General features: G+C 40.7%; 5 protein-coding genes across 25 annotated transcripts in view; 3 read left to right on the top strand and 2 right to left on the bottom strand.

The window, feature by feature from the left end:
* The window catches only part of LOC126354318 (calpain-7-like), an 89,125-nt gene extending 44,254 nt beyond the window's left edge, over positions 1 to 44,871 (bottom strand). Inside the window, exons 1-5 of the mRNA XM_050003874.1 lie at positions 44,249 to 44,871; positions 17,836 to 17,996; positions 14,927 to 15,122; positions 2,238 to 2,551; positions 1,456 to 1,588 (exon numbers count right to left, since the gene is read on the bottom strand). Coding sequence (XP_049859831.1) covers positions 1,456 to 1,588; positions 2,238 to 2,551; positions 14,927 to 15,122; positions 17,836 to 17,996; positions 44,249 to 44,474 — 1,030 coding nt within the window. The 5' untranslated portion in view covers positions 44,475 to 44,871. The remainder of the gene's footprint in view (positions 1 to 1,455; positions 1,589 to 2,237; positions 2,552 to 14,926; positions 15,123 to 17,835; positions 17,997 to 44,248) is intronic.
* A 64,966-nt stretch (positions 44,872 to 109,837) lies between these two features.
* Positions 109,838 to 155,316, bottom strand: LOC126354918 (E3 ubiquitin-protein transferase MAEA). Its single transcript, XM_050005010.1, has 8 exons — positions 155,228 to 155,316; positions 154,952 to 155,137; positions 141,289 to 141,511; positions 135,546 to 135,729; positions 115,958 to 116,049; positions 111,337 to 111,486; positions 110,472 to 110,668; positions 109,838 to 110,362 (listed from the first exon to the last, which is right to left on the bottom strand). The coding sequence occupies exons 1-8, from the start codon at positions 155,264 to 155,266 to the stop codon at positions 110,261 to 110,263; spliced, it is 1,173 nt and encodes a 390-aa protein (XP_049860967.1). The 5' UTR covers positions 155,267 to 155,316; the 3' UTR covers positions 109,838 to 110,260.
* Positions 155,317 to 155,386: 70 nt separating this feature from the next.
* On the top strand, positions 155,387 to 345,014 carry LOC126354917 (C-terminal-binding protein). Of its 10 annotated transcripts, none has more exons than XM_050005003.1 (10): positions 155,387 to 155,450; positions 192,744 to 192,848; positions 229,724 to 230,038; positions 265,475 to 265,603; positions 265,907 to 266,129; positions 290,354 to 290,478; positions 296,731 to 296,830; positions 297,059 to 297,190; positions 309,322 to 309,680; positions 343,360 to 345,014. In XM_050005003.1, the coding sequence occupies exons 3-10, from the start codon at positions 229,841 to 229,843 to the stop codon at positions 343,423 to 343,425; spliced, it is 1,332 nt and encodes a 443-aa protein (XP_049860960.1). In that variant the 5' UTR covers positions 155,387 to 155,450; positions 192,744 to 192,848; positions 229,724 to 229,840; the 3' UTR covers positions 343,426 to 345,014. The 10 variants fall into 10 exon arrangements, with proteins under 10 accessions (XP_049860960.1, XP_049860959.1, XP_049860966.1 ...); XM_050005002.1 differs by lacking the exon at positions 155,387 to 155,450 and adding an exon at positions 155,459 to 155,927; XM_050005009.1 differs by lacking the exons at positions 155,387 to 155,450; positions 192,744 to 192,848 and adding exons at positions 155,670 to 155,927; positions 341,871 to 341,933 and having other exon boundaries at positions 343,360 to 343,448.
* A 66,242-nt stretch (positions 345,015 to 411,256) lies between these two features.
* On the top strand, positions 411,257 to 929,686 carry LOC126354916 (mucin-17-like). Of its 11 annotated transcripts, none has more exons than XM_050004998.1 (39): positions 411,257 to 411,515; positions 459,030 to 459,109; positions 642,985 to 643,239; positions 652,616 to 653,089; positions 660,116 to 660,351; positions 665,707 to 665,850; positions 669,920 to 670,120; positions 676,458 to 676,688; positions 691,668 to 691,914; positions 693,505 to 693,633; positions 701,708 to 701,815; positions 701,905 to 702,063; positions 717,700 to 717,852; positions 718,525 to 718,941; positions 733,667 to 733,834; positions 739,607 to 741,832; positions 777,438 to 777,515; positions 779,261 to 779,335; positions 795,721 to 795,804; positions 802,212 to 802,316; positions 805,703 to 806,164; positions 808,420 to 808,530; positions 811,929 to 811,982; positions 823,255 to 823,320; positions 837,038 to 837,094; positions 851,147 to 851,278; positions 853,820 to 853,921; positions 860,605 to 860,700; positions 860,801 to 860,875; positions 866,801 to 866,893; positions 872,260 to 872,358; positions 876,058 to 876,156; positions 879,863 to 879,961; positions 882,711 to 882,815; positions 894,030 to 894,131; positions 908,642 to 908,701; positions 916,824 to 916,931; positions 920,220 to 920,320; positions 928,932 to 929,686. In XM_050004998.1, exons 2-39 carry the CDS (start codon positions 459,041 to 459,043, stop codon positions 928,933 to 928,935), a joined length of 7,584 nt encoding a protein of 2,527 aa, XP_049860955.1. In that variant the 5' UTR covers positions 411,257 to 411,515; positions 459,030 to 459,040; the 3' UTR covers positions 928,936 to 929,686. The 11 variants fall into 11 exon arrangements, with proteins under 11 accessions (XP_049860955.1, XP_049860944.1, XP_049860945.1 ...); XM_050004987.1 differs by having other exon boundaries at positions 808,420 to 809,721; XM_050004988.1 differs by lacking the exon at positions 795,721 to 795,804 and having other exon boundaries at positions 808,420 to 809,721.
* A 60,092-nt stretch (positions 929,687 to 989,778) lies between these two features.
* Positions 989,779 to 1,153,433, top strand: part of LOC126353821 (potassium voltage-gated channel subfamily KQT member 1-like) — a 2,608,463-nt gene continuing 2,444,808 nt past the window's right edge. For both annotated transcript variants that reach the window (XM_050002939.1, XM_050002938.1), the window contains exon 1: positions 989,779 to 990,062. The gene's annotated coding sequence lies outside the window, so the exon portion shown is untranslated. The remainder of the gene's footprint in view (positions 990,063 to 1,153,433) is intronic.

Here is a 1,153,433-nt window from a genome sequence, read left to right as displayed (position 1 = left end):
TACAAATCTTAACTATTTAACTCATGGAGTCATTGTAGTGATGCCCTTCAAAAACATGAATGCTTGGAGGATCATATTTTATCCTTCACTAAACGGAATGGTTGGAATTGAAACAAAGGCTAAAAAAGAGCTACTCCATTACGACTAAGGCTAAGAAAGAGCTGAACCATTGACAACATGGACAAATCATGAATAAGTCAAGAAAAGAAACAATGGCAAGATGTTTCAGCAAGAATAATTGTAGTGACAGACTGTTTAGCATAAATGAATTCAGTGTTTCGAGGTTCTTTGTCAACAATTTACCAACCTGACAATGGAAACATCCTGAAACTGACAGAAATAATTGTATCTTTCGATGCACCGATGAAGGAACACTACATTGTATTCATGACAAGGAAGCTCATTATCACTACCTTGGACGGCAAATTCAAAATGAAGTGACTGAAATGTTAGATAAGTTGTAACTATATCTGTATTCATGGGTGTGTGTGTGTGTGTGTGTGTGTGTGTGTGTGTGTGTGTGTGTGTGTGTGTGTGTGTGTGTGCGCGCGCGCGCTTGAGTGTATACCTGTCCTTTTTCCCCCCTAAGGTAAGTCTTTCCGCTCTTGGGATTGGAATGACTCCTTACCCTCTCCCTTAAAAGCCACTTTCTTTCATCTTTCCCTCTCCTTCCCTCTTTCTTGATGAAGCAACCTTGGGTTGCGAAAGCTTGAAATTTGTGTGTGTTTGTGTGTTTTTATTGTGTCTATCTACCACTGCTTTCCCATTTGGTAAGTCACAGCATCTTTGTTTTTTTATATATATTTTCCCCCCACACGGAATTTTTCCCTCAGCTAAGGGAAAGATGCTAGGTGATATTCGAGCAGCAAAATATTATGCTATCATCCACAATTGCATCCCAGACATCAGTCATCAAGAACAAATGAGTTTGTGTATCTGTTACAGCAAGGTGTTGGCTGTTCCAGTTCCAACCACAGTCAAAAAATTCATTCCGTTTTTAGTAGTGAGAAATACAACTGGAGAAGGGCTGTCGAAGGTTATAATAAAAGCACTTGAAGAAAACAATTTAAACATCATGGATTGTACAGTCCAAGGATATGATAAAGGAGCTAATGTGAAAGTAAAGTCCACAAGAATACAAGCTCGAGTTTTGCAGATCAACAAGTAGGCATTGTTCACACCATGTTTTACAGCTTGAACTTGATCCTTGGAGACATGACCAAATGTAGTACGAAGGCAATGATATTTTTGAGCATAATACAACAAATGAACACACTATTTTTGGCATCTATAGAAAGGTGGACTATTCACAACTGGGAATCAAACACTGAACCTTTGGATTTGCAGTCAGACTTCTGTCCTCTTAGTCACCAACCCAACAGTCACAATATTACCTGCAATCACAATACTGCAAGCACAAACTGGTAATGGCCATTTACAATATGCAGTACTCACCAAAAGGATTGTATGCTGGTTGCTTTTTCTTATTACGGGGATAAATAATAGATGTTATAAGACTTCTGCCAAATCTCTTTTCATACAATGCACTGACAGCTAATGATGCAACAAAAGAACAGTCAGATATGACCTGAAAATAGAAACATCTCATAAGTTTCTTGTGAATGTGCTGGGTTCTTGACAAAAAAAAAAAACTGTAGTGTCTTAGATTAGAGACTGATACCTTCCTTGATGAGAATAGAAATTTGTAAAAAACACAATGGGAAAGCACTCAAACATACTCATTGTAAAAGGAAAACTCAGAGCAGTACTCACCATTATTAAAAGTGATTATGGTATTTCTTATACTCATATTTAAAACAGTCACTATAATGACTAAAATGAAGAACACAATATGCTAGTCTTAACTGCCTCAGGTAAAATCTCATGCCCACCAAGATAAATTTTAAGTACCAATCTTTTGAATGAAAGACACCTCCTTCCACAGCACTGGTAAATACTTATATATTTCCTTCTAAAACAGCATGTGCCTGACTGACTGATACAGTTTATTATGGTAAAAAAAAATTTAAAAAAATAAAAAATAAAACCCACAGCAAGAATAAAAAATAAAGAAAATTCCCAATAGAAATGCATGGCATTCAGCTTATTTTCTGAAGACTAACTAAATATTGCACCTGAGACTAATAGTAAAGGAAATGTAAAGTAAATCTGAATACATTATATCTACATTTTCAAGCTGTAGAAAATATACAAAAGAAGAATGTTTTTGAACTCACTGTCTGTTTGATACTGAAGCAATCAACATGTGACCCAACAACCATCTTTGGTTCTGAGCAGAATTCCTCTGGCCGAGCCCACCGTGCAAAATCCTTCCGCTGTTTTGGTGACAATGGCAGTGGACCATCACGGTCTGTGTATGGTAACGAATACTGGAATCGTTCTGATAAATCAACACTCATAAATGGTACATATTCTTTTCCATTTATATTTGAAGTCTGTAATAAAACTCGTTTCTCTTCTTCTGTATAAGTATCTTGTCCAGTAATTTTCAAATGTGCACTGCTGCCACGATGAAGCTGTGGTCCAGTTCCTATGATATAAAAGAAAAAAAGATTTTTTTAAAAATGAAATCATTTCTGGTTTTGGCTGTTAAAACATTATTAACTGTGATTGCAATTTTGAAATGTTGTCATTTTTTAAGCGTAGTCAGATGTTGTAACCCAGTCAAATAATATACGGCTGTGCTATTGTGTACAAGCAGTTTCATGAGAGGATGTTTATTTTCAACTGTTCCATACATCAAATACATTACAGAGCTCATGGAATAATGATGTAAACACCGAAATTTAACTTTCTTGTTGTAGTCATGCAGTTAAATAACAGTTTTCATTTTAAGAATATTGTTTTGTGTGTTTAATGTGTATTCTATATTTTTACAGACATGTCAATGTAGAAAGAATTCGATGCACTTTCCACAGAGAAAATGTCAAGATTGTGGGATTCTCAAATAATAAAGCACAGAGGGCAAAATAATCATGTTTCCAATATTTAAAACTCCAGGATGTAGAAACCAGAAATAAAACAACACTAAATAAGATCAGAACAGAATATGTTTAGAAATTAAAACCCTAAAAGTATTTGATTTTTATTTAGTTTTATTTATTTATTTTAGTTTTAAGTTCCACAGATTTTTAATGTGTATGTATCACTAGGGTGTATAATGCGTTAGATTATTACAATAATAAACATATGTAAATGGGCATAAGGCTTACAATCTAAATCATATTGAACAGATACAAGAAAAGTGTTTCCAAGTGTTGGGATAATTGTAGTGATAATAGTTACACATACAACAACTACTCTAACATGCTAATTCTTAAAAAAATTGTTTTGTTAAAAAGTGAGATACCAGTGATATGCAGTAAGTTCACACAGCAATGCTTAAAATTACTAACAATGCACAAAGTATTATTACACATTGTCAAAAATTACCTGTAAAGATGAGAAATAATTATCCAAAAAATACAATTTGAGTTTTCTTCATATCCCCAATAACTTACTTGACACGAACTGGAAGTTTATTGTATACTTCTATGCTTGAATAACGTATTCTCTTCTGTGCCATCCCATTTTTTTTTTTATCTACATGAAGATTAAGCTTATTTCCTGATCATGATATGTACTGTTAATTTTGTAAATTATACAATTCTTGTTGAAAAGACACCAACACACACAAATGTATTGATATGGCATGGTGAGGATACCCAGCTTTTTCTGCAAGAGCATCTAGAATGGACTCTCCTCATAATTCTGATGACTCTCTTCTGTGTCATTAAGACTTTATTTGGTTGTGACTGGTTTCCTCAGACTATAATTCCATAAGTCATAAATGAATGGTAATATCCAAATTGTGTAGCCTTCATTGTTTCCTGGTCACAAACAGATGCAATTGAGAAAACAGCAAAGGCTGCCAAATTCAGTCTCTTACATATGTCGGTGAAGTCAACTGACCAGTTCAGGTTGCTATTAGTATAGGTATTCCCAGAGTTTGGGAGATTCACTCTCAATATTTCTTTGTTACAACATTTTATCTCAGCATTTTCTTTTTTTGTGTGCTATCTGAAACTGAATGAACTGAACCTTGTTCACATTGAGGGACAGATCATTTGAATATAGTGGCAACAGTTTTTTCTTTGCTGCAGCTGGGTCCATTGACAATTGTAATGATTGTGTCATCTGCAAACAGGGTGAAGCATGATTTTTGGCTCATACAGCATGGCACATCACTTATAAAAATTAAGAATAGTAAAGGAGCAAGCACTGAGCCCTGTGATACTCAACCTTTCACTGTGAGAGTGACAAAACAGAATTATTTCAACACTACCTTTCACTCTCTGTCATCTAGAAATGACTTCAGCCACATCCCTATTTTACCATTTAAGCAATAGTGCTCATCAGATTTCCTAAACAAAACTCTATGATCTACTCAGTATAAGGACATGAGGCAACTATACAGTATCAAGCCTAATTTTACCATCTGGCCTGACACTAGATAGCAGATTTTCAATAAATTATGAAAGTTTCACAAAACTGACTTTACTTAGTTCACATGTAAGATACTCTAAACACAAATAAAATGACAAAGTTTCAAATCAAAACACAGTTTATTATTCATTTTAACACAAAAATAAATCAGCACATGTTCTGAATTAGAGGCAAGTTCTGGTGAATGAATACTAATTTCTCTGCATTAATGGATAACAGGCAGTTCTGTTTGTCCTCAGAAATAAGTTCAGCTTCAGATAAAAGTCTTTTGCTATATACATTGCAGCAAGGTGCTGAAAGGTAAATTCTGGCAAACTTTGCCAAATTCAGGTACTGTGTCACATTAGGGGATCACCACATACAAGGGTCATGACTGCAGTCAATTCAAACTGTCTTCAAATAATTGTTTCAGTATCCTCACCAATGAACATTGTGATGGAGGCAGATGAGCTGGTATGTGTAGTGCAGCAGCAGAGTGCTGAAGTCTGCCATGGAGGGTGTATACAATGTAGTATGAGTAGACCTGCTGGCCGAAGTGTTTACCTGCAGGTGGCAGTAGGTCAGGTGGGCCAATACTTATGTGGAGTTCAATCACCATGGACTTCAGCTTGCACTTCGTGCCATGTGTTGTTGCAGAGTGCTTAGTCATTAGCCTTCCACACCAGCCATGTGCTGAGTTATTCCCATGCCCATTTCTATGTTGTGGTATCGCAGCAGTTTGCAATTGTTCAGGTGCAGAAGTTAGCACAGGAACTTCCATGGGTGTAAGACAGCAACTGGTGCCGCCTAACCAATAGCTGTGCAAGTGCCACACCCCGTGAGGTGAGGCACCAATGACACCATTAATTAAGAGGATAAAGTGACATATACAATAATATTTAAGAGAAACTGTGCTTTTTTTAACTTTTTCGGTGAGTGTCAACTTTAAAGATGCATAGAAACTAGACTGTAAATAGGAGAAAAATATCCTTTGCACAGTTTAAAGATACAACTTTGTTCTATTTACAGGCAGATTTTCATTATTTTCTGATTACTTGTTTCATCACAACAACATCAAATGCAAGATGCTGCGATTGAGCTTACTGTCGCAGCTACTGTGACAGAAAAGGGCACTGGTGTTGAGCTTTAACTTTTGTTGGTTACATCATATGTCTTTACAACTGAGTACTCCTTGTGTTTTATTAAAAAACTAGAAACCCACCTCGATTGCGAAAAAAGCACCTACTGTTAACCTAGGTTTCGGCGTAGTTAACACTAGGTCCTTCTTTCGCAATTGAGGCGGGTTTCTAGTTTTTTAATATATTAACCAACGATTGCTGGCGCGCTGCGATGTTCAAGGTTCTCCTTGTGTTTGTTATTTAAGAGTTTGTAAAGCAATTGTGTTAGTAGCTGCAATGCATGCGAGGCTGTGGTGAAGCTTAGTTGTTTACACCAGTGTGCTGCCATTGTTGTAATGCGCCACAAGCGCATGTTCTTCAGTGAAGAACGGCAATTTCATAGTCGAATTCCAGTAAGGCATTGTCGTGTTCAGTTTTTGTTGGAAGTAAAGGGAAATAATATGCAAAATCACAAATAAATGCTCAATATGCAAGCAGCTCACAACAAATGAACATTTGTATGGCACAGTTCAACAGTAAATGGAAAAGTCGATTAGCTCAAATAAATCTCACAGTACAGAATGATAAATCTAATAAATCCTACTTCACTCACTTTCACTGCTGGCTGTAGTCTCATTGCTGCTATTGCAGTTGTCTACATGGATCAGCAATCATTCTGTTGCTATTGCAAGACAGTCGACTCTTTGTGCATAACTGTTTTCAAGGTTGTGTACAAAACTAGCGGAGCTTAGTGACACAGCTGTAAAGTACCATTTATTTTGAAATTCTTGTTCTCCTTTGCTAACTTGTACTTGAAAAATGCACAAATAAGTTCAATTGTATTCAATTTGCAGTACACTACAGGCAATCAAAGGAGTTTAATTTCCTCGCACACTGATTGCAATGTGCTTTCCAAAAGGCTTTCCTGTGCCCTGAAGTGCAGTTGCGAATGTTCCAATAGACCAGATGTATTAAATTGCTCATATGATATGACATTGGATGGAAGCTCTACATTATTGCATCCCATTCTTTCAATAATAGAATCCTTTCTTCATTCTGTAGATGGATTTTGGGATTTATTATTGTAATATGGAGTCTGATATAAAACAATCGCAGATCTGTTTGGCAATTTTTCAAGAACGCTCCTCAGCCACTCTTCACAGTGTCTGGCATTCATTTTAGAATGATAATCTGTACTTCCTTTTTGCCCAGCTAAACATAAGTTAGCATTCTGCATGAACCCATCTTTGTTCCTAATAAGGTTCATTATAATCCTTTTCCCAGAACCAGATGGTGTTTGAATTTCTCTTCTCCAGCCATTCCTCTTCCTCCGTAATAATTGTATATATTTTCTTCTGTATAAGGCTTTTTTTGTTCCTGCAAAACAAACTTTCTGGGATGATTTGCACTACACCAACTCTCTTCAGTGTAATAAACACTCCACCCAGTGTTGCATAAGTGTTTTAAATCCCACAAGAACTTGAGTCTTTTTCCTGGTACTTGGTTATTTTCCTTCAGCAAAGGTTTTTTGCTGAAATTTTTGTATCTAAAGCCCAATTTTCGAATAGCACGCCAAAGGGTTGTTTCACTCATATCAGGAAAATCTTCCATTTCATTCATCAACTTTTTCAACAAGGCTGGCACTGTTAGAAACTAGTTTTCCTCATAGAAGTCATGGATTTTTCTTCTTATGACTATGTGCAAACCTGTCCAAAACAAAATTCTGTCACCTGCCAGAACTGTTTCTTGGTGATACAAGACATGAAATTTCTCATATTATCCTCAAATTTGCTGCTCGGTACTTTCCTTAATACCAACACATTCAGAAGTTCTCTTTACTGGCTGTGATATGGAACTGCCCGCACCCTGTTCTTTTTTGGTGTTAAAGTAAGCACACACGCTGATCACCAGAGACTTTTCGCAACTCCGTAAATGCATGGTTTCACACAAGTACAAAACAACTAGTTATGTTATGAGCACACTCTCACATTAACACACAACAACAAGTCGGAGCACAATTGTTTTCTATCTGACAGAAAGCTGCAATGCAAACACTGCAACAATGAACAATGAAGTGGAAACACTGTTCAGAAGTCTGGCAACATAGCACAAGGAAGCACATGGCGCATAGAAATGCAAAAACAGTCAAAATAAAGATGTGTTATTAGCACTTTATGTAGCTTTATATGCATAGAAACAGAATATCTTTGGAAGGCAACAACAGATCTTGTGTGTTTACACTTTTCATCTTATAATATGAATCACCTTTAGATGAAGAGTAACACTTTTTTTCTTTGAGTCATCAGTCTTCTGACTGGTTTCCTACAGCCTGCCATGAATTCCCCTCCTGTGCCAACCTCCTCATCTCAGAGTAGCACTTGCAACGGATGTCCTCATTTATTTGCTGGATGTATTCCAATCTCTGTCTTCCTCTACAGTTTTTGCCCTCTACAGCTTCCTCTAGTACAGTGGAAGTCATTCCCTGATGTCTTAACAGATGTCCTGTCATCCTGGCCCTTCTCCTTGTCAGTGTTTCCACATATTCCTTTCCTCTAGGTATCTCAGCAGAACCTCCTCATTCCTTACCTTATCAGTCCACCTAATTTTCAACATTTGTCTGTAGCACTACACCTTAAATGTTTCGATTCTCTTCTGTTCCCGTTTTCCCACAGTCCATGTTTCACTGCCATAAAATGCTGTGCTCCAAACGTAGATTCTCAGAAATGTCTTCCTCAAATTAAGGCCTATGTTTGATACTAACAGACTTCTCTTTGTGAGGAACGCTCTTTCTGGCAGTGCTAGTCTGCTTTTGATGCCCTCTTTGCTCCATCTGTCCTTGGTTATTTTGCTGTCTACATAGTAGAATTCCTTAACTTCATTAACTTTGTGACTGTCAATCTGATGTTAAGTTTCTTGCTGTTCTCGTTTCTGCTACTTCTCATTACTTTCATTTTTCTTAAATTTACTCTCAATCCATATTCTGCACTCATTAGTGTGTTCATTCCATTCTGAAGATCATGCAATTCTTCTTCACTTTCACTCTTGCAACACAGGTCTCCTGCTCATTGTGCAAACCAGTAGTGCTGCCCCAATTGTCATTTGTTGTATGTTTCCCAAGATTGCATGTGAAGGATATGTGTCGAGTATGCCATCAGATAGGCCATTTGGCAACTGTTGTGACACTCACTGGGCTATGACTCCGGCACTGGATGCCCTGGTGTATTCACTGGCCTGTGATGCTCCAAACGATACCCTGCATGTGTTGCCCAAAAGTAATTTGCTTATGCTGTTAGTGAATGGGCAACTGGTCGAATTTTAAGCAGACATGGGAGCAACATCAGTTTCATTAATATATGTACGGGCTGTTGTGGTGCCTGAAGTTTCAGTGGCTGCTTCTTCAGGTTGTGTCTTATAATTAACAGAGCATTCCTTTAAGGGTGAAATACTCCATCTCAGCACCTTACAAAACTGTGAAATATCTATTAACGTTGTTTCATTGTTTGTGGTCAACTCACCACCGCTACAAAATATCTTTGGGCAAGACAATTTTTCTGTTTTTAGCTTCCAGATCATTGATGAAGAGCATTTAGTGTCTCAATCTATTCCTTTTCATGATTTGCACACCTCGTTGCAGTCATACAACCTGCTGTTTGAGAATATTTTGGGGCAGGCAGAAAATTTCAAGGCATATATTTCTCTTAAGCCCTCAGAAAAACCTTAACTCTGTTACCCCCGCTCCATTCTGTTTGCCATGTGCAGACATGGTAAAGGTTGAGTTGCAACATTGGCAGGGTCAAGGCATCATTTCTTCTGTTTTCTCAAGTCGGTGGATGATGATTTGGAAGCCGATGGCGCTGTGCACCTTTCTGGCTTGGGACCTGTGGAAGGTACATTAGCTTATTTGTTTTGGTTGTGAATATATGTGGTGCATTATTGTTTTTCTGATATGTTCTACATCCTGGAGGACCTCCTCATTAAAGATCAGTCGGAATGAAAGTAAATCTAATCTAATCTAATCTGGCAACTGTAATCTGACAGTCAATGTGCAATGTGTCATGGATAAGTATTCCATCCCAGAGCAGCTGGAATTGTTGGCAAAGTTGTTAGGAGCATACTGTATCAACTTGTTCAATGCTTACTTGCAGCTGCCATTGGACACAGTTCTTCACACTGTCTTGGTCCTTAACAACCCCTTTGGAATTTACCAGTTTAATTGCTTGCCTTTTGGAACCTTGTTTGTGCCTCAAATTAATCTATGGTTTTTGGATCAGTTGATTCAGGACATTCCTTATTGTGTCAATTACCTGCATGACATCTGGGTGGGCCCTACTCCGGAGCATCTATGAAACCTTTAGTCATTTTTCAAACACCTCCTGGAGAATGCCTTTGTTGCAAGTTTTAAAAGCAGTAAAGGTGATTAAAAGCCTCAAATGCAAAATGTCAGCAGGTATAGATGAGACACCAATGTCACTTACAATCTGTACGACTCCACAAATTGCAAAGTCCCTTGCTCATGTTGCCAATTTATCATTCACTGAGGTAGTATTCCCCCACAGATTAAAAACTTCAGAAATGAAACCTTTTTTCAAAAGTGATAATAGATATATATTTGAAAATTATTGGCCCATATCACTCCTCTCACCATTCTCTAAAGTATTTGAGATACTGATGAAACAACGAACTCCTAAGTACTTAAATAACCACAAGCTGTTGAACACTAATCAACATGAATTTCAAACATGTAAAAGACCAGAAACTGCAATAATGGATAACACAGATGAAATAATTAGCAATCTAGATAATAACAATAATATTGTAGAAGTTAATGTAGATCTTTTGAAAACCTTCTTCAATGTCAGTTATGAAATCTTTTAGATAAGATGGGAGCAATTGAGATAGAAAATAAGTGGTTTCAATCTTATTTGCAAAGTAGATCACAGGTTGTGGAACTTGCATCAACTAATACCAATCATGATATCAGATAAGTATCTGATGGAAAGAAAGTCAACATAGGTGCACCATATGGTAGTCTTTTAGACCCCCTTCTGTGCTATAATTATATAAATGATACAAAGACCTCAGAAATTGCAGCTAAGATCATGTTGTTTGCAGATGACACTACTGTAATAGTGAGTGATGTTAAGGATCTCTGTCTACAACAACTATTCAAGTCATTGAAAGTATCTGCACTCGTGGTTCAATGCCAACAGATAATGTAAAGAAAACAAAGTACATTCAGTTTGGAAAAATCAATCAAGACCAATATCTCCAGCTGGTACTGGGTGGAAATGAGACACAAATGGTATGATGTACAAAGCTTTCAGGACTATATGCTGATCAGGACAAACTGGGAAGACAATGTAAGTAAATTCCCAGAGACTCAGTTCTGCATTGCTTTCTCTGAAAATCATTTCTAAATTATGTTCCTCAAAGGTAAGAGAATGACTTACTTTGGTTACTTCTAGTTCCTTGTAGCTAATGAAATAATCTCTTAAATGACATTTATTGTGTTACAGGAAGGGTCTATTTGAATCTTGTTACATAGCTCTACAAGAATTCACTGCAAGTTGTGTGTGTTTACAATAGTCTCCTTACACACACATATAAATGTGTATTGATGGCAAGAGCTAATCTTGGAAACCTGCAAATTAATAGTGATTACTGTAGTTGTAACACTTGCAACTGTGGATTACTCCATGTAGAGAGAGAAAAAAAACTCACACTCAAAGACCTCTGAGGCACTTTGGTGTCATTCTTTACAATGAATTGCCAACATACATAAAGAAGTTGGAGAGGGAATGGCTTTTATAACAGCATTAAAATCATTTCTTGTCGAGAAGTGTTTCTGCAGTGTACATGAATATGTTGGATTACATAAACAGTACAGCCTCATTTATTGTGGAGTACTTTTTACTCTGTTAAAAAATGTAGCAAACATCATGTGTTTGTCTTTACATAAGAATGTTTCTGCTGCTGGCTCCTGTTTTCTCAGTTTCATTTGCACCTCCTAAGAGATGAGATCTACACGACTGGCCATTAATATTGCTACACCAAGAAGATATGCAGATGATAAACAGGTATTTATTGGACAAATATATTATACTAGAACTGACATGTGATTACATTTTCACCCAATTTGGGTGCATAGAGCCTGAGAAATCAGTACCCAGAACAATCACCTCTGGCCGTAATAACGGCCTTGATACGCCTGAGCGTTGAATCAAACAGAGCTTGGATGGCGTATACAGATACATCAACACAATACCACAGTTCATCAAGAATAGTGACTGGCGTATTGTGACGAACCAGTTGCTCGGCCACCATTGACCAGACGTTTTCAATTGGTGAGAGATCTGGAGAATGTGCTGGGCAGGGCTGCAGTCGAACATTTCTGTATCCAGAAAGGCCCGTACAGGACCTGTAATATGCGGCCGTGCATTATCCTGCCGAAATGTAGGGTTCAGCAGGGATAAAATGAAGGGTAGGGCCACAGGTCGTAACACGTCTGAAATGTAACGTCCACTGTTCAAAGTGCCGTCAATGCGAACAAGAGATGACAGACGGGTAACCAATAGCACCCCCATATCATCACGCCGGGTGATACGCCAGTATGGCAATGACGAATACACGTTTCCAATGTGCGTTCACTGCGAATTCGCCAAACACAGATGCGACCATGATGATGCTGTAAACAGAACCTGGATTCATCCGAAAAAATGACATTTTGCCATTTGTGCACCCAGGTTCGTCGTTGAGTACACCATCACAGGCACTCCTGTCTGTGATGCAGCGTCAAGAGTTACCACAGCCATGGTCTCCGAGCTGATAATCCATGCTGCTGCAAACGTTGTCGAACTGTTCGTGCAGATGGTTGTTGTCTTGCAAATGTCTCCGTACTGTTGACTCAGGGATCAAGACATGGCTGCACGATCCATTACAGCCATGCTGATAAGATGCCTGTCATCTTGACTGCTAGTGGTACAAAGCCATTGGGATCCATCATGGCATTCCGTATTACCCTCCTGAACCCACCTGTTCCATATTCTGCTAACAGTCATTGGATCTCAACCAATGCAAGCAGCAATGTCGCGATACGAAAAACTGCAATTGCGATAGGCTACAATCTGACCTTTATCAAAGCCAGAAAAGTGATGGTACACATTTCTCCTCCTTACACGAGGCTTCACAAAAACGTTTCACCAGGCAACTCCAGTCAACTGCTGTTTGTGTATGAGAAATCTGTTGGAAACTTTCCTCATGTCAGCACATTGTAGGTGTCGCCACCAACGCCAACCTTGTGTGAATGCTCTGAAAAGCTAATGATTTGCATATCACAGCATCTTCTTCCTGTCGGTTAAATTTCACATCTGTAGCACGTCATCTTCATGGTGTAGCTATTTTAATGGCCAGAAGTGTATTTCAAGATTAGTTGTGGTGAATATAGTGTTGGCAGGTGTTTGGGTGTTCATGCCTTTATACTTTTCAGCAGTGTTATATAATGTGTTCATGTGGTCACATTTTTTCAGGAGTGTAATATAACAAAATTTCATGTTCTAGTTATCTCACTGATTAAACTTCTTGGGCATGTTTTAATCTCCTTGTAGACTAGTTATGTGCAGTTTTCTTTCCAAATCATGTACCAAGCAAAGTAGTTAAGCCAGTATTAATATACTGGACTCGCATTCAGGAGGAGCCATCCTGACTTGGCTTTTCCATGGTTTTCTCAAACTGTTCATGTGAATGCTGAGTTGGTTCTAACGAAAAGGCCATGGCCAATTTCTTGCACTATCCTCACCTAATTTTATCCTAATCGGCATGCCTTTCATATCATCATAATCATCATCATCATCACGTTTTCTGCTACATCAGCAGGTCATTTGCATCTCAAATACATGCAATCCATTGCTTCCTTCTTAACGCTGGTGTATGTTTTATATGCATATACATTACTTTTGTAATATATATATATCTGCATGTCCAGTACTGTCGTAAAAATGTTCTAAGGACGGATGAATAAATAAATTAAATATATAAACTGTTTCATCTTCATTTGCCACGCTATGATTATGACGCTTCTGTATTGTCCGTATTCTCCAAAATTTTGCCAGTCTCCCTTACCATCTACCATTATTTTTCATTCTTTGAAATAGGGAAACTAAGTATTTTGAAAAAATAAAACCAACTGAACAGTTAGAAAACTACAGAAAGATAAAGGAGTAAATCATAAAGAATGAGAAGGAGGTGGGGGGGAGAGGGGGGGGGAGGAGGAGGAGGGTAAAATTAAGGCCCACTAATAATAAGGAAACATAATTACGTATACTGCATACGTTAAAACATTCCAAAAATAGGGAATACTGCAGACATTATAAGAAAAGCTTTAAATTCAGTTTTATGTCATATACAGGAGCAAATACTTTCAGATTAAATATATTACATTTGAATAGAATGATGCATGTGTTCTGTGGTTGTTTTCCTAATTCAGATCCTTTAAAGGCTATTGTGTTTTCAACAGACATGTTACAAATAGGTGAAGCAACCATAATTACTCTCTCTTATGCTGTCTGTGATCAAAGGCAATGGCAAATACTGCTTCACACCACTGAACGGGAATACAAAGAGTGTACGTACCAATTCCAGAAGATCATTTTACTTTTCCTCAAGAAGAGTAATGACAATCTCTGAAACTACATGTGAAGTGCTAGTCTAGTTGCAATACATCATCCACATGAAAATCAGACACATTCTACCTGTCAAATGTACACACTGACAAGCGCATCTTTGTTACACATTCACATAGATACACCTGGTCCATCAGTTGAGATCTGTATAAAGGGTAATGGTGTCCCTAAAATCAGAGTAGCGAGCAAAATGTGAAAAAAACAAATGCTGATTACTCATGTTCATACTAAAATTTTCAACTTCTTGTTTATCATGGTACCAGTCCAAGCTGCTGGTGATCGTGGTCATGTTTGTGTGAGGTGTGCTTGCTTGTGTGTGTGTGTGTGTGTGTGTGTGTGTGTTCTCTCTTTTCTGAAGAAGGCTAAAGCTAAACCGTAAATATATAACAGTCTTTTCTTAGTGTATGTCTGCAAATCAATGTGTCATCTTTATTGTGAGTAGCAATTGATCCTTTTCCTAATATTGTTGATATACCAAACTGGAGTTTCCACTATTTGATTTGATAAGACATGCTATGTGTAGGTTCACAGACCTAACATATAGTCTGTCTTTATTAGAGGAAGACCAAAAAAATGGTCTGCTGACATTATTTAGCATGGAAGACAGTCATTGATGTATGTTACATAAATACAAACACACATTACCTCTTTGAGATGAAGCTCTCACTGATATACTAGGGCTCTTTGCTTCTGGGATTGTAGGGACAGATGGTTGGACAGAGACTGAAGTTTCCTTTGGTTTGTGAGAAATCCCTTTCAGTTCCTCAGCCCGTTCCACAGCATTGCATGTAACCTTAGTAAGTTTAGCATGGAGCACAGGATCATTGACTGCTGCTGCTCTCTACAAAACACAGTTACAAATAACAAATAAAACCTAAAAAAAAAAAGATCAATAAGTGTGATGGATAACATACTTCAAAACAAATCTTAAGTAAAAATCTAGTGTTGTGATAAAACTTTGTATGCCATTAAAATACTACACATTAGTAAGTATCTGTCAGTCCAATATTCTTTAAAGAATCAAACCTCCTGTGAATACTTTACAAATGTATTAAATGTCAAATATCTGAAATTAAGCCTGTGAGTGAGAAAAGGTTTGAAATTATTCTTAAAATTTGTTTGAAGTCACTAAGTGCTCTCATTATGAAACACTGGATGAACATCATATAGGCAATTTGCACTTCATTTTAAGTAAAATCAAGTTTTTCGTGCTTCTTATTGTTTACGACATCATCATGTCCTGAACTATGTATTATACAATGACATAATTTTTGCAGGTACATTCAGTGATATATGCAGATATTGTCTGCCAAGTGTGTTGTGGAGAGAGCTAGTAGTATACAGAAGTAATAAATACAGATGTCATGCCTGATGCTGAAGATGTGTGGATACTGTTTCCTACCAGTGTTTCAACTAGAATCAGTAAAAAATTAAAATGTTATGTCTGGTGCTGTAGTTTTACAGCATGAACTGTGAAAATGTAGTGAAATCATGAACTTTTCTTCCTTTTATCATGTTGTGGGAATGTCAACAAGAAAATGTTTCATAAACATCTGATATTATATGCACAGTTTGTTGGAAGTCACTAAGTGCTCTCATCCTAAAACACAGGATGAATGAAGTCCACGTATTAGTGCACTGTCAGTTATACTGCCTCAAGGCAAACACACAGTTTCTAACTGAATTCTGGTTCTGTACTGCTTGCTTAATTCTATCATGCTTGAGAAATCATGATGACATGTCAACCCCATTCTTAATCTGCTGTAGAGTGCTGACATTACCATAGGTTCAATTCATGTTACACAGTGCAATAACAGATTTTAAAAACAACTTATGCTCAAATGAGGAGGTTTTGAATAAATAGGCACTGTAATTGGCACACAAACTCCTGAAGCAGTGCCAAATATATAGTCTTGCATCAGGATGGGAGACACACAACTTTATAAGATCATAAGAGTACATGATACTGATTACTATACATCATCAATGTTACAATCTCACTGATGATGATGTTCACCTACTTGACAAATACATGTGACATCTGAGCTTATTAATTTAATTTTTTGCATGGAAAACTGTCACTTTCCGACCTAACCTAGACCTCAGGCTATGCTGCATATTTGTCAGCACAACCAGGTTTTTAGATTTCATATTTGATGGCTTTGTCAACTCAGAACCAAACTCACATTCCAGCAAACCACCTCATAATTCGTGACATATTAAGAAAAAAAAATAGCCAAGATTATACATTTAATCTGAGCTATAAGCTCCCAACCTAGCCACAACCTTGCAAAACGTGACATACTTAGAAAAATGTCAAATATTTGTGTTAACAGTGGACAAGAGAATGGTTGCAAATTCAGTGTTATAAACTAATTATCTCTTTTTCTCACATCTATATGGTTACATGAAAGTATCATCTCACTGACTACATGAAACTGATGTGCTGCTGACCTACAAGCAGTAGAGAAACACTGTCATGACTACCACTGTCCTTGATCTAGACTTTAGCCACAAAGGACAGACACAGTGCTGACCTAAAGAGCCATATTATGATGGCTCATGTGCTTAGAAAAACCCTGTCAGTACCGTAGTGCTTGGCACAGATGGAAAAATAGCCTTAAAAATTGTGAATGCTGAAGAAATGATTGTGATGAAAGTCATGATTTAGGTTGCAAGATGTGACCAGTACACTGAGCTGTTTATTATTTTAAGTTACACATGAATTCTAACAGCAAATATCATCCAGTACAGTCCCCAGCAATCAGTCTTTCCTTTCCATACCGTTCGGTAAGTCTCCCCTGACTTGCAATTCCTGGTGACTTTTCCTTCACCCTTCTTCCTTCCCCTTCAACCCATCTGCTGGAAGAAGGAGCCAATGGCTAAAACAGCTTATATAATTATAATCCTCTTTAATGTGCTGCCGCTGCTTGGTGAGTACTTTTTTTATCCATCAAATTATTATAAAAGTAGTAATAGTATTATGAAAAGCATAGATTGCTATTCCCTGTGCAGATGATATGTTGAGTTGCAGACTGGAATGATGAAAAGACTAACACTTTTAGCTTTCAGCAAAAGCATTCTTCAGAAAATAAAACGCCAGAATTCCAGTCCGAACTGACAGAGATGTTGGTCATGTGTGCTTGAGGTGTGCTTGTGTGTGTGCTTGTGTGTGTGTATTCTTTTCTGAAGAAGGCTTTGGTTAAAAGCCTACATATGTAGCAGTCTTTTCATTGTGCCTCTCTGCAACTTAGCAAGCCATCTTTATGGTAACTAGCAATCTATCCTTTTCCTAATATTGCTGACTTTCAACCTACAGTTTCAATTATTATAAAAGTAGAGATATCACATTTAAAAAGAGTTCTTTCATAAAATAGCAAGTTTTATGTACTACTAGGGACAAGAACGAACGGGCAGAAAATATTTTCTGATCCTGTAAAATTTTCCATTTTTGAAAAATACATGATCACACATTGTAACTCAAATGTAATGAATGTTCTGTCAGTGATTTGTATACACTGAACATACAGTAAACAAGAAATTTTTATACCTACTGCTTTCAAACCAAGATCTGCAGCATTTAAATAAAGTTCAATGGCTTCTTCTTTGTGGCCTGCTTCATCAGCATTTAATGCTTGATGAAATAAAAACTTGCACTTCAGAAGCTGCTGCTTCACTTCAGAACTGCCAGTATTTTCATTGCGCTGGGCACACACTGAAAAATACAATAAAGCCTTTGAAAAATTAAAAAATATATATACTGTGATACTAGGTTTGCAGCTACTGCTTCACTCGCATATACTGTATAATCTGCACACATTTTGTTTTTGTTTTTGTGTTTCTTTAATTGAATTTGTATGTTGTTACATCCATTACATGCATGTAAATCTATGCATTGTGCAAAGAGTGTATCTAGTCTATGCTAACTAAGTTGCAGACAGAGTATTAAAATTTAATACAGCAATTCTTCCTAAAAAATTTACACATTTAAAAAAAATTAATTTAATTTATGTATTCTTCAGTACAGTGTTCGTGTATAGATTAATGCTCTAGAAACAGTATCCAAGGTCAACTCAAACATATAGTCCTGTACACAGAACTGCATTCAAATGTCGTATCCATTTTGTCTTCGGTAGTGATTAGTTTACGTGGTAATTACAACAAAAACAATTTTATAAATATATTTTAGGCCCATCAGAAATTTCTTCTTTTTCTACACAATTCTGAAAAGCCAGTTTGTTGTGGTGACTTAAAGAGCTTTACTTGATTTGGTTCACAAATTGCAACACATTCTAAACTTTTCACACAAATGAAGACTGTAGAAGCATGGTCTTTTCTGAATGTACTTATCACCAAAAAGCAATTCTAACAATGGAAAATCCAAAATGGAATAATGACAATATTATTAAAAGGGTAGTTCCTACTCGCCATACAGAGGAGACCCTGGGTCACAGATAGGCACAAAAAACTGTCAAACAAAGCATTCGGTCAAATGGTCCTTCCTCAGAACAAACAAACAAACACACACACACACACACACACACCACACACACACACACACACACACACACACACACACACACACACACACACACACACACGTGCACACACACGCACACACACACACGCACACACACACAGTCACGCAAACACAACTGAGACACATATGACCACAGTCTCTGGCTGTTAAGGCTGTGTGTGTGTGTGTGTGTGTGTGTGTGTGTGTGTGTGTGTGTGTGTGTGTGTGTGTGTGTGTGGTCTATTCTCATGAAGGGCCAATTTGGTCAAAAGCTTTGTTTGATAGTCTTTTTGTTGTGCCTCAGCATCTCTGCTATATGGTAGCACCTATCCTTTTCACAATATTTTCAACAAAGCAATTCTGGTAGTGAGAGTCAGATGTTTTTGTCAATCGTGCCTTGGGGGTCTTGTGGTGACATTTCCATAGAAACTTTCATCCCCTTACTGATTTGATACATCTGGTGAATTTCCATGAAAGGATGGAACATTTTTGTTGCACCTCCATGGTCAATAAGCGTCATTACTGCGAGTATCATATACAGAATTTCAACAATTTACCGTGAACAGTTCACTGTTGACAGCCTTCTGAATTGTTTCATGTGTCAACTGTGGCAGAAAATGGAGAAAACTGAGTTTCATATTGTTATTAAACATTTTCATTTCAAGGGTTGGATTGCCGCACAAATTAAAACAGAATTGGATGAAGTCCACACAGACTCTACTCCATCACTGACCATTTAATTTTGTATTGATGGTTGGACAAGCACCGTACACAAAGCGTGTTGTGGCTAGGCAACTAAGGTCACCACAAAGGAAACCAATGACAAAATCCATGATATGGTAATGCAAGATGACGAATAAAAATTAATGAAACTGTTGAGACTGTAGGCATCTCAACTGAGTGAGCACATAATATCCTGTACGGCAAAATGGCTATAGAGAAGCTGAGTGCGAAGTGGTGCCATAATTGCTCACAGTCGACCAAAAGAGCATCCAGCGCATCTTAACACAATGTCTGTCGATGTTTAATCGCAATCCGCAAGACCTTTTGAACCAATTACTGATGTTAATGAAACATAGATCGGTGATTACAAACCAGAATCAAAACAACTGACAAAGGCTGGTGAAAGTGCACCAAAGAATGCAAAGGCCATTTTGTCAGCTAGAGTACAGTGATGGCAACTTTTCTTTTTTTTTTTTGGGGGGGGGGGGGGGGGGGGGGGTCAGGAGCATTCCCAAAGTATAATCCTCATAGATTATTTGGAAGAGAACCCTATCTGGACTCTACTATGCTTCATTGTTGGATTGTTTGAAACTTGTGTTGGCTGAAGAAAGTCAAACAATGGCATGCAAAAAAGTGTTCTTTCATCAGGAAAAAAGCACAGATCACATCCGTCGACAATCCAGGTAGTAGAAGTGATCCAGAAAACTACCATCCAATATTCTTGACACCAAGCTGTTGTAGAATCTTCTAACATATTCTGAGCTCAAACAATAAAGAGGTATCTTAAAAAGAATGACCTTCTCTATGCCAATCACCATGGATTCCAAAAATGTCGATCACTTTTCTCATATGATGTACTGAAAGATTGGGATCAAGAGAGTCAGATAGATGCAGTATTTCTTGATTTCCAAAATACATTTGAGTCACGATCACACCTACCCTTACTGTCAAAAGTACGATCATGTAACGTATCAAGTGAAATTTGTGACTAACCTGAGGACTTTTTGGTTGGGAGGATGCAGCATGTTATCTTCGATGGAGGGTCATCGTCAGATGTAGAAGTAATTTCAGTTGTGCCCAGGGAAGTGTGCTATTATCCTTGTTGCTCATGTTGTATATTATGACCTCGCAGACAATATTTATAGTAAAATCAGGCTTTTTGTAGATGATGCAGTTATCTATAAGTACTATCTGAAAGAAGCTGCATAAATATTCACAAAATAATTAAATTGGATAGACCAAAAATCTGTTCACCAATCAGTGGCACAACACAGACATAGAAGACTGTTGTAAATTGACAAGCTGTCAGAGTCAGCAGCTCCTTCAGGCAGAAGGGTTGAAGGGGAAGGAAAGAGGAGTAAAGGAAAAGGACTGGAGAAGTCTAGGAAAAAGGGGTAGATTTTGGGAAAGTCACCCAGAACTGTGGGTCAGGGAAGACTTACCACATGGGATGAAAAGGAAAGACTGATTGTTGGGGACTGCATCGGGCGAGATATGAAAACTTAAGAGCTAAAGGTGGAAGACAGGGTAATATGCAGACAGAGATTACTGCTTAAACGTCATGCAAAAGTTAATAAGAATGAAAAGCTAAGTGCACTGCACTTAACAGAGGCAGGAGGGGGGGTGGTGAAAAACAGACTGGTGACACAGTGAAAGATGTAGAAAACTGCAACAGAGTGAAGCAAAGAGTAGTTACTGTGAAGAAATGCTGAGACGGAAGAAATTAACGTAAATTAAGGACATATTGTAAATTGGCTTCCAGGTTGTATGGTCATGGCCAATGAGACATTTTTGTTACTGACATTTCATTCCGAAATGCATTGGACATCTACAGATGTGCACCTGGTTCCACAGATTCTTGCTGACTGACAGTTTGTATTGTGAAAAGGGGACATGGTAGACATTTACATGTGATTGGTAGTGATAATCATTGTTACAGATAAAACTTTTCTATCAATTCTGTAGACCTACAATTTATAACTAAGTTTCATAGCTGCTTCTTTTCTGTTATAATCATCCCCATGTTTATAAAAAATAAAAAAAATGGTTCAAATGGCTCTGAGCACTATGGGACTTAACATCTGTGGCCATCACTCCCCTAGAACTTAGAACTACTTAAACCTAACTAACCTAAGGACATCACACACATTCATGCCCGAGGCAGGATTCAAACCTGAGACCGAAGCAGTCCCGCAGTTCCGGACTGAGCGCCTAGAACTGCTAGACCACCGCGGCCGGCCATGTTTATAAATTTTGATGGATTATCTATATATTTTTCATGGTATTTATAATGCTCTCCTATGTTTGACCCATCAGTCAGCAAGACTATGAAGAGCCAGCAGCTCTGAAGATGTTCAATGCAGCTCTGGATGAAACATCAGGAATGAAAAAGTTTCATGGATCTTTAACATCCAACTTGCAAGATTTACCAGTAAGTAAGATAACCAGTCACAAGAACCTTCATTGTATGACAGGTAGACATCCGCACTGGCAGAGCAGTGTTAAGAATAACAGCAGAAGTAGTAGTAGTAGTAGTAGTAGTATACATGATCTTAAAGGGGGGAAAAGTCACCTATTGTTTGGCCATGATAACCTGGTGATTTCACTAGTGCTGCCAGAAGTGGAGAAAATCAACAGTGCTTGACAGTTTTTCATTTGTCTTTGAGCGCTGCCAATGTCAAACTACCCCTAGGTACAAAATATTACAAAAGGCTTGCGTACACTAGCAAGTAACTTCTGTAAGCACTTGTTGAGGTGTTTATATTAGAACAAAAACTTCCTCAAGCTTGTGTCTTCAAGTCACTGGGGAAAGTTTATTTCATGAACTCCCTGCAAGTACTTGTTACAGAAGTGCAGTTATTCTTAAAAACCAGAGTGGTTGCCACTGTTGTTGTGTTATTATTAATGAATACAAATTGTGATAAAAAAAATAGAGAAAAAGTTAGAGGGGTACATATTGCCATTCTGAAGAAACTCTATTCAATTAACTAAATCAGAGGATTCCACTTAGATTAAAAACTTTGAGGATGTCATATGCAAATTTCAAACATCTCTTGCCTATTGTATAAAATATTCAATAACAGGAAATGAAACAATGATGCATTATCTCACCAAGAGACAATCTTTTAATTACTCTTTGATTGTTGCAAGTAGTATTTGCTACTTTTACCATAAATGAAATGCATTTATGTTTGCAGTAAGATAAAAACATCAGTTAAATTTAAATATGTACGTTTCCTGGCAAAACCAATTGATTTGTAAACTCAATTTGCATTTCTTTTTCTAGTGGTGCCAATTATGTGTGTTTAGGGGTTCCAATGGTACATTTGTTTCCCTCCATCCGTCTTTGTGCCATTCTCCTGTTTGACAATGATATTTTCGAACCAATACTGTACACACACAACATCCAGAAATGACAAATTCAGCAAGTACTTGTAGCTGGATGCAAAAAGCTTATTCCTAACAAATTAAAACTGTGTGCCAGACTAGGACTTAAACCTGGGAATGTGGTCTGGAACACAGTTTTACTTTGTCAGGAAGTTTCAAGTACGAAACTGTTTACACTAACTTGCAAAGCTCTTGAAGTTGCTGAAATTAGCGGACGTCGACAGAACAGAGTGTCTACAAAATATGATTCCTGGCTTACGATCTTAATGTGGTTGCAAGGCAGGTAAATAAAATGCAGCAGGTTAATGAGGAATGCTGAACTGCTATCTAAAATTAAGGAAAACTAACCAGCTGTGTAAGCATACATCATGGATAAAATCGCTGAGAGCAGAGGCTACAAAGTAGTCTCTTGACCGACCAAATACTGAAATCTAAATCTAATAGAACTGTTATAGGCCAAAATAAAACACAATTTCACCTTTTTTTTTTGCACAAAAAACAACTGGGGTCATACGCGCTCAAGTCAAAACTATAGAACACAAAAACAGAGATGAGGGAAACAACTATGTGTCAGTCCCAATGGACAATAGGAGACAGCTAAAAAAAGGTACATGGCAAAAAGGGCTAAACACACCATACAAAAATGGAGGTCCAAAATGAAAAATTAAGTGGCCTTCGCCATATTGCTTCAATGGATAAAAAGTAAAACGCAGTCGACTGTCCACGCATCATTCGCTAAAACAGCTGATAAATCAGATGGCAAACCCAAGCTGGAACGTAAATTGGTAAAAAAAAAAAGGGCACTCCAGCAGGAAGAGGTAGACAGTTAAAATTTGAGCACAATGCGTACAAAGTGGTGAAGTAGCATCACTTAGCAAATGACGATGGCTAAAAAGGCAGTGCCCAATACGCAGCCGAGTTAAAACAATCTCCTCCTGGCGGGAGAGCCAAGAGGTCAGCCAAGGCACCAGAAGAGGCTTAATAAGCCAAAGCTTATTCCCATGATGGGAGGACCATTGGCGATGCCACAGGGATGCCACCTCCCGACAGACGGCAACACAGAGACTGCGTAAAAGGGATGGGTGTGCAGATGCATAAACAAAGTACCCATATTTGAGTTTCGAACAGACAAGGGACCGGTACAAACGGAGGAGGGTGCTTCGATTGGCACCCCAAGAAGTACCATTGAGGACACGCAGGACACTGAGGGACTGCATACAGCAGGCTGCCAGGTAAGAGACATGGGAGGACCAAGAGAGTTTCCCATCGAGCTTGTGCCTCAGGAATTTTGTAGTGTCAACACACGAAAGGGCAACAGGCCCAAGATGTAGAGATGGTGGGAGAAACCATTTGTGCTCCCAAAAATTCACAAAGATGGTTTTGCCAGTGGAAAAGTGAAAGCCACTAGCGATGCTCCAGAAGTGAAGACAATCAAGACAGTGCTGGAGACACCACTCAGTAAGACAGGTCCATGGAGAACTGCAATAGGTAGCAAAATCATTGACAAAAGGGAGTCGTAAACATCCGGTGGGAGACAGGCCAATATAGGGTTAGTGGCGATGGCAAAGAGGATGACGCTCAAGATGGAACCTGAGACTCACCATATTCCTGAATAAAGTTGTCTGACAAGGTAGAATCGACACGCACCTTGAAAACTCAATCGTGTAAAAATGCCTGAAGAAAACAGGGCAGGTGCCCATGGAAGCCTCACGCGTAAAGAGTACAGAGGATACCAGTTCTCTAGCAGGTGCCATAGGCCTTCTCCAAATCAAAAAACATGGCCAAAGTCTGGGATTTCAGCAGTAAACCATTCATGACATGGATGGGCAAAGTAACAAGATGGTCAACTGCAGAAAGCCGTGCTCGAAATCCACACTGTACATTCGTGAGTAAATGGCAAGACTCGAGCCACCACACCAGCCGGGTACGATTCACATGTTCCACCACCTCGCAAATTCAGCTGGTAACAGAGATGGGGCAGTAGCTAGAAGGAAGGTTTCTGTGCTTACCAGGCCTAGATATTGGTATGACGGTGGCTTCACGCCAGCATCCAGGGAATGCGCCCTCAGCCCAGACGCAGTTGTATGTTTTAAGCAGAAAGTGCATGCCCACAAGAGAGAGGTGCTGCAACATCTGAATGTGGACAGTGTCTGGCCCTGGGACGGGGGACCGGGATGAACTGATAGCATGATCTAGCTCCCTCATAGCAAAGGCGGCATTGTAGCACTCACGATTCGAAGAAGAGAAGGGTATCACCCGAGCCTCCTCCATTCGTTTCTGATGGATGAAGGCAGAGTGATAGTGGGAAAAGCTCAAAACTTCCACAAAATGGCAGCCCAAAACATTGGAGAAAACAGTAAGATCCATGACAACATCGACACCTACTGTCAGGCTGGAAATGGGAGAATGGATCTTGGTTCCAGAGAGCTGTCAGAGGTTGGCCCACACGACAGAGGAAGGTGTGGAACTGTTAAAAGAACTAGTGAATGAAATCCAACTAGCTCTTTTGCTACCCCAAAGAACTCAACGACACTTTGCATGTATCTGTTAATAATAAATGCAGTTTTCCAATGTTTGGTGGCTGTTAGAAATGTAGAGAGCACATCTCCGTCCGCGAATTGTGTCATGGTATGCCTCAATCCGCCAAGGGACTGGGACACGATGTGGCAAAGAGGAAGTGCGAGGAATGGAACGTTCTGCAGCAGTAAGGATAACGTTGGTAAGATAGTCCACCTGGTCATCACAGCTAGGGAAATCTTGTTCCGCAAAGGTCACCAGGTAGGAGTAATGCTGACAGTCAGCCTTGGTAAGCTGCCATTGATGCATGCGATGTGGATGGGATAGGAGTCAGCAGACAGAGAGCACACGGGAAATGGTCGCTCAAGAAAGTGCAAGAACGAACGAACCACTGAAGACAATGGCCAAGCTGGGCAGTGCAAAAGGATAGGTCCAAATGGGAATAGGTGTGCGAGGAGTCGGAATGGGAAGTGCTCCTGTGTTAAGGCAGAAGAGGTTAAGTTGGTTAAGGTCAGCCAAGAGAGCACCTCTCTGACAGGCTCTGGGAGAGCCACAAAAGGGATGATGGTGTGCATTAAGGTCACCAAGTAGCAAAAACGGGGGAGGTAGCTGCCCAATAAGCTGAAGGAAGTCTGCCCTGGTGACATCGAAGGACAGAGTTACATAAATGATGCAGAGGGAGAAAGTCAGGTGGGGAAGGAAAGGTGAATGGCAACAGCTTGAAGACAGGTAGTCAGGGAGATGGGTTGACTATGAAGGTCATCCTGTATGAGCAGCGTGATGCCCCCATGAGATGGGATGCCGACCTCAGGGGGAAGGTCAAAACTAATTGGTAAATAATGTGGAAGCTCAAAGCAGTCTTGAGGGTGCAATTTCATTTCCTGAAGGCAGAGTACAAGGGGATGCTGTGATGATAGAAGCAGCCGTAAATGCTCTTCGTAAGACCAAAGACCACGAACATTCCATTGGACAACAGTTATGAGGAGGAAGAGATGTAGGGGTGTCAATTTGGTGGCCGCCGAGGGACAGCCGGTGTAAGGACGATACTACAGGACACAGAAGCAGGAGGATCCTGCTCCATAGGGTCCACAGAAGTATCGGCGTGCTTGTGTGGTCGATCTGTGGAGTCAAATGCTGAAAAACAGTTGGTGGTGCACACTGGCGAAGCAGAGGCCGGCCGGGTTAAGTGACCATGTAGCAACACCGTCGACCAGGCTCTTCGAGTTGGGGAAGGAGAAGACTATTTGTCTTTAGTGGACTTCTTTGAACCCTTCTGGTTAGAGGAAGACTTGGGCATTTTTGGCTGGAGGAATGGAGGAAGTCTTCTCGGCAGTACTCCTGTCCTTTCCTGGGTAGCTTTTAGGTGAGAGTTCAACGATTAGTTGCACAGTGGGATGGGGGGAAGGTGATGCGACCTTGACTTTGGGTGACTTCACAATCTCAGAGCCAAATCTGAGTTTGCATGTCTGTGTGGTCATGTCCTTCATGGAGCAAGGGGGTAACAAAAACAGAACTATAGGTGCAAGACAGGAGAACACACGGTTTGCATCTAGCCAGTAACTTTCAAGCTACTGGGTAAGGCACTTTTTTCCTTTACCCAAATCTCTTGAACAGCCCGGTCATCTAGATACACAGGACAATCCCAGGAGGAGGCAGCATGGCCACCATCACAGTTGATACAGCAGGGAGAAGGAGGTGGACATTTGCCCTCATGTGCACCCTTCCACAGGTTACGCATTTGGCTGGATGTCGACAAGATGTTCGAGTGTGGTTGAAATGACGACACAGGTAGCAGCACATCGAATTTGAAATGTACGGCCGGACTGTGATGATTTCATAGCCTGATTTAATCTTTGACGGCAGCACCACCCTATCAAAGATGACGACAAGAGTTCAGGTGGGCACCAAGGAGGAATTGACCTTTTTCATTACACGATGGACGGCAATGACACCCTGATCAGAGAGGTAAGATTGTATTTCTGCCTCAGTTAGACCATCAAGCAGCCTGATGTAAATTACACCACAGGAAGAATTCAAAGTCCTATGTGCCTCGACACGAACAGGGTAGCCGCGTAGAAGCGAGGCAGCAAGCAGTTGTTGTTCTTGAGAACCAGAAGCCGTCTCCAAAAGCAAAGTGCTATTCCATAAACGAGAGCAGGATTTCACAGAGCCAGTAATAGCATCAACGACTTTCTGAATAATAAATGGACTGACCATGGCGAAGAACTGACCATCTTCAGTACATGATACCACAAGAAACTGCAGTGCAGCAGGAAGGGTTTTCGAATCAGTAGCCTCATTACATTTACGTTTCATCAACATCAATAGAGAGATTGATTGACTCATTGCGAGTAAAACCCCCATGATTGCCAGCATCTCTGATGGCATGCTCCTTCCAACTGGGGGCCCCCTTCACAACGGGGCGAACTGCCTTAGGTGATCGTTCACACCTCCCGAACACCTGACGAAGGGACCAATTGGCAATTTGGGAAGGTTACAGCTCAGTAAATCACCCCTCCCTGGGCCTGGCCTGTACCAGGGGGTACATGCAAATCCTACCTGTCAACCCGCAGCTGGGAATTACGCGTTATCCAGTCACCTTTTATGTGTCAGACACGTGGACTGGCCTTCAGGAGCACACAGGGAGGAAGAAGGAAAAAGAGGATCCTCAAACACCGAAGTGGAGGAACAAGAGGAGGGAAACAAAGAAAGCAAAAGGGAGCCAAAAAGAAAGTTGAGACTGTTCGCAGATCAATGACAGAACGCAGAACATTCCCAATAATACCCCAAACATGTTCCCCAAGGGAGGGGGAAAGAATGGCAAGAGGATAGACATACAGCACAGAAGAGAAAAAGTGCTGCGAAGGCTGGGGCCCGTGGTAGCCAAGCATGAACCCGTCAAAGAGTGGCAAGCCCCCTGGGGGGACAATGTCAGTGTGAACAACGTCACTGGTGACCTGCGGAAGAGAAGATTGCAGAATCTTGTTGTTACTGCACAGGTTTGGCAAGGCTACAGCAGGAAAGTTCAGCAGCTGGAGCAGAGACAGAATCACGGAAATGGGCATTGACAAAATTATCATCAATACCATGCCCACAAGTGGTGGTAGTGGTGATCTTGAATCAAGCAATTGACAGAGATCTTTAGTGAACATAATTTTGACATTTTCTTTGGGTACAGTTAATTACACTTTGTACACACTGCTGCTGTGCTGTGTTTAATAAATGCAATATGCAGACAGATTACAAACTACAATGTTTGAAATTGTGATTCATACTGTCTTAAGTTAAACATTCATCTACTTTCATTTTTCATTGTTTTTGATAAATACATAACACATAAATTGTAGATAAAACTCTTTAGCATGAATGTGTAACAAATTAGATGATTTCCAATCCGACGGAAGTGTCACTTACGTCGGCAATATTCCACGAATGTCGCCTCCAATTTCGTATTAAGTACAAAACGCTGCAAACAAACAATACTGCCCTCCCCTCACTGCTCATCCCCATCGGCAGGCCAGCAAAGTAGTTCCTGACAGCCGCCAAACCAATTGTCAACTTATAGTGGATAAACAGTACATGGTACTGCTGGCATACAAAAGCCTGTTTTATTTACAGCTCCAGCAATGTAATGTTATCAATTGCTGAACTGTATTTCCTGAACACACATTGGAAATAACTAGGTAGCTGTCTGGAGTTGAGACCCCATAGAGATACCAGTTCACTATTTGCTGCAAGGTGTTGCCTATGCACATCATGATGGCAATTGTATGACTTATCTCCATGAATTGGGATATCCTTCCATTTCATGTTATTACACATTTCATCATGATTAAGTGCTATGTCATGAGCAATAGACAATGTAGAATCCAGCATCTACATTGAGATGGGACATTCTCAGTCATGCATGACTTCAATGCTGCCAGAAGGTTGGAGCCTGACAGGTGGTACAGTCACTTCTGCAAAGCATTCAGTCATTGCCTTTATGCCTCATGGTGTGATCTGGACTTCCAGTGTGCATTACAACGTTACCCATGCATGACCCATAAACTGCCCTGATAGTGTCCTATATTAATGTGGATTTAATGGAATAATTGAGGATGTTCAGAAATTCCCATTACAAATTCTTTTTGCTCTTCTTAATAATTCAACCACACTTTGCCCTGGCTTCCTGTAAAGCTCTCTATAGCTGGTCTGTATTAAAAACTTCACAAAATCTGATGTCTGTTCTTGATTGCGGAGCTACATTCCTCATAGTACCTAGGGACAGCCAGTCTTCAGATGGGACGAATATTTTGGAATAGATGCAACAGTAGCTTGTGTATTATGGACATAATATAATTCATCCATTTCTAGACACTGTCACAACATTCAGATAGAGCTAGCTGCCTGTACTTTGTCTGGTTAGGCATTATGTGCATCGGTTTTAGCTGCTCTGGTTAGGCCAATGCTCTGTCTTCTAGGTGACACAAATCAGGAAGAAATCACTAGAGTATCAGCCTTTAATCATTTCCCAAAGAATGGCATCTGAGAGGTCAGCAGTACACATCAAGGCAGCAGAGACTGCCCCCACAGTTTGTTCTGCTCAATGTTTAGAAACTTATGTAGTGAAGATATTCCCAATGGCTTGACTACTGAGGCAGATGGTATGGAGCCCCACAGCATGTTATCAGGTTGTGTTTCCCAACAGAGGAGGGGACAGGGCAGTACGATATAACAATGTTGGTGAGAGCCTTCTAGTAGCAACCTCTGCTAGTGACAGGTATTGGGAACCAATATTCACCCCCTGTAGCATGTATGCTATTGCAGCATCTGAATGCAAGTTCACATCAAAGAGGAGAGGCAAGCGGTGGTATTCATAATTAGCAAATACTGCCACTTCAGCTTTAATTCTTAACCTGCTGAGGCCATCTTTTCCAAGGAGACTATAGCCCCCTTAACACAAAGGCATTTCCTGAAGATATAAAAACATACAGTTTGCCTGTGCCATGAGTGGCAGCTCCTCTAGATCAGTCCTTGATCCATTAATATTACACAGGAGTATCAAGCTCCATTTTCATGGAAAGTGTTTTTCCTACTACTTTCCCCTTTTCTCAACACCAAGTTCTGGACTTCATTAAAGTAAGTGGAGACTTTCAGGATCCTGCAGGCAGACTTCATACTCCAAAACTTCACGTAAGGTGACACCAGACTTACTGAAAAAAGTAGTTTTGGACAGACAGAGTTTTGGAGCTTGCTTTCTTTTCATGTTGATAGTAATACCGGTCACTTTGATATTGACAAAGTACCAAAAGTGTTGATTATTGACTGATTGAGGAGGGGGGAGAGGGCGGAGGTTATGGGGCTGAGCGGTGAGGTCTTCAGTCCTGCAGTTCAAAACTTACTTGCTTATGATAGAGGTGTCCGCTAAAAGTGGGCAGATCCAGACAATGAGGTCGAATAATAAAGCAAGAAAGCTAAAAATATGCACAGTAGAACGCATAAAAGGGTAGGCCAAATCTAAAAAGTGGAAAAACAGAGGGATAAAAGAGCAGTCTTTGCAAGGGGAGTGGTCATGGGTCCCAGATCCAGAAAAAACAAAGGGTCATCCCAACCACAACCATCCTGCCCCTGCTCCAGAAGTAAAGAAAAACCTTACAACTGAAAATAAAAACCACTTTCACATAGGAAACTGAGGACCAGTTCAACCACCCTTGAATTGTTTGCTAATATTAAATACAAGGAATCTGTAAGTCCATACTTAGTACAAAGGGCCAAAAGAAGGGGACATTCCAGCAATATATGGGATACTGTCAGTCTGGCTACACAGAACCACTGTGCCACTGTGGGGTTGGCTCGATATGCAAGAGGAAACAATGGGTGTGCATAGACGGAGTAAGACAGTGGACTCCTTCTGAGACAAGTGGAGTGAAGAGTGCCGAACTACAATAGGCTCCTTGAGTGTGCGGAGTTTATTAGAGAGAGCAGTAGTGCACCAGATGTCATACCACTTTAGGGAAAAGAGTGATTTGATAGGTATCTACATATCTGCACCTGGACTCATGAAAGGGAAAAGGTAGGGGGTGGGGGATAAGTATCTGCCTCTCTAGCCAAACTGTCAGCCAATTAGCTCCCTGGGATTCCCACATAACTTGGGACTCAGAGAAAGACAACTGAGAAGGTGACACAGACAAGTACAGAGAGGTCATGCAGAGATCAAATGGTTATGAGAGTAGCATTGGTCTATAGCCTGCAAGCTGCTCATCGAATTGGTACATATTACAAACACTATATAGGGAGGCCCGAGTAACAAAATGGAGTATCCTGTTAATGACTAGGAGCTCTGCTGTGAACACGCTACATGATTCCAGCAATAAATGGTATCCCATTCCAGCAGTAGGCATAAAAACTTATCATGCCTTGTCTATCGATTTAGAACCGTCAGTGATAAGAAACCAAGAGTTGGTTCCGTCACATTTTTACAGGGAGACTCCTCGCTTTTGCGAGGAAACTGTCGATGGAACTAGTGTGAAAGGCACCAAAAGCCAGCTTACTGTTAATCCTCTTGTATAATATATTCAACAACTGGGATGCCTGAGTGGGAACACTCCCACATGAACACTAGTTTCTATAATCATTAAATCTTTGCAGAGCACCAGTGTAAGTTTTTAAAGCTTTGTTCTTTTCTCTTCAGATGTTAGACTACATTTTGGCTGTTGCCGTTGTTGTTTACTGTTGGCATATTCAGTCAGAAGACTGATTTGACACAGCTCTTCGAGTAAAGCTACGCTGTGCAAACCTCTTTACCTTTAAATAACTACTGCAGCCCACACTTTTTGGTGCATATTTTGTTCCAGTTTTCTGGCCTGATTTCAGCTTGTGAGCACTCATGTGGATTAACAGTCTTTCTTGTTGGCTTGGGTGTGAATATGGCAATCAGCCTAACCTAACAGTTGTGACTTTTTGGGGTTGAAATGGGAAGACCAATACAAGTCTCAAGAGTTTTAGTTTGTCTTATCTTTGCAAATCATGTAATTAACCCTATATTTCTGCTCTCTGATACAACTTTCCATGAGCCGCACTTTCCAATGTTAGCGTATCTCACTTTTGTCACTGAAGTATGCCCAGAATTTACTGTATATGAGGACTGGCAGTGCTTGCTACCAGTACTAAGACTGGCTGCTTGGCTGAGCCCAGCCTACCTTTCTCATGGCAGCCATATACATATAAACACACACACCACAGAATCACACAAAAGTCAATGGTGAGCCACCAGAAAGACCAGATAAAGCATCTTCATTCTTTTTTCTCAATAACAATAATAACAATCACTATGGACAATGCCAAGCATGAATCAAATTCATTTTCACAATGGCTACTTTATTGTTAAGGTGCACAATATTCTTACAAGCTTAGATGCAACAAGCATTAACATTCTGTAGCAGCCTCAAGTGAAGCAAATTTCATCAAACAGTAAGGGGCCACCTTGAAGTGTGTGATTAATAGTTGCCAGTACAGCAATCTTGGGTGTGACGCCATGGTGTTGTGGCATATTTGAAACTGATCATATTTGCAGAGGGTGTGTTGGAGTATGAGGGGTATGCTCTAGTGTGGGATGTTTGTTTCTAAAATGTTTGTGAGTGCTGTTAGTGATTTAATGAACCTAGTTAGGTCGGTTGTGTCACACATGGCTTCCTCCTTCATTTTATGTTTTTTCGGTATTTCACACTAATTTCATTTCACTTGTGTAAGTGTTTTTTTTTGAAGAAGTGAGCAGCTTCTTGAATTTTTTAAAGACTTTCCTTAATATGATACAGCACAGCTTATAATATTAAAACAATTACAGAGTCACTCGAAGTTTATAGTATCACCTGTATTCTTTGATCTGTGACATAACTGTGTTGTGTGATGTTATGGTGCTGTGGTGTGGTTGAAATTGGTCCTGTTTGCAGAGGGCATGTTGGATTATGAGGTTGTGCACTCTAGCTTGGGACGCTTGTTTCTAAATTGGGTGTCGGTGTTGAAGGTGATTCACTCGACTTCTTGAGTGTTGTTTGTGAGAATAATATTGGAAGAGTTTGTGGTGGTTTAGTCACCAAGTTATTCTGATGATGGTAGTTATGAGCAATAGATTTGTTTTCAAGTGTGTAGTTATTAGTGTGGTGTGTAGTTTATGGTTGGAGATTTAATTTTATGTTTCATTTTTTGTAGTTATTGATATGAAGCTCACAAGTAGGTCCCTGCATGCCACAATTAGGGATTACATATTGACCACAAATAAATTCCTACAGTTATTTAGTTTAATTCCCCTGTGTGTGAAGTGTTACATTTGTGGAGAAGTATGAGATTGACAAAAGTTGTTGCCTTTCAAACCAGGGACCAGTATACGTGGAATAATCGGAGTAACAACATATGGCATGCTCTCCACAGAGATTCCCAACTATCCAAGAGATTGTCTTGATGACATATTTTTGCTATCACTAGATTTAGATGTATGCTGACTTTCGTTGGTAAGTATGTTTTTTATGGTTTTACTCTTTTTATTGCAGTATGTGGGTCTGTGTGTTTATCTGAATAATCATGGGTTTCTTGTGTATGAATTTTTGGGTTGCGTTGTTTGTTGTTGGTAATTATGCTGGATTGTGACTGCTGTGTATCATGGATCATGTTTTACCTACATTTAGGGGATTAGGTTTTCGTTGTTAGTTATATGGGCCATTTTTTTATTTTGTGGTACCATTTCATCTATACAGGCCAAGTGTACTATTATTTAACGAGATTTGTTGTGTTGTGTGTGGCTTTCTGGTGCTGTGGATTTCATTTGAGCTACAAAGTCAGGTGATATTTCTGATACCAGTTTTTATTCAAGATTTTTTATCCTCTGTGTTTTTGTCAATTGCTGAAGATATTGTTTGCTGGATTTTTGTTTTAGTGTTTGTTTTGGCACGTCTTCATTATTAGTTTTGTCATATACTTAGTTTTTCCCCATCCAAAAGCACTTAAATTCCCGGATTGCCCGGTTACTTTCACATTACTTCTGAAATTAAATATTTTTTATTATTTGTGTCTGTTGACGTGTAATGAGTTACATCCTGGTCACCATGTCGTATAAGCTTAAAATAGGGTGCCCCACTGCACACTATTAAGCACACAGATCATTAGGTCCCTAGACATGTGAGTGGCTCAAAGATTTCTTCAGAAATAGACCCAGTAAGTTGTCCTCGATGATAAGTGTTCACTGAAGAAAAAGGTATAATGAGGAATGCTTCTAGGGAAGTGTGATGCAACCGCTCTTATTCTCTATACACATAACTGATCCAATGGACAGGGTGAGAAGCAGTCTGCTGATGACACTGTGGTGATTGGGAAGATATTGATTGACTGTAGGAGGATACCAGATGACCTAGACAACATTTCTAGTCGATGTGGTGAATGGCAGCTGGCTCTAAATGTAGAAATATGTTAGTTAATGTGAACATGTCATTGGAAGCATCCAATTCCACCAGTTTGCTCTGATCAGTGAATAATGGTGTTTGTGTGTGGGTGGTTTTTTTTTTTTTTGGGGGGGGGGGGGGGGTCGGTGCTTTAGGGTGCACAACTGATATGGTCATAAGCAGCAGGATTGTAACATATGAAAAAAAAACAAGTAATAAATAAAAACATCAGGCAAAAAGGCAAACACCCAATCAAGCAACTTCAAACGAGGAGCAGTAAGGACGAGGATGTCCCTTGGGAAAATTTCCCAAAACATCATTGAGATGGCGTAGGTCCCCACATGAGGGATCAAATTTGCTTTTCCATGCTGCTGCAGTGAATAAAAAATAAGACGCAATCAATAGAATGCATGTCATCTGCTAAAACATCTGACTGAGTAGACGGCAAACATAGAGGTAAATGTAAATAGTTAAAAAATGGACACTGGACCAGGAAGACCATTGTGAACTCTAAAGTGATACTACACGATAACAGACAGCAAAACGAAGATCCTCTGAAGGAACAGAATGACTAGCAGACTGAAGGAGAAGAGCTACAGCCTTTGCAGGAGTACCAGCAGCCTCATTCACTAGCTTGCTGATGTGACCAGGGACCCGCAGTAACACCTACATCTACATCTACATCTACATCTACATGATTACTCTGCAATTGACACTTAAGTGCTTGGCATAGGGTTCATCGAACCACAATCATACTATGTCTCTACCATTCCACTCCCGAACAGCGCACGGGAAAAACGAACATCTAAACCTTTCTGTTCGAGCTCTGATTTCTCTTATTTTATTTTGATCATCATTTCTACCTATGTAGGTTGGGCTCAACAAAATATTTTCACATTTGGAAGAGAAAGCTGGTGACTGAAATTTCGGAAATAGATCTCGCCGTGACGAAAAACGTCTTTGCTTTAATGACTTCTATCCCAACTCGCGTATCATAGCTGCCACACTCTCTCCCCTATTATGTGATAATACAAAACGAGCTGCCTTTTTTGCACCCTTTCGATGTTCTACGTCAATCCCACTTGGTAAGGATCCCACACCGCACAGCAATATTCTAACAGAGGACAGACAAACGAGTGTAGAAGCAAACGAGTTGACTCCCCCCCCCCCCCCCTGTGAGTGAGACGAGCCAGTCTTTGTATTAAAGAATGGACCCAGTACAGCAACAAGAGAATCTGAGCAGAGGACATAATTTGGAAGCCCGTATCACCGGGGTACTGGTGGGTGCCCGATGAAGGGCGTAAAGATCCGCGGTAAAAATTGAGCGTTCGTCAAGAACCTGACAGTGAATCATAGCCAAGTACAATGGCAAATACTACACCACGGTCAGTCCTGGAACCTTCAGTGTAGATGATGCCACTGTACCCAACCTGCATACGAAGTGCGAGAAACTTGTTGTTATACACCAGACCAGTAGTAGTGACCTTAGGGAGCAAATGGAGTCTGTAATAAACAGGTACATCAGCAAGAAGCCAGGGCAATGAAGAGCTCACACCCATGGTGAACGTGGCAGGGATAATAAAGCAAAGCTGTCAATGCAGCAAACAAAATAACTCAGGGAGGCAAAAGAGAAGATGGGTGCAGTGCATACTGGTGGTCAAGGGAATTGTCAGAAAAGGGAGCGTAGGATGGTTGATCAGACATAGAAGGCAAGCGTCTCATGTAATGACAGAGGAGAACTTCCTGCCATTAAGATAACAGTAAGTTAGCAGCCTCAGCATAAAGACTCTTAACGGGACTAGTATAGAAGTACCAGAGGCTACCGTGAACGTATCCCACAATGGTGGATTGTGTTAAGACAAAGTAAGACAGATGGACATGCAAATGAATATATGATACACAAATGTAGGAGGATGGTCCGATCTGCTCTACACGAGGTACCACATTAAACACATACGACACTGAGAAGCGAATACAATGAGCTGCCAGTAAGAGGCATGGGAAGACCAACAGAGATTTCTATCAGACATGAGCCCCAAGAATTTCATTGTGTCAGTGAACAGAAGGAGGAATGGGCTGAGACATAGCGACAGGAGAGGAAACTCCTAACACTGCCAGAAGTTCACACAGACAGTCTTGCCAACAGAAAAGTGGAAGCCATTGTCGATGCTCACGAGTAAAGATAATCAAGACATTTCTGAAGATGCCAGTCGAGTAGACAGGTTCACTGAGAGCTGCAATACATTGCACAGTCAACACCAAAATGACAGCCAGAGATACCTGGCAGAAGACAATCTGTAAAAGGGTTAATGACTATGGCAAATAAGATGGCACTGAGCACAGAATACTGAGACACCCCATTCTCTTGAATAAAAGTGTCCAACAGAGCTGAACCCACACTTACCTAAAAAACTTGGCCTTTTAAAAATTCCTGGGTAAAAAGGGGCAGGAACCCCAGAAGCCCCACTCGTACGTAATACAGATGATGGAAGGAAGGTGTTTGTCCTTACCAAGCATAAGTATGGGAATGACAATGGCACCATGCCAGTGACAGGAAAATGTGCCATTTGACCAAATGCAGTTATATGTACGTAGGAGAGCACATCAGAATGTGAACGCCAGATGCTCCTGGAGCAGATGACTGGGATGAAGAGAGCGTACATTCAAGCTCCCTTATAATAAAAGCAGTATTGTAACACTCAGGATTCTGGGAGGAGAAAGATATTGTCCTTGCATCCACCGCCCATTTCAGAGAGAGAAGAAGGCAGTATGGTAGTGGGTGGAACTCAAAATGTCGGCAAAATATTGGCCCAAGGTGTTGGAGTTATCAAAAGGGTCTACAATGACATTGTTGACTATGGTCAGACCAGGAACTGTGGAAGGCGACATTGTGCACAAAGCTATTTATAACAGATACAGTTCGCCATCGTGGGATGGCATTAAAAAACACAGAGAGATCATCTTCGCATGCGGATCACATTGCAGCATGTTTAGTCCACCAGCAGACAGGGGCATGTCATGATGAGGAAGAGGTGCAAAGTATGGGACATTCTGCAGCAGTAAAAATAGCATTTGTAAGATATCCTACCTGGTCATCAATGTAGGGAAAATGGTGTTCACCAAAGGTAGTCAGTGAGGAGTAGAGCAGCCAAACAGCTTTGGAAAGCTGCCATTTCATTGGATGCACAGAGGGGATAGGCATTAGCAAACAAATGACGCACAGGAAATGGTCATTTGAGTGTGTGTGAAGAGAACGAACCACTCGAGGCAATGATCAAGCTGAGAAGTACAGATCAAAAGGTCCAAGTGGTAAAAGCAGTGCATGGAATCGGAAAGAGATGTGGATGTACTTCTGTACAAACAGATTAGACTGAGCTTGTTGAAGATATCTACTAGGAAAGAGCCTCTCAGACTGGGGCACGGAGACCCCGAAAGGGGACGTGGTCACTGAAGTCATCAAACAGCAAAAAGGGAGGATGAAGTTGAGCAATAAGTTGCAAAATATCTGCCCTGGTGACAGCAGAAGATGAGAGTGGGTAGATGTTGCAAAGAGAGAACATGAAACTGGGAAGTGAAAGGTGTATGGCAACTGCTTGAAACTAGATGTACAAGGAAATGGTGTGACTATAGTCGTCATCTCAAAGGAGCAACACAACTCCCCCACGAGCCACAGCCCCCACCTCAGGGGGAGGTCAAAATGGACTGAAATGAAGTGTGAGAGGTGAAAGCAAATGTGAGGGCATACTCTTGTTTCCTGGAGGCAGAAAACAACTGGGCATGTGATCACAAGAGGAGCTATAATTCAGCCCTATTGGATCTGATGCTGTGAAGTTCCATCGGAGAATAACCATGTTGAATGATAGACAGGAGATGGGTCAATTACGGGGCAGTCACCGCAGTGACTACCAAGTGCCAGAATTTAGATGTGTACAACGACCAGGTACAGAAACTGGAGGATCCTGATCCATTAGTTTGACAGAAGTGTTGGCATTCGCCTTCAGTTGGCCAGCACACTGTTTGTTGGTGGTATGTCCTGGTGGGTGAATTAGATGTCAGCCAAGTAAGGGTATGGTGTGGTGACATCATTGAAGAACAATGCCAAGGTGGAGAAGGGGAAGATCATTTGCCTTTGTTTGACTGCTTAGAAACTTGGCGTTTGTTAGGTGTTGACCCAGACAGTGGCTGCCTATATGTGCATAGAAAGTCATCGCAACAGTACTCCTTTTTGGATTCCTGTGCTTCTGTTTCGGAGGCATGCAATTTTGCTGGCACAGGTGAAGGTTTGTTGGCATGGTGTGCACCTGTAGTACATTAAGATGAGTGTGTGACCTCGGTATTGGACAATTTCACAACCATGGTGCTAAACTGGAAATCACAAGTCTGCACAGCCTTGTCCTTCATAGGTCGGGGTAGAACGAGAACTGCAGTATAGTAGCCAGAAGGTGGTGTATAAGGTTTGCAGCTAGCCAACATATCCCAAAAAGTGTGAGTAGGAACCCTTTCCTTCACCTGGATCTCCTGAACAGCTCTCTCATTGTATTAGATTGGACAGTCGCAGAAGGAAGCAGTATGATCACCATTGCAGTTGATACAGTGAGGGGAAGGAGTTGGACACTCATCATCATTAGTGACTCTGGCGCAGGTTACTCATTTAGCAACATTTTCACAAGATTCACCGGTGTGGCTGTAGTGCTGACAGTTATAGCAATGCATGGGATTCAAGATAAATCATCTGAAGTAATAGCTTCAAAGCCAGCCTTAATTTTTTATGGAAGTACCACATGGTTAAATGTAAGGAATAGAGTGTGAGTTAGCATTGTTCTTTATCAACCGTTTTCATGATGCGGTGAGCTGCAATCACTCCCTGGTTAGTGAGATAGGCTGCTATTTCAGCCTCAATAAGGCCATCAAGCAGCCAAGTGCATATGATCTCACAGGAGGAATTCAGAGTGCAGTGGGCCTCTACTTTGATATATGTTTGCCGTGTGGAATGAAATTTAATAACTTTTATTGTTTTTTGCTAGGGATGAATATAACTGATAAGCTTACCAGCTTTTTGTTACATGCTGCTGTGGGTGACGGTATGTTGTCGGTAATAAACTTCCTGCAGCTTTATGGATTAATAACAGAATATGTTAGGTGCCATGCCTGCGGGCAAAGCATGAAGTTGACAAGAGCCCCAGCATGTCAGACCAGGGATCTATACATGTGGCACTGTCGGCGCGACAACACCTGGAGTTTGATATGGTATGGAACCTGGTTTGAGAAATCTAGGTTGACCGTACGGGAGACTTTTGCATATATATTACTTTTGTTATAGGTCCTCTTCAAGTTTCTTTGTGCATGAGACTTTTCTGAGTGATAGAACGGTTTTAGATGGGTTTTCATTTTGTCGTGAGGTGTGTTCAGAGTATGTGAAGTATACAGGGATGTTGGTTGTGTCAGGGATCGTTGTTGAAATTGGTAAGTCGCTGTTCAGTGAGAGACAGGAAGGTAATTTTGATGGAGGCTTTTGTTTTGATTTTATTCTACAGTAACTGTAAAGTTTTGACTGTCTTGTAATAATGGCATTTTAGTTGTATTTTAATTGATGTAGTGAATATGCAGGTTTTTGGTTTTTCAAGTTGTTGGGGTTTTCGTTTTGGCAGTGTTTTGTGAGTTATGTAGGTGAGTGAAGTTTGTGGTGGCAGTTTTTTTTATTTGTGGTTTGCCAGTAGGTATCAAGAGTTGCATTTGAGCTGTATAGGTCAAGGGAAGTGTCCAATTCTGCTTTTGAGAGTTTTAGGTGTTGGTTTTTTGACATCAAGGGATACATTTGAGCTGTACAGGTTTATGGAAATGTCCGATTCCACTTTTCGTGGTTGGAGATGTTGGTTTTTTGGTACCGTGGTCTTTGTTTGAGGCTTATTAGTCAAAGGAAACGTCCAATTCTGCTTTATGGAGTTGCAGATGTAGGTTTTTTGATATTGTGGGCTTCATTTGAGCTATATAGGTTGAGTGGAGTGTATGATTCCTGTTGGTTTTGTGGCTGTAGCTTTATGTCGGAAATTGATATTCTCTTTTTTTTTTTCTTTTAATAATATTTGTTTTGGGATGGTGCAGTGTTTTGTATTATTGTGCATCTAGCTTGCCGCCCCCCCCCCCCTCCCCTCCACCAAACCCCGTTTCCCATGGTTGTCCCATTAGTTTCATTTTATTGGTGGAATGAGATGTTTTTATTTTCATTCATATTAGTTGGCACATGTATGTAGGCACGACATTGTCGTCATTTCGTATATATTGGAAGTAGGCATTTCCACCATAGTGATGGCATCAAGGGTCAAAGCAGACAGATGGAATCAGATGCTTCCTTAATGCCATGCGGACAAGTACGAAAAAACAATCCAATGATGCTCAAATAAAGTAATGCTAGTATGCTGCCTGGTTCAGTTACATTGATTAAATATCTAGGTATAGCGTTGCAAAGAATTCTGAATTGGAATGAGCATGTAAGACCAAATGTAGGGTTGATGAATGATCAATTTCGATTTAATGAGAGAATTTTACAAAATTGTACCTCATCTACACAGAAGACCAGTTACCAATGACTAGCAGCCCATTGTTGAGAACTGCTCAGATGTTTGGGATCCCTACCAGGTCAGGTTAAAGGAAGACCAATTCAGAGGTGAGCTCCTAGCATTGTTACCATTAAGTTCAATCTACACGCAAGTATTATGGAGATGATTTGTGAGCTCTATTTGCAAGTGAAAAAGGAAAGGAAATTACTAGTAATGGTACACTCTACCATGCACCGTACGGTGATTTGTGAGTACGGATGTACATGTAGGGATGTCCACCATGTTGAAGGCATCATGGATCAAAGCCAAAGTGTGGTTTCGCCTAATTACTTATCATTGTTCTTTATGGTTTATACAGGTCACTTTTATTTCTGAAGACTTTATTTTACTTCTACCTTGATGATTTCCTAGCAATACCACACTAAGGAACCTATTATGTAAATGTGTGCTCTTCTTAGAGAACTAGGAAATATACCACAGTCTTGGGAAGTGTGATAGTGTTTCAGGATGGTCATCTTGAAGTGGTAGGATGAGAAGAAAACTTCACACAATACCACAAGACACTTGCAACATTAAACTACACAAAATGTCATTTCAAAATGTATATGGTTTTCTAGATTGTAGACATGTTACAGAGAGAAACCAGAACTAATCACGACAATTCCGCAAACACACACAATAAAAATTTATTCAACCATGTCACAAATTTTTACTCATCAACATGCCAAAAAATGTATTTGTGCTAAACTTGCTGCCTGTCTCTGGTATGGATGTGTGTAGGTCCTTTACCAATTTATATGTGGCAACAGCAAACATCCCAGTTTTTGGAGAGTCCACCAATGTCCCGCAAAAATCATTTATGTAGACCAAGAACATCAGTGGGTCACGCGCTTGACCTTGTAGTACCCCTTATTTAATGTTTCTCCACCCTGAATTTTAATTTTATTCCTGTTGTATCATTTTTTAGGCTGTGACTCCCGTGTTTATTGCTGTTAAAAAATGTCTCCCTGCACACAAGCTTTATTGTCATACCATTTTAGTTTCTCAAGCAGAATTTTACAATTAACACAACCAAATAACTTGACAAGATCACAGAAAATGGCCACAGCAAAATACTTCTTGTTTAATTATATTACAACTGAATTTGTGTGATCATACATCGCTTGCTCTGTAGAGAAGTCTTTGTGGATGATACAATGAGCTGCTGAAAAGATTATTTCCATATTCTGTAGTAAGGTACTTCCTAAAAAGACTCCTTAGTATACCTGAAGGAGGGGAATGGGTTTGTAATTGAGGTTCAAAGAAGGGGTGGGGGGAGGGAGATGCTACTACATCAATAAGATTTTAGTGCACCAATTGAAATACTATCATGGCCTGTTGAAGAGTTATTGTTTTCCAATGGCAGAAAGATTTTCAATGATCTTTCTAGTAAATGGTTGGGCAAAAATGGAACAGAAGGCTATGTCATTCTAAGTAAGTCCGATGCATCTGCTTTTGATGGCCCATTTTCGTCCCTTTGTTTTTCTGCTCATGTTATGAAGAATTCATTGAATTTAATGGTCAATTATTTGAATTTAATACCATCTACCTCATCGCTACTGTCATCAGGTGCTTGATAAACAGCTCTCTTTAGTTCTCTTTTTAAGTTTATTCATTTCATGTCCACTAATGTTCTTGGAATTTTTAATTTGTTCTGCTTAAAGTAAGGTTCTTGGCTTATTGATACCATAACTAAAAATTTTGCAATCCTTCTAGTAGTGGCCCTGTAAGTCTTGACAAGAGCTAGCCCTACAAATTACAAAAGCTCTGTCCCTCTCTTCCTGGCACAATATAGCCTACTTACTCTCAAATGTTGGCCATCCTTTCTCTGGTTTCACTGCAATTTTTACTGACTCATTGTGAAGAGAATCGGATTTCATAGTAAAACTTCATTGCAGAAAAAACTGTGTGCCGGACCGAGACTCGAACTTGGAGCTTTGACTTTCGCAGGCAAGTGCTATAAGTTCGCAGGAAAGCTTCTGTAAAGCTTGGAAGGTAAGAGACGAGGTACTGGTGAAAGTAAAGCTGTGAAGACGGGGCGTGAGTTGTGCTTGGGTAGCTCAGTTGGTAGAGCACTTGCCCGCGAAAGGCAAAGATCCAGAGTTTGAGTCTCGGTCCGGCACACAGTTTTAATCTGCAAGTAAGTTTCAACATTGTATATGTTTTTCTTGTATTCATTGCGACAGATTTGCACATTCTGGTTCCATAGAGTTGCAGTAATATTTTAGGAATCAATTACACTTCTCATCTACTACAAAACTGTTCAAGTTTTATGTGCACTTGTTCACATACTACCTGTTAGCTTTCGTCTAGGGATCTTGTGTCCCCAGAGAAAAGCTAACAGTCAGTATGTTTACATGTACTTTGTGTTCTTGGTGAACAACTTACCATTGTTTAACCTATACATTTTCTGCATAGTGTAACTGTGACAGCATTCACGATTCTGCAAAATTATATATTTCCCTTCTTAGTTGAACATGCTTGTTGGGGATGCTTTAGTTCTGTGATTTAACCACCATGTTCTGATACACCATTTACTGTAAGACTCATGTCTACTTCAAGAAAGGCATCCACATGTGCACATATACTAAGCAAGCTTGCACAGTGTACGACAGGGGAAAAAATTTAGTTGGAGTTTCAGAGAGACATCACTGAAAGTAAATCAAGGATTCAAATGTTCCTTTATCATGCTGTAATTTTGTACATTTGTTGTTTGTCCTACAACCTGGCATTTGCCCCCTGAAGAGTTTCTTTAATCTTTGCATTTTTTGTAATGGAGAAAAAATGTAACGTGTCGTTCTGAATGACTTACCGAGGTTATCTAATTGAATCGCTCTGCAAACGTATTCACGTGCTTTTGTCCTCCAAGTTTCCTGTTGTTCTGCATCCGCTGAGCTACCAGCTGCTACATTTAAGAACCTTGCTGCTTCACGATAATAATAAGCTGCTATTTCATGCTGGCCTGACCTGTCAAACTGCACAGCTCTTGTGGATGATGTCAAAGCATCCTCTATGAGTTCTTCGGGATTACAACTCATATTAGTAAAAGATCAACAACAGCTACCAGTCACAAATATAAATCGGCATTTCACTCAAACTGTCATGTTAAAGAAATAACAAAATTAAAAACGTGCACCATTACGCGATGGCAGTAGGAAATCGGTAAGCACTTCACGTTTCATGTACTAATATTTCAAGCAATATTCCTATCGAAAGACAGTTCGTCATTTAATAGTCAACTCTCCATAAAAAAGGTAACATGGCACTTTTTAAGCGCCCTGTTGATATCTGTGTCCGTAGGACTGAAGACAGAAATAAACATACTTTGGTTACACCTCTTCACAACAGCTGATAGTCGTTTGCGCATGCGCAGAGCCCATAACAACTTGCAGAGTCAAAGCGGCTTCGTAGAAAACAAAAATATGTCCACACGAAGCATATTTCCTCGTGCGCAATCGCAGAAGTGTAGGAATGAAAGGGTATGGACAAAAATTAGTGGAAAGAACGCAGATATTCCGTTCTGGTGTCCACACCTTGCCTCATTGCGCAAGTAGTCTGCAACGCATCCCCTTCTTTATTCGAACTTCGAAGGGTTGGTGTTTTGTTTATTGTGATGAATGTTGTTGTTGTGGTCTTCAGTCCTGATACTGGTTTGATGCAGCTCTCCATGCTACTGTATCCTGTGCAAGCTTCTTCATCTCCCAGTACCTACTGCAACCTATGTCCTTCTGAATCTGCTTACTGTATTCATCTCTTGGTCTCCCTCTACGATTTTTACTCCACGCTGCCCTACAATACTAAATTGGTGATTCCTTGATGCCTCAGAACATGTCCTACCAACCGATCCCTTCTTCTGGTCAAGTTGTGCCACAAACTTCTCTTCTCCCCAATCCTATTCAATGCTTCCTCATTAGTTATGTGATCTACCCATTTAATCTTCAGCATTCTTCTGTAGCACCACATTTCGAAAGCTTCTATTCTCTTCTTGTCCAAACTATTTATCGTCCATGTTTCACTTCCATACATGGCCACACTCCATACAAATACTTTCAGAAATGACTTCCTGACACTTAAATCTATACTCGATGTTAACAAATTTCTCTTCTTCAGAAACGCCTTCCTTGCCATTGCTAGTCTACATTTTATATCCTCTCTACTTCGACCATCATCAGTTATTTTGCTCCCCAAATAGCAAAACTCGTTTACTACTTTAAGTGTTTCATTTCCTAATCTAATTCCTTCAGCATCACCTGACTTAATTCGACTACAGTCCATTATCCTCGTTTTGCTTTTGTTGATGTTCATTTTATATTCTCCTTTCAAGACACTATCCATTCCGTTCAACTGCTCTTCCGAGTCCTTTGCTGTCTCTGACAAAATTACTATGTCATCGGCGAACCTCAAAGTTTTTATTTCTTCTCCATGGATTTTACTACCTACTCCAAATTTTTCTTTTGTTTCCTTTACTGCTTGCTCAATATACAGATTGAATAACATCGGGGAGAGGCTACAACCCTGTCTCACTCCTTTCCCAACCACTGCTTCCCTTTCATGCCCCTCGACTCTTATGACTGCCATCTGGTTTCTGTACACATTGTAAATAGCCTTTCGATCCCTGTATTTTACCCCTGCCACCTTCAGAATTTGAAAGAGAGCATTCCAGTCAACATTGTCAAAGGCTTTCCCTAAGTATACTAATGCTAGAAACGTAGGTTTGCCTTTCCTTAATCTTTCTTCTAAGATAAGTCAGTATTGCCTCACGTGTTCCAACATTTCTACGAAAGCCAAACTGATCTTCCCCAAGGTCAGCTTCTACTAGTTTTTCCATTCGTCTGTAAATAATTTGTGTTAGTATTTTGCAGCTGTGACTTATTAAACTGATGGTTTGGTAATTTTCACATCTGTCAACACCTGCTTTCTTTGGGATTGGAATTATTATTTAGGACACAAAAAAAAAAAGAAAATTCAAAGACGACCTTGTGTAAAAAAAAGTACCTAATAACAAAGACACAAGAAATACAACGTGACGACAACGTTTTGTTTGCGATATTTTACATTTTCTGCTTGGGAAAACTGCGGCGAAAAGGATGCCACCTGGCAATAACGTTTCATAGGTGGTAACCGACGATATATAAGGATGTCAAATTAAACAGCTTTCAGCCGTCCAGTTTCCAATCTTATTTTACTTGGCTGCCAATTTTCTGTGATTTATTACACCATCTACAGTTCTCTGACCGACGTGTAGGAAGATTCCACCTCGGAATGTGACAAAAACGCGGACCAGCAATACTGGCATCGGCAGATTTCTGCTTGCTAAAGCGATACCTCTAACCATCAAGGTCCGTGTATTTATCACAACCGAAGTGGAATCTTCCTAAATGTCGGTCATTGGCCTGAAGATTGTGTAGTAAATCACCGAAACTGGTAGCCAAGTAAAATAAGTTTACTAACTGGACGGCTGAAAGCTGTTTATTTTGACATCCTGTACCGAACAGCCGAGACCCGCAACCATTCTACGATAGAAGGACATACAGAAACTTATCAATTTGAGCATTTCCAAACAAAGCATTGCAATGGCCATTCCAGAAACAGAGAAATACTTAAATGGAGGTTCTTAGTCCTTATGTGAATGTGAACTGGCTTTCAATACGTCATTTGTATTTTTTTAATGTTTACAGAACTTATCATAAAAGATCCTGTGCAGATTAACGTCATTGGACTGGACGAATTCAGGGATGTCACAGACCTCAGAATCCATTACGATGGATGTTGCATTTCCCAGTTACGTATTTTTTTGTATCTTCAGTGTCCCCCATCTTCCATATCTCAAAATTTTATTGAAATGATCTTTAGGAGTCGTGTTCCATATGCGTTCTCTTTGTAGTCACATATAAATTTCAGCGAGCTTTGTTTAGAACCAGCAGACATTATTGCAAACATATCACCTTAAAAATTAATCTCAACACACTACAGAAGAAAATACACATGGACCCCAGAAGCCGGTCGTCTGGTAAACAGCGCAAGAGATTGCCACCTAACGCAGGAAGCAACGCGTAATTACGCGTGCACAAATGCGACTAATTTGTTGCGCTGTTATAATGTAAGCTCATGTGCAAAGATGAACAGAAAAAAGCCATCATGTGGACACACAAGGAGTTGCACTTCGGTGCAGATAGGCATTGGGTTTGCTTATTGGTTAAAGTTAGAGACGTCAATGCAGGCACTCGCGCAACTTACCGTTTAAGCCAGATTCACACACGCATCTAATCATGCGCCACAGCTTGGGGCTTTCTGTAGTGCCACCATGAACTACCGCCCACATAGGACGCCACAAATTCTACGTAGTTACACAGCTTTCAGAATGGGGTAAACTAAAATCATATGGGCGGATATGAATGTTCTAGCGCAAGTTATGGCACTACAGCGGTGAGAAGAGTTAAATACAAGGAAGACGAAATCCAAATGCTGGATCTGTAAATAGATTTTGCACAGGGATAAATTAAGGGAAAAAACACATTTATAAAAGAAATAACACTCAGAGTTTGTAATGGCAAACTAACCAACATTTGTAAATATCATCTGCAGACACATTACTCTTCCAAAGTTTTAGAATCTCGTTGTATTCGCTGATGTAGGCAATTAAAATAACTATTTTTTAGCTTAACAGCTGCCACATCGCATTGTGGATCTATTTCCTGCATATAATCCACAATTTATAGAATGTTTGGCCTCACAAGTCACTAAGTTCATACGACTCGCTTTTTTGGTTACATATATTAAGTTCATTTATTTACTTGTCCAAAAATCTCTTAAGATTATGAGATTCATCATTGGTTTGGAAATACTGCCCACACACACACACACACACACACACACACGCACACACACACACATTGGTGCTGTAGAAAATCAAACACAGGTTGCTATTCTTGTAGTTCCAGAAGCTGCAAAACTCTACATGCCGACAATGGTTTTCACTTTTTTTCAGAAATGAGGTAAAAGCTCGCTGAAATCGAATGAAGTACAGTTGCAATTATTTCACGATAACTGTGGCAGAATGCTCGTGTTTCGAAATACTGCCCCCAGTGGTGGAAGGAAAGAGGCGCAACAAAGATGAACTTTTTGTGGTGTCATAAAAGTTGCGTCTCTTAAGTTGCGCACTAAAAATTGGGAGTTCACAAATGCAATTGCAGTATGCCATTATCTGTCGAGACACTTTTGTTGCGTGTATGAACCTCGGCCCAACTAGTCGCTACAAATGTCTCTACTACAAACCCACCAGAAAAATTCAGAAGCATAGTAAGTCGGCAAAGGGCGATCTCCAATCACTGGAAAAAGTAAGAGTTTATAGAATGCAGTGTTGTTGTGGAGAGATGTATTTGCGTACTACAAAAAAGGACGGCGGAAAAAACGACTGGAAGAACGTGTTGGCAACTGTAGGAGGGGAGGAATACATAGATCAGCTATTGCACAACACACTTTGCAACCAAGAGACCTCCAGATGCGAGTTAATGAAACTGAAGCAGGGTCCACACACACAACAAATGTGTCGCCACGGATAGTGGCACACTACAGATGCATTTGCAGTTGCTTATGTGAACTCCCAGATTTTAGTAGTGTAGCTTAAAGGATGCAACTTCTGTCAGGCCACAATAAGTTCAGCTTGGTTGTAGTCTGTTGCACATTTTCCTACTGCCATTGCCATCTGGAGGCTGTATTGCAAAACACTAGCTTTTTTGTCACAGTTATCGTGCAGTAATTGCTGTCGGATTCCATTCGATTTCAGTGCATTTCTGTTTTATTTCTGAAAAAAAAATGAAAACAATGATCGGCAGGTACACGTTCGCTCCTAGAACAAGAACAGCAAAGTATGTCTGCAGCTGTGTGTGTGTGTGTGTGTGTGTGTGTGTGTGTGTGTGTGTGTGTGTGTGTGTGAAATATTTGCAAACCAATGACATATTCCATGAAGGAATAAATAAATAAACTTGACATATATAACCAAAAACGTGTGTCATATAAACATTGTAATTTGTGAGAACAAACATCGTATAAACTGTAGATTATAAGCAGGAAACAGCTCCAGAGTGACAGCTGTTAAACTAAAAATTAGTTATTCAAATTGTCTGTATCAACAAATAGTGGTACAATAAGATTCTAAAATCTTGGAAGACCGGCGTGTCTGCAGATGATATTTACATGCCACCTCTTGGTTAGTTTACCATTACAGATAGCATTTTCGTTTCTGAGTGTTATTTCTTTTATAAATTAGTTTGTTTCTCTTGATTTATTATTTATTTATTTATTTATGAATTTATTTTACCTGGCAAGATTAGGGCCTTCAGGCCCTCTCTTACACCTAACCAGGCATACTCAGGTTGAACGAGTTACAGTTTCTACTTAACATTAAGGACATATAGCCTATGATGCTGTATTGATGTTAAAGAAAAAAATAGATATTATAACAGTAGTATAATGATAATTATAACAATAAAAAATAATTATAACAATCAATAATAATAATAATAATAATAATAGTAATAATAATAATAATAATAATAATAGTAATAATAATAATAATAATGACTATGTATATGAAAGTAAACATACTTTTCTTTTCTGAATGTCAGTCCCATTGTTAGTTGGGAATTTTCTCGTTATGTTCTTGCAGCTTGTGAGTTATTCTCATCGAGCAGAGACATAAGACGATAGAATGGGGTGAAAGAGATATATAAGAGGTAGATAGGTTAGAGGAAGAGAAATAGAACGGTAAAATTCGAAGCTGTGATGGAGAGGAGAAAGAAAGAGATGGGAGGGGCACAAGAATGGTGGTTATACCGTCCCTAATATGTAAGCTTTGAGTTCCCTCTTGAATGTTGAGTAGTTCTGGATAAGACGCAGATCACAGGGGAGCGCGTTCCATAGTCGTACGGCTGAGATGGAGAATGACACGGAGAAAGATTTTGTGTTATGTAAAGGTACAGCCAAGATGATAGACGTATCCGATCTGGTGTTGCGATTGTGGAATGACGATAGGTGTTTAATGTGAGAAGATAAGTATTGGGGGCACCAGTGGCTAAGAAATCGATGAAGTAAGCACATCGTGTGGAGATCGCGTGCCGTATGTGGGCGTATCCAACCTAGCTGGGAGTATGAAGGACTGATATGATCATACAACCGAATATTGCACACGTATCTAACGCAAGCATTCATCACTAGCTCGAGGCATCTAGAATTTTCACTATTTGTGCCGTGTTGAACTACATCGCAGTAGTAAAGATTAGGCAAGACTAGTGTTTGGACTAATTTTTGTTTAACATGGGTTGGAAATATTTTCCTAAACTTTTGAATTGCATGTAGGGAGGAGAGCGATTTCCGGCAAGCTGTGACTGTTTGTTCTTCCCAGTTTAGGTGTTCATCCAAGATTATTCCAAGGTCTTTTACTGTTTTTTGGTATGGTAGTTGGGTACCATTGAGGAGTATTTTAGGGACTGTTTCGCGAAAGTACCGGCTGATTAACTTTGGATGAGATATAAGTATGACCTGGGATTTCTTGGGGTTTAGTTTCAGACCTAGGTTCTGTGCCCATCGAGAAACAGAACAAAGATCTGCGTTCATACTCGCTACTGCGCCAGCAATGTTTTTGGGGCTTGCACTTATGTACAGTTGGATGTCGTCGGCATAAAGATGGTAGTTACAGGAGTGAATCACTGAAGAAATATCATTAATGTACAGTGAGAAGAGTAGTGGACCAAGGACGGAGCCTTGGGGAACTCCAGAGCGCACACTTTTCCATGATGACTTTTCCGACCCACAAATGACTTGTTGACTTCTGTTTTTGAGGTAGCTGTCGAACCATTGTATTGCGCTGTTTGAGAAATTCAGCTGTTTCATTTTAATTAGTAATATATCGAAGTCAACTGTGTCAAAAGCCTTGCTAAAGTCAAGCAGTGTTAGGATAGTAGCTTCACGTCTGTCCATAGCATGTTTAATGTCATCAGTTACTTTGATTAATGCGGTTGCTGTACTATGGTGCTTTCGAAAGCCTGACTGATATTCGTCATGGATGTTATGAGTTTTGAGGTAATCCGTCAGTTGTTCATGGACGATGTGCTCTAGGGCTTTAGAAATTGCAGGTAGTATGCTGATCGGCCTGTAGTCACCTGGCGACTTAGGGTTGTCAGTCTTGGGTATAGGCTTAATTAAACTTTGCTTCCACTCAGTAGGATATGTACTACTGACAAGAGACAGGTTGAAGATGTCTGTGATAACTGGAATAATAGTGTCTACGACGTTCTTAATCATGCCAATGCTCACTCCATCACTTCCTACTGCCTCGGAAGAGATTCTCATAATTGCCTTGTGTACTGTGCCGGTAGTGACATGTTTTAGGAAAAACTTGTCTCTCGAGAGATTGATATCTTGGGGCTGGTAATTTGTCGCCGCGTGGCAGTTTGCAGCTGTTGAGAAGAAATCGTTTAATTCTTCTGCAGACGCTTGATAAACAGCGTCAGATCTTCGCTTCCCTATACCGAAACTGCGCAGCTTTTTCCACAGTGCAGCAGGTTTTGATATGCCGCATACGACAGAGCGGGCATGTCTGATTTTGGCATTCCTCACGCTTTGCTTGGTTCTGTTTCGGAGTTTCCTATAAGCTTCGTACGCCTCGGGAGTTGGGTTACGCTTGAAGGCCCTATGTGCAGCATCACGTTTATTCATTAACTGACGTAATGCAGTGGTGAGCCACGGAGCGGGAGCTCTCTTTACCTTAACAGTGCGTTGAGGAGCATGTTTATCATACAGTGCAATAATTTTGCGACATAATTGCCGAATTTTTTCGTCTAAAGTCGGTTCATCGTTTATATCATGCCAAGGGATGTCTGAGCAATCCTTTTGAAGAGCGTCATGGTTAACATTTTTTAAGTTTCTGTAGGTTACCAGGTGAGATTTTTCTTTGGTAGTATGCATTGAGTAATTTAAAAATATCACGTCATGAGCAGAGAGTCCCGGAGCGGATGTCTGATTGGCGCGGATTATTTTATCTGGTCGCTTTGTTGCTATTATATCTATGATTGTGTGGCTGTGTGGCGTGTGATGAGTTGGGTCCAGCGGTGTTAAACTCATATCATTGGAGTGGAACAGTCGCCTTAGTTTTTCGGCAGAGGGAGATTTTAACTGTAAGTCGATGTTTGTGTCGCCCATAATGATTATGTGTTCATACTGTGTCACGAGTGAGGACAGGGCAGACTGAAAGGAGGACATGGCACCGACGTTTGGAGGTTTATAGATTACTCCAATTAGCAGTTTCTGATTTGATGTATTTATTTCGAAAAACAAGAACTCTGCTTCTCCTTCGCCCTTTGCATCCGATGTGCATAGCACAGTAGGTGTCAGATCAGAGCGAACATAGGCACCCACACCACCCCCGCGTCGTGTTTCACGATCTGCCCTTAGGAGAGAGTAACCAGCGATTCGGATAGCGTCGGAAGAAATGTTTGGTTTCAACCAAGTTTCCGAGACGAGGATAATGTGGAACAGCGATTGGCAGAACAGGTCACAGAACTCGTCGAAGTGAGCCGTTAGCGACTGCGCGTTCGCGTGGGCCACAAAGAGCCCGCCGCCGGAACCGGTCCGTCCCATTGTGGCCGCCTGTAGGACCGAGCGCGCTCCGTTTACCTGCTGGCCGGAAGAGGGACAAAAGCTGGATTTCGCGGGGCAAGACATATTTACAGGTGTGTCCAAGGTCGTGACTGACTCAAGCATCTGTGGACTAAAGGTGAAAAACACGCTGGAAGTATCGAAGAAGGGAGTGGAAAGAAAGATGGAAAGTGGCAGTAGTAGTTACGAAAAAGATAGTAGTAGTAGTAGTGGTAGTGGCGAAGATGGAAATAACAGATATAGAAAGGCGGTTGTAAGGAGATTCCTGTTAATGGAGGATGTTAATTCCCATTTGACTGACAATATGAATATACATGAGCACTTATAATAGACAAATAAAGAAACAATATTTTTGTGAAACAATTGACTGATTTTAAATAGAGTACTTATGGTACTTATAGAAATAACGGAGCAGTATTTAAGCTAAAAAAATGAAAAGAAAGAATAAAAAAAATTAACTTATATTAGACAGATTACAATATGAGACTTTGTGTCTCGCGAGATTTCGCTCAGTCTTTCAGTTCGAACATGTTTGTCACCGTTTTCCTCCCTCCTTCCGTCTTGATTACGATCCTGCCATCCTGGGTCCATACATTTTGAAGGCCAAACTGTGTGATCGCAGCGTTCAAAACTTTTAGTCTTTCGCGCGTCAGATCTTCCCTCAGGGTAACCCCACTCTTGGCGAGTTTTCTTTTCTGAGCAAACACTTCAGCTCTTTTCCGGTAAGACACAAATTTAATTATTATGGGCCTGGGTTTCATGGCACCTGGTGTCCTGCGCCCAACACGGTGGCTTCTGTCAATATCGGCCACGTCGATCTGCACGCCAAGTTTCTCACGCACGAGGCTAATGGCCAGGTCGTCGGTGTTTTCGCGATCGTTTTCAGCTACCCCGAACAAGCGCAAGCTGTTCCTTCGCTGATACTGCTCAATTTCATCGGTGGCAGCACACAGTTTAGCCTCTAGGTCGGCGGCTTTTTTCTCTTGTGCGGCCAGGGACTTTCTAAGAGACTGGATTTCGGTGCTGTTGCGCCCGACAGACTCTTGTAGTTTGTCCATGACCGCGGCCGTCACGGAGTCCGTGATGGATTGGACGATTACGTCTAGCGTGTCTTTGCTGTGCAGCGCCGCACTCACCTGGGACCGGACGAGCTCCCCGATGTCGGGAAGCGGGGCCTCACCTGCCGCCGGAGACCGGGCGCCCGCGCTGCCTGCACCCCTGTAGCCTCGCCTGCTGCCGCTTACTCGTGCTCTTCCCATTTTTCACTCACTTATCACTTATCACTTGTGGTAATCAACGGAGAACAATACACTACGGCAAGTAACACTTGTTTAGTCGGATGCACACGTTGTGGACTGCCGCACTTCTCTGTAACACCTTCAATGAGCGGAAAAACTCGCGAGCCGAAGAAACGCGCGTCACTCAGTGGCCGCCATATTGGACACACCCCTACCTGTGTGAAATCTATTTTCGGATCCAGCATCAGGATTTCCTCCTTCTTGGATTGGACTCTTGTCACAGCTTTAAGACCATAACCTGCACTATAACATTCATACTCACCCATATAATTCGACTGATGCCATATTGAAAGTTGTGCAACCACATATAATTTGTGGAGTCCTGTGTGAATGGTAGCTCACGACACCACTACAACAACCCATAAGCTATGGCGCCACACTAGATTTGGGGGTGAACCCAGCTTGAGGTCGCATCTGCCATGAGCAGGTATTACAAAGAGTGTAGAGAGAGACTATAGAGACTATTAAGCATGCAAATAATTTTAATGAGAAGAATGACTGTGTGAAACTGAATAGCATGTGGTTTCATGTGCTGTCTTCCACAGCGACTGCCCTTGACTCTCGAAAACATATGATCTCATACCTTTGCATGGGAGTATGCAAAAACGAACTTTTACCCAAAAATGAGACAAACAGAAACAAATTTGAACTTCCAATTAAAAATTTAAATACTATTTGTTAAGTTATAAAACAAAAAAGTACTACCAGAAACACAGATCTTTATTGTCCCTATCAGCTTATGACACTATTATTACATTATTTTATTTCAATAAAATTTTAAAAAATACAAACATGGTGTTTATAATTAGTCTGCAGATTGAGGTGAAAGATTGTTATAAAACCACGGATGTTTCTTTTAAAATCAAAGGGAGGTAGACAGAAACTATGAAATACATATTTTTATATTAGGAAATAAATGGATAAACATTTATTTTAGAAGATAATGGTTTGTTAATGTAAGAAATAAGTAAAATTTACAAAAAATTACGTCACAGCGTATTCAAGCTGAAGATGAGCTAATAAAACCCAACTTTTTACCATGACCATGATATTATATCATTAATACACTGTTAAATTGTCTTCAAAACATTGCAAGCCTTGGAAATGAGCACTTGAACTGAGAACTGGAGATGACAGTTTCAGGACATCATTTCTCAAGGCAAAAACTTCTTCTTTGGTCATTGTGGACTTTTTGATTTGAGGAACTCTTTTTACACGTGTTCCAACAAAATCACCAATAAGGTAATTAAAATTGCAAACAAAATATCTAACAGATGTTATTATTTTCCACATACTTTGACCACCATATAGTCATCTCAGCTTATGATGATACCCGGATTTTTATTTGATCAGAGGAATCCTAAGATGACAAAATCAGGTGTTCAATGCTGTCCTGCACTGAGTAGGCACCGTCGTCCTCTGATGATGAATAAAGAAATTTTTGTTTTTCTTGGCATTTTTTCGTTACTTCGGTATGCCTGATTAGATGTACAAGGGCCTGGCACACTGTAAAGTGAAGTGTGAGGGGGTGGGGGTTACTTCCTCCCTATCCACATCCTCAAATTAGTCAACACTAACACTTGTGCCAGATTGGCCATTTACTTTTGTCCTTTTTCCTTGGTTTTGGTGCCAAGTCTTTCCTAAGATTTCGAAGGAGTTCTTTAAAGCTATTGTCAATAGTAGTAGTTAACTCTTCAAGGTTGTTCATACCCTGGTTTTTGTCTGCCTGTATACCAGTACCTGGAAGCAGTGAATTAATGTTATTGTGGTCTACAGGTGCAATACTGTATTTCCTAGAACCTGCAATAACATTTTCTTCCTTCAAGGAATAACACAACTTTTTCAAAAGCAGAAGAAATTTATCTTTAGGAGCTTTGCCTAATTTCTTCCTGGGCCTTTCTTATGTTCCACTAATTTTTGAGGCCAAGTACTCTTACGAGGCTGAAAAAATGTCATGTCCAGTGGTTGTGTCACATCTGTTGAATTTGCTGGTAGGAACCTAATTCTTGTCTTTGTCTTAAAACAGCTTAACTGGTTATCTATGGATGGGTGCGAAGGTAAATTGTCTCCAATGAGAAATTCTTTCCCTTCTAGCTTATTCAGGTATGGGACAACAACTGAAAGGACCCAATCCTCGAAGCAGAACAAATCAAACTAGCCAGATTTAATCGGATTGTATCTAGCGTATTTTGGCCCACCTTCGGTCCAGCTTTGATGTAAATGTAAAGCCTTAAACACAACATAATTGGGGGGGGGGGGGGGGTCTTTGCTGTTACATTGGCTCTGGAGCCCTTCATGTTTTGGCACATTGGCCAATTGATCGTTATGTTGCCTCATAAATGATTTCATAAAGCCACGACCAGAGAGATTATCCTTAAATCTTTTCGCTTGCTTCCCTGTTCTGTCCACAAAGTCCTTTACAGTATCTGTTCAGTCTATGTACAAACAGAATGGGCTGGTTGGTGCCATCTGCCATTGTGCCATAGCCAACCTCAACAGCAAATGGTTCAAATGGCTCTGAGCACTATGGGACTTAACATCTGAGGTCATCAGTTCCCTAGAACTTAGAACTATTTAAACCTAACTAACCTAAGGACATCACACACATCCATGCCCGAGTCAGGATTCGAACCTGCGACCATAACAGTCGCTCGGTTCTGGACTGAAGTGCCTAGAACTGTTCGGCCACTGTGGCCGGCACCTCAACAGCAACACCACCACAGTGCAAATCTCCCTTTCGTTATTGCCTGCTCATACGTGCAAGCACGGCACACAATTTTTGGAGGGAGGACGGTATTGACAGCATCTTCGTCAACTGCACCCTGTGTGTCATGTGCCACACACAGCTACAAGGGAGATGGCACACTTAAAAGTCCCTTTAGCAACGCTGCCAGCGATCTCACTCTTTCATCACTAGCTGCCTCCAATGGATGGCACCACACGTACACGCCATCAGAGCATCCCAAATTCACATGAAACCACTGCCTGCGATTCTGATTGGCCAACAAATCTTTTTAAGGTGGGACGTAACGGATTTTGTTCCAAAAACTTGATTTTTCAAAAATATTATTTTCTTGATCCACATAGTTTAATCTATGTTGTGTGTGAATTTTTTTGTGGTAGCATGTTTAGAAATCCCTTGCTAGACTGAGTAACTCTGCACTGGCCGCTACTCCCACCTTTTCCGACGTTTGGGAACCTGCTTGCTTCAGCGGAATTTTTTGAATGTGAAGGCTATCTTTCTTGGTTATCTTTGGCTGACATCTATATCTCTGGCAGACATCTATGTCTTTGCCTGAAAACTTTCTTGCATCTGGTTTATTTACGTTTTGACAATACTAACACTTATTAGTAGGAGGAAGGTAGACTTCACAAACCTTTATGTGAAAGTCAAGATTTATGCTACCAGTGGGTAACAAGGAAAATGTCCAACAATGAAGACAGTGGGAAACTATGGCAAGGAAAGCATACAATTGCATGATCGAATAATTATAGTGGCTCAAGTGGGGGCATGGAGGCAGCTGCAGTTGTGAGAATGTTCTCCAGATCTGAGGACTAGTATAGTGTTAGATATACAAAATACCTTGTTGATGTGGACTACTATTCTTTCAAAGGTGTAACATAAAAATCCGTACAATACAACAATGGAAAAGTTGGAATGTGTTGATCACATCCAAAAGAGCCTTGGTGGTAGGCTTTATCGCTTGTGGAGAGAAGAAAGGTAAAGTACTTGAGGATGAAAAACCACTAGGAGGAAAAAGCAGGTTTACTCTGAAAGAAATTGATCGTCTCCAGTTACCTTATGGGAGAGCTGTCAAAAGAAACACACATAATTTAGAGACAATGAGGAGTGCTGTGTGGGTATTTTTTTTCTATAAACTATCCACTGACCAAACACCAATACACAATCAGTGTCCGAAAGACGATTGATGTTAAGTTCAACAACAGAAATTAGACATATTCATATAAAAACTCATTACCAAAACCTGTTATGAATGCAATGAAGCTCACATTCAGGTTTCTTGCGAAACCTGATTTACTGAGGAAGTGTCTTCACAGAAAGACACAAAATGCAAATGAAACCCTCAATAATTTAATTTGGATTACATGCTCGAAAAGGACATTCTGTGGACTTGAAGTAGTCAAAATAGGAGTCTATGATGCCGTTTTATCTTACAATAACGGAAATAATGACAGAAGTGAAGTGCTGAAGAGAGCTAGTATAGATCCTGGTGTGTTACAACAAAAGCGTTTTACACCATCAACGAGAGCAGGGTCAAGAATGCTAACAGATGAGTATCTTACCTGCAAGTACAGGCCAGGCAGATTTGAAGAGGAGAGAAAAGAAACCTGGAGGATGAGGAGTATCAGTCTGTAGGATTTTAAAATTGAGATAAGCTTATTACATATAGATGTATGAGAAGAAAATCTTTGAACCTCATTTTCTCTGTTTTACATCTTTTACGTTATTAGAAGACTTTTCTCAAAAAGTATATGTGTTAATGCTATTAAATTTTCAGGAACTGTTCACAACGTATTGCTGTCTCCCTGGATCTAAAAAATACCAGTTCCTGCAATTACATTCTGATTTTTAGATGATTGCACATAGAAAAGAAAGTTAACATTGGATGTGCAAAATTAAAAACACTGTTAATGATACAATTTTCACCATAAATTAATAACTATAGTTCTGTGGTCTTGTAACTTTCTCAGGACACTACAATCAAATTTTCAGATTAATTGCATGATTAGAATTTTAGTTATGGATTTTTATAAAAATGTGTGATGGTCTACGGGTTGCACGGCGTCGTATGGTATGTAACACGCGCTCGCCAGCCCACCTGTCTGGAATGCTGACAATTTGCTTTGTCAGTACACACACGCCCAGCAGAGTCGCAATGCAGGGAGTAAGTCATTGGCCGTCTTCCGCAGCATGCCGTATTAACTAGCATGGCCTTTGGCGCAAATATGTCTCTTTTCTTAGCTCACCATGCAGCCTTTCGATACGACCATAATTAGGATGTCTGACACAGTGGTGATGGGTGTGGGTAGTATGCGTGTTTTATAATCAGCCTTTGTTAGTAAAAATGTTATAAGTTACTTCTCGGTGCTCGCATAGAGCCATACCTCAAGGAACCACCACTTACAAATCCCTTGTAAAAGACAATTTAAAAATTACAAATTCAAATTTCTGGCAAAATATTAATCCTGCATATTTTATTATATTTTTTCCGTCAAAACGCAGCTCTTTTGCTTCACACATGCAAAATTTTATATTCATTCATTAATAAATATGGCTCTAATTATTTTTAAATAAATGTTTACATTTTTCATTACATTCCCCCCGCCCCCCCTCCTTAAGCAGTCGCCCCAGATTTAGTGGACCTTCAGGCTTGTATGAACTTCAGTGCAAAGGACTGGAGTGGGAAATACATCGGCATAGTACGATGCTACTAAGCATTACTACTAGTCAGAGACTTATTGTGATAGCGTTCAGACTATTTGTTTCTGTTCAGAACATCACTCTCGTTACAGGAGGTGTGGTCAAAAAGTAACGGGAATTTTATAATTGTACAGGCGTCATACATCTGATTTTCAATTGTTTTTTATGTTCCTGGTGTATGCTCACATTTTCATCTGTTTTGAATATTTAGTTTATTGTTGACAGTAGAAAAGATTATAAGCGTTTTCGAGTGCTGGCCAAATTTTTACTTTCGAAAATTATGGACCGAAGAACCTGCATTAAATTTTGCTTGAAAAATAGAATAATGTGCAGCACCGCATCCGAAATGTTGACTGTAGATTTTGGCGAATCCACTGTGAGTAAGACAAGAGTTTAAATATAAACGTTTCAAAGAGGGTCGAGAAGAAGTTCGAGACGACAACCACCCTGGACATCCTAGCACATCAAATACTGGTGACAATGTGGAAGAAGTAAAAAAAATCTGGAAAATCGCTGAATCATCGTCAGAAAGGTTGCTGATGATACCAGGATTTCCAGGGCACATGTCAAGCAATTTTTTTCTGGTATTTTGGGCATGAAATGTGTAGCAGCAAGGTCTGTTCCGAAATTGTTGAATTTCGACCAAATATGACGTCACGTAGACGTCTTTCAGGAATTGCTGAGTGAAGTCGACAACGATCCAGAACCTGTAAACGGAAACAAGCGTATATGGGTATGACGTCGAAATTTAGGTCCTAACACCCCAGTGGAAACTGCCTAAAGACCCAATACCGGAAACAATTAGACAAGTTCAATCACATGATTATGAAGATTGTTTTCACCATTTTCTTCGATTACAATAGTATAGTTCATCATGTGTTCTTGCATTATGGTCGTACGCTCAACGAGGAATACTACCGGAAGTTACACGCCATTTGCGTCAAGCGACCCCAAGGAAACGACCAGAACTGTGCAAAATGACTCGTGCAAACTGCATCACGATAACACTCGCTCACATATCAATGCTTGTTCCCGATTTTTTCGACAAAAAAAAACAAAAACGTTATGTTACCTTGACCATTGTAACGCCAGACATCTCCCCCTACGACATAGTTCTATTCCCGTGGCAAAAGAGGGACGTCGTTTTGCCACCATTGACGAGACAAGAACAGAATCGCTATGGGAGCTGAAAACCATAACGAAAAGTGAGTTCCAGAAGTGCTTCCTAGACTGTAAAAAGTGCTGGCACAAGCGTATTACATCTGAAAGGGATTACTTTAAAGTTGACAAAATTCATGTTGATAACTAAATAAACATTCCTTAAGAAAAACAAGAATTCCCATTGATCACACCTCTTATATAACTCAGCACTGCAGACGAATCAACAGCAACTCAAAGTTATGTAAATGTCAGTTATTAACTGTAAATAATGTAACTAAACTTATTAATGTGATTACTTTATGGGGATGTGTGAGTGACGTTCTTAGGTACCTCGTTATGGACATGTCAAAAAGTAGCCAGTTTAGAATAAATATTGTTATATGTCGTGCAGTCTACGACGTTGCGTAGAATTGCTGAATGAAGTTGACAACGATCCAGGACTTGTGGTAGCGTTCTCACTTCCTGCGCATGGGGTCCTGGGTTCGATTCCCGGCGGGGTCAGGGATTTTCTCTGCCTCGAGATGACTGGGTGTTGTGTGTCCTTTACCATTTCATCCTCATTCACTCGCAAGTCGGCGTAGTGGCGTTAAAGAACTTGTGGAGCGGCGGCCGAACCGCCCCGCGAGGGGTCTCCCGGTCACCAATGCCATACACACATTATTATTAGCTTACAACAGATGACGGAACAAGGGTATACGGATATGACGTTGAAATTAAGGCCCTGTCGTCCCAGTGGAAACTGCCTAAAGAGCCAATACCGAAAACAATTCAAGTTCGATCACATGACTATGAAGATTCTTCTCACCCATTGTAATCTACACGATTCAAATCAAAGGCTCACTTTTTCGAAATACCGTAACTGTTCCCCATTGCGACGTAAAAGTTTTAGATTTGGATCAAAGGTGCCTAAATCTCTCATTTGTAAAGGTGTAAAACCGCGAAGCCCTGCGACATCACCCGCGGGCTCGGCAATACATCAAACAGCAAGGTGTTGACACATGCGAAAAACAATCAGAGCTCAGAAGTTCATGTGACGTGTAGGGTGTGTTAACGATGTCACAAGGGCACCAAATTTCACTACAATTCTGGCCAAAGCAACCGTGGGTGTAACTTTAGTAGTAATAGGGCCTATTCAGGACAAAATAGAACAGCCAAAAAATTTAAGCAAAATTAAGTGAGCAAAGCCAAATTGTCGAGCGTCGCGCCCCACAAAGCACATAATTAACAAGTATAAGCACATAACAAAACTAAATCGAAGTAACGACAAATGATCACCACCAAAATTCATGCAAACAGGTGCCAGCTACTAAGAACCGACAATAACAAGTTCCAAAACCAAATAGAAATCAAATCCATATTAACGAAAGCATTGAAAACAAACGACGGGTTAGAAATAAAATCATATCCGAGTAAATAAGCCACTTACAGAAAATCTAAATCAGATCGTAAGTAAATACAGCAGCACATCGATATGAAGACAAAAAAGGTCTCTTTCTATAGTTATCGAAATCGAAATAAATAAATAGTAAGTAAACCGCTTACATAGATACAAGTTAAATCTAAATATCGTAACAACTAATCAAACAACCTTTCTGCTCCAGTGTTCCATGTATACAGTTAAAGGTGAAAAATCCGAAAACATTTGAAGAATTAAAGAGTCTATACTGTAGACTCTCTTCAGACCCAAAGAGTCTATACTATATACACACAATTTTTATCAATGAACCCAGCTTATATTCTTTAGTTATAAAGCTAATATGAAAAAAGCAGATAAACCATAAGCGGTGAAACACAGTTCTCTTTCTGAACAGGGAGCGGTGAAACACGGCGCATCTTCTAAATATGACAAACAAAGGGCCCTGAAACAGGGGGCATCTTCTAAATATGATAAACAAGGGGGACCCAAGACAGGCCCCCCTTAAAAACACAGGGGCCAAACCAGGCCCTTTCTTCAAACCAACAACCTCACGCTATATTTATAAATGAATCAGTAATTGTCATTATCAAAAGTGCAAAACATTCGGCGCCATCTGAAGGAAACCCCAGAGAGAATTATTCCAACTTCTCTTTATCTCATCTTTCCCTCCGGGTTTTTTTTTGAAGTCTTCTCGTAGTCCAAGTTCCATTGCCAGGTCGTCTTCCAGGGACTTGAAGGTAGCTGCCCTTCTGCAGCTGTCACCTGTCTTCTTTAAGTGAGGGGGCAGAGCTCCAGACAGCAGTGTCTTGATGAACGATGAACGCCCTTGCTTAAGTGGCCAGCTGAACTCCCGGCCTAGGGCAACTGGGAGTACAAGTAGTCCTTTGCAGTTTGTATATATAGTTGGTATTCTAGTGATAAAACATATTCTAAAAGCGCTGATTTTATCAGCATATTCTGGACGTAAATATATGATTTCCTTCACATTATTGTATTTCATTTGAAGAGACGAAATGTAAACTTTGTGCAAATGTTCGTATGAATACTGAAAACAGCTTTAAAAATAATTAATTTGAGTTTAAAATGAAAAATGTTTCCCTGTTACCTCAAACGGAACAAAGATCAGAGCCATCTGTTAACAGAAGCTCAAAGCTGGTACGTGTCTCAGTGTATAAATCAGCGCCGTGCAGCTGTGAGAGATAGTGAGGCTAACAAGGTCACTAGTTGGTTGCATCATACACAGCGGCAGAAACACACCAAGGCTGACAGCTATTGTTTCCTCCTACCGATTATGCATCAAAACATTGTAGCACCTCTAATTAAAACCGGGTTTTATGGATTTGCCCATAAAACATCATAAACTAAACTTAACAATTAATTATTTACAAACCCCAACCCATTTTTCTTTTCCTGTACGTAATACCAGCGATACCATCCGATACTAACTTATCATCCCAATCAGAATCTTTACTAAAAACATTAGCCAACGCTTTATCTTGCAGGACTTTATCTGCCTCATGTCTCTTACTTAAATCTTTATTCTCGTGATAAGCTATGTTGCGTTCTTTACAAGCTTCATCTAACCTATTAATTCCTGCATCTCCTCTGTTTAATCGTTCTTCCAGCTTTGGAAACGGACCACAGTAGTTATAACCAGGAATGTGAAGCTCAGACATTTTAAGATTATTCAAAGCCCAATCAACTATTCTTCCTTTGCCATATTTCTTATTTTCTCAGAATGATGGTGGCAACATGTTTAAGAATTTTATAACGTATGACTTACCTTTAGTGTCATTAATCACAAAATCGTTAAACGTTGACATTAACATTTTCATTATTGCAACTTTCTCATTTCGAAAATTATTGTTCCTGCTTTCTCTTCACCATCAATAACAGTCAGACGATGAATTAAGTCTCTGAAATCGTTCATCCAAATGTATTCAATTGGTAGCTCATTATATTCTTTAACAAAACCTTTACCTCTTTTTGATCTAGGAGTATTCGTTTCAAAACTTGATTCTGAGCTACTATCGTTTCTACAGTGTTTTTTCTAGAATGTGCTTCATTATTGATTTTTATTTTGCCCCTCTACTCGATCTAGGCCTTCCATTACAAAAACTTGCGTTTGATTCAAGTAAGATTTCTGCGTAATTTTGTAAATCATCTTCATCAATTTTATCATCAAGATCATCCAGAGTAAAATACTTTTAGGTAAGAAGATTCATTAATCCGTCAGTGGCTTTATATTCTTTTCTTCATACAGTTAAATAATCGAAGTGTCTTCCTCCAATAGTTAAGATGTCAAATTTATAGGTTCATAACCAACATATTTTTCAGCACCAATTGATTTTAAACCTAAAATTTCGTCATTGCAGTTCTTCACGTATTCCAGTAAACATGTTCCTATAAAAGTTGGTTTTGGTTTTGGAGTTGCTAGTCCTTGTCGTTCGTCATCTTGTTGATAATCATAAGCCATTTGACTTGCTATGTATTTCATTTCTCTTTTCTTAGTTTCTTCATCATAATCACAAAGCACATTATCTACTTCTGATTCGTTTAATGTTCTATTGATTCCCATATCTTCACTTGTATTAAATTGAAATGGGATAAGGTTTTTACTTTTATTCTCAAGAGCTTTACCTAGTTTGCTTTCAAGTCGTTCACCAAGGTTACTAATAGCATAAATCATAGGTTGTTCCTGTTTTTTATATTTGTCATAGTCATCAACTCTTTTGTTTGTAAATCCTCTAAACCTATCCCTTAAATATTCTCTTATTTTAATTGCTTCTCGTGCTTTATTTACATCATAAGGATTCTTCATTTTACTAACCATTTATTACACAAAATAATAAAACATAAACACAACGTAAGCGTAACGTAAACGCAACGTAAAGGTAACATAAAAAAACGTTAACACTACGTAAACTAACATAAACACAACATGAAAAAATATAAACGTAATGTAAACGTAACACAATCTTGAAACTTTTCTGCTTCTCGTTTCTTGTTCCATAATTAATTAATGTAAACCAGGTTCTTGCCATTTTGATGGTTATATAACCATAAAGCACTCATCTTTCAATTGGTCTAACATATAACAAGAAAAGAAGCATTAGACTAAAGATTTAAGCTGAGAGAGAACAGTTTTAAAATTACTAACTACTTGTGCTACTGTTTCAGGTAGTTTTTTGCATTCTATTCCAAATGTTGAGAAATTATATTTTTTCAACTTTAAGCAATGTGTTTGTAAACTCATTAAAATGGAATACTTTGCCATCTTTGAAGAAATGCAATAGAACATCAACATACTTAAATAGAGAATCAATATTTGCAGGTTTGCCTGGGAAGTCTCTAAGAAAACTATATCGTTTAACTGTATAGCTACATTCATTCAGTTCAAGTTATTAAACATCATCATAGAAAACAATAGTTCTTCCTGTGTTCGTATTTACAATCCCATTTATTTTTGTATTCGTTTGAATTCCTATATCAGGCAATGTTTTCGGATAACCACTAACAAGACGTAAGTCTGAAAACGTTATCATGTACACCATGTTGTTTATAAAAAGAACAACTTCGCCAGATGGATGTTTATCAATAGCAGTAATCTTTTCAAAGTTTCCAGGTAAAAATGTTAACCATTTGCGAATATTTTGAGGATTATTGAAGTTTGATTCACTAATTTGTTTTATCCAAACCCACTCTTTATGAAATACAAACATCATCTCTTTAACAATAAAAAAGTGTTAACATTCTTTAAATCACATAAGTTTGGTTGTTGAACAGGTGGTTTAGGTAGTTATGGATGTTCAGGTAGTGGGCTTGGTACTGGGTTTGGTTGAGGTAATTTATTTTTAGTTCCATATAGATTTTGAATTGCTAATATGTCATCAAGATCCAACCTGCCACGTCTATCATTATAAAAGGCATACATTGCAGCTTGAGGGTTATTTCAATGTTGAATTCCAAGTGCATGACCAATTTCGTGAACTAATACCTTAAATAAGCTAATTTTCCCATTTTAACTGTTGCCATCGTTCTTCAAGTTCCATAATTCATCGGAACCCATATGAATTTCAGTCAGGCTGTTTTGAGAATTAGGAAAATAAGCATGTGCGAGTGAACCACCTATTCCATTAAATATGGTGTTACAGTATTTTCTCTTCTTCTGAAACATATGTTAACCTTGCTTGTTAGATATTAGAATGTCTGGATTGTTTTTTACATGGTAAAAGACAAGATTCAAATATTGCGCCCACAAATTAAATGCTTCCTGCGTCAACTTTAATACTTCTCCACTTGCAAAATAATAATGCCATTTCAGCGTGTTCTTTAACCATTTTTCTTGATTTTCATTAAATTCAAGCAGATCTTCAGTACCACATCTTGGCAAATCAAGTAGTTTTAGTGTGTCAGAATCCATTTGTCCAGTGATATTTAAATTTTAAAATTCATGGAAAACCGATAAAGAGTGACTTAATATAGCTTCATCTATCTCACATAAATTGGCAGAACTATCTTTTAAATAGCCATAGATGTGGAGTTTATTGATAATACATAATGTCTGGTTAGCATCGCAAACTGTGATACAGAAAATCATGAACAAGATTCATAATATATTTATTTTTAAAAAAATTATCAAAAACATTTGAACAACTAAGGTAGGGGCGATTTGCTTCCCCCTTTAAATGAACAAAAAAAAGTTAATGAAGACCATGATGTTAAGATATGGTTTAGAGGTAAAGATGTAGCAGATTTACTTGATTATAAAATTACTGAAAAAGCAATAAGAACACATGATAATGAGGAAGATAGACAAACACAAGAGCAATTGATATACATACAAACAGATGGTTTAAAAGTTAGACCGTCCAAAATGGTCGAGTTAACACCTAATGAAAAAAGAACTATTTCTATCAATGAATCAGTTTTATGCTCCTTAATTTATTCATACAAACAACAAAAGGATAAAGAATTTAAACGATGTGTTACTACTGAAGTTTTACCATCAATAAGAAAGACAGGCCAATATCAACTGACAAACAGAATTAAACAACTAGAAGGAGAGAACAAACAACTAAGATCAGAAGAAGAAATACCTAATGTTTTAAAGACAGCAACTAATCCTATATCTTGTATCTATTTGTTTTCATTAGGTACTGTTAAAGACCTTCGCAAAGAGTTTGGTATTAATGACATTATTGATGATAACTGCATTGTGTGTAAATATGGAAAACTAAAAACTTGGAAGAAAGAACAAAAGACCACTTTAAAACATATTGTGATATCGAGAATGTAGTGTTAACTCTTCAATGTTTTTCTTATTTTGATCCACAGTACATATCTAATGCTGAAACCACTATCTCAAGACATTTTGACAAACTGGGTTTAAAAATTAGTTACCAGAGATTTAAAGAGATGGTTTTACTCGATAAGAAACAATTAAAACAAACAATAGACTACTTTTAAAATTTAAATAATGGATATGTTTTTGATATTCAGAGGTTAATCAACAAAGAGACAAACTTAAGGCACAACTTAAACAGAAGAACACAATTATAACCAAACTTAAAGCAGATGAAAAAATAGAAAAGCTTAAATGTGGAAACCATATGTTCACGATGCAAATAGAGGATGAAGATTGTTAAACAACTTTTATGGTTAAATATACCATAAAAGCATATACAAATTTAAAACTAAAAAGGAGTTACTCATTATCGCTAATTTCTGATTCTGATTGTTTTTTGTTTGATTTTTCAAAAATTCAATCTTGTGAAAACTTCTACTGTCACTGAAATTGATGTTACATCCATAGTCAAGATATAGTTGCTCTTTACCTTCGTTAATTATTTTTCTGGATTTTTTATCAAATGATTCAATGTAACTATCAGTTAAAATACCTTGTAGTCGTCTATGTAAACAACGATCTTAGAACCAACTTTAGTTTTGAGTAGCTCAGTCTTTTTGATTAGTAGTGTTTCGTTTACTGGAAGTTGATTTAGGATCTTGAATGCGATATTTGGTTTACCTTTTTTATTGAGTTTCGTGATAACAGATTCTATGACCCTATTTACTACACAGGGTGTTATAAAAAGGTACGGCCAAACTTTCAGGGAACATTCCTCACACACAAAGAAAGAAAATATGTTATGTGGACATGTTTCCGGAAACGCTTACTTTCCATGTTAGAGCTCATTTTATTACTTCTCTTCAAATCACATTAATCATGGAATGAAAACACACAGCAACAGAATGTACCAGCGTGACTTCAAACACTTTTTTACAGGAAATGTTCAAAATGTCCTCTGTTAGCGAGGATACATGCATCCACCCTCCGTCGCATGGAATCCCTGATGCGCTGATGCAGCCCTCAAGAATGGCGTATTGTATCACAGCCGTCCACAATACGAGCACAAAGAGTCTCTACATTTGGTACCGGGGATGGGTAGACAAGAGCTTTCAAATGCCCCCATAGATGAAAGTCAAGAGGGTTCAGGTCAGGAGAGCATGGAGGCCATGCAATTGGTCCACCTCTACCAATCCATCGGTCACCGAATCTGTTCTTGAGAAGCGTACGAACACTTCGACTGAAATGTGCAGGAACTCCATTGCGCATGAACCACATGTTGTGTCGTACTTGTAAAGGCACATGTTCTAGCAGCACAGGTAGAGTATCTCGTATGAAATCATGATAACGTGCTCCATTGAGCGTAGGTGGAAGAACGAAAATAAAATGAGCTCTAACATGGAAATTAAGCGTTTCCGAACACATGTCCACATAACATCTTTTCTTTATTTGTGTGTAAGGAATGTTTCCTGAAAGTTTGGCCGTACCTTTTTGTAACACCCTGTATAAAAATTTTATTTGTTTGATGTTCAATGTGAAACAGGTTCTTCTTTATGAGTATCATATTCATCATCAGAAGTAGTTGGATTATCAAAATCAAATTCATCATCAGTATCAAAAAGAATCCTGTTAACAATAATTTCATTCTCTTCAGGTTCTTGTGTGTAAAACCCATATCTTAAAATGCGTCTACACAATGGGCAGGTGTTGTTATTTGGTAACCATGTTTCTAAACATGATTCACAGAAAAAATGATTGCAAACGGTTTCTAGTTTATTAGAACAGCGATTAACAAACAAACATACACTACAAGGTTTTCTATTTTTGCCAACGTTTTTATACATACTGCGATTGAGTCGCTCGATTACTACACTCGTTACCTTGTTCTTACTTATTAAAGCATGCTAGTTAACTTTATCTACAAACTCTACAATGAATTCATCTGAAAGCTCTTGTTTATAGCTAACAGCTGTCCAGTCAACTTGATCTTTAAAAGTCTCTAATGAATTGTTCACTTAACTTTTGATTTTGACGAACGACATGGCACAATTCGTTGTCATACTTGCTACTGAAGTCTCTTAAAAACTGTTCTGAAAAGTTTTTTCTGCACACTAGAATTATTCGCCAACAGCTCAGTGACATATATTTATATGAAAACTCTCTAATGAAATCTTCCGACACTTTTTGATAAGTAATGAAATGTAACCAATTGAAGTCTTTATCTTGAAATTCTCTAATGAAATCTTCACTTAGTTTTTGTGAACAGCCAATACCATGCCAATTGACTTTATGATTAAGTTCTCTTACACAGGCTTCTGTGAACTTTTGACTGTATGGCATTTCGGACAAATCTAATTCATTTTCAAATTCTCTTATGAAGTCTTCTGTAAGGTTAGGGTATGCTGACACTTTTTTACATTTAATGTTGTTAGTCTTAAGTGTTTTCGTTACATCATGTATTATTTCTTCATCATCATAAAGCTTAACTAGTTTGCAAATGGATATAGTCATTAGGAGTTTATCAATGGCGTTTTGTTTACTCTGTACCAATGCAATCAGGTTGTCTTTCTTAAGTTTCCTAGAGTTTTATCATTCATTGTAAGTTGAAAATGATTTTTAATTTCATTTTCTGGTCAAATAGGATACCAAATGGATTTCCTGAATCGGTCTATAAAAGCGCTAATACTAAAACACAAAACACATTCTTAAGCACTAGTAAACACACACACACACACACACACACACACACACACACACACACTTAAAAACTAGCTTGTATTTGAAGTCATTTCTTTATAATGGATTTTGTTGATGATATGAAATGTAATTATAATGAATGCTAGTGATTAGTTATGTAGGTAAATAAATGGTTTGATTTCTTTGAATTAATTAATATCCATATGGTATTGTGTAGATTATGTTGTTCATTTCTGTTAGTATAACTTGTTTGTTGTAATCCATCTTGAATTCTTTTCCATTGGTTTGTTGACTATCTGCTTTGTTTTCTTATCTCTTGTTATTTGGTTGTATCTAAGGGTTACTCTCTCTTGTTGTTTGTCAACGATGTTTCTCATGCTTTCTTCGTTTAGTCTTATGGAGTTTTCGTTGTTCAGTGTAAAACCTTTGATTTTTATAACTGTCTTATTATTGTTGGTCTTGTAGTAGTAGCTCTTCGGACCTGTTGATTACCATTCTGTGATGTAATTGTTCCTACCTAGTTTGTCAGTCCATCCGACAAGGCTACACCCTGTTTTTACTTCGTTGTTGTTGATAATGTAGACCACGGAGTCGGTATCATAGTAAACCACTTCTTGACCTAGTTGATCTAGCATGTTGTATAGTCTTAGTCATGTGTGCGCTGTTGTGTAAGTTGCAGTGTGGATGTTGGTAGAGTTAGAATTCTCGACATAAAGGTCTTTGTATTTGTAGTTCACTTGTACCATGTCATCTGATTTAAAAAAACATTCTGTGATATCAATTTTTCTTCCAAAAGCATATTGTACAATCGCTGAACATCTGTAACGTATTCTGTTTTGTGTGAGGTTTTTGTCTTTTTCCGAATTTTCTCCATAGTGAGTTTAAACACAACTTGGCTACTGCTCTGTTGTCTGGGTTGGGTTTTATGTTCTCAGGTTCTAATTAGATGTCCAACGTTTCCTTAATGTCTTTTTTATACTCGTCCACAGTGTTGTAATCGCTTTGGCATGGTGATGTTTCTAGTTTGATTTTCATAAAGTCTTGTATGTAACCTTTAAAGAGTTCATTTGATTTCTGATGGAAGTGTTGCACTTCGTAAATCTTGATCAGTTTGTAACCTTTTTCAGTTGCTTTGTTTAGTTCGATTGTTGTCCAAGATCCAGTTATCATTCTTTCTTCATTGATGTGCTTACACTCTCGAGTCTGGTCTATCAAGCATTGGTTATGTAGGAAGAAAATCAGTTTGTTTATTTTGTTGTCTTTAACTGGTAGGACTGGATGATAGATTTGTTGGGTGGAAGAACTTTACATTTGATATAACCGAAATATTTCTTTAGTGGTTAGAGTTTAGGGTCTATGTTTGTTACTGTTGTGGAGTGGTCTATTGGAAATGGATCATAGTAGACAACTGTTGGATACAAACTACAAACATCGATGTATTTCATTTTCTTGTCGACAACTTTTAATTTGGATGCGTTTGTTCTGCCACCGGAGAATACATCTCGGAATTTGAGTTTCTCTATGACGTTTGTTTTGGTGGTCAGTTGTTTGTACTATCTCTTTTTGATCCAATTACATTCCCACATCAGATTAGATTAGATTAGATTAGATTAATACTTGTTCCATAGATCATGAATACGACACTTCGTAATGATGTGGAATGTGTCAGGTTAATAAAAGATGTCTGTACAAGAAATTACATTACACAAAATATTGCATGACACTAATGATTAAGGTTTTTTTTTACTTAGTTTATATCTAAAAATTCAGCCAATGAGTAGAAGGAGTTGTCATCTAGAAATTCTTTTAATTTATTTTTAAATGTTAGTTGGCTATCTGTCAGGCTTTTGATGCTGTTTGGTAGGTGCCCAAAGACTTTTGTGGCAGCATAATTTACCCCTTTCTGTGCCAAAGTCAGATTTAACCCTGCATAGTGAAGATCATCCTTTCTCCTGGTGTTATAGGTATGCACACTGCTATTACTTTTGAATTGGGTTGAATTATTATCAACAAATTTCATAAGGGAATATATATACTGTGAGGTTACTGTGAGGAACCCTAGATCCTTAAATAGATGTCTGCAGGATGACCGTGGGTGGGCTCCAGCAATTATTCTGATTACACGTTTTTGTGCAATGAATACTTTTCTACTCAACGATGAATTACCCCAGAATATGATGCCATACGAAAGCAGTGAATGAAAGTAGGCATAGTAAGCTAATTTACTGAGATTCTTATCACCAAAATTTGCAATAACCCTAATAGCATATGTAGCTAAACTCAGAACGTTGTAATCTGCTTCTTTCAGTTGTTGTGTTCTTGTAATTGTTATTTTGTATAAGTCTTCCATGGTTTCGTGGCTAACGTTGTTGATGGTATGTTGCTGGTATGTTCTTTGTAACAAATTTTACAACTGTGCCAGAAAGAACCGTGATACTGGTAGACTGTCTTTGTTGTCGCGTCATAAACGTCGTCCTTTGATCCGCAGATTGTTACTTCACCATTGTTTAACGCGTGTTGTATGTTGGGGTTGTTAAAGGAGTTAAGCCATGCAATAGATTGTTTGGAAAACGTTTCCTCATTTTCTTCCTTAATGATAAAATGGTTTTTTCTTGCAGGTACTTTGAACGATAAATACCCATACACACCCTTGCTATAATTAGGTATTGTAAAGCGTCAATGTTGGCGATTTGTAGGAATTGGTTTCTTAGTTCTATGCATACACGTCTCAGTATGTCGACATCTGAATCACAGTACCCTCTTAGTTCTTTCTTAAATTCAAATACGTAATTTTCTTGTTGTTTTTGTTGGTACCATATGAGAAACTTTTCTCTTTGTTCTTTTTTCATCATGTGTACTCCATAGTATTTCGTTGCTGGTATTCGACTGATGTGGTTTTGATTTTCAGGTGTGTTAAAGAAGTGTGGGAAGTAACCCTTCTTTAATTCTTCGAAGCGAAACGTTTTAGGGAACGATGCTAATGCTTGTGGTACGAAGTTGATGCTGTCGATAATCTTCATTTCAGCCTTAGGTATTCCTGATAACATGAGTTTGGTTTCGTTGTATATGGCGTAAGGTTTAAGAGCGTTCTTTATGCAGTATTGTAGGATGAAGTACGAGTCATAATCTTTGGCGTTGTGGGCTATACACGTGTAACCTTTATGTTCTTGGGATATAAGCCATTTACAGAAGTCATCGTTGGTTTCGAAATAGTACTTGTTGCCTTCAAAATCGTGGGCTACTGCATAGTTGACCTTGTTGAGCCTTGTAGTCGAAGAAGATGTATTTTTCTGTGTACTTGCATTTGTTATTCTTTTCAGTCTGGCAGATCAAAAAGTCTTTAATGTGTTTTTTGAACTCTTCTGTTGTTATTTGGTCCTTGGTCCACTTAGTATACAGAGACTTCAGTTTTTTCCAGTTTGCCATGGTGTTGTACATCTTCTTTTCTTTGACTTTCCTTACCCCATAGCTTATACACCATCAGTAACAGATAGACAACGTTTTATCTGTGTTACAAACATATTCAACTTCAGCAATGTCACATCTACATCCTCTTTGTTTGAGATACTGCATGAAACAACCAAGTGTTTCTTCTTTGGCTGGTTCTTGACAGTTGTTGCAGAAGTAATAGCTGCACTTGTGTTCCTTGACTCGTTCTGGTATCTTGTTGCAACCTTTACACTAATAAACTGCTTGTCAGACTTGATCATGGTTCTTCTGCAAGTTCCATTATAACAGGATCTACTGCACTCTTCACAGTAAACTTGTTAACTTATTGGTCTTCGTGTTGGGGTTGACGACACATATAACAAGTTGGTACTGATGGTTTACATTTTTCGTGTCTTCATTTTGTGTTATTTGTCGCATTTGTGGCAGTAGTAGTTACATTCGATAAAGGCTTGTATGCTGTTTATTACATCGAAGTGGTTGCCGTTTTTGTAGAGATATATAGTTGTAAGACGTTGGTTACCGCTGTAGATGATAAGAGTTGATGTTCTCGGCACATACTATTTTTATTTGGATGTCTAATAGTTCTTCACATCGTTTAATGTCTTCTAGGATAAAGCCTCCTTCATTGTATTCACTTACTCGGTTGCACAGTTCATTTGCTAATGTTGTTTGTAGTTTTCTTCATTTATGTATGTATGTAATTTCATTATCACTAAGTTCTTTCCCAAGTATATTGTTTGTTTTGTATGTTAGTGCTGTAATTATTGCTCTTGTACAACAGAGGCTATCTTTGTTATTGATCATGGTTATGCATTTCTTAGCTCTTTTGTCTTTGGCTATGTTTAGTAGTTTCCTATTGGTCTTACGTCCTTTAGGCATATTAATCACTTGGATGTTAAAGGTTGCTTCTTCAATGTTGACTGTCTCATCGGATGTTAGTATCCTTTGTATATGGTCCAATACATTTCTTGCGTTGATTACAGAGGCTATTGGTGTTGATATTGCTTTGGTCCAGCAGTTATCGTTTTGGGCTACAACTCTTATTTTGTCACCTTTTTGAAAGTTTGATTTTTGTTTGTCTTGGTTAATCATGTCATCAAGGGCTGAGTGCACTCGCTCCATGGTTTGAGTAAGTGTTTCACCTCTTACGTTTGTTAGTTTTATTTTTTATTCTGTTGTGTAGGATTTAAATTTTTAGTTGTATAATGGTCCATTTGTCATTAGTATTTGGTAGTAGGTTTTGGTTTCGAATAAGGACTGGTCAAACGGAAAGGTAGTATGTAGTAGCTTACTTTGTCTTCTCTCTGTGTTTCCAATGTGACGAATAAATGTTCTTGGTACGTTGAGTAGTTTAATTCTGTAATTGTCGGCTATTGCACTTATTAATTGGTTTTTGTTCATCTTAGATACTCCTTTTATATTTTGTTCTTTCGCTGTTTTTCTGAGGTCATTGATTTTCCAGTTCTTAATGTCCAGTTCAAATTGAGTTCTTTCCATTATGTATTCTGCTACACGATATATTTGTTTGGCTGGTTGTTGTTTGTTTAACCTATAGTAGTACTAAATTCTAAATGTCTTGCCATATTCTCTCAGCTGTTTAAGATTATAATGATGAGGAAAATCTTTAGTCACTCTCATTCGTACACTCATTTCTTTCTTCAATTATATTATTATCCATCATATTTATTACATCAGAAAACCAATTTATAGTCTTTTAATTTTTATCTTCAACAGAAATAAATTAATCATTTTCGACCATTTTTGAGGGTCCAAGGGGGTACCCCACTGATTTTTTCAAAATGTTCTTAATTTTTTCAAAATTTTTTCATTTTTCAAAATTTTCTTCATTTTTTCAAAATTTTCTACATTTTTTCATATCTAACTTCATCGATGTGTAGTCTAAGAGAGGTCCAATTTCAACCCCCTTTTGACTATATACTTGAAGAGAGGTCTGATTATAAAAAGAGAGATCTGTTTTTGTCTTCATAACAATGTGTTGTATTTACTTACAATTTGATTTATTTCGATTTAGTTTTGTTTCATTTGTTTTCAATGCTTTCATTCATTTCTATTTGGATTTGGATCTTGTTATTGCGGGATCTTAGTAGCTGGCACCTGTTTGCATGAATTTTGGTGGCGATCATTTGTCCTTACTTCGATTTAGTTTTGTTATGTGCTCATACTTTTTAACTATGTGCTTCGTGGGGCGCGACGCTCGACAATTTAGCTTTGCTCACTTAATTTTGCTTAAATTAACATTCGATGGGAAGGTCGTCGCAGCTCCTCTTACCCACATTTAACCCCTTCTTTTGACGCCTCCATAATGGTAGCCGGAACCTTGGCTCCCAGCCCTGAAATAACACAGGCTGCCGAGCGAAACATTTCAGACACAACGCCGTTCGGAATAGACACAAAAAGTCCTCAGGGAGTGGCATAAAGAGCATAATGAAACCACTCCTTCCAACACATTTCGAGCTCAAAAATGATCGTTCACTTTGCGAAATTTTTGAAACTTCTGACACTGGTGACACCACCTGGACATTTCAACCCTTTGGGCCAGTAACTCCACTGAATGTAATGACAGGCCTTTTGGGGCACAGTGCAACCACAATTTTGGCTGTAGTGTTCAGCGTGGAACCCTTAGGGACCATTCAAAAGTATTCAAGGAGATTTGAATGTGATCAAAAGCAGCAGAGGGTGCTTTTTTTCCCAACCCTCCTGTTTTGTGCACTTCTGCGAGGTGATCATGGGAGGTAGTGAGGTGGAGGGGAGAGTACAACATTGACAAATACATGAATAAAATGTCAAATGGACCCTCTAAGACCACAAAGTTGGCAACATCCATGATGCCCCTTGCCCTCCTTTGTTGAGCACTCCAAAAGTGGATCTGTATAGAGACAATCTGTTAGGAGATCTAGGTGTCTGGAGGCAGGCTACGCTACTGCTCTAGCAACTGCTAGTAGGCATGCTGAATCTGAGGGGTGTCAAGGGATTGTGTGTCTGCAAATGCTTAGGACTCTGTTACAGGTTGTCTCTGAACAAATACATTTTTTCAACCCTCCTGTTTTGTCCACTTGTGTGAGATGATCATGGTAGGGAGTGGGGTGGAGGGGAGAGTACGATATTGACAAATACATGAATAAAATTTCAAATGGACCCTCTAAGACCACCAAGTTGGCAACAACCATGATGCCCCTTGCCCGCCTTTAGAGCACTACAAAAGATTATCTGTATAGAGACAATCTGAGGGAAGTCAATGGGTTGTATGTCTGCAAATGCTTAGGACTCAGTTATAGGTTGTCTCGTCCTCAGCTTGTGGTCTTGCAGTAGCGGTCTCGCTTCCCGCGCATGGGGTCTCGGGTTCGTTTCCCAGCGGGGTCAGGGATTTTCTCTGCTTCGAGATGACTGGGTGCTGTGTGTCTTTCATCATCATTTCACTCGCAAGTCGCCGTAGTGGCGTTCAGGAACTTGTGGAGCGGCGAGGGGTCTCCCGGCGACCAATGCCATATCGTCATTATTATTATTATTATAGGTTGTCTCTGCACAAACACATATTTGAAGTGTTTAGCAGAGGCAGGTGGTTGGCACCGAGACTGTTGCTGAACTAAGGGTTTTAGAGGAACTGTTTGCTGTTTCATTCACGCATGTGTCAATGCCGCACCCATCCGTGATCACGTCACAGGTGCGAACGAAACCGGAATGGTAAGAAGCATGAGCACCCTTTGCTGCTTCGGATTATGTCCAAGTTTCGTCGAATGGTTCACACCAAAGAGAAAATTCCAGTTTCACTGCATTCCAAATGCGTGCGATCACATTCTGTGAGGTTGCTGTTCCACGATGTCCTTAGAGAACGGCTGGAGCACCTGGGAAGTGTGATCAGTGTCAAAGGTTGTCAAGAACGCCGTCCTCTCGCTCACTACACTGTGAACCGTCGTTTATGACCGCAAAATGTTTGGGAATGAAGGCCCCAAATGATAAGGTGGTTTCATTGACGGCCACTTACGCCTTTTCTTGTCGATTTTGAGCAGCAGTGTGTCTGAAATGTTTTCCTCGGCGACCCATAAGGAAACCGCGCGTTTTCAATGCTCGATGTCGCAGTTCTGACTCCATTCTGGAGGCGTCGGAAGTAGGGAGTTAAATGGAATAAGTGGGGGTTCGATGATGTTTCCACCATGTGACACATTCACGGTTGCGTTGGCCAGAGTTGTGGTGAAATTTTGGGTCCATGCGAACCATTAATCAAGCTTACGTCACATGACATTCTTTTCTCTGTCCTTTGGCTTAGCACATGACTATACCTTGCTGTTTGAAGCATCACCGAATCCAAGAATGTCATCACAAGGTATTACACTTTTGCATCGTAACAGAGGAAGGTTGTAGGCACCTTTGAGCCATATTTAAAACATCTATGCTACATTGGGAGATGGTTACTGAGCGTCAGAAAGGCTATCTTTTAATTGTGTTGCGCAATGTAGATAAAAAGATAATTCTTAGGGAAGTGGCTAATAGGATATTCTTTCAACATTCTTTTGAACTTGTAAAGCTTCGTAATTTCTCATTTCATGCCTGCTGGTAGCTTGCCAAAAACTTTTACACCAGAATAGATATCCTTAAAATGAATCCAATACAAAAAGAACACTTCATATAGTCACATGTTCGTTTGTTTTATTGTGCTTAAACAGGTCACAGGTTGTTAAACCTTGACGGTATTACTAGCTACAAATAAATCTGCGTCTACATCTGATCTATACTCTGCAAACTGCCATGATGTGCATGGCAGACGGTACGTCCTATTGTACCAGTTATTAGGGTTTCTTTCCATTTCATTCACATATGGAGCAGAGAAGAATGATTGTTTGAATGCCTCTCTGTGTGCTGTAGTTATTTTAATTTTATCATCACAGTCCCTTTGTGAGCGATGAGTAAAGGGTAGTAGTATAATCGTAAAGTCACCATTTAAAGCCAGTTCCGGAAACTTCGTTAGTAGACTTTGTAGGGATAGTTTATGTCTATCTTCAAGAGGCTGCCACTTCGGTTCCTTCAGTATGTCTGTGACACTCTTCTACAGATCAGACAAACCTGTGACCATTCGCACTGCTCTTCTCTGAATATGATAAACACCCCATGTCAGTCCTATTTTGTGTAGGTCCCACACACGTGAGCAGTATTCTAGAACTGATCACACGAGTGATTTGTAGGTAGTCTTCTTTGTAGACTAATTGCTCTTTCCGTTTATTAAACCAATAAAGCAAAGTCTACCATCTGCTTTACCCACAACTGAGACTATACGATCAAATCATTTCACATCGCTGCAGAGTGTTACACCCAGGTATTTGCATGAGTTAGCCGATACCAACAGTGACTCATTGATATTACAGTCATTTTTCGTTTTGTGAAATGCACAATTTTACCTTTTTGAAGATTAAAAGCAAATTGCCACTCTTTGGATCACTTCGAAATATTATCAAAATTTCACTGAATATTTATGCAGATTCTTTCACACAGTACTTCATTACAGATAACTGCAAAATCTGCAAAAGGTCTGCGTTTAATATTAATAATGTCTGTCAGATCATTAACATACAACATGAACAGCAAGGATCCCAACACACTTCCCTGGGGTGCACCTGAAGTTACTTCTACTTCTGACGATGACACTCCATCCAAGATAACATGCTGTGTCCATCCCACCAGAAAGTCCTAAATCTAGTCACAAATGTCATTTGATATCCAATATAATCGTAAGTTGGACAATAAGCTGGGAGTGGTTCTGAGTCAAGTACTTTTCGAAAATCAAGAAGTACAGCATCTAGCTGCCTGTCTTGATCCAAGCTTCTAGTATGTCGTGTGAGAAAAGTGCGAGTTGGGTCCTTGGCATCCATACTGGTTGGCATGGGGGAGGTCATGTTTGAGCTCAGAATACGTTCTAAGATTCTACAACAAATCGATGTCAGTGATATTGGACGGTAGTTTTGTGCACCACTTCTACTATCCATCTTGTAGACAGGTGATCTTTTCCAGAAACTGGGTACGCTTTCTCGTTAGATGGATGTACGATATTTTATAGTTGGAAGAGGGGCTAGCTCATCCACAAATTCAATATAGCATCTAGTATGGATTCAATTTTAATGATTTCAGCTGCTTCTTAACACCACTGATACTAATACTTATTTCATTCACCTTTCCAGTAAATTGGGACAATTCTCCTGGATTTTCCTTTGTAAACAAACACTTGAAAACGTTGTTAAGCATTTCAGCTTTTTCTTTACTACCCTCAATTACAGTTCCTTTCTCGTCCCAGTAGGGACTGGACACTAACTTTGGTGCCACGAACAGCTTCTACATATGACTATAATTTCTTTGGGTTTTGTGAAATTTCATTTGACCATATTTTGCTATGATAGTCATTGAAGGCTTCGTGCATTACTCTCTTTTCAGCCAAATGCGTTCCATTCAGCATCTTTCTGTCTATAGCGCTAATCTTTGTTTTACACATATTATGCAGAAATCTTTGTTTCTTTAGAAGTTTCTTTACAGTGACTGCATACCATGAAAGGTCCCTCTCATTGTTGTGAACTGTTCTACTGGGTACATATCTATCCAGTGCAAGGTCAACTATTCTTTTAAACTAGAGCCATAGTTCGTCTATATGCTACTGCATGGGATGAAAGTCAACTACATGTGACGTTGTAGGCCAAGGCACCAGAAGAGGCTTAATAAGCCAAAGGTTATTCCCATGATGGGAGGACCATTGGAGATGCCACAGGGATGCCATCTCCTGACAGATGGCAACGCAGAGACTGCGTAAAAGAGATGGGTGTGAAGATGCATAAACAAAGTACCCATATTTGAGTTTCGAACAGACAAGGGACCGGTACAAACGGAGGAGGGTGCTTCGATTGGCACCCCAAGAAGTACCATTGAGGACATGTAGGACACAGAGGTACTGTGTACAGCAGGCTGCCAGGTAAGAGACATGGGAGGACCAAGACAGCGCTATGATTGACTAATCAAACACATCTACTTATCTTTTGAAAAGCAGTCATGTATGACATAAAAAACACTTCCCATATCTGAACAAAGTCCTCTGTCAACTCAACAGGAAGCTACTTTTCCAGCTGCACTGGTTCTCACAGATCCAACTAGCTATAACAACAGTAGCCACTGTCCCTTGGAACTGAGCTGTCAAACAGAGGAGATGATCCGTGATAATGAACTGACTCTGAACCCTGTCCTCAGCATCCTTTATTCCAGTGTCAGAGAAGGTACTAGTGTCATATAGTCTTCCATGAGAGGGAAGGTGCTGTGCCTGATATGCTTGAATTGCCACGCTGGTGCCACCGCTCGGACTCTGCAGATACTGACGTTCATACTGGCGGGCTTTTGACAGACAAGAATGATGTCTTACGATGATCCCTCCTCCTCAAACCTCCATACGAGTATGGACCTGTACTCTAATGACGACATGGAGGAGTGCAGGAGCAGCAGGTAGTGAAGGGTTGGGTATGGTGTCTGTGGCGGATACTGCACCCCCATCAGTGCCCCAGCATGTGATCTGAGTTTGGCTGGTAACATCCACCTGGAACCCAACCAAAGGGTGCACCCTTACATCCTGATGTAGCACAGTCAGCGTGTCCAGCAAAACCGATACGATGTCAGGAGTGGTAGCTGCATTATTGCTGGGAGCCACCAGAGGTGGCTCACTGTCCATAAACAGAGGCAATGCATGATCGTCACCCACTCTCAAGGGCGATTTCTGCTAAAGCATCTGAAATAAACAAAGGTGCCTGCAGGATACATATCTGCAGGAGGCAGCGTAGGTACTACCCAACTTGGTGGGTGCAGCACCTGCAGCAAGGTTCAGTGACAGTGGCCGTCCAGCAACTCTGCAGGAGATGGTCCAATACATGGCTGCAATTGGCACAACGACAAAAACTAAAGCAGAGCCTGGTCGCGCATGTGGGTAGCATGAAGCTTTTCCATTTGTTACTTGAAGGTGCAGGCATGATGTGGTAGATTCCTGAGGTGGCACAAAACTGCTGGAACTTTGCAGTGACAAGCTGTGGGAGAGTGTCAGTGACAGTAACTTCTGACAACCCTTCTAAACAAAAAGTAGTGGATAAGTTCTGGATTGTGGAAAGAGCCATGGTGGACTGCATCGGCACTACAAATGGAAATTTATTAAAGATGTCCAACCCTTCTAAACAAAAAGTAGTGGATAAGTTCTGGATTGTGGAAAGAGCCATGGTGGACTGCATCGGCACTACAAATGGAAATTTATTAAAGATGTCCAAGATTATGATCGAATGTGAGCTGGTCGCCTGATTTTTTCGGCACAAGTGTGGCATTGGGCAATCATATGTTTAGTTTGTTGATCCATGCCATGCCAAGTGCTGTGAAGACGAGTCAACTGCTTGTGCAAACAACACCCTAGTACTCTTCATGGAGAAGATGGAGCACTGGCTGCTGAGTCAGAGAAGGAATCAACACACGCAACGAATCCGAGTCAGTGCACAACAGAATCACACACTATTGGACTGTGGGATCGTACCAGCGACAAGGTAACGGCGAAACAAAGAATTTTGGATTTGACATGCCTAAAGAGGCAAATCTTTGCAAGTGAAATGCAACAAAATGCACAAAGCAAGATCAGAGGCCATGGCATGGGCAATTTCGCGATGATCAAGAGAAAAGTCCTGAGCTTTAGCTGAGTCCTGGACATACAAGAAACAAAAAGAAGCAGCTGAAGTATAAGAATCAGCTTCAGGGCCGACAGGAAGATGGGAGAGAGTGTCGACATTGACATGTTCACCCATGAGCCGTTACAAAAATTTTTACTGATAACAGGACAATAAAAGAGCTTACCACTGCAGCTTCTGTGCAATGCGCTGTTGAATAGCCTTGAATGGACTAAACAAGAGGCTTGTGGTCTGTCACCAGGAAGAATTTGCGACCAAACAAGTTCAGATGATTCAAATGGCTCTGAACACTGTGGGACTTAACATCTGACGTCATCAGTCCCCTAGAACTTAGAACTAATTAAACCTAACTAACCTAAGGACATCACACACATCAATGCCCAAGGCAGGCGTCGAATCTGGGACCATAGCGGTCGTGCGGTTCCAGACTAAAGAGCCTAGAGCGGCTCGGCCACAACGGCCGGCCACCAAACAAGTGTGGTGTCACCGCCAGACACCACACTTGCTAGGTGGTAGCCTTTAAATCGGCCGCGGTCCGCAAGTATACGTCGGACCCGCGTGTCACCACTAGCAGTGATTGCAGACCGAGCGCCGCCACACGGCAGGTCTAGTCTAGACTCCCTAGCAGTCGCTCCAGTTGTACAGCCGACTTTGCTAGCGATGGTTCACTGACTACATACGCTCTCATTTGCAGAGACGATAGTTTAGCATAGCCTTTAGCTACTTCATTTGCTACGACCTAGCAAGGCGCCATATTCAGTAATTAGAATGATTTCTGAACAGACAATATTCTGAATCACGTACTAGTTAAATTTTGTTACGCTATACACAATGGCAAAGACTTCCTTTTCAATTTGAGAGTAGTTCCCTAGATCATCTGTCAACAGTTTGGAAGCAAAGGCAATCGGGCAATCGTGAGAACCGTATCTGCGGCACAAAATGGTCCCGATGTCATGTGGAGAGGCATCAACAACTAAAACAACAGGTTTTGTTGCGTCAAAATGTACAAGACAATGATCAAGAAGCACTGCGTCTTTCAACCTTTGAAAGGCGTCCTGACAATCCTGCGACCATACAAATGGAATGTTCTCTCTGTGGAGACGATGCAAGGGCCGCAGGTTGAGTGGCGCTCGGTATGTAACACATGTTGTAATATTGTTGCTTTAATTTGTTGTGTAAGCGGTGCTATTATTCATGACCATAAAAGTGGGATAAAAGCTGTGAGCTATCTGAGGAAGTTAACCTTGCGTTACTGCGCAACTGTTTCACCAGGTATCCAGTCTAGCTTACCAAATTTCTAACCAGACTAATATTAATTATAATCTTTTAATAGTCATACGAAAACCGGTGATATATATAAAAAGAGAATTTAAATAAAAAAATCAGTTTATACACTCATGGAAATGGAAAAAAGAACACATTGACACCGGTGTGTCAGACCCACCATACTTGCTCCAGACACTGCGAGAGGGCTGTACAAGCAATGATCACACGCACGGCACAGCGGACACACCAGGAACCGCGGTGTTGGCCGTCGAATGGCGCTAGCTGCGCAGCATTTGTGCACCGCCGCCGTCAGTGTCAGCCAGTTTGCCGTGGCATATGGAGCTCCATCGCAGTCTTTAACACTGGTAGCATGCCGCGACAGCGTGGACGTGAACCGTATGTGCAGTTGACGGACTTTGAGCGAGGGCGTATAGTGGGCATATGGGAGGCCGGGTGGACGTACCGCCGAATTGCTCAACACGTGGGGCGTGAGGTCTCCACAGTACATCGATGTTGTCGCCAGTGGTCGGCGGAAGGTGCACGTGCCCGTCGACCTGGGACCGGACCGCAGCGACGCACGGATGCACGCCAAGACCGTAGGATCCTACGCAGTGCTGTAGGGGACCGCACCGCCACTTCCCAGCATATTAGGGAGACTGTTGCCCCTGGGGTATCGGCGAGGACCATTCGCAACCGTCTCCATGAAGCTGGGCTACGGTCCCACACACCGTTAGGCCGTCTTCCGCTCACGCCCCAACATCGTGCAGCCCGCTTCCAGTGGTGTCGCGACAGGCGTGTATGGAGGGACGAATGGAGACGTGTCGTCTTCAGCGATGAGAGTCGCTTCTGCCTTGGTGCCAATGATGGTCGTATGCGTGTTTGGCACCGTGCAGGTGAGCGCCACAATCAGGACTGCATACGACCGAGGCACACAGGGCCAACACCCGGCATCATGGTGTGGGGAGCCATCTCCTACACTGGCCGTACACCTCTGGTGATCATCGAGGGGACACTGAATAGTGCACGGTACATCCAAACCGTCATCGAACCCATCATTCTACCATTCCTAGACCGGCAAGGGAACTTGCTGTTCCAACAGGACAATGCACGTCCGCATGTATCCCATGCCACCCAACGTGCTCTAGAAAGTGTAAGTCAACTACCCTGGCCAGAAAGATCTCCGGATCTGTCCCCCATTGAGCATGTTTGGGACTGGATGAAGCGTCGTCTCACGCGGTCTGCACGTCCAGCACGAACGCTGGTCCAACTGAGGCGCCAGGTGGAAATGGCATGGCAAGCCGTTCCACAGGACTACATCCAACATCTCTATGATCGTCTCCATGGGAGAATAGCAGCCTGCATTGCTGCGAAAGGTGGATATACACTGTACTAGTGCCGACATTGTGCATGCTCTGTTGCCTGTGTCTATGTGCCTGTGGTTCTGTCAGTGTGATCATGTGATGTATCTGACCCCAGGGATGTGTCAATAAAGTTTCCCCTTCCTGGGACAATGAATTCACGATGTTCTTATTTCAATTTCCAGGAGTGTATTTGGAAATTTATTTTAATATTGATCATTGAAATTTCAGCATATTGAACTTGAGTCATAACTAAGCTGGTGCCTTATTTAGGATTGTGAAAATGTGAGTTTGTAATCTTACGGAACACATCAAATATGGAGCCAAGATTGGGAGACTGCATACAACACTGCATTCATAAATTAACACGCGAAGAATGTTGAAACGTATGCGAGAGGAAATTAACCACAACCAACTGATTCAATTTTCACCCAAAGAAGTTATGTCTGTAGCGCAATCCTGTCTTTCATGCAATTACCACACACTGGTATACTAAATTCATACTAACTCTCTATGAAATCTTACCGGAAAGAATAGCTGAGGGCTACTTTGATGATTACACCGCATGCTTCACGTGGTCAACTTGGTTTACACAAATAGTGTAACTCCACAATAATTTTGATAATTAAAATAAATTGGATCGAATAGCAATTTACACAAGAAAAACCTCGCACTGGTTACTATTGGTTTACTATTAACCTGGTGGATCAAACAATTGTATAAGCACGTGGTACGGGTCTCACAAAGTACACCCCACGTGGGTTGAACATAAAGAAAAGTTGCTATATTGAAAAATATTGCTAAGGCGAGACATTATAATCTCACACACATTCGCATTTAAGATTGATGATCTTAGTTAGAGTTACTGATCAACACGTGGTTCCACTTTACTCACAAAGTAGTGACAAAGCAGCTAATGAAAAATATTCTGAAGTTCACACTCGAAATACACTGTGTTGCAATTAAAGATAACATTAGATATTTTAGAGCTAAACCTGAAATAAAGGTGATTAAATTTTCAGTTAGGATGAACTTAAGAAATCCATTGTTCTAGAGAATTAGCAGACACGCGCTTAGCCTGAGGTCTTACCACTTCAGACACTCGCCACGGACAGACTGACCTGCGGGGCTCCTACCGAGCGTGCTTCCGTATACAAAACGGAAGTGACCAGAGAGGCAGCTTCCTATACCAACATGACAAGGGACGGACAGGACCATACTTAGGACAGAAACCTCTTTGCTTTTAGAAAGCGTAGCTACCTGTTCCAACGTTGGTCCTACTGTTCTCTAGCAGACAGGCTTGTCTACTACCATCAAGGACTCAACTAGAAATACATTTGCTCATTCATCCTCTCACACGAAGGGAAAGGAGATGACAGTATCTTATCATATACAGTATATAAAAGAAAGCGGATTTAGGTTCCGTATGAGACTGTGTGACACGAATTACATATAAACTGAGTTTTAAAGTGTAGTAGTGTGACAGATAGTTATTGTTTATATGTCAAAGTAACACGTTTCACTGCTCAGTCTCCTCCCAGATAGTCAGAAACACCACAGTAAATTTAGAAAAGGAATTTATGCCGAAAATGGCAACGGATTTAAGAAATTAACATGAAAGGAATCCAACAGAGACCTTTCAATGTAATATGTTAATTTGCCCAGTACAGACTGTAACTAGCGTACATTGCGCGGGGGTCAAAGCTCACGAATGGCCTGCAAGTGCAATTAGAGGAGATGAACACCCTGCGAAATGATGACATGACCAAGTAACTCCAGCTCAGACTGAAAGATTCCACATTTGTCCTTATTACACTTCTGCCCTGCATCAGACAACACCTGGAAGAGGGCTCGATGGTTTCGCAAATATTCGTAAGGTGCGCAACCAGTTACGACGGTATCGTCGAGATAGTTAGAACAAGATGGAACTGTTGTCGTCAGCTGCTGCAGATAACACTGGAATACGGCGGGCGCCAAAGTGCTGCCAAATAGTAAAAGCAAAATCTTAAACAAGCCAAGATGGGTGTTGATAATCAATACTTGTTGAGACTGTTCAATAAGAGGGATGTGCAAATAAGCGTTGCGCATGTCAGTCTTTGAAAAGAAGCATCCAGCCCCCACATTGTCCATCAGTTCTTCTGGATGTGCCAATGGGAAAGTGTCGGTCACTGATTCAGTGTTCACTATGGAATTAAAATCAGCACACAAATGGAGTCTGCCTGAAGATTTCTTTAAAACTGCAGTGGGTCTTGTACATTGGATGGCAGCATCAAAGCAATAACACCACTGTCCTGCAATGTTTGAAGTTCTTGTGTAGCCTGTTCACGAAGTGCACGCAGAACAGTGTGAGCTTTGCAAAAAATCAACTCTGAAAATGTTTGCACTGTCACGAGAATGGAGAATGGTAAATATCACTGGCTTGTGTGGCCGTGATACGAAGCAGGAAGGCTACAAACACCAATCACTGGAATGTCATAATCATCGTACACTGTGAGGCTTAGTCAGCCAGCCCGTCAGCTGCAGCTGGCAGACGCAAGCAGCCACAGGGAAGTAACCGATTTTGTCACATTTTACGAGTCCCCAAAGAGGAGTGAATTGTATAGTTTCAGGTGTGTGCTTTGATAGTTTAGTTTATTGAGTTTGCGCGTGTTAATTGAATAAGTAATAGTCACAGTTCTCGCATTTTCGTTTGCTTCGGAAAGTAAACCGATTTTGTGATATATTACAACTTCCTAATCAGCAGCGAGTTATTTAGTCTCGTTTGTATACTTTGGTAGCTCAGTTTTTGAATCTCTGCATATTAATCAAATTTATTAGACACAGTTCTTGCCTTTTCGTCAACTTCTACATGTAACATCTCCTGGCAAAACACATATTATATGTGGGAAAAAAAGAGAAAAAAATCATTGAACTGGATGATTATAATTTTATTTCTGCATGGAACACGATTATGTAAACCTTATGTAATAAAGAAAACCATTATGTGTCATGTTTTATACTTGTATAGAGTTATGTATCTATTTTTTAAAGATAATATCTGCGTCGGCCAGTACTGGAATAGCCACAGACGATACTTATTAAATATTAAACAAAGATGTAAATGTATCAAACCGAGTATAAATAGTAGTGACCGAGCATTAATTTCTCTGTCGTCTTTTTGGAGTTATGAGAGTAGGAAGAGCCTGTGACGCTATATCGTATGCTTATGTACCATTGAGAGAAGGACGCCATTAGACATTGATTTGTAAAGGTGTGTAAGAATTTAATCTGTCTAAAAGTTTTGAATAGAGTTACTTAGTGAAAACTTGCATTATGATTTGTAATAAGCTTGCCTGGTATTTTATCACATCCTTTTAAGACATTTTCAGCTATTTAAATATCATTTGTGGTGCAGAGCTGTGCTACGAACGAACGAGCCGCTGCCATGGCGCATTCAAACTGCATTAAATGAAACCAATCACACCGCAAAGGAGCGGGCAGGTAACAGTGAACTAAAACTATTTCTTTCAGCTTTAGGGATTGCAGGACAGTGCAGCAAATTTTATTATGTGTTTTACAGGTGGATGCGAGCTGCAGATGATGTTATATTATTAACAGTACAAAAAGAAATTTTGATGTGCGTATTTCTGATCTGGCAAACTTTATAGTAAAAACATTTTTTCTGATAATAGTTTCATGTTCTCGTGTTAGTCGTCGTACTTATTGGTGTTTTAATGTTAACAAAAATCCACTGCAAAATTTTGATGTTGAACAAACATTGTGTACTGTAACATCAGTATTGCTAACGAAGTAATTGTCTCTAACCTTTCGAATAGCTGTAGAGTAAGAAACATATGTTGAACTTTATAGCGACTTACAGTAACGAAACAATGCTCCTTTTATAGAAAGCCAGATCCCGAATAATAAGAACATAACATATTTTGTTTTGTTGAAAATTAATGATCCAAAGAAAGTCAGAGCACGGCATTCCTAAAGAGTATTTCAGAGCTCTTTTCGTAGCAACATATTTTATCTCATCCATTTATCAATATATTAGTTGTTACATGGCAATAACAAAGAAGAGCGAAATACAGCATTGTTCTGCAGCAAGTGTCAATAGTCCTTGTTTGCTGTGTAGTGTAGTTTTCCAAAGTCTTTAGTATGGATATGGACTGCGATTGTTGTGTGTGATGCAAGCCAAATTGATGACACTTCGCGGTTAGCTCCAGACTGCAATGGCTTCGGTTATACAGCTTGAGGCTGCAGTGGATGGGCATCGCTGTTGTGGGCCAGCCATGCAGATCCAACGGACATCCAGCACATCTGAGTCCAACAATCAGCTCACACCAGTGACCAGCCCAGTAACTACACGCACTGTGGTTGACCACTCAAACGTCCTCGAGTGGGAGGTTGCTCAGTGATGTGACAGGCGGCGAAAGACTTCCCAGAGGGCCGCATTTAAGGCCTCCCTGGTTAGTCTGACAAACAGGTTCCAGGTGCTGCCTATGGCTGACATTGTCCCTCAGCCAGATGCAGTTGCCTGTTCTGTTTCAGAGGGAACCTCTCAGCCTGCAAGATCCGGGCAGTCACAGAGGGTGGAGTCATTCAAGGCATGGAAAGTGCCCTCCTGGATGCTATGAAGAACACAGGTGCAGCCAACTGCAGATGGTGGCTCAGGTCAGTATCAATGATGTGTGCCGCTTTTGATCAGAAGAAATTATCTCTGATTTCAAACGGCTAACAGAATTGGTAAAGGCTGCCAGTCTCGCTTGCGAGAAGAAAGCAGAGCTCACCACTGGGCCAAAGTTGCACGCAACATCCTATACCACCAAGCTAGTGTCATCAGCAAACAGAAATATTTTAGAGTTACTCGTAATACTAGAGGGCATATCATTTATATAAATAAGGCACAGAAGTGGTCCCAACTGAGATCCCTAGGGCACCCCCCCCCCCCCTCCCACTTGACTGTACCCCACGCAGACCCCAAATCACAGTCATTCTCAACATTGTGAATCTTTTGCTGTCTGTTGCTAAAGTAAGAGGTGAACCAATTGTGAGCTACGCCCCATATCCCCTAATGGTCCAGCTTCTGGAGCAATATTTTGTGATCAATACAATCAAATGCCTTAGTTAAATAAAAAAAATCGCCTAACACTCGAAACCTTTTGTTTAACCTATACATTACCTAACAGAGAAAAGAGAATATGGCATTTTCAGTTGTTAAACGACTTCTAAAGCCGAACTGTACATTTGATAACAAATAGTGTGATATAAAATGAACAATTATCCTTACATACTGAGGTGGCGCAGTGGCTAGCAGACTGGACTCGCATTCGGGAGAACGACGGTTCAATTCCGCGTCCGGCCATCTTGATTTAGGTTTTCAGTGATTTTCCTAAAACGCTCCAGGCAAATGGTGGGATGGTTTCTTTGAAAGGGCACCGCCTACTTCCTTCCCCGTCCTTCCCTAACCCGATGAGACCGATGACCTTGCTGTCTGGTCTCTTCCCCCAAACAACCCAACCCAACCCAACCTTTTCAGTAACTTTAGCAAATACTGATGGCATAGAAATAGGTCTAAAATCATTTACATTATCTCTTTCTCCCTTTTTATAAAGCGGCTTTACTACTGAGTACTTTAATCGTTCAGGAAACTGACCATAGGTAAAGGAAAAATTATAAATATGGCTAAATACAGGCTAACATGTGTAGCACAGTACTTTAATATTCTGATAGGCACTCCATCATAACCATGAGAGTCCTTAGTCTTCAGTGATTTAATTAGTGACCCATCTCCCCCCTGTCTGTATCACAGAGGAGTATTTCTGACATCAATCTCGGAAAGGCATTTGCCAAGAAAGTTATATGATTCCGTGCAGAAACTAAATTTTTATTTAATTCACCAGCAGTGATCAGAAAGTGATTGTTAAATACTATATATATATATATATTTTATATATATATATATACTTTATATTGTCAACCTTGAGCTGCTGACCAGACACTTCCTTCACAACTGACCATATGGTTTTAATTTTATCCTGAGAATTAGCTATGCTATTTGCATACCACATACTCTTTGCCTTCCTAATAACATTCTTAAGCACCTTACAAAACTGTTTGTAATGGGCTACTATAGCTTGATTATGACCACTTCTAACATTTTGATATAATTCCCACTTCGTTTTACAATATATGCCTATCACTGTTAGTACCCCATTTAGAGCATTCTAATGGAAAGCAACTCTAAAAGAGCATGAGAAATGTGCTAAGGAAAGCATTGTATTTATCATCTATGTTATCAGCACTATAAACGTCCTGTCACTCTTGTTCCTTGACATGGTTTAGAAATTCTCTATTGCAGCTGGATTAACTTTCCTACTTAGTTTGTAATAATATGTGGCATTTGTTTGAGTACAAAAGCCTTTTAACGTTAAAATTTGTGCATCATAGTCTTAAAGGCCATTCACCCTTTTACTGACAGAATGCCCACCTAGTAATAAACAATGAATAAAAATATTGTCTATGGCTGTGCTACTGTTCATCTGCACCCTAGTTGGGAAAAACACAGTATGCATCAGATCATAGGAATTTAAGAGATCTACTAACATCCATTTTCTAGCACCATCATATACAAAATTTATATTGAAGTCACCACATATAACTAACTTCTGGTACTTCCTACAAAGTGAATCAAGAACCCTCTCTAGCTTGAGCAGAAATGCTCTGAAGTCAGCGTTAGAGGACCTATAAACTACAACAATTTGAGGTTTAGTTTCATTAAATTCAACTGCCCCTCCACAGCATTCAATTATCTGTTCAGTGCAGTGCCGTGATACATCTGTGGACTCAAATGGAATACTGCTTTTTACGTACATAGCCACTCCCCCACACTGCAATGAACTCGTTATTTCATGTAACAGTTGCAGTTCGTTCGTTGCCAACTTAAGTCTTTTACGCACAACACCACACACAGTAGATAGCGTATGTCACTTTGTACAGATTCTGAGACACATTAAAACTAGGGAGTTCTTTTTCAAACACACTGTTTCTCCTGCACTCACGCTTGAACCGACATTGCTAGTAAGTCCTTGCAAGTTAATATACCACTGACGATATGTTTGTCCCTCCCATTTCTTTAACTGAAAAAAATTGCAATGTGCTGCAGGCACGTCCACATTTCTTAAAATTATCTGTTAAAGGCCACAACCAAGTCATCGAAAGAAAAATATCCCGATTGGGATATACGAAACAACTTCTTTGCAAGTCTATAGGGTGAAAAGTATTTAAACCGACAAACTCTGGGATGTTGTAGGGGACATAAAGACAAATATTTTTTCCTAATGTCATTTTTTCCTATGAGGATTATTTAAACCGGTGGAGGCCGTATTACGCTCTTCCATTGTTAGAGGCCGTATAACGCTCTTCAGTTGCAGGCAACTGCTGTCCACCAGTGTAGTAGTGCATTGTCTCTGTTTAATGATGGAGCGATACACCTGGAGTGAGTACACCGATATGGTTGGTGCGTACTATGTAGCGCAACACAACGGACAAGCTTCACAGCCGGTTTATCAACAATATCCTAACCGCCGTATCCCGCATCATACGACCTTTGCTACTGTGTACCATCGTCTGCGTGAGACCGGGACATTTAGCAGATTAACTGGACAGGGACGCCGTCGCACAGTAAGAACGCTGCAGTTTGAGGAAGCTGTCATGGAACATGTGGGGCGGGAACCTTCAATCAGCACTCGTGCAATCGCATGTAACATGGGGACAGATCAGACGAATGTAAGAACAGTCCTTCGAGAGCAATTGTTACGTCCATTTCACTTATAGCGTGTACAACCTGGAACCAGTTGATTATCCACCCAGAGCACAGTTTTCGCAGTGGTACCTGGAACAGTGTGAAATGCATCCTACATTTCCATCCTCTTTGTTGTTTACCGATGAAGCAACGATCAGGCATGATGGAGTCTTCAACATGCACAATTCGCATGATTGGAGTGAGGATAACCCACATGCCACAGTTAATAACGCTCATCAAGTGCGGTTCTTCGTTCATGTGCGGGTCGGTGTTGTTGAGGACTGTTTAATTGGGCCGTATCTGCTACCTAGGCCATTAAATGGCAAGCACTACTACAATTTTCTCGTCAGAACATTGTCAGAATTGCTGGAAGATGTCCCACTCCCTACAAGAGAACGCATGTGGTTCCAACATGACGGGGCGCCGGCACATTTCAGTCGTCGTATGCGTCGATTCTTGGACCGACGGTTCCCAGAAACGTGGATTGGCAGAGTAGTCCTGTACCATGGCCTGCACGATCCCCAGATATGTCCCCTCTAGAATTTTTTGTGTGGGGAGAGATGCACAACCTTGTTTACGCAACTCCTGTTACGTCAGAAGAGGATCTCGTTGCTCGGATAGTAGCAGCAGCAGGAACAATTCAGGATACCCCTGGGGTTTTTGCCCGTGTCAGACAGAACATGATCCGACGGTGTAACCTTTGTTTACGTGTCAATTGAGGCATTTTTGAAAATCTACTGTAATTGAAATTGGGTTGTGTTAATGTGTTGTCTCTTGGTTATAAAAAAATGGAAAAGTGTTTGTTGTTTTAATTAATTTGGCGCCAGAGAAATCTGCCTCTGCCGGTTTAAATACTCCTCATAGGGAAAAATGACATTATGGAAAAATATTTGTTTGATGTCCCCTACAACCTCCCAGAGTTTGTCGGTTTAAATACTTTTCACCCTGTATACACAAAACCACCTGCAGTCGCCAGAAAAAATGGAAATCTAGCGTCACCTGCGATGTGATGAGCAGTTAAATAGGTCCTTTTCAGTCTTTTTTAGCTTAATCGAATTTATGGATGGTGGTGCTGAGTACTGTGTTGGTGGCGTGGGCTGCTGCTGAAAAGGGGGCGATGTTTGTTGAGCAGGAACTATCGCAGTTGCAGTCGATTCATTGTGTCCAAGAATGAAAACATTTGCTGCATCTGAAACTGCTGAAGCTGTGTTAAATCTGACAAAGGAGGCACCGTGGCAGCGTCCAGCAAATTTGGCACTGCCATATTAAGGAAGCAATGGTAATACCAACAAATCAAGAGAAATACAACTGCAAATGAATACTGGCTCCTTGATCTGCAACAAAAATGTCCACAAACAAGTCGGTACTACGATGTAAAAACAACGCATAAATTTTTCGATGATTTCGTGGAAACTGCAGCAATAGATCTCGTCGCCAACTTACTGTTTGTCTCGGGTGGCCATAAAACTAATTTGTAGACTAGAGAGCAGGAAACAGACCAGATAGCTGGTCACACCACAGAATATCTGTAGACAGTGCTATAACTGAATAACCAAACACATTTACATTTCTTTTTAGAAGCAGTCATGTGGGACATAACAGGCATTTCCAGTCTCCGAAAAAAGTCTTTTTTCAGCTCAACAGAAAACTATCTTTCTAGCTGCGCTGCTTCCCGCGGATGTAACTAACTATAATTTTGGCAGCCGCTCTCCCGTGGAGCTGAGCTGTCGAACTGAGGAGACTATCTATGCTTACGAACTGGCCACGGAGTGCTGTCGTCGGCATTCTTTATGCTAGCATCGAAGAGGGCGCTGCTGTCTTGCAATTATTGCCGGGAGGTGCGGCGCCTGATTTGCTAACACTGCCACACTGGCACCATCCCTCAGGTTCTGCACATACGGACTTCAGTGCTGGTGGGCTTATGTCTGCCAGCACATGAGTGGTGTCTTATGATGACTCCGTAATGCCCATTCCTGATACCGAATCTTGCCCAGTCTCGCATGTAGCTTTAATTTATATCTCGGTGAATTTGAGTTTTTTTTTGTCTACTACCTCTATTTCCCATTTGCCTATCGTTATGATAAACACTTGAATTTTCCACAAAAGTCTCACTGCTATAAGTTTCAGGTTTCAACCAGCTTTCTGTGAGCTTTACTACTTTTCACAAGTGCTTCAAATTCTGGCTCCTTGTTACTAACGCTTCAACAGTTAACCATTAGGATTTCAATACTATCAATTATGGGAGACATTTCTTTCGATCTTACACCGATACTTCTGGGTTTCCTAGTGCTGTCGTTATATAGACTAGATGGAGAGTCCTCTAATCTAAAAAAAAAAAAAACCTTGAGTACACCCCACACACAGTCACCTACCTGCGTAGCAGCCTCTGATGAGTAGTGCACACCTGACCCTTTTAAGTGGACCCTGCATTTCTCGACACTATGGCGTAAGTCCAAAAAGTCGCAGACCAGCTTGTCACAGAATCTTCGAAGCCTCTGGCTTAATTCTCGCTGTCGATTCAGAACCAAAGGTCCTCGATCAGTTTAGGGACAATGCTGTAAATTCTGAGCTTCACCGAAATTTCATGCGCAAGCCTCTCTGCTAGTTGCTGGAATGACCCAAGTATGACCTCAGAGCCCAGACAACAAGCACCATTTTTTCCAAAGTACACCTGTAGTTGGTTGCACTCTGTTTTCTCAGTGACTGCAATAGCCTCTTCAACATGTTAAATGAGGCCCCAGGCGTACACACTATTTGTACCTTACTGCCATTTACTAAGGATTACCATTATTCGCCATACGTTTGAACTGCCGACAATTAATAGGCCCCTTTTGTGTTTTCCTCCTCTTGACACCAGGTAAAACAGGTTTCCCCAGAACAAGTGAAGGGAGTCCCACTGGCTCAGTTTCAAATGTTCAAACGTGTGTGAATTCCTAAGGGACCAAACTGCTGAGGTCGTTGGTCCCTAGACTTACACACTACTTAAACTAACTTAACTTATGCTATGAACAACGCACACACCCGTGCCCGAGGGAGGACTCAAACCTCGGCCGGAGGGGCCGCGCAATCCGTGACATAACGCCTCTAACTGCGAGTTCACTCCATGTGGCTGGCTCAGTTTCAGTGAAAGGTAGTACCTCAAACTTGCTGGTTAGGAGAATCGTTATAACTCCCTTAGTCCTTCCTGGTCCCCATCCACCGTGTACAGGATGCCTAGCTCTACCATTGAAACGCTACTCGCAATCAAATGGATGAGTAATGACAGATCCTGCACTCTCTGCAGATGGGACAGGATCCACAGAAGCAGATAGTACTTTAGGTATCTTTGATACCAGTACCACAGACACATGACTCGCAGGAGCTCTTTCAGCACAACTCGCAACAGCTGCCATTCATTTGACAGTAGCCTGTGCGATTACCAGCTGCTTACAAATGTCAACTAACTCATTCCGTGACTGGCAACAGTATTTTAGTGGGTGCGATGTATTACAGGGCAGTATATATATACATATCATCAAAGTGTCCGGACCGTTCGCCGGATAGTTACGTTATTTAAGGAAACAGGAAGTGTTCAGCCACATGTGGAACGTCAACCACGACCTGCAACAAATGATGATGCCCAAGTAGGTGTTTTAGGTGCTGTCGCGGCTAATTCGCACATCAGTAGCAGACAAATTGCGCGAGAGTCGGGAATCCCAAAAACTTCGGTGTTGAGAATGCTACATCAACATCGATTGCACCCGTACCATATTTCTATGCACCAGGAATTGCATGGCGACGACTTTGAACGTCGTGTACAGTTCTACCACTGGGCACAAGAGAAATTACGGGACGATGACAGATTTTTTGCACTCGTTCTATTTAGCGACGAAGCGTTATTCACCAGCAACGGTAACGTAAACCGGCATGATATTCACTATTGGACAACGGAAAATCCACGATGGCTGCGACAAGTGGAACATCAGCGACCTTGGCGGGTTAATGTATGGTGCGGCACTATTGGAGGAAGAATAATTAGCCCCCATTTTATCGATGGCAATCTAAATGGGGCAATGTATGCTGATTTCCTACGTAATGTTCTACTGATGTTACTACAAGATTTTTCACTGCATGACAGAATGGCGATGTACTTCAAACACGATGGATGTCCTGCACATAGCTCGCGTGCGGTTGAATCGGTATTGAATAGTCTATTTCATGACAAGTGGATTGGTCGTCGAAGCATCATACCGTGGCCCGCACGTTCACCGGATCGGACGTCTCCGTATTTCTTTCTGTGGAGAAAGTTGAAGGATATTTGCTATCGTGATCCACCGACAACGCCTGACAACATGCGTCAGCGCTTTGTCTATGCATGTGCAAACGTTACGGAAGGCGAACTACTCGCTGTTGAGAAGAATGTCGTTACACGTATTGCCAAATGCATTGAGGTTGACGGATATCATTTTGAGCATTTGTTGCATTAATGTGGCATTTACAGGTAATCACTCTATAACAGCATGCATTTCAGGTATTATAAGTTCACAAAGGTACATGTATCAGCACACTGGAACAACCGAAATAAAATGTTCAAACGTACCTACGTTCTGTATTTTAATTTAAAAAACCTACCTGTTACCAACTGTTCGTCTAAAATTGTGAGCCATGTTTGTGACTATTACAGCGCCATCTATCAGAAAGTGAAAAAAGTAGTCCAACTAAAACATTCATATTTCTTGACGTACTACACGAATATGTAACAAAAAATGAGGGCTCCTATTTTTAAAAAAACCAGTTGATATCCGTTTGACCTATGGCAGCGCCATCTAGAATGCCAACCATAACGCCGTCTGGTTTCCCCCTTCAAGCTAGACGAGTTTCGTTCTTTGTTGTTTTTTCGTTTGACGCTTATTTCGTGAGATATTTGGCCCAGTCACGCTCAATGGACCACCCTGTATACGTATACAATGTTAAACTCAATGCTATAATATTAAACAGCCACACTATTCAAAAGATGATTTCATTGTTCATAAATTTCTCAATCTTCAGTGAACCTGTCTCCATGCTCAGTACATCTCCAGCCCTGAGTTTATTGTAAAATTTCATTCCCATGTACTGGGGTGTCTGTTGTTAGAGTTTTAAGTGATGTTGTAGAAGTTTGAAATTTTCCTTGCGTCTAGTGTTGTACATATGGTTTTCTTCTGTTAGCTCAGTGTTAATATGTAAAAATGCAGGTATAGGTATTTTTTTAGGTTCTTGAATATTGTGTGGCAGGATGTTCTTGGAGAGGCAGTGCACATTTTTCTAACGATTCTTTTTTTAAGTAGCAGGATTCGTAATATGTAGCTTGGATTTCCACAAAAAATTAAGTCATATCTAATTATGAATTCAAAGTTACCATGGTACACCAATTTTCTGCAGCTTATGTCTGTTATACCGGATAGTATACCCTCTGTAAAGGCAAGACTGTTTAATTTTGTAGTTAAATAATCTATATGTACTTGCCAGCTTAAATTTTTGTCCAAGTTTAGTCCCAAGAATTTAATGGACTGAGCTTCATCCATAACTCGTTTTTTATGTACAATACTAATGTCACTGATTTTTCCTTTTTTGGTTCTAAATTGTGTAAACAAGGTCTTTGAAAAGTTAAGTTGAAGGCCATTTTGTTGAAACCATGTATCTAGGTTGTTTAGTGAGTTTACAACATCGTCCAGAATTTCTCCCTCATTTTGTTTTACAAGGAGTACTGAAGTACCAGCAGCAAACATGACTGGCTGAGCATGGATATTAAGAGGTAAATGATTTATGAAAAAGAGAAACAATATTGGCCCTAAGATTGAGCCTTGAGGAACTCTTTATGATATTGTATCCCACTGAGATTCATAATTTATGGTGTTAGATGTTATGATTAGCCAGCCGGGATGATCGTGCGATTCTAGGCACTACAGGACCTGCAACATGCAGTCGTGCATTATCCTGCTGAAATGTAGGGTTTTGCAGGGATCGAATGAAGGGTAGAGCGAAGGGTCGTAACACATCTGAAATGTAACGTCCACTGGTCAAAGTGCCGTCAATGCGAACAAGAGGTGACCGAGACATGTCACCAATGGCACACCATACTATCACGCCGGGTGATACGCCAGTATGGCGATTACGAATACACACTTCCAATGTGGGTTCACCGCGATGTCTGCAAACACGGATGCGACCATCACTATGCTGTAAACAGAACCTGGATTCTTCCGAAAAAATGACATGTTGCCATTTGTGCACCCAGGTTCGTCGTTGACTACACCATCGCAGGCACTCCTGTCTGTGATGCAACGCCAAGGGTAACCGCAGCCATGGTCTTCGAGCTGATAGTCCATGCTGCTGCAAACGTCGTCGAACTGTTCGTGCAGATGGTTGTTGTCTTGCAAACGTCCCCATCTGTTGACTCAGGGATCCAGACGTGGCTGCACCATCCGTTACAGTCATGCGGATAAGATGCTTGTCATCTCGACTGCTAGTGATACGAGGCCGTTGGGATCCAGCACGGCGTTCCGTATTTCCCTCCTGAACCCACCGATTCCATATTCTGCCAACAGTCATTGGATCTCGACCAACGCGAGCAGCAATGTCGCGATACATCGTATTGCAATCGCGATAGGCTACAATCCGACCTTTATCAAACTCGGAAACGTGATGGTGCGCATTTCTCCTCCTTACACGAGGCATTACAACAACGTTTCACCAGGCAACGCCGGTCAACTGCCGTTTGTGTATGAGAAATCTGTTGGAAACTTCCCTCATGTCAGCACGTTGTAGGTGTCGCCACCGGCGCCAATCTTCTGTGAATGCTCTGAAAAGCTAATCATTTGCATATTACAGCATCTTCTTCCTGTCGGTTAAATTTCGCGTCTGTAGCACATCTTCGTGGTGTAGCAATTTTAATGGCCAGCAGTGCATTAACCCTTTCACGCCGGCGCCGTGTTTGTTGCGTCGTGCGCTGTGGTCGAGCGCCAGTCCCGCCTGGCTGTGCCCTCTGTAGGGTGCATGTTTCGAGCTCCACGCGGCGCTACTCTGTTCTGCTTTCACGCTCCTAGTGTTATCACAGTTATTAGACTTTATACTGCATATTTATTTGCGAAAATATTTATACAAATCACACGTGTTGTTTATACTCATTTTGAATAAAAACAGTTCTCTTGAATCTTTCAGATAATTCACTTAATTTTTTCGTACATTCTATTAGATCGTGTTTCGGATTCAGCTCTGGTGGGGTCGGTGCTTTGTTATTTAAATCGTATATTGAATACTATTTTTATTTTCACTTGTTCAGTAATATTTATTTACAATCGGTTTACTTTACATTTGAGGAGAATTACATTACATTTCAAAAACTCTTTTGTGTATGGTAAATCATGATGCAGGGAAGGGCGCAAAGTGTCGTATTGCATTCCTGACTACACGTTTTAATCTGCTTTCGCTTCTTCTGTGCCCTACAGACAACGCAACTTCTGTAGCTGCTCTACTCGTCAGGTAGGCGAGACCCTGCTGTCGGTCTCGAGGGACGTTCAGATCTCTTTCCTCCGCTGGATCTTCTTTTTCTACTTTATATTTCTCCAGGATCCAAGTTTTCATTTTTCCATGTTACTTTTTTCTTGTTCGGCGGTTGTGATGCCTCTTCAGCTAACCCAATATCTGTAGAGGAGCTGCCTCTAGACTATATCGCTTATCTGTCTTATCACTTCTAGCAGAAACTAACTGAGGTTAACAACACGTCACTTCAGATTAGAAACAAGGCGGGAAATGAGCAGTGCAACTCAAGCGGAACCAACGCTTTGAAACTGAAAGCAACTGCCAGCTAGTGACTCCATTGCTAACTACAGACTTTGAAAAAAGCCCTTCCATCAACGACCTATATAAACAATATGGTTTATATACCTCCTTGCCTTCCGTGTTGCATTGTATTGAAACTGAGAAATGTGATGCGAGGCGGAACTGTTACAGCAGTCCACCGGCTGGACAAGACCACCTACAATAAATTTATTGTAGTGGTCTTGGGCTGGACGGCACAGGCCGCACTCGACTGCTGCAGCAATCCACCGGCTGAGCGGCACGTTTGCTGCCGACTTCTACGGAATTTCACCGTAGCGAAAGGGTTAATAACGTTGCTCCAACCGTTCAAAACGTCGAATATGATACTACAGTGCAGCTCATCGCCTTAACAGATTAACGGCAATACAGTTCTTTTAATGTAGTTGATTTAAGAGTTAAGCTGTAGAAAATTCATGCATACTGTAACTATGCGTGGATAGGAATTCAAAGTTTGTGTAGCTTTGACTGTTCAGCAGAAACCATTTCCTTCAACTAATTTAGTTAGTAATTGCACTTTTAAGTTTGAGAGGTATTAGCCAAAGGTTAGATTAAATGCACACACTACTTCATACTTGCTGCTGACTGGCTGCCATTTTATAGCCCTAACTCCATAACTACACATTTACAACCTATGGTTATTTGGAAAATTTTGCTCAATTTGACATCCCCTACTCATCTCTGACCTTATTAACTGGTTGTTTATCTCCGTCCTGTGTAAAGTATACAAATTCTTATTTCTCACTTGCTAATGAAATTTACTATATTTAATTTAGCAGCATTATGTCACAAGATATTTTTATAGGATGACACAGAGTGAAAACATGCAGGATAGAGTAACTTTCTCACCTTCGAGTCAGCACAATAAAAATAACTTCAAATGCATGAAATGTTGGATGGCACTTCTTAATGAGCACACTAAATAAAGTTGACCTGAAAGATACTTATAAGAGCAAAACACAATAGATCCTTGTTAATGAACAGAAGAATGCTGGTCACAAAAAATGCAGTAAATTGTAATTTCAATGCACACAGTGGCTGCTGTCACATGTCTGTGTGTACAAATCTCTTGCATGCTCTGTCCCAAGTACTTCACTGCACCATTACATTTGGAAGAGTGAGGGTGTTTAGAGAGCAGTTGAATGTAACACAAAACACTTATCATGTTAAAACAACATGTAACAGAAGTGTTATGCGAGGCACAAGTGTGTAAAATATGTGCAGAACTGTTTGCACAAGAGTTTGACAGCAAGTTTTTTGACAAACCCTCAATCAAAATCTGAAGTGCAAGACGTCATGGCAAAATGTCAGTAAACAGAATCTGTAGTGAATAAAAACCATATCAAGAATGAATCCTGCTTTGGTCTTATTGTACATATTTTTGGGGCCAGTTTCATTTTTCCCACCCTTTATGTACATGAAGCATTGGCTTGGAAACTACAGCTCCCGTCATTCTGCCAGAGGCTTATCTCACTAGGGGTAAGATAGATACTGCCTACAGGAAAATGAAAGAGACCTTTGGAGAAAAGAGAACCACTGGCAACGGCAAGGAAAGTGTTTCTGAAGAAGAAAAATTTGTTAACATCGAGTATAGATTTAAATATCAGGAAGTCATTTCTGAAAGTATTTGTATGGAGTGTAGCCATGTATGGAAGTGAAACATGGACGATAAATAGTTTAGACAAAAAAATGGAAACTTTCAAAATGTGGTGCTATAGAAGAATGCTGAAGATTAGATGGGTAGATCACATAGCTAATGAGGAAGTATTGAATAGAATTGGGGAGAAGAGGAGCTTGTGGCACAACTTGACGAGAAGAAGGGATCGGTTGGTAGGACATGTTCTGAGACATTGAGGGATCACCAATTTAGTACTGGAGGGCAGCGTGGAGGGTAAAAATCGTAGAGGGAGAAAAAGAGGTGAATAGACTAAGCAGATTCAGAAGGATGTAGGCTGCAGTAGGTACTGGAAGATGAAGAAGCTTGCACAGGACAGAGTAGCGTGGAGAGCTGCATCAAAGCAGACTCAGGACTGAAGACGACAACAACAACAACAACAACAACAACAACAACACAGTTTCTTATCCTTGTGCAACTTCATCCAATCTTGGTGATCTTACACACGTGTCCTGAATCCATTTAAGGCCAACTGCAAAATGGGAACTCTCTTCATAGTGACAAATGTCTGGTTTCTTTCAAGTAAGATGCATGTAATGGTAAGTGGAGTTCTGAGATTTTTTCTGTTCAACTCCAGGAACACCGTAATTCATTCATTGAAATGAAACTGTCATTTACTAAACCAGTGTTCTTGTATCTCTTTATTGACAGTGTGATTCCTTAGTCTTTTTTCTGCAGATAAAGTTATTGTATGGAAACAATCACTGTTGAACATTTCTCCTTGCTGAGGGACTGCGATTATTGGGGAAATTGTATTTTATTTTGATGAAATATTTTTATTTACATGCACAAGTATTTGTACTGAACCTTTGCATGTCAGCTTTTATTAAGGGATCCATATCGGAAGATTAATTTCTTTGCTTCTGTATTGACATCTGCAAATTTATTTGTGTCTGAGAACCACAAATAAATATTGCATCATGGCAACATTGTGCAAAACAGTCTGTGATAGCACAACACAAACATATAGCATGACAGCAAAAGAATTTTTGAGGTCATTGTAATAGTCTATTTGTTTCTGACTGCATGTTTTGTGAATATGGCTCACAATGATTTTGACAGATTAGAGGCTGACCACACTGAATGTGAGGTGGGACAGACTTGAATGTTATCTGTAATGACATTTCATGGATGTATGGAGTATTTCAGGTGACAGGAAACAATCTACAACAGTATGATCAAGGTTTAATATGTGGTACAATCTAGCACCAGGAATGATGTCTTGTCTTCAGTGTGTGAAGGCATCTGGCAACCACTTTGGTTAGAGAATTCATGGTAGCCTATGGTTCAGATATCTTGCATGAAACTGGATATTGTTAGCTATAAGAGGTTGTTCTGTATGTTCAGTGACTGATTAGATCGGGGTAGTCAACCTTTTTTACCTACTTCCCACTTTTGTGCCTTTGTTAGTAGTAAAATTTTCTAACAGCTCTATGGTTCCACATTAAGAGTGATTTATAAAGTAGCAAAGTAACTTCACTTCATAAAATTTATAGAGCAGAGTTGCAGCAAGTTAAAGCATGTAATTAGAATTACTTAGCAAATACCTTGTCAAAATTTTATGAAAACCTAATGAAAGTATTTTTAAAATCCTACTGCCTGCCGCCCACCGCAAAAGCTGCAGCACCCACTAGTGGGCATTAGGGACCAGATTGATTACCCATGGACTAGATGCATTCCCCTTTTACAAATACACCACACGGCTTTGTTTGCGTAGCAACCAGTGACAGTGAGTTGCTGTCCTCTTCACGAATGTGTGAGTTTAACTTTAAAAGTGATTCTTTTTAGTTGTTCAATTGGCTCATGCCTAGGACCCTTTACAGTCTTGCTAATATTTTGAAAACAGGCCCGTATGATAAATCAAATTTTCTCATCTGTAGTGATGTGTTAAAACATATACAAATCTTCCACTTATTTATTAGAATAATCAGATTTGCTAAGGATGTGAGGTGAGAAGTGTCAGTACTGCAAAACAACTCTTTCTGAAAATGCTTATTGACAGAGCATTTGCAAATCTACCATGTATCAGAGGGCCAAAATATACAAACTCAGCAGACAAATTAATCACTTAGTGTGTTAACATTGTATTAGCATTAAGAACTATAGTCTATGTAACGAGGTTCTCCATTGTAATATATGTGCAGGGAGAAATCACTGGGGGAAAGGGGGCAAATAGTTTCTGCACTGTATATGTGTTCATGGAAACAAATGTAATGCACGGAGAGGGGCTAGAACAATGGAAGTAAAATGAAAGCCCAAGTCTCAAGAAATTCACAGTTTCTTACGAATGATGCCTCACAAGAAATCTTTTAAAAGAATTCATTTTTTAGCCTGCCCCAGCAGGTGTAACACTAAGTACATAAAGCTAGACAACTAGTCTGGCACAGCGGTAAGTTTGTTTATGGGACACTACATAAAGCTACGATTGAAATTTAGAACAACGCCAGGTGATGGAGTATTATCACTTTCATATAACTTACAAGATTTAAGCAGCGCATGCCAAGCAATCTGTCAAAATGCACGAATGTTATCTGTTCCATATTTAATTAGCATTTGGAGTGACATCGTGGGGCAATGATGAGACCTGTTAGCTACTGCAAGCCTGGCCTGTGAAACTGCAGGGCCAGTTTGGCGTGAGTCATGGCCACTTGCTGACAGCCCAACTCCAGCATCTGTCCAATACAAGCTTCACACCCCTTAAATATTAACTTTGGACCAGAAAATCTGTTCTTATCAGTATAAACCCTGATGTACCTTGCATCTCTGATTGTTTGGTAAGTCAGTAGTAGCTCAAGTTTGCAACCCTGTTAACAGCAATTCATGTTGGCCTGGCAATGCAAGCGGACTGCGTTTTGCCCATCTCGTGTGCCCACAAACCTTTGTCATGAAGAACAAAAAAAGACATGGCTGGGGAACTTCATCCTAGCTCTGCCTGTTTGCACCAAATTTTTAGAAATTATATACACGAACTTTCCTCGTGAATCTACATATCCGTTGCTGAAACTGTTATCAAAATTCCTGCAACTGTTCCCAAGATTAGTCTTCATATATGAGGGGGTGTACCACCTGTGTTGTTGACCTGGCTTGTTCTGTCCTGTGCAGTGATTATTTTGCTAGCATTATTTTGTCCTTGTTTTGATTTTATGGTGGCAAGTTTAACGGAACCATGTGCATCTGTGAAATTTTGTTTTCTACATGGTAAAAATGCTGCTGAAACTGCTTTAATGTTGATAACAGCTTACCAAGGTGATGCTATGGGAAAAACTCAAATTGTATTAGTGGTTTGCTTGACTTAAAAATGGCAACATGTCGACTGATGACAAACCTCCTTCTGGACATCCATCAACTGCCTAAACTGATGAAAATATTGAAAAAATTCAAGAGCTTGGTGGCTAGCAGAGTATATATGTAGATGCAGATGATCAAAACCATCGGAGATTGTGCAATAGTGTTTGTCAAAAATATATAGCTTTTAAAAAATAATTCTGTCTTTTTTGGATACCACTTATATAGGCAGAAAAAGGCAGCTGGGGATTCAATTTATAAGACGTGTAGAAAGAGAATGTGTGTACATTGTGTTAAAAAAAAAAGTGTCCAATATTTTGAGAGGTGGTGGTACCCGCCAAAACATGAGAAAAAAGTCCAGCAAACATGGGCTCTAAAACGCATACCTTAAGAGCTGTGAGCACTTGCTGATCGTTGCTGCTGTGAAACACGTCTCTTGCATTGAATACGTGCTTGTGGTTCATAAGGTATGCATTTTAGAGTCCATGTTTACAGGAATTTTTTTTCTTGTTTTGGACCAATACTGACTCCTCCCAAAACACATAAAGCAAAGAATTTACAGCAGATGACATCTGTCACAGTATCATAAAATGAAGTCTTAAGATAGTCGTTTTGGATCTCATGTTTACTTGGCTTTTTTCCTTGTTTTGCTGGCTGCTACAATCTCTCAAAATACTCAACTTTTTTTAAAAAAATCCTGTATATGTATAGATTATGGTAATAAGTTCATGTGGCTCAATGGCCAGGTACAACCTTTGAATTGGATGTCACTTTGGTCACTTGCTGCAAGGTAATTTTATCCCCTTAGGGATTATCAAGCTTACACATTTTATAGCCACCCACCAGTGTGTGAAAAACAATTTTCAATTTCTTAGTAAAAGTTCCACACAACCTTAGCAACAGTCTTGTTTTTGTAAATGTAGACAACTCTGTCTTTATTATTTGGTAAGTTGTTTTCTATGTTTCTGACTGTTGTTATGATTCAACTGGTTTCATCTCTTCTTACAATACACTGGTAATGATTTAAGAGGGAGAAGTCACTGAAGTTAACTATGCACTCCCAAACAAAATGACTTGGTGCCGTGATCAAAGAACAGAGAACTTTCTAATAAATACTGGTTGAATTACTTATCACACATCATACTGGCGGCTAATGTTTTGAACTAATAGCTAATTGCATCATGGTGCTTTTCCTTGATTGTGTCATTAATCAGCTAATTAAATAATTAGATGGTGATAAGGAAGTAATTAAAAAGTTTGTTAGTTTTTTCCTTCAGCTCTTTAATATCATGGTATAATTACCTCAGAGAAGCTGGTTGGCTAATATTAGATTCTCCCACAATGCTTTCTTCTTCTTCTTCTTTTTTAATATTTTTGAAGAACAAATAAGATTCCTTCTGTACATTCTGACCCCATATTAAACTGTTGTGCAACGACGTGCAGTACCTTGCATCAGTGAATGACGATGGTGATGATGACAATGATGAGGAGGAGGAGGAGAGAGTGATTTTCCACTGTCAGTGATTTCATCAGAGACTGAGCACAAGCTTGGGATGGGGAAAGAATAGGTGAGAAATTAGTACTGTACTTTCCTGGCAGTTGCCTTAACGTATTAAGGAAAGCCATGGAAAACATTAATTAGGTCTTTTTTAGAGTTTTGCTAGAGAGAGAGAGAGAGAGAGAGAGAGAGAGAGAGAGAGAGAGAGAGATATTCCCATCCTGAGTCATCAAGTTGATATAGGGTGTTTCAAAAATGACCGGTATATTTGAAACCGCAATAAAAACTAAACGAGCAGCGATAGAAATACACCGTTTGTTGCAATATGCTTGGGACAACAGTACATTTTCAGGCGGACAAACTTTCGAAATTACAGTAGTTACAATTTTCAACAACAGATGGCGCTGCAAGTGATGTGAAAGATATAGAAGACAACGCAGTCTGTGGGTGCGCCATTCTTTATGTCGTCTTTCTGCTGTAAGGGTGTGCTGTTCACAACGTGCAAGTGTGCTGTGGACAACATGGTTTATTCCTTAGAACAAAGGATTTTTCTGGTGTTGGAATTCCGCCGCCTAGAACACAGTGTTGTTGCAACAAGACGAAGTTTTCAACGGAGGTTTAATGTAACCAAAGGACCTAAAAGCGATACAATAAAGTATCTGTTTGAAAAATTTTAACGGACTGGGAACGTGACGGATGAACGTGCTGGAAAGGTAGGGCGACCGCGTACGGCAACCACAGAGGGCAACGCGCAGCTAGTGCAGCAGGTGATCCAACAGCGGCCTCGGGTTTCCGTTCGCCGTGTTGCAGCTGCGGTCCAAATGACGCCAACGTCCACGTATCGTCTCATGCGCCAGAGTTTACACCTCTATCCATACACAATTCAAACGCGGCAACCCCTCAGCGCCGCTACCATTGCTGCACGAGAGACATTCGCTAACGATATAGTGCACAGGATTGATGACGGCGATATGCATGTGGGCAGCATTTGGTTTACCGACGAAGCTTATTTTTACCTGGACAGCTTCGTCAATAAACAGAACTGGCGCATATGGGGAACCGAAAGCCCCATGTTGCAGTCCCATCGTCCCTGCATCCTCAAAAAGTACTGGTCTGGGCCGCCATTTCTTCCAAATGAATCATTGGCCCATTTTTCAGATCCAAAACGATTACTGCATCACGCTATCTGGAGATTCTTCGTGAATTTGTGGCGGTACAAACTGTCTTAGACGACACTGCGAACACTTCGTGGTTTATGCAAGATGGTGCCCGGCCACATCGCACGGCTGACGTCTTTAATTTCCTGAATGAATATTTCGATGATCGTGTGATTGCTTGGGGCTATCCGAAACATACAGGAGGCGGCGTGGATTGGCCTCCCTATTCGCCAGACATGAACCCCTGTGACTTCTTTCTGTGGGGACACTTGAAAGAACAGGTGTACAGCCAGAATCCAGAAACAATTGAACAGCTGAAGCAGTACATCTCATCTGCATGTGAAGCCATTCCACCAGACACGATGTCAAAGATTTCGGGTAATTTCATTCAGAGACTACGCCATATTATTGCTACACATGGTGGATATGTGGAAAATATCGTACTATAGAGTTTCCCAGACCGCAGCGCCATCTGTTATTGACAATTGTAACTACTGTAATTTCGAAGGTTTGTTTGCCTGATAATGTACTGTTGTCCCAAGCATATTGCAACAAACGGTGTATTTCTATCGCTGCTCGTTTAGTTTGTATTGCCGTTTCAAACATACCGGTCATTTTTGAAACACCCTGTATCAGAAAGCAATAAACATTATACTTTAGTCTGCTGCTGTATAAATATTTATTAAAAGTTTGTAATATTTTGACACTGACAGTGAGAATTAATATAACACAGGAAGAATGAAGTGAAATTGAATAGGAAGAACATAGGAATACTGTCACAAAATGGAGTGTGAGCACCTAATTGCAGCCCACATCACAAAAATTTTAACATTTAACCTAGTTAGATAAAGAGGATTTAAGGTAATGGACAAAATGATACCTCTAAATTACTCATAAAGTGACTGGTGTTTGATTACAACCATCTGTGAATGTGTTGTTAGGCTGCTTTCAATAAACACTGAGTCCGCAACAAAAGTGATGAGTTATACGAACTGACAGAAAAAAATTCACAGCTAGGAAAAGCTAGAACAAAATCAAGTATGAATATAGGTGGTTTATGCTGTTAGAAGATAAGATTTTACATAGTAAATTGAAATCAACAGCCAACAATGAGCAGTTCTTTCAAAAATTTAAAACATTGCTATAAAGTATGTAAGAAAATTACTTGTAATTGTGCCCCATTATGTCATAATTGATGAAGTTCTCAGAAATATAAATTGGATCCAGCACTAATGGAGTGATAAACTGTCTGTGTATTTAATGTAAAGACTAGTGGCACAAGAATAATTTTACTAACAGATATGCCTATCACTGGAGTCTGATCTAGATAAAGGAGTCATCAGTACAACAAAACAATTTCTGTACACAGTGGCTTATTCTTTTCCTATGCAATTTCTTTATTACTTCTCAGATATGTATATACACATATACAAAACATTACACTTTTTATGACACATCCACAGCATTCCTCCCTGAATTTACAAATATTGACAGTGATACACACCAGAGGAATATTAAATACTTCATTCTCAAACATTATAATCAAATTGCAAGAACTCAGAAATATTGCAGGAACCATCATGCAAATAGGTAAGTAATGTGAACATTGATACAAATTAAATCATGTTATAACATTTATAAGATTTTGTTGTAAATTTCAACCATGATGTGCAAGTCTCATACAATACATGTCAATGTAAAAAAGTAAAACAAACATAAAAGAGTGAACAGATCAAATATTAACATTTTAATTTGGGAGTAGTAACAACACAGCACCTGAAGGTGTACAAAATATTTTACATTACAAATACTTTTTCCAGCTTTATGTAGGGGAAGACCTCTTTTGTCTTAGGACACACTATCTGACCATTGTTCTCCATTGCCATCTGTTCCAAAGCCTGCAACAAATCTCAGATATCAACAGCGAAATAACAACATTAATAATTATAATGGTAATAATAATAATAATAATAATAATAATAAACTGAAATTTTTCTGAGAACTCACCTGTTCACCATAAACATAGCCATTTGGCAACATCATTGGCTGATTGTGCTCATTCAATGGAAGGCCTGAAATAGCACAAACTAAGCGAGACTGAGAGCAGTGTGCAAAAGGTAATGGCATAGCTAGCTCATTCAGTGACTCTTGGCACACAGGGCAACTTGGGTTCCGACTTTCTCGATTCTGACTGTAACACTGAGTGATAGTCCGTTAAGGCTCATACAGCTACTTTCTTTTTTCCAATATTTATAAGTAGTCAGAACAATATATACACAAAAGTCTTAATAAGCACCAGGTTAAAGTTTGAATGCATCATCATGTTTTGCAGACCAATGTTTTAACCAGTGTTGTTGTGACCTCCATCAAGTGGCAAGTGCCACATTCACATCTTGTGTAGAGCAATTTCATCCTGCTCCTTGTGTCTGTCTGTCAACATCATCATTGAACTCCATGAACTCCGTTTTTCATTGAATGGTTGGATAGAACTGAAATCCTTTACTGACAGTAGTTTGAGTTTTATTTCCTGTTGGCTTGTATCAGCAAATGCAGGGGTAGTGTTCAGTGACATTCTTGACAAACTGACTGAACAGGTTGCGTTTACTCTGTATAAGATTTCAATAAGGCACTGGCCCAGCACTAAATACACCGTCCTGCTGAAGTAACCTTACAGCAGTGGCTGAAATACTGGTCAGGAAAACATGATTATCTGGTCACATGGCTACAAAAGTTTTACTGAATGTAAAAGCAGCCATGGACCCTGATGTACACACAATAAGGATCAAGTCACAAACTAACTACTACTACTACTACTACTACTACTACTACTACTACTACTACAACAAACTACTGCAATGAAAAAAAGGATATGGTGTCTTTAGGGCGGACAGTCCAGCTTGCAAGGCAACTGTGAATACAGACTGGGAAGCTAACTGGAACAGCCTATAATTTTCTTGCCGGAACTGTTCCACCAACCGTTCCCATCGGCTTTCATCCAGCAACTCCTTATATGGTGAAAGAGCTGCAAGGAAAAAAATCAGAATATTTATATTACACAGAATTAATTTCCATCTACTTACACCTACAGTTACATTTTGCTGTAAGGTGTGCCAAATTTAGGAGAAACAATAAAATGTTCATATTATTAGTAAAAATGGTCTAGATAGAGCTGTAAAACTGGCATTTTACATTTCTACTTTCCTTATGATAATGAACTGTAATAATACTAGTATCTTAGCCGCTAAAACAACAGAAGTGATTTCTAACCAGAGCAACATGGATACAATCACAAGTGTACACACAAATGTTGCAGTCAACAATAAAGACAAATACTGGCTACATTTCTTTATGAACTACAAATAACTGGGGAAAAGAGTCATGGTCATATGTAATAAAAGTACACTCTTATGTTTAACAGTAGAAGGAAAAGATAGATTGCAACTAACCCATAAATGTGACATGCTGAGTTGCATACAGACACAACAAAAAGACACATTTATTCATACAAGCAAGCACACCGCACACACACATGTCCAGCATCTCTGGCAGGGAAGCTGTGTGGCAAGGAGATGTCAGTCTGCAACTCTGTGTGTCATCTTTACAGTGAGCAGCAATCTATCTTTCCCTTATATTGTTCATTTTCCAACTTGGAGTTTCCATTGTTTGACTTTCTTATGTTTAATTTGTTTTTATATTTTCAGTCTGTTATTAGCGTGTTTACTCTATGTGACATCAAACATCTCTCCTTTTAAATATACACAAACTGTCCACACATTTTAATTCTTAATTTAACAGTGTACATATATGATATACCCAATTTTAATCAGATTTCAGTTCACATACACAGTTTTTCTAGAATTTCAGAATTTCGATTGACTGCTTACTATGTGTATTATCAAGCAGAATTAAGACTCGCTGCTGACGGCGTACACTATTAAACTGTAAAACTACTTCAGTAAGAAAACTCTAAACTACCAACCATCATGCAAATAGCATATATTATTTAATAAAATATTCACATATGAAGACAGAATTATTGCAGAATTCTGGAGGTAAATGATGAAAATTTTTATGCAAAGAATCAAAAGAAAATACCAGAATTATGGAAAATCAAACAAATCTCTTTTGACTGGGGATGTGCACTCATACACTTCACAAGAAAGGTGGCGGGGGAGAAGGCGCAACATTCTTATGTAATTCTTTAGGTCTATATCTCCTGCTAGTCACCTACAAAGTTATATCAAAGCCCTCAAACAAACTCAAAAGATAAGGGAGATCCCCAGGAAGAGTACCAGGTACATTTTCACAACAGATGCTCCTGCATAGAACAGTTCGGGAACCTTAAGACAATTCTTCAGGTGGGAAATAGCAGAAATACAGTGGCCATCTTCATGAACTTCAAGGAGGAGTATGACTCCACAGACTGACAGGTTTTCGTCAACAAACTTGAAAAATTTTGGATCAAGAGAGAAATTTCCATATCATCTGAGATCAAAACTGAAGTGCAGCAGCATGACAGGTTCTTATTCCTGATCTTTATCATTGTTCTTGAGAAAATTATCAGGACACACGAGAAAGCAATGTGAGGAGCCTGGCATTTGCAAATGATGTCACAATCCTCATGAGCTACTGAGAATATGTTTAGGACAATAGAGAAAAAGCTAAACAAAAAATGAATTTGCAAATTTCATGTGAAAAATACAGTACATTGCAAGTTGCTACAGGACAATCTGTTCACAGCAATAACCAATTAGAAATTTGCAGAAGACCCTTATTTCAAATTACTCAACCATCAGGAATTAACTCAAGAGGCTAATCAAGAAAGAATCTGGAACTCCAAAAGCGTAGATGCTCACATGGAATTTACAACAAAATTCATCAGCATAAAATATAAGACAATACAACATAACCATATATTGTCAGATCAGAAGTATCTGGACACCTATTAGTAGCCATTATTACTATCCAAAAACCATTGCCTCACAGATGCTGCTTTGTAATAGGGTGCACTGTCTTGTTAATGAGCATCGTCTCTGAACTGTTCCTCTACTGTACAATGCTGTAAAATGTGTTCAAATTCTTCCTCATTTAGTGTTTTCTTAAGCACAATAAGCGGACCACACCTTAACCAAATAAACACCCTCATACCGCACACCACCTCTTCTGTATTTCACTGTTGGCACTACAAATTATGGCAGGTAACGTTCTTTGAGCATTTTCCAAACTCCAACCCACCCCTCAGATTGCCAAGGGTATAGATGATGTTCACCACTACAGAACACCAATCTTCAGTCATTCACTGTCCAGCAGTGTTCCCTTTTAACCAGCTCAAGAAATTGTTAGCTTCGACAACAGAAAAGTGTTACCTGTAAGGAGCTGCTCAACCACTATATCTCAATTCCTTTTAAACTCCCTATACACAGTCATTGTGCTAGTAGGACTGCTGGTAGCACTACTGAACTCATGAGCGATTCCTTCCACTGATTTCATGCGATTTTTTACAACCACCCTCCGCAATTCTCATCTGTCCCTTTCCATGAGTATAAGTGCACCTGGTCTTAGTTTAGCTGTGGTTGTTCCTTTGTTGTTCCACTTAATCCCATCACTGAGAGTCAACTTCGGCAGCTTTGGATTGGTCGCAATGTTCTGATGGATTTGTTACTTAGGTGACATCCAGTGACAAGTCCACATTACATAACATTAATCCTTGTTCCATAGATCATGGAAATGGCATTTCGTAATGATGTATAACATGTTACTTTAACGTAATAAGTTTTCTTTGTACAAAATAAATAATATTTCTTTTTTTCCAGTTACTAATTCATATCTAAGAATTCATATATTGAGTAGAAGAAGTTGTCATTCAGAAATTCTTTAACTTGCTTTTAAATGTTGGTTGGCTATCTGTCAGACTTTAATACTATTTGGCAAATGACCAAAGACTTTTGGGGCAGCATAAATCACCGGTTTCTCTGCCAAAGTGAGATTTAATCCAGAATAGTGAAGATCATCCTTTCTTATAGAGTTGTAGCTATGCACTTCGCTGTTAGTTTTGAACTGGAACAGATTACTAATGACGAATTTCATAAGTGACTATAGGTATTGTGAAGGTACTGTGAATATCCCGAGTTCCTTAAACAAATGTCTGCAAGGTGATCTTGGGTGGGCTCCAGTTATTATTCTGATTACATGTTTTGTGCAATGAATTCTCTCTCTCTCTCTCTCTCTCTCTCTCAATGACAAATTGCCACAAAATATGCCGCCATGTGAAAGCAGAGAATGAAAACAGGCATAGTAGGCTAATTTACTTATATGTTTATCACTAAAATTTGCAATAACCCTAATAGCAAAAGTAGCTGAACCTAACCGTTTCAGCAGATCATCGATGTCTTTCTTCCAGTTCAGTTTTTCATCAATGCTCACAACCCAGAAATTTTGACTATTCTGCCTTAGCAACAGACTTCTGTTCATAATCTATATTTATCAATGTTGTTATGCCATTTACTGTACAGAATCGCATAAACAGGATTTTCTCAAAATTTAGTGAGTCCATTTACAGAGAACCACATAATAGAAAGACATCATTTACAATATCCTTAGCTGATAGTTGCTTGTTGGGTGTGATTACTATACTTGTATCATTAGCAAAATAACTAGCTTTGTATCTTCATGAATATAGAGTGGGAAGTCATTAATATATATTAAGAACAGTGTGGGACCAAAGACTAAACCCTGTTGGACACCATTCTTGATGCCTCCCTAGTTAGAGGACTCTGCTGATTGTTGCAGATTATCTGTAAGTTAATTTCAACCTCCTGCATTCAAAGTCACAGCTCTCCTGACAGCCCCTTTCTGCTCTTACTGCTTCTCTACTGAGAACACAGTACTCTCTTCCTCCTTTTATACTGGCAGGTCCACCTCTCAGGACATCTAGCGGTCAATACCACATTACATAGAGTTGTCTGAATACTTTTGATCAGGCAGTGTACTTCTGGAAACAGTATATGCAGCAGAAATAACAGCAGTAGAAACAACACAAATTGGTGGAATAAAATTATAAATGGAAAAATGGTGACACAAAAATATCTAAATAATTTTACACCAATAAAAAGAAGGAATTTGTATGAAGAGAGCAGCATCTGAAATTTATACATATACATACAGATTCACAGATATGATCAGGTGAAGCACGAGAAAAGTTCTTGAAGTAAGCTATTCAGATAGGAAAAATGAAGTGGATAAAGGACACAACATTACACTAAATGGAAGATTAAGAAAATTTCACAAATACCATCAAAAAACATCAATAGAAACCACAAGACAAAAGCAGAAGTGGGCAGAATAACAAAGAAACAACAAAGGAAACATGAGGAGACTGTGGAACATGAAAAGATAATGAAATTTTAATTCAAATGCTCTTTCAGATGGAATAATCATACATAGTATCATATAATAATGAATAGCGAAAGATGTTAAAATTTGAGATAACTTACTTGTATTTGTTGGAAATGCCAAAAGGGCCATACAATGCTGGACATCTTGGAGTTGCTCCTCTTCAAAACTTGAGAAATGTTTACGGGCATGCCTAAGAAATTGATGAAGTTTTTTTAACAACTGAACTGATGCACATTTGCTACTTTGCAAAGACATATAAGATGATGTTTTGCTTACGGCATGGAATCTATTCAAAATTACTTTCACACTTACTTCCAAAATCTCTTATGTGCACACATGTTAAAGAAATATTGGATAAGCAATTGGTAAGTTGAGGAACAACAATTATTACATACAATATCTGAAGATCTGTTGTGGCATTATCTTGTAATAATACAAGTGTTTTTTGAAAATTTAACAGTTAAGAAAATCACAGCAAAGCACTTAATACAAAGCAAATGACTAATAATATGAAAACTAATGGTACAAATGTAAAACAGAACACAATGACAAAGTACAAATGGAATAATGTGATGCAATAAGCTGTAGTGTGTCCACCCCAAAAACAAAGGTATGGGAATTATTTCAAAGATGGTGTATGCAAGGTGACTTCATTTTCCATCCTCACAACACTGATGCTACCTGGCTACATCCCATACAACCTCAGTAAGGTGCATGGGTAGCACATGAATGGAGATTAAGAGTTAATTCCCCTTTGGGAACGAGTTCACTATTGGTAAGGAGGGTGGAGGGGGCGGGGAGGGAGGAGGAGAAGGAAAACTGGCAATAAACTTTTCAAAGGAATCACTCCCTTATTTGCTTGAAGTAATTTAGGAAACCCTAAATACTAACTTCCATGGCTATAGCTACAGTCTGCACGTTTTCATACGTCTTGTGGTACTGCAATACCACATTAATATGGATGCAGTCCACACTGAAAGTTAATCACAAGGTAACAAACTGTTAAAACCTGGTCATACATTTGATATGTATAATCTAAACCAGGCTGTTCCAAGTCAGCCTCATTGGACATGGGCACCCACAGGCTTAGATGGGCTTGCCCAGCGACCAGGCATTAGGGGTTAGGCCACCCGCAAAGGTGCATTTCACCACACATGCCTGTTGCTTAGTTACACCTTGTGCTTTGTAGTGGACACAGTGATCACAATGAGTTCTATAAGGAGCCTGTTGCCACTTTCGCAAAGTTGGTATCTCATTGGATCCATGATTGGGCATGGATTTGGAAAATCAACTGAAGCAGAAGTGCCAGACTTTAATAGCTGTTTTGCTAGCCCTTGACAAAACCGCAGATGTCACAGATGTTGCTCAGCTCACAATATCTGGAACTACAGGATTTTGAGGAGCTGTTAGATGTGATACTGATTGAGTACACGACCACTGGTCATTGCATATTGGATGTTGTCTGTGAGTTTGTAGGAAACTTGCTTGCCATGGGACAGGCTCTCTTCTGAAGCAATAGACAGTGCACCACAAATGGTTGAGAGCCAGCAATGTTTTGAGACTCGTCTGAAGGAAAATATAAAGACAGAATTTTGAAAAGAAATATCAAGTATACACTGTTTCATCCACCAGGAAGCTATTTGTCCTGAAAGTGTAAAATGTCCCAATGTCATTAAGGTCGTGGTGAAGTGCACAAATTTTGGAAGGCACCACAGTGTCAATCAAAGGCTTTTTGTATGACCTGGCAGCAGCCTAAGGCAATATTCCTTATCACTGCACAGCACGGCAGCTTAGCAGACGCAGTGTTATCAATGCATTTTTCACAATTAAGGAAGAAATTGCATTGTTCATGGAAATGAAAGGAGAGGGGTAGCCATCTGTCTATGACATGGAAGGCAGGCTTGGCCTTCGTAACGGACATTACAAGACACCTAAAAAGCTTAAATAAGTCACTTCGCTTCAAGGAAAGGATCTATTAATTATTGATATGTGTGAAAAATTAACATTTTCATGGGCAAACTTCATCTATTTGAAAGGCGACTTGATTGTGGAATCTTAACTTTTTTCAAGTTTTTTTCATCCCTTCGATTGCCTGAAGAGAGAAGTTTTGATGATTATCAACAAGTTATCATACAACTTCATCAAAGTTGACTTGCTAAACAGCACACTGCTCAAAGACAGATGTTACAACACCACAAATTTGGTAAGATGGTATTGTGATCTTCATGCAGAGGCCTTTTGCAAATTACACAGGAATGCTGCTGACGTTCTACCTATATTTGGCTCCAAATTTGGTTGCAAACAACTCTTTTCTATGCTGAAGAAGGTAAAAGCTGCACAAAGGTCCCAGCTGCACAACTCAAAACTTAAAGAGTATTCTGCATCTTGTGCCAGCTTGAGGACTGACACCCAATATTTCATAACTGTGAATAAACAGAAATGTATTTCTCAAACGAAATAAAATGTTCACATGTTTGGCTTATATTAAAGTTTTTGTTAATTATAACCAGTCACCCTGTACTGCCTTGTACATGGTCTCCTACCTAGGCAATGTTTTGTGCACAGTGCTCCATGTAAGCTGCTTGCCCAGCACTGTCCACCTGACATTGTGCAGACAGGCCCAAGCTGTTAACTCACTCCTGCCCACCAGTGCCCATGGGCAACTGGCTGATCACAGCTGAGCTCTTGTGCTGGAACAACCTGATCCAAACCATACATTTGACATGTAGATCCAAACCCAGATCAACAAACTACTGAAGTGCCTGGCAGAGGGTACTTTCTGTTGTACCAACTAGGACTTTTTCCATGTTCCGTTCATTTATGGAGTACGGGAGGAATGACCGCTTGAATGCTTCTATGAATGCTGTGATTAGTAGATTAGTACAATCTTGTCATCATGATTCCTGTGGAAGCTGTAAGTAGCGGGCTGTAGCATATTCCTAGATTCATCAGTTTACAGAGGTTCTTAAAATTGTATAAGTAAGATTTCAAGGGACAGTTTGTGTCTACCTTCAAATGTTTCCCTGAGCAGGTTTTTCAGTATCTGTGTGGCACTCTCCCATTTGTCAACAAATCTGATCACTGGTACAAGTCCCACACACTTGAGTAATATTCTAAGATGGGTCCCTAGCAACTTTTACATGCAATCTCCTTTGTAGACTGATTGTATTTCCCTAGTATTCTACCAATGAAATGAAGTCTGCCATCCGCTTTTCCACAACAGAGCCTATGTGCTTATTTCATTTTATGCCTATACAACTGGTTGAACCCAGGAATTTGTTCAACCTGATTGATTCATGCATCACTGATATCGTAGTCACAGGAAATACATTTTTTAATTTTGTAAAATGCATAGTTTCACATTTCTGATAATTTCAAGCACTTCCTTATCTTTGTACCACACTGAAATATTATCAAGATCTGACTATTTGTGCAGTTTTTTTCTTTTTTTCCTTCAGACCATAGGCCTACTTCACTATAGATAAATGCATCCTATGCATGAAGATCAATGTTACTACTGATACTGCCATGAGTTATGGCTAACCTCTTCATCTCTGAAATGAATGAATGTGCTTTCAGTTCCTAGTGTTGTGTTCCAATGATGAGCCTCCCTTCTGATTTTAATTTGACTGTGGTTTTGATGTGGCATTGTTTGGCGTAGATGCCAAGTACTTCACGACATCTACATCACTGTGGCTCCAATTAGGCAATGTGAAAGCTGTTGCCTGCATAAAGAGGAATCAGAATACAAGCAGCACATCAGGTCCATGTATTCAGGAGCCCAATGGATTTCAAGCTGGTAGTAAGTCATCTGCACATCAAGCATTCAGCAGTGTTTACCAGAGATGCTGGTCAGTATCTACATCTACATTTACATCCATACTCGGCAAGCCACCTGACGATGTGCGGCAGAGAGTAGCTTGAGTAGCTCTATCAGTTCTCCCTATTCCAGTCTTGTTTTGTTCACAAAAAGAAAGATTCTTGGTATGCCTCTGTGTGGGCTCTAATCTCTCCAATTTTATCCTCATGGTCTCTTCGCAACATATACGTAGGGGGGAGCAATATACTGCTTGACTCCTTGGTGAAGGTATGTTATCGAAACTTTAACAAAAGCCTGTACCGAGCTACTGAGTCTCTCTCTCTTGCAGAGTCTTCCACGGGCATTTTTCTATCACTCCGTAACACTTTTGCGATTACTAAATGATCCTGTAACGAAGCACACTGCTCTCCGTTGGATCTTTTCTCTCTCTTCTGTCAACCCTATCTGGTACAGATCCGACACCGGGAGCAGTATTCAAAGCAGTGGGCAAACAAATGTACTGTAACCTACTTCCTTTGTTTTTGGACTGCATTTCATTAGGATTATTCAAATGAATCTCAGTCTGGAATCTGCTTTACTGACGGTTAATTTTATATGGTCACTCTATTTTAAATCCTCCTAATGCCTATGAAATTAACTGCTATATTGCTATATTGTAGCTAAATGATCAAAGATCTTTCTTTCTATGTATTTGCAGCACATTACACTAGTCAACATTGAGATTCAATTGCCTTTCCCTGTACCATGCGTCAATTCGCTGCAGATCCTCCTGCATTTCAGAACAATTTTCCATTGTTACAACCTCTCAATGTCCTACAGTATCATCTGCAAAAAGCCTCAGTGAACTTCCAATGTTATCCACAAGGTAATTTATATATATTGTGAACAGCAACGGTCTTACGACACTCCGCTGCGGCACACCTGAAATCACTCCTTCTTCGGAAGACTTATCTCCATTGAGAATGACATGCTGTGTTCTGTTATCTAGACACTTAAATCCTATCACACAATTGGTCTGATAGTCTATATGCTCTTACTTTGTTCATTAAACGACTGTGGGGGACTGTATCTAATGCCTTGCGGAAGTCAAGAAACACGGCATCTACCTGTGAACCCATGTCTATGGCCCTCTGAGTCTCGTGGACGAATAGCGTGAGCTGCGTTTCACACGATCATCTTTTTCGAAACCCATGCTGATTCCTACAGAGTAGATTTCTAGTCTCCAGGAAAGTCATTATACTCTAACATAATGTGCGTTCCAAAATTCTACAACTGATCGACGTTAGAGATATAGGTCTATAGTTCTGCACATCTGTTCGATGTTCCTTCTTGAAAACGGGGATGACCTGTGCCCTTTTCCAATCTTTTGAAGGCTACGCTCTTCTAGAGACCTATGGTACACCGCTGCAAGAAGGGGGGCCAGTTCCTTTGCGTACTCTGTGTAAAATAGAACTGGTATCCCATCAGGTCCAGCGGCCTTTCCTCCTTTGAGCGACTAATTGTTTTTCTATCCCTCTGTCATCTATCTTGATATCTACCATTTTGTCATCTCTGTGACAATCTGGAGAAGGAACTACAGTGCAGTCTTCCTGTGTGAAACAGCTTTGGAAAAAGACATTTAGTATTTCGGCCTTTAGTCTGTCATCCTCCATTTCAGTACCATTTTGGGCACAGAGTGTCTGGACAATTTGTTTTGATCCACCTACTGCTTTACATAAGACCAAAATTTCTTAGGATTTTCTGCCAAGCCAGTACATAGAACTTTACTTTCAAATTCACTGAACACCTCTCATAGCCGCCCCCCCCCCCCCCCCACACGCGCACACACACACACACACACACACACACACACACACACACACACACACACACACACACACACTGCATTTCGCTCTGTGTAATTTTTGTTTGTCTGCAAGGCTTTGGCTATGTTTATGTTTGCTGTGAAGTTCCCTTTGCGTCCATAGCAGTTTTCTAACTCTGTTGTTGTTTCACAATGGCTCTTTTCCATCTCTTTTGATCTTTCTTGGCACATACTCATCTAATGCATATTGTACGATGGTTTTGAACTTTTTCCACTGATCCTCAATACTAATCTGTACTTGAGATAAAACTTTTATGTTGGGCTGTCAAGTACCCTGAAATCTGCTTTTTGTCACTTTTGTTAAACAGAAAAATCTTCCTACCTTTTTTAATATTTCTATTTTCGGCTGAAATCATTGATGCAGTAACTGCTTTATGAGCACTGATTTCCTGTTCTGCGTTAACTGTTTCAAATAGTTCAGGCCTGTTTGTCACTGGAAGGTCTAATATGTTATTGCCACAAGTCGGTTCTCTGCTTAACTGCTCAAGTTAGTTTTCAGATAATGCACTTAAAAAAATTTAACTGGTTTCTTTGGCCCTGCTACCCATTATAAACGTTGAGTCTCCCAGTCTATATCTGGTGAACTAAAATCTCCACCCAGAACTATAACATGATTGGGAAATCTACTCAAAATATTTTCCAAATTTTCCTTCAGATGTTAAACTGCCACAACAGCTGCTGAGCCAGGGGGCCTATAGAGACATCCAATTACCTGTTTGAGTCTGCTTTAACCACAGCCTTCACCCAAATTATTTCACATTTCGGATCTCCGTCAATTTCCTTTGATACTATTGCACTTTTTATTGCCATTAACACACCTCCCCCTTCACTGTCCAGCCTGCCTCTGTGGTATACATTCCAATATGAGTTTAGAATTTCATTACTGTTTACCTCTGGTTTCAGCCAACTTTCCGTCCCTAGTACTATGAGAGCATTGTGACCATTCATTAATGAGAGCAGTTCTGGGACCTTTCCATGGACGCTTCTGCAGTTTACTATTACCACATTAATATTGTCATTCACTACTGCGTTTTGCTACTGCTACCTTGAGGCATCTCAGGAGGCATCTAGTCAGGCCTAGAGAGGGAATTCTTTAACCTAAAAACCCACATGTGAACTCCACACGTACTCCGCTACCCCTGTAACCGCTTCTCGCTTCCATTGATTTCGTGTTTGTTTGAATATAGTCCAGGACAGTTAGTGCTTATTTTCATTGTTTCCAACAAGAAGTGTCTAGTAACCACAGTTGAGTCAGCCAGTCGCCTTTAGTGAATCAACGGTCTAGTTAAAAGTTGATTACGTGACTCTCTACAGTAAATTGTTGATTTCTTAGGATGGATGGGATGTGTGACTGCTGTGTACGGATGCAGGAGGAGTTGGCCGCTGTTTGCGAACAGCTGAATGTGCTGATGGCCTGCCCTATTCAGGGGACCCTACATTTCTCCATCCGATAGCAGAGGTCGAGAAATTTGCACCCCAGATCTCCGCAGAATCGTCTGAGCCTCTCGTTTAAGCCTTCCATTTGGCTCCAAACCAAAGGACTGCGATCGGTTCTGTGAACAATACTACAAATAATTAGCTCAGATTCAACCCCGCGAGCGAGGCTTTCCGCCTTCACCAACCCCGGCAACCGCCTGTATGAACTGAGTATGACCTCTGAATCCAGAAGGCAGGGGTCATTGGTGCCGACATGAGCAACAATTTGCAGTCGGATGCACCCAGTGCTCTCTATCACCGCTGGCAGGGCCTCTTTCACATCTCAAATGAGACCCCCCCCCTCACCCCCCCCCCCCCCCCCGCAAGCAGAAAGAGTGAACATTGGCCTTCTTCCCCGATCTTTCCACTATTTCCCTAAGGGGATCCATCACCTGCCTAACACTGGAGCTCTCAGTCACTAATAAACCCCTCCCAGTGTGTGCCTGCTCGGACCTTGCTGAAGGAGCGGCCACATGTCCATTCACAGGCAGAGTGGGCGATGCCACACGGCCAGCCTTTACAATGACCCCCATCTCATGCGACGCGAACGCTGTTTAACCTGCCCCTCCCCTAGGGGATAGGGTGGCCCGACCAAACCTGGTACCTGCGAAGATGTCTCTACAGCAGGGACTGTGAGTGAGGCACGTAACACCTGGGGTGTATCATGCGACACACCGGACTCCCCACTGCCACTACACTCCAAGGCAGCAGCCAGGAGATGCCTGACCATGGCCATCAGCACATTCAGCTGTTCACGAACAGCGGCCAGCTCCTCCTGGGTCTGAACACAGAAGTCACACATCCTATCCATCCTAAGAAACCAGCAATTTACTGTAGAGAGTTAAGTTATCAACACTTAACTAGACTGCTAATTCACTAAAGGCAACTGGCTCAATGAATGTGGTTACTAGACACTTCTAGTTGGAAACAACGAATATAAGCAGTAACTGTCTCTGGACTGTATTCAAAACAAACACAAAATCTATGGAACACTATTATTAGTACTCGAAAATTAAAGCTTTCTAAAAGCAAAAACACATGGAAAAAGAAGTGACAAATAAGAAAAACACAGTTAATACTTAAATTTACGTAGCTTGCTGCACAGGGGATGTGAAGCAGACAGCAGTTACGACGACACTTGCACTACTGATGACATGGCTGAAAGATTTTGACCAAGCCATCAAATACAGTAAGTGAGATGACTGTGTGTGGCAAACTTCTGTTTTTATTTTTTACATAGCACAACCCAGAGGTGGTTAAAAACAGCAAAGAGAAGCTCAATAGCTGGGACACAGTCCGGACCATACTGAAGAAAACATTTGGTAACAACAATAGCAACTGAAGAACATGGCCCAATTTCACAGCAAAATGATACAGAATGTTTTGGCCATTTGCAACATTGTGAATCCCAATATTATAAAAACTGACAAAGTCTCACATTTTATCTAAGGAGTTGCACAAGACATACACCAAGCTGTTCTGGTAAACACTTCACTGTCACAATGGACCATTTTTCTCTCTGCTGGCTGACTAACCTGAAGAATCCACTAGGTCAAACGACAAGATGGGCGCTGAGGCTTCAGGAGTATGTCGCAATGGTATACAGAAGACAATACAAGCACGAAAGACCTTACCTTCTTTTAAGAGACCCTTCAGTGGAAAACAAAAAATAGACAAAGTTTCAGTCATTGCTGCATTAAATGACATTGCCGCTGTACAGAGGGAAGACCCAGCACTGCTGAAAACTATAGACAGCTAAAGAAAAAGGAAACCTTCACAGAAGAATTCCAATTAATTACACCAACATCTGATCACTTTGGATCTGTGGAGAGTCTAGACCAAATCAGAGGGAGATATCACTGGCCAGATCTCTACTGATCCGTTAGACACCATGTGAGCCACTGCGGGGAATGCAACTGACAAATGCATGTGCCGCGTTTATCTCCAGGTTATCTGGTACCAGTCCCATCTGAAGAAGTGTCATTCCACTAAACTGGAATTGACCTCTTGGGGAGGTTCCTGAAGTTCACCAATGGGAATCAATGGAAGAGTCTGCACTGACTAATTAACCAGCTTTGCTGCCACCAAAGCTGTGCCTACTGCTGAAACTTCTGAAATTACAAAGTTCCTTGTAGACAAATCATTTTCAAGCATGGAACACCGTGTGATTTCTGATCAAGGGAAAATTTTGTAGTTGAGACTAGTATCAGAGCTAATTTCATGATAAATAGTGCACAGGACAACAACTGCGTACCAACCTCACAGTACTCTTCAATAAGACATTGGCATGTATGGTTTTAATGTGTGTTGATATCGAACAGAAAGATTGGGATATAATACTGTCATGACATTTACATACAACACAGCCAGACAAAACACTACAAGCTTCACCCTGTTCTTTTGGTTCTATGGTTCTGAAACCAAGGCAGCAATAGAAACATTATTCCCGTTCCAACTGGATGATACTCAGCATGACTACACTAACACCCCATTACCAGGATCGAAGAAGCAATAGAGCTGGCTTGCATATCGATACTGGATGCCCAGGAGAAGGAACAAGAGCACTGCAACATCAAACATGGAGTAACAAGGTACAGCCTACAAATCTTTGTTCGAATGCTTACGACTCTGAAAAAAACAGGACAATCAAAAAAGTTACTACAGCACTACGTTTGGCTGTATCATATCCTCTGTCACTTGTCAAATGCCACACATGAAGTTTAGAATGATAACCTTTCCTCAAGAGAGAAACATTGGAGAGACACTATCCATGTCCACCATATGAAGGCCTACTACAGTCCGGGGACACAGATTGTTGATGGGAGGTCCAAGGCAACTGAAGAACCACTTGACAATCTAAGAGGTTCAATGGGAAGGTTTACTTTCAATGAACATCATAGTGAAGAGGATGTAAAAACACAACCAGAATGCAAGGATCCAATGCCATCATACTGAGGACCATTGACAAGACCTAGATTCAGGGTGCTGCAGTCAGCTCCAGTGCTGCAAGCTACGGCACATTTAGTGTGGCATACCCGATCCCCATCAGTGACATGTTATCCTGTATTTAGCATTTCTAGAATATTACTGAATATCTTATGTTTGTATATTATAGAATATTTGATATATGTTTAAGTACCAGCACTACAGAACATCCGATGACTGTATAAATAAACTGACTCTGTCCAGCATTTCAGTTCTTTTCTGGCTGTATGTCGATGTCACTGAAAATGTTTTTTCAGTTATAAGTGTGGTGCTTCACTGACAACCCTGCCTTCAGATTCGAACTCTCTTGTGGTTCTGACATGACAATATTTTCTGCAAGTCATTAATATATAATTTGACAGCAGGGGACTCAACACAATTACTTTGGGCACAATGAAGTTACTTCTATATCTGTTGACGACTACACATCCAAGATAACATGTTGTGTCTCCCTAGCATGAAATCCTCAATACAATCCCAAATTATGCTTCATATGGGCCCACCCAGTTAGCCGTGCAATCTAACGCACGGCTTTTCGGACTGGGAAAGTGTGCCTGGTCGCCGGCACGAACCCGCCTGGTGGACTTGTGTTTAGGTCCAGTGAGCCGGCCAGTCTGTGGATGGTTTTTGGTGGTTTTCCATCTGCTTCAGTGAATGCGGGTTGGTTCTCCTTATTCTGCCTTGGCTACACTATGTCGGTGACTGCTGTGCAAACAAGTTCTATCAAGTACACAACCATTATTCTACCACATGAACATAGGGGTTACACACATCTGCTGTGAGAGATTCCATTAGGGGGGGGGGGGGGGCACCAGGGGCCGTACCGCACAATAATCCTGAAAGAGTGGTTCAGTGTGGTGCAGCGGAAGAGTGAAGTGGACTGCAGTAGTTGTGGGGTTGTGGACCATTGCAGCTGCGGCGGGCCGGAGCCTCTCTCTCATTTCTAGGCTTCCAGTTCACGTACAATACAAGACAATGCTTAATATGCCACACAATCCTACTTTTGATACCAGTCAAATACTTTTTGAAAGTCAGGAAATACTACATCTACCAGATGGGCTTGATCCATGCTTTCATGTCATGCAAGGAAAGCACAAGTTCGGTTTCACATGATCAATGTTCCCAGGATTCCTGCTGGATGGCACGGCAGGGATCATATTTTTCTAGATACCTAATTACATTTTAGTTCAGAACATGTACCAAGATTCTACAACAAATGGATGTCAAGGGAATTCAACAGTAGTTTGGTGGATCACTTATGTTACTATCCTTGTGGAGTGGTGTGACCTATGCTTTCTTCCAAGCACTGGGCACAGTTCTGTGCTAAAAGGCTCTACAGTATATTATGGTTAAAAGAAGAGCTATCAAGTGCAAATCTGGTGTACAATCTGATACAGATTCTGTCGGGCCTGTGAGCTTTCTCCAGTTTTAGCTATTTCAGCAGTTTCTCAACACTACTGACAATAATATATATATATATATCACTAATCGCTGTAGTGCTGCAATAATTAAATGGGGCAATAATCCTGGACTTTCTTTGTAAATGGACATTTGAAAACAAAAGTCATCATTTCTGCTTTTGCTATGCTATTCTCAATTCCCATACCCATCTCATCAACGAGACACTAACTTTGGTGTCACTAACACCCTTTACATTTGAGCAAAATTACTTTGGGCTCTCTGAGGGATCTTTCATTAACATTTTGATTCAGCAGTGCTTCATTCATTGCCCTTTTGGAAGCTAAACACATTTCATTCAACATCCCTAGATTTAGCTGCAGCTAGGTCCACATATATAATATACTCCAAAAGCCACTGTGAGTCCTTTCCTTTGCTATTTCAGCTGCAAATGGAATGAGTGAAAAATGGTTGCCATATGAGCCCTAATTTGTCTGTGGTCCTCACGTGAAATATGTGTTGGTGGCAGTAGTGTTGTGCCTGTTTTCTAAATTTTCTCAACAGCATTTCACGAACAGAACAATCCTTCCTCCACAGATTCCCAACAGTTCAGGAACCATCTCTGCAATAACTGTGTGTTGATCAAACATATTTGATACAAACACAGTAACATGCCTCTGAATTGCTTTGATGTCTTTCTTTAGTCAGACCTGATGAGGATCCCAAATACTTGAAGAGCATTCAAGACTGGGGGGTCTGTGGTGGTCTCCTGTATAGATAAGTTCCACTTTCCGGAAACTCTCCCAATGAACTGAAGCTGACCATTCATACTGCTAGTACCATCCTTATATGCTCATTCCACTTCACATCACTTTGCAAAATTATGTCCAGATACTTAACTAATGTGACTGTCAAGCAGCACACCTCTAATACTGTATTCAAACATTACAAGATTGTTTTTATACACAAAAAAAAAAGAAAAAAAAAAAGGTTCAAATGGCTCTGAGCACTATGGGACTTAACTTCTACGGTTATCAGTCCCCTGGAACTTAGAACTACTTAAACCTAACTAACCTAAGGACATCACATACATCCATGCCCGAGGCAGGATTCGAACCTGCGACCGTAGCAGTCGCGCGGTTCCGCTAGACCACCGCGGCCGGCCTTTTCATACTCATCTGCATTAACGTAAAGGCATTTATAACACCAAACTGAAATTTTGTCTACGACATTCTGTAAGTTTCTACAGTCACTCAATAAAAGTACTTGCCCATATACTACAGTATCATCAGTGAACAGAGAGAGAGATTGCTACTCACCCTGTCCGTCATATGGTTTATGTATGTAAGGAACAAGAGCACGCTTACCACACTTCCTTGGTGCACTTCTCACCATATCCTTGTCTCTGACAAACAATCACCACTGAGACAACACTCTAGGTTCTGTAATTAAAAGGTCTTCAAACGACCCACATAACTGGGAACATACTCCTTGCTTGGACGTTTGTTAACAGTCTGTAGTGGAGCACTGTGTCAAACAGCCCTATGTTTTGCTTTGTTTTGCACCTATTATGTTGCAGTCTGTTTCTTTCTAAGTTTCTTTACAATTAAACTTTCAGCAACATTAAGGAAATGATCTGTTTTTTGTGTTGATGTTATGTCAGACTTAAAAGAGGTACAGAAAATGAAAACTTCCCATTCTTGGAGGGAATCTTCAGTGCTAATTGACTCAAAAACCATCATATTACACACAACAGATTTCATAAACAATAGAATCTTAATCTGGGAGTCCAGTTCAGATTAGCTTAATAAAAATGATACATAATATAATACTTCACAATTAAGAATTTTAAAATACATTGCAAGTCATTAATTAAAATCCCAACACCATAAAGGATAGCAAATAATGAAATGTCAATTATTGTGCATGTACTGTATAATCAGCAGAATACATAATTAAATTTGTAGATAACTTTGGAACGTACAGCATGCAAAATTCAGTACGCAGTGTTGCCACCTCTGACAGTAAAAATGGTTCTAACCCACCTGGGCACCAAATCGAACTGAGATTGGATGACACATACTGGCAAGTGATTGCATGGCATTTGAACACTATGCCACAGTTCATTAATTGTAGTGGCTTTTGAGTGGTGGCATGCCAGCCTTGTTGCATGATCAGATGTTTTCAATGGGTGAGACATCTATAAGAAGTGCTGGCCAGTACAATATCTGTATCACTCTGCCTCGTATGCTCTATGCACTGACTCTGCTGCCATGCCTAGGGAAACTACAACAGTGGTTCCCGTGCTGATAGTCCATGACCTGAAGAGCTGCACATTTAGGTATCCAAGCATGTACATACTACACTTGCTCACAAATTGACATTTGTTGCATGCGGTCATCATGGTGCTGCAATTTTACTGGTCAGCAGTGTGTAATATGTAGAAAGCTTAGTAAAGTCAAATTAAAAATGGTGTATCCATAAAACGTTCACAGTTTCAAAACCAACAGCACATAAATTAATAAGTAATACACAGCTACACAGTGGCACAGATAAAAGTAGACCAAATATGTATAAACAAAATGCAGTGAAATTACAGGAACGAAGATCTGAAATGGACTTCCATTTATTTACAATGAAAAATACATTTACAGAAGACATTGAAAGTGAGTGTTCTGACATAACGATAAGAGCTGGCACACAAAGATGAAGAATGCAAGAGCAGAGAAGACTGTAAGATGACGTCAGCCAATAGGTCACCGACTAGGACTGCACCATGACATTAACGGCCTCTAGCTGAAGAGAATATAAGCAACGTTCCTGCCAGCCTCGGCTGGACAGTAGTAGACCGGTGCTAGCAGAGCTGACCTAGACAAGAAAAGCCACCATCCTAACTTTTATACTGAGAATTGTGCCTTATATCAGTTGCTTACATGGACATTATATATAGAGAAGGATACTGACTGTTTGCATGTTGCCCATTGCTTGCAACACCACTGCAAACCAAAGTTATGTATTGTCAATCTACTTTACTGTAATAAAAACCGTTAATGTGATTTGCTTGAATTGTTGTTATCTCTATCCGAGAAAGCAGCATCCTATAAGAGACGAGTGAGCAGGACCCAACAGTGAGTCCCTGCAACATCAATATACAGCTGTGCATGTCTAAGTATATTCAGAAACACCTAGCATAAAGTTCAGATGTCATGGGCAGCAACTTCTCAACTAATGATGTCTTTCAGTTTTTGTATTGTGTGTGGATTTGTTTCATAGGCCTTGTTCTTCAAGCATCCCCCCCACAGGAAAAAAATTGCATGTTAGATCCGGCGAACGAGATAGCCATAAATGTTTTCTGACAGTTCATTCCTCAGTGACGACATCATGGACTTGTTTCAGGGAAACCTTAGACGTGTGCCCCACCTTACTCGACAAAACAGTACTAACTTTCATATTCAGTGTGCTTAGCACAAAATATATCAAAAACTTCCATACATGCAAGCATGTTGAGGGTAAAATCAAAAAATATTGCTCCAATGATGTGTGTTCCTGTTACACCACACCAAATGTCTTTTTCTTTTTTAATCATGGAGAGGTTGCTGACACACAATGTTAGGGTTCTCCATTACCCACTACCTCATGTTCTGTGAATTCACATGACCATAAAGACGAAACAATACTTCATCACTCATGATGTAATGGAAAGGGTTTAACAAACTATCACTGATGTTATTTAAAAGCCATCTGCAGTAATCAACAAATTTCTGACCATCAACCTCTCACAATTGTTGCACAACCAACACACAATATGCCTTCAAATCAAGACTTTTCAATATCCTGTGGCAATTCCTCCTACTTACATTTGCCTGTTGGGTCAATTTACATGTAGACTTCTTTGGCATCTGAATAGTTCTTCAGTGAATGTCTGCTGCAATAACTTTCGATGTGCAAATTGAAGGAATTCTTTGTCATTTTACATAGATCTGTAGGTGCACCAATTTTTATACAGTCTCTGTATTGCTCTCTTTGCTGAGAGTCCTCTATCCAGATACTTCAACCCAAGAATTTTGCGAGTTTGCTTAATTCAACCTGTTTTTACATATGTTTCCACAATTTAAATTCTTTCTTCTATTGAGAAAGTTATTCTGCAGACTGCAAAGAGAAACATCTAAGTACACTGATGAAATGAACTGAAATGCTAACAAAACAATGCTAAAAATCAATAACTGCATGAAATTGTCCACTATTGTAGCTGTTTACCACAGAAGTCTAAATACTGCATTCGCACTCAAAGTGGAGGCAAGCTACTTTTAACTGAATCAACTTGTATTATTCCAAGAAAAATGAAAATACGGCTATGCAACATTTTTATACAAAAGAAGTTTAATAAATGCAGGTAATCACTGACAAGGAAGGGTCCTTGTGGTGGGAATGACTTTTTGAAATCATCCATATGGTGATGCAGGTTAACATCCCAGCTATCACATTCTACAGTCATACACTCTGGTGAGCCCTAGTTTCTGAGAAAACAACAACAAAAGAAATTGAGATTTCACATGATGCTTTACAGCTTTAGAAGAGGAATGTTATACAGACTGGTCGTATAGCATATGGCGAAATGCTGTGTGTTTAAATCTTATTGGCTGCTTTGAAATTTTTTTAAAAAAATCGTTATTGAAATGTCTGATCATTATATCATTAGATAAATTTGTTTAAATGTATTTTTTATTTCTATTCCTTTGTCACATCATCTCAATCACTGTATTAACTTTTTCATTTGCTATCATTTTTTCTTCCAGTCTTTTTTTCTAATTGTGATCTTCGTGCATGTGAATTTAATGATTTATATTTAAACATCTGAAAATGCCACTCTATTAATTAAAGCAAAAGGCAAAATAAGTCTATTTATACTGTCTGTGCAATGATGTCATTTCTTTGAATGGTAATTGTCAAACAAACATATAAAACATATGCCTCAATTCTTATTGCACTCTGGACAAATTAACGCAGTTGAAGGTTTAAACAAAAGAAGATATAAGCAAAATTAAATTCAAGCAAAATGAGAGATAGAAATAAATTGAATCCAATAACGAACATATAGGATAAGAAAACTGAAGAAATTAAATTGAAGATGACATACAAAAATAATTAAAATTGCATGAACAAGGATTCACAGGGAAAAAGAATGATAGGAAGAAAAATGAGAGCACATGAAAAAGTTAAAACAGTGATTAAAATGATGTGACAAAGAAATATAAATAAAAAATCACACTGAAACCAATCAATTGAACAAAAATAATGATCAAAGTCATTTCAATAAAGATTTTTAAAAAATCAAAGCAACTGACAAGATTTGAACCCACAACTTTTCACTTGTGAGGACTGTATTTTAACCATTACATGACACAACCAGTCTGTAAAACATATCCTTTTTTCAGCTGTAGAGCATCACTCAAAACTCCATTTTTTTTTAAACTGCTTACTCACAAATGAGGAAACAACATGATGCATGGGTGCAGGGTGTCATACTCGAGATCTTTACCTATATTGCCATATAAGTGATTTCAGCAAGTTGATTACACCCCTGGAGACCTCTTCTTGTAAGAATCTTCCTTGTACATTATGCAGTTTCAAGAAATCACCATTCTTTGTCTAAGCTATGAATCATTACTGCCTGCCTGACTCTGTGGACATTGTATTATACAGAACTGTATCTTACCTAGATATGTGCATTATCAGTTTTCCATAAAATGACTACAAAGTTTGATGTGAACTGTAGAAAAAGTTGGGCAGTGCGTGGACCCACAAGGGGAGGGTGGGGATGGAGGGGGAGACATCTTTTACATGTACCTTTAGACTTAAGACATTTTGAGTGAAAACAAAATTTGAATTGAAAATGGTTTGCACTTGCCATTTAAACTGTAGCTGAGAAACACTGACAGACAGGCTTTTCTATAGGATTGTTTCCACTGGCAGAGCATGTAGTAATTGAAAATTTCCAAAAAATGTAAACAATTTCACATGTTACTGTTAGCAATCACTCCCATTTAAACTATGCAGCTCATAATGATAATGCATCCACAAATATCATAATCACCACTAAGATCACCTCCATCATCATTTCTGTTCTAGCAGTCGAAAAAAGTAAATAAAATACCTTCTCTGCTTCCTGTCATTCACCTTTCCTGCTTGAGACTTTAGTCACAGATAATCATATCATCTCTTCATATTGGCAACTAATATTTTATTTTAAGTATTTCTCTTACTTACATTCTCCAATAACTGTTGATTCTTAAGCACACCCAACTATTACATCATTGCTCCTTTTTTCAGTCTAGTTGAACAAACTTTTCTATTTCTACTTGCACAGTTAGACTATCAGCTTTCCCAGTGGAGATTCTGAAGAAAGAACACCTGGGTACCTCACTGAATATAAGTGTGTATGCAAGACAATAGTTTTATATCAGACTGGAGATATTATTAAGTATTCTGATGCACTGTGGTGCTGTCTGATCCTGATATGCCTCCTTTCCATAAACCTGACACAAATGGGTGGTATTTATTTGATTCTGGTCTGGTGGTTCAGGAGATGTATGAGCAATCACCAGAGGAAATTTGATAGTTGTAAATATTTTACTAGATTTGTGTTCAGTGGCACTATGTTTCAATAATTTTAGGAGTGGCCTCCAAATCTACTGATGTACCCACTGATCTCATGAGTGAGATTATTATGTAATTGAGTTTTTACAGCTTCTCACCTTACTGGTAAAGAAAGAAGCAGCTGGCACCACAATTCACATTTAGCTGTATTTCACTGGAACTGAAAATGCTGTGCAATATTTTATTTGTTGGCTGCAGTTTTCTGTCACTGCTGGTCTGTCAATCTATTGTGTATGGGTCAAATGACCTATTCAATACATTTCTACCCACCACTGCATGAAATGCAGGACTGTTTCAGGATTTTGAGCCTTAAATTGTTCTCAGTTATGTTTAGGAGCAACCTTGTATTGGCAGGCAACCGCAGGACATACATGATGTGTTTATCTAAAAATGTGACCAATTATCCTCAACATCAGCTCAGGGTTTGGCTGTATCTGTGGATCCTGTGTCTGAGGCTCTGAAGTTTGAAAGCAGTCTGGAATGGAAAGTTCGTCTTATCTTTTGTAATTTCAGCTTTTCCAGACACACCTGGTATACATGTAAATAAACTTATATAACGAGCAGATGTGTAAGAGGATCAGGTGTGAATGCAGGAGAAGGAAGAGAAGGATGAGGACAAAGACAAAACTCGAGTCATATTCAGGTGGGCTAATGGAGTTTTGCTTTAAAAATCAAAGATAAAACAAGTTTAACTAAGTTTGTATCCTAACTTGTGCGGATTAATTTCTTTAAACTTATGAAAAGTTTTTAAATCTCGGAGTCAGATATTATTCGTGATGCATAAGAGAATCATTTAGTTCTTATGGTACAAGTGTCCCCTCCCTCTTCCTTAACAACAGTGAGATATTTATATACTACTAACAAATTACAATAACAAATCAACAAAAAATCAATTCTTGAAAATATAATGCAACTGGATAACTAAAAAATCTACTCAGCAAGGGGTGGCAGCAGGAGAGACACACAAAAAGTATTACAGTTTGCAAGCTTTCAGAGACCTTGTCTCCTCCTCATGGTAGAAGGGTTGAAGGGGAACAAAGACAGGGTGAAAGAAAAAGACTGGTGAGGTTTAGGAAAAGTCACCCAAAAACATATCAGGCGAGACTTACTGGATAGGATGAGAAGGTTCATCCCGTCTAGTAAGTCTCCCCTGGCCCAGGGTCCTAGGCTATTTTCCAAGCTCTACTCCTTTTTCTAAACCTTCTTTTCCTTCCCCCCCTCTTCCTTCCCCTTCTGCCACAAGAGGGAACAAAGGGCTCTGAAAGCTTGCAAACTCTATTACCTTTTGAGTGTGTGTGACCTTCTGCGCTGCTTGTAAGTAGATTTTTTATCTACCCAATCACATTATATTTTCAAAAATTACAGTACTGAGCACTTAGTAATGGATACCGAACAGAGTTTGGGGAAGAATATTACAGGCTCCAAGTGGGACATTAGAATCTTCTAGCCTTATGTATATAATGTGTTCCAAGATTTGCAAACATACTTAACAGCATCCATACGCCTATCATTCCGAACGAGCTCCACAAATTCTTGAATACGTAAATTAAACTCCATTGTGGATTTCAATTTACGGAGTTTGGAACGATTGTCATGGCACCAAGCAAGACATTTTCCAGTTTCACGGCGCGCAAGTGATCTTTCAACTTCACGGGATACCAAAAACACATCTGGAAAAGACCATTATACAGTAAGACTTTCAACAAGGCACTGTTATGAAAAGTTACAGATCAACAAATTAATTTAGATAATGATGCATGTCAGTTTCCAACAGATACACAAGTGAAAAATGTATAGAATAAATGTAAAGAATATTTACAGATATCTACAGTTTGACGACAAAGAGCAAATGTACTAGACGAATATTCTCATAAAGGAAACACCATCAGATTTCACCACAAATGTGTTTTTCATTAAAGTGTGATGAATTTTGAGCCTTAAAAGCCCATCTTCAATAGCGTATCATTCTTCTTTGTCAATTGTGCATAGTAGTAACCACTTGTCCTATTAAATACATTTTACTCTGATGAACAAACTTAACTAAATTAAAACTTTAGTCAAATCAATTTTAGGAGTTGTACTAAAAGTCTTAGAACTAAATTTAAACAAGAGGCATGCACCAATGGAAAGAAACAAAGGGCAACTTAAAAGTTTTGTGCTGCTCTATGTGGTGCACTTTGATAACGAAATTGGTAGCCCACAGTTGAGGAAAGGCAGATAGGCAGGCATCCCTCCCCACCTGGCATGCATTTTAATTTGGAACAAATGCCCATTACTGTGAATTGATACAATCCGTTAGAGGCTAAAAACGTATCATCTGAAGAAGAAAATACAATAGCATTTTGGACAATGTAATGTTATTAAATGAGTAGGCCTGAAGACAGAAAAGAAAGTATCTCACCAGGCAATGACATCCTTGAGCCAAGGGCTACTGTAGTTGCAGAAAGAACTGCTCATTTGTTCAGTCCACAGGGTCACTGATAGTGGATAACAGATGAGTCTTAGGACTACAGGATTTAAGATTCAATGACAACTTATGTAGCAAAACTGAACTTTCATGTTAAACATGCTAGTACTGCCAAAGAAAATCTGAAAACTGATTCATAATATTCAAAAACTAGTTACTCTGTTAAGGCAATTGATTTCCACATGCAACAATGTCTGCCTATGTCCCACTTGTCTGTATGAATCACATATCTCATTCTACAAATGACAGCTGTGGACATTTAACTTCTGCTTACATGATGTATCTGATAATGATGCAACAATGTTTATGCTGTTCAGAGAAAGTAGCTGGAAAGGGTGGGGTGGGTGGGGGGATGCAGATGACAGTATTTAATGTCTTAGGCAGTATATTACAGCCTTTGTTCCTGATGTCATCTTATTGTGTATTCAAATTCCTCCTTTTTCCTTCTCTTTGGTTAGCTTTTGGATGTACTTAACACGGTAAGGAAGATTCAATGATGTGGAACTTAAGTATCTAGTATCTGGTCATACGTATCTGTCCTGTGGCCTTGTGTTTGGGTTAATTGAGAAAAAGAAAAGACAGGTATCTTTCATTTAGGTTTCAACTAGTCAATGGAATTCATTTAAAAAGAATGAAGAAACATTTCAATGCTGTAAAAATGACATGTGACACATTATTATTGTAAAACCTCTTCTTGATAAGATACAAAGATGAACATTATGTGAATCTGAGCAGAATATTTTTTTAAAAATAAGATTACATGCTTGAAAATTATAAAAGATCACCCTTTTTAAGTTTTTCTTTAAATATACTTATGGTATAGTTGAGAATTTTGATGCTGCGGATGCTGGAAAAATGCAAGTACCACGTGAAATCTCCTCTCAAATGTGACGACTCATGACTTATAAAACCTGCCAAGCTAAAAGATTTACAGCACTTACTAAGTAACCCCCCACCAGCACACCATGAGTGTTATAGGAACCTAAAACCTGACGCATTCTCTGAGAATATTAATGACGATGCATTGTTCGATGACACTGATTATTGTTAGCAATGTTGTGTGTGTGTGTGTGTGTGTGTGTGTGTGTGTGTGTGTGTGTGTGTGTGTGTGTGTGTGTGTGTGTTTTCAGGTTAAATTCATTTAAAATACATTATGGCACATGTGAAACATTAACTGGTCCATTCAGTATGTATTTCAGTTAAAAAATAAGAATAAAATAATTTGATACATTTTTTCCAGCCACATTTACAAAACCCTCTTTTTCTCCATTTCTAAATACTGTGGGTTTGCCCATTTTTCTGCACGTCTTCAATTTTTCTCCATTTCTAAATACTGTGGGTTGGCCCATTTTTCTGCACATGTCTTCAATTTTTCCTTAAAAATACATAGAGCATATGGATAGTGTTCAAAGTCTGTGTTAATACCACAATCTTTCAATGAAAGTAATTTTAGTAAATTAACTGCATTTCCATTGTATAATTGATTCTCCCAAAGTGACAGTTCCATTTCAAAAGCCGTATATGATCGAAGAAACGTTTTTGTCGGCTGATTGTTATCCTGAAGTGAAATGTTCAATTCATTCAAATAGCTGGTTCTATCAGCAGGGAACACTAGGTCACTTTTCCATGATGGCTTTATTAGCTCAGGTATAAACACGTTACTCATTTTCATCAAATATCTCTCTCACCCATAACACACGTCAGCTTTGAAATTCTAGATTCTGACTTTCTAATGTTTGTGTCATTTTTACAAAATGTTTCATTGACTTTGTCAATACTCTTGTGCATCAAGATGTATTGTGGCTTTTCAAACATTTGCAAATGCTCTGAACATCAAACAGTATTGTCAGTTGTAAACTTTATAAAAAGCACAAACTTTTGATGACAGTATTCTTGTTCAGAACCAATCCCTTGCTAATTTCTTTGTACAGTTATGTGAAAATGGTATACTTTTGTGAATTTGCATACATTTGCAGAAGTACATTTTCAAGAACTGTTTTACGTTATAAGTGTTGTGCAAAACCTATTTTTTTAGTAAATTAGTGTGTTTGATTTGAAGTTACTGTAAATAACACATCATGTTACATTTGTTTTCCTCTTTTAACATGAGTTTATATTTTCTGCATTTATTGTAAATTATCACTACTGTTGTATTTGTTAGTGACCACAATATGAAAAACATTTTAGAGAAACAGTAAATTGCGTGCTCAGTTTTTCTGTTGTAGTAGATACCTCTGTTTGGCTGTTAATCATTTCAGTTCTAATAGGTTCCTGTCAATACTTTTAAGTAGATCAAACCCATTAAAGAAAAAAATAATCACACGAACTTAGTTTAAAGTTAACTGTTCTGTAAAATATTGCACCAGGTCAAAGCAGCCCCGCTGTGTATGCTGTTCTCTGGCATGGGATGATTTAGTTGCTGTTCATAAGCAGCTCGAAACCATCCCTATTACTGTCTGGAAATTGGAAGCTGCTGCAAATGGGAGTGTCGGGAGGGCACTGGAAGGGCAAGTACCAGAGACACCAAAGTTACCTGAAGCACTGCTTAGGTAACTCAGATGGTAGAACATTTGCCCATGAAAGGCAAAGTTCCTGAGTTCGAGTCTTGGTCCAGCACACAGTTTTAATCTGCCAGGAAGTTTCATATCAGCAGAGTGAATATCCCATTCTGGAAATCTCATTCAGGACTATTCTCTCCTTTGGACACTGTGTCTTCTGAAAGAAATACAGGATCTATCACTACTTGTCCACTTGGCTGTGAGTTGCGTGTCAATGGCAGGCCCAGGTGTCCTTGTACAGTAGAGACCCAAATTAGGGAGAACTCAGGATGTTACTCCCATCACCTCATCCAACAGGCTCAAGGTGATGTCTCCCACTGAAACAAACTAAGCCGGTGAGACTCACTTCACCTGGTGGCAATGTTGCTGAGTACCATGCAAGGGGAGGCAAACACAAAAGGATAAAGGGTCTGTTAATCCTTGGCAGTTAAAATATCCAGTGAATAACGCCACCCCATAGCAAAATGGCAGTAAGGGATCAGAGGGACACCTTGTGCACTCAGTGTGTACACTGTTCAGCTAGAAAACTATGACCAACAATCATACTAATGATATAAAGCTGTCCAGGTGATAGCAGCATTACCTAAAGAGGAATGACTGCTAATCGGCACACACACTGTGCATGTAGTATCAGTGAGCTTACTGTCAGTGTCTTGAATGGGGAAGGCGTGTGATCTATACGAGTTTGACTGAGGGCAGATTATGATGGTCCAGAGACTGGCACAAGAATTTTGGAAACTGCACGACTTGTCAGATGTTGTACGAATGCTGTGATGAGTGTGGCAAAACCAAGGCGAAACCACATCCAGATATCGTGAGGTTGAGTGGCCAGCCCTCATTACAGATGGTGGACATTGTAGGCTGGGCAGACTGGTAAAACAGGACATGCGGAAAACTGCTGTGGAACTAACATCAGACTTTAATGCTGGGCAAAGTATAAGTGTGTCTGAAAAAAACAGTGCACTGAACACTCCTAATGATGGGCTCTGCTGCCGACGACCCATGCATGTGTCAACGTTAGCACCATGACATTAGCAATTATTGACTGAAATGGGTAGGTGACCATCAGCACTGGACGTTACGTTGATACACTGCAGAGTGTTGCATGGTCTGATGAGGACTTGGATCCTCCTCCATCAAACCAATAAGAGAGTGCGACGGATACAAGGAGGAGGCAGCTCCATTTAGCTTTGGGAGACATTCCTGTAAGCATCCATGCATCCAGTGGGGGACTGTGAGAGCCAAGGAGTATCGTACACTGGTTGCAGACCACATACTCCCCTTCATGATGATCATTTTTGAACAAGATAATGCGTCGTGTCACAAGGTCAGGGGTGTGATGCGAGTTGTCTGAGGAACACATTGGCAAGTTCCAATTGATTTGCTGGCCCCTCAACTCACCAGATCTGAACTCGATTGAACACATCTGGGATGTGACAATGTGACATCAGAGCTCATCGGCCCCCTCTCAGGAATTTATGTAAATTAAGTGACTTGTATATGTAGATGCAGTGCCAACTCCCTCCAGCGACCTACCATGGCCTCATTGCTTCCACATCACTACGCGTCATCACCGTTAACTGTGCCAAAGGTGGAAATACCGTCTATTAAGTAGGTGGTTGTAACGTCCTGGAAGATCAGTGTATGCCTAAGAGCCTCACTAAGTATGTTGAAGAGGGTATTCCGGCAGCCACTGAGAGAACACTGTGTAAGCAACTGCACATGTCAGGATAAACAATGTGTGTCGTCCGTGCTCTGAGGTCATACCTAGATCATCACAAAATGAATACGGACAATGGGAAGAATATGACTCGAGTCCAGTAACATTACACACATTTCCCTTAATGAATTTACGTAAACTTATGTTAACAAATCCCCACAAGAATAAGTGCTGCTTTAGGACACTGTATTGGGCAATTCTTTGAACACACAATCACATTGTTATAAAAGAAACTAGTAATGCAGTACTAACTTTTTACGAGGAAACAAAAAATTGCATTGATAAAAGAGAAAAAAAAAGAAAGGAAAAAAAGCCTTGTGCATTTCATACTTTGTCAAACTGTTTCATTGATCAGGAAATATCACATGGTCCATTTATATTTGGCAAACACAGCAAATCTTCAAATCACATGAATTTTGTTTCCAGCAAATTAACATAACATCTAAAAATAGACAAATAGTCTGATTACTTATTTAATAGTTACCAATGTTTGTAAGATCTCTCAAATCTGATCTGTGAGCAAGACGTGTTGCAGCACCATAGTATCCTTTGCGCAAGAAATATTCTACAAGCATTCTATCCAAACGACGCCTGCGCCACAGATTAACAGCACTTGGATTGTTGGATCCAGCATGCTCTCGCAAATGCTCCAACCGCCGTTTACACACACATGCAGCTTCCAATTCCTCTGATATGCTCTCTTCAGCCTATTGTGAGGAAAAAATATGATACATAAAAGAATTGAAAATGCCTCCACTATTACAGTGGAGGTGGTATTTGTTTAGGGAGAGAGGGTGGGGGATGGAGGTGTGGAGATAAAGAAATTTATTCACGTAATTCGTTCATTGCCATATGAAACATTTTAAATGATACTTCATGATACTATCAACATTAGGCAGCCAACTTTGTTTCCTGTAAACTACGGCATGTGTGGGCTTGTTATTAAAAATATTTGAGTAACTGGCCACTCAGTGTAACAATAAAAACTACACTCCTTCAAATTGGGCTGGAATTCTGAAAACATAACATTTATGAACAGGTTTGCATCTATAGTCACTGCTTACAATTGATGGTAGGTTGCCTTAAAAGATAAGATTACTTGCCTACGTGTAAAATAAAACATGTTTAAAAACTGGCACACTACATATACAAACCACTGACATCACCATTTTGTTTTCAATCCCTTACAATCATTGTGCCTCTGACTTATAACTTGTCTCTCAATAATATACTATCTGTTTGATGGAGGAACCTATGATAAATTACATCATCTTCGAAAGTTGTTCAGCTGTCGTATTAACTAGCTCATAATTCCCTCATGTACATGTTACCAAGCAGAATGTTACCTTTTTTTTGCTGTTTCCACAAGAGGAAAAATGTTTTATGAATAAACATAGTATGTCTTTCTTAAAGGGGAGGCATTATTAGAAGCAAAGTTAACGTACACTGAACATCTCATTTTTTCACAATACACTGACGAACCAAAACATTATGACCCCAGCTAATTGTGAAATTGAATGCTGCCTGGTGATGTCGCTTACACATGATTCAGTAACCGAAGTATGTAAGTGGTGCAGAGATGAATGGGGAATCATTCTAGTGACAATACAGATTGGAAGTGGGGAGATCCACTAACATAAGCAACTTTGACAAAGGGCAGATATTTGTCGTCTGATTTCTGAGAATGAGCATCTTAGAAAGGGATAAGCTTGTCAGGTATGTGTGTGCTACTGTCTTCAGCATCTATGGGAAGTGGCAGAAGATCAGCAATGTGTTCGATGTCCACTGCCTCATTGCAGGTTGATGCAGTCAGGTGCTTGTCCGCTATGTAGAGCAGGCAGCAATCTGTGACAGATCTTATGATAGCATACAATTCTGGTTTTAGAGTGCATTGCTGAAGGTGCATTGTTGAGCACGGAGTGTCACAGCAGATGACTCCTGCATGTTCCCACATTGGCACAATGACAATGTTAATTATGATTGCAACAGGTATGGGACCACTGAGATTGGCCCATGCATCAATGGAAATGTATAACTTTGTAATGTTATTCACATTCTTGTTACACTGGGTCTATGACAGTGTCTGGATACACTTTCAATTGGATACACTTTCAATCAGGGAACAGCTTCTCAAAATATGCACTGCACCACTGATAGGCCTGTAAGGCAGTATTATTCTCTGGAGGACTCACCTGGACTTCCATGGAACCTTGGCTAGTAACTGTAGTTGTCGACTATGTTAACATTATTATCCCTTCATGCTTGACAATTGTCTATATCACAAGGGCAGAATTGTGTTACAGTGGTTTGAGGAGCGTGATAACAAACTCACACTGATATCCAGCCTGTAATTTATAGGAATTTCACTGCATATATCAGGTAGTGGTAGTGGGTGGAACAGGTAACAACCTGGACAGGGATAGACCATACAACATAGGTGGTGACCTGAATAACACCAACGTGAGCATGATGGAGTTGTTCCAGCACCATGATCGGCCTAGTCTTGGCAGCGCTATAAGGCATGTCGATGCAGAGCTGGAGATGGTGCTGATGAGTGGCGGCTGGCTGCACATTAGGGTGGTGCACATGGGTATTATTGAGAGAGAGGGATACACTAAGGCATGTCTGCACTGCAACAGGTTTGGGAAAGGGAGTTTGGTGGAGCTCATTACTGACAGTATGGTGGGCTGGTGTGGGGCCACACATGGTCAAATACCTGATGTCACAGGTACAACAACTAGGCCTTTTTTCAGGATAAAGCATGACAGCAGGCTCCCCTCTATTGAAAGTATCTCAACTAGCTTAGCGACTTCAGCATCACATACACTGGAAACAGAATCCTCAGAATTATCGACAATTCATCAAAATACACAGTCCATTATAAATAATGTACATCAGCTTGAAGCTGAAATACAACCTTCGATCAGTACGCTAGTGTGCATTACAAAGCACTGGTGTAAAGATGAACTGCAACATGTAGCGTTATCATCATGTGAATGTGCAAGTTGCTACTGTAGGTCTACCTTCAGGGTGGCGATCATATAACCATATCAGTATTGGCACTCAGTTTAAAGCTCAGAGAAGATAAGACATCAATTAGTGTAGATAAACATTTTGAATTGTTAGCCACTGACATAAGAAAGCTAGTTGCTTATAAAAAGCTAATCATTCTTTGTGATAATGTGGATACTTTCTTCAACAATTTAACTGAAGTCACTGCAGCACTGAACAAGGCCTCTGACCCCAAGCTAGCATTATAGTATGTGAAGACATGAACATTAACACAGGTGTTGAGTGTGAAATTAGTAATAACTTCCTACACATTCTGAGTACTTTTGACATGGCACAAATTCTAAACACTGCTACAATGGTTTCAAAAAAAACATCCTCAACTTTACACCTTTACTTACAGTTACCGACAGGGAAAATTTTACAGTATTTGTAAGAGAGCTTGGCATGTCAGATCATTAATGTCATAGAATAAAGGTAAAGCTGGGATCAGTGAAACCTGCAAAACTACAGGCTTACAAAGGATTTTCTCAGATCACAAGATACATACTTTTTTTTTAGGGCATTGGCACAAACCTAGGATAAAGTGTATATGGAAAGCAATGTAGCTAAGTTCTCTAAATTTTGTGCATTGTTTAATTTTTGAGTTGACATTTTTTAAGGTAGGCATTTCTACTGCCGCAGCTAAGGATAATAGATGGATAACTGCGGGCATTAGAAAGTCCTTCCAGACTCTCAAATTTCTCAGTTCTTTGAAAAATTGCGGCACTAATCCACAGCTCCTTGAGTACTATCACAGGTATAAAAAACATGCATGGGAAGGTACGCTTGTGGATAAAAGGCATTCAATAACGGATTAACACATAATGCAGACAATAAAAGCACAATGGTGTGTGTTGTTGTGAAACAAGAAACAAGTACAACATACAAATCAAAGATGGGATAGGATAATAGGAAGTACTCAGGAACTGGCAAATTTTGTAAATGATTATTTCTCTGGTATTGGAGAGAAGCTGCAGTAAAACCTTCCTAAAACTCATTTAGTGCTCACAATGACTTACATAGCAAGCATAATGATGTTATTTCCCACAACAGAGCTTGAAGTTAGGAATATAGTACAACAATTAAAAAGTAACAACTCAACAGGTATACATGAGGTTCCTGTCTGTTCTGAAGAAATGTATAGAAAGCATAGAGCCTTATAAACAATAAATGAATCCTTTAGTTGAGGTGTTAAAGCATGCACAACTAGTGCTCTTACTAAAGAAAGCTAACGCAGAGAGCACTCAAAACTACGGGCCATTCTCAAAAATAATTGAGGCAATTATGAAAGAGAGAGACTGGTAAGTTACGTGAAGAAATACAGCCTCTTTAAAGAAGTGCAGTTTGGTTTCAGAAGTGAAAGAAAAACAATATCAGTCATTTCAGAGTTCACAAAAGTGGTACTTGAAGCTCCTGATAGAGATGATTGTGTTACAGGCATTTTCTTTGGTTTGTCCAGGGCTTTTGACAGTGTTGACCATAAAATACTATCGAGCAATCTTGAAACATTAGCTGTAGGAGGAACAGTATTACTTGGAAAACAAAGTGCACACAGTGCAGATTGTTCGAATATCTGCTGATGATAAATTGCTATTAAAATAATTGTCTGACAAGAAATATATAGAGACATAGATTTCCATCAGGGTACTGTACTGGGTACAATTCTGTTCTTAATATATACTTTCCACACACTGTAAGACCTGGAGAAAATGTTCTCTTTGTCGATGACAGCAACATCACAGTGACTGATACGACATCCAAATTCCTTTTAGCAAATGAACCCTCAAGGATGTTAACAATTGGGAAATAACACTGAACTCAAAGAGACTAATAGCATGGGCTTCAGCATACAGAGAGGAAGCAGCTCTGCCACTTTAAGCATTGATGATAAGATTGTGTACAAGACACCAAGTTTTTAAGGATGAACATTTATTTTCAGCACTTTACTGGGAATCAAAGGCAAAAAACATATACTGTTTTAACACTTAAAGTGCTGGTCTTATACAAAGCTGCCACTACATGTGGGCTGGCTAAAATACTGTATGGATTTTTGGAAGTTAGAACTCGTGTGTACAAATATGTGTACAAATATGTAGTTCAAAACAGAAACACACAACATACAAAAATCAAGTAAAATTTAGCGTTCATGGTGGAGTACAGTGTAATGCAAATAGAAACTTTGAGAGATACATAGTCCAACATTACCCTCTGTGGAATCATTTGCTTAGACTGATTTCCTGATTTACCAGCAGGAAAATCCTTAATAACAAACAATCTGCAAAAATAATATCACACATGTGTACAGACCCCACATCAAATATTTAGTTCTCATCATCTGCAGACTCAAAGACTTTGTAAATCATTTGCTCCAGACATTTCTCCTCTTCACTGCACATTTTGAACACACAATCACCACAAAACATACGAAACAGAGAAAACTTGAACGCCAGCTAATGCCTACGGAACAAGAGAGGTAACAAAACTTTCAAAAATGATAAATTTTTCCAGTGATAGCATTACTACCACCTAGAAAAAACTATGAAGCCTGGAGACCTGGCAGACGTTTGTGGGAGTCGTAAATATACATTTGACGCCACGGTAAATCATCGTAACTGGTGTGACGTAATATTATGCCCATCACACTTTCCCATTTCACACAAATGGCGTAATATTATGTCAGCTGCACGCTAAGTATTAAACTTCAGAAAAGGGCCATAAGAGAATTAACTGTAAATAATAGTCGGGTTCATTGTAAAGAGATATTTAAAAAATTGGGCAACCTTACTGCACCATGTGAGTACATATACGATGAATCTGTGGTGCACATCAGCGAAAATATTAATAAATACTGCACTAATAGTTCTATATTGGTCTCGTAAACCAACATACAGCCAGGAGAGTGGTATGCTGACCACATGCCCCTCCGTATCCGCATCCAATGACACCTGTGGGCCAAGGATGACACAGCTGCCAGTTGGTACCATTAGGCTTCTATGGCCTGTTTGGGCAGAGTTTCTTTTTTCCCTCCTTACACAGTCATGGAACAAGAGCCGGTTTGGAATTACATTTACCAGCAAAAACAAAAAAACACAAAGCAGCATTTTACTTCAAGGGATAAAAGTTTGTAATAATTACTGAAGGAAGTAAAAAAGGTTACTAAAACACATTTGTTTCGAAAAGCAGCTAAAGCAGTCTTCACAAGCAATGCATATTATACAATTACAGGATGAATAATGCATGATAAACAGTTGGCTAATTTTTTCAGGTGGACAGCAACACAGTTGCATATGGAGTGCAGAACTGAGTCAGTGGTGTCCTCAGTGCCTGGGCAGTGAAGAAGTGAACTACATTTTGTATTGCAAGTTATATGAAATAATAGGTGTGTAAATGAAGAAACATAATAATTACATAATTACCAAACAAGGCAGTGCATCCATTAGGACACTGGCCCCATATTAGGGAGGATGGAGCTAATCTGTTCACTTATCTTGGATCACTAATGCAAATGCTGGTATGGTTCCTTAATCAGGACCATGACATACGTTCTACCTCCGTAAGCTATCTGTCCTATCCTCTTAAAGCATGTTATGTATTGTGTGTGTTATACTTTGGCCAGTTGATCGGCACTGCATTACCTTGACAAGTCCTATACCATTGTGAGATGATACTTGGATGAATAAATAAATAAAATAGAAATTACATGATGGGTGCAGATGTCTGGTGTCACATGCCTGTGGAAACTGACAAAGGACTCGTCGAATCCATGCCCCACAGAGTAGCTGGTGTATTGAGTTCCAGTGGACCAGCACGCTATTAAGTGGGTGGTCATAATATTTTGGCACGTGACATCTGTAGCTCTATGGTACTGTTCAGAGGTGACAAGCAGTTGACATTTATGAAACTGCTACAAAATGCAAAAACACTTGCTGATTACCAGCACTCAATGCCAAGACTCGCAAAGGATCCCAAGGTACTAGTAAACATAATGTAATTTGCATAAACAGGCATAAAAATAAAGTTACACATATTGCAAATTTAATATCTTTTGACCTGGTCACTGGAATTAGCCACAACCATCAAGTATCTAGGCACAACTGTCTGCCGTATTTTAATGGGGAATGATAATATAAATTTAGTTACAGGGAAAGCAAATGCCAGACACAGATTCATTGGAAGAATCCTTATGAAGTGTAATTCATGCTGTACAGCATTTACGGTCAGTTGTGAACAAAGTGTCTAGTCAACAGCAGAAGGTCGAGGATATAGTCATTACATAGTAAAAATGTTTTTGTTACTAGAACATTCCACATCAAAGAAACCAATATTAAAAAGTGTCCTCATACATAAACCCAATTTCAGTCCAGTAACTTCAGTGGTTTAATTTTCAGGGCTTTTAAACAGAGGCTACTCATTTTCGCACCATATTCAGATGCGCAAATGCTAGGCTTTTTTTAAAAGTTCTAGCAAGCATTTGGTCATTTGCTTTAATAGACATATACAATGTTTTATGCTGAATCACTCTGTGGCAAAAATTTGGGATTTAGCCACATTTAAACACAGATACAAGCCTCTAAAGTGGCTAAAAAACTTGGCATGCTATTCTGAGAGCTGAGGTTCGACCAACCCCTGCTATTTTTCATACAATGTAATCACACCAAACCTTCCTACCTATGACGTGTATATATGGATCAAATTTAATTTACATTGGATGCCTAGATGTAAAGATGCACATGTGTAAAGTTGGCCAAAATTTTTTAAATTGAAATTTTGGGGTATTTTAGGGGGACAATATCTGAACTGTGTCTTGTTCAATCCCTTTTTCTTACCATGCTTTAAAGTCTCAAAGCCACATCATTTAATTTCTGGATTTTGCATATTGATGGGTAAGAATAGATATTAAAAGTAGGGAAAATGGATTATCAATAAATACAAACAATTCATAAAATTTGAAGTTGTTAAATCAAAAAATGTATAATTGTAGTGTCTCTTAACAGTATAAGATTACCCTGAAGCTTAGGAAATGTAGCTATATATAAGAAGTGTTTTTACATTATTTTACAGTACAGAACAGAAATATAATAAAACCTCAGAAAATGCTCTTAAGATCTAGAAAATCACTGCAATGCTATGTTGCTTTAGAACATTTTAACCCTACAATGCATGGTACTGCACATACGCATTGTCACTCAGTTCCCATCGGCATTATAAAATAGCAATATTTTTTAAGGCTCTATCTTCGCAGCTGTGATACATTGGTGAATCACCACTTTCAATTGTTGCTTTCATTATTGGCAATATTCACAGTGTCAGACTTCCATGCACTGTAATCTTTGCTGTTGACATTGTACAATCATAGTGTTGAGTACTGAGTGTGAGTAACCAACAGTCATTGTTGTAGCTGAAGGTAAACACTAAAATATTATGTTTCAATGGCCGAATTTGTATATTTTTATATAAAAACAAGACTGAATCTTCTATGATTCAAACCCAGATGTTCATCAGCTTTCTAAATTGCTTGTAATAGGTTACAAGGGCTATGCTGAAAGTTTTTAGCAGCCCGTATGGCGGAGGACAATGGGGTTGTTTTTCGACCTTGGGACGTCTGCGCGCAGACCCTAGCTAGCGGTGATCCCCCCACAGTGTGGTAAGAAAGCACAGGCAGTGCTGAGTCAGAGACGGTGCAAGATCGAGTTGTCGCGCCGCAACGTTCGCGCCACGATTTTTTATGATTATAAAAAGGGTTTTTAAGTGCCGAAGAATGCTACTCTTCTTTGCTGCATGTTTTTGGTGAAGCTTCCCCTTCTAGGGCTGCAGTTGGAAATTGGTTTCACGAGTTTTCAAGGGGTCGGCATTCAATTGAAGATGATCATCATCTCAGTTGGCCAGCAACAGCTGTGACTCCTGAAAACATTGATGCTGTGAGGAAAATGATCTAAGAAGATCCACATCTTACATTTTGTGACATTGGAGGGACCCTAAATACTGGATCTACAGCAGCACAGACCATCGTTCATAGTCATTTAGGCCTTACTAAGAGATGTGCCCGTTGGGTGCCACATTCCCTGCCAGCCAAAAGGCGAGAGTGGACTGGTGTAGTTTCACGCTTGAAAAATTCAATGGAGGGAAGTCCCAAGACACCTACAATATCGTCACAGGTGATGAAACATGGGTCTACCATTATGACCCTGAAACGAAGAGACAGTCTTCTGTGTGGTGCTTTCCAGGGGAGGAACCACCCACAAAAAATGTTAGTGGCTACTTTTTTCACAAAGATCGGGCATCTCACCTCTGTGACCTTTGACACACGCTGTACAGTCAATTTTGAATGGTACGTGAATGATTGTCTTCCAAAAGTCATTACCACAGGGAAGTCACAGCGTCAAAAGTCCAAGAGTGGGCACCTTCTGCTGCATCATGACAATGCATCTGTGCACAGGGCTGCCAGAACGATGGACTTTCTGGAGAAGGAAAAGGTGCGAATGTTACCCCATCCACCCTATTCACCTGACCTTGCCCCCTGTGACTTCTTTCTGTTCCCTAAGACGAAGGAAAAAAAATCAAGGGCAGCGGTTTTCATCAGATGAAGAGGCCATTGCACCATACGAGAGTGCACTAAGTGACAGCCCAAAAGAAGCTTGGACTGACATTTTCTAAGTGGTTTCAGAGAATGGAAAAATGTATACATGCTAATGGAGAGTATTTTGAAAAGTTTTAACGTTTTCTTGCAAATAATTTTTTTTCACTCATTCTGCTAAAAACTTTCGGCATAGCCCTCGTAATAAACTATTGTATGAAATGAACCAAGAAACCCTTGCACCTGGCTACTTTGGTTCAGTTAAGGAAATGTCATCAATGAATGAGGAGCTTCTGCAATGTATGCCAGGGCTTGATTTTACTGAAAATGTCCAAATTTGTTCATACCATAATGCCTTGTTGATGACAAAATTTCTGTTCTTGCATAAGGCTTGCTGCAACCCATTTGGTAAAGGAAAACATGTAAACAAGAAGGTTTTAACAGCAGTAACCATGGCAACATCTGATGGGTTGTAGTTACTGACTAACGAAGTTTTTAAACCTGGTCAGAAAATTTGTACCAAATGTAGACACGAAGTGGCCAAAAACGAATCACCTCACCACAATAATCAAGAATTACCATCTCCTGAAGACATGGATGTTGTTGATGCTTGCTTTACTGCTAATCCTTATCTATCATCATGTGGAGAGTCACCATTCAAGCTTCATTGGATCAGCAAAAGGGATTCATGGGATACGTTAAGTGCAAAGTTCTGAAAGCCCAAGGTAGTATTAATAAGGTAACTTCCACAGCTGCTGGCGTAAGCCAAATAGCTATTGCTCAAATGCAAACAGAAGAGTGCCAGAAATGTAAAGATAGGGACATCTTAATTGAAGAACATAAGTTTTAGGCTTCAAGAAATTGCAGTAAAGTTTAAATTTTGACCCTGGCCCCAAATAGCTGGACTATAGAAAAAATGGCTAAGGAATTTGCTGTATCGACTAAAATGGCGAAGAAGTTTAGAAAACTACAATGGAAGATGGAATTTTGGCAACACCCACAAACCTAAATGGGAAAAAGCTCAATGATGAAGTAAAACAAAATGTATTCACTTGTTTTGGAGATATAAATGGGAAACAGATTCAAAAGTAGAAACACCTGCTCCTTTTTAATCTGAACGAAACATTATTTATTGCAAGCAACATGGAAATCAACTGAGATTTTCAAAACTGTGTGAGCTTAGATGGAAATAGTGTACTGCAGTTGGTGCTTCAGGTTCACATTTTGCACGTGGGTGTGTGGGCGTGCGCGCGCGCGCTGTTCATCAAAATGTTTGCTTCAGAAGCATCCTTCCAAGGCAAGTACAAGGTTCTTGGGGAAAACTGTAAGAATCAAAAGACTTTGCTGCAACATTGTGAGGAATGTCCAGAAAAAAATACAGCTAGAGGCTTTTTTTGAAGATGTTTTTAAAGACTATGACCCTGAAGAAACAATTTAATACAAGAAATGGGTCCATGCTGACAGACATTGGAGATGTGTCAGAGCACTGTTGAAGATTTCATGGAGGCACTGATTTCGAAAATTACTGGTTTAAGACGCCATCAGTTAGTGACAAAACACTAAAGTTTATACCTTAAGCAGCTGAAATACTGCAGCAAATGAATTAATAATATTGATGGATTTTGCTATTCACTTGTTGTTCAATATGCCATGCAATGTGCATGTCAGGCAAGGAGCATAGCCAGGCCACATTACATCCATTTGTCATCTATTTTGGCGGCAAAGAATGTCAGACTATTAGCATTAGTATGATCAGCAACTGTCTCTGTCATGATAATCATTGCTGTCCATGCCTTTCAAATGAAACCACTAGCACATTTAAAGACAAAGATTGCAAACATTAAGAACAGTTATTTCTTTAGTAGTGATGGTTCAGCTGCCTAGTATAAGAATTTCAGAAATTTCATCAATTTATGTCTGCATGTAAAGGATTTTGGTACCACTGCTGAATGACTTTTTTTTTTTGAACAAGCCATAGTAAATCACCTTGTGCTGACATTGGGGGAGCAGCAAAAAGACTAGCAGCCCGTGCTAGTTTGCAGAGGTCCCAAATATTGACTCATTGATTCCATATGATTTGTTCAAATTCTGTGATGGTAGTACTCCAGACAAAGTTTTTTTTTTATGTACCAAAAGAATATTTTGAAAAACAAGATTTGACATGAGACATACAATATCTGGATCTAGTTCATTCAAATGTGCAAAGAGATTTTTTTTTTTTTTTTTTACTAAATAACATGATATAGGAGACATTAAAACAACATTGTCACAGAAATAGCTGTCAATCTACAGTGATTACAAAAAAGGTGTTCCATATTGCAGAGAGTCTTACTCAGAAAATCCCCAGAGTTAAGAAACATTACTTCCTCCCAAGTGCATCTTGAGAAATGACTATGATGGGAAAATCAGAGAAATTTGAGCTTGTAAACTTGTTGCCAATGTCCCTCCCTGCATAATACAGGTGAATGGATAGGAAGGTGATTTTGGTCTCCTCCAGCACACATCCCACTATGCATGGCATACAAACGTTAATATAGATTTTAATATGCAAGGAAAACCTTTATGATGTTATTAGAACCTTCAATTGTTTATTACTTCAGATACTGTGTGAGCATCTGAGAAAGTTAGTGATCAAAATATAAAGTGATGATGCAGGAATTAAATAAATAATAGACTGATTGTGGTAGATACTGTAATATGAATACTAAATTACTGCAAATGGATCTAACTTGCTACAACAAACTCGAGTATGGAAGAAGTAAGAATGGGTAATGAAGAGGCTTCTCAATTGGAAATTTCAATGTTTGACTTTGCTGATAATTTGTTGGAAATTATTGGGTGAATTAATTTCTTTATTACAACAATTCGGAAACAGTGACAGGATGCATTGTCTTTTGTTACAATTAATCAACAAGATGTTTTACTACAACAGGTAACTATTGTACTCACTATCCAATATAATATCATTTGTTTTACCTTTCAAGTTGCATATCTTCTTCAAAGACATTTTTGATTCATTTGAAGATACTTTAGGATCCTCATGTTTTGCGACATCACTGACTACATATGAAGAAAATGCAGAGGGAATGCAAAAGAGCATGCACTAATCCAAGTTGCATCTTTACATCTAGAACAGTATGGTGCGCGGGGAAAAGAAAACCTTGATGGTTTTGTTAAATCAAATACGGCACCTACTGCTTTTAACCTTCACTTAGTTAAGACTTAAGACAAGAAATTCATTCACAGAACTGTGGATTTTAAAAGGCAGTCGAAATGTTCCTCTTAAAAACTGCATACAACACAATTCAAAATTACTTTGAGAGCTTGTAGTAGTAGTCAACAAATGAAAAAGGATTAACACTAGTGCATAATACTAATGTCTCACCATTTTTCCCGAGTTCAACACCTTACAAATCATGAGACGATGCTGAATTAGTTTTCCAGACAGGCAGAGGGTAAACACGGAGACTTAACACAGGTGTGGCAAATATGATTGCCATTCTCAAGTCATGTACTACTGTGCACAGTTGTGGTCAGTAAGAAGCATTATGGAAATAAGCGGACAGTGTATAATTATTATTTATGTTATTATTTAAAGTTGTTCCTACTATATAAAAACAGAAGATAATTGTATGTTACGTGTAACCTACTGAGGTAGGTAGTGAAAATTCAGATTTGGAAGGATGGAAGCTCATGATCTGTCTAGCCATCCTGATTTGAGTTTTCCTGTATCACATCACGAAAATGCTTGAGTGGATCATTCAATAGCACTACACCTAAACATGACCGAAACTGTCCTCATTAAGCATGTGTGTATATTCATATGTCTGTGCATATGACTCATGGTTTTCTTTGTGTTAAGCTGAAAAATACTACTACACTATAAAATCGTCCTTGGACTATCCAATTCAACAAAATTTATATATAACCCCTGCATAGTATGTTTCAGACACGATGAAGCACCTATAATGTGAAATGTATGATAAATATAATGTGCAGTGGGCCCTATATTACATGGATGAGACAAAATAACATATTGATATACTGTTAATTATTTCTGTTTTAAAAGTGGTTGAAGGCATACATAAAAATTGATAGTCTTCCAGTGGACCATGCACAACTATTTTCTCTCTAGTACTACACTGCTACGTAAATCTTTAACTGATAACCAGTAATAAGGAATAACTTATAAGCAAGATAGTATTGTGATTTTATTAACGTGTACGAATTCGACGCAAAAATGAGCAACTGAACGTATAGATAGGAAGATATGGGCAGACAGTGGCAACAGTTGTGACACTTTACCTATGATGTCATGAAATTATTTGTCAGTTACGAGAATTTCTGGCAAATATCCAAAAAGCCATAACTTATGCTTTTATTTGAAAGTCGTGTAAATCTTATTGATTATCAATAATTTAAAATGCTTATACATATTTTAACTTCACAGGTCAGGCATGCTCTCAAATGCGACACGCCATAATGGGGGACAATACAAATAGTGTAACTCATTAGTATTTACTTTCCGTTTCAGCACTTGAAGTCTTTCAACCATTCCTCCCAGAAGTCGGCTGATATCGTTTGCACCAACAACCTCCTCCTGCAGACCTTTTTCTAACTCTGACGCTGCTGCCTGCACATGGGAGACCTCACGATCCAACTGTTTTTGAGCCGCTCTGAACTTCTTGTTCAGTAATTCATACGGAACCTGTCACATGATGCAAAGCAGAATATATTGGAAGGTTCCGACATAGGTATTCAATACTTGCTACAATCCAATATGATGATAATCTTTTACCTTCAGTGTAGGATGTTCTAATGACTTTACATCTGCCATCTCTGAAAAGGGAGTTCAAATGGGTGCAGAAACGTTAATAAAACTCGAATCTGCAAGGTGTAAGTATAATGTCAAAAGTTTTCCATCTTTCAGCTGATTCTTTAACAAAGATTGTACACATCCCATAGTTTTGACATGCGTACCATCTTAGTTTCTCGAGTGCTTCCATAGAGGTCTCTGTGCCGTAAGGACAACATTTATTTACCTACACATCTGTCTTGATATTTTCTCTTTAGATTGTTTTTATCGTCCCTAGGTGATAATCATTAATTTTGAAAGCATTGTCGCTCTTTATGTTGTACGTGTAGCGCATAATGAATCGTTACTGTTTGTAACAAAACAACACGAGCAAGGATCTCAGTTCTCGGTGAAATCTCGTTTGGCTGGTCCTTGTACGAGACTTCGCGAGATTGGACACCATTTTAGTAAAGTGGGGAGGCAATACTTCCCTCGCGTTTTGTGTATATTCTTATTTATGTTGTACGTTAAGGCTCGTGAGTTGCTTCTGGTGCGAATATAACAGTTTCAACGAAATATTTGTGTAGAAGTGGACTCTTGTGCAAGACTAGTGTTAGTTATCAGTGAGTAATTTAGGTGACGAATTTTATACGTTGAAGATACAAAGCAGCGTGGTCAGTCTTTGTTTCTGTCAAGCTGTAAGGTAAGTTTGGCAACTTAAGGTGTAATAAATATTGGTAACACAGCAGTTTAGTTTTTTACTTTCTCACTTGTCGGTCACAAAGCGCATAGCTTCCAAACTGGAACAGTATGGCTAGAGTAAAGGAACCAGCAACATCTAAACGCTTAGCCATATTCACAGTTGCCTGCTGGTGATAAAAGTTAACAGTGGACTGAAATACTATGCCTACGGCAACAAATGCAAGTTAACGATTTACGTTTTGCTGCAACTTAGTAAGAAAATTGTATTTGCTACTCATTCCATTATCGAAGTAAGTCTGGTTTCTTTGTTTTACACGTAGCGCCGTCCTAATTTATTGCGGTGTTCTGGTTCTTTAGCCATAATGTAGACAGATGTCAGTTACGTATTTTCATAATAGTGCTTTCATAAATTTCAAGCCCTTACGCTCCTTTTTGTGTGTCTGTAGTATACATAAGTTTTGGATTTCTGGTGTATTTGGAATAAAAGCGAAATACGAGAATTTTGTGATTTTAAAGTGAAGTGCGTGTTGTATTTGTATGGTAAATAGGTTAAAACCGCAAATACTAACAGCAGATATACATACCGTAGTAAAAGTCATGTATGCATACAATTCGTCCTGTGAGTGAAGCAACGAAAAGTATGGTGCAAGAGACCGTTCACTCAATGCGTTAGGTTTTCAGGTTTTTTGGAAGTCGCGTTGCTTTCAAAAAATCTTATGGAACGCATGCTATAACGACCAGTTATGAATCAAATTGATTGAACAGCTGACACGAAGTGTAGAACTATTTCAGCTGATTCTTTTTTGTTGTTGTTGTTGTTTACCTTTTAAACAGGGGCGGAGGCTATGGTTCATGGATGCTATGCATTTGAGACGTGTTTATTGCAGTCGCTGTACCCTGTGTTCGGGTCCTTAGCGACATAGTGTTTTACTCATGATTGAACGATTGCAATGTTAGATTCTATAAACAGCCTATCGTTTTTCAGATAAGAATGGGAAATGTGGCATAGTGATACGCAAATTAAAACAGCGGTCTCATTGCCAAGGAATAGCGAGCTGAAAACTCCACCTATGAATGGTCTAAGCTAGTTTCCATTTAAGGATGAAACGAAGTTTTAATTATTACAAATAGAGTACGTCCAATTATAAATTTAGTTTCACAATTTTCTTTGATCCAGATGTGGGCGTTGAGTAAGTGAGTTGTATAGTGTCGTAACCCTCACTAATGTGCCAGTAATCCTATATTTTCTGAAAAAAACATTGTTGTACTGTTGTCTTAACCATAAGTTTTGTAAATTGCAATCCTGTGATGGTGTTTAGATTTGGTTACAGACGATTAGTTTCTTTTCATGTCCTCCGAAATTTATTGCTTTCATTTTCATGCAAAGTAAGCATGACAAAAGTGTCATGTACTCTGTTTTTCGTCTTTATGTATGTGTTTCCCCTCTGTTTTATTTAATGCTTGAGCTGTGTGTGCTAGGTACCTGATTATAATCTTTAACTTCATTGAGTCCTGATAAGCATACAATTGTGACTTTGACAGGTATTCCCTATCACTGCCACAGAACATTTTTGTTTAGTAAACAAACAGTGACGGAAGCAATGCAAGAGAGGTGTATAAGACGCGATATGCACTATTAACTATTCTGATGGATAAAATGGTTTTGTAAACGTTTCAGTACTGGGAAATAGCACAAATATTACCTTAGATTATGTTGCTGAAATCAGTGGGATGAGTTATGGTATAGGAAGCACTGTGGGCCATGCAGGTTTCTTGTAGGTGTAATTTTGAAAAGCAGTTGATGTATTTCAGACTTTTTTGGTCTAGACACAGCGGAATGCGTGTAATGTTGCATCTTGATTTTTCCATCAATCGCTTAGACGTGTCTATTTATCCAATCGTATTGGAAACTTTGTCAGGATCGCATGTCCCCTTCTGGAGCGTTCGGCGGTTACATCCGAGTCACTGGCAAGTGGTCGTAGGTAGCACTAACTAAAACGATGTGTAAGATATCGTCACAGTTTTCAGAAAGCGGCAATTGAGTTATGTGCATTGGGCCATGTACATGTATTGAAAGCTCGAACATTTATAGTGGTTCTTGGAATATTCGAGTTACTTAGAAACTTGAATTTACCACTTCTTGTAACTTTTGCCATCCTCACTAATGTGTAAAAGTTGGACAAGCCAGTATTTTCATACTTAACTAAAGGAAAATTTTTAAACCACATTTACTAGTGTTATTGCCTCTTTAAGACTTTCTATTATCGTCTTTCCGCAAATATAAACGTTACAGCCAGACTCACCGTAATTAACGGTAAAATATTAATCTGTGCCATATGCAGTCTATTAATTCCGATTTTTTGTCCGCTTAACCTTGTCGAGTCAGTCTCTTACGAATGATCAAAGCTATAGAGTCAAGCTGCCGTGGGGCGTGCACTCTGGCTGCACCGCGGAGCACGTGCTGTATTGCCAGTGACGAGGCAGCGCTGCGTGCCACACGGAAGACAAAGCACGGCGGAGGAGGCCGCACAGACGGGTGAGTAGGTCCCCCACCCAGCTGCCATTCGGGTCTGCGAGTCAGCACGATCTTTTCCGTGCGAAAACGCGCCAAACGGTTGCAAGAGTCAGCGCACCTCAAGCTGTGGCTGCTCACTTGCATGTTCATCTGTAGTATTGTGATTACGACATGCATAAGCTCTTTGCCTAAACACATGATTGTGTTATAAAAAGGGCCGTGAAATGTGCAAGTAGTTTCTTGGGAGTACGTTTTAAGTGATTTGGTTACAGTATTTTTCCATTTCCTTTGTTATGTGTGTAATTGAATGTAACTTCCACAGTTTATACTATTCATTATTCTCTTCAGATTTGCTTCCCATAACTTGTCCCGACGACACTTCGACAAGGATAATCCGATAATTCGGAAGTAACACGGTATTGTGTTGCCATAAATGATTGTGCCTGAATGGAAAAAAATAAGTCGAAGAAGCAAAATAACACCAATCAAACCTGTCTGCCTTCGACGTCTCTGAATGGACACATCTGCTGCAGAATACTGTTTACTTTGTTTTGCAGCTCACTGTTGTAGGAACTGCGGCCGCGATTTATGCTGATAACGCCCCTGAAACAGTTGTGTTGCCACTGCTAATTACCTTTCCAAGACCTGAAACTCGGCACTAAATTGTATGGTGTCCCAGTACGGTTTTTGTGCGCTAACTTCATCTAACAATTCCCCTTACCATTTCGTGGATGTAGCATCGAAGTAATACTTTCACACATTTCGTTTCCGCACACAACTTTAGAGATGAAGAACCAACAGGAACGTTAGAATAGGTAATTCAGGTTTCAGTGTTCCCTATCCCTGTTCAGATATTTATTTACTTGGGAAAGGAAAAGTAATGAAGACGCGAGAATTTAGGTATGTAATTTCAGATATCGCGTTTGAGGGTTTCCCTATGCCGCCTTTTCGCAGCAGTGTAAAAGGAAAGTGGTTGGTGCTAAAAGATCTTGATAATCAAATTTGGACGTAGCTGCGACATTTAGTGTAGGCTACATTCTTTCGCGAATTCCCAGCGAGTGCAAAATGGGTTATAAATGTTTGGAGGCCTTCAGCGTTCTTTGGGTTGTGCAATATTTTAAAGAAACTGGTTTTGAGAATTTTAAGTTTGATTACCGCGAAGTACCAACAAATAAACTCTCGTAACGTTCTGCTAAATTCACTGTCAGTGAATGGCTATTTGATAGAGAAAAAAGTTTGCAAAAATATTTCTCGAAAACGTCTTTGAATAGTAGGCCAGATGTTGAATTGGAGTGTCATTGACAGGATGGACAACACTGCACGTCATCTTTATTGATTATTCTTACCATGTCTGCGAATTTGGAGATAACCAACAAAGTGTCTGTTCAATGTGCAGTATAGAAGTAATGTAGTGTGCGCCCTAGATTTGGATTAAAAAAATAGTCATTAACGCAGAAATTGTTTGATAGCTTTATGTGCTGCTTTACTTGATGAATCTTTCGGGTTTGGCTTTTTCAGGTATGTAACTAGCAATTCTAAGTTGTTGACTTTGGTGACTTCAGATGTGTTTACTTCAGTTAGGTACTGTATGTATTATCAAGAATCGTGCAGTGCACCCTATATTCAAAAAATGGAGTTGCATGCCCACCTATTTGTTGGGACAAGAAGTACTGACAAATGCCCTGGTTATTCAGTCTCCTTTATATGGCTTGAAGTTAGTGCTACAAAATATGATTATCCTAGACAGAAGGATCTGACTCTACTTCATAAGGTTGGATAGGTATTTACTCTCAGTAACCAAGGAAAGGTGGTCAAATGGCAAAGATTGCCCCAGGATTAGAACTTGAGATTGAATGTGGACTCCTTATATGTGGTGTGCAAAATCCAAATGGCTTTTCTAAGAATTTTGGACTTGACAGGATTCTTACTTTGCTTGTAAACTTTGGCATAGATATGTACAAGGAAAGATGAAGAAGAGACCATAATTCTAATGCCATGAGAAACTACAGGTATTTCACTCCTTGTCTCCCTGCTCCCTGGAAACAACGTATTATGTAGCAATTGTTATAACATTTTCTTTCCTCCTGATTCCAAATACTCGCCATTACAGTATAATAGCGTCTTGGCACACAATTGCATATTAAGTTCTGCTGCTCCTAATTTCAATAAGAGGAAAGTTGCTGTAACTTGTATGTATATTTGGATGTTGCATCTATCTAACAGCTGTGTGTGTTGCACACATTTCATAGATCAGAAGTTAATGCATTTTGTTTTTAAATAAATATTTATACATGCGTAACATTTGTGAGATAAACTCGCGTGAATGAGTTCAGTAAATGCTAATTTCATATAGACCTGACTAGTTGGTATTAACCCTTAACTGGTCTAGTGGGGTCTTGGAGAACCCCATGCGATATGAATAAGATACATAGTACGTGAACAGAACAACAGATGGTGTGCGCCTGTGTTCTTGGTAGGGGCCTCAACAAAGTGATGCCGTTTAACGCGGAGTGTTATATGCGTTATCTCAATTAGTTTTACATGACTGAAGTCTTACAGTACGTTGAAAAGAGCAAAATTTCAATGATAACGTCAATTTTTAAGGTTATGTGAGTATGTATGCATTATTTTTTTCAGAATGGCACCATCAGTCATTAACAGAGGAGTTCGAAAGAATAGTACATGATCCTGCATTTTTGCAATCTGATGAGAAGAGCACAGCAGATGAGGATGAATTTATGCTAAGTGATCATGATTCCACCTCTGAGGTTATGTGAGAAAGTAGTTGCGAAGAGGCGTGTAAGAGGCCGCCTGCTGACAGTGTTAAAAGTGGTTAAACAAAGCTCTCCTACAACTCATATACCCGTGCTCAAAATATAGTTAGTTGCCTTCCAGGCGCTAGACATGAAGCAAAAACACTTGTTTCAACTGACAAATTACCTGCTTGGAAATTGTTCATTACCAAATATTTGTTAAAACTAATACTCGCCAATACAAATACAGAGCTCATCAATGGCCATTCATAAAGCCGCTAAATATACTAGAACTGAGAGCATTTCTAGGTCTGCTTTATTTATCTGGAGTAGTGAAATCTAAACATGAAAATGTTGTTGGACTTTTTATTAATGATGGTACTGGTTGTGATGTGTTTTGAGTCACTATGAGTGTTGACAGATTTTTATTTATTTTGTCTTGTGTGCATTTCAATTGTATTACTACAGGAGATGCTAAGAAGGCTGATGACAGATTTGCAGCTATTAGAGATGTCAGGGAACTCTTTATAGACTAATGTCAAAAGTATTATACTCCAGGAGCGAACATAACAATCAAGGAAATGTTAGTACCCGTTTCTGGTAGGTGCAAATTTCGCATGAATATGCCTAAGAAGGCAGCCAAATACGGCCTCAAAGTTATGTGCCTTTGTGTTTCACGAACATTCTATTTATGCACTGCATTTGTCTACACAGGAAAAGGGACTAATCGAAGTCTATTATCAATTCCAACACAGGATGTTTTGAAATTAATAACATCAATTGAGGGAAGCAATAGAAATAAGACAGTAGATAATTGGTTCAAGTCACTTGAACTCTTTTGAACTACTGGAAGCCAAAAAGTTGACTGTCTGAGGTACTCTGAAGCTAAATAAACCACATATCCCAGAAGAATTCAAACCAAACAAAAAGCGCCCGGTAGAATCTGCATTATTTGGGCATAACAAAGGAAAAACAATTTGTTCGTATCTTCCTCGGAAAGATTGAGCTGTTGTGTTGCTTTCATCTATGAACTACAATCAGAATTAGTACTCGAGAGAACCTGAAATGATCATTGATTACAATGAAACAGGAGGAGGACTGGACGCAGTGGACCAAATGAGCACCAACTATTCGGTACCATGGCAAATATGCAGATGGCCAATGTTTGCATTTAATGCCATTTTAAACATAGTGGGAGTCAATGCTGCTGCTGTTGTACTTCAATGCACCAAAACAACTTGATCAAAACTGTTCGTTTAAAAAGAGGAGCATTGCTACAGAGGCTTGCAATGGATTTAGTAAAAACTCCATACATAATGCTGAGATTTCCTTCCCCTTTCTCATGAACTGAGAGACATTGTTAAACTGATGGTACTTCTCTTGTCTCAACATCTTCAGAGCCAGAACACATGAGGAAAGCAAGATGCTACATGTGTGCAAGAAATACGGGCACGAAAACCAAAATAGTGTGTGAAAAATGCTCAAAACATGTTTGTCCTGAGCACAGATTTTCAGTGTGCCAAAATTTTTCGTAATCTTATCTAAAATGCGAAAAATATTTATAATACTCAGTAATGAAAGTGCAATTCAAAATAAAATTTCTTTAAATTACAGTTTTAACTAATAGGGGTACTCGGAGACCCCACAAGAGTATTACCTTATGAACATTAGTAGTTACGGGTAATTGGATATTGTGAATACTGGAGAAGAATGGGAGCAAACTTTTAAAGTTTTCTTTGAACACATAACAGTAGAAAATCAGTTCTTTCAGCGATATCTGCATGTGGAAAGTCAATGAGCTTAAATGAAAGTAATTGTCTTCATAGACGGTTGCAAATACACCAAACAAAGTTTAGGTCTACATGCTGGGCTGCCGAGATAAATAAGAACCAGTTGAGATTCTCTGCTATGGACACCATTGTTCGAAACGGTTTGTCACCTGTAAAAAAAGAAAAAAAAATGTTGTCTCTCGTCATTCTGCCATGAAATTTCTTGATGCTGAAAAACAGCTGTGGAAAACACACGTCAGATTATTAGTTATAGTACATATGTAGACGAGTCAGAATATGCCCCAGATAGAGCTTGGACTTGGTGCTGTACATTTTATACTAGTGTACTCGACTTGCGTTAGCACTATGTGAATAACAGGTGTATATGTATTAGTGATTTGTGGAAGGACTTTATTCTAAGGAAAAATACTGGTTCGTTATTACTGTCTCTCTTCGTAGTTACAGTATATCATATTGTTCCTTAATTAGATTCCTCAAACTATAACAGGAAGCACTTGGTCTATCATTTACAGAGAGTACTGTCCCCATCTTCTTCTTATAATGTGGTCCATCCTAGTGAGTATTACATATCTTAAACTGTTCGGCATGTTCGGAAAGGAACAGCGTTCATTTTCAGTAACAGAGTGCACAGAATATCCAAATTTTGATGTCAAGTTTCAACTTTGATGATTTACATTACTCAATGCTATAAAACCACCTTTGGAACAGATGAAATGTGATGGCCACCACATTTTTGAGTGAAAAAGGATCTAGTTCCCCACTCTCTCAAATACCTTGGGATGAATGCCGGACTTTGTAATTGATCAACACTATTTTACTCTCGTTTTAACTAGTTTAATTCAACATTTTTAGTATTGCGGATATGAAATGAGATCTGTAATTCCTATTTTCATCTGGTGTATCTTAACTGTCTCCCCAAAAATGATGGCCAAATGAGGTACTTGATCCTCCTGTAATCTGGCATCAGATGAATCGGTAACTGGAGCATGAGCTTGAATGGTGAGCTGTCATGCCACTTCTGTAGGACAGTATACTTAGATTTTATTACCTGATGGCTTTATTGATTTTTGCAAAAGATGGTGCAGTATACGGATTTTTTAAATTAATGGAGCAGTGTTAAAGTTGTCTAAATATGCCTTCAAATTAATTTCAAGCCAAGTAGTTCTTATGCCTTTGATTCTTAAAATAAGTGTCATTATCCTCATCAGACCCATAGCAGCACACTCAATGACACGAAAAAAAACTTGGTTTTTATTGCCTTAGATATATAGGAAATAATATAGCTGTTCAACCAAAATGTCCAGTGTGCCTTATGCCATGCACTTCAGTTACTACTGTTGCATGAAATTTACAGAAGCAATTTCTGTCAGTGTTAAAAGAAAGGAACAGTTTACATGAAATCTCACAACTGTCGATGAGTTGTAGCCTGAGAGTCAGCACTTTTGATCTGCTTTTTTTTTCTTTTACATATTTTCAGGCAAATTCTTTAACATTTTCTTGCAGACATATGTGGTGTTGGTGCTACTTTTTCCATTTCGATTTTTCAGCGGCTTCAGTTTAAAGTCTGTTCACCGGAATTTCTCTCAATTGGAGGAACAGCTTTTCTGATTAGACAACAATCTGCTACATCCATTCTGAAGTAGTAGCGGTAGTCAAGAACATCTTTCTTCCAGAGACCACTACTGACATGAGATGCATCTGTTCTGTATTACAGCCAGTACAGCCAGGAAGCAGTCAGACAAAAATCAAAGAAATGAAAAATTGTTCTTCTTGTCCATTTCTTCATTTTGGTTTTAATGGTGTATTTATTAATTATTTATTGTAACGTATTAGTGCCTCCCATGTTAGTGTAGTATCCAGATACACTGGGTGGGTGGTCTTTCCACATATTTCTTCTCCTTTATGCAGTCACAAAAATTTATCATTAGGCTTGAAACCAAATTAAGTTGAAGCAAGATATATCACTCTATTATCAAACTGCTGAATTATGGCATTTTGTCATTGTGCCAAACAACCTTGGTTGCCCCTTCCACCACACTTTGTAGCAAAATATGTTGACAACAAATGACACTGCAGGAACTGTCGCATTGCTTCAACACTGTCCATGTTTTGGGGAACAGACTTAATTGTAACTGCAAAAGATGTTCCTTTCCTCACATTGTAAAGTCCAAAAGACACCATTCTAAGACGCTATTACTAAAATCTTTAGTCCAAAATGATTCGATTCCACTTTGATTTACTGTCTCATAGCATTATGCTCATGAAAGGGAATCATTTGTTTGCCTGTACAAATGTTTGGAGTGTGGGGTCTTCAACATTTGTTTAAAGGGTATTTAGCATAGGCTCCACTTCCAGAAGCAATCAATTTGTCTATCCTGTGGGGACACAGTATTAATAACCACCTTCAGATTGATCTGAAGAAAGAAGAACCTCTTTCTGATAATGCCGGCTGCATTGAGAATTCTGGTTCCTGGAGCCCTAAACATTTTCGAACTTGGATAACACGTGTTGTGTAAATTGCAACATACAAAGTAATGCTTTCACTTCCCCCAAATAGGTATGTTTTTTTCTAGCATTCTAAATTAGTAAACTCAACAATTTTTTCAAAAACATTGTGATTTACATGATCTGGAAAGTATTCATATTGCTCCTGAATATCATAGTTCGACACTATCGGATGTGGTGCAACAATTTGTGTTGGTTAGTGTTGGAAAAGACCAATATCTACAGAATTTTATCTCAACAGTGTAGTTCCTCATTATTACATAAATTTTGTGAGAAGAGTTCCAACTTACGCATCCATATGTCTGTAAAGCTCTTGCTCATTTCTTCTCCCTACTGGTTAAAAATCTCGCTACAAATGACTTAGAGGTTCTTCATATGAAGTTTCCCTAGACCACTTACTAATTTCCTGAACCATTCAAGAATTTATTTCAAATTCGCTGTTTCTATCCTCAAACTTAAAATAAGACAGTTCTGATTCTATGAGTCGAAATTTGATTTGTGTCCTACAAGTGAGCAAAACACGTCTCTTTTGCGAATATTATTTATTCTGGAATGTTAAAACGTAGTTTTCATCTATGAATTCGACGTATTTAAATCTTCCAACACAATTGGCGTACAGTGTACATGAGTCAAACTTAATAAATGGCAACCACTTTCAAAACCAAAGAAATGAAATTTCTCAGTTTCTACTGGCAACGTGGAGCAGTTCGCACACTCCACTTTGCACTGACCTGACGGCTACTGACAAAGTGGTAACGTTTGCAATAATTACCATTCGCGTTCTACATGAATTGCTGCTCGTGACTTAGTTTGATCCCTAGACATATATGCACTCTGAGTTGCTGAAAGTGAAGTGTTACATAATTATGATACCTAGAAACGAAGAGAGAAAATCTATCGAACGGTAAAACACTTTTCCTGTTTCCACAGTGTGTAGTTTCAACTGTGACGCGCTTCACAAATTTTAATTTTCCTACCCCTCTGCACGCCTCTTCAGGAAGTTATCGCTGTGTGCTCCTATTTTCTACGATTAAGAAACCGAGCCGGTATATCATCTCAAAGGACTTAGGTAACGAAGAATTTCTCCTAGATACTTTTTTCAAATTGACATTATCCGCCTCCCTCTCTCCCTTCCTCATGCAGACAACTTGTGGGGGGGGGGGGGGGGGGGTTTCTGTACTCATAAAATTAACTTTGTCGTTACTAAGCTGCTCGGAGGTAGAACATGCTCACTAATAATCAGTGGTAGCGGGAAAAGCATTAGCCGGCGTGTTAAGTCATGTAGAAGTACAGTGAAGCATCAGTTTTCCCCCGTCACAGACTATAATCAAGTCTTGACACTATGCTATTTCGCGCGGCTAACCACAGCGCCCAAAGCTTCGCGCCGCGACTGTTTTATATGGTTCGTCACAGTTGGCAGCAGTGCTAGGAGGACCGTCCGCCATGTCGTCGGGCTGGCCTTGCGAGGCCATGTGTTACTGCGAGACGAGCCACCCGCGCGTCGTGCAGTGCTCGGCCCGCTATTTGTGAGTGGAAGATTTGACGCGGATGCTGTGCCGTAATGGCCGGTGACTTGTGAAACCGCGACTCGGCGATTCCGCCGATTTACCGATGTGACGTATACGTGACCCGGAAAGTATGGTCGGGAGAGCTTGACGTGCGTTTCCTTTGTTTACTCGTCCATTCGCCCGCGTCCCCGTCTTTTCGTACCAGAGTAATCACCGTGTGGAAAGTGTCGCTGTGCGTGTGATTTGTTCTGTTTCGGTACTAATAAAATCTCGTAAGAAACTTAACGAGACTTGGGACAAAGTTGGTTTAAATGCTGCCGAAAATCATAAACCTTCTGTTGGCGCAAGAAACCAGGTGACCGAAGTAAATATAACATAGCGTTAGATAAGATTTCAAAAACAGTGGCTTGTATTTTGCAAAGTAGCGTGTACCTAATGATAGAGGTTCCTGTTGTGATATGCGAGGAAGGGTGTCAGCTTATCACAAATGATACATTTACTGTAAACGTAGTGTTGGGAAGGAATACTGTCATGAATACTTTTAATTCATACCCTCCCGTTACTGATAATTTTTTATGTTCGTCTTATTCCCATAGGCAAAAGTTAATGATTGTATTCATTATACCAGGATTGCTGCTATAAAATATGTCTAAATCTGAAAATAATTAGTCTGAACTAACCTCACCACCCTAAAGCACCATTTCACAAACTACCATTGTGACAGTCCAGCGCGAAACATATCCTGCCGATAGTCCGCTGTTAAATACTAATTAAACGAATGAATACCAACGCCGTTTCCATGACTGGAAGCACCTACAGGGACAAGGGGTACTACACGCCCACAAAAATTGTAAAGAAATAAGTTTTCAGCAATATATACTACAAACAGGGGAGAATTATGACCACGATAAAAATAAATAAATGCTAATTTTGTTAATTTTTGTTGACTTTCATTAATAAAATACTTCTTAAAGACTGATGTCTTAAGTAGCGCCCAAAACCTGAAAATATTGAGTATGACATTCGCGGTGAAAAGTCTCATCTGCTACCACACATAATTTCAAAGTTTTTGGATTAACTGAAAAAATAGAAACAAAGAATCTGGTATTATTCCTTTGAAAACAAAACATTTTCTTCAATATTTTAAAGTGCATTGCTAAAATAAAGTACTCGTAAAAGATAGGCATGAGCGTACACCCCCCCCCCCCCCCTCCCCCTTCCCCCGATCCTTTCCGTTGGTATTGCAAGGGTTAACATCTACCTAAGCAGAGTGTTGGGCTGGACTGTTCGCAAAACTAATTTTATCAGAAAGTGCAATGTAATTCTTGGGTAGGAGCGATCCTGGCGGCTGTGGCCTGTACCAACTGCGACCTTGACATGCCTTCAGCATTTGCTTTCGCCGCCTTATTTTACCGAACGTTGTCCTCGTTAGGAAGCGTCTTCATAGTTGAGCGTAACGCACACCAGTGTGCGATGTACGAAAGCCTTCAGCAAGACAGTGGCTACAAAGTGCCTTATATTTTTTTTTTTCACCAAAGTAAAAGGAAACAAGAACACTTGAATGGCTCAAGTGCCACTGCTTAATCAACTTTATTAGATGGATAACGGTTGGCTGAAAAAGACGTCTCGTAACACCTAATGTTACGAGGCCCCACATCGTATTTCGAAATTCCAGTCGCAATATTACTTTTTCTACCGTTAAACTGACTGTGAAGATCGTTTCAAAGGCCCAGGTACCAGCTGCTTAATTTAAAGAAAGCAGACAATCTGCGCTGAAAATCTGTGATACGTTAGAGGTAAAGATTTATAAACTATTCATGTGAAAGAACAGCGGTATGAGACCTTTACTAAACTATGCTGGGTAAAACTGTGACTTAGAAATGAAAACTGGAAATATATTCCGGCGTTACATACGGCTAAATGATGCGTTAATTGTCAAGACGATACGTTACTTTCGTATAGGAAACATTGCCACTGTTTATTGAAACCAATATAAAATACTACCAGAAAGTATTCGTTTGTACGAAAGTATAGTAGACACTGTGTGTCGGACGATACTAATATACTAATGCGTTAATTTGCTGGGACCTGGAAGTGAATTCCCTAAGACCAGATATAGCATTTGTCTTGCACATATCTTCAGCCTTTATAATCGTGTTGTGGAGCACATACTAGCCTTTATCACTTTGACAAAGCTTCATCTGTATGTAAATCGAGGAATAAAATAACAGTGTGACAGTGACATTGCCAGCGCCTGATAGTTAACAGCTAATGAGTCTTAGAGCGTTTTTGATTAAGATGTCGCAATCTCGAAGAAAGGCTTCACCGTGAGCCAGTGACCTGTAGTTATTAGATTCTCAAGTTGCCACAAAATTTGCAGTTACACGCTGTGGTACTAAATTTCGCAGTTGCACACTGTTACTATTTTGCATGACGAGCCAAAATGTCTCCCTAACAGTATCACCTCTATCTTAAGCCAAGCAGAACGCTGCTTTTTTATGTCCACTTCTTAAAATAAGTAACAGGTAAGACAGGCTACCCGCGAAATTTACACACAGTAAATACTCCACGCATGAGTTCAGAAACAGTTACGGTTCAGGAACGGTTACATGTATTATGTTACAGTATATATATACTTGGCGATCATTGTCTGACAGCCCGAATGTGTGGGTTTAGATTTCTGCCACTGCGGGCTACCATTTTTTGTTGGCAGGATTGTAACTTGGTCCAGTCAGTCTTGTGGGGCCAGTCGAGGAGCTACTTGAATGGAAGTCGTGGCTTCACCGTTCATAAAGATGACAATGGCTAGGAGAGCTGTGTGTAGTGTCCAGTTGGCGTCCACGTAGCATCAGCATCCAGATAACGCCACTGCCAGAGGACATTACCTCTTTCAGTACCATAATGCAAAAGCAGCCAGAACATGAACAATTAGATCGTTACGTGCTGTCAACAGTTGTTAAGGCATGTTAGCAATGTTGTTGAATGACCTACAGACTTTTGTACTCACATAGAAGAGTAATAACCGTCTTCAGGAAGTGCTGGCGTGTCTGCTACACAAAACGTTTAACGGGATTGAAGTCAACAGTGTACGTTAATGGTGGAATTCTTGATAACCACTTCTCGGTGCAGCAGTTGCTTTAGCATGTCGGAGACGAATGCACGTACATATCAAGTGCTGATTAATGTTCATACCGTCAGTCTGGCACTACTGTATTGAGATCTGCGATGGTTTTCGCGTTACACGTATTGCAAAAGTTAGATTTCAGTTGAACAGTTGGACACCAAGCCGCTATCCACAGTGAACAATACTGCGTCATTAGACGTTCCTGCACCCTGTTAACAACTTTATCCTTACCGTCCCCGAATATCTCCAGTTATTTGAGAATGAGTAGACGATAGAAAATGTCACTGAGTTGCCCCAGCGGCATATCGATGACCCATCAGTATATAGTTATCAGAGAAGTACTAGTAAACACACAGAATCATTTTCATTGGTCGCGAAGTGAGCCATAGCGCAAACACCATCGACTTACGGTACTGAAGTGCTCGAGCTTTGACCCCATTTATATCTAATTTTATGCGCGTGAGCAGAACGCCCTGTTGTGGTAGTAATACTGAGTGTGTCCACAGAACTATACTAGACCTTGTATGATCTCTTCACTGATTAGCGAACTTTTGTGGATATATACGAGCATCTTCTACCAAATGTTCACCATCAGTCCAAATTCTCTTAGGCGCTAGAAGTGAGTGTTAAATGAAGGAGGCGCGATCATCTGCATCTTTATCCTCTCTGCAAGCCTCTGTGTAGTGCATATACTTCACACAATACTACACTTTTTTACCCATTTCATTCTCATTGTGACCGATGGGAAAGTGACTATTTGCCTCTATATGTGCCCCAATCTCTAGACTTTCTTTCCATGATCTTTACGTCACGTACACGATGGGGACAGCAAAATGGTAGCAGTCTTCTTAGAGTAGAGGTTCAACTTCAGTACGTACTATACCAACATGATGCGATCGTAGTAATCTGAGTCTGTCATCACACCTACTTAAGGGACTGTAAACCCTGGAACAATCCTTTCTAGATTTTGTCAGTTGACTAGACACATTTAATAGAAAATTGTCGAGTGAAATGACAGGTGCAGATATCCTTTTTGCAGTACTTGTAAGAATAATTGAAATCCCTGCTTCGAGCTGAAGAAAAATTTCGCAGTTGGTCGTGGCATGCTTAAGTATTAATTGTATTCTACTGTGTTTTTCTGGTCTGTTACAAGAGTTTGATACATATTTAGGACAGCTGAGTTATAACGAATTTCTCCGAAAACAATACTGAAATCGAAAGAAACTATTTTTGTACGGTTTGGTTCAAGACAAAGCATTTCTCCAGCTGGTTGATGATTACCAACGCCATCTGATAATGCAAGTTAGGCCATTATGCTTTAGAATGTGTAGATCTTAAAATTGCGTGAAGTGCAGATTCTTGAAGGAAATCTATAGGCGGTTCAGTGGAGGAAGTTTTGATGAGGGCTTGAGGGGTGGAGTGTGAGCGGGATAAATTTTGTTCGCAAATGATTTGGTGAAAATACATTTTTCACACACGCTAACACAGAAAACATAACATTTTCCTAAGTTTAGAAGTCAAATTTTGCAGTGTTTGATTTGCGTATGCATGGACATGTGCCGAATCAAATTGGCGAGTGCGTTCTGTTCTCTGCAGAACTTCGGTGTTAAGTCAAGAACGCCAGCATCGCAATATCTTCACGCCATCTTCTTACAGTAGTTAAATATATATGAACTGTCATTGATATAGGTGAAATTGTAGATGTGTAAATGATGAGCAATAAGTCAGTATTGAGTACACTAAACGTATTAAATGTTTTGCTAGATTCACTATTTTCATACCGAAAACTTCCTTTATAGTTCAACGGAAATGAGCAACAAAGTGCTGCTGGTATAAATGGAAACGCATATGATTTGTAGAGAGCGCGTCGATCCGTGCATCTGTGGTACTAAACGACTAACCTGTGGCACAGTAACTTGGCCTCAGTTTCAGGTTGCATAGCTAAAAGTTTTAGCGGCAACAACTTTTTTTTCAAAACGAAAATGTCAGTGGGAAAGAAATATAAACGGATTGAGTGCCAAATAGGAGGAACAAAGTTAGAACAGGTGGACAGTTTCAAGTACTTAGGATGCATATTCTCACAGGATGGCAACATAGTGAAAGAACTGGAAGCGAGGTGTAGCAAAGCTAATGCAGTGAGAGTTCAGCTACGATCTACTCTCTTCTGCAAGAAGGAAATCAGTACCAAGACTAAGTTATCTGTGCACCGTTCAATCTTTCGACCAACTTTGTTGTATGGGAGCGAAAGCTGGGTGGATTCAGGTAATCTTACCAACAAGGTGGAGGTTACGGATATGAAAGTAGCTAGGATGATTGCAGGTACTAGTAGATGGGAACAATGGCAGGAGGGTGCCCACAATGAGGAAATCAAAGAAAAACTGGAAATGGACTCTATAGATGTAGCAGTCAGGATGAACAGGCTTAGATAGTGGGGTCATGTTACACGCATGGGAGAAGCAAGGTTACCCAAGAGACTCAAGGGTTCAGAAGTAGAGGGTAGGAGGAGTCGGGGCAGACCAAGGAGAAGGTACCTGGATTCGGTTAAGAAAGATTTTGAGCAATAGTTTTAACATCAGAAGAGGCACCAATGTTGGCACTGAATAGGGGATCATGGAGGAATTTTGTAAGGGGGCTATTCTCCAGACTGAACGCTGAAAGGCATAATCAGTCTTAGATGATGATGATGACGAAGACGACGACGAAACTTTTTCTTGCAGGCACTAGCCTTGAAACACGTCGCCGTAAACATCGAAAGACATGGTAAACTAGCCCTTGCATAAAATGGAGCGCAAATTACTCGCACGGTTGTTATGCACTGTTTAATAATATTTATCGACAACAGACCTCAAACGTAATTTATACTGTTACTTGCCTACGTGCTTAACGTCAAATATTTCACACTTTATCTCATTTGTAAAGTAATCTGAAGTTTAAAGCTGTTATACATGTGAGTTCGATTAATTAACGAACGAGGCATTACTATACTTAATTTAATGGGCAAGAAGTGGGGTTACTTGTAGTTAGCAGGTTGTGAAATGAAATATCCTTTATGGAAAGAGTGCAAACAAATTTCCGAATACTAATGAAGTAAACTGCACTTACCCACAGCTAGATGACAAAACGAAACCATATTACATTCATATAAAAAAGCACATAAAGAGCATGAAAATTGTAATGGACGGCTGTAACACGACACAGAATAGATGTAGAAAGATAAGCGATGGACTTTCCGGCATTCATATTTCATGTAGGCGTATACTATAAGCTGGATGTGAAGTTGAATCAGAATGCAAGTGCACCAGGTGGATATTCTGAATGGTTAAATGTCGAACTCAGACGATAGACGGTCGAAGACTGGATAATTTTGTTACTCAGAACTAAAATAGAATGGAAGACATAGCGAGGAATACAAAGTGTGGGACCAAAAAAAATGTTCACGGAAGGTTGCTTGTGGAACACAGATCTGTCAGTGAGAAACACGAATAAACATCGAATGTTACTTGTAGCATCCGTCGATTGTCGGTGAACACTTCGTTTTAGATAAATTTCTGTGTACTCTGAAAACTACTGTGAAGTGTATAGTAGAGGTTAAGTGTTCTATATTGTTTGGGTTCCTCTCGGACCAGTCGCGTATGCAGTGCGCGAAGAACGATTGATTGACTCAGTGCATGCTATAATTTGTCTAGTCTTGGCGATCGCTAGCGGGTGATACGTAAAGACTGAAGAATATCTCTAGCATCTTCAGTTGGTATTGGTTCCAGATATCTTGTAAGCAAGCTTTCGTGGGATAATTGCTAACATATCTTCTAGTATGTGTGAATTCAGGTTTTTCAGCGTTTGCTTGGCGCCCTGAGTCAAGCCCGTGACGATTCATAAGCTGCCCCTTTTTGTTCAAATTTCGCCATTAGTCATATTTGGTAAGAGTCCCATATACTTCAGCAATTCAAAAGTGTTCCTTGAACAATCCTTATAGACTGAGTGCAATGTCGTAGTGTATCAAAGAAAACTGTTTGCCTCATGCTTCACCTACGAGTAAGCCTGTGCTCTCACTCAATTGCGTGTGTGTACAAATTACATCAAGGTATTGGTATGAGTTAGCAGATTTCGACTGTGATCAATTAATGCAAATTGTAACTACACTAGAAATGAAAGCTAGTATCACCAATATGGTGTATTTTGTGCATGCTGGATGTTATTTTCTCTGTTCAGTGCCAATTCACTGTGTAAGCGAAACTCACTGTGTGGCACAACAATGGCACAAAGTTCACGATAAGACTGAATGCTTGATCAGTCAGAAATTGCCATCGACAACCATTCAGATTTCAGTTAATTACTACTGTTAATTGGGGTAAATGGACCTTTCTTTATTATCTGGCCTCAGGTGTCGCAACATTATCACCTATAGGTGAGATTAGGTGCATCGCTTTTCGCTCCTACCACGCCCATGATTGCGGTTTCTCCAGTTTCATTGACGATGGACGAGGGCATACGCCCGTGCTGGCGAACGGAACATTTTGTCGTGTTTCATTCGTAACTGCGCTATCCGAAGTTGCTCCCGGGAGTTTGGCTGAAGCAAAGTAAAGCGAGGCGAGGGAGAGACCGAGCGATAAATCTGCCGCAACAACACGAAGTTTCTCCCCATCTGAAGTGGAAAGGAGCGCCTGAATTTGTAACTTCGCAAAATTTCATTATTCCTACTGTTGCAGTCCAATTAAAACGGAGCCCGTTCAACTTGAGAGAGAGAGAGAGAGAGAGAGAGAGAGAGAGAGAGAGAGAGGAAAAAAGTTCAGCCAACCGCAATACCTCTAGGCAGTTTTCGGTCGGGGCGTCCGCAAGAAGTGCAATCTTGGTTGGATTTATTTCCCAAACCTAATAAAGTAATTTTTCGGCGCATTATTTCGCACCAACTCGCATAGCTTTAGGAGACTAACTTCATATAGAATGATTGTTACTTTTGTTAAAGGAAGTTAATTCACGGTAGTTGCATCCTGCCTGGAAGACTTCGTTAAATACCTTCCGGAGCACCCAACTTTTAGGCATATGACGCCGAGACCTGGAATTTCTCCCGGCGGATGTTCGGAAGTTTGAACTTCGTGTGAGCCGACTTGAGGCGAAACTAGGCGCACCGAAGTTAGTTTACCCCCTTCCGCGGACTTTGTACTTGGCGCATACCCGTCCGCCTGCCATTAGCTCGCAGCCGTCGATGGAACGAGAAACCTGCAGTCGAGATGCCTTGGCCCAAATTTTGAAGACTTAACTACGAAAACTTTTATGCGCTGTTCATGTCGAAGGTGTGAAAAAGACGTTGGTAATGTCATTAAAAGTGATGCAGACACAAATAAAAAAACTTAATGTATCTCATTGCTTCCGGCGGTGAGCAGGAAGAATGTTTTCAAGACAACAGATTACAGTGAAAAAAATATATATATATACCGAAGAGGGAAGCGAAGTTATTACATGTATGGGGTTAAATAGACCGCAACGTAAATAACTACATAGATCAACTCAGGAAACGAAATCAGTGTCAGCTGCCTGTCACTAATAAAGTATGCGTTAATAATTCGAAGTTACATTAGGCCCACAGTATCAAATGAGTTTCCTGAACAAGGCAGCGAATGACATTTCAGGTGATTGATCCAAGTGGATTGTCTCCAGATTTTCGAATTTTCAGTCCAGTTAATGTTCTCACTTCACGCGATAATTCTATTACTTCCATAACCGTCATGTATGTCGCTTTGTGGACGCCGCATAATCTGCGAACAACGGTTGTGTCCGGGCGCTGATGGTGCTCCGTTGAAAGTACCTCCGTGACGCCCCATATTTGGGTTGTATGATATCCTGCGATATCTAACCAAATGAGGGACCGGTTCACATACACGAGCGCGCAGGCGCACACACGCGCGCGCGCACACCACACACACACACACACACACACACACACACACACACACAGAGTGAACTTGGGCTTCGATCTGTAATTTTTAATACCCAATACTGGAAGTAAACTAATCGCCTCCCTTAATTACACTGCATCATGTTTCATTTCTTCGTATTTCATTTGACACTGGCAGCTGAGTTAGTGCTTGGAGTCAGGTAATGAGTAGACCTAGAGCCTGGATTAAAATTGGTTTTATGTACTTCCTTCTTTTGTAGGTTATGTGGTGTGCCCAGTGTTCACCATTGCCTCGCTATATCGTATTAATATGGTTTTTGAAGGTGTCTGTTTACATTGGCAGGAAACCGGGGTTTCGAAGAATTGTCACCATCATTCTGGCGTATGAAAGGCATATTGTGTGAAATGGAAACAAAATTGACCTATATAGGTTAAGTATAGATATTAGGCAGTTGATTGTCATGATGGCACAGAGAAACAGGTGTCGTAGTTCTGACGGCAACGAAGACGTGCTACTATCTGTTCGTGTAACAGCTCATGGTGTTGACTCGTAGACGGTGATCGCCGGGCTACCGAAAGAAACCTGTGTACAGAATCCGAGCTGTCGAAAGTAGCCGGCGGAGATAGCGAAGAGCTGCGCACCCTCATCCCTGTAGGACAAGATGGAGGGAAGTGCTGCTGCAGCTAGTGGGTGGGTGGCTGGTAGCCGTTGGGCGCAGAGGTCGGCGCGGCCGCGCTGGCGCCCGGTTCCCTCCCTCCCCTCCCTGCGCCCCGTTAGCGCTCCGCTCTCCACCCACCTCTTCCCCACACCAGCCTTCCTTCCCTCCCAGCGGCAGGGCACGCCGTGTCCGGCTGGCCGGCCTGCTCTGCAGGAGCAGTGGGAAGCGAAGCGAAGGGACGGGACGGGACGCCATCCGCAAGCGGCTGTGGCCAGCGCACGGCGCGGCGTTGCCACGCCATGCAGCTCTGCCAACCTATCGCTCGTCGCCGCGCCGCTCGACTCGTCCATATTGTACTTTCGCCAAACGTCTTACCACCTGACACGAGACTGCTGTTACCAGTCTCGTTTGATATTTCAAACGTCATCCAAAATTTTCGCTGATCCACAGAAATGTTCTCCCTGTTTTTTCATTATCAAATGCCGAAGCCCGTTTAGCTGCTATTTCCGCAAGGAAGAAAGGTAAACCTAAATTCCGTAGAAGAATACAGGTCCGAAGATAAATTAAACAAGTAGCAGACGGTGTCCCTGTTGTTAGCGCTGGTCACGTCACGTTTTCCATAGTTAGGCTTGTTTGAAGACGCTACTGACAATAGTAGCACCAGAAGAAAAGTTCTTCGAACTGTAACGTTGTCTGCACTCAAAAGTGCAAATCATTACACCATTGTATAGTGGCACTGGGTGAACTATCATTGCTGATTTCGGGACAACGTTTTTATTATCGCCAGCTCTCGGTAAGAATTTTTAGACGATCATTTTTTCTGCGTACTCCAGTGATAAATGATCACCAGAGCAATTCTTTCATCTCATGACGCATCAGGAAATTATACGTCAAATAATTTTTGGAATCAATAGAAGTGTATTACCATTTAGTCCCAGTATAGTCTCTGAGCTCCTTAGAAGCCTTTTTGTCCAAAGTTATAACGCAATCAGGTTCGTAGTATCACTCGTGCCCTGTCTTATTGAACCTTCTCTCGATTGTGTTTTCACACCGTCTGTGCGTGTCTTCTGCTAATAATCTCCCATTACCTACCACACAAAAGGATAACCTGTTTTACAGATTCAAATATCTTTCTTTCAATTTACGCCATGTGCTGCTCTTTCCACTGCCGGAAGTTCATTACATCAATTTGTACCTTGCTTTGGTTAAGAGTTGTAAGCCGATTGTCTCATTTATTGAGGAGGCGCAGTAGTTAGAGTAGTGGACTCGAGTTCGTGAGAACGACCGTCCAAATCCCAGTAAAACCATCAGAATTGAGGTTTTCCGTGGATTTCCCAAATGTATTAAAGCGAATGACAGGTTGGCTGCTGTAGAAAAGAAACAGACGATATCTTTCCTAAAAAATGCGAGCTAGTTCTTAGCGTGTAAGTACCTCCTGCCGTTCTTTCTAGTACCTCATAAATCATATTTTCCCAGCCACTAGCGTTTAACACTTTCGTACGCCCCCAGTTATCTAATGCTCCTAATTTTTTTAATGTATTTCACTGTTTTTTGTTGTAGATCAGTACTGTCCTCAGGTCGTATACTTCAAAGAAATTTTCATCAGTTATCCGAAACTATAGTTTGTGTTGGAATAACTCATCCATACAAATCGACTTCCCTCCAGTCATATTGGGCAGTGGTGTTTCGTAGGATACCTCCTCTTCTTCGTATTCATGCTAAAATTAATCTTCAACAACCCTGCGTAATTTTTGCCTTAGCGTTGTTTGTCCTTGCCAATATTCAACGCAAAAAAGGTTTGTCACTCAAATAAAAAAAATTCCAATCGTTCCGTACTTCGAACATGAACAGTAGTATCGTTGGCAGATCTTTGCGTAAAGTATATTCACGTAACTCTTATTTCGTTTAGATTATAGTATTTCCTATCAATACTATTCCCTTAATCTCCCCGCCTTGTTAGAACGCTAAAGGTAAGCACTCCGTTCCATCGGGATTGTGGTATTTGGTATTACCGACCAACGAGTCCAGAATTTTGGGGCATCCTGCATTCCCACCTGTGTCATGCAGGTAACGCGAGTAGCGTCGTTGTAACTGTACCTGGAATCAGAAATAGAACACTCTTCACATCCACTACCTGTGCTCCTTTGTGCAGTTTCATCACGGAAGGCATTCTAGTGTTATTTACGAAGTGACGAGAAAATATTGGTGTAAACAGTACTGGACATCATTATTGCCTGTGTGCTTACGCCGTGGATATTTGTACCCACCACGAAACGAAACCGAGAATTGTTAGTTTGTGGTAAGCAAGCTTAATTTGAAAACATTGTAGTTCACATGTCTGTATTGGTTTTAAGAAGCATAATATTAATGTACGGTAATGCTTGTCATGTAATACTTTTTTAATGTCTCCCCAATAGTGAGACAGTTACCCATTACGATTGCTGTGTGGACTGATTTTGCCTCACCGTTCGTGGTGTTAGTTTCTCTTCCTTTATATTAACGACCTTGGTAATAAATCTTCTTCAAAGGCATCAGGAAAGAAGGGAGAGAGAGAGAGAGAGAGAGAGAGAGAGAGAGAGAGAGAGAGAGAGAGAGAGAGAAGAAAACTGTAACGCCATCAGTGTTCGGAACAGCAGTTTAGTAGTTAGCGATCGGTAATATATTTGATGTAGTACATTTTCTTGTGGTCGTAATAGATTATAGTAAACCTCAGACTGTTTTTGAAGTAGTAAATCGGCTACAATAGTGCCACAAATAGCAACGTTCATATGAAAGATTTCAGTTATCACATCAATCTGACATTCACCCACTTTCCTGTCTTCCTTTAAAATTTAATTATGAGAAGTATAACTAGTATATCTGCAAATAATACTTATAGACAAAAAGGTCTATTCCGTGGCAATTGATAAATTACCATTCAAGCATTCTGCTTTTTGGACATATGGCAACTCACTTAATACCTTACCACTTACACTGATTATGCAGTTGTAAGTTATAAAACGGTCATCTTCGGTAAAGAAGTAAAAAAAAAAAAAAACACTTAAATGCACCAAATTCACTGAGAGACCGTGAATCGTGAAACATCGCGTGTGAGAACTGGGAAGAACATATAGCGGCTTATGTGCTGGTACAGCCTTTTGTGGGGTACCTTCTAGGAACTAAAAGTTGCTGTTATTTCTACATCACAATATGTGCAAAAATAATATACTGATCTTTCGAATCAGACTGTATATTGCTTTTTAACCATAGCAGGAGCTTTGGAAATCCTACACAATAACCGTATGAAACATCTTGAGGTTTGGAGTGTGCAGACCGGTTTTACAAACTTCTATATTGTTGCAAAGGTCTGAACACACACGGCTATCGAATTGCAGTTAGGTGCCGCAGCCGGTGTGGTTTGCTGTCGGCAATAGGGTGGACACTCTTACGGAGTTTGTCTGTTTCGCGAAAATGTGAGGAAATACCAGTTTTATGCAAACTATGCTTCAGTTTTTATCTATGGAAGTATGTCGCATGGTGATGAATGTTCTTATATTCCGCGCAGGAAATGAGTTCTTTGGATTTATGAATAAGTTATCTTTCGTGAGGTGGTGGAATTCAGTATTTCTTTATTATTCCAGTTAGTAAAAGAAGGTATTAAGCAATTTGAACGCGCCGTCGTATACGCTCGATGTCTTCTGTCAGCTCATTTGCCACATTATTTCCAACCCAAAGGTTGACTTAATGCATTTTTCCATTCCTAAGCTGCACTGGGTCAATCTATTTTTTTTCAGCAGTCTTCTGTAACACCGCCATTTGAAGTCTTCTGCTCGTTTGATTTCCATCTTCCGTGTTTCGCATTCACACAAAGATCTGTTCCAAACCTTTCTTGTCTCAAAGGTTTATGTTTTTGATGGTAGTCGCTATTTCTCTTCGCAGTGTACTGTTTAAGATTATATAATCCTCGTCACAGTTTTTCTTGCACCAAGTGAGGTGGCACAGTGGTTAGCGCACTGAACTCGCATTTGGAGGGACGACGGTTCAATCCCGCGTCGGGCTGTCCTGATTTGGGTTTTCCTTGATTTCCCTATATCGCTCCAGTCATATTCCCGGGTGGTTCCTTTGAAAGGGCACGGCCGACATCCTTCCCCCCCATCCTTCCCTAATCCGATGAGGCCGATGACATCGCTGTTTGGTCTCCTCCTCCCCCCCCCCCCCCAAAAAAAAAAACAATCGTCTTTCATGCAGTTTCATTCTGTGTGTATTGTACGAAAGAGAGAGCAAAATTCGCCTCCCTCTCAAAGAACCTTTAGTCAGTTCAACATTTGGTCATCGTGCATGTTCACCTGGTGCACATGCAATTATCTTAGTAAAATCCTGACGAAATAAATTTTTCGGAAATCATAGGGGAAATAGTGATTTTTATGTTAGATCGAAGAAAGATGCGAAGAAAGCTGTAAGACAGTAAGGTTAAAGTGCTAAAAACGTATCCTGTCTTCCACAAACCATTTACAAAACACTGCTCATATATACTTTTCTGTGAAGGATATATCTGTACTGACGGTACATAGAACTGTGTGGAGCAATGGGTAATACATTAAAAATAGTATGAAAGACGACGAAATAATGTGCCACTTTTTACAATGTTTCACATTTTTCAGTTCACATTAATCTAGCCATAAAATATGCTTTACTTATATTGACACAGTTAAATTATGGAACCGTATGTTTCCAGATTATTTCCACAAAATATCACCCTGAAATTAAATAAAAACAATTATCTAAAAGTATGAAATCATTTTGCAGTCAGTAAGATGAGTTAAAGGCAGGAACATACCCAAGAGACGAATAAGGAAGGGGGCAGGGAGGGAGGACAACTTGTATTAGTTTCACGTGGCAGGGAAAATTTGAGAAAATTATACGCGTTTTCTTAAATATTGTAAAATTAAGACAGCAAGTAAACTAACGCTACATTTCCTCACTGAGAGTGTATTTTGTAAGACTTTCGCTCATATACATGTCCCACGTGAAGGTAACGTTTAGATCAATGAGAATACGTTCCTCCATCCCATTGACGGGTAACACGCGAAGAAAAATCTATAATTTTAGATCCAGCGGAGTTGGAGTCTTTCAGTGCAAGCGGAATGGCGGCGATCGCCGACGTATTTGAGACATATCGCGAAAAATGACAGGTATTGTTAAGAGTCAGTATCAATTACACGTTATTGCTATCTCCAGACGAATGTGACAAGAGTAGACACTGTGTAGCAAGTTTTAATGCGGGCTCTGTTTAAGAACATCGTAATTTTTCTCCTTGTGAACGATGACACTGCCATCCATGCCGCCGGTAGTACGAAGTTAAGGGATCTTCAGAGAGAGAAACTGCTGCAAAATAGTCGTAATAAGTTTCATTGAAACTACGACAGCAAAAGCAATCATGGTGCAGAATTACATTCCGTGTGAATTGTTTGCTACAGACTTTTTCTTATTTGGCCTAAAGTAGAGAGAGCCGTTGACATATGAAAGATGCAAAGTGGGGTATTTTGCAAACTTTTTCTGAATTAGTGTCACGCGGCCAGTTTTTATTATTGTTACTGGTCTTAAAATGCGTATGGTGTCCTCCATTTCGTTGTCTGTGTATTTTTGTCTTTTGTTTGGTGTCGGTGCCCACGTGCCCATCACCGGCGTCGAGAACCACGTTTTTGCTTAGTTGCTCCATCTATTGCCGGATTTCTTCTCTTACGCATATTACAAGGACCACCAAATGTTTACTCATTTTCACATATTCTCTAACTACTTCCTTATCTTTCTCTAACACTTCCAACCGTTCACATCAGAAGCACATCTCTCTCCTGTAATTATTTCAGGAGAGGGAGGAGAGTTCCTGACTTGTGGTATTTCTCAACATAGTTTATTTTGAAATAAAAATAAATACTGCCAGTCAGTACTTAGGTAATCTACAGAGAGCCAACATATTAAAATAAAAAGATAAGATTTGCTCCTCAAGATCGCGGAGAAACTTACCAAAGGTGATGCAGAGACCAAAGCCAGAGCTCTAGCTATTAAAATCCTCAGAGGTAGGTGGATGCTGTAGCTCCTGCCAGGTGTGAAACTTCTACAAATAAGGGAGAAGTTTATAAAAATGCGCATCTTGTGACGAACCTGCTTGCAGGAACTGTGTTGCTATACTTACCTATGTCTGTACAGAGTGCAAAACTGTTTAAAGATAACGATTATCTTTACGTATATAGGAAGGAATGTATTTACTCACACACATTCGTGTTTACCTTTTGATTTCAGAGTTGAACCTACATTATTAAAGTATGGTAATAAACTGATTGTATATTGCGTTCTTCGTTACTTGCAGAAAACAATCATTGTGCACTGTAAACTTGACTTGTCTGTGTTTCTACCATAAGAAGATTTCTTAGTCGTAATGTGAAAAATTATTAAGAATTTGTATATTCAAACTGAATTGTATGCAAATGAAATTCAATTTGTTTTACAAGAAAATATTTTAAAATAAATTGTAAGTATCTAGCATTACTGTGCTTGATGTTCAGAATTAAAACAACAAAGCGACCATTAGTGTGGCTTTTCCCTCTTAAATAAAAACCTAAGAGCAAGATGTAGGCGCGTCAACTAGATGGGACATCGTTGTCCCGTCGCCAGTTTTAGGTGGTTTGAAAAATCCGGTGGTAAAAAAAGTGATCACTGCAGAGATTCTAAAAAAGTTAAGCCCTCAAAATAATAGTGCATGTATTCCTGAAAGCCTTCCCGTAGCAGAATCGAATCGAAATATACCTCAAATTCCCGTCCTTCCTTCGCCCCTGTATAAAAATTAAAAAAAAAATTGTAGGCTGTTAGCGACACCAACGTTAATGTCCAGACGCTCAACCGATGGTATAGGAACTATAGAATTAAGGGTAGAAAATCAAAAGCAGATAATAGTAAACTCAGTTTTCAATTTTTTTTGTACTGAGGGAGAAACAGATATTATCCTAGTTTCCTTTTCGCACAAGTACAAATACAAACGATACAGCTCTCAATGTCGTGGAGTTGAGAAAAAGCTGAAATTAGTATTAAACACAGCTTTGACGCAGTCGCAGACGTCTACAGTAAAGGTGGCAGAAGTGGTCCCAATACTGCTGCCCAAAATTTTAACAGCCGTCGACTGTAGAATTTCACATATGTTCTTGGCTTAAACGTAATGACATACATCGAATAGAGTGACCATCTGTGTGACAACTGGTATGGATTCCGTCTTCTCACTTACAGTGAAACTCATGGAGAAAGGCAATTATGCAGATACGGTATCAACTTATAAAAAAAAAGCATTTTACTCGGAACAACGTAAAGACCCGTTAGTCGCAGTCGGCCGAACTTTCTCGTGTGACAAAATACTGACAGATTTGGTTCGCTAATAACTGTAATTAGTGGTGGATTCAACAACTGATAACCGTGTTTGTACTTGTTTGTTGCCCGTTATTTTTGTCTACGACGTGGTCGTACCAGTGCAAGTGCGCCCGCGTAATTTTTACGAATTAGCTTTGTATAAAATTACAAATTGGTGTAGCATGGTAACGCATTTAGCTAGGAGATTGATTCGGCTGTCTTTGTGAAAAATATACGAAGCGCTTCGAGGATGCAAAGTGAGACAATTAAAATATTCGCTGAAATATATGTGAAAATCTGTATTAAATTGCAAATAACAGTATAATGAAAGGTCTCTCATGTGACTCGTTAATATTACCGGAATTAGAGAAGCAAGTAAGAGGAAAGATCTCGTTGAAAGTTTCACCACAAGTACGATTATTTGGGGTATCAAACAATATTTATAAAAAGTGTTTTTCGGTAGGAAGAATGCGTCATGCTATCTTGGGTGTAGAGTCGACATACATAAGGATATCGTCAGACGGGCAGTATTACAGTGAGTTCGGACCGTTGCCGTTCTTATTGTTTTATCGCATTGAAAAAAATATTAACACTTTTTTGCAGATATGTTTAATGAAGTGCTATCTGAGAAAGACTGCATGAATTTTCTATTGGCTCTAGATAATATTTGAATGGTGCAAAGATTGGCAGCTTTATTCAAATCAGTAGTGCTGTAATTTTCCTTAGTTTCCTTCTCCGCTTCTTGGACATAAATAGTGGAGGGGCTAATACGTAAGGTTTTCAACCTTTGGGGATAACAAATTTTAAATATCAGTTTTTTTCCCAACAGCTTTCAATTTACTTTCTGGAGTTTTTTTAGTTTCACAGACGCCAAAAGGGTTACCGTACTTGGCTTAACGTTTCTTTCAGTTATTAATGTTTAAAATCTCTTCGCAACATTAACATCTCGGACAAGTAATCATCTAGTACTTTCCACTTTTTCTTTCCTATTGTATGTTACTTGGGTAAGTAGACAAAATTCGTGTTATCAGACTGTGCTACATTTAAGTACTCGGATATTATTTGGCAGTAACTAGAAAATGCTTTTGATAAGTTCCGTTTATAATCACATGTACGTCAAGCAATGGACTGAATTCAGAAGTAGTTTCGAAACCAGTTAGAAGCCCAGTAATTAAATGTTAAGTTTTCCATGGTCTAAGTGGCTTGAGATGAAAGAGGTTGCTTCGAAAAGGGCATGGTGGATGTCCACCATACTTGATTAACCAGAGCTTTTGCTCAGTTATGGCATTTTCGTCGATTTGGCGTTAGGAAACCAATATTCCTTCTTCGACTGATCTATGAAATGCCTCAAAGCTGATGGATTGTTTGACCTCGACGACGCTTTCAGAAAGTTAATTACCATTTCATTTCCATTTCACACAATTAAGGAAAATTAAACGGGATAGGCCTACATTAGCCTTCACCAGAACTGGGAAACGAAAACAGTAAATGTTGATCACAACGATTTGTAATACTTAGTTACTGACAAACCGTTACGAGGCGTTGACGCCCATTTTTTTTATTTTACAAATGGGGTTTTATACAAGGTATGTACGGAAGTCTAACAACTTTTCGAATATCTTGAAGCAGTAATTTTATTCATTGGAAAATATGATTCGGGGCATTGTCACGTCAGTTGGCGTGATTTTGGAGCACGTAGAGATATTTACGTGAACATCAGAGGATAATGCGCAACTGTATAGTGTTGAGTGTATTTGGATGCACAGTGCAAGCCTGTGTTAACTGAAACTGCATCGCGCTACAAAGTTAGTCTCCTGTATGAGAAGTAGGCCCAAGTTCCAAAAATCTGAATGCGAAATGCGAGATTGGACCGGAGTAACGGAAAACTATAGACGGTAAGATTATTTTCATTTGAAACCTACTGGTAAATAAAACTAGCGTGCGGTACTTAGACTAGAATGTGGGACTGTTGCCCTTCGCGGCCAAGTGCTCTACAGAAAGGCAAAGAGTCGACTCTCGGTCTAGCATACAGTTTTAATCTGACGGTAAGTTTCAGATCAGCTCCATTGGGATCGTATTTCATTATTCACCTCCCCATAATTATCTGTGCTAGTCAGTTCAATGTTGGAGAAACTCAACGACAGCCTACCTCAAAGAGGGCCATAAGGACTCTAGCACCTTGATGGTGAAACAAACCTTTGGGACGATGACGGTTTTTCCTTTTTTATGAGGAATGACAATTCGCTTTCAGTTAATTGTCTCCTTTCGCTGTATGTAACATTTCTCGTTGTAGAAATGATCCCCATTGAAATTTAAGGTATCCACTAGTGAAACCCGACTGATCTGATACGTTTCTTTAAGATATCAAATCTCTCTCTCTCTCTCTCTCTCTCTCTCTCTCTCTCTCTCTCTATCTCCTTAAACGTTGTCTTGTAGCCATTTTATTCTGCATGTTTTGTCGACATATGGGTCCATTTAAGCAGACTATATGAAATTAACTGGCAATTGCCAGTTGTAACTTCAAATTATGTAAATGATGGCTTACGGAGACACTGCGCGGATGGGGTCGCCTTATCACTTCCAGAAATGAACGTTTTGGAATCTGCGGCGAAAGCGCCATATCTGGCTGGTGATTCATAGCATACGCTCCCTACTTTCGTGTAGTGGAAAATTTATCTGGCGACACTGCTGTTGATATCTACAACATGCCTTCTAATTGTCTTGCGCACAATTTGCTTGTTTGGATCCGTAAACGTCGACAAACGAACACGAAACAGAATGTGTAAAAGACAACACATAACGAACTAATGCGTTTTTACGATAGTAATTTCTTAAGGAAAAGCTGAAAAAAGATAGTTTGCTGTTTACTTAAAATATGATATAATGCAGCATTGCTTCGCTCTACGGTGCGCAGATTTCTCGTGAACAGCCGCGGAATTGTACCTTGAATTTATTGGTAGAGGTTTGCAACAATTGCTCATAAGATTAGCTTTAATGGCGTTGGGCGGTTACCGCAGGAGTTAGATCCACTAGTACACAATTACTGTTGCCTTCAATCTTTATTCTGATATGTTGACATAATTCATAAATTCCTCCATTCTGACTTAAGTCTTCCAGTCATTGATGAAGATGGTGCCTTACTAGGAAAGTGTGCCCCTGTTTGTGTTACAGTTAAAGTTTGCTTTCAGTACTCAGGGAAATAATATTCCTTTTTATGCAAAACCCATAGTTAGCACTGTGTACCAGCCTCCTGGAAAGAATTATTTTATGTTTCAGCAGTCGATTGTCGGGTAATTACGTAAATACGATAATGTAAGATTTATTCAGTCTGACTGCACTCTTTTTTAATATGTCATTAAGGCGTAACAAAAAAGGAATAAGTAGACCCCCAACATCTATGTGTACTGTGCTGTTTATGTAGTCCCCCCCTCTCTTCTTTTTGCCGTCCTACATCATGTGCTTCACTATTTGGTGCCCTCCCTCAAACCAACCAGTCAACCAAACATCTATGACTTAAGTCGGGCATGAGCATCTTTGGCTACCCGCGGTCTGAGTCATTCTTTTCAAGTTCGTGGGCCGCCTCACGATATGACGCAAGGAAGCGCCTGTATGCATAAAATCAAAGCTGTAGCGTCCGTGAAACTGTTTATAGGGCCAACGAATTTTGCCTCAAAAATGCTTCTCCAGTATTACATTAAATATATGTTGACCGCCGCTTTCCGATATTTACATTTATATGTGCGTCGTGAACATCGTTCCCTTACTTAGTGTCGTTTTACAGCTACCCTAAAACATCTGTATATGGCATTCCAGGCACTTTCAGATATCAGCGTGGAAAAATAAACGCCTAAAAAAGCTGGTTGCATCTAATTCATTATAAATTCGCTATAGGTTAAACATTTACATTGTTCTAATACGTCCACGATGGTAAAGAATGATTTATTATTGTCAACACTAGAAAGTATAGAAAAACAAACTAAGATGGTGAGAGTGGCAGTTGCAGCCCACAAGCAATTAAAAGTAACTGCGATTGTTGGTGGAAGGCGACTCATTCGAGTGTTTGGTATTTACTGTGTTAAAATCTGCAAACACTATTACCAAGCATTTTTTAATTTGTCCAAAAATACTTACAATGACAACTTAGGCATGGGTTATTTCTGTAACAGTAAATAAATACAACGCGAGCATCACTATCTTTCTTCCCCCCCCCCCCCTTCCTCCCTCCCCTCGATCATCCGTGGGCCGGGCACCCATGGCTTGAGTCAATAAATGATTCAAATGTTCCTAGGAAGTGCAACTAACATCCAGTGAAATATTTACTAAGTATTTCCTTGTATTTTCAGTAACCCTTGCTTTGAAACTATATATTGTTTACTCGCCAAAACACTTTTTTATGCTTGCCGGAGGTAATTGTTTTTACACTTAAAATATCTAATGTTTTACTGAATTTAAGTGATAAGGCAATCAATTTTTACGACTTTCCCCACAAGTAAACATACTTTCTAAATACTTTTGGTTCCTTCTAAATACTTGTAGTTCCTCTGACTTGAAAGAAAGCACATTTAATGGTGTCGTATTTCAAATTACCCAGTTAGGTGGATATTAATTGCCTCCTGACCGTGTTCATTTCGCATTCTACTTTATCATCGCCATGCTATTTATTTCTACGGAGATTACACTGTTTAAACGTCACCAAGGTTCCACGAATTTTGTCTTTGAAGGACTTGGTGAATATCGCCGCAACTGTTTGTATTGGTTGATAATACGTTTGCCATCATTAACATTGTGATACAAAGTTTCTGTAAGCGTGGTCAAATACTGCGTTTGTACTTTAATCAGTGTTTACATGATCATCGTCATGCTTATATATTTGAGAGTTCCGTCACTGTGTATCATTCGTGATAATGTAGGTACTTGCCCTTCTTCTAACCTTGCTAAGCAATTTACGTTTCTATCCTTTTACAGGTTTGTGACTGATTGCCAGATTTGCTAAAAAGGGCGAGAAGTTCATCAAGACTAATAATCTTAAGTGTAAAGGTTCTGGTTTGTGGGTGTATGGTGGGAATTAAATTGGTTGTAGTATTGACCATGAAAACGGGAGTATTTTCTGCTCGGTGTAGTTTAAAGCACTTGGGTAGTACTGCACTCCCACCCTTGCCCTGCTTATAAGTTAGGTAAAAAAGATAGCAGAAAGCTTCATTTCGTATATATTTAAGTCGGAAAGTTCGTTGGTGTGGGAGTCAAGTTCAGCATAAAAGTACAGCTTGAAGGAATTGACTTGACCCTTAATTTGTGATCGTCCCCAAAATCGGTAGTATGTTAACGATGCGTTGAAGGAAGCCGATCAGGGATTACCGCACGATTTCCACTTATTTTGTTACGGAATATTTAGTCAGCCCAGCGTGTAACGAGGGGTGCTAAAACGCTTGCAGTGTGTTGAAAACGTAGTTAGAGTAACTTACTTCCTATTCAGAAAACTTAAGAAAGTTTGGTGATACGCTGACTGGCGAATAAGAGTAATCTATGTTCTTTAACTGTGTGTGAGATTGTGGATAAAAATTGTAGCAAGATAATGCCCTTTTGACACCCTCCGTAAGTTACGAGCAGTTAGCCAAGTTTTCATTGCAACCTATTCGTTTGTTCCAGTAGATTGTTGTACTTTTCTACTGCCGGGTTCTATAAATGGGCTGATATTAGACAGCTATTTGGTATGTATGAATTGTGTACCTGAGTAACGTTACGCATACTTACTTTAGGCGTTCATGGCTTAGATTCGTATCGTTGGGTAGAGTAATTGTTCATACGAAAGTTACTGAACAAAGAAACATAAATTACCTGTGAGTAACATTTTTTGATAACGAAGTGTTGGATTAGAGTATTATATACAATTATACTGGTTTCCATTTTCGCTACGTTAGATTGCAGTGAATGTAATGTGTAACCGGTCCTTATGTTGGTGACGGTAGCCAGTGCCGTAGCTCGTGAAGTGTCAGCAGGCGGGGAGGAACGTGCTGACAGTGCAGGGAAGGGCGTGAGCGCGCCCTCGTATTCGGACTCTGCCGCCGCAGCCGAGACGTCGATAACGCGGCAGCCGCCGTGCTGTGCCCAAGGCGGCGTGCGAGGCGGCCTGCGTTAGGAAACAAGTGCAGCGTTGCGTGACTGCTAAAACTGTTTACAGGGTCGCAGAGTCAGCCGGCGCAAACAGCTGAGTCGCTGCTGGCACAGCACTGCCGCCCTAATGCGTTTATTGTCGTCTTTCCGATGAAGCGACGCAACTGGAGTGCATGGAAACAACCTTGCAGAAACTCGGCAGATACAGAAACGTATGCAGTAAAGTTGTTAACGCGTTGTATAGGCTCGTGACAGCCGAAAGCTCTATGACGGACTAAGTTGCACGCGTGTGACATGGTTAGCTTGTGTTGCAGCAGTGATCATTGGCGTCAGTAATCATATTAAGGTTAGCTTGCAAACTACCTGTTCACCGTGTGTGTACGTAATTATGCAGGTTCTACTCGGGTCCGTTTTTACTGATACTCATCCTGCCTTTACAGTCTCTCAGCATACATCAGTATCAGAGTGCACTAACGGTTTTCCAAAAAATTGGTTTTCCAAAAAAATTATTCAAAAGTAGTTTTGTGCGGTCGTGAGGCAATCTCAAAACAGTCAGAATTCGCATGAATGCGTTTCATTTTTGATGCCTCTTTCGCGCATCGAGAATTGTGAAAGTCAAACAACGCTTCCGGAACGTAACAATGTTCAGCTAAAATGGTACGCATCTCAGTGTTGGCCATTGTGATAAGTATAGACAAAATTGAAAGAATGTCTCTTCTAGGATTACAGAAAACAGGAAAATATTAAAATAATTAGAAATCAGCAAGGGTAAGGACCTTCTTAAGCAAAGGACTTCGGTACAGGATGATGATTAACGTTAAAATCTTCCAGGTTGTTAGGCCGCATCAGGTTTCTTCAAATGCTCGACGTTGCCACCCCTCAGCCGATAAGCACTCAAGGCGCTCAGTCTACCATGGACATAACAAGATCGTGTAGAAGATCGCAGCAGAAGGGTCGTAAATTCGATCGTTTGAAGAAAGGTGATGTGGCCTAAAAACCCTGAATATTTTGAGTGACAACGACCACGAGAGGCTGTAGAATTACATAGTATGCGGATTTTTGTACTACGCAAAGTGTTTTCCAGACGATTACTGAGTTTAATTGCAAAGACGAACTTGTCGTCCCATTTAGTGGTTGTTTAATAAAATGTGAGATGACAGTGCCACGGTGTCAGGCATCTCTTGGCTGCAGATTTTCTGGGCTAGGCCTATTTCAGTTATTAGTGCAAAAGGCCAGCGTAGATAGTTCTGTACCATTGCATTCTGGAAAATTGTTCCAGTCCAGTGTGTTTGTTGTAGACAGTGGAAAATAACTGGCAAACAGTCGGACGAATTCAGCAGGAAAACGACAGGCATGGTATTTATCGCTGGTAGGAAACGACGGCCGTGGCTCATCACCTCGTTTAGAGTTTGGCTGACCGTTACTTTGTTTATGGACTCCATCTACTTGCGCAAACGGAACAGACTATTGTTAAAAATAGACTACCAACAGCTGTACATTTGAAACACTGTAAAGTAGTAATTATTGTCCGAAAACATGTTTTCCAGACAGGTAATGGAAGTGAGGAGGAAAATTTATACCATTGGCCAAAGCACGATAAATATCGCTCAGTGTAAGCGAGGCTTGCAAGCTGTTGAGATTACGACAATACTGAGCAATATTTTTTTTCTGCTGCTGTTTTTTTTCTGTCCTCTGTGATGAAGTTTGATAGTGAACGATATAGTTAATTCCTTTAATTTCCTTAGAGCAGAGAAAGCTTTCATCTACACCTATACCCGATACATGGCGGAGGGTACCGTGTACCACTACTAGCCATGTCATTTCGTATTCCATTCGCAAATAGAGCGACGCAAAAGACTCAGCATATGAGAGTTAACTTCTCGTATCTTATCTTCATGGTCCTTAAGCGAAATGAATGTTGGGCGCAGTGGGGTCGTTCTGCAGTCAGCTTCAAATGCTTATACCCCTACATTTTCTCAGAATGTTAATCGAAAAGAACTTAGCCTTCCATCTAGGGATTCCTATTTTAAAATCGAAATCGACCATTCGCCGGCAATACCACAATCTTCACACGGCTGGTTCCATTTCATATCGCTTTACGCTCAGATATTTCAACCCTGTCGCTGTGGCAAGCCGTACGCTACTAAAGCTGTATTCAAATATTACGAGCTTGTATTTCCTACTCAAATGCGTAACTCACTTTTTTTTTTACATTTAGAGCTAGCTGTCAGTCATTTTGTATCTTCCTATAGTCATACAATGACACCTTCCTGTATACCACACCATCAGCAAACAATTGCCAATTGCTGTCCACCCTGTCCGGTATATCACTTGCGTATATATGCTGTGTTCAATTTCTTAAGACGTCTTCGGGGCACGACATCTTGTACACAAGTTTTTCGCAGTTGTGTTGACGTAGGTGCGCATCTCATTGACACATCTAGACCCTAGGCAGACGACCTTAGGGCGATAGCCGGCATAAAGATACGTTGTAAAGTACTATAGACTGACCAGCATCCGCTCGCGCCCGTTACACGTTATCGCGCTGTCGTAAATGTTTTAATGGACCTCTCTGCTCGTTACAGGTGGGTGTTCGCTGCCGTTGCTGCACTCTTGTTAGGAAATGCGAGCACAGCCACGGCGCAGTTTCTGTGCGCGCTTTAGCCAAGCTCTTTCAAGCTAAGTGTAAGGTAAGACTAACTCCGTGATCAAATGGCCGAACTAAAATGAAGCTGTATTGCATTTGCAGTATGTATTGGCAGGTCGCGCCGTGCATTAATTTTCATTTATTTTATAAACTAGTCTGACATCGATCTTTCAATGTCGGAAGACGTAGTCTGGTAGAAATTTTGGGAGAAAACAAATTGCGTGCGCGCACACACACACACACACACACACACACACACACAGACAGACAGACAGACAGACAGACAGAGAGAGAGAGAGAGAGAGAGAGAGAGAGAGAGAGAGAGAGAGAGAGATTCTTACAGATGCAGAAAAAATGTTAATGATCGCCTCCATACATATTTTGGATCACTAACGCTCTATGCGCCCTAAGTGCGGGGGAAAAACGTCAACGTGACTGAAGCGTAAGAGCATAGAGGAACTTGTCAACTAACTGAAAACTGTAGGCCATCCTCGAATAGTTTTTGCAACTACGGCTCCAGAAGCAGTACATCAGCTTTATTGCAGACAACGTGATTTTATTATTTTGACCAAATCCAAACATGCACACCAAAGAAAGTTTTGCATCACCGCGGTTCCCAGAACTTGTGAAGATCAACGTTGACTGGATATTGTATCACTTACACAGTCCCTCCGACTGTTCAGAGATTTCACTAAAGCCGCCCAAAAATTAAAGCAACCATACATGAGCAGCGCCTATTAGACGGAGAGGGTGCGACAGCCGATCAGTTCCAGTCAATCCACCAGGAAGGAGGTGCACGGCTCCTGTTGCCCGTAGTTCAACCATGCCTAGACGGTCAATACCGCGTTTCGATCGAGTCCGCATTGTTACTTCGTGCCGAAGGGCTCTCAACAAAGGAAGTGTCCAGGCGTCACGGAGTGAACTAAGGCGATGTTGTTCGGATATGGAGGAGATACAGGAACTGTCCATAACAAGCCTCGCCCAGGCTGTCTAAGGGCTACTACTGAAGTGAATGACCGCTACCTACGGATTGCGGCGCGAGGAACCCTGACAGCAACGCCACCATGTTAAGTAATGCTTTTCGTGCTGCCACAGGATGACTTAGTACGACTCAAACTGTGCACAATAAGCTGCATGATGCGCAACCTCACTCCCGACTCCAAGGCGAGGTCCATCTTTGTAACTAAGACACCATGCAGCGCGGTACAGATGGTCCCAACAACATGCCGCGGCTCAGGGTTGGCATCACGTTCTCTTCACCGATGAGTGTCGCATATGCCTTCAACCAGACCATCTTCGGAAACATGGTTGGAGGCAACCCGACCAGGCCGAACGCCGCCTCACACTCGCCAGCGAGTGCAGCAAGGTCGAGGTTCCCTGCTGTTTTTGGGTAGCATTATGTTGGGCCGACGTACGCTGCTGGTAGTCATGGAAGTCGCCGTAACGGCTGTATGATAAGTGAATGCCATCCTCCGACCGATGGCGCAACCACATCGGCAGCATATATTGGCGAAGCATTCGTCTTCATGGACGACAGTTCGCGCCCCCATGGTGGACATCTTGTGAATGACTTCCTTCAGGATAACGACATCGCTTGACTAGTGTCCAGCATGTTCTTCAGACATGAACCCTATCGAACATGCCTGGGATAGATTGAAAAGTGCTATTCATGGACGACGTGACCCACCAACCACCCTGAGGGATCCACGCAGAATCGCCGTTGACGAGTGGGACAGTCTGGACTGACAGTGCCTTCATAAACTTGTTGATAGTATGCCACGAGGATATAGGCATGCATCAATGCAAGAGGACGTGCTACTGGATATTAGGGGCACCGGTGTGTACAGCAATCTGGAGCACCACTACTGAAGGTCTCGCTGTATGGTGCTACAACACAATGGTGGCGAGTTCTCATCTCGTTACATAACGGTCATAAAGTATCGCATAATGGCAACCTCTTGACGGACAGTTACTGTTGCAAGAGTTACAGTTCCTACAGGATTTACCCCAACAGCTTCCGCAAACTTCATCATTGTGTAACTCACTGTGATTTCCATCGGTTGTAAAAATTTCTCCACTTGGACTACTGTGATTTTATTAAGTATTCTCCCAGTGCATCCTTTTTCTAGATAACTGACAGGTCCAGTATAAGATCGAACAGCTCAACGTTGTTGCCGTCGTAAATATCATTCGAACTGACAACCTTTTTGTTATTTAAACAAACAGTAGGTACTACCAATCAGCGAATCTATCACCTTTTCGAATAATAACTGCATAAGAGTTGTTCCTATAAATAGCAATCAAATACCGGCGTCAATTTCAAAGTTGCTTTTTCAAAATTGTGCTATTACATTGTTGTCCAGTGTTACAATGCATATATTGTGAAATCGAATAATTATTGATTAATTTGACTTGGAATTAAGAAATGTTCTCATTGTTTTACTTAGGGGACAAGGGAGGTATTTAGAAGGCTTTATCTTGGCAGAATTTTTAGTCATACGTACGCTATGAACATTTGGCTGTAAGGCGACGTTATGCTTTACCAGTATCCCTTAGTATAATAAAGGAATAATTGAAAGGTATCTACAATTATACCAAGTTGACAATAACCTCTCACGTCTCGCATACGTATGGGGGCGGTCTTGGAAAACTGATTATTTGTTTATAGTTGATAATTTAGTGCGTTTGTGCTTACACACACACACACACACACACACACACACACACACACACACACACACAGAGAGAGAGAGAGAGAGAGAGAGAGAGAGAGAGAGAGAGAGAGAGAGAGAGAGAGAGAGAGAGAGAGACCGGGGAGGGTCAGGTAGTTGCACAAGCTGCTGGGAGCGGCCTTGCGGTGTCGCCCCCACCTGCGACTGGCACGTGCTGTGCGTTCCCATCCCGTCACGTCGCAGCTACTTGGCCTTCGCGGCCAGTTTAAGTATTCCCAAACGTTGGCAAGTTTACTGTGACCTTCGTTGCAGAAGAGTACTTGTGCTTTGTTGTTTGAACTGTCAAATTATTATAAACTGTAGAAGAGTATTACGCTGACATTTTCAAAGCGTTCCGTAGATCCATCTAACGGTTTTTCAAGAGATACAAAGTCTGTTCGTGCAAATATGTATTACACGGGGGGTTACCAGTGCATCTTCTGCGTCTAGCATTCGATATTTGCATCTTTCTTTTATTGCTACAATATTTTTCGTCCATGTGGAACAGTTAATAACAGTAAATAAATACACCATCCCGCAAAGATGTGAACGTAGGTGGGCAAGGATTTAGGAAGGTGAAGAACATAGCCTCTAGTGATTGCTCGTTCTGCTTGCTGTACTTGGACTCTGTCTTCTTGTAGATCGATCTAGTTACCCCTTAAATACCGATTCACTGTGTACTATCACTTAATCATGTCTCCTACCAGCCATTGAGGTCTTGCTTTCATTGCAATATGTTATTAACGGTACCTCGACCTCAGGATGCAGCAGGAGTGAAATTTCGTAAAACACAGCGTATTTAACATGCCTAAGATGCCTTACAGGAGCACTTCCCGGAATAAAGGTATGGCGGAGCCTCTGACATCCAGTCCATGGCGTATAGTTAGAAAAGCGTACACCACTCGCAAAGGCACGACCCAAGGTTTGTCAATTTGTCTCTGTGGTCTTGCGACGAGTATAAGCGTACACTGCGTGTAGTCGCATATAATAACTTCCTGCTGAACTGAATTAAAATAGATTTTTCCTAATGCTGACACTTTTCTTAAAGTACAGTAAAGCCCGATGTTACGCTGTTATTGGGGGACATGTTTTTTAACCCTTCGTGTTAGCGTAACCACGGTATCGTCAAATGGGGGTGAAGTTGAACGCAAAGTACAAAAAAACACATGAGTGACGAAAATTCTTTCATTTTAGTTACGTTTCTTGTTCAGAAATTCTTCATTGCGACAGTGGCTAATCTACAGTATTGCGTACATCCGTTATTATTGAGCTAAAACTTATATTTTTGTGACGTATAAAGCAACTCACATGTTCACGTCTTAGATACGTCGTGCAGTGACCTTCGCGACAACTAGAGCAATAACAACGGTTAATCTGTTGTTTATAAACAAAAAATAAACCTTCACAAATCTTGGTAGAGATGTTGACCGTCTTTCCTAGAAAGGTTTTTCGATGAACAAACGTTCGCGGCTGGCAAGAATGTGACCTAATTAACAAAGTAACAGTTGTTAGTAAGGGTATTGGTTGAAATTGGAAGTCATTGTTGCAAGTGTGTCAATCATGATGTAGGCCGCAGTTCTGTTTGTTGCACCATACAGTTTGGAGCATAAGACTTTCATGCGAAAACAGCGTTCAGGCTACCTAAGTGCTCCTTATGAACCAGATTCATGCTCGTCATGGTAAAACAAAAGATGGTCGGTTTTTAGTGGTGAAGGACAGTGTTCGCTCGGAATTTCGTAAAGCTAATTTATAACAACATTTTTTAACCCCGTAAATTTTCTCTGTATATGTTAACCGAAATCAGTATTAAAATTCAGTTGTTATGCCAGATTTATTTTTCAATCATTGAGAAAGTTTGTGTCCTAAACAAGGCACAATTATCACATAATGGATAATCGGTCAACTTCACATCCTGATTTAATTTGACAAACGCACTTTTTACGTTTTGGTAGAGCTAAAGATAATAAAGACTGAAAATGCTATTAGTACAACTAAATACCAATGTTCCGAAAGCTTTCAGACTTATGTAAAGGCTAAGTCTTCTGCCCTTATTTGACGGTATATGGAGAATGAACTAGGAATGGCAAACTATGTCTGGCAAGCCTGTAAAAAGCACTAACGCACTGTTACACTATATATATCTTGCACAGTGTTTAAATTTAAAGAACATTAGAAGTAAGAAAATTAAAAAAAAAACCTTACCAAATGCAGCAGTAAGATGAACTTCATTCAAAAAGCGATCCAACAATAACATTCCAGTAGTTTCATGTAAAACACTGTACTGCACTTCGGTGTGTAAGACTAATTACAAAGAGACCTATTTGCCACAGTGTCTGATGTCTGCAAGCTGCTCTAGATTCACTTTTCCACTGCTTTAAAGAAGTCAGTTGCTTTTTTGACAAGTCATTTCACGCATTTTTGCGTGTTTTATGTTCATCAGTGCAACTAAGATTTGGTTTACTTTGTTTATGCATGCACACAATCACGTTGTTTATACTTCCCAATATTTCACACCTACTGAGAACGTAGATTCTTCTTCCTAATGTCACCCATGAACCTTGAAATCGGTACCTTTCTGTCTAAAAGTGCCCAGACATGAGTATAAGACTTTCGCAGCATATCATGTTTATATTGGGCTTTTACTGTATCTTCTCCGGTGTTTAAAGAACACTCTGTATAACCAATCTCTGCTACTAAACGTCAAACTTGGTTCACTGTTCCTGCAGGCTGCCCTAACACCTTCCAGGGGCAATAACAGTTTTCCAGTAAATCATATAATTAGGGCTCGAATTAATAAATTTAAATTTGTCATCCATTTCCTAAGAGGTATGATCTTGGGTTAAAGTTTTAAGACAGTAAGACAGGTATTACAGTTGGAAACTGCGATTAGCTTAGGCAGTGCAACTCAGGTGTATGAATTACCCAGACTATATTCATTTAGTATCTGAGAATGAGAGCACTTCCCGACTTCCAACAAACTTTACACACAATTTCAAACTATTTCCACACACTATCTCGCCAGCACCTTCACAAAACAATGAAAGGAAAAAATTATCGCGTAGTACCGGGTGATCAAAAAGTCAGTATATATTTGGAACACGGAATAATGTAGATAGGTAAAAATTGGTACACATCCTTGGAATGCCATGGGGTTTTATTAGAACCACCCCATATTGCTAGACGCGTGAAAGATCTCTTGCGTCGTTTGGTGGTGATCGTGTGCTCAGCCGCCACTTTCATAATGCTTGGCCTCCACGGTCCCTAGACAGCAGTCCGTGCGATTGTTGGCTTTGGGTTACCTGAAGTCACAAGTGTATAGTGATCGACAGACATCTCTATGGATGTTGAAAGACAACATCGGACGCCAATGCCTCACCATAACTCCGGACACGCGCTACAGTGCTGTTCACGACATTATTCCTCGACTTCAGCTGTCGTTGAGGAATTATGGACATACTGAGCATTTCCTGTAAAGATCATCTTCTTTGCTTTCTCTTCCTCTGTTACGCTAATTATTGCTATTCTGATAGGATGAAGCGCCATATGTCGGCCATTTTTTGAATGTATGTATTTTTTTGGTTCTAATAAAACCCCATGTCATTCCAAGCATGTGTGTACATCTCTATCTACATTATTTCGTGATTTATTCAGTTTTCAAATTTATACTGACTTTTTGATCACCCGGTACATGTTAACTGTAGTAAAGCTCATGCATAAAGCCTGACATTGTATTACGTCTTTGCTACCAATTCTATTCACAAATTTGATTTTGATGTCATTAATCTGTTGGTGACTAATTCGAGAAACTAATAAAACGAACATCATTACGGTTTTGATTGTTGTTAAAGATTTTACGTGCTCAGAGTCGCATATGTGGCAAATTAACTCCTTCGTGATGAAATCGGACATTTTCAGCTTTCATACATGGGAACTGGATTCTCCATAGAATCAGTGATGAGAGTTTAATAGTTTGAGTGTTATCACATAGAGCCGTAGACCTTCGAAAGTCATTTTATTGCATCAGCGGTTCAGTTAATTTCGTTTATTTTCTTTTCATTGCGCTTATTGATTATGAACTATTGTTACCCTTCATATTCAGTTCAGTTGCATAACCAGGATCTCGTGTGTCATCCAGGCAGTTACAAAAATGTTTAGTTCAGTTCCCAGGGAAGGTGATGATTTCGTGAAAGTCATTGGAAGGGAGGCTAAGCGAAAGTCCTCTCACGCTTAGTAAGTAGTGAGAGCAGCTGCATAGCATCACAGAAACCGAAATATATCCATTGATCTTGGAAACACAAGTTGTCTACCGACTGATGAAAACAATTTAGCAGAGTAGTCGTAGGCAGCAAAGGCCGAAATTGCAAATGTGAAAATGAATCCCCACCATGTAAAGTTTTGTTAAAGATGTCACATGGAGAAGTGTAGTTGATTCATATAGCTTTATAAAGTCTTGAAGTTGTTTTTTGTTTTGCATAGGCCTAAATTGAGTCGAAAAACAGATAATAAGGTGTGATACAGGTTGCTTATGGAATCATCTCCATTTGCTGTTACCAATGATCATCCATCAGTGAGCGCAGCTGTCGTCCAAAAATTTCAGTGAGAAACGTGTATATCACTAGAATCATTATCTTGTCTGATGTGCCATCTTGAATGTAAGAAAAGTTAATACGTTTTATTCCATTCAACATGTTTTAGCAAGAAATAGTTCAAAATAAACAGAGCTACAACGGGGTGAGTGTTAAGTAAAATTTAGAATAGCTGCTCATCCAATTAGTGCCTGAATAGACTTCTCGTTAACTTTTTACCTTTATTGCTCTTAAATTATTCGTTACATTAAAAGAAACGCATTTGAAGTGAAAAAGCAATTTTTGCTATCTAGTTTCAAAAATGTATATAATGCTAAACACTATTGAGAGCAGAATGTACTTTCATGTGAATAGGTTACAGATTATTGTAATGCATGAAATACATTAAACGTCAGTACATTCTGGCAAAAGCCCGCCCGGTTAGCCGCGCGGTCTAACACTGCTTTCCGGGCGGGAAGGCGTGCCGGTCCCCGGCACGAATCCCCCTGGCGGATTAGCGTCGAGGTCCGTTGTGCCGGCCAGTCTATGGGTGGCTTTTTAGGTTTTCAATCTGCCTCCGTGATTGCGAGCTGGTTCCCCTTACTCCGCTTCAGTTACACTGTCGGCGATAGCTGCGCACACACTTCCTCCACGTACGCGTGCACCATAATTACTCTACCACACAAACATTGGGGTTACACTCCTCCGATGTGAGACGTTGCCGGGGGTGCACTGGGGCCTGAACCTCACAATAATCCTGGTTTCGATGTGGGGCGGCGGTGGGGTGAGTGGACTGCTGTAGCCTGTTGTGTGGTTGTGAACCACTGAGGGCTACGGCGGGGACGAAGCATCTCCATAGTTTCTAGTTCCCCAGTTCCATACAATACAATACATTCTGTCAAACTGGAGCTCATTTGCCGCTGTTTGGAGCGCAGGGTTCGTTCAGTCGCTTTTGGTAGCGTCACATACTTGAAGTACAGCTGCACAGTTCATATTTGGAAAATTTTCTTGAGAAATTGTATTTCCATTTTTGCTGTATAGTACCAAGGCATAGTACCAGTGACGCCCAATAACCATCTGAAAAGAGCCCAGTAATATTTTCTGTTACAGATACTACTCACGTGTTGGTTTACATTTTGATTCATTCGATCTGTTCCATTTCTTGTTGCATCCTGTCAGGGTGGAGGGTCGAGGAACCTCCATGTGTTTCCTTACCTGATGACAACATCATTTGACATTAGTTACTGGGTTAACGCCCGTTGTCATGCCATTTGCAAAGAAACAACTTTTTTCTGTAGCAGAATGAATAAATACCACTTTCCCCTTTTTCTTTTCCTACTTCTTTGGAATGAGGCGGTTTTGGGGGTTGGGAATGCTGTCCAGTGTCCCCAAAAACCATTTCGAAGAAGAATTAAGATTTGAACTTGTCAACAAGTTGTAAAAATCGAAGCAAAAATTATTAAAATGACATGTGACCCTGTGACCCAAATAATGTTGAATAAATTTCAGTAAACATATGATAGCTTATTAAGTAACTGTTTACATATTTTGAATCTGAAAGATAAACTTTGCAATTATTGTATTTACTCAAAATTCGTGGTGTGGTGAGATTCCGGTTGTAGAAAAAAGTTAGCTGCCTCTGGCCATAACACATACAGTACATGTACAGATATAGAACATTTGAGTACAATGATTCTTATCATATGTGGATATTTCTAGAATGTACTCGAACTGAATATAGTAATTAAAATTGTACAGTCCAGGTGATTTTTGAACTCAGAACCCTCCATGCAACAGTTCAGCATCATACCCACTACACCACGGTGCTACTCAGCTGCTTCTGCGACATTGCTCCCTCTTTAAAAGAACATCGTCTCGGCGTTACTTCCTCCTAGTCCGGGAACGAGTCATCGGTCCTGCATACTCCCGGCTCCCGATGATTGATTCTTGCCCTGGCGGTGATTTTAGAACTTCCTTTGCCGCTACGCTCTTCGTCACCTTTCCGCTTATTGCCTGTCGCTGGAACTTCGAATTCACCCTGAGTTGCAGGATCCTTAAGTCCTTCAGTAAGCCCGTTAGTTTGCAGATGACTGCCTAGTCATCATGTGATCAGTAATGTTGCACCGTCGGTTTATCTCTGTCACAAGATTCGACTGGAAAAGCTTTCCCTCGACCCGTAATTAACGACATTGGGGCGCCGTGTTTTAATACAACGTCTTCCACGATAAACTTGGCTACCTCGAATGCTTCGGCTGTTTCCACGGCTTTTGTAATGGCATAGGGTGTCAGATAATGAGTACAAACAATAATCCATCTATTGCCACTAGCAGACGTTGGAAATATTCCGAGGTGGTCAATTCCAACACGCAGGAAAGGCGTTTCGGCGGGTGGAATTGGTATGAGTCGGCCAGGTGGTTTCTGAGGAACTACCTTTCTCCTCTGGCACTATCTACAGTGCGACACATAGTGACGAACACTCCTAAATAAACTGGCCAGAATAATCTCTTGCAGATTCTATCGTATGTCTTAGTAAATCCTAAATGTCGGGCCTCAGGTGTGTCATGGAATCGTAGATGTAGAACATCGAAGCGCATGTGTTTAGGAATCACTGGTAAGCACCTCTTTCCAAACGGATCAAAGTTTTCTTGCAAAACAATTCATTAACTACCTTAAATTGTCCTTTCACATCCTCTGACCGATTTAAGGCAAGCATAATTTGAGATACCTTGGCGTCCTCCTTCTGCTCAGCAGAGAGATCCTGGCGTACAGCGAGACAGTCACTATCTTCATCAAAGTCTGGATGGTCTTGCACAGGGTTTCTTGAGAACAGTCGGCATCTTAGTGTTTTCTTCCACTAATGTCATACTCTTGAAGACGTACTGCCCATCTGGCGAGTCGTCCTGTCGGATCCTTAAGACCTGTCAAACAACAAAGTGAATGGAAATGCCGTGTAGCTAGGGCCCCGTCGGGTAGACCGCTCGCCAGGTGCATGCCTTTAGAGTTGACGCCACTTCGGCCACTTGTGTCGATGATGATGATGATGATGATGATGATGATGATGATGATGATGATGATGATGATGACACAACCCCAAGTCCCTGAGCGGAGAAAATCTCCGACCCAGCCGGGAATCGAATCCGGGCCGTTGGGCATGACATCCCGTCGCACTGACTAGCATTAATACATATTACAAAATATGATGCTGAACCTTTTACTAATTGTAATGATTCCTAAAGACATGGCAATGTTAGATTACGTAGGTGGGCCAAACGTACCAATAAATTCAATTATACGGACCCGTTCTTGGTTAGTCATTGGTCGCGTGCGAAGTTCATCGAGAAGTATTGGGAAGCGTTTCAGCAAAATGGGAAGGAACGTCGTGAGTTGTCGCATTGTGATCTGTTGTTCCGGTTGTGCGAAAGAAGTCGTAGTTTGGTATAGTTCGTCCTTTCAGCCTACAAAAAATGGTCTGTAACAACTGTGAATGGCCTTCCATAGAGGTAATTTCCAAATTTGCACATAGCCCAGATCACAGCAAGACATTCTCTTTCTGTAGTTTCTCTCGACTTTTGTAAGTGCCCAATAAGCATAGGCTACAACCTTCTCTTTTTCCATCCTAAATTTGCCCCAGAACAGCACCGATCCCATACCCACTGGCATCTGTGTGTAGTTCTGTAGGTGCCCTCTCATCGTACAGACAAAGTACAGGGTCAGTCGCCAGAGCTTTTCGCAGCACATAGAACCAATCTTGCTGAGCACCACCCTAGATAAATTTAGCATCAGCTTTTAACAACTCTTGGAGTGGCTTGGCTTTGATACAAAAGTCCTTAATAAAACGACGGTAATAAGAACATAATTCGAGGAAGCTTCTCATATCTCTAATACTTTTAGGAATAGGAAATTCCGTTATAGAGTTCACGTTTTCTGGGGCTTCATTTGACACAAGGTGTCCAAGTTAGCCCCCTTCAGACAATATCGTTTATCGCCAATTCGTGGAAGAGGGTAAACGTCGTTTTTAGTTATCTTACTAAGCTTCCTGTAAGTAACAAGAAAGCGCCAATTGCTATCCGTCATCCTGGCGAGGACCACTGGTGACGACCATGGGCTCTGCGAAGGCTGAATGATGTCAATCTTCATCATTTTCTCTACCTCGTCTGGCGACGTTCCGTTGCTGACACATTGCATGCGCTGTGGCTTATTGGTTGATGGTCTTCAGTGCCAATCCGGTGCTTCACCATCGATTTGTCTAATTTGCTCATCACCTGTGGATTTAAGCATTCAGAGAACTCTTGAAGAATGACAGGTAGCTCTTTCTGTTATTACTTAGTGAGATCTGGTGATACTGGAGCTAGAAGATATGGTCTCGTAGTGGCAGCGCTAATTTCGCCCCCAGACTCTGCACGGCAGGTTTCTATGACGCTCAGCTGTTACTCAATTAACGGCTCAGTGTTTGCTACGTCCATGCGTCGTGGTAGGATCTGCGGTTCTTGGCGGCAGTTTACTATCCACAATTCACAGAATCCGTTGTTAAACGAGACGCCAGAGGCTGGGATGACCAAGTTATTCTTCAGTGGTATTCCACTGCAATATCCATGGGTTGATGCATGGCTTACACACGGCAGTTACCTTTCTAGCACTGACTGCAGGAATGATCACTTCATCCAGCACAGATAGTCTCCACACACTCGGATGCGCATCTTTTTGCCCACAGTATCGCATCTCGTCTAGCATAATCTTCGAGCGACCACAATCTATAATTACCTGAGAAGCTTTCAAAAAGTCATCCGAGAATGACGTCATGACTACACTCTTGTAAGACGACGAATTCTAAGGGCTGTGTATGGCCACTTACACCCACACGAATGGTACACCTTCCAGTAGGTATTACATATTTCCCATTAGCAACCTTCAGCAGAGATGTTTTGTTGCCGACGAATACGGTTTCCTGCATCTGGCGACTATACTTCTCCGGAACAACTGAATACGATGCTTCTGAGTCTACAAGAGCTTGGGCTGGTCGGCCATCCATGAGGATATCGACGTGGTTTCCTATCATTTTTGTAGTGATCAACGGCGGAGGATTTTTTCTTCGGCTATCTCACCTCCAAGGAGGCTCGACCCGTTTAGTTTTCCAGATTGCGGCGTCTAGGTGATGGGCTGGAGCTTCTAAACGGCGTTGGAGACCTTGATCGGCGTGTTGGGGAGCGTCCTCTCCGGCGGCTAGCTTGCGGTGATGGTGACCTACGTCGTCATGTTCCCACATCTTCTTGTTCATTATCGTCGTCCCGGAGTTGGCGTCGGCTACGATCGGTCTGCTGTCTTCTACAGCGGGCGTCATCAAATACCCGCCGCCTTTCTCGACAATAGCGCACCACATGTCTCGGTCGTCCGCAGTGGAAACATACTGGTTGGTTTGCCTGGGTCCTCCAGACGTCAGTCTACCTTGATGCTCACAGATTCCTCATGCGGGATTGTAGGAACGTAACTCCGCCTGGATCTCGACTTTTTCACCGTTTTAAAGGGAAATAAAGGACGAGAGATTAAGTTTAAAGTCTGTTCCACTTCCTCCCTGATGAACTCTTGAGGCGTCTCGGCTTTTTGCTCGCCCTGCAATCCGAGTGCCTTACGAACTACCTCTCTCTCACTATCTGACGAAGAAAGAGTTGCTTTCTCCATCACAGACATCGATAGACATTTGGAAGCCCTTAAAACTTCTTACGTGTAATTCGTTTTTGATGCATTGCCTCGATATACTGGCACCATTTTATGACCGAGCGAGGTGGCGCAGTGGTTAGCACACTGGACTCTCATTCGGGAGGACGACGGTTAAATCCCGTCTCCGGCCATCCTGATTTAGGTTTTCCGTGATTTCCCTAAATCGTTTCAGGCAAATGCCGGAATGGTTCTTTGGAAGGGCACGGCCGATTTCCTTCCCAATCCTTCCCTAACCCGAGCTTGCGCTCCGTCTCTAATGACCTCGTTGTCGACGGGACGTTAAACACTAACCACCACCACCATTTTATGAAGTCGTCTGCTGTCGAACCTCCTTCAGTAGTAGCGCTTGATACATGTCCTCAAAATGGTTGAAATGGCTCTGAGCACTATGGGCATTACATCTGCTAACCTAACGACATCACACACATCCATGCCCGAGGCAGGACTCGAACCTGCGACCGAAGCGGTCGCGCGGCTTCAGACTGAAGCGGCTAGAACCGCTCCGTCACAACGGCCGGATACGTATCCTCAGCATCACCCTTCATGAGATGTGCAACCTTATCTTCCTACTTCATTCTAGGATACACTATTTTACCCAGCTCCAAGACGTCTTGAAGGTAGGATGCTGTCGTTTCTCCAGGACGTTGTGCCCTGCACTTCAATTTTTCTTCAGCCTTACACTTCTGTCAATGTGTGTCGCCGAAGTAATTGCGCAGTTCTGCCTGGAATAGTTTCCAGCTTGTGAACTTCTCCTCGTTGTTCTCGTACCATTGCTTGGCAATGCCCTCCAAGTAGAAAAATAAGTTAGCCACACATACGGTATCATCCCATTTGTTAAATCTGGCTATACGCTCATATACCTTCAGCCACTTCTTGGCCATCGTCACCAGAGAACCCGGAAGGATCTCTCATGTGGTGGCACACAGTTACTGTCATTGTAAAGTCCCCTTCTTCTGTATCCAATAGAATGGCCCGAACTCTGGTTTCTCGCCACGTAAACGGCGGCTCTGTTGTGGTCTGATTGGAGCCACTGTGTCGTCGATAATGTGCGCTATCACAAGTTCCAATACTCAGCCTCTCCAGCAGAATGTCTCGTAGAAGATGGTGTAATTAGATGAATGACGAACACTAACTTCACTTAACGAAGGTTTAATCAGCACTTGCACATATAGTATATATACAGCTACAGAACATTCCAGTACGATGATTCTCTACATTTGTGGATACTTCTAGAATGTAGTCGAAACGAATATTTAATTAAAATTGTACAGTCCAGGTGAGTTTTGAACTCACGATCCTCCATGCAACAGTTTAGTATCGTAACCACTACACCACGGTGCTACTCAACTGCTTCTACGACAATATAAAAAATGAAATGTAACCCGATTAGTGGTGGTAAAAAGAAATACAGGGAAACAAAATTAGGAAAGATAATCGAAACAAAGAAAATACATTTGAACACGCGAGAAAAGTCTTCAACCTACGGCTGTTGTCGGATCATATGAAATTGAAAGATGTTTCAAAAAAGTGTATGTCTGAAGCACAACACAATATGGAAGCGAAACGTATTGTCGGCAAAACTTATCGGGTGCTCGCTGCTTCCTTGTTAAAAAAAAAAAATTCTAATTCTTCATTTTGTGAAAACTTCCACACCCTCGTAACACACTAGTCAGAGATGTTGACGGGGAAATACCGATCAACTAGACAAAAAAAGAATCATCTTAGGGGTGCTTACTTCATAGTATGTCGTCTGTACAAAGAGTAACTTCGTAGTCGACGGTGCAACCATTTTGCTGAAAGAGAATGTGTTTATTTGTGCTGCAAGTTGTTGAGACTATCAAATGGCTCTTGAACCGCGTATGTGTTGCCCCGTGCGTCAGCGAAAAGCGTGGCAGGCGGCGTAGCCAAGACGGGTTCCCCCGACGCATGGGCCGCGCTTGTGCTGTCCCACTTTCCCAGTCCCGAAGGCGGCGGAAGTCGCGGGCGGACACGCGCCCAAGGCCACGGCTCTGTGCTTGTCGCCTCTACCAGTGGACGGTGGATTCGGGGATGCACTGACAAGATTCCTACTTGTGCCTCGAGGAAAATAGTCATTATGCCTTCACATTCGTTCTACCACATTAACCATTCCGTTATCTTTAACTTAACGGAAGATTCGGTAACCTTATTTGGATTGAGACTGTTTCACTAGCCGGGACTCGTCCAGTCAGTTTTGCCAGTATATCTATATGTTCCTCGTGATAGTTTCCAGTATGATGCTCCCGAAGATAATCAGCTAGACAGGTAATTTCTCACGTAATCTGTCTATAACCTAAAGATGTTTGAATACAGTAGCCCGTACTGGGCCTTGTCCTAGTTGGGGCGCTAGTCTTTTTACGTTCTCCAGCCCTTCAACTAACTGGCTCAAACTGTTGCGGAGGTACGTAGAGTTTGTTAAACTCTGCACTCTGTTCCAGCTTGTCATTTTTCACAAAGTAAATAGTTTCCAAAGGCGAATGAACCTGTGACAAAACATACAAACGACCTAGGACAGGGCGCAGACTGCTGTTTTGTCGTCTGAAGCTCATCCACTTGTCTGAAGCTCATCCACTTACAAGGATACCACATGGCAGTTGGATTTTTGTAATTCTTTATGTTTATAGTACTTGAAGTTCAGTAGTCAGACATCACTCGATTAGGCAGTTAAATGGAACTGTCAGTTCTCGAGAAAATCTACTTTGAAATTATGCGTAAGTCTTCAGTAATTCATTGTGGATTTTGTCGACCTGGTACATGGGTCTGTTGTAGAACGTCTGCGTACAACATGGGCAGCCAGGGTATGAATTCCCACCAATGCAATTTATTTTAACAATGCTACATGTTCTAAGAATTATTTCCGTGGATCATACAATACTTAAAATAAAAACAATCGCTGGTTCGTCTTGTTTCGGTAATTTTTCATGTCCTCCGTTGAAATCTGATACCTACATCACATAAATATAAATTCATCAGATTTATGCTAAGTAACCCAAGTCATATTTACGAAAATGCACGTCTTCTTATTTGTAATTGTATGTAGCAAACAAAATGTGAATTCTATTTTTCGTCTTTATACATTTTACGCTTCACAGAAACTCATTAAATTCCCATGTATTTAAAAAAATCACCCGGGATGCCCACATTGGAGGCGAGCACTCTGCCACAGATCCTTGACAGGACGACAAAATCATTACTGACCAAAATATGCTCGGAAAATATAAAAATGTACTTTCTAAAGACTTCTTGTGAGTTGCATTGAACTGATTTTGGGATTTTGATATTAAAGTTCTGGACTTCATATACCATGGATTAAAAAAATTACAAAAATCCTATTCCTGCGCGTCCTCCTTTCTAGCTACTGGGCTATCAAAGCATTATCTTTTAGGTTTTGCAATGGTGCCGGTGAGATTGTCGTGCAGAACAGATAGGCGAATTGTGTTAAGCGTATTTGAACAAACCCCTAGTGTTTTACTTTCTTCATTCTGTGAAAGTTAATCAGCGATGTATGCGGCCATTTGAAGTACCACTTAATCCCTAAATTCTCGGTTAGTGAGGAAATTTATAAGTCATCGCCACGGAAACAGCAGTGCTTTCATTTGTGTGAAATCAACCACAGATTGTTCTCGATTGCCTGTTTAAATTAACAATGCCACATAGACTGTACCCGTACTCTCATACCAAGCCTGTTGAATTGTCTACCCTATGAAATGCGCAGTTTCCAGATCTAAAAGATAATCTTGTACTACTATTTGTAGGGCCTCAAAAGAATCAGTAAATCACTAATCCAATTAGTTAGGGTTATCCCTGCTGTTTTATTTTAACGTGTCTCAACAGCACCGTTCAACTTCGGCAATGCGTTCCTATGAAAACTTGGATACCGCGCAGCATATATGGACAAACTACATGTGACAGGATGAAACAATTTTCTATTTACATATACAGTGGCCTAAGAGATTCTATAGCCTGTTTTGCATTACTTTGTGACAATCATTTTTCTCTGTGGTGGCATCTCAGAGAGAGCTTATTTTTATTCAGCTGTCTAGGAGAGTGATAGAAATCTACATACTCTGGTATGTCGACAACATTCACAATCAGTTGTAACTCTGGTATCCCCCAGTTCTGAATTTTGTGATACAGCTTTTGGATGTTGGTGTAAAACTGTCACCTGAACACCAGTGAAAAGAAATCCATTCATATTTGTTGTAGAAGCGGAAAGCGTTTCAGCGGAATTATCTGACGTGAAAGCTGATGTGGTTCGTCCAAGAATTTAACTCATACTTCAATAGAATATAATCCGTTGGAAAAATTATTTAGTAAGACAATTTTTTGTTTCTGACAGCATAAACATTAGAGGGCCATAAATTAAGCTGTTGTCACCAGCAAGTAATACAGAGACATGGTGACTGGAGTGCAGCTCTGGTAAGCAAGCGGTAGATCGTCGCGGACTTTCCTTGCCTGGCGTCGCGTCAGCGGTTGCGCGATCGGCAAGCGGGGTCGGTTACGTAAATTTGTGAAACCGTTGCGACGGACCCACGGCGAAGCGAAGCCAGACAAAGCGTGCGGTGGTAACCTGTCTTCGCTGTCAGTTAACTCACTAAGGGATGTTTCCTAACAGTATACAGACGTAATAACACCTATGTTGTTGTAATATCAGCTTTTGTGTGTGTGTGTGTGGGGGGGGGGGGGGAGGAGGAGGAGGAGGAGACCTTTTGACACCGAATTTAATGAGATGATTCAATTGCTACTTATATGTCGACTTGACATTTCGGTGTAAACGTTCTTAAGCTGTAGTACGATGTAGAGTGATGATCCTTAGGTCGATTGTTGATCGCATTATGTAAACCAGTTATGGGAGACATCGCATAATGAAAATCACATTGCATATGAAACACTTAGCGGTTACAATTGCCTGGATTTTTGTCTATTTGTCTGATAATAGCGATGAACAGTGTTGGTGCCCAGAGAAAGCAGTGTATAGCGAAAATATTTGTTTTCCATGTCCAAGTCAATATACTGTAGCTTGAAGTAAAAGGCGCAGAGCCGGCCGTTAAGGCCTAGCGGTTCTAGACGCTTCAGTCCACAACTGCGCTGCTGCTACGGTCGCAGGTTCGAATCCTGCCTCGGGCATGGATGTGTGTGAAGTTCTTAGGTTAGTTGGGTTTAAGTAGTCCTAAGTTCTAGGGGACTGATGACCGCAGATGTCAAGTCCCATAGTATTCAGACCCAATTGAACCAAGACGCAGAAAGTCAGTCAGGTTTAGTGTGACGTATACTACGGCCTTCTTTCCCAGTGGTCATGCTGGAGGAAACACGTTGGCATTCACTCGCTGACACAGACCACGGAAAACGTAAATCAGTATGGCTATAGGAAGAAGAGAATAAGGAAAAAATATGTCGATAAGAGCTAAATTCATTTAGTTGTTTAAGACCCATTTTGCACATTGAGGCGGTAATTGGAAATAAAGTAGTTTAGTTGCGATTAAGTTGATACGTCGATGGTGGTTTCTAGAAGATTTCGTATTCGGGTGTCTGACTGTGGTAGGGGCATAAAATGTTCAGTCGAAATGCCAGTGAGGCTGTATTAAATGATTCGTCAGGTCTCACGACGACTGAACGTGGAGTTCCTACTGCAAGGTGTTTAAAGAAGAATCTTATGATTTTGGTAACCTTTTCCATGAATCAAGACAGAAACTTGGGTCAAATTTAGCAGACTACTAACTTCTTAATTTCAAAAGAACCACCCTATTTTAGAAGTGTGTATCTTCTACGTGAGTGCATCTACAGCCTTGAATTTTCACAAATGTTCAGTATGAGCACCAGACGCACGGCAAACATCCAGCCGAAGTCGTGTATTTTTGCGAATACGCCTAGTTACCTGCACTAACTCTGCCTCGTCCCAGTTCACCCAAAGTTATTGTAAGGGTAAACACGGCTGTCTCACAACCGCTATAGGGGAAAAAAAATCACATCCAGTGAGATCTACAGTGCTTTTCGCCTGACTAAAATCGTACTTAACAGTTGTAACTGAATGCCCTGAACGCAAAACTAGTCTTGCTATCTCTTAGTTACCTCGACTCCACTCCCAATAGGTAATGAACGAGCGAGCAGGCTGCACCAGGGAGACTCCCTATAGGTAAAGGGATGAATCGTTGCCTTAGACTGGTGTCAAGCTAACTTCGTTTCAATGCGTAAGTTAAAAACTACCCCAAGTTTCCTTATTTGTGCATTGAGAAGGCTTGTGAAATTGGACGAATTCTTTTTAAACGCTTGGAGTTTATAGGCGGTGGTTAAAGTGCTTGTATGGGGAAAACAAAGGATCTCTGCAGACACTTTTAGCCCCCCCCCCCCCCCCCCCCCACGACTTCATCGAGGCAGCAAGTGCAGGTTCCCTGGTTAGAGCTGTCGCCGTTGATTTGCGCCGTAAATTAAAGTTCATTTCTACGGGGAAAATAATTGGTTTCATTACTAACACAAAAGAGAACGTTTTGCACGTGAAAACGGGGCAGAATACTTACAGAAGTCCTTCTTTGCTGCAAGAATTTGACCTAATGCAGGACCATATTTAATTCGCCAGCATTATTGCTGCTTCTCAGAAATTTCCCATAAGGAGCGCTTTTCTCTGGCTTCGAATTAGTTACACAAATTGAAAGAATAATTCATAAATAACTGTTAGAGTTCGTCATTTCTCTTCTGACTGGTTTGATGCGGCCCGCCACAAATTCCATCCCTGTACCAACCTTTTCATTTCAGAGTAGCACTTTCAACCCATGCTCTCAATTATTTGCTGGATGTATCTCAATCTGTCTTCCTCTACAGTTTTTACCCTCCACAGCTGCTCCTAATAACATGGAAGTACGCCTTAAATGATGTCCTGTCTTTCTCTACCTTTTCAGTTTTTTTCACATATTCCAATTCACTCCAATTCTGTGCAGAATCTCCTCATTCCACACCTTATCAGTCCACCTAATTTCCGACATTCTTGTGTAGCATCAAGCATCAAATACTTCTTTTCTGTTTCGGTTTTCCCACAGTTCATGTCTCACTGCAATATGATGCCGTGCCTCAAACGTCTTTTCCAATGTACCTACAGTAGTTCAGGCCAATAATAAATTTCATTGTCGCCGGCAGGGGTGGCCGAGCGGTTCTAGGTGCTATAGTCTGGAACCGCGCGACGCTACGGTCGCAGGTTCGAATCCTGCCTCGGGCATGGTTGTGTGTGTGATGTCCGTAGGCTGGTTAGGTTTAAGTAGTTAAAAGTTCTAAGGGACTGATGACCTCAGAAGTTAAGTCCCATAGTGCTCAGAGCCAACCAATTTAATTATCAAAACTGACTTTGTCTGTTGTCATGCTCTTAGCTGCAGTCTTGGGTTCCCCGTCATGAGAAGTTAGTTCGCTAGACCGAATGTAGTACAGTCGCCTCCATTTCCCACGGTCACGGAAGTAGTCCTGTGCTTAAGAAATGACTGATTTCACTTAGTACACCCGTACTACTGTTTGAAGTTTTCGAGGAGTTGCGGTCGCCGGATGTCGCGCCAAAGCGCGGCGGTGCCAGTTGCAGCCAGCCGTTGCTGCCTGTCGGTTGCGGAACAGGGGGGGGGGGGGGAGGGGAGGGGAGGGGAGGGGGAGACGTGCGACGGAGCTGGGCCGAGCCGGTATAGCTGCTGATTACAACTGGGAAGCGACCGCTAGATAAGACGATCAATAGCCCCGTCCGCGCGCCAGCCGCCGCCGCCGCCGCCGCCGCTGCTGCCGTTGCCGTCACCGCCACCGCCACCGGCAAAACACCACGGCCGGTGCGCTGGCACTTGGCGGCTCAGAATGTGAACTGGTACGAAACTGCCGGTAGTATCAGTTCTCCGTGTTGCCATTATCTACCCCCCGTGTTAAAAATGCAATCAGAGGAAGCCGCTCTTTAGACGCGCATGTTTGTCTTCAGACATGATGAAAGTGTGCCATGATTATTAGACTCACAGTTCGCTAGAGCTTCGTTGAAATGCAGTTTTGGAATATGACTACTAATATGAAAAATGCAGCATAAAAAATGTGTAGAAAGCGTCGCGAAAACGGATTCGCTGAAGTAGTTAGCAAAAAGTCTCTGTTGTTTAGAAATGCGCATATGATGAGAAAGAACAGATGATGTATCCATTAATTGCAGTCAGTTAAGTAAATGTTTTTAGCATTGTTGATTTGCTTGCAAGTACTAACCAGATGAACGTAGTCATGGACATAACGAAGCATAATGGAGCAACCGTAGAGAATTTTACGGCGTAAGAGACGTCAGTGTTAAAATTTATTTTAAATGAAGTGGAACGAACAGGTTTCAGTATTACGTGTACCTGCTTCCGGTTCGTGTTACTCTACGCAAAAGTTTCAGGGGATACCATCAGAATACGCCAACTTAAAAAAAAAAGTCACTTGCACATACTGAAAGTATATTACTTCCACTGCACTAATAAAGCCGTGTTCTTTAATCAATCATTTAAGTATTTAACCAATTTTCGTGTAATAGTTTCACATTTTATGACTTACTCCTGAGGCACAGCATTACTTACTTCCGTGTAACTGAATTGTTGTATTTGAGTTGCTCAACCGCACAACATGGTCCTCCAGTTTTACGTGAGCTTATCCGCCGCCTGCACGACACAGTTACACATCGCCTGTAATGTGGCGTCCCGGTCAAAATGGTTTATACCAGACAGCGAGCCAAGTGCAAAATGCCGCTAACAGAAACACTGTTCACTTAGACTGATTTGCCTGCTGTTGGAATGTGACTTATGCAAAACAACCTTGGAGGAATTTAATGGCGGTGATGACACCGTGTGTGTCTGCTTAGGCAGTAATTGCAGTGAAACTCTAACACTTTACTGCATTCTATCGTTTAATAATTTGGGTAACTAAATAATTGATCCCTGTTTCGTAGTATTCGTAACGGTGCAGATACTTCGGGAAGTTGTATCGTTTCTGGTCGAAACTGTTTACCTTCCCTTAATTGTTTGCATTGGAGGCACACACACGTGTACCATACTTGAGATTTGCCTTTTTCAGTTTCCTTGGGAATATAGATGCTTCTTAAAATATAAAAAAAAATCGGTAACGTAGGGATATCATGTGATTAAAAGTGAGAGATGTAAAATGAGACGAACGCCTGAGGTGCTCTACTCGAGAAACTTTTTTTAATCGGTATGTCAAACTGTTCTGAGATGTGACAAACTATACACAGAGAAATGTGACTTGCATCTGAGATCAAGAAATTTTTTATATTATCGATTTGTTTTATCAAACGAAGGTTCATTGTAAACGCCTTGATTTTTTTCTACCTGCTTTACGATTTATTCGTGAATTTTTTTGCGGTGTCTAATCCTGCAGCTATAGCTTATTTTCTTCTTTAGTTGTAATTCCTCACCAAAGATAGAAACGTTGGCTGGTTCCTTCAGTTCACGCGTCTGCCAAATTAGATGTTTATAGTAGAATCCATCTGATTATTGTGGGTACTTTGATTGGTATTCTTTATTAATTTCTGCGTAAAATAGTTATCGTGACCCATTAACAATATCTGAATGTTCAGGTTTAACACTTCTTTTACGAGAAGCAACTATAAGGAAATAAGTAGCTTCCTATGAATACCCGAGTGCAATGTCAACAGAATATTATTATATATGTTGCTGACTATCACTTTCAGCAAATGTTTGGTGGCATTGCTCGTAGTAGCGAACTCATCAGCGTTGCGAACATTTTACTAAAGGCGCTTTCTATCGTTTAGTTATTTGCGTAACTAAGTAATTGATCGCTGTTTTGTAGCAGTAGACTGGGTTTGTCATTGTAGGAAAGGGCCATAGGGCTATGTTGTAGAATCTAAATTAAGCAGATTGATCCTTTCCTTTCGCCGTTAAATCAGTTCTATCTGTATTGTGTAAATTGCGGCTGCGTCTCTAATAATGCTGTAAGATACATTGTCATAGCTCTTTGTTAATGGGATCTGTTGACATTACAAGGAACTGGCCGCACAGAAGGATTCAACGAGATTGCAGAAAAAGCATGTTAAGTAAAGATGGATGGAATGTCGCCAAATCTGTGTTGCGGCAACTGCGATTAACAAGTACGCACGTCTGTCGTGGTGCCGCAAACGCTGTTGGTCCAAATGAAACTGCTTTCCGCGAGTGACAGCTTCTAGATCACAGTGCGGAGAAACTTTTGCATGGAGTAGTCGAGCGCTACCGCATTGTAGTTTCTAGAGCAAGGTACAGAAAGCGGGAGATGTACTTGTTTGACGGTGTAAGTTCGCAGGTCGCCCGGGACCCCCTGTTGTCCACTCACTCTATTGATCGGGCGGGCAGACGGTCTGCCTCCCTATCGCCCACTCTCCTCGCCCGCTGCTGCTGCTGCCGCCGCCGCCGTTGCCTCCGCCTCCCTGCCTGCCTGCGTGTCTCCCCCTCCCACTGCGCTCTGTAGCTGTCGTGCCCCGCTCCCACTTCCGTCCGCCGAGCCACCTCCTACCTTCCCATTCGCTCTTCAGGGGAGGTGGAAAACAGCTGAAGAGCCATGTTTCACAGTCCGCATGCGGCGGGACTCCCTCGCGACGCGGCATTTCTGTCGAAACTGTTCATCCCTGTCAGCAGCGGTCCGAGCGGAAGGTTATACCCCAGATTTGTTGCTTCGGCATTGTCTCTTTCATCGCAATAGAGTAATGTTTTGCAGCTTACACTGGGGTTTCGAGACGTAGGAGTTGGAGTAAGTCACACTCAGACAACGAACGGTGAATAAATCCCTTGATATTCCTCTAATAGAGTTCGTTTTGTTGTCTTCAGACAGAAGACTAGTTCGATCCAACTTTGCGCACAAGTCTGTGCTGTAGAAATCCCTTCATCACTGCAAAACTAAGGAACTTTCATCCACTAGAACCAGCGTACTGTACTGAAACCTTGGTCTCAGCCTATATTTACCGTCCACACTTCTCTCATTGCCGTAAAACCATTCCTTCATGCTCCGGTATGTGTCCTATAAACCAATCCTCTCTCTTACTAAAGTTACGCCACAAATTTTTCTTCTGATTCAATAAAGTGAAACGCCATTAATTATCCGATCTGCATTATAATACCCAGCAGTTTTCTGTAGCACACACTCCAAAAGCTTCTACACTTGTCAAATCTACTAAACGCCGAGCTTTTACTTCCATATAAGGGTGCAATACCCACTAATGCTTTCAGAAAGCACATCCAAACACTTAACTCTCGATGTTAACAAATATCACATCTGAAAAGCTGTACTTGATTTTGCCCGTCAACATTTTAAATATTCTTTACTTCTGCCATTGTTATTTAGATGCCCAAACAGCAAAACTTGTCTACTTTTTGGCAATTCATTCCCTTATCGTCATTTCCCCATCGTAACCGGTCTTAAAGCACAATTAACATTTTTGAAGTTCACATTGTAATCCTATAACCTTTTTTCGAGTCGGTATCCATCCCCGTATATTAAGAGTAGCTTGTCGTCTCTGGTGGAATTGGTGTCTTTGCCAAACCACGAAGTTTTTTCTCCCTTTAAATTCCAAATTCGTTGTTGGTTCGCTTTATTAGTTTTTTTTATACATCAACAAACACTTTGCAAGCCAATGCGAAGTTCTTGGCAGAGGTTACGTAGCGTTGTATCACATTTTACGTTTTTTTTCTCGTTTGTCTTAGGGCGTGCAGGGTGGATGGTGCGTTAATGTGTATTTTGGCACTGTTATTTGTCCACCATTTGCGTTGCGGAATGGACTTACGTATATTCCTGAATTTCTTGCGTGAAGTCATATGCATGCGTTGGCCGTTTTATTTTGAAGAACCACTTCATTTTATTATTTATCGATTTGATTTTTATAACATCCATCACGCTGTGTTTTCATTGTGAACAACTTATTTTAATATGTTGTGTGATCGCATTTTGACGACAGTTCGCGTAAGGGTTGCATGCATTCCTTTCGCGTAAAGATTTCATGTCTGAGATATGTCAGTAGTGTCCAAGGGCGCGAAATTAGTTGATGAATAATGAAAAAACTGGTTATTCCAAAATAAAATACTTCACGCAGGGAAATATTTTCCCTCAAGAAATTAACAGTTGCAGTGGACTCGTACATACAAGAGGTTACCAGACTCTTGCTTTACTACTGGCCTTTTAAACTTTGTAAGTAGACATTCGTGGCATAATTTTCGTCTACCAATTCAAGTGTTTGGAGCATTCATGTGACACTTTCTATAGATTCAAACCTGAGATCACATATGCTGCCTCTGTTGAATGCATTCATGATCCCCTATTTGTCCTATTTGCCATAAGTTCCACACACAGTCTTCTAATATGGGATGCACGAATGTTTAGCAAGCAGTCTCATATGCACACCGACGTCATTTTCCCAGTATCTTACTAGTGAACGGAAGTCTGCCACCTACTTGACCCACGATTCCACATTCTACAGTCATTCTGTTCCATATCCCCACTAACTTTGATTTCGATTGTGACTCATTGTAGTTGCAGTTACGGGATACTGCCATCCTGCCTTTTGTGAAGTGCCCTTTTTTCTTCCTGAACATGTAAAACAAGGTGGCATCTTTCCACATTTTCCGTAAGGTGACTGTCGAGCCACAATCCTGCCTTAACCGCCCTCTTGTAAAGTCTCTTCGGTATCTGGTGATTCTGAGAACTTTATTCTGCTTCCGATACAAATTGTATGTAGTCTTTTGCTTCTTAGAAATTTCTAATATTCTTATTTCTAAAGCTTTTTTTTTCCACTCATGCATTCCGTCATTCACATATCGTGTTCCATAAATTGTACCATGAAGTGAGGCAGAAACACACGCTGGCTACTTCATTAAAGAAGACAAAGAATAAGCGAAGTCTGGCTTGAATCTACTCAAACTACAATTACTTGGTATGTATATGTTAGAAGACAAACAACTGCCTGAAAAACACTAGTCTACTTCCGTACTACTCAGCTACTAATTATCTAGTACCTCGATCAAATCAGTTTAACTTTACATAGACCACTATTAGCTGTTTAGAGGGGGATGCGTAGCCTATTTGGAATTTATTTCTGTTTCTGGTATTGCGCTTTTGAATTGCAAAATTGTTATCAATTACGAATACTGTTACGTTGTATATGTATTGACACGTAATTCTAGGAATCCCTAGGTTCCTGTAGGAAATTGTTATCAAATTTACACAATATTCTCCTAAAACATCTGTACTTTCGAAACAAGTGCATGGTAGAAGCTAGCCTACTTCCAATATAGGAGAGTTACTCCACATATGAAGTGTGAGAAGAAAGATACCTGAAATGGCTCTGTGCGTGCTGTAATTAGTCTGATCTTGTTCTCGTGATCCCTAAGTGACTGATTTGTAAATATGTTGTAGTATATTCCTAGCACCAGCAATTAACGTTAGTCGTTGAAAGTAGTTACTGTTGCACGTTTCAGTAAAATAAACATTTTTTCATCGTAGCTGCACTGCCCCAGATTATTATGCCATATGACAGTATTGAATGAATGTATGTCATAAATTTTCACTGCAGAACGAGAAAAGCGGTCATAAGTAAGATTTCTGGTTAACTTCTCTTCATTATAGTGTCTCCTAAGTGTAATGTGTATCTAAATGCACAGGAACTTGACTCGTGAGACTAGTCCAGGTTATTTTCATCTCTACTTCTGCTACCTGTAAGTCATTGTGAGGTTTGGGGAACGTTTTGCTGTGAACCAGCTGTAAGATTCAATTACTCTCCTGGCTGCGTGTGGCATGGGTGTCTAAATATACTTGTCAGCAGCAAACAGTTTCTCAGGAATGGACAGCAGTGAACCTTATGGCAAATCAAATTTGTTTCCCCACTCTGAATTTAATCGTAGCCCTGACGTATTATTTGCCACTGCGGCACTTTTTTCTGCAACACGACACCTTGCAAGGAGAAGATATTTGTCTTACTATTTAAAGTTCACTAGAAGAGTTTACTGATCTGCGCAAACAAAGGCCTTGCAAGAAATTGGCAAGAGAAATTTTTGCTTAGTTGTACTAGTATTGTCATGAAGTCATATATTGCCTTCTCTGTAGAGAAAAATTTGTGGAAATCAAACTGAGCTGCTTTTACGAGCCGATCAGAAAGATATTTCACTACTACTCCGTTAGAAGATATTTAACGAATGGACAAAGTGTTTGCGGAAACCTGTGTAGGTCTAGCAGAAGTCATTTAAAAATGAACTACTTCCCCAAAGTGAAAAGTTTGTGGCGATATTTACGCTTCCATTATACAGCTGAGGGGGGAAAAAAGGGTGATTATTACTAGGTGCACTTAAATTTGTAAGGCGCAGCTGATCATATTTGTTACGGAGATGTCCCACGTACCTTTGACGTCTCCGTAAACCAGATACGGACGGACCGAAGAATGCTGCAGATTGATTATTACCGATTTTCGCGTTCAGTCGTATTTTCAACTTAGTCTGATAACAGTATCAAAACCTAATGCGGTTATTGATGGCTGTGCCGCGATCACTTATGCTTTTTTTTGTTTTCATTTTTATTGTGATTGCGGTGCCATTTGGAACTTGAGAAATTACCGCTCCTGCAGCAACAAGTTCCGGTAGCGTAATTTTTTTCGTTTGTAGGGTACGCGAGTAATAGCTGTGCAGTAGGTAGCCGACTAAGCTTTGCAGGTTACTCTTCTTACAGAGACTTATTTCGTACTCAGCAGTCATTGCTGGAAATTAATCTGACTGTAAGAACTATGAATGTATGAAAAGTTCGATCTTGATTATATTTTGAAGTAGATACTTTTCATTGTCGAGAAATGCCTTTTTGACTATTTTTAATAAAACGTTTATACACTAGTTGACAACGGTAACCCCCCCCCCCCCCCCCCCCGTACAATACTGTTTCTTTTTTATGAATCGAACACCCACGTATAAAACATCCAAACTTTACAAACGAGCTAATGTCACATTTGGTCTTAAGCCTGTGGAATGGTCGACGATGTTAAACCAAAAATTAGGTTAGTTTTGCTAGCTTCGGGTTACACATAGATTAATGTAACTAAAAGTTTGTGACTATATTTAGTAGTGAAGTACTAAATTAAAACGCCTTGCCTGATACTGAAGTTTTAATGCAGGAACAGTAGAAACTATTTTGTGGGGGCGTCAACGAGAAAAGTTTCGAAAAGGTTCGAATTTATGTGTAAAGTTGGTTGGAAGTTGTGGAATACTCTCATGAATATAGCCTGGGTAATCTACGCGCCGTTATACACTGCCTCTAGACAGTTTTTAACTGTAATGCTTGTCTTATTGTGTGATACCTTTAACACAAAATTGCACCTTTTAATGAGTAGACGTAGACGCCAATTTGCAGATCGGTCAATAATTTCAACATAGTAGAAATCAAATTTTGTTGCTCAAGGAAACCACCAGAAAGGCGATATGCGGCTGGGACCGTGTGACCATTTTAGCCTTTCACATACGGGACAAAATAAGCCCCGAAAAATATTTGTAAGATTGCAGCGGAATTAGTCTATGTCAATAGAACACACACACGTCAAGGAAAACGTTGGAAACAGTGACGTCGATGCACTTACCTGTTAAAATGGCATCCAGCGTATTCCCAGTACTTTAAAGTGTCACTACGTTTGAGTGCGAGGAGCAGATGTGTTTAGTGACCAGCTGAATGAAAAAAATAGTACCCACGATAAAACAGTGCGTAACAGTTGTTACGTGGAACACAATCGATGCAGTGTGCGCAGAACTGTTTGTGCAAGAGCTTGGAAGCGTCTTAACAAAACTCAGCAGTCTGCAGTGTAAAACTTACAGGCAAAATGGCGAGAAACCGGCCCTCCACCGAATAAGAGTATTTGTGTTCAGTAAAAGCGCTTAATCATGCGTCTGTATTACTATACATTTTTCTAGGGCAGTTTTATTTTGACCACCACGTAGATAATTACCTTGGGGGCGGGGGTTAACCACGGTTATTGTGAGGAATGTAATTTCATTCCTCGAAATAGAAACTGCACAGATCTCTACGACGTCGTAAAATTACATTTTGGTAGAGATAAAAATTTTGCTTGAAGTTGAAGTTCACACGCCAAGTATTTGTATTTCTTGTGTTCATTACAAACGTTAACGTGGGTTAGGTGTGTATACCTTAAAAGGACTACCTGGCATGAGATGCTTAGATATGTTCATGGAGCTTAAACAGCTATAATCTGCGCAGTATAACTGATTCTAGCTGCTTACATCAGCGCTGTGGATGGTGCAGCTGATCATAAAGCTGTAAGTACACATACACAAAAATTTCGTCGCCTTACCTGAACAAGGCAGTGGATATAAGCAGTTCAAAGAATGTATTAGAACACACCATGCTAGCACGAAAATTGCTAATGTTGGAGGACACATCAGCCGAAAAATTTCGCAACAATGTCTTTTCTGCTTAGTAGATGGCCCATAATAAAGCTGAACCGAATGGTCGGAAAGTAAAGGTCGATATGGAAGAAATTACATTACAGAAAAAAATTTGGCTTAAAAAGGATATATCAGGCGTCGAATGTCTGAAACACAAACATAGCGTAAGCTGTAGTTTGCTAGAAAACATGAATATATTGCCATTGACAAGTTACTGAAGTAAGGGCTATAGAATTATAGTAAGGATCGGTTGCTATTTGGTGTCAAAAGGAAGTGCTCTTGACGCTATAATTTATTGCATAGCCAACGTACAGTGTGAAAGTGAGTACGATGTGAAGCTGTCATAAAGGTGTCTAGAGAACATAGGGAACACGTCATGATAGATATCTTCGCTTTCTCTCATAAACACAGTGAGATTTAAAATTAAATTGAGGAGTATTATATGATTTTTGACATAGTATACTAACGTATTTACTCTATTGTTACCAAAGTATTGACATCTGCAATAAGAACCCACACAAAAAACTGCCCTTTTGCTCTTGCTTTGCGATGTGGCAGAGGAAAGGAAGGAATACTGTTGTTTCTGAGGAGTTTCCCAAGGGTACAAAAAGTTGGGGTTTATCTGTAGTTAGGTGAATTAGGAGTTTGACGTTCAAACTCTTCCCGCCCTCCACAACCAGTAAGCAACATTTCATTTCGCGAGTTTTAGAGTTTAGAGCAGTTTTTCCCCCTCCGCGAGAAAGTTTGTGGACGTAAACTTTTAGTTTCAACTTCCCTCTGTGCTCCCTTCCTCGAGTCTTTGCAGCGAAACTTTGTCGTGCTTAACTTTATGGTTGTGGGGCTCATCACGACCTACTCTCCATCCCGAAAACATCAGACTGCGGATCGTTTATATCCCGGGTTCCGCTGAAAGTTTGCTTCAAATATACCGAGGTACATGAACCGCAAGACTACCATCACAGACATTGGCGTGATTACGGTGTTCACATTGCTGCGCAGTTCCTTGAAAGCTTTTGTTGTAGAGATAGACTTTATTTTAGAACTTCCCGGCATAAGATTTATTCATCTCTAGGAAATTCCGTATCCTGTTTCCATTTCAATTAAAATTCTATGTGCATAATTACTCATTAACTCGGCCGTTATTGTAAAGGTTTGTTTCTATTTGAAAACTAGTGCTAGCATATGAAAATACGGAATTCCGAGGTGTTTTCTTTTTACGGTGTTGTTTGACGCAGTGAGTCATCAAATGGCAACCTTAATATGTAGGGATGTAACCTGACCTGAACCTCAAGGTCTACGGCGTCTCTCTCTCTCTCTCTCTCTCTCTCTCTCTCTCTGTGTGGTCTCCGCGCCTCTGTCTGCGTGAGGCGGATCGATGCTGGCCGTAGTCCGTGGGAGGGCCCCGGATCGACTCCCAGGACGAGCAGTAGTTCCACATGGTGTGCTCAAAGCATTCCAAATTCGGCTCATTGGTGCCTGCTGATAATAAACTTCCTTTCGCCCGGTCCTTACAGGTTTTTATTAATGATGTTCCTCAGTCTAACGGAAACTGAACAGAAGAATACCTTCGGTTTGCAGTTTTACTTATTCCTTCACCAATTTGCCAGAATATAAAAGTTGACAGATGCTGCCGATACCCGTCAGATAAAATACTTAACGTTAAAGTGCTATGTGCTTTAAGTTAGTGACATTCAATGTGAGCTTATCAGAGCTAACATAAAAAATTAGTTACTACTGTTTCCCCATTTTAATAGCTTCTGTGTAACCTCGTTCTGTCCTTGATTTCCTTAACCCTTAGACAGTTACGGTTTATTTAGCAAACATGGAAATGTTAAGAGAATTGCAGGCGCGTTGGTAGCAGGATTAATGCATTAGAGTATATTTAGACTGTTTTTCGTGAATAAAAAATTATGGTTCATTGTAACTAAAATGAATGGACGTTGTTATTTGGTTTACCAGTTACTTTCGAAAGATCAGCTTCAGTTTCTTCCTACCGTTTTTGCGTTATTGTTAATTACAATAACATAACCACTTCATACCCGTTTATGTAAGAGTAATAGTAATATGTTCGTAACGTCGAATGAAGTTAACAGCGAGAAATTTGACGAGGTTTATCTTTGGCTAAGAGCAATTTGTAACTTTCACAGAAAACAATTCCAGCGTAAATAGATAATTGTACGCTATTTGGATGTTGAAATTTCACACACACACACACACACACACACACACCACACACACACACACACACACACGATCAATTGTTCACTGTTGCAGTTCTATAAAGAATTGCGTCACTTCGGTATTGTTGACACCCCCCCCCCCCCCCCCCAGAGTTAACTGGCAGAATACTGAACTTATTAAGACAGGAGCAAATTCTTGTGCTCTCCGATGCCCACCCAATTTCTTGACTTTTCTTGCAGAGATAATTAAATTCAGTTTTGCACGCGGCTTTACAGTGCAATGACGCACGTGTGTACCTATTCAGAAAGCTTGGAATAGTCATAGGCAAATAAATTCTGTTGAAATTAGAATTTCATTTAAATTTTCAGTAGGTCGTAAAAGTGGGGAGGTTACTAATACTTCATACACATGGGGCATGCATTTCCGAGTTGGGAAGAAACGAATGTTCTGCAGGGTGATAGTCAAAGAATTAAAACATTGTAAACAGTATTTAACAGCTGTGGAGAGGCCAAACCTGTAATTGTTAAAAATATGTGTCAAAGACAGCTAATACAATTCTTATCCTATTTGTGTGGAAGGTTCACATTACGACAGTAATCCAAGGCTCTCCTTACATTTTCCTGTAAAACAGGCCACAAACAGTTAAAACCTTTCTCTGGCTTCTTATACGATTTCAAATAGTTTTAGGATCATTCCAGTCTCATGTTATCATTTCCAATCTCACTGAAATTTTTCACAGACGTTCCTCAAACAGTAATACCAAGTGGTGCAAAATTTGAACTAAAAAATAACTTTCATGCAATGGTTTCAATTGAGGGTGTAAAATGCCATGCAAGGCCTAATATAGTTTTGACCAAATATAAAATGGCTTACAATTGACTCTGTTAGTACTCCAAAGGAGATACTTTCATCAGATGCACAGCTGTTTTACCCAATATGCCGTCCAAATTTCAAGGCTATGTGAGGTCAAAATTGAGGAAAAATCAACTGTGACAGTTTTTTAAAAAAAATTGTAGCTGCGAATATTTTTAGACAAACAAAATATATTCAGTGCCGTTATTTGTTGGAATTCTAGAAGTTGTAAGTAAGTGAATATACAATGCAAATAGTTTTTCATCAAATTTGTGCACACCGTGCCTTTGCCACATATTACCATTGTCAGTTTTTTTTCTTTCATGCAAAAGGGCAGTTCTTTCTATACTTCATAATGTTGGAGATACTCTGGGTAAGGTCAAGAATGTTGAGACCATCATCAGACACCTGCATACCAGGGCATTTTGTATAAGAAATGAAAATGTTTTGTTTGGTAGGTGTGTTGGTAATTTAACTACTAAATACATTTTTTTCCAAAATTTTCTTTGTTTCACACATAACCACAACTTTGAATCTAACTGGAATGAAAACCATTTCTCCTGCTTAATGCGAAGAAAGGTGTTTTCCCTTGTTCTTCTCATGCATTTTTAATGTATCCAGACTTTTAAGTTTTTGAAATCATACAATTTTAAACTTTTAACTCTTATGTGGTATCAACCAACCTGCTTACACATTTACTTGTACCTTGCAAATATCATCTTCATGTAGCCTTGTAAATCTTACTTCAAAACATTTGTCATTTCAGTGAGAATGAATTGACTTGACAACTCGACCCTTCCTGCAGTTCCTTATTGTAACTGTCAGCATCTGATAACATATAGGAAGATGACAAATAGTAGTTTGTTGTGAACCTCATTCTGTCACGTTCGGCAAAATTTTTAGTGAGCTATTGTTCTTCAGCTGCTATTCATTTATCAAGAGCACACAAGTCCTTTTTAAAAGCATTTGTTTTTGGAAATGTATTATAACATTGCTTTTGCTAAAACTTAGAATTAACTTAGAAGCAAGGTTTCACAACAGAATAAGGTGATTAAATCTGTTTAAAGACCATAACCAAATTAGTTTCAGCAGCCAGTGCTGATTATCTTGAAACTTGTTAATTGACTGGAGTCTCTCTCTCTCTCTCTCTCTCTCCTTTTTTTCTTTTGTCTTTTTTACAGTTGCTAAAAAATGTTAATTGTAGATTCGGTTGTCGAGACAAGTCATCTTCATGTATACTCTGCAAACCACTGTGAAGTGCATGGCAGAGGGTATGCCCCACTGTACCATTTATTAGGGTTTCTGTTCCACTCGTGTATGGATTATGGATAGAAAAATTGTCTGAATGCCTGTGTGCATGCAGTAATGATTCTAATCTTACCTTCACGATATCTATGTGAGTGACACATAAGGGGTTGTAGTATATTTGTGTCGTAATCGTCTGAAGCTGGTTCTTGAAACTTCGTTAATAGGTTTTCTCGGCATAGTTCAAATCTTAGCTCCAAGAGTCTTCCAGTTCAGTTGCTTAAGTATCTCTTTGACACTCTCCCATGAATTAAACAAACCTATGATAATTTGTGCTGCTATTCTCTATGTGTGTTTAATAACAGTTAAGCAATATTCTAGAACTGCTTTCATGAGTAATTTGTAAGCAGTCTCCCTTATAGACTGATAACACTTCCCCATTATTCTACTGGTAAACTGAAGTCTACCACCTGCTTTACCAACAATGGAGTGTATGTAATCATTTCTCTTAACATCTCTACAAAGTGTTGCACCCAGGTATTTGTATGAGTTGGCCGATTCTAACAATTACTGACTAATAATATAGTCATAGGATACTAAGTTTATTTCGTTTTGTGAAGTGCACAATTTTACATCTCTAAACATTTAAAGCTAGTTGCCCATCTTTGCACCACTTTGAAATCCTATCAAGATCTGACTGAATTTCTGTGCAGCTTCTCTCAGCCAGTGTTACGCATCATCTGCAAAAGGTGTGAGGTTACTATTAATATTGTCTGCAAAGTCATATACAACGTGAACAGTATGGGTCCCAACACACTTGTCTAGGGCACACTCGGGATTACTTCTACATCTGACAATGACACCATCCAAGATAACATGCTGTGTCCTCCCTACCAAAAAGTCCACTACTGTTGAGAATAATAGCAGAAGGTGGTGGCTCAGGACCTACATCTGGATCCATTCATACCACACCAAATAATTCTAATAGGACACATCTGCGCCAAATATGTGAAATCTGCAGGAAAGTTTGCAACAAATATCTCAGTGCATCCTTGGAGTCAAAAGTACCAGTTTGTTAGAGTGCAAACTGGAGAACTGATTAAAACACACCTTTAGAAAACTTGTACTAATGTACTAGTGTCATCCACAGTAGTCTTTCGCAGCCAAACACGCTGGTTGTGTGCTGTGTTTTATGTTTGTTTGACATTGTAGTGGATCTGGGAAATGTATTATTTTCAACTGAAGTTATCAATACCGAACTTAGTGGGCGAAGTGGTGAATGTTTTTCTCTTATATTTTTGTCAGAATTTTTATAAATTATAATCTACTTATTTTTTATGTTACTTTCCTATTATGTTTAGAAAAATTGCAATATATTGATTGTGTGGAACAAAGTTGTACTTCCCTGTGAAATAAATCGCAAGTGAATGATGAACTTAAGAGTTTTTCGTATTACTTTTTATATCAAGTAGCAGCAAGCAAGCACATCCAGAAAGAAAAATGGTATTAGAAACACCCAAATTGAGACAGACATGGTGAACAGCGGAACTTCTGCATCCAACAAACGGCACTATTGGAATCACACTCCTATTAGACAACTGAAGCCACCTGTAGGAATTTAACTACTATATATATATATATATATATATATATATATATATATATATATATATATATATATATATATATATATATATATATATATATATAGTGTGTGTGTGTGTGACTACTTTGTTTGAACTACGCCAGGTTTTATTACAAAATAACAATAGTGCAATGACAGTTTCAACATCCACCAATAACTATCACCCTTATTGAACAAGCTGCCACCAGCAATTAATACACAGCATGTGTTACCCATGTGCATCAGCAAACAACTGTTTAAATGAGTTTACTAAGTCTCTAACTACTACATTCATTCACACAGTTATCTGTATGTGTGTAGTAGGCTGTGCTGCTTTTTGAGTTGTCACCAGTATTCCATTTTCATAAATATTTCTTGGCTATAATTAGATTTATATACAAAGTAAAACTACTTGCAAATATATAGAATTACAGCATTTAAAATAACAAAAATCTGCCAGACATTAAATATAGCAACATTGTGTGGGTGTTAGACAGTAATATTTTCGAGGTAATTTTTTCACTTCATCCAGGTGATCTCCAAAACAAACAAAACTCTTTCTAGCACAGAAACATCTACTCTTGGTAAAGAAACAGAATAGTTGACAATATTTAGTAGTACATCAGAGTTATTCACAGTATATCAAAGTTTTGTTGCTCTGCAGGGTATGTTCAAATTTCAGGTGATCAGATGGTGAGTCCTAAAATTGGTTCAATCAGTGTGGAATGACCTTTTCATTATCAGTTAAGTGCAGGTTTCTCTGGAACTCTCACTTTAGTGGTTGAAATGTTGTGTTTATTGTGTGTCATTTCCGAATGTGTGTAGCAGAGATTAATTTGTAATTGATGGAAAAATTGTCGTCACAAAGCTCATAGCGCGACTGCTACGGTCGCAGGTTCGAATCCTGCCTTGGGCATCAATGTGTGTGACGTCCTTAGGTTAGTTAGGTTTAAGAAGTACTAAGTTCTAGGGGACTGATGACCTCAGCAGTTAAGTCGCATAGTGCTCAGAGCCATTTGAACCACAAAGCTCATACTGAAGTTAATTGAAGTAGGAGTTTATAACATGGTTTCAAGGTATTTTTTAATTCATAGTGAATGCAAAGCATTAAGCAGAACATAAAGAATTCTCTCCTTTCATTCTAATAAAATCAGTTAATTCTCCATCATCTGCTATTTGTAGCTTGTTGTTGAATTTGATTGGCCTAGACACTTATTTTACTTTATTTGCTCCTAGGCATTGAGGTAGCTAATGAACATTAATCAGTTTCCTTGTAACCACCTCGTTGATTTGTTATGGTCATGAGAAATTGTCAATTTTTCTTTCTTTCAAGAAACAAAGTTTTCAGGTAAAACAACAAAGGTTTCTGCCAAACAACAACAACAACAACAACAACAACAACAAAGGTTATTGCCATAAGCTACACAGCTTCAGTGAGGAAGCTATAATGTAAACTATATGTACAGCTTGAGTATTTACAGTTACTTATTGTAACAGCAAAACAGTCTTTACATGCAAGTGCCCAGAAATAACTAATTTTTACTTAAAAGTATTTTACTCTCCCACAAAAAATAAAAGTAGATTGATAAATTTATTTTCATTTTCAGGTGTGGAGCATGATGAAGCATAGGGTGTGCTACAGAAGTGTGTGATGACAGTGGCAGCCCTCTAGTGCACCAGGACAAGTAACTCATTTCTGTGACTGAACTGTTGTTTCGACACTCATGGACAAGCGCAAGATGTTGCCGAAACGTCCTCGCATGGATAATTTGCGTGGCCCGATTGCCAATGGCCCTATGCAGACTCGTCCTCTTGTGGCCCTCCTGGATGGTCGTGACTGTTCAATAGAGATGCCGATTCTGAAAGATGTTGCTACTGTAGCATTCTGTGATGCACAGTCAACGTCAGAAATACACGAAAAGGTAATGTGACTATACCGAATTTTCGAAAGACTGGGTGCAAGAACAGTTTGGACGTAATGCGGTAAAAAGTGTATTTTATTAGGGAGTTAAAGCCATTGTTTAATTGAAATGTGTACATTTCATATATTTGGGAAATGATTTTGTACTGCTACATCTACCGTTGCTTAATGTGTCGACAAATGTCAGTAGTTATTGAATTTTATAGCTTTAAACACATTAATCCTCACATCTTATGAGTAAATAGTGTTGTAGTGTTAATTGTTCTAAAACATTTACCTGAATCAAATAAATTATTTGTGGTGGTGGTGGTGGTGGTGGTGGTGCTGCTGCTATAATAATAATAATAATAATAATAATAATAATAATAATAATAATAATAATAATTATACATTATTATTATTATTATTATTATTATTATTATTATTATTATTATTATTTGGAGTTGAATGAGGGCAAGGAGAGTACAGTAGCTCAAAATACACACAAGACACATTGTTTCTTGTATTTACAGATTAAGTTTTTGCTTGAATTTATACTAAAAAGTATGAAAATTTGGGAAGGAGTGATCTGCTTTAGAGTCTTACATCACAAATGTAACACAGTTTTCTAATTTTTTTCTGAAATGGCTCTGATTCAGTGCATCAATTGCTAGTGTACTTTTTCATTGAAATTTAACAACAGGTTGAACAATACAAGTATCACTATAGCACTGAAGTCAGCGTGTTAGAATCTTTGCTGACCACTTTGTTTTTTGTCTTTCTTTATCACCATGCCCACTAAATTTTTTTCTGTGTAGTTCGGATTGGTCTCCCTACATTACAGCCAAGCACTCCCTGTATTTAATTTTAAGCTCATCTTCTGTATGCATACTTCCAGGTTTTCTCAATGCTGCTTTGAGAGTACCAGAATTATGCAAATAAGTGGTTTTGAACGCACTTGTTTCCCAGAAAGTAAATAGTGGTGTTGTACCATAAATTTCAGGTTAATATGGCACACATGTGGAAGATAAAGGTCTTATTGAAATTGGAACTAAAATATATCTTGAGAAAGTATGAAAGTCCATATTACACACTACACCTAAGTCGTACCCCAGTGCAGCAGTGCCCCAAGCATACATGTTCTGAATTACAGACTGGTTTATGTCATCCAGTTGGACAGTACACCTATGCTATTCAGCATCCATTCTAGATGTGGACACCGGTAATGGGAAAAACTCAAATGATTATGTCTTATTTCTTGATGGGTCATTCAATTAAAATTAAACATTTCTGAAAACTAAGTGTGCCTATTTTTTTAAGTAACCGTTCCCTTATTTAACTATTGTGAAACTACGTTGTTGTTCTGCATTATGGGCTCAACTGAATTGTTCATTTTATGTTCTGACAAGATTGCACAATAATATGTTTATCAAAAAGTACATTTATACAGCATTTTGCACTTTAAGGACACAGTTGTTTTCTGAGCTGTTGCTCTGTCAGTGTTCATAACTCTAGGGATCGCGGCAGAATGGATGACAAGCCGAACATGGTTGGCTTCGACCATGGCTGGGAAGAAGGGACGGCGGGAGGTACATAATCAGTGTTAATAATTGAACTGAGATCAGCAGGAATTTTCATGACATTGAATGTGTCTTTGTGACAAGCTAGTGTCAGTGATAAAGAAAGGCAGTCACTCAGGTGACACAAGCAGCGTAAGCGGCAACATCACGTGGTTGGAAATAAGAATCAAACTATTTATTTATTGAGTTTTTGATTGGACTCTCTTAACAGTTGTTTCAAGCTTCTCTTTCCAAGCATGCTGAAATAGAGGAAAATGTCCAATCAAATCAAACGTGAACTTCAGTCAGTGAATGTGCTAAGTATACAAATCGGAACTCACATGTATAAAGCTATATGTAATTTTTTTCAGAAGTGCTGACCTACGTTATTATGATAAGAGCTGAGGATCTACAGGTACTATATCTCACTATACGCTTCGATCAGGGTGCTTAATGTTTATTAGATGCATTACAGTTCCAAATACGAAGCAATCGGTGCAGAGAATGTTTTTGCAATTGTCTTGTATAAAAGAAAGTCTACTACAAAAAAATGCGTTTGTTTATTTACTGCATTTATGAAAATTTGCTCACTGGAAAACACACAAAAACTAGAATCCTCCTAGTTCCACCCACCATTTTACTGCCAGATGACTATTGTGCTAGACCTGTGCCATTCATGTAGGATCATTGTGCAGTATCCCCTTTAAGCAGATGGGTTGGACACTGTAGGTAATTGTTAGAGATTTGTGGTAATGAAAAGTGAGAAGAAAGAACCAATTAGAACTTAAAAATTTTGTTTATGTTGTTGCTTCGTCTTGTTACTCCATTCAGTTCATTGGTGATGATGTGGCTTCTTCCACTTGGTGAATAGATATATTTGTATTAGGTAGTTACTCACAGTTAGCTATGTAGATCGAGATCAATTTATGATACAGTCTGAATGACTTTATAATATTATTCAAAACTTCTTCAGAGATTTTTTAGAATACTAATCAGTTGTCATGTTTCGAGCAGTTCTGTAGGCCTCAGATTGTTAAAGTTCCTTTTTGTCCCCTTTCGGTTACTATCGTGGAACAGTTTTAGTTAAGTCTTCTTGGCATTCGAAGTATTCAGGCTGTACAGAAGTTAAGTAATTGTTTTCAGTTGTACAGAACAATATTCTGTTCAAAAAGATGTAATGTAGACTGTTGACCATTAGCCTAAAAGGAAAATTAAATATCTTACGTGAATGACCTACTGGAAACTCAATTTTGATGTTTGATAAAGACAGTTGAAACATTTACAAGGAAATAGTATTGACATAGTAGTACACACAGAAGATAATTATCAGAGGAAGCAAAAAACCATTGCTTATTTTGAAATGCTGCTGAAATTTGTGTTCTCACAAATCGATTAGTATATTTTCTGAAAAGTGGTATGCCATGAACAGTTTGGATTCAGATGATAATTATTATGATTGTTGTTGTTTCTTTCCTTTCTCAGACGTTATGTCTGGTTAAAAATGGAAAGTGACGCGGTCCTTGATCAAGTGTGACTTCTTTTTAACTGTAGGGTATATATTACATTGCATTTAGGAACTTTCGGGTAATTGAACATGTATCAATAATTACAGATTTCTGTAGTTGTATATATATGTTTGGATGTAGCTGTATTGCGTTGATGTACTGGTAGATATTGCGTGGTAGGACTTCTGTAGTTGATAGTATAGTTGGTATAATGTCAACTTCATCCTGATGCCACATGTCCTTGACATCCTCAGCCAGTTGGATGTATTTTTTAATTTTTTCTCCTATTTCCTTCAGTATATTTGTTGTATTGGGTATAGATATTTCCATTAGTTGTGCTAATTTCTTCTTTTTATTGGTGAGTATGATGTCAGGTTTGTTATGCGGTGTTGTTTTATCTGTTATAATGGTTTTGTTCCAGTATAATTTGTATTCATCCTTCTCCAGTACATTTTGTGGTGCATACTTGTATGTGGGAACTTGTTGTTTTATTAGTTTATGTTGTATGGCAAGTTGTTGATGTATAATTTTTGTTACATTGACATGTCTTCTGGGGTATTCTGTATTTGCTAGTATTGTACATCCGCTTGTGATGTGATCTACTGTTTCTGTTTGTTGTTTGCAAAGTCTGCATTTATCTGTTGTGGGATTGGGATCTTCAATAATATGTTTGCTGTAATATCTGGTGTTTGTTGATCCTGTATTGCAATCATGATTCCTTCTGTCTCACTGTATATATTGCCTTTTCTTAGCCATGTGTTGGATGCGTCTTGATTGATGTGTGGGTGTGTTAGATGATACGGGTGCTTGCCGTTTAGTGTTTTCTTTTGCCAATTTACTTTCTTCGTATCTGTTGATGTTTCTTGATCTAAAGGGTTGTAGAAGTAGTTATGAAATTGCAATGGTGTAGCTGATGTATTTATATGAGTGATTGCTTTGTGTATTTTGCTAGTTTCTGCTCGTTCTAGAAAGAATTTTCTTAAATTGTCTACCTGTCCATAATGTAGGTTTTTTTATGTCGATAAATCCCCTTCCTCCTTCCTTTTAGCTTAATGTGAATCTTTGTTGCCGAATGTATGTCATGTATTCTATATTTGTGGCATTGTGATCGCGTAAGTGTATTGAGTGCTTCTAGGTCTGTGTTACTTCATTTCACTACTCCAAATGAGTAGGTCAATATTAGTATAGCATAAGTATTTATAGCTTTTGTCTTGTTTCTTGCTGTCAATTTTGTTTTCAGTATTTTTGTTAGTCTTTGTCTATATTTTTCTTTTAGTTCTTCTTTAATATTTGTATCATCTATTACTATTTTTATCTGTATCCTAGATATTTATAGGCATTTGTTTTTTCCATCACTTCTATGTAGTCGCTGTGGTTATCCAATATGTAATCGTCTTCTTTAGTGTTTTCCCTTGACTATGCTATTTTTTTAAAATGTGTCTGTTCCAAAAGCCATATTTATATCATTGCTGAATACTTCTGTTATCTTTAGTAATTGGTTGATTTGTTGCTGCCAGTAGTTTTAGATCATCCATGTAAAGCAAATTTGTGATTTTGTGTGGGTATGTTTCAGTAATACTATATCCATGATTTGTATTATTTAGCATGTTCGATAGTTGGTTCATAGCAAGGCAGAACCTGAAAGCACTTAATGAGTCTCCTTGGTATATTATTATTATTATTATTATTATGTAAGAAGGTGCTTTGCGTTCCATTCCGTGTAAATTCCAGATCTGGTTGATACATGAAATTGATATACTTGTCATGCTTATTGCCAAATGTCTGGATCCCATAAACCAAGCGTCTGACCCAAGATGATGAAAGAATGTAAAACTTCCAGTTCCTTCAATCAACTTCTGAATTAAACAAGTCCTGCTTGATCACATATTGTGAGTTTAGGCTTTCTGAGATTGAGGTGTAATCCATACGACAGACTGACTTCCTTTTATTCCGTTAGGGGGCTCAGCAAGTTCATCTTAGCTGCTGGCTAAAAGCACGGTGTCATCAGCAACTCGGAGATTGTTGATAGTTCTACCACCAGTTGAGGTGGCTTCAGTCCAGTCATTGAGAATATTCCTGATGACATGATATGCATAAATGTTGTACAGTCAGAGATTAAACACAAACCTTTCTTGTCTAATACACTGAAGATATCAAATGTACCAGGTCTTATCTTCATAGCTGCAAGGTGCTCATTGTATAGACTTCAAATTGATGCTGTCAAGTACAGTGGGACACCAAACACCACAAGCACAAATGTCACAACTTTCCCTAGGCAGCACAATCAAAGGGTTCCCTATAGTGAAGGAAGCAGATGAAAATGGGAACACGGAACTCTTTTAATTTCTTGGTTATTAGTCATATGTTGAGAATCTGTTTACAAGTTTGTTTTCCTTAAACAAAACATGCTTGTTGTGTGGATATATGAGGCTGAATACACAGCTTCAGGTGCCAGTTAAAGATGTTGGGCAAAAGTTCGCTTGTGTCGGATATGAGAGAAACAGTGTTGGGGTTGGAGCAGTTAGTCATTGACCCATGCTTGTGTGTGTGGGGAAGAAGAGAGATTTTGACCAGTCTCCTGACCAAACTGTTTCCTATGTTCTTGTATACGATGTTTCACTAAGTTTGTACCGAATTGTACAGGAAACATTGTCTGTTTAAAATATTTTACTTGTTCATTCATACAAAGATTTTAACAGCAAGTGTTTTCTCGAGAGTTCATTGTTATTAATTATGGTAATGAAGTTAGCTGTGCATAAAATACAGTGAAATTAGATAAATCTCCGAAATGAAATGTACTGTTGCAGAAGCAACAAGTTTTACAAAATCAAAAAATTTTTGTTTGCTTGCCTCATTAGTAGCATTATGAGTGTGGATATTTGTCTTTACTGCTTATATCCTAGTGCTAGGTTTAAAAACTGCAGCTGTGTGAATCATGAGAAAATAGAAAGTGTCACACATTTAAAATGAAGTCTCTGTAGTTAAATGATTACACCAATGTTCCGCAATGTTATACACATGCTAATATGAGAGTTCTGAAGTTCACAGAAACAGGACGGAGATGAGGCACAAAACACTCCAACCATAATAGTGTGTTTCCTAAGTATTACTAGTGGAAAAGGTGCACAGTACGGTGGTAATACTGCACAGCTCCTCTCTAGTAGAGTATTTAATGGCATGACACTGTGGTTACTATAGAGTGAAATTTCATCCCTCAGCTTGCAGGGATCGGTATTTGTGTTACTATAGAAATTTCAATTGGAGTCAAAACAAATGTCAACAAAAGCCTATGGAACTAGGGCAGTGAAACAGGGACATGTGCTAGGTGTTTGCATGTTAAAACAATTAAAATTTTTAAATAATTCCCGGGAAAATTTCGGCACCATGAAAAATTACATATATTGAGATTCCAATAAGGTTAAGTTGTTTCAAGTTCTCACCTAAATCTGGCTGCTGGATAAATTTGTCTGTTAAATGGTTGCAATAGGACCGTATGATGAATTTACATACAGGACAGTGGCAGTGTATCTTAGGACATTGCTGACCAGAAGAAACTACGGAATTCTGAAGATAAAAGGAATAAAATAGGCAGGGCAAAATATCATATATTATTTTTATAGAAACCGGACAGCAGTTAAAATTGTTGAGACATAGTGGAGAAAGAAATGTGATTGAGCTGTAGCTTGTCTGCGAAGTTATTAAAGTTTGTAAGATAGAAATCCCTAAAAGAAAAATGAAGGTAATGGAGTCAGGTTAGTCAGATTATGCTGAGTGTGTTAAATTATGAAATAAGACACTGAAAATGATGTAAGAGTTATGATGTAGGAGTTCTGCCATTTGGATAGCAATGTAACAGATGAACAAAGTAGGGAGGATGTGTAATAGCAAGATCAGTGTTTGCAAGAAAGAAAAATCTGTTAACATTGAATTTGTTTATAAGTTTTGGGAAGTCTCTTCTGAAGGTATTTTCTGAAGTGTTTGCCTGGTGTGTAAGCTTGAACAGAAGTGAAATGTGAATGACAAATAGTTCAGACAAGAAGAGAACAGAAGCATACAAAATGAAATGTGGTGCTTCCAAGGAATGCTAAAAGTCAGTTGCATATATGAAACTAGTGTAGAGATACTTAATTACTTATGGCAGAAAAGTGCTTTACGGCACATCACCACCTAAACAAGCATTAGTTTGTTCAGCCACATACAGACATAATGAAAGAATTTATTAATAAAAGTGTGTGTGTGTGTGTGTGTGTGTGTGTGTGTGTGTGTGTGTGTGTGTGTGTGTGTGTGTGTGTGTGTTTGTATTTCCTGGCATAGGGAGGTGCATCTGACTCTTTGAATTGAAGAAGACTTAAAAGTAACAGATACATCAGCAGTGATATCATGGAGGGAGGATATTGGCTTGATTTCTGCAAGCCGCTGTTGTTGACAGCTGTTTCTCTCTGTCAGCCAAATGTTTCAGACTTATTTTTATGCTGCACACTGTGATTTGAAATTATATCTAAGTCATGGTAGGCACTTACGGAGTTCACAACATTCATAACGGCATCCCGATTAAAACTCGGGCTAGGTAAGGTCTAGTTCCTTTCATATGTAGTCAGACCAGTCACTACGCTTCCTTTAGTGGTGGTTCCCAGTGCCCCTCATTTTTTTTTCTTTTTTTTTTTTCGTGAGTATTTTACAGCCATTGACCTCGGGGACGAGTGGCTGCCAGGTAAAAAGTGTCCTGTGCTATCTCATTTCCCATGAAACAACGTATATCAGACCATTGTCATTTTTGTGTGTGTAATGAAATTACTATAACCAAATCTTTTTTGTAACTGACAAACAAATTTTAACTGCCCGTGATTAAGGAAGCTGTAAATACATAGCTTCCCAGATACTATATTAGGCGGTTATCACTGAAACAACAGGTTTTGGTTTATACTTTTTCTTCCCGTCTTCTGAAGTAATGTTGTTTTCAATCACTTATTGCTGTTCTTCCCAGCAATAAATGTAGATTTCAAACAAAGATTGAAGTATTATAACGAAAGTGAAGGAGCGGTAGATATCGTTAGATATGGAGCTGAGACTGTGGCAGAAATTGACCTGTATTTCTAGTGAAGATGTCAAAGGTGAAAGAGATTGGTGCGATGATGGTGAGAGCAAAAGGTGACAAGTTGATGACTTTCCTGCATTGTCACTTTCGGATGGTTCCAATTTTTCACCCTGAAGCAACCATAATATTAAGAGTTTGATTGTTATCCCCAGTTTATAGCACATGTGTAAAATGATAGGTATATCACTCAAATAGACCACCTCTTCAAAAAACCTCTTAGATCAGGTGCGGGTGGACAAAGCATGTACATGTGTACCATCAAATAGGCCATGACACACAGCAATGGGTGCATTACTGTCTCAGCAGTGCTATAGAGATTTGTATTTCATAGGTTTGTCATTCATGTCAAACTAGGGTCGTACTGTTAAAATAGCACTGACTTCTTTTACCATTTTATATAACAAACTAATGTTTCAAATCAATGGAAATGTTATGAATAAACATCACTCATTTTTAAAATCAGTTTTGTTTAGAAATCAAAAATTTTAGCAATGCTCCTACGGCAAATTGATTTGTTGATTCGTAACTGCTTCGTAGTAAAAACACATGAAACGAAAAGCAAACACATACTGGAAAAATAAGTTATTCAGAATTTAAATAGTTTTAACTGGCAGTTTTTTCTCATCCCTGCTGTGTAAATCTATTTGTCCAGACGCTACAAAATAGAGTTGTGATTCAAAGTTGTTGCCATATATACATTTAAGCTTGAGTACTGTTAATTATATTCAATTTATACTAGCAACTGCTGGATTAGTTACGAAAATTTAATGCCCTTTACTTTCACGCTCCTACTTAATTTGTGCAGTTTTCTTCACCTGTGGGTGTTCTTTCACACCATTGTGAAAGTAATTTTTGTAGATGTTACATTTGTAATGTTCCAAATGGTGTTGTAGGTCTTCCTGCACTTCCTCGTGGAAAGACGTGAAACATTGTTACAATAGCTTTTGTTTTGACTATTGTAGTAACATATTCTTCATCTTTACTCTTCAGAGTGTAGAAATACTTTGGATAGTTTGTCAATTTGTTAATTTTTTTGTTTCAAGCTGTTGAAACTTCCAAAGGAAGATAAAATGGAGTGTGTGTGGTTGGTACGGGATGTGGGAATTTGTGGCGTCATGTATTTGAGAGTAGTTGTCTTAATGTTCCAACATTGGCTAACCGGCATAACCAGAATCCGTGTAGATTTTGGTAGAGAGTTGAATAAAATACTGAGAATGTTTCAGAAAATTCTTGTCTGTACTGGGAAAAATCTTTCTAATTCACTGTTGTAATGATTCATTGTAAATCAGTTAAAATGTAATGCATTCTTGGGAGACCGACCACAGGGCTAATTATATGGTAAGAAGAAAAGCATAAGTGTCAAGTTAGGTGACAGATATGATTCAGTCTGTCTCTCCAGTTACGATAAATTATAAATAAATTTCATTTTCATTATGTGGATGTAAGTTGTCATTTCAATATATTTAGATTTAGAATGGTTTTTTGCTCCATATTCGAAGTGACACTTGGAAAACCTATCAAACTACCAGAATTGTAACCTATATCCCCTGTTGTTTGATTGCAGTCTTCTTTTCATTGGACTGTCGAAGCACACCACTTGGCCCAACCCAAACATCAGTCTGTTTCCACATTCATGCAAAACCTACACAATCATCAGTGACATAAAAAGGGGTACTGCAAGGGAATGGAGGTGGAAAAACAGTAACTGAATTCAACCCAATGGATGGATGTTAATACTTCGACATAATCAGACAGCATTTAAAAGAAAAGGAATTGAACTTCCATGTGTGAATTCGTAATAGGACATCTACAGTAAAGATGTATATCAAATGAGATATTGGCAAATTGTAAAACTCACATTTTAAATAGCTGTAGGAGTGGACTAAACTTCACTACATTTCTTGCAGTCTTGGAAAAGATTTTTAACTGAAATTATAAAAGGTAGAAACTGATCATGCATTTTATTTACCATCTTTGGTTGGCAGATTTTGGCTAATACAAAATAAGTTTCACAATCAATGGGACAAATCTCCATAGAGAGACAGAAAATGGCTTAGAAAATTACGAACCTGTGGCCTAATGCTAGTTAATCAGTATGCTTGAAGTAACTGTGTGTATTGGCAGTAATATTATTGAACAAGTTCAAAATTTTGTGTGAGTGGGCAAATCGAAGAAAATGATAAAAAAAATTAAAACGAACTGGAGAATTAAAATGGCTTGATTCCAGATGGTAAATGTAAAAAAGGATTAAGAAATGCTTAGTCACATTTGGCACGAGTCCCACACATTTTAGCAATAGTATAACATGATATGCACAAGTGTTTCATAAGCAGTGTTGTCTGTAGAGCAGACGGCATTTTCCTAGTATGCTACCAATGCCACTCTACCACCTGTCTTACATATGAAGAAAAGAAAGTTTATACTACTGAGTAGGATGAAATTGTTACATTATTGCACTGCATTCAAACAACTTTTCTGTCAGTTTAGCTATCTTAATGGGAAATTTGTTGTCTGACAGTTAAAACTTAATCAGACATCTTGATGTTCTGATAATTATTGTACTGATACCGATTTATCCAAACATGGTTAGACATCACTTTTTGCTAAAAATTGGAAATTTTGGAAACATCAAGAGTTTTGTGAGTCAAGATCATTTCTGTTGGTATAGAAGTGGGAAGGCAGGAAGAGTATTAGCTCAGACACTGCCATTATCCTAGCAAGAATGCTGACCAATTGAATCTCAGCCTATGTATGAAGCCAGATAAGACATCCACTGATAAGGAATGCAGAATGTGATATTGGTAACAAAGACCACACTTACGTACCCAAAAAGATTTGCAAAAGTCCAATTTCGCTACCAAAACATGGGCTTACAAAAGTACACAAAGAATCTGTTTCATTAAGACCTATAGCAAGTTTCATTTGTTCAGCCACTTAAATAATCTGCTGGAACATGTACATTCTTTTGTGTAGGCTGAAGTACCTACTTCGGGAAGTACTATCTTGTAACCAAAATTTCAAATGACGTGAGGATGTTACTGACAGTTGGGTTAAGATGATCAGCCACTTGCTACCATGGTCAGTGGTGTGAATCTCATGGAAAAAGTTTCAGGCACTGAGAATTACCACTAAAGAAGTAGAATAACCAGTTTGAACAATAAATGGAATATTTCATTGTTGTGCTAGTAAAAAATCTAGAAATGGCTTAAAAAAGGATTCATAGATCTTGCGGAAGCCACAGTTTCATTGAAATTGGAGGTTGTTAACTCTTAATTATGTTACTGAGCACATTTGATAGAGCTAGAAGTACATTATCACTATCTGATAACACACTTCATAATAATGTAGAAGATATACTTCCCACACAGTAATAAACATTTTCCGTTGTTCAAATTAAACAGGACATTGGATTTGATTTGAAATATTTTATAAAGTATTGTTGCACGCAGTGATGTGTGTTTTTCAGGAGACCACCAGTTTGTTTCCTTCCTACCTGCTTTGCAAGTAGATTGATTTAACTTTCATGAATAAGTTTTAAAAGTTCTAATTATACACTCTTTTTTTTTTCTCCATAATGCCTCCTCAGGAGTCTGTTACTATTAGTTTTATTAGGGATAATATTGAGCCAGTACCGTTGCTTTCTGACAAGAGCCTACACCAATTTGTTGAAAGGTGCAAAAATGACAGCTCTTTCTTTGATAAAATTTGTAGCCCCATGATGCAGAAAAAAATTAGTTTCTACCATTAGGAACATACAGAAGAAAAGCCTCTTTCAGTGCTTATTCTGTCTCCTCTTCAGACGATAATAGGGAATGATATGATTACTCCTGTTGACTACTATTTGAATGCATTTTATAGTCTAGAATAACATCTGTGTTTGATTCTATTTAGACACCATCCTTTATACAAACCTAAATATCATTTTCTGAACAGAAGATGGTGTAACACGTGTTGTTTTCCTATTAAAGAAACAGTGATTTCCCTTATGAACTTACTCGTGTAATCTCAATTTCTTTGAGGAAAGATTTTTTTATTTTGCATGGCAGCAGTGGCAACCCTAGTGGCGTAGTTGTGGCCTTGGCCTTCAAATCGAAGGCTAGTTTCATGAAGGTGTTCTTGCAAGTTTCTCAGTTATTATGTAACTACTGCCACACACATCCATTTGAATCTGTTTACTTTATTCAAGCCCTGGTTTATCTCTAATCTGATGCCTCTAATTGTGTCCTCTCAACCATTCAATTTTTTTTATTTGTGTTTTACCTGAAATACTTTTTCCCCCAAGATGGCATTTCTTCTGAAGAACCTGGATTTCTCAGGGAATAACGTTTTACCAGGAAAAATCTTAGGGAATATCAGGAATTTCGTAGAATGTCAGGGATTTGCGCATTTTTAACATGGGATTGAAATTTAATTTTATTGAGTTTTATAAATTACACATTTTAAAATGCTTAAAATTTCAAAGTGTATGAATAATATCAATCCATGTAAATTATTGATGATAAAAACTGTGGTAAAACCACTGCTTGTGGCTGGTATATAGCTTAGCTGCACCACCATCACCACCACTGTTAATAGCCGGCCACTCTGACCGAGCGGTTCCAGGCGTTTCAGTTCGCTGGCCAGTTTTCCACTCTTCTAGGGTCCAGACGATAAGGTCATGAGCCCAGGAGAGGCGCTGCAGGTGATGCCTTCCTGTTAGCAAAGGTACTCGCATAGGTCGTCTGTTGCTATACCTCATTAGCGCCAAATTTTGCCACGCTGCCCACATTGATTTTTGTGGTTATTTCACAATGCATCGCAGACACAGCTGCTCTCGGTCATTCAGTGAACGCAGTCATCCACTGCATTGTCAGTCATGAGAAGTAATGACTGAAATTTGGTATTCTTGACACTCTCTAGATACGGTGAATCTCAAATACTGAATTCCCTAAAGTTTACTGACTAACATTCCATGTTCAAAGCCTTGTAAATTCCCATCTTGCAGCTGTAATCTCGCCGGAAACTTACTCATATGCATCACTTGAGTACAAACGACAACACCACCAATCCACTGCTCCTTTATACCTTGTGTATGCGATACTATCATCATCTGGTTATGTGCATATTGCTATCCCACGACTAATGTCACCTTGATGTAATGCACGTACACTGCATTACTCTTGTTTTACTTACATTGATCTTCGTTTTATAAACTATTTTCTATATATCACCCATCCATTCTATTCAACTTATTTTCCATATAGTTTGCTCTGTCTGGCAGAATTAAGATTTTACAGGGAAACCTTATTGTTCTTATTTTTCCCTCCAGTCAAAGAACGGGGGTGTAGAGAAGTGTCCAAATAAAATAATTGTTAGACTATGATGTGTCAAAGTTTATTTTTCTAAGGCATGGCTGGGCAATTCACACATACAGTGGAATAGGATTCCAAACAATTGCTGCTCTTATTACACTAGTTTCATAAATCTGTGGCCCCAGCAGGCTGTTAGATAAAATCCAGTGTAACTCTGCATCAACAAATTACTTTTGAGATGTTCAGTCTCTTTGTTAGTTCCACATGATTTTGTTGGAGTAGCCATATTCAGAGTGGAAACTGTATGAACTGCTGCAGGCTTCTCATCAGATTCCTGTGTGAAAAAGTGAAACATATGCAACTGAAGTGGTATAAAATTGTACCAGTGACAGCAGTGTCAGTAAGAGTAGTAATAGTGATGAGAAGTAGCCGTACATTGGCTTGTTAGAATGTTGATCTAAAGACCTGTCACACTTCGATACTTCTCACTCTGATCCACACTCTTATCATTCTTCCTGTAAACCATGCACAACACCCTTCGCATTCAACAAATATGACATTAATAAGAACGATGACAAAAATATTGTGGAAACTAGGAAGTACATAAGTAAATCTCAAAAGTGTAATATGGTGCAGAAGCTGCTAAGTATGCTACTCTTTCTTTCAAAGAAATTCTCGAGACTAAACAAGAAGGCAGTGTCTGGCAAGCAGCAGTTAGCCAGATGTCTGTACATTGTTTTCATATGAAACCTGTCTAATTTCCTGTAGATAACTGGGTACCGATGCACAACTCTGTGGCCATAGCTACACTACTGCCTGGTTTTTTGTAAGCAGTGCTGTAATTCGAGCTATATTTCGATTTGGTCCTCAGCTTAACAGTGTATAGTGCAGAGTATTTTAAAAAGAATTACCCATTTTCACAAGACTTAACATTCTGCTTGAACATTCATAGAAACTTGAGATATATTTGAAACCACATGGTCAGTAGTGGGTGTTCCTAGTTCAATTAGCTCCTCCATTAATTGCCCCTTGCAAGTATGATGAGTGAAGCTCATGGTGATGCAGCAACAAAAGGCATTTTGGAGTCTTTCAGTTGCCACAATTCAGCTGAAACTAGACAGGATGACATTAAAGAGTGCAGCATTGCACCTGGTGTAGCTCAGACCATCAGTAGCACCAGCAATTTAAAGGCGCTAGTTGTTTATGTAAGGGGAATTCACAGGTCACCCCCATGTTTTCATTCTGCATCAGAGAGCATATTCAGTACAATTGGATAATGAATGAATGTGAAGGGCAGACTTTTGCTGGCAACCACATGAACTTAAAACTGGTGCAGGGAAAAAACTTGGTTTAAATGTGTAATTCAGAATTTACCAAGTTTCTGTCTTCATGTTAAGTCTTAAGAAATCTGGTGAATCTTCTTGAAACATTTTATATGTTGCTGTTACAAGTAATTGTGGGTGGGATCAAAACAAGATGAGGGAAGAAATAAATAGAGGAAAGTAGGGTCAGCTACCATATTGGAAAATGGAGAAATCAACGTAGTGGAATATGCCTTGCAACCAGGAACTCCAAAGATCTTATAAGGGACAGTCAGACAGAAACTATAGACACACGGAAAAAAGAAAATTCGTTGCTTATAATTTCAAATTTATTTGCTGCAAATGTTTGTACATTTTTTCACTGCGAGACAAGATGATCAGTGGCTTCATGGAATAATGTTTGGGATTGCATACAGAACTGATTGTACCCAGGTGTGCACCTTTTAATTAAAAGCAAATTAACCTCTGCAAATATGAGGGTTGGAACTTAAATAGTGACAACTATTTATTCACAAACAATACAAAAGAGTTAAATGTTGGCATCTGTTACTGTCCTTCAGAGTAGTCACCAGCATTGTATAGAAACTGTTGCCAGCAGTGTGGAAGGCATAGTATACCATTAGCTGAGCCTCCAATTAAACTGCAGCTACTTGTGGAGGTAAAGCGTGGGCTGTAATTATCATACGGTAACAAAACTTTGTAGACATGATGATTTGTTAATACGGAACAGATTTACACTGGAAAAAATTAGTTCCAGTTTTGGCCAGCAGGTGCAAGTCGCACATTGTACAGTGTCTAGTCGGCATCTCCGCTGCTCATATTGAACAAATTGTGTAAGCATCAGTTTATAATAAAATTTACATTACGTCTTTATTATTTGTTTAGTCTTTCCTGCTCACATCCCGTTCCCAGTCCATTACATATGGAAACATTTCTATATATCGTTCATTCACAGCGCCAGATTTGCCCCTGGCAGCCAAAGTTGGAACTCGTTTCTTCAGGCATAAATCGGTTCCCCAGCAATATATTAGAATGCCCACCAAGTTTGCTGCCATGAGATAATTACAATCCACCTTGGGCCTCTGTGAGTAGCTGTTCTTTAATTATAACCACATAGTATTTTTAAAGAGCTTCATTAAAACAGGTTTTAAGAAATAACTATCAAGTAAAAACGTATGCCTTGTTTCATTGATTTTTGCATGTAACAGTGCACATTTGTGGACTTCCATGTGGTAAAGTTGTTGCTAAGCAATGGAAAGTCCAGGTTGGAAAGTGAACAATATTACGAAAATGATGGATTGGTACTCACTGAAAAGATGACTTGTTGAATTGCAAGCAGACAAGATGGAAAGTCTGCTGCATATAAGCTTTAGATCAAAGCCTGCTACAGAAAAGAAAAATGAGCAAGTGTACCTTACACACTTAGAACCGTTATCTCTGGCTGATCAACCAGAATGAGACTGCTGTGTGTTTAAGGAATTTTAATGATTCCTAAATAATGCATTTGTAAGAATGATAGAGAACTGAGACAGTGCTGCAATTTTGCCAGAAAAGGGCTGGAACTTGATGGTTGGCAGCTTTATCTGCTGGACCTGCTCCATCTAAGAGGCTAACAGCCCTGCTAATAGCATACTTGCAAGTATCAGTCTTGCAAGTGTCATTGTCGGTGTTATGTTCTATATTTTTGAGTAAGTCTTGTCTTTGGTCATCTAATGTTTGTAAATGTACAGAAGTATATAAAAATTCCAGATTGTCAATTTTCTTCCTTTCATGGAAACTTTCAAAGTAATTAGTTCATTGAATAGGGTAGCTTCAAGTATAGTGAAACATATGATGTAATTTTTGAAAGAACCTGTTCTATGTCAGTCTTGGTGACGTACATTTCTCCTGCAGGCATGTGTGTAATATAGATCAACTTGTGGGTCTGGAATTTGGTAATACATCATGCTTAGCTGTCCCGTAACTACAGAATCCTGCTAGGTTTTCTGAGTTAAGTCAGTATGTTTTGCACACTGTCACAATCTTAGTACTCAGCAGATGGTGTTTCTTTATGCCAATATTTCGAAATTAGAGTCAATAAAAGTGTTTGGCTCACAGTGAAATTTCCGTGATTGACTTCTGGTGGTGTTTTGGCATCAATTTTTATGAAGATTCAAGGTAGCAAAAGGAACAGTGCTTCTCTCAGTAAGGGCTGGGAACACACTATATAACAGGGGAGGGGGACAGAGAGATACTGATCATGGATCAGTGCCATTACTGTTGTCTTGACTCTTGAGCATTATATTGAACTCGTAGATGGCTTCCTTATCTTCTCTGTGGAACCTAGTGTGTCCTTGTTGGTAAAAAATGAACAGAAGCCAGTGTGAGATGCCACTCATTTAATACTAATCTGGCAGGTGCGTCCTTTTCTTTTTTTAATACATTAAAGGCATAATATAACATACAAATACATACAAATAAGTTAGTAGTTTGTTATGGTATGTACAATCTTCACAAATATTATTAGGAAAGTTGTTGCAATATTTTCCTTTCCTCCAGTGTCAGTGGAAAAATTCATCAAAATGCAACTGTTAAATCAGTTTTTAAAAGATTGAAATCGACTTTAAACAAAATCGACTTTAAACAAAATCGGGCAATGCAAACTCAAGATTGGAGCATCAACAATATAAGGATCAGACAGATTGCTGCTTACCATAAAAATAACAGACAGGCACAACAGACACTTGCACATCAGCTTTCAGCCATAGCCTTCATCAGAAGGTCTTCATCTCCCCCTGCCCACCCACACAAAGTAAGCACACCTCACGTATACAGGATACCCATCTCCAACAGCTTGGTCAGGAATTTAGCTTTCATATAGAATGGAAGCAGTAGTCTGGAGGGGGTGAGGAAGGGGAAGGAATAGCAGTGTACATGAGGGAGGAGAGAAGATCGCAGTCTGGCAAAGCTTGCAGGGACTACTGCCAATAGGCGCAATGTTGGAAGGCTGTGGGGCAAGGAGGAGGCAGGAACAAGGAGTGACAAATGTCTTACCACTATTGAACAGTACCTTTCCCAACATCCTTCACTCAACTCACTACGTCACACCTCACACACGTCATTTTATCCTTAATCACGACTTCTGCTCCTTTGAAAGAGAGGCACAACCATGGGCATCGGCTTGGCACCCTCCTATGCCAGTCTGTGCATGGAACATCCAGAGGAGACCATCCTAGCCTCCCAAAACACCAAACCTGTAGCCTGGTTCAGATTCATTGATGATATCCTTAAGAAGATCTGGACTTCTGGCCAAGACTGTGTATTTTCATTCCTTCACAACCTCAACACCTTCTCTCCCATCCAACTCACATGGTCCTCCTCAACTCAGTGTACCACATTCCCCTTGACCTTCTCTCTGATGACTCCATCCACACCTCTGTGCAGCTCCACAAATAGATCTCCTGTGCTGTTTCTGTTCACACCTTTAATTCTCCAACCACCCTCAAGAACCAGCTACAAAGGATTACCCCCTTTATTACCCAATATCATCTCTGACTGGAACAACTGACCCACATTCTGCACCTGGTCTTTTCACTACCTATCATGTTCCCTGAAATAAGGGAATCATACCCAAGAACCTTCCATCACGCATGCATCCTCTGCAATGTCTTAGTCCACCGCTGTGGTACTCCCAATCCCAACTCCTGTGGAAGACCTAGATGCAAGATGTGCCCAGTCCACCTACCAAGCACTTTATAATCCAGTCCTGTCACAGGCTTCTCCTATCCCATCAGAGGCTGGGCCACCTGTGAAAGAAGCCATGTCATACACTAGCTCTACTGCAATTGTTGTGCAGTTTTCTTATATTGGTATGACTACCAACCTGCTGTCCACCAGGATGAATGGCCACAGCCAAACTGTGGTAAAGAGCTAAGTAGACCACCCTGTGCCACAATACGCAACTGAACATAACATGCCTGATTTAATTGGCTGCTTCTGTAGCCAAGCCATCTGAATCCTCCATCCATCAGCAGCTTTTCTCAACTGCACAAATGTGGGTTACCATCCCCCACCTCCCTACTCCACAGCCTCCTGACCCTCCACATGTTGACAGTCTACTTTCTACATGCTCCTCCGGGCTGCAAGAAGTAGTATTTGTGTTCGTGTGCGTGTGCACCACAATATGCAGCTTCCTCTTCTGACGAAGGCTCTAGACAAAAGCTAATGTGTAAGAGTCTTTTCGTTGTGTCTGTCTGCAACGTATCATCTGTATGATAAATAGTAGTCCATCTTTTCCTTATTTTGTTAATATCCTCTCGATGATAGAATGTTGTTACTGAAAGCTGGCTACTTCTGTATTAATAGCTTATATATTAATCAGTTGCAATAAAATTTTCAGACAGTGATCTGTATCCTCACTTGTTGGTGGTATTTCATAGTTACTTGTTTGCTTTGTAGCATATGAAGTACATCAAACTGCATGGACGATTAACACTACTGCGAGACTTGAACCTGAACACGTGCCATTTAATGGTTTGGACTCAAGTTCGAGAGAACATCTTTTATATAAAGATGCAACAAATGTGTTAAACTCAGATTGATAGTTCGACAAATCAGCTGAGTTTAGGCTTCTTCAGCACGCCTATGTCACGCATACTCCAACAGCCAGTGACAGTTCAGTAGTGTTCAGAGTATTCTGCTCTGAATGCCGTACCTAATGCAAGCATTAAACGTGATCATGGAGAGTTGTTTAGCGAATTTCTATTTCATTTATTGCAAGTTGTCACCACTGATTGTGGTGGTAAGTGATAAATTCTACTTAGCAAATGAGAGGCATAATTTGCAGGATATACACTTACTTCACGCAGAAAACATGCACAGGTGCATAACGCAACTGTCACTTGGAATCGTCAACAATATAATTCCCATCTATACATCGACATGTACATGTTTTCATCAACACCCGCACAATTTCGAATGGCAATTGCCACAACAACCTACGAAATATCGTGTTTGCCATACTGTCTGACCAATGGAAACTAATAATGGACCATAATTGTACCTGGTAAGATGCCGGTTCTTCCACTAGTAGCCGTCAGGCTGTATTTCGCTGCCTCCTGTACACCTAAGATAGTGTTAAATTGACACATACATTGTTCGTGGATCAAACTACCAGTATTCTATAGCATGAACCAAAACAAAGTGACATTACGGATAGTTACAAATCTTTATTCCAGCTGAGTAATGATTACTTTGCTCAGAGTTTTTAGCAGAACAAGTAATTCTTAAAATATGAGAAAGCATTTTACACTAAATTGCCAAAGAAACTTGTATAGGCAATATGTAAACAGGCAGAATACAGCGCTGAGGTTGACAATGCCTATATAAGAGTAGTAGTCTCTGGCTCAGTTGTTAGATCGCTTACTGCTGCTACAATAGCAGGTTATCAAGATTCAAGTGAGTTTGAACTTGGTGTTACAGTCAAGGCACGCGACATGGGGCACAGGATCTCTGGGGTAGCAATGGAAGTGGGAATTTTCCCTTGCGACCATTTCATGAGTGTACACTGAATATCATGAATCTGGTAAAACATCGAAACCACTGTGGCCAGAAAAAAGTCCTAAAAGAACACCAACAATGACTGAAGAGAATCGTTCAATGTGCACCTCATCTGCAAATGGCTGCAGGTTTCAATGCTGGGCCATCAGCATGTGTCAGCATGAACCATTCGAAAAAACATCATTGAAATAGGCTGTCGGAGCGAAAAAACCCCTCATGTACCCTTAATGACTGCACGACACAAAGCTTTACGCCTAGCCTGGGCCCATAAACACTGACATATGACTGTCGGCGACTGGAAACATGTTGTCTGGTCGGACGAGTCTCGTTTCAAATTGTATCGAGCGGATGGACATGTACAGGTATGGAGACAACCTCATGAATCCATGGACCCTGCATTTAAGCAGGGGACTGTTGAAGCTGGTGGAGGCTGTGTAATGGTGTGGTGCGTGTTTAGTTGGAGTGATATGGGACCCCTAATATGTCTGTGATACATCTGTGACAGGTGACACATACATAAGCATCCTCTCTGATCACCTGCATTCGTATCCATTGTGGATTCCGACGAACTTAAACAATTCTAGCACGACAATGCAACATGCCACACATCCATAATTGCTACAGTGTGGCTCCAGGAACACACTCCTGAGTTTTAAACACTTCTGCTGGCCACCAGACTCCCCAGACATGAACATCTTTGAGCATATCTGGGAAGACCTGTAACATGCTGTTCAGAAGAGAACCCCACCCCTTCATACTCTGACCGATTTATGGACAGTCCTGCAGGATTCATTGGGTCAGTTCCCTCCAGCACTACTGGAGACATTAGTAGAGTCCATGCTGCGTATTGTTGTGGCACTTCGTCATGCTCACGGGGGCCCTACACGATATTAGGTGGGTGTACCAGTTTCTGTGGCTCTTCAGTGTATATGGTGATAGCAGATCAGAGAAACTTGTTTCTTTAAAAAAAGTTAGTTACAGTTAGTAGTCAAAGTTCACATTCATTTGAAGGAATGTTACATTGTGTGAGCTCTCAGTAATTGTTAATGACAAAAACCTTTCGGGGCACCTGGGAAGTAAATTTCAGAATTATAACCATGGCTGTATTGAAACAATTTTCTTGTCCTCAAACCATATAAAACAAGTTTTTGTTTTTATTACAGTTATTGTATGAAAAAATGTAATGTAGATAGTACCATATATACATCTTCGCTAATTGGAGAGAGAATTTTTGTTACTTGCAAGGTGTGAGAATCATTGTGGTTGTAGCTGGAGGGGAGTGCGTGTGTCAGTAGAGATTTTGTATGTGTCAGAAGTACCTTAGGTGTACAGGAGGCAGCGAAATACAGCCTGATGGCTACTATTGGGGGAACTGGCATCTTACCAGGTACAATTTTGGTCCATTATTAGGTTCCATCGGTTCGACGATATGGCAAACATCATACATGGTAGGTTGCTGTGGCAATTGCTGTTTGAAATTGTGCGGGTGTTGATGAAAACTTGATAAATGGGTCTATGAAATTATTTTAATATAATTGGTAAAATTAATTTAATGCAGATCCCATATTCATGAGAGACCAGCTATGCTGCTGCCCATTCTTGTTTATTAGTATTGATTGCATTTACGTCAGGTAACATTGCACCTCAAGTTGTTCTATCATCTGGCATGTTCAGAGTATTTTGCATGTTGCGAATATACAGCATTTTATTTTGTGGAGGGTCTCAAATTCTGTCTCAGTAGCATTAAGAAGTACCCATGTCAGTGGAAGGTGAGCTTAGTGCAATCACAAGGACATGTGGCGGACAACTTCATGAAAAATTGCGAATAGTGACCAGACAGAATGTAAATCAGTTGAATGCAAGATACTTGGGTGCAAAACATTGGGAACAAAATAGGAAAGTGTTATTTTTGGCCTTTGCAGAATTTGGAAGGCATAGTTTAGTGGCATTTTACACTTCGGCAGGCACCATTCTTGATGAATTCATGTCAGTGTTCATCAGAGACAAGGGTATTGTCAAGAGTGTCCCAGGGAATTGTGATAGTACCACTGCTTTTCTCTATATACATAATTGATTTGGCTGATAGGGTGGGCAGCAATCTGAGATCGCTTGCTGGTGATGTGGTGCATGGTAAAGTGTCTGGTGACTGTTGGAAGATCAAAGACATCATATACCAAATTCATCTAGGGGGGGGGGGGGGGGGATTAATCATTCATTGCTGGGATACGAACTTGATATATCTTCAGGAAGTGCTTCACGACATCGAACACCGTGCACTTGCCTTACATCTCGCATCAAGTATCCACATGTTTCTGGAGTGTTAAATACCATAAATAAATGTGGAGGCTATAATTTAATGTGAAATTTGAATCAGTGCTTAGCCATCTACATCTGTACTCTGCAAACTGCTGCGAAGTGCATGGCAGAGGATATGCCCCATTGTACCAGTTACATGGGTTTCTTCCCCTTACATTTGCATGTGGAGTACAGGAAGAATGATTGTTTTGAATGCCTCTGTATTATCCTCGTGTGAGCGATACATTGGAGTTTGTAGTGCATACTTAGTTGTAATTTTAAAGCCAGTTCTTGAAACTTTTGAGTTTTGCAGGATAGTTTACATCCGTCTTAGTCTCCCAGTTCAATTCCTTCAGTATCTCTGTGACATTTCAGCACAGATTAAACAAAGCTGTGATCATTTGTGCTGCTCTTCTGTGTATATGTTTAGTCTCTCCCCTGTTATTACTATTTGGTAAGAGTTCCACTCACTTGAGCAATATTCTGGAACTGGTTGCATGAATGATTTGTAAGCAGTCTCCTTTGTAGACTGATTTCATTTCCCCTGTATTCTAACCAATAAACCAAAGTCTACCAGCTGCTTTACCCATGACCGAGCCTGTGTGATCATTCCATTTCATACCCCAGCAAAGGAAACCCAATTATTTGTGTTTGTTTTCCGATTGCAACAGTACTCATTGATATTGTAGTCATTAGATACTACATTTTTCATTTTGAGAAGTGCACAGTTTTACATTTCTGTACTTTTAAAGCAAGTTGCCAGTCTCTGACCGCTTCAAAATCTTATCAAGATGTTCCTTGAATATTTATGCAGCTTCTTTCAGACCGTCATAGATAACTGTGTCATTTGAAAAAAGTCGGAGGTTACTGTTAATATTGTCTGCAAGGTCATCAGTATACAATGTCCTCCCTACCAAAAAGTCCTAAGCCCAGCCACAAATTTTACTTGGTACGCCACATGCAACTACTATTGAGAATGAGCATAGGTGTGTCAAATGCTTTTCGGAAATAAAGAAAGGGAGAATCGGGTTTCACATGATTGATGTTTTCAGAATAAATTCTCATTGGTACTAAGGAGGTATTTCTGCTAAATATAACCCATTACGTTTCAGCTGTGAACATACTCTAAGATTCAATAACAAATTGATGTCCAGGATATTGGAAGGTAGTTCTGTGGATCACTTCTACTACTCTTTGTGTGGATGAGGTTGACTGTGCTTTTCTCTGAGAACTGGGCATGGTATTTTGTTAGAGGGATGTCTGATACATTATGTTTGAAGAGGTTATCTCGGCCTCAGATTTAGGCATTCCATTGGGCCCTGGAACTTTGTTCAGTTTTTAACGATTTCAGTGTTATAGGGATTAAATGGGAGCAATTCTACTTTGTTTTCCTTTGTAAAGCAACATTTGAAAACTGAGTTAATCATTTCAACTTTTGCTTTGCTATTCTCATTTCAGTTCGTCTCTCATTCACCTTGGGACTGGGCACTAACTTCGGTGTCACCAACTGCCTTCACATACATTCAGAATTTCTTTGGGTTTTATGAAATATCATTTGACAGTATTCTGGTATGGTAGTCACTGAAGGCATCACACATTGCTCTAGTGACAGCCGAACATGTTTCCTTCAGTGTCTATCTATCTGTAACACTACGTGTTGTTTTACACCTGTTATGCAGGAATCACTGTTTCTTTAGAAGTTTCTTTACCAGTACTGTATGTCATGGGGGAGAGCGAGGTGTCCTCCCAGTATGAATTGTTTTACTGGGTATACAAACATACCTATCCAGTGCATGGTCAAATATTATTTTAAGCTTCAGCCACAGTTACTTTACATGCTCCTGGCGTGTGCCGAAAGTTGCAACTTCGCCGTTGAGATTCGATGCTAATGATTTGTATCTAGTTCACTGAACATTTGATATATATACTCATTGCGATATGACCGTACTGTGTACGCCTATATTTCCCTAAATCATCTTGCATGCCTACCCAGAAAGAAACTAATGTTTCTGACGGGGAACATAAAGTGCGATAAATTCTGTATTGCACACTATTGTTGGGGATTCTGTATCCTAAGTTCGTATGGGAGTATCTCCGAGATGCTAATCATTTTTTAGGCAAACATTACCATAGTACTGTAGAAGAGTGTTTATGTAAATGCATATGAAAATATTGTTTGCCTAGCACATTTCGCATGAAGAGAGAAAGAAAGCAATGAAAGAGAACACTGAGAAGCTTAAGATGTGGTCTGTACATATTCACATGGTCTCTACTGATTCACGTGAAAACACCTTGTGAAAGGAAGTGACATGCTTATTTTAACTATATTTTACCATTAAATTCCTTAGACCCCAATTGTGTTCCTTACCTTCTCCTTATTCACTCAGTGTACTTCCCTAATCTCGAGCACTCACATGTAACGCAACATTGCAAAACCTTTTATTCTCTTAACGTATTAATTGCAGTCAGTTTGAGGAGCAGAAATAATTTTTACTCGAGATTAACTTTGAATACTTCAGTACTGCCACATAAAATTTTTCGTTTTGTCTTTAATATGTTAAAATGTACTTTAGAGTATAATGAATAAGCTGTATCTATTCAAATATCAGTATGTTGTTTCTTTCTTTAAATTTTAATTATAACAAAAATGTGTTGTGGGCTACCACAGTTACGACAAAGAAATGTTGTCAGCTGTGCATGTCTGGTTCTCAGAACTGTTTGCTTCTGCCAATCCTATTGAAAAGAATTTAGGCCTTGTCTTCCACTTTATATATAAAATAACATGTTGCTTTGGAAGCTGTATTTAAACAAAATATTCACTGAAATACACTTCGTATTTGCATCAACTCAACTCTACAAAAATTTAGTACAAATTAGTATGAAAATGTAAAAGGTGTCTGATTTGAGTGTAATTCTGGAGCTTGTCTGAAAATCTGGATGCAATGTAGAAGATGATAAAACACAAGTGGACATCTGTAATATTTGCGATGTACAAAATGGCGTCCACAGCATTGCCTCTGCTTTGCTTGTTTCTTGATGCAAGGTATTATGTGGTTCTTCATTGTCGATTATAAACAATATCTAATATGGAGTGTTGTGGAGAAAATGGCCCATCTTTATTGCTTAATACACACATCAAAAAAAGTTTCGCATCACCCTGGTTCCCAGAACTCCTGAGGATAGACATTAATTGTGGATATTGTATCACAGACTTTGTCCCTTTGATTGTTGAGAGGGGTCACTAAATGCGCCCAAAGATGTAAACAACAATGCATGAACAGCGCCTATTAGATGGAGGTGGTTTGACAGCCGATCAGCACCATTCATTCCACCGGGAAGGAGGTACACGGCTCGTGGTGTATGTAGTTAAACCATTCCTAGACAGTACATAACGTGGTTTGATCACGTCCGCATTATTACTTCGAGCGAGGAAGGGCCCTCAACAAGGGAAGTGTCCAGAGTGAACCCCCCAGGGCAGTGTCCTCAGTGTCACGTTGTTTGCCATCGCTATCAATGGCATTTCCTCTGCAATCAGGAGTCCTGTCAAATGCTCTGTTTGTTGATGACTTTGCAATCTTCTATTCTTCCTATGATACAAAGATGACAACAACAAGGCAGCTACAGCTGACCATTAGGAGGCTAGAAACCTGGGCCCAGGCAACTGGTTTTCGGTTCTCACCTGAGAAGACTGTGTGTCAATTTTAATCGTGCTTGTTGGAGTTTTAACCAACCAGAGCTTACAATGGGGAACCACATTTTACAGTTTTCAGGACACTGCGCACTTTTGAGTTTATTATTTGACTCAAAATTAACATTGCTGACACACCTGAAAGACCCTATGCACAAAGGGCTTCCGGTTGTTAAACATTTTGAAATACCTTGGTGGAAAAACATGACGAGCTGACAGGTCTCTGCTTCTGCAGTTTTATATGGCATTTGTTCGATTACACCTAGACTATGGCAGCGTGGTCTACAGATCGGCCTGTCCTTCCTACCTCCGGATGTTACATGCTGTCCACCATGAGGGCATTCGGATATCAACTGGAGCCTTTTGGACCAGCCCAGTTCTGAGTTTGTGTACAGAGGCTGGTGAACCACACCTCAGGATTCTGTGGTGCATCCTTTATGGCTTGACAGGTGCTGAAAATCTCAGCGTCACCTCAGTCATTGGCATTTAGTTCAGTGATACAACCCACTTTCGAACGACTGTTCAGGAATTGGCCCAAGCGAACCAGCCATTTGGTATATGTACTATGGACTGTCTCAAGGATCTGGATCTCTCGGGCATGAAAATACCCAGGGTTGGAATGCACTGCTGTCTTGGAGTCTTCAGAGACCCAAAGTGATTTTAAGTTTGACCCAGTACACGAAAAGTTGTACTGCAGAAGTGGTTTTTATAACTTTTTCATCTGTTTTAAGTATGTACCATAGTTTTATCATTATTTATAGAGATAGATCCCAGCAGGAGAATGCTCTCGGTTGTTCTGTGGTTTTCTCTGATGGGGTTTTTACAGTGCATCTCCCAGAACAATTTACAAATTATGATGCGGAGTTATATGGCATTCTTATGGCGCTGGAGAGGGCTCACAGACATCACCGTATGAGTTTTCTTGTCTGTTCCAACTCTCTTAGTGCACTGCAAGCATTTAACCAAATGTATCCAGTAGACCCGCTGATTCAGCTCATCCGTGACTTCTTACAGCGGCTCCAACGCCGTTGCAAGGTGGTGATCTTTTGCTGGGTACCTGGCTACATTGGGATACAGGGTAACGGCATGGCTGGCAAAGCTGCCACGGAAGCGTTTTGGGATGGTGCTGTCCATCAATGCCCCATCCTATTGCACGCCATAATCTCATTTTCTGACAGATGAATCATGCTTCAGTGGGAGACTGAATGGTTGCAGGTGTCGGACAACAATCAGCAGTCGCTCAAATCAACCACTAAGGCTTCGCGGACTTTGTGTCAGCCGTGCCGCTGGAAGGAGGTTTTGCTTACCAGACTGCGCATCAGGCATAGCCCTTTCACGCAAGGCTTCCTCCTCCAGCAGGAGGACCCACCATTCTTTGAAGTTTGTGATGTGCCGGTTCGGTTCAGTATATTGTGGCTTTGTCTCTCCTGTATACTGATAGTAGGGTTGCTCTCGGTCACGCTGGAGATCGGCCGACCACCCTTGCAGGTACTGATACCAGTGTTAAGAGTGGTGAAATTTTGTGAACCGTCAGGCCTCCTCCCTAAACTGGTAGGGAAGGGCGGCAGACTTTGGTCCTTTATAAACTGCTCCACATGTGGGGGCATACTTCGTCCCCACCCATGAGATTTCAATGTTGACTTTTCGTAAGGGCGCTGATGACCATTATGTCGAGACTGGTGCTATACCACCTACTGAAATACCCTGACTTAAGCCCTCGTTAGTTCACCTCAATTTCTAAACTGAAGGAAATACTTCACGGCATTCACTTCAGAACTGCTACAAATTCGTCGTGCAATAGACCGCGCCGCTTGAACTGTCAACACAACTGGCACTGCTAAGAGTATCCTACGACTTCTACATCCCTGGCAGCAGGTTGTGCTTAATGCTGGTGACTACTTTGAAGGTCAGTAAAACTTAGACACACGTATCTATTTTGTACGAGCTGCAAATAAATTGTTGCCACTATTAAAGTTCCGACCCATGTAGAAGTGTCATTAAGAGGTAAGTTCATAGCAAAACTTACAGGATCTCCTTCTCTCATTTTTTTTTTTTTCTGTGTACAAATTCGTGATGGTAAGGAATTTGTTGATACTCTGGGAAAGGGGGATTAACTTATTGACAAACACGTAAATTGGATTTTGCAGTGTCTTACAAAATTTCTCTAAAAACGATGCAACTTACTAGAAACTGAATGTTGGCTGAGTGATGTATGGTGCACGAGAGATATTGCTTATCAAGGAAGCAAGATAATTGTTGTTATGAAAGTTCTGTGTTGTTGGATGCGTATTTAATTTCATACGATCCCCGAGAACATAATTCTCCATTTCTGGCAGTTTTCCATTCTGTCCAGTACTACTGTGGTATTACTATCAGATAGGTGGTAATTTTTCAGGGATTATTGTCTTATCCGGAATGTTGATTTTTAAGATCCTAACCAACGTCAGTAAGTTATGAACTATCGCACTTCCTCTCCCCATGTTTGTGAAAATTCTGAAGTTAATCTACCTGTCCATTAATGTTAGGAAAACGTAATTAGATAAAGTTGGAGGAGTCTGCTTGTGATTTTTTTTCACATAGCTGATATTACATTTGTTATTCTGTTCCAAGAAACTTGTGCATTTGTTTTGTTACTCATGCAATTTGTAATGAACATTTGATGTGTACAAATGGAAGTTTTAGTGACAGCCAAGTAAGGTGGTGGTCTCGTGATGGTGCATATAGTTAGAGACAGAGAATACTTTGCTGCAGAGCTGGTGTGCTCTGTCCCTTTCAGACCAGAAATTTCATGCCTAACCTGGCAACTGGCATTGCTGTTGTAAGCGCCACATAGTGCTACTGTTTCTGACTTTCTTAGAAGACATCCCATGCTCATACACCTATTGCTATTTATTATTAATGTACTATTAGGTGTGTATGCACACTAATCCATAACACACTCTACATTGGCTAAACAAAGGTAAAGGCAACCACTCATCTGCAGCTGATCAATACTTGGAGCACAGAAACACTACGAGAAAACTGCATTAGCTCCTTCTCTACCGTCTATTCATTGTAACAACAATCCTGATACGTACACCACACTGCATATTCTTTTATATTTGTTGTTACGTTATTGTATTTTATTTCCCGCGGAACTTCAGTTATCTTTAGTTGGATAAAGTAATAACGTTAGGTTTTATGCGGCAGCGTAGCTCACCTGCACTACACCACACAATGCTTGACCGACACATTTAAACAGGAAAGCTGGTCCATCAAGCCCACATATAGTGATGTCAAATGAACAACTACAGATAATCATGTGGAAACTTATTTGTTTGTGTTGGACGCTACTCAGCTGTATTTTAATGTTTCGTTTAGTTTGTTTCTAGTTTGTTTATTTAATGCTTCTCACTGATAGGGACTGGAAAAGCTGGAATACTGAAAGCATGCATGTCAAAAGTGTTAAAATAAAACATTTAGAAGCACATTAGATGAAATGTTACACCTGCAGATAATTAATAAGCCCACATATAGTGATGTCAAATGAACAACTACAGATAATCATGTGGAAACTTATTTGTTTCTGTTGGACGCTACTCAGCTGTATTTTAATGTTTCATTTAGTTTGTTTCTAGTTTGTTTATTTAATGCTTCTCACTGATAGGGACTGGAAAAGCTGGAACACTGAAAGCATGCATGTCAAAAGTGTTAAAATAAAACATTTAGAAGCACATTAGATGAAATGTTACACCTGCAGATAATTAATAAAATCAACAAAACAGCAGGCAAATAATAAAACGAGAAATGGCACTTAAATTTTAAAAGGAATACATTAATATACAGTAATACTACAGCACTATGCTTCGTAGGGGACAAGGTGGAAACCTTATTTTAGCTTACAAAGAGCATAAAAGAAAATACTTTGGTAAACTTAGTGTAATTTATATGTGAGAGCAGTTTGTGATTTTAAGAGCTTGTTGCAGAGATTTTGCCGTATAATTAAATACTGAAGCCACTTCAGCTATTCACCACAGCTGTGTGGTAACCTCTGAACTTATGCATCTCTGAGTTTGAAGAAGACTTTTCGGCAGTGGAACTGCCATATTCAAAATTGATGAATAACCGATCAATAACACAATCTTTGAAACCATTCAGTTGCCATATTTTAGTCTCCCTCTTTTATTTCACGTTGTTCTGCCTCCCAATAGTGTTCGGAAGTGATGGGCATTAATCTAATCGTGTCTCGAAAGTTAAATATCAGTATTACTTGTGACATATCATTTTAACTTGGCTCCAGTTAAGTTCTAGGAGCTTCAAAATTACAGTGGTACAGCAGCAACCTAACGACAATGTGACTCGCAGACTGCGTCGTTTTGTCAATAATATAGTGATCTACAATGCAAGCTTCAACCTGTTTCAGTAATTCAAACTTAATCGCAATATAATCTACATGTACTCCTTTCCCCATCGGCCAATTTACAATATCTTCCTTCTTCACAAGATTTTTTATGCCTACACTCAACCTTAACGTCATGTTATGAAGCATTGTTGATAATTATAACAGAGGGTGTATATGACCCGGGACAACTGGGTGATCCGGGAAAAACCCGGGAATTTTTTATTGTTTCAGTTTTCTGTTAATTTTTTGTAATTTTGAATGGTAAGAACCGATACTCTAACAAAGGATATTACTGTATTCTGCTACTGCTGAATAATAATTGAGCAATAAAACATAAGAGACAAAAATGAAAATAACTTAAATTGCAAAGGAAATGCACCGTATACAACAATGACACACAGTGCTCTTCCAAGCGTATGCCAACAGCAAAATGTGTCAATGGCTTTAGGAAGATTCTGCAATGCTTCATTAAAAAAAATTGCCTCCAATGAGTGTGAAGTTACAGCTGTTTACATTAGATTCGTTTTTGCAGTTACAAGTGGGCTCATTGCATGCACAGTTAAATTGCGTTTGAGTAGTAGATTCGCCAGCTTCTGGCTGCAGGAATGTGGCTGTTGGCTGTGCAAGCAGTCGCAGCTAGATGCTACTGGGGAAAATGGGGCGCCAAATTCATATTCTTTAGGGGGGGGGAACTTGTTTCGCAAAAAGCGCCTAGCAATCAGCGCACATTGGTCTATAGATTATTCATATGGTTTTGAAATGCATCCCTGTCGTTTTTTGAACACATTTTAAGTTGATTCCTGAATGAATCATAAGTTGATTTTTGGATGCGCGCATAATGTACGTGATGTCTCTGTTAGGAGAATCCTCGTCGCATTTAGAAATAAACTTTCCGCAGACAAAGGGGGCCGGGGCTATATGAGCTGAGTGGAGTAAAGCCGAACGGATGAATGCCAATCGCAGTCTGATTATGTTGTTGGTCAGCGTTGTTATGATTATTAGTGAAATCCATAGATTCAGACTACCAGAATGGAAATAAACGACAAACAGGAATAACTGGTGAGAAAGATTACATATTATTTTCTCAGTGTATCCAAGAAAATGAAAATTTGACAGAAAATTGTAGGAAAGATCGCTACACCAGTAAGGACCAGTTGTACAGTCTCCGGCTGGCAGCCGCTCAAGTTCTATTCTGGAAGTAATGCGGAAAACATGTTGTACGAACATGTAACAACGCCTAACGGGAGAATAGCTGTGGGATAACTAAACCTGTTATTCTGGCAGGGTTAGTAAAGTTAATCGGAGAACAAATTTTGACAATGCCCACCCCCCCACCCCCACCCGAGTTTCGTATTCTAAAGTGCCAGGAAATTCTACGCCCATGTATAAAACCATAACCATTAAAATGACTGTTAAATTTTGCAGTTCCGAGAGAAAATATACTGTCACTTAACATGGGAAAAGTGTTCTTTCACCTGGGAGAAAGCGTATTTGTAACGGGGAAATCCGGGAACTTTTTCTTCCTTGTCCGTGTGTACACCCTGTAAAAGTGTTGGGCTCTAATTTGGGTAGAATATATTTAAACCATTTTAGGAACAGTTCACCATTAATATTTCCATGATAATCTCTTGTCTTTGTTCATTCATAAATCAATTATCCACCTTCCACAAAACCACCTGCAACAAAAAGTTGTCTTCTATCAGTCACTGTTTTATAAGTTCACACTTTGTGTAAAATGTCCTGCATTATCTCATGTTTTGTTAAGATAATAAATCTACTGATTCTCGCAATCGAACTGTTCAATCTCCCGGAGATACTACATTCTCCACAAAGCAATATTCTCAATCTGTAATCATGCCATTTCATTTCCTGCTTTCAGAATGAAAAGAAATATCTCTTATCAGTTCATAAAACCTCATTATTTTAAAAGTAGGCAAGTTGTAGTCATTATTTATCACTTGAAATGCCTTCTTTACTATAGACACTTCGTTCCTGAAGAAAAATGTGAGTCTCTGACCACGTAGCATTTCTAATGAAACCATCACAATTTCCTAAAACACATAACGAGCATTTTCCTGTCTTTCCTGTAGTTGACAGCTTACACACATGGCATCTTTCTTTACATAATCACTTGACACTTGTTACATAAACACTGGTAAACTCTGATGTCAGTGCTGCAAGTTTCTTTATCAGTAGTGATGGATGTTTTCCTGAAAACAAGATCACCACCACTTAGAAACTGAGGAACGGTGAGCAGTGTGTTGTCACGTACAAAGGTGACACACTCGAATTATTGTCAAATGTGCAACACTTTACATCATTTTCATAGACATAAAAAGAAGGAAATTAACTTACAGTGGAATTGAACCCATCATCTTGTGTATACAAGTCATTTGCTATATCCACTACACAAGAACAGCAGCAACAACGTTGTAGATTTGGTGATATTTTTATAGTGGTACAATACCACGTTCCTCAAATTAAGAAGAAAGTGAAAACTTACATGTGTTAGAGTTTCATATTTGAAGAAGAAATTGAGAGAATATGTACAAAACAAGCCGACATATACCAATCAGAACTAGTCATAATGTTGTGCACAGAATTGTTCAGTGAAAGTGACCGTCCACTGAGATTTTAAATAAGAAATACATGGCATAAGCATTTGGCATATTGATCAGTAAACCTATTGTCTGTTAATGCATTAGATTGCCTGAAAGTTTCAATAGCGGTAGTATAACACACAATATCTAATACATAATTAGGGTCTTTTTCCAATAGCACACCACCACCCATAAATGAGTGCTATGAATCCTTCCCATTCTCTCATACGCACAAAAACCATATAGGCACCCAAATGCAAACTCTCATGGCCATGACAAGGCCACTTACTGATACTTGATTATTAAAAGCAATTACATGAGCTGATTCGTGTGGGAATAGAGCAGGAAAGGACACGAGGGGTAGCAGGAAAGAGGCAGGTCTTCGGACAGAATACTCTGCGGCTGCACAAGACAAAAGGAGTACAGAGGTTAAGAGCAAATACAGGTGTAGGAAGAGGGTGGGGAGGGGGGGGGGGGTTGATAAGCTGCTATTACTTTACAGCATTGTACGTGGATGTGACAATTAACCAATCATTGACCTGCATGAATGGCCATTGCCTTACTGTGGTAAACCACAAGTTTGACCATGTAGTCTTTGAACATGCTGCCCACCACCACAGTGAAAATGACTTCAACAGCCGTTTCACAATGTGGGTTGTTTGTATACTCCATTCAAGCAAAGTTTTTCTGAACCACACAGAAGGGAATGTCACTTAACACATTCTGTGCTCTCACAATCCCCCTGGCTGAAATCTCCGCAAACCTATTAACACTACCACACCGTCTCTTTCCCCTTCTGTCTTCAGTCAACACCAGTCCTTGGCCACCCACATCATGCACTATTGTCTCCCATCACATTTAACTCTCCCTTTCTCCCTCTTCATATCTGACCCCCCCCCCCTTCATTTTCAACCCCTCTCCCTTTCTCCCTCTTCATATCTGACCTTCCCCCCCCCCCCCTTCAACATTTTTCTTGTTTAATTTACCCCTGTCCCCCTTTTCCTACATCTGTTTTTGCAGTACCCTCTGTACTCCTTTTGTCTTGCTGTGTGGCCAGTCTCCTGTCCAGACACCTGCCTCTTCCCTGCTACCCCCTTCGTATTCTTCTCCGCCCCCATTCCTACCTCATTCAGCTCAGGAAGCTGGAAACTGCTTTTAATAAGACTATCAATAAGTCGTCCTGCTGTGGCTGTTTTTTTGGGGGAGGGGGGAGTGTTGCTGCTGCTGCTGCTAGAAAAAGAGCTACTGCTCAAAAGCTAGTGTGAATGCTGTTTCCTGTGCTCCACACATCGATCAGCTGTAGGCGAAGGGTTGCATTTCCAGTATTTTGCATATTGCTTCATCCTGAAATTTCTATTATTGTTCTGTGTTGATTAAGTTTCTTTGCCACAACTAAAATAACTTCAGAATCATCACTGAAAGACCTGTGTGCTCTGTGAAGTGCAAGCTGCAGACTGATCCAGCTCAGTGATACTCTTGGCTGTTGCATCATGTAGCCCATTTTCCCTTGGTGTACTACGCATCATTGTACCACCTTGTTCTTACATGCACACCACTATAGTAGCTTACATGGGAATTGTCCAATACAGTCTATGGTGGTTAACCTGATAGTCTATCAAGACAGGGAACTAAGATGTGACTGCTTCTCATGATAAATTGGTTGTTTTTCCTTGTCTGGTATTGGATCCTGTGAGATGGATTTGAACTATCTATGATGATCCTAGTGTGGTTTCCATATTTTTCTTATCTACTACTGTGTTTGTTATGGTTTTAAGGATCCATTTGACATTTTTCTCCTCACTAGCATGTGTGGTAGCTTCTGTTCCTTGCTCCTCATTTGTTTTTTCTTGCTACTGTTTTTTGAGGATAGAGGTGGGTGAAATTGAACTGATAAAAAAATGTTACTATTTGTAGCAGTGTGCAGTAATTGAAATATAGTCAGGATGCAGCTTAGGATTGAAATTGCATTGGGAAAATACTTCTATCTTGATGTTGGCACTAATACATCCAGCTAAGTGCCCCTTCAGTGGAAAAAAATTGAATATGCCAAACATGTCGAAACTGTTATCAGGGCTCTGTCCTCACTGTTCGTGTCAATAGTTTTTGTGTACTGAATGACCTTATTTTACTACATCAAAAGCTTCTTTTGAACAAAAATTTTTCTAATAAAACAATATTTTACAGGTCCTAAATGAGGCAGTTGGTGCCCTAATGTGGCACACAATAATATTAACAAAAGAAGACCTGGAAAAATTTAAAACACTAAGAATCATTGTGCGAATTGGAAGTGGAGTTGACAACATTGATGTCAAGGTAAACAGACATACTTACATTCATTATTTTCTTTGTGATAGGCTCTTATGGTGATGGTTTCAATGTTTCCATACCAGAACCAACAAGGTTGATGCGCCATCTAGAATTGGCCTATTGCTTGATGTTTTAAACTTTGTTGTTGGTCTAAAACATTTATAGTTCATCAGCAGGTGCAAACAATTAGTAGTTACTTTCAAACTGTTCAGTCTTTCACACACATTGAAAACCATTTCTAACTAATATGGCCAATTTCTCATAAAATGAAAACTGCTAATTGTAATTTGAAAATTTATCACCTCACAGGCGGCTGGGGAGCTAGGTATAGCTGTGTGCAATGTCCCGGGATATGGCGTAGAAGAAGTGGCAGATACCACACTTTGCCTCATCCTGAACCTATATAGACGTACGTATTGGCTTGCCAATATGGTGCGTGAAGGGAAAAAATTTACTGGTCCGGAACAAGTTAGGGAAGCAGCCCAAGGATGTGCAAGAATACGAGGGGACACGCTTGGCATTGTTGGTCTCGGTACGTATCAATGACCATTTGTCACTATTTTTTGCTACAAAGGTAACTAAAAAAAATATGCATGCAAATACCATTAATAAGTACTTTATGTGTGTGGCTCATTTGCTTGGAGCAGTGCACACCATTTTTACCAAGTATAAGACAATCCTGTAAATAAGACAATCTCCACCCCCCCAAATATAAGCGGCACTTTTAGAAAACTTTATTTTTAATATGTTCTGACAAATTAAAATTAACATTAAACATATTATGAACTTACACCATTTATTGTCTACATTTTGACAATACACAGATACATAAAATAACCAAAAAGAAAGGTTGGTGCTAATTTTTAGTTAAAGTTCCTCCATTGCATATGCCAGTCTGTACTATTACTATTTTCAGGCATCATCACATCTGAAATCATTATTTGGGATGATAGTTTCACGTGATAAGTGAAAGGCAAGAAAAGAGGTGTGTGTTCCTATATATGAGAAGCAGTGATATGTATAATCTTGCTAGTCACAAGAATTAGGCTCTTACTTCAGAGCACATCACGATTTATGGTCACACCTTTTAGAACAACTACTGAAATTGCTCTGAATGATATAAGAAGTAATGAAACTTACTACCTCAGTTGTCAAAATGTTTCACTGTTTCTTTCGCAAACGTTGTGATGTCAGGGATTGTGATTACAGCGGGAGTATACTCCCCAGGAAACACCCGGGAAATTTTTCATCTGGGAAAAACGTGGCAATTTTTCAGAATTCCAGAAATTTTTCATTGTTTTAGTGTTCAGTTAAATTTTTGTAATTTTGGCTGGTAAGAACCGATACTCTAACAAAGAATATTACTGTATCCCACTACTGCAGAATAATATGGCAGCAGTAAAACATAAACAAGAGAGAGGAAAAAAATAAAAAATAAAACTGTAGTGGCAAAAGAAGTGTGCCATTTACAATTACAAAACACTGTGCACACACAAGTATCTTCCAACAACAAAATATGTCTAAGGCATTAGGACGACGCTGTCCAATGCTGCATAACAATAAACTGCTTTTTACAAGTGACGTCAGTTGCCAACCGGGATCATGTGCGTGCGCATTTGAGTCGCGTGTGAACAGTACGTTCTCCCGCTTCTGGCTACTTGAAGTGTAGCTGTTAGCTGTATAGGCAGTAGCAGCAAGCAGCCAGATGCTAACAAGAAAAATTCTTCTTCTTCTGGCACGCCCTAGCTGCCAGATTCACACATGTGCAGAGTTGCAGCAAGGAGAGGGGTAGTCCCCAATGATATGTTTATGTTTAGTGATTTTGCTGTTTCCTCTCTGTTTACAGCTATCATGCAAATAAAAACAAAACGGATTTCTGTGGCCAAGAGCTATCAAGTGAATTAAAATACGTTCTCATAATTAAGCAAGGCAAAAATATATTACTAGTTTGTTTTCTAATTTTTATTTCCAATTTTTAGCAGTCAAGCATTAATAAATAGCCTTGCAGAAAAATGAAGCTATTTTTGTCTGTTTGCTAAAGGGATTTGGCTTTCATTAATCTTACAAATCTTAAATGGAAACACCCATTTTTTATTGCAGATTCGGATTCTCCATAAAAAAGTAATCAAGTTTTGTCTGAACCATATTTTTAAACCATTGACAGATGGCACTGAAATCGAGAAAAAAGTAAAATTAGGGAAGAACTCTGATTTATTAAGAACTATCCAAGAAAGATGCATCAAATTGATAAAAGATGTGCACCAATTCTTTGGTATAAAATGTACTGTATCGTACTTTTAGCGTTACCGAGGAACGACAGCATGGACATAGTAGAATGATGTTCCCGTGGGGTGCTTCCTTAGTGTGAACCCCTTTGCCTCTCAAAATTTGGGGTGCTTAATTAATCAAAGGCCAAAAAAGTGAAGACTAACTCTCGAAATAATACCTTATTCGTTAATCAGTAGGATGATTATTCCCAGAGGCTCCTAGTCAACTGACTGTTCCTTTGCTACGTTTTGCTAAAATGGATTAGCAATTTTCAGCTTTATACAGCTCGATAATTATTTAACAGTTACATCTCCATTTGCTTTACAAAGAACAAATAAAATGTCTGTGACATTTTGTGTGTTATTTCCAAGTAACTGCATTTGAAACATGGATTTAAAGTAATGTTTCAAGGAAAGTAATACTACAGTTTTCAGATTATACGGAATAGAATGTTGGACTTGGTGACCTCCTTCAGGATTTTAGGCAACCTTAGTCTATGTTTTATATCTACATCCATATCCTGCAAACTGCTGAAATGCATGGCAGAGGCTGCTTACCATGTACCAGTTATTGGGGCTTATTCCCATTCCAGTCAGATAGTTTGAAAAAACTGTTTGTTTTAATGCATTTGTGTGCACTGATCTTGCTCTCATGATCCCTTTAGGAGCAGTATGTGGATAGGTGTTATGTATTCAAATCCTCAGCATTTTAAAACAGTTTTTAGGCACTCACAGAATAGTTCGCCTTCTCATCAAGTGTCTGCTAGTTCAGCTCCTTCAGTGTCACTGACACTCACAGCTCAGACAAACTTGCAGATATATGTACTGCTCTTGCCTGTATATGTTAAATATCTCGTATTTGTCCTAGTTAGTAGGAGTACTATGAACTTAAGTCATATTCTATGACTAGCAAACACCCCATGTCTTCTTCTTCGAAGAATCGTTCTTTCGTGTATAAAGGATCATATCTCGCAGAATTATGTCTTGTACAATAAAAAAATTCTGCAGCTGCATTCTGTGGTATATGTGGATACTGTATGGAAAATATGCTGCAAGTAGATTTAGTAGTGAAGAAGTAGTAAATAAAGTCATATGCGATACTGGAGCTTTACTGCAGGAACAGCAGAAATTATTTGTAGTAGGTATTGGTGAGAAATATAATTGTCATGGTTTGAAATTATGTGTGAAGTTCGTTGGCAGTAACTAAGTACAGTAGAGCCTTGATAGTTAGAGGTGAACAGGACCGGAACCACCTTGAACTATCGAAAACTCAGACTATCGATATTTAAATGGGGAAAAAGAAATATTATGATATTCTAAGTAATACAGGCCAAAATATGAACTTTATTTTAATAAAAGTATTTATGCATGCATTTGTATTGGCAGAATAACAATAATTATTTATTTAGACAAGTAATAGTGAAGTGTCTTTTGTTTGGAGAAGCTGCAACGTTTCCTTGAGGCAATGTCACGCCACCGTCTCAAAAGCAGTAAGACAGTTGGTGTTGCCTCAGGCTGTTGATCCACGTAGCTAGTTTTTACTGTCTGTGACTACATACTCAACTACTTTCCACTCAAGGATGATGGATAGAAGCACACTGAAGTTGCTAGGTTGGACAAATTGAAGATGCACAGTTTCTTGCAAATTATTATTTTTTTTCTTCTCCCCCTTGTAGTAGTTTCATACCATGTTTCACAAGGAAGAGAATGAAACCAGATGACGCGGTGAATGAGCTTCAGAAGCATATCACAGATCTTCAGTTAGCTGACAGTTGGGCTGCAAATAAAGATGCTAAAAGTGATTCCAGGTGGGCGTTAACATCAAGAATTTGTGAAGCCAATGGACTTCTTAAGTATAACCGAATTTCAAGAGTAATGCTCTCTTTTCTCTCCATACCCCTTAGAAATGCAGAATGTGAATGTATTTTCAACCTTGGAAGAAAAATAAAATGATGTCCAATAAATCTCTGGAGTCTGTTCATATCTTGAAGACGAGTCATACTGGTCCCTTTTATTACAAACCATTTTCTCAAGATGTTCTGCAGGAAATTGCAAAGGCCACGACTGGACTTCAAAGTCGAACTAGCATTTGATTTGCAGTGTGTGTTATAATATTTCTTGCCTCTGTTGCGTTAACTAAGTTTTATTGTGTAAAGCCTTTCTTCAGTTATTGCATATATGCTTAATTTATCAAGGAAGTCATGGGTGTATGTTCCAAACCAGTATTAACCACACCTGCTGCTTTTTACCATGGATTTCTTCTTGATTATTATTTTCATCTAGAAATCATTGTCCTGTAATGTAAATAGATCTGATTTCATTGAAGTATCATGTTTAAAGCATCAGTTATTGTATGTCATAGCCCGGAAGTACTATTATTTTCATAAAGCTTGGGTATGTCAAAAATCGTCAGTTTTTTTTGGTTGTGGGAGTTTTACTGATAGCTCTTTTCAAAATTTGGCAGGTATGGTATTAAACGTTTAACGTAGTGTTAAACCTCTTAATGAAGAGAATATGACAGCTTTTTAAATTTTAAAAATCACTCGGTAATTATATTAAATTTTAAAAAGTTTTTGTCGCCCCTGCAAACTGTTAGGCAATCGGAGTAATATAGGTGGTTCGTGTGAATGATTTGTAAGCAAACTCCTTCATAAACGGATTGCATTTCTTTATGTTCTGACAATGAACAGTAGTCAGCCATCCGCTGTACCTAAGATTGTGTTCCATTTCATATCCCTAAGAAATGTTACATCCATTTATTTGTGTGAGTTAACTATTTCCAGTTCTGACTTGCTGGTACTGTAGTCAACAATACTAAGCTCCTTAGTTTTGTGAAGTGCACAATTTGACATTTCTGAACATTTAATGCAACTTTATGTTCCTTGCACCACTTGGCGGCATGGAAGTCGTCATTCTGTTAAAGATACCTCATTATGCATTGTATAAGAAATTGGCAAGGTGGTTTTCCTTGGTTCGCTTCTGTTGCCTTTACTGTAGACAGGTGTGACCTGTGCTTTCTTCCAACCATTGGATACAATTTGTTGTTTGAGGGATCTACAATAAATTATGATCAAGAAGGGCAACTTGGCCATAAATTTAATACAGGGTCCAATAAGTTAGTCCATTGGCCCCTGGAGTGCTTCTCAGTTTTATAGATTTCAGCTGTTTCTCAACACTGATGCTAATAACTTTATAACTCATCTTTGCACTGGTGTGAGAATGTACATATTTGCTTGCAACATAACATATACTGGAATGCATGCTGTTATTTGCACTGGAGCATTTGTGACGTCTGCTAAGTATTTGTTAGTTGGTCCTAACCCTCACAAGTGTCCCTGTTTTTACCAATAAGTGTCTGTAAGAGAGGGCTTTCCTTGTCACAGAATTAGACAACATAGCCATGTAGCAAGATTTTTAATGTTCAATTTGTAACTTCGTTATCAGAGTTCATTTTGTAATAATTGTCTGAATTCAGTAGACACACATTTGGCAAATGAGATACGTAGTTAATGGTTACCTCCTTGTTCTTATGCTGATGTTATAGTTGTTACTGTATTTACTCGATTACAGCCAGAGGTTTTTCCCCAAATTCATGATTTTAAAAACACAGGGTCGCCATATATTCGCAGATCAAACTACTGCTGCTAAGGTCTACTTTTTTAATGTTGTTAAGCAGAGACTATAAGGGGTAATTTTACATTTATGAGTCATGCTACATTTAGAGATTAAGCTTTAACTGTTGATGTCATGTGCAGATTTATTTTGAAGAATTTGGAAGGACAGGGCTTGGCAAATGATATGTTCAAACAGGCTTGAGATTTCCCAATACACCAAAGCACTTGATACAGAATTGATGGAGCTCACTTGACACTGACCTGCGCAGTGCTAGTGCAAGAGGTAAGCGAAAAACTATGAACTAACCACAACAGCAGTCTCTTGCACTGATCAAAACTTTACAATTTTGTTAAACACATTAGCAAATAGCATTAAGTTCTAAACTCTTGTTGTATTTGTACAGGTTCACAATAAATGTTCTCATACATGAATGGATGGGTACTGTATACAAACATTAATGCTGCTTTTCAAGCAAAGGTAACATTCAAAAATGGAAATATTGTCCTTCAAAAAAGTTAGTTGATTCAGAACACAGACCAACATTTTATTTGATTGAGAGACTGTAATGATTAACTAAGGAGATTGCAAATGAGAAATTCAGTTGGTGTTCACACATTAAAATACCTGGTAAAAAAGTTACCAGATTTTAATTGGCTGTAGGACATAATGGTGACATTGAGTTGAAGCGAGAAGGAAAATTGATGCAGAATGGAATGTGTAACTAATGAAGTAAAGTGTATTTTGAACTGGCTGTAATTTTGTTTTGTGAGAATAAACTGCAGCGGCAAGACCCGTTGTGGAGATAGTACCAAAAGGTGTCATTACCTCCCTGCCATTAGCTCCCTGCTGCCGTTGGATGAGCAGCAGCCAGCAGCAAGTCGTATACTCCTAGATCACTTTTTTGTTTCATAGTTCAATTCTTAATTTCTTTGCATGTTTTTGGGTGCTTGCATAGTTTAATTCACAAATTTCGGGCGTATTATAGTATTTGAGAGTTGAAGCATAGCATTTTAGTACCCGTATAGTGCAAATTCACATAGTTGTCAGTCATCTGTTTGTTTTGAACGGCTTGTGAGATGAAAGAGAGGAAAAAATTGTTGGGGATAAATAGGGACTGCGCCTGTTGTGTATGGATTCAGGGGGAAGTGGCCACTGCCCGTAAACAGCTGGAAGCTGTGTTGGCCGTGGTTCAGTCTCCAAGCTATTGCCCTGGGCCACAGTGACATTGGGACACCAGAGGCGAGCGCTTTGGCACCTTTGGAATCTGTAGCATCGCGTGGGATCTCTGATGCCATTGCGCCCTCGGATTTGGACTCCACTGCTTGTGGACACTTAACTGATGGTGATTGGCGAACTATGGCGGGATCGTGAATCGCTGGGCGGAAGTTGAAAAGTTGGTGCTGGCCGCAAGCCTGTACCCTTACGCCTCCATAACAAGTTTAAGGTACTACCCACTACTGAAAGTACTTCTGTGTCAGCAAGGGCGGCCTCGCCTGTTGCGGCAGTGGCCGGTCTTCATGAGAGGTCCGGACAAGCGCAGAGGGTGGGATTGCTTGTCATGGGGATCTCCAATGTTAGATTGGTGATGGAGTCCCTTAGGGATATGGCAGCTAAGGGTGGGAAGAAAGCCAATGTGCACTCCGTATGCATACCTGGGGAGTCATCAAAGATGTGGAAAGGGTCCTTCCGGATGCCATGAAGGGTACAGGGTGCGGGTGATAATTCATGTCGGCACCAATGTCGCGTGTCACAATGGATTGGAAGATATTCTCTCTGGTTTGTGGCGGCTATCTGAATTGCTGAAGACTGCCAGTCATGTTAGCGATATGAAGGCAGAGCTCACCATCTGCAGCATCGTTGACAGGATCAATTGTGGGCCTTAGGTATAGAGCCGAGTGAAGGATCTGAATCAGAAGCTGGTTCTGCGACTGTATAGGCTGCAGACTTGCACCATAGGGTGGTGGGGTTTCGGGTTTCGCTAAGTACACACAGGAGGCAGCTACAGAGGTAGCAGGGGCTGTGTGCTGCGGGCTGGTTGTGTTTTTTTTTTTTTTTTTTTTAAAGATTTGGCAGTCACAGGAAATTGTCGTAGCTGTGTTGGAAAAGTACCAGAGCTTCAAGTGCTGCTAGAAAGCACTGAAGCTGAAATCGTATAGGAACAGAAAGCTGGCTAAAGCCGGAGATAAATTTTGCCGAAATTTTTAGAGGAGCAAACCGTGTTCAGAAAGGATAGATGAAATAAAGTAGGTGCTGGTGTGTTAGTGTCTGGTAGTAGTTTATCTTGTACTGAAGTTGAAATATAGTTCCTGCTAATTACTGTGGATAGAGGTTACACTCAGCAGCCGTATCAAAATAATAGCTGTCTACTTCTACCAACCACCTGACTCAGCTGAACAGTTTAAAGAAAATTTGAATCTCATTACAAATTAAGTACCTGCTAATACAGTTACAATTGCTGGAGACTTCACTCTACCCCGATTTGTTGGTGAAAATACATGTTCAAAGCCGGTGATGGACAGGAAACATTTTCTGTAATTGTACTAAATGCTATCTCTGAGAATTACTTTGAACAATTAGTTCATGAGCCCACACACATTGTAAATGGTTGGGAAAACACACTTCACCTCTTGGCCACAAATAATCCTGATCTAATAGAGAGCGTCATGATGGATGCAGGGATTAGTGAACACCAGGTCATTGTAGTGAGGCTCAAAACCATATCGACCAAAACCACTAAAAATAAATGCAAAATATATCTATTTAAAACAGCAGATTAAAATTTGCTTGATACCGCCCTAAGAGTGTGTGTCCATTCCTTCCAAGCTAATTATGTAAGTGTAGACCAGATATGGCTCAAATTCAAAGATGCAACAGTCAATACAGTCACTGTGCGATAGCAGTGGAAATGTTACTGATGCTGGTGCCACTAAAGCGGAGTTACTAAATACAATTTTCCGTAATTGCTTCAGGAAAGAAGATTAAGTAAATATTCAAGAATTCAAAACCAGAACTGCTGTTAGCATGAGTGAGTGACATAAAAGTAGACATCTTAGGTGTTGCGAAAAAATTCAAATCATTTAAGAAAGGAAAGTCTTCCAGTCCAGATGGTATACCAATCATGTTCCTTTTTTAGTATGCAGGCACAATAGCGCCTTTCTTAGCAATCGTATACAACCGCTCACTTGATGAAAGGTCTGTCCCTAAAGACTGGAAAGTAGCACAGGTCATACCAATATTCCAGAAAGGAAATAGGAGTAACCCATTGAATTACAGGCCCATATCACTGACCTCAGTTTGCAGTAGGATTTTGGAGCATGTACTGTATTCGGAACATTATGAATCTCATTGAAGAAAATGACTTATTGATACATAGCCATCACTGGTTCAGAAAATACTGTTCTTGTGCAACACAGCTAGCTCTTTGTTCCCATAAAGTAATGAGTGCTGTTGACAGTGGATCTCAGATCGATTCCATATTCCTAGATTTCCAGAAGGGTTTTGATACTCTTCCTCGGAAGCGACTATTACTCAGATTGCATGCGTATGGAGTATCGTCTCAGTTGTGTGACTGGATCCGTGATTTCCTCTCGGAGAGGTCACAGTTCGTAGTGATGGATGGTAAATCATAGAGTTGAACAGAAGTAATATCTCGCGTTCCGCAAGATAGTTTCATAGGCCCTCTGCTGTTCCTGATCTACATAAATGATGTAGGTGATAATCTGAGCAGCCCCCTTAGATCATTGCAGATGATGCTGTGATTTACTGTCTAGTAAAATCATCAGACAATCAATTCCAATTACAAAATGATCCAGAGAGAATTTCTGTATGGTAAAAAAGTGGCAATTTGACCCTAAACAAAGAAAAGTGAGGTCATGCAGATGGGTACTAAAAGAAATATGATAAATTTTGGGTATACGATAAATTGCACAAATCTAAGGGCTGTCAATTTGACTAAATGCTTAGGAATTATAATTACAAGAAACTTAAATAGGAAAGACCACATAGATAATATTGTGGGGAAGGCGAAACAAAGAGTGCGCTTCGTTGACACAACACTTGAAGAGTGACAGACTCACTAAAGAGAGAGCCTACATTACACTCTGCTGGAATATTGCTGTGTGATGTGGGATAATTACTAGGTGGGATTAACGGAGGGCATCAGAAAAGTGCAAAGAAGGGCAGCCCGTTTTGTGTTATTGCGCAATAGGGATGAGTGTGTCACTGATGCCACACACGAGTTGGGGTGGCAGTCACTGAAACCAAGGGCGGTTTTCTTTGCAGGGAGATAAATTTACGAAATTTCAATCACCAACTCTCTCTTCCGAATGCGAAAACATGAAAATATTTTATTGACACCCACCTACGTAGGGAGAAATGATAATCATCATAAAATAAGAGAAATCGTAGCTCGAACAGCAAGATTTTAGGTGTTCCTTTTTCCCATGTGCCATTTGAGAGTGGAATGGTAGAGAAGTAGTATGAAGGTGATTCAATGAACCCTCTGCCAGGCACTTATTTGTGAATTGAAGAGTAATCCTGTAGATGTAGATTAGATAATAAGATGAGCAAACGTTCGAGTTTGTGACTGAACTGTAATTGTGATCTTCTATTTACGTTTTACTTTGTGATGTTATGTATGACTAGGGACCGGAATTTTTAGCATCTATTTTTGATGAAATAGGCATCTGTTCTACATCTGCATCTACATGATTACTCTGCAATTCACATTAAAGTGCTTGGCAGAGGGTTCATGGAACCACAATCATACTATCTCCCTACCATTTTCCACTCGCGAACAGCACACGGGAAGAATGAACACACAAACCTTTCTGTTTGACCTCTGATTTCTCTTATTTTATTTTGATGATCATTCCTACCTATGTAGGTTGGGCTGAACAAAATATTTTGGCATTCAGAAGAGAAAGTTGGTGACTGAAATTTCGTAAATAGATCTGGCCGCGACGAAAAACGTCTTTGCTATAATGACTTCCATCCCAACTCGCATATTATATTTGCCACACTCTCTCCCCTATTATGTGATAATATAAAACAAGCTGCCTTTTTTTTTTTTAATTGTCCTCCGTTGATTCATAATGTTTGAATACAGTATATGCTCGAAAACCCTATTGCAAATGGACGTCAATGATATAGGTCTGTAGTTCGATGGATTACTCCTACTACCCTTCTTAAACACTGGTGCGACCTGTGCAATTTTCCAATCTGTAGGTACAGATCTATCGGTGAGCGAGCGGTTGTATGTAATTGATAAGTAGGGAGCTATTGTATCAGCGTAATCTGAAAGTAACCTAATAGGTATACAATCTGGACCTGAAGACTGGCCCGTATCAAGCGATTTGAGTTGCTTCGCAACCACTAAGGTATCTACTTCCAAGAAACTTATGCTAGCAGCTGTTCGTGTTTCAAATTCTGGAATATTCCATTCATCTTCCCTGGTGAAGGAATTTCTGAAAACTATGTTCAATAACTCTGCTTTAGCGGCACAGTCATCGGTAACAGTACCATTGGCACCGCGCAGCGAAGGTATTGACTGCGTCTTGCCGCTTGTGTACTTTACATAGGACCAGAATTTCTTCGGATTTTCTACCAAATTTCGAGACAATGTTTCGTTGTGGAACCTATTAAAGGCATCTTACATTGAGGTCCGTGCCAAATTTCGCGCGTCTGTAAATTTTAGCCAATCTTTGGGATTTCATGTTCTAAACTTCGCATGCTTTTTCCGTTGACTCATTAGCATCTGTTTTTTGGCAACAGTTAGATGGATGAAATAATCTGATCTCTTGCTGTTAATCCTATTCTTGTCAACTGTCTCATTTAATGCTGCTGTACAGTCAATGTGAAGAATGAAAGAAAACTGGAATGTTACAATAGAATTTTTAAAATACGTATTTTATTGCTCAAAGAGTAGAAATTTCAGCAGTAATTCAACTACAGGTGCACCAAATTCTGCTGCTCAAAAGAAAGGGTACAAATTTGTGCACTACTTTCAAGATTACATCTCCTACTGGTTACACCAGTATTGCAGTGAGACAGAATTCTCTTACTGTTAACATTGTTTGTGGATGTCCTCAATAAATCCAAACAATATTTGGCAAACATTTAATATTCATTTTCTGTCCTCACGGTCACGAAAACATTGATCACATCAACTCTCTTTTGTTCCTCCAGTTCCTTCTCAACAAGTTCACTCATACCAACTAGACACTCTGTGTGTTGCTACTGTTGGCGAACTCTGAAGTCTCTTTATTTGAGGGACTTCAGCAAATTTTGGCAGCATTAGCTGCTTTAAAAAAGGTGTCTCTACAAGCAGCTTGCTGCAAAGCAGTGGAAGTTTGCAGCAATTTTTTTGTCAAATCTGAATATTATCCTTCTTCACATATGTTAACTTTAACATATTTCTCACACTTTAGCTTCCCACATGGCATACCTTTGTTGGAGAATTCAGAAATCCACAATCGTAAGGCGGCATTTCCCAACTTCTGCAATGGAATATCGGCTTCCAAAAAAGCCTCAGTGGTTTCTTCCTCAAAAAGTCTTCATCTTGTGTTCTTTGTTTGGCTCCACATAAGCAATCGACAATTGCCTCTTTTGAGAAACAGCAGCAGCATTTTCTTGGCGGTGGGCAGAATGCTTCTCTGATTTAATAAGTTTTTGACATTGTCTTTCTTCTCCCAACCAATGTGGCAGTTGCAAAATTTGCAGAACACTGTTGGGAATCAGTGGCATATATACCATGGTTTGCATATTGCTATGCCCTGTCATGTGCTTCCACAGACATGCGACCCATAATTCATGTGCAAACAATGAGACAGTAAAAACGAAACGATCTGAACTTCACCGTGTGCTCTCAAGAAAGACTGGTGCGAGCAGAATCGATTATCAAATTGCATTGGCTAGTATTTGTTGGTCTCTTTTTCACTACCAATAATAGTTAGCAGCTAACATTGTGTTTGGGGTAACTATATCTATAAAACCAGAAGTAACATATGGAGTTAATGACAGCCGAAATGTTTAGTGTAATTGGGATCAAAATCATTGTATCTGTTAACGTGAGAAACAATAAGCATTATGTCTTAGATCAAATAAAATTGGTAGTGACAGCATAGCGAAACCAAATCAATGTATATCAACTTACATTGATTCGTTTATGTCCATCAACTACCTCGTTGACTGTCTGGTTCACTCACTTGTTCTATGACATTAGCAGGGTTGCCACAAGTTCTGAAAATGAGGGAACGTCAGGGGATTTCAAACACATCAAGGAAGGAAAAAAGGATACTAGGAGAAAACTGCAGTCTATTTTTTCAGTTGCTCAGGCTCGGCACTATAGAAGACTGGATTGAAAGGGGAGAGGTGATACCAGCTTGGCCGAGATGATTGCGGGAGGGGAATGGTGAACAAGCAGCAATTTTTGTCATGTTGCCAGCTGTGGGAATCTATACCATGTACGTTGTATTGTTATGAACATCTGCTATTTTTAAATTGCAGTTTGGCTGAATCCATTTGTATGGGAAATTGAATTGACTTTAAAATTGTACAAATACTCAACAACAGTATTCATTTATGCAGGAGATGGCAAATTCTAGATAGGGGCCAGTGGTGTAATTCTGTGCTTCATGCTGCAATGTTGTCAACATACGAGGATAACAAAAGGGTCGTATCACCTGCTGGTTATAAGCAGCCAATGACAGGGCAGTGGGCAGGCAATATGTTTGGGAGCAAGAGACATTGTAACATTCTCAAGCCAGTATAGGAGCAAAATCTGATATGTATTGGGGGGGGGGAGTGAGTGAGTTAGTGTTCTCGTTTTTGACCTTGACCACCTCAGAAATAGCAACGTACTTGAAAGGAACAGCCAAATATTTGTGCAATGAGAATATAAATTTCACAGCCGGATGATGATGATGATGATGATGATGATGATGATGATGATGATGATGATGATGATGATGATGATGATGATGATGATGATGATGATGATGATGATGATGATGATGATATTACAAATAGTGATACTACAGGCGACAGGGTTTAGTACCATATTTACTCAAATCTAAGCCGCACTTTTTTCCTGTTTTTTGTAATCCAAAAAACCACCTGTGGCTTAGAATTGAATGCAAAGTAAGCGGAAGTTCAGAAAAATGTTGGTAGGTGCCACTACAACTAACTTTTGTCATCAAATAAATGTAGGGCTACACAGGCACAAAGATAAATACTGGCACCAAAATCTCTGCGTCAGTAAATAAATTAAAAGAAAAGGTAGAAGACTATAAACATTATGCCATGTATTCTTTTGTGTCTGCTGCTATCTCATTTAAATCCTGTCTGCCTAATAAACTACGAAACTTTTTGAGTGAGACAACAGCAAACGTGGAAGAATATACATATCATGGCATGTTTATGTTCGTATTATTCTTATGCTGAATGGCGATACAGTCAGAAATGAAGCACGGTAACTGACTAGATTTTTAAATCTAAGATGAATCTAATTTCTGTGCAAAATGTAATGTACTAAAGAGGTGTTTGCAAAGATTTTCAAACAGAGATAATTTTTCGCTAAACTCTTGTTCAGAACATCTTCTACCGTATGCAGTCTATTATTTGATTCTTGTTGATCATTATCAAAGAAAGCTGCAGTGTAAGTAACAACAAATAGCAGTCTCATGCCATTGTTTCACTTATGAGACAATTCCTCTCTTTTTTTAATTGTAAGCCACATTTGCGCGCCCAAAACCAAGCCATGCTGCGAGCGGCGACAGGTCGCAAACACTCATTATCAGAATGCGACAAACAATGGATGACACAGTACAGTAATAAATTTTCAGCTTAGAGCGACGTAAAGACCTATAACAAAGATAACGGCACTTATGACATCAAAGCAAAATAAGCAATAGATTCAAACCCCCTCCGTCCAGGGTCTCATTTTTCGGGTGCGGCTTTGATTTGAGTAAATATGGTACGCAAAAAGGTAGAGACGAGTTCAGTCCAAAACCTCTTTTTGTTCTTGTTTATTTTATTTCTCATAGTGTTGTCAAAATGTAGGTTCATTTGAACACCAAAGCACTTTGTTAGGAATGGTTCTATTTGAGAATAGTTACATGACCATGGCTGTTAATTTTTTTGTGTAGTTGTAAGACGTATTTTCTGGCATTTACCAAGTACATGTGTCTTCTTTAATCATTGCTTCATTGTGGATAATGGAGGTGAAAACAGCAAATAGCTATTTTGCTGAAATGTTACGACACCATTGTTACATCTTTAGTAGGACCGAAGAGGCTTGAACCTACAATGCCCTGTCATTAGACAAAAATATTGAGCAGTGTGGTATATTATTTCATATGTCTCACCCATATCAGGATCCAAATAATAGAGTGACAGTTAAATATGGAAGGGGCACTTTTCTCAGCTGTGCACTACCGGCATGCACAATATGGCTGTGTCAGCAACAGGTGTGCAATTCAGTACAAAATCCAGTCACAGATTTTCACTTAACATGCAGTACAGGAGTGGATTTATCATTGTAAGAAGAAGAAGAAGAAGAAAGGGGGAGAGCAATCCTACAAAAATAGATAAGTTACATTAAAGACCAAAGTGGTCAGTAACTGAATGTTACACTTCCCAGTAGCAGAATGATTAATTATCAACAAATGGCAAAATAAAGATCCAAAGTTCTGAAAGTTTCTCCTTATAACAAAAGACCTGGCAAAACATTCTTCTTGACATGGTTTGTGTCTTGTGTGGCAAAAGGTCTATTAAACAGACCACAAGATTTCACAGTATGTGTATTAGTATATGTAACAATAACAATCACTAATTCATCATCATCAAAGTAAAGAAAGAATGGTTCTGTTGGAGTTTCCACTACTTCTGCTATCTGCAAATCACCTCTTCAGTTTTTTCTTCAGTTTTATCTGCTCCTTAATTGGATAACCATCACCGGTAATACATATACACTCCTGGAAATGGAAAAAAGAACACATTGACACCGGTGTGTCAGACCCACCATACTTGCTCCGGACACTGCGAGAGGGCTGTACAAGCAATGATCACACGCACGGCACAGCGGACACATCAGGTACCACGGTGTTGGCCGTCGAATGGCGCTAGCTGCGCAGCATTTGTGCACCGCCGCCGTCAGTGTCAGCCAGTTTGCTGTGGCATACGGAGCTCCATCGAAGTCTTTAACACTGGTAGCATGCCGCGACAGCATGGACGTGAACCGTATGTGCAGTTGACGGACTTCGAGCGAGGGCGTATAGTGGGCATGTGGGAGGCCGGGTGGACTTACCGCCGAATTGCTCAACACGTGGGGCGCGAGGTCTCCACAGTACATCGATGTTGTCGCCAGTGGTCGGCGGAAGGTGCACGTGCCCGTCGACCTGGGACCGGACCGCAGCGACGCACGGATGCACGCCAAGACCGTAGGATCCTACGCAGTGCCGTAGGGGACCGCACCGCCACTTCCCAGCAAATTAGGGACACTGTTGCTCCTGGGGTATCGGCGAGGACCATTCACAACTGTCTCCATGAAGCTGGGCTAAGGTCCCGCACACCGTTAGGCCGTCTTCCGCTCACGCCCCAACATCGTGCAGCCCGCCTCCAGTGGTGTCGCGACAGGCGTGAATGGAGGGATGAATGGAGACGTGTTGTCTTCAGCGATGAGAGTCGCTTCTGCCTTGGTGCCAATTATGGTCGTATGTGTGTTTGGCGCCGTGCAGGTGAGTGCCACAATCAGGACTGCATACGGCCGAGGCACACAGGGCCAACACCCGGCATCATGGTGTGGGGAGCGATCTCCTACACTGGCCGTACACCTCTGGTGATCGTCGAGGGGACACTGAATAGTGCACGGTACATCCAAACCGTCATCGAACCCATCGTTCTACCATTCCTAGACCGTCAAGGGAACTTGCTGTTCCAACAGGACAATGCACGTCCGCATGTATCCCGTGCCACCCAACGTGCTCTAGAAGGTGTAAGTCAACTACCCTGGCCAGCAAGATCTCCAGATCTGTCCCCCATTGAGCATGTTTGGGACTGGATGAAGCGTCGTCTCACGCGGTCTGCACGTCCAGCACGAACGCAGGTCCAACTGAGGTGCCAGGTGGAAATGGCATGGCAAGCCGTTCCACAGGACTACATCCAGCATCTCTACGATCGTCTCCATGGGAGAATAGCAGCCTGCATTGCTGTGAAAGGTGGATATACACTGTACTAGTGCCGACATTGTGCATGCTCTGTTGCCTGTGTCTATGTGCCTGTGGTTCTGTCTGTGTGATCATGTGATGTATCTGACCCCAGGAATGTGTCAATAAAGTTTCCCCTTCCTGGGACAATGAATTCACGGTGTTCTTATTTCAATTTCCAGGAGTGTATATACCCCAAGATTTGTCACTTACAGGCGTCAGTGTTATTATCTCCATCTTCTGAAGTTTTATCTGACAGAGACTGTTCATCATTATCTCATAGCAGTTCTGTCACAATGAGCTTGGCAGTTAAAAACTTGAACATTGTCTCGTGGCACATGAGATAGAACACTTGACTATATGTACAAGGAAGGCACACTAAAACACAATTGGGTAGGACAGTGATAGTGGCAAATTTACTTATGTGTTCTAAATGGCTAGTCTACATCATTCCTAGTTGAGGGTTGCCTGTCTAAAGGCTCCCAAGGGTAAAATCTATTCATTAAGGGCTGTAATTGTATGTTAAAGGTTTAACATTGTAAGAGAAGTATTACAGTTAGAAGTGTGTGTGTGTGTGTGTGTGTGTGTGTGTGTGTGTGTGTGTGTGTGTGTGTGTGTGTTCAGGCAGTGTAACTCCCAGTGCAAGAATTACCTAGTCTGTGGTTCATACAGTATTTGAAAAGGAGAGCGTTAAGTGACTTCAACAAACGTTACACAGAATTTCAAACATACATAAGTCTTCTCCCATATACCCCCACGAAAAGGTGAAAAAAATGTTTATCACTAAATACATTTTTGCTGTTCATGCTGTGAAACTTCTGCTTCAGTCACGACATTGTAATTTATTATGTCTTCACTACTAACTCTGCTCACATGTTTTGCAGGTGCTCTCCACGTACACCACTGAATGTACCTGCAAAATTATATCATTGTATGACACTCTGTTAAAGATTCAGTGATCACCTACGTAAAAATGAGAATATTAGTATTACATATTCAATGCACTTCTCCATTTTGTGTCTTCGTTACATCAGCTCTCTTCGCAGGTCTAAATTAGAGAAACATTTCACATCCCAGTAGGTGATCCCATTTTGACAAAAAAAATACGCTACTCATTATTCTCACGCCAATTTCTTTATGTTCGTTGCTTTGTACTGCAAAAGAATCTCCTGTCTACAAGAACATTTTGTGTCGTCTTATAAAGCACAACTGGATTATAGTCCATGTAAAATTACTTTTCAGTTGACGTCTGTTATTCGCTGCTCCAGAGTTGCCACATTGACCTGTGGTTGCCATTCAGTGAGATGATACACAAACACATCAGGTCACTTCACAAGTGCTGTTACGTTTAATGTGGAGCAGTGTTGGCAGTAGCCACCATGAGGTATGATAGGAATGCGGCTGTGACCGAACAGCATAGCCCTAAATTCAAACTCCTGTCTTAACTTAGTCATAACCTCGATATGATAAGCAAAGTGTCATAGAAAACATTCAACAACCACCTGTGGCAGAATTATTAATCGTACTCACTTTAACAGTGTTTAAAGCTAACCTGTAGGAGCAAACACAAGAAACAAAAATTTCAGTTTCTGAGCTATAAGCACTGATCCGCATTCTCATTGGTTTGTGGTAATTGTCCTCACACTGGCTACACGAGCTGATGTGTTACCAACTGATGAGCAGTCCGGGTTTGCCGTCGGCTACGAATCTATATGCAACAAAGGCATGAAGTGTAGAGATAAAGCATAATGTTTCAATGTAAAGAAACTTTTTTTACATAACTACGGTGATTGCTAGCTGCAGGCAGCTGCATTGTCCAAAACAGGGTAAATACTAGTCATTTCAGAGTCACTGGAACTTCCCAAAGTGGGTAAGTAATAAGCAGTTCCATAACGCTATTGAAAAGATATTCATTATTCCATACTTCATGAACTACTCATTTCGTATGTGTCCCACAGACCTCCAATCCATTTAAATGACATTTTCCAGGCCTTCAATAGTTAGTTTCTAAACTTCGTGAAACTTTCTATTTTCCTGAGCAACATATCCTTTCACTTCAGCTAAAATAACTTAGATTTTGTCATTACCTCTGAAAAATACTTTGTGCCCCTCCATTTCATCTGTAGCTTATGTTCCCTTCTCAATAGACCTAAGTAGGTTTAAATTTTATATTTTTAATTGCTAGCTTGACAACCTTATGTTCTGGAAGATCATTAGTGTTAGTCATGCAAGAGAATACTGCTGTTGTTTTGTACTCTCACAATTAATGTACAACATGTGACAGGCAGCAATTGTGGTGTTGGTGTAATCTGTATTGATAAAGGTTTCCAATAGTCTATTCACAAAGATGTTCTGCCCCTTTCATTGTGTACACTTCAATCCTACACACATATTCACTTCAACCATCACAAAAAAACTACAAACAGCTTTATCATACTTACCTGGCTTGATTATTTTTTTTTTATGTGCGTGTGAATATGAATTTCAAAAATGAATTTGTCCTCTAAAACAGCACATGCATTCATTAACTGTTCAATATCCATCCATAGAGGAGAAATGTAGAATGGAATTGATAGATGTTCTGAGTGCCAAATTTTAAATTAGTCAAGAGAGTCCAAAGCGATATGTATTCTTCTGTCCTTAAGGTACTATATAAAACTGTGAAGGTACCACTGAATTAGGCTGCTGGTCTTACCACTGCAAAAGAAATGGACATGCTGAAAAGTAAAGCCTCTGAATTTTTTATTCCGTTTTCAGTACTTATTGATTTAGATATTACTTGCCATGTGTATTACTTGGTAAACTTCCTTCTTCCCTTATCCAATTTGCAACCCCTCTGCCACTACAGGGCTCGGAATTACATTGTGTAATGTAGTGATGTGTACATGATAGGAAGTGTGCTGAAATAGTTAGGAATTCAAAGAGTTCATCTGCACATTTAGTACCTTCTCATTCAGCATGACAATGGATAGACCACATGAGTGCTGCCACTTCTACAACAATCACACCTTGGGTTCAGTATCATTGATCATGCTCCACATATCCCCAACTTGGCCCCAGCTGATTTCCATGTGTTTCCAAAACTTAAAGAACATACTGGAGGCTTCACTTCGTGTTGAAGCAGTGCGAGCAGAGGTGAGGTTGTGGTTCTATTGACAAAGTTAAATATCCTACAGTGACGGCATCCGCAAACTGGGTGACAAACAAATAGCTGTAAGTAGTTCACATTTAATTCGCTTCAGACACCACAATTGACAAAAAAATTCCTGTAAATTCCAGAGACAGAAATGTTTCTGAATGGTCACATGTGGTTATTTTTCTCCACCGTCAGTAATTTGATCCACACAGTTTCATATTTACACTGTTTCCGTACATTTTCATCACAGCAGATACAGATGTTTAACTATGGACAGAGTACTTTATTTGAAATTGTTAGATTCACATCAAGGATTTTGTATTGCTTAGCAGTTGCTGTCAACATAGAACATTTGTTTATGGTTCGAATGCTTCACATCTGGTACAGTGTGCAATACAAAAATTGTATACAGAGTATAAAGAACTACAACTTGCAGATATCATGTGTGAAGCACACACTAGTGTTGTTTGAACACACACACACACACACACACACACACACACACACACACACACACACACTTGAATAATTTTCTACAAACTGTTGAATAATGCAGACAGAACCTCGACCCCCTCTATTTGCCCTCCTTTTTTTCCCCTCTCCTTCCCACCAACTCTTCACTCCCCCCCCCCCCCCCCCCCCTTTCCCAACTCTTCTTTGAAAGCAAGTAACCAGGTAAAAAGAAAAACACATTGCCTATCTATAGTATCACATCTAACTTTCTGTAGCTGTATGCTTGGAAGCCATTTCAGAGAAGACATGTAAATTTAGGTTACAGTACTATAGTGCTAAAAAAATTTAGCTACAGACACCATACATTACAGGTTGTTTAGTATGTTATGTTCTTTCATTCCAAAAACTCGCTATCACTTCACAAATCTGGAGCTGTTCTTCCATCACCTATAAACCAACCTTGAACAACAGCTGCAAAGCATTCAGAGAGGTGCTGCTTTGCTGCACCATATGTTGTTTTTGTTGTCCTCTCCCTTATTCGTGTTCACATGCTGATGTCATCAGAAAATAACAGCTGATAAAATGTTTCCTTCATGGAGTGATCCTGGCAGTTGGTATCATTTCTGATAGGTATCTGAATTTATACTAGAGAGATTGAGTTCTAATTCACATGGCTGTACCAGTCATTCATAAAAAAAAATGGTGCCATAAAATTCAGAGCGCGTGCGTACGTGCGTGCATACGCCACCTTAACTTGGTGTGGAGAGTAACTAAATTAAATGGAGTTTTATTTTAACAGTAATAAAATCAATGTGCTGGACAAATTTTTGTTGTGGTACTTAAGTTGATGAAATACACATAACTAGAAGTGCAAAGCATTTGATATAGTTCGGTTCAACCAGAGTTGGAGTTAGTGGTGTATTAGTCTAATAATGTGAAGTTCCTGGTTAGATCATCATTAGAAGCCACTTTTTAACCTTCTTGTAAATTCTCTATTTATCGTCAAGAGATGTTAGTTAACATACATTGTATGCCATATTTACCAGGGTGTGAGACAACCCTGATCATAAGATGACCCTTTCTTTCAAGTTGCTTCTGGAGAAATATTTGCTTCTATCATATCATTGAGTAACTAAAAGTTCAAACTGTCTTATTGACATGAAGTATCTGCCTAAAAAGTTGATGTTATGCCTATTTTAAATTTATGCCATTCATTGATTGTCAAAATGTCGATATTACAAGAAGAAATAAAACGAGAAAAAGAAATGGTTTACATTAATTTTCGGATTGTTTTCTATTCCTCCTCCTCCTCCTAATAGCACAGCGGTGAAAATTTTATCTTTTTTGTCACAAATATTGGGCTGTTTCTTTGAAATATGTTGCGATTTCTGAGGTTCTGGTTAGTGAGACCTGAGAACACAGCTATTCATATCCAAATACGTATCATATTTTGCTTATATACTGAATTGAGAATGATTTGATGTCTCTTACTTCCAAACACATTGCCTGCCTTTCATTGGTTGTGTAGATCCAGGACCTGACTCACCCCTTTCATATCAGTCACACATCATGGAGACGATTGACAACATTGCTGCACAACACACTTGAGTACCCCACTGGTTCCTAGCTAGGCTTTTACTGTCTTTTGCAGAAATGAATACTGTTGTATACGTCCAGTTTAAACGTTCAGTCCCAGTTACAAATGGATTCAGGCAAACTGCAGCCAAAGTACGTGGTGTAGATTCCTATGGTTGGCACAATCGCGCACGTAATTTGCTGCCCGCTTGCTACTCCCCTCCCCGCATTTATCTAATTCTCGGTCAAGCTGGTGTCACTGTTCTCCCTCCAACCCTTCCACAGTGCTGTGCTTGAGCAACTGTGAAACACTGACTGCAATATCTTCTAGGACACAAGCATTATGTAACTAAGATGACTAATACATAAATAAACTTTTGCTGCTATAATTTATTCTAGGTGGTTGTTTTAAAAGGGGTGGGGGGACCAAACTGCTTGGTCATCGGTCCCTTTATTCTGGTGACAACAGTTACAATCAATTTAATGATTTATTTTGTGTGTTGGACATTTCATTCAGGACTAATTTTCCTCCTTCTTTATCTGAATGTACCATCATATTCTAAAGCTGATTGAAAGCTGGTACCGTTTTTAGCCCTTATTCTAATACATGAACAGTCACAAAAATTCTCATTTTCAACCCTTCTAATAAATCATTACAGTCTGTAACGATGAAATAAAATATTCGTTTTGGTTCAAAAGCTAGCAATCTTTTTAAAGGACATTTCGTGCTGAGAATTCTTCCAGGGAACTCTTCCTCCATCCCTGACGTTTTGTCCAAAGTGACATTGGACGTCTTCAAAGGTGCTCCCGCTTGTGCTGAGGCTTGCCGGCAAGGCTCAGCACAACCGGGAGCACCTTTGAAGATATCCAATGTCGCTTTGGACGAAACGTCAGGGATGGAGGAAGAGTTCTATGGACCAAAGCCATATAACCCGGAAGAATTCTCAGCAGGAAATGTCCTGAGGGAAGTTAGTGCCATTTCCTCTTGTGTTTCACAAAAGTGTCATATTTTAAGCAGAGCAATAGATTGTTGTAGTGGCTAGTTCATAATTTCACACACATCCTTTGCACTAGCAGTCGAATGTCACTTGATTGTTCAAGATATGTTGATACTATACAGAGAACTTTGGCGAATTGGGAAATCTTGAGCCTGTTCAAACATACATATCATTGGTCCAGCACCAGCCCTGTCATTCCATATTCTTCAGACTAAATCTGCATATGATCTCGACTGGTAAAGCTTCATCTGTAAACATAAAGTGACCATTATATCCTTTACTAAACAGCATAAATATGTTAACCTCAGCAGCAATAGTTCAAACAGCAAATATGAGATGACCCTGTATTTTTCGAATGATGAATATGAGAGGATACCTAATCTTACCAGGTAAATACAGTAATCTCTTTAAAAAAATAGTTTTATTTTAAATTACTAATGGTAAAAAATAGGGTATTCACAGTAAATTAAAATTTTCTATAAAATATTGAAACATCAAATAGAAAATTTTGTATTTCTGGGGATGGGACAGTGTTATTGTTGCATACAATTTTTCATTTAGCTATAAGACATTTCGTATGCCTGGCCAAGCTTTTTATGTATTTTCGTGCTATTAGCAATTAAAAATAAAATATTGGCTTAAATGGAGAAAGACAATACAACTTTTTAACTAACTTCCTACTACACTATAGAGTTTAAATAAAGATAAAAAAGGTGCAAGAGTAGAACCAGTTACTTCACTGTTACTAGACTGAAATGCCGCCAACTCACGTACCAGCCATTTCAGTGAAGCAAATCAAATGCTTGATATTTAACACTCCCCAGAAAAACTTCGAAGATGGCATTTTTATCTTGTCAGATTGAAAGATCTCTTCAAATTGTTTAACTATATTTCTTCTTTTTCTCTTGAAAGAAATTACTTAAAAATCTAAAAGTTGACATTTCTGAAGTTTGCATGGTGAGGTGGACATCTTGTATACTAGTAGTATTCTCCAATACCTGTTAACTCAAATAGATGTTTCATGGCAAGTAAGTGTCTACGTACATTTTTTACTTTGCAGGAATGGGAAAAGATAACAAAGGTGTACAGAAACAATGCATAAACTTGTAGTTTATTTTCATCCCAGTTTAATCCTATTATTGCTTGCAGAACTAACATTGGTATTGTCCTGTCTCCAAAAGCTGCTGTTGTACTCAAGGTCAGCTCCATGTTGCACTAATAGCTTGCAATGAAACAAGTTCTTTCGGACAAAGTTTTGTCCTTATAAATTACGTTGAATGAAATAAATAGTAGGTAACCATGATAACTAGATTCTGAGCATAGATGCCTTTGTGTGTAACATGCAGATGATTAGCAATGTGTTTTATGTGAACCTGGTTCGTTGGTTAGCTGATCCTTGCTTAGGTGGATTTGTATTCATGTTATTGGGATGTGAAAACTTTTTGACAATAAATGTAACTGTATGTAATGATACAACACTGCTGACTTTTTTTCATTTTTAATTTCAGGTAGAATTGGTTCTGCTGTTGCTTTACGTGCAAAAGCTTTTGGTTTCAACGTGATTTTCTATGATCCTTACTTGCCGGATGGCATCGAAAAGTCCCTTGGGCTTACTCGTGTTTATACCCTGCAGGTATGTACTGATTTCATTATTTTGTAGGTTATTGTAACAAATTAGTTCGCAAAATAGGTCCTTTGTCATAGTGTGTAACCTGGTGAATATATAATAACCACTGAAGAGTACATGTGCTTACCACTACTACTACTACTACTACTACTACTACTACCACTACTACCACTACCACCACCACAACCACCACCACCTCTTCTTCTTACTCTTATTCTTCACTTTTTGGTACCTGCTGCAATGTGAATTATTCTTCAAGCTGCCATTGATATGGCTAGTAAAACAATTGTTGGTAGCCTATACAAACTTCACTAACATGGCACTAATTAGTTCATAACCTGATTAGCCGGCCGGAGTGGCAAGTGGTTCTAGCCGCTACAGTCTGGAACCACGCGGCCGCTACGGTTGCAGGTTTGAATCCTGGCTTGGGCGTGGATGTGTGTGATGTCCTTAGGTTAGTTACCTTTAAGTAGTTCTAAGTCCCTTAGAAGTCAAGTCCCATAGTGCTCAGAGCCATTTGAACCATAACCTGATTATTAATCTACAGTTGTGGTTTTCCATTTTATCCTCCATTAAGACCTCCTCCATGCTTCTCCCCATTTTCTTCGTGCTTCTCCCCATTTTCTTCGTGCTTCTCCCCATTTTCTTCGTGCTTCTCCCCATTTTCTTCGTGCTTCTCCCCATTTTCTTCGTGCTTCTCCCCATTTTCTTCGTGCTTCTCCCCATTTTCTTCGTGCTTCTCCCCATTTTCTTCGTGCTTCTCCCCATTTTCTATGTTAGTGTTTTCCTTATCACCATCATCATAGTAATTTATAGACCCACCCCCCACACTCAAACTTTCCCTTAAATGATGGGCAATCTTCCCCCACCCGCCACCACTCATTTTCTTTGAAATAAATAAGCTTTTTTCACTTATAATATGGTGTCAGCAAAAACCCAGTTGTTAAAATTATGTCTGTATCTTATTGTGACATAGCCAACATGAATTGGGCATCCTTAGACATATGAGAGTGGTTTACAAAGGTCTCGGAATTGCCACGAGAGGTCAGCGCTAGTGCAAACAGTTGTTCACATGATATTTGTTGGACTGTTGCCTGTAAAGACATGCCACATCAGTGCTCTTTGAAGCGATCTGTGGCAGACACATGGCTCTTTTGTTGTTCCCGCATAGTGATTTGCAAAGATGGAAAAAATAGAGATTTGAGCAGTGATTAAGTACTAGTAAAGAAAAGTATGAATGCAAAGGACATTCATGCTGATTTCCAGAATCTACTGTGGCACTCTGCTCCTTCATATTCAACTGTTGGCAAGTGAACAAATTAATTTAAATGTGGTTGGGAGAGTTTAGATGATCATCTGTGCAGTGGTCGGTCAAGATATCACTACTCCAGAAATCATTGCAAAAATGTACAAAATAGCCATGGAGGATCGCCGATTGAAAGTGCGTGAAATTGCTCAAGCTTGCCAGATCTCATCTGAAATGGTATATCACATTTTAACTGAAGAATTAGGTATGAAAAAATTATCTGCAATGTAGGAGCCACGACTCTTGATGCTGGATCAAACATGCATGAGAATGGGCATATCGGAACAATGTTTGCTCTGTTTTAGAAGAAACAAACTACAGTTTTTGCGCCGGTTTGTGACCACAGATGAAATGTGAGTGCACTACTAGTCTACAGAGACAAAACAACAGTCGAAGCAGTGGAAACATGCAGATTCTCTGCCACCAAAGAAAACAGACAATTCCTTAGGCAGGAAATGTCATATCATCAGGGTTCTGGGATGCGAAGGGGATTCTGTTTGTTGACTCTCTCCCCGATGGACAAACAATTACTGGGAAATTCAGTGCTAAACTCCTGGACAAATTGCAACAAAGATACGTGGAAAAAGACCAGGTTTAGCAAGGAATAAAGTCATCTTTCATCAAGACAATGCACGCCCGCACATGTTCCATCACCATCGCAAAATTTACGTGAAGTAAGGTATGAATTGTTGCCACGCCCCCCCTTATTCACCTGATATGGCTCTGTCAGATAACCATCTCCCCCCCCCCCCCCCCCCCCCCCCACGCACACACACACACACACACACACACACACACACACACACACACACACACACACACACACACACACACTAGCTTCTTTTCATTTGTGACATTGCTCCCTCCTTAAAAGAGCAGCATCTTGATGACTAGTAGTCCTAGTTACGGAACAAGTCTTCAGTCCTGCATCTCCTAGCTACCAAGGGCTGGCTGGTGCCTCCTTTGGCAGGGGACTTACTTGAACTTGTCGATGTCACACTTTTCATCACTTTCCAACTACTTGAGGTGTGCTGAAGACTTGAATTTATTCTGATTTGGTGGGAGCCATATAATACTGCTTTTGAAGGACATGAACGATGTCTGTAATCTTTCATCATCTAGTACAGTGATCGAAATCTCTGGCTTCATAAATAACAGCAAATAACTGTCTTCCAATGCTATATGGTCTGAAGCTTTTCAGGCATACCAAACTGCTGAACAGGAGTAAAGATACAGATAAGATTGCCAGGCTACAACAAAATAGGGTGATACGCTCACATCAGGCTTTTGGTAGACCTTTTCTTGAGTCGGCGTCATGCGGTGTCAAGCTAACTAACAAAATTTCTCAGCCTTGGTTGACAACTGTCTCACATTATTGCTGTTGACATCATGATGAAATGGGAACACAGTGTCCATTGTTACTGCCAAGGTGTAGACCCAGTTGCTCCTTATTTGACGTTGTTGTAGACGAATGTCACAAAAGGTAACACCTCTTCCCAGTTCCTCTTGTACATGTTGAGTTACATAGATAGGATGGTTTCGTTCTGGTTTCTCAGCCACAGGTTGAAATGAAGAACTTGGGATTCGCAAGCTTATGGAACACTTTCAAAAACATTATACGAATGGGAAAACATTGTTCACTTTGAAGGTTAGTTTATATCACCAGTAGTGTCACAAAAAAGATCATTATTAATAGTTTCACACAGGGCACTTAATCACTTCCTGCAGAGCACCAGTGTTCTACAGTGCACAGTTTGGGAAATGCAGGATTAGGTAAGATATACAAACAAAAATCCATGTATTACCACAAGTGGAAGTCCAAATTAGGTGAATTCCAATTCAGTGGAAAGGTGTTCCTGCTGCTAGAATACGAGGTGCATTCAAGTTCTGCGGCCTCAGCTTTTTTTCTCCGGACTGGAAAGAGCTAGAAACATGCGCATTGTTTTAAAATGAGGCCGCGTTCATTGTCAATACGTCCCAGAGATGGCAGCACCGTACAGCAGATGGAATTTTACCGCAAGCGGCGAGAATGAGAACTGTTTTAAATACTTAAAATGGCGACGTTTTCCTTACTTGAACAGCGTGCAATCATTCGTTTTCTGAATTTGAATGGTGTGAAACCAATTGACATTCATCGACAGTTGGAGACATGTGGTGATGGAGTTATTGATGTGTCGAAAGTGCATTTGTGGGTGCAACAGTTTAATGAAGGCAGAACATCGTGTGACAACAGACCGAAACAACCTCGGGCTCACACAAGCCTTTCTGACGACATGATCGAGAACGTGGAGAGAATTGTTTTGGGGATCGCCGAATGATTGTTGAACAGATCGCCTCCAGAGTTGGCATTTCTGTGGGTTCTATGCACACAATCCTGCATGACGACCTGAAAATGCGAAAAGTGTCATCCAGGTGGGTGCCACAAATGCTGACGGACGGCCACATGGCTGCCCGTGTGGCATGTTGCCAAGCAATGTTGACGCGCAACGACAGCATGAATGGGACTTTCTTTTCGTCGGTTGTGACAATGGATGAGACGTGGATGCCATTTTTCAATCCAGAAACAAAGCGCCAGTCAGCTCAGTGGAAGCACACAGATTCACCGCCACCAAAAAAATTACGGGCAACCCCCAGTGCTGGAAAAATGGTGTACATGCTCTGGAACAGCAAGGGCGTAATCCTTACCCATTGCGTTCCAAAGGGCACTACGGTAACAGGTGCATCCTACGAAAATGTTTTGAAGAACAAATTCCTTCCTGCGCTGCAACAAAAACGACCTGTAAGGGCTGCGCATGTGCTGTTTCACCAAGACAACGCACCCGCACATCGAGCTAATGTTGCGCAACCATTTCTTCGTGATAACAACTTTGAAGTGATTCCTCATGCTCCTTACTCACCTGACCTGGCTCCTAGTGACTTTTGGGTTTTTCCAACAATGAAAGACACTCTCCATGGCCGCACATTCACCAGCCATGCTGCTATTGCCTCGGCGATTTTCCAGTTGTCAAAACAGACTTCTAAAGAAGCCTTCACCGCTGCCATGGAATCATGGCGTCAGCGTTGTGAAAAATGTGTACGTCTGCAGGGCGATTACTTCGAGAAGTAACGCCAGTTTCATCAATTTCAAGTGAGTAGTTAATTAGAAAAAAAATCGGAGGCCTTAGAACTTGAATGCACCTCGTAGTTATGAGATGTCAACTTGTTTTCTGGGGAACCAGATTCCTCCTCTGGCATTCTTTACAGTGCAACACTTTGTGATGAACAATTCTAAAGAACTCTCTCCAGGAAAAGTTCTTCCAGATTCTGTCATATGTTTTAATAATCCTAAATGACCAGCTTCAGGGATGTTGGGGTATTTCTGTGCAACATAAGTGCATTTGTTCAGGTACCAGTGGTAGGTAGCCCATTCCAGAGGGGTTAAAATTTTTCTTGCAATGAACACACTTCTTTGCACTATGGTAATGCCATATTCTTGAAGATGTAGTGCCCATTCCCCAAGTCCTGATGGGTCCTTAGGGCCCATCAGTCAACAAAGCGAATGATGGCCCTGTAATAACTGAATGTGGCCTTCCTTAGAGATACTGTCAAAATTTGCATATGACACAAATAACAGCAAAATTCTCTTGGTTCATTATCCAGTAATTTCTCTCAACTTTCTTATGTGGCCTGGAAGCAAACGCTATTACCACCTTCTTTTGGTATGAAATTTTTACCAGAACTGCACCAAATTCATGCCCAGTAGCATCTCTGTAGCTCTTTCTTCACACAGATCAAGCAAAGGGTCAGTTTTTAGAGATTTTCGTGGGATATAGAAAGAATCTTGTTGAGATTGAGCCTATATAAATTTAGCATCAGATATGAAAGACTTCAAAATTCCAATAATGTCGGCACAATCCAAGGGAGCTTCTCAAATCAAAAGTGTTTTTAGGAATAGTAAATTCAGCTATAGCTGTAACCTTCTCGGAGTCTGACTGCACACCTTTGTTTCATACATGAAGTCCCAGTATTTAGGTTTCTTAAACTTCAAAGGGACAGTTTATTGGATTAAGTTTTAGGCCACCTTGTATGAGACAATTACAAACTGCTTTGGCTTTTTGTGTGTTAATCAATAGTTTCAGAGATATTAAAATGTCATTTTCACAGACTGAATGTTACACTTTCAATTTGTACAGGCCTTCTGGAGTGTTAAATGCAGTTTCCTTGCAATCAGTCTCACCTAATTCTATTTCCCAGTACAGAGTATAAGTCCAGAGTTCAGAAAAACTTGGCTCTCTTCCAACAATCGAGTGCATCGTTGCCTCATTTAAGAGAGCAAACATCTTTTTTAGTTAATTTATTAACTTCCCTGTAATTCACACAGAACCACCAACTGCCATCCTTCTGTCTGACGAGAACTACCCCTGTCGTCCATCATTTTTTCTACATGGTGATGAATTATTCGATGTTCCATTGCTAACAAACAATACACTCTTTTATATTTTGAGGTGTTTAGTATTCTGCTAGATACTGTTGTTACTTACGTACGATCCTTAGACTGGTTTCACCAGATTCTACTGGACACTGTTTATCGAGAAGAACTGATCCAGTGTTTATACTTCGTCTCCCCTCTATGCCCTGCTCCAAGCATTCCGTCTATCTTCCGCTCCTATTAGCAGTGTCCTTAGACATTCACCCTTCCAGTGCTCCTGTCCATGTAGTGGCGTTCTGTTTTTGGTCTGCTTTGGCTCCAGATGTTCCCTTTGTACTCCTTCTGCTAGCAACATCCTTAGGCATTACCCCATTAGTTTAGTGTACGCTGTTGTTCAGTTCTTGGTCCATTGTGGTTCAGAGTGTTTGCTCTGTGGTCCACTGGCACTAGAAGCATCCTAGAACAATTTAATGTTAAGATTTTGTACACATTAAATGGTGTTTTTTAGGTTTAGTCATATGATTTGCAATATGGTCTGTTTCAGGATTTACTATTCCAGTCAGACTGTGTGTCGCTGCATTGCACTCTAAATGAGCATAACCATCATTTAATAAATGAGTTCACCATCAAACAGATGAGGCCAGGTTTGTATTGGATTTTCACTCAACACACACAATTTTTGTAGAAAGACACTGTTAAGTATTCCGTATGTTGAGAGTCATTTAAAACAAGAAACTTTCTTAATTAGTAGTGGATTTGTTAAGCAGAATAATGTTAATACAGTATTGTTTCATACTTCAGTAATGCATTTCTTAGCTTACATTGCAGTATAATTGCTAGTCCAATTACAGTTCCTTTTTTGTTACTTTAAGGGGCTTTCCTGGTGAACACGGCACGTGGTGGCCTCGTGGATGATGATGCCTTGGCTACAGCACTAAAGCAAGGTCGCATACGTGCTGCAGCACTTGATGTTCATGAGAATGAACCATATAATGTATTCCAAGGTTTGTAAAAATTTGTCTGTCAACATCTTAATTTGTACCAACATCTTAATACCTCTATATACTGTCACTATTTTCTTGCTGTGTGTGCTCTGTAGCCGTTGCGGGAAGTTTAAAAGTTGAAGGAAAAATAACTGAGCAAAGTGCAGCATTACAAGCTGATGATCGTGATTCTGTATTTACTGCTTATCTTCGAAGATTTAGTGCCAGTAAGGTTTGAAGCTCTTCTTTTCATCCGTGCCTCGGAGATTCAGTGGCATTAAAGCAAAATCACACCTGCATCTGTGGGTGAATACTTTTAATCTTGGTGAAAAGCAGCAAATGAATAAAATTACTGGGTATAGTGCTCTGCATATTTAATTGGAAACTTCCGTTGTTGTATGTGTCATTAATTCTCTACACTACTACTCTATCAAATCAGGGTTTATACACCCTGGGACAACCGAGAAATCTGAGATAAACCCAGAAAGTTTTTCATCTGGGACAAACCCAGGAATCTCTCATTGTTTCAGTTTCCAGATACTCTAACAGAGAATATTGCTTTAGCCTGCTACTGCAAAATAATACTGTAGAATTAAAACATAAATCAGAGAAAAACATCAAAATAAAATGTAAGTGGCAAAGAAAATGTGTAATTTAAAACAACAAAACACAGTGCATACAAAAGTGTTTGATGACAGAAGAACGTGTCAAAGGCTTTAGGATGAAAACTATGTAACGGTACACTGCTTTTGATAAGTGTGGTGTCATAAGTTTACGTTAGGTTCATTTGATTAGTTGCCAGCAGGCTTTATGTGCATGTGCAGAGCTGAAGTTGCTTTTGAGCAGCGACTTCTCCCTTTTCTGGCTAATGAAGTGTGGCTTTTAGCTGTGTAAGCCAGACACTACCCAGGAAATTTTTTTGAGCACACCAAACTGCAACATTAGTGCATGCGCAGAGCAGTCTGAGTTCTAGTGGAAAGGGGTGGGGGCATGTAGTCTCCATGTGACTAGCGTTTTCTCTTCATTTACAGCTCTCACGTCAAATGAAAACAAAACAGATTTCTTTGGCTGGGGTGAATTAAAAAGCATTGGGAAGGCTGAAATATGTTAAGAGTTCTAAATTTCTGATTTTATTTTATTTCCGCAGTGTTTGCAATTGAGCAATAATCTTCTTGCAGAACATCAGTTATTTTTGTTCACTTGCTAAAGAAATTTGGCTTGCCTTAATCTTTCCCACAGAAGCAGTTAGTTTATTCAAAACGGAGTTTTTAATTCAACACTGTTGGTTTGTTTCAACTGTTTGCCAAGTTTAAAGTGGACATTTGGTGTAATGCCATAGTAGCAAATCAATTATGAGATAATACGTACTGGTACCCGCCAAGAAAATTGGCATTCTGAAAACCACACTGATAAGCTTAATTCCTGTAGGGGCATACTTCAGTGTGAATCTGGACATAGGAGTGTGCACTTCAAGCTGAATTACAACATTTTAGTATGTTGTACAAAATTCCATTGCTCATGGAGTATTCTGATGCCCTGTTTCTTTTATGACATAATGTGAGATCTGTTAATGCAACATCAGTATTAAGTTCCGTAAATGTTCAATTGAAGCTGGCTAAACAGGCAAAATTTGGTCAGTGGTATTGAATAAAATGTTTTGTTTCAAATACATTGACAGCTTTAGTATAATTCTACAAATCTGCTTTCTGTGAAACACAACTTGTTTCGATCACAAGACATGTTTGAACACGTTTTTCCTACCTACTCTGGACATGACGTTATTTGTTAATTTGTGTTGTTTAAGTCTTCAGTTTATAGAACACCATCCTTTGGTAAATTATAGACTAGCAGCACACTGTGTTTCATCATTGTACCTACCCACAAGACTTCATATTTACTCTTGGAGTAGAATACAAACTGCTAATCCCACAGTTTCTTTGCTTTACAGATAACCTTCATTTGATGGATAACCTTGTTAATTTTTATACTGTTCGAAAAAGTCATGAAACCTGATTGGTAATGCTAGATAAGTGTTGCAGAGTACTGATAATAACTTTAAAAAAACTTTAAGTTGCCGCGTTCCAAAATATTAGGATACTTTGAACCGTGAGGTCCTGTTTTGAAATGAATATTGTGGCAAGCAATGCTTTTTTATTTTGCATTCCTTACGTGGATAGGACATAATGAAATAATGCTGCCCTAAGTACAATAATTCCGTAAATGCCCTCCTAACATGTTGCACATGGTTATTTTATGCCCACTAAGCATGAAATTCTAAACAGAAATGAGATGTAAGGCATATGAGCACAGGCAACATCAAGCATGGGATTCCCACGTTTGTAGTTGCACATGCGCAGTAATGGTGCGTCAATGCCATGCTTATTTTCTGTTCAACTTTTGCCATGTGTATAAGTTCCCAACAGCACAGTTAAGCATGCGCATTTGTGTGGGCAAAATTTCCTAGAAATGGAGGCCGTCCACTTAGCACACAACTTCTCGACTGTGGTGGGAGTTTTTGTGCTTTTTAGCAGACAAAAGGCAACTGGAGACTGTACGTGACAGAGTGTAGTGTGTTGAGGCTAAGTTTTGAACCAATTAACATGTTGTAATGTCTGTTGACCCCAGAGGAAGCACACGTAAATTTATAGATGATTATAAAGAAAAGTCATGTGGAATGCTGCTGCTTCCAAAGATGATTTGAATAAAAACTTGAGATGCGATGCCCTGAACGTCAAGTGCTATTAGGTAACAAGTCTCTGATCATACTACGGTAAAGAATAACATACCATAACCTTCCAAGTGGGGAAAATTGGGAGTATAAGCCACAGATTCAATGAAACTGAGTGTGAGAAGTGTGGACAAATGTTCAGGCTATGGTGACTTACAGCGCAACAACTGGGAAGCCTGAAATATGAACAAAAGAAATTATGGAGGGTAGGTGTAGCTCCTCAAAAAACTACTGGAAGTAGAAATGAAGAATATTGATGATGCAAAAATACAAAATTGGAAAAATGATCTCCATCCTAATGGATTTTGGCAACTATTAAATTAATATTAATAGAGTACAAGGATGTTGACTTGCATGTAATCTTTCACGATTAAAGTTGTGTAAACAACTTTTTTTGTATAAAATAAAGTACAAAAGAGCCATGAAAGTTTATTAACCTTCACATAACAACAAAGAAGCTCTATAATTATTACTGACTTTCAGGAGTAATCACTGAAGTGCTTGGTTTCGGAATACGAAAAAAAGTACTTCAAACTGATAAATAAGTTGCTGATTACTAGCTAAGCCTTATCGCTGCAGTCTCCCAAGCAGAAATTTTCAACAAAATATTCTGTCTTCACATTTCTCATACCTCTGTTATTTAGATTATCCTTTATCTACTGTCACTTTTGATCGCAATAAATGCAGCATGGGCTCACAAAGCAGGGGATTCATAGCAGACTGGTTGCACAGTGAGGCAATGTGTCGACACAAGAATGCCCCTCTGTATGTGCATTTTCCCACAACAATATTATTATTATTATTATTCGCCCCCCCCCCCCCCCCCCCAACTTTTATTTCCGTGCATCTATGATTTTGCACAGAGAGTGCGCATCATCTGGGCATACCTTAACACCTGTTTTCTGGTGCTGCCTGGCAACTGTTCAGATTAACCTATTTCTAACAGGTTGTGGGGAAAATATTGCAAAGTGAATTTCTTTTCACACAAGACGAGTTCTGTTACGTGTGAGACTGTGATAACTTTCTTAACTCACAGATCGTTTGACTCTCATTCAAAACTTAATGCTTTGATAACTAGTCACTTCGAAAAATTTCGGGCCTAGAAAACCAGCCATTTGTCATTATTTAAAATTTTACAACAAATATTTATTTGATATAGCTTGAAGGGAAACACACAAAGGACCAATATTAGGTGTAGCTTTGCTTGTAGCTATACTGTATGTGTATTAATTTAAACCATTAACTTTACCTGTTTCTGTGTTCGCTGTACTTCACCCTCAACTCGCGAGGTGACATTTCCATAACATACACCTCGAGGTGGGGTTTCTGGGACCGCTATATTTAAACAGATTTGAGGCCGAAATAATTTGAAATTTTTAGTTTATGCTATATGAAATTTATTTTTACAGTTATTTAAGTGGTGGTTAAATTGCTTCCAGTTTATTTTATTGCACTAAACAAAGCCTGCAGCAATTTAATGTTTATCACACAAAAGCACATAATTTTGTATGGTTCTCTTAAATAATACACATAAATATACTGTTAGGGTATTGAATTTAACATTTTGAAAAATTATGCAATCTCCGTAGCAAATAAATTTCCAAATAAAACTGAATTCACTCGGAACACATTCGATTTTAACGGACACTTTAAGTATTCGATTAAAGAAAAGACAGATCCCCATAACAACTTTCCTGAAGCTCTTCCCCTCAGTGATACTCCTGTTCAATGGCAGATATGTGATCACTGGCAAATGTAAAGTTGTCATCTTTTTCATTTATTTCTTGATCTACATCCTTGAACTCGAGAAAATTAAAAATCACACATTTGTGCCAACACACATTGAGCTATACAGTACCGTACTGAAGAAAACGGGCAGCATTCATGAGGCGCGGTCTAAGAGACTCCAACACCTTTTAGTAACACTTGTCAACAATAAACACAGAAGGCGATACCGCAACAGACAACAAATCGTCATAGGCTTGGCAATTTGAGGAGGGTAGGGGGAGTACAGAAGCATTCCACCAACTCTGGTCTTGGAGAGCAAGTTCAAAAATTTTTCACGCGCTCTGAGAGACCACACCTCGTGAGTTAAGGGTTAAGTGATATCCACTATCATCGGTTGGAGAAATCGTGTGACATGCTATTATTGGCTGACAAGAGCGCATTGAAGTCACGATTTCAGTGTTTCTGAAACTAATCTGCTGTATTTGGTGGAATTCGTATTTTTACTTTCGTAATAAGAAAATACATAGTGTACATATTTCTGTGTGTCATAGGTCTTCCGAAATCACATTACTTTTTGCTGTGTTGAGTTTCCAAAAGTGTCAAGAAGCTATAAGCTGGTGGATAAAACCTTTACCATTCACTGTTCATAAGCTTCACAGCTACAAGGGAAAGTGTACTGTCACTTAACACGTAAAAAGTGTATTTTCATCTGGGAAAAGTGTATTTTTAACCATGAAATCTGGGGAAAATCCCAAATTACTTTCTTGAAAGTCAGTATTAATTAGGTTTGCCAGCCTCGCTTTGATAAATGAGATGGTTAAACTTCTCACTATTGCACTGTCAACAATTCCCTGTAGCAACCTAAACACTACAAAAACCATTCAGAGATGTGACCACTCGACTGGAACATGTACACCGCTAACAGTTAATACACCCTTTTCAACTGGTTGGTATCAACTCCTGCCAGCAGCAACAACAATAATAGAGGAATACAGTTTCAAGCCACAAAGAGAGAGTCACATAAAGAAAACCACATTCAAATTTGCACGGAAACGACATTATTGGTATCAATTAACGTTAACGAAGTCGTTACGCACTATTCAATTTGAACTTCAGCCAGCTAATGATTGTGTTCTGCTCTAAGCCCCTACCTCCCTCTCCCTACCATGGTGTGCATGACCAGACCATGGCAACATTCCTCAGACTAAGGGTGCTACAAATGCCAGTGTTTCAGCCACACTACACTGATTTTCAGAGGAGAAAAAATAAGTGGGAAGTGTAAAAAGACAGCACTGAGGCTGGAACTAAATGCCCATGTCCAGCAGTCTGCATTAACTGTTCTAAGAGTCCCACAGTCTGGAGCTCAGGCAGCCCTGTTTGTGCTAAAGGACAGAAAATTTAGGAAATAAGTGACCAAGCAGACTCCGTATACAAAAGACAAAAAGGAATCCAAAGCGATGACACCCCCCCCCCCCCCCCCCTCCCGTCTTCGCCACTTCTTATGCTTACATGCTGCAGAAACCTGTTTCCAAGGAAGGTCAACACATTAAAATGAACATCTAGTGTCCCACTTTCCACCACAAGCGTCTGCCGTGCTAAAGCAAAGTTAGTAGAGGATATACGTAGCAATCCAAGCAGCTACGCTGGTTGAAAAACCAGAAGTATTTTCTCAGTGAGCATTGCAGAACAGTATGTGTACGCCACGGGCCACTGGGAACTCTGGGAAGAACCTGGGAAAGCTTTTCACCTGGGAGAAAACTATGAAAAACCAGGTAATTTAATAGAATTTAGGAATTTTTCATTGTTTTAATTTTCAGTAAATTTTGCCTGGTAAGAACTGAAAGAATTTTACTGTATCCCGCTACTGCAGAATAATGCTGCAGCAATGAAACATAAACGAGAGGGGAGTGGGGGAATTAAAACTTACGTTTCAAATGAGATCTGCCATTTACAACAAAAAACACAGTGTATGCACACAAGCGTTTGCCAACAACAAAATGTGTCAGAGGCTTTGCAAGACTTTATACTTATGATGTGTGTGACAAAACAACTGTTTACAAGGTCTGCTCAAAAAATTCCAAAACATTGGAATTTTGTGCTGATTGTGTCTTGGAGTAAAGTTTGGTCGGCATTTCTGCACATGCCTGTGTTTATTGTGTAACTGCGGAAAGTTTCATTGTTGTATGTTGGTTAGTTACTGTTCAGTGCTGTATTGAATAGAACATTGTCGCACAGTTTGCAAATTTCGAGGTGGCAGAGTTAGAAGAGCAAAGCCTCTGCATTAAATTTTGCGTGAAAATCAAGAAAACCTTTACAGAGACAGACCAAATGATTCAGGAAGCCTACGATGATATGTGCTTCAGTTGTACTCAGTGTTAAGAATGGTTCACATGATTTATCAATTGCAGGACAGAAGTTAAAGATGACCCTTGTTCGGGATGCCCTTAAATTTCTGCCGATAACAACTTGTCATTAACGTCGTCATGAATTCGTGCCACAGGACAAACTGTTAATCTATTGTACTATTGGGATGTGTTGAGACGCCTGCAAGAAAATGTGAGAAGGAAACAGTGTGAAGTGCGGTGAGGCAATTCGTGGCTCTTGCATAACGATAAAGCACCCGCCCATATATCCTTGCACTATTGTACAAAAACATAATCACTGTGCCACCTCAGTCTCTACTTTCCCGATCTGACCCTTGCAGACTTCCTTATTTGCAAAGGTGAAACCCCCATTGAAAGGACAAAGATTTGCAGTTATAGATGAGCTAAAAGGAAATTTGCAGACTGCTCTTCACCCAGTCCAGCCACATTTATAGCAAGACTGCTTTTGGAAGTTGAAACGGTTTTGGGAGTGGTGTAGTAATTGTGGAAAGTATTTTGAAGTAGACCATGCACAGTAAGTAAAAGGTAAGCATAGAAAAATTTTGTGCACAAAGTTCTGAAATTTTCTGAGCAGACTTTGTAGATTAGGTTTGTTTGAGCAGTTGCCAGAAGGCTCGTGCATGTGAAGTTGAAACTTGTGTGAACAGTATCTTCTAACACTTCCATCTACTTGAAGTGTCTATCTTATAGGCTGCATTCACAGTGACACTATCAACAGTCGTCCCACGCCATCGCCAAAGGTCACCCAATAACATCGGCCAAAAGCTTGGTCATGGCACATTGAACATCCATAGTCATTTTTTGGCAGGGTCAAGGTGGTTATATTATGTTAGAACCTATTCTATGTGTGAAGTAGATATGGTTTGAATCCTCATGGGTGGAATGCATATCCCATTGCCTCTGTACCTGGAAACAAGTACTGCAGTTTGGCTTTGGCTCTAAGATTATGCTAAATGCACGTGAATGAGGTACATTCGTCTTGAAAAGAACATGATGAGTGCTGTATACTCTCTCAGTTATTGGAATTACTGGACAAGTTGTACAAATACATGAAACAAAGGGAGAGACGTTATGCTACATACTCAAGGTGGTGCGTAGTGACCTTGAAAAATGAGAGTACAAACAGTGTTCTGCTGCATTTATTTGAAGTTGTGCAGACATAGGTCAATTAACCTTGGACGACTGTCATTAACACAAAGTTTATAGTAAGATATACTGAACACGTAAAGCACTAAAAACACACACTACATTTGCAAACCACTTTATGTAATAGTACCACCCTGCTTGCATAAAAACACCATTAAGTGGTAATAATAATAATAATAATAATAACAATAATTTGTAGACAACTAATGTCCTTCTACCACAACCCAAAAAGAGCCAGTACAGTAGCTTCAAGCATTTATCACTGGAATAGTCTCTTTGAGGTTACAATTTACACCTAAAATCTGCAATATAGATTTTGCTTACGCGCGGTCTGCAATAAATCTACAGTTTCATTCCATAGATTACGAACTATATCCCGATTATATTTTTCATCTTCAGGATGCTACTAACTCCTCCTTTGACTAAACTTATCAGTTTCTCACAGTCCATGTTTTCTGTTGTGTTGGCCAATATGACCGAAGAAAGCAACTGATTTGAATTTCATCAGTTATTGTCAGAAATTTGTATGTTTGGGCGAAGAGGTCAGCTATTGTGACCATACATGAAATGGCATACTGATTTGAAAATATGGGATGTCTTCGGCCCATGTCGGTAGTTGGAGGAAGCCACTGAGATCAGTGCCACTGTGACCGCAGTGATATGCAGTAGCAACAAGCAGCCAGATGCTACCCGGAAAAAATTTTCTGGCACGCCCGGGAGGAACATGAAAGGGAAAGGACAGATGGGCACATTGGCAGAGAGCAGTGCACAATGAGAGTAAGGGGACATAATTAGAGAAGGTGAGAACATCAGACGGATAAACTGTTGTGTGGATAGTGAGGGGACAGTGAGTTACTGTAGATTGAGGCCAGGAGTGGAGAACATCTTGTAAGGGCAACACCCATCTGTGCAGTTCAGCAAAGCTGTTGTTGGATTTAGGATGCAGATGGCCCCCTGGGTTCCAAAGCAGCCATTAACATAAAGCATATTATGAAACTTCATGGCAGATTAAAACTGTGTGCCCGACCGAGACTCGGAACTCGGGACCTTTGCCTTTCACGGGCAAGTGCTCTACCAACTGAGCAACCGAAGCACGACTCACGCCCGGTACTCACAGCTTTACTTCTGCCAGTATCCGTCTCCTACCTTCCAAACTTTACAGAAGCTCTTCTGCGAAACATGCAGAACTAGCACTCCTGAAAGAAAGGATACTGTGGAGACATGGCTTAGCTACAGTGCTAGTTCTGCATGTTTTGCAGAAGAGCTTCTGTAAAGTTTGGAAGGTAGGAGACGGATACTGGCAGAAGTAAAGCTGTGAGTACCGGGCGTGAGTCGTGCTTCGGTTGCTCAGTTGGTAGAACACTTGCCCGTGAAAGGCAAAGGTCCCGAGTTCGAGTCTCGGTCCGGCACACAGTTTTAATCTGCCAGGAAGTTTCATATCAGCGCACACTCCGCTGCAGAGTGAAAATCTCATTCTGATAAAGCATATTATGTTCAGCTACGTGTTGTGCCACAAAGTGGTCCACTTTCGACCACAGTTTGTTGTTGGCCATTCGTTCTGGTGGACAGCTGACTGATAGCCATAGCGACATAAGCTTTGCAATGATTGCAGCAGAGCTGGTGTATGATATAGGTGCTTAGGTGAGCAGGCATCTGATCTGCCTCTGACAGGACTGGGTGGGTGGATTGGGCAGATCTTCAGCCTTCCACAGGGATACGATCTCTGTGGCAAGGGTTTGTGAATGGCAGTTTAGAAATCATCTGTTGATGGCTGAACAGCTTACACATTCATACTATGGTGGCAGCAAGTACTCCCTGTCATGGAAGTGTAATGTCGTTACTGTAGAACTGTAGTTCTTTTTTATATCTCCACACTGGTTCACATGAGACTTTCTTAATTTGCTTCCTAATTTGGTGTGACTCACAGAGCTGTTCACAAGCTGTAACTTGCTGCTACCCTTGACACCCACTGGTAATGTCACTTCAAGATCTCATTTCTCTGCTGCAAAACTCTTGGAAAGTTGATCCTTTTTGTCTGGACTCTTAACAATATTGGAATCCCAGGAAACTAACTTGCAAGTCATTTGACTAAGAAGTCTGCAAAACAAGGCACCTTGAAATTGAAGATAAGATCCTGGGATTTGGACAAGAATACTCAGATGACTCCTAAATTTGCTTTAGCTGTCACCAAGAAGTTGCATACCGTATGAGTTAAAAACTCTGGGAATACATTACCAAGAACCTGTAGTTGTTGCCACTCGCATCTTTTTTTCAGTGCTTGTGCTCTTACGGCCACTAAATGAGCACCACAGATAAGCTGCAATAAAGTGAACTCTGAAGCTGACAGGCACGCTCGTCACATGCAGTTTTCGCTGAAGACGTCAAAGCAATAAATTACAGACAGAAATTTTATCACTATGTGGCTTCTGTAGTGATATCAAAAGATCAAACAAAATAATTTCACTGGTCTCTAGGTGTGGGTACCTGAGCACATCACACTAAAGTCTGTGCTTCAGATGGTCTCCTGTTGGCTTTGACTGCAGGATTGACTTGACATCTTAACCTTATAATTTGTTCATACTTCCACCTTACTCTTCATTTTAACCCAAGGGAGTTACCTCTCATTGCATTTGCTCCTTGAAAATGGCTGGGTTTTATGTTCAGAGATATTGGCAGTTGTAGAAGACATTGCTGGCTGGGCTCCCATAAGTAATTTGGATATTCAGTATGTTGGGGGAAACGAAAGATGATACCTCTCTGGCCATTCTGTATCTCAAAACTTTCCCTGCCTGCAACAAGATGGGTGTGTTGATGCCATATTCTTATCCCATTATTTTGATGCTCTTCTCTTCCTCCATGATGTTGCTGCTGCCCCCGCCCCCCCTCCCAGATGTCCCGGAAACGCCTGTCTCAAAACATTAAATGAATTTTGGTCTGTGTAGTCTGTAGCCTCATCCTGTTGGAACATAAAGTCCCTTAACCCCTCTTCTTCCACAGTCTCTTCCATTCTGGGCTGCAGAATATTTTTTAACATTCAACATAATGTCTGGAATTCAATCACACCTCCTTCAAGGAAGAAACAGTGTGTCAAGCCAAACTGAGATACTACTCACCATATTGATAGTACAGGGGAAAGTGACAGTCTTACGTGAATAATTCAGGGGTATTTTCAGCCCAGTAGTGAAAATTTTGGTTATTCAGCCTACCACTGAAGTGAAAATGCGCCTCATTGCTTCTGAAGAAAGCTGCCTCCAGAGGGATCTGTGTAAGCATTTGCTCGCACAGATTTGGTGGTTGGTGTAGTCTGCTGGGCTCAATTCTTGAACTGTAATTATTTTGAACTGATGGAAATTCAAATTAAAATGCAAAATCTTGCTCAAACTGAAGTCTGAAATCCCCAATGTAACTGAATGCCTTTGAGCAGAACGTCTTTGTGATTGCTGAACTGCAGCTCTCACAATCTGCACATTTTCTCGTGTTCTGATGGATCTTAATCGGCCCGTTCTCTCTCTCTCTATCCTCAGTGTGCTACCAGTTTCCTGCTAAATCCAAGACCAAATAGTGGTCACATAAGGAAAGGTATTGTAGCACTGAATGTTGAACTGTTGTCAAAAAACTCGTTGCATCAAGATCACAGATAGATTTTTCTCAAAATACTGAATCGTGGCACAGCACAGATGTTATCTAGTCCAAACCACGTTGGCTACTGAAATGGGGTCACAATCGAAATGGCTTGAATACCAACAAAAATTGTATCTGGCTATGCTGCTATGAAAGATTTTGAGGATTTAATAAAGTAAACTTAGCCAGAGGTCAGTGCTATATAACTTTGGCCATTTTAGAGAGGCATCATCTTAATACGTTTTAAAACCATTACACACGCACGCGACTGTAGTCGCAGTGAATGCTGTAGTTGCCAGAGAGCAAGTGTGTGTGTGTGTGTGTGTGTGTGTGTGTGTGTGTGTGTGTGTGTGTGTTTTTCTGAGGAAGGCCATAGAGACTGAAAGCTTTATTTGTGACATCTTTTTGTTGTGCCTATCTGCAACTCAGCTTCTCTGCTAGATGGTGGGTGGCAACTTTCCTTTTCATAATATTGTTACATTCCATCCTGGGTTTTCCATTGTTTGAAGAAGTTATGTAGAGTATTCACGATTTCAATTTTTCAGGTCCACTGAAAGACGCGCCGAACTTGCTGTGTACACCTCATGCAGCATTCTACTCGGATGCGTCGTGCACAGAACTGCGCGAGATGGCAGCCAGTGAAATAAGGCGGGCTATTGTTGGACGTATTCCTGACTGCTTACGCAATTGTGTGAATAAGGAATACTTCCTGGGAGGGACAGCTGCCGCTGCCGCAGGTTACGCAGATGGCATGAATGGTGGTTATTACACTGGAGCACTGCCTGTGCAGCAGGCACATTCAACAACACCACACGACCAGGTGCCACACTCAGTAGCAGCTGGTGCTGGTGGCGGCGCGGCAGGTGCAGGAGCAGGCGCTGTCCCTGGCCTTCCTCACAGTATAGTAAGTCCTGAAAAGTAGTTGGTTTTGTCTTATATTAATTGCACGGCTTTGTCAAGATACAGAAATTATTCTCTAACTGTAGGGATTGTATCCTTTGATCATTCTGCTAACAGCAGTGATCGCAACTAAAAAACAGCTTGGAAAACTTCATGTTTTGCATTTGAAATCAATGGGCTCACTGTTTTCTCCCTTAGTGTGTCCTCAATTTTTTCCCTTTATTTTAGTAGGCATGGTGTTTTCAAATTAGTGTTGCTGTGCACAGTATAAGCATGCAAATGTAGGACTTAGATTGCAGCAGTTTGCATATTGTTTGTGATTGCAAGAACAGAAATAACAGCTGCATGCACATATCTGTATTTGTTTAAAAATTGACTTCTACCAAAGCCTTTTTGAAAGCGGTGTTAGTGGCATACAGAGGATTCACGTGTCTGCCTGATTCAGATAGATTGCTTGAGTTCGGGCAATGGTGAGCAAATAGATGACACAAGGGCTAGCCTATGTGATCATTCTTCCCTGCTGAGAGCCTAAGGGGAGGGATCACAAAGTGGCTTGTGCACATGCAGAGCGTAGTCTATACTATCTGTGCCTGCCAGCAGTCAAGTTGACGGGCACCTGTTCTCCATAAGGCATGTAGAACAGTCTGACCTAAGTTCTTGAAAATTTTCTGTAGAATTTAAAAGAAGTATTCTTATATCTTAAAGTTCAGGGTAAGATTTCTGTGTTGCAATTCAGAGAATTTGTGTTGAGGGTATTGGTATTTGGAAGAAGTTTCTCTAAAAGGTGCAACAATACCCACAGGCCAGACATCTGCAATCATTGGCAGACTGTGAAAGCTTACTGGAAAACAACATAATTTATTTTATCTGAGAAAACTGATTAGCAACAAATAACCCGGAATAACTTTCCTATGCTCAGGAGTTGCAAAGTCATAAAATGGAGTTTAATGCTTTCTTGGAAGGATATAGGATGGGGTGGGATGGGATGGGATGTGATGTGATGTGGGGGTAATTTTGCCTAGCATAGCTGTACGTAGTCATGATAGAAAATTGTAGATATTTTTATTTCATACCTACTTTTGAAAGATTAGAAAGAATAGAAAATGGGAAGGGGTTAGTATGCATCCACCTCTACAGGTGTGCGCGCACCTTCCTCACACCTAGCTAGAATCGTAGCCACATCAAATCAATCACTTGCTTGGCAGAACTGAAGATAGTGAACAAAATAAATTCCACAAAGGATCCTTTGTACTTGCAGTTCCTACTGCATGCTTTCTCTTGACGTTGCGTTTAGGTTCTCATTAAGCTTCGTATCAGGGCTTTTGTTAAATGCAGCGGACTTGCGTAAGGTGTTTGTTGCTAGTAGTACATTACATTTCTTTCTTTATAATTTTAGAGTGTCAAAATTTTTCCATCAGTAATACATTTTGTCACATCAGATGCTTTAGCTCTTCATACCAATTTGTTACTCTTCCTGTGAGTACACAAGAGAAGCTTGGTAGTTTGTCCTTAGAGCTCATTAGGGTTTGACATGGTAATAGATACTTGATGCACTCGCCAAGACCTTACAATAAATTATGACATCAATATGTTAAATGGAAATTGCAAAATCTAGCTCAAGGAGTAAGATATTGACATGCAGGTGTTAATCTGTTTCTCCATTCAGTAAGTTCTGTCAATGTTCGGAGGAAGAAATGAGAATGGGCTGCCAGATGGATCAGGGAGATTTTGCAGGGGATGAAAGCTGGTAGGTAGGAGGGTACAATTTGGATTGCCAGAAGGATTTTGCAGGCTTATTAAAAACATCAATCTGAAGACTCTTCCTTCATGGGAGAGGTTTGGATTTTACATGTTGATTTAATTCGCTATTGTACTAGGATTATCATAGGTCTGATATGCCCTTTTGCACCAATAGGCGTCTGTGAATTGTACATCATACAGGGTGTATATGACCCGGGGCAATGGGGAGATGTGGGAAAAATCCGAGAATTTTTTTGTCTGGGAGAAAAGGGGGGAAAAACCCGGGAATTTTAGATTTTTAAATTTTTTTTTCCTGTTAAATTTTTGTGATTTTGACTGGTAAGAACTGATACTGTAACGAAGGGTATTACTGTATCCCGCTGCTGCAGAAGAATACTTCAACAGTAAAACATAAATCAGAGAAAAAAAACAAAAATAACTTAAATAGCAAAGGAAATGCACCCTATGCAACAATGACACACAGTGCTCTTGCAAGCGTATGCCAACAGCAAAATATGTCAAAGGCTTTAGGAAGACAATGCAATGCTTCATTAAAAAAAATTGCTTCCAATGAGTGTGCAGTCACAGTTGTTAACATTAGATTTGTTTTAGCAGTTACGAGTGGGCTCATGCTCATGCACAGTTGTAGATTCTCCCGCTTCTGGCTACAGGAATGTGGCTGTTGGCTGTGCAAGCAGTTGCAGCAAGCAGCTAGATGCTACAGGGAAAAGGGGGCGCCAAATTAATGTTCTTGAGAGAGGGGGGGGGGGGGGGGGGGGGGACTTGTTTCACAAAGCGCCTAGCAATCGGTGCACATTGGTCTATCAATTACTCATATGATTTTGAAACACATCCCCGTCGGTTTTTGAACACATTTTAAGTTGATTTCGGAATGAATCATAAGTTGATTTTTGAATGCGTGCATAGTGTATGTGATGTCTGTCAGGAGAGTCCTTGTCACATCTAGAAATAAACTTTCCGCAGAAAACGAGCTGAGCGGAGTAAAGCCAAACGGATGAATGCCAAACACTGTCTGATTATGTGGTTGATTGGGCTTGCGAATGATCAGTGTTGTTAGGATTACTAGCGAAATCCATAGATTCAGACTACCAGAATGGAAATAAACGACTAACAGGAATAACTGGTGAGAAAGATTACATATTATCTTCTTGGTGTATCCAAGAAAATGAAAATTTGACAGAAAATTGTAGGCTGGACCAGTTGTACAGTCCCTGGCTAGCAGCCGCTTCAGTTCTATTCTGGAAGTAACGCGGAAAACGTGTTGTACGGACATGTAACAACGCCTAACAGGAGAATAGTCGCGGGATAACTAAACCTGTGATTCTGGCAGGGTTAGTAAAGTTAATCGGCGAACAGATTTTGACAATGGCAGGAATAGCTACAGAATTGGTGATGACAAGATTGAGGTGGTTTTTTTTATGAAAGAGGAAGGAGAAGAATCGGGGACATCACACAAATTATGGAAGAATAAGAATAAGACGATTCCAAATTTATATGAAAATTTCGAAATACTACTTTTCGATCTCATGCTTGAGAATCCGGTGCATATGAATGAAATGTGAAACTAAGATTATTTCCTAACATAAAGCTTATCGTGAATTATATTCTGTCGTGTTACAACAATGACCATTTGTGCCAAAACAGTCTCGTTTATTTCGTGTGTGTTGCAAAATTGCTGCAATATTAGAAAGGCCTATTTTGTTTTATCTAGCAGACAGTGACAAAATAGACCTAATCAGATCGAGAAACAACACCAGTCTTTGGTATTATTTGTATTAACAGCTTTTTCGGTATTAGATAGCAACATTTCAATTTTTCATGTAGCAAAATGTTTGATGAACTTTGAGGAGGTAATACATTCTTTCACCAGCTGTGACATAATCGCGGTAGGTTCTTCCGCAGAAAGGAAAGCATGCCATGTAAACTTCTAGCAAGATTAGAGAGAGAAAAATGCTAGGAGCTTTCTTGTTTGTGTCTTGGATTTATTGGTTTTATGTATCCTATATTTAATTTTATGTCAGACAAAACAGCAAGTTACTAGCTAATAGGCAATAAAGAATGCAAATTTTCTGAAGAGTTCTTGTTCTCCTGATTACAAATAATCCCATCCGCTATTAATTGCGAGATTTTTTAAAGAGGGGCAGGCTATCAAACCTGCCAACTGGGAGCAGGAGAGGCACCACAGGACATTTCAATTTCCATAGTCCTGAATATAGTTTGATGGCAGCCATTACAAAATATACACGCTTCAATTCAACAGAGCGAAATGTCAATTTTCACAAGTTACGGCCTCACAGATGCTGCTCTGACAGGGTGCATTGTCTTGAATGCAATTGTTGTCTCCAAAATGTCCCTCTAAAGTACACAGTACACAATTTGTCCATATCCTTAACCGTGTAGCATGTCCTTCTGTGCACGAAGAGGACCAGACCCTGATGATTGATAATACCCCTATAATACCACCAACATGTCTGTGATTCACTGTCTGCACTGTACTCTAATTAAAATTACTTTGTTATTGATGTTGTTACGAATGAAGTGTTAGGGGCCATGCACCAGCCATTCATGGTTGTTTGGCAGGCTCTACATGCTTGCTGTGTTGCTTGTTGATGCTCACTGTGTTGCCTCTTCTGTGGACACAACCCTTGGCAGATGATACAGACAAACCGACTGGTGTTGGAAGGGGTCCTAGACGTGATTGGCCACCTGGTTGCAGGGGGATAGGTGGAGTGGGGGCGCACAGTCGGCAGTAATTTTGCTTTGCATTGCAAATCAGGCAAAAGAGTATCTGCTGCTGAAGTCTTTAGTAAAAGTTTTAGTTCCTGCCCAAAATACTGAAAAGAAAAATCTCGGGTTCTGACCATCAATAAACTATTGACTAATAGCTTCAATTTCTTCGTGTCTTGCAGTCCCACATCCTAGCTTGCATTTAGTGGTGGTAGTTGATACGGTGATCTGAAATTTAAAAACGTGCACCATGTAATTCAGTGTGTTTCCAATGAGAAATGTGGTGGCTTTACATTCAGTAGACTTCCGGTCCTATGCTACTGTACATGAAATGCAGCCATCATATCGAAGTTGTTCTTATGAGTAAAAAGAGAACCATACCTCTAAAATGTGGATTAAACATAATTTACACTCTTGCAATATGCCACTGTGTTCCACAAAGTTGTCCCCGTGTGCCAGATTTTTGTTTCTTGTTCATTTCTTTATGTATCATATTGGTCAAATCTGCATTCTAAGTTGACATTACAGCAACTGTAACAATATTAAATTAAATGAAATTGTCTTTCTGACACACAAGTGTAAAAGGAAGACCCTGGACTATAAATTTTAGAGTTCAAATACAGTCAAGCTTATTGTTTTTTATTTCTGTAAGAAAAGTAAGTTTTGTTAGTAATGCAGTCATAAAACTAATAGCACTCATTTTAGTTACTGTAATACTTCTGTCTGTGGAGTAAACTGATTTTATTTTTAACAATGCGGAGGCTGCATATCTAAAAGTTAATCGCAGGTTATATGCATACAGGCTGATGATGGGGATACAAGGTTTGGTACTAGAATGACAGTTGCTGTACAGTGTTTATATACCTGGTGTACTAAAACTTCATGCTTTCTTCCACAGGAAAATAACTATACTGTCTTAGCAAACGAATCCAGACACCCTTATGTACCGCGTAACTGAACGCTAGACGTTGCAAGAGAGGTGTAAAAAGCTGAGAATTTAGATAAACAATTATTCCTTGGTTTTTAGCTGTTCATTGATGTTTTAAAATGCAATTGAGATTTATCGTGGTGAAAGGCATGCAAATTTGTAATCTGTGAATTATTCTGTAGCTCTTCTTGACATCAAAGATCCATCAAAAGCTGGGACAATCAGCAGTATTTACGATCTCATACCATTTGGCTATCCTTGATAAGGTGCCTACAGCAACTTCCAGAAAGCAATACCTCATCAACTGGCTAAAAGGAACAAAATTTATATACCATGTAACTGTAGAAAGAGTGAGTTACTGGATCTCGTGGCTCTGTGTTACAGATGAATTGGCAAAAAGATAAGGACGTAGGGTTCTCAGACGACGATAATATCACAGCCAATTTAAATCCATTTAACTTGTGTGGGTTCAAATTACGGGTTACAAGGCTAGGAACAACAAAAGATCAACGCTGGCAGAAGTAGAAAGATTAACAAGAGATGTTGTTAATCACACTGTCAGATTGCTAAATGTCATGAGACACAAGCAGGGAGTAATAATGAAAGCATTGTAGAACAAGTGTGTAATAGAAAATAACATAAAACAGCTTACTATTTCATTAATTTCTGACAGCAGCTCTTGAGACTGCAAAGGCAATAGTCAAAGTGATTCAGATACAACTGCCGTAGATCTGTTAGTAGTAAAATGTTACGGTATCAAAAATTCAGTTGTATTCACGTAACACCTCAAAATTTTCTCCACTTATTTAGATAATACTTCACTTTCTTATGTATGTGACTGAATGTTTGTATTATTGCCATTATTCGCCTATAATGAGTGATTATGGAATCTCATACATTGCTGTGCCTACATAGTAGCAGCAGCCCGCACCATTGCTTTACCCATTGCTTACATAGACGTTCGTAGACGCTAGTGACAGTCAGTAAGTAGATGACTTCTTTCTTTCTTTTTTTCTTTCTTTCTTTGAGCACAAGCAGCTGTCGATCACATGAGCACTTCACATGTTGTGTACCAGCCAGCAGCTCATCTCCCCACAACTGCCATCTGTCAATCACAGAGCAATTTTAATTGAAGTACACACATGATGACTGGTACCCCACTCTTTTTAACTTCCTGTGGAGGAAGGCATAAACTTTTAGTACACCACGAAGGTTGACATTGTACAGTGAGTGTTGTTCCTAACACTGAACTTCCTATCGTCGTCTCATCAGTCTGTACGATTGTTACCTGTGATCACTAGGGGATGTGCAACCCTCGCTTCATGAAATAGGTCAGTCAATGGATATCACTGGATGGACAGACAATGAAGACAGGAATGAAGAATGAGGCATTCTGAATACAAAAAGGTTGTACTAAACTTCCAGAAAAGGTGTAAGGAAATGAAACGTGAGAGTTGATGGGCTGTCCATAGTATGGTCATTGGTATCCACTATAATTTGCTGTTCAACCTCGTTGTAGCACACGTCACCAGCAGGAACTGTTGCTACTATTTTAAGACATTTACAATACGCAGGTCTAAATAAAAATAATGCACTTGCAAAAATACCATTGCATTATAGGAAGAATGTCTGAAGCAGCCATGAGTGTAACCGCTTATTGTTACTATAGAAAGAAGGAAGGCGGTTGGTGCATCTATTGTCATGTTTTTGGGCATCTCACAGATTAGTAGATTACTGCTTTAATGAAGCAGCTTAGGTGGCAGCCAACATCCATTCAGTAAGAGAACAACACGTTTTAACAACAAAATAGTCATAAAACAGTATTAAGTCATTTGCAAGGTGGGTGTTGGCATGAAGTGTTCGGCAGCTCAATATTGGAGCATCAAAAATGTAATTTCTTGGCTAGGATATCTCTTACTGTTAGAAAGCAAGTGTGCAGAGATCGTGTTAAGTCAGCCATAAGTACCTATTGCTGGGACAGTGTGTGATCTTACACCCACAGCCTATTGGAATTAACAGCAGAATGCATGTTTGGTTGCAGTTGGGTTGCAAACAACAAAAGGATGCAGCAAACCAAAGAAAACTTATCTGTAGCTGCCTTCAAAAATATGCCTCCAACAATATGGATCTTCGGTGTGTTTGTCTAATCGCTACAGTGCCAAAATTCCCAAGACTTGTGCAACACAACATTTTGGTTTTAAGCAACTGCCACACTGTCACTTGCTAAAGAGATGATATAAGTTAAATCATGCAAGTTTGACATTGTGTATTGTACTGTTCCTTTAATATTAATCAAGTAGGACATTTATTCAGAAGCTGTCGTCAAACCTGTTTCTCCTTGTTTGTGATTCACTTCATTTCTTCATAAACATTGAATGACAAAACAACTTTCAACAACACATGTATTTTGTACAAAACGTTGATGAGTCATCTGCCTGGCATTCTGGATCTGTATAATTTGCTGCCACTTGGCGGTGATGAGTCAAGTACATAAATTGCTTGGCAGTTACTGGAGAACATTCATATATTGTTGTGATTGTGAGATAATCAGTAAAAGATCACATTTGTAGGAAATTCTGAAATAATCCTTTTTTGATAAGGTGAAATTTCAAACATAAGACAGTGAACAGCAAGAAATTACCCCGTGTGTAGTGTTGATCAGTGACAATTCTAATGTGTTGTCTTTGCAAATTGTTTCATTCTTTGCTAGATGTGATCTGCATGTTCCAAGAGGGTCTGAAGTGCTTGCTCTCTTCCCTTCTCATATGCTATGAATATACAGAATACCATTTCAAAAGATGTCACAACTGTCTTAATTTCTAGACACCAAAAGCAGGTCTCCTGGCAAGGCATTATTGTCTAGCGAATTGACGACAGACCTCACTTAACTATACACAACATGAAAATATCTTTAAAATATTCTTAGCTTCTGACAAAACATCTGTAGGAATAAGTTGTGGTTTTTTGCAGTGATAATTCTTATTAACCAGATAATTACTATGTTTTTGTAATTAGTGCAGCATAACTTTGGTGTGGTAATGTGTTTCTCATTGTCTCTAATGATTTTAATATGCGTAATCATCAATTACAATAAATTATTATCTGAACCGAAGCATTGCTCTGACCTAAAACATTTGTTCTGGCCAAGAATGTTCAGATGGTACTGTTATTGAGCAAGATGGTGCTTAGGAGTGTGAAGAATATTCATCATAAGGGCTTTCAAATATATAGTTTCTTCTAGTGTACACTTCATACCATAATACATAAGAGGATGTAATAGTTGACAACTGATCATAACAATATGTTCGATTCGCCTTCCTGTTAAGCATACCATTTTCTCAGCGGAGCTCCATGCGATCCTGAAGGCATTGGAGCAGATGCATCATATTTGGGGCAAATGGTTTCTCATCTGCAGAGATTCCCGTAACACCTTAAAATTGTTAGAGAACCTGTACTCGACTGAGGAGTTGGTTCAGGTGATACATGGCCTACTGTACTTTATCCATTGTCAGGGTAAACAGGTGTCATTCTGCTGGGTGTCAGGTCATGTAGGTATATGGGGAAATGAACAGGCCAATTGGGCTACCAAGGAGGCCTGCAGAGGACAGTATGTGGTGCAGTGTCCTATTCCTTTGCAGGCTGTCGTCTCTGTACTACACAGAAAGTGTGTGTGTGTGTGTGTGTGTGTGTGTGTGTGTGTGTGTGTGTACTACACCGGAAGTGTGTGCAGTTGTGGGATGAGGAATGGCTGGCAGTGACGGCAATAAGCTGCGGTTGGTGAAGTTAACAACCCACTGTGGCGTTCTTCCTGCCAGAATGAAGTGACCCTCACTCTTCTTAGAATTGGGCACTGCCCTCTCACACACAGTTTTTTACTCTGGTGAGAGGATCCTGTGTTTTGTTATGCTTGTGGCGTGCACATGTGTATTAACCATATTTTAAAAGAGTAAATTTTATTTCATGATGCAAGGGTAGAAGCAGATATTGGTGGGGATGTGACCCCTATTCTAGCTGATAATAAGAGTGTGACTAAAGCTCTAAAGTTCTGTGATGTGTCTGGATTTGGGCCTAAACTTGTAGGCTGGAGGTTTTAGTATGTTGCAGAGTGGCTGGCTCTTCCTTTTTTCTTCTTGTGGTCAGCCAGCCACATCCATAGCCCCTTATACCATTTTCATCCTGTGTACTTATTAGATAATGATCTAACACTTTAACCACATTTTGTTCCGTTCATCTGTGGCGTTACACACATAGTTCATCAGTTTTTGTTACCTTCGTTTCCCATGCCATTTTATCTTGCTGTTTTGTGTATTTTACTGACACTTGTCTCAATCTGTTTTCATGCGGGTGCTGAAGACCTTGCTGTCGTGCACCCATCTGAACATCTCCACTCGACTCCACATAACAATACTTCATAGTAATAGGCAAGAAAATAAAACAAAATAGGTTATAGAGTGGGGGAGGAAGTTAGACTCTTGTCTCTCTTACCTTGTGGATGCCATTGTTTAACCATAAGACAAAGAGCAAACAATAGAACGATTGGTGCTGTTGTGTAACATGGTGTTAAAGCTACTCCTTGGAATACTTTCTGAATTATATGTACAGGTTACTTTAATTCTAAGGTTTTAAGTTGATTCTCTTGACGCAAGGCTAGAGGTAATATTAATAGGGATTGAATGCTTCACTTTGCTTTGTCTCTTGTGCATAGTTAAATACATTTAACCACTCGAACGGAAAGAATACATGATTTCAATAACCTTCTGATATGTCCGACAAACAAATAAGGGAATTAAATGCTTGCCCTTTGGAGGTGATAGAGAAAGCTTATATAAATCCTTATTCATGAAATTAGGTATTGTCAAACAGTGGAAAATCCAGGATAGAAAGTAGCAATATTATGAAAAGGAAAGTTGCCACTCACCATTAAGTGGAGATGCTGAGTCAGAGTACAAGCTTACAGCCAACAAGGTCTGTGTTGAAAATAGCATGCACCCACACACACACACAGTACGAAACCAGCCATTTAATCTACAAGCTAAGCTGCAACCACTGTGCTGTGTTCTTTGTGGGAATGACAACCAACAAGCTGCCTCTTTCAGCTGAAGCCACACTGCGAGCAGCAGCAGCAGTGCATGATGGGAATATCAGCTGGGTGGGAATAAGGAGGCGGCTGGGGTGCGGAGGGACAGGATAGCAGGGTAGGTGTGGGGATAGTGAATTGCTGCTGGGGAGCCTGCAAGGATGAGGTGGAGAGAGGGTAGGGCAGCTAAGTGCAGTTGGGAGGTTAGATGGAGGGCGGGGGGGGGGGGGGGGGGGGAGAGAAGTAAAAAGACTGGGTGCACTGGTGGAATAAGGGCTGTGTAGTGCTGAAATGGGAACAGGGAAGGGGCTGGATGGGTGAGAAAATTGTATAACCAAGGTTGAAGCCAGGAGTGTTACGGAAACGTACGACATGTTGAACGGAGAGTTCCCACCTGCGCAACTCGGGAAAGCTAGTGTTAGTAGGGAGGATCCATATGGCACAGGCTGTGAAGCAGTCATTGTCATGTTGGGCAGCGTGCTCAGCAACAGCAGTTTATCGGTGGCCATTCATACGGACAGACAGCTTGTTGATTGTCATTCCCACAAAGAACGCAGCACAGTGGTTGCAGCTTAGCTTGTAGATTACATGGCTGGTTTCACAAGTAGCCCTGCTCTTAAATAGATGGGATAGGTGGTGATTGTGACAGAACTGAAGTAGGTGGTGCTGGTGCTGAGAGGATATATGGGACTTTCGTTGCTTGTCCAGTCAGTAAATCATGATCTTCTAGGGGGAGTGGGTTGAATTCCTGAGTACTGGCAGACACGCTGCCAACATGTTTCTTTCCACTGTTCCTTCTGTTTGTTACACATCACTGCCATAAATTCAGGGATGCTGTTGGATGCACTGAAATCAGCAAATAAGGAATGCCAGTTGCATCCCTTATGTGGTGCTCGTCTTGTGAAAGGTGCTAATGTGACGAAATCCATACATTCATCAAGGTTCAATATTGCTAGCAGCTCAGTTTCCTTCTGCATAATGTTCATAAGATATTTTTGCTCCTGCCCTCTTCCCGCGTGCTGTGTGGGTTGTTGAGTGCATTAAAGTCATCTGTGAACAGGAACTTCAATTCAGCTAGCCTGACAAACTGGAGAGCTTCCACAATTGTCATTAGCTTCAACTGCTTCAAAATAGTTTAGTTCAGTAGACATTGTTCTGGGGGAAGTAATAAGTGCTGTAAATTTCAGACTTCCTTGTGTTTGTGAGCTGACTTATGTACAAAAATTCCGTAACAGTTGCAACCCTTCCACGAACACCGTAAAGTATTTGAACATCCGGCTGTCTGGCACTTCTATGTCCCTCTCTAAACAGCAGTGACATAGTAACTTAGCTGATGAAATTATATTACCTTAAAGTTTAATCATGTAAGTTAAATATAATTCTTTTCATTTAATCTTTAAAAGGATTGTACATTGACTGAGTGGCGTCAGACTTCAGATGATTTCTCTTTGACATGTCGATAGGGGTTCCTTTGTGTGCAAATATCTCAAACTTCCCCTGTTATTTGAGCTCCAGTAACACCTGATTCACTGCCAGGCGAGACTGCTTATTAGTTGTACCCACAAATCACTTTCAGTTGGTATTCGCAGAAATGTTGCTGTTGAAAGTGAAATATACTTAGCATCAAACCATCTCATTCCCTTACAGGAGAAGTAAGAGACCACTGTATTATTTTACTCTCTCCACAAAACACGTTTTTATGTGTTAAGACAGTAACAATGATGGTGGAGGTGGTCTACAATCAATTATTTTAAATTTTCATAGTGAACAATATGGTATCGATAATTCTAAAAGTCAAATTAGAAAATAAAATGGTTATGAAGAAGAGAAAGATGCATTCTTTACAGTTATTGAACTTGCACTACAGTTCATTAGTCATCTAACAAAATTATCAGTCTGTGTCCTCTAACCAAATAAGTTGCATTAGGATTATTTTATGCTAATGAAAAGACAACAGGAATACATGGTTGACTACGCCTTCTTTGAAACAGTAGATGTCGCTAGTTTATGTATAAATAAACCATTCTTTTTAGGAAAGACAAAGTATTACACAATGAAGAAAAGCATTTGCTCAGTTTCTTTAAATAAGGGATTACAAATCTTAGTACGTAAACTCAAGTGCTTTGATGCATTTGTTCTGTCTGCACTTCCGTGTTTCTGAATGAGTCACTGTTACAAGACATTGTCAGCTCTGAAGAATGTGCCAAACAGTTTTGAGGGGGGGGAGTCTCCGATTTCATCAGGCTAAGTGTACCAGTGCATTGGTCTGGTTAGGTTGAAGTGATGTTGTAGCGTATGTTAGATATTCTGCTCATGAGTATGCTGGTGTGCTTAATCAAACTACTGTGCTATAGTTAAATTGATGGCATCCCTTAGAGAATACTGTCTTCTTCTTCTTCTTCTTCTTCTTCTTCTGCAACATAGTAATCAGTTGGAGTTAGAATGGTCTTCAGTCAGTGTAAATAGTGTTACTAGAGAAGAGGCCAAAGTTCTATTACCACAGTCAGTTTTGCTTAAAACTTTTGGACTTCCCTAGTCAAGGGATTAAGGCCTTGCCCTATTTGAAATCATTTCGTAAAGACACTCTGTAGCATTTTAGTTTCACTTTTAAACTGTTTTGTAGGTATCCTGACCTTCATCTTCAGCATTGAATCGTAAGTGCCCTCTGACACTAATAGGTACTTCTTCATCTTTGCGTTCCTGGACCATATGTGTTCGTAATGTGAGGCTCAAGTTTTTGCCTGATACAGATCTACAGACAAGTTGTCTATCTTTTCCTCGCAGTATATTTATTAAATATTGCGTGTGTTTTTCTGGTTAACAGGTTTAATCTCATGGTTTTGTAAGTGTAAATTCAGGTAGTCTATTGTGGAGTTTTCATTTCTTCTGAAGAGCCAGCTACATAGCTCATTTAGGTGTTGGCATCCATTGGTGACACACAAAGAAGGTAACAAGTTGCATATCTAGGATTGTGCATGCTGTGTGCGGATGCAGGAGCAGCTGGCAGCAGACTCAGCTGTGCACGGACTCGCCTTGATAAGTCAGGGGTGCACTACACAAAGGAAGCAGCTACTTTAGTTGTAGAGTACTTGTGGAGTGTACACAAGGGTTTTTTAGTCTGGGGATAGTTTGAAATACTTGCCAGTCGATACTCGGAGAGGGAAGTCAGACCACTTTAAGAGTATAGGTACTTACACTGTCAGAATTTTATCAGTAAACTGTCGAGCTAGTGGGACTGAAGTTTCCGAATTTTTACCCTCCAGGAAAGTTCTCGTACATAAATTATTCTCAGGACTGAGAGCTGGCTGAAATCTGAAGAGGAAAGCTGTGAGAGATTTAGGGAGTAATGGAATGTTTTTTGGAGAGACATATTAGATGGGGAGTTTTCATTGCAGTGGACAAAAATATTCTCTCTATCGAGGTTGAAGTCGAGTGTGACAGCTAAGTTACCTGGTTGCGTATAACAGGTGAGTTACCTGGTTGCGTATAACAGGTGTAGGTGAAAGCAGGCTTATTGTAGGATGTTTTTATCGGCCATCTGATTCTGCTGTTACAGTTCTAGAGTCATTCAAAGAATGTCTGTGGTCAGTAGCACATCAGTACCCACATCATGCATTACTAGTTCGAGGTGACTTAAACCTACCACGTATAGACTGGGATATTTAACGTATTCTGTGCAGGGGGCTATGGACAGACAAGTCACAGAAAGTACTTCTGAACACAGTTTTCTGAAAACTGTCTCGAGCAGCTTGTTCGGCTGCCTACATGCATTGGAAATATTTTCTAACTTGTAGTTAAAAATAGACAGAACCTTATGGAAACATCATAGCAACTATGGTTACAAAGGTTAATGAATAAATTTAGAAAAACAGGGGAGTGTTACTGCTAGAAAGAGCAGATAATCAGTTGGCATCTCACTTAGACAGTGAATTGGCATCACTTAGTCCCAGTAAGATGGATTTAGAGGTATTATGGGCAAAGTTTAAGCAGATAGTAAAGTGTGGTGTGGAGAATAATGTGCCTAGTAAGTGGATTAAGGATTAAAAAGACCCACCATGATTCAGAAAATGTTGAGGAAGCAGAGGCTCGTGCACACTCGGTTCAAAAGAGAAGGTGCCAATAATGTCAAGCAATGATTAGTAGAGATTTTTGCGTCTGTGAAGAGATCCATACACAAAGCATGCAACTACTACCACAGTCATATCTTAGCAAAAGTTCTGTCAGAGAAGCCAAGAAAATGCTGATCATATGTAAATTCGTTAAGCGGGTCCAACACTTCTATCCAGTGCCCTATTGACCAGTCAGGTGTGGCTGCTGAAGATAGCACAACGAAAGCCGAAGTTTTAAATTTCACGTTCAACAAATCGTTCACGCACGAGAACTATACAAACTTAACTGTCATATGACAATTGGACAGACTCCCGTATGGATGACATACTAATAACCATACTTGGCGTAGGGAAGCAATTAAAAGATTGACAAAGCAGATCAGCCACCTAATCCAGATGGAACCCAAATTCGCTTTTACAAAGAATAATCTGCGGCATTGGTCCCCTTAACTAGCGGGAATTTGTAGTGAATCTCTCACCCTTTGCAGAGTTCTAATCAACTGGAAAAAGGTGCCGGTGACTCCTGTACACAAGAAGGGTCAAAAACGGACCCACAGAATTACAGACCAGCATCCCTAACTTCATTTTGCTGCACAGTCCATGAACATATTCTCAGTTCGAATATTATAAATTTCCTTGGAACCGAGAAGTATGTCCCAAATTTTTTTGCGTGGGTTGGGAAAGCATCTCGTGCAAAACTTGGCTGTTGCTCACGTGGTTTACTGTGAACTATGTGTGAAGGACAACAGGCACATTCCTTATTTCTAGATTTATGGAAAGCATTTGATACCGTGCCCCTTTGCAGGCTATTAAAGGAGGTACGACAGTATAAATTAGGTTCACATATATGTGAGTAGCTCGATGAATTCTGAAGTTACAGAACCCAGTGTGTTGTCCTTGACGGAGAAAGTTCACGTGAAACAAGGGTATCATCAGTACTGCCCCGGGTAAGTGTGATAGAACTGCTGGTATTCTTTATATTCATAAATTATTTGACGGAGAGGGTGAAGAGCAATCTGCAGTTTGCTGCTGATGCTGTGATGTACAGTAGGGTGTCAAAGATGAGTGACTGTCAGAGGATACAAGATGACTTACACAAGATTTCTAGTTGTGATGAGTGGCAGCTAGCTGAAGAAAAATGTAAGTTACTGTGGATGAGTAGGAAAAACAAAACACACAATGTTCAGATACAACATTAGTAGTAGCCTGCTTAACTCAGTCACATAGTTTAAATATGTGGCGTAATGTTACAAAGCGATATGAAATAGAACGAGCATGTGGGGTTTGTGGTAGGAAAGGTGAATGGTCAACTTCCGTTTATTGGCAGAATTCTAGGAAAGTGTGGTTCATCTGTAAAGGAGACCACATATAGGATGTTAGTATAGCCTATTCTTGAGTGCTGCTCAAGTGTTCGGAATCCGTACCAGGTCAGATTAAACGACATCAAAGCATCAGAGGTGGGCTGCTGGATTCATTACTGGTGGGTTTAAACAATACGTAAGTGTTAGATGCTTCAGTAACTCAAATGGTAATCCCTGGGGATGAGGCAACATTCTTTTCAAAGAACACTGCTAGGAAAACATAGAGAACCGGCATTTGATGCTGACTGCAGAACAGTTACGTTACCTCCAATGTACACTGCGTGTAAGGACCACAGAGATAATCTATGAGAAATTAGGGCTCATACAGTGGCATGTAGACAGTTGTTTTCCCCCTCAGTATATTTACGAATGGAATGGGAAAGGAAATGACTTGTAGTGGTATTGGTACCCTGTAATATCGATTGTGGAGTATCGCTGTGGATGTATAGAAAGGAAGAAAACATAATTTTAATGTCCAAACACCTACCACAAAAGAACTATGGACTAGTTCCTCTCAAAGGTAATCACCACATACGCAAACACATTTATCCCACTGGGAGACATGACAATCAGTTCCTGTTTCCATTGATTTTTCACACCTTTGGTGACCCTAAGAAAGATGTGTGTGATGTCAGTTTCATTCAGATGAAGAAGTGCATCGGTGGGTCTGTTAGTGGCCAACCCCATTCCATGAACCAGGAATTGATCATTGTCTTGCATTGGGATAATTTTCTATATCCTGATTGCTTTTCAGTGGAACCATTCCATGGTTATGTTATGGCATGTGTTCATTTGATTGCACCTTACATTTAACTTCGATGTTAGCAAATGTACGTGTGTGCAGAAGACTTAACCAACTTCATTCAGTATTAATATGGAGCCAGTTAACTTAGCAAATCTCGATATAGTTCACATAGTGTGTTTCATGAAACCTAATGCTTCACTGTCATGATACACCACCACTTAAATTGTGATTGTTGACCTGCTTTCATTTGTCAAGACTTAAATGTTCCTTCTTTCAGCAAAACGGAATTGCATCTTCTTGAAGAGAGGTGTACAGTCACTAAATAATGGGATATCCAGTATTACGTAAATAATGACTTACTACTCACCATAAAGAAGATAAGTTCAGTTGCAAACAGGCACAACAAAGAGGCTGCAACACTGAGCTAAATTCTTCTTCAGGAAAGGGAGAGCACAAACATTCACACAAGCAAGCACCTCACATGCGCAAGTGGCCACTGCCTACAACCAGAATGCAACTGTCACATTGAATGAACGTAGCAATCTGGAGTGGGGTGGGGAAGGGGAAGACATAGCAGGGTATTGCTGGGGAAGGGAGTCTGTGTTGTATAGTGGAGCATGCAGGGATGAGATGGCTGGACAAGACTACCAGGCATAGTATGTGGAGGTTGTAGGGGTGGGAGGGAATGGGGAAGAATGGGGGTGCAAAAGGAGAGGAGCAGAGATGAGGTAAAATTTGGTGTGTGCACTGGCAGTGTGTGATGCACCGTGAGGTTAGGGGATGCAAATTAGGTAGTGGTTACTGGACAAGGAGCAGTAGGTTACAATAGGTTGAGGCTGAGATAATTTTGGGAATGGAGAATGCGTTTTCATGCCAACTCCCATCTGCACAGTTCAGTGAAGCAAGTGGTAGACACGAGAATCCAGTTTGCCATACTCAGAACATATTTCTGCTCTCAAAATTATCCGGGTCTCAACTGACAGTAACCTACTGTTGCCACATCCTCCAACCAACAGTTCATGCCCCCCTCAGTCCTGTCGTCTTCTCCTAATGCCTCACAACGTAGTCTCCTCTCCCAATATTATCCCAGCCTCCAAGTGTGGAAACAAGCTGTCCCTTGTCTTGTAACCAACTCTCAACTTGCATCCCCTCACCCTCACTGTGTGCCACTCTCTACTAATGCACCCAACAATCTCCTCCTCTTTCTCCTTTCTCCTTCTCTTTCTCCTTCTCTTTCTCCTTTCTCCTTCTCTTTCTCCTTTCTCCTTCTCTTTCTCCTTTCTCCTTCTCTTTCTCCTTCTCCTTCTTTCTCCTTTCTCCTTCTCCTTCTTTCTCCTTTCTCTTTCTCTTTCTCCTTCTCCTTCTTTCTCCTTTCTCTTTCTCTTTCTCCTTCTCCTTCTTTCTCCTTTCTCTTTCTCCTTCTCCTTCTTTCTCCTTTCTCTTTCTCCTTCTCCTTCTTTCTCCTTTCTCTTTCTCCTTCTCCTTCTTTCTCCTTTCTCTTTCTCCTTCTCCTTCTTTCTCCCTTCTCTTTCTCCTTTCTCCTTCTCCTTCTTTCTCCCTTCTCTTTCTCCTTTCTCCTTCTCCTTCTTTCTCCTTCTCCTTCTTCTTTCTCCTTCTCCTTCTTCTTTCTCCTTCTCCTTCGTCTTTCTCCTTCTCCTTCTTCTTTCTCCTTCTCCTTCTTCTTTCTCCTTCTCCTTCTTCTTTCTCCTTCTCCTTCTTCTTTCTCCTTCTCCTTCGTCTTTCTCCTTCTCCTTCTCCTTCGTCTTTCTCCTTCTCCTTCGTCTTTCTCCTTCTCCTTCTCCTTCGTCTTTCTCCTTCTCCTTCTCCTTCGTCTTTCTCCTTCTCCTTCGTCTTTCTCCTTCTCCTTCGTCTTTCTCCTTCTCCTTCGTCTTTCTCCTTCTCCTTCGTCTTTCTCCTTCTCCTTCGTCTTTCTCCTTCTCCTTCGTCTTTCTCCTTCTCCTTCGTCTTTCTCCTTCTCCTTCGTCTTTCTCCTTCTCCTTCGTCTTTCTCCTTCTCCTTCGTCTTTCTCCTTCTCCTTCGTCTTTCTCCTTCTCCTTCGTCTTTCTCCTTCTCCTTCGTCTTTCTCCTTCTCCTTCGTCTTTCTCCTTCTCCTTCGTCTTTCTCCTTCTCCTTCGTCTTTCTCCTTCTCCTTCGTCTTTCTCCTTCTCCTTCGTCTTTCTCCTTCTCCTTCGTCTTTCTCCTTCTCCTTCGTCTTTCTCCTTCTCCTTCGTCTTTCTCCTTCTCCTTCGTCTTTCTCCTTCTCCTTCGTCTTTCTCCTTCTCCTTCGTCTTTCTCCTTCTCCTTCGTCTTTCTCCTTCTCCTTCGTCTTTCTCCTTCTCCTTCGTCTTTCTCCTTCTCCTTCGTCTTTCTCCTTCTCCTTCGTCTTTCTCCTTCTCCTTCGTCTTTCTCCTTCTCCTTCGTCTTTCTCCTTCTCCTTCGTCTTTCTCCTTCTCCTTCGTCTTTCTCCTTCTCCTTCGTCTTTCTCCTTCTCCTTCGTCTTTCTCCTTCTCCTTCGTCTTTCTCCTTCTCCTTCGTCTTTCTCCTTCTCCTTCGTCTTTCTCCTTCTCCTTCGTCTTTCTCCTTCTCCTTCGTCTTTCTCCTTCTCCTTCGTCTTTCTCCTTCTCCTTCGTCTTTCTCCTTCTCCTTCGTCTTTCTCCTTCTCCTTCGTCTTTCTCCTTCTCCTTCGTCTTTCTCCTTCTCCTTCGTCTTTCTCCTTCTCCTTCGTCTTTCTCCTTCTCCTTCGTCTTTCTCCTTCTCCTTCGTCTTTCTCCTTCTCCTTCGTCTTTCTCCTTCTCCTTCGTCTTTCTCCTTCTCCTTCGTCTTTCTCCTTCTCCTTCGTCTTTCTCCTTCTCCTTCGTCTTTCTCCTTCTCCTTCGTCTTTCTCCTTCTCCTTCGTCTTTCTCCTTTCTCTTTCTCCTCTTCTTTTGCACTCCCATCCCTTCCCACCCACTCCCTCCCCTACAACCTCCCGACACGATGCCTGGCAGCCATCTTGACCCTGCATGCTCCACTAGACAGCACTAACTTCTCCCCTCAGGTCCCACTTGTACCTTGCTATTCCTCCCCCTTCTCCTTCCCCCTCCCAATCTGGATTGTTGCTTTCATTCTACCGTAGAGTCGCATTGTGGCTGGAGTGACTGAAGATAGCGGTCACATGTACACGAGGTGTGCTTGCTTGTGTAATAGTGCATGTGCTTTTTCTGAAAAAGGCTTTGGCTTAAAGCTCAATGTGTAACAGTATTTTAATTGTGCCATCTACAACTACATGTGCCATGTTTATCAAATGTGGAATGAAATGTGCAGCAGTAGCACTTCAAAGGGCCCATATTGACATTCTTGACATCTTTTAGTCACTTTACTGATATTCTGTTCACAAAGTAATAAGAATGTAGTGAAAGTAGTTCGATGGAAGAGGGCAGAAACTGCAAGATTTTGGTATTCATCTCAACAGTGTTTTCTCTTGGGAGGGACTACATTCCATAAGATTCCAGAAGCTGTGCACCATTACAGAGGAGCAGTGTACACAAACAATTGGATATCAGTTCCATTCATCATTATTTTTCGTAAGATATTGAAGAGTTAGGCATAATATATGCGGTAAGTTTCATGGTCTTGTGATTTTTGTTTTCATTCTTCTTTTTCAGAAGCCAAATGCTGTCATACTCGAATGATGGCATTCCACTAGTTACAACCACACTTGCATCCTGCTGATCATACTGTTCACTGTTACTGGTGTGCAGTGATAGGTTTCTGATTCATGTTGCATTAGTTCATTGAGAATGAGTCAGAACTGTTCACTGAATAAAACTGACAGTTTCTGTTCACTGCTCCACCTCATATTCACTGTACAATAGGCTTGATAGTTCGAGGCGCATGGGACCAGGACAATCTTGAGCTGTTGAAATATTTTTCTATAGACTGTGCATTGAGATCAGTCCACCATCTGGGAGAGCAGTATGTCAGCTGATGTCTCCTCGGACTGTTGTTCCATATAGATCAGGATAGCCATCGGTGTGACTTGGCATTGGTACAATCTCAGACTCGGCATCCTCATCAGTCTCACATTGTTTCAGGGTATTAACCATGCCAATTGTAGAAGAGGCTGTAACTTCCAATTGTTAGTCTGATTTTAACAGTTTCTGTGGTTTCTGTCTTTTCACAGACTGTCCTCTTTGACAAAATCTTCAGTTTCTGTGTTTGGCCTACTTCCCTGTAAAATTTTTCTCCATTAATTATAAATTGTATCCTGATTTTCTCTCGCTCCTAGATTTACTGATCCAGTACACAATGTCCTTCATAGTCACTTCCCTTAAGGCTCGTACCATGCTTCCATGACTCCCTAATGTGCGGTTGGTGACAATTGTCGATGATACTTTTTCTTCAGGAAATGGAAACACTGTGTGAATCCCACCACGCAACTGTTTGTAACACTTGGCTGTGAGGATGCATTATCTGTTGTCAAAGTAGCTTTGCATGACAATCCCTTTGCTTTTAACACTTCCAAGTTCCAAACCTGTAAAATTTACTGACGTAGGATCGCACAAAAATCACCAGACCCATAAAGTTTGTAATCATGCCTTGGCGGGGTTTACAAGACACAGAAATTGCGTATTTGATTAATGATAGCGGCACTCTGGATAATGTAGAGTGTGATTCTGACGATTCTGAATACAATGGTGTGTTTGAAGGTATGTATTCCCGAATTTTCAACGGCATATCACTGCTCGTAATTGTTCAGTACGCACATTTCTGCTGAACATGTCTTCTGTGAGATATATATGTAGTTACATATCATGTGATATTCCTTTTAGAGGGCAAGATCAACGACTGCTTGTCTTCAGATGCACATGAGAATAATGTTAAAGGTGTTACTTCAAATCCAGCAGCTGTGCCGTATCCAAAAGATGTTAAGTGGACTGAATTGGTCACCTATCGACCTCTGCCTGTCAACACTATATCCAGGCAGATTCTAGTGAATATTGATGACTGAAGTTCTGTACTGGATGGCAGTAAAGTGTTCCCAACTGACAGTGGCGTACAGGAACTCAAGATACAAATTTGTATGCATCACAGACAATCCAGAAGAAAAGAGGAGGAAATAACATGAAGCCTAATTCAGATTAGAGTTCCTGTAAGCCAGTGACTACAAGTGAGATGAGGTGTTTCTTGGGTATGCTTTTCCACAGGAGTATTTCAAGAATGCCAAAAATTGTGGGCCACTGGAGCACTAATCCTGTTCCTATTTTAGACTTCTGACCCCAAGTTATGAGTCGTTTGCGTTTTACTCAGATACTGTCGTGCTTGAATCTTGTTGACAATTCTAAACAGAAAAAACAGGTGAAGGTGGAATTCACCAACTTTATAAAGTTTTACCTTATTATAAGAATTTGGAGGAGTTATGTATCTAGGCATATCGTCTCACGGAAAAACTGACAATTGATGAAGGAATATGCCCATATTGAGGTCGTGTGAGCTTCCATGTTTACATGCAAAATAAGCCTCATAAGTACGGACTGAATGTTTATGCTATTGCTGTGGCCAGTAGTCGCTATGTTGTAAACTATGAAGTTTACGGTGGTAAGCATATTATTGATAATTCATCATATGCTGTTGTAGTGTGATTGTCGTCTGATGGTGGCTTGGTGAATAAAGGTGATACTATGTATTTAGACTGATTTTATTCCAGTCCAGAGCATTTTCGACGACTGACTATCAAAGGTACTGGAGCTGTTGGTACTGTGAACAAATGTAGGAAAGGATTACTTAGATTTAGTATCTACCAAGCTGAGAAAGGATAAAACGTCGTCTTGGTGTAAAGATAATGTATCAGCAATGAACTGGAAGGATAACAGGGATGTGTACACATTGTCTACAAGGCATCAGGCCACATTGGGTATGCATACTTAGAAAAATGGGTCTGTGGTAATGAAACCACTTCAGGTACTGGATTACGATCTGAATAAAATTGGAGTGGATATTGGAGACCAGCGCCTGCGGTACAATCCATTCCAGCACAGAACTGTGAAATGGTGGCAAAAATTATATTTCCATCTGCTGCTGATGGGTGTATCGAATGCTTTTGGCTATACAGTGCAGTGCACAACAAGAAACTCGCAATAACATACTTCATAACAGTGCTTGCAGCTCAGCTTGTTGAAGATGATACATTTGAAGTCACACAAAGGAAAGAAGGAACGAAGTCATACAAAGGAATGAAGTGTAGGTCGGCTAACAAAGAGACATTTTTTGTAGTACATACCTCCAACAACAAAGAACTATGCTGTTCGTGTGTGTCGTGTGCAGTGCCAGGAACAAGAAAGAGGATGGCAAAACTTCTCGCAAAGAGACACGGTACGAATGTGAACGGTGTGGTGTTTCACTCTGCCTGGAACCTTGCTTCAAAATTTTCCACACTAAAAAACAATATGGTTCTGTGTGAAATTTGTATGCACTTATTATAGACTGGCAGAAAGATGTTACGTAGTGCCACAATATTAGTGGAAAAATAAATAACAACTGCATTCTCTTATCCATATGAATTTCCTAATTTCTTAAAAACATCTGTGATTTCTATAACTGTACCTTAAAGCTGAGAAGACAAGAAAAGAAGAGAATAGAAGATTTCGAAATATGGTGCTACAGAAGAATGATGAAGATTAGATGGGTAGATCACATAACTAATGAGGAGGTACTGAATAGAATTAGGGAGAAGAGAAATTTGTGGCACAACTTGAGTGAAAGAAGGGATCAGTTGGTAGGACATGTTCTGAGGCATCAAGGGATCACCAATTTAGTATTGGAGGGTAGTGTGGAGGGTAAAAATCGTACAGGGAGACAAAGAGATAAGTACAGTAAGCAGATTCAGAAGGATGTAGGTTGTAGTAGGTACTGGGAGACGAAGAAGCTAGCACAGTATTGCGTAGCATGGAGAGCCGCATGGACTGGAGACAACCACAACCACCATCTTAACTCTGTGCATTCCAGAGTAGTTTGTTCTGCACAGAATTAAAGTAGAAAAGTGCAGCTTCTGAATGGTACTAGATTCGCCACAATCGAAAAAGTGGATATGATGCAGTGATTTTTTTAAATATTGGCAAAATTTCCTGGTTTCTAGGGGTGGGTACATAAAATAGGCCTGGTACAGAGAGTGTTAAGAACATCTTGCCCTCCAATATAAATGAGAGTTCAAAGACCAGATCTTGAAGATTTCCTGGTACAACCAGACATTATTTTGGCGCATGTAGATAACCAGTAGAGCTGATAAGACTTCCCAATCACAGCCAGTGTGATTGTGTTATGGTAGCCAGTTGCATTTTAGCTGCCGTAACTGTGAGCAATTCCTTACATTTTTTTTTTTTGTATCCAGGAACAAGTATTTTTTCATAAGAAGAAAGTGCTTTTCCTAACAACATTTTGAAATTTAAATCAGTTTTGTCACTGTTGTGAGTTTATTCACTACATAAATTTTCTTTTTTAAAAAAAAAAAAAAAAAAAAAAAAACTTCATAGTAAATTCTCAATGACCTTCGTTACCAGAAAGTTTTTCTCCATGCGCATGAAGTTTGGCACTCTCCATTTATCTTCTTTCATTTGCTAGGCAGTGCATACTAGTAACAAAAACTGTCAACTTCAGCCTGCAGCTGGTTTCTAAAAGAAAAGAAAGCAAGGCTTTCATCAGCAAGAAATTTGAGGCCCCTCCTGTCTTCATTGTGTAAACCACATGAACAGCTTCTCACTTTTTCTTTGAGACTCTGACTTCTGTATAGTATTTTGGTTAAGAGATTCTATGGTTCATTTCCTTGAAGACAACTGTTCCATTTGTAAGTTGGTTTCTTTGCCAGATGTCAAAAGTAACTTTGCCAACACCATATCAGAGAGCAAGATTTTCATTGTTCTTCTTTGTCATGTTGTTGCAATGCTTCTAACTTAACATTCAAAGGTGCAAATTTCCTTTTATTTGTTATAGCTCTCACTTTTAGAAGTTGTAAAATAAAACACAGTGAACAAAGAAAACAAAACATAACACCATACTTCACTGACAGTGGCAAACCTAAAACACCACTTTCAACAAAATGTTTGCTTGTGTGAACAATTAAAGTCTAGGGGTAGCATATGCCTGGTTTCATTTACACAGATACAATGAAGGGAAGTGAGTGGTTCAATAGGCTTGGATTCATGGGAAGCTTGTATTTCTGAGACCCAAAATATCGAGATTGTACTGCATTAAATTGGAAGCATACTTCAGTGACACAAGCAACTTTCCAAATTACACTGAGGAATACGTGGGCACACACTGGAGAATGTGTTTTTGTTGTTTTCACAGGATACACATTTCCTCTTACTGCAGAGAAGTGGTAAACTTCATGTTCAGTTGTTGTATTAAGTCCAAATGACATGTTCATTAAGATCAGGTTAAACTTTTTATTCCATAAGTTGATGGCAAGGAGATAATAAAGGATGTTGAAGTTTAAGAGTTTCATATTCTGTGGTTCATTTGTATGACTGATCTTGATGATGACGTGGAACGAGGCATTTAATATTCATATTATCCATTCATACGTAAATAATGCTGAATGCTAATCTTCCTCTTTTTGTTCTTGCACAATGCATATTTACAAGATGATGCATGAAATTGTTCCTTCCTCTGTTCATATGTTGAATGTCACCATGATTGTCATGGATGTGGAAAAAGTAGAAAATGCGTCATTTTCATTTAAGAGGTAATATTGAACTTTTCACAAATGCGTAAATGTGTATTCACATAAGTGCTCAAGAGAATTCTGTTATCTTGTAGGCTATTGTAGCAGCATCGTGTCAACAGAAAGTAGTAGAAAATTCATTACATTTCTGTAACAAACATGCATAGAACTCATATGTAACAATCACTTTATTTGTTATAAATAATACATAAATTAATACACAATGGTGAAGGAAATGACCAACAATAAATCCTTTAAGCTCTTCTTCCTGAGTTCACTCTACAAATAATTTCTATTCCACTTTTTTGGACTGTTAAACTTTAGCTTGGCTTGATGAGTTACCCAAATGTGATAGAGTAGGACATCATGGGAGGGCCATAAATGAACTAAGCCAGCCTTTTTTATTTTTTGTAACACCTATATGTAACTATGCCATTGTGAATAAAGATTTGTTTAGGTGTCCTCCAGTACTGTTGTAAGCTGCTCACAAATTTATCATCAAGTTGAAATCTTAAAAATGATATTCTATAATCTCTCTTACTTGCTTGTCTGTGTATTGTGTACATACACGGGAAGGAAACATCTTCAGTGTTCTGAACTGCATATGGTGACTCTCTTCAGAGATAAACATGTACATGAATAATTTCTTAACTGCTCTTTCTACAACTATACTTGGTTTGATTGTTGTTGCAATATTTTTATCAACTGCAAACAAAACTAATTTGGCACGTGATAATGTTACTAATGAAATTTTAATATAGTGAGAAAAAGTAAGGGCTTTAAAATGAAGCCTTCTGTGACCACATGCATTTAGTATCCAGTTCGACAGCTGACGACTTAATAGACAGCCTCTGTTTCCATTCAGGGATAAGATCAGCATTACCTTTTGTCATTTTATAATACAGCATAATACTTTAAATTTTCGTAAAAGGATGATGTGATTTACACAGATAATATACCATTAGCCTGTAATTTATTGTCTGATGTGAATTGCATACATTCTTGTTGTATGTGTGCATACCCTCCTCAGTATAGGAAATACAAACACAGATTTTTTCCCCCTATATAATATTTCTGGTTGGATTGTTAAAAAGCTCGTGTGTATTGCCAATTCTCAAACTTTGTGCAACCACCAAATGGCCGGGAAGGGAGTTTTAAAATCCAGTCAGGAAGACCGTTGGTGCAAGGTTGTTTAATCTTTCGGTTGCATAACACTGTTGAAAACTTTTCCATTTGAAGTTCCGTAGGGGGACTGTTCAGTAATTGTAGGTGTGGACAACACCTGTGATCCGTTCATACATAGTGGGAATAGCACTGTTGAAACTTGAAATAGCACTGTTGAAACTTGCGTGTCACAATATTTTGAATGCACTATTCACTCTTTCTTCTGTATTAGAATATCTAGCAGCTCATTTTTTCAAGTGCTTTGGACTTCATGCAGCTTTTACTTTTCTAAGTTACACCTCATTTATATGAAAGAATATGTGAGGGTTTAATGGCAGGTAAGTTGTAATAAAACTGGAATGTCTGCAACACCACCTGCGAAGTGTTAGGAAACAGTGATGTAGCAACAGCAACCCATTGTTAAAATATAAATTTTTAGCATGTCTGCTGAGAAAGTAGAGTAGCTCACATTAGTTAATACATATTTCTACAAGTTTCTAATGTTTAATGACATGAAATACTTGTATGGCAAGTATATATGTTCTGTGTTGTAAGACTTTCTACTGATATTTGGCAGTTTAGGAGCATCTTAGACAAGTGGAGTGCAGGATGTTAGACAGTGAAACATTCCTGGAAATTGGTTGTTCGCCGTTAGTACATAATGGAGATGAATAGGTGGTGTCAGTACCTATACCCATTATATTTCCTCCATCATTGATTGTCCTGCATTGTGTGTGTGTGTGTGTGTGTGTGTGTGTGTGTGTGTGTGTGTGTGTGTGTGTGTGTGTACTAGATGACTGTTATAACAGTAAATGCATAGTGTCTTATTATTTTGAAATCTTAAACTTTGAGGGGAAGTAAGTTTTTCCACCTTGTTGGAATCTTGTATTTCTCAATTAGACCAACCCTGTTTCAAAATATTGACAGAATAGTTCGTAAAGGTAAGAAATATACTGGGTCATTAGTTGGGGTGCTTTGGAAGAAATGTTGATATACTGGCAATTGCCATTGAAGGTGCAACTCAATCTAAGGTTCTGATTCAGTGTCCCACAGGTATGAGCTGGGTTGTTGTTCATATTGATTCAGTAGTAATTAATGGGGCACCATACAGTAGTCACCAGTTACATAAATAAATAAAAGTATGTTGACTTCATCCATACATTATTCTAATCCATTAATCTCATTACCCACACACGCTTTCCTGCAACTGAAATATTGTATGGCAGAAAACTGAAGTCTGTAGCAGCTTTCATGGACAAACTGTTTTGATTACGTATGACTCTTTCATTTTACTTCATATTCATAGTACAATGTGTACAGTACCACTGGTACTTTCTAAGGCAAATCACTCTCATAATGAACTCATTCAGAAAGGTGTCTCCTCATATTCTGGTTTGCCGGTTTGGATAGAGTTCAATAGATATTAGTTGGCAAGTAGTAGCCAATTCCGTTACATCCTCCATCCCAACCCGTATCCTGCCCCTGCCCCTTTCCCCTCCCTCCCCTCCCCTCAACTTCTCGCCTCACAACATAAAGGATGTTACAAATAATTGAACTTGCCACTCCTAACATTCATTTCATTTATTGAAATGAAATAAGGTGCTGGCAATTTAATATTCCACAAGTCATGCATTTAAAAATGTCATCTTGATTATTCATGTTTTGCTAGCTATTATTATTTAAATACATCATAATCAGTTGTAATCAATTTGAAAAGCAATCATTCAGAAATGAATATTAAAATTACTTTTATGCTTCCCTGCGTAAAGGTTTTGAATACATGGTTGGCTGTTAACTCTTTTGATGTTATGTTACTCTTAAACTCAAATAAATCAATGTTGTTTAGTTTAAATCTCAGTTTTGTGCATCAGTGACTATAAAATCAACACTTCCTTCAAGAAAAGAAATTGAAAGTGAAATATTGTGTCTGACCACAACATCACAAACCCAACAATATGTGGAAATGTGCAGATTGTTAGGCCATTGATCAGTTTTCTGTAGATGACAAAATCGATAATACCAGCTGCCCATACACAATATACATTGCCTGTAGATTAAATGAGATGATAGTGAGCTTAGAGAAAATGTTTCATGACGTCAACATGTCTGAGTTGGTATTAGACACCACAGACACATTGACATTCACAAATTTTAATGCACAGTTCTGAAAGAGTAGTGTTTGCTATATACATCACATGTAGAGGGATTCGGAAAAATGTACACACTGTGATACTCAATATTACTAGAACAAATGAGATGCTGTTAAAATTATTGCATGGGTAGGTTATTTTTTGTGTTAAAGAGACCCACATTAGCAACCAAACAATGTCAATGCCACTGTACTGTTGAGTGAACTACAGTTCCAGTGTCACAGCTGTACAGGATGCCTTGGTTTCTTGTAGCTTGTTCACTGCAGCTGGCTGCTGTTGATGGACTTTATTTTCTAATCTAAACTAATCTAATTTTTCAAGCTGCCACATGTTTGAAGTCAAGAGGTGTAAGGTCTGGAAACCGTGGTCGGTACTCAACAGCTCCTGTTAGACATATCCATTGTCCAGGTAGCTTTTCATCCAAGCAGCCTCCGACATCTCTGTGGTCATGAGGCAGAGTGCCATGTGTTTTTAAGCAAAGTCTTTTATTTCCAAACACCTCTCGGATGGCAAGAAAAATCAGCGTTCGCAGCATATGAACATACACCTCGCCAGTTAAAGTACCTTCAACCGAGCATCTACCAGTCAAGCCATGTTATGGCAGACCACACAAAACACCCAGTAGATTAACATGTTTGTCCATGCAAGTGTCAGGATTTTTAGGAGCCCAGTCCTCATAGTTGTGGAAGTTTACAGTTTGAATTGTGCTTTGTCAGACCAGATAACAATCCCTGCAAACCGTTCATCCTCACAAAACATGCCTTAAAACCTCTCACAGTTCTCCATCCTTCGATCCACCTCATCCTCATTCGTAGCATGCAGTGATCTTGGAATGTTCACTACCCACTTTTCAGCCTTCAGAATTCGTCATATGCTCGTTCGCCTTACCCTGCTTTCATGTCAGCCCTGCTTCATAAATTTTTTAGGTGGCCTAGTGAAATGTTTCAACACAGCTGTGCTGGAAGCTAGACTGATACTTTTTCATCGGTCAGACATTTATTTATGCACATCTGGAACAGTACTGTTGGCTTCAAATTTATACCAATTATGATAAATTGTTCTACATGTTTGTGGTATAGTTCCATGCACATTACACCACTGCCATTATACCTGTATTTCCAGTACCATTTCAATATGGCCTTACGTTGCTCAAATGACAGCCTAACTGTCTTCATTAATGCGCTGTCATCTACTGGAAAACGAACACTCAGATGTGTTGAGAAGACAATGGGCTACGCTACCAAGCAAAACTGCAGCAGTGTATCATTTTGTTCCAAAGATATTAACTAGCAGAGAGTGTCTGCATTTTTCTGGACCCCTCTATATGTTAGTGTGACCCATCTGTGGGGTGGGGATCTTGGAAAATGTGAACTACCTCCTCTGGACTAATCAGTCACTAGCATGATAATGAAGAACATTAAGGATTTATGTTTGAAACTTACGAAAAATGCTCTCTCTCTTTTACTGCAACTTACTGCTTATTTCATTGTCCTTATAGGCTAGGTTGACATTCGAAAGTTACAAATCGGAAACCATTCTGGTGAGGGTCAGTTATTTTAGAATAGTGGGTTAGAGTGTTAAACGATGTCACAGGTAGGCCTGTTAGTGTCAGAACATTGGTGCAGTGAAATTTGCCTTTTCCAATCTCTGCAACATTCAGTCTATAGGCGTACAGTTGCTATGAGACTCTCAAACCATACCATAAGGAGAATTTTTCAAATAGAATAGTAGTTGCACCATCCGTACAAAATAGTGGGAACACAAGAACTCGGTGAAAGATATTGGGCCAGTCGCACAGCTCGTTGTGAGACTATCATAGAAGTCATTTCAACTGACAGCAGTCTGCTGGCTATTGGTAAAGCACACTTTCTCTCTCGGGCTATGCCAGTAAATAAAATTTTTGGTACTGCACCACAACCAATCCTCTCTACATAGTACAGTGATCATTTTAGTGTTTGCTGTGCTGTCACTGGTTTCAGAATTGTAGGCTCATACTTCTAAGAAGACAGAACTGTGATGTTAACATCCGATCGTTCCATATAACTGTTACGCATCTTCCTGCAGCAGACGCTCGTTGACCTAGAGAATCCTGCTGTGTGATTAAAACAAGATGGTTCTGCTGCACACCCAGTCAAGGCACTCATAGGCCTCCTAGGCGATGTTCAGTTGGCAACCCATTCCCCCAGTCTTCCCTCCTGTTACTTTTTTCTGTGGGGATACTTCAAGGTGCATGTCTCTTGTCGTAAGCTGTGAACGTCACATGACGTGGAAGCTGCCATCCATCATGAAATTGGGGGTAGTATCACAAGATATGACAAAGAGGGTCATGTTGAACTTGCAAAGTGACTTCAAATGTGAATAGAAAAGGAGGGCCATTGTCTGGATGATAAGATTCTCGAAGCTTTGTGTATGTGATGTAAATGGTAGACACTACCCTTTCAAATTGTGCATTAAATTTGTGAATGTTGTTTTGCATTTTTGTGTTATCTATGTTTAAAGTTCTGGAACTATTTGTACTACACCCTGTATTTCAAGGCACTATTTACTACCAGAATGGAAAATAGAACTTGTGTATTACAGAATATAATTTGAATGCTACACAGCTTATCCTCCCACAACTTTTTAAACATTGTCAACTTCACAAAATATAAACACCTTGGCTCTACTACTTATGGCAGCACAGCATGTGATACTCCTTGCTGTTTCAGTGATAATTCTTCTTGGGTGGAGGACATTTCAAGGGTTAAATATGTAAGTTTCATACTTCAACCAATTGTCGTAACATGTGGCGGAAATGTATATATACACACTTTATATAATTTGTCTGTAAAAAGTGTCTGAGTATTATGCAAGAAACCTAACAATGCTTTACCAATACAGCAGTAATATCATACAAATCTTTTTATGCTTTTATTTCCTAGGCGTGTGCGCACGCCAAAACACACACACACACACAAACACAAACACACACACACACACACACACACACACACACACACACACACACACACACACACACACACCTACACACCTGCTGACATAATTAACATTATTTCAGGTTTTTCTATCAATTGAAAACAATAAAATTTTGTTCATTGAGGTAGGTTCAGTTGTGAGGAAGGTAATCAGTTCCTCAGTCGTTGGAACCATTAAGTATTTTCCATAAGTAGGATATCTTTCATTTTGTAGCAATTCTCATATGAAATTTATGTTAATAACTCTATCCATCATCATAGTTTCGCATATATGCAACTAAACTTAATTCTTCACTGCCTTATTTCATAACATAGATACCATACTGACCAGTTGTGTGGCAACTATCTACCACATATCTTGGCTTTTATTAATACTGGAGTGTTGTAATGGGATTAAGAGCCTTAACTTTGCCAAATTGTATGCAAATCAGAAATATCTGACAAAATTATCTGGCCAAACCATCTCCCATGAAATTGAAGCAAGTTTCTCCATTTACAGTTCCATCAAAAAAATGAGGACCGATGATAACGTAACAAATCGCTTCCCACAAGCACACTCTTGGTAAGTTGAAACCATTTTTGATTGTCACATGGGGGTCTCCTCACACCAGTGTACTTGATTTTAGTTTTATGTGGCTGTGGAGTTTTAAGTACTGAGGTATGGGGAATGGGAATTAACTTGGAAAGAAAGGGGCTCCTCAATAAATTTCTTTAGCACCTTTGATAGTGACTGTGGAGTCTTAACCTTTAGATGGCTGTTCTTGTGATAGCATCAATTGTGTTTTGATACTTGAGTAGAATGTTTGCTCTTTGTTTTCATCCACACATGTATCATGTCCTTCTCTCCATTCAAAACTTGTGTGTCTCAATCTATTGAAACCACACATCATGAAGATTTCAGAGTTCTGGGAATAGTTGGTAATGGTTTACACTTTTTTCTCTACCAGCTCTGATGTCATTGCCCTGAAGGCAGTACAGTGTGTGACTAACAATTGCATTGAAAACAGTGGGTTTCAGAATAAATGGTGGTGCTGTCATAAAATTGGTTAAGTCGTACATTGTTGTTCGAACACACATCACTACATATTGCTTTATATACACTTACATACAAAACTTAATGTTTGCACTTAATATGTTTTAATGTATCTTTTTCCTGATGTATTACATGTGTTCTGATAGTGAAGTGCACTATTAACAGTAGGGAATGGGGCAGTACAACATTGCATGGAAACAAAATTGTATTTCAGTGCATTGTTGATACATTATCATGTATTTTGTTGTTCGTCATGTTTAATAATAATAATAATAATAATAATAATGTATTTTGTGAAGTATCTTACCTGTATCTGTTTTTTCTCTTCCATTAGCCCACAGGCATATAAGTGAAAGTCAGTTGGATATGATTGTTTTATTGTTCATGCCGAAAGAATTCTGATTCTACACATAGTAGTTGTCAGTAGTTTTGCTTTTACAAGATGATTGCTGTAAGACAAGACTTTCATGCACATTTGGATCCAGATTTGTTTCTTGTCAAGTTTTACTTATTCCAAAAGTTTTTAAAATCCATCTAAACTTCAACAGAGACTAAACTGTTCCAAACAGATCAATTTAAAATGGGGATGTCATTAAGGAATAGATATTGCTACTTGGCTTCATATATGACAATTTGGGAATATTATAGACCCAGAGACTGGTGAACTAAAAGATGGATTTAGCTGAGAACCTGTTTTCTGTTTGCATAATGGGAGATGATGTTAAGATGTCTATCTAAAATTTGTGTGTGTGTGTGTGTGTGTGTGTGTGTGTGTGTGTGTGTGTGTGTGTGTGTGTGTGTGTGTGTGTGTGTGTGTGTGTTTTCCGAACGTTAGGGCACACACAAGATTTAATACATTTCAAATATAAAGTGTTACATAATTACTTGATATATTTTTGTTTATTTTTTCTTGACTCAGCACTTGTTGTTCAGTGAATTCACTTTTTCTTTCCAGCCTCTGAATACACCAGACCCATCTAACCACCATTCGCAGAAGCCAGAGCCGTCAGAAGTGCATTAACAGGGTACACCCTGAAAATGCTCCCACAGGCCCAGCAAAGGAGAAACTTATCCTACGAGGAGGAAAAAATTCATGTCTTTGTTGATTTTTGTAATTGAATGTTTAAGGAAAAACCAGAAGTTAACGATTTTTCCCATCTCCTGCACAATATCGCCTTCAGAAGAATGAAGAGTTTACAGGAGCCATATTAACATTCACATCTTCATATCTACTGGTGATACAGCATGTTCTTTATTCTGAGTGTGTGTGAGTGGAAGAAACTGGTGAACAAAAAGTGGCCAGACTTTTGATCTGTGACTTGTAGGAAAGGGTTGAATGTTAGACATACAGATGTAGCCCTGGTGTTCCTCCATTTTCTGCTACCTGGGTGTTCCAGCACTGGAAAACTTAAATAAGTTCGCATTTTCTACATAAGGAATACAACACAGTATTGTTTCTGCAGTTTCAGATATTAAATCTGTAAATCATTCTAATTGTTTGTCGTGTTTGGACAGTGCAATTTGATATATGTACAAATTGCGATGTCTGTGTTGGACAGTGATAAAGAGGGATTCTGACACATCACTTAGTGTAAAATTAAGATGAGAAGTTCTCTGAGAAATAGTAGTAAGAGTGATAAGATAGAAATAATTGATTTTTATTGTAATAATTCAGTTTTAGTTCTAAATGAACAACATTCATTTTGAGGAGGCACATTTTTTAATGATTTGAAGAAATTGTTCTTGAGATGCTCCACTTCATCTACTTTCTGTTAAATAAGAATGAAGACATGCTTATTCAGCATTGCCTCCATGAAGCATTATTATCGAAGACAGATGCAGTAGTATGGCAATTGGAACCAAAAGTGTAAAGATTTTCTCATGTATGTATAGTTTCTGCATTTATATTTGCAAATGTACATTTTGTTCTTCTCACATTTGTGTTGTCAGGTAATAAAACGATGCATCTGTTTTTGATAACTGTTCACACATCAGCTGCTGTTGAGTAAAAGGCAACACTATACTTCTCATGGTTTCAGTGTTCGAGTGTTTATAAAAAATAGTCTAGGTCTCTCAATAATGTTTGTTAAATACTTTTGACGAATTCTGTGGTGTAGAGAACCAAATTTATTACCAAAATGCTGAAATAAGGATTTTATTGCATGTGGAAACTGTGCAATACTGCTTTTGTTCATTTGGATATTGGTAAAAAGTACATGAATTTTTAGAATACAGTTTTTTTGTTTTGTTTTAAGATAGATCAGTTGTGAATCATATTAAACCATTTCTGAAACCCCACATTTAAAAGTTGTGCATGTGAATACTGTGAAAAATTCAAAAGTGCTGTTTAGTTCCAATTTGTGAAATTACCAGATTTTGAATAGTGCCACTTAAGTATTTAAGAGTTGTCACTAAATGAGTTGTCATTTGTTTTTGTAGCCATCATAAAAAGTAAATATCAGTCGAATGAAATAACTCTTCAGATTAAATTCATTTCGATCTAATTTTAGTGCCCAAGTAGTAATAAATATGGGGTTTCACAACTGTAGCAATTTTAGTGACATTTTTGTATCACTTATATGCCCAAATATAATTAACTTTATTTCTAAATCGTAAGGTTGTTTTTTTAATCATTGGTCCCAATTTTTGTTGTTGTCCTGTTTACAGTGTTGCTAACTAAAATTTCTCTGCCTGTTGAAAACATTGTGACCTTGACTTTTTGCAACACAAATTGTATGTCACTTGTTACACTGTAGGCATACACTTAGAACTGGGGAAAGAGAACTTTTGTGAGCAATAAGAAGTTGCTTACAAATCGAGAGATGCAGAAATTAATGACACGTCTCCATACTTGATACTCATCTTTTACCAACAGTTGTAGATACTGTCAAATACTATTCTCAGTTAAAAGATAGTCCACTCTACAATGCCCAAAATTTTAGCAAATTAAAAATACCTGGGCCTAATTATTTCAAACTGCCATGTCACAGCACTTGTTAAATAAAAAATTAGAACATCAGATTATATTCATTGAGTTCACTTCAGCAAGCAACAAACCACTGTCAGCTTCAATTATCATTATTGTTTTTTAATGTTATGTGTGGCACTAGTTGATAATGTCAGATACTCAAGTACTGCTATCTAGAATCTATTTTTTAAGTAGTGCTGTGAACAGTTGACGTCTTCCTATTTCTGCTGCCTTTACCAGGGCACATCTGTCATGTATTAACATTCAGGTTGTCAGACAATTTGGGAAGTAATTTTGTAGAGTGGCATTATTTGGTTGTCAGGAGGAGGCAACGTAAAGCGTGAAAGCTGCCAGTGTATTTCAGACTTGTTTGCAGAATAAATAAGCAATTATGAAGTGACTTGAGAAAGATTTCAAAACTTCGTACCATCTGTGAGCACTATTTTCAGTGCTGTGGGTTTCTTTTACAAAAATGATCATGTTTGGCTGGGTAATGAAGAACTGTCTTTCAAAAGTAAGACAAAAAATCATTTGAACTGGTTACTTTTAACTTTGCTGAATTCTTTGGTTCCTACTACAAACAGGCATTGTGCTAAAAGAAGATTCTTGCTTCCAAATATTCTGGCAGTGGAAAAAGTGCATTAAATCTGTGACACTATAGGGAAATTCTAGTTACTTCTGTTCTCTAGATATTACTTCAATCAAGTAATATTTGAGTTTTGACAATGAATAATATTAGTGCATCGTGCATTGTTGCTTTACTGTATTCCACCTGTTATAACTTTGTTATATAACATACTTTCTTAAATTCAAGGAATGGCAATGTTGGTATTTGCTCATTACAGAGGTGTAACTTCAAAAAGGGAACCTCTAGTTCTGTCATGACTCCATGCCCAGTATAGTTAAGTGTTAAACAATCTGCAAAAGGTGGTGTCTCAGCCAGTTAAGTATCATGTAATTTTTTAGGTTGAAATCTGTTTTTGTGGCATTGCCGAGAGTTCCAGCGACAATTGATGTTTGCTGTACTGCATATTGTAGTATAGTTATTAGTGTTGTACAGGCACTGATGGAGCAAGTGGGAAAACTGTAACAACCTTGTCATAAAATGGGAGAAACAGTAAGCTGAACATTTCAGGTGAAGCTGCTGCTGTTCCAAGATATTTTTTATAATGATGTTTTGCTGTTCATTTGCATTGTTAGAATGTTCAAATTTTAAATTTTTGAACTATGATTGTGCCAAGTTAAGAAATAGATGATAAAACATATCGGCTTGGTCTCATTCCACTAGTTAAAGTTTTTGAAGGAGTGCATCATAAAATATAATTATTATGAAACATCACTTTCAGGTATGTGTGTGTGTGTTTGGAGTGGTTTTTCTGCTGATAAACATCACAAATTCAAGGACTTGATGCAGTATGTAATGGACATTTCATGTAAGCCATTGTGTAGTAATTTGGTGGGTCAATCCGTATTGGCTGATGCAGTGAAGTAATACAAATCAGTAGCTTCCTCTAAGAAGTTCAACTGCTCTGTATTCATGTATTGAAATTATATTGTCATGATCTCTAGTGAAATGCTAGTGTATTTTGTTTCTTGTAGTGTTAAGTGAAGGAATTTCACCACGTTTGGAAAATAAAGTATTATTCACCATGGCACACAATTTCTGAAATGCCAGTGTACTGGCCTTTTCAATGGACAGGTATATTAAAAGATGAAGCATTGGTACAAACTGTGCAGTTATTTTTGTTCACCTATTTTCGAACTACATAACAGTTAAATCACTGAACTTACTACCTCATTTCCTATACAACCTCTCCTCACGCAATAAACTACTTTGAAAACTTACATGATTGACTTTTCGGTAGCCTGTTTTCTTATGTAATAGCAATATAAAGGGCGCTTTAAACAAAAGTGTCCCTACAATGTATTGGTAAAAACTAGATGAAATGTTGTAATATACCTAGGAACCCATTCCTGTTGAGATAAGGTCCAGTCTATCCTTAGGGCCCATCTGTCCACTCTTTCCCATCTGATTGTTACATAGTAGATACTGTAGGTCATGCTGTATGTGGTTACACACATTCAGACACATTTCAGCCCTTCTTCGCAGTGAGGTATACCCTCTTTGAAATATATCTGGCTCAATTTGGAGTGCATCACATGCACTGGTCTCACACTCTTGTAACATAGGTTGGTCATGCAACAATGCCTTTAGTTGCCAAGCATAGCAGAAATCCAATGGATTCAGGTCTGGTGAATGCGGAGGCCATGCAGCTGGACCATGTCACCCATGAAACTGTGCGGTAGGTACTGTCACTCGTGGCCCATCGCGCATAAACCACAGTCATTGACTTTATGCCATTGTAACAGTCTCAAGTATTATAGGTAATGTGTTGAAAAAAAATAATTGGTGATACAGCACCTGTTAATCTATTTGGTAAAGTGCATGGCCCTATGTGTCTTGTCACAAACTATTCTGTGCACATTATCAACACTTCCTCACCTCCGTGATTGCTCAAGAATTTTTACCTGCCCACATGTGTTTTGTGGTAATTTCTTATGCCATCTCTTGTGAATCCTGCCTTATATTACAAATTACTCACCACAAGAAAAATGATCCGTATCAGCATAGATATTGGTTCCTGGACATACAGTTATAGGCAGTTTTTTTTTTTTTCTAGGTTTGATCGAAACTTCATCTTGTAGGAATACACATGACACTTCCTTTAAATGGTCTGTAATAGCAAAATGAAACAGCAACAATCGAAGTCAGTCATTGCTCAGAAATGTGTAAACAGCATTTCCATTCTCATGCATACAGAGAACAAGCATTTTACATTTTTTTCCTTGCCCTAAATCTTTCATAGAAACATTTTATGGGGTCAGCATATGTAAAATACTTAAACAGCAGCAGTAACAAGTACTTCAGGCTGGTATCAAGTAATCATAATGATATAAAATTTCATCTTGGAGTGGGTAATATGTAGATATCTAATGAGACTGCAATTGCAGCAAAGTACAATAGGGCTGATAGTGGTTTTGTGCTTTTCTTTCATAGTTTATGAATTTGACAAATATTTGTAAGAATTGTAAAACATTAGATGAAAATTTTTAGGTGGTGGGGGGGGCAGTTACTGTGGTGTACAATGTTATGATGAAAGCAAGATATGTTTTTGTCTTCTTGGCTAGTGGAATAAGGAAATAACTTACTGATCAGCTCCCATATTTTAGGTACTGATATTTATTGTATAAGTAGTAATAATATATTTTTAACCACCACCCTGAAAAAATAAAAATACGTAATTTGTTCGTTTGAAGATACATCTGCAAGCCTGGCACAGATTGAAATCTCTTCACCTCAGTACTTCGAGAGGGGGAGAGCGTGAAGGGGAGGATAGAGGGGCATTGTTAAACGTTTTGGCTTCACTAGCAGGGTGCTGTGGTACTGTGATGCGAGCAGTTTGTTATTAAAGACTGCAGATTAGTACCTACAGGCAAACGAAAAATCAGTTAAATAATTTTTTTTGTAAGTGATCATCAAATTATTCACAAAATATGTATTGTAGGGTCTATACAAGGGCGATTATGGAAATGGAAGAGGATGTAGATGAAGATGAAATGGGAGATACGATACTGCGTGAAGAGTTTGACAGAGCACTGAAAGACCTGAGTCGAAACAAGACCCCGGGAGTAGACAACGTTCCATTAGAACTACTGACAGGCGAAATACCCTCGGACTTCAAGAAGAATATAATAATTCCAATCCCAAAGAAAGCAGGTGTTGGCAGATGTGAAAATTGCAGAACTATCAGTTTAATAAGTCACAGCTGCAAAATACTAACACGAATTCTTTACAGACGAATGGAAAAACTGGTAGTAGCCAACCTCGGCGAAGATCAGTTTGGATTCCGCAGAAATGTTGGAGCACGTGAGGCAATACTGATCCTACGACTTATCTTAGAAAATAGATTAAGGAAAGGCAAACCTACGTTTCTAGCATTTGTAGACCTAGAGAAAGCTTTTGACAGTGTTGACTGGAATACTCTCTTTCAAATTCTAAAGGTGGCAGGGCTAAAATGCAGGGAGTGAAAGGCTATTTACAATTTGTACAGAAACCAGATGGCAGTTATAAGAGTCGAGGGACATGAAAGGGAAGCAGTGGTTGGGAAGGGAGTGAGACAGGGCTGTAGTCTATCCCCGATGTTATTCAATCTGTATATTGAGCAAGCAGTGAAGGAAACAAAAGAAAAATTCGGAGTAGGTATTATAATCCATGGAGAAGAAATAAAAACGTTGAGGTTTGTCGATGACATTGTAATTCTGTCAGAGACAGCAAAGGACTTGGAAGAGCAGTTGAACGGAATCGACAGTGTCCTGAAAGTAGGGTATAAAATGACCATTAACAAAAACAAAACAAGGATAATGGAATGTAGTCAAATTAAATGGGGTGATGCTGAGGGAATTAGATTAGGAAATGAGACAATAAAACTAGTAAAGGAGTTTTGCTATTTGGGGAGCAAAATAACTGATGATGGTCAAAGTAGAGAGGATATAAAATGTAGACTGGCAATGGCAAGGAAAGTGTTTCTGAAGAAGAGAAATTTGTTAACACCGAGTATAGATTTAAGTGTTAGGAAGTCGTTTCTGAAAGTATTTGTATGGAGTGTAGCCCTGTATGGAAATGAAACATGGACGATAAATAGTTTGGACTAGAAGAGAATAGAAGCTTTCGAAATGTGGTGTTACAGAAGAATGCTGAAGATTAGATGGGTAGATCACATAACTAATGAGGAAGTATTGAATAGAATTGGGGAGAAGAGGAGTTTGTGGCACAACTTGACAAGAAGGGACCGGTTGGTAGGACATGTTCTGAGGCATCAAGGGATCTCAAATTTAGCATTGGAGGGCAGCGTGGAGAGTAAAAATTGTAGAGGGAGACCAAGAGATGAATACACTAAGCAGATTCAGAAGGATGTAGGTTGCAGTAAGTACTGGGAGATGAAGCAGCTTGCACAGGATAGAGTAGCATGGAGAGCTGCATCAAACCAGTCTCAGGACTGAAGAAGACGAGGACGACGACGACGGAAACAACAACATGTATCGTATAAGCAAAGATGGGGGAAAAAAAGTATCAAAAATCTTCAGAGCATCTGTTTGGCCTGCCTCAGTTATTGTTTTGCAGGAGTGTCCCCTTTTCACTATCCAGCAATAGTAAATATGGTTGCACTCTGTTCCTCTCAGTACCTTTTGACTATTAATGATATTCTGGTGATAAGCATTCATTGTTCGCATCAATGCAATTTGATTGGAAGAAATCAGATGTGACAGCAAAAAGTTCATTTTTAGTGACATTTTACCTTGCAGATATTCATACTAGTACACTAGACCATCCTAAAGCTTTTTCTTTAAAAAAAAAAATTTCCAGGACAACTATTTAATATTATAAGCATTTGCCGTGGTATGCTCTATCTGCCCTTTGGCACTGTTTCAAATTCTCTCTGAAAAATTCTGTGATCTGGGATTTTTCAAAACTAAACTTTGGGACCTTTTGATGTAAGTTAATGCAGAATTTTATAAATGTGGAAGTAATAATGTACTTGGCTCTATTAAGGGTGGTGGTTGGTGTAAAAACACGTTTAATGGTACAATTTAATGACCAGTCAACTTTTATGTGAATGGTTTTTGTGCCTAAGAATGGCCATCCCTCTCACACAAAGCACTACTTTGTGTGACAGATCGCACTAACAGTATCATGAAAATACCATAAAAATCCCCAAATACTTACTGCCTCATGTGATAGGATTATATCAGGATTTTATAACATTTGGATATGTTTTTCATGTTGATTTCTATGTCACAGGAACAGAAGGAAACCTACTACCATAGTTTGGTTCAAAGTGCCTATGAACATTCACCTTTGATAAGGTCTTCGAAGTTTGTGAGGTTATCATCAGTTTTAAAGAGCTGTTCCAATCCTGTTGTTGTGTTGTGAAATACAGGCATGTCCTCACTATTTTATACCAGCTTATTATTTTGAACATATTTCAAAAGTTCTGCCCTGTTTTTAGAAAGTTATTGGTTACAGAGGTGGTTGAGATTTTCACATTTGTGAATAGAGGCATCTGTGCTCAGGGAGAAGCTCCAAATCGCAATACTTTAGAGCTCATGGAAACTTTTTGTGTAGGTCCAGAAACAGGTTCTTTCTCATGAGTACGAGGTGATCAAGAAAAGAGGCCCTATGTTATACTGAATGTGATATTTGAAGCTATCTGAGTGGGGTTATTTCTTAAGGCTACACTGACTCTTGAGCTACATGATGTTGCATTGCGATTTGGTGATCAATACTGCATTGTCAGTAGTCAGTTTGAAGCTTGTTCCGAATATAGTTCTGCAGAAAGCCTTTCACAATCAAAGAAAGAGTGTTTCAACAATAAACTTTTTTGATGTAAATTGTTTAAAATTCTAAATGAAAGATTTGCAATAAAATATTCAGAGACAGCTGCTCGTACAAAAGATTGTGCAGAAACTGAGCACTAAATTTAGAACAACTGATTCACTCACTAATGCCAAACATAAATGTGTAAAGAAAATTTATTTGCTTGAAAATATTGATCATGTTCAGTAGTCTATGGTAAGAAGTCCATGGAAATCAACTAGACTTCTGTCCTCCCAACTACAGACCAAACGAACAACGTGCCAGAATATATTAGAAGCTGTTACATGTGCAACCGTACTGAGGAATAGCGATGCAAGCATTAAAACATATGGATTACACACTATGGCACTATTGCAAATGGTTACTCTGCATGTTGCTGATGTTTATCTGGATCCATATCTTTACTTCAGCTCGGACAAAGCATGGTTTCGCGTTAACAGCTATGTGAATTCTCAAAACATGCTATTGGTCAACAGACAATCACAGTGATTGCTTTCAGGTGTGTCTGGTTGGAAAGTAGGCATTTGGTGTGCAGTTCTAGGCCAAGGGATTGTAGGCCTCATTTTCTTTAACAATACTGTGAACTGTCAAGTGTATGTAATGGAATTGTCACAGCCATTTATAGTGAAGCTAATAGAGGAAAAAGAGAGTATGCGTTTTCACAGCAAGCTGGTGCCATGTGCGCATACTTCAAAATTTGCTATGTCAATGCCTACAAAGCTTACAGAGAAGAATGTAGAGGTTCAATAGGTTTGTGGCCTCCTAAATTGCTCAATCTGTTTATCTGTGATTTCTATTTGTGGGGTAATTTAAAGGTTAAAGTTACAGTAACAGTCTACATACAGTTAGAGAGTGGAAAACAAACATTTGCAATGCTATCGCAGAAATCATACCAGATGAATTGGCAAAAGTTTCCAGGAAACGTCTGAGGTGTGCTGAGCTGTGTATTGAAGTCTATGATGAGCATTTTCAGCACCTCCTGTGAACTATTCACCTATAGATTGTACAGTACATGTTTTTCGACTCTCTTTTGAATTAACAATAAATTAGGGGAATTGCATGTATATTGTTAATAAGACCAGGGCCTCTTATTAACTTGGCCTCCCTGTGCAAGACATATTGCAGAGTACATCTTACTCCTCATTGTTTCTTCAGGATGACACTTTTTTATGGGGGACCATACCAAAATATATCATTTGTATGTGCAGGGTGTGTAAAACCCAGGAATTTTTTCATCTGGGAGAAATCGGGGAATTTTTCGGAATTCCAGGAATTTTTCATTGTTTTAGCTTCAGTTAATTTTTTGTAATTTTGACTGCAGAATTGATTCTATAGCAAAGAATGTTATTGTATCCTTCTACTGGAGAATGATACTGCAGCAATAAAATATAAACGAGAGGGAAAAAAATAAAACTTTAGTGGCAAAGGAAATGTGCAGCTTACAACAACAAAACACTGTGTACACACAAGACAAGCGTCTGCAAATAGCAAAAATATGTCGAAGGCCGTATGGCACAGACTGTAGTTCTTCGTAACAATAAACTGCTTACTATGAGCGTGATGTCACAACTGTTCACACTAGGTTCGTTTGACCAATTGCCAGCGGTCTGTTGCGCATGCGCATTTGACTCGTGTATAAGCAGCACCTTCTCCCGCTTCTTGAAGTTTGGCTGTTAGCTGTATCGGTAGTAGCAGCAAGCAGCCAGATGCAAATGAGAAAAATTTGCCAGATTCGCACTTGCACAGAGTTGTCTGAATTGCAGTGGGGAGGGGGGTTAACCTCCACGTGAACCGTGATTTCGCTGCTTCTCTTCATGTACAGCTCCCAAGAAAACAAAACGGATTTCTGTGGCCGAGAGCTATCAAGTGAATTAAAATACATTCACATAATTATGGAGGGCAAAAATATATTATTAAATTCAGCTTTCTGATTTCGTTTCCAAGTTAGTAGCAGTCAATCATTAATCGCCTTGCAGAACAATGAAGTTATTTTTGAAAGTTTGCTAAAGAAATTTGGCTTTATTAATCTTTCCGCTGAGGCAATCATTTTATTTGAAACAAGGGGTTTCATTCTACAGTATTAGCTAGTTCCAGCTGCTCGCTGAATTTCAAGTGCTTGTTATCATCTTCTGCCATGTATGGCATTATGCCATAATAAAGAACCAAAAATGAGATTCTAGAGTACTGGCACTCCAAGAAAATTTACATCCCAAAAACCACACTGTAAAGCTTAGTATCAGATGGGACCTACTTCATTGTGAATCTGGAAAAAGCCAATTTGCACTTCAAGCTGAATTATGCATTTTAGTATGGTTTACGAAATTCCTATGCTCTGTGGAGTATCCTCTGATGCCCTGTTTCTTTTATGGTGTAATGTAAGCTCTCTTAGTGCTTTATACACACGAACATGCGGGCTTCCTACACCACTGCAGTTTCACACGCACAATAATGCCTGTTTTCTGGCGCTCTCTGGCAACTGGTAAATCAAACCTATTTCTAACAGTCTCCGGATAGTATTGGGAATGGTGGTTAGAAAAGCGTTAAATTCAAAGTAAATTTCTTTTTACGCTAGGTGAATTACGCTACATGTGAGAAAGTGGGATGGATATCTAAATCACGGTGTGTTCGAAACTGAACAGCTTGAGGCCCAGCCACTTACAGGAATTACGAACCGCGAGACATTTATGTCATAATTTTAAATTTACTGGCATATTTGTGTGATGTATCTTAAAGTATAACACACAAAAAAAAAGATCAATATTACATGTGAGAGCTTAGCTTCTGTTGCAGCCTGTTAATCTTAGAGACCAATATAATATGTGAAAGCTTAGCTTTTCTTGTAGATATACAGTACTGTGTACATTAATGTAAACCGTTAATTTTTCCTCTTGTGTGTTCGCGCTATGTAACCAGTGATCTTGCTATTGGCTGACTATAACACATGTCCTATGCTCTGAATAGCTGCTGTCATCGGCTGACGAGATCTTGTGACTTGAGATATGACTCTCTTACAAAAGGACATCTCAACCTTGGTTTCAACTCTCCGGAAACTAATGCTTGTGCAATTCGAATTTATACTTTCGTAATACTAAAATATGCAGCGTAATGTCATCTCTCTCTCTCTCTCTCTCTCTCTCTCTCTCTCTCTCTCTCTCTCTCTCTCTCTCTATGTCTATCTATCTCTTTATTAAAAGTCTCTTAAAAACTTCTCTGCCCCGTCTTTTCTTTTTTTTTTCCCCAGTAAGTTCTAAGCGATTGTATAAAATGTTAACCATTCAAAGGATTGATAAGTTTTACAGTTCCGAGGGAAAATCTACGGGAAACCTACTCTACTGTCACTTAGCACAGAAAAAGTGTATTTTCGCCTGAAAAAAAATCATATTTTGTAAACAGGATATCTGAGAATGACCCGGGAATTTTTTTTTCCTTGTCCCTGTATACACTCTGTATGTGTTGGCAGACTCTGTCCAAATCATTGGCAGGCAGAATGGCGTATGGCCCCTTTCCTTTTATCTACACAGTAAGGATGAATGACAATGTAGTTCTATGTAAAGGCAGTGCCCATTATTGTCCTGTTCCCTTGTCATAGAGCGAAAATATAAGAAATATGCTTTTTTATTATATAGAAAGTGTAACTGAACAGGTCCTCAGAGCAGATTGTGTCACAGTTAATACAATGGAAATTATTAGCATTTTTATGAGGCATATGTCTCTGTTAACAGTAGATTACAAACTGTAACTACAACACAATTAAATGTTCGTGTAAACACTTAGAGAAACTTAAAAACACAACCGTTAGTGTAGTTCGCCACTGCTTCATAAGACGTTGCATGTATATCCAGTTGACGTATTTTCTCTGGTTAATTGTTCATTATGGTTGCATACTTTGTGACAGCAGTTTGCTACTGGAAGGTAGGGAACTTCGGTTATTCACTATTATGGATTTTTAATTATATGTACTGAAAGGTCAACATCTGGTACTAAAGATGTGACAATGTCACAAAACTATCTGTGGCCAATAAATCGTTTTGATGCAGCTGTTCATAATAACGTAACAGAAATGTTTACAGTTCTTTGGCAACATGAGGACGACACCTGCAGAGCATGTAGCAGATTATGGGTTGATACCTTGCTGTGAACAGAGCTAGGTGGCGCAGTGGTTAGCACACTGGACTTGCATTCAGGAGAAAGACGGTTCAGTCCCACATCTGGCCATTCTGATTTAGGTTTTCCACGATGTCCCTGAATCGCTCCAGGCAAATGCTGGGATGGTTGCTTTAAAAGGGCACAGCTGATTTCCTTCCGGTCCTTCCCTCATCCGATGAGACCAGTGACCTCACTGTTTGGTCTCTTCCCCCAAACAACCCAGCCCAACCCTTGCTGTGAAAAGTATGATAGGATCGGGTACTGCCTTCAGTTGCTTATGTGGGGGCATGATATTTATTGGAAAAATTTTAATAAAACTTTGCCTTGGAAAAAAAGAAACCTCTGTGAATGAGGAAATATTAAAACACATATCCATAAGAACAGACGTCCTTTTAATTAATTTAGTTGCATTGATATTTATTCAAACTACGACCGGTTTTGAGATTCTAAAATCCCATTTTCAAGTGTATGAAATTATTGTATTTGGTAAAACATAACATACGCTGGGCCATTTTGATCCTGCAGTCACTATGAATCAAGACACAAAGGAATTAGACATTAGCTGCTAGTGAACGTTTATGTATATCAGTAGGCATGTTGAACATTTGTGGTGGACTGTGATTCGAAGCTGGGTCTCCTGATTACTAAGCAGATGTGCTGACATTTACACCATGTGGATGCGGGTCGCTGCAACTGTGTGGACTATCCTAGCACCTCCCATCAAAGACGCTCAAATTCTCAACTTCTGCCGGACACTTGATGTAGTGCCACTGATCATTAGCCTCAGTACTAGCGGCATGCTGATTCCCTTATGAGTATGAGCCGAATAAGGTGATTACAGCCAATGATCCCTTTAGTGCACACGAACACCAGGGTTGAACTCTTACTAGAATCAGCGAGATACCCCAAGTAATGAGCCTAACGAGCAGGGGCACGGTATACGTAGTTTGTGGCCTGACAAGAGACATGTAAGGGTAATCAGTACAGTTGCAGTGACTACTGTGTCCAGCTGGCATAGTGTTCAATGCATCTGCCTAGTAAGCAGGAGACCTGGGTTTGAATTCCAGTCTGGCACAAATTTTCAATTTACACCATGATATAAATCAGTGCCCACTGGCAGCTAATGTTTTTAATTCCTTTGTGTCTTAGTAATAAAAGATGAAAGTAACTGATAAAATGAGGTAGCATAAACTTTTTTCCACGTATCATCTTCTAAATAACTGAGTTCCATGTAGTTGGAATTTTCACAAATACTATTAAGCACTTTAGTTATAGTTTGTTATTATAATGTGCAGATTAAAAAGTTGTTTGTGGGGTCCAACAAAAGTTGATCCTGACAAGGAAAAAACCTGCCATTACTAAGGTTTAATTGATTGCTGTGAAGGCATTGCACGAGTGTGTGTGATGAAGCTTATGACACTAATGTAATTCTACAATACCTTCTAAAGGTATTAGTTTCACTCAGTATTACTAGGTGCCAGACTTCCTTCAATCAGTATCATCGTGGCGAGTGGTTAATGGGGGTTCTGTGCCATTATTTGTAAATATATTATTTATGAAGATTCCAGTTTCCAGTCTGTGATAGTTTTACCGTAACAGTGGATAAAATGGAACACACGTAGGACGTTACACACACACGCACACAAAATCAAATGTAAGAAACCCATGAAGTTGGACATGAGAATGTCATTGTCTAAAGCTGTATCCCCTAAAACTGCAGTTACTTCTAGTCGATTACATCAGTGCTATCTGTCTGTTGTACTTTGTAATAACACAGTCAGTATGTTTACTGACAAAGCCATTTCATTTAAATTGTGAAGTAAGTAGAAAGTGATAAGTAGGAGGATGTATGCAAACATACCACTAGTATCGGGACAATTTGTGTGAGTGAAAGTTAATGTTGCAAAGCAACCATAAAACTCATTTGTCAAAGGCAGTGTTGTAATGAGAATTGGGTCACAGAAAGCCTGCTTTTGCAGCTTTATGAGAACAATGATAACTTCATACTGCAGCAGGATAGTATTCAGCTGCACTAGTAAGGTCAGAGCACCTTTTTAACAAAAATACCTACTGTTTCATACATATGTGTGTCACAATACAATTTTCATGAAAGGATTTACAGATTTGCACCTTTTTCCCAAAATTCTGGATAACGTTGTGCACTAATGTGTTGCCTCCTAGTAATTTATGACTGTTGTTAGTGAATAATCAACAGTTCGCAGATCCAGAAAGATTGCTGAAACCTGGTCCACATTATGTATCTTCACTTAGTACTCCTGTCATTCCTCTTAATGTGTACGTGTCCCGAGATTCTTCAGGTAATCGTGTGTGTGTGAACAGGTCTCTTCGTAATGGAAACTTCTTGGCCACATTAAAGATGACGGCCAACTAAAATATGAAGTCTGTCAAATTGGTTACAAAGTAAAATGCTTGGTGAGATTTAATCAAACATTGTTGCAACCAAGTTTGACTTTTGTAGGTGCAGTCCCAAAATGAGATTTAAAATGTCATTTTAATGGGATGTAGTTTCTAAGGAACTCCGATAAGAACCAGTGATAAAAATATGCAGACTCCAGGTACTCTTCCAGGCACACTTTCTACCAAGAAACTGGTAGAAATAAAGACATGAAACTTTTGTTGCAGAATATAGATTAAACACCTTCCTCAAATTGCATAATAAGTGGTTACTGTATTTTATATGTTACGAGAAAAGCTTTTTTATAATAAAAGAAAAAAATTACTGTAACTTTGTGGAGCTTGCAAATTTTTTCTTGTTGTCGCTACAGGTTCCTTTTTTTGTGATTAATCATCATTTTATTAACGACATATACTGAAAGTTTCAAGTATTTATCAGTCTTCCTTTTTCAGGAAAATGTGCCAGAATACATAAAAAGAATTTTGAGAAAAACTGTGTTAAAGTTGTACATATAAGAAATTAATGTACATTTTCATCCTGTTCATCTACTTTCGTTCTGTTTGCTTATCTGGCTATCGTGGCAACTGTATTAGCATTTCGTGTAGTAATTCCCAAATAACGGATCATGTCTTTGTTGATGCTTTTAGTTCCCTTTCAATACTGATTCCATTTGTTGCTCCAAGAACCTTAACACACAAGTTTTCTTCGTCACACCACGATTGAAACGCATCATTGTATCATGAACCTGAAACTTTTGTAATAAAAACAATTGTCAAAATAAAAAACTTTCATTCAGATTCTTAGTGTTACAATGGATACACTCTTTCAGTAGCTCTTGCAAATAGGATAGATTCTGGACTTGTATGTTTATGCTGATAATTGGAAGCTGTAGCTGGGCTACAGAATTTGCACTGGGTGCCATGGGCAAAGATGATGATGATGATGTGGCTTCTCATCTGTTAATATTTCATGAAAAAATATAGCCCAGATATGTCTGTCTGTTGCAGTTATTCCTAACTGTCATGCCATAATTACCCTGGATACTGTATACTTAAACCTTTCTCAGACCCCTATTACCACCTAACTTCTTTTTCTTACATATCTCCAGAACTTGTGACCCTAATTGTTTTTGTACATGCCGTATACACTACAGGATATCAGTGTTGACTGTAGGCCCACACAACTTCTCCTCTACCACTTTCTGATTAGCCTCTCCAAAATTAGTTGACTGCTTAGAGCTGATGAAAATGTGAACAACATTGGCCACTTTCATTCCTCCATTAGAACCATTAATCCTTACTGCACATATGTGGATTTTTGCCACAAATATTGCAAAACTTAGTAATTATTTCAATATCCAGTACCAAGAGAAATGGTTCACATAACACAAATTACAGAGTGTGCCATTGTTTCTGTCAACTACCATCAAGACCACAGCAATATGCCTTGGGTTAGATTTCAGATCAGTCAACTGAACGCTGTTTTTGGTGCTTTCGCCATAATACAAGGTGTACAACTATGCTTCTGCCTTTTTTCCCCAACATTTGAGGCTTTAATGAAACAAGTTGGTTACACATGTATCATTCAAAGTATATTCCATCGCTGGCCACTACTCTCCCATCTTTCGGCCAGTGTACGAAAACTGCATTGGAAAAATTGCTCGTCTTTTGAAGCGATCCAATTTGTGACTTCTTCATGAGACTGGAAGTGTTGGCCAGCCAGGCCACATGCCATTAATCTACACAGGTGATAGTCAGAGGGAGGATTGTCTAGAGAATACGGCGGGTGGGGTAGGACTTCCCATTTTAATGTTTTGACCTCTTTTTGCAGCGTGGGGTTGAGCATTGTCGTGCTGCAAAACCACGTTATCAAGCCTTTCGCTGTATTGTGGCCATTTGTATTTTAATGCTCTGCTCATACACATTAATTGCATTCAGTAATGAGCACCTGTGATTGTTTCACTTGGTTTTAACACCTCATAGTACACGATGCCAAGCAGGTCCTACCAAATGCAGGAACCGTGAATATTCGGTTTGTCCGGCGACGTGGAAGCATGGTCGAGATATCCCCATGATTTTTGCATTTAGGGTTATCGTAATGAACCCATTTTTCGTCTCCAGTCACAATGCAGTGCAGAAATCCCTTCCATTTTTGCCTCTGAAGCAGCTGTTCACAAACCTCGTTCAACCTGTATTGCTTTCAGCTCACAAGGGACCCAAGTTGTTCTTTCTGAGTCATGCCCAAGGCCATGAGACGTTTTGAAGTGGCTTGCTGTGCCACTCCCAATAATTGTGCCAATTCTTGACTTTGATGCAAGTCTTCACTCAGCAAAGTCTCCAATTCTGCATCTTCGTAAACGGTCTCTCTTCCACCACTGTGCTGGTTTACGACGTTAAAATCACCTTACTTGAAGCGTTGAAACCACTCACGACACATTCTTTCACTAATGGCATCCTTACCATACATACTTGAGAGCATTTGATGAGCCTCAGCTGCTGTTTTCTTCATATTGAAACGAAACGATAACACCTCCCGTAAATGACGAAAATTAGGCTCGTAAACTGACAGCTTCAATCAAGAACAACTTTTTGATGCAGACACAAATCGACTAATGTTTGAATGAGGTAATGTTGGTTGACCAATGTCCAAGCTAACTGCCTGACATCTGTGATCTGTTTCTTTTGACCGCTACTTACCGTTCTCGCCACCTATCGGCAAACGGCAGAAGCAAAGTTGTACACCTTGTAGACAACTCAGCTAGAGCAGCACCATTAGTCTTGTTGTAAACAAACTTTCTGGAAGGTGGGGGAATATTTATCACTCCACAAAGAATTGCTCCTGAATTTCACCTTTTCCCAATAGATGTAGGGGCATATAATAGTAATCATTTATTGTTTTCATACACTCTGCTTCTTGTTGCATGAGATGACAGCATTGGCAGCAAATTTACATGGCAAATATTTTTGAACTATGTTAGAAAACAGTTTCCTAGGTTTTCCTCACAACCTTATACAAAGTGATGTTTTCACCACAGTCCTTATTACACATGTGTTTTTCCATAAGTTTACATTATAATCTCATGGAAATCAGACTGTGTGTGTCAGTAGAAGCAGAAACACTGTTCATGCCACGTTTCACTGTCAAGCATTTGAGAGGCACTTGGAAAACAGAAACCATCAAGAAGTTAATTACTTGAAGTGCTGACATTTGGGCTGGTTTCCCTTTCAACATCATTTTATTCTCTCTGTTCGTAACTAGTGGTTTCATGGTTTACTTTTGTAAATTTATTTCCATGAAACCTGGGCTTGTACCCAAACTTCCTTATTCTACCCATTCTGCTTATACCTTCCCATAACTCACACTACAACATTACTTTTGTATCACCAAAACATAAACAACAAAGATGAGAGCTGACAAATTATAGTCAATAATGCAAATAGGCTGGCAGACATCGAAACAGTTCTCTGTTGCAACCGAAATAAGAATAGCTGTGGAACTCAAATAATGGCTTTACTGTAGGCATTGCTCAGCAAAAGTGGGCAGGGAAACTAGTTACTATGCATCATGAAAAAAATTAATAACTCAGTAACTGATGGTCAGATCTGAACGAAACAAATGGCATTTTGTAACCAAATAATTGGAGCACTAAATAAAACTAAAAAAATATTATTTTTTTAAGCCTTTTAATGACTGTGTCCCTTCAATGTTCTACGCTCATTTGTCTTTTTAAAATACTTGTCAAACCACATGGAGCTCCTGTCCAGGATTCTGTACCCTACAACTATTACAAGAGGAGGCCCACACCTCTTTGTACGCACTTGTGTGTCTTATTTACATGCGATTTTAAAGGGTAGGACTGCTTAGGGATGAGGAAATGACTGAAACACTCCAGAATTTCTCAGTGCATTTTTTGGTATGCAAAACCTTGTGAGAGCCTTGGGAGTGTAAACATGCATCCGATGATATGATTTTGCACCAATGTTTGAGGGTAACAACAAATTCAGACATTGCCAAAGCAGAGCCATTTACAGAGGTGTGGCCTTCTGTTCACAGCACGGTGCTAAATGGTAGGGTTGTGATACCAAACACTGCACTGGGAAAATTGTAGTCCAGCATCACCAAACACAATATTAGGATTTTTCAGTCATTTCATTTGAGCTGTATCATTCAGTGGTGTGAGAATACTGCATATTTATATTTAAAATTAATGGTGATGAAGAGGAAATGTTGGGTCAGGAAATATTTTGTGGATTTCACAGAAAATTAAGTGTAGTGTCATTTTGTTCTCAGTAAATCAGTTTAGAAATCTAAAATACAACAGACATAATTTGCCATTTGAAGAATCAAGGAATATTTCAAGGCATTCAGTTGTCAATGAGTAGCTCTAGTTTGTGAGTTACTACTACAACTGAAAACGTGAATATCATACTCATTTTCTGTAGGTGAAGTTTTTTTTACATGTGTTCTATGTTACTGACACAATTTGTAACAGTTTTGCCATAAGTATGGTGTACATTGGATTGATTTTCTTTGTAGCAGCTATCTTCATATACCTACAGTAAGTGTAGATTGCATTCAGATGCCGAGATATATTTGCTTTTGAGTTTAAACAAGATCATTTGCTGCAGTATTTATTAAAATCAAAAAAAGTGAAACATTGCTTGAAGTTTTATTGTAAATGATGCAGTCATCCATTTTTGACCACTAACAAGTACTCTCACTTAAGGTTCCTATTATTTCTTTTAATTGTCTGTGGTCATATCCTCATGGTAACATCAGTTGAATGAATTTATTGTTTTTTGCACGACGACAATTTGACGTTGAAGATTTTCTGGAGATGAATAACTGTTGCAGCGTCAGCACACAGCAGACCAAAAATTCGAAATTGTTTCTCCAGAAGCGCAGTGAAAAGAAATAATATACATATTGTCATACTAAGTGCTATTGCAACCAGATGTTTTGTTTCCTCTATTCAAGTACCCTTTAGAATCATAAATTGACCGATTCTATCAATTTTAATATCCCCGTTTTCTTGGGCGTCATATACATACGTTTTATTTGCAACTTGATTGCTTTTAATGCTGGTTTTCCATGAAAGTTTTAAGATGTGTAAATCTGGAGACTGGAATTTCTCAGCTGTTTTGGAATGTTTTTCGAGGACCTCATTTTAGTATTTATGGCAGTATGCTTAATACCATTTCCCTCTTGGAATATGAAATTTTCTTATACATTTATGGACACCACCATGTGATATGTGATTTTTTTTGGGGGGGGGGGGGGGTGGAGTGATACTTCACGTAACAAAAACTTATTAGTTCGTGTTGCCCATTAGTCCAACGAAATGCAGGTTTCTGATTTCAGCACAAACAAGGAAGCACTGACTTACTCCATATTTTGTGATACAGTACTTCTTTGGGCTACACCTTTGTATGTTATAGGTACAAAGTTGGGAACAAAAGACATGGCTGTCAGCATACTAAATTATTTTGATACAGAAAATGCTATGTTCATTTCATTAAGAACAGAATAAACTCTTCTAGGAGGGAGCAGCAGTTAGTGTTTGGATAGAGTATGTAGTTTAGTGTTTTCTTCTCATGAGCTTCTATCAATTTTAGTGACTCTACCTAATTCCTTTGGTCCTTATAAGGGCAGGTGAGAACTTGCAATTCGTTTGTCTTTTGCCATTTCCCTCATTTCATCCCAAACCATGCTAATTCTTCTTGCTTTCCCTTCCACTCTGTAACTCGGATATTATCTCCTTGGTTGCTTTCCAACTTCCAGTGGCACATATAATCACAGCCTTCACAAAAAGGAAATTTTAGTTGTGTATGTGATGTTTCTGTTTCACCATATTGAGTACAACTGACGTGCTGAGAACGTTGTTGTCAATTTTGAGATTGTAGCAGGCAAGGTTATCCTTGCTTTTGCAGGCCAATGTTGTATATATGAATATTCATGAAAAGCTGTCTCACCAGTTTATCTGATACTCACTTCCATGTGGGCCCAAAGCAGAAAGCATAATTTTGTTGACAGCTACACTTTATTGGTGTATGATGTTGACTTACGTCACATCAAAGTAGTGATGTTTGGTACCAAGTTACCTGGGAAACAAAGCTAGCTAAACCTTTCATAGTCTGTCAAATGAACACTGAAGATTTACAATCTGTAATATTGTTACCGATCTCACTACCAAACCAAAAGTTGATCTACATGGTAAAATTGTCTCTTCAGGAACTTTACAATGATGTTTTCAACAGGTTGCAGAGAACTGTTGTTTAAAGTAACATATTCATCATTATAGTCTTTGGAGATGTCTGCAAGTCACCCTAAGGGAGACCACAGTTTGCCATTTCCCAGTATACTGTATATGTCTTGCTAAATCGAGCTCCCAAATAAGTGTGGATGGCAAATATCACCCTTGAAAAACAGGCTTAATAAAACTACTAGATTTCATGCTGGTAGTGGGCAGGCAGATTTATCTGAACCTCAAGCCACAGAATGTGCATAATGAAAATAACAAGGACCATAAAGTCTTAGAATAGGTCACCTTGTGTGTGTGTGTGTTTGTTGCATTTATTATCACTTTTTATGTTCTGAGTCTAGTTTCACATTATTAAAAACTTTACAACTGTTAAAAAGTCACTATTTTCGCTAGTGTATATATGGAAGTTTTGTGGATTAACATCAATAGTAATAATAACCAATACTAAATAAAATTTCCTAACAAAGTGAGTACATTATTTTTTCATGTAAAGTATTAGATGAGACTTCTTTTAATCAACTCCAACCTGTGAGACGTTTGCTTACAAATTTGATTTTCACAAACATCTGTTTTCCTCAAAACTTTGTGTTTGGGCCTTAATAGTTCTCTGTTCACCAACTGTATGAAAGTGGCATTTGCCTTCTTTACGTGATTCTTAACACCTTTTCCAGCTCCACCATCTTTTGTCACCACACTACCAAGAGGCAAGAATGAGCCCAGTCTCCACCTCCTGCTCCTGTATAAACAAAAGTACTTTCAAGTTCCCAGTATTTAGTTTCATTTCCTTTGTATTACCTACATTTATCTGGAGGCTAGAAATATCAGCTTCTCTCTCTCTCTCTCTTTTTATCTTTCCTGACACGTCCAGAAATGCTACAGAGTAGCTTCAAGAACAATCTTCTGAGTTTTAAATACTTCCGCTGGCCACCAAACTCCCCAGACATGAACATTATTGAGCATATCTGGGATGCCTTGCAATGTGCTGTTGCACGAGATCTCCACCCCATCGTACTCATGTAGATTTATGGAGAGCCTTGTAGGATTCATGATGTCAATTCACTCCAACACTACGGCAGACATTAGTCGAGTCCATGTCACGTTGTGCTATTAGACAGGTGTACCAGTTTCTTTGGCTCTTGAGTGTAGTATCAACTGAAGAATAGAATGCTAGTAGTAGCGGAGACGAAAATAGCAATGGCGAGAAAGCTGACATACATTAAATTTGTATATCGTATTGCAGTTAACCTATGCAGATCAGGTGAATTTCGGGATACAACTTGTATATGGCAATTGAGCAGACCATGTTAACATTACTTTTCTCCCATTTTTTCCCTTAGTATTCCAATCTTTAGTTGAGATGTACAGGTCAGCTGAAGATAAGGATACTAGGACTAAAAGAAGCAATATACCTAATATTATGTTCGGAATATATATGTATGCAATACGTCATCTTTGCTAACTATTGACATCATTCGTCAAAACCGACAGGTTGTACCCATTCTTCAGTCCAGTACCGTGTTTCCCAAGCATCCTGCATCGAGCACTAACGAAAGATATTTACGCTTTGTATGGTCTTTGTTAACTGTGTATAACGTCAAAACGACATTGTGCGTGCATGAAGTGTTTGAACTACAGGTCTCGCTGTGAACTGTCGTCTACAAAATGGTCTGCCATCATGTCACTGGATTTAGTTTTCTTTTGCACCAGAGATAACTGTAGATCTGAGATATGCCAGAAGAGACAATATGAAAAAATACTTCACTGTCAAGGCACAGTCTTGTTTCATAGGCCACAGGAATAGTTATGATTGTTGTTGTTGTTGTGGTCTTCAGTCCTGAGACTGGTTTGATGCAGCTCTCCATGCTACTCTATCCTGTGCAAGCTTCTTCATCTCCCAGTACTTACTGCAACCTACATCCTTCTGAATCTGCTTAGTGTATTCATCTCTTGGTCTCCCTCTACGATTTTCACCCTCCACGCTGCCCTCCAATGCTAAATTGGTGATCCCTTGATGCCCAAAAGATGTCCTACCAATCGATCCCTTCTTGTAGTCAAGTTGTGCCACAAACTCCTCTTCTCCCCAATCCTATTCAATACTTCCTCATTAGTTATGTGATCTACCCATCTAATCTTCAGCATTCTTCTGTAGCACCACATTTCGAAAGCTTCTATTCTCTTCTTGTCCAAACTATTTATTGTCCAGTTTCACTTCCATACATGGCTACACTCCATACAAATACTTTAAAAAACGACTTCCTGACACTTAAATCTATAATCGATGTTAACAAATTTCTCTTCTTCAGAAACACTTTCCTTGCCATTGCCAGTCTACATTTTATATCCTCTCTACTTCGACCTTCATCAGTTATTTTGCTCCCCAAATAGCAAAAACTCCTTTACTAGTTTTATTGTGTCATTTCCTAATCTAATTCCCTCAGCATCACCCGACTTAATTCGACTACATTCCATTATCCTTGTTTTGCTTTAGTTGATGTTCATCTTATATCCTCCTTTCAAGACACTATCTATTCCGTTCAACTGCATTTCCAAGTCCTTTGCTGTCTCTGACAGAATTACAATGTCATCGGTGAACCTTAAAGTTTTTATTTCTTCTCCATGGATTTTAATACCTAATCCGAATTTTTCTTTTATTTTACTTTACTGCTTGCTCAATATACAGATTGAACAACATCGGGGAGAGGCTACAACCCTGTCTCATTCCCTTCCCATCCACTGCTTCCCTTTCATGTCCCTTGACTCTTATAACTGCCATCTGGTTTCTGTACAAATTGTAAATAGCTTTTCGTTCCCTGTATTTTACCCCTGCCACCTTCAAAATTTGAAAGAGAGTATTCCAGTCAACATTGTCAAAAGCTTTCTCTAAGTCTACAAATGCTAGGAACGTAGGTTTGCCTTTCCTTAACCTAGCTTATAAGATAAGTTGTAGGGTCAGTATTGCCTCACGTGTTACAGTACTTCTACGGAATCCAAACTGACCTTCCCCAAGGTCGGCTTCTACTAGTTTTTCCATTCGTCTGTAAAGAATTCGTGTTAGTATTTTGCAACCGTGACTTACTAAACTAATAGTTCGGTAATTTTCACATCTGTCAACACCTGCTCTCTTTGGGATTGAAATTATTATATTCTTCTTGAAGTCTGAGGGTATTTCGCCTGTCTCATACATCTTGCTCACCAGATGGTAGAGTTTTGTCAGGACTGGCTCTCCCAAGGCTGTCAGCAGTTCTAATGGAACGTTGTCTACTCCCGGGGCCTTGTTCCGACTCAGGTCTTTCAGTGCTCTGTCAAACTCTTCACGCAGTATCATTATCTCCCATTTCATCTTCATCTACATCCTCTTCCATTTCCATAATATTATCCTCAAGTACATCGCCCTTGTATAGACCCTCTATGTACTTCTTCCACCTTTCTGCTTTCCCTTCTTTGCTTAGAACTGGGTTTCCATCTGAGCTCTTAATATTCATACAAGTGGCTCTCTTTTCTCCAAAGGTCTCTTTAATTTTCCTGTAGGCAGTATCTGTCTTACCCCTAGTGAGATAAGCCTCTACATTCTTACTTTTGTCCTCTAGCCATCCCTGCTTAGCCATTTTGCATTTCCTGTCGATCTCATTTTTGAGACGTTTGTATTCCTTTTTGCCTGCTTCATTTACTGCATTTTTATATTTTCTCCTTTCATCAATTAAATTCAATATTTCTTCTGTTACCCAAGGATTTCTACTAGCCCTCGTCTTTTTACCTACTTGATCCCCTACTGTCTTCACTACTTCATCCCTCAGACCTACCCATTCTTCTTCTACTGTATTTCTTTCCCCCATTCCTGTCAATTGTTCCCTTATGCTCTCCCTGAAAGTCTGTAAAACCTCTGGTTTAGTCAGTTTATCCAGGTCCCATCTCCTTAAATTCCCACCTTTTTGCAGTTTCTTCAGTTTTAATCTACAGTTCATAACCAATAGATTGTGGTCAGAGTCCACATCTGCCCTTGGAAATGTCTTACAATTTAAAACCTGGTTCTTAAATCTCTGTCTTACCATTATATAATCTATCTGATACCTTCTAGTATCTCCAGGATTCTTCCATGTGTACAACCTTCTTTTATGATTCTTGAACCAAGTGTTAGCTATGATTAGGTTGTGCTCTGTGCAAAATTCTACCAGGCGGCTTCCTCTTTCGTTTCTTACCCCCAATCCATATTCACCTACTACGTTTCCTTCTCTCCCTTTTCCTACTGACGAATTCCAGTCACCCATGACTATTAAATTTTCATCTCTCTTCACTATCTGAATAATTTCTTTTATTTCATGATACATTTCTTCAATTTCTTCGTCATCTGCAGAGCTAGTTGGCATATAAACTTGTACTACTGTGGTAGGCGTGGGCTTCGTATCTATCTTGGTCACAATAATGCATTCACTATGCTGTTTGTAGTAGCTTACCCGCATTCCTATTTTCCTATTCATTATTAAATCTTTTCCAGCATTACCCCTATTTGATTTTGTGTTTATAACCCTGTAGTCACCTGACCAAAAGTCTTGTTCCTCCTGCCACCGAACTTCACTAACTCCCACTATATCTAACTTTAACCTATCCATTTCCCTTTTTAAATTTTCTAATCTACCTGCCCAATTAAGTGATCTGACATTCCACGCTCCGATCCGAAGAACGCCAGTTTTCTTTCTCCTGATAACGACATCCTCTAGAGTAGTCCCCGCCCGGAGATCCGAATGGGGGACTATTTTACATCCGGAATATTTTACCCAAGAGGACACCATCATCATTTAACCATACAGTAAAGCTGCATGCCCTCGGGAAAAATTACGGCCGTATTTTCCCCTCGCTTTCAGCCGTTCGCAGTACCAGAACAGCAAGGCCGTTTTGGTTAGTGCTACAAGGCCAGATCACTCAATCATCCAGACTGTTGTCCCTGCAACTACTGAAAAGGCTGCTGCCCCTCTTCAGGAACCACACGTTTGTCTGGCCTCTCAACAGATATCCCTCCGTTGTGGTTGCACCTGCGGTACGCAATCCTCCCCACGAACGGCAAGGTCTGTGATTCATGGGGGTAGGATAGTTATGATATTTTACATAATTTTCCATAGGAAAATAAAAATGTCCAAATATGACATAAGATCGTCCAATTAATATAAATGGATTCTGGTCAAGGTTACGAGACTGGTTTGAGGGCTCGTGATTTTCCCATGACAGCAGGTGTTTTCCCAGAAGCCGTTGGAAGGAAATGATTCTTGCAGGAATCATCAACTCTCAAAGAATTGCTATTAGTCAGAGCAGGAAGTAACAAATGGAGGAAATGCTTGTATTCTCCTTCCTTGGTTGTTTCCCTGAAAGGCGTGGATTTTGAAACAATTTGACTGAGCTGTTTGGAATTCATGAAATTAGAAAGATAGTCCGTCGGCAGGCCTTGCTACAGTGAGACATATATAGTGAGGAGGGGCGTAGCTATCGCCATATCAATGGTACGAGGCCCCGGGCTACAGGGACCCCGACGTGTTAGCAAAGATTCATAAAATGTGTGATGTCCTGCCCATTCGTCTCTTATATGATGCCTAAAAGATGCTCCTTTCTCGGATAGCGTATACAACAATTCAAGCAAATCACGTTAGTGGTTTTTATTACAATAACGCACATTGACAATAATTAACTTTGGGTCGCAAGCAAATGGCGACATGCAAATAATCAATATCTTTCGGTATATACAGTGTCCAACAAGTAATTCACACAAGTTCACATGGATCACTAATCACGGCCCTTCTAGTGCCTCTCTTCTAGTGCGTGGTTTCTAGTCCGGGTCTGCTAGTGCGCATCTTCTACTGTCCAGCCAAGGCTGGTAGGATCAGCGCTTATATTGTCTTCGGATAAAGGCCGCTCCTGTCATGGTGCGGTCCTACTCAGCATACTGTTGGCTGACGTTGTCTCAGCCTTCTCTGCGGTTACGTTCTTGATGTGCCGGCGCTTGTCGTTACGCTGGAATATTCCTCCCCCCACACCCCTCCCCCCCCCCCCCCCCAAAAAAAAGCGACCGACCGTCGTCGTACAGTGAGACACGGAGTGCGACAACGGCGAGGGAGGCAGAAGTGTGGGCACATCGCTGGACCGAAGCTGTGGCTGCAGGGTACGTCAAGATTCGCTCGTAACCCACCATCCACCCTTCGCTCTGGCGGAAACATCCCCCAGGAAATGACCAGAAGGGTACGTGTTCACCTCCTGCTGCCATGAACTAGATGAAGGCGGCGACTGCTGCGGTGTGGGCGTTTCCAGCTCCATCGGAAGGACGAGAGGATGCAGAGGACATGAAAGCTCCGTCTCCTTGGGGTTGTACCGCCGTGTCGTGATGACACCCTCTTTCGGCTGCCGTGGTTACGCTGCCCTCGGGATCCGTGAACCTGGGGGAAGAGACACTGAAAGGTCATTGTGCACATGACAGAGGTGAAGTTGATTTTGATGGCGGTGCTGCAGGCCATCTGGACTTGAAATAAGATACATGCAAGCGCCAAGTCGACGGACGCCCACCATCTGCTGCCGCTAAAAACCCTGTGAAAGACAATATCATGCGGCACGAGGCGGTACTTGCAGTGTTAATTCAGCGCCGGATGCTGAGGAGGGTGGAGCAGTGCCGACGGCAATGGACCATCTTGTGGGTGCGAACGATAGGAAGCGAGAAAAAATACAATTGATTCCTGGTGTGTGCGGAGTTTCTATTTTTACTCTAAGACTACGAGAATGCTCTGTGACTCCCATCAGCATAGAGATAGATCGTAAATTAAGCAGTATGCTCGAAGTTTTAGAAATATGTAGAACACTGTCTGTTATACTTTGATGATGGATGTGTTCAAGAATTAACAATACATGGACGTACTGCACAGTCATCTATCCGCATTCACAATGATACTCGCAAAGTGGAGAGGGGGTGGTTTAGCTATGATACTGAAATTGGGAAACATGCTGTCACATCATTGGTCAGCGTTGAAATTACTGCAAAATTGGTAAAATTGTTCACACAATCAACTGTAATGCTTATTATTTCAATACATCGGGGATGTCTTTTCCATCCCATCTGTTGTCGGCGCAATATGACGATTTGTGTAATATAGTTTTTTTGCCACAGAAAGTCTCATCTGCAGAAAGAAAACAAAAGATAGACGGTGCTCCCACACCGGCGGCATCAGTAATTCGGCGGATAAATTTGATAAGATCCAGTCACATAACCACATTCATCCACAAGACATCCTTTGTGCTGGGATATAAGAGTCTGTACATAGCAGTGAGAACGTCTACAGATGTTGAAAGCAGGGATGGTAACACGTGATGGACCGGGTGCAATATTAGGACCGCGAGGAAGAATTCATACAATGTTATTCTGTAATAATTTTGTAAACAGATTCTGTTAGGGCAAGAATGTCCATGCATACAAGCCGAGACATCACGAAAGCTTCTACAAAAGCGAGCGTTAACTATTTCTGGGACTCTATACAATTTCTGAGAGGGCGCTTGGTTCTTATTTTACATAGCCATGTGACATCAGTATAACATTGAGAACCATTTTTAGATGCGCTTGCGATGATGTTTAGCTACGCACACGCATTTTGCAGTGATGCATCAGTCATGTTGGGCAGGTAAAATCACGCATAGATGCAGCTCGAATGTCCTGTTAGCATTGCAAGGAAGAGAGAGCAGCCTATACTATTCTGGGAAGCACTGGAACAGATTTCTGCAGTGTCTGTGAGGGTGGGTCGCTCTGCAATAAGGTCTTAGCTACTGTCCAGTTGCGTCAGCAATGGTGCCTAGGTGAACACGTATTTCGACAGGTATTTCTCAGGTGTCAAGTATGGAAAGGATGTTGCTGTCTCATTCTTGTAGGACCCGAATGAGCACTTGTGCTTGGCTTGGCAGCTAACGGTCGCGTCGTAACTTCGCAAGGGATACCGGTGCATCCCGACTTCTGGGAGCTTGTGCGGTAGCGTTCTGTGCGGCCTAGTGCACAGGGGCAGCAGGCAGTGCATGCATATCTTGTTTGCGTGTCTGTTGCATTATTTTGTGAGCAGGTCTGTAGGCTGTGCCATCCATTATTTGAACAGTTTATGAGTAGTGAGTGTGTCTGCAGAGCGTTTACATGCGTTATTTTGGTATTGTGCGAGTTGTTTTCGTGTCTGCACTTCAGTGTACTACATTATTTTGGTGATTTACAAGTAGTTTACAGATCAGTATGCTGTGTTCTGCAGTATTTCGATAATTTACGAGTTGTTTGCCTGTCTGTCTATCAGTGTACAGCATTATTTATGAGTAGTTTGCAGGTCTGTAGACTGTGTATTGTGACCCTCAGCACATCAGGGCAAGTGTTTTGTATCAGTCTGATAAATGAACTAAATGAAATCCGTCCCTAAATAAATTGTTCCAAAATTTATAAAGTACACTCCTTCCTCTCTCCATCAGCCCAGCGCAGGTTGAGTCATTTTCCCACAATTTTCCCCTCCAGACCTCCATCTGGGATTATGTCACAGGAGGGATGACAGAGCCCTCTGGTGGCAGTACTGTGTACTAAGTCAGTTGGACTCCAGACACCACTGGATGGAGGTACTGCCTCTAATTTTTTAAATAAAGACTGCATGCAAAATAAAGACTTATGTCCAGAACAGTCTGAGTCCTTTTCCCCACCAGTTCCCAGGAAGAGGTGGTGGTTGGATGACTTAGGTTAGTGGAAATAGCCCAAGTGCCCTTTCTTTCCCAGCATTTTCTTAGGTTATTAGAGGTATCTGTGGTATATTGCATTGTCCTGCTGGAAATTGAACTTCCTGACAGTTTCTAGGAAGAGAGGGAGGTCGGTTGAATCAGGTTAGTGGAGGAAGCTCAATTGACCTACCTTCCCGCCATTTTCTTAGGTTAGTGGAGGTAGCTGTGGTGTATTGCATTTTCCTGATGGAATTTGAACTTCCCACCATAGGGGGTGGCACTTTCCCGCCAAAAGACGCCATCCTGGATAATGGTACTTGCCTCATCAACTGACGTCACGACCACCATATTGGATAACGGTGCTAGCATCATCAACTGACGGCACGGCCGCCATCTTAGATAATGCTACTTTGGAGTGACACGAAGATTGTCCCCCTACTACTGGGTGCCGGACCGAGATTCGAATTCCGGACCTTTGCCTGTTGCGGGTAACTGCTGTAACAACACATGTGGGAAAACTTGTTAATATAAAATTATGGAACATATTTTCTTATAAAGATGCATACTGTGTGCGTACAAATCTAGTGAACACGCAGCTCGCATGTATTTATATAGTGCAGTTTGTTCGACTAGACGACAGACCTAGGTGCAACTTTTCATATGACACTGGTCTCGACCGACATGCACTGCAAGCGCACCCTTAATCTAACCCTATGGTTTATTACCCTAATACAATAAATTTACATATGTTGTACATTTCTGTTATGTGTAATGATACTTAAACGAATTCCACACTGCGTAACCTGACCTAAACTATAAACAAGAAGTACTTTTTCCACGGAGGAAGATAAGTTTTTAGTACTTACCATTGCAAAGTAAATCGCTTACAGAATGTGATTGCTGAAAAAAATGAAGAAATTTAGGGCAATTCCTTTAGAACTTTCTCCTTCTATTTATTTATTCTATTCACAGCTACACTGGAGCAATCTCTCTTTCACGCCGGCCGCGGTGGTCTAGCGGTTCTAGGCGCGCAGTCCGGAACCGCGCGACTGCTACGGTCGCAGGTTCGAATCCTGCCTCGGGCATGGATGTGTGTGATGTCCTTAGGTTAGTTAGGTTTAAGTAGTTCTATGTTCTAGGGGACTGATGACCACAGTAGGTAAGTCCCATAGTGCTCAGAGCCATTTGAACCATCTTTCTTTCACAATTAAATTTACTAACGAACAAATAATCATTAGATTTACAACGTTCGAACGTCATGAACCGCGTTTACAGACTGAAATAAACGCGTATAGATTGTTCCCATTAAATTGAAAAGGAGAAATACCGTAATCATTGTTATCTGATCACGAGCGCCTCGGGAAACCTAAGATGTTCACTGTTGCCAACATTTGGGTTGCCCTGGTTAATTAAGTGTTTAGTGTATGGCCTAAGACTTAAGCATTCACTGAGTGAAACTGTGGAAAACATTTTGTTCCGGTATAACGACAAGCGCTGGCAGGAAGATCAAACCGCAGAGAAGGCTGTGGGATGACGTCAGCCAGTAGTATGCTGACTAGGACCGCACCACGACAGGAAGAGAATACAGGGTGTTACAAAAAGGCACGGCCAAACTTTCAGGAAACATTCCTCACACACAAATAAAGAAAATATGTTATGTGGACATGTGTCCGGAAAAGCTTAATTTCCATGTTAGAGCTCATTTTAGTTTCGTCCGTATGTACTGTACTTCCTCGATTCACCGCCAGTTGGCCCAAGTGAAGGAAGGTAATGTTGACTTCAGTGCTTGTGTTGACATGCTATTCATTGCTCTACAGTACTAGCATCAAGCACATCAGTACGTAGCATCAACAGGTTAGTCTTCATCACTAACCTGGTTTTGCAGCCAGTGCAATGTTTACAATTGCGGAGTTGTCGCCGGCCGCGGTGGTCTCGCGGTTCTAGGCGCGCAGTCCGGAACCGTGCGACTGCTACGGTCGCAGGTTCGAATCCTGCCTCGGGCATGGATGTGTGTGATGTCCTTAGGTTAGTTAGGTTTAAGTAGTTCTAAGTTCTAGGGGACTAATGACCACAGCAGTTGAGTCCCATAGTGCTCAGAGCCATTTGAACCATTTTTTTTTTGCGGAGTTGGCAGATGCCCATTTGAAGTATGGATTAGCACGGGGCAATAGTCGTGCCGCGGTACGTTTGTATCGAGACAGATTTCCAGAACGAAGGTGTCCCGACAGGAAGACGTTCGAAGCAATTGATCGGCGTCTTAGGGAGCACGGAACATTCCAGCCTATGACTCGCGACTGGGGAAGACCTAGAACGACGAGGACACCTGCAATAGAGGAGGCAATTCTTCGTGCAGTTGACGATAACCCTAATGTCAGCGTCAGAGAAGTTGCTGCTGTGCAAGGTAATGTTGACCACGTCACTGTATGGAGAGTGCTACGGGACCATGTACAGCGTGTACAGGCACTATCAGCAGCTGATTGGCCTCCACGGGTAGACTTCTGCGAATGGTTCATCCAACAATGTGTCAATCCTCATTTCAGTGCAAATGTTCTCTTTACGGATGAGGCTTCATTCCAACGTGATAAAATTGTAAATTTTCACAATCAACATGTGTGGGCTGACGAGAATCCGCACGCAATTGTGCAATTACGTCATCAACACTGATTTTCTGTGAACGTTTGGGCAGGCATTGTTGGTGATGTCTTGATTGGGCCCCATGTTCTAGCATCTACGCTCAATGGAGCACGTTATCATAATTTCATACGGGATACTCTACCTGTGCTGCTAGAACATGTGCCGTTACAAGTACGACACAACATGTGGTTCATGCACGATGGAGCTCCTGCAAATTTCAGTCGAAGTGTTCGTACGCTTCTCAACAACAGATTCGGTGACCGATGGATTGGTAGAGGCGGACCAATTCCATGGCCTTCTCGCTCTCCTGACCTCAACCCTCTTGACTTTCATTTATGGGGGCATTCGAAAGCTCTTGTCTACGCAACCCCGGTACCAAATGTAGAGACTCTTCGTGCTCGTATTGTGGACGGCTGTGATACAGTACGGCATTCTCCAGGGCCGCATCAGTGCATCAGGGATTCCATGCGACGGAGGGTGGATGCTTGTATCCTCGCAAACGGAGGACATTTTGAACATTTCCTGTAACAAAGTGTTTGAAGTCACGGTGGTACGTTCCGTTGCTATGTGTTTCCATTACGTGATGAATGTGATTTGAAGAGAAGTAATAAAATGAGCTCTAACATGGAAAGTAAGCGTTTCCGGACACATGTCCACATAACATATTTCTTTGTGTGTGAGGAATGTTCCCTGACAGTTTGGCCCTACCTTTTTGTAACACCATGTATAGGGAAGGACATTGATTATTTTGCATGTCGCCATTTGCTTGTGACCCAAAGTTAAGTATTGTCAATCTACTTTATTGTTATAAAAACCATTAATGTGATTTGTTGTATAGCTATCCGAGAAAACGGCATCCTTTATGCACCCTATTAGAGACGAGTGGGCAGGACACCACATTGGCGACGAGTTATAAGATGAACCGGTGCCTGGTGGCCACGGAATTTTCGTTTGTATTTTGCTGGCGCTTTAATTCTCTCTTGTCTTTTCTCTGAAGGGGCGTTTACTTGTTTTAACAGTACATTTTGCTACTTAGTGTTTTTAGGTGCGGAAATTTTCTTTGCTTTTGTCCTTATTTTGCTTGCTTGCCTTGTCTGTTGCATTGGTCTCTTCCAAAACGCCCACCCTCCCTATCCCGCCTTCAGCTCAGGCCCCACAGCCGCAAACGTTAGATGTCACACAGCTAATGCGGGTGTTTCAGTTATAGACTTTGATTTATCGTGGCTTTTACTGTCCGGTTTGAGTATATCTAAGAATAAGCGAATAATAATAATTAATGATAGTAGTATGTGATCAGTTTATACAAACTTTGCGCACTTGACAATGGCTTTTTGCGTAATGTACGTTCATTGTGAATTGACCGTGATTTTTTGATAATATCGGACTTCGTAGTTTGCATAATTCCAAAGCTTTGGTTCTTACTGGACTTTTGATATAATTTGTAACACGGAACCTTTAGCCTTGCCAAGACGCCGTTTAATTGGAACAATACGTTGCAACATAAATGAAACACACGATTAAATAACATCACTGTATTCATAAAATATTATACTAAATTAAACCATATAGACACTTAGATTAATTCTGTTCTTGTGTGCAACTATGAGTACGCCTAGTGAGATTGCGTCTCCTAGAATGATGGCGGTGTGTCAAATAATTATCAAAAAATGGTTCAAATGGCTCTGAGCACTATGGGATTTAACATCTGAGGTCATCAGTCCCCTATAACTTAGAACTACGTAAAGCTAACTAACCTAAGGACATCACACACATCCATGCCCGGGGCAGGATTCGAACCTGCGAGCGTAGCAGTCGCGCGGTTCCAGACTGAAGCGCCTAGAACCGCTCGGCCAAACCGGCCGGCAAATAATTATCTGCAGCGATGATAGAAATGCGGCCGGGCAGGACGGCTTTCAGAACAAAAAATGTGCCACCTTCTCCGCAAGACAACTGAACAGCGTAATTATTCTAATGTTTCAGGGGTTGTACGCCACAGTCGATACAACCGCTTATGCTAATTAATATCTTATGTTATTCTTTATTTAAATTCTGAATTTATATCTACGTTTTTGCTATATATCCACGCCCATCCTGCAAATGTGCCTTTAAAAGACGCAGCAAATTTCTATATTGTTCCACACGGTGCAGCAGCTACTGGTCAACGCTTCGCGCCCAACGAAACAAGCACCACCTACAGCAACACCTACTGCTATACCGCCTTTTTGACAGTTTCGTGAACAAGAAGAGGAATGGCTCGAGTAGCTACAATAGTTTGAAGCACACAACCTCGTTCACAACGTACCAGGTACTGTGAAAAGCCATTATCTCTTGTCCATAGCAGGACATGCAGTGTTCTGCTTCACCACCAAGCTTTTTCCTTACGCCTCTCCGAGTCAACTGTCTTGTGAACAAGTTATCGAGTCGCTAACTAACAATTATGACCAAGAAGAGAATGTGGTAGCAGCTAGGTATCAATTCTTTAATTGCAAAAAACGGTCAGAAAACACTCATCGTGAGTGGGTGACAGATTTACAGGGTATGACAATGAAATGCAAATTCTAATGTGTTTGCAGTGCTTTATGTTCAGATGTTATGTTGCATGATGCGATTGTGTGTAATGTCCCAGATGCCAAACTCTGAGAACAGGTTCTGGAACAGTTTGATCCGTCATTTCAGCAGGTAGTGCAAATACTACATAAGTACGATTCTGGTGCCTTGTCGACCCATAAATTTGAGCAGTCAGCTATTTGTCGGGTTGAGTCCCATGTTTGCGATCGGCCCATTCAGTGGCAGCTTTCACTAGCCACGCCTCGTAAACACATCTACACGCATCGTAAGCAGCTAGCTAAACAGGCGACTACACAAGCAAACAGAATTAAGTCTTGCCCTCGGTGTTATTCACGGCATAGACGCCAAGCTGCCCCTCTCAAGATGCTCAGTGTTACACTTGTGGAAGGAAAGGACATGTACAATTCGTATGTTTGCAACGCAACTGGCATAAGAATTTGGTACACTTAACAAAAATTTAGTCACAAGGTTCAAATGGCTCTGAGCACTATGGGACGTAACATCTGAGGTCATCACTCCCATAGAACTTAGAACTACTTAAACCTAACTAACCTAAGGACATCACACACATCCATGCCCGAGGCAGGATTCGAACCTGCGACCGTAGCAGTCGCGCGGTTCCGGACTGCGCGCCTAGAACCGCTTCATTTTTTTTTCCGTGGCGGACGTCCCCTGACGCCCTTTTGAGTTCGTTAGTGATCCATTCACTCAGTTTTTTTTATTATAGAGGGCGGCTAACCCTCTGACCGAACATGCTTTTTTTTCCGCCCTCTGTGTGCCCGACCGAGACTCGAACTCGGGACCTTTGCCTTTCGCGGGCAAGTGCTCTGCCATCTCTTTTTTTTACATATCCTGTTGTTTTTTTTGTTTCTTTTTTTTTACTAATTTGTATTGAACAAACTAAAAGTACATATATATTCACTATGCAAGAGTTCTTCAAGGTACCATACCATTGAAACATATACAAATGACTGTTAGTTAAGCAAAAAATAAATAAATTAATTAAAAAGAAAAACATTAAATACAACAAAATATAACATATTCTGTCTTTTTTTTTGTCGGTACATGGGAACGTGGATACAGGTGTTGCATCATGTGACAGGTAGTCATGGTACACCCCAACTATGAGGGGTGTCAAGGAAGACGTTGCGGAGATAACCGGCAAAAGTTCGTCGGTAAGATGGTTTTCGGGTGAGGGTGCTATGCGCGGTCACAACTTTGTACCAGAAGTCAAGCACTGTATGCGGACCACTTTGAAAGAGGTATTCTAAAGCCTGTCCTCGAAGCCAGATGAGGGTATGGTGCTTAGCAAGAGGGTAGTGAAATCTCTGGGGCAACAACAGGAAATCCGGGGTTACCGTCGTTGGCGGGGCACAGAGGTAAAAGCCTACGATTCTTTGGATGAGGAGCCATACGTTTTGTTTCAGGGGGCACGTAAGACGGTGCTCGTCGTTGTCTTCGAGCTGACAGTCAGGGCAGAATGGGGAGGTGGCCAGTCCAATGCGATAAAGTCGACTATTAGTTGGGAATTTTCCATAGACTAAAACATACCAGAGTGCAGACACAGACGACGGTAAAAAAGGTGGATGCACACACCCCCAAACCGTGCGCCAGTTAATGTCAGGATGCTGTAGCACCATGGGGTTGCAAGAGCTGGACAGCATAAACAAACGATAATAATCTTTTGTACGGGGAGGACGGGTGACTGGAAGATCGGCCCGAACGTAGCTGAGTTCTATGAAACAATTGGCGACTTGGTACAATAATGGAGAAATAGGTGCCTCATTGATCGGTGGATCGAGAGAAGCTGGTAGGAGGATATCTAAGATACTGCGTGTGAAGGACGGAACCGTCCCCTGCCAGTGCCGCAACAGAGTGTGGACAAAGAGTGCAGAAGATCGTGCCCGCACGTTGACGAGTCCGAGGCCACCTTTTACAGGAGGCAATGTTAGAGTGTTGTAGCGGACTTTGAAAAGTGCCCCTGCTGACACGAAGTATCCAAAGGCTGATTGGATGCGGCGGCCAAGGAGTAACGGCATTGGGAGGATCTGGGCGACGTGTACCAGTTTAGGGGCTACATACATGTTGCCAAAGGACACACGTTGGAGTTGGTTAAAGTTACGGTGCACGTGACCGCGAACATGGCGCCGAATCGACTGCAAAAGCCGCCGGTATGCCAGGGGCACTGTGCGGTGTGTGGAGCTCGTAAATTCGATACCCAAGTAACGAAGGGTGGTACTGACTGGGAGTGGGTTCGGCACCATAGCCGGGAGGCCGCGCCCAATGTGCATCATAGTCGATTTACGGACATTAAGAATGCTACCAGAAAGACGTCCATACTGGTGGATCCATTGGATGGCGTCATTGAGTTCCTTGGAGGAGCAGGTGAGAAAGAGGAGATCGTCCGCATAAGCCCTACAGTGAAAGGTGTAGTCACGCAAAGTGAGGCCCTGCAGTCTAGAGGTAAGTCCAGTGATGAGGGGCTCAAGTGCAATGGCATATAGTAAAGTAGACATAGGGCATCCTTGACGCACAGACTGGCGTATAGGAATCGGTCCTACAAGCCTCCCATTGACTTGTACCATCGAGACCGCGGGAAGTAGTAACCGGCGAATGGCATCGACAAAAAGTAATGGGAACCCCATACGTGTCGCCATCATGAGGAGGAATGGGTGTCGAACGCGATCAAAGGCACTCGTGAAATCGACGGATACCAGTGCTGCACGAAGGCGACAAACCGACGCCAGTGCAATGAGGTCACGGCGTTCTCCTAGGGCTGTTTGTAAGGTGGCCCCACAACCAGGTAGAAGAATGCCAGTGACGAATTCAGGTGGAATTGGGAAGGACGGAGTAAAGAGTACCTGAATCATTTCCGTCCAGCGAGGAAGCACTAACGTGGTGAACGCCCGGTAAAACTCCACTGGGAGACCATCTGGTCCGGGTGATTTGTTCTTGGCCCCTTTGTTGATCGCATCTACCACCTCTTCTGCGGTGATTGCAGACATCATGGACGTTGACTCCGCTACGGTGAGGGTCCGATCAGGGGAAATGCGGAGATCATCAGGAATGGGCGTCGCCATCGGTTCATCATCATAAAATTGGCGATAATGTTCAGCAAAGGCAGACACCACCGCCGCCTGTGTTGTGTGGTGAACACCATCGGAGGTCGTGATGTTGGGGACGAAAAGTCGACGTCGATGACTATGGTCGGATGCGGCATGGATTGTGGACGGGGTTTCGTCGTGGAGGAGGTCTTGTCGTCGGGAACGCACCACGACACCCTGCAGTCGTGCACGTTGAAGAGAGAGGAGACGAGCTTTAGTACGTTGTCGTTCCCTATGGGTGTCAGGTGATGGAGGGAGCGCATCGAGCTCACGGAGGACGGCGTAGTGAAAATTTGTGGTGTCTCGATGCCATGCTGCTGCTTCCTTGCCACATTGTACGAAGGCATTTCTGATCGCAGATTTGACACATTTGAGCCACCAATGGAACGTGGATGTGTACTGCGGAAGGCGTCTTTCGCAAGACGCCCATGTAGTGGTAATACATTGTCGGCAGTGTGGATCATTAAGGAGGGAGGTATTAAGCTTCCAGTAACCTCTGCTGCGCCACACTGACTGAGGTGGGAGAGCCAGGGAGCAAATGACAGCGCAGTGGTTCGAAAATGCAAGGGGCCACCGTTCAGCTTGGGCGACGTCATTGCCAAGGTGGGCAGAGACATAGAACCGGTCCAGTCTGCTCGCAGAATGTGCTATATAATGGGTAAAACGGGGGGTATTGCCATGAATTTTCTCCCAAACGTCCACTAGATGAAAATCTTCGATTAAGGTGAGAAGCGCCGGGCATGGCGAATAACCAGGCATTTGGTCCTGCGGATGGAGGACACAGTTGAATCGCCTCCCATGATAAGGCGATCATAGCGTCCAGAAAACAGGGGCGCCACGTCATGTCCGAAGAAAGTGGACCGCTGCCGACGGTTCGAGGAGCCAGACGGAGCGTAGATATTGACGACGCGCGTGTCGAAGATGGTAACAGCCATGCCTCTTCCACGGGGAAGGATTGTCGTATCCTTGAGTGGGATTCCTTCGCGTATGTAGAAAGCCACTCCACGCTCTGATTGATCACATGTGGACGTGTATGAGTCGTAGCCGTAGACTGGTGGTAGAGTGGCAACGCGTACTTCCTGAAGAAGGGCGAGGTCGACGTCAGAGGCCCGAAGCATGTCACATAGGAGTTGCAGCTTGGGTGCAGTGCCGATCATGTTGATGTTCAGTGTGGCAAACCGGTACGTTTGTTTCAGTGGTGGTGGACGTGCATCTACCATCACCAAGGGAAGTAAGAGGAGGGCACCGACAGGAAGCCCCGTCCCATCAGCTGCAGTGCCTTGCTTTTGATGTTAACAGGCAGCCTTGTCCGGCGGAAGCAACTCATCCGGAGGAGGGGGCGTATCTTCCTCAATCTCGTCGGCCATGGGTCCAATGTCCATGGGAATTGCGTCGTGGTGAGAGAGATCTGGAGTTGCCGGCGGGGAGACAGGCGTCTTAACCGGCGCACCGATCGTTACATTGTGCGTGGCGACCTCCATAGTGGTCCCGTCCTGCGAAACGTCTTGTTCATCGTGAAAGTTGTCCACCGACCTCTGCGTGGAAATGTCGGCTGGTTGGGTGTCGTCTTCGTCGTCTCGGGTGGCGACGCTGTGAGAGCCCGTGGGTGAACGGCGACGGCATTTGCGCCTACGTGGCGAGCGTTGTTTGCGCATGTGTTCCTCAGTGTCGGACGACGGCAAGGAAGAGCGTCGACCTGGTTCGAAGGCGTCGGTGGGTACAATGAAATTGTCAAACAGGTGTTGTGAAGAAGTGCTGTTCTCCTCAGCGTCCGGTGCGGGAGCCTGTTCGGCGGCAAGGTTGTCAGGTGGGACGTCCGCACCGTCCATAGATGACTGGGACGGTGGGACGTGCCGATCGGAAGGACCGGGCGACCGATCGGAAGGACCGGGCGACGGACTGGACGAAACTGTAGACGTGGCAAGAGCCGCTGCGTAAGTGACCGGTAGGGCGGTCATCGTGGGTGTGACGGACGCTTCCGACAACGGGAGCTGCGCGACTCGTCGTTGAATGCATTCAGACCTTAGGTGACCTTTCCCGCAACCGGAACAGGTTCGAGGTTGGCCGTCGTACATTATAATGGCACGGCAGCCTCCGATACGTAGATAGGAAGGCACGTGTTTCTGCAACTCGATGCGGACCTGTCTAACACCGTTTAAAACGGGATAGGTCTGAAATTGTACCCCTTCGTTCGGCAACATGTTCCAGAACGCTGCCATAGGGACGGAGCGCCTCGATGACGACGTCTGCAGGTAGTTCGAACGGCAGTTCGAAGATCCTTATCGTCCGTGTGCCGAGACCTGCGTGATCGACGGTAACAGGTCTTACGTTGCCGTCGGAATGACAGAAGCGCAGTCCACGTTTTGCCCCTTGAAACACCTTGTCGCACGCCGCATCGTTGATCATTTTGACGTAGACGGTACTGCTAACTATCGACAAGTGGATACCAATTAGATCCGTGGTGGTATTTTAACTTCATCGCGAATAAATCGTTCTACCTCCAGAGCCTTGGGTCGGTCGAAGTCGGAACAAAAGTTGAAACGTAATGTCTTCTTCCGATAGTTGTGCGCCATGGTGGTCTAGAAGGGAAAACGGCACTTACAGCGGCCGAAGTAAACACAAACACACCGTGCGCGCCTCGCCCGCAGCGCTCCGGCGCGTGACCGCCTCGCAGCACTGCCGGCGGCAGACTGAAATTCAGGGAAAATGTGTTACTGCTAGACCACCGCGGCCAGCAATTAGTCACAAGGACCATGTCATTACTGCAGTATATTCAGTCTGCAACAGGCATTTGCAAAACTAGTAAGCGTGCAGTTTCTTCAGTGATACGCCAGTTCACATGGTTCAAATGGCTCTGAGCACTATGGGACTTAACTTCTGAGGTCATCAGTCCCCTAGAACTTAGAACTACTTAAACCTAACTAACCTAAGGACATCACACACATCCATGCCCGAGGCAGGATTCGAACCTGCGACCGTAGCGCTCGCGTGTTTCCAGACTGTAGCGCCTAGAACCGCTCGGCCACCCCGGCCGGCTATACGCCAGTCAAACAAACTTTTTGTTCATTTTCTTCTTTGTGGAAACGTGGGAAATTTCAGTTGGACACAAGTGTCTCTGTCACATTGCTAAATCGTCACACATATAAACTGTTAGGCTCCCCACACCTGTCTAGAACTAGTACATAACTGATGGCTTATAATGGACAAGATATTCTTGATGTCGGAAAAAGTACTTTGCATGCCTTGTATCGCTTGCATACACGAACAGTGACTTTTACGGTGCTACAATCACACGAGTGTTAGAACATATTTGGTATTGATTCATTTGATTTGTTTGGTTTCAACATTCAGGACAATGTGTTGTCAGTGTCTTGCTAGCTTGCTAAAAAAATCCTGGACCTCTTTTCTGAACTTGTACAGGTGTATGTACATGGATGTCATATTTTACGCATTTCGTGCAGACCGTATCAAATAAATTTTTATCGTGCACAATTAAGAAGATGGTGACACACAAAATTTGTTTGCAACAGTGAGATTATATCAGGAACAGATCTCTTCCAGCCTGCACATCTGGTGTTGAAAGGGCGATGAAAAATACAATCAGTCAATGTAGATTTTATTAAGCACACATTTAATAAAATAAAATTTTAATCAGTATAGTATTGCATTACTGTTTAACTTCGCTAGCTCGAAATCGCTCAAGACGAGCTCATGGTTAACGCGTAAAAAATTTGGTCCAGGCAGGAATACATTAGTTCTAATAGTAAATTTAATCGGTTAAAACGAATTTCGGTTCAGGCGACGAACGAACTCTTTCTGAATCCCAAACGTATTTAAATTTCATTTTAACACAAACTTCCAATATTATAATAATTTTTTTCCGAAATGAATGCAAGAAATGTAACAACAGAGCTAACTACCCATTGTTGACTCGTTTCTAACATATTGTAGGTCGGGAGCCGCGATTATTCATTTAAAAGATTATAAAAGCATGTTTTACAGATATCTGCGCATTGTCATACGCAATGAAAACAAAATAAGATCTGATGCCTCCAATAGCAATAAGAAAATTCATAAGAAGTAAGGACGACAATCGATTTTTGAGTAAGATCGATGAATTTACAGATATTAGGTTACACGAAAACGTCTGAACCAGCAACATAAATTGCAGGATGATATGTTAGATGTGTTGACTTTGCCGATTAGATATTCCCCAAGACCATTAATTTTGACTTAGAGCTGCTACAAATATTTGTTTCTAATTTTGATGCCCCTTGGAAAGCACCACAGGTCAATATGCTTACATAGTATTTACTACAACATTCATCTGCCACGAATGGAGAGTATGAAAAAATAGTTCACCAAAGAAAGGAAAGGCACATTTTATATCGAAAAAGAACAGGAACAGTGCACTATACGTATATAAGTAATACTTTGCAGAAGAGTAACATGAACGAACAGAAATAGTTCTCGATATACACCAAACGTACAGAGGGTTATTAATGGGAGGAGCAGACATACAGAGGTCAGTATCGCACATTGCAGTTTTGCAGCTATTGCAAATTGATATTAGTGTGGAATTTTTTTTTTTTTTTTTTTTTTTTTTTTTTTTTTTTTTTTTTTTTGCAAACAAAACGCTAATACGCATTCGTAACGCTGAGACCAGTTCGCTGGTACGTTCACCGGTGCCTGCGCAGCAGCAAATTCTATTTTGCATTTTAAAAGAAGTGTAATACTTTCCATCTCCGGTGCGGACTTGGTGCGCACGGTTCCATAAAAATCTCAAATTAAGCCCTGCACTCCACTATTTTATTCTTATTTTGACCATCCCCCTAGTTCTGAAGAAATCTCGCCTGTGATGCTTAGAACTTTTCGTGCTACTTTGAAACACCACCTATGCGGTGAGCATTAGTGTTGCGCTACAGTAGCAGTTACGCCATGTATGTTTTATTGTTGTTATTACGGCTTTGTTGAGCGCTAAGTTGAATTTCTAATATTACTAGATGGGCGAGGAAAGTTTTCCTAGCACATTATCTATTACTTTTTCAACGCCTCAGGGGCACGTAACAGGATCGTGTGAATTTAAAATATACCGTATTTTAAATGTCAGTGTTCTCTTACTTATGAAATACACTATGTGAACCAAAGTATCCGGAACTTGCAAAATCATACGTTTTTCATATTAGGTGCATTGTGCTGCCACCTACTGCCAGGTACTCCATATCAGCGATCTCAGTAGTCATTAGACGTCGTGAGAGATCAGAATGGGGGTCTTCGCGGAATTCACGGACTTCGAACATGGTCAGAGGTGATTGGGTATCACTTGTGTCATACGTCTGTACGCGAGATTTCCAAACTTCTAAACATCCCTAGATCCACTGTTTCCGGTATGATAGTGGAGACGTGAAGGAACACGTACAGCACAAAAGAGTACAGCCGACTTCGTCTGTTGACTGCCGACAGTTGAAGAGAGCCATACATTGTAATAGGCAGACATCTATGCAGACTATCACACAGGAATTCCTAACTGGACCAGGATCCACTGTAAGTACTATGACAGTTAGGCGGGAGGTGAGAAAACTTGGGTTTCATGGTCGAGCGGCTGCTCATAAGCCGCACATCACGCCAGTAAATGCCAAACTATGCCTCGCTTGGTGCACGGAGCGTAAACATTGGACGACTGAACAGTGGATAAACGTTGTGTGGAATGACGAATCACGGTACACAATGTGGCGATCCGATGGCAGGGTGTGGGTATGGCGAATGCCCGGTGACCGTCATCTGCCAGCATGTGTAGTGCCAACAGTGAAATTCGGAGGCGGTGGTGTTATGGTGTGGTAGTGTTTCTCGTTGAGGGGGCTTGCACCCCTTGTTTTACATGGCACTGTCACAGCACAGGCCTACATTGATGTTTTAAGCACCTACTTGCTTCCAGATGTTGAAGAGCAATTCGGGGATGGCGATTGTATCTTTCAACACGTTCGAGCACCTGTTCATAATGCTTGGCCTGTGGTGGAGTGGTTGCACGACAATAACATCCCTGTAATGGACTGGCCTGCACGGTGTCCTAACCTGAATCCTGTAGAACATCTTGGGAACTTTTGGAGCACCGACTTCGTGCCAGGCGTCACTGACCGTCATCGATACCTCTCCCCAGTGCAGCACTCCGTGAAGAATAGACTGCCATTTCCCAAGAAGCCTTCCAACATCTAATAGCACGTGTGCTTGCGAGAGTGGAAGCTCTCATCAAGGCTAACGGTGGGCGAACACCGTACTGAATTGCAGCATTACCGATGGAGGGCGCCACGAACTTGCAAGTCATTTTCAGCCAGGTGTCCGGATACTTTTGATCACATAGTGTATCTGTATCAGAACAGGCTTACTTTAATGTCATATTCTTTAGTAGAAAATTGTGCCAGATACGAATATCAATGTGTCTGTAAAGAAAATTCTACCACGAAGTATCACTTGTATTCATTGATTCTCCACCATAGCAGTCATGCGACACGCAGGAAAATGGTACGTGTGCGTGCGTGTGCGTGCGTGTGTGTGTGTGTGTGTGTGTGTGTGTGTGTGTGTGTGTGTGTGTGTGTGTTTGTGTTTTGCTTGCATTGAATAAGATGGCGCAGATTTGGCCTATTTATTTCACTCCTTTCACCGCACCGTTGTTTATCCGCCTCCTGCATCTCGCACTCTCACGCTGAACAACTATAAAATATGGCCCGCTTTGAAACAATTTGGGTTCACCGAGCCTGGTTTAACGATTAACTAAAAAATTAAAGATTTGTTTAATTAACATTTTAAGCTTTACAGTTTTGAATAATTTCCAAACATTCTCAATATTAATTTTACTTCATTTTATTTTTATATTCATCTGGAACCCATTGTCTACCAGAGGTTCGGAAAATAGGAGAAACCCATACTGAAGATCTTAATAAGTCTGAGAAATTTTTTAATGTATCCTCGTCAGACAGAGGAAATTTTGGCGACAGTCTTACTGAATGCGAACGAAGAATAGTTTTTGAATCGTGCCATTTAAACCACAAGGTCCATTTCCAGAGGATCCAGAATAAAGCGACGTTGTTCAGCCTATCGGTACTCATATTTCAGTAAGGCTGGTATAAAAATTTCAAGGCCATGACTACGTTATTCTAATGTTCTAAACAAATCATATTTTCACTTCTGTTGGTTGTTTGCAGATGGTCAAAACGAACCATACTCCTCAGCATGGGTTAACGGTGTTTCAGTTAGAACCAATTTTACACAATGTGTATCTGACCATGAAAACTCACAGCAGCATATTAACGTGGCTCTGTCTTTTAATAACTGGTTACAAGGTAATACCATCGATAGTTTACTCCAAAGTGAAATCAATGGTAAAATTAATTTGTGGCGAGAACTATTGCATAGTTTATTGATGTCACAATTACTTTAGCTTCATGCAGTTTACCTCTGAATCTGGAAATTTCATGTCAGTTTTCGTTTACTACCAAATTATGATCCTATTTAAAAAAAACTTATTTTAAAGCCAAAACTGAAATAAATTATTTGAGCCCCACCATTCAAAATGAGATTGTTAATTACTTGCTAGGCCAGTTACAGAAAATATTGTTTTAGAAATTAAAAATCTTCATTTCTGGCTATTATTTTGGATACAATTCAAGACTTGTCAAAAACTGGCAAACTTTCTATTGTTGTTCGATACGTCTCGATAGCAGAAAATGATAATCGTATGCCTAAAGAAATAAAAATCTGCGAGTCCTTTTTGGGATTTATATCAGTAGCTGACTGTAGTGCAGAAGGTCTTAAAACTGAAATTTTTAATAGTATAAAAGAATATGTAATTTATTTGTCCATATCTAGAGGGCAGAGCTACGATGGAGCGAATGTTATGTGTATAGAACTATAGAGGATTACAAGCCCTTATAAAAGAACATGCACCAAATACCCATTATATTCATTGTTCGGCATTTTAAATGATGCTACGAAATGTGTTCCTGAAGTGTGAGTTTTTTTTCGATAATTTGGAAAAAAGTGTACCTTTTCTTGCAATAGTATAAAACACTTGTCATTGCTGAGTAACGATAAATATTTAAAATATAAAATCATCCTTAAGAAGACATGCTTCACTAGATCGGCAAGACACGACGCTTTATAGGCTATAAAGATTAAATTTTTCGTTAATAATTAAAATTTTGTACCACATAAATTTAATTTCCACTAAAAAGTCGAGCGTGACGAATGTAAAACTATACTTAATATTTTACAGAACTGTGATTTTATACTGTTTGTCGCCTTTTTTAATTCATTATTTGAAATCATTAATCCAGTTTCTAGGGCTCAACAGCATGAAAACAATGACTTATGGAAGCTAGTGTTTTACTAAGCAATGTTTTCACTATACTCAGCGAAATAAGAAATCAAAATTCATTCTATGGTTTGCTAGGCGAGCACAGAGACCTATCATAAAAGTGGGGGGTAACAACTGTTTTCAAAAATAAAAGACGAAAGATGAAGCGCTATTTTGATGAGTTATAAGAATATGAGAGACTTTCAGTTCCGGAATCGTTCTTCAAAGTCAGTGTGTACTATTGCTACTTAGATATATTAATTCGTCAAACTAAACAAAGATTTAGAAGCCTCTGTGACCATGGTAATTCATGCGAAGTGTTACAACCGAAAAAACTCTTATCATTTGCAAATGAAATAATAAAAAAGGACGCGGGAAAACTGACTGCTAAATACAGTAAATAAATGTCGTTTGATCTGTATGAACAATTAATTTCTCTTTTAAATCGTGATTAAAAACAGAAATTCAGAAAATCCATTCCATTAAGGAACTCACGGAATTATTACTGATTAAATCCAGTAGCCTTTCATCCAGTTTTCCAGAGGTAATAACAGGATGTTTCCTGTTTTTGGTCCTTTCTGTAAGACTTTTTTCGAAATTAAAATTGATTAAAAACTATCATACGACTTCTACGAGACAAGGTGGCTTTCACACTTATCAGTGCTGTCTATAGAGGCATAACATCTCGAAAAACTAAAATCGTGTTCAGCTATGGATGGTTTAATAACTAAGTTTGCCGAAAAAAAACCCGAGAAAACTACATATTTGAATTGTTTGGCTAACTTGGCCCTAGGAACATTAATTGTAAATAATTACTTATGTATGTAATACTTATTTTATTCAAAATGAGAGTTTTTGTTTCATTTGAGCTTCGACCCGCTATAAATTTTTATACAGGGCCCCTCTAAGGCTAGCTACGACACTGGTAGTGAGCCCAGAGGGATGAAGATGATGTTTTAAATGTTGAGTCCATCAGATTAGTGGTGAGAGATTCCCAGTTGTTGTTGTGGTCTCGGCCAGTAAGGGAAACTTTGAAAGTGTCCCAGGTGCGTTTCCCTCGTGCAGGTGTGCAATTCTGCAAGATCTTCTAGTTTTCACAGTGAATGCTGTGGATGAGTGAGTGTGCACATGGTTAGCAGCAAGAAACCTTACTGGAGAGTTTATAGAATTTTTCAACTTGGGGAAAATACTTATGTGGGGGCGTAAAACTAAGAAACAGATAAGTTCTTCACCGCCTCCTTCTCCCCCCCCCCCCTCCCAATAGGGAGGGCGCGTCCTATATTTCCCCCCCCCCCCCCACACACACACACACACCAAAAGTCAGTTTCCTCCATTTTTAATATTTTGCACAAAAATTGTTTATTTTTAGAAGAGAACTATAACTACAAAAAATATTCCTCGTAACTTTACACAAAAAGTTCTTGTGCGTATTTTAAATCAGATGAACACTTTTAAAAATGTGAGAGTTGGAATAGGATTCTGTTAATGGAGTAATTTTTTTTCAGATTTGGTGCTTTGTTAGTTAATTAAATAAAAAGAGTAATTAAGTATATGGGAATATTTCGTGTATTTTCAGCTTTCCTGTGTGTTCAGTATTGTTGAAATCAGGATTACGTGCCCAACAATGAAAATGGGAAACTCCCCATCCCAGTAACTCGCCGTTCCCTTTGCAATGTCGTTGCCGTTTTTTCCTATACGTGTCCAGTTTATAGTTGAGTTTTATGTCGTGAACTTCTAAGATTCGTTCAGGACAGTTCAATTTGTTGTGTAATGTAGCGTTTTTTCTTATTCTGTTTGCTCTTCTGTGAACCGAGAGAAAAATAACTTCTGGCCCTACACCTGTTTTGCTTCGGAAGGAGGGAATCCAAAAGCGGTTGCAAGCGTGTCAGCAAGGAACGGACGCATGAGGCTCACATTCCTCTACAAAACATTGGAATCAATGAACTACACAAAGTACGTCAAGCTGAATACATTAAGCAATGTATCGTAAAAAAACTAAGTAACCAGGAAGCTGCACAAATAGGGGAAAGAAGTTTAAGATCGCTTTCGTTTTATCCATTCAGTTTAAAAAATGACTGTTTCACATGTGCTGAAAAATGTGACTTACAAGCTGAAAGAAAAACCACTCCAAAAACGTCGTGGAATGTTTGAAGTTAGTGGACAAAATGCCAATTAGGGAAGAAGAGAAACAACGTATTAAAGACTGTCTTTCTAGCTTGAGTGGAAATGCACCATCCTTCGACGATTCGGAAAAGATCAGGTGATAGAAAAACTGGGAAATCAATTTGTTGACGTGGGTGATATCAAGCAAAGAGAGAACACCTCACAATTGTGGATGCAATACAGAGAGCTCGTTGTCCTGGTATTGCATTTCATTCAGACAGAGCGCATTGGGAATAGAAAAATCCACGTACGAGTATAACGTGTGATGGCTATGCTCCCCATTTTCCACTTTCCCTATGCTAAGACGGGCCATTTGTACCTCCAGTAAATGAAAAAGCTGAAAGAAACCATGAATCCTGCGCAGTTTGATAAATTCACAAAGGACAGCTTTTTCACTGTCCGACTCTCTGATAAGTATAGGTATGGAGCATGGACCGACGTAGTGATCGAACAGACTCTAATGAAGAACTTAAAGAATGTTGAGGGCGTTTCACATAAGGTTTCACCAATAGTGTGTATGCCAATAGTCCATCACGTATCTGCAGCAATGGAACAGTTCTGCAATGTCTTCAGTGAGCAATATGTTGAACTGAGAAGTTGGCGGATAGAAACTAATGGGAAAAATTCGCAAAACATTTCACCTATAACTGCAACAACACTTTCCGTTTGTGCACAAGGAACAATTGTATCCAGTAGCATCTGGATAAGTTGCTTCTGAGGACGTAAACAGCAACAAAGATGTGTCCGTTAGTGAACAATCTCGTCAAAGAATAGGAACTGACTCGACAAAATTTCGTTCTCTGAAGCTCAAAGGGGTTTTCCGGACTAGAGGTCCGATTTTTACATTTTCAACATTTTCTTTGAGGTGAAATGAAAAGATAAGTCAAACAATGGTTATATGCTTTGAATAATTCATCTATTACCTTCATTAAAAAAATTTTTATCCAAAAATGTTAAGGGGCTACCAAACAAAATGGCGCCGATGACCGTAATGGACGCCGTGCACCACTAGGCGGGTGAATCTGGGTCGGGTAACTGGGTGGTCTGAAACAGACCAGACCTAAAAATTATTAAAATACACGAGTGTAGCTATGTCAGACTGTATGAAAACTGAAAAATGTCATTTTTGCACAATATTGCGGCTACTTGAAAAAAAATAAGAAAAATGGACGTTGTTGAGGCCTCCAAAGGTACATAATAAAATCGATATTTTGAAAATTGTTTAACTTTGGGAGGTTCCCCTGGGTAACCTTGATCAATTTTCCCTGGGGGCGAGAGTGTGGAGGTGAACTCGAATTAAGTCGGCCAAGTGTGTAACCTGACACCAGATGTCCTTATCAATAACCTTGTGATAAGAAACCGGTTGTAGCTGATTTGGTGGCTGAAATGATACTGATAACCAACTACCATTGACCAGTGAATGTAACGTGTTCAATGGTTCAGAAGTCAGTATGCCCATGCAACAGTATACCTCCACACATTGTAACACCTGGACGACCAAAGTGATCGACAATGCATGATGTACCCTCATATGTGGAGAGGTGGGAACACATAATGCACCAAGGAATCATTGTGCCCAATTTTTCTCTCAAAAAACATCAGATGGTAGAGCACTTGCCCGCGAAAGGCAAAAGTCTCGAGTTCGAGTCTCAGTCCGGCACAGAGTTTTTATCTGCCAGGAAGTTTCATATCAGCGCACACTCCGCTGCAGAGTGAAAATCTCATTTTGGAAACATCCCGCAGGCTGTGGCTAAGCCATGTCCCCGCAATATCCTTTCTTTCAGGAGTGCTAGTTCTGCAAGGTTCGCAGGAGAGCCTCTGTAAAGTTTGGAAGGTAGGAGACGAGGTACTGGCGGAAGTAAATCTGTGAGGGCGGGGTGTGAGTCGTGCTTGGGTAGCTCAGTCGGTAGAGCACTTGCCCACGAAAGGCAAAGGTTCGGAGTTCGAGTCTCGTTCCGGGATACAGTTTTAATCTTCCAGGAAATGTCAAACATCAGAGGTGTTTGGCCATTGGAACCTAAGGATCGTTACACCATCATCTACAATGTCAAGTTCTGCATATTGAGGCGTGATATATTATAGTAGTTGCTGCTTTCGTCATCAACGCTGCAATTGCAAACAACTGTCACTGGTATGAGAATGCAGTTTTAAGTAGTGATATTCTTAAGTAATTGCTTCACCTAGTTCTTGCCATTTCAGATTAGTTCAAGTAACTGGGTTGCAGTTGTCTAGCATCTATGGTTCTCATAGCAACGCTCTAAACAATAGCGAGAGTCTGAGGTGCAATCAACTGAAGTTTTTAATTCAAAGAAGACAGAAATTGTTGTGCTCTTTATTATTGAAAGACTTTTGGTATTCGGAATTGCATAAATCCGCCTGCTTAGCTGGGTGGTAACATGCTCGCCTCCCGTGCAAGTGGGCCTGGGTTCGATTCTCGACTAGGTTGATGACTTTCTCCGCTCGTGGCTGGATGTTGTGTTGTCCTCATCATCATTTCATCCTCATCACCGGCGCACAAGTCGTCCAATGTGACGTCGAATGAAATAAGTCTTGCATATGGCGGCCAAACTTTCACCGAATAGGGGCCTCCCGGCCAACGATGCCATACGCTCATTTCCATTCGCGTACCATTTAACGTGGCCCCCAGAATAGAGGACGTCACATTTCATGTGTCATGCAAATGACAGGACATGAATATGGGGACGCAAACAGAAAAGTAATGGATTGAACTTGGAAAAAGAATATCATTTGGAAGAAAGATTATATTTTAAAAACAAGATACAGGAAAGAAGATGAACATTCAAGGAGAAAGACGAAGACCCAAGTAAAGAGCAAGAAGCAATTTGGGGAAGAAGGGGAGTATATCTGTCCAATTGGTGTTATAAATTCGAGTTTGGCGAACTTCCAAGACGTCCAGCTGCAATTACACTACTGGCCATTAAAATTGCTACACCAAGAAGACATGCAGATGATAAACGGGTATTCATTGGACAAATATATTATACTAGAACTGACATGTGATTAAATTTTCACGCAGTTAGGATGCATAGATCCTGAGAAATCAGTACCCAGAACAACCAACTCTGGCCGTAATAACGGTCTTGATACGCCTGGGCATTGAGTCAAACAGAGCTTGGATGGCGTGTACAGTTACAGCTACCCATGCAGCTTCAACACGATACCACAGTTCATCAAGAGTAATGACTGACGTTTTGTGACGAGCCAGTTGCTCGGCCACCATTGACCAGACGTTTTCAATTGGTGAGAAATCTGGAGAATGTGCTGGCCAGGGCAGCAGTCGAACATTTTCTGTATCGAGAAAGGCACATACAGCACTTGCAACATGAGGTCGTGCATTATCCTGCTGAAATCTAGGGTTTTTCAGCGATCGAATGAAGGGTAGAGCCACGGGTCATAACACATCTGAAATGTAACGTCCACTGTTCAAAGTGCCGTCAGTGCGAATAGGAGGTGACCGAGACGCGTAACCAATGGCACCCCATACCATCACGCCGGGTGATACGCCAGTATGGCGATGACCAATGTGCGTTCACCGCGATGTCGCCAAACACGGATGCGACCATCATGATGCTGTAAACAGAACCTGGGGTCATCCGAAAAAATGACGTTTTGCCATTCGTGCACCCAGGTTCGTCGTTGAGTATACCATCGCAGGCGCTCCTGTCTGTGATGTAGCGTCAAGGGTAACCACAGCCATGGTCTCCGAGCTGGTAGTCCATGCTGCTGCAAACGTTGTCGAACTATTCGTGCGGATGATTATTGTCTTGCAAATGTCCCCATCTGTTGATTCAGGGATCTAGACGTGGCTGCACGATCCGTTACAGCCATGCGGATAAGATGCCTGTCAACTCGACTGCTAGTGATACGAGGCCGTTGGGATCCAACACTGCGTTCCGTATTACCCTCCTGAACCCACCGATTCCATATTCTGCTAACATTAATTGGATCTCGGCCAACGCTAGCAGCAATGTCACGATACGACAAACTGCAATCGCGATAGGCTACAATCCGACCTTTATCAAAGTCGGAAACGTGATGGCACGCATTTCTCCTCCTTACACAAGGCATCACAACAACGTTTCACCAGGCAACACCGGTCAACTGCTGCTTGTGTATGAGAAATCGGTTGGAAACTTTCCTCATGTCAGCACGTGGTAGGTGTCGCCACCGGCGCCAACCTTGTGTGAATGCTCTGAAAAGTTTATCATGTGCATATCACAGCATCTACTTCCTGTCGGTTAAATTTCGCGTCTGTAGCACGTCATCTTCGTGGTGTAGCAATTGCAATGGCCAGTAGTGTATTCTATCGAGACAGAAGCATCAGAGTCGTAATGCTGAACCACCTCTACTACTACACGATGTGACGAGGCAGGAGCAGTATTTCACAGGCGCATTCCGGGTGCCACCAACAGCACTCGCTGTTATTACTATCCCAACAAAGGATATTATGCATCGTGAATCAGATCGATTAATAGAAACTTTTGTGATATTCAGCGACCCTGTATGGGAGAACAGACATTTTCTGAGAGGTAAATAGACTAGGAGAGACAAAAGGAAGTCGGTACCAACACCATATTTAGGTTAGAAAATATTTATTTATTAGGGAGTAATACACGGAGTATCAAAAAGAATCATTCGTATCGGCACGTCTATATTTCTGAAACTAATAAACATAGACAATGAATTTTGTTTTTTAATGAATGTTGTTGTTGTGGTCTTCAGTCCTGAGACTGGTTTGATGCAGCTCTCCATGCTACTCTATCCTGTGCAAGCTTCTTCATCTCCCAGTACCTACTGCAACCTACATCCTTCTGAATCTGCTTAATGTACTCATCTCTCGGTCTCCCTCTACGATTTTTACCCTCCACACTGCCCTCCAATGCTAAATTTGTGATCCCTTGATGTCTCAAAACATGTCCTACCAACCGATCCCTTCTTCTAGTCAAGTTGTGCCACAAACTTCTCTTCTCCCCAATCCTATTCAATACCTCCTCATTAGTTACGTGATCTATCCACCTTATCTTCAGTATTCTTCTGTAGCACCACATTTCGAAAGCTTCTATTCTCTTCTTGTCCAAACTAGTTATCGTCCATGTTTCACTTCCATACATGGCTACACTCCAAACAAATATTTTCAGAAATGACTTCCTGACACTTAAATCTATATTCGATGTTAACAAATTTCTCTTCTTCAGAAACGCTTTCCTTGCCATTGCCAGTCTACATTTTATATCCTCTCTACTTCGACCATCATCAGTTATTTTACTTCCTAAATAGCAAAACTCCTTTACTACTTTAAGTGTCTCATTTCCTAATCTAATTCCCTCAGCATCACCCGACTTAATTTGACTACATTCCATTATCCTCGTTTTGCTTTTGTTGATGTTCATCTTATATCCTCCTTTCAAGACACTGTCCATTCCGTTCAACTGCTCTTCCAAGTCCTTTGCCGTCTCTGACAGAATTACAATGTCATCGGCGAACCTCAAAGTTTTTACTTCGTCTCCATGAATTTTAATACCTACTCCAAATTTTTCTTTTGTTTCCTTTACTGCTTGCTCAATATACAGATTGAATAACATCGGGGAGAGGCTACAACCCTGTCTCACTCCTTTCCCAACCACTGCTTCCCTTTCATGCCCCTCGACTCTTATGACTGCCATCTGGTTTCTGTACAAATTGTAAATAGCCTTTCGCTCCCTGTAGTTTACCCCTGCCACCTTTGGAATTTGAAAAAGAGTATTCCAGTCAACATTGTCAAAAGCTTTCTCTAAGTCTACAAATGCTAGAAACGTAGGTTTGCCTTTTCTTAATCTTTCTTCTAAGATAAGTCGTAAGGTCAGTATTGCCTCACGTGTTCCATCATTTCGACGGAATCCAAACTGATCCTCCCCGAGGTCCGCATCTATCAGGTTTTTCCATTCGTCTGTAAAGAATTCGCGTTAGTATTTTGCAGCTGTGACTTATTAAACTGATAGTTCGGTAATTTTCACATCTGTCAGCACCAGCTTTCTTTGGGATTGGAATTATTATATTCTTCTTGAAGTCTGAGGGTATTTGGCCTGTCTCATACATCTGGCTCACCAGCTGGTAGAGTTTTGTCATGACTGGCTCTCCCAAGGCCGTCAGTAGTTCTAATGGAATGTTGTCTACTCCGGGGGCCTTGTTCCGACTCAGGTCTTTCAGTGCTCTGTCAAACTCTTCACGCAATATCGTATCACCCATTTCGTCTTCATCTACATCCTCTTCCATTTCCATAATATTGTCCTCAAGTACATCACCCTTGTATAAACCTTCTATATACTCCTTCCACCTTTCTGCCTTCCCTTCTTTGCTTAGAACTGGGTTGCCATCTGAGCTCTTGATATTCATACACGTGGTTCTCTTCTCTCCAAAGTTCTCTTTAATTTTCCTGTAGGCAGTATCTATCTTACCCCTAGTGAGATAAGCTTCTACATCCTTACATTTGTCCTCTAGCCATCCCTGTTTAGCCATTTTGCACTTCCTGTCGATCTCATTTTTGAGACGTTTGTATTCCTTTTTGCCTGCTTCATTTACTGCATTTTTATATTTTCTCCTTTCATCAATTAAATTCAATATTTCTTCTGTTGCCCAAGGATTTCTAGCAGCCCTCGTCTTTTTACCTACTTTATCCTCTGCTGCCTTCACTACTTCATCCCTCAGAGCTACCCATTCTTCTTCTACTGTATTTCTTTCCCCTATTGCTGTCAATTGTTCCCTTATGCTCTCCCTGAAATTCTGTACAACCTCTGGTTCTTTCAGTTTATCCAGGTCCCATCTCCTTAATTTCCCACATTTTTGCAGTTTCTTCAGTTTTAATCTACAGGTCATAACCAATAGATTGTGGTCAGAGTCCACATCTGCCCCTGGAAATGTCTTACAACTTAAAACCTGGTTCCTAAATCTCTGTCTTACCATTATATAATCTATCTGATACCTTTTAGTATCTCCAGGGTTCTTCCACGTATACAACCTTCTTTCATGATTCTTAAACCAAGTGTTACCTATGACTAAGTTGTGCTCTGTACAAAATTCTACTAGGCTGCTTCCTCTTTCATTTCTTAGCCCCAATCCATATTCACCTACTATGTTTCCTTCTCTCCCTTTTCCTACACTCGAATTCCAGTCACCCATTACTATTAAATTTTCGTCTCCCTTCACTATCTGAATAATTTCTTTTATTTTTAATGAATAGGAAACTCAATAAGTTTTTTTTTCAAACCTTTTCATAGGCGTTCAATATGCTTCCCCTTGAGATACACGAATTGCTCACACTGCAGCGAGCATGTCTTGAGTTACAGCTTCCAAGCTGACTCAGTTCATTCACATTATGACGGTTCACCTTGGAATGTAGGCTCGTCACTAAACACTAAGAGCGGAAGAAAACTGTCATCTTCCACCTTGCCAAGAACGAAATTACAGAAGTCCACATGTTGTTGTTTGTCACCTTCACGAAGGGCTTACAGTAGCTGAATTTTGTACAGTTTCATGTGTAAACGTCGCCGCAACACACGCCGGATGGACATCGGGGGCATGCTGAACTGTCGAGCTGCATGGCGAACGGATTGCTGTGGGCCCCTTCTGAAACTATGGACGATGCGTTCGACGTCTGTTTCGGACACTCGGGGACGGTGCGGCGATTTGCCTTTACACAAAAAATCTGTTTCACGGAATTGTTCATGCCATCGTCTAACGCTCTGTGCTGTAGGAGGATCCACACCACACCTAGAACGAAAGTCACACTGAACAGTTATTGCTGACTCACACTGCGCAAAATGTAGAACACAAAACTCTTTCTGTTGTCCCGACACCATTTTTCCAAGAACTGAAGTGGGCGCATACTGCTGCTACCTAGCGGGAACCATGTAAAACTCAAAGAATTTGCTCTTTCCAACAGTACGTTGCTCACGCGCGTATCTCAAATAACATAACAGTTATGATTTTTTTCAAATCGGATGATTCTTTTTGATACACCCTGTATTTGGTCAACAAGTACTTATTTCTAATAGATTATGACCGTGGAATCTGTTACTAATGCTGCTAGGAATTTATGGATACTGAGTTATCATTATCAACAAGTGTAACATGTCTGGATTGTGTATTTGCTAAGAATGGAAAAACGTTTTTAAGCTGTTTCAAATACTTGCTTGTAATATTTACAATAACGGAAGAATTCGATACATATAAGTATAAATGGAAAGAACGTTTAATCAGAATGCAACAAAGCAGATAACGTATCCTAAAATAGCTTTGCAATATACACTGCTCTGCGTAACTTGAGTTAGAGATAAATAATGTAACATAACATAGAAAGGACTCAGTGAAAATGAACGCAAGTGCGGGAACGTGTTGCCAAAGGTCTCCTAGTCGCGCACAATAAGTTGGACGTCGCATGGGGTGACCGAGCGAGGTAGCGCAGTGGTTAGCACACTAAACTCTCATTCGGGAGGACGATGGTTCAATCCCGCGTCCAGTCATCCAGATTTAGGTTTTCCGTGATTTCCCTAAATCGCTCCAGGCAAATGCTGGGATGGTTCCTTTGAAAGGGCACGGCCGACTTCCTTCCCCGTCCTTCCCTAATCTGATGAGGCCTATGACCTCGCTGTTTGCTCTCTTCCCCCAAACAACCAAAAAAAAAAAAAAAATAATAATCGTATGTGGTGACGACAGCTGCCTGTAGCGCCAAACGGGGCTGGCCCCGCAACATGGAACAGTTGAAGAAAAGTGAAAAGACAGAGACAGTTACGTTGTACTGTGATGGAGTTCTTCATTACAGGCGGTCCAGAGAAAACATGTGGATGATTTCACACGGAGAAGAATTATCTGGAAACTGGAATAAGGACGAAGTGTGCTGAGTATTACCAGGGTACGGGTACTCCTCAAAGCATTGTTTCAGGTGCATGGGGAACTTTCTGAACCACAAGCTCTGCTGCCCAAAGGAGAGGAGGTGATAGCCCACAGTGAACAACCGCAGCAGCTGACTGCTACATTGTGCAACATGCAGGAAGAGACTCTCGTCAAACAGTGGGTGCAGTCAGTGCCATATTCAACAGGACCGCAGGGCGTGCAAGCTCACGCTCCGTAGTGGTACGGCTCCTGTCTGGGGGTGGTCTGCTTGCCAGATGACCACTAAGATGTGTCCCGTTGACACCTGTACATCGGCAGCAACATTTACGATGGCACCAAGAGCATAGATACTGGATCAAAGAGGACTAGGGTTGGGTGCTCTTCTCGGATGAGAGCTGATTCCGGACGTACCCTAACATGGTGAGAGGTGGGAACACCTAATGCACCCAAGAACATTGTCGAACATGATAGTTTTGGTGGTCCAGGTGACAGGCTGTGGTAAGGCATGATATTGCATGGGCATACAGGCCTCCAAAACATTGAACATAGTACACTTTCTGGTCAACCTTATTGCGACACTATACTCCTCCACGTGCTTCTACCGTGGGTGCGTTCAGTTCTGACTTCATTTTTATGGATGATGATGCGCTGGTGGAGAAGCTCTTGGAACGACAAGATATTCGTCGAATGGATTGGTCCGGCAATTACGGCGATTTAAATCCCACCATCCCATTTAGGATGTGTGGGACCATTTGAGGAGACATTTGGAGAACATTCACGTTCACCAACGACCATCCAGCAGTTTTTAACCGTGATTGTGGAGGAAAGGAACGTCCTGCCACACGATCTCCGTCCCCCACTCTGTGGCCAACATAGGAACACGTTGCAGAACGATGTATTGTCGTCCGTGGTGTTCACAGACCCTATTAAGAACCACGTTCCGCCTTTTGTAATGTCCAGAGAACCATCTTGATTTGCGGTGAGTTCAGTGTAGGTACTGTATTTGAATAAAAATGTCATTTGTGTGCATCTCACAGCGTGTTTCTTTCAGTTATCTTCTGTACTATACTGTACTGATGTATAGTCCAAGTTCCATTTTGGTGTTACTTGGCAGTGACACATCATGCAAAAGTTACTTCCGCCATTAAGTCTTGGACACCAGTGTACACTGAAAGGGATAAGAGACTTGAGAAATGATGGACCTAAGACGCTGAAGCCGAAGTAGGTTCTTCGAATCTAACCCATGAGTGTAGATGATGGTGGTGAAAAAGTACTAGGTCCAAGGGTTGTGAAGTCCGGAAATAGGTTCTGTGGTTATGTTACCGTGGAAACTGATTAGGATGTTAAAAATGTGTTCAGTTGTGGCGTTGATTTGGTGGAAGAGACCAAACGGCGAGGTCATCGGTCTCATCGGATTAGGGAATCATGCGGAAGGAAGTCGGCCGCGTCCTTTCAAAGGAACCATCTCGGCATTTGCCTGAAGCGATTTAGGGAAATCACGGAAAACCTAAATCAGGATGGCCGGACGCGGGATTGAACCGTCGTCCTCCCGAGTGCGAGTCCAGTTGCGGCGCGGCACGTTACTTTTTGCCGCCCTGCCAGTGTCCAGCAATGTTCATTTGTCTAGCTAAAAGCTGTAGTAGAAAATACTAGACCACTATTGTCTATTGCAGGTCTCAACATACATAGAACTGTGCGGTAAACGGGATTTGGTTACCTACTGAAATAAAAATTTCAACTTGGCAATGCAAATTTTAAGGTGTATTTTTACGATAAAGATCACAGTTAATACTGCCAAGTCCGTACTAAGTGGCAACACAATGTAAATTTCACACGTACACCACAATCACACACGTAGCCAGTTTATGGTATTTACACCCGTTACCGAAATTAATAGAGTTCACCGGGTCGTTTAGTTATGAAAATGCTCGCTCAAATGTTGTGCACTCTGCTCTACATGTAATACCTGTTCCAGTCTTAGATCGCACAACACGCCACGCGGTTTTAACTAACAGTCAAAAGCAATAATTTTGATATTCCGTCCGAAATTCCACACGACTTCCACTATACCGTTCACTTAAATACACTTGTACTACTTCGCGAACTCGTAATTAGCTTTTTTCCGCGATTTTACAGTACTTTCGTCGGAGCTGCAATCAATGAACCCGCAGCCCCCCTAGATCACACCAAAGGCTTTGTTCCCAGCATAGATTGGCGCAAGCCTGCATTTTTCTGATTGGCTGAAATCACAAACAGCAAATCAGGTTGCAGTATTATCCGGCGCTAACCCGCGCTTTACTTCAATGACCAATCATAGTAAAACATTTCTTTCTATGGCAATTGCTAAATAAATAAATTTAGAAAAGTATCAAATATAAAATTACTCCTTCTGAAATTACCGATTAATTTGTGTTCCACTCACGATTTATTAGTACCGTAAACTGACTGCACATTTAATTATAGTAAATCCCCTGTATAGATAGTTTAACTGATACTTCGTGAATAAACGATATCGTCCAAACAAGTGACAGGAACGATGCGAAGGCGCTACGCCTCACAGTGTGCTAACCATTGCGCCATCTCGCTCGGTAGGTTCAGTATTTGCAGGTAATGAAATTACAAAGGAGAATAACAATAGTTGAATTGACAAGTCGATTTATTTTAAGCCATTATACTGCAAAAGATGTAAAGGAAAATGTAAATAAGGTAGAGTGTGTACCTCAGAAGGAAGTAGTACGTAAATAAAAAGATATAAAAATCCTGAAGGAAAGAAGAGTTGCTGGAGTGGTCGGTAGACCAACTGCGCAGTTTTCTCGTAGCTATGGAACGATAGCAGGGTTACAGATGTGGTAAGGACGGCACCATTTTCGACCACACTCGGTGCGTCGCGTGCCTTACGCAGCTGTATGAAAGAACGGCACTTTTAAGGCTCCCAACAGCACGCCGTAGCCGTGCTCGCTCTTCCATCGCTCGCTGTTCTCCAATGGGTGGCGTCACGCATACACCAGAGGACGCCAGACTGAGATGACGTCACTGCTTGCGACTTGGATTGACAGCCGCATTACATAGCTTCAGTTCATTTTCAGGGCTTCTACACACTTATCAACATTAGTGTGGAAGAGTGCAGTGATGATAGTACACTCCTGGAAATGGAAAAAAGAACACATTGACACCGGTGTGTCAGACCCACCATACTTGCTCCGGACACTGCGAGAGGGCTGTACAAGCAATGATCACAAGCACGGCACAGCGGACACACCAGGAACCGCGGTGTTGGCCGTCGAATGGCGCTAGCTGCGCAGCATTTGTGCACCGCCGCCGTCAGTGTCAGCCAGTTTGCCGTGGCATACGGAGCTCCATCGCAGTCTTTAACACTGGCAGCATGCCGCGAATGCGTGGACGTGAACCGTATGTGCAGTTGACGGACTTTGAGCGAGGGCGTATAGTGGGCATGCGGGAGGCCGGGTGGACGTACCGCCGAATTGCTCAACACGTGGGGCGTGAGGTCTCCACAGTACATCGATGTTGTCGCCAGTGGTCGGCGGAAGGTGCACGTGCCCGTCGACCTGGGACCGGACCGCATCGACGCACGGATGCACGCCAAGACCGTAGGATCCTACGCAGTGCCGTAGGGGACCGCACCGCCACTTCCCAGCAAATTAGGGACACTGTTGCTCCTGGGGTATCGGCGAGGACCATTCGCAACCGTCTCCATGAAGATGGGCTACGGTCCCGCACACCGTTAGGCCGTCTTCCGCTCATGCCCCAACATCGTGCAGCCCGCCTCCAGTGGTGTCGCGACAGGCGTGAATGGAGGGACGAATGGAGACGTGTCGTCTTCAGCGATGAGAGTCGCTTCTGGCTTGGTGCCAGTGATGGTCGTATGCGTGTTTGGCGTCGTCCAGGTGAGCGCCACAATCAGGACTGCATACGACCGAGGCACACAGGGCCAACACCCGGCATCATGGTGTGCGGAGCGATCTCCTACACTGGCCGTACACCTCTGGTGATCGTCGAGGGGACACTGAATAGTGCACGGTACATCCAAACCGTCATCGAACCCATCGTTCTACCATTCCTAGACCGGCAAGGGAACTTGCTGTTCCAACAGGACAATGCACGTCCGCATGTATCCCGTGCCACCCAACGTGCTCTAGAAGGTGTAAGTCAACTACCCTGGCCAGCAAGATCTCCGGATCTGTCCCCCATTGAGCATGTTTGGGACTGGATGAAGCGTCGTCTCACGCGGTCTGCACGTCCAGCACGAACGCTGGTCCAACTGAGGCGCCAGGTGGAAATGGCATGGCAAGCCGTTCCACAGGACTACATCCAGCATCTCTACGATCGTCTCCATGGGAGAATAGCAGCCTGCATTGCTGCGAAAGGTGGATATACACTGTACTAGTGCCGACATTGTGCATGCTCTGTTGCCTGTGTCTATGTGCCTGTGGTTCTGTCAGTGTGATCATGTGATGTATCTGACCCCAGGAATGTGTCAATAAAGTTTCCCCTTCCTGGGACAATGAATTCACGGTGTTCTTATTTCAATTTCCAGGAGTGTATATGATGTAGTAGAACGCTTAAAAAGATTACTAATATTCAGAGGCAATCTAAGTGTATGTGGTTCCAAGACTTTGTTTCTCTTAAGAGGTTTATGTAGTTGTATATAACTCACCATTACAGACGAACCTATAGCACTTCAAAGCTATGTGTATCTCACTTATTAAGTGTACGTGTTGTAAGCAAACTTATAAAAGCGTTACCTTTTTATAGATGTCTGATGAAAGAAATAGCAGTGCCTGTGTAATCAGCAAGTATGATGCAGCGTCCTTTCAGACACGCATGTGAGTCCGGAGGAATTTCTTAATAACACAGGCACTGCTATTTCGTATTTACTCGCCAATACCAGGCCGTCGACTCTTAACAGACACGTCCTTTCTGCACGGGAATACACGTAACGTGTGAGTGCCAGTTGGGACACAAGGACGATCACACATAGATGTTTAGGGTTGGCCGTGATTCCTGCACGGATAGCCGAAGCAGTTACGGCGACCGCTCAGGTAAAGCAGAAAATCTGGTTCGAGTCCCGGTTCGGCACAAATTTTCACTGGCGTCATTTCAATATACAGCCGAAGGTCGTTCATTCTCGCAACTGCGAATACATTTCATGCAAATATTTAGACTTTGCAGCTATAAAAAGGCAGCACCTTATCGACGGTTTCACCATAGAGACCGTGATGTCGTCACAGTGACTAAAGTTACTAAAGTTAATAAATCACTCAAGAAGGCTAGGAGAGTATTTCTGCTAGGAAGAGCAGACAGCTGTTGTTAGCATCTCACTTAGACAGTGAACCGATATCATTTAGTTCCTATATAGCCGGCCGTTGTGACCGAGCGGTTCTAGGCGCTTCAGTCCGAAACCGCGCGACTGCTCCGTCGCAGGTTCGAGTCCTGCCTCGGGCGTGGTTGTGTATGATGTCCTTAGGTTAGTTAGGTTTAAGTAGTTCTAAGTTCTAGGGGACTGATGATCTCAGATGTTAAGCCCCATAGTGCTCAGAGCCATTTTAACCAGTTCCAGTATGATGGCCGTAGACGAATTAGGGAAAATTTTAAACAGATTGTAAATTGCGCTCTGGAGAAGTATGTGACTAGTAACTGGATTAATGACGGTAGAGACCACCGTGTTTTAACAACGAAATTCGGAAAATGCTGCGGAAGCAAAGGCTGTTGTACTCTCGGTTCAAAAGAGAACGTGCAAATGACGACAGTCAAAGGCTAGTAGTGATTCGGGTTAGTAGAGGTACGTGCGCCTGTAAAAAGATCCATGCGCGGAACATACTCAGCTACCCCTCACATCTGGCTGAGAATCAAAAAATATTATGGTCCTATGTAAAACTGCTAAGCGGCTATAACGCTTTTCCATCCAGTCAGTCATTGACTAGTCTGCTGAGGAAGTAGAAGATAGCAAAAAGAAAGCCAAAGTTTTAAATTTCGCGTTTAGGAAATTGTTCACGCAGGAGAATCGAGCAAACATGCTGTCGTTTGACCATTGCACAGACTCCCATAAGATCGTTCAAATGGCTCTGAGCACTATGGGACTTAACATCTATGGTCATCAGTCCCCTTGAACTTAGAACTACTTAAACCGAACTAACCTAAGGACATCACACAACTCCCATCCATACTCCCATAAGAATGACACAGTAATAGTCCTCCCTGGAGTAGAGAAACAGCTGAAAGTGTTGAAAACACGTATGTCGCTACATCCGGATGGAACCCCAGTTCGGTTTTACATTGGCCCCTTACTTAGTTTGCCTTCATCGCGAATCTCTCGCCCACCGCAAAGTCTCAAGCGAACGGGAAAGATCGCAGGTAACTGCTGTTTATAAGAAGGGTAAAAGAAAGGATCCGCAAAATTACAGACCAATATCGTCAACACTGGTTTGCTGCAAAATTCTTGGACGTATTCTCAATTCGAATGTAATAAATTTCCTTGAGACGTAAAAGCTTCTGTCCACAAATCAGAACGGTTTTAAAAAGCATCGCTCTTGCGAAACTCAGCTTGCCCTTTTTCTCATATTATACACTCCTGGAAATTGAAATAAGAACACCGTGAATTCATTGTCCCAGGAAGGGGAAACTTTACTGACACATTCCTGGGGTCAGATACATCACATGATCACACTGACAGAACCACAGGCACATAGACACAGGCAACAGAGCATGCACAATGTCGACACTATTACAGTGTATATCCACCTTTCGCAGCAATGCAGGCTGCTATTCTCCCATGGAGACGATCGTAGAGATGCTGGATGTAGTCCTGTGGAACGGCTTGCCATGCCATTTCCACCTGGCGCCTCAGTTGGACCAGCGTTCGTGCTGGACGTGCAGATCGCGTGAGACGACACTTCATCCAGTCCCAAACATGCTCAATGGGGGACAGATCTGGAGATCTTGCTGGCCAGGGTATTTGACTTACACCTTCTAGAGCACGTTTGGTGGCACGGGATACATGCGGACGTGCATTGTCCTGTTGGAACAGCAATTCCCTTGCCGGTCTAGGAATGGTAGAACGATGGGTTCGATGACGGTTTGGATGTACCGTGCACTATTCAGTGTCTCCTCGACGATCACCAGAGGTGTACGGCCAGTGTATGACATCGCTCCCCACACCATGATGCCGGGTGTTGGCCCTGTGTGCCTCGGTCGTATGCAGTCCTGATTGTGGCGCTCACCTGCACGGCGCCAAACACGCATACGACCATCATTGGCACCAAGGCAGAAGCGACTCTCATCGCTGAAGACGACAAGTCTCCATTCGTCCCTCCATTCACGCCTGTCGCGACACCACTGGAGGCGGGCTGCATGATGTTGGGGCTTGAGCGGAAGACGGCCTAACGGTGTGCGGGACCGTAGCCCGGCTTCATGGAGACGGTTGCGAATGGTCCTCGCCGATACCCCAGGAGCAACAGTGTCCCTAATTTGCTGGGAAGTGGCGGTGCGGTCCCCTACGGCACTGCGTAGGATCCTACGGTCTTGGCGTGCATCCGTGCGTCGCTGCGGTCCGGACCCAGGCCGACGGGCACGTGCACCTTCCGCCGACCACTGGCGACAACATCGATGTACTGTGGAGATCTCACGCCCCACGTGTTGAGCTATTCGGTGGTACGTCCACCCGGCCTCCCGCATGCCCACTATACGCCCTCGCTCAAAGTCCGTCAGCTGCACATACGGTTCACGTCCACGCTGTCGCGGCATGCTACCAGTGTTAAAGACTGCGATGGAGCTCCGTATGCCACGGCAAACTGGCTGACACTGACGGCGGCGGTGCACAAATTCTGCGCAGCTAGCGCCATTCGACGGCCAACACCGCGGTTCCTGGTGTGTCCGCTGTGCCGTGCTTGTGATCATTGCTTGTACAGCCCTCTCGCAGTGTCTGGAGCAAGTATGGTGGGTCTGACACACCGGTGTCAATGTGTTCTTTTTTCCATTTTCAGGAGTTTATATTGCGAACCATGAATGAAGGTAAACATGCAGATTCCATATTTCTGGATTTCCAAAAAGCATTTGACGCAGTGCCCCACTGCAGTTCCCTGATATGTGAATGGCTCGAAGACTTATTAAATAATAGAACGGCGAGTGTTTAACTCAGGGTACTGTCAGGAACGCTCCAGACAACTGTTATAGGACCGCTATTATTTTCTATATGCATAAATGATCAGTCGCATAGGGTGGATAGCAGTCTGTAGTTGTTTGCTGATGATGCTCTGGTGTACGAGGAGGTGTCGTTGTGTCGTCATTGAGTGACTATAGGAAGGCGGAAATACAGCAGTGGAAATCAGTATAAAGGCAGCGTTCCTACAGTGGTAATATACGAAGTCTGAAGCATACATATATCGAGTTTATTATAAAAGTAGTAGATCCATATAAGACATGAACACTCGTGACGGAATTACGAACCTTCTTTCATAACAAGAGTAACAAAATTAGGCGTTTGCAATTCCTGTATGGCAGTCACCGTTATCTTGTGTTATTGCATTGTTAGTACTTTGTCCAACTTCCGTTCTTCCCAGGTACCTCAAAAATTCTCTTCGGCATTGATTTTGTTAGGGTTTGTAATTCTTACAGTGGAATTGTCGCTCTCTCTTCTCGTATCGGTATTTTCAGCTCACATACGGTCTTAAATTGCCGTCCATCGCGACAAACACGTCTTTTACATCTACATCTACATTTATACTCCGCAAGCCACCCAACCATGTGTGGCGGAGAGCACTTTACGTGCCACTGTCATTACCTCCCTTTCCTGTTCCAATATATTCGATACCTCATCCAGAAACACACCCTCTCGAAAGCTGGACAGTAAGCTACACCGCGATGCAGAGCGCCTCTCTTGCAGAGTCTGCCACTTGAATTTGCTAAACATCTCCGTAACGATATCACGCTTACCAAATAACTCTGTGACGAAACGTGCCGCTCTTCTTTGGACCTTCAACATCTCCTCTGTCAACCCGATCTGGTACATATCCCACATTGATGAGCAATACTCAAGTAGAGGTCGAACGAGTGTTTTGTAAGCCACCTCCTTTTTTGATAGACTACATTTTCTAAGGAATCTCCCAATGAATTTCAACCTGGCACCCGCCTTACCAACAATTAATTTTATATGATCATTCCACTTCAAATCGTTCCGTACGCATACTCCCGGAGATTTTACAGAAGTAACTGGTACCAGTGTTTGTTCTGTTATCATATAATCATACCATAAAGGATCCTTCTTTCTATATATTCGCAATATATACATTTGTCTGCGTTAAGGGTCAGTTGCCACTCCCTGCCCTAGGTTTTCCACGGGGCTCAGGCCAGGGCAGACATCGATATCTTTTTCTTCAACCACTATTCCAACCGGCATTGTTAATTTTCCTGCAAATATCCATACCTTTGTGCTGGTTTCCACCACTGTACATCTAACGGATGAGTGTAGTTTGTGACACATGGACGATGACATACGGAAGTTTGTGTCTGGCCGTGGTTCGTGCACGGATAGCCGAAGCAATTACGGCGACTAGTCACGTGACGCGGGAAATCCGGGTTCGAGTCCTGGTTCGGCACAAATTTTCACTGTCGCCATTTCAGTATACATCCCAATGTGGTACACATTCGCAATTGCGAATGCATTTCATGATGTGTGATTGTGTTTATTGATCGCCACCACTAGCGAGACATCAGTTGTCACTTTAATGTGAGCATAGGGAGCAACATGATAACTTTGGACATTCCTCCTTCCAGTTTCACAATCGCGTCACGGAGGTAGGTCGCACAGAGCGATGACGTGTGAGTTGAAACCTGGTGTGTGACACTGTTATCACATTTTTTTATTCCCGAGTAGTAAACAAGTGCGTGGATTGCCACAGACCGCAGTGGAGGCGACTCCCGCTTTCGGGCGTTGCGGCTCTTCCTGGGGGCTGGTCGGCGCGTCGTTATACAACGAATGGGCTGTCCGAGCGCCGCCCGCAGGTGACCGGCAGCCGGCCAGCCGGTTCGCCTTGGCTGTTGCCGGACGTGTCCGCCGCAGAGGCGTGGCGGCCCGGCTCTACCGGAGAAAGGAGAGCGGCGGCGCCCGCCGTTGCAGCGCGGGAAAGGTCGTGGCGGGGAGGGGGTGGCGGCAGGGGGAGGGGGCAGAAAGAGACAGCGGCCGGCTTTTTGCAGCCGCGGGGATTTCGACTCGTGCGGGCGAACCGACTGCCCGACCAGCGCTGCTCACCGCTGCCCCAGTCCGCCGACTCCGAGGACGCGCGGAGCTGCCGTTACCACGGGGGATGCTCATTGCCCAGTGCCACCACCGGTGACGCTCCTCCGCATCTCTAGGGAAACCGACCGCGGCCAGTGCGACGTAGGGCGCGCATGTGAGAAGACAGTGTGTGCTGCACCTGCGCTGCCGACAGCTTATCTCGAGGGAGGAATAAACGACTAAGGTAGGCACGCCCGGTCGCCTTCTGAGTTACAGTTTACCGCTGCGTTTTCCAGCCAATGTATTCCCTTCCCCGTTTCTACTGTTGTCTCAACGATGATGTAGGCCCTTCTCAACAAATTTCATATGTACTTATTAAGTTTATTCCATATGAATCTTCATCCACAGAGTGTTTCACTATTCAGGTTACACTCTTATAGAGGTTGCAGAGCGGACATAGTACATCTACATCTACATCCATACTCCGCAAGCCACCTGACGGTGTGTGGCGGAGGATACTTTGAGTACCTCTATCGGTTCTCCCTTCTATTCCAGTCTCGTACTGTTCGTGGAAAAAAGGATTGTCGGGATACCTCTGTGGGCTCTAATCTCTCTGATTTTATCCTCGTGGTCTCTTCGCGAGGTATACGTAGGAGAGAGCAATATACTGCTTGACCCCTCGGTGAAGGTATGTTCTCGAAACTGCAACAAAAGCCCGTACCGAGCTAAGTCTTCCACTGCAGTTTATCTATCATCTCCGTAACGCTTTCGCGATTACTAAATGATCCTGTAACGAAGCGCGCTGCTCTCTGTTGGATCTTCTCTACCTCTTCTATAAATCCTATCTGGTAAGGATCCCACACTGGTGAGCAATATTCAACCAGTGGGCGAACAAGCGTACTGTAACCTACTTCCTTTGTTTTCAGATTGCATTTCCTTAGGATTCTTCCAATGAATCTCAGTCTGGCATCTGCTTTATAGACGATCAACTTTATATGGTCATTCCATTTTAAAGCACTCCTAATGCGTACTCCCAGATAATTTATGGAATTAACTGGTTCCAGTTGGTGACCTGCTATATCGTAGCTAAATGATGAAGAATCTTTCTTTCTAAGTATTCGCAGCACATTACACTTGTCTACATTGAGATTCAATTGCCATTCGCCGGCCGCGGTGGTCTAGTGGTTCTAGGCGCGCAGTCCGGAACCGCGGGACTGCTACGGTCGCAGGTTCGAATCCTGCCTCGGGCATGGATGTGTGTGATGTCCTTAGGTTAGTTAGGTTTAAGTAGTTCTAAGTTCTAGGGGACTGATGACCACAGCAGTTAAGTCCCATAGTGCTCAGAGCCATTTTTTTGAATTGCCATTCCCTGCACCATGCGTCATTTCGCTGCAGATCCTCCTGCATTTCAGTACAATTTTCCATTGTTACAACCTCTCGATATACCACAGCATCATCCGCAAAAAGCCTCAGTGAACTTCCGATGTTATCCACAATGTCATTTATGTATATTGTGAATAGCAACGGTCGTACGACACTCTCCTGCTGCACACCTGAGATCACTCTTACTTCCGAAGACTTCTCTCCATTGAGAATGACATGGTGCGTTCTGTTATCTAGGAACTCTTTAATCCAATCACACAATTGGTCTGATAGTCCATATGTTCTTACTTTGTTCATTAAGCGACTTTGGGGAACTGTGTCAAACGCCTTGCAGAAGTCAAGAAACACGGCATCTACCTGGGAACCCGTGTCTATGGCCCTCTGAGTCTCGTGGACGAATAGCGAGAGCTGGGTTTTACACGATCGTCTTTTTCGAAACCCATGCTGATTCCTACAGAGTAGATTTCTAGTCTCCAGAAAAGTCATTATACTCGAACATAATACGTGTTCCAAAATTCTACAACTGATCGACGTTAGAGATATTGGTCTATAGTTCTGCACATCTGTTCGACGTCCCTTCTTAAAAAGGGGATGATCTGTGCCCTTTTCCAATCCTTTGGAACGCTACGCTCTTCTACAGACCTACGGTACACCGCTGCAAGAAGGAGGGGCAAGTTCCTTCGCGTCCTCTGTGTAAAATTGAACTGATATCCCATCAGGTCCAGCGGCCTTTCCTCTTTTGAGCGATTTTAATTGTTTCTCTATCCCTTTGTCGTCTGTTTCGATACCTACCGTTTTGTCATATGTGCGACAATCTAGAGAGGGAACTACAGCGCAGTCTTCCTCTGTGAAACAGCTTTTGGAAAAAAAAATTTAGTATTTCGGCCTTTAGTCTGTCATCCTCTGTTTCAGCACCATTTTGATCAAGTACCATTTAGATCAAGTTTTACATGGAACCCATGTCCTTAAACGTAATGCAGCGACGCTACAGAGCGCCAAAGTTACAGGCGCCGGCGCCTGTAGATGTGTGTGTATATAAGATGATTCTCTTATGATGTTACAAACTTCCTAGGATGATGGAGAAGAGTAAATGTATCAATTTGAGGTAAGCGCCCCTGTACCGTAAACTAACGAATCGCGAAACTCGTTCTGATACCTCTGACAATGGAATACGTATACTGTTGATAAGATTGCAGGGTAGGCAAGTTTCAGAGGTGACAGTTTGGACCAAAACAAGAAAAAAATGTCTAGTAAACATGGGCTGTAAAATACATATCTGAGAAGCTATGAGTAATTGTTCATCTTCACTGATGTGAAACACATCTTTGAAATTGAACAAGTGCTCGCAGCTCTTAAAGTATACATTTTAGAGCCCGTTTTTACTAGACTTTCCTACCCTACAATCGTAGCAACAACAGTACCCGTACATGTATTCGACTGTCAGAACCATCAGAACGGTTTTTGCTTTTAGCCGGCCGCGGTGGTCTCGCGGTTCTAGGCGCCAGTCCGGAACCGTGCGACTGCTACTGTCGCAGGTTCGAATCCTGCTTCGGGCATGGATGTGTGTGATGTCCTTAGGTTAGTTAGGTTTAAGTAGTTCTAAGTTCTAGGGGACTAATGACCACAGCAGTGGAGTCCCATAGTGCTCAGAGCCATTTGAAACTTTTTTTTTTTTTTTAACTTCTGACTCTTTCGTTCTCGGTACAGGGAACCTTACCTCAGATTGATGCATTTGTCCTTCTCCATCATCCTAGAAAGTTTTTTACATAATTACGGAATCATCCTGTATATATATATTTGCGCCGACGTCTGTAACTTCGACGCTCCGTATCATCGTTGGATGACGTCTCTAGACATGAGTTCCTATGTAAAACTTGATCTACTAAGTCCCCTCTACAACTACTAGAAGTGCTTAACATGAATCGTGTAACATTCTTGTACATATTCATCCTTACTCTGAACAGCCACTGTGAAGTACATGGCAGAGGGTACATCGCATTTACCGGTTACTAGGACTTTACCAGTTCCATTCACAAATGCAGCTCGGGAAGAATGATTGCTTAAATGCTTCTGTGCGCGCTGTAATTTGTAAAACTTGACTTCGCGATTCCTATGGGAGCGATAAGTAAAGGGTTGCGCTATATTCCCAGGTTCATCGCTTAATGCTAATTTTAGATACTTTCTAAGTAGATATGCACGGAATAGTTTGCCTCTATCTAAGAGTCCGCCAGTTTAGTTCTTTCAGCATCTTCGAGACCCTCTCATTAGATGATTATGTGCAGTCTCCTTTCTTGACTGATTGCATTTCCGCAGTATTCTACCAATGAACCGCAATCTCCCACCCGCTTTGTCTGTGACTGCGACTGTGCAATAGTTCCATTTCATATCCCTATTAATTAGTACATCTGCGTGTTTTTATCAGCTGACCAACTCAAACTTTGACTCATTGGTATTGTAGTCATAGAATTCTGCTTTTTTGCGAGGTGAAAACTTCTACATTTCTGTACATTTGAATCAAGTTGACAAGCTTTGCACCACTTTGAAATCTTATCGAAATCTGACTGAATATTTTTGCATCTTTTTCAGTACTCAGTATCAGTATATGCTTAGTCTGGGAAAAGTCTGCGGTTACTATTAATATTGTCTGCGAGATCAGTTATATGCAATATGAACAGCAGGAGAACCAACACACTTCCATGGGGTACACCAGATGTTAGGTTGACGACTCTCCGTCCAAGGTGGCTTGCTGCGTCCTCCCGACCAAAGGACCCTCAATCCAGTCACAAATTTCCCTTGATAACATATCGATCCTACTTTCGACATTATGCTTTTCGGGACTCGAGAAATACAGCATCTATCTGACAGCCTTAATCCAAAGCTTTGAGTACGTCACGTGAGAAAAGTGCGAACTGAGTTTGCCATTATCAGTATGTTCGGAATTCGTGCTGGTTCGCATGGAGGTGGTCATTTTGTTCGAGATACCACATTACATTTGAGCTCATAATATATTCTAAGATTCTACAACAAATCGATGTCAGAGATACTGCATGATAGTTTTGTAAATCACTTCTGCTATCCTCGTAGACAGTGTGACGTGTGCTTTCTTTCCAATTACCGTGAACTTTTTTTGTTGTTCAAGGAATCTACGGTAGATTATAGTTAAAAGAGGGTTAACACAGCCACAAATTCGGTATAGAATCTGATAGGGAGTCCATCGGGCCCTGGAACTATATTCAATTGTAACGATTTCAGCTGTTTCTCAACACTACTGACACTAACATCTATTTCACTTATCTTTCCACCACTACGAGAATTTAATTGTAATAGCACTGCTGGGTTTTCTTTTGCAACGGAACAATTGAAAACGGAGTTGAGCATGTTCTGCTTTTGCTTTTCTACCCTCAATTTCAGTTTCTGTGTCAGTCACGAGTGACTGGACACTAGTTTTGGTACCATTAACAGTCTTTACATACGACCAGAATTTCCTTGGGTTTTGTAAATGATCTTTCAATAATATTCTGTTACGGTAGTCACTGGAGGCTTTACGAATTGCTCTCTTGGAGGATAGTCGCGTGCCATTCAACATCTCTCTGTCTATAGCTCTAAGCTTTCTTTTAAACCTAGTATGGAGTAGTCTCTGTTTCTTTAGGAGTGTCTTTACTGTGACAGTGCCTCCCATCACGAACTGTTCTACTGGTTACATATTTGTTCAGTCCATAGTCAGCTATTCTTTTAAACTTGAGTCATAGGTCCCCTACATGTTCCTATCCAAAGTTGAAAGTTTCAAATTCCTCAACGGGATGCGACACCATTGCTCTTTTGTCCAGTTTAGTGAACATATGAATCTTTCTACTTGTTTCTGGTCCCTTTGTACTTTCGTAATCATTGTTGTTACAAATTTTTCGTGGTCACTGGTACCAATTTCGATGTGGACGTTCTCAAAGAGCTCATGTCTATTTGTTGCTTCTATATCTATTTCCACCATGACGGGGTTTTGGGCCATTAATTCTTGGTGTTTCTTTGGAGAAAGCATTTATTAATGTTTCACAGGATAACTTGTCACCCCCACCACTACGAAAACTGTTATTATCCCATTTCATTGTTGGATGATTACAGTGTGATTGGGGAACTTAAGAACTAGCGAAATGAGGTTTTTTCTGATATTTTCTTTCACATCAGGAGGCCGATATTGTAGATTTCTATTAAATATACTTCTCAGTCTCCGATACACAGTCAGGGAGTTTTCGGTCAAATACCAGACGAGCTAATACTGGGTCAGAGACAGCCTCAACTGGGAATAAGTAGGAAGGGATTTCCAGTTCCGGCATCTGCCTTACAACTAACGGAAACTTCTCGAAAATCTTGGTCAGAACCAGGCGATGTGAATATTTTTAACGTACAGTGTGAACATAAAGTCTTTTCCTGAATACGAAAATTTATTTCTAAGGAACTATGTTAGGAACAGCTACACGGTTTTTCGCGAATGGTAGCTTATCTCATACTTCTTTTTTTGTAGACACGCTTCATTATGTGATCTGTTTCTTGCCCGTAGCACGTATAGGTGATTGTTTCTTTCCACGTCTTTGCCAATATCTCTATCACCGCCTCTACAGCATCTCGTATCCACGAGGGCGCTAATAACCTCGCCGTTGAGCGCCAGTAAGCACCAAACACCTCGTATCCATGACGTAAGAGTTTGCGCATCAGGAACTGCTGAAATGGGCACGTTATCCTTAACGTCATCTCGCAAAAATCTACAAAGGTTAAGTCTGGTGAACGTGGTGTCCATGTTGTTGGACCGGCTCTACCGCTCCGGAAAGGATTCATCCAAGGAGAACTGCCAAACAAACGACCCCTAGTTTGGTGGTGCTTGAAGCATTTGAAATTTCTGTGACTGATACTGTCAGAACACATTTAGAAATGTGCACATAGAAACATCATGAATTAATCTGTCATTTCGAAACACCGCACTGACATGTGGAAATTCCTGTAACTGACTTTGTCAGAGAACGTGTGGAAGCGCATATACCAAAGCTTTGTGAGTTAACTACCTTTTGCAAAATACCGCATAGGGATATGGTAATCTGTTCAGTAGAGACGTTACTAGTTAAGATGCGTAAGATAGCACCTGCAACAGACCCGCATGGATGTATCTACTATAGTTCCTTAGGAGTACATTTTTGGAATTATGGAAAGTTTTTATGTTCACCCTGTATTTCTGGGGCAACAGGTCCCAGATAAAAAGATCCAAGCCTAATGTATGCGAAAATGTGTTAGTTTACCAGTGTACAGAGTCAAGTGATTGACTTGTTCGACAAGAATAGTGAATCTGTGTACGTACCAATTACAGACGGTGCGAACGTCGCTGATATTGCAAAACACAGTGGCTGTACGTTAACTGAATGTGAGTGCAGCCACTTAACGAAGTATTGGTTTATTTCCGTTAACTAGTGTTCGCGCCTTTTCAGGCTCATCTTCAGGTGAGGTATGCAGAATATTCCACATTCACGTTTGAGTGTGGCACTAGGCACTGGAGGTTGCCTGTAGCAGCTGTGAGGGCGGTACTGGTGTTGATATCCGCATGGTAGCTTCCGTTTCCATTGCCTGCCGGCCACAAAACTTCTTGATTCTGTGGCCAGTGCGCTATGAAAAAGGACGCTTCCATGTGGATATCTGCATCAGTACCGCCTACACTGCCCCTAGGAGCCACCTCCAGTACCCAGCATGCATCGCTCCACACTTTTGGATACGTACTATTTTGCTTACCTCATCTAAAGGGCATAGAAAGGCTCTAGGACTTTTTAACAGAAATAAATATTTCGCAACTGACTCTTCACACTAGTCTGCTTTTATGCTCAATTCTACATCGATACAATGCTCAGCACAATGAAACAAATGGGTGTGGGTACTTTCTACTGTACCTTACATGAAGCTTTCATCCCTGTCAATTCGCGTGTGAAACGCGGGAAGAATGACTTCTCAGGTGCCTATCAGTGCACTGTAATACTTCTCGTCTTCGTGATCTCTACGGGAGCAACACGTAGGTGGCTTTAGTATATTTCTGGAGCCCTCACTTAACGCTGGCTCTTCAAATTTTGTGAGTACGATTTCGTGGTATACTTGGCGTCTGTCTTCATGCGTGTGCCAGTTAAGACTTTTCTGTATGTCAGTGCCCTTTTCAGTGAGTCAAACGAGCCTGTGACTATTCATACTGTCTTTCTTTGTACTCCCACATTTTGTTTGGGACCCCAACACTTGAACAAATTCTCGCATGAGTGGCACGAGTGTTTTGTGAGTTATCTGTTTTGTAGACTTACTGTACTTTTTTTAATGTAGCCTTTCACGACCGGAAAAGTCATACTTGACTGAAAAGTAATGCCTCCACCTTCGAAACTCTTCAACAGTTGGCAGCATTGGTATGCGGCAGGTACTGGCTTCTTCCGTAGCCTCTTCTCTACAGCTCCAATTGGCGGGAAGCCTTAGCACTGAACGGTTGTGTTGTTACATTGTAAAGTATGGAACCCAGCGCAGACGGTCGGTCAATGCGATTTAAGCAACGTGCAGTCAATGAATTCTTGACAGTAGAGGGTGTCACCCCAAAGGAGATTCATCAGAGAATGAAAGCAGTTTATGGTGATCGTGTTGAGTACCGTGCGTCGTTGGGCGAGTAAGTTTTAAGATGATAAGGCGGGAACATCTGATCTGCGTGACAAAGAGTTGGGCGTCCGGTGACAGCAGCCACGAAGTTTCACAAGCAAAGTGTCGACCGATTGATTCACGACGATCGTCATATCACTCAGAGATAAACTGCAAGCACAATCGGCATTTCACAAGGACGAGTGGGTCACATTATTGCTTTTCTTGGCTATCGGAAGATCTGTGGATGGTGGGTACCCCGGCTGCTGACTCCTCAAATGAAATCTCACTACCGCGCGGCATCCTCCATACAGTCCAGATTTAGCACCGTCTGACATCCATCTGTTCTCGATAATGAAAGTCTGTGTGCGGGGACACCATTATGCTTCTGATGAAGACGTTGAGAGAACTGCGAGGCTGTGGTTGCGTAAACAGTGTGTCGACTTCTTCCGTGACGGCTTCAGAAAACTTGTTAATTGTTGGCAGAAATGTATACAACTGACTGTCGATTATGTGGACAAGTGGATATTGGTAATTAAAGATCACACTGTAAGAATTATTTCTGCGTTTGATTTATTAAAATGTTCCCATCCAAACCCAATTAACGAAGACGAAGGTTGAGGCATTACTTTTCATTCAACCCCCGTTATTTGTCGTAAATAATCCACTGAAGTTCAAAAGGAACAGTGATGTACATAAATACAATACAAGAAGAAAAAATGACATTTATTATTCACATCTATATTTAAAAAAAAAACAACACCTTGCAGGTTGTCAGCATGTAAACGTGTTTAAAAACTAATGTGTAATGTGAGTGTAAAATGATTCCTTACACATCATTACGAATAATCGTACAAATGATCCATGGAACAATAACTAATTAACTAACTACGAATCGGTACCTGCCATCTCCTTTACCTTCAACTGAACTGATGTGATCGTTCCGTTTCATATCCCCAAAAATTGTTACACCAGGCTATTGTATGAACTGAACGACTCCAGCTGCGGCTCATTGATATTCCAGTCGTATGATACTGCATTTTATCTTTTGGGAAAACACGGGCTCTAGATTTTAAGTTGTGAAAGTAGTTCTAAGGTAATGTTCGCCGTTGTCCTCAGTGATGGTCAGTACCTAAATAAAAGGTCCGTCTTAGACCTTGATAGAAGCAACGGTTTTTTCTCGGGAGTTGGTGTTCTGGAACTACTGGACGAACTCAAGGCTGTGAGGGTACTCATATCAATAATTGGACCAAAGAAATTGAACCATACTCTTATACAGCTTTGGTTTTCTGGAACATACATTGGTGAGTGCGAGGTTGGAGTCAGGAGAAACTATTGCGCAGTTACGCCATAATGACCAAGCGCTGCTGCGAGTACCGCACGATAACGGAAAGCGAAAGTCCGGCGTGTGCGGTGGTCGGATTTATCGTGGTAAGAGTCGTTTGCTTATAGGAGAATAATACGGTCATTCGAATTTATGTGTGCGATAGCAGAATAATTATCAGGCAGAACCCAAGAAGTGAGACAGAATTATTGCGATGTGTTAACACTCCCCTTAACGTCCAACAGAAACCCTCCAACTTATTGGACGAAGTTTCCGCCCGCAACATTCAATGTCTCATTTTTACATGACTGCAACTTTTTTAATGGTAAGTTGGACAGTTAAAAGTGAAATTCAATCTACGTGTCTTAATCACAGTGGAAACTCAGATGCGAGATGTCTAATCCTCATTAAACGCTGTACATTCTTCAGTTAATTTAATTAACTATCGCTCTGCTTCTATTTTACATACAGGCAAGCAGTATTTCTTGACTGTATTTCTAATCTTAGCTGAATCAGTGTACGGGGTTTTGGAATCTCTCTGCACTACGGAATATTCCTCCATTGCACTGGCGACCGTTTCGTGGCAGAAGTTCAGCTACGATCATGTGAATAACAGTTGCGAGGGCAGCACGTTTGTTGCTTCACAACAGCTCTTGATCTGGGGTAGATCGTCTTTTTTAAAAATATTTTCTCGTAGTAACGCGAAAAATGTCTGAGTGAATTAGTCTTCTTTCAGCCTGATAAGATTTCCGCAACTAGCCGAAAGGCCGAATAATTATTTTTAATTTTCATAAATCGTTGTTTCTCTGAGCCGGATTCCGTGCACGTGTAGTATTAATGTCATTTTCATTTGCCTCTAAGAGAGATGATTAGTAATAAAACTGACTCCAAATGTTAAAGAATATGTTCTAATATCCCTCCTTAAAGAATAATCAAGATGAAACATACGTCGATAGCTAAATATGCAACTTGGTACAAAAATTGTTCGAGAAATGTAGTCAATGTCGTTTAATGACACTTCACTACATTTTTATTGCATACAGTGTGGACCTGTGTATTCATTTGTATGGAACAACTGCACTTTACAGTCAGAAAACACTGGCACTGCCCTTAATTAAGATCTTTGTTCCACATCTATCACTGAAAATGACAGACGAGCTCTTAGAATATCAGAAATCAAGGAAACTTATTTTTCATGTTTGACTACTTTGCTAATATGGTATTAGCATGACCTAAACGGCCACGGTCCAGCTTTCTGTCGCTCCTGGAATTAATTTTGCCATTTATCGTAACATGACTGATATATCTGGCCTTACATTAGCTGCACGAGAAAAGAGTCACAAGTAGCATTTCGGTGTTCATGCTCAGGAACCATTATGACTGGGTGGGTGAAATGTTTCGGCAGCAAGAGAAAGACCATTACATATTATTTCCTACGGGTGGACACTTTAGAAAAGGCTTCTGTTGCCTAAACCAATTTTACAAATATATTAGGCAGCATGAGAATTAGCTGCAAGGTGAGCATGTACGTGGTACTAACGATCTCTGAGGAATGAAGTAAGTAAGGTTAGGCTTTAACGTGTCGTCGACGGGGAGATCATTAAAGACTGAGCACAACCCCGGAGACAGCGAGGTGTCGCCTTGGCAACACACTGGACTCGCTTTCGGCCGGACGGAGACTTCTGTTCAGTCATTCAGATTTACGTTTGCTGTGTTTATCTAAGTCGCATAGATCCTTTTAGTCGAACATTATCGTGCAATTCTGAAATTCTCAGTGCAGTTTCGGAATTTTATTTCTCAAGAGACATTCATCAAATACAGGTTGGCTCTTGTGCTTTATTTGTATGCGTTTCTCACGGGAATCCACAACAACCGCTCAAGAAAAACTCCTCGATGGTACGTTACCATTCATGTGTACGGCCTCTCTCTTGTTTACAAATAACTATCGGCTGTCATGTTTTTTTGTTTTCAGTTACCCACTGGTGCTATCAATTCTGAGAACAACTGCCTCAGAGGTCATGTAACAATAAACTACAATCTGAACGAATGACTGACGCTATGATTACTTTTTGTTCAGTTGTAACTCAGAGAGAGTGTGTTCCAGTCAACACTCTCAAACGTTTCCTCCAAATTTACAAGTGCTACAAACGCAGGCTTGCCTTTCTTCAATTTAGTGTAAGTCGTACAGCCAGTATTGCCCTGCGTGTTTCCACATTTCTTCGGAACCCTAACTGATCTTCCAAAAAATCAGCTTCTATCAGTATTTCCATTCTTCTGTAAATAAAAAGGGGTGAAAGATTATACACAGCTTGTACAGAAACCAGACTGTAGCTGTAAGAGTCGAAGGACTCGAAAGGGAAGTATTGTTTGAGAAGGGAGAGAGACGGGGTTGTAGCCTAGCCCCGATGTTATTCATTAAGTACGTTGAGCAAGCAGTAAAGAAAACCAAAGAGAAATTTGCGAAGGGAATTAAAATTCGGGGAGAAGACACCAAAACAGAAAAGCAGCTGAACGGAGTGGATGTTATCCTGAAATTCTTATGAATTAAATTTCAATTTTTTTTAAAGAAGGTGATGGAGTCGAGTCGTACTAAAACAGGCGATGCTGAGGTAATTAGGAAACAGGACACTACAATAATAGACAACATATGCTTATAAATGACTACTGCTGAAGGAGGGGCAACAGCAAGGAAAGCATTTCTGAAAAATAGAAGTTGATTAACATCGAACATAAGTTTAAATATTAGGGAGTCTTTTCTGAGGAAATTTGTCTAGATTGCAGACTCGTACAGTAGTGAAACGTCGACGACATCGATCTCAGACAATCGGATTATTAATGAAGAGTTACTGAATCAAAGTGATGAGAAAGCAATTTTATGGTACAACATGAATGCAAGAAACAATCGGTTGATAGGGCTCATCATTACGAATCAAGGAATGTCTTTTTGGTAATGGAGGTAGTTTTGGGGTAAAGACTGTAAAGGGAGGTCACGGCTTAAATAGAGAAAGCAGGTTCAAATGAATGTAGCTTGCAGTAGTTACACGCGGTGGAGGGGCCTTGTATAGGATAAAATGGCATGGAGAACTGCATCATACCAGTCTTCGGACTGCAGACCACAATAGCAACTGAGAAGATGGAATGCGAGATCCGGTGTGGCGATGAGGCGTACACTCTTCGTAAAGTGACACGGACGCCGCCCACTCAAATACTCACAACACTCTGAATACCCACTATTTGAGGAAGCCAGTTCACCATCCTCCTGTCCTGAATTATGTTAGAGTGCTTAGAATATCCACGGACATGTATATGGGGAGCAGGGTGGACAAAACTATGAAAACACCAAAAACTGAAAACTACCAAACCTAATGCAGTGTACGAAAAGCAATGACACTCAAAAATGCTTCCAGTAGTCTCGGAAAGGATAAATACAAGCCTTGCATGTTTTTAAAGAAACCTTTACCATTATTGCTGCAAAGTAGTGGCACGTTCAAGTAATAATGATGGAACTGGATAGCGATCAAGCACCCATCTCTCCAAAGCAGACCACAGAGGATCAATAATAATGAGATCCGCTCATCTAGTGACCAGAGGAGATACGACAGTTCATCCTCGTGCTCAGAAAACTAGTCCTGGACTGCGAGCTGTGAGAACAGGGCCCTTGTTGCCTTGAAACCTGGCGTCTCCATTGGCAAACAAATGTTGCACCAGAATGAAATTTTCGCTCTACAGCGTAGGGTGGACGTGGTGGGTCAAAGTAGTCACATAACCCTTGGAAGTAATGCGACCTTGCACACGTTTCCCTGTTACGGGTTTGCATCACTAATTACACTCCTGGAAATTGAAATAAGAACACCGTGAATTCATTGTCCCAGGAAGGGGAAACTTTATTGACACATTCCTGGGGTCAGATACATCACATGATCACACTGACAGAACCACAGGCACATAGACACAGGCAACAGAGCATGCACAATGTCGGCACTAGTACAGTGTATATCCACCTTTCGCAGCAATGCAGGCTGCTATTCTCCCATGGAGACGATCGTAGAGATGCTGGATGTAGTCCTGTGGAATGGCTTGCCATGCCATTTCCACCTGGCGCCTCAGTTGGACCAGCGTTCGTGCTGGACGTGCAGACCGCGTGAGACGACGCTTCATCCAGTCCACAAACATGCTCAATGGGGGACAGATCCGGAGATCTTGCTGGCCAGGGTAGTTGACTTACACCTTCTAGAGCACATTGGGTGGCACGGGATACATGCGGACGTGCATTGTCCTGTTGGAACAGCAAGTTCCCTTGCCGGTCTAGGAATGGTAGAACGATGGGTTCGATGACGGTTTGGATCTACCGTGCACTATTCAGTGTCCCCTCGACGATCACCAGAGGTGTACGGCCAGTGTAGGAGATCGCTCCCCACACCATGATGCCGGGTGTTGGCCCTGTGTGCCTCGGTCGTATGCAGTCCTGATTGTGGCGCTCACCTGCACGGCGCCAAACACGCATACGACCATCATTGGCACCAAGGCAGAAGCGACTCTCATCGCTGAAGACGACACGTCTCCATTCGTCCCTCCATTCACGCCTGTCGCGACACCACTGGAGGCGGGCTGCACGATGTTGGGGCGTGAGCGGAAGACGGCCTAACGGTGTGCGGGACCGTAGTCCAGCTTCATGGAGACGGTTGCGAATGGTCCTCGCCGATACCCCAGGAGCAACAGTGTCCCTAATTTGCTGGGAAGTGGCGGTGCGGTCCCCTACGGCACTGCGTAGGATCCTACGGTCTTGGCGTGCATCCGTGCGTCGCTGCGGTCCGGTCCCAGGTCGACGGGCACGTGCACCTTCCGCCGACCACTGGCGACAACATCGATGTACTGTGGAGACCTCACGCCCCACGTGTTGAGCAATTCGGCGGTACGTCCACCCGGCCTCCCGCATGCCCACTATACGCCCTCGCTCAAAGTCCGTCAACTGCACATACGGTTCACGTCCACGCTGTCGCGGCATGCTACCAGTGTTAAAGACTGCGATGGAGCTCCGTATGCCACGGCAAACTGGCTGACACTGACGGCCGCGGAACACAAATGCTGCGCAGCTAGCGCCATTCGACGCCCAACACCGCGGTTCCTGGTGTGTCCGCTGTGCCGTGCGTGTGGTCACTGCTTGTACAGCCCTCTCGCAGTGTCCGGAGCAAGTATGGTGGGTCTGACACACCGGTGTCAATGTGTTCTTTTTTCCATTTCCAGGAGTGTAGTAGTTTTGGAATGCCAGCTTATGGAGCTTCCTTATTCTTTTTCTGCGCTGACAGGGCTCGCGAGTGCGTCATTCAGTTCTGCAGTGACTTTCGCAACTGTTGCCATTTTTCGTCACAATCCTCTTAAACGACTGTATGTCACACACTTCCGTCCGCGTTGTGCGTTTGGGGATGATATTTTTTCCGCTTTCTCTATAAGCTATATAAGTCTTCAATAAGGCGCCTTCTGAAACAGCAACTAGCTTCCTGGTTTACGGAATCACTTACCGTACGAGCACCAAAAATTTTCCCACGTTCGAATTCACTTAGTTCCGACAAAATACAATTTAGATTAAGCGATCAATAATGGATTTTAATTCGTTGCTCCAATTATTTTTCGTAGTTTCTGTTGTCCATGGTCTGAGAGCTGAAATCAAAACCTGATAGCTAATTTGAACACTCGATATCTAGAGCTTTTCACCTATTGATTCGTGTGAACTCGTAAACTTATGACACTACTATTACAGTTCTTCGAAGTTAAACGATGCCTTAATGTAGTGGTTTATAGATTTCAATTTCCTATTAGTTCTTTTAGGATGTGAAACCATCTCCAACTGCACCCGTAGCTAACGAAAATCGTTTAACATAGAATACCTCGCTTGTCAAGATTTCCTACTGGCGTTGCGCACGGAAAGTCGGCAACCCGGCTAACAGCACTGTCGTCGAGAAGAGAACTTGGCAGGCGCTGAGCCCGTATTTAAACCGACTGTGGTTCCGTTTCTAAGGCATCGCCTTGAGTCATGGTTTTCATACTTTCTTTATTTGATTTCAGAAATGGGTAGTTAACAGATTAATTCGCCACATCGTTTACCTCACTCCCCTCCAACACTGTTGTGATTCCGATCCGATATTATTTTCTTATATACTACTTATTTGTTTCACGTTCAGGCACTACACAACATACAGTCAGTCTCGTTAGCAAATTGTAAGTTGTTGAATATGAAATGAAGTAATTACAGGATAGTAGTCCTTGGATGAGGTGGCAAGATTGTATTTGAACGGGTTTAGTCATTAAAGACCCATCTGTTGATTCGTCAGAGACAAGAGCATACTCAGAACAGCCCCAGGGAAGAGTGATAGGACCGCTTTTCTTCTCTGTACGCACAAACGGTCTGAAGCACTGGGTGAGCAGTGATCTGCGACTGTTTACTGATCACTGTACTGAACGCCAAAGTGTCGCCGTTGAGTGACTGTAGGAGGAGGCAGGATGGCTTACACAGAATTTCTATTTGGCGTGATGAATGGCAGCTGAGTAGGAAAAACTATCCTCTAGTGTGCCAATGCAGTATTAGTGGTGTGCTGCTTGAATCAGTCTCGTCGACTGAATCCCTAGGGGTAATGTTGCAAAGCGAAATAAAATGGAACGAGCACATAAGGTCGGTAGTAGGAAAGGCGACAAGTAGACTTGGGTTTATTGAGAGAATTCTAGGAAAGTATTAGCTCGTGAATAGAACACCTGTGAGCCCCATCTTCGAATACTGCTTCAGTGTTTGGGGTCCACGCTAGGTCAGATTGAAGGAAGACATCGCAGAACTCACAAGCGTGTTGCTAGAGCTGTTACCAGTAGGTTCGGTCAACAGGCGAATGTTACTGAAATGCTCCGTGAACTCAAATGAGAATCAGTGGAGGGAAGACGACTTACTTTCGCGAAACGCTATTCAAAGGATCAGCATTTGCAGCTGACCAAAGAACGATTCTATTGGCACCGACGTACGTTTCGCTTAAGGACCACGAAGATAAGAGAAGGGATATTAGGGCTCGCACAGAAGCATACAGACAGTTGTTTTCCTTTCGCTCCATTTGCTACTGGAACAGGGAGGGAATCATTAGCAGTGTTGCAAGGTGACCAATGCCACGCAACACAAGGTACCTCGCAAATTATGCATGCGGATGTAGAGTAATGGCGATAATGGGAAAGGGAAGAAGGGTAGTCGTGCTTCAGAATCATCGACCCCCGCTCACTTTTGCTCCCTTCCCTCCCTCCCCTATTTAGCCCTCGTGGTCGGCAGCGGTGACCGAGCTGTTCTAGGCACTTCAGTCCGGAACTGCGGGACTGCTACGGTCGCAGGTTCGAATCCTGCCTCGGGCATGGATGTGTGTGATGTCCTTAGGTTAGTTAGGTTTAAGTAGTTCTAAGTTCTAGGGGACTGATGACCTCCGATGTTAAGTCCCATAGTGCTCAGAGCCATTTGAACCATTTAGCCCTCGTGTGTGTGTGACGTTAACGTGGCTCTTAACATTCTGTTTTGTCTCTAGCTACTGAGAGAAGACCTTATCGCTGAGAACTGGAGGTGTTTAATTCCTTGCCGGCATTCTGGTCCAAAGATACGACAATCACAAATTTTTGTTTATCATCCTAGATTAAGGTTGTCTTTTACACGCGTAAGCATGCTTTTAGCTTCATACTTGAAGAGCGCTTCTAGAGAAGAACATTAATTTTTTTAAGCTAAACAAAGAAAGTTGTATTTTTTACAAGGAGAACAAGATTTAGATTTTTGGAAAAAGATGGCCTATTAGAGAACGGATTGCACTTTAAGAGTGGGGCCTCATGTTTAGGGCTGCTCCTTAAACAAAAATAATAAAAAATGTTCAAATGTGTGTGAAATCTTATGGGACTTAACTGCTAAGGTCATCAGTCCCTAAACGTACACACTACTTAACCTAAATTATCCTAAGGACAAACGCACAAACACACCCATGCCCGAGGGAGGACTCGAACCTCCGCCGGGACCAGCCGCACAAAAATAATAAGGTAATTGTATATAAGAAAGAGAAAATGAACAATTTCCTCAAAAAACGCGTAAGTCTCAGGATACGAATCCAAAGCTGTAGAACTGACTTCTTCTGAGTGGTCACCACAGCCCCGTTAAATCTGGAGAATGACATCGTTTCCACCTGGGCGTATTCTACAAATTCGTTCTTTGTTAAGTGCCACTAGCTAGCTTCGAGGTTTGCTCATTCTCAAGTATTTAATGGATGTGGAGACATCATCTTCGTAAGTTCTGTAACACAGAAGTCACGTGCTACGCACAGTTGTAAGCAACACTGTCGTCAACTTGCACTACCTCCGGATATATATCCACAATTTAGATACACACATGGAGCGGCTGCGCCACACGTGTGCAAAGTGTGCGCGGGAAAATTTGGAATTCAAACCATGCAGGGAATCTGCAGCAAACAACACAGATACTTGGTGGATGTTGACTGAGAAAACGAAGAAAACTTCTTGATTAAAAGGGTGAAAGGCAAAGTGATTTCACTGCTTACATGGCCCAGCTTTTAAATTAATTATCTCTAGGATATCGCAGAAGAAACTTCTAACTTCAAAGCTGCGTCTATTATTTTTATAATAATGGGGCGTAGAGATTCTTAATTCGGTCGAAAGTATTGATTCTGCTTGTCACGTGAACTCCGCTCGCCCACAATAGCGTCCTGTGATGCGCCCCTTCAATTCAGTGATGAGAGCACTCTTATTAACAAACGCCACATTTGAAACGTCCTGGCAGACTGAATCTGTGCGCCGTGCTGGGACTCGAACCCGGAACCTTGCACCATTTGTAATCCACCAATAAGTTTCAAATCGACGCACGCCCCACTTCAGAGTGCAATTTATTTTTTGGTAATAGCCCATTAGTTCTGTTGTCTGCACTGATCGTGTGGTAATGGTGTGGGTATCATTTAAAACTCATAATAGCTGTCAGTCACAAAAATTCCTTTGTTGAGCTTTCCTTTATTTTCAGGGAATCTAGAATCTTGTAGCGCATCATCATTATGTATATCTACATCTCCGCAAAACACCTAATGGTGGGTGGCGGGAGCTACTTCTGTTACCAATGTCTGATCCCTCCTACCCCATCCAACTCGCGAATGACGCGTAGGATGAACGGTTGGGGGTAAATCCCTGTATTCGCTATAATTTCTCAAAATTTTCTCATCGTGATCATTTACGCGAGATATATGTGGGAGGAAGTAATATATTGTTCGACTTTTCCCGTAAAGTGCTCTTTCGAAATTTCAATAGTAATTCTCTCCGTGATGCGCAACGCCTCTCTTGTAACATCTAACAATGGAGTTTGTTGAGCATCTCCTGGTACCGTCTAAGCGATCCCGTGTCGAAACGCGCCGCTCTCCGCTGGGTCTCCGCCATATCTTCTATCAGTCCTACCTGTATATACTGTACAGTAAACAACTTCAGTAGTGATTAAGCTAAGAGTACTTCTCTAACACTGTTTACCGTAGGCAGTTTCTTAAGATAACCGTCCGTAGCTCTGAATACAAATCGTGGACCTCAGCATTGTGAGTTTTCTGACTGGCAGCTGTTGTATGATGTAAAAATATCTCATATCTATTCATTCAAAGCACACACGACGCAACTCTAAACATTCTTCATAAATTAGAATTGTACTAACGTTCCTCATCGTCTGGCACAGATTTATTTCGTTTTATACGTTTTCTGAGCGATTAATGCTAAAGTCGTCACGAGTGAAATTGCCAGTACAGGTAGTTCTAACATTATGGTTACTGATGAATAGCTTGCAGTTGCTACGCTGTAATAAAAAGTTCTTTTATTCACATTTAACATTAGAAATTTTCGTCATTTGGCTACCATGTTGGAGAAAAGTTACCGGAAACCTCCCAGCAACCGTCTCACAGCGGTTTCCGAAATATCACCATCAAAACAGTTCTGATAGTGATCAATAATTCTACGTACGAAGTAAAAACGCAAGTGAAGACAAGCACACTTACTTTTGTTTCTAATCGAAGTGTTCACAGCGTCCAGCAAGAGCGTAATTGGGCACGCTCCCAACGCCGATGTGCATGATGTAATTCCTTGGGCGACTTATTGAGAGTCATTCTACCCAGTATGTCGTTACCATTAGATTTTGCATCTAACCATTTTTTTCTTTCTTGGAATGATGTTTTTCGGTGGTCCGGCACCCAACGTTTTCCCGTCGTCTCAACTCTGACTTTAGCTTTCTCTCGGGATTAACGCGATTTAGAAAGCTGCTCTGGCCGGTACAGTGACATCCCATGACTTAGCCCTTCTCATACGTGTTCCGGTGAACGCATTGTACGAAGAGTTCATAAAAAAACTGAATACGAACATTGTGTCTCTGGAAACAGTTGAGAACACAGTTGTCTTGTGTAGCGGTTAATGTCTTTACTTTAGATGTTTAAGGTTTTTGTAGGCAGGACGACCTATCTAACACTCAAGACGCTCAGTCACTTCTTCACAGTAATGGAATGTACTAAGCGTTTCTTGTTTTAGGAGTCAGGGTATATGATAAGATACAATATTTATCACGCTTACTGTAGAGTCACATCTCTGTGCTGTCACACGTGTTATAGCGGGAACATGTCTCATTGTTATGTCATGACTGAGCTACTGGAATAGAAGTCGGAGACACAGGAACTCCAGTTATTTTCCTAAAGGGAGGGACTGGGAAAAATGGTTTTCTTTTACGACCAATTTCGGCGTTAATTTATGTAAATTCAGATATTTTTGCTGTGAGTTTTTTGTCTTTTTGTTTCTTACACAGTCGGACGAATAGTCATTTTGTCATTAATTTTTGTTAGATCATTGATTAGTCTTGATATTTTTGGGACTTGCATCCATACCTAATATAAGTTTTCTCTGTCTGTCACAAATTGTTCTACCACAATGTGACTTCGTTATAAAATAACATTAATTTTAGAATCTCAGGGACAATCAACATGCTTTACTTCAGTTTCGCTTCCGATAGACGAGGGAACGCCTTGTAGACATACTTAAAACGTACTCCTTCTTTGGGTACGGCTTTCACAAACTGTTCAGTTAACCCCAACATAATGTACAGAGGAGGTGCTCTACTGTGCATGGCATCAAATCAAATTTTAAAAACCGTTGATATTATTGGTCTCCTGCGACTGTAGGCGAAACGTCGGTTTTGTTCGACTGTTGTTATTTTGCAATATGACGATGCACCAAATCAAAAAGAACATCTACGGCAACTGTTTTCCATCGTTTACCTGCACTATTAAAATCTTTGAAAAAATTTGGTAAAGAGGACTAGCTGTTTGTTAATTTTAAAATAATGATGAGTGATACCACATTTTTATCAGCTTAAGAACTCAAACACTAAAAACTTATTGACCTGTGTATTTTTGGCTAAGTAAATGCCAAGACAGGACAATAAGGAATGGAATAACAAAATGTAACAGTGCATGTAAGCGCGTTGAAATACAGTGGTCGCGCGGGATTAGCCGAGCGGTCAGAGGCGCTGCAGTCATGGACTGTGCGGCTGGTCAAGGTGGAGGTTCGAGTCCTCCCTCGGGCATGGGTGTGTGTGTTTGTCCTTAAGATAATTTAGGTTAAGTAGTGTGTAAGCTTAGGGACTGATGACCTCAGCAGTTAAGTCCCATAAGATTTCACACACATTTGAACATTTGAACAAAATACAGTGTACTGCTCTTCGGATGAAGAGGTACACACCTGGATGCAGTCACGGTTCCATAGGCAACCGCAAACATTTTTTCTCCCAGGCACTGGCCGTCTTCTCTCACATATTAACAGTTATGGCGATTACTTTTGAGATAAACAGTTTACTTACTTTTTTCCATCTGTCTTGTTTTCATTTGGCTGCCTCTTGTACAGGGGGAGGAGGAAATGAAATGAAACTTCAGGGGTGAGTTGATACGTGGTGTTATTGCAAGGATTGGAAAATCGAGACAGATTGAGAAAGAACTTGGCAGTATAAACCTACTTCTCAGTATGACGATGCATCACCTCTTGCCTGGATGCATGCACTGTTCAGCTGGTAAGGCAGTCATAAGGCCGTTATATGCTGCCCTGCTGCAATATGGTCCACAACTGGTGTAACTGGTCTTTGATATCCAGGATACTGCCACTGAAACGATGTTCGAGCTGGTCCCACACGTGCCGGCCGCTGTGGTCTCGCGGTTCTAGGCGCGCAGTCCGGAACTGTGCGACTGCTACGGACGCAGGTTCGAATCCTGCCTCGGGCATGGATGTGTGTGATGTCCTTAGGTTAGTTAGGTTTAAGTAGTTCTAAGTTCTAGGGGACTGATGACCATAGCAGTTGAGTCCCATAGTGCTCAGAGGCATTTGAACCTTTTTTTTTTTGGTCCCACACGTGTCTATCGTCGGCAGATCTGGGGATGTCGCTATCCATGGGAGTACCTCAACGTCATGCAGGCACTTCATAGAAACACATATTATGTATGGATGAACATTGTTCTGTTGAAAAATGGCGCCACAATACGGTTACACGTGGGGTAACACACGAAGACGCAGAATGTCCATCATGTACCGGTGTGCCGTCAGAGTTCTCTCAATCAGTACCCGATAGGCCCCCACATTATGACGCTAGAAGTAACACTGCTGTGTGTCTCCAAAACGTTGGAGGAGTTGGACGTCTGGACCTCTCCCTGAGTCTCCGCCTACTTGTCGACGGTAGTCATTTGGGGAAGTGCAGAACAATGTTTCATCGCCAAACATAATGCGACTCCACTCATCAGCAGTCCTAGTTCCCCAGTCACGGCACCGCTCCAAAGGCAGCGGTTTGCGTTCTGCTATTAGCGGCAGCGTCCGCGTAGACGGTTATTCCATAGTCCGGCTGCTGTTTGTCTCAGATCAATGGTTTATGACACAAAATGGTGCAGAGCCTTGTTGTCGGATGACAGGCATGGATGTGGACGGGTTACGATGTGCTCAGACATGGTTAACCAGAAGCTTAATGACGAGTACGCATACGCTCACGTACGATCGCAGGTTCGAATCCTAGCTCGGGCATGGACGTGTTAGGTTAATTAGGTTTAAGTAGTTCTAAGTCTGGGGGACAGATGACCTCAGATGTTAACCCCATAGTGCTTAGAACCATTTGAACCATACCCTCACGTTCCCGTACAATCCAGCCTCGGGCTTCTGTCACATCCGAATGCCCCACGGATCTGGATATTGTTCCATTCGACCAACTAACCGGATCGTGACCCTCAGTGAGTCTACTTTCTAACGATCTCTTGTACGAGTAAGGAGCATCTCCGTGTCCTTCACAGTGATAACATATGACGCTATTTAGCCCCTTATATACCCTTCCAGGCCTGGTAACAACAGTAAACACGAACAACACTAATGCATTGTGGTAGCCATTCTACCTTTCGCAGAGTATTGCAACTCTGTTCGTGGTGTGTACGTATACGAAGTTACACTGACATCACACAATGTCCCAACTTTTTGGCAGGTACGGTATATTGTAAATACTGATGGGCCACCAAACCTACCTTGGTGTACCTCCGAAGTTATTTTTACACCCATATGTTTCGGCCCGTTCTGAAAGATTTTTTGCGTTCTATATGCTGGGAATTTCTGAACCGAGTAACGAATCTGTTCCCATAATGGCTAAGTTCTCATTTTGTTCACTAAACGACGGTGTGGAACTCTATGGAATACCTTCCTGAAGTCAAGTAATACAGCATCAACGTTGTCGCCTTTTTCTATGGCGATCTGGATTTCGCGAAGGAGTTGGGTATTCTAAAACACAAACGTTCAAGAAGTATGACCCCTGGGGCTACAAACAGAGCAAAGTATCCTCGGCCTCCCTGTGACGTCATCGTAATCGTAGCCCCGGCAGGCGGTCGCACGCACCTCGGTGCCCGGTGCGTGTCCCAGATACGCGTGAGTGGCTGTTGGGCAACGCGCCCAGCCCGCGCCCGCGCCTGTGCCGGCCGGCACCAGACGGCGCGAAAGTGGAACCGCTCTGCCGTTCACCAAACAGCCGGCCAGCAGGTTCTTGCTCTGCTGCGGCAGCGGAGGCGCACTACGCCACAGGCCGACTTAAGAGGCGTTGCAGGAACAAATATCGCCAGTGTTCTTCCATTTTCCGCTTCAGTCTGGAACCACGTGGCCGCTACGGTCGCAGGTTCGAATCCTGCCTCGGGCATGGATGTGTGTGATGTCCTTAGGTTAGTTAGGTTTAAGTAGTTCTAAGTTCTTGGGGACTGATGACCTCAGAGGTTAAGTCCCATAGTGCTCAGAGCCGTTTGAACCCTTTCACGACAACACTGTTAGCTATCCGTGAGCGCAGAAACTCTCGTTAGCCGGCGGAGGGCTGACCTAGTGGCAGGTATTATACGAGTACCTTTAACTTCTACAGGTTGGGTGACTTTTCCATAGACAGGTTCCTATCCACATTTTTTTAATGAAGGTTCCGTTTACAGGGTAGCCAGAAATTCTCTGCATACCTGAGCTAAATACATTTAACGGTATAACTTGGCAAGATATTTTAGTTTTGAACTTTCTTTCTTGATCACTGATAAGACAACAGCGGTCCTCAGCCAAATCGCATCGTGATTGCCACTTAACTACTACGTGAGTGCCCGCGGACGTGAGTGAAGTATCAGCGTTGACTAGTACGTTGCTTACCATTCCCTGTTTGGTGAAAACACATGACAGATACCAGCGATCTCACTTTGAAGGAGCGCTTAGTGGCGAGTTTGTGGGTCCATGAAGGGAAGGACAACAACGAAAATCAGATACAGGTGATGGATAGGTGTCGGTAAGCACCCACCAAAGGGTCAGACTCTGATCATGTGGGAGGAGAAAGCTTACCGCTTTAAGTGTTTTCCGTATCCACTCCTCTGGTCCATCAATCTGAAGGGAAACGTGTGATGAAGCTAATGCGTCAGTGTTGCGGTCACCCTCCAAGTCGACCAGAAAGCGTGCTGCAGAACTTGAAAATAAAAGGAGCTCGACGCAGTTCCAAGCGAAAATAGAATGCAATCATTCCTAACAGTATCCGTCAGTGTATCACAGACGATGACTTAAACCGCCGGAGGCGTATCAAGCTGTTCACCGGTAATGGTTGTGCACCTGCGAACGTTTTGGACGAAGGAGTAAGTGTCATTAAAGTCAAAATGAAATATTGGAATGTGTGAAGATCTTTCTGCCCCTCCTGTTCAACACATTGAAGTTTACCGATATGACGCTGTATAGAATAGGTAGTAAAATGTTGACTAGGTATGAGTATTTCACAAGTATGAAAGATTAAAAATATGTAACTAATGCCCCATGGAATGTGAATCCTATAAAATGTGTAGAAACACCTGTGGGTGGCAGGAAGCTCGGCTGGAAAGTTGTCGGAAGTAGAATCTTCCTGCGTGTCGGGTGCATGAAACAGCGAAGGGTGTACCCCAGGAAGGCGGAAGGATACGGTCTAAGGCGCTTCAGTCATGGACTGTGCGGCTGGTCCCGGTGGAGTCCTCCCTCGGGCATGGGTGTGTGTGTTTGTCCTTAGGATAGTTTAGGTTGAGTAGTGTGTAAGCTTATGGACTGATGATCTTAGCAGTTAAGTCCCATAAGATTTCACACACATTAGAAAGGCGGAATAATAATAATAACAACAATAACACCATTAGGGCATCAACAGTTTCAATAAAACTTCAATTACAAATGAAACTCTTTTTTATCATAAAAATTGCAATGATTAACATTTTTTGAAACTGTTGTAGTTTTTATCATGACGTTTGAAAACAAATGTAGATTTTTTTACAAATGTAATTTTTATTCTGCCACATCACTGTGTCGATCTGTAACTCTTTATTAGCGAGGGAAAAGTAGATAGAGTAAATAATTTTCTTAGAATGGTTATTTTTTTACTTCCCGCAGCACAAGGTGAAATAAAAAGTCGGGTTTCCGATGTATTGAAACATCAGTCTGAAATAACTTCGCGGTTGGAAACGAGGCATTCTAACAGCTGGTGAAGGCTCTAAAAACTGCTAATCGTTGTTGTTCGAATAACTGTTTTCTAAGACTGTTACTATGGCGGAGCTTAGTTAAGCTTTAATTTGTCATTGACAACGACGCCACAAAAAAGGGTTCTGTTCAGAAGCACAGGAAGAAGAATACTCGTGAGGAACTGGGTAGAGCCATCGAAGGTCGAAACCAAAGAAGGAATGAAGGAAAATTACTGTTTAACATTCTGTTCTCGTTGTCTCTAAGACGGAGCACGAGTTGACGGCGAAGGTAGTCGGCTCAGTGTTTTTCAAATGAATCTTCGTGCTATTCGCTTCGTGCTATTCGCGTTCGTCGACTTCTGGAAACTACAGGAACAGCGTCACTTTGTAGCATGGAACTAGGTGATGGGGCTATCGCTTCCTGCAATGCTCTCCTTCTTTCGACTGCTATATTCTTCCGCTACGTCTTTCGCTTACGTACGAGAGAGAGTGAAGTTTTAATTGTTACCTCGAAAAAATCAAATTACGTAATTAATTTTTTATTTATTTGCAGATAAATGTCTGCTGTAGCACAATAGCACGCCAGTAGAGAAAGCAAACCAAAATGGCTGCGTTATGCTCTGGCGGTGTGCTACGGTAGTGTGACGCGGGAATGTCAGTGTGTAGCGGGACTGCAGACATGTACCTCTGAAGAAACGAAAAATTAATTACGTAACTTCATTCTTCTCGTGGTGACAGTTAAAAAGCTTCCGGAACCATCTCTTTTACTTCGAAGGAAGCTGTCGTTGTCTAGTACGCTTTCTCTACTGCGTATACAGATTTCCTGTACCACTTCAGTTTGACCACGTGAACACTGCAGTACAGATTTAGGAAGTGTGGTTCCAGCTGCCTGATTTCACTTTCCACAATTGATTTTCACCCACATGCAAACACTCAATTTTTTTGTTTAAATATATTTTGGTTTTCAGTTTCCGTCGCGTTTAAAAAATCCACTAATCTGGAGTGACCTTTTTTGTGTAGCGAGGGTGAAGAAAAGTAATCTTAGCACAGAAATGAAGAGAAACAGCCAGAACAGCTCATTTCCAGCGGTCTTTGTGTAAAACAACTGACAGTTGGAAAACTTTTAATTGGCGGAGCTATCAAAATAGCTACACAATTAACATGGAAATTACATTGAAGAACGGTTACTGAAATTAGTTTACGTACTCTGGTAATGGTGTCGCATGTAAACTTATCAAATGTCTATTACTATTTGTTTTTATTCGCACGAGATGACACGGGCTGCTCCCGTAAGCGGTATTATAACAGTGACAAAATCACTTTTTTATAGTTTAATATTGACATGATTACATGATTATAAATTAGACTTCTTTCTATTACTATTTCTTTGTAGGAATGCTGAGTCAAAATAAGACTGATTTAGTTTTCGTCGTCGTCTAGTGCGGCTAAAAATTGCTAGACGCGTACAATATCTGAGGCTTAGATCACTAACCAAAACAAACCTAGTAAGCAAGGTTAAATACATATGATAGAGACCATCAGACTTGTTAGTATAGTAAGTTAGTAAAGTAAGTCGGATGGGAACTTACTCTGCTTTCATATTGATGATACGGAGCGAGATGACGCTGTGGTTAGCACAATGGACTCGCATTCAGGAGGACGACGGCTCAAACTCACATTTGGACCACGATTTAGGTTTTCCATGATTTCCCTAAATCGCTTCAGGCTAATGCCGGGATGGATTCTTTCCAAGGGCTCGGTCGACTTTCTTCCCCAATCAAATGGGACCGATAATTTCGTTGTTTGGTCCTCACCCCCCAAATCAACCATCCAACCAACGTTGATAATCCGACTTCTTGTTCTAGAACATTTTCGCTCCCTGCCGTGTTCTCGGTAGGGTGATGTGACACGTCTTTCTAAATGAAGGTTTTTAGCATTAGTACTAGGCGTTTTCAATAAGCAATGCAACACTTTTTTCTGAAAGCATGTTGGTTTTAATGAGGATTGCAATATACCACATTATTCAGCACTCTTCTGGCTACAAAACCCAGTTTTTTCAACATAATTTCCATTTAATGCGGTGGCCTTACGCCACCATTCTGGGAGGGCCTCTATGTCCGCATCGTACCACTCTACTGATCGACGTCAGAGCCAATATCTTGCTGTAACAATAACCTCCCCATTATCCATGTACTGCTTCCCGCGGAGGGCACCCTGCACTGGGCCAGACAGGTGGGACTCGGAAGGTGCGTGATCAGGGCTGTAGGGTGGGTGAAGAAGAACAGGCCAATGGCGTTTAGTGAGCTCCTCTTGGTTGCGCAGATTTGTGTGAGGCCTTGCTTTGTCATGGAGAAGGAAAATTTAGTTTGCATTTTTGTGTCGACAAATGCGCTGAATCCATTTCTGCAGTTTCCTGAGGGTAGCACAATACGTTTCAGAGTTAATCGTTAACCAAGAGGGAGGACATCAAATAGAATAGCCCCTTCAAAATACCAGAAGATCGGTGCCACGTGGGTGTGGCTTGAACTTTTTGATCGGAGGATAAGTGGTGTGGCGCCACTCCATGGACTGCAGTTTAGCTTCCGGTTTAAAGTGATGAACTAATGTTTCATCGCTTGTGACAATGTTCGACAAAAAATTGTCACGATCAACATCGCAAAGTGCAAGCAATCCCGCACAGATGGTCCTTCTTCGCTCTTTATGGTCTTCTAATGGGCGGCGAGTAAGCCAGCCAGCACACAACTTTGAGTACTGGTGGGTGCACGTGTCTGTCCAGTTGAGCAGCGAGGTGTTTGCTTGTGATTTGTCGATCACCTAGAATGAGAGTGTCCGCACGTTCCAACACTGCAGGAGTCACAGCTGTGTGCGGTCGGCCGGCACGCAGGAGATCGAACAAGTGTGCGCGACTCTGTTGCGATGATGACAGACGCCTCGCCCAACGACTCACCGTGCTTTTGTTGACTGTCAAGTCTATGTAGACATTCTACAAGCGCCTGTGAATATCTGTGATGCTCTGGTTTTCCGCCAAAAGAAACTAAAAACTCATTGACAGCTCTCTTCTTGGAAAGAACCTCTGTTACAGGTGCCATTTTAAAGCCTACTATAGCGCCGCCATCTATATGATTTACATGAGACTATAGGAGTTGAAGCGGAAATATCCCACAACGTCCCACAACAAATTCTGTTTTTTTTCCCCAACCTAAATTGGTCGAGGAAAAAAAAGTGTTGCATTACATATTGAACGCTCCTCGTAGTATTACAGTACACGTAAACTGGGCTCTTAGGGGACAGAGAGACAGTTTATCGCTTTTCGCTCCCTAGAATGAAGTAAAATCTGCACCTTACCCACTTCAAATCGACGAAATTTTCAAGAAATAAATTGAGACAGATTCAAGAAAACCTCTTCCCCACCCGGATGACACAAAAAAAAAAGTTCAAATGTGTGTGAAATCTTATGGTACTTAACTGCTAAGGTCATCAGTCCCTGAGCTTACACAATACTTAACCTAAATTATCCTAAGGACAAACACACACACCCATGCCCGAGGGAGGACTCGAATCTCTGCCGGACCAGCCACAGATGATACCCTCTCTCCCTCCATTTATCCCTCCTATCAACTCTGATCCTCACCTTCCCATCCCTTCCTGTGTCCTTTTCCTGGGCTCCCCCCTTTCCATCCTGTTTTTTCCCTGCCTACCCTCTCTCTGCCTCCCTTCTCTCCCCCAAGTCCTTTTGTATTTTCCTCCTCTGCCTTTCCTCATTCCCTCTCGTGTCTGCCCTGCCCCCCCCCCCCCCCCCCGCCATGTGTCCTCTCCCTTCGTCGCCCCCCTTTCGTTTTTCCTCTCCACCCGCCCCTTTTTTTCCCCTCATCTGTCCAGGTCCCCTCTCATCTGCCCATGGCTGTGACGTGCCATTTTCGTGCCGACTTTTTAGTGCAGTGTTTCCAGTGATTGTTAAGTGTTTTGCGTCTTTTCCGAAGTGTTGCGAACGGACATCATACTGTCGCTGGGTGTGATTTTTCTATCTCTTGCGAACAGAAACCAGACTGTCGCCGTGTTTTTTAACTGTCTGTCTACTTGCTTCCTGTGTATTTTATTAGCATCGTCCCCCCCCCCCCCCCTCTTTGTTTTAGCTTTCCACAATTTTCCGCCGTTTTACAATTTAAGTCACTGTTTTATCGCCTGTTTTTATTGTTTCTTATCTTCTTATGTTTTAAAAATTCTGTAGGCTGAAGAGCAGCGTACTACGCTGCTGCCAGCCCGCCCCATTCTGGGGGAATCGAAATTCAATAAAGGAAAAGAAAGAAAACTGCTGTGAAATGAGGCAGCAGTACGAAGAACGAAATGGAAGGAGGAGAGATTTGGGGGTTAATGTTCTATTGTCGACGAACTGAGACGCAGCATAATGTCAGGTTTGGGGAAGAACATCGGCCGTGTCCTTTTTAAGAAAACTATCATTGAATTTGCCCTAAGTGATTTAGCAAACCGCAAAAGGCCTGTATCTGTATCTGGCTTTCTCGGTAGTAGCGAAAGAGAGCCAACGTAAGCGAGAGGTGGGTCTACAGGCCTGCGAAAGGCACGAGAGGGAAACTTGGTCCCTTCTGTTATAGAAGGTCGCGTTCTGAATGTTTCTCGATAATCGGGACAACACCTTATTGCCCCTCACGAGCGTGGAGAGTAATTGCGAGGAAGGAAGTGGAGAACGGAGTCCCTTCTCTCGTATTTCGATACGCTTTCAAATACGTTATGTACGGGAAGATTTTAGCTTGTTCAGCTGGTTAACGTCACGCTCACGGAAGGACCATTACAGAGCAAGCAGCTGTTATCAGTGAGCTAAAATATGAAAGGTGATCGACCACAATCCTGAGTCGAGAAACGAAAGATATTAGGGTGAATGTGAATCATTTGGCATTTAAACCAGAATAACCGATACGAAATGCAAAGCACGAACTTTCAAATTAAGATCGGGCTTGTTACCACAACCACGCTGAAGCTGGGCCATAAATGGAGAATCATACGCAGCTATGAAACGCATACAAGACGTTGCAGTACACATTGGCGCAAAAGTCTGGTTAACAGAAACTTTACTCCTTCTCCACTTGCCGGTCAAGTACTGACTGTGTAAATTTCTTCCACTGCTAGGATTCGAACTGGCTACATTCGAAGTGAACGCTCAGTGTACGACCTCGACTACAGATGTGGGTGCAGCTCCTAGAAGACAGATTCAGTATAGTTAAATGTTCAATCATTATACTAATTGCTACAAAACATTTGTCACGGAATTGAAAAACAGCATTGAAAAATATTGCTGTTCAGAATATTGTTTGATAGCTATTGTTTGTAGCGACAAAACACTTCCGACACGACATCTTCCTATTCCTTCGGATTCAGAATTATGTAATCCAGAGCTAATACACCGAGCAACACAGTCATCTTCCTATTTCTATCAACACAGTTTATTGTTTCAAACAGCCAATATTATATTTACGTACATCTTAGTGGATTCGCTAACGGTACTACGCAATAGTAATACGTAACATTGTAGGCCAAGCGATGTCGTGGATGGCTATTATTGCTCAAAGAATCAGTTCTGTAACAGTTTCGGTTATGATGTTTACCTGTCATTTTCTGGTTGATATTGAATATTTCAGCACAACAGTAGGTAGACAAAGATTGGCGTAAGGTCAGTTATTGGAGAAAGCACTGCTTCTGACAAAGCTAGCAATTTTGTAGTGCATGATAGTAGTTCTCAGCGTTTTGGGAAAAGAGTAGCGGATACAGCTAAATGCATCAGCTGACCATATACCCTGACAGTTGTGTTAGATCGGCGGACGTTGTGCCTGAAGTAATCAAGACACTGAATTCGTGTTGGAGAAGAACGCAGCTCAAGTCACCATCCAGCTATCCAGAATTATTAAAGTCTCCATTGTTTCTCAAATTCACTTCCACATTATCACAGTTCTTTCCTTTTTTCCTTGTTACTTTTCAGTCTCCCGTAGGAGTGGATTGCCAACAGCTAGTACTTGTAATGTTACTTAAAAACCGTCTTGATTGCAAATATTTTTATTCATATGACCGGTTTCGGTTCATTCAGAACCATCTTCAGATCTGATATTTCAGTTACAAGAGTAACCCGTCCAAATCCAGCAGTTTTCACATGCTACGTCACATGTGAAAACTGCTGGATTTGGACGGGTTACTCTTGTAACTGAAATATCAGATCTGAAGATGGTTCTGAATGAACCGAAACCGGTCATATGAATAAAAATATTTGCAATCAAGACGGTTTTTAAGTAACATTATAATTTCACTGATTGCTGTTGTCTCATAAGACATTATGTCTGTTTTTGCAAAGCTAGTACTTGCTCTTCAGTCATGCATATTTCACATACAGAAAGAGGAAAATTAAAACATTCGAAGATGAAAAAAAAAACAGATACTGTTAGTTAAAACTAGTCATATTGATGAGACAATCGATGACTACGACGGCGACAGAGTCGGTGTTGTTATGCTGTAGAACATGATGATGTTGGAGCTGCTGTAGTTGTATTGGATGCAGTCTGTCTAGGTCATTGTGACCAGCTCCGGGTAAAGTCACTTTCTTTAGTCTCCTGGAGAGGTATGAAACGGTGGTACCTTATAGGGCAGTTTATTTAAGATTCTCTTGTAGCCTGTAGGTATACAGTGAACACCGTCGTTCTAGTTTAAGAACAGAAAATGTCTAGTAAACCGACGACATGACCTTTTGCAAAAAGATGTCATATATCTACTCAACAACGTGAAGTTTTGTTCACTACACTTCTAGGCAAATCGGTGAATGCTTAACGGAGGGAACTTGTGTGGAATGCAATACCTACATTATTTAATTCACAAGCCATCACAGCAGCATCTGAAAGTCACGCAGACGTGATAATAAGTCGTCTAAAGCAATAAAACGGCTTCCCGACGTAGAAGAAACCAATTCGACAATAAATATTGTTGCGACATCTGAGCCACAGACGGCAACAATTTTCAACACATTGTTGCATTTACAAAAGTATTCGTATTATTAGAAAGCAGAGAGAAGTGTGAGGATGTGCAAATCATTAGAGTCCATACAAGATTGTTGTGTCGATGAGAGTGCCTGTCGTAATAAGAACAGACAACAACAAAATGCGCGGTCCGGTCACATTAATGTGACTGCCGTGTATGTTCTACATCAACGTGCGATAACCACTGACATATGGCCCGTGGTAACAGTAGCACTGGAGGATAGACGAGGTGCGAAGTAAAGTAATGAGACTGATTTTCTTTGCAAGATGTGGCAACCATGCAGGCTTGTGTAGGCACAATATCTTTGACCTTGGTCTATAAGCAGCTTCTAGTCCAAGTGGCACATCGATGCAACTGCTCAGTTGTGAGTTGTACTGTAATAAGTTAACACGTGTTTGTCTCTCTCGTCACAGAAATGGAACCGCATAATATTGCGCAACGGTATGCCATTTCTTTTTGCGTTAAATGGGGTGAAAACGCGACTACCGCTTATGGTAAGCTTCAGAAGGCTTTTGGAGAGAAGGTTATGTCAAGAGCACAAGTTTTTCGTTGGCATAAAATGTTTAGTGAAGACAGAACGAATGTTGAAGATTAAGACCGCAGTGGACTACCATCAACCTCACGGACGGATGTCAACTTGGCCAGGGTGCTTGTGAACGCGTACGATCTGGTCGAAGATTATCCATGAAAATGATTGCAACAAGAACTGAACTTCAATCAAGAAACGGTTCGTCTAATAATATCCGAAGATGTTGGTATGAGAAAGATTTGTGCAAAAATGGTCTCCAAAAATCTCACACAATAACAGCGAGAAACACAGAAAAATGTGGCAGGCGATCTGTTAGAGGAAACGGAAACGAATCCAGAATTTTTGAGCTGTGTTATCACGGATGATGAAGTTGGTTTTTTCAGTACGGTCCAGAGACTAAACGCCAAAGTTCGCAATGGTGCTCAAAGGGATCACCTAGACCAAAAAAACCTCGCATGTCAAAGTCAAAAGTGAACTGCATGCTTGTGTACTTCTTTAATTCCAAGGGAAGGCTGACGCTACAGATCATACTTTATTAATAATTAGAACACAAGGTAATAGCATCAGTTACAGTTACATTTTCGGCAAGCACACCAAGTCCTTTCATCCATACATGTATTTTTTCATCATTACTAACTTTACGACAGGAGCCGGGCATTACTAACTTTACGACAGGAGCCGGGTACCAGGTAGAGACGCATTCTCACATTGGACAATATTTTAGAAAGACTTCGTAAAAGAGTTCCTCGTGCCCGTGCTAACATCGCTGATAATTGCATTCTGCATCACGATAATGCGCCATCCCATAATGCTCTGTCAGTACAGCAATTTTAACCTTAAAACAAATTTCGGTACGACCACAGCCACCTTATTCACCAGATATCACTCCATGCGACTCTTTTCTGTCTCCAAGAGTCAAAACGGCGGTCAAGGGACACCATTTTCAAACAACACAAGATGTCCAAAAAGCTATGTCGAGGGTCTTGGAGGATATTACAGAAGATGAGTTCCAGAAATGTTACCGTCAATGGCAGAAGCGCTGGAAAAAGTGTGTGCAGTCAGCAGGGAACTGCTTTGAAGGAGACAACACTAAACTTGACTAAAACTGTGAGCAACATTTTTTTCTTTCACATCAGTCTCATTACTTTATTATCGCCCCTCGTATAAAGCTTGTCGGGGGGACGAGGAAAACAGTGCATTCGTTGTCCAGATTGCGGGAATGGAGCGATTTTTCTTACGTCTAAAAGGACACGACCATGTGTATGGTCGAACAGAAGTACAGTTGTGGAGCAACTGACCGCCCTGATGAACCCAGGGGCTACCAATGGTGTGTTCTCAACGAACGTTGCTGCGTATGGGCTTCCGCACCAGGCATCTGGTACATGCACCCATGCTAACTGCTGTTCATAGGCTAGAATCTGACGCAAGTACTGCAACTGGACCTTCACTGAGTCGCGACAAGTGGCCTTTTCAGGTGAATCGCACTTAAGGTCCATCGTGCAGATGGCCGTTAGCGTTTACGGCGTGTACCGTCTGGAAGCAGATACCCTGCGACAGTCGTCAGTAGAGCCCAGACCAGAGGGGGTGTGTGTTATGTTCTGGGGAAAGTTTTCGTGGCATTCCCTGTGTGGTTTCGTCATTCTGGAAGGCACAATGGAACAACGGAAGCATGCATCTCTCCGTGGCATCATGTCCATCGCCACTTGCAGTTTTCTTCCACAAGATGGCACCTACCATCAAGACAATGCAAGATGTCACACAGATCGCAGTACGCGTTCGTGGTGCTCAGAGCTACAGTTTATCATACTCCCCTGGCCACCATATTCCTCGGATCTGAACCAGAATCGAGAAACTGTGGGACCACGTCGATTGGGCTCTTCATGCCATGGATCGTCAACTGAGAAATCTAGCGGAGCCGGCTACAGCACTGAGTCGGCAAGGATTCACATCCCTATTGGCACCTCCCAGAACAATCTGACACTCTTCCTGCACGTCTCGTAGAGTTCCGCGACCGAACAGGCTACTGACAGGTTCAAATGGTTCAAATGGCTCTATGCACCACGGGACTTAACATCTGAGGGCATCAGTCCCCTAGAACTTAGAACTACTTAAACCTAACTAACCTAACGACATCACAAACATCCATGCCCGACGTACGATTCGAACCTGCGACCGTAGCAGCGGCGAGGTTTCGGACTGAAGTGCCTTGAACCGCTCCGCCACAACGACCGGCTTCTGACATGTGGTCACATTAATGTGACTGGACAGTGTAAATACCTCACATGCGTGAAACATGTGTTTATATTCTCTTGCTTTCACGGAGTAAGTTGCAATTATACATATACATTATACATACACTCCTGGAAATTGAAATAAGAACACCGTGAATTCATTGTCCCAGGAAGGGGAAACTTTATTGACACATTCCTGGGGTCAGATACATCACATGATCACACTGACAGAACCACAGGCACATAGACACAGGCAACAGAGCATGCACAATGTCGCCACTAGTACAGTGTATATCCACCTTTCGCAGCAATGCAGGCTGCTATTCTCCCATGGAGACGATCGTAGAGATGCTGGATGTAGTCCTGTGGAACGGCTTGCCATGCCATTTCCACCTGGCGCCTCAGTTGGACCAGCGTTCGTGCTGGACGTGCAGACCGCGTGAGACGACGCTTCATCCAGTCCCAAACATGCTCAATGGGGGACAGATCCGGAGATCTTGCTGGCCAGGGTAGTTGACTTACACCTTCTAGAACACGTTGGGTGGCACGGGATACATGCGGACGTGCATTGTCCTGTTGGAACAGCAAGTTCCCTTGCCGGTCTAGGAATGGTAGAACGATGGGTTCGATGACGGTTTGGATGTACCGTGCACTATTCAGTGTCCCCTCGACGATCACCAGAGGTGTACGGCCAGTGTAGGAGATCGCTCCGCACACCATGATGCCGGGTGTTAGCCCTGTGTGCCTCGGTCGTATGCAGTCCTGATTGTGGCGCTCACCTGGACGGCGCCAAACACGCATACGACCATCATTGGCACCAAGGCAGAAGCGACTCTCATCGCTGAAGACGACACGTCTCCATTCGTCCCTCCATTCACGCCTGTCGCGACACCACTGGAGGCGGGCTGCACGACGTTGTGGCGTGATCGGAAGACGGCTTAACGGTGTGCGGGACCGTAGCCCAGCTTCATGGAGATGGTTGCGAATGGTCCTCGCCGATACCCCAGGAGCAACAGTGTCCCTAATTTGCTGGGAAGTGGCGGTCCCCCCCTACGGCACTGCGTAGGATCCTACGGTCTTGGCGTGCATCCGTGCGTCGCTGCGGTCCGGTCCCAGGTCGACGGGCACGTGCACCTTCCGGCGATCACTGGCGACAACATCGATGTACTGTGGAGACCTCACGCCCCACGTGTTGAGCAATTCGGCGGTACGTCCACCCGGCCTCCCGCATGCCCACTATACGCCCTCGCTCAAAGTCCGTCAAATGCACATACGGTTCACGTCCACGCTGTCGCGGCATGCTACCAGTGTTAAAGACTGCGATGGAGCTCCGTATGCCACGGCAAACTGGCTGACACTGACGGCGGCGGTGCACAAATGTTGCGCAGCTAGCGCCATTCGACGGCCAACACCGCGGTTCCTGGTGTGTCTGCTGTGCCGTGCGTGTGATCATTACTTGTACAGACCTCTCGCAGTGTCCGGAGCAAGTATTGTGGGTCTGACACACCGGTGTCAATGTGTTCTTTTTCCCATTTCCAGGAGTGTATATCCGGAAGCGTCTTTTGGAAATTTGTGGTAACGTCTTATTGGACAAAACTGCGGAGGTCATCGGCCCATAAGCTTACGCACTAGTTAATCTAACTTAAACTAACATACGCTAAGGACAACACACACCCATGCCCGAGGGATGACTTGAACCTCCGACGGGGGAACCGCGCAGGCCGTGACGAGACGCCGTAGACGTCGCGGGTACCCCGCGCGGCGAAAGCTTTTCTTCATGAAAAAGTTGTACATGATGTCACTGCGACAATGAAATTCCAGCTGTTTCTCCGTTTATTTCACGATGATTCATGTCTATTGATAATTTAATAACGCTTGGAATGCAAAACTATAAGAATTTCGTTAATCAAGTAGAATATCATACAACCGACTCTAGTATCGTTCAAACTTTCAGACGATAACAACTTTCACAGCAGTAAATGTTAGACAGTGGCAGAGCTCACTGCGACCAGAGATTAGATTCGCACAAACGATGAAATGTCACTCGTAGCGTATTTTTTATCATTACGGTTTATAAACCGGAAACATGCTGATGTTAACATAATTTCAATCCCCTGTTTTTAACCCATGTTTTCGGGAGGCTTGAGATGGTTATTACGGGAATGCCACAATCGGAAGGCTCTGCAAAATATTCCCGGTTGGGATTCCCTCTGCCTCACCCCCCCCCCCCCTCCCTCCTCTCCCATTCTACTTGGATATTTGGCTTAAAAGAACCACCAGATCTCAGACAGTCCGCCCCACTTATAGGAGTAGAGAAAAATTGCAGATAATGCACTCTCTTTTCCCCAATGTTCTCACTGAAAGTCCTCTGCCATAATTCCAAACTACTGCGAAACTTATCATAAAAGAGTGAAGCTTGTTTTCCAACAGAAGCTACCCGATATTCAGGAGTGTGGAATGGAAGTTGTGAAAAAGAAGGTCAGTACGAAGTGACTACCTGCGCCCACTGCTGAGTGTGAATCCCGTATCTCCACTGAAGCTGCATACGCGGAGTCCAACTTCCACAAGGTCTTCAATGAGGCCCAGTAGTTCAACGCGTAAACTAGAATTGTTGTGTACAGCTTTGTACACGTTGGTATGCAGAGGTGGGCTGCACAATGGTGCGGCAACCGTCGTCGTAGGAAGACCGGACAGCAACAGAAAGGATCAGCAAACAAGTTAACTCGGTAAACGGAAGACTTACTTAACTTTTATTTTTGGAAGAGTACAAAGCCATATTACAGATAATGCAGCAAGAAGAGTCCAGCTCATACTCTTATCAACAAAGATGAGGCTCTTTGCAGTAAAGCCCGCACTATGGAGTCAGAGCCACGACTGGGCAGTGCCTGCGTAGTGTCCTGTAGCGAACTGGCTCCGTGTACGAGTGGGCCGTCTGTCTACCGCCAGCCGAGCTACACTGCGGCGGCAGAGCGCGCCCGTGGTAGCGACCTGCTGGAGGTGTGCCTCAACAGGCAAGCTCCACTGGGTCCGCTATCGTTGTCTGGTGGAAACATGCAATTACGCTGCTAACTTTGCCGCCCGTGGGGCGGTATCAATACTTGACGCCATAAGAACAGATTGTCCCGTGAAATTACTGCCACACTTACATGGAGTATTATAGTGAAGTGGAACTCGGAGCCGCCACAGTAGATTAGTGATCAGTGTGGCTGACTGTCAGGCAGGCGACCTGCGTTCGATTCCCGGTACTGGCAGCGATTTTTCCTTGGTGGGGGCGATTGTAACGGGGCGCACTCAGCCTCGTGATGCCAACCGAGTAGTAGCCGTACCAAGTCTGCTAAGGCCGCACGGTTAGCTGTGCGGTCTAACGCACGGCTTTCCGGAGTGGGAAGGAGAGCCGCGCGGGATTAGCCGAGCGGTCTTAGGCGCTCCAGTCATGGACTGTGCGGCTGGTCCTGGCGGAGGTTCGAGTCCTCCCTCGGGTATGGGTGTTTTTTTTTTGTCCTTAGGATAATTTAGGTTAAGTAGCGTGTAAGCTTAGGGACTGATGACCTTAGCCGTTAAGTCCCATAAGATTTCACACACTTTTTTTTTTTTTTTTTTTTTTTTTTTTTTTTTTTTTTTTTTTGGGTGGGGGAAGGAGAGCCTTGTTCCCGGCACGAATCCGCACGGCGGACTTGTGTCGAGCGCCGATGAGCCGGCCAGTCTGTGGGTGGTTTTTAGGCGGTTTTCCATCTGCCTCGGCGAATGCGGGCTGGTTCCCCTTATTCCGCCTCAGCTATACTATATCGGCGACTGCTGCGCAAACAAGTTCTCCACGTACGCGTACACCACCATTGCTCTACAACGCAAACAAAGGGGTTATACTCATCTGGTGTGAGACGTTCCCTGGGGGAGTCCACCGGGGGCCGAACCGCACAATAACCCTGAAAGAGTGGTACGATGTGGGACGACGGAGGGGTGAAGTGGACTGCGGTAGTCGTCGTGGGGTTGTGGACCACTGCGGCTGACGCGCGGACGGAGCCTCTCCGTCGTTACTAGGCCCCCGGTTAACATACAATACAATACAAGTCTGCTAAGCCGATAATCGCCGGCAGAGTGGGATGCTGCCCTCACACCCCTCAATCCCACATGTCGATGACGCCATTGGCTAGGCATGACACGGCGATCGGTCGGGCCATCTGTTGCCAGAAAGACGTCGATTTCCTTGAGACTCGGAGGCGATGACTATACGTCAGAGGACGATAGAAGTGATTCCTTAGGCGAACGAAGAACGGTTTTAATCTCAAGATCCGTCCTATTTCACCGTTCTTTTTAACCCTAAGAAACAACCTCAGAAATTAAGAAAAATTTGCTTTTGCTGGACACAGCCAAACGAATAAGCAGAAAATCATGTTTGAGCAGATACAAATTCTAGTCCACTCTTCGAACTATTGGGAGTAAGTCACCAAAGAGGTTGTGGGAATTAGAATGGTGATGTAGAAGTTTAATAGGGATACGGGCTTTGGACTTAGCCACTTCATAGCGAGAGACTGCATAGGAGTATGTCCTGTAGTGTGTAGGGTGTCCCATTGTTTTGACCACCCCAAAACATTTTCGCAAAAAAAAAAAGCTTCAAGCAATCGTTGTTTAGCTACCATGGGGGCATTAAATAGCAGGACTGCCATTCTTGTCCATTTTTTCCTTATCTTCGTAAGCATAACGTCTTTTTTTAAAGCATCACTCTATATTTTTTACTCGATGATCTACTTCTTCTACTCAGGTCCTGTTCAAAGTCGTATCGCAGTGTGAAGTCCATGTAAACATGACGTTACTAAACACGTAACGACGTAACGCAAAACTGACTGACTCTCCTGTACTAGCACACCGTGCAGCTACGTAACTTGTCCACTTGTTGAAGTTGAAGGTAAACGTATGGAAATGCAAGAAAAATGCGCACCGATCATTAATCAAACAATGTACACCAACGGAGGTATAAATCCTACATATCGTTTAAAAGTACTACAGTATTGTATTAAATAAGGAAACATTATTACCGTTTATTGTTCTGCTAACTTACATTCTCCATAGACGATTTCTACCTTATCTTTATGGTGCGCACTGTACTAACACAAACCCTCAACTGAATACGCTTGACTGAGTGACTTGTGTGCATTTTCCGTAGATTTACATTTGTCTACTGTCAACTCCAGCAAGTGGAGAATTTCGCTTGCCCCGCCACCGGCTCTGTGTGCTAGTACAGTAGAGTCAGTCAGAGAATTAAAAAAAATATGGGGTGCTATTTAAAAATGCACAGCTGTTAATACCTTCGTAATGAATAAAGTTACAAGAAAAACAGTCGTGTTGGTTATTGTCCCCCACGCACCTAAATGTGTGTGTGTGTTTGAATTACTAAGGGACCAAACTGCTGAGGTCATCGGTTCCTAGATTTACACACTACTCAAACTAACTTAACACTAAGGACAACACTCACACTGATGCCCGAGGGAGGACTCGAACCTCCGGCGGGAGTCGCCGCGCGATTAGTGTCATGGCGCCGCCAACCGCGCGTACACTCCGCGCGGCTGGCACCTAAACATCACTGATACTGTTTTTGTTTTGCTTCTGTAACAACAGTTATCTGGGGTGGTCAAAATGAATGAGGTACCCTGTACATCGTGATAGAAACAAAGACGCTGAGAGTGAAGTTTCATCGTTGGCGGCAATGTAATTACTGAACGCTTTGAGCGCAACTAAGTCAGTTATAACTGTCTAATTTCTTTACTTCCTCGGCTGATAATTGCTTCACAATGACAATGGTGGATATTGTCGAAATCTCGGATTTTCGTAAAAAAATTGACACAAGTACACCAAGAACATTTAATACATCAAAGTTGTCGCGAAAGACTTCGTGATTACCTGTTTTGTTGCCTGTAGGAAGGTTGTGGGACAGAATGAAGGCGCGCATGTACTCGATGCTATCGTCACTCGACAGGAAGTTTGTGTAGCCCGACAGAGAGGTGGTGGTCTTTGTTAAAGCTTCAAGAAGATCTGCCATCAACGGTACATTTACTTATTGAGAATATAGAAAAGAGGCCTGAGCTGTACTTAAAGGAAGATTTCGACGAAAGTAATAATTTTGCTATTTCGCTAGTCCTGACATATTTCCCACAGAGGACGAGAAATTTCAAACTACAATCGAAATATTTCAAATATTAGGAGGGATAAACGTCACCAAGAAGCCTGCCTTAAGGGAAATATTACAAACTGCTCTACCGAACCTACACAACTCGATGCATCATCTTCTGTGTATTAACAGTTACCTTACTTTCAACGCCCTCCAGCATCAACTCCGCAGTCAGTGGAAAATTTGTCAACAACATATGTGACACAAAGTATTATACTTGATGTGCCATGATTTGCGCTGTGTTTAATTAGTATAAAAAGTAATTAAATTCGTTGGAGATAAGTTTCAGTTGTCTCAAAATAACATTTTATTTTGATGATAAAGAGAACTGCCGTGATGTATCGCGACTCTATACGTTCGTACGGAACAAAGGCTGAGTCATTCATTAAAACTTGTATAAAACTTGAAAAACTTTTCTCGCGTCTTCTTCAGATTAAAATGAAATGTAACGAGTGGAATTTTCAATTTAGTTTTCTGATACTGATAATGGGATATTCACTGTATCTCCTCTGTCTTTATGTTTTATGTTCTAATAGTGCAAAGAACAGGCGAATACCTTTCTGCATTACAGTTTTAGTAGGTCACAGCTTGAGTAGGATGTAAGCACAAGGAAACTTGTTAAGAAATCTCTACGGAAATGTTTTTGTATGCGTACTCTTCCAAGTAAACAGTTTAGTCTAGTTGAAATCGCATGGCTCATTGATTTCAGCTCAATAGTTTAGTCGACGGAACAATCGGTGGGAACTGGATGGGGATGTGGGAAGCAAAATGGAGACGGATATAGGCGAAGAGCTGATAAGAGTGTGGTTTGGAGACAGGAATTATCGTGCGAGATTTGTGAGTATTTTGAGAAACGAAACAAGATGTAGTTGTGCTAATGGTTGATTTTTGGGGCAATAGTATTGGAAACACTACATGAGGTAGGTTAAAAAAATGGCTCTGAGCACTATGGGACTTAACTTCTGAGGTCATCAGTCCCCTAGAACTTAGAACTACTTAAACCTAATTAACCTAAGGACATCACATACATCCATGACCGAGGCAGGATTCGAACCTGCGACCGTAGTGGTTGCGCGGTTCCAGACTGTAGCGCCTAGAACCGCTCGGCCACCACGGCCGGCGAGGTAGGTTAGGAGCGAGAGTAAACAAAGACGGGAGAAAGTGAAATGGGGATAGTTCTGACGGTATGTGGCGGCGGTATTCAGGTGAAATATCGAACAGGAAGCTAGAGCGATTTTTTGAAGGATATGGAATCTCTCTAAGTGTGGGGAGTTTGTAGAACTAAATTTAACACTACTTGTTTTCCAATTTTACGTCAATAGTTTGGATCTTGATAAGAAGCTTTGTCATGCATTTATAGGAATAGATGGAATGGTACAGGTTGTAAATTTGAGAGAGACAGATATTTTAGGTTGGAACATTATTTCATGAAGTGATGTGCTATGAAATGGGGACAGTGGAGGGATTTTTATAATTTGGGATGAGATGGCCCTTGTAGATTAGTCAGTCGTGTCCTTCGGCCATCTTTCTCTGTTTCGGGATTACGATCTGTCTAATGGTCACGCTGTCGACTGTGAGTCAAATTCTTAATATCTTAACTTTCCTAATCGCTATTTTTTTAAGCGTAACATATTTTGACTAAGTTCACAGCTTGTCAATAAGGACTGATGAATAACGCTACAGTACTCACTGTTTTGACGACTGACTCGGCAGTTTAGCGATGTAGGGAAAACACCAGAACTAAACCACACATTGACTGTTTCGGCAACATAGTTCTCTTATCAGTATCACAATTCTTATGCAGAGTACCTTTAGACTTGCTGGTTAGCACACTGGACTCGCATTCGGAAGGACGACGGTTCAATCCCGCGCCCGGCCATCCTGATTTAGGTTTTCCGTGATTTCCCTAAATCGCTCCAGGCAAATGCCGGGATGGTTCCTTTCAAAGGGCACGGCCGAATTCCTTTCCTGTCCTTCCCTAATCCGATGAGACCGATGACCTCGCTGTCTGGTCTCCTTCCCCAAAGCAAGCAACCATCCAACCTTTAGACTTGCATCTGGGTAACAGAACGAAGATGGTGTACCATTGGCAAGCCAGCCTGATCACATACATGAAAGTGATTTTTCCTCTGATTGGAACAGCTTCACCGTCCCAACTATGTGGACTAGCCGCCGCTGTTGTGCACGCAATAACGCCTGTCAGCTTGCGGTAAGCGAGGTCGCCGCTGACGCCTTGAACAAACCGGTTCACCTCTTACCCGTACATCGAAGTCTCCAGTTGGAAAACTGCTTTGCTTCTTCCACATGGGCTAATAAAACGGTGTACAGATTGCATCACTGTGCAGAACTTTCTACAGTAACAGTCGTTATATTACGTTTTGTGAATTTTTTACTAATATTGCCATTACATTGCTTAAGACACGTGTTACTAAGTGCGACCAGTATCTCAGTACAGCGTAAGCCTACTTTCACCTCTTACCTTAAAGATAGAATGAAGCAGTTCGTATCGGCGACAGATCAGTAGGTAAAAGTCGTATCGCAACTAGTCACGACTATTTCGTTTTCCTTTTTATTTTCTTTCTAAATACTGCAAATTAGTTCAATGAGTCTCTGTGAGTTTGACCGCAATTATAGTCTCATCTGACTATCGAAGACGGGTCAGCTGTGAGTTCATTTCATAACTGCGCCTAAATTTCGATGTATGAATCATTAAATATAACAAAATGTTCATGAGGAAAGAACGTACGAAATTTAGTAAATATCTATCCATTTTTATCCACAGGGTTATGCGCTCACTCTATATCGAACATTTAGTAGCTGTATTTTAATAAATTGCGACCGTAGTGATCTAGCGGGTCGAGACTAGACTCTGTCCTGGAAAGTCCCGGGTTCAAGTCCGAAGAGGGGCATGGAATTTTTTTGTTGCAGTCCTTCTAGGATCGCCCCAGGTCCACTCAACCTACTAGTCAGTGAGTGCCGGTGATATTTCTCGAGGTTAAAGGCAGCATGGAAGATGGACTTTCCAGCGTCCCCCTCCTAGCGCAGCGGTATTGAAACCGTGCACTCTACCTACAGTCAGGACAGTAGAGCAATCGCGGGCTGTGCACCACAGGCTTTTTTACCTTCAATAGACAAGTGTCACAGCCATAGCACGAAACATATTATTGTCATATTGTCCAGACAGGCGGGAAGTTGACATGCACAGAGGTGCCTCTCCTGGGTCAGCCCTTCAATCCGTGGTGCTTTGCGAGGAACACAGTCTTTCTATTGAAGGCCTGCGGAGTAAATTCATTATAGGTTTTTGAAATATGAGCAATTAGATGACCAGGTATTTATCACACATATGCGAGTATTCAGCCTTCTTATGGCACAAATCACTAAATAACACTGTGGAAGGAAGGAATCTTTCCCTCTGCTGTGATCTGTACCCTGTTTTGAAACTCCATGCAGATTAAAACTATGTACCAGACCGGGATTCGAACCCAGAATGTTACTTCTCGGGGGATTATCAACTGAGTCACCTAAATGGTTCAAATGGCTCTATGCACAATGGGACGTAACATCTGAGGTCATCAGTCCCCTAGACTGAGAACTACTTAAACCTAACTAACCTGAGGACATCACACACATCCATGCCCGAGGCAGGATTCGACAGTAGCGACAGTAGCAGCAGAGCGTTTCCAGATTGAAGAGCCTAGAACCGCTCGATCACAGCGACCGACTGAGTCATCCAAACGTAAGAGATGACGCCTTACCAGCCCCATTCCCCCTCCGCCAAGCTTCACAGCTTCCCTTCTGGCAGCACATCTCTCCTACTTTCCAAACTGCTCTGTAACTCTCCTGCTTGTTTCGCGGGTCAAGCATTCCTGAAAAGCAGCAGAGAGGTGCAGGAGTTGGACAAAAATGCGAGAAACGCATGCGTGAACATAAATGCGAATGTTAGCTCAGCATGCAGGTTACGCTGCCATATATGACTACAAAAGTCACCTGCCGCTATCCGCCCATGCCTTATAAGCCTACTGGCAGTTCAGAAGATAAGAAACAAAAAGTTTCAGGTTAGAGTTTAGGTCCAGCATATAGTTTTAATCATCTAGAAATGTCAATAGAGGTGATGCACTAGCTCAACGTGAGACGAATGGGGAAAGTAATTGTCCGCGTCTTAATCGATTGCGCAGTCCAGGTATTCATTTGAAATGGTTTTGGGAAACTACAGAAGAATGCTCGGATGTGGCGTTAGGGATGATATGGCACAGCGGTTTGTCTCTCCCTTTCATTCATTTGCATCTTTATCCGCTACACACTACACAGCATACTACAAGAGCGCCCGTAAACGTCACACAGTATTCGGAAACACTCCTATTAACACTATAATTTGGAGAATTAGGAAAAAGAAGGAAGATTTGAGTTTGTAGTGTAGTCAGCGTCGACGTCACCAGTAACGAACAACGAATTCGGGAAAGTCATGTCGTCATTGTCCTTAGTTTTCGATGGCATGGAGTACAACAGCTTACATAAAGTCATACTGATAACTTATTTATTCGTTAAACGTAACTGTTACGTTTCTCTTCCGTAAATCCATATTCTTACTACTATTTTTATAGGTATCTGTAAAAAATACAACTACAGATAGGACAAAAGTGTTCAATTTTGATTATCAGGCATTACCTTGAAATAATAAATACAACTTTTCCTGCTAGAATTTTTATTTTTGACCTACCCTACACTTCTGTAAATTCTTAAATGTCTTGACAGGTGGGAATTAACATCTCTCAATTCACATGGAAAACATTAGTGAATTTTGTGAGGCCCGTGTGTGTGTGTGTGTGTGTGTGTGTGTGTGTGTGTGTGTGTGTGTGCGAGAAATGTCTGGTATTACAGGGTGTGCCACAAATACTCTTACAACATTTGCACTTGGGTTACACTAAAACATTAAAAATATACAAACTTACGGCTCAAAATCCTTCGACTTATTGGAAGTTTACATTCATCTTGTTTTGAGGTAAAGTCCTACAACTGAAGTTCATAAGCGATAACTAAAATTAATTATCTTAGTTAATTTACAGCAACTTTGTTGGGTGAATGAAAAGTGTCGTGTTACATTTTAGGCTAGAGACTAACCGGTGTCCTTTAGCTGCCTCAGTGCTACGGCAGATATCGCATCTAGAGCAATATGATTGAGAAATGCTGGAGCTGCATACGCATAAACCACACGCTTCCCATTATTTTCAAATGCACGTCCAGTAATAATTCTGCAAAAGTGTTCTGGATAAAGTCCTTATAACCAGCACTTAAAAGACGTGCATGGAGAACATGTGGATCTACCAATCACCTATAATTCTAGCCCACACATTACTTAAAACAAAAACACTGGTGAAATTCCAAAGTTCTTCACAATATGTCAAGCGGCGGACATGGGTGTAAAAGTTTATGATAAATAAACAGAAGGAAGCTTTTACATCTACATTTATATGTCTACTGCGTAATTAACACTTGGTGCCTGACAGAGGGTTCTTCGAATAGCTTTAGACTATTTCTCTACTTTTCCATTCTCGAACAGCGTGGGGGAAAAACGAATACTTAAATTTCTCCGCCGGCTGGAGTGGCCAAGCGGTTCTAGGCGCTTCAGTCTGGAACCGCGCAACCGCTACGGTCGCAGGTTCGAATCCTGCATCGGGCATGGATCTGTGTGTTGTCCTTAGGTTAGTTAGGTTTAATTAGTTCTAAGTTCTAGGGGACTGATGACCTCAGATGTTAAGTCGCATACTACTCAGAACCATTTTGAACCAAATTTCTCCGTGCGAGCTCCAATTTCTGTTTGGTTTGATTTGGGTTTAACGTCTCGTCGGCAGTTATATTATTACAGGTGGAGTGGAACCTTGAACAACCTAGCGAAAGCGAGGAATATCTAAGTGCACATGGGACACTTGGGCATTTAAACCCATGCCTCTCAAATGCAAGACAATTTACGATTATCCGTCCTTCAGATAAGGACCTTAAGATAGGAGGTCCCGTTGGAGCTATTATTTTCCTTCCACACTTGTTCATGAAAATACTATGCGTTGCAAGTAAACATTACAATCATCCAGAGGAAAAAGATATACGCTTAACCGTTCATGCCCCCACCGCATTTGGATCTACAACTGGTCGGTGGTTCTGAATATGAGGTTGACAAGTGGATAGATGTCTGCTGCTTTCTTCTCCTCTTTCATTTCCTTGGTTTCAGTTTTGTATTATTTTCTTTTTACTTATTTTATAATGCCAAGCGTGACAAATCACTGCGCTTTGTTGATATCATAATACAGTTTCATGTTGTCTACGGCCTCGCTAGAATTGATAAGTTTTATTCGCTGTTACAAAAACCACAGGTTCGTTTGTCCACTGATTTGGCTTCGTCGATTACGACGAGAAAATGAATTTACTTGTGCATTCTTGTTGCAGAGGCAGTCGCCATGAAGCGGACTGCCGTCTTGGTTCTGGTCCTGCTAGCAGCGGCCGCGCATGCACAGAGATCGTCATCGGTGAGTACTGCTCAAGGCTCATCACCTCCGTATGTCATACTGTTTTTGCGCAGGAAATAGTTATTGGTGAAGGTCGACTGGCGCCAGTTGTAATGTACGAGGACTTGCCTTAATTCAGAGCCACTAGCTCGCTGGTAACTGAAACAGAGTCAGTGAAATGTAAAAGTAGTTCATTATCCTTTTCGGTAGAGTGTGCTCTGGTCACCACTGTACTCTGTTTATTCCAACAGCCTGATTATAGGTGCGGTCTCTACGAATTCATTCATTGGCCTGCAGGTTGTCTCGGTAACTCGAAAACTGCCGAGTACGGGACTGACTCTTATTCCGCGTGGTTTTTGGAGCTACGCTACTATTATCCTCTTCATCAAACGTGTGCCCGACTGAAGCTCATCTCCTTCTGTTAGGAAGTTTTATTAGAATGTTTACTCACTGCAGACTGAAAGAATAATTCGGTACATTGCATAGATAGATGATAAATCGTTGTCTGCCTTATACTTTCTCCCACATGTGATAAACGCGACAGGGACTGCGCAAGATCTTCTGTGAGGTGTGAAACTTGGTGGGGAAGTCCTGGCAGACTGAAGCTTTGAGGGAACCGTGAGTCATGCTCCACTGGCGGAGTTGGCAAGAATCAAACCTCGGACAACGCAGTGTTCGACGGCCTTCACTTAACACCCGAGAGCAGCGGCGTTCTGTAGAATTGTCAGTGCTAACAGACAAGCAACACTGCCTGACACAACAGCAGACATCAACGTGGGATGTACGACAAACGTATTCGTTACGTCAGTGTGGCGAGATTTGGCGTTAACGGGTTATGGCAGCAGACGACGAAGCGAGTGTCTCTGCTAACAGCACGACGTCGCCTGCAGCGCCTCTTCTGGGCTCTTGAAAGTATCGGTTCGACCCTAGACGACTGGAAAACCGTGGTCTACTCAGATGAGTACCGGTTTCAGTTGGTAGGAGCTGACGTTGGGGTTAGGAGTGTGGGGCAGGTCCCACGAAGCCATAACCGAGATTTTCAACAAAGCACTGCGCAAGCTGGCGATGGCCCCATAACGGTGTGGGCTGTGTTTACATGGAATGGATCGGAAGCTCTGGTCCAACTGAACTCATCATTGACTGGGAATGGTTGCGTTCGGCTACTTGGAGACCATTTTCAGCCAGACAATGGCGGAATTTTTATGGATAACAATGTGCCTTGTCACTGGGCCACAATTGTTAGTTATTCGATTGAAAAACGTTCTGGACAATCCGAGCAAATGATCTGGCGACCCTGATCGCTCAACACGAATCTCATCGAACATTAATGGGACATAATCGTAAGGTCTGTTCGTGTACAAAATCCTTCAATGCCAACAGTTTCCCAATTATGGACGGCTATAGAGGCAGTAGACTTATGGCTCAATATATATGAAGGGGACTTCCAACTAATTATTAAGTCCATGCCACGGCGAGTTGCTACACTATGCCAGGCAAAAGGAGATCCGACACGATATTAAGAAGTATCCTATGACTTTTTTCACCCTAGTGTATGTGTATAAATCGTGTATCCTGTGGCCAAAATGTTTCCTTTATCAACAGTTTTCGTTTATTAATGTAAAATGGAAACAGAGGAGCAGCTGACATCTTCTAACAGATTCTGAAGCTGTCTAAAACGCACAGTGGCAGGTATACGAGATCGACAATTAAAACTTGGCGCTTGGTTTTCATGTAGTGACTAATTATTCTTGAATATTAATATATTCTTCCGTCTCTTCTTCGCAGGACAATTTCTTATTACAGTTTGAAGAACAAACAAAATACATTTTGTTCCACTGACATTGGTCAGTTACGATCAGGTTTTCGGCTTGTAGACCATCATCATATGACCTGATGTGGTTCATAACAGACGAATACTCCTGGAACAGAATGGACTTTGTTAGCTTTCCAACTTAAATATTTTCGACTATACCTATAGCTGAATACGACTCGAGCTGCTACCGATTTATTTATTTTATCGTATGGCTAGCTTCCCTCGTCGGGCAGACAGTTCGCCGGGTGCCAGTCTTTCAATTTCACGCCACTTCAGCGACCTGCAGTCGATGGGGATGAAGACAGCACAACACCCAGTCCCTGGGCGGAGAAAATTCCCCGACCCAGCCGGGAATCGAACCCGCGCCCAGGGGATTGAGAATCCGTCACGCTGACCATTCAGTTACCGGGGGCGGACCGCTGCTACCGATAGGAACATCGACCGCATAAAAAGAAGGTTAGCGCGAATGAACACAGATTTATTTAGAACGTCGGTCGAGTGTCCCAGAAAAATATTTCCTTTGCAGAACTAGCCTACTTGTGTGGGGCTTTAAAACGACGTTAACAGCTCTGCTGTGAAGCTTTTCAGCAAGTTTCGAAGTGACATAAAGCAAAAAATTGAGACTGCCTATAAATTAAAGAGACATAAGGCACTCGTCTTTGACTATTCAAAGATTGAAAATTCCTGTTAACTAGACACCAAGTAGAAATCTCTATTTTTACGGTACACAGGTAACGATATTCCATAATACTATCATGAAATCTAGCAAATTTCGTATTTATTTTTCTATGTTAAATACAGGTTTATTAAACAGAATTGACTTACACCAGCTAAAACATTGTTAATTACTAATGTACTTTCCAACATCTCCCTCAATTTTTTTTTCAGTCGTAAAACATCCTAAAAGTTTGTCCTCACATATATGAAAATATGAGTGTAAAACTTCCCCCTTGTAGGGACTATCAAGGTAGCAATAATAAGAACTCAGAGCGGTATTTGCATATAGTAAGTATAAGATAGTCTGAAATAGCTAGTTGCAGTTTTTTTTGTATCCATTTGTATTATGCTAGCACGTTAGTAGTACAAGTCCCAATAGGAACCTAGTTACGTAACTAATGAGGAGATACTGAATAGAATCGGAGAGAAAAGAAACTTGTGCCCCAACTTGACCAGAAGTGAGCGGTTAGCAGCACACATTCTGAGAGATCCAGGGATCACTGATTTAATACTGGCGGGATGCGTGGGGAGTAAAAATCGTAGACTGAGGCCAAGAAATGAATACAGTAAGCGGATTGAAGAGGACGTAGGTTGCAGTAGTTTCTCGGAGATGAAGAAGCTTGCGCAGACCAGAGTAGCATGGAGAGTTGCAGCAAACCAGTTTTCGAACTGAAGACCACAACAACAACAACAACAGGAATCTGATTATTACGTTCATTTCTACTAAAAGTAAGCACTTGCTCGTAATAAATATACTTTCGCACACAATACTTCCAGTATGCCACAATAGAGACCTGTATAAGATTAAATTTAACAAATTTATTGGTATAATCGCCAAGCTGACGACTAATGTTACGACTATAACCGTCACATTTCTTGCACTAGAGAAGAAGTTCTTGCCAGATCAGCAGTGAAGTGTTTCACAGCATTTATCTAACGGAACACGATGTGTGAAAACCAGAAAACTAAAAAATCTCGAAGTGAATATGTACTGAATTTTTGTAAGTGAAGTGGATGTGTCCCCTCTAACCTATGACTATATGAAAGAAAAAGCAGATTTTGGCACGACAGACGAGCAACAGCAGGTAACATTTCATCCACGTACAAATTATAGTGTGAACGGTTTCGAATGTATAGTATCACATGTCGAAACAAAACTGTGTTTTTCTATTAAAAAACTCCACCGAAGGGACTTTTAATATATAAGACGAAAACGTCTGGAACGTAAATAAGTATTACATTCCAATAAGAACGGTATTTGAATTTACAAAAGAAAAAGAATAAATTTGTTGGATATTGTTGGAGGACGTCTGGGAGCATAGCACTGAGTGTGTGCAGCCTACATGGAATTTACTTTGTGGAGGAAGAAGAGGGCAGTAATGTTAGAAGGGACGGTCTGCGGTGCACGCGATGCAAGCTGCACTGGCCACGCCGTGGTGCGTCGGCTCCGATGTCGAAGTTATGTGATGGGCGAGAGTCGACTTGAAACCGTGCACTACACTACTTTCACTTCCGGCGAGATGGTTCAGCGTTACGTGGAATGTAGCTTACTGTGCTCAGAGCGAGCAACAGCCGAAGCATTCATCTCGACTTTCAGGATGTAAGTCACTCGTCATCACTCCGGCGGTACTTGGTTCTCCACAGTACCACTGTCAATGTCGTGAACCTTGAAAACTGTTACGTCGTTACCATGTTTGCTGAGTGGTTCACGATGGTTCAAATGGCTCTGAGCTCTATGGGACTTAACATCTGAGGTCATCAGTCCCCTAGAACTTAGAACTACTTAAACCTAACTAACTTAAGGAAATCACACACATCCATGCCCGAGGCAGGGTTCGAACCTGCGACCGTAGCAGCAGTGCGACTCCAAACTGAAAGGCCTAGAACCGATCGGCCACAACTACTGGCTCTTGATGTATCTTCACTTTTTGTCAGGCAGTATATGTAAATTTTAACACATTTCTTATGTTCAGAATGCCTTTTCTTGTTATTACCGGTTTACATTTTATATCCCTTGCACTTATACTATCGTCATTTTTTTCCTGCAAAAGAAAGACAACGCCTGTAAAGTTTGAAAAGTAGGTGACCGGTTCTGGCGGAGGTAAAGATGTGAGGGATGGATAGCTGACTTATTAAGAGCATTACCAATGGGAGTCAAGGTTTCGGGTTCGAATCTAACTCCGGAACACACTTTTAATCTACCAGGAAGTTTCAAAACAGCGCACACTCCACTGCATAGCGAGAGGATCAGTTGACTGTCTGCTCTACAAGTATACGAAGGGTGTAGGTAATGAATAGCAAGGAGTACATTTTCAGCGCAGCACAGCAACTTCTTTACATCAGATAAGAACTGACTTATAAATCTGAAACATCTGTCGGGCGACCGTATCAGATAATACTGCAACACGTGTTAGTGATGTTCCAGCGAGTAAAGTTAGCTGCAGTTTGCTGGGAATCAACAGAAACCAGTGACGGACTCTGACGTCAAATGCACGCACGCCGTTCATCGATATTCGCCAGGCATCATTCCTCGCTTTCCTATCCGATTACGCTGTCGCTTGCTGACTCCTTGCCAAGTAGACTCACTGTCTGGCGACACTGGCTCCATTCAGTTTCCGAATACGTTTAAATCAATTTGCTTGACGTCAACAACAAATTTAGTATGTACAGCAGCCATGTATCTTGCATAAAACAGTCATTTTACAGTCGCATAACACATTAAAAAGGCAGTAAACGAAGTCAAACAGAGGTGTGAGAAGGAAAAAAATTTCAAGAGTAGAAAAAAAAATTCAGACTTTTAGCGATGAAACTGTGGTTCTGACGGAGACAACAAAGGACTTGAAAGATTAGTTGAACAGGACTGAAACTCTCTTGAAAAGAGATTGTAAGTAAACGTCAGTAGAAAAAAAAAGTAAATCGTTGTAGTAGAAGTAAATCAGGCGGTACTAAGAGAAGTAGATTAGAAAATGAGAAAGTGATAGTAATTCGAGGGTTTTACTTATTGGGAAGCAAAATAACTAGCGATAGATGAATGTCAAGAGAGTACAAAATACAAACTTCGAATCGCAAGCAAAACTATTCTACAGAAGAGAAATATGTTATAGCCTAAAGTAAATTTAAGTGTTATGAACACTTTTCACAGTTTCTCCTGTAGCCGTAATTCGGAAATGAAACGTGGGCGGTAAGCAGTACAGACAGCAGAGAATCGTGGTGCTACAGACCATTGCTGAAAATTAGCTCGCTAGATCGGATGACTAGGGAAGATTAGCTCGCTAGATCAGATGACTAGGGAAGAAGTACTCAATCGAGTCAGAAAGAAAATAAATTTTTAACGCAGTCGAGTAAAAGAAGAGATAGGTTGACAGGACACATCCTGGGGTATCAAGGAATTGTTTGGTAATAAAGGAATATCTAAAGGGATTAAAATTATAGACGGAGAGCAAGGCTTGGTTACAGTCAAGTACGTTAAAGTGGATGTAGGTTGCAGAAGTTATACAGGGATGAAGAGACTTAAACAAGATAAAATGGAGTGCAGAGCTGCATTAAAGCAGTTTTCGGACTGAACACCACAACAACATATAACGATTTCAAACAAGAACCTAATAACATCTTCGACGATATAAATGAAGTACGTAAGTAGTCGTACAAAGCCAGAAAAAGCGGGAGACTGACTAGGAGCAGCGTTCAAATCAACTCAGATTCATACTTTCCGAGCCTCCCATAAATAAATGATGTGAATGTCATAGAACACTGCAGTAGCAGAAAAGTTGTAAGAGTGGTATCAATCACTCGAATACATTGTGGTGACAATGAGTTGAATGTGAATCTCAATGAATGTGTAGTGCTGTTTAAGTCTTGAGGAATTCAGTTTTTATGATTCTAGAAGAAACAAATTTCTTAGAGCTGTATATGTAAATGTAAGCGTTTGCTAGAAAGCGTAACTGTAAATGAACATACGCGTTGATCAGCTAGACAGATAAAGTGTCAATCCTCTAAAAACGTTTGCAAACGGTTACAGTAGATTGTAAGTGATAAGTAAGAAAAGTTTACAAATAGAGTATAATTTAGGCCATTGGCGACGCATCAAGAAACAAAAAATGGAACATTAAAGAGTATTTCAGTTGGTTTGGAAAGATACTCTGTAGTTATACTATTTTAAAATCTTTGAATCCACAAAAATTTTCCTGCCGTACATATTTGTCTCTGTACTTGACAATGGCGTAACAGCCGAAAAAGATTCGTGAAATAATAAATATGGTAGAATATTATACCACTGCCTTGTGGTTTTACATTCAAAAAATGGTTCAAATGGCTCTAAGCACTATGGGACTTAACATGTGAGGTCATCAATCCCCTAAACTTAGAACTACTTAAACCTAACTAACCTAAGGACAGCACACACATCCATGAGCGAGACAGGATTCAAACCTGCGACCGTAACAGCAGTGCGGTTCCGGACTGAAGCGCCGAGAGCCGCTCGGCCACAACGGTCGGCGTTTTTACATTAATGATGTATAAAATGTCCTACCAAGAACCAAGGGAACAATCAATTAATGCAAATGTTTACTATGAATTCGTGTTTTCTGAAATATTCTGCATCCTGGAGGATCTCCTCATTCTGCATCTATTGGAAGTAAAAGTACATCTAATCTAATCACGTGACGAGTCGGGAAGAATGACTGCTTGAATACCATTTTGCTCGAAATAATTAGTCGAATCGTGCCCTAGAAATTCCTACTGGTGTGATACGCAGGGAGTTATATTATAGTCCCGTGTCCATCAATTAAAGTTAGTTCAAGAAACTTTCTAAATAGGCTTTCAAAAATGGTTCAAATGGCTCTGAGCACTATGGGACTTAACGTCTGAGGTCATCAGTCCCCTAGAACTTAGAGCTACCTAAACATAACTAATCTAAAGACATCACAAACATCCATGTCCGAGGCAGGATTCGAACCTGGGACCGTAGCGGTCGCGCGGTTCCAGACTGTAGCTCCTAGAACCGCTCGGCAACCCCGGCCGGCTAAATAGGCTTCCCCAGGATAGTTTGCGTGTATGTTGAAGTGTCTGCCAGTTCCGTTTCCTCGGCATCTCCGTGGCTCTCGACAATGAACCAAACATAGTTATGAGCATTCATGCTGCCCTTTTATGTACGCAGTGAGTTGGGGTAATTTTTACCTCTCGGAGTATCCTTGTACCACTTACTATCGTTGCTTCAAATGGCTGGTGTTCCACGTACTGCCATTACTTTAGTCTAAATGTAAAAGAGGGAATAAAACTGTTACTTTTTTTTAAAGAAAAGGAAGGTGGAATATCAGCCATTTGAAAGACAAATAGTAAGTGGTAAGAAGATGCCCTGCAGGTAAAAAATTATCCTAATTGAATGTACGTTCAATACCCCCTTTTAGTCCTATCTGGCACGGTTCCACAGTCTTGATCTATTTTCTAGAATTAGTCGTACGAATGTTCTGTAAACACTCTCATTTCCAGCGACACTGTATTTCTTCAAACTGATGACTTTAACAAAAACACATCCCGAGATACATTTTCTGTAGTTTTCCTAAATCGCTTTACTCACAGACCAGGACGATTTCTCGGAAAAGGAGACGACCGATTTTTGACTCTAATGCGAGCCTTTGACTTGTTTAATAACCTCGTCGTTGACAGGACGTTAGAGCCTAGTGTTCCTTCATTCTTTTCTGGTACTCTTCGTTGTGGTTAGCTGGCGACATGCAGGAAGGGGCCGCCGGTGGGGGCGACGTACTTGCCTCCAGGGTGGCTAGTGGGCCCTAAGGAAGCAGCTGCGAGTTGCAGCGTGCCTTTCTCTTCCGGCCCGACTGTGTTCCGTGTGCTGCTGCCGGGTACGAAACCCGTCCTCCGGCGCCGCGCCGGGCTAACTTCCTGCACGCTCCGAGCCCGCAGAGGAAAGCGAGACGTATACACGCCCGCCACCGCCATCTGTCATGGCCAGTGCCTGCGTCTCAGCACGTCGCTAGATGCATCTCAGCACGTAGCTACCTAGATCGCGTGCGTTCTGTATATGCTCGTCAGTACAACTAGGAAGTTAACCCTTTGTGCGTCACATTTAGAAAAGAAAATTGGGGAAATTTTTTTTGTGACGAATATTTACTGTATATGTTGCACATATGCCATATCCATTGCAAAAGTTCTTTTGAAGCTATTGGTTAATAAATAAAATAATGAAATTACAATGAAACGAACACCCTTAGCTGCTTCCAGGCGTTGACGTACGTCAACGGGGACAGATAAAAATGTGTGCCCCGACCGAGACTCGAACCCGAGATCTCCTGCTTGCACGGCAGACGCTCTATCCATCTTTTTATTTTTTTAAATTGTAAGTAGGCTGTTTACGTTTTCTTATTAGTAACGTCACGTAGCGCTCTGTGCTGTGTGCAGTCTGTGGCTGGTTTGCATTGTTGTCTGCCATTGTAGTGTTGGGCAGCGGCAGCTGGATGCTAACAGCGCGTAGCGTTGCGCAGTTGGAGGTGAGCCGCCAGCAGTGGTGGACGTGGGGAGAGAGATGGCGGAGTTTTGAAATTTGTAAGAATTGGTGTCATGAACTGCTATATATATTATGACTAGTGAGGTAAATACATTGTTTGTTCTCTATTAAAATCTTTCATTTGCTAAGTATGCCTATCGGTAGTTAGTGCCATCAGTAGTTTGAATCTTTTACTTAGCTGGCAGTAGTGGCGCTCGCTGTATTGCAGTAGCTTGAGTAACGAAGATTTTTGTGAGGTAAGTGATTTGTGAAACGTATAGGTTAATGCTAGTCAGGGCCATTCTTTCGTAGGGATTTTTGGGAGTCAGACTGCGTTGCGCTAAAGATATTTTGTGTCAGTTTAAGCACAGTCTTGTATAATTTTTCTAAGGGAACGTTTCATAAAATTTTATCTCATTTTGTTCGTTTTATCTGGTCTGGGCGAACGTCGAAAGACACCCGTTTCAGTTCGTTGTTGATCCATTAACTCAGTTTTTTTTATTACAGAGAACAGCTTGCCCTCTGACCCAACACGCTGAGCTACCGTGCCGGCTTCCAAAAGGTCTTTGGAAGCTATTGGTTAATAAATAAAATGATGAAATTACAATGAAATGAACACCCTTATCTGCTTACAGGCGTTGACATACGGGAACAGATCAAAGTGTGTGCCCCGACCGGGACTCGAACCCGGGATCTCCTGCTTGCGTGGCAGACGCTCTATCCATCTTTTTATTTTTTTAAATTTTATCTCATTTTGTTCGTTTTATCTGGTCTGGGCGGACGTCGAAACACAGCCGTTTCAGTTCGTTGTTGATCCATTAACTCAGTTTTTTTATTACAGAGAACAGCTTGCCCTCTGACCCAACACGCTGAGCTACCGTGCCGGCTTCCAAAAGGTCTTTGGAAGCTATTGGTTAATAAATAAAATGATGAAATTACAATGAAATGAACACCCTTATCTGCTTACAGGCGTTGACATACGGGAACAGATCAAAGTGTGTGCCCCGACCGGGACTCGAACCCGGGATCTCCTGCTTGCGTGGCAGACGCTCTATCCATCTTTTTATTTTTTTAAATTTTATCTCATTTTGTTCGTTTTATCTGGTCTGGGCGGACGTCGAAACACACCCGTTTCAGTTCGTTGTTGATCCATTAACTCAGTTTTTTTATTAGAGAGAACAGCTTGCCCTCTGACCCAACACGCTGAGCTACCGTGCCGGCTTCCAAAAGGTCTTTGGAAGCTATTGTTTAATAAGTAAAATGATGAAATTACAATGAAATGGACACCCTTATCTGCTTACAGGCGTTGACATACGGGAACAGATGAAAGTGTGTGCCCCGACCGGGACTCGAACTCGGGATCTCCTGCGTGCGTGGCAGACGTTCTATTCATCTTTCTTTAAAATCTCATTTGGCTCTATATTAGTCGATGAATTTGTTCGTGGTGGACGTCAGACGACAGCGGTTCAAGTTCTTTGTTGATCCGTTCCCTCCGTTATTTTATTACAGAGGGAAGCTAACCCTCTGACCCAGCACGCTGAGCTACCGTGCCGGCATCCATCTGAGTCACCGAGGACACAGCATAGCGCGACTGCGGGGATTTATCCGTGGCACACCTCCCGCGAAACCCACATTCTCAACGTATTGTCCCGCACTACATTCGTAGTGTCCCCGCCCATTATACTCATTACTCGCGGCGCGTTGCCGATTCCCGTAAGAGTTCGGGCAATGTTAGTGCATTCGCACACACGAAGAAGATGGTCAAGTGGCCGAAAGAACAGATACCATCTTAGTATACATAAATAAAATAATGATTACAAATGGCATCATTAGAAATTACATAATAATTACTAAAAAAATGCATACATAACTGTATTGCAATCTTACCGTATTTCATTCCCTTTCCCTTGAGGAACTACGTAAAGTTGGTTCCATACCCAAGAATTTTACTATACACAGAATAAAACTAAACACAACAGTTATTGTTCACTCACAAATGCAGTAGCACAACTCACGACACTTCTCTGTTCTGCACTTCAAACAAACGGCGAGTCGCGAAAGCAAACGCCACTGTGATCTGTTGGCCAAACTTGGAACTATGTGAAGCGATGCCAAACGGTATCATTGAAGCATTGGGAAGCGTAAAAAAGGCAGGACTACTTAATGATGCCATTTCGAATCGCAGACGCAGAAAGGGTTAAGGTGCTAAGGCATAAACATCTTCACTTTATAAATGAATTCATTTAGTTCTCTCGTATTCGGGTCCAAAGTCTCAAAGTCAGAATCATTTTCGAGAATGCATTTTCACTGTGTAGCGTTTTTACTCTGCAGCGGAGTGTGCGCCCATCTGAAACTTCGTGGCAGATTACAACTGAGTGCTTAGCCGAGGCGGGTTAATGTTCCGCTGACTTCGCTATCTCAATACTGCTCCTGAACCTCCCCCCCCCCCCTCCCCCGCCAACAACCCTACTTTCGCCCGTACTTGATCTCGTACCTTCCAAACCTCTCAGTTCTCCCACATACCTAGCCCTAGCGTGACTAGGGACTAGCACTCATGGAAGAAAGAATATTGCGGAGACGTAGCCAATGCCCCACGTTCGAGTCCCGGTCCGGCACATAGTTTTTAATTCGCCAGGAAATTTCAAAAACACTGTGTCAGCCACGGGCTCAATAATTTATTAGAATACATTAAATTACAAAAATGTGGGTGTTAGCTGTTACATTTGTTAAATAGTGACTAACAGCACGTGCTGAAACGGTCCCGCCAGGTTAGCCGAGAGCGCTAATGCGCTGCTTCCTGGACTCGGGTAGGCGCGCCGGCCCCGGATCGAATCCGCTCGGCGGATTACTGACGTCGTCTGGTGTGTCGGACAGCCTGCATGTGGTTTTTAGGTGGTTATCCAGATCCCACTAGGTGAATACAGGGCTGGTCCCCACGTTCCGCCACAGTTACACTACTCGCAGACATCTGAACACGTTCGCACTATTCCATGGATTACACTAGACGCAGAGAGCTGGGGTACACTAATTCTGTCCCGGGGGGTACGGGGTGGCGGCAGGAGGGCCTCCGGCCACCCCTTGTAACTAACCTTGCCAAATCCGTTCCTAACCGTGCCGACCCTGCGAAACTGCGGGACAAGGCACCAAGCAAAAGAAGAAAAGAAAGAAGCAAGTGCTGAAACGAATTTGTCAGTAATGTTTGGACCATTTTAAAAAGGTCTACTCATTTTTTTCGCTGTTTTTCTCTGTGGATGAGGTGTGTGCCGACCACTTCACACGAGGAAAAGAAGTCAGGTTAAGAATTTAACTTCCTGTCGACAACGAGGCAGTTAGGGACGTGACAGAGCTCAGATTACGGAAGGAAGGGGAAGGAAATCAGCTGTAACCGCTTCAAAGAAACCACCCGGTATTTGCCTCAAGCGATTTAGGGAAATCACTGAAAACCTATAGCTTGGTGGGCGGATGTAGTATTTGAATCGTTGTCCTCCCGAATGTGAATCTTGTGTGCTAAACACTGCGACACTTCGCACGATACACCAATAACGAAACAACAATAAAAATCGTGGCTAAAAACTTGCATCAGAAAAAGAAGCGGAATTCTATCTGTCGGAAAGATAGCGACCAGTGTATACCGGAATATGAAAGAGATTTTTTTCGTTACCTTTCAAGGAGGAAAACAACAGCTGAAGCATCCTATGCGAGAGTTCTGCCTAGATAGCCGAAAAAATACACGAAAATTATCCTGAGTTACAAACGAATAAATCAGGACGCTGTACCCGCCCACCATATTGCTTTTGCACAGTGAACTGTGAAATAATCGGAAAAGAAGGAAATCCAAGCGTTTGAGACGTGGTGTTATAGAAGGGCGCTGAAAAATTAGTGGACTGACGAGAAATGGAGGGGTTCTTCGCAGAATCAGCGAGGAAAGGCATATTTGGAAATCATTTACTAGAAGAAGTGACAGGTTGATAGGACAGTGCAACAGACGGAGCCGATGAGGGCAAAAATTGTGGGGGAAGACACAGGCACAACTACATCCAACAAATAATCGGAGATGCTACACTTAGATGTAAAGCTTGTCACAGTGGCATTTAGAAGACATTACAGAAAACTTTTCTACTTTGGCAGTGAGAGAACTTAGGTATTTGATGTACGAACTCCTGGACCCTGGACTTTAGTTTTGGCACTCTCTAACTTCCACTTCTTCCCACACCAGAAGAAACTGGTGAGTATAAAAAGTTTCCAGTCTAGTGATGATGTTATGGCAGCCAACGATTGGTGCTTTACAGGCCTTGTAGAATCGCATTTCACGGACAAGTCGACACATTAACAAATTTCGGTGACGTTGAAAACATATGTGAAATTTATTTACTTAAAAATACTGTCGTTCATGGTCATAGCGAGAAATTCTTATCTAGCCTTCTACCATGATATTGATGTCAGCCTCTGAAGATTATCGGTTGAATTAAATGCGTTTGTTGGAATGATACGAGTTCTATGAACGGTGCACCCCTTAGATATTATCTCTCAGTACTCTCCGACTGTTAATGTAGTGAAGCCGAGCAGTGCTACATCTGATGGAGTGATGACTCACGGCCCGGGGGTAGCAGAGTAACAGGCGGGCTCTGTTCTATCGCCGCGGTGTCCCCCCAGCGTGGCTTCATTCCGACAGCGGTCTATCGATCGCGGATCGCACGTCGAGGCATTCCCAGCACGCGGCAGGCGCCAGACCAACCATGCGTGTGATGCAGGCGCGACGCCCCTCAACTATGCGACACTGCTGATTTAAATTCAGTACATCGTTTTGTTCTTTTTAACAATAGGTTGAAACTGAAGAGGATAAAGAAAAAGGAGTGTACCATGAAATAAGGGGGAACACGAACTTCACCTACAAAATTTCTAAGGTTTTTCGTAACTGTGCAATACTATGCGGTACTGCTAAAGCAACAATTTACGTAATTTACAATTTACACAGTTTACGTAACTGAAGAACCTCCCCAAAGCCGTACCCAGGGCAACATCGGAAGTTAGAATGAAACGAATACCCCTAGCTGCATATAGGCTTTGAAGTAAGTCAACAGGGGCAGTTGAAAATGTGTGCCCCAACCGGGACTCTAACCCGGGATCTCTTGCTTACATGGCAGACGCTCTATCCATTTCTTTTTCTTAAGGGGGTTAGGACGTCAAACGGGCCGACTTGGAGCAGGAGGGGCACCACAGGACATTTTAATTTCCACTGTCTATACTTTTACAAATAAATTTACAAATGACCAGAAAGGATTCAGGATTTATACTAATAGCAGTGGAAGCTCAAAAACGTAACAAAACACATCTTTTTTACATGTGAAATTTCATAATTTTTTCACTTACTACTGACTGCATTTGTTGCTATAGGTACACTTTTCTTCCTAAGTAAGAGAGATTCTTCGATGACTTTTACACAGCATACAAACCATAGATACAGGTGTATGAAACTCTACAAGTTATTTAATTTATGAAAAAATGAATGAACTGCTACATTTTAAACTTCATGTTTATAAAAAATTCAAGTTTTATAGTTAATTATCTCAATTTTTCCACAGTTTTTCAATAGATTTGGAAAATTCTAGAGTTTCACACACCTGTAACTACTGTTTGTATGCTATAAAAAATTCATTGGAGAATTTCTCTTTACTTAGGAAGAAAAGTGTACCTACAGCAACAAATGCAGCCAGTAATAAGTGAAAAAAATGATGAAATTTCACATGTAAAAAAAAAAATAGGTATTTTGCTATGTTTTTGAACTTCCATTGCGATGAGTGTGAGTCCACCATCCTTCCTGGTCATGGTGACAAAGTTTTATGAATGTATTTGTAAAAGTATAGACAGTAGGAATTAAAATGTCCTGTGATGCCTCTGCTGCTCCAAGTCGGCCCGTTTGACCCCCTTCGCCCTTAATCTCATTTTGTTCGCTTTCGTTCGTTGCATCTGTTCGGGGCGGACGTCGTAAAACGCCCGTTCGTCGTTGATTGGTTAACTCAGGTTTTTTTTCTATTACAGAGGACAGCTAACCCTCTGACCGAACACGCTGAGCTACCGTGCATTTTTTTCCCTATATTATTCGTTGAATTTGTTCGCGGCAGACGTCCGATGACATCCGTTTAGGATCTTCGTTAATCCGTTCACTCAGTTTTTTATTACAGAGAGTAGCTAACCCTCTGACCAAACACGCTGAGCTACCGTGCCGGCGTGTGCCCGGACGGGGACTCGAACCCAGCATCTCCTGCTTACATGGCAGACGCTCTATCCAACTTTTGTTTTGTTCCTTTATTTTGTTTTGTGTTGTTTGTTGCGTTTCGCCTGAGCGGACGTCACATGACATCCGTTCACGTTGATCGATGATTCCTTTACTCAGTTTTTTTTTTTTTTTTTTTTTTTTAATTACAGAGGGCCACCGCCTCTCTGACGGAACACGCTGAGCTATCGTGCCGGCATCCATCTGAGCCACCGATGGCACAGGGGACAGTGCGACTGCAAGGACTTATTTCTGACACTCCTCCCGTGAGACCCACATATCCCACTTATTGTCCCGCACTATATTCATAGTGCCCCTGCCCAGTATACTCATAATTGGTGGCTTTTAGCGGATTCCCGTAAGAGTTCGGGCACTGTTTGTGCATCCGCACAGAAGAAGATCGTCAAATGGCCGGCGAGCCTTTTCTTTCGGACATGTCCGAAAGAACAGTGAAATGAAAATGAAATGTCGTGTGACGACGGCCTCCCGTAGGGAAGACCGCTCGCCTGGTGCAAGTCTTTCGATTTGACGCCACTTCGGCTACTTGCGCGTCGATGGGAATGAAATGATAATGATTAGGACAACACAACACCCAGTCCCTGAGCGAAGAAAATCTCCGACCCAGCCGGAAATCGAACCCAGGTCCTTTGGATTGACAGTCCGTCGCGCTGACCACTCAGCTATCGGGGGCGGTCCGAAGGAACAGTAACCATCATTATATAAACATCGGAAGTGACTGAATATTTCCTGGCGATTCATCATTTTAATTCCAGAAGATTGATCAAATGTCTGTGAAATCTTATGGGACTTTACTGCTAAGGTCAGCAGTCCCTAAGCTTACACACTACTTAACCTAAAATATCCTAAGAACAAACACACACATCCATGCCCGAGGGAGGACTCGAACTTCCGCCGAGACCAGCCGCACGGTCCACGACTCATGGTCCATGACTGCAGTGCTTGACACCGCTCGGCTAATTCCGCGCGGCTCCAGAAGATTGCTCCACATCGATATCATTGACCAGTGCTAAGATCTGGTATTGGTAAATCCATACACAATCTTTCCAAATAGGGACTTCCAAAGAACCGACACAATGTAACTGCGGAGGAAAACAGACAGTGGGTGACCTGTGCCACTGTCCGTGCTGCCCTGAATCAAATGGTTCAAATGGCGGGAAGGGCATCCGGCCACTAACATTGCCACATCCGACTAACCATGCCGATCCTGTGTAACCGCGGGAAAAACGGCACAAGCAAAAGCAAAAAGCAAAGCATGTTCCGTCTATGCAACTAACTGAAGGCCGTTTGTTTACTACCATACAAGTTTCGCTTCTTTTATTTGGGAACCATCTTCAGTGGTGATTTCCCGCGCTGTTAAATCATTATGTTGATGAGATAAAGTGCAAGTCATCAACATAGTTGATCACATAATGGAAAGTCCAAGTGATCAACATGTGTTGGACACGTAATGGATAGTGCAAATGATATATGCGATGTGACAAATCTGGCTGAAAAAACGCCAGAAATCGGCCGGCTGGAGCATGGAAGCTAACGAACACATCTGCAAGACCACACGCATAACAGCGCTGGAAATCGCCACTGAAGAAGTTTCCCAAATAAAAGACGCGAAACACGTATGGCAATAAACAAACTGCCTTGAATTATCGAACTGTGCGCCGGACCGAGACTCGAAATCGGGACCTTTGCCTTTCACGGGCAAGTGCTCTACCATCTGAGCTACCCAAGCACGACTCAAGCCACGTCCACACAGCCTTGCTTCTGCCAGTACCTCGTCTCCTACCTACCAAACTTTACAGAAGCTCTCCTGCGAACCTTGCAGAACTAGCACTCCTGAAAGGAGAAGGTTCAAATGGCTCTGAGCACTATGGGACTTAACATCTATGGTCATCAGTCGTCTAGAACTTAGAACTACTTAAACCTAACTAACCTAAGGACATCACACAACACCCAGTCATTACGAGGCAGAGAAAATCCCTGATTCCGCCGGGAATCGAACCCGGGCGCGGGAAGCGAGAACGCTACCGCACGACCGCGAGCTGCGGACTCCTGAAAGGAGAGCTTTTGTAAAGTTTGAAAGGTAGGAGACGAGGTACTGACAGAAGTGAGGCTGTGTAGACGGGGCGTGAGTCGTGCTTGAGTAGCTCAGATGGTAGCCGGAACGGCAGTTCAGCGTGTTCGGTCAGAGAGCCGGTTAGCCTCTGTACCGAGTAGAAGGATCAACCACCGAACTTGAACAGGATGTCTTGTGACGTCCGCAACGACCAGACACGGCGATCAGTAACGAAAAAAAAATATGCTAGAGCACTTGCCCGTGAAAGGCAAAGTTACGGAGTTCGAGTCTCGGTCCGGCACACAGTTTTAATCTGCCAGGAAATTTCATATCAGCGTACACTCCGGTGCAGGGTGAAAATCTCATTCTGCCTTCAATTAGTTGCATAGACGGAATATGCCTCCACGGCTTTACTACTTTTTTTGGGGGGGAGGGGGGGGGGAGCAGGTGTTTGGTGGCCGCATTCATGAAGCCCAGGACCATACTCTAACCCACCTCCCTTCCCCCTGGCCATTCCCTCAACATGCTACCGCACTTCAGACAGTACTCAGTACTCCATTTATAATCTCGCTCACTCTCTGCACAGAAGTAAAAGGCGGAACAGTGTGGCCGTCATTAGAAGTCACACATTTTGCTTTCAGACGCCTCTGAAGCAGGAGTGAGAGCATCTGAATGGGACCAGGCTTCTAGCTCGGTTGCTGAGTCTAGCCGGTTCTAGCGGGGCGAGTCGGCGACGGCTTTGCCCCCACGGGTCCCGGGATTGAGTCGCTCAGCCGTGTAGAAAGCGCTCGCCGCCTGGGCGTGGCCCGCGGGGTCGCCTAGCCTAGATGTGCTCGTGCCGGCCGCAGTGGCGCCCACCAGCGGGAAAAACAAAACGAGATCCACATTGGGCAACGCCGGCCGCTGCCGGTGGCTCGTGCCTGCCGAGTGAAGCAACCGGCCGTGTCAGCTGCGGTCGAGGCGCCGCCGAGCAGAGACGGTCCCAAGCGAGCGGCAGTGGCCGACATTCTCGCACGTGGCTTGAACTCACCACATCTGCTCATTAGGATCACACTTTTGACCTGTCTCTTGAGTCAACTAGTTGAACTTCCCGTAAGTGCAAGAATTCCACAATCTCGGAGCGCCCAAAGTCTTTCACCAGTCGCTCTCATTTCTTCAATTGACAGTGTCAAATCAGCTGCCGACTTTACTGTCCCAAGTGAAAGTGAGGAGTTCGTTTACATCCTTGTGACAACAATCACAAAAGCGTTTTAAAATGTACACTACTGGCCATTGAAATTGCTACACCAAGAAGAAATGTAGATGTTAAACGGGTATTCTTTGGACAAATATATTATACTGGAAGTGACATGTTATTACATTTTCACGCAATTTGGGCGCGTAAATCCTGAGAGATCAGTATCGAGAACAACCACCTCTGGCCGTGATAACGGCCTTGATACGCTTGGGCATTCAGTCAAGCAGATCTTGGATGACGTGTACATGTACAGCTGCCCATGCAGTTTCAACACGATACCACAGTTCTGGCGTATTGTGACGAGCCAGTTGCTCGGCCACCATTGGCCAGACATTTTCAGTTGGTGAAAGATCTGGAGAATGTGCTGGCCAGGGCAGCAGTCGAACATTTTCTATATCCAGAAAGGCCCACACACGACCTCCAACATGCGGTCGTGCATTATCCTGCTAAAATGTAGGGTTTCGGAAGGATCGAATGAAGGGTAGAGCCACGGGTAGTAACACATATGAAATGGAACGTCCACTGTTCAAAGTGCCGTCAGTGCGAATGTGCGTTCACCGCTATGTCGCCAAACACGGATGCGACCATCTGGATCCTGTAAACAGATTCTGGATTCATCCGAAAAAATGACGTTCCGCCATTCGTGCACCCAGTTTCGTCGTTGAGTACACCATCGCAGGCGCTCCTGTGTGTGATGGAGCATCAAGGGTAACCGCAGCCATGGTCTCCGAGTTGATAGTCCACGCTGTTGCAAACGTCGTCGAAATGTTCATGCAGATGGTTGTCTTGCAAATGCCCCCATCTGTAGAATCAGGGATCGAGACGTGGCTGCACGATCCGTTACAGCCATGAGGATAAGATGCCTGTCATCTCGACTGCTAGTGATACGTGGCCGTTGGAATTCAGCACGGCGTTCCGTATTACCCTCCTGAACCCACCGATTCCATATTCTGCTTACAGTCAGTGGATATCGACCAACGCGAGCAGTAATGTAGCGATACGATGAACCGCAATTGCGATAGGCTACAATCTGACCTTTATCAAAGTTGGAAACGTGATGGTACCCATTTCTCCTCCTTACACGAGGCATCACAACAACGTTTCACCAGGCAACGCCGGTCAACTGATTTTTGTGTATGATAAATCGGTTGGAAACTTTCTTCATGTCAGCACGTTGTAGGTGTCGCCACCAGCGCCAACCTTGTGTGAATGCTCTGAAAAGCTAATCATTTGCATATCACAGCATTTTCTTCCTGTCGGTTAAATTTCGCGAGTGTGGCACGTCATCTTCGTGGTGTAGCAATTTTAATGGCCAGTAGTGTAGTTTACTGGTTCCCACCAGTCTGTAATCATCATCAGAATGTCTCCTACAAGATCTGACGTGTCAACAAACTTACGTTGACAGCGCAGCAAGAATGCTACGTTACTGCTTGCGGCATGTGCGTTTACATAGAATGATGACGATCACAGACAAGTCCACCGCTATTTGCAGTTTGAAATGCTTTTGTGACTGTTGTCACAACGAAATCGAACAAGGTTACTACTCAGTCACGTGATCTCCGTCGCTAATATTTCAATTTTCCAAAGTGAGGCAGGAGTATTGGAACTGTTGACACAGGCATATCAAGGTAATGCTGCACTCCTGGCAGAACTGCCATAGCTTCACATCGTCCTCACACTTCCATCTCTCCCCTGGACAACTACCTGCATATTTAGCAAATTTTACTACCTGTAAGGAGACAAGATTCAATAGTCTGTATATTCTTTTTAATCTATATTTATATTTATATTTCACAGAAGAGCCAAAGAAACTGGTACACCTGCCTAATATTGTGTAGGGCCTCCACGAGCACGCAGAAGTGACGAGCACGACGTGGCATGGACTCGACTAATGTGTGAAGTTTATGTTGGAGGGAACTGACATCATGAATCCTGCAGGGCTGTCGTTAAAACCCTAAGACTACGAGCGGATGGAGATCTCTCCTCAAAAGCACGTTGTAACGCATCCCAGATATGCTCAATAATGTTCATGTCTGGGGAGTTTGGTGGACAGCGGAAGTGCTTAAACGCAGGAGAGTGTTCCTGGAGTCACTCTGTAGCAATTTTGGACGTGTGGGGTGTCCCATTGTCCTGCTGGAATTGTCCGTTGGAATGCACAATGAACATGAATCGATGAATGTGATCAGAGAGGATGCTAACGTACGTCTCACCTGTCACAGTTATATCTAGACGTATCTGCGGTCCCACATTACTCCAAGAGCCTCCACTAACTTGAACAGTCCCTGCTGTCATGCAGGGTCCATGGATTCATGAGATTGTCTCCATACCCGTACACGTCCATCCGCTCGATACCATTTGAAATTAGACTCTCCCGATCAGGCAACATGTTTGCAGTCCTCAACACTACAGTGTCGATGTTGACGGGCTCAGGCGAGGCGTAAAGCTCTGTGTCGTGCAGTAATCAAGGGTACACGACTGGGCCTTCGGCTCCGTAAGTTCACATCGATGTTTCGTTGAATGGTTAGCACGCTGGCACTTGTTGATGGCCCAGCATTGAAATCTAGAGCAATTTGCGGAAGGGTTGCACTTCTGTCACGTTGAAGGACACTCTTCAGTAGTCGTTCGTCCCGTTCCTGCAGGATCTTTTTCCGGCCGCGGGGATGTCGGAGATTTGATGTTTTACCGGATTTCTGATAGTCACGGTAAAGTCGTGAAATGGTCGTAAGGGAAAATCCCCAATTCATCGCTATCTCGGAGATGCTATGTGCCACCGATTCTGCGCCGATCTTGGGTTCAAATGGCTCTAAGCACTATGCGACTTAACATCTGAGGTCATCAGTCCCTTAGAATTTAGAAATACTTAAACCTAACTAACCTAAGGACATCACACACATCCATGCCCGAGGCAGGATTCGAACCTGCGACTGTAAGAGCAGCGCGGTACCGACTGAAGCGCCTGGAATCGCTCGGCCACAGCGGCCGGCGCACCTGTCTTGATAACCAGTCATTGCAGCAGCAGTAACCGATCAAGCTACTGCGCCCGACACTTATTTTCTAATATAGACGTGGCCGACCCCAGCTGCGTTTCTGCATGTTTACATATCTCTGTGTTTGAATACGCATTCTTATACCAGTTTCTTTGGTGTTTCAGTGTAGATCATTGTTTATGATGCACAGTTAGGTTACTAATCATTTCATTGGCTAATACTAGCTAGCACCATTCTCTAACAATTTCTGTTGTAATGCATGTCTGAGTTAGAGCTGAGTACTGACAGAAACAGCAACGTGGGACACTTGTTACTTAATAGTCCCTGTCGGCTAAAGAGATACTTGTCTTGTTCTGCAGTGAAGGACTTTTACTGCCCTGAGAGAGAGAAGAGCGAGAAGGTGGCGGTTTATAATGCTGGAAGCCGCAGAACCCTTGTAGTACGGGTGAGAGGTTGCACTCCTGTAGAACGGTAAAAAATTCAGAATAGTGTACATGGGCAAGGGATATGGGAACCTACAGCTTAATGTGCCGTTCCCGGCGAATCTTCACATCGTTCAGAATTGAAGCTAAGCCAAGGGCAGACTGAAATATTCCGTGGTCCGACCGGGATGCGATACCACGATTTTTCGGTTTCTGGCACACGCTTTAACATTACTCTACCAGGTACGTCTTGCACATAACGATCTATTGTGTTAAATTACTAATTGCATAAATTTAAAAAAAAAGTTATTTTAATGGCAACTACTGTACACCCGTTTAACGTGATACATAATGTAGAAGCTTGTCATAATGAGAAATGAGAAATAGTGATCTGCATGTATCGTAAATAAATTGTTTATAGTCAAGATTTGCGTTCCAAACTGTTTTTTATTGGCCGGTTTCGACAAGTAAGTCTGTCATTTTCAGATCTTCAAAAACTGCTCTGGTTGTCCATCATGTTCCACTGTGTTCATTACTCGTGCCTTGTTAACAGTATAGTGGAGAGTGTATTGCACATTCCACACGGGTTCGTCGAAAATAAAATTACAAACAGGTTTGTCAGAAGTAATAAAATACACAGCTAAAATGCACCTTGCGGAACTTCGCATGTTTACGTATGTAGCACTTCTTTGCAGCTTGTCAGTTCTTAAAATCGACACAATATAGTAAAAGCGCACACTTATTTCGATATTTACATTTATAAGGCGAGTGAGGGACGTCTTGAAACCTTCTACTTGAAATACATAGTGCAACAATCACGTTCGGACCCCACCGTTGTCCGGGGCGTCTCCAGAAACGTCTTCACTGGTCATCGGGGATCAGTTCTACTCCAGTCAATGAGATTCCAGGCCAAAGACAAGACTGGAAACGGCCGAGACAGCGGTGGGATTCCAACATTATTCTCGCCCGACATATGGATGGTCTGATGGCCTGGAGCGCTAGTTCAACCCCTCTGGTTGTCACTCGCGGCATCCTTACACCACAGCGGTAGATGGACGATATTCTGCCCGCTGTTCTGTTGTCCTTCATGGCAAGCCGTCCTGGGCTTACATTTCAGCAACATAATGCCCGCTCGCATACGACGAGAATTTCTGCTACGTATTCGTGCTTGGCAAACCCTACCTTGGCCAGCAAGGTCGCCGGGTTTCCACCCGATAGACATCATCCAACAGTCTCGGGATTTTCACGTCTAACGCGCCAATTGGCATAATTTGGCGCGATATCCCTCATCAGGACATCCAACGAGCTCTTTCTCTTGACAGAATGACCCAATTTTTCTGAAATTGTAATCCTTTATTTCTCTGTACATGTTCATCTCATCTACAGATTTCCGTCCCATTCGGGTAAATCCTTCGTGGTGCTTCTTTTCTTTTTGTCTTAGCGTGCATAAACGTAGTGCTGCTAGGTGACGGGAGCGTTGGTTTAGGAGCCACTTAGAAAGGTTTGGGGATGCAGGCGAGTGTGTTGTGGGTTCGGCTCAGCGCATGGCTCCGCCCGCCGCTGCCACGGGCGCCGCTCTCTCCACGTGTGTTCCGATAACTGAGGGCCATCGCGTGTGCCGTACGTCTTCTGTGGCCAGCTTTCTCCGGCCAAATTGCTCTGCCATCTCGGCCGGGATTCGCACGATTCTTCCGCCTTCGATACAGCGTTACACATACGTTGTTACATCATGTGTCTCCTTTCCCTTTCTTCCGACAATTTTACCATCTGCTAGTGACATGCAAACATCTGTTGTTCAAATATCCGTCATCATTAGCTGTTCAGTAAAATACATTGCTTGACAAAAAAAAAAAGGCGAGACACCGAGGAGGGGAGGAAACGAGATGAAACTTCTCGGACTGATGAGGTATGTTACGTTATTACAAAATCGATTCAAATCTACAAAGAATTTTGCAGTATGAGCCCGTTTATCAGCATGACGTTGCACCCCCTCCTACATTGATGCTTGCACTGATTCGGTTGGTAAGGGTGTCATAAAGCTGATATCCTTTCCTGAAGCTGCCTGTCCCACAATTTATTTAACTGGCCCTTGGTACCGTCGATCCTGGCGCTGGGACGGAGTTGGCTTTCTGTCTGCTTCCACACATGTTCTATCGCAGACAGATGTGGGAATCTTGCTGGCCACAGGAGTACACCTCAGTGTCCCTCATCTGAAAACACTCCGTTTGTGATCCTCTATCGATTGCATAATTCTTATCTTAATTTATGTGGTTTCTAAGAATAGTCCCGTTCGAAAACACATCAATGGTCGATTTTTTCCCATTCTAGTCCAAGTGAAGTTTTGATTCAAAAATCATAATTTTAAGATCTTCCTTCATTTATAAAACCGGAAGAAAGTGGCTTTTTCATGATTAAAGTACCATATCGTTATCTTATGAACTGATTCAGAGTAAGCACGGGACACGTAGCTCAAAAGGTGTGAACTAGCAACTGAACTGAACTGCGCTATTTTCGACATCGAATTTAGTATCTTCACCACCGACTCAGCCCACTTCGTTTTCCATGATTGACTTCCGGATCATGTACAATCGGCTGCACAATGGCTAAATAAAAGACCTCGGCTTATTGGCAGAAAGATGGGAAAGTTTAACACATATGAAATTGTAGAATGTTAATGCCTTCGTAACAGTTTAATTTCGTCCGTGGGGAAGATTTTCCTCATAATTTTTTATTTGATAAGTGTACTGTTCTGTCTTCTCTGTTCGGCTCCAATAACGCCCGACTCTACCTGGTCGATAAACAGAAGGCCTAGTGGTTTCTAAAAAATGTACTCTTGACTTCTGTTTCTTGTTATTCCCAGGTTTGAGGAAGGTGAAGCAAGGAAAGCTGAAAGAATTCTTGTTGACAGGTTCCAAAATTCTTTACTTCAGCTTTCCCTGTCAACACATTTTGCCTTTATAGCATGCCTGTTAATTCAGAGTCTAAAAGGGAACCGGAATCTCCGCGCTGGGGCCACAGAGCGAAGCGAAAAATGTCAGAAAAGGAAAGCGACGACCCACTGTCGGAAATCATTAGAACTCTTACATCCCATGGCTTTCCTGGAGAACAGACAAGTGATTGAGGGAAGAAATAAGAGTTGAATGTGTTTCACTTTAGATGAGTTAGCGACATCCGAACTGGAGCAGAGAATTTCCAAGGTCGCATAGTCACTCAGCACACATCTCTCCGAAAGAGATATTTTATTACCTCGTAAAAAGTAATGAACTGTTTCTTACATGTGATTTTCGTATCGGAAACATTTTTAATGTGGTGATACCATGGACCTCATAAAGACATTAATACGCTAACATGCATTCATGGAAACTTGTCATCCACATTCTGCGGCGAGCGGTCAAAAGGTTAGAGAAGGAGAGAGTGGTCCCAGCAGTCGCAAGCACAGGATCCAAGCATCGTGTAAGCACGTAGGTTTAGCAGGTTCACTATGTAATCAAAAGTATCCGGACAGCTGGCTGAAAATGACTTATAAGTTCGTGGCGCCCTCCACCGGTAATGCTGGAATTCAGTATGGTGTTGGCCCACCTTCAGTCTTGATGACAGCTTCCACTCTTGCAGGCATACGTTCAATCAGAGTCTGAAAGGTTTCTTAGGGAATGGCAGCCCAGTCTTCACGGAGTGCTGCACTGAGGAGTGGTATCGATGCCGGTCGGTGCACGAAGTCGGCGTTCCAAAATATCCCAAAGCTGTTTTACAAGATTCAGGTCAGGACTCTGTGCAGGCCAGTCCATTACAGGGACATCATTGTCGTGTAACTACTCCACCACAGACCATGCATTATGAACAGATGCTCGATGATGTTGAAAGATGCAGTCGCCATCCCCGAATGGCTCTTCAACAATGGGAAGCAAGAAGGAGCTTAAAACATCAATGTAGGCCTGTGCTGTAATAATGCCACGCAAAACAACAAGGAATGTAAGCCCTCTCCCACGAAAAAGACGACCACTCCATTACACCACCGCCTCCGAATTTTACTGTCGGCACTACACACGCTGGCAGATGAAGTTCACCGGGCATTCGCCATACCCTCACCCTACCATCGGGTCGCCACATTGTGTACCGTGATTCGTCACTCCACACGACCTTTTCCCACTGTCTTTCGTCCAATGTTTACGCTCTTTATACCAAGCGAAGCGTCGTTAGGCATTTACCGGCGTGATGTGTGGCTTACGAGCAGCCGCTTGTCAGTGAAATCCAAGTTTTCTCACTTCCCACCTAACTGTCATAGTACATGCGCTGATGCAATTTGGAATTTCTGTGTGATGGTCTGGATAGATGTCTCCCTATTATACATTACGACTCTCTTCAACTGTCGGCGCTCTCTGTCAGTCAACAGCAGAGGTCGGCCTGTACGCTTTTGTGCTGTAAGCGTTCCTTCACGTTTCCACTTCACTATCACATTGGAAACAGTGGACATAGGGATGCTTAGGATGTGGGAATTTCGCATACAGACGTATGACACAAGTGACACCCAGTCGCCTAGCGGCGTTTGAAATCCGTGAATTCCGCGAAGTGCCCCAATCTGCTCTCTCACGATGTCTAATGACTACCGAGGTTGCTGATGTGGAGTTCCTGGCAGGAGGTGGCAGCACAATGCGCCTAATATGAAAAAGTATGTTTTTGGAAGTTTATGGATACTTTTGATCACGTAGTCTAGCATGAACGACCCCCCCCCCCCCCCCCCAACAAGTGCCTCCTCGGAATGGTAGTTTATAGGCTCAGGTATGGATTCATGGCAGATCGCTTCATAATGAATATGTTCTCCGACGCTGTTGCAGTTACTGTCAGTAGAACGGGAAAAGTTACAGTTTCAGATTCCAAAAATGGTTGAAAGGTGATGTAGTGCGGTGGATGTGCAACATTAAGAATCATAAACGTTTTAGTAAAGCTGCCTCCACTGAAGACAGACAAACGCTCGAGAATCAAGACGACTCCAACCACTCAGAAATATTATGTGAAAAAATTCAGAGGCTGAAAGTAGTCTGATTTGAGGAGGAAAGCTGCAGAAAATGTATGTAGATACATATAATCAACAGAAAAGAGAATGCACAGAAGAGATAACCATTAAAGATATGGACAGCTTTCATAAAGCCATTTGTAAACCTAGGTGAAAAATTCTACAAACATTACCTACAATGACTCAGGAAGTTCATGCTGTCCTGAGCACTTTAAGCATGAAAACTGTAGACAGGGCGAATTTGTTGTTACATAATGATGCTGAAAAAAATGTTGTAATATTCCGTGAAGCTGAAAAATTCAAAATACTGAGTATGTTGAAGGTAATATTCAAGTATTTTGATGAAACTTTCGAGTATTGCACAAGTTTTTTGTCAGCTATGTAGGATCCATGGGTTTGTTAATGTCTTTTTTTGCTGTCAAAATTGATAATCTAGATCTGAAATTATCTCTGCCAAGAACCTTTTCAGACTTTGAAGGAAGCATTATGAAAGCTGGCAGTTGAGTGCGGATTGATGTAAGAACCCAAGGATGTAAATTTCATCTAACACGGAGCTGGGGCGAATGAAACAGAAGTTGGTATTTACACACGACTTCTATTATAGAAATGAAATCGTGGAGTTTTTGTCTTATATATTTGGTTTGACAGTGCTGGATCATGACGTGGTTAGTGACATTTTTATTGAAGACTTAATGTCAGCAATGTCTGTGTGTGAAAAACTACAAATGTTGGACGAATACTTGTTGGAGACTTATATAGACGAAAACGTAGTTTCCTCCACCCATGTGGATTGAAACTAAGTTGCAGTGGACAGAGAACCACCAATGCTTGCGAAAGTTTCCACGACAAGTACAATCGCTATACTCCTGCAACCCAGATATACACGGTAGTTCAACTGTCTCTGCGGGTGGGTTTTATGCAGAACTATATACGAGATTTTCAAATTCTCTCACTCACTATGTGCTAACCTTCCTGTAAGAATTTTTTATGGGGACGAATTTTCGCAGCAGGTTACAGTTCTGCGAGTTACTCAGGAAAACGCGTTTGGCGGTCACTTTTTGTACGTTTTTCATGAATAATTCGAAAACTACGGCCTCTAGCGAAAATACCGGGTGATCAAAAAGTCAGTATAAATTTGAAAACTTAATAAACCACGGAATAATGTAGATAGAGAGGTAAAAATTGACACACATGCTTGGAATGACGTGGGGTTTTGTTATAACAAAAAAGAAGAAAAAGTTCCCAAAATGTCCGACAGATGGCGTTGGACAGCAAAACGTCAGTGACGGGTGAGAGGTACGCCGATATATAACAGAATCGCATCATCCCCAGCCTGGCTGATAAACACCTGCTGAGACGTACGATGTTTATGCAGGATGGCGCTCCACCCCATATTGCTAGACGCGTGAAAGATCTCTTGCGCGCGTCGTTTGGCCTCCCAGGTCCCCAGACCTCAGTCCATGCGATTATTGGCTTTGGGGTTACCTGAAGTCGGAAGTGTATCGTGATCGACAGACATCTCTAGGGATGCTGAAAGACAACATCCGACCCCACTGCCTCACCATAGCTCCGGACATGCTTTACAGTGCTGTTCACAACATTATTCCTCGACTACAGCTATTGTTGAGGAATGATGGTGGACATATTGAGCATTTCCTGATATGAACGTCATCTTTGCTTTGCCTTACTTTGTTATGCTGATTTTTGCTATTCTGATCAGATGAAGCGCCGTCTGTCGGACATTTTTTGAACTTTTGTATTTTTTGGTTCTAATGAAACCCTATGTCATTCCAAGCATGTGTGTCAATTTGTACCTCTCTATCTACATTATTCCGTGATTTATTCCGTTTTCAAATTTATACTGACTTTTTGATCACCCGGTATATATCCTAGCACAAAATTTAGCTACATTTAATTTCCTACAGAAAGTTCCATTTAATTTTTTTCTGTAGGACTAATAATTTGAGCACAGCGAACAAGAGAACACGAAAATCTTGCGCACGGTAATTGGAGACACTTTTATAGTGTGATAACGAACTGCAATATAATCAGAGTCGTTTTTCCTCATTATTTACTACAGAAAAATGTCTTACAGCTTGCACTGGAAGTATATACGTTCAAATGGTTCAATGGCTCTGAGCACTATGGGGCGTAACATCTGTGGTCATCAGTCCCCTGGAACTTAGAACTACTTAAACCTAACTAAAGTAAGGACATCACACACATCCATGCCCGAGGCAAGATTCGAACCTGCGACCGAAGCGGTCACGCGGTTCCAGACTGAAGCGCCTAGAACAGCACGGTCACACCGGCCGGCTGAAGTAAATACGTTACTAGCATCTTTGAACGTAGCAACTTGGTTGCTTCGTTGACTGCGGGACGCCTGGGTCCTTTTTATTCTGGCCGCGCGAGGCGTGGGTCCTGTACCCCTCCGGAGCCGCCACAGGGGTGCCTGCGGGTAACGGCGTGCTGACGTCAGCGCCGAAACGCAGGACGGGCCGGGCTGTCGCTTATCGCCCTTCGCCTTGGCTCGTTCTCCGCCACGCGTCCGGGTCACGAACTGCGGCCAGCGGCAGGGCGTGGCCACACGGACCCGCAGCTCCGCTCGCGGCCGTCAGGCGAGGATAGCTATATTAAAATAAAAGAAAATAATACCGGCTGCTGGCCAGCCTGTTGCTGAGGTCAAGGAGGGGGCGCGGAGACGCCGGACACGCCGAAATAGAGCCACAGGCGTCTCCCTTCTCTTCACACGCCTCGCTGCTCACTCGGTATCGGTTCCCAAACGCTGCCATACAGCCGGCAGTTAGAAGGCGTACAGAACGGGCGTGTCTGATCTTGGCCGTTATGCAATACCAGACTGGCGCACAAAGTCAGCTGCCCAGAAAACCGGAGTCAGGAGCGCACTCAGGAACGACAGGTAGAAGTAGGATATCACGTTCAACGTAGGTTTGATCCTGGCGAAGGTGGCATATAACTTACCACACTACAACTTTTAAAGCGCCATATTAATCATAGAACGTATTAAATGTTCTAATAATATTGTGGTCATGTTAGAGACAGCAAAGGATTTGGGAGAGCATCTGTACGAAATGGGTAATAGCTTGAAGAGAAATTGTAAAATAAACATCAACAGAGGTAAAACAACAATAGTGGAATATAGTGGAATTAAATTGGGCGATGCTGACAGAATCAGATTAGTAAATCGTAGTCGCGACTGGAAGTCCTAGTAGAGACGTGCAGCCATTATAATCACAATGATGAAAATGCTTCTAAAATAGCTGTTTAGTCATAAAGCAACAGTCCCATTTTGTTTCTGGACCCATTTACCATTTATTATACGTAACAATGAGTTTCGAGCTCTACCCACCTTCAGATGACCTGGTGGTAAATTCACAACAGAAAAAATTTTCTAACAGTCTTGGAATTTTTTTCTTTATTGTTATTTCATACCCCTACCGGTGGGATCACGGCTGGGCCGGCAGCAGCACAATTCGCCGCTCTTTTGCCAAGAGACTCCATGAAACAACACAGGAGAACGCTACATACATAAAAGACGGGCATAAAAGATGAAGTTTACAAATGAGAAGGGGAAACAATTGGAGTTGAAATATACTAGAAAAGGGGCTAGTTTGACGAGGCACGTTTACTTAAAATCCACATATGACTAAAATGACACTTGACAAAGACGGCCGGCGGGGGTGGCCCAGCGGTTTTAGGCGCTACAGTCTGGAACCACGCTACCGCTACGGCCGCAGGTTCGAATCCTGCCTCGGACATGGATGTGTGTGTCCTTAGGGTAGTTAGGTTTAAGTAGTTCTAAGTTCTAGGGGACTGACGACCTCAGAAGTTAAGTCCCACAGTGCTCAGAGCTATTTGAACCATTTTTGTTGTTGTTGACAAAGACGTAACACATAAACACTGGCGGCACGATTAGTCCAATTAAAAACGGCGTTCACAATATGGGATGACGACATTTAACATACACTGCACTGATGTAACTTACACGGCGGACACCAAAACTCGACGGAGAGTAACTGGATTAAAATTAGAAGGACCTGCCAAGGGAGGAGAGAGAGGAGCAGACAGGAAAGAGGGAAGGGAGTCGGCGAATGAGGGGGCTCTTCCAAATTTTCAAAGATGAGCTATGCTAAAATATGACTGAACAACAAAGACATTTAAAACAAAAAAACATGCCATTCAGTACCGAATTAACACACAACTTTGACAAGAACATCAGTTAATGTCGAAAGAAACATAAAGTCCACTAGCCCATTCAGCAAAGAACTTTATGACCTAACATGTGCGCTAGTTACAACCCAGTTACGTGGATGGCAGAAAGCCCCACATAAAAGAGATTGTTGACGTTAGATGGCCTAAGCGCTGTGGAACTGCCGTATGTGGCCGGTACATAATTGCAAGTTGTAATTTCAATATCTACTACAATATTTATAAAGATTTTTCTTGCAATATAAACAAAAATTAACACGAATTTAAAAGACATAACGACACTGTGAAGTATGAAGTTTGTAGTATAATAACATTCCTGACTGCAAAAGTAGTCTGCCACGTTAAAATTTGCAGAAAGATAACTAAGCATGGAAATGTGTGAAGCTTCTGTTCGAAAAATACCTCCTGTTTAATGACAGATGAAACAATATTCATGATGAAGAACGATCAGGCCGACCTTCAGTTGTAACTGACGAATTAAAGACTGAGGAAAACAGTCAAAAAGATAAACGTTTCAATACCAATGGGCTGAGACTGTGGTTTCCAGAAATTTCGCGATCAGTTCTTTACCAAAACGTTAGTGGTGATTTGGGCTGTAGAGAAGTGCATGCCAGATAGGTTTCTCGGCTTTTGAAACATGAATCGGAGCTATAATGACTTTTCTCACTCGTTGCAAGGATGCAGAGGAGCTTTTTAAGGAAGTTGTTATTGGTGACGAGACATGGGTTTCACACGGAAAGTCCAGGAACAAAGCGCAAGTCACTTGAGTGCCAACATTCATGATCCCCACCGAACTAAAAGAAGCCAAGAAAATTCTAAGATCTTACTGACCTTTATACCTAGAGGAGGGGCCATAAATGCCCTACTCTCAGACTCTTCACCGACCGGGCCGCGCCATTTAACACTAAAAAATGGTTCAAATGGCTCTGAGCACTATGCGACTTAACTTATGAGGTCATCAGTCGCCTAGAACTTAGAACTAATTAAACCTAACTAACCTAAGAACGTCACACACATCCATGCCCGAGGCAGGATTCGAACCTGCGACCGTAGCGGTCGCTCGGATGCAGACTGTAGCGCCCAGAACCGCACGGCCACTGCGGCCGGTCATTTAACACAAACAGCTTTGTTTGTTGTCCGCTTGGTATCGTGCTTCTTCTCGATAATGCCCACCCACTGTCTGCTGCATTGACAAAGGTGTTGCTTTGACAGTTTAAGTGGGAATTTTTGAACAATACCCTACAGCATGGCTTCGAGGGACTACTTTTATTTTCCATATTGAAACTTCTGGGCGGAAAGCACTACGAAAATGACAACGAATCGAAAGTGGACGTTATTGGCTGGTACAAAAACTTAGCGGCAACTAAGTGTGCAGAACGCATAGCAAAGCTTCTGGAGCGCTAGGACAGATGTTTCAAACTGAACGGCGACAGACTAAAAAAATTATCTAATATAACAAAACAATTTGTAAAATAAGATTTCTTTCATTATACTTCAATAAAAAGGCCTGGAGAAACAAATAATCTTTACTTTTACAATAATAAACTGGATAATTACTGTGAAATACATAAAATGTTAAATATAAAAATAATAAAATTTTTAATTACAGTTCAGAGAAATACGGAATTTGAAAAGCATCGCTTCGAACATTTGAGAAGTCCATGTGTCATGCAGGTGGTTGAAGAACTGTAGATTAGATTAGATTAGATTAGATTAATACTTGTTCCATAGATCATGAATACGACACTTCGTAATGATGTGGAACGTGTCAGGTTAATAAAAGATGTCTGTACAAGAAATTACATTACACAAAATATTGCATGACACTAATGATTAATTTTTTTTTTTATACTTAGTTTATATCTAAAAATTCAGCCAATGAATAGAAGGAGTTGTCATCTAGAAATTCTTTTATTTTTAAATGTTAGTTGGCTATCTGTCAGGCTTTTGATGCTGTTTGGTAGGTGCCCAAAGACTTTTGTGGCAGCATAATTTACCCCTTTTGTGCCAAAGTCAGATTTAACCCTGCATAGTGAAGATCATCCTTTCTCCTGGTGTTATAGGTATGCACACTGCTATTACTTTTGAATTGGGTTGGATTATTATCAACAAATTTCATAAGGGAATATATATACTGTGAGGTTACTGTGAGGATCCCTAGATCCTTAAATAGATGTCTGCAGGATGACCGTGGGTGGGCTCCAGCAATTATTCTGATTACACGTTTTTGTGCAATGAACACTTTTCTACTCAACGATGAATTACCCCAGAATATGATGCCATACGAAAGCAGTGAATGAAAGTAGGCATAGTAAGCTAATTTACTGAGATTCTTATGACCAAAATGCAGGAACAAACTCATAATTTTGAGAACGTCACAATGTAAAATGTCAGTGTGCATTCACCATTATCAGTATTTCATTTAGTACTACGATTGTGCTCTGCAGACTGTGGCTATGTGAACACCTAAATGAGGAAAATGTCATTTCTTTCAATCGTTTCCATCTCTCTTTGGGAAGTCTTTCTATTTCTTTTCTTCGAGTGTCTAGACTTTAGACAATATTTGGTTATTTATATGTGCACAAACATAAGCTCTTTTACTAAAACATCTTTTCTTGAGGGTTGTGGTCATGACCCCCATGAACACCACTCCCTGCCCTCCCCCACAAGCTACCTCCCCCGTCCACATTGGACCCGCGCCTGGTTCAACGTGTACGCGATGACCTTCTTTAGGAAGCTGTCGTATTCACAAAGCATACAGACCACGGGGCAGAAGCTTGCCACAAATGACTGTTGCGAACGCTGTGTCTTTCGATCTTCAACCATCGAGAATGAAGACTATCTTATCGAATCCTTGATTTCGCGCTATTAGTGATATTTATTGAAGCAGATACGTGCATCCTCTATGCTACTGCTGGTATCCTGTGGTGAATTTGGACTACAAGATCGTCAAGACAGGATTATCTGGCTTGTTCCTTGCTGAGTGACTTCCTAACGTGGTGTAAAAGCAGAAATTGCTAATAAGTCAGCGGCGAGGCCAATTACAAGAAGAAGTGGAAACTCACTCGCACACAGTCTCCCCATACCGTCTGTTAAGTGAAAGGGACTACACAGATAACACCATTAGGCTGATTCCGGAAATGAACGGTCGGAACGTTGGAAAGTGAAGGGAGTGAAGGGCGGAAAGGTATGGTTTTTTTCAGAGTTTGAGTCAGCGTCAAATGTGCGAGCATTTCTTTTGCGCCAAGTCGATCCGGCTTAAGTGCTGCAGGTCTAACTGCTCTCCCCCCCCCCCCCCCCCCCAAATAAAAGATGAATGTCTACAGATGAGTGCCAAGTACTACGAAACAGACCCTGCAATCGGTTTGGATATTCCACTTATATGAAGTTTTCTGTTGAGACTGAGACTGGGCATAAACTGATCACCGGTCGGAGCTACGCACCAACTTGGCGTTCCGGTCCCGGCAGGCCATCGAGAGCTGACTGGCTGCTGTTTCACACTCTGTCTTATGGCTTCATTTATCTGCGGTAAGGAGCGTCATGGGGTCAGCTTTCCAGACTTGCTATTTCTCACTCCAGTAGCCTCTCAGTTGGCCTCCCGAGGATGACAGCAGGGAAATAGCCCTAGCAGCACCAAGAGTTGAACCCAGTTCCCCCCCCCCCCCCCCCCCCCCCCCAAGAATAACAGTCTGACGCTTTGAGCACTCGCCTACGGAGGTAGACCGAAGCTTTATAAGGCGCGAAAGTAACTACTTTTTACAAATTTCCTGATGTGATACAGAACACTAAAACTATTTTAAAAATGAAAGCAATGGTCAGAAGCGACTAGGGTTTCTTTTTTTTGCATTTAGGGAGCTTAAAGACGAAGTGATAGGGGAGAAAGTAAACAAATAACGCTATCCGTTATATCTCGACGACGTTTCAATGCTCGCACAATGCTACAGCACTAACAGCTCGGCAAATTCATCTTCAACATTCTGTTATGAAATGAATCTGTTGAGATGAGATGGTACTTTTGTTGGAACCAGATATTCCTATCATTTGGCTACTAATTTGGGAAGCAGCTCAGACACAAGCCATGATTTGCTCTGCTGCATTGGAGTACCTCACAGTTTACATATATCCCCCCCCCCCCCCAAACCCCCATTACCCTTCTACCGACGGCCCCTCTCTGAAATTAGTCCATTGATGTCAACGGTTTAACATACGGTTGGACGTAGCGACTGTTAAACATGATGATGCAGAGAGGGGAGTTTATAACTTCTTGTCTGCTCGGAACTGGTTGCCTAGCGGCAGGCTTTGCTGTTCTGCGGGATCGTTGGACACCTTTTACGATGACTCGAAGTTTTTCGGAATCGTTTTGTTACACTCTGCATAACCTGGAGAAAGAACACCATTCAGTTTTGAATGGGAATTGCTTTATTTTTCGTATAGTTTGGAGGCCGCGCTATGTGCATAAAACGCCATGCCACTTTTAGGGGCTAGAAAAATATTCACTGGAACATTATTGCAACACCAGCCACAAATAAGATACGATGTACTTGTCTTCTGAAGAGCGAGAATGAATGCTAGCTGAACTTAACGTGACCATTAGGAAACAACACAGTTAAAGGTAAATAGGCTAGTGAAATAATAGTTTATGGTCGACATCACCAATAATTTGATTTCATTGCGTCTTTTAATACAAGGGGAAAATAATTTGGTAACGGGTATGACGGAAAAGCGTGATGCTGTCAAACAAAATTTTATTCCATGGAGAAATCAACTCCAAGTGCACGACATGGAGATTTCCTGCATCTCAGGGCAGTCATTTTTGGACCAGCCGTGACGGCTACGTTTCAGTAACTGAAATACTTCATCATGAGTCCTCAAAGAGATTTCAAGAATTTTTTGTACGATCCAGTCGGTTGCGAGATGGAAATTACAACGAAAATCAAAAATGTTTTATTTGCAACCTTCCAGTTACTCTCTACATAGTCGCCGCTCCGAGTTAGACATTTGTCGTAGTGTGCTACCAATACCCTCGTCATATAACGCAGCCGCCTGTTTTCTCTCCAATTGTCTGCGCTGGTCTGCATCTCGTTGTCTGTGCCAAAAAAATGTTGTACTCACAGTGGTTCGTCTTAGCAAAGAGATGAAAATCAGAGGCGAAGTCCGGGCTGTGTGGTGGGTGATCAAAGACCTCCCATCGAAAAAACTCAGGCAGTGTCTTTGTTGCAGCTGCATTATGTAGCCGAAAGGAGGAGAACGCCCAAAGAAAAAATTCCTCTTTACTTGTTCTGAATTGCCCTTCACAAACGATTATCTCGAATCACCCCATTAACTCGCTGTACCAAATAATCGGTTGACACACGCTTCCTTCCCTGACCTCGTACATCATGAACTTCTGTACGTCCTGCTTCAAAGTTCCTGCACAGTTGCCAACTTTCCTCTCTCTCATGACAGTTACGTTATGTGGGCTGCTTGGAAATATGGTGGAAATCAAATGACAGCACGCACTTCACACTTGTCGGGGACCGAGCGAGATGGCGCAGTGGTTAGCAAGCTGGACTCGTATTCGGGTGGACGACGTCCCAAACCCGCGTCCGGCCATCCTGATTTAGGCCTTCCGTGATTTTCCTAAAATCGCTTCAGGCAAATGCTGGGACGGTTCCTTTGAAACGGCACGACCGACTTCGTTTCCCATCCTTTCCTAATCCCATGGGACCCATGACCTCGCTGTTCGGCCCCTCCCTCGAATCAACCAACCAACTTAGCGGGAGACTCTTTTGTTCTAGCCTTCTTTATGTGCTCACCAAGCGCTCAGAACTGAAAAGTGGGGCGTCTCGCGATCGACTGTCATACTAGGCACACTGTGCAATACATCTGCGCAAATCTTCATCGGATTTTCACTGTGTTTTTAATTTTGTGACCGACCGGACTTTGAAAAAAAAACATAGGCCTCGCAGGTGTGCTCAGAATTTCAGAACTGGTCGTGAGTTCATATCACGTCGGTGTGGGGTGAGAATCGCGTAATGTAGGCAACGTCGTCACCGAACTGGAATGCTTTTGCGCTACACAGCAACGAACGAGTTGGGCTGCAGCGCCTGCAGAGAGAGGTCACGGCAGACAGTTTGGCCCAGTTACCGCCTGCTGGGTGCTGGGGTCGACGTCTGTTCTGCCGGCAACCTCAGCTAGACAACCGAGCCTGGCCTGGTGGGCCGTGGGCGCGTCCGCTGGCGTTTAGCAGGCACAGCGTGTTGTGTTTAAAGCATTGTGAGGTCAGTAACGTAGGTTCAGTAAACTTAAACGAAAGTGAAGTGAAATTATGTTACGATAGCAGAAATTATTTTGAAGTGGAACACTACGATATACTAGCACATAGTTCGGTTTCACTTCCATTTCTGGCACATTAAAACGTCGGAATTTGACGTTCTCCAAAATAAAGCAAGCTATCTATTTCGAATGTTCTCTTTTACCCAAAAAATGCCTTGACAGAAGTTGGTAGATATATTAGAGTGAACCGGTTTCGGCTGTAATGTTTCATCATCAGAACTAAAAATTAATTGGCAGTTATTAAGAGTTTGTCCAATAGATTTATCTTGCATATTTATACATTTTTTTCTTTGAACTTTATGCAAGTTATGTTCAATTGCAGTTCTTTTTTGTAGCAATTTGATTGAATTATCAAGAGATCTTGGAATTAGGAACTGATTGAATTATCAAGAGATCTTGGAATTAGGAATTGATTTACTATGTATTTAATTCGTGCCAGTAAACGCGGCCAGTAAACGCGGTTATACGATTTACGCAATAGTATATTATTGGTTAAAACAGTTGTTTATACTTTTGGAGTTAAAACATGATTTTATAAGGCAAAATTTAAAATTATTTGTGACTCTTTTATGAATTTGTGAAACTTAAACTACGGTTAGATTCCCATTTGTTTTGTGTTAATCATACCTACCATGGTACTATTAGCTGAGGTCATCACAGACAAAGATTTTTGTGGTATCTCATTCCATTCGGAGGAACCTACTTCATGGCTGATAACACACGATTGACTCCACTTTATTCACTTGTTTATATATCTCCATTACCAGAAAATCTTTTTAGAGTTATAATTTTCCTGATTTAAAATTATAAATTATTTCAGTTCAAGGGGGCTTACGATTAAGATGAGGTGGGATACAACATATTTGTGTTTATAACGGATTTACATACACTAATATATCCACCAAATGCGAGCAAGGCCTTTATGAATAAAAGGGTGTAATTCAATTAGGTCGCGTGATTTGGTTTCTACAATATCAGATATAGTCGAATTTTTTCCTAGTTTGCATAGAATAACAATGAAAGAACATGGGAAAGCTTTCTTCAAGAACGTCGACTTTCCTGCGGTATCCAGCTCGTTAGCTAATGAGATGAAGCTTCAACCTTCCGCGGCTGCGTCATTAATGAAGCGATCAAAATTCTGTTCTCACTTCATTTTACATTGACGTCAAATATTTTGTCATGGAGAATAAAGACTAAACTCTTGCTTTTTATGCGCTTAAGACTATTTTAATTTTTTAGAAGTATTTAATTTGTATCGCTGTTTCTCCAGTGATGTTTACACATTGAAGCGCCAAAGAAAATTGTATAAGCATGAGTGTTAAAATACAGGTATATGTAAACAGGCAGAATATCGTGCTGCGGTCGGCAACGCCTTTGTAAGACAACAAGTATCTGGCGCAGTTGTTACTGTTGCTACAATGGTAGGTTATCAAAATTTAAGTGACTTTGAACGTGGTGTTATAGTCGGTGCACGAGCCATGGGACACAGCATCTCCGAGGTATCGAAGAAGTGGGGACTTTCCGGTACGACTGTTTCACGAGTGTACCGTGAATATCAGGAATCCGGTAAAACATCAAATCTCAGACATTACTACGGCCGGAAAAAGATCCTGCTAGAACGGGACCGACGAGGACTGAAAAGAATCGTTCAACGTGACAGATGCGCAACCCTTCCGCAAATCGCTGCAGATTTCAATGCCGAGCCATCAAAAAGTGCCAGCGTGCGAACCATTCAACGAAACATCATAGATATGGACTTCCGGAGCCGAAGGACAAGTCGTGTGCCCTTGATGACTGCTCGACACAACGCTTTACACCTTGCCTGGGCTGTCAACACCAATATTGGATTGTTTACGACTGGAAACATGTAGCCTGGTCGGACGAGTCTCGTTTCAGATTGTATCGAGTGGATGGAGGCTTACAGGTATGGAGACAGACTCATGAATCCATTGACCCTGCATGTCAGCAGGGGCTGTTGAATCTGGTGGAGGCTCTGTAATGGTGTGGTGCGTGTTTAGTTGGAGTGACATGGGACCCCTGATGCGTCTAGATACGACTCTGACAGGTGACACGTACGTAAGCATCCTGTATGATCACCTGCATCCATCCATGTCCATTGTGCATTTGGACAATTCCAACAAGACGATGCGACACCTCACACGTCGAGAATTGTTACAGAGTGGCTCCATGAACACTCTCCTGAGTTTAAACATTTGCTCTGGACAGCAAACTCCCAAGACATGAACATTATTGAGCAAATCCAGGAAGCGTTGCAAAATCTCCACCCCCTCGTACTCTTATGGATTTATGGACAGTCAAGCAGGATTCGTCGTGTCAGTTCCATCCAGTCAGACATTAGGCGAATCCATGCCACTTCGAGTTGCGGCACTTCCGCGTGTTCGCGGGGCCCTACACGGTATTAGCCATGTGTACTAGTTTCTTTGGCTCTTCAATGTAAAAATTATTATTAACATGATGTTGCAAACGGTTTTATGAACTTCGTGATAGTCTGTGGGCAGAAACTGGTAGTTGAATACGGACATTTTATCAACAACTCTTGGCTGTAAGTGCGTCAAATAATCACGTTCACTCGGACGTAGCTGTCGGCGGCGTTCGCATGGAGAACTAGCGGCTCAGCGCGGACCAGATGCGGAGCGTCGGCGACGGCAGCAAGTGAAAGCAAGGCGAGCTGCAGACCAGGGAGCAGGTCCGCGTGCCTGCGACCGGTCCCAAGGAGAGCCGGCCAGCGCTCGGTTCAGCCGCACAGTCTGCATGTAGCCTGGCAGGAGCGAGGGCGGGGCAGAGCGGTAAAGCAGCCAGCCACACAGACGACAGCTGGGCCAGGGTACCACTATGTCGTGAACGGGGACCAGGCTGGACACTGGCAGACAGCATCTCGTCTCGGGTTAGGCACAGGATACGGACACTTCAGCAAACTTTTGTGTTGGCTGAGTGCAAAGATTAGCAACTTGCCTTATGGGTTCATAAATGTCATAACTCGCGCTAAATGAAAGGGTCAGGCGTAGTATTCAATGACAATAATATTGTGAAACGTCCCCTTAGAAAAATTTATACACAACTGTGCTTAAACTGACACACAATAGTTTTTAGCGCAACGCAATCTGACTTTCAAAAATCCCTACAAAACAATGGCCCTGACTAACATTAACCTATACATTCCAAAAATCACTTACCTCACAAAAATCTTCGTTACTCAAGCTACTCCAATACAGCGAGCGCCACTACTGCCAGCTAAATAAAAGATTCAAACTACGGAAGGCACTAACTACTGATAGGCACAGTTAGCAAATGAAAGATTTTAATAGAGAACAAACAATGTATTTACCTTTATAGTCATAATATATATATCAGTTCATGACATCCAGTCTTACAAATTACAAAACTCCGGCATCTCTTACCCCACGTCCACCACTGCTGGCGGCTCACCTCCAACTGCGCAACGCTACGCGCTGTTAGCATCCAGCTGCCGCTGCTCAACACTACAATGGCAGACAACAATGCAAACCAGCCACAGACTGCACACGGCACAGCCAGTGATTTTTATACAGAGCGCTACGTGGCGGCGGCTTTACCAATAAAAAAACCTAAACAGCCTACTTACAATTGGTTTTTACATTTACAACACTCTCTTGTAGTAACGAGGCTCTAAACACGACAAATCGCACCACTTCTCATGCGAGAATCTGCCTTTCGTTGCCTTGCGCTATTCGTGGCAGCCCTTCGCCACTGTTGTCTAAGAACATGATAATGTCCTCTGTCTCCAACCGCACACACAGCACCGAAGGTTCTAGTACGTCAGAGATATATGAGTATACGAATGGACTGTCTTGATCCGACTATTGATATCACAGTCGATATATCAAAAATGGTTCAAATGGCTCTGAGCAGTATGGGACTTACATCTGAGGTCATCAGTCCCCTAGAACTTAGAACTACTTAAACCTAACTAACCTAAGGACATCACACACATCCATGCCCGAGGCAGGATTCGAACCTGCGACCGTAGCAGTCGCGAGGTTCCGGACTAGAAACACATGGCCACCGCGGCCGGCCAGTCGATATACCCTCTAGTTCGTCCCACCGACACAGGATATCATCACTCAAAGAAAAATAATATTGTTCCCTTCACCCTAAGGTAGAGCTTCTGGTTAGACAATGGGAATCGCTGAGGCCAGAGGCGAACTGCACCTTAGGACTAATTTCAGATCCTAAAATCCAGAAACCTAGTATTTCCAAGAATTAAAACGTACTGTCTTATGACTACAATATCAGTAATACACTATGTATATAACTCAACTCATGCAAGTAACTACGTGTAATTATTTGCGGGCAATTGAAATGGAATGATCACATAAGCTGAATCGTAGGCAAAGCAGTTAGTAGTCTTAGTTTCATTGACAGGACAGTTGGAAAATGCAAACAGTGCGCAAAGGAGACAGAAGACAAAACACTAAAGCGATACGTCCTAAAATGTTGCTCAGGTGTCAGGGACGCATAGGATTACTAGGGGAAACTGGACTATACGAAGGACGCCACAACGAAATGTGACAGGACTGTTTGACTCCCGAGATCGCAACTCTGAGATTTAGGAAAACCTCAGCTGCCAAACACCTGAAGATAGACGCCAATTATCCCCTGAAACCTACTTCCCGTGTTTCAAGAACCACCTTCAAGCGATGAATCTAGGAATGTACACACGTCAAAAAATGTTTGCATCACCCCAGTTTCCAGAACTGCTGAAAATAGACGTTGACTGTCGATATTGTATCACAGACACAGTCCCTTCGACTGTTCAGAGATATCACTAACCCCCCCCCCCCCCCCCACCCAACCCCCGAAGATGTAAAGAACCATGCATGAGAAGCGCCTGTTAGACGGACGGGGTCCGACAGCCGATCAGTTTGTCATTCCACCAGGAGGGAGGTACGCGGCTCATGTTGTTTGTAGTTCAACCAAGCCTGCACGGTCAGTACCGCGGTTCGACCGCGCCCGCATTGTTACTATGTGCCTGGAAGGGCTTTCAACAAGTGAAGTGTCCAGGCGTGTCGGAGTGAACCACAGCGATGTTGTTCGGACATGCAGGAGATACAGAGAGGCAGTAACTGCCGAAGACGTGCCTCGCTGAGGCCGTCCTAGGGCTACTACTGCAGTGGATGACTGCTGCCTATGGATTATGGCTCGGAGGAACCCTGAAAGCAATACCACCGTGTTGAATAACGCTTTCCGTGCATCCACAGGACGTCTTGTTACGACTCAAACTGTGCGCAGTAGTTGCATGATGCACAACTTCACTCCCGGCGTCCATGGCGAGGTCCATCTTTGCAACCATGACGCCATGCAGCGTGGTACAGATGGGCCCAACAACATGCTTAATGGACCGCTCAGGATTGGCATCACGTTCTCTTCACCAATCCGGCGTGTATGGTGTACCCTGTGTATGTGTATATCGGACAAACAATTGGCATGGTTGCGGAGCGTTGTGCTGAGTGCAAGCGCCATATAAAACAAAGGGAGCTTGACAAGTCGGATATTGCGGAGCATTGCCTAGAAAACGGACATAAAATTCAGTTCGAAAATGTGTTGACTCATGCATCTACATATTGGGACTCCGTTATAAAGGAAGCTGTCGAGATGCGTTTAAACAACAACAATTTCAACAGAGACCAGGGGTACACACTCAGCAGGGCATAGCGGGCGGGCGTTGGACATCGAAAGAAAGCAAAGACAGATGCGCGACGCGGGAGCGACAGTTTCAAACGTGGCGCCTGCCCCTGGCGCCACCTGACGTCACCAGTGCTGCCACGGGCAATAGCTCCGCTATCTACCCGGGTGGACTTACGTATGCGCGCCGCAGTGAGTGTCGGCACCGGTAGCTGTGTGGTCAGTGTGACGGATGCCGTCTTACGGGCCCGGGTTAAATTCCCGGCTGGGTCGGAGATTTTCTCCGCTCATGGACTGGGTGTTGTATTGTCCTCATCATCATTTCATCCCCATCCGGCGCGCATCGCCCAATGTGTCCTCGAATGTAATAAGAGCTGCACCAAGGTGGCCGGACGTGCCCCATAAGGGACCTCCCAGCCAATGACACCAAACGCTCATTGCCATTTGCCACATTGGGTGTATGTAATTGGCTGCTGATGATGTCATCATGCCTATATAATCGAGAAACCGTAGCAGCCCCGGCAGTCAGTGAACTCCTGACGACCATGGCGGAGATGCTCATCGAAAGCTGGAGGATTTTATTCGAATTGACACGGCTAGAAAACCGAGAACGTTTTATTCTTATCTACAGTAATGTAATAAGGAGACTCCATGACACACTGAATCGCTGCAGTATTGCATTGCAGAGGTGGAGCAACACGCTATTGAGCTGATCCTTGTATAACTGTGCCGTGATACGATAGGAAATATTTACCAACGCTTGACAGTGGCGTAACAGTTAAAAGCCAATAACAAACTAAATATCTTCTACAGCCATAAGCAGAAATAACGTCCTTTAAACTTTTAAACCAATTTTCTATCACTCACGGTCCACACACATTAATGTGACCACCGCTTGTGTTCAACGTCAACGTGCAATAACCACTCACCGACGGCAGGTGGCAGCACTAGCCTTGGAGGAAATGTAAAGAGTGTTTGGGAAAGGGGGGGGGGGGGGAGGAACGCGGGACGCAGGAAACAGTGCAGCCGTTGTCGTAATTTGGATACAGAGCCATTTACCTGACTTCCAAAAGGCATGGTCATTGGCTTTCAGGTCAAGGGTGGAAGCATTTAAGAATCGGTTACATTTGTAAACTGCTCACATGCTGCCATAGTTGAAGTATGCCATTCATGGCAAAATGCAGCTATCCAAGACCGGCATAAAGCCATCTGTGTTTCACCACAGTCCATGAATGGCAGGCGTGAACAACGGCTGCAGAGATGTGTACGGGTGAACAGACGTGCAACTGTTGAGCAGCTGACCACCCAGATGAAAGAAGGGGTTACGAACTGTGGCTCGTCAACGGTAGTTCAGTGAACATTGTTGCGTATGGGCCTCTGCAGCAGGGGCCTGGTTCAAGCACCCATTCTAACTTCTGTTAATCGGCGACGAAGACTGGAGTTTGATTACCAATACTGCACCTGGACGTCCTTTGTGCTAAGGACTACGGGACCAAACTGCTGAGGTCATCGGTCCCTAGGCTTACGCACTACTTAACCTAACTGAAACTAACTTACGCTAAGGGCAACACACACACCCATGCCCGAGGGAGGACTCGAACCTCCGACGGGGGGAGCCGGGCGAACTGTGGCAAGACGCCCAAGACCGCACGGCTACCCTGCGCGGCTGGACAGAAGGCCACTGGCATGTATAGCCCTGCAACAATCGTTCAGGGCTTCAGCTCAGAGTGTAAGTATGTTGTTTAGGTTTTTATGTTGGTAACGCCACGTAGCGCTCTGTATGGAAATGGCTGACTGTGCTGTGTGCAGTCTGTGGCTGGTTTGCATTGTTGGAATATTTGCTACTGTAGTGTTGAGCAGTTGGATGTGAACAGCGCGTAGCGTTGCGCAGTTGGAGGTGAGCCGCCAGCAGCGCTGGACGTGGGAAGACAGATGGCAGAATTTTGAGAGCGGACGATCTGGACATGTGTCCGTGAGAAAAACGAAATTTGTAAGACTGGATGTCATGAACGACTTTTGAACACTATTAAGGGGGTTCCCGGGTTCGATTCCCGGTTCCCGGCGGGATCAGGGATTTTCTTTGTCTCGTGATGACTGAGTGTTGTGTGCTGTCCTTAGGTTAGGTTAGGTTTAAGTAGTTCTAAGTTATAGGGGACTGATTACCATAGATGTTAAGTCCCATAGTGTTCAGAGCCATTTGAACCACTATTAAGGTAAATACCTTGTTTGTTCTCTATCAAAAATCTTTAATTTGCTGACTGTGCCTATCAGTAGTTATTGCCTTCCGTAGTTAGAATCTTTTATTTTGCTGGGAGAATTGGCGCTCGCTGTATTGCAGTAGTTCGAGTAACTAAGATTTTTGTGAGGTAAGTGATTCATGAAAGGTATAGGTTATTGTTAGTTAGGGCCATTCTTTTGTAGGGATTATTGAAAGTCGGATTGCGTTGCGCTAAAAATATTGTGTGTCAGTTTTTTGATGATCAGAATAAGTAAAGAGAGAAATGTCTGAGTACGTCCAGTTTTGCTCAGCTGTTTGAAAATCAAATAACGTAAGGGGTTTGCCAGCACAGTAATTCATAAATTTTTCTAAGGGGAGGTTTCAAGAGGTTGGTTGGTTGCTTGATTTGGGGTAGGGGATCAAAGAGTCAGGTCAATAGTCCCATCGGATTAGGGAAGGATGGGGAAGGATTTGGACTCTGTCCTTTCAAAGGAACCATCTTGGCATTCGCCCGAAGCGGTTTAGGAAAATCATGGAGAACCCAAGTCTGGATGGGCGGACGCTGGTTTGAACCGTCGTCCTCCCGAATCCGAGTCGAGTATGCTAACCACTGCGCCACCTCGCTCGGTCAGCCCAGAGGATAGAGCATTATAGTATGGAGAGTGTTTTGCGCCATTCCTTGGGTGGTCTCGTCATTCTGGAGGGCACAGTGGATCAACACAAATAGACATCTATTCTTGGGACCATTTCCACCAGTACATGCAGTTTGGTATTCCTTGGCACGATGGCATCTACCAGCAGGACAACGTGTCACACAGCTCGCAGTGTAAGTGCGTGCTTCGATCAGGATGAGTTCTACCGTACTCCTCTGGCCACCAAACTCCGTAGATTTAAATCCTATCGAGAACCTGTTAGACAACCTCTATCGGTCTGTTCGCGCCATGGATTCTCAACCGAGAAACCCAGCGCAGCCACGGCACTCGAGTCGGTGAGGCTCATCACCCCTGTCGGTGCCTTCAACAACAGCATTGGCTACCTTCCTGCACTTCCGCACTGCAAAAGCCTTTCGACAAGTGTTGCCATTAATGTGACTAGGAACTGTACTGCACACTGAAACCGAAATGACGGACATTGTTTACGGGAATTTAATCACAAGGCTTAATTAAGATTTGTCTCTCCACGCCAACTGATGAACGTTCTGATTCTGGTCTTCGGACGGTGAGCGCGCCTGCGTCGCACGCGGAGAGGCGAGAGGCGCGGCAGACAATGAGGAGTCACGGTCGTGACCCTGGCACTGCGCCGCTCTCGTCTCGTATCCTCTCCTCCCCTCTCACTGCAACAAGTGTGACGACACCTGCCGGGCTCTCTCCCGCGCGTACGGATGCGTCGCGTAACTGCCACACTGTCTCCCGACCGGGGCAGCGACTGGCTCTCCAGTCGCCACATATAAGCGGAGCGGTTCTAGGCGCTTCAGTCCGGAACCGCGCGACTGCTATTGTCGCAGGTTCGAATCCTGCCTCGGGCATCGATGTGTGTGATGTCCTTAGGTTAGTTAGGTTTAAGTTGTTCTAAGCTCTAGGGGACTGATGACCTCGGATGTTAAGTCGCATAGTGCTCAGAGCCATTTGAACCATTAAAAGCGGAGCACACGCGGCATCAGCATTCACTACTAAATAAAGTCACCGCTTTAGACTTTATCAGGCTCTGCGGGTTTCAGCTGCTTCTGAATGTCATCTGTTGTGTAACCTCATCGTCTACCAGCGTATCGAATGTTCAGAAACTTAGTGAAATGCAGCCGGGAAACGTCATCGACAAACGCAAAAGTATCGGCATTTATTTTTATATGAAAGAACAGACAGTCCTGTCGGGAAAACTGGATTGTGTTATTTATCCTCCAATGACGTATTTCGCCTTATACAAAGCCATCTTCAAATTGGTCTTCGAGAGAAAAATATAATGTTTCAAATAATTGGTGTGCCTCCGATTTAGCAAAATTGGCCTAGCAAGAAAAAAATAAACAATTTAATAGCAAAATATGATGTTAAGCTCACAGGATGTCGCGCATAGGAATGTCCCAGCACGAAACTGCTATGGCCAGAATTTGGAAAAAAAGCATTGTGCGATGTCCCATAACATAAAGAGTAAAATATATCGAAATATCGCCAATAAATGTTCAGAAGCCAGTAAATAGTGTAATGCACTAAAACGCTAAAGTATATAAAAAAACACGCTACTGACATAAAAGACGTTAAGTATAAGGGAACACCGCACCTGAAGTACACGAAGCCCCAGCAGATAGCGGCCCTCGTGAATTTTTAAGGCTTCGCGCCGCGTCTATAAAACACATTACTCGAGAATAGCCAATAAGTATTCAGAAACTAATAAACTGGTTAGTCTCAAAAGAAATTGTAAAAATAGGCAGCGGATTACCTTGTTAGGTATGCAGCGCCCTCCGCATCCACTAAAAGGGGGTCAAGTCAGCATCACACAGTAAATACGTAGGAGGTATAGCTGCTCACGCTTCCGGATGTGCATATAGAATTGGGCACAGAAACGTACAGTAAGTAGATGGCTAGTTTGCAGCCCACAGCAGACGGCACGCGTAGGCAATGGGTGGCTATAGGTAGTAGGTTTCCAGATACAATCGCAAAGAGAAATATGACAAAGAGTAAAGCCGAATAAGAGATCTTACTTACAATTACAGGTAACATGCCTGTACAAGTGGGTCATAATAAGCAAGAGTAAATAAATTAAAAAAAAAACTCAAAAAGTATAAAAGTATTTATTGATGTGACGCAAAATCAAAATTGGCAGTTTCGTTTAAGTTAGAGTGTTACTCTAATTATGTCCCTCGCATACGACATTAAATTCTATAATACACAGCGTGTTTGTCGTGCACTGTAATGTTGCCAAGATCTCTTTAAACAAAATACTTTGACTCAAACTACCGCTGTTTGTTCGTGCAGACGTTGCTTCTAATATTACTGACAACCCTGTAGGGTCCGCCAGACTGAACAGCGTCCCTGAGTTGGAATAGTTTGTCTGCCCGCCTGAGATAAGTGTGGGAACTGGGCTGGGATATACTCCATGAATGTGGAACTGGTCATTATGCGGTTTCAGGCGAACACTTATCCGCCGAGATATCAACGGGCCGAAAATTGCTCCGTCGTGTTCGCCGGCCTAATTGAAGCGTGTCTGGCTATTGGGAAATACAGTGGCGTTGCGCGTACATTGAACAGCTAAAGCAGCTTAGTATGCTGGAACCACGTCAAACGTCTGGGCTGCTCGATATTTTGGTGGTTGTACAGGAATTTCACTTATGCGGTTCGGTGAAAGGAGGAATAATTTCTCCTGCAGCGCAAACGTCGCCCTCGCTCGCATTTATTAACTGTGTTTTAACTTGTTGCTTTTAGCGCGGAAAGATTGTTTCGTGGGAACTGAATGCCATCCAAGTTCATCTGCTGTTAGTTTTCGTGTGAAGTCAAGCACGTAACGTATAGTGTGGGCACTCCGAGGGCACCAATTAAATTAGTGCGTTAACTATTGTCAGTAGCATTTTCGACACGATACTGTGAATTCCGTGTAAGACGCGTTGGTTGTTTTACCTTGAGCTATTTTGTTGGAACCTGTGTTTCAGTACATTGACATTTAGGTCTGAGTTTGTGATACTTCATTTACGTTCAATCATCGTGGAACATTTTCGAATTACTCCCTGTAGTTCCACGATCTTCCGGTAGGTGGAGGAGCTATACTTAGCCTTTTTGGCGGAAACCCAGAGCATCGCAAATACTCACAGGTGTTCTCAGAATTTACAAATCTTTAACGTAGTGCAGTTCCTGTGAATTGTTCAGAAATTAAGAAAATTAACCTTCAGTTGGTGCCTGAGTTATCTTGCAACTGAAGGCTGATTTTCTTAATTTCTTTCAGAATTTCTACGGGGACCTGGTAATGAGCAACAGCACGGTGAGTCGTTGGGCAAGGCGTTTATCATCATCGCAATAAGATCGCGCAAACCTGTCCGATCTTTGAAGTGTATTGTGCTAGCCCGAGGAAACTGAAGAAAAGACTTCAGCATATTCGTCGCCAAAAAAACGCAAACGAAATTCTCCTTCTCCATGACAACGCAAGGCCTCACATTAGTCTGCAAGCCCTAGGGGATCTTAAAAAACTTCATTGGACTGTTGTTTCTCAGCCAACTTACAGCTTGGTCTGTTAGCAATACGGTGGACGTACGCACATCACACGGAATTTTAAGTTTTACTCAAATTGGTTCTGTACAGCTGGTGTCTACTGGATCTTATTATATATCCTACGGGGTGTTATTCGACCTGACTGCGTTAACACTCTGTGTTAGCAGTGTAAAGATTCACAGAGCTCTTCTGAAAGTGAAGTCTGGTCAACTACAAGACAGAAGAGGAAAACATGAGCCGCATAATAAATTTCCTGAAGAAAGAATTCGTCGCATCAGATCATATTAATTCATTTCCATGCTATAGGAGCCACTATTGTCGGAAGGATAGTCCCGATAGGAAGTATCTCTCCTGTCACCTCAATTTGAGCTTGATGTACAGGCTGTATAAAGAGCAACGGGTAGCAGAAAATGCAGAGTCTGACATTGTGTCACAATCGTTGTATGAAAAAGTTTTCGAAACTAAGTTCAACCACTCAATTAAATTACCACACAAAGACACATGCAAGAAATGTGATATCTTTCAAATTAAAACCAACTCTTTAAAAGCACTAGAGAACACTTCTGACAATGTGAAAGCTCTTGAAGATGTAAACATGGGAAGAGAGCTACATCATGGGCAGGTTGACCTTGCAAGGGCAACACTACGAAAAGACAAAGAGAAAGCAATAAATGGTGAATGCACAGTCCTTGCGTTTGGTCTGCAAAAGACAATTTCGCTCCCAAAAGTTCCCACTGGTGTTGCGTGTTACAAACGTCAACTTTCTTGCTTCAGTTTGGGTATTCATGATATGGGTACATTCAAAGGAACTATGCACCTTTGGCAAGAGGGAATAGCAGGTCGAGGACCAGATGAGATAGGGTCGTGTCTTATGAAACACCTAAATGCTAATCCTACGGAAGAAACTGTTGTGTTTTGGTCAGACTCATGTGGTGGCCAAGATAGAAATTTCAAACTGGTAACAATAATAATGCGTATCGTTCAAGATCCTGCTCAGCATGTCAAAGAAATCATTCAAAAATTTTTAATCCCATGCCACAGTTATCTGCCCAATGACACTGATTTCAGTCACATTGAGAACAAGGTGAGATGCAACCAAAACATTTACCATAAGCATGAAATCCAGAACATAATGAAAACATGCAGAGCCAATAAACAAAAGTTCGGTGTGGTGGAAATGAAACGTGATGACTTCTTCAGCTCTGACAGCTTAACATCATTTTTAAGAAACAGGAAAAAAGTTGATGGACTAACTGTTGCTTGGATGAAAATAAGATGCATCAGAATAAGCAAAGAGAAGCCCAACGCAATGCAGTTCGAAGTTCACACACAATGATGATGTGGAGTACTATGAAGTTAGTTTCTCTAAACAAGCTAGAGGTCGGACACCCAATCTTCACAATATAGCACTGAATGTCAAGTATCCCAAAGGAAGAACACTTACGAGTGCGAAGAAGAAAGATCTTGAGTCAATGCTGTGCTTCATTCCCCCTATCTAACACGATTTTTACAAGAACTTCCGAAGTGCTGCAGAGATAGCTGGAAATTCCAGTGAAGATGGGTTATCAGAAGATGAATGAGATTCCCTAAAATTCTGTACCAGACACTGTTTTCTTATAGTATATGACGTTTTCTGTTGAAGAATGAAACAAGACTGCTATAAATATAACCTGTGTGACGAAACAAAAGTGCTTTAATAGTTACATCTGTGCTGAGACAATGTACTTATTCAATCTTTATTTCACTTCCTTATAATCACCATCATTTTTTCAGACCTGTAATAGGTGCATTTTGATTGAAAAGCCAATAAACAAGATTCAGTATATGATATCAATCTGTTGAAGATCATTTACTGCCCTCAAATCTCATCAGATTTTTTTTTTCTGTAGTTGAACTTTAGAGCTGAATATATCGAAACTTGTTATTTGTAGTTGGTTCACTCTGGCATAGGACCCTCCATTTACATACCCACCGATGGTGTGAACATGTACGAAGGTACCATGTCTTCCGTGCGGTTAGATTTTCTGTCAGGCAGTTTATTTTGACTATGTGAGTTGTCATGGGTTGTCATGTGAATTAACATGTCCGAGGCCACATTTAGTTTTACATGATGGATCTTCAAGTTTCCTCTTTGTGGTCTCTCTCTCTCTCTCTGTGTGTGTCCGCTCGCACTGGGCAGTCTCGCGGTTCTGTAGCCCCACAGAGCGCCCTGGAGCCTGGTTTTAGAAGGCTGTCGCCTCATCCAGGTCATTGGGACGAGCGTCCCCGGTGCACCACAAGTGTCGCGCCGGCCGAGGGGTTCGCCTTTCCCACTCTGGGCTGCTTTCTCCGGCACCACCGCGCGCCGCCTCCAATCGTGCAATGTCACGCCGAGCTGCCGAGCTGCAGCAACGACCGTGTTAAGGCCGGGCACATTTTGCTGAGAGGTGCGAGTGAAACTAACCCTCACAGCCGCAAACGGAATTAGTCGCGCACACCCACAGTAAAGACCGAATTTAACGGGTATGAGTTACAGCGAGTCGTGACGAAGAAACTCGCGAGAATAATTTGTAAGCGGAAAGGAACGACACACGGGAGAGCGCCTGTATCGTCATATAGCGTATTTAAACCTTTTTTGCGGCCTTTCTCTAACAGCCGTTCCATTTGGGACGAAACCGATCCGCTCAGTTTCGATATGCAGGGTGAACCTGAACTTCAAAGACCGTATTTCTGAGGTTGTTCAGGGATATTTTCTACTTCGGTGGAAGCGACCCTAGCTCTTCATTGGCTGGTTACACAGTAATTGTATTTCGCTTGTTTTTTTACTCCTATTCATCTTTGTAGCTGTACTGCACACCTGTGTAAATTTCGATCTGATTCTCTGTGTTTTGTTTGCAAACAAACTTGTTCCATTTACTCATGGCAGTTAATGTTGACACCAATGCCCTCTTTGCTCTTCATCCTCAAACTTGCATTCAATGCCGCTCGGCCTGTGTCTTTGATTGGTTTATCCCACAGTGTTACTTTTACGTTAACAGAGATACAACAGGTGGACAAGAACGTGAAAACACCATAAACACATGTTGTTGTTGTTGTTGTGGTCTTCAGTTACATGCAGCTCTCCATGATACTCTATCCTGTGCAAGCTCCTTCATCTCCCAGTACCTACTGCAGCCTACATCCTTCTGAATCTGCTTAGTGTATTCATTTCTTGGTCCCCCTCTACGATTTTTACCCTCCACGCTGCCCCCAATACTAAATTGGTGATCCCTTGATGCCTCACAACATGTCCTACCAAACTATCCCTCCTTCTAGTCAAATTGTGCCACAAACTCCTCTATTCCCAAATTCTATTCAATACCTCCTCATTAGTTATGTGATCTACTCATCTAATCTTCAGCATTCTTCTGTAGCACCACATTTCGAAAGCTTCTATTCCTTTTTGCCTGCTTGATTTGCTGCATTTTTATATTTTCTCCTTTCATCAATTAAATTCAATATTTCTTCTGTTACCCAAGGTTTAGTCAGTTTATCCAGGTCCCATATCCTTAAATACCCACCTTTTTGCAGTTTCTTCAGTTTTAATATACAGTTCATAACCAGTAGATTGTGGTCAGAGTCCACATTTGCTCCTGGAAATATCTTACAATTTAAAACCTGGTTCCTAAATCTCTTACCATTATATAATCTATCTGAAACCTTCTAGTATCTCCAGGGTTATTCTATGTATACAACCTTCTTTCATGATTCTTGAACCAAGTGTTAGCTATGATTAAGTTACGCTCTGTTTAAAATTCTACCAGGCGGCTCCCTCTTTCATTTCTTAGCCTCAATCCATATTCACCTACTATGTTTCCTTCTCTCCCTTTCCTACTGTCGAATTCCAGTCACCCATGACTATTAAATTTTCGTCTCCCTTCACTACCTGAATAATTTCTTTTATCTCATCATACATTTCATCAATTTCTTGATCATCTGCAGAGCTAGTTGGCATATAAACTTGTACTACTGTAGTAGGCGTGGGCTTCGTGTCTATCTTGGCCACAATAATGCGTTCACTATGTTGTTTGTAGTAGCTTACCCGCACTCCTATTTTTTTATTCATTATTAAACCTACTCCTGCATTACCCCTATTTGATTTTGTATTTATAACCCTGTATTCACTTGACCAAAAGTCTTGTTCCTCCTGCCACCGAACTTCACTAATTCCCACTATATCTAAGTTTAACCTATCCATTTCCCTTTTTAAATTTTCTAACCTACCTGCCCGATTAAGGGATCTGACATTCCACGCTCCGATCCGTAGACCGCCAGTTTTCTTTCTACTGATAACGATGTCCTCCTGAGTAGTCCCCGCCCGGAGATCCGAATGGGGGACTATTTTACCTCCGGAATATTTTACCCAGAGGACGCCATCATCATTTAATCATACAGTAAAGCTGCATGCCCTCGGGAAAAATTACGGCTGTAGTTTCCCCTTGCTTTCAGCCGATCGCAGTACCAGAACAGGAAGGCCGTTTTGGTTAGTGTTACAAGGCCAGATCAGTCAATCATCCAGACTGTTGCCCCTGCCACTACTGAAAAGGGTGCTGCCCCTCTTCAGGAACCACACGTTTGTCTGGACTCTCAACAGATACCCATCCGTTGTGGTTGCACCACCCACGGTACGGCTATCTGTATCGTTGAGGCACGCAAGCCTCCCCACCAACGGCAAGGTCCATGGTTCATGGAGGAGGGGGGGGGGGGGGGGAACACATTACCATGCCTAATACAGTGTATGACCCCAGTTGACCTTCAAAATAACTTCCAGTTGTCTACAGACAGCATAAATACAGAGCCTTTATGGTGTTCAAGAGAGTGTTGAGAGTGTTATTCTTCCTGCAAAATAGTGACAAGTTCAGGTTAACGTTGCCGGAGATGGATAGTGATCAAGCAACGTTCTCTCCAAAGTAGACCGCTAAGGTTCAACAATATTGAGATCTAGAGACTCTAGTGGTCAGGAGAGATGCGGCAATTCATCCTCGTGCGCACAAAATCTGTCCTGGACGATGCGAAATTTTTTTGAAATTTGTGGTAAGTTTCTGTAGGACCAAACTGCTGAGGTCAACGGTCGCTAGAGTTACACAAAGATTAAACTAACTTACGCTAAGGATAACACACACACTCATGCCCGGGGGAGGTCTCGAACCCCCGACGGAGAGAGCTGCGCGAACCGTGACAAGGCGTCATAGGCCACACTGGTACCCCACGCGGCATGGACGATGCGAGCCGTGTGTTAAGGGGCGCTCTCCTCTTGGATCACAGCATCACCACTGGGGATCAGACACTGCACCATGGGATGTACCTGTTCATCCAAAATGGTCACATAACTGACGGGTATCGTGAGAAAAACCACCTAAATTGTGGTCCATCTCCGCGATTGGCTGCTGAATTCCGAAGTTGCACGTCAAAATAATAATCTTCTGTTATTCATGTTAGACAAACTAAACAGCGTATTTACTTGCATTTTAAATTAAAGCATCTCTCAATAGCGTACCATCATTCCATTATTTCACAAGTATTAATAACCAGCAGAATAATAAACAACTGCTAAACGAAAAGGCAGACGAAACACTTCCGATCGCACCTAGCTTGGATGGCGGGCGAAGTGATTCCACTGTAAGATCAGAGCTGGTTTGGCAGTCTCGGAGGACAGACATTTTGTCTGCTGCTCAAATGTTCAAATGTGTGTGAAATCTTTTGGGACTTAACTGTTAAGGTCATCAGTCCCTAAGCTTACGCGCTACTTAACCTAAATTATCCTAAGGACAAACACACACACCCATGCCCGAGGGAGGACTCGAACCTCCGCTGGAACCAGTCGCACAGTCCATGACTGCAAAGCCTTGCACCGCTCGGCTAATCCCGCGCCGCTTGTCTGCTGCAGTCTGCATCAGTTAAGACTTAATTTGCATGTCTAGTTTGTAAATGTGAGACTCTAATTACGAAAATACGCAGTTTATTAATTTGTCGAAGAATGGAAATTATTTTTGACTCTAAAGTAGAATGTAATGGGCAGTTTCTCGTATTAAGCCAATAAAAAGCGAGTGACATTCCGTATGAGCAAAGAGATCGGAAATTTAATTATTTCTAAAATAACAGTTCCTCGCTAAGAGTTTCTTACAGACTCAAGATTACGGATTCACGACCTACGTGCTGCCCAGGGGACAACAGCTGTAGAAGATTAAAGGCTGGTGAACATTTTATTAGAACTTATACATTCCACCCAGGGCGGTTGGAAGCAAATAGACACCTAACGCGTACTGCAGTCATATCACAAATGAGATCAGTGACACGTCATCTGTGATAATACAGAGGAGGTACGAAGGAGAGAAATTTTTGAGGGAGGGGTTTATCTTACGGATGTAAATATCACCCTCTCTCCCTCTCACTCACTCTTTTTCAATTTGCCGTAGTATAGATTCAGCTTTGTAGGCAATGAGACATTATCGCCTTGTCGTTGAATTAACCGTAACCATGACATTTAATGACATTCTGCTCAGCATTTTTCTATATTTACTGTAAAAGAAACTCGTTCTCAGAGTTCTTGATACTTCTGTAATGCCTTATTATACTATTATCAAGAACTAATGCACCATTATATAGTGAAACAAATTTGACTATCAAAAAGGACGAAATTATATGGCCTCAAAAGAGGTAAAATACTGTAATAACTGCGACGTCTAAACTCACATCATGATTAACCACTTAGAACAGAAGTTGAACAACCTTTAAAGAAAATCCCTGATATAAAAAGCGTGGGATTAGGTTAACACATGAGGTGCAACTGTCTGCTGGCCTCTAGCTCAGGGTTTCACACTTGTGTGAACTCTTCCAATTAGAGTCGTCTTTCTAAATGGGACCTTCCTCATTATGAATTACCTCAACTGGGAAATGCATTTAATTAGGATTGCGACTTCCGCAATAATTGTTCTAGTATTCCACGAGAAATATAATTCACAATAAGAAGCTATTGTTTAGTGGGACAGGAGGAAAATGCTCTCAATGGGTCACAGTTAAAAATAGATAAATTTTTCTTTTATGTACGGACCGTAAGAAAATAGCAGAAGTCAGTGAATGAGAAACTATATATAATACAAGGCTCAGCGAGAGGCAGCTTTTCTGTTTAATACGACGCTCCACGCTTGTCAAACTGCATCTCCAATAGGAGTCAGCACAGATATTGCTTATTTTTGATACATAACCGCCGTCTGCTAGAGCTAATAGTCTATGAATTCTCTGAATCGTAATGAATACAAAATACAACGCTTAGCGAAAAGTACCAATTTTGACATTTAAAACAATGCTCTATGCTTGTCAAACCACATCTTCAATAGGGTTAGCATAGACGTTTTTTAGTTCCCAGTTGACGTCTACTAAACGGAATACTTTACAGTCTGTCGTGGCTACTGGCAAGGCAAGTTAATGAATAATCGGATAACTAACACATTTTCCATGTCACACGTTCAATCTGTGTTTATTACTTGATTTAGAAACTGTAGGACGCTGGTGTCGTAATGGAAATGAGAGAAATACGAGGCTCATTTTTTATTATTGCCAAAGACTCACTCTCAAAGTGCTCATGGTGGAGTAGCTGTATCGATAGACATCAAATGCCGTTGGTAGGCAGTGACTGACTGACGGTCTCTGCACGAAAGCGGCAGTGACGTATGAAATTTACGATAGCTGATATTTTTGTATGTAATCGAGTTAGAATAATTTTAATCTTTGACATTTTAGATCCATAAAATGTTGTCTACTAGTTAACGAGACAAAACCAATCAATCCTATCTTTATTGATTCAGATATTCTCATGAACCACTTTGCAAAGAGTCTTCATAAACTGCGCGTACGGGGTTGCTGAAATAATCATCTCAACTTCCCTTACAAAAAGCACTCGAAGAGTTAGTAATGTTGCGATGGGAACAAGATTGTAGAGGCTAAGTGTCACGTGCGTCTCCTTTTAGTAAACATAGAAATCGGGTTCAGTGTATGGATATGTTCAAAACATTGAAAATTTTAACTACGCCATGTGAGTTCATTTACCAGTCAGACCTGTACATCAAAAAATAATCTTGATAATTACTGCACAAACAGCTGTGTCAATCACGATGAAGCAAGTTCTAGACAAAACTTACATTTACCAATAAAGAATAAAAGTAATTTAAAACAGCATATAATCAACGAAAGGATAATGTTCTACGAGTCGGGGCGTGGAATGCCAGAAGCTTGAACGTGGTAGGGAAACTAGAAAATCTGAAAAGGGAAATGCAAAGGCTCAATATAGATATAGTAGGGGCCAGTAAAGTGAAGTGGAAGGAAGACAAGGATTTCTGGTCAGATGAGTATCGGGTAATATCAACAGCAGCAGAAAATGGTATAACAGGTGTAGGATTCGTTATGAATAGGAAGGTAGGGCAGAGGGTGTGTTACTGTGAACAGTTCAGTGACCGGGTTGTTCTAATCAGAATCGACAGCAGACCAACACCGACAACGATAGTTCAGGTATACATGCCGACGTCGCAAGCTGAAGATGAACAGACAGAGAAAGTGTATGAGGATATTGAAAGGGTAATGCAGTATGTAAAGGGGGACGAAAATCTAATAGTCATGGGCGACTGGAATGAAGTTGTAGGGGAAGGAGTAGAAGAAAAGGTTACAGGAGAATATGGGCTTGGGACAAGGAATGAAAGAGGAGAAAGACTAATTGAGTTCTGTAACAAGTTTCAGCTAGTAATAGCGAATACCCTGTTCAAGAATCACAGGAGGAGGAGGTATACTTGGAAAAGGCCGGGAGATACGGGAAGATTTCAATTAGATTACATCATGGTCAGACAGAGATGCCGAAATCAAATAATGGATTGTAAGGCGTACCCAGGAGCAGATATAGACTCAGATCACAATATAGTAGTGATGAAGAGTAGGCTGAAGTTCAAGACATTAGTCAGGAAGAATCAATACGCTAAGAAGTGGGATACGGAAGATCTAAGGATTGATGAGATACGTTTGAAGTTCTCTAACGCTATAAATACAGGAATAAGGAATAGTGCCGTAGGCAACACAGTTGAAGAGGAATGAACGTCTCTAAAAAGGGCCATCAGAGAAGTTGGGAAGGAAAACATAGGTACAAAGAAGGTAGCTGCGAAGAAACCATGGGTAACAGAGGAAATACTTCAGCTGATTGATGAAAGGAGGAAATACAAACATGTTCCGGGGAAATCAGGAATACAGAAATACAAGTCGCTGAGGAATGAAATAAATAGGAAGTGCGTGGAAGCTAAGACGAAATGGCTGCAGGGAAAATGTGAAGACATCGGAAAAGATATGATTGTCGGAAGGACAGACTTAGCATAGAGGAAAGTCAAAACAACCTTTGGTGACATTAAAAGCAACTGTGGTAACATTAAGAATGCAACGGGAATTCCACTGTTAAATGCAGAGGAGAGAGCAGATAGGTGGAAAGAATACATTGAAAGCCTCTATGAGGGTGAAGATTTGTCTGATGTGATAGAAGAAGAAACAGGAGTCGATTTAGAATAGATAGGGGATCCAGTATTAGAATCGGAATTTAAAAGAGCTTTGGAGGACTTACGGTCAAATAAGGCAGAAGGGATGGATAACATTCCATCAGAATTTCTAAAATCATTAGGGGAAGTGGCAACAAAACGAATATTCACGTTGGTGAGTAGAATATATGAGTCTGGCGAGATACAATCTGACTTTCGGAAAATCATCATCCACACAATTCCGAAGACGGAAAGAGCTGACAAGTGCGAGAATTATCGCACAATCAGCTTAACAGCTCATGCATCGAAGCTGCTTACAAGAATAATATACAGAAGAATGGAAAAGAAAATTGAGAATGCGCTAGGTGACTATCAGTTTGGCTTTAGGAAAAGTAAAGGCACGAGAGAGGCAATTCTGACGTTACGGCTGATAATGGAATTTCTAAAATCATTAGGCTAAAGAAAAATCAAGACACGTTCATAGGATTTGTCGACCTGAAAAAAGCGTTCGACAATATAAAATGGTGCAAGCTGTTCAAGATTCTGAAAGAAGTAGGGGTAAGCTATAGGGAGAGACGGGTCATATACAATATGTACAACAACCAAGAGGGAATAATAAGAGTGGACGATCAAGAACGAAGTGCTCGTATTAAGAAGGGAGTAAGACAAGGCTGTAGCCTTTCGCCCCTACTCTTCAATCTGTACATCGAGGAAGCAATGATGGAAATAAAAGAAAGGTTCAGGAGTGGAATTTAAATACAAGGTGAAAGGATATCAATGATACGATTCGGTGATGACATTGCTATCCTGAGTGAAAGTGAAGAAGAATTAAATGATTTGCTGAACGGAATGAACAGTCTAATGAGTACACAGTATGGTTTCAGAGTAAATCGGAGAAAGACGAAGGTAATGAGAAGTAGTAGAAATGAGAACAGCGAGAAACTTAACATCAGGATTGATGGTCACGAAGTCAATGAAGTTAAGGAATTCTGCTACCTAGGCAGTAAAATAACCAATGACGGACAGAGCAAGGAGGACATCAACAGCACACTCGCTATGGCAGAAAAGGCATTTCTGGCCAAGAGTAGTCTACTAATATCAAATACCGGCCTTAATTTGAGGAAGAAATTTCTGAGGATGTACGTCTGGAGTACAGCATTGTATGGTAGTGAAACATAGACTGTGGGAAAACCGGAACAGAAGATCGAAGCATTTGAGTTGTGGTGCTATAGACGAATGTTGAAAATTAGGTGGACTGATAAGGTAAGGAATGAGGAGGTTCTACACAGTATCGGAGAGGAAAGGAATATGTGGAAAACACTGATAAGGAGAAGGGACAGGATGATAGGACATCTGATAAGACATGAGGGAATGACTTCCATGGTACTAGATGGAGCTGTAGAGGGCAAAAACTGTAGAGGAAGACAGAGATTGGAATACGTCAAGCAAATAATTGAGGACGTAGGTTGCAAGTGCTACTCTGAGATGAAGAGGTTAGCACAGGAAAGGAATTCTTGGCGGGCCGCATCAAACCAATCAGTAAACTGATGACCCCCCCCCCCCCAAAAAAAAAAACAGCATTTTCTACCAGAAAGAGCTTACTCGCGAGATATTTAAGTAATACATACTTTACAGGGATGGGTCACTTAGATAACACACAGCAAAAAAGTTTGGTGACAGATGGAACACACGCATATAGCAACAATAGCAAAACTGTCATTTAATATGATACTTTTGAACTACAATGATTTTTTTTTTAAAGAACTTCACTGCTAAAGCTCTGCAATGTATTGTATTAACACCATATCCTGTTTCTGACCTCATCATCTCACTCATTATTGATGGATGCTGACTCAGTTTTTCAGCCAAGCAAACGCAAAGTTACGGTAGACACAATGGAAACCAAACACTATCGCTTCGTTCCTGACGGCAGTTGGTAGCATACGTAGTGAAATTGTTTATAAAGCGTGTAGTGACTGGTAGCGAGAAATGAATGAACATTGTAACAATAAGCAGCATATGTAGTGAAATTAAGTGTGCATAAGGTGTGTAGTGACTGATAGCGAGAAATGAATGCACAATGCAACAACAGGTTTTTACATTATTACGGAACTGCTTTGCAAAACGGTATAGTGATAAAGGAATAAACCGTAGGGGGCTGCGCTGTTTTATACAGACTGTCCTTGAATTGGTGAGGATGGAAGCTCCAATATTAATTGGCTCATTCTGATTTAAAATTTTCGTAGTTTCCGGACATAACTACAGACAACTGCTATAAGTGCCTGTTATTATAACACAATTTTTTCTTGTTTTTAAATTGTACTACTGGTAACCATTACTAAATTACCAGCTTTCTGTTTGTTCACGTTGTTCTGTTTTAATAAGCATTCTCTTTTCTCTTTTTTTAACAAATGCCTAACACTTACGCAATTTAATGCATCCTTAGAGGGCATATTCGAAGTGGAAAACGACTAAGATGTTCTTGATAGAAACGAATATAGTGAACGTTAAAGTTCAATGCATCGCGATTTTCTTCTTTTTAAGGAATGAGAAGTCTAATCCTGGACTCTGTCCTTGAGAGCTACTGGCGTTGCCGCGTATCTACCGGAGTTGCCGTTGAGCGAGAGTTCAAGGACACGCCCCGACCTCATTCTCTGACGTCAGCTGTGTGATGGCCAATCAGGGCAGGCTCTTTGCTCGGCCAGGTCCACGAAATGCATGACGAGAACCAGTTCCGCGTCCTTGAGCTTGCTTTTTAATTTGTGTCGTGCTTCTACGGACCCGGTGAGGGTATCGAGACAAAAAAGAAAGTCACGCGGCAGAAATTGGTTTATCTTCCTCTTACGGTTTTATGGAACGGTGGTTGCGCTCAGCTCATCACTAGCTGAAACAAGTAATGCATTGGAGGTTAAATATATTATGCCTACATCTTTGGTTTTTCATCTGCGTACAAGAAGTGTGACCAAGTGGTAAAACTGTCAGATTAAAAATCCAAAGGTCTCGGCTTGCACCCCGGGTCAGTACTACCATTTTTATCTGTCACTTATTTCTTTCACGTCTGGCAAAGATTTTTTACGAGAAAAATACCGAGTTTCTCGTGATTCGGAATCTATGCTAACCTGTAGGCATCCGTAACTGGCTGGGTAAATCAGTTGAAAGGTCGGAGGAAGTCAATTGCATACCACTTCCATTAGAAGCATGTCTAGTAAAGCACTATGGCGTTTAAAACAAACTTCGGACTGATTTACTTACTACAAGACGAAAATAACACCACCACATCACCTAGCACAGTAAAAGGAACAAAGGAACCTTACATAACAAAGCGCAACAATGATGGTGGCCTTTCAATGAACATTAAAACGACTCAGTATAGTGCATCTGTCGTATGTATCAACTATTTAATACGTAATACAGAGAGAGACATACATTATTTTTCATACCCTGATTCATGGCACATGAGTACTGCAGTGTATAACGATGCCACCAATGTGATGCACATATACAACGAAAAAGGTCACTGTGGGCATACATGCATATTTGGATCTCAATTGAATTCTTCATTTTATAATAGGAATCTATAGCTGAGCTAATTACGAACTGCTTCAGCATAAGTTTAGGCTTGACCGTAAACCCACTGCACCAAAGGCATCTGGATTGTCCAATAAGTCTTAGCTTTCAATCAGTTACCAGCAAAGAGATGTGCTTGTACACGGGAAACTGATGTGGAGTTTTGTCTCCAGAGATGACTGGATCAGTGGTAGAGACATAGCCTGTACCTCTCTAGAAACATCAAGTGTGTATCGATCTTGACGACCACAACATTATCAAGATGTCTTTGCGCCAAGTGATATCGAAGAGATTTCAAATTTGACCTAGGATGTGTCCGACGCCATCTCTTCTCCCCTTTGCGGCCAAACACATAGTTAACGAAAACTCACTCGCCACCGGGAATTGAACACACTTCCTAGTCTAGCACTACCACACAAGCATCTAGTAGCGTCACCGGTTTTGAGGACGAGCCTTCTCGCCACTCTATGAAGATAATGTTGCTGCAGTACGGAAATAAGTGAACGGGGACGGCTGTATCTCATACCACAATCACACAGTACAGTGAGGATGATCTACTCTGTGTGAGCCTCGAACTGTACGGAGAAAAATTTGTCGAAGTGGGTTGAGTGCTTCAATTAAATACTCAAAATATTCTAGAGAGGCGGATCTCGCTATGTGAACAGCATTGTTACACTAAAAAAATGTGTCTTTGCTGCACGGTAGTTCTGCCTAGCGCGGATTTAGAGATGAAGATTGGCTCTCAGAGAACGGAAGGCATGCCCTGTCAGTACCAGAAAGGCTTTGAGTCTTTTCACCTTAGGGGGAGTGTTGAAATTTGTCGTGCTCGCCTCGTAAACACAATCACTGGAAATGGCTAGTGAAACTTTCTTCTTTTCTAGAGTTGGAGGGGCGAGCTCTTTGTCTTTAAAGATCGAAACCCACTCAGTTGTTTCACCCCCAAAATGTTCCAGCTCATCGACTTGCAATTTATCGGCAAGAGCGGATATCATAATCTTATATAAGAAGGCCCTAGTCTGAAGGATCTCTGTCACGGGGAGTAACCGAATGCACAGCAGAGGGTTTTTTTCCAGCAAAATGAATAAGGCCGCTCAGAGAGCTCCATAGCAGCCTATCTAGAAATCTATTTCTGAGGCCATATGAATATGGTTAAGCAGTCTCTAAAGTTCTTTGTCGATATTTTTTTCCACTTACAGAGCCAGTCATCTCTCCAGACAACACTCCACACCAGTTTACTTTCTTCAAGTATACCTCTTGATGGTAACTGATCAAAAGCTAAGATTTGCTGGATTATCCATGGGGTCTTTGGTGCAGTGCATTTACGATCAAGCCTAAACTTGCTTTGAAGCAATTTGTGAAACTGGAAACGCATGCGCATGCTCACAAACAGTAACAGAACAGAGCGATTATGTGATTTTTTCCACCCTTTGTAACTACTACATTTGAAATCTGTAACGAGGAATGAAACTCAGTGATATTCCACAAATGTTGCTGGCATTCTGCGAGGGATGTGCTCGTATGTGCGCGCAGTGTCATGGGTCGAGGATAACTAGGCCGACAGCAAGGCATGTGAGAGCAGATGTTTCTTGCTCTGAGGCTGAGGAAGTCATCAGGTTCAGAGCGGCTAGCAGCGTCTCGGTACTGGGATGATAACTTCCTCTGTACCATCTTACGACGTATTGTGTGTGGCAAAAACAATGTGACCTTGAACAGTTTAAGCGAAGTTTTCGACTCAAGCTCACTTATATGTTAATCACGTAAAGTTAAATATAGGTATAGATGAAATTAAAATTCTCTCAAAGATGCAGTCGCAGTTTTTTCATGCATTCGTCATGTTTAGCGTGGAATCACTCTTTTCTTTGGGGTTCCAGATAGCAGAGGTATCAGCTCATGTTTTCTGAGTACCACGAACCGAATTTTCGTGGAGGTTGCAGCGAGGGCACGAAGACTTTAATGAGAGTTTGTAGAACGATAGGTAGTTATGTCCAGCAAGCACAATGTTAGAAAAATAAGGCAAAAGAAATAAAAAAATTAGTGTTAAAGATGCTAGTCCTCAGCTTCGAAATGGGAAAGATTGTGCTGGAACACTTTGCACGAAAATTGGATTTTTCGACGAAAATCTGTACTCTCTCTCTCTTTGTCTGTCTCTCTCTCTCACTCACTCACTCTCTCTCTCTCGCACACACACACACACACGCACACACACACACACGAAACATACCAAATGAAGATCTATATAATAGCAGTGATCATTCTGGAACCTTTATTAATGTGTTGAGTCTAGCTCGTAAGTGCCTGACTGTAACACCCTGCAGCGTAAGCACAGTCCTGTAAGGAGATGCATTATATCAGATGCTTAACTTCTGTGATGGTTCAAATGGCTCTGAGCACTATGGGACTTAACTTGTGAAGTCATCAGTCCCCTAGAACTTAGAACTACTTAAACCTAACTAACCTAAGGACATCACACACATCCATGCCCGAGGCAGGATTCGAACCTGCGACTGTAGCTGTCGCGCGGTTCCAGACTGTAGCGCCTAGAACCGCTCGGCCACCCCGGCCGGCTAACTTCTGTGGTCTAACGATTTCCAAGAAGCAGAAACTAATGTGTGACATGTAAAAAATTACAATATTTACGATCTAAACTAAATGCATTATTAAAAAAATATTATTATATTCACGCTCAGGGCGCTATGTAGAAACTTAACGAAGCAGACACTCAGTAATGGATTCTCTTCGATATTTCGTAACGCAGCTGTGAAGATGAGCTCAATCTCACGGAACCTGTTCCATTAGTGAAGGTCGGAAGGTTAGACGCGCACTTCAGGAGGCGATCAGTGAAAGGCGGAAGCAGATATCACCTGAGAGCGAATTGTTGGCAGGTTTAACATGCAGGTTCCGTTGTCACAGTGAGGCACGTACAGTCCAGTATCGTAATGTAGAATGCCGCTAAAACGTCTCTCACTCACCAAGTACGCATTTCGGAGTTTCCAGTGATACTACACATACGTTACCACCTTAGTCGCTCCCTACACACACACACACGCACACGCACACACACACACACACACACTCGCGGTTCGTGGACTGCATTCCTCGCTGACGGCACGGTTACTCAGCCATTGCGCAAGGCCTGTGAAAGGCTCCAGTTGCTCCCACGACCTGTTCCCTTCACCTATCCACCTGCGACCGTGTACATCATGACCAGTACTGCCAATATGCACCCCTCACGTCTTTTTGACGTTTTGTTTTACTATAAGAACTTATCACCAATCGTATTTTAGATGATGGAAATGATCTTACATGTCACATGTCACATAGAAATACACAACTGACCATTAAAATGGATGCACCAATAAGAAAGCAGATAATAAACGAGTATCCATTGGACAAATATATTATACTAGAACTGAGATGTGATTAAATTTTCACGCAATTTGGGGGCATAGATCCTGAGAAATCAGTACCCAGAACAACCACCTCTGGCCGTAATAACGGCCTTGATGCGCCTGGGCATTGAGTCAAACAGAGCTTGGATCGCGTGTGCAGGTACAGCTGCCCATGCAGCTTCAACACGATACCACACCTTAAGAGTAGTGAGTGGCGTATTGTGACGAGCTAGTTGCTCGGCCACAATTGACCAGACGTTTTCAATTGGTGAGGGATCTGCAGAATGTGCTGGCCAGAGCAGCAGTCGAACATTTTCTGTATCCAGAAAGGCCCGTACAGGACCTACAACATGCGGTCGTGCATTATCCTGCTGAAATGTAGGGTTTCGCAGGGATCGAATGAAGGGTAGAGCCACGGGTCGTAACACATCTGAAATGTAACGTCCACTGTTCAAAGTGCCGTCAATGCGAACAAGAGGTGACCGAGACGTGTAACCAACGGCACACCAAACCATCACGCCGGGTGATACGCCAGTATGGCGATGATGAGTACACGCTTCCAATGCGCGTTCACCGCGATGTCGTCAAATACGGATGCGAACATCATTATGCTGTAAATAGAACCTGGATTCAACCGAAAAAAATGACGTTTTGCCATTTGTACACCCAGGTTCGTTGTTGATTACACCATCGGAGGCGCTCCTGTCTGTGATGCAGCGTCAAGGGTAACCGCAGCCATGGTCTCCGAGCTGATAGTCCATGCTGCTGCAAACGTCGTCGAACTGTTCGTGAAGATGGTTGTTGTCTTGCAAACGCCCCCATCTGTTGACTCAGGGATCGAAACGTGGCTGCACGATCCGTTACAGCAATACGGATAAGATGCCTGTCATCTCTACTGCTGGAGATACGAGGCCGTTGGGATCCAGCACGGCGTTCCGTATTACCCTCCTGAACCCACCGATTCCATATTCTGCCAACAGTCATTGGATCTTGACCAACGCGAGCAGCAATATCGCGATACGATAAACCGCAATCACGATAGGCTACAATCCGACCTTTATCAAAGTCGGAAACGTGATGGTACCCATTTCTCCTCCTTACACGAGGCTTCACAACAACTTTTCACCAGGCAACGCCGGTCAACTGCTGTTTGTGTATGAGAAGCCGGTTGGAAACTTTCCTCATGTCAGCACGTTGTCGGTGTCGCCACAGGCGCCAACCTTGTGTGAATGCTCTGAATAGCTAATCATTTGCATATCACAGCATCTTCTTCCTGTCGGTTAAATTTCGCGTCTGTAGCACGTCATCTTCGTGGTGTAGCAATTTTAATGACCAGTAGTGTACTAGTCAGTAACTGTATTCGTCAGGTTTGGGGAAAACATCTGTCGGACGCACTAAAACACTGATGTACGAGGGTTGTCCAGAAAGCAGGCTCCGATCAGTCGCGAAATGGAAACCACTGGGAAAATCCGGTAAGGCTTTGTACAGGTGTGTTGGACAGTGTCTTTAGTATGCCCGTCGATCGTGTCGCGTCGCTCTTTTCAGCTCTGAGTGAACAGTGAGCACTTAAAGATGCATAGGGAATACCGTCTCCCGCCAAGTATGAGAGGCCGGTTAGAGATATCGCCTGTGCCATGCAGTCCACATAACACAACTGTCAAGCAGTTCCTTCTTCATGCCAGTTCTCGGCCGCACACTGGAGGGGCAATCAAGACGCTCCTGCAGCGTTTCCTATGAGAAGTGTTTGATTACAATGTAGCCCGTAATTGGCTCCCACTGAGTTTCGTTTCTGTCCACGTGAACCGCTGGGCTACGAAGACAAAATTTTGACACAGGCAACGAGCTGTAGACCAGCATAGAGATTTGGCGGAAAGCACAGGCTGCTGCCTTCCATGACGAGGGCATTGCAAAGTTGGTACAACGCTGCGACAAATGTCTAAGTCGGAGCGGCGAGTACGTAGAGAAGTAGATAGATGGTCTAGCTAACTGTGTCAAATAAAACATTTTTGAATTTCACAATGGTTTCCATTCCGCGACCAATCGAATTTAACTTTCCGAATAGCCCTCGTAAGATTCAAACAAAATGCTGCAGAGATACCTTTGAATGTTATTAACAGAGATTGGCCTTAAACAGTAAATGGTCAAGTTATAAAGCAACGTCTCAGAATGTTCAAAGCTGCCTATAATGCTCTTGAAAGCGAACGACATCGACGTTGTTCGATAGTATTGGACTGATCTTATTAGTGCAGTCAAACCATTAGCAAAATATGCTGTCTGTCATAAATCAAACAAAGTCAGTTTACACCTCAAATGTGATCATTCTTAACCCAAATGTAGGGAGAACAACGACAACGTTGCGAGCACAAATTCACACAAGAACATTGTATTTCAACTTGGAGGTTTTATATTTCCGAAATGATTGTGCCGGTTTGATACAGCACATGTAATGTCGATACAAAATGTGATTATTCCAAATACTAATATAGTAAAAACAACGATAGGTGACGTTCTTCATGACGGTGTATGTGCTTTACAAAGGAAGCGAGCGCCATTTTCCTTGTAGATCTGCTATGCGGTTGAGCTTTGTCACTTTTTTAGTTGAGATCACTTATTATGCCGGTACAACGGCCTACGTAATACCAGTGACGTCATCTATACGTACCTGCGCAGCCGCACTCCAATCTGGAAAATAGGCCTATGCATTCAGTTAAAGACATCTCCTCCTATGCATAGACACTGCGTCGTTCGTAGACATCCCTTTCACTGATATTTGACTAGTGACAATGAATTCCTAGTTCCTGTCAATCGAAGTGCACACACAACAATACTGAGTTCTAATATGAGACCCTTAAGTGAGGAAGACACCCCTCTACTCATGTAACATCTAGCGTATGTTAGTTTGCCTCTTGCAGTCACTTTTACGCAGACAAACGGTGGAAATTCACAGCTGTGAATGTTACATGCTTATTACTTCCATGGGGCCTTTCTATTCTCGTCGAAATAACGCTTCTGGTATACGTATGCACACGATAGATGGGATGGCATGGTTCCATATCACTCAGCTAAGGGCGTCCTAAACCTTGGCCACCCTTGACTGAATCAGTTCTGATTCGTAGTCAGAAATTGTAGCCGCAAACGTATGATTAACAGAAAAAAAACTTTAATCGCCTTTACTTGAAATTTGTCTGCAGTCTGTACTCACGTACGTCTCCAACGGTGTTCGTGAGGTAAATGATGTCTCCACGACCAAACTAGTTACATCTACTGTATATATTCATCATCGCACCGCCATTTTCTATCCTACACTTACACGTACAGTTGCCGCTACATACAGATCAGCTAACTGGATTGTTGTCTCAGCGTTTTGCATGTGATAGTTTTCTGAAGTAGACTCAACTTTCGAGTAAGTTGGTTCATGTTTTTCCTACTTATCGCTGTCGTTTCTCCCTAATTTGTAGAAACCAGATTATCACTACGAGACCATATTATTTTACTAACAATTGCAAGAGATACGGTAAAACAGTTCCTACCAATTCTCTTAATTAGACATTAAAATACAGCCTTTTTTCGTATCCAGGACAGGAATGCTCCTTCGAAACAGTGACGTATGGCGGAAAAGAGCTACTATAAGATGTCTAGTATGCAAAATGCTGACTTAAATTCCAAAACACATCATTCGAATAAAATAACTTGCTAGTGCTATTCATTATACGATCTTGTTAAATGTCTGGTGATGAATTCCGAACAATATGATCGCAAGTCTAGTAACAGTCTTAAAGCTATTACAGCAGTTTTTTCACTACAGAACATCGAATTCTTAGTAAATTAGTTATAGAATTTAGAGGTGTGTTTATCGTTGGATGACACATATTTTCATCTAGGTTAATTTTCGCGAACTTACTGTTCTTGAAGCTAAAATACCTCTACCACTACAGGAGAATGCTTACATGGTTCAAAGCCTTTTTCTTACTCTATTGATGGCCATCAAGTTAATGGTCGGTCTCTAATGATTCCCATATCAAAGGTAAGTTGAACTATGTTCATATGGTTTCGAAGCAGACTACGCCATTATAGCATCCGTTGTTTGCGTTCTCGAACGACACTACGGTGAGTTTGCAAGCTATATGCGTATGTTGTGACTCAATACTTTGCTCAAGTATCGCACAAAGGTCTTTGCACGGGCGCCTTCCATGAAAGTACTGGAATGGATCTGCATATGAATTTTTAAAATTACTTTTTTTTATAAGCAGCTTTTAAGGAGTGAAACGAAAGATGTGAGAGCAATGCCTCTGACATGATCATAATGCTGAACGTCACTCCGCTAGCACTTTGGCAACCTTCAGGGGTCATCGCAGGCTTCATAACCCGTTGCAGATAGCTATCTGATTTGTGCAGCTGACCACTCTTTCACTAACAGCGAAACGCAGACTGCCAGTTTTAGCGGCGAAGAATATGTGTTGTGGTTTCCAAAGTGACCAAAGAACTAGTTCTGAATGTTTCGTCACCATTAATGTAGCTTTCGGCATACCTTCTTAATGTCTCCATAATGTATCAAATGTGAAGTCTCATGAGGCTGAGCGTAGTGACGTCTCATTTGGTGGTGAATAAACGAACAATATTACCAATATTACGCAAAATATAAAATGTGTAGATCCTCGTTGTCATCGTTCAAATCCTGAGATCCCAAACACTTAGAGACACTACCTTCACTGTGTTTGAGGATTATAAATAAGAACCGGCTTTTTGCAAACAATAGATGTCTTTCCCATGTTGCCTGCTTGTCTGTCTTTGATTATTCAGAACGCATTTCCCTCCAGATCCAAGAAAACAACTCTACTAGATCTAGAGAATTACGATCTGTCTTAAACTCAACGTTCGACGTATTTCTGTACTTAATACGCAATTAAAATGTAAATGTAGAAAAGATTATGGGATTAAAAAAAATGATAGAGAGAATAGGTTCTAGTTACTTTATTATTACTAAAGGGTCATCATCACTGTGAGTTTTATTATAACAAAGAAAAAGAATCTAAAGATTTTTCAGGCCGGCCGGAGTGGCCGGGCGGTTCTAGGCGCTTCAGTCTGGAACCGCGTGACCGCTACGGTCGCAGGTTCGGATCCTGCCTCGGGCATGAATGTGTGTGATGTCCTTAGGTTAGTTAGGTTTAAGTAGTTATAAATTGTAGGGGACAGATGACCACAAATGTTAAGTCCCATAGTGCTCAGAGCCATTTTTTAAAAAGTTTTTCAGTTTTTTTTCACTTGCTGGCAACCCGATTCAAGGAAAATGAATCCAGTGCGATAGCCCATCCATCATACATTATCTTCAAAGGTAGCAGAATTCCTTCACTTCTTCTTCTTCGTGTTCCATAATTCTGATATACGTTTCTTACTAATTTCATTTCTGCTACTCCTCGTTACTTTCGTCTTTCTTCAATTTACTCGCAGACCATATTCTGAGCTCACCAGATCGTTCATTCAATTCAGTATGTTCTGTAATTCTTAAATAGAGACATGTTCTCAAAAAATTCGCTTTCATGTGTGGCTTTCTGCTCCTATGGCAGACACCGCAATTGTGGTCTGTAATTAGTAGCACTAGTGCAAACAATAGCGTTAGTAGTGCCAGTTGTTGTTTTAAGACAACCGAGATACGTTGATGTTTCAGTGGCAACTCTGCAAAGACTTTCGAAAGCTCGTTTCTTCCACCTGTTTTCGACGGCGGCAGGAAGAAGCTCCGTGACCTTCTGATGCGTTTGGTCTCTCCCGCCAAAGGAATTTAAGTCGGACGGCCGGACAACTTTCGCCGGAAACACAGGCGGTCCTGGTACATTTGGGTACAAGCTGCAAACCGCCGTGTGAAAGCAGGGGAAACAAAATAAGCCTGCGCGCCTGCGTCTGCCTCATTGGGGGGACCCCAGCGGACGGCTGGAGTACACTGTGACCTGGGAAGAAAGCTGAGAGCGCCCCGGAGTTGAACCCGTGACTCGCTGGTTGCGTAAGGCGGCTGCACCTACGTCTGAACCGCTCGGCCCGCAGTCCACTTTCCCTGGACGCTCGCCGGACACCGCGGACGTAGGGCTACAGCGCCTGCCGCAGCACATGGGGCTACGCGGGTATAACGGCTCGCTACTGCGTACCGCGTGAACCGGCTGGACTGTGTCGAAAGCTGCCCGGCAGGCTTCTTCAGACAGCAGCTGGCACTTCCTGGACGCTCCAGCGCCGTCTCCAGTCCCTGTCTTTCAATTAAGGGTCCCTTTCCCTGTCCCTTTCTCTTAAATAAACGCACGCCCTCCTCCTCGCTTCTTACGAACAAAGAACAGAAGAAAATAACGCTAAGGTTTCGGTAATGACGTCGACCGGATGGTATCTACCACCCTTGTTTGTTGTCAAGTTTCCAGCAGCCGTTTACTGATCGTCGGTCCTGTCTCCTTATCTGAAGCTCTGAGGGTACATCCCGCTCTCTCTCTTTGTGTGTGTTTGTTCGTGTGTGTGGGTGGGTGGGTGGCTGGGTGGGTTTGTAAGTCACACAGTCTCTCTCGTCCGTTCTGGAACCGAACGAGGTGGCGCAGCGGTTAGCACGCTGGACTCGCATTCGGGAGGACGACGGTTCAAACCCGCGTCCAGCCATCCTGATTTAGGTTTTTCGTGATTTCCCTGAATCGCATCAGGCAAATGCCGGGATGGTTCCTCTGAAAGGGCACGGCGGACTTCCTTCCCCATCCTTCCTTCACTAATTCGATTGGGCCGAGGACTTCGCTGTTTCGTCCCCTCCCCAACCAATCAGAAATTCTCGACAGGAACTTGTGTTCGTATATTCATCTTCAGATAGACCAGGGAATGCCCGTTTTTATTTATTTATTTTTTTCAAGTGTGTATGATCCCTTCAAAAATAAAGCAAGAATCTTAAATACAGCTGATGTACTCATTCCGACCCGGGCGCCGTTTCGATATGTAATCGAAACAGTGGCAAACTGCCTCGCCTGTAGCTGAGCAACCAACTGCTTCGTTTCAATTAGAGTAGTCTTCAGTTTGCTGAACTGGTCCCAGATGAAGAAATTATAATGAAGAGAAAATTAGAAAACAGTATTCCTTCATTTATTAGTCGATTTTTACGCGTTTCAGCGTTAGCCGTCATCAAGATCCTGGTTCGGATGAAACCCATGGTCGTTGCAAGTCATCAACGTAACTATGTAATCCTCTAGGTTTTACCTGGACCAGGATTCTGACGATGGCTAACGCCGAAACGCGTGAAAACGGATTAATAAATGAAGCAATACTGGTTTCTAATTTTCCCTGCATTAAAACTTCATCTGCAGGCTACGCAAATTATTCACCATGGTCACTTCCCTCTTGGCTGCCTTTATGGCATCCCTTTGTCACCTGCTTCTTGTCTTACCATGGGACGTGCACGCTCTCTGCCACGCCGACTTAACGGCGGTCAGCGTGAGCTCGCCCTCAGTTGTAGACCACCAATAACGGCAGGATGGCCTTCCGAGGACAAGTGCTGGCAGTCATGTAACGCATAGACGCAATGAGAAACTCCGGAAATAGAGTGTCACTTTGAGCGAGCCTGTGCTCGTATTCTATCAGCTTCCAGGCCAGAGAAGCACGTCGCCCGGATTTGGTTGAAGGCGGCCGTGGAACTTTTTTGTATCTTCAGAAATCACGGGCAAAGCGGAATTGCTGAACCGTACGACATTGTTTGGTGAGCTCCTTAATGTGTAGAACCGTACAGACTGCTATTCGGATCTTTGCCCATTTATTTAACAGTTTTTTTATAGTGCCTCATTGCATGTTCTGAGCTGCTAACTAAATGTTTATTTATGTTGGATTTCTTGTTATTGACCATTTACTAAATGGAGCGTTTTTGTCTCTCTTCTAGTAATACCTGATTTCACAATGTACTTTCTTTAATTCATGTTGAAACAGAGCCGCCGGAGTGCCGTGAATACGCTAAATTGTTGAATTTCTGATTCTAAATGTATACTTCGCAAACTTGCGCTCATCTGAGTTTGTCACACCTCACGTGTTCAGGAAAAAAATAAACCAAATATTTGGAGTTGCTTTCAAAATAAATTGGTCTTTCTGTGATTGGAGTGTTATGTTTTTGAGACCTTATCACTCCCAGCTCTTAGCTTGCTAAACTACGTCACATTCATACGAATAATAATAATAATAATAAAACGGGGACTAATTATCATTAAGGTCGTTATGGAGAAAGACAGCCGAGAAGAACTAATATTTCACTTCTGCTGGAAAACCCATACAACGACAGAAAGGTCACAAAAAATCTCGATCCATTCAATAGTTGAGCCACCCATTGCTCACACTGGTTTTTCATTCTGGTTACTGAGTACTCATTCAGATGATATGCCTATGATGTCAGTTCACGTCATCCTGATGAAAACTGTAAGCAGGAAAGGAGATTCAGCATAGCGGAAGCCGATTTTCTTTTCCCCCTATGAGATGTATAATGGTTACATCCCGGAATCCAAGTGATCGTCAGATATCATAGAGACCTCCGAAGATGGTATAACGTAACGCTTAAATCAGCTACATATAAAATACGTAAACGATCGTTTACAAGTCTTGGCGGGCTCACCGGCGCCGACCGACCGCCGTGTCATCCTTCATAAATGGTGTCAGTGAATGCGGTATGGAGGGGCGTAGGATCAGTACACCGCTCTTCTGACCATTGTCAGTTTTCGTGACCGGGAGCGGCTAGTATTCGGTCAGTTAGTTCTTCAGTTGGCGTTACAAGGTCGAGTGTATTCCGTTCTAGTTCTTCCACCAAGGAAATATTCCTGGCAGTACTGAAAATCGAACACGGGTCTTCTGCATGGCAGTTAGCCGCGCAAACCACTCAGCCACGGTGGCAGACGGAAATGAGACCTATAAACGCAACTGAAGATGTCTTACCTGCTACACAAAGATATGCAGGGTGATCAGAAACAGTATTAAAAACTTGTAACGGTGTTGCAGGGTAGGATATACTGAGAAATAATTGTTAAAAAAATTGCGCGGTTTCCGAGATAATAAGCGTTGAATTAGCCAATCCGGTAACTGCGGGCGTAGATTCAAGCGGCACCCTAGATACAATTAATCTCGTCTGTTGTCACAGCGTAAATCAAGGGTAGTCAGCCTGCTCTACCTATCGCACAGTTTTATGTTTTTGTTAGTCGTAAAATTTTCCAATCACCCAATAGTTCCACGGTAATGGTGATTTACAAAGCACGAAAGTAACTTCATAAAATTACTGAAGCAGATTTACAGCAAGTTAAGGAATATAATTATAATTACTTACCAAATGCTTTACATCGGATTTTAGAGGGGAAAAACTAATGAAAATGTTTTTAAAATCCATACAATCTGCCGCCCACCACAGCAGATGGGCTGTTAGGACCAGGTGGACCACCACAGGCTTAGGTCTAGAGAACGAGATTGCTCAGCCTTTCGCTCGGGTAAGTAAGCAAGTAGTAAGCTACCGTCATATGTCCAATTTTTGTATCGCTCTCTTGTTCGGTTTTAGGAAACTAAAAGAAGAACGCGTTTGGCGACGCTGTATCTGGTGGGCCGCTTGAATTTGCCCGTACAGCGACCTGATCGACGGCTAACTTCAGTGCTACTAGTAATTAACTGGGAAACAGCGCAATGTATCGAATTCTTGTTAGTAATTATTTCTCAGCACAATCTACCCTCCAGCTTCCTAACAAGCGTTTCAGACTGTTTCTGATCACGCTGTAGATTATAGCTTTCGTCCCATGATCTATGAGAAGATGGATATACAGGTTCTCAAATCGCTTCGGACAGCATATTGTTCCCAGGATGAAATTTTCACTCTGCAGCGGAGTATGCGCTGATATGAAACTCCCTGCCAACTGAAAACTGTGTGCCGGACTGAGTCTCTAACTCGGGACTATTGCCCGTCACGGGTAAGTGCTCTAGCGACTGAGTTACACAGCACGACTCACTATCCGTCCTCACAGCTTTGCTTCCGCCAGTACCTCGTTTCCTACGTTCCAAATTCAAAGGACGCGAGTTCGAATCTCGGTCAGGCACACAGTTTTTGTCTGCCAGCGTACTGTATGCATGCGTTAGAAGCTAAGGACGCCACTGTCAACGGACGCTACGGCGGGCCCAGGGAGACGCTGAGCTGCTGGTTGGGTCAACACTCTCCACCACTGGAGTGAGGTAGGCGACCTTTGGCGTGGATGCGCCTGCAAGTGGTCGTGGGGCGGCGGCGGGGGCGGAGGGGGGAGTACGAATCACGACGGCGGTCACGGCCACGCCACGACAGGCGACCTGCGCGCGGTCGCTGTCTGACCCTCCAGATAGCGGTTACGGCACTGCCACTCACAGATCCCAATACATACGAGGAACGCTGCTTGCATTACTGCCCTCGTTTTCACTCACAGTTGTATCTCGAAGTCTGCTATTCTCTGCAAGTATCCATCATCGATCATTTTTTACCAGTAAGTCCAATAATGGTTAGTTATAAACTGTTTTTAAAACTGAAACACCTTGTATTAATGTTCTAGAATAATATTTATTTTATATAGTATTGTGGACCGAATGTCGGCTTTCTAGGACGTTGCCAGACACAAAGATTGCACTGACAGTGCACACAATACCGGTGGGAACTCCTAGCTGTACAGAGACTTATTTCCAAAAGTACACACTTAGGTGACAGAACTCATATTCTGGTGATATGCATAAATATAGATGGAGGTAGTATCGCATACACAAGGTATAAAGGGCAGTTCACTGGAGGAGCTGTCATTTGTACTCAGATGTGGAAAGGTCTCTTACCTAATTAAGGCCGCATGTAGGGAATTAACATACTTTCAACATGGTGGAATGATAGTTGGATCTAGACGCTTGGGACACTCCATTTCGGAAATCGTCAGGTTATTCAATATTCTGAGACTCGCAGTGTCAAGAGTGTTTGGAGAATACCAGATTTCAGGCATTGCCTCTCACCAAGGACGACATAGTGGTCAGGCCAGCACCTTCACTTAACGACCGAGAACAGCGCCGTTTGTGTAGAGGTGTCAGTACTAACAGACAAGCAGTACCGTGAGGTAACGGCAGAAATCAGCGTGGGATTACGACGAAAGTATCCGTTTACAACAGTGCTGCGAAATTTGGCGTAGATGGGCTACGGCAGCTGACGACCAAGGCGAGTGCCTTTGGTAACAGCACGACATCGCCTGCAGCGCCTCTCCTGGGCTCGTGACCATATCGGTTGGACCCAAGACGTTGGAAAATCGTGGCCTGGTCAGGGTCAGATGAGATGCGATTTCGGTTGGTAAGAACTAATGGCAGGTTTCCAGACATGGACACAAGGTGTCAACAAGGCACTGTGCAAGCTTGTGGTGAGTCCACAATGGTGTGGACTGTGTTTGCACGGAATGGACTGCGTCCTCGGCTACTTGGAGACAATTTGCAGCCATTCATGGACGTCACTTTCCGAAACAACGATGAAATTATTGTGGATGACAATGCTATGCCACAGGCCGCAATTGTTCGCGACTGGTTTTAAGGAAATACTGAAGAATTCGTGCGAATGATTTGGACGGCTATAGAGGCAGCAAGGCTCAATATTTCTGCGGGGGACTTACAACGACTTGTTGAGTCCATGCTAGTCCAGTTGCTGCACTAAGCCAGGCAAAGTGGAATCTGACACGATAGCGGGAGGTATTCCATGACTTTTGTCAGTGAGTGATTCATCCATACGAAAAACTCAGAGATGGCTGCTTCAATTTCACGTGGGTTCAAGACAAGAATTCTTATATAATGATACACTGAATGTTTTAGACCCTAGAGATATGAGCATAAATCCTTAAATCCAATGGTTAACTGACTTAAACACATTGAATTACACGAACAATACAGATATTAGTTCAGAACTCTAAACTATACACAAACTGGCATTGAAATATACATTGTACTCAAAAATTAAAAGTATATGAATATAAAGGGTAAAACAACACACCATTTGAGTGCTGGAACGGACAGATATCACATGCTGAAAAAAAAGAGAAAAGAAAGGGCGAGAGGGCAAGAGACGAGCAGTCGGCGGGGGGGGGGGGGGGGGGGGGGGGGAGTAGGGGGGAAGGGTGTGGCAGGGCAGAAGGTAGCAAGGAGACAATGCAGTGTGAAGCACTAGAAGCAGTTACATATTTTACAAGTGTTAATAATTGGCAACCAGTGCTGTACAATCTCAATAAAGTCATGAGATGTTCAATTGACATGTTACGTGTTTCGGGACTACACCCATCTTCAGACATCACAAACTTCAACTGCTTCCTAACTAACCAGGCTTGCAGCCTTGACTACTCAAAGAAAGTGTCCAATAACGTATGACTATAACTGCGACACAAGCAGTCTTTAAGCAGTATACGCTCTGCTTCAAGTCTGCTTGTGTCGCAGTTATAGTCATACGTTAATGGACACTTCCTTTGACGTGTCAAGGCTGCACATCTGGTTGGTTAGGAAGGAGTTGAAGTTTGTGATGTCTGAAGATGGGTGTAATCCCGAAGCGCGTAACATGTTCTAATAAAAGACTTTATTGCGGTTGTACAGCACTGGTTGCCAATTATTGACATAAAAATGATCGCAGGCATCAGACGGGATTTTATGTTCTGTACATCATATTTTACATGTGTGTCATTTACAGTGAGAAAATGCTGCTGCTTTAGTATAAATGAATAATGAAACTGTAATCGATCATTAAGGATTAAGTCAGGAATCTGTGATTGACATTTAGTAATAGCCATAATTTTCAGTACCCATGGCAAATGATGGACATTGGGTTTACGGATCTATACTCACATCTTTAGCGCCTAAAACAATCAGCATTATATTATATTTCTTATTTTGCACTCATGTCAAATTGAAGCATTCCAATTTTGCGCTTTTCGTACAGTTGTATAACCTTTAAACGTCACACATCTCTAGAAATAACATTCCCTGTACAGTTATAAGCCTTCGCTTAAGTTGCTTGACGACGTCTAAAAGATCTAAAGCCGGTCCATAACAGCATATAAAATATTTTTGTGGACCATTAATACTGTGTAATTAATATATTGATGTTTGTGCAAATGCCGACGGAATATCCGATGTTTGTCATAAAGTTTAGATGATCGTCTGGAAATAATGAATCTGCGACCATGCAACTAGAGACTGGTTCTTCTCTACCCGTTGACCCTTCATTACGACACATTTTTTCTCAAAATTGGACATACTTCTCAGTACAGAATGATCCGAGATGGTTATTTTCAGAAAATTTATTTTCAGTTTGTCGATCACTATTTTACTGTGTCAAAATTACCGGTTTGAGTAACAAAGCCCCCCTTCAGATCATTCTGTTAGTTACAGAGTGAATTATCTTAACGGAAACACTATCAATTTCACTGTCACATAGTTTTCGCTATGTATGACAATGAAACAGTAAATATTTCCATTAAGGCAATTCATTCTGTAACTGCGATAATGATCTGAAAATGGACGTCGCTTCACGAAACCGTAATTCTGATACATTAAAACAGAGAATACATATTTTTCCCCAAGAATGGATGTCTTGGCGAAGTCTGTGGTTCTAGAAGTATATACTCTGACAAAAAAATTGTAACATAAAAAAATAATTAATGTTGAGTAATGAAATTTCTGGAATACATTTGTCTAGGCAACATATTAAGATCACAGAGTAATGTAAGCACGAGATAAACCATCGTAAATGTTAAATGCTGGTACAGTAATAACTGGTGTAGCCTATCGCGATTGCGGTTTATCGTATCGCGACATTGCTGCTCGCGTTGGACGAGATCCAATGACTGTTAGCACAATATGGAATCGGTGAGTTCAGGAGGGTAATACGGAACGCCGTGCTGGATCCCAACGGCCTCGTATCACTAGCAGTCGAGATGGCAAGCATCTTATCCGCATGGCTGTAACGGATCGTGCAGCCTCGTCTCGATCGCTGAGTCAACAGATGGGGACGTCCGCAAGACAACAACCATCTGCACGAACAGTTCCACGACGTTTGCAGCGGCATGGACTATCAGCTCGGAGCCCATGGTGCGGTTACCCTTGACGCTGCATCACAGACAGAAGCGCCTGCGATGGTGTACTCAACGACGAATATGGGTGCATGAATGTCGCAAAATTTGTCAGACATTATCTTTCAGATGTAGGAAAACACTGTTGTAAAACTCCTTTTCGATATTGTGACTTTTTCCGTTAGTGTACTTTGACTGCTCAGGAAATGTTCCACCTCGAAAATAACCTCATCGTCAGTCTGGAAATGACAGCCACGCAATGGTTTATTCTTTTGAGGAAAGGGGAAGAAAACACTCGGTGTCGAATACGGTGGATGAGGCAAGATTTGATTGCCCAAAGAAGCAGAGTGTATGTCTATATACCGTTCTGAACAAGCTGTCACATTGTCGTAGAGCAAACAATACCCCACGAACATTTACGCAGAAAGAAAGGATGAATGCATGTATGACCGTGATCATAGCTGATACTTTGCACGGTGCAAAGACTGAGGTTAGACAGATGATATTCTGAGTGCGCAACCGTGGAAGGGATGAAAGATGACCCGGTAACCGGCTTCTAGAGAAAATTGCATCTGTACTTATATGACTTATTTTAAAAATATTGGGCTGAGAGGTAATTATGGACTGCTGTGGTGATAGTTATGTTCGGACAGTGCTCTTAAGTTGGACATTGCACCTCATAATTACTAGCGATCATTAACAGCTCTTTAGGTTCTGTTAAAACACGCCAGACACGCCAAACACGCCACACACACACACAAGTTCGCTTCACTTTCCCACTTCTCTTGAGCTTACAAACTGCTGACACGACATGCAACATGCACCAGCCACTGTAATTAGAAAGCAATGGTCTAAACGTTGGCAGTCTGTCTTTTCCCTCTTTTACGTATACATAGGGTCGTTCTGCATTTTTGTGGCTCTTGCAACTGCCTGTGGCTACTAGATCTTTTACGCTCCTGATAATGTTCACCATCTGTGCCGCTTTCCTCTATGAGCCTTACTAAACGGGAATACTTAACTGTGAGCTGCAACGATCCGTCTGTACTTCCACAATATAACAGACTGACAAGGAAATATCTGCAACCGTTCTTTCATTCTGTCTTGAATGGGCGTAACGGGTGCAATTGTGGGAAAACGTATCAGCGTTACACAACGGTAAACTTATTGGAGTCGCTAGAAAATGTTTCTACGTAATTTTTCTACTCATTTAATATAAGAAGCCTCATGATTCTTGATAATAAACAGCTCTTTATTACTTTTTTTAGTAACTTCATTGCCGCAATTCTTCTGGTAAATACCGAGCGAGGTGGAGCGGTGGCCGGACGATGGACTCTGATTTAGGCTGACGGCGGTTCAGATTCCTGTTCGGTCACACAAAATTTGGTTTTCCGTGATTTCCCTAAATCACTGAAGGTTAATTCCGGGATAGTTCCTTTCAAAAATCACAGTTTATTTCCTTTTGCAATCCTAGCTTTTGCTCCGTCTGTAATGACATCGCCGGCCAGAGTAGCCGTGCGGTTCTAGGCGCCACAGTCTGGAACCGAGCAAACGCTACGGTCGCAGGTTCGAATCCTGCCTCGGGAATGGATGGTGTGATGTCCTTAGGTTAGTTAGGTTTAATTAGTTCTAAGTTCTAGGCGACTGATGACCTCAGAAGTTAAGTCGCATAGTGCTCAGAGCCATTTGAACCCATTTTTTTTTTCTTTTTGTACTGACACCGTCGTCGATGTGAATTTAAATTTTAATTTTCCTCCCTTCCTTTCCCGTAAGTGTGACTAACGTGAACTCATTAGTAGCTCTTTATTGTAATTCTTTTCTTGTTCAAACGGTTAAAGATGAGTCTTTCTGAACATTCTTGTGTCTCCGTCAATAACGTTAAAATAATTCTACCACAATAACAGTTATTCTGTGGACACCACAGAACCCAATCTATGTTTTGCAATAATCATTCCCATCTTTACACTGAGGTAAAAAACCGAAGGGAGTTTTCGGTACGTTACCAACTTGAAGCTGACGTCCGCCATCTTACATAGCCCAAAACGTTAGGTTTTATATCTCCATGGCTTACCTCGGTGACACTTCCCCGGGGTATCACTGTGACGTGCCCGTGCCCGGTTTAGATCGTTGGGGATATCTATCGCTTTTTTGGTCGTATCCCAAACAGCTTCTGATTTTTAGACTGTTTGGAGGCGTAGAAGTTTAATAAAAAAAATGACAGCTTGCGTCTTTGCGGGTGTACTAATCGATTCGATCGTAATGTAAAATTTAAAGGAATCACATTTCTTTCGTAAGTGGAGCCGTTCAAGGAACTTTTTTTTGTATGCATGAATTGTGGTTGCGTTGTTTACTTTTATTCTCTACTGTCTATTTCCAAATAGCAAACGCTCCGACACCCGAGCCACAATGTATCAAAAGGTCTCGTACCCGCACAACACACGGCCACGTGACCGTGCAAATGTTCGGCACAGAACATGAAACTAACTTACTATTGGTGTATCGGAAAGCATGGTGTAGGCTTATATAGCTTGAAAACCTCAAAATGAAATTCAGAAATAAAACGAAGCAGATGATCAAAGTAGACCTACATTCCAATTGTGATATGTTTGGTTATTCCTGAAAAGCTGACAGAGACAGAGTTAGTGACGAGACATATTTCGGGGAAGGAAGAAAATAGGCTACTGTCTGAAACGTAGGCCCACATGTTACACAGTTTAAGCTATCATTACTAAAAAAAATTACTTATAAACGTGTTAAAGTGTTTGAGAGCATTCCTTTAATCACATTTATGGTATTGCAAAATGCTGGAAACGTTTAAAACGTTAAATCGTTTTTTTACCCAGAAAATTATTAATGGTCACACACTGAATGACACATCATAGGTAAAATTTCAAAGTGAGAAGATGTGTAAATTACAGTGAAACTGACGCACTGACATCTTCTAAAACAAGAACTCTATTCTGCGTGGAAGTATACCTCTATGCAGTTCTGTTCCTTTGACATTTCAATAAACGTTCACTTTGCTGACACGCACAAGGTACGATCGCTTGCCTTGTTTCTTTCCACATTGCACACGTTTATGCGCTATCATAGAACACGTAGGTAAGTATTTTGCAAACGCGAACATTACAAATATTGCGCATATGAGTTGAAAACTGAATATCTAACGAACAAGAAGCTGTACCAGTAAGCAAACAACTCGGAACACTGCAAACATATTGACCAGATCCTTTCGTGGTCAATGTTATGTAAAACCTGTAATTTACGTTTCGAAGTGAAAGCGGTAAACTCTCTTGGCAGATTAAGTAATATGCTGTTTGGTGCGATATAAGAATATAATAGTCCTTTTCGCATGTAACATACTTTTTACGCAGTGTTTGTCACAAATTGCGAAAAACGGGACAATGTTCAGCTTGTCGGTACCTTAGACAAATTGTTATTTACTCGTGTCCAGAACATGACATACCTTACGTATATATCCGATAGACAGCAATTTACAAATAATATAAATACATGATTAAATTCCATATGACATCCAAAGTTCCGCCATTTGAACTACAGTGTCATTGGCGATAACCAGATCGTCCAACGGCCAATGGGCTAGGAGTTTTCTACAGTTGAGCAGGTGCTGATGATCTTGCTGTTCACCACATTCGCATAGTTCACCTCCTGGAGAGAAACCCCATTTCCTCAAATTGACCTTGCATCGGGATACACCAGTTCTCAGCTTGTAGAGGGCCTTCCATGTTTTATATGGGAGGTGACGTCCTTTAGCAAGCTCTTCTTTAGGGTTGTTCCAGTACCTCTCTGATGGTGAGTTACGCCAAAGCTGTATTCGACGGTTTGCAGGTGACGTTAAAAGTGGTTCCGTTGAACTCTTTCTTGGTCTTAATCTTGGATGTTGGTATTCACGTCCGAACAAGGGGTGTCTCGGATGTGTCTCCTGTTTCCGCTTCTCTTTTTCTGCTGCTGTTCTTCTTCTGATATGTAGGGGTGCTATGCCCATGAGATGATATATTTTATTAATAGGAATTGTCCACAAGAAGCCAATGACAATGCGTCCTGTTTCATTAAGGGCTCTGTCCACTTGTTTGGCATGGCTGGAGTTCAGCCACACGTGTGCTGCATATTCAGCAGCGAAGATGCATAAGGACAATGCAGATGTGCGAAGAACATCTGATTGTGTGTCGCCATTGTCACCTGTCAGTTTCCGAATGATGTTGTTCCTAGCAGATACTTTCATTTCTGTGTCCTTGCAGTGGGCTTTGAAGGTGAGGGAACGGTCTAGCTTTACTCCCAGGTATTTTGGGGTATCGCAGTTGGTCAGTTGTTGCCCTCTCCAGTTTATGTTTAGGTTCCTTCTAGCCTCTCTGTCCCGTAAATGGAAAGCACACACTTGTGTTTTAGAGGGATTTGGTTACAGGTAATTGTGATCATAATAGGCAGACAGTCTTTGAAGACCTGTAGTTAGTTTTTCTTCCACATCCTCAAAGGTTCTTCCTAGCGCAACAGCTGCTGTATCGTCTGCATTGATGAAAGATCTTGTGACAGGTTCTGTTGGTTGATCATTGGTATAGATATTTTATAACAATGGGGCTGACACACTTTCTTGTGGAATGCCATTATTCTGTATCCTCCATCGACTTCGTTTGTTTTGTAGAGTAACAAAGAAGCGTCTATTTTGTGATAGACATCTCATAAATTAAGTCAGATGGTAGTCTTTCGCCGCGCGGGATTAGCCGCGCGGTCTTAGGCGCTGCAGTCATGGACTGTGCGGCTGATCCCGGCATAGGTTCGAGTCCTTAGGATAATTTAGATTAAGTAGTGTGTAAGCTTATGGACTGATGACCTTAGCAGTTAAGTCCCATAAGATTTCACACACATTTGAACATTTTTTTGATAGTCTTTCGTAACAGCGTAGGTCTTTTCTAATAATTTCCTTTGGTTGATGGTGTCATAGGCGGCAGTGAGATCGACGAATGCAACACCAGTTATCTGTTTGCGTTCGTAACCGTCTTCTACATATTGTGTCAAATTCAAGATCTGACCTCAACAAGACTTCCCTGGACGAAAGCCCGCCTGTTCTCTTATAACGTATTACAACTCCGAAATACGTTCTCCTGAGATATGTCTCGAACGAAACTTTGTCCATTAGCAGGTTATTTGACGGTGGAGTGTAATTAGTCGTCCGAATGGGTACAGCTTTCCGCTCTTAGTACCGACATGGAGAGCAGTGGCGCTGCTTCTGAGCGGCGCAAACAGGTCGCGGGTGGTTTGTTGAGCGGCATAGCCACCTTTCACTTCCGCCAGCAGTGTGAGCAGACCCGCAGAATGCCAGCGGTCAGGAATTTCCAGCCATCGGCTAACGTTTGCACCTTATTCTCTTCCTTTTCTCCTGCAGCTGCACGACACCTTAGTCCCACACGAGAAGAGCTTCCAGGAAAGAATGTGAATTAATCGCAACGTGTAGTGCAGGTTCACCACCAGCAGTCACAACAAAGAGGAAGCTCCCGATAGTATTCGGCTACAAGATTAGTACGAAATTTGTACTAACAAATTGTACAACAGAGCAGTTATCTAAATGTTTAACATTTTAGTGCAGGTGCGTTCTCATATTTCCGTTTGTAGCTTATGAAGCTGGCCAATGTGTGACCAAAACTAATCGCGATTAAATGCGTCTAGCTTTGATTTATGTATAAGAAATAAAAAAAGGAAATGTAACGTCGATAGTTACGATGCCACAACGTAAGTTGGCATTACGAGAGAAGACTAACTACGCCGACCACCGAGTCCTCTGGCCGACGCTGTGGAGCTCAGCGAGTGCCGTCTTGATTTCTGCCCATTTCATCAAGTGCAGATGGCCTGAAAATATCGCTTCAACTGCCGAGTGGGCTAGCTTGCTATTGAGACTTTTTAATAATTACGTTCAGTTAAAGTTTAGACATCAACGATTATTTGTTAGCTTTGATATTACACAGAACAGACATCCTAATTCACAGGATTAGAATTAGACGTGGACTACGGCTTCACACGTACGTGCTCGTCCTAGCCAAAGTTATGTTGTTGTTGTTGTTGTTGTTGTTGTTGTTGTAGTCTTCAGTCCTGAGACTGGTTTGATGCAGCTCTCCATGCTACTCTATCCTGTGCAAGCTTCTTCATCTCCCAGTACCTACTGCAACATACATCCTTCTGAATCTGCTTAGCGTATTCATCTCTTGGTCTCCCTCTACGATTTTCACCCTCCACGCTGCCCTCCAGTACTAAATTGGTGATCCCTTGATGCCTCAGAACATGTCCTACCAACCGATCCCTTCTTCTAGTCAAGTTGTGCCACAAATTCCTCTTCTCCCCAATTCTATTCAATTCCTCCTCATTAGTTATGTGGTCTACCCATCTAACCTTCAGCATTCTTGTGCAGCACCACATATCGAAAGCTTCTATTCTCTTCTTGTTCAGACTATTTATCGTCCATGTTTCACTTCCATACGCGGCTACACTCCATAAAAATACTTTCAGAAACGACCTCCTGACACTTAAATCTATACTCGATGTTAACAAATTTCTCTTCTTCGGAAACGCTTTCCTTGTCATTGCCAGTCTACATTTTATATCCTCTCTACTTCGACCATCATCAGTTATTTTGCTCCCCAAATAGCAAAACTCATTTACTATTTTAGGCCTCTCATTTCCTAATCTAATTCCCGTAGCACCACCCGATTTAATTCCACTACATTCCATTATCCTCGTTTTGCTTTTGTTGATGTTCATCTTATATCCTCCTTTCAAGACACTGTGCATTCCGTTCAATTGCTCTTCCAGATTCTTTGCTGTCTCTGGTAGTATTACAGTGTCATCGGTGAACCTCAAAGTTTTTATTTCTTCTCCATGGATTTTAATTCGTACTCCGGACTTTTCTTTTGTTTCATTCAATGCTTGCTCAATATACAGATTGTATAACATCGGGGATAGGCTACAACCGTGTCGCACTCCCTTCCCAACCACTGAAGACTTTCGACTCTTATAACTGCCACCTGGTTTCGGAACAAATTGTAAATAGCCGTTCACTCCCTGTGTTTTACTCCTGCCACCTTATGTATGCATTTCATATTTACTTGTGTTTTTGACTCTATTAAAAGTGTTAAAGTTGCATGCAGTACCGAAGTGCTTCGCCTCTCCTGCTCCTACTCGCTTCCTTCACTCTCGGTAGCAGTTTATAGGAGCAGACCCACGCACCGCCCATCCAGGTGGGATACAAAAGTAAAACTAATAAAAGAAATAAAATATCTAATACACTATTTTCATTTTCATATATACTGATCCTGTAACGTGCAGCATGTACAGCCAATTCAGTATGAGTTATATGCATATTCTGTACACTGATTCCTTCTACGAGGAGCGTTCCATAAATAACGCAACACATTTTTTTTCTCTACCTATTATGGTTGAAAAAATGCGGACTTTGTTGTGAGACATCGTGGAACATTCCCGCTTCAGGCCTTAAAAAATGCAGAATTTGTTGTGGGGTGTCGTGGAATATTTTCCCTACAGCCCCTATAGTTTTATCAAGTTCCGAGTGGTGGCAGCACTGCATGTAGCTTTCAGAATGGCATCTGAAACGGTGCGCGTTCCAAGCGGAAGACCAAATCATCACAAATATTCATAGGTGCATGCAGAATGTTGATGAAGACCCGGCACTGAAAAGAAGCACGGAAAGTCACTGGGCGAGGCGTCTGTCATCATCGCAACAAGATCGCGCCAACCAGTCCGTTCACCCAGGTGCCAGCTGGTCGCACACAGTTGTGACTCGTGCAATGTTAGAACGTGCGGACACTCTCATTAGAGGTGATCGAAGGGTCACAATCGTACCCCTCGCTGCACAGCTGTACGACTCTGTTGCTGATACACTCGTCCATCAGCTGGGTATTTATAGGTGTGTGCCCGCTGGATTCCTCGCCGCCTAACGGAAAACCATAGAGGGTAACGAAGAACCGCCCATGCGGAATTGCTGATGCATTACGTGCATGATGCGGAGGTTACTGATGCCGCCGACGTCTACCAGGAGAGTGGTGCCATGTGGGCATGCAGGCTCTCTCAATAACTGTGGCTAACACCGTCGCACTGAACGGAATTTATGCTGAAAAATTTTGTAGCCAAAAGAGTGAGGAATGATATGGTGTGTTGCAATCCTGAATAAAACCGACCTGTTTTGAGAAAAAAAAAATGAGCTGCATTACTTATTGAACGTCCCTCGTATATTACAACGATACACGTTGTAAATGATCTTTGAAACATACTAATAACTAATCATGATGTATAAAGATTCGAAAATGTTTCTAGTACACTGTGAAAGGCGACGAGAGGGAATACTCCTGCCTGTGAAATACTTTTCCTCCCACAATTTAAATCGGTTGGGTGTTGTGGTGAATGGTGGGAAGAGCAGAGAAGAGGGGGGCTCCGTGGAGCAAGCGATGCCTTGGCGCAGCGTTTAATGAGGCTAGGTGGGCAAGTAGAGGTTCCGCTCCAGAGACCAGCAATGCAGTGCCCTGCAAGTTGGGTGTCAGCAGCTTCCACAAGAAGAGATCGCGCTAACAGCTGACTTCCCGTAACCGGCCCGGATTTCTTTTCTAAGCGGCATTTGGTTTCCCGACTATACAGCCAGTTCATTCATTTTTAAGTCATCCATTGTATGAAAGCAAAGATCTAAGTGCTGCTGTACTCGTATTCATGTCCGGCTGAAGCGATATTTGAAAATGTTTCCCAAAACTGGGTCATGAACCTCGATTTTTTGCTTACCGGTAGGTTATCAGTGTGTACATTATTGTCTGAACCACATTCTCTTTGTTGTACAACTTCTCCACCTGTATGCTGAATACATATAGATGGTGTTTCCGTAAGAGCGTGCAAAAAGTTAACAGGAGACAGAGAATGCTCCATTGAACAATTCGAGGTAGGGAACCTGGCGTAGGAAAAGCAAACTTTAGGAGATGATAGGGAAAAAAAACACATTACTGTGCACTTTTTTATTTGCATTAGTTACAATTAACTGCAAATAACCTCACTGACACAATGGACGTACCATTTCCACTGTGCCTTACAAAATATGCTGAAATTGACGGCCATCGACCTCAGTGCAGGCATGACATCGGCGAACAAGATTGTGACGAACACTGACGAATATCCCTGATGTGTTTTGAATCCCATCACAGGCAGCTCCAATTCTGGGAACTAATTCCATCTTCGTATCCACTGAGGTCTCATAAGCAAGTGACTTTAGGTATGTCCATCGGAAATAATCGAGGAGATTCAGGTCAGGTGATCTCCCAGGCCGTGGGACAGGATGTCGGCTTCCCATCCAACGACCAGGAAATACAACACTGAGATTGTTGCAGACATCCACACTGAAGTGAGGCGGTGCATCGTCATGTTGTATCCAAATCCTCTCACGAACGGCCAATGGTATGTTCTCCAACAACTCAGATAGAACTCTCTGCACCAATCTCAAGTACAGGTGGCGATTCAGACGGCCTACTGCATCAGGCTCGTCCTCTTTGTTTCTTTACAGTAAAATAATAAAGAAGGTAGATGTAAATAAACAGCACAGAACGTGTCAACTTGTACACATGTTAGCTGTGCCGGTTGCGGTGGTCTAACGCCGGCACGGTAGCTCAGCGTGTTCGGTCAGAGGGTTCCGTACCCTCTGTAATAAAAAAAAACTGAGTTAATCGATCATCAATGAACTTAATCGGATGTCTTACGACGTCCGCCCCGAGCAGATACAACGAACAAATCGAATAAAATGAGATTTAAAAAAAAAAGCGGTTCTAGGCGCGCAGTCCGGAACCGCGCGACTGCTACGCTCGCAGGTTCGAATCCTGCCTCGGGCATGGATGTGTGTGATGTCCTTAGGTTAGTTAGGTTTGAGTAATTTTAAGTTCTAGGGGACTGATGACCACAGATGTTAACTCCCATAGTGCTCAGAAACATTTTTTTGTTAGCTGTAAATAAAATAGTAAACAGCAATGCTAGACAAGCCGGCAGACAAGTTTACTTCCATATCTACTTAAGTTGACTTCTCCTACCCCAAGTTCCCTACCGCAAATTATTCAGTGGAGCATTCCCTATGTCTTATTAGATTTTTACACGCTCTTACAGAAACATCCTGTATGCAGACGTTCTCTCAACACGTAAATATTATCACTTCAGAGGCGCAGAGGTGAAGCACTGTTTGTACACAGCCAAATTATTATACAATAAAATCAGCCTAAATCACCTAAAACTTTGTGATGTTTGCGTCGCAACACCTGATTCCAGCCAAGACTTTTCAACTTTACCACATGTCTCGAATGCTGTCACGAAAAGTTTCGGCGCAGATATGCAACAGGCTGTCAGAATTATCACATACCAAATTATCAGATTTTACGAGTCTGTTAACTCGCGAGCAGTCTTTGCTGAAGATGTCTGTGCCCACTAGGCAATATCTGTGTAGTCACTCCGTCACGGTGTGGCTCAGCCAGTGAGAATTCGAGTCGGACGTAGCAGACGGCGTGTCCTGTGGGTGTCAAGAAGAACAAAGATTGCTACTCCGTTCTGTTCGGGTCTTGTGTGAGCGCTGGTACAGCAAGAAATGTGCCTGCTCTGAAACATATTGAGAAGGAAAGAGTGTTGTTTGTGACTGCTGCCTGGGTGTGCATGTCTGCAGTTACAATGCTGCAAACAGCATATGTCTGTGGCAAATGCGTGCGTGGCGCACCATATTGAAATAAGGTGCTATGAGCCATTATGGGCAACAAGTTAGGTTAGTGTCAGCTAGTTTTCGTTTTGTCTGTATGATATTTTTGATTCGTAACCAAGCTCAGAAAACATGTTCTTCATTCGTCTAACGCTTCTCTGCATCTTTATTTCACGAATATTTTGTAAACTAAGCCTCTTTTCTGGTCATGGTACAACTACGAAGTGGTTCTTGCAACACTAGTTAAGGCATTTCATGTCAATTAACTGTACCTTTCCGGCTACAATAATTATCAAGTGATACAAAATTTCACACATTTATTTACACACCTTCCCACCATAAAACTAAGATAATATATGACGCTTATTTTAGGTAGACATGTGGCCACAAACTTATCCGTTATTAAGTAATGTCTTCAAACTGTAATCTTTTGCCTCCAGCATGGTTATCTGTGCACTGGGAATTGCTCTTCATGTGGCTCAGACATTCAGATAACGTGAGATTGCTTGCAGTGTTTTCAGTCGATTTTGCCCTTGCAGAACGGAAGTTTCCGTCGAGATCCTTGGACCAGCATCTACTGTGCCATTTTCCATGCAATGTTCTATGAAAAATCAGCGTTATTAGGTTTTTTGTTGAATAGTGTTCTGAATTACATTTGTGAGGACAGCATGCTTAGCGCACATGTTTTGTGAAATTGTTGCAAGATAAAATGTTAGTTATTTTGATAGGTAATCTAATCATTGAAGATGCTTAAGCAATCCAAATGCACGATTGAATCGTTGCATCGAGTAAGTTTGTCTTACTGTCCTGAACTGAAGACAGACTGCGCTATAGTAGTATTGTTGTGGCTCAACGTACATAGAGAAAAGATGACATCTTCAGCTGCGCAGTTTCCTGTGGGGTATTCCGCTGTCTATTTCAATTATAAACCACAGGTACCTTACAAACATTAACTAGCATTACATCCCTGTTCTTGTGTTTTCAAGGACTTTAGAATGCCGTTAGTAAAAGCATACATCGTTCTGTTGTAAAAACATACTTGTTTCAATACATCGGTTGACAAAACAGTTGAATATCATTCCCACAGATAAAAATCGCGGAAGCTTTCGCTAGTACTATCACCTGCCGCAAACTTCGGCCCGATATTTTGAATCGTTGACGTCCAAATTTTATAATGGAGAGCACGCAAGAACATTCCGTGGAAATCATTTCCATTGGCGCTTACTTTTGGCAAACAGCTCTCACTGACATACCGCAGTCCAGCGAGTCAGATACATGGTGTAATATCAATGAGACAGAAGCCTATGACGTAATTTCCTGTCGAAAGTATGTCCTCAATCTAATCTCGTAACAGGTGCAGGAAATGTCCAGTCTACAGGACATGGACCGCTGCGACTATAGGCCTCCTTGCGTAACAGGCACCGGCATGTAATGGAGACGGACAGCTGCTGGCAGTAAATGGAGAAACCAGGGTGGCTGCGTGACAAAGTAACATGTTCAGGATGTCACTCTCAAAAGGTAAAATAGATACGAAGCTGGCGTCTGCAATCTGTCCGAGTTGTTCTGTGACGTTAAATGGCAGTCAGGAATTAATTTTGCACTCATGGGATTCTTGTTCCCTTTGTAGCACTATGCACTTTTCACATCGCTAAGTTAACGTGTAAGACGGCTTGCCCTTCCTATTCATTAATAATGAATGTGTTTCCATGGTATAGATTTTAAAAGGAGCTTCTTAAATTTTGCGAAAGTGGCTTCAAAGCTTTTACCGAAACGTCTGCCGCAACGTCCAAACATTGGTCCTTCAGTTGCAAGCAGAAGAATAGACTATTTTTTAGGTTACTGGAGAGAAACTCTAACGCTTAAACTTAAACCTCTAAAGGGTTGAACTTTTGTTCTTTAGTGTTGACAGATGTCAGCTTTTATATCATTGTAGCAGTACGGGAATTACTACAACAGAAATAAAACTGGAGAGATATGCATTTTTGGCATTTTCTTTCTTTTTATCAAAAAATAACTTCAGAATCCTGTCAGTGATAATGATCCAGTCATCGGTAAACACTACTTCATGAGAACTGTTTTTGATATAAGCAATTTCCCCTGTCATTCACAATTAAAAATGTTTTATATTAGAACACCTTGAATGAGTTCCTGATTCTTTACGGTAAACAGCAGAAATTTCGCATTTTCCACTATTAGCAGTAAAATCAGGTCATGAGCTCAAAGATTTCGAATTCAAATTTCATTTGGAAGTGAAAACCTCTTCTTTCTTTAGCTCTGAAAATAATTAGGAGAAATTTCTTATCACTGCCATCTTCTAACTGAATTTCTTCATTTTATTTATAATAAGTGAAAATATTCTGTTGATGATAGGGTGCGATGTCGGTTTTTGTTTGTCTGGTGTATAAATTAGCGAATTCGAATTATTTAACAAAGTATTCACAAATTATTACAAAGTATTTGCAAATGTATTTTGTTTCAGAATCACTACTTTTCTAAATTGGTGTAACAGTATCAGATGTGGAAAACTTCTAGAGTAGATCTGAAATAGCCATATTTTCCTATTTTCTTGGCAGGACCTGTCATGCAATAACATGAAGCTAAGGACCTGACGGGACTTACAAGTACTGGATATTTTATACGAAAATGTTACAAAAAATTTAAATATTCTGCGCTTCTAAATAGTTATTATTATAAACAGATATACCACAAAACTTGGGATATATGAGGACCAGATTATCATAGTGTGCACTCAAAACCAAACACAGAATAAGCCACATCCGGCTACAGGCAACAGCACAGCGTGAGCACAGCAAGTGCTGAGATTCAAACTGCTCTGGAGCCACTGATAACACATCCGTAAAAGTTCTGCGATATGTTAATAATGTTCCAGACTAAGAATAAACGGGTTGCAACAGTCCGACAGACATCTAACGGAGGATAATGTCTTATGCTCCTTTTTTCTGAGGTGGGAATCGAAGTCCCGTCAGATCATAAAGGGTTAATCATATGCGTACTTTCTCAGGTTTCACTCATCCAAATGCGTGTTGTGGATTGTAAGAGAAATACGTTGATAATTGTCACCTTAGGTCCGACATGTACAAGTGAATAAAACCAAACGTTACCATGCCGTACGCGCTCCGCGTTTATTTCTTGCGAGGCATCATCAGTGGTGAGGTTTATAACAGCTGATCTATGTGAGTAATAATCTGAAAGCCTGGAAGGATAAAACCAGCAAAGCGAGCGCTCATGTAGAGCAGCAACTACCTTGAAAAAGAAAGGTGGAACGCTTGTGGCATGGTAAAATTTGATTTAATTCAGTTTCTCGTGACGGACCTAACGTGACAATTATCAACGTAATGTAACAAGCAGCTGAGGACTAGAAAAGTTAAAGGTGTATGAGAAATATTAATTGTTGTCATTATTTCCACTGTGCAGTATATATTCCGGTCACCATGGTTCAACGGTGCGAACTTGCATACCCTCCACGACACACTTTGTAGTTGCGTGCGAACGACAGATGTAAATGGCGGAGTCCAAAGTTACTTTGGCGGCAGGGTTCATTTTCGACTTCTCAAAGTTGCAGTAACTACTTTTCATAGTTTCTGTTTATTCTGTTGTTGATGAGTATTATTAATTCCTTTGAAGATCTAAAACAAAAGATAAAAATACAGCTCTTCAATGAGACCCATGCGACCACGCGAAGTCGACCTGCAGATGCTTCATCCTTTGGTAATATAGAGTCGTATGCTCCATGCACCGCTTTAAAATCGTCTTACGAATCGCCTCGGACTAGATCCTCGGTAGTTCTTACCAAGCTCGTATCTTGCATTTATCCACACACGAGCTGAAGTGCTCTTCACTACACACAATGGAAATTTTCTCTAAGTCGTTACGCATTTCGCTAGAGCTGGTCAGCAATGATACCTGTGGATAACACTTTGTGCTGCTCCTTCCGACAGACCGTTCAGACTGGTGGATGTAATCTATTGCTACAGTCTTCAGGAAGCAGCTATTGAAAAATATAAATACACTTGAAAGACCCCTTATTAGAAAAATAATGGATGCAATACAAGGTACAGATGGCTGGAAGATAGGAGAGAATGAAAAGATCTATTAAAATACACAGCAAATACCAGATGTAATTTCGAAGTGAAGATAAACCTTCTTTCGGTACAGAATGAATAGCAACATGCTGCAAACGAAATAATTATTCCTGTATTTCTGGAAAAAGAAGTAATCAGTAGCACGAGTTACATACATAAGAAAAGTACTAAACAGATAAAGCGTCGAAGAGACAGAAACAACAGAAAGGAACTTTTTTGAGGATAAAATACCGACCTTAGAAGGCTTTCGTGGTAGAAAGAAAAAGGAAACTAGGAGCAAGCGAGACAGAAAAAAGAAAATACTTAGAACACGTTCTGTACATGGACGTTAATGCCACTTTTGTGACTTCGTTGACCTTCAAACGCCTTAGTATTACATCAAGGTATTCGTCTCGATAGACGCTATCAGAAAATAAAACCAAACTATAACATCCCACTAAAAAAACAAAAAAAAAAAAAACAAAGTTGACCTTCATATCTCTGAAGCGACGCTACCAAACAATAAAAAACCATCGTCATAATATGGCCCCCTGTTATCCCATGCAACTTTTGTCCCACAAACTTTTAGGCTCCTATCATACTTTTTGGAGTTATTCTAGGTGGCAATGGCTAGTGACCCATCCTATATATAACGAGGAATCGTTATATATATATATATATATATATATATATATATATATATATATATATATATGAGGAAGGGGGAGGATGTGATGGACTGAGAGAGGGGGAAAGAAGAGGAGATGGATTAAGAAAGGGGAATGGGAAGATGGACAGAGACAGGGGGAGGAGAAAATTAGGACGTATATCCTATACATATTAGAAACGTGTGATTCCTATTTTCTTTACCATTTAACCATACTGAGCCGCAGCTAAGCCTGGCCAGGTTCAGCTAGTGAGAAATATAATTACAGTCAAATGGCGAAAATACTATCATTTAGAAATTGCTGTGAGAGTTAGCACACCTTTTAGCATATACACTAAATTGAGCAGGAAGTCCGGAATCAGGACGACATAGCAGTCTACTACGTGAGATCGCAAATAGACGTGTATGGGAGAGCGGCGTCCGCTGGTCACTCCAAGGACGCTAGCGGCCTTGGCGTCGCTGCAGAGATAAAGGGCACGCAGCAGAGCCGCGCTGCAGCGCCTGGGGAAAGTGGTGCAACTGCTCCGCTGGTGCAGGGCACTCTAGTCGGTGTAGATGCAATATGGTGGACGTTCATTCCTGAATATACACGAAAACTGCAACATTATTCTTTTCCACCATAGTATAGCAGCGGCACCTGTATTCCAGCGACCGAAACTTCTGCAGTATATACACCGGTTCTTTTAAAAAAATATACAAAATTTATCCCAAAAAATCAATTCAGTGTGGAGGGATTGGTAACTGACCCTCAATATAAACGAGAGTAACGTATTACGCTTAAATACGAGGAAATGGTTCAACTTATACTATATGACTTCGTTGCTTTCAGTTTATAGTTCACGGATGACACGTCAGTAACAAGTAATGTATCAGAATATTGCATTTGGTCCTTTTCTTCAGCGAGAAACGAAAAGTTCAACCCATCAATTATTCACTTACATGTACATAATTCCAATACTATTGCTATTAATGAAAATAACAATACATGTGTTATTATTTCGAGTGCGGAGCTAAATGCTTTACTAAAACTCCCAGTATACGCTAATTTATGTTAATGCTTTCAAAGAAAGCATATATGGTCTACAGTTCATTTAAATTCTGCGATTCTACACAAAAGCAGAAACAATTGTCTTCCGAAGTTGACATACATTCTGTAAAAAAGATCTGGGTGTCACCTTAAGCCCTTAAAATGACTAATTAGTTATCACGGAGGACTCTCCTCGCATCATTTTCTTACATCTGTCACACTAAAATGCATACAGCCAAGTCCGTTAACTTTTTTTTTTAAGGAGGCAAAAACCACCGCTCTGGCTGTAGAAAGTCTTCTTAAAACCTCGAGCGGATTCACGCCAAATACGTAGGTCAAGCCGGCATAAGTTTTTCAATTCAATTTAAAGAGCATATCAATTGTGGGAATTCGGAATCAGCACTAAGTGCGCATTTATGCAACACAACACATCAGATCACAGGACATACGAGACTGTATAAATCACGTTTTTGGAGAATGAGGGTAACAACATTTTTCCCTTCTTACAAAAATGTGGACATTCGATTGCGGCTTCCAGAAGTTCAAAAGGATTTGTACAATTCGTTGCAACTAAATTGGTAACATTATCTTCCTACAAACGCAGAACTGGACATATTACAATAAATACTTGGTGTTCCAAAAAGATTCATCCAATTTCACATGATGATATCTTCTTCATGAATGAAAATTGAAATATAGGGTAAATTTTAACTTTAGCAAAGGAACTAAAACTTTATCTTGGCGCCAGCTACAAGTTGACGATTCATGCACCCTGGCTGTGCAGCTCGCACGTTCGTTACCCGACATGCTTCAAATTGAGATGCGACGAAAAAGAAGCAAGAGACATTCACCGTTCTCCTTTTCAAATGGTTCAAATGGCTCTGAACACTATGGGACTTAACATCTGGGGTCATCAGTCCCCTAGACTTAGAACTACGTAAACCCAACTAACCTAAGGACAATACACACATCCATACCCGGGGCAGGATTCGAAACTCCGACCGTAGCCGCCTCGTGGTTCCGGACTGAAGCGCCTAGAACCGCTCGGCCACTGCTCTCCTTTTCAACCTGAACATGTCAGCTACAAGACATGATTGTCGCCGTGACTGAGGTACTGCATTGCACCATTGGCCTAAAAGATCGCCTGCTCTAAGGGAAGGTGATTATTTGTTATGGGAATTTGTAAAAGACTCCTTGTATTGCGCCTCTTCTAAAAATTTTGGAATGGACTGCGACGCCGTCTGGTAATAACAGCGAATACAAGAACTACAGACATGCTAAAAGCCTTCTATACTAGTTTATGACAACCTAAGTATGCACTAAGTTATGACCCTCTAAACATTCATGGTGGTGTCTGATTGTACTATATCGTGTCTCCCTACCACTTTTGCGCAACGACGCTCTGAGCGTGTTTTTTAGGGAACTAGTTAGTTTGAACCTGGGACCTGTTGCTGGTAAGGAGACGCCAGACGACACATGACATGTAGAATTCAGAAGAGTTCAGTGAGACTAGCGATGATATAACCAAATACTAAATGATCTCAGCGTCAGCTCCACTGCACTCCCTGTAAAAGAATCTTAATTCTAACTAAATCTAGTGGAAAGGGTTCAAGGCTTTCCTATTTTTAGTTAGCTGGTAAAATAACGTCGAAAAAGCAGTTAAGTTTACCATTGGAAATTTATTCTAATCACAAAACATCGTTTATAAATTGCACTATTGATAAAAGGAAATGTTTTAATACAGGATGGTAAAAACCAACTGCGTTCAACAAAAATGTGAACGAATATTCCCTAAATGGGTTTCCAAGTTCTACAATTGATCGAAGGATGACCTATGCCACATCACATCTATAATGTAGGTTTAATTTAAGTTTCACAAAAGAGAAAACTATAAAAATGGTCTACAGTGACCCTCAATTATCTTTAATTACTTATTTAACTTGTCGTAAATTACAGTGGCTGATGTGGCTTCTCAATAACTATATAAAGGAAAAATCATCGCGTTTCAGATCTTTTCTTCAAGTGGCAAATGTGAACACCATGAGTTTTAATTAACGATCGACACTAGTATTACGCCAAAAGGGGGTGTAACAGATGAGACTTCTGCAGTTCTGAGTGAAGCCTTATGCGCTCAAAAATGCGGCATCGCGTGCGTTCATTACCTTGTCGGTGTTTAGGCAGCGTCAGGGCGACAGCGGCCGGCGCACCAGCCGTCCAGCTCGCCGTCTCGGAACCAACTCTCCTCTAACTTCTCCTTACTACAATTTACCGAAGTTAGTTTAAAAAAACTATCTGGCTATGTTTTCATCTGACCAATCAGGGTCTCAATGTTAACCTTAAGCTCCGCCTACAAAAATTCTGTCTATCCAATGGGAAACGTTATACTTTTCGTGGTGGGGCAATGTTTTTAAAGTTTGCAACGTAACAGAGACGCTAAAAAGTCTCACGCTAAAACCTGCAGCTAGTGTGGTCCTTTTAGCGTTATCGTGAGATCTATACTGCTCTTCTGGAGGGCTCTATCTTTTAACATGGGCTGGGGAGTGATCCTAATGTAACAGACACGCGGAAAGTCTCACGCTAAAACTTGCGGGTGATAGTGGCCCTTTTTGTGTTATCGTAAGATCTATACTGCTTTTCTGGAGGGCTCTAGCTTTTAACATGGGCTGGGGGTTGTCCTTGACATACCTGAGACGCGAAAAAGCCTCACGCTAAAACGTGCGGGTTGTATAGTCGTCGTACAGGTAGGCTCGCAGCGTGGGTGTCCGGCCCCTCCCTTTTTCTAGCTTAACACGGTTCTGCTCTCGGCTTCTGTCCTCGTTTCTCCCCTCGGAACTGCGTCTGCCTCAGGGTGGGAAGGTACGACATGCATTTAGGCATTCTTGTGTTACTCTGTGGTATTCCATTTGCTCACTCGTTACTCGTATTACTTTGGTTAATTTAATGTCACGATTTATTCGGAGCTATGTGACATACTAGTAGATTTGCTTATTATGTCAGGGTTTTCATGTAAGGTGTTGGATTTGCCTGACACCTTACAACCCTGTTATGAAAGCCCTGGAAATAATCCGCTTTTTAATAAAATTTGACCTATAAACGAATAGCAGTATGATCTGGCTATTGTTAACTAAATATGCCTATTGCGTGACAACAAAAGTGTGAATTATTGAAATGTAATGTCTCGAAATCTTCATGACTGCAACAATTGTCTCAAAGTTCTCTGGAACTCGCAACTTACCTTAACTGGGTTGAAAATCGTCTAAGAAACTGGCAGATATTTCACCTGATAAAAGTAGTTTACAACAGTATGGAATCTGCTGAAGGTAGCCGGCCGCGGTGGTCTCGCGGTTCTAGGCGCGCAGTCCGGAACCGTGCGACTGCTACGGTCGCAGGTTCGAATCCTGCCTCGGGCATGGATGTGTGTGATGTCCTTAGGTTAGTTAGGTTCAAGTAGTTCTACGTTCTAGGGGCCTGATGACCACTGCAGTTGAGTCCCATAGTGCTCAGAGCCATTTGAACCATCTGCTGAAGCTATCCGTTCATAGTAAGTTGTGCTCGCTCCTGTTACTACTCACAACGATGCCTAATCGAGCACGTGCGCCACTGACTCTAATAGTTCTCAGACTTAAAGAAAAATCTCACGAAAAAATAATACAATACAGATTTCAAGTCAATTGCAGTCATTATGCACAATACACATTGAAATTCCTGAACTACAGATAAAATGTTCACAATTGGATGACATGGTTGTATAAATACCATACTTTCACAAAAACGGAAAAGAAACCCATATACTTTAAAATCCCCAGATTAGTATTAAATGAGATGGCTAGTAACATAAAATTCAACCTATATCCGCGGGTGGCTTAATGAAAGACCGACATACATCCTCATTTTCAGACAAAGCCTCGATCAGAAAAAAGGAACCCTAACCTCACACAGATGGATATACCACAGAGCGTAAAAAACCAAATAAAGCGTGATCATGGCAATATAACGCAAGCATGCAACATTCTCACTAAAATTCCTGTAATCCTCAGCTGAGTAACGCCCATCTCAAATTATTCACAAGAAAACATATCTGACCTTCTACTAAGTCGTCGGCGTGCAGCACGATGCAAAAACCTTCTCCTGTTCCGACTGTAGTGAGGAATGACGAATGAGTAAGTGTGCTTTGTGACCGCCTACATGAGGGCCAAGGGAACTCGAATCTAAACGCCCATCAATACGATTCGCTGCCAAGGCTCTGCCTTCAAAGTACTACCTGCAGATGTGCTGCATAACCAAAGATGAGACCGTGCCAGCAGATGCAAAGACGTTGTTAAAATATCTAAACTCCCCGAGGGCGCTGCAATCGCGGGATTATTTTAACCTCCGGCTGGACGCCATTGTGGTGGTAAGACAGTTAAGTAGAAGTGTATTGTGGCTTTTAAGGACACAGGCCGAAGTTGGGTATTTATCGGTAGATATGTACTATGTTTGTGCGCATCGTTTAAATGCACAAATAAATTCGATAAAGGGACCAATATTACTTTTCATAGGGTGTTATTGGATGTTTTCTGTGTTAATGCACTTGCCTGATAACTGTGTTTACAACGTGATAATATAATAAATGTGCATTTAATTAGAGGCTTCTTGCTTTGAAACCACGGCTTTTAGAAAAATGGCTAAATGCTGTCAAAAGGTAAGGTTTCCGACCGCCAGAAAACCATTTTCTTTGTTCGCAGCCGGCCGCTGTGGCCGAACGGTTCTAGGCGCTACAGACTGGAACCGCGCGCCCGCTACGGTCGCAGGTTCGAATCCTGCCTCGGGCATGGATGTGTGTGGTTAGCTAGGTTTAAGTAATTCTAAGTTCCAGGGGACTGAAGACCTCAGCAGTTAAGTCCCATAGTGCTCATAGCCACTTGAACCAAGCCATTAAGTAGTTTCTTTGTGAACTACGTAAATTGCAAAAGGCTGAAAGCTTGTACTGTTCCATCTACTGTTTTCCGAAGCATATACGACAGAATGTAAACTGTTTTTGTAAACCAAAGGGCCTATCATATTTTATTTAAACTACACCCCTTAAAGACGCTGTAATGCAAGCAAGGGAAGAATTCATGCGTAAGTTTACCACCACAGTAGCCGCTATTCAATTTGTTCGCTGTTCAGCAGATATCACTTACGGCACTGTGGAGCCTTTTAGCAGACAAAAGTTTGGACGAAATAGTCTTTGCAGCCCGCAAGTAATTCGCAACACGCAGATTTATACATTATATCAAACACATTAGTAAGAAGGCCTTCAAAGCTTGAATAAGAATGGGGCGAGTCTGACTATTGTCTGGGTGTATGTCACCCATTCGGCGGAGAGCATAGTGAATCTAAAAAGTACCACAAGGTTTCTATGTGCGTGGCTTTCAATATTTGCGCTTTCAAAATTGGATGGTTCTTTTGAACACACAAACTTTTAAGTACTATGCTTAACATAAGATTTACCGCAAATTTGCATCTTCATTCATATAGCAAACAGTCTTGTGGAATCGAACGAATCTTTTTTGAAATACCCTATATTTTCAATAGCTTGTACAACAATAATGCTGTGCTTATAAATCGATGGGTAACGTTTGTGCGGAAGTATTCAAACGAATGTACGTTCACAGTTGCTTTATCGCCAGGCACAAAGACGACAGAGTGCACCATTCCACGATCACCAGTGCCTGTTCTCACAGAGTACCGTGGCGCTCGACTCTAGCGTTGCGTAACAGCCGCTCAGAATTTTTGCCTTTGTGTCACGGAGAGTCCAGGGCGGCAGTTTGTCACGCTTTCATTTTGCCATTACAGAAGTCACGGCTTTCAGCGGTGCGGGAACTGGACGTTCCACTGCTGAATGCTTCAATCTGCGTCCAGCGAAGGTACCTGAGACGGCGGACGATAGGGGTGGTGAGCGTAGTCGCCAATCCATGCCGTCCATTGCTCTTTACTAGCTTGAAGCTCGAATGCAATTGATATCGCTTGGAAGGAACTGTCAAGTCACTTAGCCCCACTGATGTGGAGCTTACAATGTACTTCTGTCATACTGCGACATTTTGTCCACGGACGCATGTCTCGACGGGTTCCAATTACGTATGAGTGGCGTTCATAAGTAATGCAGCACACTTTCTTGTCAAAGCATATTGATTTTATTCAGGATTCCAATACACCAAATTGTTCCCCACTCTTTTGGCTACAAAACAGAATCTCCGTTGAGTGCAACGGCCTTACATCACCTTACTGGGAGGGCCTGTATGCCTGCAAAACAAAAAAAAAGTTTCAAATGGCTCTAAGCACTATGGGACTTAACTACTCAGGTTATCAGTCCCCTAGAGAACTAGTTAAACCTAACTAACCTAAGGACATCACACACATCCATGCCCGAGGCAGGATTTGAACCTGCGACCGTAGCGGTCACGCGGTTCCAGACTGTAGCGCCTTGAATCGCTTGCCCACAACAGCCGGCTGCATGGTGCCGCTCTATTGGTTGATGTCGGAGCCAACGTCTTGCTGCATCAGTAACCTCCCCACCATTCACGTACTCCTTCCCACAGAGTGCATTCTTCGTTCGGCTAAACATATGGAAGTCGGAAGGTGCGAGATCCGGACTGTAGGGTGGATACAGTATAACAATCCAATGAAGTTTTGTGGCCGGCCACGGTGGCCGAGCGGTTCTAGGTGCTTCAGTTCGGAACCGCGCGACTGCTACGGTCGCAGGTTCGAATCCTGCCTCGGGCATGGATGTGTGTGATGTCCTTATGTTAGTTAGCTTTACGTAGTTCTAAGTTCTAGGGGACTGATGTCCTCAGATGTTAAGTTCCATAGTGCTCAGAGCCATTTGAACCTCTCAGCAGCGCAAACTTGTGTGAGGCTTTGTGTTGTCTCGAGAAAGGAGAAGTTGTGGCGACGAACATGCTAAAGATGTTTCTTAATTACCCGAAGATAGCACAATACGTTTCAGAGTTGTTCGTTGCACTGTGAGGGAGGACATAAAACGGAATAGCTCCTTCAGTGTACCAGAAAAAAATGTCTCTGAGCACTATGGGACTTAACATCTTAGGTCATCACTCCCCTAGAACTTAGAACTACTTAAACCTAAGTAACCTAAGGACATCACACACGTCCATGCCCTAGGCAGGATCCGAACCTGCGACCGTAGCGGTCCCGCTGTTCCAGACTGAAGCGCCTAGAACCGCTCGGCCACTTCGGCCGGCGACTTCGCCGTCTTTGAACGTTTTCTTCGGAGGTGAGGTGATGTGGTGCCACTCCTTGGATTGCCCTTTTATTTCCGGTTTGAAGTGATAAACGCATGCTTCATCGAATGTGACAATTTTCGACAAAAACTGTCACGATCAGTCTTGTACCGCGCAAGCAACTCCAACCAGATGGTGATTCGTTGCCGTTTATGGTCTTCTGCTAGGTGGTGAGGAACCTACCGGTCGCACAACTTTGAGTACCCCTGCTGGTTGGCAAGTATGACAGCACTACTAACAGAGACGTCCAGTTGTGCAGCGAGATGTGTTATTGTGGTCCGTCGATCATTTCGAATGAGACTGTCCGCACGTTCCGGCATTGCAGAAGGCGCGCGAAAGATAGGACAGGTTTGTGCGAGCTCGTTGCGATGATGACAGGCGCCTCGCCTAATGACTCACCCTGCTTTTGTTCACTGCCAGGTCTCCGTAGACTTCTGCAAGCGTCTATGAATATGTGCGATGCTCTCTTTTTCCACCGCAGGAAATTCACTTACAGCTCTCTGCTTGGAACGCACTTCCGTTACAGACCCTCATTTTTAAGGCTACGTATGGAGCCGCCACCTATCTGAACTTCATGAAACAATAAGAGCTGAAGCGGGAATATTCCGCGGTGGGGAGCGGTTCTAGACGCTTCAGACAGGAACCGCGCTGCTGCTACGGTCGCAGGTTCGAATCCTGCCTCGGCCATAGATATGTGTGATGTCCTTATATTAGTTAGTTTAAGTAGTTGTAAGTCTAGGGGACTGATGACCTCAGATGTTAAGACCCATAGTGCTTAGAGCCATTTTTGAACGGGAATATTCCACGATGTGTCACAGCAAATTCCGCATTTTTGCAACCGAAATTAGGCGGGAGAAAAAAAAAATGTGTTGCATTTCTTACTGAACGCCCATCGAAGAACACGGTGCTTGTCACTGCTGAAAGCGCTAACATTTCTGAATCTTTTCAGTTACGCAACGTTTTCCTTGGATCATCACCTTTTCACGAACGATAGTGCTCCAAAGCCACAGATTTGCTTTCTGAATAGCGAAGATTGAGTTGTAAAGGAAGTGGAAAAGAGCCAAAGAAGAGCTGCGCGTTTCGTTACTTGTTCATTTAAGAAGAGCTTGGGCGTCCCGGAGATGCTAATCCAACTCTAGTGGCAGGCGTTACAAGATACGCGTCGTTTATTATGGTTTCGTTTACTGCTAAGTCCATGAGCGTACTGTCGTTAGAAGTATTAACAAATATATGGCTTCCTCCTACGTACATTTCGCAAAAATATCGTGAAGGTAACATTATACCGATACGAGCGCACATGCAGGCTTACCAATAACCCGTTCTTGCCCCGCCCCATTCGTTACTGGAATAGAAAAGGGCGAAATACAGATTTGTACACACAGTGTCCTTCGCTACACACCAAACGATGGCTTCAGGGTGTATAGATGTAGACGAGTTTAATATTCGACACTGGCTCCTACAAATAGTGTACCTTTCAAAGCTATGTATTTCGTAGTATTTCTTATAATAAGGCAAAAAATACCACTATGACTGTAGAAAGATTTGTTATTAAAACAACGACCGCTTTCTCGCCAGTCTTAGCTCATCCTCAGGTGACCTAAACAGGTACTAGAAAGGAAGTATTTCACATTTTTTCTTTTTACATTGGCTTATGAAATATTTTTATATGGGGTAGAATAGTCCTGTACATTAGGTACTTATATAAATTCTGTCCACACCATTACTTTACGCTGTCCTGAAGCGTTTGTAGGGTAGTTGGGTAGTTGTGTGGGAGGAGACTAGGCAGCGAGGTCATCGGTCTCATTGGATTAGGGAAGGACGGGGAAGGAAATCGGCCGTGCCCTTTTAAAGGAACCATCCAGGCATTTGCCTGGAGCGATTTAGGGAAATCACGGAAAACCTAAATTAGGATGGCCGGACGCGGGATTGAACTGTCGTCCTCCCGAATGCGAGTCCAGTGTGTAACCACTGCGCCACCTCGCTCGGTGAAGCGTTTGTCATATTGATAAAAAGGAATTGTCGTTTAAACAAAATAAAACGAGTATTTGGTGCGGACAAAATGAACTGATCCCAGCAAAGCGAGCGAAAATGTGTAACACACCAACAGAGTCATATACGGCCATAAGAAACTCCAACCAGCTACAGCCCTATGCAAGCATGTAAGAAGAAAACTGCATTGGCCGTGTTATCCCAAAACCCAGCTAGATGCCGCTAGAGAAAGTGGCGCTAATGCAACGAACGGCGGTGATATATATATATATATATATATATATATATATATATATATATACCATCCTGGTCTACCGTGTCCTGTTGGCAAACGTGATGCACTCAGCCCTTGTGAGGCCAATTGAGGAGCTACTTGATGGAGAAGTAGTGGCATAGGCCACAAAAACAGACAACGAGACAACGGCAGGGAGAGCGGTGTGCTGACTCCAGGCCTCTCCGTATGCGCATGCGGCAAAATCAAAGGTCTGAGGATGACACGGCGGCCGGTCGGAACCATTAGGCCTTCATGGGCTGTTCGTACGGTCTTTGTTTGTTTTAAAGTGATATAAAACATGGGGATGCGTGGATAGAAAACTAATACGATAAATCCCATATAAAGCAGGCTACTAATATGTATAATGGATTTTATTCCACGCAATTTAAAATTCGTTGGAGAATTTATAAACAGTAAAAGTTTTTGCATTCCGCAAAATTCGTTGTTGAAAAATAAGAACAATAAGCTATCTAGTTAGTTCATCAAAATATCCTAAAATATTCCTATAATTCAGTTCGGTCTGGATGTTTAAATTGAACTCAGGAGATTTTTTTAAAACTTGGAAATTCGCTATTTTGTCTAAAATATTAAGGTTATTACCATTATTCTCCGCATAAATGATTTGTATACACGCGCGTATGTCCGTGATCTGATGACTTGTGCCTTGTAAACGCGCGCTAAATACTGATTCTAAATTCGCACACTCAGTATGCTCTTTAAACCGAGTTGAAAAAGTTCAGCTGGTTTAGCCTATATATTTGGCGTCACATTGCTGTCAGTGTGGTAGTTAATGAAAGCCTTGTATTAAGAATTGGCCACAAAACCGTTTGTTACGTAGCGAACCAAATTTAGATGAAATCAGATATCTGTCAAGGAAATCGTAAACTTTCGGCACGTTTATGAAGAAACTGCGATCTTCTTAACTCTCAGGGCGCCTTTGAAAGTGCCTACTCAACGAAATGTATTAGCCGATTAAGACCATCTGCTTGGTCGAATTTTGAGAATATTCGGACCGAAACGCCTAGAAATTCAATCGGGGTTGCCAGTCTAAAATCTCTTGTAATCCTGTAGACGTTTTCAACTAGAAAAATATAGAAAACCTGAAATGCAAATTTTTTGAAGTGCCAATACTGATGACATGCTCTGACGATTTTGGAAAGAATATTCCCTGTGAACAAGTTCATCTTTGCCCTGCAACAAAATTCAAACAGAAACGTTTTTCTTGAGCTTAAGAATTCTGTAATCTAGCATTTCACACCCGCCAAGTTCATAGTAGTCATACAAAGACCTGTCGTCGATAACCCGTCGTTCTGAAACGGTACTTTCATTTCAGACTTCAATGGAAAGAAAGTGAGACAACCTTCACCTTTGCAGTGGCTGACATTTGCAGACCACACTTTCAGTTCTCGCTGCTAGGCTGACCGTGCTACGTCTGCAGACACAGACCGTTTCAACTGATTCTCTCCAAGTGGACGGTGGATCTCGCGATGCGGACGCGCCCGTGACATTCTTAAAGCAGCGAAGTATGCAGTTATATCGAGTCGAGTAATTGTATCTGACACATTACAGAGGAAGAAAACGCGCTTAGCTTACAAAAGGGTTTGGCCTTGGATTCGAAAATCGTATCTTCTTATTCTGCAGTTGCAAGATATTTTCACCTCTAGAACTTGACAGAAATTTTATGGGCACCTATACTTTACCGCCATCACACTGGTCATTCGTCCCCTATGTTGGATTCCAAAGCTCTTACCGACGTTTAAGTATCTGTTGAAATAATTGCTACAGTTAGTGCCTCGCTGACATCGACAGTAGAGACGTAGCATCAATTCGGTTGTGTAAGGGAAATGAAGAAAAGGAGCTGTAAGTCACTCAAGTGTTTACCTCGGCGTCTTCTTAATATTTTTTTGCAGAAAAACATCGTTCTGCCTCAGTCAGGTATACTTATCAGCATTTTAAACTCCCTCCCTCAGATTATCAACCTGCGATCATAGTCACCGATTGACAAAGAGGATGCTTCGTTCTATGAGGTTTCGGGATTGCAACCGGATCATGTTGACTTCTTGCTACAACATTTCGGCTGGCAACCGTCCAGCCATCTTCAGGTGAGTGTCCTCCACTGGCGGCTGCTATTGGCAGCGGCACAATCTGTCGCTCTTCAGATTCTCGTGATACATTAAATAAAAAGATGAAAACAATACATATACAAGCTGATAAAAATGCACTGGAAGTTGCATTGGTAAAGGAGGTGGAGGGTGTGGAAGATGAGAGAGGGCCAGGACACCACATTAAAGGCATAGCAATGGGTTGGAAGTAGAGGGGATAGAAGACACCAGGGGGTGTGGAGGATCGAGTATGTGTATGATGTACAGGATACAGATGTGTTTGAGGAAAAGGAGAAAATGTGGTGAGGAAAAGTAAAAATTGTGGGAAGGGGATGAGGTCGTAGAGGATCTATGTGGGGGAAGGTAGGTGGATATGGAGGCGAGCGGGAGTGCATGGCATTCAAGAATTGGAGGGCTTTATAGAATCTGGTTAGGGCGGAAATCTAGGTGACACCAGCATAACAAAGGATGGGACAGATCAAGGATTTGTAGGTATGAAGGATGGTGGCAGAATGCAGTCCCTATGTCCAGCCAGTTAGGAGTTTCAGGAGGTAGAGTCTGTTGTGGGCTTTGTGTTGGATCAAAAGGTGATGGTGAGTCCAGGTGAGGTTACAGTCGAAGGTGAGGCCAAGGTATTTCAGGGTAGGAGTTAGGTGGATAGGATGGCCATAAATGGTAAGGTAAAAATCGTGGAGCCGAAAGGACTGATTGGTACAACCTATGATAATTGCCTGGGTCTTGGAAGCTTTGATGTGAAGGAGCCACAGGTTGTACCAGGTCGTGAACTGGTCAAGGTTGGTTTGAAGGGTACATTGGGACCATTGAAGAGTAGGATAGAGAGACAGGAAGGCGGTGTCATCAGCAAATACGAGGTGAACAGGCAGGGCCGGTTTGGGCGTATCTGCAGAATACAGGAGATAGAGGAGAGGGGAAAGGTCGGAGCCTGGAGGCACGCTGGTTGTGGGATAGAAAGTATGCAAAAGTTGGTATTGTGGACAGTGACATGAGAGGTACGACGGAAGAGGAAGGAAGCAACTGGATGGACGAAATTGATGGGGAGAGCGTAGGTTTGGAGTTTAAAGAGGAGCCCAGGATGCCGTACACAGTAATGGGCGTTCTGGAGGTCGAGGTAAACAAAGATAGCGGAGTAAATTTGGAGGGAAAGAAGATTTGTAAGATGGAGGAGCTGGTCGTCGGCTGAAGAGGAGGGTCAGAAGCCACACTGGGTAAGGGGAAGAAGGTGGGTCTGGTTAAGGTGGTTATGAATACAGCAGAAAAGGATGGACTCAGAGACCTTACTGAACACGGAGGTGAGGCAAATGAGCTGATAAGAAGAGGTATCAGAGGGGGTTTTTTGGGTTTGGGGAAGAGCAGGATGCAGTAAGTCTTCCACAGGTCAGCGTAAAAGGCAGTGGAGAGGAGGACGTTATACAGGGTAGCAAGGACAGCCAGTAAGGAGTGTGTGTGTGGGGGGGGGGGGGGGGGGGGGATTCCTTGAGGTGGTGTAGGTGACACTGTCGTGACCAGGGGCAGGGTTACGTTTGGAACAGAGTATGAGTTTGATGCCGTGTTCGGAATGGGAGTGTTTATGTCTGAGGGGGATAACTGCTCCAAGTACTGGAATCTGGGGGGCGAGTGACAGGACAGATGTATTGGAGCATTCAAGGACTGTGCGTAGGAGGGAATAATCAAAATGAGGATCGTCGCTAATGGAGAAGACGCTGGAGAGGTGAGAAACAAAATGATTAGCCTTACTGATGTTGTTAGGGAAGGGGTGATAGTCTTGGGGAAGGGGCTTTATAGCAAAAATTGGCGCAGAGAAGCATGCGCATTGACGGCCATCGCAGGAAAACCCTCATCGAAATCCGCGCCCTCTGCAAATACTGTTCCATCTGTGACGTGCAGGCGCAGGCTTGGTGCACAGTACGGAGATCCTCCCTTGTCGCTGTCAGATGTGGTCAATCAGCACCTCGACGAAGAGTGTACCTGCTTTCCCCTCATGCAGTCCAATATTGGGCCAGTGTTACATCCGAACGCGCTACAAATCTGAATATTGCACAATTCGGTAAGTCGACCAAATGGAGACCTACAATAGTCTTCCAATCTTTGGTACTGATAAAGCTATTTCCATGTCCTACACAATGATCGCTCAACATCTGGTGTTGTACACATCCCTTATATACCCCACGAGGCGTGGTGGTAATAATACCAAAGGCGTACAACACTGATGCGTTACGGTGTCCGTTCTACCTGCCACAGAGAATTGTGGCTCTAATGATTTACATAACCGTCGATGGTGAATGCCTAACTGTGCGAAGTTACATTGAGATCCGACCACGTTTTCTGGGTGCTTTACCTTTTTGTTAGGCAGTTTATGTCAGAATTATTATCAAGAGTAGGATTCCATATTATATGTGAGGCATCTTGTTGTAATTAATGTAATCAAAAGCGTGAAGAACCCCTAGTCGCCGGCCGAAGTGGCCGTGCGGTTCTAGGCGCTGCAGTCTGGAACCGCGAGACCGCTACGGTCGCAGGTTCGAATCGTGCCTCGGGAATGGATGTGTGTGATGTCCTTAGGTTAGTTAGGTTTTACTAGTTCTAAGTTCTAGGGGACTAATGACCTCAGAAGTTGAGTCGCATAGTGCTCAGAGCCATTTGAACCAATCCCTAGTCAGTTGTAAGGAAGAGCGTAGTAGCTGTAATATTGCCAGGATAAATAAATAAAAATTCTTAGCATCTTTCAGTGTCTGGTAAAGATATTTTATCGTTGCTCTCGAATAAACTGAGGGTCGAAAGTCAAGGGAAGAACTTCCCCCATGTGTAGAGATGTCTTGTAAGAAGCCCGAACGTTGAGGCCAGATGCGGCACTTGGCGTGAGTGTAGACACCGTATCGGAGAAGTCTGTTACAGACAGATGTACAGTGAACACGGCAGCATTTGGCGAGTTACTGGACTTCGAATGTGAGACGATTATGCATGTCGGAGATTACCCAAGAATTTGGATCAACGAAATCTAGTATGGGTCTTCTGTTTCACGAACGGACGTGACATCGTCTTTGCAGGCCACAAGAGGCGATCGACTGCGTAACTCCTGGGTCAGATAGCCTCCGATTTGAATGTGTGACGTCAGGAACCCATTTCTACCAGGACTGTACAGAGACGAGTGCACCGCGTAGGCTGCAGCAACCGACGGCCGATTCGTGACACTGCGTCTCCCCATGACTCAGAGTACTACCATTATGGACAATTCAGTGTATGTACATCTTGCAATTGGTTTCTATCAAAATAAAATCCGACGAAAAAAAGATAACACTGGCTAAGGTGATACAAGGTTAATGCTTGGAACAAGCCCCTTGGGTGGAGAAAGCGTGAGTGATGGCACCGACGCCGACGTATCGTGAACTTTCTATGCGCCGGCTCTGCCCCGTGGTCAGTGGCTACTCTGTCGTGGAGGGGGATCGAACAGCTTCCTTCACGCCCCCACGCCCTCACCTGGACCGGTTCCTCGAACTGCAAGGACGACTCCTTCATTTCCTGGTGAGTCAGGGCGCACTATGGAAAGCCTCTGATGTACGTTTAATTATTGAGTAGGTCCGCATTACGCTGCAGCAAGTTGTGCTGTCATAGAACCCAGTAAGCAGATGCAATGTGAAGGGAAGCCCGTGTCACACGATGAACTAACGGATTACATTCCCATGAACAATATGGATCATATTACCTGAGTGTAGTTGCTCCCTGAGGGGTAAAAAGTAATTTTTTTAGGAGTTATGTCTTTCGGTAACAAAACGAACCCATTTTTAAAAATCATTACTGCTATTACTATTTCGTAATGCTGTAATATTTAGTACATAAAATATCAATAGTTACATTTTTTTGAAATACAAGTACTGTACGTGGCACAATGTGGTGGTGGCTAGTGAAACAAATGTATGAAACTAGACCGAGCGAGGTGGCGCAGTGGTTAGCACACTGGACTCGCATTCGGGAGGACGACGGTTCAATCCCTCGTCTGGCCATCCTGAGCTGGGTTTTCTGTGATTTCCCTAAATGGCTACAGGCAAATGCTGGGATGATTCCTTTGAAAGGGCACGGCCGGCTTCCTTCCCTAATCCGATGAGACCGATGACCTCGCAGTTTGGTCTCCTCACACCAAATCAACCCAACCCTGTGAAAACAACCTTCCTTATACAGTTCAATTGTTACACACATTCTTTATATCGAGTGTGTTAACACTGTCAACCAGGAGATACGCGATCCATTGAAAACATTTTTATTTATGTTAGGTTCAAATGGCTCTGAGCACTATGGGACTTAATTTCTGAGGCCATCAGTCCCCTAGAACTTAGAACTACTTAAACCTAACTGACCTAAGGACATCACACACATCCATGACCGAGGCAGGATTCGAACCCGCGACCGTTTCGATCGCGCGGTTCCTGACTGTAGCGCCTAGAACCGCTCGGCCTCTCAGGCCGGCATTTATGTCGGGGACAGAAAGCCCACGATGTCAAGAACGCACATGGAATCTTATTTATTTGAATTGATTACTAGTTTCGGCTAATAATCTAGCCATTCTGAATTTACAATACATTCTTGTTTGGTGTTTCCTCCATTCGGGTTTCACATGTTGTTAACTGACATATAATGTTCTCATTTACTAAATAATATAAATACTGACTGTATCTGTTAGTAGTTGTAACAGCATAACGGTTTTGTCTTACGACCATCGTCCAGTTACGCTGGCCACGAACGGTGAAAAGGTGTTTTTAATTATGTCGCGTATGGATGTTGTCATTTTAAGACACATTTTAACGATGTGTGAAGCTGTAATAGCACCAAAACTAATTAAGAATGTTTTATGATCTGAAGATGGCTATATTGCTAGCCGAAACTAGTAATCAATACAAATAAAGAACATTTCATGAGCGGTCTTGAATTCATGGGTTTTCAATATATAATAAAAATAGTAATACTAATAACAATAATAATAATAACAATTTTTAGTTTGTACCAAGCACGTAAGACAGTAAACCTGTCACATATACATCACATGCTTAAATATTTCATGAAAATGCCTTCTCACAGTTGTAATTCCAGCAATAGACGATAACTTGCTTCACTATTCAATTCGCAACAATAAATGATAAATAGACAGCACAGCACAAAAGTAGCTATGTAATGGCTACTAGACTGTAGTAGAGCCTACACTGTGGTATTATTATTAATATTGTTAGACGCAAAGCAGTGGCAGCATGAAGTCTTTAAATTTCTTGTAGTTTAGAAGTAAAGCGTCCAGCAATCACTTTAACGTGATTGATTTCGACTGACGGTGTAAGATATAAGTGAAGCAACTGTCGCTAGGGACAGGCTTGGCGCATATGAAACATGTCTTGTAACAAGTGTCTGCCCTCGATGTGGGCACTTAGGTTTCTTTACTGAGAAGAAGTTATAGGTAGCACCAGCGAGAGCTTCGTCATTCTATATAAAAAAAAAAAGCTGTTACAAATAACCAGTGCCAGTTGTCTCGCTAACTCATTAATTGGTGGTTTAATGCAACACTCACAAAAACTTACATCCAAGAAGTTAACTGTAATTGATGTTACACATGATCTATTTTTAGACTTCTTGTTCCACGCACAAGAGCTGTTTCGGTGTAGCACTAAGAGGCTAATTATGAGTTTATCGTTTCAAAGTGCAGGTTCTTTGAGTACTCGACTGCGTACAAGCATGTAGTTCGCTATCACGTACGACTATCACAACCCATCTTTCACGATTTCATCTGCAGCTGGATACTATATGCACCCTCTGCCCTCCTGGCACCGAGCGAGGTGGCGCAGTGGTTAGCAGACCAGCCCAGAATTTGCCTGGAGCGATTTAGGGAAATCACGGAAAACCTAAATCAGGATGGCCGGGCGCAGGACTGAACCGTCGTCCTCCCGAATTTTTTGTAAGTCTCACGCTCACCATATTCGCTAACCTGCAAAGTACTAACTAGTGTTTCCTTAGTTACTTGTTTATTTTTTAACGGAACATTCAAAAACCAAAGTTGTTTGGTGGAAGAGCGAGACAAGTCCAATTTTTTTAACATTCAATAAATATCATAATAAATCTTTGTTTGGTTATGTAATACTCTATTGCGGTTTGTTAGATAATGGGAAAAGGCAAGACCGAATAATAAAGTTTTTCAATTTCTGGAGAGTTTTTTGTGTTTTATTGGGAAGTACGTAAACGTGATTTATCTTGTTATTGTACCAATGCCTTCAGCTAAGGAGCTACTTAAGTGAGAAGTAGGGACTCAGAGGTCTGGGAAGTCGACAACAGCTGGGAGAGCGCTGTGCTGGCCCCATGCCCCATCAAAATGCATGCAGATGATGCCGTAAGGAAATACCGCATCCAAATGGCGCAATGAGGCGAAGGTTGACACGGCGGTCGGTCAGAAACGGCTGACCCGTCAGAGTCGGATCGCTCAGATGGTACGAAACAAACAGGAATCAGTTTTTTCCAGCAGATTTGTGAAGCACATTGGACAACACTTCTGCTAAACTGACAGCTCACCCACTTATCACGTAGAGGGTTCAGCAGCGATACGCGGCACGTGTGCGCGAAGAGCGAATTACAGTTGTGCGTCCGTTAGCCACGCCCGTTGCTATGCGACCTTGCCGTCTGTACGCAACGTTGCGCGGCAACTAGCATTTTCCTGTAACGAGCTCAGTAGCGAATCTCAGCGCTAAGGGGGGCTCGCAGTGGGAGCCGACCTGCAGATAGCGCCACGATAGCGTTCACAGATTTAAGTCACATATGGCGACCGTGGTACATCGAGAAGTATCCTCTGCAGTGCACTTCACAGTGGTTTACTCCGTATGGATGTAGGTTTACTCAAAGGACAGACCGGCAGAACTCTGGGACTTCATAAACTTATATTCACAAGCGTGAAGTAACGAACTTACGAGTCTCCGTTATCAATTACTACTCCCTTCGAAGAAAGTACTGTTGTTGAGAGCCTTACATAATTGAAGCTCCAAGTTTTTCGTGAAGTATCAACTCCGTGCTGGCAAAAACTGGAGTGAATTTCGCAGCAAAAGATCTGTTCAGCATGAGGATATCAGGAGACATGAATGTCTGTATTAGAATGGGCAGTCTGATTTCGCAGTCAAATGCTTTCTCTCATAAGGTGGATTGTACTGAAAATTTCTCTGAATGCGGGAGCGCATGCCCCCCCTCCCCCCCTATCTCTCTCTCTCTCTCTCTCTCTCTCTCTCTCTCTCTCCCTCCCTCTGTGTGTGTGTGTGTGTGTGTGTGTGTGTGAGAGAGAGAGAGAGAGTGTATGGGCGCGAGCGCGACTATTTCTCCCATCTGAGCATCACTTACTGTTAACACCACCAAAGGCGAAATATGAATCTGAAATGTCATTTCTCAAGAATTTTGATGCTTGAATGCGCATGAGAAATCTGCATGTTAGTTCGTTACATGCTCCGAGTCTCATTTGCTTACTGTACCGTAATGGCGTGGAGTGAGTCAATTTATAACTCGTTAACTTAATACAGCTCGTTAATTTAATTTACACTTAAACACCTTTGTATGCTGACTTGGTGCAGATGAGGTGACAGTGGAGAAAAGATTATTTAGTTATCAAAAGCTGTATGTAAAATATGCAAACTAAATAACGTAAAAGCTTCTAAATTATTTTTTTATCACATAGAAATAGGTGCACGTAAGGATATTTTAGCTTACTTTTAAATTTATTTCCGCAATTTTTCAGCCATTTAATAGCATTAGGCGAGTGATCAGATAATCTCGCACTAGTGTTACGACCTCACTGCAACTTTAATGAATAAGGGCCACATTCTCTTCCAGTATTCTGATTATGGACTTCATTATTCCTTCAGAATTTTGCTGGGCTACGAACAAATGATTTGGAGAGAGTATGATTTTCAAGGGCATCCCTTCTGGAAACGAGTGGCAAGCTCAGATAACGAAAAGTTTTTGACGTTTTCCCTTATTTGTAGGTCTCATTTAATTTCTCATTAATGTTGTACCATCTGCTGTGCAGAACAGAATATACTGTTTCTTTTTTTAATCTGGAGAGAGAAGGAAAGCAGTCACCACTTCTTTTAAACAAATTATGTACAGTTTCGTCTGTCGCTAAATGACTGTTATGGTTGATTGCAATACTTAATAGCTGCAAAAAACCTCTTCGATGTGTATTAAATGGAAGAGCATTTGTATTTGTAAGCGGAGTAGAAGAATGCGTGCCCTGGGAATGAAGCCAAGCCTCTTAAATAACACACTATAATATAAAGAAGTACATTTGACGTGTGACAATGTTCTGTTTTGAAAACTTCACGGCTAATTAAAATTTATGCCAGACGATGAGTCGAACCCAGATTTCCCGCGTATATAAAAGAAAAGATAGCCTAACGGTAAGGCGACTGCGTGGAATACACAGGAATGCCGAGTTAAATCCAATCCGCATCTTGCACAAATTTTAATTCGTCGCGACGTACTCAAAACAGAACGTTACCACCCATCGAATGATTATATCGCTCAGCGATGAACATTTTAAAAGCTGTCGAAAGCACGAAGTCAAAGAAACAGAAAAATGTACAACAGCTGTGTAGGACTATCTGTGCACATTTCCAATCCTGCCTCAAATTTTTATTGTCATTAATGTCCTTCTATGAAATTGTGAATCATGCCTGGAGGCGTGCTCATGTAGCCTAAAGGTTAAGACGCGAAGAGCACAAAATCTGGTTTCGAGTACTGGTCTGCCACAAATTTTCATTAGTCATGACGTACCGGTTACATTGAATTTCAGCATTTCTGAGCATTACTTAGCTGATTTCGCTGTCATCTCATCTTTATCGATGTCATTGTCAGTGTCTCCGTCCATTTCACGTAAGTAAAATTAATTTAATTAAACGTTCTGTTTTGCTAGTGAAGAGCGTCAGTGCTTGGCTTTGAGATGATGATAAGACTATATAATTGGTTCTTTTTTCTTTGAATATTATAATTCACCTGACACGAAAAATGTCATGGAGCTTTGTGATACGAGAAGTTAGTCTTTGTGAAGTACGCCGGAAATGAAAACAAGAACGGATGGAGGAAATGTGAGAGTTGTCCTCTTCTTACAGACCGAGGGAATTAGATGAAGGCACCATTGTGAACCACTCTTACAATTTGCTGATTCACAGTTAGGAATTCATTTTCATCTTTAATGTAGTGAACAGCCAACTTTAAAAAGGCAACTTCTTCATCCGAGCCTTGTCGACTACGCTAGAATGGTTCAGTCACTCGTGTTCTGCGTGAAGCTGTTACAAAGAGCACTAGTCGGAATTCAGCATACCTGGCGCGCTTCCACCTGTTGCGTGACCTTACCTCAGGCAGCGTGCGCTACGCATACTCATTGCGTACTCCGGATCGCGGCGAACGCATTGTCACAGGTAGGCTGGCGCATCGAGAAACTCGCTAACCTTCTAGGCTGGCGTACAGTACGACCTCGAATCGAAAATGGAACCGTGACCTATACCGTACAGTGTGCACTGTCTGACACCTAACACGTGATCTTCTTTTTTATCTCTTCAATAACAGCCTAGGGGCCTGTGGAAAGATCACTTCTATTCGCCATCTACTGCTTTGCTCTCTAGTTTTGTCTGTTTGTCATGACAATTTGTCGGTTTGAAACAGCGCACCATACACTGCGACCGAGAGAGTTTTCCTTGCATACATACGTAGATGCACAGGATGACCTGCAAGAGGGGGGAAGGGGGAGACGGGCTTAGCTTTCACTTTTTTACCTAAACTACCTATCTGTAACATTATGTCACGTTACACAGTCACGGTCTGTGTTTCAGTAGCCACTCTCCACTTTCTCTTCTTGATTCTGGAGATATTTGTCGCTGGAATTTTCTGTTAAACCACATGCCGTTTCACTCTGTTACGAACGTTGTCTTTTGCATACAAGTAGCGATTAACTTGGTCAATTCAATATTAATAAGGCTTTTATCCGAAAATAAAATGATTTCATTACGAATGTCCTTAACTCCCTGTCTGTACACCAATTAGCATAACATCAGCTGTGCTTTTACCCACCCGAGACGTTACCGCTGATAGAAGTGAGATACGGTTAAACACGATACCTGTCGGAAGTGGGACTGTCATTCCCTTTCGGGTATATCAACGTATTTTTTTCTTTCATCACCTACTAGCTGACGAACCCGGCATTTCCCAGGTATTCAGTTTTACTCATTTTCTATTAAAAACTAGTACAAAAAAGTACTGTGTTTGTAGTGTAATATCGAAAAAGTTTCAATTCCATGTATTCGTGAAAACATGTTTGGAATTATGAAACAGTTTCTACACGCTGGGCGGAACTGCTTCTCGTGTCTACAACACAATTTTTTAACGTCTAATGATAACGCCTTTTCATAGCTCTATAAACGGCTATTGTTTTCACCTACAACTTTGAAGTTGAAGACTGTCAAAAACGCTGTCAAGTGTTAAGGATTTCCTTAAGCTTCCTCGACTGTAAGAGTGTCTTAGTAGTAAAGAATAAATATATTAAAACTTCAAAATGGTTCAAATGGCTCTGAGCGCTATGGGACTTAACATATAAGGTCATCAGTCCCCTAGAACTTAGAACTACTTAAACCTAACTAACCTAAGGACATTACACACATCCATGCCCGAGGCAGGATTCGAACGTGTGACCGTAGCGATCGCGCGGTTCCAGAACGTAGCGCCTAGAACCGCCGTGCCACTGCGGCCGGCTATTAAAACTTCATACATACATTTTTCTCAGAGTTTATGAGGTCATATTTCTTGAACTATGTGTCGTACAATGATGCATGTATGGAGCTACATTCAGCGGCATACGTCAGTACTATCTGCAGAATACGTTGCGAATATAATTAGTAACAAAGAAGTAATAAATTTAAACGTCATATGCGGCAGTTTTTCACTTATGTCAGTGTTGATGACGTCATATCTCCCGATCTATATACTCATTGGAGCCCTGTCAAGTAGCAGAAGTTTAATTATAACTACCCTGTATACTGCTAATCTACCATTAGCCAAGTAAGTGAATTTAAATATCTCGGAAGCACAATAACTGAAATCTTGAGATGTGACCAGGAGGTGAAATCTCGAATTGCCATAGCGAAGGAGGCATTCAACAGAAAGAGGAGACTCTTATGTGGCAAATTAGATAAAGGACTAAGGAAAAGGCTTGGCAAATGTTTTGTCTGTAGTGTGGCACTATATGGGGCAGAAACATGGACGCTGAGACGAGAGGATCAAAAAAGGTTAGAAGCAATTGAGATGTGGATGTGGAGGAGAATGGAGAGAATAAGCTGGATGAAAAGAATGAGTAATGAAAGAGCATTGGAAATGGTTGGTGAGAGAAGGTGTCTGCTGAAGGTTGTAAGAGAAAGGAAAAAGAACTGGTTGGGACATTCATTGAGAAGCGACTGCTTGCTAGTAGATGCTTTGGAAGGATTGGTTTGTGGGAGAGGACTGAGAGGAAGAAGGAGGTACAAGATGATAGACGACATAAAGGGAAGAGGAAATTATGCAGACCTGAAGAGGATGGCAGAAAACCGGGTAGCCTGGAGAACTACCATGTGAAGACCTGCCTTTAGGCAGAACACTGATGATGATGATGTTTACTGCTACGCCTCAACAACCTACCTCCCTTGACTAGGCACGTTTTCCACATGTAGACATAGCCACCTAATTCTTCTACCAAGTTTGGTCACACAGTAGTAAAACATTCCTAAATCTTGCATGGTTTCTTTGAAAGTGTACGTCCCATTCCGAAGTTTAGCTGTTTCCGATGACCTCGCCGTAGATGAAACATCAAAGCCTTATCTTTCCTTGCATTCTACATTTTCTGACCAATGTAAAGTATGGCGTCATTGGTGTATGTTCCACCGTGATTCGGTTAGCGATTCGGTTCTACCGGGAGGAAGGCGAAACTCTACAGCTGAACTGCGTACGACTCGAGACGATAGGGAACAGCATTCCAGGCAGTGTCCTAGTGAGAACGGGAGGGCCTTTCTGGCTGTTAGTCATTCCGCGGCACGAGCACCGTCAGATTTTACGATCTCCTGTCCCTCGCGTCGGTAAACACGTTCGCCCGAGGGCGCCGCTTGGGAAACAACTGGCCGGCCGGAGACTGCGGTCTTCGCCTTTCGCCCAGCCGGCACGATCTCCCAGTCTGACAGTCTGCGCGTTAATTGGCCCCCTATACGTGGGACTGCACCACTGGACACTGGGCCACGAGTTGCGCAACGAGCGAGGCACAGCCGACAGGTGCCTCGAGGAGGCTCTCCAATACTTGGTCGCTGCCTATGTGAAGTCTATACCTTAAGAATGAATGTACACTGAAGGGCCAAAAAACTGGTACACCTGCCGAATATCGTGTAGGGCCCCTGCGAGCACGCTGAAGTGCCGTAACACGACGTGGCGTTGACTCGACTAATGTCTGACGTTGACACCTTGAATCCCGCAGGTCTGTCCATAAATCCGTAAAATTACGAAGGGGTGGAGATATCTTCTGAACAGCACGTTATACATCTACATTTGTACTCCGCAAGCCACCCAACGATGTGTGGGGGAGGGAACTTTGCGTGCCACTGTCATTACACCCCTTTCCTGTTCCAGTCGTGTATGGTTCGTGGGAAGAACGACAGCCGGAAAGCCTCCGTGCGCGCTCGAATCTCTCTAATTTTACATTCCTGATCTCCTCGTGAGGTATAACTAGGAGGAAGCAATATATTCGATATCTCTCCCAGAAACGCACCCTCTCGAAACCTCGTCAGCAAGCTACACCGCGATGCAGAGCGCCTCTCTTGCAGAGTCTGCCACTTGAGTTTACTAAACATCTCCGTAACGCTATCACGCTTACCAAATAAACCTTTGACGAAACGCGTCGCTCTTCTTTGGATCTTCTCTATCACCTCTGTCAATCCGACCTGGTACGGATCCCACACTGATGAGCAATACTCAAGTATAGGTCGAACGAGTGTTTTGTAAGCCACCTCCTTTGTTGATGGACTACATTTTCTAAGGACTCTCGCAATGAATCTCAACCTAGCACCCGCCTTACCAACAATTAATTTTATATGATCATTCCACTTCAAATCGTTCCGCACGCATACTCCCAGATATTTTACAGAAGTAACTGCTACCAGTGTTTGCTCCGCTATCATATAATCATACAATGAAGGATCCTTCTTTCTATGTATACGCAATACATTATATTTGTCTATGTTAAGAGTCAGTTGCCACTCCCTGCACCAATTGCCTATCAGCTGCAGATCTTCCTGCATTTCGCTGCAATTTCCTAATGCTGCAACTTCTCTGTATACTACAGCATCATCCGCGAAAAGCCGCATGGAACTTCCGACACTATCTACTAGGTCATTTATATATATTGTGAAAAGCAATGGACCCATAACACATTGCAAGGCATCCCAGATATGCTCAATAATGTTCATGTCTGGGGAGTTTGGTGGCCAGCGGGAGTGTTTAAACTCAGAAGAGTGTTTCTAGAGACACTCTGTAGCAATTCTAGACTTGTGGCGTGTCGCATTATCCTGCTGAAATTTCCCAACTCCGTCGAAATACACAATGAGAATGAATGGATGCAGGTGACCACTCAGGATGTTTACGTACGTGTCACCTGTCAGAGTCGTATCTAGACGTATCAGGAGTCCCATATCACTCCGACAGCACACGCCCCACACAATTACAGAGTCTTCATCAGCTTGAACAGTCCCCTGCTGAAATGCAAGGTCCATGGATTCATGAGGTTGTCTCCATAACTGTAAGCGTCCATCCACTCCATAAAATTTGAAACGAGACCAGGCTACATATTTCCAGTCATAAACAATCCAATGTTGGTGTTGACAGCCCAGGCAAGGTGTAAAGCGTTGTGTCGTGCAGTAATCAAGGGTACACGACTGGGCCTTCGGCTCCGAAAGCCCATACCGATGATGTTTAGTTGAATAGTTAGCTTGCTGACACTTATTGACGGCGCAATATCGAAATCTGCAGCAATCTGCGGAAGGATTGCACTTCTGTCACGTTGAATGATTCTCTTCAGTCGTCGTTGGTCCCGTTCTTGCAGGATCTTCTTGATATTCACGGTACACTGGTGAAATCGTCGTACGGGAAAATCCTCACCTCATCGCTACCTCGGAGATGCCGTGTCTCATCGCTCGAGCGCCAACTACAACAGCACGTTCAAACTCACTTAAATCTTCATGATCTGACATTTTAGCAGCAGTAACCGATCTAATAACTGCGCCAGACACTTGTTGTCTTATATAGGCGCTGCTGACCGCAGCACAGTATTCTGCCTGTTTATATATCTCTGTATTTGAATACGCATGCCGGTAGCAATTTCTTTTGCGCTTCAGTGTATACGGTTACTTAGAAATCGTTTTCTAATGTTTTCAGGACAGCTTCACTTTGTAGTGTCTAACAATGTCAAATGGCTCTGAGCACTATGGGACTTAACATCTGAGGTCATCAATCCCCTAGAACTTAGAACTACTTAAACTTAACTAACCTAAGTACATCACACACATCCATGCCCCGGGCAGGATTCGAACCTGCGACCGTAGTGGTCGCGCGATTCCAGACTGAAGCGCCTAGAACCGCTCGGCCACTGCGGCCGGCCCTAATAATGTCTAGATAACTACATAACGAACAACACGGTGTTTCATCGGGTAGTTCGAGCCTGCAGAAGTAGCACTCCGACCTTGACCGGTTACGTTATGAAGTTTGGCGTGTCCCGTCACATGCCAGGTAACAGGTATAATGTGGAGCACTGACATGAAAAGACTCTTCAGAGAGACCTACTAATCATAATTTTTTGTTGATTTACCTAAATTATTTAATAAAGTTACACCTTTCAAGATACAAACCTTATCTTCAGGTTAGAATGTCAGTATAAAACATTCAACAGAAGTACACATAGCTATTAAAATTGATCTTTAGAGAATTGGTCATCTCGCGGAGGAAGAGATAGATGACTGAATATAAGGGAATGCTTACTACGCTTGTTGGTCTTCTGTTCGCACAAAAAAATTTAAATGCTTTCAGATCTGAACGTGTTTGTGCCTGACAATAAACAGTTTTAAACATCAGGTGGGTTATACTATAACATCTCGTCGACATTGAAGTCATTCGAAGTTGAGTGGCCAAAGATGGTCGAAAGAAGTGTCTGTCAGCTGCTTAAGGGGCCAGCTAACATTCTTTGGACATTCATTAATTATCTATTCAGTTTTTACACTTCCCTCTTACAGCTGAAGATGCTATAACATTAAAGTATAACCATTATGCTATTACGGAGATATATATATATATATATATATATATATATATATATATATATATATATATATATATATATAAGAGGGAAGTGTAAAAACTGAATAAATAATTAGTGAACTTTTTTGGATTACACTTTCTTTTCATTTTCTTCCTTACACGATTAATCACATTTACCGTCTTCCCTATGAAGCTAATTTGATTTTAGTTCTCCAGAGCTTTCCGAAGATTATTTTTTATTTAATTTTACTTTATTTTCGTTTATTGAGATCTGACCAGCAGTCAGCATTTTATTACAAAAGTTGCACACGTGAACTGCATAAAAGACAAAGAGTACGCAACAGCTGACAACTGGTTATTTGTCACATCGTGGTATTTATCACATCATGGTATCTGGTAACGAGTTCAATCGTCTAGATTGTTAAGGAAAAAAATACAGATAAAGCATTTTGATCAGAAGTGATGTCGCTGTCTAATATTTCTGTTGTGCTTGGGATTCAACAAGGTAATAATTAAAGAATACGTAGATACGGCTCTACCCGCGGACAGACCTTCCGTGGGATGGTACGGGTATTCGCTGTCGGAATAGACACTCAATTTATGTGTAGACTACGATTTGTTAACAAGTCTATGGCAATTCTGTGAGACGTATTTTCTGATGCGAGAATGGTGATATTATATTCGGGAAAAAACTGTTTCGATTTGATTAGTCTCTCGTACAAGAAATATGCAGGCCGCAGCCGTTCGCACGAAAAACGTAGGTGAGTTTAATCATCTTCTGATGCTACGTTACACGACGGAGGCCCTGACGCCCATTCCGTGGAGTTGACTGCCCATTCTGCTACCATTTTGTGTCAAGAAAATGTTCCATATTCATTCTGAAAAAATGATTAATTCTTTTCACATTTTGGAAGGGATTTCTCCAGCAAAACTGCCTCTTGTCTGCAGTCGACAGCAGGCACAAATTGTCTGGCCGTCTATTAATAAAACCGCATCCCTTTGTGGCTTGTACTCGTCCACGGAGCATTGCAACACAAGGACACTAACGCGAAAGAAACTGAAATGATAAAACGAGATGCTCTCCTTCGCGTGCTGGCTGCTAAACAGGTTTGTAACTGTTCCTCTGCGGCTTCGTCTGCCTTGGAACGTCTTCATCATGTCGAGGTCGGCTTCCCGTTACGAAGCAGAAGGCACTCCATGAAAATATGCAAGCGTGAACTTCGCTTTCGCTTATTAATTTCTCCCCAGAAGCACGCTTCTGGGCGTCAAAATTACCTTCCTCGGAGAAAAAACTGCAAGATTATTACGGCTACTTTCGCTACTACGCACGATAAGGAACAATTTTGTTGCTTAATGTTTCTTGGAAGAAGAAATATGAAAGTACTTTTCGTTTAGTTCGTTTTTCTCGGGGCAGTTCTCCTGTCTACGTCGATGTCTATAGAGAAGAGGCAAAAAAATCAAACCCTCGAACGTTATCAGGGTTCTCGTACGCTCTCGATGAAGGTAAATGCTGGCGTTTACTGAACTGAGTAAGTGAAACTACGGAATACTAACTCATAATGGCACTGAGTGAAATACTGCAATGAAAATTTTTTCGGAGTCAACAAGTGTCAACGTCCGCATTTATTTTGATTGTGAGAGTGCCTTTATGTATCTCAGTATGAAATACAGATTTTACGTACGGAAGTGTTAAAGGGCTATCATACAAGTTCTCGTACAGTGAAAACTTGCTACGTCGTGAACAGTCCTCTTCACACAACGAAGGATCAGAAGCTCCTTGAACATTTCATAGATTTACATTTTAGGTAATTTTCTTTAATAACCGCGGGAAATACGAAATAAAAAGTCTTCTGTGTTTGGGACAATAACAGCGGAACAAAAGTCAGAGTTCTTTCGCAAGCTAATTTTTAATGTAAATGTAATATGTGTAACCTCACTTTCAGTAAACTCTATAAACCCAGTATCGTGTGAAACCTAATATAGTTTCATTGAAAGATTAAGTAGTTATAGTAATAATCATTTTAGAAGCTCTTTCCATGTCCACGTTTGCTTCTTAATATGTTTATTATTACACACTGGTGTTCACAAGCCTGTTTGGTATTTGCAGCACAGCTGTTTTGTATTTCCATCGTGTTTCTACACCCTGTAGAAGCCAATATGTAACAGTGAGATAATAAATGAAACCCAGTGAAGGTGGAGAAACTATTCCGAAGCATGTATGAGTAATGAAAGAAGAAAAATTGTGTTTGCACAAGGCTGGACGGCATTTCCATATCTTATAGTAATAGTAAAGAATTTTCCAAGTGTTGTACATGAGATGCTTCGTCAGCTGCCATCGAACATACAGTCACAGCATGTAAGCAGCGGACTATAAGTCGTAAAAGCTACTGGAACCTATTCGAAGGTGTTAACAGTTCACAGAAAAGCCGGGCCTCCATTGACAAAACGACAATGCTGCTGCACGTCAACTTCTATTGAGAAGTGCTAGAAATTACAAGACTTCGCACGGAAATAAATTTGTGTTCCGGTGTCATAATTCTGAGGCTATGTTAGCCGATTACTGCTTGGATTATCATCTAAGCTGCCCCCATCCAATTTAAACTCGTTGATCCACTTGGAAAGAGCTGAATAAGAAGGAGCAGTGTCCTTGAGTGTACTCTCAAAATCGGCATGAATTTCCTCTTCTTTCTTACATTCCTTTACGAAGTACTTTATCACTGCTCGAATGTCGATAGTATCTTCACAAATCACTACATGGGAACGACAACAGAACGACGCCCGCGTCACAGATCCATAGCCACAGCGTTGACGCGTCACGTTTTACTCACAAAAGATGATATATGTATTATTATGAGGGAATCTCGTTGCGCTAGCGCTGACATCTGGTGGTGATTTCTCGAGTTTCTCAAATTGTCCTCGTAAGAAGCAGTGGGAGTATTCGGAAGCTTGCAATTTTAACACCCCACCGTGTCTAATGTATTTCACTGTTATCCTGCCGCACTTCTATAGAATACCAGACTCGAACGGTTTCCTTGTCTAGAGTAAACTAGGACTCGAAGTCGCCTGGTCTTTAAACTCTAGTTAAAAAAAGAAAAGCAGAATATTGGTCTCGCAGTGAAAGTTTCAGATCTTATTACAGATGGAGGAACGTAGCAACCAGTCCAGCGTCAAGCATTTTCTGTAACGACCTTTCATCTACAAATTCTAATGTAGGTGTCTCCTACATTAGCGCCTTACAAGGTGCAAGCAGGTCCCGGTTGACATCATAACTGTCTGGAGCCATACTCCCGGTTGCCACATGTGTAGTTCTCATTAAGGACAGCCCGCTAATGACTTCATTTGCTGTACCAATCAACTGTTGCCTGAACGTGACTGCGAGAATATTAGAATGAAAATTGAACTAATTAGTGCGCTAGTAAGGTAACAAGCAATGTTCGACCAGGTGTGAAGTGCGGCACAAATTTTCTTCGCATTTTTTGCGTATGAAGAGAGATCGCGAAGGTGCTCCATGTTTGTACTGTTCCTTACTCCGAAAGGTGCCAAATCGCCAATTATTACTCCCTTAAAAATATGCTACGACACAACAGTCTTTTTCCAAGCGCCGCCTTTCTCTGTATACTAAACTCCTAATTCGGTTCAAGGTTCATAGTGCAAGATGCCTGTTTTTCAGGTTGCCTATCAAACGGTCTTTAGGGACAAGAAAAAATATCATTTTCAGTATCTTACATAATAGTCGGCCGAATTCAAAAATTTAAAATGCTATCACAATTTACTCTTTAAGAGGTACAATCTTAAGTTAAAGGTTTAATACATCAAGGCAAGTATAAAAGTTAGAAACTGTGTATATGTCCTCAGACAGAGCAATTCACGATGCGCAAATCACCCAGACTATATTCACCCAGTATTTGAAAACTGGACTTAGCGACTTCCAATAATAACCTTAGCACGTAATTTCAAACTTTTACGAAACTACTTCTCACTAAACCACCTCCCCTCCCACAAAATCATTATTTTATTACTAACTCTATTCGAACAGATTTTGCGGACAGTAGCCACATATAAAACTGAACATAACTGCAAAATTATATAATTGTACGAACCATAATTCAGGAGATATGGCGTCATAAATATTCAGATATGTGTAGTTTTTGCTTAAAACTGACCACAAATCACTCACAAAATACTCATTCATTATTCCAAAAGTCTTCTCAATTATTCTCGCTCGCATGTTTGAAGTCGAAAGCTTAGCACATAAACTCACATGTAAAGTAATCAGGTGTTTTAAACTGCTTGATACATGGAAATTCGACAAATTAAAGAATCGAGGGTTCACTGGTGGTTCACCAAAATTTCCGTAAAGCGAAGATTAGCTTATGCTTATCAACTGTCATATGTACGCGATCGTCGTTGAAAAGTATTAATACAAATTTCATCGTTCTCTTCTAAATTTCGGACAGTTACTTTTTAATATTTGCATTTTCCATACATTCTCTGTCTCATGAAGCAAACTTGCCTTTGTGTTTATTTAGGCTACTCAGCTGATTTTAGTTTTTCATGCTGCCGTTTTTCTGCTGTAACAATTTGTATAAGCTTGCAAGGCGACTTCATTTTTGAGTCTGACCTTCTGCAAGCACCATAACTCTTAGGCTGACATTTGCCCATATTTTTCTGAGTCGGGAAAAACAATCGGTTTTATTCTTGTTTAAGAAGTTATAATGAAATCCGGGAATAATTTTCATCACGCAGATCAAATAACGATCAAACTTAATGCGTGTCTAGGACACTGTGTTGTAGGCTACAGATTCATAGAAGGACGAATTCACTTTCATTTCCATAGATGATGATCGTGCTGCGAAGCTAATGTGCATATGAAGTATCTGTTGATGATCGATGAAAAGTCTCTCTACAAAATTTTATGGCAGTACATCGCAACATTGTGCAAGATGGTGCCAGGGCTGATGTTAATACTGCCTTTTGAAGTCGCTAGTTTTAAATCTTCAGCTGCAAACACTAATACTTAAATTTTTAAGTAAACTACCCATTTCGATATATGCTGTTGAAAGGAAGAGACTTTGTGCAACTGACTTCAAATATCTTTATCATCGTAGACTGATTGTACAAAACACTTCTAATTGAAAGCTAGAGACAAACTGCGGCGCTTCTTATTTTGCCTATTATAATACTCGCATAGGACAAAGTTTACCATACAGAATGATTACATATTCACTAACCGTATGAAAGACAGAAATTTGCATCAGCTTTATATAAATGGCAATGAGGCCACTATGCTTAACTAATTCCTAGATATTGAATAAATGGTACCAAAACTAGATTCTACGTTTATGGGCTAAATTTTGGGCACGTACTATTTTTTCGGCTGCCTAGCAACATGACGACAGAAAAAGTATCCTCAAAACAATAAAAGTGGCATTTTTGAACGATTACATCCTAAAATTCGAACATTCTAGTATTCTCACAACAACAGTAAGTTTGAATAAAGATGTTTACTAAATTACATATTTTTCAAAAAACGTAATGTTATATACTAAGAAAAATATAACAGTTTTCAAATAAAGTATATCAACCTAAAACAAATAATTATTAACATGTTCGAGAACTTCCAGAATCTAAACTTCTGAAGATTTTCTCAAGTCGATTGTTTTCAATCAAACTATTGATAAGATTACCATGAGTCAAACTTCAATTACTTCTGAGTAACACAGAATATAAAATTTAATGTTTACCACAGACTTTGTTTGTGTTACATAGAACGCTGTACTTATATAGGCCATACTCACAAAAATCGTTGAATGTACATTCCAATTCTTCTCCTAAACCACTCGTTAGATTTTAATCAAACTTGGAATATATATTGGTCTTGTCACAGTGGTAACACCGGTTCCCGTCCCGTCAGCGAAAAGAGCCGCCGGGCTTAGCTATCGTGTCGAAGGGCGAGCGTCCGAATCTGCCGAGCGCTGTTGGCAATCTGGCTGCACTCAGCTCTTGTGAGGCCCATTGATAAGCTACCTGATCAGAAGCAGCGGCACTAGTAACGAAAACTGACAACGGCCGGCACACCAGTGTGCTGTCCATATGCCCGTCCGTATCCACATCTAGTAACACCTGCGGATTCAAGATGACATGGCGTCGCTCGGTACCGTTTGGCTTTCAAGGCTTGTTCGGGCGGAGTTTGTTTCTGAGTCTGAAATACACTGAAGAGCCAAAGAAACTGATACACCTGCCTAATATCGTGTAGGGCCTCCGCGAGCACGCGGAAGTGTCGCAACACAACGTGCCATGGGCGCGACTAATGTCTGAGGTGGTGCTGGAAGGAACTGATACCGTAAACCCATAAGACTTCGAGGGGGAGGAGATCTCTTATTGAGATATGCTCAATAATGCTCATGTCTGGGGAGTTTGGTGGCCAGCGGAAGTGTTTAAACTCAGAAGAGTATTCCTGTAGCAATTCTGGACGTGTGGGGTGTCCAATTATCCTGCTGGAACTGCCCAAGTCCGCCGGAATGTACAATGGACATGAATGGATGCAGGTGATCAGACAGGATGCTTACGTGCGTTTCACCAGTCAGAGTCGTATCTAGACGTATCCAATATCACTGCAACTGCACACGCCCTACATCATTACAGAGCTTACTCCAGCTTGAATAGTCCGCAGTTAACATGCAGGGTCCGTGGATTCATGAGTTTGTCTGCATATCCGTATACTTCCATCAGCTTGATACAATTTGAAGCGAGACTCGTTCGACCAGGCAACATGTTTCCAGTCATCAACAGTCCACTGTCGCTGTTGACGGGCCCAGACGAGACGTAAAGCTTTGTGTCGTGCAGTCATCAAAGGTATACGAGTGTGCCTTCGGCTCCGAAAGCCCTTTCGATGATGTTTCGTTGAATGCCAGAATGAGATTTTCGCTCTGCAACGGAGTGTGCGCTGATATGAAACATCCTGGCCGATTAAAACTGTGTGCCGGACCGAGACTCGAGCTCGGGACCTTTGCCTTTCGCAGGCAAGTGCTCTACCATCTGAGCTACCCAAGAACGACTCACGCCCCTTCCACACAGCTTTACTTCCGCCAATAGCTTGTCTCCTACTTTCCAAACTTCACAGAACCTCTCCTGCGAACCTTGCAGAACTAGCACTCCAGAATGAGATTTTGACTCGGCAGCGGAGTGTGCGCTGATATGAAACTTTCTGGCAGATTAAAACTGTGTGCCGGAACGAGACTGGAACTCGGAACCTTTGCCTTTCGTGAAAGAGTGAAAATCTCATTCTGGAAACATCCCCCAGGCTGTGGCTAACCCAGGTCTCCGCAATATCCTATCTCTCAGGAGTGCTAGCTCTGCAAAGTTCGCAGGAGAGCTTCTTTGAAGTTTCTAAAGTTGGAGACGAGATACTGGCGGAAGTAAAGCTGTGAGGATGGGGCGTGAGTCGTGCTTGGGTAGCTCAGCTGGGAGAGCACTTGCCCGCGTAAGGCAAAGGTCCCGAGTTCGAGTCTCGGTCCGGCACACAGTTTTAATCTTCCAGGAAGTTTCATTTCGTTGAATGGTTCACACGCTGACTCTTATTGATGGCCCAGCATTGAAATCTGCAAGAAATGGCGCAACGGTTGCACTTCAGTCACGCTGAACGATTCTCTTCAATCGTTGTTCGTCCCGTTCTTGCAGGATCTTTTTCCGGCCGCAGTGATGTCGGAGATTTGATGTTTTACCGGATTCCTGATATTCACGGTAATCTCATGAAGTGGTCAAACGGGAAAATCCTCACTTCATCGTTACCTCGGAGATGCTGCTTCCCATCGCTCGTGCGCCGACTATAACACCACTTTCCATCTCACTTAAATCCTGATAACCTGTCTTTCTAGCAGCAGTAACCCATCTAACAATTGCGCCGACCGCAACTCCATATTCTACCTGTTCTATGTATTTGATTACGCATGCCTATATCCTATTCTTTGGCACTTCAGTGTATATGAAGAACTATATCTGACAACCGCACCAGACACTTATTGTCGTATATAAGCGGATGGCTAGAGGACAAATGTAAGGATGTAGAAGCTTATCTCACTAGGGGTAAGACTGCCTACAGGAAAATTAAAGAGACCTTTGGAGAGAAGAGAACCACGTGTATGAATATCAAGAGCTCAGATGACAACCCAGTTCTAAGCAAAGAAGGGAAGGCAGAAAGGTGGAAGGAGTATATAGAAGGTTTATACAAGGGCGATGTACTTGAGGACAATATTATGGAAATGGAAGAGGATGTAGATGAAGACGAAATGGGAGATACGATACTGCGTGAAGAGTTTGACAGAGCACTGAAAGACCTGAGTCGAAACAAGGCCCCCGGAGTAGACAACATTCCATTAGAACTACTGACGGCCTTGGGACAACCAGTCCTGACAAAACTCTACCAGCTGGTGAGCAAGATGTATGAGACAGGCGAAATACCCTCAGACTTCAAGAAGAATATAATAATTCCAATCCCAAAGAAAGCAGGTGTTGACAGATGTGAAAATTACCGAACAATCAGTTTTATAAGCCACAGCTGCAAAATACTAACACGAATTCTTTACAGACGAATGGAAAAACTGGTAGATGCAGACCTCGGGGACGATCAGTTTGTATTCCGTCCAAATGTTGGAACACGTGAGGCAATACTGACCTTACGACTTATCTTAGAAGAAAGATTAAGGAAAGGCAAAACCTACGTTTCTAGCATTTGTAGACTTAGAGAAAGCTTTTGACAACGTTGACTGGAATACTCTTTTTCAAATTCTAAAGGTGGCAGGGGTAAAATACAGGGAGCGAAAGGCTATTTATAATTTGTACAGAAACCAGATGGCAGTCATAAGAGTCGAGGGGCATGAAAGGGAAGCAGTGGTTGGGAAAGGAGTGAGACAAGGTTGTAGCCTATCCCCGATGTTATTCAATCTGTATATGGAGCAAGCAGTAAAGGAAAAAAAAGAAAAATTTGGAGTAGGTATTAAAATTCATGGAGACGAAGTAAAAACTTTGAGGTTCGCCGATGACATTGTAATTCTGTCAGAGACGGCAAAGGACTTGGAAGAGCAGTTGAACGGAATGGACAGTGTCTTGAAAGGAGGATATAAGATGAACATTAACAAAAGCAAAACGAGGATAATGGAATGTAGTCAAATTAAATCGGGTGATGCTGAGGGAATTAGATTAGGAAATGAGACACTTAAAGTAGTAAAGGAGCTTTGCTATTTAGGAAGTAAAATAACTGATGATGGTCGAAGTAGAGAGGATATAAAATGTAGACTGGCAATGGCAAGGAAAGCGTTTCTGAAGAAGAGAAATTTGTTAACATCGAATATAGATTTATGTATCAGGAAGTCGTTTCTGAAAGTATTTGTTTGGAGTGTAGCCATGTATGGAAGTGAAACATGGACGATAACTAGTTTGGACAAGAAGAGAATAGAAGCTTTCGAAATGTGGTGCTACAGAAGAATACTGAAGATAAGGTGGATAGAGCACGTAACTAATGAGGAGGTATTGAATAGGATTGGGGAGAAGAGAAGTTTGTGGCACAACCTGACTAGAAGAAGGGATCGGTTGGTAGGACATGTTTTGAGGCATCAAGGGATCACAAATTTAGCATTGGAGGGCAGCGTGGAGGGTAAAAATCGTAGAGGGAGACCGAGAGATGAGTACACTAAGCAGATTCAGTAGGTACTGGGAGATGAAGAAGCTTGCACAGGATAGAGTAGTATGGAGAGCTGCATCAAACCAGTCTCAGGACTGAAGACAACAACAACAACAAGCGTTACCGAGTGCAGCACCATATTCTGCCTGTTTACGTATCTCTGTATTTGAATACGTGTGCTATACTAGTTTCTTTGGCGCTTCATTGTATATGCAGTCTTAAATAAGATCTTCTTCTAATGTTTGAGGACAGCTTTACTTTTATAGTGACTAGCAATGTCCAAATGATTACTTAACACATAACATGGTGGTGTTACCCAACGAAAAATTGTGACTTAACGGATGTGCAAAGACGTTCAAACAGAATACGTTTATTTTGGTAACTGTTTTCTTTTTATTTGGCAGAAACGTATTTTTTTTAGTGTCAAAAGGATTATTCTTTCGCTGCCTGCGCCTCTTGAAGCTAAATCTGCACACAATGCCAGATATGCAGGTAATACATAACTTTTTATTGAGCGGTTAATTTTGAGTCCTTCGAGCGCTAGCGAGGTGTTAACGGTTTTGTTAGCGCCGCGCTTTTGTACAGGTAATTCGGCACGCACGTCGAAATCAGGGTCACCTTGCGGTGCGAGAGCTGCGCGGTAGTTGTGTTCGAGACTGTGTACCGGCAGCGGTGGCAGAGGCAGACACATTCCGGACGTGTGTCTGCGATTCGTATCGGCGGGCGGACCATGGCGGGCTGCGGAGTCGGGTTCGCTTCCTGCAGCGGAGGCGGCGGCAGCGGTGAGCGGCGGCGAAAGTACTCGCAACGGCGGGCAGCCACTCCCGAATGCGTCATACGGCGAGAAAGGCCCTGCACAGGCACGCTAGGGAACATATTTAAAGGCGGCGCGCTGGGACCGCCCACGCGCTTGCGAGGGCTCGATTTCTGCACCCCGGAAGGCGATCAGCGCTTCCGTTTCGTTCTTGCACTAACGACGGATGATCGTATTTAGCATCTCCAAATTATTTTGGGAATCTTGTATTGCTCATTCTGGAAACAGGACTCTGGAAACTGACTCTTAGACACATGCGTAAAGCAATATCCAAATCTCCTCTAGCTGTTGTTATCTCAGGATTAATTTTTCTGATTTTGTCACAATAACTTTTAATGTTATACATTGGCATTGGCCAAATTTATACATTGGCATTTCTAAGGTACTTCCTTTCATAACAGAGTCTCCTTTACAGACTACCGTTTGCTTTCCTTGTAATTTTAAGAAATATTATCTGCTCCGGCGTTGCCTTATTTTATTTAGCACTAGTGATAGCGCTTTGCAATTGCTAAATATATATGGGAACTGGATATACATCCCAAGCTCTTCTCTCCCCCCCCCCCCCCTCCCCCCACTTCTCTTTGCTATCTCCACCGTCTCACTGGGCGTCACCCAGTCCCTCTTTCTCTCTGTCCATCTCCTCCTCTCCCCTCTCCTTTTTTTTCAATTTCCCCCTCCCCCTGGGTTATACCTCTCTCTCTCTGACACTGAGACATTTATAGTTATTGCAGACGAAATCTTGATTGTGAACTGATGTCACTTAAAATGAAAGGGTAAATTAGTTAGGATCGTTGGTATATGGGGTATGAGATACATCTTTCTAGCTGCTGGATCTGTGAGGATAGCGCTTTAGTTACAGTACTTTTCAGTACAGTACCGTGTCTAAATTTGAAGTAAATCGGTGGAGAACTTTTCGAGATTTTTGGTAACAACATCTTCCCTTTACATATAATATACATATTGTCTATGTTAAAAATCAAAGTCCATCCGAATGTTCATTAGACTACCATGTATGAATTTGAACCGGTCGGTGTGGCCGAGCGGTTCTAGGCGCTACAGTCTGGAACCGCGCGACCTCTACAGTCGCAGGTTCGAATCCTGTCTTGGGCATGGATGTGTGTGATGTCCTTAGGTTAGTTAGGTTTAAGTAGTTGTAAGTTCTAGGGGACTGATGATCTCAGTGGTTGAGTCCCATAGTGCACAGAGCCATTTAATAATTTGAAGTGAATTGGTTAAGAAAGTTTCGAGTTTTTTGCTAACAACATTTCCCCTTTACTTACCAGGTGGTTATAATTAATATTTCCCTATTAAACACGTTATAACACGAAAACTAATTACAGCACGAGTACAAAATTTGCTAGTATTAATGTCTAGAGTATGGGGTGCATGGTTTCGATGCGTCACACAATTTTTATAAATACACAATTTTTATAATTTATTTTCGCTTTTCGTTTATACAAGGTGTTAAAATGGTCATTATACTTCAATTTCTTTGAAAGATCAGAATGGCCGAAACGAAAAAATGCTACTCCTCCGCCAAATTTAAAATTTTTCGTTTCAATACATTTTAGTGAATATTTTACCTGATAACCAACAACTCCACGGATGGGTTTGAAAAAATATTGAGTTTTTTAAAAACTCAGAAATCAAATAGAGTGAAAAGAATTTTGTTTAGCAAGCTAGATTTACCCACTGAATTCAGCACTCCAAGACATGTAATGAAACAGATTTTCAGTCCCCTGCGATTTTTTTCCGACCTCGTTGAAATTTCACCGGTACCTCTCCTTAATGGTGAAAACATTCAGAAGTGACGAGCCCATTGTGGTTGAGTGCACTGGTCTAAGGAATATTAAAGATTCGCTATTTCATACGATTCATGCGTTGCTACCTGTATACAAGTGATTAACTTATCCCTGTGCGTCAATGATGCAAATGTAACAGTTTACTACAAGGAAAGGAAATCTTCACTTACAGAACTGTTTAACATAAAACTATTGGATGCAGTGCTGCCGGCAGCTGTGACCGGGCAGTTCTAGCCGCTTCAGTCCGGAACTGCGCGACTGCTACGGTCGCAGGTTCGAATCCTGCCTCGGGCACGGATGTGTGTTATGTCCTTAGGTTAGTTAGGTTTAAGTAGTTCTAAGTTCTAGGGGACTGATGACCTCAGATGTTAAGTCCCATAGTGCTCAGAGCCATTTGAACCATTTGATACAGTGCAAAAATAATTTTGGCGACGATGGCTTTGACACAGATGATCCGCCAATTGTTGGACGATCTCGACAGTCAGATTTCGTTACTCGACCAGCATTTCGACTTGGGGCTAACACATGCCGACTTGTTTTCCCTCGTCTGTCCGTCGTTTCCTGCTCTGTCTGGTTACTACAGACCACGGCGTCATTTGGCAGCTTGTAACTCCTTCGTACCTATCACCGAGAGCAACAAAGATGGTTCAAGGTTTATCTAGACGTCCGACAGTTTAAAGCGCAGGAATTGACGGTGAAGGTGGTGGGTGACAGGCGACAACGTCGTGGTAGAGGCAAAACATGAAGAGCTTCAAGATAACCATGGTTACATATCGCGCCATATGCAACGAAGGACGTAGTGACAGAACAGGTGCAGACACAGCTGTCATCAGACGGTGTCCTGACCACCACGGCACCAAAGAAGGTTCTCTCTCCTGAAGAGGGCGGTGAGCGAGTTGTGCAGACGCGTGTTCCAGCAGTTACCAACCAGCAGCAGTGGGGAGGGGAGAAGATGGAGCAGTGAATACTCCACTGCTGATGTACAAACTAAGTTTTGTACTGGTTGATAGATTATATTTTTGTATTCCCATTGGACTTTCTTTCAAGAATTTTAACATTCATTTCTCTGCTTATCATCATGGGGGTGTTATGTATGTGAAAGACTGCATTTAATGATTTTTGAATGACTTTAGTTTTCTGTAAGTGTGAAACAATGTTCCAAACATAACTCTTTGAAGTGTGCATTTTGTCTACTGCTTGTGGTGATGCGTAATTCTCACAATTACGAGGCGCGTTTTTTTTTAAGTAAGTACCGTTTTGAAATTTAAAAAAAAGACGTGCTAAGACCCGTCAATAATTTTATTTTTACATGAAAGCCTGTACCTTAATCTACTTTTCTACGTAATGTCCGTCAATGTTGAGGCGCTTGTCATAACGTTGTACCAGTTTTTGAATACCCTCCAAATAGAAGTCGGCCGCCTGACTTGTTAACCACTGCATCATCACTGTTTGACTTCGTCATCGTCTTGACGACACTGATCGCCCAGGTGTTTCTTCAAGTGCAGGAACAGATGGTAGTCACTGGGCGCAAGATCGGGGCTGTATGGAGGATGATCTAGAGTTTCCCATCGAAAAGATGTGATGTGATCTTTGGTCTGATTCGCCACATTCGGGCGGTCATTGTCTTGCAGCAAAACGATGCCCTTGTTCAACTCCCATGGAGTGTTGTTTTGATTCTGGTGTAACGTAGGCCACCCATGTTTCATCGCCAGTAACAATTTGCCTTAAGAAATCCTCATTGTCGTTGTGGTACCTCTCAAAGAAAGTCAATGCACCGTCCAAACGTTTGGTTTTGTGCACATCCGCCAAAATTTTCGGTACTCAACGTGCGCACAATTTTCGGTAATTCAAGTGCTCGGTCGCAGTGCCATACAAAACACTACGAGAAACATTAGGAAATCATAAAGCGTCTGTTTTCTCTCACCTTATTGTCCACTTCCTGCACCAAACTTTCATTAATGATCTAAGGACGTCCACTCCGTTGTTCATCATGCACATTTGTGCGGCCATCTTTAAAGGCTCTCACCCACTTTCTTACCATTCCATCACTCATAATGTTGTCTCAGTAAACTGCACAGATCTCACGATGAATATCGATCGCTTTTAGGCCTTTGGCACTAAGAAATCTTATAACAGCCCGTACTTCTCAGTCGGCGGGACTCACGGTTATCGAGGCATCTTAAACACTGAGTACACAAAGTAAAGGAGGAAGAATCAGACTGTAATGGTGTCAGTGCGTAGATTAAGGTACAGACTTTCATGTAAAAATAAAATTATTGAGTACCTTAGTGCGTCTTTTTTTAAATTTCAAAACCGTACTTACTTAAAAAACACGCCTCGTATAAGACTAATAGTATTTGTATTGATATTCAATAAACACTTTCTATGACAAAGAAAGTTGACCAGTGATCGGAGCGAATTTCGCTATGCGAATTCCTGTGGGAAATAGAAAAAGAAACAAATGGATTAGATAACACACTGACGTGAAAAACGTAATTGTGACTGGAATAAAAGTGAACTGGAAATAGAATAGATACAGCTAATTGAAGGGATTTTAGATGGACTATGGAAGTTCTTTGCTAGATTCAGTTACGTAAGAAAATACATAGATAACGAGCTAATGGAAAATTAAAAGAAAACACCAGAAAGCGTGCAGGAGCAACAAGTGCTCTAAGACCGTGGTGGATGGAGAAGCCCAGAGGATATTCTTATCTAAAAGTGGAGATCAACTGTCAGCTTTTGCTGATGATGCTCATTATACGCTACTAATCTGATTCTGGATGTCGTAACTCCCTCGTGGACGAGTTGTTCCAAGTTTTCCAGGTTGCTTTTGTCAGCTGTGTCACTACGTCACCAACGTCACAATTCCATTCCTCTTCGTTACTTATTTACGGATTTCCTAACGTCATTGATAATTCTTCACACTTTTTTCGCTTCTGAAGCTATAGTGCCAATGCATTGTCTAGACACTTCAAAGGTTGAGTTCGCTAAAATGCGTACGACAGTGTGCTCGACCCGGGAATGGAGCTTTCATTCTTGTCGGTGGATTAGACGTGACGGGGAATGATGTCTGCCACATTGTGTGCAAATATGTTCAGTCCTGAAACTGTGGCAATGTGACGTGCGTTATTGCTGATGATTTTCGTTCGTTGGATGGAAAATATCCTCCTTGCTGTTCGAAAGAAATAGGGTTTGAGCTGACACCAGATTTCGCTTTCTTCTTTCTTTTCACTTCCACAATCATCCATAACACACAGACACGACACTATACTGCCAGAAACCCTACAAAGTCGTACATGGGTCCGCAAATACCCGGTCGACATACTTCGAGGATTATAGTAAAGAGACTGCATAACAATTTAATATCCCAAGAACACCAATTGCAATATACCTTGAGGTTCGTGTTATTGTAGTAAGTAGTATTCAAGACCTCAGGACTACGTCTGTTCGTAAAAAGTACTCTATAATGCAGTCTTCTTACATGTATTCTCTTCCTCCGTTGGGTATATAAATTTGTAAGTAAGTGACACGCTGTCCATCAAGAACTAGCTAAGAAAACGAGTAGCTTACATCCGAAAAACTGATTAGACAAAAAAAAACTGAGACACATCGAGAAATAAATTTTCTAGGTCTCAAAGTGTGCAAGAAAAACTGGCTAGCGTCACTTTCAAATATCCAGCGCGCCAAAGAGCACTGATGTTATTATAAACGCCAAAATATATCATTCCTTTCAGTGTAAATACGATTATTTTTCCTCGCGCATTCACACAATTCTTCGTCTTCCCCTAGAGCAGTTAGAGATAACGAAGGATCTCAGTATCCTACGGCAAATTACCCAAAATAAAGAATATGATGCGAAAATAGTCGACTCCATATATGACAAAATTACAGAGAAGAGCAACACTTTACAAACTCCGGATCCCCAGAAGAGAGTTAAGTTTATCACCATGAAATATGTAGGTGGTATGCCTCACAAAATAGATCAAATGTTTCGTACCAAACATATAAAAATCTCCTTCAGAACGACAAATATTACAACACAAGTACGTTATAAATTAACGAAGAGAGAACGGTTACCAACGTTGGGTGTTCATAAAATTTCATACCGCAATTGTGATATAAAATACGCAGCCAAGAGGGATGGAGAATTCTATATACGATTCTATATACGATATACTTCTCTCCAACAAAAAAACCGACTTAATGCGCAGATTTTGCAAAGGAGACTCATATGTTTACACCCATACTACAAAATGGTCGTGGCAGTGAAACAATCCTATTTGCAAGCTGCCATCTAACAGCGTACAGCGGCAACAAAAATTTTATGTTCAGTGTTTCATACATTTATTGACCGAACTCAAATATTGAAAATGCTTTCGTAATCTGTCCATTAAAAATCGTAAACTTACGTTAAAGGACTAACAAAATAAGCTAAGTCAAATTCGAAAGTTAGAATCTTTATAGGCCCATGAATCCTGAGGCAGCGCAATTGGATCTCCAATTACCCAGACAATATTCTTCCCGTGTTTTAGAACGAGAGCACTTTACTATTTCCAACAAATTTTACACGTAACTTTAAATCTTTTCGAAATTTTTTCTCGCTGATTCCCACCCTTCTTCTTCCTCTCAAAATAGTGAAAGGGAAAAAGTTTATCGCTTTTTACATTTACGCTGTTCATGTAGTAAAACTTCAGTGTCAGGTATGAAGTTTCAGTTTATTACTTCTTTACTACTAACATTATTCTCAACACATTTTGTTTTTGCAAAAAGCGTATGCGAACAAACTGAATGTACACTAAAAAGCCGAAGAAACTGATACACACGTCTAATATCGTGTAGCGCCGTCGCGAGCACGCAGAAGCGTCGCAACACATGCCATGGACTAGCCTACTGTCTGAAGTAGTGCTGGAGGCAATTGACACCATGAATCCTGCAGGACTGTCCATAAACCCGTAAGCGTACGAGGAGGTGGAGATCTCTTCTGAACAGCACGTTCCAAGGCATCCCAGATATGCTGAATGATGTTCACGTCTGGGGAATTTGGTGGCCGGTGGAAGTGTTTAAACTCAGAAGAGTGTTCCTGGAGCCACGCTGTAGCAATTCTGGATGTGTGGGGTGTTCCATTGTCTTGGTGGAATTGCCCAAGACCGTCGGAAGACACAATGGACATAAATAGATGCAATTGATCAGACAGGTTGCTTACGTACGTGTCACCAGTCAAAGTCGTACCTAGATGCTTAAGGGGTCCCATATCACTCCAATTGCACACACAACATGAGAGCGCGTCCATCAGCTTGAAGAGTCTCCCCTGCTGACATGCAGGGTCCATGGATTCATGAGGTTGTCTCCATACCCGTACACGTCCATCCGCTCGGTACAATTTTAAACGAGACTCGTCCAACCAGGCCACATGTTTCCAGTCACTAATAGTCCAATGCCGGTGTTGACGGGCCCAGGCGAAGCGTAAAGTTTTGTGTCGTGCAGTCATCGAGGATGCACGAGTGTGCCTTCGGCTCTGAAAGCCAATATTAATTATGTTTCGTTGGTGGTTCACACGCTGACACATGCCGATGGTTCGCATTGAAATCTGCAGCAATTTGCGGAAGGGCTGCACTTCCGTCTCGTTGTTTCCGCTCTAGCAGGCTCTTTTTCCGGCTGCAGCGATGTCGGAGATTTGATATTTTACCGGATTCCTGATATTCACGGCACGCTCGTGAAATGATCATATGGTAATATCCCCACTTTAACGCTACCAAGGAGATGCTGTATCCCATCGCTCGTGCGAGGACTATAACACCACGTTCAAACTCGCGTAAATTTTGATAACCTGCCATTGTAGCAACAGTAACTGAACTAACAACTGCGCCGACCACAACGCCATATTCTGCCTGTTTACACATCTCTGTATTTGAATACGAATTCGTATATCCGTTTCTTTGGCGCTTCAGTGTATATGAAGAACTCTATCACTGTATGACACATAATTCAGGAGGCATGACGTCATAAAAATTGAGATGCGTGAAAATCTAACTTTACTTAAAACCGAGCGGAAATTATCCGTACTATATTGATCCTATTCTGTACATGGGAGTTCGATTCTTTGAAGAATCGGCGTCGCAAGAGACACGGGGTGGGGTTAGTGGTTGCCTCTGAGAGAAGTTTGACATTGTGAAATGCTCATGTATTTGTATCGCAAAAAAAAAGGAATATAAAGTCTTTCATCTTCTCTGGTCCTTTTATTTCTTCGTTTTCTATCTACGAAACAAGTCACCGGCTGCTAAATACGACACAACCTGAAGGTAATGTATTATTTTCTTAAGTGAATATCGTCACTCCACCAGATTATTGCAGCCAGTCTGTTGTCGTTTGTAGTGAAGCTTCATTTCGCTGACACCTTCGACACAAATGTTAGCCAGTTTGGCAGTGACGTATCGTGTATCAGGACCTAGAGTAGGCAGCGTGCCCACAGCAGTAGCATCGTTTGCAGACACTTTAGACACCTTTTTGTGTCAACCGCGGAGTGTCAACAAGTTTGCAGTGACGTTCACAAACGAATGTTAACTGGCTTCTGATTGCGCTCCTTGTTAGAATCTCGGTTCTAAGCGTTTTATGGGCTCGGCGCCGCTGTGAAGCTGACGACGTCACAGCACCGAGATATATTGCCTCTTTATGAATCACTCAGCTGCAGCTAATGAACATCAGTTGTCCCAAGCGGCCATCATAGACGCAAAACATCTTTAGTCCGAACGTAAACATAAAAATATAATCGGGAGACAGTCTTAGAGGTACCCTCTGAGCAATGGTTCAGATGTGTTAATACAGTGCCGCTCTGTCATGCCATACGTTGGACAGAGTACAGAGATCAGATTAGATTAGATTGGATAAGAATGGGTTTGCTCATATGAGTTTTGCTCTGTAGGTCCATAGGTAGCAGATCCGGAAGGTTGCAGAACATGTTATAAAAAAAAGAATACACAATACTTATTCACAAAGCAAAATGGATATGTAATGTACCTTCCACAGATCCAAAGGGAATTGGTCCTCATGGATGTGTACTAAGTCAAAAAATGTTAAATGTTAAATACATTTTCATTTAAAATTAATGAACTTGTCACAAAATATGTAAAGGTACAAAAAGAGGTACAGTTGATAACAAATAGGTTCTTGCAGCCAAGTATCATCAAAGAGAAAATCAGTACAACAGTTTCTTACATTGATCACATTACTGAACTGAATGTGCACAGAAGTCATACTTCGCGCAATACTCGTGTTATTTGAAGTATATACATCAGTCGGTTGTACTAAGAAAATGTTCAGTAGAGGAGAAGTTGGCACCTTTTAGGCTCCTCTGAAACTGAACTTTGTTAGTGGTTTATCTTTCTACGGCAGCTGCAAATTATTGAAAACGTCTATTCCTGAATCACAAAATATATCGGTATCCTGTAATTTATTGTCGAATTAAGCACATTCTCATAGTAGCCATCTCAAAACCAGAACCCTTTAGAAATCCATTCTTTGACTTCGGCAATACATTATTTATTGTCAGACGGTTTACAAGCCCATTGTATATTACCTACCTCTGAAATTTTCAACTATGCTGGCCAAAGTGAAATCGAACGAAAATTTTACGATATTTCTTTATCTCCTTTGTGATACAAAGACGTAACTTTAGCAAATTTCAGCTACTCGGGAAATGTTCCACTGATAAATGGTTACGCAGATAACTTCACATTCGTATGTTACTAAACTCTGAGGAACACTCCATAAGAACATCTGAACAATATGTGAGGAACACAAGCCTTATATTAATTTTCATTGGACTTTATATAATCATGAGGTGTGACTTGAGACTACACATCTGCTTGTTAAAAAGAATGTTTTGTCTACTATCTATCAGTCAGCGTGTTGGCAGACAAGTATAGGGTTTTCCTCAACTCGCAAATAGCCCGGAAATTTCGACAGCACGGCTATAATGTGCACTAGAATGGCCCCTAAGAGAGGGTGCCTGCTACAAGGAGAAAGTTGTTGACATATACTTCTTATGCGAAAATGTAAGTCCTGTTCGGAAAGCGTGAAGTTGCACGGTATCCTGTTATCGCCTGCGAAGAAAACGTTCACGGTTTGGAAGTAGAAGTGGCCACCTCTGAAACGCATACAGCGACAGTAGCTACATCCTCATTGTAATTCCACTAAATGTCGCAACTGTCGTAGTAAATGAGAACGGAAAAAGAAGTTTCTAAAGGCAAGAAAGTAATTAATTTAATTAAGATAATGAACTAACCTTCATTCACCGAAACAAGAGACGTACTGTAAACACGGCAAGGCGCGTGACCACAGCGCTGCGTTCGAGGGGTGTACAAGGCTGGGGCGTCAGAAATTAAAAATTAAAGTCGTGTTTTTTATAATTTGACACATGAATATGATAAAGTGATCCGAGGACTACCTTCCGAACCGTTTTTACATTACATTAAAATTTATTGTTACTAAAAAAGAGAAGTAATTAAGCTTTCAGGAAAAGTTTTTTTTTCGCGTTGCTCTATATTTATCACGCCATATCTCCTAAACTGTGTGTCGCACAGCAAAATAATTTTATAATTGCCTTCAGTGCTATATGTTGATGACGTCTGCAAATTTTCTGCCCAATAGAATCAGTAATACTGAAGTAATAAATTAAAATCTCACGTCTGATGCAGAACTTTGACCAAATCATCAACCGAAATATAGTAAGGGACAAACTTTTCCCCTTTAAATTTTTTGTGGGGATGTAAGCGAGAAAAGTTTCAGAAAGGTTTGAATTTAATTTTGTAGTTTGTTCGAATGCGATGGGTGCAACCGTATGTCCTTTATGAGCGATGCATTGTGCGGTTCGCAGGCGCGGCGCTCAGTCAGTGTGGCCGTCTCAGTTGCAGCTGTGCACTCGTTAGTGGGTGTTGTACAGCGGCGATTTCAGTATATCTTAAGTTTATCTGTAAAGACGCTTGAAAGACTAGTTGTTGATTATTAGAGTAAGTGTATGTGTTTGTAGTCACGCTGAGCATTCACTGTTTATTCAATAGCATCGCATGGTTTCTTGTTTTATATATTCATTTATTTCATTAGCATCACATACGGCTGTCCTCATTATGTCATCCACGGATTCAGCAAGCGAGATCGACGTGTCAGTTCTGAGTCCACCAAAGAGGCGAGCAAAGAAGAAATCATTAAGTTCTTCTGAGAAGCACATGGTGCTTAACGTGTATAAAATGTGACTGTTACATCCAGAGCAGTCGATGAGTGACATTGTTTCGAAAACAGCTGCAGCTACAGGTGTTAGACGTTCTTCAGTGTATCGTGTGATAAGTGAGTACAAGGCCACACACTCTTTGAAGTCTCCCAAGAAAGGAAAATTACGACAGAAACTTTCTGAAAGTGTTGATGACTTCGATAGAAATGCGATACGAAGGAAAGTACACGATTTTTTTTTTCGTAACGAATTGCCAACAATTGACAAAATGCTAACTAGTCGTGAACGAAGATACAGATCTGGACAATTTTCGGAGAACCACATTTTATAAGTTATTGAGAGAAATGAATTTCAAATATGTCCGGCGTGGGCGCGATAGCATGCTAATAGACAGGGATGACATCATTTTATGGAGGCGGCGTTATCTTCGAACCATTAAACGGTTTTGAGATGAAGGCAGACCCATTTACTATTTGGACGAGACGTGGGTGAATGCGGGACATACCCGAAGTTACGTCTGGGTAGATGACACTATAAAAGAAAAAGTTCCCAATGCGAATTTCAATAAGCACGAAATATCAGAGTGGCTAAAATCTTAAAACATCGATTTCGAAGACGGTATGTTATAGAAAGAACTTTCAGATATAGTTAAAAATCACAGTACAGCGCACAACGAATACGCAATACAACAAATGGCGAAGAATGCAGGGAAAACTGTTCTCAGAATTCCTCCGTACCACTGTGAATTAAACGCCCTCGAGATAGTGTGGGCCAGAATCAAAGGCTATGTTGCAGCGAAAAACAAAACATACCAAATGCCGGAAGTTAAAGTACTGCTAGAAGAAGCAGTAAGAACAGTGACTGCAAAGGATTGGAAAAAGTGCGTCCTCCATGTTGTAGAAAAAGTGGAAACTGAAATGTGGAAATTAGACTGCATTATAGAGGAGAGAGAGGAGCGATTTGTTATAAGCGCCAATGAAAAAAGTTCAAGTCCGACAGAGTGAACCTAGTTTCGTCCTTTATCGTTATTATTACTGGTATTGTTATTAACATTAACAATTAATTATTGGGTTTGAATGGAGCGTTTTGTTAGCAGCCTGAATGACAATAAATCTGCTTCGACAGAATGAACTCAGTTTAACACTAAATTATCATTATTGTTAAATTTATTTCGTACATTGTTGCCCAGGTTTCTCACGGTCCGCTGTGACAGCTCGGCAGCCAGCCGAACGCCGCCAGCTGCAAAACGTGCGCCAAAGATTTTCCACACCCCTACGTATCACGTGAACACCGAATGCTTTCTCTGAAAACGAGCGTAGTCGCTCACGTGACACTGTTTATGTTTCGTCCCAGCCCTCGGTGAATAGACTTTAGGAAAGATGATGGTTAACTACAGACATTACGATCTCCTGCTTAACAGTTGGTTTGTCCGTCTGCTGAACGAAATATGTCACTGATTGTGCGCAGCACGGATCCGGCAGTTAGTTGGTAGGTTTGTGGAGGTATGTGGCTTTATATGTCTGCGCACAAGTCGCGTAATTCGCCTAAATAAAGGGCTGATTTGCGTACGCGGTGATGGCGCCCCCAAAGTGATCCAGAAGGATTCCATAGGATTTATATCAGGCGCATTTGGTCGCGGAGACATCACATTCACTATAATGCTCCGCAAATTATATGAAGCCAGCAGTGAAGCAAAAAGTGAAATAATACAAAGGCTCGGTGCCGCAGAAGGCCTGAAGGAACCAGGAATAACAACTTGATATACGAGGCAGGAGGATATTTAGGCATAAAATTCACGACTGGACAGTTAGTCTGGAAGAAAATCCCGACAAGACTGAACAGCTTTGTAGGATGAATGGAAAAGAGCCCATCTGAGAGGATTGAAGTAATATGGGCACAAAGGAAAGCTAAAACAAAATTCTGAAAATGCCCCATGTTGCTCACCGCATGGTCTAATACAGTTCGAACGTGAAAAATTACACAATTTACCTGCTGTTTTTATTCACCGCAACAACGTGTTATCTAGCTATGTTTTTACACAAGCCGCTATCAGAAGTCTATACGAACGTTAAAGTATCTGGGGAGTCCCAAATTCCTGCCTCTTCTCTGCTGACAACTTTTTAATTCCTTTGCAACGAAACATAAACACCCTTTCTGAATCCTAGACAATGTGCATAGTTTATACGTAAATTTCCTTTCCGTTCTAATGTTTTAGTTTTGAATTTTATTCAAGCTAAATCCGCTGTTATTAATCACAAATATCAATTTGAAATAGACTTCTTGGTAAGTGAGTGTTGGAGTACAAGGATCTGGGAAGAGACCTCTGCTTTATGTTGAGTTAATAAGGTCACATAACATTCTTACTGTAGGCTTCTGTTGAACAAATACTTTTTGTGACACATTGCCACCTTTCTGTTGATAGTTTTTACATCTTAGCGCAATTGCTCGTAAGATTATACCATAGCGTTGCATTACGTAAAAGTGTGCAAGGAACCCTAGCAATTCCCCTACAGGTCAACGCAGTAAGAGAACTTAAGCGAAAAGTGGGCAAACCTGGGCATTTTGGTTTGCTCATCCTGATAGTGGACCCTGTCTGTTATCTACCTGATTACTGCGAAATTTCACGGAAGAGTTTAATTAATTGTAGGTCCACTGATATCTATTTGTGGCATCTGTAGATCATTGTTATTTGTTTGGTGTTCCATAATATCGGTCTCAGTAACATTAAAGACTAAACTTTTGTGCTGTGAAGCAGTTGTAATCCATAAAAGGTATATGCAACTACAAAAATATTATTTATTTACCCACGCACGCTTCATTTTATTCATTTATATCGTCGTCAACGGTCTAGAATAAACCATAATTTCAAGCTTGGTTTGCTTCTAGATCTAAAAACAGTTCATTACAAAAAATATAGGAGTGTGTTTTTCTTACTTACAGCGTTATTGTGTGATTTCCGCTCACATCTGAATGCTTTTAGCCTGGTACTCCACAAACGTGAAATTACGCTTGGAACGTCAGCGACAAACCCTGGAAATTGTACAAGCAGACGACACCTCCAGATCTAAACAGACGTCCGACAAAAATGATGTGAGTAAAAATGAACTGCTTTTATATCTAGAAGCAAGCGAAAGAGATAAATATGTTTTATTCCAAATCAATCACGATTTTTTAATTTTCTGACATCCGAGTGGGTTAATGCCGGACTCCTACGAATGTCCCGCCACAGTTACACGATTCGCGGACGTTGAGAAAACGTTCGTTTAATTTCACGTGGGCTAACATCAGACGAGGACAGTTGGGATACATAAAATCCCGTGCCGTGGGGAAGGGTAGGGGGGAGGGATGGTGACAGGAAGGCATCTCGCCACACCCTAACATTGCTCAAATGGCTCTAAGCTCTATGGGACTTGACATGTGAGGTCATCAGTCCCCTAAACTTAGAACTAAGTAAACCTAAGTAACCTAAGGACGTCACACACACCCATGCCCGAGGCAGGATTCGAACCTGCGACCGTAGAAGCCGCATAGTTCCGGACTGAAACGCCTAGAACCACTCGGCGACAGCGGCCGGCACGGAAATTGTCAAATCTAATAATTAACATGCCGACCCCGTGACGATACGGAATAAAGGTCAGGGAAAAGTAGAAAAATACTGACGATGTTTTTAAATGAGCGAAACGAAACGTGTATGGTAAAACAAATGAGTATATTTTAGTAGTTACGAAGGTGGATTTGAAATACCTTTAATAATCGTAACGCATAAGCTGCGACGTTGTCGTGATTAAAACAGTGACCCGTATATACAATAAATTTCCTTTAATTTATTGTGGTCACAAACTTTTTGTTAACAGATTACCGTTTCGGTCTATAATGACCATCATCAGATCTGTTTTATGAAAACAAGGTCCTAATGTACTGCAGCCATAGTGGCATCGTCAAATGTTAAATGCAAAATTAGCACCAGCATCTTCAAATATAAATAAATAACTTTGTTTTTATAAAACAGATCTGACGATGGTCATTATAGACCGAAACCGGTAATCTGTTAACAAAAAGTTTGTGACTATAGACGTACATTAAAGGGAACCTAATCGTAAAGCAGTTATATCATTATGTCCATGCAAAACGAGAATCTGTTTGTAGTTTTGTTCCACGATTATCAGGCTGCATGTGATATGGATGTGGTTGGGCTTTTATCAGTTGTACCATCTGCCAACGGAGGAGGCTTTTAATAGTTCTCTAGTTTCATAGGAATTGGTTTGTGTAGGTTAAGAAAAGGAGTGGACAAAGTATGGAAGCTTGTGGGACTCCATTTTTTTTTTTCCCTCGCTCTCCACGGATATGCTGTCACTGAGCTCCAGCTTGTAATTGTGTCAGCCTGGTCGAATCGTGCCCCAGGTAACTTAGCCGGCTGACATGTTGCAGACTCCTCGAATTTCCGCCGGACAGGTAAACAGACTGGCGATCGCAGCGCCGCTGGACAGCTGACGGCTCGCCGCGGGGAGCGGTCCGCGCAGATCCCGTTGCAGGGGCCGGCGTCTCCTTGGGACTAATGAGACGTAGCGCAAGGATAGCGGCGATGGCTGCTCTCGCTTTTTGCCGCCCGGTTCGACCTTGCTGGCCGACCCGCACCGCCGGCCGCAGCCGCCGGATCACATATCGTGGAAACGGGGCAGTCGTCCGTGGCGGCTGCGCACAACACGTGTTTCTCTGTCGTCGAGTAGTCCACGGGGCATCAAATACACGTGTGCCCTGGTTCCGAGTCCACATGGAAACACGCTTCCCGGTTGCTGCAGTTTCGCGTCTTCACGATACCCTTCCACAAGCGACTCTCTCATCACAGTTGACTATTGGTGGCAAGTCAATCTTCTACAGCGCCCTTGGCGTATTTATTTATTACACGTCTAGTTCCGTAGGACCAAACTGAAGAACCATGAACTTATGTCTTGAATTGCATTCATACAATAAAGGCGTTCACGGCCGGAAGTTTCAGCTGCCGAGAATTCTTCCAGGTTGTACGGCCGTGGTCCTTGGAACTCTCCTATCTTCTTTTCTGTTAAAATCATCCCCATGTTTATATATTATCCACGGCTATATAGAGAAGTCATCGAAATATATAAACATGGGGAGAATTATAACAGAAAAAGCTATGAAACTCAGCGATACATGGACAGTGGCGCTACAGAATCGATGAGAAGTTTTTATCTTTGACGTGCTATAATCGATAGTTATATTTTATCATTGACAAGGTTTATCTCTGCTATCACGTGAAATCCAGACCACGCCCACTTTCCACGGTACTTAGGCCGTTCTTCACCGTACGGCTCGTCAGTTGGCAAGACTCAGCACAACCAGGAGCACATCCGAAGGTGTCCAACGTAGCTTTGGACGAAACATCAGGGATAGAAGAGTTCCATGGACCACTACCATACAACCCGGAAGTATTCTCGGCAGTTGAATTGCATTATTTGATACATTGCCTATGTTTCATCCAGCGTCCTTTGTGGGGCGGCGAAGAAGTTGTCGAATGAGTTGTTTGAATGTTCATTTCACGTAACAGACTATTGCCGATGCAACATATGTGGGACGGCGAAGAAGTCGTTGTTTAATGTTGAATGAAAGTTGAACATTGCCACCTTAAATCACGCGAGCCTGGCAACTAATTTGGTGGCCAGTCAGAAAGCGAAGGGAAACTTACTGACCTTAGTTCCCAGTCTGCACGGCCACATTCCTGTACAGCCCAGCTAAACGAAAAATATCCATAGTTCTTCACGGGATTAGGGCTGCTTCAATAAAATTTATAGTTCCAAACAAGATTTTATTATCTTAAAGGCTCACACAAATTACTCGAAACTTCTGAAAATGCTAAAGACATTAAATATTGTTAATTCAGCCAATCGTTTAATAGTTCAGAGGCGACTTCTACAGCAAGTTCCTCCCGAATAGTTCATTACTCTAACTAACGGTGCTCTATTAATAGTTCGCAATAATGTTAAAAAAAAAAGATTAATGCTCGCCTTAAAAGTGGAGTTAGTCACCACTTGCCACGCGGAATTATACTTCACACGGACGGCACAATAACAGTTTGTTACCGAAGTCTAAACGATCCAGGACGGTGTACAGTCCTCGCGATTTTCAATGTCCGTTTACATTGCTAAGTACGCGCATATCACAGCCCGCTATGACGTCACCCGAGGCGAGGCGCGATCGGACGTTAAGCTCGCGTGGACTAGGCGTTGGTCTAATGCGGAGTGAGCTTACTACTGCCTCTGCCGCTCTTTTTATATAGCTCCGGCGCGTACCGCCAAGAGAGCATCTGTTCTTTCCGTTGGTATGCAGATGCCTGCAGCCTCCAAATGATCGCTATCTCAGGCACATAATCTTAAATATCACATTTAATAATAGCTTTACAAACTTCTCAATTTTTGTATACATACATCTGAGCAGTACAGAAGCACGTAGAAAATCTCAGCCCGCTAAAATTAAAACTTTACTCTCTAGAATTTTTACAATGGAACTAACGGTAGATTGTTACCTCTGAACCATAGCTTTATCAAGACTTGTATCAGCTGTTAATTATGCTACAAGACTAAAACTTGGTGTAGCTTTGTTAATTGTCCTATCTGATCATTGGTCTTAAAGAATTTGTTTTATCATTAAAATTTAAAGTACTTAATCTATAATGCTTACGTACATTTTACTCACAAAAGTAGTTTTTACTAAATTACTAAAAAACTAGAAGAGGTAACTGATTGTGGTATTTCCATTATTATTATTAGAGTGAACTGAAGCATCCTACCAATTTTCAATATTGTAGCTCTATTATTTCGCGCCTCTGATTTTTCCGAAAAACGCGGATTCTGGAGTCAATTTTAGTTTTATGGTTTTGGAAACCAGCACCACTCATTAATGACTTCTTACTGCACCTTCTCACCAAATTTTGGCTTCCTAGCGTCATTATTTAGCGCCTCCTATTTTTCTTTCAAAACGTGAATTTTACGTAAACTACTAATTTTATAACATTAAGATTTGTTACCTGAAACATTATTACATAGAACTATACTTTAACAAAGTTTTACACACAAATCTTAATTTTTACTTTTATGTTAAATGTGGTGCAATACTATATGCAGGCGCGTTACGATGACGTGACGCTACTAGCAGTGAACTAGGGTAAGTCCCGTGCACTCGCTCGCCTCTGTATCTTATACATGATACAGCGCTTGCTTTGCTTCATCACCCCCTTTTTAATTTTCGTGAAAATCTATTTTTGAACAAAATTAAATTTCTAAAAGAACAAACAAGCGATGGACTACTTTAGTATACCTCTTTCAACTTAAGTTGCTTCTTCTTAGGAAATTCCTTATTACTACATACACAAAATAACCATACTCATATACACATAGAAAACCTAGTACAGAAGACATTCACAAATTATTTACATACATTTACATGGAAATATAAATTTTTCAATGGTTACAAAATAGTTAATTTTTTTTTCTTTAAAATCAGTCTCTTCCTGAAAAAGAAAATACACACGACTTTTATCACTGCAACGCACTCACATTTTTCTTTTACTATAATACTCGGCACTGTGGTGGGTGTCCTATTGTAATACTCATTTAATTTCACTGATTGACAAAATTGTGGGAGGAAATTGTATTCACTGTGGTTTGCGTCTCTACTTCCAATCTCCCTACCGCTTGTTGTCAGTCATTCATGCAGCCTGCATGTCCCTGAGAAACAGACAATACAGTCTAAGTTTCTGTTTTCAACTTATATCTAAGGTAGGACAAAGTACATTTTATAATTTATATTCTGGCACTATTTTACTAATTGTGAAGTTGTCAGAAAGACATTTAGCACTAAGTCGTATCTGATACAATAGCTCCTACTTTCTTCTTTCATAAATAATCTTTTAGGTTCCTAAATAGTGAAAATTCTTTTAGCAAATTAATATATTAAGATCTTGCTTCAACTTAGAAAATTGAGTAACCTTTTAGTTTTAATGTACTCTGGCTTAATTATCGTATGGATTAGTTCATCAAAGAAGTCATTTGCTGACCAGCACTTTGCTTTATTGTATGAATTACTAAAGAAATTAGTTATTTTCAGTATACCGATTCCAAATTTCTGCATTTTCCAATATTTGTGTGTTTCTGTTGTCTGTTTAACTATTTATTTGCCTCAAGCAAGATTTAGCGTTTTTCACCATTTCACGAGACGTGAGGGAATTATTCTTTAATCCTACATCATTTACTTCAATTTACTTACTTCACTTCTTCACCTTATTCATTTTCTCCCTTTTCTTCCAGATTCAAAATACTTCATTTCTCCACTTCTTTCTCCCTTTTCCTTTTGTCAGTCTCTTGACGTCCTGTTTCTATATATTTGGTGCGATCCTCACACCACTTCCACACATCTCCATTTATTTAATTCTAAAACGCCATTGCTTGCCTCTATGAGCATTACCTTCTTACGCTGTTTTCCTTCAGACAACCTTATTTCTAGCAACATACTACCTTCTGCATAATCTCATGGATTATTCATATTCATACCGTACTTCGTATACTGCAAAGTGTCTCTCTTAGTTGTAGTTTCTAACCCTTTACAATTACATGAAATATTTTAATTTATTTATTTTAGCCATGTTTGCCTCTTATTGGTACTCAGACTTTTGTTTTGCCATTCACTAGGTAGATCCTTACTAAGAATACTTAAAACCTAATAGCATATATACAACATGAAGACATATGTGATTCTTACCTGTTATGATAGACCAGAAGAAGGGAATGAAACTTGAAAAGGAAATAAAGTTTCACCCAGCTGGGACTGCACGGTACGCCAAACCGTGTATCCGCCAAAGAGTGGCAGACTCCCTACAGTAGTTAATTACTGTTAATTTTAAATTCCTTTAGATTCACAATATTTCTTTCAAAACGTATTGGATAAGGCTTCTTAAAAAATACCTTCCCAGGCTTGATATTCAAATGGCATTCATAACCTTTAACTTCACCAGGTGCGTTTGAGAATACATTACTATGCTTAGTTAACACACTCTTTAACTCTGATCTTTGTTCGTCAGCAATTTGCTTTGTTGATTGTACCTTTTCCTCTATTTCCTTTAGGATGTGTCTCTCTTCAACCTTAGCACTTTCCTCATTCTCACTGAAAACCAAATTTTCCTGCAAGTATCCTTTATTCTTTATTACTCTAATAGGCAGTTCCCAAGTTTCATTACTACCGCCTATATGACTTCCTATAAAAGACTCTCTTATCACTTTAGAGTCAGGTAAAGTTAAAATTAAGTTGTTCTGATCAAAATTGATCTTTCCCTGGTACTTTGATAAGAAATCAGTACCAATCAACATATCAACACTTAAGCCTAGCACAATCAAACAAGGATGATCTATTACTACGTCATTTATACCAATGGGTATCAAAGCTTCGTGTTGAACTGGTCTAGAGACTTTTCCAGTAGCACCTATAATCTTTAAGCCACTTACTTTCATAACTGTTAACTTCTCTTTATTGGGTATGGTGTCAAAAAATGTTTGTGATAAAGCACTTGCTTCACTGCCACTGTCAAGCAGACAACGCACAGTGACTCCTGATATGTTTACTTTGATAACAGGGTGAGTTATTTTACATTGAACAGGTTGCTCACACACCTCGTCTAATAAATCTCGTTCTATGTTCTTCCAGCTAAAGTAATTCTGATCAGTTGCAATTACATTTACATTTACATCCTGGGGCTCATCATGCTCTATAATCTTAGCTGCTTTCTCTAATCTGTCCACTAACTTTAAATCGAAGCATCTGACGACTTTTTCTACTTTTGTTTGCTGCACATCAGCCAAACTATCCTCTACCTCTGAGCAACTGCGTCCCTGCGCAATATTGCTGTTCATAAGAATGTCGTCACCTTCAACCATTTGTGGCACGTTTACACAGCTACTAGATTCTTTCACCTCGTTACTATTTCTACCCCCTTCATTCATCATTTCCTCCTCTCTAAAGTTTTGCAGTACTGATTCTACTTCTGCTACTTCTACTTCAGCTTTTAGATTGCCATTTTCATCGAAGATGTAAGCTTTTACTTCATCATTATTCTCATCAGACTCAAACCCATTATCTACCTTGAGTTCCTGTTCTTCCTTGACCCATTTTTCTAGTGTATCCAAAATACTATCCACTATTTTGTGAGAGTGGCTTAACACATCACTGGTATTATCTGTATTTATTTCGTCATCCATGTTGTCTGTCTGTGTATGTTGGCTGATTGTCTGTGTTTCCGTTACTGGCTGTGTTACTGTTACCGCCTGGTGAGCGCCAGTTTCCTCATAGACGGGATTTAGTTTCCCACACGCGGCCTGTTGTGTTCATCTGTGACACCACTAGATATAGTAGCATCATGACTCCCTTCTTGTCTTAATGGCATAGTATTTACTTCTCCACTTTCGTCATAGTAGTTGTTACGAAAGCGTGGTGAGTATCTACCCCCTCTTCCTCTGCCACGGCTTTGGTTTCGATAGTTTGTTTTGGTGTGCCTAACTTCCATATTTCTAACGTTCACGTTTCCATTATTTTGTACGTGATTGTTAGAAGATTTGTTATTCTGCTGCACCTGCTCCTCAGCAGCAGCTACTCTTTCCACTCTTTCCAGATATTCAATAAATTTGTCTATATTATCTCTAGGGGCGGAAATGATCCTCTTCTGCCAGTACCATGGCAGCTTACCTTCTAAACCCATAATGATCATATCTGGCTTCATCTTTTCTGTCAAATGTGACAGTCTTGAAACCCACTTCCTAGCGAAATCCTTTACTGATTCACGCACTGGGAAAAACTTCTTACCACTCCAGAATTCCCTTAACACATCATTTTGTTTGTTATGTGACCAGTATTCGTTGAGAAATGCAGACTTAAATTCAGATAAAGTTTTACATTTGATCATTACATCCGCTGACCATCGCAAAGCATCACCTGACAAATGACTTCTTATAAATGAAATTTTTTCTCTTTCTGACCAAGTGTTGGGGAGAACATCCTCAAAGTCATTCCAAAATTCAAGAGGGTGAATGTACTTATCAGGATCAAAGCGCAAAAACTGTCGACACCCTATAAAAGCGGCGTCAACTGAAGTCACATGCTGTACAGTAGAATGACTAGAATTAACAGAGGTTACTCTATTTTCTAGGTTAGCAATGTTAGTATTTAATTCCTCTACTTGTGACTCTACTGCTTCTATCCTGGCAGAACATCTTTGTTCCACTGCACCACGAATTTCGGTACAGGTTTCTTTTACTTTCTCAATGTTTTTCTGACAAGTATCTACTTTAATTTGTACTTCTTTAACTTTGTCAGAGCAAAGTTTGGACTCGTTGCTCAATCTTTCGGACAACCTCACTTCCAAAAGTTCATCTGCCTCTTGATAATTTTTTTGAATTTGATCTATTTCACATTTGAAAGTACTATGCATTTTAGTTAACTGTTGCCCTACTTTTACTTGAATGTCATGATGAATAGCATCTATCTTATAATTCAAACTATTCCATTTTGATTGCAGTTCTTCTTTTAGTTCTTTATTACTATCCTCAATTTTAGCCTCAATTTTATTTTGGTTTGATTCGAGTTTGGCAAACAGTATTTGCATCCAATCCGGAGCTTCTACCTTGATACTTTGTATCTCTTGACTTGACTGAGCTGGAGATATATTGAGCTCAGTTTCACTACCTGACAAAGTTAGCAACTCTACTGGCTCCCTTTTGACTTTTATTTCACTTATTGATTGCATCCCTGCACTCTCATTTAAATTAAAGTCATAATTTACTGGTGACAAATTACGTTCTAGTTCAATATTTGAGGGATTAATGGAACCATCCTCATTAAACTCAATTCCTGATCCTGAGGATTCTTGGTCAGAGACCGGTTCCCTTCTGAAATGTACACTACTTTCCATATCTTTTAGTTTGTTAGCAGCAGTTAATAAATATTTTAAAAGTCTTTGACTTAACTTAAATGCTTGATTTCGACGAATGATGTCGTCGTGGTGTACCAGCAATCGTGATGCGACGCGTCGCGACGTATTGAAGGCAGCAGCAGCAGCTGTAGCGTCGAGTACCGCCACAGGAATCGCCTACTGCAATAGCTCCAGGGGGGGGGGGGGGGGGGGGCAGCAAGGCACCGTTGACCGCTCGGCGCAGCCGGCAGCTGTCTCGCAGATCAGCGCAGCTCCGCGATGACGCACCGTCTTCCTTTAGTCTCAGCGCCGTCGGCAGCCGCGATCCAGCATCGTCGCCTTCCTCACCATCGTCACTAACCAACGTACAGCGGTAGACACTTATTGTTTATACACTACACCCGCCTTTACTGGTAACACTGTTCCCAGACTAGTTCAATTCAGTGTCCTGTTATTGCCTACCGAGTTCGTTAATTTATACCAATCGCTTTCACACATCGAGCACTTTTATTTGCTTTTAATTCAGTTTTCCCGGCCGATGCACCATATGTGGGGCGGCGAAGAAGTTGTCGAATGAGTTGTTTGAATGTTCATTTCACGTAACAGACTATTGCCGATGCAACATATGTGGGACGGCGAAGAAGTCGTTGTTTAATGTTGAATGAAAGTTGAACATTGCCACCTTAAATCACGCGAGCCTGGCAACTAATTTGGTGGCCAGTCAGAAAGCGAAGGGAAACTTACTGACCTTAGTTCCCAGTCTGCACGGCCACATTCCTGTACAGCCCAGCTAAACGAAAAATATCCATAGTTCTTCACGGGATTAGGGCTGCTTCAATAAAATTTATAGTTCCAAACAAGATTTTATTATCTTAAAGGCTCACACAAATTACTCGAAACTTCTGAAAATGCTAAAGACATTAAATATTGTTAATTCAGCCAATCGTTTAATAGTTCAGAGGCGACTTCTACAGCAAGTTCCTCCCGAATAGTTCATTACTCTAACTAACGGTGCTCTATTAATAGTTCGCAATAATGTTAAAAAAAAAGATTAATGCTCGCCTTAAAAGTGGAGTTAGTCACCACTTGCCACGCGGAATTATACTTCACACGGACGGCACAATAACAGTTTGTTACCGAAGTCTAAACGATCCAGGACGGTGTACAGTCCTCGCGATTTTCAATGTCCGTTTACATTGCTAAGTACGCGCATATCACAGCCCGCTATGACGTCACCCGAGGCGAGGCGCGATCGGACGTTAAGCTCGCGTGGACTAGGCGTTGGTCTAATGCGGAGTGAGCTTACTACTGCCTCTGCCGCTCTTTTTATATAGCTCCGGCGCGTACCGCCAAGAGAGCATCTGTTCTTTCCGTTGGTATGCAGATGCCTGCAGCCTCCAAATGATCGCTATCTCAGGCACATAATCTTAAATATCACATTTAATAATAGCTTTACAAACTTCTCAATTTTTGTATACATACATCTGAGCAGTACAGAAGCACGTAGAAAATCTCAGCCCGCTAAAATTAAAACTTTACTCTCTAGAATTTTTACAATGGAACTAACGGTAGATTGTTACCTCTGAACCATAGCTTTATCAAGACTTGTATCAGCTGTTAATTATGCTACAAGACTAAAACTTGGTGTAGCTTTGTTAATTGTCCTATCTGATCATTGGTCTTAAAGAATTTGTTTTATCATTAAAATTTAAAGTACTTAATCTATAATGCTTACGTACATTTTACTCACAAAAGTAGTTTTTACTAAATTACTAAAAAACTAGAAGAGGTAACTGATTGTGGTATTTCCATTATTATTATTAGAGTGAACTGAAGCATCCTACCAATTTTCAATATTGTAGCTCTATTATTTCGCGCCTCTGATTTTTCCGAAAAACGCGGATTCTGGAGTCAATTTTAGTTTTATGGTTTTGGAAACCAGCACCACTCATTAATGACTTCTTACTGCACCTTCTCACCAAATTTTGGCTTCCTAGCGTCATTATTTAGCGCCTCCTATTTTTCTTTCAAAACGTGAATTTTACGTAAACTACTAATTTTATAACATTAAGATTTGTTACCTGAAACATTATTACATAGAACTATACTTTAACAAAGTTTTACACACAAATCTTAATTTTTACTTTTATGTTAAATGTGGTGCAATACTATATGCAGGCGCGTTACGATGACGTGACGCTACTAGCAGTGAACTAGGGTAAGTCCCGTGCACTCGCTCGCCTCTGTATCTTATACATGATACAGCGCTTGCTTTGCTTCACCTTCACTACTAAGCTAGTGTTATCAGTAGACAGAAATATTTTAGGATCATCTGTCATATCAGAAGGCATACCAGTTATACATGGTGAACATTAATAAAACCGACAAACTGCAGGGACGGATTACTGGCTGGAAATAGAGGTAAAAAGGTCCTATGAACATGTGAGACGGTGTCAGTGTGCAACGAGAACAAATCGTCCCGGGAACCAGTACAGAGATACATTGCATCCACGTCTCAACAGATATCCATAGTGGTCTCCGTGGTATGCAATGACCACTTTCACACGTTGCATCATGGATTAACGCTATCTTTTACGCGTATCGGTCTCTCTCTATATGGCGTCACAGGCATCGAGAACACGCTGTTGAAGGGTGTGCACATCAGGAATTTGTTTAACATACATAACAATCTTCAGATGCCCCCAGAGGTAAAACTCGCTGGGATTTTAAGTCCGGCGATCTAGCAGGCCACGCTACAGGGACTTCCACATCCTATCCAACGTCCAGAGAACATGTCGCTGAGGTACTGGCGAACGGTAATGCGGAAGTGAGGTGGTGCTCCACCATGCGGAAAGCACGTAACCTGTTGTATAGTCAAAGGCACATTCTTAAGCAGCGCAGGCAGAGTATAGAATATTCCGCAGGACGTCTTGGTACGTTCCTTCGTCTAGGCGTTCTGGAATAATAACCGGTCTGTGCATATGTGGGCGCCAAAAATTCCTGCCCACACATTGATGCTGAACTGATGCTAATGGGACACCTCAGACATTCCCCGAGGATTGTATATACCCCACAGATGATGATTATGCAGATTGATGATGCCAGCTGTGGTAAAGGTTGTTTTGTCAGTAAAAAGGACTGGCGACAGAAATTCCATAATTTTGATGGGCCAGTGAAAAAATAATCGACTAAATCCTTCCTGTAAAAGGAAAATAATCATATTTTGGCTTACATCATGTTAGTGGGCCACTTGCGTGGATGTTGTACTAGGGTTCGTTTCAATATCTTATCAAGCCCAGTCCCCCAAAACTGGTGTACACACTGTCCACCACCTCCCTGCAGAATTGACCGATTGAAAGGACTCATGGTCACACAAATGTCCCAAAAGGGTTTGTAATGTTGTATGATGTGGTTGGTGTCTGTGAGGGTACTTGTTTTAGAATAGCTATGCTGCCTCTTGACCATTTCAATCTGCTTGACCGTACACGAACACCATCTTGGCTTGTTCCCAACAGGAATACCGGACCAATTCTGCCGCTTACGGTACACAGCGTCAATCACATCACCTCCATTTCCAGTCATGGATCCATCCCACCAGTTCGTCGGTTTTATTAATGTTCACCCTATATGTATAAGAAACAGTAGAGGTCCCAGCACTGACCCCTGAGGCAACCTCACACTTCTTAACAGTGCCGCAATCAGAAGCCCCCTCAAAGCCATTGTGATTGCTGTGGAGACTGGCCTTCCACTGTTTGTTTTAAAGCATGAGAGGAACCATTTGTGAGGTACTCCCCGTATTCAACAATGGTCCAACTTCTGCAGTAATATTTTCTGATCAACACAATCAAATGCCTTAAATAAGCCAAAAAAGACGCTAAATGTTTACAACATTTTGTTTAGTCCTCCCAGTCCCTCACAGAGAAAAGAAAATATAGTATTTTCAGTTGTTAAACCACTTCTAAAACCAAACTGTACGTATAATAGCGGATTATGCAAACTAAATGATCATTTACCCGTATACATTCAGCTTTTTCAATAAGTTTTGCAAACACCGATGGCACAGAAATAAGTCAAAAAACGATTTCATTCTTGACTACTTCAATCGTTCAAGAAACAGGCCATTACTAGAAGCAAAATTACAAATGTGGGCAAACACAGGGCTCACATATGCAGCACAGCGCTTTAGTATTCGGCTTGATGACTCATTACATTCAAGAGAATCCTTGGTCTTCAGCCATTTAGTTATTGGCTCACGCTCCCCTTTGTCAGTATCACGCAGATGTATATCAGATAAGACGTGGAAAGTCATTTTCTAAGAGAATTATATGTTTCCCTGTAAAAGCTAAGTTCTTGTTTCATTCAGCTGTTATACTCAGAGAGAGATCGTTAAATAAAGTACATACAGATTGTCCCAGGAGGAATGGTCAGTATTCAGGTACATGACAAAATCAGCCGAAGCAAAAAAAACTCTAGTAAGCGAGGGCTCGAAAATGTGTACCTTACGAGCTAAGAGCACTTCTATATCTCCGATACTGTGAACCAAATCTCTTCTCCTACGAACTCTTTTTTTCTTTTTTTTGCGAGAAGGTTGTATGGATGAAAACAAGAAAAAAAGCCTAGAAACATGCATACCTTAAGAGTTCTGGGTGCTTGATTCAGTGAAAGAGATGTGTTTCGCATTAGCGAAGATGAACAAATGTCAGAGCTCTTATGGTTTGCACTCCAGAGCTAATGTTTGCCGGGTATGCTTTTCTTCTTTTGGTAGATACTGCTACCTCTCAAAATATGGAAAGCAAAGAACTTCCAGTAGAAGAGATTTGTATCACAGTATCGGAGATGAAGAATTGCTCATAGGTCGTAAGGTATGCACAGGTCGTAAGGTATGCATTTTACTAGACTTTTTTTGCTTCGAACTATCGTGCCAGTCATGTTCCTGAATACTGACCATTCCTCTTGTGGCAGCAGTGTATCTGACCTATCAGTAACAAAAACATGGTTACTACATACTGACTTTGTATCTTAGACAATGTGGTGGTGTGGGAATCGCCTATTACGAACGCTCCTTTTTTGTCTTTTTCGGGTTGCCGCGAAAATTTTGTGATTCGTGAATGCTGTCTGCTGTGCAATTTTGTATCTGAATACTGAAAGTGACGTTATGAAGCCCCGAGTTTCTTAAAAATGTTGAAATATAGGCGCATGCTTAAGAAACCAGCAACGACAATACAGTTTATTAATTACCAAAGCAAAATTCATACTGGATATTCTTGAAAAAGATAGCGTGGTAAATTCTCCTCATTTCTGAGAACTAAGAGAATAGAAAAAAAGTTACTTCTAAACATTCATTTACCCGAGAAATTTTTTATACACACACGTCAAATAATGAAACTTCCTGGCAGATTAAAACTGTGTGCCCGACTGAGACTCGAACTCGGGACCTTTGCCTTTCGCGGGCAAGTGCTCTACCAACTGAGCTACCGAAGCACGACTCACAGCTTTACTTCTGCCAGTATCCGTCTCCTACCTTCCAAACTTTACAGAAGCTCTTCTGCGAAACATGCAGAACTAGCACTCCTGAAAGAAAGGATACTGTGGAGACATGGCTTAGCCACAGCCTGGGGGATGTTTCCAGAATGAGATTTTCACTCTGCAGCGGAGTGTGCGCTGATATGAAACTTCCTGGCAGATTAAAACTGTGCGCCCGACCGAGACTCGAACTCGGGACCTTTGCTTTTCACGGGCAAGTGTTCTACCAACTGAGCTACCGAAGCACGACTCACGTCCGGTACTCACAGCTTTACTTCTGCCAGTATCCGTCTCCTACCTTCCAAACTTTACAGAAGCTCTTCTGCGAAACATGCAGAACTAGCACTGTAGCTAAGCCATGTCTCCACAGTATCCTTTCTTTCAGGAGTGCTAGTTCTGCATGTTTCGCAGAAGAGCTTCTGTAAAGTTTGGAAGGTAGGAGACGGATACTGGCAGAAGTAAAGCTGTGAGTACCGGCCGTGAGTCGTGCTTCGGTAGCTCAGTTGGTAGAGCACTTGCCCGCGAAAGGCAAAGGTCCCGAGTTCGAGTCTCGGTCGGGCACACAGTTTTAATCTGCCAGGAAGTTTCATATCAGCGCACACTCCGCTGCAGAGTGAAAATCTCATTCTGGTGACGTCAAATAATATTTCGACGCAGCACGTCCTGTTTTCCTTCTACGTGCCAAATAATATCCAAGAATATTCTTACCGTTCAACAGAACTGATTTTTTCAGTGTTGAAGCAATTGTAGTTAATAAACATTTCGTGTCTATTTACGTTCTTATTTGTGTACAGTGTAAGTATTGGAGAAACTTAATAATTATAATGTTTTGCTTTCAAATGTTTGGTTTCTCTTGTGCGAGGCACTTGTAGGAAAAATATCACATCGTCATATAGCCTATGTAGAGTGTCACGAAAATAAAGGAAACAATAAGACCAGGGATACAAAAGTATAAAATTCATCGCTGTAATACGAGCGACAGCAGGGAGAAATTGTTATCTTCAGTTAACAGAACGAACCACAGCCGCTTGATTCTGTGCGTGCGTAGTGTGCAGCACACTCAATTTAGAGCGCTACACTCGGTACAGTTAGTTGATCATTGACCCATTCGCGGCTTAGTTGGCAGCAGACCTATAGGCTGTCATGTAACGTGCATCCACCACGGTTAGTCGATTTAGACAAGAAATTTCTCGTCTATAACAGGCTGTAAACGGCGACAAGCGTTTGCAGCAGCGCTGCACAGTGACCTCGGCATCGATTTCGTCGTTACGTCGTAACACTGCAACCCTCTTGTGGTGAAACCGCAGACTCTTGTCGTGGCCAATGTTCTACCGTTTCCCAGTAGATGCAAGGACGATATAAATAAAAATGAGACACAGTTATTTTTACAGAAAAACACATAAGATTATTGTAAGGGTATTGGCTTCCGCGGTCGATGTCATCTGACGGTGCACTGCTGCATCAACCTATGAATCAAGCGTAAAACTCAATGGGTGAAAGTCACCTGCTGTGTTCTTCTCGGCGACAGTGGATTTACAAATGTCTTTTTTGTTTGTTGGTTGTATGTACAGGTTGTTCTTATGACCGTCTAACCTAAATTCCTGTTCAGACTCCACTGGTATGCCATTTTAGGTGTAATCGAGCCTAAGGCGTAGTCCTATCAAGAACTCACCGATATCGGCTGGTATCGACCACTTCACTTATAAAAATTTGTAACCTTGTGTAAATCGAATTATATGTAAACTATCTACTTTTTGAGCTGCTACTTTCCTTCGATATGAGTAGAATAATTTTGAAGCTAATTAACTAGAGCACATCAATATATTTACACCGTGTTCACTTAATAATTGATCTTGGTTCAAATGGCTCTGAGCACTATGGGACTTAACTTCTGAGGTCATCAGTCCCCTAGAACTTAGAACTACTTAAACCTAACTAACCTAAGGACATCACACACATCCATGCCCGAGGCAGGCGTCGAACCTGCGACTGTAGCGGTCGCGCGGTTCCAGACTGTAGCGCCTAAAACCGCTCGGCCACCCCGGCTGGAATACTTGATACATATAATTTTGAAAGCTGTAGGTTCTTCTGTGGTGCTGAGTACTACTCGACTACGTTATTACTGCACTTGAGCTGCCGTGCCCGAAACATGTGGTGACGTTACATTATATATATGAAGATGGTATCTGTTATTTCGGACATGTCTGAAAGAACAGATCCTATCGGTGACCGTGCAGCTCCTTAGAATGAAATTACAGTTAAATCAATACAGTGAAATAAATCCCTTAGCTGCATACTGGCGTTGATATACGTCCACGGGGACAGTTGAAAATGTGTGCCCAGATCGGAACTCGAACCCGCGATCTCCTGCTTACATGGCAGACGCTCTATCCATCTGAGCCACCGTGGACACTGAGGATAGGGCTACTGTCCCCGTTGATGTATATCAACGCCCTTGTAATTTCATTCTAACGAGCTGCACGGTCACCGATGGAATCTCTTCTTTCGGACATGTCCGAAAGAACATTCCAGCTTCATATATATATATAATGCTCACCAGCCATTTAACCATCTCCTGTGCGGATGCACACACATTGACCGAGCTCTCACGGGAATCGGTAAAATCGCGAGTAATGAGTGTAATGGGCAGGGGCACTACGAATATAGTGCAGGACAATAAGTTGGGAATGTGGGTCTCACGGGAGGCGTGCCTGCAGTCGCAATATCCTCGGTGGCTCAGTCGAATAGAGCGTCTGCCATCTAAGCAGGAGACCACAGGTTCGAGTCCCGGTCGGGGCGCACATTTTCAACTGTCCCCGTTGACGTATATCAACGTCTGTAAGCAGCTAAGGGACGTTACCTGATCCTACGTGGCACTGGTAAAACGTTTTGTATGCGAACGTTCACGCGGAACAGTCGTTACCAGTCACGACTGTACCAGCCAGTCTCTTAGTTGCGAAATTCTGCTGTGCTGTTGGAAACTGAAAGCGTCGACGCGGTAAAGTAAAAAAGAAAGTACATACAGCCAATGGCGCACAGTTGCTGTGTGGCGTGTTCACAAGAAACAGTTTTTTTATCGAGTCAGAAAGATCAGTCTCTACAGACGTGTGCAGAAATGCGAGACAAGGGGTTGTGGATTAACAAACACGTCTGTCTTTGAAACAGAACTTTATCTCCATCGGAAACAGCAGAAATACTTTACTGCAAGGTTTAATTCTGTACTGAACTGTAATTAACAGAATTGTAACGAACAAAGCAGTCTATATCATGATTTTATTTTATTTTTTTTACTTTTTTTGACATGTGTCGGTCTAACTAGGCCGTCTTCAGCTCATGAATCTAAAGGCAGAAGGACTACTGCTACTGCCGTCAGCTGGTATATTCCGTTACAAAGAAATTACATCAAGATATCTTCATAACAGTAAAATCCAAATGGATGGCCCTTCATTTTAGTGTTTGTGTATTCAATATTGAATTCGGAAAGAAGGTCAGCGTTAGTAAAGTTAACGCAGACAGTGCGGATCTACGTAATTTAAAAGTCTTCTTAGCCACTTCGTCTGCCGAGTTCGTGTCAGTAGTTTGTTAGCTGTGTGCAGGAGGCGCATCTCTTGCCAGTGCTCACTGTGCTTATCATTTCTGTAGTTTCCTTGCCACCAAAAATTCCAAAAATTGTCTTCAGCTTCCTCCTCGTTACTATCATCAGTTTCATTCCTGAAAAGCGAGCGCGGGAAAGGTGAAGATACATTTTGTCGGCCCTGAGATGCTGGAAAACCCTGATCACCCATCACCAGAGTATAATCATTCGAAGACGAACGAAAATGAAATTCATCATCAGAATGACACGTCATAATTAGTCTTTCTGCTTCCACGTTTGGCAATGCCCGCTTGCACATCCTCAAACTGGTTCCTTACACGCCCCTAACTCTGTATTCTCGCCAAAACGAAAAAACAGCGAGCAGTAAATCTTCTTCTGCCATCTGTGAGCAATGTTCTAGGAGTTACTAGTATGAGTAACAAATTAATGAAGCGCTGTTGATAAATTAATGTAGGCGTCGAAACATGTTACACTGACGAGCCAAAGAAATTGGTACACCTGCCTAATATCGTTTAGGGCCCCTGCGAGTACACTGAAGTGCTGCAACATGGACTCGCCTAATGTGTGAAGTAGTGGTAAAGGGGACTGGCACAATGAATCCTGCAGGGCTGTCCTTAAATCTGTAAGAGTACGAGGGGGTGGAGATCTGAACAGCACGCTGCAAGGCAACCCAGATATGCTCAATAATGCTCATGTCTGGCGACTCTGGTGGCCAGCGAAAGTGTTTAAACTCAGAAGAGAGTTTCTGGAGACACTCTGTAGCAAACTAGGACGTATGGAGTGTTGCATTGTCCTGCTGGAATTGTCCAAGTCGGTCGAAATGGACAATGGAAATGAATGGATGCAGGTGATCAGACAGGATGCTTACGTACGTATCACCTGTCAGAGTCGTATCTCGACGTATCATGGGTCCCATATCACTCCACCTGCACACGACCCACACCATTACAAAGCCTCCACCAGCTTGAGCAGTTCCTTGCTGACATACAGGGTCCATGGGTTCATGAGGTTGTCTCCATACCCGTACACGTTCATCCGCTCGTTACAATCTGAAAAAAAAACAAACGAGACACGATCTTTTTCCGGCCACAGCGGTGACGGAGACTTGATGTTTTACCGGATTCCTGATATTCACAGCACATTCGTGAAATGGCGGTACGGTAAAATCCCCAGTTCATCGCTACCTCAGAGATGCTGTGTCCCATAGCTCGTGCGCCTATTACTAGGGTTGGAACATTGATAGTGGCAACTATTTATTTACAGCTCGTACAAAATAGATACGTGTTTCAAAGTTTTACTGACGTTCAAAGTAGTCACCAGCATTGTGTATAACCCGTTGCGATGTGGAAGTCGTAGGGTACTCTTAGCAGTGCCAGTTGTGTTGACAGTTCGAGCGGCGCAGTCTATTGCGCTACGAATTTGCAGCGGTTCTGAAGCGAATGCCTTGAAGTGTTTCCTTCAGTTTAGAAATCGATTTGAACTCACGAGGGCTTAAGTCAGGGGAGTGCGGTAGGTGGTATAGCCCTAAGCATCCCCATTAGTCAAACAAATCAGTAACAGCTTGCACTGTACGTGCTTGAGCATTGTCCTGGAAAGTGATGGTCAGCTTCTGCAGGAAGTGACATCACTTCCAGCCGTCTCTAATGACGTCGTTGTCGACGAGACGTTAAACACTAACCACCACCACCACATCACTTCCGTCTCTGAGCTGGTGGTAGGTTGTGTTCCAAAAATGAACCTATACCAGCTCCTTTGGCGCCTCAGTGTGTATGCAACACTCGCACTCCGGTGCTGTTTACTACTGCCGCATATACAGACTGATCCCGTGATGATGTTACAAACTTACAGGGATGATGGAGAAGGATACATGTATCAATCTGAATCAAGGGACCGGAAACGACCGAGTCGAAAGTTATAAGCGAAAGACTTTCTCATATCTCTGGCAGTGGTAGTAGGGACAAAAACAAGAAAAAAATATGTTAACATGGACTCCAAAATGCATAACTTAAGAGCTATGAGCTCTTGTTCATCTTCGCTACTGTGAATCATATCTCTGCTACTCAAGTGCGCATAGCGCTTAAGAAATCCCTTTTAGAACCCATATTTACTAAATTTTTTCTTCTTCCTTTGGTCCAGGCTATAACCTCTGAAAGTTTCCTACCCAACAGTTTTAACATGAAGATTACCGGTACATCTGTCCCACTTCCATATTTTAATTAAAAAAAAATTGAAATCGGAAAGCTGAAGATTAAGATAAAGCTATCGAGTAGCTCGCCCTTGAACCTCAGAGAAAGGAACAAATTAGAAACTTGGATTCGAGAAAGGTAATTTTTAGCTTCCAAAAGCAAGGCCCGTCGCCACTCCATCATAGCGTCAATGCCTGTCGCAGAGGGTGCTTTTGCAGAAGCTGGTCTGTGCAGCTCGAGATATTACGGCTCCCGCAGGACTGAAATTGCTGTCTCACAGATGGAGAAGAGAAACCGGCGGAGCGATCGCTTTCTCGGCTGCGGTGAATTTTCACTTGCGTGCAGCTGCGAGGCGTGTCCCCAAGGCGACTGCTCGCTGGCAAAAAGTGATGCAGTGCCACCTCAAAGAGACAGCCCCTTTAATTGGCCTTGTCATCTCTCGGAGTGTTGGAGACCCCGCGACTGCGTGCAAGTCCCCTTAAGCAGCTCGACTAGAATCCTGGTTCAACGAACTGAATTTCTAGTTTTCACTCCGAGTTTTTACAGTGGTTGCAGTGTCGGACAGATAAAAATAATGGAACGTAGACCTCAACCTTTGCCGTCCCAAATGAGCTACGTGGGCACATCGCTTTTACGCCAATCCTTTCCATCTCTATTCTTTCTTGATGCACACTTCTGCCTTATAAAAAGAGCTCTCTGCTGTACATAATTTTTCCCTAACGTATGTCAAGTCATCAGTCTTAAAGAGAAAAAGTGTGACAAGTTGGACAATGCTGCCACACCACATTTGGAAAAGCCCTCTCCACGAAAGACAGACTCGATGCGGCGTGTGTTTCAACAAGTCGAGAATCTTACGTGTTTCACTCAGAAAGATCCGTCTGCTGCTTTCCGCTTATTCGCCCAGAAAGGTTTTGTAGTGTGATTCGATGGACGTCCAATCGAATGCAACTGCCACACAATTAGAATTAATTTATAAAATTAAAGAATGACTATTCGTGCTGACTCCTCGAAAAGCCTGCATTCGCTGACATTTCACGTACGTATCTACTACAGAAGTAAGAGAGTAGTTTCGCAATCACACAGTTTCTCTGTGCTCTGTCAAAATTTGTTTTTAACGTTTTTGAAGCTGCGTTCCGTTTTGGATCTTTTGACTCTTGAATTCCTTTCTTGTAACACAGTTCAGACCCCTTTATTTGTTGTTTTAATTTCTGTGAGATTTAAGCTCGTATAAGTGGTATCTCACCCGATCTCACTATTCACAACGTTAACTTACAACTCACTGAACGGACAGTTCATAATGTTGTGAAAAAACTAAAAATAACTACAAACGGCACAGGGCAGTTTTGAACCCGCTTCCTCCGCTTGATAGTCCAACAACCCGACCACTTTTTTTTTTTTTTTTAGTCTCAATTTGTGCATCGCATTTGGCCCCGTCGGACGTCCCCTGACATCTGTTGAAGTTCATTGTTGAGCCATTCACTCAGTTTTTTTATTGCAGAGGACAGCTAACCCTCTGACCGAACACGCTGAGCTACCGTGCCGGCACTTAACTTCGGCGCCGCGGCTGTTCACCTCCGGTCAGTATTACACTCGTTCAGCTTGGACCGTTCACTATTTTTTTTCACAGCCAGTAAACCTTCTTCCTGTTTTCATGCTTGATCTGTGTTCAGTTCCGAAGGAGGAGGGGAGGGGGGGGGGGGGTGGTACTGATGCTCTTGAAGTCTGAGGCTTAACTGGAGCCGACCAGCGATGGACGACTGGTTAAGTCAGCGTTGACAGGGGAAGCTAAACTCGTCTTTCTGGAAGTGTGGCGCTACCCACTCTTTCCACTGATGCGCTTCAGTGCCTTCTATATGCCGTTTCGCGGCGCTGTGCCGGTCGGTGTGCAGTCGATGCCTTAGGACTGCAGACACACCCTCTCAACCAGCTAATTTTCCTATTCCCTCCTGGGTGCTTCAATATTTTTGGCAGGTAGTGTAGTTCCAAAAGATCTGCACGACAACAGTTACTTCCAAGTAATCTCTGTGTCACCCAATTACGTTATTTTATCAAATTCCAAACCGAAGGAGTAATTCACTGGCGTCATTAGCTGACCAAAATTTGGACGTAGTTTGTAAATAGTGATGTTTCGTCTTGCTGTTGTTGTTGTGGTCTTCAGTCCTGAGACTGGTTTGATGCAGCTCTCCATGCTACTCTATCCTGTGCAACCTTCTTCATCTCCCAGTACCGACTGCAACCTACATCCTTCTGAATCTGCTTAGTGTATTCATCTCTTGGTCTCCCTCTTCGATTTTTACCCTCCATACTGCCCTCCAGTACTAAATTTGAGATCCCTTGATGCCTCAGAACATGTCCTACCAACCAGTCCCTTCTTCTTGTCAAGTTGTGCCACAAACTCCTCTTCTCCCCAATTCTATTCAGTACCTCCTCATTAGTTATGTGATCTACCCATCTAATCTTCAGTATTCTTCTGTAGCACCACATTTCGAAAGCTTCTATTCTCTTCTTGTTCAAACTATTTATCGTCCATGTTTCACTTCCATACATGGTTACACTCCATACAAATACTTTCAGAAACGACTTCCTGACACTTAAATCTATACTCGATGTTAATAAATTTCTCTTCTTCAGAAACGCTTTCCTTGCCATTGCCAGTCCACATTTTATATCCTCTCTACTTCGACCATCATCAGTTATTTTGCTCCCCAAATAACAAAACTCCTTTACTACTTTAAGTGTATCATTTCCTAATCTAATTCCCTCAGCATCACCCGACTTAATTCGACTACATTCCATTATCCTCGTTTTGCTTTTGCTGATGTTCATCTTATATCCTCCTTTCAAGACACTGTCCATTCCGTTCAACTGCTCTTCCAAGTCCTTTGCTGTCTCTGAAGGAAGTAGAATGTCATCGGCGAACCTCAAAGTTTTTATTTCTTCTCCATGGATTTTAATACCTACTCCGAACTTTTCTTTTGTTTCCTTTATTGCTTGCTCAATATACATTTTGAATAACATTTACAACCCTGTAACCCTGTTTCGTCTTACATGAAAAAAATTTGGACGCGCACTGGAATTCGAACCTGAGTCTCCTGATCATTTTTTCTTCTTTCATCCCAATAGCTGGAAGTGCATGCAAAAATCCCCCTTTCGTTAATGACCTGTACCAAGACAATATTTTGCAATAGCAGATTTGCTTGGCTGTTGTAAAGGTGAGTGACTTTTACGATCAGTATGACGTGGCAGAACTCAAAGGAATACGGTAAGCGTACACCTTATGCAAACCAAGATCATCCTATACGGAGGTTAAATGGACCTTATCTTAGATAGTGGTCGAGGAACGCATTTCGATTCATATTTCCGTAAAATACGACCAGCTCTACTGGAAATGCTCCATGCTTTAGGCAAAGAGTCGGTAGACTTTGGTGCCACCTTGGTACTACCATCACGCTCCCAGTGCAACGTTCGTCGATAGTGCAACGCACGTCTGATCTGTGTTTCACTATAACCATTCCGACGAAAGATGACATCAACATGGGCTAACTCAGCTGATGCTCTCAGGGACCGAGATAGCGTGGGCCCTATGAGTGAGTAAGGAGAACCCATTCACCCTGAGCTAGATGGTGGCAACTATCAGCGTGTAGATACAAGTCAGTGTGAGTAGGCTTCCTCTGAACGGCATGTCCATCGTACCATCAGCTTTCCTTCTGAACAACACCTCAAGGAAGGGAATGCAGCCATCTTTTTGACCCCATTTCGAAACATTCCGGTGAACTGAACTCAGATGTTATAAAAAGTTGTTCTGGTTCTCACTGCCACGGGGCCGAATAAGAAAAGCATCGTCTACACGCCGGAAAAAAATACGCAGCTTTAGAAACCACCACAGGACCTCAAAAGCCACCGTCCCCAAGGCACGTTCCTCGAAGTGTTTGAGCGAGTCTGACATCCTTGTAAGTTCTGATGTGGTCTCTCTCTTCACTCACATTCCTTCGTCTGATTCGTTACGATTCATTGAGTTTAGATTTCACTCACATTCCTTCGTCTGATTCGTTACGATTCATTGAGTTTAGATTTGCTGTTGAATTAACGAAGCTATTTCGGCATGTATTGACTTCCAATTGATTTTTATTTAATTATGCTACGAGCAGACAGATGGAGTTGCAGTGGGAAGCTCATTGTCACCTGCTATTGCCAATTTGTGTCCCTGATTACTAGTTAAAGACGCCACCCTCAGGTCACGGGTTCATTTTTTCTAATTTAAGAAAAATATACTTCAAATAAAGATGGCTGAAACTGGAAACCAGTCTTATTTGTTTTTTACATTTTTTCGACTAACGGTACTTTAATTTTTTTCATGTTAAGCCTATCTTTAAGCGAATTTTTATTGCTTTGCTCTCTTGCCGACACGATGCAACTGAGATATAACAAACTAGAGCCGATGTAAAGTTAGATTACTTTCAATTTTTTAGCTGAAGCTAAGTATGGCCTTTTCCGAATATTAAAGAATACTGATTTAAATTGATTGTTTTCTTAACAACCTGAAGAGTGATAGATTTATAATAATGTTTGAATCCCTTAAGATATTTTTTCCTCTTTTCGGCATATTTTTTAAGGAAATATAATTAGCTAAATAGGAATCCTCCATATCAAAATATTGTAGCAGTGCTGCTCTATACTGCGTTCGTTTTCCCCACAGCACCTTCAGTTTGATTTAATCCAGATGTCTTTATACTATGATGTCATGTTATGTTATGTTATGTTATGTTAACGGGGGACCTAGAACCGACGGAGAGGCTCCGTCCGCAGTGGTCCACAATCCCCCAGGGAACGTCTCGCACCAGACGTGTGTAACCACTACGTTTGCGTGGTAGAGTAATGCTAGTCTACGCGTACGTGGAGAACTTGTTTGCGCAGCAATCGCCGACATAGTGTAGCTGAGTCGGAATAAAAGGAACCAGCCCGCTTTCGCCGGGGCAGATGGAAAACCGCCTTAAAAACCATCCACAGACTGGCCAGCTCCCGGACCTCGACACTAATCCGCCGGGCGGATCCGTGCCGGGGACCGGCGCTCCTTCCCGCCCGGAATTACACTATGACAGATATTGTGGGTAAGTTAGCCACAATAAATAACATACAGATCGAAATGCTGAATAAGAACTAATTTATTTGCTGCTTGTAAATATACACACAACATTAATCTGCACACTTACAAGAAGGGAATGTGCTAAGTACCACAGAGACAGCTGCAACATTTATAACCGTGCAATAATTCACTAACTCGTTTTCCATAAGCATGTTAGTTCGACAAATGTATCAAATGAACCGACATTTACTTAGCTATATTACACAAGCAGAAAAGACCAAGGTCATTAGGCAGATGCGCTATCCATTATACCACACTGACACTGTAGCTTCAATATCTGCGTGGAGTACCGAGTACGTCTGGCGTCTGCATTGGCGATTCGGATTCCGGCTCACGCCGCAGCCCATGGTGCTATTTGGAGTGCCAGTGTGGCACGACAGCCAGCGCATCTGCCTAGTAATGCAGGAGAACCAGGTTAGAATCTTTCCGCTGCCACAAATTTTAATTCATTGCTTCAGCCTAAATCATTAGTGTAAATTAGGATGAGACTCAATATGTCTCAGAAACGTCAACTGTATATGGTGCGTAAATATTCAAGAACTTGAAACTATGTCATGCAAGTACAGAATATCCGTCGGTGCCGGCCGCTGTGGCCGAGTGGTTCTGGGCGCTTCAGTCCGGAACCGCGCTGCTGCAACGGTCGCAGGTTCGAATCCTGCCTCGGGCATGGCTGTGTGTGATTTCCTTAGATTATTTAGGTTTAAGTAGTTCTAAGTCTAGGGAACTGATGACCTCAAATGTTAAGTCCCATAGTGCTCAGAGCCATTTGAACCATTTTTATCCATCGGCGTTGAATCTTTCAAGACATGCACTCCACTTTTAAATGCGCCGGTTTCGACCGCGGTACCAAACAAGCTGCAGTGACGGCTTCCCACGTGCACACACTGTCGCGTCGTTACTTGCTCTCGTGGATGCAATTACGGGAACTCTTAGCCGTGCTCTCTAGTGCAGCCCAGAAGAAGTTTATGCAGAAAGCGTGAAGGCTTGGCTTGAGATGGCTATCGCTGTTGCCTCACCTCACGCGACACGGCTTGCTCCGTAGCTTGCTGCGAGAGCAAGCAGACATGTCTCGGGAGGGAGAAGGAAAGAACCGCTCCGCAGCGCACTCTCCATTTCGTCGAGAGGCAGGGGCACGCCTAAAAGGCGGTCATTAACGACCAGCAAGCGCGATGGCGGGCGAGCAGGTTAACAAGTCAGTAAAACATCACGTGGGTGGAGGCGAGGCGAAATGTGTTCCTCGACCGCTCGATCGTTCCAGAGCTGTTGCGCTGGAACCGCATAGTCACTGGTCAGGATGTAGGTAGTGTGCTGTTCTCTGCTGAGAAGAGTGTGTGCGACAGGAATGCGGCAGTACGTAGAGCAGAATAATACACGTCGCTCTAAAAACATTAGCGAAGTGCATGTGTGTCAACTTTGCATAATTGACTTGTTCACGCGCAAGCGATGCAAATATACAAGGTGTCTATAAAGTCCCTTACTGCTTATATTTTAACGTTAAAAATTTTGGCTTTTTTTGTGGGTAATATGAAAAAATGCGCGCAACAGAAGAAAGAGCAGCTATTGTTGCTGACCGACTGCATCCGGGACTATGTGGTTCAAAACGGTTCAGATGGCTCTGAGCACTATAGGACTTAACATCTGAGGTCATCAGTCCTCTAGAAATTAGACCTACTTAAAGCTAAGGACATCACACACATCCATGCCCGAGGCAGGATTCGAACCTGCGACCGTGGCGGCCGCGCGGTTCCAGACTGAAGCGCCTAGAACAGCTCGGCCACATCGGCCGGCTGGAACTATGTGAATAACTCGTTTCTTGGGAGATAAATTGCCGCCGCACGGGATTAGCCGAGCGGTCTAAGGCACTGCAGTCATGGACTGTGCGGCATTTTTCTTTAGATGAATTGGCCATCTATCGCCATGACTGTGCTTCCCGCTCGCCCGAATTGACGCTAGTGGACATTTTCACCTGGGGATTTATCAAGTCCAAGGTGTATCGAGTGAAAATCAATAACCTTCAATAATTTAAAGGCCGCAATTTTGCAGATGCGGAACAAACAAAGCCAGCTACGTTAGCAACGATGTTTCAGGCTACACAGGAACAATGGAACTTGTGCTTTCATCTGCAGGGTCATGACACTGAAATGAACTAAATTTGTATCAGGAAATGTCTCAGTGCTCGTTCATGATGTTTGTAGCCCATAATAAAGTGCTTAAGGGGAAACTGCTAAGTGACACTATAAACTACCTGTATTATTGAATCATCACACCATCTCAGCGTACTGATATTATCGGAATAGTGTCAGTCAAGGTCTCAATTTCTGTAGCTACGATATGGCAGTGAGGGATAAATACACTGCGTGACAAAAAATAAACTAAAATAAAGCATTCAGAAAATGATGTCGGATGTCAATCTTACTTCTTACTCATACAAATCATCGGTGAATATATAAATGATTACAGTTCCGATTCTCTGCGACAAACAGAGCGACCACCAGAGCTCACACAACTCTGAGACATGGAAAGGTCTTGATCGCGCAATTCTTTATTAATCGTTATGCGTTTCAGAATTTCGTAGCCAGACTAAAGATTTAAATCAAAGTTTAGTCAACAGCTCACATAAGCGAGCACATAGACTAAATATAGCGCCTTTATCTATTCGAAGTTAACTAGGTTTTCACTAAAGTTTCATTTAAATGTTCAGACTGATCATGAAATGTTGAAACGCACAACGTTTAATAAAGAACTGTGCGATAAAGACCTTTCCGTATTTCAAACTTGTGACAAGTCTGAATGGATCAGCTGCCTCTGACATGGATGTATTTCTCTATCGAGTAATAAGACCACTAGTGTGTATTATTGTTGTTCGTGTTTAGTATTGTTACTGGACTGGCAGGGCATATTGGGGCATGAACAGCGTTAGATACCGGCCGGTGAGGCCGAGCGGTTCTAGGCGCTTCAGTCTGGAATCGAGCGACCGATACGGTCGCAGGTTGGAATCCTGCCTCGGGCACGGAAGTGTGTGATGTCCTTAGGTTTAAGTAGTTCTAAGTTCTAAGGGACTGATGACCTCAGATGTTAAGTCCCATAGTGCTCAGAGCCATTTGAACAGCGTTAGATGTCGAGTGGAAGTCTGCGAACACGTGCGAGACTGCGTTATAGGTACCTGACGGAGTTTGAAATGGGCGTGACAGTAGCCCTCCAGTTGCCTGACTGGTCGAACCGCGCAGTGTTCATGTTTGTGGGGCATTCAGATGAGACAGTGGCTTGATGTTGGAGTACATGGGAATGAAAGAGCAGGTATAGAGGTAGACACCAAATATGAGCCACGTAAGCCAAAACTGGTATAAAACGTTTGTTGTTTGTGTTGGAATGAAGCATAACTGCATAAAACATTTATTTGCGCTTTTTTTGGTATGAATGCCGAAGAAATAAGTTTCTATCCGAAACGAAGCAAAGCAATAAAAGATTCGAGATGTTCAGAAAAACGTGTAGTACGGGCCATACAACAAAGCAGAGGTTAACAAATAAATTAACCTGCTTGTATATCAAATTATAATATGATAAAAACACAGTTGGTTAAAAAACTTTTCAAATTCTGCAAGACAGTTCTAATTGTTCCTTCATAAAATTCTGGTAGGAGTCTTCACTTGCTAGTTTCGTTTCTCTGTTAAATCTGTGAGGCAGTTTTAAATTTTCTGTAAGATCGTAAACGAACGTATAAAACTCAATTTTAGCTAGCGGCATTAACCTGGCACCTAAATCTCTCTTGTGCACAGCAAGCATTTCTTCGGAATTTTCTTCAAATATTTGTTTGAAAAAACCGCGTCTGAGGTGTCGTAGATGTCGCCGATTCCCCTGCAATTCGTTTTAATCTCTTTTTTGCTGTAGTTCTATTAAAACGATTTGCAGCAGTCCTTTCGTTCATTTCGTCTCCTAATCCGCTTGCTTCATTGCAGTCTCGAACCACTCCCTTCGATCCTTACTTTTATGGTTCGTTCCACCTGTCTTTGGTAATGATCATACCATCTGACTGATATTTCACAACAAACAACGGCGGGAACAGAAACAGGGATTTCCTTATTAAGATACAATCGGGTTACAACAGTTGTGGGTCAGCTTACCATAGGAGAGGATAAAACGGCTTCTCTAGCCAACCATCATTGCATTCGCCCGTGCCAGAGAGGGTACTAAGTGATACTGTCAAGTGGGTTAATCCTGCCAAGTATTTTTGTAAATGTGAGACGACTGCACAATCACTGAAGAAATATCATATACCATCTCAACTCGTTTCTTCCTCTCCTTCTGGGTGCTTCATTTTTTTTTTTTTTTTGTCTCGCCATGTAGTTTATTAATTGTGCTCTAGGTGGGACGGGGCGGTGATAGTTTCCCTGTGATTTTTGCTTACAGTGAGTATTTGATGTGTGCATGGATGTTTCACGAGAATTTTGACCTATACTACTGACGCTGTAAATACAAAAATTGGCAGGAAAAGTCAATGTCAAAGGTAAAGTTCGTCGCCCTTTGTACGAGAGAAACATTACATAGAACACGCATGCATGAAAATAATATTCGTATCAATCACTGCGTACTAAACACAGTGTTTCAACGCATAAACTAAGTGAATGCCAGCAACGAAACACGACGCAACAGACTTACATCAAAGTTTGCCAGCAGAACTATAATTTTCGAACGGCCAATACTACTATCATAAGTAGCCGCGGAACAGTAGGGGCTTTGAAGTACTTCGTTGCCGTACAAAAGAGTGGGATCTGCCATCATTTTGTAGATTTTCATCTGGCTGTCTTTCAACAATTATAACTAACCTGCACATTCACACTACAGTAACTTCCGATGTCTTGCTCGCCGCTTACGTAATTATGTAGCGGAGGTAAGTACTGATACTTTTACGAGACAGGTGTTTCTACACTAAAAGTATTGGAGCAGTTTTACCATTTTGAAAAAACGCGCTTTATTCATATCTGTACATGAAAAATAGTTATAGGTACCAACAACTGATGTAACACGTGAGTAGGAGTCAATAAATAGCGAAAAATTCTCAAAGTTTTTAGGTGCACTTACCGATTACAAACTGAAAGAGGCACATTTCTGAGTTTCTCAAACAAGTAAGTTCAGCTCTCTTCGTACAATTGGTAATCTTGGAAACAAACAAATTAATGTTTTGCACATTTCCACTCAACAACGTCTGATGGAATAATTTCATATGGTAACTCATCACTTAGAAAGAAAGCATCAATTACATAAAAGCGAGCAGTAAAAAGAATATGTGGTGTTTACTCACGGAAGTCATGTAGCTACCTCTTTAAGGAGCTAGGCATTTTAATTACGCTGTTAAAAAAATGTGTGTGAAATCTTATGGGACTTAACTGCTAAGGTCATCAGCCCCTAAGCTTACGCACTACTTAACCTAAATTATCCTAAGGACAAACACTAACACCCATGTCCGAGGCAGGAATCGAACCTCCGCCGGGATCAGCCGCTCAGTCCATGACTGCAGCGCCTTCGGACTAGAACAGTGCACCAGAAGAACTGCTACTTGTGTTCCATATCCATTATTTGCATGCACGTCCTAAAGACCGCTCGGTTAATCCCGCGCGGCAATTATGCTGTCATAATACATATTTTCACTAGTGGAATTCGTCATAAGTTATCCTTCACAATTAGAGAAGAACAGTAGTGTCCATGCCTACAACACTACATGGAAAATGACCTTTATTACCAATTTTTAAGGCTTTCAGTGGCTCAGAATGTAGTCTAATATGCAGCAATAAAAATTATCCTTCTCTACTTAGAGACACTCATTCTTAAGGTTATTTTGTTGAAAATCAGTCTGTCTGTTTATAGGGGGCGGCATCATGCAGCACACTTAGTCTTTTGCGGATGTGTATTGAACTTCACGCTTACGAAGGTAGACGATAATGGACTTGGTAGTGGTTGTATTACTGTGGCTGTAGTACGTGATCCTAAAGTAGACACTGAAGCAGGGCAGGAGACTTTTAACGGTCGAGAAATTATTGATTATCGGGCATTTCAGACGTGTGAAGTATGAAACAGAGATAGAGGTACATCTTATTATAAGTCCTCAATGCCGTTGGTTCTCAGGACGAGGAATCATCGTAAAATAAATGCGTCAGAGTCTGTGTCCATATGGATTAAAGGAGCTCTTAACTGTAGCAAGATTAAAGTTGTTGCTGATGTAATACATTGTTATAGAAACTGAAATAAACTAGCTATCCTTTCCTTATCTCCCATGAGATCAAAAAAAGAAAAAAAAACAGTCTACACGTTGATCTTGCCAGAAGCCGAGTTTGGTAAAATCTCGTCATCCCAGGGCCAGCGAATACTAAAGGACGTCTAATGTAGCCAGGAAGCCCCTACACGTTTGAGGCAACTTACTTTGAAACGTCATGTTTAAGGAAGAAGAACGGACCCAAAACTGAATCTTGTGGGACTCTCTTCGTATACAATTAATTAATTATCTTTAGGATTTACCTGACGATGAGCACATACCTCGAAACATATTGCGGAAATCAAACACTTCAAGCAACGCAACAAAAAACCTGTTTATAAATTTCATCAAACGGTCACGGTCGAATATAACCGATACGGTTATAAACCGTTTGGTGGAGCCGCTTCGTCGACTTGGCATCGAGGCTTGGACGGGTGTGCAGCAGCGACAAGTTTGGGCGGCATTCCGCGACCGGCCGTGGAGAAAGTCGCTCCATTTGCAGCGCGCGACGCAGCGGTTGATAGGCTCGTTCTCCTAGCGGGGCAGCCCGGGTGAAGCAGGAGGAGGAGGAGGAGGTGGGTCCACTGCCCGCTCCGCTTGCGACACCTCGCCAGCGTTCAGCGCTCTGTGCTCTACATTGCCCTCTTATACTGTCTCTCCTCTGGACAGCCGCGCACACATTTGCATTAATATTTCCTGCTCCAATCCGTCTCTCAGCGGTATCCAGCTTTGCTACACGCACACTGCTTTATATGATCGTTAGATAACCTGGGCAGTCCAGGAAAGTGATTGCTCACGACTGCGATGTCGTCATCTTTCTTCTCACTGAAAAGTATGTGAAGTTTCAATCAAGTGGCAGTATTACAATGGTAAAGCTACCATTCCAATTTATGGTCCATGATCATTAAAAACTGAAACTAAAATCAATTTATTGACATTAGGGGAAAGGAAGTTGTTGTGCGGTCGAAAAAGACATGTGATGCAACTTTCCATCCTAGTCAAATCCTGCTCCTCTGCTTGACTAATCGAACCTACATCCATTTGAACCCCACACTTCTCTTCAGAGCCGAACGACAATTCCTAGATGCCTCGTGATGTGTCCTACCAACCGATCCATTCTATTAGTCAAGTAGTGCCATAAATTTCTTTTCTTCCCAACTTAATTTAGTTCCTCTTCATTCGTTATGCAACCTACCCATCTAATTTTCATCATCCTTCTGTAGCATCACATTTCAAAGCTACTATTTCCTTATTGTCTGAATTGTGTATCGTTCACATTTCATTTCTGTGCCATGCTACATCCCCAACAAATACCTTTGTATAAACTTCCTACAACTTAAATTCATATTCATTGTTGACCTCAATCAGTTAGCTTGCTGTCCAAGGTTAGACAGTTACATATTCCACAGACCATTTCTACTATTCTTTTATCGAAATGATGGAAATTTGTGGTGAGGACTATGGGACCAAACTGCTGAGGTCATCGGTCCCTAGGCTTACGCACTACTTAACCTAACTTAAAGTAACTTACGTTAAGAGCAACACACGCACCCATGCCCAAGGGAGGACTCGAACCTCCCACGGGGAGAGCCGCGCGAACCGCAAGACGACAGAGACAGCACGGCTACCCCGCGCGGCTATCGAAATGATGTTGAAGGGCCAGTTTACAGGGTAACGTATTCATGCTTATATTGTATGTCAACCGGGGGCCTAGAAACGACAGAAGCTCCGTCCCCGCAAGTGCCGCAGTGGTCCACAATCCCACGACGACTGCCGCAGTCCACTTCACCCCTCCGCCGCCCCACACCGAACCCAGGGTTATTGTGCGGTTCGGCCCCCGGTAGACCCCCCCCCCCCCCTCCAGGGACCGTCTCACACCAGACGAGTGTAACCCCTATGTTTGCCGTGGTAGAGGAATAGTGGTGAACGCGTACGTGGAGAACTTGTTTGCGCAGCAATTGCCGACATAGTGTAACTGAGGCGGAATAAGGGGAACCAGCCCGCATTCGCCGAGGCAGATGGAAGACCGCCTAAAAACCATCCACAGTCTGGCCGGTTCACCGGACCTCGACACAAGTCCACCGGGCGGACTCGTGCCGGGGACCAGGCGCTCCTTCCCGCCCGGAAAGCCGTGCGCACGGCCAGCCGTTCGGGCCGTATTCATGATTAGTGTTAACATTAATGAACACATTATTTTCAGTCCTAGCCATGCAGCTAGACTTAAAAACAAGTTTTGGAACAGAACGAGTTGTCCAGGAGAAATGATTTTAAGTTCGATTTAAAACTTACTTTTTACTTGTCAAGCATTTTGTGGCATTGGATAAATGATAAAAATTTTTTGTTGCTAACAGTAATTTATCCTGCTGCCGGAAGTGCGACTGCTTTACGACTACTGGAGTCTATTAACGAAGTGTGCTGCATGATGCCGCCCCCTGTAAACAGACAGAGTGATTTTCAACAAAATAACCTTAAGAACAAGTGTCTCTAAGTGGAGAAGGATAATTTAAAAGCGAATTAGTAACTTTAATTTTGCTTGGCATACTCCCTTTCATTTGGAGAAGTGACTGGTTCATAGGCAAGACGCAACGCATATACACGACGCAGAGTGCCTGCGCCCTGCCGCCTCTCACTGGCATGACCAATACGAAAATGACGGTATGGCCAGTGAACATTTTCCAGAATGCAATTTTCACTCTGCAGCGGAGTGTGCGCTGATATGAAACTTCCTGTTACCAACTGAGATACCCAAGCTCGACTCACGCCCGCTCCTCACAGCTTAACTTCCGCCAGTACCTCGTCTCCTACCTTCCGAACTTTAGAGAAGCTCATTTTCGGAACAACCCCCAGGCTGTGGCTAAGCCATGTCTCCGCAATATCCTTTCTTTCAGGATTGCTAGTCCTGCACTTTCGCAGGAGAGCTTCTGTAAATTTTGGAAGGTAGGAGACGAGGTACTGGCGGAAGTGAAGCTGTGAAGAGGGGTCGTGAGTCGTGCTTGGGCACGTCGGATGATACAGCACTTGCCCACGAAAGGCAAAGGTCTCGATTTCGAGTCTCGGTCCGGCACACAGTTTTAATCTGCCAGGAAGTCTGAGTGAATATTTCATCTAACAAAAGTGATGTATCACCTCTCGACGTTTGGTGCAAAGTTTTTGGAACAACCTGTATATGTGAATGGCCTTCCATTTAACATTCATCAAACAGAATTAGTCCTCTTTAGAGACGATACTAGTGCTGCAATAAATCCCTTTAGTGAGAAAACGACAGAAGAGGTTATTAATGACGTTTTTCAAAGAGTTATGAAGTGGTTCTCAGAAAATTGACTTAATTCTGAGAAGACACAGCTATAATCATAACAGGCGCATATGAACAATTGAAGTAGCACATGAAAAGGAGTCAGCAAACAGGGTAGAAGGCTGTACATTGTTGGATATACTTATTGATGAATACTTTAACTAGAAGTACCTTATCACTCAGCTGCGTAAAAAATTGAATTCAGCTTCTATTTCTCTTCATGTAATTGCTAGTCTTGGAAACGAACATATGAATCTCTCGACGTATTCTGCGTATTTTCGCTCAATAATGACTTACAAATTTCCTGGGAGAACTCATCATTTACGAAGAACGTACTGATTTAGCAAAAACGAGCGGTTAGAATAATATGTTACTGTACCATAACTATACATATATATTCGCTAGTAAAATTCGTCATGAACAACCCATCGCATTTTGAGACGGATATAGACGTCCATACCTAAAACATTAAAGGAAAATTGACTTTTATTACCCATTATGAAAACTGACAGTGGGGCAGAAAGGAACTGAACATATAGCAACAATAGTGTTACATAATTTGTCTATAAATATCGTACATGTCAGTCCTAAATTCGAATATGTGTAGTGATATTTTCGTGTTGAATATAGTGTGTGCACGCCGTAATTTGTAACTAATTTACTTTTTTTCATATAGTTCAACAACTGTAACCCTGTATCTATATATGTATATGTAGATGATGCATTTCGTTGATGGTTTCGGTTTTCTGCTTGTATCTGCAGAGGACGTCAGATGACTCGCCGAGGTCTTCGCGGGGCAGCCGCAAGTTCGACAGCACGAGCGCGCGCGAGGAGCTGGGCGTGTCGGCCGCAGACTGGGAGGCGGCCGTGACGCCGTCTCTGGGGGCGGCGCGATCCGCCGGCCCCCGCAGGGGGCCCTCCGCCTCCAGGGGGCAGTCACAGCAACAGTCCCAGCAGCAGACCGCCTCCAGGAGGAGGCCGGCCGCCCCAGTCGCGCGCCCCAAGATCGACCTGCAGGTACGGACACGAGAAACCGACCCGTTTAATCCGATACCGGTATTTGTTTAATCTCGGCTACAACATCTTTGTTTTTCATTTTTAGGTTTCCGTACCTCAATCTATGAAAACGGAACCCTTATAGGATAGCTTTCTTGTCCATCTGTCTGTCTGTTTCTCTGTCTGTACGATTGTTAAGAACCCTTTACCTCAGGAACGGTTTAATGTGTCAAGTTCAAATTTATGTCAACTATCAAGTCGCAAAGAATTGTAGACCGATGACATGACACATTGTCATCCATAAAAATACAATCGTTGTTTGGCTGCAAAAGTGCTCCAAGTAACAGAACATAACCAATTGGTTCAGGAGTCCAGGGAAGGCGATGTCGCGCTGTTAGCAAAGGTACTCCCGTTGGTCGTCTGTTGCCACAGCCCATTAACACCAAATTTCGCCGCACAGTCCTAACGGATATGTTCGTTGTGCGTCTCACATTGATTTCTGCGGTTTTGTGACACAGTGTCGCTTGTCTTTTAGCACTGACAGCTCTACGAAAACACTTTGGCTGTCGGCCACTGCGTTTACCGTGGCAAGAGGTAATGCCTGAAATGTGGTATTCTCGGCGCACCCTTGACACTATGGATCTCAAAATATTGAGTTCCCTAACAATTTCCGAGAGATTTACGAACCAGGTTTTAAATTGTAAGACATTTCCAGGGGCAGATGTGGACTCTGACCACAATCTATTGGTTATGACCTGTAGATTAAAACAAGAAACTGCAAAAAGGAGGGAACTTAAGGAGATATGACCTGGAGAAACTGAAAGAACCAGACGTTGTACAGACTTTCAGGGAGAGCGTAAGGGAACAATTGACAGGAATGGGGGAAACAAATACAGTAGAAGAAGAATGGGTAGGTCTGAGGGATGAAGTAGTGAAGACAGCAGGGGTCAAGTAGGTAAAAAGACGAGGGCTAGTAGAAATCCTTGGGTAACAGAAGAAATATTGAATTTAATTGATGAAAGGAGAAAATATAAAAATGCAGTAAATGAAGCAGGCAAGAAGGAATACAAACATCTCAAACATGAGATCGACAGGAAGTACAAAATGGCTAAGCAGGGATGGCTAGAGGACAAATGTAAGGATGTAGAGGCTTATCTCACTAGGGGTAAGATAGATACTGCCTACAGGAAAATTAGAGAGACCTTTGGAGATAAGAGAACCACTTGTATGAACATAAAGAGCTCCGATGGAAACCCAGTTCTAAGCAAAGAAGGGAAAGCAGAACGGTGGAAGGAGTATATAGAGGGTCTATACTAGGGCGATGTACTTGAGGACAATATTATGGAAATGGAAGAGGATGTGGATGAAGATGAAATGGGAGATACGATACTGCGTGAAGAGTTTGACAGAGCACTGAAAGACCTGAGTCGAAACAAGGCCCCCGGAGTAGACAACATTCCATTGGAACTACTGACGGCCTTAGGAGAACCAATCCTGTCAAAACTCTACCATCTGGTGAAAAAGATGTATGAAACAGACGAAATACCCGCCGACTTCAAGAAGAATATAATAATTCCAATCCCAAAGAAAGCAGGTGTTGACAGATGTGAAAATTACCGAACAATCAGTTTTATAAGCCACAGCTGCAAAATACTAACACGAATTCTTTACAGACGAATGGAAAAACTAGTAGAAGCCGACCTCGGGGAAGATCAGTTTGGATTCCGTAGAAATGTTGGAACACGTGAGGCAATGGAATGGGGGAAACTACTTATCTTAGAAGAAAGATTAAGGAAAGGCAAACCTACGTTTCTAGCATTCGTAGACTTAGAGAAAGCTTTTTACAATGTTGACTGGAATACTCTCTTTCAAATTCTAAAGGTGGCAGGGGTAAAATACAGGAAGCGAATGGCTATTTACAATTTGTACAGAAACCAGATGGCAGTTATAAGAGTCGAGAGTCATGAAAGGGAAGCAGTGGTTGTGAAGGGAGTGAGACAGGGTTGCAGTCTCTCCCAGATGTTATTCAGTCTGTATATTGAGCAAGCAGTAAAGGAAACAAAAGAAAAATTCGGGGTAGGTATTAAAATCCATGGAGAAGAAATAAAAACTTTGAGGTTCGCCGATGACATCGTAATTCTGTCAGAGTCAGCAAAGGACTTGGAAGAGCAGTTGAATGGAATGGATAGTGTCTTGAAAGGAGGATATAAGATGAACATCAACAAAAGTAAAACGAGGATAATGGAATGTAGTCGAATTAAGTCGGGTGCTGCTGAGGGAATTAGATTAGGAAATGAGACACTTAAAGTAGTAAAGGAGTTTAGCTATTTAGGGAGCAAAATAGCTGATGATGGTCGAAGTAGAGAGGATATAACATGTAGACTGGCAATGGGAAGGAAAGCGTTTCTGAAGAAGAGAAATTTGTTAACATCGAGTATAGATTTAAGTGTCAGGAAGTCATTTCTGAAAGTATTTGTATGGAGTGTAGCCATGTATGGAAGTGAAACATGGACGATAAATAGTTTGGATAAGAAAAGAATAGAAGCTTTGGAAATGTGGTGCTACAGAAGAATGCTGAAGATTAGATGGGTAGATCACATAACTAATGAGGAAGTATTGAATAGGATTGGGGAGAAGAGAAGTTTGTGGCACAACTTGGCCAGAAGAAGGGATTGGTTGGTAGGACATGTTCTGAGGCACCAAGGGATCACCAATTTAGTATTGGAGGACAGTGTGGAGGGTAAAAATCGTAGAGGGAGACCAAGAGATGAATACACTAAGCAGATTCAGAAGGATGTAGGTTGCAGTAGATACTGGGAGATGAAGAAGCTTGCACAGGATAGAGTAGCATGGAGAGCTGCATCAAACCAGTCTCAGGACTGAAGACCACAACAACAACAACAAACAGAATGTCCCATGCGTCTAGCTTCAACTACCATTTCACGTTAAAAGTCGGTTTTTCCCATCGTGCGACCATAACCACACTAGAAACTTTTTCACATGAATCATCTAAATGCAATTGACAGCTGTGCCAATGCACGGCCCTTTTATACCTTGCGTACGCGATACCGCCACCACCTGTAAATGTGCATATCGCTATCCCATGACTTTGGTCACCTCTGTGTACTTTTCTGTGTTGTGTGACCACCGAAGGCGCAGAATGATCTTCTACGCGGTACATGACTTCATAGTCCACTGCATGCAGTTCAGTCCCCACTATTCGCTCTGAAACTGGGTGAGAAGGATATGCATTCACTGACAGAAGCAGTTCCTCATGGGTTTGAAACAGACAGCCATTGAAAAGGATTGACACTTGTCTCCGGTCCCTGACGGTTATGATCCGTTTATGACCACTGATCGTACGCTTTGCTACAAGCCTACGAGCGGCGCACCATTTATTGTAGACAGTGGATAGCCTGCTTTGATCTCGCTGTTGTTCGCGTCTTCCTCAACGAGAGCAGGGGTCTGCCACACAGCAAGTGGAGCACTTAAAATTACTTTGCGGGCTGTCAACCCATACCCATCGTAGAGATACGATACACTGTAAATAAAATATTTAAATATTGTTTGTACGAGCTTCGTAATGAATTACATTCCATACCTTACGTACCTGCTTGAAGAACTATTTTCCCCAAATATGCTTCACAAGAAAGGAGGCGGAACAAGGGTGGACAACTTCTGCTCTATATCACTTAATCAACTCTTCTGAGGTAGACTATCCGAAACCTGCTTCATTCAGTGATATAACCTGTTCAAATACGATTGACTATCGTAGCAAGCTACCCACATTTGAGATATTTTGGTCATTCATTCTACTTTTTTTTGTCAAAAATTGTTAATCCTCTATACCAGGTAGGTCTTACATAAGAAATTGACGGTCCTTTTACTACTGATGTTTTATACTGAACGTATTTTCTCAGCTTTTCCTCATACTGTTTCCTTTATTTCATTCCTCTATTTACTCCTTACAAGTAGACAGAATATTGTAAAATTTCGTGCATTCTCATTTACTTTTCTCAATGCAGATTATTTCAAACGAAAGTTTTTATACTTTAAAGTTGTGAAAGTTGCTTTCTTTACTGAAGAACGTAGACTATGATTCTGTCATTTTAGAATAACATAATGATAGATTACGATAATTTCTTGAGTCCTCTGCATTAGTAAAGCAGCAGCAGCAGTTAGGCCCAAGCCTTCTTTTTGCCATTGCAAGTTCCCTGTAGTAGCTGGCTCCTTGAATTTTTCAGTCATTTTGATATTATAGGAATTTCCGATAGGTACTGGCACACAATGATCTATGCAGAATGCTTGGGGAAGGGCTAATGCAGTTCCTTAGTGTACGTCTCTACTGCTCCTGTCTTCCGTTATACCTTTGGGTTTTCGAAGCAATTCCTTCCATTCTGTAGCAGTCATCTCGAATGGACATTTATAAACGGTTATTCCCACTGATTTGAGGCGTGATGTTACGTCCGCGAGAAAGAAATCCGTCCAGACCTAAAATACAGTAAATTTGAGATTCTACCAGCACTTAATTCAACGATGAGGAGCGTAAGGGAGGGGCTGATGATGCGAGAAATGAAGTTATAATTATCATAGAGATGCTGATTCATTAACTATTACAATAAGCAATAATAAAGAATCATCATATGTGATGCAGATACAAGTTCTTAATCTGAATGGTTGATATATTCGGTTATCTCGAAACTTCCCCTTTGAATGTAAAGAAAGACTTTGCTGGAAAACTTCTGCGTTATTTGATACTAAAACAACTGAGTAAAACTGAACGTACTCAGACAGTTTTCTCTTTACTTAATCTGATCATTTCTAAACTGACACACAATATTTAAGCGCAACGCAGTCTGACTTTTAGTAATCCCTACAAAAGAATAGCCCTGACTAACAATAACCTGACCTTTATGAATCACTTACCTCACCAAAATCTTCGTTTCTCGAACTACTGGAATACAACGAGAGCCAATACTGCCAGTTAAATAAAAGATTCTAACTACTGAAGGCACTAACTACTCAGAGGCATATAGTTAGCAAATGAAAGATTTTGATAGAGAACAAACAATGTATTTACCTTAATAGTGTTCAAAAGTCATAATATACACTCCTGGAAATGGAAAAAAGAACACATTGACACCGGTGTGTCAGACCCACCATACTTGCTCCGGACACTGCGAGAGGGCTGTACAATCAATGATCACACGCACGGCACAGCGGACACATCAGGAACCGCGGTGTTGGCCGTCGAATGGCTAGCTGCGCAGCATTTGTGCACCGCCGCCGTCAGTGTCAGCCAGTTTGCAGTGGCATACGGAGCTCCATCGCAGTCTTTAACACTGGTAGCATGCCGCGACAGCGTGGACGTGAACCATATGTGCAGTTGACGGACTTTAAGCGAGGGCGTATAGTGGGCATGCGGGAGGCCGGGTGGACGTACCGCCGAATTGCTCAACACGTGGGGCGTGAGGTCTCCACAGTACATTGATGTTGTCGCCAGTGGTCGGCGGAAGGTGCACGTGCCCGTCGACCTGGGACCGGACCGCAGCGACGCACGGATGCACGCCAAGACTGCAGGATCCTACGCAGTGCCGTAGGGCACCGCACCGCCACTTCCCAGCAAATTAGGGACACTGTTGCTCCTGGGGTATCGGCGAGGACCATTCGCAACCGTCTCCATGAAGCTGGGCTACGGTCCCGCACACCGTTAGGCTGTCTTCCGCTCACGACCCAACATCGTGCAGCCCGTCTCCAGTGGTGTCGCGACAGGCTTGAATGGAGGGACGAATGGAACCTGTCGTCTTCAGCGATGAGAGTCGCTTCTGCCTTGGTGCCAATGATGGTCGTATGCGTGTTTGGCGCCGTGCAGGTGAGCGCCACAATCAGGACTGCATACGACCGAGGCACACAGGGCCAACACCCGGCATCATGGTGTGGGGAGCGATCTCCTACACTGGCCGTACACCTCTGGTGATCGTCGAGGGGACACTGAATAGTGCACGGTACATCCAAACCGTCATCGAACCCATCGTTCTACCATTCCGAGACCGGCAAGGGAACTTGCTGTTCCAACAGGACAATGCACGTCCGCATGTATCCCGTGCCACCCAACGTGCTCTAGAAGGTGTAAGTCAACTACCCTGGCCAGCAAGATCTCCAGATCTGTCCCCCATTGAGCATGTTTGGGACTGGATGAAGCGTCGTCTCACGCGGTCTGCACGTCCAGCACGAACGCTGGTCCAACTGAGGCGCCAGGTGGAAATGGCATGGCAAGCCGTTCTACAGGACTACTTCCAGCATCTCTACGATCGTCTCCATGGGAGAATAGCAGCCTGCATTGCTGCGAAAGGTGGCAATACACTGTACTAGTGCCGACATTGTGCATGCTCTGTTGCCTGTGTCTATGTGCCTGTGGTTCTGTCAGTGTGATCATGTGATGTATCTGACCCCAGGAACGTGTCAATAAAGTTTCCCCTTCCTGGGACAATGAATTCACGGTGTTCTTATTTCAATTTCCGGGAGTGTATATACAGAGTGGTCCATTGTTAGTGATCGGTCGAAATGTCTCAATAAATAAGCATCAAACGAAGAATCTACAAAGAATGAAACTCGTCTAGCTTGAAGGCGCTATGGCTGGCACGCTAGATGGTGCTGCCATAGGTCAAACGGATATCAACTGCGTTTTTTTAAATAGGAACCCCCATTTTTATTACATATTCATGTAGTACGTAAAGAAATATGGATGTTTTAGTTGGACCACTTTTTTCGATTTGTGGTAGATGGTGCTGTAATAGTCACAAAGGTATAAGTACGTGGTATCACGTAACATTCCGCCAGTGCGGACGGTATTTGCTTCGTGATACATAACCCTTGTTAAAGTGAACCATTTACCAGTTGCGGAAAAGGTCGATATCGCGTTGATGTATGGCTATTGTGATCAAAATGCTCAAGGGGCGTGTGCTATGTATGCTGCTCGGTATCCTGGACGACATCATCCAAGTGTCCGGACCGTTCGCCGGATAGTTACGTTATTTAAGGAAACAGGAAGTGTTCAGCCACATGTGAAACGTCAACCACGACCTGCAACAAATGATAATGCCCAAGGTGTTTTAGCTGCTGTCGCGACTAATCCGCACATCAGTAGCAGACAAATTGCGAATCTCAAAAACGTCGATGTTGAGAGTGCTACATCAACATCGATTGCACCCGTACCATATTTCTATGCACCAGGAATTGCATGGCGACGACTTTGAAAGTCGTGTACAGTTCTGCCACTGGGCACAAGAGAAATTAGGGGACGATGACAGATTTTTTGAACGCGTTCAATTTGGCGACGAAGCGTCATTCACCAACAGTGGTAACGTAAACCGGCATAATATGCACTATTGGGCAACAGAAAATCTACGATGGCTGCGACAAGTGGAACATCAGCGACCTTGGTGGGTTAATGTATGGTGCGGCATTTTGGAAGGAAGGATAATTGGCCTCCATTTTTATCGATGGCAATCTAAATGGTGCAATGTATTTCCTACGTAATGTTCTACCGATGTTACTACAAGACGTTTCACTGCATGACACAATGGCGATCCGATACATAACTCGCGTGCGGTTGAAGCGGTATTGAATAGCATATTTCATGACAGGTGAATTGGTCGTCGAAGCACCATACCATGGCCCACACGTTCACCGGATCTGACATCCCCGGATTTCTTTCTGTGGGGAAAGTTGAAAGATATATGCTATCGTGATCCACCGACAACGCCTGACAACATGCGTTAGCGCATTACTATTGCTTGTGCGATCATTACGAAAGGCGAACTACTCGCTGTTGAGAGGAATGTCGTTACACGTATTGCCAAATGCAATGAGGTTGACGGACATCATTTTGAGCATTTATTGCATTAATGTGGTATTTACAGGTAAACACGCTGTAACACTATGCGTTCTCACAAATGATAATTTCACAAAGGTACATGTATCACATTGGAACAATCGAAATAAAATGTTCAAACGTACCTACGTTCTGTACTTTAATTTAAAAAAACTACCTGTTACCAAATGTTCGTCTAAAATTGTGAGCTATATGTTTGTGACTATTACAGCGCCATCTATCACAAATCGAAAAAAGTGGTCCAACTAAAACATTGATATTTCTTTATGTACTACACAAATATGTAGTAAAAATGGGGGTTTCTATTAAAAAAAAAACCACAGTTGATATCCGTTTGACTTATGGCAACCTCATCTAGCTGGCCACCCATAGCACCCCTTTTAAGCTAGACTAGTTTCGTTCTTTGTAGTTTTTTCGTTTGACGCTTATTTCGTGAGATATTTGGCCCAGTCACGATCAATGGACCAGGCGGTCGGAGTGGCCTTTCGGTTCTAGGCGCTACAGTCTGGAACCGAGCGACCGCTACGGTCACAGGTTCGAATCCTGCCCCGGGCATGGATGTGTGTGATGTCCTTAGGTTAGTTAGGTTTAATTAGTTCTAAGTTCTAGGCGACTGATGACCTAAGAGATAAAGTCGCATAGTGCTCAGAGCCCTTTGAGCCATTTGATCGATGGACCTCCCTGTATATATAATTTCCTGGCATCCAGTACGACAAATTTGCTTTTTCTGACGAATACAAGTCCAGATCGTCCGCTCATATTAACATGTGAAAACTCTGATATCTCTCTCCCCACATTCACCACTGCTGTCGGCTCACCTCCAACAGCCCAACGCTACGCGCTGTTCTCATCCAACTGTCCAACTCTACACTAACGAATAATCCAACAATGAGTCCAACCAGCCACAGACTGCACACAGTGCAGTCAGCGATTTTATATAGAGCGCTATGTGGCGCCACCAACATAAAAAGTTAAACAGCTTAGTTACAATCTTAGCTGTGAAAGCTAGTAATATAGTAAGTAGTTTAATGAAAAAAGAACAGAATGTGAGAAACCCATCACTTTTGCCAAAAAAAATATAATAATTCATGCTTGTCCAAAGGAACTTTGCATCGTAATCAGAATAACAGGAACTTTGCATCGTAATCAGAATAACACAGGCACTGCAATATCGTATTTATCTGACAATACTGGGCAAGCGACTTAAAAGTACAACGTCTGAGCTGTACGGGAATATACATAATGGATGTACGAGTACAGGTCGTAGACGCATGGTTGGCGACACATAGAAATTTGCTTCTGGCCGTGAGTCGTGCACGAATAGCCAAATGGTAAGGCGACCGCTCGCGATAAGCGGGAAACCCGGGTTCGAGTCCCGGTCCGGCACGAATGTTCACTGTCATCATTCTGTCCTACTGCTGATGGTTGTCGTTTTTCGCAGTTGCGAATTCAGTTAATGTATCGCGTTATTTGATGCGCTCTCAGGCAGTCCCGTTGTTGCAGTCGCTGGAGGTAGAGCAGGTGGCGGCGTCTTCGGTGATCGCTCCGGTGACGCAACAGTTCGTCTCGCGGCGCCCCTCTGCAGAGAAGGGCCGCTCGGCGCCGGCGCCGGCCGTGGCGGCGCGCCGCAGGGACGTGGAGACGCCGGGCGCCGCCCCCGAGTCAGCGGCACCCACACGGCGCCGCCCGCAGCCCAGCAGCGACGCAGACCTGGCGGCCGTCGCGTTCGAGCCCACCTCGTACACCCGGCGCCGCCCCTCTCCGTCCGCCTCCAGCAGCGAGCTGTCCGGCGGCACCTACGAGGGCTCGTCTTCCAGCCGCAGGCGGCCCGCGGCCGCGCCGCCCACCGCCGCCCCCGCACCTGTCGCCGAGCCTCCCGCGCCTCCGCCGGAGCCGTCCACTACGACGACCACCACCACCACTACCACTACTACTACACCGGCGCCCGCTCCGGAGACACCTTCCACTCAAGAAAGGGTAAGACTGCAAAGCACCGTTTCGTGTTGCCCACTTACATTCCCATCTAGTAAATCCGAAACTATACCTCGAGTTCCTCAACGAAGCGTGATAGACCCTGTGCTGTTTTATATCTATACCAGCACCGGCTACGCCGTGCCAAACTTCACGCGGCACGAGCGTGCGAAGATGGACCGGTCAAGGCTCCGCTTTTATTGTACTTCCCGGAAGTACTCGCTTTTTTTCTTTTTTGGGTCATCAGTCTACTGACTGGTTTGATGCGGTCCGCCTGAATTCCTCCCTGTGCCAACCTCTTCATCTCTGAGTAGCACTTGCAACGTACGTCCTCAATTACTTGCTGGATCTATTCCAATCTCTGTCTTCCTCTACAGTTTTTCCCTCTACAGTCCTCTCTAGTACCATGGAAGTCATTCCCCCCTTTGTTAATACATGTACTATCATCATTTCCCTTCTCCTTATCAGTGTTTTACACATATTTGGAAAATTATGGTAAGGTCTTATAGGACCAAACTGCTTACACACTACTTAATCTAACTCAAACTAACTTGCGCTAAGGACGACACATACACACCCATGCCCGAGGACTCGAAACTCCGACGGTGAAAGCCACGTGGACCGTGCAAGACGCCGAAGACCGCACGGCTACACGCGCAGCTTTCCACATATTCCTTTCCTCTTCGATTCTGCGCAGAACCTTATCAATCCATCTAACTTTCAACATTCGTCTGTAGCACATCTCAAATGCCTCGATTCTCTTCCGTTGCGGTTTTCTCACAGTCCGTGTTTCACTTCCATACACTGCTGTACTCCAGACGTACATTCTCAGAAGTTTCTTGCTCAAATTATGGTGTATGTTTGACGATATTAGACTCCTCTTAGCCAGGAATGCCCTTTTTTACATTGCTAGTCTGCTTTTGATGTCCTCCTTACTCTAGCCGTCATTTGTTATTTTACTGCCTAGGTAGCACAATTCCTTAACTTCCCTACTTCGTGACCATCAATCCTGATGTTAAGTTTCTCGCTGTTCTCATTTCTACTACTTCTCGTTACCTTCGTCTTTCTTAGATTTATTCTCAATCCATACTTCGTACTCATTACACAATTCATTGGTTCAGCAGATCATGTAATTCTTTTTCACTTTCACTTAGGATGGCAATGTCATCAACGAATCGTATCACTGATATCCTTTTACCTTCAATTTCCACTCGTGAACCTTTTGTTTTATCTCCATCATTGCTTCTTCCATGTACAGATTGAACAGTAGGGGCGAAAGACTACATCCCTGTCTTACACCCTTTTTCATCCGAACACTTCGTTCTCAGTCGCCCACTCTTACTATTCCTTCTTGGCTCTTGTACATATTGTATATTACCCGTCTCTCCCTATAGCTTACCCCTATTTTTCTCATAATTTCGAACGTCTTGCACCATTTTACGTTGTTGAACGCTTTTTCCAGGTCGACAAATTCTACAAACGTGTCTTGATTTTTGTTTAGTCTTGCTTCCATTATCAATCACAACGTCAGAATTGCCTCTCTCCTACTTACACCTTTTCTGAACCTAAACTAATTGTCATTTAGGTACAGCACGACATTTCAGTTAGAAATGCGGTGCGGCATTTTGGGGTTGGCACAACTCTCTTCGATTTGGCAGAATCGTGGTGCGTGTGCTGTTTATCTTTCGCAAAGAGCTTGCTGTCGAAGAAGCCCATTGCCAGAGGTATCAAAACGATTTTCGCTTATAACTTTAGACTCTTTCACAACTCTTCTCTATAATATCTGAAAGTTTGTAACATCGTTACGGAATCACCCAGTATATTTTACTGGTTTGCAGTAATTTGATTGTCACGGCATGTGCCTGATCGATCACCGAGCAAGGTGGCACAGTGGTTTGAGAAGCACTAAGACAAGCAGTAGAAATTTTCGCCGTGCGTGGGCGGCCATTGTCTTGCTGAAACGTAAGCCCAGCATCACTGAAGATTACTGCTTCGAACAGAGCCCCGATGACCAGCTAACACGTGTCTGCAGATGGCCTGGACAGCAGTGGGGTGTCAACTTCACTGTCTGCCGCCACAATGCCTGACATCCAGGAGAGATTGTCTGGGGTGTCGTCCGTAGCATTCTTACAGCACAGCGGTACGTTCACGATATTCTTCTTTTCGTTTCTTTCCCTTGATGGCAAGCCGCTCTGGGCTTACATTTCAGCAAGACAATGCCCGTCCGCACACGGCAAGAGTTTCTGCTGATTATCTTCGTGCTTGTCAAACCCTGCCTTCGCCACCAAAGGTCGTCGGATCGCTCCCCAGTTCAGAACGTTTGCGGCATTGTGGGCCAGGTCCTCCAACCAGCTAGAGATTGTTGCGATATAACGCGCCTATTGGACACAATCTGGTACAATATCCCTCAGGAGGCCATCCAACCACTCCATCAGTTGATGCCAAGCAGAATAACTGCTTGCTAGGGGTAAGAGGTGGACTAACGCGTTACTGAGTTGCTCAAATTGTGAAGTTCGTTCTTTTGTGAATACATCATCCCCAGGCTGGATCGGAGATTTTCTCCCCTCAGGGACTGGGTGTTGTGTTGTCCTAATCATCATCATTTCATCCCCATCGACGCGCAAGTCGCCGAAGTGCCGTCAAATCGAAAGACTTGCATCCGGCGAACGGTCTACCCGGTGGGAGGCCCTAGTCACACGACATTTACATTTATCCAATTTTTCTGAAATTGTAATCATTTGTTTGTCTGTAAATGTACATCACACCTGCTGATTTCCGTCCCATTAAGATGTCTTAGAATGTACGGAGATTTCAAGAAGAAATTTCATACATGGGCATCACACAAAAGCCATGTATTGTCATAGTTTACAACTAGAATTTGGAGGCGTGTATTAGAGCGATTTTTAGCTCCAAAGCTAGCTACCAAATAGCCAGGAATTCAGGATTAGTCTCTCGGAGTAATTGGCCATTTCCGCTCCATAATAGTAGTCATCAACTGGGCGTGAACATGAAAAGTGACTCCATTTGCAGAATCTTTGTCAAACACAACGAAGAAAAGATCAACAAAGTGATGAAGAGTATGCACCAAAAAGAGGCATTCGGAAAGCGACAATCTTATTCGGTGCAAAGCGTACAGTTTCTTTTTGTGTAGCTCTATGTTCTAAAATGCTTCACACAAAACTGATCTGTAATTATGTGGAAATGAAACACCATTCTCTTCTGTAACACAGTTCATTTGATACTAATCCACTTTCATTTTGTTCCATAAACTAAAATCAACAAATAAATGTCTTAATGAGTGGGAAAGTCACGCGATGCGATTGTGACGGCCAGTCAATTTATCCACTGAGACAGAGGAGCGCACCCGAAGAATACCTGGTTAAGATTATGCTTATCCATTACGGATATTTTAGAACCGTGACTGTATATTGAATGTAAGTAAGTTATACAAAATTGCAACTAGTCACTTTTTTGAATAATTTTGTTTTATTCGAACCTTTTCAGTTTCATCTTCAGATGGTTTCAGAAAATTACATCATTATTGCCCCTTTGGCGTGACAGACCGCCGCGCTGACCACTCAGCTATCGGGGCGGACAGCTTCAGATATCGCTTCTCAAAAATTTCTCAATAGGATTCCTGGAAAACAACGTTGCTTTCCTTTCAGAGATTCCCTTTTGAATTCCCGAAGCATCTCTGTAACACTTGCGTGTTGTTCGAACCTACCGGTAACAAATCTAGCTATAAATTACTTTGGTGTATTCCCGGTACGGATCCCAACCACTCGAGCAGTACTCGAGAGTAGGTCGCACCAGCGTCCTATATGCGAACTCCTTTACAGATTAACCACATTTTCCTAAAATTTTCCCAATAAATCCAAGTCGACCTTTCGCCTTCCCTACCTTAATTCTCACATGCTCGACCCATCTCATGTCGCTTTGCAACGTTACGCCAAATATTTTAACAACGTGACTACGTCAAGCAAGACACTACCAATGCTGTATCCGATTTTTACTGTTCATCTGAATTAACTTACTTTTTTCCACGTTAAGGTCTGTCATTCATCACACTAACTGAAAATTTTGTGTAACTCATCTTGTACCCTCTTACAGTCACTCAACCTCCACACCTTACCGTACAGCACAGAATCATCAGCAAACAGCCGCAGATCGCTGCCCACCATGTCCTCCAAATCATTTATGTACATACAGAACAACAGTCCTATCACATTTCCCTGGGACACTCCTGATGATACCTTTGTCTCTGTCATACAATCGCCGCCGTGGGTAACATACTGGTTTATGTTTTGTAAGAAGTCCTCAAGCCACTCACATATCTGGGATCTTATTCCATATCCTCTATCTGCTAATTACGCCTGATAGAGACACTAGTACCCATAATTAATCTCTTAACAACGTAAGTAAGTTATACAAAACTGCAACCAGTCACTTTTTTGAATAATTTTGTTTTATTCCATGAAGCTGTTTTCGAACCTTTTCAGGTTCATCTTCAGATGGTTTCAGAAAATTACATCATTATTGCTGGCATAATGCTGGGTGCTGACTCTATGACAAAAAGATGGAACACACTTTAATGTATCGCCGTGACTATAGCTTATCTGTCGATATGGATGTAAATTTAGTTTTTACTTACTGCGACAGTAGAGGCGGTTTTTACGGTTAGTGTCCATCTGTCTGCCTCCATTTTGATGTCCAGTTGTTACATCGCTACACGCTCTTCCACATAAACTATATTAATTTACAATATAGTTTGTGTGGAAATGTGTGTAATGATATACACAAACTATATTAATTTACAATGTAGTTTGTGTGAAAGTGTGAGTAGTAATATAACAACTGGGACGGAGATTTTCTCCGCTCAGGGACTGGTCGTTGTGTTGTCCTCATTATTATTTCATCATCACCAGTAGAAGGCAACGGGAAACCACCACTGGAGTCACTTTCCTAGACGCTCATGCGGTGGACCTCTCTGACTCCCCCATGAAAACACCTGTCCTAAGACAGAACACAAATCTAGTAAGTATTTGCATCTGACTGGAGAACGATTCTACTGCTGCCAACAAAAATTTCGCGTAAGAACGAGAAAGATACGATAAGTTGAGCTCATACGGAAGCATATAGACAGTCTTGTTTTCCCTCATTCTGTTTATGAATGGAACAGGAAAGGAAACGAGTAATAGTGGTACAGGGTACTATCCCCCACACACCGTACGGTGGCTTGCGGAGTATGTACACTACTGGCCATTAAAATTGCTACACCAAGAAGAAATGCAGATGATAAACGGGTATTCATTGGACAAATATATTATACTAGAACTGACATGTCATTACATTTTCGCGCAATTTGGGTGCATAATCCTGAGACATCAGTACCCAGAACAACCACCTCTGGCCGTAATAACGGCCTTTATACGTCTCGGCATTGAGACAAACAGAGCTTGGATGGCCTATACAGGTACAGCTGCCTATGCCGCTTCGACACGATACCACAGTTCATCAAGAGTAGTGACTGGCGTATTGTGACGAGGCAGTTGCTCGGCCACGCCGGCCGTTGGTGGCCGAGCGGTTCTAGGGGCTTCATTCTGGAACCGCGCTACCGCTACGGTCGCAGGTTCGAATTCTGCCTCGGGCTTGGTTGTGTGTGATGTCCTTAGGTTAGTTAGGTTTAGGTAGTTCTACGTTCTATGGGACTGATGACCTCAGATGTTAAGTCCCGTAGTGCTCGGAGCCATTTGAACCATTTGCTCGGCCACCACTGACCAGACGTTTTCAGTTGGTGAAAGATCTGGAGAATGTGCTGACCAGGGCAGCAGGCGAACATTTTCTGCATCCAGAAAGGCCCGTACAGGACCTGAAACATGCGGTAGTGTATTATCCTGCTGAAATGTAGGGTTCCGCAGGGATCGAATGATGGGTAGAGCCACGGGTCGTAACACATCTGAAATGTAAAGTCCACTGTTCAAAGTGCTGTCAATGCGAACAAGAGGTGACCGCGACGTGTAACCAATTGCACCCCATAGCATCACGCCGGCTGATGACGAGTACACGCTTCCAATGTGCGTTCACCGCGATGTCGCCAAACGCTGATGCGACCGTCATGATGCTGTAAACAGAACTTGAATTCATCCGAAAAAATCACGCTTTGCCATTCGTGCACCCAGGTTCGTCGTTGAGTACACCAACACAGGTTCTTCTGTCTGTGATGCAGTTTCGAATCCTGCCTCGGGCATGGATGTGTGTGGTGTCCTTAGGTTAGTTCGGTTTAAGTAGTTCTAAGTTCTAGGGGACTGATGACCTACGATGTTAAGTCTCATAGTGCTCAGAGTCATTTGAACCATTGGTGATGCAGTTTCAAGGATAACCGCACCATGGTCTCCGAGCTGATAGTCCATGCTGCTGCAAACGTCGTCGAACTGTTCGTGCAGATGGTTGTTGTCTTGCAAACGTCCCCATCTGTCGACTTAGGGATCGAGACGTGATTGCACGATCCGTTACAGCCATGCGGATAAAATGCCTGCTAGTGATACGAGGCCGTTGGGATCCAGCATGGTGTTCCGCATTACCCTCCTGAACCCACCGATTGCATATTCTGCCAACAGTCATTGGAGCTCGACCAACGCGAGCAGCAATGTCGCGATGCGATAAACCGCAATCGCGATAGGCTACAATCCGACCTTTATCAAAGTCGGAAACGTGATGGTACGCATTTCTCCTCCTTACAGGAGACATCACAACAACCTTTCACTAGGCAACGCCGGTCAACTGCAGTTTGAGTATGAGAAATCGGTTGGAAACTTTCCTCATGTCAGCACGTTGTAGGTGTCGCCACCGGCGCCAACCTTGTGTGAATGCTCTGAAAAACTAATAATTTGCATATCACAGCATCTTCTTCCTGACGGTTAAATTTCGCGTCTGTAGCACGTCATCTTCGTGGTGTAGCAATTTTAATAGCCAGTAGTGTACTTAGGTGTAGACGCTCCTGCGTGCCTGGAATGACCAACTTGTACTCTGCAGGTGGTACCTCCGAGATTCGACACCGGCCGCAGACGCAGCGGCGGCGGCAGCGCGGCTGAGCCAGAGGCGACGTTCGGCCCCAGACAGCGAGGCAGCGGCGCCAGCAGCAGTCGCAGGTCCGGGGGCGGCAGCTCTCGCCGCGGGGGCGTGTCCTTCCAGGAAAGCGAGGCTGCCGCCACCCTCAGCCGTGACCGCGCCCGCGGCAGCCGCCGGGAGCAACTCGTCACTACGCCCAGGTATCCTACTCCCGACTCGCATCTCTAGAGAGCTAATCGTCGTACAAACGGAATGTTTCTACTTACTACTGTAACAGAAAATTTTTAATTCAAATGTTTTTTATCAGCAATCATCTGATTGCTTTAACGTGCTGATCTCTTCATTTCACATGAATTCTTGTTGTTGTTCTGTTGTTCAGTCCAGAGACTGGTATGACCCATGCTACACTATCCTGTGTAAGCTGCTTCATCTCCCACTACCTACTGCAACGTACATCCTTCTGAATCTGCTTAGTGTATTCATCTCTTGGTCTTCCTCTACGAGTTTTACTCTTCGTGCTTCCCTCCAGTACTAAATTGGTGATCCCTTGATGCCTCAGAATATGTCCTACCAACCGATCTCTTCTTCTAGTCAAGTTGTGCCACAAATTTCTCTTCTCCCCAATTCTAGTCAATACCTCCTCATTAGTTACGTGTCTACCCATCTAACCTTCAGCATTCTTCTATAGCACCACATTTCGAAAGCTTCTGTTCTCTTCTTGTCTAAACTATTTATCGTCCATGTTTCACTTCCACTCCATACAAATACTTTCAGAAACGACTTCCTAACACTTAAATCTATACTCGATGGTAACAAATTTCTCTTCTCCAGAAACGCTTTCCTTACCATTGGCAGTCTACATTTTATATCCTCTCTACTTCGACCATCATCACTTATTTTGCTCCCCAAATAGCAGAACTCCTTTAATTCTTTAAGTCCCTCATTTACTAATCTAATTCCCTCAGCATCACCCGACTTAATTCGACTACATTCCATTATCCTCGTCTTGCTTTTGTTAATATTCATCTTATATCCTCCGTTCAAGACACTGTCCATTCCATTTAACTGCTGTTCCAGATCCTTTGCTGTCTCCGACAGAATTATGTCATCGGCGAACCTCAAAGTTTTTATTTTTTCTCCATGGATTTTAATACCTACTCCGAATTTACTTTTGTTTCCTTTACTGCTTGCTCAATATACAGATTGAATAACATCGGGGAGAGGGTACAACCCTGTCTCACTCCCTTCCCAACCACTGCTTCCCTTTCATGCCTTTCATGTCTCTCGACTCTTATAAGTTACGAGTGACAAAGAAGAAATTTTATTGTTGCATAAATCAACACTTTATCCTTTTTATTTTGAAATTAATTCCAAGTAGCCCTATTTCATTATGTTCATTTATTATGATCGGTTTCGAAGGAATAAAGAAATGAAAGAAAATTGAGAGCATAACATCCTGTCGATCAGCGAGGCCATTAGAGACCTAGCACAAGCTCAAATTACAAAAGGATGGTCAAGTAAATCAGCCTTTCCCTTTTCCAAGAAACCATGCTGGCATTTGCCTGGAGCGATTTAGGGAAACCGCAGAAAACCTAAATCTAGATGGCCTTACGGGGATTTGAAGGGCCGTCTTCCCGAATGTGAGTTCAGTATGCAAACCACTGTGCCATCTTGCTCGGTGATCGATCAGACATATGCCGTGACAATCAAATTTCCGCGCACCAGCAAAATGTACAGGGTGATTCTGTAATGATGGTACAAACTTTCATGTGTGATGGAGAAGAGTTGTGAAACAAAAGAGTCGTAAGTTAGAAGCGAAAATCTTTTTGATGTCTCTGGCAATGGACTTCTTCGACCGCAAGCTCTTTGCTTTTCATATTATGGGAGAACGTAATTGGACCAAAACAAGAGAAAATTATGTAGTAAACATGGGCTATAAAATACGAACCTTAAGAGCTGTGAGCACTTGTTCAGTAGAAGAGATGTGTTTCACAATAGAAGTGATGAACAAGTGCCCATGGCTGCTTAAGTATGAAGTTCGGAGCCCCTGTTTACTAGACTCTTTTTATTCTTTTGGTCCATACCGCACCCTCTCAAAATATGGAAAGTAAAGCTTTTCCACTGTCAAAGATATCAGAACGATGAGCGTTTATTCTCGACACGGTCATTTCCAGGCCAGGGTTTCTTACCTCAAACTGGTACACTTACTCTTCTCCATTATACCTCAAAGTTCGTAATATCATCATGGATTCAATCTGTACATCTGGACAAGCATAGAATTGGCAACATGAACCAAAACGTCAAGTTCAACAATATAGTGGGTACGTCGGGCTGGGTGAGCACTTGGATGGGTGACCATCCGGTCTACCGAGCGTTGTTGGCAAGCGGGGTGCACTCAGCCCTTGTGCGGCAAACTGAGGGGCTACTTGATTGAGAAGTAGCGGCTCCGGTCTCAGAAACTGACATACGGCCGGGAGAGCGGTGTGCTGACCACATGCCCCTCCATATACGGATCCAGTGACGCTTATGGGCTGAGGATGACACGGCGGCCGGTTGGTACCGTTGGGCCTAAATGGCCTGTTCGGCAGGAGTTTTTTTTTTTTTAATAAACAAGTATACATGTGTAGCTGCAGAGTAACTAACAACACAACACGCAAAACGACTGTTTTCAGCTACGTTGGAGTTACACATGTATACGGGGATATTTTGTATCCATGATAGTGTTTGACTTGGTCTTTCGGTTAATGTTGCCAATTCCATAATTGTGAAGATATAGGTACTTTGTGGTTGTGCGACTATTTGGATGTCACGAGCTGTGCGTCATGTGGGTCCATTTCAACATCGAAATAAACATCATCAAATATAGCTGTTTGGAATTAATTTCAGGATATAGAGTATAAACAGTTATTCTACGCAACAATAATATAGCGGCTGATGTCCGCATCTCGTCAGCAAAATGGGATAAAAAAACCATAAAGTTTTAATTACCGCCTAGATAAAAAGGAAGTACCCTTACTGACTTTTTGTTTATTTGTACGTATATGTCTGAAGTCCCAGTGTACACTGACATTCCCACACCACAGTACCGTAACACAATGATAGAGGCACCAAAAATGTCTGTAAGCACTATGGGACTTAACATCTGCGGTCATTAGTCCCCTAGAACTTAGAACTACTTAAACCTAACTAACCTAAGGACATCACACACATCCAAGCCCGAGGCAGGATTCGAACCTGTGACTGTAGCGCAGCAATAATTATTATGATCGTTATTACCTTCTTGCACATGTAGTTTTCTTTATGCAACTAAACAGAGGGCTGTTTGTTTTTGTGCCACATGCGTTTCACTTTCTTTTATCTAAGAAGCATCATCGGTGTGGATTCTATGGGATCTTGTTACCCCTTAGAAACAACAAACGTTTTTAAGTAAGACACAGTGAAAGTGAAGTGTTTAGATTAAATGTGCTCACAAACGCCGAAAATCGGACATACTGGTGTAAGCAGGACCAAATTCCTAGCGATACCTGTGTGATAACGAAACCACATAAAACACTAGTTGATGCTTCGCAGATAGAGGAAACCGATCGATTATGACATAAAAACAAAAAGCCTTTTACTTAGTTGCAAAGACCATATCTCCAATGATAATAATAATAATAATAATAATGATAGTAGAAGCAATTAAGGAATTACAGAAACATAAATACACTAAACTCTTGCTAATCCGGCTATTCCTTGCACATGTGAGTGCCGGATTAGCGGAAGTGCCAGGTTATTGAGAGAGTCTTAATTTAGTGTAAATGCATAGGTATTATACTTTATTAAATCCAGAGGCAATTTGATTTTTCATAAAGACCTTAGTCCTTCAGCGTGTACGTATGCAATAATATCACTGACTATGAAACATGTTCCAAGTTTCTGTTTGCCACACTGCTAATACGCGACGGCAGTACGCTTTAACATACAACGGTACAAGCATTACTTCGGTACTGCACGTTTCTTACTGTTGCATAATGTGCATGTTTAGCACCAGCAGTTTTCTCTCCACCTGTGTCCTCTTCTTCGTCACTTTCATCGTAACTTTCCTGTACGCTTTTGATTATCTCGTCGTCTGTTCAAGTTTGCTCATAAGCAGTTGCTAGTACAATACTGTACTTAGCAGTAATGGCTTTCTGCGAAGAACCTCATTTCTTCTTATCTCTGCTTCCTGCTTGAAGTCTAGCATAACGTGTCTCCTTTTAGAAGGCTTGATACTGAACTGTAAAGAAAGCGACAAACTGAAACATATGTAACATTGTTTAAAGTCGTCATTAATTAACAACTCTGATACACACGAGAATTCATTTTTGTATCCGTCATTTCTGCTTCAACGACTAGAAGTTTGATTCCGGAGCGAAAGTTTAGTGTAGAAATTAATTATGTAAGTTTATTTTTTCGAGGTTATAATCAAAGCTTAATCATTAGCCCTCCTGCACCCAGCGTCCTCCTTTATTTCTTGGTTATATTCCAATCTCTCTTTCCCATACAGTTTATGCTTTCTGTGGCTCACTCTACTACTGTGGAAGTTATTGCCTTATATGTCACCACATCCTATCCATTCTTCTAATCATTGTTTTCCATGTATTCCTTCCTCGGAGAAACTCTTCATTACTTACACGTAATTTTTCAACTTCCTTCTGTAACATCGCATCTCAAACGCACCGATTACCTTCTTTTCTGGTTTTTCCAACAGTCTATTACTCACTTCTATACAATGCTGTGCTATAGAGCTAAATTTTTAGAAATTTCATCCTCAAATTAGGACATCGCATCTCAAACGCACCGATTATCTTCTTTTCCGGTTTTTCCAACAGCCTATTATTCACTTCTATACAATGCTGTGCTATAGAGCTACATTCTTAGAAATGTCATCCTCAAATTAGGAACTAAGTTTGATTCTTGCGGACTTCTTTTAGTGAAAACCCTCTCTTTGTCTGTGCTGGTCTCCTTTTTATACACCCGTTACTTCGCCCGCCATGCCTTATTTTCCTTCCAGTACAGACTGCCCAGTTTTGATAAGTTTATCGATAATCTCATTTCCTCTACACCTTACTGCTTTCATCTCTTGTGTACTCTGTTCACATTCTGTGCCCATTACACTGTTTATGTCCCCAGCTCGTGGTTCAAAAATGGCTCTGAGCGGTATGGGACTTAACTTCTGAGGTCATCAGTCCCCTAGAACTTAGAACTACTTAAACCTAGCTAACCTAAGGACATCACACATATCCATTCCCGAGGCAGGATTCGAACCTGTGACCGTAGCGGTCGCGCGGTTCCAGACTGTAGCGCCTAGAACCTCATCATGACACTGTTCATGACACACAAGGTCCTATAATTTTTGCTTTCACTGAAGACAGCAAAGTTGCCAGCGAATCTCAACTCTGATGTCATTTTACCCTTCGTTGCATTTGCTGTACTTCTTAGAGTTCGTTCGTTTTTCGCCGGATTCGGCTTGCACGATGGACGGAAGAGTTCCGTGTTTGAAGGTGACCAGAGTGCTGTGCGTGCCCCTACAGGTCGACCGCTGCGCGAGGGCGTGGCTCGTCAAGGACCACAGGCAGCTCGACCACCTCAACAACAACGACCACGACGACCACCACGACCACGGAGGCCCCCCTGCTCAGCAACCCGGACACGGAGGTCGCGCCCGAATTCAATGGGTGCGCCACTTCAACTTCTCCGCTCCAATTTGCCTTTTTGGTTTTAGTTATTCACCGGCCTTGCACAGGTAGCGCTTAAGTATCTACGGCCGGACTGGTTGTCTGGCGTAGTAATAACAAATTATATAGACAAACGTGCCTCGTGAATCAGTCAGTGAAAACAGTATCAAAATCCCTATATCCAGAGATAGCAGAGAGGACCAGAATAAGAGAAAGGTATCTAGCAAACATGGCTCTAAAATGCATACCTAAAGAGTTATGGTCACTTGTTCAGTGGAAGAGATGTGTTCGACAGTATTACAGATGAACCAGTGCTTATAGCTCTTAATTTATGAGAATCAACACTACTACATGCAGACGTGGCAGTATAGACCAAAACAGTCTACAAAACACGGGCTCTAAAATATGTCCCTTAAGAGCTATGGGCACTTGTTCAGTAGAAGAGATGTGTTTGACAGTGTCGAAGATGAACAAATGCTCATAGCTCTTACGATATGTGTATCAAAATCTCTACAGTCAGAGGTGGCAGTAGAGAGCAAAACAAGAAAATTTATTTATTGTGTCAAAAGTACAGAAGTACAAAAATATATATAAGTGTTGACACAATTTTACACAAAAGAAAACTAAAAATTAGACACTTCAAGTGCATTTGGTGTAGCTCTCATAAGGTCTTGCATGGTGCAGATGGTTGGTGATGCGGAACACTGAAGGAGATGGCTGTTAGTCTGCTCAACGCCACACTGCCAAAGAACTGAGTCCACAGAGAAACCCCAAGTCCGCAGATTGGTCTTGCATCTCGTTCTGTCTGATGGTAATCTATTGAGAGGCCTCCATATTGACCACTTCTCCGAATGTCCGGGGGGAAGTTCTTCCTTTGGAGCCATCCATTCTCCCAAATACAGACATTTCTCCCGCTGAAACGTCCCCTTAGAAAAATTGTACACGACTGTGCTTAAACTGACACACAATATTTTTAGCGCAACGCAATCTGACTTTCAGTAATCCCTACAAGAGAATGGCCCTGACTAACATTAACCTATATGTTTCACAAATCACTTACCTCACAAAAATCTTCGTTACTCGAACTACTGCAATACAGCGAGCGCCACTACTGCCAGCTACGTAAAAGATTCAAACTACGGAAGGCAGTAACTACTGATAGGCACAGTTAGCAAATGAAAGATTTTAATAGAGAACAATGTATTTACCTTAATAGTCATAATATACATATCAGTTCATGACATCCAGTCTTACAAATTACAAAACTCCGCCATCTCTCTCCCCACATCCACCACTGCTGGCGGCTCACCTCCAACTGCGCAACGCTACGCGCTGTTAGCATCCAGCTGCCTCTGCTCAACACTACAATGGCAGACAACAATGCAAACTAAACACACACTGCGCACAGCACAGCCAGTGATTTTTCATACCGAGCGCTAAGCGGCGTTACCAATTAGAAAACCTAAACAGCCTACTTACACCACCATCGCGAGATCCTTTCCGCATGTGGATTCTCGATGAGAGCCTCAGCAGCTGTCAAGAAGATCTTTCTTGATTTCAGCCTAGGATGTGAGGGCTGACGACCATATAGTGGATGGGCTTCCTTCGTTGCTGGCCTTACTTTTCTCATATCTCGCAGCTGCCTCACGACCGATTTCAGGAGGAGCTGTGCCAGCGAAACAGTGGAGTTTGTCCACAGGAATAGGGCTTAAGAAACCCGTGATAATCCGGCAAGACTCATTTAGAGCCACATCTACGTTCCTGGCATGGCTAGACTTGTACTATACCGAACATACATATTCAGCGGTGGAATAACATACAGCAAGCGCGCTTGGGCGCACAGTGCATGGATTAGCACCCCATGATGTACCTGTCAATTTTCGCACTGTTATTTCTGGCTGCCACACACTGTTTGGTGTTTAGGCAATGCTTTTTCTATTTTAGCGCCCGATCCAAGATATTTGGGAGTAGGATTATGTTCGAGTGCGACACCTCCCCAGGACAATCTATTTGCCCGTTTATTCTTCAGGTGGAAAGCGCAGGTCTGAGTCTTGGCAGGATTAAGTTTCAAGTAATTCCCATGATAGTAAACAGTGAATTCTTCCAAAGATTTTGATAGCGTATGTTATACAGTCTCAAAACAGTCAGCCTGAGTAGTAACAGTGCACTCATCAGCATAAATAAAGCTTCGAGTTCCTTCAGGGATAGGATGATCGTTGGTATAAATGTTGAATAATAGCGGCGCAAGCACGCTCCTTTGTGGCAGCCCATTTTTCTCAGTTCTCCATCTACTTTTCTTACCCTAAAATTCCAAAAAAAAATCTGCGGTTCTGAAGAACAAAAATTGCGTACGTAAGCAGCTATGGGCACTTGTTCAGTAGCTGAGATTTGTTTCAAAGTATCGAAGATAAACGAGTGCGCATAGCTCTTAAGGTATGTACAGAACCGGTGCGTGTATTCCTGTAAAACAGAAGTGATTTCTGGCGTTCCCCAAGGAAGTGCTATACGCCCTCTGCCGTTCCTTATTTATTTAAACGATCTAGGAAACAATATGAGCAGTGGTCTTAGATTGTTTGCAGATGATGCTGTCGTTTATCGTCTAGCAAACGCATCAGAAGATCAAAACAAATTGAAAAACGATTTAGAAAAGATGTCTGAATGGTGCGAAAATTGGCAATTGACCATAAAGAATGAACAGTGTGAGGTCATGCACATGAGTGCAAAAGGAATCCGTTAAACTCCAATTACATGATAAATCAGGCTAATCTAAGGGTCCTATATTCGACTAAATACCTCTGTATTACGATTACGAACAATTTAAATTGGAAAGAACAGATACAAAATGTTGTGAGGAAGGCAAACCAAAGACTGCGTTTTATTGGTAGAACACCTAGAAAATGTAACAGATCTACTAAAGAGACTGCCTACACTTGCCTTGTCCGTCCTCTTTTGGAGTATCCTTACCAGATAGTATTAACAGAATACATCGAGAAAGTTCAAAGACGAGTAGCACGTTTTGTAATATCGCGAAATAGGGGAGAAAGTGTCACGGAAATGATGTAGGGTTTCGTTGCGGCGGAATCTTCTCACGGAGTTTCAATCACCAACTTTCTTATACGAATGCGAAAATATTTTGTTGATGTCGAGCTACAGAGGGAGAAACAAAATGCTTCAAATGGCTCTAAGCACTGTGAGACTTAACATCTGAGGTCATCAGTCCCCTAGACTTAGAACTACTTAAACCTAACGAACCTAAGGACATCAGACACATCCATGCCCGAGGCAGGATTCGAACCTGCGACCGTAGCAGCAGCGCGATTCCGGGCTGAAACGCCTAGAACCGCTCGGTCACAGCGGTCGGCTAGGGAGAAACGATCATCATAATAAAATAAGGGAAATCCGAACTCGCACGGAAAGATACAGGTGTTCGTTTTTCCCGCGCTGTTCGAGAGTGGTATAACAGAGGTGGTTCGATTAATTCTCTGCCAGGAACTTAAATGGGATTTGCGGAGTATTCACGTAGATGTGTATATAGTTGTAGACTGGCAGAGGTATCAGATCGATTTTCGCTTACAACTTTCGACTCAGTCGTTTCCGTACCAGGTCCGCTACTACAAACTGATACATTTAGCCGTCTCCATCACTCCTGAAAGTTTGTAGCATCATCACGGAATCACCCTGTATATCAATATAATCCGGAAAGACTAGAATTTTGCAAAGTTGTAAAAAAAAAAAAGATCCGGTCTCGGAAACTTACATACGGTCGGGAGAGCGGTGTGCTGACCACATGCCCCTCCATATCCGCATCCAGTAACTCCTGTCGGCTGAGGATGACACGGCGGCCGGTCGGTACCGTTGGGCCTTCATGGCCTGTTCGGGAAAAGTTTTGTTTTAGTTTAGTTTTTGTAAAAAAAAATCCATTTTTCCACGAATCAAAAGTATTAAGTCGTTCTTCATTTCTGTGTTGTTTTCCTAGATAGTGTATGCTATTGCCGGTAACGTGGTTATAGAGATTAAAGTTTAGTTCCCAGCTCTCCTGACCTCGATGTTCGGCGCTTGTCTTTTGCAGTGGCGACGAAGACAGCAACGCTGTGCAACAGACGGACGCGGCGACGGCGGAGAGCGCCGCGCAGGAGCTGCCGCCAGTTCCGGCAGCCACCGAAGCGCCGCAGGCGGCGGGGAACCCCCGGGCCGAGACGTCTCGCCGCAAGTCCGCAGACGAGGGCGGCGCCACTAGGCAGGCGCCGGCACCGCGGCGGGGCTCCGTCAGGTATCGCACGCTTCTGTAACCCTGTGCTCACTACAGTGGCCGACACGAAAACAGGCAGACCAAAGTCATTTCACCGTCTTATGGCACTGCAGTTAGTGATAACTTCAAATGTTAGTAAAATTCCGAAAAAATATCAGGCGTACATGTTTGTAATTTAGAATATGATGGAGTGCTGTCGAAAAGAAAATTGTTGCCAGTCGTCACGAAAAAAAAAAAATGTTAAAAGAAATTTTCAAGAAAAATATTATTCTGCTTCATTCTGCGAAAAAAACAATAAAACGAATAAAGAGTAACATATAGGGTGGCGCACGAAATGTGTTATCAATTGTTTCTTTCACAATTTACGACGCACTTTAGACATCCCGCTGGGATCTCTACAGCAGTACCAGAAGAGCTTGGAGAAACAAATGAGTTACGAAATGACGTGTAATTCACGATACTGCCGCTAGGAGACTAGTAAGCAGCAATGGTTGACAATGGAAGACTAGCGACACAGCAACGATCGGCAATTGTGTTACTTTTTCTTGAAACGAAAAGCCTTGTTGTGACTCAGAGACGTTTTCGCCAACAGTTTAACACACGATGGGTCCCTCGCAATAAGACCATCCACAGGTTGTACGATAAATTTGTACAGGAAGGAACAGTATTGGAAGCGAAGCGACCTCGGCCTAAGCCTGTTTGTTCGCCGGAGAATATTAAAGCGGTACGAGTTGCTGTGCGGAGAAGTCCCGGAAAATCATGTAGAAAGGCAGCAGTACAACTGGGAATATCCAGACACTCCGTTCAACGCATTCATAAAAGTGACCTCCATATGTACCCATACAACATGATCTGTGCACAGAAGCTCACTAAAGAACACGAGCAGCAGAGACTACTGTTTGCTCAGTGGGCGGAGGAAAGGGAAGAAACTCTCAACAACGTTTGGTTTTCAAACGAGGCGCATTTTCAATTAGACGGTGTGGTTAACAAACAAAATGTACGTTTTTGAGCCACTGAAAACCCACAAGTGCTTCATGAACGACAACATTATGCTCCGAGGATTACAGCGTGGGCAGCAATTTCCAGTCACGGACTTATTTGATCCTTTTTCTTTGAAGAAACTGTGAACAGCGAGCGTTATTTGAGCATGCTTCGCAATAGCTACATTCCACAGCTTCTTGCTACTGCCTTGCCCTTCAACACGCAGTAGTTCACGCAAGATGGAGCAAGGCCATATACTGCAAACACTGTGTTGGAGTTTTTACACGAGCATTTCGACATGCGGATCATTTCACTCAGGTTTCCAGGTCGCTTCAATGACGGACAAAATTGGCTCCCCTAATAGTCCAGACCTCAATCCATGTGACTTTTTTCTTTGCGGGTACCTAAAGGAAAAAAATTTCCTGAAACGTTCACGTGATTTAATGGAGCTCAGAAGTCTTATTCTTCAAGCTTGCAGTGAAATTACGGAAGACATGTGCCGTAGGGTAATCACTAACTTCGGTGTTCGTTTGAAGGAAGTTAGGAAACGAAATGGTGGATATATTGAGCATGTGCTGAGTTAGAACCAATCCCCATGGACGGCTCTTCATTGTAGTATATGTTCCTTTCAGATTGTATTGACAATAAAGTTTATATTTAAAAACAAAATGGTAACACATTTCTTGCGCCATCCTGTATTTGGACTGACGAGGAGAAGTGCCATAATCGGATTTCCCAAAAACTACCCTTAGTGGAAAAGGGATCAAAATAAGCGAATGTGCCTCGTCTTGTCCGAAAATACTTGACCGTTTCTGAGGAAACGACGGTCAAAGTTTTCGAGGTACTTTACCTGTCTTTTAGCGAGTCAACAGTTCGACTGAAGCGTTGACTCAGTGGCTACTGTCGTGGCTTGAAACTTTGGTGCGCCGTGATCGAAACCCGATTATAATTTTTTTCCTTTCCATTTATTTGTCCATGTTCACTGAAGATTACTACACAAACATTTTCCAGTGTACACTGAAATAACGCTGTCCTTATACGTTTAGTAATTGTGTGTTTGGTGACTCAACGACAAAATATTATAAGCAGCTTAAATGAATGGAAAAAAATATTTGAAATTGTTTTCAGTGAAATTCTTGTACCGTACTGCTATTTTGTCTAAAATTGACATGGTGAGATCGTGACTGGGTACAATTAATGTAGGTTAATTCTTACAAAGAAGAAAAGAGCAACCAGCCACTATTAATACTGCTATTTATTTAGGTAAATAGCGACTTTACCGGTTTCGAACTGTTCATCGTCAGACGGCTGTTCACATGATTTTCAAGATACACTTTACATTAACGTCCGTTTTCGATTTTTATATTCCACTGTGGCGAAGTGTGTGTGTATGTATGGTGCTTTGCATAATATGGTGATGTACAAGTTGCGTAAGTACTGGGTATATTTAGGGATATGCGAAAAATACAATCCTCCCACTTCGCAACAAAATCGCGCGGAATTTTCGGCGGCAACAACACACCAACAATACTTCGCCACAGTGGAATAATAAAAACCGAAAACGGACGATAATGTAAAGTGTATCTTAAAATCATGTGAACAGCCGTCTGATGATTAACTTGCCAGTTCGAATCCGGTAACGGTGCTATCTACCTAAATAAATAGCAGTATTAATAGTGGCTGGTTGCTGTTTTCTTCTTTGTAAGAATTAACATCCTGTAGCGTATCTTGCTACATAATCAACTGAAGCTCCAGTTTTCGGACAAGTGATCCTTTTTGCGTAGTTTGAGTGAAATCTTCAGCAATGTTAACGACGTTCCTTTCCCGAGTGAGATTCACGCGAAGAAATGTCGCTGGGGCAAACCTGGTTCCGCGCCATGCTCGTGTTGTCCGGAATTAGAATGTTTCTACGAACGGTATCATCCAACAGGGGAATGAACCAAATCTTCCCGAAGGATAAACATAAGAATAAAATATAAGAATCAAGGATTGATATGAGAAAGGAATATAACAATATGAGACTTTTAAAAGATTGTGTCCACTGATAACACCATACACACATATGTTATACGAGGGTTCGAACTTTTTGCACCTGTTACTGTCCTGTTGTGTGGAACCCATTGCCAGCAATGTGAAGGCGTAGTACACCGTTAGCAGAGGCTGTTCTGTTGATGGTGCGAATGGAGCGGTCTACTGCCTGTCGAATCTCTGGAACAGTTCTGAAACGAATGCTACGAAGTGGTTCCTTCATCTTCGGAATCAAATCAAAGTCACAATGACAATGTCTGGTTCCGATTGTTGAGGAAGAACTGGCTGCTGCCCATCAACAGACCTTCAGAATCCTCACTGAAGGTGTCCACATTACAAATCATCATGAAGGAAGGACAAGAAAGGCCTGGGTAAAAGTAGGTTGAATATCATTCGTTACCGCACATTTGAACTACAATTTATTGAAATTACAAAAATTCACATAATTCCAAATCAACACTCTTAAAAGGTTGGTCCCCAAAACTAAAGAGTACAGTTACCAATTGAAAAATTGAGGGCACTGAGCATCTGAGAGTAAAATTACATAATCTTAACGCTGTAGGGCTATAAATAAAATCAAACAACATTTAAAACATTTTAGCTGTTCGTCTAATAACTTACATAAACTGACAGTAACGCCTATCTGAACATTAACTGGGCACATTCTGTGACATTTAAACCAATCTAAATAACGGTTTAAGAAAAGATATGTACAACTACTGCCATAAGAAGATGAAACTTTTACAGAATACTCTGAGCAATCGCTTGATTCTGCGAGCGGTTCGCAACAGGTGGTAGATCCCTTGACACTACGCAAGAACACGGCTAAGTAGCCCAAATTAACTTGTCCTGAAACATACACAAGGATATTATTACTAACAAGTAAGATTAACGCATACAAGATGGCTTGGCAACAAATAGCTGAATCTTAAACTCTGGGGATTTGACTTAGGGATTAGCAGCTCCCCTTTTTCTGTTTTACTGTATAAGAAAGGACAAGTAAAAATTCCTGGTACCAGATGACATAATAGAGAACTACAGCACTATCGGGTTCAATAAAACAACCACATTAATAGGTTTAGGGAGGCCAAGCTGGGCCAACTCCATAAGAAGCAGGTGTGGCGTTAAGTCATACCAAAACTTTACGCTGTTCACAACGGCAAAATTTACTGAATATAAGGTCGTATGTCCTTCCTCACACCTCTCACCAAAGGACCAACGCAATAAAAAAAAGGCTCTGAGAACTATGGGACTTAACTTCTGAGGTCATCAGTCCCCTAGAACTAAAAACTACTTAAACCTAACTAACCTAAAGACATCACACACATCAATACCCAAGGCAGGATTCGAACCTGCGACCGTAGCGCAATAAACAGCAGGCATGTAGCTATAAGGAAGCTTTCCCACGGTAGGCAGGACCTTGTCAAAGGAATCAAGTGATTTAAATAGCGAGATGATAACTAGCGGCTATCGGATTCTCTCAGAGGTCCACCCAGTTAACGAGCATTACCCAAGTCAGCGCACCTTGCAAGACACTCGGATGGTATGACGTGTAACTGCGCGTAGAACAGCACTGTTGCACTGCTAAATGCAAGCAAACACTTCAAAGCTTCTCACCGGTTATTAATGGAGAGACGTAAACATGCAGCTTGCGGTCCCGTACCAGCACGCAGAGTAGAAGTCTGTCCCAGACGGCGGTTTGCAGCACCAGTTCTTAGACTGCAGTTAAAATGGCCGGTCTTCCCGTTACACCACCAGCTACAGCGGAGCACGGCCTGCATGGTTGATGTCAAAAGCTCAGTCGCCAACCCGGACTCACAGGTGCTCAGCATGCCACACGAGTTCTCCTGCTACACACCACCAGCCTTCTCGCCGGACTGTCTGTGAGAGAGCGAGTTCTTCAGATACCTCTTAGAAGCCGATAGTGAACGCCCTCTAGCCAGAGACAATCGCGCATGAAAGCCTGGAGCGATAGGTCGATTCTCGGCACCACTCACTGGACACATCTACATCTACATCCGCACTCCGCAAGACACCTGACGGTGTGTGGCGGAGGGTGCCTTGAGTACCTCTATTGGTTGTCCCTTCTATTCCAGTCTTGTATTGTTCGTGGAAAGAAGGATTGTCGGTATGCCTCTGTGTGGTCTCTAATCTCTCTGATTTCATCATCATGGTCTCTTCGCGAGATATACATAGGAGGGAGCAATAGACTGCTCGACTCCTCAATGAAGGTATGTTCTCGAAAGTTCAACAAAAGCCCGTAACGAGCTACTGAGCGTCTCTCCTGCAGAGTCTTCCACTGGAGTTTATCTATCATTTCTGTAACGCTTTCGCGATTACTAAATGATCCTGTAACGAAGCGCGCTGCTCTCCGTTGGATCTTCTCTATCTCTTCTATGAACCCTATCTGGTACGAATCTCACATTGGTGAGCAGTATTCAAGCAGTGGGCGAACAAGCGTACTGTAACCTACTTCCTTAGTTTTCGGATTGCATTTCCTTAGGATTCTTCCAATGAATCTCAGTCTGGCATCTGCTTTACCGACGATCAACTTTATATGATCATTCCATTTTAAATCACTCCTAATGCGTACTCCCAGATAATTTATGGAATTAAATGCTTCCAGTTGCTGACCTGCTATATTGTAACTAAATGATACGGGATCTTCCTTTCTATGTATTCGCAGCACATTACACTTGTCTACATTGAGATATAATTGCCATTCCCTGCACCATGCGTCATTTCGCTGCAGATCCTCCTGCATTTCAGTACAATTTTCCATTGTTACAACCTCTCGATATACCACAGCATCATCCGCAAAAAGCCTCAGTGAACTTCCGATGTCATCCAGAAGGCCATTTATGTATATTGTGAATAGCAACGGTCCTACGACACTTCCCTGCGGCACACCTGAAATCACTCTTACTTCGGAAGACTTCTCTCCATTGAGAATGACATGCTGCGTTCTGTTATCTAGGAACTCTTCAATCCGATCACACAATTGGTCTGATAGCCCGTATGCTCTTACTTTGTTCATTAAACGACTGTGGGGAACTGTATCGAACGCCTTGCAGAAGTCAAGAAACGCGGCATCTACTTGGGAACCAGTGTCTATGGCCCTCTGAGTCTCGTGGACGAATAGCGTGAGCTGGGTTTCACACGATCGTCTTTTTCGAAACCCATATTAATGTCCACTAAAAGATGTCCGGATAGTCTTGTTCAGATGGTGTACGACGCTGAAGAGGGCGCAACCCCAAACACCACGCGTGTTTGCCCTCTGAGCTATTGGACTGGTAGGTAAAGTTTCATTTTTCATAGGGAATGTGCCAAGTGTGACTGTTGACCGCAGGTCGCGGGGCGGGTCCAGCGCCGGCGACGAAGGCAGGGGCGCCACAGCTGCCGTGAACACCCGGCGGTCTGGCTCTCGTGGCAGCAGCAGCAGCAGCACCAGGGGCGGCGCTGCTCAGCCCGCAGTCGCAGCGGCGCCGTCCGCCCCTGCAGAGGACGTGCTGCCCACGGGGGCGGGAGCACCCGCAGCCTTCGCCAGGACGGGCTCACGTCGGCCTTCCCCCAGAAGCCGGTAAGACGCAGCAGCACACTGCTGCCCACTCAAACTGCGCACCAGCGATCATAGCAAGTAACAAAATTTCACTCCCTGTTCATTGATATCTACCTTATCCTCTCTGCCTTCGATATACAGGGTGTTACAAAAAGGTACGGCCAAACTTTCGGGAAACATTCCTCACACGCAAAGAAAGAAAATATGTTATGTGGACATGTGTCCGGAAACGCTTACTTTCCATGTTACAGCTCATTTTATTACTTCTCTTCAAATCACATTAATCAGGGAATGGAAACACACAGCAACAGAACGTACCAGCCTGACTTCAAACACTTTGTTACAGGAAATGTTCAAAATGTCCTCCGTTAGCGAGGATACATGCATCCACCGTCCGTCGCATGGAATCCATGATGCGCTGATGCAGCCCTCAAGAATGGCGTGTTGTATCACAGCCGGCCACAATACGAGCACGAAGAGTCTCTACATTTGGTACCGGGGTTGCGTAGACAAGAGCTTTCAAATGCCCCCATAAATGAAAGTCAAGAGGGTTGAGGTCAGGAGATCGTGGAGGCCATGGAATTGGTCCGCCTCTACCAATCCATCGGTCACCGAATCTGTTGTTGAGAAGCGTACGAACACTTCGACTGAAATGTGCAGGAACTCCATCGTGCATGAACCACATGTTGTGTGGTACTCGTAAAGGCACATGTTCTAGCAGCACAGGTAGAGTATCGCGTATGAAATTATGATAACGTGCTCCATTGAGCGTAGGTGGAAGAACATGGGGCCCAATCAAGACATCACCAACAATGCCTGCCCAACGTTCACAGAAGATATGTGTTGATGATGTAATTGCACAATTGCGTGCGGATTCTTGTCAGCCCACACATGCTGATTGTGAAAATTTACAATTTGATCACGTTGGAATGAAGCCTCATCCGTAAAGAGAACATTTGCACTGAAATGAGGATGACACATTGTTGGATGAACCATTCGCAGAAGTGTACGCGTGGAGGCCAATCAGCTGCTGATAGTGCCTGTACACGCTGTACATGGTGCGGGAACAACTGGTTCTCCCATAGCACTCTCCATACAGTGACGTGGTCAACGTTACCTTGTACAGCAGCAACTTCTCTGACGCTGACATTAGGGTTATCGTGAACTGCACGAAGAGTTGCCTCGTCCATTGCAGGTGTCCTCGTCGTCTTAGGTCTTCCCCAGTCGCGAGTCTTAGGCTGGAATGTTCCGTGCTCCCTAAGGCGACGATCAATTGCTTCGAACGTCTTCCTTTCGGGACACCTTCGTTTTGGAAATGTCTCGTTACAAACGTACCCGTGCTAATCCATTCATCAAACGGGCATCTGCCAACTCCGCATTTGTAAACATTGCACTGATTGCAAAACCACGTTCGTGATGAACACTAACCTGTTGAGGCTACGTACTGATGTGCTTAATGCTAGTACTGTAGAGCAATGAGTCGCATGTCAACACAAGCACCGAAGTCAACAGTACCTTCCTTCGATTGGGCCAACTGGCGGTGAATCAAGGAAGTACAGTACATACTGACGAAACTAAAATGAGCTCTAACATGGAAATTAAGCGTTTCCGGACTGATGTCCGCATAACATCTTCTCTTTATTTGTGTGTGAGGAATGTTTCCTGAAAGTTTGGCCGTACCTTTTTGTAACACCTTATATAAAGGGTGTTTCAAAAATGACCGGTATATTTGAAACGGCAATAAAAACTAAACGAGCAGCAATAGAAATACACCGTTTGTTGCAATATGCTTGGGACAACAGTACATTTTCAGGCGGACAAACTTTCGAAATTACAGTAGTTACAATTTTCAACAACAGATGGCGCTGCAAGTGATGTGAAAGATATAGAAGACAACGCAGTCTGTGGGTGCGCCATTCTGTACGTCGTCTTTCTGCTGTAAGTGTGTGCTGTTCACAACGTGCAAGTGTGCTGTGGACAACATGGTTTATTCCTTAGAACAGAGGATTTTTCTGGTGTTGGAATTCCACCGCCTAGAGCACAGTGTTGTTGCAACAAGACGAAGTTTTCAACGGAGGCTTAATGTAACCAAAGGACCGAAAAGCGATACAATAAAGGATCTGTTTGAAAAATTTCAACGGACTGGGAACGTGACACATGAACGTGCTGGAAAGGTAGGGCGACCGCGTACGGCAACCACAGAGGGCAACGCGCAGCTAGTGCAGCAGGTGATCCAACAGCGGCCTCGGGTTTCCGTTCGCCGTGTTGCAGCTGCGGTCCAAATGACGCCAACGTCCACGTATCGTCTCATGCGCCAGAATTTACACCTCTGTACATACAAAATTCAAACGTGGCAACCCCTCAGCGCCGCTACCATTGCTGCACGAGAGACATTCGCTAACGATATAGTGCACAGGATTGATGACGGCGATATGCATGTGGGCAGCATTTGGTTTACTGACGAAACTTATTTTTACCTGGACGGCTTCGTCAATAAACAGAACTGGCGCATATGGGGAACCGAAAAAAAATTTTGCAGTCCCATCGTCCCTGCATCCTCAAAAAGTACTGGTCTCGGCCGCCATTTCTTGCAAAGGAATCATTGGCCCATTTTTCAGATCCGAAACGATTACTGTATCACGCTATCTGGACATTCTTCGTGAATTTGTCGCGGTACAAACTGCCTTAGACGACACTGCGAACACCTCGTGGTTTATGCAAGATGGTGCCCGGCCACATCGCACGGCCGACGTCTTTAATTTCCTGAATGACTATTTCGATGATCGTGTGATTGCTTTGGGCTATCCGAAACATACAGGAGGCGGCGTGGATTGGCTTCCCTATTCGCCAGACATGAACCCCTGTGACTTCTTTCTGTGGGGACACTTGAAAGACCAGGTGTACCGCCAGAATCCAGAAACAATTGAACAGCTGAAGCAGTACATCTCATCTGCATGTGAAGCCATTCCGCCAGACACGTTGTCAAAGGTATCGGGTGATTTCATTCAGAGACTACGCCATATTATTGCTACGCATGGTGGATATGTGGAAAATATCGTACTATACAGTTTCCCAGACCGCAGCGCCATCTGTTGTTGACAATTGTAACTACTGTAATTTCGAAAGTTAATCTGCCTGAAAATGTACTGTTGGCCCAAGCATATTGCAACAAACGGTGTATTTCTATCGCATGCTCGTTTAGTTTCTATTGCAGTTTCAAATATACCGGTAATTTTTGAAACACCCTATGTATATATATACACTCCTGGAAATGGAAAAAAGAACACATTGACACCGGTGTGTCAGACCCACCATACTTGCTCCGGACACTGCGAGAGGGCTGTACAAGCAATGATCACACGCACGGCACAGCGGACGCACCAGGAACCGCGGTGTTGGCCGTCGAATGGCGCTAGCTGCGCAGCATTTGTGCACCGCTGCCGTCAGTGTCAGCCAGTTTGCCGTGGCATACGGAGCTCCATCGTAGTCTTTAACACTGGTAGCATGCCGCGACAGCGTGGACGTGAACCATATGTGCAGTTGACTGACTATGAGCGAGGGCGTATAATGGGCATGCGGGACGCCGGGTGGACATACCGCCCAATTTCTCAACACGTGGGGCGTGAGGTCTCCACAGTACATCGATGTTGTCGCCAGTGGTCGGCGGAAGGTGCACGTGCCCGTCGACCTGGGACCGGACCGCAGCGACGCACGGATGCACGCCAAGACCGTAGGATCCTACGCAGTGCCGTAGGGGACCGCACCGCCACTTCCCAGCAAATTAGGGACACTGTTGCTCCTGGGGTATCGGCGAGGACCATTCGCAACCGTCTCCATGAAGCTGGGCTACGGTCCCGCACACCGTTAGGCCGTCTTCCGCTCACGCCCCAACATCCTGCAGCCCGCCTCCAGTGGTGTCGCGACAAGCGTGAATGGAGGGACGAATGGAGACGTGTCGTCTTCAGCGATGAGAGTCGCTTCTGCCTTGGTGCCAATGATGGTCATATGCGTGTTTGGCGCCGTCCAGGTGAGCGCCACAATCAGGACTGCATACGACCGAGGCACACAAGGCCAACACCCGGCATCATGGTGTGGCGAGCGATCTACACTGGCCGTACACCTCTGGTGATCGTCGAGGGGACACTGAATAGTGCACGGTACATCCAAACCGTCATCGAACCCATCGTTCTACCATTCCGAGACCGGCAAGGGAACTTGCTGTTCCAACAGGACAATGCACGTCCGCATGTATCCCGTGCCACCCAACGTGCTCTAGAAGGTGTAAGTCAACTACCCTGGCCAGCAAGATCTCCAGATCTGTCCCCCATTGAGCATGTTTGGGACTGGATGAAGCGTCGTCTCACGCGGTCTGCACGTTCAGCACGAACGCTGGTCCAACTGAGACGCCAGGTGGAAATGGCATGGCAAGCCGTTCCACAGGACTACATCCAGCATCTCTACGATCGTCTCCATGGGAGAATAGCAGCCTGCATTGCTGCGAAAGGTGGATATACACTGTACTAGTGCCGACATTGTGCATGCTCTGTTGCCTGTGTCTATGTGCCTGTGGTTCTGTCAGTGTGATCATGTGATGTATCTGACCCCAGGAATGTGTCAATAAAGTTTCCCCTTCCTGGGACAATGAATTCACGGTGTTCTTATTTCAATTTCCAGGAGTGTATATATATAGGGCGAGTCGCGTAAGACGTCAACACCTCCGTCATCCCAGGGGCGATTGCACGTATCGGCATGCGGTTTTCGGCGAATCATAGCCCACTAAGGGGCACATACGTTGTTACATGCACAATAATCACAACGTTTATATGGACTGAGCTAATGAGGCAAGTACATGTTTTTTAAATGGGACGCTATACTTTTTTTACCATCATTCGAACGCTCTGGAAAAGACGCGTATATGATGTAACGCATGTTGCTGTTGTGATTCAAACATCGCTTAAAAGACGGTGGGAAATATTGTACGTCTGAAGGTCGGGGCGGTCGGAAGCGGCTGCAGAGTAAACATGCCTCGCGCGACCCGCAGGCCGAGTTGCCGTGCTCTGTGCAGCATGCACGCTAAGAAGGTAAATCTTCATACGCCCTCTTTTAAGCAAAGTTTGAATCAGAATAGCAAGATGCGTTACATCACTATACGCGTCTTTTCCAGAGCGTTCGAATAATGGTAAAAAAAGTACAGCGTTCGCTTTAAGAAACTTGTAATTGCCTCATTATCTCGGTCAATATAAACGTTGTGATAATTGTACATGTACCAACGTATGTGCCCCATAGTCCGCTATGATTCGCCGATAACCACATGCCGATACGTGCAATCGCCCCCGGAATAAAGATGGTGTTACGTCTTACGCGACTCACGTTGTATATACACTACTGGAAATTGAAATAAGAACACCGTGAATTCATTGTCCCAGGAAGGGGAAACTTTATTGACACATTCCTGGGGTCAGATACATCACATGATCACACTGACAGAACCACAGGCACATAGACACAGGCAACAGAGCATGCACAATGTCGGCACTAGTACAGTGTATATCCACCTTTCGCAGCAATGCAGGCTGCTATTCTCCCATGGAGACGATCGTAGAGATGCTGGATGTAGTCCTGTGGAACGGCTTGCCATGCCATTTCCACCTGGCGCCTCAGTTGGACTAGCGTTCGTGCTCGACGTGCAGACCGCGTGAGACGACTCTTCATCCAGTCCCAAACATGCTCAATGGGGGACAGATCGGAGATCTTGCTGGCCAGGGCAGTTGACTTACACCTTCTAGAGCACGTTGGGTGGCACGGGATACATGCGGACGTGCACTGTCCTGTTGGAACAGCAAGTTCCCTTGCCGGTCTAGGAATGGTAGAACGATGGGTTCGATGACGGTTTGGATGTACCGTGCACTATTCAGTGTCTCCTCGACGATCACCAGAGGTGTACGACCAGTGTAGGAGATCGCTCCCCACACCATGATGCCGGGTGTTGGCCCTGTGTGCCTCGGCCGTATGCAGTCCTGATTGTGGCGCTCACCTGCACGGCGCCAAACACGCATACGACCATCATTGGCACCAAGGCAGAAGCGACTCTCATCGCTGAAGACGACACGTCTCCATTCGTCCCTCCATTCACGCCTGTCGCGACACCACTGGAGGCGGGCTGCACGATGTTGGGGCGTGAGGGGAAGACGGCCTAACGGTATGCGGGACCGTAGCCCAGCTTCATGGAGACGGTTGCGAATGGTCCTCGCCGATACCCCAGGAGCAACAGTGTCCCTAATTTGCTGGGAAGTGGCGGTGCGGTCCCCTACGGCACTGCGTAGGATCCTACGGTCTTGGCGTGCATCCGTGCGTCGCTGCGGTCCGGTCCCAGGTCGACGGGCACGTGCACCTTCCGCCGACCACTGGCGACAGCATCGATGTACTGTGGAGACCTCACGCCCCACGTGTTGAGCAATTGGGCGGTACGTCCACCCGGCCTCCCGCATGCCCACTATACGCCCTCGCTCAAAGTCCGTCAACTGCACATATGGTTCACGTCCACGCTGTCGCGGCATGCTACCAGTGTTAAAGACTGCGATGGAGCTCCGTATGCCACGGCAAACTGGCTGACACTGACGGCGGCGGTGCACAAATGCTGCGCAGCTAGCGCCATTCCACGGCCGACACCGCGGCTCCTGGTGTGTTCGCTGTGCCGTGCGTGTGGTCATTGCTTGTACAGCCCTCTCGCAGTGTCTGGAGCAAGTATGGTGGGTCTGACACACCGGTGTCAATGTGTTCTTTTTTCCATTTCCAGGAGTGTATAAAAAAACCTGGTTCAACTGCCTAATATCGTGCAGGGCCCCCGCGAGCGCTCAGAAGTGCCGCAACACGACATGGCATGTACTCAACTAATGTCTGAAGTAGTGCTGGGAGGAAATTGACACCCTGAATCCTTCGGGGCTGTCCATAAACCCCCTAAGAGTACGAAGAGATGGAGATCTCTTCTGAGCAGCACGTTGCAAGGCATCCCAAATAAGCTAAATAATTTTCATGTACGAGGAGTTTGATGACCAGCGGAAGTGTTTAAACTCAGAAGTGTGTTCCTGGAGCCATTGTCCTGCTGGAATTGCACAAGTTTTCGGAATGCGCAATGGACATGAATGATCAGACCGAATGCTTACATACGTGCCACCTGTCACAGTCGTGTATAGATGTATCAGGGGTCTCACATGACGCCAACTGCACACACCCCAGACCATTACAGGCAACATGTTTTCAGTCACCAACAGTCCAGCCGGCCGGAGTGGCCGAGCGGTTCTAGGCGCTTCAGTCTGGAACCGCACGACCGCTACGATCACAGGTTCGAATCCTGCCCCGGGCGTGGAAGTTTGTGATGTCCTTAGGTTAGTTAGATTTAAGTGGTTCTAAGTTCTAGGGGACTGATGACCTCAGAAGTTAAGTCCTATAGTGCTCAGAGCCATTTTGAACCAACAGTGCTTTGTTGGTGTTCACGGGCCCAGGCGAGACGTAAAGCTTCGTGTCGTGCAGTCATCAAGAGCACACAAGTGGGCCTTCGGCTCCGAAAGCCCATATCGATGATATTTCGTTGAATGGTTCACACACTGACGTTGACGGCCCAGCCTTGAGATCTGCACCAGTTTGTGGAAGGGTTGCGCTTCTGTCACGTTTAACGATTCTCTTCATTCGTCGTTGGTCCCGTTCTTGCAGCATCTTTCTCCGACCGAAGCAATATCGGAGATTTGATGTTTTGCCGGATTCCTGATGTTCACGTACACTCGTGAAATGGTCGTGCGGGAAAATTCCCATTTCATCGCTGCCTCGAAGATGCTGTCCCCCATCACTCATGCGCCGACTACAACAGAACGTTCAAAAACACTTAAATCTTGATAACCTGCCATTGTATCAACAGTAAATGATCTATCAACAGCCTGCGCCAGACGTTTGCTGTCTTATATAGATTCTGCCTATTTAAGTACCTCAGTATTTGAATACGCATGCCTATACCAGTTTATAAGAACCATCAACCTATCATACTTGAGGAGACATGACGTCACAAACACTGAGATGCGTGAAAAACTGCCGCATTGTACATGACGTTAAGATATCAATTTCTTCTAACTTTACTCGCAATATATTTTGCAGACAATATGCTCGTATACCCCTGAATGTTACGTACAGTACTGTATCATTGTATGACTCATAGATCAGGAGATACGACCTCATAAACACTGAAACACATGAAATAATGCCGCTTGATGCATGAAGTTTTAATACGCTTATTCTTTACTACTAAAGCTCCTACAGTCGAATCAACTTAAGAAAATCGCTGACTCCTGGCAACGCTTTGGACAGCTTTCAACTGCGCAAACGGCTGTAGGTGGGAACAGCAGTCTGTAGAGCTACGAAGAGCCGTTGCTGTAGAGACGTTTACAAAATCGCGCTGTACGCGCAATGCAGTTGCACCTCGCGTACAGAAACCATACGGGATCATGTTTCTTAATTTGGATACCGCTGTTATACACTAGTGCGTTATGCATACTTATTTGCACGACTGTTTCATGATTTCAAAGGTGTTTCAGCGTATATATGGAAATGAAATTTTATCGACACTTCAGTACAATTACAATTCATTTGTTTTCGTTTCTAGCAGACAATTGCCTAAACGAATACCTGGGCAATACTGGGGTTGTTAGCTAGTACATACACTCCTGGAAATGGAAAAAAGAACACATTGACACCGGTGTGTCAGACCCACCATACTTGCTCCGGACACTGCGAGAGGGCTGTACAAACAATGATCACACGCACGGCACAGAGGACACACCAAGAACCGCGGTGTTGGCCGTCGAATGGCGCTAGCTGCGCAGCATTTGTGCACCGCCGCCGTCAGTGTCAGCCAGTTTGCCGTGGCATACGGAGCTCCATCGCAGTCTTTAACACTGGTAGCATGCCCTGACAGCGTGTACGTGAACCGTATGTGCAGTTGACGGACTTTGAGCGAGGGCGTATAGTGGGCATGCGGGAGGCCGGGTGGACGTACCGCCCAATTGCTCAAAACGTGGGGCGTGAGGTCTCCACAGTACATCGATGTTGTCGCCAGTGGTCGGCGGAAGGTGCACGTGCCCGTCGACCTGGGACCGGACCGCAGCGACGCACGGATGCACGCCAAGACCGTAGGATCCTATTCAGTGCCGTAGGGGACCGCACCGCCACTTCCCAGCAAATTAGGGACACTGTTGCTCCTGGGGTATCGGCGAGGACCATTCGCAACCGTCTCCATGAAGCTGGGCTACGGTCCCGCATACCGTTAGGCCGTCTTCCGCTCACGCCCCAGCATTCTGCAGCTCGCCTCAAGTGGTGTCGCGACAGGCGTGAATGGAGGGACGAATGGAGACGTGTCGTCTTCAGCGATGAGAGTCGCTTCTGCCTTGGTGCCAATGATGGTCGTATGCGTGTTTGGCGCCGTGCAGGTTAGCGCCACAATCAGGACTGCATACGACCGAGGCACACAGGGCCAACACCCGGCATCATGGTGTGGGGAGCGATCTCCTACACTGGCCGCACACCTCTGGTGATCGTCGAGGGGACACTGAATAGTGCACGGTACATCCAAACCGTCATCGAACCCATCGTTCTACCATTCCTAGACCGGCAAGGGAACTTGCTGTTCCAACAGGACAATGCACGTCCGCATGTATCCCGTGCCACCCAACGTGCTCCAGAAGGTGTAAGTCAACTACCCTGGCCAGCAAGATCTCCGGATCTGTCCCCCATTGAGCATGTTTGGGACTGGATGAAGCGTCGTCTCACGCGGTCTGCTCGTCCAGCACGAACGCTGGTCCAACTGAGGCGCCAGGTGGAAATGGCATGGCAAGCCATTCCACAGGACTACATCCAGCATCTCTACGATCGTCTCCATGGGAGAATAGCAGCCTGCATTGCTGCGAAAGGTGGATATACACTGTACTAGTGCCGACATTGTGCATGCTCTGTTGCCTGTGTCTATGTGCCTGTGGTTCTGTCAGTGTGATCATGTGATGTATCTGACCCCAGGAATGTGTCAATAAAGTTTCCGCTTCCTGGGACAATGAATTCACGGTGTTTTTATTTCAATTTCCAGGAGTGTATATAACTAACAATGTCCTAGTACGGTTTCTCTCTGTATGTTAGGGCTAGTATTTGAACTACTGTACGCATTATGATACAGTTTTCGGTAACATATAGAATGATTCACGAGAAACGTGAAAGCTACGCCATTGACATCTAGTGGTGAACGGCAAAACTGTTTGGAATCATCCAAATAGGTATCAAGCAGCGACAGGTTGCTGTACCATTGCGTGGTAGAGAGGGTGATTTGTACGGATGTTCCGAGGCAGAGGGTGTTTTGTACTGATGTATTGTGCCAGAAGTTGCTTCGTTTTAATATTGCGTGGCGGCGGGTACTTCGTACCAATTTTGTGTGTCTGAGGGTGCTTTACATCATGTTGTATGGCCGGGGATACTTACACGGGAAACTCCCAGTCGCACCTCCCTCAGATTTAGTCGTAAAATGTCCCAGTGGTTTACCTGTCAAAAGCGGAACACAGATTAAGCAAGAAAATAGGAAGAAGGTGTACGAAACCGTGAAAAAGAAGCAAAATAGAAACAGTAAACGGTCCGTCCCTTATACAAACACATGAAAATTGAATCACATCTTTAGAAAATGTTATACAAGTTAATCTTTTACTAATGAAACAAAACAAAAACGAGGACACAACTGAATAAAGTCAAGAAGCTATCGAATTTCCAAGCATTTGCTACTTCACGTTGCCACTACATGGAATTCACACAGTTTTTGTAATTTTCTTCAAATTATTTATGCATAAACATATCTTGCAATTTACTCCACATTATCTGCCAATTTTTCTTGGAGATAGCTAACATTGGCTTCGTTTTGAAAGCTAGACTTTAGCAGGAGGTTCACCATGTTCTCTTCCCATAGCCCCTGGTTCTGGATCAAGATTTTTCATTAGAATTATTATCACCTTGTCAAGTCCTACGGGTCGTTCAAGTTGCCATTTGGCTTGTGGTATGATTAACTCCTTGCACAATATTCTGCAGAAAATTTCTCCTCACATGCGTAGAACTTGGTGAAAGATGCTGACTTTCTGTCTTCCATAAATACAAGCATCCAAACACCCTATGTTACCAGTGATGAGAAATAAGACATAAGGCCTTCTTCTGGAAGACATAAGGCTTTCTTCTGGTGGCTCTTTCGCAGAATATTTATTGATCATCTTGTCTGTTGCATCCGTGGTGGTGTTTTAATGCAAAATCTGGTTTGCACTTTCCAGTATCACCTCCTACATTTGTGTCATGACGCAAGGTGCAGCAAAATTGCAGCACGATTCTTCTTCAGGAAATAGGACTCCAAGGAAACATCATTATGAGAAATGAAGAAAGATGACACTACTTTCTTCATTGTGTTTGGCAAGAAACCTTTAAGTATTTCTTGCTTATGCCTCCTCATTGTTTCACTAAGGCTTCATTTCTCTTGTGAAATTCAATTGTAAGTGGAAGAGACCTAAAAAAATTATCAGTGGTGATGCTGTAATCTTCTCTAAGCAGCTAGTTCGATCCAATACTGCTCTTTGTTCTTGATTTTGTTTAGGGCAGTCCCTTCTTTTTCAGTATACACTTGTAAGTTCAGTGAACAGTTTGATTTGGCATCAACCAAAGCCCATACTTTCATCTGTCCTTGGCAGTTTCTGAAATCATGTAAATAACAAACAGACAATGCCTTTGGAAAGAACAAAGTGGTTCATCTACTGTAAGGTGTGAATGAGAATTGTAATTAGACTTTCAGTGGTTGGCAAACAATGTGAAGACATCTCTGACAGCAGGGAGTGTGTCATTCTTTCTCCTTTTGTTTCCTGTAGTGGTGTTATCAAATCTGATGAAAGTAGATAACAGCTGAAATCGAGTTCTAGACATAGAAGCAAGGAAAATATTTCTTTTGGATATAGGATTTGGGGTCCACAACTCCACAGGCTTCCATTTAGGTTTTCAACACTCATAGTTGTCACACACCTAGAAATGAGAATTTCGTCAACAACCATTGTTTCTGCTTTTCTGGATATCTTGCGCCCCATTCCCCGTAATATGTCTGGGCCTTTATGTTGATTCTGTCCACAATTTTTTGTAATACCGTCATCAAAGAACAATTTGAAAGCATCACTTACTGATTCAGTACCACCAGTCGTATCTGCAACTCTGGAAAGACGTCAGTAACATTATGAACTGTTCAAAACATATATCGGTGAATTTCTAAACCGAAATATTCCATTTTTACTGACATAATTTTCATTTACATTGTTTTCTATTTCATCTGCAGTTTCTTCTTCTAACTCTTACACAGTCTCATTTTTTGAGTAACTTTCGCTATTTGGTTCCTGACAGCTACTATCATTCTGTACCATGGAAATTACTTAATAAAGATGCTCATATCTGCCATGATATATTTCTGTCATTTTTATTTCACTGGCATAAACAGCACTTATGGCTAAATAATGAACTAAATGAAAGCAGACAAAACAGCAATGGCTGCTCATGCTCCCAACAATAAACATACTGAAACATTTATTAGGTGCATCATTATTGCCAGTGGAACGTAATCATTTACAGAAAAAGAAATTTTTGTATCATGCTGATTGCCAAGTGGGTTCCTTAAAGAACACATTAAATAAAAATAAATATTATTTTCATCTTATTCGCTTCGTTATGTAACCAACTCAAGAGACATGAGGTAACAAGCGAATCTGACCGTAATGAGTTTCATTAAGTAAAATGTTCATTTGATGTCAAAATAAGGGACAAGTGTAGCTCTGCAATCTCGTGAACCCCGCTTGGTAGTTTGAATGTTAATAGAACTATTTGATTTGAAATGCTAAGTTGCTTTCTTTGTTACTGTTGTGCCGCCGAGATACATCGTTATTGTGGCGTGTAAACGTCGTCATAAACCTACAATTTTTGTTGAAGATGTCACAGTCTTCCATTCCTCTGAACGGCAAACAAGTTCCCATCATTAATTTCAGGAGACATGCAGTTTGAGGTGGCACGGAATCCAAAATACGGTGTTTCGCTTTGTTACACAAAGATAGTCAGACGTGAAATTCGCGTTACCGACAAGGAAAATTTATCATGGGCGGGTTTTTAGTATATGCTGTAGGCTTAGGCGCTGTTATATACCGGATTAAACGACGATATTCTTACGCATAATAAACGTTATTGATTATTCGAACGGGAAGTACTAGTGGATAATTTATTAACAGAAGCGTGATTACAAATGTAACAAGATTTCGTGTGCGTCTGCTCTTGATTTTGCAGACAGATTTCGTAGCACTTACCACAAAAATAGCGATCATCCCCGTCAGTCCACTGATATCTGCGATTTCTGCTGAACGGTACCGGGGTTCGGTTCGTGTGTGGGGGATCAGTTTGTCGCTTCGACCCCGGGAGGAATGAAGTTGTCGCTTCGACACTCTTCACCAAATATAAGTACCATTTCTAATGTGCCACGGATGGGTACGAGTTTCATAATAATAATACTAAAATATTTTAATGTACTATTACCAATAATGAAAAATTTAATTGTCATAAAATATATATGAATTGTTTTAATGCACCGATAGGAATAGTTCGTTTACATAAGTAAACAGAACTTTGCTTTAGCATGGTGTCCAAGACATTTCAATCGGAAAAATACAGGCTTTGCAAAGCATATTCAAAAATTGATAAATACATGTGTTATGCAGTTAATTTAAAAACCGGAATTATAATAGCAACAAACTATCGTAACTTTGATAACGCCATAATTTGCACAATATAAACCAAATGCACACTCGTAAATTAACAGTATTTCACTAAGCACTGTGAATGTGAACTTTGGTCTGAAAACAATAGTAGTACGAGTGTGTGAATGCGAGGAATGCGTTTTTTTTCGATCGTTTCCACAAGCGTTTGCGAAGTTGTACCTGTGAATTCTTTTTTTTTTTTTTTTTTTTTTTTTTTTTTTTTTTTTTTTTTTTACATTCAGTCATGCTACTACTTTATTCTCAGGTCAGCCTACAACGCGTGAACAAAAAGTAAGGAAATTTTGTAGTTTCTCATGTTGTGTTAGTCCAATTCACGCGATATTTCCGTTGTTGTGTGAGAAACATATCAGAAAAATATCCATATATTGTTAGGATATCGTCTGTTTTTTGCAAGGAAGTTCCGAAAGGCGTTTCGTGGCGGGTGGGAGGGGGGAGATCGGGACTGCCCCCCCCCCTCCCCCCATTATCTCCTAAATCAAATTACATATGACCCTAAGCGCCGTTTAGACAAACTGAAAGATATTCTGATTTTCAGTCATGCGACGAAAAAGATATACGCGTTATCGATAGTAAAGAGGCCATCGATAAATTTAAACTCTCGGTATATTGATAGCACTATCGTCTAATCACCCATATCTACTTTAACCAAGACATTGTTGGCGTTACTTTAGTACATGTGTTGTTCTGTTAATCAGCTCCTTTCCAAGTGTTTAGGCTGACCCTGTTTGAATGAGCTCATATTTCTGGGATTAGTAAACTTCCTGGTAGAGGTTTTCAGAGTAGGAGATTGGTTAGTTTAGAGAGAAAGGGACCAAATTACTTGGTGATCAGACTAAGAGCAGTTGACAGTTAACATAGATCATAAGGTATGTGTAACAGAAAATTTGGAATAATATAGTAATATATTGCAGAAACTGATTACACCAAGCATTTCTACCAGCTGCCTGAAGAATATAGCCTTTGAGAAATTTGTCTCTGCAGTAAAATGTAAACATTATGAGTCTCATTTGAAATGTTTCTATAGGTTCGGTAGATGTTTGAATGTTGTTTGACAGACTTCTTGGTTGCCATCAGAATTGAAGGAGGAGATGACTCTTACAATTGTGGATTGTACAGAGCTTAATTATGTGTCTGTTGTTTCCAGGCCCACAGCAGTTGACTTAACTACTGCTGACACATCACAAAATGACGTGCAACCTCGCTCATCCACGAGAGGCCGTAACCATGCAGACAGTGTCCCTAGCAGCAGCAGCAGCAACAGCAGGAGGTCAAATCGCAGAGGCTCTGCCACATCAGATGTGGATGCTAGTGGGAACTCTGCAGCAGGTGCCTCTGTGCAGAGAACGAGCCGCAAGATCAATGCCGAAACGAATGCACGACCCAGCTTTAAGGTACAGTGGTGTAAAATCTGTAGCAAATGCGTAACCACTCCCTTAGCCCGAGTTTTTCAAATTCCATCCTGTCTTTGAATAAACCTTTTATATGTGATGGATTAAACTCTGGCAACACAGTCTCATTGAAACTCATTTCTCTCAGTCTGACCACACTGTTTATTGAAAAAGATAGGAAGAACTGCCATACGTTCAGATTTTTCTGTCACATTTGCTCACGGATGGCAAAATCTAGTGGCAGAGCTGAAGCAGAGTGGCTCCCCACAAAGTAGAAGGGAAGTCACATTTGTTTACAGAAGGACATGAGAGTTTTTCATAAAGCAGGGGGGAGGGGTTAAGATTTTATAAAAGTGAGTGTATGTGCCAAAATAGTACAGTCCTTGACTCACAATATTACTAGTTTGCCTAGACACTGCCATATTAATTATCTGCCATTTGCAGAATAGTCTAACATATAAGTGTCAGACTATGCCGTGCAGTATGAAATAAAAAGTTAAAGTAGGTGTTTCCATGGGTGGATCCAAAATGACAGTGTTATGCTTGCGAGAGACTGAAATAGAAGGATTACATGAGTTGCTTCAGCAACATTGCACTGTGGAGTGCCTCTTGGACTACTGAATTTCCTTACTGATTTTCCATTCATCTGTCAGACTGGGGTTGTGATGAATTGTGGTCGCAGATACATCCAGGTTTCTCACGTGTGTTGTTTCTCATATAATGTAACTTGTTGGTTTTATTTGTATTTTCCCAGTACATATCAGTACTATTATAATTTCCTTGCTCCTTTTTTTACAGTGTTATCACTGTTACATCATGCAAAATTTAAATATCATGTTCTTTCAGATAATGGTTTAGGGCTGCCCTAGGCAATATTCAATCTCTTTCTAGTGTGTTTGTGTGTGTGTGTGTCATCAAGTTATATAAAGTGGAGCTAACCTTATAAATCAGCTCATAGAATCATTATTTATTATAATAATCTATTGGTGTCATCTTTTTTATATGAAATAATAGTCCCTATTTATTCCGAGTATTTTTCCCCCATATCAATTTCGTTATACATGTAACTTTTACTGAATTTAAACAGTTTTTTGTACCATGGAACAGTTACTAGCATAATACAGAACAGCTCCTAGTGTAATACAGACACACTCTGATAACCCATGTCATTTACAGGTTGTTTTATGTGGCATGCTTCAACATGAAACCAGATTTGTATTTTTCAAGGAATCCCTCTTTTTTTGGGCTGCTATCCTTATAGCCCAATGGTTGTGCTTCGTTTACTCCAACCTACTTTGAAATTAAGAAACAATTGATGTCCAGTTATCTAAATGCTCATGTAAACATTTAAAATTCATCAGCAAAGTGTGTATTAATTAGCCCGTTTAATATATTACAAAATGCAGCTCCAGCAGAAAACAACTGAGTTTAGTTTGAACTTTTAGTTAGGATTGAAATAAATTTCTTAATAAGTTTATAAGACAGTTTTATAACCTTAACACTGGTATTTGCAAATGAATGTTGTGAAAATGAATCACTGGTTTCCCTGTACTTGGTACTGACACCAGAGTTTACCTCCATTTCACCTTCCAGAACACAAGAAGAGGCACTTCCAGTAAAAAATTAACATCTGAAACTACTTCAGTAAAAGATGAAATTGATGAGTCTGAGAACTATCCTCCTGAGTTCATACACAAGATAAAGTCTTCCGTTGATACAAAGGTACGTGCAGAGATTTAACTTCTAATTAGTTGTATAAAATATATTAGACAAAACATATCACATTTCTATCTGAGATACCATTTGTTTTTCAGAGGAAGTCAATGTAGCATGTAAATAATTACTGCAACACATCATAAAGTAATTATTACATTATAACAACGCAAAAGAGGATGTGGTTATAGTGCACTTATGGTGTCTTGTGGTGATGTTGGCCATTTGTTGATGTTGGTTGCAGCCAATTGGGTGATAATGTACAGTAGCCAGTGACAGTCACTGAATGTAATGATTTATTTTGGTATAAGATATGAAATGATTACATTCCTTTTCGTTGTAGGGAGTCCCAGAATAACTTTTATTGATCTCATTATTAGGAATTTTAAGGTTGCTTACAAATTTTTATATTTGTTTGATGACTGGTAAAAGCTAGCTCTGCTGACAAAATAGATTGACCTTTAGTGAAGTCTAAGGCCATATCAATTTGAAATGTGACAATTTGGTTGTGAAACTTCCCACCAGATTAAAACTGTGTGCCAGATTGAGACTCGAACTTGGGACATTTGCCTTTCACAAATAAGTGCTCTAACAACAGGACAATCCAAGCTCAACTCACGTACCCCTCATCACAGCTTTACTTCACCCAGTGCCTCGTCTCCTATCTTCTGAATTTCATAGAAGCTCTCATGTGAAGTCTTCAGTACTAGCACTAATGGAAGAAAGGATATTATGGTGACAGAGCTTGGCCACAGTGGGTGGGATGTTTGCAGAATAAAATTTTCACTCTTCAGTGGCGTTTGTACTGATATGAAACTTCCCAACAAATTAAAACTCCGAGCCAGACTGCAGACTCGAACTCAGGGCCTCTGCCATTTGTGAGCAAGTGCTCTACTGACTGAGCTAGCTAATTGTGTACTCACAGCCTTACTTCACCCAGTACCTCACCTCCTACCTTCTGAACTTTACAAAAGCTCTCCTATCAAACTTCAATGTCTAACATCCTGCAAAACAGGATGTCACAGAGTTATGGCTTCACCACAGCCTGTGGGATGGTTTTAGAACGAAATTTTCACTCTGAAGTGGAGTATGTACTTATATGAAACTTCCTGGTAGATTAAAACTGTATGCCGTATTGATACTTGGACTTGGGACCTTTGCTTTTTATGCCAAGTGCTGTGCAAATATATTTTTTTTAATTTAAAAAATATTTATTTATTGGATTAACAGGTGGGAACTGCAGCAGTGCACATAACAAAGAAAAACAAATAAGGCTGTGGATGCAAGTTATCTGTGAATAAACGTGTAAGGGAAAATATTTAGAAGCTGAAGAGAAAACAGTTGGTCAAGTGCGAGTGCGAGACACACACTGAGGGTTCAGTACAAACTTAATTATCTATGTACGAGTATAGTTCGTCCATCCTGGGAATCAAGATTTTCAATGTTATTTACCCGTTATTCCACACAGTAATGTTCGTCTATTATGCTTTTGACAGATGGTGAATGCAGTATATATTCTAATGCCGAAAATATATTTTTGTGTGATAGAATTACAATTTTACAGTTTTGGGATTTTTTTTTTTTTTTTTTTTTTTTTTTTTGCTGTACTTGTACTGTGAAATCTTACAACTTGCTGAATTTCAGGATGCATAGTCAATGGGAAGTATTCTAAAGGTTTTGATGAGTGAGTTTGCAAGTATCAAAACATGTACATAAATGGGTGAAACTCTTGGTTGCATTGGCTTAGAAGGTTAAATTTTTACACCACCAAGGTGCCATAGACTTAAGACATAGATCTGAACTTGATATGCCAATCTGTTCCAGAGAAAAATGGGTCTTAACAGACAGATGGACAGACAGACAGACAGATAAAAACTGAGAGAAATTTTTTGTGTGTTTTAAGTACAAATTAACAGCTTATGGATTTTTTTCTGTACTTGTATTGTGAAACGTTGCTTCTTGCCAAATTTCATGTTTCTAGCACAACGGGAAGTACTCTATAGGTTTTGATGAGTCAGTTTTTGAGTATCAAAATATGTGACATAAATGGCCTAATCATTTGATTGCATTGACTTAGAGGCTTAATTTTTTTACACCTCTGATAGATCATAGACCTTAGTATGTGCCATAAATATTAACTTAATACGTGTACCCATTTCTGAAAAAAAGGGTTCTTAACAATCATACAGACAGATGGACAACAAAGAGTTCTGTTTTTACAGGTCGAGGCTTGGAACCCTAAAGAAGGAGGGGGAAAGTTAAGGAAACTATGAAGAGATGTGGTGTCAAGTTCAATAGTGTTTTGTGGTTGGAACAATGTCTACTCAAATAGTGGAAGGGGGGGAGGGGCATGTCTCGTCTTGTCTTAATTGACTGGACTGGTTGACAAAAATATACTGTAAATAATTCTCACAATTGGCCCGATAGCGTTGGATGTGGTGTGGGATATGGTGTACTTGGAGACACATCCATAAGTCTACCAGATTGCTGATGTCATCCATGCCATTTAGATGATGGGAAATCAGAAAATATCAGCATGGTAGGAGAGCAGTGATGCTGTGGTACACTAAGGTAGAAAGCCATGATCTTCTGTACAAGGGTCCAGATGTCCGCTGCTGCTCATCACTCGAAACTGTATAAATCCGTATCTTTGATATTACACTTGAGGCACAGGGGTGAGTCCACCAGCACAGTGCGGCACAGTTTCTGTCTTGTAGCAGATTTGCCATTGTCTAAAAGATACATCATTGCAGTAGTGTCAGTGGTGTGGTATGTTTCATGGATCATTTTCCAAACTGTGGTCTACAAAATCTGGGGGTGGAGGCAGTTGTAGAAGATGGTAGATGTCTTGGGTGGTCGTCTTCTTGGTTCCTGGGAGCTCGGCACATATGTAGAGATATTCCAGAAAGAAACGGCCAATGTGTGGAACTAGAGGTGCAATATGTGCCACTAATGTTGGTGGGCATCTCAAAGTAGGTGCGAATTCAGCAGTTAGCATTCCAGTGAATCTAATATCCTGGCTTTTCCACAACCAGGCCATGGCATTGGTGTAAATTGCTGTGGCCCTAGCTGTAATGTTAACTTCAGCTAGGCCACCATCTCACTTATCTAAAGTGAGGGCATCATACTGGACTTTCAAAGATATCTCCAAAACATATATAATACCCAAAGGCCGCCTGCAGTCTGGCCACCATTGTTCCAGTGATGGGCAGAATCTGCAAAACGTGGGGTATCTGGGCTGCCAGAAATGTGTTGGCAAAAATGACCCTCTGGCACACATTCAGCAGATGGCTCTGTATGTTTGCCTGGATGCATTGTAGTATCACAAAAAAACTGATTGCTAAAGTCACATGTGTACACCTTTTAAAGACACCGGAGGGCATCCATCTGTTAAAAGGGGGTTGTGTTACCTGTGTGAAGGTCCTGGTTGACTTTCATGGCACATGATTTTGTGAAATGTGCTGTAACAGGCAATCCTGTGCTTTGTAGCCTCTATTTTGACCACTAAACGTACACTGAGAGCCAAGTTGTCTGTGTAGGTGCAACATCGGTAAACATGCTCCTGGAGTGGAATACCCACCAGGCATTTCCATAGACCACAGATGAGTGGATCCATCGCATTGATGCAAAGCACAGCCAACAGCAGGTAACCCTACCATACTGAGTGCTCCGTCCATATGGGTTGTCTGTGTCTTCCATTGACAAGAAGGCAGGATGTTGCCCCTTGAAGGAGTCATATTATCACCTGTGTGACCATTTGTGTAATTACCACCTGGTGCATCTCTGCATTCAGGAATGCGTAGTTGATGTGGTCTAACACTTGGTTGAAGTCAGTGGGGATTAAAACAGTTGGCAGTCAGATGTGTCGTGCCATGATGATGATATCTAAATATTTACTGAGGGCAGTCTGGATTTTATTATTGCCACCTAAGAAGGTTTGTCGTGGAACACAACTTGCTGTAACATATGTTTGAGTCACATAGTTTGAAGGTATGTGAAAATATTGAAATCAGAATGTAGTAATGTGTCTGGCCAGTAACTATTAAGCTGTGTTCCTCCCGTGTGCTTTGCACTGGGATAGGTAACCCTCCGATGAACTCTGGTGGTGGGAACACTGTGCCAGACCGAAGTTTCCAGTACATGTCTCTCCATTGCAATAACATCTGAACTGGAAAAGTTTGAAAAGTCTCCAGTAGTATGCTGTCCAGGCCAGGAGACAGATTCAGTGATCCATCGGCCACAGCTGCAAGGACATTTTTGGTGGTCACTTCCATGGTGATGAGGGTTGCTGCCCTGGTGTGGACCTCCTTGAGAAGCTTGACACTAGTTCCTGTATCATTCAGTACTTCATGACAAAGGTATCTGCAGTTTGTTGTGAAGGCGTTAGTGATGTGAGCTTGCAGTGTCAGCCGTCATCCATCAGACAGGTCGAAAATTGACATTAAGGCCTGTTGAAATCATCAAAAATTTTGAATGATGTAATCCGTAGAAAGTTCTTTACCACTAATCCTGTCTTGGATGTGTGCTCATACAACAGCTCCCACTAAGCAGCATCTGGTCAATGTTAAACATTTTGCTTTGATGAGTTGAACTTCTTTTTTATGATCTGAGGATGGGCCTGGTCCATGAGATTGTGTACATTACTGTAGTAAAAATGTGTTGTGTGATGATTCATATTGTGTAAAGGCGTAGCAACCGGTGAGTCAGACACACAGTATCCACCACAACAATGTGTTCCCACATGATTTGATACGTTTAACATGAGCCTGCCGTGCATCTGTGAGCTGTTGTCGACATTCAGGGTCTTGTATTATAGTACAGTGTCGAATTTCCAGAGTCCTGTGCTGCGACATGTAGATTGTCTACGGAGGTTGATGGTACAGATTTCAATGTCATCATCTGAAAAGACAGACAGCCAATATTCTGCATCAAGAAGATTGGGTGTTCGAGCGTCAGCGATATACGATCTGCTGAGTTGGCTGGCAGAGTGGCTTGTAATGTGTATGAGCCCTGGGTGGTCACCATGTACCAGTCTCCAAGTGTTGATGAGATGAAGGTGCTAGACCAAGAGCAGAGTTCTGGGTATGTGGTGAACTGTGGGTATTGGTCTGTATGCTCGAGAATGCATTTAAAATCTGTACCCCTGATTAGGTCCTCCATTTATCCCTGTGTGAAGATGCGTTGACATTTATGAAGTCTGGTTCCTTCAACTGTCAGGGCCACCCCTCGCGCTGCTTGTAGATATGCAACTACGGGAAGTGAAATCCCTTCTCAGAGGAGGATGGTCATACCGATGTGTTGCATATCCATCAGGCTGGAGTGCATCTCATATTCATAAGACCCAAACCAAGTCGCTGCCTCAATTCTTGTAGCAGGGTGATGTCAACGTCCACTGCTCGTAGCGTGTTGTGGAGTAATTGAAGTTTAATGCTAGAACTGATATTGGTGTTTATAGTAGCTATTCAGTATGGTTGGTGGGGGACCTGTGCTTCTGGTATGCTTGTAGCTGCTGAAGTTAGTTGTGGAGGATTGCAGAAGTCCATATTGGTTGCAGGGCTCATTTCAGTCAGGTAGAAGTGGCAAATCCACATCATCTGCTCATAAAACAGACCATCAGTTTCAACATTGACAAGAGGTGGTGGTGCTGACTGATTCAGGTAAATGACCTCAGTGATATAAATGTGCTATTTTCCATATCTTCTGGGTGGGGTTCTCGCCAATAGTCTCTGGTGAATGACTGACAGTCTTGTGGAGAAAGTGTCTTCATGGCAGTGGGAAATGAGTCATCTTGTTTGTCAACAGATTTGTGCACCACCTCTTTGTCCTTTGAAGTTGACTCAGTGGCTCATTCCGATGTCTTGTGGCATTTTTTGCAGTGTTTGTATGACTGTTGCTTCCGGCAATGTGTGGCGGTGTCTGAAGAAGGAAGAGACTTGCGTTATTCTGGTACAAAAGCTGTGGTCAATATAATATAGTTATTAATCTCTATAAACTCTCTTGGGTATCCTTGTGAACTTTTAGTGTAGGTGTACCCACTTGGAAATCAGATTTTCAGTGGCACTGTCAGTGGCAAATTGCTGTGATGCCTCCAGTTGTGTCAGTCCTGGGAGAGGGTTATGAACTGCACCTTGTGAGGGCTTGATTTTCAGTGCCACCACCTAGGTTGGTGGAAGAGTGTTTGTGGTTTGGTTGGTGTTCATTTCATTGTGTCACAGCTGTGTGTTGTAGTGTTGAAGGCATTCACTATGGATGCGGCCTTCTTTGTCACAACTGGAACATGTAAGAGATTGTCTATTGGAAGTCACCACTGCTCAGCATCTGCCTACAAAAATGTATAATTGGACATGGCGGATGAGGTCTATACGACCTATCGCACACTATTGAACTCCAGGGATCCCCCCCTCCCCCCCCCCCCCCCCCCCTGTTTCAGCCACATGGTTGTGGACTTTTCCATATAGAATTAGTGGTGTTATGAATTTGTCTTCATGTACTTCGAAGGCAGTTCGAAAACATGGATTGTTCGAAGGCCAAGTCAGGTGTGGTCCACATCCACTGGCCTGAAGTTGCTGTTGAAGTGTCAAAATATGAATCGATGGATAATCTTGTTGCAGGCAGCATTAGACGTCACCTTAACGTAAACAAGACTGCTGACAATTGATAGGAGAATGACAATGAGATCATCGCATGGGATCCTGACATCATCACATAAGAAGCACTTTGAGTCCTGAATAGGCATTCAAAAAGCTGAACTTATGGGTGTTCTTCCTGTAAGAGTTGGTCATGATAGTATGTTTGGCTTAGAAGTACAGTGATGCCGAAGTCAACAAACACTACACACGCACAGTGGTGCAGATGGCTGACCATGGACCAACTGCAGAACTGCTGAAGGCAGACTAGTGAATGAGCTCCCCAAGCACGATTCACGACCTGTCCCCACAGTTTTACTTCTGCCAGTAACTCATCTCCTATCTTCCAAAGTTCACAGGCGCTCTCCTGCTAAACTTACAAGACTAGCTCTCCTAGAAGAAAGTATACTGTGGAGACGTGGCTTAGGCACAGTCTGGAGTATGTTTTCAGAATGAAATTTTCATTCTACAGCGGAGTGTGTGCTGGTAGAAAGTTTTATATCTATGCATACTCTGCTGCAGAGCAAAAAATTTACTCTGGAAACAGCCCCCATGCTGTGGCTAAGCCATCCTTTCTTGCACGGGTGGTAGTCTTACGTATTTCTCAGGAGAGATTTTGTGTATTGGAAGGTATGAGGTGAGGTACTGAGAGAAGTGAAGTTGTGAGAACAGGTAGTGAGTCATGTGTGGATAGCTCATTCACTAGAGTACTTGCCCACGCAAGGCAAAGATCCTGAGCTCTAGTTTCAGTCTGGTATGGAGTTTTAATCCACCAAGAACTTTTATATCAGTGCACACTCTACTGCAGAATGAAAATTTCATTATGGAATTTGATTTTGAGTTGGCAAAGCCAACAAATATGAACTAAAGAAAACTAGATATTCTGACAGACTGGCCTGAACTCTAGGTTGGATTGGAATGTGACATTTGGTTGTGAGTTGGTGAAGCCTAGATGTGAAAGGAATGGAACTAGATGGGCTGACAGACTAACCTGTAGCATAGTCCAAGGCCTAGGTTAGGTTGGAATTTGATAATTTGCTCGTGAATTGGCAAAGTCAACGAATCTCAACACAAAAATACGATGATTGTTATAGATTGATGTGTAGCATAACCTGAGATGACATTTTTCATTGCTGTAAGCTACTCATACATGTCTTATTTCTGAGTGTGACAAAACTTCTGATAATGTTGTTCAAGTCTAACCTAGTAAAACAAAATACTACGTAACTGTATTTACGGACCATAGGAAATTACAAAATAGGATCTCATTTGCAGCCTACATCTGAGTTACCATTCATTGTGTCTACTCACCTGGATTCATCATGTGAACTGTTAGCAACAGCTGCACACAGTGGAAAAACCCTGGCCCCATTAGAGCACTTATATTGCCACTGTTGTGTGAAGCAACTTACTTGTTATATATTTTCTGGCATTCAACTTGTGTATTTTATTTTCAGGATGAGAAAACCACACAGCCATCACTGTTGTCTAGTTCTCCTGAGGACACATTCATTACTAAAAGTTCGGATAAAGTGGTTTCTGTTTTTACACCCTCCTTATCTGAGGTAAAATTCACTATTTTTCTTATTCGTGAATTATATTGAACAGATTATCATCTGAACTTCAACATATCACTTATTATATATTTCTGCAGGATGAGATAAATGCTGATGAAGATAAAGAAAATCAGAACAATGAAGTTCATCTGAATAAACTGGAGACAAGGAGGCAATCAAATAAGTATACTGGTAGGGCAAGATCTTATAAAACAGGGTCAGATGAAACAGGAAAGCAACGCAAAGTAGATCTTCTGGTAAGTAAACTAAAATTTTAGTTTTAATGAGAACTACAAAGTGCTACATAAGAAATTCTATGTTCCTAGCTAGCAGCATATTTCCGTATTTTTTGTTGTATTCTAAGAGACTGTTAAATATTAATTACTTCAATAAATTGCATTGCTGAGAGAGAGAGAGCATATACATATATTTCAATGAGAAACACCTTCTGGATCATAATTTGATGTTAATGATGACTGGTTTTCATCTGACAAAGGAAGTAGGTTACAGTACGATTGTTCGCCCACTGCTTGAATACTGCTCAGCGCTGTAGGATCTGTACCAGATAGGGTTGATAGAAGAGATAGAGAAGATCCAACGGAGAGCAGCGCGCTTCGTTACAGGATCATTTAGTAATCACGAAAGCGTTATGGAGATGATATATAAACTCCAGTGGAAGACTCTGCAGGAGAGACGCTCAGTAGCTTGGAACGGGCTTTTGTTAAAGTTTCGAGAACATACCTTCACCGAAGAGTCAAGCAGAATATTGCTCCCTCCTAGTATATCTCGCGAAGAGACCATGAGGATAAAATCATAGAGATTAGAGCCCACACAGAAACATACCGACAATCCTTCTTTCCACGAACAATACGAGACTGGAATAGAAGGGAGAACTGATAGGGGTACTCAAGGTACCCTCTGCCACACAGCGTCAGGTGGCTTGCAGAGTATGGATGTAGGTGTAGATGACTAGCAGATCATCATCAGATCTAGTGCTGCAAGTGCAGCTTGCAGGCTGGTGTGGCCGAGTGGTTCTAGGCACTGCAGTTTGGAACCGCACGACCGCTACAGTTGCAGGTTTGAATCCTGCCTCAGGCATGAATGTGTGTGATGTCCTTAGATTAGTTAGGTTTATATAGTTTTAAGTTCTAGGGGTTGATGATGTCAGATTTTAAGTCCCATAGTGCTCAGAGCCATATATATGCAAGTGCAGTTTGTCAGTAGTGGCAAGAGTGCTGCTTTCACTGCACAAAATGTGGATAACTGTTAGTCTTTCACAAGTATTAGTTCCACTTGTACAATTATTGAGTTACCTAAGAAGTGGAAATGGCACTGATTATATTAGGCCTACATTAATCTATATAATTTCTATGTGCAAATAACATGACAATTCAACTTTTGTTAACTGTTAATAACAGAAGTAATTCAGAATAGCTGTGACTCTCTGCTAATGTAGACATTGACTCCTTTCAAATCCATGAATGTTTTTCTTAATGGTGGGATACAATGTATAAACACATAAGTGTAACATCCTGAAAAACTAGCCTGTGTGTAGATCTACATTCTACAATGCTCGTTGTCCAATTTCTGTTACCTATACCCAGGAAGCTAAATGACAATTGGAGTTGCTAATGGGTAAAATCAGATTTTGAAAATTAGGTTTCTTTTTATGTAGAGATAAGAATGAACAGAGGACTGTACCCAGCTACAGGAGTGTTTTAAATAATATGTGGAAAGTTGTGTGTGAATTGATTGTTAGTATGGGGATATCTTAGGAAGTTATACTGTGGAATAACATATGACAAAACACAGTGTCAACTATATAAACTTCAGAAAATCCCAAGACACACTCTGTTAAAAACTTTGGACATAGCAATCCATCTTTGAAATTAGTGAGATTATGAGATATTAAAATTGTTGTTAAAACCTTATTATAAGATGAATTCTATAAAGTAGTGCTGGAAATGATACGTTAACTGTATCATTGATGGTAAAAATGATCTTGCGATAGACACAAGAACAGAAAGAATTTGGAAGAGATGTACATTTGCGATAAGTTAAAATTATACTCTCTCTGGGCACCAGAAGATGTGCTGTTTTTGCCCACTGTTAAACTCTGTTTTAACCCTTTCCAATAATTGCTTATGCAACATGGGCAATGACCAACAAGAGCAGTTGTGGAGAAATTGTTTCTGTGGGGGCTGAGTGGGGACTGAGATATACAGAAACTGATGACAATGTTTGGAGAGCATACTTCAGCCTAGAAAACAATTTACAAATTATTGTGGTTTGAATGGATGATAAATGTTGAAATGTTGGCCAACATCAAGCAGATGAAACAGATTATTGTGAACAGCTGGCTCATTAACTTCTCTGGCAGTGTGGTTTCAGTTGTCTGAGACAGCAGACGTGTGTGTGTGTGTGTGTGTTTCTGACAAAGGCCTTAATGGCTGAAAGCTATAAGTGTGTGTGTATCTTTTTGCTGTGCTGGTGAGTAGCAAATTTCCTTCCCTGATATCATCAGCTTCTCAGGTAGAGAAGCAGCTATGGAATTTTCCCAGTTCACACTGAAGAACATAATTCATGAACGCCTTAAGTATAGACTGCTACTGTTATGCCTCTTCAAAAATGCGCAACAGTAGCACAGGGAACTTGAACAAGATGGAAAAATGTGGAAAATTGTGCTATCTTGAAAGTAGGGTAGATAAAGATGTAAAAGAGAAGAAAGACATAGTGTTGGACAATTCAAACACTCTCGGTATAAGAATAACAGTTGTTGACACCCAAAAAGATAAATCTTGAGACCAGAAAAAGTTACCTGAAAAGCTATATTCAGAATATAACTCTATATGGGTGATAAACATGAACAGTGGTGAAGATAGAAATGAAATAGTCAGAAGCATTTTAAATGTGGCATTGCAAGGAACTGCTGAAGTTTGGGTGAATTGATCAAATAAAGAAAATGCCCCACAATGAGCGAATGAGAAAAAAATGCTGAAAAACTAATGTAATGAATCAGAGAGATGAAATGATTGGGTGTATTTCAGTATCTGAGCCTTTGCTGAAAACTGTATCTGCAGGGATGATATAAAGAATGAACTGCTAGAGGAGGCCTAAGTATGTTTATATATAGGAGCTTCTTGAAGATGTGGGACACAGTAATCATGCTCAACTGAAGAAGATTGTTGACAAGTGACAAGTATGGAGAAAAACATTTAAAAAAAGAAAACTCAGGAAGGAGTATATTAGAGCAGTAATTGGAATATCATGCTGCACTGTATTGAGGCCAAGGGGCTTCCATACCAACATGTGACTGGCAATGAGTCATGGCTCCATTATCATGGAGACCAAGTAGCAATGAATGTTCTCCACATCAAAGCAGAAGAAATTCTGGATGACATCCTCAGACCTCAAGCAAAGTTTTGGTTGCATTTAGTGTTCTAAAGCAGGAACTATTGAAGGTGGCAAGTGTGTGAGGTGGCCTGTTACAAAAGAACAAGAAACATTGAGGAAAAGTCTGCTCATGCACAATAACATGGCCTGTTACAATATGAACTGAGAAGTTTCTGTAGTGCTCACCCAGATAGGCTGTCAGATATGGCTATATTCCCAATATTCACCTGACATGAGCCTGCTTGATTGTTACATGTTTTGGGCAATGCAGAAAACTCTTGGCAATTGTGATTGTAGTAATGTAATAATATATGTGATCAGCTATCTCACCAAGAGTGGACCTTACAAAAATCTTGCATTGGCAGATTGGGTTGAGATAGTTGCAACTATCCAGAAAATCTTCCTTCTCTCTTGTCCCAAAACTGCTTGTAAATCACTGTAGTATTTTCCTTATATGATGAAGTGCACCTGTTGTTGTTGAAATTGGAAAGGTTGAAACAAATGTAGCACGTGATGTAACATAACCACAAGAGTACCTACATGATATGGGACACTGGGAATAGTTCTTGTGCCATACTTTTTAACAATTTGGAAATAAATTAAAAACAGAAACAGGCTTGGAAAGTAGAGTTAGTTAGTTAGTTTCATGTTTTATGGATAATTTGCCTGATAAATTGTAATGATATGGAATGAACTATTTTACGTACACATCACAAAATAATTTTTAAATATGGCTAAATTCTGAGCATTTATAAAGTTTTTTTTTTTTTAATACCTAAAGATGTGAGCTTGTAATTCATACCCGCCATCTTTTACACATTACAGCAGTGCTTGCTAAAGGTTTTCCTTAAGATCCAACCCTAGCTGCATAGGAATGGGGAAAGTGGGGGGGGGGGGGGGGCGGAAATACTTAAGTGATCACACAAAGAAAAATTTAGTTTTCAGCAAATTATGCTTACTGATAATAGAAGCAGACAACCTACGCATTTTGCATTTTGAATCTATGTAAATTATAAGCAATTGGTATTACATGTCTTTTTCTGAATGCTTACATAGCGACAAATTTTCCATATGTAAATGCTTTCAGTGCCATGGCAACAGTATACCATGTTTTTCTGATTTCCAGACACATTTTGTATGCATCTCGACAACCTAGTATCAGAAAGAACAACAGTGGCTCCAGCAGATCACTTTCAATCAGACTTTTGTACTAGGCCATATAGAACAGAGATGATTTTAAATAATATAACTTAATTAATTGAAAATTGTCACAAAGGAATAGAATGATGGGTGATAGCTTCATCTGTTTTATCCATTGTGTTACACATGTTTTTTGGAAGTAACTAACTCTTATTGGGTTGGAGTCCTTGGTCACTTTTCCTGATGAGTACTGTGTTGACTTTTCACTATTGGACACCTTGTCGGCATTAATGATCTGCAGAAGAAACTATGAAACTGAAATAAATAACAACGAACTACTTCAAAAGATGCTGTTTAAACATTTATATTGTAAGGAATTATCACTCACCATACAAGTGAGGTAACAATAGTAATATAAATGACTTATCTTACATCAAACGACTCAAAAACAAAACAAAAAAAAGCTGTACTCAAAAGTCTATAAAAGCGTGTGACTGTGAAAACAATGGGTTTATTTATAAACAATTTTTCTGCTACCAATCATGTTTTTCCTTTGGTTATACTTTACACACAGAACATAACTTAATCATAGCTAACACTTGGTTCAAGTATCACAGAAGAAGACTGTGTACATGGAAGAAGCTTGGAGATATTGACAGGTTTTAGATAGATTATATAATGGTAAGATAGAGATTTAAATTGTAAGACATCAGGGGCAGATGTGGACTCTGACCACAATCTACTGGTTATGCACTGTAGATTAAAACTGAAGAAACTGCAAAAAGGTGGGAATTTAAGGAGGTGGGACCTGGATAAACTGGCTAAACCAAAGGTTGTACAGAATTTCAGGGAGAGCATAAGGGAACAATTGACAAGAATGGGGGAAAGAAATACAGTAGAAGAAGAATGGGTAGCTTTGAGGGATGAAGTAGTGAAGGCAGCAGAGGATCAAGTAGGTAAAAAGACGAGGGCTAGTAGAAATCCTTGGGTGACAGAAAATATATTGAATTTAACTGATGAAAGAAGAAAATATAAAAATGCAGTAAATGAAGCAGGCAAAAAGGAGTACAAACGTCTCGAAAATGAGATCGACAAGAAGTGCAAAATGGCTAAGCAGGCATGGCTAGAGGACACATGTAAGAATGTAGAGGCTTATCTCACTAGGGGTAAGATAGATACAGCCTACAGGAAAATTAAAGAGACCTTTGGAGTAAACAGAACCACTTGTATGAATATCAAGAGCTCAGATGGAAATCTAGTTCTAAGCAAAGAAGGGAAAGCAGAAAGGTGGAAGGAGTATATAGAGGGTCTATACAAGGGAATGTACTTCAGGGCAATATTATGGAAATGGACGAGGATGTAGATGAAGATAAAATGGGAGATAATGATACTGCGTGAAGAGTTTGACAAAGCACTGAAAGACCTAAGTCGAAACAAGGCCCCGGGTTTAGACAACATTCCATTAGAACTGCTGACAGCCTTGGGAGAGCCAGTCCTGACAAAACTCTACCATCTGGTGAGCAAAATTTATGAGACAGGCGAAACACCCTCAGACTTCAAGAAGAATATAATAATTCCAATGCCAAAGAAAGCAGGTGTTGACAGATGTGAAAATTACCGAACAATCAGTTTAATAAGTCACGGCTGCAAAATACTAACGTGAATTCTTTACAGACGAATGGAAAAACTAGTAGAAGCCGACCTCGGGGAAGATCAGTTTGGATTTCGCAGAAATATTGGAACACGTGAGGCAATACTGACCCTACGACTTATCTTAGAAGCTAGATTAAGAAAAGACAAACCTACGCTTATAGCATTTGTAGACTTAGAGAAAGGTTTTGACAATGTTGACTGGAATACTGTCTTTCAAATCCTGAAGGTGACAGGGGTAAAATACAGGGAGGGAAAGCCTATTTACAATTTGTACAGAAACCAGCTGGCAGTTATAAGAGTCGAGGGACATGAAAGGGAAGCAGTGGTTGGGAAGGGAGTGAGACAGGGTTGTAGCCTCTCCCCGATGTAATTCAATCTGCGTATTGAGCAAGCAGTAAAGGAAACAAAAGAAAAATTCGGGGTAGGTAGTAAAATCCATGGAGAAGAAATAAAAACTTTGAGGTTCGCTGATGACATTGTAATTCTGTCAGAGACAGCAAAGGACTTGGTAGAGCAATTGAACGGAATGGAGGTTAGGTTAGGTTAGTGTTATTTAACGTCCCGTCAACAACGAGGTCATTAGAGATGGAGCGTAAGCTCGGGTTAGGGAAGGATGGGGAAGGAAATTAGCTGTGCCCTGTCAAAGGAACCTTCCCGGCATTTGTCTGAAACGATTTAGGGAAATCATGGAAAACCTAAATCAGGGTGGCTGCAGACGGGATTGAACCGTCGTCCTCCCGAATGCGAGTCCAGTGTGTTACCACTGCGCCACCTCGCTCGGTGATCGGAATGGACAGTGTCTGGAAAGGAGGGTATAAGATGAACATCAACAAAAGCAAAACAAGGATAATGGAATGTAGTCGAATTAATTCTGAGGGAATTAGATTAGGAAATGAGACACTTAAAGTAGTAAAGGAGTTTTGCTATTTGGGAGCAAAATAACTGGTGATGGTCGAAGTAGAGAGGATATAAAGTGTAGACTGGCAATGGCAAGGAAACCGTTTGTGAAGAAGAGAAATTGGTTAACATTGAGTATAGATTTAAGTGTCAGAAAGTTGTTTCTGAAAGTATTTGTATGGAGTGTAGCCATGTATGGAAGTGAAACATGGATGATAAATAGTTTGGACAAGAAGAGAATAGAAGCTTCAAAATGTGGTGTTACAGAAGAATGCTGAAGATTAGATGGGTAGATCACATAACTAATGAGGAGGTATTGAATAGAATTGGGGAAAAGAGGAATTTGTGGCACAACTTGACTAGAAGAAGGGATCGGTTGGTAGGACATGTTCTGAAGCATCAAGGGATCATGAGTTTAGTATTGGAGGGCAGCGTGGAGGGTAAAAATCGAAGAGGGACCCCAAGAGATGAATACACTAAGCAGATTCAGAAGGATGTAGGTTGCAGTAGGTACTGGGAGATGAAGCAGCTTGGACAGGATAGAGTAGCAAGGAGAGCTGCATCAAACCAGTCTCTGGACTGAAGACCACAACAACAATATTTTACATGACATGTTTCAAGAAATCATCCCCACATCAAGTGCGTTTTTCTCCATATAATATGAGTAATGTTTTTGATGTGCGAGGTTCTACATTGTTCTCTTGACTTTACCGCAGTATATAAAAATGTGCCATTTTTAGTTGATTATCAATTTGTGTACTGTATGTAGTTAGTGGCAAAATTTGGAAGAACTTTTACTTATAGTTTTTTGATGTTTAACAAATGTGAGCCTGTGCAGAAAGGGCTGTAAGAAAACTGTAAGTACAATTCCTTTCAAATTTCACCACTAACTATGTATACAGATCAATAACCAATTAAAAATTGCCAGTTTTTGTATATTGCAGTAAAGTCAACACAACAGTGCAGAACCTTACTCATCAAAATTATTACACAAAAATGGCGTAGTACAGAGATAAATGCAGTTGAAAATGCGAATCATTTCCCAAAGTACGTCATCTAAAATATAAATAAAAGAAAACCATGAATGGTAGCAGGAAAGTTATTTATAAGCAAACCTGTTAAAAATAACAGGACAGTCTTCCTCTGTCAAACATGCTGAGATCAATGGCTGTGTATATTAGACCTAGCCTGACCTCTTCTCAGCAGGCAGCACTGTTTTTGAGGGCAAAAAATATGCAATGGCCCCTTCTCCCATCCTGGTCACTTTACCACACCTTACTATTAATTGGTAAAATACATGAATTAGTACCACATATGTCTGCTTGTGTCTGTGTATGTGCGGATGGATATGTGTGTGTGTGCGAGTGTATACCTGTCCTTTTTTCCCCTTAAGGTAAGTCCTTCTGCTCCCGGGATTGGAATGACTCCTTACCCTCTCCCTTAAAACCCACATCCTTTCGTCTTTCCCTCTCCTTCCCTCTTTCCTGAAGAAGCAACCGTTGGTTGCGAAAGCTTGAATTTTGTATGTATGTTTGTGTTTGTTTGTGTATCTATCGACCTGCCAGCGCTTTTGTTTGGTAAGTCACATCAACTTTGTTTTTAGATATATCTTATTATTTAATAACACAACTGCAATATGAGACATGACCACAAATGTTGGTGAATGTTTTGAATGTTATTTTTCTTGTACTCATTGCATTGTATTACAGCAGCTTTGATTTGATTTTATATTGTTTGTTAGAAATATATATCACATTTGAACATGATCGTCTCTATAGTGCACATTCACAAATCCATATGGCTTCCATTTGACATTCATATCATAGCAAAATCTGATGTACTGTAAGTGGAAACTTTACAAATTCACTAATTTCAATTAAAATTAAGCATATCTTAAAATATTACTGTCTCTGTAAGTATTCACATACACAGGCAAGCACACCTAATGCACACATAACCACCAACTCCAGCATCTCGGGTTGGAATGCAACTATCACGTGGGATACAAGCAACAATCTGTAGGGGGCAGGGGAGGGGAAGGGATAGCAGTGTGCAGGCAGGGAGAGAGACGAACACTGCCTGGTGGAGTGTGCAGGGACTAGAATGTCAAGAGGTGCTGTGTAAGGAGATTGTGGGGCAGGGAGGTGAAAGGAGAAGAGAGGAGAAAGACGAGCAGATGCATTGTCAGAGGGCAACAAGTGGACATGTTGAGAGATGAGAATTGGGGGGGGGGGTGATGGACAGAGGGGGTGGAAGGTGTGGGGACAGTAGTTACTATTGGTTAAGGCCAGAATAATTGCAGGAGTGTATAATGTTTTGTAAGGATAACTTCCATCTGTGCAGTTCAGAAAAGCTGGTGGTGGAGGGAAGGACTCATATGGCTCAGGTAGTGAAGCAGCCATTGAAGTCAAGTATGTTATGTTTAGCTGCATGTTGTGCCACAGGGTAGTTTACTTTGCTCTTGGCCATAGTTTGGCAGTGTCCTTGGTGGGCAGCTGGTTGGTAGTCGTACTAATATAAAAAGCTGTGCAGTGATAGCAGCAGAGCTGATACATGACATGTCTGCTTTCACAGGTGGCCCGGACCCTGATGGGGGTAGAATGAACTTGTGACAGGACAGGAATAGGAAGTCCTGGGTGGATAGATTGGGCAGGTTTTGCATTTGGGTTTTCCACAGGGATATGAACCTTGTGGGAAGGGGTTAGGATTGGAGGTGCCATAGGGATGGACTAGGATGTTGTGGAGATTGGGTGGGCGACAGCACAGCACTTTAGGGGGTTTGGTAAGCATCTCAGCTAGAATGTCCCTCATTTCAGGACATGGTGATAGGTAATCGGAGCCCTGGCAAAGGATGAGGCTTTGTTATTCCAGTCTGGGATGGTACTGGGTGATGAAGGGGACACTCCTTTGTAGCTGGTTTTTGATGGTGGTGGGAGGATTGGGGGTGTGAGGGGAAATGACGCAGGAGATCTGTTTGTGGACTAGTTCTGGGGGATAGTGCCTGTCTGTGGAGCCCTTGGTGAGACCCTTAGTATACTGAGCAAAGGAATTTTTATCACTGCAGATACACCGTCCCCAGGTGGATATGCTGTGTGGGAGGGATTTTTTTGTGTGAAAGGAATGACAGCTGTCAAAATGCGGGTGCTGTTGGTGGTTGGTGGGTTTAATGTGGACAGAGGTGCAGATGGAGCCATCAGAGAGGAGGAGGTCAACATCTAGGAAGGTGGCACTCTGTGTTGAAGAAGACCATGTGAAGCATGTGGGAGAGGTGTTGAGGTTGTGAAGGAATGAAGATACAGTGTCTTGGCCCTGAGTCCAGATCATTAAGATATCATCAGTGAACCTGAACCAAACTAGGGTTTTGGTAGGCCAGAAAGGTCACCTCCATATGTCCCATAAAAAGGTTGGCATAGGAGGATGCCATGCAGGTGCCCATGGCTGTGCTGCAGATTTGTTTATATAGATGTGGGTTAGCATAAAGTTAGTAAGTTGTATGAGAAATGAGGTAGTGGGTTTGGAGTCTGAAGGATGTTGGGAAAGGTATCGTTCAATAGCAGTAAGACCTGGGCATGAGCGCTGTTGGAGGTGGAGTCAACAGTGACGAGTAGGGTCTGGGTGTGGAGATGTTGTTGGAGAGTTGGTGAAGGAAGTGATTGGCATCTTTGAAGTTTCCAAACTATTTATTATTTGCTCTTCATTGGTGTTGTACCCCTAAATGTGCAGAAATGAATGTGTTGTGTCTTTTAAAAACTGAAGGTGAGATCATTCATAGAAAACCAGCCATTGATACTTCTAAGAACATTGCTTGCTATTTATTCTGTTTCTGTTTGTATGCCTGGATTGATTAAAATACTACTGTTATCTGCAAAAACAACTAATTCTGTTTGCTACATATTAGGCAGAAGACCATTTACATATATGAGGAACAGTAGTATACCTAAGAGTGAGCTTGGAGAACACCATTCGTGACTTCACTCCAGTCAGAATTATGTTCCCAGACTAAATTGGTTGAATGAACTAATTACAACTTTCTACATTATTTTGGTTAGATATGACATTATTGACTGGCTGGCTATACCATCAGCCCCAAAAACTTCAATGTGCCTAGGAGAATATTGTGATGCACACAAATGCATTAGATAGCTCACAGGAAACATCAACTGGCACTATTTTGTTTTTTAATGCTTATAAAATTTGGTGAATGGCATTCCCAGTAGAACAACTTTTCTGAAATTCCAACTGTGATTTACTGAGGATATTGTTGTTGCTCAGATGAGATACTATTTTAGAATATAACACCTTCTCAAAAATTTTGGAAAATGTCAGGAGTGATGGTTGTTATTGACATCTCTCCTACCACCTTTCTTATGGAGGTGTTTGACAGTGGCATATTTCAGTCTCTCAGTAGTTTGATAAGCTAGTTCAAAAATACTGTGGAGAAGAATAGGCAATATATGTGCACTATTGTTCATGCTGCTTGAGACAATGCAGTGGGAAGATATTGTTCAGAGATGAAGTATGCTATTGCTTAAGACACCAGCAACCTGGTTTGCAAATATTTTTTTAATGCATTGACCCAGATTTCAACACCTCTAAGGACGTCTTTGTCAGAATGAAATTTTAACAACTGTAAAGTTGCATTGCGAGAAGGCAATAGTCAAAGTTTCCAGCAAACATGCTCAAGTCAGAAATTAAAAATGTTCCAGCCTTCGGTTAGTATAACTTGCAGTAAACAATAAAGACTGCAACAGTCTGCTGCTGTTCATTGTGAAGTATATGTACAAAAGGCTGGAACATTTGTAATTTTTAATTTTTGTCTTGAGCATGTCTGTTCGAAACTTTGACTATTGACTCCTCACAATGTAACTTTACAGTTGTTACAATTTCGTTCTAATGAAGACATCCTAAAAACCTAGGTCAATGTATATAAAAAATAGTAATGGTAATATTTGCAAACAGTTGGCTGTGTTATTTCTTCATTGGTTCATAATTTTGTATAGACATTTAGTTTTTATAAATCACTCCAGATGATACCAGAACGATCCTTGCAACAAGCAATGGACACTTCCCTCTGCCTCGAATAATCTTGTTGTTGATGAGACATTAAATTCTGACCATTGTTTCAAGATGAATGATTTGCCTGACGCTGGGTGAAGTTTGTTAACTGCATTAGTTTTTCTAATACATTTGATCTATTCTTTAATCATTTATAATAATTTACACCTCCCCCCATGAACCATGGACCTTGCCGTAGGTGGGGAGGCTTGCGTGCCTCAGCGATACAGATGGCCGTACCGTAGGTGCAACCACAACGGAGGGGTATCTGTTGAGAGGCCAGACAAACGTGTGGTTCCTGAAGAGGGGCAGCAGCCTTTTCAGTAGTTGCAGGGGCAACAGTCTGGATGATTGACTGATCTGGCCTTGCAACATTAACCAAAACGGCCTTGCTGTGCTGGTACTGCGAACGGCTGAAAGCAAGGGGAAACTACAGCCATAATTTTTCCCGAGGACATGCAGCTTTACTGTATGATTAAATGATGATGGCATCCTCTTGGGTAAAATATTCCGGAGGTAAAATAGTCCCCCATTCGGATCTCCGGGCGGGGACTACTCAGGAGGATGTCGTTATCAGGAGAAAGAAAACTGGCGTTCTACGGATCGGAGCATGGAATGTCAGATCCCTTAATCGGGCAGGTAGGTTAGAAAATTTAAAAAGGGAAATGGATAGGTTGAAGTTAGATATAGTGGGAATTAGTGAAGTTCGGTGGCAGGAGGAACAGGACTTCTGGTCAGGTGACTGCAGGGTTATAAACACAAGATCAAATAGGGGTAATGCAGGAGTAGGTTTAATAATGAATAGGAAAATAGGAATGCGGGTAAGTTACTACAAGCAGCATAGTGAATGCATTGTTGTGGCCAAGATAGATACGAAGCCCACACCTACTACAGTAGTACAAGTTTATATGCCAACTAGCTCTGCAGATGATGAAGAAATTGAAGAAATGTATGATGAGATAAAAGAAATTATTCAGATAGTGAAGGGAGACGAAAATTTAATAGTAATGGGTGACTGGAATTCGAGTGTAGGAAAAGGGAGAGAAGGAAACATAGTAGGTGAGTATGGATTGGGGCTAAGAAATGAAAGAGGAAGCCGCCTAGTAGAATTTTGCACAGAGCACAACTTAATCATAGCTAACACTTGGTTTAAGAATCATGAAAGAAGGTTGTATACGTGGAAGAACCCTGGAGATACTAAAAGGTATCAGATAGATTATATAATGGTAAGACAGAGATTTAGGAACCAGGTTAAATTGTAAGACATTTCCAGGGGCAGATGTGGACTCTGACCACGATCTATTGATTATGACCTGTAGATTAAAATGGAAGAAACTGCAAAAATGTGGGAAATTAAGGAGATGGGACCTGGATAAACTGAAAGAACCAGAGGTTGTACAGAGTTTAAGGGAGAGCATAAGGGAACAATTGACAGGAATAGGGGAAAGAAATACAGTAGAAGAAGAATGGGTAGCTCTGAGGGATGAAGTAGTGAAGGCAGCAGAGGATAAAGTAGGTACAAAGACGAGGGCTGCTAGAAATCCTTGGGTAACAGAAGAAATATTGAATTTAATTAATGAAAGGAGAAAATATAAAAAAGCAGTAAATGAAGCAGGCAAAAAGGAAAACAAACGTCTCAAAAATGAGACCGACAGGAAGTGCAAAATGGCTAAACAGGGATGGCTAGAGGACAAATGTAAGGATGTAGAAGCTTATCTCACTAGGGGTAAGATAGATACTGCCTACAGGAAAATTAAAGAGACCTTTGGAGAGAAGAGAACCATGTGTATGAATATCAAGAGCTCAGATGGCAGCCCAGTTCTAAGCAAAGAAGGGAAGGCAGAAAGGTGGAAGGAGTATATAGAAGGATTATACAAGGGCGATGTACTTGAGGACAATATTATGGAAATGGAAGAAGATGTAGATGAAGACGAAATGGGAGATACGATACTGCGTGAAGAGTTTGACAGAGCACTGAAAGACCTGAGTCGAAACAAGGCCCCCGGAGTAGACAACATTCCATTAGAACTACTGACGGCCTTGGGAGAACCAGTCCTGACAAAACTCTACCAGCTGGTGAGCAAGATGTATGAGACAGACGAAATACCCTCAGACTTCAAGAAGAATATAATAATTCCAATCCCAAAGAAAGCAGGTGCTGACAGATGTGAAAATTACCGAACTATCAGTTTAATAAGCCACGGCTGCAAAATACTAACGCGAATTCTTTACAGACGAATGGAAAAACTGGTAGATGCAGACCTCGGGGAGGATCAGTTTGGATTCCGTCGAAATGTTGGAACACGTGAGGCAATACTGACCTTACGACTTATCTTAGAAGAAAGATTAAGAAAAGGCAAACCTACGTTTCTAGCATTTGTAGACTTAGAGAAAGCTTTTGACAACGTTGACTGGGATACTCTTTTTCAAATTCTAAAGGTGGCAGGGGTAAAATACAGGGAGCGAAAGGCTATTTACAATTTGTACAGAAACCAGATGGCAGTTATTAAAGTCGAGGGGCATGAAAGGGAAGCAGTGGTTGGGAAAGGAGTGAGATAGGGTTGTAGCCTCTCCCCGATGTTATTGAATCTGTATATTGAGCAAGCAGTAAAGGAAACAAAAGAAAAATTTGGGGGAGGTATTAAAATTCATGGAGAAGAAGTAAAAACTTTGAGGTTCGCCGATGACATTGTAATTCTGTCAGAGACGGCAAAGGATTTGGAAGAGCAGTTGAACGGAATGGACAGTGTCTTGAAAAGAGGATATAAGATGAAGATCAACAAAAGCAAAACTAGGATAATGGAATGTAGTCAAATTAAATCGGGTGATGCTGAGGGAAGTAGATTAGGAAATGAGACACTTAAAGTAGTGAAGGAGTTTTGCTATTTAGGAAGTAAAATAACTGATGATGGTCGAAGTAGGGAGGATATAAAATGTAGACTGGCAATGGCAAGGAAAGCGTTTCTGAAGAAGAGAAATTTGTTAACATCGAATATAGATTTATGTATCAGGAAGTCGTTTCTGAAAGTATTTGTTTGGAGTGTAGCCATGTATGGAAGTGAAACATGGACGATAACTAGTTTGGACAAGAAGAGAATACAAGCTTTTGAAATGTGGTGCTACAGAAGAATGCTGAAGATTAGATGGGTAGATCACATAACTAATGAGGAGGTATTGAATAGGATTGGAGAGAAGAGAAGTTTGTGGCACAACTTGACTAGAAGAAGGGATCGGTTGGTAGGACATGTTTTGAGGCATCAAGGGATCACAAATTTAGCATTGGAGGGCAGCGTGGAGGGTAAAAATCGTAGAGGGAGACCGAGAGATGAGTACACTAAGCAGATTCAGAAGGATGTGGGTTGCAGTAGGTACTGGGAGATGAAGCAGCTTGCACAGGATAGAGTAGCATGGAGAGCTGCATCAAACCAGTCTCAGGACTGAAGACAACAACAACAACAACAACAATAATTTACAATTTGCAACACTTTGTTATATTTGTTATTAGTTTTGTTTTTTTATATCATTTTTGACTTACACTTCATATATCTGTATTAGATCATCTGATATGAGTAAATGAAGTAAAATTAGATTACTCATAGCTGCAAACTTACTGGTTCAGTTACATTCTGGTGTGCTGAAAGCACATGATGTCCATTTTGGTTTACAAAGGTATTATGTCATACTTAATTACTAAAAATCACTGTCTGGGTTTCCATTCAGATGTCTTTTCAGTGTACATTAATATTCTGTTTCAGTTGGCACCCTCGCCACCATCTGAGAGGGAAGTGACAAAGCCAACAGTCCGTTCCTCATCTCGAAGCCCACATAAATCTTCCAATGGCTACTCCTTGCGAGGCAGTAGACCACTTGACAGCAAGAAAGACACTGCTACTGAAGAGATAAACAAGGTAGATATTCATTTATTTTCATTAGAGTTGTAATTTTCATTGACATTTAGGTCAAAAGAGATAGAATATGTGTACAGGTGTGAAAAAAAGAGGGAAAAAGCTAGCCAGGTCATATTCTGGAAATCATTTGGATATATTATTCAAATTAATGTGGGAAAATTATAGAAAAGCACCAACAGATTGGCTACATGACACTTCAGTAATAGCCCTAATTATGACAGCATGCTTTTCAGTTTTTCATCGTGCCCAAAAAACACAGTCATGGATACAATCTTCTTTCATTGGAATGTCAGCGTTTAGCTTTCCACTACCTCTCTGTAGTAATTTTTGTATTCAATCTTTTCACATTTCTTAAAGATAAAAGTGATTAAAGAGGGATGATGATGTTTGTAACTTACTTTAAATTTGTTGGATAGTATACTGAAGCATCTGGCATGCAGTAACTATCACATTCAAGAAAAATAAATCAACTGCAACATACAAAAGCTAGTTCTTCCAATGTTGATATCATTAAAAATGAAAGACTAAATGTGAGGTATGACTATGAAGGTTTTTTTTACAGTTTCTCTTAAACATTATGTTCGTTCCTCAGTTTTTGATGACCTTGCTCGACAACACTTTATAAGCCTGTTACAACTGTTTTCCTTTGCTAATATTTGGTTCCTATTATAGGTTGAGACTCCTTCTCCACCAACACCTGACACTCTCCAGCTGGACGCTCCTATTACTTCCCCTACACAGAGCACCAGAGCAGCATTTCGTAGCAAGTCAAACTTCAGAAGTCATCACATTTCAAAGCCAGAGGCAGAAAACATTGTAACTGCTCCAGGTGTTACTGAAACTCAGGATTCATCTCCTCGGCCATCATTCAGAAGAGCATTTCCTACAAGATCAAGATCAGCAGCTTATAAAAGCCATTCATCAAGAAATGAACAGGTCACTGCTTCAACAGAAGATAACATTATTTCAAGCAGGAGCTACACACCAAGATCTACATCTAGCAAAACAAGAACTACCTCAAGTTTTCGCAGAAGTATTGCAGCTACCACAGACGACATTCAAAATGAGATCCAAACTTCTGCCCAACCGGTATGTACATTATTATCTTTACTTGTGTTTTGTTAGTGATATTTTCACTTCAACAGGTAAAATTATATTTTAAATCAGGAAATTTTTGTACAATTGTAATCTGCTAGATATTCTAGATTACAGATAAAGTCGTGTGAATAATTATGATTTTTAATTATTGATGAAGGAGCTTTATTGTTTTCCCATAAATACATTCAGTAGTTACAAGGAGGCACAAATTCCACACAGTCCCTCATAAAATCATGTTTATGTACAAAAAAACATATACAGATCACAGAATATAGTAAAAGTTTTTGAGGTGCACATTAATAAATAATAAAACGTGTGTATGTTTAGTAGCAATGAAAATACAATTTTTATTGACTTCAGTGGCTAGAAGCAAATCCTGAAACATTAAATACAGTTTTCCAGTTCAGATGCTCACTGACAATGTTAAATGTTGCATTTTGTATCACCATACAGCGAGACCTTCGGAGGTGGTGGTCCAGATTGCTGTACACACTGGTACCTCTAATACCCAGTAACACGTCCACTTACAGTGATGCATGCCTGTTATTTGTTGTGGCATACTATCCACAAGTTCATCAAACCATTGTTGGTTCAGATTGTCTCACACCTCAACGGTGATTCGGCGTAGATCCCTCAGTGTGGTTGGTGGGTCCTGTCGTCCATGAACAGCCCTTTTCAATCTATCCCAGGTATGTTTGATAGGGTTCATGTCTGTAGAACATTCTGGCCACTCTAGTCGAGCGATTTCATTATCCTGAAGGAAGCCATTCACAAGATGTGCACGATGGGGGCGTGAATTGTCACCCATGAAAACCAATGCCTCACCAGTATGCTGCTGACATGGTTGCACTATTGGTCGGAGGATGGTATTTACATATTGTACAACCATTACGGCGCCTTCCACGACCACCAGTGTCATACGTTGGCCCCATATAATGCCACCCCAAAACAGCAGGGTACCTCCACATTGGTGCATTCGCTGGACAGTGTGTCTAAGGCATTCAGCCTGATCGGGTTGCCTCCAAACACGTCTCCGACAATTGTATGGTTGAAAGTATATGCAACACTCATCGGTGAAGAGAACGTGATGCCAATCCTGAGCGATCCATTGGGCATGTTGTGGGGTGTATCTGTAGCGCACTGCATGGTGTCGTGGTGGCAAAGATGTACTTTGCCATGGATGTCGGGAGTGAAGTTGCTCATCATGCAGCCCGTTGCGCACGATATTCTGTTTCCTGGTGGCATTGCTTTCAGGGTTCCTCTGAGCCATAATCTGTAAGTAGCAGTCATCCACTGCAGTAGTAGCTCTTGGGCGGCCTGAGCAAGGCATGCCATCGACTGTTCCTATCTCTCTGTATCTCCTCCATGTCTGGACAACATCGGTTTGATTCCCTCCGAGATGCCTGCACACTTCCCTTGTTGAGAGCCCTTCCTGGCACAAAGTAACAATGTGTACATGATCGAACTGTAGTATTGACCGTCTAGGCGTGGTTGAACTACAGACAACATGAGCCGTGTACCTCCTTCCTGGTGGAATGACTGGAACTCATCGGCTGGCGGACCCCCTCCATCTAATAGGTGTTGCTCATGCGTGGTTGTTTACACCTTTGGATGGGTTTAGTGACATCTTTGAACAATCAAAGGGACTGTGTCTGTGATATAATATCCACAGTCAATGTCTTATCTTCAGGGGTTCTGGGAACTGGGGTGATGCAAAACTTTTTTGATGTGTGTAGAATTCTTAACTCTTGTGTCATAATTTGTTTGTGATCCAAATACTGTCCTCCATATTATCTCTGTAATAGAACACAAGAGTCTGTGTTCTATTACAGAGTGCTATGAGTCTAACTGCTTAATGATTAACTGTCAAAGTCATTAATAAACTTTTGGGAAGAATGATGTGAAAGAGGAAACAGCTCTAACATTTGCTACTGCTTCTTTTGAAGTAATTTTCTAAATAGGCAGCAGAAGGCAGCAACTATCAAGTGACAGGTAGCAGGACGTCTGTGCCTTGCTCTCATACAAGATGAGTCCAGTTTTCGAGAAAATTGCAGCCCATGGTATACTTATACTTCGTCCCCAAAGTGTTAAGCATAAAACAAAAACATATGTGTTAAGTGCAACTTCCATACTTATTGCTCTGAAATTTGCTTTCAGTCAGGACAAGTTTGTCATTAAGGTCTTTCTCTCTCCAATTTTTCATACCTTCATTGTTATTTTTTTATTTGAATACAAAAAATGTGTGTCAATTACCCATGTTTTTTGGCCCAACTTTCTTTTTAGAACAGTAGATTTTCTTCTGCAAAATATTTTGTCAATTTCTAAAACAATTTTTTTCTTTTCAAATTTGTGTGTTTGCACTACTTGACAGTGATGTTATTGGATGACTACATCACATGTCCTATGCTTTGAATATCCGCTGCCATTGTCTGGCAAGGCCATGGGACAAAAGTGCATCATGCAGCACAATTTGTATTTCAATGCAAATCTACAATGCTAATTTGGTTGTATTTGTATTTATACTTCAGTAGTATAAAATATACAGTGTACATGGTGTCATGCAACAAAAATCTTTGCAAAACATGTTATTTTTTTGCTGGTTTTCATTTCCTAAAATGCCAGATTGTTAAGTTTTACAGTTCCGAGGGAAAGTATATTGTCACCTAACACAGAAAAAAATATAGTGTCTTTCGACCTGGGAAAAGTTTTATTGAATTTAAAACAGAAAATCCAGGAACTTTTTCTTCCTTGTCCACATATATGCCCTGTAAATGCACATTGATATAGATTTTTTAATAGTTATTGTTATTTTTGTAGTGCTATCACAATTAAATTCAGATAGGTCATGCAGAATGTAAAACATATTCAGGTGAGGTGATGTATTAATCATTATTGGTGGCACAAATGGCACTGAAAAACCTCTGGAAGAATTTAGGAAGAATGTGATATATTCTTTGGAATACATACTTAAACTCACAGACAGAATGAATTTAATAATTCATCCAATACTGCTTAGACAAATGAAAAAAAATCAGATCTGTATATCTCATTATGTTTGAAAAAATCAACACTGCCACAGGCGTATGTAGCAAGAGATTATCTGTGAATTTCGAGATCACATGCCTGAAAAGAAATGACTATACAACTCATGGCTTACATCTAAACAAACAAGGAAAGATTCACATCTGTAATAGGCTTCCTTCTTTCATACACATGGAGGAAACTGAAAAACCAGTACCAGTACAGGGGAAAAGTGTATGCAGATGGGCAGTCAGATAAAAAGTGCCAGTCTTGAAGTGAAAGCACCAGACATAAAAAAACAGACAGTTATGGACCAGTACATAACAAAAAAATGAGCTCAAAGAAAGTCTCAGCAACACACTTACTAGGTTAAATTTCAAGTCATCAAATGCAGTAACAAGGCAGTTAAATGGACAGATGGGTGAAAAAGGACGAAAAAAAGTGGAAATTGGGAACATTTCAACAGAAGAAAGTCAGGAACTCACATATGGTGAACCAGCAAGCCATATGTCAAACACCATAAATGCCATCCCTGGAAAACATTAGGATTTTTTCCCACTAGGTATACTAGTTCAAATAGTGAGGTAAGTGGTCAAGCAGGAAATGATTTACTCCCCGTACCTAATTTTGAATTCTTCCTTCAAAATGTTCAATCACTCTCAAATGAACTAAATGAAATAGAAGTAATGTTAAATGACCTAAATGATATTTCTGTACTATGCTTTACAGAACACTGGCTCAAACAAGATATGTTAGAGCAAACATACATTCCTCAGTTCAAACTTGCAAGCATATTTTGTAGGAAAATATCCAGTCATGGGGGTACCTGTGTATATGTTAGAGAAAATATTGAATTCAGTAGTGTAACTAAACACCGAAAACTATCCTGGGGGGAAAAAAAAAGAACTCTCTATACCTGAACTACAAAGGCAAAATACAGTTATTATTTGTATATACAGGTCACCAGATGGAGACAAAAAAGTGTTTTACAATCACATGGGGGACTCTTGGAAGAAATTCACTCTCCCAAGAAAAATATAATTATATGTGGTGACTTTAATATTGATTTCTCGAAATCCAATAAAGTCAGAGATGACATTATAAATCTACTACCATCATTCAACATCAGTGCAGTGGAAACTAAACTAATTCGAGAAACACCAACCTCTGCATCTATTATTGATCATATCTTGATATATACGTGCAAATATGCCTGTAACATAGAAGTTGTAAACACGGGTTTTAGTAATCACAATGCTCAAATTCCTGCAATGAATATTTTAGGACACTCAATTCCCAGTAGAATACAATACACTGTAAGGAATTTCAGCACAAAAAATGTAGAATATTTTTGTTCTCTCCTAAAGGGTCAAAGTTGGAAAGATGTATGTGACTGTAATGATACCAATGAGAAATATCATAGGTTTATGGCGATATTCAAACATTTTTTTGAAATGGCTTTTCCCAAGAAAATGACTACATTTAAATCTACTCAAAAAACAAATAAGTGGATTACAAGAGGGATAAGGATATCATGTCAAAATAAAAGGAGATTATATGAATACTCCAAGCAAAACACTAATCCTGACTTTATTACATATTTCAAAAGATACAAAAGTATAATGACACGAGTTATTTAAAAAAAAATTGTGTAGTTCCAAGAATAAAACAAAAGCAACCTGGAAAATCATAAGGAAAGACATGGGCACCAGATCAGTTAATCACAGTAATATAGAGCTGATTATGAGTAAAAATAAACTAACTGACCCCAAACACGTGGCTAGTGCTTTCAACAATTATTTCTCTAATATAGCACAGCTGCTAATAAATACACACCTTGACAAACAGCCAGCTGTCACTCAGATCAAAAAACTCACCAAAACACATTATTCATGTATCCAGCAACACCTGAGGAACTGTCAAGAATCCTAAAAGAGTTACCTAATAAGTATTCAGTGGGTGTTGATGAGATACCAGATGCTATTATCAAAGTTAGCTCAACATTTATTGTGAAACCTCTACATCCTTACATTTGTTCTCTAGCCATCCCTGCTTAGCCATTTTGCACTTCCTGTCGATCGCATTTTTGAGACGTTTGTATTCCTTTATGCCTGCTTCATTTACTACATTTTTATATTTTCTCCTTTCATCAATTAAATTCAATATTTCTTCTGTTACCCAAGGATTACTACTAGCCCTCGTCTTTTTACCTACTTGATCCTCTGCTGCCTTCACTACTTCATTCCTCAAAGCTACCCATTCTTCTACTGTATTTCTTTCCCCCACTCTGAAACTCTGTACAACCTATGGTTTTTTCAGTTTATCCAGGTACCATATCCTTAAATGCCCACCTTTTTGCAGTATCTTCAGTTTTAATCTACAGGTCATAACCAATAGATTGTGGTCAGAGTCCACATCTGCCCCTGGAAATGTCTTACAATTTAATCTGGTTCCTAAATCTCTGTCTTACCATTATATAATCTATCTGACACCTTTTAGTATCTCCAGGGTTCTTCCATGTGTACAACCTTCTTTCATGATTCTTAAACCAAGTGTTAGCTATGATTAAGTTGTGCTCTGTGCAAAATTCTACTAGGCGGCTTCCTCTTTCATTTCTTAGCCCCAATCCATATTCACCTACTATGTTTCCTTCTCTCCCTTTTCCTACACTCGAATTCCAGTCACCCATTACTATTAAATTTTCGTCTCCCTTCACTATCTGAATAATTTCTTTTATTTCATCGTACATTTCTTCAATTTCTTCATCATCTGCAGAGCTAGTTGGCATATAAACTTGTACTACTGTAGTAGGTGTGGGCTTCGTATCTATCTTGGCCACAATAATGCGTTCACTATGCTGTTTGTAGTAGCTTACCCGCATTCCTATTGCATTTTTTTCATTATTAAACCTACTCCTGCATTACCCCTATTTGATTTTGTGTTTATTCCAAGATGTATGAAACAGGCGAAATACCCTCAGACTTCAAGAAGAATATAATAATTCCAATCCCAAAGAAAGCAGCTGTTGACAGATGTGAAAATTACAGAACTATCAGTTTATAAGAGTCGAGGGACATGAAAGGGAAGCATAGGTTGGGAACAGAGTAAGACAGGGCTGTAGCCTCTCCCCGGTGTTATTCAATCTGTATATTGAGCAAGCAGTAAAGGAAACAAAAGAAATATTCGTGGTAGGTATTGAAATCCATGGAGAGGAAATAAAAACCTTGAAGTTCGCCGATGACATTGTAATTCTGTCAGAGACAGCAAAGGATTTGGAAGAGCAGTTGAATGGAATGGACAGTGTCTTGAAAGGAGAATATAAGATGAACAGCAACAAAAGCAAAACGAGGATAATGGAATGTAGTAGAATTAAGTCGGGTGATGCTGAGGGAATTAGATTAGGAAATGAGACACTTAAAGTAGTAAAGGAGTTTTGCTATTTGGGGAGCAAAATAACTGATGATGGTCGAAGTAGAGAGGATATAAAATGTAGACTGGCAATGGCAAGGAAAGTGTTTCTGAAGAAGAGAAATTTGTTAACATCGAGTATAGATTTAATTGTCAGGAATTTGTTTCTGATAGTATTTGTATGAAGCGTAGCCATGTATGGAAGTGAAACATGGACGATAAATAGTTTGGACAAGAAGAGAATAGAAGCTTTTGAAATGTGGTGTTACAGAAGAATGCTGAAGATTAGATGGGTAGATCACATACTAATGAGGAAGTATTGAATAGGATTGGGAAGAAGAGAAGTTTGTGCCACAACTTGACCAGAAGATGGGATCGGATGGTAGGACATGTTCTGAGGCATCAAGGGATCACCAATTTAGTATTGGAGGGCAGCGTGGAGGGTAAAAATCGAAGAGGGAGACCAAGAGACGAATACACTAAGCAGATTCAGAAGGATGTGGGTTGCAGTAGGTACTGGGAGATGAAGAAGCTTGCACAGGATAGAGTAGCATGGAGAGCTGCATCAAACCAGTCTCAGGACTGAAGACCACAACAACAACAACAGGCCAGAGTCAGTATTGTCAGGCTTCAGCGAAATTATGGAAAAAATGTTCCATAGAAAATTAACAGTTTTCTTACATAAAGAGAGGCTCCCAACATGGGTTCAGAGCTGGAAAGTAAACTCATACAGCTAATATTGCCTTCTTAAATGAACTATTAAAAGCAGTAGATGATAAGCAACTTGTTTGTGGGATATTTCTGGATCAAAGTTGATGTTATTGATCATGGCATTATCTTGCATAAATTAAGTAATTATGGAATTAGAGGCCAGTCTGAAAGGTGGCTCCAGTCGTACCTCAGTACTCATCAGCAGATTACAGAAATAAAAGACAAAGACAGTGAAACACAAAAAATTTCTAGCTTTTACAGTGATAAGAAGAAAATAAGGTATGGAGTCCCACAAGGGTCAGGTCTGGGACCTGTCCTAATTGTGCTGTATATAAATAACTTGGCTGATAAAATACATGATGAAACCACTGTACTCTTTGCAGATGACACTACTATTCTAATTAAATCACAGAATGAAGAAAACCTGCAGGAGGCTGCAATATCAGTTATGCATACCTTAATACACTGGTTCAGGACTAATAGGCTCCTCATAAATTCTGAAAAAAAAGAAAAAAAAATGTGGCAGTTAACTTCCACACCACATGAAACTTCCATCCCGCAAACCCTGTTTTCACCATTGAAGGAAAAAATGTGTCGAAGGTCAGTCATAGAAAATTTCTAGATATTCGTGTTTTGGCAGATCTGAAGTGAGAGGTGCACCTAAACAATTTATATAAGAGACTGAATTGACTAGCATATGCTGTTATGATCCTCACTCAGAATACAAGCTGCTCATTAGTGCTGACAATGTACCAATGTAGTATACAGGCACTACTTATAAATGGAATTAATTCTACAAAAACATTTAAAATACAGAAAAAGATTATCAGAGTGATAAAAAAATCTAAATGCAAGGATTCCTGATGACCCCTTTTTAAAACTCTCAACATATTGATACTGCCTTGCTTACATGTATACGAAATACTAATTTTCACAGAAGGGAGCATCTCATAAAAGAAAAAATCTCTTGAGACACAACTGTGATATACACACATACGAAATTAGGCAGAAGATGAACCTACACATGAACACAGTAAATACAAACGTATGCAAAAGAGAAATGTATCTTACTGGAGCTACATTATATAACCATTTACCTTCTTACTAAAATGCATACCAACATTAAATGCATTTCAAATAAAGATAAAACAATTCTTTCTTGACCACTGCTTCTAGTCTTTGTTTGAATTTATGTAACATCATAATAAGTATACCTCATTTACCAAATTTTACTAAATGTCAGTTCATAATATAATTTTGTGTTGTGCTTATCATTCCATCACACTTCATAATTGCTATTATCACATGTAGAAGCAATGTAGTACACCAACCTACATTATTATGAATTCGATTATGTCAATAATGTAGTCAAAATGACTATTGTATTGTAAATTAACTAGACTTATCACCGTCCTATTTCACATGTACAAACAATGTGCAAAAATGGTTCTTGGACAGATAAATAAATAAATAAATAAATTTACCTCAGATCAAGGTATTTCTACCTATCATATGTCACTAGGTCAAAATTAGATTAAAAAAAGGTGATAGTGATTAAAAATTATTTCTCTGAGTTGCAGTGTGATGAGTTGTGATAATTCAGTGGCCAGTGCTGTAAACGTCTAATTTTGAACTCTGCCCTTATTCAGTGTAAACTCCAGTTATCATTTTACAACTATCCCCATGCAGATGATGTGATGTTGAGGAGAAGACTGAAGTTTGAGAGAATTGCCTGGAAAAATCAGTGTGGAAAGATATGGGATACTGAACTACTGAGGAAGTATGATGTGCATTTGGAGTTCTGTAAGGCTGTAGATAAAACAATAATGAATACCACATCAAGCATTTCTGGTGAAGAGGACATCTCCAAGAAGTGCAATCACAAAAGATGGATTGATAAATATAAATACAAGGAAGACAACCAGAGAGAAACCCTCAGTAACAGAGTAGATACTTCAATTGAATGACAAAAGAAGGAAATACTGTACAAACAAGCACAGGAAAAGACTGGAATATAACAATGCAAGTCACTTGGGAATGAAATAAAAAAGAAGTGCAGGGAAGCTAAAGCTAAATGGTTACAGAGAAAATGTGAACACATCAAAAAATAAGTGCTCATCAGAAGGACAGATTCAGCATATAGAAAAGTCAAAACAACTTTCAGTGTATATAAAATTAAAAATGTCAGAATTAAGAGTGTTAGTGCAATTCTAGTGTTGCATGCAGAGCAAAGAGTGCATTGTTGGAAAGAATACGTTGAAGGCCTCTACAAGCAGAAAGACTTGTCTGATGATGACAGAAGAAGAAATGGGGATTGATTTGGAAGACATAGGTGATCCAATAGTGGAGTCAGCATTTAACAGAGCTTTGGAAGACTTGCAGTCAAAAAAAAAAGGTGTAAGGTGTAGGTAAAGTCCTTTGAAATTTCTAAAGTCAGCAAGGGAAAGTGGCAACAAAATAGTTCTACAAGTTGGTGTGTAGAATCTATGAGACTGGAGACATACCATCAGGCTTTTAGGAAAATATCAACACTTCATTTCAAAGATAGCATGGGCATAAAAGTGCGAGAATTATTTGACAATCAGCTTAACAGTACATGCATTCAAAAATAATATGCAGAAGGATGGAAAAGAAAACTGAGGATTTGTCAGGTGCCAGTCACTTTGGCTTGAGATACAAAGGCACTTGAGAGGCAATTCAGGCATTGTGCTTGATAATGGAAGGAAGACTTAAGAAAAATCAAGGCTCTCTTTACAGGATTTTCTGCCATAGAAAAAGCATGCAGTAATGTAAAATGATACAAGATGTTCAAAATTCTGAGAAAAAATATGTAAACTGTAGGAAATGATGGGTAATATACAATATGTTTAAGAACCAAGAAGGAGCAATAAGAGTGGAATACCAATAATGAAGTACTTGGATTAAAAATGATGTAAGAAAGGGAGGCAGCCTTTCTCCCCTACACTTCAGTCATCACTTTTAAGAAGCATAACACAAATAAAAGATAGGTTCAGGAGTGGAATTAAAATTCAGCATGAAATAATATCAATGAAAGATTTCCTGATGATTTTGCTATACTCAATGAAAGTAAGGAAGAATTGCATGACTGAAGAGAAGGAACAGTGTACTGAGCACAGGATATGAATTAAGTGGAAATGGAAGAGAGACAAAAGTAAATTGGAAACATAACATTAAAATAGAGGACCACAGAGTAAATGAAGTGAAGGAATTCTGCTACTTTGGAAGCAAAATAACACATGATAGATAAAGTCAGGAGAACAGCCTAAGAGTGTACTCCTGGCCAAGGAAGTCTACTGTAGTGTGATTCATGACAGATGGCAGTTTGTGCAGGTCAAGCCGTGGATGGGGATTGCATTGTTGCCTGCTGCAAATGACAGTTGTGGTATGTGCATGCACTTGCTTTGCTCTTGAAGAAAGTATGTATCCTACAAATTTTGTCTCTCAGATTGCTTATGTAGAATTTATTACTTGCCACCACCATCAGCATTGACAACTCACAGCAAATGGAATAAAAATTCACTAAATAACTCCCTACCATCACATTTAATACATGCATTAGCTATGAAATTCACAGCAGAAAGCTCAGAACACTACTGAACTCTCACTAGTTATTGGAGAATGCATGACATAAGTGTGCAGAACAATGACTCCTACTATTCCATCAAACACTGATATTAATTTGAGAAATAAATGTCTAAGAATGTTTTAAGTGCAACATTTTATAGAAAGGTGTCAGGGGTGCTGGGAAAACCAGAAAATGTTTGAGACATGTTACTACAGAGGGATATTGAAAATTAGCTAGACTGATAGGCATATTCATATATTCTTTATTCACCATTGACCACCTGAGGTGGAATAGGATAAGAAAAGGGAGTATCTTCTGCAGGATTTGTGAGGAAATGAAAATATGAAGTACAGTGAGAAGAAGGAGGACAGGGTGATACGGCATGTGCTAAGATATCAGGGAATAACTTTCATGGTGCAAGAGGGAGCTGTAGAGGGTAAAATCTGAAGGGGAAGACAGAGATTGGATTCTGGGAGGACATTGTGTGCAAATGCTGCTCTGAGTTGAAGAGACTGACACAGGAGAGGAAGTCATGGTGGACTGCATCCGACCTGTCAGAAGAGTGATGCTTTGTGGAGTGCGGATGTTTCTTTTACAGTTTTTGACACGTTTTTGTGCTCTGTACTATAATATCATCTGACAACTACATATAAAATTAAAGCTTCCAGTCTGGATGTTAAAATTCAAATTATTACTGCTATATATTTCACAAGACGAAATGAATAACCTGTGAAAAACTGGTGAAGCTTATTATTTAATTTTTGTGAATCCACTTTAATATATGAGGATTCATGAGAGACATATCTCAAGGTGATAAAAGATGTTTCAATACCTTAATATAGAACTATGACTGGTGGTGTTAAGTCTGTCTCCTTTTTGATAAAGGAGAGATGGTTAACAAGGTTATTGAATTCAAAATCTTAGCAAAAAAACTCCAGTAACTATCCCAAGCAGAAAAGTGGAATAATAAGTGAGCCACAGAACTTGGAGGAATAGTTTAGTCATTTAAGAACCAATGTCAAAAGAATCAGTTGCTCTGAAAAAGAGAGAAATAGGGTGCTACAATATTGTATTGTATTGAACTGGGGACCTAGAAACGATGGAGAAACTTCGTCCCCACTGTAGCCTCATTGGTACACAACCCCACGACAGGCTACAGCAGCCCACTAACCCCTCCGCTGCCCCACACCAAACCCAGGGCTATTGTACAGTTCGACCCCCAGTGGACTCACCCAGGAATGTCTCACACCAGACAATTGTAACCCCAATGTTTGCATGGTAGAGTAATTATCATGTATGCGTACGTGGGGAAAGTGTAACTGAGACGGAATAAGGGGAACCAGCCCACATTTGCTGAGGAAGATGGAAAACTGCCTTAAAAACCATCCACAGACTGGCCGGCACACCGGACCTCGACACTAATCTGCCAGGTGGATTAGTGCCCGAGAGCAGCATGCCTTCCCGCCCAGAAAGCAGTGCGTTAGACCGCATGGCTAACCCGTCAATGTACTACAATATAGTAAAAGATCTGTATCTTCTGGCAAAAAAGAAACAGCTAAAGGAAAAGTTTTCCTTTGGTTCCTTTGTATCAGCAGAGAGCTAAAAAGACATGATATTGATAGTGTTTAAACTGAAAAGAAATGTAGATGAATATCTGAATATTGCAAAGAACTTATGCCCACCACTTGCCACAGCAGGAGTAAATAAAATTCCTTGCCCATGTAGCCAGGTGTACATAGGAACTACTAAAAGAAGCAGCAACACTTGGCTTAAAAAATCTCTTCTAAGCAACATAGATAAATTTCCAGTAATCAATCATTCATTGGGACCAGACAAACACAAAAGCCAATTCTCTGATGGTATAGTTTTAAACCTGTACTATGTTAAGATGTACAGAGAGCCCTTAGAAATTCAGAACCATAAAAACAACTTTAATGGAATAGATAAAGGACTGAAATTAGACAAGTTGTCAGCCTTAGTGCTAGAAAAAGCAAACAACATCAACCCCTCTGCTGTAAAAAAATCCATAAAACACTTTGACATGACTCTGCGATCTTTGGTGGCTTCCGGATGACACCGTGGACAAACTGTGATGTTCACACATATGAACAGTTTGGCAATGATGGCTTACTGAGCGTTTTTAACTTTCAAAATTAAATTACTATATCAGTATAGACTTTGAGGATGTCTCCTACAGTAGAAGAGAAAACATTAGGTACAGAAGCATGTCTTGAGCCACAGCCTAATGCCCATAAAACTGAGATCACCAAGAATATGATAGGACCAGATCATTGAGTGGTTTGAGATTATATGCAATAAACTCAAGTCACTAGTCAAAAGCAGTGCCTGAGACATTGTTGACGGAGAAGAAAATAGAAAAATAACTGATCATGGGCAGCTTTGAGAAATGAGTATGTTAGAGACACGTGTGTTCTTTGGAGAAAAGCCAGAAAAGCATGTTCAAATATTGTACCAATGAACCTGAGTTGAATTAATGGAAATACAGCTACAAGTATTGAGACTTTTTAACTATACAAGACTGATGTTAGCCAAATTTAATTTTTATATCTTGCAGCTGGATATCATCTCTGCATAGACTCATTCATCAAAGTTTTAAAGAATTAAGGACACATCAGACAGGTTAACAGTAACATGTCAAGTTAAATGGAACTCTGGAAGAATATGAACTTCAATCAACAAATTCAGATCCCTGTGTGTATAAAGACAATCAGAGGAATTGTTCAGTCTTCCTATTTATTATCCCTGTGCCACAGTATCACAACACTGATAGAGGAGCCAAAACAAACTGGTGCATCCCATGGACAATTTGGAGTATTGTGTGGTAGTTGGTTTTCTGTATTTGGAGAGGAACAACACTGCAACAACCCATACTGAACTAGTGGAAGTATAATGCAACAGTGCATCATCATATGACACATTGGTTAGGTGATGCAGATGTATGAAAAATTTGTTCTCACATTTCTGAAACTTTTCCTAGAGCTGGATGCAAAGCAAAACATTAGATGTTTTAAGAAAATAGGTTATAATAGTTTCTCAGGTGAGGTATAGTTGAAGTACGGAATGTAAAAAGGAAGTCAGTTAAGTTGACTGAGTCTGACCTGAGTGTCACATTCCATATATTCTTCAAACAAATAATAGAGAAAGTAATTAGCAGATTGGAAAATGCAGATAAGAGAATGAATAATGGTAGAAGCTGAATAGAGATGGATAATTTTGATAGTAGAGCAGATGAACTCAACAATTAAGACACAGATCAAAACTTCCTTGAAAGAGACAAAGAGAGAGAGAGTAACACAACTACAAAAGAATATGTCGAAGAAAAAATCAGCAATTAACATAAGGAAAGAATAATGAAGAAGAAATGACACTTCCTTGAAAGAGACAAAGAGAGAGAGAGAGTAACACAACTACAGAAGAATATGTCAAAGAAAAAATCAGCAATTAACATAAGGAAAGAATAATGAAGAAGAAATGACAAAGTCATTGGGAAGTAAACGAAGAAAGGAATATGAAATGAAGAAAGGAATATGAGAAAGTGTAGCATGTGGAACAGAAATGAGGCATGAAAACTGATTGTACAGTAGACTTCCATTGCACTTTCTTTTGAAGTGGAGCATAGGACTCCCTTAGATTTGAACCTTATATCTGGATAGTTTAGCAGTTGGTTAATATACATCTTCTAACAGTAATTTTTACTTAATCTACAGGATGCAACTTTTTCAATGAATTGTCAAATATTTGTATTATTAGACTCATCTTTAAACAAATCTGAATTTCAGTTCTGTCATTGCCTTACTCTTTTTCCTTTCTTTATTTTCTCTTCACATCCTAATGGAAAAATGTCAAGTGTTTGGTGAATATGCTGTATTCATGTTCTGTAGATAGTATTAATGTTTTACTCTTTTATGCCACTGAAAAAAGTTGTAAGCCCTTCAGTTGTTTCTACTTACCATTTATCTATTTTTATAGCCTGCTACCCCACGGTCATTAGTTGGAACACAGAGATTCAGTGCCCGTTTCCGTAGTGATCTGCTATTAGCCACAGGAGGGTTAAGATCTACTACTACTACTCCAGCTTATATACCTACTGTGCCTCTCATCAGGGCAGCAAGCACAACAACCACAGAAACATCAGCAGTAAGTTCTGTTGCACATGACCTGCAGCTGTGCATGTTGCTTCGACTTTTCCATGGCTGACTGAATTGCAACTGGCAGCCAGACTCCAGCTTTTAACTTTCAGCTGTTAATCTATGTAACAAAGCATTAATTAATATCTCATTTAAGAGTTGCCTAACCAAGAGAGCTTCTTTGATTTCATTAATTTATATAAAATTGCAGCTTATAATTTCACTAGAAATCATTCTGGTGTTAAATTCATTGTTTGAAATTCTATATACATGTTACGTAGAATTTACGTCATAATGAAAACCTTAAAGCAGCCTTAAAGAATACAACAAGCTTAAGATCAAAACTATCTATAGTAATACAAGGCTTTTTATAACTTGATGTAATTTTATGTAGTTGCACAATCAATTAAATGTAAAAAAATTGCTTCAAACATTATGTAGATAACACAGAAGTGCACCTCATTCTTTGTATTTGTACAATACACATAAAACAAAAAATTTATAAGTATAAAAAAACTCTGCTAAAAGCACTAGTAAACATGTGTCAATAGTTAAATTATTTCATTTAAACGTGAGCTTTTATTAATATTGTGCCAAACATTCATTACAAAGAAAATTTTGTTTCATTGTTAGATATATGATTTATTGTATGACAGATATCTGGCAAAAAAAGATAACTATTCTTTCGTAAATGATTTGCCCAGTGCAGTGTGCAGTAACAGATTACTAATAGCATTCTTTAAGGGTGATTCAAAAAGGTTTTGCACTGTGTTTTGTGTGAATCATGAGTGGCCCAATAAAGATTCCTTTGTTATTCAGGTACTCACTTCAGTTTACAATTGGTTTCAAACATCCTTCTCCCAACTGCGTAAAGCCAATGCTTACAAAAAGGTTTCTGATGGATTGTGCTTTCTCTGGTCGATTATTATCATAGATATCTACTGTCTGTCACACAGTGATCACAACAGTTAGATATTTGATGGTATTAAGTCTTTTTAGTAGACTTGGTGTTCCAAAGTTTCCACATTTTGATGATTTTACACTGCACCATAGTGACTAGCATTATAGTACTGAAGAAAATGTCCTTTTAAAGTTCTCTTTCTTCTTTGAACCAGCAAGGGATTTAGTTCTTGCAGCTGTAAATCACAATATTTGACAGTTATGATGATTCCTCTGCTTTTCTGGTAGATATAATTACAGAAATTTGGGCATTAGAGATAAAAATCAACACTTTTCCAATTAACAATTTTCTGCTAAATTTTTTTGCATCTTATATTGTTCACATTTTGTTGTTTACTTTCCTGCTTTCTTTCATGTTCATAATTCTGCCAACAGAAAGGCTGAACCACTGACAAATATGTCAACTAACATAAATTAAAATTGAAATGTTTTGTTATTTTCACTTGTCATGGGTTGATGCTTTGACATCTGGTGCTGCATGGATTTGATAGGGCACTGGGATGTTTTGAATTGTGGATAGTGCTGTTTGACATTAATTCTCGATTGACTGGCAGTTTTGTAGAACAAAAAAAATCTGAAAATGACAGTTTAAGCTGTTGAAATCAGTCATCAATAATAAAGATTTATTAATGCAATCTTAAATAAAAAAGTTTTTCAAGTTAAATATAGATTGTTTCTTACATTTTTCCAATATGAAGCATTTTATTCAAGCCTTAGTTAAGTGCTGCGTACGTGAACATGCCCATTTGCACAAGGTGCTTTTCATCTGTATGTTGTTAGTGGTTATGTTTTTGACAAACCTATGTGTAATGTGATTAATTTTTAGTCCACCCTACATTCATCATACTGATTATGTTATACTGAGGCATATAATTTTACTTGATGGTGCAAATGTTTTAGTTGCCATTTATTTTTGTTACTTTTGTAGAGGACTTTATTATTACTGTCCTTTGTAAATAATTTGACAGAACATAGCCCTTTATTCTTTACTTTAAATTTCTTCATTAAAACCACTAATTTTGACCTGAAAAGAGAATCTGGTATGATACTTTTGAGGCTGAGTTGGTTAGATTAGTCTCTGGTTAAAATACTGAAACACTGGATCTGTATTCTGTAGGAGTCAAGTTCAAATTCTCATTTGGGAATCTAATCGTAGGGTTTTTATTGGTTTATACAAATGCCATAATGATTCCTTCTAATAGCTGTAGCCAGTTTCCTTTCTCATCCTTGCTCATTTGAGCGAGTGTTCCATCTTTAATGGTCATGCTGTTGCTAAATGTTGTTAATGTTATGATAAAAACCCAGCTGTTGAAGTAATAATGCTTAATTTTCTTGATCCATGCTCTGTAAGAAGACTCTCAACCGTATTTCTCAGCACTGCATCTACTAGTATGAAGCGAGTATGACATATTTAAGTAGCCCCTTCTCATGTTCATATTCATGCCCCTTTACATTTGGTATGAAGTGCAGAACATTTTTGAATCATTCTTGTATATTAAATTCCTGTGCAGCTTATATGTAAAAAAAAAAAAAATGTTGCATGTTCAGTCTTGTCACTAGTCTCTTCTTTTGCATGACTTGTTAATAACAAACTTTCCTTCTTTTAATGTTAATGACGACATCCTTGTAATCACACTCCCATAGGCTTGATCTGTGTGTCTGTTTGAAATCTGATGTTGTAGTATTTGTACAACAAGCCATATCTGGTCTGCAATCTTAGTTTCAATATATTTAACAAATCTGCTTTTGTTTAGTATCTTATCTGTGTTAGCATGTTGCATGCACATTGTTTTACATTTTCCTTATACTGGTTTCAGTTTTCCAATGTAATTTACTGTCATGAATTTGTGGTCATTAACTACACAAAGGGTTAAGTTTCATATTTAAACTGTAATCAATTCTAACCCCTCAGGTAATATTTGGGATATCATTCACTTGAAGTGTGAAAAATATATACCTAACAGTTGATTTTGAAGATATTTTCTGTATCCATTTCTTACTTTGGTGTTTCACAATTTTGATAAAGAATAGGAGACTTAGACATTAAAAGATAATTCTGTATTTCTCCACCTCAGATTTATGATAAAATAACTGATGTTCAGTTGTCTGTAATACAATATGCCACTATTGATACAATACACATATTAAAGCCAATATTCCACAAATATGAAAGATGAAGCAAACAATTTATATTTTAGTGGGCTGCTAAACAAGGAATTAATTTTTTAATGTAGATTAGAACAAGGACAACTTTGTCAGATGATGGATGACAAGTATAACAAATTATTTTGCTGGACCTTTTGTCCTGGAAGAAACGGAGTAGCATTCTGTGTGGAAAAGGCTTCTCTCAGAAAATTAAGTAACTGGGAAAATAATAAGCCAGGAGTGCTGTTAAACAGTGTAAGAATTTATTTAGAATAGTAACTTTTGACAAAAGACCTAAACAAGAAGCTCTTGCCTGATCAAGTGCAAAAAGTGCAGTCTGCCACCTTTGGTGACCAAACTAATCTGTGATGCTGTAAAGAGAAACTTTACATCTGGGATAGGAAGGTCTCATGAGAAGTTAGTGCCAGTTCAGGCATCACATGTAAGGCGGGAAAACTGGACTTTGTCCAAAAGTGTTTTTAATTGGCACTTCTGGATGAAGAATAGTTTGCTGTTTATAAAAACTGGAGAGATGCAGAATTGAACAATTTAATTTTTAGTATGAATTGAGAGAACAAAGAACTGTTCAAAGTGTTCATTGATGGTGAACTTGAATATAAATAATTTCAGTTTGCAGTGATGAGGGTAATAATAATGGTAACAATGATACTAGTGATAAAATTTCACATGTCAAGTGAATGATGGCCCATTTAGTTTTCAAATTTTAAATTTGTGTGAGTTGTGTATTATTGTTTCATAAATCAGTTGTAATTTGCAGTAGTGTAGCCAATAAAGGGGAAAAGTGAGTTTAACACTTTCAGTGCTTTGCAGTAGGCTCAGGTGCATAGATAGATTATATGACATAAAAAATAAAGAAGTCTTATCTTTTCTTATCAAAAGCATTGACAAAGATGAACTTTGTGTTTTTTGTAATAACTGTGAACAGGAACAGAATTGGCCACAGCATCTGTAGAATCTTTTATTATTTTTATCTGAAAATTGACAGCCAAAAATGGGGGTATTAATGCTGATGGCTGCATTGATCAATCATTGAGTTGGAGATCACAGTACATCAGTGGAGACAAAAATGCCATTTCATTAATGGCTAAATCTGATGAAATTCCCTGTTTCCTGTGAAAATTGAACGTGAGCTTTACAGATTAAACATGCTTGAAAATATTCTTCAAAATATATCTTCTTCAATAAAATGGCATCTGATGGTGTACTGTCTTCAGTTTGCACAAATAAACTTCACTGTTCCCGTTTTTCCTGCACAGACGTTTTCTCAATATAAATCACACATTTTCTCTGTAGTATAATAATGTATAACAAAAACTACAATTTGGTTTGTACAGAATAGGTTGTTCATAATGTTTCTTGTTTCTGAAGGGATCTGGGAAATGGTCGACTAATCGTGGACGAGCAGATACACGCTCTCGCTCTGCTCGTGTGAACCTCTTGTGACGTCGTACTACTGGAGGCCATTCATAGGATCACTATTTCACTATTGTTCCAGTATTCAGTATGCAAAGTGCAAACTTTGAGTTTTTCTATAAAAAAACAAATGTGCAGGCTGGTGAGAGCGTAAGCACAAATGCAGCTATTTCCCACAGAAATTTTCTTTTTAAAGAAAGCGTAGTCACTCTGAGCTGCTTGGTGCAGTTCACCTTTTCTAGCTCCGAGAAATTACATAAGACAGAACTAGAGATTGATCTGTAGTGTTTTTGATATCCTGAAAGATGTTGTCCATCAAAGTTTATACAACACTATCTCATTTTATTTTGAAATTGTGTATTTTAACTTCAGGTGACTGAAGGGAAATTAATCATTGTCATTTTATCATTTTTTAACAATTATTTCCTCTAACTTTGCTTAACTGTGGTAGCACTGGAAGCAAATTTTTTGGAGATTAACCAGATGTAGTGGAATCTATGTAACTTTCATTAGTCTTGCTGCTAGCATTTGTTTGTATCTCACAGCCTGCACAGTTGGCATAGTAATGACAAAATTTAATTTTGTATCAGTTTCTTTCTTTTTGTACTGTAGAGCCAGTAGATAGTGGAAATAAGTAGTTTTATTCTTTGTGATTACTGAGCATGTTTCATCCAAGAACATTTTGAAGCATGATTTATTAGGGGAGTTCCACTTGCAATGTTCTTTTTGTAATATATTATCTATTATGTGTCTAGAATGTGCTGTAAATATTTTGCACAGGATATGTGATCTTCACTGTTGTATATAGTAGCTGTAAAATTGTATTTAAGTGATGTAGTTTACTCAGTCTCCATTTCTGTAGACATCATTTATTCATAATATACATTGGTACTTTTTTCATTGTGGTCTGTGTCAGTGGAACTGGATGCCTGTAGAAACAAGTAGCAACATTAAACATCATGACTTAAAGAGAGCTGTCCATTCATAATTAAGATAGTATTTGTATCTCCATGATAACTTGTAAATTCATTGTTCTAACATCATCCCACATTAAAGCACCTGCACTGTTAATTACTGTTTGTTAAAAATCCTACATCTAGGAGACAGACATGTATGGTGCAAAGAAATAAAGACTATTTTCATTGTAATGAATGTTTGGCATTTGTTTCAAAGCCATTAAAATAATTTTCTTAAATTAAAATTGCATTTCTTTACATAGACTCTGAATGATTTTTAATTTCAGGAAAGTCCATCTGAAGGTTTGACATTGGACGAGAGTAGTTTGACAATGACTGAAGACAATTTACTTGATGACTCCTTCCAGGACAAAGTAACAGTGGATAATGATGTTAGTTTTCTCTTGGACAACTCTACAGAAATTAATTACATAGACGAGGAAACAGTGAAATCTCATTCTACAAGTAGTAGTTCAGTTCCACCTACAACAGTGAGCAGTTTATCCCCTGCATCTGATAAAAATGATATAAATGCCCAGGAGACAACGATGACATCAACGACATCAGCAATTACTGACTCTGTTTTCACTACTTTTAACCCCGGGACCAGTATACCAAACAGCCCCTTGGTACAAACCACAACCAGCATTATCTCATCCCCCTCTCAGTCATATGGAAAAGAAAGCAGTGAAGTGCCTGTCATGACTGAAACGGTATCAGAGGTACCAGAGATGCAAAGTACCACATTTGGCAGCACATCTACAACTACTCGACTTTCTCCCAGCACTCGGAAGAGAAGATTGCCTTTGCGAAAGGATTTTGCTATTGCACTCTTAAAAATAGTTTCCCGTGTGAATCGCCCTACTGTACCATTCTATGTTACAACTGTCACTTCCAATTTAAATGAAGATTCTACAGTACCATACTCACTACCTGTTACTTCAGCGGCTGAAATGATTTCAGAGCTCTCTCAACAAGACATCACTACCTTCTCTCCATATGTCACATTATTGGCAAAAAAGATTACAACAAGAGCTGTAACATATTCTCCGAAGGTTGTTTCTTCTGCCACTGTGGGAACCACACCACATAGTTCCACTGCTAAACTAAAAGCCACTTCCATTAATTCGGTGACAGAGAAAATGCCAGAAGTTTTCACTACATCTGACTTGTTTAAATCCACATCTACATTTGCACCACTGTCTTCACCATTACTTAGCCCTTCTTCTGATGCAATAAATTCTACCACAGAAACTCCAACTGCAACTGTAGCAGTTCCCATTACTGAAACTACTTTATCAGAAACTGTCACTGTTGTTTCCAGTACAGAAACTCTCACATCAACAGTTTCTGAAATAAAGCCTCCTACAAGCACAGAAGCTGTAAACAATCTTGCTGCAAATAAATCTGTAGCTGTCTTTACAGAAAATATTACTGATGAAATACAGACCAGTTATTCCAATAAAATTGTACATACCAGCAACTCATCTTCTCAGGAAGCAATGAAAATTAGGAATTCTAAAATCAGATTTGTTTCTGTTGACAGACCACCTCTGGAAAGTGACAATCTTGTTACTGAATCGTCACCTGACTTAAGTTCTTCAGTAAAAGAGTCTGTAGTTACGGAGCAATCAACAACAACTTACTCAAATACTGAAAAAATTTCAGCATCTTCTACTGTACAAATTCCTGCCTCTTCTAGTACAAGTGGCAGTGAGTTTGCTTCTGTAGAGATGCTGAAAATGATAAATACATCAACAATGGCTGTTTCAGTTGACAGAGCTCTTCCAAACAATGATACCCTTGATCCAAATCAACCAATCAGTCTCATACCTTCTGCTTCATCTAACACATCCAGCACTTCCTTGCCAGTGACAGAAGCATCAAAGCTCGTTGTAGACTCTGTGAAACAATCTGTACAATCTTCTACAGAGACTGACTCCTTAATTAGAACACGCTTCCCAGTGAGAATTACTATTGCACCAAGAGGCACTGCTAGTACCACTACTATACCTCCACTTGTAAAAGGAAAAAGCAGTAGTGATCCAGTTGCCCAAAGGAGGATGGTGGATAATGTTAATGACGAGACTCAGTATTTAGCCACTACATCTCATTATCAAACTACAACTACAGTCCGCACTCCTCTTCCCTTTGTTATCTTTGGAATATTCCCTAATAACACTGTGTTCCGCAAATACCCTCATTCTGGAAAGACAGAACAAGTCAGTGAAAATGAGATTGCTAGACATCAAGAGTATTATCCTGAAGAGCAGACATCACAGACCAGTTATACTACCTCAGTAACTGGTGACCCAATAGGAAATGAAATATTATACAGGAATGCAATGAGAAATTCAGTTCAAACAAGTCTGCCTCGTGCTACAGTGAATACAAGGCTGCCTGCAGGAAGAAATCCATCAGAGAATGAAGTAGCATGGGCTCTTGGCACCAGAACAAGCATCCCTATTCCACCAGCACAAAGTGAAATAGACAGCGGGCAGCAGATTGAAATGGTAGATACTGAAACAGCACTTTGTTTATCAAGTCCCTCTTTAGGATCCAGATTATTAGCAGTTCTGTATGCTATCCCAGTTGTGCTTAGGACTCTCTCTTTCTGTTGTGAAGATGCTTTAAAATTATTTTCTTAATTCTGATCATTCTTCTTTAATTAATGAATTCATTACTTGCAGATTTCTGTGACAGTGGAAAATGTTGTTTTAATGACAACTGTAGACAGGCACATAGATGATTCTGTCGTACTTCAGATTGAAGTAAAGTATTTTAGGAATATGTATTCATGTACAGAACTGCTAGTAATATCAGTGTCCTATGAAATAAGTTTATTTTTACTGCATGCAATAAGAAATACAGACTTGTACTGTGGTTGTCTTTAAATCTCCAGGTGAATCTACAAGTACATAACTGTATCGAAAAATTTCTGCAATTGTTGTTCTCTGTACATGTTGTAGGTGACTGTCTTGAATAGTAACCAAATCTAACCTTATTTGATAGTATTGATATATACACTGGATATGCATAAACGGAAATATCACTACTATCACTAGTCCTCTATTTGCAGTTGTAAACCTCGATGAAGAAGTTTGATGTGACTGCTATAACAAATCATCTTTATAAATTAGCTTCCTTCTTGAATCTGATGATTTTTGACATTATTTCTTCATTATGGAGACAATATTTTTTGTAAAAACACAAAACTTTATGTAGGTGATTTTTATCTCAGTCATTACATAACAACCAGGTTATTTTAATTCAGGATTACTTTTTTCACTGTGTAGTAGATCAGACAGTAACATTTATTTTATTATGCAAAGTTTATAACCATGTAAAATGGCCCTATACTGAAGTTGTATCACATCTGTTGATGCATACAAAAAATTATTTTTGTGCCTCAAGAAAATTTACCCTGATTAATTACTGATATTTCCTGCTATATTTTTGTCATGATTTCATCATCTGTCATCTTTGAGTTTCAAAAACATTGCCCCAAACTGTATACAATTCAGAACTGAAGGGTGTTGATTTCAATGATGTTAGGGTTCTTATTCAGCCGAAATGTATGCACAGTTTTTTTCTTCTCAATTGTGTTTAAAAGTTGTGGTCCTTTGAATGCTGTCCTTTCCATACATTCAGTATATGATGTTTCAGTCCATGCATCAGTTGTGTCATTTGCATTTTGCAGCCGGGAATTAATGCTGGCAAATGCACATGCAACATAATTTCATGCAATAGTGATGATGGTGTTTGACTTTTCTGAATATAAATACAGATCAGTCACTCATAAAATGTCATTCTTTACATTACTCCATTTATGTTTCCTTAGAAGAGGTTGCGCCTCTTTTGAAGAGGGCTGATTTTTTGTGACTAAGATGAAAGGTATTCTCTAAACATCTAAAAATTCCAGGCAAATTATTGTAATGTTGCACAAACACAATATTAGAACTCCCATCGACTAACTTTTAATTCATTTCCACATAAAGGAAAAAATTATTGTAATGTTGCACAAACACAATATTAGAACTCCCATCGACTAACTTTTAATTCATTTCCACATAAAGGAAAATACAGCCACATTGAATGCTGAAGTAAGTACAACACATGAAATCAGGGTTTATATTAATGCACAATGTAACTTATAGAACACCGAGGGCCTGAGGAGCCAGCTTATATGCAGCTTTTTGCACATGGCACAGTGCTTGCTGGTGGCCTCTTTAGCCTGCCCGTGGAGGCTTGCACTGTTTAATTATGCACGCTCTGTGTATGGGATTATACCATTGTAAATGTAACTTATAAAGCCTTGGCAGAAAACTTTGTTACTGACCCAAAGTGTTTTCATATTTTTGAAGATTGCTATTAAGATTTTATAGACCTTTATTCAATGATCGCTGTATATAATTAAGGCAGATAAGCGGAAGTAAAAAGGTTAAAGTCTGTGGTGCAATCCCATGACCAAATTGTCAGTGTGACTGCAGACAGAGTTCAACCAGGAGAATTTACGTATCGCTACCATTTTTCATATCAGAAATAGTGATGGATGGCGTCACACCTATCATGGCTAACAGTTGTCCTTTTTTACTGAATGCTAAAATGATGTTGCTGTAGATGAAGGAAGAATGAAAGAAACATACTGTTCTGAATTAAGAATGAAACAGTAGAGGAACAAATCTTAATACACCACATGGTTCTGGAGTCCATTCTTGTGTCTTCAAATGTCAACAGTAAACCTACTTTCAAATTCACATTTGGAAAAGTTATAAATGCAGTAAATAATCTCCCTCTCCTGCTTGTGAAGTACTTCACATTTCTTGCCATCACCTGGCAATTTTTTTAAATCGCAATTAAATTTTTGCAGATAGACGGTCACAGCTACACTGCTACAAGGAAAAAAAATGAAAAAAAAAAACAGAAAAACTGACATTTGAATGAATAATTTGGTTGTCATGAAGTATGGCAACAGTACAGTATGTAGGAGCAATATTCTTGCTGTTTAGCCGTAAATTGTTGCTAGCTGCTCGGAAAGAGAATGAATATTATTGTCTGCCTGTGGCTAGTGGAGGGGGATGCACAGAATGGCTGAAAATTGGGCTGCCTTCCTTTATGATGCAGACTTTAGTACATTTACCTTTAAAAGACCTCTGTGTTATACTGGAATTCATGGCCTGCTCTACATATGAAATGTGGCCATTATTTAAGTAATGACAGATGTGATTTTGTGGCCTAAACTGTTTTAACTCTGTATTTTTGTATATTTTGTGCTTCCTTGGGAAAGAATTTGTAACATTTCCTGTATACTACATGTATTTTTTTTTTTAATTTGTATCTTTGAATAGAACCTGTGAAGGTGGTCTGTGACTGAAGGCAGCTGATACTTGGGTTTTAAATAAAAAAGCAGCTGATGATCAAATGCACATTTTATACATTACTTGACAGCTGTTAATAATTACCTTCCAAAAATGTTCAAATAGTCTGAGATGTGTTACAGAACACTCAGAGTGAACTGCCAACTAATTTTAAGTAAGCATTCTAATCAAAGTCCAGTTTGCACAGTAACTGGTTTTCTCCAAGCACAGAGGCTGAAATGTAAACACTGTAAACCAAGCAATGTACCTGTCACAGAATGCAGACTTTCATTGCTGGTATTTGCATTATTGCTGGTATTTGTTTTATGTGCTTAAAGGTCATTGTCAAAGGCATAATTTCTCTGCCTACTGTTTAGTCTTTCAGTGCTGGAGACATCATCAGAGGCTCAGAAAGCATATACATTCTCTAACAAGCATAGCAAGCCACACTGTTTTATGTATCCTTGCAATGGTCAGTACATGGCATCATCAGACTGCTGCCTGAGATCTCAGAGTTGCACTTACATGTGTTATGGGGCTTGTATTGGAGAAGAGTTGATGCTGTTCTGTTTTATTTAGCACTATGGCCCACAATTTGCCTAATTTCAATCATACTTTTCTATTAAAGCTGTTTTTGTGATTTTGAATTTGTGTGGTCTCCCTGTACATTGTGGCATAGTAAAGATTATATCATACCAAAATCCCATTGTCAGAGAAACAAATCTGATGGTTCCAAATGAGACAAGTTGTGGGTCATAGTGCTAAATAAAACAAACAATGCCAACTGTTCCACACTACAAGCTGCATAACACATGTCAGTGTGAATCTGCAATCTCAAGCAGAGGTCTGCTGACTGCATGTATTGACCATTGCTTGGATACAAATAAACAGTTGTCTGCTGAGCTTGTTTGAGACTGTAACTGCTTTCTGAGTCATTAAAGCCTTTGATAATGTCTCCATTATTGGAAGGTGAAATGTTAAACAGAGAATTATGCTGAATCATGTCTTGGACCATAGTCTCATGTCCATAAAGGAACTATCAGCAATAATTACCAACTGGTGTGCAGTTCACTGACCAAATTACAACTGCCTCAGGCCAACGCTGGGCTGGCTTATATATAGGATTATAGATATGGGTGGCGTCTATTCTGTTGGACATGTCCAACAGTATAGACACCACTTATGATGAAGCAGTTGAGACATAAATGAATAATTGGGGTGAAATGAATGGAAAACAAAATGTAATGGAAAGAGATAGGAAGGAAATAATTACTTCCAGGTGACACAGGGCACTGTGGGAACGCAATGAGGAGAGTTGAAAATTTGTGCCTGACTGGGAGTCAAACTGTGTCATTCCACTTTTCTAGCAGTTAAGGCAGAGCTTCCAGGATTCAAACTGGGAACAGTGCTTCAGTAGCAGTTAAGTCAACATTTTTAAAGAAGGGGAACTACTACGTTTGAGTTCTGGTCCAGCACAAATTTTCAACTTTCACCATTGCATTGTTGCAATTCCCTGTGCACCTAGAAGTCATTATTTCTATCCTGTCTCTCTCTTATCCTGTTTCCTTTCCATTCCTTTCACTCTAGTAGTCATTTATATGTATGAGTCTGATATGGTCTTGCCAAGGGTACTCTTGATGAGAAATACCATCTGGTTGGTGGTGCTACAGTGGTCGACAGTAATGTTGTACCAACCACTGTGTTTCCATACTAAACGGTGGCACCACTACAATATGGATCAAAATGTTTTGTGAAAAGGTATTTCAAAAAAGATTCAACCAGAAGATTGGTTCAAAAAGCTCAGAATTTCTATCATTTTCTTGTCTCAGACAGGATTACTTGAGGTATAGGTAACATAGTAGATATCTGATGAAATAACACCTATATAATAGTATGTGACGCATTCATTAGGAAAATATTATTGGGTTGACTTTTACTCAGAGGAAAATTTTCTCGGCAATACTGTACCTATTGGAGTTTTCCAGTTGCCGTACTCAGTGTTTCACTTGAATTTTATGCTTCTGCTATTCTCCACTGCTGTGCCAGTTTCTCATCATCTTCCTTTGTCATCACTGACTGTACTTTGTATTAACTATAACTAGTCTCAAATAAACAGGTGCAGCCTGTTGTGAGATTCAGTCACTGGCCCTGTTGGCTTTCACAATGCGCCCTTTTTCCCAACTGTAGCATAACGCATTGTCATTTTGGGTGATGGGGATGCACTGGTTCATGAAGGGGTTCTTGTCACCACAGAGGCAGTTTGTTAATGTCACACTTCCACTTCAGAAAATGTTTTCATGGAGACATTTGTGTATTTAATTCTTAAACAAAATTATCAAATATTTAAGTGTCACTTACTAAATAATCTGAATTTAGGTGAATCTGATAGCAAAACAAGATTTACAAATTTTTACAACAGGGTTTTACTAACAATCAAGATTCTTGAGCTAAATAATTCATAAATATTCTTCAGATGAGAAGGGAGGGATAGTATCTGTGCCTCCAGCATTTTTTATGACATTCGTGGAAGAACAGCAGAGAAACTTACAATATGGTTCTGGTTTTTTACCTTTATATCAAATGGCAAATTAAAGTCTTATTGAGGGCTAAGACTTCCAGGTATTTAGTGTTGATACCCTTATTATTTCAGCACACTTGCCACCCTCTTCCGATCAAACTTCTTTCCTCGAAGTTCTGTAGTCCCTCCTGGAAGTTAAGAGTACAAATACAAAATCTAACTCTCAAAATAAATGTGAGGTTCCTCATTAACAGTGTCTCATATACTGCATTCATATTTACAGTATCTGTGCATTACAAAGTTGTTGCATTATGCAGAAGATCACAAAAACATTGATGAGGATGAAGTCAAAAAATGTTCTGTCTTCATTAACATAAGTCAATTAAATGTATCTGTGTGACAAGTTTTCTCTTGCCGATGTGACATCACAGGCTGTTCTTGCTGTATGGTGTGCACCATGGGTCCAAGGCCAGAACTGCTGATGACATGGAATAAACCTGACCAGCAGGTACCACGAATGAGCTACAATGTTTATCATTGTCTTGACTTGCAGATACACATGGTCCATCCATCTCACAATACAAATGCATAAATAAAACTTACATCAAAACAGTAGATTATCCAATACATTGTGGAAGTAAACTTTTTATAGTGGCGATCATCACTCATCAGTACAAAAAATGCTTGTGCAATATATCACTTCATGAATATAATAGAGGGAAACATTCCATGTGGGAAAAATATATCTAAAAACAAAGATGATGTGACTTACCAAACAAAAGTGCTGGCAGGTCGATAGACACACAAACAAACACAAACATACACACAAAATTCGAGCTTTTGCAACCGGCGGTTGCTTGGTCAGGAAAGAGGGAAGGAGAGGGAAAGATGAAAGGATGTGGGTTTTAAGGGAGAGGGTAAGGAGTCATTCCAATCCCGGGAGCGGAAAGACTTACCTTAGGGGGAAAAAAGGATAGGTGTACACTCGCGTGCATACACACACACATGTGCTTAACATACAAAGAATTGCACCGTAATCTAAGAGTGAAATTGAAAATAAAAATGACTTTTCCAGATTTTGTCAGTGTATGTTTCAGTATATTAACTGAGTCTGCCTGTGTCTGTATATATGTGTGTGTGTGTGTGTGTGTGTGTGAGTGTATACCTATCCTTTTTTCCCCCTAAGGTAAGTCTTTCTGCTCCCGGGATTGGAATGACTCCTTACCCTCTCCCTTAAAACCCACATCCTTTCATGTTTCTCTCTCCTTCCCTCTTTCCTGACGAAGCAACCGCCGGTTGCGAAAGCTCGAATTTTGTGTGTATGTTTGTGTTTGTTTGTGTGTCTATCGACCTGCCAGCGCTTTTGTTTGGTAAGTCACATCATCTTTGTTTTTAGATATATCACTTCATGAAAATGATTTACCACTCTACTAACTGAAAACAATACAGCATCTGGAAGCCTGTTCACAGATGATGCTGTTATGTATAAGATAGTTGCAATAGTAGAAAAAATGTAGGAAGACTGCAGAGGGTAAGTGCTTAATACAGCACGTGGCAGTTGACCTCAACTATTGTGTGTAAGTAGGTGGAAAGACCCTTTCTAATTTGATTACACTATTATCCACAATTAACTGGAAAAGAGAACAACTATAAAACATCAGAAAGTAATTGTCTGGATCATCACATGTGGAATGACTAAATAAAAGTATTGTAATAAAGTCTGACTGAGACACTTCAGAAGTGTCCTAAGGAAATGTAATTCACTTACACAAGAGGTGACTTACAAAACCATTATTCAACTGATACTTAAGAATTACCTGTCATTTGGAACAGTACAAGTAGGATTAGTAGAGGACATAGAGAAGATCCAAGTAAGAGCAGTGAATATTATCTCAAGTTAGTTTAGTAAGTGCAAGAGAATATTGTATCAAACTCCAGTGGCAGACACTACTGAGATGCCAGCTCCTAAAGTTCCTAGAGCCTATGTTCCAAAGAGAGTTATGAAATGAGATTTCACAAGTTACATTATATATAATAACTTGCTTCTTTCTTCTGGCATTACTGTATTATTACTCTTTGAAGCAGTAAAGCGTTCCAAGTGGCTGGAAAAGGGTACTTATCATTCCTGATGGTACTTCTGCAATTTTTATGCCTCAAAAAACTTTTATATTTGGTTTGGTAGCTGACTGTGTTCTATTACTTCAGAGTCAGTAAGTTACTATAAAAGGCTGGCATTCTGTAGACATCCACTGTTAGTACATAGTCCTTTCGCTGCACAACCAAAGCTTCTATCCTTGCTCTTGACAATCATGCAGGACCTACAATTGTCAATTTCATTTTCTTGTGATTGTGGTAGTTTATATATTCATTTTTCGGCTTCTGTGTACACATTCAAGTTTCTCATTTCATTTTGTCTTGTTTGGTAGTTGACTATCATTAAAGCTCTAGGCATTCTGATATAGTAAAACTTCTGCATCAGCAATGAAGATCATTATGAAGTGCAAGGCAGAGAGTAGTATTTATTGTACCAAGGTTTCTTCCCATTCCATTAACAAATGTGGCAAGGGAAGAGTGATTTCTTGCTTGCGTATCTGATAGCCAATATTTGCTTAATTTTATCTACACAGTCTCTACAATGTCAGCATGTAGGTAGATGGAAAATATTCATAGTTTCTGCCCTGGAAGACAGTCCTTGATGTTCATTTATGTTACACACTACTCATCAGTCAGAAAGCCTGTGACAATTTGTGGTGCCCTTCTTTATATACACTTGATGTTGCTTGTCATTTTGACCTGATATGGTAACATTCACTTGAGCAATATTAAAATATATGTATAAGTATTTAGTATGCAATCCTATTTGTAAATGAACTGCAGTTTCCCAGTATTCTACCAATGAATTTGATGTTGTCTTTTGTTTTACCTGTAAATGAGCCAGTGTAGTTGTTCTGTTTTTATCTCTAAACACCGTTACTTCCAAATATTTGTGTGATATGACTGTTTTTATCTCTAAACACCGTTACTTCCAAATATTTGTGTGATATGACTGAATTTGGTTATAACAGGTTAATACTATAGTCAAAGGATATCATGGTTTTATGTTTTATGAAATATACAGCTTTGTATTTCTCTACATCAGAGCTACATGAAAGTCTTTGCAATTAGCTGTTATTTTGTCAGGATCTACAATTTTTACTGAACAGAATGTCCTCATTTATTACTTCATTATCTACAAAAATCTGAGATTTCAATAAATACTCTACTATCCACTAAGTTATTAATATATATTATGAACAACAATAATCATTGTTCACTCCCCTGAAACAGAGTAGGTGTTACTTCAATGCCTGTAGATGATTCTCAATCCAGAACACAGAAACATAGGCTTCCATAAGGGGGGCAAGAGGGGGCACTTGCCCCCTCCTGGAATCTGGGTAAAGGCTTTCTACTCATCAAAGAATTCTCTCAAATTTATAGCAATCATTGTGTGTGACTCTAACAAAATGCAGATTTAACATTGCTGACAGTGACAGAAAATACTACAGTTTTAGCAATCAGTATATATTGTTAGTTCATGGGAAATTATGCTGTTGTTTCATCACAGTTAAGCTGAGTGCAAACCTGTACAGTCCAGTGCTGAAGTAGGGGATTTGATCTTTTTCTTTCACTTCTTCATTCAGCCTTTACCAAGCTGCAGAAAGCAATTGGTCTAACTCCATGGTATACAGATTATAATGTCAATTTGGAATGCATCAAAAGCACGGTTACAGTATACATGCCAGTCATTCCTGCACAATTCTCACAAGGACATCCTTCTTTGCACCACAATATGGAATCACAACATTTGTCTATGGATAAGGAATACCCATGATTGCTTGCTGGTTCTTTATCCAGGTTTACATGACAGAGCTATTGTAATACACTCATGAGAACATAGCTATCCCATACTATACATTTATTCATGTATACTTAATACCAAATATGCAGTCAGAAAAATACAATACCATTTCCTGCGCTAGAAAAGAGGGAAAATAATGTGAACTTTCAGGGTCGAAAATATGGCCTCTGAGGATTGGAATCTTCTCAAAGTCTGTGGGTCCACCACAGTACCACAATCAGTCAGAGCTACAATATGTGCAGATCAGTTGGCTTGACTGGATGATAATGTGACAAACTGGGAAGACAAGGATTACCTTTGTTTAGTCCTAGGATGTTAAAAGTTGATTCTGCCAGCCAATTCAGTGGTGGGTGCGGGAGGCTTCACACATTCACATCATTTACTGACAGTGGGTGACACTTTAACTGACAAAAAAATGTAGCTTGTAAAATACATTTTGTTTTATGCCACTAACAGTAAAAATTATAAAGTGTGAAAGTAATCCCATAGATTCATTAATGTGATTAGATGTGAAATTTTATGAGTCAACAAAGTTTTCTAGATTGTATCAAAGTTAAATAATCCTTTTTTAAAGTCTATTCCCTGTTTTTCCACATTGAGAAAAATGAGTGTGGCATTTTGTCAGTCATGCTAACTTTTTTCCTATTCTCTGTTTTTAATTTTCCACTTTCAACGCTACGTTACACAGGCGAGAATAAATGTTTTTGTGAATGTTTTCTAGCTTAATTCTGTAACTTGTTGGATACCCTGGGTTTAATCATATGAGGATGGAAGTTCAGATCACCGAACCAAAAAGGTGGTATCCATATTCGTATTCATAACATAAAATATGTGTTTTACAAATGCCATTGAAATCTGTTTACCATTTAGGTATCAAAGTAATCTACCTTAAAAATACTACATAGACAACTATGGGTCTTTTGCGATTCAATAAGTTTTGTGTATTACTTGCCACATTTAGTTTTTGGGTCATGTCACATTCTCAAACTCGCTGAATTCTGTTATATAAAAATTCACAATTTAGTTCCTCTTGGTCAAGTTACTGTGGACGCCCATGCACAGAAATATAATTTGTTTGAAGGAGTTTATGTGATAATGAATCGAAGGTTTTCCAAAACTCTAGAAATACTATTTAGTGAAGTTTCCTCTATGCCTGACACTGAGTTTGTCATGAATGAAACATGCAAGTTGGATTTTTTGGAACTCATGCTGAATTCCATGGAGTTTATTTTGTTCCCTGTAAGATTTTTCTGTACTACTGATTTGTGGGAGGAAGTAATATGTTGTTTGACTCCTCTTGGATTGTACCCTCTAGGAATTTTAGCAGTAAACTTCTCTCATGTAGCAACTGAATCCAGAATTGCTTGAGAATCTCTGTGGCACTCTCTTGTTTATTAAACTGCATGAATAAACACTTTGACCTTCTTCATCTCGTTTATGAATTCTACCTAGTAGGGCTCTTGAACTAACAGGCAGTACTCAAGAACATGTTTAATAAGGAGTTTGTGTTCCACATTCCTCATGTGTTAATTGTGTTTCCTTAGTATTCTTGCAGTGAATCTGTCTTGCATCTGCCATTCCAAAAACTAGCTTTTTGTGGTCATTTTATTCAAAATCACCAGATATGCAACAATTGTAACTATTTTCAGTGACTGATTCCACACTGTCTGATAAAAAATAATGGTCCCTTATAAAAATTTATTTAAAAAATGCTACATATGTTGTGGTTGGTAGTTAACTGAATGCGTGTGCACCAAGAGTCCTCTGTAGATTTTACTGTAGTTTCCTGGCTTAGTAGCTTCCCTATATGTGATAGCATCAACTGTGAACAACATTACAAAGATTCCAGCATTGGCCTCCAGATCATTTATAGGTATTATGAACTGTAATGGCCCTATCTCATTCACTTGGAGTATGCCTGAAGCTGCTTTCACATCTCATGACTTCTTTCAGTTAAAAACAATGTGTAGAGTTCTATATCCTAGAAAGCCTTCAGGTCACTTACAAAGCTGATCCAGTATTCTGTAAGGCCATATTTTATTCAGTAGGTAATAATGTGGAACTGCGATGAATGCGTGCCAGAAGTAAAAGAATGTGATATAAACCTGTATTCCATTACTTACAGCTTTTTGAATCTCATCTCATCACCTTTATTGATTCTTATTGCGAAATATGTTCCTTGTTTCCAAAAGAAAAAAAAAATCGTAATACATGATTATAAAATGTATTCTATAATTTTACAAAAGACCGACATCAGCAATAAAAGTCTGTAGTTACTTGAATCTGTCTGATGATCCTTCTTGAATACATGAATGACCTTTACTTTTTTCTTCATCTGTTTTGAATGCTTCATTGACCTATTGTAAAGAATGCTAGACGCAACTTATTCATGTGATATATCCTATTAAAGCTCACTGCATTTATTCATTAAATAATTTTTGGTGATTTTTCTATTCTGTTGTCATTATTTTCATGTTGTCATATTGCTATTTCAGCAACAATTGAAAATCATAATATAGTATTCTATTTTGAAATTTCAGCTTTCCCTATGTCTTTGTCTGTTTGCATGCTTGTATTGCAATGAGTGGTGGGTTAGATGTCATTGATCTGTTTCCTAATTTCAACTAAGGCAAAAACTTCCTTTTTTAATATTTCTTTTGGTAATTTATACTATTGCAGCATTATGGTCACTCTTAATTGAATTGAAAAGTGTTTAACTCTGTGTGAGAGAAAATCTGAGATGTTACCCACATGAGTCAGTTCTTTAGCTAATTGCTGAAAATAAACTTTAGATACAATGTTTATTGCAATATCATATGACTTCACTTCCCTGCCAGTTGTTGCAATCTTGTGCATCCCCCAGACCACAGCTGGTAGTTTTGAAATGTTCTGTCATTAAAACTGGTAACTTAAACTTTCTCGCTATTACCATAGCATGTCAAGAAATTTTCATGCAAATTCTCCAACTTTTTCATTGAGGCTGCTGAGAGAGATGAAGGATCTGATTACCATGTCTGACTCACCAAGGCCACTCAACTTCATCCAATCATTTCACATTCAGAATCTGCAATAACTTCATTAAATGCATTTGGTAATAGGAAGTCATAGACTGTAAGCATACCTCAAGGTAGTGCATGTAATGATGATTTTGTTGCTAATAGTAGTATTATAATGTATGTGCAGTACTAGCATTGATAAGAGTTTTGATGAACAGAAAAATATAATTAGACACCAAAACAAAGAAATTGAGAAGAGAAGAGGATGTTAAAGAAGAAGAAAAGGCAGTAATGTTTAGAAGTATTGATAACAGGTATAACCATGAGCTGAGGGCTGGAAAAGTGAAAAAAAAGGAAGTAATTGTTAAACACCAGTTTGAGCAAATGATGTTGGTGAATAGCAGCATAACATGAGGAAAGGCTTAATTGAGAATGACAAACACATGAATAATGGAAGGTTCTAGGAAAAAGACAAAGCTTTCTGGGCCAAATTGTAATGTTCAAAGTTATAAAACTGTATTACTTACTGTGAGACTCTAGATGACAATGACACTAATATGGATATGATTACTAGTATCTTTCCAATGGTAGGATTTAGACCTACTCCTATAGGTCTTATGCCAGTCTAGAGTCTTGCCAAGTGTCTGTGTTAATGTAACGGACAGAATAGAAAGTTTTATCTTGCGCTTTTAATCCCATAATATCTGAATTTACCATTACTAAATATTATTACATATTACATCTTTGGATTATGTGTGACAAATGATCTGTCAAATAAAGAAAGGAACAAGTTATGAGTGTCTTCTGACATATTTGAATTTTTGAGCTCTGTTATTTAGCAACGGGTTGTTTCATAGAAATACATTAAAATCTATAATTGGTGAAAAAATGCCTACTAACAAATTTCAGTCTTTACAAGTTTCCATATAACTGTTGGAGTTGCCATTATTAATAAAAGAGGAACAAATCAAGTCAGAGATTTTGACTGTCTGAGAGATGGCACTAGAGACAACTGCATTTTTATTGCTATGGGAAATGATAGTTCTAGTCTAATAGCATAGACCTACAGTTTCCATCTGTTTCTCAAAAGCTAAGTGAATTTATTAAAACAAGTGAAGCAGCTTCAATTAGTTTACTGCATATAGACTTGCACAAAAGTCTAATCTGAATACAATACATTTAGAATACACCTATAGTATGAATAATTGACAAAAATGTGAAAACAATGTAGCTTTACACAAAAGTGTACAAATCTTGTGAGTAATCCAACACACACACACACATGTATATAAATGCATACAGTTCAGGAAATACTCTCTTAGTTTCACATTCTGTGCGTTGTTAATAAATAACTATGTTTAAAATCTCCATGAACACTTACATGTTTTCCTTTATGTTTAGGGTCCTTTGTACATTGCAGTAATCTTTGTTTCTAATATACTTACTTCAGGCTTCTTTAATACCTCATATTAAATTTACACAGTTCAATTAATTCAATTAGGTCTGTCAATTGGGTCTGTCACAAACTTAAAATTAATCACTCACAAATTCCACTGTAAATTTATCCTTCATTTAAGACTAGACTTCTTAAAGCATGGCTTCTTATTTATGGCAATGCATGAATAAAAAAAAAACTGCAGTGTTGCATTAACTAGTATGTAATAATAATAGTATTGCATTATACACAGTTCATATTTTTGTGTTCACACTTACAGTAATATTACTCTTTGTGGTGGATGGATGCCATATTTAATACTTCATGTGTATAAATAAGCTACATGAACTCACTGTCTCTTACTGTTGGGTGGAATTAATTACTCTCAGTATAAGGATGTATGTGATATTATTAACTCAGAACATCACAACTAATGTAGTACTTACTACCAATCTGTTTTAATTATAAGGAATGTTCCAGTTACACTTTTATCTTATTAGTAGTTATTAATTGTGAATAACCTATTTTGACAAATAAGTTTTATCAGGCTTGTTGTGACATTCAAGTTTTTGGGCCTTTGTTGTCCAGTAAATAGTTTTCTTACTTTTCTTACATAAATTTTCATTCTATGAATGCAAAAGTACTGCTGTTGAAGTGTGTTTTATGATTTATATTTGGCACCTTTAGTTTATTCAAGTATTGGTCATATATTTAACTGTGAATTACAGATTGGTACAGCAGTATGAGGGTGAAATGATAACTCCGATAAATTTCTATGATATAATTATTATTAAGCATTGTGACCAGGGATATATGTTTCTCATGTGGGTTTTGTTCATATTTTGAAGTACATGCAACACAAAACTGGCAACTTTGTTAAGTAAATGGTATCACAAATTTTTTAGCAATGGATGAAATGAAATGATTGCATGGCATTATTGGCCAAGAGACACTGTCTGTGCTTCTTCAGCTGTCTGGAGCAAGTATTTCTATTTGACGCCACTTCAGTGATTTGAGTGTTGATGAAGATGACATGAAATGATAAGCACAACACAAATGCGCAGCCCAGGGCAAAGAAAATCTCTTACCCAGCCTGGAATCGAACCCAGACTCCACAGACTCCACAGACTACAAGGTGCAGACCAATGGATACTAATGAGTATCAAGCAGTGAACATATTTTAAAAAAAGAAAATTTCAAGTGGGTTTGTGACTGATAAATAAAAATGAGAGAAACTGATGAGGACTCTGCATGAACATTCCGGACAATGTAGTACTGAATAAATGAATTCAAAGTGCTCATGCAATTACTGAATTAAACTTGCTTCAGATGTGTTATTGAGATTACTTGCAAATAAACACTGAATAAAAGCCATGATATTGTGAGTGCAAACATACAAACTAAGATTCATGAGATTATTGAGATGGTGGGTATTTTATCTAATTAGGCATAAGATACCCAGAATGAAGTACTGCATAAGAAGAAACTGTGTACTCCATACCAAAAACACTAATGTAAAGATACCGGCAAAGTGTGTTTGAAGAAACTGATGCAACCTCTGACGAATTTGAAGTGTAATTATTTAGCTGAATAAAATGTGAATGCACCATTGTAACCCAGGGTTAACAGTACAGTAACAGTGGTGGGTAGATGAAGGCAAAAGCACCTCAGAATGTGATTATCATTTTATTGGCAGTAAAATCAATGGCAAATTTTATTTTGAGACTCACAAGTCGCCATCATTATTGACTACATACAAAATGTTAAAAGAGTGGCTAGCTCATTTTATGCCATGTTATTGGGCTATTGTCATAATGAGTTCAATCATTTATGTGTGAAGAGGAGCTGTGACATGACAATATGTATGATTATACACTAGCAATTACAGTGGCAAAAGGGCACAAGCTGGGCTATAAAGCTGTTCCTTAAGCATCATTTAGAGTACCATATGCCATTTTTCTATCCTGGAAAATGGTTTCGGTGGAGTAAATTGGTTGAATATTTGGTTTTAATTTTTAATGGAACTGAAAAGTAATTTATTCTGGCATATCTGTGAGCACTGAGCTTGTCACAGAATGTAGTGAGAAGTAAATTGTTCTTTTTACAAATATATCTTATTTACTGTGATGTTTACAATACCCATCAGTCCACTAACTTGTTACTGTTTCTTCCATACAGGTTAAGTATGTCTCGCGAGCACATGTGTGGATGACATAGCAGTTCCTCTTTGTCTGTTTAGATTAGTATTTAAATGTATTCAGTTTCAGAAAGAAACAGATAACATTTGATTTGTGTGTTGAGAACTCAGGAAGAGCTGCTGATTTGATTTGGATGCAAAAGTCAACGGCATGATATGTTATGTACAATTTATGAAGGGTTACCACATTTCTGTGTGATGAATGTTTGACAGCTAGATTACTGAATGACTTTTATTGCAGTGTAATGTCATAACATGAGACTGCACTAAGTTTCCTTCAGTTAAAACTTCTGAGCTAAGAGGCCTTGGTTGATGCATAACACTGTTCCCTGGTGTTTCATCTCTTAGGAGATGAAACAGCAACTACGTCAAAGGCTCAAGGTGCCCGCAAAATTTAAAAGAGCTGTAGAGAGGCACCACCATTGTCACATGATGCCAAATGCATGATCATTTCTGGTTGCCATCATTATCCTCAGTGTTTATTCATAAAAAGATCTTTAGATGACTATCACAGGGAATAGAAATGAAATGTCAGGGAAAAGTTTTGTGTATTGACCATGGCCTTTCAGTCTGGAAGCTTCAACTGAAATAAATACTATACTAATAACTCATTTCAGTTTGTATGAAATTGCTGTGTCCAGTGTAAAATGGAATGTATGTAGTTATTTATGTTCTGTGCAGTCAGAATCTTGGTTAATTTATGATTTAATTGAATTTGTTTGTTTCTTTGTGTGTGTGTGTGTGTGTGTGTGTGTGTGTGTGTGTGTTCTGTCTGTATCACTGGAAGCCACAACCTTCTGATGCTGCCTGCAAGACTGTTATCAATCTCATAGCCAAGTAAGTGGAGGAGGACCTGGTTTTGTTTCTTAAGAAAGGGGTCAATTTTGCACCCACTCCTAAAAGTACACACATCACATACTTCATCAATGCAGTGGAACAGGCAGTTGTACAGCTTCCACTTGAATACTTTTTGAAACTTGTCATGCTCTCACATGAACAAAATCTGTAAAAGTTGCTATTTACTCGGTGGGATCAGGAATAATGACTACAAGTAAAAGTTTTGTATTTGAACTGATTGATATGTTCTGTGAAAGGTTCACATGCACAAAATATTCTATTGTTACTAGTATCCCTATTGGAAACAGTGCTATTAACAGTTCCAAGGAGTCCTCTATGGGAAGTTCCAAGTAAAAAGGTCGATCACCCTGACTTGTAATTGCCAAAGTTAATTTCTCACCTTAAAAGGGGAAAATAATCTCGCCATTTGCCATGCGGTTTTGTCAGGCAATTAGTTACTTCCGTGAAATCTAAGTGATCCATGCTGATGTACAGCCCTCATGAGTTAAATACCTACTTTTACTGAAAACACTATTGGTAAGTGACTAGCTCATACATCATCTGAGGCACAGTGCACACAAGTGTTTGATTGACACTGAAAGAGTGATATCTTGGTGTGAAATGTCTCTTCCCACTGCCTCTCTGCCAAATTTATATATCAGTGCAGCAGACTGTCAAACAGAACGTGTGCTATCAACTGCCCAAGACACAGATAGCAGCATCTAAATGGCCCCTTTGTTGGACACATATTAATTAATATCTCTGTTGTGTAACAATTTACAATCTACTTAATTTTTATACAATTGAAGTTAAGTTTGCTCCAGTTACTGAAAAAGTTGTTACTCGACTGCATTGAAACTTTGCTGGCTAGAATTTGTAGAATTGAACCGACAGTAGAATGACTTCTGAACTGTGTCTTTAAGATTCCTTGTAATGATTGTTATTTGCAATACAGCCTTGAAACCTGGTACAGGTTATACTTACTCTATTATCAGTAAGGACATTTTCATTCCAAATTTGGTTTTTAGTAATTGACTTGAAAACTATTATTGGTGTCAATGATATATTGTTAGACCAAACTGAGGCTACATATGAATTTTCATCTTTTTGAGTCGAATATTTAGTGCCTTCATTTTTTTTTGTAAAAATGCTGATTTAGACCAAAATGTTGTTCCAAGCAAGTTCAGATGTGTAACTTTTTATTGTGTCATACATTTGTGCATTCTGAACAGTTTTTAGCTTTCCAACTGTGTTATTTAGTGCCACTTGTTTTTTTCCTAAAGTGCTATATTTAGTGAAATGTATTCCTTTGATATAAAACAGAAAGAAACTTCCACATGGAAAAAATATATTAAAAACAAAGATTCTAAGACTTACCAAGCGGGAAAGCGCCGGCAGACAGGCACATGAACAAAACACACAAACACACACACAGAATTACGAGCTTTCGCAACTGGCAGTTGCTTCGTCAGGAAGGAAGGAAGGAGAGGGAAAAATGAAAGGATGTGGTGTAACACTCCTTCCTTCCTTCCTGACGAAGCAACTGCCAGTTGCGAAAGCTCGTAATTCTGTGTGTGTGTTTGTGTGTTTTGTTCATGTGCCTGTCTGCCGGCGCTTTCCCGCTTGGTAAGTCTTAGAATCTTTATATATATATATATATATATATATATATATATATACACACACACACACACACACAGTCTGTGTATGTGCGGATGGATATGTGTGTGTGTGTGTGTGTGTGTGTGTGCGAGTGTATACCTGTCCTTTTTTCCCCCTAAGTAAAGTCTTTCCGCTCCCGGGATTGGAATGACTCCTTACCCTCTCCCTTAAAACCCACATCCTTTCGTCTTTCCCTTTCCTTCCCTCTTTCCTGAAGAAGCAACCATCGGTTGCGAAAGCTAGTAATTCTGTGTGTGTGTTTGTGTGTTTTGTTCATTGTGCCTGTCTGCTGGCGCTTTCCCGCTTGGTAAGTCTTGGAATCTTTGTTTTTAGTTTATATATATATATATATGGGAAAAATATATTAAAAACAAAGATTCCAAGACTTACCAAGCGGGAAAGCGCCGGCAGACAGGCACAATGAACAAAATACACAAACACACACACAGAATTACTAGCTTTCGCAACCGATGGTTGCTTCTTCAGGAAGGAGAGGGAAAGACGAAAGGATGTGGGTTTTGGTAAGGAGTCATTCCAATCCCGGGAGCGGAAAGACTTCCCTTAGGGGGAAAGAAAGGACAGGTGTACACTCGCGCACACACACACACGCACACATATCCATCCGCACATACACAGACACAAGCAGACATATTTAGGCAAAGAGTACGGGCAGAGATGTCAGTCGAGGCGGAAGTACAGAGGCAAAGAAGTTGTTGAAAGACAGGTGAGGTATGAGCGGCGGCAACTTGAAACTAGCGGAGGTTGAGGCCTGGCGGATATTGAGAAGAGAGGATATACTGAAGGGCGAGTTCCCATCTCCGGAGTTCGGATAGGTTGGTGTTGGTGGGAAGTATCCAGATAACTCGGACGGTGTAACACTGTGCCAAGATGTGCTGGCCGTGCACCAAGGCATGTTTAGCCACAGGGTGATCCTCATTACCAACAAACACTGTCTGCCTGTGTCCATTCATGTGAATGGACAGTTTGTTGCTGGTCATTCCCACATAGAAAGCGTCACAGTGCAGGCAGGTCAGTTGGTAAATCACGTGGGTGCTTTCACACGTGGCTCTCCCTTTGATCGTGTACACCTTCCGGGTTACAGGATTGGAGTAGGTGGTGGTGGGAGGGTGCATAGGATAGGTTTTACACCGGGAGCGGTTGCAAGGGTAGGAGCCAGAGGGTAGGGAAGGTGGTTTGGGGATTTCATAGGGATGAACCAAGAGGTTACGAAGGTTAGGTGGATGGCGGAAAGAGACTCTTGGTGGAGTGGGGGGGATTTCATGAAGGATGGATCTCATTTCGGGGACAGGTGTACACTCGCACACACACACACACACACACACACACACACACACACACACACACACACACACACACACACACATATCGATCCGCACATGGTGAACAACAATGGGTGCAAAGGTTAGCTAGTTGTGTTGTCTCCAAAACACGTTAAAGGGTGGGGAAATTCAGGAAAATTTCAAAAAAAAAATGCATGTAAATGTATTTAAAGGGCTGGTTATGTACTGACAGGTTATGAAAATGAGGCTAACAATTGTTTGACGAAGAAATAATAACTTTTAAACCTGTGGGAAGCTGCTAAAAAATGATCGGTTATGAGGGAAAAACGGGAATGGAAATAAAACGAAAGTTGTTGGAAATAGCTGAGATGGTTGTTTAATGGGTGAAAGGAACTGAAGCTGTGAAATAGTATTCACGAGTTTACACGAAATGTTTGTAAACTTGGAACAGTGGATTTTATAGCAGCGGTAATATTGAAAGCGTTAAAATTTTTAGGTTATGGTTTGGAAGTAAATTACGTATTATTATAATTAGGCAGGATAAAATGTATGGTAGATTACGGAAAAAGGGAAGATGAATACAAAGTGAACAATGAATAAAACACACAAACACACACACAGAATTTCGAGCTTTCGCAACCGGTGGCTGCTTCTTCAGGAAAGAGGGAAGGAAAAGGAAAGATGAAAGGATGTGGGTTTTAAGGGAGAGGATAAGGAGTCATTCCAATCCCAGGAGCGGAAAGACTTACCTTAGGGGGAAAAAGGATAGGTATATACTCGCGCGCACACACACATACATGCATATCCATCCATACATACACAGACACAAGCGGACATATTTAAAGGCAAAGAGTATGGGCAGAGATGTAGGTCAAGGTGGAAGTGTGGAGGCAAAGATGTTGTTGAATGACAGGTGAGGTATTAGTGGAGATTGAGGCCTGGCGGATAACGAGAAGAGAGAATATATTGAAGGGCAAGTTACCATCTCCGAAGTTCGGATAGTTTGGTGTTGGTGGGAAGTATCCAGATAACTCGGACGGTGTAACACTGTGCCAAGATGTGCTGGCCGTGCACCAAGGCATGTTTAGCCACAGGGTGATCCTCATTACCAACAAACACTGTCTGCCTGTGTCCATTCATGCAAATGGAAAGTTTGTTGCTGGTCATTCCCACATAGAAAGCGTCACAGTGTAAGCAGGTCAGTTGGTAAATCACGTGGGTGCTTCCACACGTGGCTCTGCTTTTGATCGTGTACACCTTCCAGGTTACAGGACTGGAGTAGGTGGTGGTGGGAGGGTGCATAGGACAGGTTTTACACCGGTGGTGGTTGCAAGGGTAGGAGCCAGAGGGTAGCGAAGGTGGTTTGGGGATTTCATAGGAATGAACCAAGAGGTTACGAAGGATCCCACTCCTAATGATCCAACTCCCCAAGACACTATCCAAATTGAACCCTGCCTGGAACAGTTCCGTCCTCCATCACAGCGGGACCCACCTCCTCTTCCTCAAAATCACCCTCTCCAAACCTTCCCGGAATTTCTCACTTCCAGCCTTGCCTCTCAATCTTTCTTGAAAAACCTTAATCCTACTCCCAACATCACCACAGCCAAAGCCCAGGCTATCTGTGATCTGAAAGCTGACCGATCCATCATCATTCTTCCTGCTGACAAGGGTTCCACGACCGTGGTACTTGATCGTCGGGAGTATGTGGCTGAGGGAGTGCGTCAACTTTCAGACAACTCTACATACAAAGTTTGCCAAGGTAATCCCATTCCTGATGTCCAGGCGGAGCTTCAAGAGGATGAACCAAGAGGTTACGAAGGTTAGGTGGACGGAGGTAAGACACTCTTGATGTGACTTACCAAACAAAAGTGCTGGCAGGTCGATAGATACACAAACACACACACACACACACACACACACACACACACACACACACACACACACACACACACATCCATCCTCACATACACAGACACAAGCAGACATTCTGCTTTTGTCCGTGCACGTGCGGACGGACACGTACGCGCGTGCGAGTGTATACCTGTCTCTTTTTTCCTTTTTCCCCCCCAAAGCAAGCCCCATCACCCCCCGGGACCGAAACGACTACCCACCCTCTCCCCCAAAACCCACAACCCCTCCCCTGAAGAAGCAACCATCGGCTGCGAAACCCTGAATCCCGTGTGCACGCCTGCTCTTGTCTGTGTCTCCATCGACCTGCCAGTGCCCCCGCTTGGCAAGTCACATCAACCTTGTTTCCAGATACATTCCTCCCATGTGGAATGTTCCCCTCCATTATATATTAAAAACAAAGATTCCAAGACTTACCAAGCGGGAAAGCGCCGGTAGATAGGCACAATGAATAAAACACACAAACACACACACAGAATTTCGAGCTTTCGCAACCGGCGGCTGCTTCGTCAGGAAAGAGGGTAGGAAAAGGAAATATGAAAGGATGTGTGTTTTAAGGGAGAGGGTATGGAGTCATTCCAATCCCGGGAGCGGAAAGACTTACCTTAGGGGGAAAAAAGGATAGGTATATACCCGTGCACGCGCACACACACACACACACACACACACACACACACACACACACACACACACACACACACATACACAGACACAAGCAGACATTCTGCTGTGTGGATAAGAGGATAATTTGACCATCTGCAAATGAAAGGTGAGAAATAAAACTATTTGGGCATTTTCAGCATTAAAATTGAAAAGATTGTTATTAACCATATAGCGGAGATGTTGGATCACAGACTGGCTTAACAAAAAGGTTGCTGTAAATGTTGAGCTTTCAACAAAAAGGCCATTTTCTAAAGTAGAAAACATACACAATTGCACGTGCCTCCCCCCCTCCACCTCCCCCCCCCCCCCCCTCCTACACACACACAGTTTCACACAAGTGCAACTAACACACACTTGACCACTGTGTCCACTGAGTCAGCCTCATCCACTGAGCCAGCCTCAGTGGCTAGAGACAGTGGTCATGTGTGCGTGAATTGTGCTTGTGTGACTCTGTGTATGTTGTCTACTTTAGAAAAAGGCATGTTATCCAAAAGCTCAACATGTATGTCTGTCTATGACTCGACATATAGGGAGCAGCAATCATTCCTTTTCATAATATTGTCGTTATCCCATTCTGAACTTTCCATTGTTTAATGTTTAATAAAACGATGCATTGATGTAAAATTGAAGATTGAGTATAACGATGTTAGACAAGGAAAGTTGCTACTCACCACATAGTGGAGATGATGAGTCACAATAGGCGCAACAAAAAGATTCACACAATTATAGTTTTCAGCCATTAAGGCCTTTGTCAACAATGGACAAACATACAAACACACACACTCACACAAATGCAACTCGCACACACATCTGAAGTCTCAGGCAACTGAAACCACATACAGTTGCGTGAGACTGTAGACGTGTGTGTGAGTTGCATTTGTGTGTGTGTGTGTGTGTGTGTGTGTGTGTGTGTGAACTTCCATAAAGACTCTTTCTGAAAGCTAAGTGATTTTTCTGTCTTTTCTATGTGCCTATCTGCTGCTCAGTGGCTTCTCAATTTGGTGGGCAGTAATATTTCTTCATATACATAACAAAGTTTGAACTCATGTGGACCCAGGGGCAAGACACTTTACCCTCATTCCTCAGCAATAACATCTTTTTGCCTATCTGTTTCGTCTGGTCCTCTTCGACTCAGAATACCATCTTCCCGGATGTTAACTTCCACTTCTCAGGTGACTTAATAAAAACAATAAGAAACAATCCTTTGCCCAGTATGCTGCAGCTCTAGCTAAAGCTTTGGCAGATGGGCACAACCGTTCAAATCCTGAACAGAAAATACCTCCTGTGCCATACTCACGCATGCCTTTAATTTTCCAACCATCCTCATAAACTAGGTTTGACTACTTTTGTCATAAGAATAATTGTGAACTTTGGGAAAATAACAGCCAGTAAGTGAACATGTTCTGGATATTTTCATTCACTGATGTGTTATGGGATAATATTCTTGGGCAGTCCTCACTTAGACAAAAATATTCATTACACATAAGAAAATAATTAGAATTATGTGTAGGGTTCACAGAAGTACATCCTGCAAGCATCACTTAAAGGCTGGTGTCTCATGAGTAGAATGTTTCCACAATGGAAGACATACTGCAGTGAGATGCTGAGTCCTGCAGCTATGCGGCTAGCTGTAAAATGGCATGCAGAGAGCCAAATATGAGTATTCTGCTGTGCTTCTAAAAATTTTGTTTTATTTAAATGAAGCAAAGCTGCATCCAGCTCTGCAGTCTGTTTCTCATAAAAACTTCTGCTTTTTGTGTAATCAGCATTTTGGGATTCACATGTGTTCTCCACTATACAGTCCATCTCATTTGATTATGAGGAAATTATTTGATAAGGATATGTGATTCATTTGTGCCTTTTGGTCTCACATCACAGCTTGATAATACACTTGCTCTATTTTTGTTGTTGCATATAGTTATTATGTTACTTCAAAATCAAGTAACCTACTGCATATATTTTAAAAAAGCAAGTAGTGCATAAATAGTCGCAGGCCTGTTTACATTTTGTACATTTTATGGCAAACATGGTTGTTAATGAGAGCCATGCTTATTTCTGGTTCCAATTAAACAAATAATACACATTGTCAGTTTTCCGCTATCAGTTATGACACACCTCACCAAGATTATGGTCATGCACTGTGTGGAGTTGTGGCTCATATTTCCCTTTTGTATGTGGTTTATGAAGTCAGTTAGAGCTATACTCAAAGTGAACATAGCATTAAGAGCTTTTTAAATTTTAAAACTAGAGTTGTTTTTGTTCATGGAATGTGTCCAGTGGATTCTGCTATTGATATAATTGAAGTATGCTGTGTTCTGCATAATTATTTAAGTGAGAGAGATGATCACCAACTTGAAGACACATTCACTGTGAAAGGATTTGAGTGTGCCACAAACTGGGTCAAAAGGAAAAGAATGAGTCAGTGATAAGAAACAGAGATAGAAAGGCTAATTATTTTATAAGTGTATCTGGTAAAGTGCTTGGCAGGACATAAAAACCTAAAGTGTTACCTAAGGCAGAATTTTTTGTGCTGTCATATCACTTTCACTTTCCACAACATTTTTGAACTTTTATTGTTCTGTTTTGATTGTTATTTTCAGTGCTTGTACCTTACAGACTAATCTGCTACTGTTGAGTCTGTCATAGTATCCAGAAATCCTTTTTACAGCTGTGCTTACTGAATGTTATTTGTTTAGTGTTCTATTTTCATTGATGTAAGTTATCACTCTTTCCACTAACTAAACTGTTCAAGGCAAACATGTGGCTTATATCATATGATGCAAAGGAATCAATACCATTATTGCCACTTCTTCACAAAATGAGTGTAGGAACAGTATCATTTGTCATGATTTGTAAGAAATAATTTCTTACAAATCGTGATAAATGCTGTCGCCAGTGCTTCCTTCTCATGGATCACTCATTACATTGTTTCTTCATGTTTACAAAAAAAAGTAATTAAAAACATTAGCAGTATTGTGAAAATACTGTCACACATTGAGCTTTCAACCAAAGATGTACTCAGAAACAAAGCCGAAAAAGGCTTTGAATGAAACCTCAATGTAACAGTCTTTTTGTTGTTGCAGCTCAATGAGTCGTATTTACAGCGAGTAGCAATCGATACTTTCCATAATACTGTTGATATTCCAACCTGGATATTCTGTTTTTTAGTTAAAAAATTATGCATTTATCTGTATATCAATGGTGAGTATTTTATACATGTTTCCAGTATCTAGTTATAGCTCAGTCACACCATGAAGATTTCAGAAGTCATATGATTTTGAATTTTCATAAATAATTTACCTGTCTCATCTTTAGTTGCATGTGAAAAAAACTGTTATTGGATTCCATATTAACTGCAGTTGAGTTAGTCTATTTACTATATTGTATCAGAAGAAGTGAGACATCAACAACAGAAGAATATAGGGGTTTCTCTTAATTTGTCACTATTGATAAGTCTCTGAACAGCACATTTGGGTTTACTAAATCACTAACCGTGTTGCAATCCTGATGAACTGTGTAACCCAGACTATTATTGCAATAAAAGAGGTGAAAAGAATTACTTACCAACACATTTTCTTTCTCTACGTGAACAATTCACAGCAAATGTTGTGTCATGTCATATCTTTCATGATTATATCCTTGAATTCAGCAGTCTATATGTCCCAAATACAAGGCCTTTTCTCTACTTTCATTATTAATGTTTTTGTGTCGAGTTTCTCTGTACCCAGAGGAAACATAATGGAAAACACAGAATGGAGAATGCAACACCGTGTGCTTTCAATTGGCCAGTCCACTCCCAGTACTGACTGCCATCAGCTGGCCACTCTTTACACACCTGCCACACTGCCCACGTGAATTGCTCAGTTTAATCTCATGGCCCATTGCACTGTGACTCCTGTCTTACTACAGGTGAAGTGGCTGGCAAGTGGCAAAATTCTGCAGCTGCAGATGTTTCCCCTATGTTGGCTGCTGCATCTACCTCATGCCCCATAGCAGTGCATCCATTTACCACACAGATTATGTTTCACAAACATTCCGCTCATGTGAACCCAGCCTAAGCTGCTATGGACATTAACCACAGCCTCACACTATATTTGTTCACTTATGAAATTCACTATCAACAATCCCTCTGTGCTAATACTAGAGGTACTCACAAGTACAACCCTAGGAGGGAAAATGATCTGCAATACCGTTTAATGAATCCAACTCACATCCGAAAAAGGGGTGAAATGTGCACCTGTAACACTCTTTGACAATCTACTCTTGAAAATAAAATTCTGACAGATGGGAGAAGTGTTTTCAAATGCAGTTTGTAAATGAAACTTCATGGCAGTTTAAAGATGTTTCTCCTTATCAACTCCTTCTGTACCATAGGGAAATTCTTGAATAGAAATAATTAGTCATTTTTACATAAAAAAGCTATAAATGATAAGTATGTAGCCATATAAATATTTTTTCATGTGTGTGTGTGTCCTATATTTTATTTTATTGAGAAATTCTGCATCACAATATTTATTGTGAATATTATCTATGGAACAACTATCTAACTAACTAGGTACAGTGGGGCACCTCCCTTATTATCCAATAGTACTGTGGTCTGGAACAAGCTAAGCACATTGTCTGTTGTGATTATGGCTACTTGAAAGGAACCCTTCTCAAAACCCTTCTCACCTTTCCCAAAGTGGTATTGTGTTACCCACCTAATCTACACGGTATCTTGGACTACCCTCTGCCACAACTACACTCAGTGCGTTGCCACATGGGCCATTTCCCTGTGGAAGACACATGTATAAGATGCGTCCTATAGATTTAAATGAACACATTCTATTCTAGGTGTGTCGTACGTCTATCCTACCACATCAGAGGGAGAGTTATGTGTGAAAGAAGTCATGTCATTTTTAAACTCTGTTGCAACTTGTGCACAAACTTCATTAAAGTCTACACAGCAACCAACCACTGGAAATCCAGGATCTGTTACCTTGAGGCTTTCTTCTTTCTTGTTGAAGCTATTCTCCTGTTTGTGTATTTCTATAGCTTCTGTCAACAGCAAGTGTGATAGCTCTTCTGTACAGCCAGAACTGTAGTGTCGGTGAATTTTACTATGTGGTCAGCCTCAGACAGTGCGTGCTGTGCCATGGCCAATTTATCCATCTGCCACAAATTGCAATGTCGCTTATGTTCTGTAATCTTGGTGTTGAATGATTGACCAGTCATTACAACATAAACTTTTCTGCATGTGCATGGTATATGGTATATTCCTGACATTGCAAGTGGGTGCCTTTTCTCCTTTGCCAGTCTGAGACACTCTTTGATCTTCTTTGTCAGTTAGTAAATAGTCTTTGCACCATGTTTGTGCAATATACAGCTGATTCTGTCCATCACTCTAGGAATGTATGGCATAAAGGCTGTATACTTCTAATATAACTGGTTGAGAACCCATTGCTCCTTAGAACACTTTCCAGGCATTGCATTTTGCGTCTCAGGAGCTATGATTCACATATTTGTCTTACATTATGAGTGCATTAATCATATCTCTTTTCTGGCTCAGGTGGTGATTTTGCAGTTTGTGCAGATATCTGTCCATGCATGTTGGTTTTCGATACATGCTGTGTTCCTGGTTTTCACCATCCCTTGTGACAAGCACATCTAGAAATGGTAGTTGTTTATCCTTTTCTACTACCATGGTAAATAATTTTATGTTGGCATGGACGCTGTTCAGGTGTCTTAGGAAGTCACCAAGCTGTTCCTCACCACAGCTCCACACAACGAAGGTATCATTGACAAATCTGTACCACACCTTATGTTCACAAGGTGCCAAGTCCAGTGCCTGTGCTTCAAAACGTTCCATGAAGAAGTTGGCCACTACTGGGCTAGGAGGTCTGCCCATAGTGACACCTTCCAGCTGCTCATAGAAGTTGCCATTCCATGTGAAATAGCTTATGGAGAGACATGCTTGAAAGAGTATGGTTATGTCTTGTGGGGAACATGCACCAAACGACATCCTGGTCAGCTTTGGTGTTGTTTTCTTGTTTACCAAAGTGCCACTTAGTGACTCTCTGGAGCACATCGGTTCCTTTTTCCATTCAGTCAAGCTGTGCCATAAATTTCTTTTCTGCCCAATTTAAGTGAGTACCTATTTGTTAGGTACCTGAGCTCCCCATCCAGTCTTCGGTATAATTCCATGACAACACATTTCAAAAGAATCTCTAACATCTTGTCTGTATGAATTATTGTCTGCATTTCACTTCCTTATTATGTCACACTTCAGACAAATAGCTTTAGAAAAGGCTTCCTAAACCTTCAGTTTAAATTTGATCTTAACAAGTTATTAATTTTCATAAATATTTTTCCTGCCATTGCCAGTATGCATTAGATGTCCTCTTTATTTCTGTCATTTTCTTTTATTTTACTCCCAAATAGTAAAAAATCATCTACTGCTTACAGTATATTACTTCCTATTTGACTACTATTGCTTTACTTTATTAATGTTTATCTTATAATTTCTTGGGTTCTGTTCAGTTGACCTTTCAAGTCCTTTACTGTCTCTGATAGATTTACAATGTCATTAGAAGGTCTTGAAAGTTTTTATTTTTTCCAAATTTCTCCTTTGTTTCCTTCACTGCTCTATAGAGACTGAATAATGTAGAGGACTGACTACAATCTTATCTGAGACTTTTCTCAGTTACTGCTTTCCTTTCATGGCCTTTAACTCATGCATTCTGATTTCAGCAATGTAGATAAGCTTTCACTCCCTGTATTTACAAATGCTGTAAATGTGGACTTGTCTTTCTTCTTTCTATCTTTTAAGGTAAGACTCCAGATCAGTACTGTCTACATTTATCCCAAACTGATCCTCCCTCAGTTTGGCTTCTACCAGTTGTTCCAACTTTCTGTAGATAATTCATCTTAGTGTTTTGAAGCCATGGCTCACTAAACAAGTGGCTCTATAATATGCACAGTATTATTACATTGTTACTGAAGTGTGAGAGTATTTCATCTGTCATATATTGTGCATATCAGTTGGAACAGTTTTGTCATGGATGGTTCTCCCAAGTACTGTAATAATTCCGAAGGAATGTCATGTTCTCCAGGTACCTTATTTTGACTTAAGTCTCTTAGTGCTCTGTCAAGTTCTTCTCTCAGTACAACATCACCAGTGTTATTTTCCTTCACTTACTCTTCCCTTTCCATAACTTTGTCACCAAGTTTCTTTCTTTTGTATAGCCTGTATTTAAATTCCTTCCATCTTTCAGAAATCTCTTCGTTGCTTAGTACTGGCTTACCTTGTGTGTTCTTCATGTTCATAAAGCTACTTCTCTTTTCTCCAAAGTTTCTTTAACTTTGCTTTAAGTGGTTTCCATGTTTCATATTATCATGCATTCTTCTACAACTTTGTAGTTTGTCCTCTAGTCATTCCTGTTTTGCCAGTTTACATTTTCTGCCAATATCATTTTATAGGTGGATGCATTCCCTTTATTTACCTCATTTGTTACATTTTTATATTTTCTCCTTTATCAATGAAATACTTGTCAGTATTGACATTCAGGAGGCAAAATATTAGCAGCACCAATTGCCACAAATAAAAATAAACATTATCCTAGTTTTTTATGCTGTTACCATATTTACCCAATCATAAGATGAGGTTTTTTCTCTAATTCATCATTAAAAAGTATGGGGGTCATCTTATATTCATAGATTAAACTATTGCTAATGAAGTCAATGTTTCTATATTGTTTAATATTATTAATTTCTAGGAGTCATCTTACATTTGGAGGTGAAGCATTGGCTGTTGAGGTCACGCGGAGCTTTATTTTGAAGAATTTGAAAGGGTAGGGCTTCAGATTTCCCAATATGCTGAAGCATTTGATATGGTATTGACATTGCTTGAACAATCACGTGAAACTGACTTGCACAGTGCTGGTGCAAGGGATATGCGAGAAACTAACAACTAGCCACTACAACACTCTATTACTCTGATAAAAATTTGAAAGTTTTGTGAAACACAGGAGGAAATATTGTTAAATTCTCTCATCAAACAAACTTTTGTTGTATTTGAACAGTTTTTCAATAAATGTTCTCATGCATGTATGGATGCCATATACAAACATTAATGCTGCTTTTTAAGTAAACATAACAACCAAAAACTGGAATGTTACTCTTCAAAAAACATTAGTTGATTCAGAAAGCAGACCAATGTTTCATTTGGTTGTGGGAGATTAGTGGTCTACTAAGTTGATTTGAAATGAGAGATTCAGTCACTGTCCAAGAGCAGGGCAAATGGCAAAGCCAACATTGGAAACATCCTACATCTCTTGCACCAAAGAAGTCCAAAGCTGTTCACACAAGTTCTGCTAAGGTCATGATGATATTCTTCTTCAATTGCAGAGGCCTCGAGCATGGAGTCACAATAATTGCACAGTACTATGAAGACACTTTGCAGTAACTTTGATGCTCCATAAAGCCAAAATGCCCAGGAAAGCTCTTGTATCGAATCATCCTGTTGGACGATAGCACCTGGCTCCACACTGCCAATTGGACAAAGGCTATACTTCAGTGATTTGGTTGGAAACACTGCAATGTCCTCTGTACAGCCCCAATCTTTCACTACATGGTTTTCACATCTTTGGAAACCTGAAAAAAAAACATGCATGGATATCAGTTTCAATCGAACAGGGAAGTGAAAGAATAAGTGTGATAGTGTATTTGTCATTGGTTAACCTTGTTCTGTGAAACAGGAATTTACCCCAATAGGATAAATGTTTAAATGCATGTAGTGATTACTTTTGAATGGACCATTCCCTGGTTCCATTGTGATAGGTATTCAGTTTTCATATGACTGCCCCTCATACAAGGATAAAGGATAAATCAAATGAAAATGTTAAATAATTTTTTACTTGTGACTAGTTGAACAGAAGTGGAACACAAGTATATCACTTTTTGACATAGTTATCCTGACAGTGACTGCACTTCCTTTTTTGTTATGGAGAAAAATTCTTGTTGCTTATGCAACCACTCTGCACTATGTGGTGCACATCATCGTTGGATCAATTTTGTTTCCTCCATTCACCCCTTTGAGTTGTCCAAACATGTGGTAATCACTTGGGGTGATGTCTTCTGAGTAAGGTGCATGTGGAAGAGTATTAAAGTGAATGTCAGTAAGAGTTACGATCTTGTACAGGCAGAATAATGTTCAACATTGTCATGTTGCAAAATGACATCTACCATCAGAATGTCCATTTCAATTTGCTCTGATTGTAGCCTGAAGATTTTTTTTTGCAACAGGCCAGAGTATGACACACTGGAGATGGTGTTTCTGCTAGGCTTATAGTATTACAGGATTACACCCCATGCACCCCAAAAGAGAATCAGCACAAAGTCTTTGCACATGTCTGGGCACTCTGATTTGTTGATGAGGATTTGCACTATTCATTGTTTGTACTCTTGATTTCAGGTTGTAGGGGGATTCTAAGATTTCATCTCCTGTAATTATCTTCACAAAGAAGCCCTCACCCTCTGTTTCAGAGTGCTGCAAAAGTTCTTCACAGACAGCAACATGTCATTGTTTCAATTCTGGAGTGTGTTGCCACAGCACCCACCTTGCAAAACCTAGTCACATTTTGAATAACATGATGTTCTGAGCCATGTTCAGATCTGCAGGTGTTTCATCCACCATCACTCATTCATTATCCTTCACAATGACTTGAGCAACAGATTGTGGTGTCACTATGTGGTGCGGTTGGCTTGGGCGGGGAGCATATGCCGCAGAAGTCATGTCATTTCTGAAGTTACTACTTCACTCATAAATCTGCTGCAGTTTTAGACATGCCTCACCATATAGGACTTCTATTCACCAATGTATTTTGATAGGTTTCTTACCTTCATTGCTTGGAAATGTATGACAGAACATTGTTGTTTGTTGTTGCATATTGCAAGTGTAGCAGCAATTGTAAACTGGTATAGTGGCTGTGTTTAATTTTTCTGCAGTATGTTACTACCTTCTGGCCATTCTGTAAATGTCTGTAACTGTACTTCCAACTTACAGAACAGTGACACAGGGAATCAAATGTTTGTTTTTTTAAGGTTTCCATTTGACTCTTCCTCATATATGCCTGTTAACAGCACTAACATTTTAACTCCTTGAGGTAAATAAAAGTTACCAATTCTGTTTCATGATTTTATAGTTTTCTCAAGAAAATTTTCCTCTTAGTACAAATTTAGTATCTGTTGTATTATTAAGGTATTTCTGCTGGATCTTGTCTTTTACTCGATTTTTTTCTTTTGCTACCTTAATTATTTCATATTTTAAAGTTATGTATTCTTCTTATATTGCATTCTTATCACTCATCAATGTCTTATCCTAGCTTCTTAGTTTTCTGACCTTTCACAGTTTCTTCAACTGTAATCTGTGTTTCATAAATAATGAAACATGGTCAGACTCCACATTCCTTAGAAATGTTTTATAGTTTAAAACATAGTTTTCTGCCACATACACAACCTTCTTTCATAATTTTTAAATTAAATGTTAACAATAACTAAACTGTGCTCTGTCGGCTTGCTTTCATTCCTATTCCTCAGTCCATGTTCTCCTAGTGATTTTCCTTCTCTCCCTTTTTCCACTATCAATATCCAGTTTCCCATCACATATAAAATTTCGTTGCCCTTAATGTACTACATAATTTGTATACATATACTGCAGTGGGGTGTCATACTTTTGCATCTGTCTTGACAATGATAATCTGTTCATTTTGCTCTTCATAACAGTTCACCTGAATTCTTACCTTCTTATTTATTATGAGATTTATTCCTGAATTATCCCTGTTTTTATTGAATCCATTTCCTTCCAAATTCTGAAACCTGCCAACACAAGTGAGGGTTCTAACGTTCTTTGTTCCAACACATATGTACTTTCCTCATACTTATTGTTGTTGTTCTAAAGTTAATTATGGTGTTACTTTGCTTTTGAAATGCAAGTTAAGTCATCTGAAGCCTTTGGATTCTTTATTTCCTCTGCTTTTGTCTTAACTTCATTTAACTGAATTATAGAGTTGGCACATTTTTTTAAATTTTTAATTGCATTTGATACCATGATCTATATACACTGACTGGTTTAATAACAGTAATAAATATTTGCAATTTTTCTGTTAACAGGTTACTAAATGCTACCCATTTTATGTTATACTTCTCTACTGACTTTGCAGCTTAATTAAGTGGCTTCCATTTAAAGAAGCAAATATGTGTTCAAGTAAATGTAAGGGCTAAATTTTGTTCCTTTTTCTGTCATTTTTATCCTACTCCAAAACTGTAAAATTTCACCTGACACTGAGACAGTTGTCTGTGATGAGCCAGTTCTCATGTGAATGCATTTTAACTACTGGAGTAGAAGTTATGATATCAAGTTTGTCTAAAATCAAATGAGCTGTTTTATTACATGTGATGAAAACAGTCATATTCAACCTGATTGCTGTTCCTTCACCATTTCTTCTTTATATATATTAGTCTTTTGGTTCTTCCTCTTGTGAAAGTGCTTCAGTTTCCACAATATTACTCAGATGGAAGGCATTGTACACAAATTGTTTCTGTTTACTAAATTACTAAAACTGAGTAACTGTGAAAGTTTGGTTTCAATTCCTGAGGTACTAAATGGCTTTTGAAACAGACAGCCACAGGTGGCACACATTTTATGCCATTCTCATTCAATTATAGTACTGCATTTTCCTAAATCCAACCTTGTGTAAAATTTCTAAATTTGTTATTTTTCTATACCCTGCTTATAAGAGATGAGGTATTGGGAGAAGTAAAGCCGTGGGGTTGGATCATGAGTTTTGCTTGGGTAGCTCAGTTGGTAGAGCACTTATCCGTGAGAGTGGATGTTCCCAACTTTGAGTATTGGTCCAGTACACAGTTTTAGTCTGCCAGGAAGTTTCATATCAGTGATCACTATGCTGCAGAGTGTAAAATTCATTCTGTAAGCATCCTCCAGGCTGTGGGTAAGACATGTCTCCACAGTATCCTTTCTTCCAGAAGTGCTAGTCCTGTGCATACTACAGGAAAACTTCTGTGATGTTTGAAAAGGGATGCTAGTGAAAGTAAATCTGTGAGGATGGTTTTAAGTCATGCTTAGTTAGTTCAGTAGGTAGAGAACTTGTCTGTAAAAGTCAAAGGTGTAAGTTTGAGCCTCAGTCTGGTACATGTTTTTAATTGGACAAGAAGTATCATATCAGCATGCACTTTATTGCAGAATGCAGAATTCATTTTACAGATGATCAGCTTGGTGCAGTAAGTGACAGAATTTGGCTATTGATAGGTTTGAAATACTTTAACCATTCATGAAGTTATTTGTACACAATTACAGTATAAAATAAAAGTGAAAATTCAATAAAAAATACAACTGATTTTGTAACTGTTAAAAATGGACTTGGGGTATGAAGAGACTATTACAAAATTATTTAAATGTGATATGACATAATGAAAATGTAAAGATATTTAGGACATTGCAACTAGTTTGTAACCTGTGTAAACTCATTCAATAAAATGTGAATTGAAAAAATTTAGACCTCTCTTTCAAGAATTTTTGATTAAATGATCTCATACAGTGTACAGTACAAATGACAATTTTAATAGAATAAGAGGAATAGAAGAATGAAGGCAAAATGAGTGAATGAATTGAACCAATATGAACAAGTTACAGCTAATACTAATACTACTACTGCTACTACTGATTACAATAATCCATGTAACAGCAACACTAGAGAATATGCATTGCAATTAAAGTAGTGGCAGTGGTAGGGAATGTTTTGACACAGAGGCAAGAGTTAACTGAGTGTTGGATGTATCGTGCAAAAGATGCTGATACTTTTTAAGAAAGGTAGAGATAATATATAAATAGCATCATAATGTTGGAGAACATTTAAGATCATTATGTGATTTGGTCATTGTGATTACAATTATCATTTATGGGTTGTTTGAGTAAGCAGTAAGATTTCTTCTTGGTAATCGATGTTTCATAAAAAATGATTTATGTTTTACTGAGAACTGTAATTACTAAGGTCTTATCTATGATGATTAAATGGTAAGAAATCAATAATGAAATTTACATTTGTTCAAGCACATGTGCCTTTCATTTCATTAAGAAGTTTTATTTATTTTTTTATTTGGCCCAAGTGATTTGATATTACCCAGAGAGCTGCTGATGGCAGGCAATATTTTGTTAATATTTACATTGTGTCTGTTTAGTGCATGGTATTCCTGACAAATTGACTAACAGATAGTATGTTGACTTACACATTGTTTTGTTTCCAAATTGGCATTGTGGAATAATGCTGTGAACTTTTAAAAATCTTTTTCAGATCAGTGATTCCAAAAAGTTCATCACAGGGTCTGAGTCAATAGTAGTGAGTGCTTCTGACAGATCAGTGATTCCTACTGTAAGTGGATACTATTATTAAATTAGCATACTCATAGCTGAAAATACTATTTTAGTTACACATGTGTACATCACAGGAATTGCACAAAACATGAATCAAGGATCATAAAACTGATAGATACCTTTCTTGGCTATAACAATATCATATTGACATTAAGGTGATTATTATTTTATAACAGTTTTTATAACAGTTAGTATGAATATTCAACCTTTGTAACTCTGAGAGAGGAGAGAGAGAGAGAGAAAGAGAGAGAGAGAGAGAGAGAGAAGAGAGAGAGAGAGAGAGAGAGAGAGAGAGAGAGAGAGCACTTGCTAGCCTAAAACTCAGGTCAAGAAACAGCGTACCCCGGAGGCCCAATTGTTCTGCATGCCCACTTATGTTCTCTGTTTTAGAGGTCATCAATATTTCTCATGGTTTTTCTCTGAATCTTTTTTATATTTCTGGGATTACATTACTGAACAAAACATTTCTAAAAGGAATTTATTTACTGAAAATAGAAAATGAAGAAAATATAACAAAACATTTCTAAAAGCAATTTATTTACTGAAAATAGAAAATGAAGAAAATATTTTATGTGGTTAAAATGGACATTTCACTCTTGAAAGTCTCATCCAAAAATGACAAAAATAGTTTATCGTTTGCGCGTCCTTATAAAATAACAATCTCTGTATTTGAGGGGCATGAGTGAATAGTCTTCTCCTTTAGACTGTCACTGTCTGAATTTTTCAGACACAGAGCAGGGGGATGAACTGAAGTTATGAAAACAGAATTAACTCAGTAACGTTGGATGAGGATATCTGGTTGCTTTAGTTTCAGTCCCCATGACATTTTGTCTACTTCAGATTTGGAAGAAATGGCAATGTCACTCTCTTTGTGCATTATGAGCGTCTTTTAATTTCTATATATTATTTTGAATCTCATATTTCACTTACTTTTTTCCTGTGACACAGCACAGAAAAACCAAGCCATGAGCTGACATAAGTAACTTTTTGTGAAAAGTGTGTTCATCTATGTGCTGCTTTCTGTCAGTGTATTTGGTACGTTAGCCTGGAATGATAATATTCTCAGCCACTATGAGAATGTATGGCAGGTGAGTAATATTACACAACTGTGGCAACAAACACTAAATGAAAGTTACTCCCTTGATTAGCATAACAAGTGAGGAGCATGCAGGAAACATCTGGCACAAATGAGTTAACATGTAAGGAACCAGAAGAGAATTTCTGGCATGAACAGGTTAACAACACATTAGGGGCAGTGAAATTGTAGGTTGTGAAGTCCACACTGCAGCGGGTTGCTATTTTCATGGCAGTTGAAGAGAATGCTACATACTGCTAAATTAATAGTCTTTGTGTTCATAACATTAGACTTATCAGAGTAACAAAATAAAACACATAAGTAATGAGTTTCTTACTTAGCTCTTGTAGATCATTAAAAGAGTTAAAAAAAGGGACTTATATACATAGGCTCTTATAGGAATGCAGAGTAGTGTAACCATGCAGGACTATTATATTTTCAATCAAAAATCTATATGCTCAGACTTAACCTAGGATATTATTCAAAGTAAAAGCACACAAGAGATACTTGAGTTGTATTGGAACACACTATTTAAACACATTTAGATTTAAAGGTTTTAATGTTTTTTTTTGTTCCAAACACATCAAAATCACTTACAGGGGAAAAGATTCCTACAACTCTGTTAATAAAGAAGATTGAATGAAAGAATTATAAAAATTATTTTTCAGGTTACTCAACGTATACAGCCTCAAGCGACATTTGCTCTTCCATCTGAGGTATCAAATTCTGTCTATAATGTTCAGGTATGAACACATAATATGCTTATTTTCACATTACTTGAATTGGATATTTGTTCTGCATGTCTTATGTGTAATGGAAGCATGGTAGTTATCTACAATTGAGGTGTAGTTAGAGGCTAGAGCAGGATTTGAGGTTTTGTGCGGCATGGAATGAAATGCTTACTACTTGTACATAGCCCAAATAGATTATGTTGAGCTTATGTTTCTAAACTATTTTCTCAACAGCTTCAGTAAGATTCATATATATTGGAAGTGGATAAGAGAAATGCATATAAATTGATACTACATTTCTTTAGATGTATTCCAGCTTGTGTGTCATGTCTCTCAACCCTAAATTTGACCTAAAAGAGAATGGGCTTCAAACTTTTCCCTGCATTAAACTTTAGCAACTTCACATACAGCCATCTGTACACTGTGGTTTAACACCCTGTTAACAGGCTCATTACCAGGGGTGTATGTAAAGCCTTAATCTTCACCTCAAAAAGTAAAGCCATGTTTTTGTTTGCACACTGGTACATGTCTGCAGTCCTGGTACACATTGAAATATACTCATGCAAAAGTACTATAGAGGAGGGAAAACAAAATGGCAGTGCCCATTGGTAAAGCAGGGTATTGTGCAATCATGTATTTTCTGCATTTGAAGTCAAACAAGAACTAGGAATCACAAGAGAAGTGAGACCTCTGGTGCAAGAAGATTGGTGTATCACAATCAAGGAGATAGTGGATAAAGTGAAAATCAGTGATGGATTAATTTCAAACAGGGCACACTGGACATCTCCTGATGAGGTGAAGATGGAGTTTCATGAAAAGCTGTCCAAGGGGGTGTTATTTTTTTTACGTGGGACATACTCACACATATTGCTTCTAATCAAATTTTGTCTTATAGTCTCCTGCTGAGCAGGCACCCAGTGACTTCTGCCACCTTCCTTGGCTGAAGGAGACATTATGTGGCAGATGTTTACAGAATTTTTGAGGTAGAGCATTTCCCAAATAGCCACACTGCTGACTACTATCCAGTGATTCCTAAGGGCTCAGGATGACACGGTGTCTGGTTGGTACCATTGGGTCTTCATGGCTTGTTCAGATGGAGCAGATGGAGATTTTTATTTTTTTGAAAAAAAAAAAAGAATTGTTGCATTAAAGGATGAATGTGAAGAGAAGAACTAATAATAATACCAGATTTCATAGAGATTCCATGTGATAATTAAGACCTTATGACTACCCCTCATAGGTATGAAGGACATCCTTAGTTTGACCACAGGTGGGAGAGAATACTGGTGTCACTTTAAACTTGGCATTTGCAGTAAGCAATTTAGAGGGACTTCTAGACAAGAATGGTGGGTGTGCATTTGGTAAACTTCACACAAGTGATGTGACCTTGCATTTAGACCTAATTAATCATCATATACCCAGTACATTCGTTAGTGGGACCAAAAAGAGGGAAAAAAGCCGACTCTGTAAGGACAGGATTGTATTGTGGGTGCAGGAGTTTAGGAAAAAATTGCAGTTTTCTGTAAACAGAAGCCACAACTTTGGACCACAAATTATTGTGGAGTAGTAGGACACTTGCAGCCTTCGAGACTGCGACTGGGAGTGTCAGTGTACATTTGTATTGTCAGTTATCCAGATTAGATGGAATTCAGCAACAGTATGCCTTGGATGCCTTAGAATATGATAGTGATGATCTCCTTTGTGGATGGTGACACTTTGTATTTCATTGGTAACTGAGGTAAGGGACACTGGATGTCTGAATTGATACAGGGAAGCAGTGGGATACCCAGGATTCATCACCCTTCCCATTATCATAACCTTGTGCCATATTATGCTCTGAAGTGGTTGAGGCTTATCAGCATCCACTTGCTCTTGTAGTAATTTGTCCCATTCTTTGTCCATTGTGAGTTCTGACTTTTGCAAAGTTCAGTTGACTATGAAGCACAGTAAAACATGAAGTATGTAATGTCTTTATATTGTGGTTCACTGATATTCCTGTGGCCAGGCACAATCCCTTGTTCATTGCCTAAAACATTCAGCATTGTTTTTGCACTTGCTGACTGCCTGTAATATAATTCATCAGCAAAGTTGACATGGCCCAAGGCAAAGAAAATGCATCTCACTCACATATACATTTCAATGTCAATTTTACTGCTTCCTAACCACAGTAATGTGGTGGAAAAATTTGTTGTTCATTGCTTTTCAGTTCACTCTCTAATGATAAATGAATAAAGATATTCTTCAGTAGTGTCATGATTACTGTACTTTATTATGAAGTGAATAATCTCTGATTAGTACAATTAAACACTTCCTAATATTTTCAATTTAATATTATTATCAAGTTCTGCCAAGCAACAAGGATGTCTATTTTCAGGTTGATAGTGGAGCCATCATTTCTCTGATGAATCTGGCATCATATCCACAACTGGGCTTGCCTGAGTTGTCTCTTCACTCACAGCGTTTGGCGATGTATGGGCATAGTTCATCCCCTGTCATAGTCACAGCAGTCTACAAACACTGTACATAGTCCATTATGCTATCTGTTGTCAAACACCCACAAGCTACTAACACTTTTTGCCCATGAAGCCTTTACACGGTTCAGTTTTTCTGTCTCTGACAAAGTAAAAGTTGTATCCACTGCAGTCACTTTCCAGGAACTGGGTGATCTTTGCTTGCCATCTGCATTGCTATTTGAGCTGGATTTTGGGGTGTGCCATGAATTTTGAGGCACATACGACCCTTCAGCCAGATGCCACACCTCATTTTTACCATGCTGGTCTCATTCCAGTGGCTTTACATCTTGCAGTGAAGCAGGAACTGGATCATCTCCAGGCTGCTGGATTTATTAAAGCTATGAAATTAGCTCATGGGCCATCCTCCTTGTCATACTCAAGAAGCCCAACGATTCTCTTTGATTATGTGGGGATTTCAAGTTACCATCAATGCTCAATCGCTAGATGGAACTTATTCTATATTGCGGACAGAAGACCTTCTTAACAAACTTGCTGATGTGGAATACTACTATAAGATTGACCTTGCTGATGATTATCTTCAGTTGCCTTTGGATGAGGAATCTCAAAAAATTGTTGTCGTCGACACTCTCACTGTGGATTATACGAAGGTTGGAACTTAAATAGTGGCAACTATTTATTCACAAACAATATAAAAGAGTTACATGTTTGCACCTGTTACTGTCCTTCAGTGTAGTCACCAGCATTTTGTAGAACCCATTGCCAGTGATGTGGAAGGTGTAGTATACTGTTAGCAGAGCCTGTTCTGTTGATGGTGCGAATGAAGCTGTCTACTGCATGCTGAATCTCTGGAACAGTTCTGAAGTGAATGCCACGAAATGGTTCCTTCATCTTCGGAATCAAATCAAAGTCACAAGGACTTAAGTCCGGGGAGTATGGTGGATGGTACAGTACTTCCCAGTCCCATCGACTGAACAGAGCAGCCACAGCTTGCACTGTATGTGCCCGCCCATTGCCATGCAAAATGATGGCTGGGTTGCACAGAAAGTGACACCGCTTCTTTTGCAAAGCTGGTAGCAGACGATGTTCCAAAAACAAACAGTAATACAACTTAAGACCTTGTGACTTTAATGTGATTCTGAAGATGAAGGAACCACTTCATGGCATTCACTTCAGAACTGTTCCAGAGATTTGACAGGCAGTAGACCACTCCATTTGCATCATCAACAGAACAGACTCTGCTAACAGTATACTACACCTTCCACATTGCTGGCAATGGGTTCTACACAACACATGTGACTACTTTGAAGGACAGTAACAGGTGCAAACATGTAACTCTTTTGTATCGGTTGTGAATAAATAGTTGCCACTATTTAAGTTTCAACCCTCGTATAAGTACAAGTGACTCCCATTTGACATTACCATAGCTCCAGCAATTTTCTGATGCAGCACATTCAAGCTGGTGTGAATTATCTGGATGATCTCATTGTTATGGAACCCTCCCATCAGAAGCATATGCAAAATCCCTGCACCCTCTTTACCAGCCTGCAGGATGCAGGTCTGCATTGTCATAGGAGAAGTGTCAGTTTTTTTCAAACAGAAGTACACTATTTGGGGAATTGGCTCACTAAAGAGGGAATCACGCCTACTGATCAGAATGTTGCCAGAATTTGTTCTCTTCTCTGCCCAAAGAATTTAACTGAATTCCAGGTATTTTTGGGGAAAGTCAACTATTACTCCAAGTAGCCCACTTTTCCCAACCCCTCAGTCATTTGCATAAGAAAGCAGTGCCCTATGACTGGACCCCTGCCTGTGACCAGGCCTTTTAAGCAATTAAAAACCTGCTGAAACCTGCTCCTTGTCTCACACCTTCCTCTCCCAGATGTCTGTTGCTTGTGGAGGCCAATGCATTTACCTGTGGCATTGGGGCGATTCTGGTGCACAGGAATGAGGGTGGCTCTCAACAGCCAGTTGCTTATTCTTCTAAGACATTGACCCCTGCTCAACACAACTATTCACAGATCGAACAGGAGGCATAGGTGCTAGTGTTTGCCATTAAAAAATTTCATGTCTACCATTTTGGTGCAAAGCTCTCTCATTACAGATCACAAGCCATTGGTTACCTTATTTGGGACAGTCAAACATCCCAGTGTGAATGGTTCATCACTTATAGTGCATTGCTCCTTAGCACTTACAATTATACCCTTTTGTTTAAGCCCATGGTGCAACATTCTAATGCTGAAACCTTTTCACGTCTACCTGCCAGACTGGACCCTTATTTTGAAAACAGGAGGTCCTCTGCTTCCACACTGATACTGCACGGTGACATACATTGAATAGTTTCCTCATTATGGCCACATGTTTCGCTGCCATCACACACTGCAACCCCACACTGTGACAGGTCCTCTGATATGTGACCTGTGACTGGCTGACCTACCTCACCCATCAGCTGGCGACGGAGCTCAAACCCTGGAAACTACTTTCTCACAGATTCTCAGTTGTCAATGTTCTTCTCTTGGATACTGGGACTGAAATTTGTCAGGTGGTGATTCCCGCTGGATTGCAGCGAGTCCTGTGCTTGCTCTACCAGAGATACTGGGGGATGTCCTGCATTAGGGGTTTGATTCACTGACACATGTATTGGCTGGATACCATTAGTGACATCAAGAGAATGGTCTGTGTTTACATGGTATGTGTCCAGAACCAAACAGCACATCCATTGTCATTTCTGCCCTGCCCTATACGCACTGTCCCTGGGACCGCATCCACCTCAATTTTGTGGGCCTTTTTTTGGGGTCGATGTGGTTGCTCATTTTGGATGCCTACTCCAAATTAACCATATGTGTTATGCATGGCACCACCATGACCAATGCCACTCTCTCTGCCTTGGCTCAGGTTTTATCCATCGAAAGATTACCTCACACTTAGTTTTCAGATAATGGCCCCATTCGTGGTGTCTGTTGTCAAAGAGTTCTGTGTGGCAAATGGCATAAAGCATATTGTCAGCCCTCCATTCCATTCTTCCTCAAATGGTCAAGCAGAACATCTTACAACGAATGAAGATGGTTATTGAATCTTCTGTCACCACCTGTGCCCTCACTCTGTTTTTGAGCACCTGTCACACCATGCCAATTGATGGCCATAGCCCTGTGTAGCTGGTCTATAGGCAGCAACCACAGACACTGCTTCATCTTTTGACATCACCATCTCCTGCATCGTGCTGTCAGCTGCCTGGGCTTTAGGCATGGCTATGTGGGTCCACTCCTATGGAAGTCCTGTGGCTTGGACACCAGCAACAGCAGTAGAGAACCATGGGTGTTGGGTTACATCTGTCCAAACATGGAAGGGGCTTGTGTGCCACCACCACAACCAACTCTGGCCATGAGCTGATACGGAATACTCATCATTGCCACCTCCCCCTCTCTCTCTACCTTCTGTTGATAATGAGGCCCCAGAGCCAGCGACTCCCCTGGGCTCCAGGACTACCTTCTGCTTAAGCAGGAATCAAAGGAACCCATGGGTGCCCTCACTTCTAGTGACATCATGATGGGCACACCGATCACCATGTCTTTGCTATCCTGCTGTTGATGAGTTTGGGTCATCACCCATACCTTCTTTCCACCTGTATGGCACCATCTGGGGTGCTCCCATCTGTTTATGCCTATTTTGAGGGGGGTGGGGGTGGGGGTGGTGGGGAGGGATCTGGTATTGGGTACCACAGAGGTTGAATGTCCACTGGAGGAGACGGACCTCAATAGCTGATAGAAAACACTGTGGCTGCGCTGCACTTTCATGGTGAGCCTGTCACTCTCTTTCCACTTTAGTGTGCAAGCCAGTACCGTTCCACACTGCCAGTATTTAGGCAGCTGTACATTGCACAGCCAGTCAGTTAAGTGCTCACACTTGATACTTATGGATTGATATTTGTTGTATAAGAACTGTTGGATAATTACGTTGTGTGTCACCCAGTTATTCTCTCTGGTGGCGTCTTGGATTTGTCTCTCTGCTGTTTTTGGTTTTGGTACCATCATTTAGGCAACTGCTTTGTGTAACACCTCATTGTCATAATATTGTTTGTCTGTGTCCTGGTCTATTGTCTTGTCCATAGTCCATCCATCAAATTTTGTTCTCCGTACTGGAGGGTTGGGTTACTCTCCCACCTGGCAGCTCCCTCTTATTCTGAATTCACCATGTGTGCTCCGATATCCGTCTGCTGCGAATATAGCACACTCCTCTGGGAATCATGCCATCTTGTTCAGACAATAATATTTGAGGAGAAATTGTAGGATGGTATAATTCTGGAGAAAGAAATTCTGTAACATTACCAGGTTATGCACATTATGTCCTTTTTTGAAAAATATTGTCCCACAGATCCAAAATGTAGTACTCCTCCAAAAATTAACCCTTGACTAGTGAATAAGGAATAGGTGTTACATATGCATTTTAAAACCACATAAATAAATATGTTTTTGTCTGTGGAATGCAGCAGATAAATGAAAATGTTTCATTAGTCTATGAATGAGAGTTAAATACTAGTATGGTGATACGTAAACATTTTTGTGAGTTAATTTGTTTTCGTTAATTCAAATAAGGTGAAGATTTATTATGGGAACCTGAAAGTACCACTTTTTTCTCGCCTGCTTTATAAATTATTGCATGGGTGTTTGAGGTTCAGATGCATGTGAGCATGCTGATTAAACACAGTATTTCAAAGCCAACTGGCAGCTTATCATCCAAAGTGAGTAACATTTTTGCTTCAAGACATTTTTTCCCAAAGTGTAGATGCAGCTTATGATCCAGTGTGAGTAACATTTGTTAATTATTTTGTAAAATGATTTTTGTATTTCCTTCTGTATATCTGCAATAACAAGCAAGATTAAAAACTATTACCATATGTATGAATTTACAAATGGCTAAAACAATAACTTTTTTCTTCAGTATCACTAGGCAGCTGATTTATCATCTAGTTTTAATCTATGAATTTGTGTAATAAGCCGGTTGCAGCAGTACCATTAATTGCAGGTTTACTCAGTGTAGATCAAATAAACCAAAATATGAAAGTTATTCATAATCAAAAAATATATTCTAGTATCATATTCTGCTAAACTTGGTATGAACAAACTTCATGATCAACCATTATATTAATGGAGAAAATCATCTGACACCTAGCTAAATTTCCACAATGAATTTTTACTCTGCAGTTGAGTGTGTGCTCATTTAAAATTTCCTGGAAGATTAAAATTGTATGCTGGACTGGGAATGAAACCTGGGACCTTTGCCTCTTGTGGGCAAGTGCTCTCCCAATTGAGCTATCCAAGCACAGCTCACAACCTTCAATCACAGCTTTACTTCTGCCAGTACCTCATCTCCTACTTTCTAAACTTCATCAAAGTTCTCTTGCATGTCATGCATGACTATAACACTATGGGATAAACAGATATTGCTAGTTAAATGCTTCAGTGTTGATGCATCTCAAGGATGAGTTCTCTGTGTTAACACTGGAAGTACTGTGACAGAGATGGAAGTGATTCTTTATACTTTCCCAACCTAATCTTCCACTCTTTATTTCTTATCCACAGACAGATAGTTTACCATTGTAGCCATTTTAAAGTTCATAAATCTTTATTGTGTAAAAACATTCATTTTGTACTCATCTTATCACTGTTTAATTCTTACTATTTAATCCGCCCCCATTAGCTGAGTGGTCAGTGCAGCGGAATGTCAAGCCAAGGGGCCTGGGTTTGATTACCGGCTGGGGCAGGGACTGGGTGTTGCATTGTTCTCATTATCACTTCATCCCCATCTCCAATGTGCAAGTTGCCCAATGTGGCGTTGAATGCAATAAGTACTTGCCCTTAGCGGCTGAACATCCCCGAATGGGGACTCCTGGCCCACAATGCTGTATGGTCATTTCCATTTTTTTTTACTATTTAAACATCATTCCATTTTTGATTGACCCATAAGCTTTGTACTCTTTACATAATCACTTCACTTGTGTGATAACTTCTATGAAGTATACTCTGAATGTAAATTTCACATTGGACAAATGCCACAAAGACATATCCCCATATTGTATATCAGTTGTGACCTGTATATCTTTGTAATACTAATTTGTATAACCTTTGTAAATGCTGCTTCTGTTAAAAAAATAGTTTAAACACAACATGTCAAATATGGCATTTGTAGTGCATGAATAAGCCAGAACACATAGAAATAGAGGCTATAGTAAATGCAGTAGTGTAGCCAACTTGTACTTAACTGTGCGTAAATAGTATTGTATGCTAATGCCTTGTACAAATCAAGCAGTTACTTTTTTGCCTATTTCAACAGTCTATCAGCATAGGAACAATCTGATGACAAATACATAATGTACAATATTTATTGAGATTGTGAATTATTTGCACCCTGGACATTACCAGTAACAAGTGTGTACATGGCTTATGTGGTAAGACATGTATTACAACCTGTTGCTTATCTTTTATGTTAATTTTCAAGTTCTATTTGTAATGTATGTACAAATTACCAGTTTTATAGATTTTAAGACATTTCTGACTCAGTTAAAAAAATGTCTGTACTAGCAAACTTTGAGAAACATGGCATTACTTGAAGTTCCTTTACAAAAAAAAAAAATAAAAAAAAAAAAATAAAAAAAAAAAAATATCTGCGTCATTGTTACAGCTTCCCTTAGACTCCATCAGGATTATGTGGAGCTTTGAATTGAAAGAGGTGGTATGGCAGGGAGTTTCTCCATTGCCAAAACCATTCTCAGCAACTCTAGATACAATTTTCAAATCCTTAAAATGGTAAAAAGAAGAATGAATTTGTGTTAATGTGGAAATCTCAGTTAATTCTTATGTTGATGTCACTGAAGTTTTTGAATGCGGTGCAGGTGAACGACATCACTGAATGGGAGAACCGAATAGAGCAAGCATTATAACAGACTTGAAAATTTATTATTCTGAGTCTAAAATAATGTGTGGTCATCAAATCAAGAAAAAATAGTACAAATTTTGGCCAAAATCATAGAACCAGTTGATGAATTTTTGTTTCTAGGGCAGTTGAAGCAACTACTGGACAGACAAGAAAAATAAATAAATAGAAGAGTATAAATGTCCTGCAGTGCTTTTGGTACATTAAGAATACCACAGTTTTTAAAACTAAGCTTCCTATGTGTCTAAGACTGAAAATATATTATCAAACAATAGAAACTCCAGGTAGGAATATCAACAGTGTGAGGAAAGATAGGTTGCTACTTACCATAGTGATGACACATTAAGTTTCAGACAGGCACAAGTAAAAAACAAAATTATGAAAATGAAAGTTGCCCCTCACAATGTAGCGGGGATGCTGAGTCGAGATTGGCGCAACAAAAATACTCTCACAAATAAAGCTTTTCGCTCGTAAAGGCTTTGTCAAAAATAGATGACAAGCAGATACACACACACACACACACACACACACACACACACACACACACACACACACACATATGCACGCATACACACACACATATGCACGCATACACACACACACACCACACACACACACACACACACACACACACACATGTGCAAACACAGCTCACACACAGGACTGCAGTCTCAGGCAACTATAGCCACACTGCAACTGTAGCCTAAGACTGCAGTCTGTGTGTGATTGCATTTGCTCGAGTGTGTGTGTATGTGTGTGTGTGTGTGTGTGTGTGTGTGTGTGTGTGTGTGTGTGTGTGTGTGTGTGTGTTGTGACAATCTTTTTGTTGTGCCTATATGTGACTCAGCATCTCCACTATATGGTGAGTGGAAACTTTCCTTTTCGTAGTATTGTTATGTTCCATCCTGGATTTTCCATTTTTTGACAAGTAAAAGATACTTACACAAAGCTTTCAACCACAGCCTTCATCAGAAAGAGAGAAACACACATCATTCATTCACATAAGCAACTGCATATCATGCACACATGACTGCCAACTCTGGCAGCTAGGGCCTGTCTGCAACTTAATGTCTCATCTTTACGGTGAGTAACAGTCTATCTTTTCCTACAAGGTCTATTACCAGTGAGTATCAGCGTCATATAATTTTATTTTATAAGCTGTTCAAGGTGAACGATGGAGAAATGGAATGGACATTGGAAATTACTGGTAGAAACTAGGAGTAGCCCAAGCAACAAACTGGAGTGGAAGATGTAATTATGGTGCTAATGAAAATGGAATGGAAGCAAGTGGATCATTTAGTCATGTGAAAGGGAGGAACATGGACTTAAGGAACTAAGGAGCTGTTTACTGGACTCAAAAAGACAAAAAAACACTGAGAGAGTGATCTAATGGAAAGTGAATAGCCTGTATTAAAAAAATGCAGATGCAACATGGGTACATACCACTGAAGATTGTGATTCATGAAAAAGTCTAGAGAAGGCACGAATTTCAGCAGTGGATGTTAAATGGCTGATGACAACAACAATGATTTGAAATTTACTGTTACTTATCACAAATCATTACATTTCTCAAAATGATTGAAGTGAACCTGGGTGTTAAAGTTAAACGTCTAACATTTATTTGAAAAACATGTGGACTGCATTTTAAATATATCCTGAATTATGATCAAAAAATGATCCACAGATATTCTGTATCGAATTAATGAATAAGAAAATTCAAGGGAAGAAGCATACTCAAATTGAATGAACTGAAATTATTTGAAAAAGTTAAAGGATGCACAAAATTAAATTGTATCAGAAGCTGTACAAGTTAAGATACATTTTATGTTCAAGGAAAAGATGAACTACTGCACCTTGTACATTGGAGGTCAGTATTCCAACAATTAAAAAAGAGAAGTTAATGAACCACAGTCTCATTAACCAAACAGACTGCAAATTATCTGAACATTTGGATCCTGCAATTTCAGACAGCTGCCAGTGTGGTGTGCCTCAGGATTTATTACACTTTATTATTTTGCGCACTAATGGGGTCTCAACACCATAATAGTGTAACTGCAGGGGTCATGACTAAGTGCCAGCTTTCCATTTAAGTGTGTCAGTGAACAAGAGACTCCAATTTAGAAACATATCACTGAACCTTTTATTGACTAACTTGCTTGCACATATTAGAGTTGTTTAAAAAGAATGGAACCACGGGCAGTGAAATGAAAACAACTGTGGAAGAAGAGTGCTGAGGTCCCAACCTTGCCACTAGAAGTAATGAGTGCATACCCACATGATGACATGAATGAGCACGTGCACATGCAACTGTCCACTGCACACAGTTGTGGTGAAAACAGAGCAAAGGGAGCTTCAGAAGAAGAGAAAAGGGATGTAGTGCATTTCCTCTCAGCAGAAGGAGCGTGGAAAATGGAAATTCGTCAAAGAATGGAACACGCATACAAAGAGCACTGCATGTCAATTGCAAGAGTCAGGGCTTGGCACAAGTGAGTCAAGGAAGGACAGACATCATTGGCTGATGATCTACAATCTAGAATGTCACACTGCGTTACTGATAGTATTCTCCAGCAGGTGAATGCCCTCATTGTTGAAGCATGGCAAGTTACAATGGCAACGATTGCCCCCAGAGGTTGGATTCAGCATCATAACTGCAACAGATTTTCATTGCTCTCCATCTTGCACCATTCTTTGATGAATTTCTGTTCCCTAAACCCCTCCCAATATAAAGGAATGCATTCTACCTCTTTACTCTTCTTTTGAAACTTCCATTTCTCTGTTTTCAGCATTGTACGTGTTCCTTTCAGTCAGTGCCTCTAGTACAGAACTCAATGTTTTAATGTACATTTTTGAAAGAAAATAGGCTGTTTTTTGATGAGAAATATGAATTATTTGTTTCATAATGTCCAGGTTTTATGTCATATGGTCTATCATACAATAGATCTGTCAGGAGTTTTAATGAGTGACCATTATTTATCTTTTATTTTAAAAAAAAAGGAGTAAAATTGTCACAATATGAAGTACTGCTTATAGTTTTGACACTCTACAGATAAACACATACTTTCATAGCTAAAATAGTAAATTTTTCCTCCATGGACTCTTTAACGGGATAGTACCACTTCTCCACTATAAGTATTGTCAATGAACCAATACACTCCTACCTTTCAGCTTATTATAAATTTTTGACTGTGTAAAATGGATTGTTTAGTTACAAAGTTTTTTTGCAATTTATGGTATGATTAATACTTTAAAAAGTCTTGCAATTGTGTAGTAAATGGAAGTTTTCTAGTGTGAGACAGTTGTTGTAGAGGAATTAATAATTTAAAAATTTAGATGTAAGAAATGCTCATTAGTCGCAGACTTTGTGACTTTCTTTGTTGGGCAATATACATGCCTTTACTGTCTTTCTCTCTTTTTATTCATTTTTAGCCTTTTGATATTAGTTGATTGTTCCCAAGTAATTCTACTATAGCAAATAACCAATTCATGTGGTTTTAGAATTTTGTTTTATATTGTCAATTTTGTTTTATATTGTCCTCATAAAAACATCTTGAATACTAATAATTTTACTCTTTCTCATTCTTAGCAGGCCTGTGTAATTCATTTAGTTACCTTGGTTCCCCATTCTACTTTTCCTAATATGTTTAAAGCCCATCATTCTCTCTTCTTATTTTTATTTTTTAGTGAAGGGGTACATTTACATGTGAAACTCCTTTTCTCATAGCAAAAATAGTAGTTCAAAAAACATTTTGCACCATCCTTATGACCTCTTTTTCAATAGTTTTTGAGCGCAATAAATCCCTATGTACAGTGACCTATGTAATGGAGGTAAAGCTAAACCTGTATTCTCAGTGCAGTTGTGTATGTCTCCAGTTGTGAATGGAGCAATGCAGTTTGTGTACAGTGTTCCTCAAAGGATCTTTTCAAACTTGGGTTATGCTCACATTGTCACTTGCTGGCAAGAACATTCGTTAGGAAAAGTCGATCACCAAATTTCCATACAACATGGCAACCACTAATGCGATACATGTCACATTTAAGATGCGTCTTATAGTGGTGGCTTGTGGTTAACAATAACAGCTGGTGACTGCTACACACGAATTATGGCTTGTGAGCACCCCACAATGAATTGCAGTAGAACTGCATGCTACCTTTTTGGAGTTATCTGGCAGGACTGTTGACTCAGGCAGTGCTCAACCAGTTCCACCCAGCCAATGAAGTCTATAGATGTGCTTTACGAATAACGGTACAAACCCAAAAGCACCGTGTTATGTGAAGAAGATGGCCAAGAGAATGCCTGGATTAATGGTGTTGGTTTTCATCATCAAGCAGTGTAGAACTTGGCTAATGCCTAGTAATTATTGTAGAAGTTCGATGCGCAAGTCGCTGAAGTGGCGCCGAATCGGAAGACTTGCACCCAGCGAATGGTTTACCTGATGGGAGGCCTTAGTCACATGACATAAAAAAATTGTAGATGTGTACGGAGACGAGCAACTACCATTATGCATCTCAAGTATGCAGCCCATATGTTCATCAGAGAGGTGCATCACTCCTGTTGTAGGAGAGAAGAGGGTCACTCATGTTTTGAGCTGATATCATGTATATGCGTTGGACACCTCTCATTGCTGTTAAGGGCAATTTGAGGGCTGTGCAATATGGAGGACAGGATCTTCCTGTCTGCTGTCCATCCATGTAGTTAATGCTTTGGTGCTGGGCTTGTCTTTGAAAATGAAGATGCACAAGCATGTGGTGAAGAAACTAATGCCACATGCTGCCAGACATCCCAGATATGCAGGGAAAGTACCCTCTTAGGCCCATTGTTAGTGCAGTCGGTTCCTCTTCCTATAAATCTGCAAAACATCTAGCAGCATTATTAACACCCAAACTAGAGCATTGCAAACGGCATGCTGTTAATTTGCAAATGTTTGTTGATAAACCCAAGAAAGTGAAAGTAGGCTAAAACAACATAGAGGTTAGTTTGAGTGTAGTGTTTCTTTTTACAAGGGTGCCAGTACAAGACCACAGGGTGGCCCTAAAGTTTCCATTTTTGATCATCAGGTCATCCCTCTACACCTTAATGACAATGTACTGCCTGTACTATGATGAATGTTATAAGATGACATGTGATACAACGATGAGATCCCCACTGTCTCTGGCTGTTGCAAACATCTTCATGGAGAAAACTCTGACTCTATGACAGTGCATGCAGTTTTCTTCCTACAGTGTGTTGGCAATACTTTCCTGGTAGGGCCACACTGTGAAAATTCCCTGCAGCAGTGTGCTAATCACACACTGTTTACTGTTAAGATTGGGAACCAACAGAAAATGAATACACACTAACTGGTATTTGAAGGCAAATAGTTTTCACCATCTGGTACACAAAAAAATGATCATGAACACATGGGTACACAGAGCAAAGATTATTTTTGACAATGACCATCTACTGTCTGAAATACGGAATGGGAGACATTGGAGGTGCTTCAAGGTGCTTTTCATAAAAGATGCCTCATGAATTGGCAGAAAAGTCCAAGGCATCTATGTTCTTTCCATACCATGGGCCAGTGACAAGCAAGATACAATGTGTGCTGTAGAGACATGGACTGAGACCAGTATTACCAGTATTCTGGCCCACCTCCAAGACAAGATATTTTATGGTCCAAAAAGACAACGTACGCCTGTGAATGCCTAGTGTGTATGGTGTTCTTGAAAATGCAGCTGTATCTACATAGGGCAATCTATTTGCACTGTTGATGTATGCTGTGTTGAGAAAATACATCACATTAAACAAAGGGTGCTTGAAAAATCAGCTGTGGTTGAATATTCTTGTGAATTTAAAAAGGCAAGGGTCCTGCCTCATGCGTCATCATGTTGTGGTTTCATTATAGGAGGTGAGTGAGATTAGAATAAACCACAACAGTTTTAACTGAGACCAGGGGTAACCACTTAGTAGGGCATGGTTGCAGGTTTTGAATATTTAGTAGACTCAGAGACAGATGCTTGACGCTTATTGGAATGTGAGGGTGTCAAATTCGAATGTGGTGTCAGCGCCTTCTGCCACCTGCTGTTACCCAGCGCTGCAGCAGACAGGAGCTGCTATGACATGCCTATTAACCCTCCTGACCCTCTGTGTAAGTCCCAGATGCTGCTATCATACCGGTATAAATGGAGCACTGGGACTGCCCTGGTGTTCAGTGGGTTTTTTACTTCTGATGATGGTGACAGCTGTTGAAAGCTGAGCATTTTATTCAAACTGACACAGCTTGAAAACTGAGAAGATTTTGTTCAGTGCATGAGAACACTGCAACCAACCCATGAACACCTTCCTCCAGGTAACAGGAATCAGTCAAATGGAATGGCCTGAAGTATCTGCTAATATGGACCCAACTGAGTATTATTGGGACTAGCTGAAACCTGCAGTGCATCATTGCAGGAACCAACCCTCCTCACACTCTGGATGACCTCAGTATGGCATCTGTCAATGAGTGGCTTAGGCTTGGGCAGCAACATCTTGACTACTGTATGGACAACATATCAAGGAGAACTCGTGTGTTACAATACACGGGGTAGAGAAATGTGGTGTGGAAGTCACACAGTAGCAGGTTTTGATTACTCTTTCATTCCCTGCTCCCCTTGAATACAAGGTCACAGCCATTTGCAAATATGTAGGTGTCGCAAAAATTTTTTGGACCCTTTTTATATTAAGCTAATAATCAATAGTTGAAATCATAGTGCAGTGAAGATAACATAGATAAAACGTCAAAGGGAAAAAATAAGTTACTTAAACAAAAACATTTGGAGGAATGTTTGCAGTCATAGAAATTAGAAATTTTGGTCTTTTAAAAGATTTCATTTTGACAGAAATAAAAAAAGTAAGAACCAGGCAACAGAAAGATAGATAAGAGTAGGTGCTTTAATATTACTTTCTCTACTTTTACTTCGACTTTTTGAAAAGAAGTAGTAAACACTGCATGATAAATTACCAAGCTATGATTTATACAGGGCTCCAAATACAGCAACTATTGGTCCAGCTCCACGAGTGAGAAGCCCAAGTTCCACTACATTACCAGCAACTCTCTTTTTTCTGTGAGTTATTTTACTAACATTATTGTATATGCATATTAAGTGCCAGTGTTTGACATTAATATATTACAGTGATTCTGAATAATTGTTGGTCTGTATCTGGCCAGCTTAAAAAATGTATGTAACAAGAAATTTTTTTCTGCTGCACTTATTGCCAGAGTGTGATGATCCTTAAGGGACTACTAGAGAAGACAACTCATGTAAATAATGAAATTGAAAGTAAATACACATTTGGGACTCTTGAATTGGTTAAATAATTACACAGAGAGAAGTTCTGTTCAAGAACTTGTTTGAACTGGTCTATCACACACATTACTGAATGTGTAATTACACCCACTCATGAACATTTATTCTCCTACCATATTTTATTGTCACAGTTACTGCATTTATAAATTCCTTCAGTATGATGATCACAGTAAAATTTTAATTTACAATATCAACTCCACTTGAGAATTGACTTTGTGTCAAGATCCTTCTCCTTCTGTTGTTTGTGATAACTGTCACAAATATTGAAATCTGGTAGGTTGTAATGCAGTCTTTTAGTAAACTAAAGATTGTCAGTGCAATAAATGGACCATTAAAATACACCTTTCCGTTCTGCTTTTAAAGTTCTTAGCAGATACACTGGCCAGAGATGATCAAAATTGATAAGAATGAAACAGCAGTTGTTTAGTTCTTTTATTATGTGTCTTTTCTTGCAGTTTAGTTTATTTTGTTTACAGTTTTGTCACTGAAAGGATTATATTGTTGGCCACTCATTCCTGGCCATTGATGTGTTTTTGTCTGTTGATCACACCAATGAATGCTCTATTTCTTTTCTTAGCTCCTCCATTTTGCTTTTTATTTCTTTTTTCTGTGACCTTTTGTCATCCAGATCAAATAGCAGACAGAGTTTGTGCCAGATATCTTATTTGTTTAATCTGAAAAAAAAAATGAAAGTTGTAGGTACTGTACAGTTTACCGAGGGTTGAGTGATATGAGACAGAGAAAATGCTCAGCCAGTAAGTGAAACACAAAGTGTTTTAGATGAAATATGCACTTATTTTCTGATATACTGCTATTTTTAGCCAATTTTGGATCAGTTCTTTCTACTGTGCAACATCCACAACTCTAATACTTCTCAGTAAGTTCTGCAAAATACCTACCTACTGCTGCCATCAGACAACAGATATTTCCCAGCTACCAATTTCTTCAGATGTGAACTTAGATAATGGGTCTGAGGACGCCATGGTTGATGAAACAATCCTCGCAGAAACCCAGTTTCTCATTTCCAAAGTACTTTTGTGAGCAGATCTGTTGTCCTGAGGAAAGATGATTATTTTTCCTTTCTGATCAGGGCCTCTACTCATATTTTTCATTAAGTTAGTCCAGAAGACTCTTGTAGTGTTCACCAGCTACTGTTTTACCTTTTGTAAGGTAATCAATAAAAAACACCCCTTTTTCATTACATATAAAAATGGTCATAACTATTTTGCCAGATAAAATAAATTTTGTCTTCTTTGGTGCAAGGATACAGGCTTACAGCACTTCTTTGATGTCTTAATTGGTGAATCCATCCATAGTGTCAAAGTGAAACATAAAATCTGCAGAAATCTTTTTAAAACAGTTCATACATTGCCAAGTACATTATTTTCACATTTGCTTTTGGTCACACAAAGCTTTCTCATAGTTAAATCTTCACATAAAATGTACCTTTTCTTTCTGCTGATATGGCCTCAGCCATTTCACATACATTTAGTTCTAGGCGTTTCAGTATAATATTGTGAATTTTATTAATGTTATTATCTGTGATTGCAGTTTTGAGATTTCATTCATGTAAACAATGTCAGCAGCACCATCCATTTCATAAGTGGTGAAAATGATGTAGCAGCTTCCTCATAAATATTATCCAACTTTGGATGAATTTACATTTGCGATTTGCCATTGAAAAATGAATTGTTCAATGTCATGGTCATCCAGTTTAGTATTGATTGAAACATACAGAACATGTTAAATGTTGAAAGCTATATCCACAAAAATTATTTATGAATAAAGTTATCATCTCACTTATGTCATTGTGCAACAGAACCAACATAATGAAAGCAAAATTGCAATTTAGTTAATGACGTTTCTGTGAGAAGCAAAGAAATTTTTTTCTTCCCTTGTGGGAATCATTGTTTGAGATTACCAATATATACAACCCAGTATTTAGAGAACAGTGTAGGGTGACATGAGATGACTTTATGCCAGATGATGTACTACACATACACAGCCTTGCAAATGTAGACATTTTGTAGAAAGGAAGGAAAGAGGTTAAATTGTGTTTGCGAAAGTAGTTTTAGGTATCGTATGGAGAGAATATTTGCTGAGAACTTAAAGTTAAAAGAAAGTAGCAGCTTTAGTATGGATTATTTTCATAGTTTCAAATTTTCTTGGAGCATGTAGTGTATCATGCTCTGATTATTTTTTAAATTTATTCATTTTATCTGAAGACAGTTATTAGTTACTCATGTATCCACAAATTTCTTCTTTTTTGAAGACTGTATCATGTTTTTAAATGATGTATGATTGTATTAGCACTAGCAATAGTGGCTGAAATGTTGGTCTATCATTTTATAGCTGTCTTTGACCCAAAAGAAATTTATAAAAATCGACTGCTGTTGCAAAAGTATATAAACATATATTACACATACACTTCATATTTTCTTAAAGACAAGGCACCAGTTTGTCATGAAAAAAAAATAATGTTTGGTGAAGCCAAATATGCAGAAATTATTTGGTGCTGTATGTCACAGCATTGTGTGTAAAATCATATACACATTTTTTTCCCTTTTACAAGTATTCTTACAGTTAAAAAATCACAAAAGAACAATATAAGAGAGGAACAAGCAGTTTTTCAGGCAATATCCCTTTTGTCTTGTATAAAAGAAGTTCATTCACACCTCTTTTAAGTGTAAATAAAGTAAAACCAGTACTTTATTAATGACACACTTTTAAAGCTATTTTACTCGAATTCAGAATAAAATGCAATGCACAACTCGTAATTTCTTAATTAGTTCTGTATATGTTAATGTTCTTCTCCTTATTGTTATTTATAGAATGAAATGTAACTGAATGAAAAGAGAAACGAGAAAGAAATAGCTATATTCTTTATTGGGACTAAGTTCTTGAAATATTTAAGTACATCGTACAGTCACATTAATGTGACCGCTACCTATGTTTGAAATCAGTGTGCAATAACTACTCACAGAAAGCAGGTGGCAGCAGCAGCAGTAGTAGTGGATGATATGCAAAGCATGTCTGTGGGATGCAGAAAACAGTGCAGTTGTTGTTGTAATTTGGGAGTGGGGCGATTTATCTGATGATCAAAAGGGTACTGTGATTGGCTTTTGGGCCAGGGATGGAATTTTTTTCCAAAATGGCTGAGTTTGTAAACTGTTCATGTCATTTTGGAAGGTACAGTTATCAACACAAGTATGCATCTATCCTTGGGGACCATTACCACCTCTACATGCAGTTTGGTTTTTCTCAGTGCAATGGCATCTACCAGCAGGACAGTGCGAAGTGTCACACTGTTTGCATTGAATGTGCATGGTTTGATGAGCACTAGGATGAATTTACCAAACTTCCCTGGCCACCAAACTCCCCAGAGTTAAACCGAATCTAGAATTTGTGGGGCCAACTTGATTGTGCTGTTCATGCAGTGGATTCTCAGTCAAGAAACATAGCACAACTGGCCACGGGAGTGGAGTTCGCATCCCTCCACATGCCTGTTGGTACTTTTCAGAACCTCACTGACTCTTTTTCTGTACATCTCATAGTGGTCTATGCTGCAAAAGATGGTTATTCAAGCTTTTGTGAGGTGGTCACATTAAGAAACTAGAGGGTAAATTTTTGTAAGATGTGCAAGATCTTACTCAGGGTGTTTCCTATTTCATGTTTATGGAATATTTTTTCTGAACTGAACATACATATGACTAAATTATTGAGGCTTTTGTGGCGCTCTAAATGTATTGCCTGTTGGCTTATATTTCAGGATCTTCAGCCAACATCTGTTAGCAAATTTTCTTATGTTTTGCCAGCATGCGTGGTTGATGTTGTGAAAGGTTCACCGTCCATTGCCAGTGGCAGACTGGAGTTGATACAATGGGCTAAGATATGTACCTATTGCGATAAAGTCTGAAGGTTTTCCCCTGGTCATTATCACTATGGTACTCCCCTTACTACCTGCAACTGCCGTTTGCAGCAGTATGGAGATTCAGGATCTGTTTGTCTTCAGGCTTTCTTCCTTCTTGCTGAAACTGTTTCCATGTTTGTGAATTTCTGTGGCTGCCCTGAAAAAGTGGGCATTGTAGCTCCTCTTCACAGTGAGAATTTCTGTGTCAGCAAATTTTATTATGTGATCAGTCTCATACAATGTTTGCAACGAACATGAGTCAGGGAGAATTACAATCTTGCTGACACTGTCTTCCTCCCACTCTGTCATCACAAACCTAGAACACTGTCTAGCCTATGATGTGTCTTTGCAGTCTACAGTGCCAGTGAACTAGAATTTAAAGTGATTTGTGTTATCAGTAACCGTAAAATATTTTTGTTAGTAGCTAGTTTTATGATTGAAAAAAATGAAAGGTATTAATATTATATGGGCTATAAATTGAAAGTAATAGCTTGTGCAGTAGAACATGGTAACAGAGCAACTGAACGGCATTTTGGCTCTCCACCACCAGAAAAAACCATTTGTGATTGGAGGCCTAGTAAAGAAGACTTCAAAAAATAAGGAAGCCTAAATGTGTAAACAGAGGACTGAATACAAGATGACCAAAACTAGAAGATGATAATTTTCAGGGTTTTAAATGTCAGTTCAGTTTTATAAACTAAGATTTTTTTAGTCTGGCTTTCTAATCTAATAATAAAATTGGTAAAAATTTTATTTCTTAACAAAATTACTTAAAAATAAAAATGCGCATCAGACACAAGGGGCAACATCTGGAATTTGTTCTGAGGAACAGTGGGTACTCCACCAATTGCATAAGAAGCTCCACATAACCTAACACTTTTCGAAGTGACACACCAGTAGGAGAAATGTTGGGTACAGCTTTTCTGCCATACATTCTCAGGCTTATGGGCAGAATTGTCCATATATTGCGTGAACAGAGCACGTAAAATATTACCAAAATGGACCAAGAAAATCACAGAGGAAAAGGATAAAAGGGCTCTTGCAATGTTGGGAATATGCCACATACCATGTACATTTAGGAAATGACTGGATGATCCATCACTACCAGAATTATCAAACCAAAATGGTATTGCTGGTTGGGGTAAGTGGAGAAATTGGCGATTGCAGAGCACACACTGTGTGAAACCAACCACATATTAAAATTTGTTGTCACACAGGTTCTCACTGTGAAGAAGAGCTATCATACCCATCTGTTCAGAGAAGCCACAGAAATTCACAAACGTGGCAAAAGCTTCAAAAAGATAGGAGAAAGCCTTGAGGTAAATTGATCCTGGATTCCCGTGCTACAGTGAATGACCATCGCAGGTAGGAAGGAGAGATCCATGGCATTACAGTCAGATGCAACAGGCACATATAAGCTAATCTTTGTACATAAGCTCAACTTTTGTCTGCCACCAGCAATGTGGGGTGGATCTTTGACAGTACCATCTACTCGAGCAGACAAAGAATTAGGAAAATTGTTAATCGCGAGTTGAAGATCATGGCACAGTAACCAACAGTCATACGTACGATTGTCCACTTCATTTTGCAAATGCTGTATATGGCCAGTGAATTCAGTTTTGTAGGAAGCTTGCTCATTTCAGCAACTTCCATAACAGCGGTATAGAAAGTTTGTGTATTACAGAATGTTTGTATAAAATTTATTTTATAGACAATCTGCAGTGTCTCATTGTCCTATCAGCATTTCATTATTTCTAACTGTGTTACATTTATACTGATATCCAAATCTACTATATTTATATATTTAGTGGTGAAAAAAATTAGAAATTTTCTTCTTTTGCACACTGTGGCAAGTGTAAGAAGCAGGCTGATTCCTACAAAGATCAGATTGGATATTTGTGCCGATAACTCTTTGTCGTAACTGATTGCTTTAGCTTTAAAAATCTCAGATTGCACTTGGGATCCTTCTGAATTGCCCTGTTGGTGGCTCATCATCCGGAATAATATGGTATATTGTGCATTTCAAAAATTCTTCATGGCTCAAAAACGAAGTAGTAAGCAGAAGTGCTGTAAGGGTAGGACACATGTATCAGATTCCACTGAAATACTGAAATAATTAAAAAGTGATTAAAGTTTTTTTATGTTTCTGCACTTTGACCAACTGCTGTCTTTCCTCTTATTTCATCTGCTTTCTAATTTATTTTTGTTATGTGATGTAACTAATTTGTTGAGTAACAGTCTTGAATTACTGTAGGAAATTTCAACACCAACATCTATCCCCCTGTTCATTGTTACACCTGAACCAGCAACTTCCAGCACGACAAAGATAGTATATAAATGGAAACCAGTTACTGATAAGGTGAGTTTCAGTTTCATTTTTGTTAATTTCAGAGTAATGCATGTTTGTGCATGAGTATGGTACAAAATGAAGAGAATGATGTTAACTGCATGATGTTTTATTTCTTTCGATAATTTTTGCATGAGTTCCACAGGAACTATGGGTTTAAAATTATGCTATAAACACAAAGTTAACTGTCTACTTTAATGTGTAACAAATACAATTATGAGAGCATATGACTGTGTTGTATTTGTCAGAAATGAGTATTAAATATGAGTGACTCACATTTGAAGGATTAAAATTATGCGAGACCACATAGCAATTTTGTAGATACACGCCCACATGAGAGTTTCATGTAAATGCAGTTTCTTTGATGGAATAAATTCCTTAATTACCAACTAAAAGTGAGCCAATAGTACTACCGGAAATTTTTTCCTTCGTGGTATTATTTCAAGAAAAATTTAGTATGAAGAAGTTCTAATATAGTCAATTATGCAGATTTTCATAGCTGTGGGTAATTTTCTAGTAATTTTGGCTAACAAATTGACTTTTCATTGTATAATTTTTTCCTGGAACCAGTGACCTGCATTATCAAAGAATAGTGATCTGCAACAGGTGTATAACCATTGCCAGAATTATACTGTCACCAGAGATAGGAGTTGTGTTAGCATGTAGTAACATTATGAGCCAGAGCTTCTGACAAAAATGTATAACATGAAGTGCAGTTCACAATTCTAATTCAGCTGCTGTCCCTGTTAACATTGTGTTTTGTTCTTTTGATTCCAAATGTTTACAGAACCCCAAGTGTTACTTCAACACATACAAAAGTGGATCTTGTTCACCTTTGGCTGTTATCAGACCCATGCTGATTGTCATCTGATTCCCTTAGGCAAGATTTGTCAAGTAGAATATCATTCATAGCTGGTATCAATTTAACCTTAAATGCCACTATTCATTTATCCTCAGCCATATATACATTTACTGTTGCTGGTATGGTGACCTGTATGAATTCAATGTAAACTGTGTTACTTACATATTCTCCAGTTCTCATAACTAAAATATCAAAGGAACCAAATTAATGATATTTGTATCTAAACATTAACACAGAAATTGTGGATAGTCAACCTACATGTTAATACTGTACTTGTCTGTGGTAACATCATCATGTTGCCCACTACACTTTGCCAATGCTTTGCATTTGTGCCATTGAAATGTCTGCTGATGAGAAGTACAAATGTTGGCATAAAAACTCAGAAAATTGTCCTGTATGTAACTGATCACTTTAGGGAAAGTCAGATGTAGAATGTGAGTGCCTTGTAACAAGTAAGTGAGATCCTTTTCATTTTGTTGTGATCTTGTCTACATTTTCAGTAAAACATTTCTGAGTAGTGTCAGCATTACATACCTGCAAATGTTTAAATGGAGAATATCCCTTTGTTTATAAGAACATTCACATTTAGGGATGAGAAACATTCAAATACAATTGTTAGATATTGTTTATATTTCCTTCTTTTCAGCTTAGAGGTTAAGATGTAAACAGCAACGTCTGGTATTGCTGGGCAGTAGAAAACATAATAATTAGAAAGAGTTTTAATTATTGATAGCAATCTTGTTCTTTGAAAGTTTTATCTCCTAAATATCATTTTCATTTTGTTGTTATTCCATCATGGACTTTCCATTTGTGGAATATCATTGATATATATAATAAGAAATACAGTGAATCAAGAATGTAATATTGCATTACCCAAAGCTTTTCAGCATTTCACTTAGATTCATATTTGTTTACTGTTCATTAATGCTGGGAAAACATTTTGCTCAAATATTTTAATTTGAATGAAACATTTGATAAACTTTCATTTAATTCTACAGAGCTACAATTATGGAAGAATATACCATTTTACGTACATTGAGATGCTTTTTTTCACTGAATGGTGTAAGTGCCACATTCATAAAGAATAAATTAATTTCATATTACTGAAACTTTCCTGAAGCCAAACTGCAAGTGTGACAACAAATATCCATTTAGTGTCTGCTTTCTGAATACAGTGAACGAGCATCTTTCATAATACAATTTGTGTGGTTGTCATATTGTAGAACCTGGTATAAGGAGAGCCAGAAGGGTTTGTTTGAAAACAATATCAAGTAAACAAGTATGTTTATGACAGCTGATTTCACTGCAAATATTTAAGTGAACATCCAGCTGACATTGCCTTTGATCAAATTTAATCAAACAACAAACAACATAGCAGTATGGCACAGTGTACTCATATTCCGTTGCAGTCTGTTATGTGTTAAGTGTCAGATGTGAGCGGAAGGAGAAGTTTAAAGACAATTTTTTCAAATGAAGTAACTCATTAAATTGGTAAACGATTCTGTAAAAGAGGTGAGATAATGGTGGAATTTATCATCAGCATGAAGATTTATGTACAAGAATTTGTAGGAAGATAAGAAATAATCAATGTGGCATTAAAAAGAAAGTATCTCAAATTTTAATATACATCTGGTGATGGTCAAAACTCACATGACAGCAGTTCATATTTGTTTGAATTTATTAAACATTGGGAAGTCCAGGATCGAACAACAACAATGTGAAAGGATAGATCACTACTCACCATGTAGAAGAGGTGTTGAGTTGCAGAAAGGCACAATGGAGAAGACTGCTAAAATATTAAAACTTTTGGATAAAGTATTTTTTCTACAGTAGAAAACACACACAAGAAAAAACTCACTCAAACACAGCTCACAAACACACGACCACTCTCGCGTGCTAGGACCTGACTGTGACTGCATCTGAGAAAGCAGCACTCCACTGTCCACTGGCATCCCAGTTCTAGCTCCCTGACACAGTGGCCATGTGTGTGTGTGTGTGTGTGTGTGTGTGTGTGTGTGTGTGTGTGTGTGTGTGAGCTGTGCTTGTGTGAATGTGTGAGTGTTTTCTACTGCAGAAGAAGGACTTTGCCAGGAAGTTTTAATATTTTGGCAGTCTCTTTCACTGTGTCTGTCTGCGAATAAGTGCCTCCTTTACATGGTGAGTAGTAATCTATACTTTCCACACTGTTTAATATAAAACTGTGTGATTAGAATAACCTTCAGATATTACTGTAACTATTAACACAATAGCTAGTCATCATCTAGAAAAAACACTACTTGTGATAAAACAGTGTCTGTTAAACTGATCCCTTAGCATGGGATGTACTGATTTAAATATGTGATAAGGATGTACTGATAGATACCACTTTGCTTTTGGTTCAGTAGGGATTAAACTGTGAAAAAAGAATTATAAAAAAGAGCTAAAAGAATGAGTTAAAACAAATTATACTCTTTAAACATTAAATCATTTATCTTTACTAAATGTATAACTGCATCTTTAATTTTTCTAAAAAAAATCCTCTTCATTATATTGACAGCAAAATCTTGTTGAAAAGACCACCGACAATGGCATATCCTCAACAAAAACTGAAAAACTGAATATTGATACACAGTTGCCCATACAAACAAATGCTCAGACAGTCCCTTCATCAACTGTGAGCAGTACTGAAGCAACATTACCATTGTCATCATCAACCATGACTATGTCCCAGATCACAGATAACATATTGCGTGGAGTACCTAAACTTGAGACTGCTGCTACAATTCTACCTGGCATCAGTAACCCACAAGAGATGACAACCCCAGTGATCAGTGCAAGTGAATCAACAAGCAAACTATCCACAGTTGAAAGGATTGATAGCACACTTTTATCATCAGTGCCAATGATGAAAGAAAGAGTAGCTACTAGTGCTAGAGTAACCACAGAAAGATTCTTGTCACAACCAGCAACATCACCATCACCCCCGCTGAGTATTAGAGGCTTGATTTCGAGGGTTCTGGTAAGTATCTGTATGTTGGTAATCTGGAACAACTAACTGTTACAATAAAATCATAAATAAAAACAAATTACTAAAATAAATACATGCAAAATAAAAGGTGTCTTGTGAAGTTATAAGTTAATGTACTGAAAGTTTGCTTGTTTTGCATAACAGTAAATAGAATGTAATTCTTCCAGAATTAATTTTTCACTCTTAAGCATAACGTGTGCTGATATGAAACTTCCTTTCAGATTAAAATTATGCGCCAGACAGATAAAAACTTGAGACTTTTTTCTTTCATGGCAGAGGCAAAGGTTCCAAGTCGGAGTCTCATTCTGGCACACATTTTTAATCTGCAAAGTAGTTTCATATACCTCTTGCGTTGAAGGACGATTCTACAGTACTCAGATCAGTAGGTATTTGGTGCTGACTGTGAATGTTGATATTGTACAGAAATGTATTAATCTAGATGCTGGCTGCAAATTGTTTTCGCATTTGTGATTTGTACATTAGTGTCATCGTTTTACATGTGTTTGTCAATATGGAATTTACTTTGTTAGTTAAATGAGTGATGAGGAAGTCATAGCAGCTTTCTACTGCCTACAAATGTTATGTTCAGTAGCAATTCCAGATTAGCCAATGCCATACCTTCCCTGGTACATATTTTACAACAAAGAAATTGATTCCCCCCCCCCCCCCCCCCCCCCTCCTGCACCCCCTCTCCACCGCCAATAAGAGAGATTATTCAGAAGTCATACAGGACTTGTGTGGGAAGAACTGATTGTTTTAGGAATTTTGTGGGGAGTAGACAAGTAAGTGTGGTGTCTCCATTATTGTTTTTCGTGGTGGAGGATGAAATAGTAAAACAGACAAAAGTTGCTTATGGAAGAAGGGAGATGAAGTTACTGCTACCTACTGCTTATGTTGTGTCGTGGGAAATTAACAGAAAGGATGTACAAGAGCAACTGGACATACTAAATGAAAAAGTTGGGAAATGAGGCACGAAATGCCCTGTGGACAAAAGTAAGATTATGGTGGTAACCAGAGAAGATGCAGGAGGGAAATGATCAATTAACATTAAAAGGAAGGAAATTGAAGCGGACAGCTTGAGTAATTTAGGAAATGAGATAATGCACAATGCAAAGGTGGAGGCTGAAATTAGCCAGAGGTGTAACAGAGCAATGCATTTTGCAAAGGTATGAGGAGCTTAATCTGGGAAAGGGAGCTGCCAATGAAATATACGTAAGTACAAGACGTACTGTACAGCCATATTGATACATGCATCCAAACGAGTGAAATGAAATTACAAAGATGTACTTTAGGAAAGATAAGGAGAGACAGAGTGGGAAATGAAGATGAAATGAAGGAAATTGGATTAGGAAAGTTGAATGACAAACTTCAGATGAGTAGGTTAAAATGGTTTGGACATGTAAAGAGAATGAAAGGAATGTCAAAACAAATGATGGAGGCCTAGTATGAGAACAAGAAGGAAATCAGAGCAAAGTGGATTGATTTGATCAAGACCAGTATAAGAAGAAGGAATCTGGACTGAAACAAAACAGTTACAGAAGAAGACTGGTGGAAAGACAGTGGAAAGTGGAGAAGTACCACCTTGATGGTGGATAACGGGATACAAAGATGACAATAAACTTTCAAATATTGATAATGGGGATACTCTCTGTCATGCGATGTGTTCAGTGCCTATCATCTCCACACATTCAATAATATAGTGATGTGTCAGTTATATATTTGTTCACTTTTCATTGAGCACTCACATGAAATTATAAAATATTATGAAAGGGATAGTTCCTATTTGCAATACTACAAAAAGTTTGATTTCACAAGAAACCTGAAACTATGTTTATTTCCTTTGACGATCTACTAGTAAGAAGATATATATAAAAAAAATAAAAAAAATAAAAATTAAGACCCACTACTCACATACAGATGAATGACTGCTGAGACATAGACACTAGCGTTCACATTGCTGCTCTTTTTCTAGATTTAGTGCAAAGACTCCCTCTCTGAGTGCTGAAATGGCTGTAGAGGCAAGCATTTGGTAGTCTGTGTAATTATGTGAGAGGAAGAACATTTATTCTAAATCTGGGAAAAGAGTAAGAATACAAAAGAGAAAGCAAATTTTGAATTTTTCAGTATGCCTATACATCATCCACCATTCATCTGCAGACGAGTGTTTATGCTAATCTCTTACTTTTTAACTCTATCCTGGACTTCTACTATCATGGTAAATTAACATTTATTTATCATTTTTACAGGGAAATATTACACCAAACTTGTCAACAGCTTCAACTATTGGAAAGTCTACTGCATCTCCAGTAATGACAGTGACATCCAAAAGACAGCTGACAACTATGACATCACTACCAGTAAGTTCCTACATAACTGAAAGACTGGTGACAGTAACTCCTGTTACCCCACTGACAAATAGTTCATCTTCAAAGCCTGTTGACATATCTTCTGCATCTGCAGAAACTAAAACAGTTGCTCCGACCACTAAACCAGCAACCTCACAACCGACCACTGCTAAGGCTGCACCTACCACAGTAACAACCATTAAGACAACAACGAAAGCTACAACTGTGAAACCAGCTATTGTGACCATTGCCACATCTCCCATGACAACAACTTTGAAACCTACCAACCAAAAGTCATCAACCTCTAAACCCTCTACACCAAAGCCTACAACTCCCAAACCTACCACAGCAAAGCCAACAACTCCCAAACCTACCACAGCAAAGCCAACAACTCCCAAACCAGCCACACCAAAGCCAACAACTCCCAAACCAACCACACCAAAGCCAACAACTCCCAAACCAACCACACCAAAGCCAACAACTCCCAAACCAACCACACCAAAGTCAACAACTCCCAAACCTACCACACCAAAACCAACAACTCCCAAACCTACCACACCAAAACCAACAACTCCCAAACCTACCACACCAAAGCCAACAACTCCCAAACCTATCACACCAAAGCCAACAACTCCCAAACCCACTACAGCAAAGCCAACAACTCCCAAACCCACTACAGCAAAGCCAACAACTTCCAAACCCACCACTCCAAAGCCCACAACTTCCAAAACTATGTCACCAAAGCCAACAACTTCCAAACCTGCTGCACCAAAGTTAACAACTTCCAAAACTACAGCACCAAAGCCTACAACTCCTAAACCAACCACACCAAAGCCAACGACTCCCAAACCCACCACTGCAAAGCCAATGACTTCTAAACCCACTACACCAAAGCCTACAAATTCCAGATCCACCACACCAAAGGCAACAACTTCTCAGCCGGCAGCACCAATTCCTAGTACTTCTAAACCAACACTGGAAAAGACCATATACACTGTTGCTCAAACTACATCCGACTCAACTTCTGCAACTTATACTCCATCTCCTGTTACTTCTCCTAGAAATTCACTTGCATACTCATCACTGAACACTGTAGAATCAGGCATCAAACATATAGAAAGTGAATCTGTGCATGAAAGAAATAACTGGCAGACACTAGACAGACAAGGTCGTTTAGAAGAACTCTCTCTTCTTAATATTCTGGTAAGTGATACATTATTCAGTTATTAATTTTTAATTTAATGAAATAATTATACTAAAAGTTAAAACTTCTCTAATCAGACATATTGTTTAATTCATCACTAAAGGCTGAAAATCACTGTGTCATATATTTTATTTGTTCCTAAGCTAATAATGTACTTGCTAAAATAGAAAAAAAGCAACTATTCCAAGTTAATTGATACCATATTCTGTACATGAATTTCTCCTCTTTATTTATATAACAGTACCAGTAGAAAATTTTCAACACTTGTTCAGCCTGCTTTACTCTGTAGTTTTGTTGTAGAACTGTCATTTGCTTATGAATGCAGGTGTGTAGGTGGTTTCCTTCCCATTGTGCCCATTGAAAAATAGTTGTTATTTACATAAAACCTATTTCATTTGTATGAGGAATTTTTTTTGGTTTGCTGAGCATACAGTAAAATTGCCAAATTTATTATCTTATAAAACAATAAAGAAATATTGCACAAGAAACCACAGGTAACATGACTGTAAGATTAGTAAACAATAGGCTAGTTTGGCTGATGACAAAAATGTGTGAAGGAAAGCATTCTGGATTGAATTGATGGTCATCTGTGTACAGTTCATTTCTTTTATTTGAGATTTAGAGCTTCCATCAGCAGAAAAGCAACCATTCAACTAAAATTAAAAACTGCTTAGTGAAATAATAGGTGTTTTAAGCCAGTAATGCACTTACCAGATTATACAGTTACAACATAGGCACTAGGCTATCAAGATGGCAGAGCAAAACTCAGTGTGTGTCATGTCTGCTTGTGTATTAATGCCATACCATTATAAAACTAGTACTGATATGCAGTTCATATTATTACTAGACAGGTTGTCTAAAAAGGAAAACAGTTTGTATGAATATTATTTACCAAATTCACATATCAAATAATTCCTAGTTGTTCATACACTGTTATATTGTTTAATTTTATTGTACCCTTTTTTCATTCTGGGATAAGCCACATCATTATCTCACTGCTTAAGAAGTGATAATTCATATTTTAGTCTTGTTATGATGCTAAAATGTTACTTTAGTCTAATGACAAAGTTCACAACTTCTGGCTATGCTTATGTTTCTAGAAATGTTTTATTTACCTAAGTTTACAGTTCCTGTTATGTATACCAGTTAATGTGCAGGCAAATGCTTCCTAAAACTGGTGGTGTATGTGTTTCCTCAAGGCAATGTACTTGACACACAACTATTTATGACAGCTGGGTAAATGTGATTCCCTGTATTGTCCGGCCACTACTATTCATTACTGAAAGTGGCTGACAATGTGATATTTAAAAATAAATGTCAAATAACCCATGCAGTAACTTTTCAGAAAAGCTTGACACTAAAAAGAGCCGTCCTAGCTAGCAAAGAGTCTGGAATTACCAAGTTCTGCACACTTAAATTGTATTTAGCACCAACAGAAATGATGCTTATTTTTTCTCATGTGGAAGCAACTCATGACACTGGCTACAGTCAGCTGCATACATATTATTTTTACATGTTTCATATACAATAACTAAACCTTCTATCATAAAACTCTCTTGCTCTTCTTCACACACATTGCTATCACTTTCTGTTTTATTTCAGAAAGCAAGCAGTTTTAGCCATAGAACATGTATGGTTCTTATACATTTATTTGAATCTGTTGTCAACAGTTGTACCAGGTTTTTAGAAGAAGTAATAACAGAAGTTTCAGAATGAAGAAATGCTTAGAAGTGGGTGTAGGCAGAAACTCACTTTCAGGTGGATAGTGAGTTCTGTTTTGGTAACGATAGTAAAATTGAAGGGGTAGAGTGTGAGCAAAATGGAAAGGAGAACAGAGGTACAATGTTAGAAGTGAACAAGATATGAGAGGAGGAGAGTAAGGGAGTAAACGGGTGAGGGGATATCTGAGAATGTACATTAGTGACAGTTGAGTCCAGAGAAATTAGAGGAATGGATGCTGTCCTGCTGAATCACTCCTACCCCAGCCCCTTACACTCCATCTCCAACTACTTGCCCTGAGACAATACATTAACAGTCGGTGATGCCACAATCACGGAGGCAGCAGAGTGGAAGCTCAAAATGTTGTAGAGTTATACAGATCTATATCTCTATGTGCCTCGCACCGTGCATCTGCAGGTGTGTGGTTGCAAACCATTTTCTGTTATCAGACTCCAGAAAATGACTGACATCTGATTTTTCTTTTTAGGCACAAAATGTTGGTGGCAGGCAAGAACAAAGGAAAGTGAATCTGGCTGATAAGGTAAGCAATCTGTGATTTGTTGTAGTTAATTTACTTTTACTGTTGCCTGTTGTTGTGAAATATTATCATCAGTTGATATGCTTCACATGATAAATTTTTCTGTTCTTGACTTGATTTGCTCCATATATTTTCCATAAACTATAAACTGGTATTTATGCCTATATTTATGATGAGGGAAGAGTTTCTGTGCATCATCTGCTGAAGACAAGGCTAAAAATACACAAATAATAATAATAATAATAGAAAAAGCCTCAATATCAAACTTTAGGAATCTACATCTACATTCACACTTCGCAAGTCACCATATGGTGCTAGGTGGAGGGTACCTTTGTACCATTACTAGTCATTTGCTTTCCTGTTCCACTCACAAATAGAGTGAGGGAAAAACAATTGTCTATATGCCTCCATATGAGCCCTAATGCCTCGTCTCTTGCCTTCATGGTCCGTACATGTTGTCTGCAGAATAATCGTTTGGCAGTCAACTTCAAATGCCGGTTCTCTGATTTTTCTCAATAGTGTTTCTTGATAAGAATGTTGCCTGTCCTCCAAGAATTCCCATTTGAGTTCCTGAAGCATTTCCATAACATTTACATGTTGTTCGAACCTGCCGGTAACAAACATAGCAGCCATCTTTGAATAGCTTTAATGTCTTCTTTCAATCTGACCTGGTGCAGATCGCAAACACTCAAGCAGTACTCAAAAATTGGTCGCTTCAGCATCCTATACAGAGTTTTCTTTACAGGTAGACCACTCTTTCCTAAAATTCTCCAACTAAACTGAAGTCGATCATTCACCTTCCCTACCACAGCTCTCACATGCTCATTTCATATTGTATCACTTTGCTACATTACGCCCATATATTTAAACAATTTGACTGTGTCAAGCAGGACACTAGTAATATTGTATCCAAACATTGTAGGTTTGTTTTTCCTACTCATACACATTAACTAACATTCTTCTATATTTAGAGCTAGTTGCCATTCATCACACCAACTGGAAACACTGTCTAAGTCATCTTGTATCTTCCTTGTCACTCGACTTTGAAACCTTACTATGCACCACAATATCATCAGCAAACAACCAGAAATTGCTGCCCAACCTGTCTGCCAAATCATTTATGTATATAGAAAACAGCAGTGCTCCTGTCACACTCCCCTGGGGAACTGACAATACCTTGTCTCTGATGAACATTCGCCTTTGAGGACAACGTACTGAGTTCTATTACTTAAGAAGTCTTCGAGTTAGTCACATATCTGTGTACTTATTCCACCTTTGTTGTTAAAAGACTGCAATGGGGCACTATGTCAAATGCTTTCTGGAAATCGAGACATATGGAATATGCTTGTTCCCCTTCATCCATAGTTTGTGGTATATCATGTAAGGAAACATCAAGCTTAGCTTTGCACGAGCAATGCCCTCTAAAACCATGCTGATTCATATAATTCTAATAATTGTGGTGAATAAAAGGAATAAATGTAATTGTGTTTATTTGGTACAATAAATCTTACACATACAGTACAGCACATCAGATATTGGACAGGTCAATGCAAATATATCTTCATGTTTACATGATATTTTTTGTTTATTAATAAATACATTTTTTCTAACTCTGACGTATAATCAAACAACTTTAGATAGAAACCTACAATTGAAAATATATTTTCAGCTCTGACTTATAATTACACCACTTTAACTAGAAAATTAAACTGAAATTAAGAATAAATGGTTACAAATGATTACAGTCTTTACATGCTACAAGTAGATAGTCATATTTACACAATATTTTTTTATTTGATAAAGAATGTGGCTTTACACTTAGCATTAACTTTCTTAGGCTCTCAAAGATTTTTGGGGACTCTACCAGACTATAGAAGCAATGTATTAATAGATATTCTTTCAATACTGCTTAAAAATTTTTTTAGCTCATTTATTACTTTAATTTCTTTTGGAAACCTGTTGTAAATAATTTTACCATAGCATAGTGCTCCTTTTCGGCACAAATTGGTTTTTTCAGTCATCTGTTACATTCATGCAGACTTTCATTTTTGAGGAGGACACTAGAATTTATTATTGCATATTTCTTAATAAACATTGAACTTTCAAATGTGTAAATACATAGAAGAGGGAGAATTCTCATCTTTTTAAATAGTGCTCTGCAGAGTTTGTTCCTTTTTATTCCAGTCATGATTCTCACTATTTCTTTTTGTGTTCTGAAGAGTTTTAGGTGGGATGATAAGTTACCACAGAAAATGATACCATACTTCAGAATCAAATATATATTAGCATAGTAAACAGTTATGAGGCAGTTCTTTTGACAATGGTTTTCAAGCACCCTCATTAAATAACACATGGTACTTAGTCTGTTAAATCTTCTATCAGTGTGGGTATCTCTAAGGTTAACTTGGAACCAGGAAAAATATTTTAAACATTGTATCAAAGACAGCAAAATGCAGAGTAATGATGTGGAAAATAATAGTAGCCTAGTAGATGAAGCTGATGGAAATATCTCATGTATCCAGCTGATGGTAGTGTTGAAATTCTGCAGTGTTATGACAGATCTTCAAAGGAACTGTAGAGACATTGTAGGTGTCCCCTTTCTCCTGGGTGTGGACATAATAGTCTCATATTCTTTGGTGGCATCTGAAATCTATTGGGGGGTAGGAATCAGTGTCCTAGCTTGTGCATTCTGCACTACCAGGTATACACTTGGCTTAGGTCCTAGAGCTGCTAACACAGGATTCCATGCCAAGCTGAATTGACAGCCCTATTCCCATGGCAGAAAAAGAGACTACTTAATGAAATATGTAGCTTTAAAAATTCCTCACCTCAATTACACATATACTAGAAAAAATATTCCAAAATACTAACAAAAATCATAAGAACAGCAAAAATAATGCTTAATGATGAATACATTTATAGTTTGGCTAATAAATTGGAGGCTATGTGGAGTGTTATAAAAAAAAAAAAAAATCTGGGGGACACAGCAGCATGTAAAAATACAACACTTATCACAAGGAAATAAAAAGATAACAAACCCCTTAAAAGTAGCCAACACATTTAACAACTTTTTCACTGGTGTTGCTGGTGATATGATAAAATCAAGGACACTCAAGCCAATGAATGTAAAATAAGGGCATGTAGAGTATCAATGTACATCAACTCTGTCTCAAATGGCTCTGAGCACTATGGGACTTAACTGCTAAGGTCATCAGTCCCCTAGAACTTAGAACTACTTAAACCTAACTAACCTAAGGACATCACTCATCCATGCCCGAGGCAGGATTGGAACCTGTGACCGTAGTGGTCTAAGCAGTAAAAGAACTAAAAATTACAACTCTGATACTAAAAAAGAGTGCACCAAACCTAATAGAAATACTCGCACACTTATTTGACTGCTCACTTCAAGCAGGCATTTTCCCTGATCTATTGAAAAATCTGCAGAATATGAAAAATGTCAGAGATAATGTAAATAGCTACAGATCTGTTACAGTTTGCCCTTACATTTCAAAAATTCTAGAAAAACGTTATCAAACCATGGAAACTCCAGGTTGTTATACAAACAATATAAGGAAAAGATAGATTTGCTACTTACTGTAAAGATGTCCTGTTAAATCAAACCATGGAAACTCGAGGTTGTAATACAAACAATATAAGGAAAAGATAGATTTGCTACTTACTGTAAAGATGTCATGTTAAATTGCAGACATGCGTAAGTAAAAGACACTTAGACATTAGCTTTCAGTCATGGCCTTTCTCAATAAAGGAACACACACACACACACACACACACACACACACACACACACACATTCATTCACACAAGCAAGCACATATCACACATACATGATCACCAACTCCGGTAGCTTGGACCAGAATGCTATTCCAGTCCGAACTGCCAGAGATGGCTGTCATGTGTGCGTGGGTTGTACTTACTTGTGTGAATCGATGTGTGTGTGTGTTTCCTTTACTGATGAAGACTGTGGTTGAAATCTAATGTGTAAGTGTCTTTTAGTTGTGCCTGTCTGCAACTTAACATGTCATCTTTATGGTAGTTAGACAAAGATATGTATGACAAACTTATGGAATTCATAAATAAAAACTGTACCCTGTGTAATGACCAACACAGATTCAGAAATAAAAGGTTAACAACTGCATTTGTGTGTGTTTCAATTGTATACTAAGCCTGGTGAACAAGAAACAGGAATTAACATGAGTATTTATTGACTATGGGACTTCTTAACTTTTAAGGTCATCAGTCCCCTAGAACTTAGAACTACTTAAACCTAATTAACCTAAAGACATCACACACATCCATGCCTGAGGCAGGATTCGAACCTGCGACCATAGCGGTCGCGCGGTTCCAGACTGGAGCACCTAGAACTGCTCGGCCACCCTGACCGGAAAAGCTTGAAAAATATGGTATTTGATGTCTGTATAACAATATGATCAGTTTCTTCCTGAAGTATCGTAAGCAAGCAGTGTGCATCAGACATACAAATGTCAACCTAAGAACTATTCTGAATATTTGTCAGGCTATAAACTAATTAAATTTGGCACATACCAAGGATCAATAATGGAATCCCTTCTGTTTCTTCTGTACATAAATGATCTAAGCTTAAATGTGGATTTTCATCAAACGATTGCATATGCAGAGGACACCATAATTCTCAAAAAAAAAAGGAAAGACAGGAAGATTGCAGCAATCCGTAAACACTGTCACAAAACAGCTTAGCAAATGGGCAAAAAAAACCACACACATTACACTAAAATTCCACAATGCTTAAAACAAGGAAATGCACATCCCATTTGTCTCTATCAACTATGAACTAGTTGGTATCAGTACAGAAAAGAAATTCTTAGGGCTGTGACTGCACAGTAGTGTGAAATGGAATAAACATATTGGATACCAATATGTAAAGCTAAGCAAGACATTCTACCTTCTTTTCCCATTAAAAACTTGCTGCAGCAATAATGAACACACATCACACCTTCTTTCACTCTCTCCTTAAATATGTAGCTACTTTTGGGGAGAACTCTAAAACAACTAATAGCACTTTCATAGGGCCATTACAACCATGTTTAGATGCAAACCTAGAGACTCATGCAAACCTCTGTATCAGATTACTGCTATTTCTCCTTTACTGTATATCTCACTACATGATGGAAACTGTTAAATTCTTTAAAATGGATGCAGTGTATAAGGACTGCAGATTACAAATAAATTTGATCACCTATCCAGACAAAACAAAAACTTACATATGTCCCAAATCATCACATCTCTGTGCCAAAATGTTACTTTCCACATGGCAGTTAAACTTCATAACGAACTTCCCAAAATATTAGAACAGTTACCTAGGTCAAAACATTTGGAAAACCTTTACAGTCATGTTTACAGTATAACTGCTAGTACTCCATTGAAGAATATTTAAATTTATAAAGTGTACTTTATAAATATTTAATGCATGATGTGTATTTTTGTAATTTTAAATAAGTATGTATAGAAATCACTTTCACCTATGAACTTACAAACTTATATGACCAATGTCTTATGCATAAGCTGCTTTGTAGGCAACACGACCAATCAAATATATTCTACAATTGAGATTACTGTTCATTATGAATAATTTCTTTATGATCATCTCTTAGTAGTCACTGTTACACAAAGCACTATAAGATACAGTGAGACACTGCATGTATCTCATTTCAGTAGTTTCATGTGGAGAGTCGAATACTTATTCCATCTTTCGTGAATGTAAAAGAAAGTGTTAATGTTGCATTTTGCAGTCACCCTTGTGAGCTTGACAATGTCCTTTCCACATGTGGTCTGGGGCATAGAGTAAGGTGGTTAACATTGTGTACCGTTGTCAGGTGATGACAGACCACTGCATGCAAATGTAGGTCTGTAATGTACTTTCTTGCTTATTAAGATGCCTAAGAAAGGGAGATACTCACCATGAACAAAGATGACTACTAGAAAACCTGTGCCAAAAATGTAGGTTATCTTATGAATCTTAGGTGATGTGAATAATTCACAATGACATTAATGGAACTAGTGAGGTGGTAATGTATGTGATAGGTATGCATCTATCAGTGTGGATGTACAAATTATGATGCAGCAGCAAGACTGGTCAACAGAAACCTTCAGGATGTGCAACTTCCAGCACTGCTGGTACAAACACTTGACATAGAAAGTAATACTCATACCTTTTGAAATTATATGTTTCTTCTTCAGGGAGGAGAGAGGCACTGGTTGGGGAAGGCTGTAAACTGAGAAAGGACAGTGCAGGTCACTCAAACTTTGATTGACTGTGACTTCCCTGCTGTAGGGAGGGAGGGCTGTTCTGTTCACTAATGGCATATCTTGGGTTGGCAAGTGCTTACAGAAAATGTATTCTCTTTCCATTTTTACAGAGTGGTTATTCACTAACAAGACTGTCAAAATTAAGGACAGAAAATCTGATAACTTCAGAAAATAAGTGTCTTTAATCTTTAAATATAGGTTTTAGCTTAAGATTAATGTTCACAGAGAACCATGTGAATGGCACCACCACAACTCCACTATCAATGCCAGGCAGTGTGGCACTGCATAATGCTGTAATGCATCACATAGGCAGAAACTGTAACTTAAAGTAACTGGAATACATAACATTTTGAATCAATTACAATTGTTTTTGATAAAAGGACTCTGCACCTCCCATTCAGCACAATAGTGCAAACTCCATACCATCAGTTCTAGAGTACTAGGTCAACAGTTATGTCTTCTAAGAACTGGATTTGGTGTTAATGACACATGATATTAGTTTCAAGCCTTTGTTATTTAAAAATTGGTGGTAGCTAAAGATTTTATAATATAAACCATGTGTAATCGGTGATAATTAATTGTCAATGTACACTCCAGAAACAGATTACAATATTCAAGTTTGCAAACTACTATAATTAACCTCAAAACGTTTTAGGAAACTAATAATAATTTAGCACAGGTTATTGTGTTGCCTTAATATAAATCTCATTTTGTATATTTGATTCAATTCTTATAGTGAATTAGCAACTTTTAGCCTAACATATTAAAAGATAAGCAGGGTGCTTATTTTAAAGTTACTTTTTCACTGTCTTGCAGTACATTGCACCAGCCAAAATGCAGCCCGCCTGCAAATGCTGTTCTCAAACTTGGGATGAATTTGTTGACATTAGTAGGCAGCTGGAAAACACCCTGACTATTGTCAAGTGACTGTCAGCTGCAAATTGATATGTTGGAAGATCTCTCAAGAGTCACATACATGTAATACTGGTACCAGAGCTACTTCAAGTACCATCCTCTCCGTGGAGTGTATCTCTTCTGCATAAAGTACAGGATCTGTCATTACTCATCCACTTGACTGCTAGTGGTGTCTCAATGGTAGATCTGGGTATTCTGTACAGTTTGGATGGGGACCAAGGAGGACTCAAGGTGTTGCACTGATCCCTCTAACCAACAAGTTTGAGGTGCTCTTTCTCACTAAATCTGAGTCAGTGGGACTCATACTTGGGTCATTCCAATGACTGACAGAGTTGTTTGAAGAAGCTCGCAATTTGTAGCATTGTCCACAGAACTGATCATGGCCCTTTGGTCCTGAGTCAAGTGCAGGGAGTGAACCAGAGACCTTGAAGGTTCCGTGACAAGCTAGGCAGTGGCTTTCTACAGCTGTATCTACATCCATAATCCGCAAGCCACCTGACGGTGTGTGGTGGAGGGTACTTTGAGTACCTCTATCGGTTTTCCATTCTATTCCAGTCTCATATTGTTCGTGCAAAGAAAGATTGTCAGTATGCCTCTGTGTGGGCTTTAATCTCTCTGATTTTATCCTCATGGTCTGTTCGCGAGATATATGTAGGAGGGAGCAATATACTTTGTTTTCAGATTGCATTTCTTTAGGATTCTTCCAATGAATCTGTCTGGCATCTGCCTTACTGACAATCAGCTTCATATGATCATTCCATTTTAAATCACTCCTAATGCCTACTCCAAGATAATTTATGGAATTAACTGCTTCCAGTTGCTGACCTGTTATATTGTAGCTAAATGATAAATAATCTTTCTTTCTGTGTATTCGCAGCACATTACACTTGTCTACATTGAGATTCAATTGCCATTCCCTGCACCATGAGTCAATTCGTTGCAGATCCTCCTGCATTTCAGTACAATTTTCCATTGTTACAACCTCTTAATATACCACAGCATCATCCGAAAAAAGCCTCAGTGAACTTTCAATGTTATCCACAAGGTCATTTATGTATATTGTGAATAGCAATGGTCCTATGACACTTCCCTGCAGCACACCTGAAATCACTCTTACTTCGGAAGACTTCTCTCCACTGAGAATGACATGCTGTGTTCTGTTACCTAGGAACTGTTCAATCCAGTCACACAATTGGTCTGATAGTCCATATGCTCTTACTTTGTTCATCAAACGACTGTGGGGAACTGTATGGAACGCCTTGCGGAAGTCAAGAAACACGGCATCTACCTGGGAACCTATGTCTTTCTGGACGTGGGCGTAGGATTGTGAACTGTAGGGACACTCTAAATGGGTTGGTGTGCACTACACATCAGAGGCTGTTACTCAGGTAGGTGACTATGTGTGGTGTGCGTACAATGATTTTTTTTTAGCTTAGGCAACTCTCCAACCAATCCAAATAATGATAACTGTAGGAAACCCAGATGTATCAGTGTAAGATCGAAAGAAATGCCTCCCCCAGGTGAGCATATTAAAATTGTAATGGTAACCTGCCAAAGCATTTGCAACAAGGTGCTGTGTTTTGAGATGCTCATGAAAAGCAGTGAAGCTCACATAATACTTAGTATTGAAATTGATAGCAGTCGGATTTTTGGGGAAATTTAAGGGTATACTGAAAGGGTAGGCAAATGGGGGTGGTGTATTTGTTGCAAAACAAGAAACTCAAACCCACTAAGATAGATTGAAGCTGCATGTGAGATTGTTTGGGCAAGACTCAGTTTCAGCGGCAGGCACAAAATGATAATTGGATCCTTGTATTGTCCACCTGACTTGTCTCCTAACATAACCAAAAATTTAGAGAAAACTTCAGCCATACTGTAAACATTGTTGGAGACTTAAATCATCCAACAATTAATTGGGAAAATTACAATTTTGTTAGTGGTGAATGTGATAGACATCCTGTGGAAAAGTATTAAATGACTTCTTTGAAAGCTATGTAGAACTGATAGTTGGGAACTCCACTCATGATGGAAATATATTGGATCTAATGGAAACAAACAGACTTGATGTCATTGAGGGTGTCCATATTGAAACTGGTATCAGTGACCATGATGCTGTTGTGGCAACAATGATTACCAAAGTACAAAGGACAACTAAACTGAACAGAAAGATATAAATGTTCAATAAACTAGATAAACAGTCAGTAATATCATGTCTCAATGAGAAACTTGAAACTTTCAGCACAGGGCAGGAGCAAGTAGAGGAACTATGGCTCATGTTTAAAAGACTTGTTGAACACGCACTGGATAGATATGTACCCAGTAGAACAGTCCATAATGGGAGGAAGCCTCCATGGTATGCAGGTAAGACTTCTGAATAAACAGAGATTAATGCATAATAGATGTAAAACAAAGCACAGGGCTGTAGGCAGAGAGATGCTTAATGAAATATGTTTGACTGTTGAGAGAGTAATGGGTGATAACTTCAGTGACTGCCGTAGTCGAACACTGCCAGATGATCTTTCATAGGACCCAGAGAAATTCTGATCATATGTAAAGGCTGTTAGTGGCACCAAAGGTAGTGTCCAGTGCGTAATAAATGAGACAGGATCTGGAATTTAGGGTAGCAAAGTAAAAGCTGAAATGCTTAACTCTTGTTTTCAAATGTTCCACTACAAAACAAAACCCTGGCAAATTGCTCTGCTTTAATCTTCATACCACCAAAAAAAAAAAAAAAAATGAATGATATAATTATTAGTGTCAGTGGTGTTGAGAAACAGCTAAAATTGTTAAAATTGAACAAAGCTCCAGGGTGTGATGGAATTCCTGTCAGATTCTATACTGATTTGTGGCTGAGTTAGCCCTCTTCTAACTATATAATCTGTCAGCAGACAATATTAATAGTAGCCTCAGAATTTTTGCAGATGATGCTGTTATCAATAACACAGTACTGTCTGAAAGAAGCTGCATAGATATTCAGTCACATCTTGACAAGATTTCGAAGTGGTGCAAAGATCAAAGATTGGCAACTTGCTTAACATGTTCAGAAATGTAAAACTGAACACTTCCCCCCCTCCCTCCTCTCCCCCCCCCCCCCAAAAAAAACATAGTATATAGTGACGATAATATTAATAGTGGCTGTTGGAATCAATCAACTCATACACATACCTGGATGTAACATTCTGTAGTGATATGAAATGGAATGATCACATAGGCTCATTTGTTGCTAATGCAGGTGATAGACTTCAGTTTACTTGTAGAATACTAGGGAAGTGCAGGCAGTCTACAAAAGAGGTTGCTTACAAATCGCTCTTGAGACCAGATCTACATTATTGCTTATGTGTGGAGGATATATACTGGATAGGACTGACAGATGATATTGAATGTATACAGAAAAGGGCAGCATGAATGGTTACAGGTTTATCTAATCTATGATAGAGTGTAACAGAGATACTGAAGGAACTGAACTGGAAGATTCTTGAAGATAGACGTAAACTGTCCAGAGAAAGTCTATTGACAAAGTTTCAAGTACAGACTTTAAATGGTGGCTCTAGGAATGTACTACAATCCCCTTCATATCGCTCACATAGGGATTGTGAGTATAAGATTAGAATAATTACTGCACTCACAGAGGGAATCAAACAATCATTTTACCTTACTCCAAACATGAAAGGAACAGGAAGAAATTCTAATAACTGGTACAGTGGGACATATCCTCTGCCGTACACCTCACAGTGGTTTGCAGAGTATGGATGTAGCTGATCTCAGTGGTAACATTTATCCTCTTGCCTTATGTGCCTGGTATTCTTCTTGAAAATGAAGTCTTGGAGTGTGGGTTGTGTGGATCTGCTCTTTGGGAACAGTGTGTAAAACCTAGGAGAAGCAACTTTTGTTTTGACTTTTGTTTCCCAAATCTATATTTTCACTACTGTGGATCAATGTCAGTTAATATTTTTTCTCTTCACCAGTTGACTTGTTTATTAAAAGTTTGAATTTATCAGCAAATATTGTGTGCAAAATATTTAGGTAATTAAAAGGTATTGCTTTTCTGTGTGTTTAGGTCATTGAAGCAGCTTTGCAGCGGTCTTCTACAACTTCTTTGCCTCTTTTCAACAATAATCTTCCAGTAAGTAGTATGTCCTCTCTCTGACATATATCATGTATCATCCCTTTTGTATGTTGTCAGAGCGGAGAAAATGGCAGCTGCAATGATCAGAAGGAAACAAAAGGGGAAAATGTGATTCTTGAGTTTCTCCCGGCGTATTTGATAATCAAGGGGAAAATGTTTTATTTAATTGTGGAATCATTAAGAGGAGGCAAAGTCACTTATGGGAGTACCACACAGCTACCAGTGTGTAAACAACACTTATAACGTCTATAGATGACTTTCAGTTGACATATCATGTAGGTATTTTGCTGAATATCATTTGACCACTGAGATGAGAATGCTGGTGTGGATGAATGTAGCTTAGCTTTAGACTGTTGTAAAGAATATAACTCTTCTCATATAATTATTTGCTTTTAGATATATAGGATCAGCTACAGTGCTAATAATATAAATTTAAGTGACAAAATCCAGACTGCAAAATCACACTGCTAATTGTATACTTGATGGATTTTCACATTATGATACTCAGCTAGTGATGTTTAATGTCATGGTGCTACTGGCTTTGGATCATTTGCTCTTTTTCCACTGGAAGTCTGCTCTTTCTATATCTTCTTGTATCATTCTCTTGATTTTCTGAGGAGACATATGAGAGAAGGAGAGGAAAAAATTGGAGGTATGGGGCAAGGAGAGAAGACTTACAGATCTCAGTGACTGTGACAAAATTAATATTAGTAGAAGTAACTATCACAAAACTAAGGGGATGGTCCATAAAATATAGAGAAACAATTGTGGAAGGGATTTCAATGTCAAGACAGTGGAGAAAATGTTGGAAAATGAGAGAACAGTTAAGAATGGGGGAAAGGGAGTGCATCTCAGAACAAATGAAGTTCTCACAGGTACCAAACTGTAGGAGAGGAACTTTTCAGCATGGAACAATTACAGGCTTCTGCATTTGATATGGACAGAGATTTTTATGGAGTCCTTAGAGGGTTGAAGATCAACTTATGTAGCTCAATCAAACAATGGAAAATCCAGGCTGGAATAACAACAATATGAACTCAATAGATTGCTACTCACCAGTTTGAATGACACATAGGTACATTGAAAACGAGGTGGCAGTTCTTCTGGAAAACCCGGAATTCTCAGTGAATTTTATGAGTTTCATAAAATATCAGGGAATTCTGTGTTTTTAACCTAGCATTGAAATTTAATTTCATTGAGTTTTACAAATCACGAATTTTAAAATAATTAATATTTAAAAGTGTGTTAATTACATGAATATTATTCCATATAAATTATCAGTGTTTAACAGCTGTTGTTAAACTAGTGCTAATGGCTAATACAGCTCAGCTAAAGAAAAGTCATTATTGTGGCATGCCCCCCTTCCCTATGCTCACCATTAATTTATCAGGAGCTTTTGGACTCCATCTTCTTCCACACACCTGGAATACTCAGGGAATTTTCTTTTAAAGTTTGAGCAAACACCCTGGAAAAAAGACTGCTAGATATTATGAGCCATTGAACGAAGTCTTTTCCACACGTAGAAAAAAGTCATACACATTCACACATCCATAACTCACATACACAGTCACTAGCATCTCCGGATGCTCAAGCCTGACTGCAGCAGCAGACTGCATCTGAGATGGCTGCCTGCCTTAGATGCAGTTGGGCCTTAGTACCTGGGGATGGCAGTGGTCATGTGCATGTGAGTTATTCATGTGGGAATGTGTGTGTGCATGTCTTGCCTACAGTTGATGTGGGAAGGTAGCTTGTTTAGGTGAGAAAGTACAGGTGAAGTGAAAATTAGTGCAACTGTGAAATTTTCCTCAGCAGCATCCTTGTATAAAATTTTCTTAGCGTATAGGGGTTGTCACTGTAATGAAGGAACTTGTTTATGTGACAGGGTTAGGGTTGGACATAATGTGTTGAGCAATTACTAGTGGTCATAATGCTATTCTATGTGGGAATCACAGTGGTAAGGTTTGCATATGCAGATGTTGAATACTCACACACTTCAGAATGTAACTCAAAACTAAAAGACGGGTATTCTTCATATCATGGAACACTAATGATTACAGGTTAAAATGACATTACAGAGTGTATTGTATAGTTACGAGGAGCATAAAAATGTAAGCACTATGAAAAATGATAAGCTCCATTAGCAACAAGATAAGAACTATTTGAGAAGCAGTTAAAAAACTGAATTTTACATACACCTAAGTGTGAAACATTTATGTGTGTCCCACAACTCCAAATAAAGACCAAGTGAGGTGGTGCAGTGATTAGCACACTAGACTTGCACTCAGGGAGATGACGATTGAAATCCACATCAGGCCATCCAGATTTAGGTTTTCTGTGTTTTCCCAAAATTGCTCCAGGCAAATGCTGGATTGATTCCTTTGAAATAACGGGACTCCTTTCTTTTCCCACCCTTGAAACAATCCAAGCTTGTGCTCTGTCTCTGATGACCTTAGAGTCAAAGGAACGTTAAATCCTAATCTTCCTTCTTTCTTTCTTTTCCAAACAAAGGTTTAGTATTAATTGTATCAAACACTTGAATGTAAGTTTTTACATAGGTGCAATGAAATTACAAGTAAATAATCAACAACAGTATTTCTTCCAGGGTATTTAGTATGCTCTGTCAAGTTGTCAAAACATACAGTATACATGCATGTGCCTGACTCCTTTCTTAGCTAGTGTTACGCCATCAGAGGCTTTGTACACATTGTTCTGTGTTCTGGTATTATCATGTTTTGTAATATTTTATTAGTAAAGAGGAGTACTGATAATGGTGAAGAATATTAATGAGTTTACATATTGTGAAACAGCTGTATAATAGTATGGCAGTACTAGACAGTAGGTAGGATGAAAGAATTCAGATTCAAATTCTTTATTTGTCATTGACCACATTTCCAGTGATAGAAAGTTAAGTTACAATCAAAGTACAGGGTATATAAAAAGAAAGTTCATATTTCAAGAGCTATCTGTGCATGTGCAGCAAATCAGAAGAGAATGGGGGTTATGTTCATCACTTGCTTGGCCAGTAGGAATCCAGTCAACATGGAGCACTTCTTAGGAATGGACCAAGCAATCTGTGTGCAAGAATTTTACGGAGATGGTGAGTCAGTGATTGTATCATGAAGGAAATTTTGCTATGATCATGAATTGCATAAGGTAAATGAATTTGATAATCTAAAAATAACAAAACTATATCATTATAGATCCCACTGAAGATGCCATTGAGCAAGAAAAAGGCAAAACACATCTGGGAAATTTAAATTAAGTTCCAGCAAGAAAAGGCAGTTTTATTTACAAAACAAGTAAATCTCCATTTAGTTCATAGTGAAGTATCCTGTCATGGCACTGAGCAGTGAGATATCAGCATTTTTCCCAGAGAGAGCAAACACCATCTCTGGCCAGCAACCAAATTATCTTCTAAATCATTCAGTGCCCTTGAGGCATATGGAGCTGCCTTATTACCAGCTTCTTATTCCTAAAGAAAAACAGCTCCTACTCCCAATTCCACTGATAAGTTTGAAGGATAAATTCAGGGTTGGAGACTTGCAGGGCAAAGGATCTGGGATTATTCAACTTTATACTTTCCGAAATTTCCTCCTTTATGTTTGCATCTGTCACATCTCACAATGTAAGAAACATCATTTTCTACATTAAATAATGCTCAGCAGACAAATACATGAGCCCAAATGAAGAGAATTTGGATTATTATGTATTTATCGTATGGCTGGAAACTTCCGAGGAGATGTTCGGCTCACCTTCGATGCAGCTCTTTGCATTTAAGGAGTGGGGCTGCATCTTTAAAGGACTTGATAACTGTCAGGATAGAAATGTATTCAGAAGGGATTGGCTGTGGCAAATAGAAAGGGACCAACCCCAGCAGTTGCATAAACTGTAAATGGGAAGCCACTGAAAACCATTTCGAAGCTTATCAGCAGATGTAATTGCTAGCTGAGTGGCTCAATACTCAGACTGGTGGAGATTTTGGAAGAACTGATTGTTGTACGTTGTTTTAAATAATATAAAATGAATCACAACAAAGGATTCAATTCTGACATGGCAATTTTTCCTTTAATTTTACATTCATTAGATAGTGTATGAATGGATACATTTTTTAAGATTTAATTTTGCATGGAATTGCCGTCTTTAGTTATTATAATATGAAAGAGCCTAAATAGATTTTGGACAAAATAGGGAGGAAAGGATGCAAGGTGTAGTTGGGAACAAATGAACTATGGAATGTGTTGTCATCACTTACCCCTTTTGCTTTCCACAAACCCCTCTCCATGACTCCTTATCACAGCTGGTTTCCATAACTGAATACTGCTTGGGTAAGGAGGCCAGGCGATATTTTGCCATATGGGCTACTTATGAGAGATTATTGAACAATTTTTTTAAAGAAATGAAACCATCATTATTTGGGCGATATTTTTCTTGATCAATGCTGTTTTTGGATGGAATAGACAGATCCAAGTGTATTTTTGTGCACTGATTTTAATTTTATTTTATTTGTAAAGATATTTACTGCTCTGCTGTCTTGTAAACAAGCTGGAGGCATAATTACAGAAACCGGTACCTGTATGTTAGAAGTATTAACTCTGGCTAATGAGATGCTTGTCTCAATGTGACATTAGGTGGTGAATGGCTGTCTCATAAAATTCCCGGGGCTTCGATGGTAACCAGTTCCGCATGTACTGCTGCACGTTGTTGTCTGAGATGGATCATTTGCTACTATGTTGACGTACTTCATTGATGAAGATGGCCCCCTTCTGATTCACTTCCTGCAGCACAGGACAACACCGAATGCCCAGTGTTACTCGCAACCTTGACCACCCGTCGCCAAGTAATCAAATCGAAAAAACCAGGCAGTTTTACCCGTGGGGTCATTCTGCCCCAGGGCAATGCAGAGCCTCATACAGCCAACACAGTCATGGCACTCCTGCAGAAATTCAAATGGAAGGTTCTCGGCCACTTTTTGTAAAGTCCAGACATCTCTCCCTATGATTACGTCATTTTTGGTTCCCTTAAAAAGGCTCTGAGGGGCAAACGATTCACCTCTGATGACGAAGTCCAGCTGTACGTGCAGAACTGGTTAACATCACAGCCCTGGGAATTTTATGAGACAGCCATTCACCGTCTTGTGGCACAGTGGGACAAGTTCTCAACAGCCAGGGTCAATACTTCTAACCTACAGATACTGGTTTCTGTAATTACGCCTCCAGCTCGTTTCTTTTTGAACACCCCTTATACATAATGTGCACATATTTTTAACTTGCCATAATGCTAACAGACAAATCAAAATAGGTCTTCCTCTTCTTCTTTGTTACAAACTTATCCATAATTAGAAACTACCACACAGCACATGGACAAAAACAATAAAGGGTGGCACTTGTATTAAATTTAACTGCACTTAAAAACTGAAATGATTAACAAAATGGCAACTGACCTCAAGTGAGGCTGTCAATTGGTCTTGGCTAAAATAGAGACATGCAATAGCTTATAGTGCAATGGATGTATATATAATTTAAATCTATCATTGTCTTTGCTGACTATCAATAGTACATATCCCTTTTTCATCATATGCTTGAAAAATCAAAATAGCTGTCAATTTTGTTACCTGGGAACTAGGGTGTGTGTAGTTTTATTTAGGTAATTGGGAGGGGTGTGAGGGGGTTGCAGCCTAGCTTGTAGAACACAGACTGGTTTCACACGTAGACCTGTCTGTGATGGGATAGGTGACATTTGCTACCAGACTGGAGTTGGTCCAGTCAGGCCACAAACATCACTTTTCACATCAAAGACAGTAGGCCCAGCCAGGTCACAAACATCATCTATCCCATCAAAGGCAGGGCTCCCTGTGAAGCCAGTCATGTAATCTACAAGCTAAGTTGCAACCACTGTGCTGCACTCTATGCGGGTATGACAATCAACAAGTTGTCTGTCCGCATGAATGGCCACTGACAAACTGTGGCCAAGAAACGAGTGGACCACCCTATTGCTGAGCATGCTGCCAAACATGACATGCATCATTTCAATGACTGCTCCACAGCCTGTGCCATATGGATCCTTCCTACCAACACCAGCTTTTCTGAAGCACAAGTGGGAACTTTCCCTGCAATACATCCTACATTCCAGTAACGCTCCTGGCCTCAACATCCGCAGCTCGTGATCTAGTGGCTAGTGTTGCTGCCTCTGGATCACAGGGTCCTGGGTTTGATTCCTGGCTTGGTTGGGGGTTTTCTCTGCCCAGGAACTGGCTGTTTGTGTTGTCCTCATTAGTTCGTCATCTTCTTCATCATTTGTGACTGTGACTAGATTCGACTGTGAAAAAAATGGACTGTGTAAGAATTGGGACTTTGTACAGGCGCTGATGACCACGCCGTTGAATGCCCCACAAACCAAACATCATCAACATCGTCATCCTGGCCTCAGACTTTGTTAGTCATTGTCGTCACCCATCCAGTCCTTTTGCTGTTCCCATTCCAGCACTACACTGCCCTCATTCCACTATTGCACCCAGTCTTTTTACTTCTCTCCATTTCTGCTACCCCATTCCCCTCCTATCTCTCTCCTGTTCACTGTGTAACCTCCCGACCGGACATAGCTGCCCTACCATCTCTCCACCTTGTTGCTGTGTGCCCCTCAGCAGCACTTCACGTCCACCACTCCTACCCTACTATCCCTCCCCGTCCCCACCTCAGCCTCCTCCTTACCCCCACCCAGTTGCCACTCCCATTATGCACTGATGCTGCTGGTTGCAGTGTGGCTTCAGCTACATGACTACAGTCATGTGTGTGTGTGTGTGTGTGTGTGTGTGTGTGTGTGTGTGTGTGTGTGTGTGTGTCTGTTGAAGAAGACCTTTCCGAAAGCTTTATTTCTGACAGTCTTTTTGTGCCTAACTGTGACTATATGGTGAGTAGCAACTTTCCTTGTCATAATATTGCAAATAATGTAATGGATGATAAGTACTGTGTTACTTTATTTTTCTCTACAGTCATTTTGCTTATCACCTCAAGTCAATGAATATTGTAGTGTTGCAAGTCTAATGGTGAATCCTTTGTAACAGTTTACTGGCACCAGCACTCCAAATGCCCTGGTATAGAGCATGGTGAAGATATTTCATACCATTAAGTAATTTGCTCTCCTATTTGTTTGCATGTTGACCAAGGGTAAATGAGTGTTCTTATATCAGGGCATATGTTCTAATGTTTTCTATCATATTCTGTTGATGCCTATGTATGATATATGCAGTAGAGGTAGCAGAATTGCTGCACAGTCTTCTTTGAATACTGGTCATCTAAATTAGTTAACAGAGTATTTAAAAAATAGTGCCTTTTTTTAAAAAATTCCATGGACGTCCTTATTAAACTTTTATGTGGGTTTTCCAACCTCCATGATCACAATGGTGTATCCACAAACAGCTTCAAAGTCTGCATTCATACCTAACATTGGAGTATAGACTCTCATTCTGGAGGACGGTGGTTCAACATGTCCGACCATTCAGATTTAGGTTTTCTGTGATTTCCCTAAATCACTCCAGGTAAATGCTGGGATGATTCCTTTGAAAGAGGTTGTGCTCCATCTCTGATGACCTCAGTGTTGACAAGATGTTAAACTCACTCTTACTTTTTAATGCTTCAACAGTAGTTTAGAAATAGAAACAGTGTTGTGTTTTATGTTCCAGTCTTTAAATATTTAGTGCGAGTTTCCAAACAAGCTCTCAACATACCTGTGTTTACTATTTGCCTCCCCTGCAGTTGATGTTTATCTGTTCATCCATTTAATTTCAGTTTCTGTTGTTACCCGTAAATATTTTAACAATGATATGGCCTCCGCAGAATTACCACTAATGTTTTAACTGGATACTGTTTTGTTGTTTCTCATCATTGCTGGTATTATCTTGCATGTACCCACATTTGGAGAAATCCCACTCATTACATAAAGTAGAGATTCAGCTGAAGTCATTGTGTTTTTCCTTACAATTGTCCAGTTTATTCTAGATAAAGGCATGATTAACATATAATTTAGTACTGATGATTCTTTGTGATAAATCATTTACGTATGTTGAAAACATTAATGTTTTAAAAACAAAGATTCCAAGACTTACCAAGCGGGAAAGCGCCGGCAGACAGGCACATGAACAAAACACACAAACACACACACAGAATTACGAGCTTTCGCAACTGGCAGTTGCTTCGTCAGGAAAGAGAGAAGGAGAGGGAAAAATGAAAGGATGTGGGTTTTAAGGCAGAGGGTAAGGAGTCATTCCAATCCCGGGAGCGGAAAGACTTCCCTTAGGGGAAAAAAAGGACAGGTGTACACTCGCACACACACACACACATATCCATCCGCACATTCACATTCACATTCACATTCACATTCACATTCAAACATTAATGTTTGTATTTTGTTGACTTTCGGCACGCATCATGTGTCATCCTTCTTATTCTAACTACTTGCATATCTGTGAAGAATGTGTAATGATACCTTGGTTATTAGTTGATGATGTGGCACAGTGTTCAACACATTTTGGAAATACATATGAAGATGGAATCTGCCTGATCACACATATCTACTATTTGAAACGTACCATATGTGAACAAAACAAGCTGAATTTCACATACATCATTTTCCTGAAGCTGTGCTGATTCTTAGAGAGAGTTTCATTTCTTGTGGGAACATTATAATGTTCAAGCTTCAAATGTGTTCTAGGATCCTGCAACAAACATTTAGTGCCTCTGTTGAAACGAGTGTAGCTTCTGCTAAGTTAAAGACTCATTTGAGGATTTTGTGTTAGTTGTTCAATTGTTCCAATGTAGAGAAAGAATAAGTGAAGATTTTAAGTTCTGTGCCTCATTTTTAAAGAAAATAGTGTAAAACCATTACCGCTTAACGGCCATTTTTAGGCCTAAATTTTGTGTGCAAAAATTAAGTGATTCTAAGTGTAATTAAGTAAGTAAATTAATATTATATTTATATTAGAGCACTATAGAGCATAGTAAATAGGACATTATCTTTATTTAGTGAAAGCTTAAAAAGTAGGCCTATATTGTAAACAATCATGAGTGTGAAGTGTTTTAGCTGCCGTAGGAAAGTTAGTTCTGGGGTGCTATGCAGCTGCTGTGACAGATCATTTCACTGGGGGGAATGTAGTGCCATGGAAACTGGGGAACAAAATGAGACTCTTACTAGGTACTGTAAAGTGTGTTCACGGGATATGAAAGTAGCAGAACAGGAGGGGAAGATTAGAGCCCTTCAGGCTGAGTTATTATAAAGCTAGGGAGGAACTAATTAGGTTAATTGGGGGGAAGGGTGAAGAGAAGTGGGAAGTGGCCAAAGAAAGAGGACAGTATCTGACAGTTTCATTGTTGGCACAAAAAATAGATTTGCCCTACTGCCACAGTTAAGTAATGAAGAGCCTCATGCAGATGTACATGTAGTTGAGGCACAGCAGAATTCAGTAAGGAAGCCTGTTGCTTCAGAAAAAGTAGGAAGAAAATTCTGTTGGGTAGCGCTCTTGGAAGAGGTGTGGGCCAACTTCTGCAGGGAAAATTAGGTGACAGCTACCAGGTCACAAACTTTTTCAAGTCTAGTACGTCTCTCAGCCAAGTGATAGAGGGCATAGGATCTTTGTGTAAAGGTTTCACCAAGGAGGATCATGTTGTAATAGTGGGTGGAGCAGGGAACAGTATTGGTAGGGACTAGGGCTACAATATTGAGTGACCTGGTAAAAATAGCATCAGCAGTAAACCATTCTAATGTTGATTTTGTGCCTGTTTTCAAGTGGTATGATCGACCCCAGTTGGCCGGCTGGTGTGGCCGTGCGGTTCTAGGCACTTCAATCTGGAACCGTGTGACCACTACGGTCGCAGGTTGGAATCCTGCCTCGGGCATGGATGTGTGTATTGCCTTAGGTTAGTTAGGTATAAGTAGATCTAAGTTCTAGGGGACTGATGACCACAGATGTTAAGTCCCATAGTGCTCAGAGCCATTTGAACCATTTTTGACCCCAGTTGAACAGCTGTGTGAAGAGGGACAATGTGGAGGAGCATCGACTGCTTCAGGCTGGTATGGGGTAGGGATTCGTTTGGTTCCTGTTGACACTATTGGTAGGTGGGGCTTTACTTCTCATGGCCTGCATCTCAGTAGAATAGGGAAGGATGTACTGGCTAGGTTGATAGCAAATTCTTTAAGGAGGGACACTGCAACTCATGGAAGTAGTTCTTTTTTAGGTTAAGCTCATTATCTACACACTCAGTATTAAAACAAGATGTATCTGAAAATGTTAAGCATGTTACTTGTGAAGACAAAAGAAGTAACAGTAAATTTACTATATCAAAATATTAGAGGTTTTAAAAACAAAATTAATGAAATTCAGATCTGTTTAAATGAGCTACAGTCTGCAAATCCTGCTGATATTATTTGTATTTCTGAACATCATTTAGGTAGTGAAATTGAAATGCTTAATATGGAAGGGTATACCTTAGCTTCAAAGTATTGTAGAAAAGAGATGAAAAAAGGAGGAATTCCACTTATATTAGAAAGGGCCGCAATTATAAAAACATTGACATTCTTAAATACTGTAGTGATCAGTATGTTGAAGCATGTGCCACACAAGTAGAAACACACAAAAGAAAAATAGTTATAGTCACTATATACAGGGCTCCAACTGGCAGTTTCCAGCTATTCACTAAACAGCTTGACGCAGAATTAAATTTCTTAACTTCTAAAAACAGTGAACTCATACTAAGTGGAAATTTAACTTAAATTTTCTGGAGGATTGTCACTCAAGATCCATACTAGAGTCTCTTACTACTTCTTATAATCTCATCCCCTTAGTACAGTTTCCAACCAGGGCTATGAGTGCCAGCAGCACTGCTATTGATAACATTTTCATAGAAACCACCACACTAGCAAATCATAGTACAAATCCAATATTTTATCACCTTTCAGATCATGATGTCCAGTTGCTTATGTTTAATATAGTGAGGTCTGATTCAACTAATAACAGGAAGTGGGAAACTATACAAATAATAAATGAGAAACAAATTGAAGGTATAAAAAACTGTTTGAGGAATACAGACTGGAAATATGTATACAATTCACCCAGGATATATGAAAAATATAACTGTTTCTCTAAAACAGTCATAGGTCACATTGAAAACTGCTGCCCTCAGAAAGTAATCAAAGCAAATAGATTAAATGTTTCAAAACCTTGGATTACAAATGGAATAAAAGTATAATGGGGAAAAAAACTGTACTTAATGTCAAGGAAAAGGATGACTACAGATGTAAATCCCATTACAAATTATATTGTAAAATTCTAAACAAAGTAATCAGAACCTCAAAATGTATTTATTTTCAAGAAAAAATAAATGCCTCTCATAACAAGATAAAAACTACATGGAACATAGTAAAAAGTGAAACAGGAAAAACTAATCAGGCAAATGAGGAAATTATGTGAAATGTAGATAATGAGTTGATTAGAGATCTCCAAAATTGTAGCCACTTTCAACAACTTTTTCATTTCAGTAGCAGACCACTTAGGTTTGCATAGTTCCTCAGAAGACAGCTTCAAATATTTAAAAAATGCATTTTCGCAGAAATTTGACAAATTCAACTATATCTTGCCTCACTGAAAGAGATTTCTAATGTTATTAGCTCTCTTAAAAACAAATGTTCCAGTGGTTATGATGAAATCAAAACTACCATAATTAAATGTAGCTCCTCAGAACTGTGTGACATACTGATTACTTATGTAATGAATCCCTCCACAATGGTACTTTTCCAGATAGGCTTAAGTATGCTATCGTCAAACCATTACACAAAAAAGGAGACAGATCATCAGTGGAAAACTTCTGTCTCATTTCATTTTTGGCAATATTTTCAAAAGTCTTTATTGCCAATGTTTTCAAAAGTGTTTGAAAGGGTTATGTGCAATAGACTTTATAAACACTTAGTACAGAAAAATATTCTCATTTACAATCAGTTTGGATTTCGGAAAGGATTGTCAACTGATCAAGCTATATTCACTTTTACAGATGATATGTTAGAATCAATAAATCAAAAGTTACTACCACTTGGAATATTGTGTGATCTGGTCAAAGCATTTGATTGTGTTAACCATGATATCATCATACAAAAATTAAAATATTATGAGATAACAGGAGTAACAGACTTATGGTTCTCATCCAATCTTTTTAATAGAAAACAGTGTGTGTCTGTATCAGGCTGATGACATAACAATAGTCATTCAAAATATGAAACCATCAGACGAGGGATACCCCAGTGCTCTATTTCAGGTCCCTTGTTGTTCCTATTATATATTAATCACATTCCATATGCAGTGCTACAAAATTCAACTTTGTCTTATTTGCAGATGATACAAGTATTGGTATAAAAAACAGTACCCTTGATCTCAGTGAGCAATCAGCTAATGAAATATTTGTAAGTATCAATGGGTGGTTCACAGAAAATGGATCGTCACTGAATTTTGACAAACCCAGTACATACAGTTTAGTACCTCACAAAGAATACCTAACCTTATAAGTATAATGTATTCAAGCAATGAAATTAAAGCTGTAGACAGTGTCAAATTTTTAGGGCTACAAATCGACCACAACCTAAATTGGAAAACTCACTCTCTAGACTTAAGGAAACACCTTAGTTCAGCTACATTTGCTGTATGCATGGTAGCAGAAATGGGTGGTTTAAAAATGAAGAAGTTAGTTTATTCGGCCTACTTTCATTCACCAATGAGTTACGGAATCATGTTTTGGGGAAACTCCTCTCACAAAGAGAACATTTTCAAAATTCAGAAATGAGTCATTAGAATTATATGTGGTGTCAGACCTAGATCATCATGCAGTGACCGCTTTAAGAAACTTGATATTTTACTATTTATCAGTACATATACTCATTGATGCCCTTTGTCATTTCCAACATGTCTCTTTTTACACAAAATAGCACAAAACATGATTATAATACCAGAACCAAAAACAATCTGTATAAGGACTGTAAAAGCTTAACATTAGTACAAAAAGGAGTCAAATACATGGGTACTCATATGTTCAATAACTTACCAGGGCATATCAAAGGTATTGTAAGTGATAAAGATCGGTTTCAGAGTGAATTAAAGAACTTTCTGTTGGCCAACATCTTCTACGCCATCAGTGAATATCTTCACTAGGATTATAGCTCATAATTGAAAACATTGGCTCTTTCCACATCACAGAGACTCCTCTCCAAGGGATCCATGGAAAACGAAAAATGTAATGTATGTAATATTAGAGACAAAACTTATGCAAAACAAAGAACTGTTAACAAAAGACACAAAGATACCCATTTGGTATTATATACTCACTTCATTTCTTATTTTTTACATTGCTGCTGGTAGCTTTCTTAGGTTATTCTCGAAGGTATATTAGTACAGGTGACAGCTTGGTATAATGTACAAATTTGTTTAATCAGTAAAATGAGATTGCTGCCAACATCTTGTTGGTGAGTTTTCAAAGCATTCCTCAGCTATCTCACCAGTATGGGTATTTTTGCCATGTTCAATTTAAATCTATCATACATAAATTTAGTATTCTGAGATGGATTTGTTTGCTTATTAATCAGTATACAAAATAACTTGCATTGTGAATGTTAGCTCAGACTTAACAGTAAAGTGTTATAAGTATTTTGTAATGTAATATGTGATTTTGTTTGCCTGTTTCAGAAAACAAAAGTATTACAGACATTGGAAAATGGTGTAGAGAGTAATCGTTTCTCTTTGGTAAGTATTTTCTGAGCCACTGGCTTGCATGAATAATCATAAGATCTCATAAAAAATGAGAAAATTGTCAGCTTAATGGCGATAAGAAATCAAACCAAATGCAATTAGTCTGTAACAAATCACCAGAGACCACAGATCCTTTGTAACAAAATATTCTGAAAATGTACCTCAATAATCTCCAGTTTTGTCGATAGAGTTTGAGTTCATCTTGTAAGGAGAAAAGGGCATATGTAAACATGTTTCTGCCCACCCTGTAGAAAATGATCAGCCTCCTAAGCTCCTCCATTTCCATGGTGTAAAATTCAGCAACATTCCTTATTTCCTAGTGTGCAGCTCCACATATTCAACAGTGATACATCCTATAAATAACAAATCAGGGCTAAGGAAGTACAGATTTTACGACATTTCTGTTGACATGTTGGTATTTACAGAGGAAAGACTGACTTTACTGTACTTTTACTGCTATGCAGTCCCGCTCAACAGACTGTGAACTGCTACATATCTCCTTCTCCATTGTCTTTTATCCATTGCTGCCATCTGCCATCCATCACACCCATCATTGATTGTTCCAGGTCTACATGGAGGCCATTTTTACACCTCTTCCTTGGTCTTCTCAGGGGGGTCTTCTACCAGTGGGCATGAAATTCAGAAGCTTCCATAGCCACCTTTGCCTTCCATCTGAGCCCCAAGTTTGGCCCACAGTAGTCACTTGCATCTTATGATTCCTACTATACTGGTCTCTTGGTGCAGTTCTTCTAGCTTATTGTTGTGTCTGTTGTTCCAGTTACTGGAATCTGTGTCCAACACTGGACCAGAGATCTTGTGCAGCACCTTTTTCTCAAATACAGAAGTTTATTAAAGCCATACTATCAGATACTCCACATCTCACAGACATATAGTACTTCAGGTTGGATATGGGTTTTATATAGCCAAATATTGAACTGTCTCAAGAGACACCTGGGCTGAAGCAGTGGTGTTAGGCTATAGAGGGATCAGTGCGCTCCCTGTATCCTGGCATTGATCTCTACTTCATATGATGAATTCTCTATGAAAAGTGCTCCCAGGTATTTAAATTCATGGACTCTCTTGTAGGCCTGGTCTGCCATCCACAGTGAATGTAGTTGTTCAGTGTCTTGACCTTGTCGAATAATCATAATTTACTGACAGCCATCTCCATTGCCATAGTCATTTGTTTCGGTTCCTTTTCAGATCTTCTGATTAAATAGACATCATTTGCATAGGCTACATATGCCAGGTTCTTCCTTTTGACTTGGATCCCTTCAAAGTTCTGTTTAATAGTCTGATGTATGATCTTCTCAAGGACAAAATTGAACAGGGAAGGAGCTAAACCACCTCCTTGCTTGAGACCCATCACAATTTCAAGGTTGATGAGCTCCTGTGGCATCCCAAACTCTTTTAGATAACTGATCAAGCTCTCGTAGCATATGCAATCACAGGCCTTCATGAAATTTATAAACAAAATGTGTGGTTCACACAATGTAGGCTTTCATGGCCGGTGTTGTCTTCAGTTAAAACTTCTTTGCTTAGAGTCCATGGTCGATGTGTAAAATTTCCACCTAACGCTTCGTCTCCATCTGCAGGAAACACCATCTGAGGTCGTCTGGCTACTGCCACTGAGGCTCCAGGTGCTCTCGCATTTATAGAGTGCATAGAGGGCACCACCATTCATCACATGATGCTAACAGTATGCCTATCTTTGGAAGGCATCATCATTCTCGATTAAGAGTAATCGATTGTCATCCATATTTTGTCTAACTTTAAAACTTCCTCTTTTCTATTAAAATTGTTACGGTGTCTGTTGCTTCTCTATTCATGCAAGCATGCTAATGGGATGTTCGTGCTAGAATGCTTGTCTCATGAAATTTAATTTCATGGTTCCCATCTCGAAAAATATGCTCAGCTATGGCCGAATTTTTGATGTTTCCTAAGCAACAGTTTCTTTTATGTTCGGCTAAGCGGATGTTTACACTTCATTTCTTTGTTCCAATATATACTTGTCCACAACTGCATGGAGTTTTATATACCTCAGGTGTTGCTAGGGGGTGTTGGGCATCTTTTGCAGTTCTTAAATATTCCTTAATCTTCTAGACCTGTGGTCTAGGGATAGCGTCTTTGATTCATAATCAAAACGTCTTCGGTCCCAGGTTCGATCACCGCCACTGCCTAAATTTTGATAAATAATCAGCATTGGCGGCCGAAGACTTCCAGCATAAGAAGTCAGCCTCATTCTGCCAACGGCCTTGTCAAAGGAGCGGTTAGAGGTTCAGGGCACTCTCTTGTCCTAGGGGTGGGAAATTGCCCCTAAAGGCGGAAGAATCAGCAATGATCAACGCCATGAGGATGCAGAAGGCAATGGAAACCACTGCATTAAAGACACGTAACGTGTATCCACAGGACATGTGGCATGTAGTTGAAGAAGTGTCATGATGATCTCTCCATTGGCCAAAGATTCCGGAATAGTCCCCCATTCGGATCTCTGGGAGGGGACTGCCAAGGGGGAGGTTACCATGAGAAGAAGATTGAATAATCAACGAAAGGATAATGTTCTACGAGTCGGGGCGTGGAATGTCAGAAGCTTGAACGTGGTAGGGAAGCTAGAAAATCTGAAAAGGGAAATGCAAAGGCTCAATCTAGATATAGTAGGGGTCAGTGAAGTGAAGTGGAAGGAAGACAAGGATTTCTGGTCAGCTGAGTATCGGGTGTAGGATTCGTTATGAATAGGAAGGTAGGGCAGAGGGTGTGTTACTGTGAACAGTTCAGTGACCAGGTTGTTCTAATCAGAATCGACAGCAGACCAACACCGACAATGATAGTTCAGGTATACATGCCGACGTTGCAAGCTGAAGATGAACAGATAGAGAAAGTGTATGAGGATATTGAAAGGGTAATGCAGTATGTAAAGGGGGACGAAAATCTAATAGTCATGGGCGACTGGAATGCAGTTGTAGGGGAAGGAGTAGAAGAAAAGGTTACAGGAGAGTATGGGCTTGGGACAAGGAATGAAAGAGCAGAAAGACTAATTGAGTTCTGTAACAAGTTTCAGCTAGTAATAGCGAATACCCTGTTCAAGAATCACAAGAGGAGGAGGTATACTAGGAAAAGGCCGGGAGATATGGGAAGATTTCAATTAGATTACATCATTGTCAGACAGAGATTCCGAAATCAGATACTGGATTGTAAGGCGTACCGAGGAGCAGATATAAACTCAGATCACAATATAGTAGTGATGAAGAGTAGGCTGAAGTTCAAGACATTAGTCAGGAAGAATCAATACGCAAAGAAGTGTGATACGGAAGTTCTAAGGAATGACGAGATACGTTTGAAGTTCTCTAACACTATAGATACAGCAATAAGGAATAGCGCAGTAGGCAGCACAGTTGAAGAGGAATGGACATCTCTAAAAAGGGCCATCACAGAAGTTGGGAAGGAAAACATAGGTACAAAGAAGGTAGCTGCGAAGAAACCATGGGTAACAGAAGAAATACATAAGTTGATTGATGAAAGGAGGAAATACAAACATGTTCCGGGAAAATCAGGAATACAGAAATACAAGTCGCTAAGGAATGAAATAAATAGGAAGTGCATGGAAGCTAAGACAAAATGGCTGCAGGAAAAATGTGAAGACATTGGAAAAGATATGATTGTCGGAAGGACAGACTCAGCATTCAGGAAAGTCAAAACAACCTTTGGTGACATTAAAAGCAACGGTGGTAACATTAAGAGTGCAACCGGAATTCCACTGTTAAATGCAGAGGAGAGAGCAGATAGGTGGAAAGAATACATTGAAAGCCTCTATGAGGGTGAAGATTTGTCTGATGTGATAGAAGAAGGAACAGGGGTCGATTTAGAAGAGATAGGGGATCCAGTATTAGAATCGGAATTTAAAAGAGCTTTGGAGGACTTACGGTCAAATAAGGCAGAAGGGATAGATAACATTCGATCAGAATTTCTAAAATCATTAGGGGAAGTGGCAACAAAACGACTATTCACGTTGGTGTGTTGAATATATGAGTCTGGCGACATACCATCTGACTTTCGGAAAAGCATCATCCACACAATTCCGAAGATGGCAAGAGCTGACAAGTGTGAGAACTATCGCACAATCAGCTTAACAGCTCATGCATCGAAGCTGCTTACAAGAATAATATACAGAAGAATGGAAAAGAAAATTGAGAATGCGCTAGGTGACAATCAGTTTGGCTTTAGGAAAAGTAAAGGCACGAGAGAGGCAATTCTGACATTACGGCTAATAATGGAAGCAAGGCTGAAGAAAAATCAAGACACGTTCATAGGATTTGTCGATCTGGAAAAAGCGTTCAACAATATAAAATGGTGCAAGCTGTTCGAGATTCTGAAAAAAGTAGGGGTAAGCTATAGGGAGAGACGGGTCAATACAATATGTACAACAACCAAGAGGGAATAATACGAGTGGACGATCAAGAACGGAGTGCTCGTATTAAGAAGGGTGTAAGACAAGGCTGTAGCCTTTCGCCCCCTACTCTTCAATCTGTACATCGAGGAAGCAATGATGGAAATAAAAGAAAAGTTCAGGAGTGGAATTAAAATACAAGGTGAAAGGATATCAATGATACGATTCGCTGATGACATTGCTATCCTGAGTGAAAGTGAAGAAGAATTAAATGATCTGCTAAACGGAATGAACAGTCTAATGAGTACACAGTATGGTTTGAGAGTAAATCGGAGAAAGATGAAGTTAATGAGAAGTAGTAGAAATGAGAACAGCGAGAAACTTAACATCAGGATTGATGGTCACGAAGTCAATGAAGTTAAGGAATTCTGCTACCTAGGCAGTAAAATAACCAATAACGGACGGAGCAAGGAGGACATCAAAAGCAGACTCGCAATGGCAAAAAAGGGCATTTCTGGCCAAGATAAGTGTACTTATATCAAATACCGGCCTTAATTTGAGGAAGAAATTTCTGAGGATGTACGTCTGGAGTACAGCATTCTATGGTAGTGAAACATGGACTGTGGGAAAACCGGAACAGAAGAGAATCGAAGCATTTGAGATGTGGTGCTATAGACGAATGTTGAAAGTTAGGTGGACTGATAAGGTAAGGAATGAGGAGGTTCAACGCAGAATTGGAGAGGAAAGGAATATGTGGAAAACACTGATAAGGAGAAGGGACAGGATGATAGGACATCTGCTAAGACATGAGGGAATGACTTCCATGGAACTAGAGGGAGCTGTAGAGGGCAAAAACTGTAGAGGAAGACAGAGATTGGATATGTCAAGCAAATAATTGAGGACATAGGTTGCAAGTGCTACTCTGAGATGAAGAGGTTAGCACAGGGGAGGAATTCATGGCAGGCCTCATCAAACCAGTCAGTAGACTGATGACCCAAAAAAAAAAAAAAAAAAAATCTTCTTGAAGGTTCTGAAGATTGTTTTGATCCCATACTTCGCCAGAACTTTCCCGATATGGTCTGTGACTTTATTAATGAATGGTAGGCAAACTTTTCCAGTAAGTGACTGTTTTGCTCTGGACTTCTGGCTTCTTTTCATCTTTGATGGAGGGCTCGATCAATTTCCTTGCCGGTATATCCGTTTTTCATGAAGGCTGACTGTAAGTGATTTAGTTCATCTTGTAGTAAGCTGGCTTGCAGATTTTGTTGGGTCTGTCCACCAAGGTTTACATGATATCTCTTTTTTGCCTAGGATGAAGGTTTGAGTCCTTGTGGAGGTATTGATCCATGTGAGTGTTCTTTCTATATACCTTGTGGACCAGCGTCCCATCGACCCATTTAATTATCAACAGATCCAAGAAACTGAGTTGATTGTTGCTCTCTTTCTCCATTGTAAACTGTATCTTCGAGTTAATACTTTTCAGATGCACCAAGAAGACATCGTGCTCTTCTTCACCATGAGTCCTCACTACAAATGTATCATCAACATAGCGGTACCATTTAGCTGGCTTTTTTGGGAAGAACCTTCAGAAGCATCCTACAAACAAAATTTTGAGAAATAACAATCAACTGGTGAAACAATCTTGGACTCCCAAAGGTACCATAAACCACAGGTCCCATTGAGACCAATTGTGAGTGCCATACGATCTCCAACACAAGAGGTGGCCAGATATCTCGCCTGCTTGCTGCAACCATACATTGGAAGAACGGAAAATTACATTAAAAACTCGGTCCATTTTATTGAAAAACTGAGGGAGATTATGTCAGCTCAAGTGATATTCTTGTGAGCTTCAATGTCGTGTCGTTGTTTACCATGGTGCCTGTAAATGAAGCTATTTCTTATAAAGCAGATATTTTTCTGACTGACATAGTAGCTTTATTTAAACACTGCCTGACGACAACTTCTTTCCTGTACAACAATGAGTTTTATGAACAGATCGATGGGGTGGCGATGGGAAGCCCTCTAAACCCAGCTGTTGCCAATTTATTTATGGAGATCTTTGAACAGCAAGCGCTGCAGACTGCCAGTAAAATGCCATCTAAATGGTACCGCTATGTTGATGACACATTTGTAGTGTGGACTCATGGTGAAGAAGAGCTGGATGTCTTCTTGGTGCATTTGAACAGTATTAACCCGAAGATACAGTTAACAATGGAGAAAGAGAGCAATGTTCAACCCAGTTTCCTGGATCTGTCACTAATTAAATGGGTGGATGGGATGCTGGGCCACAAGGCATATAGAAAGAACACTCACATGGATCAATACCTCCACAAGGAATCAAACCATCATCTTAGGCAAAAAAAACCTCATTGTCCTACACCTCATTGTACTGTGTGAGTTTGGTGATATCTTCACTACTAGCAATGCTTTCCAATAACAGGTAATTATCTGTAAGAAAAATAGATGCATTTATCCTTAGTCATCCATTTCTCAGAGTAAGATTAATGTGAAGACATATACAATAAACCCTGCAATCAAAACAACTGCTACAATGAAATATTGCTAATGTTAGTTTAAAATTTCATGTAAAACTTTTAAAAATTATGATGCTTCCAGGATTTGAACCTGTGTTCTTCTTATACATTTTTACATGCTCTATCCATTACACCACTGTTCACATGCTTCTGCAGGTATCTCTGCAGAGTATCTTGTATACTGGAAATCAGCACTAAGATTTGCCAAGAATAACTTTATTTGCTTTGGGTTGTGGTTCATGACTGATAGTTGACAATCCACTTATAGGATAGAGACCCATTTGCAAAAGTTCCACAATTCCTTGGTTTTGAGTGGGTTTAATATTGTTGCAGGAAGCAGGTAAAAGAATGTCCGTCCTTGCACATATCACCACTCTAAATGAGTGGAGCATAAATGTATCAATTTTTGTTAGGTTTCCTCTATCAGTGTTCATAAAATTCCTTTCTGTTATTACTTAAAAGTTATAAATGTGTTTTCTGTTACCAAATAGCTAAACTATTTGCAGAGAAAGTGCATAAAAACCAATTAACTTCGGGCTAACTCTTCTGTATGTATAGCGTTATCTTACTCCTAGACTGCGACATCACCGGAGCTTCAGCCAATAACAGAGGATTTTCGATTACGTAACCAAATCTTGATATGTAATGGCTTTTTAAGCTTTGATTACATAAAAATAATAGATTTTGTGAGAATATTGACCATAAATGCAATTTGAATGTTATAATCATTTCGAATAACAACAATCCAATCCTTCAGTGTGAAGTTTGGAAGGTAGGAGATGAAGTACTGGCAGAATTGATACTCAGAGGGCGGGTCATGAGTTGTGCTTGGGTAGCTCAGTTGGTAGAGCATTTGCCCGTGAAAGGCAAAAGTCCCGAGTTTGAGTTTCGGTCCGGCACACAGTTATAATCTGCTAGGAAGTTTCATATCAGCACACACTCTGCTGCAGTGTGACTATCTCATTCTGGAAACATCCTCCAGGCTGTCGCTAAGCCATATCTCTGCAGTATCCTTTCTTCCAGGAGTGCAAGTTCTTCTAGGTTCGCAGAAGAGCTTGTGTGAAGTTTGGAAGGTAGGAGACAAGGTGCTGGCAGAATTGAAGCTGTGAAGGCAGATCATGAGTTGTGCTTGGATAACTCAGTTGATAGAGCACTTGCCCATGAAAGGCAAAGGTCCCGAGTTCAAGTCTCAGTTTGGCACACAGTTTTAATGTGCCATGAAGTTTCAATCCAAACGGCATTTTTAACATAGGAAAATAGTGTATTCTGAACATGTCATTGACTTGATTACATTGCTCGGTGGATATAACGCCGTTGGATCTTGTCGGACCTTACCAATAAAGTAAAGGATGCCTAATGAAAAACCATCTTAATTTCAAGTACACTTAAAGCAGGAAAAGCCAAATAAAATTAGTTGTAGAACTCCCAGACATTACACCTCAAAGCACCTTTTGGGAACTAATATGACCATGATGGTAATATGCTGACGCTAAGGGAAAATATCACAGGTTCAGTATATAGGTTAAGGCTTATGTGCAGAGGTGGCAGTAGTCAGTTTTGAATCTTAAAAAGAGAGTGGAGATATTTCTCAAATTATAACATGATAATTCATGATTGCCATGACAAGAATACTCTAAGCCATTTGTATAAGAATGCTACGGTCCTCATGATGTGGACTGTAACAATTTGTTTCATATTTTTTCTCAATATTCAGTTCTGTATTTCCTTTTGAATAATGTTGTTCAAGACACTTATTTAATTTGTTTTAGTTTTAATGTACTCTCATAGTGCTATTAAAATACTTTGTCATGGGGAAATGTTTTTAAAAAGCAAACAATATTCAGTCCGCATAAGTAAAGCACTGCTTTGAGGCATAATGACTGGGAGTTCTATACTAATTTCATTCGGCTTTTCATGCTTTAAGTTACTTTAAATTACGAAGGTTTTTCATCAGACATGCTTTGCTTTTTTTAGTAAACCACTCAAAGTGATGATTTTTTCCATGTTGTTGCTGTTGTGGTTTTTGATCTGAAGATTGATTTGATGCAACTCTCTATATTTTACATAAATGATACCATTTTACATCTTGATTCCTATAAATTTAAATACAGTTTTGCTTAAAAATGCTGTTTTACAAATGGAATTTATTCCTTCTCTTTTACATGTTTAGATGACAGCTGATTTTTCTTCTCATTGTTAGCAGAGGTGCAGTTGCAAAAATTCTGAGATCTCTTTCACTGCTCACTTTTTTTGGCTTTTCTAAGCCCACATTGCCCATAAATTTTTATAAAACCAAAATGCAGTTAACAGAAAAGAAGATTGTTGGAGCTAGTGTAGATCTTAAAATGCCTCGTTCAATGTCTCATGTTCAGATGATGATTAAACAGGTGCATGGAATATTTTAAATAACTGACATGGCAGCCACTCGAAGTGCAGTGACTGAACACATACTTTTCATAATAATATGCACATAGACTGGCTTGCAGTTTTTAAAGTTCATCAAGGTTAACATTCCACAGAGGCTCCACTGAATCTAATAAATCAAATGAATGGCAATATTGTTTAAACATAACTAAGGAGGATAACTAAGGAGACTAGTGATTCTAGAAACTTACTGAATGAATGCTAAATGAGAAGTCACTTCAATACAAGTTCAGTTAGAAACAAATTTTCTGTGACCACTCTGATAAAGCAAGTAAGTCAGCATGTACATGCTGGATGCCTAGGTACAGGTTTGTTGGACTTGGCACTCAAGTATAACTGAAAGTCATCAGCATACATGTTATATTTTCAGTGAAGAGAATAGTCGACACATCATTAACATATAATTAGAAGAGTAATGAAAGCTTTGCTGAAATCCTAAAAGCGCATAACAGTCACCTCTATTCTGTCCACAGCTTATTTCAGATTGTCTGTCAGTTTTATAAGAACAGTCAACTGTCATTTTTCTGGAAACCTGACTGGTATTCATCTGAAAGTTTATTCAAGGTTCATAATTAGCTGATAATGAAATATCTTATGTAAAGCCTGAAATAATGCTGGTAGAATGCATATTGGCATGTTGTCACAAAGTTTTTTGTCAGGGGTAATGATTTTATCAGCGTGTTCTTTTAGGCTGATGAGGAGTTTCTGGAGGTCAGAGAATTGTTAAAAATTCCATTATTTTGGGTGGTAGTGGATCAATGAGCAAATTTATCATTTGCAGTGTAATGTTATTGTATAGTGTAGTTGCCAAACGAACTTGTACAGTTGGCTTCTGACCATATTATCATATTACAGGCTGCAGAATATTTTTTCTTTTGTAACATCAATTGTTTAATGGAATCAACATTTTTGTGCCTTCACATGTTGGTCAAGTAAAGATGTTGGCATGATGAAATACTTTACAGATTCTTAATAGGAAATAGAGGTTCAGCTGTAGCTATGGGTTTGCCTGTTCCTAAACCTCATAGATTTTTCCACAAGATAGTGGGTTTGTGTAAATACTAAAGTAACATGTGTGCAAACCTGAGTTTTGCATTATCATGGATAACTGATGTTGCTGTGGCTGCATTGTTGCTTGCAGGTGAGATGAGTATCAGGGGTAAGGTTCGATTTATATGTGCTGTATGTTCCATCTCTGATTCTCATAAGGTGTTTAAGGTGATCTGTCCACCATGCTACAGGTTTTCTCTTTACTCTTACTGTTTTTAGAGGAGCATGCTTATAATATAAATTATTGAATTCTTCAGTAAAATTTGATACTTCATAATTTATATCAAAGTTATCCTGCAATTACCTAGCAAGAAATATCATAGGCAGCAGCTGTAAGCTCAACATATTTATTCACCTAAAACCTCTAAATGTCTCCACTTGCTGCTTGCAATGAGAAGGTTGTGAATATTATTATATCATGAGCACATATGTCAAGTGCAAAATTCTGATCAGTGTCAAACATTGTATTTGGATATTTGGTTGCAAATTTATTGATAAACATACAAGTGTCTACTGTATGTGGATTTTGTCCAAGTGGAAGCAGTGCACAGTTTGAACAGGAAAGTGTACAACTAAATTTTGAAATGAACAACTGATTTATAGAAAACTTATGTTCATATCTTGAGTTACAGTATGGTGTTCATACAAAGATTCAAGGCCTGAGAGTGCAAATTCAAAGCTGGAAAACTGCCTAATTTTGGGTGACTTGTATACCACAGAGATAAGATACTCTGTTTAGAGGTTTAATTTAATTAAACATACATTTGTGCTGTTTGTCTTCATTTTTGGGCATGAGCATGACATTGTGAAACAAGTTTCTATGTATATTTGCTGCCATACTGCCCCTCGTCTATTAAATCTGTCATGCCTCAGAAAAACTTGGATATCAACACTTAGAGAGCTGGAGTGTATTCTTGGCTTCAGCCATGTCTCTGACAGGAGTATGGTATGAAAGCTGATGTCCTGAAATATGCAGTAGACACTAACAAATGGACTAGTAATAAAAACTGCACATCTGTGTGCCGAGTTGTAGTAGAGAGCCATTGAGAGTCACTTCCGGGATAAGCCAGCAGGTAGTAAGAACACCTGTCGTTGAAAAGGGCATACCTCTGTGCCTTTCATAATGTCGGAGGATCAGAGGAGGATGGGAGGGAGGTCCACACAAATCTGAAATAGTCAGGTAGAAGGCCAAAGAAAGAGGGGAAGCTCAAGGTCATGGAACTTGCTGTAACAGGGTGTGTGATAGTTGAAGGTGTTCGAGAACAGGCTGAATAATTCATTAATGAAATGGATAAAGCACAGTGGCTAAGCAACAGTGTATAAATGTATAAGAAAGTAGCTATAATAGTAGTGATTACACCAAATGGTAATAAAAAGTAATAACTTAAAATGGAACAGTAAGAACAACAGAGCAAGAGTGTGTCTAAACCAACTGCATTACTTATGAATAAAATGATAATTTGCCAGTAAATTATCAACCAGAATCAGAATCCTTCATGAATAATGAAGAAACAGTGAAATTCAGATTATACAAGTAATGAAAGTGCAAAAATTGAACCCTAAATTAATAATTAGTGGTTAAAGTAATCCTAAACAAACATATCATAATAACAGAAATCTGTTTAAGGAAAGATAATGCAAAACAAAATGTTTATTAACGAAAGAGACATTTTGGGCTCATGCAGTTTGTGCTTTAAAGTTCTGTGTTGTTGTTCATGGATTCTTTTTTTTCTTTTCAGTTGTCTTTATTGTTATTCTGACATCACTGGTCCATACATTCTGCAACAAACTGGAAGACCCCCATGTTCCACATTTTCATCCTTGCAGATGTAAGGCCTCTCTCATACAGTCAGTCTTGATTTTGCTAATTTCTTTCTTTACCTTACAGACTTAAGAGCGTTTTGAATAGGACAGGAATTTTATTATGACAGGTCTGATTTTTGTGGAATTTACTATCTTGCTTTCTGCCGTGTGGCTCCTATCAATATCAGTTTCTCGAATCTGTGGACCTAATTTTTTACAGGAAATTTTGATGATCACTTCATCTGTGTTTTCATCAGGTTCTTCTGGTACTCGAAAGGTTTCGAGATTATTAGGTCACTGATACTGTTGAATCTCATCTGATCTTTCAATGATCTGCTTTTCAAGGATACATACTTTCTTGTCAGCATTGGCAAGGGACTTATGTGGAGCACTAACCTGGTTCACATTGAGTTCTGTTGTGTTCTGGATTTATACGAGCACTCCAGTGGAGATGGCATCAGTGATGGCTCTTATAACGAGGTTGAGTATATCAGAACACTACAGTGTGGCCATCATGTGAGTGCAGTTGAGCTTGTTCATATCTCCTGGGATGCTGGCCAGCATGGCCATTACTGCCAGAACCAGCTGACCTCCAGTGCTGATATCATCAATGATGGAATCACTGCACGTTCCGCAATGTTTTAGCTATTACTTTAATGATACACACCCGAGAGTGCAAAAGAATGGAGTGTAGCATACATTAGAAACACTCAATACATTATTTATGGATAACATAATGTAAATGGACAGATAAAAAATCTATTCACAAGTGGTGGCAGAGGAACAAACACACAAAAGGATTTAACTTTTACATGCTTTCAGAGTGAGTGGCTCCTTTTTCTGGCAGAAGAGTTGAAGGGGAAGGAAGAGGAGTGAAATAAAAGGACTGGACAGGTTTAGGGAAAGGGGTACAGCTCAGAAAAGTCCCCCAGAACCCCAGCTCAGGGAGACTTACCAGGCAGGTGAGAAGGAAAGTCTTTCTTTTGCATCCTGTCTAGTAAGTCTCCCTGACCTGGGGTTTGGGTTACTTTTCTGAACTGTAACTTCTTCTGCCAGAAGTAGGAGCCACTGGCTCCAAAGCTTGTAAAAGTAAAATCCTTTTGTATGTGTGTTCCCTTGCTGCTGCTTGGTGAGTGGATTTTTTATCTATCCATTTACATTATATTATGTATACATAATGTGACACTGCTGCAGAACACCTTCAAACTTTGCGTAAACTAGCAAGCTTTATGGAGCACAATTCACTTGCCAGTCACCATCTTAATATGCGAGTTGGTTGGATACGGAAGTCTATAAGCAAAAAGTGAATCAAGGAGGAATTACTTGTTCACATATAAATTGTTTGTTCACAAATAAAAGAAGAATGTGGACACTGTCTCAGATTATAAACACACCATCTGTCTACACAAGCCACAAAATGCATTGCTATTGTTGGTAACATTCTTTAAAATTTTATTTTATTTTAATTCATATTCAAGTAACAATCTGTTATTTTGCCATCACCTGCAGTTTTCTCACTCCTCACAGTTTTAAAAATTCTGAAGTCATTAAGAATCTATCATATATCCATATGAAATCGTTTATTGTGACTTATCCTGACAATGCCTCTTTCCCCTGAGACACATTGTTTATTTCTGTGCAATGATTAATATAAAATTTTCATGAAATTTTGATGCTGACTGCTGTCAAATGAACAGAAATTGTTTTCTAGTTATTTTTTAAAATATTGTATAAATTAATATTTAATTTTCCATGACCTTCTCCATTATTGTAGAAGGACAATTTTAGAATACATGCAAATGACAATGAGTTGATACTCTTAATTAATGATGTTCCAATATTATTTTGTAGGACCTGCTGGGACAGCAAAGTGTAAATATTAATGCAGATGATGTGACTGATGAACCAACTGTTAGTTCAAGCATAGTGGAACTGGAGATTCCAAAGAATACTCCTGTAGTTTCTTCCAAGTCTCCTACAGTGGTAAGCATAGACTTGTTTATAATAATGTGCACTGAATTAAAGAGTGTAACGACAATACAAAATTATTTAAAAAAAGACTGGAGTAATTTGTGATTGGCTGCTTCTATTCTAAGACATATAATACTTAAAATGAAACTGACCCACTCACCCGCCCACTCTCCCACCCAACCACCCACACCCACCCACACTCCCACACTTAAACTTTATATTTTCAGCATGTCTCATAAAAGCAAAAAGCAGAATATTTTATGTGTAGGAATAATGGAGTAAAAGTAACAGTTCGTTGTATATTTGTGGCAATGAGTGACTGAAAGGCAGATACACAACACAGAAAATGTTGCTAAGCTTTCAGATTGTGTCAGTCTTGAAGGGTAACTAGTATAGAAGGGATCATTAAAGGATGGCACGAGTTCCAGTAGGTTAAGGATTTGGAAACAAACCAGTCATGCTCCATTCAAAGGAATTATCCTGGCATTTGTGATCATAACTGTAAGGAAATAACAGAAATCTAGAACCAGGATGGCTAAATGAGTTTTAAACCATGCTCTTCCCTTCTGTTTGCCAAAAGCCTAAACCATTGTGCCACTACACACTGCGTTGATAGTCTTTACAACTGTAAAATTAACCAGTGGAGCTAATAGGCGAGATTCTGCTGAATAAGATTATTCACAACGAGAGATACTTATGCATGAGCAAATGCAAGACTTACACATTGTGTACTTTCCATGGCTCTGGCATACTATTTTTGTTTGATCTGTGATGTTTATCTGCATAATGTCATGAGCTGTACACAGGATGCTACATCAGTTGCAATCTTCCATAAATTTATCTGAAAGGAGTTCACTTTTTATTAACTCAATTAAGTATAAACTTCAATAAGTTGTAAATGTTCTGCTTACAATGGTTACCCTTAGGAGGACTACATTTCTTACTTAATCTAATTCTTGTCTGTATCATAATCTAGAGGGTACAATGGATATCAGTATCTATATTCTTCTGTCTGCAGTCACAGTTACTGGCTCTTTTAGGACTCAAGAAATTGACTCACTTTATAGAAACTGTGCTCAGTGTATATAGCTTCAAAACATAAAAATTTAGGAATGAAATGTGTACAAGTATTCTGTAAATCTAGAATGATTGTATGGAAGACAGGGGAAGCAGAATCATGTACAAAAGGTATTAGACAAAATAGAAAGAAACTTCCACATGGGAAAAATATATTAAAAACAAAGATTCCAAGACTTACCAAGCACCGGTAGACAGGCACAATAAATAAAACACACAAACACACACACACATAATTTCTAGCTTTCGCAACCGCTGGAGAGGGAAAGACGAAAGGATGTGGGTTTTAAGGGAGAGGGTAAGGAGTCATTCCAATCCCGGGAGTGGAAAGACTTACCTTAGGGGGAAAAAAGGACAGGTGTACACTCACACACACGCACATATCCATCCGCACATACACAGTCACAAGCCAATGGTCCCACATCCTTTCGTCTTTCCCTCTCCTTCCCTCTTTCCTGAAGAAGCAACCGTCGGTTGCGAAAGCTAGAAATTCTGTGTGTGTGTTTGTGTGTTTTATTTATTGTGCCTGTCTACCGGCGCTTTCCCACTTGGTAAGTCTTGGAATCTTTGTTTCTAAAGGTATTAGACAGGATTACATATAAGGAGCAAGAAAGATAGAAAGAAAAGCTCCAAAGATACACACGCTGGACACCACATTTGGTAGTAGGTGTAGCAGTGAAGAATTTTTGTCTTTTTTCATACTTTAAAACTTTGATCATTTTACTCTTAGTTGTGTGAGATGGTTGGCATGTGGCACGTTCAAATGTGTGTGAGATCTTATGGGACTTAACTGCTATGGTCATCAGTCCCTAAGCTTACACACTACTTAACCTAAATTATTCTAAGGACGAACACACACACCCATGCCCGAGGGAGGACTCGAACCTCCGCCGGGACCAGCCGCACAGTCCATGACTGCAGCACCTTAGACCACTCAGCTAATCCCACGTGGCATGTGGCACAAACAGAACTTTCTTTTTGTGCTTTGCAGTCAACAAAGTGGCAAAAGCAGGACACATATTACAAAGCAAATTCCTCCATGGGTCAAATTTTCATAACAGTTGCTCAGCAATAAGCCATTAAATAGAAGTTAGAAAACAATTTGAGACTTGACATTAAAGCTTCATATGATGACTGTTTATTATACTGCATAAATGTGTAAGGAACTATAGGTATTTATTTGTAAAAGTGTAAATGAACATTCAAATACAGTGGCCAGAAACTAGGATCACTCATGGAAGAAATAAATAATAAGATAAATGGTCACTTTTTTGATTCTTAAGGATTGTAATATTTTAAAACTGGATTAATGACTTCTTGCTTTCGCACATATTTGATTTCTCTTTGTAAATTAACGTTGTATTTTTCAGTTCAAACTTTTTGATGTCTGTTTTCTAATTCTTTTTTCAAATAACTGTTTAGAGAACTTTACAGATGTATAAGGTCTTTAATATAGTTGCTAATAAATTTTTTTAGGAAACAGTCACTTCAGGAAAACTGAGCCCTCAGGATGAACAGCTTCTTTTAGCATTGTTTGGAAATCAAATTTCAGGTGCTCTTCAGCAGCCAAAATCTCAGGTAATGTCTAATATAAGAGTTTGAAAAAATAATTATAATTTGGTCATTGACATATTATTTTGATTCAGTCAAATTACATAGTGTAAAATTAATTTCAATAGGATTTTTGTTTGCTCTTTTTCATGTGGTTTTCTGCCTAGATATCAGTGTCAACACACTTTTCTATTTTATTTGCAAAAATACTATGCATACATGTTTAGCTGTTTTGTGACTTTGATAAAATACAGTATAATTTTACAAAATAGCTCCTTCATATAAACATATAAATATCTTGAGATATCTGGTGACTTAAATAATTAGTCTTGACAGAGACATAAAATGATGACTGGATAGTTCTCAAGTAACCAGATTCAAGGATTCTTCCATAGGATATGAGGGGGAAAAAAAAGATATAAATTTTGTATGCTGAATAGTTAGTTGATTACTTGATACACTTTGAGATGAACACTGTAGAGCCTTGAAAGCTAGAAGTTGGAGTCGGCAGAACAGATGAAAGAGTCATCATGGTAGTTAGTGTTGAAATTGTCAAAGAGATTGTCAGAATTGCCAAAGGGGTTGTTTTGTACACGATTAAAAAAGTTTACCAAGACTAGTCAAGGACAACATTGCAAGAATATTCTAACTATGAAAGGACAACATAAAATACAAGACTTAAAAGTTCTTATTACTAAATTAAAATTTGCATCATGATCAGTTTGATTATAGATACATAAGAAATATTTGATGATGGAAAAAACTGTTATGATAATATTTCTCAGTATTAATATGAGTTTAGTGCAGCTTTCCACATTAGTCTATCATATACAAGTCTCGTGTAACAGCTTAACTACTGAAACTTACACCTATTTGAACACCGGCCAGAGTGGCCGAGCGATTCTACGTGCTACAGTCTGGAACTGCATGACACTACGGTCGCAGGTTCGAGTCCTGCCTCGGGCATGGATGAGTGTGATGTCCTCAGGTTAGTTAGGTTTAAGTAATTCTAAGTTCTAGGGGGCTGATGACCTCAGAAGTTAAGTCCCATAGTTCTCAGAGCCATTTTTGTACCTATTTGAACCTGCTTACTATGTACAAACCTTGACCTTCCTCTAGAATTCAAACACTTACTCTCTTCCTTTTCCTAATTAAGGTTCCTTGAAGCCTTTGGATATATCGTGTCAACTTGTCTTTTTTTTGTCAGGTTGTGCACTACAATTTTTTTCACTTTGGAATGGTTCAGTACCTCCTCATTAGATACTCAGTCTACTCATTTATTCCTCAGCATTCTTCTGTAATACCACATTGTAAAAACTTGTTTTCTCAACATCTCTATTCAGTTTATCATCCACCTTTAATTTCCATATAATGTAACACTATAGACAATTATTTTCAGAAAGTATTTCATAACACTTTAATTCGGATTTGTTGTGATAGTGCCACGACATTTAACAGTGCCGCCACGACAGTACGCACAAACGGCGATAGAGGCGCTCCGCAAATCAGATGAGCGCGGGAGCGCCACCTAGCTACGAACGGCACCGGCCACATGTCACGGCACAGCAGTCGAATATGAGAGACTGAGTTGTAATCATGTGATCAGCTATTGTTTCTAAGAGAGAGTGTGAAAATCCACGCAATTATTGTGATTAAAGGTTATAACACTTTTTGGCGACGAGGATGGGATATTTTCACCGCGTTGTGGATTTGCGTGTTCGTGACGGGGCAAACATGGAACAGCTTATGCAAGCGCTCATTGAACAACAAACACAGCTGACGGCAGCGATTCAGGCGTTGTCGACGTCGCTTACTCATCGTCTGTCTTCCTCTTCTCCGCCTCCATTCCCTCCTTACGACGAGGCCGCTGAAGACTGGGAGAATTATGAGAAGCGTTTGCGGCAACACTTCTTGGCTTTCGGCGTTGTCGACGCTCCTATGTGTAAGTCGTTATTTCTATCTTGGATTTCCCCTCGGGTCTATCAGCTGCTATCTCAGTTAGCCCCTCTGCGGGAACCAGCCTCCCTGTCCTTCCAAGAAATGTGTGACTTATTGTCTGCCTATTATCGAACAAACACCCACGTCGTTGCCGCCCGCGTGGCGTTCTACCGGTGTCGTAAACAGCCCCATCAATCTTACCGGGCTTGGGCGGCGGAACTACATGGCCTGAGTAGGAAATGTCAGTTTGTCACGGACACTCATCACGAGTCTTATGCGGATTCAATGGTTAGGGATGCTATTCTACGGCTTGCTCCTGATAAAGAAGTTCGGCAACGTGCCCTACAACTGCCAAACCCGTCGTTGTCGGAAGTTCTAAGCATCGCTCAATCCTTTGAAGTGTCTCACGCTGCTGGCGCGCAAATAGACGCGTGGTGTGATGTAGGCGCTGTACAGTCAACTCTCGACAAGGACAATTTGCCTGTTGCACAGGAGAACGAAGATGTGGCGGCGGTTCACTCGCGTAAACAACGTCGCGTTGGGCCGCAACGCTCGCAGCGAAACCAGCAACCACAGAAGCCGGTTCGTTCCGCGCTTCCTTCTTGCCCCGTTGTTTCGTACAGCACGACAGGGCAGCGTGTCCAAAACGTTGGGCCACGTGTAATTCATGTAGGAAAAAAGGCCACATTGCTTCTGTGTGTCAGTCCCATAAAGTTCCTGTCGACGAGGACGAGGCGTCGGACATGGATGTTCACTGTGTGCTTTCTCAAACAAATAAGTTGTTTGTTACTGTTCGTGTTCTGAATAAAGACATCCGCATGCAAGTGGACACTGGCTCTGCAGTAACTCTCATTAATTCTCGCACGTATTTGGCGTTGGGCTCCCCTCCTTTGTCTCCAGTTACGCGCAATCTGAGGACTTATAATCAGCAGAAAATTCCTATCATGGGCCAGTTTGATGCTTCCACTGCCTACAAGTCTGTTGTTCGGCCCCTCACGTTTTATGTGGTGGATCATGCGGGCACTGAAAACCTGTTCGGTTATGATGCTTTCCAGTTGTTTGGGTTCTCCATTGATGATGATGTGCACCTCATATCTGAGGACATTCCGTATCAACAGCTTGATGGATTGTGTTGTGAATTTTCGTCCGTGTTCTCTGCTGGTCTGGGTTGTGCCAAGGATTTTGCAGCCCACATTACTCTTAAACCTACGGCTCGCCCTAAGTTTTTCCGGGCACGCCCTATTCCAGTGGCGTTGCGTGCACCTGTCAAGGCTGAGCTAGACAGGTTAACAGCCTCAGGGATTCTCCTTCCGGTTACCTCCAGCGAATGGGCATCGCCGATCGTGGTGGTTTCTAAACCAAACGGGAGTCTGCGATTGTGTGGTGACTTTAAAGCCACTGTCAACGCTCAGAGCGTCATTGACACTTATCCTCTTCCTCGTCCTGAGGAGTTGTTTACCAAGCTCGCTGGGGGCCAGTTCTTTTCCAAACTTGACTTATCGGAGGCGTACCATCAGTTGCCGTTGGACGCTCCTTCCAAGGAATTTCTCGTTATCAACACTCCTTGTGGGTTGTATCAGTACCAGCGATTACCATTTGGCGTCGCTAGCGCACCGGCCATTTTTCAGCGGTTTTTGGAACAGCTCACGGCTTCTGTTCCCGGCTGCATAAACTATCTGGATGACATTGTTGTCACGGGAGCCTCCACTGCGGAGCACCTTCGTAATTTACGTTCACTGTTTCGAGTTTTGCATTCGGCTGGGTTGAGGTGCAATCTGGACAAGTCACAGTTCTTCCAACACTCCATTGAGTATCTTGGTTTCCAGTTGTCCCGTGAGGGCATACGCCCTCTCCGTGAGCACGTTGCGGCCATTAACGCTCTACCCCGGCCGTCTACGGTCAAAGAACTTCAGGCGTTTCTAGGCAAGATTGCTTATTATCACAAATTCATTCCATCCGCAGCAGCGGTAGCTTATCCTCTGCATCAGCTGTTACGCAAAAACGTCCCCTTCTGTTGGTCCGACGGGTGTGAGCAGGCTTTTGTCCGCCTGAAGGCTCATTTGCAGTCGGCACCTTGTCTTGCCACATTCCGTCCGGGTCAGCACTTGGTTCTGGCGACTGACGCGTCACAGTATGGCCTAGGGGCTGTTCTCGCCCATCGGTATGAGGATGGGTCGGAACGACCCATTGCCTATGCTTCCAAGACCCTCAACGAGGCGCAACGGCGTTACTCTCAAATCGAAAAGGAGGCGCTCGCTATCATTTATGCTCTAAAAAAGTTCAGCGTTTTTTTGTATGGTTCTAAGTTTCACCTCATCACCGACCACAAACCGCTGGTCTCTCTGTTCAGCCCCTCGGCGTCACTTCCGGATAAGGCAGCTCACCGCCTGCAACGTTGGGCCTTATACCTGTCTCGTTTTCATTATGAGATTCACTATCGCCCCACGGCCCAGCACGCAAACGCGGATGCATTGTCGCGATTGCCGATGGGCCCCGACCCTGTTTTCGATCGCGATGAACTCCTCTGTTTCCACATTGATGAGGAAGAACGTCGTGCAGTCGAGGGCTTTCCACTTACAGGTTCGCAGGTCGCGTCAGCTACTGCGCGGGACCCGGTCCTGCGTCGGGTGATCGGTTTTGTTCAACGAGGTTGGCCAGACAAGACCGGGGGCCGGGCATCGGATCCCCTTCGCAACTACCATGCCTTGCGCCTTCGTCTGTCTGTTCGTGATGGTGTTGTTCTTCTGGCCACGGATGGCGCATCTCCACGGGTCGTGGTGCCAGCCTCTCTTCGCAAAGATGTTCTCAAACTGTTGCACGGAGGCCATTGGGGTATTTCTCGGACTAAGTCCCTGGCCCGCAGGCACGTTTATTGGCCCGGCATTGATTCGGACATCGCCCATATGGTTGCTGCATGTGGCCAGTGCGCTCAACAACTGGCGGCACCTCGTACAATGCCCTCTCCGTGGCCTGATCCCGCTCAGCCATGGGAACGGGTGCACGCCGACTTTGCTGGCCCCTTCCTCGGTACTTATTGGCTACTGTTGATTGACGCCTTCTCGAAGTTTCCATTTGTTGTTAGATGTCCGTCGCCCACCACTGCGGCGACGACGCTGGCTTTGTCCAAAATCTTTGCGCTAGAAGGTCTTCCATCCACGATCGTCACGGACAATGGCCCTCAGTTCTCTTCGCAGGCCTTCCGTGATTTTTGTACTGGACAAGGGATTCATCATGTTACCGCACCTCCCTTCCATCCGCAATCGAATGGGGAGGTCGAGCGCCTTGTCCGCACTTTCAAATGCCAGATGAAAAAATTCCTTAGTGATTTTTCCACAGATGACGCCCTGCTGCAATTTCTGAGTTCTTATCGCTTCACGCCTCTGGGTGATCGCAGCCCTGCTGAACTCTTGCATGGCCGCCAACCGCGCACTCTACTGCACCTGCTTCACCCTGTCAGGCCTTGTACTGTGTCCCCTAGTGCGGGAAAATACTCGGTGGGCGCCGACGTGTGGGCACGAGGGTATGGATCTCGCCCTAAATGGATTCCAGGGGTGGTCAAGGCTCTTCGTGGCCGCCGGCTTTGTGAAATCCGTACGGGCGACGGCACGGTTGTTCGCCATTACGACCAGATGCGCCCCCGAGTGGTGGCCACGCCTGTGCCACTGCCCCATCCTTCGCCTCCACCAGCTCGAGACGCCAGTCCTGTCGCTGCTGCCGATCTACCGTCCGTGTTGATGCAGCCGCCGTCGCTGCCGCTTCCAAGTACTCCGGAACCGGCCCCAGTCGCGACGCCGCCTTCTCCGGGACCCATCTCACTGGAGCACACTCCCAGGTCAATGACACCTATGGATGCTGCTCCGGAGTTTTCACCCATCATCTCATCCAGGAGGCACGTTCCTCGCACGAGCTTCCGTCCTGGACATTTTCGACCATACTCCCGTGTCTCTGCGCGGGATCTCCTCGGGGCCTCACAAGAGGCCATGGATGTCTCTGCGCTGTCCATGTCTCCAAGGAAGTGAGTGTTTATTTTTTTCAAGGGGGGAAAAGTGTTGTGATAGTGCCACGACATTTAACAGTGCCGCCACGACAGTACGCACAAACGGCGATAGAGGCGCTCCGCAAATCAGATGAGCGCGGGAGCGCCACCTAGCTACGAACGGCACCGGCCACATGTCACGGCACAGCAGTCGAATATGAGAGACTGAGTTGTAATCATGTGATCAGCTATTGTTTCTAAGAGAGAGTGTGAAAATCCACGCAATTATTGTGATTAAAGGTTATAACAGGATTTGATGCTAACAACTTTTATTTTCCTATAAGCTTTTTTTGCTGTTTCCAATCTGAACTTTTAACCATCTTTAGTTTTAGCTTCATCAGTTATTTTGCTGCTCAGTTATCAAAACTTGTGTACTACTTTTAGCATCTTATTTCCTTATCTAATTCCTGCAGCATCACGAAATGTAATTGGATAACATTCAGTTACCTTTGCTAAACTATTATTGATGTTTATCTTATAATATTTTTCAAAGACATTATTCAGTACATTTAACCGATCATCCAGAGACATCAAACAACAGTTAAATATTAAGAGCAGCTAAAATACAAGGGAGTGGGATGAGTTACTTTTAAGAGGCTTAGATTCAGTCACATATGGCTATTTTTTAAAATGCATAATAGGTAACAATAAAGCAATCATTTGGTTTTGATATGTATTTTCATGTTATTTGTGATTCATGACAAAGTAGCTGTAAAGAACTGAAAAATGTCTGCAGAGTACACGATCTCGGTCCAGACTGAGCCCAGAAGAGCAATTACTAGCTTCACTGCTTCGTCAGCAAGCCTCAGCAGACTTAAAAACCTCTTCAAAGGTAAGGTGACAGATCAGTGTACTATGATTTATTTATTTTACAATAGGCATTATAACAAGCAGTTTGATAATACTTCCCTCCATCTCTTTTTGAACCCAAGGTTGGCCAGCAGCAAAAGGAACAAGTACCTGAGGGACACTCCCTATCTACACCATCAACAAGACCAAAATCACAGGTACGCTATGATTATTCATGAATCCATGTCTGTATTAATCAGTGTACTGGTTCCTAGCCAGGTAAAAATTTTGTCAGTAATTTACTATTACACCTTCACAATTATAATCTCTACAAATCACTGTAAAGTGCATGTAGAGAAAGAGTTACTGCTTATATGACTTTGCATTGACTACTATTAGTCCAGTTTTATTTTCTCTGTACCTCTGGCAGCAGCATGAAGATAGCTGATATTTTTCCATCTAGGACACCAGATATTGGAATTTTATAAGGTGATTTTAAATTTCTCCCTTCAGTTGTTTGCTGTTTCAGATTTGCGATCCATGGTACAAATAGCCCAGTCAAATAGTCCCACAGATTCTCAGTCGAGGTTTAAATTCAAGGAGTATGGGGGCCAAGGGAGTGTGGTAGTGTGGTAAACTCATCCTGCTCTTTGAATGTGATGGTAGATGTGTTCCCTAGGATAAATGCATTCATTCTTGTGTTGACCCACTGGGCCTTCCAGAATGATGAGATCACCCAAGGAATGCCATGAAAACATTCCCCAGACCATAACATTGTTGCAGGGTGTTTGCTTTGAGATGTTTCATGCTGTACACACCAATGGCCATCAGTCTGATGGAACATAAAATGTGATTCATCTGAAAAGGCCACCTGTCCCCACTCAGTGAATGTCATGTTGTGGTGTTCCTGTGCAAATTCCAGCTTTTGTTACCAATTAACAGTAGTCAGCGTGGCTGCATGAAGCAGGCACATGCTGTGGAGGCCCATATGCAGTAATGTTCACTGAATGGTCCTTGAGCAGACACTTTTGGTAGCCCTGTAGTTAATCTGGGCAGTCTGTTGCTCAACAGTTGCACATCTGTTCACTTGTACACATTTCCACAGCCGTCATTCACCCCTGTTATATATGGCCCGTGGTGCACCACAGTTTCTTCAGTGTCAGTTTTGGATAGCACCATTTTGTCATGCATGGTATACTTTGACCATGACAGCATAAAAACTTAGCCATTTTGGAAATGCTTCCATCCTTGGCCCAAAAGCCAGTGATTACGCTGTTTTGGATGTCAGACAATCACTCTTTTTCTACATTGCGACAATGACTGCACTGTTTTCAGGCCCTGCAGAAACACTTTATATACCTTCCAGTGCTAGTCTACCACCTGCCATCTGTGAGTGGTTGTTGCATGTTAACACTGAATATATATTGTTTTTACCCTAATGTAACTTGAACATGGACATCAGTCCCTTACTCTGAGAACAGTTCTCTGTTCAGCAGTTATGTGGTATATCATCAGCAAGAATGGAGTTAGTGGCTAGATCCCCCAAACCTTGTTGATTGTCAGTTACTTCAACTATCTGTCAATACCACTGGTTCCAATTTTATATGTGTTACTTCTAAAGGGCTATAATCTTCTCAGGATGTGAAAAAGTCAAGATTATTGCTACAATTACTAAGCTGTATATTATGTATCAATAATTTTTTTTAACTAAGATGCCATTAAACATAGTATTGTAGTAAAAACAGATTGACAAGTGCTTATTATCTTCACACTTCCCTGAGGAGCTGAAACTCTTCATTGCTAATTAGTAGCTGAAATTTTAGTGTGAGTAATTTCTCAGTTGTGAGTGATCTGCTTAAGGAAAGCATCCATTACAACAAAATGACTATCACCTGTACTATTAGAATTTTTCTTAGTTGAACCTTATGTTTTTCTCTGTTTTTGTCAATAAGATCTCAGCAATTGCATCTTTTGCTTAGCAAGGTATTTATATTTGTATGGGCCTGATGCTATTCCATTAGGAAGAGAGAGTTTTTATAAGATGCCCTGAGTGTCTCTGTCACATAAATGAGATCCAGTGAGACTGCTGGCTGGAAGTCAATGCACTGGTAGCTAAAATCAAAGCATGTAGTCTCTAGGCAGATTTACTTGTGGTGGTTTAAAAACTTTTAGTTGTAAACTCTGCCATGAACTAGGGAGAGACATGTTCAACAAATATTTTGAGATAAAGTACTTGCCAGTTAGTTCTTGAATGTTTGATAAGAGCTTACCTTCAATAAACTATGCTCCTTTTCCAAAAGAATTTCACACTGATTATTGTACCATAAGTGAAGCAGAATTTAATCATCTCAACCTGTGTAGAATGTATACCATGATGACAAGGCAAACTCTAAATGCTTTGTAATGGCAAACATCAAAAGTAGTATAATGTTTAAGGAGATCCGAAATCAGTGCTCATGAAATTATATTGGAAAAGTTAGGTACAGTCTGCGTTGGCCCAACCATCTGCTGTGTTTCACAATTTATTGCCATTAAGAGGAAATTGCACATCTGTTTAGTGTTCACATCCCACTAGAGCTAAAATATTTAACTGTTGTTTGAAAGTCATATGATCTTAGATTCAAAGTGTGTCCTGGATGTAAACGAGAATACAAAAGAATTTCTGTCCAAGATGCTTAGTCCATTTCCCTTCAATTATGTGAATAATTTAGCCAATGTGTGATGTATTTTATGTTTCTGCTTGCATATCACTCTCCTTGTACATATATATACATACATCAACAGCTTATTATATAAGCTTTACATTTGTCTTTAAGGCATCTTGTGAATCTATCATAAATATTTTAAACAGGAGTGGGAACAAATTTAAGACTTGTGGAAGACTCCTACTCATTCTATGACCTGCTTGAGTATTTTGTGTTTTAATGATGAGTGACCTAACAAACAGTACTTGTAGGAGACTTTCACAGATTTGACAGGAACCTGCTACGTCCACATTTCACTTTACTACTTTATTTATTTATTCTGTCCTAGCAAGTTTTGGTGTTAAAGCCTCATTGTCACATGTCATCATCATAATCAGTATACAGTCATACCAATTGCTAATAGTTTTCAAAACTTTAAATGAAGACCAGCACGAAAAAAAACATTTGTTAAAAACAAAAATTATCATAGAAATCCTGCCGCCATATTCATACCAACATAAGAGAAATTGGGGGTCATGTAGAGGCATTTAGATAGTCATGTTCCCCTCTCTCTATGTGGGAGTGGAATAGGAAAGGAAATGATTATTAGTGACACATGGTACCCTCTGCCATATGCTGTACAGTGGCTTGTGGAGTATGTATGTTGATGTAGATTCCAATCTGTTCTTTATCATTTTTCCTAAGACACTTGCTTAGCAGCATTGTGGGCCTGTAACTGTGGTTATTGTAGGGAAGTTTGAATAAGATTGACTTGTGCCAGCTTGTCAGTTCCATATTTTATTGGAAAAATAATCCATAGAGGGCCCATAATCAAAATCTTGTGAGCTGGGTTGAAGTTAAGCAAATAGTAGTTTTATTAATTGTTCCCGTGATGTATCACTTTTTTATAATCTTCTCCAATTTCCAATCCTTTCTTCTTAACATTTACAAGATTTTATCAAAATATCTCACTGGGATGGTCACAGGACTATTCTAATATTTTAAACTGATAAAAATTAAGACAAAATTTGTGAAAATTTCTTATGGACACCTGCAATAAATCCTCAGCATAGCCTGAGTGTGCATGGACTGGAAATGATTATTATGAACATTACAGTTTTAATTTTGATATAATGAAATCTAATAACTTATTTAGTAAAAATTAGATTTTTCAGTTTTTCTGGAGTGACAAAAAGTTAATAGTTCCTGAGAACATTCATTAAGCAAGAAGCTGTTCTCTATTAACATCCATACAGCTGGTCTGTAGCATTCTGGATTTGATTCATCACAGGCCTTTACTCCCTAACATACGAGTTCTTTCACTTACATTTATTATTATTATTGTTATTATTATTATTATTATTATTATTATTAAGGAATACTCAGTGTTTATCGATCCATCGAGTTCTCAACAAACGCGAGATAATAATAAAGCTGTAACATATTTTATTACTGTAGGCAATTTCTTGATGCATTCAGAACTCTAAGGTACCATCATATGTAATGATTATTTTGATTATGTACAAAAAGAGAAATTACTCTAAGTTATAACAATAATTCAGGCCTTAGAGTAACTTGAGTATACACAGATCCATGTAAAAGTGTGGGGGTTATATCAGGCAAAATGAATACATTGTTTAGTTTATAAAAAGTCCTGTCAACAACCCCTACAAGCCTCTAATAGGGATTGTGAAATACACTGCATGTCCATCCATATACTAACATAGTTTGATCTGAAACTGAACTGAAAGCTGTCTCAAGATCTATGAACTCCAGACAAAGTGGTAATTCATGTTCATAGGCCATTCTATAATTTATTTTCACAACTTGAAAATGTTTCAAAGTATTATTTCCAGTTCAGCAGCCTACATGTTCTTTTGCTTCATTAAACGAGTCAGATTTTCCAATACATGACTTAATTAAGTTAATTTAACAACATAATTAAGTTAATATAACAACTTTTTATTTATTCTTTTTTTTTTAATTTTTTAAAATATTTTTCCCTTTTTTTTCTTAATTTATATCTAAACATTCCTCTATGGAGTAGAAGGAGTTGTCATTCAGAAATTCTTTTAATTTCTTCTTAAATACTAGTTGGTTATCTGTCAGAGTTTTGATACTACTTGGTAAGTGACCAAAGACTTTAGTGGCAGTATAATTCACCCTTTTCTGTGCCAAAGTTGGATTTAATCTTGAATAGTGAAGATCATCCTTTCTCCTAGTATTGTAGTTATGCACACTGCTATTACTTTTGAATTGGGTTTGGTTGTTAATAACAAATTTCATAAGAGAGTATCTATACTGAGAAGCTACTGTGAATATCCCTAGATCCTTAAATAAATGTCTGCAGGATGATCTTGGGTGGACTCCAGCTATTATTCTGATTACACACTTTTGTGCAATAAATACTTTATTCCTCAGTGATGAATTATGCCAAAATATGATGCCATATGCAAGTAATGAGTGAAAATAGCCGTAGTAAGCTAATTTACTAAGATGTTTATCACCAAAATTTGCAATGACCCTTAATGCATAAGTAGCTGAACTGAAATGTTTCAGCAGATCATCAATGTGTTTCTTCCAATTTAACCTCTCATCAATGCACAACCAAAAAAAATTGAATATTCTACCATAGCTATATGCTTCTGATTAAGGTCTATATTTATTAATGGTGTCATACCATTTACTGTATGGAACCGTATGTACTGTGTCTTATCAAAATTCAGTGAGAGTCCGTTTACAAGGAACCACTTAGTTATTTTCTGAAAGACATTATTGACAATTTCATCAGTTAATTCTTGTTTGTCAGGTGTGATTACTATACTTGTATCAACAGCAAAGAGAACTAACTTTGCCTCTAAAGTTTGCAGTGGAGGCTGATAGATCTAGGTCTTTACATATAATGCCCTTTCTCTTGTGAAGTAAATTAATTATGGCAGTCTTCTAATTTTTAGTAATGGTTTCTTCCACACACTTTCTGTAAAGAAGTTTGCAAGTCTTATAACTTTTCCTCCAGTTTTAATCAACTTTCTTTAAATGTCATCATTTTCTTCCTTCAGCCCTCAAATGACCTTGTTCATCGTACTGGGCATTTTTGTTACTTATTGTTTGTGTTTCTCATTTATCATTTAAGTTATTCAAACATTTAATGAAACCTTTGACAAAACAGCTATGATCTCTGCCACTAGCAATTCCAGTGCTAACAAGGGAAGACTCACCTGTGACAACTCCTGCAGCCTATTGATTCATATGCGGATGTTGCACTACAAATATGCTATTTGTAAATAGTGTTTAAAATTTCAAAGATGGGGCAGAGTAATTGGCGTAATGTGAGGAGGAGTTTACAAATTTAACCTTGTTTCAGTTAATTCAAATATGTAGCCTAAGTCTTAGTTCTAGAACAATTGCTTGGCTGCTTTTGATTATTTGCTTGATGAAGTAACTACAACTGCATTTCAGGGGCTGCCAATACCTGGGAAACTAAGTGAAGAAGAACTGCTTCTATCCTTATTGGGTGGTCAACCCAAAACAACACAGAAGGCAACAGAACGGGTATACAGAGAAAATCATTAAAATCATTATTAAAGCCTCTCCCTTTTTCACACACACACACACACACACACACACACACACACACACACACACACACACACACACACACACACACACACACAATTTGTTCTTTACTTTCTATAATGAAAAATGACTTTTAGGTACATGGAAAGGCTCTGTTATCATGAGCAAAAATATTGATAGTGCCACACTGTTTTGAAGAAAGTTCATGATGATAATGTGCCAATAAAAAGAGCTGTCACTATTTTATCTTTAGATGCTACTTTTAAATTTTAATATTTGCTAATGAATGTACTCCATGCTATGTGTTACACGTCACATAAGATTATTAATTTTAAAGTCTGCTGTTTATATAACATTATAATATTGGTGGATACCTAGGCCTATACTGTAAGATGACAAATCTGCATTCATATGAAGCCTCACAGAAGGGGAAAGCTCTGAGATGCATAAATTATATGAAAATGACATTAAGGTATAGAAGCAGCTATGTAATGCCTCTATAGCAGACAGTAATGACTAACTGGCATTAAAGATTGACAACATATATTGTTTATCAAAGGAGCTTCCTAATGCCTTGCCACACTCTTCAATGATGCTGAAGGAGTGAGACTAAAATAGTAGATGAGTTTTGCTATTTGTGGAGCAAAATAACTGAAAATGGCCAAGGTCTCGATGATATAGAATACGAGAATAGCAATAACAAGTAAAATATTTCAAGAAGAGAAATATATTAACTCTCCTCCCACCATGCCATTGTATTTTGTACAACACCTCACTTATTTTAAACTGCCCATCATTTCTGATCAGCTTCTGAGAACATTGACATCAGCTATCCATCACAATACTCTTCTTGTGACCTGACGTGGCCCACCACTTTGTTGTGGGTACATAAACAATTTAGTCACTGCATGCCTGGTTGTTGTATTGAATCCAATATATGAACATTGGAGGGTTGAGATAAAATATAAATTTAAGAGTTTGGAATTATTTTCTGAAGAAGGAGGTACTGAAACAAATGGGAAGAAAAAATAAATTTACAGCACAACTTGACTGAAAGAAGGGATTGGTTGATACAAAATATTCTGAAGCATCAAGAAATTGTCAGTTTGGTAATGGAGTGTAATGTGAGGAGCAAAAATTGTAGAGAGAGGACCAAGGCTTGGCTACAGAGAGAAAGTTCAAGTGAATCTATGTTGCAGCAGCTATGCAGAGATGAAGTGTCTTGTACAGCGTAGACGAACATGGAGAGCTTCACCAAACCATTCATTCAGCAACAACAACATGTGTAACAAATATGGCTGCAAGTGCTCTCAGAGTTCCAGATTTGTGCTCTGAGTCACCGCTTCTTATCTCCACCCCGATATAATATGGCATCAGGACTGTCGCCAATGAGTCCCTCAACCCCCAAAACTACAGGTTTAATATTAGTCAGTTTGTTTTCAGTTATTTTAGTAGGTAACCTTCCACACATCCCTACCCTAACACTAGTGATATTTTTACTCTGACAATAGATTTTGCAGCTTGTAAATGATGTATATACCAAGCTGAAATTTCTCCAGGCATTGTAAAGTTAAGGTTACATACTGACAGTTCAGAGCAGTTCTGTTGTAGCACACTTTGGTAAAAATGAAGTTACAATGCCACTGCATTGTCCAAATTAAAGTTTTGTCTGTAAAATAAAATCATAACTGCTCTGCTTACTATTCCAGCATACAAAGAAGATGCTTGAACATTGTAACTGCAAATTCCATATATTATCAGTGTAATAGCGTTGCAACTGCTATTATGATCCTTTTCACACTCACATCTGTGGCAGCCTGAGCTACCTTTTATCGTAACTGCTTTTATGATTTTGTTTCACTGAACAAACAAATGATTGAGGAGTGGAAGTGGAGAAGAAATATTAGAAAATAAGCTTATCAGGAGGGAAAAAGTATACATTAATTCAAGTTCTTGAATATGAAGTGCTAAATGTATGCAAAACCAAGTTTCTGCATACCTTTGGTATTACTGATCAGTGGATAAAAACAATTTTTGAGAAAACTAGTCCAGAAGGTGTAGTGAGTTAGACCAAACATCAACGAAAATCAGATGATATTATGGAAGGGACAAGTAATCTTATATATTCATTTGTTAAAGTATTAGCACACTACATTAGGAAGGATGATCTATGGCAATCCTAGATAGCACTCTCAGCATTCTAAAGATGTATAGAATGTACATTCAGAAGTGCCAAGAGGAGAGAAAGAAGCATGGATCAGCTTGGATGTATAGTTTTTTCAATAAGAATACAGTCTTGGGTTTTTCAAGCCTAAAAAAGAATGCTGAACCAGAAAATAAAACAGCTTTAGAGGAAGAAAATACAATGAATTTTGAAAAACAAAGACATGCCTCGAGCAGGAAATGATTATGACAAATTGAAGGCACATACAGACAGTACATTTCTGTGTGCTTGTTTTGATTTATAGCAGGTACTCATCGCTTCACAATGTGCAGTATTCTTGCTCTAGCACACAAAAAGCTGAGCACCTACTATGTGATTATCTACAACACAGTAATATGAAAGAGAATGTGCTTCATGTGGCATAAGGGAACTGGACATAGAGGAAGCATAGACATAGCTTGCTGGATTTACAAATTCCTAAAGCAGCAAAGTGAGAATGGCTGCCATAATGTTTCTTTCTTTTCTGACAATTGGTCAGAACTGAAACAGACTTTTTTTCATGTATCTGTACAGGGTGAGTACTCTACAAATTGCTCCAACCAACTACAAATTCCTTGAGAAGGGGTGCACCCAAAATGAAGGAGACAGCATGCACAGTATTATCAAGAGAACAAAAAAGGGCATGAATATTTATGTACCACAGCAGTGGTAGACTCTAGCAACCACAGCCAAGTAAAATGAGAAAAGGTATGTTATATGTGAGATGTTACAGAAGGTTTTTTTGTTTATTTCTTTATTTCTTTCAAAGAGGCTTTATTGAAGATCCAAAACGGAACTAAAGTTGAAAATGGTGAAAGGATCAGAGGGTCTGATATAAGAGTAATAATGGTGAGGAAAGAAGAACCATGGATGATGCCATTTAAATATGAATATGAACCAGATTACAATACCATTGATTTAATGCACAAGTTTGGAGGTCGCAGCCCAAGTGTAGAACAAGTTGTGGAAGACTTGTCATGTGTATATTCATCCTCAATGCCAATTTCAGAGGAAAAATTTTCTGATAAGATCCCCTCTGCCAGAACAACATTGTTCCAACAGTTTACCAGGAATTCTATCCCAATCTGAGGCATGGGGAAGCTTGTAACATTGAAAAGAAAGATGAATGAAGTGTTAAAATTAGTATCATCATTAAATACAACATACAGTCTTTATTTTTTTCCTGGGAACTGTTTTTATGTTGAGTTGCATTTATGTATTATCATATTCATGTGCTAAAAAGTTCTGGAAATAAGAAGTGTTTTAGGGGCATTGTTACTGCCAACAGAATTTATGAAATAAAGTAGGCACATGCTGATGTAGTACAATTCCAGTGAAATATCATTGTAAGTGACATTAATGTCAGACATCAATGCTTTTGTTAATAATACCCTCTCTCAAATAACTTCTGGAACATTTTTTTCTCTAAAGTACATAATAACATTGGAACACTAGTACATTCTAAGCAACATCTGCAGGTGTACATTTTCAGGATGATTTATGGAAAATACTGGAACTTTCAATTTGTCATACTGTTACTGTAAAGTTTAAGAAATGCTCACTACAATAGTATTGCTCCGAACCTTTGATTTTTCTCTTTGTTGTTCCACCCATACAAATAGGGTTATGTCAGCCGTATTACCCTCATGGTAATCTCCTGGTACTAAGTGGGGATGAAATTGTTCCAAGCAGTCCAGAACTGTGGTGGAACATACAACGACATACACATATACATATATTTTATGAATCAGGTATTGATGCAGTCCTGTGCAGTCATAAAAAACAATAAATTAACTTACGTAATTTATTTTCATTCACTAATGTCGTCTGGAACCGTATTCTCAGCCAAATAGAAAGGAAAATTGCATTGAATAAAAGTATGATACAGTAATAATATTCAGCAATCATCCATAGTAATCTTGTTGTCACCTATTTAAAGACTCAGGCATTTTAACTGCAGCTTTAGAGTACATACATTCTCTAATTACTTTTTTTGTGAATAATACTTCACATTTAAAAAGAAATAACAGAATTCATAATTATGACATTTTAATCCATTCCCTTAAAAGTAACTGTGATACTAGTAGGAGTGAATTATGGTCCAACAAAATTTTTGAACATTTGCTCAGTGATTTAAAATGACTGATGGATTTACTGTCTGCCAACCTTAAAAGCATGTTTATAATTATAGTTGTCTTGGCAACTCCATGTACACCAAAAGAACCTACTTTCTCTCTTAATCCAATTCTTATTTACTTCTTGATGCCTAGGGTATGAGAAATGTAAATCTTTGCCTATTCGTGGATATTGCCTTTCTCGCTGACAGTCTTCTGTCCTGGATTTCTTGGAGTGCCTACTTTGCTCCATTGTTACATATCCCTGGCTGTCCTCATTCATTCTTGCCTTCTTCCCTTACACACTTCATTGATCTTGGTAGGCAACCTTCCAACATTTGCTAGACATTTCCAAGTGACTTCAGCTGTTGATCTTGGAGCAGAGGATTTCATTTAAATTTTTCTAACTGGATGTACTTTGATTCATGCCTTTCTTAGCCTATTTTTCTATTTTTTGAAAGAAGCTCATTTCAGCTGCTTGGATACAACCTTTTATTCCCGTACTTACTATCCAAGGTTTATAGCCGTAGGTCAATGTCATTATATCTGTGTGTAGCTAGCTTTGTCTATTTTGATATCTCTCTATTGCTGAGCTAATTCATTATGATTTAAACAGAAAGTCTGCTGCCCCAATCCTTTCTCTAATTTCCTTTTATATCTTCCCATTTCTATCTAAAGTGTGCATCTTTGTACTGTAAAACAATTACATTCTTAATAGCTGTCAGATAATTAAGTAATTTTTTATGCAAATGTGTAGCTTGCACGTGTATAAAAATTAATTACTCTAACATATTTTAAGAACCGCAGTTGTGCGATATACAAATGATCTCTGGAATATGTAACACCTCCATCATGATGAACTCTTTGGAATATTATATGAATAAATGAATACCTCGTTCAGTATCACTGAGCATGCTCATTTAAACTGATGTTTACAGAACACAATATGTTTGTACACATTTAAACATGTATGTATAGGAGAATTTAGCAGGAAATTCCTAAGGACATGTTCATAAAAATTGCAGGTAAATTCCACCCGTACAAAGCTTTCTGATGAGGAGATCCTTGCTGCATTGTTAAGTGGACAATCAAAAGGATCTACAAGAACGGTGGCAACCACACAGGTATTTAACCCTTCCATCTTGCGGGTGTCCCATTTACTATATTGATTTTAAGTAAAGTGTCTTATGACTCCTATCTATGTAAAGCTTGACAAATTATTTTCTATTTCTAAAAGTGTAGTTCTACCAGTACTCTATGCAACCACAGTTCAAAATAACTGCCACCTAATATGCCACATTAACAGAGTCCGCAATATACAAATTTTCTAGCTTTAGCTAACGAACCAATGTAAGTGTTTGTTTCTTATAAAATGCTACGTCCCATTGCTGAGTACTGTGTTGCACTATACTACGTGCATCTTAAATAGACCATTCACCTGTGCACAACGCTCATTGCACTAGATTCATTGAGGGCACTGATACATCATTGTATTCATGTGCTTTTTATTTTACGAAACAGGTTTTTATGCACATCATCTTTCCAAATTGGGCTTTGCCAATACCAACAACTGAAAATTGGTTATATTTTTTACATTTAAATGCAGAAAATGAAGCAATTTCAAACTATCTGTGATAAAATAGTTCATCTGGATACAATTTTCTGTGAAATACTGTCTTAAGTAATTTCACATTTTTGCATTTTGAGGTAGAATTTGCATCTATATTGCATTTATCACAAAATGCAAATTTTTCCGTTCACTACAATTAAGTTGCTGTTAGTACTGAGTAAAAGTTTGTATATCCTGATTGCAATTGGTTCCACTGAATTTCCTTACTGCTGATATTGGTAACTGCTGTTGTTGGATAGAACTGGACACTAATTTCTGCAGGTTCCACAAGCAACTTACATTCAATTTGTCTACTGTATTTTCAATACTGTCACTGGACCACACACAAAACCTAACATGTTAACAAGGGTAAGCTGCCTTATGAAAAGTACTACTATACCTATCTGTACATGAGACATTCAGAATTTTCTATGCGATATATAAAATATGTAAAAAAAATGAAATTTACAAATTATGCCTCTAGAAATCTCCCTAGAAATAGTTGAATTACAGTTTACTAAACAGTGATGAGTTGTAATTCTTTTATATTCTGTTCTTGATGTAAAATGTATGTACTTCTCATTTTGAAATGTCTGGTTAATGAACTTTATTGTTTCGAAAGAAAGAATGCATGGAATATTTTTTTCAACAAAATGACCTGCACACACATCAAAAAAAGTTTTGCATCACCTTGGTTCTGAGACTTTCGGAATCTGTACAGAAAACTGGAATAGAGATCATCATAAACATCATTGCTGCCCTTTTTATTGCTAATGAAAACCACACATTGCATACGACTGACAAACTTATTTTGCACTCAATCAGTGCATTATGGGCATGGTGCTCTGATCAAAACTTTATTTGCTAAGTCCCATCGACAACCCCTACAAGCCTATAATAGGGATTGTGAAATACACTGCATGTCCATTAATATACTATCATAGTTTGATCTGAAACTGAACTGAAAGCTGACTCAAAACCTATGAACTCCAGACAAAGTGGTAATTCATGTTCATAGGCCACTCTACAATTTATTTTCAGAACTTGAAAATGATTCAATGTACTATTTACATTTCAGCAGCCTACATGTTCTTTTGCTTCATTAAAACCCAGTGCTTTTTCTGTGTCACTGGTAATGATTTGAGTGAGTATGTTGTAAGATTAGATTAGATTCGATTCGATTAATACTAGTTTCATGGAACATGAATACGATATTTTGTAATGATGTGAAACAAGTCAAATTTTCCAATACATGACATAATTAAGTTAATTTAACAACATAATTAAGTTAATATAACAAGTTCTGGAAATAAGAAATGTTGTAGAGGCATTGTTACTGCCAACAGAATTTATGAAATAAAGTTATTCACATTTGTAGGCACATGCTGATGTATTACAGTTTCAGTGAAATATCATTGTGACATTAATGTCAGACATCAATGCTTTTGTTAATAATGCCCTTTCTCAAATAACTTCTGGAACATTTTTTGCTCTAAAGTACATAATAACATTGGAACACTAGTACATTCTAAGCAACATCTGCAGGTGTACATTTTCAGGATGATTTATGGAAAATACTGGAACTTTCAATTTGTCATACCGTTACTGTAAAGTTTAAGAAATGCTCACTACAATAGTATTGCTCTGAACCTTTGATTTTTCTCTTTGTTGTTCCACCCTTACAAATAGGGTTATGTCAGCCGTATCACCCTCATGGTAATCTCCTGGTACTAAGTGGGGATGAAATTGTTCCAAGCAGTCCAGAACTGTGGTGGAACATACAACGACATACACATATATATATATATATATATATATTATGAATTAGGTATTGATGCAGTCCTGTGCAGTCATAAAAAACAATAAATTAACATACGTAATGTATTTTCATTCACTAATGTCGCATGGAACCGTATTCTCAGCCAAATAGAAAGGAAATTTTCATTGAATAAAAGTATGATACAGTAATAATATTCAGCACTCATCCATAGTAATCTTGTTGTCACCTATTTAAAGACTCAGGCATTTTAACTGCAGCTTTAGAGTACATACATTCTCTAATTACTTTTTTTGTGAATAATACTTCACATTTAAAAAGAAATAACAGAATTCATAATTATGACATTTTAATCCATTCCCTTAAAAGTAACTGTGATACTAGTGGGAGTGAATTATGGTCCAACAAAATTTTTGAACATTTGCTCAGTGATTTAAAATGACTGATGGATTTACTGTCTGCCAACCTTAAAAGCATGTTTATAATTATAGTTATTTTGGCAACTCCATGTACACAAAAAGAACATACTTTCTTTCTTAATTCAATTTTTATTTACTTCTTGATGCCTAGGGTATGAGAAATGTAAATCTTTGCCTATTCGTGGATATTGCCTTTCTCGCTGACAGTCTTCTGTCCTGGATTTCCTGGAGTGCCTAGTTTGCTCCATTTTTACGTATCCCTGGCTGTCCTCATCCATTCTTTCCTTCTTCCCCTACACGCGTCATTGATCTTGGTAGGCAACCTTTCAACATTTGCTAGACATTTCCAAGTGACTTCAGCTGTTGATCTTGGAGCAGAGGATTTCATTTAAATTTTTCTAACTGGATGTACTTTGATTCACCATTCTTAGCCTATTTTACTATTTTTGGAAAGAAGCTCATTTCTGCTGCTTGGATACAACCTTTTATTCCCGTGCTTACTATCCAAGATTTATAGCCGTAGGTCAATGTCAATATATCTGTGTGTAGCTAGCTTTGTCTATTTTGATATCTCTCTATTGCTGAGCTAATTCATTATGATTTAAACAGAAAGTCTGCTGCCCCAATCCTTTCTCTAATTTCCTTTTATATCTTCCCATTTCTATCTAAAGTGTGCATCTTTGTACTGTAAAACAATTACATTCTTAATAGCTATCAGATAATTAAGTAATTTTTTATGCAAATGTGTAGCTTGCACGTGTATAAAAATTAATTACTCTAACATATTTTAAGAACCGCAGTTGTGCGATATACAAATGATCTCTGGAATATGTAACACCTCCATCATGATGAACTCTTTGGAATATTATATGAATAAATGAATACCTCGTTCAGTATCACTGAGCATGCTCATTTAAACTGATGTTTACAGAACGCAATATGTTTGTACACATTTAAACATGTATGTATAGGAGAATTTAGCAGGAAATTCCTAATGACATGTTCATAAAAATTGCAGGTAAATTCCACCCGTACAAAGCTTTCTGATGAGGAGATCCTTGCTGCATTGTTAAGTGGACAATCAAAAGGATCTACAAGAACGGTGGCAACCACACAGGTATTTAACCCTTACATCTTGCGGGTGTCCCATTTACTGTATTGATTTTAAGTAAAGTGTCTTATGACTCCTATCTATGTAAAGCTTGACAAATTATTTTCTATTTCTAAAAGTGTAGTTCTACCAGTACTCTATGCAACCACAGTTCAAAATAACTGCCACCTAATATGCCACATTAAAAGTGTCCGCAATATACAAATTTTTTAGCTTTAGCTAATGAACAGATGTAAGTGTTTGTTTCTTATAAAATGCTACGTCCCATTGCTGAGTACTGTGTTGCACTATACTACGTGCATCTTAAATAGACCATTCACACGTGCACAACTCTCATTGCACTAGATTCATTGAGGGCACTGATACATCATTGTATTCATGTGCTTTTTATTTTACGAAACAGGTTTTTATGCACATCATCTTTCCAAATTGGGCTTTGCCAATACCAACAACTGAAAATTGGTTATATTTTTTACATTTAAATGCAGAAAATGAAGCAATTTCAAACTATCTGTGATAAAATAGTTCATCTGGATACAATTTTCTGTGAAATACTGTCTTAAGTAATTTCACATTTTTGCATTTTGAGGTAGAATTTGCATCTATATTGCATTTATCACAAAATGCAAATTTTTCCGTTCACTACAATTAAGTTGCTGTTAGTACTGAGTAAAAGTTTGTATATCCTGATTGCAATTGGTTCCACTGAATTTCCTTACTGCTGATATTGGTAACTGCTGTTGTTGGATAGAACTGGACACTAATTTCTGCAGGTTCCACAAGCAACTTACATTCAATTTGTCTACTGGTCTACTGTATTTTCAATACTGTCACTGGACCACACACAAAACCTAACATGTTAACAAGGGTAAGCTGCCTTATGGAAAGTACTACTATACCTATCTGTACATGAGACATTCAGAATTTTCTATGCGATATATAAAATATGTAAAAAAAATGAAATTTACAAATTATGCCTCTAGAAATCTCCCTAGAAATAGTTGAATTACAGTTTACTAAACAGTGATGAGTTGTAATTCTTTTATATTCTGTTCTTGATGTAAAATGTATGTACTTCTCATTTTGAAATGTCTGGTTAATGAACTTTATTGTTTCGAAAGAAAGAATGCATGGAATATTTTTTTCAACAAAATGACCTGCACACACATCAAAAAAAGTTTTGCATCACCTTGGTTCTGAGACTTTCGGAATCTGTACAGAAAACTGGAATAGAGATCATCATAAACATCATTGCTGCCCTTTTTATTGCTAATGAAAACCACACATTGCACACGATTGACAAACTTATTTTGCACTCAATCAGTGCATTATGGGCATGGTGCTCTGATCAAAACTTTATTTGCTAAGTCCCGTCGACAACCCCTACAAACCTATAATAGGGATTGTGAAATACACTGCATGTCCATTAATATACTATCATAGTTTGATCTGAAACTGAACTGAAGCTGAATCAAAATCTATGAACTCCAGACAAAGTGGTATTTCATGTTCATAGGCCACTCTACAATTTGTTTTCAGAACTTGAAAATGTTTCAAAGTACTATTTACATTTCAGCAGCCTACATGTTCTTTTGCTTCATTAAAACCCAGTGCTTTTTCTGTGTCACTGGTAATGATTTGAGTGAGCATGTTGTAAGATGAGATTAGATTCGATTCGATTAATACTAGTTCCATGGAACATGAGTACGATATTTTGTAATGATGTGAAACAAGTCAAATTTTCTAATACATGACATAATTAAGTTAATTTAACAACATAATTAAGTTAATATAACAAGTTCTGGAAATAAGAAATGTTGTAGAGGCATTGTTACTGCCAACAGAATTTATGAAACAAAGTTATTCACATTTGTAGGCACATGCTGATGTATTACAATTTCAGTGAAATATCATTGTAAGTGACATTAATGTCAGACATCAATGCTTTTGTTAATAATGCCCTTTCTCAAATAACTTTTGGAACATTTTTTGCTCTAAAGTACATAATAACATTGGAACACTAGTACATTCTAAGCAACATCTGCAGGAGTACATTTTCAGGATGATTTATGGAAAATACTGGAACTTTCAATTTGTCATACCGTTACTGTAAAGTTTAAGAAATGCTCGCTACAATAGTATTACTCTGAACCTTTGATTTTTCTCTTTGTTGTTCCACCCTTACAAATAGGGTTATGTCAGCTGTATCACCCTCATGGTAATCTCCTGGTACTAAGTGGGGATGAAATTGATCCAAGCAGTCCAGAACTGTGGTGGAACATACAACGACATACACATATATATATATATATATATTTTATGAATTAGGTATTGATGCAGTCCTGTGCAGTCATAAAAAACAATAAATTAACATATGTAATGTATTTTCATTCACTAATGTCGCATGGAACCGTTTCTCAGCCAAATAGAAAGGAAATTTTCATTGAATAAAAGTATGATACAGTAATAATATTCAGCACTCATCCATAGTAATCTTGTTGTCACCTATTTAAAGACTCAGGCATTTTAACTGCAGCTTTAGAGTACATACATTCTTTAATTACTTTTTTGTGAATAATACTTCACATTTAAAAAGAAATAACAGAATTCATAATTATGACATTTTAATCCATTCCCTTAAAAGTAACTGTGATACTAGTAGGAGTGAATTATGGTCCAACAAAATTTTTGAACATTTGCTCAGTGATTTAAAATGACTGATGGATTTACTGTCTGCCAACCTTAAAAGCATGTTTATAATTGTAGTTGTCTTGGCAACTCCATGTGCACCAAAAGAACCTACTTTCTCTCATAATCCAATTCTTATTTACTTCTTGATGCCTAGGGTATGAGAAATGTAAATCTTTGCCTATTCGTGGATATTGCCTTTCTCGCTGACAGTCTTCTGTCCTGGATTTCTTGGAGTGCCTACTTTGCTCCATTTTTATGTATCCCTGGCTGTCCTCATTCATTCTTGCCTTCTTCCCTTACACACTGCATTGATCTTGGTAGGCAACCTTCCAACATTTGCTAGACATTTCCAAGTGACTTCAGCTGTTGATCTTGGAGCAGAGGATTTCATTTAAATTTTTCTAACTGGATGTACTTTGATTCACCTTTCTTAGCCTATTTTACTATTTTTGGAAAGAAGCTCATTTCTGCTGCTTGGATACAACCTTTTATTCCCGTACTTACTATCCAAGGTTTATAGCCGTAGGTCAATGTCATTATATCTGTGTGTAGCTAGCTTTGTCTATTTTGATATCTCTCTATTGCTGAGCTAATTCATTATGATTTAAACAGAAAGTCTGCTGCCCCAATCCTTTCTCTAATTTCCTTTTATATCTTCCCATTTCTATCTAAAGTGTGCATCTTTGTACTGTAAAACAATTACATTCTTAATAGCTGTCAGATAATTAAGTAATTTTTTATGCAAATGTGTAGCTTGCACGTGTATGAAAATTAATTACTCTAACATATTTTAAGAACCGCAGTTGTGCGATATACAAATGATCTCTGGAATATGTAACACCTCCATCATGATGAACTCTTTGGAATATTATATGAATAAATGAATACCTCGTTCAGTATCACTGAGCATGCTCATTTAAACTGATGTTTACAGAACACAATATGTTTGTACACATTTAAACATGTATGTATAGGAGAATTTAGCAGGAAATTCCTAATGACATGTTCATAAAAATTGCAGGTAAATTCCACCCGTACAAAGCTTTCTGATGAGGAGATCCTTGCTGCATTGTTAAGTGGACAATCAAAAGGATCTACAAGAACGGTGGCAACCACACAGGTATTTAACCCTTACATCTTGCGGGTGTCCCATTTACTATATTGATTTTAAGTAAAGTGTCTTATGACTCCTATCTATGTAAAGCTTGACAAATTATTTTCTATTTCTAAAAGTGTAGTTCTACCAGTACTCTATGCAACCACAGTTCAAAATAACTGCCACCTAATATGCCACATTAAAAGTGTCCGCAATATACAAATTTTCTAGCTTTAGCTAATGAACAAATGTAAGTGTTTGTTTCTTATAAAATGCTACGTCCCATTGCTGAGTACTGTGTTGCACTATACTACGTGCATCTTAAATAGACCATTCACACGTGCACAACTCTCATTGCACTAGATTCATTGAGGGCACTGATACATCATTGTATTCATGTGCTTTTTATTTTACGAAACAGGTTTTTATGCACATCATCTTTCCAAATTGGGCTTTGCCAATACCAACAACTGAAAACTGGTTATATTTTTTACATTTAAATGCAGAAAATGAAGCAATTTCAAACTATCTGTGATAAAATAGTTCATCTGGATACAATTTTCTGTGAAATACTGTCTTAAGTAATTTCACATTTTTGCATTTTGAGGTAGAATTTGCATCTATATTGCATTTATCACAAAATGCAAATTTTTCCGTTCACTACAATTAAGTTGCTGTTAGTACTGAGTAAAAGTTTGTATATCCTGATTGCAATTGGTTCCACTGAATTTCCTTACTGCTGATATTGGTAACTGCTGTTGTTGGATAGAACTGGACACTAATTTCTGCAGGTTCCACAAGCAACTTGCATTCAATTTGTCTACTGGTCTACTGTATTTTCAATACTGTCACTGGACCACACACAAAACCTAACATGTTAACAAGGGTAAGCTGCCTTATGGAAAGTACTACTATACCTATCTGTACATGAGACATTCAGAATTTTCTATGTGATATATAAAATATGTAAAAAAAATGAAATTTACAAATTATGCCTCTAGAAATCTCCCTAGAAATAGTTGAATTACAGTTTACTAAACAGTGATGAGTTGTAATTCTTTTATATTCTGTTCTTGATGTAAAATGTATGTACTTCTCATTTTGAAATGTCTGGTTAATGAACTTTATTGTTTCAAAAGAAAGAACGCATGGAATATTTTTTTCAATAAAATGACCTGCACACACATCAAAAAAAGTTTTGCATCACCTTGGTTTTTAGACTATCGGAATTTCTAATGAAAACCAGACATTGCATGTTGCACCAGCCCCTACAGCGAGACCTTCAGAGGAGGTGGGCCAGACTGCTGAACACACCGGTACCTCTAATACCCAGTAGCATGTCCTCTTGCATTGACACATGCCTGTATTCATTGTTGAATATTATCCGTATGTTCATCAAGGCACTGCTGGTCCAGATTGTCCCACTCTTCAACTGCAATTTGGCGTAGATGCCTCGTAATGGTTGGTGGGTCACATCATCCATATACAACCCTTTCCTAGGCATGATTGATATGATTCATGTCTGGAAAACATGCTGGCCACTCTAGTTGAGTACTGTCGTTATCCTGAAGGCAGTCATTCACAAAATGCGTATGATGGAAGTGCGAATTATCGTCCATGAAGACGAATGCTCACCAGTATGCTGCCAATATGGTTGCACTATCAGTCGGAGGATGGCATTCATGAATTGTACTGCCGATACGGTGCCTTCCATGCCCACCAGCAGTGTACATCAGCCCCACATAATGCCACCCCAAAACAGCAGGGAACCTCCACCTTTCTGCACTCACTGGACCATGTGTTTAAGGCGTTCACCCTGACCAGGTTGCCACCAAACACATGTCCGATGCTTGTCTGGTTGAAGGCATAAGCAGCACTCATCAGTGAAGAGAACGTAATGCCAATCCTGAGTGGTACATTTGACATGTTGTTAGGCCCATCTATACCATGCTGCATGGTGTCGTGGTTGGAAAGATGGACCTCGCCATGGGTGTTGGGAGTCAAGTTGCACATCATGTAGCCTATTGCACACAGTTTGAGTTGTAACAGACATCCTGTGGCTGCTCGAAAAGCATTATTCAACATGGTGGCGTTGCTGTCAGTGTTCCTCCCTACCATAATCCATAGGTAGCGGTCATCCACTGCAGTAGTAGCCCTTGGGCAGCCTGAGCGAGGCATGTCATTGACAGTTCTTGTTTCTCTGTATCTCCTCCATGTCTGAATAAGATCACTTTGGTTCACTCTGAGACCCCTGGACAGTCCCCTTGTTGAGAGTCCTTCCTGGCACAAAGTAACAATACAGATGTGATCAAACCACGGTATTGACCATCTAGGCATGGTTGAATTACAGACAACATGAGCTGTGTACCTCCTTCCTGGTGGATGACAGGAAGTGATCGGCTGTCAGACCCGCTCTGTCTAATAGGTGCTGTTGATGCGTGGTTGTTTATATCTTTGGGTGGGTTTAGTGATGTCTCTGAACACTCAGAGGGACTGTGTTTGTGATACAATATCCACAGTCAATCTTCAGGAGTTCTGGGAACTGGGGTGATGCAAATCATTTTTTTGATGTGTGTATTTACATTCGTATGATTTAAGTATAGTGTCATTTACATGCTTAGTGATAACACTGGATTGTTGCAGGCTTAGTTCCTTTCTTTGTTCATTTCCTTAAGTTTCTAAAGATTATTTAAGTAATTTACTTATTTCTTGCAGTTTTTTTTAAGATGACACATTTTGCTATTTGAAAGATACATAAATGTCACTTTTTTAGAGAACATCCACAAAATCTAGAAGACTGTTGACAGATGAACAGATCATTGCTGGGTTGCTATCAGGCTCAACCCCAGCAAGTCCAGCAGACCAGGCTCGCTTAGCTGTAAGTTCAAAAATGTTTATTACAGTTATAATTTCTTCTGGTAAATGCAATACAGTATTATAGATGTTATTTTTGAGATAGTATCGTTAACTATAAATACTGACGTACTGTTAACCATAAGGAGTACTGATCAATATAAAGCATCTCAAGGGAGTAGGATGTTGGAATGTCCTGTTGGCATTATGAGTCTCTTATAGTGTATTAATAGAGTTGAGTAAAGTAAGAAAATCAGGTGTTTTAGAGAAACATGCGTAATATTTCTATAAAGTTGGTTTCAAATCATCATTGTTTTTCACTCACACAGCGAACTGCAGCATTGCACTTGGCAGTAAATGGTAAATGTGATGGTGGCTTTTGGAAATGGAATGTTGGGTCATGCTGGAAAATTGTGGCATTAGCTTGGAGAAATGTAGAGCTATTTGAATAGTAAATTGCCACTTTGGCAGAATGCAAAATTGTGCCTTAGGGGTGAGACTAGGATGTTTAGTCTAATCTTTCCTCCTTATTTCCGTACTTACCATTCTTCAGTCTGATTCAGAGAGAAGCTAATTCTCATTGATACTTCTCAAAACTGTATGAAAAAAACTTTCTCTTGTGTGTCCTACATAGATATTCTGCACCTTCACTTATTTCTTCTTGTGAATCAGAATGTGTTACTCATAATCACTGTGCTTGATTGTGTGTGTGCTTTCTTTTTCACTTGTTTTTCCATAGATTTTTGTTCAAAGTGACTTAGTATAATTGAATGGCATCAGGGTGGAGTGTGTGATGTATCGCTACAGTTCATTATACTTACTTGAAATATTTCATGATTGTTCAACATTTGTTTCAACTGTCTGGTGAGAAGGTATCTGAATAACCAATAACATCAGCAGTGAACAATTTGAAAATATTACCCTATCCACCTGACAGGTGTTACTTTAGACTGTGCACAAAATGTTTACACTTACCGATGCATTACTCAAATTACTGAGAGACATGTGGTGCATTGTTTTTCATTGCATTCTTCACAGATGGAATATGGAAAGAATTACTGCTAATGTATGTGGAAGATCTTTCCATGTACATAGAATGTACTGCGAAAGGTAACCATAAGGAAGGTGAAAAGGATTGAACTGTACTCTAGTGACAAAAGATGTTAATGTTATTCACAAAGAAGCAGCTCATTAAACTTCCAGTATAAATTTTCATAAAACTATTTAAGTCTTTCTTTGATCTTCTGACAGCTCAAATTATTCAAAATTTTTATAACATTATTATCAACAATATCTGATCATTAAATAGAACCATGCTACTTTCTTACAAACAACTGCATATTGCCCTTTCCAGCTCTGATAACTACACACTTTTCATCCATTCATCATAGTTATGAAGGTACTGTTATATTTAAGTAACAGCATACAGGCTTGGCAAAGGAAGGGAACAAATATATGCAAGTAACAAAAAACCTTTATGTTAAGATTATTTATTCCTGACTAGCTAACAGTTTCATTATATGAAACTTCCTGGCAGATTAAAACTGTGTTCCAGACTGAGACTCGAACTCGGGACCTTTGCCTTTCGAGGGCAAGTGCTCTACCAACTGAGCTACCCCAGCACGACTCACACCCCGTCCTCACAGCTTTACTTCCGCTGGTCTGGCACACAGTTTTAATCTGCCAGGAAGTTTCATATCAGTGCACAGTCCGCTGCAGAGTGAAAATCTCATTCAGTTTCATTACATACTCGAACACCAACATATAAGCAATTTTTGTTGCTTCGATGATAGAAGAGACATGGATCAGCCCTACTGTTTTCAAATCCAATAATGTGGTGCCTGCTTGAGACCACACAGACATGTCCAGTATCACCTTCAAAACCTTCAGCTGTTCCATGTATACATCTTCTTCGAGGATACCATTGAGAAAAGCTGTTTTGATGTCAAACTGGTCGAGTTTCATTTTCTGTGCAGCAGGTACTGCTGTCAGGGTTCGAATTGTATCATAGCACGCAACAGGGCTGACTGTTTCTTCATAGTCAATTCCCTACCTTTGTACATGTCCTTTGGCCACAAGTCAACCGTTGAAATGTACATTCCATTTTCTGCTGTTTTCTTACGCAAGACCCAATGATTCTGCAAAACCTGTGCATCACTTGGGTGCTCAACTAATACCCAAGTATTATGCTCTGTGAGGGACTTCAATTCTTCATGAATAGTCTCCAGCCACTGAACTTTATTACTAGACTGCAAAGTTCAGTATAAGAGCTAGGGGTTCCAGCTATGTACACATAATCTCCACTGCTCATCCATTCTGGTTTTTTCTTCTCACGTTTGTTTCTTCGTTTCTCGCTTAAGCTTTTACTTCCTCTGGAACTTGATGTTGTGTCTAAATCTTCTTTCTCCTCACTTAATCCTTCTGACCTTTTGTTATGACTGACATTTTATGATTCTTTTTCCTCATCAGAAGTCTCATTAGGTTCACTTTGTCTAATGGTTTCATCCTGAGCAACTTCAAATTCAGTAATGTTGGTCTGCAGATTGCTTACAACTTTAGCCTTAAGTTTCACATCATGACTTAGCACAACCTTCCCCTGATATGGTATCCAGACCTTGAAGCCATCTCTGTCATTCACATATCCAACCAGATGTCCATGTTACAGCCTTGTCATCAAACTTTGTGCGAAAATTCTTGTTTAATGCACTTAACAGTCTGTTCCAAAGATTCTCAGATGATTCAGGTTGCCAACTGGTCATCCATACCACAGTTCATATGGAGGTTTGTTTTCAATAGAAGACTTCCCAGTGTGATTCAAAAGGTATGTAGCAGTACTGCATGCTTCTGCCCATAGTTCTTTTGGCAGTTTATTAGGATTCAACATCGAACATGCACATTCCATAGTTCAGTTTTCTCTTTCGGCAACACCATTTAGCTGTGGTGTGTAAGGTGGGGGTGATGCAGTGTTCAATGCCTCTGTTTGCCAGCAATTCTGAGACCTTCTTGTTGTCAAATTCTTTTCCTCCATCACACCTGAACTGCTTAACAATATGACCATCTGTCTTCATTTCATTCAAGAACTGTTCCAAGACAGTGCTGACTTCATTCTTCTGCCTCAGGAAGAAAATTTTTTGAAATTTGCTAAAGTCTTCTTTAAAACATACATAGTAATGAGCTTTTCCAAGAGATTCTATAGTCTTGGGTCAATTTACATCAGCATGGATTTGTTCACCAGTAACCATTGGTCGATTCATTCGAGTCCTGAATGGCAATCTATGCATTTTACCCACTGCACATCCATCACAAAATTCTTCTTTGCACCCTTCCACATTGCTGTTCATCTGCTTCAAAACACTTTTCACATATTGTTTGTGTTGGTGGCCAAATCTCTCATGATAAATTTGCAGCATACGTGATGATGTCACCAAGTTCACTTCAGCTGGTTGGAATTGTTTGGATACATGTATGTCAAGAACATAGAGACCGTGATTGACATGACCAGTCATCATTGTTTCACCAGTCATTTGTCTTCAATGTGGACACTTTTGTCATCAAGTCTTGTGCAGAAACCTTTTCGTGGAGCTGCTTTTACAGAGAACAAGTGAGCACTTGCTTCAAGAACATAAAGCAATTCTCTCAGTTCAGCATTCTTTATGGAATTATTGAACTGAATCTGAATTTTCACAGTCCCCTGTCCATGAGCCAACATGCTTACACCTCTTTTCCCAATTGAAATCTTTTCAGAAGCAGCAAATTTTGTATAAGACACAAGATATTGTTTATTTTCAGTGAGGTGATTTGTGGCACCACTATCGCAATACCAACTGTCGACTTCAAAACCGTTATTGACCGGGGGAGGGGGGGGGGGGGGGGGGGGGGGGGGACGTGCCAAAAATGCAAAATTCTGTTCAGACTGATTGATGTGAATGTTTTAATCTGACTTTTTCACTGATCACTCTGCTGCCCAATGCCCTACCTGCCCATATTTATGACATGGAAATTTTCGTTTTGCACATTCCACATTCTTTTTCAATTTTTCACTATCATCACATTTATTTAACTGAATTTTCTTTTTAGGACTACTGTGTACAACAAACGCAGCTGATTCAACCATACTTTCATCACAGAATTCAATGGTTCTCAATTTTTCAATCAGGAGATTCACACTTTGATTTTCAGACGGAATTGTGTTCCACAAGTCTTTAAAGTTGTATGACAACTTTGCCTAGCATGGATAAAATTTGGCCATGTAATATTCTTTCAGACAAAACATTTTCTTCATGCTTCTGCAGTTCATCATTCAAGTCCACAAAAAGTTTCTACAATTTCGCAACATGAATGCTAATATCCTCTTTGTCGTCACGTTGAGCACGAAAAAATGTCTCTGTCAACATGTTCAGTCATTACATACTGCTACACTTGAACTGTGCACATAATTTGTCCCAAATTTCACTTGCATGAGTGCATGTTGAAACACGTTTGAATTATATTTCATTATGTGCATAGCTTCCAGTTTTTTCATTTAGAAACAGCATATAACCCCTGATTCTGTTTCAAATTTTATCTAGTTCAGATTGGGTAATTGTGTTCTTACTTGATATAGAACACAGTAGAATAGTTATCTGTCTGAGTCACATTATTTTTAATAAGACACATGGCATGTTTCGAAGTGTGTTCTTGATTTATACGGATTTCTGTTATTTTGTAAAGCAAGTGGTGCTGATATCTGTGTACTCATTTCTACTGAGGAATAAAATTAACAGGGTGATTCATGACTGGAAACCGGAAAATAAGTTCAGCATTTAAGTTATATTAGGTTTGTGTTATATTTGGTTCCTATGCTGTGATCCACTGACAGTATGTAGTTTTTGTTGCTCCACTGGTAGCCTTAATACAAAGGTGAAATTAGTTTGGTTTCGGAAAATAATCTGTAATAATATCATACTATGTTGTTTTTTATTACTACTGAGTGTGCCTGACTTAATTATAGGGAAGCAGATAAAGTTTTTAAAAGCTTTTTATTATTTTTTTGCTCAACCAGAAGGGCTTCCTCCACTTTGAAGTATGCTGGAAGAAGGCACTTATTTAATACTTGATAAGCTGTCTGGCTGAACTTGACCACATCTCATTTACACTTTTGTATGTGGGATATCCAAAAAGATGGTATTTGAAAACATCATACTTCCTTAATTATTGTCTGATTATCAGTGTTTTAATCAATGTTCAATTAAAAGGGTAATGTGAGACCTAAATCTTGTAAAAAGTACCAATCAGATATTAGTCCTTGCACACACTGGTTTGCAGCTTAAGTGAAATGCAACATAAACATCAATGAGCTGCTAGACATCTCACTTAAAATGGTTGGGACAAACACAAAAAATTAGCTATTGAAAAGACTTCAGTTTTGTCTTGAAAATATTCTCCTTAGATATTCTATAAGAGTCTGACATTTGTTATGCCATATCAGACCATTAATATAAAAGCTTCAGTTTATAATTTTTAATTGCTTTCCTTTTTGCGAGCAGCTACATTTGGGATTGTAATTGTTTATATCACTGCTGCACATTATAGGTCCTTTTCTTGATGCACAAAAAGTAAACAATTTAGGTACATAGGCATAAAGAATATATTGTTAAGTACTTATGCTGCACATAAACTTCATGCCCATTCCATGCATAAACCTTGTCACCATCTTCTGTACTTGCAACATTCTATTTAGATATTGTCCGTTGAAAATTCCCACAATTATGTACCATTATTAAGATAAAGGTAAACTGTCTTGGTCATAGTCATAAGTGAAAGTAAATAATTTAGATTTACTGAAATTCACTTTGAGGCCATGATGAATGAACTATTTTGTTATATCTATTACACTAACTGTAGCAATGATTATCATTTCCCTAAAACCTCATCCATAGAATTAAACTGAGGTGTTATATGTTTATCTTACCTTATGGGAGTTGGAATAGTTGTGTCATGTCATTAGGAAGAGAACCAGAAACTATACCTGTTGTATATCTTTTATTGCTGATGTTTTTCTGGATTGGCAATTCATAGTCTTATTATCTATTATCTATCCTGCCGGCTCTTGTGCAGATTGGATGTAAAACAGGAGGAATGAAGTGAATGTTGTGTGAAGACTGGTCTAGTGACTGCATTGCCTAATCAGCAGTGCTTCATTCTATGTAGGTGTCGGTTTGTCTGAAGACAGAGTAAGCTGCTGTGTTATGTGACTTAGGCATCAGGTGACAATGGTACGCCCAAACCACTGTGCCACCCATTTAGAGCTGAAAGGCCAGCCTGACTCATTCCACAGTAACTTTGGAGGTTTTGCCATTAACCGATATTGTCGTCATGTGGGTATTGCATTCTAATACCAGATACAGATTCATGTAAGGTGTAATGCTTACTGAGTCTGTATGTCACTTGATGTGAGAGTACAAAATGAGATCTTTGTGAAGGAAAATGTAGGGGTTCATGTGACAAGATGCTGTGGATGGAAAGAAACTAGGTCTTGATTTGTTGTAATAAGAAGGGAGTATCTTTAGGTGGATAGTCCCACTGGTGGCTGAAGAACTATACAGGGAGCCTGATGGTCTCACCATACTAGCATTGGCAGATTCTGTAGGTGCAGTCCTGTATTTGGGGTGTTGGCAAAAGCCTGTAACTCTGCAGCATTGTGTTGCACCCCAGCCAGTTGCATGAGGCCAATGCCTGTGGAAACCACATTTATTCCAGAGAAATAATCAACTACAACAAATTACAACATTATCTGCACCACATAAATGTAAAATATCAGTTGTAAACTGACTGATAAATTCCAAATGATGGGACTCTCTTGGTGAGAATGAGTTGCTTGGTTTGCTCAAAACCAAATAAGCCAGCATATGATCAGTAACCACTGTGAAATGCCATGCTTCCACATTCAGTGTGAAATGCTTAGTGGCTTTGTCTATATATTGTATTGATCCAAAAACTAACTGCACCTTTTATCCAAATTTCAGCCTAAAAAAATAGAGTGCAGCTCATATCCGATGCCTTGTCTTTTTACAAACAATTGCTATGCAATAATTAAACTCATTTTCAACAATAAAATTGGTGTCTGTAGCCAAAGCTGGCAACATGACATTTTACCACGCAACAGTGCAACCTTTTACTGATGTATTACAGGCATTAACTTTGTGTAGGTCTAACAGTATTGTTTCATTAGATACAGATAAGAAAGCCTTATTTATGATTATGTGAATGACCATTTATACTGAAAAGCATCCAGGCTAAGGAATTCGGCATAGTTACAATGGAAGCGTCAGACCTACAATTGTCCATTATGCCATCACCACAATCAACAGAGAGACCAGAAGAAAGTATATACTGAGCGAATCTAATGTACAACCTTGAGTTGCTTCAAAAGAAAAGTGGAAGAAGATAGTTTCAATGAAAAAAATCATTCACGGGACTGAAATGTGGCAAGTATCTGGAAATATGGGACACCTATCACGTGAGAAATGATCCAACTGAAGGCCTTGGAAATCAGAAAAGTCTTTTACATGCCACAACGAGAATATCATGTGAGCATTGGGTGGTGTCATAAATTTACACAGAGAAATGGCCTTGCTCTCCAATGAAGTACTACACTAGCACAGAGGGCACCAGCAGGTTTCAAGGAGAAGCCGATCAACTTCTAGTGTTATGTCATCCAGTTGAAAAAGGCTCACACATACTCCTTTCATCAGAGTAGCATTGCTGACAAAACTCTAGTGTTTCTGGACACATCAAGCAATACGACAGTAGACATGAAAGTGGCAAAAAGTGCCCTTGTTAAGAGGATCTGAAAAAAATAGAATAACTGTGATGTTAGCTGTTACAGCTGATGGGAGAAGGCTACCACATTGTATCATTCTGAAGAGAAAAACTAGACCCAAAGAAAACTTCCCCTAGGCGTTGTGATTCACTGCCAAGAAAAGGGCTGGGTGGCAATGCAACTGATAGGTGACTGCTTGTCTACTGTTTGGAATTGCAGACCTGGGGCACAGCTTGCTTAGACACCCATACTAGTTCTGGATGCTTTTAAGGGACTTCTAATTGCTGAAATAAAAGATAAATTTTCTGCTCAAAAGGCAGATCCTGTCGTAATACCTGAGGAATGACTTCAAAACTACAGATACTAGATTTTGATATTTTAAACATTTTGTGGCTGTGAGCCAGCAACCATGCATGCAATTATATAAAATGTAATAGTCAGCCATCCATTTGCAAATGATTTTTTTAAAAAGCACATTAAAAGGTTTCGATAACTCTGAGACTATCTTCACCAGAATGGTAAAAGTTCCTGAGAAAAATATATAAGGTATAGATAATATACATAAAATAAAGACATATGTCAAAATTCTCAATCAACACCAAAAAACTGTACTTTGTACTAACATAAAAACACATAACAACTTTAAAATTCCAGCAACAGTGCTCTTGTCAAACGACATGTTTGTATTCCATGAGACAAAATAAAAATCGTAATAATGATTATGATTTTTATTTTGACTCATGGAACACAAACATATCATAATGATTATGATTTTTATTTTGACTCGTGGAATACAAACTTATTATTTGACGAGAGGTCTGTTGTTGAAATTTAAAACTTGTTATGTGATTTCATGTGAGAGCAGTTTTCTGGTATTGGTTGAGAATTTTCACATCTGTATCTATTTCATGTGTATTATCTGCACCTCATATGTATATTTCTGGGCAACTTTTACCATTATGATGAAGATAGTCTTACAACTATCGAAACCTGGTTAATGTGTTTTTTTAAAAAATCATGTACAACTGGTTCACTGCAGATTACATTTTACCTAAGACTGGGTCTTAAAATCTTTTGCTTTATCTTTCCCACCATGGATGTAGAAGGATCTGCCACTAGGATTTCTCCTAACTTTATTTAAGGTACGCATGATCATCTAAAATGTCATGTTTTTCATTGAGAATATTATTACTTGCATGATCTTCATGGATGCTCCTCCTTCCCTGTACTTTATCACCCTACAAAACAATAAAAATCTGTTGAGGATGCAGAAAAACGGCCTCCCTCAGGGAGGTTTGTAGTCCCTGCTGCTGTATAACATCTACACAAATGACCAGTCAATTAGCTCTGGAGCTAAAGCATTTATTTATGCTGAAGAGACAATAATTGCTTCCCAAAGTAAAGCCTGTGAAGAGGTGTAGATAAAGCAGTCAAGGGCTCTCAAAGATCTGCCCAAATATTATGATGATAACCATCTGAAGCCAAATCCTGTTAAGACACAAGATTGTGAATTTCACCTAAGAAATAGGAAAGTCAAAAGAAGACTGAACATAACTTGGAGAGGAGAACAAGTAGTCCATTGTGACACTCCTAATACCTTGGAGTAAAGATGGGCCAATCCCCTACATTCGTATCCCACCTGTTACCTATGCAAATTTGCCCTTGGTAGCTGCTCCACCTTTGAAACTGTCTGAAAAGCAGACAGAAAATAGGCTGTTGTCAATAATGCAGTTTACATCAGATTTGCAATTCACACACTTTAATTTCATTTGGATGCTGAATGAACTACTGTTTATGGCCAGTTTGAGTTTCATTTATTATAATTATGGTACAGATAATTGGATAGCCACATACTGCATTGATATCCTGCAATATCACTCAAGAGCAGTAACTTAACACTGATGCAGTTAAGCACAATTTTTAATGTTCAGCAAGAAAGTTCAACGAAGGGCAGTGTATTTTGTATTATTGAGAAATAGGGGAGGGAGTGTCACAAATATGATACAGGATTTGGGGTGGGCATAATTAAAACAAAGGCATTTCTCATTGTTGGAGATCTTTTCAAGAAATTTCTATCACAAACTTTCTCCTCCAAACGGCAAAATATTTTGTTAATGCCAAGCTACATTGGGAGAAACAATCATCATAATGAAATTAGGGAAATAAGAGCTCTCATGGAAAAGTATAGCTGTTCGTTTTTCTGCATGCCAGTCAAGAGTGGAATAATAAAGAATTATTGTGAAGGTGGAAGGAATCCATTTACTCTGTTACACTATCAAAGCTCACTGTGAAGAAATAAAACTCAAAGTATGTGTAAGGAACAACAGCATCCATAAACTTACAGAGACTCCTGGGGCACTCAGCCAAAAGTGCTTTGAACATCTGCCCTGGCTCTATGTTTCTCTGCAGCAGAATGTCCTGCATCAGTCTGGCAAAATCCCGTACATGCAAACAGCTCTGAAAAAGACTGGACACATTGTGACTGGCTGTCTATGACCAACTCCTGTCAGTGAACTGTACCAAATTATATGCATTAGTACTACCAAATATCCACAGGAAAGCAGCTTCATAAGTGGAGAAGAAGAAACAGGAAACTGATCACAGAATCCTTTGTTTGAACATGGGCACTGAAACCAAGACTGAGATCAAGAAAGAATATCACACTGACAACTACAGCAATTCCTCCATCTCCTGGGACTCATTGAATGTAATTTGGATGAGATTTGTTTGCTGAGTCATACCAAATGAATGTCAAAGAGGAACCAGCTGCAAGATCACACCTGCCTTATGTGTCATGGAAGGTGCTGAATGAAGTGAGATGTGGGATGTCATGATGCAAAGTCAACCACAGGAAATGGGGCTTGAGCAATTATGATGAAATTTGCCAGTGTGGTGATGTACAGGACTAACGGCTTTTGCTAGTCTGCAAGGACCTGCCAGATACTGCACTATCAGTGACCTTGCTGCAGCTAACAAAACAGCAGTGAGCACTGCCAAATACTGGGCTCTCCACAGAACAGCTCTTGCTGTTCGTTTTTTTTTTTTTTTTTTTACCTTCCTGTCTGTATTTTATTAATTCTTATTGTACATATTAAACTCTGTATTTTTACTCATATTACTTTCTGTCTACATTTTATTGAATTTTGCCTGTAATTGATTCTTTGTATTACATAATTAATCTCTGTGTGCATGTTATTAGTACCCTACTAATACTGCATAAAATAAATATATAAACAAACTATTTTACTTTCTCACTCTGTTTTAGACTCCTGCTATTTTTCACTCTACAGACATTTGTGCTGTTTCTGATTTTTGACTGATGCTTTCCAATATTTTTGTTTGTTGTATACATTAAAATTTAGTAGCATTAAATGTCTGTTGAATTATTCATAAAATAAAATGAAAGGCTGCTGAATACCATTTTTTTCATCTGGTTAGGAATTACTTAATGGCGGGAGACACAGAACAAGAGCGACAACAACTACAACTCCTGCTGTGCCAAGAGGGCTTGGTGTTCTCTTAGCACGTCCTGGATCACAGGTGATTATATGTGATACAACTCAGATTTAGATCCCATATATATTTTTGTGACCATAGCTGATAATACCAAATACATTAAAATATATTTGTAGCTATTATAGTGAGTCGTATTAAGTTTTCTGCATTTAGCTGTCTTGTCAACAAAATGCATTTAGACAAAGAATATTTAAAATTAGGAAAATTTGTCAGATTATTATGCCACGGTCTTCTATGATCTGATAGATAACCCAACATTTCATGCCTATCTGTGAAGGGCATCTTCAGGAAGGTTACAGCATTATAGCCAGAGAATTTTAATTTTAACTTCTCCATCTGTGAAATTTGCATTTTAGAAAATTGCCAAATTGTCAACAATGAACATTCCTTAATATTGGATCAAAAGAAATTAGTTCAAGTCATCATACCCCTATTTATAGTAATGGTTCTTTGTATTCTTTCTTCCTACATGGCATAGGAATGTCATATTCTAGGTTTAAGATAACATGTTCTTCCTTCCTTACACTTCTGTGTACCATTCTATGTCTTTACCTTCCTGATGTCCCTAGATCTGTTATTCTGAAAGATCATGGTATATTGTTTGTTTATGTGTGTTTCTGTCACCTTCAGGATTTCCATTCTGCTGGGTTTGTACATCGTTTCTGTCTTGTTCTTGATGTGAATTTCATGAATCGTAGATTGTGTAAAACAGTTTCTTGTTATTTATTTTCGTGGCTGATATTCATTTTCCATTCATTTCTGCACTTTTTTAAATGCACCCCCTTTGTTGTTTTCTTTGCTCTTCACTGAAGATTCTTTATATTTGCATTTTATTACTATTTCTCAAAAATAATGAAAGTGTTTGATTTTCATTCTGAAATTTTCTTCATTTTGTATTTGTTCATTCGGTATGGTCGGCTCTTCTAAATGTCTTTGATTTCCATTGAGCTTTTTTCTGGTCCAATTAACAACTGGAAAATTGGTTTGGCTAATCTGTTGTTATATTCTTTGTGATTCTAGTTTTATCGGCATTAGACTGTGATATGAGACACATTTCATCCCCTACTGCTGGAAATTTGTTCTGGGGCTATAAAGATTTTGCTAAGTTGTTTTTTGAAATCAGAAAAGCTGAAAGTGTCTCCAGCATTAAGAGATGAAACAACAGATGTACAAACATCCTTTAGACCATAGCCTAATGCTCATAAACCTAAAATTACCCAGAACATAAATTCCAGCTGTGAAAGCCTACATTGTATGTAAGATGGTAGGGAGCTAGGTTAGTGAGCGGCAAGAGTCTGGAACAAATAAATTGATACAATTCAAATTAATTTACTTAACAGTAAAATCAAACATAAGAAATAACAAGAAGTTTTTTAATTAACTCAAATTTTCCCTAAGCAAGCAACATTCCCTCATTAAAAAACTGACATTGTGTACCTTTTGCAGAGGAGGTAGCCCATTATACTACTGGTAGTCAAACAGCAGTGTATTACTGAGTCCAGCAAGGCACAATGGATTCATGATTCAAAGTAGCACAAACGAAAGGTAAACCAGATCTAGAAACTGCTTTCACTTCACAAAAAGCCTTAAACAGGCCCTGTAAGATCTTACTGTGAGCTGCCACTTCATTGTGCCAGCTCTACTTCACTCTGTCCCACATTAGTGGACAGTCTCGCACCAAGCAGCCTCACACACAGGGGGCTCACTGCTCTTTGATGGGTTCGTGTTTGGCTACCATGGGGCGCCAGCCTTTACAGCATCTTTTCCCTTCTGTACTGCCTGTCTATCCTATTGCTGTTCTTTTTCCCCTGCCATGGGGGACATATGTGGGATGTTTTTGGAAATGTGCTCTGCATATTTAGTAGCTGATATCAGAACAGTCTGTCCACTGTCTTCATATTTTTTTTTCTTTCTTCATTCCTCTTCTCCTGTCCTTTCTCTGCTTTGGCCTTTGAGGTTCCTCTTTTTCTTCTTCCTCACTGTGTGCTCCTGAAGGCCTGTCCATGCATCTGATGTGTAACAGGTGATTGGGTAATGCATAATTCCCAACCCAAAATTGACAGGTAGGGTTCGCATGTACTCACTGGTACAGGCCAGGCCCAGGGATAGATGATTGCCTGAGCTGCTATCTGAGTTGTGACCTGAGGTGTGAACGATTACCTAAGGCGTGTTCCCCCCATTCAAAGGGGGTCCCCAGTTGGAAGGAGTGTACCATTGGAGATGCTGGCAATTGTGGGGGATTTTCTCACAGTGAACCAGTCATCTTCTTCTCAGCCAATGTCTACCAGACATAAATAGAATGAGGCTAACGATTCAAAAACCCTCCCAGCTGTACCATGGTTCCTCATGATTTCATGTACTGAAGATGGTCAGTCCTTTGCTATGGTTAATCCATTTATTATTTAGAAAAGTGTTGATGCAATTGCTGGCCCTGTGAAATCCTGCTCTCATTTACAAAATTGCACTTAGCTAATTCTGATTCTCATGCACAACTACTATTTTCAGCTTTGCTCCTCCACGGCTACCTTGTTCGTGTGTTCGTGTTGAGGGTTATCAAACACTGAATTCTTCCCATGGTGCTATTTACACTATGGTGATCAGTGGTCTGGCTGAGGCAGAAATCCAAACATACGTCTCTGATCATAGTGTCATTGCAGTCCATTATGTGACGAAAAAGGTAGATGCATCCTTAGTCCCACACACACTCTTGTTCTCAATTTTGATAAAGTGGTGCTTTCATTAATGTTATCACAGTCGACAGTACATTCCAAACCGGATGTGCTGCAACCAGTGTCATTGTTACAACCACACTCAAATGTCCTGTTGAAACCCGGCCAAATGTGTAACCTGTGGTAGGGTTGCTCACGACTGCAATTGCCCACCTCCTCCCCACTGTATCAACTGCAATGACAACCATGCCTCCTCCTTCCAAGATTGTCCCATGTATCTTATAAGCAAACTGTCCAGAGATCTGGGTGAAGGCAAAAGTGCCTTACCCTGTTGTTGGCTAGTCGGAAACCCTGCATCCTATCATCCAGCACTTAAATACTGTACTTGCTACATCTGGCTCCACGAATGACGTGACCATGCAGACATGCAACCTCAAATTCAGCACTGCAGTTAAGAAATCATCCATTGTCATTGTATCAGACCTGTCTCCTCCTCCGGCTGTGCAACAAGCCACCAAACTTTTGCCTCACTGGGGAAGTCACCTGCTACACAATTGGCAGGCTAAATAGGACAAGAAGGAATACTCCTACAGACTTCCGATGTCCCTCCAGCCAACAAACATCTGAGCCTTCCTCTAACGGCCAGAAAGGCTCGAAGAAGTCAAACAAAGGCAAATGGTCTTCTCCTTTGCCAACTCGAAGATCCTCTTTGCTGATGTTGCCACGTGATACCCTCACCCGGGAGACCTACGTGTTCTCACCAACCATTTTTCTGCCCTGGATTCCAGAAAGGGAGAATGCCAATGCCTCTTTAGATCTCATGGAGCAGGATTCTCAAGCCTCTGCACTCTGTCGCAGTGAGTCTTCGAAGGCTGGCACTCAGCTGAGGTGACTCCCCTTCATTTTTTCCCTCCTCCCCTTTCCTCATTATGACTGTCCTCTAGTGGAACATCCATGGCCTTCGATCCAACTAAGAGGACTTACAGCAGCTCTTAGATTCGGAGCGTCCATTTGTTCTCTGCCTCCAGGAAACAAAATTGCTTCCTCATGATCGCTTTGAGCTCTCGCATTTTTTCCCAGTGCACTTTGACCTTCTCCCGAGGATGGCATTCTATGATGTGGGGGACTCATGATGCTCATGTGGGATGAGGTTCTTAGTCAACCTCTCTCCCTGATTACCAAGCTTCAAGCTGTTGCAGTCCACCATATACATCACTCTGTCACTTGGTGTCACCAGGGCAAACTTCCTTCAACTTAATCGGCCACTGCCTCACCCCTTTCTGCTGCTCAGTGACTTTAAGCAGACATTGTATGTCGTATGCTGCCAATGTTAAATTATCGAAGTTTGTGACCCATTGTCTTGGAAACGTTTTAAGATACTGACTTACAATTTTCCATAATCATTGAATGCTCCTTTCTAGATACACTGAACTAGAATTAATACTAAAATTGTATTGTGGGGCATGTAATCTTCTTTTTCAAACACTAAATTTTTTGACAGAATTTTGTGAATAAATGACCATAAAAACAAAACAACTCAGGAAATTTTAATTATTATAGTTTCATATGTGTTGAATCTCACACTTGGCATGCTGTGAAAATTTCATGTCTCTACCATCAGTACTTTTTTAGAAAATGGGTCATTTATTGCTAATAATGTAGTTAAGAGATACTGAGGTTAAAAACTTTTTATATTACAAATTCTTATACTGACTTCATTTCTGCATCTTTTATGTACTAGAATTGTCCTGGCCCATAGTCTGTGACTTCTTCAGTGTCACAACAGCCCAGTGCTTGCCTCCTCCTTTTCTTTCTTGCTTCTTTTGTCATTTGCAGAGCAGCTAACTCTGCTTCATGTACACAAAGCTCATCCAGTTCCCGTAGTCCTTTAGCTGTGTCCTGTTCAAATCTTACCCCTAACTTCTCTGGAACCTTAAGTCTTTCATAGTTACCACCATTAAAATTTATTACAGCATCAGACTCTGCTCACTTTACAGTCATTAAGCCAACAAATACATTTTTAGGTATACGGCACCATACAACATTACTGAAGGATTCAATCACATACAGGGTCTTCCCATGTAAACACTTCTTTAGTAGCTGAGGATTTGCCAAATCTCTGTAAATAGGTTTGATTGACTCCATTACTGCCAAAGGAAGAGAATTTTTATTTATAAATTCATGCAGGGTGCCAGAAAATTCAGCTTGCCTATATTTACACCAAGTGTTTGGTGGAGGTGGCACAAAGCATGACACGGCTTTTCATCAGTTAATATTTGATGAAAGAAAGGGCTCCACACAGCTCTTTTCATCTTCTCTAAATAGTCACAGTTATCTCACTGGCCTTCCCATAATATTCCTGTAATTCATCAAGTGCTTTGTTCAGTAGTCTTCCAGCACATTTTATTGTCTTGCCATCAGACAGTTTTATGTTACCCAGCTTGGTTTTTAGGCTATGCAGATGTGTTCCCATCCTTTTCTTGACATATCCTACACACTCAAGGTTTTGTACAGGAACTGGCTTACTGTTTTGCACAGCAATGAAAGCCTTGCTGTCTCCATCACCTAAGTAATTCACATCTCTGACATCTCTCTCCCCCTGCGAACACTGGAAGATGTTAACTGCTCCTTTTAGCTCCAGTCTTCCACTTGTGGCATCATAATTTTTTATACACTGCTGCTTACGAAGTAGTCTATTCTTCTGGTTCACTGTACAACCTTGGCGGTACTTACTGAGAAATTCAAAATCCAGAACTTTTCCAGTGTCAATACTTATTGCAGCTGTAAAACCATTTTTAGGACTAAAACCATGCTTTTGCCAGGATCCATCCACAGAAATGATGATGTCTGTGTCACCCTCATTTTGTTCAACAGCTTCTGATGTAGCAGCATCCACTGAATCTTCAGCCACAGCATTTACAGAGTCCCCAATTGCTGTTACGTATTTCATGTACGTAGAAGGTGATTTTGGCAAATACAACACAGTGCAGAGAACATTACCAGCCCTTGCACCTTTACCAATGCATCTAAGGCCAGAGAACAGTCTCACATTAATTTCATGCAATTCACTACCTGAACACTTTGATGAAGTATGAAATGCTTTCATGTTTTTGCGTGTCTAACATTTAATAATTAATTTAGACACAACACCTATTCTAGCTCCAATATTCTCATAAAGTTTAACTTAACCACCACAAAGACAGCAAGAGACAGTTTCAGAAAGAACTTGTGCAAGGATTTTCAGATCAGTAATGACGTCCAAAATATCATTATTTTTTTCCACTGTCACCCATTTCTAAAGTTACTTTCCTTTTCGATGCACTAGGGTGCGTGGTCACTTCAGAAACATTATCATGGTTTCCTTCACTGCTAACACACGTGTTTTTAAGAACTTCAGAAGAAAATGCAGGTCTTACATATCTGTTACATGCAAATTTACATTCTTGAAGTTACTTTTACACTTAGTCATTTTATTAACATATAAAAAGCAATAGAAGTTAGCTTACTACAAAAATAGCTGATAATCACATTACTTTCAACAAAAACTAGTATGAGAAACAAAGGACTGATTTGTTTATTCGTAATGCCAACTTCTGAGACATAGCAGTAGGCACAAAACGAAGCAATTCACAGCCTTCTAGAGTGGTAGTTCCCAAGGTATGACTGTTCAACTGTGGCAGTATATACGTAGCCGCAAAATTTGACAGTCACACATATGTTATTTGAAGGTCTTACAGTTGTCTGATGTTCAGGAAAGTCCAAAGTACATTATGGAGTAGAGAACAGAAAATGTCAAATTTCAACGAATTTCAGAGACATTACTTAAAGCATGCCATCCCCTTTGGGGCTCACCCAGAACCTGTCAGAGAGGTGCCCTTTTGGCTGACCTTCTCAATCAACTTAATCTCATCTGCCTTACATGAGAGCACCAATGTTCCTTTCAGACTCCATTCACACCTATTCCCATTGGACCTCTCTTTCTGCACTACCCAGCTTGGCCATCATCTTGAGCGGTCCATTCTCTCTGACATGTATGTGTAGGCATCTCTTTAAAAGATTAGGAATTCTTACAACAGTCTCACAGCACATTCACTCAGTAATGAAATTTGTTCTCAACAACATGGACCAATTTAAGAACAACAGTGACATTCATGATTATATTACCAGAAGAAAGAATTACTTACACTATCCTCTACTTAACCTATTTTTGGCACAGAAAGGGGTAAAATATGCTGCTGTAAAACTCTTCAATAAATTGCTAGATGAAATAAAATATCTGACAGACCGCAGTAACAGTTTTAAAAATAAATTGAAATTATATCTTCTTGACAACTCCTTTTACACCATAAATGAATTTTTGAACACTTAACTTTCAATTGCACATTTATTATGCAATTTCTACACATTCCACATCATAACAGTTACTGTGAGATTGATCAATGGAACACATAACTAACTAAATAATTAACTAGCTTCCTCTTTGCTGCACCATGTCCGGTCCCTTGGTGGACTGAGGTGTGCTGTGAAGCAGTTCGTGCACAGAGACTTGCTCTCTGTGTTTTTAACCATTATTCTATGATGGCCAACTGCATTCATTACAAACAGTTGCATGCACAGTGTCATTGTTGTGTTCTTTGGGATAGCAAGGAAGCTAGCTGGATTTCCTTTACTAGTACTTTCAGCAGTTCCACACTATCTTCCATCATGTGGGCCAACCTCTGACAGCTGTCTGGGACCAACATCTATTCCCCAATTTTCTTCTTCCATTGGAAACAAGTGGAGGAGGCTCAGGTGATACTCTTCTCTTCTTAGACTCAGGAGTGCTAGTATGCTGCTTTTACTATGAGGGAGCTAGATCATGCTCTCACTTCATCCCAATCCTCTGCCCCAGGGCTGGACAATGTTCACATTCAGTTGTTGCAGAGCCTTTCTCTTGTGGGTAAGCACTTTCTCCTTCATATGTGCAATCACATCTGGGCAGAGGGCATGTTTCCCACATGCTGGCCTGAAGCCACTGTCACACCCATACCTAAGGCCAGCAAGGCCTTCCTTCTACTTATCACTTCACATCTCTCACCAGCTGTGTTTTCAAGGTGATGGAATGTATAATTCTTGCCTGACAGGTATTGTGGCTTGAGTCTCACAAATTACTAACCACTGCACAGTGTGGATTTTGTGTGTGCCTTTCTGTGGTTGACCATTTCATCACTTTGTCAACCCATGTCATGAATGGTTTTGTGCAGAAATACCAGACTGTGGACGTGTTTTTTGATTTGAAGAAAGCCTGCGACAACTGCTGGAGGACTGGTATCCTCTGTACTCTCTACACGTGGGGTGGGCTTCCATGGACACATGCCCTGTTTCCTTTGGGATTTGTTAAAAGACTGATTTTTCAAGGTATGTCTGAGTTCTGCCTTGTTCGACACCTTTTTTTGAGGAAAACGGTGTGCCTCAGGGTTCCATCCTAGTGTCACCCTCATTGCTATCGCCATTAACCCTGCTGTGGCCCATTTCCTGCTGGGTATCTCCAGCTTCTTTTTCATTGACAATTTTGCGATCTATTGAAGTTCTCCATGGACTTGTCTCCTTGAGCGGCATCTTTAGTGATGTCTCAGTCACCTTTACTCATGGAGCATTGATAATGGATTTTGATTTTCTACTGACAAAACTGTCTGTATGAATTGCTGGTGGCACCATTGGTTTCTTCGACTGTCTTTACATCTTGGGTCTGTTGCTCTTCCATTCACTGAAACTATGAAACTGCTGGGGCTCACGCTCAATAGGAAACATTTTTGGCCCTCTCGTGTGTCTTACCTGGCTGCCCACTGTACGTTGCCCCTCAAAGTCCTACGTGTCCTCAGCGGTACTTCCTGGGGAGCGGATCGGACCACCCTCCTCCATTTGTACCAGTTCCCTATCTGGTCGAAACTAGGCTGTGGCTGTTTTGTTTATGCCTCTGCATGTCCGTCCCTCTTACACCATCTCAATACTATCCACTATCATGGCACCCTTTTGGCCATTGGCTTTACTTTAGCCTGATTCAGAGTCTGTATGCTGAAGCTGCTGAACAACTGTTGTCATAATGCTGTGACTTTCTCCTCGGAGATATGCGTGCTGTTTTGTCTGCATTGCCTGGCCACCCATCCTATGCCTCCTTCTTTGATGGTTACTTTGACCTCCAGTGTGGGGCGCATTGTCTTCTCTGTTACCTCCTGGAGTTTACTTTTCGCCCTTGCTCCAGCGGCTGAACTTCATGCTACCTGTCACTTTCTCGAATGGATATGAACCATTCATCATCTTGGCTTCATGCGGAGGCTTGTGTTCACCTTGACTTTCATTTACTTCCTAAAGACACTACTCCAACCTCACTCTATCGCCATAAATTTCACAACTTTCACACAGAACTTCACGATAGTACCTTTGTGTACACTGATGGCTCTCGGACTCACCGTGGTGTCGAGTGTGCCTTCATCATTGGCACCAATGTTTTTTGGTATTGGCTTCTGGATCACTGCTGCATATTTGCAGCAGAGCTCTTCACGCTGTATCATGTCATGCAGTACATCTGGTGACAAAGGCTTTTCAATTGTGTCACTTGCTCTGACTCTCTGTGCCCTTAAGAGCCTCAGTGTGCTGTTCACCGTCCATCCCATAGTGCAACGGGTACAGGAAAGCTATGACTTGCTCACTCTTGATGGAGCCACTGTGATATTTATGTGGGTTTCAGGTCATGTCAGTCTGATGGGGAGCAAGGCCACTGATGGTGCTGTCAAGGCTGCAGTTATTGTACCTCGGGCAGATAGTTCTTCCACTCCCTCCAATGATCTCTGTGTCTCCATCTGTCAGCAGGTGGTGTCACTTTGGCATCATCACTGGTCCTCCTCATGGGAACAAGCTCTGGGTGATTAAACCCCTCCCATCAGCTTGGATGACCTACTCTCGGCCCTCTTGCCACGAGGAGATTATTTTAGCTAGGTTGAGAATTAAGCACTGTCTTTTTTGTTATGTGGTGCTCTCCCACCATTCATTGCCCTCAACCTCTAATGATTCACCACTTCCTGACAGAATGCTCTTTTTTTAACCATTTACTTTCTCATTTATGTTTGCCATCTGAGTTACTGGCCATTTTAGAGAACAGCACGTGGTCTGTCAAGCACATTTTACTTTTTATTCATCATAGCAGTATGACAAAGGACATTTAATCTTTAGTTCAGAACCTCAGTTTATCTATGTCATATTTTATGGACCTTCCTCCAAGTCGCTGTTTTTACCTGTCTTTCCTTCCTTCACTTGGTCTTAGTATGTATTCATTTTTAACTCCTTATTTTCCTTAGTGTTCTACGGTTCTGACTTGGGCATGTATGACCCTAGTTGTTTTTGCACCCTAAAACAAAATGAAACAAAACAAAATAAGTGTCCTCATAGATTCATCAAAAACATGTCCTATTGGTGGGTGCCCTCAGCTTTGACACACTTTGCTGTGGAGCATCCCCACTTACAAGTGGCTCTACTGACTACTGCCATACTTTTCATCACAAAAATGGATGTTTTTGATGACTGCCACTGGCTTTTCAATTTCAGTGAATGTTTCAGGTCTTCTGGTGAAAGGGATACATAACCAGTCCTCCAGGTGCATGCCTTCAAAAGCATTATTGACTTCCTCTACTACTGATATACCAAGGCTATGGGCCAACATATTCAGAAAGCTTTTGCAGAACATGCTCAACGATTCCCCTTTGTCAAGAGCTCCCATAAAAATTGTGCTTGATTTTCCCTGAGTTAAGGGATATATAATTTGAAAGATGATGGAGTCGGTAATTTGTGGTGGCTCAGCCTGATTCTGCAAATGAGCTGTCAGTCTTAACAGGTCTTACATCTGATCACTTGTGTCTAGAGACAATTTATCAGAGTTCTGCATTATTGACCAAAGTGGGTTAGACACCTGATGTGTAGCCTGCCCAGGAAGTGAACTTTTGTCCTGCTTGCCAAGACACAGAGAAAAAGTGTTCTGTGGTGTAACGATTGATAGTTGTGAAAACAGAGCTACTGCTTGTGGTTTATGGTGGCATGTGGTAGTAACCACTATTGCATCATTTCACATACATCTGAGCATGAAACACTGTTATGACAGATACTTCCAGCAAATAATATTGATTGAGCAACTTGTATTAAAAATAATGAGGGTAACACACTCATTTGTAAGGAGTGGAACCTTTTGAACCCTCTATATTGGTCATATAAAATACAATTTGTAACAAATGAACTACTTTAAAGTGACAGAGAGTTATTTTTATTTTGTTTCATTGCTTGCTTGAGTTGAATACTTTATTGTAACATTAATAGACTACAGTTCTTTTGGGTATTTTATGGTAGCAGTGACCTGTAACTCAGTTCTGAAAAGTTATTTCACAAGATATATTTGACAATATTAACCAAATGTTTTACATGTATGTGTATTTTTTCCACTGATAACCAGTGGCAGCTCATGTAATTTACAGAATGAATTACACTTAGAAGACTGAACTGGTAAATGATTATCCTCTCTACTATCAGAGGACTTCCATCTTATTTGAAGGGAACTTGATGATTACCTTCTCATACAATTATTGATCATAATTTTTTCCTATTGTGATAACGTGTGCTGTTGAATGTTCTTTTCGTATTGTGACAAATGTTTTCACACTTCTCATAATACAGAAACAGTATTTAGTTTCAATTGTTAGTGGAAGCATATGGCTTTTTTCAAAACTTTGAGGACTTTATGAAAAGTGGAAGCAAATTTGCTTGCTTAAAGACACTACATTTTCTGAATTCATACATTGAGTATATTACAGGAAGATCTGTACAAAAATTTCCTTATCAAAATTGAAAATAGTTTAACACTGAGCTGCAAAGTTCTTCATGAAATATGATAGTAAATTTATCAAAATGAATTTCTGCAGCAGTGAAAATACACAAGGATGAACTGTGAACTAGAAGTGTAGGTTCATTTTTTGTATCAGAATAATGTCACATACTTCTCTGGTAATTGCTACTCTCATTCGTGAATCATTTTTACTTGTTAGATTTTCTTTCTCATAGAATTCTAGACTTTCTCTCATTTAATTGACTTCTGAAGTGAAACTAAGTAAAAATCTTTGAACGTTAGAGGCAACATTGTCATGCCTTAGTAGGTGATTTGTATAATCAACATGTCCATAAGCAAATGAAGCATTGGTACTAACTCATACAACACTGATAATTTAATTTCCTATAAAATTATTTCTCTGTCAGATTTCACCAAGCATAGGAATAGTTCGTTTCATACTGTTATGGAAGTGCCTTTAAAAGATAAAGGCATTTTTTTTATGGTATATCAGTAGTCAGTTTCAGTGGTTTATTTTCTTAGACCCTTAAAATACTGTAAGTAGATTATATGACCCTTTGCTCCCATCACAATACCTCAGAGCCAGCTCACAGAAATCACAAAATTTCTGAGAAAGGGAGGCCCTATTATTGACTTTTATCAGGATCAAAATTAAATTTTAAGTGCTTGTTACTAGTTGCAAGGTATTCTCAAGCAAATAGTGGAACCATGTGAAACTGTAAGCACTGTAGCCCAACGTGCACCGTAATTGCCTATTTGATTCAGGGAAATTAGTAGCATGTTGTTGTTGTGATCTTCAGTGTGAAGACTGGTTTGATGCTGCTCTCCATGCTAGTCAGTTCAGTTTTAAATTATGTTGGACAGACTGAGGGAGTGAAATGTCGGTGTGTGGTGCTCCAAACCAATGTAGTATTTAAATGTTGAATGAATATGCAAAGTATGGAAATTATATCCAATTATCTCTTAAACAGTAAGTACTGAAAGTAACCAAAGTAAATAGTATCAGTCATTGCTGATAACTACCCCTCTGATTTTAATATCCATGATAACAATATAACAATAAAACATAGATTGCTACTCACCACAAAGATGACACACTGTGTTGTAGTCAGGTACAACAAAAAGACTGTTTCACATTTAGCTCCTGGCCAAAGTCTCCTTCAAAAAAGGACCACACATACATTCATTTGCATAAGCAAGCACTTATTGTGCATTCATGACTGCCATCTCCGGCAACTCGACCAGTACACAACTGTCACTTTGAATAGAAGCAGCAAACTGGATGGGGCAGGGAAGGGGAAGGGATAGCATGGTATGAGTTGGGGGAGAGGAGAGAGCTGTCTGACCAAGCATGCTATGACTAGAAGAAGGTATGACAAGACTGTCCGCAGGTACAAGAGCTGTCTGGCCAAGCATGATTTGACTAGAAGAAGGTATGACAAGCCTGTCAGCAGGTACAACCATGGGAGGCTGTGGGGTGGGAGTTGTAGGGGACCAGGAAGTGGGGTGGTGGTGAATGGGGAGCAGAAAAGAAGAGGAGCAGCGAAGGGGAAAGACAGGTGGAAACATTGGCAGAGGGTGGCACACCAAGAGGGTGAGGAGATGTGAATAGGGAGCAGATGATAGGACAGAGTGGGTGGAAACTATAGGATGGAGGGTGTGGGGACAGTAGGTTACCAAAAGTTGATGCTGGGATAATTTCAGGAGTGGAAAATGTGTTGTAAGGATAACTGGCATGTGCACAGTTCAGAAATGTTGGTGGTGGAGGGGAGCATCAAATGGCCCAGGTTGGGAAGTAACTATTGAAATCAAACATGTTATGTTTAGCTGCATGTTGTGCCTCAGGGTAACTCCGGAGACAGGAGTTACCCTTACAACACATTCTCAACTCCAAAAATTATCCTGGACGCAGCTCACTATAATTGTAATCTACTATCTCCACACCCTCCATACTACACTTCCCACCCTCTCTGGCCTATCACCTCCTCCCTATTCACATTCCCACATGCTCTTTGTGTGTCGCCCTCTGCCAGTTCACTCACCCATCTTTCCCCTTCCCTCCTCCTCTCATTTTCCATCTCCCATTCCAATTCCCCCCCCCCCTCCCCCCCTCCCCTCTACCCCAACAACTCCCACTCTGCAGCCTCCCAACACTGAACCTGTTGACAATCTTGTCATACCTCCTTCTAGTCCCAGCATGCTTCACCAAACAGCTCTCCTCTGTTCCTTCCCCAAACGTACCTTGGTATCTCTCTGCCTTCCCCAACCCCTCCAGATTTCCATTTCCATTCAACGAGACTGTTGCATTAAAGTCTGAGCTGCTGGAGATAGTGGTCGTGTGTGTGAGGTGTGTTAGCTTGTGTGCATGAATGTGTGCGTGTTTCCATTTCTGAAAGAGGCTTTGGCTAAAAGCCAAATTTATAACAAGTATTTCCATTGTGCCTGACTGCAGCTAATTGTATCTTCTTTATGGTGAGTAGCAGTCTATCGTTTTCCTTATATTGTTGATATACCAACCTGGAGTTTCCATTGTTCAATATCCATGTTAAATTTTCCACCTTTTTACTTGCCTACTTCATCATATGTAGTCATCTTACTGGTGCTTTTCCCATTTCAGAATTCTTAGTTAATGAATATTCTCCTTCCTCTCTTTTTTTTCCTTGTTTTTTCATCCTTCTTTTGTTTCCCTGGTAGTTATGAAATGTCCATACCTATGAAATGTCCATACCTCTTAATTCTCTGAAATTATTAAAGTTCCATTTTGCCCTCAATTTGATTTATAGCTACTTGTTGCCTTTTACTTCCACCATTACTAATGAACTTTCCTCATAATCATCATTGTAATCATCATTATCACCAGCATCTTCTTTTTCTTCTTCCTTTTTTTAATTTTTTCAAATGTTCAGTATCTCATTTGTATGAATATAAAGGAGATAATATTTGATTTTAATTTTTACCTGAATAAAACCAGGCACAACCTTATTTTTTATTTGTTTCAGAGTCTTTTCTCATCTGCCCTCCAGCCAGATGCAGGAAGTATAGATCCAGGAGCAGATCTGGTGTGTACTAATTTTTTATTTCATCATGATACTATAACAAAACACATTTGGCAATTTTACCTATATGCTTCTTAGACATGTAATTTAACCTTAACGTTTATTGTCATAGATACCTATTAAATTGCCGATATGAGTATCCTCTTTTCATCTAGAGACCAGCCAAAGTTGGAGTCATTTTATCCTCTTCCTTCATTGCATTGGAGAAAACCAATATAATTTCTCTAGTTCATCAATTGCAAAATGTGTACAGAACACACAAACAGACAAGAAAGTGACCTAATGGAAACATATTAAAATAACAATCTGTCTATTTTATTTGGACTGTTGAGTTCTGTGGCCATGAATAATGATTTTTTACTATAAGAATACCACGACCAGCCACTTTTTGTTTTTTTAATGTGTTTTATTTATGCCAATAAGCATTTTGGGTTGCACCCATCTTCATCTGGCAAATTACATGTATCTTCAGTTTCTACAGTGGTACAATATCGACAGCAGTTTGGATGCTGCAGCTGGCATTCTCCTCTCCTTGTTTTTTCTTAGCTCTTCTTCTTTTTTGTGACAGCACAAACACTTTTTGTCACGTATTTTACACAGGCGCACTGCATTATCCGCTCTGTTGTCGATGGATTAGCAGTTAAGCCTCTTATGATTACAAGATTGCAAACAATCACTATGAGCAGTTGCAGCCATAAAACATCTATGAATACGAGATTCAGAGTGGAATGAACACACAAAACTGACCACAGGGAAGGCAGATGCCAGACTGAGATTTATTGGATCAAGCCTCAGGAAATGTTGACCACCCACAATGGAGATGGCTTACAAAACCTTTCTTCAGCCAATACACAAATTTTGCTTGTCAGTATGGGATTTTTACAAGATATTCGTCAGGAGTAAAACTGACTGTCGTGGACCGGTGAAAATGGCGTGTACGGAGGTGGCGGCCTCCTTAGATTTTGTTTGCACGCTTTATCCAGTGTTGCTTGCAGTGCCATCCATTGCAAACAGGAGGATAACTGCGAGGAATGTAAGAAGTCTCCCATTGTGCTCTTTCTCTAGCAACTGTGTGCTTCCATGCATTACTGAGTGCATATCTGGAGTCTCTGTTGAAATTAATTTCACATAGTCTAATTTCAACTGCTTGTTTCATCAAATAAAATCTTATGTTTATTTATCAAACTGCTCAGCCACCACAGATTTTTCTAGATACCTGTATTTCAGGTGACGTTGTTGATCCACACAGTGATTGGCAACAGTTTTTATAGACTGGCCAATGTAATTTTTGCCATACTCGCAAGGAATGCTGTAAATTCCCAGTACTCTCAGGCCGAGATTATCTTTCACAGAGACTCCGGATATGCACTCAGAATTGCATGGAAGCATGCAGTTGATAAAGAAAGGGCGCAGAGCGAGACTTCTTACATTCCTTGCAATTCTCCACCTGTATGATGGATGGTGCTGCAAGCAATACTGGATAAAGTGTGCAAACAGAATCTATGGACATTGAGGCCACCATCTCCATATGCGCCTTTTTCGCCGTGACATTATCCAGCCAATGAGAAGCTGTCCACTGCTTATAAAAACGGATGCCTCACCGGTCCACGACAGTCTGTTTTACCCCTGACGAAGATGACAGAGGTAGTCATCAAAAGCTCAGAATTTTATCCAAATTTGATGCGGCACGTAAACTGAGAACTTTTTATGCAATTCTACAGTTGTTGCTACATCTGAGCCACAAACAGGTAGAATCTTCAACACATTCACTTTTAAAGCAAAAGTAATCACATTTACGAAAATATATGCATATTAGAAAATCGAGTAAAGTGTAAGATGTGCAGATCTTAAGACGCTATACAAAATTGTTACATATAAAGAAAAGAGCCAAACATAATAAGAATAGAAAACAACAGAAACACATGCTTCTCATGCTTGAAATATGTTTATATTCTATCAGTTACCAGGAGATAGCAATTACAAACATGTTCAAAAATATTTCTTCATGATTAAGTTGTAGCTCACGTCATTGAACCAGTGAGATTTGTTTTTTTTTTATATTTATTTCATGATCATTCATGTCTCCTGATAATTTATTGATGCTTGGAATGCAAAAATATAATAGCTGTTTCATTAATTAAGTAGAAAAATAATTAAAAACAAACAATGGTAATTGACAATACACCTTTGGTAGCCCCTTGGTTCATCTGGATGGGCAGCCGCTGTTTACCCTTTATCTATGGCCTTTGCTGCACCACAGTTTCCTCAATGCTGGATTTGGATAATACCAAATAACCATGGTGGCATGCGAACTGTTTACAAACTTAGCAATTTCACAAATGCTTCCACACATGACCTGAAAGCCAATGATCATGCCCTGTTGGATGGCAGACAAATTGCTTCATTTCTGCGTTATGACGATGACTGCACTGTTTTCTACAACCCCCCTCCCAACACACTTTATATACCCTTCACTCTGAATGCTGGGACCTGCTGCCTGTGACTGGTTATTGCACGTTGACATAAAAAAGACAGTGGTCACATTAATGGGAGTGGACTGAGCAGATCAGGTTGCAATATCTAGATAATCCTGCCAAGAAATCCAGAATGTTAAGGTAATAAGAAGTGCTGATTTAGATTCTGGCCATTGTAACAAAAGTTAATTTCCACTTAAGAAGTACCAGGAAATAAGCCATACTGTGGACATGCAAAACATGAACAAAGAAGAAACTTTAGTGGTAAACTGGAAACCAGAAAACTGGGAACAACTGAAACAATAATAATTCATGACCATCACAAAGGCAGCTCCCTAGATAATGGAAACTAAATACAGAAAGACTGAGAGCACTGTAGAATTAATTTGAAATAAATTCTGTGGGTGCGAATATCTTGACAATGGATGTGTTGGGTATAGATATGCTATCTGTTGGTGATATATGAAAATTTGAGCCAGACTGGTGCTCAACCCTGGATTTCCTGCTTATCCCAAGTGCTCACCTAAACTACTTTGGTCTTCTATACACAACTCCTGTATCTACCCAAACTTCCATGTGTCACATTGTCACATCCTTGTACCATAGTCCCCTACATTCATGACTTGATGCTCACAGTATTACTCTGGATCCCAGCATCAGTGAGAATGAGACCATAAGGAATTGTGACCAATGATGTTATCATCTTCTGCCTGCCTTGGCATGTAATAATAACTTACATGTCTAAAGGAACAGACTATAGAACAGATGAAAGAACCAGCTGAAAAAGCAGACTTACAAATCTCCTTTGAGAAAACCATGATAAAGACTAAGGCATTCTCCAAGCTATTGAAAACTAAATATGGAAAAATGAGAAACTAACAAATTCAAGTATCTAAGAGAAGTAACTGAACAAGACATTTCAGAGGAAGCAATGATTAAAGAAAGAGTTAAAAAGATGAAAAAAGTGTACTACCTCACTAAGAATGTACATAATAAGAAATCAATATTCCTAAGCAAATTATCATTTGTGGGGATTTCAATGTTGATTCCCTGAAAGAGTGTAATAGGAAGAATGACCTTTTAGTATTACTCAGTTCTTTCAATTTGAGCTCCGTCATTGATTTTCCTACTCGGATAACAAAGAACAGCAGTACATTGATAGATAACTTTTTTATAGACCAAGATAAGTTTAAGGACATAAATGTTTATCCTGTTGAGAATGGTCTTTCAGATCATAGTGCACAGCTTGTTACAGTACTTGACATAGCTCCATGCAGTATAATAAATCAGACTTTCAAAGCAGTGCGTTCAATTAACAATATAAATATTGCAAACTTTAGGGAAAGCCTACAGCAGCTAGACTGGGATGAAGTGAATAAGGAACCCGATGCAAACTTGAAATATAACTTATTTCACAATACATTTTTAAGGGTATTTGAAAATTGTTTTCCCAAGAAAATAGTTAAACATAATTCCAAGAAAACATATAAAAACCTTGGCTAACTAAAGGAATAAGAATATCTTGCAACCGCAAAAGAGAATTGTATCTAACAGCAAGAGGGAGTACTGACCCCGAAATTGTTCAATATTATAAAAACTATTGTGCGGTACTAAGAAAAGTTATTAAAAAGTCCAGAAGCATGTGTATCATGTCTGAGATCAGTAACTCTGATAATAAAATTAAAGCAATTTGGAATATTATTGAAAGGGAAACAGGGCAACCAAGAGCACAGGAAGACTTTAGTGCAATAAAACTGAATGACAAGTGCACTAACAAACAATCAGAAATTGAAAATATTTTGAATAATCATTTTTTAAATGTTGTGGAGAAAATAGGATCTAGATCTTCACTAGAAGAGGCAAGGCTATTAATAGAAGAGGCCATACCTGTGCAGTTTGAAACAACTGTAATTCCACCAACCTCTCCCTCTGAAATCAGTAAAATAATAAACTCACTGAAAAGTAAAAGCTCTTATGGAATTGATGGCATTTCCAGCAAAGTACTTAAAGCTTGTTCCCCACTGATAAGTAGGATTCTCAGCCACGTATGTAATAGCTCTTTGGAGCAGGGTGTTTTCCCTGATAGACTGAAATATGCCATTGTAAAACCATTGCATAAAAAGGGGGATACGTCGGATGTCAACAACTACCGCCCAATCTCTCTTCTGACAGCTCTATCAAAAATTTTTGAGAAAGTAATGTATTCAAGAGTAGCCTCCCATATTTGTAAAAATAAAGTACTAACAAAATGTCAGTTTGGTTTTCAGAAAGGCTTTTCAACAGAAAATGCTATATATGCTTACACTGATCAAATATTAAATGCTCTGAATAACCGGACATCACCCATTGGTATTTTTTGTGATCTCTCAAAGGCCTTTGATTGTGTAAATCATGGAATTCTTTTAGATAAGCTAAATCATTATGATTTGAGTGGGGCAGTGCACAAATGGTTTAATTCATACTTAACTGGAAGAATGCAGAAAGTAGAAATAAGTGGTTCGTGTAATGTTAAAACAACAGCTGATTCCTCAAACTGGGGTGTTATCAAGCACGGGGTCCCACAGGGTTCGGTCTTAGGTCCTTTACTGTTCTTGATATACATTAATGACTTACCATTCCACATTGATGAAGATGCAAAGTTAGTTCTTTTTGCTGATGATACAAGTATAGTAATAACATCCAAAAACCAAGAACTAAGTGATGTAATTGTAAATGATGTTTTTCACAAAATTATTAAGTGGTTCTCAGCAAACGGACTCTCTTTAAATTTTGATAAAACACAGTATATACAGTTCCGTACAGTAAATGGCACAACTCCAGTAATAAATATAGAATTTGAACAGAAGTCTGTAGCTAAGGTAGAATTTTCAAAATTTTTAGGTGTGTCCATTGATGAGAGGTTAAACTGGAAGCAACACATTGATGGTCTGCTGAAACGTCTGAGTTCAGCTACGTATGCTATTAGGGTTATTGCAAATTTTGGTGATAAGAATCTCAGTAAATTAGCTTACTATGCCTACTTTCATTCACTGGTTTCGTATGGCATCATATTCTGGGGTAATTCATCGTTGAGTAGAAAAGTATTCATTGCACAAAAACGTGTAATCAGAATAATTGCTGGAGCCCACCCACGGTCATCCTGCAGACATCTATTTAAGGATCTAGGGATCCTCACAGTAACCTCACAGTATATATATTCCCTTATGAAATTTGTTGATAATAATCCAACCCAATTCAAAAGTAATAGCAGTGTGCATACCTATAACACCAGGAGAAAGGATGATCTTCACTATGCAGGGTTAAATCTGACTTTGGCACAGAAAGGGGTAAATTATGCTGCCACAAAAGTCTTTGGGCACCTACCAAACAGCATCAAAAGCCTGACAGATAGCCAACTAACATTTAAAAATAAATTAAAAGAATTTCTAGATGACAACTCCTTCTACTCATTGGCTGAATTTTTAGATATAAACTAAGGGGAAAAAAAACCCATAATCATTAGTGTCATGCAATATTTTGTGTAATGTAATTTCTTGTACAGACATCTTTTATTAACCTGACACGTTCCACATCATTACGAAGTGTCGTATTCATGATCTATGGAACAAGTATTAATCTAATCTAATCTAACTGCTAAACTGAGACACTACAGTAATTCACCATAAACACTTTATGCTGCATAATATTTAATTCTAAACAAAAAGGCAGTGGGAGGAACATTGGCAATCATAGAAAGAAAAATATAAAGGCAAATTTTAGAACCAGCTAAAGAGAAAACACAGTTCAAAATAATTCATAATGATTTATACTTGTATTGAAAACATTATAGTCATGATTAGGAAAAGAAGAATAGCTTTCTGTGACCACATCCAACAGACTGACAAAAAGAACGTTCACTTATTTTGGTAAATTATAAGTAGATAATGAAAGGTGCAAAGAAGTTGGAAGGGACATATCCAAACTCTGAATTACCCCACAAGATACCGAGGAATGTCCACCACTCAGAATAGAATTGCATGGTTCCAAAGGTTTTCATCAAAAACCTAAGAAGGAAATATGGGAGAAAAGAAAGAAGAAACAGTTGAAATAAATGTAGTCAGTAGTGGCTCCTATGTAAAAGAAGAAACAGTATATTAACTTGTATAGGTTCAGTGCTCTATTTTAAAATTTACTGTTTACTTCAAATTGATTCATATGTTTCATCCGTTTTTCTTATTGATATCACTTTTGTGTTGCTATAATAATGTGTAACACTTGTTCTATATTAATATCAAAGATTGTTGTGTATAAATGTATTTAATATCTTAATTATCTGATAGGTAATAGGGCTTAGTTAGTCTGGGGTGAAGCTTGATGAAGACAAGTAAAATCCTTTTGGTATAATTTCATATCTTATGTTTGATTACAATCCTTTACAGAGAAGAAAGTATATGTCTTGTAGTCCTCAATTTTGACCACAACAGACATTTATTAACACTTTGATGAATACACTGCAATGCAGAATGAATGACACTTATGCTGTAAGAGTTACCTACACTGTGAATTTTCCAGAACTACAAATGAAAACAATCAAGACTTAACACACAACTTGAACTATGGTGGTGAAAACAACTTGGTGGCAAAACAGTCACTTGACTGTATATCTCTGTCCAGTGAAGTACTGCGTAATAGAGGTATATCAGTGAGGGTGTAGAATAATTAGTGTAGTACAGCAGAGTCATCATCAATACTTCAGTCTGGTTTGGAAAGGAACACATTAACAACTGAAGAGAACTGAGGCTGGGCCTACAGCCACTTGACCTTAAATTGGCTGGCAGATGGACCCACATGACTTGCTAGTGACAAATGGTGGTCCATTCGTAGTGACCCTGCCAGATGAAGGTGTAATGAAGCATATCAGTATTGTGGACCGCCCATTGATGTGCTCAGGTGGATTAGAAGGATATCTTTCCTCTATTTCCTGAATTGGTTTTGCAGTACTGTACTGTAATTACATCAGTCGTACTGACATTGTTGAGTTCATGCATTTTTGTTACCACTCAGTGTATTTTTTCTACACTACAGTTAACAGTCCTAAAATTGATATACAAAGTACTTAAAATATTGGAAAGGCAACCAATCACCTATTGTGTGCCGATGCTTGGGGCACACTAACACATAACAGAAAGTAGCAATCACAATAGTTTTCAACCACTAGCTCTTTTACTAGCAGTAGTATACACATTCACACACACAACCACACAGACACTCAAATCCATGCTTCCTGTGCTCTATGCATTGATCTGATTGAGAAGGGTGGTTGCCTTCCATTTGTTTTACATATAGCACCATCCAGAAATTTCTGTTATTGTTATATACAAAGTACCTTTATATGTAGTTAATAGTGACATAGTTCAGCTTATATTTTGCATACACATCCTTTATTTGTCTGATTTCAGAAACAGATTTACCTTCTGCTTTTTCCTGCTTTTTCTAAATTCCAACCAGTTGTAGATCATAGAAACAGATTAGTTGTGATTTAGTTATTTTATGTGATGGTATACATTTAAGTAAAAAGTGTATGGTATTCCAGAAAGTATCATAATTTTGTTATCAAAATCATACTCTTGCAGTCTAGTGACATACATTTATTGCCATGCATTTACTTTCAGAGTGGTGGGGAAGATGAAATCCGTGGTCCAAGGGAACAGGGCACACTTGTGAAGGCTGCGATTGATGTAACAAAGGCTGTTTCGCAGTTTATGAGTGCTGTTATCCAGGTGGGAAAATCAGTCAATATATTGGTATGAAAGACAGTAAAGTTAGTTGGTTAGTTTCATGCTCCATGGATCATATGCACAATAATCTTATGTGGACCAAGTGTTAAAGTGTCAAATAGGCAACAATAATGTTATTGACAGCAATTATTTTAATTTATTTTCATTCAGTATCACTCTGTATAAATCTGTTTTTCTTTTTTTATGCTGATGGGATCGCTTTCACTGCAACTGGAAATGACATAGAGGACCTACAGAAACAAATCAAACACAACCTAAGAATTTCCATTATCTGGTTTAAAGACAATGGATTAACTGTAAATCAGAATAAATGTGAAAATCTAATCTGTAATTTATACAGTACTAACATTAGTTGTATGTCTGTTATACTTGTGGGTGTAAGCTTAGAATCACATTCTTATAATGTAAACTGAGAGCAAATATGAGTACAAACTTGATGCTTAGCTCCTATTATACATTTTTTCATAGCCACGTAACATACTGCATACTGCTTTGGGGTGGCTCCACTGAAAAAAAAAAGAGTTTTTATGTGGCAAAAGGGTGTAGCAGGTGTTTCCAGAAACAACATAGCCTGTAGGTCACCTTTTAAGACACTGATTGTTGTGACAGTCCTATCATTACTTGTACTTAGCTGCCTAGTCCACCCAATAGAGAGCCAAGAGAGCTACAAATTAAGGCATTAATTGCATTATCATAATACATAGCAAAAAGAAATTATCAACCAGCTGTTTGCTAGACTGAGCAAGACATGCAATAGTTATATATACCTTGAAGTTAAATTGTTCAGGGCACTACCACTAGAAGCACACACTACCTCATTAAAATTTTTTATAAATGTTATACAAATGGGGCTTAAAAAGAAGGGTTTTTGTCAGAGAGGAAGACTTTGATTGTGTGAAAGAAGAACTTAAAATTTAACTTATACTCATTTTAAGTTAGCAAGAAAATCTGTATGATTTAACTGTTAAATTTAATACCATATGATATTATTATATGCCTGAATATTATTAATTTAATATGTACAAATTATTGACATCAGCAGCATGCAGAGTGCTCACAGATTAAAAATAAATAAATAAAAATATTGTAGAAGTATAGGGATGCATGTGAAAATAGATGTTATTTCCTATTTGAAAGAACAAGCAGTACACAGCAATGGAGGAGACTCATTTTCAGCTGGTACAAATTAGTTTCAAAGTAAGATATATGGATACACAAATAAACAGTCAAATGTGAATGGTATTTAACAACTCTGTATCTATGAAGTAAATGAATCAATTAGAACATTTTACTGAAAAACATAAATACAGCTTGAAAGGGTGTATAATCATGTCTCCATTGATATGACATTGATATACTACAGAGTGACCTTATGTAATTGATAAAACTACATTTAATTTCTTAAGAAATGAAAAACTTTTAAGTTGTAATAGGTTGCCAGTAAAGAGATTCTATGATAAGAGTCTCTTTTAACACAAGTGTATTAGAGAATTTCTTGCTGAGTGTGGATTGTGCTTATATGGTGAGGGAGTAGTAAGATAAAGAAAAGAAAGGAAACTTACCTGATGCGCAGTTTGATGGATCAAGAGAGAATCTAATTAACCCAATTCTATCTTTCATGTTCTGTTATATTGTAAACTGCGACTGCGTAAAACAAAGTAAAATGCAGGATGCAATCATTCCACTTACATTAATACACTATAGTCGTAACCATAAATACTTAGTTCCAAAACTCAGTAGCATACAAAATAACCAAAGGATTCTACAATTGAAAATAACTAGTAATACATAAGGCAAAAGAAATAAAGAGCATTACTGGTACAGAAATCGTTAGTTTACTTAATGTGCAATGTTATTGCATTGTGTATTATTAATGGCGAGAATGAAATTTTAGCATGGGTTTTATTGATTTTTACTGCTGTTTAGGGAATGGTAAAGTTAGGTTGTCAATATGACTTTAAAGGCTTCATGAAGAATTGACTGCGTTGTTAATATTCTCAGATTGGATGGTCTAGAGACGTCAAGATATATTGAAGCATTTGGACAGCTTTAAAGTGTTACACTTCATACATGCGAGATGTTACTTTGTTTCTGAGTGGAAATGGATTCTTTTCATATCACGAACTATATTGTGAACCATTCTTGTCAAAAGCCAAACAGTGACTTAAAAATAATTCATTTGCAATTACTTTTCTTTTTTATCTTCCCACACTGATTAAAGATTTAATCTGAGGGCTAACAATGCATTTCCTTTTTGGACAACTGTTAACGACCCTCATCAAGCAATAGTCACCTTGACCCACTGATTATCATATATATTAAACAGAGAAAAAGTTTCTGTCGGCTATCCAAACATAGAAATTTAACTGTGAAAGCATGAATTTTGATAATCATGATGGTCTTTTAATTCATGGTTAGTTCGCATAGTGTTGTAAATATGGCCACCTTTGCTGTGACTGTGATTCAATGCTTCCTCATGCCAGATGACTGATAACACACCATATAACTCCCAGCTTTTGAAAGCTCTAAAAAAAATTTCACCTGTACTATTTTTGAGTGGCAGTAATACAGTTTTCTTTCTGTTAAAATATAAATTTGCATTCATCTTAATGTGGATTTACTTTTCTTAGACTTTTTCATACATTGTGAGCGGGTACATTTAACATAAAAATATTTTGTGCTATTTGTATATGTAGTTAATTCTTTGGTTGTTAAGATTATCTGATCTTAAAAAAAAAAAAAAAAAAAAAAAAAAAAAAAATACATGATGAATATAATAGAGGGAAACATTCCACATTGGAAATATATATCTAAAAAGAAAGTTGATGTGACTTGCCAAACAAAAGCGCTGGCTGGTTGATAGATACACAAACATACACACAAAATTCAAGCTTTCGCAACCAGCGGTTGCTTCTTCAGTAAAGAGGGAAGGAGAGGGAAAGACGAAAGGATGTGGATTTGAAGGGAGAGGGTAAGGAGTCATTCCAATCCCGGGAGCGGAAATACTTACCTTAAGGGGAAAAAAGGACAGGTATACACTCGCACACACACACATATCCATCCGCACATACACAGACACAAGCAGACAAGCAGACATTAAAAAAAAATACAGACACAAATAATGTAAACCACTTGTTTATTACAAGTCTAAAGTAATGAGTTAGCAGATTTGATTGTGAATTTTCTGCCATATTAAGTGGAAGAAATATTTGATTTAAACAACTCTTAATTACCATTACTGTTTGTAAAATTAATCTCGTAATGTTACAGGGTGCAACTCGTTCTTTCCAGTCATTCTTCAGGAGTGGCACAAATCTACTGAGCCAGTATTTTAGCCTGGGTTCAGCACAAGCAGGAAACTTCCAGTTACGGTAAATGAAAATGTGACTACTTATAGCTGATAATTCTTATAATCAGTGTTTCTCATATCTCTTCAACTTAAAAATGTTTCCAATTTGTCCAATCATTAATTTAATGACTATTAGTGTTCATTCATGAAAGACAGCACATTTCTCTAAGCCTATGGACTAAAATTTCTCCCTTGTCCCGCTTGATATTTTTGTGTAATCAATTTCTCTTCACTTTCTACTCCCATGAGTTGATGAAAAACTCACCTTATGCACTTGGCAAATTATAACTGAAGAACTGTGGACTGAGGTGGATTTGGTATATCTTTAATTTTAATAAGTAGAAAACTTATACAAATTCTCTCAACAACAACTTACACTTGGAGACAGTGGCCAGGTGTGCAAGAGCTGTTGTGTGAACGTGTGCGAGTTTTCTACTTCTGAAGAAGGGTTCTGTTAGAAAATTGTAATATTAATAGCAGTCTTTTTCATTGTATCTGACTGCAGTTCATTGTATTCTCTATGTGGTGATTTGCAAATTATCGTTTCCATGTTGTTATTCCCTCGTGCACATTCCATTGCCTAATTTTGATAAGACGTGTAAATGTCTTCTTTAAATGGCATATGAAGTCACATTTAGAAGTGGATTGGGTAAGTTTTGATAAGTAACATATATTGCTGGGAAGAAATTTATTCACTGAAACAAGAATAACACGAAATATATGGGAAATAGTTTCCGTTATATGGAAATCTCATTGGTGTGATATAAAGGAACTGATTTTTATCTGTAGTAGAGATTGATTGTGAAACACTTGTATGGCACTTAAAAACAATTCAAGTGTGTGGGTCCAGGGTGTACAAATGATCACAAGCCATTCTGACCCTTGAGTGAGTGTTATAGGACTGCTGAAAATAGGCAGTATGAACTGCATAAAGATACTACTTCCTACCCTCCCCGAAATATGGCTAATTAATTTCATAAATCAGTTTTAAGTGAGTGAACCAGAAACATCATATGGTGAACCCTCTCATGAAATCGTAACAGAAAGATATTACCCAGAAAAGATGGAGACATGCAGAAGGGTAACAACTGGACTAAATTACAGCTATGCAAAAAGTTGGACAGCAAACACTTGGCTGCAAAGGATAGACCACAATCTACAAGAGAATGATAGCAAGTTGAAATTATAAAGGACGAAGAAAAAGAGAAATACTATGAAGAGAAATTTTCTAAGGCAGTAATCACCAAGCCACATAGATAGAGTACAGTTCAGTTGTCAAGGACTAAAATACTGTAAGAAAGGGAATATGAGCTTCCTTCAAATGAAAACTGGTCAGTGCATATACCTTTGCCTTACATGCAAGGTGGCACCACGTAACTGCAGGTATGGTGGTGCCTTCTATTGGTAAAGATACTGATGCGTGCATACTGTTTGATGTGGTGCCAGTGTGGTTTCACGCCAAAGAGAAGGTGGTCACACAAGTTGTTGTCCACTACAGAACATGCAAGTGAGTAAAGCAGGAACAACGAGGAGTGATTTAATTTTTGGAGGTGGAGGGAGTTGGGGGCCATGAAATGTTTCGATAGAATGAAGGCTGTGTATGGTGAGTATAGTCTGAGTTGTTCAAGTGTTGTGGAATGGCACACACAGTTCCTTGAGGGGTACGAGTCACTGGAAGACAAGGCTCATTGTGTCGTCACACCGAAAATGGTTGCGGAAGTGAATCCTTTAGTCTTGGACAACTGCACAATCACAGTAGATGAGATCCATTGGTTACTGGGTATTAGCATGGGCACCACCCATACCATAATGCATCAACAATTGAACTTTCGAAAAATTAGTGTGCAGTGGGTTCCCCACCAACTGACCACCGAACAGGACAATACTCGAATGGCGCTGTCTTTGGTCATCTGCAACTTTATCATGAGGAGGAATAAGGCTTTCTGTCATGTATTGTCACTGGTGATGAAACATGTTGTCACCATTTTGAACCAGAAAGCAAGTGTCAGAGCAAGCAGTGGAAACATGCAACTTCACCACCTCCAAAGAAATCAAAGGCCATGCACACCAGTTCTGGTAAGCTCATGATACCCTTCTTTTTTACTACAAGGGACCACTGCTTGTTGAGTTCCTGGAACAGGGAACCACCATCAATTCCCAGCCTTAGCAAGTCACTTTACAGGACCTTAGATGAGTCATCAAGTCAAAATGCAGAGGCATGTTGTCCAATGGTTTTATTCTCCTGCAAGGTAATGCCTGCCCACACACACATGGCCATTGCGGTGAAGATGACATTGCAGCAGTTTTGGTGGGAAATGCTGGAACATCCACCATACAGTTCTGACCTTCCACCGTGTGACTTTCATGTGTTTGGACCTCTAAAACAAGCTATTCGCAGACATCAATTCACAACAGATGATGAAGTGTGTGGGTGGGTCCAGGCCTGGATCTGACAGCAGCCCACTAACTTCTTCAAGGATGGAATCGACAGGCTAGTGTTGCAATGGGATAAATGTGCCAACAGTTTTGGCGACCATTTTCGAGTATGTGCACTGTGAATAACTACATTTTTGAGTTAGTAAAATCATTACGTTATTTTGCACTAATGAACGGGTTTTATTTGAGTGCTCCTTATAATTCAGGCTGGAGAGGCCACCATAGATGCTGAAAAACCAGATGAGAAAAATTTGTGGGCATGTAATCGAAGACGCTAGCTTCAAATACAACAGTAGAAAAGAGGTAACTTAAAACTGTAAAATAGCGAATTGTTTTGAAATGAAATCAACTTGAAATGCAGTGAATCAGAACCAAAACTGATGAATCATTTATGAAACTACAGGGTTTGAGAGGGTATGTGATGTTAGTGTAGTGATTACAAATTAAAGTTGGATTTACAAAGTACTTGGCGGTATGAGCCCACTGATCATTATGATGTTTTACCACCTCTGGCCTGGGTGTATGCTCTGATTCGATTAGGAGGAGTGTCATAAAGCTGTTCTATCCTCTCCTGAGGCAAGTTGGTCCGTAACTGCTGTTGTAACTGGTCCTTGATATCCTGTATATGGGCATAAGGATGGAGCTGATGTCTGAGCTGGTTCCACACATTTTATTGGAAACAGATCTTTGGATCATGCTGGCCACTGGAGTACCTTTGCATCATGCAGACAGTTCACTGATACATATGCCATGTAAGGATGAACACTGTTCTGTTGAAAAATGGCAATACAATTCTGTTGCATGAGAGGTAACATATGAAGTCATGGCATGTCCTTGATGTAGCATTGTGCCACTAGAGTTCCCTCAGTCACTACCAGCCATGACCTGAAGTCATACCTAATGACTCCATACACCAGGATGTCAGTAGTAACATCACTCTGCCTCTTCAAAACACTGGAAGAATCGGACCTCTCCCTAGGTTACACTATTCATCAGCACTTCTTGCTTTCCAATCATAGCATCACACCAAACACAGCTGCTTGTCTTGTGGTGTGAACAGTAGCATATTCGTGGGACAATAATCCACTAGTCCAGTTGCTGCTAGCCTTTGACCAATGGTGTGGCGGTCAGACACAGTTTACAGGAACCTTGACGACAAGTATGCTTGCCCTTCATGCTCCTATTCAGTGCAACATCAGGTCACTGTTACATATGAGTGCTCCTCAAATCTGTATGTTGCATTATTTGACAAGTCAACCAAATGGAGATCCACAATGAGGCCTATTTCAGACTCTGCCAAGTGCTGGTAACACTGCCTCACACAATATTAGGCATCTCTGTGTCCTTCACAGTTATCACTCAACATCTGATGCTATTCTTGCCTGTTCTACATAGCCTACCAAGTCTGGTAACACAAAACATGAGCAATTAATGAACTCTGATGGCCATTCTACCTGTTGCAAAGAATTACAGCTCTAATCATTTATCTAACTGGCAGTGTTGTGTATATGTAAAATGTTGCACAGGCATCTAACTGTATCGTCTGGGTGTTTCATGTTTTTTGTCAGGCAGTGTATATGAAGAAACTGGAAAATCTATGTTTATAGAAGAGTAGATTCTGAGTACATAAAAATGAAAGGTAATTTGAGGAAAACAAAAGATAGTAAAGGGCTTAAAGTATTGGGGCTTATGGGAAGCTTATGTTACATGCGAAATTAAGGGTACATAGATATTAGATATGATAAAATCTGCATTAATAGAAATATGTCATACAACATGATAGAAAAGAAAGAGAAGGCTGATGTGGAAGAAGTAGATGCTGTTGCTCTTTCACAATTAATTTCAGAACCCCTATACAGTTGAGTCAGAGAAAAGCATCTTCCAAAATAGCCATGCATGCAGTATGTTGTCAAACAAATGTTTTACTCAAGGACAGGTCCTTACTGCATAATTAACTGGAAGTTCTTGAATATTTATTTGAGAAGGTTAACTCTGAACAGATCCATTTATTGACATTTTACAACAAGCACTCTGATGCACACCACCTCCATTTCTGATGTTTTGGCCACATGGCTTCCAGTCATCGCTGCAGTTAACCAAAGACTATATGTGTAGGCAGCAGTGCATGCATCTGGACTTTATATTGACTGGCAGTCAGAAGAGCTGCGTGGTCACCGATATTAAAACAATCATACTTTAACCCCTTGATCGGACTGTCCCTTGTGCCGCTATCTGTTCCCGCCTGTGTAATTATTCCCATGCCTCACAGTGCTTTCTTGGAGCGTGGCATAATGTGACATGTTTTGATGCATTTTCCTGAAATCAAGTGATTGTTGTTTTTGTAAGTTGTTGACAATTTGAAGCTTTGGCAACTGGAACATTGTTATGAAAATAAGTACGTTACAGATGATTTATTTTGACTGTTACATGAAGGTTTTAGCTGAAGGAGCAAATACCTGCACAATACTTTCCAGATAATAGATGTTTCAAGATTTTTTTCCTCAATTAATACATTTCAAAATTGGGTTTCTGATGCATGCTTTGTAGGATTGTGAACAAAGAATAGAAATCTCAATTGTTATTTGCTACCCATCTGTTCACTTATGGTCATTGTTTCTGTGTAACCAATGCGAACTTACAAACTGTTCAGCATATTTATTTGTCTCATTAATTACTATAATTAACAATCTATCATTGAAAATGAATGTGAAAATACTAAGTGGACACTTGCAGCTGGTGTAAAACTCTAAATACACTTTGTAGAACATCCTGAATGTCTCCAGCTGTGGGCCCAAGCAGTGTTGATGGAGCACACAGTGCAGCACTGCCAGGCAGGCTGAACTCAGTTTGTTAACCACAGCTGAGGGGTTAATACTGGCTATTAAAGAACTTGAAAATATACCATTTTGTTACAAAGTCTGTTGCAATTTAAAACTATTCAGTGTATTCAATCAACTTAGTTGTGAATTTTGCACTGTCTGTGTACATATCACTATAGGACTTGAGTTGTCATCCTTTAATGAAAATCTCCAAGTATTTGTAATTAAATGTTCACCACAAATGTTCAGTTATTTATTTATTTTGACTGTATATTTTCAATGGGATCAAAAATAGGATCAGTACTGTAGGTAAAGCACATACAGTGGTGGTTTTGTTTGGTTTCTGTAGATTTATCTTCTACATTACTTACTTTTGTTAAGAAAAGTTCGGTTAACATGAGTAGATGGGTGTAGGAGCCACTGTTCAGTCACTAGACAGGGAGGTTTACTTAGAGAAATGAAAAAGTATGGTGGTACCAAGTGAAACTTACATTTTAATTTGGCATTTGATGTTTTAAGTGGAAGTTTTCTCCCACTCATATGGAGTGAATATCTAAGAGGCATTATGGTGAAAGTGCTGTAAGTGTAAATATTTAGAGTAGCTGACTTCAGTGAGTATGTAAACTGCTGTATTTCTTTAAGTTTTAAAAAGTTGAAGTTAAGAAGTAGTTTTATTTATTTATCTCTTGTTTCGGTGATCCATGTTGTGGAACTATCACAGGATATGGAATGTGTCAATTTTACAAGCTTTTGGCCAGAATTTATGGTAATACATAAAACAAAACAAAAACAGTAAACAGTAATTTAGGTCCCACTACAAAAAATATATTTTAGAGATAGATAGAGATTACAAAACAAAAAACAGTAAACAGTAACTTAGGTCCCACTACAAAAAATACATTTTAGAGATAGATAAAGATTACAAAATAATAAGTGTTACAGAGAAATAAATATTGCAAAATGTATGTTTACAATAAAAATATTTGGTATTACAAATACAAATTTGTGCATACATTTGCAATTTACAATACAAGAAATGTTAAACTCTGTAGTTCAGGAACTCTTCTGTTGTATAAAATGATCCCTGCAATAGGAACTGCCTTAAGGTTTTTTTAAACATCTACCAAACACTTAATTCTTGAAGGGTGGGCATTAAAAATCTTACAGTCACTCAAATGGACTCCTTTTTGCACCATACTTAGATTTGGTTGTTCATGGTGGATATCATGTTTCCTTCTAGTAAGATGACTGTGAAATGCAGTATTCAGCTTAAAGATGGATTTTTCTTTCCTTATGAAGCATATAAATGAGAATATATATTCCGCAGTGGATGTAAGTATTTCAAGCTTCTCAAAAAGATTCCTGCATATGGCTCTAGGATGGATTCCACACATGATCCTTATGGCTCTTTTTTTGTACACACAATACTTTTTTAGCCAGTGTCTGATTTCCCCAAAATATAATTCCAAATGCCATAATTGCATGAAAGTAACCATAATACGCTGACTTCATGGTTTCCATATTTCTATAAGAAGAAACAATGTGCAATGCGTATGTTGCTGAACTTAGTCTTTTGGATAGATCCACGATGTGGTTTGACCAATTAGTTTGATATCAATATGCAAGCCTAGGTATTTTGAGGAATCTAGCCTGGTTATTGTCTGCTCACCTATTTGTATTACTATTTCCTCATTTTTGGATGTTTTGTGGAACTGAATGTAGTTTGTTTTACAGTAATTTAAAGAAAGACCATTAATGTTGAACAAGTTCAACATTTCATTTAAAACCTTATTTGATGTTACCTCAAGTTTATCTACTGAATTACCAATAAGTAGTGTAGTGTCATCAGCGAAAATAGAAGATGATGTTGAGATTTAGCAGCTAGTTAATACCTCTTGATAAACATATGCAACCACAGTCATCAGGTTAGTAATCCAATTCACTGGCTTATGTAACATCAACCTGAAAGTCATATTGATGCAGTATTGTGTTTAATCTTTAGACTCACAATGTACTGTCAGCAAATATAAGTTTCCAGTTTCATTTGTTGATGGTGATTTAGTGAGGAAATTTTGTTTTATTGTCTGTACATCAGCCACTACCTCTGTGCTGACTGCTTTCATTTAATGGGGCTAGCCTCTGGCACATACATTAATTATTATAATTTATGTCTGTTTCTCTCAGCTATCATTTTATATTATTTTTGTCAGTTTTATCCAAGTTCACTTACTTTATACTTGGTAGAAATAACCATTTCCTCACAGATGAGTTTGTATTGATTGTTGGATCATATAAAATGTCTTTGGGGCATACACATTTCACTTCCCATTCTGTGCAATTTGTAAAACTACATAATTCTGAACTGTAACATGTACAGATAATACTTTTGGAAATTCTGACAGAATTCTTCAGTTTTCCAATATTTATGTGAATGTTAAATTTTTGTTAGCTGTCATTGGCAATATTCGCAATATTATTTCTGATATCAGTGTTGCAGTGTATCTCGTGGTTGGAGTGTGATCCCCTTATTGTGAAAAAGCACAATAAATGGAGAAGTATATGAACAATTTTTACATTATTGTGTACTGCTTATAGAAGAGCAATAATTTGAAAAGATGATTATTTGTTTTGGCATGACGTCGCATCCTGTGATAAAGCAGCAATTGTGAGGCAATGGTTTGTGGACAGTAACATTCCTAAAATGGACTGGTCTGCTCAGAGTCCTGGCCTGAACCCAATGGAATTCCTTTAAGATGAGCTATAACATTGACTTCGCTCCAGACACCAATGTCCAATATCACCACCTACTCATAGTTTGGTTGTTGAAGAATTAGGGGCTGCCATTCCTCCATACTCATACAGAAACTTCACTAAGAGTGTCCGCAGCAGTGTTAAAGCTGTCATAAGGGTGAAAGGTATGCTACTTATAGGTGCCCAAATACTTTTGATCAAGGAGTGTATATGTGTTTTTGTGTGTCAGGCTCTGAAGAAAAATATGGAATGAAAAACTAAGCTACAGTATTCAGTCACTTATTTTAGCAAGTGTCCACTGCTCAATGGTTCTGCAAAGTGAATTTTCTTCACATATTATTTACACATTCAGTAATTTATATTTTGTTCAAAAATTTACATTATTAATATCTTCATTTTAAACTTCTGATTGTGTGGGATATCCAAGTCTCATGGTTGTAAGAGACCCATGCAGCCATGCCTAATACCTAAATTTTGCTTTACTTTCCTCACTGTGTTGAACATTCACATAATTACACTAACATAAGTTGTACATGTTTTAAGCATTTTGTACAAATTAGAAAGCATACCTCTTATGTTCATTTCTACATGCAATGCAAACAATGGACTTTGGTTTTTCTATTTCAGGTGAAACAATGGAAAGAATACATGAAGAATCATATGACAACTTGCAATACTAATATCTCAGGATGGAAGTACCAAATTCAGGGAATAACCAATTTAATTAATATGCTACATTTGTGATTTGTGGCATTCAATTTGGTAAAGAAGTTCCTTATTTTATACCCCAGTCTATTCTGTGTACTTCAGTCATATGAGAGTATCTCATTTGAGGAAGCTAGTGAAAAGGTACAGAAAGGCTGTGCAAGGACAAATAACTTCATAAAAGCTTGTCAACAACAGCTGACTTAGATCCTAGTGTGTATTTTGTTTTGGGTTTGTATGAATCTTTTTCAACTGAGACAAATCAGCACCTGAAAGATTCACAGCATTTAAAGTCCTTATTTTGTTCAAGCATGATGCATCTTGCGAACCCAAAATTAAATGCATAAAACTGAACTCCAGTGTTAGATGACTGTTCATAAGGATCACTTGTCTACTGGAGTAATAGCATAATTTGTTGTCATTAATGAAAAGCAAAAATCATTTTATTTCCACTAACAGATGACCACCCTTTTATGTGTAACAGCTTTAACTGTCCTTCGCTTAAGATGGAATTTCTGCTTGATGTGATTTTGATTAACAGTGTGTAAAATGACATCTGGTATAGTTGTAAATATTACACTATCTTTGTTTTAATTTTTGTTCTGTAAATATATTTGGGTCTCATACCACCTATGATCCTGTGTAATGAGGTACTGTACATGCTCTTGGTTCGATAACGTTATTATCACAGTCTGAAAGTCATATTACTGTTTCTTTTCAAGTGAGTGGTCAGAAATGAAATTTACGTTCTAGAATCTTTTATCTCCATACTTTTTTAATTTGTGGATGTGAATTTCCTTTAAAGCAGCAGCTTGACTCAGTTTTGTATTATGAAACTGCCACAGTAGTTTTCCAGTTCAGAGAAAGTACAAAGTGCTTGTAATAATTTTTTTATATGAGACTTAGTATAATGCTGCCAAAGTGATCTTTGCAGTGTGACTGAGGACAAAACTAAGACACAAATAATGCATATATGTTGTAAACCAAGATTTATTAACAATTATCAGCTAATCTGCTGATATTCCAGAAAATGTTTTCAGTATGTAATCTCCCAATTCATTGTTGATAACAGGAAATGTTTGGTAGTTCTTTTACTGATATGTATGTGATTTATGTCTCTCAGAAGACTAGGTGCAGTTACTTTCAGAAACACGTGTATAAAATTGCTTTTGTTGTTTGTACAGTGTATGTTTGTTTGTATATTAATAAATGATATTTGTTAATAAAATGTCATTAGTTTCTTATTGCTCATATTCCCAATAAGAACACAAGGAAGACATTTCAAAATCAAAAGTAAATAGATCAACAGAAACAGGATTTTACCCATTTTTGTATTTACTTTGTACATTTGTATACATAATTTCTTCTACTTGCAAATGCATTTGTGAGAGAGTGTGTATGTTGTCAATTTTTGACAAAGGCCTTGTTGGCTGAAAGTAAACTTACCAACAGCCTTTTTTGTTGTGCTTTCTGTGACTCAGCATCTCTGCTATATGGTGAATAGTGAATACCATCCTTTTCATTCTATTGAGAAATCTAGATATTATTTCAATCAGATGACTGCACCACAGACATGCATAAAGAGATGAGACATGCAACACTTTATCTGTAGTTTTAAATTCTAGTCTTAAAATTATTTGCTGGCACTCTTTCATACCTGTGACTTGAGTACCAATATACAGATCATAAGTTACTTATGTATATACTATTTTACACTGTACAAATCTTTTTGTGCCAAATGATCCTTAAGAAGGTTTTGGAATGCCTTCTTATTCACACTATCTCACTACCTCTTTGTCATAAACTTTCCTAATTGAGCATCTGAGTATTGAGGATCTTTTACAACAGTTCTCAATCTGTGGGAATGCTTTGCAACTGATCTTTACTTCTTGCATCATTTGAATAGAAACCAGTGTGTTTCCTAGAAGTGTGTTACCTCGTATTAATGAAACAGTTATTCTGTATATACACACAGAGAATTGTCAATATTTTTAGATTAAAGAAAGCTGTTCTGTATGACTCAATTTCTGTTTAATGTTTTATGGTATTTTCATTTTGCAGTGCAGAAATTCTTTTTGTATTATTGATGTTGCAGTTCCCCCATGCTGCAAGTATGGCTCAGAAAGACCAAGACACTCTCTACAAAGAATTTATTTATTGGCATAATGTGCAAGCTGCTTCATAATAAATAATAATTTACGGCAAACATTGTCTGTATGTGGTCTCTATTGCAGCTTATTGTCTTAACATCATCCCCCAAAAATTTATGGCTGTAAAATTTCCAGTCTTGTGTTATCTATAAATATATCTATGAGATCCTTCTCTTCTTTATTTGTGAACGCCATGTACATTGTATTTTTTTGGGCTTAGAATGTAGTCATTCTGTATGAATCACCTCATTGTGTTATTTGTTGAAAGAAATGTGCTCTCTTCAAGTGTGTCTTAGATTTACTTCTATGTGTCATCAGCATACAGTAGTTTTTGTTCGTTCTAACTGATTTTGATATTGCTTACAAAGAAGTTGAGTGATAGTGCACCAAGTACAGATCCTTGAGGTATACAAACTCAACCCCTTCCAGCATCAGTAGTTTCTGCCTAAAACCACAAGTTTACTGGTTTTGTTTTGAAGTACCAATGTGTTTCACCTGAAACCACTGATGCTATTGGAATACAGAAACAGGAAACGCTGCACTGAGGTATTTCTGTGAATGTAGAGCATTTTAACAGTCACCTGCACCTGTGGGGATTGTGTCATGTGATTGTAGAAGATTGTTATGTGTCTTTTTAAATAGTGATTATACCATTGAGATCATTAACAGTTCAAAGTTATAGTGATTGTAATGTAAATTTGATTTTATACTATTGCTTTTATAAATGGTTTCAAAATGAAATAACTGGGCAGTATGTGCTTCTGATATCAATTTATTAAGTTTTAGGCCCAGTTCTGCTTGTTATTTATGACCATAACTTGTTTTTGCATTATGAGGTCATTTAAGTTTTTAGATGCTTTCAGATCTGTCTCATGAAATAATGGATGATTGAAAACTGTATGTCCCAGTGGTTCCAAAGTGAAACCTTCTGCTTAAAACAACTGATTCTTTACTTTTTGCCAATGTCTTCTTGTGTTCATTGCTCACTATGATATTGAACATCAATTTTGTGAAAAATTTTAAAAATGTAGTTCAAAGTGAAACCACCTCTTTAAAAAATTGAATGCTTACTTTTGGAAATTTATTATTGTATTCATTGCTTACTATTATGATGAAGGTTAATTTTATGAGTAATTTTAAAATTAAAGTTTTATTTGTAATATCGGGACTCAAACAGTTAATAACCTTGATTTCAATTATGTATACAGTCAATGTAGTCAAACACTGCTTCCTATTATGAACATATTATTTTAGCCATTGCACTGCATGGGCATGCATGCTGTACCTTCCAGATTTCCTATTAGAGCTGCATAATCAATTGAGACAAAAGCTGATGCCAAATATCTTCTACGTACGGCATCTGTAACAAATATAGCTGTTTTTGAGTTTTCCCTTTTTGAATATCTTGTAACGCCAGAATCAGAACACTGCATTCCTCTAAGAGTTGAATCAATCTAGTGTGTATATAATAAGCATCTCTAATGTTTTTGAGAAACTATGTATTACAGATACTGGCTTGCAGCTGCTACAACTTTATTGCCTGTAATTAAAGTTAAACTTTCATATTGCTGTAGAAATAACACCACAGGTCGGAATGATGTCAAATAACAAAGGAATGTGATTGGAGAAGCTGGAAAACATATGGCAGAAGAAAAATAAATAGTTGCAAAATGCAGCATCATAATTTAATAATGTTCGACTACAAATGACAAATGAATCATACAACAATGGCCAAGGTGTACTTTTGACATTAAACAAACTGTATTGCTCAGTTTGCTTGAGTGTACAGGTGTGATACTGATAGTTACATAAACCCATCCACCACAGCAAGGTTATATCACATTGGATGGGAAAAATCAGTTTTGAATTGTCCTGAGGCCAAGAACTGCATAAAAATCACCAATCAAAATCAAATCAGATTATTAACCTCCATGTGAGTGGAGCAAATCATGTTCAGTATGTTGTCCACCATTTTCTGCAACAATTTGAAATCGAGAAACAGCATCTTCCACAGCTGATCGAAGTGTTTCCGGGGTCCCATGCAAAAAATGTTGGGCAATGCGTGCCTTCAATGCAGCTAAGTTTGCAGTCAGATCACTGAACACAACATCTTTCAGGTAGTCCCACAGCCAGAAGTCACATGGATTAAGATCAGGTGATTGGGATGGCCAGGCTGTAGGGAAATGGTGGCTGATAATTCTAGAATTTCCAAAATGGTGCTTCAGCAGCTGTTTAACTGGATTTGCAATGTGCATACAATGATCCTATCAACACGTCCACACTTTTGGAGAGCTGGAGTGACGTGGTTGTGCAAAAGGCAGTCATAGCACATACCAGTGTTAGTGCAGGTAACAGGACCGGAAGCACCTGTCTTTTAGAAAAAATATAGCCCTTTCCAGGATTAAGTGGTACTGATTGATTTGCGTATGGATTTTCTGTTGCCCATATTCAACAATTCTGTGTATTGACATATCCTGTCAGTTGGAAGTGGCTTTGTCTGTCCACAAAATCTCCCATGGCCAATCATTGTCCAGTTCCATGCAAGCAAGAAATTCTAAAGCAAAGGTCTCTTTTGGTGGCTGGTCAACAGGAAGCAACTCATGCACATGGGTAATTTTGAATGGATAGCAAAGAAGGATGTTTTGTAGGATTTTATGCACCATGCTTATGGGTATGTCCAATGTTGACGTGCTACCACTGACGTCAAATCAATTCGTTTCCTACCTCTATCAGGTGGCAGACCATAAGAACCCATCTTTTCAAATTTCTGAATCATTTTCTCCTGTCCCAAGGCAGTCGTTGGACCGACACATTTTTTCAAGTCCTTCAGTGTCTGGAACTTCTGCAGAGCGACGTGTGCACAGTCATCATTGTTGTAATACAGTCTTACAACCAGAGCACGATCCTGCTTCAAGACAGTCATGGCAACCATTGCAGATGCAAAAGGAGGAAAAGCCATGTACCCGGCATGTTTATACCAACTTCAATGGGTCATGCACATGATAGATGTTTTCATTTATGTATTCTGACACACACAGCACCATCTATTGATCAATTTTCACACTGTTTTCTTTTTCTTCTGTGATATGTTTTCCCCCTACTCTGATAATATTCTGTTGCAATTTGATATCATTCTGACCAGTGGTGTTATTTCTACAGTGTTTTTAAAGTTTAACTTTAATTATAATCACCCAGTATACTGGATATTTTGCTCATTTTTAATTTTTCTGGAAGTACCCCTTTCTCTTAATAAGCAGTAGCATCAGAAGAGATGTTACTTGTAGGAATGTCATAAGATGTGAAAGACTTACATAGCTGAAATTAATAACAGTTACATCTGGCCCTTTCCTGATACTTTCTCTCTTGACACTGTTGATTTTCACCTTTGATATTATACAGGACCTAATAAGCACTCTGTTAATGTTTCTTGTTCTTCTTTTGTACCAGTTGTAATTTATAAATTTCAGATTGTTCCTCTTTCTTCTTTTTCTCTGGTATTTCTTCTGTATGCCATAAGATCTGTTTATGATAGGAGATGATGATGATGTTTGATGTTTGGTTTGTGGGGCACTCAACTGCATGGTTATCAGCACCCTTACAAAGTCCCAAGTTTTTTTTTATACAGACCAATTTTTCTACACTGTCCAATTGAGCCACTGTCATGAATGATGATGATGAGTATGAAATGATGAGGACAACAGAAACACCCAGTCCTCGAGCAGAGAAAATCTCCAACCTGTCCGGGAATCGAACCCGGGACCTCATGATCCAGAGGCAACAACACTAGCTACTGGACCACAGGCTGCAGACCTTTATGATGGGGAGTCACCTATCCATAATCTGGCAAGAATTCAATTATTTTCAATTCTTTGGTTGTCTCCCCTTGCTGTTGCTCTTAACGCCAACCATACTTCCAGAGGAAAGCAATGTGTACCATTTGCCAAAATTTCTTTCTGTGCCTTGTTTGTATATTCTAGAAGTAATATTATTCATCAGAAAAAGCTGTGGTGGAAGGAGTCAACATGCTTTTACAAATGTAAGTGTCCATTTGTATAATAAAAGGAAAGACAGAATTTGCACATTCAGCACACATACACAAAATGAGTTGAAATGGACATCTGGATGAAGGGAAAATGTTTTACAATAAATTACCACTAAATCTAAGTCAGAAAGAGAAACAGAAAAAATTGAAGTTGGAGTGAAAAATTACTTGAAAGAAAAATGCATCTGTAGTGCATTCATTGCAACATAAATTTAAAAATTTAACTTCATTTGACTTAAGACTGAAAACAAAGATACTGTTGTTGTACATAAAAACAGAAATCTGTAAAATGTATATTAACATACTTAAAAATGAAATTTGTGTGTGGCACATATAAAATTTTTGAATTGTATTATCAAAGCTAAGGAGTGTGTTTTTGAAAAAAATAATAACTATGTGTTCATCAATAATACTTATGCATAAATTTATTTATTGAATTGTTAAACTATAGGTGTATTTAACAATGTTTTAACAACAACAGTGTGCTTATATATTTGTTTTGTAATGTCTTTGTAATTATGTCTCCATTTCAGTACATTTTCCTTCCTTTAATTATGTCTTCATCTAGACATATATGCCACAGCACAACATTTATCCATATCCCCTTGTCACTGCATCATCTGGCACAGTCCAGTCTATCACTACTGACTTCCCCTATATCTTTTGTACTGTAATAATGTATGGACCAGTAAAGTAGAAATACAATTATGACTTTTTGGTGAGTATTTATATTTTAACTCTGTGCATTTAAGTTTTGAGGTATAAATTACAAAGTAAGGGGGGGTTACATAATTACTCTGAATTTTTTACTCTGGTTTCAAGATCAGTTGAGGTATTACATGTCACATACATTACTCAGTCGGCTTTCCCTCAGAATAGTATCATGCTTTTATATATGTGTATATCTTCCTGTATATGAGTGCAATGGTTCTTACAATTATTTCAGTGCAGATGCACATTACATTGGAACTCCTTTGGGAATCAGATGACAATGGATAGGGACGCTGCTTGCTTGTGACAGAATTGGACACCATGCATATATGTGTGTGTATGTCTTCAGTTTACAGATTTGACTCATGGGAGAGTGCCACAGAGATACTGAGAAACTGAACTGGCAGGTACTTGAAGATAGATGCAAACTATCATGGGAAAGCCTACCTATAGAGTCTCAAGAATTACTTTTAAGTGCTGTACCTAAGAATACACTACAGTCTCCTACTCGTTGCTCCTTTAGGGATAGTGAAGAGAAGATGAGACCAATTACAGCATGCACAGAGGCATTTCAGCAAGAGTCTTATCAAGTTACATATGTAACTGCTACAGTGGGAAGTACCTTCTGTCTGCACCTCACGGTGGTTTGGAGAGTATGGATGTATATGTAAAAAGTCTAGCAACATAGCTTAGCGCATTTGTGTGATTGTGTGACACTCTCACACTGGCTAAATGAATGCATGATCAGTTCTTCTCTGCTTTGGATATTCCTTATGTCATCACTTCCAAACTGATGAACAGTATTCATGCATCAGTCAAATGAGGATTTTGTAAGTGTACCCTTTTATATATGAAGTACTCTTTCTTAATACTCTCCCAAGACTCTGGGTCTATTTACCCCATGGTGAGTTCCAAGCGGCTGTTTTAACTTTATTCCTAGTTACTAGACGGTAAAACTTATACCAGTGACTGATCATCAGTTTCAAAAGAAACTAAATCTTTTTATACAAATTACATTATATTTATTGTCAATCTTTGCACCAGGTGCCGATCATCTACAAGTTTCTTTGTGTTTTGTAACTAAATTCTAAAAATGTTATATATCTGTTTACAACTCTGGGTCAGTTTGAGAATAGTGACATATCATCTCCCTAATTCCTCCTTTTCCTTCCTCAGACATTAGTTTTAGTTGCCTGGGCTAAAGACAAGACCTTTAAAAAGATTCTATACATAATGATTGTCGAAATGGATATATTATTTTAAAATAAGTACAACATAGACTATTCTCTTACTGTGGCAGCTGCCTGAGGAGGCCATGAAACGTGGTCAAGTGGGTCACCAATTACAGAATCCCAGTGGCAGATATTTAGAATAGTGTTGCTTCAACATCTTGCACTCTACAAGCTGCCCTCCAACAGCCCAGGAAGCATCACACCAACAACTTGTGCAGCACTTTTCATGCATACATGGCAATAGCCACAGGTCTTTTTGTCACAACAATGCCAACAGATGAATAAATCTGGGTCTCCAGTACAGCAGTAGATCACTTGCACTGGGGACTTCTACTGTCATCAATGTTAGAACTGTCAAGTCATGACATCAGATTGGGCTTCTGATGTAACTACCACAATGCTGTGCTGAGCTTCAACTTTGCTCCTGACTTGGTGTCGTGACTTCAATGCAGTCTCAGTGCTAGCCTGCTGCCTCCTCAGTCTACCCTGACTACTAGATGCAGTCATGAACTTTCTAGCACCAGCTAATCTGGTGTCCTAGGGATAAAACTTGGTCCACTCTGGTGGGGCTGTTCAGTCCATGTCAGCACTTAGCACTCCAGAGTAACCTCTTCAGAGTCCCAGAAGACCGTCGTTATGATTTAACCGTCTGAGAGTGCAGCTTTGGACTTTTTTTTTTCGGAGGAGGGATGGTGTGCCACCACCCTGTGGATGCTGTTTTGATTCCAGTTCGAAGTGATGAACACATGTTTAATCGCATGTGACGATTTTCGACAAAAATTGTCACGTTTAGCACAATAAAATCCATACAGATGGTCCTTCGTTGCTCTTTATGTTCTTTTGTTATGCGGTTGAGGAACCAGCGGGTACACAGCTTTGAGTACCCCAACTGGTGGACGAGTGTGTGTCTACGCTACTAACAGAGGCGAAAAGTTGTGCAGTGAGGTGTTTCACCGTGATCCGTCGATTACCTCAAACGAGAGTGTTCACACGTTCCAACGTAACAGGAGTCAGAGCTGAGTGCAATCGGCCGGCGCATGGGAGATCGGACAGGTTTGCACGACCTTATTGCGATGATGACAGATGCCTTGTGCAACGAATCACCGCGCTTTTGATCACTGGCAGGTCTAATTAGATATTCTGCAAGGGTCTATGGCAATCTGCGATGCTCTTGTTTCCCGCCAAAAGAAACTCAATGACAGCTCTCTGCTGGGAATACACCTCTGTTACGGGCCCCATTTTAAAAGCTACGTATAGCGCTGCCACCTATCGGAACTTCATGAAACTACAAAGGCTAAAAGTGGGAACATACCACCATGTTCCACGACAAGTTCAGCAAATTTGCCAATCGAAATTGGCCGAGGAAAAAATGTGTTACATTACTTGTTTAACGCCCCTTTTATTTATACTGTAAAACGATGAGAAGCTTGTGAATACTAATAAAATAATGAAATTTTAGACATAATATTTTTGTACCTTATTTTAACGAAACACTTTGAGACACGTAAGATATTTTTATCCCTTTTGTAGCCATCACTAGGGATCGACAGTGGAGGAAGTTTTATGTTATTTTTATTTTTCGATTCTAGTATATAAAGTGTAGCAGAACAGTTTTACTTTAATGACAATGCATGGCCCGACTGTGCAGCAACTGGGTCTGAGATCTTGATTATCTCTTTATTTTATAATGTAAAATAAATGTTAATGTCGTGTGACTAGGGCCTCCCGTCGGGTAAATCGTTCGCCGGGTGAAAGCCTTTCGATTTGACGCCACTTCGGGGACTTGCGCGATGAAATGATGATGTGTAGGACAACACAACACCCACTCGCTGAGTGGAGAAAATCTCTGACCCAATCGGGAATCGAACCCGGGCCCTTAGGATTGCCATTCAGTAGCGCCGGGAGCGGACATTTTATAAAAATAAACGTATTTTAAATGTGGCTTCATTACCTATTCAGGATTTAAGCTATTTATTTCTGAAAATGACTGTTAGAGACTTTAGAAAGCACTAGTCGGAAACGCAGGTTCCGAGGGTTATGGAAAATAAAAAAAAGAAACATTTTAATTCCTACTTTTATTGTTTCGTTTAAGTGCAATTCTATGGACCGTATGCTGTCTATTATATTCAACAGTCTTTTCAATTCTTTATTTTCAGCCGGAAGGACTATATCATCTGCAAACATTAGCCTTTGTATCTGTTCCTCTAGCACTTTTAATCCTGTTAACTTTCTATCCTCTCCATCACACTCCCTAGGGCGTTGTTTTCTTTCTTAATTTTTGATATTTATTACTCGTACTTGGTTTATATAGGTGTTATACATCAACCGTTTGTTTCCGTTAGGATTCCCCATCCATGATCCAGTATACGAATTCAATCGTCTTATTTTTAATAGTGTGTTCTCAAAGATTTCCTCTAAATCTATAGAAATGCATGTATTCTGGATTTTATTTACTGCTCTTTCTAGTATTAAAATAGATGTAAAAATGCGCACATTTCACTATCAAATGCTGACATGCTGTTAGTTAGTTTTCATGACATTAATACTCATTTGTTATTACGGCCAAACTGTGGTCTAAGTTTAGGCACACTAATTGTGACACGTCCCAGAAACTGAACGGTCTTCTGAGAAACAATGATTCTCAGGCAAGCGAAGTTTGGATGGGTATAAGTCTGATAAATACTTTTAAGGGGTGAGAAATGTTGTTAAACCGCACCATTGGTGGCACGTTTACCTCTTGTCACGGTTTCGTTGAATGTTTCAAATGAATTCATTGTAGTTGCTCATTAGTAGCTGTTTGAAATGAGTTGTTGGACATGTTGTGTAGAAACTGGAGACAAACGTATTTCGAACTATTATCAAACACTTTCATTTTATGGGTTCGACAGTTCGCAGTAACAAAACCGAAATTGATTAAGTTCGTCCGGCCTCTTCAATAACGTTAGAACTAGTTCTTTATGGATTTCTGAATTTAAGCGTCGAAGGTGAACTACGTTCCGGTCAAACAGTTGAAATCTCCACACATGTAATCACTTTAATGGATTGGAACTACAAGTTGGCAATATGAGCGTGAATCAAAGAGACGATTCTGAAAGGCATCTCAAGTGAACGAATACGCGTTCCCCAAGAAAATCTGGACATCAAAAAGCCCTGTGTGCGCTAGATGACACTTATGTTATCAGGTGTATTGGGCAGATCAATATTAGAATTGCGAGGTGGGTTATCAGGCAGTTCATTTACTTATATCAAGATGTAGGCCATCGGCTAATTCATTTATACTTTCCGAAAGGCAAGATTTCGTGTATGTCGTGTTTGTGTGTGGGTCTGCCAATCCATGTTAAATTTTTTTTATTAATATAGGTATCGATCCAACTGTGAATTTTGCTCAGAATTTCTTAACTGAATTAAGTAATCTATTTTACATGATTGCATATTTAATTAGGGCGTTTGAAATTACTGTACAGAAGTTAAAAACATACTTATAATTACGAGTCTCACCAAATCAAAATCTATAAACACAAAACTAAAAATAATCCTTGTAGAGAATGAACATTAATTAACGGGAAAGTAGTTTTACGTAATAAATAATTGAATTGTAATAACAGCCAATATATTTTGTAGAGGAATTTTACTGTAAACATTCAATTGTATATGTTATCTTGCTTTCTTGCGCCATCTATGTCAAACATATGTTTTGCAAAATAGTTAGTTCTTTGAGAAAGCTTATGGCGAATGGAATTGCGTGAGAGAGTTCAAGGAGAGCGATTTAATGTGGAGAATGGTCACTGTATTGTTCACAAATGTTTAAAATTGCTAAATAAAACGTAGTTCATTGTGAAAAATGTGTTTGAAGAAAGTTGTACAATGATTTTGATGACGTGGATAGGGAAAGGATTATGATGAAATTCAGACAACGATAATTGTTCTAGATGACTTCAAATGCTAAGTAATTCTTCCATCATTCAATTACTTATCGTATTCTCATTCTGCATAATTAATTCCTTCTACATGACAGGCCATACATCTGTTACAGGTTTAGATTATAGGCTGATTTTGGATATTGGGCTGCTGGATGGAAAATTAGGAAGTTATACGCTGTTGTTAACTTTTACTCCATAAAGGCATGATGCTGACAAAAATAGCAGAACATAGAAAAGTGTAGCTGAAATATTCATAAAGTTTTGTTCAGATTTGGCACAATGCGTAAAACTTAGATCCATCGCCATACTGCCGAGTCCAAGCAGCATCTAGAACTAAAGACAACGACCTGCGAGAAGTCGCAAAAGAAGGCAACAGGCATTTTGGCATGTGATAGCACACTTTTTAGGATTTCTAGGGTGTAATTCTAGCAGATTATGTACACAAAGACAGAAAAAAACAATATGCACTATAAGTTTCAGTGGTAGGTCGTTGATAAAAAAAGCTGATTGATAAATGGTGAAGAGTGTCACACAAGGAAATCAATTTCAGCAGGACAACGATCCAACAACTATAGTAGAAATTACAATGGCTATAGTTTGGTTTCTCATCGACGTTACTCTTCTTGATTATCCTCTTCTTATTTCCAAACTTAAAAGTATCTTTTATGGGAAGTAACATACAGCAATGACCTTCTCAATGAAAGTAAGCTGTAGAATTTGACAAAGCGCGAGTCTCTGAAATGTTGAAAAATCTGGTTTCTCGTTAAGCTCATAACTGTCGAATAAATCTGTTTTGAAAAATAATTTAGAAAAACAGTTCTTTGTTACTTTTCAAGCAGACTCGTCAATCTTCTTTTGTTGTCTGCTATTGCCAATTTACAAAAATTATACGTATAAAAGAGGTTAGTAGTAGTATAAATCATAGGAATGTGAAATTATCGCCAATAATAAGTGTAACGCCAATCAGAGAAAGATGTTCTCTCCACATGGTGAGCAACATTTTCAAGTGTATTTAAAAATTATGCTGGTTCTCAACCTGTGGTGGCTCGATTCCCGAGGGCGGGAGCCACGAATTGCTTACAATGGGGGCGAGGTATACTAAAAGAAAGGATGGCGTCTGTTCTTTCGGACATACATGTACGAAAGAACAGACACCCTCCATATACAGGGTGGTCCATTGATAGTGACCGGGTCAAATATCTCACGAAATAAGCAACAGACGAAAAAACTGCAAAGAACTCGTCTAGCTTGAAGGGGGAAACCAGATGGCGCTATGGTTGGCCTGCTAGATGGCGCTGCCATAGGTCAAACGGGTATCAACTGCGTTTTTTTAAAAATAGGATCCCCCATTTTTTATTACATATTCGCGTAGTACGTAAAGACATATGACCGTTTTAGTTGGTCCACTTTTTTCGCTTAGTGATAGATGGCGCTGTAATAGTCACAAACGTATAAGTACGTTATACCACGTAACATTCCGCCAGTGCGGACGGTATTTGCTTGGTGATACATTACCCATGTTAAAATGGACCGTTTACCTCTTGCAGAAAAGGTCTATATCGTGTTGATGTATGGCTATTGTGATCAATATGCCCAACGGGTATGCTGCTCGGTATCTTGGACGACATCATACAAGTGTCGCCGGATAGTTACGTTATTTAAGGAAACAGGAAGTGTTCAGCCATATGTGAAACGTCAACCACGACCTGCAACAAATGATGATGCCCAAGTAGGTGTTTTAGCTGCTGTCGCGGCTAATCCGCACATCAGTAGCAGACAAACTGCGCGAGAATCGGGAATCTCAAAAACGTCGGTGTTGAGAATGCTACATCAACATCGATTGCACCTTTACCATATTTATATGCACCAGGAATTGCATGGCGACGACTTTGAACGTCGTGTACAGTTGTGCCACTGGGCACAAGAGAAATTATGGGACAATGACAGATATTTTGCAAGCGTTCTATTTAGCGACAAAGCGTCATTCACCAACAGCAGCGGTAACGTAAACCGGCATAATATGAACTATTGGGCAACGGAAAATCCACGACGGCTGCGACAAGAGTAACCTCAGTGACCTAGGCCGGTTAATGTATGGTGCGGCATTATGAGAGGAAGGATAATTGACCCCCATTTTATCGATGGCAATCTAAATGGTGCAATGTATGCTGATTTCCTACGTAATGTTCTATCGATGTTACTACGAGATGTTTCACTGCATGACAAAACAGCGATGTACTTCCAACAGGATGGGTGTCCGGCACATAGCTCGCGTTCGGTTGAAGCGGTATTGAATATCATATTTCATGACAGGTGGATTGGTCGTCGAAGCACCATACCATGGCCCGCACGTTCACATGATCTGACGTCCGCGGATTTCTTACTGTGGGGAAAGGATATTTGCTATCATGATCCACAGAGAACGCCTGACAACATGCGTCAGCGCATTGTCAATGCATGTGCGAACATTACGGAAGGCGAACTACTCGCTGTTGAGAGAAATGTCGTTACACATATTGTCAAATGCATTGAGGCTGACGGACATAATTTTCAGCATTTATTGCATTGATGTGGTATTTACAGGTAATCGCTGGCCGGCGTGGACGAGCGGTTCTATGCACTACAGACTGGAACCGCGCGACCGCTACGGTCGCAGCTTCGAATCCTGCCTCGGACATGGATGTGTGTGATGTCCTTAGGTTAGTTAGGTTTAAGTAGCTCCAAGTTCTAGGGGACTGATGACCTTAGAAGTTAAGTCACATAGTGCTCAAAGCTATTTGAACCATTTGAACAGGTAATCACGCTGTAACAGCATACGTTCTCAGAAATGATAAATTCACAAAGGTACATGTATCAAATTGGAACAACCGAAATAAAATGTTTAAACGTAACTACGTACTGTATTTTATTTTTAAAAAACCTACCTGCTACCAACTATTTGTCTAAAATTGTGAGCCATATGTTTGTGACTATTACAGCACCATCTCTCACAAAGCGAAAAAAGTGATCCAACTAAAACATTCATATTACTTTACGTATTACACGAATATGTAATAAAAAATGGGGGTTCCTATTTAAAAAAACGCAGTTGATATCCGTTTGACCTATGGCAGCGCCATCTAGCGGGCCAACCATAGCGCCATCTGGTGTTCCCCTTCAAGCTAGACAAGTTTCGTTCTATGTAGTTTTTTCGTTTCACGCTTATTTCGTGAGATATTTGGCCCGGTCACTATCAATGGACCACCCTGTATAATATGTACAGGCCAGACGACGTTACAATATTTCAGTGCGGATGCAGAACAGTACACGAGCCCTTGTGGGAATGCAGTTAGGCTGGGAGCAAGCGGATTAATGGATAGGGGGCGCTACTCTGTAACATGAGGCATATGAAGATTTGGGTCGGACAGAGGATGTGCACGGATAGCCGAAGCGACCGCTCACGTCAAGCGAGAAATCCGGATTTCACTCCCCGTCCGGCACAGATTTTCGTCTGTCGTCACAGTTCACTTAGTGCTTCACTGCAGCTAAATGTCGCCAAAAGCGCTCTTAGTACCCAACAATTTTATGTATCTTCTTACTCAAACAAACAAGACGCCCTTGATCCGGACTGAACTTCGCCCGACGTCGGTGTTAAGCGGGATGCGGTTGACGACAATGAAGCCGGGTACATATTTTTAGTATTGTTTGAAATGACCGGGCGGGTAGAGTGACGTCGGCCCTCGTGTTCGGCTCCCCTGAGAGACTATATCCTCAACGACAGCGCACAGTGCAACGTTTGGCTCGTGTATCTCGATGCCTCCTTATAGTCTTTCACACTTCGCGAGTAAAACTTGACTGTATTGAGAAGTGGCTTCTGGTTAGTGACGGATATGAAAGCATATGGCGGAGGGGAGGGAGATACTCGAATCGCGAAAACAAGAGGGTATGATGAGAACTATTTATCAGTAGGCTTCACGAAAGCTACAGTCAGTGATGAAGAACGTCACTGTGTGTGATTTGGCCGCTTCAGCTGCTGATAGCCTGAAAACTAACAAGTTAAAGAGATCTCTTGAAACTAAACGTCCTGAATTAACGGGAAACCAAGGGATTTTTTTGTTAGGAAACTAAATGTTTAATTGTCTACGTAGAAGAACTTTGCTAAAACGATAAATGTGACTTCCAAGGCCCTTGTAATCTCTTGCTGGATTTCACATAGGATGCCTAAATGCAAGAAACCACATACAATTGCTGAAACTCTGGTTTTACCGGAAGCGATTGAGGTATCAATATGTTTGGTGACTCATTTGGTCAACAACTGAAAAGTATTCCTATCTCTAATGATACTGAATGTAGAAGAATTTTATACATTTCTAGCTTAAACAGTTACTATATGAATTGCATAACAACAGTTTTGCACGTTAAGTTGCAGCCAAGCAAGCTGGGACCCATTTCCATTTTGTTTTGTTATCTGCATGCTCAACTGTTATTTTTTTTTTTTTTTTTTGCTTTCTTAACTACCATTAGTCTTAGTAAGATATGAGCCATAAGGCAAATCTGTTATTCTGTAGTCCCGAGTAAAAGACCTGCCCCACATTTGTTACATTACATTAGTCACAATAATTCCCTAAGTAACTTGAATCATTTCGAGTAACAAGTTTTGTTTAAGCTCAGTCCATTTAGCTAATAGTAACTAGTTCCTATTCCAGCTACATTGTTGACATGTAAACAGATGTAATTACTATATTACTGATAAATTTAGGAAAACGCCCATGGAAATCTTTAAAGTATTCATGTAACTAATTTACTAAACATGGTAGGAACATCATCATTTAATTAGTTTCCCGTTTAATTAACGCTTTTATCTATGGTGTGGTTTGTTTAGCCATTTTTGAAGTTTTCGTTGTCAAGAAGGCTTATTTCAATCGGGACTCTTATTGTAACATTATTCAGGACAAAAATAATTTTTCTGCGCTATTCAGTTAATTTGAGATGTAAAGTAAATTATCGAAATTACGCATTTAATAATGTGTAACTTTAGTACCCATTTTTGCAGAGCTATATAAGCACCTGGCGTGAAGCCATTTTTAAGTCAGTCTGTTCCTAGATTTCGAGAGGGGAATCCGTGTCAGTCATAACCGTAATGATGTAATGGTGCAATGATGTGTTGTTGTAAATAAGAAAACGGACAGTAAGGTAGGGAGACAACTAACAATGCCACGTGAATTGTTCTGGGTGAGACTGTTGTTGTTTGGTTAGGTTATAGTGCACAGTGTAGTAGTGTAATTAGAAGGCGCAGTATGTGCATAACTGGTAAATGAGACGTAATTAAGACACCGACTGCCCATAACTAGCTCAGTGAGGGGAGAGGGGGGGGGGGTGACTTTTGTGGAAGTAAAAATACGTGAAACAAAATGTGTTTGTGGCGACCACATTATTGGACCTAGATAGTGCTGTGTGCACCAAATTTACAGGCAATTTTTTGCCGTGATCGCTGTCACAGAAAAGCTACAAGCTGATATATGACCAGGTATGTCACAAAGTGGACGATGCGACTGATATTCATAAAGATATTTGTCATTTTTCCATTCCCCGTCGTTCCTTAGTTGCTTCGAAATTCATGAAGGTATGTTTCGTCCTTTCAACTAAATGACAGGTAGTTTGTTGTTCAGATTAGAAACAACTTTTGTAGCACAAATCTCGTGAGGTCAAAGTATCGTTTGGTATTACTTACGATTTCCAGTATTGCTAATTCGTATGTGGGTCCTGGAGATGCGTTCATTCGGTGCCCATGCTCCAGATGGATATAGGCCAAGACCACACATATGGACTAACAAAGTGGTTCAAATGGCTCTGAGCACTATGGGACTTAACTTCTGAGATCATCAGTCCCCTATAACTCAGAACTAATTAAACATAACTAACGTAAGGACATCACACACATCCATGCCCGAGGCAGGATTCGAACCTCCGACCGTAGCGGTCGCACGGTTCCAGACTGTAGCGCTTGGAACCGCTCCGGCTGGCTGGGCTAACAACATTGGAAAACGTATGTAACAACAAACGATAATTAAACCTCACGAAATTTTTGCTACTAAAGTTGTTTCCAATCTGAAAAACGATAAAAAACCACGAGAAAATGTTACATATTGTAACCACTATGTAACACATTTATTACACATATAAAAGAAACATTTATTAAAGGCCACTGAAGAGCTTCATAAATAAAAGTAGCAAAAACAAGCTGCCTTCCATTTAGTTTCAAAGACGGAACATGCCTCCATGTATAAAGATGCTGATTTGACGCTTATGTTTCATCGATGCCTTTAATATTCAAGAACAACTGCTTTTTTGTGAGCCGATACTGAAAACAGCTACAGCTCAAAAAAGCTTTTTTGACATGATCAATAGGTTTTAAACCAAAGTGGAATTCCTTGCAATAGTTGCATTGGAGTAAGCACAAATGGAACTCGCTCAGTTTCTGGAAAGCGTGATGGACTACAAACGAAAGTCAGGGCTTTGGCTCCTGATGCAGTATGGACTCACTGGATGATACATCGGGTTGCTATGGCTACTAAAGAACTTCGTCCGTCCCTTCATGAAGTGCTGCAAACGTTTATAGAAGTATTTAATATTGTTAAGGCAAAATATGTAAATTCAAGACGTTTTAAAGTACTACGTGAGAAGATGGGTGGTGAACACTCAGTTGTTGTTTAGTAATGCTCTACGGCTTTCAAGAAGTAAAGTGCTAAAAAGAATGTTTGAACTGAGGAATGAGGTATTCTTGAAAGAGAGAAATCACTCTCTGGCAAATTATTTTAGCAACGGAGATTTTCTATAGAAAATGGCTTACCTCTCTGATAGCTTTGAGAAATTAAGCATTCTTAACACGCCACTTCAAGGTAAATGGGAAACTGTTCTATCTTGGAATGAAAAAGTGAAGGCGTTCATTAAGACATTAGAGCTATGGAAAACCCGAATGGAATGTGGAATGCTAGATATGTTTACTACTATAGTGTCACTCTTAGAGGATACAGATAATCAGATACTTCCAACTGAGATAAAAGCCTGTCTTCTTCATCGTCTTGCTACACTAAAACCTCACTTCGAAAAGTATTTCAACATCGATTTTCATAAATTTAATTGTAACAAAAATCCATTCAAAATGCTTCTGCACTATCATGTCTAAATATAATAAAAACAGGAACAACTTCTTTTTCTCACTTGTGATACTTCACTGGAGAGTAAATTTAATCACCTGTCTGGTTGAGTTTTCAATACATATTAGCAAGGATTTCCCAACGTCGAGTCAAAATGCAATAAAGATCCTGTTTCTTGTTGCAATAACATACTTGAGCGAGACTAACTGTTCAGCTCTGGCAGCTACCAAGTGAAATTACCTTTCAAAACTAAACGTAAGTAAAGAACTTCTTGTGGCTGTTTCTGTTATTACTCCATGTCTTGGAAAACTTTCTTCTCAAAAGCAAACTCATCGATCGTAATGAACTTCGTAACTTAAATTTTTAATGTTCTTTAATTCTTATTTGCTCAATTGTAAACATTGTTCATTTCGTAGTGTCTGAATAAATAAAATATGACAAAAAATTTTGATCCGGACTTTCGTTACAATATTTCATGTAGTTGTGGATTCTGTTGAATAAAGTTCTTCTAAATTGAATATGGTAAAGCAGAGAATAATGCAAAGTAAATATAAAAAGATTATATTTCTTAATAAAATAGGCTATGGGGTCCTAATACCATTTTTCCACGTGATGGAGGGCCCAGAGAAAAAAGTAGGAGAACTAGGCTCTAGTGTATCGTCTCAGTTTTACTTTAGAGGTACACAACGCACACGAATATCGCTTGGCAAGTTGTTTTTCTCTCCAGTTTTTTCCAGTCAACCAAACAAGTCCTTGTAGCTACTTCCGTTCTCCAGGGAAGTCGTCGCTTAATTGCAATTGACTAGTCATCTGTATTCAGGGATGTCATTTCACTTGAAATGACCTACAATTAGCCTGATGGGTGTTTGCAGTCAACTCTTAATATCGGAAATTTGCTTCTGCACACATCGTTTAGTCAAGTACATGTTTGTGGCAGAGTATCGTGCACATTCTGTCGATCCTCACACGCTAACACTGTTCAGTAAACCGCTTTAGCCACACCTTTTCTAAGTTTCCAAATCCTTCGTCACTTCTGAGAGTTTTTGTAATGATTTAAATCAAATTTCAAAGTAAGAGTACGAGTTAATATACCATTCTTTCATTTAGGTCATAAGGCTATCGCACGGGAAACAATATCGGCGTGTGTCCCTCTCTTGCAGCTTTGCACGCATTTACACTGTCCATAAAGTGACTAGCAGTGGCTAATATTCTTTAACACGTTTGTGCTTCGAGTTAGGCGATACAAAATTCAAATAAAGATTGAGGTTTGTTCTGATACATTTGGCGTCAATAAATGAAAGTCACTGACTTGGCAGTACCAATGGGAGGAGTCTTGAGCCGGCCGCTGTGGCCGAGCGGTTCTAGGCTCTTCAGTCCGGAACCCCGGGTATGGTATGGTCGCAGGTTCGAATCCTGCCTCGGGGATGGATGTGTGTGATGTCCTTAGGCTAGTTAGGTTTAAGTAGTTCTAAGTCTAGGGGACTGATGACCTCCTCCGATGTTAAGTTCCATAATGCTTCGAGCCATTTATTGAGAATTCTTGATTAAATAATAAATTTTCAACTACCGTTTTACACATATGTAGCTACAGAAACTGTAGCTATACAATGCTTGACAAAAAAGTGAAACAACAACAAGGGGAGGAGCAAATTAAACATTACTTTTGAAGGAATGAATATCGTATGAATAGGGCCTCTCGTAGGGTAGACCGTTCGCTGGATGCAAGTCTTTCGATTTGACGCCACTTCGGCGACTTGCGCGTCGCTGGGGATGAAATGATGATGATTAGGACAACACAACACCCTGTCCCTGAGCGGAAAAAATCTCCGACAAAGCCGGGAATCGAATCTGGGCCTTTATGACTGACATCATGTCGCGCTGGCCACTCAGCTGCCGGTGGCGGACACTTAACGATTTGAGAGGATATGTGAAGTTATTTCAATGGTGACAAAATCTTGTCAAATTTACAAAGAACGTGGAAGTATGTGTTCACTTAATAGTATGACCTGGACTGGAAATATGCACTGATTTGGTTCGGAAAGGTCTCATTAAGCTGTTGTATCCCCTTCTGAGGCAAGGTGGCCCCTAACTGCTGAAACTGGTCTTATACCCTCGGTGCTGGCACTGAAGCAGTTGACACCCAAGCTGGTTCCATACACGTTCTATTGGGGAAAGATCTGAGGATCGTGCTGGCCACGGAACTGTCTCAACATCACACAGAGAGATCATAGAGTCTGGTGACATGCATGGACAGTTATTGTCCTGTTGAAAAATGGCACCTCAGTACTGTAAGTGAGAGGTAACTACACTACTGGCCATTAAAATTGCTAAACCAAGAAAGTGACGTGCTACAGACGCGAAATTTAACCGACAGGAAGAAGATGCTGTGATATGCAAATGATTAACTTTTCAGAGCATTCACACAAGGTTGGCGCCGGTGGCGACACCTGCAACGTGCTGACATGAGGAAAGTTTCCAACCGATTTCTCATACACAAACAGCAGTTGACCGGCGTTCCCTGGTGAAACGTTGTTGTGATGCCTCGAGTAAGGAGGAGAAATGCGTACCATCACGTTTCCGACATTGATAAAGGTCGGATTGTAGCCTATCGCGGTTGCGGTTTATCGCATCGCGATATTGCTGCTCGCGTTGGTCGAGAACCAATGACTGTTAGTAGAATATGGAATCGGTGGGTTCAGGAGGGTAATACGGAACGCCGTGCCGGATCCCAACGGCCTCGTATCACTAGCAGTCGAGATGACAGGCATCTTATCCGCATGGCTGTCAACAGATGGGGACCTTTGCAAGGCAGCAACCACCTGCACGAACAGTTGGACGACGTTTGCAGCAGAATGGACTATCAGCTCGGAGACCATGGCTGCGGTTACCCTATCGCTGCATCACAGACAGGAGCGCCTGCGATGGTGTACTCAACGACGAACCTGGGTGCACGAATGGCAAAACGTAATTTTTTCGGATGAATCCAGGTTCTGTTTACGGCACCATGATGGTCGCGTCAGTGTTTGGCGACATCACGGTGAACGCACATTGGAAGCGTGTATTCGTCATCGCCATACTGGCGTATCACCTGGCATGATGGTATGGGATGCCATTGGTTACAGGTCTCGGTCACCTCTTGTTCACATAGACGGTACTGTGAACAGTGGACGCTACATTTCAGATGTGTTACGACCCTTGGCTCTACCCTTCATTCGATCCCTGCGAAACCCTACATTACAGCAGGATAATGCACGACCACATGTTGCAGGTCCTGTGCGGGCCTTTCTTGATACAGAAAATGTTCGACTGCTGCCCTGGCCAGCACATTCTCCAGATCTCTCACCAACTGAAAACGTCTGGTCAATGGTGGCCAAGCAACTAGCTTGTCACAATACTCCAGTCTCTACTCTTGATGAACTGTGGTATCGTGTTGAAGCTGCATGGGCAGGACGGCCGCGGTGGCCGTGTGGTTCTAGGCGCGTCAGTCCGGAACCGCGTGACTGCTACGGTCGCAGGCTCGAATCCTGCCTCGGGCATGGATGTGTGTGATGTGCTTAGGTTGGTTAGGTTTAAGTAGTTCTAAGTTCTAGGGGACTGATGACCTCAGATGTTAAGTCGCACAGTGCTCAGAGACATTTTTTTGCATGGACAGCTGTACCAGTACACGCCATCAAAGCTCTGTTTGACTCAATGCCCAGGCATATCAAGGCCATTATTACGGTCAGAGGTGGTTGTTCTGGGTACTGATTTCTCAGGATCTAGGCACCCAAATAGCGTGAAAATTAATGACATGTCAGTTTTAGTACAATATATTTGTCCAAAGAATATAAGTTTATCATCTGCGTCTCTTCTTGGTGTAGCAATTTTAATGGCCAATAGTGTATAAATTATGTGTGTTCTTTGGAAGTTAGATCTGGATGCTGGAGAGATCCGTAGAGATTGAATAAGAGTCTCTAACCACTCTTTCCACCAACCTGTCGTCTTCTAAAGTTGTGTCCCCAGCGCAGAAGACAGCTCGTCGGTCGTGGGATCTTCTTCGGCGGAGGCTCCTATGCTGTCACTTGACCCTGTGACTGTGCTTTCTATGGGATGGCACTTGACCAGGTTAGTCTCTGTATCTACAGAGGGCAAGATCTGTAGCTCTGGCAATGATGGTAGGCGACATTTCTCATTAATGTATCTTGTTTCTTTATTACTTAAATATTCATACATTTTATACTGTCTTTTACAGTACTCGACGTAGCTTTCTTAATTGTACAGCAACTTTCCTCACAACTTCCGATATAGAGTACGACATGTCTGCTTCAAAATGGAGATACACGTCCGGCTCTGAAGAGCGCCCTCTAGAACGACCAAACGGAGTGACTAGCGCAGCCCAAGTGCTTCGTCTCCCAGGCGCGCCAAAGTGATTCGAACGGGTCCGAAGCACTTCGATTGCAATATCGTTACTTTTATGTTTCTCATAACCAGTGAAATTTAATAAACAAAAACCATAAACTCGTAGGGTAACCATGAGAGATTGTCATACTGAAAACTGGATTAAATACGATGAACAGTATATAAACAATTAGTAAGAGAAATTAGGCGTTTTGGCGCCTAACACTCGAATGTGGCGACCAATCAGAAGCAAGTTCAGTACAACTGGCGGACTCTGCCACGGGACTCGTACGTACTGTACCATCTGTCACTTGTACCTTATCCACTTTCTTACCATATGCTGCTTCACGTGTATCAAACAGCACCAAAGCGAGCTTCTTGCAAGTTAAAATACTGGTTGACACAGCCAGGAATATCATATAACACATGTGGCCGCAAGATGTCCGTGACATACTGTTGTACCCTCAGAGATCCTTCAGTCATTACTAGCTGTGACCCGATATCATACCCGATGACTCCTCACACCATGACGCCAGGAGTAATACCACTGTCCTCTCCAAAACACTAGAGGAATGGGGCCTTTCCATGAGTCATTGCCCTACCCGGTGATGATAGTCATCTGGGGCAGGGCAGAACCGTGATTCATCGAGGAACACTGTAAGATGTCATGATCTCCTGACCTTCATTGCTTACATGCTCCGCCCTCACAATCATATTCTGCACATCAAGACGCTTCATTCGTACCCAAACTAGATAAGATAAAGTCAATGTTGTATGAATTCATGTAAACGATATGCAAATAACTAGTAAATTGCAAGTGCACACCAAGCTTGAAATACTCCTTGCTGGCGTACACACACACATTCAGGACACGACGGTCACAAAAGCTTTTAGTTTGGGAGAGGCAAACCGCACGCCAGGAGGCCGGTCCCTTCAGAGGACGAGTCAACCTATCTACGCTGGCCGGCGACTGCCCATAGAGAAGACAGAGTTTGCCCGAGTGAAAGGGAGAACGACCCCGTGTTCGGCCTAAAAGAAAATTCCGCAACATTGTGTGGGAGCGCCCAGCCTACGCATTCTTTACAAACATAGCACACAGTTTCAGAGGTTTTCACAGGGAGACAGCAAACGCCAAACGCCGATGCTACAGATTTCCTGATTGGTTGCCTTAAACGAAACCTCATTCTTCCGTTTTAGAAGAGCAATGCTGATTGGCAGACGACACTCCTGACACCTTGAGCTGAAGGAGTAATGGAAGAGACTGAAAGATATACCTCTTCACGTCTGGCATTGAGAGGGGCCATTCCGTTGTCACTCTTGGAGCGAGAACATGTAACGAGAGCGTGTGCGCTAGTACGTGTACTGAAAGAGCGAGGAACAAGTCTCTCCTCGGTACTTCACGGAGAGAGCACGTCTGTCGAGAGCGAGTCGGAGTGCGACTCTATATTGAGTCCTTGCGATGTTGACTGTGTTGGCTGCCACACTTACTGAGTGGTGTGAACGGACTGAGTTATAGTTAAATGCCTGCGATCGAATTTTTAGGTGGCATCGCTGTGGACTGGTTATCTGACCGGTGTACCACACCAATAGTTAGACTAGGGGCGAATAGTAGTCCTTGACTTCATCAAGGTGTAGGGAGAGATTGAGTGGCGAAGGTCAATCGAGATAGAACGAGAGTTATCTTATTTGTTAGCAGTGAGGGGCGCAGACAGTAGCCATCTCAGCTTACGGTATTGTGCACTACAGCTATTGCGAGCCCTATATTTCCTTCACAACAGTACACTTCACTGCATTTCACACCCGACAGCCTCGATCGTATCTAGCACCATTCTAACGGATAATTATTCTAGTGAAGTAGGCGCGGCTCTCAGCCATTCTGCCAAGTCATTAAAAATATTAAACTTTGCATAGAAATTTCGTTAGCGAATCCTATCCTTAAGAGGTAACTTCACATTCCGAAAAGAACCCAGAAATAACTTGTTCAGTTCATAACTAAAAGTGCCACTGTGATTTCTCAGAATTTTTGCAAAATAAATAATGATTTTCGTTAGTTTCATGTTTATCATACACTAACTAGCACTACTCCAGTACCCAAGTATCCCACTAGTTACGTAAGAAATTTTGTGAATTTTTGTGTCATTTCCTTACAGAAGATATTTATTGCTGAAAGTTTTTCAGACATTTCTCTTTAGAACGTTAGGAGCGTCTGTGTGACTTCTGCAGCAGTGTGGGGGTGGAAATTGCATCTTGCAGCAGCCACAGGGTAAAGGGTACATCTCAGATTAATCCGTTGCGCAGAATGACAGAATAGCACCCACACGCTCACAACACAAAACGAAGTCGTTCATCAGCAGTTCATGCTTCGCAGCCACAGCACCATTCCAAACCCAGTCGTTTCTGTTGCGGTGTTAGCAGTAGCCCACGCATGAGACAGTAATTCCAGCCATAGCTGGTTTCCGACAAACGCTACGCGATGACACAGAATATAGCAGGGAGTTCTCTGATTGTTTTTGGACGGAGAGCGCAGATGAGAAGAGGTTACGGTATGCTTGATGCACAATACAACGATCCTCCCTTGTGGTGGTCAGAAGTGGTGGACCAGAACCTTGATAATGAGTATGCCAGCCACAAGTTCCCATGCAGCCCGACAACTAAATATGGCTAAATTTTAAAGGAATAACAGTAAAGCATTGTCACTTGATATGAGGATAGTTATTAAACTCTCCATCAAAACAGTAATTGTCACAGACCGAAATATGATTGCATTTTTACAGGGGTAACACGTATACTTCAAATCATTATTGCTAGTAAAGTGGAATTTTTTGAAATGTTATAGTTCGATAATATTCGCAATAATATAAGAGATTACATTTGGTGATCTGAATTCAAATAAAACGAAACACAAGAAAATGGAGTAACTTAACGGTCGGCATGAAAACGTATGTACGAGGTTTATTCGAAAAGTAAGAAACGATCGGTCGCGAAATGGAAACCACAGTGAAAATCCGATGAAGTTTTGCGCAGGTTTGTTGGGCAGTGTCTCTAGTATGCCCGTCGATCGCGTTACGTCGTTATTTTTAATTAGGAGAACACAGTGAGCACAGAGATGCCTAGAACAATAGCGTTTCCAAACAAGTACGAGGGTCTGGTTAGAAATTTCGCCTGAAGCTATGCAGCCAACACTACATAACTGTCGTGCGTTTTCTTCTTCAAGATAATTCTCAGCCGCATTATGCAGGTGCAATGAATATGCTCCTGCATTGTTTTCAATTGGAAATGTTTGATTACCCACAATACAGCCTGTAATTGTCTCCCCCTGAGTTTCATCGGTGCTCACATGACCCGCTGGCTATGAAGACAACATTTTGGCACAGACAAGGAGTTGTAGGCCAGCGTACAATTGGCGGAAAGCACTGTCGGCTGCCTCCCATAAAGAGGGTATTGGTACAACGCTAGAACAAATGTCTAAGTGGGATCGGCGACTATGGAGATAATAGCTGGAAGTTGTAGCTAACTGTTGCAAATAAAACAGTTTTGATTTTAACTGTGGTTTCCATTTCGCGACTTATCGTCCCATGATTTCCGAATAGCCCTCGTAGTCTGACAGATTTGTGCCTTACGAGACAATTGCCGCTAAACGTCTCATCAGTTATAACGTCAAAAAAATTCCTATCAGTGCCGAAATGACGTTTTACTATTACATTACGTAAGCCACTATGTAGTCGAGCGAGACTTACCATCACTAGGCGGTCTTTGACTTTCAGCAAAGCACGGCATTCTGGCCCATATGGTCCAGTCGAGACCGACAGACCGTCATGTCCTCCTCTGTCAATGTCATTTACATGCAGTATGTGGGACCATGGGGTCAGCACATCGCTCTCCCGGTCGTTATCGGCTTTCTGGACCTTGGAGCCGCTATTTCTCACTCAAGCAACTCCCCAACTGCTATCACGAGGCTGAGTGCACCCCGTTCCAGCTATCCCATCAATGAAAAATCTCAGGCAATACTGGGAATCGAACCCTGGTCCTCCGCATAGCAGCCAGACAAGCTGACTACTTTGTTTTTGGTACTGTTTGATCAGAAATTATAAGGAGTGAAATGGACTCGAACTCGAGACTTTATATCCACATTGCGGGAAGTTTATAACTTTATTTTAGCTGAATGGAACTCGATCCAGCGATCTAGCGATTACTGAGCTTGAACGCTAACCACTTTTTCCCCAATGGAGCCTTCCGGCGCCCAAAGCAAGGGGCTGAGGAAAAGTGGAGAGGGGTCGCAATCCGAGATCTGGCCACATTTTTCCGTTCCCTCACCCAGCAAACAAGGAAAGAGTAAGGAACGAGAAGCAGCAGAGATAGAAAGCATATCAATGAGAAAAGGTTCTTTTTTTAAATTTCTTTACACCCCCCCCCCCCCCCCCCCACAAGTAGCGGGAAACCGACATGGCCAGGAGGAGCAAGCGTCAATTCGAAAACTCAGTGGGACTATCGATGCGTATTTTCTGTGAGAAGAACATTCCAATAACCAGAGAATAATCCGTACTGAGATTGGAAAATGCATGGATCGGCTGCTAATTACAGTACCACCCCAACTCTGGGTTAAGAAAAGCACTACAAAGAAAATTACAGAAAATTTTCCTGTATTTGGGATTGCGGACTATTTGGGACTGCGGACTGCTGCACACTGGCGGTCATTAAGGAAGTGCCAAAATCAAAGAACATTTTCCTCTCTGTCAGCAAACAAGTGGTGATCTACGTGTCCATACATCCGCTTCACGGAATTCGTCTTTGTTTATGGAAGTATTCCGAGTCCGGGAAGAAGAACAGGTGAGGGGTCTTACAGGTAACAACCACTGAGCTACGGAGGCGGACTTGACTTCCACAAAGAATCTTGAATTTATTACTTAAAGAAAGGCATCATGAAGCCACGAACAGTGTTGATGGTTTACAGACAATCAATTTCGGTGAAGCGACCATCTCAATGCCACGTATTTGATTCAGTTGTCAGCTTGTGATACGTCTTTGGACAGACAATTTGCTCAATACTGCAAAAATCTGTGGAGTTTTGCAGTTGGTGACTGATGAAAAACGTAAGATGACAGATGCACGTATATGTAACAGATGTTGTTTTTACAAACAATTACGTGCCTGCCCCCTAGGATCCTTTCATTAACTTGATGTTGCGTTAATCCGTTATTTGAAGATAATCACTTAATCGAAAATTCGAAAAGCACTATTCTGTAAATAAAAATGGGCCATTCCTACATTACAATAGCTCTTGTGATTCCTAGACGTCTTTCGTTAAGTACATTGAAGCTGCGCAGATCTGTTTACATATTATTCATTTGGTCTTCGGCCTTGGTACTCCCTAGCGCCATCTAATCTTTAATGATCTTACATATTTTAATCAGTTACCAGGCTTTTGCTAGAGTTAAACATTCGAACATGTACGTGATCTGACAGTGTTATTATGTAACAGTATTATAATACTGTTATTGTTACAATTATTCTTTCTTCGTTGCGCCCAGTTAAAGAGCACTTCTGAACTTGTTACCTAGACCTGTCAGCTACGTTTTCTTTGTCTCTTCCTAAAATCTCTTCATGAGTTGGCTGTGTAATTTCTTGCGTTCTTCTGTCCATTGTTTTCCAGTGATCTTTTTTATCTTTCTCTACGAATGTGTGAGTTGCAACTGATCCCAAAGGCTTTGCGTTCTTTGATACTATTTTCTGTGGCGTTCATTTATCCTAAGTCGTGCTTAACTTCTTCTCCCAAGAGATTTGCACCTTTTTGGAATTTAATTATGAAATTTATAAGATCCCCCGTTAGTCCAATGCTAGTGTGCTATTTCAAAGCAGGAGAGCCCAGACAATAGTAACAATGTAGGGGGAAAATAATCTGAAGATATGAATTGAAGTTTGTGTTGGGGAGAGCACTTGTCTTGGGAAGTTCCTGCAGCAATATTGCCCATAATGCTGCCGTGGTATAATCGTCAGCATTTCTGCCTAGAAAATAAGAAGACCCAAGTCGCACAAAATTCATTTCTTCAGCTCCCTCCATCATTAGGTAGAGATGAGACTTGTATGTCCCAGGGACAATTTAATTATAGGATTTTTTGGAATTCGTTATTTGACAGGATTTTTTTAGTTAATATAGTGTTATCCATTCTGTAGATGAGGCAATAGAACTCCTACGTGTGGTCATCTAGCATCAGTGAACTTATTTACTGATGTGTACAGGTCTTCAGTTTTTCTTTTAATCCATGTACTATTTACATTAATGAGTCCACTAACTTTTCAGAGAATTTTTCGCTCTCGTATTGCATTAATTTTTGACTGGCCTCCTAGAGATATAGTTTTTGAGGGATATAATACTTCATGCAGATCAACTGTCTCGAAATGACGGAGTTTCACATTACGGGACATTAAGCGCTTATTGTAGTTCTTCCATGTTATTCTGTACATCTTCTTGAGTTTAGTGGTCTTCCTAAATTGGCATTTGTGTCTAGTCCAGATGGTACCATGAATTCTACGGGCTATTTAAGAAAACATACATATGAAACAGTCCCATATTTCGTTCATAGAGGGTATCTTCCGAGTTTTTGATGTTAATTTTTCATCAAATGAGTCTCTTAATATGATAATGAAGAAATGTCTTTTATCTTACCTTTTGCAACCTCTCTATGGCATACTTGGTTTCTCCACAAGTATTAGCTAGATCGGCAGTAAAAGCTAGGCACTTTGATTCTCTTTCCCGAGGTCCCGATGTTGATATCCTCCATTTCTTCCCCACAGTTCTCTGATGACTTTTTCTGAGTCGATTACAGATAGGAGCGGGGAGATGTCTTCCCAGGTCTAGCTCCTGTACTTAGTTCAAAAGGCTCAGATGTTACAAGAAGAAACTTCACTTGAGTGTTGTCTCTGGGAGAGTCTGGCAGGCTAGTTGCCTAGTCTTCTTGGCTACCTTAACGGTTTATCTGTCAAAAGAGTCATAAGTCTTTTTAGATTGTAAAGAGTGACAAATGTACTTCGATGTGTCCTTAACATTGTCTTTGGACACCAAATCTATTCAGAAATTCCTAATTTTTCGGTTGTAAGAGTGTGGGTTTGGTACAGGTTTTTCAAAATGCATTATTTCCACTGGATGATCACAGTTCAGCAAATTTCTGAAAGTAATCAGCTGGTAACATACAGTTCCCTTTATTGTTTATCTCTATTTTTCCATTAATTTGACGAAGATACAATGTTGTTGGTTTATACACAGATAAGGACTCACGAAATGTCTTGTAGTAATTTCGGGTGTTGTTTTCAAGGATTCCACTACTCATTATTATTATTATTATTATTATTATTATTATTACTATGCAATGAAAAAGTAACAAGCTTGAAGGGAGAATGACATTAATAAATCCAGAAAAGATTATTTAATTTTAATAATCGGCAGAATTATTATTAACAAAAAACAAATAAGAATGAATAAAAGGCATATATTAATTTAACATGAACACCCAAACGCAGATATAATTCGTCTTTTAATGCCTGAATTTCCATAAAGCAAATCATACAACGTGAATACTGCAGACCGGGGCCAAATTTCGGTAATCTGAACAGTAGTATCATTTTTTCGATCAGAATTAAAATCTCCACAGCTGTTTTAATTTCAGACTCAACGTCAGTACTATTCTACAATGCACCAAAATTGCTTGACCGATTTGTTATTCTTTTAGGCCGAAGTTATTCACAGTTATTATTAGGCTGCATTTGAAAATGTTTCCCGAACGGCAATTAACTTCGTGTTCCGCTACACCTATATACTTTGCTGGTATGGAAACACTTTAAGAAGAATGCAATAATCCCAATAACCAAGGAAGACAGATACAGATACGTGTATTATCAAACATTCAGTTTAATGAGATATGATTGCAAAATATTTACACAGGTTACAGTATCTATAAAAGAATGGAATGACTGATAGAATTCGCTGTGGGGGAAGCTAAATTTTTATTTCTGGAAAATGTAACAGCACACAAGGCAATACTGATCCGACCACTTATCTTAGACAGAGGAAAGACCAACTGATATATACAGCGCTGGCATATCTAGAAAAAGTTTTTGACAATGTTCACTGGAAAAATGTCTTAGGAATTTTGAAATTATTAAGGATAAATTATAGGGAGCGAAAATTTATCTACCACACTGACATTATGAGAATGGAAGAGTGGCAAAGGAAGAAACCGAGAAAGGATTGTATTATTATGTCCGCCTCGTAATTAAGTACTGCGTGGAAACTAAAGGGAACTAAACGGAAATTTTGGAAAGGAAATGAAGTTCAGAGAAGATAAATATAAACTTTGAGATTTGCTGATGATACTATAATTCTGCGAATGGTGGCAAAGGACTTGGAGGATCAGTTGAATGTAAAGGATAATGACTGTAAAAAAGATTATAAGCCGAACATAAATAAAAATCGGTACTGCTGGTAGTGAACATGAGCACTTGCAATCGGCAAAATGGTTATGTTTATGTACGTACACAATACTTTTACATTTGTCCTGTCAGTGAGTGGTGATCTTCATGGTAGTGTGATGGTATTGCTGTAGGTCTTAGTGCACGGAAGATATATTGAGACAAGTGATTAATTTTTGTGCTTTACTTCGGTTATCCGTGTTATATAAGGAATGACACCTACCAAAGCTTACCTGAAAATTTCTCTAAAAGAATGTACAGCATGACTAGATGTTACTGCGTATTTGTCGTGCAGTACCGGTCACCATATTGTCTTTCAGTGTCTGCCAGAAGTAATTTTTATTTTTAAATTATATTTTCTTCTTCTTACTTCTTTTCATATTCGAATGGCGGAGAAATAGAAAAAAGTAAGAGGAAAATGGAGCAAAGAGTGCGTGTAAATGGCTGTGAGCAAGATTCTATGTAACAAAATGACAACGAGGGAGGCAGTTGAAGCGTTTTTAACAGTTAGCAAACAAAAAGATCGCCACCGAAGAGGAGGGATTAAAAACAGAAAAAATACAGTCTGGAAAAGGCGTTGAAGAAAGCTGAACTTAAGTTGGATGTCGCAAAATAAAATAAACACTCAATGGGTGGCTATGGAGAGCCAGTTACAAAGGGGCGAAGAAAACTGGGATCTTCTGTAATAATGGGTCTACGGAAGGCTAGTTGAGAAGGTAATGCACATGCTGGATGTTAGAATGAGAAGAATATTTTGTATTTTATTTGCTGTCTCTGCAAACTGCACCGGAGAACTCAGTTAGAATAATAACTATAAGATCCCATGCTTATGTGTTCTATTATTGTTCACTAAGTATCAGTGCAGCCTATCATTAATAATCGATAATACCACGGAAAAGACAATGACCGATACTGCAAAACACTTTCTACAAGCCTTGTAGTTGTAGCTCTTTTATTTTCGATTGAATTCAGTACTATAAATAAAAAAAATCATTGCACTATAATATTCACAGAGAACGTCTTGAGGTAAAGAATAGGGTATTAATATTTCGATTAACCACCACAGTTTCACAGTAAAGGCAAGAATCTTAAGCCGACCGCTACTGCACGACTCTCTGCTAAAGTAAGTTCCACAGCAACTAAAACTACAATATGAATGGCAAACACAGTAGAACTCTCGGAGAAGAAGATGCTTTATGTGTCGTGTACAGTATAGTGCAACATGCAGTGTGAGGAACCCGAGTAGTTCTTTTTCGCCAAGTAAGCGCCTTTGTTTTCTCTTACACCTACTATGAAAGCACTGGAAAGACTCGTTCGGACCGCATATTAGGCGGAAGCCCCCTGTTACCAGTTTATACGATTCGCTGTCCGCTTCTCTACATTTCCTAGTGTTTATCCAAGCAGTAAAGGAAACAAAAGAAAAATTCGGAGTAGGCATCAAAATCCATGGAGAAAAAATAAAAACTTTGAGGTTCGCCGAAGGCATTGTAATTCTGTCAGAGACAGCAAAGGACTTGGAAGAGCAGTTGAACGGAATGGACAGTGGCTTGAAAGGAGGATATAAGATGAACATCAACAAAAGCAAAACGAGGATAATGGAATGTAGTCGAATTAAGTCGGGCGATGCTGAGGGAATTAGATTAGGAAATGAGACACTTAAAGTAGTAAAGGAGTTTTGCTACTAGGGGAGCAAAATAACTGATGATGGTCGAAGTAGAGAGGATATAAAATGTAGACTGGCTATGGCAAGGAAGCGTTTCTGAAGAAGAGAAATTTGTTAACATCGAGTATAGATTTAAGTGTCAGGAAGTCGTTTCTGAAAGTATTTGTATGGATTGTAGCCATGTATGGAATTGAAACATGGACAATAAATAGTTTGGACAAGAAGAGAATAGAAGCTTTCGAAATGTGGTGCTACAGAAGAATGTTGAAGATTAGGTGGGTAGATCACGTAACTAATGAGGAGGTATTGAATAGGATTGGGGAGAAGTTTGTGGCAGAACTTGACTAGAAGAAGGGATCGGTTGGTGGGGCATATTCGGAGGCGTCAAGGGATCACCAATTTAGTATTGGAGGGCAGCGTGGAGGGTAAAAATCGTAGAGGGAGACAAGAGATGAATACACTAAGCAGATTCAGAAGGATGTAGGTTGCAGTAGGTACTGGGAGATGAAGCAGCTTGCACAGGATAGAGTAGCATGGAGAGCTGCATCATACCAGTCTCAGGACTGAAGACCACAACAACAACATCCCGTCGTGTTGGTTCGCTGTATGCGTGATTTGTCAAATTCATGTTATCTGAGCTTTGTGTTCCAATAGCCTTCCTGTCGCCATAGTCGTTTGTTGTGGGGAGTTGTGCGCCTCGTCTGTCTGCGAATCGTATAAACTTTGTTGTGCATGGTATCCTATGTTAACTGGTTGTGTATCGTAATTTATGATGCGGAGTTTGGGAAGCAACTCAACGTTTGCCACAAATGAGCATGGAAAACCGCCTAAATATCGCCGGAAGACAGGCGAAACCTTCTGTTTTTACCTCCTCCCCCTGGAAAATTACATTTTACCTCTCAAGGCGTAATTACCCATAGGTTGGGAATCACAGGACTGGAAAGGCGCTAAGACTACTGCGACATATCAGTTAATAATGGTTGTCTGTAATTCGTACTTTGAATTCCAGTTGTGAGAAGCCTCATACGTACTTGATTTAAATACTGGAAGTAGCACGTTGGCCGTTACTGTAGTTACACCACTACGGCGGCAGGCAATATACGTCATTGGCATTAATGTTACTACATGCTTGGATCTGCCTATGACACACAAGTAGGCAGTAGTATCTGTTTGGAAGGAAAGATCACGCAGCAGGTCCCTTGTTCAGAGACTGGATTTGAGTGTTAGTTGTATGAAGATCGCGTTATGCCTCGCTTAAGAAGGAGAAACGTCTGCCAGCAAATATCGGAACAGTGGCAGCATCGTGGTCTACCGAGGCTACAATTTAGGGTGTGACATACTGCTCCTCCTGTGGTTAAGGTCCCACAACAGTCGTGCGCATATGGAACTGATGTGTTCGTGAGGGTCGTACTCAACGTTGTGCAGGATCTCAACGGCCGCAGGCGAGTAGCGCCTGGGATTACAACCAAATCGATTGCTTGGCTGTGCATTGTCTTACAATCATCTCAGGGAAGGGGCTTGTTTACCGCAAGGCAGTTATCTTACCTGGACGACGCAACCGGATCTGACGCTCTACAAACTGTCATCTTGACGACCATTGTTGCGGACTTCCTCTACATGACATTAGAGAGAGTCGTGCCAACAATTATGAGCCAATCATAACAATTCACAGAAGGGAGAAACCAAGTCGTCTTTCAAGACGAGTCTGAGTTCTGCATGCACAGGCATTAATACTTGAACCAACTGGGAGGAGCATGCAAACAAATGCCGAACTGCCTAAACATATCTGTACGTGCAACATATGTTGTCAGACGTAAGTGATATAAAAATATAGAATCTGGCATACTAGACTTACTTTCATTCCACAACGTCATACGGGACCTTTTTTTTGGGAGGGGGGGGGGGGGGCAGCTCGTGAAGCCAAGCTAACATTTCTTGGGTCCAAAAATGTGTTATAAGAAGTATCTGTGATGAGACCTCAAGAACATCCTGCAGAGGCCTGTTTGCGGAACTAGGGATACTAACTCCTTCTTCTCAAAATATTTATTCCTTAATGAAACGTGGTTGTTAAAAATGTATCTCTTTTCCAACCCAACAACTTGTTCATGCAGTCAATGTTAGACATAAGAATAATCGTCACAAAGACTTAATTTAAACTCACTTACCATTCATCCCCATTACAGTCGGATGAAGGCAATGGCAAACCACCTCCGCTACGACCTTGCCTAGTCAGCGGTGCGGGGCTCCCGCATCGTTCGTAGTATGGGACCTCATCATCATCACTTTGGTCCAGAAAGGCTTTCAATATTCAGAAACAAACAGTTTCAATAACTTGCCAGCAGGCACAAAAATTTCGGTAACTGTTAAGGACGTCAATATTCCGCGATGCACAGTGTCAAGAGTGTGCCGAGAATACCAAACTTCGCCAGCCGGTGTGGCCGAGCGGTTCTAGGCGCTACAGTCTGGAACTGCGCGACCGCTACGGTCGCAGATTCGAATCCCGCCTCAGGCATGGATGTGTGTGATGTCCATAGGTTAGTTAGGTTTAAGTAGTTCTAAGTTCTAGAGGACTGATGACCTCAGATGTTAAGTCTCATAGTGCTCAGAGCCATTTGAACCAATACCAAATTTCAGACGTTACCTCTCACCACCTCGGCTGTCACTTCACGACCGAGAGCAGCAGCGTTTCCGTAGAGCTGTCAGTGCTAACAAACTAGAAACAATAAGTGAAATAACCACATAAATCAATAAGGGAGGTACGACGAACGTATCCATTAGGACTGCGCAGCGAAATTGGATGTTATGCGCTATGGCAGCAGATGATCAACGCGAGTGCCTTTGCTAACAGCACGACATCGCCTGCAGCGCTTCTCCTGGGCTCGTGACCTTATCGATTGGACAGGCGACTGGAAACCCGTGGACTGATCAGATAAGTCCAGATTTCAGTTGGTAACAGCTGATGGTAGGATTCGAGCGTGGTATATATCCAAAGTTGTCAACAAGGCACTGTGCAAGCTCGTGGTGGCCCCAAAATGGTGTGGACTACGTTTACATGAAATTTTCTGAGTCCTCTGATCCGACTGAACCGACCATTGACTGGAAATGATTATGTTCGGCTACCTAGAGACCATTTACAGCCATTCATGAAGCTCACTTATATAGATCCTTTAGGTCGCAATTGCTCACGATTGATTTGAAGAACAGTCTGAAAAATTTGAGTGAATTATTTGTCCATCCAAATCGTCCAACATAAATACCATCGAACACTTATGGGACATGATTATGAGGTCAGTTAATGCACAAAATTCTACACCGGCAAATTTTTGTAAGTATAGACGGCTACAGAGGGAGCATGGCTCAATATTTCTGTAGGGACTTCCAACGCCTTTTTGAGTCAATGTCACATCGAGTCAATGCATCAGGCCGGACGAAAGGAGGCCCGATACTATATTAGATCTCATGACTTTTGTTTCCTAAATGTATTGGGTGTTCTTGTCTTTCTGACATGTTCTACATTGCTGGAGGATCTCCTCACTATCGATCCAATGAAACGAGAAGTACATCTAATCTAACCTAAACTGTGGGATGTCACTGGGCACTCAACTTGAACATCTTCGATTCGGGTAGCCGGTAATTTCGATAGAAGCCATTACATTTCTGACGTGATAAGGTCACTGGCTGTACTACACCTTTGGTGTCTCAGTGACGTAATCTTTCAGTATGATAAGTTCGACAACATGTTGCCCGGGCTGTCCTGACCTACCAAAATACAGGGGATGGTCGTCTGTTATGCTGGCCAGCATACATTAAAAACAGCTGGACGAGGGTCCATGACTCGCCATACGCTACGACTGATGAAGTATATGGATTAACAAATGGAAGGATAGCAGATTTGCTTTCTTCTCACATCGATACCAGCACATGTTGACTATTTGATGACCTGGCACTGGCACACGATATCAATAGGAATATGAAACTTCCCGGAAATTATTCAATTATCTCTAATGTAATGTTTACATGAAAGAGAGAAGTGTCAACTAGAATCAATCTTTTTTTTTTTTTTTTTTTTTTTTTTTTTTTTTTTTTTTTTTTTTTTTTGAATCATCGGTCTTCTGACTGTTTTGATGCGGACTATCCGCGATTTCCTCTCCTATGCCAGCCTCTTCATCTCAGAATAGCACTTGCAACCTACGTCCTCAATTATTTGCTGGATGTATTCCAACCTCTGACTTCTTCTACAGTTTTTGCCCCCTACAGCTCCCTCTAGTACCATGGAAGTCATTCCCTCATGTCTTAATAGATGTCCTATCATGTCCCTTCTCCTTATATGTGTTTACAACATTTTTCTTTCCTCTCCGATTCTGCGCAGAACCCCTTCATTCCTTACCTTATCCGTCCACCCAGTTTTCAACATTCGTCTGCGGAATCATATCTCAAATGCTACAATTCTCTTCTCTTTCGCTTTTCCCACAACCCATGTTTCACAGCCATACAACACTGTGCTCCAAAGGTACATTCTAAGAAATTTCATCTTCAAATTAAGACTTGTGTTTGACATTAAGAGATTTCTCTTGGCGAGGAATGTCCTTTTGGCCAATGCTAGTCTGCTTTTGATGTTCTCCTTGCTCCGCCCGTCATTGGTTATAATGCTGCCTAGGTAGTAGCATTCATTAACTTCATCTACTTCCGTACCATCAATCCCCATGTTAAGTTTCTCGCTTTTTTTGTTTATGATACTTCTCATTACTTCCGTTTCCTTCGATTTACTCTCAATCCATATTCTGTACTCATTAGACTGTTCATTCGATTCAGCAGATGACGTAATTCTTCTTCACTTTCGCCCAGGATAGCAATGTCACCAGCGAATCTTATCATTGATACCCTCTCACCTTGAATTTAATTCCACTCCCGAATCTTCTTTTATTTCCATCATTGTTTATTCGATGTACAGATTGAACAGTAAGGTTAAAAGACTACATTCCTGTCTTACACCATTTTTAATCCGAGCACTGCTTTCTTGGTCGTCCTTTTTGTCTCTTTTACTTATTTTCGAACGCTTCTTGCAGGTCGGTAAAGCCTATGAACATGTCTTGATTTTTCTTTAGTCTTGCTTCAATTCTCAACCGCAAGTCAGAATTGCCTCTCTCTCGCCTTTACCTTTCCTGAAGCCTAACTGATTGCCATCTAAAACGTCCTCAATTTTCTTTTCAGTTATTCTCTATATTATTCCTGTCAGCAACTTGGATACATGAGCTGTTAAGCTGACTGTGCGATAATTCTTTCACTTGTCAGCTCTTGCAGTCTTCGGAATTGTGTGGATATTTTTCCGAAAATCAAATGGTATGCCACCAGACTCATACATTCTACACACAAATGTGAGTAGTCGTTTTTTGTAACTTCTTCCAATGATTTTAGAAATTCTGATGAAATATTATCTATCTCTTTTGCTTTACTTGATCTTAAGTCCTCCGAAGCTCTCTTAAATTCTAATTATAACGCTGGATCCCCTATCTCTTCGAAATCCATTCGTGTTTCTATTACATCATAGAGGTCTTCCCCTCATAGAGTCATTCAATGTAATCTTTTCACTTATTCGCTCTCACCTCTGTATTACATAGTGGAATTCTTATTGCGCTCTTTATGTTACCATCCTTGCTTTTTATTTCACCGAAGGTCGCTTTGACTTTCCTATATGCTAAGTCAGGCGACAATCATTTTTTTTCGATTTCTTCATATTTTTCACGCAGCCATTTCGTCTTAGTTTCACTGCACTTCCTCAGCGACTTGTATTTATGTATTCCTGAATTTCCCTGAATATTTTTGTACTTTCTTCTTTCATCGATCAACTGAAGTATTTCTTCTGTTACCCATGGTTTCTCCTTTCCCTATTCTGTGATTACACTTCTTAGAGATTTCCATTCCTCTTGAACTGTACTGCCTACTGAGCTATTCCTCATTGCTGTATCTACAGTCTTAGAGAACGTCAAGCGTATCTAGTCATTCCTTAGTACTTCGGTATGACTTCTTCGCATATTGATTCTGCCTGACTAATCTGTTAAACTTCAGCCTACTCTTCATCACCACTACACTGTCATCTGAATCTATATCTGCTCCTGGGTAGGCCTTAGAATCCAGTATTTGATTTCAAAATCTGTATATGACTACGATGTAATCTAACTGAAATCTTCCCGTATCACTCGGTCTTTTCCAGGTGTACCCCCCCCCCCCCCCCCCCCCTCTTGTGATTCTTGAACAGAGTATTCGCTGTTACTAGCTGAAGTTTATTGCAGAACTTAATTTTTATCTACTCTCGTTCCTTGTTCCAAGTCCAAATTCTTCTGTGACCTTTTCTTCTACTCCTTCCCCTATAACTCCATTCCAGTTCTGCCCGTGGCTATTAGATTTTCATCTCCTTCTACGTATTGTGTTACGCTTTCAATATCCTCAGATACTTCAGCTATCTCTTCATTTGCAGCTTGCAACGTCGGCATGTCGTTTCATACTAGGCTGGAAAATAGTCCTCAATGTGCGTACATACAGCGTTGCCGCGTTGTCTGCCATTGACATAGCGGTTAATGCGTGCCACCTGTCGTCGAAATACCGTGATGACATTCGCCCTGTTCGCAAAGCGCCTCCAACTCAGTAGCTTGCCCAGTTGTGGGACGAGGTCTAAGTGTAGGGTGGGTGGGGGAGGATCCATCTTGTAGCACGGCCAACCTCACACTGAATGTTTCAGACGCTAGTGCCGAGCCATCCTCGCATGCGGTTGCAATATGTCGGTTGATTTAGGTAAGCTTACCGCGGGTTTTCGGATGTATTTAGTGTGGTGTCGGTGGTACACACGTTCGCACGATATACGGTAGATGCCATGACTTGTGAAATGACACTCGTATAAGGCGCAGACAAATAAAAACGAGGCGGATGGAAATAAATGAGTAATCTATTTATTATTTCAAAAGTAATTGCCGTAACTGTCAGTACATTTATACCACAATGAGGTCGGAAAATGTTAGCGGTTGTCTACGGAAAGATGATTATACCCAGGCATGCACTTCTTCACGGGATGGCTCACATGTTGCCAGATGTTTCGCTTGGAAATCCTTGCACATCATCCATACAATCATCATATGCCCCCCAAGCGATTTCTGAAGAAATTCGAGGCCGTCGATTTCCTTCGGATGAACACTTAGGTGAATCACATTTCTCTGCGAAGGTACTGACCGTTTTGTCTCACAGGAAGATAAATGTACTAAGGGTTATTGTGATTGCTTTTGAAGTAATAAACATACTTACTTTTTTCCATCCGTATCATTTTCGTTTGAGTACACTTCGTATATAGGACGAAGACGGTGTACACAAAGAAGGACGATGTGTATGGTGACACCTTTGTTTACTTACGGGAGTGCGAGGCGGAAAAGTTAAGAAGCCTGAACTGGTAGACACTTGTATATAGAGAAAGCCTATATGCAAAGTTTCAAGAACCATATTACGTTAGGAATCCATGGAAATACTGCAGCCTCTTAGTTACGGCTACCGTAGGGACTGTGATGACAATATTAGACTAATTACACCGTGAGTAGAGGCAATTTAAGCACTTGATCTTTCCTTGCGCCGCACGCGAATGAACCGGAAAGAAACATTAATATTACGTAGTACAAAGGTACTGTATACTGGGGCTTATGCCTTCCCGCATTACGTGCTAGTCTGCCGGGCTGCCTACGCATCAGACGTCAGGCGCATAATAGCAACACGTTACTGACAGACTTGAGAAAGGCACAACTTGGTAGGGAGCACCATGGGCGCCACAGGCGGCGCCAAAATCACCGCACTACTTCCTGACGACCGCCACCTGTGTGATAAGACAGCAGCAGAAACAACCCTCCGCTCAGCCTGTGTTTAGGAGACTACACGGCTCCATACCAGCCAGTTGTGGTTGCACGGCCAGTTGAATTGCGACTCCAATGAACTAAAGTGATCAACAGCTACCTCTGAGTTCACGATTGGTTACACACGAGTGGCCTAGCCGTAGTTATCAGGGGAGTTCAGATTTCTGTATGGGGTTGGGCGAGGTAGTGAGCTGGAGGGGGGGGGGGGGTGAGGAGGAGGGGAGGGAGCGGGGAAGAATGAGTGCTCAAGTTGCCGTTGCTCACTGTGTAATTGGTTTAATATTGTCTTCACAATCCTTACGTAGCCATACATGAGGGGCTGCAGTCTTTCCCTAGCTTTGTAACGTAGTATGGTTACGCCAGAACTCTGACTAGCCTGAGCTAGACTCTGAATCTGGAACGTGTAATTTTCCAATTTTGACTTTGCTGCTTTGTTGAAGTTGTGTCATTTACGCGGAGGCTCCGCGTATGACTTGAATTGTATACATTATGCCTTTAATAAATGTGATGACTTTGATTAATACTGTCATTTGTAGTCACGTAGCAATTTTGGAGACACTAACATTTATTTGACGTGCAGTGCGGCACTCTGTGACTGATATCCCCACAAAATCGAGACGAGGAGGTTTGAAAATGAGTGATAAATTACATTTCCAACGTGTCTACTTCATGCAGTGCATATTTATGAACTGTTCTGAGTGAAATATTTGGATGTGCCTGAGCCTTGTAACGTGGTCGATACATAGCGCCCAATGATTTGCACACTGTCTTTGCTCGCGAGAGGATCTTTGGTTGGCAGACTCTGGGAAGAAGAGACGAGTTCTGTATGGCGACGGAAGTCACGCTGAATGGTCAGTGTGAGCAGTCGTGCAAGGGCCAATGTACGGGGTGTCCAAAAAGTCTCTCCGCAGTGCGGTGTGTTTGTTAGCCTCTCGTGCCGTATGCCGCAGTGAATATACCGAAATGAAACTCAGTGAAATACAAGTTATTAATTTATTGAATATTCATTTTTACTTACAAATTTTCACGTTAAATGTTGAATACACAATTCATTTCGTCTAATCATGTTTCCAAACACAAGCTGTAACATTTCTTCTGTATCAGTAGCAGTGAAAGTGGATATTGCAGTTTTGAATTGATCGATGGATTCTGGGCGGTTTTTATAGACAGCTGCTTTCGCTGCACCCCAGAAGAAAAAGTCAGGTGATGTTAGGTCCCTGTAAAATTATGCCATCACCAAAAAACATCTGCGAGCAGTGACATTGAAAAGCAAGCTGTATGCGCGGTTACACCATCTTGTTGAAAATAACCATTCAGTATTTCACTTAACGCAATTTCTCCCATGAATGGGCACAGAATATCACTGCAGTGACGTTGTGCTTCTATTGTTTCGTTGAAAAATATGGGACCCACACTCCGACGTCTAGAAATTGCAATCCAGACTCCTATTTTCACATAATGAAGTGGTTCCTCATGGAAACACAATGGATTTGCAGTACCATAAGAGAATTTTGCGAGTTCATTTACCCGGATAAATGAAACCACGCCTCATCAGTGAAAAACGTTTCATTAAGAATATCCCTTCCATTTTGTTGAACGAATGTTTTGAACCATTGACAATTATGCAGTCTCTTGCCATGATCAGTATTTTTCAGTTCTTGCACGACTGTCACTTTGCATGAGAAAAGTGTTAATTTTTTCCTTACAGCTGTGTGGGCCGTTCCGACACTAACATCGATTTCCTGGGCGAGTTTTCTTACTGACTTGTTCGGACTTATGGACATTTTATCGGAAATATCGAGTAGTTTGTCCTCAGACAAAACGCTAGGACGACCACTTCTCGGTGCATCTGTCCCTGACCCCGTACTTCGAAATTTGCTATCAAATCTCGCACAGTAGCATGATGTGGGAGTGTTGTCTCCGGAAAACTGAATTAAATGTTTGACGAAGTGAAACAGTGTATTTACTGCCAGCTTTTAACTCTTGTTCGACTAAAGGCACACGTTCTTCAATGGTTAGCATTTTAACAGTGACAAAAACGAAACAAAAGAACGAAGGAACTAAACTTAAGCGTTCACGTCAACACGTAACGACACACACCAACGATACTAATGACGCTGGCTGAGATAAACTAAACAGTGCAATGTTGGGAGAGTCCACCTGAAGGGAAATAACCCAGGCAGGCGAACAATCATACGGCACGAGCGGCTAACAATCATACGGCACTGCGGAGAGACTTTTTGACCACCCTGTACTTGTTTCTTCGTGAGGCGGCGAAGACATTTTTCTAATGGAGCACTGAGAGCGGGTCTTGCTGGACATAGCGGGGTGGTTGTTGTGGACGCGTGCTTGCCGGTGCTACTACGGTCCCGGCCTGCGTAAGGCCTGTGTCTCCCTTGGGCTCCCTGATAGGGAACAAAACCCCGAAATTCTCGCCAGATACTCCACGATGAGCATCGTTCGTGAGAATTCTCGAAAACACCGTGTCTCTCTTCGGCAGCTTGTTGTGTTGGAGCGGCTTGCTTCCCGCCTCCGTGTATGGTTAGAAGTCAGCAGTGATACGACCGCATGGTGATCTGTTTGTTCTCTGCTAAACGAACCGCCGATACGTGCGCAGTTCATTCCGGTAGAGTAACAGGTTTGCCTAAAAAAATTTGTTCCTCTTCAGAATCGTCCAATTCACATAGCGATAGTTAATGTGCCTGGTGGCTTGTAAAGGCTATTTTCTGAGGCGTCCTTTTACATTAAGGTGATTTTAATACGTTTAATGCTTTAATAATTATCGAATTATGTCGCTCCCGCCTTTGTATTTGCCTTGAGTGTGGTATCGCTAAGGCGGGCGAAAGGTTTATTGTTGCGACCTTGCGTAGAGTAACAGAGCTTTGCTATGTGCGTTGTAGTTACGTCACTACTTTCCTTGTCTCATTGGGACCGAGACCTGGTGCCCGGTGTCTACTTCTGAGCCTATTGAGCCTCCTGCGGGCTATCGCTACGATCCGACGTCGGCGTGACCAGTTGTAATTGATTCATGTTTGATGTACTTGTTTCTTGTGACAGGAAAATCTTGAAACATGGTTATAAGTTAAAGTGAGGCTTGAGTAAAATTGTATTCTTGAAGCCTGTTGGTTCTAATGCAAAAAATACATTTATGCTTTGGGTTCTTTAAACGCAAATTTATGCTTCGACCTTGTAACGCGTTAGTAAATGGTTTTGCTGTTAAATAAATTGTTTATTAGGATTTCCAAGTAACAAGTGGCGCTCAATAAATTTCCCAGCCGTTCCACTAGGATCTGATTGTTGTTGTCCCTTTATTGGTATACCTCTTTTATCGTGTCAGTTCACACCACTTCTTTGATTATACACTACTGGTCATTAAAATTGCTATACCACGAAGATGACATGCACAGACGCGAAATTTAACCGATAGGAAGAAGATTCTGTGATATTCAAATGATTAGCTTTTCAGAGCATTCACACAACGTTGGCGCCGGTGGCGACACCTACTACGTGCTGACATGAGGAAAGTTTCCAACCGATTTCTCATACACAAACAACAGTTGACCGGCGTTGCCTGGTGAAACGTTGTTGTGATGTCTCATGCAAGGAGGAGAAATGCGTACCATCACGTTTCCGACTTTCAAAGAGGTCGGATTGTAGCCTATCGTGATTGCGGTTTATCGTATCGCGACATTGCTGCTCGCGTTGGTCGATATCCAATGGCTGTTAGCAGAATATGCAATCGGTGGGTTCTGGAGGGTAACACCGAACGCCCAATGGCCTCGAATCACTAGCAGTCAAGATTACAGGAATCTTATCAGCATGGCTGTAACGGATCGTGAAGCCACGTCTCGACCCCTGAGTCAACAGGTGGGGACGTTTGCAAGACAACAACCATCTGCACGAACAGTTCGATGACGTTTGCAGGATCATGGACTACCAACTCGGAGACCATGGCTGCGGTTACCCTTGACGCTGCATCACAGACAGGAGCGCCTGCGATGGTATACTCAACGACGAACCTGGGTGCAGGAATAGCAAAACGTCATTGTTCCTGATGAATCCAGGTTCTGTTTTACAGCATCATGATGGTCGCATCCGTGTTTGGTGACATCGCACTGAACGCATATTGGAAGAGTGTATTCGTCATCGCCATACTGGCGTATCACCCGGCGTGATGGTATGGGGTGCCATTGGTTACACGTCTCGGTCAGCTGTTGTTGGCATTGACGGCACTTTGAGCAGTGGACGTTACATTTCAGATGTGTTACGACCCGTGGCTGTACTCTTCATTCGACCCATGCGGAACCCTACATTCCAGCAGGATAATGCACGACCGCATGCTGCGGGTCCTCTAAGGGCCGTTCTAGATAAAGAAAATGTGCGACTGCTGCCCTGGACAGCACATTCTCCAGATCTCTCACCAACTGAAAACGTCTGGTCAATGGCGGCCGAGAAACTGGCTCGTCACAATACGCCAGTCACTACTCTTGATGAACTGTGGTATGGTGTTGAAGCTGCATCGGCAGCTGTACTTGTACACGTCATCCAAGCTCTGTTTGACTCAAAGCCCAGGCGTATCAAGGCCGTTATGGCGGCCAGAGGTGGTTGTTCTGGGTATTGATTCCTCAGGATCTATGCACCCAAATGGCGTGAAAATGTAATCACATGTCAGTTCTAGTATAATATATTTGCCCAATGAATACCCGTTTATCATCTGCATTTCTTATTGGTGTAGCAATTTTAATGACCAGTAGTGTAATTGGATGACTTCATCTTCCAGTATGGCGACTCCGAATTGGATATGGCAGCGCAAGACCTACTCTTGCTGCACAACATTCAAAAGACACACCATATTGAAGGTAGTCAGAATACCGCCACCTCCGTTTCCTATTTTTGATAAGAAGCTGAAGCCATGGCTGGACTAGATTATGCGGCTGGAACAGCATTTCGTGTCCCTCAGGGTCACAGATGACATGCAACAGAAAGCTTTTTGCTTACATGTGCTGGAGATGTATGTAGACTTATTCGGCATCTTAAAATTGTTATTTTATTGAACTAACAGTTTCGGCGATATATCAAGACATTTTCCGGCCCCTGATAGACGTGTATGCAGACTCCACCTCTGGTCCAGTCAAAACAGGGGCCAGCATTCAGTGACAGGCATCCATAGATTTTTTAGATAGCGGTCATTTCAAACGGCACCCGCTAGCTGACTGGATCAGAGGTGGGAATCTCCCTACAAGCGGGCAGGGAGTTGTAAGATGACGTAATATATCGCCGAAACTGCCATCCGAATAAAATAACAATTTGGAAATTTAGACGGCTGAAATGTGTTTGTTTTGACGTTCTATAACTAACATCCGAGATCCCACAACCAGCTGTGAAAGGATGGACGTACCGAGGCTCTGAATTGTATTGTATCATGTCCCTCTTCAAATACAATAGGCAGTATCCTGCTGGGATCGAGAACACGTTTCTTCCGGTATTCAGCCAACCGAAGACACAGAAAAATCCTGAAGACGATCCCAGTTGAGGAGTCGAAACGTCGACTACTGAAGTTTTTACTTTTAATGATGACGGCCACGAGTCTGCATCTTTACATCTGATATTCCTTTTGTCGCTGTTCAATTATTTCCAGAAGAACGGAAAAGACTAGCAAAAGTCAACACCAGGGAAGGTAAGTTTGGTTTCTGGAAGAAAGTAGGAACACGTAAGGCAACGTTGGCCTTACTATATTTATTTTGGAAGACAGACTAAAAGAAGCAAATTTGCATTTATAGTATTTGTAGATTTAGAGAAAGCTTTTGACAATGTTGACTGGAGTATACTCTTTGAAATTCTGAATGCAGCAGTGGGAAATTCCAGGGAGGGAAAAACTTGTACAGAAACCAGACTGCAGTTACGAGAATTGAAGGGACGCAGCAGTTGAGAAGAGAGTGAGACAGAACTGTAACCTTTCCTTAGTGTTATTCAGTCTGTACATTGAGCAAACGGTAGAAATAAAGAATAAACTTGGGAAGGGAATTAAAGTTCAGGGAGAAATAACTGAAACACTCGCCGACGAAATTGTAACCCTGTCAAAGAAGGTATAGAACTTGGAACAGAAGGTAAACTGAATGGAGCGTGTCTTGTAAAGATGTAAGGTGAACGCTTACAAAAGTAAAAGAAAAAACGCAATGGAATGTAGTCGAATTAAACTAGGTGATCCTGAAAGAATTAGATTAGGAAATGGGGCACTAAAAGTAGCAGGTGAGTTCTGATGTTTCGTCAGAAATGGAATGGAAGAACTAGCGGGGATATAAACGCAGACTGGAAGTAATAAGAAATCTATTTATGAAAAAGAGTGATTTGTTTGCAGCCAACACAAATTTCTAACGGCACACTGAAAAGTAATACCTCCATAGTTTAGTATTCTGATATCAACATCGATTGAAGCCGGCCGCTGTGGCCAAGCGGTTCTAGGCGCTTCAGTCCTGAATCGCGCGGCTGCTACGGTCGCAGGTTCGAATCATTCCTCGGGCATAGATGTGTATGATGCCCTTAGGTTAGTTATGTTAAAGTAGATCTAAGTCTAGGCGACTGATGACCTCAGATGTTAAGTCCCATAGTGCTTAGAGCCATTTGAACCATTTGAACACCGGTTGATATATAACGAGAGGCTCTCAATACGTAAAGCATCATATTATTTTCTCGTCCAATTTAGGTTGAAAAAATGCGGAATTTGTTATGGTACATCGCGGAGTATTTCAGCTTGAGCCTCTGCAGTTACATGTAGTTCTGAGCGGTAGCGGCGCTTTACGTAGCCTTCAAAATGGCGTCTGTAATGAACGGGCGTTCCAAGTAGAGAGCTGTAATTAAGTTCCTTTTGGCGGGAATTAGAGCTTTTGCGGATATTCATTGACGTTTGCAGAACGGAAACCTAGCAACGAACAAAAGCACGAAGAATCGTGGGGCGAGGCGTCTTTCATCACTGCAACAAGGTCACGCAAGGCTGTCCAATTTCCCACGGGCCAGCTGGCAGCACCAAGCTGTGACTCCTGCAATGTTGGAACGTGCAGACACCCTCATTAGATGTGATCGACGGATCACAAACAAACACCTCGCTACTCAATTGGACGTCTCTGTTGGTAGTGCTGACACACTCGTCCAACAGTCGGAGTGCTCGGAGGAGGGTGCCTGCTAGGTTCCTTGCCGCCTAGCAGAAGACTTCCATGTATTTGGCCCAGTGAAGGATATTTCCTGTGGAAAGCAGTACGTGGATGATGGGAAGGTTATTGATGCAGCAAGACATTGGCTCCGACAACGACCAGTAGAGTGGAACCATGCGGGCTTGCAGGCCCTCCCTGTAAGGTGGCGTAGAGCCGTGGTATTGACTGAGGATTATTTTGAAAATTAGGGTTTTTAGCCAAAAGAGTGGCAAATAATATGACGTACTGGACTCCTGAATAAAACTAAACTGTTTCTAGAAAAAAATGTGTTGCATTACTTACTGAAGGCCTCTTGTAAATGCCATGCACATTACTCAGTCAATCTTTCCGCTTCTCTGGTGCAAGTTTGAACACTTTGCCGCTAGAGGCCTCTGAATTGTAATATGTAACATGGCAGTGTATAGTGTAACTATGTTGTTGCGTGAGAAACAAAGAGCTATAATCGAGTTTCTAACGGCAGAAAAAGTGCTTCAAGTTGAAATCCATAGAATAATGACAGCTGTATATGTAGATGATTGTATCTACATCAGTGTGACGTTAGGCTGTTAGCGCTCGCAGTGAAGGAGATGGTGGCGCTAACCTCAGCTTGGTGCCATCCGATTTACATCTTTTTTCAAAACTTGAATAACAACTTCGAGGACTACGCTGTGATAGCGATGTAGCAATTCAAGCAGATATGAAGTCGTGGCTCCGTCAACTAAGTCAAACATTCTATAGTGGCGGTATCAACAAACTGGTCTCTGGTTGGGAGAAACGTGTTCGTTGTCATTGTGACTTTGTTAGGAAATAAATGTATAGACATGAAGATCAAAGATGTAAACTGTCAATAAAGGATTTTTTATTTAAAAACCTTTAAGAGATTTCTTATAAAAATTCGGAGGCATTGCTTTTCAGCGCGCCCTAGTGCATGTTGGGAAGTTTTCTTGTTAAGCTGTTTGATGTATAGCTTCGTATGGAGTAAAATGTAGGCAATAAACAATCAGCCGTCGTAAGTAACAGAAATTTTGATTCTGTGGTAGATAGAGTGAAAGCTGGATGGAGGAATGAGAAAGGATGTCTGGAAGACTTGCTCATACGCAAAGTCAACATGACGTTGATCTCTTATCATGATATGTCCGTAACATTACAGTCTTCTGGCCTAAACTGTCTCGGACATTTTAACAACTTTCAGAATTCCCTTGAGTTGAGTTTGTTATGTTGACCTGATATACGAACAAGTAATTTGATTGGTCCTTTTGAATTATGCTGCAATCAAATATTAGAGATTCAAGCAATGGTTTGAAATAAACACAAGCGTTTGAAAATAGTTACCATTAGAGATTATATGCCATTGCGATGGAAAAGTAAATAAACAATTAAGGAAAACAACTAACGCAAGACGACATGCAGAACTAGGAAAACGAGAAGAAACTTGCCAGAAAGGACGACCCTATGTAAAGCAGGAAAAGACGAAGGAGAATAAGAGAAGGGGAAGATGCCTGCCCGGGATAGACTAGGGTGGAGAGCTGCATCAATTCAACCTTCGGACTGAAGACCACAACAACAGTATTGATAAAAGCAACTGGAGAGAAATTCTGCATATGTGAGAGCACATTTCGTAGTTTTGTTACTGTCCACACATGTCTCAACACTGTATGTGGTATGTGGGATTGTTGTTTATTTTCTTTTCCATATGGGGCTAGTAGTTGTGTGTCATGGTAGCTTTGTGATACCACACATTCTACAGGTTCTTGGATGTTGGGGTCTTGTTTCCCTCGTCTTTAACGTGTCAGAGCACTTATTCCCTTTGCTGCATTTTTTCTTGTGAAAAAATGGTTCAAATGGCTCTAAGCACTATGGGACTTAACATCTGAGGTCATTAGTCCCTTGGATCTAGAACTACTTAAACGTAGCTAACCTAAGCACATCGCACACATCCATACCCGAGGTAGGATTCGAACCTGCGGCCGTAGCAGCCGCGCGGTACTGTACTGAAGCGCCTAGAATCGCTCGGTCACAGCTGCCGGCTCAACACTTCTCCTCCCATTGGTACAGCGGCCGGGTCTTGAGAAAAACATGTTCCATATGAAAATATTTTCAAGAAGAACATCTGGTTATGCTAAAATTGAGGACCCCTTAACCCCCTATCTATCACGGAGAGGGGTCTAGTTTTTATTTTCAAATGGGAACCCCGTCGTCCATTTTTTGTTGAAGATTCGGATTTTACGCCAGAAAATAACTAGGCTTTACCAAAAGAGATTTTTCCGTTCGTTATAGATGGCACAGTAATCGACAAAATTCAATTTTCCAGTTTTTGCAATTAAGGACCGATTCATTTGATTCTGCTTCACATTTTCGATAAAAGTATAATTCTTGTTCTGAACTGTTGGTAATGTTAAAAACGTAATTCAGTTTTGCAAATTTGATCGTACAGTAAGAATTTGGCTTCACTCATTTAAAAGTCTGAGAAATAAGCTGTATGTAATGTTTTCTGTTCATTTAAGGGTTGGTTTCAGGGAACCCCACAGCGTCGGAATGCTGATTTCGTTGAGCCCCTTCGAATCTCATTGTCAGAAAGACTGATTTCAGTGTGTTCTTCCACGCAATCGTCGTAATTCCCGCGCCATCTACCACAAGTGGAAAAATTATTTCAGATTTTTTGAACCAGAATCCGAATCTGTATTAAAGCTGGATTACCATTTGAAAATAAAATGTAGAGTGAAGGGAGCCCTGTTTTAGCGCAAACAGATGTCCTGTTTGATGATAGTAACTTCTCATTTAGAACTTTGTTTTCTTACGATGTGTAATTTTCGAGATACTTAGTTGCTCCGTTAAAACATCGACCGTATTGTGTTTAACGTCCCTTCGACAACGAGTTATCTAGGGAGGAGCGCAAGCTCGGGTTAGGGAAGGATCGAGAAGGAAAGCGGTCGTCGCTTTAGGAGGAACCATCCTGCCATTTTCCTTAAGAGATGTAGGGAAATCACGGAAAACCTAAATCAGAATGGCTGAACGCGGGTTTGAACCGCCGTCGTCCCGAATCAATGCACAGTCCATAAATGTAAACAAACAACACTCTCAACACGAAGTTTAGTTTTTTAAGTGGCACGTGCATGTCTTTTCTACCAAAATGGAAACTAGAGGTACAATTTGTGGTAGCACAGATGTTTCCACTATTCTAAACCTTATAACTTCTGAAATATATAGACCTTAATAAGGTAAAGGCACTACAGCCAGTGCCGTAACGCGCAGAGCAATGGTCGCCTACAGCAGGTTTAAGGACAGTGCAAGCATGCGGGATTACAGCATTACAGCAGACGCTGTGGTAGCGTTTCCATTCTTTGAAGTCTAAATATTCCAGAAGGTATAATGTTCACAGCCGTGAATCCAGGGCTTAGAGCAGTGAAATCAAGTCTGCTATCACTAATTGTACCTCTAGTTTATAAGTTGGTAGAGAAAACATATATGTGCGATTAAAAAAAAAACAAGTTGATAGAGATGTTTTCTTTACTTGTAGGAGTTGCACATTATTGCCCATCGCATTAGCCCTTGACATAGGTGCATCCTTGGCAAATTACATTTTTCATACTTTGTTTCACTTCATAAATATATCAGGTGGCAGTGTTAGTTGGGACACCCTATATACATATACAAGACAAAAACCTCAGTACAGCAAACGAACAAAATGACATAATCAGTAACTGAAAACCATGAGAATAACAACACGTGAAGTGGAAACACAAACATTGTGCTTTACTGACGAATATTACAAAATGCGTGCTTAACCGCAAAAAAGGTGACATTAAAAGGAATAAGTGCTTAAACACGTCATAAATCAGATAAGCAAGTTCACAACACCCAAAAACTATGATAAGCTGTAGAATATATGGTAGATACACTATGTGATCAAAAGTGTCCTGACGCCTGGCTGAAAATGACTTCCAAGTTCATGGCGTCCTCCGTTGGTAATGCTGGAATTCAGTGTGGTGTTGGCCCACCTTTGGCCTTGATGACAGCTTCAACTCTCGCGGGCATGCGTTCAGTTAGGAGTTGGAAGGTTTTTTGGGGAATGGCAGCCCATTCTTCACGGATTGCTGTACTGAGGAGAGGTATCGATGTCGGTCGGTGAGATTTGGCACAATGTCAGCGTTCCAAAACATCCCAAAGGTGTTCTATAGGATTCAGGTCAGGACTCCGTGCAGTCCAGTCCATTACAGGGATGTTATTGTCGTGTAATCACTCCGCCACATACCGTGCATTGCGAACAGGTGCTCGATTGTGTTGAAAGATGCAATTGCCATCCTCGAAATGTTCAACAGTGGGGAGCAAGAATGTGCTTAAAACGTCAATCTAGGCCTGTCCTGTGATAGTGCCATGCAAAACAACAAGGAGTGCAGGCCCCCTCCATGAAAAACACGACCACACAACCGCCTCCGAATTTACTGTTGGCACTACACACGCTGGCAGATGACGTTCACCAGGCATTTGCCATATCTACACCCTGTCATCAGATCACCATGTTTTGTACACTGATTCGTCACTCCACACAACGTTTTCCACAGTTCAATCGTCCAATGTTTACGATCCGTACACCAAGCGAGGCGTCGTTGGGCATTTACCGGCGTGATGTGTGGCTTATGAGCAGTCGCTCGACTGTGAAATCCAAGTTTTCTCGCCTCCCGCCTAACCGTCATAGTACTTACAGTGGATCCTGATTGCGTCTGGAGCTCCTGTGTAATGGTCTGGATAGATGTCTGCCTATTACATATTACGAACCTCTACGAACTGTCGGCTGTCTCTGTCAGTAAACAGACGAGGTCGGCATGTACGCTTTTGTGCTGTGGGTGACCCTTCACATTTCCAACTCACTATCACATCGTGAACAGTGGACCTAGGGATGTTTAAGAGCCGGCCGGAGTGGCCGAGCGGTTCTAGGCGCTACAGTCTGGAACCGCGCGAGCTCCGGTCGCAGGTTCGAATCCTGTCTCGGGCATGGATGTGTGTAATGTCCTTAGGGTAGTTAGGTTTAAGTAGTTCTGAGTTCTAGGGGACTGATGACCTCAGAAGTTGTCCTATAGCGCTCAGAGACATTTGAACCATTTGATGTTTAACGGTATGGAAATCTCGCGTGCAGACGTATGACACAAGTGACGCCCAATCACCTGACCACATTCGAAGTCCGTCCCATTCTGCTCGCTCACGATGTCTAATAACTACTGAGGTCGTTGATATGGTGTACCTGGCAGTAGGTGGCAGCACAGTGCACCTAATACGAAAAACGTGAACGTGTCCGTGGGGTTGTCCAGATACTTTCGATCACATAGTGTATGAAGCTACCAGCATACATAACTAAAAGAGACAGGCGCGGGAAAAAATAAAAAAAAAATTACTGCTGACTGTACATACAGTAGTGAAACATGTAATACCAAAACCGTAAAACGGTGTTGGCAAGGCGGAATTCGTCATTTCGTCTTTTGGAGACGGTGGGGAGTGAAGCTATGGATGCTTTTTTTTTTTTTTTTTTTTTTTTGAGTCATCGGTCTTCTGAATAGTTTGATGCGGCTCGCAACGAATTACCTGTGCCAGTCTTTTCAGGGTAGCACTTGCAATCTACGTCCTCTATTATTTTCTGGATATCTTCCAATCTCTGTCTTCCTCCACAGTTTTTGCCCTCTACAGCTCCCTCTAGTATCATGGAAGTCATTCACTGATTTTGTAAAAGATGTAGTGTAATCCTGTCATTTCTCCTTGATAGTGTTTTCCACATATTCCTTTCCTCTCCGTTTCGCACAGAACCACCTCATTCCTTACTTTATCAGTCCGCCGAATTTTCAACATTCGTCTGTAGCATCACATCTCAAATGTTTAAATCCTCTTCTGTTCCGGTTTTCCCACAGTCCATGTTTCACTACCATACAATGCTGTGCTCCAAACGTACAGTCTCAGAAATTTCTTCCTCAAATAAAGACCTATTTTTATACTAGTAGACTTGGCAGGAATGCTATTTTTGCCAGTGCTAGTCTGCTTTTGCTGTCTTCCTTGCTCCATATGTCATTGGTTTGAAGTTAAGGAATTCTGATGCCTAGGCAGCTGCTTCGTGACCATCAATCCTGATGTTAAGTTTCTCGCTGTTCTCATTTCTACTATTTCTCATTACTTTCGTCTTTCTTCGAATTATTCTCAATCCATACTCTGTTCTGATCAGCCTGTCATTCCATTGAGCAGACCATGTAATTCTGCTTGACTTTCAATCAGGATAGTAATGTCATCAGCGAATCGTATCATTGATATCCTTTCTCCTTGAATTTTAATTCCACCCCTAAACCTTTCTTTTATTTCCATCATTGCTTCCTCGATGTACAGATTCAACAGTAAGGGCGAAAGACTACATTCTTGTCTTACACCCTTTTTAATACGAGCACTTCATTCAAGATCGTCCACTCTTATTATTCCCTCTCGGCTGTTGTACATATTGTATATGACCCGTCTCTTTATATAACTTACCCCTGTTCTTCTCAGCATTTGGAACATACTGCACCATTTACATTGTCGAGTGCTTTTTACCAGGTCGACAAAACCTATGAATGTGTCTTGATTTTTCTTTAGTCTTGCTTCCATTATTAACCGCAACGTCAGAAATCCCTCTCTGGTGCCTTTACCTTTGCTGAAGCCAAACTGATCGTCTTCTAACAGATCCTCAACTTTATTTTCCAACCTTCAATATATTATTCTTGTCAACAACTTGGATGCATCAAGTCTTAAGCAGATTGTGCGGTAATTCTCGCACTTGTCAGCTCCTGCAGTCTGTGGAATTGTATGGATGATATTTTTCCGAATGCCAGATGGTATGTCGCCAGACTCAAACATTCGACACATCTACGTGAATAGTCGTGTGGTTACCAATTCATCAAATGATTTTAGAAATTCTGATGGAATTTTATCTGCATTATTTGATCTTGAGTCCTTGATACCTATTTTAAATTATTATTGTAATACTGCAACCCCCATCTCTTATAAATCGACTCCTGTTTCCTCATCTATCACGTCAGACAAATCTTCATCCTAATAGCGGTCTTCAATGTACTCTTTCCACCTATCCACTCCCTCCTCTGCGTTTAACAGTGGAATCCCTGTTGCATTCATGATGTTACCACCTTGCTTTTAATTTCACTGAATGTTGCTTTGACTTTCTTATATGCTGAGGCAGTCCTTCCGACAATCAGTTCTGTTTTTTCACATTTTTCATGCAGCCATTTCGTCTTAACTTCCCTGCAACATTTATTTAACTACTGAGTGATTTGTATTTCTGTAGTCCTGAATTTCTCCGAACATTTTTTTACTTCCTTCTTTCATTGATCAACTGAAGTATTTCTTCTGTTGCCCATGTTTTTTTCGCAGTTGCCTTCTCTGTATCTATGTTTTTCTTTCCAGCTTCTGTAATAACCCTTTTTAGAGCTGTGCATTCCTCTTCAACTGTATTACCTACCGAGCTGTTGCTTAATGCTACATCTATAGCCTTAGAGAATTTGGGGCGTATCTCGTCATTCCTTAGTATTTCTTTGCGTATTGACCCTGATTAATCTCTTAAACTTCAGCCTACTCCTCATCACTACTACCCTGTGATCTGAGTCTATATCGGATCCTGGGTAAGCTTTACAATCCACTATCTGATTTCGGAATCTCAGTGTGACTCTGCCGTAATCTAACTGAAATCTTCCCGTATCACCCAGCCTTATCCATGTACACCTTCTCCTCTTGTGAGTCTTGAACAGAGTATTCGCTAATACTAGCTGAAACTTGTTACTCAATTAGTCATTCTCCTGTCTCATTCCTTGTCGTAAACGCATATTTTCCTATAACTATTTCTTTTATTCCTCTCACTGCAACTGCATTCCAGTCGTCCACGACTATTAGATTTTCGTCTCCCTTTATGTACTCTATTACCCTTTCAATATCCTTCTACACTTTCTCTGTCGCTTCATGCTCAGCCTGCGACGTCGGCATGTATACCTGAACTATCGTTATTGGTATTGGTTCGCTGTCGATTCTGCTAAGAACAACCCTATCTCTGCACTACTTTCCTATTCATAACGAATCTTACCTCCATTACACCATTTCATGCTGCTGTTGATGTTGCCCTATACTTATCTGACCAGAAATTTTTGTCTTCTTTCCATTTCACTTCGAATCCGCCAACGCTTAAATTTTGATTAATAATAATAAGCATTGGCCGTTCTGCGAGTGGGCCTTCGCCTCCGAAAGCCCATGTCGATGATGTTTCGTTGATTGGTTCGTATTCTGACACTTGTTGATGGCCCAGCATGGAAATCTGTAGCAGTTTGCAGGAGGGTTGCACTTGTACCACGTTGAACGACTCTCTTCAGTCACCCAACGGTGGCTGAAGAGAATCGTTCTTCTAGGATCTTTCTCCGACCGCAGCGACGTCGGAGATTTGACGTTTAGCGGATTCTTAATATTGAGGGTAGGCTCGCGAAATGGCGTAAGGGAAAATACCCAGTTCATCACTACCTCGGAGATGCTGTGTCCCATCTCTCGTGCGCCGACTATTACACCACGTTGATACTCACTTAAATCTTCATAACCTGCCATTGTAGCAACAGTAACCGACCTAAGAACTGCCCCAGACCCTTGTTTTATATAGGCGATGCCGACCGCAGTCTTCTGCTTTATTACATATCTCCGTATTTCAATACGCACGAGTACACCAATTTCTTTGGCGTTTCAAGGTATTTTGGATAACTTACGAGGGGAGCTTTTGGGAGGTGCATCGAGTTATGAGCTCCTACTTCGCCTGCTTATAGTGTGGGCAGGCACCTATCACACCCTAAAATTGTAGGTGCCAATGCGGCTACTTTTTTGAAATATTGCCTGTTTTATCCCACCAACTTGCTGGTATCCTCCATAAGGAGCTATTTATGCTTCTGTAAAGATTGGAGCACATGTAATTCAAAGTGCATATTTTATTGCTTCATGTTGAAGTTTGAATTTCTTTAAAAAAAAAAAACTTTTTTTGATGTTTAACTTAATTCTTTCTGGTAACTTAGTAACACAGTCTTCTGTTGTCTCTCTTTAACATCAACATAATTGAAATGATCAAACTGTTTTTTTAACCGCTTCATGTATAACATGTGTACATGGTTAGTACATGAACTAAATATTTGGAATGTGTAACATGGTTTATTTAACAAATGTTTTTACAAAAAAAGTGGCTAGTGAGCTAGACTCCCGTTCAGGCGACCCTGGTTCGAGACCCGTCTATGCTACTTTTGTTTCCTTTTTTCAAATGCCTGCCTTAATTTACAATTAATCATGAATATTCCGCAAGGAACTGATTAAAAATAATTACAAGCCTCTATAAATCAAAATTAGAAATTGAATGTCACATTTTGTTTCAATCTTTTACTTTTTTTATTTTAACAGGAAATTAAGCGTAATGTAATTACTTGAAATATTTTATTATTGCTCAACGTGTTTTCGTTGTATTTTTAATTTTCTTCCGTTGAGGTAGGGAATATTAAAAAACCGACGAATGAGGGATTAAAAATACGTTTCATTTAATGGAAAGTTAATCGATATTTCATATATTTTGACGAGTACATTCCGACGAATGACACTTGTTATAAAAACAATCAAAACATTTGCTCTTTCGACACCACGAACATCGTACGAATGCACATTCATTTTCGTCGCAATCGCATCTGTATTGGCTCAAGTCCGCAGGAAACGTCACTGCATTGACGTTATGGAATACTTCTTTTTGTGATGGATCTAGCGTCGCGGAAACATAAGTAGCATAGACGGGTCTCGAACCTGGGTCGCCTGGAAGGGAGTCTTGTTTGCTTGCCATTTTTTTCTGTTTTTTATTTTTATTTTAATTTTATTTTACTTTTATGCAAATGGGTAAAAGGAAAGCCATTCCTCTTCGGCTACATAAACAGAATGATAGGAAATCGTCCCGTTACTACGTAAGGGTGCTCCATACTATATGCCGCTGCGAATTTTTCGATGAATGTCGTCTCTTCCTGTGTTGTTTTCGTTGTTTGTTCAAACTCATAAAAAAAGGAACTGGGAAGAGGTGCTATGTTTATCTTCTCATGTCGTCGATAATCCAGCTGCGAGGCGGATTATGGAATGCGCTCCAAAGAAAATTAGAAAAATATTGCCTGTATTTAGGGTTCTTGACGATCGCACAATGTCGTTCGTTAAGATAATACCAAAAATCAAGTACTGTCTTTTCGCCATTACCGAATAGGTAGTGAACAGTGTGGCCACTAATCCACGTCACAGTTCATTTTTGCTCTTGGGAAATACATCTCATCGGGGAAAAGAAGTGATCGGGTAGTTATCCTGTCGGGAGTCGTGCGTGTGAGAAAAGCCAATATTTGACGCAGCAAATAGCAAACGTCCTTTGCCGACCCGCATTCGAAACGATGTTCATCCGTGCCAGTCACATGGCATGTGGTACACAAGGGTGAATCGGCGAGATGGATGTGATGTAGGCGGGACTGGCACAACTGTTTCCCATTAACAGTTACGTACCATGCAGATTGCACCTCAGTATCACTGCCTGCCACACAGCGCGCCACTTTGTGCTGGGGTGTTTGCTTTCAATCACATTCGGCGTCCTGTTCATTTGCATGGCAGCATATATTGCCCTCGTCATCATCAAGCCTGTGTGTAGTAGTGCGATAAGGGTGTAGCTTAATTCAAGGAATAATTGGCTAACGTAGACGAAAGATGCTGGGATGTCTGATATCATCACAGGGGGTGCGAGTGAGGTTGGTCGTAAGGCCTCCAGTAAGTTCCCATCTCCGCAGTTCAGAGGGACTGGTGTTGGGTGGGAGAAGCCAAATGGCACATACGGTGTAGCAGGTTCCTAGGTCCCTAGAATTATGCTGGAGGGCATGCTCCGCTACTGGGTATTGGATATCTCCTAGGCGGACAGTTCGTGTGTGTCCGTTCTTGCGCTCAGCCTAGTTGTTGTCATACCAATGTAAAAGGCTGTGCAGTGCAGGCATGTCAGCTGATAAATGACATGTGTAGTTTCACACGTGGCCCTGGATCTGTGATCCCGAGTGAGGAAGTTACAGCACTCTTACTCGGAGTTGTTTTCATGTAACAAGGCTTAAAAGTTTAATACTTTACTAACTCACGGCGTTTGGGAAACTAGTTTGCCTACCTTATTATTATCATTCCTTATTGATTTACTTACCTTGTTAACCCTCCTATCCCTATCAATTGAAATATGGAAAAATACAAACGAGAAGAATAACATCCGCTAGATTTCTTCGAGATTCGAATCCGGATTTTTCGATTCGCAGCCTGTTACCTTAGTCGTTGCGCTATCGGCGACAGACGTTAACCATGTGGGTACAGACGCGGCAGTTGTAAAAGTTTCTTACCTCGATTTCTGGAAAAGTATGCATTTTCGGACCCTAAACCTGATGATGAAAGATGCTCTATTTACAATTATCTATCGATCCCGCCTACTTTGAGTCTGTCGCTCGTCATAACCTTTAGGGGTGATTTTCTCAAAAACGTGGGGGTGTTGGCCCAAAATATCTTAGAGACCTTCGTTTTAGGTTGTACACAAGCGACCTGCCAAATCTGAGCCTATTCTGTTGTCCGTCTCTGAGGCCTTCCCCTTGTGAGTCTCGTGGACGAAAAGCGAGAGCTGGGTTTCACAAGATCGTCTTTTTCGAAACCCATCAAATTTATAGAAAAACGCTACGAACTTTTACGCACCAGCCCAACAAAAAGTGCTAGAACATCCGAATGCTGATTGCAGTACTGTTGATGACGGTGCAGCAGATGGAAGCAAAGTGCCGTTGCGCAGCGGGCACAGGGGTTGCGCTGCCTGCTGGGGCGCAGCACGTGCGCGCCGGCCGCACACGTGGACCGCACGCGGGCAGCGCGGCTCGTGGGGACCTGTTGCTGGCGGCGCCCCCACCGCGCCACACGGGCTGCCGCCGGCTCGGCTCACTCGCGGCTCGGACGCGCCGCTGCACGCACCGCAGCTACTGCCGCCGCATGCCTCGCGCCACAGCCGCTGCCGACTGCTCAGCCGCCGCAAAGGTTCGCGCTGTTCGTGCGCTGGGGCGGTCGGACTCCGCCAGCGCTCAGTGTTGTGTTGTTGCTGCTGCTACTACTACTACCACCACCGCGCGACTAGTGACAAGCGAGTGCTCGTGACGGCCAACTCTGCGGCGTCGATGTGTGCTGCTGCTGCCGCCGCCGGCTTCGACACCGGGACATAATTCAGTCGGTGAGTCGTGTAATTCGTAGACGTCGCGAGCGTCCATCTACATCCACATCCATACTCCGCAGGCCACCTGACGGTGTGCGGCGGAGGGTACCCTGAGTACCTCTATCGGTTCTCCCTTCTATTCCAGTCTCGTATTGTACGTGGAAAGAAGGATTGTCGGTATGCTTCTGTGTGGGCTCTAATCTCTCTGATTTTATCCTCATGGTCTCTTCGCGAGATATACGTAGGAGGGAGCAATATACTGCTTGACTCTTCGGTGAAGGTATGTTCTCGAAACTTTAAACAAAAGCCCGTACCGAGCTACTGAGCGTCTCTCCTGCAGAGTCTTCCACTGGAGTTTATCTATCATCTCCGTAACGCTTTCGCAATTACTAAATGATCCTGTAACGAAGCGCGCTGCTCTCCGTTGGATCTTCTCTATCTCTTCCTCGAAACAGCTCTTCACTTTCAAAATATTTCTAGAAGAAAAGCAGCCAGTTGCGAAATTTTTTATGTATGGAACTAGAGCCACTGTGAATCTCTTCTTTCCTTCATTTATAAGGGGTTGGATTGGAATGTTTCGGGAAGGAGACCAGACAACGAGGTCATCGGTCTCATCGGATTAGGAAGGATGCGGAAGGAAGTCGGCCGTGCCCTTTTCAGAGGAACCATCCCAGCGTTTGCCTGGAGTGATTTAGGGAAATCACGGAAAACCTAAATCTGGATGGCCGGAGGCGGGATTGAACCGTCGTCCTCCCGAATGCGAGTCCAGTGTCTAACCACTGCGCCACCTCCCACGGTGTGAATCTCTCGGAGGAAAACATCTACCTGCATAGGCAGCTTTATTTTAAAGTAACCACTTCATTTCATTGACATTTTCAACTTTTGTAGTCCTGACTTCCTCAGTTACGTGTAATATTACGGTGTGCTGATAATTTTTACTTATGGACCGTCTGACAGCGACTGAATAAAACACAATTTTAGTGCCACACGCGTTTCGCCTTCATTTTCTGCAAGGCGTCATCAGTGGCCTGGAATATGTACATATATTGGAACAAATAAGCCCTCGGTCACAAATATTAAGTCAAAATTGACCTGGTTTCGGCGCTACTATGAGCGTCGTCTTCAGAATTAGACTAACTATTCTAAAACATATTAGGTATATAGTACATTAATAAAATTAAAGTTTGTACTGACTTACTGACTTAAGTCACATATTAAAAAAGATCTAAGCCAGAAAGGCGACGTCATGAACAGTTGTGAGATGGCGAGCCGCTATGAGCTGCTCGTACTGTGAACAAGGGTTGCAACAAGACTTTTTAATATGTGGCTTGTAAGTACTGCATCTTTTCCAGTAAGTACAAACTTTAATTTTATTAATGTACTATTTACCTAATTTGTTTTAGAACAGTTAGTTTAATTCTGAACACGACGCTCATAGTAGCGTCGAAACCAGGTCAATTTTGACTTAATATTTGTGACCGAGGACTTACTTGTTCCAATATAATTCTGACACAGTCACTGAACCTTACAGCTATGTTCAAAGTTTTATGTGTACATATGTTTGCTATTTAATTTACATTTTTGTCACTGTACCTATAGGTTATAAACAGTTCTGGTGGTTGGTATTTCCGATTAAGTAGTAATGTTTTGAACGGTACTTACAGGTTGCGTGGACAATTTGTTACATATTACGCTCCTGTTGCAGTTTTGGTGTTGTTCTTCTTCTTAAGAATGCCAATTTGCGGTTTTCCGCCCACATTCCACAGCACTATGAACTGAACGCTTGTTTCAATGCAATGTTTTGGTTTCTGATGCCGACAGTCAGATGTTTCTGCCAAAGATCGAATGTTATTGCCAAACTTTGATGTGTAATTATTGAAGTATCTGTGATCTGTTCGTGTATGCATTTGAGTGTGTGTGTGTGTGTGTGTGTGTGTGTGTGTGTGTGTGTGTGTGTATTTTGGTGTGGGTGTGGTACAATTTTTTTTGTCCACTCAACCTGTAAGTACAGTTCAAAAGATTACTACTCAATAGGAAACATCAAACACCAGAACTGTTTATAACCTATAGGTACAGTGACAAAAATGTAAATTAAATAGCAAACATATGTACATATTCCAGGCCACTGATGATGCCTTGCAGAAAATAAAGCCGAAACTCGTATGGCACTAAAATTGTGTTTTATTCAGTAGCTGTCAGACGGTCCATAAGTAAAAATTATCAATATACCATAACTTCATTTCATTACTTAGCGACTACAGAAATTCACCCCTTTGGCGTTATCAAGCTACATCACAGTACAAAAATTAATATGCCAATACGTAGCATAATACAGCGTATATCAAAAAGAATCATTCGATTTTAAAAAAAATCATAACTATTATGTTATTTGAGACATGCGTTGTAATGTACAAACTCTCGAGTTTTGCATGGTTCCCTCTAGGCAGCAGCAGTATGCGGTAATTTTTAAATCAGAGGATTCCTGAACGATGGATCGGTCGCACTGGACCAAAAGATTCAGCCTTACATTACTGCTTCCAAGGTCACTGACTATATGTGATTATTCCTTGTGTGGGGTTTGTAAAATACACTGTTTACGTACTTCCGTTACCAGCAACAATGAACGAACTGAGACATCGCATAACAGCATCTGTGGAAGCTGTAACTCAAGACATGCTCGCTGCTGTGTGGGAAGAATTTGAATACCGCATTGACATATGTTACGCATCTCAAGGGGGGGCATATTGCCATCATCAGATCTTCTGCAGTAAACCAATGAAAAGGTACGAAAAATCACATTTCGGGTTTTATTTCATCAAAAACCAAATTTCTTTCTATATGTTGATTAGTTTTAGACACAATAGATGTCAGACCGGATGATCCTTTTTGATAGAAGCAGCATGTGGAGGTGTAATTAATAAGGCTGTCACACAACCATAAGTAATGGGCACAGCTACCTTAGGCGTGAAATCCATATCTAGAGACGAAAAAAATTCGAGCCTTAAACAATTATTTTGACACGCTCTCCACATCATGTACGTTTTTATTTTAAATAGTTAGAATAAAATATTGTAATGTGTTGTTTGCCATGACAGTGACAAAAACCGCAGAAGGATCGCATTTTTTCAGTGTTACATATGGATGTGACATCTGAGATAGTTTTGCCCGAACTACTACGATTCTGCGAAACACTCACCAGGGACGCCATCACAAGTTGATTACTCCATACAGGTGTGTGGAATGTATCACGCTACGTAGGCTACAATTTTTTGTCGTGTTATAGTTTCATAATGCCCAAGGGACGAAATGAGCTAGTTGTTACATAATGAAACAAGTTGGTTATTTCAAAATAAAACAGCCTACACACGAAAATGACTTCTCTCGAGGTAGAAACAGTACAAATTCAAACAGTCGAGATCGCTGTTGTACAACATTTTTGTGATGACCGGTTTCAGCAAAGTACGTTGCCATCATCAGATCTTCCACAGTACGCTGTTTTTATGTAGTAGTTATTTATGTTTGACTTGCTGATATACCACTGTTCTCATCTTCATGAAGTATCGTTCTATGATATGACACGGTATAATACTCATTTGAACAAGAGTCAGTGAAATGTACTGCAGAAGATGTGATGGTGACAAAGTAGATTGCTGAAATCGGTCATCACAATAAATGCTGTACAAGAGCGATGTTATCTGTCTGAAGGTGTACTTCTGTTTCTACCATGATCTAGATCGCCTCCAATTTCATAATGTTAAGTGTATATTATTTACTCTGGGTGTGCGTCTTTTGTTTTTTTAATTGACCGTCCTTCAACATGCCCATCACGTGACCATGACAATTACAGCGTAAACATAGCGCAGTTATTTATAAATATTTTCATTGTTGCAGAAATAACTTGTGGTGTGATGGGTATGCTCTTAATCGTGAAACTCCGAATTGCAAGTCACTTTAGGACGTATCTTAGGCATCAAGGAAGAATTGCAGGTAGTATTGTGAGCTGTATGGTGAGGGGAGCGGGGGTATAAGAAAAATTAAGAGCGAGGCCAAGGCTTGACTATAGCAAGAAAATTCAAATGGACTTATGTTGCATTACGTATGCAGAGATGATGTGGCTTACGCAGGACAGGCTTATGTGCGGGAGTCATCAAATCAATCTTTGGTTTGACGAACTAAGAAAACGCTAAGTAGTGGACCTCGGTTGCGGCTTTCGTAGTTTATGCAAGATATTTCTGCATAACATGCGTTAAAATACTATCAGACATTTGTGCATTACGTACTATAGGTTCTCTTAATTTACACTGCAGTTTCAATTTTAATGACGAAAGGTGAGTTAAATATGGTGCGGACGTTAATATTTGTGTACACTACAGATCACCCCGTTATCACAACTTTTATTTGACATTCAAATTCGTTGAGAACCAAACTGTAATCTTCCAGCCAAATGCAGACCTCTAGCTAGACTACAGATCAAACTATCACCATTATGAAGATATCTTGTGTGTGTGTGTGTGTGTGTGTGTGTGTGTGTGTGTGTGTGTGTGTTTGTGTGTGCGCGCGCGTGTGTGTGTAAGAGTTTCTAGTGCCTACCGCCTCCCATGTATGTTCATATGCATCACAATATTGTCAGAGATTTTTATGTTGCACAACAAAACTTTTCTAAACTTTCTTGCACTTGTTGGTTACGCCAACTCAAAACCAATTTGTCACTTTTATACTTAACCTAGTTCTCAGGCGACGCTACAGATCATTCTGTGACCACAACCAATATTTTAAAGGAACTGACTATCACACTCTAATCCAAATTTTTTGCATTGTGGGACTTTATTAATAATTCCATCTTGCGTCATTCTGGTTTTCTGGAATGAAATAATCGTCAACTGTATCATCAGAAAGTAGCTACGTATGGTATAAACAAGGACAAAAATTTAAAAACAATTATGAGATTCACCTACTCATATTTGAGGTGCTGCGATAGAAGTGCCTGAGTAAAATATATAAACTAGGACAATACATTTTTAAAAAGTTGAGACTTACCTGCGTGTCTTCTTCACATACTGGAGCGATAGGATTATATGCACTCTGTCTGGGGCCCCAGCCGCGTCTTTCGTCGAACTATATCGAATCATCAACTTTCAGGAAACTCAAAAGTATTATCATTAAATCACGGAGAAAAATCACAATGTAAAAATAGTCCAAATTTTCCATGGAGAAATTGTTAGTTCCTAAAAACCAAACAAGGAAAAAATCATCGCTATTTGTGGTGGTATTTACAGGAGAGAAAATGATATCCGAAAATCTTTTTACATTTTAACAAGATGGTGCCCCAGCGCTCATAATTATTTGAGGAACCTCACGATTAACCGCCAATAACTGCTGATAAAATTTCTTTATTGTACAACCAGTTTAGGTCCGCAGGTAATCATTAGGATCATAAAAGCTTTTAGAACGTCATACCAGGAGATAAAATCAGTGGCATCAGACCGTAAAATCCGTGAATTCGTCGCTGTTTGTCAAACATTAGAAAATTATATCTTCAACCATAAGAATATGCAGAACAGGGCACCAATTCATATTTTTTATAACATCGATCAGTAATGCAGAAAGCAATATGTAGTGTGTCCGTTCGTAATGTTAATGGTGAATGTTAACATAAAACTAATGAGGGCTGTGTTTTGCATATTTTTATGATTCACGATGTAAATTTTTAGTATTTTATGACCGTACCCAATTTCAAAGATTTTTCCTTATCTGAGGTCATTAATTTTATCGTCTAGTATGATGCAGAAGCTTTTATGAAACTGGTGATTGTCTGTGGACCGAAACTGGTTGTTCAATAAAGAAATTTTATCAGATGCTCTTGGCAGTAAATCACGACGTTATTCAAGAAAATTTTTTTGTCACTCACTCTTAACCACCATTGGTAGTGAACGCAGGGGTGTGAGGAAAACACGTTCTGCAACACGAGCCTGAGCAAACATATGGCTGTATTCACACTGTGGCTTATGCGTTAAAAAGCTAAGATTGAAAAAAAATGGCTAACGGACAAATAAACATTTCAAAAAAGAAAACTACTGGTTACTGTTTCTGCTCGAATTAATCTCAATTTACGAATGTCGCAGCCTGCGATGAAGTCTACTAGGGCAAGATAACACAGACAAAAAAACACTCAAGTGCTAGAATAATACCTGCAGTTATCATATCTTCTTCTGCGCGAGAGAGCTGTATATTGCCTGATATTTGTTTTGGAATGATCTTAAACATCTGCAAAAGCTACAGTATTGGCTACAGTTTCTAAATGCGATGGAAATTCTGCAGATATATTGAAATTCGTTTATCTGTCAAGTGTTTCTCGCGCATATTTATACCGTATATTTTTCTGTAAGGTAAGTGACACTGGATATTTCCAAAGTGATTTCTTCTACTTCCATTATCTAATACTTACTCTCGCTTTCACCCATGTTTTTACCGAGATTTCCAGTTTCTTTCTGTGAAATACATTTAGACGTTTGCGTCAAACAACATATTTTTCGTTTTAGTGGAGTAACCGAAAGCTGGTTTTCTTTTATTTTTGTATGAATGTATTGTAACGAGCCAAATAATTACTGAAGCCCTAATTCGTACTTATGAAGCACTGCAATTTAACCCTCAGCTCAAATGAAACTACTTATTAACTACTCGCATAGACAAGTACGGTTATACAGTGCGTGAAATATGGTTTGACAGTAATGTTAAAATTTTGTAAATCTTCTTTGTGAATGCAATTTTTTTTCCGAATGTATATATTACGGGTTTACTATCTAGTTCATCGAGTTTTAACACCCTGTTTTCATCACCACGATAGCACGCCCAGAGCATAAAAATTGATATTCCCGTAGCCATTAATGTAGAATAGTACTTTAATTTTTGCTCTGTATGGTGATACTAAGGTTTTTAAGTGTTCTCGAAAGTAAAACATTTGTAAAATACTCTGTGAAGATGAGACTGCGAAACGATTGATACGTGAGTAGTGAACTTTTTTTTCTCGACCTTTTTAGCATCCACGGAAACTGTCGCCAATAGCTCATGATCTACTGAATATTCAATAAAATTCTTCTGGGTTAGAGACCGCATTGTCATTTATAATTTTTTTTTCAACGTTTCGGCGTCTGTTGCAAGACGCCTTCCTCAGGGTGTGTTGCTAAATTTTATAAATGACAATGCGGTCTCTAACCCAGAAGAATTTTATTGACATTGACAACGGCCGCGGAAGCCTACGGTTACATTTACTGAATATTGAGTTTTGAGACTTTTACTGTACTGCTGAAAAGCTCAAGGTCAGTTGATAGGGTTTCGTAATCTGTCTCAATCTGATCTCTCGCACTTTGTTGTAATTATTGTCGAATTCTCTTATTTTATACTTTGCGCCCGTAGCAATTTTTTTCCGTGGTGTATTGTATCAGATAAACACGACTCATAGAAACATATCTCTATGGAGGGGAAAAAACTATTAAGTATCAGACAGATATAAATCTTTAAACGGACGAAACAGGAGATCTTCAGATATTGTTCCTGCCTATGATTTGTTGAAGAATGTGCGCAAGGAAATAGATGATTTCCTTACAGGGATAAATCAAATTTTACTTAATTTTATCCATAGTTGCCAGTGTTTCTTCCGTGACTGTATTACTTTCGTAATAAAATTTTGTTTGTGAAACCCTAGATTATGAATTCTCTGTTGAAGCCACTGTGGATAATATACGATAAATGTAGTCAAAACCATGAACGATCTAGGAAGATATTTATTGGACAGACCGACTTAAAAATCAGTTGACAGCTAGTAATTAATTTTGTTAACATTCGGATGAGTTTTATATACCTCATTGTCATACGCAATAATCATTTTGGCCATAGAGTTATCAACAGGGCCTCACGTAACTCCACTTTTTTTTGGGTGACTTGGCTTGATTTCGTATGGATAACGCAAATTACGGTTCCTGATCTTGTAAATGTGAATAAGGACCACGAACTTTTTTTAGAAAATATCAGCTTGATATTGAGTTCACTGTCAGCAGAAAATTATCATTACTATTGGATTTTACGTTGTGCTAAATACTTTTGTTTGAATGTCTGTACCTGTGTTTTGGTGGTTATTGTCAAGATTATTTTTTTGGTTTCCACAATCTTATCAGCCAATGACATCCACTGCTAGGTAAAGGTCTCCTGACATTCGTGCATTGCATTCTTTAGCTAAATGCATACGCGTGCATGTTGCCCCTGAGTGGGTTTTTAATATCATATACACAGGTTCAATTACTTTCTTATCTGCTGGAGCCCATCGAAGTATTTAGTTGTTCCATTGGACATCCATCCGATATCCGTATGTTACCAGCTCATAACTGAGTTAGTTTAATAGCAAGGCGATTTTTAATATCACTCGTGCCAAGGCGGGCGTAGTACTGGCCCCTGACTATCACAGTAGCAAAATAAAAGTACGTAGATAACTATAGCGCTTTTAGTAAAGCACCTCATCTACCGATTGCATCTATAATTATGGTTTCTTTTTCATCGTCTCCTTCTTTGTCTTCTCATTCTCAGCAAGTGTCCGTCGAAATGGTACATAACTGCCTCTGGAAGGAAGAAAGGAAGATTAGGGGATAACATCCCATCTGCAACGACGTCATTAGTGGTGAAAAATAATTTCAAATTGGAAGAACAACCAATTAAACCCGCCGTGTGCTTTTACAAAGAACAACCCCGGCGACTTAGAAATCACAGAAAACGTAATTGTGGATGACCAGGCGGGTGCTGGGATCTCCACCCTCTCGACTAGGACCATAGTGTCTTCCCACTGTCTGCAGGTCATCTAGTAGCCAGTCTAAATTGTTTCTCGCTTAAATTTATATCTGTAATCTTGGAGTACAATTCGTTGTGGCCTCAGTGAGCACTAATGGTTGTTATCGATGAAGCAACTGTTTTTCGATTATATCGTTTTTTTGTCCACGCCAGTTTAACCCGATGGTTAAAATCACTCAAAATATTCGGTTTCTGAATGAACCGATTTTCGGTTTTTTGATGTTCTTATTTTTTGAAATAAACGTAGAAACAAAACAAAGACTGAAAAATTTTGACCGTCTCAGTTCCAGGATACGTGGAATCAAAATATTCAATTAAATACGCAAATAAAAAAACAAAAAGGTAATTCGTCCACTATTCACTGCTGTTCTCAAAAAGTGACAAGTGGTTGAGTACCACTAAATAGTCACCAGTATTCTCCTGCTGATTCCAATTTTTTGAAACTCTGCTCAAAAATTATAATCGTCGATTATATCAGTGTTTGAGTACTACGAATAGTCAGAGTGAAACTCAAGGTTGAAGAACTCTGTTTTTCGTGTTCATTTGTCAGTTTTCAAGGACTACAAGCAGACGATGGCATATTATGTAGACACAGGCAGCTGATCAGCTACTTTCTATTTTTATTGTATACTGTGAATGAACTGTTGGTAAGTTTTTAATTTATGACTGCGACCATAATTTCCTTCCTCTTTACCGAGCGAGGTGGCGCAGTGGTTAGCACACTGGACTCGCATTCGGAAGGACGACGGTTCAATCCCGCGTCCGCCCATCCTGATTTAGGTTTTCCGTGATTTCCCTAAATCGCTCCAGGCAAATGCCGGGATGGTTCCTTTGAAAGGGCACGGCCGACTTCTTTCCCCATCCTTCCCTAATCCTATGAGACCGATAACCTCGCTGTTTGGTCTCTTCCCCCAAATAACCAACCCAACTTCCTCTTTAATTATTTTGTAAGGTGTTAGGCAAATCCAACACCTTCCATGAAATCCCTAACATGATAAGCAAATCCAGTAGTATGTCACATAGCTCCGAATAAATCGTGACATTAAATTAACCAAAGTAATACGAGTAACGAGTGAGCAAATGGAATACCACAGACTAACACAAGAATGCCTAAATGCATGTCGTACCTTCCCACCGTGAGACCGACGCAGTTCCGAGGGGAGAAACGAGAACAGAAGCCGAGAGCAGAACCGTGTTAAGCTAGAAGGCCCTACGATAAGGGACGGACTGGACACCCAAGTCGCCAGCCTACCTCTAAGACTACCACCCGCACGTTTTAGCGTGAGACTTTTTTGCGTCTCTGTTACGTCAAGGACCACCCCCCAGCCCACGTTAAAAGCTAGAGCCCTCCAGAAAAACAGTATAGATCTTACGATAACGCTAAAAGGACCACACCAGCTGCAGGTTTTAGTGTGAGACTTTTTCGCGTCTCTGCTACGTTGCAAACTTTACAAAAAACATTGCCCCACCACGAAAAGCATAACGTTTCTCATTGGATAGACAGAATTTTTGTAGGCGGAGCTTAAGGTTAACATTGAGACCCTGATTGGTCAGATGAAAACACAGCCAGATAGTTCTTTTTTTTAAACCAACTTCGGTAAATGTAGTAAGGAGAAGTTAGGAGACAGTTGCTTCCGAGATGGCGAGGTGAGCGGAGCTGTACTGCCCGCCGCTGCCCTGACGCTGCCTAAACACCGACAAGGTAAAGAACGCACGCATTTTTGAGCGCATAAAGCTTCACTCGGAACTGCGGAAGTCTCATCTGTTACACCTCCTTTTTTTGCGTAATACTAGTGCCGATCGTCAATTAAAGCTCATGGTGTTCACATTTGCCACTTGAAGTAAAAATCCGAGATGATTTTTCTGCTATATAGTTATTGAGAAGCCACATCAGCCACTGTAATTTACGACAAGTTAGATAAGTAATTAAAGATAATTGAGAGTCACTGTAAACTATTTTGATAGTTTTCTGTTTTGTGAAATTTAAATTAAACCTAGATTATAGATGTGATATGGCATAGGTCATCCTTCGATCGATTGTAGAACTTGGAAACCCATTCAGGGAATATTCGTTCACATTTTTGTTGAACGCGGTTGGTTTTTACCATCCTGTATTAAAACATTTCCTTTTATCAACAGTGCAATTTATAAACGATGTTTTGTGAGTAGAATAAAATTTCCAATGGTAAACTTAACTGCTTCTTCGACGTTATTTTACCAGCTAACTAAAAATAGGAAAGCCTTGAACCCTTTCCACTAAATTTAGTTAGTATTAAGATTCTTTTACAGGGAGTGCAGTGGAGCTGACGCTGAGATCATTTAGTATTTGGTTATATCATCGCTAGTCTCACGGAACTCTTCTGAATTCTACATGTCATGTGAGGTCTGGCGTCTCCTTACCAGCAACAGGTCCCAGGTTCAAACTAGTCAATTCCCTAAAAAACACTCTCAGAGCGTCGTTGCGCGAAAGTGGCAGGGAGACACCATATAGAACAAACAGACACCACCATGAATGTTTAGAATTTCATAGAGATGGCAGACAAATCGTTAATCTTTTAAAGTAGATTAAGCATTATAGTTCATTACTACGTTTCTTTGTAGAAGTATTTCCAGGCTAAGATTGCCTGCGACGACAGCGATAAACTACCAAATAGACAAGGTGGGGGCAAGTCTTACGCAGTGCGCGTCCACTGCGGCTGACACTTAGAAGCGTCACAAAAAGCCACTAGCCAGCGCGGCTGACGCTCGTAAGCGGTCGCGCTCACTGTCGGATTACGCAGTCTAGTTGCAGCGTCTAAGCTACCATAAAAGCGTGTACACCTTCGTGTAGTCAGTTACCGAACATACATTGTGTTAAATTGACAAAGGAACAGTTACTTAGTGTACTAGGCGACAGTGATTTTCTGTGTAGTGAGGACGAGGCATACCACGGAGATTCTCATTTAGAGGCTGCAGAAGAATTGCAGAGTGATGATAGCGTGGAAGCACAGCTTTCGAATCAGTTTCATGACAATACCTGCCGTTCCAGAGCGTTACCGGCCCGCATTCGCACGTTGCCGGGCCGCACTGAAGAGTTGCGCGCCTGCACCGATGCCGCAGCGAAAGTGTGAAGCCGCGACACACGGCAACAGGGACATTATTGTCTCAGCATTGCTGTACCAGTGCTTGTGCTGTGTGTTTGTTGCTAGTTTCTGTCAGCACTGTTATTAAAAGAGCACTGTTCGGTTTTCCCAATCTCTATAACAGCGCAGTACTTCAAATCAATGCAAATTTTCCAAATAAAGATTGCTCCCTTTTTAAAAAAGAGTTATTTAAAAACGGGTAATTTTAGCACTAACGCTATGTCTAATTGATATTTCGGTTTTTTAATCAGTTGTTAATAAATAAATAAAAACCATCTGTTTTAATCGAGAGCAAGCCAATATCTAAAAGTACCGGTTATTCAGGATTGTCCGGTTTTCTCGCCCCTTTTTCCGAGTAGGATCGGCGCTTCAACAGTAGTTGCTAATTCCCGTGAACCCTGCTGACCAACAAGACATTGCACAGCTTTCGAACAGCCAATGATGACAGTGGGAGGGAAATCCCGTGTCGAAGCCACTCAGTCTGGCACAATTGCGCCACCTGCATAGGGAGGCCATTATGCAGTGATAGACAGGAGCGTTCTATCTTGATACACTTTTCAGATGCATACGAGCAAACTGAAGCGACGAATAAAAATCTGTACCAGGTGAGGATTCAAACCTGGATCTCCTGCTCACTATGCAGATGGGCTAACCATACGCCACCATGACACAGCGCGTCTCCCTCCTTTATCCAAATACCCATTCGCCTCTCAGCCCTCTTGGTATTCCCCCTAGATTCGAACAGCACGCAAGAATCTCAAACTGTATTGGAATAATACCTCAGCATCAAAAGAAGTGTGGGATCCAGCCTGAATCCCTCGTGTAGGCGTTTTAATCAAATGGAGCTACATAGTATCAGAGACCCTTTAAAATCTCGAACATCCATGATGTTTACATGCAAACTAAAGCGATGAGTGAAAATTTCTACTAAGACCGGGATTCGAACCCGGATCTCGCTAACCATTATGCCACTCTAGCACAATGGTTTTGCACTACAGCATGGACAACTCTCCCCCCCTCACTCGAATCCGTTTCGTTCGATGCCGAGGTGTTCTTCCAGTACTGTTTGACAGCCTCTGCAATGCTGTTCGAATTTAGGGGGAATACCAAGTGGGGTGAGGCGTGAATGGAAATTTGGACTGAGGAGGAAGGCGTGCTAGGGTAGTCCGTGCAGGGTGACGTAGCGGCCTAGTGAGCAGGAGGCCCAGGTTCGAATCCTGACATTTGGTACGCAATTTCAATTGTCGCTGCAGTCTGCATATGTACATAATACGTGTCTGAGATTTGAAAATAACTCTGGAAGCATTTAGTTCCATTTGATAAAACACTTTTCAGAAGTTCAACATATTTTCTTATTCCATTATTATATCTTGGCATTCTCTTTTTATGTGCCACAGTCTTTTTCTGAAATTACAAAAATTACTACGGAAAATTAAAGTTTTCCAGAAGTGCAAACATGTTCCATAGTACATTGTGGTCATTTATCTAGGAATAAATATCCTATTGAAATCCAAAAGAATTGCTGTCAAGAAAATCTTGTGAACACTATATTTAACAGCCTATCTGTTAAATTTACTATTACTCTGTGTTGTATACATAGTTCCGCATAGTCAGTGCGTATACAACTTTCCCACTAGAGCGCGCCCTGCTAAGCACAACAGCACAGCAGCCGCAGCGCTCGTCCATCTCTGCACTACGAGATGGCGCTGCCTTAGAGACGGACCAAATTCTGCTTCCGCTGACCCGCGTATTAATATGTAACGCAGCCAATGAGATTGCTGCTAACGTAGAACCTTTTCTCCTCGCAGATCAAACTCACGCAGTGATACCTGAATGCGCGAGGTATTATAACGAGTGTACAGACCTCCGATTAGTCAGTCTGCATTTGTCTGCACCAGTCTGTACCAGTCTTCATTAGTCTGTACCAGTCTATAGTCAAGTTTCAGTCTGCGCCTAAGAAGATCATCATATTCCTGTACATAGCCATGAAGATAAATGTATAGACACTTTGTCAAGTATCAGAGACATGTGAGGATAAGGTTAACGTACCAAGACCAAAGGAACTTTAGATCGTCATTGTAAATAGCATACAGAATCAAGTTACGTAAGGTTTATGCTTGTTACTATTTTAATAAATGTGTGTGACAATTAATCAAGTTCTGTTTAAAGTTGGTCACCGTCAATATGCTACTCTAAGCTTGCAAGTGGCATTTCTATCGTCTGACCTAACGGCAGAAGATAAACACACCACGATAAGACCACGAGACATATTTCTGACACTCGCCTACTTCGTTAGAGCGACAAGTCAAATAATCTGAAGGTGTGTGTACCGAAGGTCTTACAGTACGTACACCACACTCTGCTAACATCAATGACCAGAAAGTGAAATCAGATTCAGCAGAATTATCATCAAAAATAAGTTACATGTCAAATACGTTTTGAAATTGAAGCTACTGCAAACTTACACGGATTGTTAAGACATTAAAGAAGCTCAGTTCCTTTTCATGTGTCACATGTTTCATCGTAAAAGACCTTCTTCTCTTTGGGGGCACATGATTGTACGGGACCGACAGAATATGATTTTATTGTCCACATGTTATATAAATAGTTTTAAAAATGTACAGCATTTTACCCTCCAGAAAATTCTGTCCCACGAAGAATGATCAATATTGAGGGATATGGGGCGAACGATAATTTCAGGCAAGAAACTTCATATGGACACATGCCCTGTTGTGAATGATTTCCAAGATAGAACTTGTTTAATGTACATTTCTTTTTGAGCTAGTGCGTGTGTGTGTGTGTTTGTGTGTGTGTGTGTGTGTGTGTGTGTGTGTGTGTGTGTGTGTGTGTGTATGTGTCAATTACCCACGACGTTTTAGTGTAACTCAACCTACCTCGTTAGTTTCAACCTCTTTGTTCGTGATCTCTTTCTGTCATTAAACTAACTCGTTGAACGAATATTTGCCGATGGTTCATTGTGAGCGAAGTAGTACGAGAGATTGAGAGCGTATCGGAGGGAAGCGTCGGTAGACGGAGTTTGTGCACGCGGTGGCTAAAACGTCAAACATCTTCACTAATGAAGAACATGTCGATCTGATGCATGTTTACGGCCTCTGCGTTGGTAGTGCTCCTGCTGTTGTCGAAGAATACTGTCAGTGCTTTCCGACGGTTCGAATTCCTGGAGTGTTTACCAGAGTTACCATCACATTGCAGGAACAGCAACACATAGTTGGAATGGTGCAGCACAGTCCTTACTACTAGCATAAGGCGATTTTGTGCACGTATCAGTGTACCACGAACACGCATGTGACGGACATTACACGCGGAAAACTTGGACTCATTTTACATAGAGTATGTCAACAATCATCACAGTCCGCAGCTCGTGGTCGTGCGGTAGCGTTCTCGCTTTCCGCGCCCGGGTTTCTGGGTTCGATACCCGGCGGGGTTATGGATTTTCTCTGCCTTGTGATGACTGCGTGTTGTGTGGTGTCCTTACGTTGGTTAGATTTAAGTAGTTCTATGTTCTAGGGGACTGATGACCATAGATGTTAAGTCCCATAGTGTTCAGAGCCATTTGAACTATTTTCAACAATCTTCACATTGGCGTCAGTGCATCGCGACTAGACTTTTGTCATTAGTTAAATGACAATCGTCATTTGCTTCCATAAACACTATTCACTGATGAAGCCACGCTTACACGGAATGAAATCAGCTACAGACGTAATAACGACCACTGGTCTGGGTAAAATCCACACTCTGCAGTGGAAAGTAACTTGTAAGTTCTTCTTTCCATGAACGTTTGGTGTGACATGACCAGTAACATATTGATGAGTCCATTCGTTTTAGAATAGCGAATGACGGGATAGAATTACTTGCATTTTTTTGTAAAATTTGTTTGTTGAATACCTTGAGAACATTCCTTTGGCCACAAGGGCTACACTATACTTCCAGCATGACGGAGCCCTTCCAAATTTTACCAAATGTGTGAGGAAACATCTCGACCGTACGTATCCGAGGATAATGGAGGTGTCTAATTCACAAGTTCATCCAGTTAGTATTTTTAGTCTACTGTTACCTTTCTGTTAGATGGTTAGCAGGTGGGATATCCGCGTTAGTGGCTTGTTAAATGTTAGTCCTAGATCTGTGTTGGTTAGTAAGAAAGGATCATCGTAAATGGTTAGGTATTAATCATGGAAGTGGAAGCTGCGGGTGATTCGTCATGTAAATATTGCCTAAATTATGGAATGGTTTATCATGAGGAGTCACTGATTATACCAGGCGATGAGTTGCTCAAGGTGGATTTGGAGGGATAGTTTGGATTTCTGAAGTATTTGGCAGAGGGATAGCAAAGCGGTGTCATGAGCGTACTGAAGGAGTGATGATTTACCAATAAGTCGAAACCGGTGATGAAACTACTTGCTTGACTCGTGGGCTGAGAAATATTGTAACAAAATTCCTCACAAGACTATCACCGTGTTTCCCTCAGATAGCACGCTCAGTCTGCGCCCTTCTTAGACGAACAAAGCAACAGACGAAAAATAAACTCTTTGCATTTTCGTTGCGTTGTTTCACTTGGGATAAAGAGCGGTGCCATGTACCAAGCAAAAACAAGAAAAGCGTTTCCGACCCAGAAAGAGATGGAGGTCTGATAATACTGTTGCTTAGCAGAGTCCAATCCGAATCCTCTCATGATTTTCTTTCATACATCCCCGTCCTTTCCAAATTTAGCATCCGCTAATTCTTTTCTTCCTTCTCCTTCTACTTGTAGTTGACTCTCAGACTTCGTTCTCCCTCTTTCCATTTCCTTTCACCCTTCATCAGTTTTCTTTCACCTGTCGCAAAACGACGCCGCCCTGGAAATGGCGCCCATACCTTAGCCGAGGCACTGATGGGACTCGAACAGGTTTGCACTGATGTCCTCAATAATTTACCTCTAATTCGCCTACGTAGGTATCTGTAATTGACACTGCAACTGAAGAAATAGACTGCTAGAACTAGGCCGCGATATACACCGTTGCCCACCGATTTTCTTTCAAACCACCATCTTTCTCTGTCTTCGTGGTGTCGGAGTAGCGTCATCGTTTTGTAAAGCGTTAGTCGTTGAATCTGGTCGCAATTAGATTCCAAAATCCTTGTGCATTATAAACGTCTGGTTACAGTGTGTTACTTCAGAGAAACAAAAAATAATCAATTATCATTCATCTTCACACACATTAGCAATCAGATGGATAGGGTGAGCAGCAATCTGCGACAGTTTGCTGATAATGTTCCAGTGTACGGGAAAATGTTCTCTTTGAGTGGCCGGAGGAGGATACCGTATTTCATGTGATAAATGGTAGCTTCCCCTAAATTTGGGAATGTATGAGATACTGCAGATGAACAGCAAAAATAATCCTGTGATGTTCGAATACAGTGCTAATGTTTAAAAGCGACACGAAATGGAACAAGCATGTAAGGCCGGTTGTAGTACATGCGAATGGACGATTTGAGGGTATTAGGAGAATTCCACGAAAGTGTAACTCCTCTATAGAGGGAACATCCGGGATCCATTCTTGAGTGCTGTTCGAATGCTTGGGATCATCACCAGGTCGGATAATATGAAGACATCGAGGCAATTCGGAGACGTGCTGAATTAAATTTTCACTCTGCAGTGGAGTGTGTGTTGATATGAAACTTCCTGACAGGTTCAAACTGTGGGCTGCACTGAGCCTCGAACTTGAGACCCTTGTCTTTTACGGACATGTGTTCTACCGACTAAGGCAATAAGCTATCAAAGTACCGCTCACGACCCGTCGTCACTGCTATACTTCCGCCAGTACCTCGTCTTCACTTACCCACGACAGGCAAAGGTCCCGAGTTCGATTCTCGGCCCGACACACAGTTTTAATTTACCAGGAAGTGTCATAACAGTGCACACCCCGCTGCAAAGTGAAAATGTCATTCTGGAAACATATCCCAGCCTGCGGCTAAGCCACGTCGGCGCAATATCCGTTCTTCCATGAATGCTAGTCCTGCAAGGTTCGCAGGGACCGTCAATACGGGTTGTATGTATCGTCCCTGCTACCCTCTGGAGTTCGCATTCGTCGCCTCCTTCAGCAACTTGAATTTCCACTCCCTGCATCCTTCAGAGCGGGCGAGAGCCAAACGCCACCTTGGCTCCAGTCTCAGGTTCGCGTTCACCTTGACCTCAGCTCGCTCCCGAAGGAGGTTACCTCAGCTTCGGTATACCGCTCGCGGTTTGTCGAACTTCGTTCGAAGTTCATTAATACGATGTTCATATACACAAATGGCTCTAAGACCATTGACGGTGTCGGGTGTTCTTTTATTGTCGGGGCACACAGTTTCAAATACCGCCTCCATGGCCATTGTTCGGTCTTCACAGCTGAGCTATTTGCCCTCTATCAGGCTGTTCTTTACATTCGCCGCCACCGACATTCTGCTCTGATTCCCTGAGCGCCATCCACAGCCTCAGTGATCCGTATCCGGTTCACCCTTTCGTGCACCGGATCCAGCTCTCTCTTCAGCAACTGGCGGACGATGGTTCTCCGGTTACCTTTATGTGGGTTCCTGGCCATGTCGGCATCCCTGGGAACGAAGCTGCAGATGCCGCGGCCAAGGCTGCGGTCCTCCAGCCTCGGACAGCTTCATCTGATTTTAGCAGGGTCGTTTGTCAGCGCATTTTATCGCTGTGGCATGCCGATTGGTCTACACTTACTGAAAACAAGCTTCGGGCCTTGAAACCTCTCCCCACGGCTTGGACGACTCTTCACGCCCTTCTCGGAGGGCCCGGTTACGGCTTGGACAACGCCGGTTCAGCCACCGCCATCTGCTGACGGCTGCGCCGGCGCCGTTCTGCCCATGTGGGCAAGTGCTGACGGTACGCCACATTTTAACGTCCTGTCCGAATTTTAATACACTGAGAATTGATCTTGGCTTACCATGTACTCTGGATGAAATTTTAGCGGATGCCCCAGGAGCAGCTGCTCGCGTTCTTCGTTTTATCCACGTGACAAACCTGTCTAAGGACATTTGATTATGCTGTTTTCTTTTAATCCCTTGGCTGTTAATGTGCCTTTTATAGTATTGTCCTTTTTAGTTGCGTTTTAACATTGTACCTCGCAGTGCATTCATAATTTAGTGTGGGCGCTAATGAGCACTGTAGTTGTGCGACCTAAAACCACAAAAAAAGAAGGTTCGCAGGAGAGCTTCTGTGAAGCTTGGAAGATAGGAGGTGGGGTACTGGCTGAAGTTAAGCTGTGAAGAAGGGTCGTGAACCGTGCTTGGGTCAATGCTGCGTGAATTCAAATTGGAGAGAAGAAGACATTCTTCGTGGGAAGCAGAACTGAGAAAGCTTAGCGAACCGGCATTTGTGACAAACTGCAGGTCGATCTTACTATCGCCAACATGACGTTTCACGCAATGGCTACGATTACAGGATAAGAAAAATCAGAGCTTGGACGCTATATCCTGTGCGACAACGTTCTAGCCTATCAGCAATGTTGTTCAGTCTGTACGTTGAACAAGCTGTGAAGGAAGCCTAGGATAAATTTGGAAATAGAATTGCACTTAAGAGAAAAGAAATAAAATTTATTGTGTTTGCCGACGGAATAGCAAATCTGTCATAGCAAAGGACTGGGAAGAGCACTTGAATGGAATGAATAGTGGCTTGAAAATGGGCTACAAGATGAACATCAATAAAAATAATCAGTGGTAATGAAATATGTTCGAAGTAAATCAGGCGGTGCTGAGGAAATTAGATTAGATTTGCTATTTGGGCAGCGAAATAACTGATGGTGGTCGAAGTAGCGAAGATATAAAATGTAGACTGACGATAGAAACAAAAGTGCTTTTGAAACTTAAGTGTTAAGAAGTTTTTGCTGGAGGTATTTGAACTGTAGGCTGGTATGGAAGTGAGACTTTGACAATAGGCAATTCAGACGAGAAGAGAATAGAAGTTTTTGGAATGCAGCGCTGTAGAAGATAGCAGGAAATTAGATGGGTAGAGCGAATCACAGATGAGGTGGTGCCTGTTCGCAAATTTGATCAAAAGAAGGGATCGGTTGACAGAACACAGCCTGAGGCATCAATGAATTGCAGTTTGGTAACGGAATGATGTGTGTGTGTGTGTGTGTGTGTGTGTGTTTGTGTGTGTGTGTGTGTGTAAGGAGGGGGGGGGGGGCGTCGGAATTAAAATAGGTAGACCAATGATTGAATACAGTAAGCAGCTTAAAATTGATTTAGATGGCGCTAGTTAAACTGAGTTGATGACCTTACACAGGATACACTAGCAAGGAAGCTGCATGAAACCAATCTTCGGACCGAGGACTGCAACGGAAGCAACGAACATAACAGCGGTAAAGAGATCATCATCTGAAAGGTTGGTGATTCTAATGGACTTGGAATGTCGTTGCCGTTCTTCGACCTATAAATGATTTACCCAGCCAGTTAAAGGGTGACCTACAGTATGGCCACAACGCCTTTCGATTAGCGGTGAATTGCACTTCTCGCTCAGGCAACCGTTTGGAGTCACGCAGCCGGTCCCCATTAGCGCAGGTCGTCGGGGTGGTGTCTGTTTCTGGGAAGCTCTGGGTAATAATTCAGGGGCGGGCCGCTTGGGGTCTCCTCCCACGCAGCGACGCTAGTCAGTCGGGGGAGGTGGAGGCGGTTCGATGAGGCATTCTCCCCTCTCCCTATTCCCCCCCCCCCCCCCCGCCTCCGTCGCTCCTAGTTCTCCCCTGTCACCGCGACGCGACGTAAACAATGGAGCGCGCTTATCTGTTCCAGCACGCCCTCACCTCACCTCAGCTCGCCTTCCAGTTGACTGCAGGTGCGCGGGGCTCGATGCGTGTCACGTTCTCCACGACTCCCCTCTGGAGCGCACGTGATGCAGTGAATCGCTGCGATCCGGAAGGCAAAGCGAGAGCTCTCGCCGATAAAAGTTTTTCCACAGGCTGCTGCACTATCTCTTTGCCAGCGGTGATCCCGAAGTGCAGGGTTCGCTGCTTTCACGATTTAGAATATTCATTGTATTTAACTTTCTACCCGGATGCTGCTCCTGTGGCCAGAGTTAACCTGAAGCCATCGGCACACGGACCATCCTTCCGAACGTTAACATTGAGCCTGCCGAGTTCCACTTGCTGCTGAACGCTCAGAAACGATGCGACTTGTGCATACGGTACGTGAGCGTCAAGTCCGCCCCCGATAGCTGAGTGGCCAGCTCGACAGACTGTCAATTCTACGGACCCGGGTTCGATTCCCGGCTGGGTCAAAGATTTTCGCCACTCGGTGGGCGGGGGGGGGGGGGGGATGTTGTGTTGTCATAACCATCATCATTTCATCCCCATCGACGCGCAAGTCGCCGAAGTGGCGTCAAATCGAAAGACTTGCACCAGGCGAGCGGTCTACCCGACGGGAGGCCCTCGTCACACGACATGAGCGTCAAGACAGTGTAAACGATCGCAGCGCGTTCCAGCGGCAGTTGTCGAATGCATCTGGCTCGCAAATCACAACATTTGCGAAACAGACTGGCATAGAATTCAACGTTAGCACTATTGAAAACCACATTTCTTTCCTTGTCCATACAAGTCATCTTGTTATTTCTGTAGAATACATAAATAAAAAGGCAGAAAGAGAAATACCATATCCTGTCAATAAGGACATTGGCTTACAAAAGTTCCATAACAAATAGTGCCATACAAATTTACAATAGTTGACGTCATAAGGTAAAGATTATTACACTATTCTCACTTTTAATAAAACTCTTATGTCATTCTTACTTGATCACTCTTCCCATTCAGCAGCAGAATCTTTAGAGCACGTGAAATACAAAGTTTGAAGGAAAGAAGTGCAAAATATCATACTGCAAGTAATACAGGCTGCCTTGTAGGTAAAGTCAGTCGAACAAGACCACCCGGCGGATTAGTGTCGAGGTCTGGTGTGCCGGCCAGAATCTGGATATTTCCAAGGCGGTTTTCCATCTGCTTTGGCGACTACGAGCTGCTTCCCCTTATTCCGCCTTAGGTAGACTATGTCGGCGATTGCTGCGTGAACATTGGCTCCACGTACGCTTACACTATAATTACTCTACCACACAAACATTGGGGGTTACGCTCGTCTGGTATCTGGTAAGAGAGGTTCCCGGGGGTGGTGGAGAAGGGGGGGGGGGGGGGGGCGGACGGTTCCAATTGAGGCCGAACCGCACAGTAGCCCTGGGTTTGGTGTGGAACGACGGGGGACGGGTGGTGTGCTGTGGCTTCTTGGAGGGTTCTCAGCCACTGAGGGCTACGGTGGGACGAACCCTCTCCGTAGTTTCTAGGGCCCCAATTCAAGGAGAGCGTATTTATACGCAACATCGAGCATTGTATAATGTAGTTCTGTTAAAGCAATGAGAAAGTAGCAGAATCTATTAGAAACCGCGAAGATAATTGAAAAACGTTTGGATTCAGTGAGACGCAAACCAGCATCGCACGCGGCCGTACCACAAATGTGTCGTCCACGTATCTCCAGAAAACGTTGGTTTAAAACTTGCTGAGTCAAGTGCCTTGTCCTCGAAGTCTACCATGAATAAATTAGCTACCCGAGGGGAGAGGGGAGTTATAGAGATTAGATTAACTAATAATTTAATAAATTTTGGACAAAGCATGGAATCTGGCTCTTGGGGTAATTAAACTGCAGAGAGGTTGTCATGGTGACACCGCCGCCAATCATTCATCGATAAGGGAATCGAATGCCTGTACGCCTTCGCCACAGGCGGCGCATGTGTAAGCGTATTTCTCTGCCGGCGACCAGCACCCGTGACTCGTATGCGCTGTACCGCCGCTGTGGAGCATTTAAGGTCGCGCTTAGCACCTTGTCGTCAGTCTTGTGACTCACTCTGAGGATGGCCGGACGATACACGGCCGAAATATCATTGGAGGAAATTTTATTTTCCCGGCTACATGCCCGAAATTTAATGGAATATTCATTACGCAGCGAGAAGCTGAAAACGTACATATGTTACCAATTGACATTTCATTATAACGAATTATACCAAGAGCTGTGCGTTTTTCGTGGATCCTCAGTGTGACGTTGCCTTGAAACGGTATACTCTCATATGGCGTCTCGCAACTCTGTACTGAAGAGGAATGCCGTCACGTGACATAGGTGGCGTCCTTCCATCTCACTGGCGTAAAGTTCAGACACACGTTTAGAATATGTGACATTACAGATCGTACTCTACACGTGCTTTTTCCAGGCTATGATCTTAGAAAATGGGCACGCTCAAAGTTCAAATGCACTGCTTTAAGTCATGTTTACACGAACGAGGTAGCTGACGTTGACGTGGAGGCGGACGCTAAAAACCAATCATGCCATACCAGCGCCCGTGTCACGCGAGGAGCGCTGGTTAACTTTATGTGCGAGTTCAGCGCTCTCCAGCGGCAGTCGCCGGCTTCATGTGGCTCGCAAATCACACTTTGTTTAGGAAAATGGACGGGCGTTAAATTCTTACGTTAGATCTTTTAAAATGAATAATTCCTCATTTTTCGGGATGCTAATCGTGTCGTTCTATCTGCAGTAGTTACAGGGTGTCCGGAAATGGCCGTTACAAATTCCTAGAACTTGTAGATGGGCGTGAGTACATAATACTTTGATTAGGAATCCATCTCCAGAAACATACCGTTTCCGTTGTTAGACGGTTTCAAGTTAGATGTTTAACACATTCACTTCTGCCTGTGGAACTGAATTAGGCGTGTCGCTTTACAGTTATTAGGTAACAATTCGAAAGGAAACGTAACGGAACATCCACCTGTCACTTAAGTAAATTTGTTTGTACTAACAGTTAAACATTACTTGTTTACATTATTCCAAAACAAAAAAGAACCCAGGATACCGTACGTACAGAACAGTACAGACCCATTTCAACAGCGGCTTGATGTACCTACGGTGAACGTTCTGGTACACACTCTCCGTCCCACCTGGTCTTTCTTCAATTTCTATTGCAGTGGCCAGAACTCGTGCCAGCAGATCTTCCTCTGCCTCTACGAGTCTCTCAGCAAGGCAGATGTTTAGCCATATCAGGTGACCGTCTGAGATAGTAAACGTCTTCCAATCTACCCTATTGCACACCACGACAAGCACCTCTGAGACTTGTCCACGTTCCTAAGCGTGTTCACAAAATCGAACAAATTCATCCCTGAGAGAGAGCATGCTTATATTTACATAATACTGCAGAATGTAATTCTAATTCAGAACATTTTCGAAAGCGCAAAAGTGAATAATTTTTTTTGCAAATATCGAGATGTGTAACAGCTACATACTGCTTCGTAACACTACGCAGCTATCCACTATACTTCGCTGAACTTCTGCAGCATACGATCATGTCTTATGTTACAGTCTCCTGAAGGCTTCATTCGCCGACGTGGAATTTAACTATAACAAATCGTACCGAAAACAAATCGTACCAAGAACAAAACGTTTGTGAAAAATTTTCAATAAGAAATTGCCTTGAAACGGTATATTTAATGACAAGTAAGTTGTAATACCTCTTATTCTTCTGCTTTTCAGTTAATGGATGTTGGCAACCACACGATGCAGCTTCATTCTTTCAACTACAGTGTGTAATAGTTGGTCTGTACCTTATAATCCTGTCCATTGCTCTATATAGTCTAATCAAGATATTGTTCTTCACCCTTTTCTTTTACCCTCATATTCCCTTCGACTGTAGAAGTATGTATTTGGTGTTCCTTAAGAAATGTGGTAGATAGGCAATTTTTCTTCTTTTAAACGTTTTTAGCGTTTCTCGCTGTTTGTGAATTCTTCGCAACACTTCGGTTTTGCTTATTCTCGCTGTCCGGAACCGTGCGACTGCTACGGTAACAGGTTCGAATCCTGCCTCGGGCATGGATGTGTGTGATGTCCTTAGGTTAGTTAGGTTTAAGTAGTTCTAGGTTCTAGGGGACTGATGACCACAGCAGTTGAGTCCCATAGCGCTCAGAGCCATTTGAACCATTTTTTTTCTCGCTGTCCGTAGTAATTTAAGTATTCTATGGTAAACCATGTTACATAGACCTGGATCTTTCTGGCTGTTGGTATATTTACTGTCCATCATTCAGAACCATACAGAGGTATGGACCAGATGTAACACTTTACAGATCGAGCTCTAACGTTTAGACCTAGGTTTGTACTTGTATTTTCTTGAATTTTATGAAAGCTTTACAGACGTTTGTAGGTGACATTTTATCTCCATGGCTCATCTCCAATCTTGACATAGGCATGTCCAAGATACTTAAACTAGTCTACTCTTTGTATTAAGCGTAACCAAACACGATTTTTTTATCAACCAGTGTGACATTACCCGTCATTTCATTACAAGAAGTTGTAACGTGAACGACGCCTTTCCGAGAGATCCTCACTCTTTGAAACGACATGTATCCATAGGACCGACAAAATATGGGATTCAATTGAAAACGACGAAATCCAGTATGACGTCTCCCGAGTTTTGCTTGTGATATAGGGAGAGTTCTTGCCTCTTAGTGGCCAAATGTTTCGTTGCACGTTGCCAAAATATCACAGAAATTATTTCGCGTTTCACCTGCGGTAGTGCTTCCTCAATGAGAAATAACTGGAACTGACGTCACAAAGGCCCGCATCTCGTGGTCGTGAAGTAGCGTTCTCGCTTCCCACGCCCGGGTTCCCGGGTTCGATTCCCGGAGGGGTCAGGGATTTTCTCTGCCTCGTGATGGCTGGGTGTTGTGTGCTGTCCTTAGGTTAGTTAGGTTTAAGTAGTTCTAAGTTCTAGGGGACTGATGACCATAGATGTTAAGTCCCATAGTACTCAGAGCCATTTGAACCATTTTTGACGTCACAAAACTCGTACAGCTCCATGTGCACATCAGTTTTTGTCGCGCGGCTTAAAGAAGGAAGTCGCATGGTGCCATCTGTTTGTGAATTGTGAGAAGTCGTGTGATTTCGTATTTTAATTGTTTGTTTATTGTGTCATTTGAAAGGAATGGAGAGTGTCTTGAAAAGAGGGTTGAAGACGAACACCAACAGAAGTAAAGTTAGGCAAACTTCATAGGCAGTAAAACATAATTAAAACGGAAGGTAGTAACATTAAGAAAGCAAGAGGCGTTTCATGGTTAAACGGAGAGGAGAGAGAGGATAAGTGGAGGAGTAAAACGAAGGTGTCCATGGGAGGAGGAGTGGGGTGGGGGAACTGATGACGTAATAGAAGATACGGGAGTCGATAAAGACGACATAATATGAGTTCCAGTATTACAGAGTTCAGCAGAGCTTTGGAAGGGTTGCGATCGAATAGCATTGAAGGTATAGATAACATTCCTTCGGAATTTATAAAGTCATTGTGGGAAATGGTAACCAAACGACTGTTCAAGGTGCTTTTTAGTATCTATGAGTCTGCAGGCGTACCATCAGAGTTTCGGAAAAAATACAAGCCACATAATCCCGAAAACAGCAGGGGCAGGCAGAGTGATAACTATTGCAGAATCATCTTAACATCTTGTGCATGGATGTTGCAGACAATTTTCGCAATGTCCAGTACTAAAACAGTTCATAGTCATAAACATTACATCCCAGCAGCAGTCATGGATATCATAAAACCTGTTTACAGAGACCTGGAAAATCCAGAGTTACTGAAGAAGTGTCTGCATGGTCAGTCTCAAAATCTAATAATATTATGTGGACTCGCTTACCAAAAAATGTTTTTCTTGGAATGAAGACACTAAAGTGAGGGGTCAATGATGCTGTTATTGCTTTTAATGATGGAAACATTGGTAGAGTGCAAGTGCTGCAGCATATGGGAATTAATCCTGGAGCAAACTGCATCAGAGAACTTGGACGGATGGACAAAGTTCGCGTTGATAAAGCAGAGTATGCAGCACATCTGGCCGCTAACCCGTCCAGAAAGAAGAAAAAAACGTGGGAAAAGTCAAGAGGATGATATACAGTATGGTGCGGGGTGCTTTTGAGTGACTAAACATAGAAAATTAAGCATACATTATGTGTGTTACAGTCTTTTGAAGCTTTAGAAGCCGACCCTGAAAATTTACATTTTCTGTCGCATTTCTCCTAAATCTCAGAAGCTACTTCGAGTAGAGTATTAAAATTTTCAGGGATTAATAACATATGTATCCCAAGTCTACTGAACTAAGAGAAGAACATATTGTTAGAGTTTAAGACTAACACATTAATCATTGTTTAATAGGACCATTAAATAGTTAAGATCCGTGGCTGGAGACCATTAAAATTCTGTTCGAATGAGCAGTGTTGTCTTGTAACGTTAGAAGGGGAAAAAGACGGTAAAGTCAGAGACCTAGATGGTCCACTTCTGTGACAGAGCAGTAACTACAGTAAGTCATCAGAGTACATGTGATACCTTTGGAATTTTGAAAATCAATGAGAAGCATTGAAACACATTACTGAAGAAGATTGTGTGTGAGTGGCTGAACATCAGTTTCCCTTCAGAAAAGGAAAAGGTACCAGAAAAGTCATGAACTGTTACGGCAGCGAGTGAGGGGTATGGTAAGATTCTGGAACAAACAAACAACATACAGTTATAACGAACATTTATTTTACTGTCAACACCATGTTCACAACACAAAGTTGACCAAATGCCTGAATCATTTAAATAAAGTACAATCAGTACTTTCAGGCAAGTTAAAAATTATACAGATTACAGTTAAAAATTCAAAAATGTGTTAGTTATGCATATGACTTTGGGTTTGAACACGAGCACATTGAAAATTCAAAATTTACAGTGCGTCTCAAGGAAATAACTACAGTGTGAAGATAAAACTGAATTTATATGGATGCTTAATTCCTCAACCAACCTAAAGTTAAAGCAACAACTCAATATTATCACAAAAACTGAAGAGCAGCCTCACGCCACACTACACGTCCTATGTCTCTCACTACAAGAATATATTACTTCAATTTTCTCAAAAAATCGTATAATTACACTCAAGGATAAAGCACAACACTAGATGCTTAGCATTGCGCCACATCGCTATAATTTAATTTGTGGTACTGACTAGTAAGTAACGGCTAAGTTACTAATGATTAAAATTTTTTGCTTGCAGGAATGTACTTAGAGATACAGTACTACTACGAAGTCCTACTCATTACAGATTCCAGAATTTCATCTGCGGAAGTTTAGAGGACGAATAACAGTTACACAGTTATGTTAAAAAAAGGTAACCAGCGCAAATTTATACATCTGGCCCAAGCAGGCTAGCAGAACGAAATGAATTACGAAAGTAGCATCAATTCCTCGCGACACAAGTCACTCCAACAACGCACAGTAAAATAGAATGACTCCACTGACTCGTACTAGTACAGCTAATAAAACCACATGGAACAGCCACTTATGCTGTGACCATCAATGACTTATTTGTGTGCCTCCAAGACTAATACCAGCAGTGATGCACATTATCAAATGAACTGTAGTCATAAGGATCTGAAGGTCAGCATCACAAAGCCAGCATTGAAGCGTTCACTCTAAACTGTCTTAAACACACACAAATGACATATGTTTTATGAAAGATTAAGCAAAGGTCATCGCTTTTTCATTACGACATAACGGGCGCCTTCCAATAACCCACCAGATTAAATGGTATATGTAAACCTCAGTAGTTACCAGGAGTGTGAAACATACCCAGCCGTCACACTAGGGCAGACATTATGTTTAGCACCCGCTGGATTGCTTAGCTGATTTGGGGGTGGACCAGTCAACGAAGTTATCGGTCCCATCGGATTAGGAAAGGATGGGGAAGGAAGTAGGTCGTGCTACTTCAAAAGAACCATCCCCGCATTTAGGGAAATCACGGTAAACCTAAATCAGGATGGCCGGGCGCGGGTTCGAACCGTCGTCCTCCCGAATGCGAGTCCAGTGTGCTGACCACTGCGTCACCTTGCTCAGTACCCCTGGATAAGCATCATCTGCAACTTACGACAAACGTTAGTACGAAACCCGCCTCTGTACCACAGGTCACAAAATGCTGCGTTCTACGTGAACGCAGATTAGCTACAGTGTACTAATGTTCCTCAGCTAATCAACACACATTACTGTACTGCACATGAGATGCAGACAGACTTACACAACGACGAGATTACAGCGGAAGGCGGAAAGACAACACTAACTCAGGTTTTGCTGCCTTCAACTTCGAAAGACAAAATGTATCGGCAGTTCTTAATTCCACATGAGAAAAGGAATGACGAGATAGCCAAGTCGTTCTGACTTGGTGCTTAGTAATCGTGCCGTTATTTGAACAACGGTATGTTGTGGCATTTGTAGACAAATGGAAAATCCTTGATAGTGCCGGACAAATGAATGAAAATGTCGTATCGCATCGTTCTCTGGGGTACGCATTAGTGGTCAAGCATGCTGAATCGGATAATTCTTTATTCATAACCACTGGGCACCTATCACTTTCGTGTGTGTTGTGTCTTCAGGTCTTAGTATAGGTGACTAACAAGTGCTTGTCGAGAACGGAGCGTCGTTTTTGTGTTGCTAGTATAAGTGAAGGGAGCAGGTGGAACCCGATGCTGCTGTATAGCCTACTCCTATCGGGTAGTACATCTACATCTACATTTATACTCCGCAAGCCACCCAACGGTGTGTGGTGGAGGGCAGTTTACGTGCTACTGTATTACCTCCCTTTCCTGTTCCAATCGCGTATGGTTCGAGGGAAGAACGACTGTCTGAAAGCCTCCGTGCGCGCTCTAATCTAATTTTACATTCGTGATCTCCTCGGGAGGTATAAGTAGGGGGAAGCAATATATTTGATACCTCATCCAGAATGGCACCCTCTCGAAACCTGGCGAGCAAGCTACACCGCGATGCAGAGCGCCTCTCTTGCAAAGTCTGCCACTTGAGTTTGCAAAACATCTCCGTAACGCTATCAGGGTTACCAAATAACCTTGTGACGAAACGCGCCGCTCTTCTTTGGATCTTCTCTATCTCCTCTGTCAACCCGATCTGGTACGGATCCCACACTGATGAGCAATACTCAAGTATAGGTCGAACGAGTGTTCTGTAAGCCACCAAGGGGAACGTCACCTGTTTAATTAAAAGTAAAGTACGATGCGATTAAAGTGTTTAGCACACATAGTCACTGTATGACTACATAATTAACACATTAATATTCATTGAAAGCTTAAATATTTAAATGTCGTATAGTGAAATTATTAATGTACTAATCTTGATCTCTAACTTGTCCTAATTAATGCCACTATAAAGCAGTGCACAGGACCACTAACCAGGTTAAGCTTTAGTTTTACATCAGTGTATTGATTCTGTTGTACGACTGCAATTGATTCGAAACAAGTCATTATTTATGCTACTGTGGACCAATTTTGTTTTAGCCAAGAGTGGGGGCATATGTTTATTACTATAAATTGATTAAAACAGTAAGTATTTTCACGTCCAACCCACCATCATATTTAATTTGGTCCTTACAACTACATCAGTAGTATTTGACGAAATTTACCTTTGCAGCTATTGATTTTCTGCTGTTATTCAATGCCGGGAAGATATTTGGGGGGAGGAAGTGTGGGGGGTATAGTGATTTACGAGAGATGTAAATAGGGGTGTCGACTCTAGCTCAGCCACTGCTCTCAACATACTTGTAAACAATCACACTTGAAATTCTAGTTACTCTGCAGTCTCACAGTCTGGATAAAAGGGACATCAGCTATCATTCGTAGATAATATGTGCACTATTCATCCACATCCTTCGCCTGAACTACTTTCGTAGCTGGTGATTCTCTTGTTATTGGTATTAAAGGATTTTTAATACAACTTAGGGCACAACAGTACACAGAGTCTTCAAAAACTCAGTGCCCACACTAAAAGGGGTGATACAGGAGAGCAAAAACAAGTATATTTCGTAAACAATCATATGTTATTTCAAAGAGTAAACCGTCATTTGACTGTGTGTTATTATATTTGTCTTTTGTATTATCTAGATTTAGACTTCTATGCCATTATAAAGTACCAATGCTAAAAGCAGGAACATGCAAATTTTAAGACACATAGTAACACCGATATAAAATTACGAGATATTCACTTACTTGTTAGACTGATATTACGTCATATCTGTTAAGCCACTCCAAAGCAGGTAAACAAAACTAACACATGACTTTAGGATGTGACTCTCATCAGGTGTTATCTGACAGAATGTGATTGTCTTTGGAACCAGCATTGTGAATCATCATCTTTGCATTTACTTTTATACATCAGATCGTTAATAACAGGAGGTGAATATGCGTTGTGCAGCGTCAAGAAACCAAAGTCTGTAAGGAACAGACGAATAACTACAGAAGCCCATAAACGATGTAGTAAATATAGTAAATGACTGTAGTAATATAAAAAGTATTAAATATGTTATATAAAGAAAATAATATATGTGTGCAAAACAGAAGAATAAGGTGCTGAAGTAAATTAATCGTGGTTAGCGATATAGTAAGTGCTAGTACTAATATAATAAGTACTAAATAAAACAATATGAGTGAAAAAACAAGGGGGACAGGAAGGTGGAGGGGTGGTAGAAATGGGGGAGAAGAAATAGGAATAGATATTATTGTGTGATGGTCATTAAGATTCTGAAAAGGAAGAGAATGAAGAGAATGATTGGAAGGGTAAGCGGGTGAAGGGGTTGGTGGGGATTGTAGGGGAATGGTGGCCCGGATATAGAGGTCAGTTAGTGGAATGGATAAGTAGAAAATCTAGTGTTAGAAATAGTTACACATGGTGGAGGCCATTGTAATATGGGTGGCTTGAAAGTGGGAAACAGCATAAGAAACATGAATGAATATTTTATTGAGTGTTGAACTTGAATAGGCCAGATTGGGGATCAGGGATGGGGGTGGGAGAAGACTTTGAATGGGACAGGACAAGAAATTATGAGAGACAGAGTGATTAAGAAGGAGTTGAAAGCTTGCAGGAAGAAACTGTAATCGTCATTATGATAGGAGTTGAAGAAATGGGGGAGAGGGGGAAGGAGAGTAAGTCTGTAGGATTGGATTAGTATAGCAATGGTGGTTGGGGTGGGAGGGGGGAGGCAGGAAGGGATATGAGAAAAAAATAGTATGGGAGAAGAGATGAATTGGCAGAAATGTATGATGAAGTTTACAGGAAGGGCATTTGAAAGGGGGGTGGTGGGGGATAGGTGGAGCGAGGGGGAGGGCAAACAAAGGGCAAGGAATAATATGTGATTGCAGCTACACAGCAGCTTACAAGTGAGTCTATGAAATACAATACAAGAATGAGAAAATATATAGTACCAATAATATGCTTACAGAAATGTAATAACACACTACAAATTATACTGCCAAAAGAAGTTAGCAGTAACTTAATGCAGAAACATTAATGGTCATGTTTGCATCGTCAACCAGTAACCAAAAAAATATTGCTCATACAAAGCTTTTACAGAAACTTTTAACAAAGTACATCCAGCCAGAAAATCTTACATACACGTAATTGAGTTATAAAATCAGTCAGCAACACAGGGGTAAACCACAGTACCAAGTACCTAGAAATACTTGTTACTGTGGCATAGTAACATACAGCTTTATATATTACAGGAATGATGCAAGCAAATATGTAGAAAACATTGAAAATATAGGCCATTATAAGTTTGATATGCTCTGAAGAAAACATATTGTATATGGAGCCTATGAAAGGGAAATCTTATTACAATTAAACTGCACTTGCACAAAGAAGTCACTATTCAGCATCCTATCTACCATATAGTAACCACAGTACATTCATAGAAGTGTTTTAAAGTATTATATTACATTGAGTAATAGACTGTAGGAAACCCACCTAGTGAAAAATAACATTGGTTCAACATAGCAAATGTAGATCAGTGAACATGTTCATCATAGGTTGCTAATGACAGGTGCAAATCACGAGTGGTGCAAGGAGATTTGCTAGAATTGGCGAATTTACAGATACATCCAGTATCTAACAGGTTCTGTAAACCTCAATTTACCATAGTTCCTAATAAGTAAAAATTATTTGACACTTTTGTTGTGGATAGGATCAGAAATGCTCTGCTGGAGACATGTTATTATTCAATGTAAAATAAGGCAAAAAAAAAAAAATAACCAATTACATAATGTAGAAGCAGTAATAGTTCTGTTTGCAACGTCAAATGAAACCAAAATACATCCTCACATAATCTTACTTACAGAAACTTCCAGCAAAGTACATTGTTGCATAAAACCTCATACAGACACAACTGAGTAAGAAAATCTGTGGTAACATAGAAGTAAAACACAGAACTAAGTACATAAAATGTTTGCCACTATGGTGTAATAAAATACATTTTCTGATATTACAGAAATATCATTAATAAACATGTACAAAACATAAAAAGCATAGACAGTTAAAAGTTTAGTGTGAGTTAAAGAAATATCTTATTCATAGTGCTCAAGAGAGGGAAATATTAAAATAAGTTACACACATTTGCACAAATATATCACAATCTACCATCCAAGTGTACACATGACATACACTGCATGAGATTGGAAATACATATAAACTATGGTATGTTCCCATAAATGTATTAAAGCATTGTAGATTAGATAACGTAGGGTAATAGACCCTTAGTAAGAAAAACCATCAAATGAAAAATAATTTTGAATTGAAATCAATAAATATACATAAGCGAAAGACAAATGCAATCAGTTCAATAGAATTTAGGAATCTCTAGTGAGTACAATAAACCTAACTGTGACATAGAAGCTACTGATGTAAAAAACATCATTATACGATTCAATTTTATCTAGTTCCAAGCTTTCTTGGGTAAGTGAACTTGTTACCTTCAGTTTAAGACATTACCAAAAAGATAGCAGCGATCATTTCGTTAGAAAAAGTAAAAGTCATATTTGTATTTCCAAGTACAATGTATTTCTTAAAAGGATGCTCATCTGTAGGAGCTTTAAACAAATACATTAACATAGAAAACTATATGCATGTACTTGAGTTAAGATTCTATGTACAATATAAAATATGCATTGACCTGTGGCATGATAGTGTATAGGGTTATACATTACCAGTTTTTTTCTCGTCATGTTTCATTTAAATGACTGGCTGTGGGCATCCAAAAGGGTGGTACAAAACAGCCACACAACTATTCTATGCAAGGACGGTAGAGACGGAGTATTACTATAACAACTGTATGGTAAAAAGTAGTGCAAGAAAGGAAACAGGATAAGGGGAGCAGAATAAGAGAAATGACTGCCACCTACCTAGACTACAAAGAGAAGGTGTGTCTGTAGTAAGATATAAATTGAACCTATGTGTCATCACATGGCCAATAAAAAATCACAATGTTAGATAAACTATTTCTCCACATAAATGCTAGAGATCATACAGCAAATGTAAGGTTTAACAAGAAGCTCCTGTTTCTAAGACATTGTTGGTCATTCGGAACTGTATCAGGGCCCTTAGACAAAACTTCATATATTTCTATTTCTTCTAAGATACTCATGTTTTTACTCTTAGGTAAAACCTGTATTATGTCTATAGATTGTTCAATACTATTCCTAAGATTTTACTGAATTTTGAAGTGTTGCTTTCAGTCTTCGTACAGTGTTCTTTGGATCTGACCTGCCAAGTTGTGCTATATAGCATCTATTACATGGCCCGCAACTGACCTTGTTTACTCCAGATTTTGTGTATGGGACAATTCCATTTTTATAGTATCTTAATTGCTTGCCTAAATTGTTATTAGTTTAAAATGAAATTTGCACCCTTGCATTTTTAAATACTGAGGCAATTTGGTGGAAACTGTGCCAATGTGGGGTATAGATGCAAAGTATTCTTTAGTGTTATTACTGACCTCCTTAGCTAACGTGGTCAATTGCACTTCATGCTGTGACATATCTAACTTTTTTGCATTCAGAATTTGGTCACTGCTGGGTGCTGGGGGTGGCGGTATGAGGGTGGGGTGGGGTTGGGGGGGGGGGTTAGGGGTTAGCGGTTGGTGCCACTATTGATGGCAACCTCTTCCAAGGTGCATACCTCTTTATCTACAGGGTGTAAATGGTATAAACTGCCAAAATTATACAGACGGTATATCTCGGTGTGCTCGATAAAAGAAACCTAATGAAATTTCCTTGTATCATGTGCTTTATTCTTGCATTCCTAAAACACAGATATTTGTAGGTGTAATAGTAGATGCATTTCTGTTTACATTGTCAACTGACGGCACGCGTGAATTACCGACTTCTATGCGACAGTCAGAGGAAGGCGACAGGCGAACGAGAAAAATTGTAAACATTGGACGTGTACAACGACATGGCGTGGCAGCTACGTACTACCGAAGCATGCGGTTTAAACAGTCATTGGGTTGTCAAAAAAGTGTAATTCGTTTTACGTAAGTAATGGATTACGCACAACCAGATGTTTTCTCTTTTTACAATATCACCGTAAAGAAGATCGTGGTAGTAAAGAAAAGCTAACATCAAATTAAATGTGTTTCTCTTGCCGCAAAATCAACTAATAACGTCAATTTTGTTGTCCATTAATTACAATCAGTTGTTTTCTCTTTCTACAACAATACCACAACGAAAACTAAATTCAGATTATTTGCCTTTTCTACAAGCGTACCGTAACGAAAATGAAACATAAATTACTTTGTTTCCTGTTACATCAACACTACAGTAAGTGTTCAAAATGTCCACCATTCGATTCGACGCATGCTTCATTACGGCGAGCCCAGTTTCGTCGCTCTCGTTTACACACATGCACATTTGATTTTATGGTATTGGCAGCATCGAAAATCCTCTTCGTTAGTTCGTCCCCATTATTCACTTGCTCAGCAAAAATAAGCACCTTCATATGGTCCCAAAAGCAAAAATCCAGTAGATTTAAATCAGGACCGCGTGCTGTTCATCGACGTGGACCTATCCATCGCCCTGGAAATAGTCTTTTCAAAAACCTTCGTCCTTTGTGACCAATGTGGGGTGTAGCACCATTGTGGACGAACCACATGCTGTGATGTATGGATAACGGAATATTTTCCAACAAAGATGGCAGCAATGTTTCCTTTATAAAAGTTCTGTAATTGTTACCAGTCAATTGTGCATGCAAAGCGTAAGGACCAATAATGTAATCATCGATTATAACCTCCCTTACATTTACGGAAAAGCGGTGCTGAGAACGCGTTGCTGCAATTTAGAGCGGACTGTGTAACCTCCACGTGCACGTTATGGAAATTAGTTACTCCGTCGCGAGTGAAACACGCTTCATCTGTGACGAGCATTTTGTTTATAAAATCATGCTGCGCACGTTGTAACAAAACCCACTCTGAGAATTCTCGTCGCGAAGGAAAATCTTGCTCTTCAAACTCTTGTACACGTTGAATGTGGCCAGGAAGCAAACGCTCCTCTTTCAAACTGCGATGAACGACAGAGTGCGATACTTTGCAAAAACCGACATAATGTCTGATGGGATAACCGCAACCAGTGGTTTTACAATGTTACTTATAATACGTTTTGATTGAAAAAATGTTTATTCACAAGACCGGTTTCGGTTCCTCTAGAAGCATCTTCAGATCTGCAATTTCGGTTACAGGAGTAACCCATTCACACACAGCAACCTACAAATTCTGCGTCACATCAGCATGTGAAGGTTGCTGTGTGTGGACGGGTTACGCCTGTAACCGAAATTGCAGGTCTGAAGATAGTTCTAGAGGAACCGAAACCGGTCATGTGAATAAACATTTTTGCAATCAAGACGGATTATAAGTAACAGTGTGCGAAACACCCACTTGGCGGGCGATGTTTCTAGTACTCGGAACAGGATCACCGTGGGTGCGGTTCAGAATTCGTTCCCTAGCTTCCAATGTACGTCCTTTGCGTCGTGGGCCTTTGCCTTCTGCGCGGGGAGTAAAGAACCATTATTTCTCAATCCATGCAAATGAATACGTTTTCGTAAGCTTTTGTCTGTCATGATTTATTTAATAATAAAACGAAAGCATATCAGAACAGATAACACGTTTCACATACAGAATTAAGGTAAAAATGTAAAGGTAAGTTCTGGACTTCGGTGCGAATGAATTCTTCATTATGGGAAACGTTCTCTGTAAATTCGTACAGCTGCCCTCGCAACACCTTTTGCCTCGCCGTAAATTAAATGAGTGTCCCATAGTTCAGTGATGGTAAATCTCCCTTCGAGCCTAACGTTTAACAGAGTTTCAATAACGTCTGCACAGGTAACTCGACGACTGCCGATGATCGGCGTATTATAGCGACTCAACCACGTAGGCCAAAGTTGCCCATGTGTTTGCGACACACGCGTGCTATATCAATACGCGCAGCGGTAAATAACACGAACCGTTTGCTTACGTAAGTGTACCTGTATTGGCAGAGAGATGGAGCAGCCACCCCGTAGTGTTTTGACCCCGTTTAATGAATTCTCCCAGTCTACTGCGCATAACGTTTCCACAAGTCACGTCTAATTAGTTTTCACTACCAGTGTCTGCCTTTCCAAAAACGTTGTCCCGAGATCTGTTTTTGTTTTTCTGGGACAACGGTAGGAACGGGAAAAATATGTTACGAAACGTTTTAAATCAGTTACTTGTGTTCTATTAGCAGGATTTTTTTGCCAGCTTACACCGTTTACACCCTTTATTTCAGTTCGTGTTAAAGATAAAGTTCTCAGTCTACTAATAATGAAATTTAAACAAGCTTTCTTAAGAGTATCTGGATGACATGATGTTGAATCTATAATGCCATCAATAGTAGTAAGATCAAGACGAATCCCCAGAGTAATCTCATTATTCCCTCTTTTAATGTGTAAATATAGGTAGCTGTCTCAACATATTTTGTAAATTTTATATTATGATGTAAAGTATTAGAAAAATGTGCAGATAATCAATTTCTTGCACAGAACCTTCAAACAGAAAAATGGAGTCATCTGCTTATCTTTTATGTAATTTCTCTAGTACTTTGTTCAAAATTGATAAACAATTTTCTTTCTAGACTATTGATAAAGATATCAGCTAGTATGCCTGCCAGGCACCTTCTCATTACTAGACTATCTTTTTGGATATATATGGGGTCTTTTAACAGAATAATTACTGGATGTTTCGAGTTGTAAAAGTTCAATAATCTCTGCGGTTTCTGGGTGGGAAATTTGGTTAAATTTAAGGGGAGGTTTACTATCTTTGACCCAAAAAAAGCATGTTCTTTGAGAATTGTTTTCTCGGGATGTGTTATAGATATCAATGTCACATTTGGTCAAAATATTTATTGATATTTCCTCTACAAACTGGAATCTTTTTTGACCGAAAATGTCTAAGAGCAAAGGCGGAAGTGCCGTCGGAACGAAACAAAATTTCGATGTAGACCTCCATGCGCGGTATGTCACAGGTCAGCCGGCTCGTCTGAAATCAAAATTGAGATGACGTTAGCGAAGTATATAAGATTTTTTAGGAGTTGTACCACGCTTAAGATATTTGCATCATAGGAAACAAAATGGCGGCCATTTAAAGAGATAGGGCTTCTTCATCGATTTTTCGACTTCGTCGGCCAAGTAAAAATACTTCTGGTTGATGGATCGGAATAAAAATGGTACAACTCCTAGGTAATTTAGTTCGCTTCTTCGGGAAGAAAGAATCATGCCAATCGGTTCAGTAGATCTGAAGTTACCATACCGCGCCATAAAAATGTAATTTCGACAAAAACGCGTTTGAAGTTTTGATTACATATAAATGCAATATTATGCAACTTACGTTCAATCTGCTATCCCGGGTCCATAAACTAGTCCTTCCTCTTCCTCATAGAGGGCGTTTTGCTCGATCTGGGACATCCTGCGCTGCTCCACAGTCACTCGTACGGCCGCTTGAATCCGGTAGTCGTCCGAGTGCTTGGCGAACTGCGTCAAACAGAGTCCCAGGGTGACGTCCATCGTAGTCACGGTCCTCAGAGTTGCTGAATACCCTTCGTTGAAGCCGCTCACTGCCAGGAAAGTCGCGATCTCCACAGTCTTCGCACCAGAATGCAAATGCTTTGGGGCTAACTTCCAAACACACGCGTTCAAACTTTCATTTGAATTCTGTGTGTTTCCTCCCAAGCACCGGTACAATAACGTGTCCTCCGAAAGAAAAAAACTGGTGCGTGAAAAAGGCCGATTACAGGCAGGTGCATTTTTTTGTTCAACCGCGAATAAAAAATATTTCCGTTCCGTATTCGGAAAAACCGTTTCAGGGGTGGATTCTAAAAACTTTTATCGATCCAAAAATGCAATTTTTAAAAACAGATTTTTTGATCCAAAAGATAGTAAACCTCCCTTAATCGAAATTACTCCTTATTAGTTGAATTGTCTCTGATATCAGGATGTTAGTATACACATAATAAATATCAGATGAGAAAAATTCACAATTGCGAGTAACAGTAGTGATCACTAATTGTGAGGGAATTGTCCTTGAGTTTTTGACTGTGTAATTTTTTCGCAGATAAAAATATCTCTGATAATGTTGATTAATTTTTTACTTAAACATACGCTGGGCTATTTATGCAGTTAATGAGTGGATATTTTCTTGATATAGTTTGGGCTGTGCCCTGAACTTAGGAGTACGAGGATTCATTATTTGGCATTGACTTACCTCATGCTCTCTGAACAGAAAATCACATTCTTTTAACTTACGTTTAATCTGTCAATTGTCCTTTGCTGTGAGTTCTTTCAGTATCATTATAATATTATTTTCATCAAACAATTCCAAGACTTTAATTTCATATTCCACCTCATTCCTTATTAAATGAAAAATTCATTTACTGCTGTTAAACATATTGCATTGTTGTCATCTAATTTTTCGTTGATATCTCTTAGTCCTATTGTCACAAGCGCTCAAAATATTATTTAGTTGCTTTGATTTGTCTACCTCATACTATTCCAGCTACCTTGTTATTTGTTTGACTTCAGCGGAAGATAATTTTGCTATAACAGTGGGTACCTTAGTGGGGGTGATAAGATTTTTAATTGCACTGCGTTCCAATTTTTACTTAAGTTTTACTGTAAACACTTATTTAAAAAGTCAGTACCACATAATTAAAAGATATGCCTCTAAAGTTTTCTTCCATCATAAAAAATTTAAAATTTTTGTTGTCTGTTTTATTCACGTGGTTCCTACTGCATTTTGTTGTTTGTGTACAACATTCGCTAACTTCTTTCCATAGATATGCTTGATTTGAAGAGCCGCATATTGAGAATGTCAATAGAACTTGTAGTGTAATCAGATTGTAATGTGGATAACGCTGCTGTTAACATTAGGTAGTCTGCATAGAGTTTCATTTGAGTGACTTCTTATGTTTGTAACTTTCTTTAATCTGAGACTTAAGCCATGCCCATTGTCCTGCTTTGATAGCCTGTCTTGGAGTTTGTTCGTAACTGAATGTGGTTTGGCACCACATTATGAGATCTACATTTCTTATCTGATTCGATGCACTTTACGGTCTTATGTAATTTTACCCATATTGCGAGAGCACTGAGCATTCATAGATAACACACGAGTGGAGCAGATAAGTTATATATACATATATACATATATATATATATATATATATATATATATATATATATATATATATATATATATATGTATGTATATATATATATATATGTATGTATATATATATATATATATATATATATATATATATGTATGTATATATATATATATATATATATGGTTGAAATGGCTCTGAGTACTACGCGACTTAACTTCTGAGGTCATCAGTCGCCTAGAACTTAGAACTACTTCAACCTAACTAATCTAAGGACATCACACACATCCATGCCCGAGGCAGGATTCGAACCTGCGGCCGTAGCTGAAGCGTCTAGAACCGCTCGGCTACACCGGCCGTCAAAAGTGGTTGTATCTGACGTTGTTACACCAAACGTTAGTTTGAGATATCTTAGCATATTGTGATGTCATGAACTTCGACACTGAGTCAATAAACAGTGGGTAGTTCTAGTTTCTGCATGACAGTTGCAGTGTCGACAAGAAGCGCTACATATGGAGAGACTTGCGAGACATGCACTTTGTGCTTATGGTGTGGCTGAAGACAATTGTCGAAGAGCCCAGTGAATGCACAGAAAATGTCCACATTATCGGACATGTACTGCAGTCCACGCACATTGATGGCAAGCAGGGATGATGCGGGCAGACCATGGACGGTGCTGTTACACTTTGAGAACAATCCAGAGACACATACACGAGAAATTACTGCTGCGCTCGGCATGCACCATAGTTTGGTATGGGATGTGTTGCGCGAACAGCTGCATCATTCTTATCGCCCTATGAGAGTACAGGCCTTGAGAAAATGACCGTTTTGAGTATGTACTCTGGTTCCTGTAACAAGCTAATGAACACCTTCGTTTTCTTGAATTAATGTTTGCAGATGAGGCTTGATTTACTCGGGAAGCTAGACACATCAAAACAAGTTTCGCTTCATCTTGGTTCCGTGAGTTCAGGAACCTGTACAGAAAATTGGAATAGAGATCAACATAAACATCATTTCCACCCTTTTTATTGCTCATGAAAATCACACATTGCAGGTTCCACCAAACAGCGAGACCTTCAGAAGTGATGGTCCAGATTTCTGTACACATCGGTACCTCCAATACCCAGTAGCACGTCCTCTTGCATTGATGCATACCTGTAATCGTCGTGGCATACCATTCACAAGTTCATCAAGGCACTGTTAGTCCAGATTGTTCCACTCATGAACGGCGATTCGACATAGATCCCTCAGAGTGGTTGGTGCGTCACGTCGTCCATGAACAGCCCTTTTCAATCTATTCCACACATGTTCGATAGGGTTCGTGTCTGGAGAATATGCTGGTCACTCTAGTCGAGCAATGTCGCTATCTTAAAAGAAGTCGTTCACAGGATGTGCACGATGAGGGCACGAATTGTCGCCCATGAAGACGAATGCCTCGCCAGTATGGTGCCGATATGGTTGCTCTATCGGTCGGAGGATGGCATCCACGTATCGTACAGCGGTTACGGCGCCTTCCTAGACAACCAGCGGCGTACGTCGGCCCCACATAATGCCACATAAACAGCAGGGAACCTCCAACTTGCCGCACTCGCTGGACAGTGTTTCTTAAGACGTTAAGCCTGACCGAGTTGCCTCCAAACACGTCTCTGACGATTGTCTGGCGACACTCTTCGGTGAAGAGAACGTGATGCCAATCCTGAGCGCTCCATTCGGCATGTTGTTGGGCCCATCTGTACCGCGCTGCTTGGTGTCACAGTTGCACCGATGGACCTCGAGATGGACGTTGGGAGAGAAGTTGCGCATCATGTAGCCTGCTGCGCACAGTTTGGGTCGTAACACGACGTCCTGTGGCTGCACGAAAAGCGTTATTCAACATGATGGCGTTTCTGTCAGGGTTCCTCCGAGCCATAATCCGTAAGTAGCGGTCGTTCACTGCAGTAGTAGCCCTTGGGCCGTCTGTGCAAGGCATGTCATCGACAGTTCCTGTCTCTCTGTATCTCCTCCATGTCCGAACAACATCACTTTGGTTGACTCGGAGATGTCTGGACACTTCCCTTGTTGAGAGCCCTTCCTGGCACAAAGTAACAATGCGGAAGTGATCGAACCGCCGTATTGACCGTCTGGGCTTGGTTGAACTACTGACAAGAGCCGTGTACCTCCTTCCTGGTGGAATGACTGGAACAGATGGGCGGTTGGACCCCATCCTTCTAATAGGCGCTGCTCATGCATGGTTGGTTATACCTTTGGACGGGTTTAGTGACATCTCTGAACAGTCAAAGGGACTGTGTCTGTGAGACAATATCCATAGTCAACGTCTATATTCATGAGTTTCGGGAACCGGGGTGATGCAAAACTTTTTTGATGTGTATATTCACGATGGTCACAATTCATATGCGTGCTCATATCAAAAGTTGCGTATTATAGTTGTGAGAGGTCATCAGTAAACTTGTGGGACGGTATCGCGAGCGACTCCTTATGTGGGCCTTACATGTTGTCTGTTCGACTCAGATGGCCAGTGCACAAACTGTTATAGGAAGATCAGCTGCTGACGTTATTGGAGGAGGTACCCCCAGATATCAGGAGCAGAGCGTGGTTTTAGCATGATTGGGTCCCACCGCACTTTGCGGAGCCAGTATGAGCAATAATAAAAAGTACTTTTGGTAATCGGTGGAGTGGCCGGTGAGGACCTGTACATTGGTTGGCAAGATCCCCGGAGCTCACCCCATTACATTTCTTTCTCTGGGGTTACACGAAAGCCGAGGTGTATTCTATTCATGTTGATTCGTAGGCGGAGTCCGTTGCAAGATTTCTTGCCATAGCTACGCAAATGCAGAACACATTACGCATTTCCCAGCGAACGCTTATCTCCTCGTTTAATCGATACCTCCCCTTCGCTGATGTTAATGGTGGTCATTTTGTGCATATTGTAACGTAATAGTGCTCAGAATAATAAAGCAATGGAAAATATTTAACACCATTTTATTCCCAATCACATAAAATAATCTACTGCATAGTCAGTACTCCAAAAATATGCGTCTCCGTTACGTGGTTGCTTTACGAAATACGTTAGCTCTCTTTGTATCCACCATCATCCCTGTTACTTTGGACATAGAATTTTTGAACACCCTTTGTGTCGAGTTGTGCATTTTTTGAGTAAAATTTCGAAAGCTTGAGATATAATAGCAGTATTGCCAGAGATAGTGCCATTTCCTTTTGTTCCGTTTCGCGAAAGAACTAAAAGACGTTGCTGATAACTAAAAATTTCAAAATTAGGATCACAGATAGTTAATACAGGTTAATCTGAAACAGTAAATAGATCGGTTGATGTTACGCCTTTCTGTGCCACACTAAGGCTGAACGAAAGACAGCGAATATTATTTACCCATGTGGTGTTGTACGTATGAATGAGGCTTCAAACGGTAATCAATTATTTACAAGGTTCATAAGGCGAAAGCGTACTGTGTTGCGGTTGTTGGTGTACGCAAAAAAACTATGTACAAGAGGTCCTCAATTGGACACGATACGTACATTACACACATCTGTGGAACGAACGTTTCGTCATTGGCAACTTATCACAGAATATGACGGCATGAGGCATTAGTGAATGAAAATAAGTCAACTGTTTAACATTTTCATATCCATCGTCTGATGTATGTAATGCAGTAGTTGCAGCTTTGAGACATTAAAAAAGGTCTATAATTTGTGACTTCCAGTTCAGGTTATTGTAAGTATAAACACGTAAGAATTTCTAATTCTCTCTTTCATTTATTGATTTATCTTACGTATTATTTCTAATTATGTGATCAGGCCTTGAGATGTACTAAACTGCATGTATTGTCTTTCTTCGAACTTCTGAACAAAATTTTATCTACATATTCAATTGCTGAAAATTTTCTGTAAGACTTAATTATAATACTTTCAACTTCAGCAAAGAGAACTGTTTCTGCCTCTTGGATATATCATAGTAGATAATTTACATAGAATGAGACCAGGAACTGACCCGATATAGACCTTTGTGGTTCATCTGTGGTGGTTATTCCCCACTTTGAAAATCCTGTGTTACTGTGTACACTCCCTGAATTTATTAATGTACCACTCTTCATTCCTCAACACTCAATAGCCATTCAAATTATCATAAAAACTATAACAGTTAAAAAGTCAAGAATGATTAGGTGTTTCCAAACGGCACATAGCTGTATGAGGGTGCTTTATTCGCAATTGCGATTTTACGTCATGGTCGATGCATCTTCAGGTTTATAATGGTTATATTTCCATAATATTATGTTTTGATTTTTAACGTGGATAACTTCCAGAAAGCTGAGACTCCCTTATTGTCCATCTACAGTACGGAAAAATAGCCAAATATATCCATTATAAACCTGAAGATGCGTCTGCTGACGTGAAACCGGTAGTTGCAGGAAAGCACCTTCATACAGCTGTGCTGTTTTTGGAAACTCATCGTTCTTGACATTTTAATTGTTATAATCTGTGCATCTTTTTAGTTAGATAGAATGTAAACCATTTACTACCATACTATAATATTTGAGCATCTGTAGGAGAATGCAATGAACTGCGTAATCAAATGCGTCTGACATGTCGCATAAATGACAGTATTTTGTCATGAAGTATCTTATTTTGAGGGAGGTGTGTTTCGGTTCTTGCATACATAATACTCCTCGGTACCTTCGAGGAGGAGTTAAATACTGAGGATGGTCAGTAATAATTAAAATCTGCGTTACTATTTTCTCATAAAGGGGCTAGACTGCAGCGTACCTCACATTCTTTAACTGATTTGCCGATTCTGTTTTGTCCATATAGATTTCATTTTACTATCAAAATTATTAATTTGAGACATAACTTAGAAGTTTTTGCTTTTTTAATCACTTTCCTTTAGATAGCATTGTATTTCTTGCAATATGTAATCAGTCCTACTTCTCTGTTTGTTGTAACCATTAAAAAAATTAGTTTTTATTGCACGTGATATTATGATTCTTGTTGTAATTGTGGAAGTTTCTTTAGTGTCTTCCTGGTACCATACTTTATTTCCTTGCGATATCAGCTCTTAACGACTGAAACAACTCTATCAATAAACACATTGAATTTAGGGTTAAGATTGGCACATTTAATACGGCCTTAAAGTTATCTTCCCCTGAAGCTGCTTGAAACTTTATCTGCTCATTAATTATTCTACTTTCTATGGTATCACTTCACTGTAATTAGTTATATATCACGGTCAGAGAGGCCATTCACTACTGGATAAACATTTACGCTACTGATTAAATTTTCACCTACAAATGTGTTGTCTGTTAGTGTACTACTTTCCTGTCTATTTCTGAAAGGAAATGAACTCATGTTATAAGTGCTGAGCAACATTTCCAAATCGTTTGAATCTTTCATAATATTAACATTATAATCTCAACAAACTGTTATCTGCTTCATTTTGCATGTGGGGATCTATAACATGTAGTAACTATAAGTGACTTTTCCAGCAGACAATACTGCTAGACGATAGGCATCTGCTGTTGTGTGATTTTTACTAGGCTTTAATACATTTGCAGTAAGTGATATGCCTGCGATGCTGCCTCTGCTTCTGCGGTCCGTTCAACTGTCCGCAGAAAAGAGACAGGTGAATAGATTGTGGTGAGGGACTCCAGGTATAAGAGTTATACAGAAAAGACACATTGATCTCACTTGTAATATTTGCCACTATTACGGCACACATCATTTTAGTGAATCAGTTTGTTAATAAAATGGAAAGTTTAATGAAAATCTGAAACTTCTGAGGTTTGTAAGCCTATCACATACAGCTACAGAACAAGTATTTGGAGAAATTAGAAAAAAGAAATACCATCTCAGGGTCTACGTAAGAAACGATTAAGGTTCTCTAGTGCTTCCATGTTAACTATTTGTTAATTACAATTCGTAATTGTTGCACAATTTCTGATAATATAACATGTCATTGTGAATTTATAAGGATTTTTAAATCTGTGGGAGAAAATTAACAGTTCCGGAACTATGAAGTGCTGAAGGATTCGATGGAAACTAGCATTGATCTAATATTTTAATACGCTGCTAAAGCAACATAATGAGACTATAATAGTCTCATTAAGTTCAGTTTCAGGAGTATGATGCTGGAGGAGAAAACATCTTGTATGGGCAGCCCGAGTGCTTCGGTCTCGTCATGCACTGCCCACTGCTAGGGGAAGTGTTGCTGTTCCTGGCAGCGTCATAACATTTACTTGACGGCGGGGGCGGGAGCGAATTTTCCGGTAAACAACGAAGCCCTTGTATAACACGAATACGCGTGTGTGTTTGCCGTGAAAGCTGGCGGTATGTTCTGGAAATGTAATACGTTCGTGGCAGCTTTGTTTGGTCTTCTTTCAGAGGGAAGAATAATAAATACCATTAAACACAACACTTTTTGCAGGCTAGGGTGGCCGAGCGGTCTGGGAGCTACAGTCGCAGGTTCGAATCCTGCCCCGGGCATGGATGTGTGTGATGCCCTTAGGTTAGTTAGGTTTAAGTAGTTCTGAGTTCTAGGGGACTGATGACCTCAGAAGTTATGTCCCATAGTGCTCAGAGCCATTTGAACCATAACGCTTTTTAGTCATATAATTAGGAGCTGGCTACGTGACCGCATGGCCAACGCTAATTGTGATATATTTACCTCTATGTTACTATGTTAGTCACATACGCTATACTACGATTTCTTTGATTATTTTCTGTTACTGTGAAGGAAACATTCAACAATGACACATTTAAAGTACCCCCGGATTCCGGATTCCAGTCGGGACTTGATTCGGCGATCTAGGCTTTACTAGGTGCCCACGTAGAAGTAGATGACTTCTACTTTGTACTACGTGAATCAGTCACATAGAAGGAAAATTGTTAAGGGCAATCTTAGTCTCATGAGTTAGAAGCGGCTCTCAAACAATGTTTTGTTGGTGTTCTCATCAACTTTTATTCTCTCAGTTGCTAAATTCATGCCATATACAACAATTTTCACTTTGTTAATAATAAAATTTTGATACTTATATTTCTAAAAGCAAGACAATGTATCACTAATATTAAACGAAGAAGTCAGCAACAGATCAGAATGCGTTAAATTCGTTGTTCCACACGTTTCAACATCATTCCAGTTGCATTAGTACAGGATGACACCCAATATACAATTGATAATATATATGGAATACTGTTCGAAACGTCGAGCGTATAGAAGAAATATGACCCGCCAAATTACCCAGAAGATTTTCATTGATAGTTCACGCCGGATATTTTTTTATTTGGCTCGATGACGCCCGCCACGAAATACTCATTTGCGCAAATTTCTTCATCTGAGAGTAGTACATGTACCCTACTTCAAACTCAGTGTTCCCCCATAATTTTAGACTATACGGCACCCTGTAGTACAGTAGTTTCCAATCTTTCTGAGCACATAACTAAATTTTAGGATGAACAAAAATTCTTTGAACACCTATTTTTTAAATGACGAAAGACAAACGATATTTAGATTTTGTAGGTGTTTTATTAAAACACAGACTCATTGGTCAGTTAGACAATTGTTACTACTTATTTCAAACAAACTTTTTTTAATAGAATGATGAAACAATTCTCAATCCATCGCGACTGCTGCTTACAATTCCTCCTCAGAAGAGAAGTCTGTCCACATTGAGGCTACACACTTGTTACAAAACACGTTTCCCATGCGTATCCCTTCTCCCTAGCGACACTTACTTCATCGATGTCCTGTACCTTATTTAAAATCAACTAAGTTAAAATGTTTGCGCTACATTTGCTGTTCGCAAACCACTTGACTGATTGACTGCTTATTCTGAAATGGCATAAAGTGGAAGACTTCGGGCCTTGTGTAGGACCATTGCCAATAATAATAATAATAATAATAACCCGTGGAGGCTCGGGAAAAGAATAGGCCTCCGGTATGTTCTGCCAGTCGTAAAAGGCGACGAAAAGAACAAACCACTAATTGGGCTAACCCCTCCCCCCCCCCCTTTTAGTGTGATTAGTTGGTTCAGGACAGAACTAATGAAGCCTCGGACAAGCGCTGTCATGGTCGGAGACGACGCTTGAACCCTTTGCCCGTCCACAATGGTAACGACACTGCTAGCCACACGGAAAATGATTTAAATCCAAATAGAGGTGTTTTGCAGGACATATTTCTGCAACAACTCTAGAAGAAAAACAAAGACAGAGGATGAGATGGTCAGATGAAGTTAACTGACACCTCATGTTCTGTTGTTACCAAGCAACAAACTTAGGAACCAACACAACTGGATACAGATCACAAGTATACACAACATTTATTACCAGATACACAGAATTAAAATTTTTAACAGAACAACGACTAGCTGATCAGATCCATGCAATAATCAAAAATAACAGGATACCCCCAGATGAAGAGAAGCAGAAATTACAAGCATTGGCCAAACGACTTAGGAGATACAAAAAAGTGGAAATAGAAGGAAACAAAACCAAACATTCAACACAAACCAAAAGAAATTTTACCAGACAATAGATAACACACACATGAAAATAGACAATCCATCAAACATAACAGACATGGAATACTTCTGGAGTAACATATGGTCAAACCCAGCATAACATAATAGACATGCACTGTGGATACAACCAGAAACAGACTCATACAAGATGATACCACAAATGCCTGAAGTGATAATTTTGCAACATGAAGTCACCCGAACAATTAATTCTACACACAACTGGAAAGCCCTTGGAAATGATAAAATAGCAAATTTCTGGGTAAAGTAGTTCACTTACTCACACTCACATCTAACTAAATTATTTAACAGTTACATTGCAGACTCATACATAGTCCCTGATACACTCACACAAGGAATAACTTATCTGAAACCTAAAGATCAAGCAGACACAGCAAACCCAAAAAATATCGCCGCATAACATGCCTACCAACAATATACAAAATATTAACTTCAGTCATTACACAGAAATTAATGACACATACAACACAGACCAAATTATAAATGAAGAACAAAAAGGCTGCTGCAAAGGAGCAAGCGGATGTAAAGAGCAGCTGACAATGGATACAGAGGTGACGTATCAAGCTAAAACTAAACAAAGGTCGCTGCACTGTGCATGCATTGATTACCACAAGCTTTTGATAGTGTACCCCATCTATGGTTACTGCAGATATTGGAAATATACAAAGTAGATCCTAAATTAATACAGTTCCTAAACATAGTAATGAAATATTGGAAAACCACACTTAATATCCAAACAAATTCAAATAATATCACATCACAGCCAATACAGATTAAGTGTGGAATATACCAAGGAGATTCATTAAGTCCTTTCTGGTTCTGCCTTGCTCTGAACCCACTATCCAACATGCTGAATAATACAAATTATGGATATAATTTTACTGGAACATACCCATACAAAATAACTCATTTGCAATACATGGATGTTCTATAACTACTGGCAGCAACAAATCAACAACTCAACCAATTACTAAAGATAACAGAAGTATTCAGCAATGATATAAATATGGCTTTTGGAACAGACAAATTTAAGAAAAATAGCATAGTCAAGGGAAAACACACTAAAGAAGACGATTACATATTAGATAACCACAGCGACTGCATAGGAGCGATGGAAAAAACAAATGCATATAAATATCTAGGATACAGACAAAAAATAGTAATAGATAGTACAAATATTAAATAAGAACTAAAGGAAAAATATAGACAAAGACTAACAAAAATACTGAAAACAGAATTGACAGCAAGAAACAAGGCAAAAGCTGTAAATACTTATGCTGTACCAATATTGACCTACTCATTTGGAGTAGTGAAATGGAGTAACACCTAGAAGCACTCAATACACTTACACGATCACAATGCCACAAATATAGAATACATGACATACATTCAGCAACAGAAAGATTCACATTAAGCAGAAAGGAAGGAGGAAGGGGGTTTATCGACATAAAAAACCTACATTATGGACAGGTAGACAATTTAAGAAAATTCTTTATAGAACGAGCAGAAACTAGCAAAATACACAAAGCAATCACTCATATAAATACATCGGCTACACCATTGCAATTTCATAACCACTTCTACAACCCTTTAGATCACATAACATCAACAGACACGAAGAAAGTAAATTGGAAAAAGAAAACACTACATGGCAAGCACCCGTATCGCCTAACACAGCCACACATCGATCAAGACGCATCCAACACATGGCTAGGAAAAGGCAATATATACAGTGAGACAGAAGGATTCATGACTGCAATACAGGGTCAAACAATAAACACCGGATATTACAGCAAGCATATTATTAAAGATCCCAATACCACAACAGATAAATGCCGACTTTGGAAACAAGTCCCACATACAAGTATGCACCACAAAATGTACTGGAGAATTATACTGGAATAGATCCATTATAACAGATAAAACAACACCACATAAAAAACCTGACTTCATACTCACTAATAAAAAGAAGAAATTAACACAACTAATCGAAATATCCATACCCAATACAACAAATATACAGAAGAAAACAGGAGAAAAAATTGAAAAATACATCCAACTGGCTGAGGAAGTCAAGGACATGTGCCATCAGGATAAAGTTGACATACCAATTATACTATCAACTACACGAATCATTCCATACAATATCCACCAGTACAACAACGCAATACAGCTACATCCAAACACACACACACACACACACACACACACACACACACACACACACACACACACAGCCCTAAGGGCTTAACACATGACTTCTTACCTTTTCTTCTTGTCACTGTTTTTCATTTGATCCTTTCTCGCTGATTCTATAGAGCCTTTTCATACCTTACCAGTCCACTTAATTTTCAACAGTCCTCTGTAGTACCACACCTTAAATGCTTCGATTCTCTTCTGTTCCGCTTTTCCCACAGTTCGTGATTAACTTCCATCCTGTACCTCAAACATACATTATTAAAAATTTCTTCTTCTGGTTAAGGCAGATGATTAACACTAGCAAACTTCTCTCGGCCAGGAATACTCTCTTTGCCTGTTCTAGTCTGCTTTTTATGTCACCCTTGCTTCTTTAGCCATGGGTTATTTTCCTTCAAAGATAGAGCAACTCCTTCCTCTACTTTGTGGACGTCAGTGTTGATGTTAAGTTTATTGAAAATCTCATTTCTGTTGTCATTACTTTCGTTTGTCTTCGATTACTGTCAGTCTGTCTTCTATGCTCATTAGGCTGTTAACCCAATAAACAACTACTGTAATTCTTCTTTACTTTCAATAATGGTCTGGCACTCATCCTTTCATTGATATGTATTCACCTTTAATTTTAATCTCTCGCTTGAACCTATCTTTTTTCCGTTATTACTTGCTGGGTTTATAGACAGAACAGTAGGGGAGAAAGACTACATCTGTGTGTTACAACATTTTTAATCCGAGCACTTCGTTCTTAGTCTTCCGCTCTTATTGCTCCGTCTTAGTTGTTGTAGGTAGTGCAATATTATTCGTCTTTCCCTATAGCTTTCTCATTATTTTGACAAACTTGCACCAATTTATATTGTTTATCAGCTTTTGCTGGTCGACAAATCCTAAGAACATGTCATGGTTTTTAAAAATCTTGTTTCCATTATCAATCGCAACATCAGACTTACCTATATGATGCCCTTACCCCACCGAAAGAAAAACTGGTCGTAATCTAATAGATCCTCGATTTTCTTTTCCTTTGCCGGCCGGTGTGGCCGTGCGGTTCTAGGCGCTACAGTCTGGAACCGCGTGACCGCTACGGTCGCAGGTTCGAATCCTGCCTCGGGCATGGATGTGTGTGATGTCTTTAGGTTAGTTAGGTTTAAGTAGTTCTAAGTTCTAGGGGACTGATGACCCCGGATGTTAAGTCCCATAGTGCTCAGAGCCATTTGAACCATTTTTCCTTTCTTCTCTGTACGATTCTTGTCAGCAGTTTCGATAAACGACGGGGTTAAGCTGAGGGAGCAATAGTTCTTTCCTTTATCTGCCCTTACTGTCTTCGGGATTGTATGGATGATATTTTTCCGAAGGTCTGATGGTGTCTCTCTAGACTCATAAATTCTACAAGGCAGCTTTAATACTCGTATGGTTTCCACTTCCCTCAATGATTTCAGAAATTCTGAAGGTATATTACCTATCCCTTCTGCCTTATTTGATAGCAAGTCTTTATAAGCTCTGTTAAACTGTGACCCGGATGTTGAATCCCTTTCTCAGTCACATCATTAGACAAGTTCTCCCTCTCTCAGAGACCTTCAGAGTACCTCTATATAGGCGATTTGGATAAAAATCTGGAAACACGAAAAATAAAATAAATTACCATGACCAGTATGGTATTGGAAACACATGGGCATTCAAAACAGCTTCCAGAGTATGGTTTTCAATGAAATATTATTCATTCTCCCTGCAAAATAGTGACAATTTTCGGTATAGATGGTGAAAGTGGATTCTCTCCACAGTAGGTCTGGCGACTGGAGGCCAGGGGGGATGCGACAACTCATCCTCGTGGTCATAAAACCTGTTCTACACGATACGAGCTGTGTGAACAGGAGCCCTGTCGTCTTGGAGGAACAAACATTCTACCGTGGGATGGAAATGATCAGCCAAACTGGTCACATAATCATTGGCAGTAGTAAGACCTCGGGGAGTATCCATGAGGCTCATGGAATACCAATACATGGCTGCACAAATCATCACGGAACCTCCGCCATGTTTCACTGCTTGGAAGTAAACTCGGCAAGAAGTTGGAAACAATGTGAAACAAGACTCACCGAACCAGACGAATTTCTTTCATTGCTCCATAGTCCAGGTTTTATGGCTTTGTTACCACTTCTTCCCGTTTCCGTCTTTTCATGGCTGAAGATTGATTTTTAATTACAGGTCGCTCTGCAATTCCGTTCTTGTAGATCTCCCTTTGAGTTGCTTTGCCGTTGACGGGTTTCGCGTGTGCGACATTCAGTTCTGCAGTGACTTCTGCAGCTGCGGTCCTCTTATTTTCCGTCACCGTCCTGTTCGATGTCCATTCGTCACCATTACTCAACACACACACACACATCATCCGTGGTGTGACTTATTGTATGATGTTTTCCTGCTTTTCCCATATACGGTACAAGTCTTCCATATGGTGCCTCTTCTAGCATCAATCATCAATCATTTCGGAATCACCCACCATACGACCACCAACATTTTGCCCACGTCTGAATGCAGTTAGCCACGGCACACAGAAAACTGATCACGACTGACACTTGTAACGTGCCGGCCGGAGTGGCCGAGCGGTTCTACACGCTTCAGTCTGGAACCGCGTGACCGCTAGGTCGCAGGTTCGAACCGTTCCTCGGGCATGGATGTGTGTGATGTCCTTAGGTCAGTTAGGTTTAAGTAATTCTAAGTTCCAGGGGACTGATGACCTTAGATGTTAAGTCCCATAGTGTTCAGAGCCATTTGAACCATTTGAACTTGTAACGTATTGAAGACATTGCACAGACGCTGTCCGTGGTTGAACAAAATCCTGCAACCTGTAGGTTTGGCTAGCATGTGCATTTATTTTCAGGTGTGCGTTTCTCGAAGTGTTTCCATATATTTATCCTGCACTCGTACTTTCTCCTCTGCATTTAGCATTGGATTACCCACTGCACCCTTAAAGTTAACACCTTTCGGTTCTTATTTCACTGAAAGTTGTTTTGACTTCCCTATGTATTCAGTCAGTCCTTCCGTGTCCAATTTCTTTTCGCTCTGTCTACATTTTTCCTGAAGCCATTTCGGATTGCCTTCCCATAGCTTCCCATTTGTTCCATTCATAAGTGACACGTATTTTTTTCCTTATTTCGTCGATCAAGTATTTCTTTCTTTACCCAAAGTCCCTCATACTTACAATGGTCTGTCCAACATCTGCGTTTGCCTTATTTAGAGATGTCCATTCTTTTTCAACTGAACTGTCTACTGTGGTAGTATACACAGCCTCAGAGAATTTCAAACGCATCTCATCGTTCGTCAGTACACCACTGTCCCACCTCTTTGCACATTGATTCTTCTGGGCAAGTCTCGTAAACTTCAAACTGCTCTTCATCATTACTAAATTGTAACTTGAGGCTATATTTTGTCCTGGGTACGTCTTAAACACCAATGCCTAATATCGGGATTTCTGTTTGCCCATTATGTAATCCAAATGGAGTCTTCCAGTACCTCCAGGCCAAGTATACCTTTTCTTTTTGTGTTACATGAACAGCGTATTGAATATTCCTAACTGAAATGTTTATTAGATTGTCATCTTAGTTTTTATACCGAATTAACAGTTCAGTATAGTCATATACTTTTTGTATCTCTTCATCTTCTGCTTGTGGTGTCGGTGTGCATACCTGAATCATTGTTGTTAACTTTGCTTGCTGTGATGGGAACAACTTCATCATTGAGCTACTTACGGTACTTCAGTCTCTGCCCTACTTTCCTATATATAACGAGTTCTACTCCTGTTGTACAGTTTTCCGCTGCTATTATATTATACAACATTCGTCGAACCAGAACTTCTTGCCTCGTTTCCATTACTTCACTGATCCCACTATATCTGGAGAGAGCTTTGCAGCCTTCTTTCTACATTTTTCACCTCCCCTAGAACTTTAAAACTTATGAAATTTCACTTTCTGGCTAGTAGTATGTTACTTTTCCTGCGGTTATTCCATCTTTTGCTCACGGTTACTGCGCCCTTGGCAGTCTCCTTCCGGAGATCTGAATGGGTGAGTAATCCGGAATCTTTCGCCAAGCGAGAGATAATCATGGCACTTATTCAATTACAGGTCACAGATCCTGTCGATATGCATTATTTATCCTAAATGTAGTGACATTCTCTTTGGCAAAAATAAATAAATGCTTCTGCTGTTGAAGTTTGATTCTCATTTGCCTCTGGAAGATTGTCTTTGGTTGCAAAGAGGAGGAGGAGATTAGTGTTTAACGTCCCGTCGACTACGAGGTCATTAGAGACGGAGCGCAAGCTCGGGTGAGGGAAGGATGGGGAAGGAAATCGGCCTTGCCCTTTCAAAGGAACCATCCAGGCATTTGCCTGAAGCGATTTAGGGAAATCACGGAAAACCTAAATCAGGATGGCCGGAGACAGGATTGAACCGTCGTCCTCCCGAATGCGAGTCCTGTGTGCTAACCACTGCGCCACCTCGCTCGGTTGGTTGCAAAGAGGTTTCGTGGGCAACCTGTGCTATGACTTGGACTTTTTGTATAGCTTGTGTCAAAGAAATGCACAACAGAAAAAAAAAAAAAATTGGGGCAGATGAAGCCTCAGGTCGGTACAGGTATACGATAAGTGAATTAAGTGTAACTAGATCATACATCCAGTAGTACTCTTGCACTGCATCTTGAGTATTACGTGAGAAGTTTCAAGCACAATCGTACAAAATAAATCTCACATTCTTTTAAAACCAGTTTGCATTTTGTTAGAAACCGTGTTTGATTTCGCGCAGTGAATGTATTTAGTAGCAAAGGTGATCCAAAAACAGCATGGTTATAGTTAAACTTCCGCTACTTGAGTAGGTGTAAACAAAAAAGTACTTACCGTATGGGTACCAAAATTCATATGAATAACGTTCAGGTTGTGGACTGCACGAGTTGTTGCTAATAGCGTTCCCATTAGGAACCGGTACTTGTAAGGCGACGTAGATGGAGTCTGACCCATAGGACCAAGTATTTACAACATGAACGGCACTCATTACTGTGATCTACTTCGTCAACATGTGATCGCTGCTCAACGGGAGAAAGCAGCATTGGATGATGATGATGATGATGATGATGATGATGATGATGATATTTGGTTTGTCGGACGCTCAACTGCGCGGTCATCAGTGCTCGTACAAAATCGAATTTCTTACTCAGTCCAATCCAGCCACTGCCACGAATGATGATGATGGTGATGATGATGATGATGATGATGATGATGATGATGATGATGATGATGATGACTATGAACTTTGTGCTCGACTGTGTTGATGCACGACGGACCTCCACCTCACACTGTTCATGAGGACTCGCGGTCACTCTATAGCACATTTGGAGAAAACCGAATCGTTGCTCAATCATTGCTAACTACGTGGTCACCAAGATCACCAGATGTAAGCCCATGTGATTTCTGGGAGTGTGGTTTCCTGAAGGACAGTGCTTATCAACGGGATCCTAACACATGAAGCTGAAGAGGAGAATATCCAGATAGATAGCCACTATCCAATCTGATGTGTTTCGCGCAGCTGTGGAACAATCTGTAGTGCCATTCCAGGCTGTCGTTGATGTAGATGGTTGTCACATTGAGCGATGTTTGTAACCTGTTACGTAATCACGGTACGCAAGTAACAAATGTTATAATCTCATACGGAAATTAAAATGTGTGTTTCAGTGGCTTGTTCATTATTTCGTTTCTACATGTCCTCAGAAATGTTCCCACCAAGTTTCATTGTCATATGATCACGCGGTTTCCTCTCAGGTAGCGAAAGTTTATTTATAACCACCCTATTTGGTAAATACCGTTACTGATAAATTATTCTGCAGTCAAACAATCATCGCTAGTATTGTCGAGGTGACATTATACGATGTTTATGACATCTTGACCCAAGTTTATTCGTTGATTAACTACGATCATCATCTGGGCACGTCAAACAGTTTTGTAACTTCTTTACTGCCCAGCTAACAGGAACAAATGAAATTAGTTTTATTTTTTATGCTGTGGTTTTGCTAACTGTGATTTAAGGTTCATATTTTGCAATAGTTTAGCATATTCCTTTCCTAATATTACAAAGTGCAATTAATCATAGGTGTTATGTGCTTGTGACTTAGACTTACATGAAATGTCTTTTCTAGCTTTTCTTGTATAACAGCAGCTGTAGTCTCGTGAAACAGTCAAGATAGGAAGACCATCTTCGGATGAGTAAAACGTCTTGCATTTCTTTCGTGGAATCCAATGAAAGCATCCTAAAACTACTACTTGTTTCTGCTTTGAACCACTTTTATGGATCACAACAAATTCCTCCAAGTTCGTGGCAATACACTGATTCATTTTATTGTCGTGGAACAAATATACAAGTATTCCGAACTTTTGTCTTACCTGTTTTTTACTTATGTGTGCTATTATTCTTATCAAGAAGTTTAATTACCCACTAACGACTAGTTGGATGTCGTATGTCGTTTTGTATTTCTTTCTTAGTTGATTTACCTACAGAACAATGCATTTTATTACCTTGTGAACAAGAACGACACATAGAATGATAAAACTTGAGACTAATTACCATTCCATTACTCTTTTTCAAGACAGTGTAGCATCCAGATTTAATTATTGTCCTTTGCCTGATGAACAGTGTACAAACTCATGAAAACCAAAAACATATTTTGTTTCTTACCAATAGAAACTGAGATTTTATAAGTGCTCTAAGAATGTTAGTATTCAAATATAGTTTGAATTAAAAACCAAGGTGAAATTTAATATATAAATTAGGAAACAAGTGCTGAATTTCTCATCCATAAGTTTCAGGTTTGGTAATACTTTTATAGCTTGAAGACACGATATAACTTTTATTTACACTAAAGAAACTGAATTAGTAAAAAGGCCATCAGTTTTTAAACTATGAACAATTTAAACTATGAGAGTGGTGTAAGGTCTTCGTTCACTAACTGAATATCAAATTTTATCATCACAGACTAAAAATATCTCTTTAAATCCATCTTTATACAGGATGGTTGTGGGAACTCGGCTATTCACTATAAAATGTCAAATGAAAAACACCTTCATCCGTCTATATTGCCAATTTTCTATTATTTCTGCTACCAGTTTCGCCATCTTCACACTCCCTGACAGACGTGTAGGAAGAATTCCGCCTCTTGTACAATCGAAGTAGCGGCCACGTTGTTTCTATCATAGATACAAAAGGATTTATAGGAAGGTGCTGATTGCAGCAAAACAGTCATTTAATGTCAAAGTAATATATAATGCAGAGCATAAAAACAAAGAAATCTGGGATATTATAAAAAAGGAAACGGCGAGAGGCAAACAAACACAGAATAACATACTACTAATGGAGGGTGATAAGGTAATAAATGATCGACAACACTTAGAAAACTATGTAAACGAGCATTTTTCAAGTAATGCAGAGAAGTCACAGCAAAAATTCCCCAAAACAAATATAACACCTGCAAATAATCTTGCACTAAATACAATGACGTTACTTCCAACCACAGAGAATGAAGTCAATAAAACTGTTCAAAAACTGAAAAATAAAAAGTTAATAGGCTTACATAAAGTCCCAATGTATGTAATGGAACAATGCATAGGGATTACACAAGGCCCCTTAACAATATAATAAATGAATCCTTCACATCAGAGACTTTTCCAAAGCAGTTAAAACAGGCAAGAGGTCTACCTTTGCTTAAGAAAGGTAATGCAGAAGACATAGAAAATTACTGGCCCATTTCCCTGCTGTCAGCATTCTCAAAAATAATACAAGCAATTATGAAAGACTGATCAATGAATTACCTGAATAAATAAATGCATTCTTTTAAGCAAATCACAGTTTGGTGTCCAAAGCGGAAAAATACAGAGTCAGCATAGTAGAATTCACAAAACTTGTACTTGATGCTCTTGATAAAGATGAGTGTGTCATAGACATATTTCTGGATCTTTCTAAGGCGATTGACATAGTCGAGCACAATATTGTATTACATAAATTAGAAGCATTAGGAATAAGAGGGGTAGCTAATGACTGGGTTCCATCATACCTAACATATAGGGTACAAAGAGTAGAGATAACACATACTTCAAATAGATCCAAACATTTAGTAAAACCATTATCAGAACCAAAATACATTAATATAGGGGTTCCACAAGGTAGCATATTAGGACCAATACTATTCCTGGTATCCATCAATGACTTTTCCAATAGTGTTACTCATGGTGAAAAAATTCTCTTCGCTGATGACAGCAGTATTATAGTCAATGATAAAACAAGAGAACTCCTTGCCGAGAAAGCAAATGAAACTCTCAAGGAAGTTTGCGATTGGTCAATAAGCAAAAGAGTGACAATGAACATAAAGAATGCCATGAACTTCAGTTTGAAGAGGAAAAATGACAATGTTAAATAAAATGTAGATGGCACATCTATAGGCTGTGTAACTAATGCAAAATTTCTAGGAATGAATATTGATTCTCAGCTGAAGTGGTTTGAACACACAAAGGTACTTGCAAACAGAATGTCATTAGCATGTTATGCCCTTAGAATTCTATCATCAGTGTGTAACATGCAGTGTCTTTTAGTTACATATTATTCATATGTACACTCAATTCTTGGCTATGGCATTCTATTTTGGGGGAACAAATGCACAAAATATGAACACAATTTTCAAACTCCAGAAAGGAGACATGTGAATAATATCCAAACATACTAGTCGATCTCATTGTAAGAATCTGTTCAAAACAATGGGGATTTTAATTGCTCCATGTGGATACATTTACCAACCAGTTGTACACATCAAAAATAATATTGGTAATTATTGCACAAACTGCATTGACCATGACCATGCAATAAGAGTTACTCAACTTATATCAACCAAGGGAAAATAAAGATAAAACTCAAAACAGCACTTTCTACCAAAGAATAAAACTGTACAATAAATTACCAAAAGAGATTTAAGAAATTGCAAAAATACATTTATTTAAAAAGGCAGCTAAAAAGTACCTGTTACACAATACATTATATACATTGAAGGATTACTTAGGTAAAACAGAGTAGGGGTTTGATAAGGAATGCTATATAAATAACAATAATAATAATAATATTGATTATAAACCTTCAGTTTATGTTTTTCCTCCTTTATTCCGTTGTAGAAATACTTACCCCCAAGCTATGTGTAGCACAATACTAAGACTACTTCTTCTTTCTGAGCTCAACATCTTACTCATTATGGAGGGATGCTGAGTCAGTTTGTATTGGATACCAGGAGTAAATCTAATGATTTTGTCTAACTAGAAGTATGTAAATATATGTTGTTGTTTTATTGTGGTCTTCAGTCCTGAGACTGGTTTGATGCAGCTCTCCATGCTACTCTGTCCTGTGCAAGCTTCATCTCCCAGTACCTACTACAACCTACATCCTTCTGAATCTGCTTAGTGTATTCATCTCTTGGTCTCCCCCTACGATTTTTACCCTCCACGCTGCCCTCCAATACTAAATTGGTGATCCCTTGATGCCTCAGAACATGTCCTACCAGGAAATCCCTTCTTCTAGTCAAGTTGTGCCACAAACTTCTCTTCTCTCCAATCCTATTCAATACTTCCTCATTAGTTATGCGATCTACCCATCTAATCTTCAGCATTCTTCTGTAGCACCATATTTCGAAAGCTTCTATTCTCTTCTTGTCCAAACTATTTATCGTCCATGTTTCGGTTCCATACATGGGTACATTCCATACAAATACTTTCAGAAATGGCTTCCTGACACTTAAATCTATACTCAATGTTAACAAATTTCTCTTCTTTAGGATCGCTTTCCTTGCCATTGCCAGTCTACATTTTATATCCTCTCTACTTCGACCACAATCAGTTATTTTGCTCCCCAAATAGCAATACTCCTTTACTACTTTAAGTGTCTCATTTCCTAATCTAATTCCCTCAGCGTCACCCGATTTAATTTGACTACATTCCATTATCCTTGTTTTGCTTTTGTTGATGTTCACCTTATATCCTCCTTTCAAGACTGTCCATTCCGTTCAACTGCTCTTCCAAGTCCTTTGCTGTCCCTGACAGAATTACAATGTCATCGGCGAACCTCAGAGTTTTTATTTCTTCTCCATGGATTTTAATACCTACTCCGAACTTTTCTTTTGTTTCCTTTATTGCTTGCCACATATACAGATTGAATAACATTGGGGAGAGGCTACAACCCTGTCTTATTCCCTTCCCAACCACTGCTTCCCTTTCATGTCCCTCGACTCTTATAACTGCCATCTGGTTTCTGTACAAATTGTAAATAGCCTTTCGCACACTGTATTTTGCCCCTGCCACCTTTAGCATTTGAAAGAGAGTATTCCAGTCAACATTGTCAAAAGCTTTCTCTAAGTCTACAGATGCTAGAAACGTAGGTTTGCCTTTCCTTAATCTTTCTTCTAAGATAAATCGTAAGGTCAGTATTGCCTCACGTGTTCCAACATTTCTGCGGAATCCAAACTGATCTTCCCCGAGGTCGGCTTCTACCAGTTTTTCCATTCGTCTGTAAAGAATTCGTGTTAGTATATTGCAGCTGTGGCTAATTAAACTGATAGTTCGGTAATTTTCACGTCTGTCAACACCTGCTTTCTTTGGGATTGGAATTATTATATTCTTCCTGAAGTCTGAGGGTATTTCGCCTGTTTCATACATCTTACTCACCAGATAGTAGAGTTTTGTTAGGACTGGCTCTCCCAAGGCCGTCAGTAGTTCCAATGGAATGTTGTCTACTCTGCAGAGGCCTTGTTTCGACTCAGGTCTTTCAGTGCTCTGTCAAACTCTTCACACAGTATGGTATCTCCCATTTCATCTTCATTTACATCCTCTTCTGGTTCCATAATATTGTCCTCAAGAACATCGCCCTTGTATAGACCCTCTATATACTCCTTCCACCTTTCTGTTTTCCCTTCTTTGCTTAGAACTGGGTTTCCATCTGAGCTCTTGATGTTCATACAAGTGGTTTTCTGTTCTCCAAATGTCTCTTTAATTTTCCTGTAGGCAGTATCTATCTTACCCCTAATGAGATAAGCCCCTACATCCTTACATTTGTCCTCTAGCCATGCCTGCTTAACCATTTTGCACTTCCTGTCGATCTCATTTTTGAGACGATTGTATTCCTTTTTGCCTGCTTTATTTACTGCATTTTTATATTTTCTCCTTTCATCAATTAAATTCAATATTTCTTCTGTTACCCAATGATTTCTACTAGCCCTCGTCTTTTTACCTACATCATCCTCTGTTGCCTTCACTACTTCATCCCTCAAAGCTACCAATTCTTCTTCTACTTTATTTCTTTCCCCCATTCCTGTCAATTGTTCCCTTATGCTCTCCCTGAAACTCTGTACAACCTCTGGTTCTTTCAGTTTATCCATGTCCCATCTCCTTAAATTCCCACCTTTTTGCAGTTTCTTCAGTTTTAATCTACAGGTCATGACCAATACATTGTGGTCAGAGTCCACATCTGGCCCTGGAAATTACTTACAATTTAAAACCTGGTTCCAAAATCTCTGTCTTACCATTATATAACCTATCTGATACCTTTTAGTATGTCGAGGGTTCTTCCATGTATACAACTGTAAATATATGTGTATACGAATTAGGTTATTTTAAATTGATCTAAATTTGTAAATTCTTTGACATGTCCCGTATCCTTGTACAAAGAGACCTACAGATGAATAAAGCTACTGCTACTACCACTTCTATTACTATTACTACTACTACTACTACTACTACTACTACTACTACTACATCCTCTAAGGATACCAGCGACTGTAGCTGGTCCCTACTGGGATTGTACAAGAGGTGGGATATTTCCTACACTTCAGTCAGGTGCCTTGGAGATGGTGTAGTGTAACGCCAAAACTAGTAGCAAAAACAAAATAAAATTGGAAATATAGATGACTGAAGGTGTTTCGATTTGACATTTTATTATAAATATAGTACACCCATTTCTTGAAAGGGAAGGTCGAAAACGATAATTTCAAAGCTATACAGGGTGTTTCAAAAAGGATTTTACAACTTTAACAAATTCATATTAATTTATTGAAAGAAGATATAGAGCTGGGTTTAGTGTTATTTGTTGGGGAAACACATCAAGTTTTTTTCCCTTAAACTAAAGGTGTTATACGTGGCTTTCGTTGGTTACCCTGCACACATTCCATCGGATGTCAATTGTTCCCAGATTCGCTGTAGCATTGGAGGTGTATAACTTACTCAGTAGTGGGGTAAATTCTGGCTCTAAATTCAGGCAAAAAAAGCCGGTACAGGAGGTACAAACACGATATCCTTGATGAATCCCCATAGAAAATAATTGAATGGTCTCAGGTCTTGGAAACGTGGGGACCATGTAGTTGGTGCATCACGGACAATCTATTGACCTGGAAAGCGGTCACTGAAAATTCTGGACGTCAGCCAGGTAGTGGTGGTGTGCATGTTGCATGAAGTAAACATTTCGTTCTTGGACATCCTCATCGATCTGTCGTATCAAAAATTGTTGTAGTTTATCCAGATATACTATCCCACTGATGGTTCTCTCACAGAAGAAAAGGAACCGTACACTTTGTTGTTGTTCAAAGCACAAAAAAACGTTCAGTTTAGGGCTATCACGAACATGTTGCAATGTTTGATGTCGTTTCTCACTGCCCCAAATCCTACAGTTATGTGTGTTTACCTTGGTACTTAAGTGAAAAGTCGACTCGTCAGAAAAGAAGATTTAGTCCAAGAAACATTCATCCTTATATAATCGATTTAACATATCAACAGAGAAGTTCTTGCGAGCAATTTTAACAGTCTTTTTATTGCTTGTACGATCGTCAATCTGTATGCAAACGGTTTCTGAGCACACGCCAAACAGTCGAATGTGGTATTTGCAGTTCGCGAGATGCCCGCCTGTTCGATTTCGAAGGATTGTTGACAAAAAGTCGTCTCACTCGCACAGCGACGTCGTGAGATGTGCTTGGACGACCTGATTTCGCATATCTTACCGAGCACCCTGTTTCTACAAAACGTTTATGCCACTCATAAATTGTAGGCCTACTAGCAGGATCATTAGCGTACTTCGTACGGAAATTACGCTGAACTGTTGTCACCGACTTCGATTCTTCAAGCCAAAACACACAGCTAGCACGATCGGGTTCGGCGGGAGCAGCCATCTTTAACGCAACTACCGCTAGCGCTCCTTACGGCGTGATTCAACACTAGCGAACTATGTGAGACAAAACTTTATGCATTTCCCTACAAACTGACACCACACTCACCGCTATAGGTACTATGAATTAATTTACACGAAATTTTGTCATGTCCTTTTTGAAATACCCTGTATTGTTTCAAAACTTTTGTCATCCCAAAGAAAATGTTTTGCACTGTAAATTAGACCATACAGTGTCTGATAAAAAGTATTCGGATGCCCCTTCGTTACTGCCTCATAAAATCAGCAGAAGGACTCGCTCGTGAATTAAAAAGTGATACCAGAAATCTAGCTAGCACAAGGATTGGGCATATCGAGTTAAAAAGAATGGGTACTGCGGCCGAGCAGCTTCTAATGTCACACATTTCTGTAGTCTTTGCAAAGCCACTGTATAGAGGACGACTGAAAACTAATCATTTGGAACGATGAATCACGCTGTACTCTGGTGTAATCAGAAGGAAGGATTTGGGATTTTTGCGGCTACCTGGAGAACCTTGCCTGCTATCATGTGTAGTGCCAACTGTGTCTAAAAGGGGAGTTAGTGTCATACGATGTTTTTTTTGTGGTTGTGGTTTGGTATCATTACTTCACTTGAGAACCACGCTAAATCGGGAACGACATAAACATATTTTACGGCACTGTGTACTGCGTACAGCAGAGAAACAGCTGGGAGTCGATAATTGTATTAGAGTGTTTCTCTTTTTTTTTGTAGTAAAGTAGAATAATAAATTTCTTTGTGTTCAGTGTTATTGATTATCACGACGGTTACTGCACTCGCACAATCGATTACTCGGAGCAGAGAACGTTGCGGTAAAGAAACAGCTTACGCACGCACCCGCTTTTCATTTAGAAAGTGAAATCTGTTGATTTCAAATGTCACACATCTGTGATACGTACAGGTCCGCAAATTGTCAGCTGACTCCGGTCCTATTTCACACAGAGCACTAAGAAAACTGTTTGATCGGCATCACGTATCACAATCGACCTCGTTTCTGTACTTCGTTTGTTCATTGATCTGCTCCGAAGTGAAGATTCGAACCATACTTCACTGTAATTGAAAGTGGCTCCTGGAATCTCTCCTAGAGGCCACTGTCACTGACTTCGCTGTCGATATCTACAGAAGGGGCTGACCATCATTATGAAGTTTTATATATTTCGTCAACAAAACAGCTGTACTTGCTGTGAACAGTGAAACAAATTTCATATCACCAGGGCTTAAAATTGTGCAGTGCAGCAGAACACTGAAATACGTTTAAGAAAGATCACGATGATAACTTGAAAGCATAATAAAATTACTAATTATTGCGTTGTTTTCGGTGAGGGGGTCATTGTTACCTTCAGGAATATGCAGAACTAGAGAATTGTTTTTGTTCGTCAAAAATCAAATACATTCGAGTTGTGAGAACTGCGGATATTCGGTCTTCCTCCGGCTTTCAAATGTGGGTTTACCCATTCGGTATTTTATTTCTCGCTTCGAAACAGTGTGATGCTTGAATAATGCAGATGGTTTCGCAAGTATAGCCATACTGGTGCTCATATTTTAAATCCTATTTCGAAACACGCATAGGAATGCAATGTTTTGGTGATAAGAGACTTGCATATAAAGAGGAGTAACATTAGAGGCTATTTCATAGTTACGTGCTGATTAGCCAAGGGCAGATTCCTTGGGAAACACGTATATATTACAGAGTGTAAAATAATTTTTGAGATATCTTGGTAGGCATCTATTTGATTTGGAGCATAACTGACATTTCTGCATTAACTATTAGCATTGGCGAAGACGACCTATTTTATTGTTTTTCGCTTCTAGCTTCATCAATAAAAGTTGCTTCAAGTCCAGGGTTACGGCCAGCCGCTGTGGCCGAGCGGTTCTAGGCGTTTCAGTCCGCAACTGCGCTGCTGCAGGTTCGAATCCTGCCTCGGGAATGGCTGTGTGTGATGTCCTTAGGTTAGTTAGGTTTAAGAAGTTCTAAGTCTAGGGGACTGATGACCTCAGATATTAAGTCCCATATTGCTTTGAGCCATTGGAACCATTTGAACTAGGGTTACGGAGCCCTAAGCAGTTTCAGGGCGCCTATCCCTGTTTAATGCGGTGTCGTGTGCTGATATATCTTGTGAACGTTTGTCTATATGCTAATTTTCCTTGCTTTAACGCAAGCAGTTTCCAATATATCGCTGAGTAACAAGTTTCAGCGTTATCCTTAGTGGCTATCTGTCCTCGAAACACCACTCCAGTCGTTATATTTCCTTTATAGGGTGTAGAAAAATTTAGGCTACCAGGCACAATATTGTTGTGCTGTGACTGGTTGCAGAAATTTTTTTATTCCTCCTATAAAGGAACAGTCGCGGAGTTCAACGGCATCCACTATGGATGAAATTCAAGTTATGTTTCTCTATTTCTTTGTCCCAAGGAAACTACTCACGGCTAGTTAGTATGTAATGATGAGATACCTAGGTTTCACTTTTTATGAAACATGGCTGGTTCGAAATAAAATATCTGGAATAGTTATACTTAAAATATTAGTCTATATCTAGTCGACCCCTGCCACTCTTCCGACTGGTTCGATGTAGCCCACCAAGAATTCCTCTCCTGTGCTAGCCTCTTCATCTCAGGGTAGCCCTTGCAACCTACATCCTCAGTTATTAGTTGGGTGTATTCCAGTCTCTGTCTTCTCCTGCTGTGTTCATCCTCTACAGTTCCCTCTAGTAATATAGAAGTTATTCCCTGAAGTCTTACACGTGTCCTGTCATCCATGTTTGTTTACTGGGAAATCATATGCACATAAATATTGTGTGTGTGTGTGCGCGCATGTCATCTGGAAATGGTACAGCGTCGGGATGACTTTGGCATGCATATCATAAGGCAATGCAATCACCAATGTAGGTAAACATGGTTTGTGTAACATCTCCATCTCATGACGAGACTTACCGGATCGAAAACTACACTCGCGTTCACAAAAAAACAGAATACCTCAACGACTACAGATAGAAATTTCATATTCACAGGGCATGTACATCAGTATGTTCTACAGAAACGATTAGCATTTGAACCACGTCGACCTGGGGGTTCAAGGTCAACATCGACATCACAGCACAACACCATCTATAGGTAAAATGTATCGGCAGCTCTCGTTCTCGCTACAACCCGAAGGTAATGCATCAGTGTGACTTAGGAAGACGTGTAGGATGCCTCGCAGACGTATGCGCGAACAGTACGGCCAAATCAGTGTGTTTGAAAGAGGGTGCATATAGGCGTGACAGAATGTGATGCATCCATCTGGGAAATTGCTGGTCGGTTGGGTCGAAATGTTTCGGCATTGCAACTGGTGCATGGAGAATGGCTCACGCAAGGCCATAGAACAAGATGAGATGGTTCAGGTCTCACCACGCAGACCGATCCTGAAAGATCATCTCATCCGAATGGTACTACAGAAGAAGTTTTAACACATCGTACACTGTCAGTGGTGATGTTCGCAGCTCGTGGCCTAGTGGCTAGCGTTGCCGCTTCTTGATGACAGGGCCCAGGTTTTACTGCCGTCCGGATTGGGCATTTTCTCTGCCAGGGGACTGGGTGTTTGTGTTGTCCTCATCATTTCATCATCATTCTTGAAAGTGGCGAGATTGGACTGTGTAAGGATTGGGGCTTTGTACGGGTGCTGATGACCACGCAGTTGAGCGCCGCACAAACCAAACATCATAAGTGGTGACAGTCCGCCGCCCTTTATTACGGCACAGGTTACATTCGCGTCGTGCACTTCTCCACCTACCTTTGACGAATGTACAGAAGCATGCTAGACAAAAATGGTGTATGGAACGACATCCCTGGGGACAGGAATGGTATCAGATAGTGTTTCAAGGTTCAGTTTGTTTGAAAATGATGGCCGATTTTTAGTTCGGCGCAGACAGGGGGATTAACAACGCCATTTTGCAGCAATACAATGCACGACCGTAAGTTGCTCCAAGAACATGTGCCTTCTTTGTGTCATAGGATGTTAGCCTTTTGCCCTGGCTCGGCAGATACCCCGAGATGTCGCCAGTCGAAAATGTTTGGGATATGGTGAAACGCCGGATGCGGCGCTGTGACCCAACCACTATAGATGAACTTGGGAACCACGTGAATGGAGTACGGATGACTACATCACAGGTCGCCATTTGCAATTTATACCCATCGATGCAGTCAGGCAGGAAACAAGTTATCAGGGCCCATGGCGGACACTATGGCTACTAGGCAACAGGACACATGCCGAACCGAGGTAAATGAAATGCTAATCATTTATGTAGAACATACTAATGAACATGTCTTATGAATATGAACGTCCTATCTCTAGTGGTTCAAAGTGTTCCGTTCTTTTCTGAATATGAGTGTAGTTAATGGTACAATAAATAGTACAATATTAAAAAATGACTGGTTGCACAGTATATCATACACTAAAGCGCCAGGGAAACTGGTATAGGGATGCGTATACAAATACAGAGATATGTAAACAGGTAGAATACGGCGCCGCGGTCGACAACACCTGTATAATACAGATGTCTGGCGCAGTTGTTAGGTCGGTTACTGCTGCTACAATAGCAGGTTATCAAGATTTACGTGAGTTTGAAAGTGGTGTTATAGACGCTGCACGAGCGATGGGACACAGCATCTCTGAGGTAGCGATTAAGTGGGGTTTTCCCGTACACTATTTCACGAGTGTACCGTGAGTATCAGGAATCCTGTAAAACGTCAAATCTCCGATATCGCTGCGGCTGGAAAACGTTCCTGCAAGAACGGGACCAAAGACGACTGAAGAGAATCATTCAACGTGTCTTATTGCACCCCTTCCGCAAATTGCTGCAGGTTTCAATGTTGGGCCATAAACAAGTGTCAGCGTGCGAACCATTCAACGTAACATCATCGATATAGGCTTTCGGACCCGAAGGCTCACTATGTACCTTTGATGACTACACGACAGAAAGCCTTACGCCTCTCCTGGGCCCGTCAAAACCGACATTGGACTGTTGACGACTGGAAACATGTTGCCTGGTCGGACGAGTCTCGTTTCCAGTTGTAACGAGTGGATGGACGTGTATGGGTGTATGGGTGTGGAGACAACCTCATGCATCCTTGAACTCTGCGTGTCATCAAGCTGGTGGAGGCTCTAGAATTGTGTGGGGCGTGTGAACTTGGAGTGATATGTGACCCCTGATACGTCTAGATATGAGTCTGATAGATAACACGTACGTAAGCATCCTGTCTGATGACCTGCATCAATTCATGTCTCTAGGAAAACTCTTCTGAGTTTAAACACTTCCGCTAGCCACCAGACAGAACATTATTGAGCATATCTGGGATGCCTTGCAACGTGCTGTTCAGATCTCCACCCCACGTACTCTTACGGATTTGTGGACAGGCCTGCAGGATTCATGCTGTCCGTTCCCTCCAGCACTGCTTCAGACATTAGTTGATTTCGTGCCACGTCGTATTGAAGAACTTCTGCGTGTTCGCTGGGGCCCTACACGGTGTTAGCAAGGTGTACCAGTTTTTTTGGCTCTTCGGTGTATTTCGATCACTGTGGCAATTCACCATTCGCGATGAGAGTAGCGGCTAGTACACTCCTGGAAATGGAAAAAAGAACACATTGACACCGGTGTGTCAGACCCACCATACTTGCTCCGGACACTGCGAGAGGGCTGTACAAGCAATGATTACACGCACGGCACAGCGGACACACCAGGAACCGCGGTGTTGGCCGTCGAATGGCGCTAGCTGCGCAGCATTTGTGCACCGCCGCCTTGAGTGTCAGCCAGTTTGCCGTGGCATACGGAGCTCCATCGCAGTCTTTAACACTGGTAGCATGCCGCGACAGCGTGGACGTGAACCGTATGTGCAGTTGACGGACTTTGAGCGAGGGTGTATAGTGGGCATGCGGGAGGCGGGGTGGACGTACCGCCGAATTGCTCAACACGTGGGGCGTGAGGTCTCCACAGTACATCGATGTTGTCGCCAGTGGTCGGCGGAAGGTGCACGTGCCCGTCGACTCGAGGGGACACTGAATAGTGCACGGTACATCCAAACCGTCATCGAACCCATCGTTCTACCATTCCTAGACCGGCAAGGGAACTTGCTGTTCCAACAGGACAATGCACGTCCGCATGTATACCGTGCCACCCAACGTGCTCTAGAAGGTGTAAGTCAACTACCCTGGCCAGCAAGATCTCCGGATCTGTCCCCCATTGAGCATGTTTGGGAATGGATGAAGCGTCGTCTCACGCGGTCTGCACGTCCAGCACGAACGCTGGTCCAACTGAGGCGTCAGGTGGAAATGGCATGGCAAGCCGTTCCACAGGACTACATCCAGCATCTCTACGATCGTCTCCATGGGAGAATAGCAGCCTGCATTGCTGCGAAAGGTGGATATACACTGTACTAGTGCCGACATTGTGCATGCTCTGTTGCCCATGTCTATGTGCCTGTGGTTCTGTCAGTGTGATCATGTGATGTATCTGACCCCAGGAATGTGTCAATAAAGTTTCCCCTTCCTGGGACAATGAATTCACGGTGTTCTTATTTCAATTTCCAGGAGTGTATATTTGTTTGTAATGTTTAGTCTTCTTTATACTAGCCTCTCACGTGGAAGCTAGTTATTGTTGCCTGACTATGGACAAACAAACAGGGGAACGGTTCGAAACAAACAAATGTTATAGGGAGACAGATTTCGGTTTTCTGGAAATTTAAACATACGTTGTTAATTAGAGAACACATTCGTTAGGACAACTTTTTAAATCTAGTAATTACCAGCACACCACTCGTAAACGAGGCAAACAGTCAGCACAGGACAGTTATAACAAAATTACAAGTATTTAAAAAAGGTTAAGAGAAATAGAAAATACTTCTATTAGTGAGTGTAATGGAATAAAGTTGGAGATTATCTGAGCATTGGAAATCAAATGTTCACCTCTGGAATCGAAAATCTGTGACACAAATAGGTAAAAATCAAAAGCACTGTACAATACGCCCTACAACGAAACTTTACCAACTCGACCTCTAATTTTAAGGACCTCATATTGTAAGGAGAATAATGTACAGTTTCAATACACTAGCCCCAGCAAGCGATCCCGCACGATAATTTGCGAGGTAACTGTGATTGTAAGTAGTTGTCACCTTCTGAACACGTGACGTTTAAACATGCACTGACAGCTTGTCACTCGCTCCGCCCCACTGCAGTCTGCTTAATGCCCGAGGGCAACGTACTTTACAGGGGAGTAAGTGGTTTGTGATTTACTGTTTTCACTTCGTTAACCTTATTTGTCCACTGTGTCGAAGCTCCCCGTTTCTAAACTATAGTTGGTACCAGAGATCTCTTTGCTTTGAACATGTTTACAGGGCGACAATTATTGAACTATACGGAAAAATACTTAAATTAGTTACAAACTACTGCGTGCACACACTTCATTCAACATGTAAAAGTTAGTTAGTTTGTGACATGTTCGATACGCCGGCCATCATTGACGACGATGTGGTGCATCCGAATAGTGGAATTCTACATGACCCGCTGAAGTGTCGGAACGTCGATTCTGTCGATGACCTCCTGAATGGCAGTTTTCAGCTCAGAAACGGTTTTGGGGATATTGTTGAACATCTTGTCTTTAATATAGTCCCACAAAAAGGAGTCGCATGTGTTCAGGTCCGGAGAATACGGCGGCCAATCGAAGCCCATGCCACTGGCCAGTGGGTATCCCAGAGCCAGAATACGGTCCCCAAAGCTCTCCTCCAGCACATCAAACACACTCCTGCTTCCATGGGGTCGAGCTCCATGTTGCGAGCCACGTCTTGTCGAAATGAGGGTCACTTTGGATAATGGGGATGAAATCATCTTCCAAAACTTTCACATACCGTTCGGTAGTCACCGTGCCATCTAGGAATATCCCAACGGCTATTCCGTAACTGGATAATGCACACCACAGAGGCTCCAGTTGAAGGTGAAGATGCGGATTCTCACTCCCTGAAATGCGCCAGTTTTACTTATTTTTTTTTTTAAATGGTTCAAATGGCTCTGAGCACTATGGGACTTAACTGCTGTGGTCATCAGTCCCCTAGAACTTAGAACTACTTAAACCTAACTAACCTAAGGACATCACACACATCCATGCCCGAGGCAGGATTCGAACCTGCGACCGTTGTAGTCGCACGGTTCCCGACTGCGCGCCTAGAACCGCAAGACCACCGCGGCCGGCTTTTACTTATTGACGAACCCATCCAGATGAACGTGGACTTCGTCGCTAAACCAAGCCATGCGCATGCTCATACTAACTCCCATCAAGCCCCGCGGAGAACACTGTGGTTTGAAAGTTCTAACGCAAACCGTCCAGAAGTCATGGTGATTTCATTTCATGTAGTTCAATAATTGTCAGTCTGTGTGTAGTGGTTCACAAATGCGGTATAAATGAATCAAACGAATGAGTGCGCCTTTAAAGAAAAAGCGGAGCGCTATTTCACTATAAACACCTCTTTTCAGCATTATTTTCTTTGGATTTTAAAGGTGAAGCTCTTCAAGTAAAGTATACTTTCAGGAGAAACTCTAACCTTCATTGTAATTGGCATGATTAAACTGTCAACAGAACATTAACGTCATTTCATAACAATTCTTCAGTTGCTTAGATTCGTTCATTTTGATTTTGAGGCGTATATATATCTGCAGAATACCTGTACGAGAATATTGCTAAAATAATATTTAACGCGTACAGGGTGAATCGGGAGGGAAGGAACAAAGTTTGAGGGGTGATAGTACACTACTGGCCATTAAAAATGCTACACCAAGAGGAAATGCAGATGATAAACGGGTATTCATTGGAAAAATGTATTGTACTAGAACTGACATGTGATTACATTTTCACGCAATTTAGGTGCATAGATCCTGAGAAATCAGTACCTAGAACAACCACCTCTGGCCGTAATAACGGCCTTGATACGCCTGGGCATTAAGTCAAACAGAGCTTGGATGGCGTGCATTGGTACAGCTGCCCATGCAGCTTCAACACGATAGCACAGTTCATCAACAGTAGTGACTGGCGTATTGTGACGAGCCAGTTGCTCGGCCACCATTGACCAGACGTTTTCAATTGGCGAGAGATCTGTAGAATGTGCTGGCCAGGGCATGCAGTCGAACATCTTCTGTATCCAGAAAGGCTCGTACAGGACCTGAAACATGCGGTCGTGAATTATCCTGCTGATATGTAGGGCTTCGTAGGGATCCGATGATGGGTAGAGCCACGGGTCGTAACACATCTGAAATGTAACGTCCACTGTTCAAAGTGCCGTCAATGCGAACAAGAGGTGACCGAGACGTGTAACCAATGGCACCCCATACCATCATGATACTCCAGTATGGCAATGATGAATACACGCTTCGAATGTGCGTTCACCGCGATGTCGCCAAACACGCATGCGACCATCATGATGCTGTAAACAGAACCTGGATTCATCCGAAAAAAATGGCGTTTTGCCATTCGTGCACCCAGGTTCGTCGTTGAGTACACCATCGCAGGCGCTCCTGTCTGTGATGCCTCGTCAAGGGTAACTGCAGTCATGATCTCCGAGCTGATAGTCCATGCTGCTGCAAACGTCGTCCAACTGTTCGTGCAGATGGTTGTTGTCTTGCAAACGTCCCCATCTGTTGACTCAGGGATCGAGACGTGGCTGCACGATCCGTTACAGCCATGCGGATACGATGCCTGTCATCTCGACTGCTAGTGATACGAGGCCGTTGGGATCCAGCACGGCGTTCCGTATTACCCTCCTGAACCCATCGATTCCATAGTCTGCTAACAGTCATTGGCTCTATACCAACGCGAGCAGCAATGTCGCGATACGATAAACCGCAATCGCGATAGGCTACAATCCGACCTTTAACAAAATCGGAAACTTGTTAGTATGCATTTCTCTTCCTTACACGAGGCATCACAACAACGTTTCATCAGGCAACGCCGGTCAACTGCTGTTTGTGTATGAGAAATCGGCTGGAAACTTTCCTCATGTCAGCACGTTGTAGGTGTCGCCATCGGCGCCTACCTTTTGTGAATTCTCTGAAAAGCTAATCATTTGCATGTCACAGCATCTTCTTCCTGTCGGTTAATCTTCACTGTCTGTGTCACGTCATCTTCGTGGTGAAGCAATTTTAATGGTCAGTGTTGTATTAGTGACACTGAACAAAAGACTTCTTATGCCCCATTCCGAACGGTTTACGAGACAGAATACATTCAAAGTACATTGTTATTTATTTTCTGCATTATTCGAACATTGTGATTGTTTACAGCATACCAAAGTAGTGAGGAGGAAGTTGAAGCGAATAATCTTATACTGGAAACTTTGGGTTTATAAAGCCGGGGAACAGCCTCAAATTGGCCTACAAATTTATATAAACTAGAGCGTACATGGTTTTCAGTATACTCATGCCCTCTTTGCGCAAACTATTAATCCTAGAGAAGAAATGAGTCGGACTTTTTTTGCAGGAAGTTTAATGTAATTTAATTTTCTATTGCGACACGTTTTCACTGCAGTGCCTGGTTTTCGAGTTATTCAAGCAATGTTGTAGTAAATGTTTTCTACCTCGGAAACTGTTCGGAATAAAGCACTCGTCCTTCTGAAGCTTTTGTTCAGAATTACTGATATTATAGTCCTTCAAAGCATCTACCTTTTCTCCGACTCTGTATATGTGCAAGATTCGCATTATTATGCACAAGAATTACTTATTTATTTTTCGCGTCAATAAAGTGTTCTCGAACAAAATGTCAAAACACGTCGCCTAGAAGTGCCCACCTCCTCCTCCTCCTCCTCCTCCTGCTCCCTCCTATGGTTGTTACTCCGCCCACGGTATTTCTCGCACCGGCTTTAGGCGGTTGCAATGGGCGGAACGAGTAACAAACAACTTGTGGCCACGAAGTTTAAAAGTTTTACTTTCAGAACGTCGTAATTGCGTACTGTCAGAATTGTGGCCCAAGTATTGGTTGCTGGGGCTGACATCTTACAACTGCACGCTTTCCTCCGTGAAGTATGGGATCAAGCTGGTATTGTTTCCTCGTTAGACTAGCCTTTCACCTAACTGATGCGATGGATGGAGAAGATCCACGGTGGTACAGTAACCACATCACAAAGTTTCTACGAAAGCGAAGCAACCTTCCTCACCTTTTAAACCAAGTCAACGTTTGTGAAAATAAAAAGAAAGAAGCGAAAAGGAATGCGAGGGGAGTAAGGAAAGAACCGTTTAGAGATTTAGGAGGTAAAATTTTGCCAGCCAACCCGACTAAAAGTCCTAGGAAGTTTTGGTTGTACGTAAACTCAATAAGTGGATCAAAATTGCCTGATTCACTCGTCGGGCGTACTAGCACCTAATCAGAAGAAGACTGGAAGAAGACGTATACACTGAATTGTCCTCCATAAGTTGTTTCACTACAAAATATTGTAATCAGTTTCCTCTTTTAAGTAATTACATGAACGCCGGAAAACGTTGTGGAGTAAAAAAAAAATCGCTCAACAGTTGAGAGACGAGCGGATGCGATAATGGTGGTATTTTAGAGGGATTATGCAAAAGAACCTTTTCCCCCTTCTATCAGCAATTTTTCATAAACTGAATTTCTTTTATGCTCCTTTATAATGTCCTTCCAGATCGAAATTGTGATCTCTGTTTTCCTTGAAACTTACTGGCAGATCAAAATGGTGTGCCAGACAGAGAGTGGAAATCGGAGTCTTTGCTTTTCAGGGGCAGGTGCTCTACCGGCTGAGCCACGCGCTCGAGACTCACGACCTGTCCTCACAGCTTTGTTTTCGTTAGTACCTCATCTCGTATCTTCCAGATTTCACAGAAGTTCTCCAGCAAAACTTGCAGGACTAGCGCTCCTTTCGTCCAGGAGTGCTTGTCTGCTTGTCACACAAGTGCTAGTTACGAAACACTCGTCCGATCCCGAGTATTGCTCATCAGTTTGGGTCGGTTACCAGATAGTATCGATATGGAGGAGAGGATCAAAAGAGAACGGCACGTTTCCTCACGGATTTCTTCAGTATGCGCTTGAGCGTATCCGAGACGCATAGGTGATCCACCAGTCTGCTACCACACTATGTCACAAGAAGCAACTACAGGGTGTTTTCAAAGGTACATGGGCCCTCCATAGCGCGGCAGGCAATGCAGTGTGCATACATGACCGGGGATTGTTTATTTTGTACAAAATACGTTAACTCTACATGGAATGCAGATATCGGTAATTAACAACACTAACGCAGGCAATGCATATGGACAGAACCTGCGTATATCTCTCCACACTGTTGTACACTGCTAGAGGAGATATTCATTCTTAGTCATCCTGCATTGAAGCAGTAATGTTCGTCTGGTAAAGGCAACTATCCCAACATGAGCGCTGCTCGATTTTCAGTTTGCAGACAGGCAGTACCTCTCCAGCACTTCCTGTGCAGTTCTCTTATGCGAGTGTACAAAATAACTTCTCTGACCTCGTGTTTATACAGTGGACTTATTTTCAGTTTACTCAGTAAGTACTTATCTGCATTTGCTACGTAAGCTCGGAGGCGAAACCAACTAGCAGTAAACGACAAGCCTCCACTTGCTGATTAGTTCACGAACACCTTAGGCAGCGCACATTAACTGAAAAGGTAATAATTCAGGAAACGAGCTGTACATTACATAGTTCTGCCAATTGTCGCACAAGACAATATGACACAAAAGCGCAGAATCTAACAATGAACACACTGAAAATCATACATCTGGTACAGAAACTACGTTCTTTGAATTCAAGATTTCAGCTGTGGCAAAGTTACGTGACTGTTGATAAACATGTGTGCTATATTAATTATACAATGGAAGCGGCGTGTGAAGGAGCTTTTTGTAAATGTTTCAACATTCTCAAGGAAGGAAAGCCACGTAAAGCATCTTGCCGCTCGACAGAGCTGTGGGGTTGCCAGCATAGAGATTTCCCTGTCAGCCAAATCGAAGTCTCGGGGCTGTGCTTGCTGCTGAAGGTCAGTGTCTGACATTTCCCGCCGTCTCCTCCTGACATAAGGAAAGCATTGAAAAGACGGTGATATCTACGAACGTTGGTGTCGTAACTACGACGTTGCACGTAAAGATGTACGCCAACCCGCGGGAATGTGCATTTCTCAGCGACATACATTCCCCTCCTATTTTTCACAATAGCTAAACCCTCACTCAATTTAGCTGTATTTGTCTGCGAGCTATTACTTTAAATATATTGGAGTAAACAAAGTTTTAAGTATTATGAACTAAAAAAACCTAAATTTGCTGAACAAACTCGTTTTTGTGACTGAGTATTATGGGCCTTGACTTCACACAGACTTGCAGTAATGCAGATTCACAAAGACAGATTTTTTGCAAAAATCACGAGTATAATAAAATAAGTATTCGCTAGAATGTTACATGTAGACTACCAAGTGTCCAGGTCGTTTTAGTGTTAATGATTCAAACTTTCAGGGCAAATGTAATAGGTGATTCTGGTACATGAACTACTGAGTCGCTAGTGAAGAAATCAAACTAAGTGTGGGTAAACGGTGTCAATTGAAGACGAAAGCGTACTAACCTTCTGTACGACATAATAAACTTTATTTGTTGTGTACAAAGTTGCTTCATCTGTATCGTAAGGGAAGTCAACCAATATGTTGGGGTACTTAAGACGTCCTGTTTTCGTATCATTATTTGTGCGGTATGATAAAATTATTTATTATGTAGGTACTTGCAAGAAATTTTGCATAACTAAATGCGACCAGTACTTAGCCGTACATCGTAACAAGTTTTCTTCGTGAATGGCTACTTCATGTTATCTGAATCCAAATTTGTGTTCCTGTGAAAAGACTCATTCATATTGAAGAGGATCTGATTAAATTCTCGTAGCTGGGATTCCGAAAACAGATACTGAATTGGAAGGCTCACCCAGGAGCACATCTCAGGAAAAATCAGCATGCAAAGACGTGTGTTACGAAAGTGCTAAAGAATGAAAGACACACTTGAAGTTCTTTATGACTGTAGATTCAGCAATGAGGAATAGCTCCGTAGGCAATACTGCTAATAAGGAATGGACATCTCTAAAAAGAGCAACCACAGGAGTTGGAAGAAAAACAAAGGTACAGAGAAGGTAATTTCGAAGAAACCATGGGTAATAGAAGAAGTACTTCAGTTGATCGATGAAAGAAGGAAGTACAAAAATGTTCAGGGAAATTTAGGAATACAGAAATACAACTCTTTGAGGAATGAAATACACTGAAGAGCCAATATCAGGTAGGGCCCCCGCGAACACGCAGATGTACAGCAACACGACGAGACATGGACTCGACTAATGTCAGAAGTAGTACTGGAGGGAATTGACACCATGAGTGCTGAAGGGCTGTCCATAAATCCGTAAGAGTACAAGGGGATGCAGATCTCTTCTGAACAATACATTGCCAGGCATCCCAGATATGCCTAATAATTTTCATGTCTGAGGAGTTTGGTGGCCAGCAAAAGTGTTTAAACTCAGAAGAGTGTTTCTGAGCTAATTTTTAGCAATTCTGAATGTGTGGGATGTCGCACTGTACTGATGGAATTGCCCAAGTCCTTCGGAGTGCGCAATGGACATGAATGGATGCAGGTGATCAGACAGGATGCTCACGTACGTGCCACCTGTCAGAGTCGTATCTAGACGTATCAAGGGTCCCATTTCACTCCAACGGCACATGCCATTACAGAACCTTCATCACCTTGAACATTCCCTGACCTGCAGGGTCCACGGATTCATGGGATTGTCTCCATACCCGTACACGTCCATCTGCTCGATACAATTTCAAGCGAGACTCGTCTGACCAGGAAGCGTGTTTCCAGTCATCAACAGTCCAAAGTCTTTTGACGGGCCCAGGCGAGGCGGAAAGCTTTGTGTCGAGCAGTCATCAAGAGCACACGAGTGGTCCTTCGGTTTCGATAGTCCATATCGATGATGTTTCATTGAATGGTTCGCACCGCGGACACTTGACGATGCCTCAGAACTGAAGTCTGTAGCAATTTGCAGAAGGGTTGCACTTCCATCACGTAGAACGATTCTCTTCAGTCGGCGGTGGTTCCATTCCGGCCGCAGTGATGTCGGAGATTTGTTGTTTTACCGGATTCCTGATACTCACGATACACTCGTGACATGGTCGTAAGGGAAAATCCCTAATTCATCGCTACCTCGGAGATGCTGGGCCCATCACTCGTGTGTCGACAATAACACCCCGTTCAAATTCAAATCCATATAACCTGCCATTGTAGCAGCTGAAATCGATGTAACAACTGTGCAAGACACTCTTGTTATATATTTGCGCTTTTGACTGCAGCGCTGTTTTCTGCCTGTGTACATATTTCTATATTTGAATACCCATGCCTATACCAGTTTGTTTGGCGCTTCAGTGTAAAACAGGAAGTGCTGGGAAGCTAAGACGAAATGGCTGCACGAAAAATGTGAAGAGACGGACAAAGAAATAAATGTCGGAAGGGCTGACTCAACGTACAGGAAAGTCAAAACAACCTACGGTGTTAACGTTAAGAATGCAGCGGGAATTCCACTGTTGCAGAGGATAGAGCGGATAGCTGGAAAGAGTGCGTTGAAGGCCTCTACGAGGGGAAGATTCGTATGATGGGATACAAAAAGAAATGGGGGGACGCTTTAGAAGAGATAGGGGATCCAAAATTACATCAGAATTTAAGAGAGCTTTGGAGGACTTACGATTAAATAAGGCAGAAGGGATGGATAACATTCCATCAGAATTTCTAAAATCAGGGGGGAAGTGGCAACAAAACGACATTCATGTTGGTATGTAGAATGTATAAGTTTGGCGATATACCATCTGACTTTCGGAAAAATAGCATCCACACAATTCCGAAGACTGCAAGAGCTGACAAGTGCGAGAATTATCACACAATTAGCTTAATAGCTTATGCATCCTAGTTGCCGACAAGAATAACACATTAAAGAATGGAAAAGAAAAATGAGGATACGTTAGACGACGATCAGTGTGGCTTTACGAAAGGGAGAGGCACCAGAGAGGCAGTTCTGACGTTACGGTTGATATAGGAAGCAAGACTAAAATAAAATCAAGACTCGTCCATAGGATTTGTCGACTTGAAAAATCGTTTGGCAAACTAAAATGGTGCAATAGGTTTGAAATTCTAATAAAAAAAGGGTAAGCTATAGAGAGACGCGTAATGTGTACAAAGGCCAAGAGGGAATAATGAGAGTGGACGACCAAGAACGTATTTCGCGGATTAAAAAAGGCGCAGGGGTGTAGTCGTGCGCCCCTACTGTTCGATCGAAGAAGTAATGATTGAAGAAATGAATGGTTAAGGAGTGGAAATAAAATTAAAGGTGAATGGATATCTGTGATACGATTTGCTGATGACATTGCTATCCTGAATGAAAATGAAGAAGAATTACATGATTTGCTGAATGAAATTAACAGTGTAAGGAGTACAGAATATTGAGAGAGTAAATCGAACAGCGAGAAACTTAACATCAGGATTGATGGTCACGAAGTAGATGAAGTTAAGGAATTCCACTAATTAGGCAGCAAAATAACCAATGATGTACGGAGCAAGGAGGACATAAAAAACACATAGGCAGCGGCAAAAAGGGCATTCCTGGCCAAGAGAAGTCTACTAGTATCAAACATTGGCCTTAATTTGAGGAAGAAATTTCTGAGAATGTGCTTCTAAAGCACAGCATTGTATGGTAGTGAAACATGGACTGTGGGAAACCGGAATAGAAGAGAAGCATTTGAGATGAGATGCTACAGACGAGTGCTGAAAATTGGGTGAAGGTGAGGAGTGAGGAGGTTTTGCACGGAATTGGAGAGGAAAGGAATATGTGGAAAACACTGATAAGGAGAAGGGACAGGATGATAGGACATCTGTTAAGACATGAGCAAATGACTTTCATGGTACTACAGTGAGCTGTAGATGGCAAAAACTATAGAGGTAGACAGAGATTGGAATACATCCAGCAGATAATTTAGTAAGTAGGTTGCAAGTGCAAATGCATAAATGCACTACTCTGAGATGAAGAGGTTGGCACAGGAGAAGAATTCGTGGTGGGCCGCATCACACCAGTAAGAAGACTGATGACTCAATTAAAAAAAAAGTAAGTGGAGTTCAGACATGTTAAAGTCTCTAAAAGACGCCACACTCACACATGTATATAATTTGTGTCATGTCTATCATCATATGGTATACTGCAAAAGCTAAATAAGAAAGAACTGATTGTATATATGGAATGGAACTAACATTATGCCTCCCTTATGGCAGTTAAATCACAAAAAATGCCAAAAATTATACGTTGTTTACACTGTATTTAGCACATGTGACAATTTGAAGATCTGACATGTATGTCATTGTCCTGATGTATGTTGATCCTTTTAACTACAATAATACATCACCATTAAATGAGTGCGAGGCTGCGTCTACATCGTGAAAATGGCATAAATTACATATGCCTTTCCTGTTGTTGCCATTGTATTGTACGAGGGTCAGTCAAAAAGTAATGCCTCCTATTTTTTTTTCTACGTTTAATTGTCAGGAAATTTAAATGCAATTACATAGGTTGAAAACCACAACATTGAGGATCATTTTGTCATTTTTCAATGTAATCTCTGCCCATCTCTACAGTTTTGGTCCATCTTTGAACAAGGGCATGTATCCCAGCACGGTAAAAATCACAGCTCTGCTTCCTAAGCCATTGACGCACGGATGTTTTGACGGCCTCCTCATCTTCAAAATGAATCCCACGATGAGCTTCTTTTAGTGGCCCGAACAGATGGAAGTCTGATGGTGCCAGGTCAGGGCTGTATGGGGGATGAGGCAAAACTTCCCATCCAATTTTGACAATCTCGTCAGAGGTGTGACGACTGGTGTGTGGTCTTGCATTGTCATGCAAAAGAAGAACATCTGCCATTGATTTTGTTGGGCGAACTCGCTGAAGACGTGCTTTAAGTTTTTTGAGGGTTGTGACGTATTGAACAGAATTTATTGTGCATCCCTGCTCCAAAAAATCAACCAGAATAACACCCTCTGTATCCCAGAAAACTGTTGCCATAACTTTCCCTGCCGATCGCACAGTTTTGAATTTTTTCTTCCTCGGCGAGCTTGTGTGCACCCATGTTTCGTCCCCGGTCACAATTTTTTTCAGAAACTCATCTCCCTCCAAACGGAAGCGCTGCAAGTGTTGGGAGGCTATTGTTTTCCTTGCCTCTTTATTCTGATCGGTTAACATTCTTGGAACCCACCGTGCACAAACTTTTGAGTACCCCAATTGTTTACTCGTAATAATCGTGATCACACTGCCTTTACTAAGAGAAATAATGCGACACACTTCATCTGCAGTCACCCGACGGTCACCACGAATGATGTCATCAACTTGCTGAATGTTGTGTGGAGTCACTGCACTCACCGGCCTGCCGCTCCGCTTTTCGTCAGTCAACAGTGTTTGCCCTTCAGCTTCCTTACAACGACGAACCCATCGTCTAACAGTGCTGACATCCACTGTCACAACACCATACACCTTCTTCAGTCTTTCATGAATGCGTATGGGCGTTTCACCTTCTGCATTCAAGAATTCAATCACACAACGCTGTCTCAAACCAACATCGATGTCGGCCATCTTACAAACTTCTGCTGTGCTGCCACCTGTTGACACAGAAAGTTACTACTGCAGTGGATTGCAAAAGAAGGTTTGAGGAATGGCGCCAAATTCAAATTTTTCACTTAACTTAATTTTTTTAAGTAGAAAAAAATGGGAGGCATTACTTTTTGACCGACCCTCGTATGTTAACCAGGGACCTGGAAACGACGGAGAGTCTCCGTTCCCGCCGCAGCCGCAGTGGTCCACAACCTCACGACGACTGCCGCAGTTCACTTCACCCCTCTGCCGCCCCACATCAAGCCCAGAGCTATTGTGCGGTTCGGCCCCCAAAGTAAAAAAAAAAAAAAAAAATGAGAAAAAAAGTCAGCTGTGTCCTTTCCAACGGAATTGTTCTGACGGCAGTGACAAGTGTGCTGTATTGAAAACAAAACAGTGTCAGGTTTTAGAAGGTGAATGACAGTATTAATAGTTCATCACTTTTATTCAAAGCATTGTAAATACGGTTAGTCACGACTTGAAAACCGTTCGTAGAAATCGGAGATATGTGCTGATCACCTCACTTCACTGGAGTGACAATTCAGCTGGCTGTCGTGGAGCCGCGCAGCTTCCTAAATGCCAGCGGAGCAGACGGTTACTTGTCCAGCTCTCTATTTGTATACGTGAATAATGCGGCGATGGTGACGCAGTCTGTTCGGGTAGCTCCTTCCGCAAGGCATCCATCGGTGTCGGATGGGGATAATGTTGTAACGCCGTTGAGTAGGCAACCCGGCAGACTTGATTTTATTGCGGGCGGGCCTGAAGGCGTAGGATACAACAGTGACCATACCAATATTACCATTAATCGGTTGACTGGAGCCTCACACAACCAGAACTGGATACATTTACAGAGGTATTAATTGAGCCCATTTTTCTCGAATACGGGTCCGTTCCCTTAACCGCTGCACCACCTCACTCGTTTGTAACGTACTGGTGAGCAAGTAAGAAGGCAGGAACGTGACGCTTCATGCACAGAGCAGACATGCTGGTGTCGCTGCTGTGTTCTCTGTCTTTATCACAAGGATATGCTCCAGCTGCTGGTAAAAGTTAACACTTGTCGTGCCAAGGTAGTCACAACGCTTTCAGTCAGATCACCGAGTTAAGCACCGTCGGTTGTGACTGGTACTTGGATAAGGGACTGTCTGGGTACGCTGCGCGCTATGGACAATTTTTCCTTTGGTTTTACGCAAGAGGGGACAAAAAGCGTGGTGGGGTGAAGCCTCTGACCCCTAGTCTTTGCACCAATGTCCTGGATTATATTTTAAAACCTCTCCGCAATGTCTCAAGAACTGACGGCATGCTACACTGTTGGCTATGATCCGTCCGTCGGATGGGGACATTAAGCTTGGCTACCCTCTTGGTACTCTTAGAGATAAGTAGGCTAGGTGTCCGTTCCCTTCTCTCATTGTCATCGTCAACCATCACCTACATGACTCTACGCTACATACACAAACCCATTACAACCGTCCACACTTAACAGGTACTCACACAGCTCTCATACATCACGAAAGATAGGAAACCGTTCCAGTTAGATGGCTGAACCTACACTTAGGCACCTCCCAGCCATTCATACTGTACGATTTTACTTAATTTTACTTGGGTAAGCGCTATGTCGAGTGGAAAAGGCTTAGCGCAATATCTGTGGTCTGCTTTATGCCACCAAACATGAACATTACATTCGCTAAGTACTTCCATCACACCTACAATAAAATGATTAATTAACACCAAATGTTCTACGTCTGTCTTGAAGCGCACACAAGTGTCAGACGCGGCAGAATGACGTTATTGGCCGGAACCTTAGGTGGTACACCGCCCCTTGCTGCTACGTATCGTTAACTACCCTCATCCCTACGTGCGCATCAATTTGAATGACCCAAATACGAAGTTTCAGCACGAAACTTTTAAAACCTGCCCGAAAATGTGATTTTTTTGCACACACTGTTTTCTTCGTCGATTTATTAGATTCTGATGTCCTCAATACTTCTCTTCACGTATCGAATGCCTGTCATCATATTTCACAACTGCAGTACAAGATCAAATACGTTTAGCGTCTGAGCTGTCTCTGCGCATAACTCTGAGTGCCTCCCTTCCCACACTCCAGCACATGGCTCTGCAATCCGATAACCTGAGTCTGATCCAGAATCACTCTGCAGTCCAGACGATATTAAAAATTTGTCTGTTTTCATCTGCTTAGCTTCTTTCTCGGGATATCACTGCTGTCTTTCTACTATCCACTGAAGAACGAATGATAGTATGTCTTTTACATATGTAAAATGAGAGAGAGAGAGAGAGAGAGTGAGAGAGAGAGAGAGAGAGAGAGAGAGAGAGAGAGAGAGAGACCCTGACAAAAAAATTGCAACTTCAAGAAGGAATAAAAATGGTTCAAATGGCTCTGAGCACTATGCGACTTAACTTCTGAGGTCATCAGTCGCCTAGAACTTGGAACTAATTAAACCTAACTAACCTAAGGACATCACACACGTCCATTCCCGAGGCAGGATTCGAACCTGCGACCGTAGCGGCCGCTCGGTTCCAGACTGCAGCGTCTAGAACCGCACGGCCACTCCTAAGAAGTAATAGTGCGACATAAACTAAAGTTGGTAGGATGTTTATACATCTGAAAGATAATGTCTGGTCAAATTTCGTGGCAGTTGCATTTACGGTTTAGACTGAACTCGGCGAATAGATGTTAGTCAAGGCGAAAAAGACGTCATTATCAACAGCTCACTGAGTTTGAACGTCGTCGTGTGGTAGGCATACGAGAAGTTGGATGTTTCTTCTGCGATATTGCAGAAAGACTTGCCAGAAATCTAGCTACTGTACTGACTGCTGGCAGCTCTGGCCACGAGAATGTACGGTCGCGGAAACACTGGGTTCCAGACGGGAACGTAGCACTACCAAGAGTGGCTCTGGCGCATCTTACTGCATCTGATACAGCAATTTGAGCTGCATTTGGCGCCACCGTAACACAACGAACTGTTTCGAACCGGTTGCTTCCAGGACAGCTATTTAGACACACTGTAGCATGCATTCCACTGAACCCAAACCACCGACACTTGCAGCTTCTAAGCTGTCAAGTGAGATTTCATTGGAGGACAAGGTGGAGGTCTGTTGTGTTTTCTGATGAAACGTCGTTCTGCCTCGGTGTCAGTGATTGAAAATGTCTTGGTTAGAAGGAGACCGGATGAGCGCTTGCAACAAACCTGTCTGTCTGCATTCTCGTGGTTATCCTACTCACCCTGACTGCAAAATTGTGCTGCAGTTTGGTGATTCGGCCTGATGTGGTGGCATTCGAGAACAGCATTGCAGGGGCTATTATCAGACACGATAACTCTTCTCCAGATATCGCTGTTATAACCCAATATGATCTACTGAGGGACAACCTTTTGCCTGGCCCTGACTGATCACCAGATGTGTCTCCAATCGAGCACATATGGGACATAATCTGACAACAACTCATTCGCCATCCAGAAACAGCATTAACCGTCCCTGTGCTGGCTGGCCAAGTGCCAAGGCATGGAGCTCTATGCCCAAACTCATATCTGGCATCTGTTCGTTTGCATGCCTGCATTTGCCATCTGGCAGTTACACCGGTTACTAATGTACCAGTAGTTCACATTTGAAATGGCTTATCTCGCACTTATTTTAACCTGTGATCTTGCAATGTTAATCACTCAAATATTTTAAATAAACAAATATATTTTAACATAATTGGGTAGTTATTGCTCAGGTTATACGTTTTATGGATGTCTACAGTTGCAGCAGGCACGGGGTAGAGGTTACAGTTTTTAAATGGAGTCATGTACGTTTTATTCAAGAACACATTTACCCCCTCCAAGAGCTATTCAAATATGTATCACAAAGTACCATTTCTGTCAATAAAACGTAGATTTCCGACTGGTAAGGAGTACACATGTTGTGAAGAAACCGAACTGTTGACTGCCTTCATTGTACAAATTAATTACCCGCTGTAATGCTGTAGCTGAGGTGTGTGTTTCTGATTTCTGACTCACGTAAATACCGGATGCCCCGCACGTAACGTCTTACGAGCACGACGAATTCTGGACCGTAGATTGGACGTGATGGGACAGGTAGTCGGCCTGTCCAATCTCCGGACCTTACACAGCTGGATTTTTTTTTCTGTGGCGAGAAATCATGAATGCTGCCTACCAAAATGTTACAACACCAAATAACAATCGGCAACGCATTACTGATGCTTGTACAGCCATCACACATCAAAGAGGAAGTAGTAGCACATTGTAGAGCACCCTTCATCCACAGAGTGATCCTATGAGTGAGTGTCAAGAGTCACTATTTTGAGCATGTAGTTTAAACGCTCTGTTTTTCATGTATTGGTAATATCACAGTAAAAGTTACTAGAGAGGGCCACATTACTTCTGCATTGTCATAAGTACTGTAATACGGTACTGTACAGTCAAAATATCTAGCTACTGTACAATGCAGTTCTGCTGCAATTCAATTTTTATTGGTAATTTGTAAAATTTTCAAACGCATCTTGAAGAAGTTAAATGATTTTGTTAATGGAATCAACTGAAGGATATTTAAGTTAGAGAAGTACATTACTTATCATTTCCATAGCTACTAGTTTCGTGGCTAAAATAGTACAGTGTGACACATTTTTTGAGTAGCTTTTGGAGAGGGCGGGTGTAATCTTGAATAAAATGTACATTATTCCACTTAAAAAATTTAACCTCTACCCCGTATCTCAATACATCTGAGGCGATAGCTAAAACGTACACCCTCAGAAATGACTGCCCAAAGATGTTAAACATTGTTTGAAACAATTTTTCTTTTTACACAACCTAATAACGCTATTTTGGATGAGCAACATAAATGGGACACCCTGTTTATAAATTCTTGTTTCTCCAATTCCATCTTCTATCTTCACCAATTGTTTCTCGCTGTTCTATAGGTTAGTTAAGTTTCTTTCCCTATTTGTGTATTTATGTCTTTCTCTACCGTTGGCAAGCATTTCTGTTGAAGTGTCGTTCCTCCCTTTCGACAGTAATGTTAATTTTCTGGAAGATTACTTAATATGATATTAAGAAGACTGAACTTATGCAAGTCTGCAGGCTTTCGTGTTACTACAGTTAAAATCTTCTGGGTTGTTAGACCATGTCATATTTCCTCTAAAGTAATCAGCAGAGGGGTCGAAATGTCGATTACTTTCTACGTAATATGACGTGGCCTATCAACCCAGAATATTTTAACTTTAGGACTGAACTTAATGTAATTCCATCTATTTAGTATTGTTATTATTTATAATTATTTACAATTCGTATATTACGCACTTTATTCTCTAAGGATGCTTGGTTGGATATCAACGAAGATTTGAATGCATTAGCCTTGATAGATGGGATAAATTAATAAATAAATGAAATACATTCAAATATTAGCGCGTTGTTCGTAAGAGACTGGTGTTTTGGTTATCTACACTTACTGACGCATATATTAAATAAAATTACACATTATTCTTTTAAAATCTCAGTATGGGAATAACCCGAGAGGATGAATATTGTGAAAATACTTAATATCAATTATAAATTTAAGTATTAATTGTTAACTTAAGAACTGTGACATCACAGCAGTACTTCTTATTCAGCAATATCGTGGTGCCATTTTTCAATAGGACAATGTTCGTCCATACACGGCACACATCTCTATGAACTATTGGCGTGATTTTGATGTATCTCGTGGCCAGAAATACCCCCAGATCTGTCGCCAATAGAACATAGGAGGGACTATCTCGGACATCAACTTCTTCCCACTGTTAGTATCAAGGATATCGCGGACCAGTTACAACAGTCGAGAGCAAGCTTACCTCAGAAGAGGATACAATGGCTTTATGACACTCCTCCCAACCGAACGAATGCCTGTATCCAGACCAGAGGGGGTTCAGCGTCATACTGAGAAGTGGGCTCGTATTGGCAAGTTCTTTGTAACAACTCGTGAAGTTTCATTCCGTTTCTTCCTCCCCTTCTCGTTGCTTCGATTTTTTTGTCAAACAGTGTACATTATATCAACATATTGATGGGATAGGTTAAAACGTAAAGAATCATACCCAGTTGTCTTCGATATAGCATTTTGTGTGTTAACTTATCCTATTAAGAATTTTTTGTTATAATATACACTACTGGCCATTAAAATTGCTACACCAAGAAGAAATGCAGATGATAAACGGATATTCATTGGACAAATATGCTAGAACTGACATGTGATTACATTTTCACGCAATTTGGGTGCATAGATCCTGAGAAATCAGTACCCAGAACAACTACTTCTGGCCGTAATAGCGGCGTTGATACGCCTAGACATTGAGTCAAACAGAATTTGGATGGCGTGTACAAGTATAGCTGCCCATGCAGCTTGAACACGATACCACAGTTCATCAAGAATAGCGACTGGCGAATAGTGACGAGCCAGTTGCTCGGCTACTATTAGCCACACGTTTTCAATAGGTGAGAGATCTGGAGAATGTGCTGGCCAGGGCAGCAGTAGAACATTTTCTGTATCCAGAAAGGCCCGTACAGGACCTGTAACATGCGGTCGTGCATTATCCTGCTGAAATGTAGGGTTTCGCAGGGATAGAATGAAGGGTAGAGCCACGGGTCGTAACACATCTGAAATGTAACTTCCACTCTTCAAAGTGCTGTCAATGCGAACAAGAGGTGACCGAGACGTTTAACCAACGGCACCCCATACCATCACGCCGGGTGATACTCCAGTACGGAGATGGAATGATCATATAAAGTTGATCGTCGGTAAAGCAGATGTCAGACTGAGATTCATTGGAAGAATCCTAAGGAAATGCAATCCGAAAACAAAGGAAGTAGGTTACAGTACGCTTGTTGGCCCACTGGTTGAATACCGCTCAGCAGTGTGGGATCCGTACCAGATAGGGTTGATAGAAGAGATAGAGAAGATCCAACGGAGAGCAGCGCGCTTCGTTACACGATCATTTAGTAATCGCGAAAGCGTTACGGGGTTGATAGATAGACTCCAATGGAAGACTCTGCAGGAGAGACGCTCAGTAGCTCGGCACGGGCTTTTGTTAAAGTTTCGAGAATATACCTTCACCGAAGAGTCAAGCAGTATACTGCTCCATCCTACGTATATTTCGCGAAGAGACCAAGAGGATAAAATCAGAGAGATTAGAGCCCACACAGAAGCATACTGACAATCCTTCTTTCCACGAACAATACGAGACTGGAATAGAAGGGAGAACCGATAGAGGTACTGAGGGTACCCTCCGCCACACACTGTCAGGTGGCTTGCGGAGTATGGATGTAGATGTAGATGAAGATGTAGATGACGAATACACGTTTCCAATGTGCGTTCACCGCGATGTCGCCAAACACGGATGCGACAATCATGATGCTGTAAACAGAAGCTGGATTCATTCGAAAACATGACGTTTTGCCATTCGTGCACCCAGCTTCGTCGTTGAGTACAACATCGCAGACACTCCTGTCTGTGATGCAGCTTCAAGGGCAGCCATGGTCTCCGAGCTGATAGTCCATGCTGCTGCAAACGTCGTCGAACTGTTCGTGAAGATGGCTGTTGTCTTGCAAACGTCCCCATCTGTTGACTCAGGGATCGAGACGTGGCTGCACGATCCGTTACAGCCATGCGGATAACATGCTTATCATCTCGACTGCTAGTGATACGAGTCCGTTGGGATCTAGCACGGCGTTCCGTATTGCCCTCCTGAGCCCACCGATTCCATATTCTGCTAACAGCCATTGGATCTGGACCGACGCGAGCAGCAATGTCGCGATACGATAAACCGCAATCGCGATAGGCTACAATCCGACCTTTATCAATGTCGGAAACGTGATGGTACGCATTTCTCCTCCTTAGACGAGGCATCACAACAACGTTTGACCAGGCAACGCCGGTCAACTGCTGTTTGTGTATGAGAAATCGGTTGGAAAATTTCCTCATGTCAGCACGTTGTAGGTGTCGTCACCGGCGCCAACCTTGTGTGAATGCTGTGAAATGCTAATCATTTGCGTATCACAGCATCTTTCTCCTGTCGGTTAAATTTCCCATCTGTAGCACGTCATCTTCGTGGTGTAGTAATTTTAGTGGTAAGTAGCGTACTTTCGCATCCACTTTAAAATGGTTCGTCCTATCAAATCAGTCGTCAGTTACGCACTATTCAATAAAAGCAGTTTATGATAGTAGCAAGAATATCTTCAAATTTATTACAGCCGTGTAAGGCGCTCTTCAAAAAATATGATTATTTTGTGTTTTGCTGTTAGTGAATATACATCTGCAACCGTGCTCTGCAAATCACCATTCACCGCGAATCTCATGACAGAGGGTGCACCGTGTTTTAGCAGTATTATGGTTTCTTCCCGTTCCATTCACATGTGGAGCGAGGGAAGAATGACTGAATGCCTCTGCGCGTGCTGTAATTATGTTGGTCTTGTCCTTACAATAGCTATGTGAGCGATACGTAGGGTGTTGTAGAATATTCCTAGAGTCTTCATTTAAAACTGGATCCTGAAACTTAGTTAGCAGACTTTCTCGGGATAGTTGATGTCTATCTTCATGAGCCTGCCAGTTCAGTTTATTCAACGTCACTGTAAAACCCTCCCACGGGTCAAACAAACCTAAGATCATTCGTATCGCCTTTCTCTGTAAACGTTCTGTTACGGCATTAAGTCGAGCGCCAGCACGCCAGTCTGGAACGAGAGATCAGAGAGGACTGTGAAGAAGACGTCAGCCAATTACAAGCTGACCGACCCGTCTCCAGGACGACAACGCGACAGCAGCAGCCTCTACGCGAAGAGAACATAAACACCGCGCCAAAGTGGCCGCGGCCCAGAGCAAGAACAGCTTCAAGACTATTCGCTTGTACTATGCAGCACTAACTATACCGAAGAAATGTTTATTTTGTAGGTCGTCTTTGCTTGCAACACTTCTGTGTAATAGTCCTAGTTCAATAGCTGTAAATTTCATTTTATAATACAACTCATTAATACGATTTGTTTGAATGTTGCCTAGCGATCCGAGAAAGCAGGTTTCCTAAAAAAAAAGGCTCTAAACACTATGGTCATCAGTCCCCTAGACTTAGAACTACTTGAAACTAACTAACCTAAGGACATCACATACATCCATGCCCGAGGCAGGATTCGAACCTGCGACCGTAGGAGCAGCGCGGTTCCGGACTGAAGCGCCTAGAACCGCTCGGCCACAACGGCCGGCTAGGTTTCCCAGACACCATATTCGACGATTAGGAAGGACTCAACACGTTCAACATCCCCTGTTAGTTCTATATGGTTTGGGCCCTACAAACTAGAGAAATATTCTAGAATGATTTGTGAACAATCTCCTTCATCCCTTTCGTGGTTTTTACTCATTTTTTAGAATTTATTATGGTAGCTCAGCTGTTACAGAGTCTTTTTGGGTCAGAATTACAAATATGCCTTTGAATAATTTTTCACTTGAACCATTTTCTCAAAAAAGAGTGGGAAGCATACATCCCACAGATCATTTCTGTAACCGATTTTCCTCACAATGTAGTTACTACAAATTAGTGTAAAATTTATGAACAAGTCTTATTTGCACCAGTATTTAACATTAATGTATTGGAAATTAAATGTAACTCATTTTTGCCAATATTCAAACATGTGGTATACTTTATTACTTCCAACAAAAAATACATTTTGCTACTTATTGAATATTACTTACACTACGTGAAATTTTGGAAAGCAAGATGAAATACAAAGTGGCACATTACAGGGTGAACAAACATATTTTGATCGTTTTTCAGTGTCGTTTTTGTGCTGCAAAACCTTCACCATCTCCTGGTCTTTTGCTCCTTGGGAATATGAGACCCGACATTCATAAGCCTTACTTCCTGTGGCACTGCAGTGACACCTCTTTTGCTGAATAGAAAGCGCCTTTCTTCATTCTCGATGAAAATCCATTTATCAACTGCCTTGCTAGTCTCATTCGAAATGACAGCTGTTTTGCGTTTCGTCTTGACAGTCGAAACACTACATAAGAGTTGACGACGGCTAAGTCAACAAGAAAATAAAATAGTCGGTGCCACCATTTTACTGATCGCCTGCCAACCGTATACCCTTCTCGTAGCTGGTCAAAACGATCTACTCCACCCATAGTACTATTGTAAACATGTACTACTTCAGGACATGAAATGCTGATTGTGGATCCATCTTTCAATTTTCTTTTGATGAATACAACATCTTTAGAATTATGTACAGTAGAAAGGAGACAGACTCCTTTGCTATCTTGCCACTTAACAAAAAAAGGCTCTGAGCACTATGGGACTTAAGGTCTGAGGTCATCAGTCCCGTAGAACTTAGAACTACGTAAACCTAACTAACTAAGGATATCACACACATCCATGCCGGAGGCAGGATTCGAACCTACGACCGTTGCGGTCTCGCGGTTCCAGACTGCAGCGCCTAGAACAGCTCGGCCACCCTGGCCGGCGCCAGTTAACAGCAGCAACACCAGATTTGACAGCAAATGTAAACTCTCCACGTTTTAGACGTGGTAATTTACTCGCCAAATATGGAGGTAGGCCGTTTCTGTTTCCTCTGACGGTACCACTGCTATGAAGCCCCCGTTTTCTCAGTTCCTTCATTAGTCTAAATGTTTAAAAGAAATTACCAAAAACCACAATTCTATTGGAATAAAAAAAATGGTTTACAGAGTTCCAGCACTACATTTTCACACATTTGGCAATCTTTGAATTCCCCTCTACTGGTAACAGATTTACCTGTGTAGACATCAAAATTTGAAATAAAACATATGTTTGGATCAGCATGGCACCAGATTTTGTAACCTCTTTTAACAGGTTTCATGGGCATGTACTGTTTCAGGCTTCTTCTTCCTTTGAATGCAACCATTGACTCATTAACTGCAAGTGAAGTAAAAGGGTGTTATATTTTCAAACACTTTTTGTTTAGGGCTGAGATAAATGGTCTGATTTTGTACAACTTCTTATAACCAGGATCGTTTGTTGCTGGCTTGAAACAAATTATCATTGCAGTGAAGGTTCTCTATTATTTACTTATAGCGAGCAAGTGTCATAACATTCGATACTGCATTTACATTTAGATATGGGTCTGAGCTCCAGTAACTGGCTGCTTCAGGTTATTGATGAATACCCATTACTGTGACCACACCTAGAAGAGCTTTTAGTTCCTGAACTGTGAGTTCCCTCCACTGTGCACTATTCTTCTGTTTGGCATACAAATTTGATTGAAAGCAAATCTGTTGCATCATCGAATCGTCAAATAATTTTTCAAAATACACAAGTTCTATTGTCTGCCAAAGCAAAGTTTACTGTTGGTTTTGGGTCTAACACTGAGGGTAAATTTAGTTATTCAAAGTGAGTTACATCATCATCCCAGTGAGAATCTGTAAATTCACCAGTTTCATCATCTTGCTCAAAATGCACTCCACTTTCGCTCGCAACACTGATGTTTTCATCTATCAACGAATTTAGTTGCACATCGTTGTTGACAATGTGTTTCATATAATTGTGTGTCCATGTTTCTAATGGTGTGCTTGGAATAGACAAATGATCATGAGATGAAAAAACCTCACCTAGATCAGCATCATCAGCTTCAACGTCCGATTCTTCTGGATTATCTGGCAGTGAAAATAAACAATCCAGGTTCTCGCTGTCTCGCAGCTTCTGCATAAAGTAACAATAATATGTCTTAGTTCTAAACCACATACCGTACTTTTACTAGCACAAAATGTTAAAGAAAAAAGCCGTTTCTCTGAAATATATGTCCTACAACATCCTAACATAAAGGAACTATAGGGTCACACAATGATTACTGGGATACATGTGTGCCACTAATTGTAACTACGCTAAAAAATATTTTAGAAGTAAAATACGTTTTAGATAGTGTAGTAGTCATTTGTAAATATCTAAGAAACTGAAAATAGCAAAAATACTTACTTCTGACACTTTTTGTAGTCAGAATACGCCGAAAACTGTCTCGAGATACAAGAAATTGAAGCTTTGGCTCGGAAACTCGCACGATAACGCACTGCAACAGTCACAGCCTTCTATATCCTGAGAATTGCAGTGCCCCGATTTTTTTCCTAGTTCAGAAGAGCTCCCAACATAAGGCAGGACTGAGCAGAAATAGGCAACTCGCTTCCCAGTGTTTTAAATAAGACCCAAAATTAGTGGGATATGCGTGTTCCAGCAACGACTAAAGGGTTAAAGACTGACTGTATTTTTCCAGTATTCTAGCGCTGAACCGAAGTCTACCACATGCTTTACGTGCAATCAACCGTAGGTGATCATTCTATTTTACATCCCTACAAAGTGTTACACTCAGGTATTTGTATGAGTTTGCTGATTATAACTGTATTATAGTCAGAGGATACTGCGTTTTTTCATTTTGTAAAGTGCACAGTTTTACACGTCTGAAACGATTCGGAAAAGTTTCGGTGGGTTAGCGATAAGTGCTTAGATCTTTTTTCTACGTCTGTGTTGACGCACTGAAGTTGCTGTGTTTACGATTTGTAGCGAGGTACAGAGAGAGGTAAAACAGACTTTGATGTTGATGCAGTCAGCGCGTGTTGGACCTCGGCGTGTGTAATATCAGGGGCAGGCCGGAGTGCGGTATCTATGGCGAGGCTCTGATTACCACGCGTCTGATGGATGCCGATCGCGGTGCACACCAATAACAGCGTGCGCGCACACACACACACACACACACACACACACACACACACACACACACACACTAGCCAAGGGCAGTGCGCCCTTTGTGCCGGCCGAACTCGGAGCGGTGAACAGTGGGCGGCGAAACGTGGTTACACCGCTCCATTGTAGCTTCTGTCACCTGAGCGGGCCGTTACACTGCACTGCGATCAATCTGCGTTGGTGGAGATTGGAATTTACTGAGATTACGGAGTGAACACCTGCGCTTTGGTTTGAGCGGGTCTGTAATTACAGTGTGGAGAACGAGGTTCTGAATAGCCTTGGACCGACTTTCCAAGCTACGTAAACAGTCACTGGCGAACTCCTGACTGTCAGTTTCAACCTATACTGTGTATATGCCAGGTGGCCCACACACGCCGTGCCCCGCTGACGTTAGTTAATCCTGGGTATGACCGACTCCGAAAGGTTTGCCTGATAGGAACAGTAAAGGGGACTCCACACCAACAATATCCCCTGTAAGTTCTATATGGTACGGGTCCCACAAACTAGAGAAATAATCTAGAATGATTTGTGAGAAATCTCCTTTATAGACTGTACTTTTCCAGTATTGTAGCGGTAAACCGAAGTCTACCAAATGGTTTACCTGCAATCAACCCTACGTGATCATTCCATTTTACATCCCTACAAAGAGCACTTGGCCGCGAAAGGCAAAGGTCCCGAGTTATAGTATCGGTCCGGCACACAGTTTTAATCTGAGAGGTTGTTTCATATTAATTATCTCTTTCAAGGCAAATCAACATATTACCTAATTTATTAACACCACACAATCCTTGAATCCATGTTTTAGAATTGGCAGTATTACATAAATGCTGTCACATATATCTAACCGCAATAAAAAACAATGAATGTAATGAATGTTAAATGATGTTCCTTTAAACCTATGTTCTAGACTAATTGATCTTTATAATTGCAATGTTTGAAACAAAAATCTTCAAATGCATGTCCGCCTTGTTGGATGCATTGGTGTAAGCGCCTCTCGGTGGTAGTATGGACACCTCTTAACATTTATGCAGATATAGAAGCGCTAGCTTCACGTATTCGTTAACACATCCGGATTTTCCGGTTCCGTTTTGTACATCCTGGCTCTGATATAGCTCCATAAGAAAAACTCCAAGGGCGTTAAGTCAAGCGATTTCGCTGGCCATCGAATGCAACCACTACGACTTACGCATTGTTCAGGGGACACGTTGTTGACATATTCCCTAATCCCTCTGCAATGATGGTGTAGTTCACTAACGTGCTGAAAGCAGTGCTTCACAGCTAGCCGAAGTGTGATGTCTTCTAGGAGATGCCTAAGATTCAACTCATTCTGTAGGAATTCTAAATATAGCCGACCTGTTAGTATGGGAGCCAAATAAACTGGTCGAATATCTCCTAGACTGCCGCACAATACGCTAACACCCCAGTGCCCTTGCATATGATGTGGTCGTATCCAGAGAAAATTTGCCGAAGCTCTGTAATGTAGACTGTGTCTGTTGACAGTGGCGTCATTGGTGAGTTAGCATTTATCTCCCCATAAAATCTGCCTGATGAAATCCGGATTTACCTCTACTTTGTTTACGAGACGTCTTCAGAACAATACCCGATTTTGAAAATCTTTTTCATATAGCTATTGGTGTGGATACAGCTTAAAGGGATGTCATTTCAGTATCATTTGTACCAAAAACTTCGACATCCCCCCGGTCCGCAGCTCTTCTTTACCCTTAGTCCTTTGAGAGATAGGTATTATTGGAGGAGATCTAATGACTTTCATGATATTATTAATAATGACCGTATTATTATTATTATTATAGGTACAAGTAGTACTGCAAGCTAAATGCTATAGCACATTGTGCACATGCGTTATTTTCATTTAAGCTGTGCTTACCGAGCGTGGGATGTGCTTCAAAATACTCAATAACGTTCCATCTGGTGCGTTGCGGATTGGTCTTTCCATGACGCGTTTTACACGGAAAGCTTTCTCTTTTGCTCTCTGGACGTCTAAAAACATGCACAGAAGATAGACGCCGCTGTGTAAAACGTTGCGAATACAGCCTTCGGGCCCCAGCTGCATTGCGGTTGGTCTTCCAATAGGTCAGTATTATGTCGGTGTAGTCTTCGCTGGAACCATTGCACTTGTTATCTGTCTAAAAAATGTTCAAATGTGTGTGATTTCCTAAGGGACCAAACTGCTGAGGTCATCGGTCCCTATACTTACACACTACTTAAACTAACTTACGCTAAGAGCAAAACACACACACACACACACACACACACACACACACACACACACACACACACACACACACACACACACGAGGGAGCACTTGAACCTCTGGCTGGAGGAGCCGCACAATCCGTGACATGGCTCCTCTAAACGCACGACCACTCCACGTGGCCATATACTCTCTCTTCATTTTCAGCTTGCGACGTTGGGTCTGGTCATGACTCGTGCTCAGGTAGGCTAATGGTGAACCGGCCGCTCGCGATAAGCGGGAAATACGGGTTCGAGTCCTTGTCCGGCACAAATATTGATTATCGTCATTCTATTACACAGGTGATGGTTATCCATATTCGAATACGCGAATACATTTGATGTATAAACTATGGCAAGGTTCACTTTCAGAAAGCCTCCACGCACCGATGCGTCCATTGTGATCTTGCATGCAGTACGAGGACTCAGCTGAACGGGCAGCTGTGTGTCAGTGCTGTGTCAAGTGCTGCACAGGGGACGCGACAAAGTCGGGGCGCGCCTCTCTACTGCGAAAAGGGAAGCCACAGCTATGGTTGCCGTGATAACAGACTGTGTCAGACGTTACTGCACTTTCTGCGTGGATACTTGCATTGATGCAGACTAGCCCATTTCCCGAATCAAGGTGCATGATGTGTGTGTACACATCTGTACGGCCAAGCAAACAATATGTCTGCCCTCATGAGCGCTAGTTACGTGGGGCTATTGAGGGCCTGCTTGGCTTAGAGTATTGTCGTACGGAACCCTACAATTCGATATTTGCATGATTAATACAACAATGGGGAACAATAACCTTTAGCTTCGATGGAGTACGAGCCCACCATTGTCGATTTTCGACAAGTGCTGCTAGACGTTCCTCGCTGTATTATCCTTCCTTATTTACAGGGTGTTCCATTTACCTTTAAAAGCCCCCAGCCCCCCCCCCCCCCCCGCCCCCTCCGCCCACACCCTCGCGCCCCGCCCCCCCCCCCCCCCCGTCAACCCTGTACTGCCTTTCGCCTCAGGGACTCGTTGCAGTTGAGACATATCTGTTTTACAAATACTGTGATTAACATTATGTACTTGGCCATGAGTGACCAATCGTGTGAAGTTCTATGAATATTAACTGAGTATTAGCCCTACCTTCTATCCTAAGAAGGAAACTCTACAATGGAAATTGAATTAGTGAACTCCAGAAAGACCCATTGGAGTTTGCACTTCATTAAACATTCCAAATAATTCTCTCTTCAAATGTTTCCACACGATGCATGAAGTGAATGGTGCCGGATTAAGGGCCGAGTTTGGTTCCATCCGAATATAAATAAACTGCCCTGCTCCCAACGATTGAGTTCACCAAAAATCACTGTTCATGTATGCGCAGAAGCAGGAATCATACTTATTTCATCGCAGAGCAACGACTGCTTGCTGCAACGCATGTCGTGAACAACCTCGTCAGTTCTGTTCCAGATCCAAACTGTGTGGCCTCTGCGGACAGACACTAAACCGAGTTGGAAGGGGCACACTGACCAATCAGCAAGACGAATTTGATAGGGGTGCCAGGCGTTTCCTCCTATCAAGTTAAAGGAGAGGAAGCACCTGGTTCCTTCGCTCTAAAGTTTTCCACCTAGTTTAACACCTGAAAACTAAAAGACGGCGTCCCTGTCCTTGAATTCGAAAGGACCAATATACGTGGCTGCACATCTAGAGATGCACAGCCCAGTGTAGTAACAGAGTGGAATGACAGACTGTCACGTTCAGCTGTCTCCCATGGACTGCCACAGCACAATTTAACAAAGAACATACATCCGAATTTCTCTAGTTGCTTGCATTTATAATTATACACATATTCATTCAGCCACCTATTACCCATCTTTGGGGCAGGTGGTTATAGGTACATGTGCTCATTAAAGTCCTCAGCTCGTGGTCGTGCGATAGCGTCCGTGTTCTCGGATTTGATTCCCGGCGGGGTTAGGGATTTTCTTTGCCTCGTGATGACTGGGTGTTATGTGATGTCCTTAGGTTAGTTAGGTTTAAGTAGTTCTAAGTTCTAGGGGACTGATGACCATGGATGTTAAGTCCTATAGTGCTCAGAGCCATTTGAACCATTTTTTGCTCATTATAAACAAGACGAAAATAAACACATTCAGTTTATGTTCCCAGTGTAATCTTATTTTGTGGCACGTATGAGCTAAGTCAGGCTCTGAGCGCTATGGGACTTAACATCTGAGGTCAACAGTTCCCTTGAACTTAGAACTACTTAAACCTAAATAACCTAAGGTCATCACATATGCATGCCCCGGGCAGGATTTGAACCTGCGATCGTAGCGGTCGCGCGGTTCCAGACTGAAGCGCCTAGAGTCGGTCGGCCACACCGGCCGGCAAAGATACTCTGTCAAATTTGATAAACCACAACATTACGTAGGGCTCTTATCATCTTTGCTGCGTGAGACATTGTAGAAAATGGTAAGGAGAGGTGGACTACAGAGTGCTGTGAAATTGTCTTCGTATGAAAGCTGGACAGAAGCAGAAATGATTAACGAGCAAGTTAATACGACACACAGAAGACTTCACGAAGTGTACAAAGACTTTATAAAGACTGCAGTAGCACAGTGTCCAGCTACTACAACTGCAGCAATGATGGAGTCAGAACAGCGGCTAGGCAGTTTCTGCGTAGTGTCCTGAAACGAACCGTCTCTAAGCGCGAGTGGACTGAGCCACTGCCGTCGGCCATCCTACATCAATTGCGGCGACAGATGGCGCTTGTGCTACGGAGCGACTGGAGGCAGAGCTCAGCGGAAGCGCAGGATTGGGTCCTCCAGATCCCGCGTGACCGCTATCAGCGTCAGAGGGAAACCTACTGGTGATGTGGTGTCGATACTTGATACCACAGTCTTGACCAAATCAAATAACATCCTATACAGCAATACGAAACTGCATCCAGCAAAGGCTGTTTACTTGCCAGAACGACATTAAGCAGAATCATTGTCTTTCATGTAACTTTGGTAGTTAAACGTACATTTTTCTGTTCGGTAATCCACTTCTTCTCCTCAAGACCTGCTAAAGAATTAGTTACATTGTAGCATTTATGTGCATGTATCTGGGATAATGAGACTCGTCGAAATGCTAGAACTGGCAGTAAAAACATGAAAACACAAGGGAAATGCACAACACTCAACCGACTTCAGTCGAATGTCTGTGTGAATGCGATGTAGACCAGGGTTGGGCAAGATTTCGGCTCGTTGGCCGTGTCCTGGCACGAGTACCCTAGCGCTGAGCTCTGCTGCACATATTCCACACCACCAAGTCACACCGTCTGAGCTTGCAAGGGGATGATGGGGAAACAGCGAACACGAAACATTTAAACGGTAATGCCGTCGCACTGCATACGATTTGGTTTTATATTTCACATTTTTCAACAATGTAGATCACAAACAAAACAAACTTTCATTATTATTTAATTATTTTTAGTGCGCTGAAGACACAATACAATTTTTATATGGTACGAATATGCCGGCATACGGACAGACGCAGACAATTTCTGAGTTTTTCGCACTCAACTTGGCATGTATTCACGACTTATTTCGTTTCTTAATCGGAACAAGGTATTGAACACAAATATTTTAGCACTTTAGCAAGCTCATTACGGAGAGGTGAAAACACTTCCTGCGGAAAGCAACGTAGACGTCCTGAACAGTTTTAACGTAAAAAGATTTGTCATTGAAACGGGAATTACCTTGCATGTCAACCCATTACATCTGCACTTGTATAGGGGCGCTTGCAACTAAAATGGCAAACGGTCTCGAAAACAGCTCGAAAACGAATGTAAGATTGACAGTGCCCTCAGGGTTTATGAAACTGTCCCTGTCATTCTTTCTAGGCCACAATGAATTCCTCAAATCTTGCGTTTTCTTTAATAGCACTGAGGTTAGGAGCTGTACTGTGTTTCTCTGAATGTGTCCCTTCTATAAAGCGATTTCCTTTTTAAACGCATTCTCATTAAATCTGAAAGAAGTTGTTTCCCATCATGCATTGTGTTACTGGGGGGGCATTAGGCAGTCAAGTGAACTTAAAATGCGAGGTCTGCAATACATTCTGGATATTCAGACTTTCGTTCTTGCTTTCTTGTTTCCTGCAAAACTTCAACAAAGACGGGTTTTAAATCGAAAAATAATTCCAGATATGCCTCTTCAATTAAACACCGTACTTCGCAGTAATATATAAACCCTCCATACTTATCGTTCAATTCCATCGATAACTGTTGCAACTGACAGTGCAATAATGCGAGCCACTTCAGAAATTTTACTATTCATACCACCAATTTCTTCACATGCTGCATGAACTCAAATTTAGCGCGAACTGCTTCTTTATGCACAGACCAATGAATTCCACATGTCAGTCGTTGTAATTTTTTGCTCTTTCATTGTCAACTAAATCTTTAAATTCTTTCCGCGTGGTACTGTAATGTCATTTTGTAACAAATTTGCAATATCTATCTATTACGCGACTGCTTAATGGAACTGAGAATTTTCGTCCCACTCTTCTGTAATTCCATTTAATTTTGAAGGGCTTGAGCTTGAGATGATTGATCGCTAGACTGCCTGAGCAAACATCCACTGGGCCTTGAGCGTCCTCCATATCATGAACAAACAGTAAAGGTTAAACAGCGCCGACACCACGACTATGGCGAACTGAAGAGAGTTTTGTCGACCAAAAAATGCCACACTGCAGTACTAAGGGAAATGTATTCCCAGTTGCGAATATGAATAACCATGAACTGTATAACGAAGAGACGACAAAGAATCTTTGTGCCTGATTAGGACTCGAATTCGGATTTCCCGCCTAACCTGCGCAGTACATTCACCACGTATATTCCCGTACATGGGCGCCACTTCAATTGAAGGTCTCTTGCCCCGTATCGGCGAATAAATGCGATATTTCAGAGCCTGTATTGTCCAGAATTACGGCAATGAAGAAACAGAAGGTGTTAAAAGCAGACGGAATAGGGATCGGCGAATGAAGATGTGCATAAAGGCTGCTGGTACAGATTGGCAGACACATGGAAGTATCCATATTGTATCTCTTTGGCTTCATTCAAAATCTATTATAGTTCGGTTTTATTCCATAGATTTAAAAATAAAACGGAGTTCATGCATCTAAAGGTAATTCAGAAACTTCGTGCTGGCCTTTAAAAAGGTGGAATTGTTAAACTGACACTGCTTATGATGTTTGTGGTAAATAAGAAATTTGTTTAAAAAGAAACATGTGCTCATAAGCAAGAGGAACAACTCATATCTCGCAGAGCTTGTATAAGTGCTGGATTTTTAGGATTCCTTTTGTCTGTTACAACATATTTCCAGTTGGAGCACTCAATATTTACGTTAAATGTGTTTTGAAACTTACTGAGGTAATGGGAAACTAAACGGTAGTAATAAAGACCAATCATCGTTAAGTTTTCGATCCATCCATCGTGGTTTACACCTTCGATGATTTTCCAAAAATGTTACAAACAAATGCGAGAAACGATCCTATAGATATGCCATGTCCGACACTTTTCGTATCCTTTAGCGAGGTTTGTAGAGCGTTCTGGTGCAATCTTTATTTATTTAATATTATTATGATGATGATTAATGTTATCATCCTTCACGTTTGGACCCTACTGATACACACGCTATACACCAAAATTCAAATCTCCTTTTTCATAGACCGATACTTCCATTCTATAATGATGCACTCTTTTTCCTATCCTCAGACGAAGTCGTTTTGGTATTATTGAATTTTAGTGCTTGGACAAACGTCCGATCATGAATTTCCGGCCGTTTTTTACAATCTTGCATTTCCTGTTGTTTTGTCCTTGCATCTTTCAGGTCTTACTTTACTGCTGTGATCTTTTTTACTTGCTCAGTTTTAGCTTTGTTTCCAACTTTGTAGCTCTTGACGTTTCATGTAGTTGATGTGATTGGTTCAACTTTTCTACGGGGCCATAGAATTTTAGCCTTCATATTTCATTTGCAAAGAAATGTTAGTATACTCGTAAGTTTTCTTATCTGCTCTTGGTTTTAACTTTATATATTAATTGTATCTTGGCTCTAAAACAGTACTTTTTTCAATTTTTTAATGTCTCGTTTTCATTTCCAAATGAGTCACAGAAACGTTGGTTTAATGACGCTTTTGTTGTGTACATTGGTTCACTTTGAAACGCATTTGTGTTGTACCCCTCCTATGAGTCTGTAGCATTTATCCATTTTTAGTCAACAAATTTTAGATCCAGTCTTTTCTAGGACATTATCTACATTATTTCAGCGACGGCGTTGGGACGATGGTGGTCGAGGTGTTGTTGTTGTTCTTTGTTGTTTTTGTTGTTGTTGATGATGATGATGATGATGATGATGATAATGATTACAGCTGACCAAGAAAGGTTTTGGTGGTGTTTCCCCCTTTTTTCTTTTTTTTTTTTTTTTGGGAAGTACGTATGAGTTGTAGGAGTCTTTTGTCCCAGAAAACTTCATAATGTATTACTTTTAGTATGCCTATGCATTAAGTGGGTATAACGTTCTAACATCTGTTTTGATGGGTACTTGCTCCATTCTGTATTTACAATAGTAGTAAGCAAGTACTACAAGGTTCTTAGTGTACATTTCCAGTCTTAGCAGCTAACGCTGGATTGTAAGTGCATTCGAGATTTTATTGATTTGGTGTAGCATATATAGTGAACGTATTGAGGTTTTGCCCCCCCCCCCCCTCCCCCCCGCGCCCCACCGTTCTTGTGACCCATATAAGTTGCTATGGACAAAGGTGCTGCAGTCATGGACTGAGCGGCTGGTGCCGGCAGAGGTTCGAGTCCTCCCTCGGGCATGAGTTTGTGTGTTTATCCTTAGGATAATTTAGATTCAGTAGTGTGTAAGCTTACGGACTGATGACCTTAGCAGTTAAGTCCCATAAGATTTCACACACATTTGAACGCACATAATTTGCTTGAGGACAATATTATGGAAATGGAAGAGGATGTAGATGAAGATGAAATGGGAGATACGATACAGCGTGAAGAGTTTCACAGAGCACTGAAAGATCTGAGTCGAAACAAGGCCCCGGGAATAGTCAACATTCCAATCCCAAAGAAAGTAGGTGTTGACAGATGTGAAAATTACCGAACTATCAGTTTAATAAGTCACAGCTGCAAAATACTAACGCAAATTCTTTACAGACGAATGGAGAAACTCGTAGAAGTCGACCTCGGAGAAGATCAGTTTGGATTCCGTAGAAATGTTGGATCACGTGAGACAATACTGACCTTATTCCTTAACTTAGAAGTAAGATTAAGGAAAGGCAAACCTACGTTTCTAGCATTTGTAGACTTCGAGAAAGCTTTTGACAATGTTGAATGGAATACTCTCTTTCAAATTCTAAATGTGGTAGGAGTAAAATATAGGGAGCGAAAGGCTATTTACAATTTGAACAGAAACCAGATGGCAGTTATATGAGTCGAGGGACATGAAAGGGAAGCAGTGGTTGGGAAGGGAGTGAGACAGGGTTGTAGCCTCTCCCCGATGTTATTCAATCTGTATATTGAGCAAGCAGTATAAAGGAAACGAAAGAAAAATTCGGAGTAGGTATTAAAATCCATGGAGAAGTAATAAAAACTTTGAGGTTCGCCGATGACATTGTAATTTTGTCAGAGACAGCAAAGGACTTGGAAGAGCAGTTGAACGGAATGGACAGTCTTGAAAGGAGGATATAAGATGAACATCAACAAAAGCAAAACGAGGATAATGGAATGTAGTCAAATTAAATCAGGTGACGCTGAGGGAATTAGATTAGGAAATGAGACACTTAAAGTAGTAAAGGAGTTTTGCTATTTGGGGAGCAAAATAACTGATGATGGTCGAAGTAGAGAGGATATAAAATGTAGACTGGCAATGGCAAGGAAAGCGTTTCTGAAGAAGAGAAATTTATTAAAATCGAGTATAGATTTAAGTGTCAGGAAGTCGTTTCTGAAAGTATTTGTATGGAGTGAAACATGGACGATAAATAGTTAGGACAAGAAGGGAATAGAAGCTTTCGAAATGTGGTGCTACAGAAGAATGCTGAAGATTAGATGGGTAGATCACGTAACTAATGAGGAGGTATTGAACAGAATAGGGGAGAAGAGGAGTTTGTGGCGCAACTTGACTAGAAGAAGGGACCGGTTGGTAGGGCATGTTCTGAGGCATCAAGGGATAGCAAAGGGAGGGCAGCGTGGAGGGTAAAAATCGTAGAGGGAGACCAAGAGATGAATACACTAAGCAGATTCAGAAGGATGTAGGTTGCAGTAGGTACTGTGAGATGAAAAGCTTGCACAGGATAGAGTAGCATGGAGAGCTGCATCAAACCAGTCTCAGGACTGAAGACCACAACAACAACAATAATTTGCTATGACGTCCGTATTTGACGTTCTCCACAGACACCTAGAATTTTACTACTACTCTTACTAACAATAACAATAATATAATAATTTATTATATAAATTGTTTTAATAAATAAGTTTATATTATTAGTTAATACTTCACTGTGACATAGTTTGCAAACTTGAAAAATCCGCAATTTTAAAACATTCGCCCCAAAATTTGAGAAGTTCATCTGTCATTTAAGAACTGAAAGTTGGCTGTTTCTTTTGCATCTTTCATTACTCTTTATTTCGCTTATTAGTTCTGTACCTATTTACCGACTTTTGCCTACATAGTATGTCTTTGGAGGAGCTTACAAGGTATTTAGGAAGATCTCTGAGTTTTAGTTCAGCCTCGAACTCTGGGTAGCAGGTCTGAGAAGGCTCGTAAATTCTGTCGTGTTTAGCGCGAGGTCGTATTTGGCTGTCTGATGGAGCCGTTGCCGGTTTGCGGCTATAATATTTGGAAAAAAGATTTCGTTTGGCTATGTGGCGGAAGAGCGCGTTTGCATCATGAGTTTGTTAATTAGTCACAGAGGTAGTGTAGTTCACGTAATTATTTCCTTGGTAAGCACTGCGTTGTTTACAGCAATGGATTTCACTGAAACTTTCGTGACTTGTAACTGCGTCTTCCATTTGGGGATATGGTCCATGTGCGTTTCTAAAAACACATAGATTTTGCTTTGTTTCATTTGTTCACGTATTGATAGTGTACCTGTTATTTCCGACTACAGCTGTTGAACATCATGTCGTGGCTTAACTACTTTGGAGACAATTATATGTCTTTATATACGAACATCATTTAAATCAATTTCGTTTACTTCTCACCACTTTCCTTTCTAAGACATTTATACCTGTGTGACGCAAAAAGTGGCAACTGATTCTAATTAATGAAAAGTGTGTAGTCGTTCATAGATTTCGGTTACACGATAAATCCGAAGGTTGTGAACTGAACGAAGCACTTAAGGATTAAAATTACGAACACCTTAAATTGCAACGATCTGATAGATAATGTTATGTGGAAAGCATACCAAAAACTGCGATTTATTGACAGAAGACTAAGAAAATGCAACAGGTCTACTACGCTTGTCCGTCCTCTTCTGGAGTATTGCTGCGCGGTGTGGGATCCGCATCAGATAGGACTGACGGAGCACATAAAAACTTTCAAAGAGTGGCAGCTCCCTTTGTACTATCGTGAAAAAGGGGGGGGGGGGGGAGGAGAATACCACGGATATAGTACGCGAAGTGTGTTGGAAACCATTAAAACAAAGACTTTATTCTAGTGAAATTTCGATCACCAACTATATACTCCGAATGCGAAAATATTTTGTTGTCATACACCTACACAGGGAGAAATGATCATCATAATAAAATAAGAGGAGAGATAAGATGTGAAAGATTCAAGTGTTTGTTTTCCGCGCCCGCTGTTAGAGAGTGAAGCGGTAATGAAATAGTTTGAAGGTGGTTAGATGTACGCTCTGCCAGGTTCTCAATGGCGGTAGAAACTATAACGGATTCTTAATACGATTAGTCTCAAAATTAGAATTAATTGATGTGAAAATTATACTTACGTTTCTATGCACTATTTTTCAACACAAGAGGTAGATGTTGAAGTATGATGTAGATGCGACAGTCTCAATTTGTTCAGTTGATAAAGTGTGATTATTTGATGTCTTGCATGTGTGCAAAAATAAGTGTGGGACCACATGCCCATAGCTTATTACCGTGCTACAAGAGCTGTATGTTATATGCTTTTCATACAACGTCAGATTTTAATTAATTGTATTCAGGTTGATGTTAATTCAATTGGCCATTGTAATTTTATATATATTTTTCAGTCAGATCGTGTTACTAATTCGATTCATTGTATATGAATGGGTAGTGTTCAGTTGAGGACATGTTCCATACTTTCACAGGTAATCTTTAAAAACCTGACGGAACTTTACAGAACTGTAATAGCTACGGTTTCTTACAATTTTGACAATGTCGTAATAATTTACATGATATAAAATCGTAAAATCCAATTGTACACCGACCATTAGGGAGCCAATACTGTTTCTTTCAGAGCATTTCGCCTCAGCTTGGGAACGTCAGTTCTTCGTGTTTTTCTTATTTAATAAAGGGCGTTTCTCTATCTGTCTTCCTTTACACAGTTTCATACAGTTGGTCTGTTTTACCTGTGGAATTACGAACTATGTCGGCGTTGTTGTTGGCAGCAGGTTATGTGAGGCTGTGAGTGGGTCCTATTGATGGTTGTAATGTTTTGTGCAGCCCGTCACGTCACAAACGCATAAATATTTATTTGCCGTCATGTGCGCAACTGAAAACTGTCAAAGTATCCAGGAGTAGACATAGCTTGTCATTTTCTAAAATTCATTGCATGTTTTTATGTTATTAACTTTCATGCTACCTTATTTTTCGAAAATTAGCTGAGAAATATTGAAACTGATATTTGTAGAAATATAGAAACAGTCAATAAAATGGTCTTTTTTAGTGGTGGGTGACATGGACACCTCGGGCACCGTGCCTATCACTACTCAACATATTCCCGACCTGCCAGTTTCTTGGATCTGCGATAGTGTCATTCAGCAGAACACTTATTTATTTTTTGTGTCCTTCTCTACTCGAGTTGCTCTATTATTCAAATCAAATGTGTGTGATTCCTAAGGGACCAAACTGCTTAGGTCATCGGTCCCTAGACTTACACACTACTTAAACTAACTTATACTAAGAACAACACACACATCCGTGTCAGAGGGAGGACTAGAACCTCCGGCGGTAGTGGCCGCTCTATTATTCATTAACGATTTACACCCCGATATTTCCAGAGATGGACAATCTACGCAGTTTATCTGGGCTTATTCTAGGTCACAACAGCGCCGTTATTGTAGCAACAAAGCAACGTATGTAATACTCTGCCCCCGCGGCTGATTTGATGAGTTTCCTGCGGACAGAGGCGAGGCCGAAGTCAAGGCCGCTCCGGCGCACAAAGGCCGAAGGCTAGGCGAAGCAAAGGAGGCGGTGGTCTTTAGCAGGCCTCCGCCTCCGCCTCCGCCCCCATCTCAATTCTCCGCCCCCACCGGAACACGAATCTAAGCCGCCTGGACTACCGCTGGCATGATTGATGGAGGAGCAACGCGGGTAGCCTACCGCCAAGCCGTTGGCGCCACGAAAATAACAGCTGCACTTTTGTGTACCTCAGATTACGCCATTAGGGGAAAACAGTTTCGCCGTTATATATGTGATAAGCATACCGGGAAAAACATTAGTCACCGCCAGGAGGCATACGCTAATATTGCCTCTAACCTTAATAATGCCGCGCGACCGCTACGGTCGCTGGTTCGAATACTGCCTCGGGCATGGATGTGTGTGATGTCAGGTTAGTTAGGTGTAAGTAGTTCTAAGTTCTAGGGGACTGATGACCATAGATGTTAAGTCCCATAGTGCTCAGCGCCATTTGAACCATTTTTCGGCGAGAGCCCACAATGTTCTTGAGGTGTACCATATCCAGATGAGGCCACTCATTGATGGTCAGAACCTTGTTGGACTGTCAGAGCACAAGATTCGAAATCACGACCTGTCGGAACTATATATCTCCAATCAGTTACTGCCTACTTCATCTGATTTGTCGGAACCTGGTGGAGATGAACCTTTATTCACTGACTACAAGGATTCCTATCGGGTTTGAAATCCACTGTCGGTTAGGATCTGTTTTGACCATAGTTCTTACGCTGTCAGACACAGTTGCGTCATTTCCTGTGGAAATGTAGCCAGTGTAACAAATTGGGTAGCGTCGTTGATGGTCTGCTCACGGTCACTTCCAAACACTATAATCCCGTGTTGTGGAAAAAATGTTCCGTTTGCGATACGATGATTGGATTTTTTTTAAACAATCACTTTTTTATTATAGAATCAAAACTGATTTCGGTCTTCGAAGACCATCTTGAGATTCTACAACAGAGAGCAGAAAAGCTGAAATTAACACCTGAAACAAGAACAGTTATTTTCACTAGGTCTACCTGTGAGCTTAGTAAAGAGCTATTGAGATGCGTATGTTTCATACCTATGGGCGACATTTGATGAACAGGTGTTCACGCGTCGTCAACTAATCACAAAATTGGAAACGAAGGAACTGAATAATGTAAGCAAGCCTACATTTCTTTATTACGCTAGAAGCACGCTTCTTCTATAAGACAATCTTTAATCGTAAAAACCATAAAATACGAAAATTATTAAAATTTTAATCGATTATTCATCAAATATGAAAATAAGTACGGGTCGTTAAAACAGTAAAAACTTTTTAGAACAAAGTGAAGTCTTTACAATAAAAGAGACGGAGTAGCGACGCTTATGGTATATTTTTCGGTGTCCTGTAACTCTACACTTCAGGCTGGTAGATATTCACACCACAGCACATAATCTTAGGAGAGACGACACGGAATGGACAACCAGGGCACTTCCTTATAACGGCTCACTGGCAATCTTCTTCTGGCTGCGAGGTGTTAAAGTTTACTGGGTACATGTTAGGAAGGGCAAACGCGGACCGCAGAGCACAATGTGAGCGTGGGGTTGCTATTCTGTCATTCTGCGAAACGGATTAATCTGAGATGTACCCTTTACCCTGTGGCTCCAGCAAGATGCAATTTCCACCCCCATACTACTAAAGAAGTCACAGAGACGCTCCTAACGTTCTAAAGAGAAGTGCCTGAAAAACGTTCAGCAGTAAATATCTTGTGGAGTCGTTCGCTGTAAGGAAATGACACAAAAATTCACAAAATTTCTTACGTAACTAGTGGGATACTTGGGTACTGGAGTAGTGCTAGTTAGTGTAAGAAAAACATGAAACTAACGAAAATTATTATTTATTTTGCAAAAATTCTGAGAAATCACAATGGCACTTTTAGTTATGAAGTGAACAATTTATTTCCGGGATCTTTTCGGAATGTGAAGTTACCTCTCGTTACGTGTTCTCGCACCAAGAGCGACAATGGAGTGGCACCTCTCCATGCCAGACGTGAAGGGGTATATCTTTCGGTCTCTTCCATTACTCCTTCAGCTCAAGGCGTCAGGGATATCGTCTGCCAATCAGCATTGCTCTTCTAAAACGGGAGAATGACGTTTTGTTTAAGGCAACCAATCCGGAAATGTGTAGCATCGGCGTTTGGCGTTTGCTGTCTCCCTGTGAAAATTTCTGAAACTGGGTGCTATATTTGTAAAGAATGCGTAGGCTGGACGCTCCCACACAATGTAGCGGAATTTGCTTTTAAGCCGAACACGGGGTCGTCCTTTCACTTGGGCAAATGCTGTCTGCTCTATGAGCGGTCACCGGCCGGCGTAGATAGGTTGGGACCAGCCTCCTGGCGTGCGGTTGCTCTCCCGAACTAAAAGCTCTTGTGACCCTCGTGTTTTGAATGTGTGTGTACGCTAGCCTCGAGTATTTCAACCACGGTACGCACTTGAGATTTATTAGTTATTTGCATATCGTTTACATAAATTCATACAATATTGACATTATCTTATCGCGTTTGGGTTCGACTGGAGTGTCTGGATGTGCGGAATATGATTGTGAGGGCGGAATATGTAAGCAATGAAGGTCAGGAAACAACGACGTCTTACAACAATGCGGCACACTTTCGTAAGACGGCCCATGATCTGCTGGAGCATGTAAGCAGGAAGCAGTGACTACGTCAACTAAGTAAATCTTCGTACATATTAAAATATGCTTTGGTTACAAACTCCTTTTACTTATTGAGGAGGTTATCCGGTTCTTTGCGTTTCGTGACGTAAATCTCCAGTTCTTATAATAAGTGTAACCGTCATCTTTTTTCAACTTAGTCAAATTTTTAATTATTGGTCAATGCTACCAATATAATGTGCCTCCTCCTGCATATGTAAATCTAGCGTTGTTTTATTGCTGGCATAGGTGTGTTCTTTGTATCTCAAGTCAAAGGACCAGCCTGTCTGTCCGGCATAGATTTTGTTACAGTCACGGCATGATATTTTGAAGACCCACTATGACACACCATTGTTTTTGTGTTATCTGCTGTTCTGAAAGCAATTTTGACTCGCTTTCTCCTGAATATGCGTTCATTTCTATTTTATGTTTTGTCTGCATATTTCACGAGACTGGTTATGTCATAAAAATGTGAATCTGTCAAAAATAAAAGAATGATACCTTAAGATAATTCCTTTCTGCCGTTCTATCACATCTTCACATCGAGCCATATTATTTCGCTGATTCTGTATAACCAATTAGCAAGTACAGGAGCTAGCGGATGAAATGAACACTGCTAAGCACAAAATATGGGTGGTGGTGGTGGTGGTGGTGGTGGTGGTGGTGGTGGTGGTGGTGGTGGTGGTTGTGGTGGTGGTCGGAAGGGGGAGGGGTTCACAGGGTCACACAACGCCTAGTACCGATTGTACACATCTACATCAGCTATTGTAAGGAGAGGCGTAATATTCTAGCCTGTGAATTTACCCATGAGCGGTACCTCATAACTACCGTTTCACTGAATCAATTACCTACTTCAGCATGAAACTGGATGATGATAATTAACTTCGTTCAGTATTTATTGTTGAAGAATTTTTGGCTTACACACAGGGGGCTACTTTCTCAATAGTTGAATTAGGTAATAAAAGAATATAAAGATTACCAAGAATTCTGATAACATGTTTTTAAAATGCACTATTATGAGAAAATCATTGTTTAGATTGACGCCACTAGGAATAAAGTAATGACTGAAAGCGACTGGCAACACATTTAAAGTGGGAAATGTATAATAAGCAGACTGACCAAAGCCCAATAAATTCTGTTGTGATTTGTTAAATGTAAATGTGCTAGTCGCCTGCCCTATTATAAACTTCAACAACTAATTGTAGTGTCGGATTAGTTACAAACTTTGAACAAATGCCTAATTACAGTACTTGTTAAATGTAACGCGACTGCTCTGTCATAGATTATATACCAATATCTCTCATTTTCTACAATTTTTGCCATTTATGGCTCCCTTCAATAATGGTAGTTACCTATTGAAGACTTAGTGTCCTGTCATTCTGCCCTTTCTTCTAGTCAATTTTTTCATCTTTTTCTTCCTTCATCGATTCTGTGGAGAACATCAGCATTCCTTATCTTATCAGTGCACTTATCTTTTAGCATGGAACAACATACCTCAAACGCCTCGATCCTCTTCTCCTGAGTGGTTTTACCCATTGTCCATGATTAACAACACTGTGTTGGAGACGTACATTCTTAGAAGTTTCTTCCTCAAATTAAAGCCTGTGAATTCCTTAAGTTCGTCTAACATATGGTCCCAAATTTTGATAAATTTATCGATAATTTCTTTTCGGCTTCTCCTCCTTGTTTAATTTTTTTAATTTGCTTTCAGTCCCTATTTTGTGCTTAGTAGTGTTCATTCCATTCATTAGCTCCTAGTAGTTTCACCAGAGAATCTCGTCAATAATATCCTTTCACTTTGAATTTTAATCCCACACCTGTACATTCCTTTTATGTCTTTCATTACTTGTACTGTTTTCATATTGAGTACTAGGAGATAGAGAGTGCATCCTTTCCTTATAAACTTTTCACGCTGAACATTTCTCCTTTGGTCTTCCTTTCGTACTGTTTGCTGTTGGTTGATATGTTGTTTCTATTTTTCGCATCAATGCTCCAGTTTTGCATTTAAACAGTACTAGCGAACCCAGCAATGCCTTGCAACTTCTGCATCTACATCTACGTGATTACTCTGCTATTCACAATAAATTGCCTGGCAGATGGTTTGATAAACCAACTTCAAGCAGCTCTCTACTGTTCCATTCTCGAACGGTCTCTGAGAGAAAAAAAGCACTTAAATTTTTTTTTGTGAGCCCTGATTTCTCTTATTTTACCGTGATGATCGTTACTCCATATGTAGGTCGGTGCCGACAGAATGTTTTCGCAATCGGAGCAGAAAACCGATGATTGAAATTTCATGATAAGATCCCGACGCAACGAAAAACGCCTTTATTTTAATGATTGATACTCCAATTCACGTATCATGTCTGTGTCACGATATCCCCTATTTCGCGACAATACAAAACGATAGCCGGCCGGGGTGGCCGAGCGCCTAGAACCGCTCGGCCACTCCGGCCGGCTAGGCGCTACAGTCTGGAACCGCGCGACCACTACGGTCACAGGTTCGAATCCTGCCTCGGGCATGGATGTGTGTGACGTCCTTAGGTTAGATAGGTTCAAGTAGTTCTAAGGTCTAGGGGCCTGGTGACCTCATAAGTTAGGTCCCATAGTGCTCAGAGCCATTTGAACCATTTGTTGCACCTTCTAAATGTTCTGCCGATAAATCTCAGTCTTTGGTTTGCTGTACTCTCAACATGATCTATTCAAATTTCGGTTATTTGTAATTGTAATCTCTAAGTATTTAGTCGAATTTACAGCCTTCAGATTTGTGTGACTTATCGTGTAATCGAAATTTAGCAAATTTCTTTTAGTACTCATGTGAATAACTTCACACTTTTCTTTATTCATGTTCACTTGCCCTTTTTAACACCATACAGATATCTTTTCTAAACCATTTCGCAATTCGTTTTGGTCATCTGATGACTTTACAAGACGGTAAATGTCAGCACCAACTGCAAACAATTTAAGAGGGGTACTCAGATTGTCTCCTATGTCATTAATATAGATCAGGAGCAATAGAGGGCCTATAACACTTCCTAAGGGAACGCCGGATATTACTTCTGTGTTACTCGATGACTTTCCGTCTATAATTACGAAGTGTGTCCTTTCTGACAGGAAATCATGAACCCAATCGCACAACTGAGGTGATGTTCAAAAGGCACGCAGTTTGGTTAGAAGACGCTTGTGAGGAACGGTGTCGAAAGACTTCTGGAAATCTAAAAATATGGAATCAATTTGACATCCCCTATCGATAGCACTCATTGCTTCAAGAGTATAAGGAGCTAATTGTGTTTCACAAGAAGTATGTTTTCTGAATCAGTGCTGACTATATGTTAATAAATCGTTATCTTCGAGGTACTTCACAATGCCCGAACATACTATATGTTCCAAAACACTACTGCAGGTCGACGTTAGTGATATGGACCTGTAATTCAGTGGGTTACTCCTATTTCCATTTTGGGGTATTGGTGTGACTTGAGCGAATTTTCAGTCTTAAGTATGGAACTTTCTGTGAGCGAGCGGTGGTATACAATAGATAAATATCGAGCTATTGCGTCAGCATACTCGGAGAAGAACCAGACTGGTGTACAATCTGGATTGGAGGCCTTGGCTTTATTAAGTGATTTAAGCTGCTTTGTTATACCGAGCTTATCTACTTCTATGTTTCTCATCTTGGAAGTTGTTCTTGAATGAAATTGTGGAATATTTACTTCGTCTTCTTTGGTGAAGGAGTTTCGGAAAACCGTGTTTAATAACTTTAGTGGCACTGTCATCAGTGACTTCACCGTTCTTATCGCGCAGTGAAGGTATCGATTGCGTCTTGCCACTGAAGTGCATTATGTATGACTAGAATCTCTTTGGGATTCCTGCCAGATTCAGACACAGAATTTAGTTGTGGAAATTATTAAAAGCATCTCGCATTGAAGTACGCGCTAGATTTCTAACTTCTGCAACACTTTGCCAATCTTGAGGGTTTTGATTTGTTTTAAATTTGGCATACTTTTTTTGCATCTTTTGCAACAGCGATCTGACCCGTTTTGTGTACCGTGGTGATTCAGTAGCATCACTTACTAATTTATGTGGTATAAATCTCTCAGTTGTCGTCGATACTATCTCTTAGAAACCATTCCGCATCTTTTCGACGCTTACTTGATCAGATCGGAAGGAGTGGAGACTGTCTCTTAATAAGGCGTTAAGAGCATTTTTATCGGCTTTTTTAAATAGATATACTTTGCGTTTCTTTTTGATGGTTGTAGGTGTTACAGTATCCAGGCTAGCAGCAACTGCCTTGTGGTCGATAATCCCCTTCACACTCTATTTGTCCGGGATTATTTGTTGCTAAGAGGTCACGTTTGCTTTCGCAGTCATTTAAGCTTCGAGTGGGCTCATGAACTAATTGTTCAAAATAATGTTCTGAGAAAGCATTATGTACAATTTCGGATGACGTCTTATGCCTGCCGCCGGCTTTAAAAGTGCAGTTTTTCCAGCATCTAGAGGGTAGAGTGAAGTCACCACCGACTATAATTGTATGATGGGGTACCTATTTGAAATTACATTCCAGTTTTCAACTGTTCAGCAATTATATCTTCTGAGTCGGTGGGGAACTGGGGCTGGGGGTCGGTAATACGATCCAATTAATAGTTTAGTCCGATTGTTAAAAATAGCCTCTACCCATACTATTCGTACTTGTTTCACTGCAAGGTAAACTAATTCTGACAGCAATAAACACTCCACCACCACCTCTATTTAATCTATCCTATATGAACACTGTTAGGTCGTTTGAAATAATTTCGTCTCAAATTATTTCGGAATTTACCCTGCTTTCCGTACTTTAACTATTTGAGCTTCAGTGCTTTCTATTAGGGTTTGGGGGTCTGGTTCTTTCCCAACACAGCTACGACAATTTACAACTACATTGCCGATCGTTTCTACAACTACCTTATTGTGTTTTACCTGTCCCCTGTTAGATGGACGCCCTTTCTGTGGTTTCCTGAGGACCTCTAACCTAAAAAGCCTCCCAGTCCCTTCCACACAGCTCCCGCTACTCATGTAGCCTGTGAGTGGTGGACACCTGGTCTATTAAGCGGAACCTGGAAACCCACCACTCGATGGCGCAAGTCAAGGAATCCGCAGACTGCCCTGTCACAGAACCCCCCGAGCCTCTGATTCAGACCCTCCACTCAGCTCTGCACGAAAGAACCACAATCGGTTCTGTCGACGATGGTGCAGATGATGAGCTATGCCTTAATCTCGCAAGCAAGACTGGCAGTCTTTACCATTTCCGCTAGCTGCCTGAAACCAAAGAGAATCTCCTCCGATCCAGAGCGACACACGCCATTGGTATCTACATGAGCCACCACCTGTGGTTGACTTCACACTGTACTCTTCATGGCATGCGGAAGCACCCTTTCCACATCAGGAATGACTCCCCGCGGTATGCACACGGAGCGCACACTGGCTTAAATGTCGATTAGACCGTCAGTGTGAGAGCACCGGGAGCTAATAAGGCGAGTAAACCGTTCGTTTACTACAATATTAGAGAAGGAAAGTTGCTACTTACCATATAGCGCGGATGCTGATTCGCGATTGGCACAACAAAGAGATTCACACAATTATAGCTTTCGGCCATTAAGGCATTTGTCAGCAATAGACACACATACACGTAAGCATACACACACACAGGCTAATGCAACTTGCACGCACGTCTGCAGTCTCAGACAACTGTGTGACTGTAGACATGTGTCTTAGTGGACTGAAGACATTGCAACAACCTCATCACATTTAAGCGACTCGGCGCTAGGACTTGCTACCTAATTAAATACAGTAAGAATGAACGGAGGGAGAGCTACGTCTCCTTCTTGGCGAACATATGGCTCTTCATCCCAGATGTAGGCTACAATCAGATGGGCCACCAAGGATAAACAACTGTTCGGGAATGTCTTTCGAACGCAGAAACATCAGATCTTACATCTCTGTATGTAAAAGGCAACGTTTTGACTGACTGACTGCTTCATCATTTCCCAGCACAAACCGCTAAGGATAGAAACTTGCTGTCTGGAGAAGGTGTGGATTTTATACTGTAGGCGTCGTTTAAGAAGGAATTGTTCGAAATTCCAATCCTAAGGGGGTGAAGCAGGGGATGAAGTGTTATTTTAAAAATGTTGTTACAGAGAAAATTTTGAGGCTAGACCTACGAAAGTTGGAATTTGGTTTATCGGCCAGAAGTAAAGATATCCATGTTTCAGCATTTTTGGAAATTTAACTCTAAACTTTTTAAAAATATGTCATTATTAAAGAACTACTGAATTATTTTTGAAGCTAGGTCTATGAATACTGGCATTGGACTTATTGGTTACAAATAAACAAAATACATGTTTCAGTGTCCTTGGAAATTAGGCCTCTAAGTGGGTGAAAAATGGCATGGGATTTTTATGAAAATATTTTAATGTGAAAGCATTTCAAAAGCTACATCTGAGAAAATTTAAATTTAGTTCCTCAATTAGAAATGAATAAATACGTGTTTCACTGATTTTGGAAATCCAATCCCTGTAGGGCTCAACGGGATAGAAATTTTGATAGAAAGATTTCGTTGTGCAACAATTTTTGAAGCTAAATCTATGAAAATTTGTATTTGGCTTCTTTTTTAGCAATAAAATAAATGTCTCTGTTTTTGGAAATTCAGCCAAGGGGGTGAAATAGGGGGTAAAACGTTTTATGAAAATATTGCATTGCGAAAGCATTTTTAAACTAAATGTTTGAAAAATGGTTTTTGGCTTCTCTGTTAGAGATGATAAAATACGTGTTCCACTGCTTTTTGGAAATTCATCCCGACCGATTCACTGACTCATCATCGACCAGGTTCTTGAAGTTTGGAGAGGCTGTGGATCAGATACTAGGAAACCTTTAAAAAGGGGTTGTCCGAAATTCCGCTCCTAAGAGGGTGAAACAGGGGATGAAGGGCTTTTTGTAAGTATGTTGCTAGTAAGGATAATTTGAAGCTAGTCATAAAATAAAAAAATAAGTCTTTCAGCATTTCTGGAAATTCAACCTCTAAGGGGTAAAATAGTGACTGTAAGTTTTTTTGAAAGTAAACAATTTCTAAATAATTTCTAAAGGATTGTTACAGTAGATGCACCAGATAGCTGCTTATAATGTGTATCTTTGTTCACGTCAGACTGTTTCGGCTTCATTGCCAGTTTCATGGACATATAGACTGATGTGACGTCCAAAAAACTGTCTCATAACTGTCACTGTTTTAATAAGGTGATAAATGATTTGACATGGTTGAAAATAAAATTTTAATTACGATGTGACATGAAATTGATGATAATGCCGAAACAGTCTGTCGTAGACGAAGATTGCTTATTGTAAGTAGCTGTTTAGTGCACCTACTGTAATAATCACGTAGTTATCTGAAATGTATTATGCTGTTGACACCAAAGAAGAAGAATTGTTGACGATGTCGTCTTGCTAAAGGATTTTTGAGGCTACATCTATGACAATTGCTGTTTAAAGCTAAATTTATGAAAATTCTCGGTTCGATATAAAGAAGTTCATGTTCTACGCGAGCGAAGCAGCGGGAGTTCAGCTAGTTGAAGGTGTGACGATATTGCGATGCCTGTGTTGTTAAGATGAACGATGCAGTGATCCTTCGGGCATGCACGCATGTCCAAGGAATAGCAGTGTTGCGACTACAGCACTTATGAAAGACATGAAATGTATTCGCAGTTGCGAATTCTAACAAACATCAGCTGTGTAAGGGAATCACGACAACGAAAATTTGTACCAGATCGGGACTCCAACCCGGATTTTCGGGTTAACGTGAGCTGTAGCCTTAACCGGTTTGGCTCTTCGTGCACGACTCACGTGTAGACCTAAACTTCCATAAGTCGTCGTTACTGCGTCACAATCTGTGCTCGTACACACATTATGTAGTTCTCATACGTGGGAAGACATTTTAATTGAAAGTCTCTGTCTGAAATTTGCGGGTATACACGATATTGCAGTGCCTGTGTTAAAAATAACGATGCAGTATTCTTTCGGAAATGTAATCTCTGGTAGCTGAGGGAGCAATTACCTAAACTGGGTGCCGAACTGCTGCTGTCCGAACGAGTTAGACAAAGAACCTCTGTTTCTTGTTAACTGCGTCGTGCCAGCCAAAAAGTGTCACCAGAACTAAAATTCTGCGCCCATGAGAGTCCATTACATCGGATGTTGCAGATTTCTGGAGAAGTATAAAATTATCTGATTCAGTGATAGCGTAAGAAACCCTAACAATTCTGTTGTACCATTTCCAGGCTCGAGTGTGGTGTGGACATTGAAAGGCTGATCAGAGTGCTCATCCTGATTTATTTGTTTTATAGTTCGCGCATACATTCCGTTGTTATGAAAACAACGCCATCCGATGCAGAACAAAATCTAAAATTATGTACTGTATTTTAGACTGTCTTGTACATAAAACCAGGCAGCCCGCCAACGATTACAGAGCCTGTCCAATTATTCACTAAAAGCACCAATAAAACTGGCCAGTTTCACTGTTCCAAGTGCAGACATCTGTACGGTCCGTTAATAATGTAAGAAACGGAAGTTCCTAGAGGAAGGATCATGTTCTGCTCTAGGTGATCGTGTGCTGTATTTACTCCTGTTCCAGCGCCAAATGTTGTGCACTGTAGATGCAATGTCTGTTAATAGTATTCGTGTGGTGGAACTGAAAAGATGATTCGCTTCACGTTCTAACCAACTAGTAATGGTAAAACGTTTTGCAAACATTTCCACAAAAGAACCCGTGGCTGTGTCAAGATTAGACTAAGTTATGATGTAGAGTTTCCTCTTCATGCAGCGGACAACGGACAGCAACCACTATCAACCGGTCGCCATACACTAGCCGCAGTCCGCCCAGGTAAACACAATGCTGCGCTCTTTGGGCTCTTTTCTGTACTCGTTTGGACAGTCATAAAAACATTCATTATTTTCATTTTTCGATCGAAATGATTCAATAAAATAAGTGAACGCCAAGCAGTAACACGATGGTGCGGCCATTGTCCATGCAATGTACGATGTGAGGAATACTAAAACGTGTAACGTACCTTCATAGTTGAACGCTATCTAGAACAAAACTGGGTCCGTGTATAAGTTTGTAACGTAATGTTTAGCGTATGGGAGTCTAAGTTTCTAGGAGAGTGTTGACTAACAGCCGTTACTGCAGTTACGTATTGGATATTGCGTACTGGAATATTTTGAATGTTGTTTAGGTCGCAAAGGGAAAAGGGGCTAAAATTTGCGACGTATAGTCTCTTTAGGTTGTTATTACATGTCATAACACTGATGCATGGCTATTTAACACACTGTTTACCAGAAAATCCCTTTAGCATAGGCTACTAGTCGGGACTCTAACGCTCGTGTTGTATAATTCGACTTAAATTGGCACTATTTTGGTTATTTATGATGTGAACGGCTTTTGAAGTATAAATACTTCTAAAATAATTTTATTTATTTAAAGTTTACATTTTACAAAACAAAATTATTGTACTTTACCTGGTGGCTTTTATTTTAATGAAAATTTCCGCAGTGTCTGCACACAATAGCAGAATGTCCCGGACATACAGATTAATACACAATATGCACATATTCTCCTTTTCTTTGATGTTGGATTCATTGCCCTTCCTGGATCCGGTGCTACTAATGAATTCGTTGACTTCTTTATCCCTGTTAGTTGGTTTCCAAAATTGATGATGAAACTCCGGCTTCTCATTTTCTTGTTGGTCTATACATCCAAATGATGTATGCTTTCATTACACGTATATCGTTCATGTTGACTATCAATGACCAGAGCCTTGTCTCTCTCTTCACACTGTAGATCGCGTCTTCTGGTCCATGATGTCAACGCCGCCCTTTGTGGCATTGTACGTCATTATAACTTCAGGCTTCTTTACTTCGTTGGTCATGAAGAGAGCTATGGACGGAAACAGCTTTGTTCTTCTTAGGAACATGAGAAGTTATCAACACATTGGTTGAAAACCAAACAAAGTGGAGTCACGTCGTTTAGGTGTCATAAAATCGACAGGTAGTTCACCTTTGTTTTTCTTTCTCGGATAGTACCGATGAGCTAAATCGAAGAACGTAAAAAAATTATCACACGTGATATTACATTGAGACTTTCCAAGTTCAGTCACCAGATTTTTTACAACATTCTCTCCAAGTTACATGCCTCTGGTTTCTTCCTGCTTTCCCAAATACACTTTAATCTTCCAGCAGTAGCTTGTTGCGCCGTCACAAGCTGCCCAGAAGTTTATTCCGTATCTTCAAGGTTTTGATGATATGTATGGCGAAATTGACAGCGATCTCCAAATGTGACCAATTGTTCATCGACGGTTATGCACCATCCTGGCTTGTAGACATCCCTAAGGGTAACTTACAACATGTCAGAAACTTCTCTGTTTGGTCCAGTTTGTCACTTGACGTTTGTTCACGTCGAACTGCTTCATTGTCGAAGCGCAACACCCGCCGAATATCATGGAAGCAGTTGCAAGACATAATATCATTGAACAGTGGTCAGCCATTCGCAACATTGCAAAGCTGACTGATATTTTCATTTCTTGACTTGTAAACTCCAGTCAGATTAGAAGACAAAGAAACTTCTTCATTTCATACATATCTACATACAACCAGTCGTTGTATGCGGTTCGACCTTCCTTGTTAGTCTACATACACAATTTGGCAATGAGTGGTACATGAAGAATAACAGAAAAGATTCTTCATTATCACAGTTCCTAATCGAATAGATTGGGGGTTCCTGGACTTCTTCAGATAGATCCTTTTTGCTCCGCCTACCAGAAATACACCTTGAGGAGCTGTAGCCCATATTCCATTCCCATTACGAGAAAACAATAAGTCACAGTCAACAGAATTTGCACAAAATAGTTCTTCTCCAACTTCGTAAGGGGAGTCTTCATGATCATCATCTTTTTGTAGTTCTGATTTTTCAGCGACACATACCTCATTATCATCATCACTGGAAGATTCATATTCACTAGGTAGGTTTTCAGACTCAGCAGAATGCTCCAGAATTCCCTTATCTCTTTATCTGCTGGTCCTCTTCTTCTTAGCATTTTCAGTTTGTAGAAAAGACAGCCTTGTAATTATCACAAGGAGGACTACTATTAAACACTGAAATGATAACATGCTAGTCAACAATGGGAAATGACGGAACAGACGCTGCACAGATAGACATCTGATTTGCTTCTAATTGCAAGGGCCTATGAGGCCCGTGTGGGAGGAAACATTTTAACACAAAGTCACAGATAAATTTTTATAAATTATGACTAATTGGACAAATTAAGAAGAGTCATAAAATTTCATTAAGATGAAATTTATAATTACTAATAGAGAAGATATTAAACATCATGGACGGACCTCTGAGGACCGATGGTGGGTAAAGGGTTAACTTATTTTTTGAGCCATCTCTATATAAAATAACCGAATCTAAAATGCTATAACGAATTTTGGACAGGTGCCAGAAAATAGTCCGTGCTCAAAGTAGCTGATGGTGTAGCTGAACGAATAGGTCTTCTATGAAATTTATCGCAGCAGTTGAGTGCCTACTTATAAAATATTACATGACGAGTTATGATAACTTCATAAGAAGAAATTAATGGCTCAGTCCTAACAAAAGACATCTCTTCAAGCAACGTACATTCTCAACAAATATTTTTGGTCTGATGGCACATAAAGGGCCTTGTGTACTGCGAACCATCTCTCAGGGATGTTGATTTCTTGCCGCCAACTGAGACGCTTTTTGGGCGCAGTTTTAGAAAAAGACCAAGAAAACTACATCAAATGTTCCTTTTACTCTCTATTGCCCGCCTGAAATCCGCAGGCTTAACGAAATAAGCTATCCAGGTTATTGCTTGGATAATGTCTATCCTCACACTTATTCTTCATATCTTCAGCCCTAAAATGTTAGCTTTCTCGTTCCTTACTGAACAACCATCAAGAAAATACCTTTTTGAATTGTACTAACTCTTAACCCGTAGGTTTCTATGGGGGTGGTATTAGGAAACTAACCAAGCTCTGTCAGACTGTTTTAAATAACATTGAGAATATAATTTTGATGATTAATTTCTAACGTTTACTGTTGTTTAATAAACTAATGGAAATATGCTATAAAATAAACTATAATAATACAAACGAATTACAATGTGGCATGGATGAAAGTCTATCTTAGTAACAAAGAACATGTCTATAGCACGAACATGTCAAAATCTTTGTGTGTTAGTAAGATATTATGCACTTCGAACTTCAAAATGATCTCTCTCTACATGGTGTCCTGTTTTGTACGAAAGTGGCATACAAATATGATAGCTGGAGTAGCTGCATGAAGAACCCCAGTTAAATTTTGTTTTTGTGTATTCACAAAACATAAAAATAAACAGAAGGAGAAAACAGCAAATAACAAGGTCACAATGTAAGTCTTTCCCCTTAGACTATGTTGTATCAAAACTAGCAAGACGTCTTAAGATTTCTTTCTTGATTTTCAATCTGGCTTCTTGTCTCCCTTACATGGAAGAGGCAATACTCCGGTATTCATCTAAACAGGGAGCGAGAGTTACCACACCTTCTTTTGACAGCATTATCACATTACCAAACAGCTATTGAAAATTGCAACATTTTCCTCTGTCTCGTTTAATCAGTGGTGCTAAAGCAGATAATTTATACAATTTAAATAAACATTTTTGGAACAGTGATCAAAAACTTTCAAAAAAATTTTGTTTTTAAAATTCAGTCTTGATCTCACCATGTATGCGACAACAACATAGGTGACCGGTTTTGGTCATAACACATGACCATCATCACACCTGTAATTTAATTTAGAAAGTAATAGAAGCCTTACTAGATTGACAATAAAATATGACAAAATGCTTATAAGGATAAAATACAATAAGACTTGTTATACCCATGGCATCCTTCGAAGATGGTAGCTGGAGCACTCTTCTCAGCTGCTGTGATGTCAACTGGTGCCATCAAGTGATGGGCATACGCTTAAGTACGAAGATGTTCCACCTACCTCTTCTCCCTCTACCTCACGTCAACCAATCAGTCTAAAACGGATTCACATAATCGTCAAACCGTAAAAAACAAAGTACAATATAACATAAAAATAGTTACATATAAAATATTTCACATGGAACTACTTAAATGTTGTATAAAATATCAATTAAAAGCTTTGAAATAACTGTACAGACGATGTATACTCAGTGTGGCCTCTATGGGCTAAGGTGGTACTACCACAATGATTTCAAAGTCAACGATGTTATGAAGGTCTTTGGCATTGCGTCATCATATGGATATGTGAGTTGTGACTCGACTGCAAGTATACACTTACGCTAGATTCAGTCTGTCTGTCTTATATTAACTTTATTTGGCACTGGAGATATATAAAATAATGGAATGATCAGTTGAAGAGTGGTATGATATTACATACATGACATAAAACTGATTTATTAAAAATGGAGTCATATTTCGTAATATTTCTAGTTGCAAGTTTAAGATTGTGATATAAATATTTACGTACTGTTCTAAGGTACATTTCTGCGATAGATACAACTGGGTCCTATGGTTTTCTGAACAAAAGAGTACATATTTGTTCATAGAATTTCGTCAAAGAGATCATAAAAATGTTTTTCACTAAAATCCAACTGTTCATTGAGAAGCACTGATGGTACATCTCTATAATGGGCATATATCTCGATCTCCTCCAAAATATTTAATAATAAGCCTTTATTAGCGTAATGAAGAACTTGCAGAATCTGTTGTGTCGTCCCTTCGGCATACTTATTAAAAGTTATGTGATGGCCGAAGCCTGATTTTGCTCGTACGGTACCTGATGTATGTTCTTTGTATCGTCTAGTAATGCTCCGGCCTGTTTGTCCAATTTATATTTTTCTACAATCACCACACTGGATCTTGTAAACCCCTGATCTGAGAAATATATCGTTATCATTACCTACAGTATATCTTAATTTATTTTGCAAAGTATTGTTAGTTTCAAATGCTCTTGTTATTTCAGAATTCTTAAATAAATTGCTGATACTATCTGATATGTTCCCAATGTACGTCATTTCTGCATATTTATGAGCTCCTATTAGTTGTGTACTTTGTGATTGTTACATTTTATTAAACATAATGTGAACTTGATGTGTATCAAAAGAACTGGTCTTCGCAGACTGTTTTAGAATAGTTGTTTCTTTTTTAATTTCACTTTCTTCAAGGGGTAATTTTAGTATTCGGTGGATCATTGACTTAAAAAATGCGTGTCATCCGTCCGTCATGGACTGCATCAGCTTAGATGGAGAAGCTGACAGCATTGATGCGTTGCAGGTACTGACGTAGATACAGTAACCTGATCAACTCACCTCGTTGCTGCGTGGAATCTAGCATATCAGAGTTACTTACTTCCACAGATATAGCATACAGGCGCAACTGTCTATACTTGGACTGCCTAACAAAAAAGGGAAGCGCCCACAAGCAGAGGAGAAAACGAAATGAAACTTCAAATGTTGAGAGGGTACATACTGCTATTTCGTTATTGACAAATCTAGGCAGATTATAAAAGGATTGAAGATCACGTAACATTATGACATTGCACACTCTCTGGCATGGATGCATCGACTGACATAAGGGGGGACGGACATATGGTCATCTTAAATGCTTGCGCCGTCTGTAGCACATAGATTACATAAGCGATATTTCAGTTCCACGTCCGGCCTAGGATGTTCTCATTAAAGTGTGCTGTTGCTGCTCTGATGCGAGCTCACAGTTTGTTTAATTCCCGTCTGAAGCATAAAATGTAATCAGGTTCTGCAGAAACTGGGTGTCAGATCTGGTCTGTGCAAAACATTTCACACACTGTGCCAACTGCTATCAATAACTAACATGGGAAAATAAGAAAACAACAGCTTTATGTGCGTGGAAACATTATGCCGCAAATCTGGCCTTTCCATCTATTCCCATTTCTAAAATAGACGTGATAAAAGCAGTAAAGTAGATGTAGTTCACCGTAAAGCTGATGGCACATTAGGTCATGACGTATATCGTCAACCTACACATAAGTTGTAATTCACCGTAAAGTTGATGGCACATTAGGACATACCGTATATCAAAAACCTACACATATACATTTGTATCTACTTGCCAGTATCTGCCACCACCCTTCTACATCAACATCTACATTTATACTCCGCAAGCCACCCAACGGTGTGTGGCTGAGGGCACTTAATGTGCCACTGTCATTACCTCCCTTTTCTGTTCCAGTTGCGTATGGTTCGCGGGAAGAACGGCTGTCTGAAAGCCTCCGTGCGCGCTCGAATCTCTCTAATTTTACATTCGTGATATCCACGGGATGTATAAGTAGGGGGAAGCAGTATATTCGATACCTCATCCAGAAACGCACCCTCTCGAAACCTGGCGAGCAAGCTACACCGCGATGCAGAGCGCCTGATGCTTTCTGTGAATCCATGAAGATGTCATTAATTATTTATCAAATATCGACACACTTGGTTCAACATAATTCAGATCTGGCGATTGAGACCAATGAAGACATACCATTTCATTTTCGTTAATATCAAACCAGTTTTACACTTTTTAAGGCGTATAAGCCGAGAATTAAAATTAGAATACTTAGTGTGCTTTTTATTGGCTTTTTTCTGGAAGCAGCGCGGCTATTTACGTATATCGGTTGGCGTGAATAACGTAATTTTATATGTTTATTCGTAATTAAAAATAAAAGCATTCAGCTAGTGTTATTTAAACTTACATCCTTAAGGAATAAAAAAAAATGTTAATGGATTGCGATTAACACTACAGAGAGCCAACAAATCACTCAAAGCTACTCAGAAGTGTCATCCGCAATCTTCAGTAGAAAACTGATTGAAGAGGTGAACAACACGGTTATCCCAAAATAATTTCTACTACTTACGACCTGCCCAGAAGACCTACTGAAAAGTAAGGTATTGCAGAACTGTCAGTATGCCTAACAAATGTAAGAAGATAGTACCTTTTGCCTGGTATTCACCGTCCTGCGGCAGTGAACAGTATAAAAGTAAATTCAGCAGACGACCTCCTTGTACTGGTAACGCCTCACTTTTATATAAACCTGGTTTACAAGGCGTTTGGCAACAACTGCGTGTACCATTTATCGTTACTGTTTTGTTTAGACATTCCTATGGTCCTGATTTATTTGATTAGATATTCTCTGAAAGAACATTAAACTCAGAAGTGACCTTCTAGACTGTGGCCTTACTAGATTAGTTTCTTTGCGTTATGTCCCAAACTTCATAAATTCTGATAAAAAATTACACAGGCCAACGAATAATTATTTTAAAAAAACTTTTTTTTTACTTTAGTAGCTGATATTTATAGATTTTTATGAGCTGAATCCAAATCTAGACTTAGTTTTTTTTGCATCACCCATAGTTTTCGACCAATATATTTTTATTATATAGTATACAAATTCTATGCTATACGGTAAACGGGGAAATTAATGAAACGCTTTGTTACAACATAAGCATGGTTTGTACATACAGTAAGCTACTTAAAGCAATGATATCTGTTAATAGACGTTTCACTTGCCAGCTGGAATTGGTTTGTATTTTCATTCTCTTTTTTCTTTGAAATTCTTGTGTAGCTTTTTCTTTGATGAGTCGGTTGCTGAACTTATCGGTAAAGTGACCAACAGTAGTCCCCCATCATGTTGGTGTTCCATGGGATTTGGTAGCGTTTTTCCCTCACTACTTTTGGCTGAATCAATAAATAGCCTACAGTTCTCCCTTTTGTATTCAGTACCAAACTCACTCATCCGACCAGGAATTGAGCAGCACACTAAATTACCTTCTTGTTGAAAGAACTTGGAAAATTGCTGCTCTCTTTTTCTGTACATGTACATGGTGGTTCCAACTGCCAATAACTTCTTTTCTTTTAATCTAGAGCCAAGTAGTTCAGCTGTTCCTTCCGATAAACCCAGATCCATAACAAAATCGTTAAGCTCGGTCTGAGTAAACAATTTGGGTACTAGACTTCCTGTATTACAGTGGAATTCATCGTCATCTGGTCCATCTAAATCAGATAGTACGTCAGAAAATACTTCTGTTGGAATAGAATTTAAACCATCTGGTGGTTCAGGAACCGGCAAATCTACACCATGCGCTACTGGTCAGATGGCGGGCGGAAGGTTAGGGACGCTTATTGCCTTCTTGTTTCTCGAGTTATGACCAGTAGCATCAACACTCCAAAAGTAGTAATCATCGGAATGATTTCTTGGCCCCCTCCATATCATAGGAACAGCAAATCTAAATGCTTTTCTCTCCTTTTTGGGCCATTTTCTCAGCTCTTCAACACACACATAATACACCTTATGCGGCGCCCAAGATTTATCTTGATCACCAAATTTAGATCCAAAGTGTGATAGATAAACGTTTTTCACAAAATCTGTAATGTTTCTTTGGTGTTTTATAATCAAAAATTCACCACAAATATAACAAAATCTGTCAGCAGAGATTTTACAATCACAATTACACATTGTACTGAGCACATGTACAGGAAACGGGAAAGTGAGGTTGGACTGACAGTAAAGAAAACACCTTCTCTTAAGAAAAAAATAGAATCAACCTTTTTTTTGCCAGCAAATGGGTTTCAGCAGTGCTACAGACGTCACCTATATTCATTACACCTCCTTTTCAAATTATTTTAACCGTGTAAAAGCTGTTAAATTCTTTAAAAATCGCTTAATGTAATAAATTTAACTGTAAAATATGAAGAAATGATGTGTGATACAGTTATTTAAGTATCATATTTGGATTGCCCACCATAAAAAACATTAGAATGAAATATTTTCAGCAAAAAAGTTTTTCCATCGTCGGCCTGTGTTATCGATGCTTTGCTTCTTATGAGAGGTATCAGTTCTGTTTTAGTGCCATTAGTTTTGTTTTTCTTTTAGAGTTTATTATTACCATGGCCGCTGTATGCTTTCACGAAACTACAACCATTAGCTGTTAATATACTTTGTTAATTTTCCTTACTGTGACGTAAATGAGCTAATTTGCCCTCGTTCAAAGTATTTAGTACTTAGGGGTTAGAGTTAGTAGTAGTTCAGTACAAGAAAATAAACCATGAGCTACCTGTAGGTTACAGGTATACCTGACGATGTTCAATAAGCTGCACAAGCAACAATGCACGTCTGTGCTTAAGTCATGTCTACTTCAAGGAACGAGAGCATTGCATTAATATTACCCTTCCCCGCTGCCACGAATTGATAATCTGTGAACGTACGAACCACTGCAAGCAGGATACGCCCAATTTAAGAACTGAGATAATGGTTGTCATTTTATTAGAAATAAAATTCTGCTAAATGCGTAGTGTATCTGCTTGACCAGATCGGGCAATGAGCTACACCTGGATTAGATCGAACGAACACTAGCCCGGCATTCAGGCGAGTCTGTGTGTGATTACTGCCGCCATCTGACCAGTAGGGCATGGTATAGATTTGCCGGTTCCTGAACCACCAGATGGTTTAAATTCTATTCCAACAGAAGTATTTTCTGACGTACTATCTGATTTAGATGGACCAGATGACGATGAATTCCACTGTAATACAGGAAGTCTAGTACCCAAATTGTTTACTCAGACCGAGCTTAACGATTTTGTTATGGATCTGGGTTTATCGGAAGGAACAGCTGAACTACTTGGCTCTAGATTAAAAGAAAAGAAGTTATTGGCAGTTGGAACCACCATGTACATGTACTCCCGTGTAGCCAAATTGAGTTTGGATTCTAAGAAACAGAATCAAAGAAGACACCAAAACAGTCAGAAAATAATTATAAGAACATTGACGGGTAGTGCGTATCTCCGATCTTGGCTTAGACGTTGTTCTGGAAATATAAAAAGAAAATACGGGCAATGGATGATGAGCCAAGGTCGTGGTAGAGACCCATGTTGTGTGGAGAGAGCAGTAACGAGAGGAATGTAATAGGGTATTTCTTTGTCATCGAAGAAGTAATCCGTTTTCTTCATTTGCAGCAGTAATTAACCACCTTGCTGATAGTGGTTTGTCGTTTACGGGCTACAGTATGTGAAGATGGCCAGTATATGGCCGAAACCGGTAATATATGGAATCATCTATTGAGATTACGTCTGAAAGAATTTGTTCATGAAAAATGCACCCAGGAGTCTGGAGAGGAGTCTAGCTTATCTCTAGAGAATTCTGCCAAGGAAATGGGGCACATTCACTAATAATTTCACTGCACCAATAAATATTTTGAGTATGAGAAGTAACTGTAGACAAAATTAGTAGTTTTCATGCTTGACATTTGCATTGCATTTAACTATAAGAGACAGAGTTGTAAATGCAACAACTCTCTTATCTAGCGAATACGTTAATAAAAGATAGCATTCTTAAGGTGCATAGTAAAAATGTAGGAAGAATGTGCTATTGAGTATTTTCGCATTTCTATTCCTTGAATTCTGTGTAACATTAATAACTGAATCTTTTACACGAATAGAAAACGTATATGATAGAAATCGGACGTTTATGATCTGTAGACTAAAGCTACGATCACTTTTACAGACAACGGTCGCTAGACATCGTCATCAGAGATAGCACGAAAACATCGGCCAACAATTTGGTCTGAATGTGACCGATATCTACGGTCAGGTTTCGGCGGGATCAAAGAGGTTAAAACCCGTTCCGTCAAAGAGGTTGGAATATACTGTATCATGTGTATTGGAATCTATTTTATCAAGAAGGTAGAAGATACACTAATGGCCATTAAAATTGCTACACCAAGTAGAAATGATGATAAACGGGTATTCATTGGACAAATATAATATACTAGAACTGACATGTGATTACATTTTCACGCTATTTGGGTGCATAGATCCTGAGAAATCAGTACCCAGAACAACCACCTCTAGCCTTAATAACGGCCTTGATACGCCTGGGCATTAAGTCAAACAGAGCTTGGATGGCATGGTCAGGTACAGCTGCCCATGCAGCTTCAACACGATACCACAGATCATCAAGAGTAGTGACTGGTGTATTGTGACGAGCCAGTTCTCCGGCCACCATTGACCAGAAGTTTTCAATTGGTGAGAGATCTGGCGAATGTGCTGGCCAGGGCAGCAGTCGAACATTTTCTGTTTCCAGAAATGCCCGTACAGGACCTGCAGCATGCGGTCGTGCATTATCCTGCTCAAATGTAGGGTTTCGCAGGGATCGAATGAAGGGTAAAGATACGGGTCGTAACACATCCGAAATGTAACGTCCACTGTTCAAAGTGCCGTCAGTGCGAACAAGAGGTGACCGAGACGTATAACCAATGGCACCCCATACCATCACGCCGGGTGATACGCCAGTATGGCGATGACGATTACACGCTCCCAGTGTGCGTTCACTGCGATGTCGCCAAACACGAATGCGACCATCATGATGCTGTAAACAGAACCTGGATTCGTCCGAAAAAATAACGTTTTGCCATTCGTGCACCCAGGTTCGTCGTTGAGTACACCATAGCAGGCGCTCCTGTCTGTGATGGAGCGTCAAGAGTAACCGCATCCACGGTCTCCGAGCTGATAGTCCATACTGCTCCAAACGTCATCCAACTGTTGTGTTGCAAACGTCCCCATTTGTTTACTCAGGGTTCGAGACGTGGCTGCACGATTCGTTACAGCCATGCGGATAAGATGGCTGTCATCTGGACTGCTAGTGATACGAGGCCGTTGGGATCCAGCACGGCGTTCCGTATAACCCTCCTGAACCCACCGATTCCATATTCTGCTAACAGTCACTGGATCTCGACCAACGTCGCGATACGATAAACCGCAATCGCGATAGACTACAATCCGACCCTTATCAAAGTCGGAAACGTGATAGTACGCATTTCTCCTCCTTACACGAGGTATCACAACAACGTTTCACCAGACAACGCCGGTCAACTGCTGTTTGTGTGTGATAAATCGGTTGGAAACTTTCCTCATGTCAGCACGTTGTAGGTGTCGCTGCCGGCGCCAACCTTGTGTCAATGCTCTGAAAGCTAATCATTTGCATATCCGAGCATCTTCTTACTGTCGTCGGTTAAAATTCGCGTCTGTAGCACCTCATCTTCGTGGTGTAGCAATTTTAATGGCCAGTAGTGTCTTATAAGCATACAGGGCGCGATGGATGCTACGACGACTGTATGCTTGGAGACGTGTGCTCCGTTGCGGTTTTTGTTATTAAAACGCCAAACGCATGTGAATGAGCTATATACGTCTCGAAAAGAATGTATCATGTACTGTGATCTCTTTTTCTCAATTACTGGCTTAAACAAAGAAATGTTACGAATATATGAAATGAAGAGAGAAAGGTTGTTTTACATAATCGAGATAAATTGTCGTGACACTGAAAATGACGTCGAGAGACTGAAGCTTGCAAATATATTTCACAATTTCAAATAAATTCAGCAAAACAGACATACGGTTGGAGGGGCTGGAGGCGTAAGAAATATGGAAACACCAAGAACATAACACATTATCATGCCTATTGGAAATGCCGTGTGGTTAGGTAGACCGTTCGCCTGGTGCAAGTCTTTCGAGTTGACGCCACTTCGGCGACTTGCTTGTCGATGGGGATGAAGATGATAAGGACAACGCCACACCCGGTTCCTGAGCGGAGAAAATCCTCGACTCAGCCGGGAATCGAACCAGGGCCGTTAGGCATGACATTCCGTCGCGCTGACCACTCAGCTACCAGGGGCGGACACCATGCCAAATACAAAGTAGGAAAACCGTTGGCGTTCGAAACAGCTTCCAGTCGTTTCGGAATGGCTGAATACAGGCCCTGTATGATTTCCAAGGGAATCTTATACAAAGTAGAGGTCAGTTCAGGTAACTATAATGGAGGTGAATAGCGATCACACGCCGCCATCCCCAAAGAAGACCGCCAATCCTCAATAATGTTGAGGTCTGGTGGCTGTGTGATGGGCAGGTGAGATGCTACAACTCATTCTCATGCTCGAAAAAGCAGTCCTGGACGATGCGAGCTAGTTAAACAGAGAGCCAGTAGTCTTCGAACACAGCATCACCATTTGGGAGCGAAAATTGTACCCTAGGATGGACGTGATTAGGCAGAAGTGTCACAGTGATGTGATTTTGCAGAGTGACGAAGGGGTCCATGGAATGCAATTATATGACTGCCCAAATCATCTCTTAGCCGCCAACATGTTTAACCCTTGGGACGTAAACTAGGCCAGAAGTTGGAAATAGTGTGGAAGAAGATTCATTTCACCAAATTACTTTCTTCCGTTGCTCCATACACCAGGTTTTATGGCTTCGGCGCTACGTTTTCCTGCTACTGATGAGTGGTTTTCGAATTCCAACTCGCTTTGCAATTGTCAGCTTATGGGGCGCCATTCGTGTTGTTTTGCTGCTGACAGGGTTCGCGGGTGCCCCATTCATTTCGGCAGTGACCTCTGCAACTGTCGTTTTCTTTCTTTTCGTCACAATCCTCTTTAGCGACCGTCTGTTACCATCACTCGACACACACTATCGTCCGCGTTGAGACTTTGCGGATGATGTTTTTCCGCTTTCCCTGAATGCGGCAGAGATCTTCGATACGGTGTTTCTTGAAATGCCAAACGCTTCTGCTGCCTTTATTAGGGAAGTACCCACAATAGGAGCACCAACAATTAACCACCGTTCGAATTCACTTAGCTTCGACCTAACGCACTCAACTGCACGGTACACTGTTGTGACGGAGACTTACACTCCCAACGTATTGCCGACATTACACAGGTGCCGTTCGTGGGCAAATAAAACGGTGCAGCCTCGAGGCTTGCAAGCATCTGCAGTTACGTTCAAGTACTCATTTCTCTCGGTGTTTCCAGTATTTTTCTCCAACTCCTGTATATCAATTAACCTTCATTGAATGTTGATAACTTTTGAATAAGTTATTCTGAACACTTTAAACAGTGAAAAGTGAAACACGTACATCATACTTAGAAACCACCTCAGACAGCAGAATCAACACCCCAATGGCGCAACACATCATTAAGCAGTAATAGCAATTCGTAAACAGCTAATACCCACCCAGCACGACCCAAAAATGATCCACTATAGTAACATTAAACATCACTGACATAAGCAACCTTCCGCACAATTTTCTTTAGTTTATAATTTAAGTGCAAGATTTACGAAACAGATTTTGGCTATGTCGCACATGACATGCTACATTAAGTATAGATATGAAGGTGAATTGCCTAGATTGCCACAGTAAATACATATGTAGTACATAGTAAGCTTTAACTTTTTCATTTGTTAGCTACTTTTGGTTTTCAATGCAGTAACGACTTCATATCACAGACTCCGAGACATATCCCAGTTATTATACACTCTAAGGAGAATAAGAACCACTCCGCGAAGGAATTATGCAATTGGGACAGAAATCAGTTGATGTGGTGCACAGACAAACAAAGTTTTATAATTTCAGGAAAATTGGACGATTTATTCAACAGAAAAAGCTTTAAAAACTGAACATGTCAGTAACGCGTTAGTCCATCTTTGACCCCTACGCAACGTCAGTTTTTCGACTTGCCATTGATTAGATTGTTCGATATCCTTCTGACGGTTATCGTTCCAAATTATGTCCAGTTATCCCTTTAGATCATTATTTGATTATTTATATAAATATATATAAATTAATAAATCCCTTTAGATCGACGAAATACCGAACTGAGTGGAGGGCTCTGGCCATAGTACTCCAAACATTGTCAATTTGAGAGAGATCAAGTGACGTTGTTAGTCAAGATAGACCTTGGCAAGCATGGAGACAAGCAGTGGAAATGCTGACCGTGTGCGGGCGTCATCTTTCTGAAATGAAAAGCCAGGATGGCTGTCCAGAAGGGCAACAAAACAAGGCGTAGAATATTGTCGATGTATCGCTGAGCCGTAAGGGTATCGCGGATGACAACCAAAGGTGTCCTGATATGGAACGAAATGTCAGCCCAGAACATCGCTCCTGGTTGTCAGCCCGTATGGCAGGCGTCAGTCAGCGATACATCGCACCGCTATCTGGGGCGTCTCCAGAAGCGTCTTCGCTCTGGAGGCTCAGTTCGAAGCGGAACTCAAGACAATTCTACTCCAGTCATTGAGATTCCAGGCCGAAGTCGTGTCCGAAGACATGTTAGGGCTGCGATATGCTGTGCTAATCTGGCGATGGAGGGGCAGTATAGGGTGAAAATTGAACAATGCGTCTTAGATTTTGATTATTTAGCAGGTGGAGCATCATCATCGTGGTCGTCGTCATTCATTGGACATCCACTGGTGGTTAAGACCTGCTCTAGATTTGTCTCTGTATTTTAGTTCCCACAAATTTCCCAATGTAATTCCGGAACCATACAAAGAACTTCATCGGCCCATTTATCATCCATTCGCCCAGCTAAACGGCCTGATCACCTTAATTTCGTTTCCATCACGGTCACAATTATGTGTTACATTCCAGTCTCTTCACTGATCCATCCTGTGCCATATGGCAGTGTTCAACAGAAATCTCTCCATTGCAAATGGTTCAAATGGCTCTAAGCACTATGGGACTTAATATCTGATGTCATCAGTCCCCTAGACATAGGACTACTTAAACCTAACTGACGTAAGGACATCAAACACATCCATGCCGAAGGCGGGATTCGAACCTACTACCGTTGCAGCCGCGTGGTTCCGGACTGAAGCGCCTAGAGCCGCTCGGCCACAGCGTCCGGCCTCTCCGTTACTTTTCGAGTATGTATGCAGATGTGAAGAAATTAATGTGGACTAGAATGAAATGCAATTTTACGTCAGACCAGTCGCAGATATGTTGACTGGGAAGATAGACAAAGTAGAACTGCAAAAGGGAGCCAAGGATACGGAAAAGAATAGGAAACAGGAACAGGAAGTAGAAATCGGAAACAAGGAAAGGAAACTGGGTAAGGAAGCAGGAAGAGGAAACAGAAGGAAAATAAACAAACAAGAGGTAGCAAGAAGGTGAAAGGAAAGAGGAGAGGGAAAACCATCAGTGTAGTGCCTATGTTTCACAGTGACTGTCAAGTTCGATGTAATGTTCCTTCGGACATGCCTGCATTTCTAACGATTTATAATCGTTTAAAATCATGTAATATATCCGCAAATTGGGAATACAGTACCACCAGAGCTACACTGTTTATTGGAAACGAATGGAAACGTGTCAGACGGGGATCGAACCTTAGTTTCCCTCTTTACGCGAGAGATCACCTTACCTGCTTACGCTATCCGAACACACTCTACAGACAGACCTGAACTTCGATATGTTCCGTCTCTGCTGCCCATAGTGCTCGCCATTATGTCATTCCCGCTCATGAAAATACGAAGTTTTCTCCTCACATTGCCTTGGCTTTGGCATGGAATACATTATTGCAGTGTCTGTATTAGACAGTGTCTCTAAAGTTCGATGCAGCGAAGAAGAAAAGGAAGCAAAGAGAAGAAGGGGAAAAAAGGAAATAGAGAGGGGTGAAAGCATAATCGTGTGGTGAATGGAAGTACTTAGAGCTTTTGCTTACCCTAAACACTACAGACAACAACACAGGCTGACACATGGGCGTTAACAGTTTAACATAAATCTGCAAAGATAAGAAGCAAGTGACGAATTAAAACTATTTGCCGGACGCTGGATCGAAATCTGCTACTGTACTGTTTTGGTCTGCAATAAATTGATAGTGTTCTTGTCACCTGCATAAGGCATTTCGATGGCAGACTAAGCGTTTTCCATTACGAATTCGAAGAATACGCAAAGAAAATATCGGGAAATGGAGCTCTTCCGCTGGATAATCCGAAGTAAAAAGTAAGACAATTCGGGAACGTACGTGTAGTTTATAAATTACCAGGCTGACAATTGACGGTGATAAAGCGGACCTGGGACAAGCAAGTATCACATCTACGTAGTAACTCGAGCACCTCTGGAGAAATGTGCAAGAAGCGGCGTAGCGAGTGTTTTGAGGGTGGTCCGTTGTCAGATGAAGAGTGTTCGGAGCATCTGGCGGAGAAGATACGGCGGCCATTGTGCGCGGGGCTCCTTTGTAACAGGCCGAGGCCCAGGGAGGCGGTAACGAGCTCGCCACGGCTCCGGTGTCGCAGCAGCAGACACTCCTCTAGCCGCCGACACAGCTGCAAGCGCGCTTCGACTGCAGGACCGCACCATCGCGCGATTACACTGTAAATCACGTTATTAACACCATTTTCTGTTCTCTCCCTCGCTTATAAACATACATACAGCCTGCCACAAAAAAGTGAAACACCTGGAAGACATGGTTGGTTAACAGCTGACTTTCTACACGTATATACCAACAGTTGATGGATCAGTATTATTCGTGTTTAGTGTTATTACCGGGGTTGGTATAGTATATATGGCTCGTGAACAGCTTCAGATACTGCGTGAGCACTCTGAAGGGAATGTATGCTGCATGTTTGTGTGAGAACATGGCGAATATGTTGGAGACCTAGGAAGAGGACCCATTCTTCCAATTTATTCCTATTGGCGTCACGGTATTGAAAGCTGTTGGGTATGACTTTAAATCACAACTAGTAGTGATTGATGGAAATTTCACAGCACAAAGAAAGGCAGTCGTGCATCCACAAGTGACATTATCGAGGTGCCATTTTCCAACAGGACGATGCTCGTCCACTCACGGCACACGTCTCCTTGAACAGTGTGCGTGATTTCGGCCAGAAAGATCCCCACATCTCTCCCCAGTAGGACATGTGTGGGACCAGCTCGGAAGCCAACTGCGTACTATTGTGATATCCAGGATACTGAGAACAAACGTGGGCTGTCTTGTATCAGGAGAAGATGCAACAGGCCACAGAGATCAGTATCTAGAAGAGTGGTAAGGATTCTGTCAGGTACTTACAGGCGGCGCCGTACTGACAGAGTGGTGAGAAAGTCCCCCTCAAATGGCGCGGGTCAGAGGGACACTATACCTGGCCGAAAAAAAAGAACAAGAAAGAAATATGAATTATGGGTGTTCTTCTGTGCTTACAAGGAGTGGCCTCTAGCTCTGTCTGAGGCTATAAACCGGTGTAGGCCGTGGTGGGGCAAAGAAAACATGAGCGCCATGTGTGGGCTGAGTGCTACTGAGGCCTGTCTCAGCTTTGCTCGGTCCATGTCGGAAGTATTCCGTACTACGCTACATTTCATTTAGTATTGCGGTACGGCATTCTTCGATTTTGCAGAATCGTGGTGGTAGCGCTGATTACCCTTCCCTGTTTGCTCGTGGTATAAAGGAATTTGACAGGTCCAATGGCTGTTTGCAAAGAGGCAGTCAAGTTATATATCGCCACAAGTCTTTAAAATGACTAGCAATGTGCAGAGGAGAAAGATAACAATCTTTATATTTTTATGGAGTCGCATAATCGACAGGTGCTGCAAATTTAAAGTGGAACAGCATTGCAGCACCATGCAGAAAGTATTTAAAGATTTAGTTGTTGATGAAAGAGCAAAAAAGTACAACTATCGACAAACGGGATTCATTGTTCTGCTTATAAAAAAGAACTCCATGCTAAATTTGCACGCCTGGAGCACATCTTGGAATTGCTGATGCGAATAGTAAATTTTCTTAAGTCGCACGCATTAGTACAATAAGAAGCAACAATTTTCGATGGAATTTAACGAAGAGTATAAAGAGCATATGTATTACTGGAAAAAGTGTGTTATTTAAGTCAAGGGGCATGTCTGGAACGATTTTACGATTTAAAATCAGCTATTGTTCAATTGATGAAGGAAAAAAGAAGTGGGAATGAAACTAAGAACATCCAGAAAGGATTGCAGACCTCGCATTGTAAGTGAACTTGATTGCCCACTGCCCACAGTACGAAATAGCAAGGTGAGAAACAATTTGTTTCTGATTTTATGGTTATGCATTAAGGTTCTAAGAATTCGTTGTGGTCTAGAAAGAATTAGGTTAGTTTTTGAACATACTGAGGTCACTGCTAGTCTTAAATCTATTTCCGAGCCGTTTTCGTGACCGTTCGGCACTTCAATCTAAAGCGCCCGTGTACATGTGCGGATGGAACTGATTGATCTGCAGTGTAATTCTTGTACCTTAAAACTGACTAGGAGACTTGGATGGTTTTCCTCAGTAAGAGTTTCCACATCTCCATAATGTGGTTCGAAATGTAATACAACATTTTGATTAACGTATGTGTGTGAAAGGCTTATTTCTATTATATTACATAAGTAGGATTCTCAGCCACTTATGTAATAGCTCTTTGGAGCAGGGTGTTTTCCCCGATAGACTGAAATATGCCATTGTAAAACCATTGCATAAAAAGGGGCATACGTCGGATGTCAACAACTATCGCCCAATCTCTCTTCTGACAGCTCTATCAAAATTTTTTGAGAAAGTAATGTATTCAAGAGTAGCAACCCATATTTGTAAAAATAAAGTACTAACAAAATGTCAGTTTGGTTTTCAGAAAGGCTTTTCAACAGAAAATGCTATATATGCTTTCCGTGATCAAATATTAAATGCTCTGAATAACCGGACATCACCCATTGGTATTTTTTGTGATCTCTCAAAGGCCTTTGACTGTGTAAATCATGGAATTCTTTTAGATAAGTTAGATCATTATGCTTGGGAGGGGCAGTGCAAAAATGGTTTAATTCATACTTAACTGGAAGAATGCAGAAAGTTGAAATAAGTGGTTCATGTAATGTTAATACAACAGCTGATTCCTCAAACTGGGGGCTATCAAGTACGGGGTCCCACAGGGTTCGGTCTTAGGTAATTTATTGTTCTTGATATACATTAATGACTTACCATTCCATACTGATGAAGATGCAAAGTTAGTTCTTTTTGCTGATGATACTAGTATAGTAATAACATCCAAAAACCACGAACTAAGTGATGTAATTGTAAATGATGTTTTTCACAAAATTATTAAGTGGTTCTCAGCAAACGGACTCTCTTTAAATTTTGATAAAACACAGTATATACAGTTCCGTACAGTAAGTGGCACAACTCCAGTAATAAATATAGACTTCGAACAGAAGTCTGTAGCTAAGGTAGAATTTTCAAAATTTTTAGATTTGTCCATTGATGAGAGGTTAAACTGGAAGCAACACATTGATGGTCTGCTGAAACGTCTGAGTTCGGCTACGTATGCTATTAGGGTTATTGCAAATTCTGATGATAAGAATCTCAGTAAATTAGCTTACTATGCCTACTTTCATTCACTGCTTTCGTATGGTATCATATTCTGGGGTAATTCATCGTTGAGTAGAAAAGTATTCTTTGCTCAAAAACGTGTAATCAGAAAAATTGCTAGAGCCCACCCACGGTCATCCTGCAGACATCTATTTAAGGATCTAGGGATCCTCACAGTAACCTCACAGTATATATATTCACTTATGAAATTTGTTGTTAATAATCCAGCCCAGTTCAAAAGTAATAGCAGTGTGCATAGCTATAACACCAGGAGAAAGGATGAACTTCACTATGCAGGGTTAAATCTGACTTTGGCACAGAAAGGGGTAAATTATGCTGCCACAAAAGTCTTTGGTCACCTACCAAACAGCATAAAAAGCCTGACAGATAGTCAACCAACATTTAGAAATAAATTAAAAGAATTTCTAGATGACAACTCCTTCTACTCATTGACTGAATTTTTAGATATAAATTAAGGGAAAAAAAACTAACTTAAGCATTAGTGTCGTGCAATATTTTGTGTAATGTAATATCTTGTACAGACATCTTTCATTAACCTGACACGTTCCACATCATTACGAAGTGTCGTATTGATGATCTATGGAACAAGTATTAATCTAATCTAATCTAATCTAATCTAAACTAGATAAACCACGATTACTTGAAAACCTGAGTGCGAGAATCTGAAATTGTCTGCTTCTGTCATCGTACCAAACAAAAGGTACTTAAATATTGAAAATTTCTTCTGTATGATTTTCATGGTTGAGAAATATGGAACCAAGAGCTATGTAGGGCAACTACATTGGCATATAAATTAGCCACATTGGCAATTTATCCCTCTTCCCCCTCCTAATGCTCGGATAGTGTGGTGGGGTGGGGTGGGGGGGGGGGGGGAGACAGCCCCGCAGATGTGTCGATGTTTTGGTCGTCCCTGCTGGAAACGCACGCTGTTGTCGCAGCCTAATTTTTGCAGTGTCGTGTCGACAAGCAGCATCATAAAGAAACGACTATTGTGAAACAATTTTCTGTTGCTGGCATGGTTTGTATGGCAACAGTGCACTAGGTGCACACAGCTGCCGTCCACGCAGCCTAGTCATGTTCATCAATGGAGTTCTTCTTACTTCTCTATGATATGGTAGAGTTTTAAACTCTGTTGAGCGGTTTCTGAAGCAGATGTGGCATTTCTCAGAAGACTTCAGATTTTATCTGGCTTCTGCCGACTGAGTACTTCTGCAAGATTGTTTGGGGTTAGGGTGTTATGGTGCACTAATAAATGTAATGGGAAACAGATTTCACAGATTTCACTGTCCATCGGACAGTAATTTCTTCTCTGAAACCAACTTGTCTTGGAAAATGTGTGCAACTGGTTTTAGTGCCAATTACGGCTGACACCTTGATACAACTGAGCTAATTAACTAACTAGCTGTTTTCAAGTTCCATATGAACGAGCTGATGAAGAGTATGGTCACAGGTTCCCTTGTGGATATTATGAAGGTTTTTTTCAAAATGTGGTTTAAAAGATGATTGGATAATCACTGAAGTAGCTTTGAGGATATTTATGACAATGCCAGTGACTGCAGCATCTTGCAGTTTCAGCAAATTAGAGACAGTAAAAAGAGTACTTACGGTCGTGTACTTGAGGAAACAAATTTAACTTTCTTGTCGATTGCTAATATGAAAGACGTCATCCTCTCCAGATAAGGCGTTCATCATAAAACGATTAATCAGCACAGAGAACCCGGCCTCGGGCTTTGTGACGAAATAATGCATATAACAGATCATCAATAGACCCTACGGTACGCAACAACTGCCCAACAGATCCATAGCTTTGTAAAGGCCAGTGTCAATTATCGGTCACACTGTCGAAAGCCGAATGGAAAATATGTATGACCAAATTCTTTAGCGTATTCCAGTGCATTTTTTGTACTGTCAACATAAGTATGATCACTTTGCATTTTGAAACAAATGGGCACCATCGTCATGGCCAGAGCATTAAATTCTGCACCTTACATATGTGCCGGGCAATGTATTTCTTGAATTGCTGTAGCTAGCGAGAAGCTGAAGTAATAATGAGCCAGTTTACAAAAATAATGTTTGAACCAGAAAAGAACATTTATTTCTAAGATAATTCTCCAAATAATTAGGCATTTCTTTAGCACATCTTCAGTAACTCTGGAAAACTTCAGTAAATTCCACCAAATGCACATTAATATTTTAGAATTAGAAATTAAATAATTTGACTAAGGGCAATTAGCTGTTGAGTTTAACGTCTTCAGCAGTCTTGTTCCGACATAGATTAAATAAGTACGTATGAACTAAAACAGACTCGTTTTCATTAGCATGGTTCAGCTATGGGTTTTGTGCTACCCAGAACACCTTCAAATACCGCATGCGGGATTTTCATATTTTCTCACTTGCTACGAACAAACTCAGTCCTTAAAAAAAATAAAAAAATTAAAAAAAAAACGCATTTGAAGGTAACTTTTCTACGTTTTTATTGAATAATTGGTAAACTAAGGCCTCTAGCTAAAACGTATCCCAGTATAAAATTTAGCTACATTACATTTACTACAGAAAGGTCTCGTTCATTTTTTCTATAGGAGTAGTAGTTTGCATGCAGCGAGCGAAAGAATAGGGACATCTTGCATTTGGTATTTGAAGGCGGTATGGTTTGCATAGAAACCGTAGGCATGGGAGATGAATTACCCTGTACACCAACGTCCAGTTGGCGTCAACGAAAAGTAATACATGTAACCTTTTTGCCCACCCCAGACCAAATAATACTCTTACATTACAAAGTCTGCTAGAGTCTAATTGACAGGAGAAGTTGCAACCTTACTAATGTACGTCGCTTGATTCTAAATTCCACGCGATGGCATCTGTATAAAATTTGGATCAGAACTCCCATGTGGCTTCAGCTAAGACAGAAAAATTGAACTTCCATTTATGATGAGTACACATTATAGGAACATCTCACAATATTCATGAAATGTCACCAGAGAGCAAAGGCAGCAGAATAGAATAAACTTGAAGTAAAAGTAATTTTATCAGTACTGCTGCTAGTTAACGCTCTTAACAAAGTTGCGGTTTACTGAAGCCTAAAATACAGAGCATAAGAGTCCCAAAGCACAGCAGATAACTTCAAACAACTTCTAGTACAGTCTGCACATTGAGATGGTCACAAAACGTGTCCATATGGCTCAGTCGTCCACCGTGCCTGTAATTTCTGTGACACGAGACAGAAGACGAAGTACAGGGCCGTCTTCCGCCAGTTTCAAGTGTCGCAAACTTTTGCTCAAAGCGCTACTCAGTTAAGGCAGTTGCTTGTAGCGTCCACGTCCCACACAACCGTTAGGAGCTGCTACTGTTCGGTTGGTTCAAATGGCTCTGAACACTATGGGACTTAATATCTGAGGTCATTAGTCCCCTAGAACTTAGAACTACTTAAACCTAATTAACCTAAGGACATCACACATATCTATGCCCGTGGCAGGATTCGAACCTGCGCCTAGAACCGCTCGGCAACAGCAGCTGTCTACTGTTTGGTCTATAACACTATTTATTTGTGGCTCACCTAAATTTTTATAACTTTTTTGCTTTAAAATTTTCGCAATGTTGGTAGTCTATTTTTTGTATATGTAAAGTAAAGTGTGCTATACTGAGGCTGAAGTTGTTTGCATTGTGGTGAGTAATGTATGTAAAATACTATGTTAATTGTTTATTACGTTAAATAATTTTCTGGCGACGTTTTGTGTTTAAAAATACACTCCTGGAAATTGAAATAAGAACACCGTGAATTCATTGTCCCAGGAAGGGGGAAACTTTATTGACACATTCCTGGGGTCAGATACATCATATGATCACACTGACAGAACCACAGGCACATAGATACAGGCAACAGAGCATGCACAATGTCGGCACTAGTACAGTGTATATCCACCTTTCGCAGCAATGCAGGCTGCTATTCTCCCATGGAGACGATCGTAGAGATGCTGGATGTAGTCCTGTGGAACGGCTTGCCATGCCATTTCCACCTGGCGCCTCAGTTGGACCAGCGTTCGTGCTGGACGTGCAGACCGCGTGAGACGACGCTTCATCCAGTCCCAAACATGCTCAATGGGGGACAGATCCGGAGATCTTGCTGGCCTGGATAGTTGACTTACACCTTCTGGAGCACGTTGGGTGGCATGGGATACATGCGGACGTGCATTGTCCTGTTGGAACAGCAAGTTCTCTTGCCGGTCTAGGAGTGGTAGAACGATGGGTTCGATGACGGTTTGGATGTACCGTGCACTATTCAGTGACCCCTCGACGATCACCAGAGGTGTACGGCCAGTGTAGGAGATCGCTCCCCACACCATGATGCCGGGTGTTGGCCCTGTGTGCCTCGGTCGTATGCAGTCCTGATTGTGGCGCTCACCTGCACGGCGCCAAACACGCATACGACCATAATTGGCACCAAGGCAGAAGCGACTCTCATCGCTGAAGACGACACGTCTCCATTCGTCCCTCCATTCACGCCTGTCGCGACACCACTGGAGGCGGGCTGCACGATGTTGGGGCGTGAGCGGAAGTCGGCCTAACAGTGTGCGGGACCGTAGCCCAGCTTCATGGAGACGGTTGCGAATGGTCCTCGCCGATACCCCAGGAGCAACAGTGTCCCTAATTTGCTGGGAAGTGGCGGTGCGGTTTCCTACGGCACTGCGTACGATCCTACGGTCTTGGCGTGGATCCGTGCGTCGCTGCGGTCCGGTCCCAGGTCGACGGGCACGTGCACCTTCCGCTGACCACTGGCGACAACATCGATGTACTGTGGAGACCTCACGCGCCACGTGTTGAGCAATTCGGCGGTACGTCCACGCGGCCTCCCGCATGCCCACTATACGCCCTCGCTCAAAGTCCGTCAACTGCACATACGGTTCACGTCCACGCTGTCGCGGCATGCTACCAGTGTTAAAGACTGCGATGGAGCTCCGTATGGCACGGCAAACTGGCTGACACTGACGGCGGCGGTGCACAAATGCTGCGAAGCTAGCGCCATTCGACGGCCAACACCGCGGTTCCTGGTGTGTCCGCTGTGCCGTGCGTGTGATCATTGCTTGTACAGCCCTCTCGCAGTGTCCGGATCAAGTATGGTGGGTCTGACTCACCGGTGTCATTGTGTTCTTTTTTCTATTTCCAGGAGTGTATTTGTGTATGTAAACTGTTCGTGTTGATGTGAATTTGACTATTGTAAAAAAGTGTAAGATATAGGTGTTATTTAAAGGCCAGTGTGTTTTTAATTGAAACGAAAGTGGCTCTGAGGAGAGGAAAAGGTGGCAAGGGCGAATTGTTGCGCTACCTAGGGCAAGGGTGGAAAGTAAGTCACACAGTCTAGAGACAGCAGCAGTGGAGCAGGAGAAGATTTTCCTGCAAATGTGCACAGAATTGCCTCGGATAAAGGCTGCAAAAGGTTTACGGCATAGCTGCAAGTTGTTGGGCTACTGAATGTGAAATTGAACGACGCCAAGAAGAGAAATTGAGCCCATACAGCAAGAAACTTGCAGGCTGAACTGTGGGTAAAGTAGCCACCCTAGCTGTTCGCCACACCCAAGCCTACAGCCACCAGATAAGATTTTTTGATATTTTACTTTTGTACAGCGTGAACCATTAAACTGTGTTTTGTTAGCGAATAATCATTCTTGAACCTTAAAGAAACTGGTTCACCCTGTTATTTCATTCTCATCATTTACCTATATAGGGTTCCTTCCTGGTTTTCGATTAATCAGCGTGTCCTGTTTTACAGATTTATGAAGTGCCAACTTAATATAAAGGAGGCAGCACTTAAATTGCTTTTTTTCTGAAGAGTAATAGCTTTTGAAAGTAAATTCCAGTGAGAAAGTTTTTTTAAGTGAAATGGTCAATATAAAAAGTGTATGCTCTAGTATCTAAGTATTTTCGTATTTAAATTCGTTGGTTATGAAAAATGCTTTTCTGATGGTCCCCCCAGGCCAAACTTTATTATCTTCCTTGCAGTTATCTACTACGCTTTTTCTATTTTAAAAACGTAATGTACAAGAGTGTAGTAGTCAAAAAGACACTCCAAAGTCTGCACCAGAATTATTTACGTGGAGTAATATTTATTTGAAGCAGCAACTTCAACAGTAGGAAGAAAGTAGGCAGATTTCATACTTCTGCTTTTGCAGTACTTCACTGTTTCATTGCCTGACCAGGCTGGCGACAGTACATGTTTTAAAGCACTAAATGAACTTGGAACTGAATTGTTCTAGCTTCAATATAATATCATTCACACTGCGATTCTATCTGACCGCTGGATGAGATCTTAGGAAAAGAACTCAATAGTCTGATTTACTTATTCATTAAATACAACACAAGGTCAAATCCTATACAAAGGGTAACTCTACTGTTTAGCTTTTCCTATTAACAGGACTATACTCCCATAGTGTACTTTATTTGTAAACTAAACTAAATTTAGCAAGTAAACTACGTGGCAACATAGAGACAGGGTTTTCTGTTGTTTAGGTGAAAGCATACTAAATTACAGTAGCAGTGGTAGGGTTATAGACCCTCCTCCTTTTATCAGTGAGCTGATTTCGAGACGGCGCTAAGTCGATGCGGCAGACCGCGAACGTCCACCCTGGCGGAATACTCAGGAGGCTGCTGCTTTACTACAGGCCAAGAGGCTAAATCGCGCTTTCGATTGCATGTAGAAATCATGCATGGCTTATTTTCGGTTCAGCTAGTAATGGTGGAACACACATTCACTGCTATTTAATTGTAACGGTCAATGTGAGCAGTTAAAATTTAATTGTTCTCTGTATTGCATCGTTTACGCGAATCAGATTACACCGTCAGGACTCTGTTCCATGCTGGTAATAAATTCGAGTCACATTTCAAATGACAATTTGTTGAAAGAGTAGATAATTTGCTTTTCAAATGATGTTAGCTGGTAGGATATGTTTCCCAGTAATGACAGCAACAATTATTTTCAGGACACAAAGGGATTAATGACGTTTGCTGCCAGCGGGCGTTAATTTAAATCAATGGGGGAAGTTGAAAATATGCGCTGGACTGGGATGTGAATCTGGGTCCCCTGCTTACAAGTCAGATGCACTGACTACTGCGCTATTCGGTACAGTGGTCACCGCAACTGTACGGACTATCCTAGCACGCTTCCCGTTATACCCAATTTCTCAAATTATCCGCGCACAGCTGATGTAGTGACCCTTGTCCATTACCCTCTTTACTCGCGGCATTTCGCCGATTCCCGCGACTTCGACATCCACAATGTAGTGGTCAGTTGGTCGTCCTCATCTTAATTATATACATGGTGTCTCTTCATTCGGACATGTCCAACACATAATAATGGTTTTGTAGCCAAAGAACATTTAGTTTTCTTCATTCTCATGATAAAAGTAACCAAACAATTTTTTCAAATAAGTGACATTGAAAGTAACATATCAATACTCCAAATTTCGTATCTTGTTTACCGTTTGCACTATCGCAAGACAAAGCTGTTGGAAGGTAAATTCCGAGTTAATTTTCAAGTAAAAATGATTCCAAAGCTTCATGAACTTGCTAGTGTTCTTATTCCGTTTAGCTTGTTTCTAATTTGGACATGAAGAATCTTTACATATTACATTTCATTAAGTGACAGACACTTCCCAGTTTTTGGTGCCTGCCGACTACTTTTGTTTCTTTATGATTAAATAGTGCGAATTGTTAAGACTAAAACTGAAAGTGATTGCTGTGTGGAGGTATTTCCTGTGACGAGTTGAATTCAATTTAAGAATGATGTTGATTCTCTCTTGTGTTTTTGTTGAAGCTGTTGATTAACTTGTGCTGAGCAGATGTTACTGTTAGTAACAACCTGCTTTCTGTAGGTGTACTCCATCCTTTGATTGTCATTGACGTCGCTATATATTGTTTCTGAGGAGGATTTTGTTGTACATAAAATCACAGGATTTCACAAGATTGCAGGAAAACCAACAGAAGAACTCTGTTTCAGCAACGTAGAGCGATGTGCAAGATGCGGTAACTTCACCGAAAGATGAAACCATACCTGTGCGAAGTAGTTCGTGGGCCACTTTTACGTAGCTTGAAGTAACTGTTTTATTTGCTACAGTGGAAAACGAAAAGACGAACACTAAGGAGGATGTCAAAGCATTCCGCCGCTTTTGCTGAGACTTACGATGTGCACCATCCACTTCAGATGCAGGAAACCTCTAAAGTGCCTTTGGGCTTCCTGTAAGACCGAGCTGTAGTGAAAGGAGCGCCTGGAGATGCTTCTCTTGCAAGACGTTCGCAGAGAGGCGTTTTTGGCACTTAGGGAAAAATGCAAAATTTTTCTTTCTTAATATTAAGTGGCAAGGCCATGTAAATACTTGCATTTAAGCGTTTCTCAAGAAACAAATTTAGATATAATCTGACGTTCAGTGGTTTCCTTCCGTCAACAAAGAAATGTGTATAGTGCTTATGACAATAATTTCCACAATCTGTTGCACTTTTCCTTCACTTCAGGTCTAGCTTCACATTTTTTAAGTCACAAGTACAGCCATCAAGTCCGTAGTAAGCAAGAAGCACATTTTTCGCATGGACAGTTCTTGGTACCAATGTTAATGTTCATCAGCTTCTTTTACTACATGATCCACTCAAACTACACATTCCCATTAGCAGTCAGCCTCCACATTAAACCGTCTATCTACTGGTTGGAAACATCAAAAATTAATCTGTTAAAACTTAAATAGGAGGGTTGGAACTTTAATAGGGGCAACTATTTATTTACAACTCGTACAAAATAGATACGAGTTTCAAAGTTTTACTGACCCTCAAAGTAGTCACCAGTATTGTGTATAACCCGTTGCCAGCCATGTGGATGTCGTAGGATACTTTTAGCAGTGCCAGTTGTGTTGACAGCTCGAGCAGACGGTCTGCTGCCCGACGAATTTGTAGCAGTTCTGAAGCGAATGCCGTGAAGTGTGTCCTTCATGTTATAAATCGAGATGAACTCACGAGGGCTTAAGTCAGGTGGTATAGCACTTAGCAGACCTATCAGTCAAACAAATCAGTAACAGCTTGCCTTGTACGTGCTTGAGCATTGTCCTGCAAAATGATGGTCAGGTCCTGCAGAAAAGTGTCATCACTTCTGTCTCTATGCTGTTCATTTTTGGAACACAACCTACGACCAGCTTAGAGACAGAAGTGATGACGCCTCTGGTCAGGATATCGAAAAGGGGAACCCACTGTCTCTCACAGACAGTAAACACACACCACTTTCAGCGCCAACACAGTGTGCTTGAATTTAGCCTTCCAGGGAGAAAACCTGTGACTCCAGTGCGTTGACTGCTGCTTGGTGTGCAACCCACGTCCATGTTGCTTAGAACACGGTCAAAAAGCCATCATTCATACCAGATCAGCATCTAAAGGTTACGGTAGCATCAAAATAAAAAAAAATGAAGCTTATTATTGATCCACTACTGCTGATTACAACAGATGTCTTCAACCACTTCTTAACTACAAGTGTTTTCCCTGAGGCCTGGAAACAGGGACTGGTTAAGCCGTTACCTGTCGCAACCTCCTCTGATTCCGGCCTATATACGTTCTTCCCTGCCTGTCCAAACCTTATAATGTATATGATGTTAAAAAAAGTTTCGAATGCTTTGAGAGGTGATAGTCCTCATACAAACAATGGTTCAAATGGCTCTGAGCACTATGGGACGTAACATTTGAGGTCATCGGTCCCCTAGACTTAGAACTTCTTAAATATAACTAACCTAAGGACGTCACACACATCCATGCCCGAGCCAGGATTCGAACCTGCGACCGTAGCAGCAGCGCGGTTCCGGACTGAATCGCCTAGAACCACTCGGCCACCTCGGCCGGCTCATCCAAACACGAAAACTTATTTCAATAATCATGGGTCCGAAAAGGTGTGCATTCAGAGATAAACACGTGTTTATAGGAAGGCTGTGTGGCGCATGGTTGCGAATATTAGCACATCGTTGCATTGCGCTCCGTCAAATGTCTCGGCAGGGTATTGTGATGTCTTACTCACAGCACTCTACCAACCATTAGGTGGTCTGCAGTCAGTTGTACGGTTCGTGCTGCAGGTTACATTAGTCGTCATCATGTTAGAGTGCGTTATTGCAGAGTACTGTCAACCCTGGGTACGTATCATGGTGTTTTGCCTGCTTCCGAATGCGGAGTCACTTACACTATGTGATTAAAAGTATCCGGACACCCCCAAACACATACCTATTTAAACATACGTATTTCATATTAGGTGCATTTTGCTGACACCTGCTGCCAGGTACTCCATATTAGCGACCTCACTAGTCATTAGATATATTGAGAGAGCAGAATGGGGCGCTCCACTGAACTCACGGACTTCGACGTGGTCAAGTCTGTACGAGACATTTACACACTCCTAAACATCCGTAGGTCCACTGTTTCCGGTGTGATAGTGTAGTGGAAACGTGAAGGGACACGTACAGCACAACAGCGTACTGGCCGACCTCGTTTGTTGACTGACAGAGACCACCGACAGTTGAAGAGGGTCGTAATGTGTAATAGGCAGACATCTATTCAGAACATCATACAAGAATTCCAAACAGCATCAGGGTCCACCACAAGTACTATGACAGTTATGCGGGAGGTGAGGAAACAAGTTTCATGGTCGAGCGGCTGCTCATAAGTCACACATCACGCTGGTAGATCCCAAACGACACCTCGCTTGGCGTAAGGAGAGTAAACATTGGACGACAGCATTTTCAGGCCCTAAGGCTGCAGGATCATCATGGCGGACGGTGGTTCTGTCAATAGGTGTTGCAGAAGGTGTGCCGTAGATCCACTGTTCACATCTAAGATTTTATTTACGGATGGGATAGGGTTCACAAGAGATGATGTCATGAATTTTCGTAACCAGCTCTTACGAGAAAATGTAAATCCCCAAGCAGTTCAGGAAAGAGGCCATCAACGCCGATTCGCAATCAACGTGTGGGTAGGCGTACTTGGCGATCGTTTAATAGGGACTTACATGCTACAGCGAGGGATAACTAGGGCGCATTATCTGGAAGTTTTCACTAATGTATTGTCAAGACCACCTACAATAAATCAGACCTTAAGGTAGATATCGATAGTTGACAATATGGCGGCAATAGTGGGGGAAACAAACCAGCGTGCTTATGTTTCCATAACGCGTGTGTGTAACATTGTATACGTGACGTTCAAGAGAAGCGAAAGCATTTCTTACTAGCTGTTATTTATGCTATATGCTGTGAAATGTCGTCAAAAGTGCTACGCTAGTATTTATTTTTCTAGATTCTGTAGTAAGTTCGGCATAATTTGAAGTGTAAACTGTTCTTGCGATGGGTCGTAGCTGTTGTGTACCAGAATGTAAATCCAATTACGGCAAAACATGCGATACCTCAACATTTAAGTTTCCCAAGGAAACAGCATTGAGGAACAAATGGATTAAACTAATTCATAGGGATAATTTTGAAGTGAACGATAAAGCGGTGGTATGCATTAAGCATTTTGAACCTAAGTTTGTGATTAGGAAAGACATTTTTTCTGTGGAAATAGTGAACCAATACGTGTGTCACGAAAACTACCAAAACTAACAAATGATGCATTTCCAACCATCTTTCCTAATCTATCTTCTTATGACACAGTACCAGTTCATAAGCAAAGGAAGAATCCTGAAGATCGTGTTCAACAGCTATTGGAAGGTGAAGAATGTAGTTTCAGTAAGTGATGCGAAAATGACATATAAGTGCAGAAAAGGAATGTTCGTCCATTTACAATTTTAGTAAAGGATGACTACGTATCTATCATTAAATTAAAGGATGATTCAGTCAATGATGTGCCATTAGTTTCAGTGTGCTTCAAGATATCAAGTTCCTTGGAAGTACAAGAGTTTCACAAAAATGTGTGTTTGCCTACGGAAACCTTGAAATGGATACAACAGTCTGGGGAAATGTGACAAGTGGACGAAATCTGATAATCTGGAGATTCACCTAAATGGTTTCACCGATAACTCTACTGGCACCATTGACAAGGTGGTAGTGATTTTGACGCTGAAAAATAGAATTTGTTTTGGAGCAATTACAACTCGCAATAACAAAGCACAGTAGATATTCTCCTGAGCTTTTGACATGGGCAGCAACCATGTGCTTTTCATTTGCTGTTGCCTACCATCACTTGAGAAAAACAATTGTGTTAACATTACCTCATCCTGTCTATTTACGGCAGTTTCTATGCAAAATGGGTCCAAATAAACCTTGTATTGGTCCATCACAGGTAGCTTTTTTGAGGGAGGAAAATAAATTTCTTCTTGGAAGTGACAAGGTAATTTCAGAGATGCTTGATGAAGTTTATGTTAATTCCAAATTCTCTTATAAGGCAGGAAAGATACTCGGTGTTGCTGAGAATACTTCAGATACTACAACAGCAGGTACAAGGCAGGTTTTCATGGCATCATCTTTACATTCTGATTATAAAGAAGTGATAGCTCTCTTTCCTGTAAAAAATGTTAATACTGATACTCTACTGAAAATGACATTTCATGTATTAAAGTTAATGCATGAGCTTCAGTATGATGTTACACGCCTGGTAACAGATAACCAAAGCACTAATAGAAAAATGTATCAGCTTATGTGTGGTGGCGCTTTACAGCCGTGTATTACAAATCCAGTCGCTCCATCCAAATTTCTCTTTGTTCTGTTTGACAATGTGCACTTGCTTAAGTGTATCAGAAATAACTGGTTGAACGGAGAAAATCAATCCTTCATAATGCCAAATATTGAGGATACATTTGCTTTCATCAATACCTTTCTACGCGGTGATGAAGGGTGTGCTGCATGTGAAAATACTGTCAGTGAGACAAAGTATTCAGATTTGACGAACCTGTTTAATTCTGAGAAAAATAAACTGTTGAAACTTGCCCCAAAGCTAGTGAGAAAGGCAGTATATCCAACTTCTATTGAGAGACAGAATGTTACCCTTGCTCTCAGTGGTTTTGATTCTAAAAATGTGGCAGCACTAGATATTTGAAAAATCAGGGGATTGATATTTCTGATGGCACTATTCAGTTTTTGAAATTAATGATTAAGTGGTGGACAGTTTGTAATGTACAGCATCCCATGAAAGACAAATACACATCAGATGATAATTCTAGCCCAATCACTGGACCTACTGACTCCAAACTTGTGTTTCTTGAAAATTTGGAAACATTTCTTGATATCTGGCATGCATTGCCTACTCATGGAAAATTAACCAATGAAACATATACTTCTTTCTCTCACACACTTGCAACAACAGTTCAGTTGCAACTGGTCCTATATTGTTACAGCAAAATTACAAACTGATGCTTTGGAAGCAAGATTTGGAGCTTACAGAAGGCTAAGTGGCTGCACATATGTTTCAGTTGAGCAAATCTTGGAATCTGAGAGGAAACTGAAAGTAATAAGTCAACTAAAGCTCAGATCTACTAAACAAGGTGAATTTACATTAAATGATTTTGCAGCAGAAGTAAATTACAGCATAAAACACGAAACGTATGAAAATTTAATTAAATTAGAACCTGCTCTAGAGGAACTAGCAAACATTCTCATGATGGATGAAGACTTGAAAGTCTTGGTTTGTATTGCTAGCTACACCAGCAAAAAAGTGCTCGAGAAGCTGCAAAAGGGTGGAAAATGTTCAGGCTGTGAAGAAATGTTGCAGACATAGGATGAAATTTTGTTGCAATATGAAACCAAAGAACTCCTTTCCTATTTAAACCAACTGAATCGTGGAGGATTGAGTGTCCTTCTTCTCTAATGGTTTCCTTGTGTTGTAATATATATAAACTTTTTCAAGTTCTGATTAGCAGCACATATGAACCAGAATTCCTAAAACTTAAAAATCAGATAGATGCAGTTCTTGCCTTAGGAACTGAATTGTGTGAAAATGCCGTTAGTAACCTCAGTGATATGTGGAAATGTGGTGGCATTCCTTTAAAGACAGTAATCAATAAAAGTATTAAAGTGCTTAGGAAATTGCTCGAACACTAGTCAGACAAAGAAGAGGAACTCATGAAGACATCGCAGCAAAAATAACAAAACGCAAAGTAGCCAAGCTGAGCAGCAAATAAATCCTACAGGTACTCAAAATCAAACACTTCAAACATATTACGTAATGACAGTGACTAGAATTAACTGCATATTGTTTAATACAATTTTGAGCTTTAGTTAGACACTTCATTTATTATTGCTATGTAGCTTCTATTGTGCAAATTATTATTAGTGTGCAAATATGCCAATTACATGTGTTTTTCAGTAGTTTTTTGGATTTAATTTTGAGTTGCATCTCATAGTTTTACTTCGTCATAGTTCTTATTACGTAATTTGTGTCTTTAGTGACAACTTATTATTTAAGTTTGAAGACAGAAAAATACATAACAATACATTTCTTACGCAATTTAGAATCTACTTTCCATTTATGAAGTTTGTAAATTATTCGTATTAGGGTAGTGCTGAAATACTTGGCCTAAGACGGCCGCCATCTTGGTTTCTGTGTCGTGGTCTGTATATTGTAGGTGGTCTTGATATTGCCTACCTTGCTGGAGGCTGTGCCATAACAGAAACGAATACAAATGTGGTTCTTGCATGATGGTGCAGCAGCACGCTTTAGTCACAATGTGCTCGAAAATCTGACGCAGACATTTCAGGTCCGCTGGATTATTTGCGGCGCCCCACACCTTAGCCTGATCGTCCCCAGACCTCAGTACCCTAGATTTTTGGTTATGAGGACACCTGAAGAAATTGGTCTACGCCATGGCAATCAACGACGTGCAGACAATACAGGGTCACGTCTTCAAGGGGTGCCAGCTAGTACAACAACACCAGGGTATAGTGCAAAGGTTGCGTCATTCCTTACGCCGGTGGGCAGGGAATTCACTGTCATGAACGGATGCCACGTTGAACAGCACCTATAACCATGTGTTTATCGCAGAATGTATGCATTTCCGGACCACGTTTATTGGACTTATTTTTCTTGTTTCAATGAGTACTGCGACCTCACAGTTGTTGTTATTGTTGTGATCTTTAGTCAAGAGACTGGTTTGATGCAGCTCTCCATGCTACTCTATCCTGTGCAAGCTTCTTCATATCCCAGTACCTACTGCAACCTACATCGTTCTGTATCTGTTTAGTGTATTCATCTCTTGGTCTCCCTCTACGATTTTTATCCTCCACGCTGCCCTCCAATACTAAACTGGTGATCCCTTGATGCCTCAGAACATGTCCTACCAACCGATCCCTTCTTCTAGTGAAGTTGTGCCATAAACTTCTCTTCTCCCCAATCCTATTCAATACCTCCTCATTAGTTATATGATCTCCCCATCTAATCTTCAGCATTCTTCTGTAGCACCACATTTCGAAAGCTTCTATTCTCTTCTTGTCCAAACTATTTATCGTCCATGTTTCACTTCCATACATGGTTACACTCCATACAAATACTTTCAAAAAGGACTTCCTGACACTAAAATCGATACTCGATGTTAACAAAATTCTCTTCTTCAGACACGCTTTCCTTGCCATTGCCAGTCTACATTTTATATCCTCTCTACTTCGACCATCATCAGTTATTTTGCTCCCCAAGTAGCAAAACTCCTTTACTACCTTAAGTGTCTCATTTCCTAATCTAATTCCCTCAGCATTACCCGACTTAATTCTACTACATTCCATTATCCTCGTTTTGATTTTGTTGATGTTCATCTTATATCCTCCTTTCAAGACCCTATCCATTCCGTTCAACTAATCTTGTAAGTCCTTTGCTGTCTCTGACAGAATTACAATGTCATCGGTGAACCTCAAAGTTTTTATTTCTTCTCCATGGATTTTAATACCTACTCCGAATTTTTCTTGTGTTTCCCTCACTGCTTGCTCAATATACAGATTGAATAACATTGGGGAGAGGCTACAACTCTGTCTCACTCCCTTCCCAACCACTGCTTCCCTTTCATGCCCCTCGACTTTTATAACTGCCATCTGGTTTCTGTAGAAATTGTAAATAGCCTTTCACTCTCTGTATTTTACCCCTGCAACATTTAGAATTTGAATGAGAGTATTCCAGTCAACATTGTAAAAGGCTTTTTCTAAGTTTACAGATGCTAGAAACTTAGGTGTGCCTTTCCTTAATGTATCTTTTAGAATAAGTCGTAGGGTCAGTGTTGCCTCACGTGTTCCAACATTTCTACGGAATCCAAACTGATCTTCCCCGAGGTCGGCTTCTACCAGTTTTTCATTCGTCTCATACATCTTGCTCACTAGATAGTAGAGTTTTGATAGGCCTGGCTCTCCCAAGGCTGTCAGTAGTTCTAATGGAATGCTGTCTACTCCTGAGGCCTTGTTTCGACTCACGTCTTTCAGTGCTCTATTAAACGCTTCACGCAATATCGTATCTCTCATTTCATCTTCATCTACATGCTCTTCCATTTCCATAATATTGTCCTCAAGTATATCGCCCTTGTGTAGACCCTGTATATACTCCTTCCACCTTTCTGCTTTCCCTTCTTTGCTTAGAACTGGGTGTCGATCTGAGCTCTTGATATTTATACAAGTGGTTCTCTTTTCTCCAAAGGTCTCTTTAATTTTTACCCATAGTAAGATAAGCCTCTACATCCTTACATTCGTCCTCCAGCCATACCTGCTCAGCCATTTTGCACTTCCTGTCGATCTCATTTTTGAGATGCCTGCTTCATTTACTGCATTTTTATATTTTCTCCTTTCATCAATTAAATTCAATATTTCATCTGTTACCCAAGGATTTCTACTAGCCCTCGTCTTTTTACCTACTGGATCCTGTGCTGCCTTCACTACTTCATCCCTCAAAGCTACCCATTCTTCTTCTACTGTATTTCTGTCCCCCATTCCTGTCAATTGTTCCATTATGCTCTTCCTGAAACTCTGTACAACCTTGGTTAAATCAGTTTATCCAGGTCCCAACTCCTTAAATTCCCACCTTTTTACAGTTTCTTCAGTTGTAATCTACAGTTCATAACCAATAGATTGTGGTCAGAGTCCACATCTGCCCCTGGAAATGTCTTACAATTTAAAACCTGGTTCCTAAATCTATGTCTTACCACCACATAAATTATCTGAAACCTGTCAGTATCTCCAGGCTTCTTCCATGTATACAACCTTCTGTTAGGATTCTTGAGCCAAGTGTTATCTATGATTGAGTTGTGCTCTGTGCAAAATTCTACCAGGCGGCTTCCTCTTTCTTTTCTTTCCCCTAATCCATATTCACCTACTACGTTTCCTTCTCTCCCTTTTCCTACTACCGAATTCCGGTCACCCATGACTATTAAATTTTCATCTCCCTTCACTATCTGAATAATTTCTTTTATTTCATCATACATTTCTTCAATTTCTTCATCATCTGCAGAGCTAGTCGGCATATAAACTAGTACTACTGTAGTAGGCGTGGGCTTCGTGTCCATCTTGGCCACAATAGGGCGTTCACTATCCTGTTTGTAGTAGCTTATCCGCACTCCTATTTTTTATTCAATATTAAACCTACTCCTGCATTACCCCTATTTGATTTTGTATTTATAACCCTGTATTCACCTGACATGAAGTCTTGTTCCGCCTGCCACCGAACTTCAATAAATCCTACCATACCAGCCGGCCGCGGTGGTCTCGCGTTTCTAGGCGCGCAGTCCGGAACCGTGCGACTGCTATGGTCGCAGGTGCGAATCCTGCCTCGGGCATGGATGTGTGTGATGTCCTTAGGTTGGTTAGGTTTAAGTAGTTCTAAGTTCTAGGGGACTAATGACCACAGCAGTTGAGTCCCATAGTGCTCAGAGCCATCCTACCATACCTAACTTTAACCTCTCCATTTCCCTTTTTAAATTTTCTAACCTACCTGCTCGATTAAGGAATCTGACATTCCACTCTCCGATCCGTAGAACGCCAGTTTTCTTTCCCCTGATAACGACATCCTCCTGAGTAGTCCCCGCCCAGAGATCCGAATGGGAGACTATTTTACGTCCGGAATATTTTACCCTAGAGGACGCCATAATCATTTAACCATACAGTAAAGCTGCATGCCCTCGGGAAAATTACGACTGTAGTTTCCCCTTGCTTTCAGCCTTTCACAGTACCAGCACAGCAAGGCCGTTTTGGTTAGTGTTAAAAGGCCAGATAAGTAAATCATCCAGACTGTTGCCCCTGCAGCTAATGAAAAGGCTGTTGCCCCTCTTCAGGAACCACAGGTTTGTCTGGCCTCTCAACAGGTACCCCTCCGTTGTGGTTGCACCTACGGTACGCCTATCTGTATCGTTGAGGGACGCAAGCATCCCCACCAACGGCAAAGTCCATGGTTCTTGGAGGTCCAGTATATCCGAAAATTTTCTTTGAACATCCTGTATAACGCACGACCAGCTACTAAATGACCCAACTACGAACAGCCTGCTAGACGAGTACCAATCAAGCTACCGTAAACATCGCAGCACAACATCATCCAACATGGATACACAACTGCTTACATGGAGACACAAGAGGCAACATCAGTAAAGCCTTTGACACCGTCGAGTATGACATTTTGCCTGCCAAACTTTTCAGCCTGAATTTCTCGCCATGTGCAGTGCAGTGGTTTTACTCATATCCGACATCTCGCCGGCAATGCGCCGTGTCCGGCACAATAAAGTCGCAATGAAACGGGTGGTATCAAGTGTCGGTATTAGGTCCTACACTCTTTTCATTGTACACAAATGATGTGTTATCAGTTTCGTGCTACTACAAAGACCACATGTTTGCTAATGACCTCCATTTGTATGTAGTCTCCATAAGTTTCCTTTTCCCGCTGCTGCATCAGAAAACATCTATTTTCTTGCCATGTAAATTCTCATTTTACCTAGCGCCATCATAATTCTTATTAATGTCACATTACTGTTGTTTGTTTGTTGTTGTTGTTGTTGTTGTTGATATTGTTAATGTTATCACTATTAGTGGCTGCAGCAGCAGTAGTACAAGCAATGCCAGTATTAACTTTGTTATAGTTATTGTAATTTACTCATACCACTACTTCAGATACTTATCTAATTTTTATACAAGTTGTCATATGAAAATTGTAATTTTCTTATTTATCTATGATTTAGTAGATACTGTATGCGTGAAACCCTGGTCTGATGTAAGACAGAGCCTAATGGCCATAATCAGATCAGGTTAAATAAATAAATAAATAATAAATAAAATCTCATATGATAAGCCAATCCAGAAACATGTCGTCAGCATTATGGTACCACTGTAGAAAATTCAATGCTGCAGTCAAGAGTTTTGTTTAGTGTCATGGAGTGAGTTGCTTCGGCACCCGCCTGGCGCTCTAATTCTGGAACAACAGGTGCACCGTGACAATTTCAAGTAGCGGAACATCTGTGGGAACTCACTGCTGCTTTCCGTGATTGCGAAGCGGTAATTCTCCGTAAGGGGTTCCTGCACAAATTCCACAAGTTCGCCTGCAATGATGGAAGGCCTCCTGCTGCACCCCACACTATGAACATTTTCCGGATCTGCTGCAAAGCCATTGTACCAGTGACGTGCCATCTGCTTCCTAATGGTTAGGTCGATAGATACAGCAGAGTTGAGGGTGAATTTCAGTACACACGAAACGGCAGCTGGAATACGACCATCAATTTTCAACCACTGCAACGAAGCTACTGTGAGGCCTCGGGAAGTTTCGTTAGTCCATACGTCAGGCAATGTCATTACTCATATCACGTATGTGTAGTCACTTCGCGCAACATATGGTTCTCCAGCTGTGGAAAGAGTCGGAACTAACTTTATGGACGCTCCTCGTTTTAGAAAATGCCTTACGGACTGTGTACGTTTTCCACTACATGACCACGCACGTATTACTTACAGTTTCAGGATGGTTTAACTTACGCAGCCAGTCAGCAACAGCAATTGACCATTGTACAAAATACACTGACAAAAGAACACGCTCACATTACCACTCGCCCTTAACTACTATTTGACGACATACATTGCTGAATTCAAGTTAGACGCTTAAATAATGATGATCATTTATATCTAATGCTAATTGTACGTACACGTAAGATAGCAACACATCACAGCACAATTATGAATGAAGTTTACAAACATGCCTATGACTGGCTTCACAACATGACAAAATTTACTTAACATGATAAACACACTGGTGTCCAAAACCAAAGCAACAAACCGCTATTTCCCCATACAGTGCCTAATTCAAAATACACATCTGATCGTATTCTGCATTGAAGATGGCATTCTAGCCAGCTTACAATCATGCCTATCATACAATAGGCCGGTATTGTCTTCACTTAAAGCTTCCGGGCTGATAGGCCGTGGTCTAAGTATAAAACTCTCTCCTGACGTTTCGTCTCCGACTGCGGGAGACAGCCTCGGAGGTAAAGCGGCGAACTGCGAAGAGAACTCGAGGAAGCGCTGATTATATAGGCAGTACAGAGGGCGCCACTGTTGATCACGTGGCGTCGGCTATGAGATTGTCTGTGGTAACGCCAACATTCTCGATTGGAAGTAATCGATCGTCACTCTTGCGGTGCAACGCTGACATCCAAATTTTATCCAGTTTAACACCTTCGTCTTTCCTGTTAAAATTATTACGATGTTTATCAATCTCGATAGCCTCTCTATACAAGTGTGCATAATAATGCGAGGTTTCTGATATGACGCTCGGTGCAGCCAAGGAATGGGCAATTGAACTTCCTGGATGTGTCTGTGGTTAAACGACGGGACGGAACGTTGGGCCATAAGGTGCATAGAAAGTCCACACATACTGATCGTTATCTACACAAAGAATCAAACCACCACCCTAGACAAAAAAGAGGTGTAATGAAAACTTTGGTAGACAGGGCGTACAAACGTTGTGAACCTGTTTATTTAAAAGATGAGATTGAACATCTACCCTCAACTTTCGTGACGAATGGCTATTCTAACAAGGATATAGATCGAGCACTGCGCTCTAGGCAGAGAATAAGGAGTAACGATGAACAACAGTGGTCCAAGGGCAAAGTTTTTCTTCCGTTCATTAGTAAGGTCACAGACCGCATTGTGAAAGTTTTAGGCAAGTATGGGGTGGAAACTATTTTCAGACCCACGAGGAAAATAAAAGAATTTTTAAGGTCAGCAAAAGATGCACGACACCCTTTGGCTACACCGGGGGTATATAAAATTTCTTGTAGTTGTGGACAGGTTTACATCGGTACCACAAAGAGAAGTGTGAACACCCGTCTTGTTGAACATAAGAGGAATTGCCGCCTGGGTCACACGGATAAATCGGCCGTAGCGGAACATGTTTACCAGGAAGGTGACCATGAAATAAAATTCAGCGAGAAGAGCGTCATATCAAAAACCTCGCATTATTATACACGCTTGTGTAGAGAGGCTATCGAGATTGATAAACATCGTAATAATTTTAACAGGCAAGACGAAGGTGTTAAACTGGATAAAATTTGGATGTCAGCGTTGCACCGCAAGAGTGACGATCGATTACTTCCAATCGAGAATGTTGGCGTTACCAGAGACAATCTCATAGCCGACGCCACTTGATCAACAGTAGCGCCCTCTGTACTGCCTATATAATCAGCGCTTCCTCGAGTTCTCTTCGCAGTTCGCCGCTTTACCTCCGAGGATGTCTCCCGCAGTCGGAGACGAAACGTCAGGAGAGAGTTTTATACTTCGACCACGGCCTATCAGCCCGGAAGTTTTAAGTGAAGGAATCATGACTATGTCAGTGCTCCTATGAAACGGCGTGTTGTTTGCCGGATAGCCCCACATCCACAGTCGCTGTGCATACAGTCACAGCCGGTGCAGTATGGCACAGAGAAGATGCCTGCCAGACACTCTGCGTTTGAGGGCCAGAGAAAGAAAGGTAGCAGGACAGTCGCAATCTAATACTTAGTGTGAATCGTTCTGTTGTTTCTCGGAGGTAGCGATACTGTATATA

Source organism: Schistocerca gregaria, chromosome 3 (genome assembly GCF_023897955.1).
Source record: "Schistocerca gregaria isolate iqSchGreg1 chromosome 3, iqSchGreg1.2, whole genome shotgun sequence".
Lineage (NCBI taxonomy): Eukaryota > Metazoa > Arthropoda > Insecta > Orthoptera > Acrididae > Schistocerca > Schistocerca gregaria.
Note: the sequence above shows the minus strand (reverse complement) of the source record. Positions and strands in the feature narration are given on the sequence as shown.

Bases quoted from the DNA above. Each gene is read 5' to 3' on its own strand.
- LOC126354918 (XM_050005010.1), bottom strand. From the start codon at position 155,266: ATGGCAGATGTAAAGTCATTAGAACATCCTACACTGAAG. The intron at 135,730-141,288 runs GTAACTATTAAA...GGTCTTTTCCAG, and splicing joins GAGAGATCTTACAAACATTG to ATGTGTTTTTGGTATCCCGT. The intron at 110,669-111,336 runs CATATCCTTTTT...AACGGACTATCA, and splicing joins ACTGTCCGCCCTAAAGACAC to CTCAGTGTTACAGTCAGAAT.
- LOC126354917 (XM_050005003.1), top strand. From the start codon at position 229,841: ATGGACAAGCGCAAGATGTTGCCGAAACGTCCTCGCATGGATAATTTG. The intron at 265,604-265,906 runs GTAAACAGACAT...ATCACCTCACAG, and splicing joins TTGACAACATTGATGTCAAG to GCGGCTGGGGAGCTAGGTAT. The intron at 296,831-297,058 runs GTTTGTATTGGA...TGTTACTTTAAG, and splicing joins CATCAAACAGATGAGGCCAG to GGGCTTTCCTGGTGAACACG.
- LOC126354916 (XM_050004987.1), top strand. From the start codon at position 459,041: ATGAAGCGGACTGCCGTCTTGGTTCTGGTCCTGCTAGCAGCGGCCGCG. The intron at 823,321-837,037 runs GTAAGTAGTATG...TGCCTGTTTCAG, and splicing joins TTTTCAACAATAATCTTCCA to AAAACAAAAGTATTACAGAC. The intron at 860,876-866,800 runs GTACGCTATGAT...ACTGCATTTCAG, and splicing joins CAACAAGACCAAAATCACAG to GGGCTGCCAATACCTGGGAA.